Source organism: Homo sapiens, chromosome 14 (assembly GCF_000001405.40).
Source record: "Homo sapiens chromosome 14, GRCh38.p14 Primary Assembly".
Taxonomy (NCBI): domain Eukaryota; kingdom Metazoa; phylum Chordata; class Mammalia; order Primates; family Hominidae; genus Homo; species Homo sapiens.
This window is the reverse complement of record NC_000014.9, coordinates 22,615,190-23,709,813: the sequence shown is the minus strand read 5'-3', so window position 1 is coordinate 23,709,813 and position 1,094,624 is coordinate 22,615,190. Positions and strand designations below refer to the sequence as shown.

The following is a 1,094,624-nucleotide window of genomic DNA, read 5'->3' as shown; positions in this document are numbered from 1 at the left end:
TTTAGAAACACGCAATAACTTGCGGTGCAATGAAATGTAGAATTTAATTGGGCTTTAAAATTTAAAACCTTTTTCAAGGCTACTAGACAGTGATGAACTTTGTAGATAGATTGACTTGAAATGGAGGTCCCACATAGAATGTTAGATAGTGATAAGTGCTAGGAAGAAAAATAAAGCCAGGAAAAAAAGTATGGTAGAGAGGTGCAGTTTTATAAAGGGGTCAATACAAAGGTGACATTTGAATAAAGATCTGAATGAGGTAAGGTTGCAAACCATGCACTTATCTAAGGGAGAAGTGTCCCAAGAAGAGAGAACAGCTAATGCAATTGTCCTAATGCTGGAGCAAGCCTGGCCTATCGAAGAAACAGAAAGAGAACAATATGGTTAAAGTACAGTGAGTATAATTGCCCAAAAGGTTCTTCCTGCCTGCAGCACAGACAAAACCAATTCACTGAGACTGTGGTATTGCAATAGAAAAAGAACTTAATTATCACAAGCCAGCCTAGTGGAAGGACAGGGGTTATTACTCAAATCAGCCTACCTAATGACTCAGAGGCTAGCATTTTTCAAAGATAGTTTGGTAGGCAGGGGGCTAGGGAATAGGTACTGCCGATTCATTGGGGATGAAAACATAGGGGTGTAGAAAATGGTCCTGTGTGCTGAGTCAGCCTGTGGGTAGGTGCCATAGGACTGATTGAGTCATGAGTCAAGGGTCCAGGTGGACTCAGTCAGTCTCAGGATGTAAAAATCAGAAAAACATCTCAAAAGAACTTACCATTACTATTGTAGAAACTACAATAGTGATATTATCTATGGGAGCAACTGGGAAAGTTGCAAAGTTTGTGACCTCCAGAACAATGGCTGGTTATCATCTAACTATGCCTACATACTAGCAGAATTAGGGCCCCTGCCATAATCCTAATCTCATCGGCTTTTATTAGTTTTACAAAGGCAGTTTTGGTCACTGAGCAAGGTGTTTGCAAGGGTTAGTTTTAGGAAAGACTATTATCATCATTGCTTCAAAGTTAAACTATAACCTACACTCCTCCCATGGTTAGTGTGGAGTCCTAATTAGGGAAAAGGAGTCAGGCTAGTGGGAATAAGGGAAAGCAGATAAGCTATAAGTCGGCCTTTCTTTATGGCCTAAGACACGTAGCCCTCCTGCACAAATAACTCACAATCTTCCTGTGCCAAACTATCACCAAACACCTGCAAGTTAGCTCACTGCAACCTTGGTGTTATCAATACTGCACAAAGCCCTCTTCAACAGACAACATAAACATTATGCTATAAAATCTCCATCAAACCCTTGTTTCCTGGAAGTCAGCTTCTCTTCTGCTGACCTGCCCATTGCCTCCTCACAATGTGTTTTCCCACTTTCTCTGATAAATCTGTCTTTCTTTACCTACAACTGTCTCAGTAAATTATTTTACTCCTGCACCACCAGCCCAAATAGTCATCGCTCACCCGAGACATTTTGGTGGCCCATACGTGAACTCTCTCTCTTCATAGGGAACTCTCTCCCATCTCCCTTTTTCCAACTTGGAACCTTCAGTGGACAGCATCTAAGCATGGAGACGATTGCAGGTCTCTGGCCAGAGCTACACTGAGGGTGGGACTAAAAGGTGTCCATGAGAAAGTGTCTAACCACCATCATTCATTCAGATGAGGGACCTAACTCTGCTTATTCTTTTCAGTCTTTCAGTAGCTGGCTTCTAGTATCTCTCTGGAAATTGATGGTATAATATTTGACGAAGCCACTCTCTGGTGTTGCCTGAAAGCTAAAAGGTGAACAGAGCTGGCTGCCTTGCCCAGAAGGGAGGAAGGCTCTCTCTCCTATCTTTCCTGGTTGAAAAGTCCCTAGTCCCTACATGTGATGCAACAAACAGTGGAAGCTCGTTCAGAGTGAGTTCATACACGTTTTAGGTGATTTAGACCCTCTTTTTCTCACTCTGAATTCTCCTATGGACTCAGCCAGTTGTCCTGTCCTGGACATTGCTAAATCAGGCGATCTCAGACAGCCTCAGAACAGTGAGTCTTTCCCCACCCACCCCCTCTCCTGGACCCACACTAAGCAGAGATCTTTCTTTATCCCTTTTGAGAGTTGAAGCCAGCTGGACTTCCTGGGTCAAGCGGGGATTGGAGAACTTTTCTGTCTTACAAGAGGGTTGTAAAATGCACCAATCAGCACTTTGTAGGTAGGATTGTAAAACGCACCAATCAGTGATCTGTAGCTATCAAGAGGATTGTAAAATGCACCAGTCGGTGCTCTGTAAAATGCACCAATCAGCGCTCTGTAAAATAGACCAATCAGCAGGATTCTAAAAGTAATCAATCATGGGGAGGATTGAGAAAAGAGCATTCTAATAGGACAGAAACAGGACATGAGAGGGGACAAATAAGGAAATAAAAGCCTGCCACCCCCTAGCCGGCAGCTGCAACCCACTCAGGTCCCCTTCCACACTGTGGAAACTTTGTTCTTTTGCTCTTAACAATAAATCTTGCTGCTGCTCACTCTTTGGGTCCATGCCATCTTTAAGAGCTGTAACACTCACCGCGAAGGTCTGTGACTCCATTCTTGAAGTCAGCCAGACCACGAACCCACCAGAAGGAACCAACTCCTGACACATTTTTCCCTTGTACCTGGGCTAATCACCCAGTATAAGACAGTACCTAGACTAGCCATCTAGTATAAGACCCCTGAGCTCCAAATGGTCTTTTCCAACAGGTGGGATGCCCCTTTAGAAAGTGCACCCTGAGTCTCTCAGCTGACATAAGTGAAACCCTTTTCATTGGTGAAGTGCCCCAAGTGAAAGTACAGTTCAATTAGCCCCCAGCTGTGTGTTTTCCAGTCCCACCATGGGAAAACCCCTGTCAATTCCTTCTGACTCGCCTCTAGGCTCTATTCTAAAGCTCTAGGACAAAGTTGACCCCCAAACCCTCAAAAAGAAATGTCTAATTTTCTTGTGTAACATAGCATGGCCTCTATGCAGAAAATTATCAAATTAGCCTCCTCAGTCTTTATAACCAAGAGCAGAATAAGGAAAACAAGGCTAAGAAAAAAAAATGCAAAGACAAAAGGCAGGCTAAACTGTTGGCTGCTTTACAAGCCCCAGCCCACTCCAGACTACTCTAAAAACACTCCTCCAGGGCCGGGCGCGGTGGCTCACGCCTGTAATCCCAGCACTTTGGGAGGCCGAGGCGGGCGGATCACGAGGTCAGGAGATCGAGACCATCCCAGCTAAAACGGTGAAACCCCGTCTCTACTAAAAATACAAAAAATTAGCCGGGCGTAGTGGCGGGCGCCTGTAGTCCCAGCTACTTGGGAGGCTGAGGCAGGAGAATGGCGTGAACCCGGGAGGCGGAGCTTGCAGTGAGCCGAGATCCCGCCACTGCACTCCAGCCTGGGCGACAGAGCGAGACTCCGTCTCAAAAAAAAAAAAAAAAAAAAACACTCCTCCAAATAACTGCCACTGGTGCAGAGGGCCAGGCCACTAAAAGACAAACTGCCTCAATGAGATTAATGGGGAAAAACCTCACACAGCTTGCCTGCTTGGCTACATGCTTGGCCACTGGAAATGGAACTGCCCTGAAAGCCAAAGGGCCCCCACGAAAGAATCCCAACCCTCAATGGCTTTCAGCTGAATGGGCTCTCATCTTTGAAAACAGCTCACCTTGGCCGGGCGCGGTGGCTCACGCCTGTAATCCCAGCACTTTGGGAGGCCGAGGCGGGTGGATCATGAGGTCAGGAGATCGAGACCATCCTGGCTAACAAGGTGAAACCCCGTCTCTACTAAAAATACAAAAAATTAGCCGGGCGCGGTGGCGGGCGCCTGTAGTCCCAGCTACTCGGGAGGCTGAGGCAGGAGAATGGCGTGAACCCGGGAAGCGGAGCTTGCAGTGAGCCGAGATTGCGCCACTGCAGTCTGCAGTCCGGCCTGCTGGGCGACAGAGCGAGACTCCGTCTCAAAAAAAAAAAAAAAAAAAAAAAAAGAAAACAGCTCACCTTAACTCGTGACTTGCGGAGGTGGGAAGAATTCATCCCACACTTTGCAGTCTAGGGTGCTAAGGCTCTCTCTGATGGAAGAAAAACAAGGGTGGGAGGGGTGCTAGCCCTGAACTACAATGTGCAGTGGCTGGAAGGCTCACAAGCCATCCTATAAAGCTTAACCTTCTCCTCTCCACTCCTCTCTTTTCTTTTTTTCTTTTTTTCCTGTTCAATCCAGGGGTCCAGCATTAAAAAGGAGAAGGCAGATTCTGACATCCTAACCCCTGATTTTGTTGTTCTCTTTAAAACTCTAGCTGGTTACCTATTACAGCCTCTTTTTGTGCACATTTCAAACTGATTGGCAAACTATAACAGGAAAACTCAAAGCTCAAATGGTTAACCTGCACTATAGAGTTAAGTCTTTGAAAGTTTTCTGCCTCTGTTTTTCTACCTGCTTTAAATCTGCTGTTACTAAGCTGCTGGTGCTGAGATAAGACTCATTGTTTATAATCAAACTAAAATGTAAACATTGAAACCTCATTTAAAGTTAAAAAAAGGTAAAGCAGAATTTTTAGTAAGGAAGGTTATAAAAAATTTATAGAAAAACAATCTTCTATAGTAAACTCTAAAATAAAATGACTGGTTGTTTTTTTAAAAAAGTGGTGATTAGAAGAAGTCAGAAAGTCCAAGCATGTCATAAATGGTCTGTGTAAGTCATAAACGATTCATAAAAGGGAATTTATGAAAGAAATTTTGTATTTAATTAAGTTGGTTATAAGTTTTTAAAATTGTAAATGTTTCTTTAAAACAACAACAATAAAAAACCTTCTCAGAATCGTATCTCAAAAGTTCAACTTGCTGTGTCCCACAGCTTCAGCTTTCTTTCCCTGGAAAAGGCCTAAGATAGTAACTTCTTCAGTCTTTGTCAGCTCCTGTTCTGTTATTATAGCCTAATGCTAAAATGTTTCATCTTGAAGGTCAAAATTAAACAGTAGTCTTCTCTGACATAAACTTAATAGTTTAATTTCCAGATTATCTAAACGGGCTTCCAATAAGAAAAAACAATCACACTACAAAAGGTTTTTCTTTGCCTTTTTTGTAACTGGCTTTAAAAAAACACAAAATTTTTCTTCTAGGGTTTTTATGGTTTTAGGTCTAACAGTTAAGTCTTTAATCCATCTTGAATTAATTTTTGTATAAGGTGTAAGGAAGGGATCCAGTTTCAGCTTTCTACATATGGCTGGCCAGTTTTCCCAGCACCGTTTATTAAATAGGGAATCCTTTCCCCATTTCTTGTTTTTGTGAGGTTTGTCAAAGATCAGATGGTTGGAGATGTGTGGTATTATTTCTGAGGGCTCTGTTCTGTTCTGTTCGTCTATATCTCTGTTTTGGTTACTGTAGCCTTGTAGTATAATTTGAAGTCAGGTAGCGTGATGCCTCCAGCTTTGTTCTTTTGGTTTAGGATTGTCTTGGAAATGCAGGCTCTTTTTTGGTTCCATTGGAAGCCCATTTAGCCTGGATGATAGAACAAGACTCCATCAAAAAAAAAAAATCTGTAGTAAAACAGACCAGCAGCAGACCACCAAACAGTGACCATGCTTTTTTTGTGTGCAAGTTTGGCTTTGGAAAGTACTTTGGAACTTCTTCTTGGTCCAGGCACTGAGCTGGTCATCACTTGTTGTCATATAAAATCCACTTTTCATCACACGTCACAATCCAATCGAGAAATGGTTCATGTTGTTGCATAGAATAAGAGAGGATGACACTTCAAAATGAAGTTTTTTGGATTTTTGGTCAGCTCATGAGGCACCCACTTATCTAGCTTTTTCAACTTTCCAATTTGCTTCAAATGCAAAATGACTGTAGAAATGTCAAGGTGAGTTCTTTGGCAACTTCTCGTGTAGTTGTAAGAGGATCAACTTCTATGATAGCTTTCAATTGGTTGTTGTCAACTTCCGATGGCCAGCCACCATACTCCTCATCTTCAAGGCTCTTGTCTCTTTTGCAACACTTCTTGAACTACCACTGCTCTATACGTTTGTTAGCAGTTCCTGGGCGAAATGCACTGTAGATGTTGCAAGTTGTCTCTGCTGCTTTACAACCCATTCTGAACTCAAATAAGAAAATCGCTCAAATTTGCTTTTTGTCTAACATCATTTCCATAGTCTAAAATAAATATAAAATAAACAGCAAGTATTAAGTCATTAGCAAAAAAATAAAATAAAATGAGAAATGTGCATTAAAATGGTGTATAACATAACCACATTTAAGAATGTATTTAAGAATGTATTTCAATATCAAATAGTAACTTTCAACAATGCAAAAATTGCTATTACATTTGCACCATCCGAATACATGAGGTATACATGTTATTAAACTTCTGCTTGTTTTTCTCTTATTAATTTGCCTTTTGTTGCATAAAGTCCCAGCTAAGAAATATGAAGGGTGGAGGAGAAAATTATGTTTCCTCTCCTATACTTGTTATGCACTATGTTTGATAATTTTGCCCATTATCTACTTAGGCATCGTATTTTTCTTATAAATTTGCACAATCTTTTTCTTAAGCTCATTAAATCTCATCTGTCATTTTTTGCTGAATCTCCAAAAATAATATCTAGAAGCAACTCAGGGTCATGAATATTTTGCTTATTGCTTCACCATCACCATAGTGGGAGCTTGCACTCAGAAACTGTGGTATGTAAGAACTCAGGCTCATAGTGCAAATATTAGACTGTACATTTTGTCTCCCCTTTCTGAGGCCCACAATTAATCCTATCTCCTTCCTCCAACTGTCCTTGCTGTCACTTAGTTCCTTCCTACTACAAGTCCTCCCTGTTTGCTATTCAACTCATTAATCCCTATTTTATAGCAGTCTTCCTCATTATAATGTGATTTTTTTCTTTTACAGTGAAGGTCTTGTTTCTATGGCGATACAAGAGAAAGTCTTTGCAGAGTTGTTGCAGCTGGAAGTCTTCACTTACTTTAAGAGCTCATTAAAGCTAGTGGAGGTAAAGGGCAGGTGGAGATCCTGAAAGTGCCTAGCAGAGGTTGAAACTTTATAGCAAAGTTAAGAGTCAGTAGGAGCACACAAAGAATTCCTTTCTTGTCATTGTAATTACCTTACATAGGCATGAAACTTTCCAAACCTATCTAACATCAACTTTACATATTCATAATATTTTTTACGTACAGCCTTAACATTTGGTCTGAGACAACTTTTTAGACAATTTAGACAATTTTTCAAACTACTTTTTTGAGGAAGCAGAGTATTATATGGCAGCTACAGAATGATAAAGGATGACTGGAGAGTTTTCTCTTCAGAAAAAAGAACAAACTTTTCTTCATGTGAAAGGTAAACAGAGAGAGAGAAGTTCAGCAGCATAATTAATAAGATGGTTCTGCAATGTCTAATAACTTCTCCTTTTTGTTTGCCTCTGTACACAATAAAAGTGTTAAAGTATAATTTTCAAAAAAATGTAACATCATGACTCTCATGACTCTCAAGTTTTATTCAACTCAGGAAACCAATAAGATGTTATAACTGATTCAAAGAACATTTGAGAAGCTAGATATTTGTAGAAAATATTAGCATAAGATTGCTGGGTTAGAGACTGGTTAAAGTCCAACAAGAAAACAAACCAGAACCTTTAGGATCATCTGTTGTATTGGACAGAAATTATTCACATCTCAAACAAAAACCAAACATTAACTTTTGCCCAAAGACAATAGACAATAGAAAACTAAGCCCACTACACTGGTAAATGCCCTGTCATCTCTTCTGCCTATTTCCAAGTTTAAGAAAATTTTTCTGACAGAGTAAAAATTGTTTGGTAAGGGAGGAAGGTATAGTTGCCTCTGGAAATAAGGGAGCTAGGAAGGGTTCTTGGAGCCCATACCTCCTTCCTCCTGACCCAGGATGGAAAATGTCTCTTCCAACAGCCTTCCAAACCTGAAATGAACTGCTCCTTACAGAACTGCCAAAAGGAAGAAATAGAAAAGAAAAAAGAAGCAATAGGTCCAAAGTAAGTCCAAAACCCAATAAGGCAAACAACACTGTCTACTCATTAAATACTGAGGCTTGAGAATAATCTTATTTGGCTCCATGTCTCACCTTTTAGACACACTGGGGCAGGGGTTGTCCCCCAAGGCCCTGGGCAACCCAGCCCCAAAATTTATTCTCTCACAGTTCTGGAGGCTGGGAAGTTGAAGATTAAGGTTCCAGCAGAGTCTGTGTCTGGTGAGGACTTTCTCTCTGTGTCTACATTGCTGCAACATCTGGAGGGGACAAATATTGTATCTTCACATGGCAGAAAGAATGGAAGGAAAGAGCTCACTGGTTTTCCTGGGTACATTCCACACTGCAGCTCTCATGGGTTGTAGTCTTGTGCCTTTTAGCTTTCACAGGCTGGCGTTGCATACTTGTGGCTCTACAATCCTGGGGTCTTAAGGATAGCCTCACTCCCACCACTCCACCAGTCTGTGGTGGCCCCACTCCTGTGGCAGTTCTCTGCCTGGGCCCTGAGGCTCTCTGGGGCATCCTTTGAAATCTAGGTGGAGGAATCCATGCCCCCCAGGTCTTGTGCTCTGTGTACCTGCATAGTTAGTACCATGTGGAAACTACCAAGGGTTATTCCTGTGCCTTCTGGAGGGGCAGCCCAACACACCAACACCACTTCAGCCAATCCAGGGCAGCCAAGGGATGCTGCACCAGAATGTGAGGAGCAGAAACTTGAGGCAGCCCTGGACAGAGAGTTTGGAGGTCCCACAAGTTCCCTGGGCTTCTCCAGCACCATGCGCCCTTCCCTTGAAACCATTCTGCCCTCAAGGCTCTAGCACCCTGGCCCTATGATGGGAATGGCAGCCTTGAAGATCTCCAAAATGCCTTCAGTGGCATACTTCCATTGTCTTGATGAATAGCATCTGGCTTCCTTCTCTTCATTCTAATCTCCTTATCAAATGTTCCCTTGAGCACACCATTTGGTGTTCTCTCCTGCATATACCTTTTATTTCCTTACAACCTACCTGGGCTAAGATTTTTCCAACTCTTTAAGTTCTGTTTCCCTTTTAATTATAAATTCCATCTTTAATTCATTTCTCTCTCTTGCATTTTACTCTAAGAAGTCAAGAGAAGCTATGCTGTACCCTCAACACTCTGCCTAGAGATTTCTTCCATGAAATATCCTAGTTCACATCTGCCTCCTGCAAACTACTAGGACATGGACACTGCTCAGCCAAGTTCTGTGCCAATTTGTAACAAGAATGGCCTTTCCTCCTATTTCCAATAAGGTATTCCTCATTTCAATCTAAGACCTCCTCAGAATGGCCTTTACTGTCCATATTCTGTTCACAACATGCGGTTCATGACCTCTTAGATAATCTCTAAGAAGATTGAGGCTCTCTCCACAGCTGCCCTCTTCTGAGTCCTCATCCAAATAGCCCTTTATGGTTCAGCCTCTACCCATTACCCAGTTCCAAAGCTGCTTCCACATTTTTAGGTATTTGTTACGGAAGCATCCCACTTCTTGGAGATAGTGACAAGAGGCAGGGAAATTCTGGGCAGAAGAGGGTGAGTCCATGGCCCACTTCTTGGAGACAGTGACAAGAGGCAGGGAAATTCTGGGCAGAAGAGGGTGAATCCATGGTGAGGGCCCCACCCACAAGCTGAAAAGCCTAATACCACGGCCCAAAGTGAGAAGTTTACATCCTGTTTTCCCACTCAAATGTTGCCTTTTCCAAAACCTCCCATGGCCTGCCCCACCCCCCATCCTATTCCCATAAAATCCCCAGGCCCCATCAGCAGAGGGAGGAGAAGAGGAGAAGCAGCTGGACATCAGAGACTATGGTTGGACATTGGAGAGAAGCAGCTTGACTTCAAAGGGACGGCTTGATGGCATTGCTTCGGAGAGGAGTTCAGCCAGGGACAGCTGGACTCTAGGGGAATATTATCTTCCCACACCATCCACTTTTCAGCTCCCCTTCCCACTGAGAACCACTTTCATTGGCAATAAAATCCCCCACATTTACCATCTCCAATTTGTTTGTGCAACCTTATTCCTCCTGGACACTGAATAAGAACTCGAGTGTCAGTGCAAAAGGCTGTCACACTGACCCTCCACTGAGCCGTTAACACTTAAGCCAACCGCGAATGGCAAAGCTAAAAGAGCACTGACTGTAACACTCTTTCTAGGGCTTCAGGGATAATGGGCACCCCCATAGATGCTGCCGCGAGGCCACATGGAGTTTTGCTCCTGCCGGTGGCCAAAAGCACTCACCCCGGCTCCTGCACCCACTCACCTGTGCTCCCCCTCCTGTGAGGGGTGGAATGCAGTGGGACCAAGCAAGTGGAGTCCACTCTGCTGGCACCAAAGCAGCTGACTATTTCTAGTGCCTATGCACTCCAGTTCCTGCCCACGAAAAGGTCAGGGAAATTTCCTGCTTCATTGGCACCAATTTATGACTTAGTCCATTCCTGCTGCTATCACAAAAGATCTTAGACTGGGTAATTTATAAACAGCAGAAATTTATTATCTCACAGTTCTGGGAGCTGGGAAGCCCACTATCAGGGAGCCAGTGAATTTGGTGTCTGGTAAGGGCTTACTGTCTGTGTCCAAGTTGCTGCGACCTCTGGAGGGGACAAACACAGTGTCCACACATGACAGAAGGGATAGAAGGGAGGAACTCACTACCTCAAACCCTTTTATAAAGGCATTAACCCCATTCATGACAGTGGAATCCTCATGGCCTAATCACCTCCTAAATGTCCTGCCTCATAACACTGTTGCACTGGGGACTAAGTTTTGACATGAATTCTTGAGGCATGCAAATATTCAAAGCACAGCAACAGCCTTCACTTATGGTGTTGTGGGAAACTGAGGACCAGAGAGACTGATATGAGAGTATAGGAGGATTGTTTATTTTAGGTACACACTGGCTCAGCGGACTCACATCCACAAAGCTGAGCATTAAACAAAGACAGAATCGGGTTTTTATAAGTGGACTTACAATAAATAAAACAAAAGCAGTTAACCAAATGATAGGTCATATAATCTATAGCATAGCATAACTTGTGGCCTTGCATAGGTGGTGGCCTTGTAGCTGCATTGAAAGAAAAACAACAACCGGCTAAATACAGACATTTGTAAAACATAATCATGCTTAAGAAGACTGGGAAAGGAGTAACAGTAAAAGAATTTGTCTTTCTTTTTTTTCCTTCAACCTTGCTCTGGTGTTGGGGGGTATCTGGAGTCCATTCCTTTGGCCTTGGTTTCTCAAACAGTATTATCTTATTACTGTCCTTGAAGTGAGCTTGCTGCACTTTCCTCTGCTAGGCAGAGGAAAACTTGTTCTTTTCTTTTTAACCCTTGCCTTTTCTGTTACTTTTCTTGGAGTGAATGAATGCATATTTATTTTTAAATTTCTGCCTCAGTTTCCCCCCTTTGATGCCTTTTATAAAAGAAGTTTAATAGAAGGCATCACTATTACTTAGTTCTGCCTGAAGGGACGAGTTTTCTTATTTAGACAAAGGTTGATATTTATGCAGAGCCATTAGCTGAGTGGTAGTTTGCCTAGCTACTATTGCCTCTATACTCGATTGAATGCTTCTAACAAGGAGAGGTAAGAGACAAGGGAGTATTAGGCAACTTCCTAATATGGCCAGAACCACTCCTATTAAAGTCTTGAACCCTCAGAAAAATAAAAACCAAGCCTCCAAAGAGAGAATCTGGAGACCACCCTTTCCAAGTTTGAACTGGAACATGGGCTAATTTTCTCATTCTTGCAGTTATTTCCATAATTGCCTTTCCATTGTCATCGATTTCCAGGCAGCAATTTGTTAAATTGAACTTTCCACATACTACTCCTTCTAGGGCTAGGAGATAGTCTAAAGCTAATCTGTTCTGATAGATAGCGTTCCTCATTTTTGTGCCTTGCTGGGCCAGACGGGTCTGGGTTCCCTTTTTGATAACATATATGAAGGTTGCTGGGTATGTGTGTATGTAGACATGTAAGGAGGAACCTGCAGTCCACCAGCATTTTGGTAAGCATAATTGACCTTTGTTGTGGCTAGGGTGCCATGATATGCAATACCAACAATCTTTCTCTGGGGTCCCAGGGGAACAATGTGGAGTTGCTCTTGGCGTGCATACATATTTGTAGTTATTTCTATAGTATCTTTCCAAAGGTAGGTTACCACAGATGGGTGAGTCTTGGTATGCTACCTAACGAGCATCAAAATACAGAGAAATAGTCCCTCAGTAAAAGGGAGGGACCCTGGTTTGGTTTAAGAGGAGACCTTCTTTTGACTGCACGAATTTCAAACCATTCACCAGGTGAAAACTTGGGGTCATAACATACATAAAGTTGGTTATTTCCTGGGTCACAAACTGAGTAGGTGGTTTGACTATAAGTACAAGTTCCTAAGCGATTCCCCATACACCCATAATAAGTATGGTACAATAGAGTTTTAGTTATGCTGTTCCCTGACCAAGTAGTATGTGTACGGTGGAGACACCCTTCTGTGGGTGATTCTTCTAGCATGGTTAAGGGGGGTAACAACAGCAAAGCAATGTACAGCATATTCATATCCAGCAAGGACAAAAGAGGTCCTTACCTGGGGAAGAAGATTGAGCACAGCGACGGAACAATAGTAAAACAGTATTACAGGAAAACTACTAGTCCTAAGATTTCTAACTACATTTACTTGCTTGACAAGTCCTCAAGCTTCAGCTGTGCATAGACTAGTCAGCTTCTGGTGTGTGACTAGAGCAGAGCTTGTTGTTTCCTCAAGCTTCACCCGTGTGTAGACTGGTCAGCCTCTGGAGTGACCAGAGCAGGGCTGTTGTACTCAGCAGCAACTCAGTCTTGTCACAAGATCAGCCGAGTCAAATGGTCTGGGTCCTGCTGGCTGGTTCACTTGTCCTGAGCTGCCGGTTTCAGCCAACTGTGGTGGATCCAAGACACAACAGCTGCAACTTTAACAGCAGTGGGAAAGGACAAGATTACTGTATGGGGCCCATCCCACATGAGTCTTAGAGAAGTTGGGTTCTACTTTTTAACCTAGAGTTACCAGGTTTAAAGGGGTATCAGGTTTTTAGGCATTTTTTTCATGTACCTAATTATGAACACTTTGCATGGCTATTTCTGCATTTGTTTTCTTAAAGTTAATTCCCCTAGTTCCTGGAGATCATCTTTAATTTGACTTATGATTTGGGGGTGGCCCACCGAACAAAATCTCATAGGGTAAATACCCAGTTTGTTTGGTGGGGGTGCACCTGACTCAGAGGAGGACCATAGGCAAAACCTGATCCTATCTCAGATGAATTTCCTGGCAATATTTCTTCAGTAGCTGCTTGAGTGTCCGGTTCGTGGTTCCACTTTTCCTGAACTTTGTGGCCGATAGGCTGTGTGTAACTTCCATTTTATTTTTAACAGTCTTGTTAAATCTTGCACTATTTCAGCTACAAATGCTGACCCATTGTCTGACTTTAAAGTTAGAGGCAGTCCAAACCCGGGGATAATGTCTCTTAACAGTACTTTAGTCACTTCTCGTGCTTTTTCTGTCCTAGTGGGGAAAGCCTCACTCCATCATGAAAAAGGTGCAAATAAACACTAGCATATACTGCCAGCCTCCAGCATGGGGCATTTCGGTAAAGTCTATAAGCAAGTTTTTCACAAGGCATGAAGGCATGGCTCCTTCTCAGTTCAGTGTCCCAGAGGAAGGATACTTTTTCTTCCCCCGACCCAACCTTTGTAACTTTATATAGTGGCTTAGCCATCAGTGAGAAATTTGGGATCCAGATGTGGCAGAATCCTGCTGCCTTCAACTTCTAATGTGACCACGGGATCCTGGAGGCTTAATGAAAAGGAGCCTGGTCTGTCCTAGTCCTCATACCCTTCAGCTCTTGCCAGCCCAATCAGATCAGTATCTGGTTCCTCTAACGTGCGGCAGCCCTTGGCCAATGACTTCTTTATATCACAGCATTTACCACTCTCTTTATTACCTTCTGGACATTCATCCTTCCCGTGTCCTTTCTTTTTGCATCCCGCACATTAATCTCTTTCTAGCCTTGTCTGGCTCTTGAATCTCTGCCTAACTTGACCGCTTCCACATCCACATTTGCGTCCACGTCCTCTCACATTGCTAATCTCTCTATAAAGACTGCTGCCAACAGATTGGCCTTTTTCTTAAGCCTTCAATCTGCTTCCTTTTTCCTTCCTGAGTTCTCCTGTTCCTAAGGCCAGCGGGCCAGGCAATGACACCGGCCCCGCCCCCACGCACACACTGCCGTAGGTCTCTCCTGTTTCTTTCGGATTTCTGTTTTTACTTTCTTCTTTCCCTTCTCACATTTACTCTTTTGGGCTGGGTGGGGTCTGCACAACCGTAGTCCCCCTGGGCCATCATTGGCCCAGAGGCTTGGGAGATGCCTGCCGCAAAATGTCAGAATTATGCCCTTCCATCTCCTTTGCTCTTCTCCCGGTGCTGGTCCCCCCCTCCCCCCTCTTTTTCCAGATAGAGCCGGGCTGGGGAAAGGGGCTTAACCCTTGGCGTGCCTAGCTGCCTGGCACCACACTTGTTGCTTTTGCTCTTTTCTGTTTTGTTCTCTGGTCCTGATTAACGTACACTGAGTGGCATTCATGCCTGCAGCTTCTGCTTGATGTTACCCTGGGCTTGCCCTTCCAATGCTGTGTTTACCATGTGCTGATTTTCAGCAGCCTCAGGGTGAAATGGGGTGTAAAACCAGAATACTTCACAAAGTCTCTGTAATACTTCACAAAGCCACTGACTTAGGCTCTCATCACCTCCCTGAAGCACTTTTGAAATCTTCCCTATATTAATTGCTTTCTATCAGCTCTTATCCCTTGCAAAAGCGACCTTTTGGTACCTCTGCAAACGCTGAAGTTGTGTTGCATCCACCAGGTCCCAGTTGGGATCTTGGTCTGGGAACTGACTCTGAGCACGTACCTGAGCATTCACTGCATCTTCTGGTGCATTGGCTTCTAGCCAGCAGAGAGCTGCCTATGTTACTCTCCTGCACTCCTCAGTGTTAAATAATGTGAGGAGGAGCTGCCTGCAGTCTGGCCCGGTTGGATTGCATGTCAGAAAGATGGATTGCATCAGATCTGTAAGAGCTTGGGGCTTCTCCGTGTAGGAGGGAATGTGGCATTTCCAGTTTAAAAGATCAGTGGTTGAAAAGGGCTGGTAGATGAAAGTTCATTGCCCCCTTGAACCTGGCCTTGATCATAATAATAGATGGGTCCTCGCACCTCCCTGAGAGGCATTTGCATAGCTCAAGCACAGCCAGATCTGAGACTGCCTGCTTGACTATCTTGACTTCCTTCCCTGGCCTCTCGAGGCTCCGATTCTGCCCTTTGGGGTGAAACTTGGGGTGTGTTAGCTCCTGAATCTGGTTCCTGGGGGGCTGTTAGCCTTGGCAAAGGGGGGTAGGCTGGGACGAATCTCTGTTCCCTCTGGCAGCTCCTGCAAAACTGGCTTCTCTTGCTCTCTCTGGAACTTCCCCTTTAACTCTGTGTCTGCCAGTGAAGCTGCTAAATAGGGCTGGATCCAGGCTGCTCTTGTCTGTGCTATATTTAACCATGAATCAATTTAAGGAAATTTGTCTGGGTACCCTGGCTGTCCTCCAAGCCCTGTCACCACCTTAAATGCACAGCCAATTATCCCTATCTATAGTTCTTTCAGTCAGCCACCCAACACCAAAAGAAGGCCACTCTAATTCACAGAGAGTTCTCAATCTTTGGGGGTTTAGCTTAAGTCCATAATCCCTTGCAAAATCTTTCTTAAGGTTCTGTAACATGTACTCCAATGGAGTAACTTTTGATGACTTTCCTCCCATTCCTCCCTTTACGACACAGCACAATCACTCTTGCACACTCACTGTTCCTCTCATTTCGGCCGAATATACCATCTCCTATTATGGGAGTTTTCAGATGCTGCTTGGCTTTGCAGAGGTCCTTATTCTCACTGCAACTCTGAGCTATGGGGCAGCTCCTATTAGCCATATGCAGATCACCACTAGTCTTAGTTGGCCCCACACGTTCTTGGAGGATACAGTCCATGCTAAGAGATCTGTGACTCCCCACTTCACAGCTGATGAGCCTAATTAGGCCCCTCCATTCACACACTTCCACACACTTCCCCACTCCCAGTTCCCGTGTTTGTAATTGGGGTGGCAAGCCACTCTCACCCCCTCTACTTTCCCAGTTGGGGTGGTGAGCCACTCTTGCCACCTCCAGTTTCCTAGTTGGGGTGGCGAGCCACTCTTACCATCTCCAGTTTCCTAGCTGACTTAGCGAGCCACTCTCGCATCCTGTGTCGACTGGGGTGTGAGATTCATCCGAATTGATGAGCTACTCCTGTTGCCCCCAGCCCCTCTGGGTCGAACTATTCGGCACATCCCAGGAGGTGATTAGGCTCCCCTTCCATCCCCATGGGACAGGTCCTGCCTTGGGCCCTAAAACCTTACCGCAGTTCCTGAAGGGTGCTGTTTCTGAAATTGTCCTGTAGCTCCTTTCAGGTTCCATTGCACTGCTGGGTAGGGGCGCCGGGTCAGGGGAGAGCTGATTTCCTCTCCGGGCTGAAGTTCTTCCAGTGGTACCTGGGGTCACAGGTCTCCTGAGGCCCAGGGCTCCAGCGCCCAGAGCCAAAGGAAACAGTAAACCTGCTGTCTCTGGTCCTTTTGTGGTCACCAAAAATGTTGCAGGAAACTGAGGACCAGAGAGACTGATATGAGAGTACAGAAGGATTGTTCATTGTAGGTACACGCCAGCTCAGTGGACTCACATCCAAAAAGCTGAGCATTAAACAAAGACAGAGACAGGTTTTTATAAGCAGACTTACAATAAATAAACCCAAACGTTTATCAAATATGATAGGTCACATAATCTATAGCATAGCATAACTTGTGGCCTTGCATAGCTGGTGGCCTTGTAGCTGCATTGAAAGAAAAACAACAAGTGGCTAAATACAGACATTTGTAAAACATAATCATGCTTAAGAAGCCTGGGAAAGGAGTAACAGTAAAAGAATTTGTCTTTCTTTTTTTTTCCTTCAACCTTGCTCTGGAGCTGGGGGGTGTCTGGGGTCCATTCCTTTGGCCTTGGCTTCTCAAACAGTATTATCTTATAACTGTCCTTGAAGTGAGCTTGCTGCACTTTCCTCTGCTAGGCAGAGGAAAACCTGTTTTTTTCTTTTTAACCCTTGCCTTGCCTGTTACTTTCAGAGTGAATGAATGCATATTTATTTTTAAATTTCTGCCTCAATAGGAGGGGGTGGGGAAAGAAGAGAACTCCTCACAGTCAGATTTATAAGGCAGTGGGAGAGGCCAGATAATTATTTCTGTCTCCTCTACAAAGAGGGAGAGCGAGGTGGAAAAGGAGCAGGCTTAAGAAGACTGTCCTGGGCTGAATTGTGTCTATCTGCCAAAGCCTAACCCCTGCCACCAATTCATACATTGGAGTCCTAACCCCAAGTACCTCAGAATGTGACGTATTTGGAGGTGGGGTCTTTAAAGAGGTAATGATCGTTAAATGAGGACATTGAGGTGGGCCCTAATCTAATATAACCAATGCCCTTATAAGAAGAAGAGATTAGGATGTAGACACACATGAGGAAAAACCATGTGAAGACAAAGGGAGAAGATGGCCATCTAGAAGCCAAAGAGAGAGGCCTGAGAAGAAATCAACCCTGAAAACACCCTGATTCTGAACTTCTATCTTCCAGAACTGTGAGAAAATAAATGTATGTTGTTTAAGCTACTCAGATTATGGTGCTGTGTTATGGTAACCTGCTATGGTTTGAATGTGTCTCCTAAACTTTATTTGTTGGAACCTAAATCCCCAAATTCATATGTTTATGGCATTTGGAGGTGAGGCATTGAGAGAAAATTAGGATGAGATAAAGTCATCAAGTTATGCCTCCATTATGGGACTGGTGGCTTTATAAAGAGAAGAAAAAAGACCTGAGCTGACATACTGTTGCCCCCCTGACAGGTAATCCCCTCTATCTTTTTATGATGCAATAAGAAGGCCCTCGCCAGATGTGGCCCCTCAAGCGTGGACTTCCCAGCCTCCAGAACTGGAAGAAATAAATTTCTTTTTAAAATAAATTACTAGTCTGTGGTATTCTGTTAATAGCAATAGAAAATGGATTAAGACAGAGCTTTAGTTGGGCCAGGCATGGTGGCTCACCCCTGTAATCCCAGCACTTCGGGAGGCCAAGGTGGGCGGATCATGAGGTCAAGAGATTGAGACCATCCTGGCCAACACGGTAAAACCCCGTCTCTACTAAAAATACAAAAAAAATTAGCTGGGTGTGGTGGTGCATGCCTGTAGTCTCAGTTACTTGGGAGGCTGAGGCAGGAGAATGGCTTGAACCTGGGAGGCAGAGGTTGCAGTGAGCTGAGATCTCATGACTGCACTCCAGCCTGGTGACACAGTAAGACTCTGTCTCAAAAAAAAAAAAAAAGACAGAGCTTTAGCAAACTAATACAACTGGTGGTTTAAATATGTGTTGATGGGGAAGGGAAGTGGTCCTGAGTAAGATCATGTGGAAAAGGTGACGAGTGATATCAAAAGTCAATTTACATTAAAAGCCAAATTTGTTAAGTGAATTTCTACAACTTTCCACAACTTAGCTATGGAAGAAAGGACATTTGGATTGATCAGGCACAAATATTCTCCCAACAGTGTACAGTGAAAAAGAAGTGAGGAAAGCAATTAAAGAACTTACAAGACAGTAACTGAAGGGATATATTGTGCAGTCTAGGCTATATAAAGAAGGAAATAAAATGAGAGAGGGATTTACAGATTAGGACAATACAGAGAGGTCAGGGAACAAGAATTCTCTGTAATGTTGAAGAGCTGATGTAAAAGGAAATAGAGCAGAAACCAGTGGAAAAGCAAGAATTCGTGGCCAGAGAGTAGGATGTATACATTTAATATTTCAAGATAGAAGGGACCTGGGTGATGACAAGTCTAAGTCACCAACACAATTGGAAGTGGCTGAAGTGAAGTTGAGCTGAAGCTCACTGGAACTGAGGATGTCAAAAAATCATAAGGCTAAATATTAAATTAGTTGAACAAACAATTTACCCAGGATGAAGATAACACTTCAGGTAGGGATTCCATTTCAAGATGGCTGAATAGGAACAGCTACAGTCTGCAGCTCCCAGTGTGATTGACACAGAAGATAGGTGATTTCTAAATTTCCAACTGAGGTACCTGGTTCATCTCATTGGGACTGGTTGGACAGTGGGTGCAGCCCACAAAAGGCAAGCCAAAATAGGGCAGGGCATCACCTTACCCGGGAGCACAAGAGGTTGGGGTATTTCTGTTTCCTAGCCAAGGGAAGCTGTGATAGACTGTACTTGGAAAATCAGGATACTCCTGCCCAAATACTGCACTTTTCCAATGGTCATAGCAAATGGCACACCAGGAGATTATATCCTGCGCATGGCTTGGCAGTTCCCATGCCCATGGAGCCTTGTTCACTGCTAGTGCAGCAGTCTGAGATTGACCTGCAAGGCAGCAGCCTGGAAGGGGGAGGGGTGTTTGCCATTGCTGAGGCTTGAGTAGGTAAACAAAACAGACAAGGAAGCTCAAACTGGCCAGAACCCACCGCAGCCCAGCAAGGCCTGTTGCCTCTGTAGATTCCACCTCTGGGGGCAGGGCATAGCTGAACAAAAGGCAGCAGAAACTTCTGCAGACTTAAATGTCCCTGTCTGACAGCTCTGAAGAGAGCAGTGGTTCTCCCAGCACTGTGTTTGAGCTCTGAGAATGGACAGACTGCCTCCTCCAGTGGGTCCCTGACCCCTGTGTAGCCTAACTGGAAGACATCTCCCAGTAGGGGCTGAATGACACCTCATATAGGCAGATGCCCCTCTGGGATGAAGCTTCAAGAGGAAGGATCAGGCAGCAATATTTGCTGTTCTGCAATATTTGCTGTTCTGCAATATTTGCTGTTCTGCAGCCTCCACTGGTGATACCCAGGAAAACAAGGTCTGGAGTGGACTTTCAGCAAACTCCAACAGACCTGCAGCTGAGGGACCTGACTGTTGAAAGGAAAACTAACAAACAGAAAGGAACAGCATTAACATCAACAAAAAGGACATCCACACCAAAACTCCATCTGTAGGTCACCAACATCAAAGACCAAAGGTGGATATGGACAGAGGAAGGGGAACATCACACACCGGGGCCTGTTGTGGGGTGGGGAGAGGGGGGAGGGATAGCATTAGGAGATATACCTAATGTTAAATGACTAGTTAATGGGTGCAGCACACCAACATGGCACATGTTTATATATGTAACAAACCTGCACGTTGTGCACATGTACCCTAAAACTTAAAGTATAATTTAAAAAAAAAAAACCACAAAGATGGGAAGAAACCAGAGCAGAAAAGCTCAAAATTCTAAAAACCAGAGCAACACTTCTCCTCCAAAGGATCACAGGTCCTCTCCAGCAAAGGAACAAAGCTGGATGGAGGATGACTTTGATGAGCTGACAGAACTGGGCTTCAGAAAGTCGGTATTAACAAATTTCTCCAAGCTAAAGGAGGATGTTTGAACCCATCCCAAGGAAGCTAAAAACCTTGAAAAAAAATTAGACGAATAGCTAACTAGAAGAAACGGTGAAGACAAGACCTTAAATGACCTGATGGAGCTGAAAACCAATGCATGAGAACTACATGACGCATGCATAAGCTTCAATAGCTGATGCGATCAAGTTGAAGAAAGAGTATCAGTGATTGAAGTTCAAATTAATGAAATAAAGCAAGAAGAAAAGAGTAAAAAGAAATGAACAAAGCCTGCAAGAAATATGGGACCATGTGAAAAGATCAAATCTACATTTGATTGGTGTTCCTGAAAGTGACGGGGAGAATGGAACCAAGTTGGAAAACACTCTTCAGGATATTATCCAGGAGAACTTCCCAACCTAGCAAGGCAGGCCAACATTCAAGTTCAGGAAATACAGAGAACACCGCAAAGATGCTCCTCAAGAAAAGCAATCCCAAGACACATAATTGTCAGATTCACCAAGGTTAAAATGAAGGAAAAAATGTTAAGCGCAGCAAGAGAGAAAGGTCAGGTTAACCACAAAGGGAAGCCCACCAGATTAACAGTAGATCTCTTGGCAGAAACTCTACAAGCCAGAAGACAGTGGAGGCCAATATTCAACATTCTTAAAGAAAAGAATTTTCAACCCAGAATTTCATATCCAGTCAAACTGAGCTTCATAAGTGAAGGAGAAATAAAATCCTTTACAGACAAGCAAATGCTGAGAGATTTTGTCACCACCAGGCCTGCCTTACAAGAGCTCCTGAAGGAAGCACTAAATGTAGAAAGGAACAACAGGTACAAGCCATGGCAAAAACATGCCAAATTGTAAAGGTCATCTATGCTAGGAAGAAACAGCATCAACTAACGGGCAAAATAAACAGCTAACATCATAATGAGAAGATCAAATTCACACATAACAATATTAACCTTAAATATAAGTGGGCTAAATGCCCCAATTAAAAGACACAGACTGGCAAATTGGATAAAGAGTCAAGACCCATCAATGTGCTGTATTCAGGAGATCCATCTCACATGCAGAGACACACATAGGCTCAAAATAAAGGGACAGAGGAAGATCTACCAAGCAAATGGAAAAAAAAAAGCAGGAGTTGCAATCCTAGTCTCTGATAAAACAGACTTTAAACCAACAAAGATCAAAAAAGACAAAGAAGACCATTACATAATGGTAAAGGGATCAATTCCCTTTACCATTCCAACAAGAAGAGCTAACTATCCTATATATATATGCACCCAATACAGGAGGACCCAGATTCATAAAGCAAGTCCTTACAGACCTATAAAGAGACTTAGACTCCCACACAATAACAATGGGAGAGTTTAACACCCCACTGTCAATATCAGCCAGATCAACGAGACAGAAGGTTAACAAGGATATCCAGGAATTGAACTGAGCTCTGCACCAAGAAGAACTAATAGACATCTACAGAACTTTCCACCCCAAATCAACAGAATATACATTCTTCTCAGCACCACACCACACTTATTCCAAAATTGACCACACACTTGGAAGTAAAGCACTCCTCAGCAAATGTAAAAGAATAGAAATCAAAACAAACTGTCTCTCAGACCACATTGCAATCAAATTAGAACTCAGGATTAAGAAACTCACTCAAAACTGCACAACTATATGGAAACTGAACAACCTGCTCCTGAATGACTACTGGGTACATAACGAAATGAAGGCAGAAATAAAGATGTTTTTGAAACCAATGAGAACAAAGACACAATGTACCAGAATCTGTGGGACGCATTTAAAGCAGTGTGCAGAGGGAAATTTATAGCACTAAATGCCCACAAGAGAAAGCAGGAAAGATCTAAAATTGACACCCTAACAGCACTGAGAGGCTGAGGCACGAGAATTGCTTAAACCCAGGAGGCAGAGGTGAACCAAGATTGCACCACTGCACTCCAGCCTGGGCAACAGAGTGAGACTCAGTCTCAAAAAAAAAAAAAAAAAGAAAAAGAAAAAAAGAAAAGAAAAGAAAAGAAAAGAAATAAAACATTACAAATTGAATAGAACCTCCACTTTGCGCTTCTTCCAGATCCATTCTCCTCTCTCTGCCCTCCCCAGAGGTGGCTGCTGTTCAGAAGTTGTATATATCCTTCTTGTTCATGTTTTGTACATTTTACTACATATGCATTCATAAATCATATGTATTGTCTTATTTGTTTTTAAACTTTACCAAAGGTGGTGTTATCACATTGTACTTATCATTATGCAACTTACTGATTTTTAGCAACCTTGTTTTTGGAACTGAACCACAACATACGCATCTCTAGTTCATTCACTTGCACCAGCATAGAATATTCTCATTGTGTGACTAAACACAATCTACTTACCTACTTTCCTGTTGACGGTCATTTAGGTTGTTTTAATTTTTATCTATTACACATAACGCTGCCATAAGTATCCTGTGCATATCTCCTTGCACCACACATGTGTGAGCTTTTCCCAGAGTTTATATCTGGGAGGAAGAAGCTGGGTCAAAGATCACATGCATCTTGATTTTTACTGTATATTACCAAATTTGTTTTCCAAAGCCATTGTAGCAACTTACACTTGTATGAAAGCTCCTATTCCTCCATATCATTCCTAATGCTGGTGCTTTCAGACATTTTCATCTGTGTCATTCTGGTAGATGTTAAAGAGCATCTTGTCTTGCTTTGCATTTTCTTGATTAGCAGTGAGGTTGATCCTCTTTTCCTGCTGGGTCATTCAGGGTTCCTCCTCTGTAAATTGCCTGTTCGTTCTCTGTCCATTTCTTATTGGGTTGCTTGCTTGTTTCTTATTTGTTTTTAAGGTATTTGCATATTCTGAACCTACTCCTGTTTTGGTAGGCTTTGCTCATTTTACTTCTACTTTTTGCGGTCATCTTAAGACCTCCAGGTTACCTACCATTCCTCATTCCTTGAAGATTTTAGCACCTGGGTCATTGTCTCTTTCTAGGACCAGATCTGTCTCAATTATTAGTGACTTCAACATTCATAAGCATGATCTTCTTAGTTCTTTGACCCCTTCATTCCCGGTGATCCTATCCTCACCCTCCTCCAAGCCACCAACTTCCACAGTCATGCGTGAGACCTTGCCATTACCAACAACAGCATTCTCCCCATTACCTTGAAAGAAGCATCTCACTCTTTCACTATGGCTTCTCATCTTTCAGCATCCTCCCTCCAATAGCCCAGTTTCAAAATTCTTCAAACCTAATGGAACCTGCTCGCTCTCCACTGACCTGTCACTTTGCACATCCGTCACCCCATTCGTGTCCTCACCTTCTATATAACTGAGCTTAATTCCACCTTCCATCATGAGAGTCTCTTATCTGTATGTGTAGTTGTTCCCTTGCTCTTCTCTTCCTCTCTTGGACTTTTCCAGGAAAAAAAAACCCAAAACTGGAGAAACGTAGCTCTCTGTTTACTCTCTAATAGCACACAAGCAAATGATATTGACTAGGGAAAAACACACAAGCATGGTGAAGGGTCTTTCTTTAAATTCATGACCACTGACCTTAGGAAGGTCTTTAGTGCTGCCCTTCAATCTTGCTTCACTTCCCTGGTCAATTCACTCTCTTATACTCTTACAGACAATTATCTTATAACTTCTCTTTTCTCAAACTTCCAACACCTTCTACTTCCTCACTTAGCTGATGGCCTTGTTTCTTATTGCACTGAGATTGTAGAAGCAATCTAAAAAGTATTACCAATCCCTTAAACAGTATTACCAATCCCTTACATAGGTTCCAAATTCTCTGCTTTTCTTTCTAGTACAGTGGATAAACTGTCAGTGCTCCTGTGTAAAACCAACCTTCCATTTTTTTCCCTGGGTCCCATCCTTTCTCACACCTCCTCAAGGTTATTGTTCTTTACTGGATCATTCCCATCAGCATGAAAACACTCTGTATATTTTCTATATTTAAAAACCACAATCCCTTAATATATGATGCCCTCAAGTACCATCCCATTTTTCTCCCTCATTCTACAGAAAAACTCTTCAAAAAGATTATCTGTGTGCACGCTCTCCACTTACTCTTCTCCTGTTCTTTGTTGCACCTACTCCAAACAGCCTTTCATCACCACTGCCCTGAAACTATCATTGAGGTCACAGATAATCTGTGCTTTGCTAAATCCAATGATAAATGCTCAATCTTCACCCTACCCAGCCTCTCAGCAGCATTTGACATATTCGCTTGCTCCTTCTTGACACACCTCCTTCTCTTTGGTTCTCTTCAAATCTCACTGAATGCTTCTTCTCAGTCTCATTCACTGGTTCCTTCACTTTCCTCCCAACTCTAAAATTGGAGTATCCCAAGGCCCAGTCCTCAGACCCTTCCTCTGTAAATACTAACCCACTAGGTGATGTCTTCCAGCCCTATGGTTTTAGATACCATTTATTAGACCGACCACTCTCAAATTGCTATCTCAAGCTCCACCCTCTTTCCTGAACTCCAGACTCATATACTGTTCAGCTGCCTACTTGATGTCTGATAAGTGTCTCTAACTTAACGTGTTTAAAACCAAGCTCTTAATGCTCTACGGCAAGCCTGTTCCTCCCATAGAGTTCACCATCTTATTAAAAGTTACCATTGTTAGCCCAGTTGCTTAAGCCTCAGAGTCGCCACACCTTGGCTTCTCCTCTTCTCTCACATCCCACGTCAGCAAATTATATCTTCTCTACCTTCAAAGTATATCAGAACACTTGATTAACATCCACTTCTTACCACCTCTACCCCTGTCACCTCATCCCTTACCTGGGCTATTGAAATAGCCTTCTAACACAACTCCCTGCCCCTTCACCCTTGCACCTTTCCAATCTACTTTCCGCACAGTAGCTAGAGTAATCCTATAAACTGCACTCATATCCTGTCGCTCCTTAGCACAAATCCTCCCATGATGTGCCATGCCCTTTAGATGTCCTTGCCATGGCCTTCAAGGCCCTGTGTCCCCTGGCCTCACTACTTGCTCTTTTACCTCATCTTCTACCACTCCCTTCTCCCCGATCCCAGCCACACTGGCCTTCTCGCTGTTCTTCAAAGGCCAAGTACTCTCCGGCCTCAGAGCAATTGTTCAGCTGGTCTTTCTGCCTGAAAATTTCTTTTGCCTGAATATCCACGTGCCAAACTCCCCCAATTCCTTCGGGTCTCTCTTCAGGTGTCACCTATCAGGACAGCCTTCACCAACCACCCTGTATAAAGTAGCAAACCCACCTATGATCACTTCCTAGTCCCTTACCCTGCTCTATTTTTCTCCATGGCACTTATCATCACCTGACATGTTACATATTTATTTGTTTACTGTTAACATAAACCATCACTAGAGCAAGGACTTTGTTTTATTCACTGCTCTGTCCTTAATACTAGGCCAGTGTGTAACAGCAGCTCAATAAATATTTGTTGAATGAATGAACAAATTAATGAATTATTTTTCCTGAAAGTTTTACAGTTTTGCATTTTTCATATTTAGCTCTTAATTCAACTTTAGTTTATTTTTGTATATGGTTTAAAGTAGGAATCTTAATTTATTTTCATGTGGAAAACCAGTCATGTGGTTATCATTTATTGACTAGTCCTTCCTTTCCTGTAATGACTTGTAACAACACTTCTGTCATTTCCCAAATTTTCATCTATGTGAGGGTCTCTTTCCAGGCTCTCTATTCCATTCTACAGGTCTACTTGTCTATCCCTGTTCCAATAACACAACATTTTATTTACCACAGGGCTATAATAAGCCAAGTACCCTCATCTTATTTTTCTTTGTCGAAATTGTTTTTGCTATTTTCAAAGTTTCCATTTTCTATATGAGTTCCATTATTTAAAAGCAACAACTGTTGAGATTTTGATCAGAATTGCATTTACTTCATTTATTAAAGTGGGGACAGATGGACATCTGTAAGCTGTTGAGCCTTCTTATATACGAAATGTCTTTCCACTTAGTCAGAGCTTCATTTTGCTCTTCAAAGATGTTTTATATGGGCACCAGCCTGAGTGACAGAGTGAGACTCCATCTCTTAAAAAAAGATAGCTTATAGTTTTTCCATGAAGATACTGAAAAAAAAAATCTATGTTCTTTTTATTCCTAGATATCTTATAGATCTTGTGAATGTTACCTTTTAAAAAAAAAAAACATTTTTAACTGGCACCGTGTTAAATGGCAACTGTATTGATTTTACATGTTGACCTTGTAGCTAGCAAACTGCAGAATTATCTAACTAGTTCTAATATATTTTCAAAAATTCTATGCATTTGGTAAATATTGAATTTTTCTCTTCTCTATGAATTCTTATGCCTTACTTTTTTTATCTCATTGTATTGACAGACCCTCCAGTGTGATGCTGGATGGTGGGGTGATGCAGGCATCCTTGTCTTATTCCTGACTTCAGTGGGAATGTAATGGTATTTACCATTAAATGGTATTTATTGTAGGTATTTGGTAGAATTTTATACTAATTTAAGAAAATTTTCTTCTAGTCTTAGTTTGCAAGTTTTAAAAATCATGAATAGATTTAAAACTATATAGAAGAAAATTTTGCATCTGTTAAATGATTGTATGGATTATTCCTTTGATCTGTTGGACTGGATTATGATGATTAATTTTTGTTGGTGAACATTCCTTGTATTCTTGGGATAAACCCTTCATGGCCATGATTTATTTATATAAAATATATATAATATATATACTACTGTATACATACTATTACAACTTCATGATTTTTGCATCCATGTTCACCAATGAGATTAATCTATAATTGTCCTTATCCTGGTTTAGAGTTGTTTATTTAAAAATGAGATGGGAGGCGTTCTGCTTCCACTTAGGATGTACGAAGCCACAAGAGAACATCACCCTCACCCTAGTAATGAAAAAATATAGACAATCTGCAAAATTGTAGCTTTTCTTCAGTCCATCAGAGAGTTCAGGCCACTACGTGAACTGAGTTCCAAAGAGTGGTGACAAGACCCTCGGAAGAAAGACATGGCACATGAGCAGCTTCCCTTTGGTCAAAGCGTGGGAGGAAGAGGTGACTGCCATAAACGTGAGAAGAAAAAAGCAGCTAACATTCTAACATTTTCGTGAATTATTAAAGGCCAGGATGGACTATCGCAGCAGTTTAGAACAGGGTTTCTCAGCTTTGGCGCTATTAACATGCAGGATAATGATTTGTGGTGGAAGGCTGCCCCATGAATTGCAGGACTTTTAGCAGCAGTCCTGGCCTCTACCTACCAGATACCAGTACCACAGCCTCTCCCATTTGTGACAACCAAAAATATCTTCAGACATTGCTAAATGTGCCTTGGGGGGCAAAACTGCTTTTGACTGAGGACCACTGGTGTAGACGGTGGAAACCCAGGCACGGGAGTGTCTGCTGTCACTCATGAGCTCTTTTCCACGGGCTTTCACCACGTGCGAATGAGAAAGACAGGAGACAGAGGGAACCTCAAATTAAAAACCAGAGCTTGTCAGCTTAGAACCAAAACATGACCCAATGGATCTGTTGTCTCCTAGAAACTCACTTTAAATATAAAGAGGTAACTAGGTTAAAAGTTAAAAGATGGAAAAAGGTATATCATGTAAGCACTAATCAAAAGAAAGCTGGAGGAGCTGTATTAACCATCAAACAAAATAGACTTTAGAACAAAGAATATTACCAGGGATAAAGAGGAGTATTACGTAATGAAAAAAGGATCAAATTGTCAAAAAGTTGTAACTATCCTAAATGTGTAAGTGTCTAACAACAGAGCTTCAAAATAGATAATGTAAAAACTGACAAGACTAGAAGGAAAAATAGAAAAATCTGTATATTCACAGTTGAAAACTTCAACACACTCTTCTATCAGTAGTTGATAGAACAAGTAAACAGAAAAATCATTAAGTGTATGGAAGACTCAAACAACACTATTAACCAACTTGACCAAACTGACATTTATAGAACGCACCTCTCAACGAGTTTTTCCCAAGCACACACGGAGCATTCATCATGGTAGATTGTATCTAAGGCCATAAAACAAATCCCAACAAATTTAAAATTTTACAAATACATTCTCTGGCCTCAACAGGATTAAACTATAAGTAAACAACAAAGATATTTAGAAAATCCCTAAATATCTGGAAATTAAACAACACATTGCTAAGCACTCATGCATAAAAAAGAAGTCACAAGGGAGATTAGAAAATATTCTAATTAAATGAAAATGAAAACATAATGTATCAAAATTTATGGAATGCAAATAAGCTGAGCAATTCTCTCTCTCTCTTTCCTCCAAAAAAGCTTGTATGAAAAAATGATGACCCAGGCCAGGCACAGTGGCTCATGCCTGTAGTCCCAGCACTTTGGGAGGCCAAGGTAGGAGGATTGCTTGAGCCCAGAAGTTTGAGACCAGCATGGACAACATGGCAAGACCCCCTCCCTAGAAAAAAAATTTAAATTATTCAGACATGGTGGCATGCACCTGTGGTCCCAGCTACTTGGGAGGTCGAGGCAAGAGGATTACCTGAGCTTGGGAAGTTGAGGCTGCAGTGAGCTGTGATCACGCCACTGCACTCCAGCCTGGGTGATAGAGCGAGACCTTGTCTCTTTAAAAAAAAAAAAATCCATTTCTGGTTTGTAAAAGACATCTATAAAACCATCTCATCCTAGTGTTTTTATTGAGAGGGGACAGAGAGACAGAGTTTACCTATTGATTTAATTTTTTAATGATTTTAAATTTTCTCCAGTTTTCTTGATGCCGGTCTGTTTATTCTCCCACTGATAAAGCTGCTCACAAGTTTGCTCTTTTAAGAAGGGAGGGTGACAAGGGGAAGAGGACCCTGTGGTGGAATGCACATCCCCACTGTGGGCACAGCAAGGCCCAGCCTTCTCTCCATGGGATGATGGGAGACTCAGTCTTCTCTTGATGACTCAGCCATGTAAGTGTCCCATTTCCCAATAAAACCTACTCCTTTGCCTGTTCTCTATGACATGGCATTCATCCACAACCCTGACACACAATAGGCAACCATGGAGAATGAACATGCCTTACCAGACATTATTTGTGTATTTTCTCTTTTCCTTGATCAGGTTTTCACAGAGGTTTGTCTATTTCACTATACATTTTTAAAGAACCAGCTTTTAGTTTTGCTGATCATCTCTATTGATTCTTCTTCCTATGGAGATAAGAGGATGGTAGAGGCGGGCCGATTGGGTAGTGTTGGTGGTGGTTGGTTTGGTTGAGTGGTTGTTTTTCAGCCACCCTCCCGCTCCTCTCTGGCAGCCTATCAGGCCTCCTCACCAGTGGCAACCAATGTTCCCAGTTTTTTATGTATCCTTCCAGAAAGATTTTGTGCAGGTGTGAGCAAATGTATATTTATATACAGATATTCATAAATGGTACTTATGTAATTTTAACCACTGTTATAAAAGAACAGTATATTGTGCACACCATTGTGCTCATTCCTTTTTTTACTTAGGGGATCATTATGAGTCCCTGCATGCTGAAATCCCTCATTCTTTTTAATCATTACAAGTAGTATTTATATTTTATGGATATTTATAATATGATCAAATCTCTTATAAATAGTAGTGCAATTAATAGCCTTTGTAATTCATCATTTTGCTCATGGTATCTGCAAGACAAATTGTGTCTTCGTCCATTTGGGCTGCTGTAACAAAATACCATAAACTGGGTGACTTATACACAACAGAAATGTATTTTTTCATGATTCTGGAAGCTGGGAAGTCCAAGATCTGGCAGATTTGGTGTCTGGTGAGAGCCACCTTCTGATTCATAGATGGTGCCTTTTCGCTGTGTCCTCCATTTGTGGAAGGGACAAACAAGCTCCCTTGGGCCATTTTATGAGGGCAGTAATCTCATTCCTGAGGGCTCTGCCCTCATGACCTAATCACCTCCCCAAACAAGATTTTATCATATTAATTTGGGGAGGACACAAACTTTCAGACTATAGCAAATAGGGTGAAGTGAAATTTGTAAATCAAAAGGTTTTTGTTGTTTTATGAGACACTGCCAAATTGTCCTCCATAGATGGTTGTCCCAGTTTGCACTAGCAATGTGTGAGAGGGCCTGTTCTATCACACCCTGAACACTGGCTAATCCAGCATTTAATCAACTTATTGGATCTTTATCAATCTGATAATTTTAAAATGATATCTCAGCATAGCTTATAACTGCATTTCTTTCATTACTAGTGAGATTGAGCTTTTTTCATATATTCATGAACCATTTGGTTTTTTCTTTTCTGTGAACATTTATTCATATCTCTTGCCCATTTTTCCAAGATTGTTGTCTTTTTCTTATTTATGTGTAGAGGTTCCTTATGCATTAAGAAAATTAGCCCTTAGCCTATAATATAAGTTGCAAATACTTTCCCCTAGTTTGTTATTTGTATTTTAACTTTATTTACAAATAAAGTCCTCTTGGTGGATCCTTCCCAATATAATTATGTACTGTCCCCTTTTGTTCCCATTAATTCTTTTTTGTCTTAAAGTTTATGTAATCTGATATTAATAGTTACCCCAGCTTTCTTTTGGTTAACAATTTCCCTGTATATCTTTTTTCATTCTTTTATTTACAATCTTTGCAATCAATTTTTTTTACTCCATGTCTTGTAACCAGCATATAATTGAGTTTTGTATTCCTTTATTTAATCCAATCTGATAGTCATTTAACAGATGAATCATCTTACTCTTTAGTATGGTTGCTAATAAATTTGGATTTATTTCTTTGGTGTTTTTATTGTGCTTTCTGTTACCATCTACATTAGCTTACCAGGGCTGCTATAACAAATTACCACAAACTTGGGGGGCTTCAAACAACTTAAATTTATTCTTTTGAAGTTTTGGAAGGCGGAAGTCTGAAATTAAGCTGCTGGCAGGTCTGTGCTCTCTCCAGAGGCTCTGGGGGAGATCCCATTCCTCCCATCATGCAGTTTCTGGTGGCTGTCGGCATTCCTGCACTCATAGCTGCATCACTCCAGGCTCTGCCTCTGTCTCGACCTGGCCATCTCCTCCTCTCCCTATGTGTCACTCCTCTGTGTGTCTTTTATAAGAACATTTGTCATTGGACTTAAGGCCCACCCAGATAACCCAGAATGTTCTCATCTTGGGATTCTTAATTACATGTGTAAAGACCTTTTTTCCAAATAAAGTCTCATTTACAAGTTTCAGAGATCAGGATGTGGACATATATTTTGGGGGCCATTATTCAACCTACTACACATTATTTTTGTTCTATATCTTTGCTTCTTTGTTGTTACTCCTTTTTTTGACTAATGTCAGATTTCTAAAGTTTTCTATAGTTTATCATTTTATTTCTGCTTGTTCAGAAGCTATGGATATTTACACTAACTTAGTAAGTACTCTGACTTATACCATATATACCCATAAAATTTTCTAATGAAATCCTATTTTTTTCAATATTTTTATTCTTTCATTTAAAAACACGAAAAGGTTAGGATACTTTCGTTACTCATTGAATAATCCCTGACCCAATATTCTTTGCTATTTTGCCTAGAACTGTGGTCTCCAACATTTTCAAATACTCAATTAATGAATTTTGAGCACACACCTGCAATATAAGTGTATTACTTATTTATAAACTATAGACATGCATTGCTTATCAACATATTATATAAATTATAAAATATATACATATATATAATGAAATATAATATAAAGATGAAAGTTCTAATATTTTCTTTTTGATTACCAGGAGACTATTTTGCTAACCATCTGGGGTGCATACACCCTATTTTAATACCATTTGTTTAGAGATGTTATTTTACTATGAGAAAAAACACAAAAAGTATATTAAGAAATTTACTCTCAATCCTTAATTACATTTACTAAAATATTTTACAAAATTCAATCATTGCCATTGCTTTTTGCTTCCTACCTCTTCCCTCTCAGTTGCCTTCACTCAGTAATTTAGTTTCTAGATTATCCAGTAGGCATATTTCAAGACTTTCAGTCTATTTTCTTTTCTTGTCTTATTTGCCTCTGTGCTACAGAATATCCTGCACTCTCCTCCAATTCACGTATTCTCTCTTTGACTTTTAATTTGCAAGTATTTGTTCTTTTTTCTAATTCTACTTTTAACCTAGCAGTAGACTGAAGTGATTAAGCCTGTGGAATCAACCACTACTCTGCTTTGAATCCCTGTTCTACCAATGATTCCTGTGACAACTTGGGCAAGTTATTTCACCTCAGATCCCTCATTTGTATATGACTGATAATAATAGTACCTATTTCATGGGACTATTGTTCTGATTAAATGAAATTTAATAACAATATATTTAAAGAATCTAGACTGGTGCCTGGCACTTATTAAGTACTTAATAAAGTTAGCTATTTTAATTCCTAATTTTTCAAAATACAGTCAAAGAAGGTAGTTGATCCCCTCCTCTTCTGTTTTTCTTTCCCTCCCTCCCTTGAGGGTTGAAATTTTTATTCACAGTTCATCTGTGGCTTTTTATTGGAAAAATTTTTGTGGGAATATTTCTGTGTATGTGCTTTGCAGATTGAAGACCTGGAAACAAAGTCAGGACCCACTCTCCCCCTAATAACTAGAAAAACGACAAAATATTTTAATGTATTTGAAAGCATCAGAAAGCTACCAAAAGTTATTAGGCTTGAATCCTGGAGATCAACAGAAGAATGAGTAAATAAAATGTGAAATATACATATAAAATGAAAAATTATACAGTATTAAAATAGAGTAACTAGATCCATATTCACTGACATGGATAAATTCAGAAACATTTGGTGAAAAAGTACAATATGCAAAATATTATTTGCAGCCTGATATTAATTATGTAAAACACCACACATACACTATGCATTTTCTGTGAGTACAATTTTTTTTTAGGTCTGGAAGGAAAAATACTAAATTCATGAGTGTAGTTAACTCATTTACAGGGAGAGAGATTGGAGAACAGGAGCATTTGTCCGATGGGACTTCAGTGGCATCTACGATGTTCAAACTTGTAAAAGACTAAACAATTTTTTGAAGGCTAAAATGAAATTAGAGTAAAACAAATAATTATGATACACTTAGCTGTATGTGAACTAAGCTCCATTAGAAGCAGAAAAGAGGGAAGATGCCCTGTTCCCTGGGGGGCTGGGCCAGGCTCTTCACAGTCCTGTCTGCTGTCAGGAAGGGGAGCCACAAGCAGGGGCCATTGGAACTGGAGGTTGGCTTGCTAATAACGGTAATGCTATGAGGGCATATTGTGTGCCTAATGATGTGGTTATCCAGGGCTTTGGATTCGTTATCTCACTTAATTCTCACAGCAGCCTTCTGAGTTAAGTACTACTATGATTCCCATTCAACAAATGAAAAAGCTAAAGCTCAGTCAGGGTAAATAATTTCCCAAGTCACAAACTCACAGGCAGTAGAGCTATGATTTGAATCCACGCACATCTGACCCCTGAGCTCAGATTCCTGCCCACTCCGCTGCAATGTGTGTGTTTGCTGGTAAACTGAAGTAACATATCCACACACATATCATGAAGTTGAGATTAAATCAAACACAATCGCTATGGTAAGAGTATGTGGGATACTTATTCATTAGCAAGATGATATCCTTATCCCCAGAAAGATGCAACTTATAGAAGCCTGCCCTCTGAGATTTAAACTAGTGAAAATAAATATTTAATGAATGAGAGTAGCTATCTAAAAAGTTCACCTTAGGGAACAGATCAAAGCAGGAAGAGACGAGTTGATGCCACACTTCAATCAAGATGTCTAGAGTGAAGTCACATGAAGGCATAATTGCTAAAAGCAATTTGGATTTTAAAATGTTTACATTCTTTGATGCAGTGATTCCACTTTTTGGAAAATATACTAGAAGCATAATACTGACTACCTAAAGAGCTCTTTGCATAAATATATTCACACATAAAATGATTTATAACAGTAAAAATGAAAATCAATCTAAATAGTCAACGCTGGTGAAATGGTCAGGAAAATGGACCTTGCATATGGTGGGAATTATGAGACACACACACAATGTGCATACAGAGGCAGAGTTACCCTCCTGCTACAAATACACAGATATGCTGAATAATGTATAGTAATATTTAAAATGATATAGTTGAGGCAGGAAATAAAGGAAATTAATAAAAGGAAATTATATTATAAAATAATATGACCATAATAAATAATAGGAAATTCTCAAGTCCCAGAAAGGAATAAAGAACCCAAAGCCAGCATGGTAAGAGTGAGATGAAACTAGAGCAGTCAGGCCAGGCGCAATGGCTTATGCCTGTAATCCCAGCACTTTGGAAGGTCGAAGTGAGAGGATCACTTGAGGCCAGCAGTTCAAGATCAGTCTGGGCAACATGGCAAGATCCTGTCTCTATAAAAAATTTAAAAATTACCCAGGTGTAGCTGTGCACCCCTGTAGTCTCAGCTACTCAGGAGGCTGAGGTGGGAGGCTCACTTGAGTCCAGAAAGTTGAGGCTGCATGAGCAATGATCGCACCGCTGTGCTCCAGCCTAGGTGACAGAGTGAGACCCTGTCTCTAAAAATAAAAATAAAAGTAAAAGAAACCAGAGCCATCAGTGGAATGTTGGACCTGGAGTAAAAGACTGAGATTTTAATATTCACATGAGAGTGATGAGGCCTTCGGTCCACAAAAGACAGGGACCTTGGCCCTACTCTCTGTAAAGCAGATGCTGAGGCAAGGATGAAAGAGCTGAAGCCTTACTTGATGTATTTGTCTGGGTTCTCCAAAGAAACAGAACCCACAGGAGGTGTATTTACACAGAAAAAGATTTATTTTAAGGAGTAGGCTCAGAAAATTATGGAGACTGGCAAATCCAAAGTCTGCAGGCTGGAGACCCAGGGAGGGGTTTGTGCTGCAGTTCAAGCCTAAGGCCCTCTGCTACAGAAGTTCCTCTTGCTCGGGGGGATCAGTCTTTTGTTCTGTCCTGCAGTCGACTGGCTTCAAAGTGGATCTACCCACATTATGGAGGATAATCTGCTTTGCTCAGTCTACCAATTTAAACATGAATGCTACTTATAAATACCCTCTCCAGAACATCCCGAATAACATTTGACCACATATCTATGCACTGTCCCAGCCAAATTGACATATAAAATTAACCATTACACTTGGGAAGTGCAAAGAGAAGGCATCAGGGACGAAGAGGAAGACACTTAATGACAAGCCTCGAGGATCATGGCAAAGCATGTTACTCAGCAAGCATGCCTGTTTAACACAGGGGTCTCCTCCAAAGAGGCTGCAAAGAGAAAGGACACTTTGGTGTAGGCCATGGGGCCAAGAAAAAGATTTTATCTGCCACTCTCCTTCCCATCTCTGGTTTCCTGTTAATCAATGTTCAGCCACAGGAGTTAATTCCCCAACACCTCCAGGTGTGGTTAGGTGGCCCCTTCTACAGTGAGAATTATTGCAGTGTTTCATTCAAGTCTGGAAGTAGTCAAAGGAGCCAGAAACTTGGGGTTTGTGGATGGTTAGTGCAGCTGCATGGTGGAGGTCAAGAGGAAAGACCCCTGTTCCCAGAGAAAGCGATGGTCCGATCCTCCACTAGTGTCAGCAGGCTCAAGGATGGACACAGACTTGAATCCAGTGTAACTCACCCCTTACGCCACTGAGATCCACTCATTTTCTCCCATTATATTGACTCTTATACTGTATTATAGCAATTCTGGGTTTGTTTTGTTTTTGTGTGCAGACAAGACACCCTCACTCCTTCCCTAAGAGGGAGATATAGGTCCTTACAGTCACAGTTGAAATCCCCTGGGAGAATTCAGGAATGAGGTTCAGTGAAACAAGAGTCCTTAATAGACATTCATCCTCCATCATCTCTCTCCTGCACCACCCATGCTAAAATTCCCTTGTCTCCTACCAGCATTTAGTCTGGTCCAGGTTGATTGCTTGGTGGAGTTACCCAGCCCTTCAGGCCCCTTGTCCTCCCTGTGCTTGGTGGGTTGTACCAAGCACAATTCCCATTGACTGTAATTATAGGACTTAGAAGTACTGAGAGACATCCAAATACATTGCCTGAATTTTGGAAATTCTTTTTAATGATCCCTTATACAGAATGAATTCTAGTTCTTCATGCTAATCAGAATTGATTACCCAACCAGTACAATAAAATAAGTCCTTCCTTGGTTTGCCTGTTCACTGTGGTCAAGTGGAAAAGCCAGATGATATCTACCATGAGTGTCTGGTTTGGGGAACCTGGCTCTCTACCAATGGTCACATTCCCGCCAGGTGACCCTGTCCACACAGCTACTTCCTCTCAGTTCCAATAACTGCTCCCAGCCCTGTCCTTTGTGGTAACCAAATAATAATTCCCAAGGACATCCACTTCCTAGTTCCTAGAACCTGTGAATATGTAAAGCTATATGACAAGGGGAGAATGAAGGTTGAAGATGGAATTAAGGTTTCTAATCATCTGATTTTAAGGAGATGAGTGGGGATTATTCAGGTGGGCCCAATATAATCACAAGAGTCTTTTAAATTTGGAGGGGGAAACAGAAGTCAGAATCAGAGACACGGCATCACTAGAAGGACCCAACCAGCCACTGTGGGCTTTGAAGATGGAAGGGGCCAAGAACCAAGGAATGCCGGCAGCCTCTAGAAGCTGGAAAAGGCAAGGAAAGGATTCTCCCTTGGAGCCTCCAAAAGGAATACAGTCCTGGTAACACCTTGATTTTGACCCAGTGGGACCCATTTCAGACTTCTGACCCCCCAAGATTGTAGGATAATAAGAGTGTGTTGTTTTAAGCCACTACATTTATGGTAATTTGTACCAATAGGTAACTGATACACTCCTTCAGACTTAGGGGTGACAATGGGTCCCACTATTGCAGGCCCCAAGGCATTGCATCATCCCTAGTTGGTTTCCTAAACCCACCCAGGCCTCTGAAGGAATTTACAGTTTGGGTTGTTACCAGTTTCCTGCTGAGACCCTAAACTGAGACAGAGCCCAAAGCATTACTGCCAGGATTTCGGTGTCCTCAGCCATGGGAAGGGAGAGTATGCTTGTCTAAAGACTTAGAAGGGCAGCTAAATAAAGTTCTTTCTGAAGTGTCCTAAAGGCATCAGTGAAGAGCAGAGCCCTTGGGTGACCAAAGAACCTAAGTGGAGATTTATTCTCGCCTCTCTTCCAAGTCTGTTCCTTCCCCCAGCTCCCTCCCTTCAGTCCCAGGGAAAGAACCCTGGACTAGAAATTAGGAGTTCTGGTTTATTATGAAGTTTCTGCCATCAAGTATCTTCAAGAGAAGCAGCTAATTCTTCGGAGCTATGATTACTTCATCTGTTAAAAGGTACTCATGGCCCGGCACAGTGACTCACTCCTGTAATCCCAGCACTTTGGGAGGCCAAGGCGGGTGGATCACCTGAGGTCAGGAGTTCAAGACCAGCCTGGTCAACATGGTGAAACCCCGTCTCTACCAAAAATATAAAATTAGCCAGATGTGGTGGTGGGCACCTGTAATCCCAGCTTCTCAGGAGGCTAAGGCAGGAGGATCTCTTGAACCCAGGAGGAGGAGGTTGCAATGAGCCAGGATTGTGCCACTGCACTCTAGCCTGGGCAACAGAGTGAGACTGTCAAAAAAAAAAAAAAAAGTTAGTCTTGGAGAAATATTTCCTCAGTAGGCAAGTCCATCTGTGACATACATTATTAACCTGTATAATTTAATATTACCCTGGACACGCTATCCTCTTTTTGTGTGACCCACACAACTTCAAGTTTCTTCGACAAGGTCCTCTTGGCTGCATTAGTTTAGGCTGTGTATGCTACAATAGCAACAAGGTTGATGCTTTAGAGAATAAGATATCGATGTCTTATATTTAACACCTTAAGGCAGTTCCAGGTCAGAAGGGATGAGTTGAGGATGGTGGTGAGAATTCTGCTTCAAACAGTGGGTCACTTGGGTGACCTGGGTCACTCGGGTACCCAGACTGATGGCAACTCTGCCACCAGCAACATGTGGCTTTCAGGATTGATGTGGTTGTTTCCATCCCAGGCAGCCAGAAGCAAGGGAAAGCGCGCAGGAGGGCACCTGTGCAAGTTTTTTATTGGCCAGGACTGGGAGGAGTATACATCACTTTTGTTCTCATTCCATTGTTTAGAACTCAATCACATAGATGCATCTAACTACAAGGGTGACAATATTGCTTGGAGCCTAGAAAAGAAGGCTCAGATTTAGGTGTATCTACCACAAAAGCTCACACTAACTGCCTTCATTTCTCATCTCAAACTCCTATGAAGGGCCCAGGAAGCCTACGAGGGCTGGTCCCTGCCCCCATCTCTGCTCTAATCTAATTTCCTGCCACGTTCCTTCTCATTCACTATGCTCAGTCTCACTGGCCTTCTTTCAATTCCTGAATCCTGTTGACTCTTTGTGTTTGCTCTTCCTTCTACCTGGACCACTCCTCTTGCAGATCATTTAGGTCTCTGCTCCCATATCTTCTCCCCAGAGACCTTTTCTTGACCATCCTATAAAATGTTGTCCCCACCTCCCAGACACCTTCCCATAGAATCCCTCGTAAAAGCAGGCCTGGGTGGTCAGGCATGCCCAGACATGTACTGAATCCTAGCAGAGTTTAGGCTCAAACAGGAGTACCCCTAAGAGTTCCCTCCCAACCCTGCAGCATACGCATATGGAGCCCTGTCTGCAGTGATCGGTGTATTGTCTCCACCTCCCAGACACTGCTGTGTTGAGGAATAATGGCTGAGAGTGTTCAGCATTGAAGGAAAACACCAAATCTCAAGCAATGTAATTAAAGACAAATCCATATTTCTACTGGAGACATCATAGTGCAATTATAGAACATCAAAGAGAAAGAATGACTTGAAAGAACTTCAAAAGTATTACTTTAGCAAGAAAGAATATGAGCCATAAAGGGGAATGAGATGTAAGGAGCAGTAGTGGGCCAAGAGAGCAATAAAGCATGTTGGCAAATCTAATAATCAATGGATGATAAATCATAACTACTGAGAGGTTAAAAGCATGGAGGTCAGCTCGGGGAGTGGTGTGCACCTGTAGTCCCAGCTACTCAGGAGGCTGCCATGGGGAGATGGCTTGCACCCAGGAGTTCAAGGCTCCAGTGGGCTGGGATTATGCCACTGCATTTCAGCCTGGGCGACAGAGAGGGACCCTGTCTCTTAAAAACAAAACAAATAAACAAACAAACAAAGAGTGGAGGAGGAACTAAAATTCTAGATGATATTCCACAATAAAGTTATACGAATTCCATATAACTCCATGATATGGAAGCTAGGGGGAAAGAGAGTGTAGAGGGAAATTAAGTTCAGGCAGGATGACTATGCTCATGGATTCTCGAAGGTCCTCTTCATGGGGTAATGTGTATGCTCTGTACCTTTGCTTTTGGTGTCTTTTCTTCTCCTCCATGGACACTGCCTGTGCTGGGATCCACTTCTCCTGTGACAAGAAGATGGAAACCCTTTGCCGCAATCAGAGTACACTTCACCCCCAACTTGCCCCCATTTCTTCACACTGATCACTGCAGGCAATAGGGCTCCTTATGCATGTGCTACAGGCTGGGAGGGAACGGTTAGGAGTGCCCCCGCCTGAGCCTGAACTCTGCTAGGATTCAGTGCATGTCCGGGCATGGCTGGCCACAGAGCTTGCTTTTGTGAGTGATTCCATGGTAAGGGCACAAAAGAGCACTGGCACTATGGCAGGCGGGAGCTGTGTGGGCAGGAATAAGAACACAGAACAATAAGATTTATCTTCTGGCCCAGACTCATGGCAAAAACAGTTATGGGACTATTATCACCATGACCTCTGGGAGACACAGGGGCAGACTTCACTCTGTACTTGTGCCCTGTGACCAAGTGTCCCATGAGATGCCCAAGGTTAGAGATAACCAGGTTCATGCACATTTGTGTCTTTCCACAATGTCAGACTTTTACTGAAGCTGTCTCAAACATAAAAGACACGAGCTACATGGAGTTCAGCAAGAAGGCAGTTCTCCTTAGTACTTCTCATTCACTCAGTTGTCAGAGCCACGGGCACATAGGCCCAAGCCTGTGGGCAGGAAATCAATCATTATTGCAAACCATACATAGTAGTATACTTGATCAATATGTAAATGTTATAAATTAAATATTCCACCACAAACAAAGTAACATTTATCATCAAGAGAGAAGGGATAGTAAAAACATTAATGAACCAGTCCAGGGCGACCAACATAGACAAAAATAATCTTCTGGTCTGGCCTGTGGTGGCTGTCGGTCTTGCAAGGAAGAGTCTTTGATATGGGCAGAGCTTTGGGTTGCAGATGCCAGATGCATATCACGAGTGATAGCAAGATGGTGTCTGTTAAGGTGGACTTTTCAAGCTGCTGAGGTCCTGCTCTTTTAATGGCCACCCCAGAGTCCTCTGGTGAGAACTGATAGTGGAAAAGTGTGCTTGGTTATGTCCTTATCTGGTTGGATGTAGTCTTTATTGATTAGGCAAAATATCTGTTCTCTTTTGGCAAGGGGCCTTTTGAAATGTAAGATGGAGTCTGTTTCTGAGATACAGTTACTTATGTCATGGGGGCGCTATACAAAGTGCCACACTTAAGACCACAGAGGGATTCTCTCCCATGGAATACAACTCTGTGGAGCACGAGTCCATGAAGCATAGTTTATACTGACAGCTGAGAGGACATGCAGGATGACATCAATAGGTGTGGTGGCTAGCTCCAAGACGGTCCTAGTGGTCCCTGTCTCTTGGTATTCACACCCTCTTCTCCCCCACATTGTACCATGATTAATCTGTGCAACCAATAGCATATGGCAGGTGTGATGGCATGTCACTTCCGAGGCTAAGTCATAAAAGACATCATGGCTTCTTTCTTGCTCTCTTGAAGAGAGTAAGTTGCTGTGTCTTGGGCAGCCTTATGGAGAAGCTTACTTGGTGAGAATCTGAGGTCTCCTGATAACAGCCAGAGAGAAACTGAGGCACAGCCACGTAAGTGACCCCTCTTGGAAGTAGCTCCTCCAGCCGATCAAGACTTCAGGTGCTGCAGCCCTGGCCATCTTCTTGACTGCAACCTCACAGGAGACCCTGAGCTAGAACCACCCAGCTAAACCAATTCTGGATTCCTGACCTTCAGAAGTTGTATGAGATAATAAACATTATCTTAAGCCATTATAACAATAGATAACTAATAAAACAACATTCTTCTAGCACAATTTTAAACAAATGGAATTAAATGTAACACATCTTGTATAAATATTGATAAAACTCTTAATGTGTGAAATGAAAGTAAATGTTTAATAATACTAAGATATATTCAATAGCATGGTGGGGGAAGTGTATTATGCAAGAGATATATTGGGAAAATTTATGAGATTTCTTTGGAGAACACTGATAATTTCTCACTCCCTCACCTCTGGGAAGAGAATAAGAAGCTACTTTCCAACATAAACCTATTGAGAGGGAGCTTCCGGGGCACATTGAGAAAGCTTGGTGTGTGTTCTCTGCAGCTGGGGAGGGGAGATCTTAGATTCCTGCCTAACTCAGGCCTGAGAAAGCTGAAGTTGCTTGTGACCAAAAGACAGATGACCTGCATTTCCAGGATTTGTTGGAGGGTTGAAGGTTTTCCATAGAACAAATATTTGCCACTCAGCATAGGGAAAACCAGGCTGGAGCTCTTTTAAGTTCTTCCCAAGAAGATCACATGAAGAGTAAAATTTGTTGGTGTATTGTGGACCACCAGATCAGGGCTGGTGGTGGAGTGGGGGGGTGGCAGCTGGAGAAACAGAATCCATTGCCCACATCACAGATCGTGTTGGGCTCTGCCGAACCCAAGGGTTACAAGAGTCTGTTTTAGACATCTGCCAGGTCAAAGAGCAAGCCACGTAAGTACCATCCTGTCCTCTGACTATCTCTCTTCAACCCTGGTAGGAGAGGAGTTGAATGAAGAAGGAGCAGAAGCCACTGCAACCTCCTTCCTAGATCACAGACTCTCTCACTGCTGGCCCTGGCTGGGGAGCAGCAGGGGGAGGAGAGGGAGGAGTCTTACCTATGGATGAAGTGTGAAGTATTGATTATTGTCTTGGCTAGACATCTCTTCTAAGTTTTTTATTATGAGAGTTGTTGAACATAAAGGAAGGTGTCCATCACCTAGATGTAATGATTGTTACTGTTTTGCATATTTGCTTCATCTTGTTTTTGCTGAAGTGTTGGGGTAGATTGAAGACGTGTGTTTCACATTTCTGGATACTTCAGACTGCCTCTTCATAGAATAAGGATGTTTTCCTGCGTGCCACAGCAATGTTGTGGGATTAATGATGATTCCTTGGCATGTCCTGGTACCTGTACATATGTGGGTTTCCTAACTGTCTCTAAGGTATGTTTTCATATATAATTGGCTTGTTCATGCCCAGAAAGAAAAACTGGATACTTAACATCTTAACTGAGGCAGTTAATTTATGACTTAAAATGAGTCAGAACTGTGCCCAAAGAAAAACCATAAGAATTTCATTCAGGAGTGGAGGAATTTTATCCCTGCTGAAAAAAGCTGAAAGACAGGACAGAAAACAAGAGGAGAATTATGTATTCTCATAATTTCAAAAACAAGAAAAGTTTATGTCTTGTAAGGTGACAGGCACTGCTGGAAAGATGCTGTAATAAGTTTATTCACGTCTTCGAAACCCAGATGTTTAAAAACTGCATGGGAACCTTATACATTGCTAATGTGCATGCAAATTGGTGCAAATTCTATGCAGGGTGCTGCAGCTGAATCTATCAACATTTTTAAAGCATACATTCTTTGATACAACAATCCCTTCCTATAAATAAATTCCTATGGAATTTATTCTGTATGTATCCTTACCAGTGAAATGGCAGTAAAAGGATTTGCCTTGCAGCATTGTTTGTAATAGCAGAAAATTGGAAACTATCTTAAAAGACCATCAGTGAGGGACTAGTTGAATATATGGTTGTATATATTATTATTTTTGTGATATATTACGTGTGTGTGTGTGTGTGTGTGTGTGTGTGTGTGTGTGTGTGTGTGTGTGGTGTCTTAGCTCAGGCTGCCATAACAAAATACCATGAACTGGGTGGGTTAAAGAGCAGACATTTCTTTCTCCCAGTTCTGGAGACTGGGAAGTTCAAGATCAGGGTTCCTGCTGCTGGGTTTTCTGATGAGTTCCTGGCTTGCAGACTGCCATCTTCTGGCTGTGTCCTCACATGACAGATAGAGAGCTCTGGTGTCTCCTCTTAATAAGCCTTATTCTAGGCATCACCCTTATGGCCTCATTTAACTTTAATGACTTCTTCACTCTACATACAGTTAACATTGGGTGTTAGGACTTCAACATATAATTGGGGTGGGGGTCACAATTCAGTCTCTTGCATGTGGCGTGGTATTCCACAACGGAAATGCAATAGAATAAGCTAGCAGAAAGAATGAGGCTCTATGTACAGATAGACTGTGAAGTGGAAAACAGCAAAGAACAGGATGAGGAGCTGAGTGCATGAGCTGAGTGCCCACATTTGCCCTCCTTATTCACTCTTGGCCCTTCCCCACCTGTTCCGTGCCCCAGAGTGACCTCTTTAAACTGCATCAATAGACTCTTGTTCTCTGGCTTAGGTTGAGTGCAGCCCATGAGGTGCTGCAGCAAAAGGTCAGAGGGAGGAGAGGAAGGACAGGTGATTATGCCCCCACACCTCCCTGGAATGCTCCTCAACTGGCAGTGTTGCTCACACTATGTCACTGTGCCCTCTCACTCAACTGTTGCTGGCTTTGGGCTTTTCCTACACCTTGGTAAACAGTCCATTTATTAAACTCTACTGAAATGACTCACTTTATGTGTGCCATCTGTTTTCTGTCAGGACTCTTGTTGATACAGTACGTTAACATTTGTGTTTTTTTAAAAAAAAAAACTGGTAAGTATGCTTGCAGGTTGAGGTACATGCACTTATTTATGCTTAGAATATCTCTGGAAAACTGCAGAAGAAACTGGTAACAGTGGTTGCCTCGAGGGAAGGAAAATGGGTGGCTGGGAATAGGGGGAGAAGAAGGGATATGTATGTTTCCTGCACCCCTTTTGTTCCTTTTAAATTTTGTACTCTATGTAGATATTACTTATTCAAAAATAAGTCTTAATTTAATTATTTAAAAAATAAAAAACAAAAACTGCAGAGAGGCTTGGTGCCAGAAATCTTTACAGGCAGCCATCCCTGTAGCACCCAGGTACCTCCCTCCCTAGGGGCAGCTGCCTCTGCTGGCAGATACTCCAAGCTACCAACTAAACAAAAATACAAACAAAAGCATAATTAACAGGCTTCTTCCACTCTGCACTATGTAGATGAGAGGTGCAATGTTCTGAAAAACTTTGATGCGTTAACTCAGACCATTTGCTGATACTCATTGGCAGGCAACAGGTTCCTACTAAAGGCAGTAATTCATAACCACCATCAGCATGTGTGCTTACCACACTTTTGTCCCTCCCCTGGTGGAGGTCAGAGCCACAGTGACCAGGATAGAGCCTGCTGGGGATTTTCACTTAGGCCCACCCTCTAGTCCCTCTCTGACATCTTTGCCACCCTAGGGACTCAAAACCATCTATGGCCTGGTTGAGCAACAGCAACACATCAGGGGGTCAGGCTTGGAGACCACACAGGAAGGCCTTATCCACCTCCTTTGGGCTTGGCTCTTTCTCCTGCTCCTCAGCCATGGCCGACCCATTATTTAGCAACATCTCTATTTTATCATGCTCATTATACTGCAGTGTTCTTCATTTTCATCTCATTATTGTTGGCGGGGTCATCCAGCGGTTTTGTCACCCAGGAGACTGGGAGGGAAGCTGTACACTCAGCTCTCTTCCCCAGGCTTGGCTAATCCATCATCTGACAATACATTGTCAGGTGTCTGTCTTCTGGTTGTAGGGTGGCCACCGGAGCCTGTCAGTCCTTCCAGCTCTTCTTCCTGTCAGAGATGTCTAGTTTAATCACAGTTCCCTGCATCGATCCTTCCCTGCTTAGACAGAAAAACATATCTATATTTTATAGACAGATATATAATTGGTAGAGAAAACAGTACATGCATACAAATCCTTTGTATGACTCTTTCGGGGGAGTAGTGTCTCGAGGTAACTGACTGCAGTATTGGAAGCATATAGGATAGAATCACTCCTGCCCTAAAGAACACATGTTGCTGCTACTTCCCCAGCTAACATGACACGAGGGCTGTGGATAGAAGTCCCTAGGACATTTTTGCAAAAAGGCTACCATAATTTTGCCCCAGTTCTGCGGCATTGCAAAACTGGTTAGGATCTCAAGGAGGTGACCACAGGAAAGGAGTGGACAAGGCACTGCTGTGAGGGGAACTGATGCCCATTGTCTCCACCTGAGGGCCCTGCCCATCTCTCCTCACATTCTGCTCTCCAGCCCCATAGCGGAGATATAGGGCTCTAAGCCCCAAGCCCCCCGCCCACCCTGTGCCTTTTCTCATGTGGTGTCTCTGCTGGAACTGCTTCTTCTCATCCTGTGAAACCCAGATCTCCACTGCTGCCTCTTTGGTGAACGCTTCCTGGATCCCTACCCTATACCCATCAATACCCCTCCAGCAAATTGAAACCTACTTTCTTCTGTGGTCCCATAGCACTTTGCTCCTGGGATTGTTGCAGTTGGTTCTCCACTGTGTGACTCTTCCATTGCTTGCACATCATCAGATTTTGCTAGGTGCCTAATGCACAGAACATAGCTTAACTGAATAGTACTACATCCAGAATGCTAATTAGAGATACTTACGTAAAGCACTGTCTTAGTCAGTTTGGGCTGTTATAACAATTGGGTGGTTTAAACAACAAACATTTATTTCTCACACTTCTAGAGGCTGGCAGTCTTGGGTTCTTGGTGAGATCCCTCTTCCTGGTGAACAGACAGTTGTCTCCTTGTTGTGTCTTCACAAGGTAGAGAGAGCTCTGGTCCCTTCATCTCCTTATAAGGGTTACCCATCATGCGTGCTCCACCCTCATGAACTCATCTAAACCTATTTACCTTCCAAAGACACCCCACCTCCAACTACCATCACATTGGTGATTAGGACATCAATATATGAATTTTGGAGGGACATAAACAGTTCAGAGCAAGCATCTAACAATTGAGGGTTTGCTTTTGTGCCAGACACTGTGCTGAGAACTTCACAGGCACTATCTCGCTTAACCCTCACCACAAGCTACAGAGTGTCCCCCTCTGGCAGCTAGAAGACCAGGACTAGAAGAGGGTAAGTAACTTAGTCAAGGCCACATGGCTAGAAATTGATAGCAATTGGATTTACATCCAAGTCTGACTCCACAGCATTTATTTCTTAAACTTTTTAAATTCAAAAATAATACCTGCATATGGTAAGGAATAAAAAGGACCTAACTCCCTTGAAACATAAAAAGTAAGTGTCCCTGCTACCCAGATCATCAACACATCTCCCAAAAGCAATCACTGTTGTCAACTCCCTTTTTCTTTCTAAAATTAGTCTATACATATACTCTTCTGTTTGCTTTCACACAGTAGCATATGCTAGATATTCTTCTACAACTTGCTTTGTTTTCACTTTACTTATATCTTGGAGATTGTTTCATTATCAATGGCTACAGACCTAGCCTCATTCTTTTTAACTAATGCAGAGTATTCTACAAATGGATATGCTATAACTTATTTAATCAACTTCTGTCGACGAGCCTTCAGTGGTTTCCTGTCTTTTGCTATTATATTGGGGCTCTAAAGTGTATCCTTGTCCATAAGTCTTGGCACAAGCTCCATTGCATTTAAATCTTTGTTCCTTCTGGAACTTTTGGTATAATAAATGAGGTTCAGAATCAGTAAGCCATGTGCTCTTGACCACTTATACACTACGATGGCCAAATATCTTACCTGGCACATAGCAGGTGCTTGTAAGTGGTTACCATAACAATGGCAATAGTGATACTCACAGCAGCATCCACGGCAGCACATCCTCAGGGAACGCTGTTGTATATATGAAGAGGCCATTAGTCCACAGCATTAAGGAGGGCTACCTGGCAGTCTTCTAACCCTCAGTAAGACTAGGCCCTAATAGCCACTTACCCATCAGAATAAATGAGTTTGCGGAACCTTCCTGAGAGTAATTTTTGACATGGGGAGGGAAGAAAGACATCACAAGAATACAGTGATGGGATGCAGCCAAAGGGTGCTGACCCAGGATGGAGGAGCTTCTGAAGACACACTCTTGGCGATTTGTTTAAGGAACTCCTAGTGAACAGTTCAGAAGAACCGCAGTCTGCACAATATTCAGTGGATGCAGACTAACAGGGATGGCCAAACACCAGAGGGAATGGAGGCAGGTACTTGTTTTAGGAGAGGTGATGGGCAAGGAGACAAAGCCAGCAGGGGCCAGACCAGACGTCTGAACACAGAACAGACCCTTTGGTTGCATGACAACACACAGGGCTTATGGCAAGCAGTAAGAGGCTCCATTTTGGGATTGGGTGAAGAGACACCTTCACTCCCCAGAGAATTGGTGCACACAATGCAAAGCAGATGCTGCTCTTCAGCCGCGGAGTTGATGGGCACAAACAAATCCCCTGCTGGGTGGAGGTTGGGGCGTCACAGAGAATAACTGATCAGTAGGGTGTGTCCCCATGCTCGGTATGAAGACTTGGTATTAAGATATCATAATAACAGCTAATATAAATCATAATCCAGGCCCAGATGTTAATTCATTTCCTTCTCTCAACACCCCTACAAGTGTACTCCCACTTTACACGTGAGAAAACTGGATCACAAAGAAGTTGACCCTCCAGAATTGGAGTCATATAACTTGTGTCTATTATCAAAATTTGGATATCAGTTTGGCTCTGAGGGATGCACTTACAGATGGCTGGCTGTCCCCTAAGATGCGGTCTTCACAAGGAGAGCCCCCAGCACAGTGATCAGGATTTAGGTCACATCTGTGCCTTTTTTAAGCCACTTGACCCCAGGGACTGGCAGATGTCAGTGCTGCTCTGTTCCTTCCTGGTCCTCCTGGATGAAGACTACAGTGAAGGCACAAGCTGTTTCTCTGAATAATGCAACCATGGAATAGTGGGAGTAAGAGCACTGGACAGGGAGCCAGGAAGCCCAGGTCAGCAGATGGATGAGAGAGCCCAGGAGGAAGGAAGGAGATGGGCAAGCCTCCTGGCCCAGCTCTGCAGGAAACCAGCTATGGGCTGAACACAGAGGTCCCCAGATCCACCCGTGTCAGGCAGGCTCCAGTAGGAGTCAGCAAACACGGGGGTCAGGGATGGTGTAGCAGGCCTCTGGCCTCACACCACAAAATCTACTGATTAGATTAGCCAGGACGCGCCATCACAGGGGTCAGGGCTTTCTTCCGCTTCAACTTTTCGGCAAGCTCTTGCCTCCACCATCCTGGGAGAGGTGGGCTAACTCCTGTGAAAGGCACTTGGGTCATCTTTCAGGGGGATGCTGCTTCCTCCTCCCTGCCCCGCCCTCTATCCAGGACTAGATGGATTTGCTGTGCTCTGGTTTTGCCATGTATCCAGACATCTACCAGCTGGACTGGCCAGGGACAACCAAAACATGAAGTCAGAAAAGAACAAAGCCAATTTCCTTCAGCAGCCCAAGACCTTGACCTCACCAGCCCTGGGCCCCACCCCTCACACCCATCTCTAGCTCACTGCTCAGACAGAGGAAGGGAGTCCCCCTTCATCTGCTGCACTTGTGAGAACCACAGTGTCTTCCGGTCCCTGTCCTGGCTCTCATCTGAGGGGTGCTTTGAGCTGTCCTTCTACCCCCGCAGGTTGTCATGGTGACTGCCGCTCAAACTCTCCATTGGACAGAGCAGCAGATTGTCTCCATGGTGATCAAAAAGATCTGTGGAGAAAGGATGTTTGGCCTTGGAAACGAACTCATGGGAAAACTCCTGGGAAATAAGCCTCTTCTGGGGGCATCAGAAGAGATTCTCCTCCTTGTGACACAGTTCTTCAGCCATTCCACTGGCCCAGAAAGCTTAGCTTTCTAACGGTTGATGCCATCATCTGTGTTAACATTCTAGCCATAGAGGATGCCAACTCCAGATTCCTGGCTGTGCCAAGGAAAACTTGCAAGTCAGGAAAGTATAGCTGAGATGCTGAAAAGCACCTGCCCTTTCAGTGCTCTGCAGCAGTGCCCCCTGCACACCTTCCTCCCCAGTCTCCATGGAGCCTGGCTTCTCTCCCACTCTGACAAGACGCTGGGCCCACTTCTTCCTGATAGGGTGTGAACTGATACAGCTGAAAACAATGCTCTTCCCTCACCGCCCCCCCGAAAAACATGTGCATTTTAGGAGAATCTTTGATAACAAAACAAACAAGTCTCTGCTGTTGCCCAACAGTCTCTGATAGACATTTCTCTGCCCCATGTATGCATATTTCTTTTTTTTTTAAATTGTACTTTAAGTTTTAGGGTACATGTGCACAATGTGCAGGTTAGTTACATATGTGTACATGTGCCATGCTGGTGTGCTGCACCCATTAACTCGTCATCTAGCATTAGGTATATCTCCCAATGCTATCCCTCCCCGCTCCCCCCACCCCACAACAGTCCCCAGAGTGTGATGTTCCCCTTCCTGTGTCCTTGTGTTCTCATTGTTCAATTCCCACCTATGAGTGAGAATATGCGGTGTTTGGTTTTTTGTTCTTGCGATAGTTTACTGAGAATGATGATTTCCAATTTCATCCATGTCCCTACAAAGGACATTCTTTTCTACCTTTCATACCTTGAATCTTGGCTTTTGCACAGTTAAAGCTCACAGTATAACAGGGAGGTCACTAGGGCTCTTTGAAACACCTAGTCCCTTGCTAATCTGACACTTGCACTCCTGCAATCAGGCTGGGCTAGGTCAAGAGAGATTGGCTTTCCTCCCTTTGCTTTTCAGACAGGAACCATTTCCCTACCTACCTCAGGCACCCCACAACTTCTTGTCTCTCCCTATCACTACTTGCTTTCAAAGAGGATCAGAAACCCATTCACATCGGAATGTGACTAATAACAAATTAAAGTATATTCTCCCCCAGGGAAATCAGAGGTTAAATTGTAAGGAATAATTCCTAAGGGGAATTCAGGCACCAGCTCAAGGATCACTGCTACAAGAGTACAGTCTGAACTTTACTCTTAGAAAGAAAAAGAAATGATATGGGTCTTCTTTTCTCCAAAGCATTTCTTTATACTTGCCGACTCCCTTGGGTGATAAAGGGAGTTGGTTTTGTTTCTAAAGCCTAAGATGTGATTTGTCATAAAGTTCTGCCACACTGAAGCTAGATATAGCAGCACCATAAGAGGACTCTACCTCCACTGCCCAATGTCACTGCTTCCTTCCCAGCTGCCTGGCCTCGCTAGGGCACAAGCATGGTGGTACTCACTAGCATATTCAGGTGGGGCAGCCCACCATGGGCAGCCACTCCCCCAGCTGCCTCCTCATCTTCACCTCCTCTTCGTGACCCTGGGTTTCTCCTGGGATGTCTCACTCACTAAAAGCAAATCAAAAAGCCTTTTTCAGATACACCTGAGTTCAAGTATGAGCTTCACCAATTATGCCACTGAGTATCTGTCTGCTTGAATTTCTCCAAAAGTAGAGCCTAAGACAGGTAAATCCTTTGTGATGTGACTTTGGGGGAAGCAGGGAGAGGGCAGGGAGAGAGATTCAGGTCAGCAAGCAGAGCTAATATAAATAACGATGCAGTGTGGGGTCGCTGCTGTGGGCAACAGGAATCAATTCCACCAGGACCCACTGAGAAACTAACAGAATGTCTTCCTGCCCATAGGAGGGAAACTATGCTGTGTCCCGCGCTCGTTAACCCTATGCTTCTGACTGGTGCATGTTTGAGATGAGTCTGGACTTCCTGGGACCTGTCCGCCTTGGCTGAGCTGGGGGCGCTGAAGGGATGACCACTCTTTGGCAAGTTACTGACCATTCCCGGAATCTAGGTTCTTCACAGGTAACCCTCTACCTCACAGAGCTGTAATAATCTATAAATGAGAGAACTCCTGAGACACTGTTAGCACAGTGCCTGACCCAGAATAAAGGCTCCATAAATAGCAGCTACTATTCCCGTGCTGCGACTGGAGATGTGGAAGCGCCTCTGTTGAGCCCTAAGGCTCTGAGAGTCTGTAGTACACACCCCACCCCCATCTCTCTGGCAGGACCTAGATTGGGTAGGACTGGAAATGACATAGGAAATGGCTGCTGAGGAAGCAACCTGATTTCCAGATCTAGGAAACTCCGACAAGTCTTTTGCTTATTTCTCAAAAGAAAGACAACCCCAGCAGGGCCTGGAGTGCATGAGGCAGAGAGGTCTGTAGCTCCGGAGTGGCAAGGAGGGTGGAATCCTCCACTTTTTTTTTTAAAGAAGGAACAGTTTTCTTATATGGTTTGCCACTACCAATGCACCAGGCTGACCCTTCAGAACATGAATTCATTCATTCAGAATTCATTTATTTATTCAACAAGCCTTCACTAAGGACTTCCTATGTGCCAACCTCCTTGTTGGAAGCAGGGCCATCAGAAATGAAAGGTAATCCCCGCACTAAGAACAGAAAGGTACGGCAATGATGCCTATGCACTATAACAAGTGCCACACTAGAGGCTGCCCTGGAAGGTGAATTCCACCAAAGGGAGCAACCTGCAAAGGCTTCGCGACAAGACAGGACACAGCACATGGCACTCATGGGGCACTATAAGTCATTCAATGGGCAGCAGTGATGCTCCTAAGGACACGTAATGTTTATTTTTTTAAAAAAATTTTTAAAGACTGACCAGGGAAGTAGAGGTCAGGATTTGAGAAGAGTTGTCTGCCACACAAGGGAATTTGGCCTCATCCTAAAGCTGATGGAAAGTCACACCAAAGAATGTATTCATTGGGAGGCTGAGATGGGTGGATCACCAGATCAGGAGATCGAGACCAACCTGGCTAACAGGGTGAAACCCCATCTCTACTAAAATTACAAAAAATTAGCCGGGCATGGTGGTGGACACCTGTAGTCCCAGCTACTCGGGAGGCTGAGGCAGGAGAATGGCATGAACCCGGGAGGCGGAGCTTGCGGTGAGCCGAGATCACGCCACCGCACTCCAGCCTGGGCTACAAAGCGAGACTCTGTCTCAAAAAAAAAAAAATGTATTCAGTACCCTTCAGTACCCCTCAGTCCAACCCCCCCCCCGCTATGGTTTGAATGTGTCTCCTCTAAAATTCGGGTGTTGAAACTTTTTTTTTTGAGACAGAGTTTCACTCTTGTTGCCTAGGCTGGAGTGCAATGGCATGATCTTGGCTTGCTGCAACCTCCGCCTCCCGGGTTCAAGCCATTCTCCTACCTCAGCCTCCCAGGTATCTGGGATTACAGGCATGTGCCACCACGCCCAGCTAATTTTGTATTTTTTGTAGTGACGGGGGTTTCACCATGTTGGTCAGGCTGGTCTTGAACTCCTGACCTCAGGCAATCCACCCACCTCAGCCTCCCAACATGCTGGGATTACAGGCATGAGCCACAGCACCCGGCCAGGTGTTGAAACTTAATGGCCAGTGTGATGGTATTGAGGTGGGACTCTAAGAGGTATTTAGGTCAGGAGGACTCCTCCCCTTATGAATGGGATTAAGGCCCTTATAAAAGGGGCTTCACAAGCATTCAGCTCTCTTGCCCTTCACTCCTGCCCTGTGAAGACATATTATTCCTCCCCTCCAGGGGATGTAGCACCAAGGCGCCATCTTGGAAGCAGAGAGACCAGGTCCTCTGTAGCCAGCACCTTGATATGGAACTTCCCAGCCTCCAGAGATGTAAGAAGCTGTCTTTTACAGATGACCCCATCGCAGGTATTTTGTTATAGTAGCACAAATGGACGAAGACACCCCTCATTGTCATAAATGCTGCAACTTCTACATCAACAGTGATGTTCTAATCTATAAATGAAGACAGAATCAAAAGCAACCAATAGGCCTCTTTGCAAATAAACTTTTGGTAGCTGTTTAAAATCACCACAAACAACAGAAACCCTTCTTCTCTTGCCTTTGCTGATTGAAAAATTGTTGGCCAGGCACAGTGGCTCATGCCTGTAATCCCAGCACTTTGGGAGGCCGAGGCGGGCAGATCAGTTGAGGCCAGGAGTTTGAGAACAGCCTGGCCAACATGGCGAAACCCCATCTCTACTAATAATACAAAAATTAGCCAGGCGTAGTGGTGTGCACCTATAGTCCCAGCTACTCAGGAGGCTGAGGCATGAGAATCGCTTGAAACTGGGAGGCAGAAGTTGCAGTGAGCTGAGATGGCAGCACTGTACTCCATCCTGGGAGACAGAGCAAAACTCTGTCTCAAAAAAAAAAAAAAAGAAAGAAAGAAAGAAAAAGAAAAATTGTTCATACATCATCCTGAGCCACCTTTATACTTTCACTGAGAAAGTTCATAGCATTGCTGTGGAGTCCCAGGTACAATAATGTGATGATTAATACTGAGTGTCAACTTGATTGGATTGAAGGATAAAAGTATTGATCTTGGGTGTGTCTGTGAGCGTGTTGCCAAAAGAGATTAAAATTTGAGCCGGTGGGCTGGGGAAAGCAGATCCACCCTTAATCTGGTGGGCACAATCTAATCAGCTTCCAGAGAATATAAAGCAGGCAGAAAAATGTGAAAAGGAGAGATAGGCCTAGTCTCTGCCGCTCTACATCTTTCTCTCATGCTGGATGCTTCCTTCCCTCGAACATCGGACTCCAAGTTCTTCAGTTTTAGGACTGTGACTGGCTCTCCTTGCTCCTCAGCTTGCAGACAGCCTATTGTGGGACCTTGTGATCCTGTAAATTAATACTTAATAAAATCCCATATATATATTCATTCAAAGAATATATATATCCTATTAGTTCTGTCTCTCTAAGAGAACCCTGACTAATACAAATACATACTGAGTGGATAGATGAATGGAAAGGGGACAACAGTAATAATGATAAATGTGATGAGCAACTATGCATGCCTGCTTGCACAGACATAGACTGGCTTTAGTAACAGTGATTGCCTCCAGGGAGGGCAGCTGAATTCTAAGGTTTGAGGATAAAAAAGGACTTACTTCTCGCTTTTCACCCTTTCAAAGTGCTTAAATTTGTTACGAAATTAATTCATCAAAAAAAATGTTTTAAGTAAATGTAAGTGCTGTCAATACCCTCCAGCCAAAGACCACCAGATCACAACTGTAGTCAAATAAAACTAGTTTTATTGATTTGCCACAATAAGGAAGAACACACACCATGGGTATCTGTGGGGCATCTCAGTAAGAGAATGTTAGAAAGGACTTACAGGATTTAGCTTGTGTCAGGAGATTTTGAGGAGGATTCAAGGAAGCAAGGCTTTGCCCTGGATTGGATCCAGCCGGGAAGCAGGGGTAACTCTCTGATTAGAGTCTTTACCATGAGCATCTTAACAGTTTGAGTCTAGAAAGAGAGAGGAAAGGAGCAAAGTTAAAGTTGCTTTTGATGAAGCAGCGGCAGTCACTCTTAAGCAAGCTGGGGGACTGTGTGTTTGGTCACTTTTGTAGTTTGGATGATATATTTAGTCCATTCTCACATTGCTATAAAGAACTACCCAAGACTGGGTAATTTCTAAAGAAAAGAGGTTTAATTGGCTCACGGTTCTGCAGGTTGTACAGGTAGCATGGCTGGGGAGGCCTCAGGAAACTTACAATCATGACAGGAGGCAAAGGGGAAGCAGGCGTGTCTTCACATGGCAGAGCAGGAGAGAAAGAGCAGAGGGGAGGGCGCCACACACTTTGAAACAGCCAGATCTCGTGAGAACTCTATCCTGAGACAGCACTAGGTGGATGGTGCTAAACCATCAGAAACCACCTGATGATCCAACCACCTCCCGCCAGGCCCCACCTCCAACACTGGGGCCAACCACCTCCCGCCAGGCCCCACCTCCAACACTGGGGATTAAAGTCAACGTGAGATTTGGGTGGGGACACAGAGCCAAACCATATCAGATAATAATTTATTTTGCCTGTGTTCAGACATGATTACTGAGTAATCTTATTTTTGTCTTTATCCATCAAGTGAACAGAGTGACCTTGCCTGAAGGGGTATTTCCTGAAATTGTTTGTGTTGAACAGAGCACCTTCATCTAGCTATAGGGCCAGGCCAGCTCCTATGAACACTAAGGCCTGGCTGCCAGGGTTGCTTTTCTTTTTGAATGCCTTTCAAACTAAGGAGTACAGATGTGAATTCAATTATTTACTTTTACTATACTGCCTGAGTGGTACAGAAATTGACCTGATTTTTTTTTTAAATTATTGATTGAATACCAAGTAAGGATCACTTCAGCCACTTTTTGAGACACCAAAGTCCTTTAATAGAAGATATTCTAAAACTCCAGTGGGCAGGAGCTTTGAGGATGGGCCCACTGTTGGCTGGGATGCAGTGGGGATCAGCCAGGCTCTCCGACCTCCCATTGGTATGACAGTGAAATCATTTGGGCTTATCGGTGGGCTGGCAGAGGTTAATGCCAGGTTGGCCATCCCATCTTCAAGAACTGTTCCTATTTAAATCCAGAAGCTCCTGCCCTGGGGGCAGGAAAAAGAACTTAAAGGATCATCAATGCAGGAGACCAAGAAAGCAGGGGAACCTGGCATGGGGCTTTCTCATGGACAAGCCCACACTGGAAATTAAGGAACCTTATTTTTGGATAATTTCTCCCACCAGCCCTCCACATTGTCAAGTCCCTTGCCCCTCTATGGCCCTCAGTTTCCTTGTCTATAAAATGGCAGGGGAGAGGAAAGGTGAGGGTAAATTAGACTTTTGTATTATCTTTTCCAGTTATCTCTTCCTTAATTCTGGGGTGTGGCTGCTCCCAAGGCAGGTGATGGGCAGGTTTCAATCTCTTCTTGAAAAGGTTAGAGACCAGGGCACTGGAGGAAAACCAGCAGATTTGGCAGGAAAAACACAGCCTTTATGGCAGGAATGCAGGCTTACATCAGATGAATCCTCAGGCAGTTACACCTCCCCACAGCTGCGTCAAAGCTTAACCCCAACAAGTGAAGCAAAGCAGGAGTAGAACTGAGCCTCTCTGAAAGGTCTGGCAGGAAGTTAGCTGATAAAATTCCAGACAATGGGGAAGAGAAGAAAGGAGTTAGAGGAGGATTCTGGAAATGGCTCTATCTGATGTAGACTGTTTTGTAGTTGAGGGTTGGAGGGTCCTATGATCTGAATGTAACCCCTAAAATTGATAGCTAAAACTTAATGGCTAGTGCGATAGTATTAAGAGGTGGGATCTTTAAGAGATGATAAAGTCATGAGTGCAGAGCCCTGATGGGTGGGATTAGGGCCCTTATAAAAGGGCTTGAGGGAGCGGGTTCATGCTTTTCTGCTCTTCCAGCATGTGAGGGCACAGCAATGGGGCGCCATCTTGGAGGCAGACAGCAGCCCTCACTAGACACAGAATGCTGGCACGTTGATCTTGGACTTCTCATGCTTCAGAACTGTCAGAAATAAATGTCTGCTCTTTATAAATTACCCAGTCTGCGGCCGGGCACAGTGGCTCATGCCTGTAATCCCAGCACTTTGGGAGGCCGAGGCAGGTGGATCACCTGAGGTCAGGAGTTCGAGACCAGCCTGACCAACATGGAGAAACCCCATCTCTACTAAAATACAAAATTATCTGGGCATGGTGGCGCATGCCTATAATCCCAGCTTTCCCGAGGCTAAGGCAGGAGAATCGCTTGAACCCGGGAGGTGGAGGTTGTGGTGAGCTGAGATCGCGCCATTGCACTCCAGCCTGGGCAACAAGAGTGGGGAAAAAAAAAAATTACCCAGTCTGCAGTATTTTGTGATAGCAACATGAACAGGCTAAGATAGAAAGTGATGGTTTCTTTTCCTTGGCATCCCATACTTCCTCCTCTTGCCTGTTAAAAGAACCCCTCCAGATATGGGCTGACTGTGCTCTCAGTAAGCTGTTCAGTTGGCCCAGGGAACCACTTGCTTTAGATGGAAAAACAGTTCATTTTTCTGGTAAAATCTGACCCAGGACATTCGAGACCCAAACTGCCTGTTGCTCTGGCCAGGGTTATTGCTGAGGTTTCCAAACATCAAACCCACATTTGGGGTGCTTCAGGCCACCAGGGACCCACCATTACCATGAGCATCCTTTGCCAATGGTCTCCAGAAACCAAGTTACCTGAAATGGGACAAGAGAAGGCCCTGTATTACTCCACTTCCCAAGTCCTCACATTGTAAAACTGTCCTGTTATTTACTTAGGGAAAAGTAAAGGGAGTTTTAAGATCAGCATGTAAACTTTATAGTATTAATTGTTGCATTTAAATAATTCTATTTTGCAACAAATAGAACATTTGGTTTTGAAAGACCCCCAAGCTCTTTTCATGTGTCTAGTTAATTAAGGGTTTTCTCTCTGATCCTCCTTTCCTGTCTTCCCTTCCTTTTAATTCTCTGGCTTCTTTTGGTAACTCCAAGAGACAGCCACGGGGACTGCTCAAACCATTAACGACAGATTTGAGATTGGGCAGCTTGAAAGCCTCCAGTGAAAATTTCTAAACTCTACCCCTTGGGGGAAGTGGACTAACTGTCATTTTGTGCATAGGAAATATTTTGTTTCTCCCTGGAGTCTCACAGGAGCAATGGATCAAGTGTTTTGTTTTTAAACATATTTGAGCCCATGGACTGTTACTTCCCAGAGACCTTGTAGCAGATGTATTGAGTGCCCTGACTCTTGCCCTCATCCTGATTTCAGACATGGCTGGGGTGGGCCATTTCCTGTGGGTCTCAACTCATTGCACTGTGGATGCATCTTCCTCTCTGTTGGGGGAATTGTGAAGGAGCTGATAACTCCGAGGCAACCCTTGATAGGTGGCAGCTAAGAACCCATGGATGAATGCTCCATCTGCCATCCCACTCTTCCAGAGGCATCCCACACTCTTATAAGAGGTCCTAGGGGGATGGGCATGTGGGGGCTCCCTCCATGATGTACCCCTGTAGTGGCTTTCCTGCCTCCCTAACTCTCTCACCACTCCCTCCCTCACTCACGCTCCCTCTCATATCTTGTCCAAATATTGAAAGCCTCAGGCTCTGCTTTCAAGAGACACAGAACAGGACGGAATAGCCAGAGGAGAGAACTGGGCTCATAGAGCCTTGGCCATCATTTTGTCATGAAGGATGGTTAAGAAAAAGACTCAGATTCAAATCACAGCTTTGCCTCTTGCAAGCTGTGTATGTATATCCACAAATTAACTTCTCTGGAGTGGGTAGCAATTAGAAAACATCAAAAGTCACAGATAAAATGATCAGCAAGGGGAGTCATTTTACTCACTAGGATTCATAAGAATGCTGCCTGCATAGGGGACAGCATCTTTTAGCCTTCAAGGGCTAAAGGGACAGAAACTCTAAACTTGAGTCCAGCCATCCAGGGCACACAAAATAGTCATGGCCTGCACCGCTCCTTCAGGTTCCTCCACCTGCCTCAACACACTCTCCCAGCCCTACACACGAGGAAGCATGAGGCATACTGTGGCTTGTGGCCTTCATTCTGAACCTTGACCTGTGATCACTCCTTTCCTCCATTTCCATCCTACTCCTGTCACTCTTTCACTTTGTCAGTCAGCCAGTGCTTACCCCCACTATATAATTGACCAAAGGGACCATTTGCTTTGGACGGACAACTCATCTTCTTGGTAAAATCTAATCCAGGATGTTTGCTGCTGGAGTCAACAGTGAATACACACTGCCTCAGGCATGCACCCATTTCTGTTCTCACCTGACCACACAGAACCAAGCCTCCGTAAAACCTCACGTTCTACTCTTCAGCTACAGCCACACTGTCTCAAGCCACCCTGGGACCACACCTTCTGATACAATTTAGCACTGGGTTCCTCACTCTGGCACTGCCCTGACCTCCCTCCTGCTGGGCGAGCCCAGCCTCACAAGCGGAACATGGGCAGGGACAGCTGGAGATACGCAGTGCCGAGGTGAGTGCTACATTGCAGTGGACAAGAGGATCTCCCCCAACCACACAGTGGTCTGGAAAAAGCAAAAACAGGGGTTGCAGCTTGTACCACTTTTTATTCCAAGGGGTGGGGATAATATCCAAACAAGCATGGGTTGCCTGGGGAGTCACCAGACAGAGAACCCTCAGGCTGGAATGCCATCACCCCAGTTTACCAGAATGCTTATCTGTGGCCATCCTGCACACTCTAGAATTCCCCCATAGCCCTGGGACTTTTTCTCTTTTCTCTTAAGAGATCAGAGATAAGGGAATTAACCTGAAATGTACAAGTAGGCAACAAAGTGCTCCCATAGTGGAGAGTCTGCTATTCTGACTCCAGCCCCCAGAGTCTGACCCATCCTAAGGCGCTCTGCCCACACCTGAAGAGCTGTAAACTCATCAGTCCCACTCACTGCCCCATCACTTCCAGGGTTCCATTTCTTCCTCCTGCCCAGCTCCCAGACACTTCCAAGCCGGCAGAAACCCTATGGCTGTTGTTTTGTTTGTTGTTTCTCATTGATTAGCCCAGGTAATAGTCTCAGTACCGCCCAAGGCTACTGGAAACCAAATAAATACTGAGGTGATTTATCCCAAGGAAGCACATGTGCATGGTTATGCACAACCCATAGCCCCTGTGCTGGAAACTTGGCCTGAGAAAGACTATGGGAGAAGGAGATGGGAGACTCAACCAGTCCCAGCCCTTGTCCTCACCCTACCCAGTTAGGCCACGAGACACTGCACTCTGTCCACTTAGGGGGCTGTGAGGCACTGGACAGCCCAAGGAGCATGGCAGGGTGGAGGAGCTGAGTCAGAGCACAAAGGCCTTCCCTTCTGTCTGTCCCCCACTCCTCACTCCGCAAGGCTTGGCTCAGCTTGGACCCAGGATGAGTATTTCAACAAAGGAAGAGGCAAGAGCCATAAATCAAGTGCAAATCCCCCTCCACACCTCCCACATCCTCATCTGCACTTTCTCCAACGCCTTCCCCTTGCTAAGGTCAGCCCTACTGTACCACACACACACATGACACACACACACTTGCACACACACAAAAACACATGTCACCAGGACTCCAAATCCCCCCTTTGAGCATTGCTTGGCTGTGTGCAAAGTCCTGTTCTCCCCACTGTGTACAGAAATGGGGCTTTCTGTCTTGGTGACATCTCTCTGCTCTTACCTAGGAAGTCAAAGCTTTCCCTACTCTCATTGCAGGGAGGACAGGGATCAATCCCCTGCCCTGCTTTCGAACTGCGGTTCCACCAGCCTCTCTGCAGCCAATCTCTCCACTCTCAGTGTCTCTCCTGCAAGCCTACATTGTCCCATCTTACCTGGTTACTTTCACTGCACTCAGCCCCTGAAAGTGGAGGAGAAGGTCATGGTGCTGAAGCTAGAGTGGCAGGGCCGTATTCACTGCCTTGGCTGTTCCAGAGCTGCAGAACCTTTGAGTGAGTCACCTCTCTGGGCCTGGGCTTCTCACCTGGAGAATTTGGCCTCCCATTGCCTGCTGCATCTCCTACTACACCTTGCTCTGTCTCCCCAGCTCATCCAGGTCGTAGAACCTTCCCCACACTGACTGAAGCCTCAGTGCTGAGACCTTATGCTTTTGGGTCACTGAAGAATTTGGATCCCCACCATCCCCCGTACTGGGATCCCTCCACTGGGCCACGTCAGGTGACATCCTGGCACCGAACTGTGGCCTGGACATGTCCCAAACCCAGGAAGACCTGGTTATCCATTTTCCTCCATCCTCAATCCGGAGTTGCTGAGTTTGACTAGAAAAACCATGTGTCTATGTTGCCAGATTCCACTATAAATTCACCCACTGGAAACTGTATGGGGCTCTGGGTAACTCAGACACTCTTCTGTTCTGCCCTGATTCTTTCTAAGTTGCACCTAGCCCAGTAGCTGGTTCAAATCTCCCTTGGGAACCTGGGATGCCCACCGCACACTGCCATAGGAGGGATTCACACTCATTTGCTCAATGAGGGAGGGCTGTCAACCAAATAATATTAGATGAGAATCACACACCTTGAAGTCAGGAAGGATTTTGGGGGACCGCCATTTCTCAGAAACTGAGGCTCTCAATCTTACTTCCCAGTCAGGGCAGGTTTGGGGCAAGGACTCCACCAGGGGACTTACTCCAAGCAGTGACGATGCCACTCACAGCAAGACTCATGGAGGGCTACAGAATGAAGACCACATTTGAATTCTGGCTCTTCCTGTCTTCCTCTAGAAGCCACAGAAGCCTTGACATCTGGCTCTGCTTTCTGGAGAACCCAGGCTGAGGGGTGTGCTTCCATAAGAATGCATTCCTTCAGCTGCCCATGGAGATGGGTGGCCTGAGGCTGATGCATGGTAGTGCCCACCTTCCAGAGTGGGCAGCCTGGATATGGCACAGATGTCCAGGCAGGGAAAGCTGGATTTAGGGAGGCCCAGCACAGGAGCTGGAGGTGGCCCAATTCCATGAGGAAGGAGGAAAGAAAGAACTTAGTGGGAAGAGAAGGAGCAGCGGGCAGGGCCAGGCACTGCTTAGCCAGAAGACCCTCCCCCCTCAACATCCAGAAATAGTTTTGGAAGTAGGGACATTGGAGAGCTGTAAAAAGTGGTTTCTGATCCAGTGAGAAATCACCGCTCACCTCCAAATGACTGTTCCTCTTCCTTTCCATGGAGTTCCTGGAAAGGAGCGGGAGCCTGGCTGTAGAAGGCCAGGAGGAGGGAGGTGATGCCCAGGGGATCTCAGGCAGGTCCCTGGCACCTCTAGAGATCTGCTTGCATTTGCTCTTTCTCTACTGCAGGGCCTGGGCCACAAAGGAGGCAAGTCTGCTGTGTCACCCCTTCACCCTTTGGCTGCTGAGTCATAGGAATGCCCAGAGGAACCCAAGGAAGAGGCCAGGGCAGTCTGGCTGGGGGTAGTTAGAAAGATTTCAATAGTTAAACCTATCAGGGTTGCCCCACCCTGACCTGGCTGTGGCTTCCTTGTCAGGCCACATTCAAAGGAGTTAAAGAGAATGAAATGAAGGAATAATAGGTGGGCAAGATTAAAGGAACCAGCAAAGGGTAGTGAAGCACCAGGAACCAGCAACAATCATTCCTAGCCTGAAGGGACCAAGCAGGGAGCCAGTTGGTGATTAGGGGGTGGGGGTGGCCTCACAGGAGCCATAGTCATAGGTGGACACAGACACTGCCTTCAGGGAGGGGGCCAGGGAAACACGTGCCCTCCCCAGTTCTAACCCTGAGTGGAAGCCTGAGGGCAAGGGAGCCTCCATGATACAGTACAGAGGTCAGCCTGGCACCACGCAGGGCAGAGAAGGGTGGGGAGTGGATCTGGAGGGCCAAAAACACATCCGGACTCTGGTCTTGTCCATTACTATAATATTACTTCCCATGTCTTGAGGATTCCAGAGGTCCATTTATCCCTTCACCATTAACCGTCCCACCTGTTCAGATCCTGGCCTTCCCACTGAAAGACAGCATTCCTGCAACCTAATTTGTTCGTATGTTTAATGAGTAGGTCTCAGCTCCAATGGCACCTCCACCAGCCTCACTGGAAGCCATGGTCCTCCACGGTCCTGTGATGCTTTGCATATGATGTGCCTACCCTGGCTTGCCCTCAACCCCCACACCCTCAACTCCTCTGCCCTACTCCTTATCTTTTTTATTCTGTACCTAGTAACACTATATATAATATAGTTTGTTATTTATTGTAGTTTCTCCTGACTAGCATGTGAGCTCATAGGGCAGCAAATTTTGTTTTGTTCATTGCTATACCCTAAGCTCCTAGAACAGTGCCTGGCACAGAATGATAGTCAATAAATGTATCAAATGAATAAACATGTTCTGCCTCATTTTCTGATGACTATTCTACCTTCTGTTTTCCCACCACACTGAAGGAACTGGAGGGAGGTTTGGTCTTATTTACGTTTGTGTTCTCCAGGGTGCCTGGCACAATGCATAGCTTGTAGTAAGATGCACAAATGCTTTTGTAATTGAACCATTCACACCACAAGGACCCGTCCCCGGCTGGTGTGGAGAGGAGGTGTTGCTGAAGGGCTTCCATGAGACCAAGGCCGGGGGTCAGCTTGGAAGCCTTGTCTCAGTTCCTCCCTCTGGACTGGTTCAGGACAACATTTATGGGTGGCAAGAGTGGTGCTCAGGGCCACGGATGGCTCGAGGACCACTGTTCCCCCTCCACTGTGCTGAGCCTCAGTATGCATACACAGAGGGCGGTGCCCCCGAATATGACTCAGGACAATACACAGGGCCTTTTCTGAGAAAGCCATGTGTTCACCCCAAGAGGAACTTCAGCTCTGACTACTCTCCTCTAACTGGAATTATGCACAAGATTCGGTATAACTGTTTTCTCTGGGTTCTCAAAGGCCTGTGTGGCCCAGAAAACATTAAGAAGTATTAGCCTGGAGGACCCCTGGGAGAACCCCAGAATCTTTCCACTGTCACCCACCACCACCTTGCTGAGCCCCCAGCAGGCCCAGTTCAGATAATGGAGCACACACAAAGCCTTCTGCAAGGCAGCACACTCACTCCCGCCTCTGTGTGTCTGCGACGAGCTCAGGGCAGCTGGCGGTAGAGGCCTCTTCCCACCATGCTGCCCTGGGCTCTACCCTTGACAGATGCTTCCAGACTTGAGGATAAATTTGAGTTTATTTTAGGAAAAAAAATGCTTAAAGCACAAATTACAGAGAGGAGGAGCTGAAATCCTTCAAAGGCCTGAGCTTCTACTCCTTTCCCTTAAGATTCCTCCAAAGCACCAGCTCCATAAAATCCTTCAGCTCCCCAGACCCACACCAAGAACCCCACATGTTAATTGGATCAGCCAAATCTACAAGCAGATAAGTCCTAAGGAGAATGCCGAAGCGTTTTTCTTCTTCCTCAAGCCTAGCATGAGTAAGCCCCCAAATTGCTAGTCTGGCAGAATGGCAGACTCTGCCTCCAGATCCAAATGATCACCTAGACACCCCCTCAGGCTCCTGGGCCTGGGACCACAGCTACGCAGCCGCCCCCACTCCTCTCAGAGCCGAGTGGAGTAGCCTGCCACCGCAATGTTCTCCCCGTTGACGTAGCTGGCATCTGGAGAGCACAGGAAGGACACGATTCCTGCACAGTCCTCTGACTCCCCAATCCTGGATGGAAGAAGGACACAGTGTCAAGCATCTTGTACTCTGATTCTGCTGCTCTGGGGCTCACGGATGACAGGTGGGAGTGGGCTCCATGGGGAACAAGGTGGATGCAGCAGGGCTACTTGCACCCTCCAGGGCCATGTGGACTCCAGATTTCAGCAAAAACAATGGCCAGATGACAGGGAGGGGTCTGCTCTTGCAATAGACTCAACTGCCCCTGCCTAGCCACACATGGACCACCAAATCTCCAAACCCCACTTGCCTCTGCAGCTGATGATGTTCCTTGAAGTTCTTCCAGAGAGACTCATTCCCATGAAACTGGGCAAAGGGAAGAAATGAAGGAGTCAGTGCTACTAAAACAAGATGGGCAGGGCCCCGGGAAGGCCACCAGGCAGAACACCTAGGGCAGCTTTGCCCTTCTCAAAAGAAGGAGCATCTTTTCAGGATGGATGGACTGCACCATGGCTGAGTTCAGAGAACAATGAGGACCTCAGTCATAGGCATGCTGACCTAAGGATTCAGTCACCCCTTGATCCCTTATTCACTGGGAAGGGTTCCCACTGAGCCAGACTGGGAGATGGAAGACACACCCAATCCTCACCACTTTGCTGAAGTCAGTTTTGATAATTCCTGGAACCACGCAGTTTACCCGGATGTCCTTGGGGGCCAGCTCCAATGCCAGTGTTCTAGTGAGACCCAGCAGCGCTGTCTTGCTGACATTGTAGACACCCAGCGCCTGGGAAGGGAATTGACAGAGTGATTAGGATATGGGAGAGTGGGGGAAAGCATCAGTTGGATTTCTCACCTACAGGGATCTCACAGGCCCAGCAGCCCTCCCACCCACATGGAGACAAGCTCAGCCCAGGGCAGCAGGAGGATGGTGGGGGTCTGTCCCAGGCACTTTGTCTGTAAGGCTCTGAGGAAAAGAACAAAGTTGCCCCTCACCCTATACCACTCAGGAGCACAAGGACCAAGCACTTACCACTACTGGATTATAAGCTGCAATGGAAGAGACCAGGATGACAGCACCCCTCCTGAGACAAGACAAACATAAGAGAAGCTGAAGCTAAGAGCTTACCACTGATGGTGACACTATCATGAGTTCATTAAATGATGCAACCCTCACAGAAGCAACACAGGTCCTATTACTGTCCCCATCTCAGAGTTCAGAAAACTGAGGCTCAGAAAGGTTTAGTACCAGCCAATACACGGCAGAGCTAGGATTCCATGCCTATTTCTCATAAATACGATGTCCATGCTCAGAACCCTTATCTTCTGCTTCCTCTCTTGCCAGGTGCTTGAAGGAGAGGGCAGGGTGGGCTTTGTGAAGAGGCACCCAAGGCTGATGGTGAGTGCCTATCAATGAGCAACCTCTAAGGAGCAGATGGGGTAAGGGAGACCAGAAGTGACAGTCAGGAACTTTCCTTCTACTGAAGACAGCCCCTGGCCAGTTCCTAAGGGTGTGTCTGTGAGGGGTACAGTCAGATCTGCAGGACCTGGAACACAGGCAGGGTCCCTGGAGACCAAGCGCAGGCATGAGGAGAGGTCTGGGACAGGCTTTTTCCTATGGAGAGGAATGGGGCTAACCCTGTCATTGGTTTTAAGTTGGTAAGAACAGAGAGCAGGTAAGGTGACAATGACCAGCCCACAAGGTCAAGGAGTTAAAGCATAGCCTTGTCCCAAACCTGCTGATGTCAAGGCCAAGGAGGCTATGCCTGGGCCCCTGGAATACTACTCTCATCCTGCAGCCACTGGAATTGGGAATGGCAGCCACACAGATGGGGAGGCAGGACAAGAAGATGAGGGATGTGGAGATCCCAGACCTCTTCTGTCCTCTACCCACTACTGGCTGTGCTACCGACTGTATTTCTGTGCCCACCTCAGGTCCCCAACTCCGACTGGTCCCCACCCCCGCCCTGCCATACCTGTTCTCCATGTAGGGCAGCAACTGGCTCAGCAGCAGGGCTGGGGACTTCACGTTCACACTTAGGATCTGAAATCAGAGCAGAGCATGGGTGAGGGCAGAGAGACATGGTCAGCCCAAGTCCTGCTCTCATAAGACACTTGGAGCCCTGTAATTTGTGCAGTAGACCCAATGTATGTGCATATAAGAGAAACCAATCCCCCTTCTGACTGGTGCAAGAGGTATTTCCAATTTGCTAATGGTTTCATAGGCAGGCAGGCTAAGTCACAGGCCTGTGAGCAGAGCCCTGAAAATGTGAATTGTTCAGGACTGACACGAGGAAGGAAATGTTCAGGCCTTTTAAAGAAAATGGGGACTGGGGGCAGTGGGTCATGCCTGTAATCTCAGCACTTTAGGAGGCCAAGGTGGGAGGATTACTCAAGGCCAAAAGTTCAAGACCAGCCTGAGCAACATAGTGAGACCTTGTCTCTACAAGATTTTTAAATAATTGGCCTGGTGTGGTGGTGCACACCTATAATCCTAGCTACTCAGGAGGCTGAGGCAGGAGGATCCCTTAAGCCCAGGAGTTTGAAGCTGCAGTGTGCCATGATCATGCCACTGCACTCCAGCCTGGGTGACAGAGTGAGACCCTGTCTCTTAAAAAGAAAACAACAACACACTGTAAGCAGAGGCCTCTGGAGAAAGACTGAAGACAGCCTGATGGAGGGGAAGCAGGTGCTAGAAGCAAGGGAGATTTCTGGAAGAGCCTTTTTTGTCTCTCTGAGCTTTCATTTGCTTGTCCTCTTACCTTGTCCCCATAGAATTTAAGGCATACTCACAATGCAACAGCATAAAATAAATCAAATAGGTACTATGTGTGAAGAAATGGAGAAAAGGAAAAATCAGTGTAGAAAAATAAGAAAAAGCAAGAGTGAGGTTGGTGCCTACAGTTCACAGCATGTGATAAGGACTGAGCATTTATTCTATTATTTGGTCATAAAAATGCAGGCTGTAAGGGCCTACACACACCAGCTTATCGCAGACTTGGCTCTGAGCTTTCCTGCAGCCAATACAAACAGGGAGACACAACAGAGAATTGCCATGCTGGGAGCTAGATGTCTATGCTGATCCTGCTTGTGACTAAAGTCTGAATCTGGGCTAAGTCACACATGTCCTGACACTCTGGAAGCTCTGTCTGGTGGGTCTGGGAACGGGGGAGAAGTGAAAGAGGAAGTAGCAAGGAAAGATGCAGAGGCGGAGCCTGGGAGCTAGGGCAGTGCCAGGTGGGACTGACATGGCACCAGGAGTCCCTCCTGCAGGGATCTGTCCTGATTCAGGTCAGCTGCATCCTGCATCTCTAGGGAATGAGACCACATCTGCAACTCACCAGGACTGTTCACTGTTTTTTCCACCCCCCAATCTCACTCCCACTCAATCCCTTGGATGTGGGAAGGAGAAATACTTAAGCTGAATGTTGCTGTGGCCCATTTGATGACAGGTTACCAGTGTGGGGGATGACCCCCAATGACTGCAAGAAGTGGTCCAGATGTCAGAAGTGGGTACCACCCTGAGGTCCCTAATAAGAAGGAATTGAGGATTAGGTTAGCTGTAAGGGTTTCCTGGTCAAAACAGACCCCAACCAGCCCACAGGATATCTGTCCAATACTCCATGTGCATCAGGCTGAGTGAGGGGCTGAGGTAAGACCCCTCCTGGACTCAGGAACAAAAACCAAGCCAAAGAAAAGGTGAGACTCCCTCCCTTGATGAAGAAAACTGCCCCATTAGAAAGTAAGAGAGAGTAGCTCAGTGTGCCAAGTAGTTCTGAGCAGAGAACTATCCATGAGCCTGAAAGAGGGCGCACGCTGGAGTCGCTGGAGAAGGATGGAGGTGATGTGGTTTTGGTAGTTTAACAGATCAGAGGTTTCCCAACCTGCTGGAAAGAAGGGGGGTCTGCCTGGAGATGGCCTCAAAACTGGCTCAAGAATAAGATGAGTGGTAAGGAATTCTCCTTACAGGACACCTACGGAAAACACATTTAGTTGAAAGCAGAGCATCTGGTAAATTCTAAACTCATTTTGTGACAATTTCACCTCTGAGGTGATGGCAGATGTGATCGGGGACGAGTCATCAATGATTTCTGTCCAGTGGTACAGAATTGCTCACTGAAGGCCAAGTCCTTGGAGAACAGGGGAGAATCAGAGAAAGTAAGGTCAGATTGTTGGCATCTGCCCTCAGCTTCAGGAGGGAGGACTGCAACAGTTTCGAGAAAAAGAGTCATGATCCTGTGAACTGAGACACTAAACAGCAAAATGATTCAGGAGGGTTAGGAGACTGTCAGCAATAAAATCCCAGCTATAAAATCACAAATGATCCTTTGGAGGCATTAACAACATAGCTAAAGAGCCTGGGGAAGCTGCTCAGCAGGGGCTGCAGGGAGCTCAAATTTCAGATCATCTCTGAGGATGTAGCCAAGGGCACCCAGCCAAGGGCAGATAGAAGGGAGGGGCCAGCCTGAAGATGATGTTGGCAAGTGAGAGTGCAGGATCTAGGGAAGGCAGAACACTCTAAGGCCAGAAGGCAGGAAACACTTTGACCCAGTGCTTAGGGCAGAGTGGTGAATGCTCACAATAGCAGAAAGAATGAGATTCATCACGACGCATTCTGGCAGAGAGAACAGAAAACAAAACATGAGAGTGAAGGGAACAGAAGTCACTGGGGAACAACTAGGCCCAAGATGAGCTTCAAGGCATTTTACAAGGTCTCTCCCGGTCCCTTGTGGACAAGGTAGCAGAATCCTTGAATGGACTTACAGCAGGCTGGGATGTCTAAGCCCCCGGAATGCTGATGGCTGGATCTGGTCCTGTCGGCAAGTTTGTGTGGGACTCAGTGAGGAGCCCCCTTCTAGGAGAGACAGTCTCCGCTACAGGCACAGGTCACCAAAGAAAAACACAGTATCCGTATCTTCCCCTACAAAAGGGTGTACCATACAAAAATGTTTGACTCTTACAGAGAGACTCTGACTAACCATTCACAGCTGTATCCCTAGAGCCTGGAATAGTGGTGCCTGGCAGACAGCAATAAATACCTGCTGAATGATTAAATGAAAAAGTGATGAGAAGAGAAAACAAAGCAGAAAGTGTGGGGGCCAGATTTAAGAACCAACAAGCCAGAAAGTAGCATCCGGGCACATTTTGGGAGACAGCTGGCCAGGCAGGACTACCACCCAGGGCCTGCTTCTCCCATAACCTCTGGAGGGAAACAGAGTCTTGGTGGGCACAGGCATGCTGGAGCCCAGTGCAGAGCTGGAATCGGGCCCTCAGCCGCCTCCCCAGGGGAGGCCTCTCACCTTGTCCCAGATCTGCTCACTGGTCCCCAGAGTGCTCCCTACCAGAGGGTTGACCCCTGCGCTGCACACCAGGAAGTCGACGCCCCCACAGTGCTCCAGGGCCTGCGGAGAGGAGATTGGATGAGTGTGGAGATGGCCTGAGGAGGACTATCCCTCCCAGGGCAGCCCAGGTCATAAGGCCTTCAGGCAAAGCTTGCAGAGCTCCTAAAGGAAAATGACCTAGGTGTCCCAAGGGCAGGCTCCTGGGGCCAGGCACTGAGAGAGGAAGGTCTGCTCCAGGAGTCCCTCTGGGGACCTCCCTCACCCCTTCAGACTCCTCCTCCACAGTGATTCTCCCCGGGCCTGGGGGTGGGGTGAGGGTCCTCTCACGAACAGGTCACTTTCCTGAGGGACCTTCTGGGTAGCGAGGTTAGCTTGGGCAGCCTGGGTGCAGTCATGGTCTCAGGACATATTCTAGACCCACCCCACAAGGGCCAAGCAGTGAAGGAAAGGTTCTGCATGTTCCCCTCTCTGTGTCCTTCCACCGCCTGCCCCCTCACCTTGGCCACCAGCTGCTCCCGGTCCTCAGCCTTCCCCACGTGGCACACAATGCCCGCCACACTCAGCCCCTCCCCCTGCAGCTTGGCCATGGCCCGGTCCACGTTCTGCTGCTTCCGGCTGCTGATGACCACGTGGGCCCCGTCCCGGGCCAGACGTCGGGCGATGGCAAAGCCGATCCTGAATGCAGAGATGGAGGGCAAAAGTCAGCCTCAGCCTCTCTCCACTGTCCTTCCTCTACCCAGCTCTGGAAATCAGCAAATAAGGCTGGGTCTTGCTTTAAAACCCTGAGTCCTTGTGGAAGCCACAAGGACCCTGTGAGGGGCCAGGACCCATGGGCAATCCAGCACTCACCCACTGGTGGACCCCGTGACCACGGCTACCCGGTTAGCCAGGACGCCCTTCCTGTCTATCCCGGTGCTGCTCATCCTCACAGAAAGCCTAGCACAGGGATGAAACCAGCCCTGGTAGCCCCGGGCAACTGCTGACAGCATAGTGGTTGGTGTCTGAGATGCTTCCTGCTGAATCAGGCCTGGGGGAAAGAATCAATTTCACTTATCACTGATGCCTCAGTGAGCATGAAGGTAATCTACCCTCCTCCTTCCTCCAGACAGACAAGGCCAGCAACAGAAAGTGGCAGAGAGTCAGGCTGGTTAGGGTAAATTTCAAACATGTGAACCTCAGGTCAGGAAAGCAATCCATGAAAACTCCTAAGCTATAAAACTGGGGAAATTATTCACAAATTAAAATGTGAGACTCAACATTCATTAGACAAGGGTGATTTTTCCATCCATTGCATAGCAAACATTGAGCACTGGCAATGTGTCAAGCACTGGGCAGTAGAGGCGGGGACACCTTAGTAAACGACAGACTCAGCCCTGGACCCCAACCATGCAGCTTCCCAGTTAAATGAGATGCCAGGCACCAACAAATAATTATACCAGTTATTAATTAACTGCTTCTGTGTCTGGAATTGGTGGGTTCTTGGTCTCGCTGACTTCAAGAATGAAGCCACGGACCCTCGCAATGAGTGTTACAGTTCTTAAAGATGGTGTGTCCGGAGTTGTTCATTCCTCCCATCCGGAGTTGTTCATTCCTCCCGTCCGGAGTTGTTCATTCCTCCTGGTGGGTTAGTGGTCTTGCTGGCTTCAGGAGTGAAGCTGCAGACCTTCGCAGTGAGTGTTACAGCTCTTAAAGGCAGTGCGTCTGGAGTTGTTCATTCCTTCTGGAGGGTTTGTGGTCTCACTGGCCTCAGGAGTGAAGTTGCAGACCTTCGTGGTGAGTGTTACAGCTCTTAAAGGCAGCGCGGACCCAAAGAGTGAGCAGCAGTGAATCAAGATTTATTGCAAAGAGCGAAAGAACAAAACTTCCACAGTGTGGAAGGGGACTCAAGCAGGTTGCTGCTGCTGGCTCGGGTGGCCTGCTTTTATTCCCTTATCTGGCCCTGTCCACATCCTGCTGATTGGTCCATTTTACAGAGAGCTGATTGGTCTGTTTTATAGAGAGCTGATTGGTCCATTTTGACAGAGTGCTGATTGCTGTGTTTACAAACCTTTAGCTAGACACAGAGTGCTGATTGGTGCATTTACAATCCTTTCGCTAGACACAAAAGTTCTCCAAGTCCCCACCTGATTAGCTAGACATAGAGTGCTGCACCCTTGCTTGTCCTCCTAGACCATGAGGAGGACCGAGAAAAATCGGATTTAGTGGCCCTTACCGACGCATTCTCGAAAACCTGTTAGAGTCCTAAGCATTCTCCTGTTAGTATTGGGAACTTACCCGTGTCCTATAAAGATGTTATGCCCCAAAAATGAAGAAGAGTAACCTGAGGGAGGGAAGGGGTCTCCAGGGTTGGAAAAGTGACACCTTTTGTCCTCACTTATATGAATAGGAAGGATACAATTTCTGAGGCTCCCCCTATCCTAGCTTCAGGAATAGCTTTTGTTAGACCTGCTTATCTGAGGAGGGATTCTAAAATTCCAGATAGTTCCCCCTACAACTGGGCTTTGGGCAAAAATTATGTCTTTCTGATTGGTGAGCCCAGGTGCCTAAAGAAGGTAACAGAGTCCTGAAATTTTTACTAGAAATCATTCTTATAAGAGAAATTAGAAAAGCACCAGAGACAGGGAGTGGTTTTTTAGAAGTGGGACTAGCCTAGGAGAAGAGAGGAGAGAGAAAGTTTGTCTGGCAGGCATTAGGACCCAGCGAGCAAGGGTCAGGATAGATAGGATAGATAGGTGAGTCTCACTTGGGCAACATGCCTTTGAGAGTTCCGCTCATGGCCGCAGGGTCAACCAACTTGTTGTGGGGACTCCGGAGCTGAATGGCTTTCCTCTCTGTTGACCCTCAGCTCAGCCCAGAAGTACAGGAAAAGCGGAAGCTGGTTCCAGGCAAAACAACATTCCCAACTCCACAGAGCCAGGGGTTGTTAGAGATCCCTTTCCCAGAAAGCCTGACACCCACGTTTTTAGTCCAGCGGCTGCGCTAGTCACTTTTAACTGGCCGACAGGTGCCCAGAATTTAGCCACCGAATTCTAAGGAAAAATAGGACAGAATAGCAAATGAAAGGGATCTGATGGTACTCACCACTTGGCGATAGGTGATAGTCTCACCGCTTGGTGATGGTCTCACCACTTGGCAATAGTCTCACTGCTTGGCAATAGTCTCACCACTTGGTGATAGGTGACAGTCTCTTCAAAGTCACCAAAATGTGTACGGAATTGATGGGTTCTTGGCCTCACTGACTTCAAGAATGAAGTTGCAGACCCTTGCGGTGAGTATTACGGTTCTTAAAGATGGTGTGTCCAGAGTTGTTCATTCCTCTCGGTGCATTCGTGGTCTTGCTGGCCCCAGGAGTGAAGTTGCAGACCTTCGCGGTGAGTGTTACAGCTCTTAAAGGTGGCACGGACCCAACGAGTGAGCAGCAGCAAGATTTATCATGAAGACCAAAAGAACAAAGCTTCCACAGCGTGGAAGGGAACCAGAGCAGGTTGCTGCTGCCGGCTCAGGCAGCCTGCTTTTATTCCCTTAACTGGCCACACCCACATCCTGCTGATTGGTCCATTTTATGGAGAGCTGATTGGTCCATTTTACAGAGAGCTGATTGGTCTGTTTTACAGAGAGCTGATTGGTCCGTTTTGACAGAGTGCTGATTGGTGCATTTACAAACCTTTAGCTAGACACAGAGTGCTGATTGGTGCATTTACAATCCTTTAGCTAGACACAAAAGTTCTCCAAGTCCCCACCAGATTGGCTAGACACAGATTGCTGATTGGTGCATTTACAAACCTTTAGCTAGACACAGAGTGCTGATGGGTGCATTTACAAACCTTTAGCTAGACAGAAAAGTTCTCCAGGTCCCCACCGGACCCAGAAGCCCAGCCGGCTTCACCTCTCAATGGCACACACTGCAGGACTTTGCGGCACCTAGCCCAGGCACTCCAGCAGCCCAGAGGGAGCTCATCCCCCAGTCAGGCCCAGCTGGCACCGGCCGGCCCACGGAGCCCCTGCTGGCCGGTGAGTGCCCTGTACAGTGTGGGCTCCTGCCGGCGCCTCTCCCTCCACACCTCCTGGCGAGCAGAGGGAGCTGGCTTCGGCCTTGGCCAGCCCCAGAGAGGGGCCCCCACAGTGCAGTGGTGGGCTGAAGGGCTCCTCAAGTGCAGCCAGAGTGGATGTGGAGGACGAGGAGGCACCAAGAGTGAGCAAGGGCTGCTAGCATATTGTCACCTCTCACTTCTAGTTGAAAAAGCAAAATCAACAGAAACTCTCATTCACTGCTGGGTAGAGGGTAAGTACAATCACTTTGGGAAATGATTTGGCATTATACGGAGAAGTTGAAAATAAAGATCTCTGACTCTGTAGAGGGAACTTGCATCCTGCAGACAGGAGGTCATGTGTGCACCAAGAGACTGTACACACAGGTTCAGAGAAGCCTGCTTAGAATGTTCCAAACTGGAAACAAGTCTGTATTAGTTTGTTTTCACACTGCTATAAAGAACTAACTGAGGCCAGGCACGGTAGCTCACACCTGTAATCCCAGTACTTTGGAAGGCCAAGGTGGGCAGATCCCTTGAGCTCAGGAGTTTGAGACCAGCCTGGGCAACAAGGTGAAACCATGTCTCTATAAAAATTAGCTGGGTGTGGTGGTGCATGCCTGTAGTCACAGCTACTCGGGAGACTAAGATGGGACGATTGCTTGAGCCCAGGAGGTCAAGGCTGTGGTAGGCTGAGATTGCACCACCGTACTCCAGCCTGGGAGAGAGAGCAAGACCCTGTCTCAAAAAAAAAAAGAACTACCTGAGACTGGGTAATTTATAAAGAAAAGAGGTTTAATTGACTCACAATTCCACAGGCTGTACAGGAAGCATGGCTGGGAAGGCCTCAGGAAACTTACAATTAAGGCAGAAGGTGAAATGAAGCAGGCAGAACTTACACAGCTGGAGCAGGAGGAAGTGAGAGCAAAGGGGGAGGTGCTACACACTTCCAAACAACCAGATCTCATGAGAACTCACTCACTATCACAAGAGCAGCAAGGGGGAAATCTGCCCCCATGATCCAATCACCTTCCACTAGGCCCCCTCCTCCAACATTGGGGATTACAATTCGACATGAGATTTGGGCAGGGACACAGACCTAAACCATATCAAAGTCTATATGCCTATTAACGGTGGAATGGATAAACAAACTGTGTTGCATTTCTATAATGGAATACTATACAATAATGAAAATGAATGAGCTGAAGCCACACTGAACAACATAAAGGAATCTTAAAAAATATACTGTTGAGTAAAAGAAGTCAGACACAAAAGAATACATATTATTTGAGTCCACAAGTTTCAACAACAGGTAAAACAATTCTATATTGCTTAAGAAGGCAAACAGGTGACAAAAATACAGAGAAATGCAGGGCAGTGATCACCACAAAAGTGAGGAGAGTGGGTATTTCCGCAGTAGAGCTGTGGGGAGGCAGTTATGATTAAGAAGGTGCAAACAGGCTAGGCACGGTGGCTCATGCCTGTAATCCCAGCACTTTGGAGGCCAAGGCAGGGGGATCACTTGAGGTCAGGAGATGGAGACCAGCCTAGCCAACATGGTGAAACCTCATCTCTACTAAAAATACAAAAATTAGCCAGGTGTGGTGGCGCATGCCTATAGTCCCAGCTACTTGGGAGACTGAGGCAGGAGAGTCGCTTGAACCCAGGAGTTGGAGGTTGCAGTGAGCCAAGATTGCACCACTGCACTCCATCCTGGGTGACAGAGGGAGACTCCGTCTCAAAAAAAAAAAAAAAAAAAAAAAAAAGAAGGGGCAAACTAAAGAGCTTCTAGCGTGCTGGCAATGTTGTATTTGATAAGCAAGTGATGCCTACATGATGTCCATGAAGATATATTATATCACCTATGTATGTGTATACTTTTTACGTATGTGTTATAATTCACAATTTAAAAGTTTAAAAGTAAAGATTACCTGCTCATGGTAAATTTTAAAATTCAAGCAGCTTAAAACTTAATTCAAAAATTAAATCCTCCAATTCCCTTCTCAGAAGAAAATTTGCCAGCATCTCAGATACTTTCTCAAAGTTGTTCTATGCAAAGGGCTTTGCTTTAAATAAGCAAAACTTTCTGATTTTAAACATTCAGTTCACAGAGGGCTTTCATGGAGTATCCTAGCCAGGAAGCAGAGGATCAGTAATGAGTGTCATGTGAGTTCCTTGAACACAGGCTCCACTCCTCCCTCTTGGGGCCCAGGGCTTGAAACACAGGAGTGCTCAATAAGGCTGGTGAGCTAATCAGGCTGGGAAAGTTGCAGGTAGATAGGACCTGCAAGACTGAGGAGGATTTTGACAGGGGCAGCAACAGGATAGATCCTCCTGTCAAGGGGAACAGGCTGAGAGGAAGAATGGAGGGTGTGGATGTCCAGGGTGTTTGGGAGAGAGCAGGGATGCCTATGTGCCTGGAATACAGAGAATGGGGGGCTCATGCCTGAGAAAGCAGACTGCAGTTCTGAATGACTCCAGCAGGCCGGTGCTGATTGAAGCTCTCTGAAGGGATGTCCGTGGAGCTGAGCCAGTTAAACCAGCCACAGACATCCAGGCTGCTGTGTGGAGACCTGTGCCCTCAGGAGGCCCTTCAGAAGGGAACGGTGTGCCTCTGTAGCTATGCGCAGATGTGAAGGCAGGGAGAGGATCTGGCATGGGAGACTCAGGTATGAAGATATATCACCATGAACTGGAAAATGCCAGGGATGCTTGTCTAGGAGACCCTCTTTCACCCAAATCCTAATTTCCCAGCTCCACATTCATGTTAGCCCAGAGGCTCCTGCCTTCCCCTATGTGGGATTCCCATTGGCCTGCCATTCCCTACTCTAATGGAAGAATCTGATGAGCTTCCTGTTGAGAGAGGGAGGGAAGGAGTGGTTCCAGCAAGGGGTTAGTTAGCAGGGCACTCAGGGACTTAGCAGTGTGCTTTTCATGTGGGACAGGACAGTGCCAGGAAGGTGAAGAGAGGCAGGCTCTGGCAGCTCTGGGCCAAGGGGCCGACAGATGTGAACTTGCAGGAGGCTCTGGCCTGGGATGACTCTGTCTACAGACCCTCATCAGTTCCAGACATGCTCTGGCCACTCCATCACCAAGGGACTCCTGGTTACTAAGCAACCCCTGCCTTACCTACTGCATCTCCCCTTGTTCCTTAGCAACTCTTGCATAACTCAGTTCCTTCGAGTTAGGGGTCTGTATCTATAAATTATAAGTGAATGGGTGCTGCTCAGGAATTGTGAAGAAACTGTCTATTAAATATCAGTCTGTACTCAGTGTCAAAATGCAGGCGACCAAATGCTTTGCTTTGGGAAGGAAGCCTTGATTTCCGATTTATATCTCTTCTGATATTGTATTTCCAAAAACAATCTTTGTAGGTCCTAGACCTCCTCCCTCTTTCCTCCCAGCTGCTTCCACTCTGCCTGCTGTTGCTCTCGCTTACTCTCTCACGCCTCTCTCCTTCCTGCAAGGTCATATTTACAGCCTTGCATTACGTGGAGACAAGGGGTTTCAGCTCCTGATTGGTCTACCTTTTCTAAACAGGACACCAGATTCTGAACATTGTTATGCCCCCCCTGGGGAACTCCTCTCCTTCTGCTGCGAGCTCAGATTAACCCCCTTTTGAGGTTGAGAGGAATCCAGTCTCCTTGGCTGGGAGGACAGCAGGAAAAAGAGGACTCGCCTTTTGTCGGGACAGGACGCCCCCTGCTGGAAGGCTAGAGTAACAGCACCTGTGAGATGTGTTCCTAGCTCAGCAAGTCTGGCTGTCCCCTTTCTGGCCTCTAACAGTTCTTACCAAGCCCTGCTTGTCTGAACTTGCCTCAATGTGGTTTGCAGGAAAGCTGACCTATTGTAAGGAAAGGCAACTCTGCCTGGACTGTTGCAGGTAAACAACCTGCAGAGATGAAGTCAGGCCTCCTCTGTCTCCCCTGCTTCCCCTTCCCATGCAAAGCCCCTCTTTTGCCTGGGAGGATGGGAAGAGTGAGCAGCTTCCAAGGCCTCTGGTTCACCCTACCCCACTCACTTATGCTTTCCCCAAAACAGTCAGCTCGGTCAGCTGCAGCAGAATTGACCACAGGTCCTGGGAGCTTAGAATGGTCCCTGAGCCTGGCACTGCCCACTCTGATACCCCTTTCCATGCTTATCAATTCAGATGCCCAAATTTGGGGGTGGGGAAGCTGAATGGGCACACCCTTAACCTAGTCCCATCTTGGAGGTGAATGGCCTTCAGCACTGGTCCAAAGAGAGAAGAGAAGGGAAAAGGAAAGGGGTGGGGGGGGTAGAGGAAGAAAACAAAGATTAGAGGAGAAAGAATGAGAGACATGGAAGAGTTAGAAATATTGAAAATCAGAAAAGAGAATAATGTAAACAGGAAATAAAATTCTAAGCTCCCCAACCAACTGAAAGCACTCCTCTGCTTGGCAAAGGGCATTCCAAAGTCAACTTAAAAAACCAGTGCAGGCCATGATGGGAATACAGGGTTGGACATGCCTCATTATACCCTCCTCCCTTTTGAGTTCAGGCATGACTGACCAGCATTAACAGTAAAATGGAGATCTTAGGGCTGAAAAAACAGACTTTTAGCAATAAGATACCAAATTCTAACCTGACTCTAGTATAGCATCACATGACAGATAGCAGGTCCTGAAAAAAACTGAAGTATTTTACATCAAAATGCATTTCTTTGACATTTTTTGAAATGGCCCTGCAAAGCTGTCTCTTGTGAGGAAAATTTACATCCTATAGAAAATCCCCTTCTCTTTCCAGGTCTTTTCCTGATCCAAGAGAGATTTAACTAAGAGTCTGGCACCTTTTAGGATCTGATAAAAAATATTTACAATCTATTATCTATGATGCCTACTACCTGGAGGCTTCATCTACGTTAACAAGAACCTTGGCTCCCACAACTCCCCTTATCTTAACTACAAACATATCTTTCTATTGACCTCAACTCTTTAGGCAGAGCTTAACCCTTTCAACCACTTGCCAATCAGAAAATCTTTAAATCTACCTGTGACCTGGAAGCCCCCACTTCAAGATGTCCTGCCTTTCTGGGCCAAAACAATGTAATCCTTACATGTATTGATTTGTGTCTCTGCCTGTAGCTTCTGTTCTCCTAAGATGTATAAAATCAAGCTGCAACCCAACCACCTTGGGAATATATTCCCAGGACCTCCTGGACCTGTGTCATGGGTCATGGTCCTCACATTTGGCTCAGAATAAATCTCTTCAAATATTTTACAGTTTGACTCTTTTTCATCAGCACTAAGGAGATATCAGCAGAAGCTGTGTGATCTTGGACAAGTCTGTTCCCCTCTTGCCTCCATCTGTATCACAGTAAAATAAGGGGTTGACTTGGGTGGTCCAAAGGACTTTGATAGCCCCAAGAGCTTTGTATTGATAATCAAAGAAGAAATAGACTGAGCTGCAGACATAGAGGCAGGAAGAAAGAGCATCAACATAAAAAGTGAACAGGAGTGAAGATGGGCAGTTCCAGTCATTATAGACCCAACCCAAGGCAGTGAGGCAAGGCAGCCCCAGCCTGAGCCACATCATGCCTGCCCTGGGCAGTGTGATGCTGGCCCAGGCTTACCTGGCTGTGCACCTGTCTGTCTGGAGTGCAGTTTGGCAGCCCTTCTGTCAGGCAGTCTGCAGCTGAGTATGAGGATGTGAGTAAGCAGCAGGCTGGATTTCAGGCACTGCAGATTCTATCTGAACAACACAAAGATTCCTGGAATTTATAGCCCCAGAATTCAGAAAGGTTGGAGGAGGGTTTCAGAAAAGGCCTCACCCACAACTTGGGAGGAAACCTAGGGGAAGTGCAGGACTTGTTGTCTGAGTAATATTCTGCAGAATGCTGCACATACCACTTAACAAGCATAACCAGCAAAAGAGTCCAGCTGCTTGCTGCTTGTGGAAAGAAGTCAAAATAATAATAGTTATGATAAGAGGGAGCAAGATGTCTTTATTATCCATGCTAGCAGGGGAAGAGTAGAAAGCAATTCCACTCTTCAATTCGTGGAGGGAACGTAGGAGTTTTCAAAGAAAGGGTTTGGAATACAGAATATGACTAATTATATAGTATTAATAATATAATAATAATTAAATTATTTAAATCATTATAACTAGGCTCAAACACATCTTTAGTAATAAAAATAGGAACCATTACAATCAACACATTTTTGCCAATGAGAAATAAGTTTATTTATTCCTGTAGCATAAAAATCCATGCTTCAGGATTCAGCAAACTCTTGGAAAGCATTTTCTGCATCCTGCTGGTTGTGGAAGTGTGTTCCCTGCAAAAAGTTGTCGAGATACTTGAAGAAGTGGTAGTCAGTTGGTGAGAGGTCAGGTGAATATGACAGATGAGGCAAAACTTCAAAGCCCAGTTAATTCAACTTCTGAAGTGTTGGTTGTGCAATGAGTGGTTGGACATTGTCATGGAAAACTGGGCCTTTTCTGTTGACCGATGCCTGCTGCAGGTGTTGCAGTTTTCAGTGCATCTCATCAATTTGCTGAGCATTCTTCTCAGAAGTAATGGTTTTGCCAGGATTCAGAAAGCTGTAGTGGATCAGACCAGCAGACCACCAAACAGTGACCATGGCCTTTTTTTGGTGCAAGTTTGGCTTTGGTAAGTGGTCATTGCTGGTTGTCATATAAAATTCACTTTTCAACTGGATAGTGGTTCACTGTTGTTGCATAGAATAAGAGAAGATGACACTTTAAAATAATAATTTTTTTGACTTTGAGTCAGCTCATGAGGTATCCATTTATTGAGCTTTTTCATCTTTCCAATTTGCTTCAAATGCTGAATGTAGAATGGTCAGCAACTTCTAGTGCAGTTGTAAGAGGATCAGCTTGGATAATTGCTCTCAATTTGTCATCAGCTTCCAATGGCCAGCCACTATACTCCTCATCTTCAAGGCTCTCGTCTCCTTTGCAAAACTTCTTGAACCACCACTGCACTGTACATTTGTTAGCAGCTCCTGGGCCAAATGCATTGTTGATGATGTGAGTTGTCTGCACTGCTTTACAACCCATTTTGAACTCAAATAAGAAAATCGCTCAAATTTGCTTTTTGTCTAACACCATTTCCATAGTCTAAAATAAGTATAAAATAAACAGCAAGTAACAAGTCCTTAGCCAAAAAAAATGCAAAGCAAGAAATGCACATTAAAATGATATATAACATAAGCGCATATATATTTTTTTTCTCTTTTTTTTTTTTTTTTTTGAGACGGAGTCGCACTCTGTCGCCCAGGCTGGAGTGCAATGGTGTGACCTTGGCTCACCGCAAGCTCCGCCTCCTGGGTTCATGCCATTCTCCTTCCTCAGCCTCCTGAGTAGCTGGGACTACAGGGACCTGCCACCACACCCGGCTAATTTTGTTTTGTATTTTTAGTACAGATGGGGTTTCACCATGTTAGCCAGGATGGTCTCTATCCCCTGACCTCGTGATCCACCTGCCTTGGCCTCCCAAAATGCTGGGATTACAGGCGTGAGCCACCGTGCCCGGCCAACATAAGCATATTTATTTAAGAATGTATTCCAATATCAAACAGCAAATTTCAACAATGCAAAAACTGCAATTACGTTTGCACCAACCTAATAATTGAGTCACTCTTCAGCTGGGAGTGCGTTCTGTCCCTGATGTAATCTTTTGTTGCACAGAGAATTCCAGAGCTTTCTGGTCCCTATCAGGATCTGAGACCTAAAGATGTTACCACTAGGGAACATATGAGTCACATTGCACCAAAGTATGTTAGCAACAGCAAATCCATATGGGTCTGCAGCAACTTCAGTTTTTGCCTCTTCAGAAGAAAGAATTCGACTGAGGGGCACAAGGCAGAGTGAGAAACTGGGGGAACTTTTTGAACAGGAGTGAAAGTTTGTTAAAAAGCTTTAGTGCAGGAATGAAAGAAAGTAAAGTGCACTTAGAAGAGGGCCAAGCAGGTGACTTGAGAGATCAACTGCCCAGTTTGACCTTTGACTTGGTGTCTTATATGTTGCCAGGCTTCCAGGGTTGTGTTACTTCTCCCCTGATTCTTACCTTGGGCTGTCTGCATGCACAGTGGCCTGCCAGCACTTGGGAGGGGGCTGCATGCACAGTGTGTTTACTGGAGTTGTACACAGGCTCACTTGAGGCATTCTTCCTTTACCAGTCAAGTATTCCTAGAAGAAGGTCATATACTAAACTCCAACATTTTGCCTCTTGATGTAGCATGCTTGAGCCCACTCACCCAACTCCTGAGATCTTATCAAGAAGCTGCTGATCACCAGCTTCAGGTGTTTCTATCTATTGGGAGACAGCCTTTCCCTGGCATCAGCTGTGACCAATTATTATTTTAGAGAGACAGTATAACAACTGTCTGACCATCACCTGATGGTCTCCTGACATTCCTGAGTGGGGGGCCTCTCCTATCCTGTTCATGTCTACCTGACTACCTACTGTAAACACTTCCCCCATCAAGAGTTCATCCAAAACTCCCAATTCTTTGGGGAGAATGGACAAAGATCAGTCTTTTATAGCTACCTCCTGCTGACAGATGGGCAGTGGTGGTTGTTCTGTGAGTCTTGGCCTCTTGCTAGCTGTCAGGGCAGGGTGGCTCCATGGGTTGGTGAAAGCAGTATTCAGCCAGGTCCAAGGGAGGCAGGGGCAGAATTTCACCTCTGTTGTGTCCCACTGATGAGCATTCTAGGGGTCCTCTGTAGAAGGGTGACTCCTGAATATTGAGAGGATGGTATTCCTCACTGAGGATCATCTGGAGCTTGATGGCCCATCCTTCTTGTTTCTTCTGAGCTGCAGCCAGAGATCACTGGTTGGTTCACAGGAATAAGCAGGGTCAGTCTAAATTGTGGAGGAAAAAAACTCAAAAGCAACTGATAAGACTAGAATCTAATAACAGGTATACCATAGTTCTTGAAACATAATTTTTCTCTCTCTAATTTCCCTTTTTTTTTTTTACTAAAAACAAATCATGGTAGGACTGACTTATTTACAAAATAAGCTTTAGTCTTATTATACTCAGCCTGATTATTTACATAGAATACAGTAAAAATAATTATTTGCCATATAATCTCCTTTTAAAATGGGTTTTGATGAAACTGTTCCATGAGGAATCCCAGATAAGACTTTAAAGCCTTAAGACAAGCCATGGGTTTGTGCCATCAAATACCTGTATGAGTTGGGTGAATTCCTCTCCTCTAGAGGTCCCAAGATAACTTGAGGCTCCTGGACCTGTCAGAAAGTGACATTCTCTACTTACCACAAGTCAAGAACCCTGTACAAGAACTGTGTAGACAAGCTATGAGGGAAGTGTTCCCAAGGGGTTTTTATTGGCTCTGTAAGTCAAATTTGATTCCTTAAAGGAAAGCACACCATTCTAGTCAAAGCCTTGGTAAAATAATCAGTTTCTCCAATTGTGTCCTGTTGCAAAAGGAAACAGATTCTTATTGCACTTATGCAAACAACTATATTGCCATAACTTTAGAATACTCACAAATAGTTTCCAAATTCTAAAGAAATCACGTAGAAAGAAACAAACATGCTCCAAATTTTGCTTACAGCAGTATATTTTACTTAATTGTTAAAAGCTGTAAACAGCTCAGGAGAAAAGTTTTCTTGGCTCTGAAAAACAAAGGATCAGCAATGTTTTCAGCAAAAAGTCACAAAAGGATTATTTCAGTCTTCTATTAGTTCAGGCCATGCAATTAACTCCTATTCTGCTTGATATTCATGAATATTTCAGCTCTCCATGAGAGTCCTGAAAGTTTTTTCATCTATTCTAATGTCACAATCTCCAAAGTTATCAGAAACCTGGATTTAAGAGCACCTGTTAGGGTCCTACAGCGATTATAAAACCATCTTTTACAGAGGTTCAAAAGAAGACAATAATGGTCTGTGGATGACAAAAAGTCTTAGGGCAGCCACGGCCAAAGATGCAACTGACAAGGAAATTTGCTATCTTTGTGGCACACAATAATTTAACATAACAATTACAATTATCACTGGTAACATATACTAAGTCATATCAGAATTACAAGGGTTTTACACAATTTTGGCTAAATATTACTTTTGCATTAGTATACTATTGATGTTAAACACAATTCTTAATAAAACTTTGTAGATAAATCTGTCCAATCTTAATCAGTTTGACCATAAGGTAAGATTTTTATAAACCTTTTTCAACCCTTTACAATTTTCTGTTAAAGAACAGAACAATGCTCTAAGAAAACCATGTTGTAAGTTTATTCCAGTGTTCAATTTATGGATAAACTTAATAATGCTCCTTTAATTTTAGCTAATATGTTCACATGCAGAATTTCTTTTACAAGATTAGTCTTTCACAGACCTCCTACAACTTGCTCAAATCTTCAACTATATTCTATCTAACATAAAACCATTATTTAACCCTCTAAACGAAGCAAAAATGTCTACATTACCAAGCCTTCTTATAAGGTTTTACCAAAAGCACATTCTATTTTCCTTATACGCCTTGCCTGTAAAACTGCTTTTCTAGACATGTTACATTGTTAACTCTTAGCAACTTTTACTTTTGGTGAAAATCATAGTAAGTAAGCTATTCTAATTATGTACTAGGTTTGGAGCCTAGAACACCAGACAGAACTGCAGATAAGGTTTGACTTTCCAGCATAGCTAGGGGGCGTGACTAACTCTGTATGTCCCAGGACCTTACCTAGAATTTAATAGCTTTAAAGCAGGCAAGTTGCACAGTTAAGAGTCATAGTAGTTGCTTATGACCTTAAAGCATTTAGTAGACCTACTAACCTTTAAAATTGTATAACTTTTCTTTCACAAATTCCCTTTCACGAATCTTTTTACAACTTACACAAACCATCTACAACATTCTTGGACTTTCTGACTTGTCCTAAACATCTCTCTTTCTAAACAACCAGTCATTTTACTTTAGGACAAGAATTTACCATACAAGAACTTTTCTCATATAAAATCTCTTTTATTTATAACCTTCCTCACCAAAAATACCTCTTTATCTCTATAGCCTTTGAATTAACAAAGTAATTTTCCTTCTGTTAGAAAGTTAAGCATTGTACTGCATGTTGCTGTGCAAGTCCCATGAAGTGAGAGCAGATAAAGAGATTGTCTACATACTATAGAAGTTATCCCTCTCAAGAGATTGCTCAGTTAGATTTTTTTGCTAGGGCTGGTTCGAGTAAGAGTGGGCTATTTCTAAACCCCTGAGGTAGAAATGTTTAGGTTAAAGATTTAGGTAGCTTTTTGGGAGAAATAGGGCTATCAGAGGGAAAGATGAATTCAAAGATAGGCTAAATATTAAGTAGGCATCCATCTTGGAAAGCATATTTTTGCCCCAAGGAGGTGTGGGGTATCTAGACATTACCAGGGACTGGTGAGAGAATGGTAATTAGTCCCTTAAGTAATATAAAGGGGTGTGGATCCCAACAGGATTTGGAGGAGAGTTGCTTAGAGAAGGAGATTAGCACAGAGTAGGCAGCTCTTAAACCCAAAAGGGAAACTTTAAATTTTACTTGCCACCTCCAGAGTTGCCCTTGGCTTTGTCCTGTTGGTGACAATGTCTGATTTGGAAGCCAGCTGGAGTGGAGAGCCCCTTCAGCTCAGGGCCATAAGTGGTTGGGATTCTGTCCCAGGGGCCCTTCAGCCTTCAGGACAGTCCCATCTCCAGTGGCCAAGCTTGTGGCAGACAGGGCAAGCCATGTGGGCCTTTTTCCCAATTTTCTCATTGGGGAAGTTTGCCTTCCAGTGACCTGTCTTTCAGCACCAATGGCACTTATCTGGAGGAGTGTCCTTAGGGCAACCTGGAGGGGACTGGTGGGCTTGCAAAGCAGCTAATAGTTCAGCCTGCCTCTAGTACCTGCATTTCTCTTTCTCCCTAGCCCTGCCCTCCTTATTCTGCTTTCAGTTATAAAAGACCAGGGAGGCTAATTTGAGGATTTCCTGCATAAAGGCACTAAGTTCTAAGGCTGACTTTCGTATTTTCTCCCAGTTTATTTTTAGGCCAAACAATAATATAAAGAAAAACTAGGGTTTTTTTTGTTTGTTTGTTTTAAGGTTTAGGGGAATCAAACTTTTTCTAGTTTTGGAGGATGAATCCGAGGGGCATGTCCTGTGGTCTGGAGACACAATTACCCATCTGTGAAGACAGGACAGAGGAGGAAAAAGGAAAAAGATGCTGCCCCTTCTTACTTTCCTATTATCCTGAATAGGGTGTCCCCCATTTGTCCTTAGGGTTCTGGAATGAATTGGTCTTACTGTGTACCTTTAACGTTGGTCCCATCTCGTCACAATTACCCACTTGAGAACAAAGGAAATGCTGGAGTGAACAGGGGGCCCCCTGTTCATCCTTGGGGTTCCAGAATGAACTGATATTACTGTGTACCTCTAACCTTGCCTTGGTCTCTGTTCTAATGGTTATCTGTTAGCTTGGGACCAGCCTTCAGCTCTGTCCTATGGGTCTCTTGATCCTGCAGCCTTGGGCTGGCCTGTATCCTTGTCTCCATGACCTTATAGTGATGCTCGCTCAGAGCAACAAAATGATTGTCTCTTTTCTCAGATTCCCATTTCCCATGTTCTTTAAGTGGATGAGAAGCCTGTCTTGTCCTGCCGCAAGGGGGTGGACTTCCCTCCCTTCGAATATGACCTTGAAGGTCTTGATGCACATTGACAAGGGTGTGGAAGTGATTAGAGAAATGGAGGCTACTGGAGAATGTGGAAGGAAGCAAGAGGAATACTCAAGGAAAGCCTTCTTATGCTCACAAAAAATAGCCCTTGGATTTGAGACAGCAACATTTATTTGCCCTCTTGACATAAACGAGTAACCTCCACAGGACTTGGAGCTTGGGGTAAGAACTTGCAAATGACAAAGGAAGAATTTCCCTCTTCCCAAAGGAGTCCTAACTCAAAAAAAAAAAAAGCAGAGCGAGGTCCTATGCAGGCAGACAAACTGCTTCAAATGCCACCAGAAAACTTGGCCCTGGGGTGTAAAAGGAGTGAAGAGCATATTGTAAGTCATAAGAAGCTGGCAGAGCCAGAGTTCCAATTAATGTCTGTCCCAGCAGTGAGCCAGTAGACAGGGGAAAGGTTGGAGGTCATCTGCGCTGGTAGAGTAAAAACAAGTATACAAGTATAAATCTTGGGGTAATCACAAATGGAGCCCATGTCTTTGCTGCTGAGCAGATGCATCAAGAGCTGTGGGCACACAAATAACAGGGAGTGTGAGTTTTAAGGCAGAGAAGACAGTCACACAGCATGTGAAGTGAAACCAGAGAAGAGGCAGACTTGCCCCTGAGGCAGACAGTCAGTGGGTGTGCAAGGCCATTTCAGAATACACACAGGGAAAACAGGAGAATAGACAGTGAAGATTTTGGAAAAGAGTGGATTTTAGTTGAAAAAGCAGAGGAAACCCCAGGTATTGCATGGTTTTAGGCTTTAGCCCTGCTACTCTTGTAAGCTCCTTCTCTAGGAGAGCCATTACTGCCTCAGAGCTACTCAATGCAGACTCCAAGGTCCTTCCTACCCCCTCAACCCATCGGTCAGGGTGAACTGAGAGGTCAGCCTGGGGTAGCAGAGCCTCTGTGGCTGACAGGAATCATTCTGAGGGTTGGTTAGTAGGCAGGAGAGTGAAAAGACAGAAGGAAACTGTGTACAGGGGTTGAACACCTCCAGCTGAAGAAGGTGAGAGGTAGAGATCTCTTACCACTAGGGAATGTATCCGAGCCACATGGCACTAAAGTATGTTAGCAGCAGTGAGTCCGTACAGGTCTGCAGCAACCTCAATTCTTGCTTCCTCAGGAGAAAAAATTCAACTGAAGGACATAAGGCAGAGTGAGAGACCCAGGCAAGTGTTGAAGCAGGTGTGAAAAGTTATTAAAAAGCTTTAGAGCAGGAACGAAAGGAAGTAAAGTATGCTAGAAAGAGGGCCAAGCAAGCAACTTGAGAGATCGAGTGCCAGGTCTGACCTTGGACTTGAGTTCTTACATATTGGCATTCTGCATGTGCAATGGCCTGCCAGCACCTGACAGGGACTTCATGTGCAGTGTGTTTACTGGAGTTGTACGCATGCTCACTTTAAGCATTCTTCCCTTACCAGTCGAGTATTCCTAGAAGGTGGTCATATACCAGTTAAACTCAGCCATTTTACCTCTTGATGTGCATGCTTGAGCCCACTCACCCAACTCCTGAGATCTTATCTGGAAGCTGCTGATCACCAGCTTCAGGTGTTTCTATGTATTGGGAGATGGCCGTTCCCTGGCACCAGCTGTGGCCAATTATTATTTTAGAGAAACAGCATAACAACTGGTATTCCTGGTGTGTGGTGGGGAGCTCTCTCCTGCCCTGCTCATGTCTGCCTGACTACCTACTGCAACAAAGCTTCTAAGGAAATATATTGCAGATAAGAGAACATGGTTTGTGCTTAACAAGCCTTTAGGTAAATAACTATACATAAGGCATGGGAGCATAGCATGGGAAAGAAAGGGAGTGGAGGTTCACAGCACATTCTGAGATTGTTATTTCGAGATGAAAGGTAACATATATGCAGTTTGTCTCAAAGTTACCTCTTGAGACTGGGAGGAGGAAGAGGGAAAGGAAAAGAAGAAAAAAAAGTACAAAGCACAGTTTGAGGACCCATTCTTGCCAGTCTGGCTGTCTCCAGAGATGCTGTCACACAATGGAAACAGATGGACCCATGAGTCCACAGCCCCAAACTCAAGCAGGCTCCAGACCCCACTTCATGCTAGGCACCAAGTACTGCAAACACAAAAAAATAATGAAAACATAGTCCCTACCCTCAATAAGCTTACAGAAATAAATAAATAAAAATCAGCTTATAGTCTAATGGAGGAATCAGATAAATGCAACGCAGGGATACATGTCAAAATAGAAGTAGGTCTAAGGTTCAGACGGTTCCCCAGGAAAGCATCATTAAAGGCATGGAGATCACTATGGGATATTTCAGAGGAGGTATCCCTGCAATTGGAAATAGTTCCAGAGTTCAAGACTGAGTTAGCGATAAGGATAATTATTTGGGGATTATTGGTCATAGGTAGAAGCAGCCTCATCAAATGGAATAGAGCTCCCAGGAGCGTGAAGAAAGTGAAAAGAGAAGAGAGCCAGGATTGGAACTGTGGGAGCCAGCCTCTAGATGGCCACTATGATCCCTGCCCACTGGTACTCGCACCCACATAAGTTTCTCACACCACACCAGAGTTGCCAGAGGTAATGGTCCATCACTTCCAAGGTTAGGCTGTAAAAAACAGAGTGTTCTGTCTTGGGCTTGCTCTCTCTCTCCTCTCTCTCTCTCTCAGCACTCTGGCTGCCATATTGGGAGCATCCCTATTGCAAACCCATGTGGTAAAGACCTGAGTCCTCCAGCCAACAGCCAGCGAGGAACTGAGACCAGTGAGGAACTAAGGCCTATTTGCTCAATCATGTGAGTGAGCCTGGAAGCGAATCTCTTAGCCCCAGTCAAGTCTTGAGACAACTGCAGCCCTGCTGACAGCATAGCCACAACCTCTTGAGAGATCCTAAGCCAGAACTACCCAGCTACAGTGCTCTCAGGTTCCTGACTCTCAGAAAGTGTGAGATAACACATTTTCAAGCTGCTGAGTTTTAGGATAATTTGTTATGCAGCAATAGATAACTAATATGGGAACCTTGGTGAGAAGTAACCCATTGAAGAGATAGAGCAGAAAATTCTAAAATATGAGACATTTTAAAAATAAACCAACCATAATTAAAAGAGTATTGTATTGAGACATGAATAAACACATCAAAGGAAAAGAACGGACGGTCCAGAAATATACCTGAGCACACTTGGGAATTTAATGTATGATAAAGGTGGCATTTAAACCAGTGAGAAAAAAGATACATTTGTCAATAAATGATGTTGAAACAACCAGGTAGCTCTCTGGGAGAAAATAAATGAGATTAGATCTGTGCCTTTCACACACTACACCAAAATAAATGTCAGATGAATCCGATTTGAATATTTTTTAAAAACCATAAACCTACAATAATTCTTTTTCTTCCACATGAGAAAAAAACTACATAAAGTCAAAAGAAAAGGACAATTTACACAAAGTTCTAGGATAGACAAAACTCAGCTATAGTGATAGAAATCACATCAGTGATGTGATTTGGGGCACAAGGAAGTTTTCTAGGGTGATGCAAATGTTCTATATCTTGATTGGGCAGTACATCTCAATAGAGTTGATTTTTATAAGAAAGAAAACTGAGTGCAAACACCAGCAGGTCTGATGTTTTAAAAAAGCAAAATCTCTCCATAAGAATTGAGAGCCCTGGATCCTGACCTGCCCCAACCGCTTACTTCTCCAGTGGTGACCTTTCTCAGCCTCCCCTAAGCCTAGATATTCAAGGCTGACTTCCTACAGCATGAGGGACTGTCTTCACAGAGTTGAGGTCTGTGCATGATACAGTATTACTTTGCTTTAGTCTTTGTACCAGATTCAAGCAATTCTCCAATCTTTGTCTCCGGGAGGAGTCAGTTGACCGGTTGAGTAGTTGGTTCGTTGGCTGGTTGGTAGACTGGTTGGTTGGTTGGTTCCCAAATTGGAGAGATTGAAAAGCAAGAGATTTCTCTATGGCAAAATCTGAAAGAGAGAAAAGAGGTAAAAAACTGAGAAAAGAAGAAGAAACCCTAAGGAAAAAAACTAAGGGTTTATACATTTGAGAAAGTATTGACTAGGGTGAAATTCTATAAGACAAAAAAGTGTGGAAAACAAGAAATGGAGGAAGTGGTATATGTACATCCCCCTGAGGGGAAGAAAAGAAGGTGGAAAAGAAAGTTCTTGCAATAACCTTTTACCATCTTAAGGAAATCCCCCTTAGTAGCCACAGCCTTTGATAGCCATGGGGTAATGTAGAAAGATAGGGGCCTTATTAGAGCCCAGAAACACAGGGAATATTACCAACCTTATGGTGGCTACAGGAGAGTTATGCAAGCACAACTCCAAGGGCTACATTTTGTGCAAGACTTGTTCATTTGTAAACATGAAGCCCAAATGCCAGTTGCAACATTTTACAACCTCCCTCCAACTCAGTCCCCACTCCCATTATCATAGTATCTCACTAACTTGACCAGCCATAGAGGCATTTATCAGGAGAAAAGTTGGCTTGCCTGCATGACTTTGCCCCCAGTATCCTCCTGTCAGAGCTTCCTTATCCGCCTGTCAGAGCTTCCTTATCCTCTTTATCCTCCTTCCTTATTCTTCCTTATCCTCCTGTCAGAGCTTCCTTATCCTCTAGTGAGCTCTGACTGTCAAAGGTGGCATACAATACACTTCGGTTAACATCAGTAAGTTGCCAATGGATCTGGGTTCTACTCCACATCTTGGCACTAAAGGGCCACCTCCCTATGTCCCCTTTATAAGGTTGCCAGACTTGCAAATCAAAATACAGGATGTCAGGTTAAATTTGAATTTCATGTACACAACAAATAACCTTTTTGTATAAGTATGTCCCAAATATTGCATAGGACATACTTACATTTAAAAAAAACTGATTTGTGTTTTATTTGCAATTCCAACTTAACTAGGTATTCTGTATTTTATCTAGCAATCATACTCCTTTGCCCTAGTAAGGATTTTCCAGAGAACAGTAACAATTAATTGATCTGAAAAAAATATCAAAATTGTATAAATTTTGTACATCATCCAGAAGAAAAGTGAAGACAAAATATCCTTTATAAAATAGATTTAAATGACACCAGTAATGAGTACATTCTCCCTGTAACCATTTACAAAATATAGATAAAGCAAAAGTTCTCCAACATTAAGCCACCAGATCCCTGTACTCTTCCAAAAAGTAAGCACAGTTAATAGTGTGTTCTTCTAGAGCTTTTCTATGCATTTGAATATATATATGTAAGTATAGAATATGTAGGCTTGTTCTTTGTGTGCGTGTGTATCATATTGTAAACACTGTTGCATTGTTGTACAACTTTTTGCATGGCAATATATATCTATCTCATTGCTTTGTAAAGCTGCCTAACATTCCACAGAATAAATATTACCCTTGTTTAACAGTTATCAATGTGTGGTTAGGGAACCCCTTGGGGAACCCTTTGTAGGGTTCCAAGAGGTCAAAATTACTTTCATAATAGAAGTAGGACATTATTTGCCTTTTACACCCTTACTCTCTCACAAACATACAGTGGAGTTTTCCAGAGGCTACTTGGCAAGTGATGACACCACTGCTCTGACAGCTAATGAAATGTGTATGTATACACTGTTTTCCAAATTTTTCTAAAGAAGTAGATTTAGGGTATACAAATATGCTTGTTTGGAGACAACTCAGTTTCTTCTTGTGTTCTTACCGTGTTCTTCCTAGCTGTCTTCAGTTATACCTGCTATAATTGCAATACTATTATCTAATAAATTTTTATTTTGAAATTCTGAAGTTTTTCTTACATCTGAAAACACAAGAAACAATACACTTTGTCTTGTTTTGTAATAGCATTTTTTAAATGTTTTTAAAACCCTAATGAATTGTGTAATTTTAACCAAAATTGTTATTAGACCATTTCTTTACAATATATTTATTCTTATAGTCAAGGATTTATCATTGGCATAAGATGGATTGATTAGATTTGCTTTCTCAACCCACAGGTGCACCGTCCCAGTATAAAAATACTGAAAAAAAAAATGAAATTAGGCCAGGTGGAGTTGCTTACACCTGTAATCCCAGCACTTTGGGAGGCCAAGGTGGGAGGATTGCTTGAGTCCAGGTGTTCAAGACTGGCCTGGGCAACACATCAAGACCCCACCTCTATTTATTTTTTATATCAATTTAATTTAAAAATAAAATAAATAAATAATAAAGTTTTTAAAGATGAAATTGGCATATCAGGGAGTTGTCTGACTAGCGGAAGGGAGGGATATACTCTGAAGAAACTGTGAAAAACTAAATAAAAACCAAAAATATAATGAAATCTATATTTCCCTCATCTATATGTATAGTAATAATTCAACTTATTATGTCTTATTCAACAGAATATTTTGAAGAGTATTTTAGCAATACTATTACTAAACTTATTTGTTTACTCTAATAGTTAGTTGCAGCATCACTTTGAGACCAATCATTTAGAGTTTAGAGAAAAACGAATTAAGCATTTTAAATGTAGATATGGTGAGCTCTTTAAAATCCAAAAATTGTTAGATTTTCAAACTGGCCATGAAAAAGTTACTGAAGCTTCTCATAGGGTAAGTTATTGTATTGCATTAGCTGGAGAAGCCCACACAAAGGCTGAGAGATAATAAAGCCTTATACATTGACATCACTGAAAGCCTGCTGGATAAAAATCAGTGAAAGAAATCCTAGGGGCTGCCACTTTTCAACAACACAATCACTCGTCAAATTAAACATGTAGCTGCAAACATGAAGACTGAGTTAACCTCTTGTCTACATAATTGCACTTTTGCCTCACACATGGAGACTTGCTGTTTTCTTGTATTCCTCCAGTGTCAGCACCAACTAATCATTTTCTTTTATGGGAATACTTGGCAAAAAAAAAAAAAAAAAAAACACAAAGGGTGGTAAAATTTTCAGTGCTGACTTTTTTTATTTTCATGGTTTTTTCTAGAACAACAGTTCTGATATTTTCTTCGATGACACAAAAGCAATGGTGGGTAAAACTGCTGGCATTTAGCACAAATCAAAGCAGTGGCACCAAACTGTCCCAGTCGTCATTCTATTCCCTAATGCCACACACTTGCAATGAGGGGGAAAAGCCAGTTTCACTTCCAGTTATTTTCTTAAATCTTGATTCAAGAGAACATGTCTTTTCAACAATCTTTGTGAAGAAATGGGAAGTATACATTAAACGTTTCTGCTGCATACTAAAGAACAATGGTATCTCAAGAAACAGTACTCGTGCAACCATGCAAGATAGCTGAACTGTGTATATTTTTTATGAAACACGATTTTTAGTGGAAAGAATGACAAACTATGATTATTCAGGTCTGAGTATTTTGCAGGCACTTTCTTAGAAATGCAAAGAGAATCTCACTTCAAGAAAATTAGTTGACGATATTTGCTGCCAGTAATAAAATTTGAACTTTCCAGCGAAACTAAGAATTGTGAAAAATTTGTATCTGCCATCATGAACTTGACAACTGCCTGATTCTTCCAATGAGATCTTCCAATGAGTTGCAGTGGTTTGTACCTGTGAAGCACCTAGCAGCATACCTGGAACATAGCAAGCAGTGATAGGATGATAACTCTCTCTCTCCTCTTTTTTTTTTTTTTTTTTTTTTTGAGACGGAGTTTTTCTCTGTTGCCCAGGCTGGAGTGCAGTGGCACAATCTCAGCTCACTGCAACCTCTGCTTCCCAGGTTTAAGCGATTTTCCTGTCTCAGCCTCCTGAGTAGCTGGGATTACAGGTGTCTGCCACCACACCAGGCTAATTTTTTATTTTTAGTGGAGATGGGGTTTCACCATGTTGGCCAGGCTGGTTTTGAACTCCTAACCTCATGTGATCCACCCACCTCAGCCTCTCAAAGTGCTGGGATTACAGGCGTGAGCCACCGCAGCCAGCCCTTTCTCCTTTCCTTTCCCATATGTTACATGTCTGGCCCCAAATACTTCTGGCCACCCCATGCCAGAGCTGGGAGAAGGCCAGGGTAAGTTATTGTATCGCGTTAGCTGGAGAAGCCCACACAAAGGCTGAGAGATAATAAAACTTTATACATTGACATCACTGAAGGCCTGCTGGATAGAAAGTCAGTGAAAGAAATCCTGGGGGCTGCCACTTTTCAATGACACAATCACTCATCAAATTATTTGTATCACCTGTATGTCCCACCCTGGCTCTCACACCCCTTGGGTGGTATAGGATGGCAAGATGAGGCAGTCTGTTGCCCTACAAAAGATGAGAGAAGGGAATCTGGCGCCATCACTCCCAAACTCCCAGGGACTCATTTAGAGGGCCTCCCATTTTCACTAAGCCTTTAATCTGTTTCCTAACCTGTACCTGCCCACCTTCCTGAACCCAAATGACCCTCTCCCCTATAATGCCTTCCCACCCTTAACCTCCCAGGTCTGAGTTGCCCACTTGGCAACAGAGGGGCAGAGCAGTAGGTTCGAGATTGCCCTAGGGGCATCTGGGACTGCCTGGGCATTCCCATGCAGAGCAGGACAAATAGCCAAGCCCCCGGACAGAGCTTCCCCCAGATCCCCATCACCCTGCCCTGAGGAAAATGACCCAGAGAGCACTCCCACACAGCCACCCACTTCCCACCATCCCCTGTCAGCAGGCAAAGAGCTCCAGTTTCTTCCTCTGGGACACTATACATAAACAAGGGTCTGTCAATTCCTATCCACCCCCAAGCCCTCACCAGGTGAGTACAGCTCAGGCTCCTGGAAACTAGAGGTTAATTCATGGAAAGATTGATGGTATGTCCTCCAAGTCTGCATGCCAAGGACCTTCAGGAGCCTTTCCCCCCATCCCCTTCTTTCCTGAGGATATATTCTGTCTGTAAATCCTAGCTATTGATTCAACAAACTGTTGCCAAGTCATACGTTATTTTATTTTTCTAGGAATTGGTAAGGTGTTCATTTCACAATATAAAACACAGAACATCCCCAGGACTCTCCTCCACCCCCTGTGCTCCTTCCTGCCTTCCCTCTCCCTTTACTCCCTCCTGGGTTCCAGTATCAGGAGTGTTGATTAAGTCAGCCTCCCCATAAACCTCACACATTACACAGAAACTAACTCAAAACGGAACACAGACTTAAAGGTGAAACATAAAACTATAAAACATTTAGAAGAAAAAATAGCCTGTTAGTATGGTAAATTGCATGGACTGATTTTTGAATATTGAATGAGACTTGCATGATTGGTCATGGTATATACTGCTTTTTATAAACTGCTGAATTCTATTTGCTAATATTTTGTTAAGGGTTTCTGCATCTACATTTATGAGGGATATAGGACTGTAGCTTTCCTTTTTCTTTTTTTGTACTGTCTTTATTTGGTTTTAATATCAGCATAAAACAAGTTTTATAAAATGAATTGGGAAATATTCCCTCCTCTTCCATTTTCTGGAAGAGATTATGTGGAATTGGGCAGATCTCTCTAGTATATTCCAGAGGGGACAAGTGTTTCTTTCTTTCTTTGTTTAACAATGGTTAATGATTAGCTTGTGGAGGTGAGCCACTTATCTAATACAAGGTTCAATTCTACCCTATTTGTTTTTGTTTGCATTTTGAGATGAGGTCTCGCTCTGTCACCCAGGCTAGAGCGCAATGGCATGATCATAGCTCAGTGCAACCTCGAATTCCTGGGTTCAAGCAATTCTGCCTCAGCCTCCCAAGTAGCTAGGACTATGGGCGTGCACCACCACAACTGGCTAATTTTTTAAGTTTCTGTAGAGACAGGGTCTTGCTATGTTGCCCAAGCTAATCTCGAATTCCTGGCCTCATGCAATCTCCCACCTCAGCCTCTGAAGGTGCTGGGATTACAGGCATGAGCCACCACACCCGGCCTACCCTATTTGTTTTTATATATCTATGATTCTACTGTAGCTTTACCATGTGCCAGAAACTATTTTAGGCACTTTGTAAATATTAAATCTTTTACTCTTCATAACAACCATTTGAGATAGGTACTAGGATTGTTCTGATTTTACAGATGAGGAAACTGAGACACAGAGAGATAATGTAATTGGCACATGGTCACATAGCTAGTAAACAGCCCAGGCTTCTCTTCCCTTAACCACAGTGCTCTTCTGTCCACAGAAGAGGACATTATTATTATTATTTTCCTACTCTAGATAAGGAAACTGAAGCCTAGAGAGCTGAAGTGATTTGCCCAACTGAATGTAACCAAAGTAGAATTCTTGATTCCCACCCACCTCTCTCTCTACATCTCCCCATCTCCGAAAAGTGTTCTAGCCAAAAATTTGAGTGTCCCTTGAGTTTTCTCTTCACCTTACCTTCTGCTTTTAATCCATCAGCCAATCTTGTTGATTTTGCCTCCAAAATATGCATCAAGTTCTCCGCTTCTCTCCATCTCCGCCGCGCTCTCTCATCTGACCACTTCATTCCACTCATACACTCTCACAAGCTATTCTCTTTCCACCTGCAGACAGCATTAGCATTTTAAACATCAGTCTCCACTGCTTAAAACTCTGCAATGGCTTGCCATTGTACTAAGAATCAAATCCAAATTATTTCCCCAACTTACAGAGCCCCCACGGTGTCTGGCCCCAAGCTCTTCCCAGACCATCCTACTGCACTTTCCCCTCCACCTGCGTGCTTCAGCCTCCAGCCGGCCAGGTCAGGCCTGCCTTCACAGTCCCTGTATCTGCTGGCCCTTGAAAGCTCTTCCCACAAACACTTCATTGCTGTTAAATGTCAACCCTCATAGAGACATTCCCTGTTCACCTGGTATGAGACAGATCCTCAGCAGCGCTCTCTCCCACTTTTCTCTTTTATTTTCTTCATGGCACTTATCACCTGCCTAATATTTTTTGTTTGTTTGTTTAGGTTATTTCCTCACCTACTGGAATGTAAGCTCTGCAAGCTTATACTAATAACTAACACTTACGTAGTCCTTATTTTGTGCCAGGCACTGTTCTAAGTACTTTATATGTGTAAACTCACTTAGTCTCCACCACTATCCTGAAAAGTTGCACTCTGAACATCTCTGTGTTTCAGAAGATAAAACTGAGCAACAGAGAGGCAAGGTAACTTATCTATGGTCACACAGCTTGTAAGTCGTGAAGCTGGGATGCAAGCCCAGGCAGTCTGGCTATGGAGTCTGTGCTCTTTTTTTTTTTTTTTTTTTTTTGAGACGGAGTCTCGCTCTTATCGCCCAAGCTGGAGTGCAGTGGCGTGATCTCGGCTCACTGCAACCTCCACCTGCCGGGTTCAAGCAATTCTCCTGCCTCAGCCTACTGAATAGCTGGGATTACAGGCGTGTGCTACCACGCCCAGCTAATTTTTGTACTTTTAGTAGAGACAGGGTTTCACCACATTGGCCAGGCTGGTCTCGAATTCCTGATCTCAGGTGATCTGCCCACCTTGGCCTCCCAAAGTGCTGGGATTACAGGCATGAGCCACCGTGCCTGGCCGAATCTGTGCTCTTAACCCTCATCCTTTATGACCTTCATGGGAGTGGGGTGCTTATTTGTATTGTTCTCCACCAAGTTTCCAGCACCTGTAATAGTGCCCGACAGAGGGGAAGCACCAATAAATATTTGTAGAATAAGCAAATGAATGTTGTATAACTGGTTTAAAGATAAAGCTTGCCTTTGAACCAGATTGGTCGGGCTCCAAAACCACACTCTCCAGAGTATGGGATTGTAGTATTTCAATTTTCAACTCAGAAATTCACTGAAGCTTGCCCTCTACTCTAAAGATGTCTACAGTCCTGTGGGGAAGGCATATTTAAGTAACTACAAGCCAGGTAGAAAAACTGCGGTGTCACAAGGAAAGGGCACACAAAGTGCCATGAGGGAGTGATAACTTTTAACTAGTAGCTCAAGGAAGGATTTGAGGTGAAAGTGGCATTTGCACTGGGTTTGGAAGACTCTGGACAGGCAGAGATGAGAAGGAGCATGTAACTGAAACTACAAGTTGTCTCCTAATGTCTGTTTCCTCTTCTTCCACAGTAATCATATTCCAAAATGTTAGCTGTGCAATTGACCACTGAGAATAAAGGCTATATTTCCCAGCTGCCCTTGCAGCCAGGCACGGCTACCTGACCATGTTCTGCATAAAAGGTTATAGAGAAGTCAGGGATGAAACTTCCATGAGGTGTTCTCAAGTGGAAGGAGCATGCCCACCTCCTTTCTTTGTCTCCCTCCTGCTGTCTAGAACATGACTCTGATGACTGGAGACAAAGCAGCTATCTTTGGCCTCAGAAGGCACATGTTGAGGATGTGGACTACAATGTTGAGGCAGTCTGATCACGAAGGCACGATATGAGGCCCGCTACAGTCTTGTTTAAGCCACTGTTACAAGTGTCTTAGGTTGGGTTACCACAGCAGATCCTAAGACAAGGCTTTATGTGCAAGTAGTTTATTAAACAGATGCTCCCAGCAGGGAGCAATGGCTCCTATCTATAATCCCAGAACTTTGGGAGACCAAGACAGGAGGATTGCTTGAGGCCAGAAGTTTCAGACCAGCCTGAGTAACATAGTGAGACCCCTGTCTCTACAAAAAATTTAAAAATTAGCTGATCAGGTCATGTGTGCCTGTAGTCCCAGCTACTCAGGAAGCTGAGGCAGGAAGTTCCTTTGAGCATAGTAGTTTGAGGTTACAGTGAGCTATGATTATGCCACTGCACTCCAGCCTTAGTGGCAAAGTGAGACCTTGTCTCAAAAATAAAAATTAAAAAAATGCTCCCAGGAGAAACCAGTAAGGGAGTGTGGAAAGTAAGACAGGGAAGGGAGGAGGACAAGCAAGGGAATGTTTCAGCAAAGCCCCAGCCTTAGCCTGGTCCCAAAGGTCAGTTCTGGAGTGTAAACTACACCTCACAGTTTGCCCAGATTTCAGACAATGGAACTAGGCTGTTACCTAGTTCAGCTAAAGGCTGCCCCTGCTTCTCTCGATGTGCAGAAGCTGTGGGAGATGATTAAACGGGTCACAGGGGCTCTGGTGCAACCTCAATGGGCCCCTTACACTGGGTTTTCTCTCACTCATAACTTAACCTAATCCTAAAAAGTACCAAAAACATTTCTGGCAGAGGGGAGAGTATAAATAAAGTGCACAGAACCTGAAGGAACAAGAGGCTATATGAAAGTATTGGAAAGGAAGAGGACAGGAAAGAAAGAAATAGGAAACAAATTTGGAAAACCAAACTGTAGTCACTGGGACTTGATATGGTTTGGCTGCGTCCCCACCCAAAACTCATCTTGAATTGTACCTCCCCACATCTCGCTTCTGCACTGCCCTAGCAGAGGCTCTCCATGAGGGCCCTGCCCCTGCAGCAAACTTCTGCCTGGACATCCAGGCATTTCCATACACAGCAGTCGGGGCCTGGAAATGTAGGGTTGAAGCCCCCACACAAAGTCCCCACTGGGGCACTGCCTAGTGGAGCACCATCCTCCAGACCCTAGAATGGTAGATCCACCAACAGCTTGCACCATGCACCTGGAAAAGCCGCAGACACTCAACACCAGCCCATAAAAGCAGCCGGGAGGGACTTTGTACCTTGCAAAACCGCAGGAGTAGAATGACATGGTTTGGCTATGTCCCCATACTGTTCTCATGATAGTGAATAAGTCTCACGAGATCTGATGTTTTTATAAGGGGCTTCCCCTTTTGCATGGCTCTCTATCTTGCCTGCCACCATGTAAGAAGTCCCTTTGCTCTTCCTTGGTCTTCTGCCATGACTGTGAGGCCTCCCCAGCCATATGGAACTGTGAGTCCATTAAACCTCTTTTTCTTTATAAATCACCCAGTCTTGGGTATGTTTTATCAGCAGCGTGAAAATGAACTAATACAGAACTGTATAAAATTTTGAATTTCTGGCCAATGCATAAACAAAGGGAAACCAAAAGGACTTTGAATCTGATGATTCAGAAGATTAATCTGGCAACTATGTGTGAGAGGAATTGGAATGAAACTTGTGTAGGGTAATACCCATTATGAGGTCATATCTATAATCCAGGCAAGAGGTAATGGTGGCACAACCCCAGGTGATGGTGCTGGGAAGGGAAAGTAGAGAATAGTTGCGAAGTCTTACAGAGAAAGATCTGGTCTTTCTAAATGCTTTGACACGAGAGAAAAGAGACAGAGAGGATCCAAACATGAAGCCAGGGACAATGGTGGCATTGCCAACAAAAATAGGTAACAGAGGAGAAGAAACAAGCTTGATAGAAAATATGAATTCTACCTATTGACATGGTGACTTTGAGATGAAGGGAAGCCTTCTAAATGGAGTTGTCAAGAAGGCAGTTAGAAATGCAAGACTGATAACAGAATTCAAGCATGGAGCCATGGATGTGTGCATTGTCTACAGAGATGTGATAGAAGCCATGACTGTGGATAGGATTACTAAGGGAGGGAGGGCAGAGACAGAAGAGGAAAAGGCCAGTATAAGATACTTGTAAGTTGTGCTGTTTGCCTGTTGCCTCTTGGGCCCATGCCACCCTCCCCTGTGGTGTGAGGGCCAAGGGACTGCCAACAGCCTTTCCCAGACTCTCTCTTGCCAGCTGGCTTCCTATTCAATTCTGCTACTAAGAGGCACTGAGACGTGGCTGAAGGACATAGGGTGAGAGAAGGGTTTTCCTCCTGTTTCCAGCTCCTGTCAATGTCCCTCCAGGAGGACTCTAGCCTAGGGCTTAGCAAACTTTTTCTGTAAAGAGCTGGACATGAAGTAGTTTAAGCTTTGCAGGCCATATGGTCTCTGTTATAACTCCTCAACTCTGCCATTGTACTGCAAGAGCAGACATAAACAATATATAAATGAATAAGGATGACCACATTGCAATAAAACTTTATTCATGGACACTGGAGTTTGAGTGTTTTATAATTTTCATGTGCCATGAGATATATCTTCCTTTTCGGTTTTATTTTCAGCCATTTTTAAAATATGAAGAATATTCTTTTTTTGTTTGCTTGTTTTTTGAGATGAACTCTTGCTCTGTCACCCAGTCTGGAGTGGAGTGGCGCAATCTCGTCTCACTGCAACCTCTGCCTCCCGGGTTCAAGCAACTCTCCTGCCTCAGCTTCCCAAGTAGCTGGGACTACAAGTGTGCACCACCATGACTGGCTAATTTTTTTTTTTTTTTGTATTTTTAGTAGAAACAGGATTTTGCCACATTGGCCAGACCGGTCTCGAATTCCTGACCTCAGACCATCCACCCGCCTCGGCCTCCCAAAGTGCTGGGATTACAGGCGTGAGCCCCGTGCCTGGCCAAAATGTGAAGAACATTCTTAGCTCGTGGGCCATGGAGAAACAGGTGGCAGCTGGATTTGGCCTATGGGCAATAGGTTGCCCGTGCTAGCTCCCAATTCTTCAGACACTCCTGGCAGCAGGTGAACTGCACCTCCTGGAGATACCAGCGCCCCAGAGGCTCAACCCCATCACAATGCATCCTCATTCTGTGGTCTGAACATGGGCCAGGCAAGGCTGAGCCTGGAGGCTCTGGTGGCCCCACTTCTTCTCTTCTGTCCCTCCAGCCCTGAGAAGGAACTCCTGTAGTTACCATATCTGGTCACTGCAGCATCTCCATTTGCCCTTCCAACCCTCCAACACTGGAGTAGTCAATTCCCTGAATACATCCCTTCTGTAAGAAATGCCTTGCATGGAATCGTTTTCCTGCTTGGACTCTGACTGACACAGAAATCCTTCCATTTTAGGGAGGGGAAGAAGAAAAGGAAGCCAAAAGGGAGAAGTCAAAGACTGAAGAGGCAAATTAGGAGTGTCCCCACACTGAAGGGAAAAGAAGCTCAGGAAGAAGGTCCTGGGGAGCAGCAGTTGCCACTGCTGAGAGGTGAAGAGGATGCCTGCGAAGAGGGTGATGAGCTGAGGAACTTCCAGAAGTCATCCTCAGGGGGTGGCAGGGGCCCGGGAGCTGGAGGCAGACAAGACACAGCCTCCTCTTGTGAGAGTTTGTGAGAGGCAGGGTCTGAGGCAGTCCCTTGTGATGCAGGAGAGAAGCATGGAGATGGCTCTGCCCGTGTCAGGACTGTCAATCCTCCCAGTTGGCAAACACATGGAACCCGGGGGTAGCCACCTTCCCTCCTGACTCTCTCCCTCCCTACACTGCACTTTCCTGGCCCTGCCTCTGATTACAGAACACACCTGGGCACTGGCTGAAGTTCCCTGCTCCTGCAGATATTCTTGTGGGTAAGCAAGCACAGGTGAATTACCAGGGATGCCCCTCCAAGAGCTGTCTTGTGAGCACAGAGGATTGTGGGTGTTTTAAACGTCTTCATGACATTAATTAATCCAGCAAATATTTATTCACCACCACCTGTGTGCTAGGCACTACTCTAGGTGGTATTGATACAGCAGTGAGTTAAAAAAATGCCTTCAAGGTGCTTATATTCTTGTGGGAGAGACAGGTAATAAACAAGTAGACATAAAAATGGCAGGTGCTGAGAAGTGCTCTGAAGAAAAATACAACAAGGTGAGGGGGACAGGGAGTGCAGGATGTGAGTGATTTTTTTCTCTGGCCCATATCAGGATGGCCTCTCTGAAGAGTTGACAAGTGAGCAGAGGCTTAAATAAGTGAGAGTGAAGAATGTTCCAGGCAGTGGGAAAAACCAAGGCAGAAGCAGGAGGTAGGAGAGTGTTTGGCATAGTTCGAGGGACAGCAAGGAGGCTTAGTGTACCTGGAGTAAATAGGCTGAAAGAGAGGGATAGGAACTAACTCAGAGAGGGTTAGGCTTTGAGTCACGATGAGGACTTAGCTGTTACTCTGAGCAGTGGGTTTGAACACAGAAGTGACACATCTAATTTTCATGTAAAAGATTGACCATGACAACTATGGGGAGAAGAAACTGCAAGATGACCCCTCCATTCTCAGAATGATGTTACTCTTCTAAAAATAGAGCTAGAAAGTCATATCCCACAAGTGTAGGTTGGTGCTCAAGTGGCTGAGTACAAGAATAATAGAAGAAAAGCTGTGAGTCAGAGTTGGCCACAACCTAAACATGAATTAGGAGTGTCATGCCACGGGGAAAACTCAAAAGGCAGACAACCCTGGGATGTGTTGGTATAGCCATGGGACACGCAAAGACTGGGACACTGACTTTGTGCGTGTTCAGCATAAGTGGGCTTCCTGCCATGCCTTCTGTTTGCAATGCTTCCCACCTGTCCCACAGTCTAGGCTGTACACAGGCCTGTCTCCCTCCACAAGCACTTCCTCCCAGTGTTTTTCCTTCCGTCTGTGTCTTTTGTGCTGTCATTCGGTCAGCAACTACCATGTATAAAACTTAATGAGCAGTGCCATGGGAGAGTCTCTGATAAGTGCTTGGAGCTCAAATCCTTTGTTAATTGTATCTAGACAGCTATGTCTGCTGTTGGCACAAATCTCTCTTGTTGGCCCCTTCAAGTTTATCCTCTAACTGTGGGCTTTTCTCCACCTCTTATAATTGTACTCTTGGTGGATTTTCCTATTTATGAAGCTCTATTGGAATATATGCCCTGCCAGAGAAAAGATCTTCTCTACTGTCAAGAATCACTGGTTTCAGTTGGGTCAGGACTGACAACCTAGCCTCTGTGTGTAGACAAGTGAAGACAATCAGGGCTAGGGTTGGCAGAATTGTGCAGGGAGTCGATATGTCATCTTCAACACCTGTACATTCACCTCTAAGCAGGGCCCTTTTTTTCTGGCAAGCTAAGGCCCTATGTGAATCAATGCAAGGCTTAAGCTTGAAGTACCTATAGCCAATCCCTGTCCCCTTTCCTGACAGGTAATGGCATCCAGAAAGAATGAAACCTTGAAGCAGAAGACATTGGGTGGCTGAGTCAGGGTGTGGGACTTGAGCCAGTTTCCACTCTGCAAAGATCGGGAAACAAGCACCCTCTCCATCTTCCCCAGCCTGGAGATGCCAGCCATGAGGACTCAAAGGGGTCTCTGGCCTGGCATTCAGCCTCCTACCCCAGAGCCCCAGGGAGAGTACTGGGGACTGGAAGCACCAAGCCAAAGGCTCTGAGAGGCCACAGTGCTTGGGGATTGAGGCTCTGAGCCCAGAAACTTTGCCAGAGAGCCACATAGTAGCTCCATAACCACCAACTCCCTGGAGCTAGAGGAAAGGAATGAAGGGAGGCCAGGTCCAAGAACTCCTAGACCAGTCCTGGTGGTGCACATCCTCAGGTACTTTCCCACATAATTATCTTAACAACCTGTGAGGTATTATCAGAGGTGTTTGAAGCAGAGCAATTCCATCTTGAATAGGGGCTGGGTAAAATAAGGCTGGGACCTACTGGGGTGCATTCCCAGGAGGTTAAGTCATTCTTAGTGACAGAATGACATAGAAGTTCAGCACAAGATACAGGTCACAAAGACCTTGCTGATAAAACGGGATGCACTAAAGCAGCCAGCCAGGCTGGGCACAGTGGCTCACACCTCTAATCCCAGTACTTTGGGAGGCCGAGGCGGATGGATCACCTGAGGTCAGGAGTTTGAGATCAGCCTGGCCAACATGGTGAAACTGTATCTCTACTAAAAATACAAAAATTAGCCGGGCATGATGGTGCACACCTGTAATCCCAGGTACTCGGGTGGCTGAGGCGGGAGAATCGCTTGAACTCAGAAGGCAGAGGTTGCAGTGGGCCAAGATCGTGCCATTGCACTCCAGCCTGGGTGACAAAAGCAAAACTCCATCTCAAAAAAAAAAAAAAGAAGCCAGCCAAAACCAACCAAAACCAAGATAGCAATGAGAGTGACCTCTAGTCGTCCTCACTGCTTATACGCTAATTATAATGCATTAGCTGCCAAAAGACACCCCCACCAGCCCCATGACAGTTTACAAATGCCATGGCCATGTAGGAAGTTACCCTGTATGGTCTAAAATGGGGAGGAACCCTCAGTTTTGGGAATTCTCCACCCCTTTCCCAGAAAACTCATGAATAAATGAATAATCCACCCCTAGTTTAGCATATAATCAAGAAATAACCATAAAAATGGTCAACCAGCAGCCCAAGCCACTGATCTGCCTAAGGAGTAGCCATTCTTTATTCCTTTACTTTCTTAATAAACTGTTTTGTTTTGTTTTGTTTTTTTGAGACAGAGTTTCACTCTTGTCACCCAAGCTGGAGTGCAATGGCGTGATCTCAGCTCACTGCAACCTCCGCCCCGCATGTTCAAGCGATTCTCCTGCCTCAGCCTCCTGAGTAGCTGGGGTTACAGGTGCGCACCACCACCCCCGGCTAATTTTTTTTGTATTTTTAGTAGAGACGGGGTTTCGCCATGTTGATCAGGCTGGTCTCTAACTCCTGACCTCGTGATCCACCCGCCTCGGCCTCCCAAAATGCTGGGATTACAGGCCTGAGCCACCACACCTGGCACATGACACCCTTTTTAACGGTAAGAAAAACTGAGTTTCAGTGAGGTTGCACAACATTCCCAAAGACACACAAGCTACAACCTGGCAGGGTCCTCCTGACTCCAGAGCCTGCTCAGATGTCCCAGAAAGAACCCCCCAGGAGCCTCATTAGGGGCCCCAGTGGCCTGTGAAGAACTGGTGGATAAACTCAGACCTAACACCAAAGCTGTGTCTAGAGAGGCAACTGCAGTCTAGAGAAGATAGGTTACTGACCTAAGAAACCACAAATTTCACCTTTGCTTCCTCTCCATCAGGTACCCCAGGCCTTCTGACTTTCCCACCCTAAAGCCCATCAGATCCCAAACCTATTTGACATGGTTTCTTTTTTTTCTTTTCTTTTAATAAAAACATTATGAACCTCTAAATCTACTTTAAGACATGGTATCTAATTAGCATAAATGCATTCCAAAGGGTGGGTGGTTCCAGCCCAGATGGGCTTCCAGATGGGCCTCTTTCCTCTAACTGCTGGTCCTTTGGGCACCCCTCCCACCAATACCTCCCTTCCCTTCTGACCAAATTCCGCTTTCCAGAGCCTGGCTCAAGTCAGGAACAGTCCTCTGGTCCCAGCACAGTTCTGCAGAGCTCCTGCACCCCACCTACCCTCCCCTGCCGGCCTCCTCCCTGCCCACTGTGGCCATTTGGCTACAGTAGCTTGAGCTTTGAATTTCAGGACAAATCTAGAAAACCAGGGATCGAATACCTAGGCTCTGGCAACCCAGTGGGGTCTCAGGTGGGGCTAGCAGCCCCCAGTGTTACGTGACAGCCTGTAGCTTTTTAGTCATCACTGTCAGGCTTTTGCATAGCACTGGGAATGGGTCCCTGCCCTCTAGGGCCTAGGGGTCGGGTGCGGGCAGAACAACCACAGATGAGACAATGTAAGAAACTCCTGAGATGCAGAGGAACCAAGTCCTGTGGGATTCCAAAGGGGAGAGCCACTAGTTCTGCTGGGAGAGTGATCCAGAAACTGGTGAGAATGTGGTGGGAAAGAGGGGTACTCACAGGTAAGCTCACGGAGACGAGAGCACAGGAGTCAGATCTGAACGAGGGCAAGGACCAGAGGGCCCTGGTGCGTCATCATTCAAGGCAAAAATGGTCAGAAGTCTTTCCAAAGTTGTTCAGGGTCTCCTGCAGAGGGTTTGGGGCCCATCCTACCACTGCCAACCCCTCAACCATCCTTCCTGTCCACAGCCTGAGGTCACCATGGTCACTGATGTCTGAAGGCCAGAAATAGAAATGAGTCACTTGGCCTTCTAATGTGCTTTATCTAATGTTTGCTTTATTGAAGATGAAACAGTCGCCTTTTGCAGTGGGAGCCTCACTAGGCACCTGAGCTGCTGCATGTGGTGTCTGGGTCTCAGTATTCATGTAATGCCTGCATGTTCTTTCTGCTATAAAACAGGGTCACACTACCTCTTCAGTTCAGCCCCGAGACTTTGCTCTGTCAGGGGAGGGGTGCCGGGATCACCACTAAATATTAGTGCAGTTAAAGTTACCCTACTCTTCTTTTCCTGTAGCTTATCATCAAGGAGACACAGTAGTGGTTGAAGGTGAAGGGAAGCCCACCTCCAAGAATGCGAGTATGACCTTAGACATGCACCCCAGAGGAAAGAATGCCCACAGTCACTCTGAACGTATTCAGGGCAGCTCCTGTGCCAGCATAAGCAGAGTGCTGGTCAAGCAGGAAGAGACCTGTCAATACCAGTGAGCAGGAGGTCAGTACAAAAGAGGTCTGGCTGTTGATGTCAGGGACCCACAAGCAAGAGCCTCAGTCATTATGTGATCTGGAGCATGAAACCACAAGGTCAGATTCAGTGGCACAAAAGAGCCCCAGGATCATCTCAAGACCAGCAGCCACATGGCCTTGAAGCCAAACTATCAAATTACTCCTGTAGGCTCCTTCCATCCACTGGGTAGGAGCAGGATGCCCCCTGAGAATCAAGGACAGAGGAGATGGTAGAATGGTGTCATTAGGAAGATATTCCTGACAGGGTAACAGAGTGTCTTAGTCTGTCCAGTCTGCTATAACCAAGTATCACAGATTGGGTGGCCTACAAACAACAGAAATTTGTTTCTTACAGTTCTGGAGGCTGGAAGTCCAAGATCAAGTTGCCAGCAGACTCTGTGTCTGGTGAGAGCACACTTCCTGGTTCACAGATGGCACCTTCTCATTATGTCTTCCCATGGTAGAAGAGGCAAGGCAGCTCTCTGGGATGGCTACATTCTTATCCCTAATCACCTCCCAAGCCCCTCCTCCTAATACCACCAGGAGATTGGAGATGAGGTTTTAACATATGAATCTGAGGTGGACACATTCAGACCATAGCACACAGCCATACAGAAAAAGAGCTGGGTGGCTGGGGCAAGTCTTCCCAGGAGGAGAGAAAGCTACAGGTATGATTAGAGTGAAGAGAGGGAGGCTGGCTGCATGCTTCACCCAGTTCATCTCCCACCAAGGACAGGGTTGGGGGGAATCTACAAAGAAAAGTTTGTAATGAGGCAACATGTGCAGTGGTTTAAAAAACATAGATTTTAGGGGGAAAACGAACAGGACCCTACACTTCGCAGCTGTATGGCCAAGGGTAGTATTCCTCAAAATGTGGCCTTTGGTCCAGTAGCATCAGCCTAACCTGGGAACTTGCTGGAAAGGAAAATTCTTGATCCCCACCCCAGACTATGGAATCACACTCTGGGGGTGAGGTCCCACACACTGTTTTAACAAGCTGTGCCACTAATTTCATTGTACGCTAAAGTTTGAGAGCCATTTACCATAGACATAGTTACCAACCTCTGTAACCCACAGTGTTCTCATCTGTAAAATGGGTTTACATGTAAAATGGGCTCAAATATAAATAGTGCTTACCTCATAGGTTATTTTGAGAATTAAATGAGATACTGCAAGTACAGAACTTAGCACAAGGCTTGGTTCATAGTAAGTCTTCAGTGAATGCCAGTTATTATCACCATTATCTCCCACCTAATCTGCAAACCAAAAAGAATCCACAGCCTAGTGGTGCCCTCTTCCTGAGTTATCTGGTCAGTGTCATCTGTCAAGTACCCATAGCATTGACAAAAAGACATGAGGCACATCTCCCTCCCATGCAGTGAGAGAGGGAGAGCTGAGAACTTCTGGGAGGTGCCCTGGTTCAGGCCCCCACTCCAGAGCTACCAGATGTGTGAAGCATGACCTGCCAGGTGTGACGCCTCCTTTATATCTCCCACACAAGGGAACAGGGCACATACTGGCTGCTCAGTCCTCACTGAAGAGTGAAATCAACCTCAACTTCTCCATGTTCCATGTAATGATGAGCCTTTACCACCACCTATTCCAGGGTTGTTGGAAAGCTATGTAGTCAAAGAACCGATTGGAAAGGTTGATGTGCTTATGCAGAGATTTCATTAGGGAAGTGTAAGGCTAAGGGTTAACCTCATGGTGTGAACACCCTTACATTTATACAAGGGCAAATGCTGGTCAAGGGCTGTTCGAGTATAAACAGCAGGAACCGAGTTCATGGTAGCCTTGTCTAGAAGAAGGAATCACACAAAGGCAAAGGGAGGAAACTACAAAAAGAAAAAAGAGTGAAAAGGAACAAAGATCACCTATAAGATACAGAAAATTGTCCAGGCACAGTGGCTCATGCCTGTAATCCCAGCACTTTGGGAGGCCCAGGGAGGTACATTGCTTGAGCTCAGGAGTTCAAGGCCAGCTTAGGCAACATGGTGAAATCCCCATCTCTACAAAAAATTTTAAAAATTAGGTGGGCATGATGGCCTGTACAGTAGTCCCACCTACTTGGGAGGCTGAGGTGGGAGGATCACTTGAGCCCAGAAGGTCAAGGCTGCAGTGAGCCAAGTGCCACTGCACTCCAGCTTGTGTGACAAAGTGAGAGCCTGTTCCAAAAAAAAAAAAGATATAGAAAATTACCTCAAAAGACCAACCAAATCTAAAAATTATTGGTGTTCAAGAGGGAGTTGAGTAAGAACAAGGGGTAGAAAGCTTATTCAAAAAAATAATGACAGAAAACTTTCCAAAACTTGGGAAAGAGATAAATACTGAGGTACAAAAAAGTCAGAGAACACTAAAGAGATTCAACTCAAACAGAACTACTCCAAGGCATATAAGAATAAAACTCTGAAAGAACGAGGGCAAAGAGAGGATCCTAAAAGCAGCAAGAGAAAAGAAGTAAATAACATATAAAGGAACTCCAATTCATCTGGCAACAGACTTCCAAAACAGAAACCATATAGGCCAGAAGGGAGTGGAACAACATTTTTAAAGTGCCAAAAGAAAAAAACCTCCCATCCAAGAGTACTGTATCCAGCAAAGCTACCCTTCAAATATGAAAGAGATATAGCCTTTCCCAAAAAAAAAAGGGTGAAAGGGTGAGAGAATTCACCTCTTAACTTTTTCTTCTCATTTCTTTTAAGGGACCAGACCTACCTTACAAGAAATGCTAAAGGGAGTTCTTCATTTGAAAGAAGAAACACTAATGTGAAGAAAATTTGTTAAGGTATAAAACCCATTGGGAAAATTAAGTACATAGACAAACCCAAAACACTAATACTGTAAATGTGGTGTGCTACCCACTCATAACTCTAATATGAAGCCCGAAAGACAAGTCTATCAAAAACAATGATACCTACAGCACCCTGTTAAGAGACAGGCATTATAGGCCGGGCGCGGTGTCTCACGCCTGTAATCCCAGCACTGTGGGAGGCAGAGGCGGGTGGATCACCTGAGGTCGGGAGTTCAAGACCATCCTGACCAACATGGAGAAACCCCGTCTCTACTAAAAGTACAAAAATTAGCTGGGCATGGTGGCGCATGCCTGTAATCCCAGCTACTCAGGAGGCTGACATGGGAGAATCGCTTGAACCTGGGAGGCGGAGGTTGCGTTAAGCCAAGATCCTGCCATTGCACTCCAGCCTGGGCAGCAAGAGTGAAACTCCATCTCAAAAAAAAAAAAAAAAAAAAAAAAGAGAGAGAGAGAGAGACAAGCATTATAAAAATGTATAAATTGAAACAATACAAAGTCAAAATGTGGGAGGTATGGAGTTAAAGTGTAGAGTTTTGTGTGTGTGTCTGTTTGTATTCTTTTCTTTGTGATCTAAGATAAGTTAGCATCCTTTTAAAATAACTTGTTATATCCATAAGATGTTTTTTGTAAGCCTCACATTAACCACAATACAAAAACCTGTAATAGATTCACTAAAGAGAAAAAGCGATGAATTAAAACATACTGGCCAGGCGCAGTGGCTCACGCCTGTAATTCCAGCACTTCGGGAGGCCGAGGCAGGTGGATCACCTGAGGTCGGGAGTTCGAGGCCAGCCTGGCCAACATGGTGAAACCCCGTCTCTACTAAAAATAGAAAAAATTAGCCAGGCATGGTGGCATGAGCCTGTAATCCCAGCTACTCAGGAGGCTGAGGTGGGAGGATTGCTTGAACCCAGGAGATGGAGGTTGCAGTGAGCCAAGATCACACCACTGCACTCCAGCCTGGGCAACAGAGCGAGACTCTGTCTCAAAAAAAAAAAAAATACTACAAGAGAAAAATCACTTAACCACAACGGAAGACAGTAAGAAAGCAAGAAGAGAGGAGTTATAAAACAAACAGAAAGCAAGCAACAAAATGGTAGTGGTAAGTCCTTACTTAATAATAAAGCTGAATGTAAATGGACTCAGTTATCCAATTAAAAGGCATACAGTGGCTGAATGGATAAAGAAAAAGATCCAACTATATGCTTCCACAAGAAACCCACTTCACCAATAAAGCCATAGACTGAAAGTGAAAGTGTGGAAAAGAATATTCCATGCAACTGGAAACCAAAAAAGGGCAGGAGTAGCTACAATCATATCAGATAAAAGAGACTACAAATCAAAGACTGTTTAAAAAGATAAAGAGGGTCACTATATAGTGATAAAGGGGTCAGTTCAGCAAGAGAATATAACAATTATAAATATCAGGTCGAATGCAGTAGCTCACGCCTGTAATCTCAGCACTTTGGGAGGCCGAGGTGGGCAGATAACTTGAGGTCAGGAGTTCGAGACCAGCCTGGCCAACATGGTGAAACTCCGTCTCTACTAAAAATACAAAATTAGTTGGATGTGGTGGCGTATGCCTGTAATCCCAGCTACTCGTGGGGCTGAGGCAGGAGAATCACTTGAATCCAGGAGGCAGAGGTTGCAGTGAGCCAAGGTCACGCCATTGCACTCCAGCCTGGGCAACAAGTGTGAAACTCCGCCTCAAAAAAAAAAAATGATAAATATCTATGCACCCACCAGTGGAGCTCCCCCAGGTATATAAAGCAAACATTAATAGATCTGAAAGGACAGATAGACTTCAATACAAAAATAGTAGGGGACTTCAACATCTCATTCTCAGTAAGGGACAGATCATCCAGACAGGAAATGAACAAAGAAATATCAGAATTAAACTATACACTAGATCAAATAGACCTAACTGACATTTAAAGAACATTTTGGCCAGGTGCAGTGGCTCACATCTGTAATACCAACACTTTGGGAAGCTGAAGCAGGAGGTTCACTTGAGCGCAGGAGTTCAAGACTAGCGTGAGCAACACAGCAAGACCCTATCTCTACAAAATATTTTTTAAAGAACATTTTACCCAACTGCTGCAGAATACACATTATTTTGACCAGTACATGAAACATTCTCCAAGATAGACCATACCTTATGTCACAAAACAAGTCTTAACAAACTCAAAACAGTAGAAATCGTATCAAATATCCTTTCTGACCACAATGGAATAAAACTAGAAATCAATAACAAGAGGAACCTCAGAAAATACACAAACACAAAGAAATTAAACATGCTCCTAAACAGTCAATGGTCAGTGAAGAAATTAAGAAAGACATTTAAAAATTCTTGAAACAAATGCAAATGGAAATACAATATACCAAAATCTATGGGACACAGCAAATGCAGTGCTAAGAGGGAATTTTATAGCAAAAAACACCAATATCAAAAAGTAGAAAGACTTGGCCAGGGATGATGACTCATACCCCTAATCTCAGCACTTCGAGAGGCTGAGGCAGGAGGATCACCTGAGGCCAGGAGTTTGAGACCAGCCTGGGCAACATAGCAAGACCACATCTCTACAAAAACTAAAAAAATTAGTTGGGTATGGTGGTGCGCACCTATAGTTCTTAGGAGGCTGAGACAGGAGGATTTCTTGAGTCCAGAAATCTGAGGCTGCAGTGAGCTATGGCCATGCCACTTCACTCCAGCCTGGGTGACAGAGCAAGACCCTGTCTCAAAAAAAAAAAAAATATATATATATATATATATATAAAGACTTGAAATAAATAACATAATGATACACTTCAAGGAACTAGAAAAGCAGGAACAAATCAAACCCAAAATTAATAGAAGGAAAGAAATAGTAAAGATCAGAGTGAGCCGGGCGTGGTGGCTCACGCCTGTAATCCCAGCACTTTGGGAGGCCAAGGCAGGTGGATCACGAGGTCAGGAGTTCAAGACCAGCCTGGCCAATATGGTAAAACCCCATCTCTACTAAAAATACAAAAATTAGCCGGGTGTGGTGGCACGTTCCTGTAGTTCCGGCTGTTAGGGAGGCTGAGGCAGGAGAATTGCTTGAACCCAGGAGGCGGAGGTTGCAGTGAGCTGAGATCACGCCACCACTGCACTCCAGCCTGAGTGACAGAGCAAGACTCTGTCTCAAAAAGAAAGAAAGAAAGAAAGAAAATCAGAGTGGAAATAAAAGAATTGAGACTAAAAAACAATATAGAAGATTGACAAAGTTAAAAGTTGATTTTTTGAAAAAATAAATAAAATCAACAAACCTTTAGCTAGACTAAGAAAAAAAGAAGTAAGACCCAAACAAATAAAATCAGAAATAAAAAAGGATACATAACAACTGAGACCCTAGGACTACAAAGAATTAGCCAGGTGCAGTGGCTCATGCCTATAATCCCAGTACTTTGGGAGGCTGAGGTGGGAGGATTGCTACAGCTCAGGAGTTTGAGACCAGCCTGGGCAACATGGCAAGACTCTATAACTACAAAAAATGTAAAAATTAGCCATGTGTGGTGGCATGGACCTATAGTCCCAACTACTCAGGAGGCTCAGGCAAGAGGATGGCTTGAGCCAGGGAGGTTGAGGCTGCCGTGAGCCATAATTGCACCGCTGCACACTAGTGTGGGCTACAGAGAGAGACTCTGTCTCAAAACAAAACAACAAAAAAAAAAGACTACAAAGAATCATTAGAGACTATTATGAACAACTATTAATACACACCAACAAATTGACAAATCTAGAGGAAATGGATAAATTCTCGGACACATAGAATCTAGAATCTACCAAGATTGAACCATGAAGAAGTAGAAAATATTGACAAACCAATAACAAGTTGGAGATGAAAGCCATAATAAAAAGTTTCCTGTCAAAGAAAAGCCCAAGATCCAATGGCTTCACTGCTGAATTCTACTAAATGTTTAAAGAATTATTACCAATTCTACTAAAACTCTTCAAAACAATTGACAAGAAGGGAATACTTCCAAACTCATTCTATGAGATTAGTATTACCCTGATATCAAAATCAAACAAGGACATAACTAAAAAGGAAAACTACAGGCCAATACCACTGGTGAACATAGATGCAAAAGTCCTCAGTGAAATACTAGCAAACTGAATTCAACAACACACTTAAAAAATCATTTCCCATGATCAAGCGGGGTTCATCTCAAGGATACAAGGATGGCTCAATGTACCCAAATTGATAAATGCGATACATCAATTAACAGAACCAAGAACAAAAACCATGTGATCATTTCAATAGATGCTGAAAAAGTATTTGATAAAATTCAACATCCCTTTATGATCTAAAAAAAAAAAAAAACCCTCAACAGGCCAGGCAAGATGGCTCACCCCTGTAATCCTAGCACTTTAGGAGGCCCACGCCAGCAGATCGCTTGAGCTCACGAGTTCGAGACCAGCTTGGGCAACACAGAGAAACCCCATCTACATAAAATACAAAAAAAGTTAGCCAGGCATGGTGGTGAACACGCACCTGTAATCCCAGCTACTCAGGAGACTGAGATGGGAGGATGACTTGAACCTGGGAGGCTGAGGTTGCAGTGAGCCCACTACACTCCAGCCTGGGCAATAGAAACAGACCTTGTCTCAAAAAATAAACAAACAAACAAACTCAACATACTGGATATAGAGAAAACACACTTCAGAATAATAAAGATCATGTATGACAAACCCACAGTTAACATGCTACTGAGTAGGGGGAAATTGAAAGCCTCTTTTTTTTTTTGAGACAGAGTCACCCAGGCTGGAGTGTGCAGTGGTGCAATCTCGGCTCATTGCAACATCTGCCTCCCAGTTCAAGCAATCCTCCCACCTCAGCCTCCCGAGTAGCTAGAATTACAGGCATGCACCACCACACCTGGCTAATTTTTTTTCTTTTATTTTTAGTAGAGACAGGGTTTCACCATGTTGGCCAGGCTGGTATCAAAGTCCTGACCTCAAGTGATCTGCCTGCCTTGGCCTCCCAAAGTGCTGGGATTACAGGCGTGAGCTACCACACCCAGCCTCCTCTAAGATCTGTAATAAGACAAGGATGCCCACTTTCACCACTTTTATTCAACATAACACTGGAAGTCCTGGCCAGAGCAATTAGGCAAGAGAAACAATTAAAGGGCATCCAAGTTGGAAAGGAAGGTGTCAAATTAGCCTCGTTCACAGACAACATTATCTTAGACTTAGAAAAATCTAAAGATTCCACCAAAAAACTCTTAGAACTGCCAAATTCAGTAAAGTTGCAGGATACAATTAACATTTAAAAAATCAGTAGCATTTATATACACCAACAGCCAACAATCTGAAGAAGAAATCCAAAAGCAATCCCATTTACGATAGCTACAAAGAATATAAAATACCCAGGAATCGGCTGGGCATGGTGGCTCATGCCTGTAATCCCAGCACTTTGGGAGGCTGAGGGTGGATCACAAGGTCAGGAGTTCAAGACCAGCCTGACCAACATGGTGAAACCCCGTCTCTACTAAAAATACAAAAATTAGCCAGGTGTGGTGGCACGTGCCTGTAATCCCAGCTACTCAGGAGGCTGAGGCAGGCGAATCTCTTGAACCCGGGAGGAGGAGGTTGCAGTGAGTGGAGATCATGCCACTGCACTCCAGCCTGGGCAACAGAGTGGACTCCATCTCAAGAAAAAAAAAATACCTAGGAATCAATCTAACCAAAGAAGTGAAAGATCTACACAAGCAAAACCATAAAACACTGATGAAAAGAATTGAAGAGGATGCAAAAATATGGAAAGATGTTTCATACTCATAGACTGGAAGAATTAATATTGTTAAAATGACAATTCTACCCAAAGCAATTTACAGATTAAGTGCAATCCTCATCAAAATACCAATGACATTCTTCACAGAGATAGAAAAAAAAATCCTAAAATTTATTTGGAACTACACAAGACTCTGAATGGCCAAAGCTATCCTGAACAAAAAGAACAAAGCTGGAGCTATCATACTACCAGACGTCCAAATACACTACAAAGCTATGGTAATCAAATCAGCATAGTACTGGTACAAAAACACACAGACCAATGGAACAGGATAGAGAACTCAGATATAAATCCACACATTTACAGACAACTCATTTTCAACAAAATCATCAAGAATATACAATGGGAAAAGGACAAGCTGTTCCATAAATGATGCTGGGGGAAATTGATAACTATAGGCAGAAATATGAAATTAGACCCCTATCTCTCACCACATACAAAAATTGATCAAAATGGATTAAAGACTTAAATCTAAGACCTGAAACTATGAAACTACTAGAAGAAAGCATTGGGGAAATGCTCCAGGACATTGGCATGGGCAAAGGTTTCTTGAGTAAGACTTCAAAAGCATAGACAACCAAAGCAAAAATAGATAGGATTACAACAAGCTAAGAAGCTTTGCATAGCAAAGGAAACAGTCAACAAAGTGAAGAGACAACCCACGGAATGGAAGAAAATATTTGCAAACTATCCATCTGACAAGAGATTAATAATGAGAATACATAAGGAGTTCAAACAACTCAATAGGAAAACAAACAAAACTAATAATCCAATTTAAAAATGAGCAAAAGATCTGAATAGATATTTCTCAAAAAGATGACATGCAAGTGGCCAACAGGTACATGAAAAAATGCTTAGCATCACTAATCACCAGGGAAATGCAAATCAAAATCACAATAAGATGTCATCTAACCCCAATTAAAATGGCTTTTACCAAAACAATAGAGAATAACAAATGCAGCCAGGTGCAGTGGTTCATGCCTGTAATCCCAGTATTTGGGAGGCCTAGGCAGGTGGATCACATGAGGCCAGGAGTTTGAGACCAGCCATGACCAAATGGCAAAACCCCGCCTCTACCAAAACTACAAAAAGTAGCTGGGCATGGTGGTGCATGTCTGTAATCCCAGCTACTCGGGAGGCTGAGGCACAAGAATTGCTTGAACCCAGGAGGCGTAGGTTGCAGTGAGCCAAGATCGTGCCACTGCACTCTGGCCTGGGCAACAGAACAAGACTTTTTCTCAATAACAACAAAAAAGAATAACAAATGCTAGCGAAGATGTAGAGAAAGGAGAATCTTTGTGCACTGTTGGTAGGAATGTAAATTATTAGTACAGCCACTATGGAAACAAGATGAAGTTTCTACAAAAAACTAAAAATTTGACCAGGTGTGGTGGCTCATGCCTGTAATCCCAGCACTTTGGGAGGCTGAGGCGGGCAGATCACCTGAGGTCGGGAGTTCGAGACCAGCCTGACCAACATGGAGAAACCCTGTCTCTACTAAAAATACAAAATTAGCTGGGCGTGGTGGTGAGTGCCTGTAATCCCAGCTACTCGGGAGGCTGAGGCAGGAGAATCACTTGAATGTGGGAGGCAGAGGTTGCGGTGAGCCAAGATCGTGCCATTGCACTCCAGCCTGGGCAACAAGAGCAAAACTCCATCTCAAATAAAGAAAAAAAAAAAATTAAAAATTAGAATTACCATATGACCCAGCAATTTCACTACTGGGTATGTACCTAAAAGAAAAGAAATCAATAAATTGAAAAGATATTACACTCCCATGTTTTTTGCAGCACTATTCACAGTAGCCATAATATGAAATCAACCTAAGTGTCCATCAGTGAATGAATGGATAAGGAACATGTGGTATATATACACAATGGAATATTATTCAACCATAAAAAAGAATAAAATCCTCTCATTTTCAGCAACATAGATGGAACTGGAGATCATTGTGTTAAGTGAAATGAGCCAGCCACAAAAACATTAATATCACATGTTCTAACTTTTTTGGACCTGAGGTGGGAAATTGTTTAAAATGTTCTAACTTATATGTGGAAGCTAAAAATGTGGATCTCATGAACATAGAGAGTAGATTTGTGGTAACCAGAGGCCAGGAAGGGGGTGGGGGGATGAATATATGGTTTAATAGAAGAATATACGGTTTGATAGAAGAAATAAAACCTAGTGTTTGATAGATCAGTAAAGTGACTATAGTTTATAATAATCTATTATGTATTTCAAAATAGCTCCAAGTAGGCCGGGCACAGTGGCTCATGCCTGTAATCCTAGCACTTTGGGAAGCCCAGGTGGGCAGATCACCTGAGGTTGGCAGTTCGAGACCAGCCTGGCCAACATGGCCTCTACTAAAACACAGCCTCAGCCTCCCAAGTAGCTGGGATTACAGGCATGCACCGCCATGCCTTAGCCTGGCTAATTTTGTATTTTTAGCAGAGATGGGGTTTCACCATGTTGGCCAGGCTGGTCTCGAACTCTTGACCTCAGGTAATCTGTCCACCTCGGCTTCCCAAAGTGCTGGGATTACAGGCATGAGCCACTGCCCTGCCTTTTTTTTTTTTTTTTTGGAGAAAGAGCAACCTCAAAGTATGGGGCTTAAGTGATCCTCCCACCTCAGCCTCTGGAGTAGCTGGGACTACAGGGGCACACCACCACACCTGGCTAGCTTTTTTAATTTTTTTGGTTTTGGTTTTTTTTTTTTTTTTTTTTTGAGACAAAGTCTCACTAGAGTGCAATGGCGCATCTCAGCTCACTGCAACCTCTGCCTCCCAGAATCAAGCAATCCTCCCACCTCAGCCTACCAAGTAGCTGGGACCTCAGCTATGCACCACTACATCCAGCTAGTTTTGGGGTTTTTTTGTAGAGATGGGGTTTTGCCATGTTCCCAAGGCTGGTCTCAAACACCTAGCGCAAGTGTTTTCTCAAATTTTTTGTAGAGATGGGATCTCACTATGTTGCCCAGGCTGGTCTCAAATTCCTGGCCTCGAGCAATCCTTCCACCTTCATCTCCCAAAGTGTGGGATGACAGGAATGAGCCACTGTGCCCAGCCTTAGTTTATGTACAAATATAAATCATTACTGTGAGATAAAATGAAGCACTAGTATGGGATTTAGTAATGCTCAGGTTTTTTCCGCATATCTGATGTCCTGGACAACTCTGGCCTTGACCCTCAGCCTCGCCAAGCCCCCAGCTCCTCTTTTTGCTGTAGAGCAAGGCTGCATTGCTCTGAGAGTCTCGTGAGTCCTAACCGCACATCCCACCCACACTTGCACAAGAGTTAATACTTAGATCAAGTTGTAGCAAAATAAGACTTTACTTTGCTTTATTAAGACTAAAATAAGCAAAATAAGCAGTACCCCAGCAGAAAGTAACCTGGCTGCTTGCTACATTTTGGGCATCTTGCTCATGCCACTGCCCAGGGCTCAGAGATATAGGCTGCAAGACCACTAGCTTGAGATCAGCCTTCTTCCCTCATCCTCTGCTCCCTGGACCCAGTCATTAACAGCACACAAGCATGTGCACATCAGTATGAGGCAGGGTACCTCACTGTGTACCTAGATCCAGTACAGCCCCGATGGTTGCCCCAGGGGTTGACAGTATTGCCCACTTCCCCTTTACCAGTGCATCCCACCCCAGGGAAAATGCAGGTTCTTCTCTCAGTTTCATTGGGTGAGGAGGAAGGTCCAATCCCTTAGCCTGACTCCCAAGGCCCCCTGTTTCCAACAGCAAGTTTCTCTCTTTGCAGCCATCATAGGAAGCAAATGGGCTAAGGAGGGAGGAGGGGTACCGGAAGATGCTGGACTTTGGGGGCCATGAATCTCACAAAGCTATTGTTCTCTCCCCAGACGGGGAAAAAGGAGATGTATACCCCATTTGCCCAATTTCAGAGGGTTTACAGTCCCTAAGGCCTGTCCTTGGGTCTTTCAGTTCATGGATCTCAGGTTAAAAATCCCTGTGCCATAGTGAACCCAGTCTCACAGAGATGTGTAGAGAAACAAAGCAAAACCATTATATGTCCAGGGTGGTATCTGTCAAGCAGGTTCCCTTTTCAGCAAGCCAAACCTGGGAGCAGTGAGAGGCGGGGACAGTCAGACAGCGAAGGCCAGCCATGAAGAACATTCTGGAATCATGATCTGATAAGCAGAGGGGAGCTGTGCAACCAGCCAGCAGTGGCCAGACAGAGGAAATGCAGTGTCTGGCAGCTGGCCATCTTCACCCTCTCCCACCAGCAGCATCTCTGGCCCCATCCTGACCCCTGGTGGCTGCCGGGAGATGAGGAGGAAAATCTTTTCAAGCTCCTCCCCGCTCTAAGGGCAGGGGGAAGCTCCCAGGTCCCAGCACAGATGAAAAGCTGTACCCTCCCACCTCCACCCCCACAGGCCTCAGCTGAGGTCCCCAGGAGGTGCCAGCATGTTTAGGGCACCTTCAGGAGGATTTGCTCCACTGGAGTCACCAGATGCCTACTTAATATAAGCCTAGCAATCAATCAAACAAATGTATACTGTATAAAACACTTTTCACCTATCAAGTTGGCAAAAATGTGTGTCTGTCTGTGTATCTGTGTATCTCTGTGCGTATGTGTGTGTGTGTGTGTGTTACAACTAAAGATCAATGCAGGTCAGGGTGCAATAAGACAAGCACTTTCATGAACAATTGGTGAGGGTGTAAATTTGTACAAACTTTCTAGCAGAGATGCTGGTAAAATAAAGCCAAAATCTTTAAAAATGTTTCTATCCTGTGACTCAGAGATCCTTATGTTAAGAATCCAGCCTGAAGAAATCAATAGACTGATATAACATGATACCTGGAATTTGAAATAAATGAGGGAGGAGAAAACAAGATTGGACAAGAGTGAGAATTACTGCAGCTGGGTGATAGATACATGGGGGTTCTTTATTCTATTCTGTTTACTTTGGTACATGTTTGAAATGTTCCATGATAAAACTTTTTTTTATAAAACTTTTTAAAGAAAGTATCAGAGGCCGGGCGTGGCGGCTCATGCCTGTAATCCCAACACTTTGGGAGGTCGAGGCAGGAGGATTGCTTGAGCTCAGGAGTTCGAGACCAGCCTGGGCAACATGGCAAAACCCTGTCTCTACAAAAAAAAATACAAAAAATTAGCCAGGCATCGTGGTGCACACCTGTGGTCCCAGCTACTTGATCCTGGGAGGATGAGGCTGCAGTGAAATATAATCATGCCACTGCACTCCAGCCTGGGTGACAGAGTGAGACCCCTCAAAAAAAAGAAAGAAAGCATCAGAGATACAAAGATTTGTATACGAACATGTTAATTTTTTTTTTTTTTTTTGAAACTGAGTTTTGTTCTCATTGCCAGGCTGGAGTGCAATGGCACAATCTTGGCTCACTGCAACCTCCACCTCCCAGGTTCAAGTGATTCTCCTGCCTCAGCCTCCCGAGTAGCTGGGACTACAGGCATGTGCCACCACTCCTGGCTAATTTTGTATTTTTTTAGTAGAGATGGGGTTTCTCCATGCTGGTCAAGCTGGTCTGGAATTCCCGACCTCAGGTGATCTGCCTGCCTCGGCCTCCCAAAGTGCTGGGATTACAGGTGTGAGCCACCACACCTGGTCACTTGTTAATTTTTAATAGAAAAAAATGTAAAAGTGCTATGCTAAAATAAACAAATTATTGTGCATCCAAACACTGGAATATTATATAGCCATTTAAAAATCAAGGATGTTTTAATGACATGGAAAATGCTTACAATGTGCCTGGCTCACACCTGTAATCCCAGCACTTTGGGAGGCTGAGGTGGGCAGATCACTTGAGGTTAGGAGTTTGTAACCAGCCTGGTCAACATGGCGAAACCCTGTCTCTACTAAAAATACAAAAATTAGTCTGGGCAAGGTGGCTCACACCTGTAATCCCAGCACTTTTGGAGGCCGAGGCGGGTGGATCACCTGAGGTCAGGAGTTCAAGACCAGCCTGAACGACATGGTGAAACCCGTCCTCTACTAAAAATACAAAATTAGCCAGGCGTGGTGGTGCCCACCTGTAACCCCAGCTATTCGGGAGGCTGAGGCAGGAGAATCGCTTGAACCTGGGAGGTGGAGGTTACAGTGAGCCGAGATCATGCCATTGCACTCCTGCCTGGGTGACAAGAGTGAGACTCTGTCTCAAAAAAAGAAAAAAAAATTAGCCAGGCATGGTGGTAGGAGCCTGTAATCCCTCCTACTCAAGAGGCTGGGGCAGGAGAATTGCTTGAACCTAGGAGGGGAGGGGTTCAGTGAGGCGAGATCACGCCACTGCACTCCAGCCTAGGAGACAGAGCAAGATTTCATCTCAAAAAAAAAAAAAAAAGTCCTCTCAGCCCAAAATCTCCTTAAGCTGATAAGCAACTTCAGCAAAGTCTCAGGATACAAAATCAATGTGCAAAAATCACAAGCATTCCTATACACAGACAAACAGACAAACAGAAAGCCAAATCATGAGTGAACTCCCATTCACAATTGCTACAAAGAAAATAAAATACCTAGGAATACAACTTACAAGGGATGTGAAGGACCTCTTCAAGGAGAACTACAAACCACTGCTCAAGGAAATAAGAGAGGATACAAACAAATGGAAAAACATTCCATGCTCATGGATAGGAAGAATCAGTATCGTGAAAATGGCCATACTGCCCAAAGTAATTTATACATTCAATGCTATCCCCATCAAGCTACCATTGACTTTCTTCACAAAATTGGAAAAAACTACTTTAAACTTCATATGGAACCAAAAAAGAACCCACATAGACAAGACAATCTTAAGCAAAAAGAACAAAGTTGGAGGCATCATGCTACCTGACTTCAAACTATACTACAAGGCTATAGTAACCAAAACATCATGGTACTGGTACCAAAACAGATATATAGACCAATGGAACAGAACAGAGCCCTCAGAAATAACACCACACATCTACAACCATCTGATCTTTGACAAACCTGACACAAACAAGCAATGGGGAAAAGTTTCCCTATTTAATAAATGGTGTTGGAAAAACTGGCTAGCCATATGCAGAAAACTGAAACTAGACCCCTTCTTTACACCTTACACAAACATCAACTCAAGATGGATTAAAGACTTAAACATAAGATCTAAAGCCATAAAAATCCTAGAAGAAAACCTGGGCAATACCATTCAGGACGTAGGCATGGGCAAAGACTTCATGAGTAAAACACCAAAAGCAATGGCAACAAAAGCCAAAATTGACAAATGGAATCTAATTAAACTAAAGAGCACAGCAAAAGAAACTATCATCAGAGTGAAAGGCAACCTACAGAATGGGAGAAAATTTTTGCAATCTATCCATCTGACAAAGGTCTAATATCCAGAATCTACAAAGAACTTAAACAAATTTACAAGAAAAAACAACCCCAGTAAAAAGTGGGCAAAGGATATGAACAGACACTTCTCAAAAGAAGACATTTATACAGCCAACAAACATATGAAAAAATGCTCATTATCACTGGTCATTAGAGAAATGCAAATCAAAACTACAAGGAGATACTATCTCACACCAGTTAGAATGGCAAACATTAAAAAGTCAGGAAACAACAGATGCTGGAGAGGATGTGGAGAAATAGGAACACTTTTACACTGTTGGTGGGAGTGTAAATTAGTTCAAACATCGTGGAAGACAGTGTGGCGATTCCTCAAGGATCTAGAACCAGAAATACCATTTGACCTAGCAATCCCATTACTGGGTATATACCCAAAGGATTATAAATCATTCTACTATAAAGACACATGCACACATATGTTTATTGCGGCACTATTCACAATAGCAAAGACTTGGAACCAACCTGAATGTCCATGAATGATAGAATGGATAAAGAAAATGTGGTACATATACACCATGGAATACTATGCAGCCATAAAAAAAGGATGAGTTCATGTCCTTTGCAGGGACATAGATGAAGCTGGAAACCATCATTCTCAGCAAACTATCACAAGAACAGAAAACCAAATGAGAGGTGACAGCATGCTGGCAGTCCTCAGAGCCCTCGCTTGCTCTCGGCACCTCCCCTGCCTGGGCTCCCACTTTGGTGGCATTTGAGGAGCCCTTCAGCCCCCCACTGCACTGTGGGAGCCCCTTTCTGGGCTGGCCAAGGCCGGAGCCCACTCCCTCAGCTTGCAGGGAGGTGTGGAGGGAGAGGCACCAGTGGGAACCGGGGCTGCATGCGGCGCTTGTGGGCCAGCTGGAGTTCCGGGTGGGCGTGGGCTTGGCGGGCCCCGCACTCGGAGCAACCAGCCAGCCCTGCTGGCCCCGGGCAATGGGGGACTTAGCACCCGGGCCAGTGGCTGCGGAGGGTGTACTGAGTCCCCCAGCAGTGCTGGCCCACCGGCGCTGCGCTCGATTTCTTGCCAGGGCCTTAGCTGCCTTCCCATGGGGCAGGACTCGGGACCTGCAGCCCGCCATGCCTGAGCCTCCCACCCACTCCATGGTTTCCTGTGCGGCCCGAGCCTCCCCGACGAGCACCACCCCCTGCTCCACTGCGCCCAGTCCCATCGACCACCCAAGGGCTGAGGAATGCGAGCACACGGTGCAGGACTGGCAGGCAGCTCCACCTGCAGCCCCGGTGCAGGATCCACTAGGTGAAGCCAGCTGGGCTCCTGAGTCTGGTGGGGACGTGGAGAGTCTTTATATCTAGCTCAGGGATTGTAAATACACCAATCAGCACTCTGTGTTTAGCTCAAGGTTTGTGAGTGCACCAATCGACACTCTGTATCTAGCTGCTCTGGTGAGGACATGGAGAACCTTTATGTCTAGCTCAAGGATTGTAAATACACCAATCGGCACTCTGTATCTATCTCAAGGTTTGTAAACACACCAATCAGCACCCTGTGTTTAGCTGAAGGTTTGTGAGTGCACCAATCGACACTCTGTATCTAGCTGCTCTGGTGGGGCCTTGGAGAACCTGTGTGTTGAAACTCTGTATCTAACTAATCTGATGGGGACGTGGAGTCTTTATATCTAGCTCAGGGATTGTAAACGCACCAATCAGCACCCTGACAAAACAGGCCACTCAGCTCTACCAATCAGCAGGATGTGGGTGGGGCCAGATAAGAGAATAAAAGCAGGCTGCCCGAGCCAGCATTGGCAACCCGCTCGGGTCCCCTTCCACACTGTGGAAGCTTTGTTCTTTCACTCTTTGCAATAAATCTTGCTACTGCTCACGCTTTGGGTCCACGCTCCTTTTATGAGCTGTAACACTCACCGTGAAGATCTGCAGCTTCACTCCTGAACCCAGCGAGACAACGAGCCCACCAGGAGGAACGAACAACTCCAGACGCGCTACCTTAAGAGCTGTAACACTCACCGCGAAGGTCTGCAGCTTCACTCCTGAGCCAGCGAGACCACGAACCCACCAGAAGGAAGAAACTCAGAGCACATCTGAACATCAGAAGGAACAAACTTCAGACGCGCCACCTTAAGAGCTGTAACACTCACCACGAGGGTCCGCGGCTTCATTCTTGAAGTCAGTGAGACCAAGAACCCACCAACGCCGGACACACAAACACTGCATGTTCTCACTCATAAGTGGGAGTTGAACAAGGAGAACACATGGACACAGGAAGGGTAATATCACACACTGTGGCCTGTAGGGGGGTGGGGGGCTATGGGACGGACAGCATTAGGAGAAATACCTAATGTAGGTGATGGGTTGATGGGTGCAGCAAACCACCATGGCACGTGTATACCTATGTAACAAACCTGCACCTTCTGCACATGTACCCCAGAACTTAAAGTATAATAAAAAAAAATGCTTACAATGAAAACTAAGTGAATAAGTAGGATACAAAATTGTATATGCACTGTTTTTAATTATGTTAAAAGTACATAGAAGACTATATAAAAATATACTAAACTGTTATACAGTGAGACTAGGGGTGGTTTTAATTTTTATTCTTGATATGCTGTATTTTCTTATTCTACAATGAGCATGTTTTATAAACAGGACCCCCAAAATTGCATTTGTTAAAGCATATTAACTTGGGAGTCTGATATATATCAAGCTCCAAGGGCTGCCATCTATTAGCTGGGCAACATTAAGCAAATTAACTGCTGGGTCCCAGATTTCTCACCTATAAAACTGGCATAATGCCAATCTATTTTTCAAGCCATTATTTACTGGGCACTCACTATGTGCTGGACACTATGCCAAGTGGTTTTCCCTCCTATATTATACATATTATGCATACTTACACTTCATACATGATCATTTTGATCCTCAAAATAAGGCATGGAGTAGATTATCATAATCCTATTTTAGAGATAAACAAACTGCAGCTCAGAAAAGTTAGGTGATATGCTCAGGTTCACCCAACTAGTAGGTGGCAGATAGAGTCAGAATTCAGACATAAGTCTGACCATCTTTGGACACCTAGCTCCAGGCCTCCAGCCTGGACTGCTCACAGTGACAGTTTTGCTGTGAGGATGGAATGAGGTCATACAGATTGCGCGCCAAGCACAGTACCTGGCTCCTAGCACAGAGCTGCTCCTTCAAACATTACTTCCCGTTTCTCTGACACCTGAATGTTGGTAAATTGTGGCAAAACAAACCAGTGCACTCTCTGAAAAAAAAAAGTGCCCCTGCCCTGAAGGAGGGAACTGTAGAGCCTGTAGGGACAGAAAAGAAAGGGGCTGGAAGGCTGGCTCACTCAGGGAGACATGGGGGCGCTGGGACTGTGCATCCCACATTCTGGGAGTACTTCTGTCAGAGATTTCTTCGGGACTTCATTGGACCCTACACTTAATTTGCAGCTCAGAATACAGTATAGCTTCCAACAAGGCATCACACCCTGTCACCTCTTCTCCCTAAGAAACAAGGCACGGGTGTTCCAGGACCATAGGTTGGTTTTTCTTTTCTTGTTTTCCCTTTTGCTTGGAGAAAAGGGGAATTTTAGGGGTGGAGTGGGACAAGGCTCTGTGTGGAGAAGGAAAGGTTGACACCCTAGGCTGAATATCTAGAGGTGAGCAACACAGCTTGGCCTGCCCCAGAACTCCCTTCTGGATTCATCTTAAATGCCTCTTTCTTTAGAGCACCAGCCTCAGGTGGATTCCATCCCTATTCTCTACTCCCACCCCACAAACTTGATGTGGCACTAACCACACTAGAGTTTCTTGTTGGTTGCCTGCCTTTACTACAAGGTGTGTCCAGAATTTGTGGGTTCTTGGTCTCACTGACTTCAAGAAAGAATTCGCGGACCCTCCCGTGGAGTGTTACAGTTTTTTTTTTTTTTTTTTTTTTTGAGACGGAGTCTTGCTCTGTCGCCCAGGCTGGCGTGCAGTGGCACAATCTCGGCTCACTGCAAGCTCCGCCTCCCAGGTTCACACCATTCTCCTGCCTCAGCCTCCCGAGTAGCTGGGACTACAGGCGCCTGCCACCAAGCCCGGCTAATTTTTTGTATTTTTAGTAGAGACGGCGATGAGTGTTACAGTTCTTAAAGGCGGCGCGTCCAGAGTTTGTTCCTTCTGATGTTCGGATGTGTTCGGAGTCTCTTCCTTCTGGTTGGTTCGTGGTCTCGCTGGCTTCAGAAATGAAGCTGCAGACCTTCACGGTGACTGTTACAGCTCATAAAGGCAGTGTGGACCCAAACAGCCAACAGCAGCAGGATTTATTGCAAAGAGCGAAAGAACAAAGCTTCCACCCTCTGGAAGGGGACCCTACCCGATTGCCACGGCAGGCTGGGGCAGCCTGCTTTTAATCTCTTATCTGGCCTCACCCACATCCTGCTGATTGGTCCATTTTACAGAGAGCCGACTGGTCTGTTTTACAGAGAGCTGATTAGTCCTTTTTGACAGGGAGCTGACTGGTGCATTTACAATCCCTGAGCTAGACACAAAAGTTCTCCAAGTCCTCACTAGATTAGCTAGATACAGAGTGCTGATTGGTGCATTTACAAACCTTGAGCTAGATACAGAGTGCCAATTGGTGTATTCACAATCCCTTAGCTAGACATACAGGTTCTCCAAGTCCCCACCAGATCAGCTAGACACAGAGCGCAGATTGGTGCATTTACAAACCTTGAGCTAGACACAGGGTGCTGACTGGTGCATTTACAAACTTTGAGCTAGACACAGAGTGCTGATTGGTGTGTTCACAGACCTTGAGCTAGATACAGAGTGCCGATTGGTGTATTTACAATCCCTTAGCAAGACATAAAGGTTCTCCAAGCCTCCACTAGACTCAGGAGCCCAGCTGGCTTCACCCAGTGGATCCCCCACCAGGCCGCAGGTGGAGCTGCCTGCCAGTCCTGCCCCTGCGCCCGCACTCCTCAGCCCGCACTCCTCAGCGCTTGGGTGGTGGATGGGACAGGGCTCCGCTGAGCAGGGGGCAGAGCTCCTTGGGGAGGCACAGGAGCCCACGGCCGGGGGAGGGGGGGAGGAGGGAGTGGGGGTAGGGGGGTGAGGGGGGTTAGGGTAGGGGGGTGAGGGGGGTGGGGTAGGGGGGTGAGGTGGGGGGGTAGGGTGAGGGGAGTGGGGTGGGGGGATGGGGTGAGAGGAGTGGGGTGAGGGGGGGTGGGGTGGTGTGAGGGGGGCTCAGGCATGGCCGGCTGCAGGTCCCGAGCCCTGCCCTGCAGGGACGCAGCTAAGGCCCGACGAGAAATCCAGCACAGCGCCAGTAAGCCGAAACTGTTGGGGGACCAGGCGCACCCTCTGCAGCTGCTGGCCTGAGTGCTAAGCCCCTCACTGCCCAGCGCCGGCGGGGCCAGCTGGCCGCTCTGAGTGCAGGGCCGCCAAGCCCACACTCACCCAGTTCCCGCCCGTGCCTCTCCCTCCACACGTCCCGGCAAGCTGAGGGAGCCGGCTCCAACCTCAGCCATCCCAGGAAGGGGCTCCCACAGTGCAGCTGCGGGCTGAAGGGCTCCTCAAGCCTGGCCAGAGTGGGCGCCAAGGTTGAGGAGGTGCCAAGAGCAAGCGAGGGCTGCGAGGGCTGCGAGGGCTGCCAGCACTCTGTCACCTCTCAACAGTAGTAAACTCCATGAGGGCAGGCCTCACAGTGTTCACCACTGTGTCTCTAGCACCTGGCTATGTGGGTGGTACACAGTAAACTATGTAGATACTTGATGAATAGAGAAATGAGTGAATGAATAAATGAATAAACTCTCCATCAACAGTCATGCCCCAAGTGGACCCACAGCTGACCTGTTCTATGCTAAGCACTTAGAAGATGTGGTCCCTTTCCTGGAGGCTTAAATTTTACATTTCTCCAACCTCATGTAAATTGTGGGAAGACACGATGCAAGAGAAATCCCTATTTATTCCAAACCTCATGCTCTTTATTTTACCAGAGTACTCAAAATGGAGGCCCTGAGCCTAAGGGAGGGTCCCCAAGTTCATGGAATCCTGGCAGGAATTACAGGGCTCAAATGGTCTGAAGTCTAGTGTTCTACTGCTAGCTCTGCCAGTTCTGTTGTCATTCACCTCTGGTGAATGACTTCCCCTCTGGGCCTTAGTTCTCTTCTCTGTAAAATGGGAATGCAGTGGGGGAGGAGTGGTGGACCAAGCTGTGTATGAAAATAGGGGCAATTTAGTGCATTTGACTATGTACTCTGTTGTGTGTAATTGGACACAGTGTCCTCCTTCCTAAAAAGGCTTAGAGGCAGGGATAGAACTAGATGCAGAGTCTAAGTAAACTAAGGGGAGAGGGAAGACAGTGTGTGCCTACTTCTGTCTGTAAACAGCAAGGTCAGGATGTGCTGGCCCTCTGGTGAGAGGACAGACAGGACAGAGGGGTGGTGGGCTAGAGGGGGCCTTGCCATAATAAGGGCCCTCTCAAACATGTCTATATGTCTTTGCCTCTAGATTTGCAAAAGAAAAGATTCTAAAGCCCTGGGATCTTCATGCCATCACCAAGCATGATGCCCTCCTCCCCATTCAGAAGCAATACACCCCCTTCTCCTTCAGAGGGACAACCCAGAGAGAAATGGGTGGTGGGGATGGAGGATGGGGAGGCCTGGAGAAGCATTGATGGGGCCAGGGTTCCTAGCAGGGTCCCATTTCAGGCATCTTCAGAAAGTGCAAGAGCGTGAGCCTCCTGGTCCCCCTCCAGTGCTTTCTTCCGGAGGATAGTGGACTCAGTGGACACCCGCATCCATGCCCCAAAGCTTTTTGGCTTCAGTCCAAGCAGCTGACAGGTTCATCCTTCTCCCTAGGGCCCCACAAACACCACTTCCGGCCCTCCTGCCTCTATCTGGGCTCTTCCTGCCTGGATCTCTATACCCACGCCTGCCCTTCCCTCTGCAGAGCTTTCTCCCTCCCTTCAGGAGCCTTATTTCGCTCTCTCAGTCTCCATATCTATTTCTTTCCCCCTTCTTCCCTCCTCCCCTGCTTTTCTCCTCCTTGCCATCCCTCCCGAGCCCCAGTATGGGTCTCCCCTCCTTCCCCTCTCTCAGGCTGCATCTCCCCCCTCCTTAGTGCTCACCCCTGCACCTCTTTCTTTGTATTCTTCTCACCCTCTCCCAGCCTCGCCAGCATCTCTCCTCCCCCGCCCGGCTTCGGCCTCCCCCTGCCTCCCCATCTTCAGCTCAGTCTCCTCCCCCTCGCTCCTCTTCCCTCCCCTCCGCCTCGCCCCACTCCCAGCCCGCATGCCAGGATTTCTCTCCTCCCTGGGGGTCTCAGTGCATCTCCTTCTCCTCTCTGCCTGCCTCCTCCCTCACCGAAGGGTTAGCGGACACCCATCCTTTTCTGCTTGGGGACCCCACCACCACCCGCAACACTGCCGCTGTCTCTTCTTCACCGTATCCTTCTCTACCCACCCTCTTCTCTCTTCTCTTCTCCCTGCCCCTTTAAATCTGCCTGGCCCAGCCTCCCCCGTGATGCTGGGATGGAGCAAACATTGATTTGTGCTGGGATGGAATCGGAATTTTGATTTATTTTTCCTCTCCCAACCATAAGAAGAAAAAAATAATAAAAACACCCCCTCTTGAGAGCCCCCTCCCCCTTTGCATCCAGCTCCCAGCTCTTCTTCCCTATCTCCATCCAAGGCAGATTTTTTCCCCTACACTATTCTCATCTTCCCCCACCCTTGCCACTACCTCGCCCCCCCACCCAGCCTGCTCCTCCAGCTGGGGAGAGAGGGGACTCTCCGGACTCCCCCACCTTTCCTCTCTGGGTTGGAGCAGTCTCTCCGGAAGGGGAGGGGGCTTGGCTTGTCCGGGCGAGGTGGGAGTGGAGGTATCCTGCCATGGATGCTGTGCCGGGGAGGCAGCCTGAGCCCCAGCCCACATGGTGAGTAGCCTGCCCCCTCCCTTCTGCCTGTCTGCCCGTCCCCACCCTGGCCTTTCCCCTGCAGAGCCTCCCCTGGGCCCCATCCCCCGAAAAACCCCCCGAAAAACCCCCCGAAAAACCGTCTGCCTACCTTGGTCCGATCTCCCCGCTACATATTCTACCCCCCACCCCCATCCCTTTGCCAGAGACGCCGAAGAACCGGGGCAGAGGGGTCCTGACAGCAGCCAGGGAAACGGGTGCCCTACGATTCTGCCCAGCCCCCTCTCAGGACCCCCAAACTGCCATCCACACTCGACACTTCGGGGTTCTAGGTTGGAGAATTGGGACTCCCGCTTGGGGTTGGGGCCCCAAGTCCTGGGAGGGGCCCGCTCCACAAAGACAGAAATGGGGGAAGCCCCCATTCCCCCAAAGCTTGGGGGCTGCTGGAAGATGCTGCCAAAGGAGGGGGGTGGATTGGGGGGCGGCGCTGATGCCCCAGAGCCACCGGGCCAGGGAGCGGCGGGCAAAGAGGAGGGGCCTCTCTCGCCACTTGCCCCCCTCCCTCTTTCTCCGCAGCCACTCAGGATGAGGGTCCGGCCCTGCCTGCCCTCGCTGGGGCCCCCCCGCCCGGCCCCGGTCTAACTGCCCCCGCCCCGAGGCCTCGCCCGGCTCCAAGGCCCCCAGCAGGCTCTCCAGTCCCAGGATGCGCTGAGCCGCCGGGGGGCTGAGGCCGCGCCAACTACATGCATGTCCCCCGGGGGCAAGTTCGACTTTGACGACGGGGGCTGCTACGTGGGGGGCTGGGAGGCGGGGCGGGCACATGGCTACGGCGTGTGCACGGGCCCCGGCGCCCAGGGCGAGTACAGCGGCTGCTGGGCACACGGCTTCGAGTCACTGGGCGTCTTCACGGGGCCCGGCGGACACAGCTACCAGGGCCACTGGCAGCAGGGCAAGCGCGAAGGGCTGGGCGTGGAGCGCAAGAGCCGCTGGACGTACCGCGGCGAGTGGCTGGGCGGGCTGAAGGGGCGCAGCGGCGTGTGGGAAAGCGTGTCCGGCCTGCGCTACGCCGGGCTCTGGAAGGACGGTTTCCAGGACGGCTACGGCACTGAGACCTACTCCGACGGAGGTGCGGGGCCCGGCCCACCAGTGTCTGTCTGCTCGTCCGCGTGCGCCTTCCCCAGCCTTGGGCCTTCGCCCGCCATTTGCGCCCTTGCGCCCATCCTTCTTTCCCCCGCCACCATTCCCCATCGATGTGACCCCCAGCCCCCAATTTCTGCTCTCTCCCACCATGATTATGCTTTCCTCAATTGTCTGTCTCCTGCTCGCTTCTCCCTCACCCCTTCCCTGTCTGCCTGTCCTCACACCTCCCTCTCTACCTGCCTGTCCCCAACACCTCTGCTCTCCGTCGGGTCGGCGTGCCCCTCAGAGTACTGTTTGCCTATCTAAACGCCCTGACCAGCCTGTCCTTCGCATGCCTGCCGGGCCCTCCCCGTTTCCCCTGTTTACCCGCACTGCCAAAATCCACGTAGGGCTCCTGCTACCTGCCCGTCTTCACTCTGCTCTCCCACACTTTCCGGCCCAGCCTGGCCTGTTCCCGGCTCCCAGTGCCCTTCCCCGACCTCCACACTAACTGCCTCCATCTCTCCCGCCTGACGCTTGGGCTTCCAGGGGCGCTTGGGACTTGGGGCGCAAGGAGCCCAGCGGCACGTCCTGACTCTTTCTCCCACCCCTCCGCCGCCCGCAGGCACCTACCAGGGCCAGTGGCAGGCCGGGAAGCGCCACGGCTACGGGGTACGCCAGAGTGTGCCCTACCATCAGGCGGCGCTGCTGCGCTCGCCCCGCCGCACCTCCCTGGATTCCGGCCACAGCGACCCCCCGACGCCACCCCCGCCCCTGCCCTTGCCGGGCGACGAGGGAGGCAGCCCCGCCTCGGGCTCCCGGGGCGGCTTCGTGCTGGCCGGGCCCGGGGACGCCGACGGCGCGTCGTCCCGAAAGCGCACTCCGGCGGCCGGCGGATTCTTTCGCCGTTCGCTGCTGCTCAGCGGGCTCCGAGCGGGCGGACGTCGCAGCTCCCTGGGCAGCAAGCGAGGCTCCCTGCGCAGCGAGGTGAGCAGCGAGGTGGGCAGCACCGGACCGCCCGGCTCGGAGGCCAGCGGGCCCCCGGCCGCAGCGCCGCCCGCCCTCATCGAGGGCTCGGCCACAGAGGTGTACGCGGGCGAGTGGCGCGCAGATCGGCGCAGCGGCTTCGGCGTCAGCCAGCGCTCCAACGGGCTGCGCTACGAGGGCGAGTGGCTGGGCAACCGGCGGCACGGCTACGGGCGCACCACCCGCCCCGACGGCTCCCGCGAGGAGGGCAAGTACAAGCGCAACCGGCTGGTGCACGGCGGGCGCGTCCGCAGTCTCCTGCCTCTGGCCCTTCGGCGGGGCAAGGTTAAGGAGAAGGTGGACAGGGCTGTCGAGGGCGCCCGTCGAGCCGTGAGTGCTGCCCGTCAGCGCCAGGAGATCGCCGCTGCCAGGTGGGCGTCCAGTTCAGAGGCCAAAGCTGGGCTAAGAGGAGGGGGTGCGCTGGGGACCAGGAAGGCGGGTGTGCCTAAGGGAGGCCCAAGGCCCAAGGCCTAGGGCCTGCTATTGCAAGCCTAAGGCCAGGCAGTTGGACCCCTGGGCATTCTTGGTGTTTATATCCGAGGCTACAGGTGGATGTGGGTGTAACTCTGGATAGCTGGGTATTTGAGGGAGATGGTGTAAGACTGTAAATGTGTCTCGGTGTCTTTTGTGTGGAGATGCATGTCTATGGAATCCATTGTTGTGTGTGGGAGTAGCAAGGAAGCTGTTTTGTGCAGGCCCAGAAATCTCTTGGAACTCAAAACATGTCCCTAGTCTTCCTCCTCTTGCAGCTGATCCAGCCTCCAGGCCTCAGGCTGGGAGCATCAACCCTGGGTGGAATAGGGACTGTCCCTTCCTAATCACGTCCCAGCCTGACACCATTTCAGCCTTGGGCCTTTGGGAAGTCTAATTTATACAGCTGACCTATCCACCTGAAAAGATAGTCTCTCCCAGTTTTGCCCCCTCTGCCTTCTTTTACCCAACTGATGGGAGGTTTGAGGGGAGGAGGCTTCCCTGTAAATGAAACGTTTCTGTAAATCAAATTACATTTCCTTGCATCAGGAACCTTGCTATCTAAAGCAGTGCTGTCTAACAGGAATATTATATAAGCCAAATAGGTAGTTTTAAATCTCCTAGTAACCACATTAAAAAACAAAAAGAAGCCAGACATTGTGGCACACACCTGTAGACCCTTGAGAGGTAAGGGGATCACTTGAGCCCATCAAGACCAGCCTGGGCAACATAGCAAGATCCTGTCTCTGAAAAACAAAAAACCAAACAAACAACGGAATAGAAAATTAAAAAAAGCAGGTGTGATGAATTTTAATAATATTTTTATTTAAACCAATATATCCAAATATTATCATTTCAACTGGTAACCAGTATAAAATTATTAAGATATTTTACAAATTCCTTTTGAACTAAGTCTTTGAAACCTGCAGCTCCCTGGGCAGCAAGCGAGGCTCCCTGCGCAGCGAGGTGAGCAGCAAGGTGGGCAGCACGGGACCGCCCCTTAAATTTTACACTTAAATCACATCATTTCCATTCAGACTAGACACGTTTCAAATGCTTAATAGCCACATATGGTTTGTAACTACTGAATTAAATAGCACAGATCTGAAAGAAGGCCGGGCACGGTGGCTCATGCCTGTAATCCCAGCACTTTGGGAGGCCGAGGTGGGTGGATCACCTGAGGTCAGGAGTTCAAGACCAGCCTGGCCAACATGGGAAACCCTGTCTACTAAAAATACAAAAATTAGCTCGGTGTGGTGGCAGGTTCCTGTAATCCCAGCTACTCGGGAGGCTGAGGCAGGAGAATCACTTGAACCCGGGAGACAGAGGTTGCAGTGAGCCGAGACCACGCCACTGCACTCTAGCCTGGGCGAGAAAAGTGAACGCCAGTCTAAAAAAAAAAAAAAAATCTAAAAGAAGCCAAAAATCCACTTGTAATGAGATTCATAGACCCCTTATTTATACAACTCACATATTTGAATTTTTACATATTGAATTTTCTTTTAAAGGGGTGGAGGATTTCATTTAAATTTGAGACTTTTTGAGAGATCAGAGATCAGGATATGTCCAAATATGCTTAAATGAGTTTGTATAATGGGTGACACAGTGAGAGTGCGTGTGTGTGTGTGTGTGTGTGTGTGTGTGTGTTACAGAGAGAGAGAAAGAATATAAACATGCCAAATGCAGAGTAGACGTTTGAGTCAGAGAATGTGCATCTATAGATGTGTCTGGGAGTCTGGATGTTAGAGCCCAGGGACTTAAGCCAGGGAAGGGGGAAGGCAGAGCACCAGGGAACATTTTAGGCTAGATAGGGTGGAGACATGTGCAGGAAAAACTGATCTCAGTAACTAGAGGATCAGGCAGTGGGAGGAGGTTGGTTGGTCTCCCCAGCAACAGGCCTGGCAATCCCGACTGGCTGCCAGCTGCCATGGAAACAGCAGAGCCTCAGCAGCAGGTGCCTCTGCCAGGTAGCCTGAGCCTGGCCTGAGTCTGATGCCTGAGCACAGACTAAGTCTACTGTGTGGGACTTGATCATCCATACTCTTCATACACAAAAACAGGCCTCATCAGTGCACCAGTTTCAGGCCACCAAAATAACTCAATACAACCCAAGACCATGATCCTCACGCTCACGGCTCAACAGGTGCCCTTGACAGCCCTGTCCACCTTCTCCTTGACTTTGCCCCACTGAAGGGCCAGAGGCAGGAGACTGCACATGTGCCCGCTGTGCACCCTGAGTCCAGCTCAGTTTCAGGACAGGGCTAGTTATATACAATCTGAGAGTCCTAAGACAGAAGAGCCACGTTATCTGAGATCCCTCCAAATAGGCTCTAAAGATCTTTGACCCACCAGGTTTGAGGAGAAGGGGCTAATCACGGCTCCCAAAGAACATAAAGAAGAGGCTATGGACTAAGAATATGCACAGTAGATATCACCATCCTCTTCCCCACCCCCATACCAGACTGCCTTCCTGAGCCAGAGAGAACAGGCCTGTGGCCAGAGGAAGTCATGGGGTGTGATCAATTCAAGCCCATGGCAGCTCGTCGGCCTGCCTTTTCCTCAGCTCTTTTGTGCCCCACCCTCAGAATTACAGAACTCATTTAAGGATGACAAGGCATCTACGATTAACAGCAGAGGGTGAAAGGGAAGAGAAAACTGAGGAAGCATCTGACATCACAGGGAGAACTGAGAAGCAACAGTGGGGAAGGACTGATCAGACTCCCAGGCTGCCTGCACCTAAGGAGCAGGGAAGGTGGTAGGGGGTTGTGGAAGGGAGACTAAGGGTTTAGCCAGAAGTGTAGTTGCAATGGTGAGAAAGCATATTGCATGTTAGTAGGGAGAGGGGATGGGATCATTACCGAAAGGGGAGACCCACTCTCATTCCAGTTCCAGAGCTCAGGAAAGCATGACGGGGGGCAGTGGGGTGGTAGCAGTGACAAGAGGAAGAACAGTGTCATAACAGAAGAGGCTGAAGGAACGCAAGATAGGAAGTTCTCATGCCAGGAAATCTGTACGGGTAGAGGTAGGATTAATAGTAAGGAGAAGTGACAGTAGAAAGAGAAAGGGAGGCAGAGACTGTTAACATAAGGGAGACGGTGGCTCTGAACGAGGGGGCGGGGCAGGGGCGAAGCTGCTTGGAGGGGAGGATCAAGGTACAGGACCCTGTGCTAGACCCCACAGAGAGGCCTGTGACTCCAGGGGGGTGAGAGGGGTTAGTAACAACAGGAGGTGCTAACTGCAAAGAAGGTGGTAGTATAGCTCATAAGCACCAAGCAGGACTGCAGGGGATGTGCTAAAAGAGTGAGGTCTCGACTGTCACTGGGAAGGGGGCAGGATAGGAATGGAATTACACAGTTCCAGGAGGGCCTGGCCCTTGCAACTGGAAGAAGTGTTACTACAGGACGTAGCAGTAGAAGGGTGTGAGAGGAGCAGGAGGGTGTGATGGTGGCAAACACAGCCCAGGTCAGGGGGAGGAAACCAAACGGGAGCTGCCCTGGCCTGCCAGGAAGGGAAGCAGCTGGCAGAGTGTGGCGAAGGGTGACGACTCCAGAGGAGAGGAGGATGTGATGTAGAGGGGACAGGGGCTAGGGGGCTGGAGCATCTGAGCAGGGACTAACTTGAAGTGGGGGAAGTTCTGCTAAATCCCTGTCTCTGGACCCGACAGGGCAGCAGACGCCCTCCTAAAGGCAGTGGCAGCCAGCAGTGTCGCTGAGAAGGCCGTGGAGGCAGCTCGAATGGCCAAACTGATAGCCCAGGACCTGCAGCCCATGCTAGAGGCCCCAGGTGAGGCATGGACAGCTGGGGGGAGGGCAGTGAGGCCCCTAGGGAGCTAGAGAGGCTCAGGTGTGGGGAAACAGATGAGAAGCCCTGCAAGGGAAGTGGGGATGGGAAAAAACAAGGAATGAGGGTGCAAGGAACACAGGGTGGGGGCCAGACCTGGTAGTCTGGGGAGTGGGACTTGGGAATGTATGCAGTAGGATAATGGGGGGTTTGGGGTCTGGCGGTGAGAGGCTATGAGCCTGGGAATTCCAAAGTCCTGGGAAGTGCCCAGTCAGGAATAAAGCTGCAGCCACTCCAGCCCAAGGCCAGTTAGGCCCCTCTGATTCTCAGCTATCCCTACCCAGGCCGCAGACCCAGGCAGGACTCAGAAGGTTCCGACACGGAGCCCCTGGATGAGGACAGCCCTGGGGTATATGAGAACGGACTGACCCCCTCAGAGGGATCCCCTGAACTGCCCAGCAGTCCTGCCTCCTCCCGCCAACCCTGGCGACCCCCTGCCTGCCGGAGCCCACTGCCTCCTGGAGGGGACCAGGGTCCCTTCTCCAGCCCCAAAGCTTGGCCTGAGGAGTGGGGGGGGGCAGGCGCACAGGCAGAGGAACTAGCTGGCTATGAGGCTGAGGATGAGGCTGGGATGCAAGGGCCAGGGCCCAGAGACGGTTCCCCACTCCTCGGAGGCTGCAGCGACAGTTCAGGAAGTCTTCGAGAGGAGGAGGGGGAGGATGAAGAGCCCCTGCCCCCGCTGAGGGCCCCAGCAGGCACGGAGCCTGAGCCCATCGCCATGCTGGTCCTGAGGGGCTCGTCCTCGAGGGGTCCTGATGCTGGGTGCCTGACAGAAGAGCTCGGGGAGCCCGCTGCAACCGAGAGGCCTGCCCAGCCGGTGAGATCCTCTGTCCCTGCTGTGTGCCCTCTTCTCCCAAAGCCTTGCCTCCCACCCTTTCCAGAACTGTCTGATCACCGGGGGGGCTTTTTATCTCACTCGGCTTCCTCTGCCTGGCCAGTCTTGGACCACATCCCACCTCAAAAAAATAGAGGGCGTTCGAGCTGGAAGGAACCTTACACACCTGCAAGCCCAACTCCCTCATTTGACAGATGGGGGAACTGAGGCCCAGAGCACTTAAAGTAACTTGCCCAGGCCGGGCGCGGTGGCTCACGCCTGTAATCCCAACACTTTGGGAGGCCGAAGTGGGCGGATCACGAGGTCAGGAGATCGAGACCATCCTGGCTAATACAGTGAAACCCCGTCTCTACTAAAAATACAAAAAAAATTTAGCCGGGCGTGGTGGCGGGCGCCTGTAGTCCCAGCTACTTGGGAGGCTGAGGCAGGAGAATGGCGTGAACCCGGGAGGCGGAGCCTGCAGTGAGCTGAGATCGCGCCACTGCACTCTAGCCTGGGTGACAGAGCGAGACTCTGTCTCAAAAAAAAAAAAAAAAAAAAAAGTAACTTGCCCAGGGTTGTAAACTAATAATTAATGGGAGAGCCAGAACATTTTTCCCCCGTTCTCCTTCCATATCATTTCCAGCTCTCAGTTTCCTACTCCACCCCCACCCCCACCTCCGCACTTTCTCTCTTTGGTGCCCAGAAATAAAAAAGGAAAAGATTGTTCCCTCCCTACCCTGACTCTCCCTCCCTCTCCCGGGAAGAAGTTGAAATAGAGAAGAAGGCAGAAAACCGGGAGAGGCGGAGTTTGCCCAGAACCCTCTACTCTGATTGGGCTCTAGGCCTTCTGTTTCCTAGCAACCACATCCTCACCCCTTCATCCCTCTGCCTTACTGCAGTACTGGCTGCTGCTGCCAATGTCTGCTACTAAGGCCAGGCACCTCCTGCCTGGGACACATGATATGCTGATGGGAGGGGACTAGAGGGAGGAGGTGGAAGGGCTGTCCCTGCATTGAAGGTGTCAGAGGAAAGGTGGGGCCCTGCCTGGGAGAAGAGGGGGTTTTGCAATCCAAAACAAATGTTGGCGATCCCCCTGCTCCAGGCTGTGCAGGGAGGTGCCTGAGACCCTTCAGCTCTGCCACCTCAGTCAGGGCAGGAAGGTGGGCCCTGTCCTCGGGGACTGAGTCTGCTTCCCCCTCTGTCTCTCTAGGGAGCTGCCAACCCCCTGGTGGTGGGAGCCGTGGCCCTCCTGGACCTCAGCCTGGCATTCCTGTTCTCCCAGCTCCTCACCTGAGGCTACTTCCTGGCCTGGTTCTGGCTTTGGTTGCGTGCCTCTTCACCCCTTTGACCTGCCTTTTTTCTCTTCTCCTCTTCCTGGCTGTGTTTTCTCCTATCTTTCTTTCTCTTCTTCCTTTCTTTTCTGTGCTCCTTTGTTTTTTTCTCTCGCTTTTTCTTTCCCTGTCTTCTTTCAGATTATCTCATTTCTTCTGGATCTGTCTCTGTATTCCTCACTCCCTTCCCCATCCCAACCCCTTCTTTCTCTAGATTGTTTACATATGAAGGGCTTTTCTCTCTCAGAGTTGCTGTCTTCTCTGAGACACACAAATCTAAGTCAGACCATTGCTCCACGCCCTCCCACCTTTTCTTTAGACCTCAACTTCGCTGCGGGTGGGGGTTTGGTGTCCTAAGGAGACTCCTGGAAGCTGAATGGAGAGGAGGAAGAAAATGAAGAAGGAGTGATTGAATGTCGGGCAAGGCACTGGCTGAGCTGCTGTGGCTCCCTAGCCTAAGGGGCCTGCTGTCCCTCTGAGGCCTAGTGAAAAAGCTGCAGGAGGTGCATCCTCCACCTCTAATCTTGGAGGCTATTATCTTACCTCCAAGCACTGAGCTGGGTTACTGCCCAATTCCATCCTTCCCTGAAGGAGAGAAGGGAAGTGAAAAGTAGAGTAACTCCCCAGCATTTCCCTCTTTTTCTCCTCATCGGCCAGCCCCTCCTCCAGCCCCCTCTGGTGGCATGCCATGCCAAGAGCAACGTGTAAAGGAACAGAGAATATCCAATGCAGTCAAGTCCACCCTGCCCAGACTTTGCCACTGACTTCTCCCACCCTTCTGTCTCCCCCATAATAGTTTATTTGGTTGGTCTGGACTCACTTGTGGCCTTTGATTAAATTCCTAAGGGGCCTGAAGAAGACATTTCTACTGCAGAGGGTTAGAGGCACTTGAGCAAGGCCCCCACATCCCAACTCTGGGAGTTGTGGTGGGAGGAGGCACTTCTGGGGGATAGGACCAGACAAGATAACAGGAGCTCACATGGAAGCAGAAGCTGTGACAAGTTTAGTAGTCCCAAAATGGGTTATATCCCTTCCCCCTTTACATCAGAATCTTGTGAAATGGGAAAACAACAGAAGGAGGGGATCAAAGATAGCTGATCTCACATGCTTCCCAGGCAGGGCAGAGGTGGGAGTCAAACCCGGGTGACAGGTGGGTGGAGAGCCCTGTTTGAGGTTGTGGCTGATCCCTCTCTGGTATTAGTTTTTCCCCTGGGAGCAGGAAGCCCTAGGAAGAGGGGACTGCAGGGTCCCCAGGGGATCTTTCCTCCCTCCCCTGCATGAGGCAGAGGCAAGCTGCCTGCCAACCCCCTCCCTCAAGGAATGGCCTTGCCCAGGAATGCCCACCACACATACCCTCTTCTTTTTTTCTAGTCAAACTCTTGTTTATTCCTTGGCTTGCCTCCCTCCTTCCTCCCCTCTCAACCTTTACTTCTGATTTCTATTTCATGGAATTTGGGATTGAAGTTAAACTACAACAGTGCCGCCAACACCAAGTCTTGCAGGAAAAAAATACAAAGAAATTTAACAAAAAAAATATATTAATAAAAAAGTTCAAAAAAGGGGGGGGATTGTCATCTCCTTTGGGGTGCGATGGCTTCAAATCCAAACTGAGGCTCTCCGGGTGGTAAGGATGTGCGAGGAGGCCTCTTGAAGAACTCCAGGCCTATCATGCTGTCTCTCCGCTAAAGCCTGAGGCCCGAGGTCAGAGGATTCAGGAAGGCTCTGCAGTCGGCCCAGGAGGGCGGGGTCCCGTGGTGGAGGCGGGGAGAGGGAAGGACCGCACGGAGCACCAACCCCTGCTCGGCCCCGTACCAGGAAGCGCTGGGGGGCAGAGGAGCGGAGTTGAGGCAGAAGCCAGGTGAGGCTGGAGTCCTGGGGTAGGCAGGCTGTCGCTGCCGCTGCCGCTGCCTGAGATGGAAATCGGGGGAGGAAGCTCGCGGAAGAAACAGCGGAGGGTCGTGGAAAAAAAAGCAATGGCTGAGCTAGGGATGGGGTACCAGGTAGGGGGAGGAAACGGTAGAGAGAAATAGGTGGGGCTCCCGCGCATGCTCAATAGGAAGGGGCGCCGGTGGGGTGCGGACGCATGCGTAGTGGGCTTCTCGGGCGGTGGGGTGGGCGCGGAATTTGGAGACCCACTTCGGGAAAGGTAAAATGCGGGCGCAATTTTAGGGTACCTGTGGGACCCGGGCTCTTAGGGTCTTGACACAGGACGGGCCTGGGCCGAAAGCCCAGGCACGCCCGACCAGAGAGTGTTTCTCCACTCCCGGACTCTGCCAGTCAGGATGGTGGTGCCTTCGCTGAAGCTTCAGGACCTCATCGAAGAGATTCGCGGGGCCAAGACTCAGGCCCAGGAGCGGGAGGTGATCCAAAAGGAGTGTGCCCACATCCGGGCCTCCTTCCGCGACGGGGACCCAGTGCACAGGCACCGGCAGCTGGCCAAACTGCTCTACGTCCACATGTTGGGCTACCCCGCCCACTTTGGACAGGTACTGGCCAGGAATACCTCCCTCCTGAGCTTGATGAAGGCTAGTGGGGCAGAGTCCCAGACTCTCTCACCTGTTTATGCCCTGGTTTTTTAAATTCTACAATTTCAGAGTCTTCACAGCCTGCACTGCAAACCTCTTTCCCCATTGCTACCCCTACTGGTCATCAGCTGGCCTGAACCCTTCATTCTCTGGCCAGCCTCCTTTAGGGCAGGCATCTCCTCCTCTCCGCTCCCATCCTCCTCAACTCCTAGTTCCTCCTACCCACTAACGCCTGAATTTCCTAAGCTTCTCCTCTTGTTGAAGGGAGAGTGATGAGATATGATGCCCCACAGGTTAATCTGGTTTTAAAGAGGAAGATGGAACAGGGATGTGAGTGTCTATGGTTTCACCCCTGCCTCTTCCTGGTCTGCCCCCTTCACTATAGATGGAGTGCCTGAAACTGATCGCCTCCTCCAGATTCACAGACAAGAGGGTGGGCTACCTGGGGGCCATGCTTCTATTGGATGAGAGGCACGATGCCCACCTGCTCATTACCAACAGCATCAAGAAGTGAGAGGGTTCTGGCAATCACTTGGAATCAGGGAGATGGGAGAGTAGGGACCTTGGAAATCCCAGGGGACTGCCTGTTGTGGGTATTGAAAAGGACTGATTTTCTCAGAGGTTTGACTGACCGTCCTCCCAAACCCTGCAGTGACCTGAGCCAGGGGATTCAGCCAGTACAAGGCCTGGCCTTGTGCACTTTGAGCACCATGGGCTCTGCTGAGATGTGCCGAGACCTGGCCCCAGAGGTGGAGAAACTGCTCCTGCAGCCCAGTCCCTACGTGCGCAAGAAGGTGAGATGGCGGGACTCCTGGCACGTGCTCCTGCACACTGCCTGCTGCGTGCTATATAGTAGTAGATGCAGGGGTCCATCTCCTCTGACCCCTGTCTGAGGCCCCTGACCTCTGCAGGCTATTCTGACTGCAGTGCACATGATCCGGAAGGTCCCTGAACTCTCCAGTGTCTTCCTCCCACCCTGTGCCCAACTGCTTCATGAGCGTCACCATGGTAAGGCTGTGGGGCCCCCCATCCTTTGCTTCAGGTCTATGGACAGAAGAATTGAAAATCGGATGGGAACCCCAGCTCACAGGAGAAGGGTAGTGCACACACACAGGCACACACGCAATAGACTCTCTTGCCCCTGGCCCCCACCATTCACTTCCCCGACGCTGACCCCAGGCATCCTGCTGGGCACCATCACGCTGATCACGGAGCTCTGCGAACGAAGCCCTGCAGCCCTCAGGCACTTCCGAAAGGTGGGCTGGTGAAGGGGCAGGCCCTGGGCCTGGAAGACAGGGTCAGTGGGGAAGGAATGGGGCTTTAGCTGGAGAGGATTAGAACGAATGCCCAAAGTTGTGCCCTCCCTCCAGGTGGTACCCCAGCTGGTACACATCCTCCGGACTCTGGTGACAATGGGATACTCCACAGAACACAGCATATCTGGAGTCAGCGACCCCTTCCTGCAGGTGGGGTGACCTTTCACTGCTGTATCCCTGGATCAGAGAGGGCATAGCAGTAAGACCATGACCAGTGGTTTCCTCCCAGAGAACACTGGTTCTCTCAGTGTCCTGGGCAGCAGAGTAGCAGGCACAGGATTGCTCGGGTCATCCCAGGACCTGTGAGGGGAGAGGGAATGCCTAAAAGTCAGGAAAATACAGTTTGTTAACAATTTTTTTTTTAAGCCTGTCCTAAACTCCCCTGGCCTCACACACCTCTGTTCCCCTCCTAGGACCAAGGGACCTGTGGAGGTGAGGAGGTGGGGGAAGGCTCTAGGGAGCGAGCCAGACCCTCACATGTTGGAGTTTTCTCCTCAGCCCCACGACTCCTTATCCTATGAACCCCTCCAACTTTCCATTTTCAACCCAACCTCAGGTCCAGATACTTCGTCTGCTTCGGATCCTGGGCCGGAACCACGAGGAGAGCAGTGAGACCATGAATGACTTGCTGGCCCAGGTGGGGCCTGGGAGGGCACTGGTTAGCTGTGTTGCTTGGAGACCCCATCAGCCCTGGGTGCCCCTCACATGACTCGTCACTGTGCAGTGGCCGTGTAATTGCCTCTCCATCTCCTCTAGACAGTGAACTCCATGAAGAAGGGACACAGTCTGTCTTAGTGCTATTGCCCCAGTGCCCAGGCTGGCCCTGGCACATAGTAGAGCCTCAGGGAACTTTGTTGGATGGTTGAAGGATGGACAGATAACATGTTGGAGTCCTTCAAGAATCCTGAGGATTACCTGGGCTTGTTGGCATGTGCCTGTAGTCCCAGCCACTCAGGAGGCTGAGGCAGGAGGATCATCAGAGCCTGGGAGGTCAAGGCTGCAGTGAGCTTTGGGCGACAGAGTGAGACCCTGTATCAAAAAAAGGAGACCTGAGGAGGGCCTTGAGCAGATACATCTCCTCTCTCATCCACTCAGGTGGCCACTAACACGGACACCAGCCGAAATGCCGGAAATGCGGTCCTGTTTGAGACAGTACTCACCATCATGGATATCCGCTCTGCAGCTGGCCTACGGGTATCACCCCTTATGCCTCTCCCACTACGGCCCCGCCCACCACCTCACCCACACAGGTCCTGCTTGCTGGTTTCTCCCTCCTAGCCCCATCATCTTGCGCCAATGTGTTCCCAGTCCTCAATGGCTGAGCAGGTTGCTCCTTTCCGACTGACCCCAACTTCTGCCTCTCATAGGTTCTAGCTGTCAACATTCTTGGTCGCTTCCTACTCAACAGTGACAGGAACATTAGGTAATAGTCCCAACTGTCTACCTAGGCTGTGCCACTGATCCCCTGGCCCTCTGCCCTCCTTCCTCCAGAGCCTCCTGATCCATTTCTCTCTTATCTTATCCCTATACCCAGGACAGGACGGGGAGTGGGGGCTGATGGCCATGGTATGATAGAACCTCCCCCATCCTGACCAGGTATGTAGCCCTGACATCACTGCTTCGACTGGTGCAGTCTGATCACAGTGCTGTGCAGCGGCATCGGCCCACTGTGGTGGAATGTCTACGGGAAACTGATGCCTCCCTCAGCCGGTGAGCAGTGATAGAGGGGACAGGAGGGCAGGGCAGAGGTTCCCAGTGCCCTGTGGCCAAGACTCGAGCCAGTTTAGAGCAGCTGGAGTAAGGGGACTAAGGGGGACAGGTCCCTGGGGAAGCAGAGGGCCTGAGGCATGGACCAGGATGACCTGGGCTACCTGCATGGAAACCTCTTTCTCCTGCCAGGAGAGCCCTGGAACTAAGCCTGGCTCTGGTAAATAGCTCCAATGTGCGAGCCATGATGCAAGAGCTGCAGGCCTTTCTGGAGTCCTGCCCTCCTGACCTACGGGCTGACTGTGCCTCAGGCATCCTGCTGGCTGCAGAGAGGTGAGGTGCCCAGGAGTCGAAGAGGGTAGAATCTGGGGAGCGTCAGTACCAGGACTGATGAGCCATATATCCCCTAGGTTTGCTCCAACCAAACGCTGGCACATAGACACCATCCTGCATGTGCTGACAACGGTGAGGCAGGGGCCAGTCAGAGAGCTGGGCAGAAGTGGTCAAGATTCACCACACTGACTTGGCCATGCCCACACCTTCCAGGCGGGCACCCATGTGCGGGATGATGCAGTGGCCAACCTGACCCAGCTGATTGGGGGGGCCCAGGAGCTACATGCCTACTCTGTGCGCCGCCTCTACAATGCCCTGGCAGAAGACATTTCCCAGGTACCATTCCCACCTACCTAGGCCCAGGGCTGCCCAACCACTCCCTTGCCCATCCTGGGCCACCTCCTCCCTACTAGATTCCAATTTTTCTCTCAAGGTCACAGCTGCTTACACAGTGCAGAAGACATCTGAGCACAGAGCCCTGTTTTTAAGAACATCTGGGCTTTTGTCCTGACTCTGGTACCTCCTGGTTATGTAACTACAGATGACTAACTTCCCTTATGCTCCATGTACCCTGACTGCCTCTTAGAGCTGCCTTGAGATTAAAGCTCTTGTGTTTATGAGGTTTTATTATTACCTTGAATGCTGAATGAATTAACAGATGCCAGCCAGTATCTATAGCCCCCTTTTCCATCTTAATTAAATAGGGTGGGCAGAAAGCATCATCCACCCCTTCCACAAGGGAGGGACCCTCTCACATTTCCATCCTGTTTGGTTAGGCCATGTAGTTCTGATGCTTGGCCACCAGAGGGCAGTGGGAGCCAGGTAACAAACTTCCCTTTCCCCACTCCTCCAACCCCCCACCATCTCTGCACTGCCTAAAGGGATATTGCCAGGTCTGGAAGTGAGGAGGGGACCTCAGACACTGGCCCAGCAGTGTTTCTTTCTTTCTCTCTCTCTCTTTTTTTTTTTAAAATAGAGATGGGGGGGGTCTCGCTTTGTTGCCCAGGCTGGTCTTGAACTCCTGGTCTCAAGCAATCCTCCCGCCTCAGCCTCCCAATGCGCTGGGATTACAGGCTTGAGCCACCATGCCTGGCCAGCCCAGCAGTTTCTTATCCCATGTAGCAACCACTGGTGCAGGTGGCAGCCTGGTGCATTGGGGAGTATGGGGACCTCCTGCTGGCAGGGAACTGCGAGGAGATTGAGCCCCTTCAGGTGAGACCTCATTGGGGGTACACTGAGGAGGGACTTGTCAGGGGGACAGGACTTGCACCAGGGCCACTAACTGTATCCATGTCTGAAGGTGGACGAAGAGGAAGTGCTGGCATTGCTGGAAAAGGTGCTGCAGTCCCACATGTCCCTGCCAGCCACTCGAGGATATGCCCTCACAGCCCTCATGAAGCTCAGCACTCGCCTCTGTGGGGACAACAAGTAAGAAGGGGTCCCAGCCCCTTGAGAGATGGCCTGTCACTGGGTCCACCCATTTTTGAGTTTCTTTCCAGGCATACATGCCCAGCCCTCCCTACCCCCTAGCCCTTAGGTTCTTGTTTTTGAGCCAAATCTGGGTATTTCCCTGCTCCGTGGGCCTTTCCTTCTTGCCACATCCTGCAGTGGCACACTGCCATAGCCACTTACATACTACACTGGCCCAGCCGCATCCGCCAGGTGGTGTCCATCTACGGGAGCTGCTTGGACGTGGAGCTGCAGCAGCGGGCTGTGGAGTATGACACACTCTTCCGGAAATACGACCACATGAGGTGTGTCCAGCACTGTGCTGCAGCATGGGACCCAAACCCCTGCCCTCTCCCAAATGCCCTTTTCTAGGTACAAGGGCCTCATCCTCACCTGTGTTCTTCCATATCCACGGTGAGAGCTTCCCACCCACTGTTAATTGAAGCTAAGCTGGCTTCCAACCCTCCTTGTTCATCTGAAAATCAGCAACAACATGTCATTTTAGGAAATCAGAAGGGTACTTCTGAGCCACCATGTGCCCAGGGCTCCATATTCCTAGTCCTCATCCTAGATGCCTCTTGTGAAAGGCCCAGAGACCACACAGAGGCACACTTGCATTCCATCCTCTCAGGGCTGCCATCCTGGAAAAAATGCCTCTTGTGGAGCGAGATGGCCCTCAGGCTGATGAGGAAGCAAAGGAAAGCAAAGAAGCAGCCCAGCTTTCAGAAGCAGCCCCAGTGCCCACAGAGCCCCAGGTGAGAAGGCTAGAAACTCTGGGGTAGGAAGACGGGCTGAGCTTCATACCCAGCCCTGCCCCTTCTGTCCCTTCTGCCAGGCCTCACAGCTCCTGGATCTGCTAGATCTCCTGGATGGGGCTTCTGGGGATGTCCAGCATCCTCCCCATCTGGACCCCTCCCCAGGAGGTGCCCTGGTACACCTGCTTGACCTTCCCTGTGTACCTCCACCCCCAGGTAAGCCTAAGCAAAGGGAAGATGTCTTAGAGAAGGTAGGTGGAAATGTACTGCTCCTCCTCCTAAGCCAAGGGCTGAGGCTCATGGACCCTGCTTCTTCCTGTGTGTCCCCCATCCCATCGCCATCTCAGGAGGTAAAAGAATGAAGTCAATCATGGTCATCTGTCTTCCCTTTGTTCCAGACTTCTTTCCCTGGCCTACAGGGCCCTGCTTCCTCCCCAACCCTTCTTATACCACTTTCCCACTACCCACTCACTGCCCCCTTCTCAGCTCCTCACACCCTCCCACCCTTGGCATTTCATGTTCTTTTTTACATGGAATGTTCTTTCCCCAGCACATCAAATGACCAGCTCATTCTCACTCTTCAGGCTTCAGCTAAAATGTCAGATGCCTTCCCCTACCACTCCTATTTAAGTCAGTTCTCCCCAGTTATTCTGGCATGACTTACTTCCTTCATAGCATCTATTATGGTCTGTAATTATCTTGCCTTTTTTTTTTTTTTTTTTTTTTTTTTTTTGAGACAGCGTCTTGCTCTGTCACCCAGGCTGGAGTGCAGTGGCGTGATCTCGGCTCACTGCAACCTCTGCCTCCCGGGTTCAAGCTGTTCTTGTGTCTCAGCCTCCCAAGTCCGGGCCTCAGGTGATCCACCCACCTCAGCCTCCCAAAGTGCTGGGATTACTGGCTCACGCCCGGCCTTTTTTTATTGTTTCTCTCCCCCATTAGACAGTAAGCTCCATCCTCATCTACATGTCTACTTTGTTACTAGCCTTTCGAGTAGTGCAGGGCCAGTAGGTGTTTACTCAATTTTTGTTGAATGAATGAACAAACATGTTCTCTCAAACCTGCACACTGAGCTGCTTCTGTCTCCCTACTCCAGCTCCCATCCCAGATCTCAAAGTGTTTGAGCGTGAGGGAGTACAGCTGAATCTGTCTTTCATTCGACCCCCTGAAAACCCTGCTTTGCTGTTAATCACCATCACTGCCACCAACTTCTCAGAGGGTGATGTCACCCATTTCATCTGCCAGGCTGCTGTGCCCAAGGTTTGTAAAGATCAGAGTTCAGAGGTGGCCTGGGGACTCCAGGAGAAAAGGCCACTAAGTGGAGGAGGTGGGTGGGAGACAGTGTGAGATGGGATTGAGTCATCTGGAGATCAGCACTTGGGGAGTTACAGGAAAAGGGTGTGGAGCCACTGAGTATAGAGGGGCTGCCTGAGCCCTACCTACTGCCATACTGTGCTCTGTTAAACTCCTGTGTTCAGAGTCTCCAGCTGCAGCTGCAGGCCCCCAGTGGGAACACAGTTCCAGCTCGGGGTGGCCTTCCTATCACCCAGCTCTTCAGAATCCTCAATCCTAACAAGGTGAGCTTCAGGAGTTCCCCCAAGACAAGACCCAGGGATAGAAGAAGCCGTGGGTGCTAACCCTGGTCCCTGCTCTCCTATTCCTAGGCCCCCCTGCGGCTAAAGCTGCGCCTCACCTACGACCACTTTCACCAGTCGGTGCAGGAGATCTTTGAGGTGAACAACTTGCCTGTGGAATCGTGGCAGTAACTGTCTCCACTCACAGCCTGAAATTCTCCTGTGTCCCAAACCCCAGGGGGCCCCAGCAGCTTCGAACCTACACCTGAGGGCTACCAGCAGGTGGCGCTCTGGCTTTGCACTGCAAAAACTGGGGACCAGCCCCCTTCTCCCACAAATAAAGCCCAATAAAGCCTGAGAAGTGAGGAAAGCCATATTTGGGTATATTTGAAGTGGAAAGTGTGTATGAATAACAGCAAGGGAAGAGCATTCTTACATAGGAGGTATGCATCTTCCCCTGAGCCTTGAGAACCTGTCTCAACACGGGGGCGGGGAGGGGGCAGCTGTTGGTTCTTTCTAACCCTCTCCAGGTCAGGGAACAAATTTGCCCCTAAACTTCCACAGGAGGCACTCTACCCTCTGGGCCAGAGCTGGGCACAGTGGCAAAGTCAGATTAGAATTTCTAGAGTTCTAACAGCGATTCCCAACCATTTCCTCAACTTTTCTTCTGTTTCCCACATCCCAAGGCAGGGAAATCCCTGCTGCCTCTCCTCATCTTCTAACTCAGCTGTAAGGCGGTTTAGGAGCCGCTGGCAGAATCAATGGCATCGACCAAGGGAGGGGGGGTGGCAAGGGATTTTCCTGTGCTTAACTACTGATCACGGCTAAGTGGAAATCCTATAAACACGAGCGGAAATCAATGGAGGCTGCTTAGCGGCCAGGGGAGAGGGGCGGCCCACAGATTGCATCTGACGGATGAGCGAGAGGAAGCAGCCAGGGAGGGCTCAAGGAAGAGTAGCTTAGAGGAGGGGGAAGAAACAGGCAGCGCTGGAGAGAGAGGAGTCACTGTCAGAAGGGACACTGAGGGGAGAGGCACAGTGGGCCCAGGAGTGGACTCCGTTAGACCCAGAGTTCCCTTCCCCTTCTAGGAAGTGACACCCCTAGCCCAGGCAGTGGTCAGGATCTTCAGTCTCCTGTGGCCTCTCTCTGGAGCTGTTCACTTCTAGCAGGCGCTGATAGTCTTGAGGCCGGAAACGCTGTAGATACACAATCAGCTTGGCTGGTGCTGTCTCCTGTGCAGGCACACCTACAGGTAAAAGGACAATGAGGAGAGAAATGGACAGAGCCACAAGCACTTGGACTCTGCTCCCTGCCCACCTAGCCAGGACTCCGTGGATGTTTCCAAAGCCACACTGGGGTTCTGAATGTCACCCACCCAGCTTCTGTAACACACTAGTCCACTCCCTGCCTGCCTGTGGAAGTGGGACCTAAAAGAGCAACTTCAGGCAAGAGTGGGACTAGAAGCCACACCTCAGCCTCTCTCCTCCAGCAAGGAGAAATGGCGAAGAGGCACCCAGGCACCAAGATAAACGAAGGATGCCTCAGCGTCAGCTCATTTCAGTTATTACCCTGTTCCGCAATCAAGATTAAAGCCCTAGACCAGGCCAAAGCTCATTAGCTTAGTAATGAAGCACATGCAGAGATGTACACATAGAAACCAAGAGCTATAGAAAGAAGAGGAGGGAAGCTATAGCCATGGGGTGGGATTCACATAGAATTCTCGCCTCTACATGGTGAGGTGAGAATGGAACTGCCTGTTGCCAGTGTCTTGTTGTTAGTGCCTGGCAGCATGCTGGGCACATAGCAAGGAACTCAGTGTATGTTTGCTGAGGGGGCTCAAACAGCACTGCAGGGCTGTAAGGCCCCATGGGATGCACAATTCCTAGTGTGGATGAACTGTCTACAAGGGAATTATGCTTAGGAACAAATCTGCCAAATCATGCCCCACTGTCTCACATAACTATAATGTTATTGTCCTTTACAAAAAGCCAAAAGGACAAATTAAAAGGATCTAGGTAATTGTAAAACAAAAGGACAAGACTGGTTGGACTCTCAGTGTAGTGGGCAGTGCATCAGTCTCATGATCTGAAGATCCTGGGTCTGAGCCTCCCAGAGGGCAGCTTTTGTAAAAAGGCTTACTTTTTACTCCTTGTGGAGGAGTGGTGACTGAAGAAGAAGAAAAAAAAGAGATTGGGGGAAGGAAGAGTCAAAGCAGGGAACTGAGAAATGAAACTGAAGGAGATCTGGCTATAGGTATGAGAACTAAATGAGGCAGGTTGGCTGGAATTAGACACGTGGAAGGACTAGATCCAAATTAGCTACTGTTAAAGAGAAAACGAGATTTCACAGAACTGTAAGCAAACTTAGAAAATTGCTAAAACAATTCCCATTACAAAAATAATCCAGGCCAGGCACAGAGGCTCACACCTGTAATCCCAGCACTTTGGAAGGCCGAGGCAGGCAAATTGCTTGAGTCCAGGAGTTCCAGACCAGCCTGGGCAACACGGCAAAACCTTGTCTCTATTAAAAAAAAAATTTTTAATCCGGAGGCCCTCCCCCACTGCATGGTCCAGCAGGTGCCTCCAAAAGAGAAAAGTGGGGAGCAGGAAAAGCACAAAAGGGCCTGTCTCCCTCACCAAGCATGCTGCTGAGCCTGTGGATCTTCTCTAGGGCAGTTGGTACTTCAGCCTCCTCATGCACCAGGGCCTCTACCTCACCCACAGCGTAGCCAAAGTCGGCTGTATCCAAGTCCACCCTGAGCTGTGGCTCCTCTTCATCAGCTCCCAAGAGCACCAGCTTCCAGGCACTCCGCTTAGTCACAAAACTAGCTACTTCCTGCAGCCCCAGTGGGCCCAGCACAGCAGCCACATCTCCAGCCCCCAGGCCGTCAGCCCGCAGCACCTTACAGAGTTGGGCCACAATTGTAGGTTCCGCTGTGAGTTCCTTATACTCCGTGTGGGGTCCTAAGACACCTGCTGCTCCAGGACATTTGAGCTCCCATCCACTATCCTCTCGTCGTCGCAGCCAGTGGTCAGCCTGCATGAGGCTCAGCTCAGGGGTGTCATAGTAGGTGTCTCGGAAGGTGACCCGGTACTCCAGGGTGCCCCCCAACTCCTGCAGCCGCTCCTCTGTGCCAGGCCCTGGAAGGAACTTTCGCTCCACCTCAATCAAGCCCTGGGCCATGCTACCTGCAATTGGCTGAACAAACGTTTGCTGAGTTCCCAAGGATGCAAAGCCTGGTGCTCAGCTCCTGGGGCGTCAACTCAGTACAGAACCCCTCCCTGGAAAAACTTATGAGGGGCACACTGTGTCGCAATAGTCTCTAGGGCTACTGCCCTTTTCTCTCTACCTCGGTGACATTAAGGCCCCGTCGGTGATATTTTAAGGCTCTGACAGTGACAGGTCTCCAGTAAAATCCCTTCCACTGCTGCTGATGTCCTCAATCCAAAGAGACCCCTAGAAAGCAGGCCGGGTAGCGGGTGTCCTTTCAACGCCCCCCTCTCTACACCTTGCCACCCCAGGAGGCTACTGGCTCACGACCCGGGAGGACCTGCCCTTTCCTGCTACACTACCGGCCAGCGGAACTTCAGGTCTCACCTCAAAGCCCGAGAGTCTCCTCGCGGGACCCACAGAGGGGGAAGGGAGCCCACGCCATACACTCGCGAGGAATGCCGGGAGCAGTTCCGGATCCCGGACCTCGGCCCGACCCTCCGCGCGCCCGGCAGGTCCCGGCACCAGCGGCCATATTACGCCCGTTGTGGCGGTGCCGAGAGCAGGCCAGGGCTCGAGACACGCGCTATGTAATGGGAGGCCGCGACCCCCGCGGTGGCCAGGGGAGCGAGGCCGCCCCTTGCATTCTGCTCCTCATTGTTGGCCCCGCACGGCTCCCGGGGGCTGGTACAGGTCTCATGCCTGAGGCTGAGCCAGGCACCCCGAGGCGCGGATGCATGATGGGAGATGTAGTTCCAAAGGGAGACTTTGCCATCTCGCCCCGCCCGTCGCTATGGCGACAGGAAAGCTGCACTTGGTGCCTGCGGTACTCTACCTAAAGCTGAACTGGGGCTACAAGGCGGCGGGGAGAGTCGGGTGCAAGGAGCTCAAGCCCCAGTCCCGTCTCCAACACCCCCCGCCGCACCCCCAACGCAGGCAGATGGGCCTGGAATACAAGCCATTCACACCGTCCAACAGATATCTGCTATAGCAGCCAGCTAAGCGCAGGCCAGTGGCAATGGTGGCGAGGGGGGTTGGGGTGGGGGGAGGGAAGGGGGCGGGGGCAGCGCGTAATAAAGTCCAGTTTAGCTACTCTGGAGTTTTAGAGGGGATCTAATACCTCCTGGCATGAACGTTGAGGGTAAGAGTGGGTGAGAAACTTTCTGTCAGAGAATAAAGTGGTATTTTGGCCAGGAACTAAAGATATGATGGTATTTCAACAGTTGGAGACCTAGATGGAGACAGGAATAGCCTAAGCAAAGGCCCAGAAACTGGAGAGCACCTGGGTGGTACGTAAGGAGAAGACGAGGCTAGAAATGCAGTTGAGGGAAAAGCCTTGAGTGCTAGACTGAGGAGTTTGTCAGAGTTTCCAGCGGTCCCTAAGCAGTTTTTGTCAGGTGTAGAACTACTTATGTTCATTTAGAATACAGAAAGGCCGGTGCGGTTGCTCACACCTGCAATCCCAGCACTTTGGGAAGCCGAGGCAGGTGAATCACCTGAGGTCAGGAGTTCGAGACCAGCCTGGCCAACATGGAGAAACCCCCCCGGCCCGCCGTCTCTACTAAAAATGCAAAAATGAGCCGGGCATGGTGGCGCGTGCTTGTGTTCCCAGCTACTCCAGAGGCTGAGGCATGAGAATTGCTTGAACCTGGGAGGCAGAGGTTGCAGTGAGCTGAGATGGCGCCACTGCACTCCAGCCTGGGCGACAGAACGAGACTCCATCTGTCCCCAAAAAAATAAAATTCAGGAAAACATGGGGGTTGGCCCTTTGAATGCTTTGGGAGACAAAATATTAATAGAGATGATTCCTTCTTACTCCCTCTGAGGACTATGGTTATCTGGAGACTCTAACTATATGTCTGACCTTCCATGTGAGGAAGCTCCCTGAGGAACCGTGGCTCTTAACTCCTGGACTCCTTCCTATGATGGGTGAGAAGTGCCATGTTCTCAACACCTGCCCTCTCACCAGTATGTTTCTGGAAATACATGACCAGTGAGAGGTATTATAGGGAGAAGGACACTGGTTTAAAGACATGGCATTTTGGCCAGGTGTGTTGACTCACACTTGTAATCCTAGCACTTTGGGAGGTCGAGGCAGGAGGATCATTTGAGGCCAGGAGTTTGAGACCAGCCTGGGCAACATAGGAAGACCCTGTTTCTACAAAAAAAAAAAAAAAAAAATTTTAATTAGCCGGGTGTGGTAGTGCATGCCTGTGGTCCCAGCTGCTCAGGAGGTTGAGGCAGCGGGATAGCTTGAGCCCAGGAGGTCAAGGGCAGTGAGCTACGATCCTGCTACTGCCTGCACTCCAGCCTCGGCAACAGAGCAAGACCCTGTGCATAAATAAATAAACAAATGGCATCTTGAACTTGGAGTAGCTTGGGTCAACCTCTGTCCCCACTCCATGTTAAGCACTGTTGGTTAGGGAGAGAAGAAACCCCAGCTCCTAAAGCCTGCTTTTCATCCATCTTTTGCTTTCCGGTTTTGTTAACCTGGGATGAAGACCTAATTTTTCCTTATGTTATAAGATCCAATCCAGTGGGGCAAAAGCAGCAGCTTATTTGAACAGAAAGACCAGTTTCCGGAGCCAGACCTGAGGTCGACTCCCAGCTTCACTTTCTAGATGTTTGGCCTTCCGCAAGCTACTCCACTTTCCTAAGCATCTGCTTTTTTTTTTTTTTTTTTTTTTTTTTTGAGACAGAGTCTCACTCTGGCGTCTCAGCTCACTGCAACCTCTGCCTCCTGGGTTCAAATGATTCTCCCGCCTCAGCCTCCTGAGTAGTTGGGACTACAGGCACGTGCCACCCCACCCTCCTAATTTTTGTTTGTTTGTTTGTTTGAGACGGAGTCTCGCTTTGTCGCCCAGGCTGGAGTGTAGTGGCGCCATCTCGGCTCACTGCAAGCTCCGCCTCCAGGGTTCATGCCATTCTCCTGCCTCAGCCTCCCAAGTAGATGGGACTACAGGTGCCCACCACCATGCCCGGCTAATTTTTTGTAATTTTAGTAGAGATGGGGTTTTACCCTGTTAGTCAGGATGGTCTCGATCTCCTGATCTTGTGATCCACCCGCCTCCACCTCCCAAAGTGCTGGGATTACAGGTGTGAGCCACCACGCCCGGCCTGTTTTTGGTTTTGAGACGGAGTTTCACTCTTGTTGCCCAGGCTGGAGTGCAATGGTGTGATCTTGGCTCACCGCAACCTCTGCCCCCCGGGTTCAAGCGATTCTTCTGCCTCAGCCTCCCGAGTAGCTGGGATTACAGGTGCCCACCACCACGCCCAGCTAATTTTGTATTTTTAGTAGAGACAGGGTTTCACCATGTTGGTCAGGCTGGTCTCGAACTCCTGACCTCAGGTGATCTACCCACCTCAGCCTCCCAAAGTGCTGGGATTACAGGAGTGAGCCACCATGCCCGGCCAGCCTCTGCTTTTTCATTGAGAAAATGTGGCCTGCCTCACAGTTACCTGTGAGGATTCAGTCATAAACTGTCACATAGTATAAACTCAAAATGTTCATTTATCTCTCCTTTTTGTCATGTGAACTTCAGGGTTTTGTTGTGTTGTTTAAGAGAAGTAGGCTATAGCAGTTAGTATGGGCCCTGGAGCCAGACCATGGAGGTTTTTGAGTCCTGGCACTGTCACTTACTTATTGGCCATTGGACCTTGGGCCTGTTAATTCACTTGTTTGTGCCTTAGTTTCCTCAATAAATGAGACTATAATAGCATCTACCTCATGCTTGAGGTATTGAGAGGAGTAAACAATGTATGTAAAAGTGCTTGGAACTGTCCCTGTGCATTCAAGAAATCTTAAAAATTATTATTAGAATACAGGAGCGGCCGGGTGAGGTGGATCACCCCTATAATCCCAGGACTTTGGGAGGCTGAGGCCGGTGGATCACCTGAGGTCAGGAGTTCGAGACCAGCCTGGCTAAGATGGTGAAACCCCCGTCTCTACTAAAAATACAAAATTAGCAGGGCATGGTGGTGGGCACCTACAATCCCAGCTACTTGGGAGGCTGAGGCAGGAGAATCACTTGAACCTGGGAGGTGAAGGTTGCAGTGAGCCGGGATCATGCCACTGCACTGCAGCCTGGGCGACAGAGTGACTCTGTCTCAAGAAAAAAACAAACAAACAAAAAAACGGGCTGGGCGCGGTGGTGGTTCACACCTGTAATCCCAGCACTTTGGGAGGCCGAGGCAGGCGGATCACAAGGTCAGGAGTTCGAGACCAGCTTGACCAACGTGGTGAAACCCCGTCTCTACTAAAAATACAAAAATTAGCTGGGTGTGTTGATGCATGCCTGTAATCCCAGCTACTTAGGAGGCTGAGGTAGGAGAATCGCTTGAACCCGGTGGTGGAGGTTGCAGTGAGCCGAGATCGCACCACTGCACTCCAACCTGGGCGACTGAGTGAGACTCCGTCTCCAGAAAAAAAAAAAAAAAAAAAATTCAGGAGCACTTAATAAGCGATAAACTGAAGATGAGGAGGAGCCCGAACCTCCCCCAACCCAGCTCAGGGGACTATGTAACCGTGTGGAGGAGGCAGAAGCTCTCAGAGACTAAAGAGTAATTGCTGCGGTAGAGAAGGTTCTAGTACCCAATTTCGCGGGGGGAGATGGGGGAGGCGGAATAATAAGGCAGGAAGAAGAGAATGAAAAAAGGAGGCCTTGGGCGGCTCAGGGCTTGTTCTGAAGCTGATTTAAAACAAAACAACAAAACACATGTATGGTTTCTGCAGGCCACAGGATGAAGAGGAGAGGAGACGGAAAAGAGTTTAAAGGGGCCTGCCCTCTTTGCAGGCACCGGCTTGAACCTGGAGGCGACCTGGTGGGCTGGCCGGCCTGCCCCCGGCCCTGGGTCCCGCGAGGCAGGCGGGCGGGCGCGAACAGACTACAACTCCCGGCATGCGCCGCGGCGGGCGGGTCGCTGCACCTGCTCAGTGGGGCAGCCCCGGGCGCCTGGGTATTGATTATTCCATTGTGTGGGACGCCTAGACTCCAGCCAGTGAATGAGGCGGAGGAGTGAGGGCGAGGAGGAGGAGGAGGAGGAGGGCGAGGAGGAGAAGGAGGAGGAGGAGGAGGAGGCAGGGAGCGAGCGAGTGCCCAGGGTGAATCAATGGAAACCCCCTCACGAAGCCGGGGAAACACTTCAGCCGCAGCCAAATAGCATTGATTATTTTCCTTCACTTCCCTCACCGCCGTGAATTTATTTATTTATTTTTTTCCGTCTCCGTCCCTGACGCCCCGGAGCGAGCGCTGGAGGGAGGGAGGAGGAGGGGAAAAAAGAGGAATCAACACATCGGAGAAGTCCCTTCCAAGAGCCGCCCCCTCCCCTCCCCGCCTCGCGCTGCTCGGTGGCCGCGGTTCGACTCCCGTCCCTGCTTCCAGCTGAGGTGTAAGTGCATCGATTTCCGATGCTGCTGGGTTGGTTTTTTTCTCCTCTCCCTCTCTCTCTTCTTCCCTTCCTTGCTCTTTGGAAGCTCGAGACGGGAGAGGAGGCGCTTGGAGACTGCCGCTGGAGGGGACGGAGAGGGACGGGAAGGGGCTGGGGGAGGGGACAAGGACGGACGGACAGACAGACCGAGAGCCCTGGGAGATAGCAGACAGGGGTGTGGGAGGAAGAGGGCGTGCGCGAGGATGGGGGAAGAGAGATGCGGGGGTGGAGGGAGAAACGGGAACGGGAAAGGCAGAGGCCCGCCGGACAGACGAAGGGTATGGAAAGCCTAGACGGACCGCGCCGAGTTGGGCAGGGAGCGGGGATCCCGGGGGGAAGGGGAGGCCCGGTGAGTGTGAGGGCTCAGAGCTGTCAGCCTGGAGGGTCCTGGGTCTCGGCGGCCCCCCGCCGGCTGTGGGATGGGAGAACCGCGGCCGGCGGGCTGATGGATGGGCTAGCGCGCTGGGGCGTGGAGTGGGAGGGGACGTGGATACTCTCAGTCTTCGTTCGTTTTTGGCTGAAGTTGGGCTTTCCATTCCTTTTTTTGAAAGTGTTGAGTAGGTGAGGGGAGGCCATAAGCCCATTCAAGGTGAAGCGTGTCTGTCCTGCACGCCCATCCTACCACCCCCATCCGCTCGTCTGCCCCTCTGAGCAGCCCTATCATTTTCAAGCACAGGACCACGCTTCCTCGCTGTGCCTGTAGCCCCGCTGATCTCTGTCCATGTGTCCCTGACTTTTGGTTTTGCTGTTCTTCATCTTGTCTCTTCCATCCCATCCATCTCTGGATCTGTATGTCACTGTCTCCACTTGTGACCCTTCCCATCTGAGTGATCCTCTCCTTGTGTGTCTCTATCACTATGTGTCACGCCTTGGCTGCCTGTTCTGTCGGTCTAGGATTCCATGCCCTCTCCTTCAGAGTCTGTCTGGATATCTCTGGCCTTTTCAGGCTACTTTGGAATTTGCTTATCAGTCATGATTGTGGTGGTCACAGTCAGGGCCTGGAGGAGTGGGATGATGGAGCAAATGTGTCTTCGCCAAAGCCTCTAGTGCCTTCAGCATGGCCAGGACAGCCTCCTCTTCCACCATCACCAGAGAAGCTTTGGAACTTCCTAGCATTGTTGACTGTCCCCTTTGCCATGTGCCTGTCTCCCTCATCAGAACCTCACCTTCTGGTCTCATGCGTGTCATCTGCCTTTCCAGGAGCTTCGCACAACAAAACCTCTTCCCTGCTGACTTAATTTTACTCCCTTCCCCCACTGTATCATTGTATATTTTTTATTTCCCCATTTTGCTTCACCCCTTTTTTCCATCTGTTTCCCATGAGCTCTGAGTTTCCACCTTTGTTCCCATAATCTGCCCTCTTCCTACCTTTTCTTCTTGATCACCCTAAGTTTCTAGTTTCTTTTATCCCTTTTCCTCTTATCCAGCATTTTAACCCCAGCAGCAGAAAGTACCAGCAAGCAAAGGGCTGGGAGAGGTGTGGGGTATGGTTTGTGAAGGCACATAAACAGGCCAAGAAATAAATTTAATGAGCTTCCAGGGGCATATAACCCCTCCATCAGTCAGTGCCATTATGTCAGTTAACTGTCAACTTTGATTTTGTAAGGGGACATTCCCTAGGACTCTAAGCTCCACCCTGCCTGGTTGCCCCCCATCCTTCAGTTCATTCTAGATATCAGTTGCTTTTTCTTCACTTTTTAGTTCATCTTCTTCCTAGGCCCCTGCTACTATCATATTTAGATCCAGCACCATTTTTTTTTAATGAGGCAGTGTTTATTAGTGTAATAAAAGCTATCGTATGTAAGGAGCCAAGTTCATTTAGCCTGAAGAACAGTAAGGGTGGATAAAGGATCTGGAGAGTTTACCTTAGTTTTTAGCCCATCATTGTTTTTCCAAACCTCAGGAGCTTGGAAAGGTAAAAGGAGCAGGCAGACATGGGCAGAAGATGGACGATTTCAGAGGTGAACAGAATTAAAGAAAGAAAGGGGTGGTCGGTGCAATAAACACATGGGGTAGAGAAATGTATGACGTGAGGGATGTGCAAAGGAAGGGAGGAAAATCTATGCGGACTCGGGGGCAGGGGAGGAACCAAGGGGTGATTAATAAGAAATTGGAAGAATGAAACAAAACGTGTTGATAGCAATACAGAAGGTAAAAGGAAGAGAAATGATAGAATATTCCTAAAGTGGAGGTCAACAGAAAAAGCACTATGAAATTAATACAGTAGTAAAGAGGGGGAAGGGAGGAATTGCTGAACAAGATGAGATGGGAAGAGAGTATGGTACAAAGAAGGTAAATGGATGGCAAACGAAGGAGTGCTGAGGCAGATCAGAGCTGCACAGAGCTTGGTAGGAGGAAAAGAGGAGAGGATGAGGTATCAAAGGAAACAAATGCCTCTGGTGTGAGGAGGACACAGCGTGACTGATGCGAAGAGAGCGAGAGCACTGCGGGGGCGCCGGGGGGTTGGAAAAAAAGCATAGCACAAATAGCAGGAATACCACTGGGCGAAGCCCCAGAAGAGAGAAATGCCCAAGAGAGGGAGAGAAAGCAGAAATATCCAGGGAAGAGACAGAGAGAGAGAGAACCTCACGAGCATTCATTTCATTGGCCTAATCACTCACTACCCCCACGAAAGGCCTTTGTATTTCATTCCCAAGCCAGAACACAAGCAAAGAGATGAAAAAGTAGAATTCCCATAAACTTCAGCTGAGAGGAACTTGAATCTTCCCAGCCCCTGAGAACCAAAGACCTCAAGCCTCTGATGTCATAAATTGCTGGTATTGCCTTGGCAACCTGACAGGGTTCCTCCCTCCATGATGTCAGAGGCAGCTGGTGTTACCTTGAGACCCATACAGGAATCACTTGCTGCTTTGCCGGGGTGCTGTATCACCTACGGGCCAGGGCCTGGGTCGAATTGGTAGGATTTCTGACTCTGGTAGCTTGACCTTGCCTCCCTGGAGCTCTTCCCAGCTCAGAACAACAGTTGTCACAAATAACTCCTGTTTGTGAGCACCTGAGGTTTGCTAGAGCCTGACAGTAGCAAGAGGAAGGAACCTAAGACAGGGCATTGAGGTCAGGATGGTTGGATCAAAAGGCAGGCAGAGACGGAAGAGGAGGACTAGAAATGGCAGTTACAGAATGTGAAAGGAGAAGGGCTTTGTGAGTGGGGAGGAGAGTTGTTGAAAGTGTAATGGCTTTGGGTTTAGGAATGGAGACTAAAGCTAGAATGCAGAGGGAAGGGATCGGGGCTGTGTGAGTGTAAACTCATTCAGGGATTGAGAAAAGGGAAGGGTTGTGAAATGCCAGAGGGCACAGTGGAATTTGGCTGTACAGAAAGGGGGGAAATGGGACAGAGTCCCCTAGTCTGAGAGACTTAGCTGTCTGGTGAGAGACTCAGGGTTAGTCACATGGTCATCTGAGGAGTGGCTACATCTGTCTAGTTTCCAATTGTTTTCCAGCACCTAGCACAGTGTCTGTCACACAGAAAAGGCTTAATAAATATCTACTGATCAAACGTTGAATTAGTAGGGAGAGGCTGGGGGAAAGAGTTGCCCACCTAATTTTCACCCACTCCCCCCACCTAAGTCTACATTAATGGGCAAACTGGGAAATCAGAAACCGGAGGGAATGGCTGGAGGGTAGTTAACCAGTGACAGTGAGATCTGAGGCAGACAGGAGAGACTGGGTTAGGGTCACACTTGGAGGCAGCCAGGGGAACTCTCAGGGCTCATGTGCAGAGTCTTTGTAGTGATAATTGGAGGAAAACATGAATGAACAGCCCTAGGAGCCCAAGAGGAAGATGTGGAGGAGGGAAGAGAAAGGAGGCGGTTTCCAGAAAAGGTTGAGAGTTGTTTCCAAAGAGAGAGTTGGCAAATGTGAATTAAAAGTAGCATCCCCACCCCATTCCCAATCATGAAACTACAATTGAATTGGTCATAACCGTATATATACAATGGCCGCAAATAAGGAGTTCATAAATCAATACCAGACCCATTCTAAACACCTATCCCAAGCCAGGTAATTATTAATACAACGAAGGCAGCATTGGCCATGTGGGCCAAAAGGCCAAAGGAGGGAGAAGTTACTGCTGCCCAGATCTTGATGTAAAGAACCCTGTGAGGGATGGCCTTGACATCTGACTCTCCATTGTTGAAAGACTCCAGAGGTATCTAGAAGAGGGGGAGGCAAGAGATGTAAAACTCACCACAACTCTCAGAGCAAAATCTGCAGAAAGAGGAGGTCTAAATACACAGAAGCTATAGAAAACAAACATGCACCCAATCAGGAATCACGAGGTGAAGGGCCAAAAAGCCCCTGAATGGGTTGAGAAATCTACAAAAGAAGACAGGGGAGAGAGCTGGGAGTGCTGGAGGACAGTCTGGCTATAATAAGCAAGGCCAGGGCAGCTAAAGAAGGGGCTGGTGGGCGGGGGGCCTGAAGGAAGGACAGTGGTGGCTGTTGCACTGTCAGCCACCGCCACGGAGTTGGGCAGCTCATATTTTGCAGCAAGCGACAGGCTGTCGACACAGTGGTCCTTTACCTCACCGTTAGAAACTCATTTCATTGATTTTTCCATCTTTCTTCTCGAGCTCCTCACACTAAGCTCGGTCAGCCCACCACCCACTTTCCCAGAGCCCCTTGCCTCTCTGGGGAAAGTCCTAGGGAACTGCCTGCCCATCCCTCCTCCCCAGGCTGGCAAGGCAGGGGTGAAAGATTTAGAAGTAACTTCCAGCCCCGTAGGGTAATCCCATGGGCTCTCAGTGGCTTCCTCATGTAGGAACTAGTCCAGAGACCAGGGTCCTCATGTGCAGTTGTTAAGGGGTGACAGGGCTGAGGTCCACCCACAGTCCTGTCACCAAGCTGTACCACTGGCATGGGGGCTGCATACACCTGGAGGAAGATATATTTTTCTAATTTCTACTGAGATGCTCAGCACCCCTCAGCATTTTTTACCCCAAAGTCTAATGAGAGAACAGGAGCCCTCTTTCTGTATTTGGCAGGAACACAGGATTACATCAAAGCTAAAGTTCAGGCCTTGGAATTCCCAGCAGGACCATCAACTGGAATGTCGCATGCACAGGGGCCTGTGCAATCAGAAAGACATGAATGTTCCAGGGTGTGCAAGACCTCTCTGCAGAGCAGTTTATGCATGGAGAGTCTGGTCCTGTGGAGCACGTTGATGTGCAAAGTCAGTGGGGCAGAATGGGTGTAGGCAGGAATTTAACTTCATGTATGCACATTTCCCTAGTGCCTCCTCCAGTCATAGCTAACTGCCCTGGACCTCTCCCTTTGGGGCTGGGCTTGGGCTAGAGGTCAAGAGTCAATTACCAGTCATTTGGCTTCTCAGTGAAGGAGGGCAGAGGGTGGGCCAAGAGTGTTAGATTGTGTTTCCCCGAGGACCTGATGGGGTAAACGCCATTTCCATCCTCAGATTTTTCATTCCTTGTTTTGTGATGCCCTTTTCTTTCCCTAATCTCAAGCCTCTGTCTTCTTTATTCCTGGGCCATGGGCATGGGTCTAGATTTTGCTGCTTCTCTTGCCTCCATCACAGTTGTCTGCATTTCCCCCCAGCCATCTCTGTGTTCTGTATCAGTGGTCTGCTTGGGCCACAGATGCCTTTCTTCTCATCTCCAGCTTCTTCAGGCTATGTGGTTTCCACAAACCTACAGATAAATCCTGCTGCTTTAGGGAAAGAAGTGCACTTGAAATTAGAGAGAAGGCCAGGGAAGGATGAGAAAGAGGTTCTGGAAAGATTAGGCAGGGAGAAGTTGGGAGAGAGTATGACAGAGATAGGAGTCAAAGGTGAAAAACCCATGACTTGGAGATGGGAGAGAGCACAGAGAGATGGCCACAATTTAAATGAGAAAGGAAGGAGTGCAGTAGGCTGTGAGGACTAAGAAATTGGAGAGCAAACAGGAAGCCTGACCCCTCCGCAGGGAAATGAAGACAGCTGAGGAGGGCGGACGAGTGGTTGTGTAAGAAGTAGGGCTGAAAAGCCAGGCCATGGTCTCGGCCTGCGTGTCAGTCCTGAGTTCAAGCAGTGCTGGCTTTGACCCTTATGGGAGGAACTGAAGTGGCAAATTAACGACGATAATGAAGTCACTGCTCCTTGTTTGTCTTTGCTGGTTTCCCCTTGAGATTTGTCCTTTGGCCAGACAGGGCAATGTGGGGGAGGGGAGGAACTGGAGCCGTGAAGGGCGGGGGAGAGGGAAGGAAAAGAGGATGGAGAAATGGCAATGTGGAGGACAAATTGACTAGAGGAGAAAAAAGGGAGGGTGATGAGTGAAGAGAAGAGGAGCCCAGAATCGAAGAGAGAAGCGGGAAGGGAGACATGAAAGGAGAATGAAAGAGGAGAGGGGTGCAGAAAAACGGCCAGGGAAAAGAACAATGGGGGACAGGAAAGGGAAACCTGGTAGGAGGAGCAGAAAAAAAAGGTGGGAGAAGGAGAAGTGGAATGGAGAAATGGCGAGCCGGAGGGAAAGAACGTGGCCAGGGCTGCAAAAGCTGCAGCTGGCAGGGCCAGTGGGCGGGGCCTCATCTCCATCTCTAATGGCTGTGAAATGAGGTTAGCGCCATTAGAGGCAGCGAGAGTGTAACGAGATCACACTCATTAGGGCTGGGCCATCCCAGTAATTACCACCACCCTAAACACGCCCGCGCCAGCCGGGCCAACCACATACGGGCTCACAGCAACACACTGAACAGGATACCCTACTACTGAAAGGGAAGCACAGGGCCCACACACGTGTACATGGAGGGCCTGGGAAAATCCAGCCAGGGAGAACAAGCACCTTCACCAACCCCAAAGAAGTACTGGGACAGGGCTACAGCCAGGTTACCAGCTGCCCCACATACAATCAAAAAACAACATACACATACCCCAACACAGGAAATAAGGCATATGGATGAATAATTATTCCATTTCCATTTATTGATACACCCAAAGTGCCAATCTCAATGATGATCCTCTCAATGGACTCAACTCCATGAGTTCCCCATTCCCTTTTTTTTTTTTTTTTTCTGTTTTCTGTTTCTGATGTGTTTGTTTTTAGACAGGGTCTCACTCTGTCACCCAGGCTGGAGTGCAGTGGTGCAATCTCGGCTCACTACAACCTCTGCTTCCCGGGTTCAAGCGATTCTTCTGCCTCAGCCTCCTGAGTAGCTGGGATTACAGGTGCATGCCACCACGCCCGGCTCATTTTTTTTGTATTTTTAGTAGAGACAGGGTTTCACCGTGTTGGCCAGGCTGGTCTCAAGCTCCTGACCTCCAATGATCCACCCACCTCGGCCTCCCAAAGTGCTGGAATTATAGGCGCGTGCCCGGCCTGCCCCATTCTCTATATGAAGAGACTAAATTGAGACTTTACGCAACTTACCTGAGGTCATTTACATATTAAGAAACAGAACTAGAATTTGATTCCAGGTCTGTCTGACTCTAAAGGCTATTTTTTTTTGTTTTTTGAGACAGGGTCTCCCTCTGTTGGAGGGAGAGTGCTTGTCTGATGAAGTTCATATGCTAATATGGATACACATGTGTAGACCTTCAACTTTAAGAGATGTTGTCACAAATGGGTACACATATCATTCAAAGAACACTACCCGCCATTATCTATCCCTTCCCTCCTGTTCCCACTCCCTCCCTCCCGCTCCTTCCCTTCCTTCACACAGGGCATGGCCAGTGCCCCTGCATGGACTGCAGTGTGAATGACGCACCCTGGAGTTGCGCAAAGCAGTGCTCCTCTTCTGGTCCATCTTATACTAAGAAACAAACCAAATGGAAGACAGCCATCTAGCACCTTCAGGCGGAACATGATAGCACATATGCTCAAGGTGACACACAGAGTAATACAATCAGACTCAAAAGACCTCATTCAAAATGCATACCAGCCAGAGTTCAGAAGCTTACAAATTAACCCAAGAGCAGAGGTACTGACATCAGGCTACCTGAGTTCCAATCTCAACTCTACTTCTTTTTAAGCAGGAGATCTTAAAAATTACTTAACCCATCTAAATCAGTCTCCATGTTTGTAAAATAGGAATGAATAGCTACATCTATTGCATCAGATTGAAGTGGAGGATTAGGTGATGTGATACTTGCCGAGGGCCTAGCACGGTGCCTGGCCCATGGCAAACATTTAAAGATGTTAGCTATTTACTATTATTACAATTAGTTTTTGTTGTAATACTATTTAAATGCAGTCATTACATCACACAGGTTCACAGAATAAAATAACCAGAAAGACTTATTTACATACACGGTCACTCAGAATGTTTTCCTTCCAGCCGGGCGCAGTGGCTCACGCCTGTAATCCCAGGCCAAGGTGGGCGGGTCAGGTAGTCAGGAGATAGAGACCATCCTGGACAACATGGTGAAACCCTGTCTCTACTAAAATACAAAAAATTAGCTGCTTGTGGTGGTACGCGCCTGTAATCCCAGCTACTCGGGAGGCTGAGGCAGGGGAATTGCTTGAACCCAGGAGACAGAGATTGCCGTGAGCTGAGATCACACCACTGCACTTCAGCCTGGCAACAGAGACACCATCTCCAAAAAAAAAAAAGAATGTTTTCCTACCAAGTTCTGGGAGACCAAATTCTTCAGCGGTCCCCCATGCAAGGATCAGATAGGATCCTGATTCTGAATTTAAGGGGACAACTCCCTGAGTGCTCATACAGAAGAAGGGTTCCGAGCTGGTTCGTGGTTGTCTAAGCCTGTGGTATGTAGAACGAGAGAACCACATCTAGCAGGATGTGAGTCTCTCCAGTGTACTATAAAATCACATAGATCTGTGCAGCAGAGCAGCTCCACACTGCTGTCCTAACACATCCAACACTTTCCAAGTCATCAAGGGAGATGCCTCCTCTCCTGGACACCCACCCCCATCAGTAGCAGACACTCTGCAGCACACCTCAGCAAATCCATGCAAATGTGAACGTGTGTGGTTTCAGCCTACCGCTTCCCTTCTCCTCCTGTCTGCTCCCTACCACCCCCATCTTCTTCCTGAGCCTACCCTTTTCTCCTCACACCTCACCCAATCTACTCATGCCCACCTTAAGCATCTTGCAAAGTGCAAGAGACAGCCTCCTTGCCACCTCCTTCTCACTGGGGACAGGCCACCATCCCAATCTGGTGCCAGAGCTGGGAGGCCTGGAAAAGATTCAATATATGCAAATCAAGACCTAGCTTCATCTTCCTCTTCACTTCCTTACCTCTCCCTCTCTCCTTCCCTTCTTCCTCCCTCCTCTTCTCTGCCTTAGCGATCTTTCTTTGCCCTTTACAACACTCCTTTTCCTGCTTGTCTCATTCCCTGCCATACTCGTTCTTTCTCTCTCTTTTGGACAAAACTTATTTGCACAAAGTAAGCTCTCCTTAAATATTTATAAAAGGGGAAGGGTCTAGAAGAGATAGGTAGAATTAAAAGGGAAGAATCAAAGTACTGTTTGTTTTCTTTTTAAATATAGAAGGTAAGATTTAGAGATGATAGAATGATAGTTTTAAATGCAGGGATGACTTGGAAAGGATCTTTGGAAAAAAGAAAAAAAGAAGACATGCAGGGAAAGGCCAGAATAGTTTTGATCCACTTATTAGCTGCTTCTGTCCAAATGTGAGCCTGGGCACAATTTCTACTCTTTGCTCTGGAATAATGGGTCTCTCTAGACCCAGCAATCAAGAGGGCTAAGAAGTGAACTCTATGGCTGAGTAGACTAGATTTAAATCCTGGCCGGGTGTGGTGGCTCAGGCCTGTAATCCCAGCACTTTGGGAGGGCGAGGTGGGCAGATCACCTGAGGTTGGGAGTTTGAGACCAGCCTGACCAACATGGAGAAGCTCTGTCTGTACTAAAAATACAAAATTAGCTGGGCGTGGTGGAGCCTGCCTATAGTCTCAGCTACTTGGGAGGCTGAGGCAGGAGAATCGCTTGAACCCAGGGGTGGAGTTTGCAGTGAGCCAAGATCGCACCATTGTACTCCAGCCTGGGCAACAAGAGCGAAACTCCGTCTCAAAAAAAAAAAAAAAAAATCCTGTCCATCTAAGATTCTGCCCTCAGTTGAAAAGGGCAGAGATTAGAGGATGAGTCTTGGTCAAGAAAGGGGTGAACAGAGGCCGGGCGCAGTGGCTCACACCTGTAATCCCAGCACTTGGGGAGGCCAAGGCAGGTGGATCACCTGAGGTCAGGAGTTCGAGACCAGCCTGGCCAACATGGTGAAACCCCGTCTCTACTGAAATACAAAAATTAGCCAGGCCTGGTGGCATGCACCTGTAATCCCAGCTACTCGGGAGGCTATGGCAGGGAGAATCACTTGAACCTGGGAGGTGGAGGTTGCAGTGAGCTGAGATCACACCATTGCACTCCACCCTGGGTGACAGAGCGAGACTCTGTCTCAAAAAAAAAAGAGAGAAAAAAGAAAAAGGGGTGAACAGAAGGAAAGCTGTCAGCCTCTGTGCAAACACCATGCTCCACTCTGTGACGGGAGACAGGAAAGAGAGAAGGAAAAGAACTACCCTCATTGAACACCCAGCAAATGCACTTTACACGTTACCTATCTGGTCTTCACAACTGAGTAAGGAAAATATCATTATTCCCATTTTCCCAGATAAGGAGACTAAGGCTCAATACGTAATTTCCCAGAGTTGCACAGCTAGTGAGTGATGGAGCAAGGATTGAACCTGGCTCTCTGTGTGTGGATCCAAAGCCCATGTTCTTCCATTGCCCTAAAAAATAGAGCTCATCTAGTTATAGTTTATTTGCTGTTTATACCAAACAATCCTCCATACTAGGGGTACACACATCTCATCCTTCCTGTTTCTCTTCCCCTTCTCTCCATGGTCACCTCCTCTTGTAATCAACAGGTTGAGACAAAAAGGGGAGGAAGGCGAGGACAGTGAGTATGGAAGGGTGCAATGCCTGAGGCAACAATTTAAGAGAGGAATTTTTAAAAAAAGGTCCTAAAATTGACTCTAAGGGAAAGTGGGTAGATTAAACAATTAGAAAAGTGAAAGGCAAAACTGTTAGGAAGGTTGGGCTTGGTGGCTCATGCCTGTAATCCCAGCAGTTTGGGAGGCCAAAGCGGGCAGATTGCTTTAGCCCAGGAATCTGAGACCAGCCTGGGCAACATGGCGAAACCTTGTCTCCACAAAAAATACAAAAATTAGCTGGGCGTGGTGGCACATGCCTGTAGTCCCAGCTACTGGGAGGGAGGCTGAGATGGGAGGATCACCTAAGTCTAGGAGGCAGAGTCTGCAGTGAGACAAGATGGTGACACTGCACTCCAGCCTGGGAGACCGAGCGAGACCCTGTCTCAAAAAATGAAAAACAACTGTTTGGAAGGCCCTGATGTGAAAATCATTGTATGCAAACTTGATGGTGCCCTGATAGACTTCACTTCGAAAGACTTTGCCATGGAGTTGGGTTTGGAGAAAAAGGAGTTTTGTTTTTTGGAGGGGAGTTAGGGAGGAAAAAGCCAGTCAGGTCCCATTAGCCCTGCCAACTCCTTGGTGATATTCCCTCTGTAACCACTAGGGAGCAGTAGTGTTTCCTTTCCTCTCTTGGTCAGCCAGAGGTGGGAGGGGGCTGTACCAAAGGGAGCCCTGGTCTTGCTGGGGGATGGGAGGAAGCACCCCTGGTCAGCTTTGCCTCCAGTTCTGCCGGCCAGCCTGAATCCACGACATGGCTCCTCTTCAGCGAGGGGCAGATTCTCTCCTTTCTCAGACTTCAATTTTTTGGTCCTTCCTTTGCCCATGCCCTTTGTCTCTTGTAATTCTCCGGTCCTTAAGTCTCACTATTTCCCCCATCTTGCTCGGTCAGGGCCTGGCTTTTCAGCTTTCCACCTGTGTTTCTGCAACTTTACATCTGAGCCTCTTATCTCTGTCTCATCACATTTCTCTCTCGGCAGCTTTCTGGGTCCTAATGTGTATCTTCCCACCTCCATGGAAGAACATTTGCAGCTCAGTAATTACGACTGTATATATTTTTTTGTTTGTAGGGCATTAACTCCCTGGCTGAGCCTTGAAAGTAGCACTTCCATCCTTCCTTTCTCATCCTGAGAAGTAAACAGAGACCTGGGTCTGGACAGAGGAAGAGGGCAATACCAAAAGGAAAAAATGTCTTCTATTTCTCCACACCTTTCTCTCCATCTTCATCTTCCTCCCCTCCTCAGCCTTGTGACGAAACAGTGCATTAGGGGAGGAGGATAGGCTGAAGGGGCAGCAGGGAACTCTGGAGACTAAGGGCCATTTTGGAGCTGCAAGATTCATCTCAGGGGATGACTACACCCTCAGAACTCTCCGCCCTCCCTTGGCTCCAGGCCTCCCTCCTCCCATCCCCCTCAGTGGCAGCAGCCTTGTAATTTAAAGCTCTCTCTGTCGCCTCTAATGTGATCCTCTCGTTTTATTGACTCTTTCTGCCGTCTGTGGCGCCCCTTCACATCAATCTCCTCTCTAATCACAGCACCGCCACTGCCTGCTCTGTCTCCCCTAACCCCTCTCCTTCACAGAGGCCCCCAGCCCTTGCCTCTACCCAGGTCTTCCCTGACCGTCCCCAACCTCCACCCTACACCAGATCCACCCTCTTCCTCCTTCCTCCTCTTGCCTCCTTCAGAGGAAGCAATGTCAGGGCCTTTCAGGGGTCGCCTTGTCTCTTTACCCACATCTGAGATGTGTCCGCAGGGATAGGGGATGCCCTTAAGGAAAGCCAGGAACTAAAGGGAAGAATGGCGATGGGTCTGAGGATGAGCAAGAATCTTGGTCTTGGGGGTGGCAGGAGGGGATGACTCTTAGGCCTGTCCGTTTCTGCACTGTCTCCAGTTCAAGGTAGGAAGGGCAAAGAAAGGGACCTAGCGATTCTGAGAGGGAAGGAAGGAAAGATGGAGGAGTGAAAATGCAATGAGGGGAAAAAAAGCAAAAAAATAATCGCTGCAGCTAAAGGTTTGTAATAAATAGTGGGTGATGGGAGAAGCTCCGAGAAGAAAGGGGGATGGGGAGTTGGGGTTGGGGGAGGATGTACTGAGGCAGAGATATATTTGCAATTGAAATTCTTTCCTAAAGAGGAGGAGGGTTAGGTTGGGAGGTGGGGAAGAGATTTGCAATTTTAAATAGCTGCCAACCTACCCTCGGCCGATCAGAGTCTCACCTACAAGCTAGCCGAAAGCTAAGCTCCTTTGGTTTCTAGCTAGGAATCAGCTATGTCTTTTTCCAGTTCTAGGAAATAGATGTTTTTGAGAGAGGATCTGGGAGTTACTGTAGGATTTGGGGCTTAGGTCTGCCTAGCCCTACTCTGAGCTGTGATCGAGCGTGGTGAGTCAGGAGCCAGGAAGCAGCTGGTAGGCTTAGGGAGGGTGAGCTGTAGCACTTGGGCCGGCTGGGAGAGAGCACGCACCTGTGTACAGCCCTTGGCGGCAGGGCCCAGGACAGGGCCTCTTGCCCAGTCAGTTATTCCCACCAGGTGGGGTAGTGGAAGGGCGGTGTGGCCCACCCTGTGGGTGACGATGGAATAACAGACCCTCACAAACCAGCACCCTTACCCCTCTCCCCCACCATGGATTCTGTAGGAGGAATACCTTTCTCCCTCAACTTGAGGGCTTCTGCTTTCTGGTTATCGAGAAATCGGCTCCCCTCAGTCCAGTTCCTTCACTTCCCTTTTGGTTCTCCAACTCCCCCGACCTCCCCATCCCTTCCACCCCTTTCCCAGGTGCTGATTTGCATTTTCATTACCATGCTAATCCCACTCCACTCAGCATTCCTTAATGGCTCTGACTTCATGCCTGGCTAGAACCCCAGGAGGAGGGAAGCTACAATGGGGCCTTCAGGTTGGGTGGGGCCAGACTGAGGACCCATTCCAAATAAAAAAGTCTGAAGGTGAGGGTTAGAGGTAGCCCAGGAAAAGAGAGGCCACGCCCCTCGCCCCTTACACGAAGCACTCTGGCCTGAAGCACTACCAGTTTAATCACTAGAGATCTGCTAATACGAGAGCTAGAGAGGACGTAGATGGGCCAACTGGGACCTTGGGGGAAGTATAGGATGGAGAGGCATGGGAATTGGTGAGTTTGAGGGGGAGGTTCCTGATTTAGAAAAAAAAAAAAGGATGGGAGCCTTGGCGCTTCTGTCAGCTGGAGGCAGCCCAGGAATCCTCATTTCTTTCTTTCTGTTTTTTTGGTGAGACGGAGTTTCATTCTTGTTGCCCAGGCTGAAGTACGATGGTGCAGTCCCGATGGTGCAGTCCCGGCTCACTGCAAGCTCTGCCTCCCAGTTTCAAGCTGTTCTCCTGCCTCAGCCTCCTGAGTAGCTGGGATTACAGGCATGCACCACCACGCCCAACTAATTTCTTTGTATTTTTAGTAGAGACAGGGTTTCACCATGTTGGCCAGGCTAGTCTCAAACTCCTGACCTCAGGTGATCTGCCTGCCTCGGCCTCCCAAAGTGCTGGGATTACAGATGTGAGCCACCGTGCCCAGACTGGAATCCTCATTTCTAGTCCTTTGGAGTCTCATTTTACCTGTATTGTGTCCAAGGGACAGTCTAGCTGGGTGGAGGAGTCTAGACCACAACTTTGGGGTTTACTCAGTGCCTCATCAGTCCATTTCTAGTTTCACTATCTTGGAGCTGTGTGACCCTCAGTAGCTCACTTAACATCTCTGTTTCTTGGATGCCCCATCCATAAAATAAGGTTGCTGTGAGATTAAATGAGATGATTAACATAAAGCATTTAACATAGTGCCAGGACCATGGTATATGTACCTACATAACTATTAGTAATATTATTACTATTACTTATTATTTGTTACCTCTTTTGGGAGGAAGAGGAGGCAACCGACTAGCTGTTATCTTTCAACTGACCAGAGAAGCTCCCATCTGTTCCACATGCTGTGACCAGAGATGGATCTGGAAGGCATTGGAGAGAAGCATGGTGCCTGCATGCCAGGGGAAATCAATTATGCCCTATCTCTGGCAAGACTTAGGGAATTTACCTCGTCAGGGTATGGAAAATCTGAGGGTCTTTCCTAGAATTCTGCCATTCAAAAGACACTGACTGTGGCAGGCATTGTTTTCTGTGCTAAAGATAGAGCAAAAACTAAAGCCCCCATTCTGGCTGCTGGATGGAGAGAAAATACACTGTAGCGGGCAGTAGTGGAAGTGGGAGGCCAGTGTGGCATCTGTTGTGTTAGTCCAGGAAAGAGATGATAATGGCCTGCCTTCTGTGCTGCCCGGATTTCAGCGGGCCCCAGGATGGTGTTAGTGAAGGAGATAAATGGAGGGATTGACATGTTTTAGAAGTTGCTGTTGAAGTGGATATGTCCAGTAGGTGAGGGCAAGATAAAACTTTGGGTTTTTAGTCTAAGCCACTGGATAAATGTTGGTACCAACTTTGGAGATAGGAAAGATGGGGAGGAGCAGGTTCAGGGGACAAATAAAGAGTTCTAGGCTGGGCGCGGTGGCTCACGCCTATAATCCTAGCACTTTGGGAGGCCGAGGTGGGCGGATCACTTGAGGTCGGGAGTTAGAGACCAGCCTGACCAACACGGAGAAACCCCGTCTCTACTAAAAATACAAAATTAGTCAGGTGTGGTGGCACAAGCCTGTAATCCCAGCTACTCAGGAGGCTGAGGCAGGAGAATCACTTGAACCCAGGAGGTGGAGGTTGCGGTGAGCCGAGATCACGCCATTGCACTCCATCCTGGGCAACAAGAGCAAAACTCCATCTCAAAAAAAAATTAATTAATTAATAAAATAAAATAAAATAAATAAAATGAAGAGTTCTGATGTTGGACATATTAAGTTTTGAAGCATGTTAGACACTAAGTGAAATTTCAGGTTAGCAAAGTGGTGTCTGAGTCTGGTGTTCAGGGAAGAGGATGGGGCAGGAGTATCCAGAGATCCAGCTGCCCAGCTGGGGTCCCTGCAGCCTCACAGCACTGCTCTCTCCTTGTCTCCCTACAGGGTACTGGCTGTCACGCTGACATGAGCCCCCAGCACTCCTCCGTCTACCATGGCCACCCTTAACTCAGCCTCTACCACTGGTACCACCCCCTCCCCTGGGCACAATGCCCCGTCCCTGCCTTCGGACACCTTCTCCTCCAGCACCCCCTCTGATCCTGTCACCAAAGATCCCCCTGCTGCCTCCTCCACCTCTGAGAACATGAGGTCCTCAGAGCCAGGGGGACAGCTCCTGGAGTCGGGCTGTGGCCTCGTCCCACCAAAGGAGATTGGGGAGCCCCAGGAAGGGCCTGACTGTGGTCACTTCCCACCAAATGACCCAGGGGTGGAAAAGGACAAGGAGCAGGAGGAGGAAGAAGAAGGGCTCCCTCCCATGGACCTAAGCAACCACTTATTCTTCACAGCTGGAGGTGAGGCCTACCTAGTGGCCAAGCTGTCCCTGCCAGGTGGCAGTGAACTCCTGTTACCAAAGGGCTTCCCCTGGGGTGAGGCGGGCATCAAGGAAGAGCCCAGTCTGCCCTTCCTTGCCTACCCACCCCCCTCACACCTCACTGCCCTTCACATCCAACATGGCTTTGACCCAATCCAAGGCTTTAGCTCTTCTGACCAAATTCTGTCCCATGATACCTCAGCACCATCTCCGGCTGCCTGTGAGGAAAGGCATGGAGCTTTCTGGAGCTACCAGCTGGCTCCAAATCCACCCGGAGATCCCAAAGATGGCCCCATGGGGAACAGCGGGGGCAACCACGTGGCGGTCTTCTGGCTCTGCCTTCTGTGCCGCCTGGGTTTCAGCAAGCCCCAGGCCTTTATGGATCACACACAGTCTCATGGGGTGAAGCTAACCCCTGCCCAATATCAGGGCCTGTCAGGTAGCCCAGCTGTACTCCAGGAGGGAGATGAAGGCTGCAAGGCCCTCATAAGCTTTCTGGAGCCAAAACTCCCTGCTCGCCCCTCTTCTGACATACCCCTTGACAACAGCAGCACAGTGAACATGGAGGCGAATGTGGCCCAGACAGAGGATGGCCCCCCTGAGGCAGAAGTCCAGGCCCTTATCCTCCTGGATGAAGAAGTTATGGCCCTCAGCCCACCCTCTCCACCCACAGCCACCTGGGACCCCAGCCCAACCCAAGCCAAAGAATCGCCAGTAGCAGCAGGCGAGGCAGGGCCAGATTGGTTCCCTGAGGGGCAAGAAGAGGATGGAGGGCTCTGCCCCCCACTCAACCAAAGCTCACCCACCTCCAAGGAGGGGGGCACTCTCCCTGCCCCAGTGGGCTCCCCCGAAGACCCCAGTGACCCACCCCAGCCCTATCGCCTAGCTGATGACTACACCCCAGCCCCTGCAGCCTTCCAGGGCCTCAGCCTGTCCAGCCACATGTCCCTGCTCCACTCACGCAACTCCTGCAAGACACTCAAGTGTCCCAAGTGCAACTGGCACTACAAGTACCAGCAGACCCTGGATGTGCACATGCGAGAGAAGCACCCTGAGAGCAACAGTCACTGCAGCTACTGCAGTGCTGGGGGCGCCCACCCCCGCCTTGCTCGTGGAGAGAGCTACAACTGTGGCTACAAACCCTACCGCTGTGACGTCTGCAACTACTCTACAACCACCAAAGGCAACCTCAGCATCCATATGCAGTCTGACAAGCACCTGGCCAACCTACAGGGCTTCCAGGCGGGCCCTGGTGGGCAGGGAAGTCCACCAGAGGCATCACTCCCACCCTCCGCGGGAGACAAAGAGCCTAAGACCAAATCATCCTGGCAGTGCAAGGTGTGCAGCTACGAGACAAACATCTCCCGTAACCTGCGCATCCATATGACCTCTGAGAAGCACATGCAGAATGTCCTAATGCTGCACCAGGGGCTGCCGCTGGGCCTGCCACCTGGATTGATGGGGCCAGGCCCTCCTCCCCCACCAGGGGCTACCCCCACTAGCCCCCCTGAACTCTTCCAGTACTTTGGGCCCCAGGCCCTAGGGCAGCCTCAGACTCCCTTGGCTGGCCCGGGGCTGAGGCCAGACAAGCCCCTGGAAGCCCAGCTACTTCTCAATGGTTTCCACCACGTAGGAGCACCTGCCCGCAAGTTCCCCACATCCGGTAAGCTTCTGTGCTTCTTCCCTCTTCTCTCCTCCCCAGGGCCAAACTCTATTCCGTGCTTTCTCCCAAGGACCAACTCCCCACTTAGGTAACCATAAGTCCCTCTGAGCACTATCCTACTCATTAACCCACCTCCCCACATAGAGAACCAACCGTGCCCCATTTCTTTCTTGGGCCACTAATCTGTCTCTGTCCTCTAGCCCCTGGAAGCCTATCCCCTGATGCCCACCTGCCTCCAAGTCAGCTCCTGGGTTCCTCATCTGACAGCCTGCCCACCTCACCACCCCCAGACGACAGCCTGTCCCTGAAGGTGTTCCGCTGCCTAGTGTGCCAGGCCTTCAGCACAGACAGCCTGGAGCTGCTGCTCTACCACTGCAGCATAGGCCGGAGCCTCCCGGAAGCTGAATGGAAGGAGGTGGCTGGTGACACCCACCGCTGCAAGCTTTGCTGCTATGGCACCCAGCTCAAGGCCAACTTCCAACTCCACCTCAAGACTGACAAACATGCTCAGAAGTACCAGCTGGCAGCCCACCTGCGGGAGGGGGGTGGAGCCATGGGCACCCCTTCCCCAGCATCCCTGGGAGATGGGGCTCCTTATGGGTCTGTCTCCCCACTACACCTGCGCTGCAACATCTGTGACTTTGAGTCCAACAGCAAGGAGAAGATGCAGCTGCATGCCAGGGGTGCAGCCCACGAAGAAAACAGCCAAATCTATAAGGTGAGGCTGGGTCAGGAAGGGCCATCGGAAGAGGAGAAGGGAATGGGGACAGAGGGAGGAGATGCAGAATAAGAAAGTGATAGGAAAACCCTGGGTGACAAATGGAGAAAAAGGAAAGTATGCACCAGGTAATGACATATGTACCAGGGTAACAAAGTGACAGACATGGAGAAAGAGACCAAAGGATAGTAAACTCTGACAAGTGAAACAGACTTTATTCAGCTCTTCTGGTGTTTGGCCCTGGAGGGAGGGGTGGTATCAGCTCAGTTTGTCATGTCACCAGAGGTTCAAGAGGATGGAACCAGACTCCATTTGCATGCTGGGAGGGAGTCCAGGAGTGGTAGGAGAAAGAGAAAGGGTTGGGGAGAGCAAGCAATAATACTTAGGTGGCCATAGGAGGGAAAGGGGGGGTTTCAGGAGCAGGAAGCGAGGGGTGGGGAGGGGGCTGCTGCTAGTCAGTCTCCCTTAGGGAAGGCAAAGAAGTCCCCTGAGGCTAGGTGCGGTGGCTCACGCCTGTAGTCCCGGCACTTTGGGAGGCCGAGGCGGGAGGATCACTTGAAGTCAGGAGTTCGAGACCAGCCTGGCCAACATGGTGAAACCCCATCTGTACTAAAAATACAAAAATTAGCCAGGTGTGGTGCGCATGCCTGTAATCCCAGCTACTCGGGAGGCTGAGGCATGAGAATCACTGAACCCAGGAGGTAGAGGCTTCAGTGAGTAGAGATCATGCCACTGCACTCCAGCCTGGGCAACAGGGCAAGACTCTCTCTAGAAAAAAAAAAAAAGTCCCCTGAGGTCTGGCATGTCCCTTCTGGGCCTGAGCCAGCCTCTTCCCATGGTTCTAGTTTCTGCTGGACATGGAGGGAGCGGAGGCAGGGGCAGAGCTGGGGCTATACCACTGCCTGTTGTGTGCGTGGGAGACACCCTCCCGCTTGGCTGTGCTGCAACACCTGCGCACACCTGCCCACCGCGATGCCCAGGCCCAGAGGCGTCTGCAGCTGCTACAGAATGGCCCAACCACTGAGGAAGGACTCGCAGCTCTTCAGAGCATCCTGAGCTTCAGCCACGGGCAGCTCCGGACTCCCGGTGAGGAAGAAGGGACTGGAGAATAAGAGCTGGGCAGGGAGGGCAGCAGGATGTGGGGAGCAGGGGGGCTGCGGAGTTAGAGATACAAGGAAGGCGAAGAGGGCCTGTAGGCCACCTATACTAAATGGGAAGAAGCTGCGAAGGGATAAGACAGAATGAGCGTGTCAGGCACTGTGGAGGCTACCTTGAGTGGAGGGGCAAAGAAGGGCAGGGGCTTTGCTGGGTGGATGACATAGAACAGGAAGAGGGTGAAGAGGAACCACCCAGTGATTCTGAGTAGTGACTAGTGTCCTGGTAATGCTGGAGGGTGGCAGGCTGGAGCTGGGTAGGAAGGAGAGAGAACCTGTTTTGTGCTGGGCCAGGGCTTCTTGGAAGGAGATAGGAGCTGTGGGCATGATCCAAAGGCAGCAGGGATGGGAAGAGGCCCCTGACAAGCTTCCCAGCCTCTTCCTGTCTCCTAGGAGGTCTTCAGCCCTAAGGCTGGGCTTAGAGTCACCCTTAGGCAGCTGAGGTTGTACCAGCAGAGGCCGGGAACAGCCAGCCAGGCACCATTGATCCAGAGGGTACAGGAGAAGAGCCTGCAAGGGGCTGCCAGAGGTGGGCATGGGCGTCGGGCTTTGCAGAGCCAGTGGTGGGCAAGGGCGAGGGCATGGGCAGCAGGAGCCAGGAACACGCAGCATTGACTGGTGCTAATTGAATTGCCAATATGCTGGCTGGAGTTAAGTGCCGGAGGGGCCCAGATCAATAGCTAACGATCCTGGCGCAGGGCTGAATGGAGTTAAGGAACTTTAACACTTTAATTAGGCTGCCACCGAAAATAAATTCCTACACATCTGTCAATTCTTACTTGAGCGGTAATCTCCTCTTCCAGCTAGACCTGCCACTTCCTGCTCACTGCAGCAGCTGCTTCCATTCAGCCAAGGCTTCCTTCTTCAGTGCCCCTCCTACTACATTTCTCTGGGGCTTCCCATTTCCTGGGTCATTTAAGACAGGGAGCTGAGTTTGGTCTTGTTTCTGCTGTCTACTGCTGGACTTCTATAAAAGGACAGGAACTGGACTCTTAATAAAATGATCTCTTAGGCCCTACCAGTTCTAATACTGTAATTTTCCCTCTATCTTCTGTGTGGGTGTTTCTTTTTGTTGGCTTTTCATACTCTCCTACCTGCTGATTGAGCCATCCATTTTCTCCTTCATTGACTGGCTGCTTGTCCTGCTTCCTCTGTCCTATGTCCTCCCTTCCCTGATGCCACACCTCTTTAAGCTGACTCTCCCCCCATCCTACACAGGGAAGGCTCCTGTCACCCCCTTAGCTGAGCCACCCACCCCTGAGAAAGATGCCCAGAACAAGACAGAACAATTGGGTGAGTTTTCCCTCCCTTCCCCCCAGTCCTCCTACCTTCTGAGACGCTCACGGGACCTTGCAGTAATCCAGGAGCCCAGCAATGTCTGTGCTCAAGGAGCAAAACTGATTAAAGAAAGGGCTCATCAGGGGGAAGGGAGGCTGAGCCACGAGAGGCTAGGCACTTCCGCCCTCTTTGAGAACTCAGACCTGACCATCCTACTGACCCGGAGTCAGCCCTTGCCAAGCCTCACCTATCTACTGAGTTTCCTGCCCTTTCTCTAGTGCCCAACTCCCTACCCTGGAAGCTCTCTGCTACAAATCATCTTGAGGGCTGTCAGGGTTCCTTAATCTCCTCTTCTTTCATCCTCAGCTTCAGAAGAGACAGAAAACAAGACTGGCCCTTCCAGAGACAGTGCCAACCAGACCACGGTCAGAATTGGGGTAACTGGGAAGAGCTGAAGTGGGGGCCTGGCTTTACTGAGATCTGCTCATATTCTAAAGGCAGACGTAATTTTGTCATGCTTTGACTTATTTCACTCAGAATAGCACAGTTAAGAAATTCCACCCAGATCCAGTTCCACATGTTCAGCACTTTCGGGGGCAGAGCTGGCCCAGCAGGGTCAAGCACAGAGGGAGATGATAGGAGGGAGACAGCAGGAACTTGAGGGAAAGATGAATAAAGGAATTGTGCTGAGAGTAGGAAAGAGTGGGGGTACATGCTGGAAGGAGGGGAGGAGAAAGGCAAAAGCAAACAACCAGCTACTGCCCAGCTCTTTATCCCTTAGTTAGGAGCAGAAAGACAAGACACCGGTGTTCCTACCCTACAAAACGCCCTGAGCCTGGATGGAACTGTCCTGGCATCCTCTTACTAAGGGTAGGGGCACCAACCAAATGATTCACACTGACAGCATGTGCCACAAATCTCTAAATCCCCAGGACTCAGACCTAGGCAGCACCCAGGAATGGCAGCTCTGTGTTCTGAGGGGATTCCCAGCCTCTGGTTTGAGATGCCATCCTGTGCCTCACAGCTCTCCAAACTGGACTACAATATGTAACATTTATTGTTATTGCAATACGCAGTGTTACTGCATTACTGCAAGCTGAAGTAATGCCTTATGTCCTCAGCATCTTTTCTTCCTAACTCCTGCTCCCGCCAACAGACCTCTTCCAGATGTCTGCTCCAGGGGCTAGGTGCGTTAAGATGAGCATCTGGATCCCCTTCCTTTACAGTCATCCCCTCCCTGACACACAGGCCTGTGCCACTGGTGCCAGCCTGGATGCAGGCTGGGTAGGTCTGGCAGTCAGGTGATGGTGGGGCCTCTGGCAGCCTCACCCCTCTGGAAGTGTGGCTGAGAATGTGCTGAGAGGGCTGGGCCAGAATTTTCCTGGGCCACTGGGGGAGCTGTGGTGTTTATTCACATTAGGAAAAAGAAGAAGGAAAAAGAAAGATGGAAAATAAGGTGGGAGCTGCTGAGCCTGAGGGAGGATGAGCTGGCTTCTGAGCAGACAGGTAGGGCCCCTTTCCAGGTGATGGTTCACAGAGGCAGAGTGGGCAGGGACAAGGGAGCCTCTGGGTCCAGAAAATGCCCAGAGGAAATGGAACCATTTCACAGAGAAGACACGACAGGATAGGATAGGTAAGAGAAGAAAACTAAATCCAAGGTGGGGGCAGTAGGTACAGAGCCATCTGTTAGCTGGAGAGTTGAGGCAGGCAGCAAAGACTGGGAAAGACACACCAAGAAAAGGCAGAGAGGCCAGGATGGTGGAAGAGGGCCAGACAAAGAAGGAGTGCAAGGTAGCGGCCTAAGCTAGGCCTTTGTCCCAATCCAAGGGAAAGTGGGGAGGAGCCAGCTCTCAGGACTGTGGCTGGAGGCTGGGTCTGCTATAATGCCTTCCTATCTGGCTAGTTCCTCTTCAATTAGGAGTGAGAGGCCAAGCGTGGTGGCTCACGCCTGTAATCCCAGCACTTTGGGAAGCCAAGATGAGTAGATCACCTGGCATCAGGAGTTCAAGACCAACCTGGCCAATGTGGCAAAACCCTGTCTCCACTAAAAAATACAAAAATTAGCTGGGCGTGGTTGCACACGCCTGTAATCCCAGCTGCTTGGGAGGCTGAGGGCAGGAGAATTGCTTGAACCTGGAAGGCGGAGGTTGCAGTGAGCCGAGATCACGTCACTGCACTCCGGCCTGGGTGACAGAGCCAGACTCCATCTAAAAAAAAAAAAAAAAAAAAAAAAGGAGTGGGGGCGGGCCAGTGCTGCATCCAAAGGACTATGTGATGGTGGGTCCCATCCTTCCCTGACACTTCGTCCACTGCCCATATGTTCCCTCCAGGTATACTGCTGTCCATACTGCAGCTTCCTGAGCCCAGAGTCCAGCCAGGTGAGGGCTCATACACTCTCCCAGCATGCAGTGCAGCCCAAGTACAGATGCCCACTGTGCCAGGAACAGCTGGTGGGCCGGCCTGCCCTGCACTTCCACCTTAGCCACCTTCACAACGTGGTGCCCGAGTGCGTTGAGAAGCTGCTGCTTGTAGTGAGTACAGGCTGGGTGAGGACGGTACAACAAGACCTTATTAGGGCTGTGCAGGAGGGGAGGAAGAGGCAGGGGTATTCAGGCAGGTGCATGTGTTGGGGGCAGGGGGCATTCAGGCAAGTGCGTGTGTTGGCTGGGTGAGGACGGTCCGACAAGGCCTTGTTAGGGCCATCCAGGAGGGGAGGAAGAGGCAGGAGTATTCAGGCAAGTGCATGTGTTGGCAACAAAAGCAGCATTTCATGGATTTGAAGTTGGATTTTAGAGAGGGAGACTCAGAACTGAGCTTGTCTAGCTGCCTCTACTTAAGAGATGAGGCAGAGGCTTCTGTTTCACCTCCACTAAGTCCTGAGAAGAGTTGTTGAACAGCAGGTACCAGCCTGCCAGACCAGGTAGCCTCAAAGAATGATGACTTCTGGTTTGGGGAAAGAGGAAGCCAGATAGGAGAGGTAGCAGCCCAGGCTCTCTCATCTGTAGCAAAAGCAGCAATTAGGTGGGAGGTTTGTTCAGACAGGAGGCTGGATCTGTGGCAAGGGATCTCGGCACAAGTACAGGTGTAGGGCAGATGGGTCAGGAGTGGCATAGGGGCAGTGGGGGGTGGTGGTGAAGCCACTAGGCTTTTTCTCATTGCAGGCTACAACTGTAGAAATGACATTTACAACCAAAGTGCTGTCTGCACCCACATTAAGCCCTCTGGACAATGGCCAAGAACCCCCCACTCATGGGCCAGAGCCTACACCGAGCAGAGACCAGGCAGCAGGTAAGGAATGGAACAGCAAACCTCCCAAGGTACCAGGAAAGGGGACTCCATGGGCCAACAAGGTCTGAAGATGACTGAGGCCAAGGTCAACTGCCTTGGTATTGAGTGGGTGGGGTCTGGCTTAAACGAAGTTCCCTCCTCATTGTACTTTCTTCTCTCTCCCCTAGAAGGCCCTAACCTGACCCCAGAAGCCAGTCCAGATCCTCTTCCTGAGCCTCCCCTGGCCTCAGTTGAGGTCCCAGACAAACCCTCAGGAAGCCCTGGCCAACCCCCTTCTCCAGCCCCATCTCCAGTCCCTGAACCTGATGCCCAAGCTGAAGACGTAGCTCCTCCGCCCACCATGGCTGAGGAGGAAGAGGGGACCACTGGGGAGCTCCGCTCTGCAGAGCCAGCTCCAGCTGACTCTCGCCACCCTCTGACCTATCGGAAAACCACCAACTTTGCCCTGGACAAGTTTCTCGACCCTGCCCGGCCCTATAAGTGCACTGTGTGTAAGGAGTCCTTCACCCAGAAGAATATTCTGTTGGTTCATTATAATTCTGTCTCCCACCTTCACAAGATGAAGAAGGCTGCCATTGACCCCTCTGCCCCTGCACGGGGAGAGGCCGGTGCCCCACCCACCACCACTGCTGCCACAGACAAGCCCTTTAAGTGCACAGTCTGCAGAGTCTCCTACAACCAGAGCTCCACCCTGGAGATCCACATGCGGTCAGTTCTGCATCAGACTCGCTCTCGGGGAACCAAGACTGATTCCAAGATTGAAGGGCCAGAACGCAGCCAAGAAGAGCCCAAGGAAGGCGAGACAGAGGGGGAGGTGGGCACTGAGAAGAAGGGCCCTGACACCAGTGGCTTCATATCTGGATTGCCTTTCCTGTCCCCTCCCCCACCTCCCTTGGACCTGCACCGATTCCCAGCCCCTCTCTTCACCCCACCAGTCCTGCCCCCCTTCCCTCTGGTGCCCGAATCACTGCTTAAGCTCCAGCAGCAGCAGCTGCTCCTGCCCTTCTACCTCCACGATCTCAAGGTGGGGCCCAAGCTGACACTAGCTGGGCCTGCACCTGTGCTGTCCCTGCCAGCTGCCACCCCTCCTCCTCCACCCCAACCTCCCAAGGCTGAGCTGGCTGAGCGGGAGTGGGAGCGGCCCCCCATGGCCAAAGAGGGTAATGAGGCAGGGCCTTCCTCACCCCCCGACCCATTGCCCAACGAGGCTGCCCGCACTGCAGCCAAAGCCCTTCTAGAAAACTTTGGCTTTGAGCTGGTGATCCAGTACAATGAAGGGAAGCAAGCTGTGCCCCCTCCCCCTACCCCACCCCCACCTGAGGCCCTCGGGGGTGGGGACAAGCTGGCCTGTGGGGCCTGTGGGAAACTCTTCTCCAATATGCTTATCCTCAAGACACACGAGGAACATGTCCACCGCCGCTTTCTGCCCTTTGAAGCCCTGAGCCGTTATGCTGCTCAGTTTCGAAAGAGCTATGACAGCCTATACCCGCCCCTTGCAGAGCCTCCCAAACCTCCTGATGGGTCTCTGGATTCACCTGTTCCCCATCTGGGCCCACCCTTCCTGGTCCCAGAGCCTGAGGCAGGGGGGACCCGTGCCCCTGAAGAGCGAAGTCGAGCAGGGGGACACTGGCCCATAGAAGAGGAAGAAAGCTCCAGAGGGAATCTTCCTCCCCTGGTGCCTGCCGGCCGCCGGTTCTCCAGAACCAAGTTCACAGAGTTCCAGACCCAAGCCCTGCAGTCTTTCTTTGAGACTAGCGCCTACCCCAAAGACGGAGAGGTGGAGCGACTCGCAAGTCTGTTGGGTCTGGCTAGCCGTGTGGTGGTGGTGTGGTTCCAGAATGCCCGCCAGAAAGCACGCAAAAATGCCTGTGAGGGTGGGTCCATGCCAACCGGAGGAGGCACTGGGGGAGCCTCCGGCTGCAGGCGTTGCCACGCCACTTTCTCCTGTGTTTTTGAGTTGGTGCGCCACCTCAAGAAGTGCTATGATGACCAGACCCTTGAAGAGGAGGAGGAAGAGGCAGAGAGAGGGGAAGAGGAGGAAGAGGTGGAAGAAGAAGAAGTAGAGGAGGAACAGGGCCTTGAACCTCCAGCAGGGCCTGAGGGCCCATTACCAGAGCCTCCAGATGGGGAGGAGCTGAGCCAAGCAGAGGCAACAAAGGCAGGAGGCAAAGAGCCTGAAGAGAAGGCTACTCCATCACCTTCCCCAGCCCATACCTGTGACCAGTGTGCCATTTCTTTCTCCAGCCAGGACCTCCTGACCAGTCACCGCCGACTACATTTCCTGCCATCTCTGCAGCCCAGTGCTCCCCCCCAACTCCTAGATCTGCCCTTGCTGGTGTTTGGGGAGAGAAACCCCCTGGTGGCAGCCACCTCACCAATGCCAGGTCCACCTCTCAAACGGAAGCATGAGGACGGCAGCTTGTCTCCCACAGGCAGTGAAGCAGGGGGAGGAGGGGAGGGCGAGCCCCCCAGGGACAAGCGCCTGCGCACCACCATCTTGCCTGAGCAGCTAGAGATCCTGTACCGTTGGTACATGCAGGATTCCAACCCAACACGCAAGATGCTCGACTGCATCTCCGAGGAGGTGGGGCTCAAAAAGCGAGTGGTACAGGTCTGGTTCCAGAATACCAGGGCCCGGGAGAGGAAAGGCCAGTTTCGAAGCACCCCTGGGGGGGTGCCTAGTCCAGCAGTGAAACCGCCTGCCACAGCCACCCCTGCATCCTTGCCCAAGTTCAACCTCTTATTAGGCAAGGTAGATGATGGCACTGGGAGGGAAGCCCCAAAGAGGGAAGCACCTGCTTTTCCCTACCCCACTGCCACGCTTGCTTCTGGGCCCCAGCCTTTCCTACCACCTGGGAAAGAGGCCACCACCCCAACACCAGAGCCACCTCTACCTCTCCTACCTCCCCCTCCACCCAGTGAGGAAGAGGGCCCAGAGGAACCACCTAAAGCTTCTCCAGAGAGTGAGGCTTGCAGTCTCTCTGCAGGAGATCTGAGTGATTCATCTGCTTCCAGCCTAGCTGAACCAGAATCCCCTGGGGCTGGAGGGACCAGTGGGGGACCTGGAGGTGGGACTGGGGTTCCAGATGGAATGGGGCAGCGGCGCTACAGGACCCAGATGAGCAGCCTGCAGCTGAAGATCATGAAAGCCTGCTATGAAGCTTACCGCACCCCCACCATGCAGGAGTGTGAGGTGCTGGGAGAGGAGATTGGGCTGCCCAAGAGAGTCATCCAGGTCTGGTTCCAGAATGCTCGTGCCAAGGAAAAGAAGGCCAAACTACAGGGGACAGCCGCTGGGAGCACTGGGGGCAGCAGTGAGGGCCTCTTAGCAGCCCAGCGCACTGACTGCCCCTATTGTGATGTCAAGTATGATTTCTATGTCTCCTGCCGAGGCCATCTCTTTTCCCGTCAGCACCTGGCCAAGCTCAAGGAGGCGGTTCGAGCCCAGCTGAAGAGTGAAAGCAAGTGCTACGACTTGGCCCCAGCACCTGAGGCTCCCCCAGCTCTCAAGGCCCCACCTGCCACCACACCTGCCTCCATGCCCCTCGGGGCTGCCCCAACCTTGCCTCGCCTGGCGCCGGTCCTCTTATCTGGCCCAGCTCTGGCTCAGCCCCCGCTGGGCAACTTAGCTCCTTTCAATTCAGGTGAGTAGGGAGGCTGGGAGGAGCTGGACTTCAGAGAACATCCCCCTCTAATGACATGCCCTTCCTTTTCCTTCCTGATTCTTCCCATGCCCAATCTCCTGTGGCCTTCCTTTGCATCAGGCTCTTGGGGGAAAGAAGGGAGGGAAGGGGCATGGAAATCCGGTGCTGGGAACGGGTGTGTGTGGCTGGAGGTGGCCTATGGCAGGAAGAATGATGGGACAGGAGATGGCTAATCCTTCATCCTTCCTTTCACCTTTCTAGGCCCGGCAGCCTCCTCAGGCCTCCTCGGCCTCGCCACTTCGGTCCTGCCTACCACCACAGTGGTCCAGACTGCTGGCCCAGGCCGCCCCTTACCTCAGAGACCCATGCCCGACCAAACCAACACCTCCACAGCAGGCACCACTGACCCTGTCCCAGGCCCTCCTACTGAGCCCTTGGGGGACAAGGTCTCCAGTGAGCGAAAGCCAGTTGCAGGCCCCACCAGCTCCTCCAATGATGCCCTCAAGAACCTCAAAGCATTGAAGACCACTGTCCCAGCCCTGTTGGGGGGCCAGTTCCTGCCCTTTCCATTGCCCCCTGCTGGGGGAACAGCACCGCCAGCTGTCTTTGGCCCCCAGCTACAGGGGGCCTACTTCCAACAGCTCTATGGCATGAAGAAGGGGCTATTTCCCATGAACCCCATGATACCTCAGACCCTCATTGGGCTGCTCCCCAATGCCCTCCTCCAGCCGCCACCCCAGCCCCCTGAGCCCACAGCCACAGCACCTCCAAAGCCTCCTGAACTGCCTGCTCCAGGGGAGGGGGAAGCTGGTGAGGTTGATGAGCTGCTGACAGGCAGCACTGGCATCTCCACCGTGGATGTAACCCATCGCTACCTGTGCCGCCAGTGCAAGATGGCATTTGACGGGGAGGCCCCGGCTACTGCCCACCAGAGATCCTTCTGCTTCTTTGGGCGGGGCTCTGGGGGCTCCATGCCACCCCCATTGCGGGTGCCCATCTGCACCTACCACTGCCTGGCATGTGAGGTGCTGCTGAGTGGGCGTGAAGCCCTAGCCTCCCACCTGCGCTCCTCGGCCCACAGGCGCAAGGCAGCCCCACCTCAAGGGGGCCCACCCATCTCCATCACCAACGCCGCCACTGCTGCCTCGGCTGCTGTGGCTTTTGCCAAAGAGGAAGCAAGATTACCTCACACGGACTCCAACCCAAAAACTACGACTACCTCTACACTTCTAGCTTTATAAACAGATTAACCAAGATGGGGAGAGGGGAGGGCCTCAGGGCTCCCTCTTTTACCCCAAGGGGTGTTCGGTGGGAGCTCAAATCCCTCACCCCACCCCCTGGCCCCGCCCACCTCACAGGAACTGTTCAGTTCCCACCCTCAGTGGGCACCACACACCCCACTTCCAGCAGAGTCCTGCCTCCTCCCAATCCCCACAGACACACACATTGATCCTCCTCCTCAGCTCCTTGCAGATGTAGCCCTTGCCCATCTTCACAGACACATACACCCATCTTGGCACCCTGATTATTCATACATGTCTGCCTACCACACACAAAATATATCCTTGGTTCTATCTTCCTTTTCCTCACTGAATTCCCAGCTCCCCATCCCCATAAATGCATACACATACATGCACACACACACGTTATCCCATGATGTTCCACTGAGAAAACACCAAAAAATTTTGAAAAAGAAGATAAAAAGAAGAAACGAAAAAGAAAGCCCAAGGCAAAGAAGGGGGAAGGAAAACAAACTTCGCCACTCTCTCTTCTCCTTCCTAACCCTTTGTCTAGAGCACCACACCGCTCACAAACTCTTTCCAAATGCTCAGTTGGCTCCCAAAGTTGGAGCCTGGCATGGGCAGGGAGCCCACAAAACTCTAACCAAACTGGAGGCTGGCATGGGAGAAGTGCTTCTGGTTCACTCTTCCTACCCTCTCCCTCCTAACCCTCTCCTTGCCTGACAGGGGAGCCCCTGTGGCCTGGACTCTAGGGGATGCCGCCACCAGAAACCCCTCTGCCAATCCCTACCTTGCACCCTGGGAACTGCAGTAACTTATTCTCAAAGGCTTTAAACACAGAGATCCTCTCAGCGGCCGTGGGCCTGCCCCTTGTCCTAGCCCTGCCACGTGAGGGTCCAGCCTCCAGGGACAGGCACTGCCCACCAACGGCAAATCCAAAGTTCTTTCAAAAAAAAAAACTGAAACACAACCAAAAAAGCAAGAGCGAGAGAGAGTACGTGCACACGCGCACAAAAGAGAGAAACGGACACCAGAGGAATGAACTAAAGAAAAACGTAAACTTGGAAAATACAGAAAAAAAAAAAAAGGAAGAAAACTCCCATCAGACAAGTGTTTTTTTTCCTATTTGTGTCACTCCCTGCTCCCTGTCCCACCCCCACCCCCCCGGTTTAAGGGTTTCTTTAAACCACCTCATCTTTGGAAGACCAAACAGCTTTAGCTCCTTGCTATGGGTCTGGTGGTCCTCGAAGGGCCGATGCCGGTGCAGCCCTCCCCTGCTATGCGCAGCCTCCAAGGTGGGAGCTGGCGATACAGGGAGAAGAGCCTGAACTCTGGGGAGGGACATGTCCCCGCTCCCTGAGTTGGGTATTTATCAGGACAGGTAATAGCCCCTCATTTCCAGCTATGAGTTAGAAAAGTCAGTGTCACCAAAAGTATCTTGGCAGTCCCAGGAAGAAGGGGGTGAGTGGGGTATTTAACTTCTGAATCTGAGATCTGCTTCTCTTTCATCTCCTGCCTTCTCCTTGCATTTACCTTTCTCACAAACTCCTAACCCTGCTGCCCCCCTGGAGGCCCACCTTTGCTGGGTCCCTTGTTCCCTTCCCCCCAGTCTCCTTTTCTTCCCCCTTGTCCTCTGCCCTTGCTCCTGCTCCCTCCAGTCCAGCCCAGCCCAGCTTCTCCGTTAAGCAGCAGCTGCTGGAGGCATCCCCAAGGGAGTCGGGACCCGTCCATGAGACTCATGGGGTTCTAGAGCTGACACGAATTGAGGGGATGGGGTGGGCAAGGAGATGACTGAAGCACAGGTCAATCTTTGATAGGGTGTTATCACCAAGGGAACCAACAGAACCTAGAAGAATGTTCTGTACCCCTAGGCAAATGGTTTCTGTAGCCATCAGGTGAAAATTCTGGCAACCCTAAAGCCCAGCTAAAGTAGTGTGGGGTAGAGAAGTCCATGTTTTCTTTTAGCAAAGAAAAGTCTGCAAAATTCCTCGTCCTCCAGGTAGTTTTTCCTACTACTCTTGTCCCTAAGACCACTTCTCTTTCAAGGTGTTCTCCTTCCATCCTCTCTCCCCTCCAGGCTGTTGCTCTATCATTATCCATTTCATATTCTCATACAAATTCAGCCAGCCCTGGGATTTAGGTTTTCTGCTCTATCAGTCACATCACTCTGTGAACATGTTAATACTGAAGCAGTGTCTTACATGCAGACAGAATGGGAGGGGACAGAAAATTCAGCTCAGTCAGTAGCCCCCATATATTCCATGAGTCTCACTTCCTGTCCCATTCACTTCTGAATAACTCCAACTCTAACAAATTAGGGGTGGGGTGGAGTTAGTTTTCTAACTAACAGCAAATTAGGCGGAGTTAGTTTTGTAATTCCACCCCAATTTCTGATACCAAAAATGCCAGTCACAGATCTAGGCAACAGGAGAGAAACTGGCCACCGGGTCTTGTGCTCACTGCCACCTTCTTTCCCCGCCTCTCTTGTACCCCTCTCTCCCTGTCCTTTTCTCTCTCCTGTTGAAATTCTATATATAAAACTATTTTCTTAGCAGCATGTATCTGAGGAAAGAAGATTCTTCACTTGTGCTTTCTGGGAATGTGACTTGTGTATAAAAGTTAGAAACCAAAAACAATTTAGAACAAAAACAAGACAAAGGAAACGTTTTAAAGAAAGCATCGACAAACACCTGGCATGGAATGATTAGAAGTGTGGTGTGCTGTATCTTAAGGATTTCAGCCAACTTCAGTTTGAACTATGAGTGTTTTCACCGAGAGTTGATGTAACCAGAAATCCCCCCTCCTCTTGTCACGCAACATGTTCTTTTACACCTAACACCCTGGCCTGGCAATACCACGTGCGGTCCCAACAGTAGATATGAGCTGACTCTAAGCAACTGTACTTACCTGGAACCCTGGAATTTGGGGGCAAAAGAGCCGGGCTGACTCTGCTGACTTAGGTCAATTAACATGCTTCCTGAGGGGGCACCATTCCATGTTCCCAGTGGCTGGAAGCATTCCTTCCCAGTCCCTTTCTCACACCAGAAGTCCTTAGCAGCAGCAGTCCTGCTCCAGAGAGCAATGCACAGTGGGCATTCTGGTGGACAGAAGGCTGAGTCAGCACAATCCTTTGCAGAATCCTAGAGGCTAATGCCAAGTCACCAGAATTAAATCATGGTATTTCTCCTGTGGAGTAACAGCCGTAACTCAAGCATTTGGCACAATAACACCTATTTTACAGTACCTCCCCCACCCCTAACCCTAGGGCTTGGCTTCTAACATACACTCGTCCTTAAAGAGGCACCCAAATTGAGCTCTGCCCTACTTAACGACCAGGGTCAGACCAAGAGGCGGTGGTGAAAGTGATCTTGGCTATTTTTGCTCTAAACCAGAGTCTGTGTGAGGATGGTGTAAGGTGTCCAATCCTCAACTAGGAACAAAAAGATTGCTAGAAGAATATAAGAAAATCTGAAGCCTTAATGGCCAAACAAGACAGAGTTTGCAACAGGAACCACATAAAGAAATCTGTTTCTATCCCACCCTTCCAGCCCTGGAGTATACTTACAGAAGTAGGCTTAAGAACCAAGCAAGCCTTTTATTCCAGGCATAATAGCACCCATCTGCTTAATTCTTTGTATTTGTTTCTTAACCACTCTCAGGGCTTATAGACCAGACCACTGATTCTCCAAATCTCCACCACTGTGATCTGTTTTAAGACAGTCATTCATCCCTGGAAAGATATGTAAATCTGAAATATAGAGCTCCATATATATAACTACACCAGTGAAACAAACAAACACACCCTCAGAAACAGCAGCAGACCCCAGCAGAGGGGGCTGCAGGGAAACACACCAGTGCCAGCAAGGATGGGGCCCCATGGGCATATGTATAAGTACAAGGGACATATCCCAAGACCCATGACCTATACTCCCATAAGCAGAAATACCCTCCAACACACGCTAATTTTTCTCACACAAAAGTAGGTAGAAAAAGCTTATAAACAGAGAAAGTGAGAGGAAAAAGTAACCGGTAAGAGGAAGAGTGACCAAATGTTGAATATTAACATATGGGGAGAGGATCTGCTAAGGAGTGTGTAACAACTCACCTGCCAAATCAACTAGCCCTGAAAATGGATGGGCATTGGGCCCATACCAAGCTGTTGCTGGCAGTCAAGAGGGGACAGGGGGATGGCAGCAGTGGGGGCACGCACATGGTTGAGGGGTCCACTCCCCTCCTCGCAGTCACAAAAAACAAACAAACAAACACACACACACCCGATGGGGAGAGGACCGTAAATTATTCTGGACATCAGGGAAGAGATATGTAGGAGGCAAATTAGGAGGAAACTTTTGGGAAAACTCATATGATGTCACCATGAAAAACAGGGTAAACTTCTGCGAATGGCCAGGTATTGGGGGACAATTTCTCTCAGAAGCAACCAGTCAGAAACTTATAAGCCATGAAAGCGTCATTTCTAGGAGACTGAGTTGGGAAGAAATGCCTTTATACTGAGAAAGCTCTTGCTACAGCAAGTCTGTAGACCCAGCCTCAGGGTCTACAGGATTATAGCTCAGATACATTATAAAAAGATCAGATGAAGGCAAATTTGAGAGAGGACATTTGCAGAAGATCTTGACCATGGCCCATCAAGTTTGGGGAAAGATGGGAAGTAATCATGAAGGTAATTCCTCTTGAGAGAAACTATATGTTATGGGAAGAAGATAAAATTGCGTGATTCAATTGCGTGACCACCCAGTGACGCTCCTTCATATATGGAACCCAGACAGCCCTCACACAAAGCACAGACAAGGGGTAAATGTCATTATTCTCTGGCAGTAGTCTAAGTATGGTATTTCTTGCAATTCCGCAGCCATGGAAAGAAGTCTGGCCAGAAGCTAATGGGGAAGCAGGTTGAGTATAGGTAGACCAGAACAAGCTGAACCTGTCCAAGAAGAGGGGGAAAGGTGATGCAGCACCCGGGGTTGACTCCTAATCCCACCCAACTGCACACATATTCTTACACAAACAATGGCTAAGACACCACAACCAGTAATCAGCAGGGGCTCAGCACTGCCCCATATCTACAAGTCCTCCCTGATACCAAACCCTGCACTAAGTCTTCTCAATTGGATGTGAAGAATGACCCATGCTGTGCTCATTTCTAGATGTCCCCACCAAGTGCTCAAACCACAGCATCTTCTGCCATTTGCTGAGTATCAGCAGTAGGCTGAGTTGTACTCTGTGGACCCCTACTTCCATTACCCGGGACCCAGGCCTGCCTCCAGGACCCATCTTGTACCTAGCCACAAAATCTACACAATTTTGACTTGATCACAGAGAATAATCTCTTGACAATGTTCCTAACCTAGTGATTCTCAATGATGAGGTTTCAGAAACCCACGGGCAGCCAGCCTTCAGAATCTGTGGGTGAAGAAAGAGTGAATTTTCAAAGTGTTCCCTAAAGGATTCTTCTGTGGTAACTACTGCCAGTGAGGATCATTGTTCTAACAAGTTACATTCGCTGGATTCAACCTCACAATCTCTCCTTTTCCTCCCACTGCTCCCACCCAAAACGCATACACACACCCCACAACAAACATATCCCAAACATGTCAGCATAAAGACATGAGTAAGTCTGGGGAAGACAGATGCAAAAGGCAAGGGAAACCCTGATTGGATCGACCATCCTAAAGGTGACTGCCATCTCTCAGAACAGTGTTTTTCAACGTTTCAAGTGTCCACTTGGAACATGAGTGCTTATGTAAAATGCATATTCCTGGACCACACCTAAGACCAACTGAACCAGAAACTCCTGAAATGATTCTATGCCCTCTGAAGTTTGAGAACCACTGACCTAGAGAGCTTAGCACCATATCTGTGACCTGCCCCCATCTCTTCAGCACCCAGGGACCAACCCTGCTACCCCAGGGGCTACCACACCAGGGCTTATCATAACCTCAGATTTGTTGACTTCATTACTCTGACATCACCCCGACTCCCACCCCCAACATACTGGAAACTGACCATGGTCTTCTGCTCACGTTGGCTGTTCTTGAACAGGAGAAAAGATAGAAACATTGTCCACTCACCACTTTGGCTGAGTGCCTCCCTGCTTTCTCCTCTGCTGTGGAAAACACCTTGCTTCTTCTGAAGTAGCCATACACTTCCAGAGATGCTGAAATCAGAACTTCCCCAGCCCTGAGCAGCTCAGCCCAGCATGGACTTTACTCCTACCTCTGGGCAGGTCCTATCTCCCAGAGCCACCCAGCCTCCCCTCCACATCACCCACAGCCAAATCTTCCAGATCTTCTAAAGATCTGCCCAGTCACTGGGAAAGCCAAACCTACTAGAAATTCTTTCAGATGGGGGCTCAAGGTCTAGTTTTCTGAGGGCTAGTCTGTATCACCACAGATGCTGGGGATTCTCCTCCTAGGGGCCTTCCCCTCTACCAGGGATCATTGCTTATCCTCAATCTCCCTTCTTGGGATGGATTTCAAAGATATGGAAATCTATCCAACTCTAACTGGGTGCCTTGCATAGTCTTTCTGGAAGGACAAGTCCCTTTGTCTTCCTAACACCTGTCTACCTCTCTAGGCCTAGAGCACCTTTCCATCTTTCTAGGACTATTATTGAATATGGACCTTTTAACAAGGGAGAAAGAACCAGTTCATCTCAACCACAGCTCAGCAAATCACAAGGCACAAGGCAGAATGAAATATGCATAAGTACAAACCACCCCATCACCCAAGAGCAAGGTCTGAGGGTCACTCCTTCCTACTTCCCTTCCAATCTCTTCTTGTGCCATCCTGGTAACAACACAGCTGGTGTCCCTCTCTCCACCTCCTTTTGCTCTCCTAGGGTTTTGTTGTTGTTGTTGTTGTTCTTGTTGTCCAAGGATATGTATGGTCCACTAGCCTGGAGCCTTGGGTGTGTCTACAGCCTGTGCTCTAGCCTGTCCCTCTGTGCTTGTTTCCTTTCGCATGGTGCTCAAACACTCAATATGGTACCATCTAAATCCCTTTCGTGGGGGCAATAAGGGTAGGAAGGAGGTGGATATCTAGTTGGGAGGAAGGCAGAGCTGAGATTGACCAGGGAGTGCTGACTCAGCCCAGTTGTTAAGGGCATCCTCTCATGCCAGTTCCCTGCACAGAGCTCCACCCAATGCCTGGCCACCACTATGTGCACAGCCCCCTCTCTCTGACTGCTGCCAAGTGGCATCATGAGCATGTTTGGTGGCTTTGGGTTTGCTGCAGTGCCAGGATCTGAGACACTGTTCACGTGCCAGTGCAGCACTGCCAAACGTGGCAGCATCCAGTTGGTTGGGTGCCAAGCAGTAGGACCCAGGTGGTGATGAGAGATGAAAGCGGGGTGAGGCGAAGGGAGGGGGAGGAGAGGAAGGTACCGAAGAAGAAAATCAGACACCTCACTTGTTCAAGTGGAGAGTCCAAATGGGATCTGCAGAAAGGTACCCTTCCCATTCTAGAGCCCAGCTCAGCAAGCCAGCCCTTCCCTCCTTCCACCCCAGCAAAAGTGGCATATACAGACCAGACAAGGGGATCTGGCCATCTTCAGCAGGGAACTGGCTGGGGGCCAGGCAGGACTGCCAGCGCTTTCCATCCTTCTTCCTTGGGGTCTTGGCAATGGTGTGCTTCCTCCTTTGTGTCTTCATGCCACTCTCCGTCTGTTGCTCCACTCCCCATGCCTAAGAGGGAAGGGGAAGGAGGACCTGGCAGAAAAAAATCTGGTCTCCCAAACACCCCACCTCCCGAAATGTTTCACCTCCTTCCTTCTCACTCCTGGCACAATAGCCCTCTCAACCAGATTGGCAAGAGGCACTGTCAACCTCCCCTGTTCCACACAATGCCAGAGCCTGTGCCAGGTGCCATGGGCAGTGCCAGCACCCACCCACCTCACATCTGGTCCTCTTGCTGTCTCCTTCAATACTCTGACAAAGGGCCAGATTGCCAGCCCCAACAAGTTCTCCCTGGGTACGGTGGCACACTCCCTCCTCCCTGGCTCGTAGACTGTTTCTTGGCACTTCCCTGGCTACTCTCTCCACCACTTTACTTCCTCAAGCTGGAAGAGCACTAATCACCTCATACTCCAACCATTTTTCAGAGCTGAGCTTCTAGAGGGACAGCAACATCAGAAACACATTCTGCCCCTCCTCCCTGCTTCCTGGATCCCCCAGTCTCCATTGCCCCAGTTCTGGGCACCGGCCTGACAGATGTGATGCCAACAGCTCCCATGTACAAAGCCTTCCTCCCAGAGCACAGGACTCCTGCCGCTGCGCCCTCCACTCGCCTCCTCCCATCTCCGTGGGCACAAGGGTGGCAGCTACAATGCCAATGCCTGTAAGCAGGCAGCATGAAGCAACTCATGCACCCTCTTCTCCCCTCCCAGACCCCAAGCCTCTCCCCTCCTTCTTCCACTCCATCCCTCTGTCCTTCTGGTTGTACACTAGATTGGCAACCGCAATGCCAACCCCCACCCATGCCCAGGAGGCTCACATACAGCACACGCTTATGCGTACATGTACATGCGCGCACACACACATACACACACACACGGCCCCATGAGTGCCAGGCAGCGGTGGCAGACACACAGCAATGCACAGTGACTGGTACCCGAGGAGGCAGCCGGATTCAGCACCTGATCCAGCACCCGTTTGGGATTGGGTGGGTAGGCGGGCGGGCGGAGGGGTGATGGAGGCAGACGATGGCCCTAGGTTGGCAGCCGATGGAGCTGGGAGAATGGAGGGAACAGATGCTCTTTGCCCAGCCTCCCTCCCTCTCTCTCCCCGAGATCAGTGCCAAGCTGGGGGGATGGGGAGAGGGGAGGATGGGGGAAGGGTGGCATTTGGAGAGCTGGCAGGCGGAGGGAGCTGGGTCCGCCCAGGCTGGGCAGTGCCGGCACTGGCTGCTGCCTCTCCACTCTGCCATCTGTCTCGCTTCTCTCCCCACCCACTTTCTCTCTTTTTCTCTCTCTCTCCTTCATCCACAGCAATACGAAAAGAGGAAAACAGGGTCCTCATTCCACCCACCCCCAACCTCTGCCAGACCCCCCTCTTTTCCTCCCCACAACTCACCACACCATACCACCACCAAGCCATCTGTGCTCTCCTCCTGGCTCAGTCACCTTCTTTCACTCGCCTTCGCCCTCACACCAGAACGGGTGCAATTTAAAATATATATATATATATGCATATATACATATATATGCATATATATATACACACACACACACACACATATATATTTTTTAAAGCAACTTAAAAGAAAAACTCTTTTCTTTGGGAATATCCTATCCTTCTGAGTCTGGGTCCTCAGTACCAATATTTATGGCAGGCAGAGGGAGGGGACCCCGTTCTCAGCTGGTGCCCATGAATCCCATGCCAGGGAGGAGGGGTGGCTGGGGTGGGGTGGGGGTGGGGTGAGGTGGGGTATCGGGAGAGCTCGCTTCTCTCTGCGCCTGTGGTTGTTTCTTTTTTTTCTCCTCTTCTACTTCCGGAGCAGATTCAAATAGATCTAGAGCCTTCCCCACCCCCAGCCGCACAGCCCCAGTTCCCAGGGCCCCTGTGCCCTTCCCTGCCTGCTTTTGATTCCTCGATCACCCTTTCCTTTTTGTGTGTGTGTGTATACGTGTGCGTGCGCGCAAGTGTGTTTGCATCCATGGCGGTGGGCACTGTGCCAGCCACCGCACAGCCATCTGCGATGCCTTCTGCAACCTCTGCTATTTCTCCCTGTCACCTCCAGCCCCCAACCCCCTGCACCCCAGCTCCCCAGCCCCCAGTCCCCAATCATTAATTAGCTACTGAATTAATTAAATCGTGGATGCTAATTAACATTCCTACAGGGCAGGCTGCCAGGCTGGGGGTGCAGAGGGGATGTGAAGAGAAGTAGAGATTGGGATGGGGGAGGAGGAAGGAGAGCCAGTCTTCTTAGAAGAACAGCGGGGAGGGAAAGAGAACCCAAAAGAAGGATGAAGGAGGAAGAGAGCTGAGTGGTGATGGACAGGTTGGGGCGGGGGAAGGAGGAGAATAGACATGGAAAATGGGGTATAAAACTGCAGTCCAAGTGAGCGCCACCGAGCCTTCTTACCCAAATTAAGACTCAGCCAGTTCCTTGTCTTCAAGCTCATTTCCCCACCCCAGCCTAGAGAAGTATATTCCTCAGGCAGCTGACTCCAACAGTTGCTTCTCCTATAGAAAACCAACCCCAAACCAGGGAGTCAACAGCTACTATTTGTCAATTCAGCCACACTGACCCTCAGACCAGGTCACCAAGAGAACACTCTGGGCTCAGAGGGGTCCCTGTTGACTTGCCCTTGTCTACCTCTCTGTCAAGGGGAAGGAGCATTCTAGGAACATCTGCTGCAGGGAGACATGGGAGATCAATATAGGGAAATGTGAGGGTATCAAATCAATGGGAATTATTAATAGCAGAGAATCGCTGACAGTGCCTGTAAGACTGCCTTAGGAAGACCACAACATAACACTGCCTGCCTTTGCAGTTCCAGAGTAGGAAAAGTGTGTACTCTTACCTACCTCAAAAGTCAGGAATTTAGGAATAAGTCAGTAAGGGCTATCTAACTTTGAGTTGTTATTTTTTTAAAAAGGAGAGAGATGCCAGTATAGTGAAACTTCTTCCTGGGTGTGCTCTGTGAAACATTAATCTGATGAAATGCTCCTCAAGAAAAAAAGGACCCCCCAATCAAATTAGTTTGAGAAATACTGCATATTCCCTCTTTTAAGAGATTCACAATGTATGCTGGTATGTTAAAGGCTCTGAGGAGCTGGTTAAAAAACCCAAATGGTTGATCATGTTTAACCCACTAATTCTCAAACTTATTTGGCCATAGAGGCCTTACTTTTTAAGTTTTATTTTTATTTATTTATTTATTTATTTATTTATTTTGAGGTAGGCTCTTGCTCTGTCACTCAGGCTGGAGTGCAGTGGCATGATCACAGCTCACTGCAGCCTCCAACTCTTGGGCTCAAGCAATCTGCCCACCTCAGCCCTCCAAGTAGCTGAGACTACAGTTATGTACCACCAGGCCCAGCTAACTTTCAATTTTCAATTTTAAATTTTAAATTTTATTCCCACAGAAGCAGTATTCTGCTTTGTGGAAAGCCCTATCAAGTAACTAGGGCTGGTTCTGACCTGGAAGCTGGCAGATGGATAAGCCGTCCCCACCCAGGTCAGCAGCATCCTAACAGTCCATGAACAAAGGGACAGCAGTGAGGCTGTCTTTCTAATGTAGGAGTAATACAGGAAAGTACCAAACCAGCTCATGGGGTGCGGAAATCATATCACAGACCTATACCCTTTGCCTTCACCCCATCTTTGGAACCCTGCAGCATCTATCTTCCCCTGGAAAGTCTATTCTGTATCCCTGTAGGGGTAGGGGATGGGAGAAGGAGTTTGTGTTTTTCAAAATCTCCCCTCAGTGTTCCTGATATCTTGGATTCAGAACTTCAGTTCTAAGCCATCTCTGCTCTCTCTTCTAAAACATCCTTCACTATAGACCATTGGCATCAACACAAAGCTTCTATTCCTATTACCTCCTCAATCCCATTCTGGTCCAGAAACTACAAATGTCTCCTGGGACATCTCCTGCTGCATCCCTAGCAACCTTCCCTTTTCCTGTCCTCACTTAGGCATCTGGAGTCCCTGAGGTCACTTAACCTCTCTATCAGAGTCCTCAAGAGGATAGGCTGTCTGAAACCTGCAGGGACATATGACTCACCTTAATTTTAAATTTTATTCCCACAGAAGCAGGTTCCACTTTGAGGAAAGCTTGTCAAGTGACCAGGAGTGGTTCTTTAGCTCCTTGAGCTTCAGAACATCTACCCTCATGATGACTGGCCTCCCCCTGCCATAATGAGCCCACCTTTCCTTGCATGGCCCTTTGTGGAGCTGAAGAACAATGGTAATAGGTGGAGACCAGCTCATTTTAATAAGAATATTACCAATTTTTTTTCACTTTCTGGGTCCTATTGTTGGTCCCATCCTACGTCATACCCATGCTCCCAGTGTACAACCCCCCCCAACAACTTAACAAGAGTGATGACTCTTCACAAGAAAACTCACCATACCATTTCAAAGACAGAATAGCTTTAAAATACAAATTTGATTTGCCATATTTCCAGGTGATAAGGTCCCTCCAAACTCTGAAAGCCTATCAATGTCCCAGCTGACCCCATCTCCTCCCTCCCTCTCTAAAGCCTCCTGTAGAAGTCCCAGACTCCTGACAGCCTATGGCACAGGAATGACAGAGCCATTTCAGAGTGTGACTCACTGTCCCACCTGCTGACTACTCCTCTAGCTGAGGAACCATAGGATAAAGGGGCACAAAGTGAAGTCACTCACCTAACCAGAGTCTAGAGGCAAAACCTAAATGTTCTCAGAGGACACATTTTTTAAAGAAAGCATTTTAGGGCTGCTTTTATCATTGGGTGACATCTTTGATAAATTATCCCCTCAGTGGTCAGTGAGAGAAGCCAATACTCAGTTTGCCAGGGTTGTAGATTCCATCCTGGTTCACTTTCTCTTCTAGAGCCTGTTTTATCTCTCCAACACTCAGATACTGAGCAGTTGTCAGTAGCAGAGGCACTCCAGAGCTGCAATATAAATGATGATTATTATATTATCAAATAACATTGCCAAGCCTGGCTGGCTCCCTATAACAGTGATGGTAGAGGTGAGCTACAAGATTCAGTATTGATAAACTGTATATTGTCTTCTGGAACCATCATTCGGCCTGACAGCCACTCTCCAAGCCTCCCACCATTAGCAGCAAAGAAGCAGGAGAGACTACTTAGTGGTGGCCCTTGGGGGATGGGGAGGCTATGCAGGAGAAAAAACAGAGAAGGCCAGGAAACCTTGAGGAAGATGAAAAGTCCTCAGCATCCACCACTTCTACATCCCCCCTGCAACCCGAACCAGCCTACTCCAACCTTTCAACCTAGATATGCTCCACACCTAGGGCCGCTGCACTAGCTGTCCTCTGTGCCTGGTATGCATGTCCCTGGATAACTGGGTGGCAAGCTCCCTGTCCTCCACCTGCTTGTTGCTCACTGAGGCCTAGCCTGACAACTCTATTTTTCTTTTTTTTTTTTTTTTTTTTTTTTTTGAGACAGAGTTTTGCTCTTGTTGCCTAGGCTGGAGTGCAATGGCACGATCTCAACTCACCACAACCTCCACCTCCCCGGTTCAAGCGATTCTCCTGCCTCAGCCTCCCCAGCAGCTGGGATTACAGGCATGAGCCACCATGCCTGGCTAATTTTGTATTTTTAGTAGAGATGGGGTTTCTCCATGTTGGTCAGGCTGGTCTCGAACTGCCGACCTCAGGTGATCCACCCGCCTCGGCCTCCCAAACTGCTGGAATTACAGGCGTGAGCCACTGCACCTGGCCCTGACCACCCTACTGTAGCTTACCCCCAACCCAACCCCTTTACCCTCCTCTATGTTTTCCTTTTTCCAAGCATTTATTACCTTCTAACATACTACATAATTTAGCTATTATGTTTATTGTTTATTTCTATTTCTCACCTCTGGTATGTAACCTCCACAAGGGTAGGGATCTTTGCTTTATTCACAGATATATCCCAAGCACCAATAATGGTGCCTGAAATAAAGGAGGTGCTCAATAAATATTTGCTGAATGAACAAAGCTAAGTATAGAATGGTATATGTTTTGGTCAGATCCATCTGATTAATTCCATCATTAAGGCTGAGCACAGGGAGAAATGGGTCATTTCAGTGTTCTCTACCTACTGGCAAGATGGCTGGTAAACACTCTACATCCTCCTCTGTCTCCACCACGGCCTCAAGAACATACTAGTCAGGAGAACCTGGATGTTTCAGTGGGATGTTTTCTGGAACTCCAAGCACCTTCCCAACTTGCACTCAGTGGGGTTGCTTAGTCCTCCTCCACAGACTTCAGTCCCCTATTCCAGGCTATCCCAGGTTAAATACAAACTTCTAGAGCCATGGTTCTCCAACTTGAGTAAGCATAAGAATAACTTGATAAGCTTGCTGACAATGCTTATTCCCAGACCACGTTTCACAGACTCTGATTCACTAGGGCAGAGGAAGGACCCAGAAATATGCATTCTAATAACTCTCCCCATCCACAAGGTATTTGTAGTAACAAGTATTGTTTGGGAATAGGGAAGAGTGGGTCACTCAGATATAATATAGCTAGGCCAGATCCCAAGACTAGGGGTTGAAAAGGAGCCCTGGGTGTCCTCTGCTTCTACTAGGTTAAGGTCATGTCACCTGGAGATCTCCAAAGGCCAACTGTATTTCCTTCAACAATAACAATAACAAGCAGTGTTTACTCAGCACTTCCCTTATATCAGGTGCTATATTAACTCATCTAATACAGCTCTGTGAAATAGGGTCTATTATTACACCTATTAACTGAGGCAAGGAGAGGTTAACTAGTGAGAGGAACAGCTGAGATTCTAACCAGGCAGACTGTGCTCCAGAGCCCACTCTTTTTAAAAAAATTTTACTTATTTAATTGACAAATAAAAATTGTATATATTTATTGTGTATAACATGATGTTTTAAAATATGTATACATTGTGGAATGGCTCAGTTGAGCTAATTAACATATGTATTACTTCATATACTTACCATTTTTTGTGGTAAAAATGCGGTAAAAAACATTATATCTTTTTTTTGAGATGGAGTCTTGCTCTGTTGCCCAGGCTGGAATGCAATGGCACCATCTTGGCTCACTACAACCTCCGCCTCCCGGATTCAAGCGATTCTCCTGCCTCAGCCTCCAAGTAGCTGGGATTACAGGCGCACACCACCACACTCGGCTAATTTTTTCGTATTTTTAGTAGAGACAGGGTTTCACCACTTTGGCCAGGCCCGTCTTGAACTCCTGACCTCAGGTAATCCGCCTGCCTTGGCCTCCCAAAGTGCTGGAATTACAGGTGTGAGCCACCGCACCCAGCCTTGATTTTCAATACACTACACTGTTATAAACTATAGTCATCATTTTGTACAATAGATCTCTTGAACTTATTACAAAAACTAAATTCTTGATTTTACCCCTAAACCTACTCCCTTCACAGTCTTTCTTGAGTAAATGCAGAGCCCACTATTTTAACTACATTGCAAACTCACTGACTCTGGGCCTATAGATGGCCAGTTAGTTGCTCCAAGTGACAGATCCAAGACTAGGTCTAAGTCTCCTAAATTCCAGGACAGTGCTGGGACATCAGTCTCCCACCATAGAATCAACAGCAGAAATGAATTTTATAAAGTCAGTAGTGTCCACATATCCCCTCAGGGAAATTTTAAGCTCTCTAGGTAAGATGGTTCCCTAGTATCCTATTCTAGAAGCTCTGAACCTGGAATACTTCTAGTCCATGCGATCTCACATTTATATATTTCACTATCATTCAACATAAAACTAATAAGTACCTACTTAATGCCAGGAACTGTGCTAGGCCTGCAAAAGAGCAATGGTGAGCACAAGAAACTACAAGTAGATTACTGCTGTACAGCAAAAAGTATAAGGCAAAGGGCCAGACACTGTGGCTCATGCCTATTAATCTCAGCACTTCAGGAGACCAAGGCGGGAGGACTGCTTGAGGCCATGAGTTTAAGACCAGCCTGCACAACATAGTAAGACCCTGTCTTTACAAAATAAAAAATAAGCCAGGCATGATGACATGCACCTGTAGTCCTGGCTACTCAGGAGCCTGAGGCAGAAGGATTGCTTGGGCCCAGGATTTCTGAGGCTGCAGTGAGCTATGATTGCACCACTGCACTCCTGTCTGAGCAACAGAGTGAGATCCTGTCTCTTAAAAAAAAAAAAAAAAAAAAAAGTATAAGGCAAAGATGTGCAGAAGACAGGTCAGAAAGGGCTTTCTGTGTATGCTACATTTAGAAATTTAAATGTCATTCTGAAGGCTATTAAGAGCAATTGAAGGATTTTAAGCAGGGGAGTAATGGTAAGATTTTTTTTCTTTTTTCTTTTTTGAGACGGAGTCTTGCTCTGTCGCCCCAGGTTGGAGTGCAGTGGTGCGATCTCAGCTCACTGCAACCTCCACCTCCTGGGTTCAAGTGATTCTCCTGCCTCAGCCTCTTGAGTAGCTGGGACTACAGGTGCACACCACCATGCCCGGCTAATTTTTGTATTTTTTAGTAGAGACAGTATTTCACCATATTGGTGAGGCTGGTCTTGAACTCCTGACCTTAGGTGATCCACCGGCCTCAGCCTCCCAAAGTGCTGGGATTACAGTAATGGTAAGATTTATGCTTCAGATAGATTACTTTGGTGGCTAATTGAAGAACAGATTTGAATAGGAATAATACCAGAGGCAGGGGTAAGAGGAGGTTGTGGTTGGTTCAGGTTAGAGGTAATTAGAAACTAAACAAAAACATGGGTAATAGGTAATAGAAAGTAATATTAGCTTTCCTTAACTGATGGTATATAGGGACAAGTGGAGGAAAAAATCCAGAGTGATGCTCAGACTATGTGCTTAGGTGATCAGGAAGATACTGGAACCACCAACTGGAAAGTGACTAAAAGAAGTAAATGTTGGGAGCTAAGCTATGATGACACAAAGGCATAAGAATGATACAAAAGACTTTGGGGACTCGGGGGAAAGGGTGGGAGGGGTGTGAGTGCTAAAAGACTACACACACAATGGGTACAGTGTACACTGCTCAGGTGATAGGTGCACCAAACTCTCAGAAATCACCACTAAAGAACTTATTCATGTAACCAAATACCACCTGTTTCCCAAAAACCTATTGAAATTTTAAAAAATTTAATCAAAAATTTCTGCTCTGCCAAAAAAAAAGTGTGTGTGTTTGTGTACACATACAGATACACAGACACACACATATATATATCAAGAGAATGAGAACACAAGGAACACACTGGGAGAGAATATTTGCAAATGACATATCTGATAAAAGTCTATTATCCAAAACATACAAAGAACACGTAAAACTCAATGATAAGAAAACAACCCAATTTAAAAATAGGCCAAAGATATGAACAGATATCTTACCAAATAAGATACACAGATGGCAGGCTGGGCACAGTGGCTCATGTCTGTAATCCCGGCACAGTGGCTCATGTCTGTAATCCCAGCACTTTGGGAGGCTGAGGCGGGTGGATCACCTGAGGTCAAGAGTTCAAGACCAGCCTGACCAATATGGTGAAACCCTGTCTCTATTAAAAATACAAAAAATTAGCTGGGCATGTGGCAGGTGCCTGTAATCCCAGCTACTCAGGAAGCTGAGGCAGGAGAATCGCTTGAACCCGGGAGGCGGAAGTTGCAGTGAGCCAAGATAGTGCCACTGCACTCCAGCCTGGGCAACAAGAGCGAAACTCCATCTGAAAAAAAAAAAAAAAAAAAAAAAAAGATACACAGATGGCAAGTAAGTATATAAATAAAAGTTCAACATATATGTCATTAGAGAATTGGAAATAAAAATAACAATGAGATACTACTACATATCATTAGAATGGCTAAAAACAAAATACAGTATCAACTGCTGTTGAGGATGCAGAGTAACAGGAACGCTCATTCAATGCTGATGGGAATGTAAAGTGATACAGCCAGTTTGGAAGACAGTTCAGCAGTTTCTTTAAAAAATGAACTTTTTTTTTTTTTTTTTTTTTTTTTTGAAGATGGAGTCTCACTCTGGCGCCCAGGCTCGAGTGCAGTGGTGCAATCTTGGCTCGCTGCAACCTCTGTCTCCCGGGTTCAAGCACTTCTCCTGCCTCAGCCTCCCGAGTAGGTGGGACTACAGGCACCTGCCACCATGCCCAGCCAATTTTGTATTTTTCATAGAGACGGGGCTTCACTGTGTTAGCCAGGATGGCCTCGAACTCCTTACCTTGTGATCCGCCCATCTTGGCCTCCCAAAGTGCTGAGATTACAGGCGTGAGCCACCGTGCCCCACCAAACATACTTTTACCATACAATTCAGCAACTATGCTCCTTGGTATTTACCCAAAAAAGTTAAAAACTTATAAGCACACAAAAAACTGAAAATGGATATTTATAGAAGATTTATTCACAATTGCCAAAACTTGGAAGCAACCAAGATATACTTCAGTAAGTGACTAGATAAACAAACTGCGGTACATGGAATACTATTTAGTGCTAAAAATAAATGAGGTATCAAGCCATAAAAAGACATGGAGGAAACTTAAATGCATATCATTAAGTGAAAAATGCCATTCGGAAAAGGCTATGCATACTGTATGATTCCAAACAAATGACATTCCGGAAAAGGCAGAATTATGGAGATAGTGAAAAGATCAGTGGTTGCTAAGGGTCAGTGGGATGGGAGGGATGAAGAGACAGAGCACAGACGACTTTTAAGTCAGTGAAAGTATTCTGTATGATACTATAATGGTGAATACATGTCGGTATACATCTGACAAAATTCATAGACTGTACAACATGAAGAGCAAATCCTACTGTAAACCATGGACTTTAGGTGATGATGGGTTAATATAGGTTTGTCAGTTGTAACAAAAGTACACTGTGAGGCTGGGCATGGTGGCTTACACCTGTAATCCCAGGACTTTCGGAGGCTGAGGTGGGAGGATTATTTGAGCTCAGGAGTTCAAGACCAGCCTGGGCAATCTAGTGAGACCCCATCTCTAAAAAAAAAAAAAAAAAAAAAAAAAACCAAAACAACAAAACCCCCAAATGTACCACTGAGACGTGGGGATGTTGATAATGGGGGAGGTTGTACATGTGTGGACACAGGGTGTTACAAGGGACATGGGAACTCTGTAATTTTCAGTCAATTTTTCTGTGAACCAAAAATTTCTCTAAAAAAATAAAGTTTATTTAAGAAAAAAAAGAAGTAAATGTGGCAGAGAAATGATGCAGTGGCTTTAGAAATGTTAAGCTAAGGCTGGGCATGATGGCTCACACTTGTAATCCCAACATTTTGGGAGGCTGAGGTTAGAGGATTGCTTGAGGCCAGGAGTTCAAGACTAGCAATGGGCAACAGACTGAGACGCTGTCTCTACAAAAAATGAAAGAAAGAAAGAAAGAAAAAGAAAAGAAAAGAAAGAAAGAAAGTGAGCCAGAACAATCAGACAAGAGAAAGGAATAAAGGGCATCCAAATCAGTAAAGAGGAAGTCAAACTGTCACTGTTCACTGATGATATGACTGTATACTTAGAAAACCCTAAAGACTCATCCAAAAAGCTCCTAGATCTGATAAATGAATTCAGTAAAGTTTCAGGATACAAAATCAATGTACACAAATCAGTAGTACTGCTATACACCAAGAGTGACCAAGCTAAGAATCAAATCAATAACTCAGCCCCTTTTACAATAGCTGCAAAAAATAAAATACTTAGGAATATACCTAATCAAGGAGGTGAAAGACCTCTCCAAGGAAAACTACAAAATGCTGCTGAAAGAAATCATAGGTGACACAAACAAGTGGAAACATATCCCGTGCTCATGGATGAGTAGAATCAATATTGTGAAAATGACCATACTGCCAAAAGCAATCTAAAAATTCAATGCAATTCCCATCAAAATACCATCATCAGCTGGGCACGGTGGTTCACACCCGTAATCTCAGCACTTCGGGAGGCCAAGGTGGATGGATCACTTAATGCCAGGAGCTCCAGGTCAGCCTGGCCAATATGGTGAAACCCCATCTCTACTAAAAAGAAAATACAAAAATTAGCCGGGTGTGGTGGCACACGCCTGTAATCCCAGCTGCTCGAGAGGTTGAGGCATGAGAATTGCTTGAGCCTGGGAGGCAGAGGTTGCAGTGAGCCAAGATCACGCCATTGCACTCTAGCCTGGGCAACAGAGTGAAACTCCGTCTCAAAAAGAAAAACAAAAAAGGCCAGGCACGGTGTCTCACGCCTGTAATCCCAGCACTTTGGGAGGCCAAGGCAGGTAGATCACCTGAGGTCAGGAGTACAAGACCAGCCTGACCAACATGGTGAAACCCTGTCTCTACTAAAAATACAAAATTAGCCAGGCGTGGTGGCGGGTACCTGTAATCCCAGCTACTTGGGAGGCTGAGGCAGGAGAATCACTTGAACCCAGGAGGTGGAGGTTGCAGTGAGCTGAGATTGTGCCATTGCACTCCAGCCTGGGTGACAGAGCAAGACTGAGTCTCAACAAAAAAAAAGAAAAAAAGAAAGAAAAACAAAAAAACAAAATACCATAATCATTCTTCACAGAACTAGAAAAAACAATCCTAAAACTCATATGGAACCAAAAACAAGCATCCACAGCCAAAGCAAGACTAAGCAAAGAGAACAAATCTGGAGGCACCACATTCCTGACCTCAAACTGTACAAGGCTATAGTCACCAAAACAACATGGTACTGGTACAAAAGTAGGCACACAGACCAATGGAACAGAATAGAGAATGCAGAAATAAAGCCAAATACTTACAGCCAACTGATCTTCAACAAAGCAAACAAAAACATAAAGTGGGGCCAGGCGCGGTGGCTCATGCCTGTAATCCCAGCACTTTGGGAGGCTGAGGCGGGTGGATCACAAGGTCAGGAATTCAAGACCAGCCTGGCCAAGATGGTGAAACCCCATCTCTACTAAAAATACAAAAAAATTAGCTGGACGTGGTGGTGGGCACCTGTAATCCCAGCCACTCGGGAGGCTGAGGCAGAGAACTGCTTGAATCCGGGAGGCAGAGGTTGCAGTGAGCTGAGATCGCGCCACTGCACTCCAGCCTGGGCGACAGAGCGAGACTCGTCTCAAAACAAAAACAAAAACATAAAGTGGGGAAAAGACACCCCTTTTCAACAAATGCTGCGGGGATACTTGGCAAGGCACATGTAGAAGAATGAAACCAGATCCTCATCTTTCACCTTTATAAAATTCAACTCAAGATGGATCAAAGACCTAAATCTAAGACCTAAAACCGTGCAAATGTTAGAAGATAACATCAGAAACAATTCCAGACATTGGCTTAGGCGAAGAGTTCATGGCCAAGAACCCAAAAGCAAATGCAACAAAAACAAAGATAAATAGATGGGACTTAATTAAACTAAAAATGTTCTGCACAGCAAAAGAAATAATCAGCAGAGTAAACAGACAACCCACAGAGTGGGAGAAAATTTTTGCAAACTATGCATCGACAAAGAACTAATATCCAGAATCTACAAGGAACTCAAAACAAATCAACAAGAAAAAAACAAATAATCCCATTAAAAAGTGGGCTAAGGACATGAACAGATAATTCCCAAAAGAAGATCTACAAATTACCAAACATACGAAAAAATGCCCAACATCACTAATTATCAGGAAAATGCAAATCAAAACCACAATGTGATACCACCTTATTCCTGCAACAATGGCCATAATTTAAAAAATCAAAATATAATAGATGTTGGTGTGGATGCAGTAAAAAGGAAACACTTTTACACTGCTGGTGGGAATGTGAACTAGTACAACCACTATGGGAAACAGTGTGGAGACTCCTTAAAGAATTAAAAGTAGAACTACCATTTGATCCAGCAATCCCACTATTGGGTATCTACCCAAAGGAAAAGAAGTAATTATATGAAAAAGACACTTGCACATGCATGTTTATAGCAGCACAATTCGCAATTGCAGAAATACAGAACCAGGCCAAATGCCCATCAATCAATCAATGAGTGGGCAAAGAAAATGTGGTGCATATCTACCATGGAATACTACTCAGCCATAAAAAGGAACCAAATAATGGCATTTGCAGCAACCTGGATGGAGTTGGAGACCATTATTCTAAGTGAAGTAACTCAGGAATGGAAAACTAAACATTGTATATGCTCACTTATAAGTGGGAGCTAAACTATAAGGAATCAAAGATATAAGAATGATACAATGAGCCTTGGGGACTTGAGGGGAAGGGTTGCGGGGGTTGAGTGATAAAAGACTACACATTGGTTGCAGTGTACACTGCTTGGTGATGGGTGCACCAAAATCTCAGACATCACCACTAAAGAACTTAATCATGTAACCAAACACCACCTGTTCCCCAAAAACTATTGAAATACAAAAAAAATTAAACTAAAGTTTGTTTAGATCATCCAGGTGAAAGTACCCATCAAATAATGAATACAGGAGTTAGAAGCTGAAGATAGAGACTTAGGAATTATTAGGAAATTGATGTAGTTGAAACCATGGGAGTGAATGACATGACCCAGTGAGAAAATGCTGCGTGAGAAGCAGAGAAGAGGACAGACTCTTAAGATGTCTAAGGGGTGAGAGAAGGCTCTGAAGCCAAAGAGACCAAGAAGGAACAGGGAGATGCAAAGACCAATGGGAGTGTACATCACAGAAACCAAGGAAGAAGAGTTTCAAGAAGAAAAGTTCAACAGGTCAAATGGTGAGGTCCACTGGGTTTGGGCAAAGCCAAAGATCTTGTGGCCTTGCTAATCTGTCCCATTCAGGCTATTGCCATAGAACACTGCTTAGGACTGTTTTGTTTGATGATTCCCATTTTAACACCGCTGAATGAGAAAAACTATTTTATTTATTTCTTTATTGTATTTATTTATTTTTTTTGAGACAGTCTTGCTCTGTCACCCAGGCTGGAGTATAGTGGCACGATCTCCGCTCACTGCAAGCTCCGCCTCCCGGGTTCACGCCATTCTCCTGCCTCAGCCTCCCGAGTAGCTGGGACTACAGGTGCCTGCCACCACGCCCGGCTAATTTTTTGCATTTTTAGTAGAGATGGGGTTTCACCATGTTAGCCAGGATGGTCTCAATCTCCCGACCTCGTGATCCACCCGCCTCGGCCTCCCGAAGTGCTAGGATTACAGGCGTGAGCCACCGCACCCAGCCAAGAAAAACTATTTATATTCTCATGCTGAAGCTCAGCAAAGAAGCATGCCAGTACAGCAACAGCAGTATTCCAAGGGGGCAGCTAGGCAGCATCCTGAGGACCAAGATCCACATCTGAGAAAGGAGCTCTTGTAATAAATCTGGAACCCTGGAAAATTTTTTCACTCTCTAAGGAAAAAATCTCCAAAAGCCTCAGTTTCCTCATCTGTAAGATGGTTGCAAAATGCCCCAGTGACTGTAAAGATTAAATGAGCTAGTTTTCCTAAGAAAAACCCCTTATCCTGTGGTTGGCATTTAGGAGTCACCCAATAAATGCTAACACATATTCATATCCTTCTTTCCTTTATAAGTTTTAAAAACTTTTACTTATTTTTATTTTTATTTTTTTTGAGACAGAGTCTCGCTCTGTCGCCCAGGCTGGAGTGCAGTGGCGCAATCTCGGCTCACTGCAACCTCCGCCTCCTGTGTTCACGCCATTCTCCTGCCTCAGCCTCCCGAGTAGCTGGGACTATAGGCACACACCACCGCGCCAGGCTAATTTTTGTATTTTTAGTAGAGACGGGGTTTCACTATGTTGGCCAGGCTGGTCTGAACTCCTATCCTCAGGTGATCCACCCACCTAGGCCTCCCAAACTGTTGGGGATTACAGGCGTGAGCCACCACACCTGGCCTAGCATTAAAAACTTTAAACCTGTCAGGGCACGGTGGCTCACGCCTGTAATCTCAGCACTTTGGGAGGCCACAGCAGGTGGATCACATGAGGTCAGGAGTTCGAGACTAGCCTGACCAACATGGAGAAACCCCCGTCACTACTAAAAATACAAAATTAGCCAGGCATGGTGGCACATGCCTGTAATCCCAGCTACTAGGGAGGGTGAGGCAGGAGAATTGCTTGAACCTGGGAGGCGGAGGTTGCGGTGAGCCGAGATTGCGCCACACTCCAACCTGGGCAACAAGAGTGAAACTCCAACTCAAAAAAAAAAAAAAAAAAAAATTTTAAACCTAAGATCTCATATGATCAAACTAGAGAGATCGCAACTTAGGAAGAAATAGTGAAACCCAACTTCAGAGAAGTTAAGTGCCTTACCAAAGGCCACACAGAAATTAGCTGCAGAGCCAAGATTGGAATGCAGAGCTAAGTCTTTTGTTTATTTGTTTGTTTGTTTTTAGACGGAGTTTCGCTCTTGTTGCCCAGGCTGGAGTGCAATGGCCCGATCTCGGCTCACCGCAACCTCCACCTCCCAGGTTCAAAAAATTCTCCTGCCTCAGCCTCCCGAGTAGCTGAGATTACAGGCATGCACCACTACGCCCTGCTAATTTTGTATTTTTAGTAGAGATGGGGTTTCTCCATGTTGAGGCTGGTCTCGAACTCCTGACCTCAGGTGATCCACCCGCCTCAGCCTCCCAAAGTGCTGGGGTTACAGGTGTGAGCCACCGCGCCCAGCCCTGTTTGTTTGTTTTGAGACAGGGTCTCACTCTGTCACCCAGGCTGTTGTGCAGTGGCACAGTCATGACTTACTGCAGCCTCGACCTCCCAGGCTCAGGGGATCCTCCCACCTCCGCTTCCTGAGTAGCTAGGACTATAGGCGTGCGCTACCACAACCAGCTAATTTTTGTATTTGTTTTAGAGACAGGGTTTTGCCATGTTGCCCAGGCTGGTCTCAAACTCCTAGGCTCAGGCAATCCACCCACCTCAGCCTCCCAAAGTGCTGGGATTACAGGTATGAGTTACTGCACCCAGGCCAGAACTGCTAAGTCTTAGTCCAGGGTTTTGTCATCTATAGCACATAAATGTCCCAAATCTTTTTGTAAGTAAAACCGTTTTCACTAATCATTAAATTTTGCATAAATCTGAGTGGTTTTTTTTTTGGAGATGGAGTCTCACTCCGTTGCCCAGGCTGGAGTGCAGTGGTATGATCTGAGCTCACTGCAACCTCCATCTCCTGGGTTCAAGCCATTCTCCTGCCTCGGCCTCCTCAGCTGCTGGGACTACAGCCATGCGCCACCATGCCCGGCTAAGTTTTTTTATTTTTAGTAGAGACGGGGTTTCACTATGTTGGCCAGACTGATCTCGAACTCCTGACCTCAAGTGATCCGCCCACCTCGGCCTCCCAAAGTGGTGGGATTACAGGTGTGAGCCACCATAAATCTGAATTTTTAATATAGTAACCTCATTAGTAACTGGACCAATCTACAAGGAATTCACTCTAGGGAACCTGAGCCCTCTGAACCCTCTTGGCTTTCCCCAACAGGACAGTGCCTGTGACAAGCTCAGGAACAAAGGAACACAATAGTCCTATTTCCCAGATTTCTTCTTCCGAATATTATTTACTACCAGTTTTATCCTTGACCTTGAAGCTGAGCCCAGCTAAACAGACTACCAAGATCCTTCCACTTGGCAGGATCCCTTTTTAGCCAGAAGGCAAGACCCAAGATGCATAATGTCCAAGGCTCACTCTAGCCACGACATTCCTCTGCTCTTGAAATGCCAGCAGAAATTGTACCATAAGGCAATGTTCAGTAGATAAGCCATCTCTAAGTATATGTAGTATGTTAGATGTTGCAAATGCCACAGAGAAAAATAAAGCAGGGAAGGGGGACAGGGGTTTGTATAGAGGGAAAGATAGGGCCATTTTAAATAGAGCGGTCATAGAGAAGGGGACATTTGAGTAAAGATCATTCTCTGAAACAAAGACAAGATCAGCTCAAAATATAACCTTTGTAGGTCTCAGTTACTTCATCTGCAAGGCAGGGATACTTCAGGACCTACCTGGACGCAGGAGACTTAATGCCTCCGAGGAAAGTGTTTTTGTGGTTAAGAGCACATTCTACTTTAAGCTTTGCTTTGGAAATTTCCTGTTCTATGTATCAACACAGAGTGGATATTACTTTCTCTTTAAAGATGAGGCAACTGAAAGGCTGACTCCCTCAAATTTACCCTGTTGGTAAGTAGCAGAGGTGAGAGTAGAACCCAGGTCTTCTGACTCATAATCCAGGGCACTTTTCTCTATAACACATGGCCTGGACTGAAGCTACAGGCAGTTCACATCTCATAAGGTGACAAGGGTTTCCCAATGGCATGCATCAGACTAATGATGGCATTCTGCATTTACTTCAATATCTCCCTCCAAGGATCTTAAAGCACTATATAATTTTAAGAGCTAAGGGAGTTTTATTTTGTCAAGTGATGCAAAACTATTTCACCAAGGCCCTCAGAAATGGCTTACTTTTCATTGTCAGACCTTAGTCAATCAATTAATATTTATCAAGGGCTTTGCTAAGTATCTAGCTCCAAGTAAGGAGCTATAGAGTACCTATTTTTTAAGAAAAGAGAGAGATGTAATTATGAGTATCCCAATTCCTGCAATTAAGTTGTTTTAATAGTAGTTACTGAATCACTTAATTTTTCCTCCTTTTTAATCCCTTTAAGCTTTGCCTTGAAACTTCATCATGGGCTCTTGGGATCAGGAAAGAAGTTTTGTAAGTCCAATTCTTATACCCTCTTTGCACATAGGAGGTACTCAATCAGCTTATAGATTACGATCCAGCTCTAGGTAAGAGAACTGGGACTTGAACCTAGGTCTTATTATTCCCAGTTAGGGTTCTTGCCACTTTACCATACCAGACTGCATGTGAAGAGTATTCCTAACCCCATGTGTGACCCAATGATGTTATCAAGGTTTCTGCTCCAATAAATTCTCCTCAAAAGAGGGGAATGCATCTACCATCATACCAGGTTTCCATACGACCCTGAGTCTACAGACAGCTAAAGTACAGCCCCAGCCCCAATACCATAGTCCTGGACCAAGGCCCCCAAATCTCTCTGTCATGTCTTATGGATCCACTCCATTGATCTTACATAGTACTTTAAACAGACAGTCCACTCCAGAGCATACCCTATATTGTAATGACCATTCAAACACGCCCATCTTTCTTCCAAATTATGAACTCCTCTGTGAGAGGGCTCTTGTCTAAGCCCAGCACCTAGCACAGTGCCTAATACAAAAAGCAGCACTCAGAGTTATTGAGTGCCTAGCAAATGCTACCTGTTGCAGATATCATGCTGCCCAAATTACCTATGCCTAGAGTCATTTCCTTAGAATCCTCTGTAGACAGATGTGCTACTCTTACCTAAATTACGGCATGACATCACCTGGGAAGGATACCATGAGCAATCAAACTCATTAGCAGCACTTAGCTAACATCACTATTCACTGTCTCCTAACAGAAAATAAGGCCCTTTGGGAATAGAAGTAGGAAAATATAAAATAGGGCAAGAAAAGCAGGTAACGGTCCAGGGCTCAAGGTACCACAGTGAAGACAGCAGCCGTGGTAGTTAGCATAAGACACGACAGTCCCCTGAAGTTAGCTCTAAAAGGAGAGTGGGTAAGTGTTGCCAATTTAATCCATCCAGGACAATCTCTGTACAGAATTTAGCAATATGGGAGCCAGTGATTCCCAAAGACACTTGCATACTTTTGCTGAGGCAAGATTCTCAGCCTTGGACCTTCCAGTTTCACATCCTCCTCCCTTCTTCCCTCTGCAAAATGCAGAAAAAATATCCCAAAGGCCAACCAGCTATTTTCCTCTCTCAGCAGCTCCTGGTTAGGAGGAAACAAGAGCTGACCAATAGGATACCAGCGCAAATCAGCCTCATCCATTTGGAAGTCCCAGCCAACCAGAGCCTGTGAGCACAGTAGGAAAAAAGGGGGAGGGGAGTGGAAGAGCTCAAAGTACATTCCTCACTGCTTAATGCCAGACATGGATCCAAGATGACTGGTTTACTGCCAGCAAGGCCTTCTGATAAGCCAGTCAATTAAATCTCCCCTACTGAGTATTTCTTCCTATCTTGTACCTCCGTGGGGTTCCCATCCCAATTATCTCCCTATACACAAAGAAAGACAAAGAAGGATGAGGATGCGCACATGTGGGGTGGGGGCGGTGGCAGCAGCATGTTTTTGCTTTTTTTCTTTTTAAACTAAAGAATAAATGAAAGAAGCCTGTATTGTAGTGTGGTAGAAAGGAAACTGGACGAAAAGTCAAGATATCTAGATTCTGGGCCTGCCTCTGCTACTCACAAGGTCTGTGACCTCAAGCTGGCTACTTCACTTCTCTGAACCAGTTTCCTCATCCAAATGAAGGTGCCGGCCCATCTGATAACCAAATGAGTACCTTCTACATACTAGGCAACTTGGGAAATGCTTTATACTTATTTCTATTTCTCATAAAAATCCTATGAAGTGGCCAGGCGCGGTACCTCATGCCTGTAATCCCAGCACTTTCGGAGGCCAAGGCAGGCAGATCACCTGAGGTCAAGGAGTTCGAGACCAGTCTGGCCACAACAGCAAAACCCTGTCTCGACTAAAGGTACAAAAATTAGCTGGGCATGGTGGTGTGCACCTATAATCCCAGCTACTCGGGGGGCTAAGGCAGGAGAATTGCTTGAACCCGGGAGGCAGAGGTTGCAGTGAGCCAAGATTGTGCCATTGCACTCCAGCCTGGGTGACAGTGAGACTCCATCTCAAAAAAACAAATAAAACAATCCTATGAAGTAGTTATTATCTTTATTTTGCAAATGAAGAAACTGCGGCTCAGAGAGGGTAGGCAACTTGCCAAAAGCTATGCAGCTAGGATGTGGTTGAGTTTCAAGGTCAGTTTTTTCAGATTCCAAACCCCATTAAGCCATATGCCATTGTAAATGACCTCCAAATTCCCTCTCAGCTCTAATGCTCTGGAGTTTCTTAAATGATCCCTCAATGTCAGTTTTTCTTCATTGATCTGTTCATAGCATCAAGATCTAGAAGCTAAATAGCCCAACTTGAACTTTTTATGGCCACAGTGGCAAACATTTCCAATTATTCAAGGATCCTAGATCCCTGGTGCTGGAAGAGGCCTCTTCCTCCCTCCCTCCACACATTTATTCCTCCATTACTCACACAGGAGGAAAGTCAAAAAAGGCCTTCAAGAATAGAAGCCTTCCTGAATGTATCTACCCCCTTTATTTTTTCTGTAATAACTACTAAGGCAACTGAAGTTGTTAAAGTAGCAAACAATATTCATTACTTCTCACTTATTTTTAGTTATTGTTTATTTGTTCCTGTGTGTAATCCAAAAGTCAGTAGGGCTTGAAGGTGACTGTACCCCTTTTCATTAGGGCAGGCCCATTTTCACTGTGCACTAGCCAGTGCTGCCCTATAATCAAGAGGCCTCTTGCTGAACTGATGAGCACACACAAGCACTCTGATCCCACCCTTTAGTGGCTTCTGTTCAAAGGCAGCCTGACTCACATTCCAAACAGATCACACATAGGGCAAAACAATATTTACCAAACAAAGTGTTAAAACAGAAAATAAGCAATGTGTTAAAGTGTTATATAATTCCTCACCCCCACCAGTGCTGATAGGTAGTTAAGAGAAATCATTTTGACTCTAAGCAGAGTTATACCTAAACCATTCCAGGCATAATAGTGACTAAAAAAGGGAAATGCAGACAGGCACAAGGATGTTCAGAAAAGACATAAAATGTAGACACTTGATTCAAAAAGAAAAAAAAAGACTATGTATCTCAGAGAACAGGTGCAGACAGAGGTCAGAAATAATAGGGGAAAGTTACCCTAGAGTTTAATCAAAAGAGATCTGTCAATATTTGGCTTTTTCTGCAAGAGACCATCCAGTAGAAGCAATTAACATAAAGCAAATTCAGGTGAGGAGCAACCATTTGTCCCATGCTAGCAAGGGAAACGGTACTCTCATAGACTTCCACTAGCAGTATATTAGAGTACCATTTCCCTTGCTAGCATGGTTTAGCGTTTTTGGAGGGAACTTCCATCTCCACTAACATTTAAAACTTCTCTCCAGCAAGTCTACTTCTATGCATTTATGACAAAATATTCCAACATTCTTTCTAATAGTACTGCTTATAGTAATTCCCACCATTAGGGAAATAGTTACATGAACTGGAGACATTAGTTCCTTAGAATAACATTACCTTTTTTTTTTTTTTTTTTTGAGACAATTTTGTTCTTGTTGCCCAGGCTGGAGTGCAATGGCGCAATCTCGGCTCACCGCAACCTCCGCCTCCCAGGTTCAAGCAATTCTCCTGCCTCAGCCTCCCGAGTAGCTAGGATTACAGGCATGCGCTACCATGCCCGGCTAATTTTGTATTTTTAGTAGAGACAGGGTTTCTCCATGTTGGTCAAGCTGGTCTCAAACTTCTGACCTCAGGTGATCTGTCTGCCTCAGCCTCCCAAAGTGCTGTAATTACAGGAATAAGCCACCACACCCGGCCAATATTATATCTTCAGGTAGAAATATTTTCAAGGTATATTATTAAGAGTAAAAAAGCAAGTATGGTATAACCCTCTTTACAGTGTGCTTCCAGTTATCTAAAAATAAAATAACAACTTCAAAACACTCACAAAACCATGTAATACTCTTCTACGTAAATAAATGCACAGAAGGGGATCCAGAAGGACATACACTAATTTGATAACACTGGTTACAAGAATTTGGGGGTGAGGATGAAAGGGGTATTCTCTTATCTATATTATTAATCTCATGGTTGGGGGAAGGGAATGCGGGAGGACGAATATTAGCCTACAGTAAGAGGCATGAGTTCAGATCTTCACTCTGCCACTTACTAGTCCCACAATTACTGGCAAGCTGCTTAATCTCCCCGAAGCCTCTAGAATTACCTAGCTGGCTCATGGGGTGCTATGAAGTTTAAGTGAAAATGTATACAGCACTTTCCACAGAGCTCACCACAAATAAGCACTCAACAGATGGTAGCCATTATTTGTATTATTATTAATAATAAATTCAGTATAAAAAACTGGATCCCTGAGATCATTTCCAAGAGAATCTTTATGACACTTGATTATGGCTTTTTATATTAACCATCACTCTTTTTAAAATTATGAATTCTGTGAGTTTCAGTCATTAAATTTTAGAGCTGGAAAGGATCCTACGTAGAAGTTCATCTAACCTGGTAGTTCCCAAATTTGGCTACGCAGTAGAATTAGCTAGAAAGCTTTGGGAGTGGGGGGATATTCCAATGCTTCATTTCAGACTGAATTAGAACTTCCGGGAGGGAGGATCAAAATAATCTCTATTTTTTTGTGTGCAGATCTTCAGTATCTTCACATGTACTCATACATGAATAGAACACCTTTATGGAGGGGAGACAAGGGGCAAAAGTGGCAGAAAATTTCATTGCATTCCCTCTCATAGTGTTTAAATTTTTTACCTATTCAAAAAATAAGTCCTTAAAAAATTTAAATAATAATAAGTTTCCCAGGTGAATCTAACACAATCTACAGACTAGAATGAGGGTCTTTATGCTTTGTGCCAGAAATTCCTCTTCAGAAAACTAGAGACTTATGTATAAAGATGTGAATGTCATCGTAAAAGGAAGAAAACCTAACTAAACAACAAAAACCTGGAAACATTCTAAATGTCTAACAAATAAGAAATGGTTTTACAAATTTTGGTATATCCATGATGGAATATTACATGTTCATTAAGCATGTTTTTGTTTCTGTTTTAGACAGGATATTGCTCTATAGCCCAGGCTGGAGTGCAGTAGTGCAATCATGGCTCACTGCAGCCTTGACCTCCTGGGCTTAAGCGATCCTCCCACCTCAGCCTCCCAAGTACCTGGGACTAGAGGCACAAGCCACCATGCCTGGCTAATTTTTCGTATTTTTTTTTTTGTAGAAATGGGGTCTCCCTATGTTGCCAGGCTGGTATTGAACTCCTGGGCTCAAGCAATCCTCCTGCCTCAGCCTTCCAAAGTGCTGGGATTACAGGTGTGAGCCACCATGCTAACCCAAGTATGTTTTTAATATGATTTTTTAATAGTATAGGAAAAGATGACACAATGTTAAGGAACAAAACAATATAAATGTGTATAAGTTGCCTAATCATAATTTTGGAGTAGGAAGATGGGGGGGAAATATCTACAAAAAAGTGAAAGGAACTATAGTACATACAAACACAGACCTGTGCCCTTTTCTCTTCACTCTCCACTGCCTTTCTTCAGGCCTGCCCCTATTTAGGAACTGCCCCTATTTAGCCACCCAGGCTGGCTTCAACTCCCATTTAGGAACCTAAGCAATTTATCCTATTCAGTTACCTTTCTTGTTCATCACATAATTATATCTTACTCACCATCATACTTTTTGCAACTTTTAAAAAATAAGAGCTCCCTTCAGAGGACAAATACTTGCCACAACTAGGAATGTCACAGACTCTAAAGCAATGATTCCACCTTGATAAACGGTTATATATTAATCAACAAATTTACTGAACAGCTGCTAACATGTAAGACTTTAAGCTAGTGCATTTGGACCTCACTCTGAAGCCCTGTGTTTCTTCCATCAAAAAGACCCCCATCTCTGGGGTCAGATAAGACACATATATGTAAGAATGAATAAGTAACAATATATAAAAAAGGAGCACAGGCAACAAGTGCTACAGGAGTTCATATTTGTATGTTCATATGTATATGCAGAACGGCAGAATGAGTTACTGCACTTTGTTGAGCGTTTTTTGTTTTTTGTTTTTTTTTTGAGACGGAGTCTCACTCTGTTGCCCAGGCTGGAGTGCAGTGGTGCAATCTCAGCTTACTGCAACCTCTGCCTCTTGGGTTCACGCCATTCTCCTGCCTCAGCCTCCTGAGTAGCTGGGACTACAGGCGCCCGCCACTACGCCCGGCTAATTTTTTGTATTTTTAGTAGAGACGGGGTTTCACCATGTTAGCCAGGATGGTCTCGATCTCCTGACCTGATGATCCGCCCGCCTTGGCCTCCCAAAGTGCTGGGATTACAGGTGTGAGCCACCGCACCCAGCACTTTGTTGAGTTTTTTAAGGCAGGTTCTCACTCTGTCACCCAGGCTGCAGTGCAGTGGCATGAACCACAGCTCACTGCAGCCTCAAACCTCCTGAGCTCAAGCGATCCTCCAACCTCAGCCTCACAAGTAGCTAAGATCACAGGTGCATGCCACTATACCTGGCTAATTTTTTTTTTTTGTGTTTTTTACAGAGATAGGGTCTCCTTATGTTGCCCAGGCTGGTCTCAAACTCCTAAGCTCAAGCAATCCTAACACCCCAGCCTCCCAAAAGTGTTGAAATTACAGGTGTGAGCCACCATGCCCGGCCAAGTTACCACACTTCACTGTGTACATCCTTTCCCCACCCCACTAAACTGGAATATATACACCCCTCAGATATAGCAGTTCTACCTCATTCCTTATTTTTGTATCTAACCCTAATGCTTAATGTGTCTGACAGAGATAGTAGGTGTTTAATATGCCAACATTTTTGAGTTAATTGATTATTATAGCAGGAATAATGGTGGTGGGCAATGCCATCTAATTAAATGAATGGTGGTGAGAGGGATATAAGATAGTACTTGCCCCTGATGCATTTCAGACTGAAAAAGGTTGGGTTAAGGGCCATCAGAAGGATCTGCTAACTTGCTGGATACCTTCCAGACATCATTTATTGGTGGGGGAGCAGGGGAGGCAAGGGAGAGTTTAGATCTGTACTAAGCATAGTTTTCTTTTACCTTTCAGAGGAAAAAAGCAATGACAAGCAAGCTTTCCCTACTTTTTTTCAGGCTAGGTCACACCTCACAGTGGAGTCCTCTGTGCCGGCCATACTCTTGTCAATCCACACCATCCCATCCCCCCTTCTTCTGGCCCCATACAGAACTCGTCATTCTCCTGTCTGTCAACCCCTCAGCCAAGAAGAGAATTCATGCTAGCCATTAGACAGCCATCTGAAGTCCTAGCTAGGAATCAGTGCCCTAAACCTCCCAGAGAAGCAATGACCTAATTTAAAGTGAAGGTTCATCCCTAAAAAGTTGATAGGACCATAGAGAGCAAGGTCAAAGTTCACCCTGGATGCAATGAGAAAAGAGAACTGAGGATGAATCCTGAATTTCCCCATCCTGGATTTTCTTGGTGCTCCAGGACACAGTACACACTACAGGATCAGTATTTATCTAGAAAAAAATCTTCAAAGTGCATCACCTCCCCTGGCTTTGGGCAAACTTTAACCATTCTGAGCAGATAAGAATTTACCTTCTAGAGTTCCTTTAGTAAAGTGTCCCACTGCCTTGAAATAAGGAAGTTCTCCTTCATTTCTAACCTAAATTACTCCTGTTAAAATTGAAATTTATTTCTTTAGAAGACATTCAAGGCAGCAAATTAGCATCCTGTGTCATTATTTCTCAGGTTATTCATGCACACTAATGCTTGAGACTCACGGCTCTACTTCCTAACCATTAGAAGCTTCAGGTTTCATTTCTCCAGTGCTAATAATTCTAATTTTTTCTTTTTTAATAGGTTCCATGATTTCCCTTCTCCATCTCTTTATACCTATCTCAGGTTTCTTTCCACCCTTAGATTGTTCTTTCCACCTCAACCTTTATTCCTCTTCCCCCTACCTTCCCATCCCTAAATATCCTCTCTTAAATGGACAAAAGCCTTGTTTCACCACCCCCCATTTTTCTGACCTGGCATTCTTCCCTGTAGGAATGTTAATTAGCATGTGGGATTTAATTAATTCAGCACCTAATTAAAAATGAGAGAGGAAGAGGGGGAGAGGAGGAGGGCGGGACAGACAGCGCCCGCTACAGTGCAGAAGGCACCACAGATGGTTCTGGGTTGGCTGGCATCATGCCACCGCCCTCCAAACCCCCTTCTGCCCCCCCCCCCCCCCACCAACAGCATGCACAGTGAGAGGGGAGGGACAAAAGTGAGGGGCATAGGCTGGCAGAGTCTCTAGACAGGCTCATTCAGTCCTGCCGCTGCTTTGTGCTGGGGAGAGACAGAAAGCGAAAACAAGAGAAAGAAAGGGAGAGACATGGACATACCCACACTCAGGAGCCAAAGAATGGGACATCTGAACCGAATAATTCCTCTCCTCTTCAACACTGGAAGAAGCCAAGAGACCTTGTTCGTCCCAAGAGAGAGTCAGAATCTTGGGGTTCCCTGGCTCTTAAGGATCACTGAGGACAAGATGGGAAAACATAGCACTGATCTTCTGGAGAAAAGGGATAGCTTACTTTGGCAACCAGGGACCTACTCTGCTGCCATTCTTCCCACAGCATGCTGTTTGCTCAGCAAGAGCAGGCGATGAGGAAGATAGCTATTCAAAATGAAAGATGGGGGGAGTGGGCATGGATGGGCAACAGGGAGCAAACAGACAAGAAGGAGATTTAAAGGAAGGGTATCCATGAGAGAAAGGGAGAAGTGAGGGAAAGCAAAGAAGAAATAAATGATGGAGGAGAAGGAAGAGGAGGAAGTTAGGGGCACAGCGATGCTTTGTTTGCCAAGATGGATAAAGAGGGATGGAATGTCTATGCAGAGGACTCCACATACTGATCCCACACAGCCTAGGCCAGGCAGAGGGCAATGGCAGCATTGCAGGCAGAATGCAGGAGCAGATCTTTCTGAGGGGCAACCAAGCTGCCGGAGACAGGGAACCCATCCCACAAGATCTTCCTAAAAACTGGATATTTCTACCAAACCAGGAATTTATCAAAAGCAATGGAGAAAATCTTCCAAATGAACAGAAAAGGAGGCTAGAATGACAGGAAACTGCAAAATCTGATTCCAGGAGCTCCAGCGGGGAGATGGGTGAGGAATGGGATTTGCAGCAGTACCTAGTGGCTCTCTAGGAGTGTCCCCTGATACTCTCAGGGGAAATGTGTCCAGTAGGGGACTGATGTGAGGATATGAGGGCTGAGAAAGACAGAAAAGGTTTGGTTTCAGAAAGCACCCCTTTGGTGGGAGGCATCTAGGAAGCTTTGTGGCTCGAAGCCTCGGGGGGACTACAAAAGGAGGGTAAGAAGGAAGTCTGCCATCAGTGACAGATTACATAAGACTTGACTGAAGGAAACTAAGAAGGAGGGTGTGAAGCCAGATGAAGGTTTTCTGGTGTTAACAGCCACAGAGCTGAATGCAGTACAGAGAAGGGTCATTGTAACTAAGAGACAGGGTTTTCCTGGCTAGGAATTCTGATTTGATCTCTTTACCACCTAGGGCTTCCTGTAAGAGTCAGCAGTGAGTAAATCAAAATTGGGAGAGAGGAAATAGAAACTCAGGGGCTTTCTGTTCTCCAGAGCCCACCCGTGGGGCTAAACCCAAGGCTGGGAAATGAAACAAAGCAGTTCTCAGGGTAAGGTACCATTGGCTCAAAGTGGTACATACAAATGCTTTCTAAGCCTATTTTCTATTCTAAGCTTTAACTAACAATAAAAATTATAAGAAAATGTATTAATATAGTCACAATGGTAGTTTTACACTAGAACAAAATGATGTAAGATTTAGAGTTATCAGCACTAGTGGAAGGGGGTGGTCCATAGAACCTTTTGTTATTTAAGTGATCCTGGGACTGAAGAGTTTGCTGCGGAAGATCAGCACAGAGAGAATGGAGCGTCCAGAGTTCCAGCATCCACCACCAAGTGCCATCCAGCTCCAAGGTATTTAGCAGAAGGGGTATACTAGCCAGCAGTTAAGGTCAAATTAAATCTGGAATGGGAATTCATTCCCTGCCTTGGTACTCTGGAGGCCCCTGTAGTAGGCTAGCCTGTGTAAGGCCTGCGGAAATGCTAATACCATCCCAGCAAGCTAGATTCCTCAACCAGCCAGCCAAGCCCACATGCCCTGGCTGTCTTGCTGCTGATGCTGTCTCAGCATCAGGCCAACCAAGGCCAGCTTTTGACACAAAACCTGGCCACGTTGCTGCCTTCAAGGCTGCCAGTGGCTCTGGGGATGAATTGGAGACATTGGTTTCTAAGGGGTAGTAAAGGAAAAGTCAGACCTGGATGTGAGAGAAAACAAATTCTAATACCAGCTCTGCTAATGACTTATTTGAATAGGCTTAGATAAATCATTTCCCCCATAGGGCCTGTAAGCAAAAGAAAACAAAAATCAAACAATTTTAGCTACAGCAATGTAAGTATCTACAAAGAAAAATAGTTAAAACTCAATTTACTGCTCTCCCAAAGGATGCTAAAGCAGCTAAGTCTCTACCATTCACTGCAACAAATATTTATTGGATCTTGCTTTTTAAAAGAGGGACCTAAACAGAGATCACTGTCTACATTACATGAAACCATGACCCTAACTACAGTCCCCTGAATACAGCAAGAAAGATCTCTAAGAAAGGAAACAGGAAAATCAGCTGAGGAAATGAAGAGGCCACCAGCCTCTGCCTCCACCAACTCATGTATGCACCTTAGGAAGGCAGGAGAGGTAGGCAAGAAGACAGGGCTCCACAGGCACTTCCATGGCCCAGACAGTAAGGTGAGGGGTTGGTGTTCTAGTCCCTGCTTTTCACTGTGGCTCTGGCAAACTCTGCCTCTCCCCATAGTCCAGGAGTCAGTCTTGACTTACACATGCTGAGGAAATGGAAGCCAGCCATTCTAGGACTGCCACTTAAGCTAAGGAAGATCTCCTCCCACCAGGGAATCAAGGAAAGAGGTCCATATTGTGGCCTATTCCTAGTATATACAGAAGTCAGACTCAGCACTACCATCCAGGGAGTAACTGGATGCTACTAATTCATAAAGAATAATCCAATAAGAGAAAAATTAGCCATCCTAGAAATTGGATAACTTTACAATAAAAAACACTGCTGAATTAGCTGGTTGTGGGGTACTGGTCTCACAATGAAAGGTCTCCAAAATAAAGTTAAGAAGCGAGATGAGGCAAGAGCTAACAGTCTAAAGAGTTTGGGCATATTCTGGAAAGGCTAAGCAATACAGGGCACTGTGGGCTGAATGGGGCAACCAGGTAAATTCAGCTGTGATAAAGGAACAACATGGAATGACAAAAAAAGGAGGCAGACTACAAGAGTGAGCCAAGGTCCTGCAGCCAGAATTGTGCTCAGCAGTGACCAGAGAGCCAGGATGTCCATCACATAAGTGTCACAACTGTCCTGGAAAGAACCTTCTGAGGACACAAAAGATCAGTAACAGGACATCTCCTCCAGTCTTCAAAACACAGGATAACGAAAGTAGAGGTATCCTTAGCAATCTAATCCAAAAGTTTCTGGATGAGCCATTATTATCTGAATTCTTGCTATTCCCTAGCTCCCATTTTCCCAGCATGTAGAACCCAAATCTGTAGATTCAGATAACACAGGATCGATCGCTTGCCAAGTGAACTCTCCTTATCCAAATCCAGGAACTGAATAGATGCAGACAGCAAAGGATATCTTCTGTCTCCCATCATGTTTCCCCTGTAGAGCCTCGTCATTCTCCCACCTACTCTTCGGTACTGACCCCTCAGTTCTCCTCACCCTGTTCTCTTCTAAGCCACCCTCATCTACAGCCCCCTTTCATTGGGAGAGTCATCTGTAAGATGTCAGGGGTAGAACAGATAACGAAAAAGGGAGTAGGGAAGAGTGTAGATTTCAGGTAGGGAAGTGAGATGGAGATCCTGCAGACAGAGAAAGAGAGAGACAGAAAGCAAGAGAGCCGGAGCTGGGGGAGGGGAAGAAGATGGCACTGCGGAAAAAAGAGCGCCACAAAATTAATTTGAGGAAGGGAACAGTAGAGGAGACGTTGGTGGAATAACAATCAGGCAGTAGAGGGCTGGGGAAAGGGGGAGGGCGACAGGGTGGGGAGGAATGATGTTGGCCGGGAGGGCCCTGCCTGCAGAGCAACAGCAGCACCACCTATGGGTATGGTGAAGGGCTACAGGCTGCAACAAAAGAGGTTCCCGCCTAGGCATGGGAGTCTGGGGTGCAGGTGGGGAGGAAGAAGCCATGGCTTTTGCCATTCAAATCTCTTGGTTACACAACATGCAGGCTAGAAGAATAAATAGTATATGGCTTTCCTGGGAAGAGAGGGACTTAAGGTAAGGGAGGGAAGACAGAGAACTCCTGGCTTTTTCCATTACAAGGGGGTTTCCCCTTCAGAATTCAGGCAGTAGAAAAGAGAAGAATATGAAGAGGGAGGAACACCAGGTACTGAAAGGAATGTGAGCACCTGCTTATTTCATTACCTGGAGAAAGGATTTTTATCTTTATTTCCAAGTGATTTCCTCTCCCCACTGGATATAAGAGAATACAGCTGCCTCCCTGGGGCCATGAATGCCCCTCACTCAGCTGCTTCCTCCCAGCACTGCCTCAAAACTCCCAACCACCATTAGAAACCCCCAGGGAGCCACCAAGGTCTAAGAAGGAAAGAAGGGAAGGGTTCCCCCCACCAAACAGACCAAGTGGGGGAGGACAGGGTGGAATGAAAGAGAGAATGCAAAAGCTCTGCAGAGGGAGGGGAGAGAGAAATGTGATCAGTAGTATTTGTTGTGCTTCCAGGGAGGAAGGATCTGTCACATTTTTAATAATAATAAATACATGAAGACAGATTTGCCAGCACTGCTCTGGCTTCTTGGGAAGTGTGGGGGAGGGGAAGTAATGCAGCTGCAGCACACACCAATATCTCCCCCTCCCCTCCCCCATTAGATAGGCTCAGTATTGCAGCAGCCTCCCCCTCCCCCTCTAACCGCAGTCCTCCCCTTCACAGCCCACCCTTTCCACGGTCCCGTCACACAGTTCTGCCCCTCCTTCCCCTACTTGTATCTCTACTCACTCCAACCCCACTCTGTCCTTTCAGTGCTGGTCCTCATTTAACACATGCTTACTCTAGCTGGAAGAAACCTTAGCACCTACATCTTAGATGAATGAATCTGTTCCCCCAATCCTGAGGCTCTGCTGTTTCCAATCAGTGCCCTTCACTAGCTGACAGCAATCTTCCCCTACACCCCACACAACACTCCCACAGATGTAATCCAGCACATTTCAGCATTTCCTGGATTCCACCAAAAAGGATTGCTTTTCTCCCCGTTTTAATCTCAATGTGACCTCCTTTCTCACATCCTTCCTTAAATATAATGGCCATCAAATGTGTTTGTGTTTAGGGGGTGTCAGGGCCTCAGGACTCAGTGACTACTGCCACCTATTGACCCAAGTTTGTTCACGATAGACCTTTAATACACTTCTTACACAGCGACGCTCTGTCATCTCAAAAGCATCAATAGCTTAAACATGCAAAGGCATGGCTCTGGGGGCTTCTCTGAGACCCTCTGAACAATGAGATCAAAGAAACACAAAAGCAAGACTGGGCAGAGAGCCAGAGCATTGATGCCTTTCCTCATGCAGAGGCAGAAAACGAGGCCCAAGGAATGAAAAAGCAACTTTAAGTCCCCTCAAGGTTCTCTAAGCAAAGATGAGTAGGGAACAGAGTTTTTCTTAAGGGCTGGTAAAAATTTCATGTATCATAATATAAATGATAAATGATGTTACCAATGGAGCAGGAGGCAGGATTCCACTCACATACCTCCATCAAGTTAGCCAAATCCTTGGCATGAATCTGGGATTTATGGACCTAAAAGATTCCAGGGAGGATGGGGGACACTCAGGGGTGTGTTTGACTCTCATCCAATCTGTACCAATCAGAACTGGAGACTGGACAAACTGGGCTCTGAAAAAGGGCAGGTCTACACCACGCAGCTCTATGGTTTAGCTGTGTCCCATTCACCAAACCAAGGAATGAGGAGCGTTTGAACTCTCCATGGTGCTGAAAATTGACACACTAATAATCTCCCCTGCAAACAAAACACAGTTTTCCTAATAAGGTATCTATGAAGACTGTTGTGAATTCCCAATAGACATTTCCCCAAGCCTTCATAAAATCCTAACAAAACAATGATTTTAAGGCAAAGACAGACCTTGGTCAAACTCTCTTCCCTGTCCCCTAAGATGAAAAGAATGAGGCAGAGATGTAAATTACTTCTACAGAATAAAGCTATCACATGACAAAACCATCACATGATAAAACCAAACAGGTAAGGTGCTCATGTGTGCATTAATGACAGCTATTACTTAGTGAACACCAGAAATGATCTGTTGTCAGCAATACACTGAGGAAATCCGATATTCATATGGTCTGAATAATCAGATAACTGAATCTATTAGTAGGAATAAGGGAAAGAAAAAAAGTGACCAGAACAGCCATAACGAAATCCTAAAATTCTAGTTCTTAGTTCCCTTGTTCTACTACCCTAACAGTTGTTTTCAAACTATATTCTAAGGAATTCTAAAGGTTCCTTGGGGGCTCCTCAGGAATCTTGGGGAAAGGGGGTCATAAGAACATGGAACTTCAGGACCCCTCATTCCCACTTCAATCAAAGTAACCCCACTTATGCTTGTTTTACATATTGAGAATCCATGTAATACTCCATCAAACAATACACTCTAAACAGTGTTTGATGACTCTGGTACAAATATTCTCAGAAATAGTTCAACTTTTTACCAGAAACTTCTTTCAAATAATGCCTAAAAGCCAGGGAAAACAAAATGTCCTGGGATTAAAGACTTGATTGAATTAATATAAGGTCCACAAAGGCAGGGATTTTGTCTGCTGTGTTCACTGGTATACCACAAAGAGACCAGAATTGTGGAACTTAGGGTTTCTTTGAAGACGAGGCCTGTAACAGAAATGGGGCAGTAGGGCGGGGGAGCTAGATTATAAACCACCTACAAATAAAAAAAGATTTTTTAACCCTGAAGATTTTCATGAACCACAGGACACTTGAAGTCCTCCATCCTCAGTGTTCCCCAAGCACTGGTTCTCCAACTCAGGAAAAATTGTTTGCCCTAAGTGTCTAAGCTTCCTCACTAGTAAAATGGAGATTTCATAAATTTTATAAGGATTGCCAGGCGTGGTGGCTCATACCTGTAATCCCAGCACTTTGGGAGGCCAAGGTGGGTGGATCACGAGGTCAGGAGATTGAGACTATCCCGGCTAACACAGTGAAACCCTGTCTCCACTAAAATACAAAAAATTAGCCAGGTGTGGTGGCACGTGGCTATAGTCCCAGCTACTCAGGAGGCTGAGACAGGAGAATCGCTTGAACCCAGGAGGCAGAGGTTGCAGTCAGCGGAGATCACGCCACTGCACTCCAGCCTGGGCAACAGAGTGAGACTCCATCTCAAAAAAAAAAAAAAAAATTTATAAGGATTAAGTATAAAGCACTTAGCTCAGCCTATAGCACAGGAATTTTTTTTTTTTTTTTGATGGGTCTTACTATCATTCAGTCTGGAATGCAGTGGTAAGATCATAGCTCACAGCAAGCTCAAACTCCAGGGCTTAGGCAATACCCCTGCCTCAGTCTCCCAAGCAGCTGGGACTACAGACACACGCCACCACACCTGCCTAATTTTTTTATTTTTATTTTTTTTTAGAGACAGGGTCTTGTTGTGTTAAACATGCTGGTCTTGAACTCTCTGGCCTCAAACTATCCTCCTGACCCAGCCTCCCAAAGTGTCCAGATTATAGATATGAGCCACCACACCTGGCCAGAAGGTAGTACCTGTTTTGTTTTGTTTTGTTTTGTTTTGTTTTTTAAAGAGCACTTCCCTTCCCCTGGAAGTTCCCATAATCCACAAATCTTAATAAATTAGAAACAAATATAGTGGTCCTAACAAGCAAATGAAGTGGTTTTAACTAAAGTATTTTTGAACTGAATCACTCATCTAGTTAGTTCAGCCATAAAGGAAAAAAAGTCTCTAAATCTGTTCTTGTGGCTCTTTGTTTAGATTCCCTTGAGGAAACAGAAGTATGAGAGCCCAGGGCATGTGAGACTCTCTCAGATCTATCAGGGACTAAAGGTTAGCGGCCCCAGACATAAGCCCATCTTGGTGTCATGCACAAAAGCTCTAGGCTCTTTGACTTGAAGGGAATCTCACAGATGAAGTCTAATACATTCCTTAGCTGAGGAAAATTAAAGGCCAGGGATATTAAGTGATTTGCCCAAGATCACAGAATTAGCCTAAGACAGCCATAGGTCCAGTCTCCTAACTACTTTCTACCAAGCGGCAGCTGAGTGAAAGACCCCTGCCCCAATCAGGCTGAATAGTATAAATCCAAATTCAGAAATTCAGAATCAACGAGGTTTTAGTCATATAACCCAAATTAATTTGTCTATCGATATAACCCAGCAATACTAGACATTAAAATCAGATGTTCATGAGACCCAAAGCCTTTTTTAAAAACTCCAATGAATTAATTCTACAGACCCAACTTCTATCTTTTTTTAATCCCTTTTTTCACTTTCTGTATTATCCAAGGCCTGTGGGACATCTCACCAACAGAGGTTATTCTCTCATTAGAATACAAGATCTCAGATGTATAACGCCCACCAGTCTCCTGGCTTGAGTTTGGCTAATTATTTCTGTGGGATTTTCATTTGTTTGGCTGTTAAGCTAGGAATGTTCTGCTTGTCTGCTGGCATTTTTTTTTTTTTTTTTTTTTTGCCAGCTCTTTATAGAAGGGTTGGCCTTTATTGACTCTGGTAAAATGACCCTCAGTTGAAGGCGGGGGGGTGGGGGTCAGAGTCTGAAAAACACAAGACTATACTGACTCTTCACTCTAGCCTTCTTACTCACTCTACTATTTTCTACAAACTCCCTCAGTAACTGACCAAAGATCAGCCTTATGTTCATGCTATTTCAGAAAGAAATGAAAAACATTCAGAGAAGTGGAGATAAGAATAATCTTGCTGATGTGGAAAGGTTCTATCTTGCTTTTGATTACAGCCAAGCTCAAGTTTCTTGAACCACTTATGCCACCTGGTGGCCAGCCCAGATAACACTAATAAAACCTAAAATTCATGTGTTAATATCTCAATCTGTATTGTATTATAACAAATCATACAGGAAGTTGTGGCAACATGGGTTGAAAGAGTTGATTATACCAGCCTCGTCTCTCAATACTTTTTGTGACGTAACCAATTTTTAGTTTTTGGGAAAAATATATTATCAAAGAAAACAATACAAATGTTTTGCACTTCCAAAAAAAATTTCCCTTTTCACCAACCACTCACCAAAAATATCCCAAACCCAACGACTCCAGTCGTACAATACATGTGCAAAAAGGGGCTTTAATTCATAAGCAAAATCAATTTTATTAGTAAGGCTCTTTCCACATGTCCAAAGCAAACAATTAATGAATTCCAGGGAAAACCACCTATATACAATGAAATTAGAAGTATCTCAGGATGACAAAAAATATACAAATATGTACACCCATAATCACCGCCGCCTCCGAAAACCTGAAAGGAAGGGAAACCAAGAATGAGGCAAAGGACAGTTGGAAAAGCTAAAGGGACAGGAAAACAGGACATCTAGAGGGAAGGGCTCACAGGGGTGGGGTCTCCTAGGCAGTACCCTGAATATCTTCCCAGGACAAAAGACGAGAAGTAGGAATAAAATTGAAATGGGATAATGGTTCCTTCAAGTGACACTTTACCAGTTCTATTTAGGGAAGCCTGAACAGGAGCTGTGGGACCTTAGAGGCAGAATCCAGAGATTCATTTTGTGAATGATGCTGATTTCCAGCTCAGGAAAGCAAAAAATAAAAGCCCACCTAAGGAGATTATTGCCCAGTATGGAAGAGATACTACAGGGCTTGGTGAGACCCAGAATGGCAAATCCAAAGAGACTCAATTTGTACTCCCCACCTTGCACCTGATCACCTAAGTCCCAGCAGTTCACTGACCTTTTTTCTTCCGACCTTTCTGAGGTATCTTCTTCCGCTTCTTAATAGGATTCTGATCCTGGAGACAGATGGAGAAGTGATGGAATGGCACTGTGGTTCTGAGAGCCAGCATCCCTTCCCAAGTTCCTCATGGTAATAAGCCCCACATACATTTTGCTGAAAGCATGAAAGTCACATCCTACTACAACCATATCTCAACCTCACCTCATCAAGATGAACAGTTCCCCCTGTCAAAGCACTGATGTCACTGAAGTGTGTAAGGGAATGAAGTTGTGAGCTCATGACATTTGCTCGTTTTCGCCGTCCTTTCTCTCGCTTACTGACGCTCAAACGCACCATCATGCTCTCCTCATAGTTAATCCTGCCAGAGAAAGACAGTTTCCAGCAGGCTCAGACCATGGAGATGGAAAGCTCCAGCCCACAACCTGGGCCCAAGTATCTACTCATCTCTTGTTCAGGGAGTTCTCAAGAAGTTTCACAGCAGATCAACATAGTATTTAGTAAGGACATATTGAATGCTCAATACTGAGCTTCCTCAATGAAATGTGCTCTGTGCTAGAACTTCCCTCATGCTAGATATGAATCCATAGCCTATCCACAATATTATTTAAAATATTACACCAAAATTTTTTTATTTCAGCTCTATAAGCAGGTTTCCCTAAACGTGTCCTTTCATGCAAATCCATCAACTGCAAAGACTGCACCTGAGCAAAGTTGACGAGTCTGTATTCAATTACACTGCTTTTCTACTTTCCTTCCCTGAACTTATCTAGCACTCACAATGTCACTATAAAAACCTACCTTTATTGCCTTCTGCACAAAAGTGAGAGCTGTGACAGTGAAACACAGAATCTTAAAGTTGTACTATGTGGAACTGCATACATTCCTCTTTGTACTGCTTTTTTCCCCCTCAAATCTCATGTCGAATTGCAATGTACTGCTTTTGCTTTGAACTAAACAGTTGGGGTAAAAATTTTCCTAGTTTCTATCCTGAACTCCAAACTCCTGATTCTTAGAAACTATCATCCCAAAGTTTTCACTCCATTTTCTATGTAACATTAATTCTCTTGGTACCAAACTTAGTCACATTAGTATAAAGCATGAGGACAGGACTCTAGAGTGCAGGAATAATTTCTAATGCAAGGGCTCAGACCTGTGTTGGTCCTCCTGACTCTGGCGGGTAACATGGGGATGCCGAGCATCACGGATTTCCTCTGGAGCATCTGAGTACTGCTCCTTAAGTTCACGAATGACAGAGCTGCTCAATGCCCGTCTCTTGGCTCGTTCTAGACGCTTCTTCTCCCGCTCAGCTTCTGTTTCATCTACATGATGAAAATAAGCAGGGTTATCCAAGAACAGAGAAAAGAGAAACAGTTCATGCTGAGGAGGCAGCAGCCAAAGTTTATACCATAATGTACTGGAACCAAGCGTGGAGGAACATATTTCTTAGACACTCCCTTCACAGATTTCTTCCCTGAAGCCTCAGACTGGTCATCTTCTGCTTCATCTTCCTCCTCATCCTCAGAGCTCAACTACAAAAGAAACAATGTCTGCAAATTTAGGAAGCATTCATGAGATAAGTGAGAAGAAAACCCAAAGCTGGAGTACCCTGGGGTGGTGGGAATATAAAAAGGGAAAAAAGGGAATCTCAAACTCAGCATTCTAACACACAAGTTGGAAAATCAAGTCCTAAGAGAATCCCAGGGTATCCAGGATCACCAAGAGGCTCATCTAGGTATAGCTGCCTCAGAAAAAAATCAGGAGAATACTACAACCCCTTACCTTGCTCATCATATTGCTGGGATGAGGCTTAAAACGAAGTGGGTCATTCTCACCTGAAATAAATAACCCAATGAATTTTACAAAATTTGGAACTTTCTGATGGTCCCCACAACTTCATGATGGTCTCCTCACTTACTAAGGCTGCCTGTCACTGCAGTCTTGATCAGCTTGTCAATTTGATACTTCAGCTTTTGGTCCAAGGGACGAAGCTTTTCCAAAACCTACAACATGGTAGTTAATCAGGATTATATTTCCTTCCCAAAATGAAGCACACACCAGAGTCCCTATATTAAGGTGCCACATAAGGCACCTAAAATATGTACAAAGTAGAGCAAATGAATAGAAAAATACCTTTTCTCATTTGGTTTCCTTAAACATGAGAAGACTCACTTAAATGAGAGCTACTGTGTGATACCCTTGGAGCTCAAAATTTAGAAACCTAAAACTCCAAGAAGCCAAATGCTTCATACCGTGCGAATCTCCACCAGTCTCAAAACTGCATCATGTCCCTGAAGAGATCCTCCTGAGGCTTTGTCCAGAATGAGGTGGGTCAAATCCATAAGGTACATGAGCAGCAGCTGGTCTTTCACTTCCAAGAAGCTGAGACCCTGAGTTGAACAAAACAGAAAGAAAAACAGATTTGGTTTTAGCCAAAGAACCAGATGAAAGCCTAGGGTAAACGGGATGTTTTTCCAAGTTCAAGATTTTCCCAATCAGTTCATATTAGGTATCTGGAATAGTCTCAAGAAGTAGCTATGCCTAAGAAGGCCAATGAGAAAGTTATGCTAATACAAGAGAAACAACGCTCAGAAAATTAATAGAAGACAATGAGAAGAGGAAAATCAATAAACTACCCCCCCAAAAAAGACTATAACAGGGTTTCTCAATCTCAGAGCTATTGACATTTGAAGCCAGAACATTTTTTGTTGAGGGCTGTCCTGGGCATTGTAGGTTTCCAGCAGCATCCTTGGCCTCTTCCCACGGATGGCCCCTCCAAGCTCTAACAATCAAAAATGTCTCCACAGACTGCCAAGTTTTAAATTAATTTAATCAAAGTAATTACCAATTTCCCCCCATACAATGGAATTATATGATACAGGTAAAAACAATGATTTATATATAATGACATCGAATTAAATCCATGTCACCACAAGTTGTAGAAAGTGTAATATGACTTCAATTGTGAAAGTGTGTGTGTGTAGGGGGGGATATGATGAATACATTTTATACACATAGAAAAATGTCTACAAGACAACACACAAGTAACTGCTACCCCTAGGGTGAGATGAGGAAAAGGAAGAAATGGTGTACTTTAGAGTGTGAAAAAGTGTTGCATATATTATTCTTATAATTTTAAAAATCTCAAAAATATTACCACAGTGGTTATCTCAGAGTGGTGATTATACTGATTTTTCATTTTTTTCTTTGGGCTTTTATGTATCTTCCAAACTTCACAGCCCTGAGAAAACCTATTTCAGAGAGGTTAAATACTTGGCCAAGATAACACAGTAATACAAGTAGAGCTAAGATTCAAACTCAATCTGACTCCAACACCTCATCCCTGGATGTCTTTAAGCCAACATGCTAAGCTCTTGAGATCAACACTACTGTGGTATAGAAGGAGAGCAAAGGATTTAGAGTCCACAAACTGAGTTTAAGTTCTGAATTAGGTGTTTGGTAGTCAAATATTGAGTAAGTCACTTAACCTTGTGACCTCAGTCTTTTTTTTTTTTTTTTTTTTGAGATGGAGTCTCACTCTGTCGCCCAGGCTGGAGTGCAGTGGCACTGTCTCGGCTCACTGCAACCTCCACCTCCTGGGTTCAAGTGATTCTTCTGCCTCAGCATCCCAAGTAGCTGGGACTACAGGTGCCTCCCACCACGCCCGGCTAATTTTTTGTATTTAAGCCAAATATTCTATGGGTAAATACAAGTATGAAAATCATTGTTAATAAGAGTCACTGAAGGAGTTTTAAGCACAGGAGTTATAGCAGATTTGTGCTTACAGAAAGATAACTAAAAACAGCATTCAAAATATATTCCCTTCTTGTCTTTATCATTCACTTATGTTCTTACTGTCCATTTTTATTTAAAAAAAATTTAAATCTTTGTTTAAGATTTAAGAGACGGGGTTTCGCCATGTTGGCCAGGCTGGTCTCGAACTCCTGACCTCGTGATCCACCTGCCTCAGCCTCCCAAAGCACTGGGATTACAGCCGTGACCCACTGCACCAGGCCAACCTCAGTCTTATCAGTAAAATATGTACATTTCCTCCCTGCCACAAAGAATAATTATGAGGCCCAAATAAGATAATGTGAAAGAACTTTGTAACCTATAAAGCACCTAGTAAAAGTCTTTGGTCAAAAAGATAAGTTAATATGTATTTGTTCAATAAATAAACAAATATATAGGGATCTAAGAAGGATGCTGGCAACTCATCCATCTCCAAAAGGCACTGAAATGGTTCAAGGCATGGTACCCAAGGCCTGGTGTGGTGGCTCACACCTGTAATCCCAGCACTTTGGGATGCCGAGGTGGGTGGATCACCTGAGGTCAGGAGTTCGAGACCAGCCTGGCTAACATGGTAAAACCTCGTCTTTACTAAAAATACAAAATTAGCCAGGAGTGGTGGCGGGCGCCTGTAATCCCAGCTACTCGGAAGGCTGAGGCAGGAGAATCACTTGAACCCAGGAGGCAGAGGCCGCAGTGAGCCAGGATCGTGCCACTGCACTCCAGCCGGGGCGACAGAGGGAGACTCCATCTCAACGAAACAAAACAAAACAAAAAAGCATGGTACCCAGGACAAAAACAGGTAAGAATTTGAGAAGCAGGCTCTTCCGACGTGCTTGGGCATTGTCAAATTCAAACTGAGCTACAAGCATATGAGAGAAAAACAAAGATTTAAATTTTTTTTAAATAAAAATGGACAATAAGAACATAAGTGAATGATAAAGACAAGAAGGGAATATATTTTGAATGCTGTTTTTAGTTATCTTTCTGTAAGCACAAATCTGCTGTAACTCCTGTGCTTAAAACTCCTTCAGTGACTCTTATTACAATGATTTTCATACTTGTATTTACCCATAGAATATTTGGCCTAAATATCTTAGGACAAAAGCTCAATATATAAAAACAGATAATACCAGAGTTTTCCAGTTAAGTAGGGATGAGAGATCCAGAGTTGTTCTTCCACATTGCCCCCAACCAGTAATCCCTGAGAAGGTTCTACCAGACCTTCATTTGAAAACTACAATATTTTAATTGTTGTTGTTTTGTTTTTTTCAGATGGAGTCTTGCTCTGCTGCCCAGGCTGCAGCACAGTGGCATGATCACGGCTCACTGCAACCTCTGCCTCCTGAGTTCAAACAATTCTCCTGCCTCAGCCTCCCGAGTAACCGGGATTACAGACAGGCACACGCCACCATGCCCGGCTAATTTTTGTATTTTTAGTAAAGATGGGGTTTTGCCATGTTGACCAGGCTGGTCTCGAACTCCTGACCTCAGGTGATCCATCCGCCACAATCTCCCAAAGTGCTGGAATTATAGGTGTGAGCCACCTTTTCTTCTTAGCCTGGCCTTTTTTTTTTTTTTTTTTTTTTAAGACAGTCTCACTCTGTTGCCCAGGCTGCAGTGCGATGGTGCGACCGTGGCTCATGGCAGCCTCGACCTCCTGGGCTCAACCGATCCATTCACCTCAGCCTCCTGAGTAGCTGGGACTACAGGCACACACCACTGCGCCCAGCTAATTTTTTTTTATAGAGATAGGTCTCACCACATTGCCCAGGCTGGTCTCAAACCCATGGGCTCAAGCAATCCTCCCACTCTGGCCTCCCAAAGTGTTGGGATTACAGGCGCATATTTCAATTTTAAGATGCACATGGTTTTCATATTTTAACATCTCTGAAATCAGGATGCATGTTTCAGTCACTGGCATCTTGGTATTATGTCATAAGCAATTTTTTTTTTTTTTTTGAGACAGGGTCTTGCTCTGTCACCCAGGCTGAATGCAGTGGCACAATCACAGCTTACTGCAGCCTCAACCTCCCAGGCTTAAGCAATCCTCTGGCCTCAGCCTCCTGAGTGGCTAGGACTACAGGCACATGCCATCATGCCCGGCTAATTTTTAACTTTTGTAGGGTCTCACTATGTTACCCAGGTTGGTCCCGAACTCCTGAGCTCAAGCGATCCTCCAGCCTCAGCCTCCTGAAGTGCTGGAATTACAGGCATGAGCCACCATGCCCGGCCTGTCACATTTTTTCTTAATATATACAATAAGTGATATGTCCCAATTAATAAGTGTCTTAGATTAGATGAAATCTGAAAGTAACTCCTCAGTTGGCCTACAGTAATCTTCAGAGTGACTTTTCCAGTCTTATTTCCTACCCCCAACACACATAACACAGAAAGTACATCCTATCACAAAAATGACTTACTCCTTTCCCTTATCACCATACTTTCAGGCCTTTGTGCCTTTGCACATGTTCCTTCTTTCTGTCCCTCCCATTTATTCCTCAAAATCCTATCACCTCCTCTGGGAAGCCTGTCCTGAATCCCTCTGCTCTTCTGGCAGTTAATTAATCCCTCTCTTTGGCTGGAGACTCATAACTCTGTAATGTGACTGCTACTATTAATACTTACATCTATTGCTTTGCTTTGTCTTCCCTCTAGACTTCAGCACAGAAACTGGATCATATTTATGTTTGAAGCTCGAGCACTTAGGATATATAAGACACAATAAACATACAATGAAAGAACTACTGAGAACATTAAGTCAGGGGATGCTTACTGTTTGAGTACATCTTACCTTTTCTGTAGGATAGGCACCAGCTTGAACTTTTTGTGTCAGTGATTTCACTTGTGCAGTTACAGCCATCACCTGAAATTAGCCCAAATAAAACAAGTGATTAGATTATATCAAATTATGTCTGCAAACTGTGAAGAGCAAAAGCTAAACAATGCCACCTAAAAATTATCTGAAACACTGTCTAAAGTATAGTACTATCTTCTCACTTCTCGGAAAGCATAGGAGAGATGGTTCTTCAAAAAGTTTAAAAAAAAAAAAACTTTCCACTTCTTAAAGAAGAGACCATCTTTTACTGAACCACAGGGAGGAGAAAAGGACTGAGAGAGTAGTGACTGAAGCACTGTAATTTTGTTTGTACTAGTTGAACTTACAATGCATAGAACTACATAACTCCCCGACTTATGACTTAATTTCCACTTTACGAGGGTGTAAAAGAAATATGCATTCGGTAGAAACCGTCCTTTTCTCGTGATGCTGGGCAGCGGCATCAAGCCTAAATTTCGACTTATGAGGTTTTCGAATTACAATGGGTTTATCAGGCCATAACCTCCATCGTTAAGTCGAGAAGCATCTGTATATAAGTGTGTATTACCTGGGCACCCAAAGGGCAAGTCATGTTACCATTCCAAGCACTGGTTTCCTTAGCTATATGAATAAAGGAAAACTATTCATATAATTTCTTTTTGGAGTTTCTTGTATTCCCTTGGGTGCAGAATCAATTACTTAGAATTCTGGCGTGAAAAGGTTTTGATTACATCATTTTACTCTAAGGTTTTTGGAAGCATTCACGTATCTCAATCACCAAAGTTTTGAGGTGAAGTACACAAACTCAAAGCCAATCCGTGACTAATTTATTCCAGAGGCGACACTACTCACTTGCTCCTGGAGATTTTTCAGAAGTGTCACGGCACTTGGCAGGTCGGACTCCAGCACCCCCTACAGAAGGGAGAGGAGGCGTAAAGAAAAGTCATTCTTTCCTCAGGATTATAGGAAAGTGGAACGTCTAGGGTGGGAAACTGCCCTCTCTCCGTCAGACACCCAGACTCGGGGCCTTCACACTCGGGTTCACAGACTCGCCTTAAAGCCAGCCCCTTGGGTTACCGGACAGGAACGGTAACTCTAGGGAGGCCGCCTCCCTGAAGCAACTTTCATCACCACCCTTCCCTGGTACCAACAGTTTGCCTCCAGCCGCTGAAGGCAAAGGACAACTCCACAATAGCTACGCGAGGAAGAAACCACACCAAACTCACCAGCGCCGCCATCTTCGCAAAGCCCACCCCTTCCGGTGTCGTACTTCCTGAGCGCTAAGGGCGACTTGATAGATTTGATAGACAACTGCCGCTTGCAAATCTAAGCCAATACGAATAAGGGCTTTCTCACTTCCGCCCCCAACAGGATAAACGAGAGGAGGAGTCTGATCTGGCCAATGGAATAAAGGAACTGGCTAAATTCGTCAGACTCAGAAAGAGTCGTCAGGACGAAAAAAAGCACTTGGCAAAGAGCGTGTGATTGGTAGACTGAGTAAAATGATTGACGGCAAGCCAATAAGAGACAGTCAAATAATTGATTGACAGTTGGAAGGACCAATAGAAAAAAGGAATTAGCAGAGCGAACTTAGCGCGTATTGGCTCCCGTCTGCCGCAGCACCCAGAGTCTTTTTTCACGGCACTTTTCTTGTAGTGCGTGAACCGGCCGCTAGGTGATGGGCCTTGGCTTGGCTTTGCGGTGTCGACATTGCAGAGCCGCCATTGCTGGCTGCTCATCCAACGGCCACCGCGCCAAATGCCTTACAGACCCGGTGGCCCTGGAATCGATTCTGTAACACTACTCCTTGTGTGACCGTGGACAAGTCACTCGGTCTCTGAGCCTTCTTCATCTGTAAATAAGAGAGCGAGGCTAGAGAAGCCCAGAGCCAGAGTTTAGAAACCGAGTGCGAGGACACCTGCCCTCTTGGTGTGCACTGTGGAGCGCTGAGAAACGGCTCCAATAACGCCCCGACACTCTTCGCTCCTACCAGTTTGGGGACATGAAAAGAATACGTTTTACAAATTGGGGAACGGTTCATATTTACATGACTTACCGCGGTCACACAGGTCTTCAGCAGAACTTGGTTCAAACTCTGGCAGTGCATGTTTCAGTATAACCTGCCTCATCATTACCCAGTGCTTTCAGATGTGTTCTCTCACTCTGGTTTTTCACAAGCTGGTGAAGTAGGTTGGACGGATACTCATTGTTCCCATCCCATGCCTTAGGAAATAAAGCACCGAAAGGGTGAATGATAGTGTATAATTTTTTGTTCACAACTCGTCCAACAGAGCTGGGTCTAGAAATCAGATCTTACCGACTTGAAGCTGTCTTTTGGAATTAAGAATAACACCTGTATCTGGGCAGGTGAGGTAAGGAAATCCTGGTATCTAGATCTTGCTGGATTCAAGAAGGCAGGAGGGTGTTCAGTCCCCACTCCTCTAACATTTAATTTGCTGCTTCAGGCCCACTGTGGAAGCTCAGGATGCTGTTGCAGCATACTTAGTCAATTATCCAGTAGCTTTTGTAATGTTTTATCAAGATTTGTATTATGAAAAGTTTCTATTTCTACATAAATTTTCGGACCTGTCTAATTAGATCAGCAATAAACTTTTCCTTTTCGGGGAATTTGAAATTTAGTTTGTTCATATGCTTTATGATAGCAATGAGAAAACAAATTGCACTGCCATATTTTGGGTTTTTTTGAGACCGAGTCTCGCTCTGTTGCCCAAGCTGGAGTGCAGTGGCGCGATCTCGGCTCACTGCAACCTCCGCCTCCCGGGTTCAAGCGATTCTCCTGTCTCGCCCTCCCGAGTAGCTGGGACTACAGGCACTTGCCACCACGCCCGGCTGATTTTTTTTTTTTTTTTTTTTTTTTTAGTAGAGACAGGGTTTCACCATGTTAGCTAGGATGGTCTCGATCTCCTGACCTCATGATCCACCCGCCTCAGCCTCCCAAAGTGCTGGGATTACAGGCGTAAGCCACCGCGCCCGGCCTTTTTTTTTTTTTTTTTTTTTGAGCGGAGTCTCATACTGTTGCCCAAGCTGGAGTGCAGTGCCGCGATCTTGGCTCACTGCAACCTCTGCCTCCCTGTTCAAGCGATTCTCCTGCCTCAGCCTCCTGAGTAGCTGGGATTACAGGCACCCGCCACCATATCCAGCTCATTTTTTGTATTTTTAGTAGAGACGGGGTTTCTACTAAACCATGGTTGGCCAGGCTGGTCTCAAACTCCTGACCTCACTATCCACCTGCCTCGGCCTCCCAAAGTGCTGGGATTACAGGCATGAGCCACTGCTCCCGGCCTTGATTATTAAAATAATTGTCCACCAGGAACGGTGACTTGAACCTGTAGTCCCAGCTACTCTGGAGGCTGAGGCAGGAGAATCACTTGAGCCCATGTCAAGGCAGCAGTGAGCCATGATCGTGCCACTGCACTCCAGCCTGGGTGACGGAGCAAGACCCTATCTCTAAAAAAAAGGTGAAAGAGGGAGACCCCATCTCTAAAAAAATAAAATACTTGTCAACTATAGGGGCAGAAAAGTGTGATACCTTTCCTCACCCATCATAAGGGTCATAGAAGACACTCCTATAACAAAAGAAGTTAACAAGAAAAAAGTTTGATGAATTTATTGAAAGTTTTACATGACACGGGAGCCTTCAGAAATGAAGATTCCATTTTTATGGTTAGGTTTGATGAAGAATGGACAGCGTGTAGAAATGTGATAGGACAAAAAGAGTATGATCTGACAGAACTAGACTGAGGGGGGAATCCCAGCAAGGCCTGTCTGTTCAGATTTTTCTTAGCCTCTCTAGATAGCAATCCTTTGGGGTATAGGGAATGCGAAAGGAAAATAACTTGGGACCCCAGTTCACTATGCCAAAAGAAAAAAATTAAGCTCAACGGAGTCATGCAAGCAACTGCCTTTGCTATTGTTCCTAAGCGGATAGCTACAGATAAAATGTTAAATATCTCTACAAGTATTTACTGTGTGTTCACCTTATCTTGTGTGCCGATTTACTGAGCCTGAGACAAATACCAATTGACTATTCCCCTACCTGCTCCTTTTCTCTTGCAACATGTGGATTAATGTACCCTCCCTCTTTCTCCTCCAGCCTACTTTTCCCCTTTTAATAGTGAAGCCCTGAAAGTCATCTTTGGAGAAAGGCACAAGCCTCACTCCCAGACACGTCCTTAATCTTGGCAAAATAAACTGCTAAATTGATTGAGACCTGTTTCAGATACTTTCTGGTTTACAGGGAGGACCCCTCCAAAATGAGGATTTATGACTGACCATCAAATGAGGAAGTCAGAGAATATTTTTTACGGCTAGCTCCTAGCAGAAAGGTGAGAGAAATTTAGAGTAAAATTTTTAGGTTTTATGGCTGGTTTGGGGGACAGAGCTTCCAGTTTTTTTGTTGTTTTGTTTTTGTTTTTGTTTTTTTTGAGACGGAGTCTCGCTCTGTCACCCAGGGTGGAGTGCAGTGGCGCGATCTCAGCTCACTGTAACCTCTGCCTCCTGGGTTCAAGCGATTCTTCTGCCTCAGCCTCCCAAGTAGCTGGGATTACAGGCATATGCCACCACGCCCAGCTAATTTTTGTATTTTTAGTAGAGATAGGGTTTCACCGTATTGGCCAGGTTGGTCTCGAACTCCTGACCTCGTGATCCACCCACCTCGGCCTCCCAAAGTGCTGGGATTACAGGCATAAGCCACCACACCCAGCCCTGGGGTTCCAGTTTTTAAAACCTGCATTAGGGAAGACGAATTCTAATTTTTTTTTTCTTTTTTTTTTTTTTTTTGAGACGGTGTCTTGCTCTGTTGCCAGGCTGGAGTCAGTGGCGCGATTTCAGCTCACTGCAACCTCCACCTCCTGGGTTCAAGCAATTCTTCTGCCTCGGCCTCCTGAGTAGCTGGGATTACAGGCATGCGCCACCACGCCTCGCTAATTTTTTTTTGTATTTTTGGTAGAGTCGGGGTTTCACCACATTGGCCAGGCTGGTCTCGAACTCTTGACCTTGTGATCCACCGGCCTTGGCCTCCCAAAGTACTGGGATTACAGGCATGAGCCACCACGCCCGGCCTTTGTTTTTTGTTTTTTAGACAGATTCTCGCTCTGTTGCTGAGGCTGGAGTGACTGGAGTGCAATGGCACGATCTCTGCCCACTGCAGCCTCTGCCACGATGCCCGGCTAATTCTTGTATTTTTAGTAGAGATGGGGTTTCGTCACATTGGCCAGGCTGGTCTCAAACTCCTGGCCTCAAGTGATCTGCCCACCTCAGCCTTCCAAAGTGCTGGGGTTACAGGTGTGAGCCACCACGCCCAGCCAGAATTCTAGTTTCTATGGCTTGCCTTGCAGCAGAAGGAAGGGCAGCAGACAAGAGGGCAGGAGAAGGTCAGAGAAAGACTTTGCTTCTGAGGCTGCTTCTAAGGCCTTCCAATCTCCTTTAGTTCAAAGTGCTTAGCATGCCAAAGTGCCATACTCTGGAGTATCGTTTTCTGAGCCCTGACACAATCATTCCTTTTGTTACAAGAGAATCTTGGAGCTAACAGTACAATAAATCTTTGTAAAGCTCTTCTACCACTCAACCAACAAGCATTGGCAAAGAATACAAGATCATTAAATTTATTGTCTTCTATTTCTTTCAACAGTTTCATAAACTGGCAATCGTCCATAATATTTCAAGTATATACTGAGAAAAGTTTTTAACAGCTATATTGAGATTTAATATACATATCATACAATTCACTATTTAAAGGATACAGTTCAGTGGGGTTGGGCATGGTGGCTTGCACCTGTAATCCCAGCACTTTGGGAGGCTGAGGCAGGAGGATCACTTGAGGCCTGGAGTTTGAGACCAGCCTGGGGAGCATAGTGAAACCCATCTCTACAAAAAAAAAAAAAAATTGTTTTGATTTAAAAAATCATAGAATTCAGTGGCTTTTAGTATATTCACAGAGTTGTGCAAATATAACCATAACAATTTTAGAACATTTTTACAATGTTCCAAAAAAAACCCAGTATCCATTAGTAGTCACTTCCCCTTTTTTTCCCAACCCTCTAACCCTCAGCTCTAGACAACCACTAATCAACTTTGTATCCCTGTAGCTTTGTCTATTCTGAACATATCCTTAATGTGGAATTATGTAATGTGTAGTCTTTTGTGACTGGCTGCTTTCACTTAGCATAATGTTGTCAAGGTTTATCCATATTGTAGTGTATATCACTACTTTATTCCTTTTTACTGCTGACTAATATTTCATGGTATAGATATACTTCATTTTATTTATCCATTCATCAGTTGATGGGCATTTGGGTTGTTTCCACGTTCTGGCTAAGTAGTGCTGCTATAAACATTTGTAGCCAAATTCCTATGGGAACATATGTTTTCGATTCTTTTGGGTTTACATCTAGGAGTAGAGTTGCTGGGTCATACAGTAACTCTATGTTTAACCATTTGAGGAACTGCCAGACTGTTTTCCAAAGGGCTGCACTATTTTACATTTCCACCAGCAATAAAACAGTTCCAATTTTTCCACATCCTTGCCAACATCTGCTATAATCTATAATCTTAATTATAGTTACTCTAGTGAGTTACTCCAGTGTCTTATTGAGGTTTTGATTTGCATTTCCCTAATGTCTTACGATGTTGGACATCTTTTCATGTGCTCATGGGCCACGTGAGTATCTTTGAAGAACTGTCGGCTGGGCATGGTGGCTCACGCCTGTAATCCCGGCACTTTGGGAGGCCGAGGCGAGCGGATCACGAGGTCAGGAGTTCAAGACCAGCCCGGCTAATATGGTGAAACCCCATTTCTGCTAAAAATACAAACATTAGCTGGGTGTGGTGGCACATGCCTGTAGTCCCAGCTATTGGGAGGCTGAGGCAGAAGAATTGCTTGAACCCAACCCAGGAGGCAGAGATGGCAGTGAGCCGAGATTGCGCCAATGCACGCCAGCCTGGGTGACAGAGCAAGACTCCGTCTCAAAAAGAAAAAAAAAGAACTGTCTGTTCAGATCATTTTTAAATTGAGTTGTCTTTTTATTATTGGTCGTAAGAGTTCTTTCCATATTCTAGACACAAACCCCTTATTAGATACATGATTTGCAAATATTTTCTCCCACTTTATTTTGTCTTTTCACTTGCTTAGTGGTATTATTTGGAGGACAAAATTGTTTAAGTTTGTTTTGTTTTGTTTTGTTTTGCTTTTTGAGATGGAGTCTCGCTCTGTCACTCAGGCTGGAGTACAGTGGCACGATCTTGGCTCACTGCAACCTCCACCTCCCGGATTCAAGTGATTCTCCTGCCTCAGCTTCCCAAGTAACTGGGATTGCAGGCATGCACCACCATGCCTGGCTAATTTTTTGTACTTTTAGTAGAGACGGGGTTTCACCATGTTGGCCAGGCTGGTCTTGAACTCCTGACCTCAAGCAATCCACCTGTCTCAGCCTCCCAAAGTGCTATGATTACAGGTGTGAGCCACGATGCTTGGCCTTTTTTTTTTTTTTTTTTTGAGACAGTGTCTCGCGCTGTCACCTGGGCTGGAGTGCACCAGCATGATTTCAGCTCACCACATCCTTGACCTCCCTGCCTCAAGTGATCCTGCAGCCTCACCCCCCATAGCTGAGACTACAGGTATGTACCACCACGCCCAACTAATTTTTGTGGGTTTTTTTTTTTTTCACAGAGACAGATTTTTGCCATGTTGCCCAGCCTAGTCTCAAACTCTTGGTTCAAGGAATCCTCCTGCCTCGGCCTCCCAAAGTGCTGGGATTACAGGTGTTAGCCACCATGCCTGGCCAAGATTTTAATTTTTATGAAGTCCAATTTACCTTTTTTTGGGGGGTGGGGGCGGAGTGTTGCTTGTGTTTTAGGTATCATATCTAAGAAATTGTTGCTTAGGCAACAAGTTCATGAAGATTTACACTTATGTTTTCTCCTAAGAGTTCAAAAATTGACTCAAAATGGATCGAAGACCTAATGTAAGATCCACTTTACTTTTACACTGTTGGTGGGACTGTAAACTAGTTCAACCATTGTGGAAGTCGGTGTGGCGATTCCTCAGGGATCTAGAACTAGAAGTACCATTTGACCCAGCCATCCCATTACTGGGTATATACCCAAAGGACTATAAATCATGCTGCTATAAAGACACATGCACACGTATGTTTATTGCGGCACTATTCACAATAGCAAAGACTTGGAACCAACCCAAATGTCCAACAATGATAGACTGGATTAAGAAAATGTGGCACATATACGCCATGGAATACTATGCAGCCATAAAAAAATGATGAGTTCATGTCCTTTGTAGGGACATGGATGAAATTGGAAATCATCATTCTCAGTAAACTACCGCAAGGACAAAAAACCAAACACCGCGTGTTCTCACTCATAGATGGGAATTGAACAATGAGAACACATGGACACAGGAAGGGGAACATCACGCTCTGGGGACTGTTGTGGGGTGGGGGGAGGGGGCAGGGATAGCATTAGGAGATATACCTAAAGCTAAATGACGAGTTAATAGGTGCAGCACACCAGCATGTCACATGTATACATATGTAACTAACCTGCACATTGTGCACATGTACCCTAAAACTTAAAGTATAATAATAAAAAAAAAGTCAATTTTTGTGTGTGGTGTGAAGTAGGGGTCTGCCCTCATTCCTTTGCATGTGAATATTCAGTTGTTCCAGCAACATTTTTTGAGAAGACTATTCTTTCCTTGTTGATCATTTCCTCAAGGGTCTCGGGACCCTTGTTAAAAATCAACTGGGCATAAATGGCCGGGTGCAGTGGCTCACACCTATAATCCCAGCATTCTGAGAGGCCAAAGCGGGCAGATCACTTGAGGTCAGGATTTCAAGACCAGCCTGAGCAACATGATGAAACCCTGTCTCTACCAAAAAAATAAAATACAAAAATTAGCCATGTGTGGTGGCACACACCTGTAGTCTAAGCTATTCAGGAGGCTGAGGCAGGAGAATAGCTTGAATCCAGGAAATGGAGATTGCAATGAGCCAAGATTGTGCCACTGCACTTCAGAGTAGGCAACAGAGTGAGACCCTGTCTCAAAAAAAAAAAAAAAATCAATTGGCTATAAATGTACATGTGTATTTCTGGACTCTCAATTCTATTCCATTAATCTGTATGTCTGTCTTGATGCCAGTACCACACTATCTTGATTACTGTATATTTGTAATAAGTTTTGAAATTAGGAAATGTAAGTCCTCCAATTTTGTTATTAGTTTTTTTAATAGAGACAGAGCTTTGCCATTTTGACCAGGCTGGTCTTGAACTCCTGGCCTCAAGCGATCCACCTGCCTCAGCCTCCCAAAGTGCTGGGATTACAGGCGTGAACCACAATACCCAGCCTAACAATTTTGTTATTTTTCAATATTATTTGGCTATTCTGGGTCCCTTGCATTTCCATATGAATTTTACGATCAGCTTGTCAATTTTTGTCCAAAAAGGACAACTGGAATTTTGATAGGGATTGCAGTGAATCTGTAGATCCACTTGGAGAGTACTTCCATGTTAATTACATTAAGCCTTCAGATCTATGAATATGAGACATCTTTCCATTTGTTTAGGTCTTCTTTAATTTCTTTCAACAATATTTTGTAGGTTTTAGGGTATAAGTTTTGCATTTCTTCTGCTAAATTTATTGCTGTTTTCAAAATTATTTTTCATGTCATATTATGTTCCTATGACTGCATTTACAAATTACCATAAACTTGGTGGCTTAAAACAACAGGAATTTATTATGTCATCATCCAGGAGGCTAAAGGTTCAAAATCAGTTGAATTTGTCTGAAATCAAGGTGTCAACAGGGCCACACTCCCTCTGGAGGCTCTAGAGGAGAACTTGTTTTTTGACCCTTTCAAGCTGATGGCTGACAGCATTCCTTGACTTGTGGCCATGTCACTCCAGTCTCTGCCTCCTTGGTCACATTGCCTACTCTTCTGTGTTGTCAAATCTCCTCTGCCTCTGTTTTATAAGGACACTTGTGATTGGATTTAGGGCCCACTTGGATAATCCAGAATAATCTCCCTAAGGTAACCTCCTTGATTTTATCACATTTGTAAAGACCCTTTGTTCTTATAAGGTAACATTTCCAGGTTCTAGAGATTAGGACTTGGTATTTTGGGATGGCCATTATTCAGTTCTTGCAGATCCTATTGTAAATGGAACTGTGTTTTAATTTTATTTCTTGATTGTTCATTGCCAGTATGTAGAAATCCAATTGATTTTTGTATATTAATCTTGTGCCCTGCAACTCTGCTGAACTCATTTATGGTTTTTTTTTTGTTCTGTTTTGTTTTGTTTTGAGACAAAGTCTCACTCTGTCGCCGAGGCTGGAGTGCAGTGGCACTGTGTCGGCTCACTGCAACCTCCGTCTCCTGGGTTCAAGCAATTCTCCTGCCTCAGCCTCCCGAGTAGCTGGGATTACAGGCGTCCACCACCACGCCCGGCTAGTTTTTATATTTTTAGTAGAGACAGGGTTTCACCATGTTGGCCAGGCTGATCTTGAACTCCTGACCTCAGGTGATCCGCCCGCCTTGGCCTCCCAAAGTGCTGGGATTCTAGGCATGAGCCACCGCGCCTGGCCTAGCTGAACTCATTTATTATTCTAATTGTGTTTTAGTGGATTCCTTAGAATTTTCTATATATAAAATCATGTCATCTGCAAGTAGAATTTTACTTCCTTCTTTCCATTCTGGATGCCTTTGATCTCATTGCCTTGGCTAATTGCCCTGACTCCAATACAATGTTGAATAGAAGTGGCAAGAGTGGACATCCTAGGCTTCCTACTCCTGATCTTATGGGGAAAACATTAAGTCTTTCACTATTAAGTATTATGTTAACTGTGGAGTTTCAATAAATGCCCTTTATCAGGCTGAGGAAGTTTCCTTCTATTCCTAGTTTGTTAAGTGTTTTTATCCTGAAAAGGTGTTGTATTTTGCCAAATGCTTTTTCTATGTCTATTGAGATGATCATGTGATTTTTGTTCTTGATTCTGTTGCTACTGTGTGTTACATTAATTGACTTTCAAATGTTAAGCTAGCCTTACATTCCTGGTGTAAATCCTAGTTGGTCATGGTATATAATCCTTTTTATGTGCTGATGGATGCAATTTGCTTATATTTTGTTAAGAACCTTTACATCTATATTCATAAGAAATATTGCTCTGTATTTTTCTTTTCTTGTGATGTCTTTGTCTAGTTTTGATGTCAGGGTAATATTGGCCTCATAAACATGAGTTGGGAAGTGCTGAGAAATTTTTAACAACCATATCCATGAATTTTTCATACAGTCTGTTTCAGAAAGTTGAACACGAATATTTTAAATATGTATCATGTGGTATGATAAAACAATAATGGAAACACCAGTCTCTTGTTTTAAAATTCCAATACATTTGAACTTTTAACCTAACATGGCTGGAGCGCCATCCATTTTGATATAAACCACACTTTTTATATCTAGCAAAATTATTCTATGCCATGAGTTTAATTTGGGGGGGAGCCACATATTTCTTTGTAAATTTAGAAGTCTTTTGAGACCAATAAAACAAAACAAAACAAAAAGCCAAAAGTATTAATTGGGCAGTATCTCATACTGCATAATTCATCTAAAGCTAAAGAAAAGTACTTGCAATTTTTGAAATTTTGAATCATTTGAATTTTTTTTTTTTTTGAAACAGAGTCTTACTCTGTCACCCAGGCTGGAGTGCAGTGGTATGATCTTGGCTCACTGCAACCTCTGCCTCCGGGTTTAATCAATTCTCATGCCTCAGCCTCCCGAGTAGCTGGGATTACAGGCATACACCACAACTCCTGGCTAATTTTTTTTATTTTTAGTAGAGACAGGGTTTTGTCATGTTGGCCAGGCTGGTCTTGAACTCCTGACCTCATTTGATCAGCCCGCCTCGGCCTCCCAAAGTGCTGGGATTACAGGCGTGAGCCACCACTTCCGGCCTGAATCATTTGAATTTTGACTTTGTTAGAGGTGTCTTGAATTCTATAGCAACTGTTTTGTCTCCAATTGGAGAGCCTTCATTTAAAAAAATTTTTCTAGACTTTTCCCTATAATTTTCTGACAAAATTTTCATAACCGAAACAACAGATTCTTTTACATCTCCATCTAAAAATGGTCTTCTTTTTTGTGTAAGAATCTAAGCCATTTTATTGCTCAATAAAGTTACAAGCTCAGATTCTGTTAATTTTTTTTAAATTTTTGGACATTTAATTTTGATTTCAGGAGACTAATTTTATCAATTCATTTTGATTATTGAACAGAAATTTAAAAATCAAGTTCACTATGTATTTATTGAAAGTTTCTCTTAATATTTTGTCCATTTTATTATCTTAAAATTTTTTTACGCAAGGAACAACTTTTTTTCCCCCATTTTGCTTTGCTACTGCAAATTGCTATTGCCATCCATGGTGACATTTATAATCACTCACATTTGAAGTGATTATTGATATATTTGAATTATATATTTACCATGTGTGTAATTGTTTTGTATTCACTACACTTTTTTGTTTTTTAAAAATTCTTCCCTCTTTTTCTGCCTTCTCTGGTTTTAATTGAGCATTTCATGGGATTCCATTTTCTCTCCACTCAGCATATCTAAAGGAAAACTGTTTCTCTACTCACAAGACTTCTGATACCAAATATGTAAGGTTTTCACACAGAGCAATTTAGCTAAGTGTGCTAAAATTTAATCCATTCTGATACTAACTACCTGGAGTTAGCACAAATCCCACAGGTTAAAGACTTAGTCCCACAAGACTGCCCCACCTCCACATCAGATGCCAGTTACAAGTAATGGATCCCCAGGTTACCCACACTTCTCTCTCACTGGACTACAAATTGAGGATTCCCATGACCCCCTCCTCAGACTCAGTAATTTGTTTTAATGGCTCACAGAACGCAGGGAATCTCTTTACTTACCTTTACCAGTTTATTATGAAGGCTATCATAAAGGATACAGATGACTCACTGAAAAGGCACGTAGAGCAAAGTCCAGATAGGTCCTGCGCACAGGAGCTTCTGTCCCCATGGACTTGAGGTGCACCCTCCTCCCAGCATATGGATGTGTTCACCAACCTGGAAACCTTCTCAACCTCATCATTTGAAGTTTTTATGGAGGTTCCATTACATAGGCATGATTGATTAAGTCATTAGCCATTGTGATTGACTCAATCTCTAGCCTCTCTTCCTTCTCTGGAAGTTGGGCAGAGGGGGTGGGTGCTGAAAGTTCCAACCTGTTTCAATCCATTCTGCCACTGCAACAAAACCATCACAGACTGGGTAATTTATAAATAATAGAAATTTATTGGCCCGGCGCAGTGGCTCATGCCTGTAATCCCAGTACTGTGGGAGGTTGAGGCTGGCAGATCACCTGAGGCCAGGAGTTTGAGACCAGCCTGACCAACATGGAGAAACCCCGTCTCTACTAAAAATACAAAATTAGCTGGGCGTGGTGGTGCGTGCTGGTAATCCCAGCTACTCAGGAGGCTGAGGCAGGAGAATCGCTTGAACCCGGGAGGCGGAGGTTGCAGGGAGCCGAGATCGCACCATTGCACTCCAGCCTGGGCAACAAGAGCGAAATTCCGTCCCAAAAAAATAAAAGAAAAAAGAAATTTATTTCTCACTGTTTTGGTAGCTAGGAAGTCCAGGATGAAGGCACTGGCTGACTTGGTGTTTGGCAAGGGCTTGCTTTCTGCTTCCAAGAAGGTGCTTTGTGGCTGTGGCTCCATCCTCTGGAGGGGACATATGTTGTGTCCTCACTTGGCAAAAGAGCAGAAGGGCGAAAGGGATGAATGTTCTCCCTCAGGCTGTTTTATAAGGGTACTAATCTCATCCACAAGGAGGAGCTCTCATGGCCTGGTCACTCCCAAGGTCCCCAACTCTTAATAATGTCATCTTGTGGGAGCTATAGTCCAACACATGAATTTTGCAGGGACACATACATTCAAACCATAGCCCTCTAATCACATAGTTTGTCCCTCTGCCAGTCAGCCCCATCCTCCAAGGGTCACTTCATTAACATAAGACCAGGTATGGTTGTAAGGGGCTTACTATAAATAACAATAACTACCACCTCTATCACCCTGGATATTCCAAGGATTCGAGCTACTCTGTGTGAGGAACTGGGGACAAACATAAAATATTAATTTATTGTATTACACTAGGAGCTCTGTATCAGAAACCAGGGATAAAGACCAAATATATATTTCTTATCATATCACTATATCACGTACACTTCTGGGTTTGTTTGTTGAGATGGAGTTTCACTCTTGTCTCCCAGGCTGAAGTGCAATGGCACGATCTCAACTCACTGCAACATCTGCCTCCCAGGTTCAAGCGATTCTCCTGCCTCAGCCTCCCAAGAAGCTGGGATTACTGGCGTGCGCCACTATGCCCAGCTAATTTTTGTATTTTTAGTAGAGACGGGGTTTTCCCACATTGCCCAGGCTGGTCTCGAACTCCTGACCTCTGGTGATCCACCCACCTTGGCCTCCCAAGTGCTGGGATTACAGGCGTGAGCCACCATGCACAGCCCCAGTTACACTTCTTACAAAAATTTTTTAGTGGTTGCCTTAGGATTTGCAATATACATTTACAACTAATCGAAATCCACTTTCAAATAATATTCTGTCTCACGGTTAATGCAGGTACCTTATAATATAACAGAGTATTCCTAATTCCTCCCTCCCTTCTCTACTAACATTGCTATAATTCATCGAACCACTTGTTCATGTGCTCTAATCACCCAATCCATTGCTGCTATTATTACTTTGAACAAACAGTTATCTATTAGATCTGATAGGATTAAGAAAAAGATTTATTTTATCTTCATCTTTTGCCTTCTCTGATGTTCTTCTTTCTTTATGTAGATGCAAGTTTCTGATTTATGTAATCGTCTTTTAGCATTTCTTGAGAGGCAGGTCTGCTGGTGACAGATTCCCTCACTTTTGTTTGTTTGAGAACTTTTTTTTTTTTTTTTTAACTGGAGTAGCCTCCATTCTCCAAAATAGAAAGGGTCCCCTGAGGAAGTCTTTATTTTCTCTTCACTTTTGAGAGATAATTTCATTGTATTCAAAATTTTAGTTTGGGTGGATTTTTTTTTCAACACTTTAAATATTTCACTTTACTCTCTTTTTGCATGCAGATTTCTGACAAGAAATTACATTTTCATTCTTATCCATTCCTCTATAGGTAATTTTTTTCTCTTCTTTAAGATTTTCTCTTTGTCTTTGGTTTTTGCAATTTGAATATGATATGCCCAGGTATAGGGTTTTTTTTGGTATTTATCCTGCTTTGATATTTTTGTCTAATCTTCCTGCATTTATGGTTTGGTTTCTGTCATTAATTTAAAAAAATTCTCAGCTTTTTTTTTTTTTTTAGATGAAGTCTCGCTCTGTCACCAGACTGGAGTGCAGTGGCGTGATCTCGCTCACTGCAACCTCTGCCTCCTGGGTTCAAGTGATTCTCCTGCCTCAGCCTCCCAAGTAGCTGGGACTATAAGCACCCACCACCACACCTGGCTAATTTTTGTATTTTTAGTAGAGAGAAGGTTTCACCATGTTGGTCAGGCTGGTCTTGAACTCCTGACCTTGTGATCCGCTCGCCTCGGACTCCCAAAGTGCTGGGATTACAGGAGTGAGCCACTGCACCCAGCCTGCCATTATTACTTCAAATATTTATTCTGCCCATTTCCTTCTCCTTCTGGTATTTCCATTACACATAATTACATATTTTGTAATTGTCCCACAGTTCTTGAATATAGTTACTTTTCTTTTTGCATTTCAGTTTGGGAAGTTTCCATTGACATATCTTCAAGCTCATTGAATATTTCCTCAGCCATGTCCAGTCTACTAATCCATCAAGGCATTCTTCTTTTTGGTCAGTGTTTTTGACTCTAACGTTTCCTTTTGATTCTTTCCTAAAGTTCTCATCTCTCTGCTTTACATTACCCATCTGTTCTTGAATATTATCCACTTTTTTTCCATTAGAGTCCTTAGCATATTAATCATAGTTAATTTAAATTTCCACTCCAATAATGTATTAATCATGTTTTTTAATTTTCTGTATTTTATGAGGTTTTGACATCTTAGGGGCCTGCTAATCCTGGAAAGACTGCCTCTTCCAGAGCTAACTAATTTCTAGAGGCAGTAAACAACTTGCCCATGAGCATCCAGCAAACCAACCAATCCAAAGCTTGTATCCCTAACCACCTCCTTTATCTAACTCTTGCACACCAAGCCAGTACTTCCCCTGCCCTAATTAATCCCAGGGCCAGAGACCAGACAACTAGAGATCACTGCTGTAACACAGAGCCTGCTGAAATTGTCCAGACTTGTCAAAGCTAAGCTATTTACCTTGCCCTGCCTTCCTTTCCTGTGGGAAACACAATAAAGGCTTGTGTCCATGCTTTTCTCTCTCTGTCTACCTCCTGACTGAACCGGATGCTTCTCCATCTGGCCCTGTGTGGCATGAGTTGTCCCCTCCCCTTAAGAACTGTAATAAGCTCTTCTTTCAAGGCAGTTGTCTCCATGTTTGTCATTTTACCATACTTGATTGAAACAAAATCTTCAGTACATTTTAAAACAGATAATACCAAAATCTCTGCCACATCTGAGTCTAGTTCTGATGCTGGCTATGTCTCTTTGGATTGTATTTTTTCTTGTCTTTTAGCACGCCTTGTAATTTTTTGCTGAAAGCAGACATGGTAATAGGAATTGAGGTAGACTGTGTGTGAAGTTTTATTTTTATTTTTATCTGACCAGGAGTTAGACTGTGTTTAGTTTGCTGCAGCAGTAGGTGTCAAAGATTTTAATTTCTTCTAAAGTCCTTGTGTTTGCCTCCTCTGTTGTCTTTGAGTTTCCTTAGAAACTCCTTCGTAAATAGAATCTAAGCCTTGCAGCCCTGTCAGCTATAATCCACTTTTACTATTCAGGAGTCCTGTTGATGTGGTAGCAAGATACTGGGTAGGAGAGCATTCTATAGTCCCATGATTGGAGCTCAGTATTTTAGTGGACCTGTGACTCTAGACTGTAACCTTCATAATTGCTTCTTAGGGTATTTTTTTGTTTTGTTTTGTTTTGTACCTCATATGTGAGATAAGAAGTCCAGAATGAATTGTTTCTTAGGGTATTTTTTTGTTTTGTTTTGTTTTTTACCTCATATGTGAGACAGGAAGTCCAGAATGTGATGGAGCTAGATAATTTCCCTTTCCCCAAGTAAAAGAAGACATCGGCAAAGGCTTTCCCCCTGCTGGATAGGCCTTAGTTGTGGAGAAAGCTCTGGTTTTATTTCTAAATGGTCACTTTACCCTCGCCCTGCCAAACATAAGGATATTTCTCTCCATTCTTCATCATGAGAACCTGGTGGGAGGTAAAACTCATGAAAGTGTGGGTTCTCCCCTTAGACTGGGGTCCCAGGAGTTTTTAACTCTCAAGCTAATTCACGCTCAGCCTCTGGCAATTCATCGAAGTTACCATTTAGGTGTTCCTGTCAGTTACTGGTTCCAGCACCTCCTGCTTCAGGTAAGCTGGCTTGTATTCTCCGTATTCACCCGTCTCTCCAGTTTTCAGGGTGATAGTTTGTCCTGTAGCCAAAATTCTCTGATAGAACTAAGAAAAGTTGTAGGTTTTCAGTTCAGCTTTCTTCTTGCTTTGAGAATGAGAGTGACCGACTTATAATCTCTTTACATGTTGGAGTGTTCACAATCAGAAGTGTTCCCACTAGATTCTATGTTAGTAACATGCCTTCGTTTTAAACTAAAACATTTTGTACATACTTATTTTTCAACTATAAAAATGTTATATTTATTAAATTAAAATAATAAGTATTTCAATTTAATTACCAATTATGACTCTATATAGGTATCACTATAACCATGCTGTCTATATCAAATATTCAAATAAACACATTATAATGTTAAATTAGTGTGAGAAAAACGCACTGGAGCAAATCAATCTATTGACAACAACTAGTTTGGTGATGTTTGTGTATACACTAGAAACAACACATATTCTTGATATGTTACTATAATACGACAATATCTTATGTTGATCGTTGAAGTAAAACAATCCTACCAAAACAACAAAGCTGTGTTTTACCGAAAGTATTTTACACTGCTTTAGTTTTTTAAGAGCTTTATTGCGGTATAATTTACATAGCATAAAATTCACCCCTTTTATACAATTCAATTATTTTTAAGGAAAATTTACATTTGTGCAAGCATCACCACAATCCAATTTAGAGCATTCCCAATGCTCCAAAGGGATCCCTTACACCCATTTGCAGTCCATTGCCATTTCCACCACCAGCTTCAGGCAGCCACTGCCTTCTGTCTTCATAGATTTTCCTTTTCTGGACATTTCATAGAAATGGAATCATAAAATATGTGGCCTTTTCATCTGGATTCTTTCATTTAGCATGTTTTTGAGGTTAATCCATGTTACATTAATAACATGTATCAGTACTCATTCCTTTTTATTGCTGAATAATATTCCATTGTATGGATGTACCACATTTTGTTTATCTGTTCACCTAATGATAAACATTGGGATTATTTCCACTTTTTGGATATTATGAATAATATCCAAGCGTTTATGAACAAACGCTTGTTTGAACTTGTTTATATAAGTCTTTGTGTGGATATATACTTTCTTTTCTATTGAGTAAATACCCAAAAGTGGATGGCTGAGTTATTTGGTACATGTATGTCAGTTAAGCTTTTAAGAAAAGTTCAAACTGTTTTCCAAAGTAGCTGTTGCATTTTACGTTCTCACCAGCAATGTTGGAGAGTTTTGGTTTCTCCACATCCTAGCCACAATTTATTATTGCCTTTCTTTTTTATTATAGTCACACTCATGGGTATGAAGTGCTATCTCATTGAGGTTTTAATTAGAATTTCTATAATGATTGATGATGTTGAGCATATTTTGTGTGCTTGTTATACATTTGCATATCTTTGTTGAAATATCTATAAATCTTTTCTTTCTTTAACCTTGCTAATTAGCTGACTTTAAGTCTATAAATCTTTTGACTATTTTAAAATTTTCTTGTATTATTATTGAGTTGTACTTGTTCTTTATCTATTCTTAACACAAGTCCTTTATTAGAAATATGATTTGCAAGTATTTTCTTCCAGTCTGTGGCTTAGATTTTAATTTTCTTTTTAAAATTTTAATCTTCTTAATGACATCTTTTGAAGCACAAAATCTTTCAACTTTGATGAAGTCCAACTTACAATTTTGTCTTTTGTGGATTATGCTTTTGGTATTGTATGTAAGAACTTGTTTCCTAACCAAAGACTTTTCCTACGTTTTCTTCCAAAAATTGTAAGTTTTAGATCTTACATGTAAGTCTCTGAACTGTTTTAAGTTATTTTTGTGTATAGTGTGGGGTGTGGTCTAAATGTATCTTTTTGCATGTGTGTATCCAGCACCATTTCCTCAAAGAATTGTTTTGGAATCTTTGTTGAAAATAAATTGATCTCCCTTCATTTTAAATTTTAACTAAATGAAAAATTCAGTGTCTCAGTTGCACTAGACACATTTCAAGTACCCAACAGCCATGTTTGGCTAGTGACTACCACACTCAGTAGTGTAGCCCTAGGGGACACAAAGATGAAAATATTACAGTTCTCAACCCCAAGGACCTCATATTCTGGTGCCATCAACTTAAGGAAACTGAAGCGGTGTAAGAATAAGCAATATGCTAACAATGAAAAGCAACAGCAGGAAAAAAAGCCACAATGATTGTAAATTAATGCTTTCAAAGAGTGGCTATATGTAAACATATTCATAATTTTTGACTAAGGAATTCGTCTCCTAGAATTTGTTCTATTGAAATCATTCAAAATAAAAAGAAGCCATGTGTACTTATGTTTAGAGATACTTTATTTATAAGTTCAAAAAAACTACAAACAGGGAGTCAGTGGGAAAGAGGAGTAACTGCTAATAGGTATGGTATTTCTTTTGGGGGTGATGAAAATGTTCTAAAATTTGATAGTGGTGATGCTTGCACAACTCTGAATATACTAAAAACTACTGAATCGTATATTGTAAAATGGTAAATGTTATGGCACATGAATTATATCTCAATAACAATGTTATTTAAAACTATAAACAATCTAAATATCAAACAAGTAAATGTTAATATTTTTACTCAGAAATAGCAAATGAATAGCTCCGTAGCTCCATTTATTGGGCATTTACTACATGCCAGGCACTATTCTGAGCACTTTACATGCATTAATTCAGTGGTTCTCAATGTGTGGTCCTCAATCCAGTAGCATCTGGTATGCAAATTCAGGCATCCCAGGCTGGAGTGCAGTGATGCAATCTCGGCTTACTGCAGTCTCCACCTCCCAGGCCCAAGTGATTCTCCTGCTTCAGGCTCCCAGGTAGCTGGGATTATAGGCATGCACCACCACACCAGCTAATTGTTTTGTATTTTTCATACAGATGGGGTTTCATCATGTTGATCAGGCTGGTCTCAAACTCCTGACCTCAAATGATCTGCCTCCCAAAGTCCTGGGATTACAAGCATGAGCCACTGCACCCAGCCAAGAAAATGTGTCCTAACAAAGCTTCTGTGTGATTCTGCAGCATGAACAAGTTTGAGAATCTCTGTATGTATTATGCCATTCTTGCATTGCTATGAAGAAGTACCTGAGACTGGGTAATTTACGAAGAAAAGAGGTTTAATTGCCTCACAGTTCTGCAGGCTTTACAGTATCTGCTCAGCTTCAGGGAAGGCCTCAAGGAACTTTTACTCATGGCAGAAGGCAAAGCAGGAGAAGGCATGTCATATGGCAAGAGCGGGAGCAAGACAGGGAGAGGGTGCCACACGCTTTTAAACAATCAGATCTTGAGAGAACACACACACTATGGTGAGGACAGCACCAAGGGGATGGAGCTAAACCATTCATGAGAAATCTACGCCCAGGACCTAAACACCTCCCACCAGTCCCCACCTCCAACACTGAGGATTACATTTCAACATGAGATTTGGGGGGACACATATTTAAACTATATCACTGTATTAAGTTATCTGACAGCAAACCCATAGGTTAGCAATATTATTATCCCCATTTATGAAATATAAGATTGTAAGAATATGAAATGCTAATTGGTGTTTTATGAGATTATGTACATATATATCTACACACAGCAGCCATACAAAAAATATGTATTATACACATATACACACCCCTTGGAAAGAACTGAACAAAGGAGAATAATGTGATTGGGTAGGAGATCTTGGGTGTCATTTTTGTAGTTGTAAAGTTTCAACAAAGTTTGTTTTGTGTGTTTCAGGGTCAGCTGTGTTGGACTGGCAAGTGCTTTCAAAGGAGAGCCACTGAGCTGTGCCTAGAAAAGCAGCCAGAAAAAGTCCCGACAAGGTCAGGGACTGAGAAAGCCCAACCTGGGGTGAGGGTGCTGTCCATAGACCAGTCAGACCTGGGGGGAGACTGTGAAGGGATAAGGTGGGGCAGTTGGGCCAGCTTATGGAGGGTCTTTAAATGCCAGCCAGAGGAGTCCAGGCTTCATCTTAAAGACAACAGGGAGCCCTGGAAGTTTCTATGAATGACAGATATGTAAGAGGTAGTGCTTTAGAAAATCAAGTCTGCTAGCCATCTGGTGAAATGAGCCTCTGGAAGACTAGTTAAGGTGCTGTTGCAATTATGCAGACGTGAAAAAGGGGCTTGCCTAGTGTTTTTCAAGAGAATGGAAAAGAAAGGAGGAGGCGGGACATTTCGAAGGTGGAATCTGCCGAATAGTATAAATGTAACTGAGTACCTTTCTCCTGGATCCCTTCCCCTTTCTCTTCTCTAGTTCCCAGTTTCTCTAGGTAGGTTTCTTCATTCTTTACCTGTGACCACAAGTCTAGAATCTCTCATGCAAATGAATCAGAAACTAAACGTTGCTTTCCCCCAAGAATCACTGGTTATGCCACCTATTCTATAAAATCAGATAGTATCATGATCTCTTTTAATACACATTAATAGCTGCTCAGTGCCTATAGATTAAAGTCCAAACTTCCTTAACTTGGTTCAGAAGGTCCTTCATGACCAGCTGAACCTGCCTTCTAGGCTCTTCTCTTGTCATATTCCCCTGATTACTCCCATACTTTAGCCATTCTGAATCAATTTCAGTTCCTCTTGGGGCTTTGGACACGCTGGCTTCTCTGCTCAGCTCCTTCTTGACATATTCTGATATAATTTGTATCTGTGTCCCCACCCAAATCTCATATTGAAATGTAATCCCCAATGTTGGAGGTGGGGCCTGGTGAGAGGTGACTGGATCATGGGAGCAGATTTCTTATGAATGGTTTAGCTGCATCCCCCTTGGTACTGTCCTCACGGTAGTGAGTGAGTTCTGGTGCCATCTGGTCATTTGAAAGTGTGCAGCGCCTCCCCTTCTCTCTCTTGCTCCTGCTTTCACCATTGTGACGTGCCTGCTCCCTCTTTACCTTCCACCATGATTGGAAGCTTCCTGAGGCCTCCCCAGAAGCAGATGCCACTATGCTTCCTGTACAGCCTACAGAACGGTGAGCCAATTGAACCTCTTTTCTTTATAAATTACCCAGTTTCTGGGATTTCTTTATAGGAATGTGAGGACGGACTAATACATATTCCAATTTATCCTTTAAGTCTCGCCTAAAATGGTGTTTCTTCCAGACAGCCTTCCCTGATCGCCAGTCCAAATCACGTGGCCTTGCTTCATGCTCCCATGGCATCCGGACTTTGCCCTTCATAGCACCTGGTACTTCCTCCATTATAGTACCTGTTCTGTTATATTGTAACCACCTCTGTGCTTGTCTGCCCTGCTACGGTGTTAAAGTAATTGAAATGGACACTGGGCCTGAGGAATCCCTGAGCAGGAAAAGCCAGTTAGGCCTCTTAAGTGATCTTAACCTTGCTTGATTTGTGAACATAAGTGAAACTTAACTTGGGCTATTTCTTGTAAATGCCTATGTTAAAGAAAAACAGAACTTAAGCTCAATGAATCAGAAGCAACCAACAAACTTATAATTATGTGACTAGGGACTTTCTAACAGGACAGACCAAATAAGACAGCTGTATACCTGTAACCAATCAAATGTTTTATTTGCCTTACTTCCATGTTCCTCCTGTAAAAGCCTCCCACTTGTGTACCCTTAGTGGAGCCCCCCAGCCACTTCTGGTTTGGAGCTGACTGATTCACGAATTGCTGTTTGCTCAAGTAAACTCTTTTAAATCTTATGTGCCTCAGTTAATCTTTTTAACAACATTATTCTGTGAGCTCCCAAAGTCAAGACTATGCCTGCCACAAAGCTGGTGCTAATCAATGTTGGTGGAATGAATTCCTGGGGTGTGGTAAGCTGTGTTCCTGTTAACTGGAGCAGAACAGTAGGCCTGGAAGGACCTGGGATCTGGAGTTAGACAGGACCCAGTGAGATGGGGCAGATCTCAGAGAATATTCTCATTGCAGAGGCTGGAAGGATGTGGACTAGCCTGGCAGCAGATGAAAGGAGGTAGTCTATTAAAGCAATCAGAATCAGGAAGATGTTCTAATAAGAGGGCACTGGAACAGGTTTGGAAAGCCAAGCAGGCCATAGATAGTAATAGATACATTCACTGTTAGTGAATTCACTGTTTCTTAGAACATGTGCCTGTAACTTCATATACATAATCCTCAAGATAAGTATATGGAGTAGGTATTGCCATCCACATTTTACAGATAAGACTGAGGTTTAGAGCTGGGATTCAGAGCAAGATCTTCTTGGTTCCAGAGCCTGTGCTCTTTCCTCTACATTAGTGCTTCTTAAACTTTAATGTGCACAAAATCACCTTGGGTTCTTGTTAACATGCTAATGTCTCAATAGATCTAGGCTGGGGCCTGAGGTTCTGCAATTCTAACAAACTCCCACTGATGCTGATGCTGCCAGTCTATGGATTATATTTTGGGTCATAAGACTGCACATGATACTGCATGTTTTTTCTCAGAGAGGGTAAATGACACACCCAGGTCACATAGCTGGTTCGTGGTAGAGCCAGGATTTTTTAACCTAAGTCTGACTCCAAAATCTATGTTCTTAGTTATCAAAATATGCTATCTCCTTCTATGAGCAGGAAACAGTGCCCCTGGCTTCTTGGCTGGGGCTTAAGGGAAAAATCTAATCCCTGAGAAGTAGACAGGGCCAGGAAGACGAAGAGGGTTACCAAGACAAGGCCTCTGGCAGAGGGAACCAGGGCTCAGTTACCGGCCTGCGGCACAGGGTGGGGCCCAAGTCTTAGGAACAAGATAGAAGCTGAATTTCTAGAACTAGGGCACAGCAGCAAGAGTGACGATGCTGAGACTCCAAGTGTAGGCCAGAGCCCATGCAGGTCCTCCTCCTGGGTTCTCACATGCATCCAGGGACAGGGGCAGGACTGGCCCTTCAGGTATAATGAGGCATGGGAGAGGGGAAGTAGGACACAAGGGCTGGGAGCCAGGCCACTCCTCATATTTTCTTCCCCAGGATTCTTGGCACTGCCCAGAGAGGTGAGGCCTTCCTGAGGCTCACCTTTGGGGCTGTAGACCCCACTCCCTGCACTTCCCTTTCTCACCCTCCATTCTCTTGATTTCAAGCCTTCCTCCCACCTTTGGTCCTCCACATGCATGCTCCCTGTTTGCAAGAGAGGATGGTTCCATATCTCAGGCCCTTATCCTACTGACAGAGCTGTCAGGAGCCATAATAATTATCTTATATTTTTCTTTCCTTTTTTCCATCCCACCTTTTCCCTTTGATTGGGCAGGGCACACAGTGGGTCTCTGAAAAGGCAGAAACTGGGGAATTAGTATTGGCTTCGTGTGGGGCCCGCAGTGGGGAGGAGGGGGAGCAGCACAGAGCAGAATGAGAGTAGAGAGTTGGGCGTTTCAGTTGCTTCTGGTCTCATACTTTCACATCAGGAATCCAGCCATCCATGCTACACCAGCTGTCAGCTCAAGGGCTGCATCAGTCATCAACTATATTAGGATCTTGCTCAAAACTTTTGATTGACTTTTGGCTAAAGGCCACTTTAGAGCTTCCACACAAAGAACAGGTACAAATGTGACATTCAGGATGAGTTCCAGAGTTCAAAACAGAAAAACGACCAGATAAAATGACCACCTTTTTCTGAGCATGAAAAATGTGGCATTTCAGAACCAGCCTTGCAAAAGTAATTACTAGGCATCATTATGCCAACGCTACCATTGTGAAAAAAAAAAAAGTCTTTTTCACAAGCAGGGACAGGTGACTCTGCCATGAGGATAATCTCCCATGACCCGAGAGTCTACCATGCACCTACTGTCACTTCTGACCCCAGACAGATGTTGTCCAAGTGACCTCTCCTGAGAGGAGGATGTCCAGGAACAAAGAAGGGCTGAAGTTAAAAGGGGTTGGCATCCTCTTTCTTATCCTTCCTTGGCCTCTTTCATTCATTTCTCAAAATTCACTTTGATTCACTTTTGAGTGCTGATTACTATATAGCCTCTGAAGACTCTGGTAACTGTCCACATGTGTCACTTGAAGAGGGATCCTGGAATCATTAATGACTTGAGAAGCTTCCAAAAACTACATACATTTTTTTTAAGTCAGCATTCCCTGGTTGAATATATATGTTTCATTTTTTTATATCCCAGTTGAAAAAAATTCCCATGTGGCTGGGCATAATGGCTCATCCCAATAATTCCAGCACTTTGGGAGGCCAAGCCAGGAGGATTGTTTGAGTCCAGGAGTTCAAAACCGGCCTGGGCAACATAGAAAGACTCTGTCTCTATTTTTTTTTTAATCCACGGGTGTGGTGGCTCATGCCTGTAATGCCAGCACTTTGGGAGGCCGAGGCAGGTAGACCACCTGAGCTCAGGAATTCGAGACCAGCCTGGGCAACATGGTGAAACCCCATCTCTACTAAAAAATTAGTTGGGTGTGGTGGTGCGCACCTGTAATCCCAGCTACTGGGGAGGCTGAGACACAAGAATTGCTTGAACCTGGGAGGCAGAAGTTGCAGTGAGCAGAGATCACACCACTGCATTCCAGGCTGAGTGACAGAGTGAGACTCTGTCAAAAAAAAAAAAAAATCCCAACATGTATTTTATGCATATACATAAAAGGTTCCAAATGGACAAGCACAGGATACACTCTGACTATTAACCTTTGGGGATGGGATTGTGAACAGCGGAAGGGACTTCACTTGTTTTGCCTTATAGAAGATTTATTGTTTGAATTTTTAAAGTAATGAGCATTACTTTTATAATTTGGGAGAAAGGAAAGAAAGGAAGGAAAGAAGGAGAGAGGAAGAAAAAAGCAAGTTGAGAGAGAGAAGGAACAGAAAGAAAAAGAGAGAGAGAAAGCAAGCTACCTCCACCCTCCTCCACCCTCTCCCTGAATATGATCCAGAGAATCTCATCTATGTCCCTCATCCTGCAAGAGCAATTGGAGCCCTCATAGGAACACAGAACAGCAGCTGCTCACTTTCTTTGGTACATTATTCATCAAGTATTTATTTTGTTTCGATTTGTCAGAGTCAAAAGAGCTCAAAATAAAAATATGTATGATAACTTTTGGCCATTTTAAGTATCAAAATGATAAACAGTATTTAGGGATACTAGAGGCAAGAGGGAGGCTAAGGGGAAAACGTAAAAGGACCACGCTGGACAAGAAAGAAACAGCAGTTTTAAATAAATAGCAACAAATACCAGTGTGCTTAAAAACCCAGGAGTCTGCTATTAAGCTTTTAACAACCTTGCCCCTAGAGGCTGGGCCAGAAAAGTAGACATAGAAGCCACTGTCTCCTTGATTCCCTTCTTTCCTCCGGAATGCCCACAGCATTGGCCAGCAGCTGTGGACGTGGTTCCTCGAGATCCATCCTCTCAAGACCCACCTCCAAGCTCACCTTCCCCAGAAACCCTCCCCTCTCTGCTCTGCCCTTTCATGACAGCTCTTTTGCATCCCCATGGCTATGTGTTTGACTTTCCAGTTATTTTGCACGTGTTAACCATGTTATTTTGTACTTGTGATCATGTTGCTTGTGTATTTATTCTATTGATCTGAAAAGTCTTTGAGCACAAAGACCTCTAGTGCACCCCTTCACCCCTCTCTGTGTCTAGCTGCTGCCTCGTCCACGGAGGGTGTCCGGTGACCTTCCATCCCCTTCCCACTACCTCTCTATCCTCTTGTCCAATGACATTGCCTAGAAGTCCGGACACCGTGGTTAGCAGATGACCATGCAGGCACGTCTGTCTAATTCCAGCCAAGGGCATGGGGGAAAGGACAGAGCCCAGGGACCTGTGGCCTATTCTCTGAGAGGACGCTGGGCTAATAATAGGAGGGGAGATTAGGGAGGGATTTGACTGCATTGTTATCTCACAGGAATGGCGTTTGAGAGCCTTGCTTCCAAGCTCTTCCAAGAGTCATGCCACCCCCCTCCAATCTCTGTGGAAGTGCCCACTGCCTTTCCCGCTTCGTTCTCTTCTCTCCTTCCATCTGCTCTTCTCTGTCAACCCGTCCATCCTGCTCCCCCTCCCCTGGACCATTCCTCATCCCTTTGCTTTCCACATTCTGGCCTCCGCGTGCACCTATTCTCTCTGCTTCTCCTCCATGTCCCACAAGTCCTTCCCACATGTCCATCCCTGCTCTGGCCTCTTCTGGCTGCTGTCCCTCAACCCCTACCTTCCCAGAACCCTCCCTGTCTTCACTTTCAGGCATCAAATTTGTTTTCCAGGCTTGTGGCCTTTGTCTTCTCTCCCTTAACACCTTGGGGCCACTCCGTGTCTGCCCCTCCACTGTCCCTGGGCCTTGAGCCTTCTCCCAAAGCTGAGCTGGACAAGCACAGGTAACAGAGGCTGAGGTGGGCTGACGGCCTCCACTACCCCAGCAACTAGCAATGAGCCCCGCCAACACCAGGCATTCGAACACCTCTGAGAACAAGACCCAGGACAGGCAGGCTACAGACACCTCCCCACACACAGCCAAGCTATTCTTAGGAACCCAGAATCACAAAAGGGCCGTTCGCTTTGTTCCACACCACCCCCATGGAGCTGCTCTTGGCAGCCAAGGCTGTAATCTCAGAGACAAGGGGCCCAGGCACGGGGAGACCAGGCTGGAGCCTGTGCCCCCTGCCCTGGCTTCTCAGAGCCACAAGGCTCTGCCCTTGGGCAAGGTCATCTCCTCCACCATGCACAGACACACAGCTCTGCACCTTTTCTGCAGTCTTAGCCTCGTCACTCCACTGTCTTTGTTCCCACAGCCGGACCTCAGCTCCCCCAGCCCCGCTACTATGCAATATCTCTGCATATCTCCCCCTCTGCCCCTCTCCCAGCCTCTCCATGGACCCCTTTCCTGACTTTTCCTCACTCCCAGCAAACCAACTACTGTCCCATCTTGCTTCCTTCCCACTCTTCCTGCTTAGAATGGTTCAGCTGTTTTAATCTAGTAAACTCCCAGACCTTTGATAAAGGCCCTTCTTTCCTTGCTACAGGTAGGGAAGCTAAACCTCTGCACTGGTCCCTTCAGACATCCAGGAGCCTGACCAGCTCTCAGCCTCCAATCTGATTCATGGACCCAAGAGGCAGTCTGGCACTGGGACTGCTAGCTGCCCTGGAAAAGTTTCCCTGGAGAAAAGCACCAGCCAGCTCCCCAGGCCCCTCTGTTCCAAATCTGACTTTGTGACTCTCAGACCCAGGGAGGTCACTTACCACCTTCTCCCATGGCTGGAAGAACCTGCATAATGTGTGTATCTGTTGCCTACTTACTCAGTTTCTAACTCTTGTGGAGAACTTTGAGGCATGTATAGCAAAGGACTGGAATTAAGGTTCTGCACTAAAGTGGAATTAAGGTTCTGCTGGGCTTGCACACCCAGCAAGTGCTGCTGCAGTCTCAAATGTCTGCTACAGCACAGAACATCCCAGAAGGGTCAGCATTCCACCATTCTCCTGGAGCACCAGCAAAAGCCCTGCCCTAAGAGACTAGGAAGCTCTCTTGGGGCTGAGTTGTAGGTTGGGCCCAGTAAAGGCACCTGTACCTTCACACCAGGGACATTGTCTTTCTACGTAAAGTAAAAATAGTGAAGCAAAAACAAGCAGAAGACATTGAATTGCTGAGCACTACATATGTTTCCAGATCATTCGCTAGGGCTACTCCCTGCCCTCCAGCCCTACTTTAATCTTTATACGATGGAACTCAGGAGGCTGAGACCCTTCTCCAGCCAGTGAGTGGGCCCAATGATGACAGCCAGGGCTGTATCGAGCTCTGCCTTGAGCTCCCTACGTGCATATCTGAAGATGAGGAGGGAGCCAGCTGAGCCTCATGTTTGCAAGCCCACTTTCTGGTGGTGGGTACCCAAACTCTCTAGGCATTCTCAAAGCACCCCCCAGGCTTCCAAAAAGGGAGATGAGAATAAGAAAACAACCAGAAAGTGCAAAAGAAAATGGTGAACAAAACAAGGGCATCTTTTATTACCCCCTCTTCACATATTCTGGAATACCCTACCTTAAAAACAAAACAAACCGTGCTACTTGGCCCTCTTCCCTTGAGTTGTTGTCTAATCTCATTCATTTCACTGCCAAACTCCTCAAATGCATGGTGTACACCCACTGCTTCCACTTCCTGTCCACTCATCTTTTTCCTCATTAACTCCCTGTGGCCTGGCTTTGCCTGTGACACTACACAAGCTGCTTGCTCCAAGATAATCCAAGTTCTTTTCTCTGTCTTCCTGATACACAGGCTTTCTTTGGCATCTGACACTGCTGGCCACCTGCTCTTCTTGAAATGCTTCTTTTGGCTTCTAGGAAACTGCCCATTTCTCACTCTCCTTAGCTGTCTTTGAATCTCCTTCTCTTCTCTGCGGGCTTCTCTTCCTTCTCCCATCGCTGTACTGTGGGTATCTCCCAGGCCTTTCCTCTTCTCTCCAACCTCATGGCTTCTTTCACATCCCCCGAGGTAGTCAGCCCTCTTTATCCAGTTCTGCCCACTGGTCTCATAGCTCCAGCTTCCTTCAGGAAAGCAAAACATCTTCCATTGGTTGCCCCACTCTTACCTCCATTTCCCCCAAACGGAACACTGTCCTTCCTCCTACGTGTCCCTTTTGCCATTATTCCCATCCTTGCCGACATCGTGCAGTCATGCCTCTCCCTTCCTCATTTCTTGCGTCCAGGCTGTTAGCAAGGCATTTTATTCCTTCTTTAGAAAGGCCTTCCAGCCTTGCCTTTCCGCTTCATGCTGCTGGTCTCGCTTTCCTGCCAACGTTGATGGCTACTGTATCCTCCTCTCGGGTCTCCCTGCCTCCAGCCTCTCTTCCGCAAAGCACCCAATAATACCCCTGCTAGGCCCATCAAACTCTGGTTTCAAGACATCACAATGACTGCCATGGTTTAGAACTTTAGTCATTCCTCATTGCTTCCAGGGTATTATCCATTTTGCTGTCCTGGGAAACAGGGCAGAGTCCGTAGAAAGCCCTTTGAGCAAGACAGACCTGGGTCTGAATCCCAGTGCCACGTTTGCTACTTACCTTGAGCAAACATCTTAGCCTCTCTGAACCCCATTGCTCCTCCATAAAACACAATTAAAGTGACACACAATTGTGAACATGTGTGAGATCATGGTGTATAAAACACTGTGCACCTGGCACAGGTGGTCACTCAATATGTATATAGCCCTTTCCCCTCTCCGACATTGGGGCCCTACCTTTTTTTCCTTCCACCTATGTCTCCAGATCCCCCATACGCATAGCCTCATCAGGCATGTGTCCTCCGAGTCCTTATGAACTCACCACACCGTTCCCCTTCCATGCCTTTGGTCACTCTGTGATTCTCATTGCCCAGAACATATCCTGATACTCAGTGCTTCTTAAAGCCCTCCCCTCACCAAGCTCCACTGTCATGTCCCCATCTTGAAAGCTTATTTTATTTTATTTTATTTTGGGACAGAGTCTCACTCTGTCCAGACTGGAGTGCAGTGGTGCGATCTCAGCTCACTTCAACCTCCGATTCCCAGATTCAAGTGATTCTCATGCTTCAGCGATTCTCATGCCTCCTGAGTAGCTGGGACTACAGGAGTGCACCACCATGCCCGGCTAATTTTTGTATTTTTTGTAGAGACGGGGTTTCACTATGTTGGTCAGGCTAGTCTCAAACTCCTGACCTCAAGTTATCTGCCTGCCTCAGCCTCTCAAACTGCTGTGATTACAGGTGTGAGCCACCAACGCCCAGCCTGCTCCTATCTGGTGGCCTGACCAATGTCACCACTTGGCCTGGGTCAACTCCTGCTGGACCTCAGGACACACTGGCTTGTCATGAGGGAAGCTCAGTGGGCAGCAGTCAAGCAGTGATGCCTATCCCAGCTCAGGGCTGGACTGTGGGCCTAGACTGAGTCTAGGACAGTCTGAGAACCTTGGCCTCCTGGCATGACGTTCCCAAGGGCAGTCACAGTCTGGGTAGAGCCGACCACAAGACTGCAGGATTTCTGATCTACTCTGGTCCAGACCATCCTTTGAACCAAGTGGACTTAGTGGGGCTGAAGGAGGTGTGGGGACAAAGAACCTATGGCAGGGCAACCGGCCCTCCTGTCTGCAGCCTGGCTTCCTCAATTTTGTGTTCCTAACCTAAGAGCTGCCATTCAGTGAGGGCCCACAGTGTGTCTGCTGTGTGTAGACTCTGCTTGTGCAATCTCTAATGGCCTGAGTAGCCCTGGAAACAAAATGTGGCTATCCCCATGTTACAGATGACAAAACTGGCTCAAAGCAATTATATGACTGACGTAGACCACACAGCTAGAAAATGGAATCACTGGGTTTCAAAGTGGATTTTTGTGACTGACTCCAAAGCTGACCAGACTGCTCATCCTGTATGCTTCTGAGGCCTCTGGCCCTCCAGACCGGTCACTCCCCACAAAGTCTCCCTTTTGGTGAGTTGTGTCCCTCCAAACACTCCCTGAAGGCAAGATCAACCTGCCCTAACTACCCCAAAGTGAACTAGGCCAGCCCCAAGCCTGTCTCCGGCCCTCCATCTCTCTCTTTGTTCACATCCATCAGAAAGCAGAGACCTAGAGTAGGGAATGAGAGGGGGTGCACAAGTACAAAAGATTTTGAAGCCAGCAGGAAGACAAAAGAATGACAAGAAGGAGCAGCTGTTTGTAAAGGGAAATCTGAGACAGGCAGAAAGCTCAGCTCCCTAATCCTAGGCTCGTGTGGAGCCAGGGCAGGGTCCCCCCAAGGTCAGGGATTCTGGGGGCAGGCGGATGGGAGAGTCAGCCTCCACTCCTGGGTGGCTCCCCTCTGCCCTGTGCACAAACAACGAGTGCCTCATTCCTCCCCTGCACCAAGTGCCCTGCCTCTTCCTGCCCCGTTTCTTCCTTCCCTTTGGGTACCGGAGCTTTTTTCTGATTCCCCTCTCTCCATGCTGACATCGCTTCTAATTCGCCCTGGTGTCTCCCTCCCTCACAATTACTGGGAGTAATTTTAGCAACTTTTCCTCTGAACTACCGCTGGCGTGTTCACAGCAAATGGCCCCTGTTTTGGCTTGACACTTGATCAGGGTGGTGACAGAGTGCAGACAAAGCCGGCACAATGCGGGGAGGGGAGGACGGGGGACAGATCACCTTCCTTTCACTTCAGGCCTTATTTGGTCTACCTTGCCGAAGCGGCCCTCCTTCCAGCCTCTCTTTATTTATAGCATTTTGCTTTGCTCTCCTTTATCTTGCTATCACTTTGTAGCACACTCTGCACAATCCCCACCCACCCCAGCATGGTGGGGCCCCTGGCCCCTCACTCTCCCCACAAGGAATGTGCATGTGTGCAAAGGGTAGGCCTGGATGCCATTTCTACAAACAGTTGACTAAAGCAGTCCAGAGCAGGGATCTTTCTTTGGGTCATTGTTATGTCCTTATTGACCAGAATAATGCCTGGCACATAGTAGGCACTCAATAAATACTTGTTGAATGGAGGAATCTGCAAAGCTGCTCAGTCTTCAGACAGCAGCAAGCAGCAGGAAGAGAATCATGATGTAACCAAGAGCAGGTGCTGGAGGAGCTAGGGAGTGAGTGGGGATCTTTAAGGACAGCAGGCCCTCTGATCTGTCTGAGCTGTGAGGCAAAGCCTAGTTAGGGAGGTGAGTTCTATCTGCAATGAGAGGGGGCATGGGTGGAGAACAGTAACACCCAAACACCAACAGACCAGAGCCTCCCAAACCCGAAAGGAGAGAAACAAAGTGTGATTGATTTCCCAAATGCAGAAAAGACTACCCAAGTCCCCAGCCAAGGAAGGACGCTGGCCTGTGGTGAAGACACTGGCTTTGAAATGGCTCAACTACGTCCCAAGCACCCTTTGTGCATCTTAATTGCCCTGGGAAATCAGGGAGGGGTGGCAGTTTGGAGCTTGGAAAGCTGGAAGGTGGGGACGAAAGGAGTTTTTGCCCCTCATCGCCAATCCTTGAGGTTCCTACAGGGAACCTCAGACAACAGCTGTCTTAGGGGTTTCCTTCCAGCTCCAAGCAGCTGTATTATCTATAGCTTTGAGAGGGTCTGTCTCTGTCAATGGGGCTGATTCCTCAGCACCTGGCAGGGCCTGGGGGGGACTGCCAGAGTCTGTTCTGCCGGGCATGTTAGTAGCACAGACTACTGGGATAACCTCAGCAACTGTATACCTTAGCACTGCAGAGCTGCGGTGTTGTCAGACACAGCCCTTGCAGTTCGTGGTCTACCCCCACTTGCCTGCACCCCCCTTATAGCTGCTCAATGTCCTCAGACTGTACCTTAGTGCCTTGGTTACCAAGCAACCCCCACAGAGGCCTCCTCCTGGATTTTCCCTTCCCTGCTATGCCCACCCCACCTTCAAAATGTACCTGCTGCACCCATCCCCCAGGCCTGCCTCACTCCTTCCAAGCTGACAGCTAATCAGATGGACTAATCCGCATGCGCGGAAGAGCTGTGCTTGGGAAGAAGGGGGAGATTTCACACCAAATCGTGCAGTGGTTGCCTAGACACGGAGCCAGTCAAGCTTGCATGCCCCGTTGCTAGAAGAGCATGGCATCGGTTGTGTTCTGTGCTCGTAGGCTGGGCCCCAGCTCCCTTTCCTCCCCTCCTTTGTGGCTGTTCCTCAGGCCTGCAGAGGGGAAGATTTTTCCTGTCCTGTTACTCTGCCTCACTTGCCAGAACACTAGTCGCCTCCAGCTCTGGATAAAGCTGAGGCTGGGTGGGCCAGACAACAGCTGTCTTAGGGGTCTCCTTCCAGCTCCAAGTAGTTGTATTATCTATAGCTCTGAGAGGGTCTGTCTCTGGGCTCAGGCCTTTAGTACCTGTGGGGCAGAGCCAGGAACGTGAGTCAGGCAAACCGCTCCAAACTAGGACCAATGCAGCTGGGTCCTGCTCTCTGCGCATAGGGGGTCCCCACATCTTTGGAATCCCAGCCCACCTTTCCAGGCTACCCTCCACAGGCCGGGCTCCACTCCCATCTGCTGAGGTTTCCCACCTTGAATCCTGCTGCCCCGATTAGCTGTATAACCTTAAAGAATGCACTGTCCCTCTCCATTAAATGAAGTGCTTGGATGGATTGCTAAAGGCCTGTCTGGCTCGGAGGCTTGGTGACCTCAACACATTGCCTGCTGGTCCAAGGAAATCAGTGCCTGAGCCAGAGTCCCCATCTCTAAGCTCCATGGTTATTGTTCTTGCCACCTGGCTAGGAAATGTCCTTCCAGCTGCCCCAGTCTAGCTGCCTCACCCTGGGGCCATGCCCCCAACTCTGTCCTACCCTTCTCTGCTGCTGACACTCAGCCCCTTCCCAGCTTCCAGTTGGATACAGGACCTGGGCCAGGAGAGCAGGGAGGACACTGTGGAAATGCGGCCAGGCCATCAGGGGCCTCGCAGCAGGGGACTGGAGGGGGAGCAGTGTCCAGGGCCAGAAGTGCCCTGCGGGAGAGCCAGGACATTGGCTGCCTGTGGTCTTGGTGGTCGTGGTCAGTTCCCTCTCCTGCCAGCTGTGGAATGTGAGGCCTGGCCTGGGAGATATTTTTGCTGCACTTTGAGCCACCCCGCCCCCTGGAACTCAGACCCTGCACAGTCCATGCCATAACAATGACGACCACTTCCAATTGTTTCCTAGCTGGAGAGGCGGGGAGGGGAGCACTGTTTGGGAAGGGGGGGAGCCTGGGGGAAATGCTTCTAGTGACAACAGCCCTTTCTAAATCCGGCTAGGGACTGGGTGCCGTTGGGGGTGGGGGTGCCCTGCTGCCCCATATATACAGCCCCTGAGACCAGGTCTGGCTCCACAGCTCTGTCCTGCTCTGTGTCTTTCCCTGCTGCTCTCAGGTAGGAGCGGGAGCTGGAGGCTTTACTCTGGGATAAGGGGGCTCCAGGCTTAGGAAGGGATTCCTCTTGGAATAGCAAGCTTCATGCAGGACTTCATGCAGAGTACCAGGTCCAGTCACTGGGCACACATGTGCAGGTCTAAACATGGGCGTATGTGCCACAGGAGTTCCTAGGGGAAGATATCTGCATCTGAGCATATGGGACCAATATGCATTACAGGGTGTGTGTGTGTGTGTGTGTGTGTGTGTGTGTGTGGACAAGCCTGCATAGTCTGAATGTGAGAAAGGGTATGTACCTCACTGACTGATACAGAAATATCAAGTGGGAGATGTGGGTGTATGATCACGTCTGTGAACGAGGAGGTTCCTTTGCAGGGAGGGAGAAAGAATGGTGGAGAAGGATTCTAGGAAGTGTGTATGCCTTCATGTGATTCTGTGAGGCCTGGAATGTGTAGCTACCCCTGTCCATGCATGCAGAGGTTCTTGTCTATGCCTCCACGAGTCATGACTGTTATAGTATCTGTACCCTCTGCAGAAGGAACTCACAGGCACGGGGGTGTAGGATGTTCCAGGTCTTTGTGTACTGAAGAACACGCAGTGATGTGATCTACTTACGTGGCACACATCCTGAAATGTGCACATTTGCTGTTGAGGCATATATGGCACCCTGGGGTTGGGGTGCGGATTGAGGTATGGGAAGGAAGCCTGTCTTCATGTGAGAGGCATGCCCAAGCAGCAGGCATGAGTGTTCATCAGAGGGCTTGTGGAGGGTGTTTGGCTATGTGATGGGTGTGTCTGTGAGAGGAAGCCCACAGTGTCTTCTCTCTGAGAATGTCCACAAAGTCTGACAACAAAATGGGGACAGGATGGAAAAGAAGTCTCTTTAGAGTCATCAGACTTGCATTCAAGTCTTGGCTCTCCCACTTGTTGTCATGGGCTCTTGGCCAAGCAAGCCATTTAACCTCGATTTCCTCATCTGTCAAATGGGGTGAAGACTGAGTAGGAGAAAGTGCATTGAAGTGCTTTTAGACTGGAAAGTGCCGAACAAATGTGACCATTAGTTGTCTCTCAGATGGCTCAAAGAAAGGTACCACTAGATGGGTACAGGCAGGGGTGGGACCATCTCGCAGGAGTGAAGAGGATTAGGGTTCAGGTTGAGTTGACACCAGGAAGCTGTTAGAACTAGTTCTTGAGGAAAAAGGGAATAGGGTTTGAAAAACAAGAAGGATGGGACCAGAGAAGCTGACCACCCTTTCCACCTTGTTTTGGAAGAGGGTGGATGCTGAAGAACAGAGCCAGGGAGAAGCAGGAAGGTGGGACTGGTCAGGTTGGGCACAGCCTGCCCTGACACAGCCTCTTCCCTCTCTCCAGGTCCCCTGCAGGCCTTGGCCCCTTTCCTCATCTGTAGACACACTTGAGTAGCCCAGGTAAGAAAAGCTGAAGCTAGAGTGTTGAAAATCTAGTAAGACTGGGCATTAGAGCCCCAAAGCCAGCCTATGGAACTCTAGTTTCTGCCATGTGCTGGAGAGAATATCTTGGCTATCAAGAGCTACTTACCTGTGACCAGGGGGTCCAGGGATAGATGAGGGTCAGAGATGGAAATAGTTAGATTTCTGCTCCTACAGGGAGCTCAGAATGCTCTTCCTTCCCCTAGGAGAGCCCCAGCTTGAACAATAGTTAGTTGTTCCTTTTACCCTGGCAGGTTTGCTAGGCTGCTCCTCTGGTTAAGGGGTAACCTCAAAGAGGAAGGGACTCACTGGTAACTCCTCTTGACTCTTGAGCATGGTGCTAGGTTTTGGGGCTCCCACTGAAGGGGAGAGCCCAGGGAGGGAAGGGAAGAATGGGCAGATGGGAGGGCAGCCAGCTTCTGCTCACTCCAGGCACAGCCATGGGAGATTCGGAGATGGCAGTCTTTGGGGCTGCCGCCCCCTACCTGCGCAAGTCAGAGAAGGAGCGGCTAGAAGCGCAGACCAGGCCTTTTGACCTCAAGAAGGATGTCTTCGTGCCTGATGACAAACAGGAGTTTGTCAAGGCCAAGATCGTGTCTCGAGAGGGTGGCAAAGTCACTGCCGAGACCGAGTATGGCAAGGTGGGTGTCAGGCTGATGTGAGAGTCCACCCTGGCCACCTGTACACCTGGGTGGACAGAGAGGGGTACACCCATGCCCCATGCCCATGCAGACCTGAGGATGGTCCCATTCTCCTTCCCTTTGGGGAAGAATCCAGACCCTCCAAAGAGCCCTCTCCTTCCCAATATCCCTTCTGTCTTCCCTGTGAGATCCTGGTTCCTTCTCTCTTGAGCACTATTGCCCTGTCACTCACCAACTCCTAACCCTCTTGAGGAAGGAGGGAAAGCCCAGGCTGACAGGAGGGCTTGGGTGGGGGCTCTTGCAGACAGTGACCGTGAAGGAGGACCAGGTGATGCAGCAGAACCCACCCAAGTTCGACAAAATCGAGGACATGGCCATGCTGACCTTCCTGCATGAGCCCGCGGTGCTCTACAACCTCAAGGATCGCTACGGCTCCTGGATGATCTACGTGAGTGCTGCACCTGGCCCTACGTTGGGATCTCTGTTCTTGCTCCATCCATGTCCACCCCAGGAGCCAAGAGTGTCTTCTGTTTGTGTCTAGGCAGGGTTACACTCTAACCTCGTCCCAACATCCTTGGTTCAATTCCAACACTCTGGGGACTGGCATTACTCAGATTGAGTGCATGCAGAGGTTTTCCTTTCTCTTCTTTCTCTCCTGGGATCTTTCTCTAACTCCCAAAATCACCAGCCCTCCCCCTTCGCAACTGGCAAGTCACTGCTCCTTTTCTATCCCCAGACCTACTCGGGCCTCTTCTGTGTCACCGTCAACCCTTACAAGTGGCTGCCGGTGTACACTCCTGAGGTGGTGGCTGCCTACCGGGGCAAGAAGAGGAGCGAGGCCCCGCCCCACATCTTCTCCATCTCCGACAACGCCTATCAGTACATGCTGACAGGTGAGAGGCCCTGGAAGGGTCTTCCTGAAGGGAACTGGGATAGGCCGGGAGGGAGAGGGAGAAGGAAGGGAGAAGCCCCACGAGAGCATCCTGTGCAGCTCCTGACCTTTCCTCCCCACCCTCTCCCCACAGACAGAGAAAACCAGTCCATCCTGATCACGTGAGTGTAGCTGCTACTGTATTCCCTTTCAGAATCTCCCTGATCCCAGCCTCCAGCCCCATCAGGTGTCCCAGGCCCCGAGGCATAGACTCAGCCTCTTTCCCCCCAACCTCGTGCCCATCTCCTTCTTCTCTGACCATTACCCTGACCCCTCTCTTTGCTCTCCCTCTTCCTTTCTGCTTTCCATCCCCTTCATGTTTTTCCTCTCCCACCTCCTTCACCCACTCTCCAACTCATCACGCGTTTATCCAGAAGCTCATTATCGCCATGTCTTCACCTCTGCATTTTCTTTCCCTTCAGAAACATTTCCCATTCTTCCAGCCCTACCAACTTTTCCCAAAACAGCCCAGGCCCATCTCCCCTGTTTACTTTGCCCAGCCAAGCACAGGCTCAGCCTGCCCAAACCAGTGCCTTCTGGTGGCATCCTTCCTGGTGCCAGCCCTGACCTCTGTGCATCAGAAGACAGTTGTGGATTTTGGGTGTAGATAACCTGGCAGCTTCTTGCCCAGGGCTCCTACTCTCGGGTAGGCCCAGGCATTCTCTCCTGATTTGAGGCTTGCTGGTCTCCAGTAGTATTGTTCACTGCCCAATAAGCCCCTGTCTTCACAGCGGAGAATCCGGAGCAGGGAAGACAGTCAACACCAAGAGGGTCATCCAGTACTTTGCTGTTATTGCAGCCATTGGGGACCGCAGCAAGAAGGACCAGAGCCCGGGCAAGGTAGGCCTGCTGCCCTCCAAGGTCCTGTACCGCAGAAAGGGAGGGAGAAGAGCTCTCACCTGCCTCCTTCTTGGCCTCTGCAGGGCACCCTGGAGGACCAGATCATCCAGGCCAACCCTGCTCTGGAGGCCTTTGGCAATGCCAAGACCGTCCGGAACGACAACTCCTCCCGCTTCGTGAGTGGTCCCTGACCTTGGCCTTGGGACTTGGACTGGTGGAGGAATGGTCTCAGATATGAGCCTTCCCCCAACTCATCACCACTCTCTTCCATCTCTCCAGGGGAAATTCATTCGAATTCATTTTGGGGCAACAGGAAAGTTGGCATCTGCAGACATAGAGACCTGTGAGTGCCATGAATCTGCTAGGCTCAGCCTAAGCTCACCCTTGCTCTAGACCATCTGGTCTTGACCTCTCTCTCTCTCCCCTCCCTCCCTCTGTTTTTCTCCTCTTTAAGTCTCTGTCTGTAGGTGTCTCTGTCTTCAGGTCTACATATCTGTCTCTCTCTGAGACTTCCTCTGCATCTTTCTCCATTTCTGTCTCTGCATGGCTAGGTGTCTTTCTCTGGGATTTCTCTCTGAGACTATTTCTCTCCTTCTGGGTCTCTGTTTCCATCTCTCTGTGTGATCTCTTTGTGTCTGTCCAACTAGTCTCTCTGGCTCTTCCCTTCCCTCTGCCTTTTGCTTGCTACATTTATCATTAATTTTCCTTGTGCCCAAACCCTAACTTTTCTTTCTCTCCTTCTTCTCCCCACCTGTTCACAGATCTTCTGGAAAAATCCAGAGTTATTTTCCAGCTGAAAGCAGAGAGAGATTATCACATTTTCTACCAAATCCTGTCTAACAAAAAGCCTGAGCTGCTGGGTGAGTCAGAGCCACCGACTGAGACCAACTATCTCCATGGCAACCTGGTCCCCTCTGCTTGTGGCTGGACTCAGCTGGCATGCCCTGGGTTTCATGGCACTGCTGGATTCAATTCAGTGGGATGTGGGGCCAAGCCAAGCCCTGTCCTGTGCTCTTCCTCAGGCCATGTGCTGTGGCGAGCAGCCTCCATGAGAGCCGGGGGCTTGTGTCCCACCCTAACCATGTTTTTTCCCCTAGACATGCTGCTGATCACCAACAACCCCTACGATTATGCATTCATCTCCCAAGGAGAGACCACCGTGGCCTCCATTGATGACGCTGAGGAGCTCATGGCCACTGATGTGAGTGTGTGAGGACCCAGCCAGGGGGTGGGAGGATTGGCAGTGAGGGGCAAACAGGGGTCCAAAAGCAGAGCTAAGACGCTGGCCATTGGTTGTTTAAAGTGGTATGGACCTCCTGAGAGCCAGAATGTGCCCTGTGATCAGGGTGTACTGGGGAATGGATGAGGTGAGACAGGACTGGCCAGTATCTGGTGTTCTATCAAACCAGGAAGAGCTGAAAGCCATGAGACAGAGAGACACACAAGCCAAGAAACAAGCATCACCGAGGGAGCAGGACGAGGAGGGAAGGCCATGCAGACGGCATGGGGCTGGAGGGGCTGTTAGGTGAACAGATGCAGACAGGTATGGAAGGCCAGGCAGGAAGCAAGTGTAGGGCCAGGAAGCATAAGTGGGTAACTCAGAAAAGCTGTGGCCACTGACACTGGGGCTGCGGCCAACTGACGTCTGCTCTGCTCTTGCATCTTACATCCTTTGTTTTGGAGTTCCCTGCATCTTACATCCTTTGTTTTGGAGCTCCCCACTGGGTATGGGAGTCTCAGAACCCACAGGGATTAAGGAGACAAGTTTTCTCTCCAACTTACAAGGGATCTCACTTACCCATCATACTTCTTTTTCTGGGGTCCGCCAATATGGGGCCTCCCTACAGAACGCTTTTGATGTGCTGGGCTTCACTTCAGAGGAGAAAAACTCCATGTATAAGCTGACAGGCGCCATCATGCACTTTGGAAACATGAAGTTCAAGCTGAAGCAGCGGGAGGAGCAGGCGGAGCCAGACGGCACTGAAGGTGGGAGGCAGGGATTCTTGGGGGCAGCTGTCAAGTCATGGAGGGCCATGTCTGCTCAGCAGTCATCTCTCTTCTCTTTTTTCTTTTTTTTTTTTTTTTGAGATGGAGTCTTGCTCTGTTGCCCAGGCTGGAGCGCAGTGGCACGATCTTGGCTCACTGCCACCTCCACATCCTGGGTTCAAGTGATTCTCCTGCCTCAGCCTCCCGAGTAGCTGGAATTACAGGCATGCACCACCATGCCTGGCTAATTTTTGTATTTTTAGTAGAGATGGGGTTTCATCATGTTGGCCAGGTTGGTCTCAAACTCCTGACCTCAAGTGATCCGCCTGCCTTGGCCTCCCAAAGTGCTGGGATTACAGGCATGAACCACCACACCTGGCCAGCAGTCATCTCTTTACCAACTTTGCTACTTGCCTTTTCCTTCCAGAGGCTGACAAGTCTGCCTACCTCATGGGGCTGAACTCAGCCGACCTGCTCAAGGGGCTGTGCCACCCTCGGGTGAAAGTGGGCAATGAGTACGTCACCAAGGGGCAGAATGTCCAGCAGGTGGGTCCATCTTCAGATGATAATGGGTGGGCAGGGTAGGGAGACTGGCATGGTGGGATGAGAGTTTTCAAGTTCACTCTTCCCAACAACCCTGCTCAATATGGGTCTCTCCTCCACCTTGCAGGTGATATATGCCACTGGGGCACTGGCCAAGGCAGTGTATGAGAGGATGTTCAACTGGATGGTGACGCGCATCAATGCCACCCTGGAGACCAAGCAGCCACGCCAGTACTTCATAGGAGTCCTGGACATCGCTGGCTTCGAGATCTTCGATGTGAGTTGGGACCCCTGGGAGTGGGAGAACAATCACTCACTCGCTCCCACATTCAACAGCTATTTGCTTAGAGCCAGCTGTGGACCAGACATGGGAAGGCAGTGGGGACTGTGTGGTGACAGAGGCAGTCATTTTCTCTGTCTTCAGGGGAAGCCCTCCTTCACTGCCTTGACATGGAGGGGACCAGCCACGCCCTGCTGGGCTCAGGCACAGTGGACGGGCACAGCCCCAATGGCCACTCACACCCACTTTCTGACTGCTCCCACCCCTCATGCCCCCTGCAGTTCAACAGCTTTGAGCAGCTCTGCATCAACTTCACCAACGAGAAGCTGCAGCAGTTCTTCAACCACCACATGTTTGTGCTGGAGCAGGAGGAGTACAAGAAGGAGGGCATCGAGTGGACATTCATTGACTTTGGCATGGACCTGCAGGCCTGCATTGACCTCATCGAGAAGGTGCCTCTTTGGCCTTACCACCTGAATTCTCCCTGCACACCCAACAAGAACACCATAGACAAAATAGCAGCCCCTCTCCCTTCTGGGGAATATAAAAATAGAAGGGGCTGAAGGATCCGAGCCCTTGGTTCCAGAGCCTATGTTGTGCTGAGCACCCAGGACAGGGTGGCACCAGGGACAGCTGATTTCCCAGGGGCTTGAAAGTGGACACATGGAGGATGGGCACCTGCATGATGACCTCCCACACCTGCATGTTTATTGGGCCTGGTTTATGCATCCAAGGATCAGGAAGTGTGAGGGTGGTGTAGGGGATCATAAGAGTGCACCTATTTTCAACCCTAGCATCTCAGGCATCTGGGTCGTGGAGTGGTGTGTACAGCATCGATAGAATCCATATTCCCAGACTTTCACAAAGGTCCTTCTGTCATCAGACAAAATCCTCCACCTTGAACCGGTTCCAGTCAGTAGATAACTGTACTCAGAGCTGAGCCTACTACCTTAACACCCAACATGGCACCTCCACGAGCAAGTATATTGACCATAGAGCAGAATCCATGTCCACCTGTGTGAAGGACACTCAGTGATGCTCTCTCCTGCTTCCTCAGCCCATGGGCATCATGTCCATCCTGGAAGAGGAGTGCATGTTCCCCAAGGCCACCGACATGACCTTCAAGGCCAAGCTGTTTGACAACCACCTGGGCAAATCCGCCAACTTCCAGAAGCCACGCAATATCAAGGGGAAGCCTGAAGCCCACTTCTCCCTGATCCACTATGCCGGCATCGTGGACTACAACATCATTGGCTGGCTGCAGAAGAACAAGGATCCTCTCAATGAGACTGTCGTGGGCTTGTATCAGAAGTCTTCCCTCAAGCTGCTCAGCACCCTGTTTGCCAACTATGCTGGGGCTGATGCGCGTAAGTAGGGACTGAGGCTCCCGGTACAGAGGAGCAGGGATTCTGCCAAGGTTCTGAGCCAGGTCAATTGCTACACCCCACCACTTCAATGTCAGGTTGTACCCCAAGGTTTACAGACTCAGTGGGATGGAACTGGGTGAAGAAACTGAGGCAGCCACATTGAAGGCCCTCACCCAGGGGCCAAATGCCAGCAAGGATGTAAAGAGGGGCTGTGATTCTTTACTCACACCCTACCTCCCCACACTGATGCTTCTTTTGTTGACTCTCCTTCCTGCAGCTATTGAGAAGGGCAAAGGCAAGGCCAAGAAAGGCTCGTCCTTTCAGACTGTGTCAGCTCTGCACAGGGTGAGTGGGACACAGCCCCAGCCAACTTGGCTCCCCATCTGCCCAACCCCACCCAGCCCCACCCTTCCCTGCCTTGTTCATCCCCTACTCCTCCCGTTCCCTGTCTCCTTGGTGCATTCGGGACCATTTTCACTCTGTCTTCTCTTCCCGTCATCTCCTGGCCTCTTCACTTATTTACTTCCCATCTCCCTTCTCTCCTCTTTCCCTTCTGTCTCCCACCCTCTCTCCTTATCCCTGTCTGCCCCCAGGGCCCCTTCATCTCTGTGACTTCTCGAATTCTCTCCATCTCTCTTTTCCTTCCTTCTTCTCCTCTCTTCTTCCTGCATCTCTTTCTGGCATTTTCTTTACTTTTCTCTATTGCATTTTTGGCCACAGGAAAATCTGAACAAGCTGATGACCAACTTGCGCTCCACCCATCCCCACTTTGTACGTTGTATCATCCCTAATGAGACAAAGTCTCCAGGTGAGGCCACAAACTCAGGCCAACCCACTGCTGGGCATACACCGCCCTGGGAACAGGACCTCCTAGGACATCTCCCTACCTACCACCACAGTGGTTTCCAAACCACATTCTTCTCCTCCCATCCCGCATGAGGCCTCCCAGGGTACCTCCCTCTCAGCGCTACCTTGCACTTGCAGTGTGTAATGAGGGTGATGTGTAAGGCACTCTGATGGACATTACCTCATCAGTGGCCCTACAACCCCTTGGATAGCTGGTTGTCCAAGACAGAATCTTAGTTCAACTTTAAATTTACCTGCAGAACCACTTAATCCCCCAATGAGACATATTCAAATTGTTAATCCATTTTTGGCTAATTAGGAGACAGAGGCTCAGGGACCTGGGTTCAAGACCTGGCTCTGTTCTTGATCAGCTTAGTGAACTTGGGCCAGTCCCATAACCCCTCTGGGCTTAATTTACTCATCTAGAACATTGGATATATCTGTTCTGGCTACCACCTATGATAATAGGTGTGAATCATATAAAAAAGGAATGTGAAAGCCTTTTAGTTAAAAATGTGGCTAGAAGAAAATGAAACAAATGATTATTACTAACTGACTTGCTAAGATTACAAGCTAATCAGTGACAAAGCCAGGATCAGAACCCAGAACTTCAGTCCAGTGTTCTCACAGACTCCTCCTACTTCCTTCTTGCCACAGGGGTGATGGACAACCCCCTGGTCATGCACCAGCTGCGCTGCAATGGTGTGCTGGAGGGCATCCGCATCTGCAGGAAAGGCTTCCCCAACCGCATCCTCTACGGGGACTTCCGGCAGAGGTGGGTATGAGGGTGCACCAGAGCTCATAGAACAGGGGGAGCCAGGCTGCCCTGATGGGAATGGGATCTGCAGGTGACCCTGGAATTCTATGGGCAGAGCAGATCACTGCAGAGCATGGGTGACTCTGGACACTTCCCTCCTCAGGTATCGCATCCTGAACCCAGCGGCCATCCCTGAGGGACAGTTCATTGATAGCAGGAAGGGGGCAGAGAAGCTGCTCAGCTCCCTGGACATTGATCACAACCAGTACAAGTTTGGCCACACCAAGGTGAGGAAAGGAGACTAATTAATTAAAGGAAGACATCTCTTTTCCATTGACTCCTCTGATGCTTTTCCTGTTGTAATCATCTTAGCAAAATCTCTTACCTGTATGCTACCCCTCCCAGTGGAACATCTAGCACCACTCCCCTCATCCCAGCTCCAGCTGCCATTGACCTCCTCCCTGCAATCCTTTTCTAGGCTGTTACCCTTCCTAAGGTAATCCCCACCATCTCTTTCCCTCGTACCCCTCCCTAGTCATGGCCAACACACACCTTGCCTGCAGGTGTTCTTCAAGGCCGGGCTGCTGGGGCTGCTGGAGGAAATGAGGGACGAGAGGCTGAGCCGCATCATCACGCGTATCCAGGCCCAGTCCCGAGGTGTGCTCGCCAGAATGGAGTACAAAAAGCTGCTGGAACGTAGGTGAGAGATCTCAAGAGGAGGTTTCCCGCTTCTCTGAGGCCCAGGCTGGTTCAGGGGCAGTGTCAGGAAAAAAAGCTCAGCAGATCTTCAAACACAGAGACCTGCAGGAGGGGCTCATATGAACACACTGCAGTCACAGGGTCAGAGGCCTCAGGAAGGGTGGGAGGGATGAAGGAAATGGGATATTCCCAAGGTTTCAGGACCTCAGGTAGGAAGGAGGCAGGAGGCTCAGCACTCCTTTCAATGGGCCCCTGCAGAGACTCCCTGCTGGTAATCCAGTGGAACATTCGGGCCTTCATGGGGGTCAAGAATTGGCCCTGGATGAAGCTCTACTTCAAGATCAAGCCGCTGCTGAAGAGTGCAGAAAGAGAGAAGGAGATGGCCTCCATGAAGGAGGAGTTCACACGCCTCAAAGAGGCGCTAGAGAAGTCCGAGGCTCGCCGCAAGGAGCTGGAGGAGAAGATGGTGTCCCTGCTGCAGGAGAAGAATGACCTGCAGCTCCAAGTGCAGGCGGTGAGGCTCCTGGGCTACTGTTGGCTCTTCCACCCTGCTCTGCCTTCACTTCCCACAACCCTGCACCTCCCTGCACAGGGGCTCACTGTCTTGTTCCTTCAGTCAGAGGACTCTGGGATCAACACTTCTAAAGACCTCCAAAGAGGTCCCTCAGGAGGAGGAAAGGGCAGAGGGAAAAGAGCTGACTTTTAAAAGCACAGGCTTTCTACTTGGGTTCAACCTAGATACACAGCTTAATTATTTTGTGACCTTGGGCAGACCATGCATCATCTTTGAGCCTCAATTTCCTCTAGACAGGGAATAAAGCTGTCCATTTCATTAAGCCATCATACATAAGTGCTTGGCATCAGCAAATGCAATTCCCACCCTTCGATGGAGGAGACCAGAGGAAGAGGTCCAGATGAAGATTTCTGGTTCCTTTCCTCTCTGCTCCCCTCCCCAGTGTTCCCAAGTTATACTATCCTGAAACTCTTCCCCTCCCCATACTTCTGAAGCTCTTGCCAAGTGGGGATATCCTAGAGTTACCCTCCTATTTGAGTGATGTGCCTCTCCTTCCCTCTACCTGCAAGAATGAGGACCTTACCCCCTGAACAGCCTCCCCTCTGTTCCTCACCTTCAGGAACAAGACAACCTGGCAGATGCTGAGGAGCGCTGTGATCAGCTGATCAAAAACAAGATTCAGCTGGAGGCCAAGGTGAAGGAGATGAACGAGAGGCTGGAGGATGAGGAGGAGATGAATGCTGAGCTCACTGCCAAGAAGCGCAAGCTGGAAGATGAGTGCTCAGAGCTCAAAAGGGACATCGATGATCTGGAGCTGACACTGGCCAAAGTGGAGAAGGAGAAACACGCAACAGAGAACAAGGTAAGGGCAGCTCCCTTTGGCTCCAGCCCGGGTCTCATCAGGACTCTCAGACCATACTGACCTTGACCCAGGCTAGCCACTCGGCATCCAGAGAGCAGCATGGACCTTGACATGGAGCTCCCCACAGATGGCACCAAGCTGGTGACCTTTGACCCTAAAGGAGATGGGATTCTTGGTCGGCAGGTGAAAAACCTGACAGAGGAGATGGCTGGGCTGGATGAGATCATTGCCAAGCTGACCAAGGAGAAGAAAGCTCTGCAAGAGGCCCACCAACAGGCTCTGGATGACCTTCAGGCCGAGGAGGACAAGGTCAACACCCTGACTAAGGCCAAAGTCAAGCTGGAGCAGCAAGTGGATGATGTGAGTAGATTGAGAGTTGTGGGGCCTAGATATGCCATGTCTATCTGTGCCCAGAGCTCTGTGTGTGTGTGTGTGTGTGTGTGTGTGTGTGTGTGTGTGTGTGTGTGTGTTTGTGTTTATGTTTAGAGGGGGGTAGGGTTAGAGGATGTTAACTTTTCTGATATCTTTCTAGAAAGGAGCTGGGGAATGAAAAGTCAGAGGTGGTGATCAATTCTGAATTATGTATCTAATCTCACTGGTATGATCAATAATAGAGATGAGTTTTCTTATTTAATTTAAGTGCAATCCCATATATCTCTGCCTTTGACACAAGATTTAGAGGGTCATCTCATAAGAACATGATAAATTTCTTTGGAAATTTTGTGAGGCTCCCCAAGTAGAATTTTTGAAATTCCAATATTTAAGGCAGAATCTGATCATTGTTCCCTCTGATGCACATATGTCTGTTGACTCACTTATCACTCTGTATTTTAATTATTTAAGCTTCTATCTCAGCCATAAGACTACAAGCTTCCTTTAGATAGGAACTTAGATCTATTCAATTTGGGGACTGCAGTGCTTAGCACAGAGCCTGATGCCCAGTAGGTGTTTATAGGATGCTGAAAGAATGAATACGGCGGCCAGCCGCGGTGGCTCACACCTGTAATCCCAGCACTTTGGGAGGCCAAGGCGGGTGGATCACGAGGTCAAGAGATCGAGACCATCCTGGCCAATATGGTGAAACCCCATCTCTACTAAAAATACAAAAATTAGCTGGATGTGGTGGCGTGCGCCTGTAGTCCCAGCTACTCAGGAGGCTGAGGCAGAATAATCCCTTGAACCAGGGAGGCGGAGGTTGCAGTGAGCCGAGATCGCGCCACTGCACTCCAGCCTGGCGACAGAGTGAGACTCCATAAAAAAAAAAAAAAAAAAAAGGAGGAAGGAAGGAAGGAAGGAGAGAAAGAAAGGAGAGAAAGAAAGAAAGAAAGAAAGGGAAAGAAAGAAAGAATACGGCTTTGGGGTTTCATCCCACAGTCATTTATTCCTTTATCTATAAAATATTGATTCAGCATCCCCTATATCTAGGCAATCTCACAGTCCCCTAATAACATTTGGCCCACTCTGGGGAAGGTTTCCCAAGTCCTGAACACAAAGATTTACCAAGTCCTGAGGTAACTGAACAACAAAATCACCAAGTCAGGATGCTTTGCCTCACTGGGCCTGGCTCCTTCTCTCTACCAGCTGGAAGGATCCCTGGAGCAAGAGAAGAAGGTGCGCATGGACCTGGAGCGAGCGAAGCGGAAGCTGGAGGGCGACCTGAAGCTGACCCAGGAGAGCATCATGGACCTGGAGAATGACAAGCAGCAGCTGGATGAGCGGCTGAAAAAGTACTGTGTCCCCTCCCTGCTGCCCTTCCTCCTCCCCAGCCCATAACAGTACAAGCAGACCCAAGACAGCCATCCTCTGAGGCAACAACCTCACGCAGCCTCCACAAGTGGAGGCGCAAACCATGGGAAAAGGCCTCCCAGGCAAGGGCTTTCCTCCCCTAGTCCCAGATATCAGGGTTAGTTAGATGGTCCTCCCTGGCAAAAAGTCCATTGTATCCCATGAGTCCTTTCTTCTTGTTAGGCACTCAGTGGGAATGAAAATAACAGCCTTCCCCCTTCATACACATCTCTCTTTGGAGACCAGTTCCTTGACATGGAGGAAGGCTCCACATGAGAGCCTCTTAGGAAAGTCCCTTTGTGGCTTTTCACAGAGAGCCCACAGGGCACCAAGAAATGCCCTCACATTAAAGAAGTCAGGGGATCAGGGCCATTTCTTTGTTTTGCTTAACTTGTGGTTCCAATTCTTAGTGTAAGTTCTTCCAAAATGTATAGACTTTCCAGACTTGGTAAACAGTGAGCTTGCAGAACATATTTTGATAATTGAAGGTCTTATGGTGTTTCAGGCTCAGGACTTTGAAAGGCTTTGAGAATCATCATAATCTACATCCTCATCAAGTTTGTGTTTGCACAGGAATCTTCATACCTTCCCAGGCACAGAATGTGTTGAATAAATGAATAAATACACGATCCTATTTGATTCTCAAAACACCTTTTAAGGATGGTATCTTTAATTTCACTTTACCAAAGAGGAAAATAAGTTTCAGAAAGGTTAGCTGAGTTACCCAAAGCAATAGTGACAAAATTAAAGACCATCAGAGCTAAAAAGGACCTTTGAAACAATCTAGTCCGACCCCCTCATTTTACATTATGAGAAAACAAGGACCAAAGATGGGAATGTCCTGTAGAGCCCAGGCCCCATCACCCTGTCTACAGCACTCCTCCCATTACATTCTTGTTGGATTTCAATCTCACCGCAGGTGTTACACTTCCAGGGATCCTACATCACCCCCAGAAGCTGTTTTTCTAATGAAATCCTACTCTTTACCTGTATCATTACCATTTTCAACCACTGGTGGACCCTCCTGAGGCCCCACGAGTCTCCCTTACCTCACCATCCCTCCTTCCCCACAGAAAAGACTTTGAGCTGAATGCTCTCAACGCAAGGATTGAGGATGAACAGGCCCTCGGCAGCCAGCTGCAGAAGAAGCTCAAGGAGCTTCAGGTGAGGTCTGGACACCCACGCGGGATGCTGAGTCCCTGGGCTGGTTCTGTTTCCCCTGCCCCCTCCTCTAGGGTGTCCTGTTCACAGCATTACAGGAACTGATTATGTGTCCATGGAGGCAGGCACGCAGCTATCACAGTGTGCCCATGGATACATCCAAAAGGGGTCAGGTGATCCACAGAGACCCTGAAAAGGTCACAGGCCTGGAGGGCAGAATTCCTGGCTTCCTGTCTCAGCTCTGCCTTAGTTGGGTGACCTCTGGGAGCCCACTCCAGATCTCTGGGTCTCCATGCCCTCCCCTGTTACATGGAGGTTTTTAAGAGTCCTTCGACTCTGATGGCATGACTTTCCTCCTTACTCTAGAGCAGAAGCTGTGTTAGGTCTTTAGTTGTCTGGTCAGACAAATACGGCTCTCTCATTTTCAACTTTTGTTATTTTTTTATGACTAAACTGCTTAAAATATCCCCAGAACACAGGTCTCTTTGTCCATCTTTAAGAGCAAGTTTCAACCACTTTCCTTCCAATAAAGAGCATGTAGACTGTCAGGCCCTCGCCTAAAGGAAGGCTCTTCAAACTATCTTCCCCAAATCCTTTAATTCCCACCTCTCCACTGGAAGAGCTAAACTGACTTGCTGTTCCAGAGAAGCCGAGAGCCTTTTAGAGCCGGGGGGATTCCAGTGGAGGGGTCCAGGCGGTGGGTCTGAGCCCTTTGTGTCTGACCAGGCACGCATCGAGGAGCTGGAGGAGGAGCTGGAGGCCGAGCGCACCGCCAGGGCTAAGGTGGAGAAGCTGCGCTCAGACCTGTCTCGGGAGCTGGAGGAGATCAGCGAGCGGCTGGAAGAGGCCGGCGGGGCCACGTCCGTGCAGATCGAGATGAACAAGAAGCGCGAGGCCGAGTTCCAGAAGATGCGGCGGGACCTGGAGGAGGCCACGCTGCAGCACGAGGCCACTGCCGCGGCCCTGCGCAAGAAGCACGCCGACAGCGTGGCCGAGCTGGGCGAGCAGATCGACAACCTGCAGCGGGTGAAGCAGAAGCTGGAGAAGGAGAAGAGCGAGTTCAAGCTGGAGCTGGATGACGTCACCTCCAACATGGAGCAGATCATCAAGGCCAAGGCAGGCTCTGCTCGGCCTCCCCTCCTCCAACTTCCTCCTCCCACCTCCCCTTTCTGTCCATGTAGTGTCTCTTCCTTCATGGTTCATTTTCCCACTTCCCTTCCTCTGCCTGGTTCTCAGATCCCCTCCTTCTTTTCACACCTTCCCTCTTCTTTTCTCCTTCAGTTGCACCTCTTACACCCCTTCATTCCCCCCGCCCCCAACATCCATCATATAACTCTCCTTCCCTTCTCAGGCTAACCTGGAGAAGATGTGCCGGACCTTGGAAGACCAGATGAATGAGCACCGGAGCAAGGCGGAGGAGACCCAGCGTTCTGTCAACGACCTCACCAGCCAGCGGGCCAAGTTGCAAACCGAGAATGGTGAGCCTAGAGCAGGGGCTCCATGGTTCCCACCACAGTCTCCCCAACCTCCTGAGCCACTCCAGCCTCGGGCACAAGCCAATACACGCACACACAGACACAGAGTCTCTCCAGAAAATGGGGCCTGAGGGCTAGAGGAGGAGGTGGGGATAGAGAGGAGTGCTGATCTAGAATGGTGCTTCCCCAGGTGAGCTGTCCCGGCAGCTGGATGAGAAGGAGGCACTGATCTCCCAGCTGACCCGAGGCAAGCTCACCTACACCCAGCAGCTGGAGGACCTCAAGAGGCAGCTGGAGGAGGAGGTTAAGGTAAGGGCTAGACTCGGGCCACCTGGCCCAAGCAAGGAGCACACTGACTAGCCTTGCATCAAATCACTTCCCTTCCCAGCAATAAGGCTGGCTGTGGACCAACAGTTCTCCAAGAATTCTAAAAAGAAATCACAGCCCAAACCCTGCCACATGCCATCTACTCCCCAGGCTGAGGCCCTCTGCTTCTGCTGCATCCCTGGACGGGAGGCAGGGTGTGAGAAGGAGGAGAGAAAATGAACTAGGGAGGCACGAGATGGCCTTGCCCGGGCACGGCTAGGGGATGTAGGGACTGCACAAATGGGTCCTGGGATTTGCAGGGCCACCTGAAAACTGGAGAAAGAAATTCAACTGGAGCCTATTCCTAGCACTTTGCTGGACTCATGAAAAAGGAGAAAGAACATGATTTTTAAAAAACTCCAGGGTTCATACTAACCTGCCTCTTATAGCTCAGTGATCTTAGGTTAGGGAAGTCCCCTAACCTTTCTGAGCCTGTTTCCCTCTCCCCAGCCAGGTAAAATGGCGGTGATGATGACCATGTCTGGTGTGGGGAGGAGCTCAGGGCCAATGGCCATGAAGCTTTTCTTAAATAGTTCACTGCTGTATTGGCATTCTTTGTTATCAGCAAACAGTAAACCATGACAGGTCCACTGGGGGTTTGGACATAGATGAGGCCAAGGGATGATGTTGAGATTGGGGTGAGGAGAAGGGCAAGGGTGGGGTTGCTTTATGGAGAAAGCTGAACCCACCTCCTGGTGCCCACCCCTCCCCAGGCGAAGAACGCCCTGGCCCACGCACTGCAGTCGGCCCGGCATGACTGCGACCTGCTGCGGGAGCAGTACGAGGAGGAGACGGAGGCCAAGGCCGAGCTGCAGCGCGTCCTTTCCAAGGCCAACTCGGAGGTGGCCCAGTGGAGGACCAAGTATGAGACGGACGCCATTCAGCGGACTGAGGAGCTCGAGGAGGCCAAGTGAGTTCTGAGCAGCCTGACTTCTGGCTGAGGCCCCTTTGCAGGCAGGACTCAGCCCAGCCCCAGCCTCAGCAGATCCCACACAGGCGATGCTTAGCTAGTGTTTGACAACACAGGAGGACTCTGCCCCGGCCCCACCTCCTTCTCCTCTCAGGGAAGCTTTTTGCTCGAATTATGTTTCTGATCCGAATATAAGACGAACAAAAGGTTTGTCTGAGGGCAGAGTGCTTCCGTCTGGGGCAGGGCACTGTGGCAGGGAAAGGCAGTGGGGAGGGCTGCAGAAGCCCATACCTCCTCAATGTCCATAGCGCAGAGGCTGGGCCAGGGTCAGAGGGTGCCTGGGTCTCCACGCCCTGCTGGGATCCTCTGCCTGATGTTCTCGGCCCCTGGGACCTGTCCTCAGGCTTCTCCAGCTACACTTCTGAGGTTTCAAGGATTGTCTTTGAGAAGGTTCATGTTGTTTCCTCTTGTCCCCATCCACACCCTCCATCCTCCCCACCCTCTGCCACCCTCCCCTGGGCAGGAAGAAGCTGGCCCAGCGGCTGCAGGAAGCTGAGGAGGCCGTGGAGGCTGTTAATGCCAAGTGCTCCTCGCTGGAGAAGACCAAGCACCGGCTACAGAATGAGATCGAGGACTTGATGGTGGACGTAGAGCGCTCCAATGCTGCTGCTGCAGCCCTGGACAAGAAGCAGAGGAACTTCGACAAGGTGGGCCCTGGGTGGGGGCCGCAGCCAGCATGCAGGGCAAGGGGGCATGAGGGGTTCAGTGAGAGGCCAGAGCCATCCTCCTTGGAGGTGGGGGAGGAGGGCTGAGCCCAGGCAGGTCCTGAGACAGACCCTGGACATGGGGCTGAGGCTGGGGGGCTGAAGAGTGAGCCTTGTCCCCGGGCAGATCCTGGCCGAGTGGAAGCAGAAGTATGAGGAGTCGCAGTCGGAGCTGGAGTCCTCGCAGAAGGAGGCTCGCTCCCTCAGCACAGAGCTCTTCAAACTCAAGAACGCCTATGAGGAGTCCCTGGAACATCTGGAGACCTTCAAGCGGGAGAACAAAAACCTGCAGGGTGTGCTGGGGGCCCAAGAGGCTGGGGAGGGGCTGCACTGGCAGTGTTCCCATATGGTGCCACCCAAGGGCTCCAAGAGGCGTCTGGGCAAAGAGGCGTGTCCCTCCAACTCCACTGGACCTCAGCAGCCCTCAACCGAGTTACCGTGTTCCCCACACAGAGGAGATCTCCGACTTGACTGAGCAGTTGGGTTCCAGCGGAAAGACTATCCATGAGCTGGAGAAGGTCCGAAAGCAGCTGGAGGCCGAGAAGATGGAGCTGCAGTCAGCCCTGGAGGAGGCCGAGGTGTGTGTGTGTGCAGGGCACGGGGTGCAGGGAGCTGAGCTCCAGGCTTTTGGTCCCTGTTCTCATCCCCCGCTTTGTCCGTTTTGTTCACTGTCCCATCCCCAGAGCCTAGGACAGAGCCTGGCACATAGTAGGCATTCAGTGAAGATTTGTGGAGTGAATGAATGACCAGTCACTGAACTCTCTTCACATAAACATTTTACCCATTGCATCTTAGCTGAGCTTCCCATTTCCACATACCTCCCGGTTCCCACCTCTGCCTCCCTCTGTTTTCTTTTATACTCTATACCTGATTGCCTCTGTTTCCTTGGCAACACTTTTCTCTTCATTTTCCTCCTTGTCTTCATAGCTGGCTCTCCCCTGTGAGGGCCTGAATCACTTTCTCTTAGGCTTATTTTTATTTTCTCTTAGATTCTCTTTTCCTCCACCTTCTGCTTCTTTGAACCACTTACACCACTCTTGAAGTCACTTCGTATCCATGATTAGTGAGCAGGCCCCCACCCTGCCCTGTGCCCTGACTGTCTGCCTGCATCCCCTCCCCCAACCCCTTCCCAGGCCTCCCTGGAGCACGAGGAGGGCAAGATCCTCCGGGCCCAGCTGGAGTTCAACCAGATCAAGGCAGAGATCGAGCGGAAGCTGGCAGAGAAGGACGAGGAGATGGAACAGGCCAAGCGCAACCACCTGCGGGTGGTGGACTCGCTGCAGACCTCCCTGGACGCAGAGACACGCAGCCGCAACGAGGCCCTGAGGGTGAAGAAGAAGATGGAAGGAGACCTCAATGAGATGGAGATCCAGCTCAGCCACGCCAACCGCATGGCCGCCGAGGCCCAGAAGCAAGTCAAGAGCCTCCAGAGCTTGTTGAAGGTACTCACCCAGAGGGGACTGGCCTCCACGTGGCCTGGCGAAGCAGTAGTGTCTTGATACAGGCACCAGATTCCTCCTGCCCCTAGGTTACTGCAGGGACCTCTGACAGGTGCCTTTAGTGAAGGGAACCGAGGCTGGCTCCCTGCTCATGCCCACTCTCCTGATCCTCAGGACACCCAGATTCAGCTGGACGATGCAGTCCGTGCCAACGACGACCTGAAGGAGAACATCGCCATCGTGGAGCGGCGCAACAACCTGCTGCAGGCTGAGCTGGAGGAGTTGCGTGCCGTGGTGGAGCAGACAGAGCGGTCCCGGAAGCTGGCGGAGCAGGAGCTGATTGAGACTAGTGAGCGGGTGCAGCTGCTGCATTCCCAGGTGAGCAGCTCCCCTGCTCATTCCTGAAGGGAGCACAGGCTGGGGCTCAGCAAGCAAGGCTTGAGAGCTATGCATAGATGCTCAATGCTTTTCCTGCTCTGCCCAACCCTCCCCCAACCCAGAACACCAGCCTCATCAACCAGAAGAAGAAGATGGATGCTGACCTGTCCCAGCTCCAGACTGAAGTGGAGGAGGCAGTGCAGGAGTGCAGGAATGCTGAGGAGAAGGCCAAGAAGGCCATCACGGATGTAAGTCCCCCACTCCACCGACCCGATCCAGACCAGTGTCTCTCCGTGGGCTGGGCAGCAAGTGTGTGAGGACTTGACCAGACCATGTGCCACCTCTCTCCTGCACACAGGCCGCCATGATGGCAGAGGAGCTGAAGAAGGAGCAGGACACCAGCGCCCACCTGGAGCGCATGAAGAAGAACATGGAACAGACCATTAAGGACCTGCAGCACCGGCTGGACGAAGCCGAGCAGATCGCCCTCAAGGGCGGCAAGAAGCAGCTGCAGAAGCTGGAAGCGCGGGTGCGGGAGCTGGAGAATGAGCTGGAGGCCGAGCAGAAGCGCAACGCAGAGTCGGTGAAGGGCATGAGGAAGAGCGAGCGGCGCATCAAGGAGCTCACCTACCAGGTGCGACGGGCGGTGACTCCAGGCAGAGCCCTGGCACCATAGCCACAGTGACAACCAGCTGAGGAGAATGAAGAGTTTGCTCTTAGCCTCTTCCAGGGCGAGGATGGGAATGCAGCCCCCGTTTCACTTTGCCTAGCCCTGCCCCACTCTGAATGTCCCCTAGCTCAGAGGTCAGTCTCTGAGCCTCCTGGCCTGGGAGCTCCATCTCAACACCCACTCTTAGCCCATCGCCAGGGGACACACACAGAATTCCAGACAAAGCTCACCCAGTACAGCTCACCAGAAAGCAAATATGTAGCCAGGGTCACCCCCAAAAGACACCAAAAACACACCCATCCCATTCAAACAAGCATAAAAACTTTTTCATTGCCCAGGGCAGTGTGGACTCTAGCTTTCTGAGGTGTTTTCTAGAATCAGACTCTGAATTAGAATTTGTTTCTTTTCCAATCCAGGATGTCACTATCTCTCTAAGCACACTTTGTCCTTAACTTAGATTAAGTCAGTGTTTTCCTGGCCTGCATTGCAGCCCAGGAAATTCCATCACACTCATAGCCCCAAAGTCACTCCCAGCATGTGCCGAGGTCCAGAGCAGGGGACTTCATCCCGCATGGGGTCCCCGGACCCTGAAAAACCTGCTCCCTGGAGCACTGCACACACACAATTTTGTGCATAATTTCAGGAGTCCCACTAGTTCTTTGGACTCTTTCCTGGTACAGATCATTTAAAATATTTACACATATTTGGTAAGAAATTATAAGGAGAATTCAAGTGTTTAGTGAGGATCAGAAAGTAGAATTGGGTCAGGATATCAGATGAAGCAGGGCAGGGCGGAGGGGATGCTACCTTCTATGACTGTGCCATCTTCACCCCCTGCCTACCCTCTGGCCCCCAGACGGAGGAGGACAGGAAAAACCTGCTGCGGCTGCAGGACCTGGTAGACAAGCTGCAGCTAAAGGTCAAGGCCTACAAGCGCCAGGCCGAGGAGGCGGTGAGTGACCCTGCTGGGGACTAGGCCCAGGGGAGGCATAGGAGAGCTCGTCCCCCAAGCCAGGAGTCTGAGAACCCAGGCCCCCTCTCACCTCATGCTCCCACCTCCCGCAGGAGGAGCAAGCCAACACCAACCTGTCCAAGTTCCGCAAGGTGCAGCACGAGCTGGATGAGGCAGAGGAGCGGGCGGACATCGCCGAGTCCCAGGTCAACAAGCTGCGGGCCAAGAGCCGTGACATTGGCACGAAGGTGGGTCCCTCTTTTGGGCTTTGCTAGTCACCCCCACAGCAGGCATACCCAGACAGAGCACCCTCAAACCCGGGATGCTTCCTTTTCATTTATTCCACACACTTGAGCCACATGGCCCCAGAGGCCAAGGTAATGCAGTTCTCTGTGATTTCAAGGATTCTTCCAGCTCTAACTTTTTTTTTTTTTTTTTTTGAGACGGTGTCTCACTCTGCCGCCCAGGCTGGAGTGCAGTGGCACAATCTCAGCTCACTGCAACCTCTGCCTCCTGGGTTCTCCTGCCTCAGCCTCCCAAGTAGCTGGGATTATAGGCATGTGCTACCATGTCTAGCTAATTTTTATATTTTAGTAGAGATGCGGTTTCACCATGTTGGCCAGGCTGGTCTTGAACTCCTGACCTTGTGATCCACTCGCCTCAGCCTCCCAAAGTACGGGATTACAGGCGTGAGCCACCACTCCCAGCTCAGCTCTAAGTTTCAGTGGTTCTGGGAATTTCAGCCTTAGGGAGGGGTGCCACCCTAGAAGACCCTAATTTATATACAACCAGTATATCCCAGTTTCCCCCCAACTGCTAGTTTCCAGTTCCCTTCCACCTAATTTTGTCCTGCAATCTTGTAACTCAAACCTAAAATGGACATCCCAGAGAACCCGGGCCTGGCTTTGTTCTCGCCCAGGCAACTTCCCTCTGACCAACCCCAGAACCCTACCCTCCAGAACTTGCCCCCCGAACATCGATCCCTGGAAACACATGTGCTGCTGCCACAGGGGCTTCCACCTGCCCACAAAGCAGGCCCCCCACCATCAGACCCCTCTCACCTTTGTTCCCATGCCCTGTCCCTGCCCAATACCATCTCTCCAAGGACTGATTGGACTTTGTTTCCTTTCAAAAGGGCTTGAATGAGGAGTAGCTTTGCCACATCTTGATCTGCTCAGCCCTGGAGGTGCCAGCAAAGCCCCATGCTGGAGCCTGTGTAACAGCTCCTTGGGAGGAAGCAGAATAAAGCAATTTTCCTTGAAGCCGAGATCCTGACTCCAGACTCTTCTTCACTGCCCTGAGGACCCGGGGATGGGGTCTGGACTAGGGGAGGTGGAAATGCAGGGGAGTGGGGGCAAATTCAAAGGCCTGGCCTAGGAGGCCTTCGTGGAGCAGCACTGAAAACCCCTTTCACTTCCCCCAAACCAGCCAAATGCAGCAGAGGCGACACCTCTCCTCCCAGCCTTCTCCCTGGTCCAGCCAGGATTTAAAGGAGATTTAGGGAGACCCCTAAAGTTCACCTAGAGCACCCTGAGCCCATCTACTGTGGACCTGCACCCCAGCTTCCGTCAACCCTGCCCCACCCACCACCATGGATACTGCCCAGGGCTGGGCAAAGGGCAGCGGTTCGGGGTGTGGGTGCTGGCCAGTGCCCTTTCTGAGCCCGCAGAAGTGTGAACCACTGGGCCAGGTGAGGCAATGGCTGCCTAAGTGCCAGTCCCAGGCGAGTCTCTGAGAGTACACAAGGATTCACAGCTGTAGCCTGCATCCCCTTTTAAATAGAGCCACCACCCTCTCCAGCCACCGCCAGAAGCCAGCATACCCCCTGCCCACCACAGGTGGGAGAAACACACCCTCAGCCCACCTGCCGTCCTCCTCAGCTCCTCCTGGTGCCGAGCCCCCTTGGCCCAGGGTGCTCCCTTCTTCCCACTCATTTCTTCCCATTGTAATTCCCATTACCAAGCCCTTTGTCCTCTGGGCTTGTGGGAAGATGGGGTTCTCCTGGCCCATTTATGGCAAGCCATCTTGAGGGGAGGCAGACAGATGAGGGGCTGGGGAAGGTTATGTGTGAACAGGACTCTGGGGAGAGGGAGGGAAGGGATGGCTCCCGAGAGGGCCAGGAGGTGGAGGAAAGAGTAAGTCTCCTCCAACTAAACAAGTTCAGCCCCTTTGGAGTTCCTGCCACAGCTGGGTTGCTTAGGCAGGCCTGGGACTGTGGGCCACAGAGGTCAGGGGCTTGAAAGGCACTGGGGCTGTCGGCCCCACTGGGAACCTGGGAAGCAGTGGTTCAGCCCTGGACTGGATCTCCCCCAACCCACCAACATACCCACTCGGAGCCCACTCCTGCTCTGTACCCAGCTCTGAGCTCGGAGCTCTGAGGACTGCGGCAGCCAGAGCCAAGGGCCCTAAGCCGGAGAAGGAGAAACCAGTACTGGACAATAGCAGGTGACAGCAGAGGAGAAAAAGGGGGTAGGGAGGGGACAAGGAAAGACCTGAGGGGGTGGCAGTGGACAAAGAGATTGAGCAACCACAGGACAAGGTAACCAGAGGAAACAGAGACAAGGAAAAAAGATGCAGGAAATGAGGAGGCCCCAGAAAGATCCGCAGGCGCCGCCACCTTTCTCCTCATAGCCACCTCCATTCTCCTTCCCTAGGCCAACCCAGACAGAGCTCCCTCAAACCAGGGATGCTTCCTTTTCATTTATCCAGCTCAATTGAACCACACAGCCCCAGAGGCCAAGGTAATTCAGTTCTCTGTGATTTCTAGGATTCTTTCAGCCTTTTTGTTTTTGTTTTTGTTTTTGTGACGGAGTCTCACTCTGCTGCCCAGGCTGGAGTGCAGTGGCACAACCTCGGCTTGGGCCGAGATCCCTAGGGCCATTCCTCTGGCTAGGAACAGACTTGGACAGCAATGAAGAGATAACTAGAAACAAAGGAGAGAACCCTTGAAAAGGGAGCTATGCAGAGAGACCCAGGGCACCTAAGCAACCAGAGCAAGAGAGACCGCAAGAGATACAGATCCTATGAGAATGGTCGGGGGCTGGATGCAGACAGCAGGGTTGAGAGAGGTCTGAGAGCCAAGCCAGGGAGAAGGAGGGGTGCTGAGGGGGATGGGGAGAGAGGAAAAGAGAGGGAGCCTTGGAGGGAGAAGCTTGAAGAGCTGCGGGTGGTGATCCCGAGTGAAGGAAAGAATCCTGGGTCACTTGCAAATGCAAGGAGAGTCAGGAAGGCGCAAGGAGATTGGAGAGGAGGAAGAGCCTGGAGCAAGATGTGGAGGCCCAGGGCGAGAGAAGAGGCCAGCTCGGAGAGGGCAGAGCCTCATGTTAGACCCTGAGCCGGGTGGAGACACGGGCCAGGGAGAATCGGAGGCAGGCCCCACTCTGAGATGGAGAAGCAGGCAGAGGGAATGAAGGTGAGACAGAGACAGATGCAACGGGGAGCCAGGCAGAAGACAGGCAACCTGTGCCAGGGAGGCCAGCCTTGCCTCCTTGGCACCCTCACCTGTGGCCGAAGCCTCCATCCCTGTCCTTATATTCCAGGACTCCCAGCAGAATGAGGAGCTGTGTGCAAGGCAGCTTAGGGAGGACGGAGAGCAATATGTGAGAGCAGGGAGAGAAGGAGCCTGGGGAAGGGAGAGGACGGTACAGCGGAGCAGACGGGCAGGGCCTGGGGCTGAGTGAACACCTTCCTTCCTCCTCCTTCCACAGGAGCGGGGGACTACCCCCCACCACCTCCACTCCCCGCTGCCCTGCCACCACCACCTATACCAAGTGAGGCCTGCTCAGAGCACAGGGTTCCCTGAGGACAAAGCCTGGTCTTTGTCACCTGACCCCGACCCAGACTGACCTGGCGTTCTCAGCTCCTTATCATGTCCCCAGAGCTATGGGAACCAAGCAGTGACGCACTGGCCATGGGCTAACCCCCCGGCTCGAATTCTGGGGCCTCGAGTAACCTAGAGCTGGGGACAGGTGGCCTGCATCCCCTGGGGGTAATGATTTGGCATAAGCACCTGCAGAAGATGGGGATGTGGGGTCAACTAAGGTCCCTCCAAGGACATTGAGAAAAGGTCCAAATGCTCTGGAAAGAGAGGTGTGTTCCTGAGCCCAGGAATGGGGTGGCAGCGTCCTAGGGAGCTAGGGGAGAGGCCACATCTTAATGGAAAGTGCTCCTACCCAGAGAAGCTGACCCCTGTCGTCCTACCCACCTCCACACCCTGGAGCTATATTGAGAGGTGACAGTAAACTGGTGGGAGGGGGGCTGGGAGGGTGTTCCTGGGTGTGAGGGTGGGGGGAAGGCCAGAGCAGGGGAGTCTGGCTTTGTTTCCTGAACACAATGTCCACTTAGTCATAACAGGAACAGCCTGCTGAAGACCTGACACCTACAGCCTCTGAGAGATGGCAGCATTGGAGGATGGGGAGCGGGGCCTTGAGGGCCTAGGGTGCTTGAGGACACCCACAAAGAAGGGAATGTGAGTATAAGCCCTGGAGGGCTTGGAAAGGGGCAACAAAATTCTGCCTGGGGAGGGGGCAGGTGGCAGAGCCCCACCCCGATGGAATGCAGTGCCTGGGGACCAGATGGTGTAAATCCCCAGGCCTGCCAGGCACCTGCACCCTCTGGCAGCCCGGTGAGGCAGAAGGGGACAGCCCCTCACCCACCCCCCTCCTCTCTCAGGCCCTAGGATTAGCACCATCTTCTTCTGCCCACCCCACCCCAGGAGCAGAGGGTAGCAGGGGAGGGCAAAAGCCTATGTGTGCAAATGCGGATGTGCAAATGTGTGCATCCATGTACACAAAAGAAAGTAGAAAAGAAATCTGCAAGCTTGAGTGGGTAAGTGTGAAAAATCTGCATGTGTGGCTGAAGATGGGCACAGACACGGTCAAGTCTGTATGTGAGAGTGCTGAACTGGGGTTCTGTGTGAAAATCTGCCTGAGGCGGCAGGGAGAATCACTGCCATTGCGTGAGCAGGTTGGATGTTGGCCACTCTATCAGGAGCATTAGGGAAGGGGTGGGGACTCCAGACGTGTCCCCAAACCAGGGTGGCCTCAAGACCTTGGGAGAACACTTGTCTGAAGACTTGGGGAACAGAAGGAGACCAGGCATGGCACTTATGCAGACTGAGGCCAGGACAGAATTTCCTGACAAAAGAAAACTGAGCCATGGAGATGGACAACAGATCCCTTCCCTGGGCACCATACTGCAGCTTTTAGTCCCTAGCACTGGGGGCTCCAGTACTAACAGCAGGAAGATGCTCCCAGCCTGGGACTGTGTGAGGGAGGTCAGAATGGGAAGGAGAGGCTGGGGAACAGGGGAGGAAAGCCCATGGTTGGGAGGCGGAGGACAGGCATTTGGCCTGCAGGAGAAGGTGACCCTCACCCATGTTTTCAGTTCACCCTTCGGGTTAAAAATAACTGAGGTAAGGGCCATGGCAGGGTGGGAGAGGCGGTGTGAGAAGGTCCTGTCTTCCCACTATCTGCTCATCAGCCCTTTGAAGGGGAGGAATGTGCCCAAGGACTAAAAAAAGGCCGTGGAGCCAGAGAGGCTGGGGCAGCAGACCTTTCTTGGGCAAATCAGGGGGCCCTGCTGTCCTCCTGTCACCTCCAGAGCCAAAGGATCAAAGGAGGAGGAGCCAGGAGGGGAGAGAGGTGGGAGGGAGGGTCCCTCCGGAAGGACTCCAAATTTAGACAGAGGGTGGGGGAAACGGGATATAAAGGAACTGGAGCTTTGAGGACAGATAGAGAGACTCCTGCGGCCCAGGTAAGAGGAGGTTTGGGGTGGGATGCCCTGCAGCCCGTCCACAGAGCCCCCACCGTGAGGGACCTCCTTCACCAGGAGTGGGGTGCAGGTCAGTTGGAGGCCTAAGGGCTCTATTAAAACTGCCTATCTCCAGGCCCAGGGAAGTTCCCCCTGACACAAGGAGGTTCCACAGGAAACCCAGAAACCTCTTTTCTCCTTCTCTGACTCTCCATTTCTTTCTCTGCATCATTCTGAGTCTCCTACATGTTGTCTCCATCTTTCCATCTTCCTTCCTCCTTTGGATGGCTTCCTTCCCTTGATCCTGGTTTTATCTTGCCTCTTGGTCTTCATCGACACTTGTCACAATCATGCTTCTTTGTCTCTCTCCCTTGTCCTTCCTTCTTGGCACGTGTTCTCACCTCCCTGCCTCTCTGCTTCTAACCCTGTTTCCACACCCCGTCCCTCGCACTCATATTGACTCGGTGCCCTTTCTTTTCTGCCTCTGCGTCTTTCCCTTTCTGACTCCCTGGTCTGTCCTGCCTGTCTGCGCTCTGGGGCTGCCTCCATCCCCGGGTGGCCTGCCTCTGTTGTTCTTCACTCTCCTCATCTGTTCTTCTCTCTGCCCGGCTCTACCTCTGTTGTTCCTTGCTCCACCCACGGTCCAGATTCTTCAGGATTCTCCGTGAAGGGATAACCAGGTGAGAACTGCCCCCATTTTCTCTGCAGAGACTGGGGCATGCTTCTCCTGGGAGCCGGATTGCTGGACCAGGGGTCTGCTGTCCCAAGCACTCAGCGCCAACCCTTAGCATACTCCAGCCAATGCCACCCCAGGGAAACCCCTTACAGAGATTGTCCTTCAGCATCACCTCAGAGGGCAGGAGAAGCAGAGCCCTGAGTAGGGGAGGGTGCAACAGCAGGTGCCTCTCCCAGGGTGGAGGAGAGGAGCGGGGGTAGGGAGGGGGGCTGCAGAGGACAAAGCCACTCGCTGGAGCCTGGGCTCCCTCAGGAGTAACATAGCCCTCCTGTCTCTGACCCAGGGGAAGCACCAAGATGACCGATGCCCAGATGGCTGACTTTGGGGCAGCGGCCCAGTACCTCCGCAAGTCAGAGAAGGAGCGTCTAGAGGCCCAGACCCGGCCCTTTGACATTCGCACTGAGTGCTTCGTGCCCGATGACAAGGAAGAGTTTGTCAAAGCCAAGATTTTGTCCCGGGAGGGAGGCAAGGTCATTGCTGAAACCGAGAATGGGAAGGTGAGTAGGGCATGGCGCCGGGGCAGAAGGGAAGGAGGTCTGGGAAAGAAGATGCAGAGGTGGAGCCACTTGCAGGGGGAGCTGAGAGGGCTGGAGAAAAGCCAAGGCCAGTGGGGATGCCAGGACATGCTCCTTTGAGGAGCCCAGAATCTGATCCCTCTCAAATTGACCTGAGCTGGTGCAACAGGTGCCACCCAGGGCCATGTTCCCCCTGCCAGAGAGGATGCTGAGGAAGAAGAACCTCAGTGTTCGCCTAAGAGGGGTCTTGTAGATAAAGAGGGCACAGACACAGCATTAAATGATGCCCCCTTCTTGCACTTGTATCCCTCTTCCCTGTGCCTCAGTTTCCTCCATGAGTCCACTTTCTCAAATTCCGTTCACCCAAATCAAGAGTAATTCTTAGACCCAGATGAACACAAAGATCAGAAACTTTTGAGCTGAGCACTCTCCTTGACTGGCACTCAGAAGCTCTGGTCCCTGGTTTGCTCACACCAGCCAAGAGAATCACCCCTGGTTACCAGCTGCGGCTCAGGGCTGTGTGCCTCATGAACTCGTTGACTGAATGTTACAACCCATTGAAGTGTAGAATAACAGGCCACAATCCCCTGGGGCTTTTGACTCTGATCCCAGCTCTGCCACCCGCTAGTCACTGTGCAGGCAAATCATTTAGTCATTTAGAGCCACGGATTTCTCCACTATAAAAAACACTGGAATACCTACTGGCAGGATCTAATGACATCAGGGCATGGCAAACTGACTGCTGCCAATCAAACCACACCAACAGTGATGGATGGGGAGTGTGGAGTAGATGGGTGAACTACTTTTCCAGCAGGGGTGAAGGTTTGCCCTGAGCAACAGATACCCTAAAGCGCTGCCCGCGGGAGACAGCCTCGGGGTCAGCATAAGGTGTGCACAGATCTGAGAGCTGCCAATCTCCAGGTCTGCCCCAAGACCCTTGGAACATAGGGACTGAAGAGTGATGGTCATGGGCACAGGGTGTCCCCAGGATGGTCTGGGGATCTGGCAAGAGAAAGGTACCCTAGGACAGTCTCTAGGATGGGAGATACAATGGGAAGGGAAATTACCTGGGGAAAGTGTCCCAGGGGACATCGGGGTAGGGGCCGGGGCACTGGTCAGAGCAAGGGGAGCAAGGCCAAGTCCCTGTGTCCTGGGAGGAGGTCAGTGGGCAGTGCTGGCAAGGGTCCCGGAGGGATTGTGGTCACTCATCCTCCTGCTTATGCGCCCCCTCCAGACGGTGACTGTGAAGGAGGACCAGGTGTTGCAGCAGAACCCACCCAAGTTCGACAAGATTGAGGACATGGCCATGCTGACCTTCCTGCACGAGCCCGCGGTGCTTTTCAACCTCAAGGAGCGCTACGCGGCCTGGATGATATATGTGAGTGGCTCCTGCACACTGCAGAGGCTTCCTGTGCTGCGTGGAGGCCTAAATAAGCCAGGGGGGCTCTCCCAAGAAGAGGGGGAGAGACTCCCAAGGGACCCAAGTCCCCTTCCCCCCTCCACCCCTAGTCAGCTGCAGGAGGAGTAGAGCCAGCTGGAGTGAACAGGGACATGCCTGGCTGCCACCACTGCCTGTCCCAGGCTCTCCCCACCAACCTCATGCCCAGCCTTGTCTCCTGCTCCAGACCTACTCGGGCCTCTTCTGTGTCACTGTCAACCCCTACAAGTGGCTGCCGGTGTACAATGCCGAGGTGGTGGCCGCCTACCGGGGCAAGAAGAGGAGTGAGGCCCCGCCCCACATCTTCTCCATCTCCGACAACGCCTATCAGTACATGCTGACAGGTGAGCCTGGTGGCCCCTGGTCTCTGCTCCTCCTCCCAGACACCCACCCAGATCCTCAGCCCTGACCCCATTGCTTCTCCTCTTTTTTCTTCCAGATCGGGAGAACCAGTCCATCCTCATCACGTGAGCGAGTGCCATCCTCCCACAGAAGGGACTGGGCTGGGGGCATACACGCTGATGCCTAGGGTGTAGTTGGGAGGAGAGGTTTAAGGCTGGGATTGCAGGGAGCATGGGGCACTGAGCTCTCATTAGAGGGGTGCCAGAGCAATGAACCATGTCAGGCAAATCCTGCTGGGTGCTGGGCTCTGATGGCCAGGCTGGGAAGGGGAGCATGTGATGCTGAGCCCTGTATGGAGAACAGTAGGAATCCTGAGTTTTGATTGGTCTCTGTGGCCCCCAGGGGAGAATCCGGGGCGGGGAAGACTGTGAACACCAAGCGTGTCATCCAGTACTTTGCCAGCATTGCAGCCATAGGTGACCGTGGCAAGAAGGACAATGCCAATGCGAACAAGGTGCCATGGGGGACACAGGCTCGGCAGAACAGGGGTTGGGGGGCAGGCTGACCCGAGTTACCCCTAACCCTCCCCTCCCTGTGACGTGGTGGGGACAGCCACACTGAGCTGGGCTCCCGATGGTCAGCCCAGTATGGAAGACCTTCCTGACAGGAGACACTCACCCTGAGGTCTGGGTAGGATCCTGTGGAGTCGCAGACCCACTAGCGGTTCACCCAGCCCCGCACCCCCATTCCTCAGGGCCAGGGCAGCCTCCCTGCCCTCTCACCACTGCCTGGAGGTGGATGGAGGATGAACCCATGCAGTTCTGCTCCTTTCATAGGGCACCCTGGAGGACCAGATCATCCAGGCCAACCCCGCTCTGGAGGCCTTCGGCAATGCCAAGACTGTCCGGAACGACAACTCCTCCCGCTTTGTGAGTGCCTTTGACCACTCCCAGTGGCCTCATCCAGCCTTGACAAGAAAAAGGGGGTGCTGTTTTGCCACACCCAGTTGATTGTACTGTATCTGGCTTTGGGATATCAACATGCACACGTTGGTGGGAAGAGAGCATAGGCTTTGGAGCCAAAGGTCTGACTTTCCACTTGCTCAGCAAGTCCTTACACCTCTCTGAGCCCTAGTTCCTTCACCTGTGAAACAGGGGGACTAATATCCACCCTGCAGATTACTGGGAGGATTAGGTGAGATCATATGAGAGGTATGAGCAGGAGGCATTCTGTATGTGTTCCCCTCTGGGCCGAGGTTCCACTAGGAGGTCCCTGCACAGTGTGTGAGGGTGGCATCCTCTGCCCGGCTTCACTTATACTCAACTGAGACACCAAAGAGGTCGTTTACATTTCCAGAACCATCCAGGGCTTCTGGGCTGAACAGAGGGCCAGGATTTCACTCTGTCCTTCCCGCCAGTTCCCTCACTCTGTCCCATTCGTCCCCAGGGGAAATTCATTAGGATCCACTTTGGGGCCACTGGAAAGCTGGCTTCTGCAGACATAGAGACCTGTGAGTACCAGCAGGGAGGCTGCCACCCTCTAGGTCCCCCTCTGCCTTCTCTCCCTGCCTGGCGGCCAGTCTCATCATTCCTGCCATCTCCTGTTTTGTCTGCATTTGCCTCTGGGCTTTAGGATCCTTTTTATTTAAGCCACATCTTCTCGCCTGGCCCTCTTCATCAAGCTGTGGGTGCCCCCTGCCCTCTGCCCCCATGGCCACCTTTTTCTGGCTCTACTCTCTTTCCTTCCTCACCTGCCTTCCTCCCCTCCACCCACCTCAGACCTGCTGGAGAAGTCCCGGGTGATCTTCCAGCTGAAAGCTGAGAGAAACTACCACATCTTCTACCAGATTCTGTCCAACAAGAAGCCGGAGTTGCTGGGTGAACCTGCCTGCCACCCCCCACCCACTGCTGTCCCTGCTGCACACCCCAACGACTCCTGCATGCAGGGCAGGGCCCTCCTGCTCCCCACTGTGCCCCACCTTGCTGCTCACTTCCCTTCTCCCTCCACTCACTCCGCCAGCTCCCTCTCGCTTCCCTCCCAAGACCACCTGCGTCTCCTCTCGCCTCCCTGTGCAGTCACACACCTCACTCCTTCTCCACCCTTCTCTCCACTCCTCCCTCGGCTTGTCTTTGCCTTCTCCTCTTTATTTGCCTCCCCATCTCCCATGTGTCACTCCCCTGCCACCCTCCCTCCTCCTTGTTACTGGAGCCCCTGCCAGGGCCCCTCTTCTACCCTTTCACTTCCTCTGGGTTCACTCCTTGGTCCTTGCTGACTTCTCTTCTCTCCCTGCTCCCTGTCCTCCCTTCCTCCATTCACCCCGTCCCTTACCCCTCCCTGCCCCTCCCTCCCTTTCCCAACTCTACCTGCCCCTTCCCTGCCCTCCGCCTGCCCCCTTGCCCCTGCCTCACCCCTTGCCTGGTGCAGACATGCTGCTGGTCACCAACAATCCCTACGACTACGCCTTCGTGTCTCAGGGAGAGGTGTCCGTGGCCTCCATTGATGACTCCGAGGAGCTCATGGCCACCGATGTGAGTGAGGGGGCTGCTGCGGCCGTTCGAGGGACCCCAGGAGCTCCTGGGGCCACCGCTCCAACCCCCCTCTTTGTCTCTCGCTCTGTCCCAGAGTGCCTTTGACGTGCTGGGCTTCACTTCAGAGGAGAAAGCTGGCGTCTACAAGCTGACGGGAGCCATCATGCACTACGGGAACATGAAGTTCAAGCAGAAGCAGCGGGAGGAGCAGGCGGAGCCAGACGGCACCGAAGGTGGGAGGGGCAGGCAGGCAGCCCTGGGAAGGCCTGAGGTGCTGACCAGGCTCTCTGCGGGACTCAGATCCCAGAGACTCTGAGGCTTGTGGGGCAGTGGGGTGTGTTGTGGGATGGTGAGGGACAGGGACGTGGGAGACGTGGGCAGACAGAGAGTCCACCACAATCCCAACTCCTCAACCCCAGCTGCACTCACCAGAACTGAGGTGGGGAATTTTCCTCCTGTGCCCAAGACTCCCCCAGCCCCAGGAAGCACAGCCCCTGAGCTCTGCACATCACCATCACTAATGCAGGGCCTTTGCCTGCCCAGCCCTTGGGTAAGCCCCTCGTGGGCTCATACCATGTTGTTTGGGAGGCAGTGGGCCAGGGGTCAGGACATAGCCCAGGGCATTGGTGTGTCAGTTTCCTCCTCAGTGAAATGGATCAACAATCTTTCCTCACTCCTCTGGTGGCTACTGTGAGGTCCTTTGAGAAAATGTGAAGGTGCAAACAGTGCTAGACAGGTGCCCAAGAACATTCCTCCCTACCTTCAGGGACCCTTCTCCAAGTCTGCCCAGATCAAAGTGTCAAGCTGGGGTTCATGATAACACACCAACAGTTATTACAACATTCTTGAAATTACACCAAATAACTCCTCCTCTAAACAGAGAAATACCCATGTTGGGTGGCACATTTGGATGGCTGGGGGTAGGAGCGTGGTACTGTCTGATATACTCTCAGCCAGTCAGATTGGGTAACATGTGGATGGAGAAGACAGCATGGCCAGTCCAGGGCTAGACACTGGGGTAGAGAACGAAGGAGACAGGGAGCAGAGGACATCTAGCCCCTCAGCCACACCCTTGCCCTGGAGAGGCGAGGGATATGGTGAAGGTGGGGATATGCCCACAGCAGTGCTTGTGAAAGACCTGACCCAGAGATGCCACAGATGTAGAGACAGAGCTGAGAAGAGCCAGTTGTGGCAAGAGGCCATGGGCCGGATAAGGGGGCTGTGCTCCAGCCTGACTCAGGCACACGTTGGTTGAGTAACCAAGGCAAGCCCTGTGCTCTTCCAGGCCTTGATTTCTTCCTCTTTAAGGAAAAGAAATTGGACCTGATGCTTCCTAAAGTCTTGGCCCCAGGACAGGGAAGGAGGCTCACTCCCTGAAAGTGTTCACTCAGGCCAGGTGCAGTGGCTCATGCCTGTAATCCCAGCACTTTGGGAGGCCAAGGCAGGTGGATCACTTGAGGTAAGGAGTTTGAGACCAGCCTGGGCAACATGGTGAAACCCTGTCTCTACTACAGATACAAAAATTAGCCTGGCATGGTGGCTCATGTCTGTAGTCCCAGCTACTTGGGAGGCTGAGGCAGGAAAATCACTTGAACCCAGGAGGTGGAGGCTGTAGTGAGCCAAGATCGTGCCACTGCACTCAAGCCTGGGTGACAGAGCAAGCCTCTATCTTAAAAAAAAAAAAAGGAAGTGCTCACTTATCCTTTCCCTCTCAACCAGATGCTGACAAGTCGGCCTACCTCATGGGGCTGAACTCAGCTGACCTGCTCAAGGGGCTGTGCCACCCTCGGGTGAAAGTGGGCAACGAGTATGTCACCAAGGGGCAGAGCGTGCAGCAGGTGTACTACTCCATCGGGGCTCTGGCCAAGGCAGTGTATGAGAAGATGTTCAACTGGATGGTGACGCGCATCAACGCCACCCTGGAGACCAAGCAGCCACGCCAGTACTTCATAGGAGTCCTGGACATCGCTGGCTTCGAGATCTTCGACGTGAGTTGGGACCCCTGGGAGTGGGAGAACAATCACTCGCTTGCTCCTACATTCAACAGCCATTTGCTGAGAGCCAGCTGTGGACCAGACATGGGAAGGCAGTGGGGACTGTGTGGTGACAGAGGCAGTCATTGTCCCTGTCTTCAGGGGAAGCCCTCCTCCACTGCCCTGACATGGAGGGGACAGCCATACCCTGCTGGGCTCGGCACAGTGCACGGGCACAGCCCCAATGGCCACTCACACCCACTTTCTGACTGCTCCCACCCCTCATGCCCCCTGCAGTTCAACAGCTTTGAGCAGCTCTGCATCAACTTCACCAACGAGAAGCTGCAGCAGTTCTTCAACCACCACATGTTCGTGCTGGAGCAGGAGGAGTACAAGAAGGAGGGCATTGAGTGGACATTCATTGACTTTGGCATGGACCTGCAGGCCTGCATTGACCTCATCGAGAAGGTGCCTCCTTGGCCTCACCACCTATGCCCCCTCCTCTGCCATCCAGACAAAGTGGTGGCTGAGTCCCTTCTACACCCAAGAAACTAGAGTCCCAAGAATCCCAGGCCTTTCTCCAGGCCCAGCTTCTCCCCACTGTGAAGTCATGGGCATGAACAGGATGATCCCCCCACTCTTCCTTTCCCAGGACCTTGCACTTTATGCCCCTTTGTGGTGGTCCCCTCAGTGTCTTAAGAGTGAGATGTAGTGAAGGAGAGGCCCCTGGCCCCTCTGACCGCCCATGAGAAGCGTCATTCATGGAAAGATCCTAGGCTGAAATTAGAGATGTTTGGCCTCCCACCACCTTCCTGTTGGTTGAGAAATAAGCCAGTCTCCAGCCCTCTTGCTTATGGGCATTCCTCAGAAGAGACAAGGCCGCAGGCGGGAGGCCCCATAGGCTGGGGCTGACTTGCTCTCAGTGAACCTCTGCTCTTTGTCAGCATAGGCCAGAGCCCGGATTGTCTGACCCACACCCAGCCCAGCCACGGCCTTCATGAAATGGGAGCTTCCCCACATGCTTTGGGTCATTATCCAGATTCTTAACCAGAGTTCTCATGTTTCAGAGCCCTCAGAATGCCATAAAACTGTGTGTGGAAAAAAGCATGTGTACATTCATACATACATGTGTGTGCTTGTGCATGTGTGTGTGTGTACGTGTGTGTGTGTACATGCGTTTTTCTGGAGAGACAGTCTTTAGCTTCAACAAATTCTTAAAAGGATTCCTGCCCCAAGAAAAATCAAGAACCACCAGGTTTTTGGAAGTGCAGAGTGTGGTAAAGAACCTGGATCCTTCTATCTAACCCTTGAAGAATTGCTACTGGTGTCATACAGACAGAGCCTGGCCCGGTGCCTCTGACACACATCTGTCCCTGCCCTCCTGCCCCTGGGGCAGTGAGCCATCAGAGAGAAGGGGCTGTGCTGTGAGGCACTGTGGGCCTTGTGGGGGGTGATTAGGAGTGCATGACTCTTTGTTGGACCCACTGGGCAGAAAGGAGGAGGAAGGGGCTTTTTAAATTCCAGGAATATTGGCTTCCTGTTTTAGGGTAAGAGGTACCAGCACAGCGCCCCTTCAGCAGGCCAGCGCTACTGGCTCCAGATTCCTTTTCCTGTCAGGGTATGGGACTGTGGAAGCCTGGGAGTGTGCTCAGTGATTCTCTCTTTGCCTCTTCACCCTGCCCTCAGCCCATGGGCATCATGTCCATCCTGGAGGAGGAGTGCATGTTCCCCAAGGCCACTGACATGACCTTCAAGGCCAAGCTGTACGACAACCACCTGGGCAAGTCCAACAATTTCCAGAAGCCACGCAACATCAAGGGGAAGCAGGAAGCCCACTTCTCCCTGATCCACTACGCCGGCACTGTGGACTACAACATCCTGGGCTGGCTGGAAAAAAACAAGGATCCTCTCAACGAGACTGTTGTGGCCCTGTACCAGAAGTCCTCCCTCAAGCTCATGGCCACTCTCTTCTCCTCCTACGCAACTGCCGATACTGGTAAGCAGGCAGCCCCTGCACTGGGCCAGGGGACTTCTGAAGACACAAAGGGCCAGGGTCCTGCTGCTTCAAAGCACATGACTCCATAGGCAGGCACAGGGGAGCCCATGAGTCAAGCCACCTCCTGGCTCACCTCACCACAGTCCAGCTGGGCTTCTGTAGCACCTGCCGTTCTCCACTTTGTGTTATGAGTGTTGATATAGCTGTCTCATGTTTCCTCAAGATGGGGAGTAACTGGAGGTCAGTGAGGGTGGCACATGCATCCCTGTACCATGCCCAGCAGGGAACGATGCATGTGGGAGTTCTCAACAAATGTTGAGAGGACACTGAACAAAAGAGCCTCCAGTTCAGAAAAGGAAGAGAAAGGATGTGGCTTGAAATGAAGAGGATAAAGTGTAAGAAGAAAAGTAGAGGTTGGGCACGGTGGCTCACGCCTGTAATCCCAGCACTTTGGGAGGCCGAGGCGGGTGGATCACAAGGTCAGGAGTTCGAGACCAGTCTGGTCAACATGGTGAAACCCCGTCTCTACTAAAAATACAAAAATTAGCCTGGCGTGGTGGCACCTGCCTGTAGTCCCAGCCACTTGGGAGGCTGAGGCAGGAAAGTTGCTTGAATCCGGGCGACGGAGGTTGCAGTGAGCCAAGATTGCACCACTGCACTCCAGCATGGGTGACAGAGTGAGATTCCATCTCAAAAATAGAAGGAAGAAGAAGAAGAAGAAGAAGAAGAAGAAGAAGAAGAAGAAGAAGAAGAAGAAGAAGAAGAAGAAGAAGAAGAAGAAGAAGAAGAAGAAGAGGAGGAGGAGGAGGAGGAGGAGAACTAGAATGTGGAAAGATATAAGAAGGAAGGGCAAGTAGAGGGAGAGCTAAGGGCACTGATGTATGTCAGTGCCTACTATGGGCAAGCACCAGTGAGCTGCCCTACAGGCGTGGTCTTATCTAATCCTCTTTACAACTTTGGGAAGTTGTTACTGTCATCCTCATGGTAAACTGAATCTTGGAGAATTCCTTGCCCAAAGTCTCAGAGCTACCAAGCGAGCAGCAGAGCTCTGCCTCTGCCCAAGGGCTCCTTTATTTTCCAGCTCCTGTTGATTATTTCTCCTCTCGCTGTTTAGGGGACAGTGGTAAAAGCAAAGGAGGCAAGAAAAAGGGCTCATCCTTCCAGACGGTGTCGGCTCTCCACCGGGTAAGAAGGGCCCAGGGGTGCCAGGACACCTGGTGGAATGGCCCAGCCCAGAGACTTCTGGCTGCACCACCTATTCTGATGCTTGAGTTTGATGAGGAAAGAAGCTAGGGCTACGTAGTCGTTTTTTAGTGTGTAGATTCCACAAAAGCCTGAACTCACGTCACAAATTATGTGGCAGCCCCTGTCCCTTTGATGATTCTGGTGGAGAGTGTCTGGGGACCAGGGTTTAAGGGCCTAAGGGATGGTCCTTGTGGCTCCTAACTCCCCACCTTCATCTGCCTCCAGGAAAATCTCAACAAGCTAATGACCAACCTGAGGACCACCCATCCTCACTTTGTGCGTTGCATCATCCCCAATGAGCGGAAGGCTCCAGGTGAGCCAGGAGAAGACCTTAGTCTGGGGAGGACAGCTGGCATCCACTTTACCCTAAGGCTGACCCTTTCCCCTTCCCTCCTGACACAGGGGTGATGGACAACCCCCTGGTCATGCACCAGCTGCGCTGCAATGGCGTGCTGGAGGGCATCCGCATCTGCAGGAAGGGCTTCCCCAACCGCATCCTCTACGGGGACTTCCGGCAGAGGTGGGTATGAGGGTGCCCCAGAGCTCATAGAACAGGGGGAGCCAGGCTGCCCTGATGGGAATGGGATCTGCAGGTGACCCTGGAATTCTGTGGGCAGAGCAGATCACTGCAGAGCATGGGTGACTCTGGACACTTCCCTCCTCAGGTATCGCATCCTGAACCCAGTGGCCATCCCTGAGGGACAGTTCATTGATAGCAGGAAGGGGACAGAGAAGCTGCTCAGCTCTCTGGACATTGATCACAACCAGTACAAGTTTGGCCACACCAAGGTGAGTCTAGAGCCCCACTGGGTGGTTGCAGGGCAGGTGGCCATGTTGAGTGGAGCAGAGAGGAGTTTAGGAGGCAGAAGCCTAATTCTGGCTTCCTTATCAACCTTATCAAGGGCTGAAACCCAGGCTTCATTCCGGTCTTGTTTGTCAAATTTTTACTCTTACTTCTAGAAGGCATGGGGTGATGGGTCACCTGGGAGCTCATCCAGGGTCTTCCACCCTGGATACTCCCCTCTGAGGCTGCGGCCTGTTGCATCTACCCCTTGCCTGCAGGTGTTCTTCAAGGCAGGGCTGCTTGGGCTGCTGGAGGAGATGCGGGATGAGAGGCTGAGCCGCATCATCACGCGCATGCAGGCCCAAGCCCGGGGCCAGCTCATGCGCATTGAGTTCAAGAAGATAGTGGAACGCAGGTGAGACAGGAGGAAAAGGGAGGCATGCACTAGAGATGTAGAGGCAGATCCGCAATGTCAACTAGTGTGGGTCAGAAGACCTGGGTTCAGACCTACCAGCTGGCCTGGGCAAGTTACTTTACCACTTCGAATCTCATTGCAAATTCTTCTTCTTCTTCTTCTTCTTCTTTTTTTTTTTTTAAAGAAACTTCTCTATAGGAAAATGCAAATTAAGACACCAATGAAATACCATTTTAAAACACTAGACTTTGCTTGCTCAGATGGTCTACAAATTTTAAAAAATGAAAGAAACAAGTAGATAAAAATAAAATGAAAGGAAAAATAATTTTTAAAAGTTTTAAAAATCACTAGACTGACAAAAATTAAGAAGCCTGACCCACTGCTTACAGATGTGTAAATTAGTGCAACTTCCTAGGAAAACAGTTTATCACTATCTTTTAAAGTTGAACAGCTGCAGGCCAGGCGCGGTGGCTCATGCCTGAAATCCCAGCACTTTGGGAGGCCGAGGCGGGTGGATCACGAGGTCAGGAGATCAAAACCATCCTGGCTAACATGGTGAAACCCCATCTCTACTAAAAAAATACAAAAAATTAGCCGGGTGTGGTGGCAGATGCCTGTAGTCCCAGCTACTCTGGAGGCTGAGGCAGGAGAATGGCATGAGCCCGGGAGGCAGAGCTTGCAGTGAGCCAAGATCGAGCCACTGCACTCTAGCCTGGGCGACAGAGCGAGACTCCATCTCAAAAAAAAAAAAGTTGAACAGCTGCATACTTCTCCATTCCACTCCTGAGTACATTCCTACAGAGAAACTCTTATACATGTACACCATGACATGAAAAATAATCTTTTAGCAGCATTGGTCATAATAGCAAAGATCTTAAAACAACTTGAATTTCCATCCACAGGGGAATGGGTAAATAGTATTACAGTCATTCAGTGGAATATTATAAAACAGTGAAAAGATGTGAACTCCAACTACATGATACAATATGTTTGAACATTAAAGCATATTGTTAGTAAACAAAGGCAAATCTTGGAAGGATACATACAGTATGATGCAATTTTTATAAAGCTCATAAATAATCAAAACCAGCCATTCATTGTTTAAAGATACATACATATGGCTGGGCACAGTGGCTTATGCCTGTAACCCCAGCACTTTGGGAGGCTAAGGCAGGCGGATCACCTGAGGTCAGGAGATGGAGACCAGCCTGGCCAACATGGTGAAACCCCGTCTCTACTAAAACTACAAAAATTAGCTGGGCATGGTGGCAGGCACCTGTAATTCCAGCTACTCAGGAGCTGAGGCAGGAGAATCGCTTGAATCCGGGTGGCAGAGGTTGCAGTGAGCCGAGATTGTGCCATTGCACTCCAGCCTGGGCAACAAGAGTGAAACTCCATCTCAAAATAAATAAAGTAAAATAAAAATAAAGATACATTCATATGTGGTTAAAGTAATTTTTGAAAAAGCAAGGAAAGGAAAAATAAGATTCAGAGTGGCGGCTGCTCCTGGCGGGGTGACAGGGGTGTAGGAAGGAACGCACAGGTAGATCAATGGCTGGTAACATTTCAGCTCCTGTTTCAGTGGTAGGTTCATGGATAGTCATTTTGCTTTCATGCTGCATAACTTACATACTTATTATAGACATTCTTATATGTAAACCCCTACATAATTTTTAACATATTTGAAGTTCTTATGAGAATAGAAAAACCAAACAGAGTAGACATTCTATAAGTGGTAGTTTCCATTACCACTAATATCCCAGCTGGGAGGATATAAACTGCCCTTTCATCAAATTGATTAATAAATATTTATCAAGCAACTCCATGTTCAGTGTAGTGATGTTGGAGGTGGGTGTGCACAAGAAGGAAGTCTACGTGCCTACGAACTTGCTTAGTAGGGCCCATGATTGGGAAGCTCTCTTTTATAGTGCCCCACCCTGCCTCCACGTTTCCTTGCCAGGGATGCCCTGCTGGTAATCCAGTGGAACATTCGGGCCTTCATGGGGGTCAAGAATTGGCCCTGGATGAAGCTCTACTTCAAGATCAAGCCGCTGCTGAAGAGCGCAGAGACGGAGAAGGAGATGGCCACCATGAAGGAAGAGTTCGGGCGCATCAAAGAGACGCTGGAGAAGTCCGAGGCTCGCCGCAAGGAGCTGGAGGAGAAGATGGTGTCCCTGCTGCAGGAGAAGAATGACCTGCAGCTCCAAGTGCAGGCGGTGAGGCCACGTGATTATCTCTTCAGCCCTCTCCTCCCCTCCCCTAGATTATAGCCCATCTCACAACCAGGGACTGGGAGTCTAGGAGTGCCAGCTCTTTTTAAGACCCTAGGTCTCCTCTCTTTAACCATCAGCTTCCTCCCTGTTCTCTTCTCCCAGGAACAAGACAACCTCAATGATGCTGAGGAGCGCTGCGACCAGCTGATCAAAAACAAGATTCAGCTGGAGGCCAAAGTAAAGGAGATGAATGAGAGGCTGGAGGATGAGGAGGAGATGAACGCGGAGCTCACTGCCAAGAAGCGCAAGCTGGAAGACGAGTGCTCAGAGCTCAAGAAGGACATTGATGACCTGGAGCTGACACTGGCCAAGGTGGAGAAGGAGAAGCATGCAACAGAGAACAAGGTGAGGGCAGCTCCCTCTGGCTTCAGCCCAGGTCTCCTCAAGACTCCCAGACTAGAGTGTTGTCCTGGTCCTTGGCATGGAGGTCCCCATAGATGTCTCCAGGCTGGTGATCTTTGACCCTAAAGGGGATGGGTTTTTGGTCGGCAGGTGAAGAACCTAACAGAGGAGATGGCTGGGCTGGATGAAATCATCGCTAAGCTGACCAAGGAGAAGAAAGCTCTACAAGAGGCCCATCAGCAGGCCCTGGATGACCTTCAGGTTGAGGAAGACAAGGTCAACAGCCTGTCCAAGTCTAAGGTCAAGCTGGAGCAGCAGGTGGATGATGTGAGTAGTAAGAACCATGCTCCTGCTCTCAGAGCAAGATTTTGCAGGCAACACCAATGGCCCAGAAAGTCCTGATCCCTAGAATTAACTTCTATGGCCCCTGAAGCTTTTTTGCTCTCTGTAGTTCCTCACTACAGTAGGTCTCTGAATCCTTTGTGCTTGCAGGATTTCTCTGTTGGTTTGACTTCCAATCCCACTGGACTTCAAGTTTAGAAGGAGGCAAAAGAGCATACACTATGGATTTCATGTTTTCCACACTTTGCTTATTTTCTTCCCTCCAACAGCTGGAGGGATCCCTAGAGCAAGAGAAGAAGGTGCGCATGGACCTGGAGCGAGCAAAGCGGAAACTGGAGGGCGACCTGAAGCTGACCCAGGAGAGCATCATGGACCTGGAAAATGATAAACTGCAGCTGGAAGAAAAGCTTAAGAAGTAGGAGACTGTGGTGGCCAGGAGGGGCTAATGGAGGTGTCTGGCCTGGTAGATAGAGTGCAGGGTGCTGCGCCTCCACTGGCCACAGTTGCCTTGGGTATGCTGGGAATAAGGTCAATCACAGCCCTCTTCCGCCACTTTCTGGGCTGGCGAGGGGAGGGGGAGGTGCCGATTCTGGCATACTAAGGCCAAGAAGAGAATGAGCCCCAGAGGAAGGAAGGCTACCTGTCACTCCCCCACCCCCACCCTTCTCCTGCAGGAAGGAGTTTGACATTAATCAGCAGAACAGTAAGATTGAGGATGAGCAGGTGCTGGCCCTTCAACTACAGAAGAAACTGAAGGAAAACCAGGTGACTTTTTTTCCCAGTGCATGAAAGTGGGAGCTCAATAGCCCTGAGGTAACTGAGGCTGCAGCAGCTGCTTAGGGTTCTACACAATATCTGGAACTCCAGGCAGCCTCATAGACCCAACCATCCCTGACTTACAGGCGCTCAGGAACACTAGCCTTCCCCCATAGAGCAAGAATACATTACGTTAGCAAAACTGTTTGAGAAGGGGGACTCATACCTACTAAAGGGCTTCTCCTTCTGAGATCTGCTCTGCCTCAGGGACTTTCTACTCTAAGACAAATGATAGAGCTCTATTCTCCTCTAACCCTTCCTCTGGTAGTTCAGCCCTCTGAACGCAGGGTGAAAAAAAAAAAAGGCTTCAAGGAGCACCTTCCTGTGAGCTGCTCTGTTCATATTCTTCCCGGTACTAACCCCAGCCACTAACCCAGGCTGAGTCCCCATAGGGCACTCATGATAAGAGCCAATTCCAACAACTGTGAGCAAGTCACTTACCCTCCCTGATCCTCAGATTCTCTTCTCACCTGTAAAATGAGACTGACAATACCTACCACACAGGACCAGAGGGGATAATGTATTTGAAACCATTTTGTCAACTAGGAAATTCTATACAAGTATCATATTAATATAGCCCAATTTAGAGAAGTCAGCCAGCCACTAGCCTAAGAAGGTATTGTTTTGTCTTCTCAATGGCCTTCTCATTCCTCTGCAGCTCAAGATTTAGTGAACAGCCATAGTCTCCCTTAGCTTTAATGAACCTCAAACCCTAATGTGCTTTTAGTATCGGGTTTGTCAGAAGAGACCTGGAAGTCCACTGCCATCCCCATTATAGAGCTACAGAAGCTACATGGCCAGGTCTGGACATAGTGACCCCAAGGGCAACAGGAACTCGGCTACTGGGGCGGGACCTTGTCCTCTCACTTTGGGGCAGACTGTGGCTGGTAGAAAGAGGTAGTCTCCCCTCTGCACTTGAGGCCCATGGCCCAGGCTGCAAGTAATGTATGAACACAATTCCACTCCTCTGGGGCTGCACAGGGACTGGCCCGCCTTCATTAGTAATTTGCCCTCCCATCTTCTTGGATGCCCCTTCTGGGTTTTAGCTAGAATATCGGGCCATCCTCAGGTTCTTCTACCCTAGGTCTGGGCAACTTGTTTGGCCTCTTGGACACAGAATAACAGTCCTGTTAGTCTCATCAGCTCTCGGCAATAGGCTATGGCTCCTCCTTCATCCCCAAGATCTTGCTCAGAAGTCCCACCTTCTCCATCCTGGGAGCAGAGGCATGGTGGTCCTCTCTGCTGCTTGTAGGACCCATCCATGAACAGTCCATTAAAGCTGTCCATAACCCGAGGTGAAGGGATTTCCACTGAACCCCCGTTTTGCTCCTGGCTAGCCAGACAACAGATCAAAATGGTAGATACGATATTCTCCCAATTTAGTCAAGACCAAGGCTAAGGCCCAAAAAATGAGGTAAGGGCACTTAAAGAGGATAAGGAGATGAGGTGAAGAGGAGAGTAGCCTGCTAGCACTTTCCTGGCCTGGAAGGGAGCAATCATGTTGAAACCCAGCCCTGGGCATAAACACAGCAAGCCTGGGAGAGCAAGGAATATGGTTGATTGGACTTTGTGGTTAACTTGGAGAATTGCAAAGGTATCTGATTGTTTCGAGGCATGTTGTCACAAATATTTGTAAAATACAAGCACTCATTTTCCCGTCTTATGAATAGCGCAACAGAGCCTAGTGAATCTGGGGACTCTGAACTTCTTGATCTCACAGGATACCAGGATCCCCCTTCAACCACAGGTTCTCAGGATTTGGGGCTGCAGATGCTCACACTGGGTCTGAGATGCCCTTGGGAGCTTCAGCCAAATTCCTATTGATGGCCTATGCATTATAGGATGTTTAGTAGCATCCCTGGCCCCTACCCTCTAGATGCCAGTAGCAAGCCCCACCAAGACATGACAATCAGACATTGCCAACTGTTCCCTGGGGCACAAAATTGCCCCTAGTTGAGAACCACTGCTTGAGAGGAACCTAAGTTCCTGGTAGCTTTTCAGAGCCGGGGGGATTCCAGTGGAGGGGTCCAGGCGGTGGGTCTGAGCCCTTTGTGTCTGACCCAGGCACGCATCGAGGAGCTGGAGGAGGAGCTGGAGGCCGAGCGCACCGCCAGGGCTAAGGTGGAGAAGCTGCGCTCAGACCTGTCTCGGGAGCTGGAGGAGATCAGCGAGCGGCTGGAAGAGGCCGGCGGGGCCACGTCCGTGCAGATCGAGATGAACAAGAAGCGCGAGGCCGAGTTCCAGAAGATGCGGCGGGACCTGGAGGAGGCCACGCTGCAGCACGAGGCCACTGCCGCGGCCCTGCGCAAGAAGCACGCCGACAGCGTGGCCGAGCTGGGCGAGCAGATCGACAACCTGCAGCGGGTGAAGCAGAAGCTGGAGAAGGAGAAGAGCGAGTTCAAGCTGGAGCTGGATGACGTCACCTCCAACATGGAGCAGATCATCAAGGCCAAGGCAGGCTCTGCTCGGCCTCCCCTCGCCCTCTCCCCTGCACAGCGGAGCCTCCCCCATGCCTTCTCTCTCTGTCTGCCATCTCCCTTGTCATTCTCATTCTCTTCATCACCCTTTGGTCTCTCTTCCTGTCTCCCCTGCCCCTCTCTGGCTCTCCTCACCCTCTCTATCTCTTCATGTTCCTCCTTTCTTTAATTCAAGTCTCTCTTCAGACTGCGCCCTCCCACACCTTCTGTGTCCCCCTCCTGCCCTCTGGCATTCCCCATCTCTGACCCTCTCTTCCTTCCTCTGGTCGACTCAGCCCCTCCCACACTCACCCTTCCTGTCTTGCTTCCTGAAGGCAAACCTGGAGAAAGTGTCTCGGACGCTGGAGGACCAGGCCAATGAGTACCGCGTGAAGCTAGAAGAGGCCCAACGCTCCCTCAATGATTTCACCACCCAGCGAGCCAAGCTGCAGACCGAGAATGGTGGGTGCCCCTAACCAACCCCCTGCCTAGGGCAGGACATGACTTGTGAAATGGCCCACAAGCCCCTCATTTCACCTCCAGGAGAGTTGGCCCGGCAGCTAGAGGAAAAGGAGGCGCTAATCTCGCAGCTGACCCGGGGGAAGCTCTCTTATACCCAGCAAATGGAGGACCTCAAAAGGCAGCTGGAGGAGGAGGGCAAGGTGAGGCCCAGTGGGGAGGGTGGGCAGGCTTGATGGCAGCCCTGGGGCAATTCATCTCAGTGCCAGAAATGGAGCCTGGAGCTGGAAAGAGTCCTCTGCAAGGGAAAGACCCTCCAGTCTAGGTTCTGCCCTGCAGCTAAGCGTCATTTAATGCCTCTTTTCTTATTCGTAAGGGGATGGGGTGAGCAGACTGGGAAACTCCTCAAACAGTGAGGTGCCACATCAGCCCACATGGTGAATAAGGCTGGGCTTGGTTGAAGTACTACATAAGAAGAGAATCTAGAGAATGGGGCACAGGGAGTCCCTCCCACCTCCTGGTGCCCCCCCCCCTCCCCAGGCGAAGAACGCCCTGGCCCATGCACTGCAGTCGGCCCGGCATGACTGCGACCTGCTGCGGGAGCAGTACGAGGAGGAGACAGAGGCCAAGGCCGAGCTGCAGCGCGTCCTGTCCAAGGCCAACTCGGAGGTGGCCCAGTGGAGGACCAAGTATGAGACGGACGCCATTCAGCGGACTGAGGAGCTCGAAGAGGCCAAGTGAGCTCCAGATACCCCCTTAACCTGACTCTCAGAGAGGAAGGGGCGAGAGGACCTGGGGTGGGGACAGGCAAAGTGGTCATGAGACGGAAGTGGAAGAGACAGGAGGAACTCGGAGGGCAACAGAAGTGCTTGGAAGAAAGCCTGAACTCTTTGCTCTGTGAACTCTGGCTGGCCCTGACCCACTTCCTGTGACGGGCGAGCTTTTGGCCCGGGTTATACCTGATGCTCACGTATAAGACGAGCAAAAAGCTTGTTGGTCAGAGGAGCTACCGTCGATCAGCCTGTGTGGGGGGTGAGGGCAGGGGGCACTGACACCCAGATGCCACTGCAGGTAGGGAGGACGCCTGGGCAGCCCGTGCTGGCGGACTCTGTTCCAGGCATGAGCAGGCTCAGCTCCTGCTAGGCTGGACTTACGGTGTCTCAAGGAGATATAGGGAGGGGGTGGAAGGAGGTCCACCCAAGGCTCCAGTGTTGCCCAGTAGAGTCACACACACACCCTCCACCCTCACCTGGGCAGAAAGAAGCTGGCCCAGCGGCTGCAGGATGCCGAGGAGGCCGTGGAGGCTGTTAATGCCAAGTGCTCCTCACTGGAGAAGACCAAGCACCGGCTACAGAATGAGATAGAGGACTTGATGGTGGACGTAGAGCGCTCCAATGCTGCTGCTGCAGCCCTGGACAAGAAGCAGAGAAACTTTGACAAGGTGGACCATGGGCGGGGGCCGCAGCCAGCATGCAGGGCAAGGGGGCATGAGGGGTTCAGTGAGAGGCCAAAGGCAACCTCCTTGGAGGTGGAGGAGGAGGGCTAAGCCCAGGCTCGGGACCAGGGACAGATCTTGGACATGCGGCTGAGGCTGGGGGCTGGGGCACTGGGAAGCAGGAGGGCTGGGGAGCTAAGGCTGGGGGGCTGAAGAGTGAGCCTTGTCCCCGGGCAGATCCTGGCCGAGTGGAAGCAGAAGTATGAGGAGTCGCAGTCTGAGCTGGAGTCCTCACAGAAGGAGGCTCGCTCCCTCAGCACAGAGCTCTTCAAGCTCAAGAACGCCTACGAGGAGTCCCTGGAGCACCTAGAGACCTTCAAGCGGGAGAACAAGAACCTTCAGGGTGTGCTGGGGGTCCAAGAGGCCAGAGATGAGTTGGTGGGAGGGAGGGCCATGCAGGGGCAGGGGGAACATAGGCTTTGAGCTTTCTGGCCCTCTGGTCCCCAGAGGAAATCTCGGACCTTACTGAGCAGCTAGGAGAAGGAGGAAAGAATGTGCATGAGCTGGAGAAGGTCCGCAAACAGCTGGAGGTGGAGAAGCTGGAGCTGCAGTCAGCCCTGGAGGAGGCAGAGGTGAGGGCCGAGAACTCCCTGCACCCCATCCCTGTTCTGCCGCTGTCTCCCACTTCTCCCTCACCTGGGGGTGACCCTGACCCCAGGACAAAATCTATTCATTCCATATTCTTTGTTCAACATTATCTACCCACTATTCACTACCCATGACTGCCTCCAAAGCCAAGGTCTGCACAAAGGAAAATGTCAGTCTGATTAGAGGCCAAAGGTTTTGTTTCCCACCAGGTTTTAAAAGTTGGAATCTGGCCATAATAATAACCACTTAGACAGTGGGTAGGAGTGTGGGGTTCCAGAGTCAAACAGGCCTGAGTTGGAACACAGCTTGAGGACTTTCACTGCAGCGTTGGGCAAAATCTTTAATCTCTCTCTGCCTCAGTTTTCTCATCTGTAAAATGGAATTAACTGTACATACCTCATATGATTTTACACATGATTATTATAAAGATTAAATGAGGTAACACATTTAAGCACTTAATATATATTAGCTATTGTTACTCTTCATTTCTAAGCACCTGGGAATAGCCCTGAGTTTTCTGGGCTTCTAACTTTTCTCAGGAAAGGGTGAGGGACCTGGAAAACAAGATAAAATTTTGTATTTGTGGTTATAAAAATTCCTCCATTTTCTATAATACTTTAGACAGGTCAGGAATTTATGCAGTGTTAGTGCTGGAGGGTCTGGCAATTGTGAGGTCCAAACCCTTTTCTTGACAGGGGAAGCCCAGAGAGTCCAGCACTTTCTCCCCAATAGCACCGTGGTGGGCATGGGGTGCAGATCCCACCTCCCCATCTCTTCTCAGCTCTTCTTCTCTGGGCGATAGTCCTGGCTGACACCGTGTATCTTCTCATCCTCCCTCTCAACCCTGCCCTGTGCCCTGTCTGCCCGCCCTCGCCCCACCCCTTCCCAGGCCTCCCTGGAGCACGAGGAGGGCAAGATCCTCCGGGCCCAGCTAGAGTTCAACCAGATCAAGGCAGAGATCGAGCGGAAGCTGGCAGAGAAGGACGAGGAGATGGAACAGGCCAAGCGCAACCACCAGCGGGTGGTGGACTCGCTGCAGACCTCCCTGGATGCAGAGACACGCAGCCGCAACGAGGTCCTGAGGGTGAAGAAGAAGATGGAAGGAGACCTCAATGAGATGGAGATCCAGCTCAGCCACGCCAACCGCATGGCTGCCGAGGCCCAGAAGCAAGTCAAGAGCCTCCAGAGCTTGCTGAAGGTACATGGGGGCGGGAGGTCCCCTCAGGGGACTGGCCTCCATGTGGCCTGGAGAAGCAGTGGTGTCTGGATACAGGCACCAGATTCCTCCTGCCCCTGGGTTACTGCAGGGACCTCTGACAGGTGCCCTCAGTGAAGGGCACCGAGGCTGGCTTCTGCTCACACCCACTCTCCTGATGCTCAGGACACCCAGATCCAGCTGGACGATGCGGTCCGTGCCAACGACGACCTGAAGGAGAACATCGCCATCGTGGAGCGGCGCAACAACCTGCTGCAGGCTGAGCTGGAGGAGCTGCGTGCCGTGGTGGAGCAGACAGAGCGGTCCCGGAAGCTGGCGGAGCAGGAGCTGATTGAGACCAGCGAGCGGGTGCAGCTGCTGCATTCCCAGGTGAGGGGGTCAGGAGCCACCTTGTGGAAACCTACTGAGTGCAGAGCCCAGGACATCTAGAAAAGCCAGATGTTCTAAGTGAGCACATCTAGCCAGGGTCACAAATCATTTCCTCTCTTAGGCCAACTCTCATCTGTGGTGGCTGCAGAACCATTATATTAAGAAAGCGGTCTCTACTTAGAAGCTAAGAGGGTCATGATTGATTGCTGATACCTGCCAAAGCCACAAATCTGGGAGTAGTGGAATGTATCCTGTTATTTGATATTCTTGATCTGAAAGACAGCCTCCGGCTTGCTCTGTAAAGATGAGAGTTTGGGAGTTTAAAGAAGCATAACTGCATCTCTTGCAAACCAAGCTGGCTAGAACACCATTTTCTGCAATCCCACCCACACTGTTTTCAGTTATACTCTGCAATGAGACTTTGTGCTCACCTTTTGCAGTGCCCTGTGGAGTTTTGTTCTTTAATCTAGTATGTGTGAGAATGACATCATCCACTTACCTCATCCCCTCTTCCTTACCCCACTACATTCTTGGTATAGCTATAAACATCTCTGGAATATTGTCCTGGTAAAAAGTTGTTTCCATCTTCCTTGGAATATTGTCATGCTCCTACGTAAACATGTTGCTAAAGAGCTCCAGGGTAATACTGCAGACCTTTTGCTATTTGAAGTCTTTTTTCAGAGTTTAGTAATCTTAGATACAATGTCTAGAATGTATGCACTTTCATAGGAAAAGGGAAAGCAGGTACAAAACGATCAATAGTCTAAAAGTGGGCTTGTTGTTTTAAAAAAAAAATGACCACCTTTAATTCTTTCTGGAGAAAGGGTATGAAATCAGGTAACAAAGTGTAGTATATATTTGATCATTTTTCTCTCTCCATGTCTAGAACACCAGCCTCATCAACCAGAAGAAGAAGATGGAGTCGGATCTGACCCAGCTCCAGTCGGAAGTGGAGGAGGCAGTGCAGGAGTGCAGAAACGCCGAGGAGAAGGCCAAGAAGGCCATCACGGATGTAAGTGACCGCCCACCTTCCGCCTCCCCTAAAGACAGAAACAAGGCCTTGGGTCCAGGCCAGGCCACTGTGCTGTAACACCAAGCCAACTCTGCAGTTCTGTGGATTTGAGGGCCTGATGGGAGAAAGGAGATCCTTGGGGGGCAAAAGGCCCCGGCCCCTGGCCCATGTTCCTTGCCACCTCTCTCCTGCACACAGGCCGCCATGATGGCAGAGGAGCTGAAGAAGGAGCAGGACACCAGCGCCCACCTGGAGCGCATGAAGAAGAACATGGAGCAGACCATTAAGGACCTGCAGCACCGGCTGGACGAGGCCGAGCAGATCGCCCTCAAGGGAGGCAAGAAGCAGCTGCAGAAGCTGGAAGCGCGGGTGCGGGAGCTGGAGGGTGAGCTGGAGGCCGAGCAGAAGCGCAACGCAGAGTCGGTGAAGGGCATGAGGAAGAGCGAGCGGCGCATCAAGGAGCTCACCTACCAGGTGCGGCGGACGCCAGACACCAGGAGTAGATGTGGAAGTTTCTTCTCTGGCCCCACTGCCCCGCCCTCACAGGGCTCCTCTCACCTCCTCCTTGAGATGCTGTTGGTAGATTTAACGTTCTTCTCACGCTCTGCAGTCAGTTTGACTTGAGTCTATGAGTTTTTCCAGCAAATGAAGAATCTACTTCTACTTCCTGAAAACTCTTCTAACTAGTCTTTCCCCAGGTTTCTTTCTTTCTTTTTTTTTTTTTTTAATAACTCTAAGTGCTACCATGAAGACTTCAGAACAGTTCAAAGAATCCTTCCACCTTCGACTGTGGGGATAAGAGTCAGGGGAGGGGAAAAGACCCGGAAATCTTCCATAGAACTTCTGGCACACAAAGAGAAGGCCACAGAGAAAGAGGACCCTAGAATGCTCTAAAACCTCCACTTGCATAGCTGAGAGCTGTGCCCTTGGCCCGTTATTTTCAGTGTACCTGGGAAGAAAAGGCCAAGGAGACGAGGGTGTCAGTCCATTTGATAGATGGATACCAGAGGCACAAGAAAGAGGTTACAGATACAGAACCACAGAGTGATTTGTGGACAGAAGTAGAAATGGCATCCTGGCACATACAATGATAAAGAGATAGGAATGATCGAGTGACGTTGGAGCCAGTGATCCCGATGCCTGAATTCTGGCCCAGTACAATATATTAGAATGTAGAATAATCTGGATTATGATAATACCCCCTTCTTTCTGCATTCTTTTTCTGGTCAAGAACTACTGGCCAAGAGAACCTATGTAAGTCCAGGTTGGAGCTTTATCCACCATACTGGAGCTGGAACAGACCTGGTGCTTTTATATTACCACATTAGGGAATTCCATTAGGTTCTGAGCCCCTCCCCCTACTTCTAGCTTTATGACTTCAGCCTTCATTGCTCTGTGGATCCCTGACTGACAACCTTGCATTGCCCCTTTGACCTACGATAGAGTCAGAGAATCTTCCCCACCACCTCTTTGACCTGGATCATTGCAGGGAGGGGCAGCAAAGGCAAGGGGAGAAGAGTAAAATGATGGAGGAGGGAAAGGTGATTGCATTTGCTCCCCCTCCAAACCAGCTTCTCCCACCCTCCCACCCCCAGACAGAGGAAGACAAAAAGAACCTGCTGCGGCTACAGGACCTGGTGGACAAGCTGCAACTGAAGGTCAAGGCCTACAAGCGCCAGGCCGAGGAGGCGGTGAGTTCAGAGCTTTCTTCCCTTTCTCATCAACACACCTACTATTTGTGAGAACCAATGAATATCTCCTACAGAGGGGCCTGGACAAAGAGTTTGCTATAAACTTTAACTCTCAAACATTTGTTTGACACATCTGGTATGCTCAGAGCTGTCAGGTGTTCTGAATTAACAAAGGCACCACCTACAAGCTGCTTACAATTCAGATACCATAACCCAACAGAAGGCAGTGTAGATGCTAGTGCAGGACGTGGGGCAGCCGAAGCTGAAGGCAGGAAGGTGGCGGTGGAATTGGGCCTAGAAGGGGACCCAGCTAGCCACAGGGCAGTGGGGAAGACATCTGGGTGGATGTGAGTTGCTGATTAGCATGCCTGCACAGGAAGCTGGGGTCCGGGACAGGTGCAGCAAAACAGGATTCTGAAGGGGCCCAGATCGGGCAGCATGGGATTTGTCTGGGGCAGTGGATGGCCGTGAAGGACTCTGAGTGCTGGACATGTTTGAGAAGAGTGCAAGGCAGTTGCAGGATACCCTTGGGAAGGCTGTTGCAGGAATATGCATGAGGTATGGGTGCCTCAGGGACAGGGAGCTGGAACCTCAGGTTGAGAGGCTGAGAATCCCATAGCCCATCTCCAGCTCATTCACCCATCCCCACTGTCCCACCACAGGAGGAGCAAGCCAACACCAACCTGTCCAAGTTCCGCAAGGTGCAGCATGAGCTGGATGAGGCAGAGGAGCGGGCGGACATCGCTGAGTCCCAGGTCAACAAGCTTCGAGCCAAGAGCCGTGACATTGGTGCCAAGGTGGGTCCCTCCCCTGGGCTTCACTAGTCACTTCCACATTAGCATGCCCCCTGATATGGGTGCCCTTCAGAGTGGGCACTGCTTGCCCTATATGTAGGCAGTTCTGAGGGTCCCATAGCTTACATAACCTGAGAATCCACTCTCCTGCTCAAAACAGCCCCCCACTGACTGGAACTTCTGCAGAGATCCCCAGTTCCATCCCCCTAAACCACAAGTGCCTCTAACGTGGGACCACAGGATCCCTGGGGCCCTGCCTCTCCCTCCAAGGGCATCTCCCTTAGGCCTCTGAAAGCCCCAGGGATTTGTCCCCACACACTTCTCCCTCTTGCCAGCTGCCCCCTCACACCTCTTATTCTTTTTGCAGCAAAAAATGCACGATGAGGAGTGACACTGCCTCGGGAACCTCACTCTTGCCAACCTGTAATAAATATGAGTGCCAAACTCTGCCTGAGCCCATCTGTCCTTCCTGCCAGCTGTCCATCCTGGATCAGGGCAGTAGGGGGCCTGAGAGGAGGGAGGCCCCCAGCCCCTGTATCAGAGCTGCCAGAGCCAAGGCATCCCATATCCACAAGGAAGGAGACCGAGGTGCAGAGGAGTGAGGTGTTCTGCCTGACGTGGACAGCTGTGAGTCCCAGTTCTGCTCAGTCAACCACACAAGGGTGGAGAGGGAGAAATTTCAAAAGTGAAGAAAACAATGGCATCAAAATGGTGAGCCAGTCCAAGATGCTACGAGATAGAATTTTGGTGCCGAAGTTGAAGCCACTCTCCACCTACCCCACCCCTGAGGCTGCAATGATTAAAGGTGTCCTAGGACACCCATTCTTTCTGAAATGAATTTTCCACCAATGCCAGAAAAGGCTCAGAGCTGGCTGAGAATTAAGGTATGGGAAAGGAGATGGGAGAGATTCCATTCTAGTCAGCCCCTAGGAAGTAACTCCCAGGGAGCCCCCTCCCTGTCTTCCCCAGGGGTCTCCCCCTGCCTCCTATGATTCAGCACCTCACCGTGAGGGCATCTTGAGACTCTGGGGCCAATCAACACTGAGCCCAAACCAATATGCCATGAGGACCAAGCCTGGGCATTGCTCATTTCATGTTGGTTCTCACACAGACACAGATGGCACAGGTGCCTGTACAGGGAAACACTGTGGTCACATTTCTGCTCTCTCTAAGCTCCTACTGGGGACAGTCTGGCCTGGATCACACAGCTGCTTGTGGGACAGGCCCGGTCCTGACCCCGTTCTGCACAAAGCAAATCCCCACTCCCCACTGGGCTTTGCAGCCAGGCTCTGCTGACCGCCTCCTTAACCGTTCACCTGGCACCCCATCTCCCTGACTCCCCAAGTGGAGCCTCTTCTATCCCTCCTCTGAGACCATGAGAATGGACTGTGCATAAAGCCCTGAGAAATGTGAGCAGTGACCAGAGAAACACAAAATCCTGTTGGTTCTAGCCCAGGAGAGGCTGCCAGTTCTGATGGTGAGCCAGGACACAAGGATAGGAGAACAGGAAGCAGGAGGCAGGAAAAAGACCAAGAGAGAGGAGTGGCTGCCACCAAGGAAGCAGAGCGCTCTGACCAGAGTTCAAGATCCAGGGTTCGGGCAGGACTTGGGAGCTGGGGCCTGCAGCTGGAAGGAGCGCTCCAGAAGAAGGATTGTATCTCAGGGCGGGAACACACACACATCAGCGACAGGAGATAGCACGTCAGCTGGGATGGAGCTGCTGAGCCAGGCCATGCTGGGCTCCTCGGGCTGGGCAGGAACGTCTGGCTGCACATCTGTCTGTCTCGGCCCAGCAGGGCTGACTCCCGGGCTGTGGCAGTGTCTGCTCCAAACTCCCCTGAGCCTTCCCATAGCATTCACTGTGGGGAGCTCTTGACCAGCTTGTCTCTTTCCCAGCCTGTGAGTGCTAAAGGGCAGGCCCCCCGTCACCTCTGAGGCCCTGGCACCCAGCACAGTGTGCATGGGAGATGCTCAGGAAATGTGTGCTGAGGAGCTGGCAAGCTGGGAGGGTGGACCCGCAGTGGAGGGAAGAGTTGGCCATTCTTTTCTGAGCTACAAGGAGGCTCAGTACAGTATCCAGAACACTCGCTTAGGTGTCAGAAGAGCTGCGTTCTGGCCCTAGCTCTGTCACAAATGAGTTCACCTCCCCTGGCTGGGCCTGTTTTCTCTTATGTGAAATGAGGGCATTGGACCAGCTGATAATCAACGGCTCTCCCAGCATTCGCATTTTGGGAAATCTCTCCCTCCTCTGATACCTCAGGCTGCCCTCTCCCTGCGTCCTGTGGGCCAAGTCTTCCCCACACCACAAGGGGGAGCTCTGCACACGCCCCAGGCGAGCGCCTGGCCTCCAGCCCACTAACCTGCGGGAACAGGTGTGGTGGTGCATGCATGCTCCCATGAGGAAGGCTGTGCCTTCTCAGACACAGAACTCCAGATGCCCAGCCACCAGGCACACCACAAAGTGGCCGTGCACACAGAGGTGTAGCGTAGAAGTTTTGTGTTGGAGGATGTCTTCAGCTTCTTCTGGCTAGCCCCCACATCCTCACTGCTCAGACCCAGTCCCAGAGACAGACCACGACCTGCTCTGGCAACATTCCCATGAATACTCCTTGACATTCCTGACCTGCCTAATTTCTGGGGAAGAAAGAGACTCACCAGTAGAATTTGAATATTTTAATTTGGGAATGACTTAGAGGTCCAGATTCCTCCCCTCCACCCCCCCTCCCCCAATAAGTTCCCCTCCTCTGGCCAGAGCTTCATGAGAAGCCACATCCTGGAGCACCAGGCTCCACAGATAAGTCCCCAGTGACGTCTCAGGCCAGACTGCTGTGTAGGGCTGGGGTGGGGTTTGGCGGGCTGGGGGCTAGTGAATCCCAAGGAGACGTGTCTGGGCTCCACTGTCCTCTCTGGCTGGCTGGGCCTAGGAGCCAGGTAGCCCCAGAGTCACTGCTGGTCCCCTGTGAGGATAGAGCCAGGTAGGGACCCACATCAGGATGGGTAGCTAGGGTGGGGAGGGCATCTCCTCTCCACAGAGCACAGGCACTCACCCTGGCTGGCCCCGGGTGCCATCTCAGTCCGGTAGATCTTGAAGGCATCATAGGCAAAGATGGAAACCAGGATGATGCCAAAAACCTGTGGGAGTGGGAGTGGGGATGGCAAAACAGAGGCTATAGGGCCATTGGGTTAAGGTATAGGGTGAGGTGCAAGCCAGAACCCCAAGTCCTGGCTGTGGCTTCTGATACAGAAAGTGTGCAAGCACCAGCCTGAGCTCTTGAGGGGCTAAGGAGTCCTGCAGGGCTGAACTCACAAAAGCAGCAATGGCAGCTCCGTCCCGGGAGGTCACAGCTGCAAAGGAGACCACCAGGAAGATGATGATGGCACTGACACAGCGCAGGAAGTCCTGGGGGCCAGGGGTGCAGGGTTAACAGGACCTCAGAAGGCAGGGGGCGTTACCCTGAAGTTTTCCAGGCTAGCCAGCAGCCCGACCCTGAGGGATTCTGAACCCCTCCATAGGATACCCCTCACACAATATGAAGCACATTCAAGAGACAGAGCGCTCACACTGCTACCCAGGGAGTGGAAGCAGATGAACCAGAGCAACCAGGACCAGAAGCCAGGCGCTGGGGCTGGAACCCAGGGGACAGCGGCTGGAGTATGCCAGCCCGGGGGGGTCAAGCCAGGCCAGGGCTGGGGCTGGACCTTTGCTGAGTGGGAGAGTAGATCTAGCGGATGTGGTCCTCCTGATTGCCCGTGGCCCTGCAGCTGTGAAATCAGTGTGAGTCAAAGCACACCTTTGAGTGCAGGGCATAGCATGGGACAAAGCCCAGCTGTGGTGTGGAAATGGAAAGAAGCTCGGGGAGGAAAGGAAAATGCATCATTTAGAGGAGAGGGAAGGGCCCCAAACTGGGCTAGGGGTCAGGGTTCCTCACCAGACAGGGCCAGTTAATTCGGTCGAAGCGCTGGTAGTACTGGGTGGCATAGAGGAAGAGGAAGGCAAGTGTGATGAAGAACTCCAGTAGCGCCGCGGCCATGTAGGCAGAGATGGAGGCCGTGAAGCAGATGAAGATGATGAGGGTCAGGGCCTGCAGGACCGAGCATGTGGAACATGCCAAGAAGGGGACACAGGCAGGGGCCAGGGCTTTGCCTTCCCCTCCTTGGAAGCTCCCCTAGGCTGGCACCTACTACCTGTCCTTGGAGGGGAGGAAGGACTCTGGCACATCTCCCTATCCCCTGGTGTCAGGAGCCACCGTTGCAGGGCATTTGCCGGTCAAGGGCAGTCTCCGGCCTCCCACTCTGCTCACCCAGCAACCCCAGCAGTCTGGCCAAGCCATATGGCTCCCAGGAGCACTATCCCACAGTAATTCATAGGTACAGTGTGAATGCCAGCCCCTGGAGTTGTGCCCACAGAGACCCGACTCCACAGGGACCAAGAGGAGCCCCCTGCCTCATAATGCTTTCCCCACCCCCAGATGCCTGAAAGCCCCCTGACAAGGACCAGAGCCTTTGATTCCATGCCAAGAGAGAAGGCAGATGCTGCCCAGTGGTTTCTGGGAGCCCCTTTAGCTCTGATGACCTAGGGTGGCATACGTGCAGAGGCCTTAACTCTACACTGTGGTCTTGCTAAGTAACCAGGGGAAGATCCTTTCCTGAGAAGAGATGTTTCTGGGCAGCAGACCACAGATAAAGTGCAGTTGCAGGAAGTCTGCCCTTTTTGATAGTTAGACTTCTTGGACGTGCTGAGAAGTGGCCATGTTAGAGGCTGTCATTGCCCCTGTCCCATCCCTATGTCTCAAGCTTCCTCAATGTCCCAAAAAGTCACCCTGTCTAACTGCAGTCCTTCCTGCTGCAACTGAAACCTGCTGTAAATGTCTCCGGGTGGAGAGGCAGCAAGAAGGCAGAGTAGGAGACGAAGAAGGGGCAGCTGCGGGCAGGAGAGGTGTCCAGAGGGCTTGGGGAAGGAGGCTACTGAAGGGTGAGCTGGGGGCTGGCATAAGGCTGGCCAGGAGCCGGGGGTCAGGGAGATGGAGGCACCAGGTTGGGAGGCAGCTGTTACCAGCTCGGTTTCCAGCAGGATGCCCTTGTGGGAGGTGAGGAAGGCCTTGTCCACCGCGAAGCCCTGGAGCTCTGCAACTACCCCCTCCTCAGGGTGCCGGTCCCGGCGATCTCGAGCACTGAGCATCTTCGTAGGGCCCACCAACACAGCCCCCTACTGCCAAAAGCCCAGCAAGAGAAACAGAAATCTGGCAGGATGGGGAAACAGACAGGAGCAAGAAGGCACTTCGAGAAACCTGAAAGTGAAGCAGGAGGCTTGCCCACAGGGCCCCGGGAGAGAAGGCAGGCGCTGGGGGCCTTGCCCAGATGGGCCCTCACCCAGCTGCCCAGAGTGCCTCTGCTGCTGCCTGCACCAGCCCCCTAGAGACCCATGGGGAGGGGCAGAGAGGAAGGAGGCTCTAATCCCTCCCCTTGCTTAGAGCCCAACCCAGCCTGGAATAGAGAAGGAAGGGGAGAGGAGGAGGTCCGAAAAGAAACTGGGAGGAGCTGGGATGTGAGTAGAGGAACAGGGGCAGGACTGGGAGCCCCCAGGGACCTAAGCCTGAAGACATTTGTGTCCCCCTTCTCTAACCTTAACCCTCTTGTTTGGCCGGTCCTTTCTCCCATTTCCTTTTAGGGAGGGTGTGAGCTGGAGCCCAGCCCAGGCAGCACCCCCAGGACCAAGCTGCAGCAGCCAGGACTGGAGGACAAAGGCGGATTGTTGGGGGACAAGGGGGCGCTCTGTGCCTGCTGCAATGCCTCAATGGGCCTCTGTCTCTCCAGCATGCCGGGAGCGCGGCCTAGCCCCCACCCTGGTGTTTGGGATGGGCCAGGGAGACAGAGATGGGAGAGGACGGGAGGGTGCAGCGGAAACTCTGGAGGGCGGAGAGAGCTGGCAGGGTGGACAGAGGTGAGGGCCAATGGTGGAAAGGAGAAGGGACAGGCTGGGAGACCGCGAGATGTTCAGGCACCACGGATGCCAAATACAGATTAGGCCATTTTTAAATAAAGATATTTATTTGGATAAATCTCTATACATTCAATAACAGCTTCCTCCTCAGAATCATCCATGTCAAAAGACTAGTAACTACACTAGAATGCACCCAAAGTAGATGCTCACTGAGTGATGAGTAAACAAACAAATAAAACCAGGGGCTCTTTCTTCTCCAGCAAGGGGGAAATATCTAGAAAGTGCCTGTGCTGGGCCAGGGTAGCAGGGGATGGGAAAAGAGGAAGAGACAGGAGTGGTGGCCTCCAGAAATGGGCAGAACTTTGAAAACCTTTCCTGAGAGAAAATGACAGGACACCAGCTTCCGGCGGCCCTAAGCAGCAGCTGCTCTTTTCAAAATGTGCAGAAGTGCAGGCTTTCCCCAAAGCCCCCCATCCTGTCCCGGGATCCTGCTGCTCCAGACAGCACTTCACAGGGGCCAAGCATCTGGGCATCCTGGCCCTTCATGGCAAGTGGTTGTACACCTGGCTCCAGGTTTCCCAAAAAGGGACCAGCCTCCAGCAGGTCCGGCTAGCCCATCACACGGGGCCGCACACACACACAAGCTAAGGAAACACGGTACAGCCTGCGCTCCAGGCAGTAGCCCTTGTGGGTGCCCTTCTCGCCATGGCATGGCCGCCGGTAGAAGACAGTCTGGTTGTGGTAGAGCAGCTCCGAGTTGCCCCGGGGGTCCATGTGGGAGCCTGTCTGTAGGCTGACGCAGTGCGGGCACAGGCAACGGGCGTGGTACAGGTCCTGGGGGAGCCGGTTCAAGTCTCTGTCCAACCTGTGGGGGCGGCACTTGTCAGGCCTTGGAAAGATGGGCCGGAAACAGAGAGGGTGGGGTGGCATGGGAGTGCCAGAAGAAGGAAATGGTCCGTCTGGGGCCTTGGCCTCTTGTCTCAGTTCTGAACCCACTTGCTGTGTAACTTTGAACAAGTCACCTCCCTCCTTTATTAAATTTTCCCCACTGTAAATGAGGGTAGCAGGTGACAGAGTGCTTTCCAACTGGTCCTGGGACCGTGAGGGAGGCAGGGGAGGGTGAGCAGGCTCCTGCCTTAGCCTCCATTGACCAGCACTGCTTCTATCTGACTCAGCATGAGGTTTCTTATTGTAATGATTACACTTTAGGTGTTTTTGTTTGTTTTTTGATTTTTTGTTTTTGTTTTTTTGAGACGGAGTACCCAAGCTGGAGTGCAGTGGCACGATCTTGGCTCAACTGCAACCTCTACCTCCTGGGTTCGAGCGATTCTCCTGATGCCCGCCACCATACCCAGCTAATTTTCATATTTTTAGTAGAGATGGGGTTTCATGATGTTGGCCATGGTTGGCCAGGCTGGTCTTGAACTCCTGACCTTAGGTAATCCACCCACCTCGACCTCCCAAAGTGCTGGGATTACAGGCATGAGCCACCGGGCCGGACTTTAGGTGGTGTTTCTATTATTATTATAGCATTATTGCAAAAGTAAAAACCACTCTGACATCCAAGTATTAAAGAGTATAAAGAGTGAAAGTTAATAGTCTCTCCCTACCAGCCCCACTCCCCAGAAGAAGCTATCCTCAACTATTTCCTGCACATTCTTCCAGACGCTGTGCAAGCTTATATTATAAGCATACTTGAGAGTGCATGGGAAGACTTATTTACTTATTCTGAAAGGATTTCATGGCAAAAAAAAAAAAAGAAAGAAAGAAAGAAAGATGAAAAACACTGAAAAGTAGATGTCCCACAGGTCTGCGACTCCATTAGTCTGGCAGGCGACAGTCTCCAGCTTGTGGGACCATTCCCCACACAGACAAGCCCTGGCAAATGGAATTAGCTAGCACATCACTTCCCAAAGTGGGTTCCCTAATAAATCACCTGCACCTGTTGGGTGCTTAAATGAATTTGGGAAACACCAGTTTAACGGTTTACTTTCTACAGACTTCTTGCAGACTTTAATGTACAATGACAGTATGAATCTCCAAGGGGTAGGAGATACAGCAGTCTTTCCCAAGTTTACCTGGCATCACTTTTTTCTGAGAAGCAGCTCATGGGATGAGCATTGCACAGAACACACTTTGGGGAAAGCCACCTGAGTGGTTCTCGGGTTCACAGACTCCCAGCAAGGGGTCTGGAAGACAGCTGAGTTAACCTCTGGCACCCGCCTCCCCTAAGAAGCTCCCATGCCATCTGATTTGGCCCAGGACCCAGCCAGCTTCTGAGACCACTCCAAAGAGTCATGACCTGTAGTGTCCACACTAGATCCAATCTCAGTTAGATCTGACCCCCTCCCCACCACTGAACTTCTCCATCTACCCCCAAAGCCAATGCTAAGACAGAACTAGAAGGAAGAAGTGAAATCACATGTCTGGAATCCCTAAGACCCTAGTTTTTAATATTTTGCTTCATCATTCATATTTCAGCACTTCCTAATATTTTTCATATCATGGCACAAATAGAGAACTATAATATTTATGTGGCACACTGAGTGAAAGAATACAGTACCCATGATCATGATCAAAGATATCCAGTCCACAGCTCCAGCCAGCCAGCTGCCCCCAAAAGTTAAGGGTTTCACTCCTTTAGTATGCTTATAACTAACCCATTCATGGCCAGGGCAGTATCAATTGGTATTGGGATGCTTCATGCCTGTATCATGCCATTATTCCCTAATATTTTACCCAGAAAAAACATGGGCCATTATAGGGATGTTTTAAAAGAAAAGGAGAGAACCAACATAAATACAGACTTTTACATACATTATATTTCATTTGATCTGCACATTAGCCTATGGGGCATTATATCATTTTGCAGGTGAAAAAAAAAAAAACCCTGAGTTTTGAAAACTTGAATTGACTCAAGATCATCCAATGAGAGTCAGAGCTAGGACTCAAATACAGACCTTGTCTAACTCCCAAACCTTTACAGCCCCTCTGAGATCAAAATGGGAAAGTAAGCTGGAATTGCCCTGGTCCCTCACGCATACCCTGGCCAGCACACACAGGGCAGGCATTCGGGAGGGGCAGCAGACTCACTCATATCTCCAGGGGGAGATGGCCCTGCTGTTGAGGGGTCCATCTTCACTGGCCCTACAGGACTCTGGGTGGCGGTTGGGCCTAGCAGGCTCTAGGGGAGGCACAGGCACAGTGCTCCACCTCAGCAGCTCCTCAGAGGTGTCCTGCCCTTTGCTGGGGCAGCAGCTGGGCCAGTGGCTGTAGGTGTGGGTTCCCATGACCATTGCCAAGAATGCAACCACCTGTAGGAAAAGGCTAATGAGAGAACTGTCCTCACCTAATCTGGGTCGCTCCCTCATCTGCACCCTCCCCCTGGGATCCCAGTTTCTCACTCCACTTGGCCCCCAGCCCCAAACCTGGCAGCTTGGCCTCCCTCCACCCTCAGCAGCATCTCTGCTCCTCTCCCTCTCAGCACAGCCCTCAGGCAGCCCTCTGCACTGACCTGGTACATGCTGGGCACTGCACACTCAGTCACAAGTGGGGCACTGACTGACAGGCCTCGTGGAAGCAGGCTGACTGGAGCAGGTTAGGAGTCCTGATTTTATTTTCAGCAAGCCTGTTTTGTTTATTCAAATTTATTTCCACTGTCTTTTTAGGGAGTGACTTGAGGTTAAAAAACAAAACCAAAAAAACTCTGAAAGTATTTCCAAAGGCTGCTTAAAATGCAATACTCATGGAAGTTGTGATGACCATCATTATATGCCTGGTAGCTGATTGGGTAAACTTTGCTCTTTGAATTTTTCTGGCCATGGGGTCAAAGCAATAACAGTCTGCTGTTCTGCATTCTTGTGAACTGGCATTAGCGGGATTTCCCTGGTTGGTTTGGTAGCCAAAATTAGGAAATGTCTTGTGGCCTCCCTTCAAGAGGCCTCGTTTCCATGATCCCTGCTCCCCCCATCCAGGGTCTGGTTTCACCATTCCCCTCTTCCCAGGTGTCCCTCTGATCATCCACCTTCGTGATTATTTCCTTTCCCTTAGACATCCTTTGACTCCCATCCCCTTTGTTCTCTGACCTCTTCCACATTTTCAATGACCCCAAAATTCTATGACCCCCATCAGCTATGACTTCTCCCCCATTGTCCATGACCCACTCCCTAACTCCCCCTTGCCCTCGCCAGTCACTGCCCCCCACCGGGGATACAAGCCTACCCTCACAGGGCTGCTGGAAGACCCTGACTTCCTAAGTTTGTTGGCTGGATGGGCAAGGTCTGATGGAAGAAGCTGTGGGTGAGTGTCCCCATTGCACAAATGAGAAGGTGAAGCAAGGAAGAGGAGGGAAACTGAAACAGCCTCACCTAAGACCCAACAGGAAGGAGGTCTCAGTTCCAGGAACCAACCTGCTCTCATTCACAGAGCCTTGGGGACCAAGCCCATGACAGGGTCAGCTACTGCTTTCAGGCCATGAAGTGAGCCCACTCAGCCTCAGCAGGTCCAGAAACATGGGCCACTGTTAGCCAGGAGGGTGTATGTGTGCCCCAGAAAGGCTTACAGTTGGGCTTGACCCCAAAGACACAGGTCAGCCGGGTCCAGCCTGCTTGGGAGACACTGTGCTGAGAGTGGGCCAGTGTGTCCTTCCCCCCAGGTCCTTCTCTTCATGCTTGCCTATTGGCCTGCCTCATCCCCCATACGCACCCAACATACCCATACACAGACATTGCCCCTAGAATGATGTGGCTTGATTTGCATGTGCTTTCCCTTAGAAAATACTCCTCTAGTAACCAAGGACTAGGAAATCAACAAAGGGAACCAGGAATAACTTAAACTGCAGTGAGAGGAATCTTTCCAATGCGTTAGGGCAAAGCAGCCCCAAAAGAGAGAAGTGATGAAGTCAAAGGGCAATCTGGAAAATTGGGAGAAACTGCTCTGCTCTGATGAGTCTTGGGGCACCTGGAACTGTGGGATGGAGGGCACTTAGAAGAAGCAGGTGGTGGCTGGGAAAGCAGGGGCACTCAGGAACAGTGATGAGGCCAGTATCATGGCCCCACTCTCACTGCCTCACCCTCTGCCCCCAGTACTCGCAGACGTCCTCTCCCTTCCATATCCTGCTGGCCTCAGCTCCTGTGCACTTACATGTGCCAGGCATGGTGCTAAGCCCTGGGCATGCATCATCTCATTTTATCCCGACAATGAAACCATGACATGGAAACTATTATCCCCATGTTACAGATGAGGAAACTGAGGCCCAAGGAAATTTAGTAACTTACCCAAGATCACAAAGAAAGAGGCTGAGCTGGTTTCCCATTCCAGCTCTGACCAATTCCACATGTAACCTCCTGGCATGGAAGTGCCACACCGTGCCTACCCCTAGTTGGCTGTGAATGGAAGGGGAGCCCCACAGTGAATGCTTTCCTGCTCACCTGGGCTTGGGTTGGGACAAGTTTCAACTGCACCTGCTGAGGGCCACAGGGTGTGTCTGCCCACTTAGGTATCCAGCCCTGCTGTTCGGATTCACTGCACTAGCTCCCTTTCCTAGCCTTTTGTCTGGCAGACATGGCCTCAAGGTGGCTTCCCGTGCTCCTGGGAAAACCTCAATCCCAGAACAGGATCTTAGGAGGCAGTGCCGTTTCAGAAGAGCTGGATACCTATGGGTCTCGCTCTCACCAATCAGAACCTCAGGGCTAAGAAGGTAGTAGAAATGGAGTTGGCTCAGATCTCCTATCTTGACCCTTGCCCAGGAGGGGGTGTTCAAAGGAGCCAGAAGTGATCCCAACTACCTGTTTCACTTGCTGACGCTGCAGGGAGGACCCAGCCTAGGTCACCAGGAACGTTGCCCTTCAGAAGAGTCCTTTGGGGTGTCCCTCTAGGACAGAGGGAGAAACCCTCCAGGAAGGGTTGGCTTTTCCCACCCCCATGATGACCAGGACTGACCTGAGAACCTGTGCTCTGAGCCACATGCCCCCACCCCACCCCACTTGCTCACCCTCTGTCCTTATCTCAGTAGCAGCTTTGTGGGACTCCTTAGGGTGACTCCCTGTCATGAGAAACATTTTCCAGTGGGGTTTCCTCCTGAGGTGACTAGTTTTGGAATCCCTGAGTCACTTCAGCTTCCAGGGAACCCTTGGGGGTGTGAGGATAGGGGGGTGGCAATGGGGAGAAGGCTGGAGGCAGGAACAAAGGAAAGTCTGCATGGCACATGACATCAAGGTCCCCTCCCAGCACGTCTTCACCTGCCTAGGCCTGACCTGGCAGTTGAAGAGAGCTTCCTGGGATTCCTGTCCCTGTGGCCCTGAGGAAAGAGAGAAGCACCTGCTAGGAAAGGGCAGGGAAGATGTGGTGGAATACACTTCCCAATCTTGGCTTGGAAAGGCTCTTGGGGCTTACAGAAAGTGAGAATATGTCTTCCCCGCCCCTTCTCAGGAAGATATGCAAGTCTCCACCTGCTGCCTTGAAGTCTTGGCCCTGCCAATGACCAGCTCTGGATCTTGAGCCCTCTCTCTGCTCCTCCCTCTTCAATTGTAGAAGTGGGTGGGTTTGGGTGGGCGGGGATTGGGGGGAACATTGACCTGGATGGTCACAAAGGTGCCAACCAGCTTAGCTGCTCCAGACCTCAGCTCCTGAAATAGTGCTGAATCCACAGGACTCAGCAGGGTCTACTGAAGCTCATCGGCACTCACTGTACATGAAGCTAAGGCACCGAACATCAAAATGTTGAAATACTTCTGCTCCTGCTGGTAAGTAGATGCTTCCTTCAGCCTTGGGACACCACCTTACCATACTTCCCTATGATCCAGCAACTAAAGGTTGAACACCTGGCACAGATGGAGGCCCCCAGAACAGTGCTACCACTTTCTGATTGGTAGATGATAATGGTTTAGCTACAAAAACGCCTAGGCTCAGGAGCAGCCTTCAAGGAGAACCCAGTCTAGACCCTGGGAGACACATGGAGAATCAGAGTTAGCAGAACCAAGAACCCAACAAACCCATGTCTTTAGTCCAGGGCTGTAGCCTTCCCCAGGAGGCCCCTCAGCTTACTCGGCTTTGTCCTATAGTCATGGCTGCCTTCGTTCACTTATCCACTCACCAAATATTTACTGTGCACCTACTGTGTTCCAAGCACTATTCTAACAGCTAGAAATGCAGGGGAGGACAAGCCAGACAAGGTCCCTGCCTCATGAAGCTTACGTTTTAGGGGGAGACAGATTATAAACAAGGAAACAAGATAATTTCTGATAATAATAAGTGCTATGAAGAAAATGAAACAGCATTATGAGATAGGGAGTTACTGGGGGTGGGGGAGAGGAAGGCAGGGCAACTTTAAGTTGGAAAGCCAGGAAAGGCCTTTCTGAGGATGCAGGATTTCACCTGATGACAGAAAGGGTCTGGGGGAAGTAGTTTAGGCAGAGGGGGCAGGACATGCAGAGTCCTAGAGGTGGAAAAGAGCATGGCATATTTGAGAAACAGAAAGGACAGTGTAGATGTTGAACAAGAGATAAGGAGGAGAGGGAGACAAGATGAGGTGAAAGAGGTGGGCAGGGAGGAGATCACATAGGGTCCTCCAGGCTACCATGGAGCATTTGGATTTTATTCCAGAGTCAGCCGGAAGATATTGACTGGATTCAAGCATGAGCTACATGATATGTTTCTTGAGGGCAGGCACCATGTCCTTGACATTCTAGTGCCACCACAAGGCCATCACCAAATAACAATAATAGTAGTTGCCTTTGTCCAAAATTTACACCTCATGGGCCTGATACTGTTCTTGGGATTCCCTTAATCCTCATAACAAGTAAATGCTAAAAGTTCAATTAACATTCCCACTCTACAGACAAGGAACCAGAGGCTCCAGGAAGTCACAGAACTTGGCCAAGGTAACTAGCCAGTGTTAGAACCAGGATTAGAACCCAGGCAATCTAGGTGCTATGGGTCCAAAGAGAGGAGAACTGAAGAATTGGTGAGCACCCAAGAAGTTTTGGGTAGCAGGAGAAACAAGGAGAGGTCCAGGAAGTCTTGGGGTCAGGTGAGGAAAAAACCAGCTCATTGGACCTGCAGGGAAGGGGAAAGAATGGGAGAAAAGACTGGGACCCGGGAAGCCAAATGGAGGGGTTCCTTCCCTTCTTCTCCCTGAATATGGCAAGGGCAAACCTTGAAGACCCACTGCTTGAGGCTGCCACCCACCCAGGGTCTCAGCTACCTGCCAAGCCTGGGTTTTCTCCAACCTCACCTGCCCTCAACAACGAACACATTCAGCTTTCTGGAAAGCACAAGTCAGAGGGGAAGCCAAGGTAAAGAGGAAAAGCCATGGAAGAAGAGCACTGTGCCTGGCAATCTACATAAGCTTACTCCTCACCAAAGTCACTGCCACAGAGGAGGACCTGAGACTCGGATGCCCTATAACTGGACAAAGGTCACACAGCTAGTTAAGCAGGATTCACTTGTGACTCTGACTGGCTCCATTCCACACCTGGATATTCCAGAAGCAGCCTTATTTCCCACTGGTCTGTCCTCTGCTGTCCCTCTTCTACCCTTCCCCGGGCAGGGAAACTGCCTGCCCATCTCCCAAGCCAACCCTTGCCTGGTCCTAGCAGTTTCCTTCCTCCTTAGCCTTTTCTGGCCTCCATCTATTTCCCCTCGTGCCAGTCAAAGCATTCATCTTTGAAGACAGGGTTTCCTGCCCACCTCCACCTTGGACCCCAATTTGCCTTGGCAGTCTCCTGGGCAGAGATCACACCAAGTCACTCGCCAGCAGCTGGATATCCGTGTGCCTGGCAGCCAGGTCCCCCAGGGCTGGGGTCTGGAAGAGGTTGGAAAATCTTCCCTAGTGGCCACCTCTAACCTAACTGGAGCTGGGAAGCAGGAGCTCTCCCTGGAAATTTAAAAGTTCCTCTACCATCCCAGTGGAGTTGGAATCTATTCAGGAGTCTTCCATCATGGAGAGCCAGCCTAGAGCCAACACAGTTTATCCCCATCCCCATGTTTATCCCAGAATCTCTCCCTATTCCACCCCATAGGCTCCACCACACCCTTCCAGCAGAGGTTTCTTCACAGGTGCCCAGGTAATACAGTGGGGAAGGAGCTGGGGCAGGTGTCCTGACCACACTCTCCTAGGAAATGCCTAGATGTGTGGGCCTGTGGAATATTGAGGCAAGGTTATCTGTCCAGGGCCTCAAGTTCACCAAGGGCCTTATATTACATTTCTGATCTTGTCTCCAAATAAGGTTATGCACAGAGTCATTCTCTATTGTATGTGTTTGAAGCGTTAATTTGTTCAATGTAAACATCCAAAATATACCACAGCTTTCAATCCTGTTTGTCATCTTGCTTTTTAAATACCAGGAACCTCAAAAATGGAAGAAGGCAGGCTTCACTCAAGCCTGAGAGGCCCTGATGTGTGTGTCCCAGAGGGAAGGTCCAGGGAAGCAGCACACACTAAGGAGTTATCCCAGGGCAGAGGAGCTGTAGGGGGCTAGGAGCACCATCCTTTCAGTGGAAACTCCTGGTGGGGCTAGATCCCATCTCCTCTGGAAGAGTTCTAGCAACTTTTGTGCCAGCGGTCCTGCCCAATCCTCTCCTCATAGCAGCAAGAGTGAGCCAGGCTGAGGAGGCCGACAGGCCCAGACTGGCAGAGGAGTGTAAGAGGCCGCACAACCTGCCCGCCTGCAGTTCTGGGGCCAGACGCCCTGCTTCATGTTGTCACTAGGGCCAGAATCCATGTCCAGCGCCAGACTCCCCTCCTGTGCCCCGCAAGAACGGCCCAGCGAACCCTGTGTAGGGGAGGCGCCGAGGATTGGAGAGGCTCTGCTAAGGGCCCCGCTGGGCGGAAGGCGCGCGCTCCCTCCCATGGGAAAGACAGATGTGGGGCTAATGAAAGGGAGGCCGAGAGGCGCGGGGACGGCCGGGGAGACGGGGGCGTGGCGGGGAGAGGAAAGCTCCCGGAGAAAGCCGATCGGACCACCGCAAGCGAGGCATGCAGCGGAGTCCGGAGGAGGAAGGCGCCGGGGACTGGGGCAGGGCCAGGGCGGGACGGGGGTGGGGGGTGTGGGGGGTACCACAGGCAGTTGGACCCGAGGGTCCTGAGCTGAAACTCAACACCCGCCTTTGGAAGGATCGTCCCTCTTTCTCCTCCGCCCCTTCCCTTCCCCTCCCCTTTCCCCTCCCTCCTTTCTCTTAATCCCCAGGACGGAGCCCTGCGCGGGAGAGGAGAGGGCCTGAGGGGAGGAGAAAGGAACAGCACTGAGAGGGGCCAGGAGCCCAGGAAGGGGAGGGAAGGGCAGCCGCGGGCCAGGGGTGAGCCTGCGGGCCACGCGCGACCCCCGGAGCCTTCGCAGCCCTCTCAGTGTCCCCACTCCCAGCCCAGGCGAGTCCACAGGACCCGGGCCCCTGCTCCTCCCTCGCCTTCTCTTTGCTCCTTCTTTTGCTTTGTGGCCTTTCTTTCCCTTCCCAGAGACACCTGGGAGCTGCCCCCAAGCTTTGGGGCGCCCCGCGGGGCCCTGCCAAGGGTGCGTGTGAGAGAGGGCGGCGGAGCCGGCGCCGGGTGCCAGGGGCCGAGGGTGGGAGCGGGAGCTCGTGGCCCTGCGCCCTGGAGCCGAGGACTGGAAGGGGGCTGGGCCCCTCCGCCGCCTGGGCGCAGGCCGCGCGTCGGGAAGGCAGTCCCGCCTGTTCCAGGGGTGCCTGCGTGCTGGTTGCTGCTGCCCGGGGCGAGGCGCCGTAGCGGCGACCTCAGACCCCCGGGCGCGCTGAGTGAGTGCGCGCGTGAAAACCGCCGCACCGCCGGGGGTGCGAGTGTCTGGGCCGAAGCGGCCACTCCAGCGACCCAGCCCCACGGCCACGCTCTCGGGGGCCTTTGGCTCCAGGCAACTTGGGGCAAGCGTCTCAGTTCTCGCTCTCCCTTCCTCCCAGCGGGGTCGCCGCAGACCCCAGCCCTGGGAGCACCGCTCTGCAGCGCGGCCGGCGGGTGGAGACGGTTGGCCCCTAAACTCGCTCGTCCAGCCCAACCGCCCCGGCGGCTTCTCCCAGCCCTCGAGGCTCTCCTGAGCGGCCTGGAGAGGCGTCGAGCGCAGCCCAGCGCCCGCCTGCTCACCCGCCCCGGCCCGGGAAGGGAATTTTCGGATCCTGCGAGCCCGGGGCGCCCCCGCGGCCTAGGGCGGGCAGCTCCCGGGGCCTGGCCGAGCCGGTGGCGCCCGGGAGGCCGCGGGGACAGCACGCAGCGCGCGCCCTTGGATGCCGTCCCGCAGCGACGCCCCGGCCCGCCCCGCTCCTCCTCCTGCCTGGCTAGCCTGCCTCTCATTTGGGAAGTTTTGTGGGTTTTCTTTCTCCTCCTCCAACCTTGGCGGAGGCCACGACTCAGGCGCCACAGCTGGGGGCTAGAGGCCGCGGACCATGGTGCGGGGCAGCCACCGCTGAAGTCAGCAAAACCGAGCCTGGCCTGAGGCAGGCTGCGCGGGAGGCCAAAGCCATGGCCATTGCCACGTCGGTGAGTCCACCAGGGAGTGGAGGCTGCCGGGGAGAGACCTCCACGGCCTGCCCTGCGCTCCTGTCACTTTATTTCTGCCCTCTCTTTGTCTCTCTCCTTGGTCCCTTTCTTCTCCAGGAGGCTGTGTCCCCCTCCTCTCACTTTTGTTTCCCTTCTCCCTCTCACTCCTCATCCCCTGCTCCTCCTGGCTCCGGGCTCGCCCCTCTTCCCCGCCCCCTCCCCATTCTCCTTTTTCTTCCTAGAGGCTGCGCCTGAATGGAGGGGAAGGGGCAAGCGTAGCCCGAGTCCTATCTGCTCCTTTTGGGCGGGAACAGATGGCCACTGGTGGTTGGCAGAGGCTTGTGGTTGGGAGGCAAGTAAAAGGTTTGGAGGGGGCTGAAAGGACCTAGTGGCTCACGGAAAACGGAAAACGAGAGGCTGAACGACCCCAGGAGGCCCATCTCGAGACGAGGGATAAGGAAAAAAGGGAGATAGAGCAAAGGAGGGAGATCAAGAAAGAGAAGACAGAGGGAGGAGGGGAGGTGATGTCAGCCAGAGCCTCAGGCCACTTTCCAGGGATCGGGACAAAGGGAGGAGACAGCTGGCATGATGGGACAGTGGGAGGAGGCCTCCCAGAGAGCACAGAGGCTCTCTGCCACCTACATTAGGCTGGCCATTCCCTCACCAGTCAGCTGGGCTGCTGGGGGATAGAGCAGGAGTGGTCACACCCATCATCAATCAGTCCATCAACAACTCTGTCCTGCAATGGCAGGGCCCAGAGGCTTGGCTCCATTGGACAGAACTCAGTCCTAACACCGGGAGGAGCGCTCTACAGCCCCACCTCTGCTTTCTGTTCTACAGTCTATGCAGTCTGAATCCAGGCAGCTTTGTTCCCTTTCCACCCTCTTCTAGGTCCTGCCTAAGATTCCCAGGGAAGCGAGGCCGTCACCTGCTTTCTGTTCCCTTCTCAGTGGGGACTCTCGGAGAGAGACTGGAAAGAGAAGCACAGAGCCACCCAATGTCCTCCCATACCCTTTGAGGACAGGTTCAAGTTTGGTTCTTTCTCAGACCAAACTCCATTTTTTTTTTTTTTTTGAGACAAGGTCTCACCCTGTCACCCAGGCTGGAGTGCAGTGGCACAATCACGGCTCAATGCAGCCTCGACCTCCTGGGCTCAGGTGATCCACCTACCTCAGCCTCTTGAGTAGCTGGGACTACAAGCACGCACCACCACATCAGCTTTTTGTATTTTTTGTAGAGGCAGGGTTTCGCCATGTTGCCCAGGCTGGTCTCAAACTCCTGGGCTCAAACAATCCATCCGCCTCAGCCTCCCAAAGTGCTGAGATTACAGGCATGAGCCACCGCACCTGGCCCCAAATTCCTTTTAGTTCCTCAATCTGTAACGATGGCCAGGAAACCCTAGCTCAGAGTGGGGAAGGAGGCCCTCTGGAGATAGAGTACCTCTGGGAGTACTCTGGCATAGAGATACTGGTTCAGAAGCCAGCTGGTCAGCTTTGTAGTCCCAAGAATGTAGATTTTTCTTTTTGGGGTCAGGGGCATTTATGCTAATCAAACTCACAGGATTCTAATAACAGCTATTATTTATTGAGCATTTACTGCACCTGGCCCTGTGCTGCGCTTTGTCATAGTTTCTTTATGCGTTATCTCATGCAACTCTCACAACTACCCTGTGAAGGTAGTATTGTTATTATCTGAAAATGGATATGCGCATATGGAATTCTACAGAGAAGGAAATTGAGACTCAGAAAGGTTAAACAATCTGCCCAAAGGAACCTGGCTAGAAAGGGACAGACCTGGCTGGGCGCAGTGGCTCACACCTGTAATCCCAGCACTTTGGGAGGCAGAGGCGGGCGGATCATGAGGTCAGGAGATCAAAACCATCCTGGCTAACACAGTGAAACCCCGCCTCTACTAAAAATACAAAAAATTAGCCGGGCGTGGTGGTGGGCGCCTGTAGTCCCAGCTACTCGGGAGGCTGAGGCAGGAGAATGGCGTGAACCCGGGAGGCGGAGCTTGCAGTGAGCCGAGATCGCACCACTGCACTCCAGCCTGGGCGACAGAGCAAAACTCCGTCTCAAAAAAAAAAAAAAGAAAGAAAGAAAAAGAAAGGGACAGACCTCCAAGCAGTGGGTCGCAACGGTAATCCCAGGTATTTAGGAGGCTGAACCCAGGCATTCGAGGTTACAGTGAGTTATGATTGTGCCACTGCACTCCAGTCTGGACCACAGATCAAGAGCTGATCTCTAAAGAAATATTTTAAATAAAATTTTAAAAGAAAGAGACACAGCCAAGACTCAAGCCCAGGTCTGCCTCTAGAACTGTGCTTTTAATCCCCTGGCTAGATCCAAAAGACTGATTTATAATTTACAACTAAAAAGAAAAGTGCAGCACTAACCGGGAATTTGTGTCATCTGGTTAGCACGTTTCTTTGTGTGGGACAATATCCTTTAGAAACCAAAATATAATCAGAAAATGGTTTGATGAGTTGGGAATCAGGCAAGAAGAGGGGTCAATTTGTTGTTAAAATCACCCAGCCATGAGAGGCCGGATAACCTCACCACCAGAGGGAAACATCAGCTAAGAGGAATATGCACTCCTGCTGACTCTAGCAGGGCATCCTTCTCCCCAGGGTCTGGTGGCAGCCTGCCTGAGATCTTTAACTTTGAGATTTTTTTGCTGAATTAGTCAGTCCGTTTGGCTACCTGGCTAGTAATGCCTAACTAGCTGCTCTCCAACACTACATGTAAGTCACCACTGCCTGGGATCCTACCAGCAAGCATCATCATTTAGCAATCAAAACTGAAGCTGAATGTAATTGTATGTTTTGAGTGGTTTTAGCTTGATTCTACCAAATGACATCATGGAGCAAGAGCACTGCGAAGGGTTATAGCAAAGGGAAATAGGGTATAAGAAGGCTTTCCTATGCGCTTGACTTGCTTTTGAGTTAGGGACCCTCTCAGCCACTGTTACTACTCTTTCTTTTAAGTAGATTCCTACATTTGTAATTGTGGAGAAGCAGTAGCACAAGTGATTGAGAGCGCAGGCTCTGGGATCAAGCAGCTTAGGGTTCAGATTATGCTCCACAAGCTGTGCCAGCGATATGGCATCAGACAAAGTACTAACCTCCCTCTTCCAGTTTTCTTTCCAAAATGGGGTAATGACAGTCCCTCCCTCGTAAGGTTGTTGTGAGAATTAAATGAGATGAGTTGATTAATGCAAAGATTTGCACAGTGTCTGGAAACGTTGTTTGCACTTGGTACCTGTGAGTTATTACCTGAGCCTGTGGCCCTTGATGGAAAAAGCTTATAAGCCCCCACCAGACAGGACTGGAAACAGAATGATACATGTTTCCTTTTGGTTGGCCTGCCAACCCCCTTCACACACACACACAAAGACACACTCTGTCCTGCAATGGAAGGGCCCATTGCTAAATGATGATGCCTGCTGGAAGGATCCCAGGCAGTGGTGACACACACACAAGAATACACACTTTTCTCCATGGTAACCTCAGCCTCTTCTGGTAGAAACTTATTTGCTCAGACTGAGAGCAAAACAATTGCTTTGTTTCTGTTTTCTTTCTTATTATGCCTAGGCACACTGTCTGGACTAGGCCTCTCCCAGTCTCTCAGAATGAGAGGTCTCTGTGGCTGCTTAATCTAACCTTTTGCTAGTGAGGGATAATGACTTGGGAACAGAGAGAAGGTCTATGAGAGACTGTAGCAGGGCTTCACATGTTTTGGAAGACATTCATTCAACATGTGTAATGACCAATTCCAGGTCAGGCCTTATTGCAAGGACTAGAAATATAGCCGTTCCTATGTTCATAGGGTTTACAGTATAAGGGAAGAAATCGATACAAAAGAAGCAAATAGACAAATAGTATAAAGTACGAGGATGGAAACAATAGGTGGAGACAAACAGAGAATGGGGCGGGGAGAAGAGTAAAGAATCGGCCTCTCTGAGGAGAGCTGGTCTAGTTGAAGGAACTGAAAGGAAGAGGGAGAATGCAAGCGGTGAAGCTGGAGAGAAGCTAGGGCCCAGGCAGAAAGCTGCATCCAGAGTTCAGGTTTTTTAGCTTGAGGGAAATGCGGAGCTCCGAAGGGTTCTAAGCAGGGGTGACGTGACCTGAAAGGGGTCTGAAGACCCTTCTCCCCACTCCCACCTCCCCAACCAGACCCAGCTGGCCCGGGCACTGTATGACAACACCGCTGAGTCCCCCCAGGAGCTGTCCTTCCGCCGAGGGGATGTCCTACGGGTCCTGCAGAGAGAGGGCGCTGGTGGACTGGACGGCTGGTGCCTCTGCTCCCTACACGGCCAGCAGGGCATTGTGCCCGCCAACAGGGTGAAGCTCTTGCCTGCTGGCCCAGCACCCAAGCCCAGCCTCTCTCCTGCGTCCCCAGCCCAGCCTGGCTCACCATATCCAGCCCCAGATCACAGCAATGAGGACCAGGAGGTGAGAGTGGGAGCCTCCCCAACCCCAAGCCAGAAGAGCCCCATTCCTCCCCAACTAGCCCCACCCAGGGCCTGCAGCAGGTGGGCAGGAAGAGCCCTGAGGCCACAGCTCTTCACTGCTCTGCGCTGGACGAAACCTGTCTACCAACCTTTCTGAGCTGTGGCCCTCTCGATACAGGGAGAGTTAGAAGGTCTCTAAGCTCCTCGCACTCAGACATTATCTGATCACCGGCCCCTCCGTTCCTCCTGACCCCCCATCTATTTGATCCCTCAGGTGTATGTGGTGCCGCCCCCAGCTCGGCCCTGTCCAACCTCAGGACCTCCAGCTGGACCTTGCCCACCCTCTCCTGACCTCATCTACAAAATCCCCAGAGCTAGTGGGACCCAGCTGGCTGCTCCCAGAGATGCCTTGGAGGTGAGGGCTAGAGGTCCCTGTGTATGTTGGGTGGGAGACAAATGGCCCCAAGGGAGGGTTCATCGCTGAGCTGACAGATGACTGACCACTCCTTTCCGCAGGTCTACGATGTGCCCCCCACCGCCCTCCGGGTGCCCTCCAGTGGCCCCTATGACTGCCCTGCCTCCTTTTCCCACCCTCTGACCCGGGTTGCCCCGCAGCCCCCTGGAGAGGATGATGCTCCCTATGATGTGCCTCTGACCCCAAAGCCACCTGCAGAGCTGGAACCAGATCTGGAGTGGGAAGGAGGCCGGGAGCCGGGGCCCCCCATCTATGCTGCCCCCTCCAACCTGAAACGAGCGTCAGCCTTACTCAATTTGTATGAAGCACCCGAGGAACTGCTGGCAGACGGGGAGGGCGGGGGCACTGATGAGGGGATCTACGATGTGCCTCTGCTGGGGCCAGAGGCTCCCCCTTCTCCAGAGCCCCCTGGAGCCTTGGCCTCCCATGACCAGGACACCCTGGCCCAGCTTCTGGCCAGAAGCCCCCCACCCCCACACAGGCCCCGGCTCCCCTCAGCTGAGAGCCTGTCCCGCCGCCCTCTGCCTGCCCTGCCTGTCCCTGAGGCCCCCAGCCCCTCCCCAGTGCCCTCTCCTGCCCCAGGCCGGAAGGGCAGCATCCAGGACCGGCCTCTGCCCCCACCCCCACCCCGCCTGCCTGGTTATGGAGGCCCCAAGGTCGAGGGGGATCCAGAGGGCAGGGAGATGGAGGATGACCCAGCAGGACACCACAATGAGTACGAGGGCATTCCGATGGCCGAGGAGTATGACTATGTCCACCTGAAGGTGAGCGCCCCTTGGCAGCCCCACCAGGAGGGACCCCAGAGGGACCAAGGGGAGGGGTGTGGAGACCTAGGGCACAGAGGCAGAGCCTCCCTGCCTCCCTTCTGTCCCCCTTCCCTCTACCCTGCAGCCTGGGACCCCAGTACTTGGCCACAACACTTGTACCAGTGCCACACTGTTCCTCCTAGACCCAGCCTGGGGCCACCAGAGCTCTCTGGAGTCAAGGGACTACAACCTCTGATAACAGGAGTGTCCTTCGGAAGGAAGGGGGTCCGGGGAAGGGGCAGAAAGGCCACAGAGGCCACCCCGTCCTGCTCCCCCACCCCGACACTGAGACCTGATCCCCTCCTGCAGGGCATGGACAAAGCTCAGGGATCTAGGCCCCCGGATCAGGCCTGCACAGGGGATCCTGAACTGCCCGAGAGGGGGATGCCGGCGCCGCAGGTGACCCTGGCGGGAATGGTGCTAGAGAAGGGGACAGGGGAGGGAGGAATGGGGACTTGGGAGAAGAACTGAGCCATCAACCGTGGAAGGAAATAGGTTAGGATGGAGTGAGAGTTCACAGGAACCAGGGACAGAGCGGAGGCAAGTTAGAAATCTACAGGAAGGAACTGGACCTTGGAAGAGGATGTTAGGAATTCAGAAAGAGGGGAAAGAATGTGTTGGAGAGGAGTCAGAAAATCAAGCAGCCAGGAGAGCAGAAAGTTTCTGAGTTGTGGGGTCAGAGCTGGGCCTGGGGACTTCTGAGCCTCCTTCCAACTGTGAATTCCTGGGCTCCTAAGAGACCTGGCTTCTAATCCCAGCTTCACTACTGAGAAGCCAGGGGCTTTGAAGCCGTCAGTTAATCTCTCCAGGCCTCAGAAAGTGAGGTGGTTTCCTCAACCCTGCGTAGAATGGTCGCAACACAATAGCTACCATTTATCAGGTATTTACCAAGTGCCAGACCCTGTGCTAGGCACACTGCACGTGTTAGTATTAATCACAGCCACAGTTAACACTCATCTGGTGCTCACAGTGTGAAATGCACTTTGCTAAGCCCTTTCTGTATATTATCTCAATTGACCTTCACTGCAGCCTCATGAGGTACATACTAGAACTGCACTATCTAGTACAGTAGCCACTAGCTACATATGGCTATTGAGCACTCAAGATAGGCCTAGTTCAAATTGAAATATGCTGCAAATATAAAATGCAGCCTGGATTTTACAGACTCAGTATGGGAAAAATCTCAATAATTTTCATGTTGATTATATGTTGAAATTATAACATTTTTATATTTGGAGTTAGATAAAATATATTAGGGTTTTGTTTTTTTTTTAACCACTTTTAATGTGGCTACTAACACATCTAAAATTTCACATGTGGTTCACATTATGTTTATATTGGACAGTGCAGTCCTAGACTCCCTGTTTTAGAGTTAAGGAAACCAAGTTCAAAGCCTTGTCCGAAATCAAGTTTGAGGTTGTTTGAATCCAGATCTATCTGATATCAAGTGTGGGCACTTCACTGCTGCTCTCTCTAGAATCTAAACTTTCCGATGGGCAGAGGTAAGAGCTAAAAGGATCGCCCTTGGGAAGAAAGAGAGGAAGGAGAAAAGAAGTGAGGGAGGAAATGGCACTCATGAGAATGTTCTCTCTGACCACTCCTCTTGCCCTTCAGGAGGCCCTGTCCCCAGGGGAGCCACTGGTTGTGTCCACCGGAGATCTGCAGCTCCTGTACTTCTATGCTGGGCAATGCCAGAGCCACTACTCAGCCCTGCAGGCAGCCGTGGCAGCCCTGATGTCCAGTACCCAGGCTAATCAGCCCCCGCGCCTTTTCGTGCCCCACAGCAAGAGGGTGGTGGTGGCTGCTCATCGCCTGGTGTTTGTTGGGGACACCCTGGGCCGGCTGGCAGCCTCTGCCCCTCTGAGAGCACAGGTCAGGGCTGCAGGTACAGCACTGGGCCAGGCATTGCGGGCCACTGTGCTGGCTGTCAAGGGAGCTGCCCTGGGCTACCCATCCAGCCCTGCCATCCAAGAGATGGTGCAGTGTGTAACAGAACTGGCAGGGCAGGCCCTGCAATTCACTACCCTGCTCACTAGCCTGGCTCCATGAAGGTCCTTTGGCACAGCTCTGCTCCTCCCCTGCCTGCCAAAGCCCCCCTTTAGGCCTTGGGTGGCTGGAAGGCTTTGTTAAGGGACTAGGAGAAATGGGGGTATCTTTCCCCTTTCCTGCCCTTTCTGCTCATCTCAACCTCTCACAGAGGTGTCTTCTCCCCCTAACCTACAGCTTTTTGTACAAGCCATTTTGTGTAAATTATTTATATTTAATATTATTCCCTGCTTTGTCAGGAGCAGGTACTAGGCTCTGGGGCAGTGAGGAACTAGATCCTTCTCTCCTCAGCCTAGGGTGGAGGTCACTGCACTACCACCCACCTCTGGAAGACTGGCTGTGAAAAGTCAGGTGGCAGAAACCTGGGGCCACATAGAGCCTCTCTCTTTTCCTGTTTCTTGGCTCTAGAAGATCAGCACTGCACTGTTAGCTGAGAGTGCGGGCAAGACATAAACTGTCCAGAGTTTGAAGGTTCTCGGAAAGACCGGAGGGCTTCTCCCCACAGAAGGCGGAGAGAGCTGGGGCTCAGACATGGGTGTGCACCTTAATAAACCCTGCTGTCTGCCTCCCTGACTCTGCTTCTTGGGAGCATGGTGAGCAGCCCTGGTGCTCAGCAGCCATACCTATGGGACACACACTACGAAAAGGATGCCTTTAGGGTTTGGGGGAGATTTTACTCCTTTCTTCAACAACTATTCACTGGACAAGTTCTCTGCTCCCATGACGCGCCAGGCACAGTTCTGCAAGTATATTGTGAATGTATTGTTCTAGTGGGATACACAAATAAGTCAGTTAAAATACATAAATAAAAACATAAACCTGCCATAGATTCGACATTTGCTGGTGATGGACGTCGGCAGGATGATTTGAAGAAACTAACTAGATGAGGGGAGAGGGCAGTGAAGGAGACTTTAGACAGGATGGTTGGGAGGTGAGATCTGAACTGAAACCCAGAGGAGGAGAGTCTGAGGACTAGTGTTCCCAGAAGGCAGATGCCGATGACTGACCTGAGGGCCTTCCTCCAAGACTTCATTGTCATATGATGTCATTAGAGAGGTGTCAATGTGGAGAGAAGCTGACCACATAAGGGCCTTGAAATGTGCCATCCTGGAGAGGCCACCCCAACTAAAGGCCCAGCCTCAGCTTTGCACCACAGGATAGCCCTGGCCAACTGGAGACTGCTGCTGGCCAGTCTAGGCACCCTCTTCCTTAGGTGACACCAAGAGGGTATAGGCCTTTTCACTTGGCTTCCCAGGTAGATCATCTCAGGATGACCTGCTCATCATCCTTCTGGACAAACCATTTTCTGGAGGATCCGCGGTTGCAGATGAATGCAATGTGTTGAAAGGTCAGTCTTCAGGACTTTGGTGAAATTGATAAGACCGTGGCTTAGATAGATCACGCTAGCCATTTACCACAAGGGAAAACATCCAAGCTACAAATCAATTGCTTCAGTTCTGCTTTCCCAAGATATTACCATGGCATGATGACTGGATTGGGGGCATAATCATAGTCTGTTGGCACCCCTGCACATTTGCCTCCTCCCCTTTAGGTTCCTTTCTCATCTCACTCTCAAAGAAAAATGCACTGTCAGATTCTGGGGCCAACAAAATTCACCCCCATGTGTTGAAGTCTATCGTCCATCATCTTCCAAACAGAATTTCAAGAGATTAGCCTGGAATTAGAGGTTTCAATTCAAGTCTCTGATCTGCCATGTAGTTGTGCATCCATGGGTAAATCATGCCAGTCCCTCTGAAGTCCTGGTTTCATCTTCAATATTAGCATGATCATAATGGTCTTACAGGGTTATTGTGAGGACCTAACAAGAAAATGCATGTGAACAGCCCCACAATGTATAAATTAAGTGATTATTATTCCAGGACAGACACAAGGATGCAGACGATAAATCCCCAAGGAATATTGGCTATACAGCACCATAGTAAAACCTGAAGAGATGCTGAAATGAGTTGGGAGAGGGGAAGTGGTAGGAGGCTGCTTGATGCATTAGCAAAGAAATGTTTCGGAGGGATGCAGTGACTCGCACCTGTAATCCCAGCACTTCGGGAGGCTGAGGCCGGAGTACGGCTTGAACTCAGGAGTATGAGGCCAGCCTGGGCCACACAGTGAGACCCTGTCTCAACAAAACATCAAAAAATTAGCCAAGTGTGGTGGCACATGCATGTAGTCCCAGCTATTCAGGAGGCTGAGGTAGGAGGATTGCTTGAGCTGGGGAGGTGGAGACTGCAGTGAGCTGTGATCAAGCCACTGCACTCCATCCTGGGTAAGACAGTGAGACCCTGTCTGAAGAAAAGAGTTTCCCATACGTGGAAAATTTCTGAACAGAGACAAGTTAAAAGTGTGGTTCAGTGGAGAGAAGGGGGAAAGATTTCCCGGCTGACAATGATAGAACACTGCTTTCTAGCCCTTACCTAGGATTAGAGAATAAAGTACCTATCAGGTAACAAATCTCTTAGAGATGTGTGTCTCTACCTTTAATGTATAATACCTATGCCTGGAGATCTGGATAAAATACAGATTATGATTCAAGGGTCTGGGTGAGGCTTGGATTCTGCATTTCTAACAAGCTCCCAGGAATGCTGCTGGTCCATGAACCACACTTTGAGTAGCAATTCTAGAGGTTAGGGAAGACTCCTGTGTAGCAAAGATGTTTAGGCTGAGAGCTGAAGGATGAGAAAAATGTGACTAAGAAGCTTTTTAGGTGCAGGAACCAGCTTGTTCAAAGGCCTCGTGGCGCTGGGAAAACTAGAAGAAGGTCTGTGGCTGGAGTGCAGAGAGTTTGGGGAAAGAAGTGAGATGGAACTACAGACAGCATGTGACCAGGCATGTAGAACCATGTATGAGGTATCTAGATTTTTAATATTCACTTTGACAGTGAGGAGACACCACTGAAGGCTGGTTAGCAGGAAAGATACATGATCAGATCTGTATTTTGAAAAGATCATTCTATCTGACTATAAATGACATATGGGTGATAAGGAGGTATAAACAAAGCGGACGCTGAACACCAGTTAGGAATTAGGGAGCTAAAGTGGTCTTTGCAACAGGTAGCTTGACTAATAATGGTAGAGATGGAGAGATGTGGGATGTCTGAGAATATATAGGAAGTAAAATGGGCAGAATTTTGTAAAGAATTCAACATGGATAAGGAAGAGAAAGCTCTAAAGGCTGTTGCCTGAGCATTTGGCCACAATGCGATGTTGAGGGTGCCATTCGCTGCAGAAAAAAGCAGTGGAAGCCAACCAAGTTATGGGGGAAAAGCAAAAATTTCGTCTTGAACATATTGAGTTTGAGGTCCCTGTGAGTCATCCAAGGTGAAGGTCAAATAAGAGGTGGCTTCATAGGTCTGGAGCTCAGAACAGAGGTGGAAGCTGGAGATGTCAGTCTGGGCGTCAGGTTTGTATTGTTTGTATGGGTGGTGATTGAAGCTGTGGGCATAGGTAAGATCCCAAAGTGGAGACAGTGTGAGATGAGAGGAGGGCCTAGGACTAAGTCTGTGAGGATTCCAGACACTGAACCATGGTGTCTAAATGATACAGACGGGAATGGCCCTAGAAGCCAGCACCACAGCCTCATCACTACCAATACAGACCCCTCCTGCAGTTGCGTCACCCCGCTGGACTTCAATCATTGCCTCAAGAACCGGGAGGATAATGGCCTGCCCATGCTCAGCACCAATGCCATGAGCTGGAAGACGATTTCTGCAATGGAGAAAAGGGGAGCAAGAGAGACTCAGCAGCAAAGGAAGAGAGTGTTTAGAGGAAGAGGGGTCAACAGTGCCAAATGCTGTTGAGAAATGGAGATTCAAACAGGATGGGAGTGATGAAACCCAAGAAAGTGGTCTCCTTGTAGAGGACTGAAGCTAGGGCTGATACAGGGCCAAGACAGTCTTCCATATGCATAAGTTGTACTGTAATAGCCAGTTTACATGTCTGTCTCCCTGGAGTAAAGGTCTCCAAAGTGGAACTTGTCCACCCTGTTATCCTTAAAGTCTAGTGCAAGTCCTGGAACGTAGTGGACACTTAAATTTTACTGATTAGTGAATGGGTGAATGAATGAATGAATGAATGATGGCAAATGATTGGAAGCAGAGGAAGAATCTCTGGCATCTGCCTGGACTAGCTACTATCCTTCAGCTTTTTTTCTTTTTTACCGCAATGGCCCGCAGACCCAGGAAAGAGACGACAGAGCCCCCCTTCCCTCCCTCCCCTGGGCCCTGGCCCCCCTTCCTCTCTCTGACGAAGAGTCTGGACCGAAGGTTCTGCTGACGTGGGAAGGGGAGGAGAGTCTAGAGGAAGGGGAGGGGAAAGCAGCGCAGAGATCGCAGAGACCAAGGAGGCGCCCGCGGCTGCAGAGCTGCAGAGCGGGATCTCTTCGAGCTGTCTGTGTCCGGGCAGCCGGCGCGCAACTGAGCCAGAGGACAGCGCATCCTTTCGGCGCGGGCCGGCAGGGCCCCTGCGGTCGGCAAGCTGGCTCCCCGGGTGGCCACCGGGACCCCCGAGCCCAATGGCGGGGGCGGCGGCAAAATCGACAACACTGTAGAGATCACCCCCACCTCCAACGGAGTAAGTGCCCGAGCCCCAGGTGGCGACGCCATCCTCTCCCAGCACCCCCGCCCCCGCGGAGCGTCTGGCATTTTCCTCCTGCGCATCCCTCGCCCCTGACTGCCTTCCTAGCCCTCCCTCCCACCTGCCCCCTGCCCTTGCTCTGCGGTTTCCTCCGCTTCACCCTTCTCCTGCCACCCCCTGCCCCCCAACAGCAGGTCGGGACCCTCGGAGATGCGGTGCCCACGGAGCAGCTGCAGGGTGAGCGGGAGCGCGAGCGGGAGGGGGAGGGAGACGCGGGCGGCGACGGACTGGGCAGCAGCCTGTCGCTGGCCGTGCCCCCAGGCCCCCTCAGCTTTGAGGCGCTGCTCGCCCAGGTGGGGGCGCTGGGCGGCGGCCAGCAGCTGCAGCTCGGCCTCTGCTGCCTGCCGGTGCTCTTCGTGGCTCTGGGCATGGCCTCGGACCCCATCTTCACGCTGGCGCCCCCGCTGCATTGCCACTACGGGGCCTTCCCCCCTAATGCCTCTGGCTGGGAGCAGCCTCCCAATGCCAGCGGCGTCAGCGTCGCCAGCGCTGCCCTAGCAGCCAGCGCCGCCAGCCGTGTCGCCACCAGTACCGACCCCTCGTGCAGCGGCTTCGCCCCGCCGGACTTCAACCATTGCCTCAAGGATTGGGACTATAATGGCCTTCCTGTGCTCACCACCAACGCCATCGGCCAGGTGAGGCGGCCAGGCGGGCCGCGGGTCTGGGGGCGGGCAGAGAGCGGCGAGGGCGGGGCCTCACGCCCGCTGCACCCTTCTCACATCCCCAGTGGGATCTGGTGTGTGACCTGGGCTGGCAGGTGATCCTGGAGCAGATCCTCTTCATCTTGGGCTTTGCCTCCGGCTACCTGTTCCTGGGTTACCCCGCAGACAGGTGAGGGCTGTCGTGGGGGCAGGGCTGGTAGAAAGGAGGGGGTGCTAGGGAAGCTAACCCAAGCAGCGGGCGTTTACAGGAGGTCGAAGACGATTCGCTGGACTCTGCAGTCTTCTCTGGACTTCTATTCAATGGTCTATCCATGTCTCAACTTCACTCTCCATCAAGAAATACCCCTTCCCTACCTCTTCCGCGCAAGGGAATGACTCGACCTCTATGGACTATTAGTCCCATTCCCACTAATTAGTGGCCCCCTATCCGTGAATCAATGGCCTCATCTCCAAAGAGAATAGTCTCATCCCCACTAACAGCCCACATGGACTGTTCGCTCCATCTCAGTGACCTCATTCCTGAAGATCAATATGTTAATTCCTAAACACCAACAGCTCCATTCCCACTGATCAATAGTTCAACTTCACAAACAAATTACCCCATTTCTGACCAGCGACCCCTCCCCTACAAGTCAACTAACTATCTCCAAAGACAATATCCTCAGACCCAGTAACCCACAGTCCCATGCCTGCCACCAAATGACCCAACGCTCTGTAGGGGAATAGCCCATAGATTAGCAGTCATACCCTCATGGATCCTCAGGGCTTTGAGATCCTCTCACCGAAATCCCCGTTTCCATGAGTCGGTAGCTTCACCTCTAGAGATCAACAACCCAATCCCAGCAACCAATAACTCTTCCCACAGATCAAAAATCTCATCTCTGATTCTGGTCACCTTCACCACTGACCAGATGCTCTCACTGCACTAAACTTCCGATTAGACTCAGCCCCATTGATCCACAGTTCCATCCAAGTGGATTAATAACTCAACTTCTGTGGATCAAAGCCATCCCAACATTCAATAGTCCAGTTCCTTAAAATCAATACCCATCCTCACTGCCCAATAGTCACACACCTCTGTGGGCCAATGATCCGAAACCCACAGGTCAATAGCCCATCCCTATGCATCAGTGGCCTCATTGCCACAGACCAGTAGCCTCATTCCTATGGAACCATGGTTTCATCCCCAAAGATCAATAATTTGGTCTTCTAAAATCTGTAGCCTTCAGCACATTAACCAATAAGCCCATCCTCATGGAAAAATGCCCCACCCCATTAGATCAATAGCCTAACTCCCAGGGATTGGTGCCCCTTTTGCAATGACCAGAGGCTCCCTATCTTCATCTCCATAGATCAATGGTCTTATCCCCAAAGATCAATAGCCCAGCCTCCAAGAATCAGTAACCATGTCTTCACTAACTCATAGTTAGTGACCATAATCACTTACCAATAGTCTCATCTCCCCTGGTCTGTGACCTTATCCTTACTGATTATTCCCATGGATTAATAGATTCATCCCACTGATCAATAGTCCTACCTTATGGATTAATACACCCATGTCTATGTCCCCACTGATCTTTCTTTTTTCTTTCTTTTTTTTCTTTTTTCTTTCTTTTTGAGATGGAGTCTCGCTCTGTTGCCCAGGCTGGAGTGCAGTGGCATAATCTCAGCTCACTGCAACCTCTGCCTCCCAGGTTCAAGCGATTCTCCTGCCTCAGCCTCCCGAGTAGCTGAGACTACAGGCACCTGCCACCACACCTGGCTAATTTTTGTATTTTTAGTAAGGATGGGGTTTCACCATATTTGTCAGGCTGGTCTTGAACTCCTGACCTCGTGATCTGCCAGCCTCGGCCTCCCAAAGTGCTGGGATTACAGGTGTGAGCCACTGCGCCCAGCCTGACCATTCTTAATGTATTAATAGACCAATGTCCCACCTCCATGGAACAATGGCCTCATCTCCAAAAATCAATTACTCAGTCCCCTAATATCATTGGCTTTACCTTCACTGACCAGTAGTATCCTCATGCACAAGTGGCCAATGGCCTCCCCTCCACAGGTTAATAGTTCCAACTCCGTATATCAATGAACCCCCCTCCCACATCTCCTCTGAACAGTCTGAGCAAGATAAGCTCCAGGCCCACTGACCATTAGCTCTGTTCCTAAGGATGAATGGTCCCAAATCCCCTAAGCAATATCCCATCCCCTCTGTTGAGTGATGTCACATCCATTGACAAGTGCCCTAATCTCTGACCAATAGCCCAAGAGTCAATGTTCCCACCTCTTAAAGAACCACAACCACACCCCAGTGCCCAGTAGCCAGGCATCACCCACCCATGGTCCCCATCCCTCCCCATCTTCTCAAGCCTCTGTCCAACTCTTGCTCCCAGAACTTCATTCTCATACCTCTAGCTCTGAAGTGTGCAGCTGGGTCTTACCCAGCAACTTTCCCACCACCAGAGAGTCTGGGTGACCAGAAGCCCTTCCCACTTTCTAGATTTGGCCGTCGCGGGATTGTGCTGCTGACCTTGGGGCTGGTGGGCCCCTGTGGAGTAGGAGGGGCTGCTGCAGGCTCCTCCACAGGCGTCATGGCCCTCCGATTCCTCTTGGGCTTTCTGCTTGCCGGTGTTGACCTGGGTGTCTACCTGATGCGTAAGTGGCACCCTCCCAGAATTCCCTCCCTTGGGTCTCATGCCTACCTGCCTGCATCGCCAGGCCATCCTCACTGCCCCCTAGGCCACATTTCAGCTGCCTAGAATCTCAGCTATCTTTCTGCCCAGGCCCCCTTGAAGAATCCAGGGCTCTTGCTTCTCTCTACACCTATCTCCCCCTCCCGACAATCTTTAAAGTCTTTGTCCTGGACTTACTGCTGCCAAGGAATAAGGTGCTATTCCCCTGATAGCAGTAAGTCCAGGGACAAGGATTGTCCCTAGCTGTGTGACCTTGGACAAGGGTTGATGTGAAGGTCAAATAAGAGGCCTGATGGGAAAGGGCCTATAAATTGGAAATGTTGAACACTCACCCAGGACTCTGGCCCTAGAGCCCTCCTAGGTTTGAGCAGGAGAGGAGAGAGGGCTGAACAGTCTCCCCAGTCCTTGCCACCCAGAGGTTAGCAAGGGAGGCAATGGCTGCAGCCTCCACTCTGGGTCTGACCTCTCTCTCTGTCCTCCTCCCTCCCTCTTTCTTCTTCTCTCTTATGCCTTCTTCCTCCCTGGCCTCCCTCTCCTCTCTCCACCCCTGCTGTATCTCCAGGCCTGGAGCTGTGCGACCCAACCCAGAGGCTTCGGGTGGCCCTGGCAGGGGAGTTGGTGGGGGTGGGAGGGCACTTCCTGTTCCTGGGCCTGGCCCTTGTCTCTAAGGATTGGCGATTCCTACAGCGAATGATCACCGCTCCCTGCATCCTCTTCCTGTTTTATGGGTCAGTATTACCCTTCACCTGTCGTCTGGCAATTCCCATCTCTGCCTCCAAACTAGCCCTAGCCCGGAGACCCCTCCTCTTCTCCAACTACCCCTGGTCCAGGCCTACCCCAGCCCCAGTCCCTCAGAGGTGCACATTTCCCACCCCTAGATCAGGAGAAGGGAGGCCTCACAGTATACCCCTTCCCCCCTGCCCCCAGCTGGCCTGGTTTGTTCCTGGAGTCCGCACGGTGGCTGATAGTGAAGCGGCAGATTGAGGAGGCTCAGTCTGTGCTGAGGATCCTGGCTGAGCGAAACCGGCCCCATGGGCAGATGCTGGGGGAGGAGGCCCAGGAGGCCCTGCAGGGTAAGAGACAGGGATCCCTGTGAGTGTTGCCTCACTTGCACACATGATGGTGCCCTCTGCATGGCTGTAGCTGTGCCACCTTCTCCCAGGGTCCCCACCACCCATGTGGGAGGATCCTGGGATCTCAGGGTTTTCTTCTGACAGCTCCTCTCTCTCTCCCAAAGACCTGGAGAATACCTGCCCTCTCCCTGCAACATCCTCCTTTTCCTTTGCTTCCCTCCTCAACTACCGCAACATCTGGAAAAATCTGCTTATCCTGGGCTTCACCAAGTGAGCCTGGGTGTCTGGGCTGAGGGCCAGGCCAGTAGCTGGAATGGGGGCTGGCTGGGTGGGAAGGCCCGGGGACCCCTGCGGAGGACCATCAGCACTGTAGAAGGCTGCGGGAGGGGATTCAGGCTCTGTTCGTTGCTTCCCCACCCCTTCTCACAGCTTCATTGCCCATGCCATTCGCCACTGCTACCAGCCTGTGGGAGGAGGAGGGAGCCCATCGGACTTCTACCTGTGCTCTCTGCTGGCCAGCGGCACCGCAGCCCTGGCCTGTGTCTTCCTGGGGGTCACCGTGGACCGATTTGGCCGCCGGGGCATCCTTCTTCTCTCCATGACCCTTACCGGCATTGCTTCCCTGGTCCTGCTGGGCCTGTGGGATTGTGAGCATCCTATCTTCCCCACAGTGTGGGCTCAACAAGGGAACCCCAACAGAGGTGCTTCAGACAGGCACAGCCATTTCTTCTGGCACAGGCCTCCCAAGACAAGCCCCAGACCCTGCCCAGCTCTTCCACGAGCCTCCACCTGGCCCCACAGCCCCATCTGCTCTCCCAGTCAATTACTGAATGCCCAGAGCCTGCCCAGCTAGAGCCATGGGAACAGAGAGCCAAGGGGATGACACCCGGGACTAGGCCAGCCTTGACCTCCCCACCTGCATTCATATCATCCCTCTTGCTTCTGCAGATCTGAACGAGGCTGCCATCACCACTTTCTCTGTCCTTGGGCTCTTCTCCTCCCAAGCTGCCGCCATCCTCAGCACCCTCCTTGCTGCTGAGGTCATCCCCACCACTGTCCGGTGAGAGCAGGGGTGCCCCCAGGGGCAGAGCCGGGCCCCCTCGCCTCCCGCTCCCCCACCCCACCCCTGAGGACAGGGCCTGCGGGCTGGAGGAGGGGGGCTGCGGGAGAAGGGCCCAGCAAGGCTACAGCTGTGGGCTGAGCTCCTCCTCTGTCTCCCCCCAGGGGCCGTGGCCTGGGCCTGATCATGGCTCTAGGGGCGCTTGGAGGACTGAGCGGCCCGGCCCAGCGCCTCCACATGGGCCATGGAGCCTTCCTGCAGCACGTGGTGCTGGCGGCCTGCGCCCTCCTCTGCATTCTCAGCATTATGCTGCTGCCGGAGACCAAGCGCAAGCTCCTGCCCGAGGTGCTCCGGGACGGGGAGCTGTGTCGCCGGCCTTCCCTGCTGCGGCAGCCACCCCCTACCCGCTGTGACCACGTCCCGCTGCTTGCCACCCCCAACCCTGCCCTCTGAGCGGCCTCTGAGTACCCTGGCGGGAGGCTGGCCCACACAGAAAGGTGGCAAGAAGATCGGGAAGACTGAGTAGGGAAGGCAGGGCTGCCCAGAAGTCTCAGAGGCACCTCACGCCAGCCATCGCGGAGAGCTCAGAGGGCCGTCCCCACCCTGCCTCCTCCCTGCTGCTTTGCATTCACTTCCTTGGCCAGAGTCAGGGGACAGGGAGAGAGCTCCACACTGTAACCACTGGGTCTGGGCTCCATCCTGCGCCCAAAGACATCCACCCAGACCTCATTATTTCTTGCTCTATCATTCTGTTTCAATAAAGACATTTGGAATAAACGAGCATATCATAGCCTGGACTTCCCTCCCTTCTGTTTGTCCTTCTATCTCTTGGGGGAAGGTTTTTCTCAGTGGAATGCACACCGATAACAAGCTCCCCTCTCCCTCCTTGTGCCCTGCCCCCAGTGGTGACTTACAGACAACTGTCACCACTTACTGACTGCTTGCACTGCTGCCAGAACTGGCCTAAGCACTTGACACACTTCGTATCATTTAATTTTTACAGCATTGCAAGGTAGGTGTTTGGATCAATTAGGGGTTGTTGTTGTTGTTGTTGTTGTTGTTTGTTGTTGTAAGCAATAAAAACTGGCTCTAATGAACTTAAGCAAAAAGGGAATTATTCGATTTGGTGGGGCAGGTTGTGGTGGGAGCTCACAGAATGAAGGAGAAGCAGAACTCGTCGTAAAATAACTAGTCAGGAGCGGAGAAGGCTCCTTGTCTGAGGAGCAAAAACCAGCAACATTTTTGTCAGGGCTTCTTCTAGATGAATGAGCTCCAGTGCAATTTAATCTTTGGGTTATCCCACTGAAGATTAATTTCCAGAGAGCATGTCACTGGCTAGCTAGAGTAACATGCCTCCCACACCCCTATTTCTCCCAACTGGGAATAGGTAAAGCAAAATTTGGGCACTGTTAGCAGAAGCGGGACTGGGTGTCACTCAGAAAAAAACAATGGAAGCTCAGTACAGCATTCTTATTCTCTTAAACAAGATGAGAAAACTTATGGTCAGAGAGACTCAGTAACTGGCCCAAGGTTACAAAGCTAATGAGTGGCAAAGCTGAGACATGATTAGATCCCAGAGAGCTCTTCATGGATGCATACTGTAGTCACCTTCCCAACTCTTCTAACTTTTGGGCACATTCCTTGGAAGGCAAGAGTGGGTTCTCTTGGCTCTCTGGAAGGTGGCAGCAGAAAACTGAGACTTCTACCTCAGTGCCAGGGCCTCCCTCTTAAACCACATCTGGTTTGGCTTTACCACTTTGGGCAAATCTCTTAGCTTCCAACTTCCTTTAAGACTTGCTATGAGGATTAAACAAGGTAATGTATCCTAAGTGTCTCTTAAACTACCCCCACTAGGTGTAAGCTGTGTAAACCAAAAATTATCTGAGACAAGTCTCAATCAATTTAGAAAGTTTATTTTGCCAAGGTTAAGGATGCACCCATGATACAGCCTCAGGAGGTCCTGAGGACACGTGCCCAAAGTGGTCGAAGTACAGCTTGCTTTGTACATTTTAGGGAGATGTAATACATCAATCAGTACGTGCAGGATTTACAATGGTTGGATCTGGAAGAGCCGGGACAACTCAAAGGCAGGGCCAGGGGCTTCCAGGCCGTAGTTAGATTTAAACATATTCTGATTGGCAATTGGTTGAAAGAGTAATTATCAGTAGAAAGGAATGTTTGGGTTAAGATAAGGGGTTTTGGAGACCTAGGTTTTATCATGAAGATGAAGGCTTCAGAGAAAATAGATTGTAAATGTTCCTTATCAGACTTAGGTTTGTGTTGATGTTAACACTGGAGGGATATAATGAGGCATGTCGGACCCCCACTTCCCATCATGACCTGCAGCAGCCTTTCAGGTTAAATTTTAGGGTGCTCTGGCCAAGGGGGGAGTCCATTCAGATGGTTGCAGGGTGGGTGGCGAGGTGTTTGAGTTTTATTTTTAGTTTACATTCTCCCCCTTCTGGCCAAGATTTGCCAGAGACAACATTAATGGCCACCAATTGTAATTTTGTTCCATAGCACTGCCTGGGTGACATGGCTGCCTGCCCCAGGTCCATCTTGTCCCTCAGTGGGACTCCCTATGGCCGAGGGACTTACAGTCAACAAGACTTACAGCCAATTAATTGCTCTAGGCTAGATAGTAACGGACATGGACAGGCATTCATCCCTTAAAATTGTTTTTTCTTTTAAGTAGAAAGTGAACAAACAAAAGCCAAAGGAGAGGTTACAAAATTGACTTATTTTTAAACTTCTATGCATTAAGCTACTATAATCTTGGTTTTAGTTACAGACTTATAGCAATTAACTATATAAAACATAAGCATTGTTCAAAAAAAGATTTAATATATATCTATCAGCACAACTTATAACGGAAGTATTATACCCAGGAGGCTGGGTGAGTCACAAGGTATCTTTATCCTATCAGTAATTATTTTATTTTAATTCTACAGGAAGTAGGAATTTTTTTTTTTTTTTTTTTTGAGATGGAGTCTCACTCTGTTCCCCAGGCGGGAGTGTAGTGGCGCAATCTCGGCTCACTACAACCTCTGCCTCCCGGGTTCAAGCAATTCTCCTGTCTCAGCCTCCTGAGGAGCTGGGATTACAGGTGTACGCCACCATGCCCGGCTAATTTTTTGTATTTTTAGTAGAGACAGGGTTTCACCATGTTGGCCAGACTGGTCTTGAACTCCTGGCCTCTCAGAGTGCTGGGATTACAGGCGTGAGCCACCAGGCCCAGCCAGAAAATTCTTCATGGTTGGGATGGATGCAAAGATGACACATGATAGCTTAGAAGACAAAGTCCTTTATTTTACCATCTGTTTACGTGTCTTTGTACCCATCCTTGATTTGGAGGGCCTGACCTTGAACTGATTCTATCCCTTAAAACCAACCCTTCACCATTTCACGCGTCCACCTCATCCACCACAGTTACTGGGCTTAGAGAGAAGGTGCTCATATAGTCTTAGCAGCAGGGCATTTTCAGTGAATAACAGATCCGGCCCAGTGGGATGCCAAATGAGGTAGAGTCACATCCCTGGTCTTCAGACTACCATGATTTTGGTTTCCTAGGAAATAAAACAAGGACAGATAAATAACATAAATATTTTGACAATCAAAAGAATATTTGTATGTCAGAACAGAAAAAGGGAGCTATTCTATTAGAGTACCGACTAAACATATGAAGAAAAATTATAATGTGATACTCTTCAGAGGATTATTGTAGCCAAGAAATAATTCGTTCTTCGATCTGCACTCAAAAACAAAAGCCAGGGCTGAAATTTGTGTACAAAATAAATTTTAGGCTTATTATACTTTGCCTGATTATTCATATAAAGTGCAGCAAGAATTGTTTGGCCATATAGGCTTCTATTAAGTTGGCTTTGCTGGAACTTTACCTACAAATATGTTATTCTAGTCAAAGCCTTGGCAAAATAACCAGCGTCTCCAATTGCTCTGTTCTAAAAGACTCTTACTAAGCTTATGCAAATGACTGTATTGTCATGAACTCACAATCCAAATTTTGGAGAACTCAGATAGATAGAAAGGCAAATTTGCTTACAAACACATACTTCACCCAGTTGCTTTAAACTGTGAATAACTCAAAAGAAAAGGATTTGTTTGACACTTCTATAGCCAGAACAGGGGCTTTCAAACAGGATGTTTGTTCACCTTGGAACTGCCATTCACAAGCCAAACAGCTAATGAGAGTTGTCTATCAGGCACTGTAGAATCTAGTAGCTCCTCACATAGTTAGAATCAGTCCTAGGGAAAAAAATTTTAAAAAAAGAGGCTTCCTGCTCATAAGGATCTCCTCCTTGTATCCTCAGGTAGCAAGATCTTATGTAAACCATTTTTATTTTGTCATGGTGCTCCTTTGGGCACCATTATTTCCATTGGCATAAGATAGCTTCTGTCAACATTCCACAGCAAGGCAGTAAATGCCCCTCAAGTGGAAATTCTCTAGCCCAGTCACTGTCATTGGGAAGTGCCCACAGTCTTTTGCCATCAGCACGAATAAATGCTCCACAAAGGGCTATAAAGTGGCGCATTTGTTTGACTGGCACTCCAGCTTCTACCCTACACTTTGTGGGCTCAGGCAATCTTACTAGTTCCCATTTGGCGTGTCCAATTAACATTTCTGAAAGAGCAGATTTACATGCCTTCGGTTTTATGGCACTAGATAGGGAAAACACCCCCCAATTAGATACAATCAATACCCATTTTCTTTCTGTTTTTGTTTTTTTTTTAGATGGAGTTCAGTTCGTTGCCCAGGCTGGAGTGCAATGGCACCATCTTGGCTCACTGCAACCTCAACCTCCCAGACAATAACAATTTTCATAAAACATTTAGGTAAAGGAGTTACAATTACCTTACATAAAGCCTATTTATGTAAACATCTCAAATTTCATAATCCCATCAACCTGTACTTTTTTTTTGAGATGGAGTCTTGCTCTGTTGCCAGGCTGGAGTGCAGTGGCACAATCTCGGCTCATGACAACCTCCAACTCCCACGTTCAAGCGATTCTCCTGCCTCAGCCTCTCTACTATCTGGGCCACCAAGCCCAGCTAATTTTTGTATTTTTAGGAGAGACAGAGTTTCACCATGTTGGCCAGGATGGTCTCCATCTCTTGACCTCATAATCCACCTGCCTTGGCCTCCCAAAGTGCTGGGATTACAGGCGTGAGCCACCACATCCGGCCCAATCGGTACATTTTTATGTTCTGGTCACAGGAACTTTTCTTTTCTATCCCCAGACCATTTTACCTTTTCTGGTGAAAAAAGGCTTGGGTCCCCAGGGAGTTGAGCCAAGGGACTCAGGCTCTTTGGCCAATTTTTTTTATCTTAATTTGCCCCAGCATTGCCCTAGGCAATGTCAGCTTTCTCGTGATAACCTTTGCCTTTTGATTTTTTTTTAAATTTTCCAATCTGAGGCAAATAGTGAATAACCATCCAAAATGGGTGATATTTCCGTCACTCCTTCTGGGGAGAGTCCTTCGACTCTGGTTTTCCTTTCTCTTTTTTTTTTTTTAAATTAATTACTTCAATGTGTTATGCCCCACGAGGGACAGCAAATTTGATAAGGCCTCTCAAACAGTTGCATGATTCTGTGGGAGGGGTACCCATGTAAAAATGGGTCCCCTTAACCTCCAGGTTTACCATGACGTGGGTAATAGGCATATTCAGTGGGAGAATATCTTGGTCATCATAAAGCGAGTCCCACATGGCTCACATATGAAGCATATTAAGTGCTTCATCTGGGGTGCTCCACTTGGTATTTTATAGGGCAGTCAGGCAGTCCCCTTTTCAGGGAAAACAGATCTTACCATGGCCAATAGGCTGGTTGTTTTCTCAGGAATAACCTCCTGTACATTTGGATCACATGTAGTTATCAGTGATTGTTTAATAGTGAGATGTGGGTCTTACATCAATCCAAACAAGCTCTTTCCTTCTGTAGCATTTAAAATTAAGGAATTGTCCTAAGAGTAATTATATAATATTTTTACTATCCATTATAGTAAAGGTTTCTCAAGAAGCTGATGACACCAATCTACAAAATGGGACAATTCCTTTACATTATACCCTATGGTTTAATAGTTACTTGGTTTTGCCCTTCCCTCACATTGACTATCTTCTCTGTAACCACAGGTCTCAGAGGTAACTTTTGTTCCCTGGCTTAATTTTTTTGTTTTTATCCATTTAGTTTTATCTCTGTAATTTTTCCTTTATCTTAAAGTGACTCTTAAATGGTTTCTCAACTAGAAAAAAATCACATATTTTTTAGCAAGAACCACATCCTTGTGTTTTATAAACTTCACCAAAAACACCTTTTGTGCTCCTATTTTAACTCTTAGTAACACAAACTCCAAGTGGGAAAAAAAACCTAAGGTTACTTGATTTAACATAACATGACTTTAAGATTTTAAACTATTGCAGAGAATTTTGAGATTAAATTTACCAAATTAATCTTACCAAAGACTGCCAAAGTCATGAATTAAAGGGGATCTGAGCTAGGTTCTATCAGTCTGATAAGTTGTTAGTTTTCTTTAAGTCAAATGATTAGAACTCTTTCATACAGTTTAGTTTAATAGTGAAATATCACTTCCTCATGACACATGTAAACATATAGATACAACAGACATGCAGGCAAAAGCAGACACAAAAGATTTTTCATTCGCCCATTTTCAAAAATTTTCTCCCTTACATTAGACTATTAATTTTTAAAGTTACAACAAAAGTTGAAGGAGAGAGTTACCATCCTAGGCCTTCTCAAAAGACAGAAGATGCTGAAATAGCAGGGTACAGCTTCTGAGATATCAATCTGAATAATTTCAAAAAGAAATAGATTCTAGAATTTAAAAATTAAAAAATTCTTGCATTGTGTATTAGTCCATTTTCACACTGCTATAAAGAATTGCCCAAGTCTGGGTAATTTTAAAGAAAAGAGGTTTAATCAACTCAGAGTTCTGCATGGCTGGAGAGGCCTCAGGAAACTTACAATCATGGTGGAAGGGAAAGCAGGCACGTCTTAAATGGCAGCTAGCAAGAGAGAGAGCATGAAAAGCCCAGGGGAAACTGCCAGTTATAAAAATCATCAGATCTCATGAGAACTCCCTCACTATCACAAGAACAGCATGGGGGAAACCACCCCCATGATCCAATCACCTACCACCAGGTCTCTCTCTCAACACCTAGGAGGGATGTTAAATTAAAATTCAAGATGAAAATGGGACACAAAGCCTAACCATATTACATTAAGTAACTCTATTTTAAATGAAATCTTGTTTTAACCAATTCTTTAGGTTTTTGTGGGTGTATTTTTAATATCAAAGTTCAATTTTTAGAAAAACTATTTACTATAATTTCCTTTAATTAGAGCCAATTAATTGCATTTTTATAAATTCCTTTTTTACTAACCTTATTACAACTTAGACCATTTACAACATGCTTGGACTTTTGGCTTGTCCTAAATATTCCTCTTTCTTGAACAACCCATTCATTTTATTTTAGAACAAAAATTCACCATACAAGACTCTTTCTCATATAAAATTATTTTAAGCTTTCTTACCAAAAATACCTCTTTATTTCTATAACTTTCTTTGCATCTCTCTTATTTCCTGGTTCCTTTTACCTTGTTTTACACATAACATTTAAATAAGCTTTGAATAGATAAAAATTATTCACCTTTTAATAAGAACATATTTTTTAGAAAGAATGTTCTCCTACACTATAATTTTTTTAATTGGAAAATACCTAGACATTTAATGAAATATTTAATTTAACTTTAGATTCTAATTTATGACAAGTTTGTTTACAAGTTTCTATTACATTTACCTAATTATTTTAATAGTTTACCTAGTGATATGGTTAGGCTTGTGTCCCCACCCAAATCTCGTCTTGAATTATAATCCCTATAATCCCCATGTGTCAAGAGAGAGACCAGGTGGAGGTAATTGACTTATGGGAGTGGTTTACCCCATGCTGTTCTCATGATAGTGAGTGAGTTCTCATGAGATCTGATAGTTTTATGTATTTGGTAGTTCCTCCTGCATTCATTCTCCTTCCTGCTGCCTTATGAAGAAGGTGCCTTGCTTCCTCTTTGCCTTCTGCCATGATTGTAAGTTTCCTGAGGCCTCCCCAGCCATGCTAAACTGTAAATCAATGGACCTCTCTCCTTTATAGATTACCTAATCTTGGATAGTTCTTTATAGCAATGTGAAAATAGACCTCCAGAGAGAGAAACTAGATTATTTATGAAAATTGTGATAGTCATTATTTAAAGTTATTTCCCTGTCAACCATTTTTACAGCTTGTGAATTTTAGGTGATTACCTAAGTAAGTACCTTAAGATTAAATATATGATTATTTTACCAATAATTCAAGATTTAGCTGTTTTCATTAAATCAACAATATTAATGTCTTTTTTATTAAAAATGACACAAACAAAAATCATTACATTTTTTGCTGGGTTTATAGTTTTATAACCCTTATGCCAAATTTTGACACCTTATAGTATTCAGCAGAGATAAGTATGAAATCACTTGATCAATAAATGCAAACAAAAATGTATGCTGACAAGTCTTAAGACATTTCAAATATTACTTTACCAACAATCTTAAAGCTAGCTTATTAAAGATTTTACTTAAGTCATGTAAACTTGAAATGCATTTGGGCTTATTATTTAATTTATGGATAATCTATAATTGGTAGCCAATTTGTTACCTTGTGACCCAAAACACAACAGAATCCATGTATGTACACATAAACACACATACACACTCATACAACCAAAGATCCTATAGCTTTTACTTCAGAATGTTAGCCATGAGATATTAATACAAACTCATTGGTTTGCAAAAACAATAACAAAAGAAATGGTTGGATACAAACAGTGGATTTTATCTCAGTAGAAAAGTAACAGCAGACTTAAAGCAGACAGAAAAGAAAGCAAAGAAATAGAGAACTTCGGAAGTTTATAGTTGCAGATTGACCTTCAGGCTCTGAATTCTCTTTGAGGTGATTTGCCCATCAGTTTAAAATGTGCACAAGAGCAGACCCGATGTGTAACCAGCCGGAGTATTAGAAAACCTGGTGTGCCATTCCATTTACACAACCACTTGCAAGTAGAGGGTCATAAAACCAAACAGGGTGCCTGAGAAGGGTCATTCTCCTTGTCTGTCCTCATTCCTAGATAATTCATTTCCCACATTTTTTCTTAAAAGGAGGAACTAAGCTGTGGCCTAGAGTTTGGTGGAGTGGGGAAAAGTGTGCTGGTTGTGGGTGGGACTCCACAGTGTGTCACACACAGTGTGTCTCAGTTTCTTACTCTGGAGGTCTAGCATCTCCGGGAGGGCTGATAGCATGGGGTGACCAGCTCCTATATGTGCTTCCTGGATGAGCCTTTTTAAACTAATTTTGTTTGGAGTTCCCTGTAGGGCCACTGCACATCATGGGGGCTCAACCCCCCAACATTCCCACTTAGCCCCCTGGCACTCAGGGGCACCTTTTGACTGGGAAGAGCAAAATGCTCTTTCTCTTTGGAGCTGTGGAAACTCAGTCTCTCATTTATCTATGAAAAAGACAGTTCACTTCCTCCCACAAATGCACAGAGCAGCCAATCAAGACTAATTTCAAGAGGAAAGGCAATGAAAAAGACACTTTTTTTTTTTTTTGAGACAGAGTGTCACTGTCACCAGGCTGGAGTGCAATGGCACAATCTCGGCTCACTGCAACCTCCGCCTCCTGGGTTCAAGCAATTCTCCTGCCTCAGGCTCCCAAGTAGCTGGGACTACAGGTGCACTCTACCATGCCCAGCTAATTTTTGTATTTTTAGTAGAGACGGGGTTTCACCGTGTTGGCCAGGATGGTCTCGATCTCTTGACCTCGTGATCCACCCACCTCGGCCTCCCAAAGTGTTGGGATTACAGGCATGAGTCACCGCACCCAGCCGGACAAGACACTATTTAAAATGTACCTCCAAACTAGAATTAGGGTCCTAAATATCTTCCCAGGAGGAAAAAAAAAAATCTAAGACCACTCTCTGTAAACTGTTCTTAGCCACCCCTAACTTTGTAGCACTTGTCCGCCATTACACACACCAAGGTAAAATCCTCACACAGCGCAAAGTAATCTTTGGTATCCCCCAAAGCCAAAGAGATCAGGTAATGCAATACAGGAGAGCAGAACTTTAGACCGAAGAAGAATCTGCCTATAACTCTTGAAACTTCAAAAAGAAAACAGAACACTCCAAAAGGGATGAGTGGCACCTTTGTTTTGAGTTATTTGAGGAATTCAAGTCATTAGAAGCCTTCTCTAGATTTTTTCTTGGTACTGAAGATGGCAAAGGGGAAGGAGGAATAGGATGGATGAAAATTAAGACAGCGAACACAGAAACTAAGCCCATGGTTTCTTTTTTTCTTTTTACAGCTGTGAGAAATTTTAACTTATTCAGAGGCCTTGTTCCCCATAATTTGGAATTCTCATTAGGATTTGACCAAGACAGGTAGAGTTAGTCAAATCCAATGGGAGAAAGGGACAACAACAAAAAAAACCAACAATATGATCACTTAGCGCTCTAATGGTAAGGAGAAATTAAGACCAGCTGGTTGTCAACTTTAACCTTTAGTCATTATGGAGAATTTTCAAGACAAAAAAAAAGCAAGCAAGCAAGCAAGAAAACCAAATCAGCTTCTTACCTAAAAATGGGTCTCAGGTTGAAGACTACTCTCTACCCTCCTAGAAGCAGGAAGAAACTCAAACTTGCCTTCCCTGTTAGATATTAGCTAAAACTCCAAAAAGGAGTTACCTGTTACCTGCCTTCCAACATCATGGGAGCAGGAAAACTTGCCTTCCTTGTTGGAAGCAAGTATAACTCCAGAAAAGGAATCGTAGAGCAAAATAAACTTTAGATCTCAACCAAATTTTGAGAGATCAGGGGTTCTCTGGAGAAAGGGGAGTTCCCAAGCCTCAGCAAATTGTCCTGTTGATTTGAGCCATAAACATAGCTCAAGCTGGTGCCGAGCACCGATAGGAGATTTGTCAAAGGTCAGGGCTACATCCACTCAGAGTCCCTTCATGGGCACCAATTTGTAAACCAAAAATTATCTGAGACAAGTCTCAATCAATTCAGAAAGCTTATTTTGCCAGGGTTAAGGATGCACCCATGATACAGCCTCAGGAGGTCCTGAGGACACGTGCCCAAAGTGGTCGAAGTACAGCTTGCTTTATACATTTTAAGGAGACATAATACATCAATCAGTACGCATAAGACTTAGAATGGTTAGATCTGGAAGGGTGTGATAACTCAAAGGCGGGGCCGGGGGCTTCCAGGCCATAGTTAGATTTAAACATATTCATTCTGATTGGCAATTGGTTGAAAGAGTAATTATCAGTAGAAAGGAATGTTTGGAGTAAGATAAGGGGTTTTGGAGACCTAGGTTTTATCATGAAGATGAAGGCTTCAGAGAGAATAGATTGTAAATGTTTCTTTCTTTTTTTTTTTTTTTTTTTTTTTTTTTTTTTTTGAGACGGAGTCTCGCTCTATTGGCAGGCTGGAGTGCAGTGGTGCAATCTCGGCTCACCGCAACCTCCGCCTCCCGGATTCAAGCAATTCTCCTGCCTCAGGCTCCCGAGTAGCTGGGACTACAGGTGCGCGCCACCATGCCCAGCTGATTTTTGTATTTTTAGTAGAGACGGGGTTTCACCATGTTGGCCGGGATGGTCTCGATCTCTTGACCTCGTGATCCTCCCGCCTTGGCATCCCAAAGTGCTGGGATTACAGGCGTGAGCCACCACGCCCGGCCTGTAAATGTTTCTTATCAGACTTAAGGTTTGTATTGATGTTAGTGCCAGAGGGGTATAATGAGGCATGTCAGACCCCCACTTCCCATAATAGCCTGAAACAGTCTTTCAGGTTAAATTTTAGAGTGCCCTAGCCAAGGAAGAAGTCCATTCAGATGTACATGGGAGGCCTTCAAATTTTATTTTTGGTTTGCAGCTCCCTGAGGACAGGAACTTTGTCTTATTCAACTTAGAAACACCAATGTGTGACATATGGTAGATATTCCAAAAGTTGAGTAATATTTGTTTATTCTTTCAGCAAATGTTTGTAAAGCCTAGAGGTATGACATGATATGGTGTGCTTGGAAAACAGGAAACAGGATGTTTATTTCAAACATCCATGGATAAAGGACATCTATGAAAAACCCACAGCTAACATCACATTCAGCAAAAGGCTGAAAGCTTTTCCCTTAAGATCAATAAGATAGGGATGCCTGCTCTTGCCACTTTTATTCAACATTGTACTGGAGGTTCTAGCCCAGGTAATAAAGAAAGAAAATGAAATAAAACCACACAGAATGGAAAGGAAGAAATAAGACCCTTTATATTTGCAGATGACATGATCTTATTTAGAGAGAATGCCAAGGAATCCATAAAAAACTATTAAAAATAAATATGTTCAGCAAGGTTACCGAACTTGCAAGATACAAATCAGTATAGCTGGGCAAATTGGCTGATGCCTGTAATCGCAGCACTTTGGGAAACCAAGGTGGGAGGATCACTTGAGACCAGGAGTTTGAGCCCAACCTGGGCAAGATGGCAAGACCGCATCTCTACAAAAAAAAATTTTTTAATTAGCCAGGTGTGGGTATGTACACTTGTAGTCCCAGCTACTCAGGAGACTGAGGTAGCAGGATCACCTGAGCCCAGGAGTTAAAAGCTGCGGTGAGCTATGAATGTGCCACCACACTCCAGCCTCAGTGACAGAAAGACTCTGTCTCTAAAAACAAATTAAGAAAAAATAATCATATAAAACTTCAATTGTACTTCCACACAATAGCAATTTTAGAAATCTGAGAATGAAATTAAGAAAACAATTCCATTTACAATAGAAAAAAATCCCAAAATACTTAGGAATAAATTTAATGAAAGAAGTGCAAGACTTGTACACTGAAAACTATGGGACACCAATGAAAGAAATTAAGGACCTGAATACATGAAGAGACATTCACAGATTCGAAGACTTAATATTGTTCAGATGAGCCAGGTGTGATGGATCACGCCTGTAATCCCAGCACTTTGGGATGCCAAGGCAGGCCACTTGAGGTCAGGAGTTCAAGACCGGCCTGACCAACATGGTGAAACCCCTTCTCTACTGAAAATACAAAAATTAGCCAGGCGTGGTGGCGGATGCCTGTAATCCCAGCTACTCTGGAGGCTGAGGCAGGAGAATCGCTTGAACCCAGGAGGTAGAGGTTGCAGTGAGTCAAGATTGCACCACTGCACTCCAGCCTGGGTGACAAGAGCGAGACTCCATCTCAAAAAAATTAAATAAATAAATATAATATATACATATATATTATTAAGATGGCAATACTCCCTAAATTGATCTACAGATTCAGTGTATTCACTATTAAAGTCCCAGCTGTCTTTTTTCAGAAACTGATAAGCTGATTCTAAAATTGACATGGAAATGCAAAAGACCCAGACTAGCTGAATAATCTTGAAAAAGAGCAAAATTGGCGGACTCACACTCCTAAAATTTCAAAATTTATTACAAAGCTACAGTAATATAGACAGTGTGGTACTGCCATAAGGACAAACACGAAAATCAATGGAACAGAATTGAGAGTCCAGAGACTGGTCAATTGATTTACAAAACAGGGACCAAGACAATTTAATGGGAAAAGAAGTCTTTTTAACAAATGATACTGGGACAACTGGATATCCACATGCAAAAGAAGAGAACTGGACCCCTGTCTTATACCATAAACAAAAATAAATTCAAGGGCGGGATGTCTGTAATCCAGCACTTCAGGAGGCTGAAGCGGGCAGATCACTTGCGGTCAGGAGTTCGAGACCAGCCTGGCCAACATGGTAAAACCCTGTCCCTACTAAAAATACAAAAATTAGCTGGGCGTGGTGGCAGGCACCTGTAATCCCAGCTACTCAGGAGGCTGAGGCATGAGAATTGCTTGAATCCAGTGGGCAGAGGTTGCAGTGAGCCGAGATAGCACCACTGCACTCCAGCCTGGGTGACAGAGTGAGACTCTGTCTCAATAAATAAATAAATATTTTTAAAAAAAACTCAAAATGGATCAAAGACCTAAACATAAGAGCTAAAACTATAACACTCTCAGTAGAAAATATAGACACATCTTCATGACTTTTGTGCTTCAAAAGATGCTGTCAAGAAAGCAAAGAACTGGGCCGGGCGCGGTGGCTCACGCCTGTAATCCCAGCACTTTGGGAGGCCGAGGCGGGCAGATCACGAGGTCAGGAGATCGAAACCATCCTGGCTAACACGGTGAAACCCCGTCTCTACTAAAAATACAAAAAATTAGCCAGGCAAGGTGGCGGGCGCCTGTAGTCCCAGCTACTCGGGAGGCTGAGGCAGGAGAATGGCGTGAACCCTGGGGGGCAGAGCTTGCAGGGAGCCGAGATCGCGCCACTGCACTTCAGCCTGGGCAACAGCGAGACTCCATCTCAAAAAAAAAAAAAGCAAGCAAAGAACCCACAAAATGGAAGAAAATATTTGCAAATCATATATCTGATAAGTCTAGTCTTCAGTATTCAGTATTCAGCAAAGGAAGGCTGGGCATGCTGATGCATACCTGTAGTCCCAGCTGTTGGGGAGGCTGAGGCAGAGGGTTTGCCTAATGCCAGGAGTTCAAGTCTGAAGTGCACTATGGCATGCACTGGAGTACCATGCCTGTGTACGCTAGCCTGAGCAACATAGCAACACCTCATCTCTAAAAATAAAAAAAAAAAAATTTTTTAAATTAAAAAGAAGTCTTGCAAGAAAACAATCTACTTTAAAAATGAGGACCAGGCTTGGTGGCTCATCCCCGTAACCCCAGCACTTTGGGAGGCTGAGGCGGGCAGATTGCTTGAGACAGGAGTTCAAGAGCAGCCTGGGCAACATGGCGAAACCCCATTTCTAGAAAAATTAAAAACTAGGCGGGCGTGGTGGCACGCACCTGTAGTCCCAGCTACTCAAGAGGCTGAGGTAGGAAGATCACCTAAGCCTGGGGAGGTTGAGGCTGTGAATAGCCGTGATTGGGCCACCGCACTCCACCCTGAGGGACAGAGTGAGACCCAGTCTCAAAAAAGAAAAAAGGCAAAGAATCTGAATATATATATATACACACACACACATACATACAAATGGCAAATAAGCACATGAAAAGATGCTAAACATCTTTGAGTCATCAGACAAATGCAAATTAAAACTACGATGAGATACCTCTTCATACCCTCTAGGATGGCTATAGCCAAAGAGATTGACAATAACAAGTTTGGTGCGGATGTAAAGAGACCAGAAGCCTCATACATTGCTGGTGAAAATGTAAAATGATGCAGCTGCTTTGGAAAACAGTCTGGCAGTTCCTCAAAAGGTTAAAGATAGTTACCATGGGTCTTAGTCCATTCATCTGGGCTGCTGTAACAAAATAAGGTAGACTGGGTGGCTTACAAGCAACAGAAGTTTATTTGTTGCAGTTCTGGGGACTGGGAAGCCCAATATCAAGGTTCTGGCAGATTTAATATCTGGTGAGATCCCATTTCCTGGTTCATAGATGGTACCTTCTCACTGTATCCTCACGTGATGTAAAAGGGCAAGGTAGCTCTTGGGGCTTCTCCTATGAACTAATGACCTCCCATAAGTCCCGAACTGCTAATATCATCACTTTGGGGGTTAGGATTTCAGCATATGGATTGTGGTGGAGGTGCAAACACTCAAACCATAGCACAGTATGACCCAGCAACTCCATTCTTAAGTATATACCCAAGAGAAATGAAAACATATGTTCATACAAAAACTTATACAGTTGTTTGGAGCCAGACTATTTGTAATAGCCAAAAAAATAGAAACAACCCAAATGTCCATCAGTTGATGATGGAAACAAAATGTGTTATATCCAATGAAATACTAGTCAGCCATAAAAAGGAATACTGGGCCAGGCATGGTGGCTTATGCCTGTAATCCAAGCACTTTGTGAGGCTGAGGTGGGAGGATCACTTGAGCCCAGGAGTTTGAGGCCAGCTTGGGCAACATAGCAAGATCTCATCTTTACAAAAAATAAAATATAATAAAATTCTGGCCCTGCGCGATGGCTCATGCCTGTAATCCCAGCACTTTGGGAGGCTGAGGCGGGCGGATCATGAGGTCAGGAGTTCAAGACCAGCCTGGCCAATATGGTGAAACGCCATCTCTACTAAAAAATAAAAAAATTAGACGAGCTTGGTGGTGCACGGCTGTAGTCCCAGCTACTTGGGGGGCTGAGGCAGGAGAATTGCTGGAACCCGGGAGACTGAGGTTGCAGTGAGCCAAGATCGCTCCATTGCTCTCCAGCCTGGGTGACAGAGCAAGACTCCATCTCAAAAAAATAAATAAATAATAAAAAAACAAAAAATTAGCCAGGCATGGTGGTATGTGCCTGTGGTCTCAGATACTTGGGAGGCTAAGGTGGAAGGATGGCTCAAGCCCAGGAGTTTGAGGTTTCAGTGAGATATGAATTTGTTGCTCATTCTGAGCAACAGAGCAAGACCTTGTCTCCATTAAAAAATAATAATAAGGCCGGGTGCAGTGGCTCATGCCTGTAATCCCAGCACTTTGGGAGGCCGAGGCAGGCAGATCATGAGGTCGGGAGTTCAAGACCAGCCATGGTGAAACCCCGTCTGTACTAAAAATACAAAAATTAGCCTGGCGTGGTGGCACACACCTGTAATTCCAGCTACTCGGGAGGCTGAGGCAGGAAAATCGCTTGAACCCAGGAGGCAGAGGTTGCAGTGAGCCGAGATCGTGCCACTGCACTCCAGCCTAGGCGACAGAGCAAGATTCCATCTCAAAAAATAATAATAATAATAAAATGTGATCATAATTTGAGAAAGGCTGCTCATTCTAACCATACATAAAAACAAGGAAAGCAGCAATATTATTGTAAAAACCCACCAACTGTTTCTTTTCTCCATTGCCAACGTCGGATTGGGCAAATCCTACCTTAAAAAGCACTGGCTTGCCTCGGTTTATTTTGCATCATCCAAAGGCCCTCTAAGGATCTCTGACTCACAGACCCTCACCCCAGACAGGTTTTATACACAGGCTCTCCCAGTCTCTTTCTTCCCATGGAACTCCAGTGAGATTGGGCTCATTTCTATCCCTCAGTTAACAGAGAGCCGATCAGGAGTGACTGACAGAAATCATCCACCAAAAATAACCAAGCTTGCCCGAGGAAAGTAACTTTCTTTCCATGCTTCTTCCTCTAAACCTAGTCTCTTTTAAGTAAAATAGTCTGACTCTTATAAGAATAAAACTAAAGGCCGGGCATGGTGGCTCACGCTTGTAATCCCAGCACTTTGGGAGGCCGAGGTGGGTTAACCACGAGATCAGGAGATCGAGACCAGCCTGACCAACATGTTGAAACCCCGTCTCTACTAAAAATACAAAAAATTAGCCAGGCATGTGGCGCATGCCTGTAATCCTAGCTACTCAGGAGGCTGAGGCAGGAGAATTGCTTGAACCTGGGAGGTGGAGGTTGCAGTGAGCTGAGATGGCACCACTGCACTCCAGCTTGGGCGACAGAGTGAAACTCCGTCTCAGGAAAAAAAAAAAAAAAGAGGAAGAAAACTACCAGCTCCAGGTAAAAGGCAACACTATTGTTGTTACCGCCTTCTCCAGGACAGGAAAGGCAAGCCCAGGGTGAATAAGCAACTTTTGGGCACCTACTAAATGGCAGGCCCTGTGAGGCAGACACAAAGTCACAATTGATGCCCTCAAGAAGCTTGCATTCGGCCGGGCGCGGTGGCTCACGCCTGTAATCCCAGCACTTTGGGAGGCCGAGGCGGGTGGATCATGAGGTCAGGAGATCGAGACCATCCTGGCTAACAAGGTGAAACCCCGTCTCTACTAAAAATACAAAAAATTAGCCGGGCGCGGTGGCGGGCGCCTGTAGTCCCAGCTACTCGGGAGGCTGAGGCAGGAGAATGGCGTGAACCCGGGAAGCGGAGCTTGCAGTGAGCCGAGATCCCGCCACTGCAGTCCGCAGGCCAGCCTGGGCGACAGAGCGAGACTCCGTCTCAAAAAAAAAAAAAAAAAAAAAAAAAAAAAAAAGAAGAAGCTTGCATTCTAGTGGGAAAACAGAAATGTAGTTAGTTTCATTATAAAACCACAAAGTAAATATTAAACAGGGATAGGAACAGTTTGTCCTGACTGCAGGAGTGATTACTTCTGACTTGGAAATCAGGAAAGGCTTCATGTCTGTTGTACCTGGCTTACACTTGGAAGGATATGCGTGATTTTCATAGAAGAGTTGGAATGAGCATAGCAGGCTAGAGGGAACAGCATGAGGGATACATGAAAATAAATAACAACTACAATGCATAGTACATCAGGTGTAGGGCAGGATCTGGAAGAGAAATGTAATCAGGATCAGATTGAAAAAGGTTGTAGTTCCATGCTTGTGTTTGGACTTTGTACTTATTGGTGGCATCATAGAGGGCTTTTTTTGGCAATAAGAAGTTTGGAGGCTGAGCATGGTAGCTTACGCCTATAAACCTAGCACTTTGGGAGGCCGAGGCAGGAGGATTGCTTGAGGCCAAGAGTTCAAGATCAACTTGGCCAACATAGCGAGACCCTATCTTTTAAAGTACTTTTTTTAGGAATTTTTATTTTTCAAAAAAAAATTTGAAGCCAATACATCTGCCAGGACCCCTGCAATGATGATGGGGAGTTACTCAAGCAGTGAAAGTAGGAATAGAGAGAACAGACAAGATATGGTAGAATTGACTGAATATGGAAAACTAAACCAGAGAAGGGTCAAAACATGATTCACCCTCCAATACCCAACAATTTATGGGGATCTTTTAGAGCCAGCCATTTAGTGCCCCCTGGTGGACAGATGAGACCATCACAGCATTAACAGCAACAAGTCACTTAGGCTGTTTCATTCTTCCAGTAAAAAGTTTATATTGAACACTATCCAGACCCTCACTAATCAGCCTCTGCAGAAGCCACAGAGATCACGGCACTATTTTAGGTGAATCTAGTTAGGAGAAAAGATAGACCTCAAATGCCTAACCCATAACAGAAAGTAGAATAAATGACCAAATCCTAAAATATGTGGTGGATAACACTGACATGAGATTTTAGAAAATACTGCAATTTGAGAGGTGGGTTAAGGCTTCAGATATAACAGAGTTTTTTGTTTTGTTTGTTTTGAGACAGAGTCTCGCTCTGTCACCCAGGCTGGAAGTGCAGTGGCTGAGTCTCAGCTCACCTCAATCTCCACCTCCTATGTTCAAACGATTCTCCTGCCTTAGCCTCCAGAGTAGCTGGGACTACAGGTGCATGCCACCACACCTGGCTAATTTTTGTATTTTTAGTAGAGACGGGATTTCACCATGTTGGCCAGGCTGGTCTCAAACTCCTGACCTCAAGTGATCCGCCCACCTCTGCCTCCCAAAGTGCTGAGACTGCAGGTGTGAGCCACTGCGCCCGGCCACAGAGCCATTTCTTTAACATATGATTTTTGAAGAGCATCCAGGTCAGAGGCAATTGTGAACAAAACATCCTGAGAAGTAAATGAAAAAATAGTAAGGTTGAAATACTAAGAAATTCTATAGGTAATGAAGTCTGAAGGTTCAACCTGGCTAGTGATGTAGTGTTCAAGTTTTAAGACCAATCTGACACTGGAATAAAAAATGGAGAAATTAGGATGCCCAAGACAAAATTTAGATATGAAAACAGTGAAAGCCAGTTGTGAAGTCCTAATAAACTAATCCTGGCCAGGAGCTGTGGCTCACGCCTATAGGAAGGCCAAGCCAGGAGGACTGCTTGAGCTCAGGAGTTTGGGACAGCCTGGGCAACACAGCAAAACTGTCTCTACAAAAAATTAGCCAAGTGTGAAGGCAGGCACCTATAGTCACAGCTATGTAGGACACTGAGGTGGGAGGATCACTTGAGCCCGGGAGGTTGAGGCTGCAGTGAGCCACTGCACTCCAGCCTGGGTGACAAAGCAAGACCATCTCAAAAAAATAAATGATCCAATTAATATAAGTTAGCTGGACACATTAAATGGTTACTGCATGGTTGGAAAAACAAGCTTTCCGATTGTCTCTTAGCTAAGTGTATTTTGTCTTCTGCATTTCTTGGGCCCACCTTGAGGTAGAAAAGGTAGCTGGGTGCAGTGGTTCACACTTGTAATCCCAATACTTTGGGAGGCTAAGATGGGAAGATTGCTTGGTCAACATAGCGAGACCCCAAAGACAAGGTTACCCAGACCCCAATCCAAAGCTCTAGGGCTGCAGGCATGGATAGTTCATTTGCACGTAAGCTGTATCAGGAGCACACAAAAGCGCCATTAGGTCAGTAATTCGGCTATTCCTTTTTTTATTTTGAGACAGTTTCACTCTGTCACCCAGGCTGGAGTGCAGTGGTGTGAACTTGGCTCACTGCAAGCTCCACCTCCTGGGTTCACGCCATTCTCCTGGCTCAGCCTCCCGAGTAGCTGGGACCACAGGCACCCGCCACCTCGTCAGGCTAATTTTCTGTATTTTTAGTAGAGGTGGGGTTTCGCCATGTTAGCCAAGATGGTCTTGATCTCCTGACCTCGTGATCTGCCCACCTCAGCCTCCCAAAGTCCTGGGATTGTAGCAGTGAGCCACCATGCCCGGCCCAATTCAGCTATTCTTTTACTTTCCCAGGCTTATTTCTCTCTCAAATGCCAATCAGGGTTACATGTTATCCAGAAAACCTATCATTCTCAACTAAACACATAATGTTCCTGCTAGTTGTAATGTAATTCCTACTCCTTAATTCACAAGTGGCAACCTCCCTTCCACAACACCAGTACTTCTACCACAAGGCAGAATTAATAGCCATCTGCGATCTAAGAGAGAATAGGAAGATAAATAATCCTTACACCCAAAAGGCCAAACAATTTTTATTTTCAAAAACAACTTTATTCATGACACATATTAAAAAAAAATTCCCACCCCTGGAAATGAGCTAAAAAAATAAACAAAATCCACCTCCCACCTCCCTGTTCCCACTTCCTCCCATTCCCTCCAAATAAAAGGGAAAAAAGGCAAAGGAAAAAAAAAAAAAACAAAAAAACAAAACAACTGAAAAACAAAAACACCCCTAAACCCCCCAAAACAAGGTAGTGCATTTCCCCAGGGGGAAGGGGAATTTACACTGGAGCCGCTGGGAGCGGAACGGAGATCTTCCGGCTACAGAAACCTGCAAAGAAAGACACTCAAAACAGAAAAAGAAACACAAAAGGAAACAAAATAGATCACCAGGCAATCTGGAGGGGCAGGGAGCCGGAGAAGAGGGGTGGGGTGGGTGGTAGACCTGGCTGGACAGGAGCAGGCAGGAGGGGACTGTGAAAGGCGAGGAGAAGACGGAGGGAAGGTAACAAGCAGAACAGTTTGGTGTCCTTCCAGAGCCCTGGGTAAAAAAAAAAACCTCCTACCACCCACGCCCACCTACCCTTGAGCAGCCCCCAAGGGGGTGAAGTGGGGCAGGGAAACATGGGCAGCAGCTTGCGCAGTTGAGACGTGTCCATGGCGAATCCCCAGAGTGAATAAGCAGCCCCCTGCCCCACTCCCTGGGCCTTCCCCTACTCCCCAAAGCAGGTCCCTCCTCAGCAGTTAGTTATGGGATTCTCCCCCCTTCCACAGTATATCTTTTTTTTAAAAAATATTTTTTTTCCATCAAGGTCATCTTCTGTTTTTCTTTTTTTTTTTTTTAATTCTTTTTTTTTTCCTTCTTTCCTCTTTTTTTCCTCTCTCTCCTCCTAATACACACTTTTTTTAGTAAGGGGAATACCATGATGTCGCTCTAGCCCGGCCCCTGGAAGAAAGAAGGAGAGTTAGGTGTTAACGTGATCACTAGATAGTTCAGTACAAGCCCCTCCCCGTAGGCCCCTGCCCCAGTTACTGTGAAGGGAAGGGGGGAAAAGAAGTGTTCAAGTGTCCTAAAACTGACCCCATGATCCCAGAAATAGTAACGCACCTGGAGAACTGGGGCAGGGGGAGGGGGGCTTAACAGAAAACTGCCAAACAGTGGCGAAAAAGAAGCGCATCTGAGTGAGAGACAGGGGCAAGGAAAAGGACCCCCTTTTTATCCAGTTTTCAGTCCTCCACAGCTCTTAAACCCTAGGCCATCACAAATAGATCCTCCCTAACTCCTGGGGATAGGCAGGTAGAGCTTATGAAAAGCCAAGGTTTATATGCCTAACCCGTCTATTTAAATGTAGAGACAGAAGTGAAGCAAGGCAAAAACCTGGGCACCACACTAGGCCCAGTGAGAAGTTAACCTTGCAAGACTGGCTCAAATAAAGAATAAGTATCTCAAAATCCTCCCACAAGGCTGTTGGGGAGGATCAACTAGCTAGCCTCTGGTATTCTTCCAAGGGAGGTTCAGTCTTCAATCCCTCCCTAACTCCGAAAAAAGTAACAAATGTCCAAGCAGTGCTTTCACTGCCTGGAGGCCCTGTTCCTCCCAGTTTTGTCCGCAAACACCTTCAAATGCCACCAACTCCCAAGAAAAAAAAGGCTGGGGGTGGAAGCCTCTTTGAACCAAGGGAGGGATGCAGCCCTTATCACCAATTTCTACTGCAGAAAAGATGATGAGGCTGGCCTTCTGGCCTGGCCTGCAACTACCTTCCTCAACCTGCACAGGCAGGAGACAAAGTTCCTGAAGACCACGGGGAGGGGTGGGGGGAGGGAGGTTCCTCAGACCAGAGAGGAGGAAGCATACGGGGCTCACGGGAGGCGGGGGAAAGAGGAGCAGCCCATCTATCCTGACCTGTAGACGCGACCCCGGGGCCTGCTGTTAAAACCACTGTAGAATCGAGAGCGGGAGCTGTTGTAGTTGGTGGTCCGGGCGCGGTAGCGGGCTCGTGGAAAACCCCGGTCTGTTGTGCTGATGCCTGGTCTGTTGGTTCGTTTTGGGATCACCTGAGTCAGAGATGAACAAATGATAGCCTTAAAGGCAACCTGGAGAGTTTATACACAACTAGAACAGCAATGGACATAGGCTTACCTTGATTTGCCTTCCTCTAAATAGGGACTCATCTAAGGCCAAGGAAGTCCTCACTGACTCTTTGTCTGAGAACTCTATATACGCAAACCTGAAAAGAATTGTCATTGTATCTCTCTGAGGTTACAAATACCTCACAGGTCAAATTCAACCTGCAGGCATGCTTCGTTTTGGGCTACAATGCAGTTATATTTTTTATTTGTCAAAATTCTTCTAAATGGAAAATTTCAATCATTCGAAATCATTTAAATTTTAAAATTTCCAGCTACTCTTTGAAATTTGTAAAAATAAGACACACAGGGCCTGAATTTCCATATGGCCATAATAGGCCAAGTAGAAGCTGCCCCTCCCCTTCTAGTTCGTAATCCCACCCACATCTAGCCTTCATTTTTGTTATCTGGCCTCTGAAGACATTTAGGTGCAACTCCTGATATATCAACATTAATGCCATGATCTTAAATGACACAGATCACCTGTGTTAACACCAAATAACTTACTGCTCAATATAAAACATAATTTATCTATTTGTACACTGTAATTTAAATTATCTCAACTTACTCCCCTTTACTTACCCTTTGGGATGGCCACTAAATTTGTCACACAGTATGGTAACACGGTTGACTGAACCACAGCCATGAAAGTGAGCTTCCAGCTCTTCTGCTGTTGCACCATAGTCCACCTGATGAGAGGAGAAAAATTTCACAGGCACCAGGCAAATTCCTGTCTCAAAAGGAACCCTCCCGAGCCTTTGGTCTGGGCCATCATACACCAAAGCACATGAAATCTGGTAATTTGAGGAATTAATCTCTTTTCCTTCCAAACCCAGAGCCTTTGCTGATTACTGATCATTCCATTACCTTTAACCTCCTTCCCACACTCCCTCCACACCCAAAACCACATCTATCCCGGAGATGTTCCTTTCAGGACTATTAAATAATTCCCCAAAAGAAGAACTTGCCCCCAACCCCAGTCAGAGCCCCAGTACGTACATTGCCAACATAGATGGAACGGGCATCAGCCTCCATCTTCTCCTCAATGGACATGATCACCGGGCCAGCTATCAGGAAAAAATAATTTTTTACAAAAACCACACACTTGTTTTCTACTTGACCAATATGTTGCACTTCCACCACCAGCACTATCCCATAAGCTCAGTGAAGGCAAAGATTTTGGTCTGTGCTGTTCCCTGCTGTACCCACAACCGAGAATAGTGCCTAGTGCATAGCAGGTACTCACTAAATATTCAATAAATTGAAAGAATTAATACACACTTAAAACAGTATAGGAATCCCTCCTGCCTCCAAATCAAATCCCTAATGAATGGCTTTGGTTGAAATGCTTTTAAGAGTGAGCAAAATTAAGTGGGCTGAGACTCCACATTTCTAGATTAAAGGGGAAACCCCTTGCAGCTTGCTTTCTCTTAGAATCCTAAAGCGTCTCCAATTGGAGGAAAAACTATTAGATTTGAAGGTCAAATGCGAGCACGCAACCTCTACAAAGAAAGATAGACGTAGACTAAGAACAAAGAGCAACACAATTATAACAGGCACAAAGGGAGGCACAAGGCTACCACCACCAAAATATACGTTCTGCCTCACAAAGGTCAGAGGAACACACAACGGACTATGACCGCGGCACAGTCATAATAGCTCAGACAAGCAGCTCCAGGGTGCCGAGTATCTAACCCCACATTCCCCATCCTCCCCACAACCCTTCCAACCCGAGAACCCGGGCTCCGCGTGCAACCGCCAGTTACTCACCATTGCCTGGAGGTGGACTCATATTCATCTGCTTCTCTACCTCGTTCTGTAGCTCCTTTAGCTTCTCAGCTTCTTCCTCCATCTCCCTGACTCGAGCTTTGATAGCTTCCAGCTCCTAATATAAGTGGGGAGGGTATGGAGGACAGCTTAAGAGGAACCAACGCAGGGGCTGTGCCCTGCTCTCGGCCAGAGCGCGGCCTCAGCCATGCTCGGCCATTTCCCTCGCCCCATGCGAGGGTCGTGATAAAAGAAAAGCTACCCTCTCTAGAACAACACTAGGCAACCGTGACGCCCGAATCAAGCCAGTCGGGCCCCTTGTAGTGATCGCTGACCCATCCCCGGCCCGACCCGGCCCCAGCCACGTTATTCCCCGCCCAACCCCACCCCCCGCCTGCCACCCGCTCGCCCGAGCTCTGGGCCTCCAGTGACCCGGCCGGCCAGCCGCCGGCCTGCTCGCTCGCCCTCCTTCCCTCACCGGGTCCTCAATGGCGCCGTCCCCCGGGTCACCCTCGACCAGTCCCGGCTCCTCCTCCTCCTCTTGGCTGCCGGGGGCTCCCGAACCAGGCCCAGGGCCCGGAGCTCCCGGGGGGGCGCGGGGCCGGGGCGGCTCCTCTTCGGGCTCGGGCTCCGGCTCGGGCTCCAGCAGCAGCTCCTCAGGCTCCAGTTCCTCAGACTCCAGGCCGTTCCCGTAGTCCCCTGCGCCCCCCGGGGCCCCCTCCCCGGCCTCCCCACCGGCCCCGGGCACAAGATGGCGCCGCCGCCCCGGCCCGGAGCCCCGACCGCCCGCAGCCCCCGCTGCTGCTGCCGCCGCCGCCGCCGCCGCCATCGCCGCTCAGACTGGGGCCCGCCGCCCGGCGATTGGAGAGCTGCGCCGGCCACGCCGAGGACTCATTAGTCAAGCTGCCTGCCCGTCACCATGAGCTAGTACTCCATTGGGGAATATTACTTGGCAATCAAATAAGGCCCCACCTCTAAGGCGGGGCACTGCGCCAAATTCTCAAATCCCGGTAGGGGAAATCTGCCTGTCAATCAACACGCGTCCCACCTCCTATCGAGTCCTTAGGTAATAATACCGCCACGCTGTGACGATATTCCTGCTTCTCCCCGGCCTACGGGCGGGCCCGCGAAGTATGGGACGCTCCGTGATTGGCCCTAGCTAGGCGACTGGAAAGGACCAATCTTCCGATCGCCTCACCGCAGTGGCCCAGTCTCAGATGCCGATTGGCTTGCGAGAGTCGAAGGGGTGACACTCGTTTCGTGACAGGTGAACCTTGCCCCCGAAAGGACTGCCGGGCTTCAAACTTGGGAAACCCGAGGTCACATGACTAGCCAGTCCTAGGGGGCCGCCATCTTGATACTACTGCTTGCCAGCTAGTGAGCTGTTGGCCGGGTGAGGCCCAAAACAGAGCAGCAGTTTCAGGAAACTTGTATCTCGACCAGGAAGCACCAGTAGATGGGATGTTGCTGAAAATGGAGGTTGTGAATGAAGCATTCCAGGAGGGAGCTTACTTTCCCCATCCAGGTTATTGGCACCATCATCCACTAGCTCTCCCGCACCAGAAAGCAGGGAGGATTCCTCAGTCCAGAGCTACTAGTCACAAGTCCTGTCTGTCCCGCCCTCTTGCGTAGGCCTTCTGCTCCCCAGTTCCATTTTCTTTTTCCTGGACAGCTTCCAATGTCACCCCTCCAATCTGCACCGCTAACAGACTGGCCCCCCTTTGCTGGCGAGGTAAAGTCTCAAAACCGTAAATCACGGCCTTCGATACGCCAGCATGTGGTTACTTTGTGGATGTTGTTTCCTTCCACTCTTCTCGTTCCTTTGGGTGTACCTGCACCCAGTCTGTGCCTCTAACATGTAGTCCCCCTTCAATCAAACCACTGCAAACCCCAGCTTCCCCTCATTTCCCAGGACAAGTGGGCCTATCTCCACGGCGCGCTTAATTGTTTTACTGTTTCCTAACTAGGTTGTGAGCGCCTGCAGATGAGGGGCCGGTTCCTATTTATATTCGCATCTCCACGGCCTGGCAATATGCCTACCACATAATGTCCTGTTAGATGTTTGTTGATTGAACAGGCATTGATTGGGGATTTGGGTGCCACCCTTCATTTAAGCCCTCAAGCCCCCAAGATCCCAGAGGAATTTCTCCTGGCAGGTTCCCACTACACCCCTGCACCCCAAGTACCAATGAGACCTAGCCCTGGAAGGCAGGACTGCCATATTTTGGTAGCAGTCCTACACATTTATTAAAAAGAAAGGAATGGCAGTGTACGTTTGCAAGAGAAATTTTTGTGGGCACACTAACCTACAGTTCGAAAGATACATATAGCCCAACCAAAAAGTTAAACAAACATGGTTGGCCGAGGGATTTGGACAAGAGAAGATCCTCATTAGCAAACCAAAAAATCAAGTGACTCATTATACCCCACTATTCCCCTCACCCCCACTTTTTCTCACAATTCCTTACCTCAAGATCTGGGGAACTTGCAGCAGAGTCACAGTCGCTTAAAATTTCACTGCAAATTACTTCATCAGCCATCTCAGCTTCAGTGATCTGGGATAACTAAAGTTGAGCACCGAAGACAAGCTCTAAATGATTGAATACCCTGGAAGAAAGGTCTTTTATACTAATCTTAACCTAATCAAGATTTGTTAATCTTATTGGTACCCAATTTAATCAAGCCAACAAAAGGAAATGTGATTTTTAAAAATGGCTTTGAATCCTATTTTTGTTGAGCGTTTGATTTTGTAATAAGCACCACTCCTTATTATTTCACTGGACTCTCACAACAACCCCACGGGGAAAGTATTTCCAAAACCATAACCTTTTTTAGGGAAAAAGAAAAAGGCTTAATGAAATGAAGAAACTTGCCTAAGTCATTGGACTAATTAGAAGTGTGCAGGGCTGGCTGGGCGTGGTGGCTCACACCTGTTATCCCAGCTCTTTGGGAGGCTGTGGCGGGAGGATCACCTGAGCCCAGGAGTTTCAGACCAGCCTGGCCAACATGGCGAAACCCCATCTCTACTAAAAATACAAAAATTAGCTGGGCATGGTGGTACATGCCTGTAAACCCAGCTGCTCGGGAGGCTGAGGCAGGAGAATCGCCTGGGCAACAGCAAGACTCTGTCTCAAAGGAAAAAATAAAAATTATATATATATTATACATAATATATATTATGTAATATATATAATAATGTGCAGGGAATTCAAAGCCAGCTTTCAAAGCTCAGATCACTACTACTATAAGGCCTGCTTTAATACATAAAAATTATGTGTGAAAAATGGCAAGACTAAATTCCAACAATAAACAAAAGTTTAAGCAAACTATAATTATATCCAAAAAAAATTATTATGCATCTCTTAAAAGGGTTACATAGTATGACAAACATGCGAAAATAATTTTGTTAAGCCAAAGAAGAATGTAAAATTGTACATAATATATAATTACAACTATATCTGATTTTTTTTAAAAACTTAGGCATGGGAGGAAAAAAGGAGCAAGAACCAGTACAATCTTTCTATTCTTTGGCAGTATATATCAAAAGCTTTTAAAATGGTGAGATTCTTAAGGCCAGGCGGAGTGGCTCACAACACTTTGGGAGCCAGATTGCTTGAGTCCAGGAGTTCAAAACCAGCCTGGGCAATATGGCAAAACCCATTCTCCACTAAAAATACAAAAATTAGCTGGGCAAAGTGGCGTGTGCCTGTAGTCCCTGCCCAGCTACTTGGGAGGCTGAGGCTACAGTGAACCATAATTGGTGCTACGTGCACTTCAGACTGGCAACAGAGTGAGACCCTGTCTCAAAAAAAAAAAAAAAAAAAGAGCCAGGTGAGGTGGCTCACGGCCTGTAATCCCAGCACTTTGGGAGGCCAAGGCAGGTGGATCACCTAAGGTCAGGAGTTCGAGACCAGCCTGGCCAAAATGGTGAAACCCTGTCTCTACTAAAAGTACAAAAATTAACTGGGTGTGGTGGTGGGCGCCTGTAATCCCAGCTAGTCAGGAGGCTGAGGCAGGAGAAAGGCTTGAACCTGGGAGGTGGAGGTTGCAGTGAGCCAAGATCGCGACACTATATTCCAGCCTGGGTGACAGAGGGAGACTCTCTCCAAAAAAAAAAAAAAAAAGTTGAGATTCTTAACCCAGTAATCCTATTTCTTATCTCTTCTAAAAATGTAATCCAATTTGTGAATAAATATTTTTTGTTTGTTTGTTTTTGTTTTGTTTTTTTTGAGACAGAGTCTCACTCCATAGCCCAACCAAGCTGGAGTGCAGTGGCGTAATCTCAGCTCACTGCAACCTCCACCTCCAGGGCTCAAGCGATTCTTGTGCCTCAGCCTCCTAAGTATCTGGTACTACAGGCGCACCACCACCAAGCCCAGCTAATTTTTTGTATTTTAGTAGAGATGGGGTTTTACCATATTGCCCACGGTGGTCTCGAACTCCTGAACTCAGGTGATCAGCCCGCCTCAGCCTCCCAAAGTGCTGGAATTACAGGCGTGAGCCACAATGCCCAGCCAGAATAAGTATTTTTATCAAAGTGAAAAAATACAGATAAAGGACCAAGTGGGCATTAAAATTACTGTACACAAGTAGAAGTAATTGTATATAGTCATTATGACTTTGAAACATTTTAACATCAAGAAAAAATGCTTGCAATATAATGGTAAGCAGAATTGCGTATACAAAATTGCATGATCATAAAAGCAGACAAACAAATACTAGAAAGAAGTATACCAAAATAGTAATTGTCTCTGGGTGACAGCATTATGATTCATTTTCTTTATAATTTTCTATGTTCTACAAATTTTCCACAATCATTATTTATTTATTTACTTGTTTATTTTGCTGCCTTTGTTGTTTGAGACAGGGTCGTTGTCGCCCAGGCTGGAATACAGTGGCATGATCACAGCCGACCACACCCTCAAACTCCTGGCTCAAGCAATCCTCCCTCCTCAGCTTCCGAAGTGGCTGGGACTACAGGTGTGCACCACTATGCCCAGCTAATTTTTTCTATTTTTGTGGAGACAAGGTCTCACTATGTTGCTTAGGCTTGTCTCAAACTCCTGGGGCTCAAGCCATCTGCCCAACTCAGCCTCCCAAAGTGTTGGGATTACAGGCATGAGACACCATGTCCAGCCCATTACATATTTATTTTTAAAAAATCACTCCAACTTTCAAACTTCTTCTACTAGGCATAATTACCTTATGAAAGAAACAAACACATTAGCTGAGTGTGGTGGCATAGTCCCAGCTAATCCAGACGCTGAGACAGAAGGATCACTTGAACCCAGGGGTTCCAGGCTGCAGTGAGCTATGATCATGCCACAATACTCCAGCCTCAGCAACAGAGTAGGACCCTGTCTCAAAAAAAGAAAAAAGCAAACATATTTAAAAGGCTATTTGAGGGACAGGTGCGATGACTCATGCCTGTAATCCCAGCACTTTGGGAGGCCGAGGAGGGTAAATCACCTGAGGTCAGGAGTTCGAGACCAGCCTGGCCAACATGGCGAAACCCCGTCTCTACTAAAAATACAAAAATTAGCTGGGCATGGTGGCGTGCGCCTGTAATCCCAGCTACTCAGCAGGCTGAGGCACGAGAATGACTTGAACCCGTGAGGCGGAGGTTGCAGTGAGCCGAGATCGTGCCACTGCACTCCAGTCTGGGCAGCAGAGTGAGACTGTCTCAAAAAAAAAAAAAAGCTTTTTGAATGGTGACTTGTAAGATCCTTCCCTATTAGTCTATAAACTGTAAAAGACAGGGAACCATCTTATATTTGTGTTCCCTTTGCCTATCACTCTGTGCTCAGTAAATGATAACTGAATGAGTCATCTTCAGTAATGAATAATCTTATTTTTTTAAAAAAGTAAAAAAATAAATGAATGAATACTCGTATTTATTATCCTGCCTGTTGTTGATGCATAGAGAATATCAAAGAGATAAGTTTTCCTCTGAGAATGAATTTTTTGAAATTTGGTATGTAATGGTGTGAGATTCACCCATTATAATTCTCTCTAAGTAATAACCTATAAACAAAGGACCATGGAGTTTTGGAAAAAGTGAAACTCCAATGATACTGTGCCCCAGAAGACGGGAAAATGTATTAATAAAAGGGAATCGGCCGGGCGCAGTGGCTCACGCCTGTAATTCCAGCACTTTGGGAGACCGAGGTGGGTGGATCACGAGGTCAGGAGATCAAGACCATCCTGGCCAACATGGTGAAACCCCGTCTCAACTAAAAATACAAAAATTAGCTGGGCGTGGTGACCTGCGCCTGTAGTCCCAGCTACTCGGGAGGCTGAGGCAGGAGAATCAATTGAACCCGGGATGCAGAGGTTGCAGTGAGCCGAGATCGCGCCACTGCACTCCAGCCTGGGCGATCTCAAAAAAAAAAAAAAAAAAGAAGAAGAAGAAGGGAATGGCTCAGTGGAGTTAAGAAAAGGAGAATTAAGTAGTAAAAATGGGTGAGGGCATTCATAGTTCTTCCCAGAAAAGTTTTCTCCCCAAACGACATAAATATTTGACGTCTTGGTAGTTTCATCCCTATTTTTATCTCCTTTCTTGAAATTTTTACAGACTACAATAATGCTCTATGATCTGGAACTACTTTGAAATTTTTACAGACTATAATAATGACCTATGATCTAGAGCTACACTTTAATATGATAGCCACTAGTCACACATGGCTACTGACCACTTGAAACATGAGTAGTCCAACTTGAGATGTGCTAAGTGTTGAATACACACTGAATTTTGAAGACTTAGTATGAAAAACAGAATGTGACATAATTCATTAATAACTGTTTAATATTAATTCCATGTTGAAATGATAATATTTTTATATACTGGGCTAAATAAAATATTAAAATTGGTTTAATAATTTCTTTTTGCATTTTAAATGAGGTTACTAGAAAATGTAAAACTACATGTGGCTTGCATTATATTTCTATTGGACAGTGCTGATGTAGAACCATGGAGTCTTTCTCCTTTACTGACCTCTGTCTTGGAGCAGACCTCAATAATCTTCTAATGTGGTCTGGTCCTGCTTACCTTGGCTCCCTAAGTTTGCCTTTGCATGGAAGTGGGGTAGCCATTTAAATGTGAAGGACCCTCTGTTGGGCTGCTTAATTTCCATCCTGCTTCGTTAACTTTTTAAAAATTTTGTACCTAAAGAACTTGTTTTCATATACTGTACTGGAAATATCTGGAAATATATGTTCATTGTCAAAGAATCAGAAAATACTGACAGCAAAAAGAACAAAATAAAAGCACTCATAAAGCCCACTATCCAGAGACAATCACTAATGATATTTTGGCATATATACTTCCTGAAAGTTTCAATATGCAAATATATATCAAGGCACACAGATATAAATATTTTAGCAAAATGGGATCATACTGTATATATTATTTTCTAATCTATTTTCTTTTTTTACCCAATTAAAAAAAAAAGACAAACATCTTCCCATGTCAATAAATATATTTTTCCAATTTTGTTTGTCATAGTTTTACCCAAAAGTCACCCTAGAAATGAGGCCTTCTCTGACCACTCAATTTAAAATTGAACTCTTACGTGTGTATATATACACACACATTCCCCTCAATGAATTATTTTTCTTTATGGTATTCATCGCCTTCTCACATATTACATAATTGTTAAGTTTTCTGTTTCTTTTACTATAATATAAGCAACATGAGAACAGAGATTTGCATCTGTCTGTTCACTCTACCTCAGAGCCTGTAACTGTGCTTAGCACACAGATGATGCTTGAATATTTGCTGCATAAATGACTGACTGAATAAACTACACAGCATTTCATTATGGTGTATTTTCTGCTGAGTTTCAAAATAGTCGATTTATTTCTGTATTTCTCCTGTATCTACATTTAAGGCAAATTTTATTTTATTTTATTTTATTTTTTATTTTTATTTTTTTTGAGACGGAGTCTCACTCTGTCGCCAGTCTGGAGTGCAGTGGCGCCATCTCGGCTCCCTGCAACCTCCGTCTCCCGGGTTCAATCGATTCTCCTGCCTCAGCCTCCCAAGTAGCTGGGACTACAGGGACTGCGCCACCACACCCAACTAATTTTTGTATTTTTAGTAGAGACGGGGTTTCACTGTGTTAGCCAGGACCGTCACGATCTCCTGACCTTGTGATCCTGACCTCGTGATCCGCCCGCCTCGGCCTCACAAAGTGCTGGGATTACAGGCGTGAGCCACCGCGCCCAGCCTTAAAGCAGCTTTTAAAGTCTTCAAAGGATTTGCTATTAAGTTACAACACAGAGGGCCGGGCGCGGTGGCTTACGCCTGTAATCCCAGCACATTGGGAGGCCGAGGCGGGCGGATCACGAGGTCAGGAGATGGTAACCATCCTGGCTAACACGGTGAAACCCCGTCTCTACTAAAAATACAAAAAATTAGCCGGGCGTGGTGGCGGGCGCCTGTAGTCCCAGCTACTCGGGAGGCTGAGGCAAGAGAATGGAGTGAACCCGGGAGGTGGAGGTTGCAGTGAACCGAGATCGCGCCACTGCACTCCAGCCTGGGCAACACAGCGAGATTCCATCTCAAAATAAATAAATAAATAAAAATTTAAAAAAGTAACAACACAGAATATCTACAATCTATCCATTTACTAATAATTGTAACTAAGTGTTGCCCAACTTTATTGAAGGTGTCATTTGTCCTAACACACTTAGGACCTTCTAATAGATTCAGAAGGTCCTAAGTGTGTTCTACTAGGTTCATCACAATTTAGCCCAAATATGCTGCTCTATGATGATTTGGTTTAATACAGGATTAAATTTTGGGCTATCTAAAGCGATAGATGGATTATATTTCCTTCATACAGTTCTCCACCAGTGTTATTTCTCGCTTAGGACCTTCTGAATCTCCATTTGGTGTTTTTAGAAGAAACAGTGGTCAAAACTCAACATCATATTTGCTTTTAGATGTCACAGAAGGTGGTGTCCACTATATCATTGTCTTCTTAGAAAAGCCACAAAATTTTTTTTGCCCCTCTTGAGTAACTGATAGGCTTTTATAAATCCTAAGAGGAATGTGAATTTCATTCTGTATTTTAATTTGCTTTAGCCACCAAGAAGCTCACAGCTGAATTCACAGCCTAGCTTTAGTATTTGGAAATGCTACTTATAGAATGTTTTTCTGTGCATTAATTTTCCTTTTGCCGCCATCTTATTTCAATTTTCCCTTTACCCCTACTTATTTTTTTTACTTAACCTTGACTTGAAATTCAACCCAACTTAAAAAATTTATGTTTTCCTATTATTTTGTGTATTATAGTAAGATATTGCAAATATTTTTTGGAACTAGGCAAATGCAAATCAATCATTAAATCAATCACACAACAGTGGAGATAAATACACCAGCTATCATACTTGATGATATTAACTATTAAGAACATCTAATTTCCTTTCCCATAGTGCCATATTCACTAAGCCACTCTCTGATTTTAATATGGTTTCCCCTGTAGACTTTTGTATAAAGAATAGAAAGAGAATGCTGGATTCCTCTAAACAATTATATTTCTTGCAATTTAACACATAAACCCAAGTACCAGTCTATTGCACTGGATTACAGAAAGGCTAGAAATTCCCACCTGAAATTTAAAATTAGGATCACTGTTTCAGTTAACATGATTTTGATGTGGTCCAAGATTAGAGGTAGAGAAGGATGAGCTGAATATTCTTAGAAATTCCATCCAGTTTATCAATTTGCATTAAAATGGCTGAAACCAAATGTCTCACAGGACCAGCAAAGGAAGCAGGGACTCCCATTTTTGCCAGACTCCGCCTTGCCTTATTTTTTGTTTGTTTGTTGTTTGAGATAGAGTCTCCCTCTGTCACCCAGGCTGGAGTACAGTGGCTCGATCTTGGCTCACTGCAAACTCCACCTTCTAGGTTCAAGTGATCCTCATGCCTCAGCCTCCTGAGTAGCTGGGATTACAGGCACGCACCACCATGCCCGGCTAATTTTTGTATTTTTAGTAGAGACAGGGTTTCCCCATATTGGCCAGGCTGGTCTCGAACTCCTGACCTCAAGTGATCTGCCCGCCTCGGCCTCCCAAAGTGCTGGGATTAGAGGTGTGAGCCACCGCACCTGGCCCAGACCTATTTTTAAGTCTGAGGTAGGCAGGAAGGCACCATGGAGAAATGTTCATTATTATCACACACTTCTGATTAGAGCCTGAACCACAACTGGGGGCTTGATTACTATCACACAAAGATTTTTGGTAGGTTTTCTTTGTTTCTCATTTGGTTATTGTTAGTGGCAGTCCCAGAGTACCATATACACACACCCTCCCAAGGCTCAGGTTGAAATAGAAGGAATTCTTGGCTTTGACCATTTGGCTGGTATAGGAGTGGGGTGAGGATGGGGGAAAGACTCTTTTTTTCTTAATGATCCCAACACTTTCTCAAATCCCTGTTATTCTAATTCTTGCCTTTAACAAGGTCATGAAGAGATGATTGGATCAAGGAAATGTCCTGACCCCAGGCTATACAGTGTAGAAGTCACAAACCCTGTTCAGTCCTTCTCATTAAACTTCTGGGCTTTATTTATTGTTTTTAATACGATCATTACATATTACACAAAAATAAAAGTCAAATGAACTTGGTATTTATAAATTATTAAATAAAAATACAGGAATATAGATTTATATTTATAGAGCTTTCTTTTCTTCTAAACTAACCAAATCTGTTCTGCCGTTTTATGATTTTAAAAAAGTAAAATAGTGTTTGTGTGCCCTAGAATAAGTGGGGAGTGGGATTAATAATCGCAGGACCGAGTTGCCCTACTTCCGCTCCTTCCTTGGCCTAAACAAAGTCCCTATTTGTCCCTTTGGGCTCTGGAGAGCAAGAAACCCCTCTCCTCCTACTTAATCTTTGAAAAATGGCAATTACATTTATTTCCCTTATTTTTTAAAAAATGAAATGGATTTAAAAATTGGGAACCATACTCAGCCTTCTTGGCCAAGAGCTAATCCCAAGGAACTATATGGCTCTAGAAGAGAGTCCCTAGTTTTCCCTGACAGAAGAGTCTCTGGGGTTTCCCTTCAAGCTAAGAAGGGCAGGACAGGTCAAAATTGCCCACTGTGGTCCCATCTAAGCTATGCTTCTGGGAATCCAGACCAAGCCCTTTACCCTTTCAGAAAACAGCCTCTCTTTCCACCCAGGTGTCAAGGCTTCAGAGCAGGGCATTTTGGTAACCTGGCCATGGTCCCTGCAGCTCCTCTTGGCTAAAGGTCCCGGGGAATGCTAACAGGGATATGTGTCCTGTGGTAGAGGGTAGGGTGAAGAGTGTGCTCCATACCTGGGGAAGGAAGCACAGACTCCAATTTGGAGCCGATGGTCTAGTCAGTGGTTTTCCAACTTTTTTTCAGCAGCAAACCCCTTAATGCAAATAAAATCTTACCCTGAACCCCAATATGTAAGACAGCTACAAGGGGAGCTGTTCTGTTTGAGGGCAAATTGCCCAGCCTGCTCAGCTCCCCACCCCCTTCATCTCCCCAAGGACTCCTGAGGCAACCCCTAGGAAACTTCAGGGCTCTGCCAAGCAGTTTGAAAACCACTGGCCTAGTTTGTCCTGAGCAAGTCAGAGACCCCCCACCCCAACTGCTTGCCACAAGCTGGCTCTGAGTTTCTGGTGTCAGCATACTCACAACAAGACCAAGTGGCACATGCAGCCTACCACCTCCCCTAGAAATACCATGAAAAAGTGCAGCCCTCTCTCAAAAGCAGAAGTCTGGACTCAACACCTGAGGCCAATTTGGTCCCACGTTCTGGCGAGCACAACTACGTTGCCACATTCTAGGACCAAGTGAAAATCTCCAAGAAGAGTCAACCATGGTCTAGCTAAGGTGATCAGTGCTCAGGACCACAGGCAGGGTTCTAGAGCACTGTGTCAGAAAGTTAGCATTGGAGAGCAGCAATCTTAGCACCTTGGAAAGTGCAGCAGTGAGGTCTGGCTCAGGGCATGCATCTGGAGTGAATAATTTCTTCCTCAAAAGAAAAAGCCATAATCTGAAGCTGTTCTAGAGGACTGCGAGTTCCAAAGTTAACATCCTCAGACTCTGAGGTACAGACAAGTAACACCCATGCAAACAGTGTGGCTTCAAATAAATCATAAATGCTTCTAGGTCATGGTAGGTACTCTAGAACCCATATGCCTGGCCCCTGATAAAGCCGAACCAAAGCCCACAACACAGCATAGGCCAGTCCTGGAGTACCCATCACCCTCACACCCATGGGATTCAGATCTGAAATGGTCATCTCAAGGCATCAACAGTCTCACTGAGACACAGTGTGGGACCCAGACTGTATTCTAGATCAGCACTTATGCCCACAACCTCAAAAGGAAAATTAGTTAGGGCCCCAATTTAGAGTTTCAGTTTGGGTACAGAGGTCCCAGAGATTGGAAACACTTTAGGCACCATTGTGCCTGAGTGGGAGAGGAGGGTGGCAGGCAGGTCCGGCTACCTAAGCCTCCACCCATCCAGGCTCAACAGCCCTGCCCTTCTATCAGAGCCCAGGAGGCAGCAGCAAGTGCATAATGCACAAGGAAGGGGGATGATGAAGGAACAAGGCCAGCTGCAGAACTGCTCTTCTCTCCAAAGCCTTGCCAATCACTTTCTGGAAAGAAGCAGCAGAGCCCTCGGTCTGGATACAATGTTTCTCTCTAAGCCTTGAGGCATCAGGACAAGGGCAGGGGAAAGGAGGGGTTGGGAGGAGGGACAGAGAACTGCCCCTAGTTCTTGCCATTGCAAGAGGGAATGTTTTCTCCTTGAGGAATCCCATCACCACCAGATTTGCCAGGCAGCCCAGCATGCACACCAGCATGCGTGCACATGCACACGCGTGTCCAAGCAGCCCACTGTTAACAGCCACCTCTCCCTATCACCTGAGAACCCCTAAGCTTCCATTCCAAAGGGATGTGCCTTCTGCGTTCCCTAAATCCCACTCATCTAATGGAATACAGCTGCTTATGTAAGTCCACCTTCCTCAGGGCTGTGAAGCAAGTTCCAGGTCGTTTCATGTGCCCACACCTATAGGCGTGATCCCTCCCACCTCCCCCAGCCCTGGAACGACTACATCTCCTGTGCCCCTAAACTTGCCAAAACATTCCCCTCCCCTCTGTGTCCTGCTCACTCTTCCAATCGCCTACCTGGCCTACTCAGCTCCCTCACACACTACCCTTTCTCTGCCCATCCTGTTCCATGCCCACCCATCCACCAACTCCACTTCTTCCAAGGGCATTTCTCTGTTCTGTTCCTGCTCTCCTGGCCCCCAGCCACACCTAGCCCCACCTGGCCCTGGACTTTCACTTGCTAGCAAAAAAGGCCCCTACAGTTACCAGGGCCCCCAGTGCCACGGCCCCCGTCAGCACTGTCCTCACTGATGCCCAGTTCCCCTCCCGCAGACGCCGCGCCTCCTCCAGGGCCCCGTCCCCGTATAGAGCTGTGAACTCCGCCTGTGGGAGAGAAGGGAAGCAGGAGAGAAAGAAGGAGAAAGGGATATCAGGAGAGGAAAGAGTGGAGAGAAGAGGAGAGGAAGAGTTCCAGTTCCATCCACTGCGAGCACTACCCCATACCCAGCTCCTCTCTGGCCAAAGCTCTTCTCCCTGCAAGCCCCTCTGATCCCCCCAGGTGCACCCCCACCCTGAGAGACTGGTTCATCTGCCCACTCTGCCTCCAGTGAATTCCATCCTTTCCTTGGCGAAAAATTCTGCTCAGAACTAGCATCCTTTGCCAAGGCTTGCCTGACCACCACCCATCCCTGGTCCTCCCCACCTCCCACGCCATGACTCAGATGTAAAAAGTCCCTGACAACATTCCCCTGCAGGCACTCCTTGGGTGTGTATTCTGTCCTCTGCTTGGGACCATGAGCCCATCCAGTGTTGACTGCATGGCAGCCCTGGAGTGCAGAGTCCAGGCATCTCTCAATCTAATTCCATCCAGACGGGGAGACTCAGCCCCGTACCTCATTCCCAACATAGCTGCCTCAGCCTCCAATCAGAGCCCCCATCTTCCCCCTGGAGACCAGCTTTGCAGAAGGATGTGCAGAGCGGCAATTGAGAAGCTTCTTACCCAGCCCCCACTGCTGTGGATCCAGTCAGCCAGCTGCGTCTCCAGGTAGGCCACCATCCACTCCTGCACTTGTCCCACCAGTGGTTCCATCTCCTTGTTGACACTCTCAGCACACAGTGCAGCCCCAAAGACAAAGAAGGCTACAAGGCGGCCCCAGTTGGGGCCCCCTTGAAAAAGTTCATCGGAGACCTGGGTGAAGCGTTGTTGGGCTGAGCCTGGGGTCACATGCAGCTGAGCCGCCAGATCAGAGAAGGTGCGCCGGAAGCGGGTCTCGAACTCATCTCCAGCTGCCCGCATGGCTTGGTGCAGCGGGTCAGCTGCTGGGCCCTCCCCGGGGCCAGCTCCACAGACATAACCCTTCTGCCTCAGCTTATAACCTACAAAGTCTGCCACCAGAGCCCGTGTGTCTGGGGCCGAGGCTGGGGTCGCCATCCGGGCGGCTATAAGAGGCAAGGATGAAAGACTGGCATGAATATATGAAGAGAGAATCAGAAGGAGCACTTCTGGTTTGACCAACCCAGTGAGATGAGGAGGAGAGAGGAAATGCTCAGGACTCACTGGACAGGGAGAGGCAAGAACAAGGGAATTAAGTCATGATATGAGACTAGGCTGTGAGTGGCTGGCCATTACATTCCTAATATGCCAAATTAAATGTAAAACAAGTAAATTTTCTGTTTAGGATACTTTAGATTCTTTTCACAATAAGACAACGTCAGCTCAATGACACCCCTACAACACCCCCACCCCCGGGTCTCCTTAGTCCACACCTTCTTGGCTAGAGGAAGGGTCTTAGGACCTCCCCAAATGCAAGATGTAAAGATGTTGGCAGAGACACAAGATGAGGGGGAGCAGATGGGCTGAAGAGAAAGGTGGGAGACGCAATGGGTTACTCCAGACAGAGAAAGGAAGGAGACACTCACCCAGCCGGGATGGCAGCTCTTAAGACACAGCACTGGTGGCAAGGAGCCCCCAGCTGGGGCCTTTCATCCTCCTGGCCAGCGTGGAGCCCTGGAAAGGGGAGGGGGAGATCAGAACCAGGAGGGGAAGGCCAGGGATCAGGTTCTGGCCTGGGAAGGGCTAGGGTTGCAGCTCTGGGCCTAGGCCCCTGCCCCCAACGCTCTACCAGCTGTGTGGCCGAATCCATGTTTAATGACTGTCCTCCCGGGAAACCCAAGGCCAAGGGCTTCCTGCCGACACCATCTCTATTCCCGGTTCCCCCTAGTGCAGCCCAAAGGCCCAGCTCCTCCCTTACCCCCACCTCAGCCAGTCTCCAACCCCGCCCGCCTGCCAGGTTAGGGATCTCACGGGTCAGGCCGCTGCCGGGATCCGGGCCGTTTCCTGGTGCAGGAGCTGGGAGGGAGGGAGAGAGGGAGGAAGGGAGGGAAGGAAGGAGGGAGGAGAAAGGGGGGGGCAGAGGGAGGGCCCGGCGCCGGGTGATGATGGGGCCCAGAGATGCGTCCAGAGAGAGGGGCGGGGCTGGGACGCAGGCCTGCAAAGGGCCACTACTCAGGAAGAGGGAGGGCTGCTGAAGGCAAAGAAGGGCTGGCTGAGAGGGCACGGTGGGCTGGGCTGGGCTGGGCTCCTGAGCCTCTAGGCTGCCCAGAGAAATATGCCGGACTTCGGGACATCTCGGGGCAAATTTAGCATTTTCAGGAGGTTTCCGATGTTCCATGCACTTGTTGAACTTTTCCAGCCCTGAACTGTGTGCCTGGAAAACAGGAGCAGTTCCCATTAAGCTGGGAACCGTCTACCAGGTGCCTTACCCTTATGGGGCTAGCAGACACCACATAGACACCAAACCTTTCCCATCTTTTCTCCAGGACCTTTAACCCAGTGTTCTCTTTGTGGGCTGGGCTTCAGCCAGGCATTAGGGAGCCAGGACTTGGATCACAAGCAGTTTCTCTCGGTACTTTTCTTTAATTCATCTTCTTTTGTAATTAGATTGATTTTAGTGGGGTTTTTTTCTTTTTCTTTTTTTTACCCAACACACAAACTCATTCTCATTATGAAAAAAATCAAACAATAAAGACGTGCGGAGTAATAAAATACAGGTTCTCAAACACACACACACATACACACCCAATTCCACTTCCCTCCCTGCAGGTTGCCAGTGTTAAGCTTGATGTTTATCCTTCCAGATTACATATATATGGGGCCATTATTTATACATGGCAGTATATTTATACAGGGCAGGTCACAGGCGTGAAGCAGTCTGACCATAGCTGATCCACATGAGGGCACTCACAGCCAGCCCCCTGGGCTCTTGGATCTGGCACTTTTTTAAAGAGTGCCCCAACCAAAGGCCAGAAAGAGGCAACCTAATTCTCCTATTCTGCTAGCTCCCTTTGCTTCTACCTCCAATCCAAGCCTCTGTATTACCATCTTCCCTTATGGTCACTGGAGAAGCAAGGTCTTTTCTGCAGCAATAACAGTAACAACTAGCTGGGTTCGGTGGCTCATACCTGTAATCCCAACACTTTGGGAGGCCAAGGCGGGTGGATCACTTGAGGCCAGGAGTTCGAGACCAGCCTGACCAACATGGCAAAACCCCATCTCTACTAAAAATACAAAAATTAGCCAGACGTAAAATACAAAAATTAGCCAGCCTGTAATCCCAGCTGCTCAGGAGGCTGAGGCATGAGAATCACTTGAACCCAGGAGGCTGAGATCATGCCACTGCACTCCAGACTGGGTGATAGAACGAGACTCTATCTCAAAAAAAAAAAAAGGTAAAAACTAACATATTTTGAGGAGTTATTAGATGCTGTGCTTTTTTTACATGTGTATTTTTTCCTCTCACCAGTCCTTATGCTGTTTTATCCTCATTCTATGAATGAGGAAATTGAGGTTTGGAGAGGTTAAGTGATTTTCCCAAAGCCATAGGCTGATATGTAAGAAGCTAGCACAGCCATCTCATGCTGTAACTTTGACACTATCGCTTCAAGATCACCTCTTGCCTTCACATAGTCAATATGGTTCTCATAGTCTGAATCCACACCATTTACAAGTCCATACTCAATTCTCTCCTCTATTCTAAACACACAGCCTATTACACTCCTTTATGGCTGTATCCTTTCAACCATCCTCATTTCATTTTTGCTCTTAGCCTGATCATTCTGGCTGCCACCAGCAAGGTTGCCCTCTTCTTTAGAGAATAACCTAGTCCAAGTCTTCATTTGCACTCCTGGTTTATTTGTTTGTTTGTGATACAAGGTTCTCACTCCATGGCCTAAACTGGAGTGCAGTGGTACAAGCACAGTTCACTTCAGCTTCCACCGTCTAGGCTCAAGCAATCTTCCCACTTCAGCCTCCCTGGTAGCTGGGACTAGAGGTGTACTGCACCATGCTTGGTTAAATTCATTTTTTATAGAGATAGGGATCTCATTATGTTGCCCAGACTGATCTCAAACTCCTGGGCCAGCTTGATTGTAACATAAATTAATGTATGATTTATTAGACATTAATTTATATGCATTATATATATTATATTGTATATGCATATACAATATATACATTGTATATATTGTATCACATATAATGATACGAAGAGAATACATCCATGCATTCTATATACGTGTAAAATTTAAAAAGTCAATATTGCTTTAAAAATGAGTCCTAGCTAACTAGTATTGCTACAGTCAATACTAGTGCGAATGCATGTAAACAGGAATGAATTGTATAATAATAAGATAACATGTGTCTCATGGTTTATTTTCAACTTAGTCACTTGTGGTTTTACAGTTAAACTATCCTGCTGCTTTAAATTTAGAGACTTCATTTCTACTCTAATATTCCCTCTTTTAACACTCTGAGGATGTTAACTATTATTGTTAAATGTTTTAATCTTATATAACCAAGCGGGTAAGAGCGTGGACTCTAGAGCTAAACTGTTTAGGTCCTAATCCCACCTCCCCAATTATTAACTATGTGACCCTGGGTAAGAGTCCTCTCCCCTCTCTCCCTCAATTCTCTCATCTTTAAACTAGACATAATAGTCTCTATTCCTCTGATGGTTGTATTACATGGGTTAGTATTTGTAAAACCCTTACAACAGTACCTAGCACATTGTAAGTGCTATATTAGATCAGTAGGAAAGTTAGAAAAAAACTAAAAACAACTTCACTTTTTTTTTTCACTAATGTTAAAAAAAAAAAATGAAAGGGGAAAAAGCCAGCTCTGCCCTTCTTGGAAGCTCCCACTGGACCTATAATTCCACAGTCCCAACTCCAAGAGAGTTGTTGGGTGCTTGTTCATTCAATAATTTGAGTGCCTACCATATACTAAAACTCACCATGAATCAGACAAAGCCCCTGCCCTCAAAGGGCTTACACTTGGATTAGAAATCAGAACTCCACCACTTTTTTACAGATAAGAACACTGAGTTCAGAGTATGGCTCTGAGTTCAGGGGTGGCTCACACCTGTAATCCCAGCACTTTGGGAGGCCGAGGCGGGCAGATCACCTGAGATCAGGAGTTCAAGACCAGCCTGGCCAAGATGGTGAAACCCCGTGTCTACTAAAAATACAAAAATTAGCCGGGCGTGGTGGTGGACGCCTGTAATCCCAGCTACTCAGGAGGCTGAGGCAGGAAAACCGCTTGAACCGGGGAGGCAGAAGTTGCAGTGAGCCGAGATCACGCCACTGCACTCCAGCCTGGGCGACAGAGCGAGACTCCATCTCACACTCACACACACACACACACACACACACACACGAGAACACTGACTCCAGAGAAGTTATGCCTTGCTTGCTCAAGGTCACTAGAAGCTAGGTCTTCCTGCAGTTCTCAGTTCGGGTGCCATATTCTCACCTTCTATTTGAAAGACTCTACCTAGCTTTCATGACCTTTCCTTCTTTGCACGCACCACCACCCCCTGCCCAAACCAGGAGCCTAGGTTTCAGAAAAGAAAACAGTGAACCCCAAAGATAAAGTCACATGCTGGGCGTTTTGAACCTTCCCCTGCAAGAAAATGAAAGGTTATTTTTTCTTCCCGGCGTTAACCTTTCCTGTGCTGTGCCGGAAAAGTTGAGGACTTTTTACATTTTATTATTATTATTATTGTAGAGATCAGGGGTCTCACTATGACGCCCAGGCTGGTCTTGAACTCCAGGCTTCAAGCGATCCTCCCACCTCGGCCTCCCAAAGTGCTGGGATTTGAGGCGTGAGCCATCGCGTCCCGTCCGTGGATGTTTTTTTTAAAAGGTTGAGTAGCTTCACTCGGGACCGCAAAGGTGGAGTCCCCGCCCCCTGGTGCAGCAGCGAAGACAAGCGGAGCCACCTGTCAGAGGGCTGTGGGCGGGGGCGCCCGGGCCGTGAGGGCCTTGGAACCGGAGGGTGAGTGCAGTTGAGCGCACGCTCAGAGCAGACCGCTAGCAGGAGGCAGGATGTGATAGTCTAAGACCCTGGAAGCTGACGGCCAGAGGGAGGGAAGGGTGGTCACAGAGGAGAGGCAAAGCAACGGGAGGTGGAGGATCCTGGAGGTGTCTGCAAGGAGAATACACAGCAGCGAGGGGCTGCAGAAGCGGACCCAGCGACTTCTGCGCTGACGCGGGGCGGGCGGGAGAGAGGAAGAGAGGGGAGCGCGGTGGCGCTGCGAGCTGGCCCCGCCGGGGAAGGGGCTGCCATGTCCCGTGAGCGGCCCCCGGGCACCGACATTCCCCGCAACCTGAGCTTCATCGCCGCGCTAACGGAGCGCGCCTACTACCGTAGCCAGCGGCCCAGCCTCGAGGAGGAGCCGGAGGAGGAGCCAGGCGAGGGCGGGACGCGGTTCGGGGCCCGATCCCGCGCTCACGCACCGAGTCGGGGCCGCCGGGCCCGATCTGCACCAGCCGGAGGCGGCGGGGCCCGGGCGCCCCGCAGCCGTAGCCCAGACACCCGCAAGAGAGTGCGTTTCGCCGACGCACTGGGGTTGGAGCTGGCTGTCGTGCGCCGCTTCCGTCCCGGTGAGCTGCCCCGGGTGCCCCGCCACGTGCAGATCCAATTGCAGAGGGACGCCCTCCGCCACTTCGCGCCCTGCCAGCCCCGCGCCCGCGGCCTCCAGGTAGGCGGCGGGGGCACCTCCCCTCCTGGGGACCTCCTCCAGTCGGCCGCAGCGGGCTTGTGGGAGTGGATTTGCCAAAGAGCACCCATCTCCATCCCATCCCTGGGCTTGCGCCTGCCCATCCCTTTTGGGGACCCCATCTGCGAGTGGCTCTAGGCCACCCTGGCAGCTGGGCCGCACTCTGCCGGCCTGGACGCCGGGGTCGGCCTCTGATTGGTCCAGTGCCTTGCTCTGACACCGCCCCCTGTCTCTCCCCTCTCTCCGCCCTGGGCTCCCTCCTCCCGCTTCTTCTTTCCCCCAGGAGGCGCGCGCCGCCCTGGAGCCGGCCAGCGAGCCCGGCTTCGCCGCCCGCTTGCTGACGCAGCGCATCTGCCTGGAACGCGCCGAGGCGGGCCCGCTGGGCGTGGCCGGGAGCGCGCGCGTGGTGGACCTGGCCTACGAGAAGCGCGTGAGCGTGCGCTGGAGCGCCGACGGCTGGCGGAGCCAACGCGAGGCGCCAGCCGCCTACGCCGGTCCGGCCCCGCCCCCGCCGCGCGCCGACCGCTTCGCCTTCCGCCTGCCCGCGCCGCCGATTGGGGGCGCCCTGCTCTTCGCCTTGCGCTACCGTGTGACAGGTCACGAGTTCTGGGACAACAACGGCGGCCGTGACTATGCTCTACGTGGGCCCGAGCACCCGGGCAGTGGCGGAGCTCCGGAGCCGCAGGGCTGGATCCACTTTATCTGAGACGAGGCGCCTGCGGCCGACGGCGGAAAACACCAAAGGCACCCGGGGGCGGGGCGACCCGATGTGGCGGGGAGGAGTAGGAGAGACCAGGATTGGCGGGAGCGGTCCAAGGGAGTCAAGCCGGGGAGGGCGAAAAGGGTGGGGAAATCAGGGGCGTGGGGGCGTGGGGGCGTGGGGGCGGGGGGAGTGAGCGGAACCAAAGAAGCTCCGGGAGATCCGGGTGTTAAAAGCTGGTTGGATGTGAGTGGAAGGAACTCAGAATATAGGAGGAAGGAGACCCGAAACGGCACCGGAGGGATTATAAAAAAAGGAAAAGAATGGGGATGATGGTGGCCTTCCCTTCAGTGAGTGGGCTCTGGGAGAAAGGGAGGAGGTCCATCAGGCCTAGGCGGTTGAAGAAGGTTAAGAACCTTTTGGAGATGGAGGAGGTATGATGTGAAGTAGCCCACCCAGTCGAAGGCATTTACATTGCTGGCGCATTCCCTCTTCTTACCGGCCTTTTCCACCTCAGATCCCCCTGTCCTACCCATCCTAGCTTTAACTCAGCCATAATTGCCTTGCTTAATCCCAGGAACCTGGCCACTGCTCCTTGGTCCTTGGCATTATGACGGGATTCCCTTGTCACCTCTGACAGTTCCTGGCTGCGGTGTCCGCGGACTGGCTGGGGAGTGATGACAGGTAGCTATCAGAGCTCCAGCCTCCAGGCAGCTTTAGGGATTAAAACGGAGGCCAAAGCAACTCCAGACCTGTTTTTATAGCCAAATACTGAGCCTCAGGGGTTGTACACTCAGGGGCTTCCAGGAAAATGCCAGCCTTACTTTTCTGGGGTGCCTTTTAATAACCTCCAAGCACTTTGTGGACTGTTTGTCGAGGGACGGTGAATCAGAAGAATCACTATTCTGATTTCCTTTGTCTCCGAAGAGGAAGTCCCTGACTAGCTATATAACTTTGGGCGAGTTACCTCTCACTTCTTTGTGCCCCAGTGTTCTCCTTGGGAAACTGGATTTAGGTTAGATGACCTTTTAAGGCTCCTTGTATGATATTTTGTGATCTGTACATGGCAGAGTATAGATTAGGAGCCAAATTTTCCAACCTAGTGCTATGGTTCAGAATACATAGCACCCCAAGCGTCTGGCTGGAGCCGAGGATGGGTCCTCCAGTTTTTGGCACAGATGTTCCGGAGCCCAGGAAGCATCCCATAACCAACCTTCAGCCCCACCGCCACCCCCAGCGTATTCCAGAGCCGCTTCCAAACCACAGCCTATCCTCTGCTCCATTTCACTCTTGTCCTCACAGACTTTCAGCCTCCATGCTCTGAGACAACTGTGGGTAGGTACATCTCTGTTGGTGGAAATGATGCTTAAGAACCCCAAAGATTAAAGGAAACAATGTTAAGGGCTTTTGTGAGGATAAAAGATAATGGGTATATGGAATAGAAACATTTCAAATGAAGAATCAAAGCATTTCAATCAATCCACTTGGTTGTAAAAAAAAAAAAAAAAAAAAAACAAAAACAAAAAAACACCAAAGCAACTTGAATAGTAAATGGCACCAGAAGATGGCAGTCTGCTCCATAACCAGAGCAAGTGCAGTGGGAAAGCTGGACTCTCATACCCACTCACATTCATGCCTTATATAAGCCTCTCCTCCTGGTTAACCTTAACAGGGGAGTGATTCCTCTGCTGGTTGCTGTTTTTCCTTTTCTCTTACCCTATTCCTAACCTCTTTGCTTCTCTCTTTCTTTCCTTGTGTCTCTTCCTTCTCTTTTCTTTTTTCTTTTAACATATAGGGTATTTTTTTCTTTTAACATATAGGGTATTTACCTTCATTTTGTTTATTTCCATTTGTTTCCTTCTTCATTCATGTTCATCTCTGCTATTCCTTCTCCCTCCAGAAGGGATGGAAACCCTATTTTCTTTTCTCCAAGACCATGGTTGGTCTGCTTCCCTCACTCGGGCTCCTTGACAGTCTTCTAGAAGAGAGAAGGAGGAAAAGAAGCAGTTCCTGATGTTACAAATGAACAAGGATCTCCCAGGTAACCAGCTCCCCACACCCATTTCTGTTACTAATTTCTCAAACAGAAATTTCTGGTTCCCCTTCTTCCTTATCACTGAGTGAAAGGGGACAGGCATGCACATGTGCCCATACATGCATTCAGAATAGAGTGTGGGGGCAGGGGCGGTAGTTCATTCCTGTAATCCCAGCACTTTGGGAGGCTGAGTTAGGTGGATCATTTGAGGTCAGGAGTTCAAGACTAGCCTGGCCAACATACTGAAACCCTGTCTCTACTAAAAATACAAAAATTAGCCGGGCATGGTGATTCATGCCTGTAGTCCCAGCTACTCATGAGGCTGAGGCAGGAGAATCACTTTAACGGGGAGACAGAGGTTGCAGTGAGCTGAGATTGCACCACTGCACTCCAGCCTGGGTGACAGAGTGAGACTCCGTCTCAAAAAATAAAAAAAAAGAATAGAGTATGAGGCTTGTTGGCTTGTTACCATGCCCATCCTGTCCACAGCCTTAGTCTTTGAGAAAAGATGGCTGAAAGAGAGGAACTCTCCAAGTCATTCCGCAAACAAATGCCCATTTAAACATCATCCTTGTCTTGTGAAGAAAACAGGAAGAATGTCATGTACCATGTGGATCACCTTCAGTTCAAAGTTGCAGCAAAGTGAAGAAAGAAACTACTGGAAGCCACCCAGCAATGCACTGTTTAGTCATCAATTAGGAGCCCATGGGAGGATAATAGGGAGACTGGGTGGAGGCTCAGTGTGTAATAATCTCTTGTCTAATGTATGTGTGTCACTGCCATGTTGTATGAACAATAGTGAGGGCTCACATTTACTTAACACTTGTGTGCGCAAATCTGGGTTTTTCTTCCTTTCCAGAACTATGACTCGATCATAAAATCTGTTTTGTTTGCATGCATGCCCAAAACAACCCTGTAAGTAGAACATTGTCATTATCTCTGTTTTAGAGATGAGGAAACAGGCTCAGAGAAGCTCAGAAATTTGTTCAAGATCGCACAGCTAGTAAATGGCAGAAGTAGGATTGTGAACCCAGGGAATCTCCAGAGCCTCTGTGTAACCATGATGTTATATTTTTTTTCCTCTTTAAAAACAAAATTTAAAACCTTGCTATAATCTCTTATTAGGAAATGATCATAGTTTCTGACTGTGCTCTGCCTTCCCATCCTGCCAATCTCCTGGACTGGCTTGGAGAAGACAGGGGGCCCCCGAGCTTCATCTGTGACTCGAAGGAGTTTGCTGCTGTCTCCTGTGTCAGTGTCCCATCTATGCAGGATCAGCACAGGACCCCCCTCACCTTCCCACTTACACTCTAGCCTTTCCATACATTGGAATTCTCTCCTGGCCCTAGCCAGCGCTCCACACCTGTTGGTGTGCCACCTCCCTCCCTCTTCCCCCACTGGCCTTGAACAGGCAAACCCCCTAATGTCGCCACTAGGTTGGGTCCGTGACTAGGACACCTGCTAGAGGGTCTGTGCTTGGGCCTTTTCTAGGAATCCCGATGTTACTGGGTAAGTGCCAACTCTGTGGGCAGAATGCTAATGATAATCCTGTTCCCTGACCTCTTTCTCAGAAGTACCCTGGCTCACTCTCCCCAATCTCAGCTTTATAGAACAACATTTTGGTCTTGATTATTCCCATATCAAGCTGCCCCAGGGCTTCGGTAAGCTGTTAGTTGCCCCACTGCCTCAAGGCTGGGTCTGGCTGAGCTACTTCTTAGGCACACAAATAGTGGGTGTCTCCTTGGAACCTGACACAAAACTATCAGTGCTACCAAGCCTTGTAAAATAGGGAGGAAACTAATATTTCTTGAGTGGCTTCTGAGTGCCTGGTGCTTTCGCGGCTCTCTGGAGAGATTCCTTGCCCTGATGGCTTTGGTGTGTACTCCTCTCCCAGGACTTCAGCACTGAGATTTTCCCAACCCCCTGGCTTTTCCTCACCTTGGGTTGAGTTGATCCGGCACTACCACAAACCCCACCATCTGCAAACCAACCAAGATTAGGCAGTATGCCCTTTCCGTCTTGCACTGCTCTTCCAAAACTTCCATCTGTATTTCTCACACCCTCAGTAAGCAAAGCTGAGTGTGCATGGACAGAGCTGCATCCACTGCTTTCTCCCAGCGGGTGCAGTCTAATCTGACACGGGGAACACTAGGAGTTTAGCGGAATCTTCAGCCACCCTATTAATGTGTTACGCATTAGGCATTGTAGTGGAAACTCCTCTGATGGCTCATGACTATATGAACAGGAGCAATTTGGAATATAACATGTCAGCTGTGGACTGGGAAGTGCCGTGAGAGAAAACACTACCTGGGTCATAGGCTTGGGTCCCTGAGGCAACCCAGCAGGGACACTGTTGCCCATTCCTCTCATCCAGACTGCAGGTGTCTTCCTACACCTCCCTGTCCCATAGCCTCCGTCCTGTTTTTTGTTTGTTTGTTTTTCTTTGTGAATGTAGAAAAACATTTCATCATGAGCCCTAGCTCCTCAGTTTTCCACCTAACACCCACATTCCCTTGTTTCTAACTGCCGTGTTTTTCTGGAGCCTGCTGGGATCTTTGCAGTTTGCAGGTCATAGAATCAGACATGAAAAGGCTTCTCTTCCGACGTCATTGGTTCCTGGCTCCTTTACAGATGAGAACACAGGTCCAGAGGTGAGAAATGACTCTAGCAGGGTCATAGAATTTGTTAGTGCAGCTCAAGATGGGACTTAAACTCAGGCCTCCTGATCACCCATTCCCAGGCTAGGAAACAGGTCTCTGCTCGGTGTGGTGGTTCATACCTGTAATCGCAACACTTTGGGAGGCTGAGGCAGGAGCATTGCTTGAGCCCAGGAGTTCGAGACCAGTCTGAGCAACATAGTGGGACCCTGTCTCTACAAAAACTTTTAAAATTAGCTGGGCATGGTGGCACACATCTGTATTCCCAGCTACTCAGGAAGCTGAGACAGGAGGATCGCTTGAGCCCAGGAGTTGGAGGTTACTGAGCTATGATCGCACCACTGCACTCCAGCTTGGTGACAGTGAGACCCTCAAAAAAAAAAAGAAAAGAAAGAGGTCTCTACACAAGCCCGTGATTCTTCATGGCAAGGGATAACATCAGAAATGTTTCATTTTCTGCTATTAGTTTCCATTCCTTTCCCCATCCAGGCATAAAGAGAAACAAAAGACAATGATGGTATTCTCTGTGTCCTCAGCTTTGGCACTTTTGTTGATGTTGCTAAGGAGCAGTGACCTTGCTAAAAAGACTGAATAATCCACCCACTGAATAGCTAACCTGGGGAGGAAATGAAAATTTCCTTTGTGGATCTCCCCAAATCCATTGTTGTCACCAGGCCCTCCCAGAACCTCCTCAGTTCCTTCACAGTGCAACCCTGTGTACTTGGCCCGCAACCCAATAGTATTGTGCCTCACTTCACCTTCCATGGGCAACTGCCCTCCCTTCTGGACATAAAACCTCATATTTTAAATAAAGTTGAAATATGAAAAGAAAGTATGTCATAAGATATTCAGAAGTATTGTGTGTTTTGGGCTAAGGGCAGCAAGAGACTCAGAGGCAAGATTCCCTCCTTGACTCAATTTCTTGGTCACCTTGTTTTTTGTGTGTGTGTGTCCAGAAAAATTTAATAAGTTTGCTTAAATTATTATAAAGTTGAACCACTGAAATGTTCACTGAAACATTTTGACTTGCATTAATGCTTTACTTCCCCACCTACATTTACATTAAAAATTCACACACAAATGAAAATTGAAAACTGACAACACCTGACTTCTGTCTCCTATTTTTCTGCTCACAATCGTATACTTAGGTACCTTTTGACCCCATGGGGAAAAAATATCTAACATTCAGAACTACCAATGACAGGAAGCAGAGACTTTTTTTTTTTAAGAATGAAGTTTCCCCCATCATAATGGATTCTTAAGCACATTCTTCACGCATGCGGCGTGCTAGCTGGATGTCTTTTGACATAGGTGTTACACGTTTGGCATGGACAGCACACAGGTTGGTGTCTTCAAAAAGCCAACCAGATAGGCTTTGCTTGCCTCCTGCAAAGCACCACTAAGCTGCACTCTGCAACGGCAGATCTGTTTTAAAGTCCTGAGCAATTTCTCACACCAGATGCTGGAAGGGAAGTTTGCGAATCAGTTCAGTAGATGTCTGATAATGGCTAATTTCACGGAGTGCCACAGTACCAGGCCTGTAATGACGAGGTTTCTTCGCCCTCCAGTAGAGGGCGCACTCTTGTGAGCAGTTTTTTTTTTTTTTGGTGGGGGGAGGGGTGTGTGTGTGTAGTTTTTTGTTTTTTGTTTTTCCTGAGAGTCATGCTGTCACCCAGGCTGGAGTGCAATGGCGAGATCTCGTCTGGCTGCAACCTCTGCCTCCCGGGTTCAAGTGATTCTCCTGCCTCAGCCTCCGGAGTAGCTGGGATTACAGGGGCGTGCCACCACGCCCGGCTAATTTTTATATTTTTAGTGGAGACAGGGTTTCACCATGTTGGCCAGGCTGGTTTCGAACTCCTGACCTCAGATGATCCACCCGCCTCAGCCTCCCAAAGTGCTGAGATTACAGGCGTGAGCCATGCCCCTGGCCCCCAGTTTTTGTATTTTTTTAATAGTCGAGGTTTTGCCATGTTGGGCAGGCTGGTGTCGAACTCCAGGCCCCAAGTGATCCGCCCGCCTTGGCCTCCTGAAGTGCTGGAATTACACGCGTGAGCCACCTCGCCCAGCCGGAGCAGCTTTTGTAGGCAGTTGCTTCCTGGGTGCTTTACCTTCAGTCAATTTGTGAGCAATCTGCTTTGTGTGAGACTGTGAGAGAGACCTCCTTACTTACTCCCCTTCTTCGGCTAGAGCTCAGGGAGCTAGAGATGGTCCTGGTTAGAGAACTACCTTATTTCCTAAAAGTCCTATTCTCATTCTGCTGGAGTCCCCTCTGGCTATGCAAATGCTGAGGGGAAGGAGTTTTGGAGGACTTAGGCAGTCCTGATGTAAGACACTCCCAACAGGATCCTATCATCATTTTGGGTAGTGGGAAATTTACCAGGGCCCAGCTCTTCTCTGGAACCCAGCACCAACTGCTTTAACCAACAGTTAAAGGGAAGAGCTTGGGAAAAGCCCTGCGTTTCTCCTTGGGTGGGGAAATCCTTCCTTAAGAAGACCATCTGAGTTACATTCTGCTTCTTCTTCTTCTTTTTTTTTTTTTGAGACAGAGTCTCACTCTGTCGCTAGGCCAGAGTGCAGTGACGCAGTCTCGGCTCACTGCAACCTCTGTCTCCCAGCTTCAAGCGATTCCCCTGCCTCAGCCTCCCGAGTAGCTGGGACTACAGGCGTGCGCCACCACGCCCAGCTAATTTTTGTATTTTTAGTAGAGACGGGGTTTCACCATGTTGGCCAGGATGGTCTCTATCTCTTGACCACGCGATCCGCCCACCTCGGCCTCCCAAAGGGTTGGGATTACAGGTGTGAGCCACTGTGCCGGCCTACATTCTGCTCCTTAAGTGCTGGATGAAAGAGCAAAGCCCTTATCAAAGGCAACCCCCTAAGGCAACGGAGGAGAAATATGGAAAGGAAAAGCAAAGACGTCTGCCTAATTCAGAATGGAGTGATACATTATAAAAGGAGGGAGTCCTTGAAAAAGATTAAGTTCTAACAGGATTGACTTCTACATCACCTGAATAATGAAACAATCCAATTACCCTCAAAGTAATTAGAATGTTCCTAATAGGGAAGCCCTACCCTGAGAATAACAGATGCCTCCTCATTACATCATAATGGCCAAGTTGTGATGTCGGCACAGAGAATTTACTCTTCACTAAGTGTTGTAAGTGAAACAAGATATGCTGAAGAGCAGAATCAGCATGAGGAGCAGACACCCCAGGAGAGGTAAGTGGGTTCTCTCCATGGCTTATTGTCCAGGGTCTCTGTGGCCCCAACCTCACTGCAGATTTCTCACATTTTAACTTGAGGTTAGGTGTGTCTAAACTCTTTTCTCCACTAACCTTCAGTGCAGCTTTTGCTATCCCAAGTCTATCCGAAATCCTCAATCATTGCAGTTCTTACTAATCAGCTCTCCAGCTCTGATATTTCTTAGGAGACACAGCACAGGGTATTGGAGTATGATTTCCCCAGACGGCACAGAAACTCTCCATATCCATTTGGTTAGTCCCAGGGGTAGATCCAGGTTTTTGGGTGCCTGAAGTGTGCAACTTTTGGAGCCCCCTTTAAGACAAATAAATACAAGATTGGGGGGGAAAGTGAATATTTGTTTTAGAATGAGAAAAGCTGTCAACGAATAATTTTTTTAAAAGCTGTCAAAAATTGTCTACCCGACAAACCTATATATTGCTCTACGTTTTTTAAGCTGCCTGCTCTTTGATAGCCTTTTCATATGATGATTATGTTTTCCTAAAGAGAAAAGTAATTCAGTCTTCCAGAAAGATTTATCATATTTCAAAAATTCCGGCCCCCCCCCTTTTTTAATTTTTTTATTTTTTTATTTATTTTATTTATTTTATTTTATTTTGAGCCAGATTCTCACTGTGTCACCCAGGCTGGAGTGCAGTGACGAAATCACAGCTCACTATAGCCTCAACCTCCTGGGCCCAAGTGAGTCTCCCACCTCAGCCTCCCAAGTAGCTGGGACCGCAAGCATGCACTACCACAGCTAATTTTTTTTTTTTTCTGAGGAGATGGGATTTTGCCATGTTGCCCGGGCTGGTCTCAAACTCCTGAACTCAATCAGTCTGCCTGCCTCGGCCTCCCAAAGTGCTGGGATTACAGGAATGAGCCACTGCCCTTGGCCTTTTTTGTTTGTTTGTTTGTTTGTTTTTGAGACAGAGTCTCGCACTGTGGCCCAGGCTGGAGTGCAGTAGTGCAATCTCATTTCACTGCAAGCTCCACCTCTCAGGTTCACGACATTCTCCTGCCTCAGCCTCCTGAGTAGCTGGGACTACAGGCGCCCACCACCATGCCCGGCTAATTTTTTGGTATTTTTAGTGGAGACAGAGTTTCACCGTGTTAGCCAGGATGGTCTTGATCTCCTGACCTCGTGATCTGCCCGCCTTGGCCTCCCAATTTTTTTTTTTTTTTTTTGAGAGAGAGAGACAGGATCTTGCTGTGTTGCCCAGGCGATCCTCCTGCCTCAGTCTCCCAAGTGCTGGGTTTACAGACATGAGCCATGCACCAGGCCACATTTTTAAAATTCTTGATAGTTTACAAAAATGTTATCTTCACACCTTGTAGTGATAATGTCACAGATTTTTAGGATTTTTGTCAAACTTGTAGTGTTTCAAATTTGTAATAACTAATGTCATATACTATTTGAATTGGTGACATTATTTCTGGAAGCTATGCATATTAGTTTACTAGGGTTGCCATAGCAAAATAGCACAGGTTGGGTGACTTGAACAACAAATTTATTTTCTCAGTTCTGAAAGCTAGATGCTCAAGATCAAGGTGTTAGGAGAGTTGCTTTTTTCTGAGGTCTCTCCTTGGCTTCTAAACGGCTATCTTCTCCCTGTGCCTTCACATGCTCTTTCCTCTGTGTGCACATACACACCTGTGTCCAAATTTCCTCTCATAAGGACACCAGTGACACTGTATTAGAATCCACCCTATAGACCTCATTATTTTATTTCGAGATGGGGTCTCGCTCTGTCACTCAGACTGGAGAACAGTGGTGCGATCACGTTTCACTGAAGCCTCAGTCTCCTGGGCTCAAGCAATCCTCCCACCTCAGTCTCCCAAGTAGCTGGGACTACAGGCACACATCATCACACTGGGCTAATTTTTTATTTTCTGTAGAGATGGGGGACGGGGTCTCACTGTGTTGCTCAGGCTGGTCTCAAGCTCCTGGGCTCAAGTGATCCTCCCGCCTTGGCCTCCCATAGTGCTGGGATTACAGGTGTGAGCCACTGCGCCCAGATCCTAAAGACCTCATTTTAACACAGTTACCTCTTTAAAGATCTTATCTCCAAACACGGTTACATTCTGAAGTACTAGGGGTTAAGACTTTAACATGAATTTTTGGAGGGATATAGTTCAGTTCATAACATTATAACTACATGGGGATACTTTATTCACAGAAGTAACTGTAAAGCACTTAAGTATACCTACTAAACCCACACTAAATGTATTCCTGCTCGGCACAGTGGCTCATGCCTGTAATCCCAACACTTTGGGAGGCCAAGGTGGGCAGATTGCTTGAGCTCAGGAGTTTGAGACCAACCTGGGCCACAAAAAAGTACAACAAATTAGCCAGGTGTGGTGGTGTGCCTGTAGTCCCAGCTACTTGGGAGGCTGAAGTGGGAGGATCACCTGAGCCTGGGGAGGTCATCTTTTTCTTGTTTTTTTTTTTTTTGTTTGCCTTTTAAAATTTTTGTATTTCAATAGGTTTTGGGGAACAGGTGGTGTTTGGTTACATGGATAAGTTCTTTAGTGGTGATTTCTGAGATTCTGGTGCACCCATCACCTAAGCAGTGTACACTGCAAGCAATGTGTAGTCTTTTTTTTTTTTTTTTTTTTTTTAGATGGAGTTTCACTCTTGTCGCCCAGGCTGTAGTGCAATGGCTCCATCTCAACTCATTGCAACCTCCGCCTCCTGGGTTCAAGCGATTCTCCTGCCTCAGCCTCCCGAGTAGTTGGGATTACAGGCGTGCGCCACCACGCCCAGCTAATTTTGTATTTTTAGTGGAGACGCGGTTTCACCATGTTGGCCAGGCTGGTCTTGAACTCCTGACCTCAGGTGATCCGCCCACCTCGGCCTCCCAAAGTGCTGGGATTACAGGCATGAGCCACTGTGCCCAGCCCAATGTGTAGTCTTTTATCCCTCACTCCCCTCCTACTCTTTCCCCCAACCCCAGTCCCCAAATTCCATTGTATCATTCTTGCACCTTTATGTACTCAAATAACTTCTAGGCTTAATTGTTTGTTAAACAATCCAATAGTAAAGATATCCATCTTACCGGAAATGTCTCAGAAGAATAATTTTGTTACTATCTTTAAAAGTGTGAAAGCAACCAGAGGAGGAAAAAATACAGTAAACTTTAGCTCAATTAAGTTTGAGGTTGCAGTCAAGAAATGTGAAATTATTAATATACTGGGTTTTTCTACTGACTTCTACATCCATAATTGCAGAATAAAAATTAAGATTCAAAAATTTCTCTTTTTTTTTAAATTTTACTTTAAGTTCTGGGCTACATGTGGAGAACGTCCAGGTTTGTTACATAGGTATACATGGGCCATGGTGGTTTGCTGCCCCCGTCAACTCATCATCTAGGAGAACTCAGTCTTAACCAATTACCATTTAAGTATATTTTTTCAAACTTTACAAAAACCTACAATCATGTTAACACATTGCTGGGGCTCCTCCCATGCTTTGGGTGAGGTCTGTGCAGGGAAGGACTCTGAAACTTTAGAATCCTTAGCTATAGAATAGGGTTGTCCAATTTTTTTGCTTCCCTGGGGCTACGTTGGAAGAAGAATTGTCTTGGACCTCGCATAAAATACACTAACACTAATGATAGCTGATGAACAAAAATAACAACAACAAAATCACAAAAACTCAAAATGTTTTAAGAAAGTTTATGAATTTGTGTTGGGCTGCATTCAAAGCTGAGCTGTCCTGGGCCACATGTTGAACAAGCTTGCTATAGAGTAAAATGTGCCTCCAGACAGCCCTGCTAATGTCTCACTCATGCAAAGGGAAAGAAAGCTTTCACTAGAGATGGAGTATTAACATCTCTACAGTGAGGATGACATGAGTCCCCATTCTTTAGCAGTGGTCCCTGGAAGAGCTGGGGGAGATTATTGTCTTGCTAAAGTTGGGACCCTTGTCAGCCTGGACATCTCCCTTCCCTTCACTTCCCCACCCCAGTTCATTCCATCCAAAGCTATAGGGAGAAACCCACATAGAAGGAGGAGGCTTCAGCCTGCACTCTAGAACTGAGGCAGGAGAGTTTCTTTTCCCTTCCTGGGATTCCCCTTATTCCTAAATCTGTCTTCGATTCTGCCCCCCACTCCTGATTCTTGGCAGTGTCTTTCTGAGACAAGAAAGGTGACTGGACCATCCACCTTTTGTAATTCCAAGCCCATGATTAGTGACATCCAGAGTGACTCATTGAACCCTCCAGGGTCAGGTGTTTTGTTCCCACTGACGGTTCTTACCTGGCTTTCTAGTCAAACACGCATGAATTCCTCTCAGTCAATGCAGTCTCATTAATTGTTTGGATTATGAGGGAATAACCTCTCCACAGGTAACAGAGTTGTTGCTGCTGCCTAAAATGTTTCACTTTTCCCTTCATTACATACAAACCAATGAGGCATTGTGGATAATCATGATTTATCAAAAGGTTTGTATATATCACCAGCCTTGGTTCAAACCCTAAAGGATCAAAAGTGTCTAATTAAAGCTGATTTATATATGTCTTTCCATTGTTTACCCCATGATGTTTTTTGCCAGATATTAGTTTGAAGGATGTGGAACTGGCTATTAGGAGTTGAGATTGTTACTAAGTGAAATGAGGGAGGAGAGGAGGCAGGGGCAAAGACAGGGATAGCAACAGAAAATAGAGCTCAGTTCTGCAGGAGAGATATGATGCCTGGCCACCTTAAAATAGCTCTGTACCTTAGAATGCAGCAACAAAGAATACATTATGATGGCTTCTTGGAGGTATGTAAGGAGGGGGAGTGGTGAGGTCTGGGAATACAGGACAAAGTCTGAAAATGTTTTATATTATATATACGGTATTACATTACCTAAGTAGGCAAGTATATATACGGTATTACATTAACCTAAGTAGGCAAGAAGAGACTTTTTCAAAGACCAAAGAACAGAAGAGTCACTTCAGAAAAGATTGTTTCCAAGTTTTAGGCACGTTTACTAAAGAAAAGTTGTGGGCCCGGCGCAGTGGCTCACGCCTGTAATCCCAGCACTTTGGGAGGCCGAGGCGGGCGGATCACGAGGTCAGGAGATCGAGACCATCCTGGCTAACACGGTGAAACCCCGTCTCTACTAAAAATACAAAAAATTAGCCGGGCGTGGTGGTGGGCGCCTATAGTCCCAGCTACTCGGGAGGCTGAGGCAGGAGAATGGCATGAACCCGGGAGGTGGAGCTTGCAGTGAGCCGAGATTGCACCACTGCACTACAGCCTGGGCGGCAGAGCGAGACTCTGTCTCAAAAAAAAAAAAAAAAAAGAAAAGAAAAGAAAAAGAAAAAGAAAAAAGAAAAAAAAGTCGTAATCAGAAAACTTACTGAGGATCATAGACTCAGGTCTATAGACCAAAAGCAGCCCTTTAGAAAGGTTCAGTCGGGCGTGGTGGCTCATGCCTGTAATCTCAGCACTTTGGAGGCAGAGGTAGGTGGATAGCTTGAGCCCAGGAGTTTGAGGCCAGCCTGGCCAAGATGGCAAAAACCCATCTCTACAAAAAAATACAAAAATTAGTCATGGCAGCGCATGCCTGTAGTCTCAGCTACTCGGGAGGCTGAGGCAGGAGGATTGCTTCAGCCTGGGAGGTCAAGGCTGCCATGAGCCAAGATGGCACCACTACATTCCAGCCTGGACAACAGAGTGAGACCCAGTCTCAAAAAATAAAATAAAAATAAAAATAAATTTTTTTAAATAGAAAGGTTCAGACTGCTCTGACGGTATTTTAATTTACAGCTTACATACAGGTAGTGGGGGTTCAGTATGTGCTCAGAAGTTACCTCAAATTTGCTCATAAGTTACATTAAAGCAGAATCACATAAAAGTTTGGGTGTAAGAGAACATTTGGTTATAGATTACAGAGGCAACATCCCTAACCCCATTAGACATCATCTTATGTGCAGGAAAAGGCAAGGACTAGGGTCATTTATCTTTTATTATTATTATTATTATTATTATTATTATTATTATTAAATTTTTAGAGGCAGGGTGTCACTCTGTTGCCTAGGCTGCAGTGCAGTGGTGCAATCATAGCTCACTACAGCCTACAACTCCTGGGCTCAAATGATCCCCCTGCCTCAGCCTCCTGAGTAGTTACAAGTGCATGCCACCAAGTCCAGCTAATTTTTAAATTTTTCTGTAGAGACAGGGACTCGCTATGTTGCCCTTGCTGGTCTTGGATCCTAGCCTCAAGCAGTCCTCCCTCTTTGGCCTCCCAAAGCGTTGGGATTAGGTTTATGAGCCACTGCGCCCAGCCCATTTATCTTTTAAGGAATATAGCGACTCAGGCAAGAGACATAGAGGACTGTGTGCCCTATCCTGTTTTGTCTTCAAAGGATCTTTCCAGAGACGTCAGAGTCAGAGGCTTTGTGAAATTATGTTGCCAAACAGAATTGAGCAAGCCTGTCTTCTTACATTTGTTACTCTGTCTCACAGAAGATGGGGAATCCTAAAATACAAATTTTGGCCCATAACTTCATACTGTGTGGGATACTGCTTTGTTGAAGTCCATTTTATTGGCATCCCTTTCTTTTTGTAAGTTAAAAAAAATTTTTTTGAGACAAGGTCTCGCTATGTTGCCCAGACTGGCCTCGAACTCTTGAAATCAAGTCATTCTCCCACCTCAGTCTTCATCCCTTTCTAGCTAGCGAAAAACAAATACTATGGAGAGCTCCGCGTCCTCTTTTCTAGGGCAGGGAGGGGAGCCTGAGGGTCTGGTAGGTCCCAATGAGGTGACTGCTCCAGCACTTCGTCTTTGGGAACATCTGTCTGGTGCCAGTTTGACCCGGGGAACGGCCTAAGTCGCCCGCAGGCTCCTAAGGTCCTCGTCTTTCCGGGTGGCAAGACATCTGATCCCTCTCGAGAACAAGTTCCCAGTTGCTTTAGGCGCTTTGTTACAGCTGACGCTGCTGGTGGCGGTTGGGCTCTCGGCTGGGAAAGGCGCAGCTCGTTTGTATGGCTCCGGAGGGGGCACTGAAAAGGTCTTCCTGGAGGGCTTCCTTCAGAAGGAAACAAATTGGGAGTTGTTGGCGGTCCAGACAGTTCAGCAAAGTGCAGTATCCCTCCTTGGGGAATTTCGGAAGGATCCTGGTCCGGTGTATTCCAAAGGTCCGGCGCCGATAGGTCGACGGTAGGGGGAGGTACCATGCACTGCAGCTTGGCCCCAGGGGACATCTTCCCTGCCCCACGCATCCAATAGATGACCCCAGCTGAGGCCCACGCAGCCAATACCTGACTTCAGCCGAGACCCACGCAGCCAATGGCCAGCCCAGTGCGCTTCGCCCGTGCCCGCCCGCCTGCGCCTACCAATCAGGACTCGGGCCACCTTGGCACCGCCTCTGGACGCCCACCCCACCCATCCGCCCCGCCTCCAACTTGCTCGAGCAGGGCTGGGTAGACCGGCGCGCTCCCGGGGACGGTGGGGGGGGCAGTCCCGGTTTCGGCCATCGCTGGGGTGGGCTCGGAGCGGCCGCACCGGGCAGCAACCCCACTCCCACTCGGAGGCCCCCTGCCCTCTCCCCCACTTCCCCCCGGCCCATGGTGCGAGGCTGGGAGCCGCCGCCCGGGCTGGACTGCGGTGAGTGATCCCCAGCCCCTTGGACTTCCCCTCCCAGCTCGTGTACGGTCTCCCACCTCTGGAGCCCCATCCCCGCGCTGGTGGGGGGATAATTCTAGGTTCGAAGTGGCCCGGTTCTCTCTTTTTTCTCCTCTGGACTTTTCGGTTCCCTCCCCTGTTGTAACTAGGGGAGGGTGAGTGTCTGTGTAGGGGAGGGCAAGAAGGTTGGGTTGGGGCGCCCTTGGCGAGAGTAGGATTGAGATTCGCCTGCCTCATGGGGCTTATCGTCCCAAGTGCAATAACTTTTTGTTCCCTGACCCAGTTCGGAGCCTTCTGGACTGCCTGTGAAATGGAGGATAGGAGAAACATTTCCTTCCCAGGCCCCCCCGCCACACAAACCCCCAACCCCCACGGCTACCTCCTGGCGACCTCAACACACGTGCAGAACCTGGCCTTGCTTCTGGGGATCAGTGGCCTTTGGGAATGAAAGGTTTAGAAGAAACTGCCCCTCTGACTCCCGTACCCAGCCATACTAAGAGAACCAACCAGGAAACTGAGAACCTGAGTCCTCTGGGGTTCCTAGTGTTGCGTCCTATTCTGAGACTCCTAAACTGAAAGAAGACTCAAGCTGAGACCTGTTTGGTAATGTGGGCCCCTATCAGGAGATTTTTTTTTTTTTTGTCATGTGAACCTCCTTCCCATCATACACTTGAAGCCCTTTTATATTACATGATTCGGTTAGTTGGTAGTAATTGAAAAAGCCAGATTGGGAATTTTAAAGATAATGCATACATATCTTAAACATTATAATTAAAAGTATATCCATTTCACCAATCTTTTGATGTAGTGGTGAGACTGTTTTTGTGTCTAAGACTGCTGTTCAGAGTTCCCAATTCTCTTTCCAGTATTAACTACACAGGGAGTCTCAAACCTGGCTGTACCCTGAGAACTTTTAAAAACTTTGGATGCCTGGACCCCAGTACAGACTATTGAACCTGAATGGGAAGGAGGGTGGCCTGGTTTTTAAGCTTCCCAGGTAATTCTAGTGTGCAGTCTGAGAGCCACTCAGGCACTTTCATCATCTTTGGTTTCCCGTTTTGCTTTATTTAAAGTGAAGTATGAATTTAGACACTTCTGAGTGCAGAGTACTTTTGAGATTAAGTCCCACCGCTCAATCTTTTACAGTTGTCTTGCTCACTCCCAACTCAACAATTTTTAAAATGCATACTCTTCCTTGCGTTATGTCTCTCCAAAACATTTGACTTAGTTTTCATAGGAGCAATTTTTTAAAAATCAGTATTCCTGAAGAAACAATTTTTAATGCAGTGATTTTTCATAGGTTTAACATGAGGTTTAATTACATTATTATATAGACACTGAAAAATATGGACATAAGCAGGTTTGTAATCACACAAAACTGGCCCCAGGACACAGGACAACTGAATGAAGCAGATGATTTTGGCGCACTAGTAGCAGCCTACTTAGCCTTTAGTTTCCAGTGTACTGTGGGTATTGGTCATGTAATCCAGTGGCTCAGTTAAGCCAGGCTCCTGGCCCAGTTGAGCATCCCTCCCTTCCACTCTTTCCAACTAATATCACAAATACTTTGTCCCTTCTAGACGCACTTGAATTCTTGAGTATTCCATCAACTCTTTACGTTCATTCACATCAAACTGTTCATCTTTAAGTGATTATCACTATTGCCTTTGTTAAGTTGGAAGGATATGAGGCAGTAAGCCTTAACCTGGCTTCTTGGCAGCAACTAAAGCCCCTGAGTTTATTGTGTAAGTGTGAATGTTTATTTTGGGAAGGTTAGTCATAACTTTCTGAGGGTCTGTAACTTTTGTCTGATTCTCAAAGAGGTTCATGAACTAAAAAGTTAAGAAGCATATAAGCTGAATATCACTATAAGTCTTTAAGGCCCTTAAAACTGTATCCCCAAACACATTTCAGGAGTGCTTCAGATTGTCTCTAAATAAAGATTTAGGGAATTCTAAAGGATCATATCTCATCTCCCACTTTTATTTATTTATTTATTTGAGACAGAGTCTCACTCTGTCCCCCAGGCTGGAGTACAGTGACGTGATCTTGGCTCACTGCAACGTCCGCCCCCCAGGTTCAAGCGATTCTCTTGCCTCAGCCTTCCCAGTAGCTGGGACTACAGGCGCATGCCACCATGCCCGGCTAATTTTTGTATTTTTGGTAGAGACGGGGTTTCACCATGTTAGCCAGGCTGGTCTCGAACTCCTGACCTCAAGTGATCCTCCCGCCTCGGCCTCCCAAAGTGCTGGGACTACAGGCGTGAGCCATTAGACCCAGCCTCGCCTCCCACTTTAACTGTCTCCTACTTTAACGATAAGCCTAGGTTCAAACCTAAAGTTCTAGAGTCCTCTTTTTCCTAGGACTGTGTAAACACAGAAACTGGAAGTTTAAGACAGTCCGTTCTTGTCTTCCATCTGTCCAGGGATATGGAAAGCCCAAGGGGAAAGAAGGGTGTTATACTGTCTCAGAGAGAGAGAGAGAATTTTTTTTTCAATTTTTAAAATTTATATATTTATTTGTAGAGGCGAGGTCTCGCTATGTTGCCCAGGCTAGTCTTGAATTCCTGAGCTCAAGTGATCCTCCTGCCTCCCAAAGTGCTGGGAATACGGGCATGAGCCACTGCACCCAGCCATGACTCCATATATTTTTATTAGTGATTTTTAAGTAGCAATGGGACATATCTGGCATATTTAATAAGGATACAAATTTAGAAGTTGTTCAGAATAGATATTCACCACCACCACCACCACTACCTCCTCTGCGCTAGGACTCCTCACTTCAGCTTTTGATTCTCTTCTTTTTCTACTCAATCCAAAATGGACACACAAGAACACAAGATACTCTAGTGTCTTTATTATGATTTTGATTACTATAGGGTCTACCCTACCTGTTATAATTCTCATGAGCCATTCTGGTTGTGGTTTTCTCTTAGTTCAAAGCCAGATTCTTCCAGGGAAGTACCAGCTATACAGCTGTGCCTTGATTTAAGCCACCATTCTGTTTCAGGAAGTGTTCCATAACTGGTGTTTTGTGTAAGTGAAAACTGAATGCATATAGTACACCAAATATGTTGTTTGCAGTACTGTATGTTACACTGAAATATCAAGCTGATGCCGAGAATGTGAAGGACATCAAGCCACCTAAACGAAAGTAAAATGCTTCCTTACAGCTTTTAATACTTATAAATGTGCCTGCCTTATATTCCCATCTGGCAGTATTCATCCTCACACTGGACTGCTTTGTTCCTTATGCTTTATTTTCCTTATCTCTAAAGTGTTATTGTGTCTTTATATAATAGGACACAAATGAGGTTAAGTAGACGTCAAGCATTGCCATCATAAAGTGTTCTCCAGCTTGGATTTGGTGGTGTTCTCGGTGGGCCACAATTTGTAAATGGTAGTTTAGCACCTGGCCATGCAAGCAGTGCCTCCCAGGCCATTTCAGCTGTGTCCTGGATGAACCTGGAAGGCGAAAGGTGGAACTATCACATAGGCAACTGACACACCGATCACAAAGGATCCAAATTATGGATGCAGTTCTAAAGCACTGGTTTTCATACATTTTTTTAAGTGGCAAATACATTCTGAAATTGTATTTAAACCCCAAAATGTAAAAGTATAGAATCACAGATACACTGGTTTCCTCATCGCTAACTAGAATTAGGGCTCTGCAAAAATAGATTGAAAACAGTGAATGTTAAATGATTCAGTCTTTGTCCCAGTTACCCCATTGTCTAGGAGGAGCATTACTTCACATCAAAATCACCTCCATGAAGTTGAAGTCATGATAAAAGCTGCTATTTATTGAGCCCTTACTTTGTTCTAGTTATAATGTCAAGTGCACTTTTTCATTTAGTCATAAACTTGCTGGGTAGGTGCTTTTTTGCTTTTTTCTTCTCTTTTTGAGACAGGGTCTCTGTCACCCAGGCTGTGGTGCAGTGCACAATCTCGACTCACTGCAACCTCCACCTCCCAGGCTCAAGCAATCCTCCCACCTCAGCCTCCCGAGTAGCTAGGACTACAGTTGCGCCACCATGCCCAGCTAATATTTTGTATTATTATTATTATTATTATTATTATTATTATTATTATTTGTAGAGACAGTTTCACCATGTTGCCCAGGCTGGCCTCAAACTCCTGGGCTCAAACCATCTGCCCACCTTGGCCTCCCAAGGTGTTGGCATTACAGGCATGAGCCACTGCGCTCGGCCCAAGGTGCTTTTTTTCTCATGAGAAACTAAGACTTAGAGAAGTTAAATAACTGCCTGAGGACAAGCAGCATTCTAGGAAGTGGAGTTGCATTAATTTGTCTCACCCCGGACATCCATCCCCTAACATTTGCTCTATGCCCTGCCTATGCATAACACCTAGCACGTAGTACTCTTACGTACTCTCTGCACTGTCTTCACTTTGTTACATAGGAGGAAACCAGGCTCATGTAAGTTAAGTAACTTGCCTGAGATCACATAGCTGATAAGTGGCAGAACCGGGATTCAAACTCAGAGGTTGGCCTTATTGAAGAATTCATATTTCTACCCGTCATGCCATGCTGCCTCCATTGACCCTCTTAAGGGGCTCTTCAAGCAGTATTGCTTTCAGGGTCTGCGTGGCCTCAGTTAGTTAGATTTGCTTGTTAAAAGGAAATGGTGACACGTATTAAAATGCTTCTGAATTTTAAAAATCATGGTGTAAAATCCCTGCGATCACATTGCTCTAAATGTATGGACTTGAGGTTTATTTTTGCAATTCATCGTGTAGCATTTACATAGGAATCCTGTCCTGTCCTTAGCAGATCAGGAGTAATACTTAAAAACACAGATAGAAGGCTGGGCCCGGTGTTTCACGCCTGAAATCCCAGCACTTTGGGAGGCTGAGGCAGGCAGATGACGAGGTCAGGAGATCAAGACCATCCTGGCCAACATGGTGAAATCCTGTCTCTACTAAAATACAAAAAAGCCAGGTGTGGTGGCGTGCGCCTGTAGTCCTAGCTACTCAGGAGGCTGAGGCAAGGGAATCACTTGAACCCAGGAGGCGGAGGTTGCAGTGAGCCAAGATCGTGCCACTGCACTCCAGCCTGGCGACAGAGCAAGACTCCGTCTCCAAATAAAATAAAATAAAATAAAATAAAATAAAATAAAATAAAATAAAATAATAAAATAAAATAAAATAAAATAAAATAAAAATAAAAATATAAAAATAAAAATAAAATATAACAGATGTGATTCCCCTAAGAGTAAAGGGTGATGGATGTGTTAAAGGGTCTCTAGTGCCCACACAGGGAGCTGAGTTAAAAATTGTCAACAGAATATTCTGGGAAATAACTTGAGCAGTTATTTCAGGAAAGCAGCACAGTCAAAGGCTATTCCTGCAGTCCCCATACCCATAATCCTGGGAGCAGTGGTGCTGCTGGGTAGCTTGCAGGAGCTGGTTACAATTTATAATGAGCCTGTCCACCTGGTCTTGAGGAGAAAGCTGGGCTGAAAAGTTAAGCTCAGGAGACCTTCTGCCCTGTGTGGAGGGGGCTGTTAGTGACTGAGGGAGCTTTCTGGGCTCCCTGGGGAGAAGCTGAGCTGTTGGAAGAGACAAAGGCTGGGGGAGGGGATAACCTTTGTTCCAAGGCTGACTTGGAGGAGGAAACATTCCCCTCTCTATTTTCACATGACCTAAAGGGTTAGGGGAGTGAGCCTCATTTATCCCCAATCTCTGACCCATGTCTCTCATCCAACCAAGAGATGGAAAAAATAAAGCTATCAGGTTTGGGCTTAGGGCTTAAAGGTACTGTCAGTCGCCTTCCCCCAACACTCCACCACCAAGAAGGGAAAGAAAAAAGGGGGGCTGGGCAGAGGACAGTGCTGTCCTACCTTCCAGATATTCATCAGTTGTATTCCCAATCTGTTGATCCACATTCTAAATATAAATTGTTAGCAGCCAAAGAGTTAGTAACAAGCCAGGAACAATGTTGTGCACCTGTAGTTCTAACTACTCAGGAGGTTGAGGCAGGAGGGTCACTTGATCCCAGGAATTCGAGGCTGTAGTGCATTATGATTGCACCTATGCATAGCACGCCAGCCTGGGCAACATAACGAGAACTTGTCTCTAAAAAAAAATAGTGGCCAGGCGCGGTGGCTCATGCCTGTAATCCCAGCACTTTGGGAGGCCAAGGCAGGTGGATCACCTGAGGTCAGGAGTTCGAGACCAGCCTGGCCAACATAGCATTAGATATGAGTTCTAAATTTCTCTTCAAAGAATCAATATGTCAGTATGTTCAATTCTTTGCCTTCTACTTTTAAACTTAACTTCCTTGTAAAGCAACCTTTTTCGATCACCTGCTCCACCCTGACTCATTCCGATTACCTGCTCTGCCCTGACTCATTCTCCACCCTGACTCCTTCCGATTTCCTGCTCTGCCATAACCATTTTCCCCACCAAACCACTCACCCGGTCACTCTCTTTAAATTAGCCAATCGGAATTAGTTTAGCCTGTGCGGTCTAACCCTAGCCAATATGGGAATGACAGCGGCAGGGGCCACCTGTGTCAGGAATAAGAACTTCTTCCCCTCTTTTGTCCAGGTGTGTGCTCACCACTGCTCCATCTATGAGGGCGCACCCTTCTATAGAAGTAAATTGCCCTACTGAGAAGAAAAAAAAAAGAAAATTTTATATTCGATTGCTATTTCTTTTGTGGCACCGAAACTTTATTTATAACAATAGTGAAACTTCGTCTCTACTAAAAGTACAAAAATTAGCTGGGCATCATGGTGCACGCTTGTAATTCCAGCTACTCAGGAGGCTGAGGCAGGAGAATCACTTGAACCCGGGAGGTGGAGGTTGCAGTGAGCCAAGATCACGCCACTGCACTCCAGCCTGGGTGACAGAAAGACTCTGTCTCAAAAAAAAAAATAGTTATTAACAATTCTGGCCAGGCGCCGTGGCTCACGCCTGTAATCCCAGCACTTTGGGAGGCCGAGGCCGGTGGATCACTTGAGGTCAGGAGTTCGGGACCAGCCTGGTTAACATGGTAAAACCTCGTCTCTACTAAAAATACAAAATGTAGCAGGGCATGGTGGCACACGCCTGTAGTCCCAGCTATTCAGGAGGCTGAGGCACAAGAATCACTTGAACCCAGGAGGCGGAGGCTGCAGTAAGCTGAGATCATGCCACTCTACTCCAGTCTAGGCAACAGAGCAAGATCCTGCTCAAAAACAAACAAACAAACAAACAATTCTGAGGGCCGGGTACAGTGGCTCACTCCAGTAATCTCAGCAGTTTGGGAGGCTGAGGTGGGAGGATCACTTGAGGCTAGGAGTTTGAGACCAGCCTAGGCCACATAGTGAGACCCTGTCTACAAAAAATTTTAAAATTAGCCGGATATGGCTGCATGTACCTGTAGTCCTAGCTACTTGGGAGGCTGAGGTGGGAGGATTGCTTGAGCCTAAGAGTTCAAAGCTGCAATGAGCCATGATCATGCCACTGCACTCCAGCCTAGGCAACAGAGTGAGACCCTGTCTCTTGAAAAAACAAAAACAAAAATGCACACACACACAAACCAGTTGAAATTATTGCTCCTCTTGTTTTTGTGGTTGAGTCTTCACTATGTGATTCTTGTTCCATGAATTTAGAAGGTGAGAGTTGGTGGATAGCTTCTAGAAGTGGGTTTGAATAGGAAAGATAAAGGCTGTATCAGAGCTATGATGGTGCCACTGCACTCCAGCCTGGGTGGCCTGGGTGACAGAGCAATATTATCTCTTTAAAAAAAAACAACCCACCAGCTGGGTGTGGTGACTCATGCCTGTAATTCCAGCTTTGGGAGGCCAGAGGCAGGTGGATCACGAGGTCAGGAGTTCAAGACCAGCCTGGCCAAGACGGTGAAACCCCATCTCTACTAAAAATACAAAAAGTAGCCGGGCGTGGTGGCGGGCACCTGTAATCCCAGCTACTCGGGAGGCTGAGGTAGAGAATTGCTTGAACCTGGGAGGTGGAGGTTGCAGTGAGCCAAGATCATGCCACTGCACTCCAGCCTGGGCGAGAGAGTGAGACTCCATCTCAAAACACACGCACACACACACAGACACACACATACACACTAAAAAAAGCTATATCAGGATCAGTTTTCCTTCTTAACTTCTAAAGACAGATTTTTTTTTTTTTTGATAGGGTCTCACTCTATCACCCAGGCTGGAGTGCAGTGGTGCAATCATAGCTCACTGCAGCCTCAACCTCTCAGGCTCAAGCAGTCCTCCTGCCTCAGCCTCCCAAGTAGTTGGGACGACAGGCACGAACCACCATGCCCAGCTGATTTTTAAATTTTTTGTAGTCTCACTGTGTTGCCCAGGCTGGTATCAAAGCTCTGGGCTCAAGCAATCCTCCCACCTCGGCCTCCCGAAGTGCTGGGATTACAGGCATGAGCCACCATGGCTGGCTTTAAAGACAGATTTTTTTCTTGGAACAACACTCACCAGTCATGTGGCTTGGGGTAATTTAACGTCTATGGACTTTGGTCCACAGAAAATGGGAATTAAAGCAGGGTCTGATGACTTAAGTTTATGAAAATTAAATAAGAAATTGTTGAGGCACTTAAAAAGCAATACAACATGATACAAATACAGATTAAATTGTTCTGGTGTCCAGCAGTTAGTTTGGTAGAAATTGAGCAGTGTGTCAGAAGAGGAGACCCAGTGATTGAGCTGTTTGTCTTCTTATTGCAGCTATCTCTGAAGGGCACAAATCAGAAGGCACCATGCCTCCTAATAAAGAGGCCAGCGGTCTCAGTAGTTCACCAGCGGGGCTCATCTGCCTCCCTCCAATCTCTGAGGAGCTACAGCTTGTGTGGACGCAAGCAGCCCAGACCAGTGAGCTAGACAGCAATGAACACCTGCTCAAAACCTTCAGCTACTTTCCCTATCCCAGCCTAGCAGACATTGCCCTTCTCTGCCTACGTTATGGGTTGCAGATGGAGAAAGTCAAGACTTGGTTTATGGCCCAGCGCCTCCGCTGTGGTATTAGCTGGTCATCTGAAGAAATAGAAGAGACTCGAGCCCGAGTAGTCTACCGTCGGGACCAACTCCATTTCAAATCCCTTCTCTCTTTTACTCATCATGCGGGACGGCCCCCAGAGGAGGTGCCTCCTCCTCCAGTGCCAGCTCCAGAGCAAGTTGGTATTGGAATAGGTCCTCCAACTCTTAGCAAGCCTACCCAGACGAAAGGATTGAAGGTAGAGCCTGAGGAGCCCTCTCAGATGCCACCACTGCCACAGAGTCACCAGAAATTAAAGGAGTCCCTGATGACACCTGGCAGTGGAGCATTCCCCTACCAATCAGATTTTTGGCAACATCTTCAAAGCAGTGGCCTCTCAAAGGAGCAGGCAGGCAGGGGTCCCAACCAGTCACATGGCATAGGTACTGCTTCCTGGAACCACTCCACAACCGTCCCCCAGCCACAAGCTCGGGATAAACCCCCACCAATTGCATTAATTGCCAGTAGTTGTAAGGAGGAGTCAGCATCTAGTGTTACTCCCTCTTCTTCCTCTACCTCTTCTTCTTTCCAGGTACTGGCTAATGGAGCTACTGCCGCCTCTAAACCCCTCCAGCCACTAGGCTGTGTCCCACAGTCAGTGTCACCCAGTGAACAGGCATTACCCCCACATCTGGAACCAGCCTGGCCCCAAGGGCTACGGCATAACTCAGTACCAGGTAGAGTTGGCCCCACAGAGTACCTTTCCCCAGATATGCAACGCCAGCGAAAGACCAAGCGCAAAACCAAAGAGCAGCTGGCTATCCTTAAATCCTTTTTTTTACAGTGCCAGTGGGCACGGCGTGAGGATTACCAAAAGTTAGAACAGATCACTGGTTTACCTCGGCCTGAGATCATTCAGTGGTTTGGTGACACACGCTATGCCTTGAAGCATGGGCAACTAAAGTGGTTTCGGGACAACGCAGTACCTGGTGCCCCTAGTTTCCAAGACCCAGCAATTCCTACACCACCACCATCAACCCGCTCCTTGAACGAAAGGGCTGAGACACCACCTCTGCCGATCCCTCCACCCCCACCGGATATACAACCCTTGGAGAGGTACTGGGCAGCCCACCAACAGCTACGGGAAACTGATATCCCTCAATTGAGTCAGGCATCAAGGCTTAGCACCCAGCAGGTGCTGGATTGGTTTGACTCTCGATTACCTCAGCCAGCTGAGGTGGTAGTTTGTCTAGATGAAGAAGAGGAAGAGGAGGAGGAAGAACTGCCAGAAGATGATGAGGAAGAGGAGGAGGAGGAGGAGGAAGATGATGATGATGATGATGATGATGTGATCATACAAGACTGAGTGGGGAGCTGGGGGAGGGGAGGTCTGTTACTGAAAGATGAACCAACTTAGTAACTGTTTAAACAAAGAAACCACATTTTTAAAATTACCTTGTGGCAGAGAACTAAAAAGCTTTGTGTTCTTCAGGGTGGGTGGCAGGGGGATATAGTGAGGGTGGACCAGGGAGAATGACCATAGGGCACTAAGTAAGGCTGGGATTGGATCAGCAGAAATCCAACCCTCTAACCTTAGGGTAGGGAGTGCTAAGGATCTGGGGAAACCATGGGCTGGGAAGCTGCTCTTGCTCTCCTCGTGTCTGCTGTTTTTTTCCCTTGGTGTACTATACAGAGGCCAGATGTTGGCACCACCTCTCCAGGAGGATTGGAAAGGAGGAGTAAAGGATTCTGATTTGATTGATGATTCCAGTGCATCCCCAATCCCACCATCTTACCTGGAATATAAGGCTGCCTTGTACCCCTTTTCTGAGCACAAGTCTGTGCGTAATGCAACTGACTCTCTTACTTTTTTCTTAGTAACTGATCATTTCCTAGACAACCAAGATTCTCAATAAGTCCCAGTCTCATCACAAATATTAATATTTCCTTTTCCTCATACCAACTTGACTATGTTTCACCCGCTTCATGACTAAATCACAGGTGGCAGAATTTTTCAGTTCTTTTTTTTTTTTTTGAGGTGGAGTCTTGCTCTGTCGCCCAGGCTGTAGTGCAATGGCGCAATCTCAGCTCACTGCAAGCTCCGCCTCCCAGGTTCATGCCATTCTCCTGCCTCAGCCTCCCGAGTAGCTGGGACTACAGGCACCTGCCACCACACCCGGCTACTTTTTTATATTTTTAGTAGAGACGGGTTTCATCATGTTAGCCAGGATGGTCTTGATCTCCTGACCTCATGATCCGCCCACCTTGGCCTCCCAAAGTGCTGGGATTATAGGCATGAGCCACCGTGCCCGGCTATTTTCAGTTCTTATGCTGTGACCACTTTGCCTTGTAGCTTTTTCTATCTTTCCAAAATCCTCACTCTGTTCATTGTTTGTCTCAGGGAAAATCTTCCCCCACCGAGCTTGTAAAAAACTTTAATAATTGGGTGGAGAATAATTTAGAATGGATATTTATTGGAGGTGGTAATTAGGGAAGATGTCCTTTTAAACAGTAGAATTGTGTTACAAAGGGGTGAAAGAGAGGGAATAGTTTCTCCTTGTTGAAGGGCAGTGAAGGTAGGTTTCAGGTTTGGTTTTACAAACCTGTTAACTACCTCCTGTCCAGCTTGACAGAGACTAATTTTTCATCTTTTTGCTGTCAATTTGTTTCCAGAAAAGAGACTTTTCCCTCTCTTGATAGGATCTGTCTTAGGGACAGAGGGACCATCGTCTTTAAGTGAATTAATTATTGATGTTTTAGAATGGTTTTCATCAGTTGGGATCAGCTATATGGCAAATAGGTATCATCAATGAGTTAACCATCTAAAAATAAAAGAGTGGAAGCCCTAAAATGCTAGAATAATAATAAAAAGGCCAAAAATAAAATTGTTTCTCTCTCAACCACTTTGCCACTCCTATGGTTTAGGGATTAATGGAACCAAATCCATTAACATTCTAACTCAGCATACTTTTAACTTATTGTTTGGAGGGGCAGGACTTATTGAGGTAAATTAAAAGAACAAAAACTGTAAAAAGGAAGTAGTTCAGCATCTATCGCCAGCCAGGTTGTTTCTCAGCCATCAAATGATAATGACTAAAATTTCTGAGGCTTCAGGAGTAACAGAGATACAACAGTCTTGGAGGTAACTCCATTTGCTACAGGACAGGCCCTTGCCTAAAAGAGAAGGTATCTAGAAATGCCTTTAAAATAAATTCAGAGTACCAGAAAGGGTATGGGGATCCTAGTTCAGATACAAGATCATTCCCAAGACCTAATTTATTTCTGGCAGATGCCTGCTATTTTCTGTTTTTCCAGTATTTTTGCTTAAGGCCAGCTTGTGAGTGGCTAACCTATTTAATTCGTCATTTCTGCCTTTTAAAACCCAAAGTAGAATACATGTTTGATCTCAGTGATAGTGTTGTTCGCCCATTCCACCATTCTAGAGCTTGTAAAAGTGATAGAATTGTAGCAATAAAAGGGCATCGTCTTTATTTTACTATCTATATACTAAGCTGAAAATCAGTGTCTCCAACAGTTGTTTTCAATAGAAAGGAAAATTAACATTTAATAGTAACTAAGCATAGAGGAAATAATAGACAAATAAAAAAGTATAATAAGGAAAAGAACAGAGATATTGCTCGTTAACATTGGCAATGGGACAGTATATCCAAAGCTAAAAATGAAATCCAGAAATGAAACAGTGATGAGTATATGATCCATCACAATCCCCATTCCCAACTCCCAACCAAGCATGATGCCAAGAATTATTTTTTTGACCTTTGTTCCAAATTGTAGGAAATGAGGGGAGCTACCAGTGTCTTCTGGAAGAGATATAAACATCTTCCTGAAGCACTAGCCTTTTGTAAGACCTGACCACTGTCCTGGGAGGTGATAAGGGTGAATAGGGTAAAGATGGGGGGAGCATAAGGTACAGAGTGAAACTAGGAAACAATGCAGGGATACATTTTCCAGGGCCATCACCCCTAATGCGTACTGGAAGCTACAGTCCATCCTTCAGCAGCATGTATAGATCAGATCTTGAAGATGATCTATCTAGAAGTGGTCCATGCTTCTCTCCCACTGGGTAATCCCATATGCCTCCGTTGTTGGTAGAGAGTCTGCAGCAGAGGACAAGAAGGTAGATGTGGGTGTTTATAACAGCAAAAAGGGCAAGCAAGTCTCTCTGACCTGTTGTATGAAGCTTATCGAGACAGACACCACTGCTTTTGCTTCCCCATAGTTTTCTTCATTGCATGATAACTAACTTTTCCAAACTAGGATTTGCTACATCTAGTGTGACAATCTCTGGAACATTTCAGTAGCTTATGGTGATAATAATAAGGATGAATATTTGAAAATTAAACTATTTTGGAAAATCTGGGACATATGACTACCACACCCAGAGATGACTACCAGGGAGGCAGAGTTCTTAGGCCTCTGAGGAGGTGGCATTTCCTTCAATAACTTTAAAATTTTTTCACATTTTCGGTTGTTTGTTTGTTTGTTTGTTTGTTGTTTTTTTGAGATGGAGTCTCGCTCTGTCACCCAGGCTGGAGTGCAGTGGTGCATCTCCGCTTACTGCAAGCTCCGCCTCCCGGGTTCACGCCATTCTCCTGCCTCAGCCTCCCACGTAGCTGGGACTACAGGCGCCCGCCACCATGCCCGGCTAATTTTTTGTACTTTTTTTAGTATAGACGGGGTTTCACCATGTTAGCCAGGATGGTCTCGATCTCCTGACCTCATAATCCGCCCGCCTCGGCCTCCCAAAGTGCTGGGATTACAGGCATGAGCCACCACGCCTGGCCCACATTTTCAAAAAATACATAGAATAGTATAATGAACTCATGTGCCCATTGTCCATCTTTAACAAATAATTAATGGCCAATCTTTTATTTCTACTCTCCCAGTGTCCCTCCCTACTAAATTACACTGATGCAAACGCCAGACATCATTTGACTTTCCATCCATAAATACTTTAGTATGTACCTATAAAAGAGAAAGGCTATTTTTAAAAACATAACTACGATATCATCATACCAAAAAACTCTCCAATGTTAACAATTATTTAATATCAAATGTCCAATAGATAATTTTGTTCAACTGTCTCATGAATTGTTTTATTTATTTTTTTTACAGCTTGTTTCAGTCAAGATCCAATTAGGGGCCATATATTTGTAGACGGTTTATAGAGCTTTTAAGTCTTTTTTCATCTTAGGTTAATCCCTCCATTTGAGGATTTTAGGGAGGAATGTTACTTCCCCAGTGTTGCCTCTTAAGGCTTAGACCCTAATTTCTTACTGATGAAAATAAAGGGCATCTTGGAATATGGGAGCAAAATATATACTTATCTTAGTATGAAGGAACTGTGCCTAGGGACACCAGGAGCTTGGAGTGAAAAAGGAGCCTAAATATGCTCAAAACCCAAGCCATTAAAAAAAACAAACAAAAAAAGGCAAGACTGGACTTTTATTTTTTTCTTTCTTTTTCTTTTTTTTTTTGAGATGGAGTCTCACTCTGCTGCCCAGGCTGGAGTGCAGTGGCGCAATCTCGGCTCACTGCAAGCTCCGCCTCCTGGGTTCAAGCAATTCTCCTGTCTCAGCCTCTCATGTAGCTGAGATTACAGGCACCCGCCACCACACCTGGCTAATTTTTGTATTTTCAGTAGAGAGAGACGGGGTTTTACCATATTGGTCAGGCTGGTCTCTAACTCCTGACCTCAGGTTATCCACCTGCCTCGGCCTCCCAAAGTGCTGGGATTACTGGCATGTACCACCGCCCCCGGTGACTTTTCATTTAATAGAACTCTTTACAAACCTCTCCTTGTTACCATGCCCTTTACCTTTTGTTGCTGGAATCAGAATCATAGTCCCATAAATTTATAAAATATTATTCTAGCGGTCTCTGGAGAAGTAAATGTGGTTTTTCCTAGTTCAAGTAGTACCCCTACCCAAAAGATGTATTTCATAGAAAATACTTTCTTGTGGAACTACTGAAGATGTCCATGTGTCCACACTTACTTCACGCTGGCCAAGACCTCTCAGTTTAAAGCCTCCCACTACCATGTGACCTCATTTTAAAACCCCAAACCAGGAAGCTAATCTAACAGTAGGATAAAATCTGAAATTGAGACCATTCTGGAAGATTGTGAACATATAGTTACCAGAGTTGAAACCCATGTCGTTCTTCACTGGTTATATTCCACTACCCTGAGGCATTTAGTGTGCAGGCCTAACCATGTGAGATTTTATGCACAGACAAGTTAGACTAGCCAGGTCTCACCTGCAGGACTGGTAGCTGGAAACTAGGAAGACTCTCTAGTGTAGTTGTGCTCTCCCTCTGAGCTGAAGGATAGAATGGAACAGTGAAAGATAACTTACTTGGGCAGTTTCTCGGCAGTGTTACTTGTGGGTCAGGGTAATGAGGTAGTTCTTAAAGGAACACTACTCAGAAGGGAAACACAATCAGCAATTTAAGAGATGGGATATAAAGTCTGTTCTTTTCCTGTGAGGACCAGGTACTGGCAGAGAGGTCTGAGATTTAACTATGAGTGGGAAAATAGCCAATATAAATATTTAGGTGAGCTATGGAAGATGGCAGCCTCTTAGCAAGAGGACTGGTGGTACCACCTTTACTGAAAAAGATGGGGAGAAGAATGGATATTGGCCTTATAATCCTCAGAACTGAGCGCCCAGCATTTTCAATATAGGGACTTTTGAGAAGCCAGTTTAATCCTATAGGCCAACCTTCTGGCTAAATAGTAGGACTCGACTGGTGACAGGATGAGTGCTAACCAGGCAAAATCCAGAGTTTCCCTTCACTCTGAAGAAAATGGGATGGCTCTTAAAGAATATTAAGGAGCCAACTAGAGACAATGCTCTTTGGGGGGCAAACCTCAACATCTTGTCATCTTGAAAATCTTCATTTTAGTATATGTGTCTATAGTTGAAGCTCCATTCCTTTGGAAATGTTATTTAACTTACCAAAATTGTTGGGGGTGAGGACTCTTGTGTGGCCTGAATGCCCATTTGGGGATGGTCTGAAAGAAAAAATCCCCTGTCCAGAGGAGGCAGATGAAGTTCTAAGGAAAGCAAATAAAAGCATCAGCAGAGAAAAGGACAGGTAAAGGTAAAAATAAAAAGCATATGTAATGGAAGAGCCTATACAGCTAGGCCAGAGAGGAAAAAATTCCCTGCTTGCAACTGATGATAATTTTTTCTTTTTTTTTTTTTGAGACAGGGTCTCACTCTGTTGCCCAGGTTGGAGTGCAGTAGTATGATCATGGCTCACTGCAGCCTTGACTTCCTAAACTCAAGTGATCCTCCTGTCTTAGTCTCCCAAGTAGCTGGGACCACAAGCATACACCCACCAAGCCCGGGTAATTAGGTCTCACTTTGTTGCTCAGCCTGGTCTCCAACACCTGGGCTTAAGCAATCCTCCCACCTTAGCCTCCCGAAGTGCTAGGATTACAGGTGGGAGCCACTACCGGGCCAAAATACAGTAATTTGGATGTATATTAAACACAGTGCTATCCAGCTTTCTTTTTTGCTTATAAGGCACATTGTAAACTTCGGTGGTACAAGCCAGTGGAGAAGTAATCCCAGGACTGCTGGCAGAGTTTTGTTTTTTTGTTTGTTTTTTGAGACGGAGTCTCACTCTGTCACCCAGGCTGGAGGGCAGTGACACCATGTCAGCTCACTGCAACCTCCGCCTCCTGGATTCAGCAATTCTCCTGCCTCAACCTCCCGAGTAGCTGGGATTACAGGCACGTGACACCGCTCCCGGCTAATTTTTTATTTTTAGTAGAGACAGGGTTTCGCCATGTTGGCCATACTGGTCTCAAACTCCTGACCTCAAGTGATCCACCCTCCTCGGCCTCCCAAAGTGCTGGGATTACAGGCGTGAGCCACCGCACCCAGCCTGCTGGCAGAGTTTAAGTATGAACACATCCCAAGAAAAAGGAAGCATAGTGTTACTGACCTATAAGATAGGCTATGAGTTGAAGCCGGTGAAGGGGTTTCTGGAAAGCATAAAAATAAGCCTGTGAGATAATCCATGAACTGGAGAAGAGATTCAGGTATACTTGGGGCCAGGGCAAAGGAAATGGAGATAAAAGATTTTTAGTATATGGGTTAGGGTTGGGGGCTAATGCCAAGTGAAAAAGCTCACAAATCACATAGCAGTATCTCTTATAGGTGCTTTCCTCTCCCTTTCATGAGTCTGTGGGCTGAGATCCCTCACTGCCTTCATGTGCTCTCATGTATCTGTGCCTTGGTTTCCCCTCTAAGATGGAAATCACCAGAAAGAATGGGTAAAGACAAAAATTAGCTAGGAGTGACATCAACAAAAATTAGCTAGGAGTGACATCAACAAAAATGGCAGAGCAAAGACCTCCAAAAATTTCCTCCTCCATAAAAGCAATGAGAAAATTGGCATAATGGTCAGAATCAACTTTTTCAGAAATCTGAAAATTAACAAAGGGCTTGTAGTAATCTGGAGAATGTTTATTCAAGAAAAATAGCAAAATGTTAGTAAAAACAGCAAGGTTTGTGGCATTTTAACTTGCTCTATTGCCATTTCTCCTTCTCCACCTCCATGATAGCCTTGAAAACCAACAGGGCATGCTCATGATGAAACCCAACAGTCTGGCAGTCACTAGAGGGGATGGAACAGGGTTGGAGCTTTTTGAAGGATTCATTCCCAGAGAACTGTCATTATTTGACCTGTCTAGTGGTTCCCTGGAAGACCCCACTTTCAAGGTTGTCTTAATTTGACAGCACCAGGACTTGGAGCTCAAGTTCACCAGGACTTGGAGCTCAGAGCTTACCAAGTGCAGAAAAACCTTTCTCCAGTCTGATGAAAACAATTAGAAGCACTTGTTTGGCTGCCTAAGGAGATAAATATCAGCTGGGACAAACAAAAGGCTAACCAAAAAGCATGACATATAGAAAACAAATAACAAAATGCAGAAGTCAGTCCTTCCTTATCTGTAATTACATTAAATGTAAATGAATTAAAAGGCAGAAACTGGCAGAACAGATGAAAGAAAAAACAAGTCCAACTATGCACAGTCTACAAGATACTCACTTTGGATTCAAAGATGCATATAGGTTGAAAGGAGAAGGATGAAAAAATATATTCCATGCAAAAAACAAGGAACAAAAGAGTGGCTATACTAATATCAGACAAAATAGACTTTAAGACAAAATTGTTGGGCCAGGCACAGTGGCTCATGCCTGTAATCCTCAGCACTTTGGGAGGCCGAGGCAGGCAGATCACTTGAGGCCAGGAGTTCGAGACCAGCCTAGCCAACATGGTGAAACCTTGTCTCTACTAAAAATACAAAAATTAGCTAGGCGTGGTGGCACATGCCTATAATCCCAGCTACTAAAGAGGCTGAGGCACAAAAATCACTTGAAGCCAGGAGGAGGAGGTTGCAGTGAGCCAAGATTTTGCCACTGCACTCTAGCCAAGACGAGAGTGAGACTCTGTCCCAAAAAAAAAAAAATTGTTACAAGAGACAAAGGCATTAAATAATGATAAAGGGGTCCATTTATCAAGAAGAGAAACATTTATATGTGCATCTAACAATAGAGTCCTAAAATACATGAAGCAAAAACTGATAGAATTGAAGAGAAAATAAGACAATTTGACAATAATAGGGACTGGGCATGGTTGCTCATGCCTATAATCCCAGCACTTTGGGAGCTGAGGCAGGAGGATTGCTTGAGCCCAGGAGTTCGAGACCAGCCAGGGCAGAACAGGGAGACCTCGTCTCTACAAAGACATGAAAATTGAAATAAAAAAACTAGCCAGGCGTGGTGGTGCATGCCTTTTGTTCTAGCTACTCAGGAGGCTGAAGTGGGACTATCGCTTAAGCCTGGAAGGTGGAGGCTGCAGTGAGCCACAATTGTGCCACTACACTCCAGCATCAACAACAGCACGAGACTCTGTCTCAAAAAAACAAGAAAACAAAAAACCAAAAACCACAATAATAGTTGGTGACTTTAATACCCCACTTTCAATAACAGACAGAACAACTGGACAGAAGATCAGCAAGGAAAGGAAACAGAAGCATACTAATTGAACAACACGATATACTAGCTAAACCTAGCAGACTCTATAGAATACACCACCCAAAAAGAGTAGAATATACATTCTTTCCACATACACATGGAGCATTCTCCAGGATAGACCACATGTTAGGTCATAAATTTAAAAGGATTTAAATCAGGCCGGGTGTGGTGGCTCACGCCTGTAATCTCAGCACTTTGGGAGGATGAGGCAGGCAGATCACCTGAGGTCAGGAGTTTGAGACCAGCCTCAACATGGAGAAACCCCGTGTCTACTAAAAATACAAAATTAGCCGGGTGTGGTGGTGGTGCATGCCTGTAATCCCAGCTACTCGGGAGGCTGAGGCAGGAGAATTGCTTGAACCTGGGAGGCGGAGGTTGCGGTGAGCCGAGATTGCACCACTGCACTCCAGCCTGGGCAACAAGAAAGAAACACCATCTCAAAAAAAAAAAAAAAAAAAAAAAACATTTAAAAGGATTTAAATCACTGAAAGTCAAAATCAATAACAGTAGGAAATTTGGGAACTTCACACATATGTAGATATTGAACAACACATTGATAAACAACCAATGGGTCCAAAAAACAAAAATCACAAAGGACATTAGAAAATACTTTGGAATGGGATCAGCATGGGTATAATCCCAGCACTTTGGGAGGCTGAGGCGGGCAGATCACCTGAGGTAAGGAGTTGGAGACCAGCCTGGCCAACATGGTGAAACCCCGTCGCTACTAAAAATACAAAAATTTGCCAAGCATGGTGGCACGTGCCTGTAGTCCCAGCTACTTGGGAGGCTGAACCTGGGAGGCGAAGGTGGCAGTGAGCTGAGATGGCACCACTGCACTCCAGTCTGGGCAACAGAGTGAGACCCCATCTCAAAAAAAAACACAAATGAACAAACAACCTTTGGAATGAATGTAAACAAAACACAGCATGCCAAATGTTATAGGATGCAGTAAAAGCAGTGCTACAGTGAAATTTATGACTGGAAACATCAATAGTAAAAAAGATCTCAAATCAATAATCGAAACTTCCACCTTAGGAAACTAGAAAAAGAACTAAATCCAAAATAATGAGAAGGAAGGAAATAGACTAAACCAGAAGTAAATGAAACAGATAATAGAAGAAGTAATACAGACTCTCAACAAAACGAATTCTTTGAAATGATTGACAAAGAAAGAGGAAAAGACTCAAATTACTAAAATTAAGAATGAAAAAGAGAACACTGTTGTTACCAACCTGACAGAAATAAATTGGCTAGAACATCTATGTTTTTCAAAGGAGTGGGAGATTTCAAATGTGGGAGATTTAGAGGGAGACTATTTGGAGAATTAAAAAAAGAGATTTGGGAATTTCAAATTCTTTCTTGTGAAAGTCTTCTCTGATAGGTATTCTCTAGGTACTGGCTAATGCCCTTGAAAATGGTAACAACAGTAATAATTTTAAGGGGCTTTAGGTAAGAAATTAAGTAAGCAGACCCAAAATATTCCTTCACTGGAATATTTTTATGTTTAAAACACAGCAAAGAAGCCAGATACCCTTCAGGCCAACAATCAGCATCCTGTGAACCTTCTTTTTACACTTAGCTTGTAATGCCATCTTGTGGCAATTCAAAAAAATCCAAGTCAATTTTACTGAAAAGTTATCCTCCATCTCCTGACCAGAGGTTTTCAATGACTTTCTATCACTCAAATCTTTATTTTCCCCTTATTAGTTGGAAGACAAAAATATCATTATTTGAAAAACTTGTAGGCCGGGCACAGTGGCTCACGCCTGTAATCCCAACACTTTGGGAGGCCGAGGAAGGCGGATCACCTGAGGTCAGGAGTTCGAGATCAGCCTGGGCAACACGATGAAACCCCGTCTCTACTAAAAATACAGAATTAGCCAGGCGTGGTGGCACATGCCTGTAATCCTAGCTACTCGGGAGGCTGAGGCAGGAGAATCGCTTGAACATGGGAGGCGGAGGATGTGGTGAGCCGAGATCATGCCATTGCACTCCAGCCTGGGCAACAAGAGTAAATCTCCATCTCACCAAAAAAAAAAAAAAAAACCTTGTAATATATGTATGGATACATGGAATCACTGTCAGGAAAAAAAAACAAGTGAAATGGCATTATATTATGCATAGAAAACCAGAAATCCGCAGATCTTCGCATAGAGTAAGTTGATTTCTGACACCCTTTTCCCCCCACCTCACCATTATAAGAGTCTCTGGGAGTTCTCCTTCCCTGCAGACCTCTGCCTCCCTGATAGACAAATAATAAGCATCAATTAATAAATATATCTCAGTTATCTGGCTTCCCTATTCCCTATTTATCTATAGCTACACATTCAAGCATATATTGTTCTACTGCAGTGGGCATACTAGTCAAAGAAAGATCCATACTTTACTCCTTCCAAAATGAACACCATGGACACTGTTGATTGAGTCCTTAAACACTTTCACTATTTCCACCCCTATTTATTCTCTGTCAGTTTCTAATATCAGGTCTCCATTGCCAAAAGAAAATAGGGTCCAGTATGACATCAGATAATTTATGCCAAAACCAATATAAATTTAAGTTCTTGATAAACCTTTGCTTTCATTTAGCATTAGAAACTTCAATCTGGAAAGATAAGGTGAACATTACTTACTTGTCCCAAGCTACCAAAGCCAGCCTCTCTATAAGGAATAGATTCCGCTGAGGAGGACCGACTGTATAAGGTGAAACAAAAAGAAAAAAAAGGCAAAAAACCTAGTTTTACTTTTTATTGTTGTTGTTTTTTTGTTTTGGTTTTTTTCAGACAGAGTCTCACTCTGTTGCCCAGGCTAGAGCACAATGGCACAAGCTTAGCTCACTGCAGCCTCCGCATCCTGGGTTCAAGTGATTCTCATGCCTCAGCCTCCCAAGTAGCTAGGACTACAGGCGTGCACCACCATGCCCAGCTAAGTTTTGTATTTTTAGTAGAGACAGGGTTTCACCATGTTGGCCACACTGGTCTCGAACTCCTGACCTCAAATGATCCACTCGCCTCAGCCTCCCAAAGTGCTGGGATTACAGGCATAAGCTACTGTACCCAGCCTCAGAAAACCTAGCTTTATATGTTGTTAGCACACAGAACACTCGTTTTTTTTGGGGGAAGGGGCACATGTCACTAATAGAAAGTCTCCGAAGCTGGATTGATGGGAGGAAAACACCTTTCCCTTCTAGTTTTGAGAGACTTCCTCTTGGCTCCCAAGAGGAGGGATTCCCTGACTTTGACACACATGGCCACCTTGGCACAAAAGCCTTGTGGTATGAAAAAACAAATTCGTTTTTATGTCCTCTTCTCCTTTTCCATCTTTCAGCATAAACTTAACTCCCTTAAGCCGAGACATCTGTTAGGACCTGACCCCCAGTCATTGATTACCAGTTTGTCTGGCAATCTGGACTTTCCAGTGATGCCACTGAGATGGCACCTGTCAAAAGAGCAGTGGTTCCATTTCTAGATTGTGGATCTTCAGATAAATTCTGCCATTTTCATTTCATTCCCTGAAAGTCAGGGTTGGCTTGTGAAAAGTTGTTAAACAATATGCTAAATGTGAAATGTCAACCCTCACTCTCAACTTTCCCTGTTCGGAGCATGAGATGAAGACTTCATTGGGTTTTATAGTGGCTTTCTGATTTTTGGTAATCCATTGAAGAAGGGAGTTTGAGAGTTGTTGTATACTGTTAATGATTGTCTGCCCATGTCCTGCCTGAATGGACAGTATCTTTAATAAAGCTGGATACAGTTTGGCTTAGGGAAAAAAAAAAACCCTAGCTTTAAACTTCTACATAGACCTAAAATTTCATCAGTCCCAATCTGAGCTACAACTAGATATTTCTTCTATCTTCCAACTTTTGCCAACAGTTTTAATGTTGCTGTGTAGGTTTACCTGACCACTTGACTGCTATGCTGGAAACTGGGTCGTGGGGTAACTGAAAGAGAATAAAGTACAGAATAAAAAGTTGCCATCAATGGTATGCCTGCCTTGCCTGGCCAATTTGTTGTACATGGTTATCTGGTTATATAATGTTTTCATATTACACATAAAGTTAGGAAGATCACATTATTGTCTCTGAGAGGAAACCATCTTCTACATAAGGAAAGGATATTCATCTCACACAGATATTTAGGGGAAAAATGTTCTCCACCTGACTGTGATGGGGAAGTAATGCCCACTGGTCGAGGTGTGATTGACCTGCAAGGGAAAAAAAAAGAGGCGGCTCTAATCTCTCTAGGCAGAGGTCAAGTGCCACTTTAGAGGATCAATCAGATCATTGTTTATAGAATAATAGCTTCCTCTCTGAGGACAAATTGCTTACTCTCATGTATTATAGGTAGCATCCTAAAATATGGAAGCAAAGTTTCCATATAAAACCCATTGCTCTCCAACTCCCTAAGTGGAGCTTTCTCCACCTCTGTGTTGCCCATAATAGAAGTTTTAAAGTACACCTTTCTTCTCTCCTCAGTGCCTTACCAAGTACTCTCAACCATACATCTGTCCATCCATTCATACATCCCTCCATCCTCTCATCCACCTTAAGAAACTAGAAAAATAACTAAACCCAAAGTAACCAGAAAGAAGGATGCCATCCAACAAGCATATATTTGGGTCTATATTTCCTAGATCCTGAGATTACAAAGATAACTAGAATAACTGAGAGGCTTACAGGCTAGTGGGAGAGATGAAAAAAAAAATCAGAACAGTGTTTAAGTGTTGTAATGGGCTTATCAGAAGTATAGAAGGACAAAAGAACATTAGACTGTAACTTCTATGAATGTAGGGGCAGTGTCTCTTTAATCCATAATGCAGGACTGATATTAAAAAATATATATGTGTGTGTGTGTATATATAGAGAGAGTTTTGTTTTGTTTTCTGTTTTTTTGTTTGTTTTGAGACAGAGTCCCACTCTGTCACCCAGGCTGGAGTGCAGTGGGGTGATCTCGGCTCACTACTGCCAGCTCTGCCTCCTGGGTTCCCGCCATTCTCCTGCCTCAGCCTCCCGAGCAGCTGGGACTACAGGTGTCCTCCACCACGCCCGGCTAATTTTGTTTTTGTATTTTTAGTAGAGATGGGGTTTCACCATGTTAGCCAGAACGGTCTCAATCTCCTGACCCCATGATCCGCCCACCTTGGCCTCCCAAAGTGCTGTGATTACGGGTGTGAGCCACCACACCCAGCCGATACTAAAAATATATTTAAGAGTTGGTAGAGCATAGATATCACTAATTAGAAAGGACCGGTGGTATATATCCAGCCTGTAACATGGTACCTGATAAACAGTAGGCACTTAATATTGAATGAATGAACAGACCATCTAACTCCACCTAATGCAGTCTTCACAGAGGAAATGACTGAGTTCAATTTTGAAGGATGAGTAGTGTAAAAAGTAAGGTGGAGGTTCCTCTTTAAAGACTTTCCTCTTCATCTAATTAGGAATAAATAGTAACTTCTCTTAAAAGCAAAATTTATTTAAAGACCTGTACTAACATTCTTAAATATCTGCTAGCCGTAATAAAGAAATCAATGTACTTTATGTTCTTAGCTCCCACAATTTAGCCTAAATATTTGCCCTGGCATGCTTAGATTGGTCCAAACAAGCATTAGGTTATAGTCTGTTCCTCTTCCTTATTTGAAGGTGTTTTTACCTTTCTCAGCATTCCACAAGTTACTTCCTCCTTCCTTTGTTCTCCTCTACCTTTGCCCCTTTTCATAAGTTCTAAGTTGCTAGCCAATCGGAACAAATACAGAATGTGAGGTCTGGTTCCAGCCAATGGAAACCGGACACAGCAGTAAGGTAGACGCGTCAGGTTATGAACGACCCTGTCTCCTTTGTTCAGTGTACTCTCGTGGCAAAACTGCCGGCGAGTGTACCCTTTCTGCAGGAAGTAAAAATGACCTTGCTGAGTAAATTAAATTTATGTTCAAATGCTATTTCTTTATGGCACCAGGGAACAAGCATTTCAAACACTAGGATTTCATAAGATGACAATCCAGGGTGAGCATTACAATTAAGATTTTACTTCGGCACTTTCAGTAACTAACTCTTCCTCGGAGAAGTGAAAGCTAAATTCATTAACCATTTTCTCTCTCTCAGAGTTCACACAGCCAGGAGTCAAGAAAGAACAGGAATTTTCAGGGGGCTGGGCTAGTATGGGAGCTGATAAAACTGACCTGCTTCCTTGGTACCGACTTGGAGATTCCTATAGGTGAAAAAACCAGGAGTGAAGAAAGCTGCAACTGAGGATCCTAATCAACAGATCTTCAGTCTTACTTGCGAGATAACTAAGCTCAGTGCCCCTTAGTCATGGTTGCTAAGACTCCCAGTAGGAGGAAAAGTAGCAGCAGTATTTCCTTAGGATATTATTAGCTTTGAGGGGATAAAAGTTTAGTTCTTCATAAGAGTGCATACGGAATCCCATAGACTAACATATGTGGGGAAATACGGAGTCTCTGGTGAGAGAAAGGAAAATGACACACTACAATGTGCTAGAATAATTACAGGAGTAGGATCAATAGGAAAATTATATAAATACACAGAACATTCTTAGGAAGAAAAACTATTTAGGAAGTAGAGTGTGATGCAGAGGAAGGGTCCTGAGGTATCTTTGAGTTTCTTGAAGAGAAATGTTTAAGTTGCAACAGCTGTCTCTTCTATAAGAGAGCTTTCCAACTGGTAGGTCATGACTCACTGATGTTCAGGAATGGGTTACAAGTGTGCTATATATTGATCCTTTCAGTCCCCCAAGGTCTGCTGAGACCTCATCCATTTACTATAGTGTGCTTGTTATACAAATATCAATTTCTGTGTGTGCCATGATGAGAAAAAGATTAGGAAACACTATTCTATACAGTCAGCTAGATAGATGAGAAAAGTAAGAGAGAAAATAATAATAAGGAAAATCTATTTCATTCACCTTTAGAATGGCTAGAAATTTCTTCAGTTCTCCATTCTCCTTCCTTAAGACTGACAATTCTCTAGGCAAAAGATGGAAACAATCAGCTCCAGCAAATCAGGGATTAAAAACCTGATTTTTTATTATTATAACTATTAACATCTAGTTAATACTTACTGAGAAATGCTTGCAGCTATACAAGCTATTTCTATCAGGGATTTGATGATTCAAGGAGACTAATGGCAGGGTTTTGATAATGAGAACAATTAGGTGGACAAAATAAGCAATTACTTGGTATGATTTCAGGGGAATTTGCAAAGAATTCCATTTCCTCTCTCCACCCACACACACACCCCTGGCCTGCTGATGTCTAAAAATTTTTATCAAGGACTCCATCTTGTGATTGCTTTGGCAGCACATACACTAAAATTGGAACAATACAGAGGAGATTAACATAGCCCCCAAAGAAAGTTAACATGTAAATGCTTGAAGCATTCCATAAAAAAAAAAAACAAAAAAAACTTTAAAAGAAGAAAAAAAAAGGATTCCAGACCAGCCTGGGCAATATGCAGAGACTCCTCTCTACAAAAAAAAAAAAAAAATACAAAAATTAGCCAGGCATAGTGGTGTGCACTTGTAGTCCCAGCTACTTGGGAGGCTGAGGTGGGAGGATTGCTTGAGCCCAGGAGATTGAGGCTACAATGAGTGTTATCAGTGTGAATCAGCTATATCTGATTTCCCAAGGAAGCAGATGTTTTTTTTTGTTTTTGTTTTTGAGACAGTGTCTCACTTTTTCACCCACGCTGGAGTGTCGTGGTGTGATCATAGCTCACTGTAACTCAGACTCCTGGGCTCAAACGATCTTCTGGCCTCAGCCTCCCAAGTAGCTGGGACTACAGGTGTGAACCACCATGTCTGGCTAATTTTTGTTTAAAATTTTTTTTTTTTTAGAAACAGAGTCTCGCTGTGTTGCCCAGGCTGATCTTCTCCTGGCCTCAAGTGATCTTCTGCTTCGGTCACCCAAAGTGCTGGGATTACAGGTGTGAGCCACTGCACCTGGTCTGGGAAGCAGTTTTTGATACCGAGAAATAGAAGAGGAAAACTATAAAGTGAGGAGGGCCTCTGGAGGGAAGAAAGAGAAAAAATGGAGATTCAGGGGATCAAAAATTCTGTACCTGATTTTCCCAAACAAACAAATACATATGGAGCAATTTCCAGGCTTTGCAAACACAATAAGGACTGTCACTTCTTAGAAAAAAAAAAAAAAAAAAAGCTCTCTTGGGACTTGATTTGTTACTTACTTGTCCTGGCTCACCAGTGCTTGCTGTGCCTCCTGCATGGCTGTTTCTAACTTTGTAATTCTATGCTTATAAAAGGCGATGAGGAGATCTGTTTGTTTCTTCTGGAAACTCCACACCTACTAGGGAAAAACAAGCCTTTGACATACTCTCCCATAACTCCTTTCCCTTCACTTCTGGCAAGAAAGGGAAGCCATCAAATCACACTTTATTATACTGCTCATTTTCTTCTAGAACATCTGGCCTAATTCACAACTTCCCAGAACTAGAGAGCTCAGCACTCATTTCCAGGACACTAGCCTTCTACTGTCTTTTTTTTTTTTTTTTTTGAGACAGAGTTTCGCTATTGTTGCCCAGGCTAGAGTGCAATAGTGCGATCTCGGCTCACCGTAACCTCTGCCTCCTGGGTTCAAGCTATTCTCCTGCCTCAGCCTCCCGAATAGCTGGGTTTACAGGCATGTGCTACCACGCCCAGCTAATTTTGTATTTTTAGTAGAGACGGGGTTTCTACATGTTGGTCAGGCTAGTCTTGAACTTCCGACCTCAGGTGATCTACCCACCTCAGCCTCCCAAAGTGTTGGGATTACAGGCGTGAGCCACCGCACCCGGCCCCTTTTACTATCTTAATGAGAATATTCTACCATAGTAGAATGACCCTTTAAATATATAATTTTTCATCCCGTGCAAGAAGAGAGATTTTTTTTAAAACTGTTTTTCAAGCTTAGAATTGGTTCTAACTTGTCAACTATTAGTTTGGATCAGCCTCCACATTCATAGCTATTACACAGCCTTGGTGACCAATTTATTTTCCCTAAAGACACCTACAGAGTCACCTGCAGGCTGCTTATGCTGCTATAGGAAAGGGTGGAGAGGCACAGAAGGAGATTACCTATGCTTGAATTTTTTTTCTGGGCATGCACACGTAATTTTTTATTTTGCCTCACTTTACCATTTGCTATACTAATGTGTCTATCATGGGATTGCTGAATCGGATCAAAAGTTAATATTTAGAAAGTGTTTTAGCTTTGTCAGGCTCTACTTTTGAGTACACAGCAGTATTTACGTCTCATCTGCTTCCTCCCTGTTCAGACTATAAACCCTCTTTTGTCTAGGGTCCTTTCCTAGATCTTGGTACTCTTCTCATAAACTTTTTGTTCTCACTTAATTTTCAAATTGCTCTTGCCACCTTACTAAAGAATTGTACTTAAGAGTTTCCTTTCTACTTGAAAGTAAACTAAACTAGTTTTAGATAGATAAGAATTTACTCTAGTCTATTTTTTTAAACCCTCATTTTTAATAAAACTAAAATGTTTATTTTAAGCTGTGAAAAGAAAATGTTTACTTTAAGCCAGGCATGGTGATCATGCCTATAATCTCAGAGACTCAGGAAGCCAAGGCTGAGGCAGGAGGATTGCTTGAGGCCAGGAATTTGAGACCAGCCTAAGCAACATAGCAAGACCCTGTCTCTATGAAAAATAATTTTGATTTATTTTATTTTATTTTTTTTGTGTGTGTGTGACTGAGTCTCGCTCTGTCGCCCAGGCTGGAGTGCAATGGCACGATCTCAGCTCACTGCAACCTCCGCCACCCACGTTCAAGCGATTCTCCTGCCTCAGCCTCCTGAGTAGCTGGGATTACAGGCGTCCGCCACCACGCCTGGCTAATATTTGTATTTTTAATAGAGACAGGGTTTCACCATGTTGGTCAGACTGGTCTCGAACTCCTGACCTCGTGATCCACCTGCCTCAGCCTCCCAAAGTGCTGGGATTACAGGTGTGAGCCACCATGCCCGGCCAAAAAATAATTTAAAAAATTTAGCCAGGCGTGATAATACATTCCTGTAATCTCAACTACCTGAAAGGCTGAAGTGGGTGGATTGCTTGAACCCAGGAGTTTGAGGCTGCAGGGACCCATGATCGTGCCTCTGCACTGCAGTCTGGGCAACAGAGCAACAGCCCAACTTAAAAAAATTATTTTAGAAAATTTGAATAGAGGAGGCCAGGCGTGGTGGCTCATGCTTGTAATCCTAGCACTTTGGGAGACCAAGGTGGGCAGATCACTTGAGGTCAGGAGTTCGAGACCAGCCTGGCCAATATGGCAAAACCCCGTCTCTATTAAAAATGCAAAAATTAGCCAGGCATGGTGGCGTGCACCTGTAATTCCAGCTAATGGAGAGGCTGAGGCAGGAGAATCACTTGAACCCAGAAGGTGGAGGTTGCGGTGAGCCAAGATTGCACCACTGCACTCCAGCCTGAGCAACAGAGTGAGACTCCATCTCAAAAAAAAAAAAATTAAACAGTGGAGAAGCAGAATAAAAGTCACTCTGAATCCTGGGAATTACCTAAAATGGCAGGGGGGTAGGAGTGAGGAGCAACAGAGATAAAGCTATATAATAGACAGCCAAATCACAATGTTAGTATCCCAAATATCCTAATCCTACCCTTGGGATTAGTGGGATTAGTCAGGAGTAAAATTATGTCAAAATCAGGCTAGCATCAAGATAAGCCAAATCCTACCCTAGATTAGTTAGCCCTCCCTTTGACATTACCAAGGGTCGTAAGTGCATAAACAGACCCCACTGTGGAACTCCAGGGAGCCAGACTGGACTATGGGAGGGTCTTTTGCCAGGCCTAAGCAAACCTACTTTGTCTACTTGTCCCAAAAAACTGATCATTCCAAGAAGAAGAAAGACCAGTCCAGAAAACAACCAGCAAGGAGTATTAAAGAAGCAGTGATTTTGCCTGATGCCAGGGTACAAATGTTTAGCCTATATCAAACACATTCACTGAAGAAGATTCTAAAATCTAACTCAGTAATGTACCTCAGTACAGTACTTTAAAAAATTACCAATAGTTAGCAATCTTTCAAATCCCTCAGCCTCATGAAGAGGTTGGTCTCTTTCGTTTTTCCAAAGAAGATTAACTTTTGTTTGCTTGCTTGCTTTTTTAAAAATTAAAAAAATTTTTTTAGAAATGATATCTTGCTATATTGCCCAGACTGGTCTTGAACTCCTGGTCCCAAACAATCCTCCTGCCTTGGCCTCCCAATAACTTACTTTTTCTTAAAGGTGTGATTATTTTGTTAATACAGTAACACAGAGCTGATAATAATAAAAGTAGTTCTATTGATGATAACACTTAACATTGTCTGGATAATGCAAGTGTTAAATATTGTTTGTTTTATTGGAACATTGATACCAACATTTTATTGGTATGAAACTATCTACTTCTATACCCTGATTCCTTTCCTTTATCTCCATACTAGGACCAGGTAAGGATATCATGGTCTTCATGCTCTGGATTCCTACCATTTTACTATTGATAACATGTCAAAATACAAAATTACAACAAATTTAGTTTAAAGATATTAACTGGCTTTGATTTGCAGTCCTAGACTTGAGGAACACATTATTCTAAAACACAGAATGAGTGTTCTGATTAACTGAGAAGACAAGTTGGCTTTTTAGGCAGAAAAGGGCTGAAGAAAGCAGAAACAGAGAACAAAAAGTGCATAGGTTGGTTCAAAGTTACTTTCCTTGTAAAGGGTAAAGCAGAGGGGACTTCTTTATTATGCCAGCTAAAATTGGCCTGTTTGGAGATTTAGCTATTACCTCTCTCTCTCCTGATTTCTTGGAAGATCAGATGAACTGTCAGCATGAGTAATTCCATTTTGGTTTGGTCTGTTGGACCTAGTACAGAAACTCAATCCAAACCAACAGCCTTGTATAAACTTTATTTTATATATGAAACATAATTTTTATTTTATATGCTTGAGAGAGCATATTAAAACTTCAGTTCTGAATTAGGTCCAACAAAAGGTTGGAAAGAGTAAAGGAGAAATAACTGAAAAATACTGAGAGAGGCACAGTAATGGAAGCAAAGGGGGAGCTTAGTAGGTTTACTATGATAAGACAAGACGTTTTGGTCCAATGTGGGTTATTGTAAACAAAACATTCTTGTTTGTTTATAAAACTAGGCCAGGTGCAGTGGCTCATGCCTGTAATCTTGGCACTTTGGGAAGCCAAGGTGGGCAGATATCTTGAACTCAGGAGTTTGAGAACAGCCTGGGCAACGTGGCAAAATGCTATCTCTACCAAAAGCACACACATACAAAAAAGTAATATATGCTTTGGAAATGAATATTAGTTTGATTATCATTTTTGTACTAAAGAATGACCTTCCCAGTTCTTATTTTTATTTATTTTTATTTTGATAGAGATGGGGTCCTGCTATGTTGCCCAAGCTGGTCTCAAATTTCTGGCCTCATGTCATCCTCCAAGTGCTGGGATTATAGGAGTGAGCCACCATGCCCAGTTTTAGTTTTAGTTTTTGTTTTTGTTTTTGTTTTTTTGTTTTGTTTTGTTTTGTTTTGTTTTGTTTTTGAGATAAAGAGTATTGCTCTGTCACCCAGGCTGGAGTGCAGGGGTTTGTTCACAGTTCACTGCAGGCTCAACCTCCTGGACTCAAGTGATCCTCCCACTTCAGCCTCCCGAGTAGCTGGGACAACAGGTGCATGCCACCATACCCCTCTAATTTTTTAATTTTTTTCTTCTTAAGAGAAAGGGTCTTACTATGTTGCCCAGGCTGATCTCAAACTCCTGGGATCTAGCCGTTCTCCCACTTCGGCCTCCCAAAGTGTTGGGATTACAGGAATGAGCCACTGTGCCTAGCCTTAGTTCTTATTTTTAAATGTCAGCATTTGTATTTAGTTGAAGATTTATTTTTGCACGCAATTTAATTTTTGAACATCTGTAAATAAGTCACTAAGTTTTAGAAATTCACTTTAAAGATATTGGTAAATTCACGATCTCTTTGACATTCAAAACCTATTAGTTTGCCTTATCTATCTTTTGTGAAACTCCCTCATTCCATAATATCTACAAGCAAGTCTTAGTATTTTTGAACTATATATCTGGATAATCATTTGCTTGATAAAAGGACATTTCTCTTTAGAAGTACTCCAACTAAAAAAATAAGAAAGGATGACAGAATTGGAATTTTACAACTTCTAATGAATTAAGGATCTCTGCAAAGTTCATCAATGGCTACCCTCATACAAAATAAGAGACATAGACCATTAAGTACCTCTTGGTGGAATACAACACTAGAATAAAGTGGTCTTGCCTCACCTTTCCCCGCCCCCAAACCAATGATGGTGATAAACCCTAAACTTACCTAACAATTTACAAGAAATAGAGGACAGAGGAACATATGAAATGACTCCATAGGTACAATAAACAAAATCCACACTGTGAACAACTCTATAGACAAAAGACCATTTTCTTCAATAATAACTTAAAAAGAAACAAGAGAAAACTTATAGTGTAAAAGAAACTTAAGAGACATAATAACCAACTGAAATATATACCTTTATTGAAACTCAATTCAAAATGTGGGAACATTTTAAAACTGAGACAACTGGAGAAATGTGAATGGGGACTGATAATTTGATAATATTATGGAATTGTTATTTTAGCATGATGTGGTTATATTTAAGAAAAAAGTTCCTATCTTTTAGAGATACACACTGAAATGTTTACAGATAGAAATGACGTAATATTTGGTTTTGGCTTTAAAATAATCTGGGTGGGGGTGGCAAGAGGTATGGATGGAGGAAAACTGGCCATTCACTGATAATTGTTGAAGTGGAGTGATGGATGCATGAAAATAAACCGTCCTCATAGGGTTTAACAAGAATTACATGCTTGGCTCTGGACAGAAATATAGTTATAATTAAGCATTAATCAGGCTGCACTTGGCCCACTTCCTTTTAGCTGCGAAAGTCACATCACACTAGATGCTGACCATTTGCATCCTCATTGTTCTCATAAATAGAATATGACATTAGAATCATAAGGCTTTTGCTTAAAAGTTGCTTAAGATAGTTTTCAGATCCTGAATTCCAGTGGAACAGTGAGTCTAAAGACCCCCACAGAGGAACTGAATCAGCATGAGAATGCAATTTCTTCATCCCCGCTTCTCATGACTTCAACCTGCATTCCTTAACCAATCAATGATCCCCACACCTTGGCTTACTACCTGTCCAACCCTTTAAAAACCTCTAGCCTCAAACTCCTCCTGGAGGCAAATTTGAGGTTTCCTATCTCCTTGTTCAGCTGTCTTATGATTAAACCCCTTTCTCTGCTGCAACCCAGTGTCTTGGTGTACTAATTTGCCATGCACTGGGCAATGAACCTGATATGGTTCAGAAATTAATTATATTATACATATCATTATATTCTTTTAAACATTTGAAATTACATGTGATGAAATCATAATAAACTTTTTTTTAATGGGCTGATTTTGAGGGGGATCTTTTGAACAGGGTGTGGTGTAAGAAATACATATATGGTCTTCGCCCCTGGTTCCTCACAGAGTTACTAAAACCTTTGGCATTTCCTGAGTGATAGGAGCATCTTTTGTTATTCATAACAAGCTCCTTTCAACCATACCTGAATGTGTGCTAATGAGGTGACTCTTGGTGGGTCCTAGGTAGCATCAAAATGGGGACTTGTTGCCAGGGGAACCAAACACTGTTTAGAGGGTTGGGGTCCCAACCTTTCTTCCCACGCCCCCCAACCCCTGACAATCAGAGAGGGAAAAGGGGCTAGAGATTGAGTTCAATCGCCAATGACAAATTCTTTAATCAATCATGCCTATGTAATGGAACGTTCATAACAACTCCTGAACAAGGCGGTTCAGAGAGTTACCAAGTTGGTGAACACTTGGAGGTGCTGGGAGGGTAGTGCATCTGGAGAGGGTATGGAAGCTCTGCACCCCTCCTCACATACTTTGCATCTTTTCCATTTGGCTATTTCCATGATATATGGTTTTCTTTCTTTCTTTTTTTTTTTGAGACAGAGTCTCACTCTGTTGCCAGACTGGAGTGTGGTGGCACAATCTTGGCTCACTGCAACCTCCACCTCCCAGGTTCAAGTGATTCTCCTGCTTCAGCCTCCAGAGTAGCTGGGATTACAGGCGCCCGCCACCACACCCATCTACTTTTGGTATTTTTAGTAGAGGCAGGGTTTCACCATGTTGGCCAGGCTGGTCTCGAACTCCTGACCTCAGGTGATCTGCCCGCCTCAGCCTCCCAAAGTGCTGGGATTACAGGCGTGAGCCACTGCACCTGGCCCCTATGTTGTATCTTTTATAATAAACTGGTAATAATAAACAAAGTACTTTTCTGAGTTCTGTGAGTCATTCTAGCAAATTATTGAAGCTTGTGGGAGCAGGAGGAAGTTCATGGGAATCCTCAAGTTTGTTGTTGGCCAGTCTGAAGTATTTTAGCCTGGGTACCCCATTTGTGGCTGGTGTCCAGAGTCGGGGCAGTCTTGTGAGGCTGAGCCCTAAACATGTGAAGTATGATACTAAAACTCTAGGAATTAGTGTTAGAATTGAATTGAATTGAATTGAATTGTTGCATACCTAGTTGGTGTCAGAGAACTGGTTGGTATCAGAAAACATCTCACACAGGGGCAGAAAATATATAGTGCAAATATTATTCATCTTTCCATTTAGCAAACCTTTACTGAACACTTTACGTCAGGCATAAGAACTGGAAATGCTAAGATGAATAGTATGGGTTCTTGTCTTTTAGTAGTGTCAAAGGAAAATATGTTGGACCCCCCAAATCACTAAGCTAAAGGGAAAAGCCAAGCTGGGAAATGCTCAGGGCAAACCTGCCTTTCATTCTATTCAAAGTCACCCTTCTGCTCACTGAGATACATGCATATCTGATTGCCTCCTTTGGAGAGGCTAATCAGAAACTCAAAAGAAGGCAACCATTGGTCTCTTATCTACCTATGACCTAGAAGCCCCTTCCCACTTTGAGCTGTCCCACCTTTCCCGATCGAACCAATGTTCATCATACATATGTTGATTGATGTCTCATGTCTCCCTAAAATGTATAAAACCAAACTGTACTCTGACCACCTTGGGCACATGTCGTCTGAACCTTCTGAGGCGCATGTCCTCAATCTTGGCAAAATAAACTTTCTAAATTAACTGAGACTTGTCTCAGATTTTCCGGGTTTACAGTAGCTTATCACAGTCTAGTAGAAGAGACATTCTGACACATGAACTAATAAGTAAAACACTAGGTTATACGCAGAACACAAGTACTTACAAGATATAGAGATAATGATTAAGAGGTAATTATTAATTCAGTCTTTTTTTTTTTTTTTGAGACAGAGTCTCGCTCTGTCACCCAGGCTGGAGTGCAGTGGCACATTCTAGGCTCACTGCAACCTCTGCCTCCCAGGTTCAAGCAATTCTCATGCCTCAGCCTCCCAAGCAGCTGGCATTACAGGCACGCGCCACCATGACACCTGGCTAATTTTTTGTATTTTTAGTAGAGACAGGGTTTTACCATATTGGCCAGGCTGATCTTGAACCCCTGACCTCAAGTGATCCACCCCCTCAGCCTCCAAAAGTGCTGGGATTAGAGGCGTGAGCCACCACGGCTGGCCTAACTTAGTTTTTAAAGTGTAGAAATCAGGCATTTCAGGTATAAAGGTATGAAAGTATATGGTCTGTAAAAGAACTGCAAAGAACTGAATCTGCCTAATAGATTAGGTAATAAATAACCTTACGTAATAACTTGTGTTTGTACATGAGAGGTGAGATGGTAGTTGTGATTGAAATTGGAGAGGTTAGGAGGAACCAGAACGTTAAGGTAACTATGTATCACTCTGAGCAGTCTGAAACTTAAGTGATAGGAAGCCACCAAAGGATTTTGAAAAGGCAGTTACTTGTTCAGATTTGTAATTGAAATAGATTATCGTGACGGTTCAGAGGGAACAGATTTGAGGAAAAAAGAACCCTAAAAATGCTTTCTTAGCAAAAGCAATTGGAGAATTGTTAGTAAGATGTCTGAAGTACCCACTCTGGATGAGAGCCACAGCAGCCCACCAGGCAGAGGGTTATGTTTTGGGTTGCACAGTTTGTATGATCAAAGGAATACTACCTCACACTGGCCTAAGGTTCCTCAATCCCCTGCTCAGTAGTGATGAAGAATTCAACTACACTGTTTCAGAAGTCCTAAATACTGAAAGCTTTTCCTTTTTAGGTAAAATAATATCAAACTAAATACAACTTTTCTTCAAAAGCACCATTGAGTATCTCTTTTTAATTTTTTATTTTTACACAAGCTGGAGTATGGTGGTGCAATCATGGCTCACTGCAGCCTCAACCTCTTGGGATCAAGCAATTCTCCCACCTCAGCCTCCTGAGTAGCTGGACTACAGGTGTGTGCCACCATGCCCAGCTAATTTTTAAATTTTTTGTAGTGAAGGGGTTTCACTATGTTGCCCAAGCTAGTCTCAAACCCCTGGCCTCAAGCAATCCTCCCACCTTGGCCTCCAAAGTGGTATGAACCACTGCGCCTGGCCCACTGAGTACCTCAGTTGTTCAAATTCTTAATTCAGCTGAGGGATGGAGAAGCTCTGGTCTATTGATGAGATCAAATCTTGACCTGATTTTATTCCAACAGTATATGTAGCAATTATGTATGTATATATTAGTAAAAACATATGACTTCAAAAATCTTTTAAAAACCATAAAATAGACCAAGGGTCAGCAAACAACTGACCATAACCAGCTGTCTGTTTTTGTAAATAAGTTTTATTGGAACATAATTACACACATTTGCTTACATGCTGTCTGTGGCTGCTTACATGCTGTCTATGGCTGCTTCCATGCTACAACAGCAGAGTTGGGTAGCAGCATCGGAAATTGTATGGCCTGCAAAGCTTAAAATATTTACTGGCCTGCTGTGGTCTGAATATTTGTGTCCCACAAAAATTCATTTGTTGACACTCAACTCCCAATGCAATAGTATTAAGAGATGGAGGCTTTAGGAGGTGATTATGTCATGAAGGCTTTGCTCTTGTGAATGGGATTAGTGTCCTTATAAAAAGAGGCTTGGGGGCCGGGCGTGATGGCTCATGCCCATAATCTCAGCACTTTGGGAGGCTGAGGTGGGCGGATCACGAGGTCAGGAATTCGAGACTAGCCTGACCAACACGGTGAAACCCCATCTCTATTAAAAATACAAAAATTAGCCAGGTGTGGTGGCGCATGCCCGTAATCCCAGCTACTCAGGAGGTGGAGGCAGGATAATTGCTTGAACCCGGGAGGCGGAGATTGCAGTGAGCCGAGATCGTGCCACTGCACTCCAGTCTGGGCGACAGAGCAAGACTCTGTCTCAAAAAAAAAAAAAAAAAAAGAGGCTTGGGGTTGGGCGTGGTGGCTCATGCCTGTAATTGCAGCACTTTGGGAGGCTGAGGCGGGCAGATTGCGTGAGCCCAGGGGTTCGAGACCTGGGCAACATGGTAAAACCCTGTATCTATTAAAAAAAAAAAAACACAAAAACTAGCCAGGTGTGGTGACATGTGCTTGTAGTCCCAGCTACCTGGGAGGGTGAGGTGAGAGGATCGCCTGAGCTCAAGAGGGCAAGGCTGCAGGGAGCCATGATTGCACCACTGGCCACAACCACACCACTGCACTCCAGCCTTTGTGACAGAGTGAGACCCTGTCTCAAAAAACTAAATAAAAAGAGGCTTGAAGGAGCCTGTTTGCCACTTTTGCCATGTGAGGATGCAGCAAGAAGGCATTATCTTGGAAGCAAAGAGTAAGCCCTCCCCCGACACTGAATCTGTTAGTGCCTTGATGTTGAACTTCCCAGCCTCCAGAACTGTTAAAATTAAATTTCTGTTATTTAGAAATTGCCCAGTCTAAGGTATTTTATTATAGCAGCCCAGACAGACTAAAAGAGCTGCTAAGGATGTAAAATGGTACAGCCACTTGGGAAAACAGTCTGGCAGTTCCTAAAAAAGTTAAATATAGAGTTACCATTTGACCCAGAAATTCCACTCGTAGGTATATACCCAAGAGGAATAAAAATATATGTCCATGTAAAAACTTGTACATAAATGTTCCATAGCAATATTACTTATAATAGCCCCAAAGTAGGAACAACCCAAATGTCTATTGACTAATGAATGGATAAGTAAAATGTATATCCATTTATATAATAGATTATTATTTGGCCATAAAATGGAATGAAATACTAATAAAGTCCTAACAGAGATGCTACAACATGGATGAAACTTGAGAGCATTATACTTAGTGAATGCAGCAAGTCACAAAAGACCATACATTATATGATTCCATATTTATGAAATGCCCTGAACAGGAAAAACCATAGCAACAGAAAGTAAATTAGTGATCGCCTGGGGATGGGGAGGGTGGGAAGGGTTTGGGAAGTGCCTGCCGATAAGTACAGAGCTTCTTTCTGGGGTGATGAAAATGTTTGAAAATTAGGCAGTAGTGTTTGCACAATTCTGTGGATGTATTAAAAACCACTGAATTGCATACTTTAAAAGGGTAAATTTTATGGTATGTAAATTACATCTCAATAAAGCTGTTATTAAAAAAGAAGGTGATTGCATGAAAACTAGTGGACCTAAAAAAAAAAGTAGATGGGGTGTTTATACTTCCCCTTGAAAACAATTTTTTTTTTTTTTGAGATGGAGTTTTGCTCGTGTTGCCCAGGCTGGAGTGCAATGGTGCGATCTTGGCTCACCGCAGTCTCCACCTCCCAGGTTCAAGTGATTCTCCTGCCTCAGCCTCCCGAGTAGCTGGGATTAAAGGCACGTGCCACCACACCTGGCTAATTTTTTATTTTTAGTAGAGACGGGGTTTCTCCATGTTGGTCAGGCTGGTCTCGAACCCCGGACCTCAGGTGATCCACCCACCGTGGCCTTCAAAAGTGCTGGGATTACAGGCGTGAGCCACCACACCCGGCCAACAATTTTTTAAAATACAAACTTCTTTTCACTTATATGATCTTCAACTATTTTTAAGTGGGTTTGTGATCACTCATAACCTTTCATGACTTTTCCACATTATTCTTTAAACTAATAAAGTACAGTTTTCAGATTGGGCATGGTGGCTCACACCTGTAATCCTGGCACTTTGGTAGGGCAAGGTGGGAGGACTGCTTGAGGCCAGGAGTTTGAGAACAGCCTGGGCAATATAGCAAGACTGTCTCTGTTTTTTGTTTGTTTTTTTTTAAAGTACTTTACAGTTTTTAAAATATTTCCATAAACATTGTCTCATTGGATCTTTACAAGAAGTAGGATAAGTATTATTATTTCATATTACATGTGAGGAAGTATGACTGGTTCAAAGAAATAAAGCTATAAGTTAGCAGGCCGAGTTGGTCATTAGATTTCTACATCAACAGTTTTCCCAGTATTATCACTTTACTGTATTTCATATACATTAAAGGAAAACTTCAATAGGGAAGATTAGTTCATTAATTCTTTCATAAATTATTTATTGAATCCTTCTATGCTCCTGGTACTATGTTAGGAGCTGACATATAAGATGAGTAAGATTGAAATTGCCCTGCCCCCAGGAGAATCGCTTGAACCCTGGAGGCAGAGGTTGCAGTGAGCTGAGATCTTGCCACTGCACTCCAGCCTGGGTGACAGACAAAAGCAAGACTCCATCTCAAAAAAAAAAAAAGAAAAGAAAACTTACAGACTTACAGATCTATATGAGGTTCTCCAGTCCCTCAGAAAGATTATCTTGAGGTGAGTAAAGAATTCAAAACAGTCAGCTTGATCAACTATTAGCACAAAGTACAGCAGAAAAATGGCCTTAAGTCTTTGTAGAGATTGGAGAACATAAAAACATAAATAGATATTTACAACAACATTCCATTCATTCATTCATTCAATGACAACGTCTTGAGCGTCCACTACTTATTAAGGACTATTAAAAGAGAACAATAAGCAAAACCAACCAAATCTGTTTTCATGGAGCTTATATTCCAGTGCAGGATTCAGACAACAAATATATAACATAATGTTAGAGAAAAGAACTACAATGCAAAAAAAAGCATGGTAAGGAGTAGAAAATGTTGGGGCTACTATTTGAAATATGAGAGTCACTAAAGGACTGACTGAAGAAGAATGTTTTGAGCAGAAGCCTGAATGAAACAATCTAGGTATTGGATCAGTTACTCAGCTTCACAAATTAGGAAAACACATTTTCAGACTTTGCTGACTTCACCAAATTGGCCCTTCACTAAAGTGATGATTAACTGACCCTTTCCATTTCTTTTATCTTGATACTTGACCATGTGTAATTGGTCCCATGATCAGGCAGGTTAGGATTCAGACTACATATGATTTCTCTACTGATCATTAACTATGCCTAGGTTTATTTATTAACTAAAGGTCTGCTCTTTCTCTTGTTCCTATGACCTTGTTTACATTTCTCCTTGAGTCTCAGCTGGATTTTAATATACTTATAATGTTAAATATAGTGTATGTCAAATATGATGGCTCAACCAAGCAGCTAAAGACAGCAAGCAGCAAGCCTTAATTCCCCTTACTCCATCTCTAGAGTGAGGATTGAGAGGCAGGACACTGAAGAAAAATTAAATCTTCAACCAGAAAATGACTAAGGATCATCTTGAGGTTTAGAAAAGGGGTATTTTCAAAAGAATAAGAAGTAAGAGTATAGAAAGGGAACAGTGATAAAAACCTCAAGAAATATGCCAAGATAGGAATTCCATGAGGCTATAGAATAATCTAAGAGAAATGGGGAGTAGAAGGAAAAAAACCAAAGTTTTTACAACTTGGGAACTCTCTCAAATGGTTGTCCTGCCTTCTCTCTACCTTCTTCTACATTCCTGTTGCTCCTGATCAAGTCAATTGTATGCCAACATATGACACATCAAGAAAAGATATTTCCTAAAATTCAAGCAACCAGTTATGAACACTAAATGAAGAGGTAAGTATTACTAAAAAGGTTATTGAAAAGTGAGAATGGGAAACAAGAAATACTCTCGTAAACTTAGTGCTATAAACTACTGGTTGCAAGTTAAACCATCAAACCTATTGTTTGCAGGGCCAGGCCTATATACTCAAAGCAATTTTTAGAAGGTGCATCTATCTGCTGAGAAAAATGATAAAGCTCCCTAAAACAACCTTTAGTCGTAGAAATTAATTAATACAACTAGGAAATACAAGGCAAGATGTTAGCTACTTAGTGACTTTTACAGCCTATCACAGATTCTGGGTCAATAAAAAGTTAACTGATTGAAATTTGTATCATCAAGGAAGAAAGCAAAGAAAGCAGTCAATTTCCCTCCATTGTGTACAAATGCAGTTTAAAGAAAACCTTTGATAAAGGAATAAGATGCAATTAGAATTTGCCTGGAGAGTCAGATTTTCTTCACTTTTGTTTCTCATACCTGAGAGATGTGACTAAAATACTGCAAAGCTGTCTCCACAGGACTTTTGAAAAACATCTTCTCCTGAGGCTTCAGCTACGAAGAGAGCAATACACACTGTGAGAATATCCACAATTGAATAAAATAAAATACTGACTAACATGACAAAAGATGTACCACCTTTTCTAATGTACCTGACATTATCTCCACTGTGTGTAAAAGGGAGATCTCCACTCTTCTAGATGTACATTATATGTCCAATTCTCCTTACCTTGTGCTTCTGTAACAGTGGTCACAAATAATGCTTCCATCTGTTGTTTATACTTTTTTTTTTTCTTTGAGACAGAGTTTTGCTGTTGTCACCCAGGCTGGAGTGCAGTGGTGTGATCTAGGCTCATTGCAACCCTCGCCTTTTGGGTTCAAGTGATTCTTCTGCCTCAGCCTCCTGAGTAGCTGGGATTACAGGTGCCTACCAACACACCCAGCTAATTTTTGTATTTTTAGTAGAGACGAGGGTTTCCTCATGTTGGCCAGGCTGGTCTCGAACTCCTGACCTCAGGTGATCCACCCGCATCAGCCTCCCAAAGTGCTGGGATTACAGGTGTGAGCCTCCTCAGCTGGCCTGTTATTTATACTCTTTTTACAAACTTCTATCTGCAAGTTTGTTTCTTTGCTTGCTTGCTTGCTTGCTTGCTTGCTTTTTTTTTTTTTTTTTTTTTTTTTGAGACAGAGTCTTACTCTGAGCCCAAGCTGGAGTGCAGTGGCGCGAGCTCAGCTCACTGCAACTTCCACCTCCTGGGCTCAAGTAATTCTCGTGCCTCAGCCTCCCAAGCTGCTGGGACTACAGGCCCGCACCACCACGCCTGGCTAATTTTTTATATTTTAGTAGAGACAGGGTTTCACTATGTTGCCCAGGGTGGTCTCAAATTCCTGAGCTCAGGCGATCCACCCGCCTTGACCTCCCAAAGTGCTGGGATTACAGGCCTGAGCCACCACGCCCGGTCTTCTTTTCTTTCTTTTTGAAACAATTCATCATCTGTACTTTGTATATACTTCCTACAGGCCAGGAATGGGATGAGACAGTTTGTGGCAGGGGGAGAAAAACTTACATTATCAGAAAGAGCCAGATGCTTGCAGGCAGTTCCACAAACAGCACATTTTTCTGGGAGGAAAAGGGAAAAAAATATTTGGCTCTCATGAGCATGAGGTAAGATTTAAAGACTTAAAGTACATGGCAACAATCTAGTATGCTAGCAAAGGAAGAAAAAAAGGGTTCTTAACTGAATTTAGAATATCATTGTGTTATAAAAGGACATCAACTTAAGCTCTGTTCTCTAAACAAGTGTTTCCAAACTAATATGTTGAGATATAAGTAGGGCTTTCACACCGTACGTCTACCCATCTCCCTATCTTTTTAAATTTTATTTTACTTTTTCTTTGAGACAAGGTCTCACTCTATCACCCAGGCTGGAATGCAGTGGCACAATTATGGCTCACTGCAGCCTCAACCTCCCGGGCTCAAGTGATCCTCCTGCTTCAGCCTTCTGACTAGCTGGGACCACAGGCGCACACCACCACCTCAACTCATTTTAATTTTGTTATTATCTTTAGAGATGGAGTCTCCCTATGTTGCTCAAGCTGGTCTTGAACTCCTGGGCTCAAGTGATCCTCCCACCTTGGCCCCCGCAAAGTGGTGAGTTTATAAGCATGAGCCACCACCCCAGCACCTCCTGCCCCATCTTTTTATAAATTCCCAATTTTCTTCTGTGGGACAGAAGGGACAATTCTAAACTCCCAGCAGAAGTACTGGAGTACATTTACAAGAGTGAGGAAGAGTACAAGATACCAAAGATCTTAACTTTAAGTTACTCTTTTTTATTCTATTGACCTGACAGCAGGCACACATTGGGCACTGTAAGAAAGTCCCCAGTTATGCCTACCTTGTCATCACTTTGCTAATATTTGTTAATCTTGCTTTGAAGCTCTGCTACTCTCATTCCCCAATTAACCCAATCTGAAAGAAGCAAAAATTAAGATTCCTAATCTTTCCCTGTAAAGTGAAATTTTAGTAGTGGGACTGGTCATTGATTAAGACAAATGCCATGTCAGGAGAAAACATCACATGGCATATGCTTCACGGAGACAAACCACTCCAAAGTGAGCTGCTGTTACCATAGTAAACAGCTTTTTACATTAGCGAACTTTAAAAGGTCATGAGATTGGTACAGAGAAAAAACCTTCCCCTGAGGCTACTTAACTTGACTGTTCTTTCTCTGGGGACTAAAGGTTTTTCTTTTTCTTTTTCTTTTCTTTTTTTTTTTTTTTTTTTTTTTTTTGAGACGGAGTCTTGCTCTGTCGCCCAGGCTGGAGTGCAGTGGCACGATCTTGGCTCACTGCAAGCTCTGCCTCCGGGGTTCACACCATTCTCCTGCCTCAGCCTCCTGAGTAGCTGGGACCATAGGCGCCCGCCACCATGCCCGGCTAATTTTTTGTAGTTTTAGTAGAGATGGGGTTTCACCGTGTTAGCAGGATGGTCTCAATCTCCCGACCTTGTGATCCACCCGCCTCGGCCTCCCAAAGTGCTGGGATTACAGGCATGAGCCACTGCGCCCGGCCAGGTTTTTCTTTTTCCCAGTCCGTAACGTTGCCAGAGTGAGCTAGAAAGTACATAACATTCTTCTCTTAAAACAAAACAAAACAAAAAAATGGCTTACACCTGTAATCCCAGCACTTTGGGAGGCTGAGGCAGGCGGATCACTTGAGGCCGGGAGTTCGAGATCAGCCTGGCCAACATGGTGAAACCCCATCTCTACTAAAAATACAAAAGTTAGCCAGGCATGGTGGTGCATGCCTATAATTCCAGCTACTCAAGTGGCTGAGACATGAGAATCGCTTGAACCTGGGAAGCAGAGGTTGCAGTGAGCCAAGATTGTGCCACTGCATTCCAGCCTGGGTGACGAAGTGAGACTATGTCAAAAACAAAACAAAACAAAAACTCCCACAGGTCTCCATCACCTGCAGGATGAAGTTCAGGCTCTTTAGCCCAGTGTATAGAGCCTTCCATCATCCGACACTGCCTACTTCACTAGCCTCATCTCTCACCACTTCTTACCTTACTGTTTATACTCTAACAATCTCAACTATGTGTAGTCCCCTGCACTATGGTTTTGTGATGTAATATGTCTTTGTACATGCTGTTCTCTTAAACTAGAATAAATCTTCCCTGCCTTATCCACTTGGCAAATTCCATTTTATCATTCAAAACCCTACTGAAGAATCACTCCTTCTGTGAAGTCTTCCGTGATCAAAACACCCTACCCCAAGTCCCTCTTCTAGGGATTTACACACCTTGTAAGTATTGCAGCATTAAAAAAAAAGACACTGAAATTTAAGTATCCTTTCTAAGACTTAATAGCAATAAGAACTTGGTCAAATCACTTATCCTCTCTGAGCCAGTCTCTTCATTTGTAAAATGATTCTACTAATAATTACCACCTGGGCTTGTGGTGAGGCTTACATAAAATTGGTTGATATGAAACTGCTTTTTAAGCTGCAAAGGTATCATCATCATCATTTCTAATCAAATTGATGTCACAGACTAGACCACTTCCCCTTTAGAAATGGCTCTTCTATCAGCCAAACTTTCCTCTATTCCCATCCATTATACTTATTCTATCTCTTTTCCCTGAAGAATCTGATGCCTTGTGGCTTTCCCTGCCAGACTTCAAAACACTAACGAGTACATTCTAGTCCTCAAGTAATAGATTTGCTAAATCATTTGCTAAATAATTTAGGACCATTCTTTATTAATGGATTCCTTCAATTTCTAAAATTGACAGTTTCCTACAGTATCTTTATCACCATTGACCTAATAAGTGATTTTTATCCTAAGTCACACATAGAAATGGCTACTCCTTACATCCTTACATGAAAACATTTTTCCCTGAATCTGAAAACAGTTGAGTCACTCACCCAGAGTCACACACTTTTTACAGAAAATATGGCCACAGCTGGTGACAAAGAAATGGGCCCCATCTTTTCGGAAGCACTGGTTGCAATGAAACCAATCCATTCTGGAGCAGATAAAGAGAAAGAGTAAGAATAACCTAGAGAATAACATAATTATAGCTGTTCCAAAATCTATGTAACCGTGCTTGCTTAGCTTCTGATAGCTTTTTGGGATGTGGCATATCATTGTGGGTATTCCAATTGGTTGTAAAGAAGTATATGTACATATACAGTGAAAAAAAAGCAGACTGCTTTTTATAACAGCAGGTTGTTATAACATTTTATATATAAATGTGTGTGTGTGTATATATATATACATATAAACACACATTTAGAAAAGTAATGGACAGACAGTGGTGAGATTTTTTTTTTTTTGAGTGGTGAGGTTATGAGTGTGTGTGTGTGTGTGTGTGTGTTTTCCTTTACTTTTTTTTCCCCCAGGTTTTCTGGATTAATACATGTGCCAGTTTGTAATTAGAAAATACAATCCTGGCCAAGCACAGTGGCTCACGCCTGTAATCCCAGCACTTTGGGAGGCCGAGGCAGGTGGATCACCTGAAGTCAAAAGTTTAAGACCAGCCTGGCCAACATGGTGAAACCCCATCTCTACTAAAAATATAAAAATTAGCTGGGCATGGTGGCAGGCACCTGTAATCCCAGCTAATCAGGAGGCTGAGGCAGGAGAATCACTTGAACCCAGGAGGCAGAGGTTGCAGTGAGCTGAGACCGTGCCATTGCACTCCAGCCTAGGCGACAGAGCCAGACTCCGTCTCAAAAAAAAAGAAAAAGAAAAAGAAAAAAGAAAATACAATCCTAAAAATATAAAAACAAAAAATGAATCGTCCATTTCTTTTTTAACTACTTCCTGTGATATGGTGAGAGTGGAGCCAAGAGAAGGTAGTGAACCAGAAAGAGAAGATCACATATTAGCCACTTGGGACACATTTTATCTAAGGGAAATAGGGCTGATGAATGATGGTATGGTCTCAGCTTGTATACTTTCCTTCCACAGAAGGAAATATACTTTTCTTCTGCAGAAACTCAGAATCAGGCCAAGCATGGTGTCTCACACCTGTAATCCCAGCACTTTGGGAGGCCGAGGTGGGTGGATCACCTGAGGCCAGGAGTTCAAGACCAGCCTGGCCAACGTGGCAAAACTCCGTCTCTACTAAAAATAAAAGAAAATTAGCTGGGTGTGGTGGTGCACGCCTGTAACCCCAGCTACTTGGGAAGCTGAGGCATGATAATTGCTTGAACCCAGGAGGTTGCAGTGAGCCAAGATCGTGCCACTGCACTCCAGCCTGGGCGACAGAGTGAGACTCCATCTGAAAAAAAAGAAACTCAGAATCATAGATCTGATATGGACTTTGAAAAATTACTTAATGTTTGTTCAGTCCCAACATTTTTCAAAAGAGGTACCTGATATTCAGTAAAATTAAATGACTTGTCGAAAGTTCCATCTTTAGTTATTGGTCTCCTGATTCCCCATGTAAAGTTCTTGCTCCCACATTAAATAACTTTTGTGTTAGACATGGTAATCATATAGCCTGTATTTTCTGCCAATACCAATTTCATATACTTTGTTAAATACCTGAGTAAATGTGACTTTGTAAGGTTTCTTTGTGGGATTATTATTATTATTATTATTATTATTATTATTATTATTATTATTTTGAGACAGGGTCTGGCTCTGTCTCCAGGTTGGAGTGCAGTGGCAGATCAGGGCTCGCTGCAGCCTGGAACTCCTGGGCTCAAGCGATCTTCCCACCTCAGCCTCTGGAGTAGCTGGGACTACAGGCGAGCACCACCACGCCTGGCTATTTTTTATTTTTATTTTTATTTTTTGTAGAGACAAGGCCTCTCTGTGTTACCCAGGCTGGTCTGGAACTCCTGGACTCAAACGATCCTCCTTCCTTGGCCTCCCAAAGTGCTGGGATTACAGGCGGGAGTCACTGCACCGGGACTTTTCGTAGGATGTGTGTGTGTGTGTAACCGCTGAGGGATACAAACTTCGTAAGATTTACGATAAAAAATGTACTGAATAAACAGCTCAACGCAAACGCATCCCACAGTGCCACGAGCTTCGTTGTCCTATTTGTTCGATCGTGATACACTAACTTTCACCAGCAAGTGAGTCTAAAAAACCACTGAAAAGGCCCCGTTCTATATGCCCAGGTTTGTTTAAGGGCAGCAACAATGTCATCCCCTGAATTGACCAGATGAGCCCAACATAAAAAAGGCAGTGAACAGGGTGATTAAGGCGACCCTGAGGGCAAAATTCCCCTGCTTTCCAGAGGCGATGGGGCCTCAGCCGTCTCAAGCTTCTCAGTTCTTTTTCTGGCTACACTCCCTACCCGCTTGGCCGCTGTGATTCCAGAAAGCCTCAGATCTCAGGAAATCATCCAGTTCTCCTCACGAAGAGCTGGACATGGCGGGAAAGTAAACAGCTGGCTTGGCACCGGGTGAGGAAAGAGGCTGGGCGCAGCCGAGGCGGTGTGAGAGGTGTGGGCGGGGCCTGGCGGTATGCTAAATCAGTGGGCGTGGCTCCGTGGCGTGCGCGGGGCGTGGGCGGGGCCCGCAGAGGCTGTCACTGGGCTAGGAGCGGCTCGCGGTGGCGGGAGAGGGGTGTAGGAGACTTTTCCCAGCAGCCCAGGAAAATTCACCTCACTTAAAAGATTGGGGACAAATAAACACTGTAACCTAATCCCATACATGTTACTGTGGAAACAAAAAGGTGAAAATAAAACCTAATTAATGTTCCAATAAACGATGAGAACGCAATATAAATTGTGGTCATAAAGTGGGCGAAAACTTTTGCTTAATATTCTAAAATGAAATGAAAATAATGGGTGCTTTGAAAGAATAGCGTAAAATCGGAAACAGGAAAATTTAAAAATGATGCGGACAAAGAACAGTGTGATATTAATTGAGAACTAACAAATTTCAATTAAAAAAAGTCAACCTTTATTCAGAAATTTTTGGCCAGGGGCGGTGGCTCACGCCTGTAATCCCAGCACCTTGGGAGGCCGAGGCGGGCGGATCACTTGAGGTCAGGAGTTATAGACCAGACTGGCCAACATGGCGAAACCCCGCTTCTACTAAAAATACAAAAATTAGCCGAGTGTGGCGACACGCACCTGTAATCTCAGCTACTGAGGAGGCTGAGGCAGGAGAATCGTTTGAACCCGGAAGGCGGAGGTTGCAGTGAGCCGAGATCGCGCCACTGCACTTCAGCCTGGGAGACAGAGAGAGACTCCGTCTTTAAAAAAAAAAAAAAATTAGCCGGGTGTGGTGGCGGGTGCCCGTAGTCCCAGCTACTTAGGGAGGCTGAGGCAGGTGTATCACTTAATCCCACGGGGTCGAGGCTGCAGTTAGCTGTGTTCACGCCACTGCACTCCAACCTGGTTGAGGGAGCAAGACACTGCCTCAAACAAAAAAAAAAAAAAAAGAGAGAGACAGAATAAGATTGGCATCAGATTTCTCCACAGAAGCATTCTAGATAACAATGAAACAACATTTTCCAGATTTTCACGGAAACTATGATCCCAGAAATTTATATCCCCTTATATTGTGTTCAGGTATAAAGGCCACTGGCAAAAAGCATGCAAATGAGCTTTTCCTGAGGAATCCACTTAGAGTAGTAGTTCTCAAACTTTTTGGTCTCAGGCTTCCTTTACAAAATTATTGAAGACCCTCCAAAGAGCTTTTGTTTATGTAAATTGCATCTACCAATATTTACCAAATTAGCAATTAAAAGTGAGAAATTTTAAAATATTTATTATTTGAAATTTTTAAATATTATTTGAAAACAATAATAAACCCCATTAAATGTGTGTTTGTTTGTTGTTGTTGTTTGGGGTTTTTTTGCTTTTTGTTGTTGTTGTTGTTGTTTTTTGAAGCAGAGTCTCACTCTGTCGCCAGGGCTGGAGTGCAGTGGCGCCATCTCGGCTCACTGCAACCTCCGCCTCCTGGGTTCAAGCGATTCTCCTGCCTCAGCCTCCTGAGTAGCTGGGATTACAGGCGCCTGCCATTACGCCCAGCTAATTTTTTCTATTTTTAGTAGAGACGGGGTTTCACCGTGTTGGCCAGGCTGCTCTCGAACTCCTGACATCATGATCCACCTGCCTTGGTCTCCCAAAGTGCTGGGATTACAGGTGTGAGCCACCGCGCCTGGCCAAAATGTTAATATAAATAATCTATGGAAAATATGTTTTCCAAAACAAGAAAAATTTAGTGAGAAGAGTGGCATCGTTTTTACATTTTTGTAATCTCTTGCTATGTAGCTTAATAGAAAGCTGGTGGAGTCCTATATTTGCTTCTGCATTAACTTTTGCAGTACGCTGTTTTGGTTGGAGTGTGTGAAGAACATTTGGATTCACTCAAATATGTGGGGAAAGAGAATGGTATTTAAATGGCCTTTTCAGATAATTGTGAACATTTCTCTTTGATATCACATAAAAATTCAGGAAGTCTGAGTTAAAAGTTGATTGCAAAGTGGGATCTGAACCATATCAATGAACTTTTTATAGCCGGTTACATTAAAATTATTTGGTCTGTTTTGCACTTTAAATGGATCTTTTGCCCATGCACGATTTTGTAACATCATACATTTAGACCAAACTGGTCATTTCAAAAATTTTGGTTCACTGAGTTATACACATCAGTGCATTTTGTTATACAATATTAAATATTGACACAGTTCATTACACAATATAAAAAATCACTTTTGTTAATATCACTATCTATCTCATCAGGTAAGTATTTGAGTCTTGGGAAGCTGTCAAGCTGTCAGTTGCAGGTACAAGTTTTCCAAAGGTCTAATTTTCATCTGAAAGCTTGAATTTTATCATTGGCAACAAATACTGTCACTGGTTTTCCTTGAAGTGGCAAGGCAGTTTTGTTTATTTTTGAGAAAATGCCTACCAAATACCTAAGTCTGAATAGTTTGTATGTTAGATGTTCTTTCAAGTAAAAACAGTATTCCATGAAAAAAGTGATTAGCTCAGGTTACAAATCAAACTATTCCATAAATAGTTTTCTTAAATATAATTGTTTTTAAGAGATGGGCGTCTCCCTCTGCTGCCCAGGCTAGAGTTTAGTGGCACAATCATAGCTTGCTACAGCCTAGAATACCTGGGCTCAAGGGATCCTTCTGCCTCAGCCTCCTCCACCTTGCCTGGCTATTTTTTTTTTTTCCTGAGACAGAGTATTGCTCTGTCACCCAGGCTGGAGCGCAGTGGCACCATCTCAGCTCACTGCAACCTCCGCCCACTGGGTTCAAGCAATTCTCCTGCCTCAGCTTCCCAAGTAGCTGGGATTACAGGCATTTGCCACCACGCCTGGTTAATTTTTGTATTCTTAGTTGAGATGGGGTTTCACCATGTTGGCCAGGCTGGTCTCAAACTCTTGACCTCGTGATCCACCTGCCTCGGCCTCCCAAAGTGCTGGGATTACAGGTATGAGCCACCGTACCCAGCCCTAATTTTTAATATTTTTTTAAGAGACAAGGTCTCACTGTGTTGCCCAGGCTGGTCTCAAATTCCTGACCTCAAACCATCTTGCTGCCTCAGCCTCCCCAGCAGCTGGGATTACAGGCATGTAGCATCATGCCTGAGTAATCTTAATTCTACTTAAATAAAAGTTTTCACTGGAAAATATTTTAGTGCCATGTGGAGTGGGGCGTTAGCCCCATCCAATATTAAAATATATTATAAAACGTCTGTAATTTAAAGTGTGGTGTTGGTGCATAAACGTGTAGACCAATGAAACAGAATCAAGTCTAGAAATAGAACCAAGTACGTTAATAAATTTTAATTGGTAAGTGTGCATGGGGAATTGAATTTTTATATACATAGAATTGGGACAACTGAATAGCCATCTGAAAAAATATAAAATTGAGTCTGTTTCTCATACTGTTTACCAGGATAAATTTCAAATGGATCAGAAATCTAAACAGACAGGTACCAGACGAAAATAATAGTAAATACTCTTATAACCTAGGTGTGCAGGAAATCTTCCTAGGATCCAAAAATCTAGAAGAGAGAAAATATTGACAAATTTGACTAAGTAATTTTAAAAAAAACTTTTTGCATGTACACACACACACACACACGAAAAGTAAAGCACAAAGTGACAAATTACAAAAAAAATCAACTTAAATCCTAAAGGGCTAATAGCTTTAATATACAAAGAGCTTTTTAAAAAAGAAAACCAACAACTTAATAGAAATTTGAACAGTTGAAAAAAAAAAGAGACCAACAGTTTTCCTAGAAAATATCTTGGTTTTGAGTGTTCTGGGCTTTTTGAGTGTTCCTTCGTACACATGGTATACATGGCTGGAGTGCAAGTGCAGTGGTACTATCTCAGCTCACTGCAACCTCTGCCTCCCAGGTTCAAGCAATTCTCCTGCCTTAGCCTCCTGAGTAGCTGGAACTACAGGCACACACCACCAGGCCTGGCTAATTTTTGTATTTTTAGTAGAGACAGGGTTTCACCGTGTTGGCCAGGCTGGTCTCGAACTCCTGACCTCAGGTGATCCGCCCACCTTGGCTTCCCAAAGTGCTGGGATTACAGGCATGAGCCACCATGCCCAACCTACCCATTTTTAATTGGGTTGTTTATTTTCTTATTGTTGAGTTTTGAGAACTCTTTTTTTTTTTTTTTTTTTTGAGACAGGGTCTCACTCTGTTGCCCAGGCTGAAGTGCAGTGTCATGATTATGGCTCACTGCAGCCTCAACCTCCCAGGCCCGAATGATTCCCCTAACTCAGCCTCCCGAGTGGCTGGGACTACAAGCATGCACCACCATACCCGGCTAATTTTTCTATTTTTTTTTTTTTTTTTTTTTTGTAGAGATGGGGTTTCACCATGTTGCCCAGGCTGGTCTCAGACTCCTGGGCTCAACTGATCCTCCCACCTCAGCCTCCTAAAGTACTGGGATTATAGGCATGAGCCACCAAACCCAGATAAAATTTTCTTTTCTTTAAATATTCTTTTTTTTTTTTTTAATTGATCATTCTTGGGTGTTTCTCGCAGAGGGGCATTTGGCAGGGTCATAGGACAATAGTGGAGGGAAGGTCAGCCAATAAACATGTGAACAAAGGTCTCTGGTTTTCCTAGGCAGAGGACCCTGCGGCCTTCCGCAGTGTTTGTGTCGCTGGGTACTTGAGATTAGGGAGTGGTGATGACTCTTAACCAGCATGCTGCCTTCAAGCATCTGTTTAACAAAGCACATCTTGCACCGCCCTTAATCCATTTAACCCCGAGTGGACACAGCACATGTTTCAGAGAGCACAGAGTTGGGGGTAAGGTCATAGATCAACAGCATCCCAAGGCAGAAGAATTTTTCTTAGTACAGAACAAAATGGAGTCTCCTATGTCTACTTCTTTCTACACAGACACAGCAACAATCTGATTTCTCTGTCTTTTCCCCACCTTTCCCCCTTTTCTATTCCACAAAACCACCATCGTCATCATGGCCCGTTCTCAATGAGCTGTTGGGTACACCTCCCAGATGGGGTGGTGGCCGGGCAGAGGGGCTCCTCACTTCCCAGACGGGGCAGCTGGGCAGAGGCACCCCCACCTCCCAGACAGGGTGGCGGCCGGGCAGAGGCTGACCCCCCCCCCACCTCCCTCCCAGACGGGGCGGCTGGCCGGGTGGGGGCTGACCCCCCCACCTCCCTCCCGGACGGGGCGGCTGGCCGGGCGGGGGCTGACCCCCCACCTCCCTCCCAGACGGGGCGGCTGGCCTGGTGGGGGCTGACCCCCCAACTCCCTCCCGGACGGGGAGGCTGGCCGGGCGGGGGCTGACCCCCCAACTCCCTCCCGGACGGGGTGGCTGCTGGGCGGGGGCTGACCCCCACCTCCCTCCCAGAGGGGTGGCTGCTGGGCAGAGACGCTCCTCACTTCCCAGACGGGGCGGCTGCCGGGCGGAGGGGCTCCTCACTTCTCAGACGGGGCGGCTGCCGGGCGGAGGCGCTCCTCACTTCTCAGACAGGGCGGCTGCCGGGCGGAGGGGATCCTCACTTCTCAGATGGGGTGGCTGCCAGGTGGAGGGGCTCCTCACTTCTCAGACAGGGCAGCCGGGCAGAGACGCTCCTCACCTCCCAGATGGGGTTGCGGCCGGGCAGAGGCGCTCCTCACATCCCAGATGGGGCGGCGGGGCAGAGGCGCTCCCCACATCTCAGACGATGGGCAGCCGGGCAGAGACGCTCCTCACTTCTTAGACGGGATGGCGGCGGGGAAGAGGCCCTCCTCACTTCCCAGAGTGGGCAGCCGGGCAGAGGGGCTCCTCACATCCCAGACGATGGGCAGCCAGGCAGAGACGCTCCTCACATCCCAGACGGGGTGGCAGCCGGGCAGAGGCTGCAATCTCGGCACTTTGGGAGGCCAAGGCAGGCGGCTGGGAGGTGGAGGCTGTAGCTAGCCAAGATCACGCCACTGCACTCCAGCCTGGGCAACAACATTGAGCACTGAGTGAACGAGACTCCGTCTGCAATCCCGGCACCTCGGGAGGCCGAGGCTGGCAGATCACTCACGGTTAGGAGCTGGAGACCAGCCCGGCCAACACAGCGAAACCCCCTCTCCACCAAAAAAATACAAAAACCAGTCAGGCGTGGCGGCGCGTGCCTGCAATCGCAGGCACTGGGCAGGCTGAGGCAGGAGAATCAGGCAGGGAGGTTGCAGTGAGCCGAGATGGCAGCAGTACAGTCCAGCTTCGGCTCAGCATCAGAGGGAGACCATGGAAAGAGAGGGAGAGGGAGACCGTGGGGAGAGGGGAGAGGGGAGAGGGGAGAGGGGGAGCTCTTTAAATATTCTTATCTTTTCTTCTACTCTGAAAGGAAAATGGGGTACCTCTGGAAATTTTCTTCAAAAATTCTAGAAATCTAGATTTGTAATTTTGATTTTACATTTAGGTATATGATTCATTTGAGTTAATTTTCTACATGGTGTGAGGTATGGATTAAAGTTTGCATGTGCATATGTGGGTGTGTTTTGCATGTGGATATCCAATTGTTTCAGCACCATTTTTTTAAAAGATTAACTTTTCTCAACTAAATTGCCTTTGTCAAAAATTGATTGCCCAGAGAAAATAATTCCATTTGTGACAGCATCAAGAAGGATAAAATATTTAGGAATAAATTTAATCAAGGAGAGGCACAAGACTTGTTTGTACATAGAACACTACTTAATATTGTTTACAATAGCATCCAAAGCTATATACGGATTCAATGTCATCCCTATCAAAATTCCAACTATTTTTTCAGAAATTGAAAAATCCACCCTAAAATTAATATAAAATTTCAAAAAACTTAGAATAGTCAAAACAATCTTAAAAAGGAAAAAATTTGGAAGACTCATATTGCCCAATTTCAAAACCTACTACAAAGCTACTGTAATCAAAACAGTGTGTTTCTAGCATAAGGATAGACATATATAGACCAACAGAATAGAACTGAGAATCCAGAAATAAACCCTCACATCTATGGTCAGTTGATTTTTGACAAGGGTGTCAAGACCATTGAATAGGGGAAAGAACAGTCTCTGCAACAAACAGTGCTGGGAAAACTATGTCCATATGCAAAAGAATAAAGTTGAATCCTTACCTTACACCATATACAAAAATTAACTCAAAATGGATCAAAGACCTAAATGTATGGGTGAAAACTCTAAAACTCTTAGAAGAAAATATAGGGGAAAATCTTCATGACCTTGTATTTGGCAATGGTTTTTTTTTTTTTTTTTTTTTTTTTTTTTTGAGATGGAGTCTCGCTCTGTCGTCCAGGCTGGAGTGCAGTGGCGCGATCTCGGCTCACTGCAAGCTCCGCCTCCCGGGTTCACGCCATTCTCCTGCCTCAGCTTCCCGAGTAGCTGGGACTACAGGCCCCCGCCACCACACCCGGCTAATTTTTTGTATTTTTAGTAGAGACGGGGTTTCACCGTGTTAGCCAGGATGGTCTCGATCTCTTGACCTCGTGATCCACCCGCCTCGGCCTCCCAAAGTGCTGGGATTACAGGCGTGAGCCACCGCGCCCGGCCGGCAATGGCTTTTTAAATACAAAAATAGCACAGGCAACAGAAGAAAAATAAATAAAAGGGACTTAGTTAAAATTAAAAACTTTTGTGCAACAAAGGATACTATCAAGAAAGTGAAAGGCAACCCACAGAATGGGATAAAATATTAGTAAATCATATATCTGATAAGGTTTTAATATTCAAAATATAAAAAGAACTACAACTCTCTCTCTCTTCCTTTTTCCACCATTGTGGTGTGTATTCGACTCCGCTTCTCATCATGTCTTCTCACAAGACTTTCAGTATTAAGCAATTCCTAACCAAGAAACAAAAGCAAAATCATCCCATTCCTCAGTGGATTTGGATGAAAACTGATAATAAAATCAGGTACAACTTTAAAAGGAGACATTGGAGAAGATTCAAGCTGGATCTATAAGGAATTGTGCACGAGATGGCACACATATTTATGCAGTATCAAGCTCATAACCATCTTACCATATCAAGCTAAAAATGTCACCACTATCTGGACAGTTGGGCATGTTTTATTGGGAATATAGTTTTTCTGTTTCTTTATTTGCTGTGCGCTAGTAGTCTGGGTTCAGTAATAAATATGTGAGAACTCTTGTTTCAAAAAAAAGAACAACTCAACAACAAAAAAGTCAAACAACCCAATTAAAAATAGGCAAAAGATTTGAATAGACATTTCTACAAAGAAGATATAGAAGTGTCCAGCAGACACATGAAAAGATTCTCAATATAATTAGTCATAGGGGAAATGCAAATTAAAACCACAGTGAAATATCATTTCACATGTGGTGGGGTGGCTAGAATTTTCTAAATGAAAATATGTTTTAGGAGGATATGGAGAAATCAGAACCCTTGTACATTGCTGATGGGAATGTACAATGATGCACCTGCTTTGGAAAGCAATTTGGTGGCTCCTCAAAAAGTGAAAAATAGAACTATCCTGCCATGTGACCCAGCAATTCCATTCCTAGGTGTATACAAAATAATTTAAAACAGGGGCTCAAACAGATATGTGTACACCAATATTCCTACCAGCATTATTCACAATAACCAAAAGATAGAAACAACACAAATGTCCATTAGTAGATGAATGGATAAACAATGTGGTATATATATATATATATATATATATATATATATATATATATAAAATATTATTCAGCCATAAAGGAAATAAAGTTTTGATACATGCTACAACATGGATGAATCTTGAAAAAATTATGCTAAGTGAAATAAGCCAGACACAAAAAGAGAAATATTGTATAATCTCACTGAAATATCCAGAACAGTCAGATTTATAGAGACAGAAAGTAGATTAGAGGTTAGCAGGAACTAGGGGTATGAGAGATAGGAAGTAATTGCTTAATGGGTGAAGAGTTTCTGTTAGTGGTTATGAAAAATTATGGAAATAGAGATGATGATTGTACAACATTGTGAATGTACCTAATGCCACTGAATTGCACACTAACAATGGTTAAAATAGCAAATTTTATGTTATATATTTTACCGAAATAAAAAGGAAAATCAGTGTTCTATACATATTCAAGCCCATTTCTGCATGCTCTATTCTGTTCCACTGATTGATTTGTCTGTCTTGATGCCAATACCATACTGTCACTTACTGTAGCCTTATGATAAGTCTTGAAATGATGTAGTCTTGATCCTCTTTGTTCTTTCTTCTTCTTGTGTTTTTGTTTTGTTTTGTTTTGTTTTTTTGTTTTTTTAGAGAGTCTTGCTCTGTCACCCAGGCTGGATTGCGTTAATGTGATCACAAGTCACTGCAACCTGGAAGTCCTGGGCTCAAGTGATCCTCCCTGCTCATCCTCCCTGCTCATCCTCCCAAATAGTTAGGACTACAGGCACATGCCACCACACCTGTTAATTTTTTTTTTTTTTTTTTTTTTTTTGGTAGAGATAGGGTTTTACTATGTGGGCCAGGCTGGCCTCAAACTCCTGGCCTCAAGTGATTTTCCTGCCTTGGCCTCCCAAAGCTCTGGGATTACAGCTGTGATCCACTGCGCCTGGCCAGCCTGTTCTTTTGCAGAGTTGCTTTGACCATTCTAACTCATTTGCATTTCCAAATGAATTTTATTATCAGATAAACAATTTCTAAAAAGAGCCTGATGAGTTTTTTTTTTAGACAGAGTTTCGCTCTCGTCACCCAGGCTGGAGTGTGATGGCACGATCTCAGCTCACCGCAATCTCCACCTCCACCACCTTCAAGCAATTCTCCTGCCTCAGCCTCCTGAGTAGCTGGGATTACAGGCATGTGCCACCACGCCTGGCTAATTTTGTATTTTTAGTAGAGACGAGGTTTCTCCATGTTGGTCAGGCTGGTCTTGAACTCCCGACCTCAGGTGATCCACCTGCCTCGGCCTCCCAAAGTGCTGGGATTACAGGCTTGAGCCACCATGCCTGGCATTGCCTGATGAGATTTTTAAAAAACTTTTATATTTTTAGAACTTTTTATTGACCAGGTGTGGTGACTCAAGCCTGTAATCCCAGCACTTCGGGGGGCTGAGGTGGGTGAATCACCTGAGTCCAGGAGTTTGAGATCAGCCTGGCCAATGTAGTAAAATCCTGTCTCTACAAAAAGTACAAAATTAGCCAGGCGTGCTGATGCATGCCTGTAGTCCCAGCTACTAAGGAGGTTGAGGTGGGAGAATCTCTTGAGCCTGCAGGTTGAGGCTGCAGTGAGCAGTGATTGCACCACTGCCTCCAGCCTGGGTGACAGGGCGAGAACTAGTCTCAAAACAAACAAAAAAACACTTTTTGTTCGATTTAATGTATATTCAATGTATATTGACATTTAATGTATATTCAATGTATATTGATGTATAATATACATACAGAAGTATGCCTATTTCTTGCACACATAGCTTACTGAATTTCCACAAACTCAACACACCCATGTAATCAGCCACCCTGATCAGAAATCATAACATTCCCAGCACCCAGAAAACCCCTGTGCCCGCTTCCATACACCATCTCCCCTAAAGGCAACCATTGTCCTGCTTTCTAATACCATAAATTGTAACTTTTTGTTTTAAAATAATTACAGAGAGAAGGTTCTTTGAGCACAAACTCCTCTTCTCCATTCCCTGATCAACGAATAAAGTTTCTACTCCGTTTTACCAAAAAAAAAATTATAATAATAAAATAAAATAGCTATAGATTCATAGGAAATTGCCAAAAGTAGTGTAGAAAGGTTCCATATACCCTTGACTCATTTATTTCCCCAACGATAACTTCTTATATAAATATAATACAATATCAAAACCAATAAATTGACATTGGTACCATCCATAGACCTCATGACATTACTGATTTCATTAGTCTTACTTATACTCATTTTTGTGTGTGTTCACAATTTTATCACATGTAAAGATTTGTGAGGCCACCACCACAATCAAGAAACAGACTGAAGGGCCGGGTGTGATGGCTCATGTCTGTAATCTTAGCAGTCTGAGAGGCCAAACCCGGAGGATTACTTGAGCTCAGGAGTTCAAGACCAGCCTGAGCAACATAGACCTCCTCTCTATTAAAAAAAAAAAAAAGAAGAAGAAGAAAGAAGGAAAGGAAAAAAAAAGAAGAGAGGAGAGGAGACGGGAGGGGAGGGGAGGGGAGGGGACTAGCCGAGATAAGACGAGACTGGTCCAGCACCACGAAGATGCCTTGTGCCATCTCTTACCATCACCCACCGGTTTTCCGTGTCCCCTTTTCTTTTTGTTTTGTTTTTGATACAGAGTCTCGCTCTGTCACCCAGGCTGGAGTGTGGTGGCGCGATCTCGGCTCACTGCAAGCTCCGCCTCCCGGGTTCACCCCATTCTCCTGCCTCAGCCTCCCCAGCAGCTGGGACTACAGGCGCACGCCGCCATGTCCGGCTAATTTTTTTGTATTTTTAGTAGAGATGGGGTTCCACCGTGTTAGCCAGGATGGTCTCGATCTCCTGACCTGGTGATCCGCCCGCCACAGCTTCCTAAAGTGCTGGGATTACAGGCGTGAGCCACCGCGCCCGGCCCCGTGTTCCTATTTATTTATTTATTTATTTAATTTTTTTTTTTTTTTTTTTTGAGACGGTTTCTTGCTCTGTCGCCCAGGCTAGAGTGCAGCGAGCGATCTTGGCTCACTGCAACCTCCGCCTCCTGGGTTCAAGCGATTCTCCTGCCTCAGCCTCCCGAGTAACTGGGATTACAGGCACCCGCCACCACACCCTGCTAATTTTTGTATTTTTAGTACAGACGGGGTTTCACCATCTTGGCCAGGCTGGTCTCCAACTCCTGACCTCGTGATCCACCCGCCTCAGCCTCCCAAAGTGCTGAGATTACAGGCGTGAGCCACCGCGCCCAGCCGAGTTTTTTAATTTTTTAAAAAATTTTTCATTTTTGTGGGTACATACTTGGTGTGTATACTTACAGGGTACATGAGATATTTTGCAATGTGTAATAGTGCAATGAGTAATATTCACATCATGAAAGATAGGGTATCGATCCCCTCGTGCTTTTATCCTTTGTGTTACAAACAATCCAATTATACTTTTAGTTATTTTTTAATGTACAATACTCTTTTAGTTATTTTTAAATGTATGATTAAATTATTATTCACTATAGTCACCCTGTTATGCTATCAAATACTAGGTCTTATTTATTCTTTCTATTTTTTTTGGTATGCATTAACTATCCCCATCTCCTCCCCACCCCATCCCCACTACCCTTCCCCGCCTCTAATAACCATCCTTCTATTCTCTATCTTCATGAATTGTTTTGATTTTTGATCCCACAAATAAATGAGAACATGAAATGTTTGTCTTTCTGTGCCTGGCTTTTTTCACTTAACATAATGACCTCCAGTTCCACCCATGTTGCTACAAATGACAGAATCTCATTCTTGTTTATGGCTGAATAGTACTCTACTGTATATAAGTACCACATTTTCTTTATCCATTCATCTGTTGATGGACACTTAAGTTGCTTCCAAATCTTGGCTATTGTGAACAGTGCTGCAACACACAAGGGAGTGCAGATATCTCTTTGATATACTGATTTCCTTTCTTTTGGGTATATACCCAGTAGTGGGATTGCTGGATCATGTGGTAGCTCTATTTTTAGTTTTTTGAGGAATCCCCAAACTGTTCTCCACAGTGGCTGTACTAATTTACATTCCCACCAACAGTGTACAAGGGCTCTCTCTTCTCCACATCCTCGCCAGCACTTGTTATTGCCTGACTTTTGAATAAAAGCCATTTTAACTGGGGTAAGATGATATCTTATTGTAGGTGTTTTTTTTTTGTGTGGGGTGGCATCAAGGTGTCTTAATCTGATCACTGTAGTTTCAATTTGCATTTATGTGATCAATGATGTTGAGCACCTTTTCATATGCCTGTTTGCCATTTGTATGTCTTCTTTTGAGAAATGTCTACTCAAATCTTTTGCCCACTTAAAAATCAGATTATCAGATTTTTTCCCATAGAGTTGTTTGAGCTCCTTATATAGTCTAGTTATTAATCCCTTGTCAGATGGAAAGTTTGCAAATATATTCTCTCATTCTGTGGATTGTCTGTTCACTTTGTTGATTGTTTCCTTTGCTGTGCAGAAGCTTTTTAACTTGATGTGATCCCATTTGTCCATTTTTGTTTTGGTTGCCTGAGCTTGTGGGGTATTACACAAGAAATTTTTGCCCGGACCAGTGTCCTGGAAAGTTTCCCCAATGTTTTCTTGAAGTAGTTTCATAGTTTGAGGTCTTAGATTCAATTATTTAATTCATTTTGATTTGACTTTTGTGTATGGGCAAGAGCTAGGGGTTTCGTTTCATTCTTTTGCATATGGACATCAAGTTTTCCCAGCACTATTTGCTGAAGAGACTGTCTTTTCCCCAGTGTACGTTGTTGGCATCCTTGCCCAAAATGAGTTCACTGTTGTTGTGTGGATTTGTTTCTGGGTTCTCTAGTTTGTTCCATTGGTCTATGTGTCTGGTTTTATGCTAGTAGCATGCTGTTTTGGTTACTTTAGCTCTGCAGTATAATTTGAAGTCAGATAATATGATTCCTCCCTTTTTGTTCTTTTTGCTCAGGATAGCTTTGGCTATTCTGGGTCTTCTGTTGTTTCATACAAATTTTAGGATAGCTTTTTTTTTTTGACATTCTATATTTGTGGAGAATGTCATCGGTATTTTGATAAGAATTGCATTGAATCTGTAGATTACTTTGGGTAGCATGGACATTTTAACAATGTTGATTCTTCCAATCCGTGAACATGAAATATCTTTCCTTTGTGTGTATGTGTGTTCTCCTCAATTTCTTTCATCAATGTTTTATAGTTTTCTTCATAGAGATCTTTTACTTCTTTGGTTAATTCCTCGGTAATTAATTTTATATGTGGCTGTTGTAAATAAGATTACTTTTTTATTTCTCTTTCAGATTATTCACTGTTGGCATATAAAAAGTTACTGGTTTTTGTATGCTGATTTTGTATCCTGCAACTTTACTGGATTTTTAAAAATCAATTCTAATAGTTTTTGGTGGAGTCTTTAAGTTTTTCTAAATATAAAATTATGACAACTGCAAACAAGGATAATTTGACCTTTTCCTTTCCAATTTGGATGCCCTTTATTTCTTTCTCTTGTCTGATTACTCTAGCTAAGACTTCCAGTCCTATGTTGAATAACAGTGGTGAAAATGGGCATTCTTATCACATTCCAGATCTGAAAAGAAAGGCTTGGCCGGGCGCGGTGGCTCACGCCTGTAATCCCAGCACTTTGGGAGGCTGAGGCGGGCAGATCACGGGGTCAGGAGATCGAGACCATCCTGGCTAACATCGTGTAACCCCGTCTCTACTAAAAATACAAAAAAATTAGCCGGGCTTGATGGCGGGCGCCTGTAGTCCAGCTACTCGGGAGGCTGAGGCAGAAGAATGGCGTGAACCCGTGAGGCGGAGGTTGCAGTGAGCCGAGATCATATCACTGCACTCCAGCCTGAGCGACAGAGCAAGACTCCATCTCAAAAAAAAAAAGGAAAGGCTTTCAGTTTTTCTCCATTCAGTGTAATATTAGCTGTGGGTCTGTCATATGTGGCTTTTATTATATTGAGGTATCATTCTTCTATACCCAGTTTTTTAAGGGTTTTTTTGTCATGAAGTGACATTGAACTTTATCAAGTGCTATTTCAGCATCAATTGAAATGATCATATGGTTTGTCCTTCGTTCTATTGATATGATGTACGACGTATATTGATTTGCATATCTGAACCATCCTTGCATCCCTGAGATCTCAGTTGATCATGATGAACAATCTTTTCTTTTCCTTTTTTTTTTTTTTTTTGAGACGGAGTTTCACTCTTGTTGCCCAAGCTGGAGTTCAATGGCGCAATTTTGGCTCACTGCAACCTTTGCCTCCCAGGTTCAAGCGATTCTCCTGCCTCAACTTCCTGAGTAGCTAGGATTACAGGTGCGTGCCACCATGCCCGGCTAATTTTTTGTATTTTTAGTAGAAACGGGGGTTCACCATGTTAGCCAGGCAGGTCTCGAACTCCTGACCTCAGATGATCCCCCCGCCTCAGCCTCCCAAAGTGCTAGGATTACAGGTATGAGCCACCTCACCCAGCTGATGAACAATCTTTTTAATGTATTGTTGAATTTGGTTTACTAGCATTTTCGCATCAATATTCATCAGAGATATTGGCCATAGTTTTCTTTTTCTGATGTTTCTTTGTCTGGTTTTGGTATAGGGGAAATACTGGCCTCATAGAATGAGTTTGGAAGTATTCCCTCCTCCTCTACTTTTCAGAACAGTTTGAATAGGATTGGTAGTAGTTCTTTAAATGTTTGGTAGAATTCAGCAATGAAGCCATTGGGTCTCAGGCTTTTCTTTATTGGGAGACTTTTTATTGTGACTTCTATCTTGTTACTTGTTATTTTTCTGTTTAGGTTTTGGTTTTCTTCATAGTTCAATCTTGGTAGGTTGTATATGTCTAAAAATTTATCCATTTCTTCTAGATTTTCCAATTTATTGACATATAGTTGTTCATAGTAGCCATTAATAACCCTTTGAATTCCTGTGGTATTAGTTATGTCTCCTTTTTCTTCTCTGATTTTATTTCTTTGGGTCTTCTTTTTTTTTCTTATTCAGTCTGGCTAAAAGTTTATCAATTTTGTTCATCTTTTCAAAAGAACTTTTTTTCTGTTTCATTGACCTGTTGTATTGTTTTCTTCATGTCAAATTCATTTATTTCTGCTCTGATCCATATTTTTGCTTTTTTTCTCCTAATTTTGGGTTTGGTTTGCTCTTGCTTTTCTAATTCTTTAAGATAATCATTAGGTTATTTGTTTGAAGTTCTTCTTCCTTTTTGATGTAGACACTTATAGCTATACATTTCCCTCTTAATACTGTTTTCACTATATCCCATAGGTTTTGGTATGTTGTGTTTCCATTATCACTTGTTTCAAGGCACTTTTCAGTTTCCTTCTTAATATCTTCATTGGCCCACTGTTCATTCAGAAGCATACTGTTTAATTTCCATGTGTTCATATACTTTCCAAAATTCCTCCTGTTATTGATTTTTAGTTTTATTCCACTGTGGTCAGAGAAGATGCCTGATATTATTTCAGTTTTTTTAAAGTTTTCAGATTTGTTTGGTGACCTAACATATCGTCTATCCTTAAGAATTACCCATGCGCTAAAAAGAAGAATGTGTATTCTACAGCTGTTGGATGAAATGTTCTGCAAATGTTTATTAGGTTCATTTGTTCAGTATTACAGATTAAGTCTGATGTTTGTTGATTTTCTACCTGGGAGATCTGTCCAATGCTGAAAATGGAGTGTTGATATCTCCAGCTATTACCGTATTGGAGTCTGTCTTTCTCTTTAGCTCTAATAATATTTGCTTTATATATCTGGGTACTCTAGCATTGGGTGCATATATACTTACAATTGTTACACTCTCATGCTGAATTGACCCCTTTATCATTATAGAATGACTTTGTCTCTTCTTACAGTTTTTGTCTTGAAATCTATTTTGTCTTTTATAACTATAGCTATTCTTGCTCTTTTTTGGTTTCCATTGTCATGGCACATCTTTTTACATCCCTTTATCTATGTGTATCTGTATAAGTGAAGCGTGTTTCTTTCTTTTTTTTTTTTTTTCCTATTTTCAGTAGAGACAGGGTTTCACCATGCTGGCCAGGCTCGTCTCAAACTCCTGACCTCAAGTGATCTGTCCACCTCAGCCTCCCAAAGTGCTGGGATTATAGGCGTGAGCCACTGCGCCTGGCCTGAAGTGTATTTCTTCTAGGTGACAGATCATTGTGTCTTTTTTTCATCCATTCAGCCACTTTTGATTGGAGAGTTTAGTCCATTTACATTCAATGTTATTATTGATAAATAGCAGCTTACTCCTGCCATTTTATTTGTTTTCTGGTTGTTTTACAGTCTTCTCTTCCTTTTTTCCTTCCTTCCTCTCTTCCTTTTAGTGAAGGTGATTTTCTCTGGTGGTATGCTTTAATTTCCTGCTTTTATTTTTTGTGTATTTGTTTTTTGTTTTGTTTTGTTTTTTTTGATGGAGTCTTGCTCTGTCTCCCAGGCTGGAGTGCAGTGGTGCAATCTCGGCTCACTTCAAGTTCCATCTCCCAGGTTCACGCCATTCTCCTGCCTCAGCCTCCTGAGTAGCTGGGACTACAGGTGCCCGCCACCACGCCCAGCTAATTTTCTGTATTTTTAGTAAAGATGGGATTTCACCGTGTTAGCCAGGGTGATCTCGATCTCCTGACCTCGTGATCCACCTGCCTCAGCCTCCCAAAGTGCTGGGATTACAGGCGTGAGCCACCGAGCCCGGCTGTTTTGTTTTTTGAGACAGAGTCTCGCTATGTTGCCCAGGCTGGAGTGCAGTGGTGTGATCTCGGCTCACAGCAACCTCCATCTCCTGGGTTCCAATAATTCTTGTGTCTCAGCCTCCCAAGTAGCTGGAACTACAGGTGTGCACCACCAGACCCAGCTAACTTTTGTATTTTTAGTAAAGATGGGGTTTTGCCATGTTAGCCAGGCTGGTCTTGAACTCTGGGCCTCAAGCAATCCACCCACCTCGACCTCCCAAAGTGCTGAAATTACAGGCATAAGCCACCTTGCCTGGCCTTGTTGTATGGTTTTTGTTTTTGTTTTTGTTTTTGTTTTTGTTTTTGTTTTTGTTTTTGTTTTTCCCGAGACAGTTTTGCTCTTGTTGCCCAGGCTGGAGTACAATGGTGCCATCCAGGCTCACTGCAACCTCTGCCTCCCAGGTTCAAGGGATACTCGTGCCTCAGCCTCTGGAGTAGCTGGGATTACAGGCATGTGCCACCATGTCTGGCTAATTTTTGTATTTTTGGTAGAGATGGAGTTTCACCATGTTGGCTAGGCTGGTCTCGAACTCCTGACGTCAAACGATCCACCTGCCTCGGCTTCCCAAAATGCTGGGATTACAGGTGTGAGCCACCGTGCCCAGGCCCTTGTTGTGTGTTTTTTTGATTTGAGGTTATCGTGAGGCTTGCAAATATTATCTTAGAACCCAATATTGTAAACTGATGACAACACTGATTGCATATACAAACAAACACACTAAAAGAAAACTAATAAAGGCTGGGAGTGGTGGCTCATGTCTGTAATCCCAGCACTTTGGGAGGCTGAGGCAGGCAGATCACCTGAGGTCGGCAGTTTGAGACCAGCCTGACCAACATGGTGAAACCCCATCTCTACTAAAAATACAAAAATTAGCTGGGCATGGTGGTGCACGCCTATCATTCCAGCTACTTGGGAGGCTAAGGCACAAGAATCACTTGAACCCAGGTGGCAGAGGTTGCAGTGAGCCGAGATCTTGCCACTGCACTCCAGTCTGCGCGACAGAGTGAGACTGTCTCAAAAAAAAAAAAAACTAGAAGGAGAAGAAGGAGAGCGCTACACTTCAACTTCTTTCCTCTGCTTTTAAACTTTTTGTTCTTTCTCTTTATGTTTTATTGCACTGTCTTTGTCTTAAAAAGCTGTTGTTGTTATTTTTTATTAGTTCATCATTTAGTCTTTCTATTTAAGACAAGAGTAGAAACCACCATTACAGTGTTATACTATTCTGTGGTTTTCTGGGTACTTACCAGTGAGTTTCGTACCTTCCGATGATTTCTTCTTGCTCATTAGCATCTTTTTCTTTCAGATTGAAGAACTCCATTTAGCATTTCTTGTAAGACAGTTCTGGTGTTAATGAAATCCCTCAGCTTTTGTTTGTCTGGGAAGGCCTTTATTTCTCCTTCATGTTTGAAGGATATTTCACTGAATATATTCTAAGGTAAAAGTTTTTTTCTTCAGCATTTTAAATATGTCATGCCACTCTCTCCGGGCTTGTAAGTCTTCACTGAAAAGTCTGCTGCCAGACATATTGGTGCTCTATTTTGTTATTTGTTTCTTTTCTCCTCGTACTTTTAGAATCCTTTTTTTTAATCCTTGACCTTTGGGAGTTTGATTATTAAATGCCCGGAGGTACTCTTCTTTGGGTTAAATCTGTTTGGTGTTCTATAACTTTCCTGTACTTGAATGTTGATATCTTTCTCTAGGTTTAGGAAGTTCTCTGATATAATCCTTTGAATAAACTTTCTACCCCTAGCTCTCTTTCTCTACCTCCTCTTTAAGGTTACCTCCTCTTTAAGGCCAATAACTCACATTTGCCCTTTTGAGGCTATTTTCTAGATCTTGTAGGTGTGCTTTATTGTTTTTTATTTTCTTTCGTCTCCTCTGACTCTGTATTTTCTTTTGAGACAGCATCTCACTTCTGTCACCCAGGCTAGGGTGCAGTGGTGTGATCATGGCTCACTGCAGCCTCAACTTCCCAGACTCACATGATTCCTTCTTCTCTGACTCTGTATTTTCAAATAGCTTGTCTTCAAACTCACTAATTCTTTCTTCTGCTTGATCAATTCTACTTTTAAGAGATTACTTTTAAGAGGCTTTCTTCAGCATGTTAATTGCATTCTTCTTTTTATTTATTTTTTTTTTTGAGATAGACTCTCACTCTGTCACCCAGGCTATAGTGCAGAGGTGCAATCTTGGCTCACTGCAACCTCCACCTCCCAGGTTCAAGCAATTCTCCTGTCTCAGCCTCCTGAGTAGCTGGGACTACAGGTGTGTGCCACCACGCCCGGCTAATTTTTTGTATTTTTAGTAGAGACGGGGTTTCACCGTGTTAGCCAAGAGGGTCTCGATCTCCTGACCTCGTGATCCGCCCACCTCAGCCTCCCAAAGTGCTAGGATTACAGGCATGAGCCACAGCGCCTGGCCTGCAATTTTCAACTCTAGAATTTCTGCTTGATTCTTTTTAATTATTTCAATCTCTTTGTTAAATGTATCTAATAGAATTCTGAATTTCCTCTCTGCATTATCTTGAATTTTTTTGAGTTCCTTAAAACAGCTATTTTGAATTCTCTGCCTCAAAAGTCATATATCCCTGTTTCTCCAGTATTGATCCCTGGTGCCTTATTTAGTTCATTTGATGAGGTCATGTCTCCCTGGATGGTGTTGATGCTTGTAGATGTTCATCAGTGTCTGAGAACTGGTGAGTTCGTTATTATAGTCTTCGTGGTCTGGGCTTGTTTGTGCCTGTCCTTCTTAGGAAGGCTTTCTAGGTATTCAAACAGACCTGGGTCCCAAGCCCTGTAATACTGTGATTTTTGCAGACTCATAGAAGTACCACCTTGGTGGTCTTGGATGTGATCTGGAAGAATTCTATGGATTACCAAGCAGAGACTCTTATTCTTTTCCCTTACTTTCTCCCCCACCCCAAAATGGAAGCTCTCTCTCTGTGTGCTCAGCAGCATGGAGCTGTGGGTGTGGCGATGCAAGCACCCATGTGGCAACCACCACTGGGACTGTGCTGGGTCAGACATGAAGCCAGCACAGCACTATTTCTTGGCCAAGGCCCTTCTCTTCAGGGCAGCGAGTTCCCCAGGACTCAGAGGTGTCCAGAGATGCTCTCTGGGAACCAGGAATTGAAGTTAAAAATCTTAGCAGTTTAGCTGATGTCCTAGTGCAGCTAAGCTGGCACTCACACCACAATATAAAGTTCTTCCCGCTCTTCCCTCCCCTTTCCACAGGCAGAGGAGCCCCCCCCCCACCACTGCCACCACTGCCACCACTGGTCTATGGTGGTTCTGCCAGGCCACTGCTGATGTTAACTTAAAACCCAGGAGCTTCTCTGTCAGCTTGTGGTGAATTCTGCCAGGCCTAAGACTCACCCTTCAGGGCAGGGGGCTCCACTCTGGTCCATAGCAGGTTCAGAAATGCTGTCCAAGAGCCTAGGCCTGGACTCAGGGACCCCGGGAACCTTCTTGTTGCTTTACCCTTCTGTGCCTGTCCCCATTCTTAACATCTGTCAGTCACTAATCTGCTCTCCAGTTCTATAATTTTATCATTTAAAATGTTGTATAAGTGGAATCATACAATCTGTAACCTTTGAGATTGGTCTTTTTTTTTTTTTTTTTTTTTTTTTGAGACAGGGTCACATTCAGTCACCCACACTAGGATGCAGTAGGGCAATCTCAGCTCACTGCAACCTCTGTTCCCCAGGCTTGAGCAATCTTTCCACCTCAGCTTCCCAAGTAGCTGAGACCACAGATGCATGCCACCACATCCAGCTAAGTTTTGGATTTTTGGTAGAGATGGGGTTTCACCATGTTGCCCAAGCTTGTCTTGAACTCCTAAGCTCAAGCAATCTGCCTACCTTGGCCTCCCAAAGTGCTGGGATTACAGGCGTGAGCCACCACACCCAGCCAGATTGGCCTTATTATTTTTTTTTTTTTTTACTTAGCATAATTTATTTGTTTGGAAATTGTGCTCGGTCATGTTTGTTTTTTAATCTGTTCTGTCGACGTCTATCTTTTGATTGATACAGTTAAACCATTTAAATTTAATGTACTTATTGATATGTTAGGGATTAAGTATGCTATTTGATTCTTTGTTTTCTGTATGTTCCTCTGTTTTTTTATTCCTCTGTTTCACTTCTTTTTGCTTTTTTGTAGGTTACTTGAACATTGTTTAGAATTGCATTTTTATTTATTTATAATGTTTTGGAATGTATCATCTTGTATAGATTTTGTTTTGTTTTGTTTTGTTTTTGTTTTTTTGAAATGGAGTCTCGCTCTGTCACCCAGGCTGGAGTGCAGTGGCACGATCTTGACTCACTGCAAGCTCCGCCTCCCAGGTTCACGCCATTCTCCTGCCTCAGCCTCCAGAGTAGCTGGGACTACAGGCACCCGCCACCACACTCAGCTAATTTTTTTTATTTTTAGTAGAGATGGGGGTTTCACCGTGTTAGCCAGGATGGTCTCGATCTCCTGATCTCGTGATCCGCCCGCCTTGGCCTCCCAAAGTGCTGGGATTACAGGCATGAGCCACCACACCCGGCAAATGTTTTAATGGTTGCTCTAGAGATTACATTATACATGCATAAAATAACTCAGTCTAGTGGTGTCAATGTAATTCAATATGAAACATAATTAGATAACTCACTAAGAATGGATAAGGACTAGGAGAAGGATAGTCAACATTTACCCATGTTTTTACTCTTTCTGTTGTTCTTTTTTCACTAATTGTGTTCCATGTGTCTTTCGTTTATCATTTCCTTTCTGTTTGAAAAATTTTCATTAGCCATTCTTTTAGGGTACATCTGCTCATGACCCCTTTTCTTAGTTTTCCTTCATTTGGGAATGTCTTGAGTTCACCTTATTCCTAAAGAATATTTTTGCTGGGTATAGAATTCTGGATGGACAGTTCCTTTCTTTCAGCACTTGAAGAATGTTGTGCAGTTTTCTTTGGGCATTGATGATTTCTGTTTGTTTGTGTGTGTGTTTGTTTGTTTGTTTAAAGATACAGAGTCTTGCTCTGTCACCCAGGCTAGAATGCTGTGACACAATCATGTCTCATTGTAAGCTCAAATTCCTGGGTTTAAGAATTGATGGTTTCTAAGGAGAAATACACTGTCATTTGAATCTTTGTTTCTCCATAGGAAACTGTATTAGTCTGTCTTGATGCTGCTATAAAGAACTGGGAAATTTATAAAGAAAAGAGATTTAATTGACTCACAGTTCTGCACGGCTAGGGAGGACTCAGGAAACTTACAATCATGGCAAAAAATGAAGGAGAAGCAAGGCACACCTTACATGACAACAGGAGAGGCAGAGGGGTGGGGGGAACTGCCAAACACTTTTAAACCATCATGTCTCATGAGAACTCACTCACCATCATGAGAACAGTATGGGGGAAACTGCCCGCATGATCCAATCACCTCCCACCAGGTCCCTCCCTCAACACATTGGAATTACAATTCAATTCAAGATGAGATTTGTGTGGGGACACAGAGCCAAATCATATCAGTAATGTATCATTCCTCTCTAGCTATCAAGACTTTGTCTTTATTTTTTTCTGAAAATTATTAGTGTTAATTATGATATGTCTTGGCATGGATTTATTTGGGTTTATTCTTCTTGAAGTTCACTCAGCTTTTTGAATTTGTGGCCTTATTTCTTTCAACAGATTTGGAAAGGTTTCAGCCATTATTTCTTCTAATATGTTTTCATTTTTTCTCCTCTTTTTCTCCTCTTTTTCTGGGACTACAATGACACAAATGTTAAATCTGATTTCTGAAGTCCTGACATTAGTTATGCCCGTTTTCTCTCTATTTTGATTATTATTATTATTATTTTATCTTCAAGTTCACTGACTTTCCTATGCTTTATTCATTCTGTTATTGATCCTATCCAATGAAGTTTAAACATTTTTTTGGTTATATTATTCAGGTCTGAGGTTTCTATTTGGTTGTCCTTTTTTTAAATTAAATTAATTTAATTTTAAAATTTTAATTTAATTTAATTATTGGGGGGACTGAGTCTCACTCTGTTGCCCAGGCCGGAGTACATTGGCGCAATTTGGGCTCACCGCAACCTCCACCTCCTGGGTTCAAGCGATTCTCCTGACTCAGCCTCCCAAGTAGCTGAGATTACAGGCATGTACCACCATGCCCAGCTAACTTTTGTATTTTTAGTAGAGACGGGGTTTCACTATGTTGGCCAGGCTGGTCTCAGACTCCTGACCTCAAATGATCCACCTGCCTTGGCCTCCCAAAATGCTGGGATTACAGGCTTGAGCCGCCATGCCCAGCCTTAGTTTTTCTTTGTATCTTCTATTTCTTTGCTGAGACTTTCTACTTTAAAAAAATTTTATAAGTGTTTTTGTAATTGTTTATTGAAGCTTTTTTAAAAAAGATACAGAGTCTCACTATGTTGCCTATGGATTACATTACAGCACACTACAACCTCGAACTCCTGGGCTCAAGTGATCCTCCTGTGCTAGCCTCTCAAGCAGCTAGGACTACAGGTACACCCAATTCATTGAAGCACTTTTTATGGTGGCTCCTTTAAAATCCTTGTTAGATAAGGCTAACATCTATGTAACACTGAAATGTTAGTGCCTGTTGACTGTTGGGGTTTTTTCCATTTAAACTGAGATTTTCCTGGTTCTTGTATGATGAGTGCTTTTTGATTATATACTAAGCATTTTGAGTATTATTTTGTGAGGCTGAATCATTTTCTCTCTCTGCCTCTCTTTCTCTCTCTCTACCTCTCTTCCTCACTTCTTCTCTCTCTTTCTTTCTTCATTTGGCATGCAGTCACCCTGTTTAGGTAGAGCACACAGTTCCTAAAAGTGGTAAATGTTCAGCTCCCCACTGGGTCCCACTGACACCTTTCCAGGAAAAGCTGAGCACTGACTCCCACCACCTTCTTGCTGCCGAGTCGGGGTGGAAGTTTAGCTCTCTGCAGTGATTTGCTGATACCCAGAGGGACAGGAGAATGTGGATGAATTGTCTCAATACTTCTTCTTTCCGCCTCATGACTCCTGGTGGAATTTTTATTGGAAATGCATTGAATCTATAGATCAAATTGGGAAAAATTGACTTCTTAACAATATTGAGTCTTCCATCTCATGAACAAAGTATATCTCTTCATTTATTTAGGTCTTCTTTAATTTCTCTCAGTAACGTTTTATAATTTTTTTTTTTTTTAAGACGGAGTCTTACTCTGTCGCCCAGGCTGGAGTGCAGTGGTGCGATCTCGGCTCACTGCAAGCTCCGCCTCACGGGTTCACGCCATTCTCCTGCCTCAGCCTCCCGAGTAGCTGGGACTACAGGCGCCTGCCACCACGCCCGGCTAATTTTTTGTATTTTTTAGTAGAGACGGGGTTTCACTGTGTTAGCCAGGATGGTCTCGATCTCCTGACCTTGTGATATGCCCACCTCGGCCTCCCAAAGTGCTGGGATTACAGGCATAACCCACCATGCCCGGCCTGTGTTATAATTTTTAGTGTACAGGTCTTTTACATGTTTTATCAGATTTATCCCTAATAATTTTATATTTGCTGATATTATCATAAATGATAATGTCTGAAATCTACTATTAGGCTGGCAAAAAAGAAATTACTTCAAAAAATTGTAAAAAGAAATAAAGTAAATAATTTTAGAAAAATAAACAAAAACTAAAAAGTGGTATTGTCTTTTAGAATTTAAATTTCTGGCTGGGCATGGTGAATCACACCTGTAATCCCAGCACTTTGGGAAGCTGAGGTGGGAGGGGACCACCCTGGGCAACATAGCAAGACTCCATCTCTATTAAATTAAAAAATAAAGGAGAATAGTGTGAACCCAGGAGGCGGAGCTTGCAGTGAGCCGAGACTGCGCCACTGCACTCCAGCCTGGGCCTGGGCGACAGAGCGAGACTCTGTCTCAAAAATAAATAAATAAATAAAATAAAATAAAATTTAAAAATAAAAAATAAAGTTTAAATTTCTGATTGCTTATTGTGTAGAAGTACAACTGATTTTTCTGTTATTGATCTTGTATTCTACAAACTTTTCAAACCCCATTATTATAGAGCTTTTTCACAGATTCCATTTGATTTTCTAGATAGATAATCATGCCGTCTGTGAGTAAAAACACTTTTAAGTTTTACTTCTTAAGCAGTAGAGCTCAAAAAAAGAAAAACAGTTTTCCTTCTTCCTTTCCAGTTTGTATACCTTTATTTTTTCTTGCCTAACTGCAGTGGCCATAGCCATCGGCATAATGTTGAAGAGAAGTGGTGAAGGCAGACATCCTTGTGTTAGTCTTGATCATAGGGAAAAAGCATTCAGTATTTCACCATTATGTATAAGGCTGGCTACAATTTTCTCCTAAGTGCCCTTTCAAGGATGTTCCCTTCTATTTCTAATTTGTTGAGATTTTTTTAAAGTCAGGATTGGATATTGGATTGTGTTAAATGCTTTTGCTGTATCTGTTAATATAATTTTTCTTTTTTGGTCAGGCACGGTGGCTCATGCCTGTAATCCCAGCACTTTGGGAGGCTGAGGAGGGCAGATAACTTGAGGTCAGGACTTCAAGACCAGCCTGGCCAACATGGCAAAACCCTGTCTCTACTAAAAATAGTACAAAAAAATTAGCCAGGTATGGTGGCATGTGCCTGTAGTCCTCGCTACTTGGGAGACTGAGGCGAGAGAAATGCTTGAATCCTGGAGGCAGAGGTTTCAGTGAGCCAAGTTTGCACCACTGCACTCCAGCTTGGGTGACAGTGGGAGACTCTGTCTCAAAAATAATAATACTAATTTTTATTTTTTAAGTGTGTCTCTATGGTGAATTACATTGTTTTTGAATGTTAAATCAATTATGTGTTCCTGGGATAAATTTGTTCATGACGTATTATCCTTTTTATGCATTGTTTGATTTTATTTGCTGCATTTATGTTCGTGAGAGGAACTGGTCTTTAGTTTTCTGGTACGATCTTTGTATGATTTTGGTATCTGAATAATGCTGACCTCTAAGAATCATTGGGGAACTATTCCTTTCTCTTTAACTTTTGGGGAGTATTTGTGTAGAATTGGCATTATTTTTTTCTTAAATGTTTGGTAGAACTTACCAGTGAAGCCATCTAAGCCTGGAGTTTTCTTTGTGGGAAGATTTTTAGCTACAAATTCAATTATATTAATAGGTATAGAGATATTTAGGTTATCTATTCATCTTGCCTGTGTTTTAGTAGTTTATGTCTTTCAAGGAGTTCGTCCATTTTTATCTAAGTTGTTCAATTTGTTGCTTTTTCTTTCTTTTTTTTTTTGAGACAGAGTCTCACTCTGTTGCCCAGGCTGGAGGGCAGTGGTGCAATCTCAGCTCACCACAACTTTCACCTCCCAGATTCAAGCAATTCTCCTGCCTCAGCCTCCCAGGTAGCTGGGATTACAGGCGTACGCCATCACGACCAGCTAATTTTTTTATTTTCAGTAGAGACGGGGTTTCACTATGTTGGCCAGTCTGGTCTCGAAGTCCTGACCTCGTGATCTGTCCACCTTGGCCTCCCAAAGTGAATTTGTTGCTTTAACACTGTTTATAACATTATCTTATTCATTATCTTTTTGTAAAATAGCTTTTTATTTTGGAATAATTTTAGATTTACAGGAAAGTTTGCAAAGGTAGTACAGAGAGTTCCTGGATATCCTTCACCCAGTTTCAGTTTTCCCTAATGTTATCATCCTACATTTCTTTTTTTTTTTTTTTTTTTGAGACAGAGTCTCACACTGTCACCTGGACTGGAGGGCAATGGCGTGATCCTGGCTCACTGCAACCTCCACCTCCTGGGCTCATGCAATTCTCCTGCCTCAGCCTCCTGAGTAGCTGGGATTACAGGCTCACACCACCACACCCAGCTAATTTTTTGCATTTTTAGTAGAGACGGGGTTTCACTATGTTGGCAAGACTGGTCTCAAACTCCTGACCTCGTGATCCACCCGCCTCAGCCTCCCAAAGTTCTGGGATTATAGGCGTGAGCCACCACGCCCACCCCATCCTACATTTCTATGTGATATTTGTCAAAACTGAGAAACCAACATTGGCACATTATAATTAACTAAACTCCAGACTTTGTTCAAATCTCATTTTCCTACTAATATCCTTTCTCTGTTCTACAGTCCAAGCCTATATACCGCACTGCGTTTCATTGTCATGTCTCATTAGCATTCTCTGGTCAGAGACGGTTTCTCAATCTTTCATTGTGTTTCATGAGCTTGACGGTTTTAAGGAAAATGGGTCATGTGTTTTGTAGAATGTCCCTCAGTTTGGGCTTGTCTGATGCTTGTATCATGATTCAACTTAGTCATAGGGGTATTTGTTTATTTTGTTTGTTCGTGTTTTGAGACAGTCTCACTCTATTGCCCAGGCGGAGTGCAGTGGTGCAATCTTGGCTCCCTGCAACCTCCACCTTCCAGGTTCAAGCAATTTTCCTGCCTCAGCCTCCCCAGTAGCTGGGATTACAGGCACACACATCATGCCAGCTAATTTTTGTATTTTTAACAGAGACAGGGTTTCATCATGTTGGCCAGGCTGGTCTCAAACTCCTGGCTTCAAGTGATCAGCCCACCTCGGCCTCCCAAAGTGCTGTGATTACAGGTTTGAGTCACCTCACTGGGCCAGTCATAGATGTTTTAAAAGAATCACAGAGGCAAAGTGCCCTGTCATCATGTTGTATCAGGGGTACATGATATCCATATATCTAACTGATGATATTAATTTTGAGTTGTTGTTTAAGAGAGTGGTTGCCAGGTTTCTCCACTGTAAAGTTACTATTTTTCCCTTTCCATCTATTCTTTGAAAGAGAGTCCCTCAATCCAGCCTACCCTCAAAGTGGTTAAGCATTACCTCCTGCAAGAAAAAGTATCTACATATATTATTTAAAATTTGGAAGTCAAAGTATTCTGTAAAGATTTGTTTCCACTCCACCATTTAGTCTTTTAGTCAATCATTTGTTTATATCAGTATGGAGGCATGTATATTTTATACATTGGATATCTAATATTAGATACTTTTACACATTTTATACATTGGATTATAATCTAATACTGTCAGAGGTGTGTGAACCAGAGCAACTCCATCTTAAATAGGAGCTGGGTAAAATGAGGCTGAAACCTACTGAGCTGCATTCCCAGATGGTTAAGGCATTCTAAGTCACAGGATGAGATAGGTCAGCACAAAATACAGGTCATAAAGACCTTGCTGGTAAAACAGGTTGCGGTAAAGGAACCGGCCAAAACCCACCAAAACCAAAATGGCTACGAGAGTGACCTCTGGTCGTCCTTACTGCTACACTCCCACCAGCACCATGACAGTTTACAAATGCCATGGCAACGTCAGGAAGTTATCTTATATGGTCTAAAAAGGGGAGGCATGAATAATCCACCCCTTGTTTAGCATATCATCAATACATAACCATAAACATGGGCAACCAGGCCGGGCACGGTGGCTCACGCCTGTAATCCCAGCACTCTGGGAGGCCAAGGCGGGCGGATCACGAGGTCAGGAGATCGAGACCATCCCGGCTAACACGATGAAACCCCGTCTCTACTAAAAATACAAAAAATTAGCCAGGCGTAGTGGCGGGCACCTGTAGTCCCAACTACTCAGGGGGCTGAGTCAGGAGAATGGCGTGAACCTGGGAGGCAGAGCTTGCAGTGACCTGAGATCGCGCCATTGCACTCCAGCCTGGGCGACAGAGTGAGACTCCGTCTCAAAAAAAAAAAAAAAAAAACGGCAACCAGCAGCCCTTGGGACTGCTCTGTCTGTGAAGTAGCCATTCTTTTATTCCTTTACTTTCTTAATAAACTTGCTTTCACTTTGCACTGCAGACTCACCCTGAGTTCTTTCTTGAGTGAGATCCAAGAACTCTCTCTTGGGGTCTGGGTCTGGGCCCCTTTCCTGTAACAATACTGTGCTACTTATTTTGTTGCTCAAATTATTCCAGCTTTGGCCATGGAAGAGCACTTTCAGATTGACTCCTATGTCATTTTTTTTAGAGATAGGATCTCACTCTGTCACCCATTCTAGAGTGCAGTGTGATCATAGCTCATTGCAGTCTTGAACTCCTGGGCTCAAGTTATTCTCCAGCTCCAATCTTCCAGGTAGCTAGAACTACAGGCACACACCATCACTCTGGACTAATTTATGTATTTATTTATTTTTGGAGGGACAGGGTCTCAAACTCCTGGCCTCCAGTGATCTTCTCGTCCAATGTGCTGGAATTACAAGTGTGAGCCACCACATCCGGCTGACTCCTAAGTCTTTTGAAATGTGCCACACTCATCTCGTGCTTTCCTTGACCCAGCTCTAAAAGCCATTTCTCCAAGGAGCCCAGGTTGCCCTTATTGTGAAAGGAAATAAATCTTGGGGCCCCCAAATCACTAAGCTAAAGGGAATAGTCAAGCTGGGAACTGCTTAGGGCAAACCTGCCTCCCATTCTCTTCAAAGTCACCCCTGTACTCACTGATATAGATGCATATCTGATTGCCTCCTTTGGAAAGGCTAACAGAAACTCAAAAGAATGCAATGTCTCATTTATCTGTGACCTGGAAGCCCCCTCTCCGCTTAGAGTCTGCCTACCTTTGCTTCAAGTTGTCCCACCTTTCCAGACTGAACCAATGTTATTCTTACATATATTGATTGATGTCTCATGTCTTCCTAAAATGTATAAAACTAAGCTGTACCCCGACCACCTTGGGCACATGTTGTCAGGACTTCCTGAGGCTGTGTCATGGAGGGGCGTGTTCTCAACCTTGGCAAAATAAACTTTCTAAATTAACTGAGACCTGTCTCAAATTTTCAGGATTCGCATTTTGGTAACCATGGGAGGATTCTGAGTGGAGTTGCCCCCGACCTTTGACAAATCTCCTATCTGTGCTTGGTACCAGCATGAGCTAACTCTATGGCTCAAACTAATAGGACAATTTGCTGAGGTCTGAAAATACCCTCTACAGAGAATGCCTGATCTCCCCAAATTTGGTGGAGATCTAAAGTTTATTTTGCTGTACAACTCTTCTTTTTGTTTTTTGTAGTTTTACTTGCTTCCAACAGGAAGGCAAGTTTTCCTCCTTCCATGACGATGAAAGGCAGGTAACTCCTTTATGGAATTTGAGCTGGCTTCCAACAGGGAAGATGAGGTTTTTTTTCCTGCCTCTAGAATAGTAGAGAGCAGTCTACAGCCTGAGACCCATCACTAGGTAAGAAACTGGTTTGGGATTCTGTCTTGCCAATTCCTTTTAAATGACTAAAGTTAGCATTTACCAGCCAGCTGGTGTTAATTCCTACTTACACTTAGAACACTCAGAAATCGTATGTTGTGTGATCATTGTTAGTTTCGCTTAACTCTTGTTGTTGGCTGTACTTCTGAAATAGCAGCATTTTGTCCTAGCTGAAATATGGTAATAAGATTTAAAGAAAAAAAATTTTAAGCAGCTCAATGGTTAAAAATCAGCTTAATTAAAAGGATAACACACCCAAGATGTGTGTGTGTATGTGTGCATGTTTGTATTTGAAAGGCCTTCATGTTTTTGTTTGTTGTTGTTGTTTTTCTCTTCTAAGACCTTGTCTTTTTTTTTTTAACGAAAGTTTGTTTTTCTTTTTCTTCTCAGTTATCTGAATTCTGTTTTCACCTGATTTTTTGTTTGTTTGTTTGTTTTGCTAAAATAGTTACTGCAACAGAGGCTACTCTTGGGTTTTTAAGACAGAGTATAGTTTAATTTTATGTTTAATTTGACTCAAAGAAAAATAAAAGTGTCTCCCTCTAGCACCACCACATTTTTTCTCTCTCTACCTTATGATGTAAATTTTGCTATTTGATTTTCACCTGAGTTGTTTCCTTTAATGTGCAAATTTAAGGCTATTTAGCTGACAACTGCCTAGGTTTGTGAAACAGGTTATCAAGAATCTTGACAGTCTAAGAAAGGAAAAAAGAAAAGGGGGTGAGGGTCTTTATAAATGTATAAAATGTACTGCTGTCGGCATGCCTAATACGTCTTTATATATATTTATGTGTTGTGTACAAAATGTTTCACTACTAAAAATATATGAAAGAGCTCTAACTAATTGGCTTAAAGAAAAATACAAGCATGTAAATCAGATACTGAAAAAGAAAAGACTAGGCCGGGCACGGTGGCTCACGCCTGTAATCCCAGCACTTTGGGAGGCCAAAGCAGGTGGATCAAGAGGTCAGGAGTTCAAGACCAGCCTGGCCAACGTGGTGAAACCCTGTATCTACTAAAAATACAAAAATTAGCTGGCCATGGTGGTGTGCACCTATAATCCCAGCTACTGGGGAGGCTGAGGCAGGAGAATGGCTTGAACCCAGGAGGCAGAGGTTGCAGTGAGATGAGATCCTGCCACTGCACTCCAGCCTGGCTGACAGAGCAAGACTCCGTCTCAAAAAAAAAGACTAGTCAAATGCTTTTTCAGGTTTATGTAATAAGTAAAATCTTTAATAAATAAACTAGCTTTAAAATTACTGGTAAAGTACTATTAGAAATATCTAAAGAATTGCCAGCATACACTTTGTTTGCATTATTAATCAAGCAAATTTCATACTTACCCTGCCAAATAATGTAAGGTGTCAAAATTTGGCATAGAAGTTACAAAACTATAAACCCAGGCCAAAACAGAATGATCTATGCTTGTGTAATTTTTAGTAAATAAGACATTGATATGGGTTTAATAAAAATAGCTGCATTTTGAATTTAATAAGATTGCCATAACTTCTAATCCTGTGGCTTTAGACAGTCTGGTCCACAGACAGTAAGGAGGTTTGTTTTGGGAAAGGACTGTTATTGTCTTTGTTTCAAAGCTAAACTATAAACTCAGTTCCTTCCCAAAGTTAGTTCAGCCCATGCCCAGGAATGAACAAGGACAGCTTGGAGGTTAAGAGCAATATGGAGTCAGTTAGGTCAAAACTTTTTCCACTGTCTCAGTTATAATCTTGCAATGGCAGCTTCATAGTTTTAAATCATGACTATCACAGTTTTCGTAAATAATCTAGGTAAAGAATTAAAATAAAATAATTAGGTAAATGTAATGGGACAAATACTTGCAGACAAACTGGTCACAATTTAGAAATAAAGTTAAATTCAATAATAGGTATTTTATTATTTGGGTATTTTCCAATAAATATATATTGTAGGAAAACATTCTTGCTTAAAAAAAAAAAAGGGTGTCCTTTTTTTAAAAAAAAGAGAAAAATTTTTGTCTAATTCCAAGCTCATTTAAAGGCTCTGTATAAAACAAGGTAAAAGGAACCAGGAAATAAAAAACAGAAGTAAAGAAAGTTATAAAAATAAAGAGATTTTTTGTGTGTGTAGTAAGAAAGCTTAAAGAGAAATAATTGTATATGAGAAAGAATCTTTTATAGTAAATGTTTAGTCCTAAAATAAAAATGACTGGTTGATTAAGAAGGAGGGATGTTCAGGACAAACCAGAAAGTCCAAATATTATTATTAAGTTTTGGTTTGCTTAGGAAAAAAACTGAGTTAAAACTTTTTTTAAACTAAGATATTTCATCCATGTATCTTTCTATACGTGCTTTTAAAGTCCTTGTTGACCTCTACAAGGAAAAGTACAAAACACTGCTGAGAGAAATCATAGACGACAGAAACAAATGAAAATATACCCCATGCTCATGGATGGGTAGAATCAATATTGTGAAAATGACCATACACAATCCCCATCAAAATACAACACAATCCCCATCAAAATACCACCATCATTCTTCATAGAATTAGAAAAAACAATTCTAAACTTCATATGGAATGAAAAAAGTGCCTGCATAGCCAAAGCAAGACTAAGCAAAAAGGACAAATCTGGAGGTATCACACTAACTGATTTCAAACTATACTATAAGGTCATAGTCACCAAAACAGCATGGTACTGGTATAAAAATAGGTACATACACCAATGGAACAGAATAGAGAATCCAGAAATAAACCAAATACTTACAGCCAACTGAGCTTTGACAAAGCAAACAAAAACATAAAGTGGGGAAAGGACACTTTTTAATAAATGGCGCTGGGATAATTGGCTAGCCACAGGTAGGAGAATGAAACTAGATCCTCATCTCTCACCTTATACAAAAATCAACTCAAGATGGATTAAGGACTTAAATCTAAGACCTGAAACTATAAAAACTCTAGAAGATAATTTTGGAAAAATGCTTCTAGACATTGGCTTAGGCAAGGATTTCATGACCAAGAACCCAAAAGCAAATATAATAAAAACAAAGATAAATAGTTGGGACTTAATTAAACTAAAGAGTTATTTTGCACGGCAAAAGGAACAGTCAGCAGAGTAAACAGACAACCCACAGAGTGGGAGAAAATCTTCACAATCTATCCATCTGACAAAGGACTAATATCCGGAATCTACAACGAACTCAAACAAATCAGTAAGAAAAAAACAAACAATCCCATCAAAAAGTGGGCTAAGGACATGAATAGACAATTCTCAAGAGAAGATATACAAATGGCAAACAAACGTATGCTCAGCATCACTAGTGATCAGGGAAATGCAAATCAAAACCACAATGCAACACCACCTTACTCCTGCAAGAATGGCTATAATCAAAAAATCAAAAAACTGTAGATGTTGGCATGGATACGGTGATCAGAGAACACTTCTACACTACTGGTGGTAATGTAAACTAGTACAGCCACTAGGGAAAACAGTGTGGAGATTCCTTAAATAACTAAAGTAAGGCCTACCATGGTGGCTCATGCCTGTAATCCCAGCACTTTGGGAGGCCAAGGCAGGTGGATCACATGAGGTCAGGAGTTCAACACCAGCCTGACCAACATGGTGAAACCCCATCTCTACTAAAAATACAAAATTAGCCAGGTGTGGTGGCACACACTTATAATCTCAGCTACTTGAGAGGCTGAGGCATGAGAATTGCTTGAACCCGGAAGGTGGAGATTGCAGTGAGCCAAGATCGTGCCATTGCACTCCAGCGTGGGTGACAGAGCAAGGCTCCATCTCAAAAAAAAAAAAAAGGGGGACTAAAAGTAGAACTACCATTCGATCCAGCAATACCACTACTGGGTATAGACCCAGAGGAAAAGAAGTCATTATACAAAAAAGATATTTGCACGCACATGTTTATAGCAGCACAATTCACAATTGCAAAATCGTGGAACCAACCCAAATGCCCATCAATCAACAAGTGGATAAAGAAATTGTGGTAGATGAGATTGGAGACTATTATTGTAAGTGAAGTAGCCCAGGAATGGAAAACCAAACATCATATGTTCTCACTGATCTGTGGAAGCTAAGCTATAAAGATACACAGGCATAAGAATGATATAATGGACTTTGGGGACTTTGGGATCTTGGGGGTGAGGGTTGGGGGGATGAGAGATAAAAGACTACAAATAGGGTGCAGTGTATACTGCTTGGGTGATGGGTACACCAAAATCTCACAAATCACCACTAAAGAACTCAGTTATGTAACCAAATACTCCCTGTTCCCCAAAAAACCTATGGAAAAATTAAAAAACAAAATAAAATGAAATAAAATAAAGTCCTTGTAACATTGAGTTAGAGGGCTTTAACTCCTGGGTCTAAAATGGACACCAAGTCCTGTTAAATTTTAAACACTCACAGCAATTTTTTTTTTTTTTTTTTTTGAGACAGGGTCTCGCTCTGTCGCCCAGGCTAGAGTGCAGTGACCAATCTTGGCTCACTGCAACCTCCACCTCCCAGGTTCACGCCATTCTCCTGCCTCAGCCTCTCGAGTAGCTGGGACTACAGGTGCCCACCACCATGCCCGGCTAATTTTTTGTATTTTTAGTAGAGACAGGGTTTCACCGTGTAAGCCAGGGTGGTCTCGATCTCCTGACCTCGTGATCCACCCGCCTCGGCCTCCCGAAGTGCTGGGATTACAGGCGTGAGCCATCACGCCCAGCCTAAACACTGACAGCAATTAAAGCCTCATCTTTAGGCCCTGTAGAAGATGCCAATCAAAATAAAATGCATTCCTGAGACACAGGGCAAGAAATTAAAGCTATTCAACTCCTCAAGGCCCAGGGACTATCACGGAAGAGGTGGGCACATAAGATCAAAGATTGTAAGGGCCGATTTGGAAAGATAAATAAGTTTAGTTTCTCTATAAATTAATCATTAGTGTCAAAAACACACTGATGCAAAAACCAGTATATGGACCCCTGTATTAGATTAACAAGTTTTTTGTGAAGCATTAACCAACTGCTTTTTTTTTTTTTTTTTTAAGACAGGGTCTTGTTCTGTTGCCCAGGCTAGAGTGCAGTTGCGCAATCTCGGCTCACTGCAAGCTCCTCCTCTTGGGTTCAAGCAGTTCTCCTGCCTCAGACTCCCGAATAGCTGGGATTACAAGTGCACACCACCACGCTTGGCTAATTTTTGTATTTTTAGTAGAGATAGGGTTTCACCATGTTGGTCAAGCTGGTCTCGAACTCCGGACCTCAAGCAGTCCACCCACCTCGGCCTCACAAAGTGCTGGGATTACAGGCATGAGCTACTGTGCCCGGCCTCCAACTCCTTAATAAAGTTTATAAAGGTTATAAAAGGTTTATGGAAGTTATATTTTATACTCAAGAATAAACTTTATAGATTGCTTACAAAATTTGGAAAAGCAAGTGGAATTGGCTCCATGCTGTTTTTATTAGGGCTTCAGGTTTAGAAAATTAAGTCCCCTCTCTCAATAAATGAAGGTTTTCACTATTTTTGAAATCCTTGAATTACCACTTTGGTTAAACAGATGACTTTACAATGACCTGAAATCCTATTTTGTAATATCAAGTGTTTTAAACCTTTTATATTTGACAAACTTTCCAAAATTAAATTATAAATTGTGTCTTGTTCTAACCTAATTACTCCTTTAAGATATTACATTCCCTAAAGTCCAAAAATAATATAATTTGGCTTATTTGGTATAAAAATTATACAGGAAGCATTGTCAAATATGAAATGGTTATTTGGTTTCTTTGAGCTGTATTTGTATAAATGTTATTGGTATGTGTTCCAAAATTATGAGAAACTTATAATTCTAATATAACTTAGTGTACATTATCAATAACAATAATTGTTATGTTAAGTTAAAATTACTGTGTGCCACAGAGGTAACAAATTCCCTTGTCAATTATGTTTTTGACTATGGCTGCCCTAAAACTTTTTGTCATCCACAGACAATTGTTGCCTTGTTTTGGTTCTCTTTAGAAGATGGTTTTATAACCAGCTATTAAACTATAACAGGTGCTCTTGAGTGCAGATTTCTGATAGCTTTGGAGATTGTGACATCAGAATAGAGAAAAAACTTTCAAGACTCATGGAGAGCTAAAATGTTCATGAATATCAAGCAGAACAGGAATTAACTGCATGGACTGAACTAATCTTTTTGACTTTTTGCTTAAAATGTTGCTGATCCTTTATTCTGTTTTTCAGAGTCTTAAAACTTTTCTTTTGAGCTATTGACAGCTTTCAACAATTTAGTATACTCCCATGAACAAAATTTGGAGCATATTTGTTTCTCTGTAATTGATTTTCTCCAGAATTTGAAAACTATTTGTGAGCTTCTTAACTTTTGGCAATACAGTTAGTTGCATAAGTGCAATAAGAATCTGTTTTCATTTTTAACAGGACACAATTGAAGAAACTGGTAGTTTTACCAAGGCTTTGACTGGAATGGTGCACTTTCCTATAAGGAATCAAACTTGACTTAAGAAGCCAATAAAGCCCTTGGAAAAACTGGCCTCATATTTTGTGTACACAGTCCGTGTACAGGGTTTCTGGCCTGTGGTAAGTAAAGAATATCACTTTCTGACAGGCACGGAAGCCCCAGATTTATCTTGGATCCTCAAGAGGAGAGGAAATTCAGACCAAGTACAGTGGCTCACACCTGTAATCCCAGCACTTTGGGAGGCCGAGGTGGGTGGATCACTTGAGGCCAGGAGTTCGAGACCAGCCTGGCCAACATGGTGAAACCCCATCTCTGCTGAAATTACAAAAATTAGCCAGACACAGTGGCACGCACCTGTAATCCCATCTACTTGGGAAGCTGAGGCATGAGAATTGCTTGATCCCAGGAGGCAGAGGTTGCAGTGGGCCAAGATCATGCCATTGCACTCTAGCCTGGGTGACAGAGCAAGAATCTGTCTCAAAAAAAAAAAGTTGGGGGAGAGGAAATTCACCCAACTTGTAGGTATTTGATGGCACAAATTCATGGCTGGATTCAGCTTTAAAATCTTATCTGAGATTCCTCCTATGGAACAAAGTTTCATCAAAGCCCATTTAAAAGCCTATGTAAAAAATAATTATTTTTGCTGAACTGTATACAAATAATTTGGCCAAGCATAATAAGCAAACCAATCCTACCATGATTTATCTTTAGTAAAATGGGAAACTAGAGAGAGAGAGAAAAAAATGTTTCAAGACGATAGTACACTCGTTGTTAGAGTCTAGTCTTGCCTAATTTTTTTTTTTTTAATTTTTTATTATGTTCTACAGTTTGGGCTGAATTCTAATTGTTTCTTGGCTACAAGTCTTCAAAATAATGTTTTCAACTTTTTCTTTTTTTTCCCTTCTTTTTTTCCCATGTTTCCTAATTAGGAGTCACTGAAAACTAAGCTGTGCTTTCTTAAAGCCCAGCTAACTGAGACTAAACAACTTAAACTTCAGAAGAAAATAACAGCAACCAATTTACATACCTGCCTACTGACTATAGACTTCAGAGAAATGTGGCCTATATAGATTTTCCAAGAATGTTCTTTTGTTTGTTGTTGTTTTTTCTCCCTTCCTCCCCACTATTTTTCCTTCATAGGACATGAGACTTCACAACCTGCTAAAAATCTTCGTTCGGGACCTACCTGTCTAGGAATAAACCATCCTTGCCATGAGAGATCAAATGAAACCTGAGACCAGAGATTCATTTTCTTGTAAAATGCCTTCTCCAAAAGATTTTTGAAAAGAAAGGGGGGAAATATGAAAGGAAATTAAAGCTTGGGGCCCCCAAATCACTAAGCTAAAGGGAATAGTCAAGCTGGGAACTGCTTAGGGCAAAGCTGCCTCCCATTCTATTCAAAGTCACCCCTGTGCTCACTGAGATAGATGCATATCTGATTGCCTCCTTTGGAAAGGCTAACAGAATCTCAAAAGAATGTAACCATTTGTGTATCACCTATCTGTGACCTGGAAGCCTCCTCCCCACTTCAAGTCTTCCTGCCTTTCCAGACTGAACCAATGTACTTCTTACATATATTGATTGATGTCTCATGCCTCCCTAAAATGTATAAAACTAAGCTGTACCCCAACCACCTTGGGCACAGGTCTTCAGGACTTCCTGAGGCTGTCACGGACACATGTCCCCAACCTTGGCAAAATAAACAATTAACTGAGACCTGTCTCAAATTTTCAGAGTTCACAGTATTTTGAAACCAAAATCTGGACACAAGATGTGCCCATTGCTATGGGGGTGTCATTGCCTCTAGGCCCTCTCAGTGGACAGCGTGAGGTATAGCACTAGGTAATATTTGTGTGTATACCGACTCATGTATATACACATATTTCTGTCTATATATATACCAAGCTAGCTAACCAACTCTAATCCACTACCCAAGGGCTCATTCTATTTTTCCCTCCTTGCTTATATGTTACTTCTCTTTCTGATAGTGAAAACCCTTCCTCCCAAAATCCACTATACATTTACTTATTTGTTCAGCCCCAGTACATATGTAAAGCCGTTTGAGAACTATTAACCCATATACCATGAGAAACAGACTTACCAGCTAGAGTATAGTGTTTACATACAGTACGTGGACCTTTTTTTTTTTTTGGACAGAGTTTTCTTGTTCTCAGGCTGGAGTGCCATGGCGCGATCTCGGCTCACTGCAACCTCTGCTTCCCAGGTTCAAGTGATTCTCCCGCTTCAGCTTCCCTAGTGGCTGGGATTACAGGTACCCGCCACCACGCCCAGCTGATTTTTTTTATTTTTAGTAGAGACGGGGGTTTCACTATGTTGGCTAGGCAGGTCTCCTGACCTCAGGTGATCCACCCTCCTCCGCCTCCCAAAGTGCTCAGATTTCAGGCGTGAGCCACCACGCTTGGCTCCAGTATGTGGACCTTTTTTGATATTTGAAGAAATTTGATTATAAACTGGATATTAGTTGATACCAAGGAATTATTGTTAATTTCATTAGGTGTGATAATGGCCTTGAGTTATGTAAGACAATTCCATAATTTTTTTCAGAGGTGCTTATTGAGATATGTGGGGATGAAATAGCATGATGTCTGTAGTTATTTTTTAAACATTTCAGTAAAGAAGACAAGACATATAAGAAGGCAGGAATGTCAGGCCTCTGAGCCCAGGCCAGGCCATCGCATCCCCTGTGACTTGCACGTACACATCCAGATGGCCTGAAGTAACTGAAGATCCACAAAAGAAGTAAAAACAGCCTTAACTGATGACATTCCACCATTGTGATTTGTTCCTGCCCCACCCTAACTGATCAATGTACTTTGTAATCTCCCCCGCCCTTAAGAATGTACTTTGTGAGATCCCCGCCTGCCCACCAGAGAACAACCCCCTTTGACTGTAATTTTCCATTACCTTCCCAAATCCTATGAAATGGCCCCACCCCTATCTCCCTTCGCTGACTCTCTTTTTGGACTCAGCCCGCCTGCACCCAGGTGAAATAAACAGCCATGTTGCTCAAAAAAAAAAAAAAGAAGACAAGACATAGAAGGGGGAAATAGGTAGATAAAACAACATAGCAAAATCTTGATAATTGTAGAATCTGGGTGAGGATTCTGATACATGAGAGTTCATTGTATTATTCTCTCTCCTTTGGGGAATGTTTGAAATTCTTTATTATACAATATTTTTTATTATTTTTTAATTATATTTGTTTTTTTAAATAATTTTTAATTTGCTTATTTAATATTTACTTTTAATATAGGCAAATTAGTGAAAATTATTTTTGAGATGGAGTCTCGCTCTGTTGCCAGGCTGGAGTGCAGTGGCATGATCTCAGCTCACTGCAACCTCCGCCTCCCGGGTTCAAGCAATTCTCATGCCTCGACCTCCCAAGTAGCTGGGACTACAGGCATGTACCACCACACATGGCTAATTTTTGTATTTTTAGTAGAGACAGGGTTTCACCATGTTGGCCAGGCTGGTCTCAAACTCATGGCCTCATGAAATCCACCTGCCTCAGCCTCCCAAAGTGCCGGGCTTACAGGCGTGAGCCACAGTGCCTGGCCTCTCGTTATATTTTTCTCACCCTTTCTGGATGATAACATCAGTGACCACTTATGTACTAATAACACTTAAATATGATTTTTTAGCCCAAATCTTTCTCCTGGGCTAGGGATACCATATATCCAACTGTCCACCAAGTGTTACCACATACATGTCCTATATACATTCATTCAGCAATTTTAAATTGGGTACCTACTTAGTCCTAGGCACTGTACTGGGCCCTGAAGACATTAGTGAGCAAAAAAAGCACCATTGTCCCTGCACTCATGGAGTTTGCAGTCTAGATGGGGAGGTAGACATTAATCATAAAATCACTCTAGTTATCACAAGTGAGGACTCTGAAACAAAGAACACACTCTAGGGCCAGGAATGGGGTGGGTGGGGGCTTCTTTGAGGAAGTAACAATTGTGCTAAATCAGAAGGATGAATAGCAGTGAACTAGGCTAAGGGCGAAGAGAAGCCTCTAGGCAGAAGGAAGAGCATGGACACAAAAAAAGCCCTTTGGGCCCTAGAACAGTGGCTCATGCCTGTAATCCCAGCACTTTAGGAGGCCTAGGCAGGAGGATTGCTTGAGACCAGGAGTTCAAGATCAGCCTGGGCAACATAGCAAGACCCCATCTCTATAAAAATATTTTAAAAATTAGCTGGGCATGGTGGTGCAGCCCTGTAGTCCTAGCTACTCAGGAGGCTGAGGCGGGAGGATTGCTTGAGCCCAGGAATTCAAGGCTGTAGTGAGCTATGATCACTCCACTGCCCTCCAGCCCGTGTGACAGAGCAGGCCCCTGTTTCTATGTTTTTGTTTTTGTTTTTTTGAGCCCTTTGGTAGGTCATCTGAGGACTGAAAGGAGGTTGGTGTGGCTGTGGCACAGAGAGCAGTGGTGACGCAGAGTGGGCTTGGAAGCCAGCTGGAGGTTGGGCCATGCATTTTGGCATGATAATGGCGGAGCGGGGCAGGCTGGAGAAAGAGCAGAAAGAATAATGACAGAGAGACAGTGGGCACTCAGAGGATTGGTAGTTACAATCAGAAAGAAATTTTTCGGCACCTGGTAAAAGGCACTTTTCCATGGTGGCTAAGTGTCTAGGCTCTGATTTGCAGAGTAAATGCTAAGCCAGGTGCTCCCGTTCATAAGGAAGTTTTCAGAGGTCAGTAGACAGCAGCAATTGAGGATGTGACCAAGTGGTAGTAAGCATCCAGAGAAGAATTGAGAAATAACAATGTCATGATTGAAAGCAACTGAGACAGAAAAGAATGTTGTACCTTTTTTCTCCCGTGGCACAGTGAAAAGAGCAAATGCAGTGAGGTCAATCAAGATTTAGAGTCCAATTACAGCTCTGCCATTGTGTGTGTCCTTGGCAAGTCACATAATTTTGAACCCGTTTCCTCCTTTGTAAAATGCAAAACAACGTTTACCTTGAAAGGTTGTTTGGAAGGTTAAACGAAATTAAACATGATGAAATTCCTTGTTACATGAAGTGTCTGGCACATAGTGATTGCTCAATACATGCTAGTCCCTTCCACCGTCCAGGTGCCATCAGAACATGGCAAGGACCCATCTCTACTGAGGAGTATTAGGAGGGTGGATGTGCTGTCGGGAGAGCACAGGTTTCATTTGAGGTGTGGAGGTCCAGGGAGTGTTGGAAGAAGATACTGAGCACACGAAATGAGTGCATGAAGTAGGGGAGAATTAGCACTAAATTGAATTACTGAATAGAAATGAGACTATAATGAAGGAAGAGCATTACAAAACAATTGGTTCCAGAGCAGTGAGGGTGAATCATGGGAACAAAGGACATCGAAGCCTTAGAGGTAGACAAGAGATATGGTGAAGATGGGCTACGAGTCAAGCGCTTATAATTCCATTTGGTTCCTCTGATAGCTTAATTCATTTATTATAAATCTTCCATGTTTTCTAAATCTGTGAGACTTTACATTTACCTCAGAATACTACTTTAGCTGCATCTCATGGGTTTTTTTTTTTTCTTTAGAGACAGAGTGTCACTATGTTGCCCAAGCTGGACTTGAACTCCTGAGATCAAGCAATCCTTCCACCTCAGCCTCCCAAATAGCTGGGACTGTAGACGTGCACCACAACACCTGGCTCCTATATGCAGTACTTTCATTGTCAGTTAACTTCTAGTTATTTCATTTCCATTATTATTATTTAACCGAGTTATTTCGTTCATTTTCAAATTTCCCAAAAGTCTTTACCTTATTTTCTATTTTAATTGTTGATTGCTAATTTAATTTCATTGTGACCCAAGAATCTGTGTGATGCTGTATGATTTCACATCTTTGAAATTTCTAGAGCTCCTCTGTGACCCAGTAAATCGAAATGTTTTTAAATATACCATGCATACTTGGAAATAATGTATAGTCTCTATTTTTTAATGCACAGTTCTTTAGAAATCTGTTAGATCAAGCTTGCTAATTTGTTCAAATATTTTATCTGTTTACTAATTTTTCTGGCCTGTTTGATACAGCAGCGTTGTTTTTTTTTTTTTTTTTTTTTTTGAGACAGAGTCTCACTCTGTAGCCCAAGCTGGAGTGCAGTGGCACGATCTCGGCTCACTGCAACCTCCATCTCCCGGGCTCATGCGATTCTCATGCCTCAGCCTCCCACATAGCTGGGACTACAGGTGGGTGCTACCACGCCCAGATAATTTTTATTTTAGTAGAGATGCAGTTTCACCATGTTGCCCAGGGTGGTCTCAAACTCCTGAGCTCAGATGATCTGCCCACCTCAGCCTCCCAAAGTGCTGGGATTATAGGTGTGTGTCACTGCGCCTGGCTGATTTATCAGCTTCTAATAGAGGTACATTAAAATTTCTCCCAATGATTGCAAATTTTCCAAATTTGTTTTTCAATTCTATCAATTTTTTCTTCATCTATTTCAAGCCTTATTTTTAGGTACTTAGAAGTTCAAGATTGTCATATCTTCTTGAGTGTTCTTTTAATTATTTTATATTGGCCTCCTTTATATATATTGATGCTTTTTGCCTTAAATTCTAATGTGACTGATAATACCATTGCTGCCATGTTTATGTAGTGCTTGTCTGCTACCTATTTTCCTCTTTTGTTTTTAATTTTTAAGTGATAGTATATGAGGCCAGGAATGGTGGCTCATGCCTGTAAACCCAGCACTTTGGGAGGCCGAGGCGGGTGGATCACCTGAGGTCAGGAGTTCCAGACCAGCCTGGCCAACATGGTGAAACCCTGTCTCTACTAAAAATACAAAAATTAGCCAGGCGTAGCGGCAGGCTCCTGTAATCCCATCTACTTGGGAGGCTGAGGCAGGAGAATCGCTTGAACCCAGGAGGCGGAGGTTGCAGTGAGCCAAGATCGCGCCACTGCACTCCAGCTTGGGCAACAAGAGTGACACTCCATCTCAGAAAAAAAGAAAGATAGTATATGGTTTTAAAAGTCATATTGTACTACAAAACTTCTAATAACTACCCCCACTCTTCTTCTCTTTCCATTCTTCCTTTTTTTTTTTTGTTAAATCTTCTACTGGTATGCGTTATTATGACTATCTACATATTCTTTATTGCTGAGCCAAATCAAACAATTCCTTGAAGTTAATACTTGCCTCATGTTTTCATTTGCTTGCTTTTCTGTGTCACTATCGCTAGTTCTTCTTAGACTCATTAGATAAAAACATAAATCCGCCCCCTGGGTACTATGTTCCAGGCTGCCAAACATCAAGTAATCCTCAGCTGCATTTTTATTTTCTGGGAGACATCCTCTTGAGTCCTCCATTCTGCCCTCCCTCTGGAGGGGTGGCTGTCTGGTCCTAATTCACCCTCTTATCCTAGGAATTCTCTTTGACTGTCTCTAGTTGTGGTACCTTATTCCTGAACTCAGGGTCTTCTTCCTCCTTTACTTATTCCCTTATTTTGGTGGTGCACATTCTCCAACAGCTTTCTGAAAAAGAACACAAGAGAGGTAAATGTGAGATCTTATATTTTGATAGAGATTTTATTTTATACCCACTTTTGATTGATACTTTGGCTATGTATAATTTTCTGAGTTGAAAATCATATTCCTTCTCAATTTTGAAGACATTGCTCCATTTAAACTTCTATAATAGCATTGCTGCTGAGAAAGGCAGTGCCATTCTGGTAACATTCTTTTTTTTTTTTTTTTTTTTTTTTTTTAGACAGAGTTTTTCTCTTGTTGCCCAGGCTGGAGTGCAATGGCGTGATCTCGTCTCACAGCAACCTCCACCTCCCAGGTTCAAGCGATTCTCCTGCCTCAGCCTCCCTAGTAGCTGGGATTACAGGCATGTGCCACCATGCCCGGCTAATTTTTGTATTTTTACTAGAGACAGGGTTTCTCCATGCTGGTCAGGCTGGTCTCAAACTCCCGACCTCAGGTGATCCGCCCACCTTGGCCTCCCAAAGTGCTGGGATTACAGGCATGAGCCACCGCACCTGGCCATAAAGCTATATTTTTAAAAAATTGGTCTTATGAAGATAATTAAAGGCATAAAGGCATAGTTATCACCAAATTAGTGACTATAGTTTCTGGCCTTCCCATAATTAGAATATTCTTTTTTTTATTATTATACTTTAAGTTCTAGGGTACATGTGCACAAAGTGCAGGTTTGTTACATATGTATACATGTGCCATGTTGGTGTGCTGCACCCATTAACTCGTCATTCACATTAGGTATATCTCCTAATGCTATCCCTTCCCCCTCCCCCCACCCCACAACAGTCCCCGGTGTGTGATGTTCCCCTTCCTGTGTCCAAGTGTTCTCATTGTTCAATTCCCACCTATGAGTGAGAACATGCGGTGTTTGGTTTTTTGTCCTTGTGATAGTTTGCTGAGAATGATGATTTCCAGCTTCATCTATGTCCCTACAAAGGACATGAACTCATCCTTTTTTATGGCTGCATGGTATTCCTTGGTGTATATGTGCTACATTTTCTTAATCCAGTCTATCATTGATGAACATTTGGGTTGGTTCCAAGTCTTTGCTATTGTGAATAGTGCCGCAATAAACATACATGTGCATGTGTCTTTATAGCAGCATGATTTATAATCCTTTGGGTATATACCCAGTAATAGGATGGCTGGGTCAAATGGTATTTCTAGCTCTAGATCCTTGAGGAATCGCCACACTGTCTTCCACAATGGTTGAACTAGTTTACAGTCCTACCAACAGTGTAAAAATGTTCCTATTTCTCCACATCCTCTCCAGCACCTGTTGTTTCCTAACTTTTTAATTAGAATATTCTTGAATGCATGGCCTGAAAGGGCAGACTCTGTAAAATCCTCCTTTGGAAACAAGAATTTAGATTTCCAATAATTTACAGTAACTGAATAAAATTTATCTTGAAAATATACCTTTACTCTCCCAAAGATTCAATATACAATGAATATCGAATAAGTATGTATTTGTCGAGTGCCTTCTATATGCCAAGAACTGCTCTAGGCCTTAGGTAAATAATGGTGAAGAAACAAGCAAAGGTTTTGTTTGTTTTTTATTACAGAAAAATTTAAACATATACAAAAGAAGACAGTCTAATGGACTATTACCCATCATCCCACTTAAACAATATAAACTCAGCCTTTTCACTGGTAACCTATCCTTCCCTCTATTCTTCCTCCTATGTTATTTGAAACAAATCCAAGATATCAGATTATTTCATCCATAAATATATTGGCATATATATCTAAAAGATAAAACTTTTTAACAATAACTGTAATATCATTACCCCCTAGAAAAACCAACTAACAACATCAATAGTTCAGAGCTTACATTTTAATAGGAAAGACAAACAAGGAACAAACAAACAAACAAATTATGTTAAGTAATGGCAGATATTATAAAAGGCAAGGTACAGGTGATGGGATGGAGGTGGACTTTCTTGCTTTTTTTTTTTTTTTTTTTTGAGACAGGGTCTCACTTTGTCGCCCAGGGTGCAGTGCGATCTCGGCTCACTACAACCTCCGCCTCCAGGGTTCAAGTGAGTCTCCTGCCTCAGCCTCCCAAGTAGCTGGGACTACAGGTGTGCACCGCCACCAGCCCTGGTTAATTTTTGTATTTTTAGTAGGGATGGAGTTTTGCCTTGTTGGCCAGGCTGGTCTTGAACTCCTGACCTCAGGCGATCCACCCACCTCGGCCTCCCAAAGCGCTGGGATTACAGGAGTGAGCCACTGCGCGCAGCCTGCGATGGACTTTCTATTGGGTGGTCAGAGAAGTCCCCCTTGAGCAGGTGATATTTGCAGAGGGATGTGCATGATGTGAGAAAGGGAGGACACCCCCAAGACGGTCTGCAGGAAGACTGACCCTGATGGAGGCTTCAGCTACTACCAGGCCCTGAGGCAGAGCTTAGTGTTCAAGGACTAGGAAGGAGGCCTATGAGACTGGAGGACCACGTGAAAGGAAGAGAAGGGTATGAAGTCCAAGTGGCCACCAGGACCTCCAGGTTTGATTCTAGTTAGCTGTGACAGGCAGCGTTGGAGGGTTTTGAACAGGGGAGGGACATGACCTGATCTGTGATTACGAAGGATCATTCTGGCTGCCGTGTAGAGAATAAAGTGTAGGGGAACATTTGTAGGAGAAACATGTGGAAATTGGGAGACCAATTAGAAGGCTATTGAAACAGTGTAGGTGAGAGCTGATGGTGAAGCGGTGATGAACCAGGGTGGTAGCAGTGGAAATGGTAAGAAGTGATCAGTCTCTCGATATTTGCGAGATTTGATTTGAAGCTACAGCTAACAGGGATTGGCTGACAAACCAAATGTAGGATATATGAGAAAAAGATAAGTCAAGGTTGACTCCAAGATATTTTGGCCTGACCAACTAGCGCCATTTACTAAAGTGGGGAATACTGGGCAAAAATCAGGTTTGGAGCGGAAAGCACGCACTCTCTTTTGGGCATATTAGGCTAGAGGTGCCTATTAAACACCCAAAACAGAGACATCAATTAGGTGGTTAGATAGCTCATTCTAGAGTTTATGCAAGAGATTAGGACTGGATCTATAAATTTGGAAAATATCAGTATAGAGTTGCTACTGAAAGCCATGGGACTGGATGACATCACACAGCTAGAGAGGGAGGATAGAGAAGAGAAGAGATTGGAGAAGGAAAGGATCCAGCCAGGAGCCTAAAAAGAGACAAATGAGGTTGGGGGAAGCCAGGAGAGTGGGTGCTCCAGAGCCATTAGCTGGCCACATGCTGCCGTAAGATCAATAAGATAAAGACTGAGAAATGATTGCTAGATTGGACCACCGGTGGTCCAACTGATAGAGTAGATGTTGGTGACCTTGACAACAATGGATTCCACAAGGTGATGGGGACAAAAGCTTTGATGTGGTAATTCCAAGTACCAATGGAGATGAGGAAGTAGAGATGGGAGCAGAGAAGTTGGGTGGTAGCTGAAAGGAATAGAGCATCAAGGGAAGTTCTGTTCATTTTTTCACATATTTTCAGATAAGAACTCACTCTGTTGTACAGGCTGGAGTGCAGTGGCATGAACATGGCTCACTGCAGCCCCAACCCTGTGGCTCAAGCAATCCTCCTACGTCAGCCTCCTGAGTTGCTGGTGCTACAGGCATGCACCACCACACCCAGCTAATTTTTTTTTTTTAATTTTTAGTAGAAACAAGGTTTTGCTATATTGCCCAGGCTGGTCTCAAATTCCTGGACTCAAGCGATCCTCCCGCCTTGGCCTCCCAAAGTGATGGGATTATAGACGTGAGCCACCCAGTCCGGCCTGTTTGTTTTTCAATGGGAGTTATTACAGCACATCTGTATGCTGACAGGAATAATCCAGGAGACAGTGAAAAACTGATGATGTAGGAGAGAAGAGAATAATTTCAAGAGCAAAGTCTTGAGACTTTGGGAGATAGGATAGGGAAGCTAGTGCACAAATAGGGGAGATACATAGGAACACAGACAGCACATTCATTTCAATGGGAGGGAAGGCAGAGGATGTGGGGAGAGCTGCAGGTAGATTGACAGATTTAGTAAATGGAGCATGGGGAAGTTCTCTTCTGCCTATTCCCATTTTCTCCATGAAACAATAGTCAAAGATGTCAACTAGAAGCGAAGATTTGGGGTGTGGTATTGGTTTGAAGAGAGGAGCAGGTAATTGGAAAGGTCAGTTAACTACAAGATTGTGGTAGGATTGCTGGCAGTGTTAAGGGCCTGCTTGAGATCTGTGCTCTGTATAAAATAATCTTCAAAGTCAAAACCTTGATTGTCTTTTTCTTCTCTGTGTTCCAGCCCCTGTACAGGCACCAACAGCTACATCTTGCTACAATTAGTTGGTATATCAAGGAGTCATTTGGTAATTATTTTATTTATTATGCATTAATGTACATCAACATTTATTTATACATTAATTCATTCAATCAATCATATTTATTGAGTGCCAGGCACCATTTTAGGTACTGGGGTTACAGCAGTGAGCAAAGCAGGTCTTTGCCCTCAGGGAACTTGTCATCTACATCTTTAAAAACCTGAGGCCCAGCACAGTGGTTCACACAGTGGCTCCCAGCACTTTGGGAAGCTGAGGCTGGAGGAACTCTTCAGGCTAGGACTTTGAGATCAGCCTGGGTAATGCAGTAAGACCTCATCTTTACTAAAAATTTTTTAAAAATTTGCCAGGCATAGTGGTGTGCACCTGTAGTCCCAACTACTTGAGAGGCTGAGGCAGGAGGATCACTTGAACCCAGAAGTTCAAGGTTGCAGTGAGCTGTGATCACACCACTGCACTCCAACCTGGGTGACAGAGTGAGAGTGAGACCCTATCTCTAAAAAAAAAAAAAAAAACCCTAATCTTTGTCAAACATAATGAAAACCAATTAAGAAGGGGAAGTTTCCATATTTAAGTATTCAAAGCTGGAGTCACTTAAATCCTGAGAAAGAAGACTGTTAAGGCCCCATGACAGATTGGACCCAGCAAAAGAATCAAGAAAATGCGGAGATCTGGCCTGCCACAGGCAGTGCCTCTTTATTTCTTTCCCACTAGTGCTGGGCTGGCTCCATGGAATCCCACCAAGTGCAGCAGACAGAGGAGTAATCTGTTGGAATTTTTGTCTCTGGTGTCAGAGCAAGGATTCATCATTATCTCCAGAAGAGCTGAATTAATTAACCATCATAACAAAGCAGGGTCAGCTGCATCCAAATTCTCAGGACTGCATAAACCCTAGAAGACACAACTTCCTTTGAACTTATGAATATGCCCAAAAGGCAAACAGAGCATACACTAAAAAGGGCTTAATCACTGACCGAGTCTCCTCATTTCATCTTCCTTTCTTTCTGACCTATTTTGGCCTTTTCTTTTTTTAATTTTTTCTTCTTTTCTCATTAATTTTCATCTGCTTTTCATTTTCTAATGAAGTAAAGGCATCTAAAACTACTGGCTCAGGAAGGCCCCATCTAATCGACCATAGGCAGTGATCCCTGGGACTCTGGGAAGAAAGTTGGCTTTAATTTAAAGCAGGGTTTCCTTCTGCTTTAAACTAAAGCACATAGATATGGGGCACATAGTTACGAGAAGAAGGATGGAGTGAGCGCATGGACTGTGAGTTGACTCCAGGGAGAGATTTGGGTCCTTTGTTGGTAACCTCAGACTTCCCAGCTCTGTTACAAAAAGCAAGAATAAAGTGCTGTCTATTGGATCTAGAAAAAAAAATCAGGAATGGAGTGCATGAGCTTTGTGCTCTATTCCTTTGCATTAGCAGACACGTCTAACTTGTCTCTGAAAGGGAATATTAACCCGGGTGTGGTGGCGCACATCTGTAGTCCCAGCTACTCGGGAGGCTGAGGCGGGAGGATCACTTGAGCCCAGGAGTTTGAGGCTGCTGTGAGCTGTGATTGTGCCACTACACTCCAGCCTGGGTGACAGAGTGAGACCTTGTCTCTAAAAAAGGGGGGAGTAGGGGAATATTAGAACATGACTGCGTGGGGGTTGTGTGTGTTTGTGTTTTAACTATCACAAGCAGCATGTCCCAAGCCATAACCTTTTCTGTCCAGTAGGTGTCAGCTACGCACAGCCTTTCTCTTTCTAAATCCATATTTGTAAGAAAACGGCCTTTCATCCATAATTTTCCCTAGTTAAAGGGATCAATTTCTTCTGATCTGAAGCACGCAAAACAGCTGAAACAGTGGCTCCGATATTGGAAACAGAATTGTACTACGTACTTGGGATATGGCCACACTGAGGACTGTGCGAAGGGGGTGACAAATGTTGGGGGGGCCCAGGTGAAGTCCTGTGGGTCTCACTGAGCAGATAAGTGTTAGGATCAAGGTGAGTCTCTAAAAGGCACAGTTAAGACACCAAAGCAAAAACACAGAGTTTCCCTCAGGTGAAAGAAATTGAGGCTTTGACCAGTAGCTATAGCATCCTGAAAAAGTGCTCAGTGTAAACTATCAATCTCCCATTTGCCCTCAAATAGACTGTCTTGTTTTTTACCTCAGGTAAAATATTTCTTTAAGCCTCAGGTTTCTAATTTTTAAAATCTTTAAGATAACTGCCTCGTCTGCCCAAGATACTACATGAGGAGGAAAAAAATTGAGATATTGTTCAGAAAACCATTTGTGGGCTATAAAGCACTATTTAAACGTAGAGAATAGAATAAAAATATAAAGGCAAATGCAGAATAGAGTAATCCCAGCACTTTGGGAGGCCGAGGCGGGTGGATCACAAGGTTAGGAGTTCAAGACGAGCCTAACCAACAGGGTGAAACCCCGTCTCTACTAAAAACACAAAAATTAGCCAGGCATGGTGGCAGGTGCCTGTAATCCCAGCTACTTAGGAGGCTGAGGCAGGAGAATCACTTGAACCTAGGAGCCAGAGGTTGCAGTGAGCCGAGAGCCGAGATCGCACCACTGCAGTCCGGCCAGAGCAGCAGAGCGAGACTCCTTCTCAAAAAAAAAAAAAATGCTCAAAATTTAATAAACATTAGTTTGTAATTTTTTACAGATTTTTGTCAACATATTACACCAAGGCTTTTCTTTCTCTCTTGTGTTCAATGTTAGTCACCTGGAATTTTGACACACTTAAGAGTTTATGTCACAAAAAGATTCCAACCTACAGAGAGGCACTTAATATAAATAATGCTCCCTTTGAAAGTGGGGAGATTCCTTTCCTAGCTTTGTTTGTTTGTTTGTTTTGGTTTGGTTTTTTTAAAGACAGGGTCTCACTTTGCCACCCAGGCTGGAGTGCAGTGGTGCGATCTTGGCTCATTGCAGCCTCAACCTCCATGGCTCACACGATCCTCCCACCTCAGCCTCCTGAGTAGCTGGGATTACAGGCGTGAGCCACCACACCCAGCTAATTTTTGTATTTTTTGTAGAGATGGGGTTTCACCACATTGCCCAGTCTGGTCTTGAACTCCTGAGTTCAAGCACTCCACCTGCTTCGGCCTCCCAAAGTGCTGGAATTACAGGCATGAGCCACCGTGCCCAGCCCCTTTCCTAGATATTACATCGCACCAGTAATCAATGGTAATAAGCCACTTATAAATTCCAAGTGCTAAAGAAATAGAAATACTAATCTTCAGCAACTCTTCCTTTCCAACGTGTGCACCTAGTACCGCTGTATTCCAAGAACGTATTTGATCCCATAACCCCCTTAGCTTCTTAGTTCATAATTTGAGAGGGCTAAAGCTTACCATATCGTTATCAGTTTGCACTGGTTTTAGCAAGAGACCTCAAATTCATCACATTCATGTTTTATCCCACATTAAGTCTGCATCATATAAATTAGAACTACCAAATATTACTGAAAGAACTCACGTTTAAGAAGCAGAAACATTATTTGTTTTATATGGTGATGTTGAAATCGGAGCAGAAGTCTTCAAATCTGAATGTATACAAATGAATCTATCAAATTTTTCCTCAGTGCTTTCTAAGGTTGTCAGGAAAGGCTAGAGGCAAATTCGACATTTTTTCATTTCCCATGACTCATTCCCTCCCATGGAGTTTCGTGCTATATATTCCCTGCCTTGTCTGGTTTTTTTTGTTGTTGTTTGTTGTTTTTTTTTTGCTGAGTCTTTCAATTTGCTGTGTCTTGAACTAGCAAAAGGAGGAGAGGAAGTTCCTCCCAACCTTTGAAACCTCTTAATACTTGCTGAGTGATCAAGGGGGCAGATGACTGCTGATTGGACTTTACCCCATTTGAAAAAGCTTTTGCTATGATAGCTCAACAAACCTCATTTTAAGGAATTAAGTATTTATTTTCCTTAAAACCCAAAATCTTTTGGAACATTTTCCAGAAAGTGAGGCCAAATTTTTGTAGTTAGGGGTCAGTTTGGGGGAACTTAATTTTTTAGGCCCACTTTAAAATTAAATAATTTTGCATAATATATTTAATAAGGCTAAAAATAACTTTATTTTAGACTTATAGTGTTGTCCACTATATTGCTTCATGCTGTTTTTTCGAAATAATTTACAATTATAAATAGACATTGTTGCTCTCACCTTAAGGCAGCAGTTTCTGAGTGAAATTCTTCAAGAAAGTGGAGGCATCATTTCGATATGGTAATAAGCTAGTTATTCTAACATCAACAAGTATGTTTCATGATCAGCGATATACTGATAATTCCCCATGTGTGCTTTTCAAATAGTTTATAAATGCAAAAATATTAGAAGTTGCAGGATCAGGGTTTGAGTCATTTTTTTTCATGTTTCAGCCAGTCCTAAATAAGAGCTGTGAACAACAAGGCTACCTGGTGATTTTGTTTTTTATCTTTTTGTATGTGCATGTGGTTTTTCTGGCTTTTTGTTTTGTTTTGTTTTTGAGACAGGGTCTTGCTCTACCTCCCAGGCTGGAGTGCAGTGGCGTCATCATAGCTCACTGCAGCCTTGACCTCCTGAGCTCAAGCAATCCTCCAGCCTCAGCCTCCTGAGTAGCTAAGACTACAGGCCTGCACCACTGCACCCGGCTAATTTTAAAATTTTTAGTAGACGGGGTCTCGCTCTGTTGCACAGGCTGGTCTCAGACTCCTGGGCTCACGTGATCCTCCCCTGTCAGCCTCCCAAAGCGCTGGGATTACAGGCGTGAGCCACCGCGCCTGGCGATTTTGTTTCCTCTGTACTCTTCGTAGCTCACAATTACGCTAAAAGAACCTTTTTCCCATTGTTAATTCCTTCCATTTCCCTCCCCCACCCGTCGATTCCCCCTATTTTTAGGAAACTCGAAGATGATGTCCTTTCAACGTTCTCTCCTGTATTCTCAAATACAGGATCCAGTCCTAAATATTTTTTAATACATTGGCTAGTTTATTTCTGATGGCATTAAAAGTATCGGCACAACTGTTCCCTGATTTATAAAGCTCACAGATGCTGTATGACCTGTAACATTATACTAGCTAATGAGCTCTCCCGGAACAGTTGACGTGGAAGGAGTTTACTTCCACTTGGTTGCAAGGAGAAAGATGGAGAAAGCGAGAGACGATTGCAAAAAGAAATAACTTAGTCCATTTTCTCAGTGCTGTTTGGGGGCTTTGTGCTAATACTTAAATTGCAGAGGAGGGAGGAGACGGGACTGAGGATGGAGGGGAGCAGAGGAGGCAGGGGCGGAGCCTCGGCGGGCGAATAAAACCCCTCGCTAAAGAGAAGCACGTTAGTGTGTGGAGAAGCCACTCTCCCGAAACCAGAGGGATGGGGCCGGCTGTGCAGTAGAACGGGGATCGAAAAGAGGAAAACAAGGGCACGAAGACCAGCGAGAAAGAAGAGGACACCTGGGAAAGGCGGAAGCAGAAGACGGGGAAGGGAAAAGAAACCCAAAGCAGGTGGAAACCAGATCTAGAGCAACACCGTCAGGTTCACAGTTTGTTTTTCTAGAAGAGAAGAAAGTACCTGAGGATTGCTCTTTTTTCCTACCGTTAATGAAAACTACTTTTGTCTTCATCATAAAAGAAAAAACTAAGGGGAGGTAAAGGCAGTCTCCTGTTTTATTAGGGGGAGAGGTGAAGGGAAATCCAGGCTCACTTTCTGAATAAGCCACTGCCTGGTGCACAGAGCAGAACCATCCTGGTTTCTGAAGACACATCCCTTTCAGCAGAATTCCAGCCGGAGTCGCTGGCACAGTTCTATTTTTATATTTAAATGTATGTCTCCCCTGGCCTTTTTTTTTTTTTTTTTTTTTAGCAACACTTTTCTTGTTTGTAAACGCGAGTGACCAGAAAGTGTGAATGCGGAGTAGGAATATTTTTCGTGTTCTCTTTTATCTGCTTGCCTTTTTTAGAGAGTAGCAGTGGTTCCTATTTCGGAAAAGGACGTTCTAATTCAAAGCTCTCTCCCAATATATTTACACGAATACGCATTTAGAAAGGGAGGCAGCTTTTGAGGTTGCAATCCTACTGAGAAGGATGGAAGAAGGAGCCAGGCACCGAAACAACACCGAAAAGAAACACCCAGGTGGGGGCGAGTCGGACGCCAGCCCCGAGGCTGGTTCCGGAGGGGGCGGAGTAGCCCTGAAGAAAGAGATCGGATTGGTCAGTGCCTGTGGTATCATCGTAGGTGAGTTCCATTCCTTCCCGCGGACCCCTCCTCTCCCCTCTGGTGGTCCTCCTGTGAGATCTTAACCCTTCGAAAGCATTATTGTTCTTCCTATTCCTTAGAAAAGGATTGTCAGTCACCTGAGCTGTAACTCACCTCCACTGGTCAAGTTTGAGAGGCATAGGAAATACATCATACATCTCTTCCTCCAAACCAGGCAAAGATTCTGCCCAGTGTTCATAGAATGGAGCAAATCGTGGTCAGAAACCCGGCTGATGATTAGCATTGCCTGGGAACTCCTTAAAAATACAGGTCCTGGTCTCGACACTTGGAGGTTCTAGTTCAATAGGTTTAAGGAGGGACTGAGGGACCTGAACAAGTTTGTATGCAGCTATTATTCCCAGGCTGGGGATGGGCTTTTAAGGTATATTTGGTAGCTATTTTGCAGTTTTATGTTAAATGAAACTATGGGATAGGTATTAAAAATAGCAAGAGCAATGCCCTGCCTTTTTATTTTAGCGTTTTCCACCTTATGCAGCACTTTTACTGTGTGAAGTAGCTGTGACAGGGCTGTTATTCCCATTTCACAGATGGGGAAGTTATGGAAGAAAAGAGGGGACAGATTGTGCCTCTCGGTAAGTGGAGAGTTTGCAGTTTCTCCAGTTGCCTGGTGGGGTCCACCTGTTTCTTAACAGCCACGGAGGACCCGGTGAAGCTCTCAGAGGGAATCAGGAGTAACTAGAATGTGTAGAATATGGAGTTGAGGAGGAACTGATGGGTAAAATATGTGTCCTAGCTGGGAGGTGCTGAAGGTGGGGAACCTGGGTGGCCCCAAGAGTGCCAGTGCAGGCCACTCAAACCCCCTGAATGTACTTTGCAGGGCAGGAGTCCCAAATACAGCTTCGTCTCTAGACAGCACATCCTCTTTCCAGAGAAGCCTTGGAGATGGATGGCAGGCAATAGCTCACTATTCCTGCCCTCACTTCAGAGTGAGAGATTGTTCTGCTATCTTTGGTAGGGGGCTTTACTTTCTTCCCAGAAAAAGGAGTGCAGGACGGTCAGGCATAGATATGCTTCTTTGTCATCTCTCCAGAGTTCCTTTATGAGAGCTCGTTGTGTCCTGGTGCCCCTGAACCAGTTTCTCTGGCTGACGCCATGTTCTATGCAATAGCTCAGAGATATTTTGGCATCTGAGCAATAGTGACACTGGAGAGCACTCTTGAAATCAAATAAAATCAGTGCAGTATTCAGATAATCCTCTTCACCTCTACACCCAGAACTTCAGTGACCAAGCTCTCTTCAGTCTCTAAAATGAAATCCCATCCCCCCCCCACCCCCACCAACTCCTCCTACACCCTGGAATCCTATTTTATGTGATTCCCTGACTCTGGGAAGTTTTCCAGGCCATCTACAGTTATAAGAAAGATAATGTTATAAGAAAAATTGTAGTCATGATCTGAATCTCTCTTTACTTTTTCTCATGACATTTTTTTTGCCTCTCCTTTACTTTATCTCAATTGTTCAAAAGAAATGAGAACAGCCAAGTATTCAGTATGTATAGCACATGCCAGTTTAAGGTCTATAAATAGCCCGTTCACCAATTTGACTGACAGAATTAAGCATTTTCCCCCTCTAGGAAGGTTCTGACTTATACACAGATGCGCACGCCCACAGGCACACAAGCACAATTAAACATCCTTCCTGCCTCAGCCTGGCTCGCCCTTCCCAATATAGGTTCAGGTATTCTTTTTTTTTGTTCAGACGGAGTCTCGCTCTGTGGCCCAGGCTGGAGTGCAGTGGCGCGATCTCGGCTCACTGCAAGCTCCGCCTCCCGGGTTCACGCCATTCTCCTGCCTCAGCCTCCCGAGTAGCTGGGACTACAGGCGCCCACCACCACGCCCTGCTAATTTTTTTTGTATTTTTAGTAGAGACGGGGTTTCACCGTGTTAACCAGGATGGTCTCGATCTCCAGGTTCAGGTATTCAAGGGTAGAGGGTATTTTCCTATATACTGATGTTTTTGTCTCTTCCTTTAACATCTTTTTCTAAGATTATGAAGAAATGGGAGTGTTCAGGTATAATAAGTACAATTTCTGTGGGTATATGTTACTACTGATTTGTCCACAACCTTATGGATGGTACTTCAATGGGAGAATAATCTCAAAGCTCCCCATGGTGGCATTACAGTAACTAGAATGGCAATTCTGGTGTTCTGTGATGAAAAGAGATTCCAAATATGTGATTTCAGAGAAATTGGGATATTTTTGCAAAACATGAGAATCCTTGTAGAGTTAATAGGCACTATTCTACCCCAACTTAAGCTAGAAACAAATTTCCCCTTTAAGATGATAACAGGGGACAAAATCCATTCTGCTTCCCCTCCCGAGTTGCTGTTGAGTCACAGATGTGCTGAGGAACTGCCCTTTCCTCTTCTGGAGAAGTTTCTCAGTGGATGATCGTGATTCAAGTGTTTTCAAGACCAAATGCAAAAATAGAAATGGCATTTTCTGTGTAGATTTCAGGGATCTGGTGTCCAATGTCAACACTGCAGAAAAAAAGAGAACTAAAAGGCAAAAAAAGGGCCGGGTGCGGTGGCTCACACCTGTAATCCCAGCACTTTGGGAGGCCAAGGCGGGCGGATCACGAGGTCAGGAGATCAAGACCATCCTGGCTAACACGGTGAAACCTCGTCTCTACTAAAAAATACAAAAAATTAGCCGGGCGTCGTGGCGCATGCCTGTAGTCCCAGCTACTCGTGAGGCTGAGGCAGGAGAATTGCTTGAACCCAGAAGGCAGAGGTTGCAGTGAGCCAAGGTTGCGCCACTGCACTCCAGTCTGGGTGACAGAGTGAGACTCCATCTCAAAAAAAAAAAAAAAAAGTCAAAAAGAGAAAGGAAGTTTTCTAAGTGAATCAGGAGACATGTTATGGAAAAGTAGAATTTGTCCCATCTTTCTTTCTTTCTTTCTTTTTTTTCTGAGACAGTGTCTCGCTGTGTTGCCTAGGCTGGAGTGCTGTGGCGTGCTCACTGCATCGCTGCAGCCTCAAACTCCTGGGCTCAAGCGATCCTTCCACCTCAGCTTCCTCAGTAGCTGTGACCACAGGCATACACCACGACACCTAGCTATTTTAAATTTTTTCTTGTAGAAACAGGGTCTCACTGTATCGCCCAGGCTGGTCTCCAACTCCTGGGCTCAAGAAATCCTCCCACCTCGGCCTATCAGTGCTGGGATTACAGGCATGAGCCACCGTGCCCGGCCCCCAGATCTTTTTTTTTTTTTCAGGGACTGTGGCAAAGTTACATTTGCCCTAAATCTATCTCTCTCATACCTTACTGACTAAGAGGGATAATTTAAACTACATGTTTTGTAAAATTTCATTCACAATCAACATGGATGATTGAAAGCAAGGATAACAGAATGGTAGGTGTTATGGAAATATACAATGAATTAATAGAAGACTTATGCCAGAGAGTTCCTTATATCCTGATTGGGAGGATGAGATGCATATGTACTAAACAGAGAACATTCAAAATTAATGACATGGTTTAGTTGTGAAAGAGCTAAAGTAGGGCAAAGTTATGTGAATGGTGGGAAGCCAGGAGAGAGAGGTTCTTACTAAGAACTAGATTAAGAAGCATCTTGAAGGCTTTGAGGAGAAGATGAAGTAGGGGAGCTGATTCTGGGAGTTTTCTTAGGTAAAAGCATAATGACTAAACTGTTATTTCCTAGATCAAAGATTGTGTCCGTAAAAAAAAATTGAACTATGAGAAAAATTGAGCCAGGTGTGGTGGTGGATACCTGTAGTCCCATCTCCTTGATCATTTTAGCCCAGGAGTTTCAAGCCAGCCTAGGCAACAGAGCAAGACCTCATCTTCATTTTTTTTTTTTTTTTTTTTTTTTGGAGACAAGATCTCACTCTGTTAACCAGGCTGGAGTACAGTGGTGCAATCATAGCTCACTGCAGCCTCGAAAGCAATTCTCCCACCTCAGCCTCCCAAGTAGCTTAATAATTTTTAAAATTATTTTTAATTTTTTTTAGAGACAGGGTCTCCCTATGTTGCCCAGGCTATCTTGAACTCCTGGGCTCAAGCAATCCTCCTGCCTCAGCCTCCCGAAGTGTTGGGGTTACACGTGTGGGCCACCGTGCCCAACAAAACCTTGCCTCTTAAAAAAAAAAAGCAAGTGTCTTATATGTTTCTGAATCTTTAGTGTTTAACAGAATGCCTGCTAAGGAATACTTACTCAAATGATTGTTGAATTTAACCGACTCTAGGACAAAAATATGAATAGGAAACATTTATCTGCAGGGCTGCTGGGAACCTGGCTTGAAAATCTTTAAGCTAGGAGTAGTTTTATCAACCTGGACAATTAGGTTGGCCCATTTTAATCTTTTAACATCATCCTTGTCCTAACCTAATCAGGCTTTTGTTCTCCATGTACTTGGCTAAGGAAACCTGTTGGCAGCATATTAATTTAGATTTCACCATGAACGTGGAGTTCCCCCCAAAGTCGAAAGAGGGTGCGGAGGACAGCAAAGTTCATTTATTAATGATACCAGAGCTACTGTTAATAGCTGTGTTTATTAAACACTTAGTATATGCCAGGTACTCATCCAATTACCTAACATACCTGAACTTATTTGTCATTCACAGTAACTCATTTGGTAGACACTTTATTACCTCTTCCTCCAGATAGGAAATAAAGGCTCAAAGGGGTAAGCAACTTTGCTGAAGGTCACACAACTAAAAAATATTGGAGCTAGGATTCAAACCCAGAGCTTGTCTGCATCCTGAATCAAGCTTGTAAGCATTATTCTTCACTATTTCTATTTTTATCTCCTAAAGGAGTATTTTCTTTTAGAATCTGGACAGAGGTCCTTATTCATTTTTATAGATGAATGAATACTTATTGTATAGCAATTAATTTTGTGTTCCCAGTGAGGAAGACTCCCAGTATAGCAGGGGAGCTGGGCTGTCAGCTGGGAGTGGAAGAAAGTAATATTCCCGGTGCAATTGCAGGAAGACTTGGGTGAGCCTGAGGGGCATCTGGCCAGCACAGACCATGCTCGCATTCATTCCTGCACATGCACACCTTTCCTTTATGGACCAGTGTTCTTCCCAGCCGTGTTAGAGGTACCCACAGAGTTCCTGGCCATTTAGGTACTTTATACCAGTCACGTATCTAGGTATGTAACCAGAATCTGTGTCTTGAAGGCATTAAAAGGAAAACCTTAAACAAATTAAATTTAACAGTGTTTAATTGAGCAAAGAACAATTTGTGAATCAGGCAGCCTCTTGAACCAGAACTGATTCAGAGTTTCTGGGGCAGCCTCATGGTCGAAGAAGATTTATGGGCAGAAAAAGGCAAGTGACATACAGGAAATAGAAGCAAGGTACAGAAACAGCTTGATTAGTTACAGCTCTACATTTTCCTTATTTGAACAAGGGTTGGACAGTTGGCTGCCTTTGATTGGCTGAAACTCAGTGAATGGTACAAAAGTAGGTTACAGTCTATTTACACATCCAGTTAGGTTACGTTTCACTACATATGGAGAAATCTTTAAGTGGAATTTAAAATATGTAAGGAGGCAGCTTTCAGCTAAACTTAACAAAGGTGAAAAAGCTGGCCAGAGAGCTGTAATAATAAAATTAAAAAGTATATAATGTCAGACCATTTTGTTTTCAGCACAATTTATGTTTTTGGGGGATCTTGGTATATTTGCTACAGAACAATACTGGATGCTGATCTAGCTACTAGACCACTATCTCCCAACTAACATGATTTTTTAAAATAGTATTTATTGAGCTCTTACTAAATCCCAATTTTTTTTTTTTTTTTTTTTTTGAGACAGAGTCTTGCTCTGTCGCCCAGGCTGGAGTGGAGTGGGGCAATCTCGGCTCACTGCAACCTCTCCCTCCCAGATTCAAGTGATTCTTCTGCCTCAGCCTCCTGAGTAGCAGGGATTACAGGCGCGAGCTACCACGCTCAGCTAATTTTTGTATTTTTAGTGAAGACAGGGTTTCACCATGTTGGCCAGGCTAGTCTCGAACTCCTGACCTCAAGTGATCTGCCCGCCTTGGCCTCCCAAAGTGCTGGGATTATAGGTGTGAGCCACCGCGCCCAGCCTAAATGCCAATTCCTGAGCTATAAGCTCTTTACATATATTATTTTATTCAATCTTCCCAACAATCTTAAGACAGTACTTATTATAATTACCTGTACGTTAAAAATGGGGAAATTGAGTCACAGAGCTGGTAGCTAATTTTCCTAGGGTCACACCACTGATAACTGAGATGACTCCATAGCCAGAACACTTAGCCATTTCTCATTTCTAATTGGTAACCAAGACAGGAGGAGGCTGATATATATTGCATGGTGGGGCAGTTGGCCATGGAGGAAGACAACCCTGAGACTGGAGTCCAGAAAGACCACGGATGTCTGATACTGAAAAAATTGGGGGAAAAAATTTTAAGGGTTTCTGTCAACAGAGAGGTGTGGCTATGGGTATAACTGTACTGAAATGGCTCTGGACTGACTTGGAAAAATTTCAAGTATAAAAGATCTCACACCCATGTGGTCTATACCACTTTAGAAGATTTTGCATTTTAGTCTCTAATATGATGTATTAGCTTCTAATCCCAAAAATGTCTACTGGATGTTGACCAGAGGGAGGGAGTGTGAAAACTGCTTCTTGAGTTTGTACTTCAATTAAAAAATACAAATACACTCACACAAAACATAGAGGGATTACGATTTGGTTCATTCAGGATGAAAATGTGATTAAAACCCTCATTGTTCTCAAATAAAATTCTGGGACAGAAGCCAGCTAGGAGGTATTTCAAAACAAACACATCTTGGTGAGTAGGGAAAGGCTATATGCCCAGCAATGTAATAATAATAAGTAGCTGCCATTTACTGAGCATACATTGCTAGGTGATGGTAGAGCCTAGATTCCCACCAAGGTCACTAAAATCTGAAGCAACTGGGCTTAACTAAAATGCTCCTCAGTCTGGAGTGCAAGGTGGCCGGGACCAGGGATCCTGTTGGACACTTCCTGACTCCAGGAACCAGAGAGCTAAAGGAGTAATTTGGTTGAATCTGCTACTGTCAGGGCGATAATACATTCCCTCAAAGAGCAGAGTTACGCAGAATGACTGACTAGCAGGAGATGCTTAGAGTGGAGGAAAGAAAGTAGGAACCCGGCAGGTAAGAAACTATGTCCAAGAGACACACCAGACAGCCATTTTAAACAGTCACAGTTAAAAACACCCTGTACCGGCCGGGTGCGGTGGCTCACGCCTGTAATCCCAGCACTTTGGGAGGCCAAGGTGGGTGGATCACTTGAGGTCAGGAGCTCGGGACCAGCCTGGCCAACATGGTGAAACCCCATCTCTACTAAAAATACAAAAATTAGCCAGATGTGGTGGCAGATTCCTGTAGTCCCAGCTCCTTCGAAGGCTGAGGCACGAGAATTGCTTGAACCCAGGAGATGGAGGTTGCAGTGAGCCAAGTTGCACTACTGCTTACTCCAGGACTCTGTCTCAAAACAACAACAAACAAACAAACAAACACAAAACACCACTGTACCCAAACCAAATAACCTTCTCAAGAGCGGCCAGCACCATATATACACTTTTCTGAGTTAAATCAGCTTATTGAAGTGGGGTAGAGGTGTGGGGCATCTTGGCTGGGGCTTCTCAAGTTGCCAGGCTACTGAGGTTTTCTGTCTTTTTGATGGGTAATCCAGCAGCACAGCTGCCTTCAAAGAAATGCCTCAGGAATGTCTGTTGTTGTTTTGTTGTTATTGTAGGAGAGGGAGATGGATCTAGAAAAGCAGGCACATGCAAATGATCCCAGGAGTATATCCCAAACTACAGAAAATAAGAGCCATTCAGGAACCCAGGGGGCTAGAAACTGTTTCTTTCCAATGTTTAACTCCCCGCTGAGCATACAGAGCATGGAGGACCATGCCTTCTTTCCCCTTCCAGAACGCGTCTACAGAGCAGGCCCCCAGATCCCTTCTCCCTGGAGATCTGGAAATGGCAAACTGCAGGCTCCTCTCTGCTGCAGGAGTGGGAGCAGCTGGACATAGGATTCAGAATTATTCCACATTTTAACAAACACTCACCGAGCACATTATATTCTAGGCCTTGTCCTGAGCACTGGTGAATTTTATTTCTAGGAGGCAAAATAATCCCTCAAGTCTATTTTAAGCTGTTTTATTTATAGAATGAGTGAAGTTTGAGCTGAAAAGCTCTATTGATCACATCTCATCCCTCATCTTTGTCACAGTCACATGTCTTCCCATTGGTTTGCTCCCTGCTTTAAATATCCTCAGCATTAGCAGTGACATCACTTCTGGGGAGAAGGTTTCACAATGTCTGAAGGTGGACCAGGCAACCTCACACTGAACTGCACATTGCAAAAGCAGATTACTCAGAAAGAGTACCACTGCTGCAGAATTATTACTTTTCTCATCTGTCTCCACGTTTTAAAGGTGCTTGTTTGTACATTTAGGAAATGCACAAATACTTCAGTGCTTTTTAAGAGTACAGTTCTGCAGAGAGTGTTTAGTAAGCAGCTGATAAAGACAGGTCAGGTTGACTTAAGGTGGTATTTGGACCCTGATATTGAAAGCAGAAAGTTTAGAGTGAATTTTTCCATGATTTGCATCGGCATGCCATAGACTGGGAGGAACCACTGATTAGAAAAAGATGGGCTTTAGAGATAGTCTTAAGTTTGCAAACCGCTTCCCTATTTACAATCTTTGTAATCTTGAGCAAGCTAATTATCAGTTTACTTAGCTGTGCAATGGAAGTTTCTTGTGGAGTATTTAAACAAAGCTGGCCAGGTGGGGTGGCACATACTTGTAATTCCAGCACTTTGGGAGGCTGAGGTGGGAGGATCACTTGGATCCAGGAGTTCAAGACCAGCCTGGGCAACACAGTGGGACCCTGCCTCTACAAAATATTTAAAAATTAGTCGGGTGGGGTGGCACACGCCTGTGGTCCCAGCACTAGGGAGGCTGAGGTGGGAGGATTGCTTGAGCTTGGGAGGCAGAGGTTGCAGTGAGCTGTGATTGTGCACTCCAGCCTGGGTGACAGAGTGAGACCTTGTCTCAAAAAAAAAAGTAAAAATTTAAAAAATAAAACAAAGCCCTTGCACTCCTTTAACTCGAGGAGAGAAAGAAATGAATATTTATTGGAAGATACCAGAGTGCATCAGTATGTTGTAGAATGGGGGGAACCATTGATGATTAGTGGTTCCCACCCCCAACTCACAAACTCAATAATTTTGGTTCTGAAATTTCAGTTGGACTGATCCAGTAAGAAGACTGACCATTTCAGGCCAAGTCTGATCTGCTTAGCAACCAGCTGGTTGCTTTTCCTTTTCTCTTTGCTGAGCTGAGTCTACTCACTCATCAGCATCAGTCTGACACTCCCCTCTCCCAGGAAGACTTTTCTGAACAGCCCATGCCAGTGATTTTTTTTCCACCCATTAAAATCTTGCCATATATTGCAATAGCCCTCATGCAGCTTCTGCTCTGCGTGGTGGTATCAGTTCTGTGTCTGTGCACATGTGTCTTCCCTTTCCACACAGTTCCTTGAAACCAGGCACTGTGTCTCACTTTCACATCCTATAACCTAGTACATGGTGAGTATTGAATAATAGCAGTCAGTCAAAAACAAATCATTATTCAAGATTGCCTCACAACGATGTGAATATACTTAACACTGCTAAACTATAGACTTAAAAATGGTTAAGATGGTAAATTTTGTTACGTGTCTTTACCACAATGAAAATTTTGTTCTGTTTAAAAATGAGTTATTCCCATGAATACTACATTTTTGGGCTTAGCTTTAAAAAAAAAAATCATCCAGGCTCAAATTTGAAAGGGATTAGAGCTTAACCAAAAGTAACAGTGCTGAGGTTGAGAAGCCCTGTTCTACCTTCAAACTTCAATGAAGCCCAGATACTTTGTTGTGGGAAGCTATCCTGTCTATTGTAGGATGTTTAGCAGTGTTACTGGCCTCTGCACACGAGGTGCTGGTAGCTCTCCCACCCTCATTGTGACAACCAAAAGTGTCTCCAGATACGGCCAGCTGTCTTCTTGAGGTGGTAGACAAGTTGTTCTCAGTTGAAAACCACCAAGGAAGACAAAGCCTCTCACTGTGGATGCCTGGCTCCCCAGTTGGGCCGGGAATGCTGGAGGCAAGATGTGGGTCCTTCATGGGCTTATTTGAGGGCGCAACACTCAGCCCCCCACCACCCCCAGGCTACGATGCCTGTCTTTCAGTAGCTGGTAGTTGGCTCCATCCGTTTCATTAAAAGTCCATGTGTGAACAAGTGTTTCCCAATTACCTCCCAAAACAAGCATGTACAGAGTGGGCGCTCAATAAATACCTTTTGAGATGCAATTACCTGCTGCCCGCCCACCTGCGGCATCTACAAATTACACCTAGACCAGCAGACAAATGACTCAGAGAATGTTTCACAGTCCTGGCTGTACAGTGCTGTTTTGGAGCCAAGCCTCCAAAGCAAGTCCATTGAATTCTTCTAGGGCTGGTCTCTGTCCCTACTGCTACAAATCCTAGCCATTCCTTACATTTGTTAGCGTTTCACAAATCATAAAGTGCCTCACATGTAACCTCTCCCTTGATTCCCCACAACAACCCTGTTGAGGTAGGCAGGGCAGGAACAATTACTCCCATTCTGCAGATGAAGAGACTGATTTTCAGAAAAATTCAGGTCACATAGCAAAGCAGGGACAAAGTTTCTCCTCCAGCTCTAAGTCTAGTGCCCTTTTCATGCTTTCAATAAGAAATCCAGAAGAGCAGTGTTCTGCAGTGACTTCCACATCTCAATCTGCAGAAGATGTTGACTCCTCAGGGCATGTGTCAGAGTCTTGACCTGCTACCACCCCTGAGGAGCTGTTTGTACAGTCCCGATGGGAAAGTGTAAACAGGGTGAGAGGCATGGTGAGCTTCCAGGCCTGGCGTGAAGATCAAAGCCTGGGCCCCACATGCCAGACCTGCTTTCACGCTGTTCCCTTAGTCCTGAAAAGCTCTGAGATCCTCTCAGCCACTTTGTGGAAGAAACACAAAGCAGGTTCACCTAGCTTTCTCTGGACATCATGGAAATGGCCAAAACCTCGAAGCCCCAGGAGGAGGCTGTGGCTAGATTTCAAGGCTAGCATGAGTAAGGAAGGCCAAAGCCTTTTGGATCTGAGGGTCTGTTGGGCATCAGAACTCTGTAATTCTATGCCTTAGGAAATTCTTTGATGGCTGTAACATTCTCGTGTGGACAAGCCTAGATGTGAGTAATGCTTTAATGGGAGTCACATGGGTATTGGTCTACAGATGGGGGAGTTAGTGATTATTCACGGCAAATGTGGGTTTTCTCAATTCCGGCAATTTTTCTAGTGAAGACTTGCCCATTGAGACAACATGGCTCCTTTTTAATGAAATGATTTGCTTGGTTTTTCTTTGACAGAACAAGCCAAACTGGGTTTCATTGTCCAGGCATCCTAGAATTCATTCTTCACTAAAGAAGATCTGCGTGATAAGATGATTACTTTATTAGTTGGGGAGGATAGAAGCAGGACTAAAACTCTAACCTTGAGTACCTCAGCAATACCAGACGGATGTGCGTCTCATTCTAAGTGGCTTTACAGACAATGAGTCTAAGCTAAAACATTGGAGGAAAAAACCCACAGTAATCAACTTTCTTCCTATATCTCATCAAGAAACGTGTGTTGGCCGGGCAGGATGGCTCGTGCCTGTAATCTCAGCACTTTAGGAAGCCAAGGCAGGAGGATCACTTGAGGCCAGGCATTCGAGACCAGCCTGGGCAACATAGTGAGACCCCCTCCCCCCATCGAAAAACATAAAAATTAGCTTTGTATAGTGGCACACACCCATAGTCCTAGCTACTTGGGAGGCTGAAACAGGAGGATCACTTGAGCCCAGGGGTTTGAGGCTGCAGTGAGCTATGATCACACCACTGCACTCCAGCTTGGGTGAAAGAGTGGTGAGACCCACAGCCAAGCGTGTAATCCCAGCACTTTGGGAGGCCGAGGCAGGCGGATTGCCTGAGGTCAGGAGTTCGAGACCAGCCTGGCCAACATGGTGAAACCCCATCTTTACTAATAATACAAAAATTAGCCTGGCATGGTGGCACACGCCTGTAATCCCAGCTACTCGGGAGGGTGAGGCAGGAGAATCGCTTGAACCCATGAGGCGGAGGTTGCAGTGAGCTGAGATCGCACCACTGCACTTCAGCCTGGGTGACAGAGTGAGACTGTCTCAAAACAAAAAAAAAGAAAGAACGAAAGAAACAGAGACAGGAAGGAAGGAAGGAAGATAGGTAGGTTCATAGTCAAAGTAGAAAAGCCTTTTCCCAGTTCGTCTTTTTCAAAGCCACTCCAGGAAAGTCTCACTTAGACAGTGTCCAAGTTGAAAAGCCCAACTGGAAAAGTGTCTGTTGTGCAGTTTCCAGAGGGGAGGCAGCATGGAATCATGGAGGAAAGTCTGGACCAGGAGTCCAAGGACTTAGCTTCTCATCCAGGCCTTGCTACTTATGCAGTGCATGACTTTGATAAAGTCCCTTCACCTCTCTGAGCCTCAGTTTTTGCAATGGTAAAATAGGAATGATATGACCTGCCCTCTGCACCTAAGAAAGTACTTAGGAGATCAAGTAAGGTAATGGATATCAATGTTTTATAAATCCCCACTGAAGGTGGTACTGCAATAGAAGGAAGGAATCAGATCTGTGTTCCAACTCTTCAATAAGTGCCTCCTGTGAACCATTCCCATTGCCTATGAAGTACAGCATAGAAGACTGACCCCAGTGTATTAGGAAGACCTTTTATTATCAGGGAAAAGCTGGAGGCTGTGACAGAAGATTTAGCTTCCGGTCCAGCTACAACAAACTCACCCTATGATTTAGGCAAATAACTGCCTTTCTAGGTCTCAGTTTCTTCATCCATAAAATAGGGATAATAATACCGTCATTTTTCCCACTTGAAAAATAGGAATAATAATTGTCCTACTTTCTTCCCCTATAAATTGGAGATGGTAGGCCAGGCGCAGTGGCTCACACCTGTAATCCTAGCACTTTGGGAGGTCGAGGCGGGTGGATCACTTGAGGTCAGGAGATCGAGACCAGCCTGGCCAACATGGTGAAACCCCATCTCTACTAAAAATACAAAAATCAGCCAGGTGTGGTGGCATACACCTGTAATCCCAGCTACTGGGGAGGTTGAGGCACGAGAATCACTTGAACCTGGGAGGCAGAGGTTGCAGTGAGCCAAGATCGTGCCACTGCACTCCAGCCTGGGCGACAGGCTGTTCCCTAGCACTTAGTTTATACTAGTGTAGCTCAATATTTTTTTAGCTTTTATCTTTGTAATTTTATTTATTTATTTATTTATTTGAGACAGGGTCTTGCTCTGTCACTAGAGTGCAGTGGTGCACTCACAGCTCACTGCAGTCTCGCCCTCCCAGGCTCAAGCAGTCCTCCCACCTCAGCCTCTCTAGTATCTGGGACTATAGGCGCATGCCACCATGTCTGGCTAATTAAAAAACAAAAAATTTTTTTGTTAGAGATAGGATCTCCCTATATCGCCCAGGCTGGTGTCGAACTCCTGGACTGAAGTGATCCTTCTGCCTCAGCCTCCCAAAGTGCTGGGATTACAGGCATGAGCCACCAATGCCTGGCCTATCTTTGTAATTTTAATTTGGTCAAAAATAAGGTTTTGGGGGCAGAAACCCAATTTTTATGAAGTGAGGACTCTTATTCCAATGCCGATCTACTGTGACCCTCGCAATCACTCTGGCAGCTCTCTGCCAGAGTTCTTAAAGGTTGGGGCCTCCAAGAAGCAAAGGCAAGAAGTGGGCAGTTAGTGTTGCATGTCCCATCTTCCAGTGGCTCCTGTGGCCTAGAACAAGGGAACATACTCGAAATGTCAGAGTGAAAACAGAAGAGAAGCACTTACTGATCCCTGCTGCAGTGTTTGTTTTCTACGAACCCTTAGTGGAACACTGACACTCTTCATTCCTGAGAAGATGGGATCTATTAAATAACACCCATCCTCATTTTCCCTCTTGCAACAGCCATTCTTGGCTCTAAGAAGCACCTAGCTATACACTCCTCCCTTTTCAGTACCTTAAAGACCAAAGTCAAACCTTGTTTTTCTGCTGCTATTGATTGTTTTTCTAACTCCTTGAGCTGGTTTTATAACCCTAGCTTTATTGCTGTAGTCTTGGCTGGCTTTGAAATTCCCTATGGATCGCTCTTTTGATAACTTCCTGCTAGGCAAGGAATTTACTATCATCTTTCAGCACTATTAGCAAACCTGTCTCTAGATCTCTCATTTCCCAGCACTTGATATTGTCCAGAGAACAGCAGTTTGGCAGGGGAAGAATCACTGGAAGGGGGAACGTGTCCAAAGTCCTGGAATACTACAAGCAGGTTTTGTAGTCCCTGCTAACCCAGTACTTCTGAATAGAGCATATGGGGACTGTCTGAGAGAGGAGGGCTGAAAGATGTCCTGTTGTCCTATCATAGAACTTTACATAAACTTACAAGAAGAGGAAAAGTCTGTAAAGGATTGGTGGCACTCAGAATCTCCTTTTTCTATCTTCTCTTTGCCTGATAATTATTATCACTAATTTGATGATGAGGAATTATTTCTCTTAGTTTCATTTCTGTAAGCAGCCCTGTTCTGTTGGGAAAGACTCCCAGCACCAAAATTAGGAAGACATATTTGAGACAAATATGTGCTTCCTTTTCCTCTGCATCTAACTTCAGCCTGTGCCCTCTGATCCTATATTTCAGTCTCAGGGCTAGATTGAGGTTGAGTTATGGTTGAGATCTGACCATCAGTTTTTAAAAGCTGAGCGTAGCACCTTACAATCTCCATCTCACTGGTTCCAGACCACTACAGAGAGATCACGGAGGCTTGAGATGTCCTTAGAACACAGTCAAATCCAGCTGACCTCAGGATACTCTAGCTCTGCCTTTCCACCTGGATCCATTTGGTCTCTGCTCCTTTCCTCAGGCATTTAGCAGTGCAGCTGGGCAGAGCATGAAGCAGCACTTTCAAAGCACCCACTCAATGGACCCCGATGACCTCTTTTACCACAAGAAGTGGACAGAGGAACATTTGGGAGGAAGCATGTCAGGAACGGCCTCCACACTCTTACTCCTCGTCTGCGTAACACACAACCCAGCAGCTAGCCATTCAGTACCGGCTGCGGGCCTCACCTCTCAGGAGAAAACCAGCCCCTGCACACAAGCAGAAGTGGATTAGTGGAAAGATTGCCGGATTAAGTATCAGGAGACTGACTTCTAGATCCAATTTTACCCATCAGTAGCTGTGGAATTTGGAGAAAGCCACTTAACCCCTCTATGTCTTAATCTCTTAGTTTGTAAAATAGAGAGGGAAGTACCTGCCCCTCTCCTCTCCCTGAATTCCATAAGGTTGTTTTGAGGGTCACATGAAACATTGGTGGGTAATGACCTTTGAAAGAATGCAGTACTGAGGCTTTGTATGTATTGCATTCCTACACACCACTTCTAAACCACTAGGACTGTTTTTATAGAGTTATTTTATGTTCTTCACCAAGGGTGGGGCCGTCATGTCTAGGGTAGAAGCCAGCCTCCAGGAGTGTTTTCCACACTTGTAAGTCTTGAAAACCCCCAGTCTTGGGGTATGACCGCAATCTGTCCAAAAAATATTGCCCTTTGGCTCATTTTTGAAGCCTTCCAGTGGCAGGTGGTCTCTGAAAACAGCCCACTTTTCCAGCCCTGCCATTTTCAGAGAGTCTTGAAGGCCTTGTCACTTTGGGTGGACCACGTGTCGCTCAGCTGGAGGGTCCTGAGATTCAATACTTCACCATCACTTACTGCGATGTGGACCTAGGCAACTCACTTGGTATCTCTGAGACTCAGTTTCCTCCTCTGTAAAATGTGAGAAATATCTGATTCCATAGTGTCATCCTGAGGATTAAATGAGATGTGGAAAGTACCTGACCAAGTTCCTGGTCAATAAGTGTCAGTTCTCTGCTCCTCTTTCCCCTACTTCAGGGAGAATTATTGCTAGGCACACCTGCCTGCAGATCATTTACATATATCCAAGGCATTTCAGAATCAGATCAGAAATGAGACCACCCTCCAAATGCCAATCCTGCCAACCGTCCTGTCTCTACTGTCTCCCCTCCTTACCCTTGGTGCCTCATGCAGGGAACATCATCGGCTCTGGAATCTTTGTCTCGCCAAAGGGAGTGCTGGAGAATGCTGGTTCTGTGGGCCTTGCTCTCATCGTCTGGATTGTGACGGGCTTCATCACAGTTGTGGGAGCCCTCTGCTATGCTGAACTCGGGGTCACCATCCCCAAATCTGGAGGTGACTACTCCTATGTCAAGGACATCTTCGGAGGACTGGCTGGGTAAGAGGATCTGTGGAGACCTGAATGGTCTAGGGGAAAAGGAGGAAGACATTCAGAAGGAGGTCAGATTGGAAAAAGCCAAGGCCAGGGGTTTCCAGTCTCCAGTGTGCCACGGGGTGCTAGTGAATGGAATGTCTCTTCTGCTTTCCTGCCATGGTTGCTAGTGTAGCCTTGTATCCCCTTGAGGCTCCCGATAATGATGGAGGACCAGGTTTGTAGTTTTGACCTCTATGTTGATCTTAGTGGGAAGGAGTCTATGAGTGAGAGCAAACAGAACTGTGTAACAACACTGACCATAGATTCCCAGAGAAAGCACATCACAAAAACAACGCCCTTCTATCTTGACAAATGAGAGTGGCCAGCTAAGGTAGAGTGCACCCTCTTCTCACACTACCAAGGATAATGGCCTCCCTCTAGAGCTGGGCCCTAATCTTAAATTTCCTCAATTTCTGCATCCCTGCCATTGGTAAACCCTCACCAATGGGCCAAAAGGTGTGGAAGGCGCTTCCCCTGCAAACCCCCACTTGATACCTCTCCTGATTATTGCTTACGTAACCACACCCTTAGTATGTCCTGTCTATCAACATTCTGGGGTTGCAAATTTTGTTTTTCCACCATTGGATGCTGGTGGCCACAGTGATGGAGAAGAGATCATGAAAGGAGAGGAGAGAAAGGAAGAACGCCAAGACTTGTGTTAGTGCTTGTGGAAATTTAACTCTTCATTAAACCATTTTATTGTCACTGCAGAGGGCTGGGTGTCTCATTTGTGGGTGGGGGCAGAGGCTGGGCTCTTCAGCATCCTTGAAAATAAAAAAGAGATGCATGACTTGCCCGGGCTCTCCCCTGATGGCTCTGCGTCCCTGCCATGCCTTTCGGCGGATGTCCCTTTCCTCCTTCAGGTTCCTGAGGCTGTGGATTGCTGTGCTGGTGATCTACCCCACCAACCAGGCTGTCATCGCCCTCACCTTCTCCAACTACGTGCTGCAGCCGCTCTTCCCCACCTGCTTCCCCCCAGAGTCTGGCCTTCGGCTCCTGGCTGCCATCTGCTTATGTAAGTGTCATCTGGGTCTTGGTAGCAAGACAGCCTCTTTTATTATATTTATTATTATTATTTTTAGAAACAGAGTCTTCACTCTGTCACTCAGGCTGGAGCGCAGCCGCATGATCATAGCTCACTGCAGCCTTGAACTCCTGGGCTCAAGTGATCCTCCTGCCTCGGCCTCCCAAAGTGTTGTGGTTACAGGTGTGAGCCACTGCACCCAGTCTGAGGGACAGCCTCTTTTATCCTCCCTGGAGGTCTACATGTCTCTGACTCTCCTAACTTCTCTCCATTTTTTTTTTTTTGAGGCAGGGTCTCACTCTGTCACCCAGGCTGGAGTGCAGTGGCGTGATCTCCACTCACTGCAACCTCCATCTCCCAGATTCAAGTGATTCTCCCACCTCAGACTCCCGAGTTGCTGGGATTGCAGGCGTGAGCCACCATGCCCGGCTAATTTTTGTATTTTTTGTAGAGATGGGGTTTCACCCTGTTGGCCAGGCTGGTTTTGAACTCCTGACCTCAAGTGATCCGCCCGCCTTGGCCTCCCAAAGTGCTGGGATTACAGGCCTGACCCACCTCACCCTGCCTCCTTTTCTTTTCCCCATTACTTTTCTTTCAATTTCCTACAAGTGTGTTTTTTATGAATGGATTCTGCATACAATTGTCTGGTGTTAAAAAAAAAAAAAGAAAGAAACTTAAGTAGCTCCTTGGAGGCACTATGATTTTCACTGGCAGGGTTCTTGACATTACGCAAAGCACTTTCACCTATATTATCTGATTTGGGCCTAATGACAAGTCCATGAGGTAAGCTGGGCCAGTGTTAACATTTTCCCAGAACAGATAAGGAAACAGAGAGCCAGGCAAATGACTTGCCCAGGGAGGCAGGCCACGTGGAGTGCAAGGGCTCCTGATTTCTTGTCTGTCCAGTGCACTGCACTGTGCTGGCTACTCCCAGCTGCTCCTAGGAAGATTACTCTGGCTTCTTGGCAGTAGGTCCACATCTACTTCTACCTCAACTTGTCAAGTCACACTCTTTTAACTCTCTTGGAGAAGGGTTTGTCCATGATCCCTGCCCTTGATGAGTTTTCTAACTAGGAGAAAAGCCATATAGACAGATACTGTGGTTAGGATTCAATTGCAGTAAAAATTCAGAGAAGGGAGCTAGGCATGGTGGTGTACACCTGTAGTTCCAGCTACCTGGGAGGCTGAGGTAGGAGGGTCGATTGACCCTGGGAGTTCTGGGCCACAGTGAGCTATGATTACACCTATGAATAGCCACTGCACTCCAGCCTGGGCAACATAGTGAGATCCTGTCTCTAAAAAAAAAAAAGAAATTAAAAACAACAATAACAATAAAATTCAGAGAAGGGGAAAAGATCTCTGTGGGCTGGAATAGGTTAGAGAGGCTTCCTAGAGAAGTTCTGCAGAGCCGTATTTCTAGGAAGTCTCAAAGCTTTATCTCTGATATTAGTCATCTCAATGGATTGGGGTATTTTACATCTTTAATCAAAAACTAATTTCTAAAGTAAATACTTAGATATGTTTCAGGGGCTCCACCTCTAGGGTTCACTGGGTCCCTGCCTTCCCATAGCTTCTAACACACATACACTTAGCTGAGGGCAGTGATCATCCTGGCCATATGCTTTCCCAGGTCCTGACACTTTTCCTTCTGTCCTGTTACGGGATGGGGGAGGAAGAGATCACTCACCCACCTCAGTAGCCTCTTACAGGGCAGGCAGCTGGGACCCAAGAGGCGGTCTCCTTGGCAAGTGAGCCCTCTTTGGCAGTGCTGGTCAACCCTGGGACAGACCTCCACCACCCAGGCCATTTGCAATATGGGGCCAAGACATTTGTTTGGGGGTGTATTCCTTGTGTTTGATCAGGCCTGCTCACAGATCTGGAGGCAGAGGAATGCAGGCTCCAAAACCAGGCTGCCTGCGCCTGCATCTCCAGTCCACCATTTCTAACTGCAGTGGTGAGTGCTGGGCAAAATCACTCGTCCACCCTACTGTGAGATGGGGAGTGTAATCCTAGCTGCCTCAAGAGGTCGTGGTCACAAGGACTGCAAGAGAGAAGGAAGGGGACACCCTCAGCACAGTGTTAGACACCCAGCACCCCAGTCATATCAGTCACTGGGGGTGGGCAAGATGCTGGGGCCACTTTATCCTTGCATCCTAGCTGGATCCAGAGTTGAGATGGGGAGCGGGGAAGAGCGAGGGCGTGGGAATGCAGGAAGAGTGCTGTTTCTGCCATCAGATCAGCTAATGGGAGGGTGGGAGGCAAGGCCACAGAAGTGCTAGCTACTGCTGTTTTGGTGTTTCTTTGCACACAGACAGCTTCCTTTTTCCTGCTGATGCTGCTAAAGTGTCTCAGACAAGAGGCCACCCTTACCCTTCTACTAGAAATCAAGAACCCCCGAGGCTGTTCAGTTTGCACCCTAGGAGAGGAGCCAGGCCACAGGTTGAAGAAGTTCCCAGGCAGCCAGACCCCATGGCTTTCTTTGCATTCCCCAAATCTGCCAAGGGTTTGACCTCTTGCACAAAGACCCTCCAAAGTAGTGTAGCCTTTTTGGCGTCCCCTCGGACCAGAAAGGTCCAAACTCTCCTAGGAGATAAGAACGCCACCTGCCTGTAGCCCTGCTCCAGAATGACATGTTGCACAGTCCTCTCCACAGCCTTCCCCTCACCTAGACACTGCAAGGACCAAGCCAAGGAGAAATTTAGAAACTGGCTGATGACAAAAATGACAAGACCCCCCTCCTCTATTCCTGTAGTCAAAGATTCAATAAAGCTTATCTAAGTTTGGCCTCTGCCTTCTCAGCAGAACTGCAAGGAAATTATCTCCAACTTAACAGTAGCCAATCTTGTCCTCTAAAGACAGGAATTTTCAATGTCCTTGAAATATGGGTTCAAATATTTGTCTACCTTCATAAGCAGAAAAATCTTAAATCCTTCTTATTCCCAAGCGTAGTCTTCCTTATTTCCTTTAGGGGAAATGGAAACCAGCTCCACACCTGTCCCGCTGCAGTGTCCCTTTCCTCCTAGCTGTGAAGGCCATGTGGAGCTGCCATCCCTCTGCCCGGCAGGGTGCACACGTACATGCATTAGCTATAACAAACTTCCTCTCTCCCTTTCCTTATACCTGACACTCCCAGCTGCTTTGAGTCTGTGTACAGAGGTTCTGTTTTCCGGTTTGTTGAATACTTTTTTTTTTTAATCCACTTCTATAGGCCCCTCAAATCCTCTCTTCTTTTTTTGAATTTTATGGCAGGCCATACCAGATAAGCATCCAATCCTCTCATACGGTATTCAGTAAAACAAGAACCAAGCTGTCAGGAAGGCTTGGTAGATGCTTTTTTTTTTTTTTTTTTTAGATGGAGTCTCACTCTGTCACCCAGGCTGGAGTGTAGTGGCGCCATCTTGGCTCACTGCAACCTCCGCCTCCCGGGTTCAAGCGATTCTCCTGCCTCAGCCTTCCAGGTTGCTGGGATTACAGGCATAAGCCACCATGCCCAGCTAATTTTGTATTTTTAGTAGAGATGGGGTTTCCCCAAGTTGGTCAGACTGGTCTCAAACTCCTGACCTCAAGTGATCCACCCGCCTCAGCCTCCCAAAGTGAGGCCACTGCGCCCGACTGGTAGACGCTATCTTTCATTAAATGCTGGTACTTTTTATTCCAGCACCCCTCCCACCCACCCACCTACCCCCACCATCATCCAGCCCTCCTCATCCTCTTAGCAGGGGCCAGGCAAGCCAGCTACATAAAATAAGCCCAGCCTGTGTCTCTTTTGAGAGACGCAGTAGAGAGTTCCGGTGTGGCGTAAACATATGCACATGGGGAACTCTGCTTCCTGCTGTCCTGTGGCGACATGCTGATGACTGTGAAGCGAGAGGTTTTGAGGAAAGGCCACCCTCTGTGGAGAGGTCATTGGTGTATAATGGAGGGCACTGGAGGACAGGGCACAGGGCCCAGCAGGGAGAGCCTGTGTGGTAAAGCCCGTGGCGAGGGTTTGCTGGGGGAGGGAGGAGATGAGGCCAAGTCTGGTTCCATGGTGGGGCTGTTTTGGAGGAGAACTGATGAGAAATGAAGTTGGGAGGAGCCAGGTGGTGGGGGTGGAGAGGTGGAAAGAACCTGCTGAAACTGGCTTGCCTGCCGGATCCTGAGCGGGTCGGGGAGAGGAGAGGGAGAGGGAAGGAACTGCAGACTTGGATCACACTTATGCAACTGCAGCTGCCACTTCGAGTTATTCTATTATTTAGGTCAAAGCTGATTACTCACTGCTGAGTCAGCAGAATATCCCTAGCCACCCAGCAGTAAAAAAAGAAAAGAAAAAAAAGAGAGAGAGAGAGAGAAAGTATTTTACATTTTAATTAAATAAAAAGCCTTTCTCTCTTCTCCAGAACAAGTATATTAGTGGGAGTGGAGGGAGTTAGGAGGGGACTGGGAAGTGTTAGAACTTGGTTTTGATACCTTTTGTGATCTGCTTGTGTGTTTTTCTCCTTTTGTATTATTTCATGAGTAAATGACTATATTCCCCATATAAAAGATCCAAGTAAGATATAGAGCCAGCAGCGATAGCCGCCCTTATCATCAGCCGCTGGCCAGTAGCTGCAGTCCTAGTGGATAGTTCTAAATAAAGTGCATCTATTACTGTACAACTCTGGCTGCATGGACCTATGTACTGACAGGTTATTCCTACAGCGTGCCCTTTTTTTTTTTTTTTTTTAAGACGGAGTCTCCCTCCGTCACCCAGGCTGGAGTGCAGTGGCGCGATCTCGGCTCACTGCAAGCTCTGCCTCCCGGGTTCACGCCATTCTCCTGCCTCAGCCTCCCGAGTAGCTGGGACTATAGGCGCCCGCCACCACGTCCGGCTAATTTTTTGTGTTTTTAGTACAGACAGCGTTTCACCTTGTTAGCCAGAATGGTCTCGATCTCCTGACCTCGTGATCCACCCGCCTTGGCCTCCCAAAGTGCTGGGATTACAGCTGTGAGCCACCCCCACCCGGCCTACAGCTTGCCGTTTTATCCTGTAGCCACATCTTTTGGCTGTTACCTGGGTCTCTAGTTGTAAACAAAGCATCCACAATGATCCAGAGGAAGCACTGGGTCCAGGGGACACCCTTTCCCAGGCTTCCATCTGTGCATCTGTGCAACTCTGCATTTTCCTTTGGGATCCGTTTGCTCCCCATTCTCTTGGAGACTGGATCACCTTTCATTCAGTCCCCTCCTGGCCTCCTTCCTCTCATTTGGGGTTGGAGTCATGTCCAGCACCTGAAGTGGAATCAATTCTTTTTATTCAAGTTCCCCACTTCTCCCTGAATGTCTTGACCTAAAGAAGTTCCTTCTCCTTCCTCACCCTCAGGAGAAAGAAATATCCTGTATGCATCTCTCAAGGAAAAAATGCTTCTAATCTTGTTTTCTATCTTTCTACTGAGATTCCTAAGAGGCTAGCTTTTTCCAGGGCTTCAGATAGCTCTTCTTCCTTGAGCTATTTGGAAAGGAAAGGACTTCATGTGTTGCTTCAAACTCCTGAGTTGCTTTGCAATTCCTCTGCAGAAAGCCTCCAACTGCCTGGTGCAGAATGCTGTCACAGAGAAACTCGTGAGTTGTTTTGCAAGTCTCTTGCAAATTTAATCAATCCCTTGACCTCAGAGCATTCAATAGTCTTTCCTATCATCTAAATCCCTTAACCTCAGTTTATTTTCCCTTGAGCCTTCACATTCTCTACCCCCAAACTGCTCCTCCCCAGACACTAAACATTTTCCTTCAGATACCTGGGCAGCACTGCCTTCTTGCCCTTCCCTAGTCCCCAGAGAGTTCTTCGGGTATCCGATCAGCCTCGTTTATATGAATTCAGACAAATACAGACTGGCCTACATTTGATTCCCATATATCCAAGACTCCATTTTTCTCTGTACGCCTTCTAACTAGCCAGCATTTAAAATCTAAATGTATTGAAAATCTCTTGATTTTTACTCAATGGACAGTTTGACTAACATCTCATTTTTCATTTTTATGATGCATTAAGATGAAAATTATTCTGTAAGCAGATTTTTTTTGGAAAAGAGAAAGAAACTAAAAAAATCCATCAGCTAATTACCATACTGAACTCCTACACTAAGGGGAGATAAGGTATGATTTATAGAGTCTTAGAAAAGATTAGTCTAGTGAAGAGAATCGTATGCAAAAACACATCATTACAATACAATGTGATGGGGAAAAAATGTGGGCAACACAGAGAACGGGGCTTCAAAGTTGGGAAGACAGTGCTTGGAAAGGCTCCCAGCTTGAGCTAAATGTTGAAAGGTAAGTAGATTTTATCCAAGGAACAGGGAATCACTGAAAGATTTTGAGCAGAGGAGTCACATGATTAGGTTCACATTTGGGAAAGAAAAGACTGAAACTTGAAGCAGAGAGACAAGCAGGCTAGGCATTTGTCCAGGCCAGAGAGATGGTAGCCTGAACTAAGAATGAAGTAACAAGGATGGAGAGATGACAAAAACAAGAAAGATTTAGGAGTAGAATCAGCTGGACATATTGATTAATTGACTACTAAGGGAAGGAATCAAGTTTGTCCCCAAATCAAAATGAAATACGTTTCAACTTAAATGTTCCCAGCATTGATGACAAGCAGTTAGAATGTGTTCTATGTCGGCCGGGCGCGGTGGCTTACGCCTGTAATCCCAGCACTTTGGGAGGCTGAGGCGGGTGGATCACGAGGTCAGGAGTTCGAGACCAGCCTGCCCAATATGGTGAAACCCCGTCGCTACTAAAAATACAAAAATTAGCTGGGCGTGGTGGCGGGGGCCTGTAGTCCCAGCTGCTCAGGAGGCTGAGGTAGGAGAATCACTTGAACCCAGGAGGCGGAGGTTGCAGTGAGCCGAGATTGCGCCACTGCACTCCAGCCTGGGCGACAGAGCTAGACTCCATGTCTGCCTTCCATGTCCTCCCTAGAGCCCCGAGGGGTGCTGAGCAGGTCTCTGGTTAGAACCTTCCCCAGGGTGGTGCTCCCAGGATCCTGCTCAAAATTTTGCCTGCTCTAGAGCAGTATAACTTAGAAAGGGATTGGGACTCTTGGGAAATGTTATATAAATGCAACACTTTATTCACTCAACAAACACTTATCAGTGCCCATGATGGGCTAGTTACTGTTCTTGGCACGGGGGAGACAACAATAAACCGAAAGACTCTCATTCTCATGTGAAGCAGCAGCAGCAGATTTAGCCTTCTTTCTTAACACATATTATACTACACCCACCTGTGTGTCCTCTATTGATGCCGCGGGTAATACACAATCAGTCATACGTTATTAAATATTTGAGTGTCTGTTCTGCTCCAGGCACTGTGGCAGGCATGGGGATACTTAGTTTTTGTACCAAGGAACCCACAGTCCAGTGGATGTTCCTGACAAGTATACAGGGAATTTCAGTTCAAACTGGAGTTCCAGTTCCCCAGGAGGCCAGCATCCAGGCAGCTCCTGCAAGAAAAGTGAGGATGGGACTGGGGTTGAAGAAGCTCTTGGAGAAAGTGACATGTAAATTGAGACTGAAAGACCAGTTGGACATAGTCAGGCAATATTCAGCACGGAGGGAGGGTGGAGTAGAATGGGGTGGGGAGAATGTTCTAGCAGAAGGAATTAACATGTGTCAAGGTCTGAGGACAGGAAAAATCACAGTTGTTTGTGGGAACTACAGGTTGTTCAGTATAGCCACACCATAGACTAGGAGGCAAGAAATATATAATAGAAGCAAGGACCCCATCATGAAAAGCCTCATGGGCCATAAAGAGATTGGGCTTTCCCTTAGGAGGAATGAGGTTTGAAGGGTTTCAGACAGAAGACCGACATGATCATATCTGTATTTTAGGAGAGTCATGCTGCAAAGCTAAAGGATGGATTGGTGAGGGGAATAAGATCAGAGGCAAGAAAAGATGATTACAATTCAGTTGTAAGGATTCAGATTGCAGATGACTATCATGTGCATCTTGGGGCAGTGGGAGTAGAGAAAAGTAGATGCATTTGGCATTTAGGAGGTAGAATTGGTAGGCCTTGGTGATTAAGGTTGAAGGAGTCAAGGACTGCATGGTCTTGTTGGGGATACAGGTGAAGTAAATCAAGGACAACACTGGGTCGTATTGTCTGTACGTATTGTTGTATCATCTGAATTGGTGTGGTTCAGACTGGTCAAGTTGACCCCTCTGTCCTTGTCACCCTTTCTACTCACTCTTCAACACTTAAGACTTGCTGGGACTTGAGAAAGCATCCCCTGTGCTTTTGGACTCTTATGTCTACAATGGCAGAGTAAGTAAGTTACCTGAGAAGTCAGCCTTCTTCTTCGTTTCAATGTGCTTCAACTGCTGGCCCAGATCACCTCCTCTTTCCTGATTCCCATAGTGTCTCTTCTGCTCTTCAGCTTCTACTCTCAGACAGAAGTTCTGCTGTTCAGAGAGTGTGTGTGCCCACACCCTGGAAATGGAGGAATGAGGGGCTTGTTCTGGGAATATGTCTACTTCTGATTGGAAGAACAGTGAATGAGATTGAGGTTTCCTGAAACAGGAAACTGTTTTGGAGTTCAGCTTCCACCAGGTGTGGTAGAGATTTGCCTACTTTCTTGTACCAGCCTAGAAACTTAAATTCTCTGGCCTTTTGTTGCTGACTGTCAAGGATCACTTTGTTTTTCTCAGAGGAGCCAGGGCCCATGGTTTAAATAAAGTCACCCATTAATTGTGTCTGGTAAACTTTTAAGGGTTAATGTGACACACCAAATTTATATCACATACCTAAGAACATAAAATCAGAAGGCTTATGGGAGTGAGGCCCAGTGGTACTTGGAGCTTTGGGGGAAAGAAAAAAGGGCATCTCTGTTATAAGAGTTCAGCAAGTTGTGCTCACTTTAGCGGCACATATACTAAAATTGGAGCAGTACAGAGAAGATTAGCATGGCCCCATGTACAGATGACATGCAAATTCACAAAGTGTTCCTTATTAAAAAGAGAAAAATATCCGGGCGCAGTGGCTCATTCCTGTAATCCCAGCACTTTGGGAGGCCGAGGAGGGCGGATCACCTGAGGTCGGGAGTTCAAGACCAGCCTGGCCAATGTGGAGAAACCCTGTCTCTACTAAAAATACAAAATTAGCCGGGCGTGGTGACATATGCCTGTAATCCCAGCTACTCGGGAGGCTGAGGCAGGAGAATCGCTTGAACCCGGGAGGCAGAGGTTGCGGTGAGCCGAGATCGTGCCATTGCACTCCAGCCTGGGCAACAAGAGCGAAACTCCATCTCAAAAAAAAAAAAGAAAAGAAAAGAAAAAAGAGTTCAGCAAGTTTAAGTACAAGCTACCCTTGGAATTGGGTTATAACTGAACCGTTTTGGGGGAATTTTGCAGCCTGGGTCCAGGTTTATAGAATTTAGTGAACACCAACAGAGCCTACAAGCCTTCTGGTCCAAGAACCAACTAAACCTCACAGGATCCACACCCTGTCTTCCAAGACTGAAATATGATGGAGGGTCAGGCTAGCCCTCCTGGGCTCAGTGCAGACTCAACAGAACCCATTCTCATCCACCTTGCTCCATGTCTCGGGGGACATCAGCCCTGAGAATTGGTGTGTGAGATAGCAATTTTTCAGGCCCAGGCTGAAAAAGTAATGAGTAGGATTAAAATAGGGTTCCCCAGGGTGGCATGGCAGGCCACCCTGGATTTCTTGGTGTCCAGTTTTTCGCTTCTCCCCGATCCAGGCCAGCTGAGGAGCCATGTTTAGCTCATGCTGAAGAGAGAACTACTCAGCTCTTGGAAAATGCTGAGCTGGGTATTCCTGCCTCTTGGCTGAGCTAAATACTGGGTGGTGATTCAGCAGAAACCCCAGCTCCAGCAGCTGGCGCAGGAGCTAACAGGATAAGAAGGAAGGGGAAGAGAGAGCCAGGAAGGGAGGAGGGGAGGGGATGGGGCAGTATGGGCAGGAGCTTAGCTGGAAGTGTTTGGTAAAAGCTGTGTGCCTCCAGGAGCACTCACAGCCCTCACAGCTTCTCTGCACCCTCCTCCTCTGCTGGTGTGTCCTTGGAAGAGAGAGGCCCTTCCGGAAGGCTCAGAGCACCTCCTCTCCTTTGGAGGGGGTTCCGAGATTTCTAAAACGTTGTAAGTGCTTCGAGATGAAAAGGGCTGGAGAAGGGGAAATGTTACTATCGTGCGATAGGCAAGATCTGTTTCAAAACCACACTCCCCACTGTGCACTTTATAGAAGCTGGGATCAAAGCGCAGTTTATGAGGAAGGGCTGCTTTGATTTTTTTTTTTTTTTTTTTTTGTCTGTTGTGTGGCTTTTTGTGGGTTTTTTTTTTTTAACGTTTTTCTCTTTCACCAGTCAAGTTATATGTATAACTTTATCAGACAAGTTATGTTACATGTACAATAATCCAGGTGCGGAAGGACTTTATAATGTGGGCCCCTCACCCGCTCTAAAAAATGTCTTGAGGTGGGGGTGGGCGGGGAATAGAGAAGGATTCTAGGAGGGTTCTGTGAAGCTGGATCCGTGTCTGCCCACTCCCCCACACCTCCAGGCCTCTCTGGGTCTTTGACGAGGAAAGACTGTTCCGTGTGGCCTGCGTGGGCAGAACTGGAACCTTATCAGAGCCTTGGGTTGTGTGCGTTAGAGGTCAAACAGGCCTCCGTGTTTTCTTTGCCTATCAGCGCCTTTTGGCAGCCGGCACTGCTTACCTCCTAGATCTGGAAACGCCTGCGGTTGGACAGGCCAAGCCGAAGCGGCTTTTCCACAATTAGAAACACGTGCTCAGTTCCTTCCACAAGCGGGGGAGGCGGCCAAGGAACTCGGTGCAGCCAATCACAGAGCCGAGCGTAGCCACACCCACGCCCCCACAGGCCCGGCTTCCCTGCCCAGCGGCTCCAACCTCCAGCCTGGGCACCCAGACCCAGAGGGCTGCTGGGAGGGACATGCCTCACCCCTTTTGCTCCAGCTGGAGGGGAGGGAGTCTGTGGGAGCTGGCCAGAGCGTGGCAGAAGGCAGAGAAGTGAACGCCCCAGCAAAAGGTGAGGCTGAGAAGCCAACCCTTCTGGCAGGCCATGACCCAGGTGAAATTTATGGCGTTTCAGAGGGCTGGGGAGCTCCATCCAGAAAGGTGCCTGTTTTGCAGGTTTGGAGAGGAACAGGGCGTTCTGATTTCTACAAAGTGGCGTCACTGCTTCCTTTTTCAGCAACCGTCTGCTTAGTACATTCCATCTTGCTGTTTTCAGTCCTGGCCTCTCTCTGTTCTGCTCCTCTCAAGCCCTTTTTCTCTCCCACTCATCTGCATTGTCCTCCCCTTGCTCTCTCCCGCCCTGTGGTTTCTTGTGCTCTTTCCCTCTCTTCTTCACCATCTGTCTTTATGGACTTTGGCAAGTCTGGACATTTTTCCCCCTTTCTACTGCCTGTTTTCACTTATCTGAACAGACAAGGAGGAGTGGCCTGGTTCTGGAAATGTTAAAGGAAAACCAAGCCTTTCCAAGCCAGTCCAGTCCACTCCTGAGAAAGGTGCAAGCCAGCGAGACCGAGAAATCCAAATGGAGTTCCGGGAGTTTGGAGGGAACATGTGACTGTGACATTGATTAAGGGGGCTGGTGGGAGGGGACCCAAGGTGGAGATCCCTGTGGGAAATGACTTTCTAAAGCCCTGGGAGCAATGGATGCACCTTTCTTGGTTTCTGAGGCATAACTGTGAAAGTCTTCCCCTTTTGCCATATTGGCATCTTCCTTCCTGCTGCACAGAAAGCAGTCCAGGCTGGGGCTAACCAGTGTCTTGGTGACAGACCCAGAGTCCCAAGTGGCACTGGCAGTAGTGACCATGGGTACCACTGACCCAAGCAGGAGGAGAGATGATGTGGGAGCGGCCAAGGGAAAGCAGAGTGATCTGTGTATAATGAAGGAAGGCGGGGCAGAGGCAGAACAAGCAACTGGGAATTGGGCTGTCCCAGTCTGGTCTTTGCTGCGAATTAGCTGGGGTCTAAATTCACTCACATATAAAATGAGGTTCTGGGGCCGCCATGGTGGCTCACAACTGTAATCCTAGCACTTTGGGAAGCCGAGTCAGGCAGATCGCTCAAGCCCAGGACTGGGAAGCTGCAGTGAGCTATGATCATGCCACTGCACTTCAGCCTGGGCGACAGAATGAGACTCCCATCTGTAAAAGAAAAATAAAATGAGGTTCTGGGTCTCTAAGGTCATTCCTGCCTTCTGATCACCCATGAGGCTGGACACAAGCCTTGGGTGGTAGGGCGCAGGCTTCAAATATTTACCTCTAGGGCCAAGAGTTGACTACAAGGAGAGTCCCAACTGGTTCATTCTTCTTAGCACTGTCCTTATAACAACCAATCCAGCCCCGTATCCAGGTGGCCCTATCCCAACCTTTACCCTGTCAGACCAGAATAGTGTGGCTCATCGAGTGGCAGCTGGCTTAGTAGAAGAAATGAGATTGGTTCAGGGATCCATGTGGGAATGTTCATTGGCTCCCTGAGGGAGGCACAAAATGACCCCCTGCTGGCCCAGCTCAATGAGAAGCCAGAGTCCTGTATCCAAAGCAAGGGAGCACCTGAAAACATCACCGGGTGTGGCGGCTCATGCCTGTAATCGCAGCACTTTGGGAGGCCAAGGCAGGTGGCTCACTTGAGCCCAGGAGTTCTAGAGACCAGCCTGGGCAACCTGGCATAACCCGTCTCTACAAAAAATACAAAAATTAGCTGGGCCTGGTGGCACACACCTCAGCTACTCAGGAGGCTGAGGTGGGAGGATCACCTGAGTCTGGGGAGGTTGAGACTGCAGTGAGCCATCATCATGCCACTGCACTCCAGCCTGGATGACAGAGTAAGACCCTGTCTCAAAAAAAAGAAAACATTGGTGGCTCATGCCTGTAATCCCAGCACTTTGAGAGGCCAAAGTGGGCAGATTGCTAGAGCTCAGGAGTTCAAGACCAGCCTGGGCAACATGGCGAAACCCCATCTCTACCAAAAATACAAAAAATTAGCTGGGCGTGGTGGCACATGCCTGTGGTCCCAGCTACTCAGGAGGCTGAGGTGGGAGGACTGCTTGAGCCCAGGAGGCAGAGATTGTAGTTTGCCAACATCAGGCCACTGCATTCCAGCCTGGGTGACAGAATGAGACTGCTCTCAAAAAAAAGAAAACAGTTATCAAGTAGTCTCTCTCTGGGAATAACGTGTACTCTTAGTGAGCTTTTTTTTTCTTTGCTTTTGTTTTGTTTTGTTTTTGTTTTGTTTTGTTTGAGGTGGAATCTCTGTCACCCAGGCTGGAGTGCAGTGGCACGATCTTGGCTCACTGCAACCTCTGCCTCCCAGGTTCAAGTGATTCTCAGCCTCCCGAATAGCTGGCATTACAGGCATGCTAATTTTTGTGTTTTTAATAGAGACAGGGTTTTGCTATATTGGCCAGGCTGGTCTTAAACTCCTGAACTCAAGTGATCTATCCGCCTCAGCTTCCCAAAGTGCTGGGATTACAGGTATGACCCACTGTGCCCAGCAAGCTTTTTGCTTTTTTTTTTTTTTTTTTTTTTAAGAGACAGGGTTACCCAGGCCAGCATGCAATGGCACAATCACAGCTTACTGCAGCCTTGAATTCCTGGGCTCAAGTGATCCTCCCACCCCAGCCTCCCTTGTAGCTGGGACTACAGGTATGTGTCACCACATCTGGCTAATTTTCTGTTATTTTTTAAGAGACAGGATCTTGCTGTGTTGCCCAGGCTGGCCTCGAACTTCTGGCCTCAATTGATCCTCCCACCTCAGTCTCTACTGTCACTGGGATTACAGGTGTCAGTGACTGTGCCTGGCTGTACTTTGTGAGCTTTCCTAGAGGAAGGAGAGACAGCCACAATATGTACCCTCTCCCCACAACTCTGTCTGGCATCCGGGGCACTTGCTGGCCTTGCTTCATGGGCCATCCTATGACATATTAAACCTGATATTTACTCCCTAGAGCAGCACGGTGGCTTCTATGTGCACCCTCCTTGAATTTTCTGTGTAGATGTATCTATCTGTCGTTTCCATTCAGTAAGCTTTAGCGCCTACTGTGTGCCAGACAGGACCTCAAGGCCACACCAGCCACCAGGGGATTGTTTATGGCTGCGTGTGCACCGCTGGCTGTGGACAGTCTCCGTGGGGCCTGAGGAGTGGGGCAGCACGGGCAGCAACCGCACAGCTCTTCAGCTTTCTGCAGGGTGTTCCTCCCTAGCAGACAGAGGCACGTGACTTATAAGACCTGGTGGTATTTTCTTCACTAGTGGAAACTGAGGCACGGGAATATGTTTGACCATCTGGGCTTCTGGTCCAGTGCGTTAGCCTGTGCTCCCCAGCCCCACAGCCTGTACCTGTGACCCACTCCCAACTTCCAGACAGCTGGGTTGAAGGACCCCAGAGCAGGTCATTTGTGAAGGAGCATCCTCCAGAGAAAAAGATGAAACAGATTAGAAATTGAGAAGGGTCAGGGGCACGATGTACAATGTGGTCTGATGCATGATATGGTCTCTAAAATCCTTCAAACCATTCCCATTCCCCGCCACTCTGCTTTGCCTGTGAGTGTCAGCATGATCCTGAGCAAATCACATGCTCTTTTTGACTTTCTTAGTCTGCAGTTTCTTAAGATGAACAATAAAAATAATCATTTAACATTTTATGCAACAATACACAGGATACAGAGTATCGTCACATGATTCAAATGGACCATAGGTTTTACATGGAGAAAAGGGAGGCTCAGAGAGGTTAACTGAGAGTACGTGACTAAGCTGGGAAGGGCACCATGGCCGCTGAGTTCCTCAAGTTCAAAAGTTCTGTGATTCTCAGATTCAGACCTGCCAGGTCCCTCTGAGAGAGCCGACTCTGCCTCCTTCCCTTCATGCTGCTGGTGATCCTCCTCCCCATTCTTACCACTTCACACCTTACACAAGCTCCTCTGAGCTCCGTTCACTTGTTCCACGCCCGAAAAAGACTCCAGAAACCCACATCATCCTTCACTTACCAGGTGCTACTAGGTAGAGTTGAGGGGAAGAGTGATAAGATCACAGCCTCAGCTCTGGACGATTGCAGGGACTTAAAACCAGCTCCACGACTCCCCAACCCATCCTTAAAACCTTCTAAATGAAGATTTATTTGTTTATGCTAATGATTCATTGGTGTTCTATTTCAAAAGGCACTAAAGAAATTAATTTTAAATTGTCTCTTTTACCTATAATCTATAATACTGTCATGCATTGCTTAATGATGGGGATACATTCTGAGAAATGTATCCTTAGATGATTTAGTCATTATGCAAACATCATAGAGTGTACTGACATGAAACTAGGTGGCATAGTCTACTACACACCTAGGCTACATGGTGTAACCTGTTGCTGCTAGTCTACAAACCTATACAGCATGTTACTGTACTGAGCACTGTAGGCAGTTGTATTTGTGCATTAAACATATCTAAACAGAGAAAAGATACAGTAAAAATATGGTCTTATAATCTTATGGGACCACCAAGGTATAAATAGTCTGTTGTTGCCCAAAATGTCATTATGTAGCACATGACTGTATATTGATTTAGGGTTAAAAATGGGTTGACTGAGCCCGGAAGGATACAGGACAAGCTCTTCCAAGGTGTTTTTGGTGTTGTCTACCACAGGACAGTACACGGTGGGGCCACTCTGTCCCCTCTGATGTGAAGAGTGTACTCAGACTCAGGACTCTTGGGATAATAATCTCGTAGCTTTCTATCTTGACTTCTTTTATGGCCTTTGATTGTGGCTTCTGGCCAGTGAAATAAGGAGACCAACAAAATCATGGGGGCAGAAAATAAAGGATTCATGTCTGTGAACATCCTGGCACTCCACTCGCCTTGCAAGAAGTTAGTGATTCTTGGGCCAGTGTTTGCGTATCTGGGTTGTGTGGGTGGGCCTGAAGTTGTAAGGAATACAGGGGAGACTGGGGGAGAACCTGGATTAGATGAAGGAGGGATATTGTATCTTTTGCCCTGGATTTCTCTAAAAGGAAAGAGGAAAAACACTGCTAGAGTTACAAGGCAAGGCTGTTTGCTACTGTATTGAATTACCAAATGGAGGAAGAGGAAATAGGAACACTCTAGCTGTGGGATCCCAACTAGGGTTGGGAAGCTGGAAGAAGTGCGAAGCGGCTATGTGGTGTGGAACTTTGCTAACCAGGTGAACACACTAGTGACCTCACCTTCACTACCCTCTTCTAGAGAGCGCCATCCCTTCCCTCCATCTGGTGTCCCGCAAGGCCTGTGGACAGACACTCTTTTGGGCTCCTGGTGTGTGTTGCCTGGCTGCTGTTTAAAAGCTTTTCTCTTTAAGGGTATGTCCCTGCTGTCTGGTCTTTCTGTATAATGTCTGTCTGGTATCCATTTCCTATTGCTACTGTTACAAGTAACCACAAACTTAGTGGTTTAAAACTATGCAAATGTACTATCTTAGTCCTGAAAGTCAGAAGTCCTAAACTCTAGCGTCAGCAGGCCTGAATTTCTTCAGGAGGCTCTGGGGAGAATTCCTTGCCTTTTCTAGCTTCTAGGGACCTCCCACATTCTTTGGCTCATGGCCCCATCTTTCATCTTCAAAGCCAGCAGTGTAGCATCTTCAAATCTCTCTTTCTCTCTGTCTGATGTTTCCATGATCACATGTCTTTTTATAACTCTGACCTTCTTGCCTCCCTCTTGAAAGGACTCCTGTGACAACACTGGTCCCTCTGGATAATCCAGGATAATCTCCCCATCTCAAGATCCTTAACTTGGCTGGGCGCGGTGGCTCAGGCCTGTAATCCCAGCACTTTGGGAGGCCGAGGTGGGTGGATCACCTGAGTTCAGGAATTCGAGACCAGCCTGGCCAACATGGTGAAACCCGTCTCTACTAAAAATACAAAAATTAGCCAGGCGTGGTGGCGGACACCTGTAATCCCAGCTACTTGGGAGGCTGAGGCAGGAGAATCGTTTTAACATGGGAGGCAGAGGTTGCAGAGAGCTGAGACTGCGCCATTGCACTCCAGCCTGGGCAACAAGAGCGAAACTCTGTCTCCAAAAAAAAAATCCTTAACTTAATCACATTTGCAAAGTTCCTTTTGTCATTTAAAAAACATAGTCACAAATCTCAGGGATTAGAACGTTGATATCTTGGATGGCCATAATTCTGCCTTCAACTGCCCCCCATCCCAAAGAGATATGCTGTCATTGCCAAGGGGAGGAAGTGAAGGAGAGACTTCTGTAATTCCTGGAGATCAAAGTCTGGGATCAGAGCTGGGATGGGGCTGAGGGCACCTTCTCTGTAGGGAACCCAGCCCTCCACAGTGAGCAAGCCAGTTGCAGGTCTGCAGCGAGGACTCTGAATCCCTCTGCCAGTCCTGCAGAAAGCATTGAGCCCATCTCTCCTGCTTGGCAGCTGGGAGGCCCTGGACTCTGGGCAGTGTTCCAGGTTGCTAGAATCTGAGTTTTCCTCCTCCTGCCTGACTCATTATTTGTATCTCTTCTGTCACCTTGATGTTGAGTTCTTCAAACTGGGTGGATTAAGTAACCAGCCCCTGACTTCAGCATCTTCTTGAACTCTTGTCTTCTTAATAGTCTTTCATCTTATTTTTTACCCAGGAAGCAAGAAAGAAAGAGGGGAGGAAATGCCCAAAAAATACATACAAGCCTGGAATTCCATGAGGGCCTCTAAAGAAGCAGTAACCACTCCCGCAACTAGGTTACAACGGACAAGAACCAGTCTTATGACTTTTTATTTTGTCCAGTTGGACCAGGATTATAAATTTCTCCATGTTGCCAGGGTCTCCTCCTCCTATAGAAGGCATCTCTGATTCCCCTGGGCTGAGTTAGTGGTTCCTCATAGATGCCCACTAGCTTCCGTGAATAGCTTTGCCATCACCTCGTTGTTTTGTGGGCATCTCTTACTTCACCCGTCGTCCCTGTTATACTGCCAACTTCCTAAAGGCAGGGACTTGTGTCTTATCAATAACCTCCCCACCAGCTAGAATGCCTAGTACATGTAGGCCCTGCATGAATGACGGATGAGTAGATGGGTGGATGGATAGACAGATGGATGGATGGATAGATGATGGATGGTTGGATGGGTGGGTGGATGGATGGATGATAGATGGATAGATGGGTGGGTGGATGGATGCATGGATGATGGCTAGATGGGTGGATGGGTGAATGGATCTATGATGGATGGATGGATGGATGGATGGATAAAAAGCCCCTCACATTTCAAAGCTGCTATGGCCAATGATCCTCATCTACATGTGGCTTCCCTGAGGTCACTGTGTCTCAGGAATGCGGAATTCAGGGTCTAGCCGAGAAGAGAGGGTTCTAGAATATCATCGTCCGCAACAGACAAGTGCCAAGCAGTAGCTAGCCAGCAGCAGGGCTCCTGACCGGGGCAGGAGCTTGGCGAGCACCCACTGACCTTTCCTCTCTGGGTGGAGGCTCAGGTTTCAGCCTGCTGTGAGGGAAGCTGTCTTGTGGTACCAGGAGACTGATACCCTCTTTCCCCTCAGTCACATGGTATGATCACCCAACTGCAGGGTGAAGGGCCAGATCTGGGGCCTGCAGCCATTGTTCCAAGGAGATTAGGTGTCACAGGCAGCCTGCCTATCCCCACCTCATTCTCAGAATTTCTTCTTGTTTCTGAAAGATTACTGTGAAGGTGAAAGGTTAAATATTAGTCAAGGGCTGAGTTCTTGGGAAGTGATGGAGATAAGGTTAGGCAAGACAGAAGATAGCCACAGATAGGTTATTTTACAAAGCATCCCTATCTCTGTTACCCCAGGAAGACCACAGAGCTGATAGTTTGAAGGTGTCTTTCTGTGACTCAGTAAGGTCCATCTTGTAAAGAGATGATTTCATGTTTTCTTTCCCAGCACACAGGGAGGTGGTCTGCTTGGGGGAGGAGGAATTTCTTTGAGTTGTCCTGCTCTGCCCTTATTTTCCTCAAGCACTTTCTGTCATTTCCTCGCCCTCCCCTCTCCTCCCCTTGGAGAAGGATTTTCTTCCCTGAGATCAAGATCCAGTTCCTTGTTGTGTAATCCTTACCTATCCCTGAGGCTTATGGGGTTTGTTTCCTAATCTTCCTTCCTTCCTTTTATCAATCTCCTTTATCCTTGAGTTACTGCTGTGTCTGCCTGAATTCCTGGGTGAAGGGGCGCAGCCTTGTACCTTGCATGCCTTGGGGCCTAGGGAAGAAGCTGAGATCACAGACCCAGTTGTTTAGAGTGACTTAGGTTGGCTTGTCACCAGGCACATGATCCTGAAATCCTTATTGAATTGAGTAAGACAAACCAAATGTGTATTTATCAGGATGTCAGTCCGTCTGGAACATTTGAGTATTTACAAAGTGTTCTCCCTGCTCGGGCACTTAAAATCCTTCCTCTGACAACATGTTTTGCTTCTCCTTGCATGACATCATCTTGGATAATAGCTCTTCCATGAGGAGTCAGGAGCTTCTGCTCTTGAAGTCAAGTTCCCTGTTGCCCTTTGGCAACATGAAGCCAACTAGGGATTGTGTCTCCTTTTGATGGGGTTCCTGGGGAGCAGAAGAGGTTGATGTGCGCTGTGGAATGTGTAGACTGAGATGATATTGGAAGGCTAATGAATTGTGATATTTTAAAATTCATTTATTAAATACTTGCTGAGCATCTACTATTTGCAGGCGCCAATGATAAGTCCTGAGATTTAAAAACATGAAAACATTTACTTGCCCTTGGTGTCTTAAAAAAAAAAAAATTTTTTTTTCTTTTTTTTTTGAGATGTGGTCTAGCTCTGTCACCCACGCTGGAGAACACTGGCACAATCTCGGCTCACTGCAACCTCCGCCTCCCGGGTACAAGTGATTTTCCTGCCTCAGCCTCCTGAGTAGCTGGGATTACAGGCGCGCCACCACCACGCCCAGCTAATTTTTGTATTTTTGGTAGAGACGGGTTTCACTGTGTTAGCCAGACTGGTCTCGAACTCCTGACCTCATGATCTGCCCACCTTGACCTCCCAAAGTGCTGGGATTACAAGCGTGAGCCACCATGCCCGGCCAGAAGCAGGTCATTTTAATACAAAGAAATGCATCCCGGCCGGGCGGTGGCTCCTGCCTGTAATCCCAGCACTTTGGGAGGCTGAGGATCATGAGATCAGGAGATCGAGACCATTCTGGCTAACACGGTGAAACCCTGTCTTTACTAAAAATACAAAAAATTAGCTGGGTGTGGTGGCGGGCGCCTGTAGTCCCAGCTGAGGCAGGAGAATGGCGTGAACCCAGGAGGCAGAGCTTGCAGTGAGCCGAGATCGCGCCACTGCACTCCAGCCTGAGCGACAGAGTGAGACTCCGTCTCAGAAAAAAAAAAAAAAAGAAAAAGAAAAAAGAAATACATCCCAACATTAGATATAAACAAAGTGGTCTGGGATTGTTCTAGAGAGAAGGAACAAACTTTGTTCCTCGTCTACAAAACACAGCTGATATATCTTCCCTTGCAGGCATGTTGTTAGGAATAAATAACATGCTGAATTATAGAGATTCACAGAACAGGTGACATTTAAGCTGGATCTTGAAAGAGGAGAAGGGGTTTGCCAGGTGGAGATGGCGCACAAAGGAAGGTTACAGACGGTTAATGTCAGGACCATCCTACCCTAACCAAATGTTCTCAGCATCAAATAAGGTTGGGAAATACTTGGAAAGTAGAAGTACCATATAAGAATACGGTACTGATAAAACTTGATCAGCCATTCAAGTGAAGTCAGAGCGACCACACCACCCAGCTTATTTTTAAAATTTTTTGTAGAGAATTACAACTCCCCATGCCACCAAAGAAGATTTGTAAATGGATGGTAAATAAGCACATGAAGAGTTGCTCAACATCATTAGCCATTAGGGAAATGCAAATCAAAACCATAATGAAATACAACTACATGCCTATTAGCCAAAAAAAAAAAAAAAAAAAAAATTGTGTTTAAACTGACAATACCAAATGCTGGGAAAGATACAGAGCAACAGGAACTCTGACATGAGAGTAGGAATGCAAAATGAGACAGCCACTGTGGAAGACAGTTTGGCAGTTTCTTAGAAAGTTAAACACATTTACTCTATGGCCCAGGATCTCATTCCTGGGGATTTACTCAAGAGCAATGAAAACCCCACTCAAAGATCTCTACAATCCACAAAAAGAAAAAAGACATCTACACAAGTATTTATCACAACTCTATTCATAATAGTCCCACACTGTGAGCAACCCAAATGTCTATGGAAAAACAAACAGATACCTTTATATCATAGAATGCTATTTGGCAATAGAAAGGAACAAATTGTAATATATGCAACAACATGAGTAGATCTCGAAAGCATTCTGTGAAGTGAAAGAAGCCAAACACAGAAGACCACATATTATATGATTCCATTTATGTGACATTTTGAAAAAGACAAAGCTATAGGGACAGAAGTCAAAGTAATGGTTGTAGAGGTAGGGGAAGAAGATTTGCCTAACTGACTACAAAGGAGCATGATGCAAAAGGAAACTTTTTAGAGTGTTGGGAATGTTCTATATATGAAGTGCTGAAGTGATTAAGCCATTAAATGCATTTGTCAAATCTCATCAAACTGTACACTTTAAAAAGGTGAGTTTTAGTAAGATGTAGATTATATCTCAATAAACCTAAGTAACATAAGATTCCCCTAAGCCTCTGTTACCCCAAAATCAGGCTCAGGAAGGTGGCTTCCTGACTCCCACCAGCTGCTCACAGCTTCTCTTGCACAAATAATAACTTGAAGACAAAGCCCATACTTGTGCCCTGATCAGATGTGATTTTACCCCCAAAGCCAGTGCCTACACTTCCATGCCTACTTCTGGCTTCCAGCCCTCAGCAGGGCATGCTGGGCCCAAGCTCTAATTTGGGACATATAATCCCCATTTGCAACCCATTAACCTAGCCAAAGTCTCTGGTCCCTGGGGTTGAGCTTGCTGGATGTCTGGCTCACCTACTACAATGTCATCGTCAGGATGAGGGAGCAGTTCTGCTTGTGTGCCTTGGGCATCATGCAGCCAGATACAGCCCCTGAAGGTCTGTTTGGGGGTCTTTCATTTCAGTGCTCCTCACATGGGTCAACTGTTCCAGTGTGCGGTGGGCCACCCGGGTTCAAGACATCTTCACAGCTGGGAAGCTCCTGGCCTTGGCCCTGATTATCATCATGGGGATTGTACAGATATGCAAAGGTGAGTATCGCAGGAAAAACAGGTACTGCCCAGCTTTCCTCCCCTTGCATGTACACACCCTCTCAGCCCAGCTTTGGAAGTATGCCACACCCTGAGATTTCCCCAATTCTAGCCTTGAGTGACTTCTCTTCTTCTTCCCTTGCTTGACAAAAGGGAAGGAGAAACCATTTTCCCCGAGGTGGCTGGGAGTAGGGAATGCTCCCTTTAGGCTGCAAAGGTCACCTCTCCCATGCTTACCTCAAGGCTGTAGCACAGCTAGGTAAAGACCCCACATATCGGCCGAGTGTGGTGGCTCACACCTGTAATCCCAGCACTTAGGAAGGATGAGGCAGGAGGATCACTTGAGCCCAGGAGTTTGAGACTAGCCTGAACAGCACAGCGAGATCCCATCTCTACAAAAAAATTTAAAAATTAATGGGGCATGGTGGTGCATGGCTGTGGTCTCACTTACTCTGGAGGCTAAGGTGGGAGGATCACCTGAGCCCAGGAGTTTGAGGCTGTAGTGAGCTATGATTGTGCCACTGCACTCCAGCCTGGGCGACTGAGCAAGACCTTGTCTCAAAAACAAATAAACAAACAAAAACCCCAGATCTCTAGATTCCTATTGTCTTTTTGCCCCAACCCCAGGGAAGCTCCCTGCATCTTCTGTTGAATCTTGTCCACATCTTAAAGTGGAGGACAGAGAAAGGTATTTTATGTTTCAAAATTACTTATAATCTCTGAGAGAGAGAGCTCTGCATTCCCGGGGCCCCTGCCAACATTCCCCACTGGATTTGGCCCTTTCCAAGCCTGAGGCTATATTTGGTTTCCATGGGACCCATGGCACCATGAGGCTCTGCCCAGCGTCACTGCCTCACGGAGAAAGTCAGGTGACAAACAGGGAAATTTCCCACAAGCCCTGAAGGCAGTGTGGGCAGCCCGGACTTCTACTCCAGGAAACATAATTAAGTTTCTGCTATATAATATGCCTGATTATTTTAAACAGTTGGATTAAGTTCTTTAACAGGTTATATATTGCTTTCAGGCATTTAGACTTAAGGAAATCACTGCGCTATCTTGTCAAAAATAGTGAGTCCCTCCTAAGCTGGCCTCAATTCTTTCTCCTGGTCACACTAATCTCCTTATTTCCTGTCCCAATGCTAAACTGCAGATGAATAAGTAACATATGATCAGTTACTCTCTATCTCATTGAAATTTTAGCCAGTCAGCAGATGATTCCAAGGGCCCACAGTCTGCAGCACACTGTGCTAGGGGGGCTGGGAAGGCAGTTTAAACAGCTCTTTGCTTAAAAATTCCTGTCCTTGGGGAATCTTGAAAAGAGAGACGGCCAGGCATGGTGGCTTACGCCTGTAATCCCAGCACTTTGGGAGGCCAATGCAGGCAGATCACTTGAGGTCAGGAATTCGAGACCAACCTGGCCAACATGATGAAACCCTGTATCTACTAAAAATACAAAAAAAAATTAGCCAGGCATGGTGGCATATGCCTGTAACTCCAGCTACTCAGGAGGCCAAAGCAGGAGAATCACTTAAACCTGGGAGGCGGAGGTTGCAGTGAGCTGAGATCGCGCCACTGCACTCCAGCCTGGGCGACAGAGCGAGACTCCGTCTCAAAAAAACAAAAAAGAAAAGAGAGACCAAACACACACCTCAGAAAGAGATAGGAGGATATCAACAAAGCAAGCAGCAAAACAAGCTTGAACTAATATAGCATTATGGAAACTTATGTTTGAGTGTTTGTTGTTCTGGATGCTTGCTTTTTTTGTTTGTTTGTTTTTTTCTTTTTTCTTTTTTGGAGACAGGGTCTTGCTCTGTCATCCACCCTGGAGTGCAGTGGCACAATCATAGCTCACTGCAGCCTCAAACTCCTGGGCTCAAGTGATCCTCCCACCTTAGCCTCTCAAATAGGTGAGCCTATAGGCATGCACCACCACACCCAGCTAACTTTTTAAATTAGTGGTGGAGATGGGAGTCTCACTATGTTGCCCAGGCTGGTCTCAAACTTCTGGCCTCAAGCATTCCTTCTGCCTTGACCTCCCAGATTGTTTGGATTACAGGCCTGAGCCACTGTGCCCAACCCTGGATGCTTCTTCATGAAAATGTAGAAACTTAGAGAAAGTGGTCAGGAGATTACCAATGACTCCAATCCTGTATTTCCAAAGCCCAATTTACCATGTCCTTTCCTTTTAAATAACTTTGCCTTTTACAAAAGGAGCATTCAGAACGGCACTTAAACCCTCATTTGGACTCGTAGTTTCCGGGGTCTCGGAAGCCCTGGACCTGAAATTCCCTGCTCCCTTTATCCCAATTTATCCAATATGTTGGGTTCACTGGAGACAAGACAGAGTTGGTGTCATTGCCACAGGGAGGGGTGAGAGGTGGGCCAGGGCAGGCCAGGGGCTGCTGGGCCCCTGACTTGTCTCACTGAGCGGCCTCCTGTTGCTTGTGTCCACAGGAGAGTACTTCTGGCTGGAGCCAAAGAATGCATTTGAGAATTTCCAGGAACCTGACATCGGCCTCGTCGCACTGGCTTTCCTTCAGGGCTCCTTTGCCTATGGAGGCTGGAACTTTCTGAATTACGTGACTGAGGAGCTTGTTGATCCCTACAAGTGAGTTGAAAGAGCCTGGCTATTCCCTCTCCCTTGAAGGGCCACAGCACCTGCTGCTGGAAAGAGGGAGCAGGTGTCCATTGCCCACCTCGCCTTCCAAAGCCCCATTCTAACTGTGATTTGATCTATCCTGAAGTCGTAGTTCATTTCCCAGGCACTTAAACCATTTGCCGTTCACCCCACCAGGAGGAGGAAAGGATCCAGTGACTTTCCCAGAGCAGATTAGAAGCTGAAAACTGTCCTGCAGTAACACTACTGCCTTAGAGAATGAATTGTGCCCTGAGAGGCTTCTGGGAATCTTGCTTGTTTCAGGACAGGCCGGTCTTGGTGTCTTGAGGCAGGGGGAAAAGGTGCATTGTGGAGATTCAGGTCAAGATCAACAGGTGTGGAGCGTATTTCCAACCTGAGTTGTTTTATTGCCTTCATTTTTTTAACTTATTTTTTCTTTTGTTTTGTTTTGTTTTTAGACAGGGTCTCACCCTGTCACCCAGGCTGGAGTCCAGCAGTGCAGTCATAGCTCACTGCAGCCTCAGTCTTCTGGGCTCAAGCAATCCTCCCACCTCAGCCTCCTAAGTATCTGGGACTACAGGCACATGCCACCATGCCCAGTTAATTTTTTAATTTGTAAAGAAGAGGCCTTGCTATGTTGCCAGGGCTGGCCTCGAACTCCTGGGCTCAAACAATCCTCCCTCCTTGGCCTCACAAAGGGCTGGGATAATAGGTGTGAACCACCACGCTCAGCCTCATTTCCTTTAAATTATCCTGCCCATATTGAGACAAAGCCCACCTCCCAGGGAAAGGAAGCCTCACAGAAGGCTGTAAGGCTACACGCATGCAGAAAGACAGAAGACACCCCCTGGACTCCATGGCAAGGCGGGTGTCCCGGGTGCCAGCCCTTCCCCTCACCTCCTCTCCCTCTACAGGAACCTTCCCAGAGCCATCTTCATCTCCATCCCACTGGTCACATTTGTGTATGTCTTTGCCAATGTCGCTTATGTCACTGCAATGTCCCCCCAGGAGCTGCTGGCATCCAACGCCGTCGCTGTGGTAAGAAATGAAAGTCCCAGAGTCTCATACCAGGAATGCAGACATAGACTTGCCTGCTGTAGCCCCACTCACTTTTCCCTGATCCATGGCCTTGTGGAAGTGGAAATCACCCCCAAGTTCTCAGGGCAGAAACCACATATGTCATTGGCTGGGGTATCTTTAAGTGCCCAGGAGCAAACAGGTGGCTGGGTTGTACCTAGAACAGCTACAATGGCAGAACCGAGTCATTGCCACAGAGACCGCGTGGCCTGAGAAGCTATAAGACATTTACTATCTGGCCCTTTACAGAAAAAGTTTGCCAACTCCTAGTCTCGGGCACTTAAAGCTCTAAATGTGAGAGTGGTATGAAGCAGACAGGCCCCTCCTCAGAAAGACATAATCTTGCACAAGACATGCCTTTTCTCTCTGCCTTCTCCTCCAGAAGCAGAAGTCAGGTGTGCTCTTTGGGGAAAGAGACCATGCTGGTGCAAGGGGTTGGGATCCTTCACATCTAAGAAGGACCTGGGAGGCACCTTGCTCCCTCACCTGGCATCAGGCTGGGCCACCACCCAGCCTGCCAGTCTCTTCACTGGCCTTATCTCAAAAGACTGTAAAGAAAGAGGTCCTCCCATCTCCTGGGGCAGCCTGTTCTTATGACCAACAGCCTTCTATTCTGAACAATCTCTCCTTGGTAATGTGCTGTAAACCTGGCTCAGGGAATATAGAAAAGGCTGGTCTCCTGCATTGTATAGTCCTTAAATACATGAAGATTCATCTATAGCTTCACAGCCTTTTCTTTCTCAGACTAAGGAGGGGCTCATTCCTATTATTTTACCCCCAACTCATCTGTTTTGATGAATTGAGAAATTCTCACCCTGTGATTCTGGATTAATCCCTATTTTGCAGTTGGAGACAGAGGCTCAAAAATCATAAACTTTGCTCAAGGTCTCACAGCTCCTAGCTGGAGGGCAAGGATTTGAGCCTGGATCTGCCTGACAGATCTGCCTGACAAGCCTGTGCCCTTCCCTGTGCTGGAGAAATCATATAATGTATGTAAGGCCTGGATCACACCACCTGGCTTCCAATGCTGGCCCCTCCACTCGCTGGGTGTGTAATCTTAGGCAAGCTACTTAATCACTATGTGACTCAGTTCCTCACCCATAAAACAAGATTAGTAAGTGTTAGTTCATTATTATTATTACCAGTGTGTACTACCTCCTTCAGTTAATTAGCCTAAAACATGCATTAACCACCCTGTGTAGGGGTCCACCCTTGAGAGGGTGGGGGCAATTAAGAAGCTTGGCGAGAGAGAATTAGCAAGGGTGGAGATAGGAGAAACGGTTTCCCAGAGTGAAGTGGGAGCTGAGGGGTCGGGGAGTGGTGACCTCTCCTTTGCTTATCTCCTTGGTTCCTCTCCCAGACTTTTGGAGAGAAGCTCCTAGGAGTCATGGCCTGGATCATGCCCATTTCTGTTGCCCTGTCCACATTTGGAGGAGTTAATGGGTCTCTCTTCACCTCCTCTCGGTGAGTGCTGCCTGGGCCCTTCCCCGGCCAGGGGCCACTCTGCTGTGCACTTTGCTATTTGTATATGGTGGGCTTGTCTCTGTCAGCAGGGGTCTGTGTGGGCATCTGGATGTTGGGCTTGCAGAGGGGTGACTGCTCACATGAGGGCGTGTGTGTCAGTGTGGATGCTGAGGAGTGTGTGCTGCTCACGTGGTCACCTGCGATGTGTGTGGCATACGGGTCCTAGGTGCTTCACATGTAGTGGCCTGTCTCATTTCAAAAGGAGCAGAAGACAGAGGAGGCCGCCAGCCTGCCTGACGCCGCCCCCAGTCAGTGGCTGTGGTTGGCAGCAAGGCAGTATCTTGGCTGCAGTCCTGTACCTGTAAACAGGCTGCTGCTGGCTAGAAAAGAACCCCATTTGGAAAGGGACCAAGAGGGAGACTTGTGCCTGGGGCCTCTGGGTCTGGCCTCCCATGAATGTTCTGGAACTAGCCTGCAGGTGGGATGGCTTCACCCTGATTGCCCCAAGAATGCAGAGCTCCTCCCTGCTCAACAGAGAGGTGGCTGTAGAGGCCTTTTTGAGGCCACCCATGAGACTCAGGTGGAGAATGTGAAGTGAGAGGGTGGGGAAAAGTGGAAAGCAAACATTTGTCCAAAGAAAGAGCCTTTTATCCGTGACCCCCACCCCAGAGCACTCTCAGAAGCCAGAAGTGCGAGCGGGTCCACGAGTCCCAGGTCCTGCCTCCATGCATCCAGGGACCCGGCCCTTTCTTTTGCTGTCTTCAGAAGGGGCTGTTGAGGCTAGCAGATGTTGAATGACTTCCATTTGTGTGGTTCAAGGGATCCTCCCAGGTTCTTAGAAAGCACCCCCTGCCCTCAGAAAGTACAGTCCTGCTCCAAAGATGAGTCCGTGAGTTCAGCTGCTTCCAAAGCCGTCACATCAGGAAGAGTTCCTGTGAAATAACAAGGGAGTGCAATGTTTTTAGGACCCAGGGCTGGAAAGAGGTGGTGTGGGTGTCCCCTGTACCCCGGGACCCTGTGACGCTCACCCACAGCAACCTCGTGTGCATGTTACACAGGAGCAGTGGCCACACGGAGGCCCCGCCGAGGCCAAGCGGTGGAGGAACAGTGACCCGTGAGGCTCCCTGAGATCTATTGGAGGAGAGTGACTGGCTACAGTCACTTTAGAGTGGGGTTTGTCCCTCAGGCAGGCCTAGCAGCGGTCTGCGTGCATGTGGTCTAGTCGTGTGTGCATGCAGGAAACGGTGGCGCATGGTGTGCTCCACCTCCGATTCAGAGGCCAGACCTCACCCACCCAGGCCTCCCCTGCTCATCTTTCCAGTTCCTTCTTCCTTCCTTCTCCTTCCCTCCTTCTTTATCTCTCTGTCACTCCTTTGTGTTCTCGGGTAGGGAGAGGATGATCCTTCCTGAAGAGTCAGAGTGTGTGGATGTGTGTTATGCTTAATGTCATCGTCTCCTCCGTTATCGGCTAGCTGGGCAAGGACTGTCTCTTGTGAACCTGACACTTGCAAATGCTGTTGGATCTGGACAATTACACTTGGTCTTGTCTGCATGTGGAGGGGGGACGTGAGTGCAGGACCCTGGCTATGTGCACGATGAGCCCCACAGAGCACCTGGTGCATGAGACTGCCCTGTAGAGGGGCAGTAGCATGGGAGAGGGGACAGGGATGTGTATGGCTGCATGAAACTAGTGACACCGGCCTAGGGAGTTCATGATGGTTACTGCTTATGGGTACTTGGGGATACAGTCAGCTCCCACACTTCTGATTAGCTGCTGCTGTTCGCTTCAGTCTACTCCATACACAAATTACAAAGTAAATGACTATTCTCCTCTGAACTCCCAGTGTGCTGAATATGTGCCTTTTTGTTCCTATCAAGCTGTACCCTGCCTGTCATCCCTTAGGTGGGCCTTTCCCCAGAAAAAAGAAAAAAGTGGTCCAATTTGCACTGACATGTAAATTACTGTTGACAGCTTCTAATATTCACTTTTCTCTTAGGAGAGTAAAAGGGAAGGAGGGCTGATTTTTATGTTCAAGTTTCATATTCATATGTATATAATAGATGTACATATTTTCAAGCTACAGATGATGTTTCAATACATTGATATAATGTGTAAAAATCAAATCAGAGTAATTGAGATATCCCATCTCCTTCAATATTGTCTTTTCTTTATGCTAGGAACATTCAAATTATTCTCTTAAAATTTTTCTTTTTTTTTTAAGGCAGAGTCTCGCTCTGTCGCCCAGGCTGGAGTGCAGTGGCGCAATCTTGGCTCACTGCACACTCTGCCTCCCGGGTTCACGCCATTCTCCTGCCTCAGCTTCCCGAGTAGCTGGGACTACAGGCGCCTGCCACCACGCCTGGCTAATTTGTTGTATTTTTAGTAGAGACGGGGTTTCACCATGTTAGCCAGGACGGTCTTGATCTCCTGACCTCGTGATCCGCCCGCCTCAGCCTCCCAAAGTGCTGGAATTACAGGCGTGAGCCACCGCACCTGGCCTAAAACTTTTCTTTTTAAAAATAACTTTTATGTCCAGGCGCAGTGGCTCACACCTATAATCCCCAGCACTTTGGGAGGCTGAGGCGGGCGGATCACAAGGTCAGGAGTTTGAGACCAGCCTAGCCAATATAATGAAACCCCACCTCTACTAAAAAAAATACAAAAATTAGCTGAGCGTGGTGGCAGGTGCCTGTACTCCCAGCTACCCAGGAGGCTGAGGCAGAAGAATCACTTGAACCCAGGAGGCGGAGGTTGCAGTGAGCCGAGATCGTGACACTGCACTCCAGCCTGGGCAACAGAGCAAGACTCTGTCTCAATAAAAATAAAAAATATTAAAAAAATAATAACTTTTAGGGCTGGGCGTGGTGGCTCACGCCTGTAATCCCGGTGCTTTGGGAAGGCAAGGTGGAAGGATTGCTTGAGCCCAGTAGTTCCAGACCAGCCTGGGCAACAAGGCAAGACCTTGTCACTACAAAAAATTAGCAAAGAAAAATAAGTAAAAAATAAAATTGATTTAAACATCAATATCCTAGTTGTGATATTATAATATAATTGTGTAGCATGTTACCAATGGAGGAAACTGGGCAAAAGATACATAGGATCTCTCCTTATTATTTCTTACAACTGTACTTGGTTGTAAGATTCACTGAATGCAAATCTACAATTATCTCAAAATAAAAAGTTTCATTTTTTAAGTTAACTGAGCACGGTGATATGTACATGTAGTCCCAGCTGCTCAGGAGGCTGAGACTAGAGGATCACTGGAGCCCAGGAATTGGAGGCTGCAGTGAGCTATAATCACGCCACTCTACTCCAGCCTGGGTGACAGAGCAAGACCCCATCTCTAAAAATTGGAAAAATAAAAAGTTTAATTTTTTAAGTTAAAAAATCTTTATTCTGATTATAAATATTCCATCTATTTTAGAATTTTATTCATTTTTTCCTTTTCCTTATCTTTTCTTTTTTTTTTTTTTTTTTTTTTTGGAGACAGGGTCTCACTTTGTCACCCAGGCTGGAGTGCAGTGGTGCAAATACAGCTCACTGCAGCCTCAACCTCCCAGGCTCAAGTGATCCTCCCACCTCAGCCCCCTCAGTAGCTGGAACTACAGGCACGCTCTACCACGCCTGGCTAATTTTTGTATTTTTTGTAGAGACAGGGTTTCACCATGTTGCCCAGGCTGCATTTTGCGATTTTTAAAATTTTTTCTCTAATGTATAAGGAAGAAAATTAAAATTAACCATAATTTCACCACCCAGAGACAATCAGTTAGCATTTTAATAAATAGGCCCATAAATAATCTTAAAATTAATTGGCATTTGGGTGTGGTGGTGCACACCTGTAGTCCCAGCTACTTGGAAGACTGAGACAGGAGGATCATTTGAGTTTGGGAGGTCAAGGCTACAGTGAGCCATCATCGTGCTACTGCACTCCAGCCTGGGCAACAGAGCAAGACCATGTCTCAAAAAAAAAAAATTATTTGCATTATAGTTTTCAGTCCTGTTTTTTCATTTGATGTTATATTTTGAGCATATTCTCATGTAATCAAATTTTTTCAAAAACATTATGACTACATAATGTTCCCTTTTTTTTTTCTTTGAGACAGAGTTTCACTCTGTCATCCAGGTTGGAGTGCAAGGGCATGATCTCTGCTCACTGCAACCTCCACCTTCCGGGTTCAGGCAATTCTGCCTCAACCTTCCAAGTAGCTGGGATTATAGGCACGTGCCACCACATCTGGCTAATTTTTGTATTTTTAGTAGAGACGAGGTTTCCCCATGTTGGCCAGGCTGGTCTCAAACTCCTGACCTCAGGTGATTCACCCACCTCAGCCTCCCAAAGAGCTGGGATTACAGGCATGAGCCACTGTGCCTAGCCCATAACATTTCATCTTATGCCAAATTCATTTTATCGACCTCTTACTTTTAGGCACTTACGATATTTCCAATTTTTTCTTTCTCTTTTTTTTTTTTTTTTTTTTTGAGACAGGTTCTTGCTCTGTTGCCTAGGGTGGAGTGCAATGGCACAATCACAGCTCACTGCAGCCTCAGCCTCCCAGGCTCATGTGATCCTGTCACCTCAGCCTCCCGAGTAATTAGAACAACAGGCACATGCCACCACACCTGGCTAATTTTATTTTTATTTTTTGTAGAGACAAGGGTCCACTATTTTGCCCAGACTGGCCTCAAACTTCCGGGCTCAAATGATTCTCCCGCCTCAGCCTGCCAAAGTGCTGGGATTGCAGGTGTTACCCACCGTGCCCAGACAGGATATAATTTTTTTAAACTCAATCCCACAAGACAGGATATAAATTTTTAAGTACAATTTACATACAATAAAATATGCAGGCTGGGCGTGGTGGCTCATGCCTGTCATCCCAACGCTTTGGGAGCCCGAGGTGGGAGGATCATTAGAGCCCAGTTCGAGACCAGCCTGGGCAACATGGCAAGACCCTGCCTCAATTTTTTTTTTAAAAAGCAGATCATAGGCTGGGCATAGTGGCTCATGCCTGTAATCCCAGTACTTTGGGAGGCCGAGGCGGGCAGATCACCTGAGGTCGGGAGTTCGAGACCAGCCTGACCAACATGGAGAAACCCCGTCTCCACCAAAAATACAAAAATTAGCTGGGTGTGGTGGCGCATGCCTGTAATCCCAGCTACTCGGGAGGCTGAGGCAGAAGAATCGCTTGAACCTGGGAGGCGGAGGTTGCGGTGAACCAAGATCGTGCTATTGCACTCCAGCCTGGGCAACAAGAGTGAAACTCCGTCTCAAAAAAAAAAAAAAAGCAGATCATAAATGTTCATTTTGATGAGTTTTGTGGGGGTTTTTTTGTTTGTGTTTGTTCATTTTTGTTTTTTATTGTTGTTTTTTAGAGGCAGAGTCTCACTATGTTGCCTAGGCTGGCTTTGAACTTCTGGGCTCAAGCAATCTTCCTGCTTCAGCCTCCCAAGTAGCTAGAAATATAGGTGTGTGCCACTGTGCCTGGCTTCCATTTGATGAATTTTGACAGTTGTCAAAATTCAACCACTACCCAAAACAAGATAGAGAACATTTCCACCACCAATTCCCTACTCCCACAAAGACAACTAACTACTCTCTGACTAGGACAAGAGTGTTTTTAGGCCAGGCGCGGTGGCTCACGCCTGTAGTCCCAGCACTTTGGGAGGCCGAGGCAAGTGGATCACGAGGTCAGCAGTTCAAGACCAGCCTGGCCAAGATGGTGAAACCCCGTCTCTACTGAAAATACAAAAATTAGCTGGGCATGGTGGCACACACCTGTAATCCCACCTTCTCGGGAGGCTGAGGCAGAGAATTGCTTAAACCTGGGAGGCGGAGGTTGCAGTGAGCCGAGATTGCAGCACTGCACTCCAGCCTGGGCGACAGAGTCAGACTCCATCTCAAAAAAAAAAAAAAAAAAAAAAATAGAGTGTTTTTAAAGCTTTCCATATGCAGTTCAGTCCCAGTGTATTAGGGAATCTGCATCCTTTGAGGATGTGAGGAATGCTTTTAAAGAGATGAAGATTTTAGGCAACAGACAGAGGCTGCTCCTGCAGCCTTCCAGGCATTGGGAACACCCCACTGAGTGACAGTACAATTATCAGTAACCCTGAGCCACCCATACCACATTCAGGGTCTAACATACCCAGGGTTCATCCACTTTTCCACTGGCTGCCTCTGGTTTGCTTGCACCTGCATTTGTGAACACAGGTTCTGTGACTGGTGGGGTGGAAAGTATGCATGTGAAGGCGGGTGCCTGGTTGGAGTGGGGATGCCCCTGTGTGGGCAGAAGGTAGGCAAGGATGAAGGAGCTGGGGCTTGGTGGTCCCTGGGTTATCCCAGGCTGACCTGCTTTTCTCCCTGACAGGCTGTTCTTCGCTGGAGCCCGAGAGGGCCACCTTCCCAGTGTGTTGGCCATGATCCACGTGAAGCGCTGCACCCCAATCCCAGCCCTGCTCTTCACAGTAAGGGCCCTTCCTGCTGTAACTCTCCACACACCTCCCTCTCTTTGTGCCTAGTCTAAGCTGGGAGTTCATGCTTTTCACACACACCCCTGTTACCCTTGCAGTCTGCTGCTAGGTCTCACTGGATCTTAGAGGATCTGGCAAATGATACCCATCATCTTTGTTAATATCAAGAGATATAGCAAGGAAAGATCCTGAGTCTTGAAATACCTAAGGCTCTCAGGCTGACTTATTTCCGTTCTCCCATCCTTTTGGGTCAGACTGAACTGACTGTCTCAGGATTCTACAGCCTCAAAAAAAATATATCTCCCTTGGCTCTCCTCGCACCTGTTACCACAGGGTTGCAGCACTGGCCTCTGCTCCTGGCTGGTTGGTCCCTGCAAACACCCACTTCCCCCATCAAGCTTCAGGGCAGCCTGCCAGTCTCTTGGGAAACATCATTGAAATGAAGTTAGTGTTAACAGTACACCAAATACGAAAAATAATAGAGGAAGACTGATAAACTGGAAACTGTGCAAAGGAAACTTGGGACAGGAAAGAGATGGGAGTAAAATATCCCCAGAGTAGAATCATTTTGAGAGAGCTATAGGAAGGAACAAAGACTTGTCCCCATTGAGTCTTTTGAGTTATTTTTATTTTCCTTCTGGATCCTGAATAAAACACTAAAAATGACTTTGGTCCACTGGTGAAGCAGTTAGCAATCAGAATAACAGAGCTCTTGGGAGCCAAGAGCATTTTACAGCATTGCTGTACAATTTCAGAATGTTCAGATGCAGGATGAAGGTCACCTTGACTGGTTGGTTGTCGAAGGTGGCTGGAGAAGACAGTACTCCCAGTGGGCCACACACATTTTTTTGTTTTGTTTTGTTTTGTTTTTTCCAGTTAGAGCTATTGGTGCAGTAGTGTGACTAAAAGGCAGATGTAGCAAGAACCATTAAAATCTTCTCGATTATTTTAACCATCGGATCTCACAAGAGAACAGAACCTTTTGTTGACCTTCACAAGTTATCAGAGGGGAGGAGCATGGTTCCAAGAGAGCCACAGAGATGATTTTGAAGTTGGAAAGTAGACTCTGTCAAGAAAACCTCATAGGGATGTTATGAGGGTTAAGTGAGTTAATCTTTGTCAAATGCTAAACATAGAGACCTGGCACACAGTAAGTGCTATGTAACCAGTTTTGAAATTAATAAAGAAAAGGAAGGAAGAAAAATAGATGACTCAGCCAGGAGAAAAGGATGAGGGCAGGAATACAGCCTTAATCTGTTGTTAACAATCTTCCCTAAGGGATTTTAAAAAAATGAATTTAGCTTGAGCTATAACCAACAGAGGCATACAAATGAGACCGGGGCTGACACAGAGCCAGGTAATACCAGTGTGGCCAGTCTAGCTGCTTATGTCCAGTATCCATTCTAATTGGCTAGTGCCCGTGCCATACGAGTGGTTAAATATTTTGATCATCACCCCTGTAATAAGAAAGGATTTCCTAGCAATAAAGATGTTGTAACATATTGGGTTACTAGGGGAGGTTCTAAAGTCTCCATTTCGAGACATCCATTATACGATGGCATCATCTGCCTGGAGGCTGGGGGACAGCCCCTAATCTGTAATACCAGTCTCTGAATATCTTTCGGATCACTGATGAGCTCCTCCCACTTTCCCAGTGCATCTCCACCCTGCTGATGCTGGTCACCAGCGACATGTACACACTCATCAACTATGTGGGCTTCATCAACTACCTCTTCTATGGGGTCACGGTTGCTGGACAGATAGTCCTTCGCTGGAAGAAGCCTGATATCCCCCGCCCCATCAAGGTGAGAGAAACTCCCTTTGGGGTCCCCTCCCCTTCCTCTATGGTTCTAGCTGCAGTTCAGATTTTTAAATCACCTCTGTTCTTAGCTGCTGACCACACGTCATCATCTCTGATGGTAGCAGACCCTTTGGAAAGCAAGGGCCATTTGTGAATGGGACCACTATTTCCATTCTCCACTGGGGATGAGATCGGAGCAGACTGCAGCTGGGGAATAAGTCAGATCAAATGTGACTTTCATCATGACATTCCTTTGTTTCCTACCAGTCTAAGCCTTAAACTCCAGCTGACTTTTCAAGGTTCTCTTATCTCCCCAACACTTCCTCCTTGTCCCTCCAGATAGCTGGGTTCACTATGTGCTATGTCTCCATCCCAGAATGACTTCCTCCTCCCATCTGCCCATCTACATTTTAACCATTTTCCAAATGCGCCTCAAGTACCTCCTCTTTCTTGAAGTCTTCCAGTCTACTGCAACCTCCCATGATCCTCCCTTTATAAACTCCCACAGTCCTACACATATAGGGTGCTCAGTGAACCTAATATTGCTACAAGATATAACTCTGTGATAGGAATTAAAGGGATTGCTCAGAACAGGACATGCTAGAGCATTATGAGTTCTCCTACGAATTAGAAGAATAGAGTGTACTCCAGAGCTATTTGAACAATCCTATTCTAGAAACAGTGACTAGATGCTTCTAGAAGATCCTTCCAGCTGAAAAATCAAAGGCTCTCCAAATCTCTCAGTTCCTCACTGGCATTTCCACCGCCATTTTCTACTCTCACACTTAGAAAATCTGCTAGAGGGAAGAGGAGGTAGAATAACCCCATGTCCCCACCACACACATCCCTTCTGAGCGAGGAAGACAAGGAAGAGAAAGGCAGCCGAATCAGGACTGCCCCTGGAGCCCTGAAGAGGATACTCTCAGGAACTCCCCACATGTGGCCCATAAGGAGCTGACATTTGCCATATTGTGCCCACATAAGGGCCCTGCACAGAAGTGGGCAAGGACCAGGGAGCCTGAGTGACTCGAATCGTCTCCTGCCTGCACCTTGTGCATTGCCACACCTCCCCTCCACCCTAGGACCTCAGCAGACACACCCATGTGCCAGCAAGCTTCTCCATCCCTGTGGGCTTCTCTGGCTGCCACGGGCACATGGCATGCATGATGAGGCCTTGTCTAACCACACCCAAGAGCGAGGACATGGGCAAGGAGGATCGTTTCCTCCCTAACTCCTCCCCATCCTCTTCCTGTCTGACCGACCATGTTCATCAACATTTGTTTATATAGCCCCTGCCCTACCAGGGGTGAGTGTGGGACCACAGAGCCGAGGGAAGCCCAGCCTTTGCCCTTGAGGATGTGTCTCTGTGGGTGAAGAAGAGAGAGAATGCCCCAGTCCCTAGTCCTGGGGGCCACGTGGCCTACACAGTTCATACGCCTCATGCCTCTGCTCCACAGATCAACCTGCTGTTCCCCATCATCTACTTGCTGTTCTGGGCCTTCCTGCTGGTCTTCAGCCTGTGGTCAGAGCCGGTGGTGTGTGGCATTGGCCTGGCCATCATGCTGACAGGAGTGCCTGTCTATTTCCTGGGTGTTTACTGGCAACACAAGCCCAAGTGTTTCAGTGACTTCATTGGTGAGTTGTTGGAGGCTCTGGCTGGCTTCAGGGCCTCCTGGGCTGGAATGCAGTGGTCAGTGATGGGGTTGGGGAGCCACCAGGGCCAGGAGATCTAGGCTCACCTTCTCCTCAGTCCACAGAGCCCTGGAAGAGTCCAGAGCAGGGGAAGCAGATGCCTTTTCCCAGAGACCTCTGAGGGTAGAGAACAGCTGGCATTTCCACACAGACCTTAGACCCGCAAGAATAGGCAACCTGGGCTGGGCACAGTGGCTCACGCCTGTAATCCCAGCACTTTGGGAGGCTGAGACAGAGGATCACTTGAGCCCAGGAGGTTGAGACCAGCCTGGTCGACATAGCAAGACTCCATCTCTGTTATTAAAAATTTTAAAATAAAATAGGCAACCTGTCAGCCATTCTGTGAGAGCTGCCCGAGGCTGGGTGGAGACCAGAGGAGACCCTGGACTTAGGGGTCAGTGGGCACAGGGAAGGTGGGAAGGCTGGGGCCTTCATAAGCAAAGAGTAGCCGGCGGGAGATGCAGGAGGCAGACCAGGTGGCGAGGATTCTCTTCAACGCACTGACTGCTCTGAAGAGGCAGAACCTGGAGCAGGAGAGCCAGGAAGGGCCGGGGCCACTTGGCCAGGTTGGTGGGATACTCAGCATTGGCCTGGTTTCTGTGTGATCTCTTCCTACAGAGCTGCTAACCCTGGTGAGCCAGAAGATGTGTGTGGTCGTGTACCCCGAGGTGGAGCGGGGCTCAGGGACAGAGGAGGCTAATGAGGACATGGAGGAGCAGCAGCAGCCCATGTACCAACCCACTCCCACGAAGGACAAGGACGTGGCGGGGCAGCCCCAGCCCTGAGGACCACCATTCCCTGGCTACTCTCTCCTTCCTCCCCCTTTTATCCTACCTCCCTGCCTTGGTCCTGCCAACACATGCGAGTACACACACACCCCTCTCTCTGCTTTTGTCAGGCAGTGGTAGGACTTTGGTGTGGGTGGTGAGAAATTGTAAACAAAAACTGACATTCATACCCAAAGAACCAGCCTCTCACCCCAGGGTCCATGTCCCAGGCCCCACTCCAGTGCTGCCCACACTCCCAGCTGCTGGAGGAGAGGGGAGATGCCAAGGTGCCCTGCAGGACCTCCCTCCGGGCCACACCCTCAGCTGCCTCTTCAGGAACCGGAGCTCATTACTGCCTTCCCTCCCAGGGAGGCCCCTTCAGAGAGGAGAGGCCACAGGAGCTGCATTGTGGGGGGACAGGCTCAAGCAATTCTGTCCCCATCAAGGGGTCAGCTGGAGAGACCCAAGACCCTATCTGTTCACCAGGGACCCAAAATCCAAGGGGATGCTTCCCTCTGCCCTCTTTCCTGCCCCTCCCCATCATACCTGCACCCACCCCAGCCAGGGCTCCCTGTCCAGAATTCGGTTCTCCTCAGGACGCCAACTCCCAGAGCTAAGGACCAAGGAGAAGAACAGCCTCTCCACCCCCAAGCCAGGCGGTTGAGGAACATATTGAGAAAGGTTCAGATTGCAGAAACCCAGCCCTGCCCCTGCCTCCTGCATCCAGCCCCCAACATGGTGCCAAAGCTTCCAGAAGCCAAAAAGCTTCTGATTTTTAAGGTAGTGGGCATCTCTCTCCTAATGACGAAGCTGCTCAGCAACTCCACCTGCCCGCCGCAGGAAGGAGCAGTCCCCTGCTATCCCTGCAGCCACTCCCAGCACACCCGCACACAGCCAGCACCACCGCCCCCACCGTGCACTTCTCCTCTCTGGGCCTTGGCTTGGGACCAGGTACGAAGGATCCCCAAGCCCTTCAGGCCTGAGATCAGAGCCAGATCAGCCTTAAGTCACCTCCCATCCAAGAACTTGGCCTAAAAATACTCCCCTATTTCTAACCCTCAGGACGGATCTGATATTAAATGCCTTCCCTGGGAGGAAGGGTGCTTTCCCCCTCCCTAGAGGTGCCCATTCCATACCCTGGGAGACTGAGGAGAGCATTGGCTGAAGCCCAGTTCCTTTCCCATCCATCCCCAACTCCAATAATCCCCCACTCCTCGCAGGTCTCAGTGTCATGCTGTCTTGGGGCAGGGTGAAAGGGTAGTGGCAGCAGGGCGCCCACTCTGGAGATCCTCAAAAAAGGCCCTCCTCTGTGGCTGGCAGCCTCTGACCTTTCCCTGGGCTTCAAAGGAAGGCTATGGAGTTTGCTGTGGGCCCTGCAACCTTCCCAGCCACTCCTGCTGCACTAAGGACTTAGGATCCTTTTATCACAAATCGGGATTCTCTCCCCCACCCCGAATTCTGTCTGCTTAAACTGGAATACACAGGAGCCCTTCCTGGCCTGGATGGTGTCTCCCAGCTTCCCCGCCCAGCTTGCCCACCCCATAGTTGGTGAGATGCCAAGTTTGGTCTGAGTTGTGACCCCTTCAGAGTAGATGCCCGGCAGGCTGGGGTTGGCCCCTGGAGGGTCAGGGGACCATCTTCTTATTCCCTCTTTTCTCATTCCTCCAACTTCCTCCCCTCCTTCAATTATTTTTTTGTAAAGTTGATGCCTTACTTTTTGGATAAATATTTTTGAAGCTGGTATTTCTATTTCTTTTGGATTTTTTTTAATGTAAGGTTGTTTTGGGGGATGGAGTTAGAACCTTAATGATAATTTCTTTCGTTTGGTGTAGGTTTTAGAGATTTGTTTTGTGGAGAGGTTTTTTTCTTTTGATGTAATAAAATTTAAAATGGAAATGAAGTTGGTGGTGTTGGTAATTAAGTAACCTTTTGAGACAGAGTCACCAGGCATTTCCTCTTAGGAGATCTTGCCAGGTTCCTTCCAGAATGACATTCCTAAAAGCTCTCGCTCTCTGTAACTTCTAGCTATCCTAGGGACTCAATGCCAGTGCATTCAAACCACTGACTCTCATTCTGAACCAAAAACATCAAAAGACAAAAGTACAACGAATTTACAGATCTCAATTGTTTACTGTAATTCTGGAATCAGGCAACACTTCATTCCATAAAATAGAATACATATTCCAATGAGTTGAGCAGAAGAGGTTGGCTTTACAGACAGGGAGGGCTGAAGAAAGCTGGTTAGTCACTTTTCGAAGTTGCTTTTCTTGGCCGGGCACAGCGGCTCACTCCCGTAATCCCAGCACTTCGGGAGGCCGAGGAGGGAGGATCTCTTGAGCCCAGGAGTTTGAGACCAGCCTGGGCAACATAGCAAGACCTCGTCTCTACAAAAGATAAAATTAGCTGGGCATGGTGGTATGTGCCTGTGGTCCCAGCTCCTTGGGAGGCCGAGGCCGAAAGGAGGATGGGTTGAGCCTGGGAGGTCGAGGCTGCAGTGAGCTATGCTTGCGCTACTGCCCTCCAGCCTGGGCGGAAGAGCAAGCCCCTGTCTCAAAAACAAAAACAAATTTACTTTTCTTGTAAGGTGGGGACAGGGAGACGGAACAATAGAAAAATAACTGATTAGTTCATATCAGGATCCTTCAGGCTGCCTTGTTTTGTGTAAAGATTAAAGCAGAGGGAACTTCATTATCATGTCCATTGAATATTGAAACTGGCCTGTTTTAATTGGCTGTTATGTCTCTCTCCTGATTTCTAGGAAGGTCAGATAACAACTTAGTTTAGATTTGGTGATGTGGAACTTTAGCATGGGTGATTCTATTTTGATTTTTAGCCTGGTCTGTGGGGCCTAGGGCAGGAGCTTAGTCCAAAACCATGGCCTTCTGTAATTTTTTATTTAACAACACTGTCTCACTCCTTCTTGGAGTCATGAAGTGTTATTAAGTTCCTGCTCTGTGCACCGTACTGAAAGCCTGCAGACTAACTGGGAAGAAGTCAACATTGCCCAGGGTGGGACATGGGCAAGGGAGAGATGGCATCCAGCCAAGTTGAGGGAGGCAAAGGCAGATGTCCTCCCAAAGCCTGATCAGCAAAGGCTTCTCTCATCAGCACAGCCTGAGCCGAGTCTGTGGAGAGAGTCAGGGTCTGAGGAGCTTGATGGGAGGGCCTGGGAGGTAAGGCTAGGTTCACTCAGCTGGACAGAGCCATCTGAGAAGAAGAGTTAGCTCTAGGAGGAAGAGTAGGAGGACCACTGGACTAGGACAGGGGAAAAAGGAAAAAGTCGTTAAGGTATGTATAAGTACTTCCTGGCATTTTGGGCTAACTGCTAGAGGAAGTTGATGGGATTAGCCCCAGTCCTTGCTTTGTGTCCCTGTCTTTATGGGCCGCCCTCCTGGCTGCGTGTCCTGGGACAGTACCATTCCAGAGCCAGCACTGCTGGCAGATGTAGGGCAAGGGCGGGAGTAAGGGGGTGGTGGAGGGGCAGTGGTGTTAAGACATCACCCTTCACCATCTGGAACACTGTGAGGACACAGGCAGGCAAGATGCCGCCACTCCCAGTCCTGGCCTGACGCCAACACTCCTGCTTTGTGGCTGTCATTCTTCCAGACAGGCTGGAAGCTCGCCATTCAACAGGGACGCTGAGCTGGGAGGCGGGCCACTCAACAGCTGTGTGTCCTTGGGCAAGTCACCTCACCTGCTTAGCATTTTGAGAAAGAAAGAGAGCTGGACCTAATCTCAAACAGTTCCTCAATCTTCCAACTTTAGGTTGTCCCAAAAGGCAGAGGCTGCCAGTCTTGTCCAAGCCTCACATGTGCCCTTTGGGCCCCTCTTTCCCAGCACACACACCTTTCCTTTCCCTTCCCTGGACTGCCCCAGGCTCCTCCCTGTTGCCCCATTTGAGCATGTCCTGTCCCTCATCCCTTCTACTCCATGAAGGCACTTGTCCTTCAGGAGCACCTTCTCTTTCTGTGACACCTGCTGATCTTTTCAACCTGGTCAAATGGGCAAATGTGGGTCTCCTCCTGGGCAACAAACATTTACTTTTAACCTGGCCATTTCCCGTCTTAACCCTGCCAGTCACTTTAATCCTAGGAGTTTCACATGCTCTGACTTCAGGGAATTTGGGAACATTTTGAAAGTCACTGAAATTGTAGCTGCTTATGCATTCATTTATTAATGTGGTCACACGACAAATCTTTCTGTGACCATTCTGTCAAAGACTTTGCTATATGCTGTGGAAATAGCAAATTTTTTCCTGATTTTTCTAAGTCAGCACAGACTTCAAATATTTTCTTCCATTGTCTCCATAAAGATATTCACCTGTGTCAACCTGCCTGTCCTTCTTTTTTTTTTTGAGACGGAGTCTAGCTTTGTTGCCAGGCTGGAGTGCAGTGACGCGATCTTGGCTCACTGCAACCTCTGCCTCCCAGGTTCAAGAGATTCTCCTGCCTCAGCCTCCCGAGTAGCTGGGATTGCGGGCACGTGCCGCCATACCCAGCTAATTTTTGTATTTTTTTTTTTTTTAGCAGAGATGGGGTTTCACCCTGTTAGCCAGGATGGTCTTGATCTCCCGACCTCGTGATCTGCCCGCCTCAGCCTCCCAAAGTGCTGGGATTACAGGTGTGAGCCACTGCACCCGGCCCTGTCCTTCATTTTAATTCAGGAAATATGGTCACCATAGTTGAAGAGGTCCAAAAGATGTAACTGACCCTACCCTCAAAGAGCAAATAGTTTGCCAGGGGAACGAAGCCAAGGATACGCACGGCACACATATGTGTGCGCTTCCTGGCTCTACAGACCACCCATGCCTTGTTGGAACCACTGCCTGTGGGCCTTCCTGCTGGGCAGTGAGCCCTACTGGCGAGGGCTAAACCCAACACATCCCCAGACCCCATGCAGTGCCCCATGAGTACCTATATGCTCAAAAATGTTTGTCAAACTGACGCACCACACCAGGCAGCAGGTAGTGTCTGTTTAGGAGACACAGATAAAACTGCAATGAGAGGTCAGAGGAAGAGAAGAAGGAGACTTCACATTTACTAAGACCAGATGCATGACATACATTATGTTATTCACAGTTTAAATTAAACAACCCTATGAAGGAGGTATTACTACTGCCACCTTGCAAGGAAGATTAAGTAACTTGCCAGGGTCATGGAGCTGGTCAGTGACGGAGGCCAGATTTGAGCCCAGTTCTCCCTTAACACTTCACAGCCATGCTCAGTTACCTTCCTACTGGGAAAGTCTTGATTCACCAAGGAGGTGGCACTGGAAGGAGGCCTGTTACAAAGTCACTAAGATAACAAACATGCATCATTTCAGTTAATCCAAAGAGGTAGTAACTGCAGTGGCCAAGGAAAAATGATCCTGCTGACCCGGCAGAGCTTCTTTCCTCTCCTGAGCAAGAATCCCCCAGCCGCTGACTGGCACTGCCCTCCCCACCTCCCATTCCTGTCCAGAGCTCCCCTTCCTGTCCAGAGCTCCCCCTACCCTACCCTGACATCCAGAGCCCTGCCTGCCCCAGCCAAACCCCTGTTACTGGGAAACACTGAGGTCAGCATGCCAGCAACGTCAGCACTAGCCGGGGAGGCCAGGGCAGAGATTTATCTCACCATGGCTAAAGCTGCTGACTTTCTCATTTCCTGCGGCTCTGTTTGCATACCTCCCACATCCTCCTGTGCCCAGTTCACTGAAGCTACTGATGCAGACTTCCCCCTCCCCACGGTGGCCAAATGAGGGCCAGGAAGGTTCTCCGAGTCACATAGCAACCCCTTCCCATCCTTTCAGCCAGAGACGAACCAGGCATCCTCCTTGGATGACCTTGGGTAGCTCAGCCTCTCAGCCTTGTTTTCCCTGTTTATAAAGTAGGAATAAAAATACTGTCTGCCTTGCCTACCTTCCCGCATAACCCACAGGGAAAGAGCATGAAAAAGTGTAGGTTTCAAGGATTGAAAAAGCATTAATTTATCAGAAAGCACAAGGCCTATTCATTATCATTATTTCAAAGTAGGGGAGGGAACAGAATTTCTCCTCATGGAGACAAGGCCCTGGACCCAGTACTGGCAGGCTGCTCATTCTCCCTGGAACTGCACTGCAAGACCCCATCCCAGCCAGGTTTCCTCTTCCTCCTTCCAGATGCCCCGCAGGAGCCTGCCGAGAGCCAGCGCTGTGAGAGGCTGCCCTCTGCTGTCCACCTGAGTCCGGACCACAGCAGCCCTCCGAGTCCGAAATATTGGGGCCAATATTGCCACCTGGTGGTCAACACAAGCACTGCCACCAAACTGAGAGCTCAGCTTTGAAATGGAGAAATCTCCCTAATTCCTGACATCTGTCTCTGGGTTACACGCAGATCTCCCCACACCAGGTCACTGTGCTTTCAGATAAAGCATATCTGGCCATGTCTCAAGTCATGCACAGAGAGCATCTGGGGTAGGTGTTGGGGTAGGGAGGATGTAAGGAATATGCTAACCGGAATATGCTAATCAGAATATGCATTTTTAAAATTTTAATGTTCAATGCGACACACATCCTCTCTGCACTTGTCCTACTGTGGCCCACTCACAGTGAACCACCCCTTGTTTGGCCCAACTTACAAAAACTTCTGGTCCCTCTGGGGCACCCATAGCACTTGCTGGTCATAAAAGAGTCAGTAACATTTCTATGTGTCCTTCCCCCCCCCCCCCCAACTGGACCTACAATCCCTTTTGGAGATGAAATTCAACAGGTAAAAGCAGTACCAGAGCAGGTGTCTCTGAAAGGAGGTAGTGGGGAGTTCCCAAAGGAAAGAGAAAAGGGAAGAGGAGAGCCAGCACAGAACAAAGAATTGCAGAGAGGGAGCCATGGGCTTCTCCTGGAGACCCTAAAACAGAGCCCCAGGAAGAGGTGATGACATAAGAGGCTTCTCAAACCTCACAAGAGGAAGTAGACCCAAGAGACACGCATTGGAGATCAGAGAGCGGCCATGCAAAAGGAAAGACAGCAAACGAGCTGCAGCAAGCTCCTAAGCCCTGCAGCCCAGGCACAGGAAACCAGAGGCAGAGCCTCAGGCCCAGGGTGAGGGGCGAAGCACCAGCCTGAGCCTCTTGCAGCACAGAGCAGCTGGAAGAGAGAAGTGCTGGAGCCACCGGAGGATTATGGCTGTCTACTCCGAGGGCAGCAACCTGCCTAGGCCTGCGGTGCAAGGCCCAAGTCCTGACCAGGTGCTTTGGCCAAGCCCAGGGAGTTAGGAAGTGTACCAGGCTGCTAGAGGTAGCTAGGGCTGGAAACGCACTAACATGTGGGCTATTGCACAGCTCCTGTGCAAAAACCTAGCAAATGAGCATGCTCTGGAGCACCACGCAGGCTCGCGTGTAGAGCTTGTTCCTAGGACCTATCACTACTCCCTAGACCCCTCAAAAAACAAACCCTGGCCTACACTCAGAGAATGCTCTGGGAGGTGGGGCTACAAAAGAAACTTTCTCTTGGGGGTAGGTGGAGCCCAGCAGCAGGGGAGAGCCAGAGGAAGGCGTGTCAAGGGAGGAGGTGAGACCCAACTGAGGGTAGGCACTGGAAGAGGGCTTTCTCTCTTCACTCTAACTTGGAACCTCATTCTGCATAGAACTTTTTCAAAGTCGGAGGGAGGAGGTTGCTCAGAGTGGGGTGTTGCCCTCTGCGAGGATTTGGAGTCCCCTGGCCTCCCAGCAGGGAGTGGAGAGGCATTCCCAGAAGCATCAGCTTCGGGCATCTCCAGAACCCTGGCTTGGTCCCTGACCAAGGAGTGTCCCCAACTGCTGAATAGGCCAGGAGTCGCCTTTCTCTAAGGCTTACATCTCTCCCTCTGGGGTGTGTCCTGCCCCTCCCTGAGTCACCCCAAGGGGAGAGAGGGGAAAAAAGGGAAGAGAAGAGAGGCATTGACTACAGAGGAAGGAAAAGGAAGCAGAGCAGAGGGGGGAGAGAGGCCACACAGGAGTGGGTGACAGAGGAGACTGCAGAGGGCAGGTCTAGGGCAGAAGATCGAGAGAGGGCAGGCCCAGGTCAGGAGGAGGTAGAGAGAGGGCAGCCGGAGCACCCCAAGGGGTGCCTCAAGAGCAGGTGGGGGCGGGGAGCCGAGGGGGCGGGCCGGCCATGTCCCACGGGACCTACTACGAGTGTGAGCCCCGGGGTGGCCAGCAGCCACTCGAGTTCTCAGGGGGCCGAGCTGGGCCCGGGGAGCTAGGGGACATGTGTGAGCATGAGGCCTCCATTGACCTCTCCGCCTACATCGAGTCTGGGGAAGAGCAGCTTCTCTCCGATCTCTTTGCCGTGAAGCCAGCGCCTGAGGCCAGAGGCCTCAAGGGCCCCGGAACCCCTGCCTTCCCCCACTACTTGCCGCCTGACCCTCGGCCCTTTGCCTACCCTCCACATACCTTCGGCCCAGACAGGAAGGCGCTGGGGCCTGGCATCTACAGCAGCCCAGGGAGCTACGACCCCAGGGCTGTGGCGGTGAAGGAGGAGCCCCGGGGGCCAGAGGGCAGCCGAGCTGCCAGCCGAGGCAGCTACAATCCCCTGCAGTACCAAGTGGCACACTGTGGGCAGACAGCCATGCACCTGCCCCCAACTCTGGCAGCACCCGGCCAGCCTCTGCGCGTTCTCAAGGTAAGAGCAGGCCAGCCCTCCTCCCTCCTGCCCGGGGCTGGAGAGGCTGGTGTGGACAGGACCCTGTGCCCCGGCTCATGCTGCTGAGCCTGTGCTTGGTGTCGCTCTGTGAAATGGACCCAACCCACAGTCCTCTGTGTTCACACCCCACCATGACCTCCCTTTCCTTCTCTGTGAATTCATTCCCACCCTGAATCCCCACCCAAAGCCCCTGTGGCAAGCTGACCTACTTGATCTCAGGCCCCCACCGCCAGCCTCTCTGCTGCTCACCATGCCCCCTCCTCTTGTTTCTCTGCCGCCTGCTTCTGTGAGAAATGTCTACTGGTCATAGAACGGGAGACTCAAGGCAGATTGAGGGAAAGTGTACTCAGAAAGTGTGAGAGCATTGGCTGGGTGTCGTGGCTCATGCCTGTAATCCCAGCGCTTTGGGAGGCCAAAGCAGGAGGTTCGCTTAAGGCCAGGGGTTGGAGACCAGCCTGGACAACATAGCAAGGCTCCATCTTTACAAAAAAAGAAAGAAAGAAAGTGTGAGAACATGAAAGGGAGTTTTGGTCTCAAGCAGAGGACCCTGTGCATCTGGGTCACCATCTCCCAGAAGCAGAGCGATGATAGTTTTGACCTGAGAGACAGGAGCTGGCTCTGAGTCCTGTATTCCTTTGACGCATCAAGTGTGCCCTGGCTGCCGAGATTCCCGCCCCGCCTCCGCTCTGCCTCCTGGCCAGCCCTCACCTCTCCGTCTCTCCGTGCCTTCCCCTCCAGGCCCCTTTGGCCACTGCCGCACCCCCCTGCAGTCCCCTCCTGAAGGCGCCCTCCCCGGCTGGCCCCTTACACAAGGGCAAGAAGGCAGTGAACAAAGATAGCCTTGAGTACCGGCTGAGGCGGGAGCGCAACAACATCGCCGTGCGCAAGAGCCGAGACAAGGCCAAGAGGCGCATTCTGGAGACGCAGCAGAAGGTGCTGGAGTACATGGCAGAGAACGAGCGCCTCCGCAGCCGCGTGGAGCAGCTCACCCAGGAGCTAGACACCCTCCGCAACCTCTTCCGCCAGATTCCTGAGGCGGCCAACCTCATCAAGGGCGTGGGGGGTTGCAGCTGAGGCTGGCTGGTGGATTGTGGGCACCAGGCTCCCTGGCACGGCCTAACTCTGCGGACCCCCATCCTGCTGGGGGCCTAGAACCCTGAGACATAGACCATGGATAAATGGCAACCGGGGTGGCAAAGAGGGCAGGACCCAGCATAATGATTATATGGCTGAATAAAGTTGCACTGTGACTGGGTGTTGGGACTGTTGGCTGTGTGTGTGTGTGTGTGTGTGTGTGTGTGTGTGTGTGTGTCATGGAGGACCCTGGGGACAGAGGATGCATGTGGCTAGGTCTGCACCTCTTGTTTCCATGACCAAGTGGACATGTGGAAACACAGACATGCTGTCCACAGCCCACCCCCAATATACCACACAGCCAGGCCGTGTATCTGTCACTCTGCTCTTCTCTCCCTGACATCCCCCATCACCCCCTTCTGTGAGCTGAAGGCACATCCCCGCCCCCCACAGGACCTGGAGCACCTTTGTATGCTCTGCTAACAAAGATCTTCAGCTTGTAGGGAGATCCCGGCACCACACAGTCCTTCATGCCCAGGCCTGCTGATCCCAGGCCCACTCTCTCTCACCTTGAGGTATAGGTCTGGGAGCTCCTGCCCCAGGTGACCATGGGAAAATTCCTGATGGCTCTGCCATATTTATGGTCCCTTGATCCAGCCCGCCATCTCTTCTCTCCATTTCCAAAGCCTCAGTCTACCAGATGGACACCCTCCCCACGCTGCTCCCACCCATTCATTTCCATCCTTTGTCCCTCATCCCTGAGGCTCCAGTTCCCTAAAGCTTGAGAATTGAGTGCATGGGACAGGAATCGGTTGGGAAAGACCTGGAGACCGGATTTGTGTATGAGAACACTGGTAGTGAGAAGGAGGATGACAATCTGCCCGTGCCAGGGAAACCCATCATTCGAAACAGCATTTTCTTTTGCATTGGACTACAGCCTAAGAGACAGAATGGTACAATAATTAAGAGCCTCAGTTTGAATCTTACACTGCTACTTACTAGCTGTGAGCCTTGAGCCATTATGTCTTTCTGTGCCTCAGTTTCCTCATCTGCAAAATGGTTGCAATATTTGTCCCCACTCCGTAGTGTTGTTATATTCATAGAAAAAGAAAACTTTGCATGTAATAAGCATATTTATTATGATTCCTCCATTTTGCTGGAACTGAAAGGACCTCAGAGATCTCATCTAAACTCATTTTGCAGGTAAGAAAACAGGCTGCAAAGAGGGGAAGGGACTTACCTGGAGTCACACGATTGTTTAGAGGTAGAACCAAAATTGGCTCTGTAAAATCGCAGATCTCAAGATGTGCTGGGAGAGACCTCAAGAGATCATCTGGTGGGCTCTGCCCTCAGACCAGCAAGGTAGGGTGAGCCACATTTTACAGATAAAGCAGTTGAGGGCCAGAGGGGTAAGAGGCTTCTCCTGACACTCACTGAGTCCCTTTGCTGCCTCAGTACGTGGTACCTGTCTCTCTACTCCACGCTACACTCTTCTCACAGATCCTCAGTACGAGTGTCACATGAATCACATTCAATAAAGAACAGTGCCCAACAGTGTCAGGGACCCAGGGACAGATTACGGGCTTCTTAAAGTCTCTCCTAAGCCAATGCTGTGAAAGGCTGAGTCAGACATCAAGGAATAATTTTCTGAGAAGGTGAGAGACTGGTGTCTGGATCATCCCAGATCTCTCTCCCTTCTTCAAATCTCCAGCGGTAGAGCCCTCCCACACCTCGGGCATCCGTGTGCGGCATGTCTACCTTGCCCAGGACTCAGTCCTTTTCCTGCCTTTGCCTCTGTGTCTCTCGGGCACCTCTGTGTCCTGGAGGCCCGTGCCCCAGGTCTGGTTTGGAGGGAGAGATCTGAACCTTCAGTGGAGGGACCGACTGGAGCTTCCTGAGTTCAGAAGGAGGGGAGGTACCAGTCTCTGTGGGCACCTGGGAGAATCCTCACACCTTCCTTTCAGCCCAGGGGGATAGGTTGCATAAGGGGGGTTTGTACAGAACATGGTAAATGACTCAACCTCCGGATTTCCTCCTCTCAGCTCAAGACCACTGTCCCTTGACTTACTTTCAAGGTTCTGGGTGATGGGACCTGGGTTGCTTCAGCATGAAGCCCAGGCTTTGTTCCCACAGCTCTGAATTGCTTCTCCTCTCAGGCCCCCGCTCACCCAGTCAGGTCCTCAGGGCCGGTGCCTAGTGGAGCCTTCCTGACTGGCACCCAGTCTGGGGGAGTCACATCCCCGTCTCCCCACTGTGATCCCAGCGTGACGTGCAGCAGCTGAACACATCCCAATCCTCTGCATCAGATCATATTCCAGGGGTGTGAGTCAGAGCCAGAGGGCACACTTCCTGAAAGAGGCTTTCAATCTGACCTCAATTGGTTTTGGCCAACGTAACTTATTCAACAAGTATTTGTTGAGTATCTTTTCTAGGAATGAGACAAGTTCTCAGCAGAAGGAGTAGGAAGAAAAAGTCAATAAACAAGTGTGCTGAATGTCTTCCTTTGCCCCTCCAGAACCCTCTCCACCCTTCATCACCCTACACAGTCCCCAGGTGGATGCCTCCCTACATCAACCAGCCTCTCATGGGGTGGGGGTGAGACTGGCAGGAGGAGAGTGGTGGGAGCCCCCTGCTGACCGGCGCTCTCCACAGTCCCTCCCAAAGGATTCCTGGCCCTCAGGCGCCCCCCGTGCTGGGCTAGCCCAGGGGACTTCACCACTCCAGGAACTTTCCCCAGATACTGTTGGTTCACATCTTCATAAAGCACCTTAATTAACTTCTCCTGCTTACTCCATTTGAATAGCCCATTGGGGAAACCACATAAACCAACAGGTAGGGAGGCTATTTTAGCTGGGGTGGCCGAGAAAGGTATCTCTGAGGAAGTGACATTTTAGTTGACACTTCAAAAATTTTGAGAAGGAGGCAGGTATGTCTTTGAGTGTAAGGGTGAACAGAGGGAAGGGTAAATGCAAAAGCCCTAAGGTGACCGAGAGAAAGGAAGCCAGGAGTAGATGCTGAATGAAAGAAGGAAGGAGAGGATAAGTAAGAAAAAGATGCACCTTCCCTCCAGAATGGGGCTGCAGGGGTTGCAAATGACTATTTTCATTCCCTCTGTCAAGGAGGATGGTGCCTAAGAAGCCGGGGCAGGTGGAGAGCAGGGTTCTCTCTGCCCCTGGATTCAGCTTCCCTGCCCCTTGGTCCTCCTGGCACCTTTACCACAGTAAGGTTGTCCCCACTGGGGAAGGAGATGACAGAAAGGAGCCCAGGGAAGGGCAGTTAGCCAAACCCTGCCTGGGGAAAGGCACCAGGACCGGGGACTCGATAACGTTTGAAAACCAGCAAATCAAGGTCCAAACAGCACACGCATGCAGTCCTATTGCTTCAGCGCCCACAGCTCAGGCCCACTTTTCTTTCTGGAGCAGAACTGGGGAGCAGAATGAGACTCCTGAGCTGAGAGACAGGATCTTAGGCCACAGGGAAGCTGCAGAGGAGAAGACAGACTGTGGGGAGACACTGCAGAGGGAGGAAGCTGCCCAAGGTGAGTCTGCCAAGGTCAGTCAGCGGAGGCAGTGGCTTGTGAAAGCTGCCCCCAACCCCCCTGCTCGGTGCACACCTCCCCACCCCTCTACACAGATTGCCACATGCCTGGGCCCCCAGGGCCCCCATCCCAGTGTTGCAAGATCCCGGTTGGGGTTGTGGGTGGAAAGGGGCCTCTTCACCTCCACCCCCTGCCGTGCTCCAAGCCAGTGAGGGGACTATGGGATGAAGGGGGCTGTTCAGGAGACGCTGAGGCAACAATAGGCAGGGCTGGCTGAGAGCCTGTGCGTCTCCTCTCGGACAGGCCAGTCACTTCCCATCACCCTCACCAGCACCCCCCACCCCCCGCAGACAGACCCCTCCTCCCGACTCAGCATGAGCTGCTCCAAAATGGGAGTGGCCCAAGCTGGACAGAACCCCTGGCTGACCTCTGTCAGCTGCTTCCATAAGCAGGCCTGGCCTGGCCTCAGAAAACCTCAGTGGCATATGAGAAATTCTCCCCAAGGGGAGAGGGTGTGGGTTTTCAGAGGAAAATGGCTACAACTTAACTTTATCAAAATGGCCATCAATTCTGACTTCAGAGAGCAATGGAAAGGTCCCAGGGCCTGGGAAGGGGCAGGCTTCTTGATAGGGAAAGACCCACCACAGAGCTGTAGCCTCTTGCTTCTCTTTTATTATTTATTTATTTATGTATTTATTTTAGGTCCAGGGACAGACTAGATTTTTCCCTTAGATTTGCTTCCCTTTTAGAAGAAACAGGGTTCTAGGGGTAGGTAGAGGCAAGCCACACATAGAATGGATCCATCCCCTACGCCCCATGAGCTAAGCTTCACCCTGGAGTCCTAAACTGTCCAAACCCCTATTGCTCACCACGCCCCCCCCACCACCACCACCACACACACACCTAGCACTGTCACCCCTGGCCAGGCTATCCAACCTTGCTGCAATCGGGACGGTTTGCAAAACGCCTTCTAGCTCCCGCTTTGTCACCATCTGAGGTTAGGACTGTACTCAGGAGATAAGCTCAGGCCCCACCCGCTCGTCCCCAGCGAGACTGCTGGCCTGCTGCAATCGGGACGGTTTGCAAAACCCCTGCTGGCTGCAGCTCTGTCACCATCTGAGGTTAGGGCTGCACCCTAAGATAAAGCCTAGCTCCTCCCTCCAGCCCTGCCTTCAAACCTCACAGGCAGCATGGTCCCAAGAAACAGAGCTCCTGGGAGCCCACTCAGGGTCTGGAAGCATTACACCAGTGCAAAGACCCCTTCTCCTTGGTCCTCCCCTCACCCCTTCTCCCCTCCATCCCCAGCCTCACCTTTGCATACTGTCCTCATTACCATCCTCTCCTCACTCTCCATCTACTCACCTTCTATCTTCTATCCTCACGCTTCCATCCCTCACCTCCCTCCTGCCTTCTCACCACATTCATTTACTCAAAAAATACATACTAAACACCTACTTGAAGCCAAGCACTTTGTTATAGAAGCTATGGGACACATAAGGAGAACAGTCCCTGCCCTTTGGGGGTTTATAGATTAGTGAGAGTGACAAACATAAGACCACAAACAAATTGTGGGCAGTGTCATCTAGCAAAAGTAAAGGGGTGACTGATGGCCGATATTAACATGGGTATCTGATTTAAATGTGAGGGTCGGGAAAGGCTTCTTTGAAGGGATAACATATCGGCGGATATCTAAATGATGAGTAGGAATTCATCTGGCAAAAAGTGGGGGTTCCCAACAGAAAGAAAAGTACACACAAAGGTTCCCAAGCAGGTCCTTCTCATTCACTGACTGAAGGCTGGGGGTGCAGGGCAAGATGCTGGGAAGAGGCAGAGAGGCTTGAAGAGGCTGAGGCCAGAAGCTCCCTTAGATGGGATTCAGAGCATCAGAGGGAGAACCAGCCTTCCAAGGGAAGAAGACGTCTCCTCTTTTTTAACAAGAAACAGAGGAGATGGCAACAGAATCAAATACAAATAGGTTTGTAGCAAGCCGGGGCTGTTCCTATCTTATGGCTTTTATTTTCACCATGAAAGAAGAGATAACCAAAAGTCACTGAGCAGGAGGGGAGGCTGGAGGTTTGAAAGTATAAAATCCAGCCGGACGCAGTGGCTCACGTCTGTAATCCCAGTGCTTTGGGAGGCTGAGGCGGGCGGATCACAAGGTCAGGGATCGAGACCATCCTGGCTAATACGGTGAAACCCCGTCTCAACTAGAAATACAAAAAATTGGCTGGGTGTGGTGGCGGGCACCTGTAGTCCCAGCTACTCAGGAGGCTGAGGCAGGAGAACGGTGGGAACCCAGGAGGCGGAGTTTGCAGTGAGCTGAGACCGAGCCACTGCACTCCAGCCTGGGCAACAGAGTGAGACTCCATCTCAAAAAAAAGAAAAAAAAGAAAGAAAGTATAAAATCCTAGTTGGTGAGGGTAGAAGAGGGAGCTCATTGCTGAGCTTTCTGACTTGAAAGCGCCCAACTGAAGCTGACGATGACCACTTTAGAGTGACATGTCCTCTGGGATGATTTTGTCCAGTGGTCCTTAGGTGCTTGAGAGCAAGTGCGGAGAAGACAAATGTTAGGTCCATCTAGAGTTGAGACTTAACCAGGGAGATGAGATGGAAAGGACAGACAGGGGAGAGGAGTTGAAGGCATTAACAAAAGGGGATTGCAGTGGTGAGCCTGGAACCTAAGGCAGAGAAGGTGAGATGTGAAGATGGGAAGGGCTGTGGTTCCTCATGAGCTTAATAGAACAGCTGCTGGGTGCCAGCTTGAGCAAACCACCATAAGGAAAGGAGATTCTATCAGCGTGGGATGTTTGATTCCGTTATTTCATAGGTGCTGCAGTTTCTGGTGGTGATAAGGCTCTGGGTATGGCCCTGGGAGAGGCTCACTAGGAGGAATAGAGGAGATTGTTAGAGACAGAGGGTGAGGGAGCTGAGAGGCCAGCCTGCCAGGGGGAGCATCCATATGAATGATGACCCCACCTGGACGACAGCTCTCCTCCTACCAGCCTCTCTCCACAGTCGATATTTCTGTCATCTCCACCCAGTTCCTCATCAACATCCTCTCTCCTTATCCCTAATTTCCTACCACCGCACCCTTTTCCTCTTCTTCATCCCATCCTCTCTAACTTCTGTTCTTTTGTCTAATCTCATCCTCTCTTATCCTCCCATCCTCTCTAACTTCTGTTCTTTTGTCTAATCTCATCCTCTCTTATCCTCCCATCCTCTCTAACTTCTGTTCTTTTGTCTAATCTCATCCTCTCTTATCCTTCCATCCTCTCTCCTTATCCCCATTCTCTCCTCATCATCTTCTTTTCTCCTTGCCCTCTTCCTCTCATCACTACACACTGGAGAAGCAGGATTACACAGTGGGTTCAAGCGCGTGCTGAGGTGCCTAACTATGTCGGTTCAACTCCTATACTGCCACTTACCACCTATGTACATTGCCTAATTTTGCTGTACCTTGATTGTAAAATTGGGATAATGATAATGCCTACCTCATGAGGTGGCTGAAAGAACTACATGAGTATAAAGCCCTTGGGCTGGGCATGGTGGCTCACGCCTGTAATCCCAGCACATTGGAGAGACAAGGCAGGTGGATCACTTTGAGCTCAGGAGTTCGAGCCCAAGCAATATGGCAAAATCCCATCTCTACTAAAAATACTAAAATTAGCCAGGTGTGGTGGCATATGCCTGTAATCCCAGCTACTTGGGGGGCTGAGGCTGGAGAATCACTTGAACTCAGAAGGCAGAGGTTGCAGTGAGCCGGGATCATCCCACTGCACTCCAGCCTGGGTGACAGAGCAAGACTCTGTCTCAATCAATCAATCATTCAATCAATAAAATAAAATAAAGTGCTTAGAACAACATGTAGGCACAAAGCTGTGCCCCATAAAGTGACTATTATTCTCACTCTTTCCCTACCTCCTTGCTCCTTCCTCCTTCCTCATCTTCATCTTCTTACCTTCATTACTGTCCTGCAACTACTTCATACCTCTTTACAGAGGCAGAGACAAATAAGACTCAGCCCCTGCCCACCATCTAGCAGGGAAAAAAATACAAAAATAAATGTCAGGATAACATAATAAGAGAGCTCCTTCGAACATGTGAAAGAAATGCTATTGGAGAACAGAAGATTTGAGAACTATCTCTACCTGGGGGAGCAAAGAAGTCTCAACCAGCAGATAACCTCTGGGTTGGATCTTGAAAGATGAAGAAGAATTTGCAGTGTAAAGAGAAGAAAGATTAAAAATTAGCTGGGCATAGTGGCATGTACCTGTGGTCCTAGTTACTTGGGAGACTGAGGCGGGAGAATCGCTTGAGCCCAGGTTGAGGCTGCAGTGAGCCATGATCGCACCACTGCACAGGAGCATGGGTGACAAAGTGAGACCCTGTCTCAAAAAATTAAAAATCTAAATTTTAAAAAGATAGGAAGGATTTACTAAAATGCATGAAGTTCTTCCACCCGCAAGTTTGAAGTTAAGATCAGCCCATACCGTGGCCAGAGCACACCCTGTCTCAGTACAGCCACAGGGGAGCAGCAGAGCATTAGGAGCTGCAGACTTAGGCCAGAAAAACCTAAGAAATCTGGGGGAAGAAAGACTTCAGACACTTAGAGAAAAAGACTAGGTTTGCCTTAGGGAAAAAACAACAGTCCTCTAAAGATTTGTACACATGATCGCGCCACTGCACTCCAGCCTGGGCGACACAGCGAGACTCCGTCTCAAAAAAAAAAAAAAAAAAGATTTGTACACATGGTGATAATAAAAAAACAGGCCAGCTGTGGTGGCTCATATCTGTAATCCCAGTGCTTTGGAGGATCACTTCAGGCCAGGAGTTCGAGACCAGCTTGGGAAACACAGCAAGACCCTGTCTCTACAAAAAATTTAAAAATTAGCCAGGCATGGCGGCACACACCTGCAGGAGGCTGAGGTAGGAGGAGGGCTTAAGCCCAGGAGTTCGAGACTGCAGTGAGCTACGATCATGCCACAGAACTCCAGCCAGGGTCACAGAGCAAGACCCTACATCAAAAATAAAAATAAATTTTTAAAATATGCCAGGCATGGTGGCTCACGCCTGTGATCGCAGCACTTTGGGAGGCTAAGGTGGGCAGATCACTTGAGCTCAGGAGTTCAAGACCAGCCTGGGCAACATGGTGAAACCCTGTCTCTACAAAAAATACAAAAATTAGCTGGTCACTATGGTGCGCACCTGCAGTCCCAGCTACTCGGGTGGCTGGGGTGGGAGGACTGCTTGAGCCCAGGAGGTTGTGGCTGCAGTGAGCTGTGAGTGTGCCACTGCACTCCAGCTTGGGACAGAACAAGACCATGTCTCAAAAAAAAATAAAATAGTATAATAATAAATCTAAGTAAATAATAAAAGAACAGTTCTCCTCTGCATTGACAGTGTATACAATATGTATTCTTTTTTTTTTCTTTTTTAAGAGATGGGTGTCCGTCTGGGAGGTGGGGAGCGTCTCTGCCCGGCCACCACCCCGTCTAGGAAGTGAGGAGCGCCTCTGCCCGGCCGCCGCCCCGTCTGGGAAGTGAGGAGTGCCTCTGCCCGGCCGCCACCCCGTCTGGGAAGTGAGGACCGCCTCTGCCCGGCCGCCGCCCCATCTGGGAAGTGAGGACCGCCTCTGCCCGTCCGCCACCCCGTCTGGGAAGTGAGGAGCGCCTCTGCCTGGCCACTGTGCAATCTTCCAAGTGTGAAGTGACAGCCTTTCTGCAGGTGTACCCAACAGCTCCGAAGAAACAGCAACCATCGATAATGGGCCATGATGACGATGGCGGTTTTGTCAAAAAGAAAAGGGGGAAATGTGGGGAAAAGAGAGATCAGATTGTTACTGTGTCTGTGTAGAAAGAAGTAGACATGGGAGACTCCATTTTGTTCTGTACTAAGAAAAATTCTTCTGCCTTGGGATGCTGTTTATCTATAACCTTACCCCCAACCCCGTGCTCTCTGAGACATGTGCTGTGTCCACTCAGGGTTAAATGGATTAAGGGCGGTGCAAGATGTGCTTTGTTAAACAGATGCTTGAAGGCAGCATGCTCCTTAAGAGTCATCACCACTCCCTAATCTCAAGTACCCAGGGACACAAACACTGCGGAAGGCCGCAGGGACCTCTGCCTAGGAAAACCAGAGACCTTTGTTCATGTGTTTATCTGCTGACCTTCTCTCCACTATTATCCTATGACCCTGCCACATCCCCCTCTCCAAGAAACACCCAAGAATGATCAATAAATACTAAAAAAGATAAATAAAAATAAAATAAAAAATAAAATAAAATAAAATAAAATAAAAAGAGACGGGTGTCTCCCTATGTTGCCCAGGATGGCCTCAAACTCCTGGACTCAAGTGATCATCCCACCTCAGCCTCCCAAAGTGCTGGGATTACAAGCATGAGCCACTGTGTATAATATGCATTTTTTTATTTAGTATTTACCATAAACCACACACTGTTCTCAGTGCTTTATAAATATTCACTTACTTCTCAACAACCCCAAAAGTACAGTCACCCCTATTTTACAGATGGGAAAACTGGGGCACTTCATCAAATTTACAAATACATTTCTACAGATAAAAAGTGGCAGTGTTTACCTCCAGAGTTTGGGTGCGTGAAAGCCAAGACCCTGGGCCCCTGGAGGGTCACTGAAAAATCAGACATGAGGCAGATCGAGTAATAGGAGAAAAGGCATACACATTTATTTATTCATTTATTTAGAGACGGAGTTTTGCTCTTGTTGCCCAGGCTGGAGTGCAATGGCGCCATCTTGGCTCACTGCAACCTCCGCCTCCAGGGTTCAAGCAATTCTCCATGTACATATGAGAACCTCCAGAATGAAGACCTAACCCCACCCCCATGAAGTACAGCTTATATATCATCTTGAGGTTACAGAAAGAATGGTGCCTTGGATCCTAGCAAAACAGGTTATAGGAGGGGTGAAAAACAGGAATTCTGTTGAGGGGCAATAAATGATTGCTAAGGAGAATGAATGGATCTGGGAACAGAGATTAACTTGTAAACAGTTCTAACAGTGAAAAGGCCTGTCCAGGTGTGGTTACATTCTTGGTCTTAGGGGAAGAAGAGGAAAAACTGCTTTACTTGTTGAGTCTGGATCTTAGGCAGATAGGGCCTGTGCTTTGGGAGAGATGAGGGGTGTGGGTGTGTGTGTATGGGGGTAAGGCAGGATGGTCAGAGAGACCTTGAGGCTTCTTCTTCAGTTCAGCATGTCAATGCTGTATTTTGGGTTACGGTTTCTGAGCCCCAACAGGTGTCTCCCTTGTAATCAGTAGTTTCAACCACAGTTCTGGCATGTGAAAGTATAAAATCCTTGGGAAGTCAGCAGCCCTACTCTAAACTCTAGTCCATGTCGGTCACCAATTAGCTATTAAAATATACTACCTAAAACAGCTGTTTCTTCAAAAGTTAAATAATGGGGTTAGGTTCTATGTCTTCATCCACACACTGAAGACCAGGCCCGAAGGGCTGTGCTGAGTGGTGTGGACACAAAGACCAACAGGAAGCAGGCTTACCTTCAAGGACTTCAGGATGTGGAGGGAGAGCCACTAAGCCAACAATTATAACAGAGGATGACAGTGTTCTGTTAGGAGCTGGGAGGAGAGGCCCCTCCTGTGAGGTGGTTCCCCACCCACTGTGCCAGGTGTGGAATTTGGGCTGGGGGTATTAAGAAAGGCTTCCAAGGGTAATTACCAGAAAGGTAGGAATTAGCCAGGCAGGCCGGGGGAGGCCGGGGGAGGCGGGGGGAGGGCGGGGGGGCGGGTATCCAAGCAAGGGAAACAGGATGTGAAAGCACAGCATGAGCAAAGAAAACAGAGTTCCTTAAGAGTATCTTTGAACATTAATGTCCATTTTAAGAGTTTCTTGGCCAGCAGCGGTGGCTCACGCCTGTAATCCCAGCACTTTGGGAGCCCGAAGCAGGTGGATCACCTGAGGTCAGGAGTTTGAGACCAGCCTGGCCAACACAGTGAAACCCCATCTCTACTAAAAATACAAAAAAAATTAGCTGGGTGTGGTGGCGTGCACCTGTAATCCCAGCTACTTTGGAGGCTGAGGCAGGAGAATCGCTTGAACCCAGGAGGCAGAGTTTGCGGTGAGCCGAGATTGCACCATTGCACTCCAGCCTGGGTGAGAAGAGCGAAACTCAAAAAGACAAAAAAAAAAAAAAAAAAAAGTTTATTTTCCCTCCTCTGCATGCCTATAAGCAGCATCTGTGAAACCTAACAGACCTAACACAACGGCCTCTTACAGGAGGTGTCAGTCAACTAACATGTATTTGTTGAGCACCCACTAAGAGCCCTACATAGATGTAGGAGATCCTAGAAGTCTTGTAGTTTAGTTAGAGGCCACCCAGTTCTGAAACCGGGGCTAGTGAAGTGCAGAAGCCTTGTTTGGCCATGTCCAGTGAGGCCAGCAGGCAACTACAAAGCAAAGAATACCTCTGTCCCCCACTTCCCCTATTATGGTGACACCAGTTTTCTAGTTCGGTGAAGGTTCCAAGGTTTTCTACTCAGAAAGGCACAAGAAATAGGATGAGGGATGGAAAGGATTAGGAAAGAGTTCCCAGCCACACACAGTGGCTCACACCTGTAATCTCAGCACTTGGGGAGGCTGAAGCAGGAGGATCACTTGAGGCCAGGAGTTTGAGACCAGCCTCGACAACATAGAGAGGCTCCATCTCTACAAAACAAACAAACAAAAAACAAGGAAAGAGTTTCATCATGGATAAGGCAGGCTCCTCTTTGGAAAGGTCAGCTGAGGCCTCAGAATAACACTTCCCCTCCCCCAGCACTCTGCCTCTGGCACCTCTGGAAGAGGGTGGTTCATATCCAACCTCCTGGCAGGGAACTGTAGACTGAGTCAACAACATTCAAATCTTGAAAAAATAAGCAAGAGTAGTGGGGGGCATAGGTGAAAAATAGTAAAGAGAGGAAAGCCAGAAACAGTGAGCCAGGGAACAAGGGGACGGAAGACAGGATCCAGGCTGTATCTACGGAGAGACACAGAAGGGAGATGCTGCTGCTGCTGCTGCTGCTGCTGCTGCTGCCGCCACTAGTCCTCAGGGTTGCTGCAAGCCGATGTCTACATGATGAGACACAGAAGTCTGTGAGCCTTCTCAGGCCCCCTTTCTCCCAACTCCCCTCAAAATCTCGCTCTTCCTCCCTCACCCTCCCTAGCTCCCGTGATCCTCAACCCCTACGAATCCAAAGCTGCTATCTAGGAGATCATATATCAGATGGAGCTTGGGATCCTGAGGGAGAAGGGATGAGAGGGGGATCCCGAGCCCTGGCCGCAGTGAGAGAGGCCACTCAGCGAATCCAGGCTGTTCTAGCAGGTGAGTGAGGGAACAGAGGTGTCAGGGAGGGTTGAGGAGCAGAGAGGTCCAGGGGAGGAAGATCAGCCCAGAAAGAGAACTGGAATTCCAAGATATGGGAGAAACTGACTTCTTATCAAGTCCCTCCAGTGCAAGGACCCCTGCTTCTGAGTCGAGACCCTGCACAGTATTGCCACGCTGTCTGGGGAGACCCAGATAGCCCAAACTACCACAGGTGAGTTCACGTCGTTGACAATGTATGTAATTCTTTTTCAGGGATACCTAGAAATGTCCTCAGCTCACCTACAGATCTTCATTCTTATAGGTGCAGCCTCTTGAACCCAGGATACAAAGGAGAGAGTTGCCTGGGGGCAAAGGTGAGATTGAGTCAACAACACTGAAATCTTGAAAAAATAAGGGTGGTGGGGGGATACGCAGAGAGATAGTAAAGAGAGGAAAACCAGAAATAAGTACACCAGGGAAGAAGGGGACGGAAGACAGGATCCTGAGCAGGCTCACCTCTCAGTCTCAGGGATCTGGAGATCTGCAGCCTGCCATGACCATTCCAAGACCACCACCATCAGAGTTACTTAGTGTGCTTAACGATGTAGATTCTTGAGCTCCTCTCCCTGCTAAAATTTATTAAATCAGAGACTGGGGGTGAAGGGGCAGAACTCTATTCTAGCCAGCTGCCTAGATAACACAAAGACAGACCAAAGAGATTCATTCTCCCCTACTCCTCATACCCAATTTCCTACTGTTCCAGCCCCTCTGCTAATGCAACATTTCACTCCCTGCCAGATTCCTGACACCCATCTTCGCGGTTATGCCTTGTGGCCGGAGCAGGGTCCCCCACAACTGGTCCAGCCAGATGGGCCTGGGGTCCAAAACACTGATTTTCTCCTGTATGTGCGAGTTGCTCACACTTCCAAGTGCCACCAAGAGGTGAAGTTCAAATCAAATTTCCTTTCCCTGCTGTCTCTCTCAATCTTAAATCTCATGAGGAGGGTTAGGGAGCATAAAAGCAGTTTTGTTTTGTTTTGTTTTGTTTTATTTTGCTTTTGTTTTCAGACAGTCTCACTCTGTTGCCCAGGCTGGAGTACAGCGGCCCAATCACAGCTCACCGCAGCCTTGACCTCCTGGGCTCAGGTGATCCTCCCATCTCAGCCTCCTGAGTAGCTAGGATTACAGGCATGCACCACCATGTCCGGCTAATTTTTTGTATTTTTTTTTGTAGAGACGGGGTTTTGTCATGTTGCCCAGGCTGTGTCTCAAACTCTTGGGCTCAAGCAATCTGCCCACCTTGGCTTCCCAAAGTATCAGGATTACAGGCGTGAGCCACCATGCCCAGCCAAAAGCAGTTTTTATTAAGTTGTGCTTATTTGGGATAACTTAGGGAATGCTAGTAACGTTTGGGTAAAGGCTACCCCCACCCACAGCCATCCCTTGATACCACTCCTGCAGAGTTCTGCAGAGTCCCCTGGTCCTCCATTTTCAGAGGACTTCTTCTACTTGTGCTACCCTATTTTTCTCCTTTCTGGCCCTACCCTGTCCTGGCCCATCCACAGCCCTCTGTCATAGCCTATGCTGCCTGCTGCCAGCTGGACTCAGAAGACAGGCCCCTCGCTGGTACCATTGTCTACTGTGCCCAACATCTCACCAGCCCCAGCCTCAGCCACAGTGACATCGTCATGGTGACTGCTGCATGATGAATAGGGAGAAGCAAACAGGTTGCAGGGTAGGGGGCCAGGTTACTCAGTTTCCCATTAAGTCAAAGAACCCACAGAGGATGGAATAGAAGGTGCCTCAAACTCTAGGAAGAGCTGATTGGGCAGAGGGGTTATAGAGTGTTTGGTCAATCCTGCTGCAAATTCGGCCCCCTTACTGGGCTGTCATTTGTCCTTAGGCCACATTACATGAATTGCTCCATGCCTTGGGTTTCTCTGGACAGCTCTTCAAGAAATGGCGAGACTGCCCCTCAGGATTCAGTGGTAAATGAGAGGAATGAGGTTAAGGACTTTCCACCATCAACCAGAGGAAATTCACTATCTCATAACGTCCTTCCTTCTAATTTTACTTCACCCTTCCTAAGTTTTCCTCTCCTCGTACTGCCTTCTTCCCTTTCTGCAGTTAGAGAGAACTGTTCTACAAGGCAACTAGTGACAAGGCAAGATGAGTGGGGACAACTGCTTCTCACCACCCCAGCTGTTAGCCTCAGCCTGGCCAAACACTTGGGAGTGTCGGGGGCTTCCCTGGGTGTTCCCTTGGAAGAAGAGGTGAGAATGAGAACACCTTGGGGTGATGGAAGAAAGGAGTAGCCAGCTAACAACCAGCCATCTGCCACCTCCTCCAGGAGGGCCTTCTGTCCTCGCACTGGGAGGCCAGACTACTCCAGGGTTCTTTAATGACTGCTACCTTTGATGGAGCCCAGCGCACTCGACTCGACCCAATCACCCTCGCTGCCTTCAAAGACTCAGGCTGGTACCAGGTCAACCACAGCGCTGCAGAGGAGCTGTTGTGGGGCCAGGGTGAGGAATAAGGGAGACCTGCAGAGAGGCACTCATGACCCAAGTCAGCTCTGGGGGAAGTGGGAGGCTGGAGGGGTGTCTGTTGCTGATGTATAATCGAAGCTGTGAGGATAGCTGGTGCTGAAGGATGTTTGGGCTTCATTTGCTGAGGGCTCTCTTTCCTTCTCATCTGTCAAGCAGGATCTGGCCCAGAATTTGGCTTGGTGACCACATGTGGGACTGGCTCCTCAGACTTCTTCTGTACTGGCAGGTGTGTGTGCTGAGTGGTTAGGGGACTGTATGGCTGCCAGTGATTCTAGTGTCACTCTACCATCCATTCCACACAGTGGGCTGGGCTGCCACTACCTGCACCTGGACAAGGGAAGCTGCTCCTCAGACCCCATGCTGGAAGGCTGCCGCATGTACAAGCCCTTAGCCAATGGGGTGAGTAGATAAGAGAGCAGACAATGAAACTGAGTGGGTCTGGAAGGCAGTCAACTTCAAAGGCATCAGAACAAACACTATTCTACTTCTGACCTGCCCTTCAGAGTGAATGCTGGAAGAAGGAAAACGGATTCCCTGCTGGGGTGGATAATCCCCATGGGGAGATCTACCATCCCCAGAGCCGTTGCTTCTTTGCCAACCTCACTTCACAGCTGCTCCCTGGGGATAAGCCCAGGCATCCTTCTCTTACCCCACACCTCAAGGAAGCAGAGCTCATGGGCCGCTGCTACTTACATCAATGCACAGGGAGGGGAGCTTACAAGGTGCAGGTGGAGGGCTCGCCTTGGGTCCCATGCCTTCCTGGAAAGGTTATACAGGTGGGTACCATAAGAGTAGTAGTTGCAGCATACTGGCAAAAAGAAGTCGGGAAATACTTGTATGGTGGTACTGTCCAACCTGTTTTGATGTGCATACAGTTTTCCTAAGTACCCACTGAGTCCATGACTCTGATCTAGAATATACATTTTCCTTAGAAGGAAGACTTGAACAGGTAAGGCAAAACCATATCCTGCTACCTATTTCCTTGCAGATACCTGGGTACTATGGTCTTCTCTTCTGTCCCCGGGGTCGGCTGTGTCAGACTAATGAAGATATCAATGCTGTTACTTCCCCACCTGTGAGTCTTTCAACCCCAGATCCACTATTCCAGCTCTCTTTAGAATTAGCTGGGCCTCCAGGACACTCTCTGGGGAAGGAACAGCAAGAAGGGCTAGCTGAAGCAGTACTGGAGGCTTTGGCGAGCAAAGGCGGCACTGGCAGGTAAAAGCTTGAGTATTTATACAATGGGCCAAGGAGAATCCCTAAGTCCTTTACTTTATGACTCTCCTCTGAAGACTTGTTCATCCCACTCTTAAGCCTGCATCTGTTTCATGAGATATACTCTGCCAGGAACTATATCTCTATTAAAAGATTCAAATGTCCATTTAGGTGCTATTTCCATGGCCCATCAATTACCACTAGCTTGGTGTTTACTGTGCATATGTGGAAGTCCCCTGGCTGCCAAGGGCCTTCAGTTGCTACACTGCACAAGGCCCTGACTCTGACTCTCCAGAAAAAACCCCTAGAAGTGTATCATGGAGGAGCCAACTTTACCACACAACCCAGCAAGTAAGATATTCCAAGTACTTTCCTTTCAAATCCATGGAGTCCGGATGTTTGAAATTAAATTTATTAAGCACTCACTCACGTGTATATTGTCCTAGACAGGGTTGCGTTTCAGAGAACAAAGATCCCTAACACGATCATCCAGTCCCGTCACTACCTGACTCCCTCCTCCCATACAATAACACATTCCCCCATCTCTAGGACATAGGGATCTTAGTCCCCTCCCCCCACCTTTTTCTTCTTCTTTTTTGAGACAGGGTCTCGCTCTGTCACCCAGGCTGGAATGCAGTGGGGTGATCTCAGCTCACTGTGGCCTCGACCTCCCTAGGCTCAAGTGATTCCCCCACCTCAGCTTCCCAAGTAGCTGGGACTACAGGTGCACACCACCATGCCAGCTAATTTTTGTATTTTTGATAGAGACAGTTTCACCATGTTGCCCAGGCTTGTCTCCAACTCCTGAGCTAAAGCAACCCACCGGCCTCTGCCTCCCAAAGTGCTGGGAGCCACTGCCACCACTCCCAGCCCCCTTCCTTTCTTAAGCACTGTTAGGGATTGTGTCTAGCTACCTAAAGAACATAGACTGACTCTTCCCTTAAGCCACTTCCCTTGCTGCCAAGTTAGGTCTTCTTCCAATAATATAAGATGCTAGAAGACTTAGATCTTGATCTTATTTCTACTTTAAGGTTCGATAGTCCCTCTTAATGATTTCCTGTTTAGCTTAATGCTTGGATGAGGCGGGGCTTCATGAGCTCTATCTTTAAGGGTAAAGCCCCTTAGCCAGACGTGGTGGTGCGGCGTGCGCCTGTAGTCCCAGCTATTCGGAAGGTTGAGGCAGGAGAATTGCTTGAGCCTGGGAGGCGGAGATTACGGTGAGCCAAGATCACACCACTGCACTCCAGCCTGGGCAACAGACCAAGACCTTGTCTCCAAAAAAAAAAAAAAAAAAAGGTAATGCCGCTTTATCTACTAAGGCTAGGCATTATTCCATGCCAAATATTACCTTCTATGTTCCTAGGTTGCTGGTTACTTCAGACCATAATCCCTCCATGACCCACCTAAGGCTGTCCATGGGACTCTGCCTAATGCTGCTAATCCTGGTGGGTGTAATGGGAACCACAGCCTACCAGAAAAGAGCCACTCTTCCTGTGAGACCATCTGCCTCTTACCATTCACCAGAGCTCCACAGCACAAGGGTCCCAGTTAGAGGAATAAGGGAGGTGTGATGTTGCCCAGAACATGACAGGGGGTAAGGAAGAGAATAATTTCTTGTGAGACAACTGGATGGAAAATCTATTGTGTATACTTAATTTCTACTTTCTTTGGAATGCCTCTTTCCCCGGTTGTCAATATTATATAGCCTGGCAATGAAAAAAGGGTGAAGTTTTACAGTTCTAAAGATCCATTCTTTATTTTGGTACAAAAATAAATTGTTCAACCTGTAAATTGTCACTTATTTTCGTATTGTTGTAAAGCAAACTTACAGAATAGGAACACCTGCTACCAGTTCCAAGAATATCACATACATATGCCTTAGAAAAAGGCCAGGTATGATGGTTCATGCCTGTAATCCCAGCACTTTGGGAGGCCAAGGTGAGAATGGATCGCTTGAGGCCAGCAGTTCAAGACCAGACTAGAAAACGTAGCATGACCCCTGTATCTACAGAATAATTTAAAAATTAGCCAGATATTGTTGTGCGGGCCTGTAGTCCTAGATACTCAGGAGACTGAGGCAGAAAGATTACTTCAGCCTAGAATTTGAGGTTACAGTGATCTCACGCTCACTGATGATCATGCCACTGCACTCCAAACTTAAGTGACAACCCATGTTTTTAAAAAAAAAAAAAAGTCACCGCGAGTTCGATTCAAACAGTGTGAAGGAGGAAGCAACTAATTATCTCCCTCTCCTGATTTTTCATAATTTTATTAAATCATCACTGGGAAAACTAATGGTTTGCGTATCACACAATTACACTACAATCTGATAGGAGTGGTAAAACCAGCCAATGGAATCCAGGTAAAGTACAAAAACGCCACCTTTTATTGTCCTGTCTTATTTCTCGGGAAGGAGGGTTCTACTTTACACATTTCATGAGCCAGCAGTGGACTTGAGTTACAATGTGTAGGTTCCTTGTGGTTATAGCTGCAGAAGAAGCCATCAAATTCTTGAGGACTTGACATCTCTCGGAAAGAAGCAAACTAGTAGACTGATGAGCTGGATTGCTTAGATTGATAACATTTACAAATAGGAGTCCAGTTGACATGCTATTAATGTTGAAATAACCATGCCTGTACTGGTCAGTGAGTTCGGTCAGCTGGTTGGAATACCAGTTCCAGAGCTTTAGGCGACACATTTGAATTGAGTTATCATTGTAGAGAGTCATGGCTCCATCAGCTATGGTTATCTTCTTTGGTCTGAATGCCTATCAGTCCTTACCAGCTGTAGCAGCCACTGCTTGGTAAAACTTTGCCACGAAGTCTGGCTCACTGAACTCCAGCTGTCTGACAAATTCATTGCGCTCCTGCTCAGCCCAGCCTCGAAACCACTGATCCCAAAGATGTAGCTGGCACTCAAAGATAGAAGGTGGTCGGTCTGCCCCAGACACACTAAGCTGCTCCAGACTATCCAGCAGTGGTTGTAATTTTTCTGGCACTGCCTTAGCTACCAGGTCCTCTAGGAAACGTTCACGCTGGGGACCTGACCAATTGGCAAACCAGTGAAGAATACACTTCATCTCCTGGGAGGTGATGTAAGACATCAGAGGAGGGGAAGGGTTAGTATTGTGTGGTACTGAGGGTAAGAGAGATGGGAAGGATAGTGGCATTGAAGAGGATGACTCCAGTGGCATCCTGAAACATAAAAGCACTGTTATATGCTCTCCAGGTAGAGCAACGAAAATACAACTTTCAAGCAACAAGACATCTTACCACACTCAATTAGCATCTACAGAGAAAATTACTTTTTATGAATTCAAAGACCCAAAATAATAAGAGTCCTTTATTTAGATTATTATCCAACTACCTTAGAAAAATCACCAAAAATAACTTCATTTCCTATTTGCCTGCCTTTTTCAAACCCATTCTTCCCCACCCACTGTCTTCCTCCATCTTTCTTATAAAGAACCTAAAAATAACCAATATATTTCTTGTTCATTCTCTTCCTCTTACTTCTATGTGCCAGGTTGGGTAAAGAAAAAAACAATGATTAATGTTGGTCCATTACATCTTCTCCAAAATGAAAATGCACACATTTTAAAATCTAGTACGTGCAGCTGGTCAAGGCTGATGCTAATTGTTTTGCAGCTATCAACAGTGGGGGAAGAAAGAAAAAACATTATTTATGATGAAAGAGCCTTCAATGTGCATATAAGCCTCTGAAATATGCCAACAACTCCATAACATCCGTTACCTCCTTACATTTCCTGTAAAGCACCAGGAAAAGTTAAAAAGCAGAGTAAGGACCTTGCTCAAAATAAGGTAACGCATGAAAGAACCAGAAGCCCGGGTGTTTGAGACGTTCTTAAAAAAGAGTCCAGTTGGTTTGTTGGCTTAGAGATCTAACAAGTGTTATACTATTTTATGACAATCCATGTCTTTAAACAATTGTCCTTAATATTTAGTATGGGCCAGACGCGGTGGTTCTTGCACTTCCAAAGTAATCTCAGCACTTTGAGAGGCCGAGGCAAGAGGATCGCTTGAGCCCAGGTGTTCGAGACCAGCCTGGGCAACATGGCAAAACCTCATCCCTACAAAAAATAAAAAAATTAGTTGAGCGTAGAGGTGCCTACCTGTAGTCCTAGCTACGTAGGAGACTGAGGTAGGAGCATCACCTGAGCCCGGGAGGTTGAGGCTGCAGTGAGCCCTGATCGCGCCACTGCACTCCAGCCTGCGTCAGAGTGGAGGGACCCAGAGTGGAGTGACAAAAAAAAAATTTTTTTTTTTTTTTAGTATGGTATCTATTGGTGCCTTGCAATTTTTTTTTTTTTTTTTTTTTTTTTTGAGACGGAGTCTTGCTCTGTCACCCAGGCTGTAGTGCAATGGCGTGATCTCAACCACTGCTTCCTGGGTTCAAGCGATTCTCCTGCCTCAGCCTCCCGAGTAGCTGGGACTATAGGCGTACGCCACCACGCCCGGCTAATTTGTTTGTATTTTTAGTAGAGACGGGGTTTCACCATATTGGCCAGACTGGTCTCCAACTCCTGACCTCAAGTGATCCGCCCGCCTCGGCCTCCCAAAGTGCTGGGATTATAGGCGTAAGCCACCGCGCCCGGCACCTTGCCACTGATTTTGCATCATGAATGCAACGGAAAGATCAGCCAATTTGACTTTAATAGTTTTCAGTCTCTTAAATCTCTAACGTATCTCTTAAATCTCTAAACTATTTGTCTGTGACCTATTTTACTGTTTGTGTTTCTTCTGCATCAAGTTGGAGGATTGGTAGTGACAAAGAAAGAAGCCCCTAAACAATTAATATTAGTTCAAGTACCAAAAAAGTTCAGGGCGCTTGCATTTTCCAGTTCTTGCCCTACAGGAAGCAGTTCCTCCAAGGGAACTTACTCTCTTCTGCGGAGCAAGGAAGAACTTTCCCAGAATCTTGCCACATGGCTTCCAAGGCAAACTCAAACTCAAGTTCAGCGTCATAGATCAGTTCATAGTCTGGGTCCGAAGACACGGCGATGCTTCTTGCGCACCCCCACGGAGCTTGTTATTCCGATTCCGCACCAGCCCCCCGCCCCTCCCCAAAAAAAGCCTAAGATGGGAGTGGCTATGATTCAGAGGACAGAGGGCAGAAGCTGTTTGCGTTAAGGAGTGGGGGGCTTGCCCTATTAAGGTAATCCGCAAACACCGAGTCTGACCCGGCCCATAGAGGTACTTCTACCCCGCTTACCTCCCCTTTTCTCTCGAAGGGCACCCGAAGATTGTCACGAGTCCTTAGACTCCAACTACTGCGGCAGCTTCCAAATTTCCTGAAAACCCTAAGCTGGGCCAGCCCGGCAGCCCACGCACTTCCGGCCTCGGACCCGCCCCAAACACCCAAGCGCCCCAGCGCCTCATCTCTAGGTCCGGAAATAAACGAACATCTCCGATTATGGTTATACCAGGGTCGAGGGTTTCCGAATATATTCGATTCAAAGCTTCGGCAAGACGAAGAAAACCGAGCCTGAAAGCAGGGCGAGAAAAGGGGCGCTGCAGGGCGGATGGAAAGAATTGATTGGTAACGATGTGGAGACGGAAACATCCGAGGACATCCGGAGGAACCCGGGGAGTTCTGAGTGGTAATCGAGGGGTAGAGTATGGCAGTGGGCGGGGTCATCTCGGTACGTTCGAAGGGCGTTGGCGGAAATTACCGAAGATGCCCGAAGCCGTCGGGACGGACCCGAGTACCTCACGCAAGATGGCGGAGCTGGAGGAGGTGACTCTGGACGGGAAGCCTCTTCAGGCGCTGCGGGTGACCGACCTGAAGGCCGCACTGGAGCAGCGAGGCCTAGCCAAGAGCGGGCAGAAGAGTGCCCTGGTCAAGCGGCTCAAAGGGGTGAGGAGTCGGCGTTGCTGGGGTGTCGGAGGAGAGCGGACCCGGTAGAGACGAGCCTCTGCCGCGGCGCAGGCGCAGTATCCGGGCTCGGCGCGAGCTCGCTCAGGCCGCCAGCGCGAGCCTCTGGATCCGCGCGCACGGTGGTTGATGAGGTTCGCGCTGGAATGGAGATCGCGCCGGTTCCCGCCTTAACGGCAGCAGCGCGAGCCCAAATGGGAGGGTGTGCACTACTCTCCAGGAGTGTCTTAAGCTCCTTCCTCCTTCCCCCACCCCCTCCTTGTTTGTATCTGTGGTTTCGGCGCATGCGCTGCAGAAGGAGTTAAATCCCACTACAACCTACGGCGTTGCTGGCCTGAGGGGGGCGAGTTGGGCTGGGTCGGAGTTAGGGGTATAGTTGCGCGAAGGGGTGGATGGGGTTGGTATCGGTATCTGCACGAATAGGACTGGGGTAGGGTAAAATGTCTGCTCGATTAGATGAGGAGGTGAGATGAAGAGAGACCTTTATTTGAAGGGACTTGATGAGAGAGAGGTCTCTAATTTAGTGGCATCTAGTGGCAATTTGGGTGGTTAAGAGTTTGGTGAATATTGGTGAGAGAGGCGAGGCAGGTTGATATATATTGGGGATTTTGAATCGGTTTGAGTAGATTAAGGTGGGATTGTCATGAGGTAGGTGTAGCTCGATTCAAGTGTATAGGTTTGGTTTAAAGAAGGGAAGATGAGGATGTCTTGGTTTTAATTAGAGTTCAACAGGATACGTGGCAGGTAGTGCAGATTAGGTCTGGGTTGGCTCCAGGGTTGAGTTGGCAGACCGTTGCTTATACAGAAGCTGATAGTTTTGTGTGTGTGTGTTTGTGTGTGTGTGTTTGTGTGGATAGACTAGGTTAGACCACAGTTTACAGGGTCTGTGGTCATTTTCTTCTGTAGCTTCCTCTTTGAAAATTTTATAAATTTGATAAATCTAGGTGCCACAGTACTGGAAATTATACAAATTGACCCTGGTACTGGGTAACCCTTTGACCAAGTAATTCCGTCAGGCAAAAACCAGGAGCCCCATGGCTGGTTTGAGTATTTTAAGTAATTTTACATGCATGATCAGATTTAGAAGGGGCACTTGGCGAAAGTGCAGAAGATAATAGGGATTTTAGTACTGGTTCTATTACTGATATTATGACATAGCCAGGTCACTGATTCTGTGTGCCTGCATTTTATATCTGTACATTTAGTAACAGTAACCATGGCTACCTTTATGGGTCTTCTGAAGATGAATGAGAACAGTGTTAGTAAAGGGTTTTCAGGTCCCTGGAAAAGGAATACAGTTTAATTGTGTGTATTTAAGTCATTGCGTTTAATTTAGAGGTTGTGGTAGAGGTGGGGGTTTGTTTTTCTTTTTTTTCCTCATCATTTCTGACTTTTACCCTTCTCTATACCAGGCTCTAATGCTAGAAAATTTACAGAAACACTCAACACCCCATGCTGCATTCCAGCCAAATTCCCAGGTGAGAAAGAAGGTGTATTCAATGGAGTGGGCCCTTTGGATATCCAGACACATGGAAGGACGTGGTGTTGTATATTTGATGCTTAAGTCCTCATGACTGTTTTCCTAAGTTCTCTTAGTCAGAAATGTTCTCAAACCAGGACAGTTGAATTCTAATCAACCCAGTTGTATACAAGGGCCTGGAGTAAAGAACAGAATCAGAGGCACTGTTAGTTTATAATAATTGAAATGGCATGTGTAGAAAGGTGTGGCTTCCATTAATTACGTGTAGTACAGAGATCTGAAGTCATTTATCTGCCATGAATTTAGGAAAGGTAGTTGATGTCTTTGAGTATAGATATGAAGTAGATCACCAATATGGCAGTGTAGGGAAATAGTTGCTGATTAAGAACTCTTGTTGATGTAGATTTTCCAAGGGTTCAATCCTGTGTAAGTCACCCACCATTACTAGTGTTAACTACTAACTCAGTGCACTTACTCATAAACATTACTAATACCTCTTTACTTAGGATAAGAAACAACCTTTGGAGGCCTTGGTCTTCTCCATTTCCTTATCTGTAATATGAGAAACAGACTAAACCCATGGGTTTATAACTGTTCTCTTAGGGTTTTGTGGAGCTGCTTTGGGGAGCTTCCTAGGGGAAATACCTTTTTCCCAAGTAAGCAAGGCTCATACTCCTCTCTTAAACTAGATTAGATCTACTTTTTAACTATTGAGTTTCTGCATAAAATTTTTAAATTATTCCACAGTTAAAATCCAAAAATTATTAGGCTGCACAGTCTCTTAAAGTTTCTTTCAGCTTTTAAAAATCCCCTCATTATAATGTGTCATATACTTAAAGGAAAAATCCAAGTCTTTGTTAAAGCAATAGTGTGCAGCCTCAGTACTAGATGAAGTCTCAGGATACTGTGGAAAACAAGAGAGCCCTCCTCCTCCTTTGTTATCACCTCATTAAGCTGTAAGTATCATAATCTAGCCAGCATTCAGAGGTTCAATTAAGTACTTTAACAAGCATAAGAAACTGCATAAGTTAATCAGCTTAATTGTATTCCTTTTGCCCATTGCATGTTAGTCTTTGAAGCTTTGCTTTTATTAACACCGGGTTTGTGCAGCAAACATGCCTATTCTGTAATACACATGCAACCCACCCTTCAACAATGTCCATTGAGTGCCAAGAGACTCATTTCTACTTTAGGTGAAAATAAACCTTTACTATGTTTAGGAAACATGACTAATAACATAGAAAGTATTCAGGTTTTTTTGCTTTTTCAGTTCTAAATAGGACTTGCTAAGCAAGAAGGTTCTAGGGAGGAGAACTTGTGAAGAGAAAGCTGGAGGTCAGAAGGGCAACTTGGGAATCTGTATTACAAAAAAAAAAAAATAGGAAAAGGCATAAGCTCCTGTTACCAAGGATTTCCTTTCACCCAGACAAAATGGAGTTATAACTTTGTCTAAATGCTGAATGGATATCCCTTTTCTTAGTCTCTTGATTTCATACTTTTAAATACTATACTTGAATTTTGGAGTTGTTTGATAAAATGTTTCCTGGATATGAGGCCGGGCATTGTGGCTCACGCCTGTAATGCTAGCACTTTGGGAGGCCAAGGCGGGTAGATCACCTGAGGTCAGGAGTTTGAGACCAGCCTGGCCAACATGGCAAAACCCCGTCTATACTAAAAATGCAAAAATGAGCTGGTTGTGGTGGCACATGTCTGTAATCCCAGCTACTCAGGAGACTGAGGCAGGAGAATGTCTTGAACCCAGGAGGCGGAGGTTGCAGCAAGCCAAGATCGCGCCATTGCTCTCCAGCCTGGATGACAGTGATAGTCCGTCTCAAAAAAAAAAAAAAAAATGTTTCCTGGATAGGTAACGGTTGATCTTTTGGAGGAACTGGCTTTTTTTTTTTTTTTTCTTGAGATGGAGTCTTGCTCTTTAACCCAGGCTGGAGTGCAGTGGCACGATCTCAGTTCACTGCACCCACCACCTCCTGAGTAGCCAGGATGACAGACTCACACCACAATATGCCCACCTTTTTGTATTTTTGGTAGAGACGGGTTTTGCCATGTTGCTGAGACTGATCTTGAACTCCTGAGCTCAAGCAGTCTTCCCACTTCAGCCTCCCAAAGTACTGGGATTACAGACGTGAGCCCCCATGTTTCAGTCTTGATACTACCAAAAGGAAATTTTAGATTACCCTTTAGATAATGTTCCACGTAATCTAGGAATTTAGCCTAAAAGATATAATTACAGGAATTTTAATTTAAGGTTATTTGTGGCTGGGCACGGTGGCTCACACTTGTAATCCCAGCACTTTGGGAGGCTGAGGCGGGTGGATCACTTGAGGTCAGGAGTTTGAGACCCGTCTGACCAACATAGTGAAACCCCGTCTCTACTAAAAATACAAAAATCAGCCGAGTGTGGTGGTGCACACCTGTAATCCCAGCTACTCAGGAGGCTGAGGCAGGAGAATCATTTGAAGCCAGGAGGCAGAGGTTGCAGTGAGGGAAGATCACGCCACTGCACTCCAGCCTGGGCAACAGAGTGAAACTCTGTCTCAAAAAATAAAAATAAAGAATAGTAATTTGTATACCAGTATCACTCTTTGGGAACTGAATATTTAAATCAAAAACTTATGTGCAGCTCTTCTTTTTGCCCTTTTTTTGTGTGTGACTCAAGGCTATTCTGTTCTTCAATATAGAACTAACTTAGAAAAAAGCCTTCCAACATTTTAGTTATCTTTCTTGGGCGCAACTATAAGGAGTGGACCTTTGCTCCATGGAATGTTCTTCTTTGCATTCTCCTGGTTTGTTTTCCTAGACCCTCTGTTTTCATTTCCTCTACACAGATTGGTGAGGAAATGAGCCAGAACAGTTTCATAAAACAGTATCTGGAAAAGCAGCAGGAGCTACTTAGGCAGCGTCTGGAACGTGAAGCTCGAGAAGCTGCAGAACTTGAAGGTAAGCCCAGATTGTCACTTTTAACAAGGAGTTCGTCATTCTTATCCCTGTCACCAAGTAGATAGGCCTGTCTAACTAGACAATTTCAGAAATAAGTGAGGCTGAGACTGCTACTTACTTGCTTTCATAGCCCATGAAGCCAAGTGGTTTACTATTTACTTTTGTCAGGGAAGAGGACACTTAATTTGACTGTCTTGTTAGAAGAGGATTCCTGCCAACAGGAAGAGTTATAAGTAAATTAAGCTACCATTTAGATGAAGTAGAGCTGAATCCCAGGGAGTTTTTTCTTTTTATACGGTGCTCTTTTTGGTATGTATCTCTGTATCTGTGACTTTGCCTGACCTCCTTCACTCCTCTACATATTCCTACATGCTGAGTCCTTCACTCCCTCCCTGCCCCGACCCGATCTGTACTTTGCAGAAGCTTCAGCTGAGTCGGAGGACGAGATGATCCATCCTGAGGGAGTGGCTTCCCTGCTGCCTCCTGACTTTCAGAGCAGCCTGGAGAGACCAGAGCTGGAGCTCAGCAGACATTCGCCCAGTACGTATCTCCCTCCCCACTGCGCTGTTTTGTCAATCCTGCGTAGTTGGTGGGGGGAGGTAGTTACACCTCCTTTCATGCTAAGCCTCCATGAAAGTCCCAGGGAAATTCTGTGACATTGATATTTGACATCTGTTTCTCATGGAAAGTATACCCTTTTTGAAGTCTGCTTTCACCTATATATTGTGTTACCTTCTCAGTGTTTTACGAAGCAGTGTGATTTTTCTTCTCATCTGTACCTCTTCAACTCTTCTACCTCTGAATTTGGCAACAGTCAGCTCTTTTTCATCTCTTCACCAGTTGTGTATATTACGTGTTAACACATTCAGTCACCCTCTGGAGTTGGGTATCTGCTGTGGTTTAATCAACAAATTTTTATTGTGTACTTGTTGTATACCAGGCACATGCTAGGCACGAGGAATATAGTAAAGAAAGAAACAAGTCTCAGCCCCAAGAAACTTAGTCTAGTGAGGACATGGACATTAGTTACAGTTGTTTTGGCTACTGTGCAAGGCAACGCAGAGTATTATGTGAGCATATTATAGTAGGGAGCTCTAACCTAGTATATGGGATTGGTTCAGGCAAGATTAATTAATTTCTTCACATTATAGAAAATATTAAGCACCCAGACTGGGTGTGGTCGCTCACGCCTCTAATCCCAGCACTTTGGGAGGCTGAGGCAGGAGGATCACCTGAGGTCAGGAGTTCCAGACCAGCCTGGAAAAACCGTGAAAAAGCCATGGCAAAACCCTGTCTCTACTAAAAATATAAAAATTAGCTGGGTATGGTGGCAGGCACCTGTAATCCCAGTGACTCGGGAGGCTAAGGCAGGAGAATCGCTTGAACCCGGGAGGCAGAGGTTGCAGTGAGCCAAGATTGCACCATTGCACTTCAGCCTGGACAATAGAGCGAGACTGTGTCTCAAAAAATACATAAAATCATAATAGGCACCCAATTTTGCATAATATCTCAAGCAAAAGTCTATAAATATAGCCTTTGTCTTTTGGGAACTACCTGTCTAAGTCAGTATACTTTGAGGAAAATATGTGCAGGTTGAGCATGCCTAATCCAAAGACCCAAAACTTTTTGAGTATTCACATGACACTCAAAGGAAATGCTCATCAGAGCATTTCAGATTTTGGGTTTTCAGATTAGGGATGCTGAATCAGAAAGTATAATGCAAATATTCAAAAATCCAAAATCTAAAACACTTGTGATCCCAAGCATTTTGGAAAAGGGATACTTAATATGTATATAAGACATGTGGATTGTTAGTACATATGTTAAACCAATGTGTAACTTAACAAGTATTTTGAATAATTAGTGTTGAGGGGGATGCGGAATCCACCATAATCAGTGTTTTTAGGATGTATGGAGGTTTCCAGCTCTTCTGATTAATACAGAATTCCTTCATGGACTACACTTGATTTTAGTTAAAAGGCTGAGCAGCGATAGACTCTTCATGGAAATAGATTTTTTAGGAGACATTTAATGGTGGGAAAGAAATTTTCCAAAAGGCTAGAGAAAATAGAGAGCCTTTGAGTCTAGTTTTAAGGTCCTGTTTTACTCAGTCCCTGTTTTTCTTGATCCTAGTCTTAGACCCAGAAAGACATTTCTAGAAATCTTTTAGTAAGAAAATACTGGCCAATACTTTGGAATTATTAAGTTCCTTAGGGACCTCTTTTCTCCTGAAATACGAGAGTAGTAGACCCTCAGCTGATCCACTTTGCTCCCTGCGCCCTTTCCCCCTTGATTTTAAAGCCGAGAGGAAAGAGAAAGCTCTTCTAAAATTGTCGGTATTTCTTCTCACATAAAACAAAAAAAAATTTATTGAATTCCTACTGCATACATATCTCTGTGAGAGTATATTGGGAGTTAGCACAGCATAAAGTCTGTTAGGAAGAGAGAACAATTACACATAAATCGAACAACAGAAGATAGTATGTGACAATGATACAGACATAGGGAACCAAAAGAGTGGAAGAGCTCTGAGGACTACAGTGATTAGAGAAAGCCTCATAAGGAGATACAGGATTTGAGCTGAGCCTTAGAAATGGTTTGGCAGAGAGGATACAAGAAGATATTTTTAGGAAGGAACAAAGTCAGAGAGATAGGAATGAAAATGGTATTTTTAAAGGAGAGGTAGTAGACTAATCTAGCCAGAGTAGAGTATTTCACATTCAAGAATAGTCAGCAAAACAATTTAAAAGGTAGATGAGGGTGATACACAGAGGGCTTTAAATGCCAGGCCAGTAAGTATGAGGGTTTTTTTTTTAGTTCTATAGGTAATGGGGGAACCATTGAAAATTCTTAATAGGACCATGATTTGATAAGGACCTCTCTTTAAAAAGAGAGGCTGTCAGTTCTTAATATAATTCGAAATGAAAATGAGAAATGATTTCTGAAATAGATTTCAAAAGCAAAGATTTAGAGTAAGGGTAGCCAATCTTTTCAGTGCTTTATGTCATCAGTAAGACCCTGCCCATGGCTAATGATTGATGGAGGAAAAAAAAAACCCCAGACGTTAAAAAAAAAAAAAGGTGAAAAATAAATTGGAAAATATGAATGTGGTAAATTGTAGAGTACTGCTCATAATTGCCGTAAATGCTCTTCAGTGTCCTTTATGCCATAAACTTTTCTACCTCTGATCTTGGCTTAGATAAGAATCCCATTATAGATGTTGTACAAAATTTAGTTAAGGTCCTGAATGGAGTGGCCATTTGGAATTCTATCAGTGCTTAGTTGAATCAGCATTAACCCTAGTGTTTGTCCAGAAATCAGATTCTTCCAGGTATAGAATCTCAGTCTGCCATATGCCAGTATGCCATTGCAATGGCAGCTTATTTGTTGGCTTTGAATGTTTTGGGGTTCTCTCTTGAATAACAATTTTTGATTAAGTTTCCTACTAACATTTTTCTAAACGCTACTGGCACCTGAGGGAGATTTTTTATTTGTTTTAATATTACTATGTTTAAGAATATGGATTCCTGGCCCCTACCCAAAGAATCTCAAGGAATGGGAGTCCTGGGGCTCTACATTTTTTAAAAAGTCCCTGAGTGGTTCTGTTGACCAATTCATTTTATGAATGACTAACTGAAGGAAGAGTTTTTCAGTGTTATAATTTATCAAGATCTTTGGTTTATATTCCAGCATCCTCCTGTTTATATGCTATTGGCAAAATTCCAAATAGGAAGGAAGAATTGGTTTGTCCAGGTGTGGTGTCTCACACCTGTAATCCTAGCACTATGGGAGGCTGAGGTGGGAGGATCTCCCAGGAGATTGGCCTGAGCAACATAGTGAGTCCTATCTGTACAAAAAAATAGAAAACATTAGCTGACTGTGATGGCACATGCCTGTAGTCCCAGCTACTCGGGAGGCTGAGGTGGGAAGATTGCTTGGGCCCTAGCAGTCAAGGTGGCAGACAACAGAGTGAAACCATGTCTCAAAGAAATAATTGGTTTATAAAATCCTGTCTGACTTTCCCTCTTATGTCTCCATCACTTTCTTCAGATATTTCTAAGGTGTTAGGACTCATTATCCACCTACCATAGTCATAAATTGTCTGAATTTCCTTCTATATCATGACTGTGTGTACAGAAATTCTTACCGTCCTTAATTTTTTCAAAAAGAGCTCAAACTAAGAAAATACATTTTTAAATGCATATTCAGAATATTGATTCTTTAACAAAGGTGATTTTAGCCAGCCTTTGGCTTATAGAGTATGCCCCTCATTCCGTTTTCTCCATATTAAAACCTGGATGCGGAAATTCTAGAGAAATGCTAGGTAACTTACTTACAGGTCTAACATGAGTCAGATTTAGGTTTGGCATTGTTTCCAGGTCTGTATTCTCTTCATTCCTGCTTCTTATTCACACCTAAGGTTACCTTTTAGCCACAGGCTTTTCTTCGATCTCTGGCTTCCTTACTTTGGTCCCACAAATCCTACCCAGGAATTTGTTTTCTAGGATGAAGAACTATTTCCTCTATAACCCTTAAACATTCTGCACTTTAATATATCCTGCATTGTCTAGCAACTGCCTTTTCCTTTCTGTGAAGCCTTCTGGCTTTGGACTCTTGGAAATCTAATATTTACCCTGACTTGTTTTTCGAATCCTGAAATGTATTTATTAGCCTGTTATCAGTATCAGCTCCACCCTTAGCTAAAGCGCTCACTGTCTACACGTGTTACTAACATCTGGCCTAAGACATTCATTGTGGCCATGTTCTTATAATAGAAGATATCACCTTTTTCAGAAGTTTGTCTGCATCACATCAGCTCTTTCCAAGGAACTAGAGATTCCTCATCTCTTTATATTTTGCATTGCTGACTAATTTCTTGTTTCATGTCTGAGGCGCCTCCAGTTTCTGCTTTTATTGCAAAACAGTGATGACCAGAACTTTCTGAACAGCCCTGTTCATTTCTCCAGATCTCTTTGATGACTTACTACAAGTTCTTCCAGAGGAGTAATCATCCAGAAATCCTATCACTGCAGTTTTACAGTATCAAAAATAACATTATAATTCAATAAATAGCATATAATTCACAGTAGGTAGATAAAGAGGCTGTTTTGCTTGTACATACTAATTTTAAAATTGCAACTCAGTTATTTGACTTTGTTGTTGTTGTTCTTGTTGTTGTTGTTTTTTGAGATGGAGTCTCGCTCTGTCGCCCAGGCTGGAGTGCAGTGGCGCGATCTCTGCTCACTGCAAGCTCTGCCTTCCAGGTTCACGCCGTTCTCCTGCCTCAGCATCCCAAGTAGCTGGGACTGCAGGCACCCGCCCCCACACCCGACTAATTTTTTTTTTTGTATTTTTAGTAGAGACGGGGTTTCACCATGGTCTTAATCTCCTGACCTCGTGATCGCCCACCTCGGCCTCCCAAAGTGCTGGGATTACAGGCGTGAGCCACTGCGCCCAGCGTTGACTTTAACACATTTATCTCTGACCAACCTTGCACTTGCCTTTTTTTTTTGGTGTGTGTGAGATAAATCAGCTTCTTTCACTGATACTTGTGAAGGAACTTTGCCTAACATTTATGAAAACTTTTTATTTTGGTTTTACTTATTTTATAACTTAGCCTATTTCAGATCACTGAATTATGAAATGAGTATTTCATTTCACTGCACTACTGTCTTACAGATGTCTTCAAATGTTTGCTAAAGAGTCTGGCCTTTCACTATATATTCTAATCATATATCCTGTATGAACAACCATAACACAAATCTTTCTTCACTTACCCAGATACGAAATGGTATATACTCAGAGGTCCTTTTAATCAAATGATCATGAAGTAAAGTTTTACAAAATATGTGTAGTCTTCTAATTGATTTCATTAGTTTCATTTTGGGTTTTTTTTTTTTTTTTTCTTTTTTGAGATGGAGTCTCGCTCTGTCGCCCAGGCTGGAGTGCAATAGCGCCATCTCGGCTCACTACAACCTCTGCCTCCCAGGTTCAAGCGATTCTTCTGCCTCAGCCCCCTGAGTAGCTGGGACTGCAGGCGTACGCCACCACGCCCAGCTAAAATTTTTTTTGTATTTTTAGTAGAGATGAGGTTTTACCTAATTGGCCAGGCTAATCTCAAACTCCCGACCTCGTGATCTGCCCGCCTCGGCCTCTCAATGTGCTGAGATTACAGGCATGAGCCACCGTGCCCAGCCTCATTTTGATTTTTTAATTATTATTACAGAAGCATTCGCCTAGTTCATTTTAGATTGTAAGGATATAGAAATAGAGAAGGCCGGGCATGGTGGCTTACACCTGTAATCCCAGCACTTTGGGAGGCCAAGGAGGGGGAGGATGACAAGGTCAGGAGTTCGAGACCAGCCTGGCCAACGTGGCAAAACCCCGTCTCTACTAAAAATACAAAAGTTAACCAGGCGTGGTGGCGGGCGCCTGTAGTCCCAGTTACTCAGGAGGCTGAGGCAGGAGAATCACTTGAACCCAGGAGGCGGAGGTTGCAGTGAACCGAAATCGTGCCATTGCACTCCAGCCTGGGCAACGAGCAAGACTCTCTCTCAGAAAAAAAAAAAAATAAGAGAGAAGATCTTGGGTTAGAGCTGCATACCATCTGCTTTATTTGCACTATTACTATACAACATGGTTTTGTGTACAGAACCTTTTGTACTGTATTAACATTGAGTCCAATCTAGCTGATCAAGTATCTGGAATATAATTATCTTCCTGCTATTTTCTAAACTGGTTCTCATTGATGTTAGTATTGCTACTGTACATAGTTGATCTTTTTTGTTTTTTTGAGACGGAGTCTCGCTCTGTCGCCCAGGCTGGAGTGCAGTGGCGCGATCTCGACTCACTGCAAGCTCCGCCTCCCAGGTTCACGCCATTCTGCCTCAGCCTCCTGAGTAGCTGGGACTACAGGCACCTGCCGCCACGCCTGGCTAATTTTTTGTATTTTTAGTAGAGACAGGGTTTCACCATGTTAGCCAGGATGGTCTCGATCTCCTGACGTCGTGATCCGCCTGCCTCGACCTCTCAAAGTGCTAGGATTACAGGCGTGAGCCACCGTGCCCGGCCGCCTAGTTGATCTTAATTCTGGTAGGAAATTTGGAAATCATCTAGTGCAGCCCCTCCTTTTTCTCAATCATGACATTTGAGACTCGGGCACAGTGGTTTATACCTTAATCTCAGCACTTTGGGAGGACCGGGGTGGGAGGATTACTTGAGCCCTGGAGGCTGAGGCTGCAGTGAGCCATGATCATGCCACTGCACTCCAGCCTGGGTGACAGAGTAAAACACTGTCTAAAAAGAAAGATATTGAGACCCAAATTACTTAAGTGATTTACCCAGTTACCTTCCTTCATGGAATTTGAGTGAAACTTTCTTTCCGTTTTACATGGATTTATTGTTCAGGATAACCTAGATTGGTGGTTTCCAAGCTTTTTAATAGAACTTTTTTTTTCCTTAAAAAAAAAAAAAATCTCACCTAGTCCGGGTGCGGTGACTCACGCCTGTAATTCCAGCACTTTGGGAGGCCAAGGCGGGGGGATTGCTTGAGCCCAGGAGTTCGAACCAGCCTAGGCAACATGATGAAACCCCGCCTCTGTAAAAAATACCGAAATTAGCCAGGTATGGTGGCGTGCGCCTGCAGTCCCAGCTGCCCGGTAGGCTGAAGCAGGAGAATCGCTTGAACCTGGGAGGCGGAGGTTGTGGTGAGCCTAGATCATGCCATTGCACTCCATCCTGGGCAACAAGAGCAAAACTCTGTCTCAAAAAAAAAAAAAGAAAAACATGTGAGCTCATGCCTGTAATCCCAGCACTTTGGGAGGCCAAGGCGGGCAGATCACTTGAGGTCAGGAGTTTGAGACCAGCCTGTCCAACAGGATGAAACCCCATATCTACTAAAAATACAAAAATTAGCCAGGCATGGTGGTGGGCACCTGTAATCCCAGCTACTCAGGAGGCTGAGGCATGAGACTGGTTTGAAGCCAGGGGGCAGAGGTCGCAGTGAGGCGAGATTGCACCACTGCATCCAGCCTGGGTGACAGAGTGAGACTCCATCTCAGAAAAAAAAAAAAAAAAAAAAAAAATATTGAGCTCTAATACATAAAACCTAATAGACAGGACCCAATTCTGAAACCCCATCCAGTTGGCTTGAAGTAATTTCAGGAACTTTAGGGCGCTGAAAAACATTCCTCTAAGTATTTATTTCTTGAGTTTGTTATTGTGCAAATTCATATATTTCATCATAATATTTTGGTTGAAATTAGAAAGTAGTAGTAATAGGCAATCCAAAAAAATGGATACAGAACATAATGAAGTCTTAAACTTTATTCAGAGTAAGAACACTTTGTAGAAATAAGTACACTTCATATTTGTACATCCCTGCTAGACAGTTTGAAGCCCCTGGAAATTATTTTACATTTATTTGAGTTATTTATAACATGTGAATTGGCTTCGAGGTGTTGAAAATATTCTAGACTTGCACACCAAGAATTACCAATAAGACCCTGACCTAGTTAGGGCTTTTTGTAGTCTTTTCTTTAGTGTAGAAGTCAAAGAAACCGATACAGATATGTCTTGATAGGCTCATATGCTATAATTGGTTGGATATTAGAAAGCCTGATTTTTAAAAAGCCATGAATGAGTCTTCACTTCATGAATCTGACTTGATTCTTTTTCATTCAATAGGAAAAAGCTCCTCAATTTCTGAAGAGAAAGGTGACTCTGATGATGAGAAACCAAGGAAAGGAGAAAGACGATCATCTAGGGTCAGACAGGTAACTCAGATACCTCCTAAAGCATTACCTCTTCAGTAATGCTTTGGATATCTTCTCTTCTTCAGACTTGTTTTGAGTTTGTATGTCTCTACATTTAGGGGTTTTGTTTTTCTTTTTTGGGACAGAGTCTGGCTCTGTCGCCTAGGCTGGAGTGCAGTGGCACAATCACAGCTTACTACAGCCTCGACCTCCTAGGCTTAAGCAGTCCTTCCACCTCAGCCTCCCAAAGGATTGGGATTACAGGCATGAGCCACTGCCTGGCCTCTAGATTTCTTTGTGGTTATCTTCCTTCTCCTCTTTGTCATCTTTTTGTTGTTCGTTTTGTCTTTTTATTTAGATCTGCTCTGCCTTTTAGATTTCTAAGTGAATATTTTTTAAAAGTTTAAATTTGAAAATTAGCAGGCTGCTCTGTATTCTTAAAGCACATTATTAGACAAGATATGACATAATTAACCATTCAATCAAAGCTTTAAAGTTATATAACACTAAGTGGGCAGAATACAAAAATGTTATGTGTAGTGTAATTATGACTGTACAAAGGAAATGATTAGAGGAAAGAACAAAAAGAAATATACCAAAATGATAAAAAGATAATCGTATTAATTGATAGTAGGTTAGTTCCTTTCAGCCCCCTATCCACCCTTTTACTTTCCAGATGTTCTGCTAATATTTTACTGAAAAAAAAAAAAAGGGGGTGCTTGAAGCTAAAATTTAAACTACATACAAGTAGCTTCATTGTGATATTTCTTTTGGTCACTTTGTTTTGATTCCCCTAAGGGCTACGTTAGTCATGATTGTCTCCTGTCACTCCTGTTTCTGTTGCTGAAAGTATATATCATTGAATTTCTCCTTCCTAGGGGTGTCTTCATTAGATACTTTCTCTCCTCTGTTGACTGTGAGCAAATACATTTGGAGCCATTGTGTATCTGTTCTTTCAGGCAAGAGCAGCTAAACTGTCTGAGGGCAGCCAACCTGCTGAGGAGGAAGAGGATCAAGAAACACCTTCCAGAAACCTAAGGGTCAGAGCAGATCGAAATTTGAAAACAGAGGAGGAAGAAGAGGAGGAGGAGGAGGAGGAAGAAGATGATGAAGAAGAGGAAGGTGATGATGAGGGACAAAAATCTAGGGAGGCACCAATCCTGAAAGAGTTTAAGGAAGAAGGGGAAGAGATACCTAGAGTAAAACCAGAGGAGATGATGGATGAGAGACCCAAAACAAGATCCCAGGAACAGGAGGTGTTAGAGAGAGGAGGGAGATTTACAAGATCCCAGGAAGAGGCTAGAAAAAGTCATCTGGCCAGACAGCAGCAGGAGAAGGAAATGAAAACAACATCTCCCCTTGAGGAGGAAGAAAGAGAAATAAAATCTTCACAAGGCTTAAAGGAAAAATCGAAGTCTCCTTCCCCTCCTCGACTGACTGAAGATCGAAAGAAGGCCTCACTTGTAGCGCTGCCAGAGCAAACTGCCAGCGAGGAGGAGACTCCTCCACCTTTACTAACAAAGGAAGCATCTTCTCCACCACCTCATCCACAGCTCCATAGCGAAGAAGAAATAGAGCCCATGGAAGGCCCAGCCCCCGCTGTCCTCATTCAGTTATCTCCTCCTAATACAGATGCTGACACCAGGGAGCTATTAGTATCTCAGCATACTGTCCAGTTGGTAGGAGGCCTGTCTCCTTTGTCAAGTCCTTCAGACACCAAAGCAGAATCTCCAGCAGAGAAAGTGCCAGAGGAGAGTGTCCTGCCTCTGGTTCAGAAAAGCACACTGGCTGACTACTCAGCCCAGAAGGATCTTGAACCTGAGTCAGACAGATCTGCTCAGCCCCTCCCTCTAAAAATTGAGGAATTAGCACTGGCCAAAGGAATCACTGAAGAATGTCTGAAACAGCCATCTTTGGAACAGAAGGAAGGCAGAAGAGCTTCTCATACCCTTCTCCCAAGCCACAGATTGAAACAGTCAGCTGATTCATCCTCTAGCCGGTCCTCCTCATCTTCCTCCTCCAGTTCTAGATCAAGATCTCGCTCTCCTGACAGTTCAGGTTCTCGGTCTCATTCACCGCTCAGATCCAAGCAGAGAGATGTAGCCCAGGCACGTACTCATGCCAACCCTCGTGGTAGACCCAAGATGGGCTCCAGATCAACATCAGAGTCCAGATCAAGGTCACGTTCACGTTCTCGTTCAGCATCAAGCAACAGCAGAAAAGTGAGTATGAGAGAATCCCGGGTGTATTAATGTTCTGTCATATTCCAGTGGTTTTCATTTCAGCCCCTGGAGAGCCTGTCATGATTTCTGAAAGGAATAGGAAAAGCCTCCTTTACTCTCCTTCACTGATTACTTTCTCCTCATTTCAGAATCGTATTTTCAATTAACTGATTCCCGAAATGGGGTTCTTTTTCATTTTGAGTCCCTTGATAGAATGTTGAATTTATGTACTCATCTCCTCCACTAGATGGAAACTTCTTGAGGATGTGGGCATGCCCTTTTACGTGTGTGTCCCAGGATCTAGCATCTAGTTAAAACTTAATAATTTGTTAAATAAGTGGTCAAGGAGACCACTAAATGGGAATAAACACAGACAAAATGGGAGTAAACACAGACAAAAAGGTCCAGAGTATAAAATTTGGTCCATGGAAACTGGAAAACTCAGCAATCTACTGAATATATACCATATACAATAATTTTCCTTGTTATGTGTTTCATTTTGTTTTAGTCTCTGAGCCCTGGAGTCTCCAGGGACAGCAGCACCAGCTATACTGAAACCAAAGATCCCTCTTCTGGTCAGGAGGTTGCAACTCCACCAGTGCCACAACTGCAGGTCTGTGAGCCAAAGGAGAGGACTTCCACCTCCTCATCCTCTGTCCAAGCAAGGCGTCTGAGTCAGCCTGAATCAGCTGAAAAGCATGTGACCCAGAGGTTACAGCCTGAGCGGGTAGGCTATTGTGACCCCTCCCTACACAGAGATGGAGGATTAAGCAAGATCTTCCCTCTTGTCTTTGCTATAAAACTAAAAAGTTAAGTCTGGACAAGGTTCAGTAGAAATGTGGTGGATACCTGTTAATCCTGCTTAACTCATTTCCAGCTCCCTGGTTCGTAGAAGTTCTACATGAGGCTGAGCAGCAGGGTTATCTCCAGGGCCCCCAGGGTCAATTCTTCCTCATAACTCCTCCTTTTATCTGCCAAAAGGAAGTCAGCCTTTTCTCAGTTCTCTCAAAAAAGAATTCTGTCAGAACAAGGATCACTGAGGAAAAGGAAAAAAATTAAAAATTCTGATAAAATGATTACTGGCATAAATATTCTTGAAGTACCTATTTTTAAGCCATGTTCCTTTCCTTATTCTAAAATGAAATAACAGATACAGAGGGCCGTGTGTGGAGCTGGTACTGTGTATGTCCTGCCCTGCCTTTTTCAGGCTCCAGGTAGAAGAAAAGGAACCAAGCAGATCTAAATGTTTTGCTCTGTTCGTTTTTGCTATCTCCTGACAGGGGAGCCCAAAGAAGTGTGAAGCTGAAGAGGCAGAGCCACCAGCTGCCACACAGCCCCAAACCTCAGAGACTCAGACCTCTCATCTGCCAGAATCAGAAAGAATTCATCACACTGTGTAAGTGATATATCTCGACCGGGGTATAACAGGGAACTATGAGTGTGCGATAGTTCTTCGCTCCCTAGGGTTCTTTGACTAAGCAGTCCTAGTTTCCTTTTAAAACATAAAGGCAGAGCTTTATCTGGACAAAGGCTAGACTTCAGTTACTATGTTGGGAGCTGCCACCTTTAAGGTAACCTGAAAAGTGGTCGTCAGGGCACAAGGAAAACTCACCTGGGATCATCCAGCCAAAATAGTCAACTCCTTTAAGATTTAGGCAATAGAAGCTTCTGCTTCCACACTCAAAACCATGTAAGGGAATTGACTCCGGGCATCTTAATCTTTAACTCATGTTTACCTAGGAACCCAGTTTAATAAAGGATATTGAGGGTCTTAATAAAGGCACAGCTGGGTGCTATTTTTTAGTTTGTGCATTTTCCCTAGTTCCCTAGTTACTACCTGTCATTAAGCTATCCTAGTTCTGCTAGGATATCCTAGTTCTTACAGCATACAGTACAGCAAATTATGAAGTTCCTTTCAAGTCAGAAGTTTGTTCCTGGGCCCTTAAGACCATTTGATTGAACTTAAAATTTATACAATTAATGTGAGTTTTTAAAATCTTTATATTAAGTCCTAGAGAAATACTCATATCAGGTTAAATTAGAATTAAATAGGTATGTCATTCATTCTTCTGAGATAGGTATTATAAATTAAGAAGCCAATGAGCCAGAATTCCTGGCTTCAAAGTCTCCTGGGAAATGAAAAAATGAAGCCTTATGGGAATAAGATTGCGTAGCTTTTAGACATCAGGAACCCTGAACTGCTTTGTAGAATGTCCTGTGTAGACTGTTAGCCTAAAGTTATTCTATACTTGTTTTTATGCCATATTAACACTAATGCTACCAGTATGATTTCCCCTATATGTAATTGTCTAATAATTTATACTCTTCTGAGAGCTTCAAACTGTACTTTAACTCTGACTTTTGGAGGGTAGTGGGCAGGTGACATGATTTATCTCATTTGCCTGTGACTTTAATGATAGTTTTATAGACCTTACTATATAGCTTTTACCTGGGGGTATACCCTTGCTGAGGGGTATAATCCTTGTCGATTCTGACAGTCTTACCTCTGCTGCCATCTTGTGGCTGTTAACATTTTTTGTTTGGCAGCCAAAAGTTCACTCTACTTCCTTTGAAATTTTTTGGTTTTTCCCTTCTGGAATGGGTACGCTATCCTTTGGAAAAGGGTTTTTCTTCTGGGACCATAAAGTGAAAACTCAGCGGATTCTGGAAGGTATTCAGGATTCCCCAGCTACATCATCGATGAGGAAATGGGGTGACATTTTCTCTTCCATATCCCTCAACCAGACATAATACCTGCCCCCCTCCTCCCAATTCCATGGAGGTACATTTTACATTCCATTTTACAAAAGCATGTCCTTTGTGAAATGGCAGTTTTGAAGTGGGTATTGACAGCCTGCTACTAATTGGGCCTGAGGAACTGCTTCCGATGCACCTTGGGAAGAAAGTGATTTTCTGAAAAGCTCTTTGCTAGCCTTAAAATTCTGTGGGTTTATGAGATCCTAGCAACAGAAAGGCATTTTATTTTGTTTTGAAGCAGCTTTTTTTCTGGACATTCCCATGCAAGTCCAGGGCACATGAAGCTTGGAGTCATAGAGTTTCCTGTCCCCCCACTCCAGGTAAAGGTGGTTTTGATCTTCATTTTATGACTGAGATAATTTAGTCACATTGATTCTAATAAGATGATAGGCAAGTGGCATCTTGGGCAAATACTTAGATTGTCCATTGTTGCCTAGGCCCGCTTCAGTGGAGTAGTGTATAGAAGGGAAATGCAGTCTTCACTGAGGAGCAGTTCACACACATCACTCGTACCTGCTTTCCTTCTACCTGCCTATCACATGGGTTGTTCAACATTCTAACAAAACAGCATGCCCAGAAGCCTAAACCCATAGGCATTGGATCTGGTAAATAAATCTTTGAGAAGGTTGCATACATTTCTGGAGGCCCTACCACAACTGATTAACAACACCCTTCCTGGTCTCTCACCCCTCCAGAGTGTTAAGTGTGCAGTCTGGCAGCCCTCTAGAGCTCTGGCCAATTTTGAAAGCGTAATCAACAATGCTAAATGGAAAAGACCATTTATGGCATGGCCAGGCGTGGTGACTCATGCCTGTAATTGCAGCACTTTGGGAGGCCAAGGCAGGTGGATCACCTGAGGTCAGGAATTCGAGACCAGCCTGACCAACATGGTGAAACCCCGTCTCTACTAAAAATACAAAATTAGCCGGGCATGGTGTGCACCTGTAATCCCAGTTACTCAGGAGGCTGAGACAGGAGAATCGCCTGAACCCGGGAGGCGGAAGGTGCGGTGAGCTGAGATCACGCCATTGCACTCCAGCCTGGGCAACAAGAGCGAAACTCCGTCTCAAAAAAAAAAAATGGAAAAGACCATTTATGGCCTAACCTTGGTTTTTCTGTCTGTCTCAACAAGAAGTCATATGACTTTAAAAAACAGAGCAGTAAAGTGTTAAAAAAAAAAAAAATTAGACTTCAAGGACCTGTCACCATTTGGAAGAGATTGACTGACTTTTTGCTGTGTTTGGTTAAATCCATTCTGATTCTGATTGTGCCTGAGGAATTCTAAATTTATGAGGTAAGGTGTCTTTTTCATTGCTTGGAGCAGGAATTTGTGGGTCCTCAGTCCTGTTTCAGTTGAGTGCTGTTCAAAACTCTGGTCTTCTGCCTTGTATGGGTATAACAAAAATGTCCCCATATAGCAGAAAATAATGGTATTCTCTTTTTACTTAAAAAAAAAAAAAAAAAAAGGGGAAGAAAGAAAAGAGGGGATTTGTTTGTGTGGGCAGCTGTATCATTCAGCTGTAGTTAATTCAGACCTGGATTTCTCTAGATACAACCTTCCTGTATGCACAGACCTAGCAGGCAATAGCAGTTTTAGGCTCTTGGTACAATGCATGTTTGTCCTTCTGCCTGTGTAGGAGGAAGGTATTGGTTCCTTAAGCCAATATGATGGTGTAATTGATATTCCCCAGGGGACATACAATGCCAATATCCCAAATGATGCATGAAAAAGCAGAATTTGTTGTCATCAATAGAGTTTGCTCCACTGAGAAATTATCTAAGGACATATACCCCAAAATCATACTGTTCTAGGTTATCTTGGGACCAGTATGCTTCTGAGGGTATCTAGTCCCACTGTTTCTTATTAAATTTTCACGTCAGTTTTTCAGCTCCTCGTGAATTTTCTATAATAACTAAAATTTCAGCATATATGCCTATAGGAATTTCCTTTTCCATTAGCTTCTCTGAATCTCATATTCACATATGAGTTGTAATGTGATATTATTAGCCTCCAAGTAGTTGTACCCTTTTCTTCTGGGCTTCTTTGTGTACTGTTTACTTATGGGTAGATATCCCCACTGCTTATTCTGTGCAGTTTCACAGACTGTTAAGCTATGTTGGGCTCTGACACATGGTTAACAAGGTTTTGGTACTAGTCCTGCAAGTAGATAGAGTCCATTTTGGGGACAGTTTCAAGGATTCCTCTTTATCTTTTTTCTTTTTTGGAGACAGAGTCTCACTCTGTCACCCAGGCTGGAGTGCAGTGGCCCGATCTCTGCTCACTGCAACCTCCGCCTCCTGGGTTCAAGCAATTATCATGCCTCAGCCTCCTGAGTATCTGGGACTATAGACGCGGCTGCCACACCCTGCTAATTTTTCTATTTTTAATAGAGATGGGGTTTCACCATGTTGGCCAGGCTGGTCTCAAACTCCTGGCCTCAGGCAGTCCTCCTGTCTCAGCCTCCCAAAGTGTTGGTATTACAGGCGTGAGCCACCATGCCCGGCCCTCATTATTGTCTGAAAATAAAATGTTCGGAATTGTTGGGTCCCACAGAATTGATCATGGGGAAATAGAAAACACACGCCTCTTGTGTCTTAAGAGGGTAAAGGAGAACGTGGTAAGATTCTTATTCTTAAAAAAAAGAAATTTTCGGCCGGGCATGATGGCTCACGCCTGTGATCCCAGCACTTTGGGAGGCCGAGACGCGCGAATCACAAGGTCAGAAGATCGAGACCATCCTAGCTGACACAGTGAAACCCCGTTTCTACTAAAAATACAAAAAATTAGCCGGGTGTAATGGAGGGTGCCTGTAGTCCCAGCTGCTCGGGAGGCTGAGGCAGGAGAATGGTGTGAACCCCGGAGGCGGAGCTTGCAGTGAGCTGAGATTGTGCCACTGCACTCCAGCCTGGGCAACAGAGTGAGACTCCGTCTCAAAAAAAAAAAAAAAAAGGAATTTTCAATAACAAAATTTCTCAAAATCAGCCACTTCTGCAGAGGCATATTAGCAGCTGAGAGTATTTTAGGACAGTGGATAAACAGAGCATTTTATTTGAGGATGGCTGAAGGTAACATTTTCTGTGGTGTAACATTGTTTGTGGGGATTCTATTAAAAAAATTTTTTTCTTTTTTTGAGATGGAGTTTTGCTCTTGTTGCCCAGGCTGGAGTGCAATGGCACGATCTCGGCTCACCACAACCTCTGCATCCTGGGTTCAAGTGATTCTCCTGCCTCAGCCTCCCGAGTAGCTGGGATTACAGGCATGCACCACCACGCCCAGCCAATTTTGTGTTTTTAGTAGAGACAGGGTTTCTCCATGTTGGTCAGGCTGGTGATCCGCCCACCTCAGCCTCCCAAAGTGCTGGGATTACAGGCGTGAGCCACCATGCCCAGCCAAAAAATTTTTTTTTCAATAAGAAAACTTTTAGGTTAGCAAGCATTTAGTAAGTGTCCACTTGGTACCCACAATGACACCCTAATTCAGAAATAGTTAGGGAACATTACTTTGTGTTAGGCCCTGGGCTAGGGGCCAAGAGATGCAATCCCTACCCTTGAGGAATTATGCAGGGTAGAGATGGGGGGCAGATAAAGTAGCAGTTATTATACAGAGTGATAAGGGCATTGCTGAAAACCTGTCATGCCAATCACTGAATGGCTTTGCCTCAGAAAACAAGCAGTCTACTCTTTTGAGGAAACTCAGAGCCCCAGAGGTGGCATCAGATGAGATAATGGCCTATTAAGTGTGCATGTATTTTACATGTATCTGTACCTTCACTTGGGGTGTCCTCCAAGCCAGACTCTTAAGAGCTAACACTTAACTACACTGTTCCATGAAATAGGTATTGTCACTATGCCCACTTTGCAGATTACAAGACAGATATACAGAACCAGGAACTTGCCTACTATCACACAACTTTTAACAGAGTGGGGCTAGCCAGTCTGACTCCAGAGTCTTCACTCTTAACCCTGAGCAGACAGGGACCACTATGTGAAAGGAAACATTTAAAGTAATGTATAAATATGGCCACTTTAGCATGCAGTTGGCATTGTAAGTGTAAGATTTTAAGCAGCGGGGAGAAAATTTCATTCCTAGCTTAAAAGCTCAAATGTTACACGAGACACTGAGCTTTGGTTCTCAGAAGTTTATCTTAGTGTAAACTTCTACTGCCACTAGGACACAAAAGGAACATCTCTGCAGTCAACAAATAAGCATTTTGAGTATCTACTGAGCACTTTTTGAACTATTAGCATCTGTTTCCCACTTTGGTCTAGTGAAGATTCCCATGATTAATATTTTCTGCTTAGTTCCCAGTCGCTTTCTGCCCAGCTGATCTTCCCCGCCCCATATAGCAGCACTCTCACTTCACTGTCTTATCTACTTTAGAGCCTCACCTTGGAGCCCTTGCTTCAAGAAGTGGCCTTCAAGCTTCAGCTACCCAAGGTCCCCTTGCCCTGTTTATCCTTTCTTTTTCTGGCCCGAGTGGACCCTGGGGCAGGGTGACCTTATTAAAGACTCTATAAAACAAAGTTGTCTGTCATCTCTTCAGAGACACCAACCCTGCCCCCCTTCTACTGGTATTTGAAAAAAGAACTCTCCCTGCTATCCACTTCCCTCCACCATCCCTGGGAAAAGGACATGTTGGAGTAGTAACACGTGGTCATTGCCGGGGTGAGCAGCCAGTTACTGTAGTGATTGGATAGTGACAATTCCCATCCCACCTCCCTACCTGCAGCATCTGACTGGTTGGTCTGGTTTCAGTGTTCCATGCCTAGATTACTGGATAGAGGATGGTAGGCACATAAAACATTGCTCATGCCCCACCCTCTATCCAGCTTTCATTACCATCCTTCTTTAATCACTTTTCAACTTTGGCTTTATCGTTCTTATTTAATCCTTTTTCACTCCCACCTCTACTGTTTGCCTGCCTTCTATTCTCTCTATTTTCTAGAATCTTCCAATCAAGCAGCTGTAACTTTACATGTCCTCCACCCAGCCCCCTCCCCTGCCCCCTGGGAAGACCAGGAGGGAGCACTCCAGCCCTGGGGGGTTAAGCCTCTGTAGCTGCTGTAACTTGAGAAAAGAAGGCCAGGCCTCTGGAGCCAGCAGTCGGCTCCCTGTGGCCTGCCAAAGGATAAGAACCTTGCTCACTCAGCTCCCTCCCTCTTTTCTTTCCCCTCCCCTGCTGCAGCAAGGCCCTCCCCCATCCGCACACACAGGCTGCTGGGTAAGTGGCAAGATGGCTCCCCTGCATGTCTCCGGCTGATCGCTGCCGCTCCGCCAATACAATAGAGCCAGCCACTACCAGCAGCCTGGCCCTCTTCCTCCTTCTCCAGAGAGACCAATCCAGCCGAACTCGGGGTTTGCCGTGAGGACTTAACGCTTATCTCTTAAAAGCCAGATCTGTTTTAGCCTCCCCGCACCACCACCACCTCCCCTTCCATTTACCATTTTTTGGATCCCCGGTTGCTACATCTCAATTTTCTCTCTCTGGATCGGGTGGCTGGGGAGGAGGTGGTGGGATCTTGGAACAAGGAAGGTGTGGTTTTTTTTCTTTATTTTTTTTAGGATTTTTTTTGTTTGGTTTTTGTTATTTCTTCCATTCCAGAAAGGGATAAACAGCACTTCCAGGGGGAGAAAAAAAATCATGTTATCAGAAAGCAAAGAAGGGTGAGAGCTTCACATTTCCATGTATGCCTTTTCCCCGCCGCCCTAGCTCCCTTCGTCTTCCTTCTCTTCCTCATGGCTTTCATTCCGTCTTTCGTTTTGGTTTGTTTTCAGTCATTCTGCCTTCCCCCTTTGTCCTGCCTGCCCAGTTTCTAATTGGCCCCACATGCCCTTTCTGTATGGGAAATAGATATTTTTTTTGTATAAGCCTTTTCTCTAGATGTAAGCAGCTAAATCTCGTGTTTCTCTGGGGGCCTGTTTAGCTGGGGGCACAGTTCCGATTTTCCCCTCCCCCTAACCCCCCTAGTGCATCCCTTCTTGACTGCTCTAGGGAGGTTCTTCTGACCTCTGAGTGTCAGTCAGTCAGCCTGTTGGGAATGCTGACTTTTCTGGTGGTGGTTATCGGCCTGGGAGGCTTGGTTTCCCCTCTCCTGAGCCTTAGGCCTCTGATCATCTTGATTTGATTTTTTTTGCTTGGTGTTTGGGTGGTAGAGGGGGTGAGATTTGAGATAGAAGTTGGGGACGAAGACAGAAATCAAAGGTGGAAAGATAGTTTATCTGAAGTGAATCTCTGGGATTCTTTGCCTGAAATGGGAGCTAACTTGTGAGATTAAGAGTGGGAGAGTGGGTTTGGTGTTCTTGGGGGAAGCTGCCTGTGTGGGGGAGGGTGTGTCCTGACTAGGAGGCCTGCTCTCTTTATCTCTTGGAAGTTGGAATGAGGGAGTGGGAGAAACTGGGTGAAAGCCGAATGTAGGAACAGTTTCTACACCTCTGAGCAGGTAAAAGTGGCCCTAATCTCTGAGCTCTCATACTCAATTCAGCAGTTTTAATTTTTCCTTTTGAATGAGAGAGGGTCCTTGAAGCTTGAACCTTCACCAGGCCTGCTTCTTCCCTGCAGCTCCCACCCCCCGCCCCGCACCCCCCACCCCCCACCATTTTCTCCATGCTGGTGTCTCCAGATCCTGAGGATCAGCAGGCCTTTACTTATTAAGCAGTTGATTAAACACAGGTCAGGCTTTTTTGCCAAAGCCTTGGCCATTCTTTCTTGTCTTTTTAAGGGAATCGGGCTTCCCTTCGTTTCTCGTGCAATTTTGCCATATAAAGGTGCCTTTGGCCAGGGAGACTGAGGCCACAGGGTTGTGGGCAAATCACAGTCACTTTTGTGGGACTATTTTCAGAGGAGGGTTTTTCTCCTTTCATATAGGAGTACTCTGGTGAGTTATTACCTGAGAATAGTTGGAGTCCTAACCCCACAAATGACAACTTTTAACTCATCTGGGCAATAGGTGGATGTGGTTGCTGTGATCCACGCTCTTTCCCCAAGGAAAATCTATTTCCCACTTTTCCCATTGGGACAAGGTCTCTAACCTTGATCAGAAAAGCAGCCCTCCTAATCCCACCCAAGTGATGAGGCAGGAGGGTTTCCTGACCCAGTAACTAACATCTTGCTCTCTCTTCCCCTTGGTTCTTTTCTGCCCGCCCCCCCACCACCACTCCCCCCTCCTGTCAGTGAGGAGAAGGAGGAAGTGACCATGGACACAAGTGAAAACAGACCTGAAAATGATGTTCCAGAACCTCCCATGCCTATTGCAGACCAAGTCAGCAATGATGACCGCCCGGAGGGCAGTGTTGAAGATGAGGAGAAGAAAGAGGTAAACATCCAAGCCACCTATTGGGGCGGGTGGGCAGGAATGGACCTAGGGGAAAGAGTAGAGCACTCTAGTGATCCCTCTTACACGGTGGGTTAACTTAAAGGAGGGATGAGGCAGGGACTTGGATCAGAATAGGGCCAAGGGAGAATTCGCTGGTTTAGCAAGGGAGACCCCTTGTGACGGGGACAGGGCTCATTCATTTTCCTTTCCTTGTTGGGGAAGTAGTGCCCAGACTCTAGACGTTTGTAACTAACGGGAAAGTCTGATAATGGCCCTTTATCTAAGATTTATGTTCAGCTTTTCCTGCTGTCTTCCCAAGCTTCTCCTGGTGGTAACTCCTTTAGCTTTCCCTCCTTTTTAAAAGCCTGATGGAGCCCAACGCCATCTAGTGGACATTGGTGGTTCTCACCAGACCAGCCATGCTGAGAAATTTTTGTTCCTCCTCTGCCCTCCAGTGGTCTGACTGCAGAGATGTAGCTACTTAGAAGCCAGCACTTGTGATCCGGAAGGCCCATTCTCAGTTACCTGTGACCCCTCTACCTCCTTTTTTGGCATATGTTATCTTGTGTCCTGCACCCACTTCAGGGGGCTTCCCCCATCAGAGCCAGCGAAGTCTTCTTGGCTCTTAAAGTAATTGAGAAAGAATGAGCTGGGTTTAGGAGAGGGGTAACAAGGTGGGAGGGACTGTTGTGTGTGTAGCCTTTTTCTGGTGTGTGTTGCGGGGGTGGGGGCCGGTGAAAGTGATTTGATGTGCAGAATATTATTTATTACAAGGTCCTTCTTCCCCGTAAAACTTTGTCCAAGTACCTCATGTACGGTAATCCGCCCGTAAAATATAACCCTGCCCAACTGGCCAATCGCTGATGCCGCCTCTTCCTCTGGACCCACCCGCTGCTACTGAGCTGCCCAATCAGAGCCAAGTCTGCTATCCAGGTGTCTTGGCCAGAGGGGGGCATGTATATGGGCTCCTGTGATGGGCCCCCTTTTGCCTCCCTGTCTTGCTTACATCAGGGGGCCAAGAAGAACACTGTTCTGGAGAGACTTGTATTGAGCAAGCAAAAAACATTTGGAAAGGGGTGGACTTGCATCATCTCCCTACTTGGGACACCCCAAGAAGAGCTTGTGCCAGTGCTGGGGCGCCTGCCCACATGCCCTTGCCCTTTTGAGGACTGTGGGTTGCCTTGTTTGCTACAGACTGTTGGGATCCCCATCTAGGGCACCAAGACCTCCTAAAGTTTGTGATCGCAGTGCCATGCTGTAAAACACTGAGTGGGACCCTCTACTTAAGCTGTGACGACTAGGAACCGTGCAGAGGAGTCTAGGGTCTGAGCCCCTGGGGATTTAATGCTGATGACAGCCCAGCCCATGTGTCACCACTTGCTCATCAGATGGACTTTCCTTTGGTCCCTGTTGTCCATGGTGAAGGGCAGCATGTTGGTTGCTCCAACTTCTCCTCCATCCCTGGAGGCAGGGACTCATTTCATCCACCTGACTGGAACCACTGTCTCAGCTGGAGTCCCTGAGGAGATGCCAGCCACAACTCTCCGAAGAGAAGTATTCTGACCTTGCTGCTGAATGTCTGCCAGGTCCTGGGGTATTCACCTACCCCCAGGCTACCTTCATCAGAGGCTCCATGATCCCACTCGGTGAGAGGACCCCCTCCCCAGTTACAGGCAGAGGAGAAAGGGACTCTGGAGTCATCACCTGGATTCCAAGTATTGGGTGGTGTTATTGCTGCAGCTTGCCACTGGTGGACATAGGGTCCTGCCTGCCTCTCACGATAAAAGGCAAGGATCATTCCTGCTACTCACAGGCCATCTCATCAGGGACTGCAAGATGATGTCCCTTCAGGGCCAGGACTGATGTCTCTGCCCCTTTCCCCCCTCTATCCCTCGCTGAGCCTGGCCACCGCCAGTGAACTGTCTTGACATCATGGAAACTGGGCAGCGTCCCCCCACACGTTTCCCTCCCGCCCCCCCTGCGCCCCTGGGAGGACTCTGGCAGTGCCGTGCTGACTACCACGCCGTGCGCCCACCTTTTTTGCCAACCCAACCCCCCACCAATTGCACAGCGCCTAGCAGGGAGGGCTCATTCTGATTGGACCGGCGGTTGACTAGATACAGTACACAGTGAGGTGCGATTGGCTGAACTGAAGATCCCAGGTGTGAGATGGTACCTGGAACATTTGTCATATTCCTAGTTTATTTTCTTCTTTATTTTCTTCTTCTTTTTTTAATATTTTATTTTATTTTTTTCTATATCTTTATTTTTTCTGATTTCTTTTATTTATTTATTTGGTTCATGTTTTTCCTGTTTTAATTAAGACCTTTTTTTTTGTTTTGTTTTTCTCACTAACTTACCCATCGAGAGCGGCCCAGCTAGGGGTCAGGCTGGCCCTTAACAGAGACCAAGGAGACTTGGTTAGACGACACAAACGGGGCTGCGGGTGGGGGTGGATGGGAAAGGGATTTCATCACGAGGTTTCTGCCCTACCCTTTAGAAGAGTGGTAGAGTGGTCTTAGTTTTTCCAGAAATAAGCACCTACACTTGAAAATACTCTATTCCCTTTTTCTCTCTCACTTTTCTCCCCCGCCCCCCATAGTCTTTCGTCATTCACCCACTGAGTGTTTGGGGTAGAGACTTGTCCCAAAGATGTCTTCTGGTCTTTGGCAGAGCCCCTAAGGCTTGAGCCCTGGTTGGAGAGGAAACAGTAAGACTCTGCTGGAGCTCCCTGCGGTGGCTGGAAAGTCTAAGGATCTCCTTGGGGACAATCTGCCCTTCATAAAAACCTTCCTTTATCAAAGACACCTTTGAGTTCTTTTTGCTAGCACTTGGCTCAAGAGCCTCATCTCCAGTGGGTCTGGTGCTGCCCTTTTCCACAGTGTGGTGGGGGTCTGGGCAGTCTTGACATGACAGTCTGCTGTCCAAGCATCTCAAAGCCATTGTCAGTGGGCATCAGTCTGGCCATTGAAGAAAGGAGGGTTACCTTGTTGAAGTTGCCATCCAAAGTTGGTTTTCCTTGTTTCCTCGAGTTAGCAAGGAAGGACCTGGGAGGACTAGATGACCCAGTTTGGGGCACAGTTTGTTTGGCTTGGTGTCCTCTCGACTCAGACGGTGAAAGAGGGGGTATGACCAACATCTTTAGGGGGCTGAGAGGCTACTGAACTCCTCTTCCAGCTTATTTCTGGTTAAGCTAATACACAGGTGTGATACGGAGTAGATGACTTTTCCCTGCTCTGATGTTTAGTTTTATTTTTTTCTCTAACTTGCATTGATTCTGCTTCGTTTTTGCCGTTTGCCGCTTCTGTTTTGGTCTCTGTCTGTCTCTGTGTCTCTCTCTGTCTCTCTCTCTCACTCTATCTGTGTCTTTGGAGGCTAAGCTAAGACTGCCCCATCTAACCTCCTTCCCCCCTCTCTGTGGGGTGTCTCTCTTTCTCTTTTTTTTCCCCTTTTTCTTCTTCATACAGAGCTCGCTGCCCAAATCATTCAAGAGGAAGATCTCCGTTGTCTGTAAGTCCAGCCCCAAATCCCTGATAAAAGTCAGGAATACCATAAAAACCAGCATTCATTGAGAACCAGAATTTCATTCTCAATGGCATTCTTGGGTCACTCCCTCCTGCCCCACCCCTTGTGCCTAGCAAATCTGAATCCTTTCCTATGTAGGGTTTCATTTTGGAATTCAAAACTTGAGACAATCCCCATCATATTGCTCCAGTCACATTTTAATGAGATACAGTGTGAGGTGTCTGAGACCATGTCCCATTTAGCCTTAGAGGCATTTATTCTTTCAGATACCTGAATACTCAACAAGGAATGAGTTTCAGGGACTCCTATGTGATGCTTAGCAGTTTATGAATTATTCTGGGTATTTTGTTGTTGTTTTTTTGAGACGGAGTCTCCCTCTGTAGTACCCTAGGCTGGAGTGCAGTGGTGCGATTTTGGCTCACTGCAACCTCCGCCTCCGGGTCCCAGTTCAAGCAATCCTCCTCCGCCTCCTGAGTAGCTGGGATTAGAGGCATGCGCCACCATGCCCAGCTAATTTTTGTATTTTTAGTAGAGATGGGGTTTCCCCATGTTGGACAGGCTGGTCTTGAACTCCTGACCTTGTGATCCGCCTGCCTTGGCCTCCCAAAGTGTTGGGATTACAGGCGTGAGCCATCGTGCCTGACCTTGTTTATGCGTTATTCTAAGAGAGCACCCAAGGAAATGAAAGTGCCCCACACCTCAAACAGTAACAATTTTAACATTTTCCCCAATGAGGAACTCTAGATTACAAAAGTATAATAGATGTTTATAACTTAAATATCAATCTGTAGTGTGAAAATTAAAGGAAGACCAGATCCCATCATGATCTTAGTTCTGCCTAGATGTTAGTATCACATAGTGTTCTTGTTTCTTCTGCATTTACATGTCCTTCTCAGTTTTTCTTCCACACTACTTGATATTACTGTCTACCATTAAAAGTTTAAACGGCTCATCAAACTAGCTACCCCTCCCTTACTGCTTTTAGATCAGTGTTCAGTCTGAAGCCATGGTTTCCCCAGTTCCCAAATATGATTTCTTTTCTTTTTTTTTTTTTGAGACGGAGTCTTGCTCTGTCACCAGGCTGGAGTGCAGTCAGTGGCACCATCTTGGCTCACTGCAGCCTCCGCCTCCCGGGTTCAAGCAATTCTGCTTCAGCACCCTGAGTAGCTGGGATTACAGGCATGCACCACAACGCCTGGCTAATTTTTGTATTTTTAGTAGAGATGGGGTTTCACCATGTTGGTCAGGCTAGTCTCAAACTCCTGACCTCGTGATCCACCCGCCTTGGCCTCCCAAAGTGCTGGGATTACAGGTGTGAGCCACCACACTCAGCCTCCAAATATGATTTCTTTAAGTTAACCTTTTACCAAAACTCCAGCCAGAGGTAACCTGTAGGTATTACGGTTTGAACTAGCAGAGGTCCTGAGACCATCTAACTGTTGGGTCTATTTCTTGGGGACAGCAGCTACCAAGGGGGTGCCAGCTGGAAACAGTGACACAGAGGGGGGCCAGCCTGGTCGGAAACGACGCTGGGGAGCCAGCACAGCCACCACACAGAAGAAACCTTCCATCAGTATCACCACTGAATCACTAAAGGTGAGGTGGGAGGAGCCAGGGAAGGGAGGATGAGACCTGTTAAGGTGGGAGTAGACATGGGCCCAGTGTAACGGGGTGGGGGGTATCTGTGTCCCAGAGCCTCATCCCCGACATCAAACCCCTGGCGGGGCAGGAGGCTGTTGTGGATCTTCATGCTGATGACTCTCGCATCTCTGAGGATGAGACAGAGCGTAATGGCGATGATGGGACCCATGACAAGGGGCTGAAAATATGCCGGACAGTCACTCAGGTAAGGCTTCTGCACCCCAGTGTCAGGGGAAAGGTGGGAGCAGTAGATGCAGAGCAGCTAGCTGAGGAGCTGAGATAAAGTCTTTGGAGGGAACTTCCCTGTCTGTGCAGAGGGTTGGGTTGACTGACACTTTCAGGGGTCAGACTACCAAATCCAGCTGGCTACCTGTTACAAATAAAGTTTGATTGGAACACAACCACACGAGTTCATTCACTTTTGTCTGTGGCTGTTTGTTCACTACAACATCACCAGAGTTGAGTAGTTGCAACAAACTATGTGGCCTGCAAAACCTGAAGTACTGCTTTGCTCTACAGAAAAAATTTACTAACTCCTGTCTTAGTTTTCCTCAAGGCAAAGTTGAGGCACTAACAATCCCAGGATCTGGTAGAAGTGAGCCGATAACGAAATACCCCTAGCGGAAGGAACATGCTAGATTGACTGCTACTCTTACCGGGGAACCAGAGGCTGAAAAGAATATGCCAGTTTGGTGTTTAACAGACCTGCTGTGTTCTCTGACACCTTGATAGGTAGTACCTGCAGAGGGCCAGGAGAATGGGCAGAGGGAAGAAGAGGAAGAAGAGAAGGAACCTGAAGCAGAACCTCCTGTACCTCCCCAGGTGTCAGTAGAGGTGGCCTTGCCCCCACCTGCAGAGCATGAAGTAAAGAAAGGTGAGTGACATATTGTGAGAGAAATGTAATGCGGCTCCCTGAATTCTCAGAGCACCTCATTTGGATCGCTGAAAGCTTTGAATGTTTCCTGCCTTTCATTATATTTTTTCGTATATCATATCTTTCTCCTACATATTAAGTAAGCTACTTGAGGGCCAGATTTGACTCTGTTTAATCTTTGAATCTCCATGATGAGGAGGTTAGCCTAGCACAGTACTTTGCAGATTATAGGTGCTCTGCACGTTTAGATTAAGGAGTGGCTGCTTGGTATAAAAGAAAGGGAACCGTGAGAGTTACATTGAGGGTGAAAAGAGCCAGTATTGCTTCCTACCAAAAGCTGTTCTTGTGGTCTTCTTGATAGTGACTTTAGGAGATACCTTAACTCGACGTTCCATTAGCCAGCAGAAGTCCGGAGTTTCCATTACCATTGATGACCCAGTCCGAACTGCCCAGGTGCCCTCCCCACCCCGGGGCAAGATTAGCAACATTGTCCATATCTCCAATTTGGTAAGTCATTGTTTCTCACCATCCCAGCTTGCTTAGTGGTTAAGTTTGAGCTTTAGGCTTATGCCTCCTAGGTTCCACTCATAGTTGAACTGGTCTACCAATAGATTAAGTTACTCACTGATCTTGAGTGAGTTACTTAACATATTTACCCATCTAAAAATGAGGGGGAAAAGCTGTTGCCCTGCAGGGTTGTTTTGAGGACTTGCAGAAGGCCTCACATACAACGTCTCAATTAGTGCTGGGAAGCACCACCACTCTTCTCACATTCTTACTGCAAGGTTCCTAAACTCTCTGCCCTCCCCCAAACCTTGAAACTATACTCCTGTGACAGCAGCTCGGGAAATCTAAAGATTGGGTGGTGGTCTTGCCTTCTGCTAGACCCTGAAAGTCTATTTTCATTGGCAGGTCCGTCCTTTCACTTTAGGCCAGCTAAAGGAGTTGTTGGGGCGCACAGGAACCTTGGTGGAAGAGGCCTTCTGGATTGACAAGATCAAATCTCATTGCTTTGTAACGGTGAGGGGAAGAAGCTGATTCTATAGGTCATGGCATATATTTCCTTTTGTGACCAGTGTGGGCAGGTTTAAGGGTGTTGCAGCACGTGGGAAGGGTTGCAGACACACTGTGACCCTCCATCTTCTCCCTTCCTCCACCAGTACTCAACAGTAGAGGAAGCTGTTGCCACCCGCACAGCTCTGCACGGGGTCAAATGGCCCCAGTCCAATCCCAAATTCCTTTGTGCTGACTATGCCGAGCAAGATGAGGTAAGAAACCTAGGGAGAGGAAAGAGAGGAGGGGCAGGGGAAGCCATTATCTGCTAGATTTCAGCTGAGATCCTTGCCAGACCTGCAGTCTCTGAGCTTCTGTTCTTTTCTCTTCTTCCCTGGCTTTGGTTCCTTTAATTGTACCATGGGGCTTCAAAGTGGTACCTGGGCTCCTTTTTTTTTTTTTTTTTTTTTTGAGACAGAGTCTCGCTGTCTCCCAGGCTGGAGTGCAGTGGCGCGATCTCAGCTCACTGCAAGCTCCGCCTTCCGGGTTCACGCCATTCTCCTGCCTCAGCCTCCCGAATAGCTGGGACTACAGGCGCCCGCCACCACGCCCGGCTAATTTTTTTGTATTTTCAGTAGAGACGGGGTTTCACCGTGTCAGCCAGGATGGTCTCGGTCTCCTGACCTCGTGATCTGACCGCCTTGGCCTCCCAAAGTGCTGGGATTACAGGCGTGAGCCACCGCGCCCGGCCATCCTGGCTCCTTGAGTGGGAGTGATATCACCTCTATCCTAACTGTCCTTGTCCCTCCTCTCCCCACAGCTGGATTATCACCGAGGCCTCTTGGTGGACCGTCCCTCTGAAACTAAGACAGAGGAGCAGGGAATACCACGGCCCCTGCACCCCCCACCCCCACCCCCGGTCCAGCCACCACAGCACCCCCGGGCAGAGCAGCGGGAGCAGGAACGGGCAGTGCGGGAACAGTGGGCAGAACGGGAACGGGAAATGGAGCGGCGGGAGCGGACTCGATCAGAGCGTGAATGGGATCGGGACAAAGTTCGAGAAGGGCCCCGTTCCCGATCAAGGTCCCGTGACCGCCGCCGCAAGGAACGTGCGAAGTCTAAAGAAAAGAAGAGTGAGAAGAAAGGTAGGTACTTAGCTATGGGGTACGCATACCCACTAGTAGGTGGGAAAGGGACCCAGATGGGATGGGACAGAGGGTCAGATGCATCATATCTGGTTCACTTTTTTCCACCTCAGAGAAAGCCCAGGAGGAACCACCTGCCAAGCTGCTGGATGACCTTTTCCGAAAGACCAAGGCAGCTCCCTGCATCTATTGGCTCCCACTGACTGACAGCCAGGTGAGTGCTCTTCTTCGTGCCCTGCTCCCTAGTGGCACTGAGGCTTGAGGTCAGGGTGAGGGGAGATTCATGTGACTGCGAGAGTGAGTCGGCCCAAGTACTTCCTAGGTTTAGGATAAACTAAGCATCACAAAAAGGCAGTTTTCAGTTAATTGGTATAACATAGAGAAACCAGACTCAGGAGGGTAAAGATAGACACGCAGATAGCAGCTGAAGTTTGTGGATGTCTGGGAAGCTGGCTGTGCCGACCAGGCTTCTTAGAACTTGATTTTAGGCCGTGCGTGGTGGCTCACGCCTCTAATGCCAGCACTTTGGGAGGCCGAGTCGGGTGGATCACCTCAGGTCAGGAGTTGCAGACCAGTCTGGCCAACATGGAAACCCTGTCTCTACTAAAAATAACAAAAATTAGCCGGGTGCAGTGGCAAGCGCCCGTAATCCCAGCTACTTGGGAGGCTGAGGAGGAGAATTGCTTGAACCCGGGAGGCGGAGGTTGCAGTGAGCAGAGACCGTGCCATTGCACTCCAGCCTGGGCAACAAGAACAAAACTCTGTCTCAGACAATTAAAAAAAAAAAAAGAACTTGATTGTATTTAGCTGAGAAATCGTGTTTTATAAATTCATTTCCCTGCTTTTTAAGAGTTTTTGCATCTTTAACTTAGTTTCTTAGTAATGGGCCTTTTGGGAATTTTAGGCTTATGCTACTCAAAAAAGAGATTTGTTCACATCTACGCTGACGGTAGGGAGCTAGGGAAATACCAAGGGCCAGGCATGGATGGTGCCAGTACCTGTCAATGTGTGTAAAAGTTGAAACTTGGTGGCTAGGCATGGTGGCTCATGCCTGTAATCCCAGCACTTTGGGAGGCTGAGGTGGGCGGATCATCTAAGCCTCCATCTAAGCCAGGAGTTTGATACCATCCTGGCCAACATGGTGAAACCCCATCTCTACTAAAAATACAAAACTTAGTGGGGCATGGTGGCAGACACCTGTAATCCCAGCTACTAGGGAGGCTGAGGCAGGAGAATCACTTGAACCTGCGAGTCGGAGACCACAGTGAGCCAAGATAGCACCACTGCACTCCAGCCTGGGCGACAGAGTGAGACTGTCTCAAAAAAAAAAAAAAAAAAAAACTGGCGGGGCGCGGTGGCTCACGCCTGTAATCCCAGCACTTTGGGAGCCTGAGGCGGGCGGATCACGAGGTCAGGAGATCAAGACCATCCTGGCTAACAACGGTGAAGCCCCGTCTCTACTGAAAATACAAAAAAATTAGCCGGGCGTGGTCGCGGGCGCCTGTGGTCCCAGCTGCTCAGCAGGCTGAGGCAGGAGAATGGTGTGAACCCGGGAGGTGGAGCTTGCAGTGAGCCGAGATCGTGCCACTGCACTCCCAGCCTGGGCGACGGAGCGAGACTCCGTCTCAGAAAAAAAAAAAAAAAGGCTGAAACTAGGAGGGAGAGAGGTGCTCTAAGAAAGACAGGATGCAGTTGTTGAGCCCCCAACCCCTTCCTGTTTAACTGAAAAGCTGACCCTGAGCTAGGAGGCAGGGTCCAGGCACAAATGGAGGCTGTGACCAGGACTGAGCTGCCTATTCTCTGCCTTTCCTACCTGGCTACAGATCGTTCAGAAAGAGGCAGAGCGGGCCGAACGGGCCAAGGAGCGGGAGAAGCGGCGAAAGGAGCAAGAAGAAGAAGAGCAAAAGGAGCGGGAGAAGGAAGCCGAGCGGGAACGGAACCGACAGCTGGAGCGAGAGAAACGTCGGGAGCACAGTCGGGAGAGGGACAGGGAGAGAGAGAGAGAAAGGGAGCGGGACAGGGGGGACCGAGATCGGGATAGGGAAAGGGACCGAGAACGAGGCAGGGAAAGGGATCGCAGGGACACCAAGCGCCACAGCAGAAGCCGGAGTCGGAGCACACCTGTGCGGGACCGGGGTGGGCGCCGCTAGCTGGGAAAACACTAGAGCTGCAGGTACCAGCCACTCGGCCCCAGGGGGTTATGGCCACAGAGGGATAGGCACAGTCTCCACCACCCTGGAGCCAAGGGTCTTTCACATCACCTATCCCTACATACATACCAAATGGAAAAGTGGCCATCCTTTTCCCCCCAAACACACCCCCTTAACCTATCTCTTGGGACTTAGCCCGACCCTCCCTCTCATTTCCCATTAAGTCTGAGAGGCAAGAGCTAGGTTAGGCAAGGAGGTGGTTGGCCAGAGATGGGGAACAGCCAGGTGCCCCAGTCCTCTGATTTTTCCTCCATCCTGCTTACCACCTCCCTGGGTACTTACAGCCTTCTCTTGGGAACAGCCGGGGCCAGGACTGGGTCACCTATGAGCTGAATCAGCATCTCCTCCTGAGTCCCAGGGCCCCTGCAGTTCCCAGTCTCTTCTGTCCTGCAGCCCTTGCCTCTTTCCCACAGGTTCCACTTTATATCCACCTTTTCCTTTTGTTCAATTTTTATTTTTATTTTTTTTATTATTAAATGATGTGGTCTATGGAAAAAAAAATAAAAATCTGACTTAGTTTTAAACTGTGTGAGTGGCTTTCTTTGGGCAGGTTAAGAAGCCACTGTGGATATCTGAGCGTGGACATCTGAGGATATCTGGAGTAGGAGTTGCTCTCATTCCATGTGTTCCTTTAGGCTGACTGCTTCCTGCTTATTGAACTTCCCACGTCTTTTATCCCCTGCCTTGGCCCTGACCAACCCAAAGCTGTGGACCTTCCTCATTCGGGAAGGCATGGAGCAACCTGTGTCCGTGGCGGCACCCCAGCAGGGCTAGGAGGGTGGGTCCTCTTCTGGTTCCTGGTCCTGTGCACGGTTAAATTAGGGGTTTGGTCACCTGCCTGCCACCTTGGTGCCTCCCACAACTACCACCAGGGGGCGGCAGCTCCTCGCTCTGTTGGCCCCTGTAACCGAGCTTCCCAAGAAGGGTTCCACTGCCCGCCTCCGACCTCCCGCCGATGTCGTGCCTCTGTTCCCGACCCGCTCCCTGGGCCCGGGCCTCGGACTCTCTGGACCCTTCTGCCGTCCTTAAGTGTCCCCCAGCTGACCTGCTACCGTGCTTTGCATGGGCTCTCAAAACGCCGCCGCCTTGCAGCTGGGATTCCATCCACACCAGTCCCAAAAGCCAGCCGGGAACCGGGAGCCCGGAGCCGGGTCTCTCCGCAGTGGGCTCCGAATTCCCCACCTCACCGCGCGCTCGCCCGTTTTCCGCTGCGGGCGGGGACTGGCAGCTTCGCGCTCCCGGGTGCACCCGCCCCGCCAGCTCTTCGGAAATGGCCTGGCGCCGTGGCCTGGACGTCCTCCCGCCCGAGTGCCCTGCCGGGCGCTGCGGGCCCGGTCCGGGAGGGGCGCCGCATCTGTATGCGCCCCGCAGCCCAGGAGCGCCGAGGGGGCGGACGCGCGGCGCCGCCTCCGCCCCCGCCCCCGCCGCGCGGGCCCGGCTGGCCGGGGAGGGTCGGAGGCTGGGCTCTCCTCTCCCGCGCGGCGCGGAGCCGCCTCGCTCCTCCGCAGGCGGAGTCTTCTTCCCCCGCCCCCTCCGTCTCGCTCCCTTGTTCTCGCCGGGGCCGCTCAGACCTGCAGCGGAGCCGCGGCGCCCGCTCCAATCGGCTCGGGGCTGTGCCCCCGGGACCCGGCGACGGGGGCGGGCGGGGGCGCTTCCCGCCGGCCTGGGCCCCTCGGCAGTGCCAGGTAAGGGCGCCTGCCCCGGAGCAGGGGTCGGGAATCCGCGGAGGGGTAGGAGGGGGCCCGCAGCCTGCGGGGGTCTTCGGAGGGGTGCGCTCCGTGGCTGGGAGCCCGCTGCCGGCTCCCTTCTCCCGCGCTCTGCCTCTTTCCCTTCTCCCCTCGCACCTCTCTCCCTCTTTCTTCTCTCGATTTCTCTTCACCCTTCCTTCTCTGCCTGTTTGCCTTCCTTATCCCTTCCCTCTGTCTCCCCAACCCTTCCCTCTCCCTCTTGTCCTTTTTCCATCTCCTCTCCCTCTTTGCCTTTTTCTTTCTCTACCTTTCTCCCCTTTCCTGCCTTTCTCTTTTCTCTTTCTTGCTCTCCTTTCCCTCCCTCTCCTCTCCCCTTCCTGCTATCCTGTTTCCCACTCCTCTATCCCCTTCCTTCTCGCCTCCTCATCCCGCCTTCTCTCTGGTCCCCAGCCTTCCTCCGGTTTCCCCCTTCCCTCGGGAGCAAAGGGACTGTCAGGTGTGTGTCTGCTCTGAGGGAGGAGGGGCAGAAGCCACAGCTACCTGAGGGGTCCTCCCCCCCGCCCCTAGGAGAAAGGAGAGCAGTGGGAAGGGTCTCCTCTCTAGCTCCCTTCCCGTGGCCCCTCCCTGCCTCCACCCCTCCTGTCTGCTCCTTCTCCCAGAATTAAGTTCCCGAGGCCTGGCTTGACACCCCCGAAGCTGAGGTCTGCCCCTGCCTGCCCGGAACTGCCCCCGGTGACCCGTTTCCAAGCCTGGCCCCTAGGACTCCTCTCTGCCTTCAGACACCCAGGCTGCTGCCCTGGTCTCTCTCATTCTGTCTCTTGCCACTGTTCTGTTTCTGTCTCTCATCCAGTCATTTCTCTGCCGGACAGTCCCTGAGTCAGTCTAGCCGTCAGTCATTATCTGTCTCTAGCCTCTGGGTGGACCTCTCTCCCCGGTCACCTCCCCCTGTCCCCCACCCTGTATCCTCTTCCTTCAGCTCTGGCTCCCAACTCCTGTCTCACGAGCCCAGTCCCCCTTCAAGGACTGCACTGGCAGCGTGGGCTGGAGACAGGGCCTGGAGAGTGGGGCTCCCCCTTGTGGGGAGGGACTTTCACAGACTCTCAGCCCTGCCTGAGGCTGCACTCCTTGTCATCTCATGCTGACCCTAGACACCTTAAGGCCACACCTCCATGAATCCCAACTCCGTAATTTTAAGCCCTTTCTCTGGTAGCCCCGCCTCCTCCAATACCTGGCTACGTGCCCAACCTGGGAGGACAGAGACCAGATTTGGGATTCCAAGCCCTCCCAGCATCCCCTCTCCTGTGTTCCTCCCCAGTTCTCTACTCAGAGTTGACTGACCAGAGATTTATCAGCTTGGAGGGCTGGAGGTGAATACATGCAGAGCCTGGGTGGAGGAAGGATCAGCCTCTCTGCTCTCTGTCTTAGTCTGAGTTCTGGGCAGTGGAGTGTCTGGTTCCTTGGAGGTCTGGTCTTCAGCATCTAATTTTGCGGGGGAGGAGGGCTAGGGGTTTCCTTGAGCCTGAGCAGCTGCTTGTCCTGCAGGTGTGGATCCATGGGGTAGCCTCAACGCATCTGCCCCTCCACCCCAGCCAGCTCATGGGCCACGTGGCCTGGCCCAGCCTCAGCACCCAGGGCCAGTGAACAGAGCCCTGGCTGGAGTCCAAACATGTGGGGCCTGGTGAGGCTCCTGCTGGCCTGGCTGGGTGGCTGGGGCTGCATGGGGCGTCTGGCAGCCCCAGCCCGGGCCTGGGCAGGGTCCCGGGAACACCCAGGGCCTGCTCTGCTGCGGACTCGAAGGAGCTGGGTCTGGAACCAGTTCTTTGTCATTGAGGAATATGCTGGTCCAGAGCCTGTTCTCATTGGCAAGGTAAGGATGACCCCTCCCATGTCTACTCTGACACCAAGCCCTCAGGCCCTGCCCTGCAACTTCATCACTTCTGCAATGACCTTGGTCCCTCAGGACTCCCAACGCTCTACCCAAACCTAGACTCTTTAACCCTGTCTCTGTACTTGGAGCCCTCTGCCATCTTTTCGTGACCCCTGCAGCTGCACTCGGATGTTGACCGGGGAGAGGGCCGCACCAAGTACCTGTTGACCGGGGAGGGGGCAGGCACCGTATTTGTGATTGATGAGGCCACAGGCAATATTCATGTTACCAAGAGCCTTGACCGGGAGGAAAAGGCGCAATATGTGCTACTGGCCCAAGCCGTGGACCGAGCCTCCAACCGGCCCCTGGAGCCCCCATCAGAGTTCATCATCAAAGTGCAAGACATCAACGACAATCCACCCATTTTTCCCCTTGGGCCCTACCATGCCACCGTGCCCGAGATGTCCAATGTCGGTGAGCACCCCAGCTCTGAATGCCCCAGTTCCCGTCTTCTGGAGCTCTCTCACCTCTCCTTCCCTTCTTGTTGTCTGCCCCAGAACCTGCCCCCTTCAATTCAGCCTCCCTCGTATCTGCATCCCCCCCCATCGGTTGTTCTTCCCCATCCTTCCCTGCTGCTGCTGAATGGCGTGCTGGCATCCCCCACAGGGACATCAGTGATCCAGGTGACTGCTCACGATGCTGATGACCCCAGCTATGGGAACAGTGCCAAGCTGGTGTACACTGTTCTGGATGGACTGCCTTTCTTCTCTGTGGACCCCCAGACTGGTGAGGATGGAGCCTGGGAGCCCGGTGGGGCAGCCAAGGGGACAGACACCCTCTGACCAGCATCTCTCCCTAGGAGTGGTGCGTACAGCCATCCCCAACATGGACCGGGAGACACAGGAGGAGTTCTTGGTGGTGATCCAGGCCAAGGACATGGGCGGCCACATGGGGGGGCTGTCAGGCAGCACTACGGTGACTGTCACGCTCAGCGATGTCAACGACAACCCCCCCAAGTTCCCACAGAGTAAGGGGCCATTGCTGCCACCTGAGCCATCCTTTGATCACCCCACCCCTACAGTGTCTGGAGAAACCTTCCCTCCTCGCCTCCTCCCCAGCCAGATCCTGGGAGAATAAAGTGCTGTGGGGAGGGAGGAGGGCTGGGGACCTCTCTGAGAAGGTGTCTCCCCTCTGTCATCCCAAGGCCTATACCAGTTCTCCGTGGTGGAGACAGCTGGACCTGGCACACTGGTGGGCCGGCTCCGGGCCCAGGACCCAGACCTGGGGGACAACGCCCTGATGGCATACAGCATCCTGGATGGGGAGGGGTCTGAGGCCTTCAGCATCAGCACAGACTTGCAGGGTCGAGACGGGCTCCTCACTGTCCGCAAGGTTAGCCTCCTGCCTGTTAATGCTTTCTCTTAGACCTGCCTCCTGCCGACCCACAGGGCACATATTTAACTGTTCTTCTAGAACAGACTCAGGATCTCTCTGTTGGAGCTTAGAGATCATGGTCACCTCCTCATCCTTCAGATGAGGCCCTGGAGCTTAGAAAGAAGAAGTGATAGCAAGTCTATGAGGGAGCTAGGGGCAGACCTAGAGTTCCTAAGTAATCTGCTGTGCATCCTGACCACCAAGGCCACTGTCCCTCCAGTGCCACCTCTCCTCACATGAGGACTGAGCACTGCATGCATGTGAGGAGGGGACTTGTCACCTTCCAAGAGCCTGGGACCTGCCCTGGTTTCCACATGCCTCACTTTTTCTCCCTCTCCCCTCACCATAGCCCCTAGACTTTGAGAGCCAGCGCTCCTACTCCTTCCGTGTCGAGGCCACCAACACGCTCATTGACCCAGCCTATCTGCGGCGAGGGCCCTTCAAGGATGTGGCCTCTGTGCGTGTGGCAGTGCAAGATGCCCCAGAGCCACCTGCCTTCACCCAGGCTGCCTACCACCTGACAGTGCCTGAGAACAAGGCCCCGGGGACCCTGGTAGGCCAGATCTCCGCGGCTGACCTGGACTCCCCTGCCAGCCCAATCAGGTAGGTGAGCTGGGATGTGGGCTGGGGAGCCAGATGGCAGGCTCTTCCCACCCAGAGAATGAGTAAATGTGCCCCCTACCTTATAGCAAATCACTCATATCCCAGCAAAAGCCTCCCTCCCTGCAGCTGGGCTTGCTGGTCTGCAGGCCTGGGTGCCAGGGGAGAGCCGGAGGGCCTGGCTGACCACTCCTCAACCGTCTGTCCACCCCTCTGGGTAGATGATGGTGGCCCCTCCCAGTGGCAGTGCAAGTGGATATAGTCTCATTTGATAAGTGGATCTCTATTGATCATTCCCAAAGTGCTTCACAGTTTACCCCCTTGCTGACACTGAATTCTCACAACAGCCCTATGAAGTAGGTGTTCTCATCACCACTTGTTTTAGAAGCCAGCCATAAGTGGTCACACAGTTGGTAAGTGGCAGAACAGCCACTCTTTCCCCCTCCCCGGCCAGCATCCCTGTCACAGCTCTGTGAGGGAGGTACTGGTGTCATTCCCACTTTTCAGTTGAGTAAATAGAGGTTAAACAATTTGCCCTAAGTCACATAGCCAGCCCAAGGCAGAGCAGGGCTGAAACACATGTCCCTGGGTTCTCAGAACAGGGCCCAGAAGTCTGAGAGTCAAGGTCTGTTTATCCCGCTTCTACTCCATTCTGTGTCTTCTCCCCCTCCCCCCGTGAAACCCAGTGGCCCTGAGTCTTAACAGGTGTTTAATGGTGGTGATCCCCCAGGGATATATGCCTTTTAAGGGGACTCCAACCTGAATTATGGCTCTACCCAGAGGAGTCATGAGGTCTGACAAGGTGAACAGAGGGAAGAAAGAAGAGAGGGGGTGGAACAAGCTGTGGTCCCGCCCCAGATCAGCCCCAGCATGTCTCTCCCTTCCCCAGATACTCCATCCTCCCCCACTCAGATCCGGAGCGTTGCTTCTCTATCCAGCCCGAGGAAGGCACCATCCATACAGCAGCACCCCTGGATCGCGAGGCTCGCGCCTGGCACAACCTCACTGTGCTGGCTACAGAGCTCGGTGAGGACTCCAGGGCCCACAAGGCGGCAGCAGCCTCCTGGCCGAGGAGCTGTCCCTGGGTGTGGGGGTGGAGAAGGGTGCTAACTGCCATCGCACCCTCACCAGCGTGCGGCCACTGAGTCCTAGCCTGGATCTGAGTCCTAGCCTGGATCCAAGTCCTAGCCTGGATCTGGGTCCTAGCCTGGATCCTTGCTACCAGGCAGGGCGGGCCTCCTGGTCTCCTAGTCCCCTAGGCTGGGCTGGGTGGGCACAGTGGGTGTGCCTGAGCATTCTCCTGACCCTCAAGTCATTCCCTTACCTGACTTGCCCCAACCCAGAAATAAACTAGACCTTACATAGCCCCCAACCTGTGTACTGACAGACCCCATCCTGCCCACTCTCTGCTTCAGGCTGGAGCTGGGGGCCAGAAAGGGGCTGGGTACCTCTTCTGGTTGCTGAGTGGAGTGCACCAGCAGCCCCACCCCAGAGAAGCCCTGTTGGAAGCGCTGTGGGAATCCCCCAAGGTAGGGGAGTGGACACCATAAGGAAGGGGAGGAGTGCCAGCTCCATATGCGGTCTCCCCCATCAGTCAGGCCAGCAGCGGGTTCAGCTGCCTCTGGGCAGCCCTAGCCCATACAGACAGGGAGACCTCCCTCCCGATCTTCTGTGAATAGTCCCTTATACCCCTGCTTATGCCTCAGGGGCTCCTCCACCCTTTTGTCTTCATACTGCATATGAAAACTGCCCTTGTATATGTGGATATCTGAATGTGTCAGTGAAGGCCTATATGAATGTGCACATGTGGGTATGTTCTCAGCCATGTGTATAATTCCAAATGTGGGGAAAGTATGTAGATATACACAAATATATATTTGTGGGTATATATCTGTAATGGATATATATGTGTTTACTGTTGAGTGTACAGAATTATATTTATGTTAATTATGCATATGTGTGATTGATATATACAGTGGTATGCACATGTAGCTGTTTGTATGTGTTTTGTGTATGTGGGTATTTGTGGACAGATAATTTATTACTTATTGTTTATCAGGCACTATTCATCTTCAAAATGGATTCATTCATTTAATCATCACCACAACTTTATGAGGGAAGTATGATTATTTCCTCATTTTTAAACAATAAACTCAGGCAAAGAGAAGTTAAGTAACTTCCCAAGGTCACATAGAGATTAAGTGGTGGAGCTGTGAGATCCAGTCAGTGTGCAGAGTCTGAGCTGTTATCCCCACCGTACTGCCTCTCAAATGTGTTTAATGCTATGTGTCTAGGTTTATGTTTCTATACATGCAACTGTGTGCATAGTAGATATGCACAGATACTACCTGGCAGTGCACGTGTTATCTGTTAGTGCATGGATGTCTGTGTGGATGGCCGTGTGTGTCCGTGTACACACAGTATGTTTTTGGCTGCTTATATATACATAGCTTTGTGTGTGTGTGCGTTTCTAGTCACTGTCTTCTCATTCTCCTGCCAAATCCTGCTCCTACCCGCACCCAGACATCACCTAGCAGTGCTGGGCCCTTACCGCAGGGAAGAAGTAGACCTCCTCCCCATCCTGTCTCTGGGGTATCCCAATCCTTTTAGCCAGGCGATCCACTCAGCCTCCCCTGCCCATGCTGCATCCTCAGCCCCTTTCCCCAAGGCTAGTCAGCTATCCCTCTGCCTAGGGGAAAGACTAAAGGAATTGGGAGACCTGGCCTAAGAGAGGTGACAGGGAGACACACTTTGCATTCTCTCTTGGAAGGCACTGGCAGTGAGAAGCAAGGTAGGGTAGTGGTAGGGAGTCACCTGATGAAGGGATGGGTAAAGATGGGGCCTGTGTCTGGCTGTGGTACCCAGGCTGGCCTGGGCTCTGCACCCTGTAGATCATGCAGCACCTTTCTACCCAAGATAAGTGATGCTCACTGCTGTACTACAGCCTCCCAGACCTCTGATGGGATGTGTGTGTGTGTGTGTGTGTGTGTGTGTGTGTGTGTGTGGTGTGTATATGTGTCTGTCCACCCCACTGGTGCTGTGCATGGCCTCTATGCATGAAAATGCATTCTATGGGCACTGGGTGTTGTCGGGGGATGTGGCACCACATTCACTATGCATATCAAACATTTGCTTCATGTACATTGCATTTGTTTTAAATGTTGAGTGTACATTGGATATATGGTATGAATGTGTTTTGTATATTCATGGCTGTTGTCTGCATGCAACTCGTATGCACCTTCCCTCTGTCTTTCATTTATGCTGCATGTGCCCTGCATGTGGGTTATTGTATATGTGTATCATGGGTGCGGCATTCCTGTTGAATGTCTATTGTGTATCGCACATATCTTGGGTACTACATGAATATTGTATGCACTTGGTATTGTTCCATTCATTCTGCAACATTGTTTTCTACCTGTACATTACATGCATATTTCATGTGTTTCTTGTGCATGCTATATGCTTCATGTGGCATCCATGCCCATGCACCACATATGTTACGTGTAAACTGTGTGGTGTGTGTGTGGCGTGTATGTTTTGGTGTTCTGCCTTCAGACAGTTCTGCACAGGCCTCGCGCGTGCAAGTGGCCATCCAGACCCTGGATGAGAATGACAATGCTCCCCAGCTGGCTGAGCCCTACGATACTTTTGTGTGTGACTCTGCAGCTCCTGGCCAGGTGAGCAACTGAGGCAGAGGGGTTGGGACGTCCAGGCCTCCAGCAGCCCACTCCATACAAGGCCTCTCTCTTCTTCCTCCCAGCTGATTCAGGTCATCCGGGCCCTGGACAGAGATGAAGTTGGCAACAGTAGCCATGTCTCCTTTCAAGGTCCTCTGGGCCCTGATGCCAACTTTACTGTCCAGGACAACCGAGGTAGGTGGCCTCCTACAGCCATGTCCATACCTGCCTCTGTCCCCTTCTCCTCCTCCTCCACCCCTAGCCCAGCCTGCCTGACCCCTGCCCCACCTGCCTCGGCCTTCTACCCAACAGAAGATGGGTGTGGACTTGTACTCATTCGTTGGCTCTTTGTAAACCTTCCCCATGGGAAGCTGGCTCTATGGGCTGGACCTATGGGCTGGCTCTATGGGAAGCTGGCTCTATGGGCTGGACCTATGGGCTGGCTCTATGGGGGGCTGGCTCTATGGGAAGCTGGCTCTATGGGCTGGACCAACCCTACCTGGAAGGTGTCCCAGAAGATACCTCAACACCTTCCCTCTCCCACAGATGGCTCCGCCAGCCTGCTGCTGCCCTCCCGCCCTGCTCCACCCCGCCATGCCCCCTACTTGGTTCCCATAGAACTGTGGGACTGGGGGCAGCCGGCGCTGAGCAGCACTGCCACAGTGACTGTTAGTGTGTGCCGCTGCCAGCCTGACGGCTCTGTGGCATCCTGCTGGCCTGAGGCTCACCTCTCAGCTGCTGGGCTCAGCACCGGCGCCCTGCTTGCCATCATCACCTGTGTGGGTGCCCTGCTTGGTGAGTCAGGCCACAGTGGTACATAGCTGTGCGATCTGGGCCTGCAGGGGTGTGGAGAAGAACCAGGCCTCTGGACACAGGGAAATCCACCTTAGGGCTTGAACGACCCTCATACCTGGATTTTCCCACCACCTGATGCATCCAAGAGAAAAGCTCTGGCCTCTATCCGTGACCTGCCAATCCATAATGACAATGACAAGCCATAACAATGGTTTACTGAGCCCCTACTCTGTGCCAAGTATAGTGCTGGGCACGTCACTTGTGATATTTCATTTTATTATGTCAACAACCCTTAGAAGTAAATATATTTTCCCTATTCTCCACATAAGTAATCTAAGGGGCAAATTGAGGCTTCAGAGAAGTCTAGCAACTTCCCATGGTCACATAGCGAGTAAGGGCTGAAGTCAGGATTCAATGCAAGGTTTGCTAGATGTCAGCCCCTAAGCACAGGGCTTCTGTCACCTGATGGGTCAGCCTTTCACATGGAGACAGGCCGCCCGCTCCCGGCCCTGCTGGCTCAGGGCCTGTGTGCGCGCCTCTCGCGCAGCCCTGGTGGTGCTCTTCGTGGCCCTGCGGCGGCAGAAGCAAGAAGCACTGATGGTACTGGAGGAGGAGGACGTCCGAGAGAACATCATCACCTACGACGACGAGGGCGGCGGCGAGGAGGACACCGAGGCCTTCGACATCACGGCCTTGCAGAACCCGGACGGGGCGGCCCCCCCGGCGCCCGGCCCTCCCGCGCGCCGAGACGTGTTGCCCCGGGCCCGGGTGTCGCGCCAGCCCAGACCCCCCGGCCCCGCCGACGTGGCGCAGCTCCTGGCGCTGCGGCTCCGCGAGGCGGACGAGGACCCCGGCGTACCCCCGTACGACTCGGTGCAGGTGTACGGCTACGAGGGCCGCGGCTCCTCTTGCGGCTCCCTCAGCTCCCTGGGCTCCGGCAGCGAAGCCGGCGGCGCCCCCGGCCCCGCGGAGCCGCTGGACGACTGGGGTCCGCTCTTCCGCACCCTGGCCGAGCTGTATGGGGCCAAGGAGCCCCCGGCCCCCTGAGCGCCCGGGCTGGCCCGGCCCACCGCGGGGGGGGGGCAGCGGGCACAGGCCCTCTGAGTGAGCCCCACGGGGTCCAGGCGGGCGGCAGCAGCCCAGGGGCCCCAGGCCTCCTCCCTGTCCTTGTGTCCCTCCTTGCTTCCCCGGGGCACCCTCGCTCTCACCTCCCTCCTCCTGAGTCGGTGTGTGTGTCTCTCTCCAGGAATCTTTGTCTCTATCTGTGACACGCTCCTCTGTCCGGGCCTGGGTTTCCTGCCCTGGCCCTGGCCCTGCGATCTCTCACTGTGATTCCTCTCCTTCCTCCGTGGCGTTTTGTCTCTGCAGTTCTGAAGCTCACACATAGTCTCCCTGCGTCTTCCTTGCCCATACACATGCTCTGTGTCTGTCTCCTGCCCACATCTCCCTTCCTTCTCTCTGGGTCCCTGTGACTGGCTTTTTGTTTTTTTCTGTTGTCCATCCCAAAATCAAGAGAAACTTCCAGCCACTGCTGCCCACCCTCCTGCAGGGGATGTTGTGCCCCAGGTCAGTGCCCCTAGACTGTGGGGCAGGGCGGTGGATGAAGGCTCCCACTCCCCACTGCCTCTAACGTGGCTCCCCTGTCCTTACAGACCTGCCTGCATGGTTCCATCCATTACTCATGGCCTCAGCCTCATCCTGGCTCCACTGGCCTCCAGCTGAGAGAGGGAACCAGCCTGCCTCCCAGGGCAAGAGCTCCAGCCTCCCGTGTGGCCGCCTCCCTGGAGCTCTGCCCAGCTGTCAGCTTCCCCTGGGCATCCCAGCCCTGGGCATTGTCTTGTGTGCTTCCTGAGGGAGTAGGGAAAGGAAAGGGGGAGGCGGCTGGGGAAGGGGAAAGAGGGAGGAAGGGGAGGGGCCTCCATCTCTAATTTCATAATAAACAAACACTTTATTTTGTAAAGCTGGAGCCCTGCTTCTGTTTTTGCACTCAGGTTTCTATACAAAGCTTCATCGTCCCAAAGGACGGGAGGCGAGGCCTAGCCTATTGCCTCCCAGTTCATTCTCCTTTCTCCTTGGGGGAAAATACACTTCACCTCCTTCTAGATAGGGGAAGACTTGGGTTAATTCCATGAGGGAGTAAGGAGATGATGACTCTGCCCCACTCTCACCACCAACTTTCTGGGTCCTCTGTTGGTCTCAAGCGGTCCAAGAAAATTAAGATATAAGGATTCAGCCAGGCGCGGTGGCTCTTGTCTGTAAATCCAGCAGTTTGGGAGGCTGAGGCGGGTGGATCACTTGAGGTCAGGAGTTCAAGACCAGCCTGGCCAATGGTAGAAACCCCATCTCTACTAAAAATACAAAAAATTAGCAGGGCATGGTGGCGCATGTCTGTAGTCCCAGCTACTCAGGAGGCTGAGGCAGGAGAATCACTTGAATCTGGGAGGCGGAGGTTGCAGTGAGCCAAGATCGCGCCACTGCGCTCCAGCCTGGGTGACAGAGCGAGACTCTGTCTCAAAAAAAAAAAAAAAAAAGATATAGGGATTGGTCAGAGGGCAAGATGGGCAGGAGAAGTAGAGGGTGAAGTGTGAGAGCTGCTGAGAAGAGGGCCGGAGGGATAAAAGACTAAGAGAGGAAGGGGGATTCTGGACTAGGAAAATAATGGGGGTGGCAGGCAGCAGCGGGGACAAACCAGCCTTTCCTGGGGCTCGTAGTGCCAAGTGGGGAAAGGGCGGACCAGAGTGAGACAGTCACATTGAATCTGGGCCCGCTGCTCCCACCTTTAACTCTCCCCTAGGCCATGGTCTTAGTCTTTGCAGAACACAAAGGAGGAGGGAGAGGACCAGGGAGGCAGGCTGTTGACGGACAGAAGCAGTCAACTAGGTGGGAGCTGAGCCAGAACTGCAATTATCTCCCAAAGTCCAGAGAAGGGGTCCACCCAGGAACCAGCATGAGAGCTCAGGCCTCTCAACTCCAGGGCTCCAGAGGCACACACAGGTAGGCGAGGTAGGATAGGTCCTTGTGACTCCCCCTTCGTATGGGGTACTGGCAGCTGGGGAAAGCTGCTTCAATGTGAACATACCTTCCCTCATACCTTCCCCACCTGCTTGATAAGGACAAGCAGGAGGTAGGAGAACAAGGCCCCTCCCTCTAGTGCTGGAATTCAGGTCATTTACTCTGCTGAAGGCTGGAAGCCTGGACCTCTGACAGTCCAAGGGCTTGTGCAAGAGCGGGCTATCCCCCCGAACTCTCCAGAGACTGTGAGGAGGTAGGCACCACCCCAAGCAGGGCATCAGAAGGACAAGGTCTTCTGGTTCGGGGCAGGAAGGGGAAGATCTCCGCCCCTTTGGTCTCACCGTGATATCTGTATCAAGCCTTCAGGAATTAGTAGAGAAATGGGGGAAATGACTCATGGGCTACTCTTAGACAGTGAGGGGTGCATTGGAATGGGATGTTGGCCTTTGTCTACCCAGCCCTCCCTAAGACTCTCCTAAGGTCCTCCCCCAAACTCATTAAAAACATAGCGGAAAATAATAGGGCAGAGGGAACCAGGCTTGTCAGCCAGACCCATGGGCTCATCTCTGGCCTCAACTACCTCAACCTCTGGAAGGACAGGACCTGTCAAAGGGAGTGAAGATGGGTGGGACTATGGAAGGAAAAGAGAGGAGGGTCCCCCCACCCTGAGTTCTGCCCTCCTGGTCTGGTTCTGCCCTCTTGGTCTGAGTTCAATTCTCCTGCTTGAGTCTGGGAATGGGGGTGAGGCGCCAAGCATCTCAGGGGGAGACAGCTGCACGCAGTTCACAGCCCACCTTTGACTGCGCTCAGGTGGCAATCCCAGGTCCCAGGCCACCCCTCCCTGCCTGTCTTTTCTCACTTCCTGAGAGGCTCAGGATAGGGCTGGGAGGATGAGGAAGTAGAGAACTGCTGGCATGAGCCTGTCCCCCACCTCCTCTTTACTCTGGAGCACTCCCCAAAAGAAGTGATAAGGCCTGGCAGTCTTCCCGCTGAGAGGCTGATCTCCTTATTCAGGTGTCGCTCTTTCTCTTTCAGTCTGTTTCTTGTCTCTGCACACAGGAACTGCACACGCATCGCCTGCCACACTCGTGTGAATCCCATCCTGTATCACTCACCTACACCTGGGCACAGAACTACATACACCTGTGGACATGAATATGCACCCTCTTATGCCGAGTCAAACACCTGAACGCCATGCAAAAGCTGCCCCTCCTCACATGCTTCCTCCAGGACTAGGCCACTGGGAGCCCTGCCTCCCAGTTAGCAGTCCCAGAGTCCCACATCTCCTCCCCTGAGGCTGGGGAGTGAGCAAGGGGTAAAGAAGGGTGGCCGCAGAGGCCACTGGCCAGATTCCTTGAGCCTGGCTTGAAGGCCAGTCCCCCCAAACTGGACACCTTTCTGTGGTGTCCACCACAATTCCTCCCCACTGTGTCCTTTCTGGGGTTTTCCCTTCTGGAGCCCCCTGACCTTTCCTCCCCCACCCCAGTCACCCGCTCTGCACCAGAGTCTGGAGGTCTGTCTGCCCAGCTCCTGCCTGGAGGAATGCTTAATCTGGGGTGCAAGATTAAGGCTCGGGCCTAGGCTGGAGCCAGGGATGAGGGGTGTCCAAGAGGGAAGGCAGGCGGCTGTTATTCTTGGGACTGGAAGCTTTAGGATTGGATGTGAGGAAAGCAACTTCAGCACCCTTCCTTCAGGCCCTATCTCGTAGGTTAACAGTGCTTTCTCTCTCATTTGGCCAGGGGACAGCAGGGCAGTGGCCCTCCTGGAGGTGTTAGTCTGGATCTTCAAGTCTGGGCTTCTAGGGGAGTGGGAGCAGGGACAGGAGGGGCAGGAGAGGATGTGCTAGCCAGACAGTTCCCACTGGCACAGCCACCTCTCTCTTGTCTTCATTCTCCAGAGGGAGCATCAGGAAGGAGGGGCTGGAAAGAAGGCAAAGGGAAGAAAGGAGGAGGGGAAGTCTGGCAGCGGCACCGCCAGGCCCAGAAAGCTGGAGAGCAAGGGTGGGCTGTGGGGGATGGCTCCAGGCCTGGAAGATAAAGCCACATGAGCCACCAGGCAGGGGACTGGCCTAGCTACTTTCTCCCTCCACATCCCTCTCCGGAAGCCTGCAGGGAAGAGAGGAAAGGCAGGGCAGAGGGCCTGGGAGGGGGAGCTGTGCTGAAAGAGCATGGACCCTGGAGGAGAAGGCCTGGATCTAAGTGTCATCCCTGCCACTTACTGTGTGACCCTGGCAAGCCACATAACCCTTTGAACCTGATTCCTCTTCTGTAAAGAGAGACTCATTTTTACCTCAAAGGGTTGCGATGAGAACTGCATTCAGTAAAGGGATAATCATTCTAGTCATGATGGTCAAGTCAGAGAAGGAGAGCAGATAAGACAAGCCCATCACCATCCAAAGGGTGTCTATCACTACGCCTCGTTCTGAGAGGGGCTGCTCCCTTCCCGGGTGCCCCATCTTACCATGCTGACAAAGTGATCAGGAGAAAAAGACAAAGACGCTGAAGCTGAGACACATAAAGGACCGAAACTAAGAGAAACTGGGGATGAGATGATGGAAAAAAGCAGAGAAGATGGCAAGAAAAGAGGGTCTAGCACCTAGCATGCGTCTGGCATGCAGTAGGCACACTGCAAGTGTTGAATGAAAGACGGACTTGGTGCCAAGAAGGAGGCTGGACCAATCCACTGGGAGTCAATAGGAACTTGTTGGGCAGAGCCATAATAGCTCTGGGAGTCATGAAAGGATGGAGACTTGCAATAAATGAAGCCAGCAACCCATACAGGCTAGAGCCAGACGCTGTGAGGCTGCTGCCAGCGGGACCCTCCCCCTGCTGCCCATCCTCCCACCCACTCCCCAGGCCTACACCATCCCCAACCAAGTCCTGCTTCTCACACCGTCTCAGTCCCTGCTGGCATCCTGGAGTCTCCTGGTGTCACCTCCCCTGGCCCCACAGAGAGCTCTCTATCTTCTGCAGCTCTGTGGGCAGTGGCAGGCTCAGGATGGGCATGGCTGGCATCCTCCTCTGGCTCCGGCTCCAGGAGCTTCTGTAACTCCACGTACAGCACACAGGCATCACTGCGTGACACATGCTCCCATCCACTCTCCCGCACGTGGAAAAGGTCTACAGAGCCCCCTGAATAGGCATCACGGTGGGTGGCGTGGGCCACGGCGCAGCGAGCCAGGGCGTAGGCTTCCTGGGTGCTCATGTCGTAGCGATAGCCACGGTCTAGCACGCCGTAGGCATAGGGAGATCCAGAGCCCACAGAGAAGATGTCCCCCTGCAGGCGGGTGCCGTCGCTATAGACGTAGAAGAGCTCAGGGCCAGAGCGGTCCCAGCCGCAGAGGGCAGTGGCCACACAGAGATCCAGTCCCCGGTATTGAGACATCATGGCTGACAAGAGCTTGGCAGCACTGGCCACACTGGGCAGCTGACCCTCCCTCAGTTCCCGAAGCCGCAGCTCCCGCTGTAATACCCGATACCAGGTAGCACAGTCGGCAGAGGTGCCAGAGGTGGTACCCAGGAGGTGCTGGTGCACAGGGATGACCTTGCATGAGGCTGGACACGCCACATAGCTGCCACAGGAGGAACGCGTGTCAGCTGCAGCAATGACTCCATGACGGAAGCGGAAGGCCAGAGTGGTGGTGCCGTGGGCCAGTCTGGGGCCATGGATCTGCAGGAAGGTTTGAGGGTCACAACCCCGGGGCACAGCCCAGCCGCCAGCCCGAGGCAGGTGAGGTGATGGTCCCTGGGTGTCAGGGGACTGCCACTTGCACACATCCTGCAGAGCCATCCCTGGGGCTGAATGAAGTTTGGAAGAAGCAAGCCAGGAATTTGTGGCTGGGGTCTGGTGGGATAGGAGGGACGCTACAGAGAAGCTGGGCCACAGCCAGAACCGGCCAGGAAGGTGTGTGAGCTGACGCTTCATTTCTCCTCAACCCCCAATTCAGGCTTTGGGATTGGCTGATGGAGCAGCCCCCTTCATCTCAGAGGACAGCTGAAAGGAGACAGGATGAGGGCTGTAGAGTCTCCAGCACTAGGAAGACGCTGCCTTCACGGTCAGACCTTCACCTTCTGCTGCCCATGACGCATCTGAGAGTCACCCAAAGAGTCTCCTGTCTGTCATCCTCCAACTATCTGGAGTTGGGCGGGGGGGGCTGGGGTAATGCAAAGAAACATGAGCACAAATGGATGGAGCAGGGCTGGGCTCCTTGTTTCTCCCATGCGGGGCACTGGGCACGTAGAGACAAATAAGGCCCTGTCCCTGGCCTGAGAGGGCTCCCAGCCTAGGACGAGGTAGACAATTCAGTGGACTGATGTGGTCAGAATACAGCGCTGTAACCCCACTGAGGCAGGAGACCTTGGTGCTGGGGACTCCCTTCAGAGATATGGGAGCAAGGAACTCAGCTCATACTTCAAACTCAAGGGAAAGATGGGGAAAGAAAAATGGACTGAGGCTGGGCACAGTGGATCACACCAGTAATCTTAGCACTTTGAGAGACCAAGGCAGGGGGATGGCTTGAGCCCAAGAGTTCGAGACCACCCTGGGCTACATATCAAGACCCCCATCTCTACAAAATATGTAACAATTAGCCTGGGACAGGCTCGGAGGCTCATGCCTCCCAGCACTTTGGGAGGCCGAGGCAGGTGAATCACGAGGTCAGGAGTTCGAGACCAGCCTGGCCAATATGGTGAATCCCCATCTCTACTAAAAAATTAGCTGGGTGTGGTGACGCACACTTGTAGTCCCAGCTGCTCAGGAGGCTGAGGCAGGAGAATTGCTTGAACCAGAAGGCGGAGGTTGCAGTGAGCTGAGATCGTGCCACTGCACTCCAGCCTGGGTGACAGAGCGAGACTCCATCTCAAAAAAAAAAAAAATTAGCCAAGCATGGTGGCACATGCCTGTAGTCCCAGCTACTCAGGAAACTGAGGTGAAAGGATCACCTGAGTCCAAGAGGTCAAGGCTTCAGTGAGCCGTGATTGTGCCACTGCACTCCTGCCTGGGCGACACAGTGACACCCTGTCTCAATAAAAAATAAAGGAAAATTTAAAAAAATAAAAATAAAAAAGGCCGCACATGGTGGCTCATGCCTGTAATCCCAGCACTTTGGGAGACAGAGGCGGGCGGATCACCTGAGGTCAGGAGTTTGAGACCAGCCTGGCCACCATGGTGAAACCCCCGTCTCTACTGAAAATACAAAAAAAATCAGCCGGGTGTGGTGGTGGATGTCTGCAATCCTAGCTGCTTGGGAGGCTGAGGCACGAGAATCGCTTGAACCCGGGAGGTGGAGGTCGCAGTGAGCTGCCATTGCACTCCAGCCTGGGCAACAAGAGCGAAACTCCATCTCAAAAATTAATTAATTAATTAATTAATTAAAAGTGGACTAAAGCAAAGACGAGAAAAAAGAGCAAGAGAACTTTGTAACAGCGGAGAGGAGAAAGAGGCTGAAATATCTTCCACAAAGGCAGATTGCTGAGGAATGAAGGAAACTAGAACCTGAAGGTCTCTTTCTCCCTTGCTTTAGAGATAAATATGTCCTTCTATCTGTATACAGAGAAGGCATTCCTGACAGTTCTCTGGCAGTATGCCTTTGACTTGTGTTGAAGTCCAAAGGATCTAGTGGCCTTCTAGCTCCTGCTCCCCCTTCTGCCTAATAGTTCACAATGGCAACAGAGTGGCTTGTAATTCCAGGGCAGGAGAAACAACTGATCTTAACTCCATAATGTTGAGTCTATAAGTCTTAGACCAACCAGGGGTGTTAGAGTGGTGGGGTTGGTGGACCCTGATAGCTGACCCTTCAGAAAGTCGAAGTCAAGGCCAAGTGTGTTGGCTCACGCCTGTAATCTCAGCACGTTGGGAGGCCAAGGCAGGTGAATCACTTGAGCCCAGGAATTCGAGATCAGCCTGGGCAACATGGCGAAACCTCACCTCTACAAAAAATACAAAAAATTAGCCGGGTGTGGTGGTGTGGACCTGTAGTCCCAGCTACTTGGAAGGCTGAGGTGGGAGGATCACTTGAGCACTCACTGAATGAGGCTGCAGTGAGTAAGATTGTGCCACTGCACTCCATGCACTCTAGCCTGGGCAACAAAGTAAGACCCTGTCTCAGAAAAAAAAAAAAAAATAGCCAGTTAATTGGGGCAGAGTGACAAGCTGCAACTACTCCAGCAACATATGCCGTACATATATTATACTAAACATTGCAGCTCAAGGTGGTGCTGTGGAAATGGATTTATTTGAAGAAACAGACCCACACACAAAGGAAAGAGTCTGGACCCTCCAGACATCATGATGGTGGGGCTGTGGCATCATAGCTTTCTGGGGTCTCACTACTAAGGAAAAGTGTAAACCTGGTCATGGGAAAGTTGGAGAAACTCAAAGAGCATGCTAAGGTCCAACCAGTCCTTCTCTTCTCCTTGGTGTAGGACCACCAGGAAATCTTGCTGAAAGGTAAGGATATATCTTCTTTCTTTCTTTCTTTTTGAGACGGAGTTTCGCTCTTGTCATCCAAACTGGAGTGCAATGGCGTGATCTTGGCTCACTGTAACCTCTGCCTCCCAGGCTCAAGCGATCCTCCTGCCCAGCCTCCCAAGTAGCTGGGATTACAGGCACCCCCAACACACCCAGGTAATTTTTGTACTTTTAGTAGAGACAGGGTTTTGCCATGCTGGCCAGGCTGGTCTCGAACTCCTGACCTGAGGTGATCCGCCCACCTGGGCCTCCCAAAGTATTAGGATTACAGGCGTGAGCCACTGCGCCTAGCCTAGAGTATATCTTCTTTCTAAAGGCTAAGTCTCAGACTCTTTATAGATGGATTGCCACCTCCCTAGATCAAGCCATTATCAAGTCAGGTCTGGACAGTTGAATGACCTCCTAATTAAGCACTCACCAGTCTCCCATTGTAATCTTACCCTCTACATGGACATGTTTTCCTAAAGTATCACTCAAATCCTGTGTTTTCTCTGCTAGAAAAACTTGGAGGGTTATAAGATAAAATCAAAACTACCTCTTCTATCCCAAGCTGGCACGTAAGACCCACTATGGTCCAACCTAAATCTATCTATCACAGGCTCTTTTCTCTCTATTCCTAACACACCTCCCACCTCCCTTTCACCTGTTTGAATCCTATTCCACAGTCTGGCTTAAGTACCACCTATTGTGAAATTCCTTCCCAGGTATGGGCTGAGAAAGGAGAGGCTGTGAGTGCACCAAGTCAGATTTAGAAAAATGAATCCAGACCTTGACAAAGCCATCCTGGACCTACAGCCTCTTTCCAATCTATATTGACTCCCTCGCCCACCTCTGAACCACAGCATTTATCATTTGTACTTCTCCTTAATGAGGTCCCCAGGAATAGGGACCCTGGAGCAGAGAACGCATGTGAGGTAAGTTGGGAATGGATTATGGAAGGCCTTGAATGCTATGCTGAGGAGCTTGAATTCACAAAACTTTTTTTTTTTTTTTTTTTTTTTTGAGACGGAGTCTCACTCTGTCGCCCAGACTGGAGTGCAGTGGCACAATCTCTGCTCACTGTAACCTCTGCCTCCCGGGTTCAAGCAATTCTCCTGCCTCAGCCTCTAGAGTAGCTAGGACTACAGGCGGTGCCACTACGCCTGGCTAATTTTCTGTATTTTTAGTAGTGACAGGGTTTCACCGTGTTAGTCAGGATGATCTTGATTTCCTGACCTCGTGATCCGCCCACCTCGGCCTCCCAAAGTGCTGGGATTACAGGCGTGAGCCACCGCGCCTGGCCCACAGAACATTTTTAAGCAGGTGAGTGTTAAGATCGAGATGATGTTTTAGGCTGGGCGCAGCGGCTCACGCCTGTAATCCCAGCACTTTGGGAGGCTGTGGCGGGCAGATCACCTGAGGTCAGGAGTTCAAGACCAGCCCGCCCAACATGGCAAAATCTTGTCTCTACTAAAAATAGAAGAAAAAAAATTAACTGGGCCTGGTGGCGCACGCCTGTAATCCCAGCTACTCGGGAGGCTGACGCAGGAGAATTGCTTGAACCTGGGAGGCAGAGGTTGCAGTGAGCAGAGATCGTGCCACTGCACTCCAGCCTGGGCGACAATAGCAAAACTCAATTAAAAAAAAAAATGGTGTTTTAGGAAAACGAATCTGATGCTGTGCAGAATGAATTAGAGAGTGACAATTTAGACCCATAAATCAGTTAGGAGAAGGCCAGGCATGGTGGTTCACACCTGTAATCCCAGCACTTTGGAAGACTGAGGCAGACAGATCGTCTGAGGTTGGGAGTTCAAGACCAGCCTGGCCAATATGGCAAAATCCCATCTCTACTTAAAATACAAAAAAAAAAAAAATTATCCAGGCAATTCATCCTGGCTAACATGGTGAAACCCCATCTCTACTAAAAAATACAAAAAAAAACAAAAATTAGCGGGCATGGTGGCGGGCGCCTGTAGTCCTAGTTACTCGGGAGGCTGAGGCAGGAGAATGGCGTGAACCCGGGAGGCGGAGCTTGCAGTGAGCCAAGATTGTGCCACTGCACTCCAGCCTGGGTGACAGAGCGAGACTCCGTCTCAAAAAAAAAAAAAATTATCCAGGTATGGTGGCACACACCTGTAGTTCCAGCTACTTGGGAGGCTACGGCAGGAGAATCACTTGAATCCAGGAGGTAGAGGTTGCAGTGAGCCAATATTGCGCCACTGCACTCCAGCCTGGGCGACAGAGCGAGACTCCATCTCAAAAAAATAAAATAAAATAAGGAGAATATTTCAGCAATTCCAGAATGAGGACATAAGAAGCCAAAGGTGGTATCAGTTGTAATGAAAAAGAATGTGAGAAACACTGAAGTGGAAATAATCAACAGGACCATGCAACTAACTGGATATGAAGGAAAGAAAAAAGCTGTAAAAGATAAGCAAGGACTTCAAGCCTTTTTGACTAGAAGACCACTGCTGTCATTCTTTCAGGTGTTCATTTGGCAAATATGTATTAAGCATACAGTGGGTACAGAAATGAATAGTAAGTACTTGTATTTAAAAGCTCACAATCCGGTAGGAGATAAATGTAATTTCTAACCAGGTAAAATGTAAAAGGGCCTTAAGAGAGGTACACATGCTATCAGTGGCAGAGTGAAAAACCACTGGAAGGAGGCAGAAAGACTAGTTGCACTGCAGGGGTGACTGCAAAATAATATATGCTCAGTAAACAGACGCACTCCGCATTTTCCACATCATCCAAGTGTGAAACACAAAGATCTCCTGTTTAATTCTATTCTGATGATTGGGCTTGGAAAGGGTTGCCAATTTCAGCATTAAAAATACAGCATAGGCCAGGCGCAGTGGTTCACACCTGTAATCCCAGCACTTTGGGAGGCCGGGGCAAGCGGATCACCTGAGGTCAAGAGTTTGAGACCAGCGTGGCCAATATGGTGAAACCCCATCTCTACTAAAAATACAAAAATTAGCCAGGCGTGAGGCCGGGCACGGTGGCTCATGCCTGTAATCCCAGCACTTTGGGAGGCCGAGGTGGGTGGATCACGAGGTCAGGAGATCAAGACCATCCTGGCTAACAAGCGGATCACCTGAGGTCAAGAGTTTGAGACCAGCGTGGCCAATATGGTGAAACCCCATCTCTACTAAAAATACAAAAATTAGCCAGGCGTGAGGCCGGGCACGGTGGCTCATGCCTGTAATCCCAGCACTTTGGGAGGCCGAGGTGGGTGGATCACGAGGTCAGGAGATCAAGACCATCCTGGCTAACACGGTGAAACCCCGTCTCTACTAAACACACACACACACACACACACACACACACACACACACACACACACAAATTAGCCTGTTGTGGAGGCAGGCGCCTGTAATCCCAGCTACTCGGGAGGCTGAGGCAGGAGAATCGCTTGAACCTGGGAAGCAGAGGTTGCAGTGAGCAGAGATCGTGCCACTGTGTTCCAGCCTGGGGGACACAGCAAGACTTGGTCTCAAAAAACAAACAAACAAACAAACAAAAACAATACAGCATATGCAGAGTCTGCTGGGGGAAAGATGGGGCCGAACTGGGCATCAGAGGAAAGTGGAATTTCGGTGTTGATAGATGTTGCTGCTAGAATCCAACAAGGAAGGCCAGAGACTGACTTCATAGAACCATAAAGCAGGAGGCAACATTTCATACATATGCACACTTCCCGGTTTGTTATAGTTCCCAAAAGATTTGAAAAATGAAGGTGGGTGGAGGGAGGAAGAGGCAATGAAATATAGTATGTTCCTGAATAAAAGGCATCATCTTAGCAAGTTGAAGTTAGAGAATCTCTTGGTACATATTTATGCAGTCTCAACCGTCCTCCCGTCTCTGAGATGGTAAATTACTACTGACACTTATTCAGGTCTGAACTGAGAATCTAGTTTGTGGATTAACTGGACCCTTTGCTTTTTCTTCTTCCATCTGCCTTTTAGGCAATTCATTACTTATTCGAATTTCCACCAGAAGGTAGGAGTCAAGAGAACGAATATTGGATATTAATAACCGGTTACTGTTAAAGAAGGGTTGCTGTATGGCGACTGACAACAAGAGGTATAGCACTTTTATTTTGTTGCGTTGTTTTACCACTAATTGCTGTGGTTTAACTAATATAGGGAAATGGCCTCAGAATGGATCATTATTTTACCCAATTTTAGAAGGTGCCCTTAAACAAGATGGCAACCTCAGGCGCGTTAACAAGGTGCTGAAGCAGCAGCGATGTAACCTGTTGCTTGGACACCAGGCTGGAGTGGGAGGACTCACCGCTAAGGGTTCAGAACCGATTTTCAACCAGTCACGCCCTTCTCAAAGATGGCCGACCTCACTTCCCTTACGCAACATGGACGTTTTCAGTCACTTCCTGTGATTTTGAGGTTATTCTGATCCAGGACTACTTGCATGACCAAAGCCAAGATGGCAGGTACGTCCTTTTAGAATTTAAGGTTAGTGAAGCCATCTATTTCCCCGACCCCCTTCAGTGAAAATGGTCTTTCGCATCTGGCTCTTCTTTTTGGAGGCGTGCTTGCCAGCAGTCAAAATGGCTCCATTCCGGAATAGATTTAATAGGAAGTGAAGCTGTGACGGCGAGGCGTTGCCCGGCCTATCTTTGCTAGGCGTTCTCAGAATTAGTTCTTTCTGCCCACACTAGACATGGCGCTTGCCAGCGTGTTGGAGAGACCGCTACCGGTGAACCAGCGCGGGTTTTTCGGACTTGGGGGTCGTGCAGATCTGCTGGATCTAGGTCCAGGGAGTCTCAGTGATGGTCTGAGCCTGGCCGCGCCAGGCTGGGGTGTCCCAGAAGAGCCAGGAATCGAAATGCTTCATGGAACAACCACCCTGGCCTTCAAGGTGTGGAGCCAGCCCCCTTGCCAGGCTGAGTACTGAACGCCCGCGACTTGCCTGGCCTCCCAGCCTGACCGGAGTTTGCGGTGGCCTTGGCCACCAACCCAGGCGGAGGCTGGGTCCTCTCGTTCGGACCGCAGCAGTTTTGCTGTCTCATTGGCCCAGGAGGCCCCTGTCTTTGCTCTGGTTGGAAAGGGTGGCGGTGGGGCCGGGGGTAAGTCGGGGGAGGAAGGTGAGGCCTCTTGGGTTGATTCCTAGGCGACCCCAGGTTGCTGCTGTTCAGGATCTTCTAGCTGGGAAAGGCCGCAACAACAATGAATCTTGGCCGAGGGAAGGCTATTGTAAACGTTTACCAAAGTTTTGGAAACTGGGCGGCCCCTCAAGGCAGGGGTAACTGAAACTGGCATGAAGGGGAAGCGTGGTGAGGGTAAGCATTGTACTAAGAATCAGACATTTGGGGTTCCTTGCCCAGCTCTGCAATAACTAGCTCTAGATTGAGAAATCATTTGATTTCATTGAACCTGTTTCCTCATCTATAAAATGATTTGTTTTTTTTTTTTTTTTGAAACAGGGCTTTTCGCTGTCGCTCAGGCTGGAGTGCAGTGGCTCCAGCGCCTCAGCCTCCAGAGTAGCTGACACTATAGGCACACACCACCACGACAGGCTAAGTTTTTTTACTTTTTGTAGAGATGGATCTCCCTGTGTTGCCCAGGCTGGTCTCCAGCACCTGGCCTCAAGCGGTCCTCCCGCCTTGGTCTCCCAAAATGCCTGGGTTACAGGAGTGAGCCACCACGCCCATCCTATAAAATGAATTTAATATGGGTTATATCCATGTCAAGGGATTGATGTGAAGCTCGGGTGACATTAATATATGGTGAAGTATAGAAGTATACTGTGAAGTATAAAAGGACGGAGAAAGAGATGTGCTGGGTTTGGATTGATGCAAAAAGAAGTATGTAGGAGTGTTTTTGTGGTCTTATGTGGCCTGTTTTGTGTTTTCCTCTGATCTTAACAGTTCCGCCATGGAGTCATAGTTGCAGCTGACTCCAGGGCTACAGCGGGTGCTTACATTGCCTCCCAGACGGTGAAGAAGGTGATAGAGATCAACCCATACCTGCTAGGCACCATGGCTGGGGGCGCAGCGGATTGCAGCTTCTGGGAACGGCTGTTGGCTCGGCAATGTCGAATCTATGAGCTTCGAAATAAGGAACGCATCTCTGTAGCAGCTGCCTCCAAACTGCTTGCCAACATGGTGTATCAGTACAAAGGCATGGGGCTGTCCATGGGCACCATGATCTGTGGCTGGGATAAGAGAGGCCCTGGTGAGTTAAGCTGCAACCACATGATCCTTGGGCTGACACTACAGTGAGGAGGGGTTGGATGGACAGATGAATTAAAGGGCTTGGTGTCAATGCTGAAGAAGTGTAATTAGGTCCTTAGCCCTTCCTTCTCTCTTTTTTTTTTTCCTGTTTTTTTAGACTGTGTCTCATTCTGTCGCTCAGGCTGGAGTGCAGTGGCATGATCTCAGCTCACTGCAGCCTCCGCCCCCAGGTTCAGGAATTCAAGACCAGCCTGGCCAACATGGCGAAACCCCATCTCTACTAAAAATACAAAAATTAGCCCGGCGTGGTGGCGGGCGCCTGTAATACCAGCTGCTCAGGAGGCTGAGGCATGAGAATTGCTTGAACCCAGGAGGTGGATGTTGCAGTGAGCAGAGATCGCGCCACTGCACTCCAGCCTGGGCGACAGAGTGAGACTCTGTCTCAAAAAAAAGAATTTAAGAATTCGTTGAAGGCCGGGCGTGGTGGCTCACTCCTGTAATCCCAGCACTTTGGGAGGCTGAGACAGTGGATCACGAGGTCAGGAGATCGAGACCATCCTGGCTAACAAGGTGAAACCCCGTCTCTACCAAAAATACAAAAAATTAGCCAGGCGTGGTGGCAGGCGCCTGTAGTCCCAGCTACTCAGGAGGCTGAGGCAGGAGAATAGTGTGAACCCAGGAGGCGGAGCTTGCAGTGAGTCGAGATGGTGCCACTGCACTCCAGCCTGGGCAACAGAGCGAGACTCTGTCTCAAAAAAAAAAACAAAAAAAAGAATTCGTTGAATCCCACATGTGGCAGTAGTGCTATTTCAAGTGTTCATTGACCATGTGTGGCTTGTGGCTACTGTATTGGACTCTAATATATGGTTGTCCCTCAAAAGTTAGTCATTTCTCTTCTGTTTTTTTCTTTTTTTCTTTTTTTGAGATGCAAAGTTTCACTCCGATCGTCCAGTCTGGCGTGTAATGGCATTGTTTCAGCTCACTACAACCTCTGCCTCCTGGGTTCAAGTGATTCTCCTGCCGCAGTCTCCCAAGTACCTGGGATTACAAGCGCCCACCAGCATGCCCAGCTAATTTTATATTTTTAGTAGAGATGGGGTTTCACCATGTTGGCCAGGCTGGTCTCGAAATCCTGACCTCAGGTGATTCACCCGCCTCAGCCTCCCAAAGTGCCAGGATTAAAGGCGTGAGCCGCTGCACCCGGCCTCTTCTCTTTTTTTCTTTAGAGAGTCTTTGGCCTAGAAGGGGCCTTTTGGGCTCCTCTCTTTTTTGAGGGGGTGGGGATGGAGTCTCGCTCTGTCGCCCCGACTGGAGTGCAGCGGCGGGATCTCAGCTCACTGCAATCTCTGCCTCCCAGGTTCAAGTGATTCTCCTGCCTCAACCTTCCATGTAGCTGAGACTACAGGCATATGCCACCATGCGCGTCTAATTTTTGTATTTTTAGTAGAGACAGGGTTTCACCATGTTGGCCAGGCTGGTCTTGAACTCCTGACCTCAGGTGATCTGCCCACCTCAGCCTGCCAAAGTGTTGAGATTACAGGAGTGAGCCATTGCGCCTAGTCCTGGGCTCATTTCTTTTATTTCTTTGCTGGTTATAATCACCCTTACAATCATGCTAGGTCCGGTTCTATCATCTCTGAAAATAAGTTCCTTAGCCTGTTTTTCCTTTCCAGCATTTAAGAAACTTGCCAGACAGTTCAACTTTGTATTTAATGTCATTTCCTCATCAGCCAGTTTTGAATTGCCCGTTTAGTAAAGTTGGAGTATAGCTAGTCACCTTCTAATTTTCCCTTCCATATGCTTAAAAATAATTATTCTTTCCTCCTTTTGATTTTGCTTCATTCATTTACCTGCTTACTAAATACCTAGTTATCTTATAGAACAATTATAGGGTACCTACCACTTTTTCACTTGCTTTCAAACGAGAATAGAAAGGGCTGTAGGGAGTATCCACTTACTACCCAATGGAGGATGAAAGGAAATTAAAAACCGGATGTGAGAGAGGAGCTCACTTTGTTACTTTGGAAATTGAGATGCTTTTCTCTGAAAGGTGGGAAAAGACAGTTCCATACATTTTACGTGATCCAGGGAAGCATTTTGGAAATGTTGCTTTGAACCTTTAGCTGGCGGATTTGTTCTAGGTGATGGAAACAGTGTAAAAGAGTACAGGGACCGGGTAACAAGGAAAATCCAGGGAGACTGAGCATCATTTAAACAGTGCCTTCTTCAAGAGGCCTTCCTGATGACCCTGTCCCATTCATTGTGAGTCAGCCCCTTGCCTCATATTACAGTTGGCCCTTGAGCAACATGGGTTTGAATCACTCAGGTCCACTTATACGCAGGTATTTTTCAACCTAATTCTGATTGAAAATACACATTCCCAGAATTTGAAACCCAAATATACAGAGGACCAATTTATTTATTTATTTATTTATTTATTTTTGAGATGGAGTTTTCCTCTTGTCACCCATGCTGGAGTGCAATGGCGCGATCTCAGTTCATTGCAACCTCCACCTCCTGGGTTCAAGTGATCTCCTGCCTCAGCCTCCCGAGTAGCTGGGATTACAGACACCCGCCACCCTGCCAGCTAACTTTTGTATTTTTAGTAGAGACAGGGTTTCACCATGTTGGCCAGGCTGGTCTTAAACTCCTGACCTCGGGTGATCCACCTGCCTCAGCCTCCCAAAGTGCTGGGTGGCGTGAGCCACCATATCTGGCCAACTTTTCATATATGCAGGTTCTGCAGGGCCAACTTTGGGACTTGAGTGTGCATAGATTTTGGTATATGCAGGGGTCTTGGGACAAATCCCCTTCATATACCAAAGGATGACTAGTTAACCCAAGGCTGAATAAGATAAATAACCTTTTTTTTTTTTTATTGAGACGGAGTCTCGCTCTGTCGCCCAGGCTGGAGTGCAGTGGTGCCATCTCTGCTCACTGCAAGCTCCGCCTCCCGGATTCACGCCATTCTCCTGCCTCAGCCTCCCGAGTAGCTGGGACTACAGGTGCCCGCCACCACGCCCGGCTAATTTTTTGTATTTTTAGTAGAGACGGGGTTTCACTGTGTTAGCCAGGATGGTCTCAATCTCCTGACCTCATGATCCACCCGCCTCGGCCTCCCAAAGTGCTGGGATTGCAGGCGTGAGCCACAGCTCCTGGCCTGATAAATACCGTTTTTAAAAGAACCAGTTGGCTGGGCATGGTGGCTCATGCCTGTAATCTCAGCACTTTGGGAGGCCGAGATGGGTGGATCACCGGAGATCAGGAGTTCGAGACCAGCCTGACCAACATGGTGGAACCTTGTCTCTACTAAAAATACAAAATTATTGGGAGGCCGAGGCGGGCGGATCACGAGGCCAGGAGATCGAGACCATCCTGGCTAACACGGTGAAACCCCATCTCTACTAAAAATACAAAAAATTAGCTGGGCGTGGTGGTGGTCGCCTGTAGTCCCAGCTACTTGGGAGGCTGAGGCAGGAGAATGGCGTGAACCCAGGAGGTGGAGCTTGCAGTGAGCTGAGATCGTGCCACTGCACTCCAGACTGGGCAACAGAGCAAGACTCCATCTCAAAAAAAAAAAATACAAAATTAGCCGGCTGTGGTGGCACATGCCTGTAATCCCAGCTACTCAGGGAGATGAGGCAGGAGAATCTCTTGAACCCTGGAGGTGCATGCCTGTAATCCCAGCTACTCAGGAGGCTGAGGCAGGAGAATCAATCACTTGAACCTGGGAGGCAGAGGTTGCAGTAAGCTGAGATTGTGCCATTGCACTCCAGCTTGGGAAACAAGAAAGAAACTTTGTCTCAAAAATCAGTCAGTCAATCAATAAATAAAAAGAACCAGTCAAATGCGGAAGGAGTTTTGAGGAGGAAGAGATTACTTATGATGGGAGGAATTGGGGAAGACTTCATGGATTGGTGGTGGTTGTCCTGGATGTAAAAAAGGGAAAGGGAACATAACAAAGAAAGGGAGGAAAGAAGCATGAGCTTTTGAGGAGTAACTGAAAGTCCAGTTTAATTGGAACTAAGTGGGTGAAGGGGAATAGTGAGCCATAAAGCCAGAAGGGTACTTTGGAACCAGATGATGACCCCCCTCTAGGCAAGAGAGCATGGCACTGGGGCTGAGGAGGGGCCAGAGAAAGGAGTAAGGTAGACATCAGAATCACCTGAACCTGAAAACCAATAAGGGCAGAGGTGCTCAAGCTGGCTTGCATTAAAATCACCTGGGGGACTTAAAAAACAAGTTCCATACCTGTTTCCCACCCCACACCAGTTATAAAAAATACCTAGGGTAAGTCCTGTGCATTTTTGAAAAAAATCTTTGTTAGATGACTCTAGTGCACAGTGAGATGTGAGAATCACTGAAACAGGAAAAAGAGTAGTGATGCTATTGGCAGAATTTCAGAAGACAGGAGGAAGCGTGGGTTTGTGGCGCACAAGAGAGATGAGTGTGGTAGGTAATGGAGAACCACTGGTATCTAAGTTTAGGAAGTTTGAATCTGTACATGATGACAAAGACATCCAGCTGGAGGGATCCAGTAGGCAGTTGGGATTGAACACTTTGTCTAAATTTTCATCTGTACCAAAAGTCAGCTAGTTTTTTCATAAAGGGCCAAATAGTAAATATTTTAGGTCTGCAGGCCTAAATCTTTGTCTCAAATACTTAACTCTGCCGGTGTTGCACAAAACAACCATAGACAGTATGGAAACAGTGGCTCTGTTCCAATAACATTTTAATTACAAAAATAAAGGCAGTTGGCCTGGCCAAACCCTGGTCTATACCAGCAATAGAAATATAATGTGAGCCATATATGTAATTTTACATTTTATACTAGCTACGCTTTTAAAATTAAAAAAAATTAATTTCAATATATTTTGTTTAACCTAATAAATCCAAAATATTATGTTAGCAGGTAGTACTAGTTCATTTCAAATGCTCAACTAGTCCTGTGTGGCTAGTGGCTACCATATGGACAGTGCAGGTCTTTACAATGTGATTACAAACTCTAGGCTTTATTATCCTCCTGTGTAAAGTATGTCTTGTTCTCCAGATAGTCTAAACTCTTTGAGTTCTGGCATTATGGAGTTTGTTTTTCTGTCACACAGGCTGCAGTGCAGTGGCATAATCACAGCTCACTGTAGCCTCAACCTCCTGGGCTCAAGTGACTGGGATTATGGGGTCTTTTGATGGGGGAGTGGGGATTATGTTTTGTTTGTTTGTTTTTTGAGACAGAGTTTCACTCTTGTTGCCCAGGCTGGAGTGCAGTGGTGCGATCTCGGCTCACTGCAAACTCCACCTCCCAGGTTCAAGTGATTCTCCTGCCTCCGCCTCCTGAGTAGCTGGGATTACAGGCATGCGCCACCACGCCTGGCTAATTTTGTATTTTTAGTAGAGACAGGGTTTCTCCATGTTGGTCAGGCTTGTCTTGAACTCCTGACCTCAGGTGACCCACCTGCCTCGGCCTCCCAAAGTGCTGGGATTACGGGTTTGAGCCACTGCGCCTGGCCGGGGATTATGTTTTAAATGTTATCTTTCACAGTGTCTGAAGTTCTGTGCTTGAAACCTAAGTCATTTGGAATGTACTTGTTTTGTGGGTGTGCTGAGAGGATCGGCAACATGGCAAGGTAGTTATTATAATATAAGGTGAGATGGGGTGGTATGTTGTAGAATCCTGGAGTCTTAATATTAAATTTTATTCCTTCAGGTTTTTTTTTTTTCCTGAAGACAGCATCTCAGTCTGTTGCCCAAGCTGGAGTGTGGTGGTGTGATTATAGCTTACTGCAGCCTGCAAGTCCTGAGCTCAAACAATCCTCCTGTTTCAACCTCCCACAGACATGCACCACCACACTCAGCTAGCTTTTAAAAAAATAATAATAATTTTATAGAAGTCCTATCTTGTATTTATGTTGGCTTCCCTGGGTTTCTCTTTTATATATATATATATTATTTTATTTATTTATTATTATTATTATTATTTTTTTTTTTTTTGAGACAAAGTCTTGCTCTGTCTCCCAGGCTGGAGTGCAGTGGCGCGATCTCGGCTCACCGCAAGCTCCGCCTCCCGGGTTTACGCCATTCTCCTGCCTCAGCCTCCTGAGTAGCTGGGACTGCAGGCGACCGCAACCACACCTGGCTAATTTTTTGTTTTTTAGTAGAGACGGGGTTTCACCGTGTTAGCCAGGATGATCTCGATCTCCTGACCTCGTGATCCACCCGCCTCGGCCTCCCAAAGTGCTGGGATTACAGGCGTTAGCCACCGCGCCTGGCCTATTTATTATATTATTTTGAGACAGCGTTTCACTCTTGTTGCCCAGGCTGGAGTGCAATGGCGCGATCTTGGCTTACCGCAACCTTTGCCTCCCAGGTTCAAGTGATTCTCCTGCATCAGCCTCCTGAGTAGCTGGGATTATAGGCATGTGCCACCACGCCTGGCAAATTTTGTATTTTTAGTAGAGATGGGGTTTCTTCATGTTGGTCAGGCTGGTCTCAAACGCCTGACCTCAGGTGATCTGCCCACCTCAGCCTCCCAAAGTGCTGGGATTACAGGCATGAGCCACCGCGCCCGGCCTATTTTTTTATTTTTTTAAATTTTATTCTAGGTTTTAAGAGAACTACTGCTGGCCGGGCGAGGTGGCTCACGCCTGTAATCCCAGCACTTTGGGAGTCCGAGAAGGGCAGATCCCCAGAGGTCAGGAGTTCAAGACCAGCCTGACCAACATGGTGAAACCCCGTCTCTACTAAAAATACAAAAATTAGCTGGGCGTGGTTACGAGCGCTTGTAATCCTAGCTACCTGGGAAACTGAGGCAGGAGAATCACTTTAACCCAGGAGGCGGAGGTTGTGGTGAGCCGAGATTGCGCCATTGCACTCTAGCTTGGGCAACAAGAGCAAAACTCCATCTCAAAAAAAAAGAACTACTGCCTTGGCATATGAATTAGATATCAAAAGGGGTGATCTTTTTTTTTTTCCTGCTAACCTCATCTCCCTTTCCAGGCCTCTACTACGTGGACAGTGAAGGGAACCGGATTTCAGGGGCCACCTTCTCTGTAGGTTCTGGCTCTGTGTATGCATATGGGGTCATGGATCGGGGCTATTCCTATGACCTGGAAGTGGAGCAGGCCTATGATCTGGCCCGTCGAGCCATCTACCAAGCCACCTACAGAGATGCCTACTCAGGAGGTGCAGTCAACCTCTACCACGTGCGGGAGGATGGCTGGATCCGAGTCTCCAGTGACAATGTGGCTGATCTACATGAGAAGTATAGTGGCTCTACCCCCTGAAAGAGGGTGGATGCAGCTGCTTGTGTTTCTTGGGGTGACTGTCATTGGTAATACGGACACAGTGACCCATCCTCCATCCTATTTATAGTGGAAGGGCCTTCAATTGTATCAGTACTTTTTTTTAAGCTCTGGCACATTGACCTCTATGTGTTACCAGTCATTAATGAGCTGCTGCAGAGGTGACTATTTGTTTTACTTTCTTGGATGTTAACATTACACTACTCACTACTCAATCTCAGCCTGTGTTGCATCTTTTGTCCACACTGTCCCTCCTCCAAGCACTTTTCAGTCAAATAAGCCAGGACAGTGGAAGGGAAGTGACTGTAATTACAGGAAACAGTGGTGTGAAGACATTGTCTAGTGAATACATTAATGTCCCCACTCATGAAGCTAATAACGGAGAAGGAGAGAGAGGCAGGGAGGAGGGAGACACTTCTCGATTTGGTTTACAAAGAGATGAAAAGTTGATGAGGTGGAAAGATGCACAGGGCTGTACCAGGCAGGGCTCCAGCGGAAAAGGCTGTCACCCTGTGGTGGGGGAAGGGAGGCTGAGGCTACATGCAGAGCGGAAGGGTGAAGAGGGTAAATCTTGACTCTTAAACCAACTGGGAAGGGAAGGCTTGGACCCTGGGAAGGGGAGGACAAAGAAGTGGCTGTGAAAGCAGTAGTAACCACAAGCTTGGTGACCCTTGTCCTTTTGGTCCTCCAGTGCATATGTGTGGAGGGGAGAGGGTAGTGATGGTGATTTTATAGCCTCCTGGTCAGGAAGCAGCACTAAATTGTCACTGGAATGTGTGGGTGGGGAAGAGGCCCTGCTGAGAGCAGAGAGATGGCTGATTTATCACACCCAGCACTGTTGGGGCTGGGGGGAGTTCCCAAGCTATGGTGGCAGCAGATGGCAAGGCCTTCTGTTAAAGAGAAGACAGGGGATAGAGGAGGTTGATGGGAGAAACCTTTAAAAAATGGGAGCGGAGGACACAAACAATACCACCTTGTATTTAGTCAGAAGGCAGAAAGTGGTTGGTGAAGGTGACAACCCAGTGTCATGTTTTGAGACTGAGAGGTTTGGAGAAGTCATTCACAGAAGAAGAGGGGGTAAACCCTCCTCTCCTGTACTGCAGCTACCTTCCCTTCCCCCTCAGCCTTGTGCAGTCTTCGTATTGATTGATGAGGGCTGTCGGCCAGGAACTGATCGAGGCTTGTTAATTGCATTTGTCAAATGCAGGGAAATTGGGAATTAGTGAAATCGGAGAAGGGGGTTTGGAAAACAAATGACTCGTGCCTAAGGAAATTTTTTGCAGGAAAGTATCTCAGGAGCCCCTGCAGTCAGGGAGCTGCTGGTGTGGACTCAGACTACATGGTTGAAATAGGCAGGAGCTGGGCGGGGCACAGTGGCTCAGGCTTGTAATCCCAGCACCAGCACTTTGGGAGACGGAGGCAGGCAGATCACTTGATGCCAGGAGTTTGAGACCAGTCTGGCCAACATGGTGAAACCTGTCTCTACTAAAAATACGAAAAATTAGCTGGGTGTGGTGGCAGGCACCTGTAATCCCAGCTACTTGGGAGGCTGAGGCAGAGGTTGCAGTGAGCCGAGATGGTGCCATTGCACTCCAGCCTGGGCAACAAAAGCAAAACTCCATCTAAAAAAAAAAAGAAAGAAAGAAATAGGCAGGACCCAAGCTACATCTTCCTTCTCGTAGACTGTTGGGAAATGGTTAGCTGCGTGAGAAGCACAGGTAGGTCATCTTCCTCCCACTTAGGACATTGGTTTGCAGATCTTAAAAAAAAAAAAGAAAAAAAAAAAAGCACTCTTAGGAGAAATCCCAATGCCTGAAAAAAAAATCAGAGGTTGAAATTGAGCTGAGAGGTCCAGAGCCTCCACTATTGAGCTTCCCCATCCAGCCACTCCCCGCAGCACCCTTTGTTAGCCCCATACACATACACAGTCCCTGGCACTTCTTGGAACCTCAAGGAACACAATTTGAACACCTCTTCCCTGGGAAATAGCCTTAAGGATAGAAAGAGAATTGAAGATTGGAATTTCCTTACATGACCCCAGAGAGCATAAGACCCCAGCTTTGGTCCATGAACAGAAAATTCATTCTGGAGAGAAGAGATGATCGTGAAACAATGCAACCCTTTGCCCTGTTTCTGTCTCACACTTTGCTTTGGCAGTGGTTTAGCTGTTTAACGGAAACACCTATTCTGCACTGGCAGAGTCCTTATGTTAGAAGAGAAAATGCATGTTCTGTTCTGGCATATCCCTGTTGATCTACCTTCCTGGGTCTTGGGTAAAAGACTCATTTAATGGAAGAGCTCGATTTGTGGTAGGTTTTTCTGGGAAGAAAGTAGAGCAGAGGTAGGGAAAAACTGCAAGTCTGTAGGCTAGTGGTATCCACCCTGTGCATTTGTGATTTCTTGCTGATGGTTACTGGGGGGAAATTGGCTTTGCAGCGATGTGTGTCTCCGCTTGTGTGGGAATGATGGATGCCGCATAGGATTGGAGAGATGTTTTTGAGTGGAGTGTACCAGTTCAGGGACTCCCATCAGATTCATTTCCCAGTACAGTCCTCTTGACAAAGGATGATGGAAAAGAAATCGCCTTAAATAGCTGGAAGATTAATTTCTCTCAGCAGTTCCCAGGCGTCCAAGGGACTGGGCTCTTTAAGTGATGTCTGACAACTTCTCTTCCCTCAACAGATAACTCAGTAACACCAAAATCTGGCTCCTCGGGGTAGGTGATGGGACTAATCTGATTAAATAGGGAGCAAATACTCCTGGAGGCCCCTTGCTTTCTCTTGCTAGCCTTCCAGCATCTGCACACCAGGCAAGGGAGGGCTGTGGGGAGTAGCAGTGCACTGTGGGGTGAGTAGAATGTTCATGAAGGAAGGTGAAAAGGTAGGTGAGGATGTGGGGGAGGAGGGAGGAAGGGCACAGTTAACGCAAATCAAAGACTGAAGGATAATAGTTACTGAGTGTTCCTCTTTAGGCAAAACCAGAAGGTCAGTGTCTCTTGATATCCTCCTCAGCTAGCAAATGAGAAAACTGTCAGAGCCATTTGGGGAGTGGAAGGTCACATCCTCCGAGGGGAAATAAAATAACTGATTTATTCTGGCCCACGGATTCTATGTGGTCTGTTAGGGGAAGGAAGAAAGAGGTGGGATGAAAAGAGAATAAAGTAGAAAAAAAAAGGTGGATGGAAATTTTGAGGGGAGCATTTCCCTTGTGTCAGGAGTAACAAGGATAGGATGATTGGGTTAGGAGAGAATCTACATGACCATATCTAATTTTCGGTGGATACATTTAGGTTTTTAATTTTCTTTTATTTTTGTTTCTTTTGTTAGATCTTCCCCTGACCTGCTCCCAGGGCTATAACAGATACGGACTTTGAAACTGTATGGAGTATAGAGCAGTGCTCTATAATTTAAAATATACATATATTGCAACCAAGCACCTCTGCTGTTTTGCGTTTGTTTCTTGTTTGTTTTTATAAATTCTAGTTTCCCTTCAGGAAGCCAGAATCATACTGGGAATGCTTTAATTATAGTGGGCAAGAGGGAGCTCAAACAGCAATCAGAACTGCCCTGATCAGCAGCTGCTGCCACCTTCTACCTGACCTGGGCCACCCCTCTTTTTCCCCCCAAGTCAGCCTCCCGTGCTCCCCAGGCGTGGCTTCAGAGCCAAGTTCTGGTTTCCAGGAGCTCTGCCCCCACTGAAGCATTTCAATAAAAAACATTTCTAAAATGTCCCCTTTGCAGTTGTTAGTGGGTCAAGCAGAAGAAATTCTACCCACGTCAGCTTCTTGGGCTTATTTGACCCAACTCATTTCTCCCAGAAGCTTTTGCCTCTGAGTTAGGTGCCAAGCTTAAGCTGGTATTTAACTCTTTATGGTCCAGATTAAGCTGTCATCAGCCATAAAGATATGACCCAGTTTATTTGAAAAGAAATAAGACACCATGGGTTCGACACGTTCTGATGCTTCCCATTACTTATCCCCGGCCCCATCTTAGGCTGTTCCTCCCTTTGCCTCGTTCCATGTTTTCTCTCTGCTCTCTCACTTTATAAAAATTCTCTTTCCTTTGCAGAGTTTAAATAAAAACCAATCAATCAATAAACCAAGGGCTGCTTATAGGCTTTACTGTAACAAGAAAAGGTTATCATTAACTGCAGGGTACCCAAAAAGCTGGTATTATAGAGGAAAACAGATGGAATGGCAGAAAGTGAACTAGAGAGAACAAGAGACAAACCAGAGACAAACAAAAGCGACTCCCAGACAGCAAGCGCGAGATTGAGCAAAGTGCAGAGGGAGATGTGAACGTGGCAGAGAAAGATGGATGGAGATATTGACAGGCAGAGCTGGACTGTGAATGGGGGCAGACAGGGAGTGGGAAAGGAGACTAAGAAGGACAGTGATAGAGAGAGTGGGCAGAAAAACAGGGAGGAAGGAAGCGGCTCGAAGCTAATGCACAGTGAAACATGTCCCCCTGGAGACAGATAATTTCTCCAGCCATACGTAATGAACACGTGCCTCTCTGTGTGTTGCCCCTGTACTGTCACAGTCACTTAAATTCTGCAAGAATCTCTCCATGTCTACACCACTTATGCGAGGTTGGAAAGAAGGTTTGGGCTCTCACAACCCCCATCTCAATCCAGCCAGGCCGAAGACAGAAAATTAGAAACCTGTGTCGTAAAAGTAACAGGGTGAGTGAGGCAGGATCACAGATCCAGTACCTTCGAAAATTTGTTTTTAGGTTCACTAAGAAGCCTTCTCTCCCCACACCTCCATACTCCCTGGCAACACACATCATACACACATAACTCATCCTCTTTTCTGCAAACATGCCTGCAGATCAGGGCCTAGGGTGCCTAAGTCAGGAGAGGGAAGCCACTACCTCCCAGGAAGACTGAGGAATAGCACATGTCAGGTAAGACGAGAAATAAGTAGGTCCAAATAGAAGTAGGTGTAGCCTACAAGGCACCAAGGTAGAGGGGATGTTTTTGCACGACCGCAGCTCTTTTCTCATTCTAGCCTCAACACCATCACTATCCCAGAGACACCTATGCACTCTAAGCCTCCCCATGCATACAGAGTTTCACACAATACACAGGCTTTTTTTCACAGCAGCTTATCTCCAGCGGTGATGTGTGGTATTGTCTGATTAGAGGGAATCCTCTGAGCACCATGGTTATGTGGGAGGGCTCATAATCACCATGTCTCCCTTGAGTCTTGAGTTTGCGCTCATAGCTTAGTCTTTAGAAAAGAAAGCAATGGAGCATTTTAAACCAACACAACATATTCAGCATAGTCCTGCATTTCCAAGCACCTCCTAAAGAGGAAAAATGCATAAAGGTGGATCAATCCAAGTGCGGTCCTTGGCTAGGGGTCAGCACTGTTCTACATCTCATTTAAACAGCCTTAGGGCCAGGTGCCATGGTTCACACCTATAATCCCAACACTTTGGGAGGCCAAGGTGGGAGGATCACTTGAGCTCAGGAGTTCAAGACCATCTGGGCAAAATAATGAGACCCCCATCTCTACAAAAGATATTAAAATTTAGCCAGGTGTGGTGGTACATACCTCTAGTACCAGCTCCTCAGGAGGCTGAAGCAAAAGGATCACTTGAACCTGGGACATGAGGCTGCAGGGAGCTGTGATCGCACCACTGCACTCCAGCCTGGGTGACAGAGTTAGACCCTGTCTCAAACAAAACAAAACAAATCAAAAAACAGCCTTAGGCATGTGCCACATCAAACAGCATCTATGTAGTGTCTCTGGTTGTTTCCTGGCATGTCTGCCTGCTTTTTCAGTTAAGCACTATAGTGTAGTTTTTACTTGTTCCCCCACAGTGTCTAGCATGCTGTTGGCTACTCAGGAAAGATATATAATAAATGTACTTTTAATAAATGAATTAATGAGGCTAGGTGCATTAGCTGACGCCTGTAATCCTAACACTTTGGGAGGCCGAGGTGGGTGGATCACTTGAGGTCAGGAGTTCGAGGCCAGCCTGGCCAACGTGGTGAAACTCTGTCTCTACTAAAATACAAAAATTAGCTGGGTGTGGTGGTGTGCACCCGTAATCCCAGCTACTTGGGAGGCTGAGGCAAGAGAATCACTTGAACTGCAGCGCAGGCTGCACTGAGCAGAGATTCCACTAGCCACTATACTCCAGCCTGGGCAACAGAGCAAGACTCCACTACAAAAAAAAAAAAAATACAGAATTAATGAATGATTGCCAGGCGCGGTGGCTCACGCCTGTAATCCCAGCACTTTGGGAGGCCGAGGCAGGCGGATCACCTGAGGTCAGGAGATCGAGACCAGCCTGGCTAACACAGTGAAACCCCATCTCTACTAAAAATACAAAAAAAAATTAGCCGGGCATGGTGGCAGGCGCCTGTAGTCCCAGCTACTCGGGAGGCTGAGGCAGGAGAATGGCGAGAACCCGGGAGGCGGAGGTTGCAGTAAGCAGAGATAGCGCCACTGCAGTCTGGCCTGGACGACAGCGAGACTCCGTCTCAAAAAAAAAAAAAAAAAAAAAAGACCAGCCTGGCCAACACGGTGAAACCTCGTCTCTACTAAAAATACAAAAATTAGCCAGGCGTGGTGGCAGGCACCTGTAGTCCCAGCTACTCGGGAGCCTGAGGCAGGAGAATCGCTTGAACCTGGGATGTGGAGGTTGCAGTGAGCCGAGATTGCGCCATTGCACTCCAGCCTGGGGAACAAGAGCGAGACTTCATCTCAAAAAAAAAAAAAAAAAAAAAAATTAATGAATGATTTCACTATGGTGTCATTTTGCCAGTGGTTCCTACCCTTCTTAGCACTGTGACTCCCATATTGTTTAATTTTAAGATGCCCTTTGCTGCTCTTAAACATACTATGGGCCAGGCACGGTGGCTCATGGCTATAATCCTAGTGCTTTGGGAGGCCAAGGCAGGTGGATCACCTAAATTCAGGAGTTAAAACCAGCCTGGCCAATATGGTGATGAAACTCTGTCTCTATTAAAAATACAAAAATCAGCCAGGTGTGGTGGCATGCGCCTGTAATCCCAGCTACTCAGAGGCTGAGGCAGGAGAATCACTTAAACCTAGGGGGCAGAGGTTGCAGTGAACCAAGATTGTACCACTTCGTTCCAGCCTGGGTGAAAGAGTGAAACTCTGTCTCAAAAAAACAAAAAAACAAAAACAAAAACAAAAAAACTATGAAACGTATATTAATTTTTAAAATTAAGACAAATTAAAATTACTTGTTTTGTGAATTTCTTTTTTTTTTTTTTGAGACAGAGTCTCGCTCTGTCGCCCAGGCAACATTGGCGCAATCTCGGCTCACTGCAATCTCTGCCTCCCAGGTTCACGCCATTCTCCTGCCTCAGCCTTCCCAGTAGCTGGGGCTACAGGCGCCCGCCACCATGCCCGCTAATTTTTGTTTTTTTTGTATTTTTTAGTAGAGACGGGGTTTCACCGTGTTAGCCAGGATGGTCTTTTTTGTTTTTTTGGGACTTTTTTTTTTTCTTTTTGACACCACTGCACTCTAGCCTGGGCGACAGAGCGACACTCCATCTCAAAAAAAAAGAAATAACATAAATGTAAAGAAGATAATGAAGAAGGCAAAGAGGAGAAAAATGAGTAGATAGATGCCAGCTATTATATGTAGAAGAAATAACAGAATTTGAAAAATCACCATTTGGCAAACCCCAATGCAAAAATAGGAAGGTGCAAGGTTGTGGAAGAACAGGATATTCACATTATCTAAGATAATCACTGTATTAGTTTGCTAAGGCTGCTATAACAAAACACCATAGTCTGAGTGGCTTAAACAACAGAAATTACTTTCTCCCAGTTCTGGAGGCTGTAGGTCCAAGATCAAAGTATCAGCAGTGTTGATTTCTTCTGAAGCCTCAGTCCCCTTGGCTTGCAGAGAGCTGCCTTCTCACTGTATCCTCACATGGTCTTTCCTCTGTGCACCACAGGTATCTCTTTGTGTCCAAATTCCCTCTTCTTATAAGGACACCAGTCAGACTGGCTCTACCCTAAGTGCCTCATTTAACTTAATCACTTCTTTAAAGACTCAGTCTCCAAATACAGTCGAATCCTGAGGTACTGGAGGTTAGGGCTTCAGTATATAAGTTTTAGGGGAACACATTTCAGCCCATAACAATCACTCTATTTATTATTAGTTTACTAATTAATTACAAATGGCAAATATACTTCTACAACAGAGACGTCTAGCAGACATGAATAAACTTGCAGTCACCAATAATAGAACAAACTGACATTATATGCCTCTTGATGTGATACAATAAGAAGTATATAAAATTACCTAAGTAATATTCTCGCTAAAAATGTTTAACCTTGGCCCTGATGTGGTGGCTCATGCCTATAATTCCAGCATTTGGGGAGGCCAAGGCAGGAGGATCCCTTGAGCCCAGGAGTTTGAGACCAGCCGGGGCAACATAGGGGGATCTTGTCTCTACCAAGTAATAACTTTTTAAAATTAGCAGGGCATGGTGGCATGCACTTGTAGTCCCAAGCTACTCAGGAGGCTGAGGCAGGAGGATGGCATGAGCTTTGGATGTCAAGGCTGCAGTGAACTGTGATTACATCACTGCACTCCAGCCTGGGTGACAGAGCAAGACCCTGTATCAAAAAAGAAAAAAAAAAAAAAGCTTAACCTGAACCTAATCACAAGAAAACAGATAAATCAGATTGCAAATAATGTCCTGACTCTTCCAGTAGAAACACCACGAAAAATTCACACACACCCACATGGCAAAGGAGCACAGCACTTAGGTGCAGTGCTGCAGAATCCTGTCCCACGCATTGCAAATGAGCTTGTTCTCGGTCTTGGGACACTTGTGGATGTACCCTGTATCTTCACAGTACTTGATTTTCACAGTAACTGGTTGCCAAGGAGAAAAACCATAAAGGCACCTATAATCCCAGCACTTTGGGAGGCCGAGGTGGGTGGATCATCTGAGGCCAGGAGTTCGAGACCAGCCTGGCCAACATGGTGAGACCCCGTCTCTACTAAAAATGCAAAAATTAGCCGGGACTGGTGGTGCATGCCTGTAATCCCAGCTACTCAGGAGGCTGAGGCAGGAGAATCGCTTGAACCCAGGAGACAGAGGTTGCAGTAAGCCGAGATAGTGCCACTGCACTCCAGCCTGGGTGACAGAGCAAGATTCAGTCTAAAAAAAAAAAAAAATTAGTTGGGCGTGGTGACGGGTGCCTGTAATCCCAGCTACTCAGGAGGCTGAGGCAGGAGAATTGCTTGAACCTGGGAGGGAGAGGTTGCAGAGCCAAGACCATGCCACTGCACTCCAGGGTGGGCAAGAGACTCTATCTCACAACAAACAAACAAATAGAAAACATAAGGGGTACAATTTCACAAAATCATTAGGTTTTAAGATGAGTGTGTGTATTTGAAAGTTTTGTGATGATTGTTTCTTTTCTTGTAGGTTGAAAGAAGCTCAAAGGCAAGAATGTTACTTTTGAATTCCCAAAGTTTCAATTGTAAACAAAAATGACTAAATAAAATATCATTCACAGTTTCATGTTTGTTTGTTTGTTTAGACAGAGTTTGGCTCTTGTCGCCCAGGCTGGAGTGCAATGGCACGATCTTGGCTTGCTGCAACCTCTGCCTCCCAGGTTCAAGTGATTCTCTTGCCTCAGCCTCCCAAGTAGCTGGGATTACAGGCACACACCACGAAGCCCGGCTAATTTTTGTATTTTTAGTAGAGACGGGGTTTCACCATATTGGCCAGGCTGGCCTCCAACTCCTGACCTCAGGTGATTCGCCCACTTCAGCCTCCCAAACTGCTGGGATTACAGACGTGAGTAAGCCACCGTGCCTGGCCTGTTATAGCATTTTAATTTGTTTTGTTTTGGTTTTTGACACTTTTTTTTTAACTGATCTTAAGATGTTCCAGTTGCTTCTACAATTTTTATCAAATTTTTGCATCTAACAATCAAATTCAGATCTTTTTTCTTTAAAATCGAATCTACTTTCACTCCTGCTACAATACAAACCCCTTCTCTCTTCCTTGAGGGCTGTTCTCTGCTGCCTGCCGTCTTCCTTTTCTGTTGTTTCCTTTGCATTACCTTCCACCTTTCTGTACCCTTTCTCAACTCTGAATCTCAGCTCTCTCATACTTTCCTCTCCAGTGTCTCTTAGGACATATTCTCAGCTAGCTGTAGGATTTCCTTCCACTCCTATTCTAAGATGCTCTCCCATGTGTTAACGAATGACTGTCGGAAACAGCTTCCCGGCCTCACTCTAGGGGAAGTTACATTTCACTGTAGGGGAGGCCTCTTTCAGATCTCATTGAACAGAAACAGCCTAAAATAAAAGATCTGCTTGATTCAAAGCCAAATTAGTGATTTTCCTCAATCGACAAGTCATCTGTAAAGTCTAACATTTGAAATTTCAGATGTTTTAGAGTGAAAATTGTAATTTTTAGGTGAAAATGGTATATTCTCCCTATTCTCATTACCTAACAGCACACAAGTTCATTACTCAAACCTTCTACTCAAAGATTCTCCTATGACCATGGGGAAAATAGAAATTTAGGCCGGGCACTGTGGCTCATGCTTGTAATTGTTTGGGAGGCCAAGGTGGGAGGATCACTTGAGCCCAGGAGTTCGAGAACAGCCTGGGCAACGTAGTTAGACTCCATCTCTACAAAATATTTTAAAAATTAGCTGGGCATATTGGCACACACTTGTAGTCTGAGCTACTCGGGAGGTAGAGGCTGCAGTGAGCCATGATTGCACCACTGCACTCCAGCCTGGGTGACAAAGCAAGTGATCCTGTCTCAAAAAGAAAAAGAAAAAAAAAAAGTCCAGGCGCGGTGGCTCAGGCCTGTAATCCCAGGACTTTGGGAAGCCGAGGCGGGCGGATCACCTGAGGTTGGTCGAGGTCGAGACCAGCCTGACCAATATGGAGAAACCCTGTCTCTACTAAAAATACAAAATTAGCTGGGTGTGGTGGTGCATGCCTGTAATCCCAGCTACTTGGGAGGCTGAGGCAGGAGAATTGCTTGAACCCGGGAGGCAGAGGTTGCGGTGAGTCGAGATCGTGCTATTGTACTCCAGCTTGGGCAACAAGAGTGAAACTCTGTCTCAAAAAAAAAAAAAAGACATGGCTTTTCCAACTTAACTTTGACCTTTGTAGTAATGGACTCATAATTAAAAATATATCCCAGGAGACTGTATGGCAGTTATGAACATTCCATTGATCATCAAAGTGAAGACAGCTTGTCTTTCATGGACAGAACGAGAGCAAAAGAGGGTAACAGCAAGGCAGAGTGGGTTTCAATTTAGACAGAGACTAATGAATAGTCAAGAGCACAGGTTCTGTAGTGAGCACACCTGGGTTCAAGCTATGATTCCACTAGTGACCACCATTGAGTTAATTAGCTCAACAACCTCTAGGTAACTTACCAATCCCCCTCTAAGTCTCAGTTTTCTCCTCAGTAAAAGAGGGAGTATAATAGTACTTATCTCACAGAATTGATTAAATGAGATACAGAGTGCCTGGCACCAAGTAAACTCTCAATAACTGTTGATTTTAATAATTATTAACATTTCTGTTTTCCCTTTATCCTAACATTTTTGAAAATATATCACCTGTGGCTGGGCACAGTGGCTCATGCCTGTAATCCCAGCACTTTGGGAGGCCGAGGCAGGTAGATGATCTGAGGTCAGGAGTTCAAGACCAGCCTGGCCAACATGGTGAAACCTGTTTCTACTAAAAATACAAAAAGTTAACCGGGTGTGGTGGCAGCCTCCTGTAGTCCCAGCTACTCTGGAGGCTGAGGCAGGAGAATTGCTTGAACCCAGGAGGCGGGGGTTTCAGTGAGCCGAGATTGTGCCACTGCACTCCAGCCTGGGCAACAAGAGCAAAACTCCATCTCAAAAAAAAAAAAAAAAGAAAATATATCACCTGTGCATTTGAGAATATGAGACGTCCTAGTACATTCTCATCAAGAGTTAATATTTAATATTTTCCTAGTGATCTCATGGCTTTATTTATTTATTTATTTATTTTTTGAGACAGAATCCCACTTTGTCACCCAGGCTGGAGGGCAGTGGTGGAATCTCGGCTCACTGCAACCTCTGCCTCCCAGGTTCAAGCGATTCTCCTGCCTCACCCTACAGAGTAGCTGGGATTACAGGTGCACACCACCACACCTGGCTAAGTAGCTGGGATTACAGGTGCACCCCACTACACCCGGCTAAATTTTGTATTTTAGTAGAGACGGGTTTCACCATGTTGATCAAGCTGGTCTCGAACTCCTGACCTCAAATGATCCACCTGCCTTGGCCTTCCAAAGTGCTCAGATTACAGGCATGAGCCACCACGCCCAGTTAGGCTTGTGTTATTTTTTAGAAGTTTAAATGAAAAGCATATAAAAAGAAACACATGTTGGGCACAGTAGCATGCACCAGCTATTGGGGAGGCTGAGGCAAGAGGATCCCTTGAGTCCAAGAGTTTGAGACCAGCCGAGGCAACATAGTGAGGTCCTGTCTCTAAAAAGAGAAAAAAGAAACACAGAAAGTCTATAACCCTTGAGAAAGTAAACACTAGCACCTCATTTTCAGGTAAAAGGCAAATCTATTGCCTAAGCTAGGGTGCTGCTAGGGTGAAAACAACACTGAAGGCATTAGGCCTTTCTGCTGAGAACTAGATCCTACCAACAATGCCCTGGACGTTGAGAACCAACAATTTTATGGACGAGGCCTGACTGATGGCCAGTGTCAAAATGTGTGTGTGAGTGTGTGTGTGTATGTTGAACAGCTTGATAAGACAGCTGGCTTGGGGGTTCAGGTCTGTCGCCTATTAGCTATGTAAATTTGTAGTAAGTACTCTCTGAACCTGTTTCTTGTAAAATGGTGACGCCACTAATCTAACTTGGCTACAATCAAATTATCTAATATCCAGGCCATATTTAATTTTCCCAAGTATCCTGTTAGTGTCCAGGATAGCATTTTTTCTTCTGACCCAGATCATACTTTGCATGTAGTTGTCATGTCCCTAGATTATTATTATTTTTGAGACGAAGTCTTGCTCTGTCACCCAGGCTGGAGTGCAGTGGCACCATCTCGGCTCACTGCAATCTCCGCCTTCCGGGTTCAAGTGATTAATGTGCCTCAGCCTCCGGAGTAGCTGGGACTACAGGCATGCACCACTACACCCAGCTAATTTGTGTATTTTTAGGAGAGACAGGGGTTTCACTATGTTGCCCAGGCTGGTTTCCAACTCCTGAGCTCAAGGGATCTGCCGTGCCGCTTCGGTCTCCCAAAGTACTGGAATTACAGACATGAGCCACTGCGCCCGGCCAAAAAAAATTTATTTTTAAGTGGCACGATCTCAGCTCACTGCAACTTCTGCCTCCCAGGTTAAAGGGATTCTCCTGCCTCAACGTCCCAAGTAGCTGGGATTACAGGCGTGCGCCACCAAGCCCAGCCAATTTTTGTATTTTTAGTAGAGACGGGGTTTCACCATGTTGGCCAGGCTGGTCTTGAACTCCTGACCTCAGGTGATTTGCCTGCCTCATCCTCCCAAAGTGCTGGGATTACAGGCGTGAGCCACCACACCCGGCCTTATTATTTTATTATTATTATTTTTTGAGATGGAGTCTCGCTCTGTCCTCCAGCCTGGAGTGCAGTGGCGCAATCTTGGCTCACTGCAACCTCTGCCTCCTGGGTTCAAGCAATTCTCCTACCTCAGCCTCCCAAGTAGCTGGGACTACAGGTGCGCATTACGATGCCCAGCTAACTTTTTGTATTTTTAGCAGAGACGGGGTTTCACCATGTTGGTCAGTCTGGTCTCGAACTCCTGACCTCGTGATCCGCCTGCCTGGACGACAGAGAAAGACTCTGTCTCGAAAAATAAAAAATAAAAAAAAAAAATAATAATAATAATACCTAAATTGATGCACATAAAGTGTTCAGAACAGTTACTTCCTGCACAATAAGTGTTCACAAATTGCTACTTACTATAGAAGGGAAATTCTTGTGAGATGTGAGTTTCAGAATCTGTGTTTTAGCTAGAAAAGAAATTCACTTATTTGATCATAAATGATTTTTGGCCCGGCATGGTGGCTCACGCCTGTAATCCCAGCACTTTGGGAGGCTGAGGCTGGTGGATCACGAGGTCAAGAGATCCAGACCATCCTGACTAACACGGTGAAACCCCGTCTCTACTAAAAATACAAAAAATTAGCCAGACTTGGTGGCGGGCGCCTGTAGTCCCAGCTACTCGGGAGGCTGGGGCAGGAGAATGGCGTGAACCTGGGAGGTGGAGCTTGCAGTGAGCCGAGATCGGGCCACTGCACTCCAGCCTGGGCGACAGAGCGAGACTCCAGCTCAAAAATAAATATAAATAAATAAATGATTTTTTTGGTCAGTGTTTACTAAATATCTACAATTATGCCAGCTACTGCAGTAAGAATCAAACAGTTCCTGGATGGAAAAACAATTTTAAGATATGATCACTGACCTCAAACAGTTTACTGGAGTGAAATTACTAAAATATGTGAATCAAGGTAGAGTTACGTGCCGCTAACTGGAGTACACATGAAATTCATGTTGATGGGAGCGGAGAGAAGGAAGTAAGCAGTCTGTGCTGAAAGAGAATGGATAAAAATTGACCAGTCAGGGAAGGGGAGACGCATAATTCAGGCCAAAAAAAAAAAAAAAAGCCACTTGAGTAAAGGAATAATACAAGATTGATAAGACGAGCGTAGAGGGAACTAAGAACAAATATGTGCCCAGGCGCGGTGGCTCACGCCTGTAATCCCAGCACTTTGGGAGGCCAAGGCGGGAGGATAACTTGAGGTCAAGAGCTCAAAACCAGCCTGGCCAACATGGTGAAACCCCGTCACTACTTAAAAAAAAAAAATAGCCGGGCGTGGTGGCATATATCCGTAATCCCAGCTACTCGGGAGGCTGAGGCAGGAGAATCGCTTGAGCCTCGGAGGTGGGGGTTGCAGTGAGCCGAGATCACATCACTGAAAAAAAAAAAAAAAAGGCAGGGTGGGCACATCACCTCAAGTCAGGAGTTCAGGACCAGCCTGGCCAACATGGCGAAACCCTGTCTCTACCAAAAACAAAAAAAATTAGCTGGGTGCAGTGGCGCACGCCTGTAGTCCCAGCTTCTTGGGAGGCTGAGGCAGGAGAATCGCTTGGGCGGGGTGGGGGTGGGGGTGGGGGTGGGGGCGGAGGGGCGGAGTTTACAGTGAGCGAAGATCATACCACTGCACTCCAGCCTGGGTGACAGAGCGAGACTCTGTCTAAATAAATAAATAAATAACAAATAGGTGGGTGGGACCAGATTATGGGTGGCTTAAAATCCAGGTATACCAGCTGTCTTCCTGGAAATAAAGAGGAGCCACTTTAGTTTTGAGAATGTGGTCTGAGCCAGGTAGATAAACTGGGAGCTCGGGCTGAAGTGTAAGACTTCAGAAAGATGTTCCATACGTGAATGTTCATTTAAACGTGGGGGTGTTAAGCAACACACGTGACCCAGAGACATTTCACCTGGAAACCGGAGTAGGGCCCACGCACCAAGTCCCTGATGTTTAATTGCAGTCTAGAATGTTACTGACTAGTTCACTCAATTTAACAAAGTGTCCGGAGGTCGCTCACTGGATTGTTATGCTGGTGACTGGGCCTTGTTTCACTGAGAAAAAAAGATGGGAAAGGGTGACAGGACGGTGAGAAAGTGAAAGGGAGAGAGGTGGGAAAGGGGTCTGCCAAGGTCCAGGCGAGGTTGGGGGTCGGGGGTCCGGCGGCCCTCAGGGCCCCCCCCGCCCCCAACTCCGGGGTTGGCGCCTCGGGCGCGGCGCGTGTGCTTGCGGGCGGGGCGCCCCGCGGCCGCGGACGGCCAATCCGGGAGGGCGTCCGGGGAGGGGCGGGGCTTGCCGGCTCGGGCTCCGCGAGTCCTCCTTTTTGCACACACACGAATACAAAGAGCCATACGACCTTCGGGTATCCTTTTTCCATTTTTTTTCCTCCTTAATCTTGTGTGTGTTTTCAAATTTTTTAAAAATAGAGATCTGTAGCAGTGTTGGGGTGAGGAAACTGTTGCTAAGGGGAATTTGCTCTTTCCCCCATTTCTTTTTCTGTCTCTCTTCCTCTTTCTTTTTCCTGGTCAAGGTTTTAAATATACCAAGAAGTTGAGAAGCAGGATGGCCGTGTACAACCGTTTCCGGCCAAATTTATAGTTTTTTTTTCTTTTTTTTAAATCACATTTTAAGAACTGGTAGATTTTTGTGGTTGAGGGACTTTAAAAATTTAGCCGCTTGGGAAGTACAGAATTTTTTAAGCGGGCTGAAGGGATAATGTAAATTTCTGCCACAGGCAACATCGAAGGAAGCAGAGAGATTTGAGGCTCCCTCATAAAGCCGTTTGCGTGCTTTTTACACACCCACCCCCCCAGAACCAAAACCAAGTGGCTGGGATGTGGCACTTGTCCAAGGCCAATAAGTTAATATTGGGATATTATAATGGAGACATTCATTTCCCTAGGGAAGGGGGAAAGACCTTAATTACAGTGTGTCTTTCACACACATTTTCATTAGAACATTTGTGTGTGTGTGTGTGTGTTTCTTGAAACAAATTTGTAAAGTTATAACTTGGGGTTATTTGTGTATATGTACAATATGTGTGTATATGTGCCATATCAGATTTTATTTTCAAAAGTGATAAATATATCTGGTTTTATGTGTGCAAAGTATCCCCTAGGATGTGAATTTTTTTCCGTTGTCTTCCCAAATGTGATCAAAATATTTTGTGTGCAAAGCAGAGCTTAGAAGAAATCCTATGCTTAGCATACTTAGGCACTTTCTATGTGCATTTACTATATTTTTCTGCTCCTAAAGGATCAGAATAATGAATAATTAAATAATTGCCAAGGAGTATATAGTCCATGTGGCAAATGAGAGTAGGCAATTTATTGAATCTGTGGTTCAAAGCCTTCAGTGACTGTTTTGCCTAAGTGGTTTTGCTTTTTATTGTCTCACGTTCTTAAGTGTACAGCTGTGTATATTTTGGCCTTTATGTGTGGTTTGGTTGGTGTGTTCAGAAGGGAAGTTCTTTCTTGGCTTTTTGACAAAATGGTCGTTTATTGGTTGGAATATTCGAAAAGCTCCACAGCTGGCAAAGTATCAGGAAAAAAATCCAGTCAAGTGTAATTCTCAAAAACTGTTCATGGTGATGGTGATGGGGAGCCAAGAGGATGCAAAGGCAAATAATAGAAGGGATAAGAAATGCCTTTTGGTTATCATGTTGCATTTTTAGAATGGAAAGCTTCTCATTTCTAAGAGTCACAGAAAAAAGTATATGAATTAGAGAAAAACAGGCTCGCAGAGCAGAACCTCCTGTTATAGGAGCCCTATTTTCACTTCATTCTGTTACAGAATCACTATCTCCTCATTAGAAGTTGTATGGAAAATATCTGTATCCAAATTTGTATTCGCAGATTGGAGTGAAAGCATAGGAGGTATATGAGGTGCTGAGGGAGAAACTGGAATGTCACAAATGCAGTGACAACCAGGAGACAAAAAAAAAAATCTACTGTAGAATTTAAATTTCATTACAACAAAACTTCTGTATAATAATGCATTTCTATTACACAGCTAGCATCCTACTCTATTTCAAGCAGTATTTGACTCCTAAATACTGACTGCAATAAAGTTACTTGTACAAATTTATAACAAAAGTGGCCCTGTTTGGGCTTTCTGGGTTTCTTACTTGTGCTGAGTGTATTTTTATTCTCTAACAATTCAAGTCAGACCAGTGCTTAATAAATACTGGCTCGACTGTGGATTATTCCACAATTTCAGACCTGCATTTCTTTGAAATCTAGTCACATTTTAGTGATCTTTGTGATCACAACAGTGATGGGAGTTTTTTTTTTTTTTTTTTTTTTTTTTGAAACGGAGTTTCGCTCTTGTTGCCCAGGCTGCAGTGGCAATGGTGCGATCTTGGCTCACTGCAACCTTCGCCTCCTGGGTTCAAGCGATTCTCCTGTCTCGGCCTCCCGAGTAGCTGGGATTACAGGCATGTGCCACCATGCCGGGCTGATTTTTGTATTTTTAGTAGAGACGGGGTTTCACCATGTTGGTCAGGCTGGTCTCCAACTCCTGACTTTAGGTGATCCGCCCGCCTCTGCCTCTCAAAGTGCTGGGATTACAGGCGTGAGCCACCGCGCCCGGCCAGTTACGGGAATTTTTAATGGAGTTTTACCCTTTTTAGCTCTTTTCCACATCACTACAGGTCATCACATATACTTTTTACCTTACTTTTTAGCGTCTCAAAAAATAGGGAGAGCTCTCCCTGAACAGTGCAGAGCCCGTATCCCTGATTTCCTAGGCTATTTGATTTCTACATCCAGGAACGTAGGGTCATATCCACTGTTCTTGCTTTTTCTTCCTAAGAAAGGAGAGAATTCCTCGCACATATATATCGTTGGCTTGGCCTTCCAAAGCAAAGCAAAACTAAACTCTGTTGATTTTGCCTGGGAATCCTCGGGGCCCCTAGTATTGGAAACTTCTTTGAACTGTGAGGAGCTGCTAATTTGCAGGTGACATGTGAAAGAAATGTAACCGAGGCCAGCAGTAACTAAAAGTCGGCCACCACCCAACGTGTGACGCCGATTTGTGGCCACTGTGCTTATAATCGTGTACACACAGGTTTGTGAGCAGCAGAGAACAAAAGCAAGTAAACAAAAACAAGCTAAAGATGGCGTCTGACGGCCTTGAAAAAGCCTCACAGTCTTGTCCCTCCCTGAGGAGGCCCCTCCCCTACCTGACTTTTTGAGTGACTGTTGTTTGCAGCCAATAGTGTCCGTGACCCTGCTCCCCAGCCATCGTCTAACCGCCAATCACCGGGAGCCAGAAGGCAAACGGGGCGGTGTCTCCCCGCGTGCGCGCGGTAGCCGGGTACACGGGCAGGCGCCGCGGATAGTTCTGTCTCCCGCGCGCCCGCCTCCGCCTCTGCCTAGCTGAGTCAGCCCGTGCGGTAGCGCCAGGCACACGCGGTAGAACATCTGTAGGGCTGCAAAGCTGCACCTCCGCGTCAGTTCTCACGGCGAGCGCCGCCTTCAGCCCAAGTTCTCAAAGCTCTCGGGGCTACGTAGTCTACCCTCCCCGGTGACCCGGCGAGATCCCTAGCCGCTCCTCCGGCCGCTCTGCTCTCCGCATCCCTCGCGGGAATGACCCCCTTTACCCGGGACTCCCAGAGCGCACTGTATGGTAGGGCACAGTGGCGAGTCACCCTGTCCCCTGAGGCCTCTTGAGCAGTCGCCGATCTCTGCTTCCCGCGTCGCTGCGATCGCCTTTCCCGTAGCTGAATCACACTGACCCATCGGAAACGGTTCTGCCCTCCCTGGGGTCCACCTTGTCATCCTTGACTAATATTTAATCAACTAACATTTACCAAGTTCTCGCTGGCACGAGTTCTAGGAGCTACTTTTTCATTTTTCAGTTTCTCCATAAATGCAGTGGGTCCTTTAGGCAAACCTGAAATCGGAAATATTAATCTTACCAATGTAATCTTAGCAAATGTAAATAAAAAGGACTGTGCTATACTGGGCTAAAAATTCTCATCCTGCTATAGAAATATACGTGGAATTTTCAGATTACGTGGAATCCTTTAAAGACCGCATTCGGCCTTCTGGGTCTACAGCTCTCTTTTTTACCCCTAAAAATAAGGTCTTGGATTTTTTGCAGACCATTAGTCGAGTCACTCTTTTAAAATGTGGGAAAATAGTATTTTGTGGTATTTACTTAGCTGCTCTTGTGTGATAAGGAGCTCATTTCTGATAAAAATAGGTTTTGAGAGAACCTTTTGACAGGTGAGCCATTTTGCACCTTGAAGTGGAGGAGTAGGACTGACCAACACAGCAGGAGCTTTAAGTGGCCGTTTTCCTTATTTATTTCTTAAAATGAAGATTATGATATGAATTGCCATGCTTTCAGTAATCACATTTAAGGAAGTCTATTGCTAGCATGACCCTGAATGAGTCAAGCACCCATTATAAAAACATATATCATCTGAGTGATACCATATCATACACATCTATTAAATAGTGAGAAAACTTTTATTTTTCATAGTTTGGAGGTGAACTCAGTCATGCAGAAAATTCAAACTCAGAATGGGGAGAAAGCAAGCAAGGGAACTGCCAAGAGTATGATATATTTAGTCCTAACAAAAATGTGACTTGGGAGGAAAGGGATAGTTAAAATTATGGACAGTCTTACCCTGAACTGTCTGTCTAAAGGAGATGAATTGTCTTTCTTTTTTATCTAAATATTTATGAAAAATACCAAAAGTACTGGAAAGTACATTTTTAAGGCTCGTTTCACATTTATTTAAATTAGACCAATACTGAAATGAACCCCAAATGCTTATATTTTTTGCAAACCTAAGTGTGACATCTACTGTCATGTTGTGTTGGCAACGCATCCCAAGATTGAAGATCTTTTTCTCTTTTTTAGACCTAGTCAGTTGTTTTCAGGACTTTCTACTTAAACATGTTGCCATCATTTGAAATTTAAAATGTTAAATAAATACACTTCTTCTCTAATATACTGGTGTCTCCTCTTTTTATTTATTTATTTTTTAGAGACTGGGTCTTGCTATGCTGCCGAGGTTGGTCTCAAACTCCTGGGCTCAAGCGATCCTCCTCCTCCCAAAGTGCTGGGATTACAGGCATGAGCCACCATGCCCAGCCATGGTATTTCCTCTCAACTGCCTCATTTCTGTCATTCTGGTGGTGGTGGTGGTACCATCCTGTTACTCTTAGGCTTATAACCTTGCAGTTGTCTTTAACCAATTATCTCTATACCCCATCTCTATAACTCTGTCAATTCTCCTTATCTTACTATATAAGCGCCTTTGCTCTGACCTCTGACATGTACCCTGTTAAGTCCTGTAATTTTTTTTTTTTCCTCTAGAATGTCTTACTACCCTATCAGTTAATCCTATACATTGCTCAAGGCTCAACTGGAAGCTTTTCTTCTGTAAGAACTCTTTCTCAGTATGATTTCATTTTGTTAATGTTTCCATTATTTTGAACTAACGCCTCAGAAATTTTTCAGTCTATACCATATTATTAGGACTTGTGTGTATTTCACTTTGTTATTTATTTGTTTGTTTATTTATTTTTGAGACGGAGTTTCACTCTTGTTGCCCAGGCTGGAGTGCAGTGGTGCGATCTTGGCTCATTGCAACCTCCACCTCCCGGGTTCAAGTGATTCTCCTGCCTCAGCCTCCCGAGTAGCTGGGATTACAGGCATGTGCCACCACACCCAGCTAATTTTGTATTTTTAGTAGAGACAGGGTTTCTCCATGTTGGTCAGGCTGGTCTCGAACTCCTGACCTCAGGTGATCTACCCGCCTCAGCCTCCCAAAGTGCTGAGATTATAGGTTTGAGCCACTGCACCTGGCCTCAATTTGTTTTTTAGATAGTCCATGTTTAGAACATCCCATATTCTTTAGACATTCCCATCTGAAATACACTTTAAGTGCCTTATAGGTAGAGACTTTGTCTTCCTTTCATTTGAGTAGTGTGCAATGCATTTTGGTGAGTCATCCTTTAACATGGACTTACATATAAAAAACTTTTGGGCCTGGGCACAGTGGCTCACACCTGTAATCTCAGCACTTTGGGAGGCCAAGGTGGGCGGATCACTTGAGGTCAGCATTCATTAGTCAGGTGTGGTGGTGCATACCTGTAATCCCAGCTCTTCGGGAGGCTGAGGCAGAAGAATCGCTTGAACCTGGGAGGCAGAAGTTGCAGTGAGCCGAAATCGTGCCACTGCACTCCAGCCTGGGCGACAGAGTGAGACTCTGTATCAAATATATATATATATATTTTGGCCGGGAACGATGGCTCACGCCTGTAATCTCAGCACTTTGGGAGGCTGAGGAGGGCGGATCACAAGGTCAGGAGTTCAAGAGCAGCCTGGCCAATATGGTGAAACCCTATCTCTACTACAAATACAAAAATTACCTGGGAGTGGTGGCACATGCCTGTAGTCCCAGCGACTCTGGAGGCTAAGGCAGGAGAATTGCTTGAACCTGGGAGGTGGAGGTTGCAGTGAGCCAAGATCGTGCCTCCACACTCTAGCCTGGGCGACAGAGCGAGACTCTGTCTCAAAAAAAAAAAAAAAAAAAAAAAAAAAAATATATATATATATATATATATATATATATATATATATATATGAATATATTAGCCTAAAAATATCTCACCCCACTCACCAGCTCACCTTCTTTTTTTCTGAGCCGGAGTCTCGCCCTGTCTCCCAGGCTGGTGTGCAATGGTGTGATCTTGGCTCACTGCAACCTCTGCCTCCTGGGTTCAAGCCATCCTCCTGTCTCAGCCTCCTGAGTAGCTGGGATTACAGGCACGCGCCAGCATGCGCGGCTACTTTTTTTTGTTTTGTTTTTTGTATCTTTAGTAGAGACAGGGTTTCACCATGTTGGCCAGGCTGGTCTCGAACTGACCTCAGGTGACCCGCCCACCTCAGCCTCCCAAAGTGCTGGGATTATAGGCGTAAGCCACGTGCCTGGCCCAGCTCACCTTCTTTAATGGGGGTATATGCAGCTAATGAAATTAATGTTTTGTTTTGAGTCATTTATCCAGCACTTAAGTAGTTACCTGGTTAGTAAATATAATGTGAAATACTCGTTTATTACCTGCTGATCCCAATATCTTTCCATATCTTAGAGTTTAGGTGAGAGACTATAGCAAGAGGCTGGGAAATGAAGTCAGCAATAGTGTCCATGGAAACCAAAAAAGAATTCTTTGAATGCCCATTGTGCTAGACCACACTGTACCTAGTTTTTATAGGCAAATTAATTCAGGAAAACACCTATTTGTTGCCCTGAATGTGATGTTTTAAAATGGACATAGTATGGTAACATACAAAGTAGAAAAACAGAAGAGCAATTGAGGAACAAATTGAACTCACAATAGGAAAATACATTTAGCATTAAAAACTAGCATAAAATATTATCCTTAGTCTGAGACCAGGTCATGATAGCAAGTAAATTACAAATACTAAATTACCTTTCTAATTTGCGTCATAGAAGGTTTTGTATCTATAAATGCATCCTCATAGACTTGAGGAATGTGTTGTTTGTTAGAAATTCAATATTAAATTTGGGGGCAAATTTCCCCAAATTCTATTTCAAGCCATTGCATTTTATTCAAAATTAGGGAATCAGGAATCAAGGTGGTGGCTCGCACCTGTGATCCCAGCTACTCAGGAGGCTGAGGCAGGAGGATGGCTTGAGGCCAGGAGTTGAAGACCAACCTGGGCAACATAGCAAGACCCCGCCTCTTAAAAAAAAAAAGATTAAGGAATCAGGGTGGGTGTCCAGGTTGGGAACACAAAATGTTACAGGAATAACCATAATATCATCCAGCCGTTACTAGTGGAGCACTGACCATGTGCCAGCACTCTATAGGTGCCTTACATATATTATGTATAATCTTCACAAAAACCACTCAAAGTAGATAGTGATGAAGAAACTTGGTCTCAGAAAAGTGAAATAATTTACTAATGTTCACACAGCTCATAAATGGTGCAGCCAGAGGAGAACCTCATTTTTTTTTTTTTTTTTTTGAGATGGAGTCTCGTTCCATCACCCAGTCTGGAGTGCAGTGGCGTGATCTCGGCTCACTGCAACCTCTGACTCCTGGGTTCAAGCAATTCTTCTCCCTCAGCCTCCTGAGTAGCTGGGATTACAGACAAGTATCACCATGCCTGGCAATTTTTTTGTATTTTTAGTAGAGATAGGGTTTCACCATGTTGGCCAGGCTGGTCTAGAACTCCTAACGTCAAGTTATCCACCCACCTCAGCCTCCGAAAGTATTGGGATTACAGGTGTGAGCTACCACGCCCGGCCACCCTTTTTTTTTTTTTTTTGAGACGGAATCTCGCTCTGTCGCCCAGGCTGGAGTGCAGTGGTGCGATCTCGGCTCACTGCAAGCTCCGCCTCCCGGGTTCACGCCATTCTCCTGCCTCAGCCTCCAGAGTAGCTGGGACTACAGTCGCCCGCCACCACGCCCGGCTAATTTGTTTGTATTTTTAGTAGAGACGGGGTTTCACTGTGTTAGCCAGGATGGTCTCCATCTCCTGACCTCGTGATTCGCCGGCCTCGGCCTCCCAAAGTGCTGGGATTACAGGCGTGAGCCACCGCCCAGCCCTTTTTTTTTTTTTTTTTTTTTTTTTTTTAACCTGCAGTACAGTGCTGTTTTGGAAAGATGACCAAGGAAGGACGACCAAGGAAAGACTATTTAAAGAAGAAGGAGCTGGGCGCAGTGGCTCACACCTGTAATCCCAACACTTTGGGAAGCTGAGGCGGGTGGATCACCTGAGGTCAGGAGTTCAAGACCAGCCTGGCCAACAGCGCGAAACCCTGTCTCTACTAAAAATATAAAAATTAGCCATATGTGGTGGCACGTGTCTGTGATCCCAGCTACTTGGGAGGCTGAGGCAGGAGAATCACTTGAACCTGGGAGGCAGAGCTTGCAGTGAGCCGAGATCTTGCCATTGCACTCTGGCCTGGGCAACAGAGCGAGACTCCGTCTCAAAAAAATGATAAATAAAAATAAAAGAGAGGGGAAGAGCTTGAGGCAGGCTCAACACTGGTAGGGGTAAAAGCCTCTTGCAAGAAAGAGTAAGTGCGTGAGGCAAGAGAGTTTGGTACCAGAAAGGAGTTAGACAACTCAGCCAGTGTCCCAGCCGGATGCATCTTAATTACTGATTTTACAAATACTGAACCCAGCTGGCAAGCATTTGAATACTATTATTTATTATCACCAAAACATTCTTTTGCCCACAGCATCTATGTTTAAGAGCAAACTCCCTGCATGATGTAGGTTAAATAAAGAATTAAAAAGAAAAAGCTCTGCAGGAGCAGTGTAGGCCCTTATTTAGGAAGGAAAAGAATACATAAGTGATTCATCTATAAATTGACATAGAAGTGCTTAGTGCTTTCCTTTAACCTTTAGTTTTAATTTGGTTTAACCTTTAGTTTCAGGTTTAGCTGTGCCTCCCAGTGACTATAATGACAAGGAAGCTGTAAATGTATTTGAGTTAAGCTTTTGCGAGAAGTAAGTATCTGGCACAGAAAAAGCCATTTCTTCGATATAAAGGGTGGAAAGAGCAAATTAAAGACTATTCTTTAATAACCACATGTAATTAAAATGCATTGTCAGATTTATGTTTTAGTACCTCAGAGGCATTGATATTGCCTCTTTCTGAAATGAGATTGCCTATTCAAAAAGAAAAAAGAAAACCCTCAATATATAGAAAATTCTCTTAACCTCCTACTCTTTTTTTTTTTTTTTTTTTTTTGAGGTGGAGTCTCGCCCTGTTGCCAGGCTGGAGTGCAGTGGCACCATCTCGGCTCACTGCAACCTTTGCCTCCCGGGTTCAAGTGATTCTCCTGCCTCAACCTCCCGAGTAGCTGGGGTTACAGATGCCCGCCACTACGCCCGGTTAATTTTTGTATTTTTAGTAGAGACAGGGTTTCACCATGTTAGTCAGGCTGGTCTCAAACTCCTGACCTCAGGTGATCGGCCCACCTCAGCCTTCCACAGTGCTGGGATTACAAGCGTGAGCCACCATGCCCGGCTCCTCCTCTCCTTTTAATTGTGATGTTTTAATTTACAGGGTAAGAGAGAAATGCATCTCTCAGAGAAATTGTAAACATACTTAAGGTTTTGACATGGCACATCAGAAGGATTTTTTTTCTATCATCAAGTATTATTTAGAAAATTACAATATTTATTAAGTTCCCGGGAGTGTTCTCAGTGGTACAAATCAACTTCTTTACCCCTTTTTTTCTCTCCTGGAGTAGTTTAGTTGCTTAACTACAGTAATTTAAAAGAAAGGCAGTTTGGTTTATTACTGACATTCTGGTTTCTCCTTTAATGGGGGCTGGTCATGCAGGCAAAGTGACAGCATAGCTGTTCAAACATTCCTGTTGAATTTTGGATCCACCCTTAAGGAGCTTGAGAAATGAAGATAAGGGGCCCCACGGGTGATTTCTCTGGGCTCCTGGCTGGAAGATTCAGGACAGCTAGTTTCCATTACAGAGGCTCATGGCCCAGGTACACGACTATGTGGGAAAGGGGGCTGTGCAGCCCTGGGTTACCCCAGCTCAATTCCCTGATCTTTTCATTTCATTTCCCTGCCCTCATCCCCAAAGCATTAATGATATAATATAACAGTGAGAAGTTGGTGACATGCTGAGGGCTGCAGTGATGGATGTATTCCTTATTTAGGAGTGTTACTCTGAATGCATTTGTATGAAAATTACAGAGAGGGTAGAATCATGATTGTCATGATTGTTAATGTCAACAAAAAGTGGTATCAGTTAAAAAAAAATACAACACTACATTGAAAGTAGCAATAACTGGATTCTGCTGTTATTCCTCTGACCTTGAAAAAGACATATAACTTCTCCACATGTCTCTTCTCTGGACCTGGAGTAATATGTTTCCTAGTGCTGTTGAGTAGATGAGGTAACTTATGTGAAGTGTTCTGAACACCTTAAGGAACAATGTCAAAGCAATGAAATGCAGTACCATTATTACAGTAAAGATGGTGAGGAGGAGGAGGAGACAGATCTACATTTTCTTCCTTAATCTTCTAATCTTTCCAGATGCCGGAAGGTCCTTCTGAATCCCTTCCCTGTTCCTTAGGTTGCACTAGTCGGGGGTTCCATGCTGGGGGGCAGAAGGAATGCTCTCTACCGTCTGAAACCGTTCATCAGGAAGGCCTTGATTTGTGATGTGCTAGGAGAGCACAGGATCTGCAAATAGAAGGCACCTGTCTCCCTTCTGCAGGCCGAGGAGAGGCCGCCATGGACTGTGTGCTTCTTCATGGCTTGTTTACTCTTCTTTCACAGACCCTACAGCTTGGGGCCTGGGCTCCTCTGACCATCCTCATTGAGAAAGGAAAGTGAGTCCAGAGAAGTTGATGCTTCCTACCTGTTGGAGCGGCCCAGCAGTGTAAGCGTGGTTGTTACTGCCCCATCCGCCATGTCCTTCAGTGCCACCATTCTCTTCTCCCCTCCCAGTGGCAGCGAGGCCAGATGCTGCTGCTGCGCCTGTAAGAGTGAGACTAATGGAGGCAACACAGGCTCCCAGGGTGGGAATCCTCCTCCCAGCACCCCCATCACAGTGACTGGACATGGCTTGGCTGTTCAGAGCTCAGAGCAGCTCCTGCATGTTATCTACCAGCGGGTCGATAAGGCAGTGGGTTTGGCTGAAGCTGCTCTGGGTCTTGCCAGGGCCAACAATGAGTTGTTAAAACGTCTCCAGGAGGAAGTGGGTGACCTGAGGCAAGGGAAAGTGTCCATCCCTGATGAAGATGGGGAAAGCCGGGCACATAGTTCCCCACCTGAGGAGCCTGGGCCTCTCAAGGAAAGTCCCGGGGAAGCCTTTAAGGCTCTGTCTGCCGTGGAAGAGGAGTGTGACAGCGTGGGCAGCGGCGTGCAGGTGGTGATTGAGGAGCTGCGGCAGCTGGGAGCAGCCTCAGTGGGGCCTGGGCCTTTGGGCTTCCCAGCAACTCAGAGGGACATGCGGCTCCCAGGGTGCACGCTGGCTGCCAGCGAGGCGGCCCCCCTGCTCAATCCTGTGAGTATGGCAGCAGAGGGCTATTCCTCCTAGGTGCTTTTCCTGGCTTTTCACTCTTTTTCCTTTCTGTTCTTTTCTTTCCATCTTTAAACCTTTTGTTTGTATTTGTGATAAAGCAAAACAGTACCACGTTTCCTTTTCCTTCAGGGATAGTCAGCTCTATTTTCTTCCTGAACCATCAGCTTCTTTGGCAGAAGGTCATTTTTTGCTGTGTGTAGTGATGGGGTGCCCTTCCCTCTCTCTCAGTAGCTCCGCATGGCACCTTCTCTTCCACAGCTGTCTCGGCTGCTCCATGGACTCTGCCTCTCCTGGCGAGGATGCCTGCCGTGCACAGACGGCTCATTCATATTTTATCGCAGGCCCTCTGCTTGCCAAGAGGAATTCAGTACAAAGAGAGATGGGAATGTACAGGGGAGAGAGGCAGAGGTGGAGAGAGGAGGAAAAAGTGAGAGGACAAAGATAAAGATAATAGAAGACAAGTATAGGGAGGGAAAGAGACAAGTAGAAATGAAGGGCTGAGGGAGGAGAAAAAGTGAAAAAAGGGAGCACAGAAGAAAGGTGAATCTATGTGGAAAGAGAATCTACACCACGGGAGAGAGACTATGAGGTAAGGCGAGGGGGAGGTAGAGGAAAGGAAATAAAATGGGAAATGAGAAAAAGAAATGGCCAACTGATTGTTAACAGTAAGAGAATAACATATAGGGAGAAAGAGGGAAGAAAAGAAGGAAGCAAGCAAGCATATTTTGTGAGCAGGAAAAGACATAGATGTACATTGTGCTATTTCAGTTTCTTTACTGCTTAAGGGCCATATGAGCAGGAAAATCCTGGCTGAGTAGAGTAAGAACTGCAGAATGTCACACATGGAAGTATGAAAAGGAGATGGAGCAACTATAGAGATCTTAGAGATAGGAAAATAACAGATGTGGTGCCACTTGAGAGACGGTTGGAGTTCTGTCAGCTCTCCACCTTATTCTCCGTCTGTCCTCTCTTTTTCTCCTCCCCCCACAACAAGACATAGACACCCAGTAAAGAGTAAAGGAGCAGAACACATGGAGTAGATGGGAGGGATGAAACTCCCAGCCCATCTGCTGGATCTGAGAAATGAATACATAAACCCCTCTCTCCCCCTCCAGTGTAACACAGCAACTGGTCATTGCTCTCCTGAAGGCACAGCCATATGGGTAATGGCCACTGCTGCTCACCCCAGTCTGTGGCTGGTCAGGACTCTCCGTGGTTCCAGCTCAAGGGAGGACCTGGAAGGTGGGAGGCAGAAAGGTACCAGGCTAGGCATTGCCCTGAGCTGTGGGTTCTTTGAGGCAGGAAAGGCTTCCAAGCCGACAGGATGGAATTAGATTTCACAGCGCAGAAAGCAGCTCACAGGTCTATAAATCTCAGCCTCCTCCCCCGCATCTTTCTGTGTGTGTGTGTGTGTGTGTGTGTGTGCGTGTGCGTGTGTGTCCCCACTTTCAGTATTTTGTTTTCTTGACTGCAGAAATCCCCCCTCCTTTCTTCCTCCCTCTCTCCCTTGCTCCCTTCTTCCTTTCCCGGCTCTGTATGTCCTTGAGTGAGGGCACAGGCAGTCAGGTAGATGTCAGGGGCTATGACAGTCGAATGTGGCCGGGGCAGGATCAAGGTGAGGGCATGGACTGACTCTGGGAATGGAGGATAGGTGAGGGGAGCTGTTGCTGCCAGTCTCTCTAGGGATTTCTGACTTTATGTCTTCCTCCTTTGCTCATTTGTCTTTTATGTCTCCTCTTTATTGCTGTTACTGTTTTATTTTCTTACTCCTTCTCTTGCTTGGTTTCTTTCTTGTCATCACTTCTTCACCCAGTCCTTTCAGACAAAACACTTATCTAGCTCCATTTCTTATATCCAAGAGCTATCCATAAATGACTATTCACCAACAGTGTCAGAAACATGCTTTCTCCTTGTGAGCAGCCCTATGGTAACAACCCAACATGAGAGGCCCTGTACACACAAGAAATATTTGCCCAACACTCATAGGAGTCCCAGAGAAACAAGCCATTGACCATTAAAGACTGTGCTAGAGTTCCCCTTCTTTCCACTTTCTGTTCACTATTCTTAGCCAAAGAATGATGGTTAACCAGGTTCCCCTAAGCCTGGCTGGCTAATAGGCTATTATTTTTTATGTTCTTAGCTGGTGGATGATTACGTGGCCTCTGAGGGTGCAGTACAGCGAGTTCTGGTCCCTGCTTATGCCAAGCAACTCTCACCAGCCACACAACTGGCAATCCAGCGGGCAACCCCAGAGACAGGACCAGAAAATGGAACCAAGCTGCCACCACCCCGCCCTGAGGACATGCTCAATGCCGCTGCTGCGCTGGACAGTGCCTTGGAAGAGTCAGGCCCTGGGAGCACTGGGGAGCTGAGACACTCTCTAGGGCTGACCGTTTCCCCATGCAGGACCAGAGGAAGTGGGCAGAAGAACTCCAGGCGCAAGCGGGATCTTGTACTCTCTGTGAGTGAGCTCAGTTTCTATAAATTTTTCTTCAGTCTGGAGAGATAAGTGAAGAGTGATGGGTGGGTTGATTTTAGGCCTCCCATATTGAATGAATGCTGTACTGAATCCTACCAGAGTGGGAGGGATAAGGAGAGAGGTTATTCTGTAACACTAGGGATAGGAAGTCCCCTGCTAAACATCAAGCTTTTAGGCTTTTCCAGATAATGTGATATCTTCCTTTATATCACATCTCCTGGTGTTCTTTTTTTTTTTTTTTTTTTTTTTTGAGTCAGAGTCTCACTCTGTCACCCAGGCTGCAGTGCAATGGCATGATCTCAGCTCACTGCAACCTCCACCTCCCAGGTTCAAGCGATTCTCCTGCCTCAGCCTCCTGAGTAGCTGGGATTACAGGCACGTGCCACCACCCCCAGCTAATTTTTGAATTTTCAGTAGAGACCAGGTTTTGCCATGTTGGTCAGGCTGGTCTCGAACTCCTGAGCTCAGGTTATCCACCCGCCTCGGCCTCCCAAAGTACTGGGATTACAGGCGTGAGCCACCATGCCCAGCCTTCCTAGTGTTCTAATAATCCTGATGAGAAGATCTTTAAGGGATTGAGCAGATTGGTCACCAAAGGGTAACTCTGGAAATTGCCTGCAAATTAAGCTAGTGTGCAGAGTAAGTGACAAGGGGCACCTTGGGTGGAAAAGCAAGTGAAGCTGTCCTGAGGTGGTCTCAAGCTTCAGAGATGCAGAGAGTCACTAGACCTTCAGCTCAGTTATAGAGGTTTGGAGATTCCAGTCATTCCAAGAGCTCTTAGCCAGGAAGGGACTGGCCTGAACCAGGTCTGCCTGAACACTTCTTGGCGTGGCTGGGAGCCCAAAGAACATCCTGCTGAGCTGGGAGTCCCCATCCTGGCAGCTGACCAAACCTAGAGAAGTTCTAGGGCAGTAGTTCTCAACCTGGGGTGATTTTACCCTCAGGAGACATTTGGAAACATCTGGAGACGTTTGTGATTATTACAACTGGTGGGTGGCCGGGGGCAGGGGAAGGAGAATGCTACTGACATCTAGTGGGTGTTCTGCTAAACATCCTGCAGTGCACACGACAGCCCCCATAACAAAGAATTATCCAGCTCAAAATGCCAATAGTGAAGAGGTTGAGAAACCTTCTTTAAAGTGACCACAGTCTTTGGGATCAACTCTGTACCCAAAAACTTCTTTTTTTTTTTTTTCTTTCTTGAGACAGGGTCTCACTCCCATTGCCCAGGCTGGAGTGCAGTGGTGTGATCATGGCTCACTGCAGCTTCGACTTCCCAGGCTCAAGTGATCTCCCACCTCAGCCTCCCGAGTAGCTGGGATTACAGGCATGCACCACCATGCCTGGCTTATTTTTTGTATTTTTGTATTTTAGTTGCCCAGGCTGGTCTCACAAAAGCTTTTTTCTGACAACTGTGGGGATATTGTTTTTAGTCTCGCTCTGTCACCCAGGCTGGAGTGCAGTGGCGTGATTTCAGCTCACTGCAAGCCTCCCAGGTTCAAGCGATTCTCCTGCCTCACCCTCCCGAGTAGTTGGGATTACAGACTTGCACCACCACGCCTGGCTAATTTTGTATTTTAGTAGAGATGGGGTTTCACCATGTTGGCCACGCTGGTCTTGAACTCCTGAGATCAGGCAATTCACCCACCTCGGCCTCCCAAAGTGTTGGGATTACAGGCGTGAGCCACCATGCCTGGCTGGAGATATTCTTTAGCCATACAATGTTCATATTGACTATAATGAGTTTATAGTTACAATTTGCATAAAAGCAGGATTTTCCATCACTTCCATTCCACTTGTGCCTGCTGCCTCCAGAGAGAGGTACAGCATTGAGGCCTGGCTTCTTCCTTCCCTTAGGAGAGTGTGGTGGAACTGAAGACCTGCAGGAAGGACAGTATCCTCACTCACCATCATGCTCTCTCTATTCTGTGCTTGAGAAGGATCTGGAGGACTAGTCAGGGAGTTCTGCTGCCCATCATGGAGGAAGGTTTAAAATGTTCTTGTGGCAGACTGTGGGTTTAGAGGGGGAGGGACAGTTATTCCAATCTTTAGCTCTGGGACAGAATCAAAGAGGCATCTCTCCAATCTGCTGAGGCTCTTGAGGATTGCTGCTAGGGATCCTGTGAACCAAAAGGATCAAACCAGAATTCTTAATTCCTTGGAATGCTGCAGATCCCAGCCACTCCTTGGGGAAATATTTTTAGCTTATTCAGGAGGTAGGTGAGCCAACAGCCTTTACAGTCCTCACACTTATTGTCTAGAGTATTTTCCCTTTCCATGTCAAGCCTGTTTTGATTTTTATCAGCTGATCTCTTCCAAGCCACTTGAGTTGGAAGCTTTGTAACTCCCTTTTTTCTTTCCCCTTTTTTTGTTTTTTGTTTTTTTGAAACTCTCCCAAATACTTTCTGAAACATTCGCCCACTCCTTTGTGATTCCTTAAGTGTGGACTACTAAGAGGTAAAATAACTATGTTGAATATGCAGCTAGTATAATAATGGTCCTTTTTACAGAGTGGAGACCCTAGCCATAAAGAGTTGACAATACTTTCCTAAGTTGGTATGGTGAATCAGCCATAGAGGTAGAAGGATAAATTGGGGATTTCTGAATATGGAGCTGAAAAGTCCTTGGATCAGGATATTAATCTGTCAGTTTGGGACTGGGTAACTTCCACTGACTGAGGGAGCTTGGGATGAAAATACAATCAGAAACAACTAAACTTAATTGAAGGACATGTTAAAACCCTGCATTAGGGCCGGGTGCGGTGGCTCACGCCTGTAATCCCAGCACTCTGGGAGGCCAAGGCGGGCAGATCACCTGAGGTCAGGAGTTTGAGACTAGCCTGGCCAACATGGTGAAACCACGTCTCTACTAAAGATACAAAAATTAGCTGGGCGTGGTGGCGTGCGCCTGTAATCCCAGCCACTTGAGAGGCTGAGGTAGGAGAATCACTTGAACCTGGGAGGCGGAGGTTGCAGTGAGCTGAGACCACACCACTGCACTCTAGCCTGGACAACAGAGCAAGACTCTGTCTCTTAATAAATAAATAAAGCTGGGCGTGGTGGCTCATGCCTGTAATCCCAGCACTTTGGGAAGCCGAGGTGGGTGGATCACGAGGTCAGGAGTTCAAGACCAGCCTGGCCAACATGGTGAAACCCCATCTCTACCAAAAATACAAAAATTAGCTGGGAATGGTGGTGCATTCCTGTAATCCCAGCTAACTAGGGAGGCTGAGCCAGGAGAATTGCTTGAACCAGGACCCTGGAGGCAGAGGTTGCAGTGAGCCGAGATCACGCCACTGCACCCCAGCCTGGGCTACAGAGTAAGACTCCATCTCAAAAAAATAAAAAATAAAAATAAATAAATAAATAAATAAATAAATATTTTAGGTGCTATTATGGGCAAAACTGGGAACAGATTTTGAAGCATCTAAGGCAAAACTTTTTCTTTCTTTTTTTTTTTTTTTTGAAACAGAGTCTCACTTTATTGCCCAGGCTGGAGTGCAGTGGCACGATCTCAGCTCACTGCAACCTCCGCCTCCTGGGTTCAAGCAATTCCTCTGTCTCAGCCTCCTGAGTAGCTGGGACTACAGTCGCACGCCACCACGCCTGGCTAATTTTTGTATTTTTAGTAGAGATGAGGTTTCACCATGTTGGTCAGGCTGGTCTCGAGCTCCTGACCTCAGGTGATCCACCCGCCTTGGCCTCCCAAAGTACTGGGATTACAGGCATGAGCCACCACGCCCAGCCGGCAAAACTTTTTAATGAGTAGAAATGTTCAACAATAGAATAAGCTGACTCAGAATGGAGAACTCATCATTAGATGGGTATAAACAAAGTGGAAAGACAGCCTGTTTAATGATGTGAAAGGGAGATTGGGTAATATAATATAGCCTCCACGGTCTTTTCCGATTCACGTTTCTGTTATTTTAGATTTCTGTTTTTCAGACCATGGTGTATATACTCCAGAGATTTGTGGTAACACATGAAGAAATACATAAAGCCACAGACAAACCCGGGGCTTTTGCCTGGGTCATCAGTTTTACTAGCAGATTCCAGAAGATGGCCAGGCACGGTGGCTCATGCCTGTAATCCCAGCACTTTGGGAGGCTGAGGCAGGTGGTTCACGAGGTCAAGAGATCAAGACCATCCTGGCCAACATGGTGAAACCCCATCTCTACTAAAAATACAAAAATTAGCTGGATGTGGTGGTGGTGCACCTGTAGTCCCAGCTACTCGGGAGGCTGAGGCAGGAGAATTGCTTGAACCCGGGAGGTGGAGGTTGCAGTGAGCCGAGATCCCGCCATTGCACTCCAGCCTGGCAACAGAGTGAGACTCTGTCTCAAAAAGAAAAAAGAAAAATTGCAGAAGACATTTTTATATTAAACAGGCCCGGTGCGGTGGCTCACACCTGTAATCCCAGCACACTTTGGGAGGCTGAGGTGGGTAGATCACAAGGTTAGGAGTTCGAGACCAGCCTGACCAACATGGTGAAACCCCATCTCTACTAAAAATACAAAAATTAGCTGGATGTGGTGGTGGTGCACCTGTAGTCCCAGCTACTCAGGAGGCTGAGGCAGGAGAATTGCTTGAACCCGGGAGGCGGAGGATGCAGTGAGCTGAGATGGCACCACCTGCCTTGGCCTCCCAAAGTACTGGGATTACAGGCATGAGCCACCGCGCCCGGCTGGCAAAACTTTTTAATGAGTGCACTCCAGCCTGGGTGACAGAGTGAAACTCTGTCTCAGAAAGAAAAAAAAAAAGAAAAGAAATACAAATACATTTTGAAGAAAAAATTTAAATGTGCAAGAGTAGGGGCCGGGCGCAGTGGCTTACACCTGTAATCCCAGCACTTTGGGAGGCCGAGGCGGGCAGATCATGAGGTCAGGAGATTGTGACCATCCTGGCTAACACGGTGAAACCCCGTCTCTACTAAAAATACAAAAAATTAGCCGGACGTGGTGGCAGGCACCTGTAGTCCCAGCTACTCAGGAAGCTGAGGGAGGAGAATGGCGTGAACCCGAGAGGCAGAGCTTGCAGTGAGCCAAGATCGTGCCACTGCACTCCAGCCTGGGCGACATAACGAGACTCCGTCTCAAAAAAAAAAAAAAGAAAAGGAAAGAAAAAAAAGTGCAAGAGAAGGGGACTTCAGGAAATGTTCACTTGGCTGGGCGTGGTGGCTCATGCCTGTAATCCCACCACTTTGGAAGGTCAAGGCGGGCAGATCACCTGAGATCAGGAGTTTAAGACCAGCCTGGCCAACATGGTGAAACCCCGTCTCTACAAAAATACAAAAATTAGCCAGGCATGATGGCAGGTGCCCGTACTCTGAGCTACTCGAGAGGCTGAGGCGGGAGAATCGCTTGAACCCGGGAGGCAGAGGTTGCAGTGAGCCGAGATCGCGCCACTGCACTCTAGCCTGGGCGACAGAGCAAGACTCCATCTCAAAAAAAAAAAAAGAAAGAAAAGTAAAAAAGAAATGTTCACTCGCAGTACTCCTGGTGTATACTTGCTTTCTCGTTGCTATCAGGGGTATGTTCATGGAAATGTTTGAGACCCTCTGCTCCAGTGATCACACTACTCAGGAGCAGAAGTAAGGCCAGGGATGATCCTGGAATCCTGACACACATGAAATGAAAAGTCAGGGAAGACCACACTAGAAATAGTAACTTGGATAGGCTCTTGGCTTAGAAAGGATTCAGGCAGAGAGCCCCTTAGGGACAATACCTTTTTACCCTAGGGACCAGAGGAGAGTTTTCATAACATCCACTCTTGGCTTGATTGTGTTTTCTTTTTTTCCTCCTAGAAACTGGTCCACAATGTGCATAACCACATCACCAATGACAAGAGATTCAATGGGTCTGAAAGGTATGGTCTCCTTGAGGAAAAAGAATTAGAAGGTACTTTGCTAAGGACAGGGAAGTAGAGGGGGATGCTCCAATACAGCAATGAGACTAAGGCTTTGATCTCACCATACCTTCTTAGGCTGTGGAGGGATTTGCCACAAAGTTGATTAGTGCTGGGTATCTCTGTTTGTCTGGCTCTTACAAAGCCGACAACTTTATTCATTCTCTTCTCTTTGTGGCAGCATCAAGTCCTCTTGGAATATTTCAGTAGTGAAGTTTCTTCTGGAAAAGCTCAAGCAAGAGCTGGTGACCAGTCCCCACAATTACACTGATAAGGAGCTAAAAGGTGAGAAAAACTGGTTTAACTCCTATGCCATCCTTTCTCCCCCTCTCCTCCCACTCCTCTTTCTTGGTCAGAGGAGAAGAGGAATAATAGAGATGATTAGGTGGTTTTGAAAATAGTGGATTTGAAACATTTTTTGGCTATTCTCACCTTCAATATATTCATAGAATTATCTCAAATTGCCTGTTTATTTCCCTCTCAGTCTGAAACGAAAATGAGAGAAGGAAAGGGCTAGAACAGCATCATGCATTCTGTTTATGCAGGTCTTGCACCTAAGGTGTTACGAGGAGGAGGAATCTAAGGTGTTATGAGGAGGTGTTATGTTCAGAAGCCAGGCCTGCCCCTTGGTCCCTAAATATTATTTCCCAGGCTTTCTCTTTCCTTGCTCTCTTTTGTTATTTGTAGCTAACCCTGAAGTATTATGAAAGCTTCTGCTGAAAAAGTACTTGTAGAGCCAGGTAACGTGGCTCATCCCTGTAATCCTAGCACTTTGGGAAGCCAGGGCAGGAGGATTATTTCAGTCCAGGAGTTCGAGACTAGCATGGGCAACATGGCGAAACCCAATCTTTACCAAAAACAAACAAAAATAACAAAAATTAACTGGGTGGGGTGGCATGCATGACGTAGTCCCAGCTACTTGGGAGGCTGAGGTGGGAGGATTGCTTGAGCCTGCGAGGTGGAGGTTGCATTGAGCCAAGATCGTGTCACTGAACTCCACTGTGGGCAAACCTTGTTTCAACGAAAAATAAAAAAATACTTGTAATCTTCCATCAGAGTGGCAATAGGGGTAGATTGTTGTTGTTTTTAAATTTTTTTTTAAATAGAGACTGAGTCTCACTATGTTGCCCAGGCTGGTCTCAAACTCCTGGGCTCAAGCAATCCTCCTGCCTCAGCAGGAGGCCTCCCAGAATGTTGGGATTACAGGTGTGAGCCACCACGCCCAAGAAGGGGTAGGTTTTATTTGGTGGAGGGAGCGGGGAGACACAGAAGCGATTGGAGTTGTCTTTTTCCAGTGGGAGATATTTGGGAGGAGTTAGTGTTGGAGATGGAGGTGGGCAAAGAAAGCTAAACCAATTAGCCGGCCATGGTGATGTGCACCTGTAGTCCCAGCTGCTCAGGAGGCTGAGGCTGGACGATCACTTAAGCCCAGGAGTTGGAGGCTGCAGTGAGCATGCATGACCATGCCACTGCCCTCAAGCCTGGGTGACAGAGCGAGACCCTGTCTCATAACAAAATCATAATAAAATAAATAAATAAAAAGAATCCTAACCAAAGAGGAGTGAAGATGCTAATGCCTATGCCAAGAAAGCCCAGCATCTAGGCCAGGCACGGCTGCTCACGCCTGTAATCCCAGCTCTTTGGGAGGCCAAGGCAGGTGGATCACCTGAGGTCAGTAGTTTGAGACCAGCCTGACCAACATGGAGAAACCCCATCTCTACTAAAAAGAGCTGGATGTGGTGGCACATGCCTGTAATCCCAGCTACTCGGGAGGCTGAGGCAGGAGAATCGCTTGAACCCAGGAGGCGGAGGTTGTGGTAAGCCGAGATTGTGCCATTGCACTCCAGCCTGGGCAACAAGAGTGAAACTACATCTCAAAAAAAAAAAAAAAAGCCCTCATCTAAGTAGTGATCGCCAACCTCCCATTCAATAGTGTTAGGGCAGAAAAACGGGCTGGGGACCACTACTCAGAGGACCCTCCTTCTTGCTCCCTTCCTTCCCTCCCCGCCAGGAGCCTGTGTGGCCTACTTCCTTACTAAGAGGCGTGAGTACCGCAACTCCCTGAACCCCTTTAAAGGCCTGAAGGAAAAAGAGGAGAAGAAACTTCGAAGTCGCCGATATCGGGTAGGTTTCTAGGCCTTTCTTTCAAGATACTAAACTCTAAACCCTTTCCTAAGTGGGAAGGGCCAGAGGACATGGCATATGAGAATAGGGTTGAGAGCCAGGAATGTAGGAAGATAGAGAAGAACAGTGAGCCAATGCTAAGATCTGACTTGGGGACTGGGTTCACTTAGGCACAGATTTTACACAGCCTTCCCCACCAAACCTTTTCCCCAAATCTAATCCATAGAATGTTTACCTTCCTAATCTATCTCCTGGGTTCCTGCCTTAGCTTTTTGCCAACCGATCCAGTATCATGAGGCATTTTGGACCTGAGGACCAACGTCTGTGGAATGATGTGACAGAGGAACTGATGTCAGATGAAGAGGACAGTCTTAACGAGCCAGGTGTGTGGGTGGCCCGCCCTCCCCGTTTCCGGGCCCAGCGCCTCACAGAGCTCTGCTACCACCTGGATGCTAACTCTAAGCATGGCACCAAAGCCAACCGTGTGTATGGGCCTCCCTCAGACAGACTGCCTTCTGCTGAAGCCCAGCTCCTTCCACCAGAACTTTACAATCCTAATTTCCAAGAAGAGGAAGATGAGGGAGGGGATGAGAATGCACCTGGCTCCCCATCTTTTGACCAACCCCACAAAACCTGCTGTCCTGACTTGAACTCATTCATTGAAATCAAGGTGGAAAAGGATGAATAAAATCTACAGCCAAGAATAACTCTGGCTTCCGCCATGCCCCATGTCTCAGAAATAGGTGGCCATGGGGCTTCACAAAATAATGAGATGCTCTGTGCAGTCTGAGAAAGCAAATTTGCCTCTTTTCTTAACACAGTCTCTACTGGGGAAGCAGAACACTGGTGGGATAAAAACTTATCTAGAAGGGGAGAAACTCCCTCCACTGTGAACAGTAAGCCAGAATATGCTTATTCCTCAGCATAAACAGTATCTCGGAGAAGCCTGGGATGAGAAAATGAGGAGGATGGGTCCAAGAAACATGAGGCCTTCTTGACATATGCCCTGTCTCTGAGTTGTTTCTGCCCCTGCCCAGTTCCACCCAAAGCTCTGAGGAAGCAGCCCAGGTTGTACCTTTTGCTTCCCTGTGACTACTTGTCTTGCTCTGCAGTGGAAACCGAACATGACCAGTGCAGGTTAATACCGCCACCTGGTGGGCAGTTTCAGTCATGAGCTTGAGTCTTCTGACCAAGGGAACACAAGTTCTATCACTATTGGGGAATTGGGTTCCTGATATAATAGCTATTGTTTATTGAATTACATGAGGAAAATTTTACTATTCCTATCTTACAGATGAGGAAATTAAGGCTTAAAGAGTTCCCGTGTCTCACCGGCAGCCTCTCTCTCACTATGTGACCAAGCAAAATACACAGCTTTGTAGCTGTTTCTTGGTCCTGTCAGCCAAGCTGTATTTTGAGGAAGGGGTGTGCATTTTGGATGGATTGAAAAGCAAAAATGGCTTTACATTTATTCAGTCTTATAACAAACATTGATCGCTTTACTAGGTGTCAGGTACTGTGCTATGGATACATTGTTGATAAGGTTGGATGCTGTTCAGAGATTTTTTTAGTTTAGTCAGGAAGCCAGGCAGTGGAGTAGGCAATGAAATGAACTGTGATAAGGGTGACCATGGTGGAGTGTAGTGCACTATGGCAATATACAGCAGGGGTAGCTAACCTACTCTTGCAGTCTGGAAAGGCTTCTTCTGAGAGGGTGTAATGTCTAAACTGGGGAAGAGTTAACCAGAAGGAAAGGGGAGGCTAAGAGAGTGTTCCAAACAGGGAACTGCAGGTACAAAAGTCCAGGGGCAAGAGAGAGTACAGACAAGGTCCAGTTCTACTGCAGACTTTTGGGGAAGGGATAATGCTAGAGGAGAGGCTGGAGAGTGAGACAGACCTCATAATACAGAGTACAGACTTCAACCCAAGGGCAGTGAGAAATCATTGAAAGTTTGTTTTAGCAGGGAAATAAAACGACAGGTTTTGCCTACAGGCAGTCCCCAACTCAACGATGGTTCGACTTAGGATTTTTCAACTTTACGATGGTGCGAAATGATTCAGTATGCTCCTCACCTTATGATGCAGTTATATCAGATAAACCCATTTTAAGCTGAAAATATGGTGAAGTTGAAGAAGCACTTCTGCCTTACGATATTTTCAATTTATAATGGATGGGTTTATTCAGACATAACTCCATTGTAAGTCGTAAAGCTTCTGTACTGAAAAAAATCACTTGACCTCAGGGTATAAGATGGATTGCAGGGAGCAAGCCTTGGCCAGGAGACTTTTGCATTGGTTTCGGAGAGGAAAGACGGTGACTTGACATATATAGTGGTGATGAGGGGAGGACAGATTTGGAAGATGTTTAGGAAGCAGAATTAATAGAACTTGGTGATTGATAGGACTTGGTTGGATTTGAGGTTAAGGGAGAAGGAGGACATAGGGTTGACGCTCAGATTTCTAGTTTAAGCAGCTAACAGGATTGTGCCATTTACTCAGAGAATGTTAGAGGAGCCAGTTTCATGAGGCAGAGAAGATGAGATCAGTTTAGGATATTGGGTGCTTCTGAGACAGCCATTGGAGATGCTAGTAGTTAGTTGAGTTTTTAATTCCAAGAAAGACTGGGCTGGAAATATGGATTAGGGAGTCACCTGCATATACAGATTATAATTAAAGTCTTGGGAACGAAGAGGGCCTTTGGAGATCCCAGCTCCAGTTTAGACTGTGGAGAGGCCACCTGAGGTCATGAGCACTATTGGAGCATGCCCTATTAGCATATGCGTCTTCTACTTCTTCCCCTTCACTCATCTCTGCTTCCAGTTATCCCTTGAAAACACAGGCTGTTCATCCCAGTTGTGCCCATTGCTACCACCAACTCTTGCATGGGCCTCCTTTAATGGCCTCCCAACATTTCATAAGATTTCCTCTCGCATCCTCACCCCAAAGGATCAAAGCTTCCAAATATTAGTAGTTGTGTGGATATTTTGGATGTAATTGGAAGGAAGAATCAAAGTTCTCCTTCCTCATCTGGACACAGGAAAGGAGGGAACACATTATGGTTAATTCTGAAGATGTTGCTCACAGCAGGTTCTAGATGCAATCCGATAGCTCCCCTCTGTTCCTAGTGCTTTCAGTCCTCCCTGCTTCCACTCTGGTAGGAAACTCTCCTCAGGATCAGAGAAAAGCCGTGGCCTTGACCAGGGAAACAGAGGCTGATTCTCAGGGGAGATGAGGTCAGGGAGACAATGCAACTAGGACGAAGAAGCCAAATAGTTTGGCACAAATTAATTTCCCAAAAGATATTAACCTCGTTTCTTTCCACATTCCCTAAGGCTACACTAAGATTATAAAAGGTGTTCAAAATGTTGAGATGAAAATAATATGCATGACTTGTTTGCATATAATTTTCATACTCATTTACTATCTAAATACAAAGGAGTCATTTTCCTTCTCCATTCTACTTCCTCCACCCCTTGCCCCTGATGTTTTAGTCTGGGCAAAAGTAGTTGGCTGGTTTTTAAAAAATTTTTTTGAGACGGAATCTCCCTCTATCGCCCAGGCCTGAGTGCAATGGCACAATCTCGGCTCTCTGCAACCTCCGCCTCCTGGGTTCACGCGATTCTTCTGCCTCAGCCTCCCAAGTAGCTGGGACTACAGGTGCACGCCACCACACCGGCTAATTTTTGTATTCTTAGTAGAGACGGGGTTTCACCATACTGGCCAGGCTGGTTGCAAACTCCTGACCTCGTGATCCCGCCGCCTCTGCCTTCCAAAGTGCTGGGATTACAGGCGTGAGCCACCGCTCCCGGCCGTTGGCTGGTATTTAATTAGGTATGTTTAGCTTCATCTAGGGTTTCTTTAAAAAAAATTATTATTTATTTTTGAGAATTTTTTTGAGACGGAGTCTTGCTCTGTCGCCCAGGCTGGAGTGCAGTGGCCGTGATATTGGCTCACTGCAACCTCTGTCTCCCGGGTTCAAGCGATTCTCCCGCCTCAGCCTCTCGAGTGGCTGGGACTATAGGCGTGCGCCACCACGCCTGGCTAATTTTTGTATTTTTAGTAGAGATAGGGCTTCACCATGTTGGCCAGGCTGGTCTGAACTCTTGACTTCAAGTGATCCGCCCGCCTCAGCCTCCCAAAGTGGTGGGATTACAGGCGTGAGCCACCGCGCCCGGCTGCTTCAGCCAGGGTTTCTTTTCCTTATTCTTGATCCTTTTAAAATAGTCAATATCAGCCTCTTTTCCATCCTGATCATTTTCATTTGCAATTTCCTCTACACGGCATTTCTTTTCTTCCTCTTAATACTTACTCTGTATCACCAGTCTTCTGTGGACCAAAACCAAAGGGAGAAGGTGTTCGCTAGCCCTAAAACCAGGCCTTCGATCTCCACAGTCACCTGAAATGAGAAAAATCTCATTTCCCAACACCAGGGGGTGTCTATCCCTCTAACTGTCCTACCCTTAAGGTAGAGATTAGTCCCAAACCTTTTCCTCACTCCTTTTCACTGCTTCTACATACACACTATATCTCTTTCCCTCCCTCTCAAAGTAGAGATTAGTCCCATTTTCCTGACTCCTTTTCACTGCTTTTACAAATCACAAAACTTTTGGGTCCAGAAGGTGGTGCCTTTTTATTGCAGTTTATCTGTTTGTCTCTCATTCTCTCTGGACAAGCTTGTCCTTTCCTTTGTCTGCGCACCCTTCGGTCTCTGCATCGTCCACACTCCTCTTTGCTCCTCAGCTCTCCCTTTCTTTCGCTACCTCTTCCCTCTTCCACCTCTCTCTGTGGGCTTCGTCGCCTTTCAGGGCTATCTTTACGTACACGTCTCTGAACCTCTTTATGCATTTGTCTTCTTTCTCTCTGTCTTCCTCTTTATGGCTCTCTCCTTGTCTCACCATTTCTGTACCAGTCTCTCTCCATCTCTCCCACAGTCCCCACGCTGGGAACAAAGTCACGGTGCTAGCGCAGAACATGCCTCCTGTCGTCCGGTCCCGGGACGCGACACATTCCACCATGCCCCTCCGCGCATTCCAACTGCAGACAAAGAGTCCCCGTCCCCTACCCCCACACTCTTTCCTATTCCAATTCTTCAGTGTTGTAGGGGCAGCTGCCCCAACTGCCCCTGCCCGCCTCTCACGTCCAGTCCGCGGGTCTCCACATCCAGGGCAGTTAGCGCCTTCCGCTGCACGCACACCAGCTATCCCTGCGCGGACACCCCCGGCGCTCTCGCACACACCGCGCTCCGCCCCCCTAGGAAAGTAGATCCGGCCAGGCAGACAAAAGTTTGGGAGAGAAGTTCGGTCTGTGGCTAGCGTGAGAGCTAGGGGGGCGGGGGCCGGGGAGAGTGGGGCAGTCGGGCGAGTCGACGCGTGAACAGATAGACCTGCGGACTGGACAGCCGCGGCCAGAGACCCTGCTAGCCCCGCTCAGCCCCAGATGCGCGGGGGGACGCAGCCCCTCCCGCTGGGGGATGCTGTGGGATTCCTGGCGCAGGGCATCCAGGCCGCCCGCTAAGCCCCTGTGCCTCCCCTGTGCCCCTGGGGAACCAGAGTCCGGCTGCAGGGAAAGAGAACCGGCCGCCGAGACGCCGCAGGGTGCCAGGCGGGGAGGGGGCGAGAGGCCCCAGGCCCGAGGGCATGGAGCGGTTAGGAGAGAAAGCCAGTCGCCTGCTGGAGAAGTTCGGCCGCAGAAAGGGTGAATCTAGCCGGTCTGGGTCTGACGGGACCCCCGGGCCGGGCAAGGGGCGCCTAAGTGGGTTGGGGGGACCTAGGAAGTCAGGGCCCCGAGGAGCTACTGGGGGACCTGGGGATGAGCCGTTGGAGCCGGCCCGGGAGCAAGGTTCCCTGGACGCTGAGCGAAATCAGCGCGGCTCCTTTGAGGCGCCGCGCTACGAAGGCTCTTTTCCCGCGGGGCCGCCGCCCACCCGGGCCTTGCCTCTACCTCAGTCGTTGCCCCCCGATTTTCGGCTGGAGCCCACGGCCCCGGCCCTCAGCCCCCGCTCTAGCTTCGCCAGTAGCTCGGCCAGCGACGCGAGCAAGCCGTCCAGCCCCCGGGGCAGCCTGCTGCTGGACGGGGCGGGGGCTGGCGGAGCTGGAGGTAGCCGGCCCTGCAGCAATCGCACCAGCGGCATCAGCATGGGCTACGACCAGCGCCACGGGAGCCCCTTGCCAGCGGGGCCGTGCCTGTTTGGCCCACCCCTGGCCGGAGCACCGGCAGGCTATTCTCCCGGAGGGGTCCCGTCCGCCTACCCGGAGCTCCACGCCGCCCTGGACCGATTGTACGCTCAGCGGCCCGCGGGGTTCGGCTGCCAGGAAAGCCGCCACTCGTATCCCCCGGCCCTGGGCAGCCCTGGAGCTCTAGCCGGGGCCGGAGTGGGAGCGGCGGGGCCCTTGGAGAGACGGGGGGCGCAACCCGGACGACACTCTGTGACCGGCTACGGGGACTGCGCCGTGGGCGCCCGGTACCAGGACGAGCTAACAGCTTTGCTTCGCCTGACGGTGGGCACCGGTGGGCGAGAAGCCGGAGCCCGCGGAGAACCCTCGGGGATTGAGCCGTCGGGTCTGGAGGAGCCACCAGGTCCTTTCGTTCCGGAGGCCGCCCGGGCCCGGATGCGGGAGCCAGAGGCCAGGGAGGACTACTTCGGTGAGTGAGAGAAGTGGTTAGGGACGGGAAGGGACCCGTCACGGTATTCGGTTCTCCACTGCCCCGACGGCCCAAAGTGCCGGTGCCCCGGGGTCCGAGGTGAAGACGCGGGACTAGGAAAGAAGCAAGAGGGATGGATGGGGGCGGCCCCAGAGCACTGTCCCCTTCCTGCTAGTTTTCAGATGAACCAGGGCTCCTTATTTCTGCTAAATTCAACCCCCCTGGTATCTCGTGAGTCCGTTTCTCAAGCATTTGAACCTCGGTTTTTTGCGGCAGGAGGCCTCGTAGGGAAGGGACCAAGTGGGGCAGTGAAGGCGCATCCCCCCCAACTTGCTCCCCCCTTTCACGGCGGTGCCCCTGGAGGTTTGTGCGCGCCGCGCCCCCACCCGGGCCCAGGCTCCGCCCGCAGGAATTCGGAGAATGCGCGGGTGGGGGGGCGGGGCAGGCTGGCCGCGTGCGTGCCGACTCCTGCCCGGGCGCTCCAGGTGCCCGCGGGCGGGGCGGCTGCCGCCGCGCGGCGGAGGGGTGGGGTTCGGGGATCGGGGGACGCTCCCTAGCATACGCGGAGTAGTGGCGGCTGTCGGGGAAATGGAGCCTGGGAGACAGGATGGAGCGCCCTGGGACCCAACTGCTGTCCCTCCCCAGTCCTGTTGGCTAGGTGCGTGCGTGGGCATTTAATCAGAGACCCAGTAGTACCAGCTTCTATTTTCCCCATCCTCCGGAAGTCAGGGTAAAAGTCATGACTACTGGGACACCATTACCTCTGGATGGATAACGACCCTGTGTTATTGCCAGAAATAACTTGGCCTTGAATTCTGCTTATAACCTCTCAGAATTCAGGCCAGAAGTAGCGCCTTACTTCCTGACACTGTTAAGGAAACCTGGTCGCTGTCTCCCTCCCCTACTCTGTTCAGGAAGTATTGATTGATTATATGTCTCAGCTATGAGGAACATTAGGGTCTTGAAAGATCTTTTAGTCAAAATTCACAGGCACTGCTACACACATAAAAAACTTCGAATCTGATTGTGATTGGAAAGAAGTGGCAGGCTTACCGCCTAAGGGCTGTGGGCCTCTTTCACTTTTCTAAGCATCTCTTCTTACCACTCATGCCCCACTCCTGGACCCCATGCTGTAGAACTCTATGGCTAGAAAAGTGAATAGGAAGAGGAACGCGGCCAGGGAGGGATGGTTGGGTAGGAGGTTCAGAGGTAGCAGGGCGGCAGGCTATAAGGGCATAACTCAACCCCCAGCCTCCACCCCCATTCTTTTCCCCACCTCCAAATCCACCGAGAGGAAAGCCCAGAGGAGATGATGCCAAACCGCTTTGATCAAGGAAGACTGAATGACAGGGCCCATTTAGCAGTTTCATTTTGAGGCCCAGGAGAGGTGGCTAGTAAAGAAGTCTTTTTGGCTGAACCATCAGAGCCAAAAGGAAGAAAGGAACTCAGAGAAACTGCAATAAAATGGCAGGAAGAACATAGGTATAGATATGCTGGGTTAGAGGAGGTGAGGCCAACGTGCCTGAGCAGTTTCGTTTGCTTTTCCCATAACGTCCAAGGTTTCCTAAAGAATGGCTCCGACAGGACCCCCTGGCATGGCAATCTTGGGGCAGATCTTCACTTCCATGAGGAAGCCACATTTTGAATTCAGAGATGGGGGCCCCTTCTCCTTGGGAGTCAGGTTGCCTCCTTTGACAGAACCCCTACATACCCCTTGTGCCGCTAGCCCCAGCTTGACTGTACCCTCCTCCTGCCCCTAGTAGGGGCCCTCTTCCTTGGCTTCAGCCTTGCCCAGCTGCCAGAGGGTGGGAGCAGGACAGGCCTGGGCCCATCAGTTGCTGCAGCTGCTGCACAGGCTCCCAAGCCCCTGGGCAAAGACTGGGATGGGCCCCAACAGGCAGGGAGTGTGGCAGCGTGCCGAGGGGGAGAGGTGGGGCAGGCCCGTTGGGATCTGCTCCCCAAAGACAGGCCCTAGCCCTCACTCATGGGCCTGGAATTGGGGAGTGGAGGGAGGGAAGAACACACCCAGGAAAGGCAAGTCCCAGAGCCAGGTGTATATATCTTAGTGGGGGATTTTGGGGAATAGCAAGCAGTTCAGTTCTGTATTCTTCCCATGATAGAAGGTGACTAGGAGGCATCAGGGGCTCTGCTACTCTCCCTGCTTTCCTGTTCAACCCTGGTTCCTGGAACACACCCTGCATTCTCAGCAGCCACCTCCCCACAGGAATCATGCTCACATGGTCCCCTCTGCACGGAGCCCTCTGCCAAGCCAGATCCTTTTCTCCATCCTTGGAAGTCTGCAGTGGAGAGAAATCATTCTATAACTGAACAGCTCGTTTGACTGATGGGAAACTGAAGTCCCAGAGACGATTTCTGGGCCTAGCCTGCTTTCTCTAGAAAGTATTTTCAAGTCTGCTGCTGAGCACCTGTGGACTGGCATCTTTGACCGTTCATCCTACACACTGCAACAGAGATCATACCTTGCCTGTGTAGTCTTTTCTCCCCAACAGAAACTAAGCATCTGAATGCCAGGGACCATATCTTCGACTTTCTCCAGGTTTCCTTAGGTAGTGGTGCTGTGTTAAGCACAAAACAGATGCTCAGAAAATATCTGTTGAGTAATTAAATAAACAAGAATGGATCTGCTCAGCCAAGATCTTGCTGCATCTCATTACTCGTTATCTTCTCTACTCAGAAGGGAGCCCATCAAAGGGAGACTGTGACCCCTGGCACATCAGGAAAGGGCAGTCAGGAAAGCTTGGGAATCCCTGGTTTTGACCTGGGGGAGTAGAGTGTGACACTTTTCTCTTCTCAGGCACCTGTATCAAGTGCAACAAAGGCATCTATGGGCAGAGCAATGCCTGCCAGGCCCTGGACAGCCTCTACCACACCCAGTGCTTTGTTTGCTGCTCTTGTGGTGAGTGTAGCCCCAATACTCAAGCACTCCCCTCCCCTGCCCACATACACACTTACAAGTGCTATGGGGAACAGGAGGAGAGCTTGTGCCTCTTCATTTGCTCACAGAGCAGCTGTTGGATCCCCACCAAGTGTCTGGAGGTCCGCAGCTGCTCTGCCTCTCTTGCTTCCCTGTCTGTCCTCTACTTGGCTCTCCCTCCGCCTGGTGGGTCCCCTTTCTGGAGTCCCTCCTTCCTTCCTCACCTCTGTTTCTCCCTCTCGTGCTTCCCTGCTTGCCCATCCTGGACTTGCCTGGCCCTCCAGCTTCTTGGTGGGGCTTGGTCTTGGGCAGCCAAGTTGCCTGGGGCGACAGTGAAAGACTGGAATGTGGGGAGGGTGGGGGCAGGCTGGGGGAGTGGGGAGCTGTTTGGGGCGGAGAGGGGGGTTTTCTCTTGGCTGGTCAGAGTTCAGCCACCTCACTGGAGTGCAGGCCACCGGGCCATGCCAAGCTGATGACATCACGCTCCAGGAATGCCTGCCACTGTTAGCTCAGGAGGCCCACTTGGAAAGGGGGGATGCTCCCAGCGGCCTTAACTGCCCCCCTCCCCTCCCTCATTACCCCCTCCTTACTGCTTACCCATTCTGATTCCTTTGCTAAACCTTTAATCTCCTATCTCTGCCTGTCTGACTTCAGCACTCAGCTTTTCTCACTCCCCCAGTTTCTGCCTGGTTCTCTTTAGGCTCATCTGTCTGTCTATCCTTCTGTTTACAGGGCCTCTTCTGGCTATATCTCTTTCCCTATCTTTCCTCCCCTGTGTCTCATGAGCTTCTAAGTCAGCTTTCCTAACCCACTGGACAGAGTTGGAAGTAGGGATTTTGAGGGGAAGAAGGCAAAGGTGGGAAAATTGCTCATGCTCCACCTGTTCTCACTCCTTCCCTATCCCTGATAATGTAGACACCTGGGAGCAGTTCCTGGGGGTTGGTCACATGGGGAATTGTCCTGCCTTGTCTGCTGGAAGAAGATCCTGGGTTGTCTCTTACCCCAGTGACTCTGGGTCCCTCTAAGCTTAGGGAAGCAGCCTTATACAAACAGGAGAGGGGACCTGCTTTGCTTCCAAACAAAGCACTTTGTCCTTCTGCAGTAACTCCAGTCCTGACCTCCATGGAGTCTGTCCCTGGAAGGAGACAGGCATTTGAGAGCAGGATAGATATGCTCAGGCAAAGAGGCTTCTAGGTTGAAGGGTCCCAGAGGGAAAGGCCTGTTAACAATGTGGTTCTCTCTATGCAAATCATATAGCACCTTATTAAGAGCTCACGTATTCCAGCACGTAGTTGGCTTTACTCTCCCAGGTGGCTTCCTATGCACTGGAGAGGAAGGCAGTTTGTTTAGGGGAGGGGCCCTAGAAAACTGTTAAGGAGGCAGGAGCTGGAGGAGCAGCAAGCAGAGGAGAGGGGAAGTTGGCTGGAATGAAGCCAAAGCAAATTGGAATTGCATCAGATGGAATTTTTGTGCGGGGAAGGACAGACAGCAGTTAGGAGGAAAAGCACAAAGTCCAGGTTTAAATATATTATGCAGCAGCGGGGAGCAGTGACCCCAGAAGTCTTGCACCTGGGCTGTGGGATAGGTTCCAGCCCCTTCTCTATTGTTTCTAGGGCGAACTTTGCGTTGCAAGGCTTTCTACAGTGTCAATGGCTCTGTGTACTGTGAGGAAGATTATCTGGTGAGTAAGGGTCACCTGGACCTGGAATTGGTTTCCATACTGACCCCCTTCTTGGTGGCCCATTGGAGTACCACCCATCATTCTCAGTTTGATAACAGCCTCCGTTCGTCTTGTCTTTTACTTTAGTTTTCAGGGTTTCAGGAGGCAGCTGAGAAATGCTGTGTCTGTGGTCACTTGATTTTGGAGAAGGTAAGTAAAGTGCTTTCAGCTGAGAAGTCTCACTGTGAGGCTGAGGAGCGGGATCAGGGACTAAATGGATATTGAGAGAAGGTTGGGGAAAGAAGCCTGTCACCAGATGAATCACTTTCATCCCATTCCTCCCCAGAGCAACTGTTTACAGTGGCTTCCCTCTGCCTATGGGATCAAGTCTGGGCTCAAAAGCCTGTCAACCCAGGCTTCTATGACCTAGCCCCTCCCTAACTCTGCAGGCACAGCCAGGCCTTCCAGCCTGAGCTAGGAGTGTGGGGTCCTGAGTCTTTTTTTTTTTTTTTTTTTTGAGACAGAGTCTCGCTCTGACAAAGTGGAATGATCTCGGCTCACTGCAACCTCCGCCTCCCAGGTTCAAGTGATTCTAGTGCCTCAGCCTCCCAAGTAGCTAGGACTACAGGCATGCGCCACCATGCCTGGCTAATTTTTGTATGTTTAGTAGATAAAAGGTTTTGCCATGTTGGCCAGGCTGGTCTCGAATTCCTGGCCTCAAGTGATCCTCCTGCCTCAGCCTCCCAAAGTGCTAGATTATAGGCGTGAGCCACCATGCCCAGCCTGGGGTCCTGAGTCGTCTTCTTTTTTTTTTTTTTGAGATGGAGTCTCACTCTGTTGCCCAGGCTGGAGTCCAGTGGTGCGATCTCGGCTTACTGCAAGCTCCGCCTCCTGGTTCACGCCATTCTCCTGCCTAGCTGGGACTACAGGCGCCCGCCACATGCCCGGCTAATTTTTTGGTGTGTTTTTAGTAGAGACGGGGTTTCACTGTGTTAGCCAGTATGGTCTCGATCTCCTGACCTTGTGATCCGCCCACCTCGGCCTCCCAAAGTGCTGGGATTACAGGCGTAAGCCGCCGCGCCCGGCCAGTCCTGAGTCTTAATCCCCTTTCTGCTACTGGTTAGAATCACTTGGGACTCAGTTTTCTTTTCTGTAAAAACAAAAGATAGGATTAAATCAGTGATTCTCAATCATGGTAGCCTAGCAGATCAGCTGGGAAGAACTAAAAAACAAAACAAAACAAAAAACAGTGTTTGGATCCCATCACCACAGATTGTGATAATAGGCCTGGAGGAGGGCCAAAGCATTGATGTTTTTTAAAAGCTGCCTAGGTGATCCTGATATGCAGCCAGAGTGAAACACTGCTGGCCTGAATGCTCTCTCAGGCACTTTTCAGGGTCTCCGCCTCCATTTTACGACTTCTTCACCGACATTACATAGCATTGTTCTGGGAGTATAGCAGCGGGTTGGATGAGGTTAATGGGAGTAATAAGGAGCATAATGGGCAGCTGGAGAGCTGGGACTGGAGGGAGACTGATTCTCTTGCTACCCCATGAGCCAGATCCTACAAGCAATGGGGAAGTCCTATCATCCAGGCTGTTTCCGATGCATTGTTTGCAACAAGTGCCTGGATGGCATCCCCTTCACAGTGGACTTCTCCAACCAAGTATACTGTGTCACCGACTACCACAAGTGAGTCTGCCCCTTGGGATGCAGTGTGGAACTGGGTCCAGGGATTCCCCAGCCTCAGCTCATCTCTTCCCTCTCTCTTTCAGAAATTATGCTCCTAAGTGTGCAGCCTGTGGCCAACCCATCCTCCCCTCTGAGGTCAGTATGTCTGGGTTCTCCTTCAGGGCAGCCAGTGCCACTGCCTTTGGGGAGGGGATAGGGACATGCTGCCTGGCCTCCTGCCAGAAGTGGTAGTGCCAAGGAATGTACTCTGTGAAGATTCCCGTGTGACTCTGCCTCTTGGGGTCACCACCCTGACCCTAATATCCGGGCCTGGACATGTCTGAAAGCCTAACTGGGCCCAGGCTCCATCTCTTCTATCCCAGTCCAGAGGAGGAGACTTTCTTTGAGGTCGAGGTCACCAGACTGCAGATGTAGGGGCTGGAAAAAGGTGGGAAGAATCCTCAGCACTGGTAGGAAGGGGTCAGAAATGATTTAAGCTGAGTGTAGGGGATGTGCCTATGGAGAGAAACCAAAAGCCAGTGAGGACCAGATCTTATTGGATCCCCTTGTTCCCAGCCTAGCCTACTTTATTTAGGCCTCCTGTCCCCTTCCCTTCCCTTTGCTTCCTGCACAACTGAGAGACGCAGGTAAGGCCAGGGCTGTTGTACAGAGGGAGTGTGCTCCATGGGTGCAGCCCAGTGAAGGAGATGAGAGTTCTGGTAGGATTTGCAGAAGCATCTTAAAACTACAGGTGATTGCAGAGAGACTCTGGGGGCATTTGTATGATCTTCCCATGGGGTGGGAAGGGTTGTATATGAGGGAAAGGTGGAGGTGAGGCAACATGCTGCTCTCATCTCCATGGGGGTCTGCATGTTTCAGGGCTGTGAGGACATCGTGAGGGTGATATCCATGGACCGGGATTATCACTTTGAGTGCTACCACTGTGAGGTGAGTGTTGGGGTTCAGCGGTGCTGGAGAAGAAGTGGAAATGGGGAGAGGGGAGGAGTCAAGTCCTGCAACAACCAGACATCTATGGGAGAGGTGTAGGGCATGGGAAACCAGAAAGATATTGTGACCTATCTTCAGTCTCTTTTTTGTCCTCCAGCCACTCTCTCTGGTCCAAGTAGCTTAGTCCTTTCTGAATCTGACTCTCCCAGAGTCAGGACTTTCTAAGACTAGGGACTCTGGTCAAACTTCTTGAAAGACAGGCTTGTGTCATTATTTCTGCTGCAGCAGTGACACCTGGTGTCCAGCTGAGGTATTAGTATTTTCTCAGATTGCTCTTCCATCCCTTCCATCCTTCCCTTCCCACCCCATCCCTTTCTTCCAGTTATTAGGAGTCAGGTGTTGAGCAGGGCAGACTCCTAAGATACCCTCAGTGTCCAAGGTGCCTAGGCTGAGGTGAACTAGGTGCCTTCTTCCCTAGGACTGCCGGATGCAGCTGAGTGATGAGGAAGGCTGCTGCTGTTTCCCTCTGGATGGGCACTTGCTCTGCCATGGTTGCCACATGCAGCGGCTCAATGCCCGACAACCCCCTGCCAACTATATCTGAGCTGCAATCACTGCTGCTGCTGTCACCCTGCAGACAAACTGCTGTGGCCAGTGGGCCCCTCTGAGGCCAGCCAAGGCAAAGAATGCACTCTGCAGGCCTGGCAGAAGAGTCCTCTGGGGAGGACCCCAAGGGCCGGAGACCCAAAGATCATGATATTCCAAATGGATTGTGGAAGAGAAACCTTATATTTACCAGGGTGGGGGCGACTGGCCTTTTTCCCATGTGTGCAGTCTGAGCTTAGGCACACACAGGAGGGTTCCAGGACTTTCTGAACATCTGATTCTGTATCTTCAGTATATATATTTTGTTTGTTTTAGAGATGGGATCTCACCATGTTGCCCAGGCTAGTCTTGAACTCCTGGGCTCGAATGATCCTCCCACCTTGGCCTCCCAAAGTGCTGGGATTATAGGCGTAAGCCACTGTGTCTGGCCTAGTGTATGATTATGCATGAGTCACGCAATGTTCTGGTCCTGGATTCCAGGAGTAGAGGACCTAGCTTTAAATCAATTAGTTTCAGCTAAACTGACTAGAACCAAATCAAAGTGTAATTCTCCCTCCAGCTCCCCCAAACCCCAGAGTTTTGGGGTTGTGGTTGATGCAGTGTGGGATGTCCCTGAGAGGTAGCAAGTCTAGGGTGGTGAGTTCCTGCTAGGCAACCAAATTTAAGCTCCTCACTTTTTGTGACACATGGTGTCAGATATGGGGTCCCGCACCTATATCTGGATGAAGAGGTAGAAACTCTGGACCTCATTAATGAGTTATTTCTTGGCCTTCTTCTAAGGACTAGGAGAGCTCCTTATCTGTCTGAGAATGGGGACCAGCTCTGAGTGGGGTTGCTGCCTGTATTCCCTGTTTCTCAGGAACTTACATGGGTCTGGGGAGGCTAGGTAGGTGATTGTACGTGGTTGCTCTTCTCCTTGGCTGGGGGAGGTAATGAGCAGATCTCTGTGGGTGTGGAGCTTGTTGGGGGGATGTCTAGGAAGCTTCAGCTTAGCCACATTCCCAAGTTTAGGTGCACTGAGCCATATAGCCCAGTGTATGCATGTGTGGGTGTGTTCATGCACACACACACTCTCTCTCTTGTCTCTCTGTCTCTCTCTCACTCTTTCTTACTCTCTTCTCAGGTCACTTGTACACTTGGTTTCCTAGTAGAAGCTCACTTGCCACCTCTCAGAGGGGTCCCGGATTGCATCCATCACAATCCCAAAACTAGAGTTGGGGGGAACTGGAGGGAGCAAAACACTGATTTGATACTAGTCAGTTTGCTTGAAACTAGTTCACCTAAAGCTAGATCTCTTAAAACCAATTTACTGAAAACTTGTTTGCTTAAAGTTAATGACTTAATGACTAATTTGCCAAAAGCTCAATTCCTATTTTGGTGTGTTTATATCCATTTAGGTGTCCTATTCTTTTTTGTCATGCTTTGGATATTTCAAGGATTTATATCTATTCATCCAAGAGTACTTCTGAGCTATTATCAGCAACATAAATTTATCAAATTTGCAGCACTTTGTAAATGATGAGATTGCTTCCTACCTTTATGGATGTCTTTTTCTATGTTATCTACCATTCAAAAACTTTTTTAAAAAGTTTAAAGTTTCTAGCAATAAATACAATTGGTACAGACATTTTGTGTATCATTTTTTTGTTTCTTAATCCAATATTCCTTTACAAATTAAATGCCTTGAAAAATATAATGGAGTTCAATGTGATTTTGATGCTTTGGTCTAACTTCTACATTCCTACTGTTAAAAAGGCCAGTATATCTTAAACAAATGAATAGGCATGAGGCATATTCAGTTGACTTACAATGAAAAGTTATACAGACAACAGTAATAACTAAAAGGGTGAATCTGCTAAATCCTTTTGAAATGCTGCAGATTTGATAAATATTTATTTTAGACTAATTGGTTTTAGGTGAATTGGTTTTAGGCAAATTAATTTAGTAATCTTTGATCTTTAGTCTTCATTTTCTGTCACTCAGTGAGTTTCTTACTGGAAATGATGACTCCTGACAACAGAATTTCCACATTTGGGGGCTATTCTAAGGTGACTATGCCAGCCAACCTGGGAAATACATAAAAGAGATCTCTGAGTGAGAGGGAAAGAGGTCAGATTTATACAACTGAGCGCCAGAGGGGAAAATGCACCTTGTTGGAGTGAGAAATGTTCTGAAACTGAATTACTTCTTGTACAGCTGAGATAGCTTCTTCTGAACTATTATTAAATAAGTGAATACAAAGGCCCTATGATGGGAAATCCAGACAAGCTTGTGTAACTTTACATCCATCCCCTCAGGGATATTTTTTTTTTTTTTTTTTTTTTTGAGACAGAGTCTCACTCTGTCGCCCAGGCTGGAGTGCAGTGGCGCTATCTCGGCTCACTGCAAGCTCCGCCTCCCGGATTCACACCATTCTCCTGCCTCAGCCTCCCAAGTAGCTGGGACTACAGGCGCCCGCCACCACACCCGGCTAATTTTTGTATTTTTAGTAGAGACGGGGTTTCACTGTGTTAGCCAGGCTGGTCTCGATCTCCTGACCTTGTGATCTGCCTGTCTCGGCCTCCCAAAGTGCTGGGATTACAGGCATGAGCCACTGTGCCCGGCTCTCAGGGTTTTTTTTTTTGACAGAATCTCGCTCTCTTGCCCAGGCTGAAGTGCAATGGTGCAATCTCAGCTCACTGCAACCTCCGTCTCCTGGGTTCAAGTGATTCTCCTGCCTCAGCCTCCTGAGTAGCTGGGATTATAGGCCGGCGCCACCACACCTGGCTAATTTTTGTATTTTTAGTAGAGACAGGGTTTTGCCATGTTGGCCAGGGTGATCTCAAACTCCTGACCTCAGGTAATCCGCCTGCCTTGGCCTCCCAAAGTGCTGGGATTACAGTTGTCAGCCACTGAGCCCTGCCTCTTTTTTTTTTTTTTTTTTTTAAGAGTTGGGAGTCTTGCCCAGGCACAGTGGCTCACCCCTGTAATCCCAGCACTTTGGGAGGCTGAGGTGGGAGGATCATGAGGTCAGGAGATCAAGACCATCCTGGCCAACATGATGAAACCTCGTCTCTACTAACAATAAAAAAATTAGCCAGGCATGGTGGGGTGCACCTGTAGTCCCAGCTACTTGGGAGGCTGAGGCAGGAGAATCGCTTGAACCCGGGAGGCGGAGATTGCAGTTAGCCATCGCGCCACTGCACTCCAGCCTGGGCAACAGAGCAAGACTCCATCTCAAAAAGAAAAAAAAAGGCCAGGTGCGGTGGCTCACACCTGTAATCCCAGTACTTTGGGAGGCCGTGGCAGGCAGATCACGAGGTCAGGAGATTGAGACCATCCTGGCTAACACGGTGAAACCCCGTCTCTACTAAAAGTACAAAAAATTAGCCAGGCGTGGTGGTGGGCTCCTGTAGTCCCAGCTACTCGGGAGGCTGAGGCAGGAGAATGGCGTGAACCCGAGAGGCAGAGGTTGCAGTGAGCTGAGATCATGCCAGTGCACTCCAGCCTCGGCAACAGAGCAAGCCTCCATCTCAAAAAAAAAAAAAAAAAAAAAGAGTTGGGAGTCTCACTCTGTCACCCAGGCTGGAGTGCAGTGGCACAATTATGGCTCACTGCAATCTCTGCCTCCCGGGTTCAAGCGATTCTCCCGCCTCAGCCTCCCAAGTAGCTGGGACTACAGGTGTGCACAACCATGACTGGCTAAGTTTAAAAAATTTTTTTTTAGAGACAGCATCTCACTATGTTGCCCAGGCTGGTCTTGAATTTCTGGCCTCAAGTGATCTCCCACTTTGGCCTCCTAAGTCACTGGGATTACAAGCATGAGCTTCTGTGCCCAGCTCCTGACCCTTTGTTTCTTACTCTGATTTTGGCCTCTTCTGTTCCTGATCCGACTCATTCCTTTCTAGGTCTGTGCTGATTGTCCTAGCCTTGGGGCTCCCCAAGACTCTGTTCTTGCCACTGAGGCTACTTCTTCCTGAGGAAAAATAAATGATAACAGCTGATAAGGGCAGGCCATGAAAAAAGAGCAGTCCTAGCCACCCCAGCACCATCACTGGCAGGCTCCCAGGTGTACCCTGCATCACAAGAGCTTCCCTTCTTCCTATTTGCTGGGAGACTAATCCTCCTCAATATTTCTGTTTAGTATTTACAGTTTTTTAGTATTTACAGTTGATGATGAAAGATTCGTGAGGTGCTGCCAAATATACATCAAAAGGTGGAGCTTGTTTGGCCAACTTGCCACCTGATTTAATCAACAACTACTAGTGCTGAGATGCAGAAAGGGGGAAAATGGAGGAATTATGGACCAAGTCTGTCTTTATAGATGACAGTCACAGGACAAGGGTTAGGCTTTGACTGCAGACTTCAGTCTTTGCTCTGGCCAGCCCTGTTCACCACAGGCCTGAATGGGTTATCAAAAATAAAGCTGGTGGCCGGGCGCGGTGGCTCACATCTGTAATCCCAGCACTTTGGGAGGCTGAGGCAGGTAGAACACCTGAGGTCAGGAGTTTGAGACCAGCCTGGCCAACATGGTGAAACGCTATCTCTACTAAAAACACAAAAAATTAGTCAGGCGTGGTAGTGGGAGCCTGTAATCCCAGCTACTCGGGAGGCTGAGGCAGGAGAATGGCGTGAACCTGGGAGGTGAAGCTTGCGGTGAGCCGAGATCATGCCACTGCACTCCAGCCTGGGCGACAGAGCGAGACTCCGTCTCAAAGAAAAAAAAAAAAAAAAGCCGGGCGCAGTGGCTCACACCTGTAATCCCAGCACTTTGGGAGACCGAGGTGGGTGGATCATGAGGTCAGAAGATCAAGACCATCCTGGCTAACACGGTGAAACCCTGTCTCTACTAAAAAATACAAAAAAATTAGCCGGGCGTGGTGGTGAGTGCCTGTGGTCCCAGCTACTCGGGAGGCAGAGGCTGGAGAATGGCATGAACCCGGGAGGCGGAGCTTGCAGTGAGCCAAGATCGTGCCACTGCACTCCAGCCTGGGCAACAGAGCAAGACTCCATCTCAAAAAATAAAAAAAATAAAAAAAATAAATAAATCTGGTGATGGTTTTCTCTCTGCCTTACTCCTTAGAGAGTATCTTCCCCTCCACCACTTGGAGCTCTCTCAGGACCAGGGAAATGGTAAGATGCCATTTATAATCAGGCTGGAGACTGTCCTCAGTCAAGGAGGATGTAGAGAAAGACCTACTTCCAAGCACATAAAGCCAGCTGGATGAGAACCTTCAGACTGTACCTATAAAGAAGGGAATAAAAAGAGGAAAAGGGGCCGGGTGCAGTGGCTCACGCCTGTAATCCCAGCACTTTGGGAGGCCGAGGCCAGCAGATCACCTGAGGTCAGGAGTTCGAGACCAGCCTGGCCAACATGGTGAAATGCCATCTCTACTAAAAATACAACAATTAGCTGGGCGTGGTGGCGGGCACCTGTAGTCCCAGTTACTCGGGAGGCTGAGGCAGGTGAATCGCTTGAACCCGGGAGGTAGAGCTTGCAGTGAGCCAAGATCAGGCCACTGCACTCCAGCCTGGGCGACAGAGCAAGACTCTGTCTCAAAAAAAAGGGGGACCACGTGCGGTGGCTCAGGCCTGTAATCCCAGCACTTTGGGAGGCTGAGGCGGGCAGATCACGAGGTCAGGAGATCGAGACCATCCTGGCTAACACGGTGAAAACCCCATCTCTACTAAAAATACAAAAAATTAGTTGGGTGTGGTGGCGGGTGCCTGTAGTCCCAGCTACTCTGGAGGCTGAGGCAGGAGAATGGCGTGAACCCAGGAGGCGGAGCTTGCAGTGATCCGAGATCACACCACTGCATTCCAGCCTGGGTGACAGAGTGAGACTCCATCTCAAAAAAAAGGAAAAGGATGGCCAGGCACAGTGGCTCATGCCTGTAATCCCAGCACTTTGGAAGGCTGAGGTGGGAGGATCGCTTGAGTCCAGGAGTTCAACACCAGCCTGGGCCACATAGTGGGACCCTGACTCTACAAAAATAAAAAAGTTAGCCAGGAGTGGTGTCGTATGTCTGTAGTTCCAGCTGCTCTGGAGGCTGAGGTGGGAGGGTCACTTGAGCCTGGGAGGTTGAGGCTGTACTGAGCCATGATGGTGCCTCTGCACTCCAGCCTGGGCAACAGAGTGAGACCCCTGTGTCAAAAAACAAACAAACAAAAAAAAACAGAAAAGAACCAAAGGACTGAAATAAGATTAGAAGAAACAGGTAAGCTAAGGCGTTATTTAGTTTTGTGATGTAGAAGTTCCCATGCCCCCAGAGTTGGTCTGGGGTCATTCAGAGCCCTTATGGTAAAGTTCCATGAAAAGAGTCTAACCAATCTCAGTTCTCTCTGCCCTCTCCTACCTTACAGTGAGGAATACCTAAGAATGGGTTTCTTGCTTCTATAGGGGCCTCTGGAATATCCACACTTGGCACTGGTTGTGAAGGACTGAAGTTTTACCTTGAAAACATGAGCAAATCTTTACTGGGACATATAGATTAGACCAGAATAACTGTGATGATAGGAGAGTCATCAGAGACAAATTCTGTTTACTGTGGGTGTCATTTCACCTACAATTGACCTTACTTGGAAAGCATAGTGCTAATCCACGGGAAGGGAACCAGGTTACCATCCAAGCAGGGAGCGATGGTTAATAAAAGATACCAGTCAGGCTTAGACGGTTCAAACCAAGTGGGATGTGATTTTCGAGATAACCCAGTCACCTCATTTTACTGAATGAAGAATAGAAACTGAGTGATGATGTCACTTTCCCAAGGTCACACAGCTGGATAATGACTTTCCAACTTTTGAAGACCAATAAAGGGCCGTTTGCCTTCCTCCCTTCTTCCACCCCCTTTCATAGGGATTCCCACAGCACAAGTAAACTGTAAAGGTTTACGTATTGTAAATGAGATAAGCACTTCATTATGATAGAGAATTAGGGAAACTTTTAGTGGGAAAGCCGGGGAACACAAGCAGCAATAATGAAAACGTCTGGTTCTTACCGATGTTTTTTTTTGTTCATTAGGACTAGCAGTAGCCAAAGTACCTTTAAAAGCACACTAGGAGAAACAGGGTGGGTGCAGTAGCTCACGCCTGTAATCTCAGCACTTTGGGAGGCCGAGGTGACTGGATCATTTGAGGTCAGGAGTTTGAGACTGGCCTGGCCAACATGGTGAAACCCCTGTCTCTAATAAAAATACAAAAATTAGCTGGGTGTGGTGGCTCATTCGTGTAGTCCCAGCTACTCTGGAGGCTGAGGCACGAGAATCACTTGAGTCCAGGAGACAGAGGTTGCAGTGAGCTGAGATTGCGCCACCACACTCCAGCCTTGGTGACAGAGTAAGACTCTGTCTAAAAAAAAAAAAAAAAAAAAGGAGGCAGGGCATGGTGGCTCACGCCTGTAATCCCAGCACTTTGGACTTTGGGAGGCCAAGGCGGGTGGATCACCTGAGGTCAGGAGTTTGAGACCAGCCTGGTCAACATGGTGAAATCCCATCTCTACTAAAAATATAAAAAATTAGCCGGGTGTGGTAGTGGGCGCCTGTAATCCCAGCTACTCAGGAGGCTGAGGCAGGAGAATTGCTTGAACCCAGGAGACGGAGGTTGCCGTGAGCCAGCATGGTCCCACTGCACTCCAGCCTGGGTGACAAAGTGAGACTCCGTCTCAAAAAAAAAAAAAAAAAAAAAAACACATTAGGAGAAGCAAAGGAAATATACTGAGAGTCCCTGTCCTTGAGGAGGTCACAGTCTAGCCAGGGAGACAAATGAATGCATAAAATGACTTGAAAAGATTACAAGCAACATGTCAACAATTGCAAAGTAATTATTAGAAACAAAAGGCCAGGCATGGTGCCTCACGCTTGTAATCCCAGCACTTTGGGAGGTGGAGATGGGAGGATTGCTTGAGGCCAGCCTGATCAACATAGCAAGACCCCATCTCTATTCAAAAATTTTAAAAAGGCTGGGCGTGGGCCAGCCATGGTGGCTCACGCCTGTAATCCCAGCACTTTGGGAGGCCGAGGCAGGTGGATCACCTAAGGTTGAGAGTTCGAGACCAGCCTGACCAACATGGAGAAACCGTGTCTCCACTAAAAATACAAAATTAGCCGGGCGTGGTGGCGCATGCCTGTAATCCCAGCTACTCGGGAGGCTGAGGCAGGAGAATCACTTGAACCTGGGAGGTGGAGGTTGTGGTGAGCTGAGATCATGCCATTGCACTCCAGCCTGGGCAACAAGAGCGAAACTCGGTCTTAAAAAAAAAAAAGGACTGGCCGTGGTGGCTCACGCCTGTAATCCCAGCCCTTTGGGAGGCTGAGGCAGGTAGATCACTTGAAGTCAGGAGTTCGAAACCAGCCTGGCCAACATGGTGAAACCCCGTCTCTACTAAAAAACAAAAATTAGCTGGGCATGGTGGTATAAGCTTGTAACCCCAGCTACTTGGGAGGCTGAGGCAGGAGAATTACTTGAACCCCGGAAGCTGAGGTTGCAGTGAGCCGAGATTGCGCCACTGCACTCCAGCCTGGGCGACAGAGCGAAACTCTGTCTCAAAATAAATAAATAAATAAATAAATAAAATAAAAAAAAAAAAAACTGGTTGCCAACATTTATAACAGAAATTTCACATAAAAATCTGGATATTTTATATGAAGAGCTGGATTTCTAAGGTTTTGTTTGTTTGTTTGTTTTTTTAATAATCAGAAGATCTGTCATCCCTGAGCTTCCATTCCCACATGGCAGCAATCATTCTGTCATGACTCTGGACCCATCATCACTCTGTACCCTACGGCATTAGGTCCAGTTGTCCACTGGGACTGAATGATGGCTGCTCCTTTGTTTGGTGTAGTCTCTTCTTTGTCAGTCTCCACCACTCTGAAGTCTGCACCCTTCACACATTATTTACCCTCCTGGCTCCTGTAGACTTTTGGGTCAGTATCCCATGATTTGTATGATTCTGATGGGCTCCCTCCCCATCAAACCTTCCATTATTAATCATTTGAAGAAAGCAATAAATTAGTTTTGAAATGCTGCCCAAGAAATGCATCCATTTCAGAATTATCTGTGCCTGGGTTTTTTTATAAGGCAATTCAGTCATGGGAAACCCTGCTGGAATAATCTACTTGGCTACTATGGCTGCATACTGCAAATTAACTGAGCAAAATTTCCCTTCGATAAGTGGAATATAGAAAGTCTACTAAGTTGCTAACTTTCTCAAGGTTTTGCTTTTTTTGCCATAATACCTTAATCATAGGAGGCGTTTCAAAATTCACAATGTGTGTTCTTCCCAAGCATGAAACTCCAAATGTCCTTTAGTTGTTCTATTTCTCCCACTGGTTCTGATATAATTTTTAAAGGAGAATATCTCTTTCATGTGCAACTTGGTATAAAACAGTGTCACCACCAGCTTAAAATCCAAGGAGGCCAGGCATGGTGGCTCACACCTGTAATCCCAGCACTTTGAGAGGCCAAGGAGGGCGGATCACGAGGTCAGGAGATTGATACCATCCTGGCTAACACGGTGAAACCCCGTATCTACTAAAAAATACAAAAAATTAGCCGGGTGTGGTGGCGGGTGCCTGTAGTCCCAGCTACTCAGGAGGCTGAGGCAGGAGAATGGTGTGAACCTGGGAGGCGGAGCTTGCAGTGAGCCGAAATCGCACCACTGCACTCCAGCCTGGGCGACAGAGCGAGACTCTGTCTCAAAAAACAAACAAACAAACAAAAATCCAAGGAAAGCTGGATGCAGTGGCTCATGTCTGTAGTGCCAGGACTTCGGGAGGCTGAGGCTCAAGAAGATGGCTTGAGGCCAGAAGTTCGAGACCAGCCCAGCAACATAGTGAGACCCTGTCTCTACAAAAAATTTAAAAAACTACTGGGGCATGGTGGTGCATGCCTGTAGTCCCAGCTACTTGGGAGGCTGAGAAGGGAGGATCCCTTGAGCTAAGGAGTTTGAGGCTGCAGTGACCCATGCACTGCAGCCTGGGTGACTGAAACCGGTGCCACTGCACTTCAGCCTGGGTGACAGTGAGACCCTGTCTCTAAATTAATTAATTAAAATCCAGGGAAATACTTTTATCACCCTGGCACACGCTTTCAAGTTATAGCAGCATACTCAATCATTATAACAAGAATTGCCCACCTTGTGCTTCATGTCTAGCTTTTCAAAATGATACTGGTCTTCCCCTCCTGAATCAGTTTCCTTTATAGTCTCATATTCCTTTAAAAATGGTTTCAATCTGTCCCATTTTTGAGCCAAATTTCTTAGCTTTTCTTTGAGCTCTAAAATTTTCTATCAGGCCTACTTCATATACTAGTTCACAATAGTGTCTCAAAGTAAAACCAGGCTCATTCTAGTTTGTATAACAGAAATTTCTGTGAACAGACAGGCAACCCTTGAAGCCTCAAGGGCCTAGCTTTGAAATCCCCTTGGAGGTGTTAAGCAATTGAAAAAATGGCACATTATGAACATTTGTTCTAAAATTTTCATTTGATGTCATAGGTTGATTACATATTTTTTTATCCACTTGTTTTCTTCTTAAATTATGTGCTTACAGTAGGCATGAAATTTTCTAGCTTAATCATCAATAGTTGTAGCTCTGAATACCTTCATTTTCCAGTGAACAATCTTGAAAATAAATCTAAAATCTCTTGACTGCATGTAAAATTTTTTATTTCTGAAACTAGTTTCTCAGTCCATATAATATCAGAATGTATTCAAATACTTTCAAAGTGATATGGCTTATTTTTCAAGTTTTTCTAAATTATTGATCAGTTAAATATGATTCCAGCCAGTCACGGTGGCTCATACGCGTAATCCCAACACTTTAGGAGGCCAAGGCAAGTAGATCACTTGAGCCCAGGAGTTCAAGACCAGCCTGGAAAACATAGCAAGATACTGTCTCTACTAAAGACAAAAAAGTAACTGGTCTTGGTGGCATGTGCCTGGAATTCCAGCTACTTAGGAGGCTGAGGTGGGAGGATCACCCGAGCCTGGGAGGTCAAGGCTGCAGTGAGCTGTGATCATACCTCTGCGAGACAGAGAGACACCCTGTCTCCAAAAAAAAACAACAACAGTGATTCCAAGTTCCAATGCTATTTTAATGTCTTAGCTTTGCAACTGGTTATTGAAGCCCATATTTTTAGTGAGAACATATTCTACTCAAAGATTTCTATTGGTATCATAAATACTCACAGTACTCACAGTACTAAATACTAAATACTAGTACTAAAATACTCAGTACTAGTACTCACAGTACTAAATACTCACCTGGAATTTCTCTCTGGAATTTTTGTTTCCCGGCCTTAGTGTGGGAGGCAAAGTGCCTGCAATGTTCTTACAAATCTCCATTCTCTGCAATTCTAAACAATGCAGCAAAAGAATGTCCAAGTCTGAAAGGTTATGTAGACTTTTTCTCAGACTCTCATTTACATTTATCACTAAATTAAAAACATACATGAATAGTTTTTAGAAGACCAGGTCAACAGCAATGTCTGAAACGGTAGAGTTGGATTGAGGGCAGGAGTTATGTCTAATTTATCTTCCTACACCCTGACCTCCCACCCTTACAGGAGTCTAGCTCAGGAATACTTGAGTATGTTCTTGGCTTTATCATTAAAGAGCATTTAAGAAGTGAATGATTGTATTTTGCATATGGCATAACAGAAGGTGAGATGAACAACACTAATGAAAGGACAGGCCTATAAAAGCCAAGCATTCCATGGAATAAACAAAGCGATGTAAGGTATTTGTAGTGTGGTTGTGGCCGAAAATTCGTTTTTCAACAAATAAGTGCCTCACTGGAACTCGGAACCAACAATTAAGTATGGAGATAGGTACCCTGGGGCTGTTAGAAGCACCTCCTTAAATATAAACCCAAACAAATTAAGGTTTTGTTTTTGTTTTTTGTTTTTGTTTTTTTGAGACAGAGTCTTGCTCTGTTGCCCAGGCTGGAGTGCAATGGCACGATCTCGGCTCACTGCAACCTCTGCCTCCCAGGTCCAAGCGATTCTCTTGCCTCAGTCTCCTGAGTAGCTGGGATTACAGGGCACCTGCCACCACTCCCGGCTAATTTTTGTATTTTTAGTAGAGACAGAGTTTCACCATGTTGGTCAGGCTGGTCTCGAACTGCTGACCTCGTGATCCGCCCACCTCGGCCTCCCAAAGTGCTGGGATTACAGGCGTGAGCCACCGCACCCGGCCCAAATTAAGGTTTTAAATAGGATTTCATATTTATCAGCAATAAAATGACATTAACTTAAAAATGAATTGGTCGGGCGTGGTAGCTCATGCCTGTAATCCCAGCACTTTGGGAGACCAAGGTGGGAGGATCACTGGAGCCCAAGAGTTCGAGACCAGCCTGGGCAACATAGTGAGACCCCAACATAGAGAGTACATCTTTATTTGATTCAATTTACATAAGATTCTAGAAAGTCCAAACTATTCTATAGTGACAGAAAACAGAGTTGATGGTTGAGTAGGGCAGGGAGAAGCTAGAGAAAAGAATTACGTACGGGCACAGGTAAACTTTTAGAGTGTGATACATATGTTCACTATCTTGATCTTGGTGATGGTTTCACACATATATAGTTATATCAAAATGTATTGAATTGTACACTTTAAATACTGTGTGCCAAAATACCTCAATGAAGCTGTTTTTTAAAATTCTGGCAAAAAAGAGGGAAAGAGAAGGACAGAGGGAGAGAGAGAGAGAGAATATGAATGAATTCTAGGTCCTTTCTTACAATTCTTTCTTGTTCAAGGACACCGGATGGTGTCTGATTATAAACTTTTTTTCCCAGCACTTCACTGCACTCTTTTTTTTTTTTTTTTTTTTTTTGAGATGGAGTCTCTCTCTGTCGCCCAGGCTGGAGTGCAGTGGTGCAATCTCCGCTCACTGCAAGCTCCGCCTCCTGGGTTGACGCCATTCTCCTGGCTTAGCCTCCTGAGTAGCTGGGATTACAGGCACCCGCCACCACGCCCAGCTGATTTTTTGTATTTTTAGTAGAGACGGGGTTTCACCGTGTTAGCCAAGATGGTCTTGATTTCCTGACCTCGTGATCTGCCTGCCTCGGCCTCCCAAAGTGCTGGGATTACAGGCTTGAGCCACCGCACCCGGCCTTTGCTGCATTTTTAACTGCCAGGATGGACTATAGGCTTAACTTTCCAGTCTTACGTAGAGCTGGCCTATAAAATCCTTCACTTCGGTTGGTCCTGTCTCCTCTTGGACCTAGAATGCAGTTTATACTCCCCTTGTCTCTGCTTCCATTTGCTGGGATGTTTCCTTCATTCTAAATGATCCAAATTTTCTCTATCCTTTCAGGCCCAATGAAAGTAAGATTTATTTCATCTATTCTATCCTATCTATTTCTGCAGAAAGAATTCTGTACCTTCTTCATGTTTCTCTAGTATTTATAATCTAAACTGCTCTTTTGACACCAGTTTGCTGCCTTGTATTATTTGCTTTTCATGTGCATACGTCTTATCTTTTAGATTATGAACATCTTTGGGGCAAGGACTGGGCCATATTTAGCTTTGTGTCTCTCCCAAGGCACTTAATAGGTGCATAATAAGTGTCAATTTAAAACACCTCACTTTTAGTCTTTCCAATGCACTTTCTCAGCCATTATCTCATTTGATCATTACATCGACACTATGAGATTGGAGGAGCTAGAAATAAGTTATTTCCTCCTTTTGACAGATAAGGACCCTGAAGCCCAAGGTCACACAACTTGTAGAGACAGAGATGGAACAGATAATTGCACATGAAGGTCTGATCCAATTCAAGGCTTCTTTGCATCACTATCCCCTCTGTCCTCCTACCTGAAGACAGCTTGCTCCATCCTTCACCCCCTCATTCCCCAAAGTACTTTAGCCAAAGCTTCGTAGTACCATATTAGAGAACTTGACAAATCTGAGAGACAAAATTTCAGTAGATTTCCGATCAGCTCTGAGTCACCAAAGCATACTTGCTATTTTGTTCCAAGTGCCGTTTGCTATGGACATTATGCCTGATATTTAACTTTGCTGTGCTTCAGAGCTGAGGAAGCATAAATGATTTTTAAAAGCTTCAGAAAATGACAGCAGTTCAATATTAAGCATGAAAGGTGGCAGCTGATGAGCTGACCAAGAATATAAAATTTCTTCACTGGACCACACCATTCCTCTATGCATATTAATAGAATTCTGTAGCTGGTACTGAAGGAAAAGGCGAAACTCCCCATCTCTCAGCACACCTAACGGAGATTCCTTTCCTATCACTCCAGGCTATCACCTTATCTAATGTAAAAGATGTGATATACTTGGCACAGTTTACTTAGTATTGCATATTTTCTTTTTGTATTTTTTTTTTGTAGAGATGGGGATCGTCTCGCCATGTGGCCCAGGCTGGTCTCGAACTCCTGGGCTCAAGTGATCCTCCTGCCTCGGCCTCCCAAAGTGCTGGGTCAGGCATGAGCCACTGCACCCCGCCTAAACATTTTCTTTATTTTTAATTTTTATTTATTTTTAATTTTTTTCGAGACCGAGTCTCACTCTGTTGCCCAGGCTGGAGTGCAGTGGCACGATCTCAGGTCACTGCAACCTCCGCCTCCTGGGTTCAAGCGATTCTCCTGCCTCAGCCTCTGGAGCTAATTTTTTGTATTTTTAGTAGAGACGGGGGTCTCACCAGGTTGGCCAGCCTGGTCTCAAACTCCTGACTTCACGTGATCCGCCCGCCTCAGCCTCCCAAAGTGCTGGGATTACAGGCGTGAGCCACCATGCCCAGCTCTTTATTTTTTTAAATTTATATTTTTGAAATAATTCACCGAAGGTGTGGGTGGGAGTGAGGGTTGGGTTTAAGGTTAAGACAGGTGGGCCGGGCGCGGTGGCTCATGCCTGTAATCCCAGCACTTTGGGAGGCCGAGGCGGGCGGATCACGAGGTCAGGAGACTGAGACCATCCTGGCCAACGTGGTGAAACCCCGTCTCTACTAAAAATACAAAAAAAATTACCTGGGCGTGGTGGCGCCCGCCTGTAGTCCCAGCTACTCAGGAGGCTGAGGCAGGAGAATCGCTTGAACCCGGGAGGTGAAGGTTGCAGAGATCGCGCCACTGCACTCCAGCCTGGCAACAGAGCAAGACTCCGTCTGGAAAAAAAAAAAAAAAAAGATTAAGACAGGTGAAAGATATTTGGCCGGGCAGATTGCTTGAGGTCAGGAGTGCGAGACCATCCTGGCCAATATTGTGAAACTCTGTCTCTACTAAAAATATAAAAATTAGCCAGGCGTGGTGGCTCGTGCGGGTAATCCCAGCTACTCAGGAGGCTAGGGCAGGAGAATCGCTTGAACCTGGGAGGTGGAGGTTGCGGTGAGCCGAGATCGTGCCACTGCGCTCCAGCCTGGGCAACAAGTGCGAAACTCCGTACCCCCAAGAAAACAAACAAACAAACAAACAAAACAGGCGAATGAGGAATGCGCGCTAATAGGGAGTCTGTGGTGGGAATTCGAGAGGAAGGTGACCCTGAGGAAGCACTGTATGGTGCCCGGCATGGGCTGGGCTGGGCTGGGCTGGGCTGGGCGGCAGCGCCTCAGAGCCAGGCCTTAGTGAGGAGACTCGCAGGACGCGGCTTGGGTGGCAGGTCTGGGAAGGTTCCTTCCGAGAGCTATTGGGACAGGTTTAGACCCCCCAAATGGCGACCTCGAACTTAACCCTTTGTGCCTCAGTTCTCCCCCTCTGTAAAATGAGTATAATGGTGACTTTCTCACAGGACGCTTTAAGAACTAAACGAGGCCTGGCCGAGGGCGGTAGCTCACGCCTGTAATCCCAGCACTTTGGGAGGCCGAGGCGGGTGGATCACGAGGTCAGGAGATCCAGATCATCCTGGCTAACACGGTGAAACCCCGTCTCTACTAAAAATACAACAATTAGCCGGGCGTGGTGGCGGGCACCTGTAATCCCAGCTACTCGTGAGGCTGAGGCAGAGAATTGCTTGAACCCGGGAGGCGGAGCTTGCAGCGAGCCGATATTGCGCCACTGCACCCCAGCCTGGGCGACAGAGCGAGACTCCGTCTCAAAAAAAAAACGAGGCAAGGCAAGCAAAATGCTTGGCGTAGTGCCTGACTCATCGTAGGCCCTCAATAAATGTTAGCAATTACCACCATTTTCTCAGCATCTGCCCTTCACTGGGGAGGCACTAATGAGAAGGGGCAAAAAAGCCTTTCCGAGACCATCCTGTTTCCCAGTCCGGGTTCCACCACCCGAGCATGCGAACCCAGGGCGTTGGGAACCCAGCGCGCACCCGTCGAGGGGCGGGGCCTGCCGTTCCCGCCTCGAGTGTGGCCCCGCCTCCACCTCCTTCGTCGCGGCCTCTAGTGCACTTTCGGCTCCTTCCCCTTCCCGGGCCTTTCAGCTTGGTCTTTCCGGGCCTCGCTTCCCCCAGCCCCTGCGCCCGGCCCGAACGAGAGGTTCCGGAGCCCCGGCGCGGGCGGGTTCTGGGGTGTAGACGCTGCTGGCCAGCCCGCCCCAGCCGAGGTTCTCGGCACCGCCTTGAGAGCTTCAGCTGCCCCAGGGTGTGCAGGTTTGCTTTAGAGGGTCGGCGGGCGGAGCTTCGGGGAAGAGGAGCTCTGGGAGAGTCATTCCGGCCAGTGGCCGGAGACCGTCGTCGCTCTTGGGAATCCTTGGCCGCCCAGACAGAAGGGAAGTAGGCGCCGGAGAGCCCGTTCTGCATTTTGATTCATCTCGGGCCCTGTAAGGGTCATATCTTGTGAAAATAACCTGTAAAATCAATTTAACGTTCAGTGCAGCGTGTAAAGACAGCTCTAAGAATTTAAAAGACGCCTGAGTCAGAACATTTAAATGCTTGGGTCCCTGTAGCAGCGTTTTAACACGTCTGAGTGCAGAGGGTGGAGAATCGAGCCTGATTGCCGTTCACGCCCTGTAACCTTTAAGAAGGGTAAAGAAAGGCACCCTAAAAAACGCAAGGGGACACTTACCCTAGGGGGGGACGAACAGCTAGCTTTTTGGAATTTGGGTTGGTCTTCATTTCCAAGTGCGAAATTTGCCTGCAAAACTTTTTATTTGCAGTCATAGATCAACGATAAACAGAATTGTTAAAACACTGAACTTAACTAAGTAGTGGCTTTTGTTGACAAGTCGATTGTGTTATTAATTCTTAATGTCTCATCCAAGGCAGGAATCGTTATCTCAGTTTTGCAGGTGGGAAAAGTTTGGCACAGAAAAAAGCATTTTCCTTAAGTTCTCAGAAGCAACGGCCGGCCGAGCTGCAAATTAAGTCCCAGCATTCTGCCTCCTCAGCTGCGTCCCCCTCTAGACCATGTTAGAAAACAAATGAGTAGTTACTTTGATGTTACTCATAAAACGATCGAGTAAACCAAATGTTCTATAAACATGAAGCGTTAAATCATAATAACCTTCAATGCCTGTTCAGCTTTGGGAGGCTCAGTTGCCCTTTGGAGTTTGATACCTTGCAGAGAGGAGGGGCAGAGCAAAAACATGAAAAGTAATGTCAAGGGAAAATTTTTGTCTCCTGAGGTCAAACTGTGCCCATCTTTACTGCCCCTGTGTTGGTGTCATTCCTTTCAGCGCACTCCATGTTCTGGCAAAACACCCACAGCTCACGTTCTCGTTGTAGCCACATTACACCTTTGCATTACTCTTTTGCCACTGACCTCACTGTCAGTCTTCTTGTCACGCTGTTTCCTCCAGGTGCTCTTTTCTTAGGCTGTTATGTGAAAACCAGTTGTTCAAGTGTGGAATGATTTGTCATTCCTGAAGGATGATTCTAGAGTTAATGATAAAAAAAAAAAAAACTACCAACAGATCTTAGACAAAAAAAGAAGCACAAAAAAACTATTATGGAATTTGATAGCTGAGTTATTTGGGGGGAAAAAGTAGACTTTGATTTTTTTCCCTTTTCCCCCAGTTCACTCATAACTGGGAAGCTGCAGCTCAGTTTTAACTTTGGCATAATGGTGGTGGTGGTGGAGAATCCTCTTGTTTAGACTCAGTGAATTGGAAAGTTCTCTTTTTAGGATGCTCCTTTTGGACAGCTTGGAGCAAGTGGAAACACATGTGTGCTTAGAATGTGACATGTTTTGGCACTTGTAAATCTGTTTGTCCATAAAGCTTGTGTAAGAGCTTGGGACCCAGGATGTGTGGTATAGGCCCTCTGTAAAAGTCATCCTTGAGGTTCCTTTCCAGCTTGTGGACAGCAGAAATTTGAACATAAGGTAGTGTCCTTGGAGCAGCCAGCTGTTTATTCATCTTTTTGTTTTCTTTCACTTCTTGGTTCCACAGATTAGAATCCCAAGAAAATCAAATGGCATCCGGGGATTTCTGCTCACCTGGAGAAGGGATGGAAATACTTCAACAAGGTAAGAGTAGCCACTTGCAAAAGGTTTGATGATTTATCCAGAGAGGTCTTATCCAGGTTCTTGCCTTTTCTAGTAAAAAGCATTTATTGGCTCACACCTGTAATCCCAGCACTTTGGGAGGCTGAGGTGGGTGGATCACGAGGTCAGGAGATCGAGACCATCCTGGCTAACACGGTGAAACCCTGTCTCTACTAAAAATACGAAAAATTAGCTGGGCGTGGTGGTGGGTACCTGTAGTCCCAGCTACTCCAGAGGCTGAGGCAGGAGAATGGTGTGAACCTGGGAGGCGGAGCTTGCAGTGAGCTGAGATCGTGCCACTGTACTCCAGCCTGGGCAACAGAGCAAGACTCCAAAAAAAAAAAAAAAAAAGGATTTATAAGTTTCCCCAGTATGGTTTTCCTCACAGAAGCATGTGTTTCTGAGGAAACTGGAATACATGAAGATCCTTGAACACTCTCTTATTGGAAAACAGACTACACTAATTCCTGTTAATGTTGGTTCAATATCTGCTTGTGTAGTAGGCTAAAAACTCAAGATGCTCCCATGCTGATGTTAGCAAGCATATTATAAAAATAAGGGTAGCCAGCAAATTCCTTGAAGGTGTCCTTCCTACCTGTGTCTTAAATATTCTCATATCTTAGTCTCCAAAATTTCAGATCCTTCTATATCCTGAGTTCTTTCCATATCTCAGATCCTTTCTATATCTTGAATCCTTCAAGAGCTTGCATTTTCTATATCTTGACTATTTCCATATTGGATGCTTCAGTACCTTAGGGAAAAAGAGAGATTTCTTATTTCCCAAAAAGACTTTGGGTATAATGTTCCAAAGAATGAAAATTTGGGTGTTTTGGCAAGTAGAGGTAAAAGACCCCAACAGAGAGCATATGGAAAAAGAAATGGAAAGAAAGCTCCTTGAGCATATGGAAAAACCAGAGGATCTCAATTTCTTACACTTTTTTCTCATGCCTGTGCTGTTTTGTATCTACATGGGTTACTCAACTCTACTGACAATTATAAGTATTTGGGCCAGCTGGCCAGGTGTGGTGGCTCATGCCTGTAATCCCAGCACTTTGGGAGGCCAAGGCGGGCGGATCACCTGAGGTTGGGAGTTTGAGACCAGCCTGACCAACATGGAGAAACCCCGTCCCTACTAAAAATACAAAAATTAGAGGCTGGGCACGGTGGCTCACACCTGTAATCCTAGCACTTTGGGAAGCCGAGGCGGGCAGATCACGAGGTCAGGAGATTGAGACCATCCTGGCTAACAAGGTGAAACCCCGCCTCTACTAAAAATACAAAAAAAAAAAAAAAAATAGCTGGGCGTGGTGGCGGGTGCCTGTAGTCCCAGCTACTTGGGAGGCTAAGGCAGGAGAATGGCGTGAATCTGGGAGGTGGAGCTTGCAGTGAGCCGAGATCGTGCCATTGCACTCCAGCCTGGGTGACAGAGTGAGACTCCGTCTCAAAAAAAAAACAAAAAACAAAAAATATTAGCCAGGCATGGTGGCGCATGCCTGTAATCCCAGCTACTCGGGAGGCTGAGGCAGGAGAATCGTTTGAACCCGGGAGGTGGAAATTGCAGTGAGCCGAGATCACGCCATTGCACTCCAGCCTGGGCAACAAGAGCAAAACTCCATCTCAAAAGAAAAAAATAAAAAAGAATTTGGGCCAGCTGTGGTGACTCACACCTGTAATCCCAGCACTTTGAGATGCCAAGGTGGGAGGATCACTTGAGCCCAAGAGTTCAAGACCAGCCTGGGCAATGTAGTGAGACCCTGTCTGTAAAAAAAAAATTAGCCAGTCATCGTGGTTTGCCTTGTAGTCTCAGCTCCTCAGGAGGTGGAAGGATCGCTTGATCTGGGGAGGTTAAGGCTGCAGTGAGCTGTGATTGTGCCACTGCACTCCAGCCTGGGTGACAGAGTGAGACCCTGTCTCAAAAAGAAAAAAAAAAAATTGGTTAGTTGAACGTTTAACTTACTCTAAGTGTATTCTGTTAGTCTTGTTTATGCGACTACATATCACATCCAAAGTTGGAACTTCACGTGTTGTGTTTCTTTCCCCCTACTTCAAGAACTCTATTAATTTTGGATGAATGAGGCATTTTGTGTATTGTGATTCCTACTAACGGTCCCTTAATTTTTATTCTATTTGTCTAATATGTACCAACTGCATTTCCGTTTCCTAAGATCTTAGTTTATTACTTATTCCCCCTTAATATCCTTGTATATAATATAAATGCTTGTTACCTTGAATATTACCCTTGTTTATTTGTGGATTTTTAAAAAATCTCATTAGATTTAGCAATCTTTCCTATAAAAATCCTAGGGGTTTTTTGGAAGTATTAAGTTATGCTCAGTTATGTAAAGTAAGAGTCCACACCTTTTTTGTTTTTTTGTACCTGTGGGGACATGATGTTAAGTGTGCAGCAAACAACTTCCTCCTTGTAACCTGAGTAAAGAGGACCTGTTACAGAACCCATACTTCAGCAAGCTTCTCCTGAATCTCTCACAGCATGTGGATGAGAGTGGCTTAAGCCTCACCCTAGCAAAGGAGCAGGCTCAGGTAAGGGCTTTGGGAGAAGAGATAAGAAGAAGGGAAAATCCTGAGAGAGAGGTTCCTACCTGAGATTTTTTGGATTTCTAGGCATGGAAGGAAGTTCGACTGCATAAGACAACATGGTTGAGGTCTGAGATTTTACACAGAGTCATTCAAGAGTTGCTTGTGGACTACTATGTGAAGATACAAGACACAAATGTAACTTCTGAGGACAAAAAGGTGAGGCAAAGGCTGGGCGTGGTGGCTAACACCTGTAATCCCAGCACTTTGGGAGCCCCAGGCAGGCTGATCACTTGAGGTCAAGAGTTTGAGACCAGCCTGGCCAACATGGTAAGACCCCGTCTCTACTAAAAATACAAAAATTAACCAGGTGCAGTGGCACACGCCTGTAATCCCAGCTACTCGGGAGGCTGAGGCAGCAGAATCGCTTGAACCTGGGAGGCGGAGATTGCAGTGAGCCGAGATTGCGCCACAGCACTCCAGCCTGGGTGACAGAGCGAAACTCAGTCTCAAAAAAAAGTGAGGTGAAAGAAATGAGGTGGGGTTGGTTACCAGTTACAGGAATGACCAGGCCAACTGTGGCTTTGTCTGATGATGTGATCTAGGGGAAGTAGGAGCTTTGAGAAATGGTTTGTCAAAAGAGAAATGGACTGTAGTTATGGGGAAGGAGTGGATGTGTTATCAGAGTTTGTAATAGAAACATTGACAGAAGTCACTCGCAGCTGAGTTATCTGAGGGGGGATGATATATTTGAGGACTTTGAAAATATGTGAAAAACTGGTTCATAAGGATGGAAGAGGTGGAGTGGGAGAAGTTTTATAGTTGCCTCTTTTTGTTTTTTATTCTCTCTCTCTCAGTTTCATGAGACCCTTGAACAGCGGCTGCTTGTAACTGAACTGATGCGGCTCTTAGGTCCTAGCCAGGAGAGGGAGATACCTCCACTGCTGGGGCTGGAGAAAGCGGACCTTCTGGAACTCATGCCACTCTCAGAGGTTGGCGGGGAGATATTGGAACCAAATAAATGAAATGGTTTAATTTCTCCCATATCTTTAAAATGTTTTTTTTGTCAAGCTTTATTGTTTTTGTAAAAATGATACACATTCAGGGTGGTCAGACTCAAATAAGAAAAACGTTACACAGGAGCAAGTAAAAGCTGAAATACTGCATCTAGAAGCACAATATTATTATAAACAGCTTGACATAAATGGTATTATACCCTTCATGCTTATATAGAGAGTATAAGGCCGAGTGTAGTGACTTCCGCCTATAATCGTAGCACTTTGGGAGGCTGAGGTGGGAGGATCACTTGAGTTCAGGAGTTCAAGACCAGCCTGGGCAACATAGTGAGACCTCGTCTCTACCAAAAAAAAAACAAAACAAAAGCCAGGTTTGGTGGTGCACACCTGTAGTCCCAGCTACTCGGGAGACAGAGGCAGGAGGATGACTTGAGGGTGGGAGGTCAAGGCTGTAGTGAGCTGTGATCATGCCACTGTACTCCAGCCTGGGCACAGAGTGAGACCCTGTCTCAAAAAAAGAAAAGTACAGTCTATTTTCATGTAATATATTTTGGATTTCTTTTCAAGTCAATACATAAATGTAAATAAGATGATAGCTTCTATAGCACTGTTAGCAAAGTATCTAGGCACATAGTGCTTAGTGTTATGTCATCAGTTTAAATCTCTGCTAGGATTCTATTATATGGATGTAGAATAATTTGCTTAACCTTATTGGTGGATATTAAGGTTGTTTCCACATTTTTGCTGTTAGAAACCACAGGGAGATGAACATGCTGGTTCATATGTGTCTTTACCTTTGTATGATTATTTCTGTAATGCTGGTGCTAAAAGTGGGATTCCTGAGTCAGTGCATACTCATACAGAATATTGGTACCTAATGCCAAACTGCTATCCAGAAAGGTATTTTCAGGGCTCCTGGATCCCCCATGTTCTCACCAACATGGGGTCTTGACAGTCATTTTATTCTTCGCTAATTTGATAGGTGAAAAATGAGTCTCTCTGATGTCTCTTGATGCATTTTCTTTGGCTATTATTGAGGTTATCATCATGTATTCATTGGCTGAGACGTCCTAGTTTTTACAGTCTATTCGCATTTCTGCCTTTACTTCTATGACTGTAGGATTTTGTGTGGATGAGGGCTCGGCTACAGCAAGAAGTAGAGGAGCAGCTCAAAAAGAAATGTTTCACTCTGCTCTGCTACTATGATCCCAATTCAGGTGAGTGCTAGCTGTCTGTTCTGCTCACAGCTGGACTTCAGGGTTCCTGGTCTGCTCTTTTGAGAATAATATATTTTGATTTTAGATTTGGGACAGAGGTTTAGAACCATCAGAGATGCTTATTTGTTTTGTTGCTGGTAGAATAAAAACAAGGACTTTTTGTTTTTTTGTTTTTTTTTTTTTTTGAGATGGCGTTTTGCTCCTGTTGCCCAGGCTAGAGTGCAATGGCGCCATTTCTGTTCACCGCAAGCTCCTCCTCCTAGATTCAAGTGATTCTCCTGCCTCAGCCTCCCGAGTAGCTGGGATTACAGGCATGCGCCACCCCGCTCGGCTAATTTTGTATTTTTAGTAGAGATGGGGTTTCTCCATGTTGATTAGGCTGGTCTGGAACTCCCAACCTCAGGTGATCCGCCTGCCTCGGCATCCCAAAGTGCTGGGATTACAGGTGTGAGCCACCACACCCGGCCAAAACAAGGACCTTTGTAAGGACTCTTTTTATTCAGCAAGATACTGAGTGGGAGTGTCCTCCTGCTGCAGGGAAGGATGAGTTCTCTCAGGAGGTTCAGAATGGTTTAGGGAGGAAAGTTCAGACTCATAGAACACCTTATACTCTCTGTATAAGCTTGGAGGGTATAATACCATTTATGTCAAGCTGTTTATAATAATGTGTTTCTAGACGTAGTATTCATATTTCAGCTTTTACTTGCTTCTGTGTAATGATTTTCTTATTTGAGTCTGACCACCCTGAATGAATGTGTATCTCTTTTTTTTTTTTTTTTTTTTTTGAGACGAAGTCTCGCTCTGTCCCCCAGGCTGGAGTGCAGTGGCGCAGTCTCACCTCACTGCAAACTCCACCTCCTAGGTTCACGCCATTCTCCTGCCTCAGCCTCCCGAGTAGCTGGGACTACAGGTGCCCGCCACCACGCCTGGCTAATTTTTTGTATTTTTAGTAGAGACGGGGTTTCACCGTGTTAGCCAGGATGGTCTCAGTCTCCTGACCTCATGATCTACCCACCTTGGCCTCCCAAAGTGCTGGGATTACAGGCGTGAGCCACTGTGCCTGGCCCTGAATGTGTATCATTTTTACGAAAATAATAAAGCTTAACACCTGAGTCTGAACTTTCCTCCCTAAACCATTTCTTTTTTTTTTTTTTTTGAGACGGAGTTTCATTCTTGTCGCCCAGGCTGGAGTGCAATGGCGTGATCTCAGCTCACTGCAACCTTCGCCTCCGAGGTTCAAGCAATTCTCCTGCCTCAGCCTCCCAAGTAGCTGGGATTACAGGCGCCTGCCACCCTGCCCAGCTAATTTTTTTGTATTTTTAGTAGAGACAGGTTTTCACCATGTTGGCCAGGATGGTCTCAAACTCCTGACCTCAGGTGATCTGCCCGCCTTGGCCTCCCAAAGTGCTGGGATTACAGGCATGAGCTACCACACTTGGTCTCCTTAAACCATTTCTATGACTTAAGAATTAAGGTCCGGGCCGGGCGCGGTGGCTTACGCCTGTAATACCATCACTTTGGGAGGCCGAGGCAGGTGGATCATGAGGTCAGGCGTTCGAGACCAACCTGGCCAATATAGTGAAACCCCGTCTCTACTAAAAATACAAAAAATTAGCTGGGTGTAGTGGCGGGTGCCTGTAATCCCAGCTACTTGGGAGGCTGAGGCAGGAGAATTGGTTGAACCTGGGAGGTGGAGGTTGCAGTGAGCTGAGATCGCGCCACTGCACTCCGGCCGAGGTGACAGTGAGAGACTCCGTCTCAAAAAAATAAAAAGAATTAAGGTCCAAATCCGGAATCAAAGGTAAGAGTGAAGATAATTTATTTAATAATTATGAGAACCAGATGCCCTCCCCCCCCCCGCTTTTTTTTTTTTAAAAACTCTGTCACCCAGACTGGAGTGCAGTGGTACAATCACACCTCACTGCAGCCTCGACCTTCTGGGCTCAAGTGATCCTCTCACCTCAGCCTCTCAAGTAGCTGGCACTACAGGCGCATAGTATGCCTAACTAATATTTTAGAATTTTTTTTATAGAGACAGAGTCTCACTATGTTGCCCAAGCCGGTCTTGAACTCTTGGGCTCAAGCAATCCTCCTGCCTTGGCCTCCCAAAGTGCTAGGATTGCAGGCGTAAGCCACCATGCTCAGCCCAGAATGGGGCCATTTTTAATAGATTATTAGAAGAAAACCTGTCATAAGGCAGGATTTGTGGGTCTAGATACAGGATAGGGGCACTGGAAGGTTGCTTTACAGGGATTGTAGCGATTAGGGTTTTCCTGTCAGTCCTCTGCCCCTTTGCTCAGATGCTGACAGTGAAACCGTGAAGGCAGCAAAGGTGTGGAAACTCGCAGAGGTCCTGGTGGGTGAGCAGCAGCAGTGCCAGGATGCCAAGAGCCAGCAGAAGGAGCAGATGTTGCTGCTGGAGAAGAAGAGTGCTGCTTACTCCCAGGTTTATCAGGGCATGGGACAGCCCCTTTCCTTTATCCTGACCCCAGGAGCACTTTTGGGGAAGACAAAGATTCCTGATCTACCCTCCTTTCTACTATCTTTATTTATGCCCTCTTCTTCCTCCATCTTGGGCTCAGGTGCTTCTCCGCTGCCTCACTTTGCTGCAGAGGCTTCTTCAAGAACACCGGCTGAAGACTCAATCCGAGCTAGACCGCATCAATGCCCAGTACCTGGAAGTCAAGTGCGGTGCTATGATCCTTAAGCTGAGGTGAGCTGTGACCCCTGTGGATCTTAAGGGATTCTGTCTCACGTTATCAGCCCTCTATCCCTTACCCTAATCTCTTTCCTCTCCCTTATCCTAGCGCCTTGTGGGTATCCAGTAAATGTCACATAGCAGTATTAGCTTTTGGATTACCCAAAAGCTTTCAACATCCTTGAGACTTTTCTTTTACAGTCTTCTGAAATAGGCACTTTACTGTGAGATCAATTGCTCGGGAATTCAGAGTGACCTTGTTTATCCTATCAGTGCTTAGCCCACACCTTGACCGTCGGCAGGTACTACGTCCATTCCCAACCCTGCTGCTATCAGGGACCTTCCTGCCTTGACATTTCTTTCTTCCCTCTGTCAGGATGGAGGAGCTAAAGATTTTGTCCGACACTTACACTGTTGAGAAAGTGGAAGTTCATCGTCTGATTAGGTGAGAACTCCTAAGAGTCTGGTACAGCTGTTCACAGGTGGTTCTCACATTCCCTAAACTCGTTTATTTAAAGATGTTGCCATTTTTGGCTGGGCACAGTGGCTCACACCTGTAATCCCAGCACTTTGGGAGGCCGAGGTGGGCAGCTCGCTTGAGTCAGGAGTTTGAGACCAGCCTGGCCAATATGGTGAAACCCTGTCTCTACTAAAAAATACAAAAATTAGCTGGGCATGGTGGCATGTGCCTGTAATCCCAGCTACTCGGGAGGCTGAGGCAGGAGAATTGCTTGAACCCAGGAAGCAGAGGCTGCAGTGAGCCAAGATCATACCACTGCACTCCAGCCTAGGTGACAGAGCGAGACTCCATCTGACAAAAAAAAAAAAAAAAAAGTTTTTCATTTTTGTCCACTACTTTCTGAGGAGCAGCACCCTTATATTGTGCCTTCTCTGCCCGGGCTCTTAGGGACCGTTTGGAGGGAGCCATTCACCTACAGGAGCAGGACATGGAGAACTCAAGACAGGTCCTGAACTCCTATGAGGTCCTTGGGGAGGAGTTTGACAGGCTGGTGAAAGAGTACACCGTACTCAAGCAGGCAACAGAGAACAAGCGGTGGGCCCTCCAGGAGTTCAGCAAGGTCTACCGTTGAGCTCTGGCAGGGCCAGGAGACATGGCTTCTGCATAGCTGCTGCCTCCTAATCTTCCTGCTAGTGGGACCACCTTCACCTGGGGCTGCCTTCAGTACAAGGGAGTGTGGAAATGCTTACGCTTGAAACACTGCAGTCATTTAGGCACTCTCCTGGTTTCTCTTTATTTTTTATGACTGGGCCTCTTCTGGAAAATCTAGCAAGGAGATTTATATAATTTTTATGCATAGCTGTGTGTCAGTGTCAGCCCTGTATTGTATTTGATTATCTCCTGAATAAAGTTATGATATTATATCTTAGGATTTTAGTCATTTTCCTTGGGCAAAGATTGAAAAAGAACATTGAAGGCTATATGGGTAAGGAGCGGGGAACTGAGTGGATCCAAATAGAAACAGATACATGATGCTTATGCAAAGAGTAAGAAGTAGACATGCCAGCTTGCCTACATCAAGTCTTAGAGCCTTCATTTTGGAAGAGTACAGTGGATTAAATTTGGGCTTGCTCTTGAAGAACTATAATCTCCAGAGGAGTGCTAGATACTCAGGCAGGTAGGGAACTATTTTCTCACTATGGGTATCAGTGTGGGAGTTATAATAAAGCAGCTGAGGCTGGGAGCAGTGACTCACACCTGTAATTCCAGCACTTTGGGAGGCCAAGGCAAGAGGATCACTTGAGCCCAGCTGTTCGAGACCAGCCTGGGCAACGTAGCAAGACCCCTGTCTCTGTGAAAAAAAATTTTTTTTTTTTTTTTTTAGACAGAGTCTTACTTTGTTGCCAGGCTGGAGTGCAGTGGTGTGATCTCAGCTCACTGCAGCCTCCGCCTCCCAGGCTCAAGCAATTCTTGTGTATCAGCCTCCCTAGTAGCTGGAATTAACAGGCATGCACCACCATGGCCAGCTAATGTTTGTATTTTAGTAGAGACAGGGTTTTACTATGTTGGTCAGGTTGGTCTCAAACTCCTGACCTCAAGTGATCCGCCCACCTTGGCCTCCCAAAGTGCTGGGATTACAGGCATGAGCAACCACACCCAGCTGAAAAAAATTTTTTTAATTAGCAAGCGTGATGGTATGTGCCTGTAGTGCCAATTTCTCAGGAGGCTGAGGCAGGAGGATCACTTGAACCCAGGAGGTCAAGGCTGCAGTGAGCCATGATGGCACCACTGCACTCAGCCTGGGTGACAGAGTGAGACCTTGTCTCAAAAAAAAAAAAAAAAAAAAAAAAGGCAGCCAGTGGCCAGCTCAGTTATAGGAAAGGACACAAGCCACTTGTGTTCCTGGTTCCCTTGGTGTGGTTTGAGAGCTACATTTTTCTCTAAAAGCAGAGGTTTGGAGGAGATTCCCCCTGAGGAACCAAGTTCAACAGTCTACTTAGCTTAGAACAAGGCAGAGTCCTGGCTGGTGTCAAAATAGGGGACTGTGGACAGAAACAGAAGGCCTCTACCTTTATTTAGAAGAGCCTACTCAGTTTCTGAAACCACTTTCCAAGGAAATTGTCTTGGGGTGATGGTGTGGATTTATTTACAAGACAATTAATGTCTTTGACTCAACTTTTTTTTCTCTTTTTTTTTTTTTTTTTTTTTTTTTTTTTTGAGACGGAGTCTCGCTCTGTCGCCCAGGCTGGAGTGCAGTGGCGCAATCTCGGCTCACTGCAATCTCTGCCTCCTGGGTTCAAGTGATTCTCCTGCCTCAGTCTCCTGAGTAGTTGGGACTACAGGCACCCACCACCACGCCTGGCTAATTTTTGTATTTTTAGTAGAGACAGGGTTTCACCATATTGGCCTTGCTGGTCTCGAACTCCTGACCTTGTGATCCGCCCGCCTCGGCCTCCCAAAGTGCTGGGATTACAGGCATGAGCCACTGCACCTGGCCAAAAAAATTTTTTTTAATTAGCTGTGCATAGTGGCATGTGCCTACATTTCCAGCTACTCAGGAGGCTAAGGTGGGAGGACTGCTTGAGTCTGGGAGGTTGAGGTTACAGTGAGCTATGATCATGTCACTGTATTACAGCCTGAGTGACAGCAAGATTCTGTCTCAAAAAAAAGAAAAAGGAATAGAGTTATGGAAAAAGCAGCGAAGACAGAGAAAAGGAAAGAAGCACTATGGGAAGGCACAGAGTTAAGAATGGGCAAATCATGTACCAAGGAGAGCTTTCATTTCAAGTGAACAAAATTTGAAACAAATATCCTATAGCTTCAATCGAGAATCTGGAGAGCTGGGGTTTGAGAAACATTTCAATTTCGACTGCCTGAGAAATGGCTTCCAAGGCAGTGGTCCTCACCCTGGCTCTCTAAATGGCATGGGGATGGAGAGTGAGCTATTTCTTGTATTCTTAAAAAGCCTAAAGAAAATGGGCTGGGCACAGTGGCTCATGCCTGTAATCCCAGCATTTTGGGAGGCGGAGGTGGGCAGATTGCCTGAGCTCGGGAGTTAGAGACCACCCTGGGCAACATGGTGAAACCCCATCTCTACTAAAATAAAAAAATTAGCTGGGTGTGGTGATGCGTGCCTGTAGTCCCAGCTACTCAGGAGGCTGAGGCACGAGAATTGCTTGAGCCCCGGGAGGCGGAGGTTGCAGTGAGCCAAGATCGTGCCACTTCACTCTAGCTTGGGCTACAGAGTGAGACTCTGTCTCAAAAAAAAAAAAAAGAAAAGAAAATGGAACATTTGCTTGCGACAGTTCTCCACACACTTTTTTTTTTTTTTTTTTTTGAGATGGAGTTTCGCTCTTGTTGCCCAGGCTGGATCGTGCAATGGCGCAATCTTGGTTTATTGCAATCTCTGCCTCCTAGGTTCAAGTGATTCTCCTGCCTCAGCCTCCCAAGTAGCTAGGATTACAGCATGCGCCACCACGCCCAGCTAATTTTGTATTTTTATTAGAGATGAGGTTTCTCCATGTTGGTCAGGCTGGTCTCGAACTCCCGACTTCAGGTGATCCACCTGCCTCAGCCTCCCAAAGTGCTAGGATAACAGGCGTGAGCCACCACCGCGCCCGGCCCTGCACAAACTTTTTTTTTTTTTTTTTTTTTGAGACGGAGTCTTGCTCTGTCACCTGGGCTGGAGGGCAGTGGCCCGATCTCAGTTCACTGCAACCTCCGCCTCCTGGGTTCATGCCCTTCTCCTGTCTCAATCTCCCAAGTAGCTGGGACTATAGGCGCCCACCACCACGCCCGGCTAATTTTTTGTATTTTTAGTAGAGACGGGGTTTCACCGTGTTAGCCAGGATGGTCTCGATCGCCTGACCTCGTGATCCGCCCGCCTCAGCCTACCAAAGTGGTGGGATTACAGGTGTGAGCCACTGCGCCCGGCCCAAACTATTTTTTAAAAAACTTCATTGGCTTAAAACTAGAGCACATGCAGGCTGGGCGTGGTGGCTCACGCCTGTAATCCCAGCACTTTGGGAGGCCGAGGTGGGTGGATCACCTGAGGTTGGGAGTTTGAGACCAGCCTGAGCAACATGGAGAAACCCCGTCTCTACTGAAAATACAAAATTAGCCGGGTGTGGTGGCACATGCCTGTAATCCCAGCTACTAGGGAGGCTGAGGCAGGAGAATCGCTTGAACCCAGGAGGCAGAAGTTGCGGTGAGCCGAGATCGCGCCATTGCACTCCAGCCTGCGCAACAAGAGCGAAACTCCATCTTAAAAAACAAACAAACAAACAAAAACAACTAGAGCACATGCTTTGTAAAAATACTCAGAACAGAATTATATACAGTAAAAAGTAAAAGATTGAACCATGCACCCTCAGACACCCCCCACACAAATACCCTGTTACTCCAATCTACCTCCCCAGAGTAACCAGAGTGATTTGGTGTGTAGATCACTGTGTGTCAGATCTGTTTCTATAAATATGCAACCATATGTACATAAATATTAGCTAATATTAGCTGGGCATGGTGGTGCTCTGATAGCCCTAGCTACTCAGGAGGCTGAGCCTAGTAGTTAGAGGCTGCAGTGAACTATGATTGTGCCAAGGTACTCCAGCCCAGGTGACAGAGCAAGACCTTTGTCTCTAAAAATCAAATCAATAAAGAAAAAGTTTTAAAAATGTGGCTAATATTATTATTAGAGTATGGCTGTATTATCATTTAACCCTTCCCTTCACGATATTAAGGTTGTTTCCCTCTTGCCCTGTTACAAAAATGCTTCATTGGATGTCATTGCACATATATCTTGCTCAGGTGCCTTTGCTTTCTGCTGGTATTACAGTAAATCAGTATATTAGTTATTTTATGGGAAAAATAAACTTTTTTTTTTTTTTTGGAGACAGAGTCTGACTCTTGCCCAGGCTGGGAGCAGTGGCATGTTCTCGGCTCACTGCAACCTCCGCCTCCCAGGTTCAAGCGATTCTCTTGCCTCAGCCTCCCGAGTAACTGGGATTACAGGCGCGTGCCACCACATACAGCTAATTTTTGTATTTTTAGTAGAGACAGGGTATTGCCACGTTGGCCAGGCTGGTTTCGAACTCCTGACTTCAGGTGACACGCCTGTCCTCGGCCTCTCAAAGTGCTGGGATTACAGGCATGAGCCACTGCGCCCGACCAGAAAAAAATAAACTACTGATTGAGCTTATGAATGTAGTCTGGTGGAAAAAAAAACTTTCAAAACAGTTCCTTCGTAGGGGAAAAGGAACAAAAATCATGTCCACTGCGGCCTGAGGGAGCACTACAGCTGTTTCTCTTGGTGCATTCATTCTGCACATTGACTGGAGGTGGAAGACTTGTTGGAGGTGCCCTTCATACATGCTGCTCTCTATTGTGGCAAATATGGGAAGGAGCTTTGGAGGACAAGTAGAAGGGTCTGCATGAAAGTGACAGCTGAGGGGCCGGGCGCCATGGCTCACGCCTGTAATCCCAGCACTTTGGGAGGCTGAGGCAGGTGGATCACGAGGTCAAGAGATTGGGACCATCCTGGCCAACATGGCAAAACCTCGTCTCTACTAAAAATACAAAAATTAGCCAGGCGTGGTGGTGCACACCTGTAGTCCCAGCTACTCGGGAGGCTGAGGCAGGAGAATCACTTGAATCTGGGAGGCAGAGGTTGCAGTGAGCCGAGATCGCGCCACTGCACTCCAGGCCTGGCAACAGAGCGAGACTCCTTCTCAAAAAAAAAGAAAGTGACAGTTGAGGGTTAGCATCTTGGACCTTAGCTGCTCTCTTTCCCTCACACTGCTTAGAAAAGATTTGCATTTACTGCCTCCCTTCGTTCTTTCACAGTCGAACCTCTCTTTACTTGCCTCTTACCACATCTGGTAAGTCTTATAGATTCTTCCCTTGTAATGAGAGGCAAAGGAAATCACCTTCAGAACTTGGAACAGGATCAACTCTGGGACTCTTGGATAAACAAAATCTGTTCCCTGAATATTTTCAGTGAAAGGTGAATATGGAGGTGTCCTGGGGAGTGACTGCATTCTTCCTCGGCCACCACAAACAGGAGACCCAGCGCCCCCTAAGGGCCAACTTTGGCATCTCCAAAGGAGAAGGGTGCCCCTCACCCTATAAAGAATCTCTCCATATTGGCTGGGCGCGGTGGCTTACGCCTGTAATCCCGGCAATTTTTGGAGGGGAGGCTGAGGCAGGCGGATCACTTGAGGTGAGGAGTTTGAGACGAGCCTGGCCAACATGGTGAAACCAGGTCTCTACTGAAAAATACAAAATTAGCCAGGTGTGGTGGTGCGCACCTGTAATTGGGAGGCTGAGGCATTATAATAGCTTGAACCTGGGAGGTGGAGGCTGCAGTAAGGCGAGGTGAGATGGGGCCACTACACTCCATCCTGGGCGACAAAGCAAGACTCTCTTTCGAAAAGAAAAAAAAAAGAATCTCTCCATATGATCCATCTTGAAGGACCTGGACTAGGTTTTGTTAAAGGAACTAGCAGGCTTCCTTATCCCTTGAGACAGCAAAAATACGAGTGAATTTACAATGGACTAAACAATGTGTAGAAATAATTTACTCTAAAAGATGGTTTGTTTTTGAGTTGCTGAGGTCCAGCCAAAGTGGCTAACTTCTGGTCTCAGGAAAAAACAACTGAAGTTTGGAGAGTCCTAAATTTACCAAGCCTGGCTAAATAGTGTGTAACCAACAGCAAATGACCTGCCTAGGATTTAGAAAAGGGTTATCTAAAGAGTAAGGTTGGCTGGGCGCTGTAGCTTATGCCTGTAATCCCAGCACTTTGGGAGGCCGAGGCAGGTGGATCACCTGAGGTCAGGAGTTTGAGACCATCCTGGCCAACATGGCGAAACCCTGTCTCTACTAAAAATACAAAAATTAGCCGGGCATGGTGGCTCGCGCCTATAGTCCCAGCTACTTGGGAGGCTGAGGCAGGAGAATTGCTTGAATCCTAGAGGCAGAGGTTGCAGTGAGCCGAGATCACACCACTGCACTCCAGACTGGGCAACAGAGTCAGACTGTGTCTCAAAAAAAAAAAAAAAAAAAGATCTATATATGATTTATTTTAAAGAATTGGCTCATTGGCTCATGTGATTATGGGAGCTGGCAAGTCTAAAATCTGTAGGGCAGGCCAGCAGGCTGAAAACAAGCAGAAGTAATGCTACAGTTTTTTTTTTTTCCAACTTTCATTTTAGGCTCAGGGGGTACGTGTGCAAGTTTGTTACATGAGTAAACTGTGTGTCACTGAGGGTTAGTGTATGAATGATCCCGTCACCCAGTTAGTGAGCATAGTACCTCCCTCCCTTCCCCTTCTAGCAGTCCCCAGTGTCTATTTCCATCTTTATGTCCGTGTGTGCTCAATGTTTAGCTCTCACTTATAAGTGAGAACTAGCGGTGTTTTGTTTTCTATTCTCACATTAATTTATTTTTCTTTCTTTCTTTCTTTTTTTTTTTTTTTTTTGAGACGGAGTCTTGCTCTGTCACCCAGGCTGGAATACAGCGGCATGATCTCGGCTCACTGCAACCTCCACCCCCTGGGTTCAAGCGATTCTCCTGCCTCAGCCTCCCGAGTAGCTGGGATTACAGGCGCCTGCCACCACGCCCGGCTAATTTTTTTGTATCTTTAGTAGAGACGGGGTTTCACCATGTCGGTCAGGCTGGTCTCGAACTCCTGACCTCAGGTGATCCACCCGTCTTGGCCTCCCAAAGTGCTGAGATTACAGGCATGAGCCACCGTGCCCAGCCCAGCCATGACTTTTTAATTTTCATTTTTTTTTTTTTTTGAGACAGAGTTTTGCTCTGTCGCCCAGGCTATAGTGCAGTGGCACGATCTCTGCTCACTGCAAGCTCCACCTACCGGGTTCACGCCATTCTCCTGCCTCAGCCTCCCGAGTAGCTGGGACTACAGGTACCCGCCACTGCGCCCGGCTAATTTTTTGTATTTTTAGTAGAGGCAGGGTTTCACTGTGTTAGCCAGGATGGTCTCGATCTGACCTCGTGATCCACCCGTCTCGGCCTCCCAAAGTGCTGGGATTACAGGTGTGAGCCACTGCGCCCGGCATGACTTTTTAATAATAGCCATTCTGACTGGTGTGAGATGGTATCTTATTGCGGTTTTGATTTGCCTTTCTCTAATGATTAGTAATATTGAACATTTTTTCCATATATTTGTTGGCAACATCTATGTCTTCTTTAGAGAAGTGTCTGTTCATGTCCTTTGCCCAGTTTTTTTGCTTGTTTGTTTTCTTTTTCTGGGAGACAGGGTCTTACTCTGTCAACCAGGCTGGAGTGCAGCTGCAGCCTCAACCTCCTTGGCTCAAAGGATCCTCCCACCACAGCCTCCCTAGTAGCTAGGACTACAGGCACGTGCCACCATGCTGGGTTTTTGTTTTGTTTTGTTTTGCAGAGACGTGGTCTCACTCTGTTGCTCAGGTTAGTCTGGAGCTCCTGGGCTCAAGCAGTCCTCCCACCTCTGCCTCCCAAAAGTGTTAGGATCACAAGGGTAAGCCACTGCAACGGGCTGAGAAAATTTTAAAATATTTGTTTCCTTTTTTTTCTTTTTTTTTTTTTTTGAGAAGGAGTTTCGCTCTTGTTGCCCAGGCTGGAGTTCAATGGCGCTATCTTGGCTCACCGCAACCTCCGCCTCCTGGGTTCAAGCGATTCTCCTGCCTCAGCCTCCCAAGTAACTACAATTATAAGTGCACCACCAGGCTCAGCTAATTTTTTTGTGTTTTTAGTAGAGATGGGGTTTTACTATATTGGCCAAGCTGTTCTTGAACTCCTGACATCAAGTGATCTGCTGACCTTGGCCTCCCAAAGTGCTGGGATTACAGGTATGACCCACTGCGCCCAGCCTTTTGAGATAATATATTTAAAGTGCCTGGCATGTGGTAGAGCTTAATTAATATTAGCCTGGGCAGGGTATGGTGGCTCATGCCTATAATCCCAGCACTTTGGGAGGCCGAGGTAGGTGGACCACGAGGTCAGGAGTTCAAGACCAGCCTAGCCAAGATGGTGAAATCCCGTCTCAACTAAAAATACAAAAATTAGCCAGGCATGGTGGCGGTCACCTGCAATCCCAGCTACTTGGGAGGCTGAGGCAGAGAATTGCTTGAACCCGGGAGGTGGAGCTTGCAGTGAGACGTGATTGTGCCACTGCACTCCAGCCTGGGTGACAGAGTGAGACTCCATCTCACAAAAATAAATAAATAAATAAATATTAGCCTGGCTAGGACTATCATGTTATGAGGCAAGAATGATTGCTGAAGACTGGATAGCTACACAAGCCTATAGAGAAGGAGGGAGGCCTTGGCTAGACCTTCAAAAGAAAGGACATAAGCACAAAGATCAGGGAGAGGTAACAGGTTTATTTATTTTTATTTTATTTTTTTGAGACAGAGTTTCACTCGTTGCCCAGGCTGGAGTGCAATAGCGCGATCTCGGCTCACTGCAACCTCCGCCTCCCGGGTTCAAGTGATTCTCCTGCATCAGCCTCCCAAGTAGCTGTGATTACAGGCACACACCACCATGCCTGGCTAATTTTTTGTATTTTTAGTAGAGACGGGGTTTCACCATGGCCAAGCTGGTCTTGAACTCCTGACCTCAGGTGATCTGCCTGCCTCAGCCTGCCAAAGTGGTGGGATTACAGGCGTGAGCCACCGTGCCCGGCCAAGGTAACAGGTTTTATATGTATTTTAAAAAATATTTTACGTGTAATATAAACACGCTTATACAGAACATTTGGAAAATACAATTTTTCCACATAGTTGAGGTCATTCTGTGTGTAAAATTTGTAATGTGTGTCTCTTAATGGCATGTCATAAGACTTTCTCCATGTTACTACATTTTCTTTGACAACACTGATTTTAATGGCTGCTGAAGATTTCATTGAGGCCGGGTGTGGTGGCTCACGCCTGTAATCCCAGCACTTTGGGAGGCTGAGGTGGGTGGATCATTTGAGGTCTGGAGTTCAAGACCAACCTGGCCAACATGGTGAAACCCCGTCTCTACTGAAAATACAAAAATTAGCCGGGCAGTAGTGGCGTGCGCCTGTAATCCCAGCTGCTTGGGAGGCTGAAGCAGGAGAATCACTTGAGCCTGAGAGGCAGAGGTGTCTCAAAAAAAAAAAAAAAAAAAAAAAAAAAAAAAATCCACCACTCCCTGGCCTCTTTCTCCTCTCTTTTTGAGTTTTCCTTGCTTTTCTTGTCTGATTTTTATTGCAGATTAACAGTAGAATTATTTTATCAAGTAACAAAAGATTCCATTAGAATTGTGATTGAATGGGCCGGGCGCAGTGGCTCACGCCTGTAATCCCCCCACTTTGGGAGGCCGAGGCGGGTGGATCACGAGGTCAGGAGATTGAGACCACCGTGGCTAACACGGTGAAACCCCATCTCTACTAAAAATACAAAAAATTAGCCGGGCGTGGTGGCGGGCGCCTGTAGTCCCAGCTACTTGGAAGGCTGAGGCAGGAGAATGGCATGAACCTGGGAGGCGGAGCTTGCAGTGAGCTGAGATCGTGCCACTGCACTCCAGCCTGGGTGACAGAGCGAGACTCCGTCTCAAAAAACAAAAAAAAAGAATCGTAATTGAATGTTGTAAAAGTGAGAACTTGAGAAATTAATTTGGTAAGAATTTACATCTTTATAAGATTCATTATTTTCTAAGATTATGGCTTGTTTCTCCATTTTTTTTTTAGTCTTCTATTTTATCTTGCAGCAATTTTTTTTTTTTCCTTTTTGATAGGGTCTTGCTCTGTCACTCAGGCTGGAGTGCAGTGGTTTGATCACAGCTCACTGCAGACTCAACTTCCTGGGCTCAAGCAGTCCTCCCACCTCAGCCTCTTGGGTAGCTGGGACTACAGGTGTGTGCCACAATGCCCAGGTCATTTTTTTTTTTTTTGAGATGGAGTTTTGCTCTTGTTGCCCAGGCTGGAGAACAATGGCCCGATCTTGGCCCACTGCAACCTCCGCCTACCAGCTTCAAGCAATTATCCTGCCTCAGCCTCCTGAGTAGCTGGGATTATAAGTGCCTGCCACCACGCCCAGCTAATTTTTGTATTTTCAGTAGAGATAGGCTTTCACCATGTCGGCCAGGCTGGTCTCGAACTCCTCACCTCAGGTGATCCACCTGCCTCGGCCTCCCAAAGTGCTGGGATTACAAGCCACCGTGCCCGGCTGCTAATTTTTTTTTTGAGACAGGGTCTCACTCTGTCGCCCAGACTGGAGTGCAGCGGCACAATCTCGGCTCACGGTAATCTCTGCCTCCAAGGTTCAAGGGATTCTCTCGCCTCAGCCTCCCGAGTAGCTGGGATTACAGGCATGTGCCACCACACCCAGCTAATTTTTGTATTTTCAGTAGAGACGGGGTTTCACCATGTTGGCCAGGCTGACGCCCAGCTAATTTTTAAAATTTTTTTGTAGAGATGGGGTATTGTTATGTTGCCTAGGCTGGCCTTGAACTCCTAGGCTCAAGCAATCCTCCTGCCTCGGCCTCCCAAAGTGTTGGGATTACAAGCATAAGCCACTGTAACCAGCCTATAATTTTCTTTATGTCAGTTTCTCACATTTTTCAGTAAAGATAAATATTTTATAGTAGTGTTACTGTTACCACTGTGAATGGGGAAAATAATAATCACAATAGCCAATATGTATTGAAGGTTTACTATGTGCAGGGTAGCTTCTAAATGCTTTACTATGTTAACTAATTTAATATTCATAATGACTTTATAAGAGCTATTATTTACATTCCCATTTTGTGGATGAGAAAACTGAGGCCAGAAGGGTTAGGTTCACAGTCCTAGTAAATGAATGAACAGGGCTTTAACGTCTTGCTATCTGGTTTAGCAGGCCATACTCTTAACTATCATATTATTGGGATTTTTAAAAATCAATAATGTCTTCTAACTGGTTAATCTTAGTATATGAGAAGCTACAGATTTATTTTATACTTATCTTACATCAAGTTACTTCTCTGCATTCTAGTATTAATTCTCATCATTTTAAAATGGATTCTTACGCATTTTCTATGTGTACAATCATATTATCTACAAATAATGATAAATTTACCTCTCCCTTCCTAAAAGTTGTAACCCCTTTTTTTCTATTTCCAATCTTATTATATTGGATTTTTCAGAATAATACTAAATAACTCAGTGATGAGACTAGATATTCTTGTATCTTTTTTTTTTTTTTTTAAGAAAAGGTCTCATCGTGTTGCCCAGGCTGACCTCGAGCTCCTGGGCTCAAGGGATCCTCCCATCTCAGTCTCCTGAGTATCTGGGACTACAGGCACTTACAACCATGCAGGGCAGCTCATTTCATCTTTACATAAGTTTTTGATCTTATATATACACATACATGATGAATATCAAAACTATTAAGAATATTTATGGCCAAGTGCGGTGGCTCATGCCTCTAATCTCAGCATTTTGGGAGGCCAAGGCGGGCGGATCACGAGGTCAGGAGTTTGAGATCAGTCTGGCCAATACGATGAAACCCTGTCTGTAATAAAAATACAAAAAAAATTAGCCGGGCATGGTGGCACACGCCTGTAGTCCCAGCTACTCGGGAGGCTGAGGCAGGAGAATTGCTTGAACCCAGGAGATGGAGGTTTCAGTGAGTTGAGATCGCGCCACTGCACTTCAGCCTGGGCGACAGAGCGAGACTGTCTCAAAAAAAAAAAAGAATATTTATAGAAAATGCAGTTAACATACTGTGTTCTCTTCTTTGACAATTAACAACCGTCAAATATTTTTTGTTTGGTTTATTTTTGACCTATTCTATAAAGAAATTTCCTAATACCTTTGTATTAATTATTGGTATAAACCCTAATTGGTTGTATTATATAATTACTATATTAACATACTGTTACGTTTTATTTATTAATCTTAAATATTTTAGGAATCTAACATTTATATCCATAAGTAAGGGTCTATAGCTTTTTTGGGAGTGTTATTTCTGACAGGTTTTGATATTAGATGTGTTCTGTCTTCATAAATAAATTGGGTAGTTTTCCATCTTTTTCTATGTTCAGAACAGTTCCTGCTTTCTATTCATTTTGACAGATAAACACTGTATAATAGAGATGACAAAAAAGAGAATGCAAATCTGCACAGATTATTTTGCCTCAGTAACTCTGCCACTTTCATAGCTGGAGTACAGCCTTGATTGTGAAAAAGAAATTTGGAGCAGTAGGAGGGTCAAACAGGCCATTATTTTGGTGTTGAAGAGTGTGGCTGGCTGGGCAGGCACAGAGATGAGTGAAGGTGGGCCTGGGGAGGGAGGCAAGCGCTGAGGGAGGAGGGGAGCACAGTAGAAGATGCCAAGAGGTTTTCAATGGGCTAGAGGTGTTTAAACAAGGACAAAAGAACAAGATAAGGTGGAAGAATTGGGCCTGAAAGCGAGGAAAGCCAGGGGGATAAGTGGGAGCATTATCTGGGAGTGGGTACCTCTTTCTTCCAGAAAGTCTCCAGTGCTCTGGCCTATTGGTCATTGGCTCCTGTTGGAGAAAGTAACATTATTTCTCACCCAGGGTATTTGCCCTTCTGTCCCACCATTTCCCTATCTTCATCTCAGCCAAGGCAAAAGTCCCATAGTATAACAGTGATTCACACACTTCTGGGCCCAAAAACTCAGCATGCAGAGCAGAGCAAAGCAGAACATAATGTAGACTTCACCAACTTTGACTTAACGCCTAGGGACAGGACCTGTTCAAGGCGCTCTATTTCTCTTCATTCCTTCCCTTCTTGCTCCTCTACAACTCATGTAGACAGACCCACGGTTACATGCTGTGTTTTATGGCACAGGAAAGTGCTATAGAAAAGGCTGAGAGCAACGTGGTATGGAGTTACTGAGAACTGTTCAGCATGATGCTAGCCACAATGCCGAGGCCATTTGGAATGAAAAGACAAAGACAGCACAGACCAAAGAAATTCAGCCCATGTAAACTTACTTTAGGGTCAGTCAGAAATTCTAGGTTCTTTTTACATGAATCCTTTAGAAAATTACTTTAACTGATGGCAAAACTGACATTATTGTTTTATAGATTGTCCTCTCTCCCTGTCACCCATGATGGGTTAGTTAACAACCAACAGAGCAGCTACCTGCTTGACATCAGGAGTGAGATGCCAGGAGCACAGATGGTCCACAATCTAGACAATTAGCTTCTAAAGAAGAAAAAACATCTAACAAGTCTTCTGTGAATGTAGAGTTTGGCTGGGCACAACTAGGGCAGAGAACAAGCAGACCTCCTCAACAACTCTTTCTTTTACCTCTTAAAATGCCAGTGAAAGTGGGGCGTCATGACTCACACCTGTAATCCCAGCACTTTGGGAGGCCGAGGTGGGTGAATCACCTGAGGTCAGGAGTTTGAAACCAGCCTGGCCAACATGGTGAAACCCCGTCTCTACTAAAAATACAAAAATTAGCCAGGCATGGTGGTGCACACCTGTGGTCCCAGCTACTTGGGAGGCTGAGGCAGGAGAATTGCTTGAACCCGGGAGGTGGAGGTTGCAGTGAGCTGAGATCATGCCACTGCACGCCAGCCTGGGCGACAGAGCAAGACTCTGTCTCAAAATAAAATGAAAAATGAAATAAAATATAAATAAATAAAATGCTGGTGGAGTACTCACCCACTTGCTGAGAACAACCATTTATTGGAAAGACCTGGAGGGAAGAATTCCAAATAAATTCTGTAGATACTCCAACTCTAAGGAGGGGGAGCATAGTGACTTCCTTCCAATGAATACAGTATGGAAAGTTGGGGCCGGGGAGAGGGTGGGAGAGAATCACTTAACAGTGGAAAAACTGGATAAACTACTTCTTTTCAGGTGATCAAGGTCAACATTAAGTCATAAATCATGTTCATAGTATGTACCCTTGATATGATGTGATTAAAATAGCACTTTTATTTTTTTGAGATGGAGTCTCGCTCTGTCACCCAGGCTTGGAGTGCAGTGGTGTGATCTCGGCTCACTGCAGCCTCTGCTTCCCAGTTTCAAGCAGTTCTCCTGCCTCAGCCTCCGAGTAGCTGGTATTACAGGCGCATGCCACCATTCCTGGCTAATTTTTGTATTTTTAGTAGAGACGGGGTTTCACCATGTTGGCCAGGCTGGTCTCGAATTCCTGACCTCAGGTGATCTGCCTGCCTCGGCCTCCTAAAGTGCTGGGATTACAGGCCTGAGCCACTGCCCCCGGCAAAAACAGCACTTTAACTCTGTGACCTTCCTTCCCAAAACACAGTCTAATCATGAGACAAACAGACAAATTCCAATAGAGGGGCATCCTACAATATACCTAACCAGTACTCCTCAAAACTACCAAAGTCATCAAAAACAAGGAACATCTGAGAAACTGTCATAGCCAAGAGGAGCCTAAGGAGACATAGCAACTAAATGTCATATGATATGCTGCATGGGATCCTGGAGCAGAAAAATAGTAACGATAATAGTGGACAAAAGCACCTCCAATCACTTCAGGCTTCATGGAGCTTTTTTTTTTTTTTTTTTTGAGATGGAGTCTCGCTCTCTCGCCCAGGCTGGAGTGCAGTGGCACGATCTCGGCTCACTGCAAGCTCTGCCTCCTGGGTCATTCTCCTGCCTCAGCCTCCTGAGTAGCTGGGACTACAGGCGCCTGCCACCACACCCGGCTAATTTTTTTTGTATTTTTTTTAGTAGAGACGGGGTTTCACTGTGTTAGCCAAGATGGTCTTGATCACCTGACCTCGTGATCCGCCTGCTTCGGCCTCCCAAAGTGCTGGGGTTTTTTTTTGTTTTTTTTTTTGAGACGGAGTCTTGCTGTTGCCCAGGCTGGAGTACAACGGCATGATCTAGGCTCACTGCAGCCTCCACCTCCCACCTCCTAGGTTCAAGTGATTCTCCTGCCTCAGCCTCCTGAGTAGCTGGTATTACAGGCGCACGCCACCACGTCTGGCTAAATTTTGTATTTTTAGTAGAGATGGGTTTCTCCGTGTTGGTCAGGGTAGTCTCGAACTCCCGACCTCAGGTGATCCGCCCGCCTCGCCCTCCCAAAGTGCTGGGATTACGGGCGTGAGCCACTGTGCCCAGCCTGGCCTTCATGGTGCATTTTTTAAATGCTTTGGTTTTTCCGACTTTCCTTTCCTCCTCCCCCTGCCCCGACATTATTTTGCTCTTGTTGCCCAGGCTGGAGTGCAGTGGCGTGATCTTGGCTCACTGCAACCTCCGCCTGCCGGGTTCAAGCAGTTCTCCTGCTTCAGCCTCCCGAGTAGCTGGCCGAGTAGCTGGGATTACAGGCGCCTGCTACCACGTTTAGGAGAGACGGGGAGTTTTCATGTTGGCCAGGCTGGTCTCGAACTCCTGACCTCAGGAGATCCACCCGCCTCCGCTTTCCAAAGTGCTGGGATTACAGGCGTGAGCCACCGCGCCCGGCCGGTTTTCCGGCTTTCATTCTTTTGGGGCACTTGCATTGCACCCAGGGTTCCCCAGAACTTATCCTACCCCACACCCTTTTCGTATTTCCTATGGCTCTGTCCCCAACGAGCTATGGTGATCTCAGTCGCATGGCCTCAGTTCTTTTCTTCTAGCGACCTCCATCCAACTTTCTATTACACAGCGCCCCCTAGACGTTCAATTCAGCATGACCAAACCCAAACCCTGATTTCCCAAACCCTCTTTCCGCATTTCTTGCTCACTGCATGGACAGAATCCTAGGCATCACCCCCTACTTTGCTTTCTCAGGACTCCTTGCCAGTCGGTCCCTAAGTTCTGCCAGCGGCGCCTGCGTGGGGTCTCTTGTACCGTGTTCTCCTCTCCATCCTTGCTGCCGAGCCCTCAACACCAGTGGGCCCCCTGCCTTCTGGAGTTCCCATTTACCTCCCTATGTCTTTCCTTGCTTCCTTCCTTTCCATCTCTAGCAGCTAATGACATGAGAAAATGTAGATTCTCTCTGGCCTCCATGCCAGCCAATTTCATGACTGCTGCCCACTGTAATTAATGAATTCCTTTTCTCTATCTTGAGGTGTGTGTGTGTGTTTAGGCGTTTATTTACACCTTTTGTGTTTGAAACACAAAACACTACTTCCTAGAATCACTAGGAAGTAGTAGCTGAGTTAGCAGTTTATTTTAATATGTAACATAGTAAGGTGACAAAGCTCATTTTAATAGCACCAGCCATTAACCCAGTTTTCTCAGTGTTCATATGGACGTAAATAATGACACAAGAAAAACACTTTTGAGGGTAGTTACGGGAAAAGCTGACATTACATGGCTGCATAACCCAACCGACTCAGGATCTGATAATGAAAGCGTGAAGATAATAAAGAAGCATCAAGCTGCGAAAGGAAAGGAAAATTACAAAATGCTCACGCAGCGAAGCTGCGAGGAACCCCACCGAGCCAGCCAGGAGTCGAACCTGGAATCTTCTGATCCGTAGTCAGACGCGTTATCCATTGCGCCACTGGCCCTGAGATGGCACTGTTTCTCTCCGTGATGGTACTTCAAGGTTATACTGCAGGGTTTCATGGGCGGTGTAGTCTCTCAACGGCGTTCTTCAGATAGACTAAGCATTCTGGGAGATTGAAGTTCGTCAGGAACCAGACCCTGAGATTGGTGGATCCATGCCGTACGCCACTGTGCAGCCCGCGGATTGGCAGGAAAAGCCACTCCCCATCCCTCCTGTTCGGGAGCTGTGGCAGACGCTCTGGTTGTTAAGGCGACTCGTCCCGCCTTCTGGGGCACTAGTTTGACTTTGTGATTGGCTACTAGTATCAAGGAATCCCGGCGTGGACAGCGCGAGGAGAAAGATGGCGGCGATGGCGGTCGGGGGTGCTGGTGGGAGCCGCGTGTCCAGCGGGAGGGACCTGAATTGCGTCCCCGAAATAGCTGACACACTAGGGGCTGTGGCCAAGCAGGGGTGAGGGCCGGACCTCCACGAGCGGAATGCGGGGTCCGAACTCGGGGACGGAGAAGGGCAGACTAGTCATCCCGGAGAAGCAGGGGTGAGGGGGTCGGCTAGGATGAGGAGGGGAGAGACTATTACTCTTTGGAGGGGAGGAGCCTCGGACCCAGTAACGTGAGGAAAATAACTTGTGGGAGGCCTGTGGTCACTGAGTCCCAAAGTTGGGAGAGTTGTTGGGTAAACTCTAAAGGGCCCTGGAGGTCGCGATTATTGTCTGGGAGTGGGAGGAGGTGTTAGGGGGCAAGGGAGAGAAGAGGCTAATTTTGACGGGGGAGGCATGGGCAGAACTGGGGCAAATCTGGATGTGATGGTCTTGGAAACATACTGACACCTGAGGAGAAAAAAATTCTACTTGTGGATATCCATCATTTTCTCCTTACTCATATGTCCCATGGCTGTGTTTTAGGGAGAAATTGAGGCACAGTACAGCAGAGTTGATATCCCCCAAGGTGGTCTGAACTCAGCAGCCTAGTAGGCTGAACTGATGGCAGCTGAAAGGGCTGTGCAAAATCAAGATAGCCTAAATCCAGTTGCTTGGCTCTCTGGCACTGCTGCTGTCTTTACATGATTCTGGGTCTGTCGCGGTTGTAGGTTTGATTTCCTCTGCATGCCTGTCTTCCATCCGCGTTTCAAGAGGGAGTTCATTCAGGAACCTGCTAAGAATCGGCCCGGTCCCCAGACACGATCAGACCTACTGCTGTCAGGAAGGGGTAGGGACCATCCCATATGCCCCTTAATTATTAGAGGCAATAACAACTTCTGCTTTATCGGGGCCCTCATTCTCCTCCTTTTCTGACTTGGATATATTTGTTAGTCCCTGGGATATAGATAACTTGTTTTCTCCTTGCTTCTCTATTCTGCATCAGGCTATCCCATGTCTATGTAGAAAAAACCTTTGTCTCTCATTTCTACTCTTGATTCCCAAAACTAAAAATTGAACAAGTAAAGTGCTGAACCTTATTCAGTATTTGTCTTTCTTGGGTGGGGGAGTGCAGACTGGAATACGCTAATTGTGGGAAAGCTTTCTCCATGGATTCGTCCAGACTCAAAAGTGGAGAAGATTCGCAGGAACTCCGAGGCGGTAAGACTGTTTGACTTCTCTGCTGGATTTTTCTAACCAAGCTGGGTGGGGAGAGTGGTCCCCTCCCATCCCCAATAACTTGGTAAATTAACTGATAGAATGAAATTAAAGCTATTAGGCTGGGTGCTGTGGTGCACACCTATAATCCTAGCACTTTGGGAGGCTGAGGCTGTAGGATCACTGGAGCTCGGGATTTCGAGACCAGCCTGGGCAGCGTAGTGAAACCCCATCTCTATAAAATATACAAAAATTAGCCAGGCATGGTGGTGCATGCCTGTGGTCCCAGCTACTCAGGAGGCTGAGGAGGGAGGATCAGTTGAGCTTGGGAAGGTCAAGGCTGCAGTGAGTGGAGACTGTGCCACTGCACTCCAGCCTGGGTGACAGAGTGAGACTTTGTCTCAAAAAAAAAAAAAAAAAAGCTGTTTGCTTGTTAGCTCAAACTTTTCCTCTTCATCTCCGTTCCAGGCCATGTTACAGGAGCTGAATTTTGGTGCATATTTGGGTCTTCCAGCTTTCCTGCTGCCCCTTAATCAGGAAGATAACACCAACCTGGCCAGAGTTTTGACCAACCACATCCACACTGGCCATCACTCTTCCATGGTATAGCTGAGGGGCTCCTTTCCTGCTGCATATCATAGTAGTCAGATTGTGCTAAGTACCTTCTTGTGCCTAGCCATTCAGTGAAGGGTGTGTTTGGCAGAATTGAAGTATCAGTATTGGCGGGCACAGTGGGTGATGCCTGTAATCCCAGCACTTTGGGAGGCTGAGGTGGGCAGATCACTGAGCTCAGGAGTTCGAGACCAGCTTGGGCAGCGTGGTGAAATCCTGTCTGTATAAAAAACCAAAACCAAAACAAAAACAAAAAAACACAAATTAGCTAGGTGGGGTGTCACACGCCTGTAGTCCCAGCTACTTGGGAAGCTGAGGTGGGAGGATGACTTGAACCTGTGAGGCGGAGGTTGCAGTTAGCTGAGATTGCACCACTGCACTCCAGCCTGGGTGACAGAGCCAGACCTTGTCTCAAAAAAAAAAAAAAAAAAAGGTCAGTATTGCGCACCTCTCCATCTAAAAGTGGTATGAAGAGAGTTTCAAAACATGTAAATGTAATTATTTTGGAAACTTACGTAAGACAAGGCAGATATTTACATAAGGATCTATATATAAGGTACATGTTCACTTACAAAATTACAAATTGGGAAAAGCATATAAAGGGATTAACGAGGTCTGGATGAAGTTTTTTTTATTGAGGGAAACTTTCTGGACCCAATGAGTTCAAAAGAGAGTTCTAAAAGGGTGACTGTTCATGTGCAGTTCTGGATGCGGGTACCCTTGGTGGCACCAGAGGACCTGAGAGATGATATAATTGAGAATGCACCAACTACACACACAGAGGAGTACAGTGGGGAGGAGAAAACGTGGATGTGGTATGTCTCCCTTTGCTGCTGTACCAGGGTGCAAGGGATAGGGTGAGGGGAAGTACAGGGTGCAACCTGTAGGGAGGTCTCCTTGAGCTGTGGTGATTGGTCGGCCATATCTAGTTTACTGTACTTTTCTGTATTTGACTGAACAGGTGGCACAACTTCCGGACTTTGTGTGACTATAGTAAGAGGATTGCAGTGGGTGAGTCCATGAGAATCCTGGGATGGGTGTGGCTTCTCTTACCTCCTGTGAATAAGAATCAGGAATTTCATATATAGTATACAATTTTGCTACTTCCCCTCTGTCTCAGACTGGCTTTCTCTTAAAGAAGTAAACAGATTTTGCGCAAAGGAGCAAGGAAGGGTTTCTTGCCTGGCAGTGGTTGACAGTTTTTCTTTTGCCTCATGTAGCTCTTGAAATTGGGGCTGACCTCCCATCTAATCATGTCATTGATCGCTGGCTTGGGGAGCCCATCAAAGCAGCCATTCTCCCCACTAGCATTTTCCTGACCAATAAGAAGGGATTTCCTGTTCTTTCTAAGATGCACCAGAGGCTCATCTTCCGGCTCCTCAAGGTGAGTGGTAGGAGGGTTCTAAAGGTAGTCCAGCTATACATCTTGCCTTATTTACCTGTGTATGATCGTTTTTTCCTGTGAGGCTGACTCTTTTTCTTTGGTTTCTGGGGAGCAATTTCAGTGAAGTTGGGAATCTTGAGAACAAAAAGGTAAATGCCAGTAGTAGCCCTAGAAACCTTTCAAAACAAACCAAACCTCATGAGAACTTTGCAGAAGGTTTCATTTAGGAAGTTACAGCAAGGATCCATGAGGCTGTTTGGGTGTTGATACTTTCATGGCATAAGAGGGCTTTTTCTTTTTTCTTTTTTTTTTTGAGACAGGGTCTCACTCTGTTACCCAGACTGGAGTGCAGCCATACCATCTCAGCTCACCAGAACCTCTGCCTCCCAGGCTTAAGCGATTCTTCTGCTTTAGCCTCCTGAGTAGCTGGGATTATAGGAATGCACCACTACTGCCCGGCTAATTTTTGTATTTTCAGTAGAGACAGGTTTTATCATGTTGGCCAGGCTGGTCTTGAACGCCTGACCTCAAATGATCCACCCGCCTCGGCCTTCCAAAGTATTGGGATTACAGGCGTGGGCCACCACGCCCGGCCAAGGGGGCTTTTTATAAGTTTACTGAAGCCTCATGCTGCCTTTGTTGGTATTGGGACAGACGCTAGAGAACTGTTGGTCTGGGCCAGGTGCAGTGGCTCGCGCCTGTAATCCCAGGACTTTGGGAGGCTGAGGCGGATGGATCATCTGAGGTCAGGAGTTTGAGACCAGCCTGTCCAACATGGTGAAACCCCGTCTCTACTAAAAATACAAAAATTAGCCAAGCATGGTGGCACGCACCTGTAGTCCCAGCTACTTGGGAGGCTGAGGCAGGAGAATTGCTTGAACCTGGGAGGTGGAGGTTGCAAGTGAGCCAAGATCACGCCATTGCACTCCAGCCTGGGCAATAGAGCGAGACTCCATCTTTTTTTTTAAAAAAAAAAAAAAAGAGAACTGTTGATCTGGGCCTTATTTTACACTAGGGCTCTTTGGCCATATACCATAATATTCCAGAATCTTGGTTTGAGGGCTGTGTCTGATGGTCTGACTTTTCTCACAGTTGGAGGTGCAGTTCATCATCACAGGCACCAACCACCACTCAGAGAAGGAGTTCTGCTCCTACCTCCAATACCTGGAATACTTAAGCCAGAACCGTCCTCCACCTAATGCCTATGAACTCTTTGCCAAGGGCTATGAAGACTATCTGCAGTCCCCGCTTCAGGTGGGTCTGGAGTGCACTTAGAGGAGGAAGGTGGGATGGAAAATGTTTCTTGAGAATATATGCCTCCAAATCTTACTAAAACTCAGAAAGCAGTGGAAAGTTTTTGATATTTTAGTGCATTGTCCTTTGCCAGAAACTGGCTAACTTTGTCCTTTTCCTCATTCATCAGCCACTGATGGACAATCTGGAATCTCAGACATATGAAGTGTTTGAAAAGGACCCCATCAAATACTCTCAGTACCAGCAGGTACTGTGTGGTGCCCAGGGTGAGGAAAGCACAGGGCCAGCATGACCTGGGGAGGATGGGATTACAACCATGGGATATTCTCTCCTCCCTCCAGGCCATCTATAAATGTCTGCTAGACCGAGTACCAGAAGAGGAGAAGGATACCAATGTCCAGTGAGTGCTTTCCCCTCAATCTCAGGGACTTGCATACCTATATCTGTATATGCCAAGTCTGCTTGACTCTTCCCTTTCTTTCTTAGGGTACTGATGGTGCTGGGAGCAGGACGGGGACCCCTGGTGAACGCTTCCCTGCGGGCAGCCAAGCAGGCCGACCGGCGGATAAAGCTGTATGCTGTGGAGAAAAACCCAAATGCCGTGGTGACGTGAGTAGCAACCTGCTTGCTGGGAAGTTAGTCCTCATTGCCAAATTTCCTTAACATCTCTCCTTACCTTATTGTCTCTGTTTCAGGCTAGAGAACTGGCAGTTTGAAGAATGGGGAAGCCAAGTGACCGTAGTCTCATCAGACATGAGGGAATGGGTGGCTCCAGAGAAAGCAGACATCATTGTCAGTGAGCTTCTGGGCTCATTTGCTGACAATGAATTGTCGCCTGAGTGCCTGGATGGAGCCCAGCACTTCCTAAAAGGTGCCCCCAGGTTGGGGTGTAGGTGGAGGGTGATGATGGGTGAGACAGCAACCTGGGAGGAGGGTACAGGGTTTAGGGGAAAGTGGGTTGGACCTGGGTCACATCATATGAGTTTGAGAGCCACTGCTTCACTGCCTCTGTGCCCCTAGCAAATGAAGTCATCTCTCCAAACCTTAGTGTTCATATTTGTAAAATGAAGGGAGTGGGCTGGGCGCGGTGGCTCATGCCTGTAATTGCAGCACTTTGGGAGGCCAAGGCGGGAGGTCAGGAGTTTGAGACCAGCCTGGGCAACATGGCGAAACCCCATCACTACTAAAAATACAAAAATTAGCCAGGCGTGGCGGTGCACGCCTGTAATCCCAGCTACTCGGGAGGCTGAGGCGCGAGAATCACTTGAACCTGGGAGGAGAAGGTTGCAGTGAGCTGAGATTGTGCCACTGCACTCCAGCCTGGGCAACAGAGCGAGACTCCATCTCAAATAAATAAATAAATAAATAAATAAATAAATAAATATGACATATGTACCCTGAGCTTAGCTTTCATCAGGAACTTTTGTGGGACTTTGTGACCCCACAAAAGTTAAGAACCACCAGATTAGACTATCTTGGGTTCTTTCAGTTTTAATCTGTGTGACTCTGTAAATTAACCTAGTAGTGGAATCCTCCATGACAGTAGTTGGAAGCAGGCTGGCTTAGTAATGTGACAACATGCATTTGTCTCTTTCTTCCATGCCCATGCCAACGTTGGTTGGTTTTGACATGGGAGGTTTGATCCTTCTGATCCTTCAGTTAGTACAGACATACCATTTCCCTCCCTCTGGAACTAATTTGACTCTCCTGCTGTGCAGATGATGGTGTGAGCATCCCCGGGGAGTACACTTCCTTTCTGGCTCCCATCTCTTCCTCCAAGCTGTACAATGAGGTCCGAGCCTGTAGGGAGAAGGACCGTGACCCTGAGGTAAAGAACCACTCTCTCTGGAAAGAAGTGGTACTCTTTAGTCCTCTTCTTTTTCTGTATTTGCATCAGCTATTTTCTTCTGCTGGGGATGAAGAGGTGAAGGAGAAGTTAGGGATTGGGGAAGCACTAAAGTAAAACTTTTTTTAATCCTTGGGGAAGTAGTTCTCTCTTGTGTGTCTTCCCCAACACTCTCTCTCTCTTTCTGTCTCTGACAGGCCCAGTTTGAGATGCCTTATGTGGTACGGCTGCACAACTTCCACCAGCTCTCTGCACCCCAGCCCTGTTTCACCTTCAGCCATCCCAACAGAGGTAGGTTCTTTTATGGCTGTCCTCTGACTAGAGGGGTACGGGCTTCTTCCTTCCTCCTGCTTTCTTCCCTTACTGTCCCTAGTCTGCCTTATCTACTCTTCCTTTCCTGGGTCTTGCTCATGCTTTATCAAGTTGTCTAGAGCTTCTGGCCCCTTGTCACCCACATAATTATTTCCTGACAGATCCTATGATTGACAACAACCGCTATTGCACCTTGGAATTTCCTGTGGAGGTGAACACAGTACTACATGGCTTTGCCGGCTACTTTGAGACTGTGCTTTATCAGGACATCACTCTGAGTGAGTGTCTATGGCAGTAGATGGCAGAGTATGAGGGTGTGCTTCCTGGGCAGCTTATATGTACATGTGTCATTTAGATTTATGGGGGGCCCAGTGCTCAATGAATGGAGATCTTTGTGTGATTAGAGAAGAGACCCTCTTCAGCATAGGCAAAAGTCACAGCCATGGAGACCTCTGTTTTTTCATTATTTTGTCCACACAGGTATCCGTCCAGAGACTCACTCTCCTGGGATGTTCTCATGGTTTCCCATCCTCTTCCCTATTAAGGTAGGAACTGCTTTTAAGACTCTCTAGTTAAGCAGTAACCTTTGCCTTTGGTGTTGTGCTTCTTTCCTTCTCCCAGGAAGATAGTTGACTATGACTCATGTTCTCCTGATTTCATATGCTCTTGGATCCCAGTGGTAGGTGTTGGGAGTATTTGGAGTGGCCTTCTGCCTGGCTTTCCCGCATCTACTCTGGCTACTCTTCTGTCTGTTCTCTACTTTGAGCAAGAGTCATCTTTTAAAAACTCAAATTTGATCTTATCTCTCTTGCTGTCTTTTTTTTTTTTTTTTTTTTAAAGAGACGGAGTCTCACTCTGTCGCCCAGGCTGGAGTGCAGTGGCACAATTTCGGCTCACTGCAAGCTCCGCCTCCCGGGTTCATGCCATTCTCCTGCCTCAGCCTCCCTGAGGCTGAGATTACAGGTGCCAGCCACCACACCCGGCTAATTCTTGTATTTTTAGTAGAGACGGGGTTTTACCGTGTTAGCCAGGATGGTCTCGATCTCCTGACCTCATGATCCGCCCACCTCAGCCTCCCAAAGTGCTGGGATTACAGGCGTGAGCCACCGCGCCTGGCCTGATCTTATCTCTCTTTTTTGCTTAAAACTCTTCAATGCCTTCCCATTGTCTTTAGGATAAAAGTCAAAATCTGGGACATTGCTTGTAAGACTTGATGTGATCGAGTGTTTGCTTGCCTTTGCAGCTACTGTCCCCTTGCTTACACTGCTTCAGCCTTATGGACCTTCTTTTTGTTCTAATTGTCTATCTTCTTTCCTACCTCAGGCTTTCATGCCTTTCTCTTGCCTGTAGAGTTCTTTGCTTGTCTCTTCACACAGTTAACCTATCTTCTAGGTCTTCTTTAAACATTTTTATTGTGAGATAAACTTTCTCTGATCTCCTAGACTAGGTTAGTGTTCCCTTTCATAGGTGTTTTTCTGACTCTGTACATGTTCACAGCTCTCACCACACCTTTGATTATTTGTGTTCTGATAGGCTTCAAATAACTTTCATGAGGGTTGGGACAGTCTTGTCATGTTTATCATTTTATCTCCACACCTACCTTAATACATTGCCATGTATAATTCATAGCTTCACCCTGAACCTTCCTGTCTTTCTTCTTACAGCAGCCCATAACGGTACGTGAAGGCCAAACCATCTGTGTGCGTTTCTGGCGATGCAGCAATTCCAAGAAGGTGTGGTATGAGTGGGCTGTGACAGCACCAGTCTGTTCTGCTATTCATAACCCCACAGGCCGCTCATATACCATTGGCCTCTAGCCCTGCGTGCCAAGTGTCCAGAGCCTTGGAAGCAGCTTCAGGTTCTGCTCCTGTAGTACAGAAGGTGCAGTACATCTATGGGCTGTGATTCCCCTTGCCCATCAGAGAGGAGCATTTCAATCTGCTTTCCTGCCTTACATCAAGGTGGGCAAGGGATTATAATTAATTGCAGGGCTCAAGCCACCAATCTATGAAGACCTCAGGCCAGGGGGTGAGGAATTAGTGCTGGATTTGAAGCTACGCACTCAGCCTCAAGAACTCCCTGGAATATCCCTGAGAACATGGGGTTTGAACGGATTTTCAGCCTTTTTCTGTTCTTGTTTTGATGGTTTTGTGTAAGAGGAAATACAAATAAAGTTATAGCCCTTTACTGCACGACCATGCTGCCCCCTGCCACTATTTTCCCACACCTCACTTAGACCCAGGCATGTTCAGATCTGTCCTCTTAGCCTATCCAAGACCCAAAGGGGCCTAGTTGTATTCCCTACTTAGGAAGCTGAGCAATGACTATTGTAGTCCTGGATATAGGCCTTTCTGACCAGCTACAGTGAGCTCTTGTCCATTAGAACCTACAGTTAGGCTTTTCTCTGGGGAGGAGGCATAGAGTTTGCCACCTTGGAAAAAGATGGAATAGTGAGTGAAGCCAGTTTCTCTTCTGTATTCTTGAGCTACTGCACGGGCAACTGGTTACCTCTCCTTTGTTACCTCTTGGGAAGACTGGAATCCATCCAGGAATCTCCAGCAAGAAGCTACCTGTTTTTTTTGAATAAAACCACAGGGTTACAGTTTGAAGTCCTAAGAGATCATCTAGTCCAATTTTCCATTTTACAGAGGGGGAGTTTGAAATGGGTACAATGATGTGATATTAGTATCCAAGTCAGAATTGGAAGTCAGGTCCTCCGACTCTGGCTCTCCCCATGTTATAACCAGCTACATTTTTGGTAGCTACAGTAGACCACAGAAGTGTCTAGGGGCTCCTGGAGGCCCCTGGAAAGTGAGGGTGGACATCAGTTCCTTCTTTCCGGTTAGAGGACTCAGTACTGCTACATCCAAGGAGTCACCTGAGAAACTTTCAAATTTACCCTTGCAGTGGGAAATGTGGGGGTACTGATTTGAACGGAAGTTATGACCTGTGGGAGCAGGCCATGACGATAGGGCAGAGTGTGGGCCAAGACAAGTCTGTGGCAAGATCTGCTTTTCCCTGGTCCCAAGCACCGAGGTCAGGAGAGGTGGTCGGGAAGGTTGTTTAGGTAGCCGGCTCAGAACGGGGATTTCGAGTTCAGCATCCCCGGACGTTAAACAAACGCCGCTGTTCTCTACAAAGCTTAACCTTAACGACCGACGTGACTCCTTCAGCAAATCCGAGTAGGGACGGCCAAGGATGTAAATTGTGCCTCCTCGTTGGCTCCGCCCATCGCACTGGTCTAGTCTACGCGAGCACCAGGAGTGGGGTTGGTGGCTTCTTCACTCCCGTTTTCAGTCCCGTTTTCCCCGCCCTCCGCAAGTCATTTAACCAATGAGAGAGTGATGGGCGGCTACCAAAGGACGCTTCCATTTTCTGGAGTCTCTGAGGTTAGCCAATCAATGGGAACTCGGTGGTTGCTAAGACGCATTTGAGTTTGCTCCACCCATACTTAGGACTTTAGCCAATGAGAACCTGTACTTTGGACGGTTGCCGCGAAACCAGTGAGGTTATTTCCAAAGCCGGGGAGTCTTGGCGCATGCGCAGATTGGGGAAGGTTCTGGAAGACGGCAGAGCTGCCGCCATTTTGCGGGAAGAGGAGGCTCTGTACCTGCAGTGCTGCTTTTCTTGCCTAGACTCTAGGAACTATCCGAGCTCCACTCCCCACAACATACTCAAAGGAACGGAGAGAACCGGGACCCCCCTGCGGGGACCCGGAACTGGTGAGAAACCCCAAAACCCGGTCCCCACCAGACGTCACCAATGCGTGACGTTGCTGCACGGCGCCTCCCCCCTGACGTCACGGGCAGAAAATGGCGTCACGAAGAGATTCAGGCGAACTTTTAACATTAAAAAAACCTTTGTTTGTTTTGACCTGGAAGTGTTAGCTACTTAAATGTAGCCCACTGCCACGATTTTAGAGTTGGGCACCCTCGTGGCTGTATCTTGCACCGATAAAGATGCGGTTTCTAGAATCCTGTGATTTTTCTTTCCGGGTCTCTGCAGCCGTGACACTTAGGGTCGCCCACACTGGAGAGGGAGCATCGACCCTCCGCGGCCTGAGAGGACACGCATCATCAGTTTCAGCCACTCGCACCACCATTCAGAGAGAGAGAAGGGAATTGAGCTTTCTTCCTCAATCTCTAGTCTGTCGAAGATTCATGTTCACTATGTTGACCTTTATGGGCTTTTCCCATTTAACTTTTTCAAGCACTCATTCCAGTAGGCGTATTATGATGCCACATATGAAGATTGAGCCCTGGGACACTGGCTCCCGCAGAGATTGTGCCAGTTGGTTGCCTATAGGACCTCTTTTTTTTTATTTTTTTAAGGCGGAGTGTCGCTTTGTCACCCAGGCTGGAGTGGAGTGGCGCGATCTCGGCTCACTGCATCCTGTCTCCCGGGTTCTAGCGATTCCCCTGCCTCAGCCTCCCGAGTAGCTGGGATTACAGGCGCCTGCCACAACGCCCGGCTAATTTTTGTATTTTTAATAGAGATGGGGTTTTGCCATGTTAGCCAGGCTGACCTCGAACTCCTGACCTCAGGTGATCCACCCGCCTCGGCCTCCCAAAGTGCTGGGATTACAGGCGTGAGCCACCGCGCCCGGCCTATAGGACCATTTTTTAAAGCTACACAACATGGGGAGGGTGGTCCTTCAAGTAGCTTTTATCGTTCTCATTGTTCCTCTTTTGTTAAGCTGCCTTCAGTTTGTAGGTGTTTGTGCCCAGCTAAGTGATCAGACCCTGGGGATGGCGCTACCATCACCCCTGGGGCTCCAGCTTTTCGTGAATTCTTCCCGAATTGGTCTGACAGTGGTTCTCTCTGCTCCTTTAGCAGTGGGGTCTATCTGTTGGCTTGTGCTATGACGAGGTCTAGGAACTGACGTGATTGTGGGTCTCTAATACTGTTTTTGGAGCAGGATGGAAGAAAACATACTCTATGTGGATGAGATTGAGTGGACCTTGACCCATAAGTTGGGACATGAAGAGAGCGTTTGAAAACTACCAACCTGGGCCGGGTGCAGTGGCTCACGCCTGTAATCCCAGCACTTTGGGTGGCCGAGGCGGGCGGATCACGAGGTCAGGAGATCGCGACCATCCTGGCTAACACGGCGAAACCCCGTCTCTACTAAAAATACAAAAAAAAAACAAAAAAGAAGAAAAAAGAAAAAACTACCAGCCTGAAAATGCATAGTGTTTGCTACCTTATTGCTTTTAGCACATCTAGAAAGACACTAAACCCAGTGAGATTGCAAGTTTCAAAATATTGTGTTGTATATGGCTTTGCTTAAACGGATATATTTGTTTCTGAGTGAAAACTTTTTACGTAGAGGTTTATTTGTAGAGGCTTGTAAACTTAAGTGTAAGTTTTAGTGTGTGTGTTAAGTTGTTCTTACCCCGCATTAGCACTCAACAATGAGCAGTTCTTGAAATCAAGCATTTCATTTGGAGGGGAAAAAGCAGATTGTAAAAAATAGTTCATAACAGAAAATTTGTGTAGACTTGGCAGCAAAAATGACTGAAACAGCTTGAGTATAAAAAACTTTTCTTTTTAGGCCGGGCTCGGTGGCTCATGTCTGTAATCCCAGCCCTTTGGGAGGACCAGGCAGGCGGATCACCTGAGGTCAGGAGTTCGAGACCAGCCTGACCAATGTGGAGAAACCCCGTCTCTGCTAAAAATACAACATTAGCCAGGTGTGGTGGTGCCTGCCTGTAATCCCAGCTACTTGGGAGACTGAGACAGGAGAATTGCTTGAACCTGGGAGGTGGAGGTCGCAGTGAGCCGAGATTGCGCCATTGCACTCCATCCTGGGCAACAAGAGTGAAACTCTCTCAAAAAAAAACAAAAACAAACTTTTCTTTTTAGAACTATTTTCCCATAGTGTATATTAGTCTAATACCTTTAAGCATACACTGTACATGCCTCAGATATAGGAGACTCACAATGAGGTTTAGCTAATGGGACTGATTATTTTGATAAACATATGAGAAGAACATTCATGTTCAGTGAGTATATATTTAAAAGTAGGTATCTTGGTATACTGTGTCCTTTTTTTTTTCCTTTAAAGTTAATTACAAACCATATGAGAAGTAATCTGATATAATAGATATAATGTTAGATTTGAAGTCAGAAAACCTTTCTGATCAAGAATTAGCTCCTCTGGCCAGATGTAATCCTAGTACTTTGGGAGGCTAAGGTGGGTGGATCTGTTGAGTCCGGGAGTTTGAGACCAGCCTGGGCAACATAGTGAGACCATGTCTCTACCAGAAAAAAAAAAAAAGCCCAAAATATGAAAAGTTAGCCTGGCATCATAGTGCACACCTGTGGTCCCAGCTACTGGGGAAGCTGAGGTTAGAGGATTGCTTGAGCTAGAGAGGCAGAGGTTGCAGTGAGCCGAGATTGCAACATTACACTCCAGCTTGGGCAACAGAGTGAAATCCTGTCTCAAAAAAAAAAAAAAACATTCTTCCCTTTGAGCTGTGTGACCTTCTCTGTTTTGGGGATTGAGACAGAATCTCAATCTGCTGCACAGACTGGATTGCAGCGGCATGATCACAGTTCACTGCAGCCTCAACTTCCTGGGTTCAAGCGATCCTTCCATTTCAGGCTCCTGAGTAGTTGGGACTACAGGCACGCACCACCATGCGTGGCTAATTTTTATATTTTTTGTAAAAATGGGGCCTCACTGTATTGCCCAGGCTGATTTTGACTTGGCCTCAAGCCATTCTCCAGCCTTAGCTTCCCAAAGTGCTGAGATTGCAGGCGTGAGCCACCCCCTCTGCCTGGCCCTTGAGCTATGTATGACTTTGAGCAGTTCAAAAAACGTTAGTTTTAAAAAATTTGGGTATGAATCATATATTACCTGTCTGCAGCATTTGTTACCTTTGATTGCTAAATAAATATAAAGTGTTACTGGAAGAAGTAGAAGGCCGGGCACAGTGGCTCATGCCTGTAATCCCAGCACTGGGAGGCCGAGGCAGGCGGATTACCTGAGGTCAGGAGTTTGAGACCAGCCTGGCCAACATGGTGAAACTTTGTCTCTACTAAAAATACAAAAATTAGTGGGACGTAGTGGCGGGCACCTGTAATCCCAGCTACTCAGGAGGCTGAGGCAGGAGAATCGCTTGAACCTGGGAGGCAGAGGTTGGCGTGAACTGAGATTGTGCCACCGCACTCCAGCCTGGACAACAGAGCTAGACTCCTTCTCAAAAAAAAAAAAAAAAAGCCAGGCATGGGGCTTATGCCTGTAATCCCAGCACTTTGGGAGGGCGAGGCGGTCGGATCACCTGAGGTCGAGAGTTCGAGACCAGCCTGACTAACACGGAAAACCTGGTCTCTACTAAAAATACAAAATTAGCTGGATGTGGTGGCGCATGCCTGTAATCCCAGCTACTCAGGAGGCTGAGGCAGGAGAGTTGCTTGAACCTGGGAGGCAGAGGCAATTGAGTTTACTGGTTTTTATGTATACCAATTTGATTTGGGTTTAATTTCCATTTAAGCCTTAAATTTGGCTCCAAGTAATTTTTCTCTAAGAATCTTCTCTCTCCATAACATGCTTAGCACAGTGTCTAGCAGTTGTAGGTACTGTAAGTCATAGAATCATAGTTGTAATTATTACACTTATTTAATTGTCAAAATAGGATATGGACTCTTAGGGCAACCAAGGCAGCATTGTTGCATAGTGCATTAGCTGCTTTAAAGAGGACAAAGTTCCTCTTTTTTTTTTTTTTTTTTGAGATGGAGTCTTACTCCATCTTACACCCAGGCTGGAGTGCAGTGGTGTGATCTCGGCTCACTGCAACCTCTGCCTCCCAGGTTCAAGCGATTCTCCTGTCTTAGCCTCTTGAGTAGCTGGGACTACAGGCGCCCACCACCATGCCCGGCTAATTTTTGTGTCTTTAATGGGGATGAGGTTTCACCATATCCGTCAGGCTGGTATTGAACTCCTGACCTCAGGTGATCCACCCACCTTGGCCTCCCAAAGTACTGGGATTACAGGGTGAGCCACCACGGCTGGCCAACAAAGTTCTTACAGTTATGAAAAAGTCTGATTATGATAGCCTCCTTGCATAGAAATTCCTCAGGTTTTTTTTTTTAACGGCATGATTGAGGTACATTTAATGGGCACACGATAAAACTGTATACATTAAAGTGTACACTTTCATGCGTTTTGATATGTTAAACACCCGTGAAACCATCACTCCCAAAGATTTGTTTGTTTTTGTATTTTTGAGACAGTCTCGCTGTGTCATCCAGGCTGGAGTGCAATGGCGTGATCTTGGCTCACTGCAACCTCTGCCCTCTGGGTTCAAGCAATTCTAGTGCTTCAGCCTCCTGAGTAGCTGGGATTACAGGTGCTTGCCACCACACCCGGCTATTTTTTTTTTTTTTTTTTTTGAGACAGAGTCTTGCTCTGTCACCAGGCTGGAGTGCAGTGGCACGATCTTGGCTCACTGCAACCTCTGTCTCCCGGGTTCAAACGATTCCCCTGCCTCAGCCTCCTGAGTAGCTGGGACAACAGGCGTGCGCCACCATGCCCAGCTAATTTTTGTGTTTTTAGTAGAGATGGGGTTTCACCATGTTGGCCAGGATGGTCTCGATCTCTTGACCTTATGATCAAACTGCCTCGGCCTTCCAAAGTGCTGGGATTACAGGTGTGAGCCACCATGCCCAGCAAATTTTTTTTTTTTTTTTTTTGAGACAGAGTCTTGGTCTGTCACCCAACCTGGAGTGCAATGGTGCCATCTCGGCTGGCTGCAACTTCCGCCTCCCGGGTTCAAGCAATTCTCCTGTCTCAGCCTCCCAGGTAGCTGGGATTACAGGGATGCGCCACCATGCTTGGCTAATTTTTGTATTTTTGTATTTTTTTTTTGAGATGGAATCTTGCTCTGTCACCCAGGCTGGAGCACAGTGGCGCGTTCTCGGCTCATTGCAACCTCCACCTCCTGGGTTCAAGCAGTTCTTATGCCACAGCCTTCCAAGCAGCTGGGACTACAGGTGCGTGCCACCACGCCTGGCTAATGTTTTGTATTTTTAGTAGAGATGAGGTTTCACCATATTGGCCAGGCTGGTCTCAAACTCCTGACCTCATGACCGTGCCCAGCCTTAATTTTTATATTTTTAATAAAGACGAGATTTCACCATATTGTCAGGTTGGTGTCAAACTCCTGACCTCAGGTGATCCACCTGTCTTGGCCTCCCACGGTGCTGGGATTACAGGTGTGAGCCACAACTCCTGGCCCCAAAGTTGGTCCCAAAGTTTTTCTTGTGCCCTTTTAATTTTTTTTAATTTTTTTTTTTTTTTTTTGAGACGGAGCCTTGCTCTGTCGCCCAGGTTGGAGTGCAGTGGCGCGATCTCGGCTCACTGCAAGCTCTGCCTCCCAGCTTCATGCCATTCTCCTGCCTCAGCCTCCCGAGTAGCTGGGACTACAAGCACCCGCCACCACGCCCGGCTAATATTTTGTATTTTTAGTAGAGACAGGGTTTCACTGTGTTAGCCAGGATGGTCTCGATCTCCTGACCTCGTGATCCGCCCGCCTCGGCCTCCCAAAGTGCTGGGATTACAAGCATGAGCCACCGCGCCCGGCCTTCTTGTGCCCTTTTAAAATCTTTTTCTCCCAGCCCTTCCCCTTACTTCTATCCCTAGGCAACCATTGATGTGCTTTCTGCTTTCTTTGATATAGTGATTAGTTTGCTTTTTTTTTTTTTTTTTTTTTTTTTTTGAGACTGAATCTCACTCTGTCTCCAGGTTGGAGTGCAGTGGCACAATCTTGGCTAACTGCAACCTCCGCCTCCTGGGTTCAAGTGATACTCCTGCCTCAGCCTCCCGAGTAGCTGGGCCTACAGGCGCGTGCCACCACGTCCAGCTAATTTTTGTATTTTTAGTAGAGACGGGGTTTCACCATGTTGGCCTAGATGGTCTCGATATGTTGACCTCGTCGTTGACCTCGTGATCTGCCCGCCTCGGCCTCCCAAAGTGCTGGGATTACAGGCATGAGCCACCGCGCCTGGCCTAGTTTGCATTTTTTAGAATTTTATGTAAATGGAATTGTTCATTGTGTACTTTTTGTGGGGGGGGCTGGTTTCTGTCACTCCGTGTAATTATTTTGAGATTCATCCATGTGTGGGTTGATAATTCCAGACCAATAACATTTGAATAATTTATCCTATTGGTTTTCTTTGGTATTTTCTGTTTTTCTTATTTGACAAACTGGTGGTAGACAGCCTGGGGAGAGGCAGTTTCTAGATGTGAAAGCTTGGGGAGGCACGTTTTACCTTGCCTGCCAGAGAGAAAGGTTTCAAGATGGGATTAGTCGAGCCTGTCTTAATCATCATATTTCTGAGTTACCTAAACTGTAGTTGGTATTGGTTAGAAAATGCTCAGGGATAAGGCCCTAATTATTGGTGTTCAGGGTATGCGGAGAGGAAGACGTTAGGGCAAATCTGCATTTTGGTGTTGCTTTGACTTGCTTCTGATTTTTAGTCGTGCCTCTTTATCTTTTTATTGGACATAATGTGCCTATATTTGTTTATTATTTTTTCGTTTTATATTTTTCTCACATCTGTAGCAGCCAGGCCTGTTTTTATTATTTGAGTTTAAACCAGGTATTTATTCAGAATTTTGAACAGTAGAGTGGAGACCTAATGTCTATTTTATAGTGAACAGTAGTTTGGCCACCATCATTTTCTCTTCATAGAACAGGATCAGTGTTGTATTTTGTTTCTTCCTAGATACTCAGTTTTCTTCTATATCCTTGACTATTTTTTTATGTATTGTTTTTTGTGTTTTTTGTTTGTTTGTTTTGTTTTTGAGACAGGGTCACACATTGCTGCCCAGGCTGGAGTACAGTGGCGTGATCTTGGCTCACTGCAACCTCCACCTTTTGGGTTCAAGTGATTCTCCTGCCTCAGCCTCCTGAGTAGCTGGGATTACAGGTGTGTGCCACCACACCCAGCTAATTTTTATATTTTTGGTAGAGGGGGTTTCGCCATGTTGGCCAGGCTGGTCTCAAACTCCTGACCTCAGGTGATCTGCCTGCCTTGCCCTCCCAGAGTGCTAGGATTACAGGTGTGAGCCACTGCGCCCGGACTATCCTTGACTGTTCCAAGCCACAAAGTCGAACTAGTTCAGATCTATAGGGTGTAAAAATAAACCTAGAGTAAGTGACAGCTGGTAAGGTTTCTTTGCAGTTCAAGAAACAGAACTGAAATCTGTATATCCTGAAGTCTCTTTCTTGGAGTGGGAAAGAAATGTGTGGTGCTGGAAAGGGAGGAAAAATATAAAACAGATTCTTACATATTAATATCCTCTCCCCAGATCTGACAGGATGGCATCTGATGACTTTGACATAGTGATTGAGGCCATGCTGGAAGCTCCCTATAAAAAAGAAGAGGTAATATTTTCCACCTCACTCCTGGAATTGGGTTAATGAGAAAGAGTAGTTGTCGATCATCACTTTCAACTTTCAACATTTTATGAATCCTCTTTCCCTGCTTATTTATTATGTAGAATAACTAATCATAAAAGGCATAGTCTTAGTAAGCTTTGCTGGAGACTATGGTTAAGAGCCATACTTTTAGAGACAACCTCAGAAACCGGAGTGGGCACATAATGTGGTGTTGGTAATCTGTGCTTTGCTCAAAACTCGAAGTGACACAGTAGAAAGTCACTGTACCTCAGACCTAGCACCAATTTCTTTTTTTTTTCTTTTGAGACAGAGTCTCGCTCTGTTGCCAGGCTGGAGTGCAGTGGCACAATCTTGGCTCACTGCAACCTCCGCCTCCTGGGTTCAAGCCATTCTCATGCCTCAGCGTCCCAAGTAGCTAGGATTATAGGCAAGCACCACCATGCCCAGCTAATTTTTGTATTTTTAGTAGAGACGGGGTTTCACCATGTTGGCCAGGATGGTCTTGATCTCCTGACCTTATGATCCACCCACCTTGGCCTTCCAAAGTAATGGGATTACAGGCGTGAGCCACTGCGCCCGTCCCAGTTTCTTTTTTAATATATTTTTTATAGAGACAGGGTCTTGCTATGTTGCCTGGGCTGGTCTCGAGCTCCCAGGCTCAAGCGATCTGCCTTGGCCTCCCAAAGTGCTGGGATTACAGGAGTGAGCCACTGCACCTGGCCCACTTAACAGCAATTTGCTTGCTTGCTTGCTTGCTTTTCCCTCCCTCTGCCCTCTCCTCCCATCCCTCCCTCCTTCTCCCTTCCTTTCCCCCCCACCGCTTTCTTTTTTCCTTTCTTTTTTTTTTTTTTTTTTTTTTTTTGAGATGAAGTTTCACTCATTGCCCAGGCTGGAGTGCAGTGGCGCGTTCTCAGCTCACCACAACCTCTGCCTCCGGGTTCAGGCGATTCTCCTGCCTCCCAAGTAGCTGGGATTACAGGCATGTGCCACCACCCCTGGCTAATTTTGTCTTTTTAGTGGAGATGGTTTCTCCATGTTGGTCAGGCTGGTCTGGAACTCCTGACCTCAGGTGACCCGCCTGCCTTGGCCTCCCAAAGTGCTGGGATTATAGGTGTGAGCCACTGCGCCCAGCCTCTTTTTTTTTTTTTTTTTTTTTTTTTTGAGACAGAGTCTCACTAGGCTGCCCAGGCTGGAGTGCAGTGGTACAATCCCAGTTACTGCAACCTTTGCCTCCCAGATTCAAATGATTCTCCTGCCTCAGCCTCCCAAGTAGCTGGGACTACAGGCGTGTGCCACTATGCCTGGCTAATTTTTGTATTTTTAGTAGAGATGGGGTTTCGACATGTCGGCGAGGCTGGTCTCAAACTCCTGGCCTCAATTGATCCGCCTGCCTCAGCCTTTAAAAGTGCTGGGATTACAGGCGTGAGCCACTGCCCCCAGCCTAGCACCAATTTGTAACTCTCCTGGGAAATGTTAGTGGAGCAGATGTTGGGTAACTGAAGTTTGACATCAAAATCTGTCATGCTGATCTCTTCCTTTTAGGTAGTTTCCTTGATTCCTTTCTTACTCCCTTTGTTAGGAAATAAGGGTGCTGAAAATCTGGCTAGATAATCAAGTGGTTTGATTTATTCCTTGTCCACCTTTGTTCCCTTTGCCCATTGGAATCTGTGTGTCTGCCACCTTATACCTTGTGACATTTTCCTGGTGAATGCCTCAGGATGAGCAACAAAGGAAAGAAGTTAAAAAGGATTATCCTAGCAATACCACCAGCAGCACCAGCAACAGTGGCAATGAGACCAGTGGAAGCAGCACCATCGGGGAGACAAGCAAGTGAGTGTGGGAGGAAGAAATGGGTTGGCAACTTGGGGAAGGGAAACAGTTTTGTCCATTGGAAAAATAACCAGAATAGGGAGATTGTTTCTGTTAAGACTGCTGACTGTTAGTAATGGCTCCACCTAGGTCATGAGAATAATGGTGACTTGATTTAATTATCTAGTCTTCATTTTCCAGTGTAGATTTGTGGATTAGTCCTAGCATCAATATACTTCATTTGAATAAAATACCAAGAGGGGCTGGGCGTGGTGGCTCACACCTGTAATCCCAGCACTTTGGGAGGCCGAGGTGGGTGGATCACCTGAGGTCAGGAGTTCGAGACCAGATTGACCAACATGGTGAAACCCCGTCTCTACTAAAAATACAAAAATTAGCTGGGCGCGGTGGCAGGCTCCTGTAATCCCAGCTACTCAGGAGGCTGAGGCAGGAGAATTGCTTGAACATGGGAGGCAGAGGTTGTAGTGAGCCGAGGTCGCACCATCGCACTCCAGCCTGGGAAACAGAGTGAGACTCTGTCTCAAAAAAAAAAAAAATAGCAAGAGGACCCCTGATTTGGAAACACCAGGTTTTGCTTCGCATTAGGGGGAAAAATGGCCTCTTCAGATGCCTGACAGCTTTCAGGGCTGTAAGTTGGTATTGTGCAATTGCTGTGAACCACTGCTGGATCATCTTCGGGTCTTTGGTTTTTTCATGCTTTCTGTTTCATTCTGGCCTTACTGTAATTCCTTTTCTTTGGCAGCAATAACGAAACCTTCTCTTTAAGAATTTACACTCCTGACCTGGCGCGGTGCTCACGCGGGGCTCATGCATGTAATCCCAGCACTTTGGGAGGCTGAGGCAGGTGGATCACTTGAGGCCAGGGGTTCAAGATGAACCTGGCCAACATAGCGAAACCTTGTCTCTACTAAAAATATAAAAAATTAGCTGGGCATGATGGTACATGCCTGTAATCCCAGCTACTCAGGAGGCTAAGGCATGAGGATCGCTTGAACCTGGAAGGCGGAGGTTGCAGTGAGCCAAGATTGCACCACTGCACGACAGAGCGAGATTCTTTCTCAAAATTAAAAAAAAAAAAAGAAGAATGTACTCTCTTTCACAGGAAGAAGAGGAGTCGGAGCCATAATAAAAGCAGGGATAGAAAGCGCAGGTCAGTAATTCTGGGCCAGGCACAGTGGCTCGTATCTTTAATCCTAGCACTTTGGAAGCCAAGGCGGGAGGATCACTTCAGGCCAGGAGTTCAAAACCAGCCTGGGCAACATAGCAAAATCCTGTCTCTACAAAAAATTTAAAAATTACCCAGGTGTAGTAGTACATGTTTGTACTCCCAGCTACTTGGGAGGCTAAGGCTGGAGGATTGCTTGGGCCCAGGAGTTCGAGGTTGCAGTGAGCCGAGATTGCAGCACTAAACTCCTGCCTGGGCAACAGATGGAGAACCTGTCTCAAAAAAAATAAAAATAAAAATAAAAAATTGAAACATTTAGCTTAAAACACAAACACATTGTACAACTCTACAAGTTTTCTTTATGTCCTTATTCTATAAGCTTTTTTCTATTTTTAAATTTTTTTGTCTTTTACTTTTTAAACATTATTGTTATTGTTGAAAACTACGACACAAAGACACATGAGCCTAGGCCTGCAGAGGGTCTTTCACCTCCACATCTTGTCCCACTGGAAGGTCTTCAAGGGCATTAATACACATAGAGTTGTACTCTGCTGTAACAGTGCTTTCTTTAGGAGCACCTTCTGAAGGACCAGCCTAAGGCTGTTTTATAGTTAACCGAAGTAGAAGTAATATATTCTAGAATGATAAATATAGTAAATACATGAATCAGTGACATCATTACTTTTTATCGTGAAGTATATACTGTACGTAATTGTTTTATTTTTAAACAATTTTTAATTGATACATATTGTATGTAGTTTCTGGTATGTGTGAAATTTAATACATATAATTTGTAAAGATCAAATCAGTGTACTTGAGTTATCCTTGACCTAAATGTTTATCTTTTCATGATGCTAGGAAACATTCAAATTATTCTCTACTAGCTATTTTGAAATGTATAATAGATTATTGTACACTGTAGTAATAACCCTACTGATTTGTTGAACACTGGGTCTTATTTTTTCTTTTTTTTTTGAGACCGAGTTTCGCTTTTGTTGCCCAGGCTGGAATGCAATGGCGTGATCTTGGCTCACCGCAACCTCTGCCTCCCAGGTTCAAGTGATTCTCCTGCCTCAGCCTCCTGAATAGCTGGGATTACAGGCGTGTGCCACCATGCCTGGCTAATTTTTTTGGTTTGTTTTTTGAGACAGAGTCTCACTCTGTTGCCCAGGATGGAGTGCAGTGGCGCGACGTCGGCTCACTGCAACCTCCGCCTCCCAGGTTTAAGAAGTTCTCCTGCCTCAGCCTCCTGAGTAGCTGGGATTACAGTTGCGCACCACCACACCTGGCTAATTTTTGTATTTCTGGTAGAGATGGGGTTTCACCATGTTGGCCAGACTGGTCTGGAATTCCTGATCTCAAGTGATCCACCCATTTTGGTCTCCCAAAGTGCTGGGATTACAGGCGTGAGCCACCGTGCCTGGTCTAATTTTGTGTTTTTAGTAGAGACGGAGTTTCTCCATGTTGGTCAGGCTGGTCTCGAACTCTCGACCTCAGGTGATCTGCCCGCCTTGGCCTCCCAAAGTGCTGGGATTACAGGCGTGAGCCACCGCGCCCAGCCCTGGGTCTTATTTTTTCTATTAAATGACATATTTGTATCCATTCATCTACTTCTGTTCATTCCACCCACAGCCGCCATCCTTCCATCCTTCCATCCTTCCCAGCCTCTAGTAAACACTAGTCTTTCTATCTTCATGAGATTCACTTTGTACATAATTGGATGTGCTGTATTTTTATACAACTGGGAGTGCAGTAGGTAATAGTTTGGTTTACACCAGTATCACCACAAACACATAAGTAATACATTACGACATTACAGTGGCTGTAACATCACTAGGTTATACGAACTTCTCAGCACCGTTATAATCTTATGGGACCACTGTTGTATATGCACTTGGTTGTTGGCCTAAACATGATGTGGGCATGACTGTAGTTGTTTCCCTCTGTAGTCGTAGTCGAGATCGGGATCGGTATAGACGGAGAAATAGTCGGAGCCGAAGTCCAGGTCGGCAGTGTCGTCACCGTAGCCGTAGCTGGGATCGTCGACATGGTAGTGAGTCGCGAAGTCGGGACCATCGTCGTGAGGATCGTGTGCATTACAGGAGTCCTCCACTTGCCACTGGGTATCACTTTTTGCTAATAGATTCACTTTTGTATAATAATCTGGATAAAACAACAAATGCACTATGAACCCTGCTTGAGGGTGCTTATTATAACACATTGTGATTGGCAGGATACTCAGGCACAGAAAGGGTTGGTATTCAAAATTTACTGGTGTGGTGGCTCATGCCTGTAATCCCAGCACTTTGGGAGACTGAGGCCAGAAGATCACTTGGGCTCAGGAATTCAAGACCAGCCAGGACAACATGGCGAAACCCTGGTTCTACAAAAAATGCAAAAATGAGCTAGATATGGTCATGTGTGTCTGTAATCCTAGCCACACAAGGAGGCTGAGGTGGGAGGATTGCTTGAGCCTGGGAGGCAAAGGTTGCAGTGACCCGAGATGGCGCCACTGCACTCCAGCCTGGGTGACAGCGGAAACCCTGTCTTAAAAAAACAATGAGATGAAGTACTGGAATCTGGTTTTCTCACCATGGAAGACCCAGCATTGGACCAATGAGAATAAGGTTTCACCTTTTGTTTTTCTCTATTCTTTAGTTATAGGTATGGACACAGTAAGAGTCCTCATTTCAGAGAGAAGAGCCCAGTCAGGTGGGTTGATAATGAACACTGTTTTAGGGATTGTGAGGTATGAATAAAAGGTTATTTGAGCCAAATTACAGGAATGTGTAATACTTGAGGGTTAGCTGGAGAACAATGACCAGGTATTGGGAGGGCTGGTCTCAACACATTTCACTCTTCAGGGAGCCAGTTGATAATCTGAGTCCTGAGGAGCGTGATGCCCGCACAGTTTTCTGTATGCAGTTAGCTGCCCGAATTCGGCCTCGAGATCTGGAGGACTTTTTCTCTGCTGTAGGCAAGGTAACCCTCCCACCTTAGTTTTCTTCTGAGTAGCTTAGCTTGTATCTCCCTTTATGCCTAACTCAGGATTTCTTTTGCGTCCTGGATAGGTTCGCGATGTACGTATCATCTCAGATCGGAACTCACGTCGTTCTAAGGGCATTGCCTACGTGGAATTCTGTGAAATCCAGTCTGTGCCACTGGCCATTGGGCTGACTGGGCAGCGGTTGCTGGGAGTGCCTATCATTGTACAGGCTTCACAGGTGAGCAGGCTGAGAAACAGACATAAGATTTTAAGGGGAGAGGGAATGTGGGACATGACCCATCATTTCCTCCTTCCCCAGGCAGAGAAAAACCGACTGGCAGCCATGGCCAACAACCTGCAAAAGGGCAATGGTGGACCAATGCGCCTCTATGTGGGTTCCCTGCACTTCAATATCACTGAAGACATGCTCCGGGGCATCTTTGAGCCCTTTGGTAAAGTGAGTAGAAGTGAGAGAAACCTCTGAAGGGAATTGGAAGAAGTGGGGAGGGTGAGTGTTTGAGTGTACTTCTCTGTTGTGCCTGGCCGTGATTAACCTGCTGCATACGTCATAGTGGGCATATGAGTCTATGCTGTGAAAGTTTGGCTCCATCTCTGTTCATGTGCTTGGTGGACAAATAAGTTAGACACAAATCAAATAATAGGCCAGGTTAAGAAAGATTAAAAAATACAAAAATTAGCCAATGTGGTGGTGCACGCCTATAGTCCCAACTAGTCGAGAGGCTGAGGTGGGAGGGTCACTTGAGCCTGGGAGGTCAAGGCTGTAGTGAGCCTCGGAAAAAAAAAAAAAAGTCCACCTTTTACCAAAATATTTCTACTGACTAATCTTTTTTTTTCCGAGACAAGGTCTCACTCTGTCACCCAGGCTGGAGTGGGTGAGACTTTTTGAGACTCTGTCTCAAAAAAAAAAAAAAAGCAGTCTGGGTAGGAAAGATTGAAGATGTGGGCTAGTCAAAAGTTTACTGATAATTTCTCACTCTTCTACAGATTGATAATATTGTCCTGATGAAGGACTCAGATACAGGCCGCTCTAAAGGTTATGGTTTCATCACGGTGAGTCTCTAGTCTTTTAATTTTTTTATTTTACTTTGGGTTTGTCCACTTGTCTGATTTTGCAGCTTAGCTTCATCCTCCTCCTTTAGGAACTGTCTAAATGACCCATAAACCCTGGTGCCTGAAGCTTGGACTAGCCTTCTACCCCTTGAGATGAGTGCATTGCTTGAGATCTTGGCTTTGCTCCTACACTCTGTCAGTGGCCCTGGTATGGGGGTGTTCAGGAGTTCACCCAGCTTCCCTGGTGCTGCAACTTGGCTCTTTGGGTAATAGTAACCAGGCTGCAGCTAAAAGGTTGGGGGTGTGAGGGAGGTTAGGTATGGGCTTTTAAAGACATGCTTTATAGAATTGATGTTTCTCATAACAGGGATGGGAATAGGAAATTATACTTCCCTCTGGTGCTACCCCATTTGAAGCAATTTCTGCACCGAGAAGGATCAGTTATTAACGTAGCACTATGGGGAGAATAGTGAGGCCACCTAATTATGGGCAAGCTTCACCTTTTCCTGACATTCCAACAAAATGGTTGCCAATTCCTATAACTGGTTCTTCCAGCCCCATGTGACTCCAGGCTGAGAACTGGCTGCCAGCCACAAAGTCTGATAGAAGCTTGTATTTTCTGGGCTTAAACCAGGCAGCATACACTCCCACAGTGACCCACAGGGCAGAGGGCAGTAGGTTGTATTCTGTCATTGGAATTGCTCACCTCAAAAATATCCAGTAAAGGCAAGCCATGTATAACACCTGCCTAGGAACTGTCAGTACCACATGCCAGGCCCTAAGGCAGGTAATGCTGCTAGCTAGCTAAACAAGCTAGCTGTGGTGTTGACAATTCTGTGGTGGCAAGTAACTTTTGTAACCTTTTCTCGCTCTCTGTGTGACTGAGATATGGAAAGGCTTCTGTGGGGCATTTTTGCCCTTGCATTGTTGCCTTTTGGGTCAACAACCTTGACACTTAAACAAACAGCAGACTGGGAATCCTCTTTGTACCAGTGTGTTGCTGGGTGCTGCTGATAAAAGGGACTAGAGAGTAAAGGCCTTCTGGTCAGCAGGTCACTTAGTCAACAGCTCTTGTGTGTATGTGGGGGTGTGGGTTCTGCCTTGCTGTCAGCACTAGGGTGTGTTCCCTCTTAAGCCTGGAATTAGGAGTTCCAGATTCCTAGTACTTAACTAAAATTTGGCCAGGCGCGGTGGCTCACACCTGTAATCCCAGCAGTTTGGGAGGCCAAGGTGGGTGAATCGCCTGAGGTCAGGAGTTCGAGACCAGCCTGACCAACGTGGTGAAACCCCATCTCTACTAAAAAATAAAAATAAAAAAACTAGCTGGGCATGGTGGTGGGTGCCTGTAATTCCAGCTACTCGGGAGGCTGAGGCAGGAGAATTGCTTGAACCCAGGAGATGGAGGTTGTAGTGAGCTGACATGGTGCCACTGCACTCTAGCCTCAGTGACAGAGTGACAGAGTGGGACTCCGTCTCAAAAAAAAAAAAAAAAAAAAAAAAAAAAGACTAAAACTTACTAGGATAGAGAACTGAATTAAAAGCCCAGGAGCCTTGTTCTTAGCTTGTCTTCCATTTGATATACCCATTTGTGAAATAACTTGTCAGGCTAGGTTTCCTACAATAATAAAATTTTGCATTGTTAGATTCTTAATGGAGCTGAAAGATTGAAAAGTGACTGCCATTGAGTCCATTGGAAAAGGTCCTTTTCAGAGAACCATTTTGAGGTGATGGGCCTAGGTCATATTTTCTGGGAAAGAAAAGTTTGTACCTCAGTGAGCATACAATTTTCCTGGGATAGTAGGACTAGGGAGTGTTACTGGGTCTTTGAGAGCATGTCTTTGGTGAGTAGGTGACTAACATGGCCTGGGTTTCTCATAGTTCTCTGATTCTGAGTGTGCCCGGCGGGCCCTGGAACAGTTGAATGGGTTTGAGCTTGCTGGTCGACCTATGAGGGTTGGCCATGTGACTGAGCGACTGGATGGTGGCACAGACATCACTTTTCCTGATGGGGACCAGGAGCTGGATCTGGGATCAGCAGGTGGACGTTTTCAGCTCATGGCAAAACTGGCAGAAGGTAAAATATCTCCGCAAGGTGAAGATTATGGGGTTGAATTTTAGATGAAGGGTTGGGGCTTAATCCCACCTTTTCTTTTCCTTTTAGGCGCTGGAATCCAACTGCCAAGCACTGCTGCTGCTGCTGCTGCCGCCGCCGCCCAGGCTGCTGCCTTGCAACTGAATGGAGCAGTTCCCTTGGGGGCCCTGAATCCAGCAGCTCTGACTGGTAGTCTTGGACATGGGAAAGGAAGGGAAGGTTTGGGGGTCTGGAAAGAAGGAGTGCGCGGTGCTTGCTCACTCACTCTGCCTGTCTTTGTTCTAGCTCTGAGTCCAGCCCTGAACCTTGCCTCCCAGTGTTTCCAGCTCTCCAGCCTCTTTACCCCCCAGACCATGTGAGTCTCAGGGTCTAGCTCATTCTAGCCTTTGATTATTCTCTTTCCTTTGGCTTCCCATTTACCTCTTCTTTCCACAGGTAAATCAGTGGCACAGTATACTGCCTCCTTGTGCCTCTGGATCCTGCCACTTCACATCTACTCTTCCATGGCCCCATTTCTCCATTTTGTGGACCAAGCCATCCTGAGGGCATGGACATTGTCTCTGAGGAAATTGGGGCCACCCTTAAGATACCAAGAAAAGCTCCTGCCCATGGTCCCACTGGAAATGGACTCTGCTGAGCAAAGCCACCAGTTGAAGAGAACAGAATCCACACCTGCATTGAATACCTGTTTCTCCATGTGTATCGTCTCTGAGATTACCTTCTTGCCCTTTCCAACACCTTAGTGATTCCTCAATTTCTCCCCCATTGGGAAGGCCATAGGGCATACTGAAGGAACTGACCTCTCTCCTTTTCCTGTACCTTTAACCTTTAGTCTGTCAAGGAAAACCCTTAGGACCTCTGAATCAAGAGGACTGAGTTTGTGGGTGAACCTTGAAGGTGCTCTTTCTGCTACAAGGGCCCTGGGAGATAGCATGGACGTGCATTGAGAAGCCAGCCTCAGACCTTAGCTTGAAGCAGCTTGAGGCCAGACCTACTGTAGCCTCAGCATCTTGCTAGGAGGCATGGAAGTGATCTATCCTGCCAGGAGGCCTCAGAGTGATCTGTCCTGCCAGGAGGTGTGAGAGTGATCTGTCCTGTGAGGCATTTAGGGGCTTTCAGGAATTTAGTAAAAGGTGGAGTATGCCTTTCCAGTATCTTCCATCTTCCTTTGTATACTTGTCCTTCCTCCCATTTCCTCCCTTTGGCCCGAGGTAGGAGGATGGAGGGAGGCTGCTACTCTACCACTTCCTGTGTGCCTCTACTGTGGCCTCAACCCTGGCAATTATAGCTACTCCCATCCCTTACCTGGGCATGTGTGAGCCCTTCTCACTGGATTTTATACCCTTGTGTCTGTGTACATAAATATATATACATATATATATACATAAAAACTTTGTACAAAAGGCAAGCCTCCTCCTTGTGGCAGCTGTTGCCCATTTGTGTGTGGTCTTTGTTGTGTGTCTGACAACTTCTCATTAGCCCAACTTATGATGTTTCTAGGGATATAAAACATTAGTAACATCATTGTGTTTATTTATTTAACCACCTTTAGAAAGAAAAATGAAAACTCACACCTGGGTGGGGTTCCCATTCTGTATCTGCATTACACTGTTGATCTATGGTTGTCTTCTCCATCTATCTTCATCCTAACTATCTCCATCCCAGCTACCCACTGGACAGAATTACCCAAACAGCCAAGTTGCAGCACCAGGACAGACTTAGACTTAACAGGCTCCTTCTCTGTGCCTAATGACAGATCTTTCCAGCAGATGGCACTATGACAGTACTGCATTCTACACTTGTTTTTTTCTAGTGGGGCGGGGCGGGGAGGGGGGGGGGTTGTGATCTTGAAGAGTTAAGTACCAGAGCTAAGCTGAGCTTTCTTAACTCTATTGGCCTTTGTACCTGCCTTTGACCCTCTTTGTAGTAGCGATCCCAATCCAATATCCAAAGGGGTTTGGGTCTTGTATAACAGCAGGGTTCTCCTGACCTGATGTCTACTGTTGTTCCTCTGTCAGTCCCCTCAACTCCTGCTTTCCATGTGGCTCTGCCTGGGATAACACAGGCCTGGGACCAGTGAATTGTAGGGAACTGAGTATTCCAGAAATACCTCTGTGAAAGGGAAGGTGCACCTACCACTGCCTTAATAATAAGGGGGTGGGAGAGAGGCTGTCTCACCCAGCTTAGGGACCAAATGAGAAGGCCTGAATTCAGGGGCAGGGCTCTGTGGGGCTCCTTTTTTGATCTCTATGGCAACAAAATGCTAAGACTTTCTTATGCTAAAAATATGGATAATTGCTGTTAGGTTTTAATTTGTCAGCTCTCAGACTTCTAAGCCAGTGATGTTAGCCTCTGGGGTTGCTTTTAACACAAAATCATTTAAATACTTGAAGCCTGCTTGAGTCATAAAAGGCCAGTGGGACTCTAGCTCCTAAGTCTGTTTGCTGCTTCTGTAACAATAGCACAGACTAATTTGTAAAGAAAAGAGGTGTAGGCTGGGTGCACTGGCTCACGCCTGTAATCCCAGCACTTTGGGAGGCCGAGGTGGGTGGATCACGAGGTCAGTTCAAGACCAGCCTGGCCAACATGGTGAAACTCTGTCTCTACTAGAAATACAAAAAGTAGCTGGGCATGGTGGTGGGTGCCTGTAATCCCAGCTACTCAGGAGGCTGAGACAGGAGAATCGCTTGAGCCTGGGAGGCGGAGGTTGCAGTGAGCCGAGGATGCACCACTGCACTCCAGCCTGGGCAACAGAGCGAGCCTCCATCTCAAAAAAACAGAAAAGTGTATTTCTCACAGTTCTGGAGGCTGGGAATTTCAAGAGCATGGTGCCTGCATCAGGTGGGGGTCATCCCATGTCAGAAGGGCACAAGGTAGAAATGAGTACATGAGACAAAGGGACCATGGGCCAAACTTGCTTTATAACAGCCCTCTCTCATGATAACCTGCTGTGTGATAGTGACATTAATCCACTCATGAGGGCTCTGTCCTTGTGACTCAGTCACCTCGTATTAAGCCCCATCTTCAACACTGTTGCATTGGGAGTCAAATTTCCAATGTGAACTTTTGGGGGACACATTCAAACCACAGCATTTCTGATTCTTCCAGGCCTAGATCTCACATGATGTTGCTGTTCTCCTGGTTACCACCCCCATCCCTTCCCCCATCTTATCCTAGTTTGCTTTCTGGACCGGGGGAAAAGGGAAGGAGGATGCACTATTTTTAGGTAGAAGCTGCTGGCTATGACCCAGCACCCCTACAGTTATTGATTTGGCTTCTAATGTATCTTGAGAAGTGCAGTGGGTACCGTTTTTGTTAGTCATCCTGAGGCCATGAACTGGGTCTTCTCATGGCTGGCTTGGCTCCTTCAGACTATTATAAATATCCACAGGCCTTGCCTCCCTGCCTTCCTCTGCTTGGTTTCCTTATGTTTCCATCCCTAGCTACCTTGGCCTTCCTACACTCGGATCCTTCCACCTCAGTTCTTTCTTGTTCTTAGTTCCTCACATAGCCTCTTGCTGGGAGAGAGACAATGTTGGAAGTAAGGACGTATCTAAGACAATTTCCAGTCTTACTCCATATAAGGTGATGGTATCTAGTGAGTGACAGTTGCTGTCCGTGTGTGACTCAGTGCCTTCTTGTTACTCATCCCTCCATACGAGGTGGTTAGAGTGGAGAGAAGCGGGCTGTGAACAGACTCTGGGCCCAGCTTAAGGTAAAAGAAACTTCCCTCAACATCTACCTGCACATGGTGGCTGGTGGCGTAGGGGTGACATTGTGATCTAGATCCTTTGCCAGCATAGTTAGAATTTCCCTACCAGTCTTCAGTTCTAGAAAAGATTCTCACCTGATTTTTGACTTCCAGTCTATGCTTCTGTATTCACTAAGGTGGCAGCATTTCCTCCCTGTTCTTTAAACTGCTGTGCTCTTGACACAGGAATTCTGCCTGCTTCCTCAGACTCCCAACAACCCCCAGATAGGAGTTACCAGTAGAAGCAGAGGCTTGACCTGTGAACTTTTAGTCCTGGAGCATATCATGAAGGGAATTGAGTAAAAACCTGAAGGATGGAATTATATCACAGTCCCTCTTTTCCGTGTAATGGAAAGGCTTTAGTGAAAATCAGGCAGCAACACTTGGACAGTGAAAAGAGACTCTGAAAGGTGAGGTGACAGGAGGTGGCATAATGGTCATTGTTAACATTTATGCAAGGTTGGTTGTAGGTTAGGTGTTCTAATCGTGTATTAAGTCACAAAATCCTCACAACAATCCTCTCAAGTAGTTTATTATCTTTACTTTGTAAACAAGGAAACATATCCAAATAAGTTAAATAATTTTCCCCATAAGCACAAAGTTAGCAAGTTAGGGATTCCAATCCAAGTACTCTCGCTTCAGATCCCTTGATCTTAACCTTACCTGCCTCTCAGCACCACCATGGAAGACAAGGCCTTGGAGTCAGTGAGGAAGTGTCACTTTTCCTATCCCTGTACCCATAGCTCTCCGTAGACTCAGAATTTTTCCACTGCCATGTCTTTGCTTATCTTGAGTGACAGTGTTTGTGGGTGAACCTTGAAGGTGCTCTTTCTGCTACAAGGGCCCTGGGAGATAGCATGGGCATGTGCATTGAGAAGCCAGCCTCAGACCTTATCTTGAAGCAGCTTGAGGCCAGACCTACTGTAGGCTCAGCATCTTGCTAGGAGGCATGGGAGTGATCTAACCTGCCAGCTATCTCTCTTCCTTTCCTCCTTCTGCTGATCAAAGTCCTGTCCTTTAAGACCCTGAAGCTTTCCTAGGTGGAGTTGATCTCTCTTTTCAGTATTCTTTGTCCTCTTGTGGGTCATCTTACTCTACTTTTATTTAGTAAATAAAATAATTGCAATAAAAATTATTTTATTGAAAACTCCATTACTTGATGGTTACAGCCTGATGAGGCCAGACTTGGATGTCTTTCTCATGATTGCTTTGCCTTGCACATATTAAATGTCTGTAGAATTGAATGAATGCTGTTCATTAAAGTGTTAAAGTCAGCACCAGGCTTTCCAAAGGCTGCCCCTTCTAGGCTGCTTTTCCCAGCAGCCTCATCCATTCCTTCCTCACTCCACCAGGAGAGAAGATGCAGCTTTACTCTTTCTGATGTTACCATGGTAGCCTGTGATACTTTCTTTCTAAAGTGCTGCTTGCCATCCACCAGAGACTGATGTTTCCATGGCAACCAGGTGAAGGCAATAGTCACGAGCTGGATGCAGGAAAGGAATTCCGGTCTGAGAAGCTGCATATCTGAATCTTCTAGCTTCAGACATCCTTTCCCCTCTCTCATAACTTTTGCGCTTTATATCCAGGACTGGTTTGCTCTCTGGTGTGCCCTTGGTTGAGAGAGCTCTGTGAAAGTGAGGTGAAGCAGACCAACCAACTTAGATCACGTGGGAAGGTGGGTGCAAGGAAAGAGCTGAGCAAAGATCACTTCAAAAAGTTGGATGAAGTCTATTAGTTGTTCAGATGATCTGCTCTCAAGAGCCCTTAAGGAGTTGGCTGGAGTTTCTGGAGAGCCATTAAGCAGTTATTTTTGAGAGCAATGGGTAGATGGATGAGGTGCCTGAAGACTGGAAAGCAGCCAGTCAGTGCCGGATTGTAGAAAGGAGAAACAATGACCTTGGAAATCGGAGACCCGTCAAACTTGCCAATGTTCCAGAAAGGATGGGAGTTTCAGTCAGCTTTCAGGCATCAGGAAGCCTACTTGCTTAGAATTAGTGGTGCTAAGAATTCGCCTCCTCAACTCCTGAGCATAAGCAAGCTAGGGGACCTCCACCCTGTAGCCGAGTGTCACACTCTGGAACCACACAGCATGGTTCAGATCCCTCTTCCCTCACAAACTAGCTGAATAAGCTTGGGTAGGTTACTTCACTTCTCTCACACTTCATCTGTAAAAAGGAAATGATAACACCTATCTCATAGGGATGTTGTGAGAATTCATTGAGAAAGGTTTGGAACTTGGCTCATTACTGTCCTCAGTATTTTCACTCCTCTGGATGCCTACTCACTTGATTTTCTAGCTGACTTCATTCTCCCCAACTTTAGAGCTCAAGGTTTATGGGGAAAAGCAAGGGCAGTGCAATGGTGAAAATAAATCTTCATTTTTAAATAAATAAATTGTTCCTGCACTGAAGCCCCAAGCTTACAAGGTCTTGGGTCACACACAACCTGCCTAGTTTTCAGGAAAACAGATCCCACTAGCCCAATCTCTTTATGCTTGAGGCTCTGTCCACATAGTTAGATTTTAACCAGATGGTTTCGAAAAATCAAAATGAGCCCCCCTCACAGGTACCTTCAAGGTACCTAACACCATTAGCTTTGTCTGGCAGGGGAAAAATACCAGGGCACTCAGTTTTGTTTTGTTTTGAGACAGGGTCTGGCTCTGTTGCCCATGCTGGAGTACAGTGGTGCCATCACAGCTCACTGCAGTCTCAACCTCCTGAGCTCAAATGATCCTCTTGATTAGCTGGAACTACAGGTATGTGCCACTATGCCCAGCTAAGTTTTGTATTTTTTGTAGAGATGGGGTCTTGCTATGTTGCCCAGGTGGTCTTGAACTCCTGGGCTTAAGTGATCCTCCCTCCTTAGCCTCCCAAAGTGCTAGGATTATAGGTGTGAGCCACCACAACTGCCTGAGAGCACCCTCTGTTACCACCCTTTCCTTAGCGTCTCAGCCTCCCCCAAGCACCTGTCTTTGTTGGTCTCCAGAGCCTAGCCCTACACTGGCATTTTCCTTTCTGAATAAGTATTTTTTTTATTTATTTATTTTTATTTTTTCTTTGAGATGGAGTTTCGCTTTTGTTGCCCAGGCTGGAGTGCAATGGTGCGATCTCGGCTCACCGCAACCTCTGCTTCCTGGGTTCAAGTGATTCTCCTGCCTCAGCCTCCTGAGTAGCTGGGATTACAGGCGTGCGCCACCACTCCCAGCTAATTTTGTATTTTTAGTGGAGACAGGGTTTCTCCATGTTGGTCAGGCTGGTCTCGAACTCCTGACCTCAGGTGATCCACCCGCCTTGGCCTCCCAAAGTGCTGGGATTACAGTCCTGAGCCACTGCACTGGGCCTTATTTATTTATTTTTAATTAATTAATTAATTTTTTTTGAGATGGAGTCTTGCTTTGTCGCCCAGGCTGGAGTGCAGTGGCGCAATCTCGGGTCACTGCAAGCTCTGCCTCCCAGGTTCATGCCATTCTCCTGCCTCAGCCTCCCAAGTAGCTGGGACTACAGGCACCTGCCACTATGCCCGGCTAATTTTTTGTATTTTTTAGTAGAGATGGGGTTTCACTGTTTTAGCCAGGATGGTTTCGATCTCCTGACCTAGTGATCCGCTCGCCTCGGCCTCCCAGAGTGCTGGGATTACAGGCGTGAGCCACTGCGCCCGGCTGGGCCTTATTTATGTATTTTTCTGAGACAGAGTCTCATGCTATCACCCAGGCTGGAGTGCAGTGGCATGATCTCTGCTCACTGCGATCTCTGCTCACTTCAACCTCTGCTTCCCGGGTTCAAGTGATTCTCCCACCTCAGCCTCCCGAGTAGCTGGAATTACAGGCACCCACCACCATGCCTGGCTAATTTTTGTAATTTTTTTTAGTAGAAATAGGGTTTCACCATGTTGGCCAGGCTGGTCTCTCTCTTGACCTCAAGTGATCCACCCACCTCGGCCTCCCAAAGTGCTGGGATTACAGGCGTGAGCCAATTGCCCGACCTGAGTAAGTATTTTAAATCAGCACAGGTCCTCTGCTTAAAGTCAAGTTGTAATTTGAACACAAAAATGGAAAATCATGCAGTAAAATACCATCGTGGAGCTTCAATTGCCAATCTGTCCCCCAACCTTCCATCAGATGACAAAACCCAAAAAAGTGTTACCCGTGAGTCCTATGGAAGGCACGTTGGACTTTGTAGACCATAACTTAAATTTTTATCTCCAAATGGTGCTGTGCTTTGAGAGTTTAGCAAGCTGCTTTGATGCCTAAATAAAGGGCCAGGACATAGGTTGCAAAAGGCATTACTACTTCCACCGCTTCTCTGTATAATGCTTGAGAAATTACAAAGATCTTTGCTCTTTTATTTAGTCCTCATGACTTCGCTATAAGGTAGGTATTCTTCATTTTAGAGTTGGGATAGCATAGCTGAGTTCAGCAAACCAGACAGGTTAAGAGTGACTTCATCCACAGACCCCCATCCAGGAAACATCCTGAGCACTAATTGAAAAGCATTCAAGGGCTTACTGAATTTGCATTCACATCTGGAGTTTTCAAGGCCACTAAGCTGTGGAAACTTGACATCAATATTCAAATAGATGAAAAGGGACCTTAAGCATATCCATCAGGGAGTCACCGAGATGATAAAGGCCTGAGAAGCAGTATGCTCTTGTCCGGCATTTGTGTCCTTTGACGACTGCACCATCCACCCAAATTTTGCTGCCTTCTTTATAGGAAGGGCCTTTTCCTCATGTGGTGGGCTGCCCACTGTTTCTTCTCTGTGCATTTGCTCATGTAGTTTGACCACAAGGAATGCTTTTCCTTCTTTCTCTCAACTATCTATAGCCTACATATCCTTTAAGGCCCAGTTTCTAAAATATGTCTTCCAAATTTACTGTTTCTTCCATTCAGAATTCCTGGAGCACATGAGGTAGCCCCCAGTTAGATAGAATGTGGTATTGTTTGCTGCTATTTTGCCTGTTTTGTGCTGTATCACCTCATCCATCTCCCCAGCTTAATTGCAAGCTATTTGACGGGCAGAAATTGTGTCTTATTTGTATTTGTTTTCCCCATTGGGCCCGGCACACTGATTGGCATATTGCAGATGTTTAGTACTTGAGAGAAACAAAATGTCTTCTAGCATTTGTGGATGAAAGATTAAAATGTCCAGGAAAATTTACTTAGATTGATGTGGATTGAAACTATATTAGATTAATAAAAAGATGTGTGTGTGTGAACTTCCTGGGAGTGAGGGTTTAACCCAGAGGACTTCCACGTATGACCCCGGCAGTCTTTCAGAAGAGAAGAGCCCCTGTTCCAGTCTCTCTAGAGGGCTCAGATGCAGCACGGCCTAAAAGCTCATCTGTAGGCAGAGGCCCAGAGTGGAAAAATTTCCAGATGCAGGACTCCCCCGTTCCTCTGACCCTCAGGGGAGAGCACACAAAGTCTATGCTCTGGGCCAATGAGGCGGTCTTGTGGGCAAAGGGGAGTGGGAGTAGCAGGGGCTGGGCAGGGGCTGGTAAGGGAACACGGACTCCAAGACAAAATTGCAGTGGTTAAGAGATGCATGAGGACAGAAAGGACCTTACCTGGCATGGCAGCTCAGGTCCCAGTGCCCTCTGCTGACCTCTCACCCCAGCCAAGATCAATGGCTCTACTTTGCCTTGAGAGAGAAAGAGAGAATGGCCTGGCTCTCAGAGAAGGCCTCACCTCTCCCAAGTCTGGCGGGAGCCTGGCTTCAGCTTCCGTCTGTTCTGAGCTATTCCCTGTAGGCGTCTGGAGGGAACACACAGATGGGTCGGGCTGATGGGACTGGCTGAGTTGGGGGAGGGAGGCTCATGGTGTGTGGCTCCCCTCGTGGGGGAGGTCTTGCCATCATGGTCTTCCATACACGAAAGACATGTTTTAAGCTTCTGCCACGTAAAAGGCACTGGGCCTTTCTTGTTCCTCATCCTCCTCTCTGGCCACATCTGACCATTGGTGATACTCTCCTAGAAACCCCTCCTCTGGCAGCAGTCACAACAGGCTCAATCCTAGTTCTCCCACTACCTCTTTGGCAGCTGCTTCTCCACCTTCTCCATCTATATATCCCCAGGATCTCCTTGTTCCCTCTTCTTTCTCTGGACCCCTAAGGCTTTGTTTTAAATTATTTTGTTTCTTTCTTTTTTTTTTTTTGAGACGGAGTCTCTCTCTGTCGCCAGGCTGGAGTGCAGTGGCATGATCTCAGCTCACTGCAACCTCTGCCACCCAGGTTCAAGCGATTCAGCCTCCCGAATAGCTGGGATTACAGGTGCCCACCCCTGCGCCTGATTAATTTTTGTAGTTTTTAGTAGAGATGGGGTTTCGCTATCTTGGCCAGGCTGGTCTTGAACTCCTGACCTCATGATCCACCGGCCTTGGCCTCCCAAAGTGCTGGGATTACAGGCGTGAACCACTGTGCCCGGCCTATTTCGTTTCATTTTTGAAGTGGTACTAAATGACACAGTTAAAAGTTCCAAAGGTAGGCCAGGCGCGGTGGCTCACGCCTGTAATCCCAGCACTTTGGGAGGCTGAGGTGGGTGGATCATGAGGTCAGGAGTTCAAGACTAGCCTGGCCAAGATGGTGAAACCCCCGTCTCTACTAAAAATACAAAAATTAGCTGGGCGTGGTGGTGGGCACCTGTAATCCCAGCTACTCGGGAGACTGAGGCAGGAGAATCGCTTGAACCCAGGAGGTGGAGTTTGCAGTGAGCTGAGATTGTGCCACACTGCACTCCAGCCTGGGCAACAGAGCAAGACTCTGTCTCAAAAAAAAAAAAAAAAATTTCCAAAGGTAGAAAAAGGGCATACAGGCTGGACGCGGTGGCTCAGGCCTGTAATCTCAGCACTTTGGGAGGCTGAGGCAGGCGGATCACCTGAGGTTGGGAGTTTGAGACCAGCCTGACCAACATGGAGAAACCCCATCTCTACCAAAAATACAAAAGTGGCCGGGTGTGGTGGCACATGCCTGTAATCCCAGCTACTCGGGAGGCTGAGGCAGGAGAATCGCTTGAACCCAGGAGGCGGAGGTTACAGTGAGATCGTGCCATTGCACTCCAGCCTGGGCAACAAGAGTGAAACTCCGTCTCAAAAAAGAAAAGAAAAGAAAAGAAAAAGGGCATACAATGAAAAGTCAGCTTCCCATCCTGGTCTTCTACTCACCCAGTTCCCCTTTCCAGAAGCAGCCAGTACCATCTTTTTTTTTTTTTTTTTTTTTTTTGACAGAATCTCACTCTGTTGCCCAGGCTGGAGTACAGTGGCACGATCTCGGCTCACTGCAACCTCCACCTCCTGGGTTCAAACAATTCTCCTGCCTCAGCCTCCCAAGTAGCTGGGATTACAGGCATGTGCCACCATGCCCAGCTAATTTTTGTATTTTTAGTAGAGATGGGGTTTCGTCATGTTGGCCAGGCTGGTCTCGAACTCCTGACCTCAGGTGATCTACCCGCCTCGGCCTCTCAAAGTGCTGGGATTACAGGCATGAGCCATCCTGTGCCTGGCCTGTAACAAACCCTTTTGTGAATCTGATGAAATTCATGAACCCTATTCTCAGACACAGGTATGACTACACAAATACATCAGATTGTATGTACCATTTCACAAGACGCAGACTCCATCAGTAGTCTGGGGTAAGGATCCCAGCCTGTACTGCACCTTCTCCCTTAGTATAATTGTGGATCCCCTTGCAAAATGAAAATACAGGGCTCCTTGTTCGAAGAATTTTAAGAACATAACAGCAGAACATTAAACTAAGCTTAGGGCCCTATGTGACTGCACAGGTCACCTTTTCTCCTTGCTCTTCTACTACTATCTTTATGGTAATTATTCTCAAATCTGTTTCTCTTGTCCCAACTTGTTCTGAATTTCAGATTCAGATTCAACTCTAGAGAGCTGCTGAAACTCTATATAGATGTTCTTCTAGCATCTCAAATTCAGTGTCTCCAAAATGGAGCTCCTTACTCTCACTACCTCCTCTGCCCCTTTACTCCAAGTTCTGCACCATCCTCTCACCACCTACAACTTTTTCCTCTCTTTATACTCATCCACTAAGTTGCCAAGTCCCATTGATTCTGATGCTCAAACCCATGCCTCCTTCCTTTCCCACTGCCACCCCCCTCAGGATGGCCTTTCATTATCCTCTGTATGTATCACTATTAACTGGTCCCTAAACTCAGCTCCTCAGTACTTGCCTCTGCAGCTCCAATCCATACACACCTCTCCCAGCCTCCTCTTCCCAAAAGACCATCCTAATCATGACTTCCACATTCAGATACCTGCAGTGACTCTCCCTGCCTACAGAGTTGGGCACAAACTCTTTTTCCTGGCATTTAAGGTCCTTTACAGTGGGACTCCAAACCTTCTTTTCCATGCTCATCTCTTACCCCTCCTCTTCATGTCCCTGAGGTTTCAACCCAACTGTACAGCCATCTGGTCCCTTAATGGGCCCAGTGTGTTTTCCTGTGTTTTAAAATTTGAGCTGCCTCTGTTCATGGTCTTCAGAATTTAGAACTTGCTTACTCCACTACAGCCATGTAATTTCTCTGGACCTTTCACCACAGCCACTGCACATGGCCCTGCCCATTGTGTCCCCGCATCTTGACTGCTGTCCCCTCTTTCTCTTCCTCCCATCCTTATTGGAAAGGGAGCCTCAGATGCAAAGCTGGATAAAATCATCATTAAGTATCAAGCAGAGCTGGGCGCGGTGGCTCACGCCTATAATCCCAGCACTTTGGAAGGCTGAGGTGGGTGGATCACCTGAAGTCAGCAGTTCAAGACCAGTCTGGTCAACATGGTGAAACTCCATCTCTACTAAAAATACAAAAAATTAGCTGGGCGTGGTGGTGGGTGCCTGTAATCCCAGCTACTCGGGAGGCTGAGGCAGAAGAATCACTTGAACCCGGGGGGTGGAGGTTGCAGTGAGTGGAGATCGCACCATTGCACTCCAGCCTGCGTGACAAGAGCAAGACTCCATCTCAAAAAAAAAAAAAAAGTATCAAGCAGACATGAAATCCCAACTCTACTGCTTACCGGGTAACCTCAGGCAAGTTACTTACACTCTGTTTCTTCTACTGTTAAACAGGTAGTAACACCTTATATAGGTTTTTTTTTTTTGCTTGTTTGTTTTTTGAGATGGAGTCTCACTCTGTCGCCCAGGCTGGAGTGCAGTGGCACGTTCTCAGCTCACTGCAACCTCTGCCTTCTGGGTTCAAGCTATTTTCCTGCCTCAGCCTCCCTAGTAGCTGGGATTACAGGCGCCTGCCACCACGCCCAGCTAATTTTTGCACTTTTTAGTAGAGATGGGGTTTCACCATATTGGCCAGCTTGGTCTCGAACTCCTGACCTTGTGATCCACCCACCTTGGCCTCCCAAAGTGCTGGGATTACAGGTGTGAGCCATGGCGCCCGGCCCTTTTTTTTTTTTTTTTAAAGAGACAAGTTCTCGTTCTATCACCCAGGCTGGAAGGCAGTGATTGCAGCTCACTTCAGCCTTGAACTCCTGGGCTCAAGTAATCCTCCCACTTCCTGAGTAGCTAGGACTACAGGTGCACTGCTTTTTTTTTTTTTTTTTTTTTTTTTTTTTTTGACAGGGTCTTGCTCTGTTGCCCGTGCTGCAGTGCAGTGGTACAATCACAGCTCACTGCAGCCTTAACTTCCTGGCTCAAGGGTTCCTCCCAGCTCAGCCTCTCAAGTAGCTGGGACTATCTGAATGACACCACACCCAGCTAATTTTTTGTAAAGACAGGGTTTTGCCATGTTGCCCAGGCTGGTTTCAAACTTCTGAACTGAAATGATCCTCCTGCCTCAGCCTCCCAAAGTGCTGGGATTACAGGTGTGAGCCACATGCCTGGCCAATTTTTATATTTTTTTTTGTAGAAACTGGCTCTCACTATGTTTCCCAGGCTGGACCTTATATAGTCTTTAAGGAATTAACAGATAAAGTGTATAAAGTCCTAAGGATAGGGCCATTATTCATCTTATTATAAGTACCCATGCTGGGATGGTCCCCTTGGCTCCTCCCCAGCTACAAGGACTCAGGAAGCATTGCAACCCTCTTTCCATCAAGTTCTGGGAGGCTGTGTGGGGTAGAATGGAGGCTGGCCCTCAGGTGCTCAGGTAGCTGTATTGTATGTCTAGGGGTGGTGAGGGGAGCTGCTGCCTCTGCTCCCTTTGTTCAAACTCATGGCTCAGGCAGCAGCAGGCGTGGGCGTCCCCAGGGGAGGCAGTGACAGTTTCAGTACTCACACGGGCTTTGCAGGTGACAGCTGGGGCTGTGGAGCCCTGCCAGAGGAGGCACAGACAGACCCCCATCACGCCACAGCTGATGGGCTTCCCTGGTGGATATGGGCCCCACTTTGAACCAGCCCAAGTCAAAGCTGAGTACCGCTGGGAGCTAAGTGTAGCCTCTAGCCTGTTCCCTGCAGGATAGAGTGGGGGTAAGGAGATGAGGCTCAGAATCTAGAGATTTGGTCCCACTGTGTCACTAATTTACAAATGACTTCTAGGAGGTCCCTGTTCCTCTCCAAGCCTGTTTTCTCATCGGCAAACGCAAGAAGTGGACCTGATTATCTGTAAGGGCCTGTGGCCCTATGACATGGACTACCCCAGGCCAAGTCAGTTCCAGAGCCTCCTTAGAGAGTTAGGTTCCTTGCTCCTCTGGGCCTGAGTTTTCTGGTGGGTAACAGCAGTTTCCATCAACACCCATTCCTTCCCCAAAGACTCCAAGAACAGAGTCAAAAGTGAACAGAGGCAGTACAAAAATTATTTATTGAAAAGGGAAAGGGTGGCCCCTTGCTGGTGCCCCCCTGGCCCTGGCCAAAAGGGGTTGCCACTGCTCATTATCTGAATGCAGAAAGTCTGTCCACCCCTTACCTTTAATAACCTTAAAGGGGAAGTGCCGTGGTGGACTGGTAAGTCAAGAGAATCCATCTCAGGAACAGCACTTCCAGGCCCTTGCCTTTAAGAACTCCTTAAAGGCAAAGTGGACACATGCCGCACCAGATGAGAGCCAGAACGTTTTCGGGAAGGTCCCTGGAGGAAGTGTTTTCGTGTCTTTACCTTTAAGACTCTCTTAAAGGTGAGGCATGTTCACGCAGCGTACAAAGGAGGCAAACTCCGTCAAGGAGTCTACGAAGCACTTTTCCAGATCTTGCTTTTAGAATCTCTTTACAGATGAGGTGGCCAAGCGCGAATTAATAAAAAACAAAATACCTTGCAGAATTATTTTTCTTCCCGACCCAGCAGAACCCGCCCCGCTCACCGGCCGCCTTCAGGTCTGCGTCCTCGCCTTCTAGGCGCCCTGAGGCCCAAAGCTCCAGAGAACGCGTTGGGGCGGGTGTGGAGGTGCCGCCGAGCGGCCCCGGGCCGCCCCCGGCGGTCACACCGGGGCATCCTGGGAGTTTTTGGTTTCCTAGACGGCCTCCACCAAGGAAGCCGGACGGGGGCGGGGCGGGGCGAGGGGGGGCGAGCGGAGGGCGCGGTGACCATGGCGACCGCAGTGGCCATGGCGACCGCGGCTCAGAGCACCGAGAGGTCGTGACACGACCTGGAGCGCTGCTTGAAGAACTTGGCGTTGCGCGGCACCAGGTTGGCGAGGAACCTCTTGGCTTTCTTGGTGAGGCTCTCGCGGCGTGCAGGTGGCGCAGGGCCCTCGGGGCTGCCCGGATCGGGCCTCTGGCCTCCGGCGTGGTTTCGGCCCCGCCGCAGCCGGATCTGGCGCACCGCGCCCTCGAAGAGCTCCCTCGTGTTGTGGTGCAGTGCGGCCGACGTCTCGATGTGCTTGCAGCTCAGCGTCCCGGCCAGGTGGCGGCCCTCTGCAGGAAGGCACCGGCTCAGGCGCCCGCTGGGCTGTACGGGACCCGGGGCGAGGGTGGGTCTAGGGAGGGCCTGGGCGTGCGGTGGCAAGGGATTGGTACTAGTGAATCTTGCAACCGAGAGAACATGGCTGAGCTCATATGGTGGGTCTGTGGAGGTGCGAAGGAGAGGGAGAAGGAGGCCTAGGAGAGAGGTGAGGGGAAGTGACAAGAAGGGATTCTCAGGATCCTCGAGTGGGGCATTGGGAGTGTCCCCCTAGCCTGGGTCTGATTGCAAGTGAGTGCGTCCGCGATGGTAAAAAGGCCTTAGGGAGAAGAGGTGACTTGGAAGGGAGAGCATTCCCCTGAGATCGCAAGTATGGAATCTGTTCAGGATACACACCCTCCAGTGATACCTCCCGGGAGCGGGCCAAGTCGCTCTTGTTTCCAACGAGGATAACGGGTAGGTCGTGGTGCGGCCTCCCAGCCCGGAGCCGAAGTAGGGTCTCTGGAACTTTGGAGAAACTCCGTCGGTCGGTGACTGAGAAGACGATGAGAAAGGCGTCCCCGGTCTGAAGGCAGTGGTCCCGCAGCCACCCTCCTGCATCCCCCTGCAGACAGGCAGAGGAACGTTAGGGCTGGAGGCATAGGAGATCCTGTCCAGCACCTACACCTCAAAGAGGAGGAACAGGGCTGTGAGGCAGAAAGAAGCCACCTGCTTAGGACAGCAGAGCTAGTTAATGGCAGAATCTCCCTACCCAGAGTGTTTGTGGAGGCGGAAGAAATTAGTAATATGAGGATCCTAGACTAGGGTAGCCATCCTAATTTCTTAAGCTCTTGATTCAAAAATGAATATTATTCACACGTCTGTAATTTGGCCTCTTATTTCTACATAGTAACCTTTATGTCCAAATATTCAGAAGTCCTCACTTTTTTCCCCCTTCCCTGATATTCCAGATCCCTGAGCTCTTGTCTTGTCACATCAGATTCCTTCAGGCTGAAAAATTTATGGATGGAGTCAATTTCAGGGTGTCCAGCCTAGCTTGGAGCTGCAGGGTTTGTCAAATTCCCATCCTAAGTTTGCTCTGAGTCAGAAGATCCTGGAAAGACTGTGGGTCTTAACAGCCACAGGCTGTAGTGTGGGTCTTTGCTTTCTGAGGTGATATGAATGAAAGGTCAGGTTCCAGTACATGTGGAAACCAGGACCAGCAGTCCCACCAGCCTTCAGCCAGACTTTGCCCTTCCCCAGTTCTCCCAGCTTCATCACCTGCCTGCAGCCACATCTTAGTTCTCACCTGTTCCCAGATGTCATAAACGACTAGAGTCACTTCCTCCTTATCCACCATGATGCGTCTCTCATAGGTATCCTCTGCTGGGAAATAGGGAGAGGGTATAAAGTCCATTAGGAGGTTTCCCAACATTTGTGAGACCTGGTAACCAGGGACACCTCAGATCTCAGCACCAGGGAACCCTGCCCCTCTTCAGGGAGGCTGCCACAGAAAGCATTGGAAAAGCTTCTGTTAAGCTCTGTCCTTCAGGGGCTGCTCAGGTCACGAGCACTTCCTTCCCTGACCAGGGCCCCAGAGCCCCCTCAACCCCTGGAGGGCTTCCCCAAATACCTGGGTTCTCCGGTTCGTGAGCACTGTCTCCCTGGAGACCACCAAAAGTGCCTGCTAGGGTGCTCTTGCCCACGCCGCTCTCCCCCACTAGCATGACCTTGAAGATGCCATCCTTTTGAGCAGGGGCTGCCTCCCCTGAGCCCAAGGAGTCAGACGAGCCAGAGGATGAGGCCTGAGGTGGCCAGTCAAGTTCATCTACAGCCTGGGCCCGCCGGAGCTGGTGCTTGTAGGGGACAGGCATACTGCCTCTTCGTCTGGGGGCCCCAGGGGCAGAGGGTAACCCGCTCCGGTCCAACTCTGCCAACAGTTTCTCTGACTTCTTTAGTAGCGTGGCATCTGCTTCTAAAATAAAATGGGAGGGCAAAGAAAAGGAAGCTATGAGTGGGATATGCTCAACCATATGCAGAAGGCTCAATCCAGGCTGTTCCAGTATCAGAGGCCCAGCTACACCCACTTGATGACCATTACCCAGAAGGAACTGAGAATGTCTGGCCTGACCTCTTACACTAAAGTCTCCAGAAGCCTGAACTGGAGTTGACATGATAGCTTCTCCAATGCGGTCCCAACCCCAACCTATTCAAAACGTGCCCCATGCAGGGAAGGGACCTGAATGCAGGCTCACATACCCACTCACACTTTACACTGATACACAGGCAAACCCCCAGACTAGGCCTCTGGCCCTGTACGGTGGAGTTGGGGGAGGTTTGGGGAAGCTGCCTCTTTTTCCATCAAGAGGCCCTTCCTCCTCCTGTTTCCAGCACTGGTAATCCCCAAACTGAGGAGCAGAGAGGATGACAAGCTGAAACTGCTGCCCAGTGTCTGGGGAGTAGGTATAGCAGAGTAAAAAACTTTGTAGTGAGCTTCTTCCTAGGAAAGGGCCTTTGCTTTTTGAGATGATGTGCGTGCTGGGTCTCTGTGGGTTCTCTGTGTGTGTGTGTGAGAGAGAGAGAGGGGCTGCTGCTTCCCGTGGCCCTGTAGGTGAGCATCCCTCATTGCGTGGTTGGATGTGAGAATCCTGCATCCCTGTCTGTCCCTGTGAGTGGGAGAGAATATTGTGTTCATAGAGCAGTAGAAGTAGAGAGAGAGAGATAGTGTGTGTGTGTGTGTGTGTGTGTGAGCGAAAGGGAGAGTGACAATGCGTGGGTCAGGGTAACTGGAGGAGGAACAACAGACACAACAAAGGGGGCTAGAGGGAGGCTGGAAATAGCCCAGGATCAATACTTGGCCAGCAGCCAGGGCCTCCAGCAGCCAGAAGAACCCTTACAATAGTTCCCCGGGGTAGCCCCTGCCTGTGATTCCCAGGCTTGTGGGCTGCCCCTTTCCTCTCCCCTTCCTTCTTGCCTGTTCCAGCCTCGGGAATGAGGCTGAGCTAGGGGCCATGTACCAGTTTCTCAAGCAAAGCCCTGGGAGTGCTGGGGGAGGGGGCATTTAGGCAGCTCTTCCCCTCCACCCTAGCCCAGCCCCAATCCCTTGTGTGAGCAGGGGTCTTCTCCACTTTCTCAATTGCTCTTCTCCTCTTGCTGACTGAGCTCAAGCTCCCTCAACCCCTAGTTCTGACCTCCCCACCAAAGCTTCAGCTCCCACCCCCATGGTTTCAGCCGGAACCTGCCCAGGTTAGCCCTCACCTGGTGTGGGCGTCCCTGGAGGGGAGGCCCGGCGGCTGCCAGAGGGGCAGAGTGCTGTGGTTTCTGTGTCCATGTCCATGTCTGTGTCCAGGTCCGTGTGCATCAGTGTGCGTGTGCGTGTGCGTGTGCGTGTGCAGCCCAGCAGCTCGCAGCACCCTCTCCCTCACTCAGCAGCACTGTCAGCTTTTCCCTTTAAATACCACCCCCCCCCCCGACACACACACATGCCCTCCCCCCTAGACACCTGGGGAAATTGTCCCACCCCCTGATGAGGTCACACATGCTAATGAGCAGTGATGTCAGCGGGATTCCCTCCTTTCTGCCCCCCCTCCCTTTTCTTTGTGTCGCTTCTCTCTGGGAGCACACACACTGCAGAGCTTGGTTGAGTTATGACAGAACAGTCAAGGGGCAGAACAGACAAGGGTTGCAGGGGGTGTCAGTGGGTAAGGGAGCTCAGGGTGACAGAAGGCAGGGACCTGGGGAGGTGAAGGTCTTTCTCCAGCAGCCAGGACTACGCATCATTTGTCTTTGTATTTCCAGACCCCTAGCCCAGTGTCTAGCCCAGAGAGCGTGCTCAGTGGCTGCACAGGGGCAAGAGGCAGAAAGATTAAAAGCTGGTCTGAAAGACAAAGAGATGCAGGCCAAAAGAGGTGTGGGGACTGAGGGTCAGCCACCCTGCCACCTTTTCCTTCTCCACCCTGCCTCTTCTGGGCTAAGAGCCACGAAAGTACTCATTTCCCAGCCCCTAGGCAGATGCGGGCTCTGAGGAAGGAAATTCAGCTGCTTCATTTGGGCAGCTTCATTTTGCCACTAAGTTCAGGTAGGGGCAAACCACTGTGGAGACTCTTCCACCTTCTCTCCCTGCCAGGCCCACCAAGCTAACGATAATCAGAGCAGGAAAAAAGGGTGAGACAAAGCTAGCTATCTCAAACACGAGGTTCCCAATCTTAAGTGGGTGGGGAAGGGGGAGTGCCAGCTACCCCCCAACTCCCCTACCCACTGTTAATGTTTTTTTGGTGCAGCTGCCAGGCCTTCTGGGCTATGCAAGGCAGGTACGCAATGGGTGATGTCTGCCTGTTTGTAGGAAGCCCAGATAGCACATCTCTTTTACCGTTCTTTTTCTGCCCAGTTCCCTTTCCCTTCAGGTTCCTTCTCCTGCCCCTTTCCTTCTTGTCCTCCTTCCTGACACCCTTAAGCTCCCAGACACACGTTCCGATTTCCTTTCCTTGCCCCGTTTTTGCCAGATGCTGTGCTAAGTACTTTCTTGCATTATCTCCTTTCATCTTCTTGAGCCCAAGGCCCACAGTGGTAGGTGGGTGCCCCGTCCCTAAAGCAATCTTGCAGCTGGAAAATGGGAACACCAGGAATCCCACCCACATCTTTCCAGTGCCAAGGATTTTTCATTTCTACATTGTGCAGCTTTCCTTCTCTTAAATATTCCAACTGTCTCCTATTATTGGGAACAGTCTATATTGCTATCCTCAGTGGACTCTTCCAATGGAAGAGGCAAAGAATAATCTTGGGAACAATGTGCAGTGACACTTCACTTATTTGGAGGTCAGCTATAGGGCAACAGTGCAGGGTTTGAGGGAGCAGAAAGGACCCCTCAGCTGCTAAAATACTCCTGTGCTTTACTCACTGGGTAGATTCTCCAGTCCTCAGTCATGGCCTACTTACTTTTACTTTTTACTTACTTTTATTCACAATTTTAACGTGTCCATGTGTGTTCCTGTACTAGTAGATTAGAAACACATTTAGAGTAGCAAGTGACCCCTTGTAGTCAGGGAGGCAACACCACACACACACAAAATAACATTTAAAGCACTCATATGCATTTTATAAGTGGTCTAAGGTCATTTAGCATAAAAGCAAATAGCTCCCCGTGCCCCTACTGTTACAACTTCAGAAGACACTGCTGGAGAAAAGCCATTGGTTTCTGTGAATGATCCTCAGTTATGCAGAAAATTATTATATTGCAGATATGCTGAAGACAAGTGTAACATTTTAGAATGACTTCCTTCCAAAATGAGTATTTTTATTTTTTTCAGAGGGAGGGTCTCACCCTATTGCTCGGGCTGGACTGCAGTGGTGCGATCATGGCTCACTGTAACCTCAACCTCCCGGGTTGTGCACTTGCCCGTATCCAGGCTCCCTCAGGAATGGGAGGTCCCATGGAATGGTGGGACAAGGGTGAGATTTGGAACGAAGCCATGCCGGCTCTAAATCCACCACTTGGTAGAGACTGGGCCAGTCTTCTGATTTCCCTAAAGCTCCTCCTGAGCTTGCAAAATGGGGTTTATGATGCCCATGGCCCAGCCCTGTTGTGTGGGTTCACTTCAGGTGATGAAGAATCTGGCATCATCGGGCACTCACTTTTTTTTTTGAGATGGAGTCTTGTCTCGCTCTGTTGCCAGGCTGGAGTGCAGTGGCGCGATCTCAGCTCACTGCAACCTTTGCCTCCCAGGTTCAAGTGATTCTCCTGCTTCAGCCTCCCGAGTAGATGGGACTACAGGCACGCACCACCATGCCCAGCTTATTTTTGTATTTTTAGTAGAGACACGGTGTCACCATGTTGGCCAGGATGGTCTTGATCTCTTGACCTCGTGATCCGCCTGCCTCGGCCTCCCAAAGTGCTGGGATTACAGGTGTGAGCCACTGCGCCCCATCCAGGCACTCACTCTCTAACCACCTAGGTGCTTCTGCAGCCTTGGGCTGTGTGGCTGGGGGGTCCTTCTCCCCTCCTAGTGAGGTCTGGAGCTTGGTTCAGGCCCATGATTTTTTTTTTAAATCTATTTATTTATTTTGAGACCAGGTTGTGAGACTGGCTAATTTTTAGTATTTTTGGTAGAGACAGGGTTTCATCATGTTGCCCAGGCTGTTCTTGAACTCTTGGCCTCAAGCGATCCGCCTGCCTTGGCCCCTCCAAAGTGCTGGGATTACAGGTGTGAGCTACTGCGCCTGGCAGAATTTTGTTTCTTAAGGACTGAGTTCTGGTATCTTCTTTTCTTTTTTTTTGGAGAAGGAGTCTCGCTCTGTCACCCAGGCTAGAGTGCAGTGGCGCGATCTCCACTCACTGCAACCTCCGCCTCCCGGGTTCAAGCAATTCTCCTGCCTCAGCCTCTCGAGTAGCTGGGACTACAGGTGCATGCCGCCACACCTGGCTACTTTTTTGTATTTTAGTAGAGACAGGGTTTCACCGTGTTGCTCAGGCTAGTCTCGAACTCCTGAGCTCAGGCAGTCTGCCTGCCTTGGCCTCCCAAAGTGCTAGGATTACAGGCGAAAGCCACCGTGGCCCAGCCCTGGTATCTTCTTTTATCTTAGGCTCTAGACTCTGATTCACAGCCTGAACCCTATCTCATGCTGAAAACACCTCCCACCTTCCCACCAAGAGCCTTAACGTGGGTCCCACACCGCTAAGACCAAGCACCTTGGATATTGGTATCTATCTTGATGGAATTTTAGGTTGCCTCATTTCTTTTTTTCTTGGGCCCTGGTGGAAATAAACCTGAGTGACTGCTCCCCAGTGCCATCACTTGGGCAGGACACTCTGTCTTAGTTTCTCCATGCTGCCTGTACAAGGTCAGTCCCCTATCCCGGCTAGCTTGGGGCTTCACTGTGGCTGACAAGAGTATTATTACTACCTACACCTCGTACAGCACACAACCAGAACCTAGAGAAACTTCTTTCAGGCCCACTGATCTATAAGCACAAGCCTCCTTAGTGAACTCTGCCCTAAAGTCCTCCTTCCAGCATTTGGAAGCATTCCACCATGAGGAGCAGGTTTACCTTAAGTCTTTGTCCACTTTCAGTTTGCAATACCACTAGGAGAGAAAAGGTCTGGATGAAGGGATGAAGATATCAGGCTGCAGGTATTTGAGGTGGCTATGGGGGAAGAGAAGAGCAAAGGAGAGGGCAAAAGACCAGGCTATGGAGAGGCAGGGGAGGGAAAATCACTGCTTCACTATTTCCATTGGGCCTGACGCTGAGTGGATCCTGGATTGTTTGCGTTTGGGAAGGAGGGCCCAAAGGGAGAACAGTAAGCAAGAACCAGGTTCTCCAGAGCCCTCTCCCCAGTCTCTGGAGAGGGTCTGCAGTGAAAGGAGCTCGGGTCTTCCCTGAGCCAAGGTGCCAGGGTCCCAGAACTGCACATGGGCCCACACCCCTCTCTGCTACTTCCTCAGGCTCTTGCTCACTAGAAGAGAGGAAAATTGTGCAATTAGTGCTGGGTTTGAGGAGGCTGACAGGGTGTAATCAACAGGGCCTCTCCACCAGGTGTGGGGCTAGGCTGGGTGATGGGCTCTGCCAGGCGTGGGGCTAGGCTGGGTGACAGGCTCTGCCAGGTGTGGGGCTAGACAAGGAGAGCCTGAGGGGAGCCTCTTTCCCCAGGGACTGGGTCCGTTAGGGAATTCCTCAGTTTTGTTCCTGAGGCATCACTCCCACCCCCACAGCTTCCTTCTACATCTTCTGCCTCGATCTTCCTTCCAAACTCTGGGGCAGCTTCTGTCACTTTGCTCACTAGGGGCTGGGTTCCAACACTGCTTGCGAATCATTCCCTCCATCACCCACCCCAGCGCTGCAGCTCTGGCCGCTGCTTGTGCTCTCAGGCCCAGGGTCTTTCCTATAACCCTTGCCCTCTTGTCTCCTCCGTTTGCTTGTTCTGGGGACACTCCCCCTGTCTAGAATTCACAGCTCTATTCCAACTGCTGACAGCATTCTTTTGGTTCCAGTTTGGGCCCTCTTCCAGGAAGACCTCTTGGATTTGGCCATGGTGATGCCAGCACCACACACCCTGAATGTTTGTGAATTCTCCCTCCACTCACCTTTGCCTGCCTTGAGGTATCCTGGCTGAGAATTCATCTGTCTTGCATAGGACAGACTGCTAAATGCCTGGTGGGTGTGGAGGGTGGAGGGTAGGAGTCATGACTCCTGTGTCCCACCAGGGACAGCTGCTCCTATGATCTGGGCTCAGGGTATGCTCCAAAAATGAGAACCTTCCTGACCGCAGGGCCCAGCTGGCTCCCCTGACTTCTATGCTGGCAGTGAGGAAAGAGGCCCTGGAGTCAGTCATTGCAGAGCTGGGCCCCAGGCATTTGAGTGAAAATGGAGAGGATTGATCCTTAGGGTTCCTAGAATTTTCTTACCTTCTGTGTGGTATAAAAATCAAGAGTGCAGTGGTTGGGAGATGAACAGGAAGAGGGCAGGAGGTAGAGGGCCAAGCAAAGGGCTCCACAGGGAGGAGTGGGATGAGGTGAGCATAGACTGAGATGGGCAGAGGCGGGGCTCAGGCTCGCAGCTAATTTGCAAAATTTTGAGATGTATGATTCCTTTATTTTTGACCTCAACTTACTGAGCAATGCCGTAGCTATGGAATAGAAGCATTTGTTGCACTCTTTTTGTGAGCCAGGCCCTGTAGGAGGGATTGTGGATGGCAAAACCTCAGGTTCTGCCCAAATCCTCCCCTTGGGGGCTGGAGGGTCTCTAGTTAATTGGCATTCCGGTGCTTAAGGCCACTTTTGGGTAGAGGTTTGGCAAGGATGGAGTGTCCAGACCTATGATCCTCTAAGAACTTTACTTTTTAAAAACAGCCACCCAAATGGTGGTGGCGTGGGGAGCAGGTGGTGGTGAAGGGACTGGGGTGTCTGGCCATGGCCACGTACAGAGGAGACTCTGTGAGCCCTCTCCCTGCCTGAGGGACACTTAACTTTATAGCAGCTACATAGGGTCAACGGGAGGCCCACCAAGTCCCTGAAATCCAGGGACAGGGAAGGAAGTGGTGGAGGGGAGGCTGACCCACCTCTAAAAGGTTGTGCCACTATGAGTAGAGCCCCCAGGGGAGAGGCCTCAGTAGAGCCCCCAGGTCCCCTCAGGTAAGCAGTGGCTCATCCTCTGCCTCAGCTACCCACACCCCCGGCTCAGCCAGTGGCACCAGTAGCACATCGTCCTCATCTTCCAGGGCCAGGACTGCTGTGTGGGGTCCAGGGGGGCTCCGGGTTGGTCCTGGGGGCCCCAGGCTGGGCAACAGGCGGCCTCGCAGGGCCTGCACCACTCCAGACAATAGTGATGGCTCTAGGGGCAGTGAGGGCAGTGGCCCTGGGGCTTCAGGGACAGTAGTGGGGGCTGGAGACGTGCTAGCAGATGGGAGGGGAGCCTTGATGGGCAGTGGGGGTGCCTGCTCCCCATCTTGCCCACCCACTGCCCCGCCCTCACGGGCTGGACCTGTGCCACCATCTAGGGCCTCAAGGGGAGCAGCAGAAGGTGTGACCTGGGATCTGGCCTCAGAGGCCCGAGCCGGGGTGTTGGTTCGAGGGAGCAAGCCCCAGCGGCGGAGACGGCGTACCAGGCGTCGCATCAAGCGGCCCCGCTGACGACGGCGGGCACCTGGGCCACCTCCTGGAGTCATATCCTGGCGTAAGATCTGTAGCAGAGAACGCAGGTTGCCCAGCACTGAGTTCTGCAAGGAAATGAGGAGGCCTCAGAGTCAGAGGGCCAAAGGCTGAATGAAGGAGGGTACAGGGGCGGGGCCACAGCAGAACTGGGACCAGGAGGTGCTAGGGTTGTGGGGAGTGACTTACATCATTAGGATTCTCTGTAGGAAAGTCTTCTACAGGTGGGATGGCACCCTGGGCAATGAGCTGCCCGTAGGAAGGGGGTGCCTGCTGCTGCACAATCTCAGCCTCCATCCGGGAGAGGGGGGCAAAGATGCTAGAAGGAATGAGGACTGCTCAGTCACTGGTAGTTCTCGGCCAGAGTAGACCACCTCAGCCTGGACAGTCCTCCCACTTCCACACCCGGGCCAGGCCAGCTGGAGCTGTGCCATGGCTTTCCCAAAGGTCATCTGAGGTCCCTCCTCCCTTGAAACTGCTTTCAGGATCTGGACCTGTCCCTTACAGGACACAACTGACAAGCTGATCATGGGAGCCTCTCCCCAAGGTGGGCACTTTCGTGGTCTCCTGTAGCTGCACAGCCCAGCCTCACCCTCAGGGTCTACTCTTCTACTGCCAGCCCCACTCCCACTGACCTGTACTCCTGGGTGCGAATGGCATAGAGCTTGCAGGTGCAGCCCAGGGCGATGACCAGGAGCAGGCCGCACACTAGGCTGCCAATGACTGCAGCTGTAATGACCTTGCGGGGCAGAACATAGGAGCAGTCCCACTCATCACTGCCGTCCGCACAGTCTGGCTGCCCATCGCACACCCACGTCTCATACACGCACTTCTCGTCCCGGCATCGGAAATTGCCAGGCTGGCAATGCCGACAGCGTCTCTCATCTGCTCCATCAGCACAGAAAGTCTGGTAGTTGCAGCGGTCAGCAGGCAGGTAGCAGGCTGTGGCACCAGAGGTGCCAGCAGCCCCACAGGGGAAGTGTCCAGGTGGGCAGCCTGGGCAGTCCTCCTCATCTGTGCCGTCAGCACAGTCCCATGAGCCGTCACAGCGCTGTGCCTCACTGTAGCAGCGCTCACCTAGGCCTTCGCCAGCTCCCAGGCCAGAGCCTAAGCCACAGGGTCTGTCCCAAGGCAAGCAATAGCCCCGCACATGGTAGGTGGCATTGAAGCCACGACCATTGCTCCAAGCAACTGTGTGGTAGGACACAACAGCCTGGCCAGACAGTGTCTCCACAGTGACAGCCTTGCCATTGCTGAAGTGGGTGAGACTACGCAGTAGTCGGGAGCTCTCAGGGGGCCCAGGGCCGTCATACACATGCACTGCATCTCCAAAGCCCAAGTCCAGGGCTGTGAAGCGCACGGCCAGCCGCCGGCCATCATGGGGGTCCAGCAGCCAATGGCAGGACTGGGGGTGGGAGACTGAGGCTAGGTGTGTATATCCAGGAGAGGAGAAGACCCCATAGAAGTCCTCCAAGGTGACATTGCAAGGCAGGGAGGGGACGGGTCTTGGGGTCAGGCCAGGGAAGGGGTCTGAGCTGCAACCTGCTTCATCAGAGCCATCGCCACAGGCATCAACCCCATCACAGCGCTGGACAGCAGATACACAGCGGTGGTTCAGGCACTGAAACTCTTCCTGCAGGCACATCAGCCAATCTGCAGAGGCACCATGGAGAGGGGCTGTGAAGCACCAGAACCCTCAGGATCCTCCCCTTCTGCCTGGGGCTTTCACTGCCTGCTCCTCAGACATCCCTGTCCAGCCTACCTTGGCTGTAGGAGAGCAGGAAGCCCTGGCCCATGGGTGCTCTGGCCCCAGCATAGCTGTAAGTGATGGTGACGTTGCCCCCGGGCAGCTGCAGAGGGCTGGGAGGTGCCTCACACAGGGAGATCAGTGGCTGGAGAGGGGAGCGTAGGGTTAAGCGCTCTGAGCCACAGGCCAGGTGTAGCTTCTGGAACCTATGGGAGTAGAGGAGAGCAGGACATGAGATACTCTTGACTGCTGCTGGCTTTCTCCTCCCCTGGTGCCACCAGGCCCCTTGTGTCCCAGGAAGCATAAACATCTGCTTATCCATGATCTAAATGGCCAAATGAAAACTCAGTTAGCCTATTTATTTATTTATTTAGAGACAGAGTTTCACTCTTGTCACCCAGGCTGGAGTGCAATGGTGTGATCTTGGATCACTGCAACCTCCACCTCTTGGGTTCAAGTGAGTCTCCTGCCTCAGCCTCCCAAGTAGCTAGGATTACAGGTGCCCGCCACCACACCTGGCTAATTTTGTATTTTTAATAGAGATGGGGTTTCACCATGTTGGTCAGGCTGGTCTCGAACTCCTGGCCTCAGGTGATCCACCCGCCTTGGTCTCCCAAAGTGCTGGGATTACTGGCGTGAGCCACCATGCCCGGCAGCCAAATTATTTTTAAGTCAATGTAGTCAATGGGGATCTTCCTAACATGGTAGGAATACCTCATGGTATCGCCATGAGACCATAAAATATATCCTAGAGCCCTTTGGAAAAATTGACTTGTGTTCTGGGACTGAGTTAAGAAGAGGTGCACTGCATTCCAGTTGTTGTAGCACTGTCACCCAAGTATGGTACCAGCAGTAACTGGTGATTACCATACAGTTCAATTAACCAGAACTCACCATCTTATCCCACCCCACTGTGCCAGATGTGAGACCTGGATTGGTTCTCCATGGCATTCTGATCCCTTTGCCCCACCAGCCTCTCCACAGATTGCCCTCTCTCTTTGCCTACCCCTTTCTGGGTAAATTCATGGAAAATGAACTATGTGAGGCAAACAGCCAGGTACTTAATATGATCCCCAAACAATGACCAAGGTCAGGGGAGCCTGGGGTGACTTGGAATGTTTAAAAGATCCAGAGAGGCTGAGGGATGTTCTAAGCTGATTAAGGAGTAGTTCTGAATCTCAGGCAGGACATGCAATGAATGGAAGGACTCTTCAGAACAGTTCTATCTGAGCTGAGGACCGTTTGCAGAGGGGCCTCTGTCCTTTGGAGATGCGCAGGACTCAAGCTAGATGTCCACTCCAGCCCAGCTCCACCTCAATTCACTGAGTCTGACCCAGAAAAAGTCAGACTTTTAGGGCACACTAGGCCAAATCAAATTCTACTCTTTACCTGTTGACAAGGATGGAAATTCCATAGAGAAGTGATCCCTGAATGGGCCAGGCCCAGTGGCTCATGCCTTTAATCCCAGCACTTTGGGAGGCCCAGGCGGGTGGATCACTTGAGGTGAGGAGTTCAAGACCAGCCTGGCCAACGTGGTGAAACCCTGTCTCTACTAAAAATACAAAAAAGTTAGCTGGGCATGGTGGCGGGCACCTGCAATCCCAGCTACTCGGGAGGCCAAGACAGGAGAATCACTTGAACCCGGGAGGTGGTGGTTGCAGTGAGCTGAGATCGCGCCATTGCACTCCAGCCCGGGTGACAAGAGTGAAACTCCGTCTCAAAAAAAAAAAAAAAGAAGTGATCCCTGAAGACTTCCAATGGAGGGGAAGGGGCAGGGGAGAAGAATGGGTTCTTGCTCTTGTTCTGCTTCTCACCTGATGGTGACAGTCTGTTCCTTGCTGCCCAGGATGAGCCAGGTGCAGTTGGCAGGGGAGGTGCGGCTGTCCCGGACCAGGGGCCTCTGTAAGGTGCCCTGCACTTCTAAGAGCACTGCTGGGGGGTCCTCACAAGCTGGAGAGAGGAAGGTAGGACACGGGTAGTAGACAGCCCCTTTGCATCCCACCCTTCCCCTTCCGCTTGGAGGCTTGAGGTTTCCAAAAGTCTGGGCTCTGCAAGGAGGAGCAGAGTATCTGCCCCTGCCCACACACAGCCTAGAGTTACAGCCTTCTAGCTTCGCTCTTTCTCTCCACATTCTTCATAGCTTCACCAGTAAATACTAATATCACGAACAATTCTGACGTCTGCTTTGTGCCAGCCACTGAACCAGGAGGAGCAGGAAATACTGCCTCTACCCTCAGGGAGACTACATCCTGGTTAGGACGATCAAGCATAGATATTCCCAGAAAAAATAAAATAGTACATAGCAACTACCAGATGAAGGTCCACACCGAGCCTCAGCTTCCTTATCTATAAATAAAGGCTAAATTATCTCCCCTCTAAAACTTTGGTAGGTCCCATGGAATTCAGGGAACAGAGAGTCCTTCTCGACTGCTCCCTCATTCCCAAGCCCACGGAGCCCCAGAGGTTCCCTCAACTCACCATGATTTGGAAAAATAATCCGGTCTGGATGGGCCAGAGCGCCTCCTAGAGGAGGAACGAGAAAGGGCAGGAGCGTGAGACACTCCTTAGGAGTTTTCTTCTTCACCTGAGCAACTCAAGGGAGCCATCCGGGACTTCCGGGCAGTTAATCGGAAGAGGGAGTGGGGGGCGGGAGAGGGCTGCGGCGTGGGACTTCCATGGAAGGAAGGTCCGGCAGCAGGGCCTTGTGGGGTTGGTGGGGTGATCTAGGGGAAGCCGGAGAGAGGACCAGGGCCCAGCGGAGCAGCTGAAGACTTCCTGGGGGTTGGGGCCGGCAGTGCTGGGGCTGGCGGCAGGGGCTGGGGGGAATGGGCAGGCAGGATAGAGTGCGGGGCCGCACTGGAGGGAGTTAGAGCTGCTGGCCCGGTGACAGAAGGCTGGGGGTTGGTATCGTTTCGGTTCTTACCAAGGAGGAGGAGGAGGAGGGTGGCCAACAGCATCCTGGGCTGTCCAGAGGTGCCGGAAGGGTCCCGGAGCTTCTGTGGTCTACCCGATGGGGTCGCGGCGGAGCCCCGGGCGCCCAGGCTCCCTGGTGCCGCCTCCCCAGGGGGGCTCCATGGCCCGGGCTCGACCCGTACTCTGGATGCCAGGGCTGGGGGCGGGGAGGCGGCGGCAGCCCGGGAGTAGGGGCGGTGCCTTTCGCCAACTTTGGAGTTGTTTTCTCCGTCCGCCGCCGCACTCTTCTCTCCCGGGGCCGGCTCCTGAAGCCCCGGGTCTCGGCACTGGGGCGCGCCCTCGCCTACAGCCCGCCCGCAGGCAGCGAGCGCCCCTGGTCTGGCCTGGTCGCCACCTGCCGGGGTTTGAGACCACTTCCTCTTCGGGCCAAACTTTGCCGACTGTCAGCCCCCAGGGCCGGCCGGGTGCTGCTCCACTCCTCCAGCGCGTCCAGCCAGCGGAGCGCGACAGGGAAGCGGGGGAGGGGAAGAGGTGGCTCGGCCCGGCGCCCCGGCCCTTGCCCAGGCGGTACCCCCGCCCGCCCAGGGGTTGGAGTAGCCGGGGCGGGTGACAAGCCCGGTCCCACCCCTGCCAATCAACGCACGGGCCACACCCACTTGCTCGCCTTAACCCCTTTCCCGGCCCTGCCGGACTTGTCAGACGGGCCCTTGACTTGCAGCTTCAGCTTCCACATTTAACCCTGCTTTGTTTAATCCTTGGGGTGTAACACGTTTGTCGTTACAGGACATGTTTGTCATATGTTTGTCACACGTTTGTCAAAGGACGTCTGCTTATTCCATAACTGTGATGTCTTTCCTTTGGGCCCTAAGCTCTCAGTACTTTTCTTGTCCCAGGGTCTGAGATCCGGCAGCACTTTTCGGAGTGAGACTTTATTACAGCTATTACCACACGGTACGGTAACTATTTATTCGTCATTCCCGCCCCCGCCCCGCCCCTTCTCTGCAAACTGAAACTTCCCGTAGGCTGGGGCCTAGACTGTTTACCTTTGCACCTACAGGGCTTCTCTCCTGCTGAGACACAGGAAGAACTCAATAAATGGTAAATAAATGAATAAGTACGCCTTCTCCATTTGCTGGCTGTGACCTCCAGGAAATTACTTAACCTCTCTGTTCTCCTCAGGTATAAAATGAGGCTTATGATAGTGCAACTTCCTCTTAAGGTTGTTGCTAACATTTAAGGAGAGCAAGTTCCCTGACATACAGGAAGTGCTCCATATCTGGTAGCAACTATTATTATCAGTCACAGAAGGTGTTTCTAATTTGTGTGAGCTGGAGGTTACCGATTTCCTGTGGCACTGATAGATAACATTAATAAACAATATTGAAGCTCAGAATTTTCAGTGAAAAAATAAACACAACAAATAGCAAACAATTTTAGATTTTTCCACTTTTCAGGCACAGATCTAAGTAAGCACTTTACTAAATACTTAGGAACTATTTTAGTATATACTAAATACATTAACACTTTACAAGCATTTGCGGGTTTAATCCTCTAAACAACCCTGTGAGGTACATACTATTATTACTTCCAATTTCCAAGGTATTCCGAGAAATGCAGGCACAGAAAAGTTAAGTATTTTGCCCAAGATCTAGTACAGTGGGCCCTCCATATCTTGGGTTCTGCATTCGCAGATTTAACTGATCGTAGATGGAAAATATTATCAGGGGTGGGGTTGGGGGAATTGAGTGGAATTGCATCTGTTTTTTTTTGTTTGTTTGTTTGTTTTTTGAGACGGAGTCTTGCTCTGTCGCCTAGGCTGGAGTGCAGTGGCGTGATCTCTCACTGCAACCTCCACCTCGCGCCTCCCGGGTTCAAGCAGTTCTCCTGCCTCAGCCACCCGAGTAGCTGGGATTACAGGCGCCCGCTGCCACCATGCCCGGCTAATTTTTGTATTTTGAGTAGAGACGGGTTTCATCATGTTGGCCAGGCTGGTCTCGAACACCTGACCTCAGGTGATCCACCCGCCTCGGCCCCCCAAAGTGCTGGGATTACAGGCGTGAGCCACCACGCCCAGCCGCATCTGTTTTGAATATGTACATAATTTATTTCCCTGTCATTATTCCCTAAACAATAAAGTATATTGACTATTCCTATATGTATATTTGAGACAGAGTCTTGCTCAGGCTGCAGTGCAGTGGTGCGATCTCGGCTCACTGCAACTTCTGCCTCCCGGGTTCAAGCGATTCTCCCACCTCAGCTCCCCCGCCCCCTCCCCCCCAAGTAGCTGGGATTACAGGTGCGCGCCGCAACGCCTAGCTAATTTTTGTATTTTTAGTAGAGACCAGGTTTCACCATGTTGGTCAGGCTGGTCACGAACTCCTGACCTCAGGTGATCCGCCCGCCTTGGCCTCCCAAAGTGCTGGGATTAACAAGTGTGAGCCACTGCGCCCGGCCATGAAGCTAGGGTTTGAACCCAGGGAATCTGGCTCTGGACAGAGTGCACATTCTGATCTTAACCACTTTCTCCCCTCTACAAATGATATAAAATAGTTTTTTGTTTTGTTTTGTTTTGTTTTGTTTTTTCTGAGACAGAGTTTCACTTTTGTTGCCCAGGCTGGAGTTTAGTGACGCAATCTCGGCTCACTGCAACCTTCACCTCCCAGGTTCAAGCGATTCTTATGCCTCAGCCTCCCGAGTAGCTTGGATTACAGGCATGTGCCACCACGCCGGGCTAATTTTTGTGTTTTTAGTAGAGACGGGGTTTCACCATGTTGGTCAGGCTGGTCACGAACTCCTGACCTCAGGTGATCTACCCGCCTTGGCCACCCAAAGTGCTGGGATTACAGGCGTGAGCCATTGCGCCCGGCAATTTTAATTTTTAATTTTAATTAATTTATTTTTTGAGACAGGGTCTCACTCTACAAAATTGTGTAGTTGCACAATTTTGGCTTATTGCAACCTCAACCTCCTGGGCTCAGGTGATCTTCGCACCTCAGCCTCCTGAGTACTACAGGCGTGTGTCACCATGCCGGGCTAATTTTCATATCTTTTTTTTTTGAGACGGAGTCTTGCTCTGTCGCCCAGGCTGGAGTGCAGTGGCGCGATCTTGGCTCACTGCAACCTCAGCCTCCTGGGTTCAAGCGATTCTCCTGCCTCAGCCTCCCAAGTATCTGAGACTAAGGCACATGCCACCATGGCAGCTAATTTTTTGTATTTTTAGTAGAGACGGGGTTTCACTGTGTTAGCCAGGATGGTCTCAATCTCCTGACCTTGTGATCCGTCCACCTCGGCTTCCCAAAGTGCTGGGATTACAGGCATGAGCCACTGTGCCTGGCCTAATTTTTGTATCTTTTGTGGAGATGGGGTTTACCATGTTACCCAGGCTGGTCTTCAACACCTGGGCCAAGTGATCCTCCTGCTTCGGTCTCCCAAAGTGCTAGAATTATAGGCATGAGACACTCCACTCAGCCTATTTATTTATTTGTTTATATTTAATTTTTTTTTTTGAGACAGTCTCACTTCACTGCCCAGGCTAGAGTGCAGTGGCACAATGTTAGCTCACTGTAACCTCCACCTTCCTGGCTCAAGTGATTCTCAGCCTCCCAAGTAGCTGGGATTACAGGCGCCTGCCACCATGCCTGGATAATTTTTGTATTTTTAGTAGAGACACGGTTTTTGCCATGTTGACCAGGCTGGTCTTGAACTCCTTACCTCAAGTGATCCACCTGCCTTGACCTCCCAAAGTGCAGAGATTACAGGCATGAACCACTGCATTCAGCCCTATTATTTTTATTTGATTTGATTTGAGATGGAGTTTTGCTCTTGTTGCCCAGACTGGAGTGCAGTGCACGACCTCAGCTCACCAGAACCTCCGCCTTCCAGGTTCAAGCAATTCTCCTGCCTCAGCCTCCCAAGTAGTTGGGATTACAGCCATGTGCCACCACGCCCTCCTGGCTAATTTTTGTATTTTTAGTAGAGACAGGGTTTCTCCATGTTGGTCAGGCTGGTCTCGAACTCCCGACTTTAGGTGATCTGCCTGCCTCAGCCTCCCAAATTGCTGGGATTATAGGTGTGAGGCACTGCGCCTGGCCGGCCCTATTATTTTATTTTTATTTTTATTTTTTTATTTTTTTGAGCGGAGTCTTGCTCCGTCGCCCAGGCGGGAGTGCAGTGGCGCAATCTCGGCTCACTGCAAGCTCCGCCTCCCGGGTTCACGCCATTCTCCTGCCTCAGCCTCCCGAGTAGCTGGGACTACAGGCGCCCGCCATCAGGCCCGGCTAATTTTTTTGTATTTTTAGTAGAGATGGGGTTTCACCGTGTTAGCCAGGATGGTCTCGATCTCCTGACCTCGTGATCCACCCGCCTCGGCCTCCCAAAGTGCTGGGATTACAAGCGTGAGCCACCGCGCCCGGCCCCGGCCCTATTATTTTTAAAGGCTAATCAAATAAGCAGTGGGAGTGGAAAAGGAACAAAGAAATCTGTAACTGATTGTGATCAACTAGTTGTGAACACCACTGTAACAAGCCAGCCAGAAGTTTTCTTTTTTGTTTGTTTGATTGTTTTTTGCTTTTTTTTGAGACAGGGTCTCACTCTGTCGCTCAGGCTGGGGTCCAGTGGCACGATCTTGGCTCACTGCAACCTCCACCTCCTGGGTTAAAGCGATTCTCCCACCTCAGCCTCCCAAGTAACTAGGATTACAGGTACGTGCCACCATGCCCGGCTAATATTTGTATTTTTTGGTAGAGACGGAGTTTCACCATGTTGGCCAGGCTGGTCTCGAACTCCTGACCTCTGGTGGTCCACCCACATTGGCCTCCCAAATTGCTGGGGTTACAGGTGTGAGCCACCGCACCCAGACTCAGAAGAGTTTTCTATTAATGACATTTATTGTTGTAGGGCCTTAGTTGGGCCTGATACCATAGAGTTGGCCATAAAAAGGCTCTTCTTCCACTTGGACCTTGGTCCCACGCCCTAACTCTCTCTTTGCTCCCAAGATTAATGAGAAGATTGAATAGAACTGTGAAGGTGGAAGCCAGGGATTTTTGATATCTTCAGGGATCCTGAAGCTAATCTCTCGAATCTCATGCAGATTGGGATTGGGATAACTATAAATGACAAGCCCAGGAGTTCTGAGACAAGCCTGGAAAACATAGTACGACCCCGTCTCTACAAAAAATACAAAAATTAGCTGGATGTGGTGGTGTGCATCTGTAGTCTCAGCTACTTGGGAGGCTGAGGTGGGAGGATTGCTTGAGCCCGTGAGGTTGAGGCTGCAGTGAGCCAAGACTGCACCACTGCACCCCAGCCTGGGCAATAGAGTGAGACCCCATTAAAAGAAAAGAAAAGAAAAGAAAAGAAAAAGAACCCTGAAGGTGAGAGGCAGATGCAAAAGGAAGCAGGGCAAAGAGGTTGGGGAAATTGAAAATGTTTATGTCCTAAAAGTGGTCACGGAAGTTTCAGCTGAGCACTGGCTATATTCTTTTTGGATGCCTGGAATTCTTAAGACTTCACTTTAGCTTCAAGGAGCTTACAGTCTAGTTGGAAAGAGAGATCAGATACATAAATTAACAATGCCAGACAGCCATGGGGAGTACCCATGGGAATGGGCATCTCAGGGAGTAGGAGTTTGGAAAGGAAGCAGGAAAGGTGGTAGTGAGATGGGAAGAGTTATGGGGGTGAAGAAAGGGGGAAGAGAACCCATGGTCTGGAATGCTGAATAAACTGAAATTTGCAGAAAATAGTCAAGACCTGTGCTGTTGGGCATAATCATCATCAGGAATAAATGGCACCCAGGCAGAACACACTTTCATTCTGTAAATATTTAAGTGCCTTCCAAGTGCAAGACACTGTGGCAGACACTGGGAGTTAATATTCAAGATTGAATGCAAGCCAAAAAAAAAAAAAAAAAAGATGAGGGAAAAATTCAAGACGACCTAGGTCTTTATAATGAGTTTAAGCTTTAATTAGCTTAGTGAGTTTCAGTGTTCAGGCCCATAAAAATCATATCCTAAATGATCAAGTACCTTTGGGAATGGGACTGTGGAAATATTCTTGGAAATCTTTGAGGAACTATGAAAAATAGTGAAAGTAGTGGGAAATGGACAGATGTTTATTTTTAAATTTCTATTTATTTATTTGTAGAGATGAGGTCTTGATATATTGCCCGGGCTGATCTCAAACTGCTGGCCTGAAGCCATCCTCCTGCCTTGGCCTCCCAAAGGGCTGGGATTATAGGCGTGAGCCACCGTGCCTGGCTGATGTTTAGTTTTTAAGATGATAATATCTAACTTTTATAGAGGACTCACCATATGTTAGGCACGGTTCTAAGCACTTCACATACATTATCTCATTTAATCCTGACCACATTAGGAAGTAGGTGTTATTTTTTGTCCTCATTTTTTAATTGAGGAAATAGACAGTTTGACACTTTGCTCAAGATCAAACTACTAGCATCTGCAAGAGCCAAGACATAAGCTGTCTGAATCAGAGGCCTTGCTGTTAAACATGGTAGATTCTAGAATCTTCAGAGCAAGGAATCTAACACCTGGCTAATTTCTAGAATGGATGCCAGTCATTTACTTGTCTGTGTTCAGATTAATCCTGCTGCCTCTTCCTGCAAACTGCACTTCCCAGGCTCTCTGGCCAAGTGACTTTGGGGTAGATTCAGCCAGCAGGAGGCACTAGTGGGAGACTGGAGGGGAGGCAGGGAAGGAGGACCCAGGGCGGGCCCCATCCCCTCTGCCTCAGCTTTGTCTTTAGCAGCAGCCGTGCATCTTCCATGGTTCTAGTTCCCACTGGGTAGCCTGGCTTCTTAGGTGCTGGTGACACCACCTCCTCCCTTTGTTCCTCCAGCTTCCTGCTGTTGCTTATCTCTGGGCTACCTCACCATCTCCTTTTGGACTTTTAGCAATTTCATCATATTTTTCTCGTTCTTTGTTACATTTCTTCTACTGAATTAACTGTTATGGATTGTTTACCTGACCAGATTCTGACCCATGGAGGTAATCATCACTAGTACCTGGCATAGTTCACCAACTAGACACATCATTCTAAAATCATTCTTGGCTGGGGGTGGTGGCTCATGCCGGTAATCCCAACACTATGGGAGGCTGAGGTGGGAGGATTGCTCGAGCCCGGGAGTTTGAGACCAGCCTGGACAACATAAGGAGACCCCATCTTTACAAAAAATAAAAATAAATTATCCAGGCATGGTGGCACATGCCTGTGATCTCAGCTACTTGGGAAGCTGAGGTGGGAGGATCACTTGAACCAAGGAGGTCGAGGTTACAGAGAGCTGTGATCCCACCACCTTACTCTAGCCTGGGTGCATTCCCCATCTCAAAAAGAAAAAAGTTAATTAATTAAAAATAAAAATCGACTGGGCGCGGTGGCTCACGCCTGTAATCCCAGCACTTTGGGAGGCCGAGGCAGGCAGATCATGAGGTCAGGAGTTCAAGACCAGCCTGGCCAACATGGTGAATCTCCCGTCTCTACTAAAAATATAAAAATTAGCTGGCCAGGTGCGGTGGATCATGCCTGTAATCCCAGCAATTTGGGAGGCCAAGGTGGGCGGATCACTTGAGGTCAGGAGTTCAAGACCTGCTTGGCCAGCATGGTGAAACCCTGTCTCTACTAAAAATACAAAAAAATTAGCCAGGCATGGTGGCGGGCACCTGTAATTCCAGCTACTCGGGAGGCTGAGGCAGGAGAATCGCTTAAACCCGGGAGGCAGAGTTTGTGGTGAGCTGAGATCATGCCATTGCACCCCAGCCTGGGTGACAAGAGTGAAACTCCGTCTCAAAAAAATAAATAAATAAAATACAGGCCGGGCGTGGTGGCTCACGGCTGTAATCCCAGCACTTTGGGAGGCTGAGGTGGGTGGATCACCTGAGGTCAGGAGTTTGAGACCAGCCTGGCCAACATGGTGAAATCCCGTCTCTACTAAAAATACAAAAATTAGCTGGGTGTGGTGGCGGGTGCCTGTAATCCTAGCTACTTGGGAGGCTGAGGCATGAGAATCGCTTGAACCCGGGAGGCGGAGGTTGCAGTGAGCTGAGATCACGCCGCTGCACTCCAGCCTGGCGACAGAGTGAGACTTTGTTTCAAAATAAACAAACTAACACACAAACAAAACCAAAAATCAGCTGGGTGTGGTGGCGGGCACCTGTAGTCCCAGCTACTCGGGAGGCTGAGGCAGGAGAACTGCTTGAACCTGGGAGGCGGAGGTTGCAGTGAGCCAAGATCACGCCATTGCACTCCAACCTGGGCAACAGAGCAAGACTCCATCTCAAAAAAATAAATAAATAAATAAAAAGTAAAAAATAAATAAAAGTACAAATCAATTTCTTTTTTGGGAGTATTACTTAGTACCATAAACATAGACTATCTAGATTTAAGCCAATAGGAAAATATGGGCTGAATGATAATACGATTAGTACCCTCAAGTTGAAATAGGTATTCATAATGCACACATCAAAACTGATGTCAATCTGCAGAGTCCCAGTCAACATATACAAAAATTAATTAAGGCCGGGCACAGTGGCTTACGCCTGTAATCCCAACACTTTGGGAGGCTGAGGTGGGCAGATTGCTCGAGCTCAGGAATTTGAGACCAGCCTATACAAAATGGTGAAACCCAATCTCTACAAAACATACAAAAATTAGCCACTGCTCTCCAGACTGGGTGACAGAGTAAGACCTTGTTTTAAAAAAAAAAACAAAATTATATGAAGATGTAGAATAAGAGTTAATTAGATTTTAAGATGACATGAATTGGAATTGGGAGCTAGAAGACAAAATAAGGAATCTAAAGATTTTGACAACCTAGGATGATGGATCTGAGAGATCTACGATGACAGAGGAGATAAAAATGCAAAATTCAGGCTGGGCGCGATGGCTCACACTTGTAATCCCAGCACTTTGGGAGGCTGAGGTGGGCGGATCATGAGGTCAGGAGATCGAGACCATCCTGGCTAACAAGGTGAAACCCCGTCTCTACTAAAAATACAAAAATTAGCTGGGCGTGGTGGTGGGTGCCTATAGTCCCAGCTACTCAGGAGGCTGAGGCAGGAGAATGGCATGAACCCAGGAGGCAGAGCTTGCAGTGAGCCGAAATGGCACCACTGCACTCCAGCCTGGGCAACAGAGCGAGACTCTGCCTCAAAAAAAAAAAAAAAAAAAAATTGCAAAATCCTACAACTTAGGTTAAAAACACCAACTTACAGAAAGGACAGGTAGCTTAATTATTGTTTATGTAAAGAGGAATTAAGCCCAGAAACTTGGGAGGCTAAGGTGGGAGAATTTCTTGAGCCCAGAAGTTTGAGTCCAGCCAGGGCAACATAGCAAGACCCCTTCTTTAAAAATAAAAACTAGGAGCCTGGCACGGTGGCTCACACCTGTAATCCCAGTGCTTTAGGAGGCTGAGGCAGGTGGATCACTTAAGGTCCAGAGCTCAAGACCAGCCTGGTCAACATGGTGAAACCCCGTTTCTACTAAAAATACAAAAATGAACCAGGTGTGGTGGCGTGTGCCTGTAATCCCAGCTACTTGGGAGGCTGAGGCAGGAGAATTGCTTGAACCTGGGAGGCGGAGGTTGCAGTGAGCTGAGATCGCGCCATTGCACTCCAGCCTGGACAACAAGAGTGAAACTCCGTCTCAAAAATTAATAAAATAAAATAAAATAAAATAATAAAAACTAGGGGCCAGGCACAGTGGCTCATGCCTGTAATCCCAGCACTTTGGGAGGCCAAGGTCAGAGGACTGCCTGAAGACAGGAGTTTGAGACCAGCTTAGGCAATATAGCAAGACCCTGTTTCTACAAAAAATAAAAATACAAATAAATTTAATTGACAGATTAGAGATTTCTGCTGGTGCTGAATGAATTAGCATGGCGTGGTTGCATAAAAGCTAACATATTAGAGAAGCAGAACTGGCCAGTACTGCCATTTATCAGGTGAATGAACTTGGCAAGTTTTTACTTTTCTATGCCCAATTTTCTCCATGTATAAAGTAAGGATGATGCTAATATTAGTGTTTTAGTTATCTATTGCTGCATAGCAAATTGCCCCAAAACTTAGGGCTTAAAACAGTGACCATTTATTTTCTCACAGGTTTTGTGTGTCAGTAATTCAGAAGTAACTTAGCTGGGTGATTCCGACTTGGTGTTTCTCATGAAGGTGCAGTCATCTGAAGACTTGACTGGGGCTGAAGGATCCATTTCCAAGATGGCTCACTTATGTGCCTGGCAAGTAGGTATTGGCTGTTGGCAGGAGGCCTCAGTTCCTCCCCATATGGGCATCTCTATAAGCTGTTTGAGTGTCCTCATAACATGGCAGCTGGCTTCCCCTAGAATGGGCAATGTAAGAGAGAGCAAGGTGGAAGTCACAATGCTTTTAACACTCAGTCTCAGAAAGCACACCCCATCATTTCTGCAATATCCCTTAGTAACACAGGTCTGCCCTATGCATTGTAGGAGGAGATTACACAAAAGCACAAATATTGACAGGTAAAGATCATTGAGGTCCATCCTGAAGGCTGGCTATGCTAGTCTACACTAGTCTACACTCTGGCTCCCAAAGGTTCATGTCCTTCACAAATGCAAATCTGTTCAACCCTCCCAAGGGACTCAAAAGTCTCATCCCATTACAAAATCAGCTTGAAGTCCAGAATCTTGTCATCTAAAACAGGCCTCCAGGTGAGGTTCTTCTGGACTAATTCCTATGTACAGCTCCTTGAGTAGCTCTTCTTGATCTGAAGACCTATGAACTAAAAAGAGAACTCATATTCCCTGTCCTACTCCTCCATCACCAACATACAATGATGAGATGTGGGAAAAGCATAGGATTACCTCTACAAATATTTCTATTCACAAAAAGAGAGAGGTCTGCCGGGCATGATGGCTCACACCTGTAATCCCAGAACTTTGGGAGGCCAAGGCAGACGGATCACCTGAGGTCAGAAGTTCGAGACCAGCCTGACCAACATGGAGAAACCCCGTCTCTACTAAAAATACAAAATTAGCTGGGCGTGGTGGCACATGCCTGTAATCCCAGCTACTTGGGAGGCTGAGGCAGGAGAATTGCTTGAATGTGGGAGGCAAAGGTTGCAGTGAGCCAAGATCATGCCTTTGCACTCTAGCCTGGGCAAGAAGAGCAAAACTCTGTCTCAAAAAAAAAGGCCAGGTGCAGTGGCTCATGCCTGTAATCCCAGCACGTTGGGAGGTCGAGGTGGGCAGATCATGAGATCAGGAGATCAAGACCATCCTGGCTAACACGGTGAAAACCCGTCTCTACTAAAAACACACAAAAAAATTAGCCGGGCATGGTGACAGGGTCCCGCTACTTGGTAGGCTGAGGCAGGAGAATGGCATGAACCCAGGAGGCAGAGCTTGCAGTGAGCCAAGATTGCACCACTGCACTCCAGCCTGGGCAGCAGAGCTAGACTCCGTCTCGGAAAAAAAAAAAAAAAAAAAAAAAGAGAGGTCCCTGGGGGCAGGGAAAAAAAAGGATAAATAAACATAGGAAGTAGTCTCTATTCTATAGAAAAATACTGAAGGATACAGGTTGGCTGTTCCTTGAGTAGAGCTCAGGATCTGAGCATAATTTCTCATAGCTCTTGGCCCCAGCTTTGGGCTCTTTGTGCTCTGCCCTCTGAGCCACCTTTCCTTTTTATAGAAAGGCTCATGCTTGCAGCTGTGTTGTTTTCTCAGCCTGCTTTTGCTGCAGAAGTGTGGGGGTCAAGACTGGGCATGGTGGCTCATGCCTGTAATCCCAGCACTATGGGAGGCCGAGGCAGGTGGATCACTTGAGGTCAGGAGTTCAAGACCAGCCTGGGCAACATTGTGAAACCCCGTCTCTACTAAATATACAAAAATGAGCCAGGCATGGTGACACACGCCTGTAATCCCAGCTACTGGGGAGTATGAGGTGGGAGAATCACTTGAACCTAGGAGGTAGAGGCTGCAGTGAGCCAAGATCATGCCACTGCACTCCAGCCTGGGTGACAGGGTGTGAGGCTCCATCTGAAAAAAAAAAAAAAAAAAAAAAAAAAAAAAAAGTTTGGGGGTCCAAAAACTTCTTCTTATTTTGTATTCCCTCTATCTGTTTCAATACAAGCTGGTAGCATTTCTGCCAATACAATTTTCTTAAAACTTTTGCGAATCTCCATTAAATCTTATTGGGGTTCACTCAATTAGATAAAAGTTGTACTCACAAATCTCTTTGAGATAAACTCTTTTCTAACTCAGGCTTCAGTTTAGACTGCTGAGGGGCAACACTCATAAGCTTCTTCTTTTTTTTTTTTTTTTGATGGAGTCTCGCTCTGTCACCCAGGCTGTAGTGCAGTGGCGCAGTCTCGGCTCACTGCAACCTCTGCCTCCTGGGTTCAAGTGATTCTCCTGCCTCAGCCTCCTGAGTAGCTGGAACTACCAGTGCCTGCCACTATGCCTGGCTAATTTTTGTATTTTTAGTAGAGACAGGGTTTCACCATATTGGCCAGGCTGGTCTCGAACTCCTGACCTTGTGATCTGCCCGCCTTGGCCTCCGGAAGTGCTGGGATTACAGGCATGAGCCACCGCGCCCAGCCATAGCTTCTTTTTAAAATTTTTTAGAGACAGGATCTTTCTCTGTCACACAGGTTAGAGTACAATAATACAATCATAGCTCACTGCAGTGTAGAACTCCTGGGTTCAAGTTATTCTCCTGCCTCATCCTCTGGAGTAGCTATGACTACAGGTGCATACTTTCATGCCCACTATTTTATTTTTATTTTTATTTTTATTTTTTTGAGACGGAGTCTCACTCTCTTGCCCAGGCTGTAGTGCAGTGGCGTGATCTTGGCTCACTGTAACCTCCACCACCTGGGTTCAAGCAATTCTCCTGCCTTAGCCTTCCGAGTAGCTGGGATTACAGGCATGTGCCACCACGCCCGGCTAATTTTTTTGTATTTTTAGTAGAGACAGTGTTTCACTATATTGGCCAGGCTGGTCATGAACTCCTGACCTTGTGATCCGCCTGCCTTGGACTCCCAAAGTGCTGGGAGCCACCGCACCAGGCCCATGCCCACTAATTTTAAAAATTTTTTTGTAGGATGGGACCATGCTATGTTGTCCAGGCTGGTCTTGAACTCCTGGCCTTAAGCAATCCTCCCACCTCGACCTTCTAGAGTTCTGGGATTACAGGTGTGACCCACCATGCCTGGCTCTTAAGATTCTTAAAAACTATATCGTTAGGCTGGGTGCTGTGGCTCATACCTGTAATCCCAGCACTTTGGGAGGCCGAGGTGGGTAGATCACATGAGGTCAGGAGTTTGAAACAGCCTGGCCAACATGGTGAAACCCTGTCTGTACTAAAAATACAAAAATTAGCCAGACATGGTGGTACGTTCCTGTAGTCCCAGCTACTCGGGAGGCCGAGGCAGGAGAATTGTTTGGACCCAGGAGGCGGAGGTTGCAGTGAGCTAAGATCATGCCACTGCACTCCAGCCTGGGTGACAGAGTGAGACTCTGTCTCAAAAAAAACCAAAACCAAAACCAAAAACCAAAAACCCCAAAAACCATATTGTTAGACTAAATGGTTTCCTGAGTACCACCTTAGATCCTTCTGATATTAACAAAGCATGTTACACTCAATCTTGGCTTTGTCTTTATACCATGTTTTCCTGAGAGTGCCCTGAATTTGATACTTGCCCAGAAGCTATTTAAAAAATTTAACATCATTTACTGTCTGGAGAGGCTGAGAATTTTAAAATCCAAAAATTCCTGGCTCTCTTTTTGTTTTTCTTTTGAGACGGAGTCTTGCTCTGTCGCCAGGCTGGAGTGCGATGGCGAGATCTCGGCTCACTACAACCTCCGCCTCCTGGGTTCAAGTGATTCTCCCGCCTCAGCCTCCCGAGAGTTGGGACTACAGGTGAGCGCCACCATGCCCAGCTAATTTTTGTATTTTTAGTAGAAACGGGGTTTTACCATGTTGGCTAGGATGGTCTTGATCTCTTGACCTTGTGATCTGCTCGCCTTGGCCTCCCAAAGTGCCTGGATTACAAGCGTGAGCCACCATGCCCGGCCTCCTGGCTCTTTTTAAGTGGTATTTTTTTTTCTTAGCTATCTATCTCGCACTTTACTATAAGCAGCAAAGAAGAAACCAGGTGTTAACTTCAACATTCTCCCTGAAAATCTCCTTAGCTAGATTTCCCATTCATTAATTACATTTTTTACTTTCCATGTTACTACACACTAACTATAGTTGCTAAACTTGCTGAATAACGAGAATCCTTTTTCTTCCAGTTTCTTTTTTTCTTTCTTTTTTTTTTTTTTTTTTGAGATGGAGTCTTGCTCTGTTGCCCAGGCTGGAGTGCAGTGGCACGATCTCAGCTCACTGCAAGCTCCGCCTCCCGGGTTCATGCCATTCTCCTGCCTCAGCCTCCCGAGTAACTGGGACTACAGGTGCCCACCACCAGACCTGGCTAATTTTTTGTATTTTTAGTAGAGATGGGGTTTCACTGTGTTAGCCAGGATGGTCTCAATCTCCTGACCTCGTGATCCGCCTGCTTCGGCCTCCCAAAGTGCTGGGATTAGAGGCGTGAGCCACCGCGCCCGGCCTCTTCCAGTTTTAAAACACATTTTCCTCACTTTCCTTAAGTCTTCACTGGCCGCCTCTTCAAAGACCATCATGTCTGGGTATGGTGGCTTGTGCCTATAATCTCAGTGACTTAGGATCAGTTGAGGCCAGGAATTTGAAATCAGCCTGGGCAACATAGCAAGACCCTGTCTTTAAAAAAAAAAAAAAAGAGGCCACTGTGGTTCTACTAACTGTCGCGTCCAGGCATTTTAGACTTTCACTAACACTCTTCTCAAAGTCTTTCCAGCTTCTGCCCTTTGCCGAATTTCAAAGTCATTCTTACATTTTAGTTGTTTGTCACAGCAGCACTCCACTTTTAGTACCCAAACCTATTAGTTATCTATTGCTGAATGAGAAATCATCCCAAAATTTCACAGCTTAAAATATAAAATAAACATTTATTGTTGTAATCATTTTATATTGGCCAGGAATTTGAAAGTGACTTACCTAGATGAACCTGGCTTAGGATCTCTCATTAGGTTGCAGTCCAAATGTTGGCCAGGACAGTAATCATCTGAAGGTTTGACCGTGGCTGGAGGATCTGCCTCCAAGATGGCTCACTCATATGCCTGGCAAGTTCATGCTGGCTGTTGGCAGGAGGCCTCAGTTCCTTACCTGTGGACCTCTCTATAAGACTTCTTGAGTGTCCTGCAGCATGGCAGCTAGCTTTCTTCAAAATGAGTGATCCAAAAGACAGCAAAACATATTTTTGATTTTAGATTTTAGATTTTTATAATGTCTTTTATTGCTTATTATTCTTGGAAGTCACACACTGTCACTGCTGCCAGACTCCATTAGAAACAAGTCACTGGCCAGGCAGGGTGGCTCACACCTGTTATCCCAGCACTTTGGGAGGCTGAGGCAGGTGGATCACCTGAGGTCAGGAGTTCAAGACTAGCCTGGCCAACATGGTCAAAAATTAGCCTGGTGTGGTGGCATGTGCCTGTAGTTCCAGCTACTCTAGAGGCTGAGGCAGAATTGTTTGAACCCGGGAGTCGGAGATTGCAGTGAGTGGAGATCACGCCACTGCACTCCCAGCCTGGGTGACAGAGCAAGACTCTATCTCAAAAGAAAAATAAATAAAAAAATATTTATTTAATATATAATAATAATGAGTATTTATAATAATATATAATAATAATGAGTATTTACACTGTACTAAAATACCACGTCCTTCCTTTACGCCACTGCAGTCTTCCTTCCTTTCAGTTAGAGTATGAGCCAAAGTCTTTACAATGACTTACAGGGTTTTATGGGATGTCACCCCATGACCTGTCTGATCTCCTCTTCTATTGCTGTCTTCCTTGATCATTCTGTTCCAGCCACACTACCTTGTTCACTAAGACATGAATATGGGAGCCATGTACTCACCTCAGTCTTGGCATTTACTTCTGCTTTTGCTTGGAATGCTCTTCTTCCTGAGAACCACTTGGTTTGTTCCCTCATATCCTCAGGTTCTTGGTGGGGCCTTCTCTGACCCCAGTGTATAAAATTACACCCCCAACAATGTCTATCTCCCTTCCTCAATTAATTTTTCTCCTTAGCACTTAGCACTATCTAATAAACTATTTTATTAATTCATCACATTTATCCCTGCTCTTCTCACAAGAATGTATGTTCCATGAGGGCAGGGTCTATTTGTTTACTGCCGTATCCTCAGTGCCAAAAACAATGTCTAGCACATAGTAGGTATTCAATAAATGCTTTTTGAGTGAATGAATCAGTGACCACTAGTGACAGGCATCACATAGATGATGTCTTTTAATCTACTCAACTACCCTTTGTATTATTAGCTCCATGTTAAAGGTGAGGAAACTGAAGCTCCAGCAGGATATATAACTTGCTGAAGGTCCCAACCAGTAAGCAGTAAAGACTAGATTCACACACTAATTGCCAAGTCCAGAGCCCTTGTTCCTAGCCACTACCTGTTACTGCCTCCTCATATACTGGAAGCCACATTATAAAAGATTAGTAAAATGAAATAATGCGGAGGAAGGTGACAGGAATGTTGAAATGTCTCTAAGTCATGTCATATGATAAGCTGTTTATGAAACTAGAAATGCTTTTCAACTAAAGGAAAGCTTAACCTTTATTTTTATTTATTTATTTATTTTTTGAGACAGGGTCTTACTCTGTTGCCCAGGCTGGAGTGCAGTGGCACGATCATGGCTCACTGCAACCTTTACCTCCTAGGCTTAAGCAGTCCTCCCATCCCAGCCTGCCAAGTAGTTGGGACTACAGCCCGGCGCCACTATGCCTGACTAATTTTTGTATTTTTTGGTAGAGACGGGTATTCACCATGTTGCCCAGGATGATCTCGAACTCCTGAGCTTAAGCAATTCTCCCACCTTGGCTTCCCAAAGTGCTGGGATTATAGGGGTGAGCCACTGCACCCGGCTGGAGAGCTTAACTTTAGTGAAAACTAGATTGAAATGTTTGACAAGCTGTAGTGTAGAACAAGAATTTGTTTATTCTGTATACTCTGAAGGCCAGAAACTGGAATTCATGGAGCAAATAAAGTCAGTCTACTTCCTGCTTGAGGTACAGAGGCTGAGGGCAAGTGTTGATATAGAGGGATACCTGTCTGGGGCCATCAGTACTCCTTGACAACTCTGTGACTCATCAGTTTCAGGATGGCCCACTTCACAGAAGACAGGGGCAAAGGGAGCTTATTGAAGTAAGTTGTCTCGCTTTGTTGCCAGGCTGGAGTGCAGTGGCACAATCTGAGCTCACTGCAACCTCTGCCTCCTGGGTTCAAGCGATTCTCCTGCCTCAGCCTCCCGAGTCGCTGGGACTAGAGGTGTGTGCCATCATGCCCAGCTAATTTTTGTATTTTTAGTAGAGATGGGGTTTTACCATGTTGGCCAGGATGGTCTCGATCTCTTGACCTCATGATTGGCCTTCCACAGTGCTGGGATTAGAGGCACGAGCTCGTGAGCCACCGCACCCTGCCAGGCTTTTTTTTTTTTTTTTTCCTTAAGACAGAGTTTTTTGCTTTGTTGTGCAGGCTGGAATGCAATGGTGTGATGTCGGCTGACTGCAACCACTGCCTCCTGGGTTCAAGCAATTCTCCTGCCACAGCCTCCTGAGTAGCTAGTATTACAGGCATGCGCCACCATGCCCAGCTAATTTTTGTGTTTTTAGTGGAGACAAGATGGGGTTTCACCATGTTGGCCAGGCTGCTCTCGAACTCCTGACCTCAGGTGATCCACCCGCCTCAGCCTCCCAGGGATCCACCCTCCTCAGCGCGGGAGCCACCGCGCCCAGCCGCAGTTCAATTTTTTATGTGGGGTGGGAACACCCCTTGGAAATTTGAGCGTAACCTCAAATCATGTCCATTTTTTGAGCCTCTGGTATATTAAAAAATTAAGGCTGGGCCCAGTGGCTCATGCCTGTAATCCCAACACTTTGGGAGGCCGAGGAGGGCGGATTACCTGAGGTCAGGAGTTTGAGACCAGCCTAGCCAACATGGTGAAACCCTATCTCTACTAAAAATACAGAAATTAGCCAGGCATGGTGGCGGGTGCCTGTAATCCCAGCTACTCAGGAGGCTGAGGCACGAGAATCGCTTGAATCCAGGAAATGAGGTTGCAAATGAGCCGACATTGTGCCACTGCACTCCAGCCTGGGTGATAGAGCCAGACTCTAAATAATAATAATAAAAACAACTAAGAAATGCTAAGATGATTTTGATAATACTTGGTATATTTAAACATTTAACAAATACAAACTTGGTACAAACAACACAGCTATATAGTACTATTTACAAGAACCAACAGGAATTTTTTTAACTACAAAATTAGAAATTTAAGGGCCTTTATAAATGTGAGGCTGAGACCAAAGGATTCTCATGGCACCAGGGTGAGGACGAGGACAGGGGCATGGGTGCAGGTTAGAGGTCCCTCAAGAGGCATGGGTGTTATCTCCAAAAGCCTCAGGGAATTGGCACAGAAATGTCCCACTCTTAGATAAAGGGGACACAGGGGCCTGCTTGTCTTGGTCAGAAGGAGTTCTGTGATAGCATTCTGCAGTCCAGGAGTGCAGAGTCTCATCTGGACTCTTACCCTGGGACCCCGGGGACAGGCATCCTGGAGTGATTCGTGTCTGAGGCGCCCACAGGGGGGCAGTGTGACAACTCAGAGGCGCTCCAAGGAGAGGGCACAGAAGTGCCAACCTTCTCCCCTCCCGCGGACCATCTGTCCTGTACCACCCGCCGCCCCCCCACTCCCTGTCCTTTCCTGGAGTTAGTGAGGGCTGCCCACCAACCTCCACACAGGGACAGCAGACGGAAACTCTGACATTTCCCTCTCTGCAGCTGGAAAGCTAAGAGCGGCTTGTCTGCCCGTCTCGCCGAGTCCCACCCCTTTAAGTACAGGTGTCCAGGGTGGAAACATGGAAAGTGGAACAGGGGAAGGAAGAGGCTGGTAGTGCCCGTGGCCCTGGCGGGACTGGCTTTGCCTCTGCCTCTCAGTTCCCTAGGTTCGGTTTGCAGTCCCAACATCCAGCACAAGGGGGCGCTACCACCCTGCAAACCCTGCCCCGCGGGTCTTGCACATGGAGTGGGCGCAGCCATAGAGAGTGGGGTGTGTTCCTCTAAGTCCCTTACCCAGCTTTCCTCCTCTCAGAACCTACATGCAATCTTGTGCAGGGATGAGGTGGGGAGACCTCTGGAGCACAGGCCAGCAAAGCAGAGGAGAGTTTGGGGAATCTGACATAGAGCTTAGAGGGATAGAGGGAAGAGAGGCCTCCTGGCTGGGCCCTCCAGGTCAGAGTCTAGGTGTGGGCTGGGCTGGGAGTGCAAGCCAAAGGCTGGGTATTTCCAGAAGAGTTGGGTCAACACAAACTGATACCAACCACTCCCAGATTAAGGGCAGGCAGGGAGTGGAGAGTTGACACCTAAGCGGGAGGGGATGGGGCCTACAGGGACAAAGTAGGAGTTCTGGGGGTATGAACCTCTTTACCTCAATATATTTTTCTTTTTTAAAACCTTTTAAAGATTGACGTGATGGTTGGTCTGAAGGTAGTGTGTTATCTCAACTGATTGCTCACAGTCAGTTACAGATCAAACTCCTTGTTCTGTTCTTTTCCCCCTTCTCACTACTGCACTTGACTAATCTAAAAAAAAAATAATAAGGTAAAATATACCATGAAAGGCCGGGCACATTGGCTCACGCCTGTAACCCCAGCACTTTGGGAGACTGGGGCGGGCAGATCATGAGATCAGGAGTTTGAGATCTGCCTGGTGAACGTGGTGAAACCCTGCCTCTACTAAAAATACAAAAAAAAAAAAAAAGAAAAAAGTTAGCTGGGTGTGGCGGGCGCCTGTAATCCCAGCTACTCAGGAGGCTGAGGCAGGAGAATCATTTGAACCCGGGAGGCGGAGGTTGCGGTGAGCCGAGATCGCACCATTGCACTCCACCATGGGCGACAGGGCGAGACTCTGTCTCACACACACAAAAATATATATGTACCATGATGCTCACAAAGTGCACTAAGTTTAAGTGTTCAGCTCAATTATTTGAGTTATGTATTCACTACTTATGTGTCCATAATATGTACATATGTATACAATACTTATGTAATCACAACTACCACTGGTAATTCAATTCAACAAATTTTACTGAGTGCCTCCTGTGTGTCTAGCACTATTTTACCCGTTTGTAAGAAAAGTGAGGCTAGAACCTGTTTTCCAGTGGCTGTGATAGGGTTGGTATTATGAATTATAGTAATTCCTTGACAGAACTATACCATCACCTGGTATGAGAGAGCAACATTGTGTGATCTACTCACAGTGACCGTCATCTTGGACTCCAGAATGGGAAGAATTGTCTGCCGTGTCTGAATATACTAACTCACAGAACTCCAGGGGACAAAACTGGAGCCAGGAAATAGAGTCAGGGCAGCCATACTCCTAGCACAGAATCAGGTGCTGAGCAGGCGAGAGAGCCTTTTGGGGAATTGATCCTGCTCTCTGGCCTGGTGCTACATGTCTCTGTAAGTTGGGCAATGAGTGATGTCTTTGACAAACCAAAGTGAAATGGAGCCTGTTGCGTGTGTATGAATCCACTAGGCCTTCTGACACGCCAGTCTTTTTTCTCAGCTTTGTGGTCAGCCTGGCCTTGCCTCACCCAGACCCCATCCTGCTCCAAGTCAGGGAACTGCCCCTAGCAGGAAACTGAGTGAGTGAGCAGGATGTGGCCGGTGATGAGGCAGCTCCCAGACCTGGCTGGTCCCTGAGTCAATGAGCTACTTCGGGCACTCAAAGGAAGCCCTTCCGCCCATTCATTACTTCCACCGCCTCTTCTATCACCTCTACCATCCCTCCCTATCCAGGTGTGGGTCTTTGGAGGCAGGGAGCTGGTCTCCTTCTTCTGTAAGTCACAAAGGAATAAGGGCAATCTGGGGCAAATGGCCTCAGCATGGAGGCAGAGGAGGCTGCTCCTTGGGGATGCCAGTGACTGCCCTGGCCAGGAGGCTGCCAGTAATCTTGCTTTGGAGTCCCTAGGGCCAGGACTGGTGGCAGGGTAGGACAGAGGGGGCTGGGCCTGGCTGGGGAAGGCTGGCCTGGAAGGAGCTGAGCCATCGGCCCTGGGCCAGGGTGGAAAATATGTGTGTGAGCTCATTTGGAAGGTGGCTTCTGGCCAGTCAGGCCTGCCTCCCTTCCAGGCCCTGGCTGCCCAGCCCCTTGCAGGCGGCCTCCGGTCTCCCTACTTTCACAAGACTGAGAGAGGAGGGCAGAAACCCCCAAGGCTGGGGCTAGGTGTGCAGACTTGAGCTTTTAAAAGAGGTGTACTCAGATTTGGGTTGGTAGGTAGGAAACGGGACAGGAGCTGCAGGACGACGGAGCAGCCTTGGCTGGAGTTTCCTTGGGGACTTTGGGAATGGGCACCACCCCTGAAGCCCCCTGCCCCCCCATGCCCTTGCACAGAAACATTCACCAATCCCACCCTTCCCTTAGCTGCTGCCATTGTCTCATTCCATCCCTTTGGCTTCTGAGTCTTGGTGCCACCTTCCTTCCTTCAGAGTACGGCTCCTGTCCCCAGGAAGGGAGGCGATGGGCTGGCAAAGTGGGGTCCTTTTCCCTCTGCACTCCTATCCCCCATAATATTGCTGCACAATAAGCAAATACAGCCGGGTGCTCACGCCTGTAATCCCAACACTTTGGGAGGCCGAGGCAGGCGGATCACCTGAGGTTGGGAGTTCGAGACAAGCCTGACCAACATGGAGAAACCCTGTCTCTACTAAAAATACAAAATTAGCCGGGCGTGGTGGCACATGCCTGTAATCCCAGCTACTTGGGAGGCTGAGTCAGGAGAATCGCTTGAACCCAGGAGGTGGCGGTTGCGGTGAGCTGAGATCGTGCCATTGCACTCCAGCCTGGGCAACAAGAGTGAGACTCTGTCTCAAAACAACAACAACAACAAAAGCCATAATAAGCAAATACATATGTGCTGACAGATCCCCAGAACACACACTGCCATGAAAACGCCCAGCTACCCAGGGTCCATGCTGGAAGAGACACCAAGAGATTGCCAGGATCTGCCAGTATAGAAAAATAAATAAATAAATTGGAAAGATCTGGGTTTTAAATTTGGACTAACAACCTGTGACCTTGACCAAGTTATTTATCTTTCTGGGCCTCAGTTCCCTTATTTGTTAAATGGGGACAATATTAGTGCCTGTGTCACTGTGTGTTGTAAGGACCTCAGCAAATGTTAGTTTCACCATTGCTGGAAGGGAAGGAGGGATACAGAGTGGAAAGAGACCACTGGAAAGTCTGTCAGATTGTGGGGAGAAGGGGCCCTGGGGGAGGGACAGTGAAGGACTGGCAGAGCTAGCCAGATTATGTTTTGGGGTCTGGAGGGGTGTGGGGGTGTCTCTCTGCCCAGTCCTCTCTCCTCTAGAGGACCTAGCTCCTCTTAGATCTTCCCTTCCCTTCCCGCTGACCCAGCGCCTGGCCGGCAGCCCTGGAGTCATGGGCCCAGCTGGTGCCAGGAGCCCTGGAGAAGGGGAGGTGATGACAAGGGAGTCCGTGGCCCCCCTCCAGATGTGTGGGGTGCAGTCGTGGGCAGAGTGCTGCTCCTCCTCGGCCCTTGCCCCCCGTCCAGCGTCTCCTTAGCACCAACTTTCCTGGGTTCTGCCCAAACCTCCTTGAAGATTCCCCTTGGCTCCCTCCTGGCTGCTCCAACTCACATGTGCTGCTTTCGAATAAAGGAACTTGGAACCATAGAAACTGGGTCAGGCCCAATGGACAGATCGGGGTAGGGCCAGTGAAAGCCGAGTTTGCAGGTCTTTCGGAAGCCACAGAGCCCTCTGCTCTCCCCTCACCCCAGCCTGACCTGGCGGTTCACTCAGCGGGAACTTGTGATCACTAAGGCACCTCCCAGGGTCCCCGGGCAGCCTCACTGGGGTGGATCAGGCAGGCCCAGGCACGTCAGAAGCACGGGACCCTGCCGCCTCCACCCTGAAATTCTCTCCGCTTGTGAAGCTTGTTTTAATTTTTATTTTATTTTTTTAAACCAGTCAAATTTAGCAGTGGGGGGTTTTATAAGCCCATCTTCCACCTCTTTCCCCTTTGTCTCTGGTCCTCCATTCCCATTTCTCCCCCTTGGCTCCAGAGAGCATCTTGTGATTCCAGAATCAGGGCCAAACAATTTCCTCGTGATGGGGAAACCGCACTCCAGCGCGGGAGCCCTAGGCTCCCCCTCCTCTTCTCTCTGGCAGTCCCCCCTCCCCAGGCTCCTCCACTGGCTCCAGCTGTGTTTTGCAAAACTCCCACTGGATAACATCTGTAATTGCCTCCAGATGTGGACCACAAAAACACAAAGGGGCCATGAGCTCATCTTTGAGTTCCTTGCCACCCGCACAGACCCTACCACCCTCAGATGCCCCTGACTTCCCCTGCCACCTTATCAAGGTCCCCATCCCCTCCGGTAAGGGTGGTGGTGAGGTGGTGTCCAATTCCACCGAGACACACAGACTGCCAAACAGCTGTTGGCAGGGGGAGGCGCAGGAGGCCAGGCGTAGGGTCAGGGTTCCTGGCAGGCAGGAAGGTGGAGTACCCCTTCTGCCAAAGCAATCACACTAACCAGCCCTGAATAGCAGCTGGATAGACTGACTGGCATAGATGGGGCCAGGACTCTGCAAGGCAGGCGGCGGAGGGAGTTTGGGCTGGAGCCCAGGGTGGGCTGGGTGGAGGCAGGAAGGGAAGGGGGGTGAGAAAAAGGGGCTGCTCTCCTCCAGCGGAGCTGACTCAGCACTGAACTGATTCCTCCCTCCAGGCTGGTTTCAGAGGAAGCCTGGGAACCCTGTCTGGGGCAGGAGTTTCTAAGGAAAGAGGAAGCAAAGCCTTGTTATTCTGCCCTTCCAACCTGACCATCCTGGTTCTTCCGGGCAATTGGGATGAGATCTCTGTTTGGCCAGAGACGGGCTGCTCCTAGCAGGCCCCGCAGCGACACCTCTTTCTCTTTCTCCCTCGTCTCCTTCTGTCTTAGCAGCAGAGCCCCAGGCCTGGAAGAGGCTTCTTAGGTCCTGAGGGCTCGGATAAAGCCAGTGAGCCCAAGGTCGAATATGATCATGGGAATCCCCCTGCCTCAGGCAGAGAGGCATGAGGAAACTGAGGGTCTGCGGGTGGATCACAGGACACGGTAATGCAATTTAGGAAGATTTTCCAAGTGGCATCAGCTTGACCACTTCCTCTTGTCTCTGAGCCTTGGGTCTCAAGGCAGCCTTTTAAGCCAGGTGGTGGGAGAGCAGCTGAGCTCTGTCAGCCACCCCGCTGCCCCCTATGGGTATGCCCTGCTCCCCAACTCTGGCCCCTGAATCCCTTTAGTCCACTAAGAATAAACATACTCCTTTATGAAAAATGCCAAAGCCCCACCTCATGGAAAACGCTGCTTATGATGTGTGCCCGCCCCTCATCCAGCTCCTCTCACCCACAGCCCGTCACCCTCTACAGAGCTCAGCCACACAAGGAATGTGAAACACAATTTATTCTTTGTGGAAAGGTTGAACAAGGTCAAAATTGTCCTTAGAGGGCACCGACCCAGCCCCGCCCTGCAGGTTCCTGGGGTCAGACGCCTCTGCCCCCCCACCCCCACCCCTCCCCATGCCCCTTGTTAACAAAAAGGAACGATTTGAATGGAATTCATATATAATAATTATAATAAAAATATACATTAAACAAAACAAAAAAACAAACAAGACAGAAATCTAGCCGAACTGCCAGCACCGTTCACCCCATTTCCCCTACCCCGTGCCCCACCCCCCCGACATCCCTCTCCTCTTGCTCCCTCCACTGGGTCTCACTCTCCCAAGTCCCCGGTACCATGGCCACCACCTTTGGTGGCCCAAGGAGACTTCAATGGGTGGGCTGGGTGGGGGAGCGAGAGGGCAGGCCACTGGTGAGACAGGCTTGAGGGGTGCTGGCACCAGGGAAGCGTGGACCCAGCCTAAGCGAGCCCCAGCTCCTGCCCCTCACTGAGATGGTGAGCAGGCCGGGACAGCGTGGCCAGCCAGGCCCTGTGGCCTCTCGTGAAGCCCCTCATTCCTCGTTTGTGTGCCTTCTCTGCTCCTTTCTCTGGCTGCCCTACCCTTCCCCTCCACGCTGCCTGGGCAGCAAGGACAGGGACCAACAGGAGCAAGTGTGCCTTCCTCAGGGCCCTTCCTGAGAGCTCCACAGCCCACCCTGTGGCCCCCTGCTTGGCTTGGCCTGGCCTGCCCGGCCCCAGCCTTCCAATGCTGCTGCACGTCCTCATTTTCCTTTTTGGTCCCCTCCTGCCCCCTCTGGCTGTTCTGCCTTTGGGCCTCAGCCCCAGCTGCCTGAGTTTGGGCAAGGTTCTTTCTCTGTGGCCTTCAGGCTCACCCCCAGGGCTCTGACCCGGGCCTCTCCCACCGGCCCCACCCTACCTGACAGCTGCACCCCTGGTTTCAGCTCTTCTAACTGTGAAAGCCCCATCCAAGGCTAACATTCGAGAGGCACAGGGCTGCCAAGGGTTTCTTCTGCCCACTTAGTCCCCAGTGGCTCAGGCTCCTTCCTTGGAAGTTCCCTGGGGTAGGTGAGGCAGAGGCAGATCTCCGAGGAACTTGACTGACTGAGCAACGAAGACCCTCTCTGAGTTTTCCTCCCAAGGTCTTAGGGTGGCTTGGCAGTCCCCACCCCCTCACACTGTCTCAGGGTCTCTACCCTCAACAAGATTAGATTCCTTTTAGCCAGAAAGAGTAGTGAGAGGCTGCCAATTGGGTACACCTGGGGCTTTCAGGGCTGGAGTGCCCAGAGCCTCCTGAGGTCAGAGTTCAGAGGTTAAGGTATGTCAGGGGATGGAAAAGGAGCAGATGACCCCATTTGACCTTTACCAGCGAGGTCTGAGGGTCCTGCCTTCAAGTGCAGAGCCCCCAACACATTCAGATGGGGCTGGACAGACACAAAGCTACAGGGTTCCCCTGAGGGGCAGAGGCTGGAAAGGGCCGCCCTCCCACTCAGCCCTCAGGGGACCTATCTAGGGAAGATGCAATGCCGGGGCAGGAGGGAGGGAGGCGGTCAGGGTGAAGGAGGCCAGCCAGGGGACAGAGAGAAGCAAGGAGGCTGCGGGGAGGGGGCTCGGGACGATGGGAACAGCCCACCCACCACCACCTGCTGCCACTGGCCTTCAGAGGCAAAGTCCTTGTGGTAGGAGTGGGCGGGCCGGCGGTGGGCGTCAGACCTTGTCCAGCAGGGAACGCTGGCAGTAGAGCAGTCGCCTGGGGGTCCCATGGCGTCTGAAGAAGAAGACTGCAAGGCCCACCGCCAGCACCAGGAGCAGCAGCAGCACGGGCAGCACCACGGCAGCCGCGCTCACCGCCCCGCCGCCCTCCTCGTCCACCTCAATGATGATCACCTCCGTCTCCTCCTCAGTCCCCTCATCCGGCCGGCCTCCCGATGGGCAGCCCATCCAGTCCCTCAGGGCTGACTTGGGGTAGCCCGGTTCTACCTTCAGCTTCTGGTTGTTGAATTTCCAGTATTTGTTCCCCTTGTAGAAGTAAGTGAAGACTGCAGGGAGTGAATCAGAAGGTGGTAAGGAAGGGAAGACCCAAAGAGAGGAGAGGAGAGGAGCGAGGGAAGCTCTGTTAATGTGAGGGCAGCTGAGCTTCCCTCCACCTTCGTGAGCATCAGCTTCCTCAGCTGTAAAATGGGGGTGCTTATAGTACCAGGTTGGAAGGTGGTGGGGATGAATGGGCACCACGTGTGGAAGCACCTAGCCCAGCGCCTGGTATGTGGTATTATCATCGCCGTTGTTTTCCACACAGCACTCCCTCAGGCTTCCCTCCCGCTCTTCCTCAACTCCCTATTCCCATCCTTCTCTCAGCGACACCTTCCCTTGCCCCTCTCACCTTCATCGCTGCCCATGAATGACCCTCTGGGAGACTCAGGGATCCCTTCCCAGACTTTGATGTTCTTGGGGTACTCGCTATCCACTGCCCTGAGCTCTTCGTTGAAACGGTAGTACCTGGGGAAGGGGAAAGGAAGGGCAGTGGCGGACACTGGGCATGTCCTCAGGAGGCGCAAGACCCGGACCGAATCCACCAGTGGGCAAAGGATAGCTGTGGACAGGGTGGGGACAGGGGTTTTGAGTAATGAGGACCTGCTGCTGAAAGCGGCGGAAGGTGGGGGTGGAAGGGAGGGCCCAGGCTGCAAGGAGCCACCAGTAGCCCTAATGACAGTGCCTGGCTGCTGGGGTGGAGGCGCAGTGCTGGGGGCAGGAGGCGCCAAATGACCAGGTCTGGAATGACCCGGTCACATCCCACTCACACGGTGCCCAAAGGAGGCTGCCCATTTCTAGGCAACAGCAGAGGCTCAGCCAGCTCCTTCTCCAGGGAAGCATGTTGGGGGTAAAGTGGGTCTTTCTCCAGAACTGAGGGAATTTGGGGTGGTGGTGGTTTCTGAGGGAGGCCTGGGGTTAAGGGGTTGAGGTCTTACTTGTTTCCACGGAAGAAGTAGGTCTTTCCATTGGGCATCCAGAAGAGAGCAGCATCAATCTTGTCGGTAGGCAGCCCTCGGCCCAGCTCCTTAATGTGCTTGGGGTAGCCAGGTTCCAGGGACGCCTCATCAAACACCCAATGCTTGTCTCCTGGGGAGGACAGGAGGGCAACGTCTGGGTTCAACTTAGGCTCTAGGGACTTTAGAGGAAATCAGCTCCTCTAGGGAGACCCGCCTCACTCCCAAAGACTAAAGTGGAGTGCCTGGTTACCTTTGAAGAAGACGAATTTGCCATCCTTCCTCTCGTAGGCAGTGTTGATGGACGCAGGCAGGCCCCGCCAGAACTGGCCAATGGGCATTGGGTATCCATCCATCACTTGGTTATTCCTCACCCGCCAGAACCAGCGCTCCTGGAAGCCGGTCAATGCAGGAAAAGTCCATTATGTCTTGCGGCCTAGGTCTCTGGTTCAGTCCCCAAAGCTCCCGCACTGCTGTTTGTTCCTCAGTTTTAGTTTTTAGTCCAGCTGTTGTCACTTCCACCCAGCCGCCCTACCACAGAGTACCCCCCCGCCTTTTTTTTTTTTGAGATGGAGTCTCACACTGTTGTCCAGGCTGGAGTGCAATGGCCCTATCTCGGCTCACTGCAACCTCCACCTCCCAGGTTCACGTGATTCTCCTGCCTCAGCCTCCCAGGTAGCTGGGATCATAGGCGCCCACCACCACACTTGGCTAATTTTTTGTATTTTTAGTAGAGACGGGGTTTCACTATGTTGGCCAGCCTGCTCTCGAACTCCAGACCTCAGGTGATCCACCTGCCTTGGCCTCTCAAAGTGCTAGGATTACAGGCATGAGCCACCATGCCCAGCCCATAGGGCCCTTTTGTCTTTCAAACCAGCCCACTTCTTCTCACCTTGAAGACAAACATCTCCCCTCGGAGCATGGCCACGGTGTCAAAGTTCCCGTCACAGATGTTGGGCCCATAGGTGGGGTTTTTGGGTTTATCAGGAACAGAAGGCCGGGAGGTAGTCCTGGGTTGAGGGGGCATCTTGGTGGGGAACCCTGACTCACCCCCTGGGGCAGAAAACACGAGGGGCATTTCAGACTTAGGAGGAGGCGGGGACGGAAGGACAGACAGATGGGCAGACAATACCCTTGGAAAGGTGTGGATGGGCTTCTAGGGGAGGCTGAAGCAACCAACTGGGAGGCGACACAAAAGATGGGCTCAAAAGTGGAGCTGATAGAGGCAGGGGCAGGTTGGCAGGGGGCGGTGCGGAGACTGCAAGGCATAAAAGAGGGGAAATGCGTAGACCAGGAGGGAACAAGCAGCAGAGGAGGGAGCAGGCGTGGGTGTAGACTACTCGCCATAAAGTTGCTGGATGCCCCGGCGGTCATCATCGGGCAGCACAAAATTCTCCGTGTCCATCCACTGGTAAAAGGGTGCCATGATGGCCGAGGGGTCACTGGAATGCTCGAGCCCCAGGGCATGGCCCAGCTCGTGCACAGCCACCAGGAAGATGTCATTTCCTGGAAGGATGGGGACAGTGACGATAGCAGCCTGAGTCCCTTCCCTCAGCCTCCCTGCTTCCCCACCAGCAGCTTTGGTTTCACCTCCAAGCCTGCTGCCCATGTTTTCAATCCAAAGTGGCCAAATTCTGAGGTCTAGCTTTTTATCTGGTATTTAAGCACAAAGCCAGTCAGCAAGCTCCTCTGGGTGGAGGTGAGAGAGTGCTTGGAAGCAGGACCCCGATCCCGGGAAGACCTGTGGTAAGGGAAGCCAAGGCTCTCTCTAGTCCCCAGTTTCTCCCGGGAGCGAGACATGACATCGGTCTGGAAAAGTGGGCAATAAGGATGCTTTGAAGTCTTTGACTGGAAAGCCAGTCAGTGGGTGAGAGGGGGGACCAGATGTAAATAGCTCAAACAGGACTCCTGCTTTTGTCAGAAGTTAGATCAGAAGGTCTCTGTGGTCCCTTCTAGCCCGGAGATTTTGGAAGGAGGGAGGGGAACCACCCCTACAAATGACTGTTGGCTTTTTCCAGAGTAAGTCCCAGGGATACTTGGCTCACCATTCAGATCCTCATTCCTGACAGTCCAAGGCTCGGCAGAGTCAAAGTGGGTGTCTCCTCCAATGTTGGGGCCTGGGAAGTAGGCATGGGCCAGGAAGCCGCCCTCACCATCGAAGGGCGTGCTGTCGCCATGGAAGCCCTCGGCAAAGAAGATCATGATGTCGGCCTGCTTCTCATGGCCCTCACGGATGTAGGCATAGGGCACCTCGCGGAAGCGCAGTGGTGTGGCACTCTCCCACACGCGGAACGCCTTGCGAATGGCCTCGTATGTGGCATACTCGCCCACCTTGGGGGTGTAATTCTGGATGCTGAGGTCCAGCCACGTGGGGAGAGGATGGGGTGTGTTAGGATAAAGAGGGGCAACATTCTCCTTCCCTGCACTCTCCCAGGTCTGACTGCGCGGCCCAGCCACCTCTGCCTGACCCAGCTCTTCCTGCTACCTCATGCGCAACGCCTCTGTCTCAAGAACAAGGGATCCTCAGGCTCTGGCTCTCTGGCACTGGGGTGCACCCTTGATGGCTACACCTCTCTCAAGGATGAGAGCCATTTTCCTCCCCACTCCCACGGATGCTTCCCAGGAACTGAGGGGAGTGGGGCAGGGGGTCTCTGAGTCCCTGCATAAGCACAATGGGTAGGAAATAATAACCAGATGTGAGAAAGGTTGCTTGCCTGTTGGACTCACCAGAAAGTGATTTCATTATGTTGCCATTTGAGACCCTGGATGGCGTAGCGCTTCCTTCGAACATTGGCCTTGATCTCAGCCCCAAACTTGTCTGGAACACCACATCGGGGGCGCCTCATGGCCCTGGAGTGGGTTTGGGTGCGAGGATTGGGATCAGTGCAGTGTATGAAAGAGAAAGGTCTCCACGATCAGTGTTGGGTAAGACTTGCTGTGTGTCAATGTGGGGAAAGGCCAAGGTTATGAGGTCAGGGTGAATATGAGAGGGTCAGGATCAGCACGTGGGGATGAGATATGGGGGAGTGGGGTGCACAAGCCAGGCATTCAGGTAGGAACATCTCTGGCGCTGGCATTGTCAGTGGATGCTAGGCAGAACTCCTGCCAGGGTCTAGCACTTACTTCATGGTGTCTGCATCAGCTTTGCCTGTTACTTGCAAGCCGTAAAACTTCTGCATGGCAGCGATGGCCGCTGAGAGTGACTGGGGTGAGCGCTGTGTGTGGGTACGTAGGTCCCCGGGAGGCAGGTAGCCATATTGCTGTAGCCAGGCCTGTAGGGAAAGGGGTATGGCTTAGAGTGTCCCCACCTGGCCCATAGGGTGCCTCTACCTCCCCGACAATGCCCAGCATACAGCCTTGGCTTGGCAAGGAAAGGGCAGTGGGTTCCCAGCTTGGCTCCGGCAGCAGGTCTGGAGGAACTCCCAGGCTAGACCTGATCTCTGGCCCAGGCCCCTCGGGGCTATAGCTTGTCCCCTCGGGGCTATGGGCCCAAACAGGCTTTTGGCTGTAGCTCTCTTGAAAATGAGAGAGAGCCCTGGTGGTTTAATGGGGTTCTGAGATGTCTTCTCAGAGCTGTGATTCCTTCTAGCACTTTTCTCCCCCATGTCAGTGTTCTTACAAATATAGCATGTTCCACCTGGGACTGGGCTATGCCCATGATGTGTGGGGAGGGGTGTTGACAGGCTGAGTGAGCTCTACTATTGGGCTTGACCTGAGGCCCTCCTGGGATGGGAGTGCCATGTCCCCAGGACCCTCACAGCTGAGATCTTTTTAGAAAGGAGGGCAGAAAAAAGAGCTAGAGCTAAGGCTGGCTGCTACGAGGGGAAACTAGGAACTTGGAATGTGGTAAGAGGTGTGATCCAGCTGAAGCCAGGATCCTGCCGCTGTCCTTATCCAAGCAGCATCTGACCTATGGCTTGGAACCTAAAGGCCTATTTAAGATTCTCAGCAGTGGCCGGGCGCGGTGGCTCACACCTGTAATCCCAGCACTTTGGGAGGCCGAGGCAGGCTGATCACGAGGTCAGGAGATCGAGACCATCCTGGCTAACACGGTGAAACCCTGTCTCTACTAAAAATACAAAAAATATTAGCCGGGCACGGTGGCGGGCGCTTGTAGTCCCAGCTACTCAGGAGGCTGAGGCAGAAGAATGGTGTGAACGCAGGAGGCGGAGCTTGCAGCGAGCTGAGATTGCGCCACTGCACTCCAGCCTGGGAGACAAAGCAAGACTCCGTCTCAAAAAAAAAAAAAAGATTCTCAACAGAGGAAGTGGGACATAGGGGTGGAGGAGGAGACTTGGTGACTGTATTTTATTTCAGGTATGTTGTGAATTGGTCATAATATAAAGGCTGGCATATTGCCTTAAATTAAATTAATGTTAGGTTTTTGGTGTTTGATTAAAAGGTACACACACTGCAAAGCCCTGTTGAGGAGAAAGTCAGCCTTTATTGTAAGAACAATGGAGTATTTTCTTAAAGCCTCAAAGTAAAACAAGCCAGGCTGGGCGTGGTGGCTGACGCCTGTAATCCCGACAGTTTGGGAGGCCAAGGCGGGCAGATCACCTGAGGTCAGGAGTTCGAGACCAGCCTAGCCAACAGGGTGAAACCCTGTCTCTACTAAAAATACAAAAATTAGCTGCACGTGGTGGTGGGCACCTGTAATCCCAGCTACTCAGGAAGCTGTGGTAGGAGAATTGCTGAACCTGGGAGGCCAAGGTTGCAGTTAGCCAAGATCCCGCCACTGCACTCAGCCTGGGTGACAGAGCGAGACTCTGTCTCAAAAAAAAAAAAAAAAAAAAAAAAGTAAAACAAGCCAAGTTATATATGAAATATGAAGATGCTTGGATTCTTTTATGGGGAGAAGACACCACCCAGATAGCTCTAGTCCCTGCTCCAGCTTTGCTTTCTTAGGGAGTTCAGGAAGCGGCTGTAGGTTGCCCAGGATGGGATCTTGGAGGGGAGATGGGGGAGGCTGCTGTTGGGTGCTGTATCTCCTAGCCAAGGTCATCAGGATTGGATTGCCACATGGTCCTTCACCTCTGGGCTCAGGTCCTGGTGATGGGGCAGTAGTCTTGCATGGGGACTGGGGGTGACTCAAGAGCAGCTGACTGGGGACCTGAGCCCACAGGGGCAAGAATTGCAACATGGTTCTGGGAAGTGATCCCCCCCCAAGGCTGATGCGAGCTAGAACCCGAGATGTAAACAACCCAGCCTTTTCCCAGCCAACAGTCTTGGCTAGAACAACCCTAGCACCACCTAGCTCTGAGGCTCTGAGAGCCCCTCCTCAGGGGTAGAGGAAGGAGTGACATTTAACCTTTGGTATACCAGAGGGAGCCAAGCAGTCCACACCAGTCCGGGGCTGCTCTCAGGGAGCTGCAGGCTTGCCCTGACCTGTTCTGGCTGATGCCACAGCCAGTGCCTGGGGAGGCCTGCTGTGGCCTGTGCCTAACTATGCAGGAAATGTCTTTTGCCCCTAGCATACCTGCAGGATAAACACACCCCGGGCTTATGACCCTTGGTTGAGGAGCAGCTGCTTCAGGACTTGGGGAAGGATGGGACTGGTCTACTGACGCTGGAAGGCAGGAGGACTGAGGCCAGGCCCCGTCAACCCTCAGAGAGCAAAGCTGAGAGAATTTGCCTAGAGCAGAACGACAGAAGGAAGATGGGGAGAAGACAGAACGACAGAAGGAAGACGGGACAGAAGAGATGGGGAGAATCCACATCCAGGAGCTCTGGGGGAAATCCCCTCTGGAGTCGTTCAAGAAGCTAGGGGGGTCTAAATATTCACACCTACAACCTCCACCCCATACCCTCGGGAGAAAAATGAAGGCTCAGTCAAATGAAGGACTTCCCTGGAGTCAAGAGAGCCGCAAGGCCTGGAAAGGAAGTGCCCCCATCCCTCTCCTCCCCCCAGGCCTAGGCAAGTTTCTCTCCTCACAGAGACTATGAGGTCGAAACCACAGAAGAGAGGACTCTTGTGTCTGCGGCTGGGTGGGAGGAAGGGCCCAGCGCCAGACAGGCCATGGGGAGGAGAGGGCTGTCCTGGAGCTGGTGCAGGACTCTGGAGGCCTGGTAGGAGGGACCCAGCTGCATGAGGCCTGCACCACCCCAGCTTTCCCTCCACATTGGCCTGGAGAAAAAAGCAACTATGTTGGGTCAAAGAACCCAGTCGGCTGGCTTTGTCTTTGCGAATGAGAGAGATGCAAGGTATCCCCTAGGAGAAAGTCAACGGAACACCTCCCACCTTGGCTTAGGGGTCCAGGGGAGGGTGGGGGGACCTCCAGCTCTGCAGTAGGCCCTGGATCCTAGCCTCTGGGGCTGCTCCTCCCTCCCTTCCTGGGCCCAGAAGCAAATGGTGGTTCTGGCACTGGGACCGCCCATGACCCAATTAAAACGGAGCCAGGGCAGCCGCCCCTCCCCTGGGGGACCCAGCAAAGCAGGGGAGGGAAAAAAGGTAAGGCAGTGAAGTTGGCGGTCGGCAGCTCCCCAGATGCTCAGGCTCGTTTTGTTAGGGGCGCTCCCTTTCAGGTCTCAGAGGACTCTAGGCCTGGGAAGAGGACGACTCCTCCCGGACAGTCAGGCTCAGCCTCCAGCACCAGGGCAGGTTTTTACTCTCCCTGGTCTCTGAGCACTCCACGTTTCGTCTTCCACCCCGATTCCTGGGGCCATACTTTTCCAGTCGGCCCCAGACCCTTTCAGGGACGCAGAGAGAAGACAGTATTCTTTCCAAAGAGTTTTCTCCGGGGTGGGACCAAGGAGGAGAAGCCAAACCCATATCCCATCCCCCTTCTAGGGCCCTTCCTGGCCCCTCCCAACCGCACCCAGGCCCTTGCCAGGCTGAGTGGGTTGAGATGGCCCAAAATAAGAAGCTCATTAAATCCGTCTCCCACCTTCACCCCAAAATAAGAGAGAGAGAGGAAAAACCTCCTCAGACAACTCCCACGCAGCTTCCTCTGGGGCCCGGTGGGCCACCGTCTGGGCCGGGGTGAGGGTGGGGGGCGCCCGAGCCAGCCCCGACGTGAGGGCACCCCGGACCAGACCCTCTCCCCATTCCCCAAGCGACGCCCCCAGGCTCCCTGCAATTAACACAGAAAAACTATTAACAACAAAAAGGGCCTGAAGGCGCCGACGCGGGTGGGGATAGGGGGAGGCAGCGACCCGGCCGATCGCCCGGCTCACAAGGAGAGCTTTGTGTGTACGGAAACGCGGCCAGCGCGCCGGCGCTGCGACCCTCGACGCCAGGGATGCGGGTAGGGACACAGCGGGGTCCTCTCGGGGAGACGGGGGCTGTGGCCCTGGACGCTCGGCCGTCCACCCTCGACCCCCACCTGGCCGCAGACTCGTCCGCTGAAGGCCTGGGCCACCCGGGGAGGCCGAAGCGCCCATCGGAGGGCGCGCCGGCGGGAGAGCGCTGGAGAGCTGGGAAGTCGAAGAAACAACAAACTCTCGCGCATGACGAGGAGCCGGGACAGCGCGGGGTTTGAGCGGAGTCCAAATGTTTATCAGGCGGTTCCAGAGCTGAGAGCAGAGCCCAAGGGAATCGGGGAAGGGGGAGTTCGCCCCAGTTGTAAAGTTCTTCCAAGGACTGGGAAAAAAGAAGGAATGGGAAGGAGAGTCGGCGGCGCAGGGGGTGGGGGCAGCTGGTTGGAAGCGGGCAAAAGTTGGATCGATCTGGAAGTTTGGAGACGAAGAGGAAAAAGAAAGGGAGGGGGAATCCTGCAGGCCTGAGCAGCGGAGATCCCAAAAGCCCTCCTCTCCGAATAGAGGCTGTCCCCTAGGAGACCCCCGGGCTCGCCTCCCGGCGGGCGCGACTCCGGGAAGGGCCGGGAAGCTCACTTACTTCGGGGCTGAAGCTGCTGCTTTGGGCCGAGCCGAGGGAGGCGAGCGCGGTGCCGAGCGTGAGCAGGGGGAGCAGGAGACAACGGGGGGGTCTTGGGGCGGGAGACATGGTCCGAGACCACCGGGTCAGCCGGGCAGTGTGGGCTCCGCGGCCGGGCCCACGCCCTGGGGTCGCACCGCCACTCCCTCGGGGCGCCTTTGTCTTCGGTAGGCACTGAACTTGAATTCCTAGACCGCTGTCGGCTTGGAGTTAAAGGGGATTGTTCCTCAAAGTGCCTGTTTGCTCTTCTCCTCTTTTCCGGTTTTTGATCTTTCTTCTGCTTAGTCGGCGAACTGGGGTCTGGTTCCCTCTCTCGCTCTCTCCTCTGGTCCCTCCCTTCTCCCACAGCCTCTCCTCCGTCCCCGCCCCAGTGCCCTCCTTTCCTGGTTGGGGACGTGGTTGTTTTAGCCTGAATCCAATTACAACCAAGAACTGGAAGGAAAAAAAAAAAAAACACCTCTAAGTTGCCTTTTTGTGGTGCAGGCTGCCATCTGCAGGGGTTGAGGCCGCGATGGACAGCAGGGGGCTGTAGGGGGATCCAGGGGACGGGATGTGGGAGACTTTGTCCCTATAAGCATATTCTGAGTGGCTTGATTCCTCTGGTATTCAGCATTTGTCTCACCTCAGGGTGGGAATTATTGGGGGCTATGTGGCTAGGGGCAACGAGGAGCTCAGAGTGTGGGATGGTGGTGGGGTCTTCTTCCATGCCCATGAGACCTGCAGAGGGAGAAGGGGCCAGTTTACTAATAGGGGGTTATCTTCTGGGCCCTGTAGACAACTGTCTATGTCCCTCCCTCTGCTGCTAAAAAATCCAAACTATAACCCAACTACCAACAACAAACCCCACAACCATACCGGATCTGTGGCTCCAACCTTTGTAGAAAGACAAAGGTGATTCCTTTATTGTCATTTGTAATGTGGCTGCACCTTTAATTGGAACTCGCTGGGAGGAAAAGGGTACAAGGCCGTGGGATCTGGGGGAAAGCAAATCAAGTTGGGTGAAATTATTGTAAAAGAAGGGATTGGGAGTTGGGACTCTGGGGTTTAGTTCCACCTCTACACTGAAAAAGGAGGCAATTCTTAAAGAGTTATAATCTCCTTTAGGGACTTACTGGACTCAGAACAAAAGGTGGAGGTATGTAGGGAAGGGAGAGGGCAGGATAAAGCTGACCGTGAGAAAGGGAGACAGATGAGTTGGGAACTAGACAGGTCTGGAAAAGAAGCACAACAGAAGCAGGAAAAGTGTGGGAGACAGAAAACTAGACTATCAGCGAAATCTAAGATCCAAGAATTGCATTTGGCCAGTGAGAGAGGACAGAGGTAGTGCGAGGAGGAAGGGAGAAGAAAGCAAAGGAAGGAATAGAGGAGGGTGGACAGAAATTAGGTCAGGTAGGAAGCTCCAGAAATCCTAGGGATGCACTTCTGTGGCAGAAGAATAGAAGTCTAGTGCTCAGTATTGTAATGAAAACAAAGGTCTTTTGCCCTCAGATTCATGATCAATAAAATGAAAAGCTTTTCAGGTCCTGTGGAGCCTCCAGGTTTGTGGGAGGTATATGGTGTGTGTTATTAAACAGCTACCTACCCCACAGTGACTGAGGGCTGAGCCCTTATGTAGGGCTTTCCTACACAAGCTGGGGTTGGGAGGTACAGGCCCCTCTTCAACCAATCTCTGGAATGCATTCAGAACCATGGAGACCTCAGGACCCCACTCTCGGCAGAACACGCAACACCCAGGTATGATTCTTCCCACATCAGCCTTCCCAGTGGGGGTAACCTCCTGGACCACATATCTGAATCTTAGGAAGACTGACACCAGATGCTTGCCAAAAAAGGGACCTTGGCTAGAAAATCTTTTTCATGAAAACATTTATTAGATGCCAGCTGTACATGGCCTAAACTGTGCATGAGCTGTTAAAGGCTTGACTGCCTGGCCAAAACTGGGAAAACTGCTGTCCCCTTTTCACGTTCACAGAACAGCTATTTCTCATAGTTGGGCTAGTCCTATGGCCTGCAAAGGAGGTAAATTTTTTTTTTTTTTTGAGACGGAGTCTCGCCCTGTCGCCCAGGTTGGAGTGCAATGGTGTGACCTTGGCTCACTGCAACCTCTACCTCCCGAGTTTAAGCGATTCTCCTGCCTCAGCCTCCTGAGTAGCTGGGATTACAAGCGCACCCCACCACGCCCGGCTAATTGTTTGTATCTTTAGTAGGGACAGGGTTTCACCATGTTGACCAGGCTGGGTTGGCCAGGCTGGTCTCGAACTCCTGATCTTGTGATCTGCCCGCCTCAGCCTCCCAAAGTGCTGGGATTACAGGCGTGAGCCACCGCACCCAGCTAGGAGGTAAAAATTTTAAAGCAAGACTTAGCTGAACTGGAATGGAACCAGAGATGAGAGTACTAAGCCAAGCCTCCCAGGCAGTGATCTAACAGCTTGTTCTTGGTGTCCCAGCTCTTTTTCTCTGAAGACAGATGGGGAACGTGAAGGCTATCTTCTGGCTGGATGAAGCATCTAGGTGATAGAAAAGAAATCCAGAGACAGGGTGAGGAAGGGAGGCAGGAGTTGCTTTTTATTGACTTGGAAGTGGGCTCTTCAGTGAAGCCCCTTTGGGTTTAAGAGCATTTTCCTGCTTCCTTTGTTCTTCCTGCAACTTCTGCTGCCTGAGCTGCCATGCTTGTAATCCAGCGTCCATTTCCTGTGACAGCAGTACAACTCGTCTCTGAAACAGACAGGAAAACAGTGTGGATAACATCTGGGACTTCAGCGCTATACTATATATCCTTCCACTTACAAATTCAGAGGTTTCATCTGGAAAATGACGCTGCTGACTCCCCAGTGGGAGCGAGTTCTGGCTTGGGAAGCAGAGGGAGACAGCAAAATGTGCAGCAGGATGTCTACTACTGGTTCCTGTCCTGGGAGTGCCCCACTCTCTTCCTCCCTTCTCACAGTGCTATTAAAACCTTTGGCTGGGGCCAGGCATGGTGGCCCACACCTGTAATCCCAGCACTTTGGGAGGCTGAGGCAGGCGGATCACCTGAGGTGGGGAGTTCAAGACCAGTCTGACCAACATAGAAAAACCCTGTCTCTACTAAAAATACAAAGTTAGCTGGGTGTGGTGGCACACGTGTGTAATCCCAGCTACTCAGGAGGCTGAGGCTGGAGAATCGCTTGAACCCGGGAGTAGGTTGAAGTGAGCTGAGATAGCGCCATTGCACTCCAGCCTGGGCATCAAGAGCGAAACTCCGTCTCACAAAAAACAAAAACAAAAACAAAAAAAACCTTTGGCTGTTATTAATAAAACCTCTGTATGAGGGGTACATGTTTGCTTAGGTGCAACACAGCTCAAGACAAATTATGATTTAAATGTTCTCCTTCCAGGTAGCCCTGGCTGTTGCTCTAACCACTCACTGCAAACGTCTCCCTTTCAGCTTTTCTTCGAAGCTGGCCTTTCATTGGGGGAGCAGGGCGGCCATCTACAAGTAGAAGTGAGAGAAAAGTCAAGTGTTAGAGATGGACTGCATCACCTTGTGCAAATACTGTGATAGGAATAAGGGAAGAACCAATCTCTAGCTCCTCTCTTCCATTTCATATACATTGTAGCTTAATTATCCTAAAATATGTCCATCATCTTCAAGGGTGAGGTACGATAACCCAGAATAAGCTCCTAGACATATTACTACTCTATTTCATTTTATTTCATTTATTTATTATTTTTTGAGACAGTCTCGCTCTGTTGCCAGGTAGGAGTGCAGTGGTGCAATCTCAGCTCACTGCAACCTCTGCCTCCCGGGTTCAAGAGATTATCCTGCCTCAGACTCCCGAGTAGCTGGGACTACAAACACGTGCCACCATCCCTGGCTAATTTTTGTATTTTTAGTAGAGACGGGATTTCACCAAGTTGGCCAGGATAGTCTCGATCTCTTGACCTCGTGATCCACCTGCCTCGGCCTCCCAAAGTGCTGGGATTACAAGCATGAGCCACCGTGCTCGGCCTTTTTTATTTTTTATTTTGAGACAGACTTTTGCTCTTGTTGCCCAGGCTGGAGTGCAATGGCATGATCTCAGCTCACCGCAACTTCCGCCTCCCAGGTTCAAGCAATTCTCCTGCCTCAGCCTCCCGAGTAACTGGGATTACAGGTGCGCACCACCACACCCGGCTAATTTACTACTCTATTTCACTGAACTCTCACTAGCCTTGTATTTGAGGTCCTCTGCAATGCTGAATCTACTGTTTTGTCTTCAGAAACTCTTGGCCAGGCGTGGTGGCTCACACCTGTGATCCCAGCACTTTGGGAGGCTGAGGCAGGCGGATCACGAGGTCAGGAGATTGAGACCATCCTGGCTAACACGGTGAAACCCTGTCTCTACTAAAAATACAAAAAATTAGCCGGGCGTGGTGGTGGGCGCCTGTAGTCTCAACTACTAGGGAGGCTGAGGCATGAGAATGGCCTGAACCCGGGAGGCTGAGCTTGCAGTGAGCCAAGATCGCACCACTGCACTCCAGCCTGGGCGACAGAGCCTGACTCCATCTCAAAAAAAACAAAAAACAAAAAAAACCAGAAACTCTTAAGCAATGTGATCACTGTTGTTCTATGTACCTTTGCTAAATTCCATCCCACTCCACAATGAAATGCCCTCTTTTCCTTTTCTTCCAGCCAAATCTTCATCCTTAGGTCCACTCAAACCCTAACTTTCCCAGAAACGCTCATCTCTTCAAGTCCATCAGCCTTCTCTTCTGAAAGAAGTACTGAATATTTAATATTCACCTATTTGCCTTGGGACATTTACTGTACTCTTCTGTTTTATTTTTTTAAGTGTTATTTAGCTACCTCAGGTCCTTTTGGAAAGGCGCAGAGTATTGAAATATTATTTATTATTATTTTTGAGACAAGGTCTCGCTCCGTCGCCCAGGCTGGAGTGCAATGGCATGATCTCAGATTATTACAACCTCTGCCTCCTGGGCTTAAGCGATTCTCCTGCCTCAGCCTCCCGAGTATCTGGAACTGTAGATGCATGGCCCTGAATACTATTACTTAATTTTTAAAAAGTCCATGCTTTGTCCCAGTTAGACTTTAAGTTCTTTGGGTCAGGGACTGTGTTGCTAGCTTTTGCTATTCACAGTATAGTGTAGACACATAAGCATGTTAATAAAAATCCATAAATACCTGCTGACTTGCTGAAAAGATGCAGTATCTAACCCAAGTAGTTTACTTTCCGCAAAGAAAGAAACAGAGTGAAAACTCTGCCCAAAAGTTTGAAGGCAAGACAGAGAAGAGGTGTTATTTACCAGGAAGGGGAACCAATATTGTGTATGCCACATGCTTTACATTGGTTGTTTCATTTTATCCTTAAAAGAACCACATGAGATAGGTATTCTTTTACAGATATGGAAACTGAGACTAAGATAAAATTAAGTAATTTGTCCAAGACCACAAACTTAGCGAGAAGGGAAGCCTGGATTAAGAATAAGGTCCATAGGCTGGGCGTGGTGGCTCATGCCTGTAATCCCAGCACTTTGGGAGGCTGAAGTGGATCACTTGAGCTAAGGAGTACAAGACCAGCTTGGGCAACATAGCAAGAGCCTGTCTCTACTAAAAGTTAAAAAAAAAAATTAGCCAGGAATGGTGGTGTGTGCCTGTGGTCCCACCTACTTGGGGGGCTGAGGTGGGAGGACTGCTTGAGCCCAGGAGATCAAGGCTGCAGTGAGCGATGATCATGCCACTGCACTTCAGCCTGGGTGACAGGGCAAGACCCCATCTCAAAAAAAAAAAAAAAAAAAAAAAAGCAGTCATATGTAATTCCAGAGTCTTTCCAATAGTCCATACTACTACAAGGAGATGCCAGGCTTCTTACAGTAAATAACAAGTAGAAAAAATCTTCACCATCTTCCTCAGTCACCAATTATCCAATTAAGCAGGATCATACCCCTAGAGAGCAACAATAGGGTATTAAATATTCAGATCTCTGTGTTGTCAAGGAGGACTGGCCTATGTTCTAGTCCTGGATTTGCTACTACCTAGCTGTATGATCATGTGCAATTCACTTCTGTAGGCCTCAAATTTCCTACTTGTACACTGGAGTCTCATAAGGAGAATGGGGAGTAGCTTCAACTTCTCTAAGGTTCTCCCTTCTAGGGCTAATATTTATTCTCCCTCCCTCTCTCTTTTGTAAGTAAAGGTAAAAGAATTTTCTGAAGGGAGCCTGCCATCCATAGTCTTCATCCTTCTACCCCTCTGAGACGCTTATTTCTGCAGCTTTTCAAAGAGCTCTCCCTGCATTTGGTACCAAATACTGAAAATTCACTAACCACAGAGAAAAGTGGTTCTTGGTTAAAAAAAAATGTCCCCCTTTGAAAAACGCAGAAGTCTTGTCACCCCCTTCCACCCTGGCGGCCCCAAGTCAGAATTATCTTCTGCTTATCTCCACAAGCCAAGATCCTGTTTAGCTTTACCTTCCTTAGTCGAAATGCAATCTACAAAATAAACAAGAGGGTTTCTTTCCCCAAATTCCGTTTTCCAAATAAAAAGTTAAACACTTTTACACGCCCCCACCTTGATACCCCCAGCTCCCCGTCCAGGGGCGTTCCCTCTAGGTGAAAATCTCCCCAGTGGAGTTAACTGCCAGATCAGCGCTTACCCGCATATGACCAGTCTGGGAGCTCGGTAAGGGGCCCGTAGCCGGAGGGGTTGGCAGCCAGTCCCTGCCTGTGTGGAGAAAAACAGATCTGTGAGGACCTAGCCCAGCTTCTGGTCCCCCAGGTGCCCTCATCCCAGGACTCACTGTAGTCGCCACTGGCCGCCCGCCCAAGCGGCTACGCTGCAGTGCAGCCTCCGGACACCTGCTGGGAGAACAGAGCAGAGTTGGGGGAGAGGCCGCGCAGCCGGATCAGGGGTCCTGTGCCCGTCCCCAAAGGGCCCCCGAGTCCACGGTCCCTATCTATACCCACTCACTGAAGAGAACAGTCCCTAAAGCAGCCATGCTGAGCAGGAGTAGCCGGGGTAGCCGGAAGTAGGCGTGGCCTCGGTGGCCACGCGCGACGCTATCGGGGAAGCAGGAAGTCGCCATCTTGAATCTGGGTTTTCAATCACGGCTCCGCCATCTTGGGTCATCGTACGGAAGGAGAGACAAAACTGCAGTACAGGTTTTTGAGGTGAAAACGAATTGTCGTTCAGCGCATGCATTCTCAGTGGAAGTCGTGTCCTCCCAGATTAAGCCGTTCTGAACAGTTCCCACAACCTCCCTACAGCGGTCTCTAGTTCATTGAAATTGATATTAATAGTAACTTTGATCTCAGGGGTAACATCCACGTCATTCTACAGATCCTCGCATCACTGTAACACAGTTTTCCTAGACTAAGAAAAGTAATCAAATCTAGAGTTAATCGGAAATTGGGCCAGCCTGGGCAACATGGCGAAACTCCCTCTCTACAAAAAAATGAAAAATTAGCTGGGTGTGGTGGCGCATGCCTGTGGTCCCAGCTACTTGGGAGGCTGAGGTGGGAGGATGGCTTGAGCCTGGGAGGCCGAAGGCTGCAGTAAGCAGAGATCATGCCACTGCACTCCAGTCTGGGTAACAGAGCGAGACCTTGTCTCAAAAAAAATTCTGTGTGATAAGTGCTGTATTAGGCGTAGATTTTATGGAGAACAAAACCAGACATCAATATCCTGATAGAGCTCTCGGTATAAAAGAAACAAGACAGGCCAGGTGCAGTGGCTCACACTTGTAATCCCAGCACTTTGGGAGGCTGAGGCTGGCGGATCACCTGAGGTTGGGAGTTCGAGACCAGCCTGACCAACATGGAGAAACCCTGTCTCTACTAAAAATACAAAATTAGCCAGGCATGGTGGCACATGCCTGTAATCCCAGCTACTCGGGAGGCTGAGGCAGGAGAATTGCTTGAACCCGGGAGGCAGAGGTTGTGGTGATCCAAGATTGCGCCATTGTACTCCAGTCTGGGCAAGAAGAGTGAAACTCCAACTAAAAAAAAAAAAACAGACAATCAAATGATGACATACATGAATATTGTCATTGAGTGCTGGGAAAGGAAATACATGTTGTTTGTGAGTTTATAGTGTGAACTTGATCTACAGTAGACCATCAAAGATGACTTTCCTGAGAAAGGGGTATTGTATTGGAGCTAAGATGTGACATTCCATTTTTATAAGTGCTACCACCGCACATTGCTTAATATTATCCTTGCAACAACCCTGTGAGGTAGGTACTAGAAAGTGGCAAACCCTGATTGGCGACTCCCCTCCTTTTATCACTTGCTATTCAGTACTGTCTTGGAGAAGTCATTTATCCTTCATTTTTTAATTTTAAAAATGCTTAATATGTTACATTTGTGAAAACGATCTAAAAGTGATAATGTGAGTGAAAGTGCTTTATAAATCCTGAAACTCCTACAAAAGAGCCCATTAACTGTCTGCCAGGTGTGAAGGGAAAATATCTTGGTCCTCTTCAAGCTGAGAACCTGGGAACCACTCAGGGCAAATCTGCCTCCAATTCTATCCAAAGTCATCTGTCTACTCACAGAGACAGATGCATATTCTGACTACCTCTTCTGGAAAGACTTGTCAGAAACTCAAAATAATGCAACCATCTGTCTCTCACCTACATGTGACCTGGGGGCCCCCAGTGAGGGGGCCTTGCTTTGAGCTGTCTCTGCCTTTCTGGACAGAACTAATGTGACTTCTTACATTTTCATGTCTCCCTAAAATGTATAAAACCAAGCTACGCCCGGACCACCTTGGGCACATGTCTTCAGGACTTCCTGAGACTGTGTCACAGGCACATCCCCAACCTTGGCAAAATAAACTTTTTAAATTAACTGAGACCTGTCTCAAATTTTGGGGTTTCACATTTTGGTAAGCACAGAGGAATTCTGAGTGGAGATGCCCTTGACCTTAAAAAAAAAATCTCCTATTGGCTGGGCGTGGTGGCTCATGCCTGTAATCACAGCACTTTGGGAGGACAAGGCGGGTGGATCACTTGAGGTCAGGAGTTTGAGACCAGCCTGGCCAACATGGTGAAACCCCATCTCTACTAAAAATACAAAATTAGCCGGTCGTGGTGGCATGCACTTGTAATCCCAACTACTCGGGTGGCTGGAGAATAACTTGAACCTAGGAGGCGGAGATTGCAGTGAGCCAAGATCGTGCCACTGCCCTCCAGCCTGGGCAACAGAGCGAGACTCCGTCTCAAAAAAATAAAAGAAATCTCCTATCGGTGCTTGGTACCAGCATGAGCTAACTTTATGGCTCAAACAAGTAGGACAATTTGCTGAGGTCTGAGAGCATCCCCTCCAGAGAATCCCTGATCTTCCAAAATTTGGTCGAGATCTAAAGTTTATTTTGTACAACTGTTTTTTTTTTTTTTTTTGGAGTTTTACTTGCTTCCTACATTTTCCTGCTTCCATGAGTTTGAACTCACTTCCAATAGGGAAGATGAGTTTTTTTTTTTTCCTGCTTCTAGGCTGGTAGAGAACAGTCTACAGCCTGAGACCCATCACTAGGTAAGAAACTGGTTTGGGATTTTGTCTTGCAAATTCCTTTTAAACGACTAAAGTTAGCATTTAACAGCCAGCAGGTGTTAATTTCTGCTTACACTTAGAGCACTCAGAAACTGTATAATTAGTGTGATCATCGTTAGTTTAGTAGCATTTTGTCATAGCTGAAATATGGTAATGAGATTTAAAAATATATTTTTTTCTTTTGTTAAGGAGCTCAATAGTTAAAAGTCAGCTTAATTAAAAGGCTAATATCCAAGATGCGTGTGTCTGTGGATACATGTGTGCATGTTTGTATTTAAAAGGCCCTCATTAGGCTGGGCGCGGTGGCTCACGCTTGTAATCCCAGCACTTTGGGAGGCCGAGGCGGGTGGATCATGAGGTCAGGAGTTTGAAACCCGCCTGGCCAACATCGTCAAACCCCGTCTAAACCCCAAACTAAAAATTCAAAATTAGCTGGGTGTGGTGGTGCATGTCTGTAATCCCAGCTACTCGGGAGGCTGAGGCAGGACAATCACTTGAACCCCGGAGGCAAAGGTTGTGGTGAGCCGAGATCGCGCCATTGCACACAAGAGTGAAACTCACACACACACACACACACACACACACACACACAGAAAAGATGAGAAACTGGCCAGGTACTGTGGCTCATGGCCTGTAATCCCAGCACTTTGGGAGGCTGAGGTTGGAGGATCACTTGAGCCCAGGAGTTTGAGACTAGCCTGGGCAACAGTCAGACCTTGCCTCTACTAAAATTTAATTTTTGTGTGTGTGTGTGTTTTGCCAGGCATAGTGGCATGCACCTGTGGTCCTAGCTACTTGGGATGTTGAGGTCAGTGAGGTGAGAGGATTGCTTGAGCCTAGGAGTTTGAGGTCATCCTGGACAGTATGGTGAGACCCTGTCTCTACAAAAAATACAAAAAATTGGCTGGGCGGTGTGGCTCATGCCTGTAATCCCAGCACTTTGGGAGGCTGAGGCAGGTGGATAACCTAGGTCAGGATTCGAGACCAGCCTGGCCAACATGGCGAAACCCTGTGTCTACTAAAAATACAAAAATTAGCTGGATGTGGTGGCCATGTGCCGGTAATCCCAGCTACTTGGGAGGCTGAGGCAGGAGAATCACTTGAACGTGGGAGGTGGAGGTTGTAATAAGCCGAGATCGCGCTATTGCACTCCAGCCTGGACAACAAGAGTGAAACTCCATCTCGGAAAAACAAAAAACAAAAAGCAAAACAAAAAATTAGCCAGGTATGGTGGCGTGTGCCTGTAGTCCCAGCTATGTGGGAGGCTGAGGTGGGAGGATCACCTGAGCCTGGGGAGGTCAAGGCTGCAGTGAGTTGTAATCACACCACTGTCCTCTAGCCTAGGTGACAGAGCAAGATACTGTCACAAACAAACAAAAAAAAACATCTGGGGTGGAGTGGGGCATATGCATTTAGGTGAACAAATAATGTGTATAATATGAACACGGCATGCAAAAGTGGACAAGTACAATTATTTAACAGATGTGGGAGTCAAGGAGCCAGAGCCGGAGGACTTTGGGAGCAGGATGGGAATTGTCATTGGAACTAGGAAATCTGGGAAGAGAAGCGTCTTTAGAAGCGCCATGGCTCACGCCTGTAATCCCAGCACTTTGGGAGGCCGAGGAAGGTGGATCATAAGGTCAGGAGTTCAAGACCAGCCTGGCCAAAATGGTGAAACCTCATCTCTACTAAAAATACAAAAACTAGTCAGGTGCGGTGGTGGACACCTGTAGTCCCAGCTACTCGGGAGGCTGAGGCAGGAGAATCACTTGAACCCAGGAGGCAGAGGTTGCAGTGAGCCAAGATTGTGCCACTGCACTCCATCCTGGGCCACAGAGCGAGGCTCCGTCTCAAAAAAAAAAAAAAAAAAAAAAAGAAGAAGAAGAAGGAAGACAAGTTCAGCCCATATATATATATATATATATTTTTTTTTTTTTTTTTTTTTTTTTTTTGTAGAGATGGGGTCTTGCTATGTTTCCTAGGCTGGTCTTGAATTCCTAGGCTCAAGCAATCTTCCTGTCTGGGCCTCCCTAAATTTAACCTTTGATGTGGTTAGTGTGATACAGCAGGGGGACAATCCATGGGTTGTAAATACCAGAAAAGGGCTCCTCACCCAAACAGCTACCTCTCATCTCAGCCTACCTGGACACAGAGATAGATAGATAGAGAGAGAGAGAGAGACAGACAGAACCCCAGAGCGCTGACAACTAACATCATCAGCATTCTCAGGGACCTCATGGAACTCTGTTGGAGGGAGGGGTCTGGCACCTGGACAGCACTCCTCTATGACTTCATCTGCCTCAGAAGCCACAGGAAAGCAGCTTCGTCATCCTAAACTGAATGTCTTTTAACCTCTGGACTTCAACTGGCAAAGACTGGAGTTAAGAATAATGTGAAGCATCAGGCATCTGTGCTTCCTGTGTTTCCTCTCTTAAACTGCTTTGCTTTTCAAGGGCATCATGCCCTGTATTTGGCTTTAACATTTTGTTATCCCAGCCTAGGCAGCACAGCAAGACTTTGTCTCTCTCTCTTTTTTTTCTTTTGAGACAGAGTCTCACTCCATCGCCCAGGCTAGAGTGCAGCTGCGTGATCGCGGCTCACTGCAACCCCCGCTTCCTGGGTTCAAACGATTCTCATGCCTCAGCCTCCCGAGTAGCTGGGATTACAGGCACATGCCACCATGCCCAGCTAATTTTTGTAGTTTTTAGAGACAGCCAAGACTCTGTTTCTTAAAAAAAAAAAAAAACCAAAACCCCCCCCCAAAAACAAAACAAAACAAACAACAACAACAACAAAAACCGGGCGCAGTGGCTCACGCCTGTAATCTCCACACTTTGGGAGGCCAAGGCGGGCGGATCACGAGGTCAGGAGATTGAGACCATCCTGGCCAGTATGGTGAAACCGCGTCTCTACTAAAAATACGAAAATTAGCTGGGCTTGGTGGCGCGTGCCTGTAATCCCAGCTACTGGGGACGCTGAGGCAGGAGAATCCCTTGAACCAGGGCGTCGGAGGTTGCAGTGAGCCGGGATGGTGCCATTGCACTCCAGCCGGGCGACAGAGCGAGACTGCATCTAAAAAAAAAAAAAAAAGCTGGGTACCCACCTGTAGGCACCCACCACCAAGTCCCAGTTACTTGGGAGGCTGAAGCTGGAGGATTGCTTTAGCCCAGAAGGTCAAGGGTGTAGTGAGCTCATGTTTTGTCTAATATGTTTATCCAAATAGCCTCCTTCTGTTCTGTAAGTTTGTATTTATACAGTTACTTTTTTTTTTTTTTTGAGACAGAGTCTCGCTCTGTCACCCAGGCTGGAGTGCGGTGGTGCGATCTCGGCTCACTGCAAGCTCCGCCTCCCGGGTTTACGCCATTCTCCTCCCTCAGCCTCCCGAGTAGCTGGGACTACAGGCGCCTGCCACCACGCCCGGCTAATTTTTTTTTGTATTTTTAGTAGAGACTGGGTTTCACCGTGTTAGCCAGGATGGTCTTGATCTCCTGACCTCATGATCCGCCCGCCTTGGCGTCCCGAAGTGCTGGGATTACAGGCGTGAGCCGCCGCGCCCGGCCCCTACAGTTACTTTTGTACAAGTGCTTTGCTCTGGGAAATTAGGTGCCTTGTAATTGTTGTGATTGATAATGACATTGGAGAAGGAACATAAGACGAAGGAAGCTGACTCTGGGTAGGCAATTCTACTTCATTTTGCAATCTCTTTTCCTTTTTGCATGCCTGTGAGAACATTCTAAGATTGAAGAAGTTGTGGAGAGAAGAGTGAACTGTTTGGGAATTCTTTCATTATCTCCCTTTTTAGGACAGTACAAAGAACAAATCACTGTCACCTCATGCAAGAAATGTGAGAACTGTGGCTACAAATTACTCAATACACTACTTTGCATATTATTTCCTTACTATTTACATAATTTATTGCGACATATTCTGCTTCTTTTCCCAGAGCTGTCAAATCTCTGCTATATCAGTACTGGCTAAATTAGGTGTTAAATGATTGAGCTTCAAGATGGGCAAATCATGACTTCGGACTACATTCCTCCTTGCCTGGCGGCTGGGAAATTCCGTAAGCTCTGTGTGTTTCTATCAGACTGCTCTTGAAGGCGGTGGCTCTCTGTGGATCTCCGCAGAGCGCCAACGTTGGCTTAAAAAACCCCAAAGCTAGATTATCCAAAAGGTATATAAAAGGTAGTTATATTATTTACAAGCCATCTTTTAGCCTTAAAACGTGATGAAGCATTTCCAGTTGCCTTTTCTTGAACTAATTCAGCAACTCCCTTTTTTGTTAGGTCCGCGCTGCTGCTAAGACTTCAGATGAAAGACGCTCCGGGGACTCCGGTATCCTGGGCCCCCTCGGCCCGGACATTTTTGATTAAGCGCTGCCTCCTGGCGGCGGCTTTGCTGCCCGACGCCTTCCCAGCTTAGTGGAGCCCACTTTCTTTGGTTTGGAATCTGGAAGCTGATGCAACAGCTACCCCGAGGGGGCGGGGAGTCGGGAACCCGGGGTGGAAGAGACGGCCTTCGGGAGACCCCTCCTCCGGCTCCGAGGAGGCACATTCCTCGCCCCGCCTCCCGCCCCCGCCCCCCCAACAAGGGGCTTCCCGTCTGGGGGCACTACCGAGATTCAGCCAAGCATCTCGGGGCCGGAGGCAGTTGTGGTCAGGGGTTGGGGCGCTCGCCCAGACTCCTGTCTGGCCGCCAGCTTATGCAGGGTTGGGAGGGAGGGAAGAGGAAGCTGAGCGTTCATGGGGTGGAGGACCAGTCTCTAAGGGTATCCGCGGTCATTTTCATTTCCCCGCAGTAATCCAGCTGTGCGGGAGCGAGGAGCGGACAGGGAGCGGTTTGCGAGGTCTCGGTGCTTGGACCTTTGCGCGCCCTTCGCCTACACCCACCACAACTCCCTCTTCTAGCGCTTCCTAGAGTCGGGGGAAGGGCGGGGGCTGCTTGGCCAGGTGGAGGGAACGCAAGGGACGCCTGTTGGGGTGAGGTCCTGGTCCCCCACAGCCAGACCTGGGCCTCGGGGCCACCCTGTTCTTCAGAGGGGTAATGAAGGCGGACGGTGGCTGGGTCCGAGCTTGGGAAGGCGTTGTCCTAGGGCCGCAGACTGGGGGCCCAAAGGAAGGAGGGAAATAAAAGGGAGACAAACGACAGGGAGGGGCCCGGAGAAAGCGAGGGTGGTGGGGGGGTGGGGATGGGAGAAAGGGACAAAGGTGAGTGAGGCCAGCAGGTTGGGCGGGGGCGGAGAGGGGGATGGGAACGACCAAGGGGTAGGCCAGCAAGGATCGCGGGCCAGGGGAGAGCTTTTCAGGGGTAGAGCAGCGGGCCGGCGCATGGTGGGGAGTTGAGTGTATGCTTCGAAGTCCGCTGTAGAGCCCACTTGCATATGTGTGAACCTGAGCGTTCGCCTCCCCTCGGCCTTTTCCTCCCCTGCCCTTCACCCTTTCGCGGCCATAGCACTTAGCTCTCGCCATCTCCACGCCGCACCCAGACCGGTCACCTGAGCTTGGGTGTGAGGTAGAGCAGACAAGAATTTCCTGGATCCAGGGAAAGAGTGTTAGATGATAGGCTTTTTGTTTTGCTTTGCTTTTCCCATTAATGAAACAAAAGTCCGTTTCAAATCATTCTAGGCCTCCCAGTAAAACTGTGAAAGCCATACTTTCTTCTTTGCCTTTAACGCATTACTGTCAAAAAGAGTACCTCCGGGTACTCCTTGCTTAGGAGCCAGAGCGGCAGCCAAACAGGAGGGCCTGGAGAGCAAATTCAAGGACATGCGCAGGAGCCTAGCCACCTGGGAAATCAAATAGATAACATAGTTCATTCATTCATTTATTAACCCAGCAAACATTTATTAACTGTCTATGTGAGCCCTGCACTGCGGGGATACAGTAGTGAACAAAGCTCTTGTGACGCTTACATTCTAGTGGGAGTGCTGACAGCAAACAAATGACACCGGGAATGGACAATATCACTGGGAAGCATGTTCCAGGCAGGGAGAACAGGAGTTGCAAAAGCTGTGAGGCGGGAGCATGCTTGCTGTGCGGCCACCGCAGGGAAGCCAGTGAAGCTGGAGTGGAGTGGGGAAGACAGCAGGGAGGCCCATGCAGACAAGGACAGCTTCTCTCTTTCTAGGACCTCCCTTACGACTTGGACCCGACTCCAGAGTGCAATTAAGGGGCCGGCAAGTTGGGTAGCAGGCTGAGAGTGTCTAAAGGACACTAAAATATCTTTGGAATAATTCAGGTATTTGGTGCCAGTGTACTATGATTTCTGTGTCTTGGTGAAATATGAGTTGGCTTTCATCCAGTGACATAGACTTATTGACAACTCCTTACCTGGACTGCTTGTGTCTGGAGTAATTTTCCAACAGACAGGTGCAAATTGCAGGATGTAGCCCTGGGGCCAGCCAGCTGACAGTTGCTTAAAGGCGTTAGTCACAGTTGTAATTCCAAAAATTCCTGATGCATTGTGAATGCTGCTCCCTGAGGGCAAGAGATTTATACTATTATCCACATTTTAAGTGGTTTACTATGCTTACCAAGAAGTTGTTTGCTTCAGAAGATTGCATGTGATGAAGATATGTAATAATTTTTTTCTTTTTTTTTTTTGGACTGGAGTGCTCACTGCAACCTCCGCCTCCCGGGTTCAAGCGATTCTCCTGCCTCAGCCTCCCAAGTAGCTGGGATTACAGGCGCCCGCCACCACGCCTGCTAATTTTTGTAAATTTAGTAGAGACGGGGTTTCACTATGTTGGCCAGACTGGTCTCGAACTCCTGACCTTGTGATCTGCCCGACTCGGCCTCCCAAAGTGCTGGGATTACAGGCGTGAGCCACCGTGCCCGGCTGATGTGTAATAATTTCTAATTTTAAATATAAAGAGGCTTACACAATTTGTATTCCAGGAAAATTGATATTTCCCCCACCTCTGCTAAGTAAACGTTCGACGGATGTTTAAATAAAACTGGTTCGAAGGGATGCCAACTCATTAGTCTGCCCAGGGTGCCATGGCCCAGTTGGCTCTTACCTGGCGACATATATCGATATCACCTGAACCAATTAGAGATCTCAGCTGTGAGTGAGCTTGCTTGGTGTTTAAATGTGTGCTTGGCTGTCCCCCTATAAGTGGTCTTCCTTGGCTTGCATTACCTCCCCTTGGCTTGCTTTAGGGGCTGAAATGGCACTGACACTCTTGAGATGGGACTGCAGAGTTTCCTTCCCCTAACCATGGGATCGTATCCCCTCTGCAGAACTAAGGATAGTACATGAGTGGGAGATGAGTAGGAAATGGGATGAGTGGAGTTGCAAGAGGCATCAGAGGTCACTGTCAATGGAGGGGAAAGCTTAAGTGCTCAGTAAATGTAGGGCAACAAGGAAGGGGGGGGTGAGGCTGAGGTAGGGAGGAGAAGGAGCTGAGACTCAGGTATTTGGTGCCAGTGTAGTAGAGAAGGTGCCTGGAGGCGGGCAGGCACTGAGGTCCTCTGGGTCTGACCAGGCAGTCCCAGCTCCAGCCCGTCCCCTGGCCCCTCCCCGCTGCCGGCCAGAGTCACACATGTGTTTTCCTGTTTTCCATTTCAGTCCCCGTTACCCTCTGCTTTTTCTGCTCCTCAGAGTCAACAGCTGTTGCAGCATGAGCGATACGCTTGGTTCTCCTAACTAGCACCTTCCCCTCTCCCCTGACTCAGCTGGTAGCCCCTCCTCCCCGCACCTGCCCAAAGGTCACTGGACAGGTAAGAGGTGGGAGAGGAGGGACAATGGGCGAGAGGGGAAGTGCAGGAGGAGGATGGAGTCCTAAAAATTGGCTGAATGGAGACCCAAGAGCCTCCTGTTTCTTGATCCCAGCCCTGTCCCTCCCTGGGCTGAACCTTCTGCCCAGAGACTTCAGCCCTTCCTTAATGGAAGCCCTGGCCACAGGAGTAAACAATTTCTTTTTTGTTTCACTTTTTTTTTTTTTTTTTAAAGAGACTGTCTTAGCCACAGTGGAATATAGAAAAACAAACAGAGAACTGGGGAGGGAGGAGCTGAGCTTCTAGCTTGGAGTGATGGGGAAATCTAGTCATACCAGAGTGTATCTGTTTTCTGTTTCTGTTGTTAGGGGAGGCAGCACAGACTGATTGGAGCCAGGAAGGCAGGACATGGGGTCTCTGGGAGAGAAAGTGTGTTCTTATAGTAGTTCCCTGAGCTTGGCTGAGGAGCCAAGACCCCGAATTATGTACTAGTTCCTGGAGAAATTGTGTTTTGGTGTTGTCATTCGAGGGTGAGGTTAGGGTGAGGGGCTCCATTGGCTGTCCTGCCCAGCACTGCATACTGGAGGCCCTGCTGCCAGTTTCTGAATCAAATTTCTTCCACAAGCTGTAGGATGAGTGTGTTGTCCTGTAATCTTCACTGGGTGTTCAGAGATGAATGCATCTCAGACAGGGAAAGGCAACAAGGGCTGCTGTTATCTTATGGGGTTTCTCATGTAAAACCTGGGGTGGGTCAGGCACGGTGGCTCACACCTTTAATCCCAGCACTTTGGGAGGCTGAGGTGGGAGGATCACGAGGTCAGGAGTTCGAGACCAGCCTGGACAACATGGTGAAACCCCATCTCTACTAAAAATACAAAAATTAGCTGGGCGCGGTGGCGGGCACCTGTAATCCCAGCTACTTGGGAGGCTGAGGCAGGAGAACCCGGGAGGCAGAGGTTGCAGTGAGCAGAGATTGTGCCACTGCACTCCAGCCTGGGGGACAAAGCAAAACTCCATCTCGGGTAAAAAAAACCCAAAAACCAAAAAAAAAAAAAAACCAAAAACCTGGGGTAGAAGAGCCCCTTTGGGAGAGCCTAGGGGTGTTGCTGGTCCCAGGCTGCCTGAATGGTGGGGCTGCCTGAATGGTGGAAGCATTACCCTAAGACCCAGGGTCTCAGGGAGAAATGTGAGCTGCCAAAGATGGTGCCTTCTTGTCCAGGGTGCTAGGTAGTGGTTGAGAAAAGAGGGGGTCTTCATGTTCTCAATGCATGGCAGCCTCCCTTGCCTAGTGCGCACGGGCAGACTGAAGTAGGTTAGAGTCCACTAGCACTTCCTGGTGCTACCACTAGGGCGTGCTGTTTGCTGGAGTGTGGGTTTTACCCCCAGCAGATTTCTGTCTCAAAATTCCACGGATAGGACTTCACTTTTCAGATGCTACCAGTCAGGAATGAAACCCTGTACACTTCTCTCTCCATTCCCCCTCACAGTTTTCCCTTCCTTTGTCCCTCCTTCCTTCCTTTCTTTTACGTCATATTAGGACACATGCCCACCCCTTGGTGCCAGTGAATTTGGTCTTAAAAGGGCAGGCGTGATGATGTGTTTGTGTTTTTTTTTTTGTTTGCTTTAGAAGTGGGCACCCTAGCAATAGCAGCACTGCCAAGAGGACTTGTAATCACCTCTTATCCCTGCAAAGAATGAGAAAGGGGAGGGGCAGCCAGGAAGGAGATTAACAAACTTTGTTGGAGCCTTTCGTCTAGGCTATAGACTGAAGGATGACAGAGGCTTTCTTTCTTTTTAATCTAGTCTGCTTACATCTTCCCCCAGGTAATTCATGTAGATAATTCCTGTCCAAAAGCAAGGTCTAAGGTGGCATCGGTGGCTCACGCCTGTAATCCCATCACTTTGGGAGGCAGAAGCAGGTGGATCAGTTGAGGCCAGGAGTTCAAGACCGGCCTGGCCAACATGGCAAAACCTCGTCTCTACTAGAAATACAAAAATTAGGCTGGGCACAATGGCTCATGCCTGTAATCCTAGCACTTTGGGAGGCCGAGGTGGGCGGATTGCCTGAGTTTAGGAGTTTAAGACCATCCTGGTCAATGTGGTGAAACCCCGACTCTACTAAAAACAAAAAAGATTAGCTGGGCGTGGTGGTGTGCACCTGTAATCCCAGCTACTCGGGAGGCTGAGGCAGGAGAATTGCTTGAACCCAGTAGGTGGAGGTTGCAGTGAGCCGAGATTGCACCACTGCACTCCAGCCTGGGCGACAGAGTAAGTGTCTGTCTCAAAATAAATAAAATAAAATAAAATAAAATAAAATAAAAATACCGAAATAAAAACACAAAAATTAGCCAGGTGTAATCCTAGTTACTCAGGAGGCTGATGCATGAGAATTGCTTGAACCAGGAGGTGGTGGAGGTTGCAGTGAGTCAAGATCGTGCCACTGCACTCCAGCCTGGGGGACAGAGTGAGACTCTGTCTCAAAAAAAGAAAATAAATAAAAAAAAAAAAAAATAAAAGGAAGGCCTAGAGACTAAGGCAGGCCAGGGGGATGGGGAGATGGAGAGATAGTATACTTGTGTGATTAAGAGTATATGAGCTCTGGAGGTTCCATGAGATAATGTGCTTAAGTCCTTAGCAGTGTGTCTGGCCCAGTAAGTGCTCAATAAGTGATAGCAATTATTATTACAGGAGCATTTTGGAGAAAAGGAGAGTCTCCTCCAGAAGGATTTCAGATCATTGTGAGCCTGTCTTGGGAGAAGCATGATCTCTGGGAACGCTCACACCAGAATCCTCCTCCTAGATTAAATTAAAAGTTTAAAGAGCTAGAATGGGAGGATGTATGGTAGAGATGTCTCCCAGAGATATTTAGATCTCTATTCTCTGGTTGTAGAATAACCAAAGAGGGTTAGAACAGATAGGAGAAGAAACAGACAGTTGGATTTCAGAATGGATAGGGTCTATTTCTGTTGGTAAAAGAGACTCAGAATACCAGATTTAAAGTAAATAATAAAGATAGCATAAACTATGTGATTTCCAAAAAGTGCTCAGCTTCCTCTGCCTGTTCTGGGCCTGTCTGTCCAACAGAATTCAGTGAAATCTGATTTCCTCATATTCTTTTTTAATTTTTTTTTTTTGAGATGGAGTCTTGCTGTGTTGCCCAGGCTGGAGTGCAGTGGCCTAATGTGGGTTCACTGCAAGCTCCGCCTCCCGGGTTCATGCCATTCTCCTCATTCTCCTGCCTCAGCCTCCCGAATAGCTGGGACTACAGGTGCCCGCCACCACGCCCGGCTAATTTTTATTTTTTTGTGTTTTTAGTAGAGACGGGGTTTCACCGTGTTAGCCAGGATGGTCTTGATCTCCTGACCTTGTGATCCGCCTGCCTCAGCCTCCCAAAGTGCTGGGATTACAGGCGTGAGCCACCGCGTCTGGCCTGATTTCCTCATATTTTTTAGGAAAGTGGAGTCAACTTATATTTGAGGAAGGCGTTTATAGGAATTTATGCTTATCCCAGAGATCTTGGTATGTTTTGTCAAGAATGAAAAGGCACGTGGGTCTGGTGGGGATGCAGTCAGATATTTGATCTCTTGACTGTGTTTCTTTTGAAGTAGTCTGAGGCTCAGACTTTGGGGCAGTGGCCCAGGCTTGGAGGCAACCCCCCAGTCTCTCTTTGCATGGGGAAGTGTGCAGAGTTCTCTTAGAACACCCAGTCACATGGTGTAGAGACTGCTCTTACACTTCCTGTAATCTCAGCATGGGAACAAGCCTTTGTGTCACACTGTGCAACCTTCCTCCCTTTCTTAAATGCTTGGGGTGAGAGAGAAGAGAGGCTAGGGTGGGGCATGGAGGACACAGAGAGAGAGAGTGCTGTGTATTCCTTCCCCGCTACTGTCCTGTCCTCAGCTAACTTGCTCTGGGACAGCTTCCCCAGGGCTACAGATACTGCACTCAGCTGACTGTCCTTTCTTCTGGGCCCCTGGTCCCAGAGCAGAGCTGACAAAGGAGATTCCTGAGAGAGCACCTTCTTATCACAGAAAGTGCTGAGCCAAGAGCTCCTAGCTGCCCCTTTTGCAGATGTGAAGGGCCAGTGAACCTTGGACCCAGATGGTTGCTTAATACTCCTTTCCCCCTCCCTCACTCCTTCCTTTGCGGGCTGCCTCACCTCCTCCACCCTTCTTGCTTAAATCCATAGGCATTTGTCTGGCCTTCCCTTTTACTGCTGGCTGGGAAGGAGGAGCATCAGACCACAGATCCTGGAAGGCACTTCTCTCCCTGACTGCTGCTCACACTGCCGTGAGAACCTGCTTATATCCAGGACCAAGGAGTGAGTGTGCGTTCCACCCTCTTCTCATCTCCACTTACCTTGCTAACCCTCCTCTTTGCTGCTGTGCAGTGTCTAATCGCTTCTTCTCCCGAGTGCCTCTCACCCTAACATCTCTCCATTGCTTGACTAGCCTCTCCCATTTTCCTCTCAGCTGTCTCCTGTTCGGTGTTTTCCAGCATGTGCTGCCTGGCTGCAGCTGTCTCCCTGCCTTGGCTCGGGGTGATATCTCTCCAGCAGCAACTCTGGGGTAGGGAGTGGCCATCAGCTGCCTCCAATCATCCCTAGGTTTTATGGTACATTGGATCGCCCTTCTCTCATTCATACTTTTTTGGGTGATTCAACGATGCTGATGTGAGGGATCGATAGCAGGAGGCTTAGAATACCAGAGAATGGGAAAGGAAAAGCAAGGAAAAGATAATAGCCTGTCTTCTTTCAGGGTGAAGTGGGTCTACTTGGGCTTTGCCAGGGCTGAAGACTCCAGCTAAGGGTTAAGGGATGCTCTTTGGGCAGGAGGATGGTTGTGGGTTTCCAGCAGGTTTCTGAAGCCTTTAGTTTTGGCAGACGTAGAGTCCTTGGGGAAAAGAGCAGTGTCATGAGACGCTCCCACAGATTAGCTGCTGGTAGGGTCAGTTCCTAATGTTGTACCTCAGCACAGGTGATCCCTGAAGCTGAAATTGGAGGGAAGACGGGTTTTGGATAAGGCTGAAAACTCGGGGTCAAGCCATTATAGTTATTTTCTGGGAGCCGCCACACTGCCCCCATGCCTGTCTTGTATTATAGCAGGCTCAGAGAGAACCAACATTTAGTGTTTTGTTTTTGATTTTGTTTTTTTTTTGAGACAGAGTTTTGCTCTTGTTGCCCAGGCTGGAGTGCAATGGCCCAGTCTTAGCTTACCGCAACCTCTGCCTCCCGGGCTCAAGTGATTCTCCTGCCTCAGCCTCCCAAGCAGCTGGGATTACAGGCATGTGCCACCACGCATGGCTAATTTTTGTATTTTTAGTAGAGACTGGGTTTCTAAATGTTGGTCAGGCTGGTCTCGAACTCCCGACTTTAGGTGATCTGCCCGCCTTGGCCTCCCAAAGTGCTGGGTTTACAGATGTGAGCCACAGCGCCCGGCCCAAGATTTAGTTCTCTATTTGGTGAGTCGGGTGGGCAGCAATGTCCTAATGATGAGAGACAGATCCTTTCTCTCTGGCGAATGAGTGCCTTCTCTTAAAAATTCAAGTTGGAGGCTGGGCAAGGTGGCTCACGCCTGTAATCCCAGCACTTTGGGAGGCCGAGGCGGGCGGATAACCTGAGGTCGGGAGTTTGAGACCATCCTGACCAACATGGAGAAACCCCATCTCTACTAAAAATACAAAATTAGCTGGGTGTGGTGGTGCATGCCTATAATCCCAGCTACTTGGGAGGCTGAGGCAGGAGAATCACTTGAACCCGGGAGGCGGAGGTTGCAGTGAGCTGAGATCGCGCCATTGCACTCCAGCCTGGGCAACAAGAGCAAAACTCCATCTCAAAAAAAAAAAAAAAAAATTAGCCACGCGTGGTGGCAGGTGCCTGTAATCCCAGCTACTTGGGAGGCTGAGGCAAGAGAAGCGCTTGAACCCGGGAGGCTGAGGTTGCAGTGAGCCGAGCCGAGATTGCACCACTGCACTCCAGCCTGGGCTACAGAGCGAGACTCTGTCAATAAATAAATAAATACATAGATAGATAGACAAATATTCAAGTTGGGGTTGTTTTGATGAGTGAGCTGGAGAAAAGGTTATTTGGAGGTCTCCGCATTGGTTGGTGAGCTGCCCGTATTACCCTGTGTTGGAGGCGGGTAGAGGTTCTATGTAATTGCCAACCACCTAATCTATAGCATCATCTTTCTTCCTTAAAGGGCAATGCCAGGAAGCTGGTGAAGGGTTTCCTCTCCTCCACCATGGTTGACAGCACTGAGTATGAAGTGGCCTCCCAGCCTGAGGTGGAAACCTCCCCTTTGGGTGATGGGGCCAGCCCAGGGCCGGAGCAGGTGAAGCTGAAGAAGGAGATCTCACTGCTTAACGGCGTGTGCCTGATTGTGGGGAACATGATCGGCTCGGGCATCTTTGTTTCCCCCAAGGGTGTGCTCATATACAGTGCCTCCTTTGGTCTCTCTCTGGTCATCTGGGCTGTCGGGGGCCTCTTCTCCGTCTTTGGGGCCCTTTGTTATGCGGAACTGGGCACCACCATTAAGAAATCTGGGGCCAGCTATGCCTATATCCTGGAGGCCTTTGGAGGATTCCTTGCTTTCATCAGACTCTGGACCTCCCTGCTCATCATTGAGCCCACCAGCCAGGCCATCATTGCCATCACCTTTGCCAACTACATGGTACAGCCTCTCTTCCCGAGCTGCTTCGCCCCTTATGCTGCCAGCCGCCTGCTGGCTGCTGCCTGCATTTGTAAGTGGGGCTGGGGTAGGAGGTGGTGGGTGGAGGGCTGGACAGAGGCTGGGATGTGAGTGCAGTCTGGGAGTAAGAAGGAGATAGAGAGGAATGTCTCTGACAACATATATATATATATATATAGTTAAAGTATGCTTTGTGTGAAAATTCAAACAGTACCACAGTGTATCGCAAAAACACTCACCTTTTCCCCAGCTTCTCACAGTAAGCACTATTAGCAGTTTGCATATTCTTCCTGATTTTTTTTTTTTTTTTTTAAAGAGACAGGTATTTTGCTCTGTCACCCAGACTGGAGTGCAGTGGTGTGATTATACCTTACTTCAGCCTCGAACTTCTAGGCTCAAGCTATCCTCCTGCCTCAGCCTCCTGAGTAGCAGGGACCACAGGCACACTGATTTTTTTTTCTTGTTCCTTCAAGAGATGTAGTTTTGGCAGGGTGTGGTGGCTTATGCCTGTAATCCCAGCACTTTGGGAGGCTGAAGTGGGCAGATCACCTGAGGTCAGGAGTTCGAGACTAGCCTGGCCAACATGGTGAAACCCCATCTCTACTAAAAATACAAAAATTAGCTGGGTGTGGTGGCAGGTGCCTGTAATCCCAGCTACTCAGGAGGCTGAGGCAGGAGAATCGCTTGAACCCAGGAGGCAGAGGTTGCGGTGAGCCAAGATCGCACCACTGCACTCCAGCCTGGGCAACAGAGTGAGACTCTATCTCAAAAAAATAAAAATAAAAAAAAAAGAGGTGTAGTTTTGTTCTTTTACAAAAATGAGGTCATACTAGTCTACATGTAATTCTACAGTGTGCTTTTCCTCTAGCATTATCAGTGACATTCTTTTCTACTTACAGATCTACTTTTTAAAAAATGCTTCATATTATTTCATGTGAATTTTAAGGATGCATAGTAGTTTATTTATCTAGCTGGTCCTCTGTTAATGGCCATGTACGTTGGTTTCAGTTTCTCAGTCTTACAGATAATGCTCCAGTGAATATCTTTTTGCAGCTGCATGAGTATTTCTGTAGGCTGGATTCTTCCTTTTTTTTTTTTTTTTTTTTTGAGATAGAGTCACTCTGTCGCCCAGGCTTGAGTGGTGCAATCTCAGCTCACTGCAACCTCCATCTTCTGGGTTCAAGTGATTCTCCTGCCTCAGCCTCCCTAGTAGCTGGGATTACAGGCATGTGCCACCATGCCTAGCTAATTTTTTTGTATTTTTGGTGGAGACGGGGTTTCACTGTGTTGGCCAGGCTGGACTCGAACTCCTGAGCTCAAGTGATCTACCTGCCTTGGCTTCCCAAAGTGTTGGGATCACAGGCGTGAGCCACTGCACCCGGCCTCTGTGGGCTAGATTTTTAATACTGTCATTTCAGTCCACCTTGGCTTTTTCTCCATCTCATAAATAAAACATTATTTAAATCTGTACATTCAGTAAAGCCATTGGAGGTGCTGAGATGATGATTCTCCATAGCCCCATCCCTCAGATGCCACTATTCTTGAAAAATGCCCTTCCAACCTGGGAGAGCCTAGGACCTTAGAGATGCCTTCCACCCTGCAACTGTGAAGAAGCTCAGACATTCTGTCAATTTGAGGGGCAGCTGCTCTAGCAGTTGGGGCACAGGAATTTTGCACCAGGTGCAATTGCTCATTGGCTCACCGCTCTCCAATCAGTTTGTGTCCTTTTTTCTTTCAATTTCTGTATTGCCCCATTCACTCCTCAACTTCCTTTCCAGCTTCTCTGATTTTACTGTTGTGTAGAGAACTGGCTGTCTTCTGTGGGGTCCTTCTGTGTTTTGTGTGTCCTTGTGTCTGGCCTGGACTCATCTCTGCATATGGGATGTTTGTCATACATGGCAACAGTCAGGGAGGGGTGGAAGGCACTGCTTTGTGTTGCAAGAAGGGGGTTTTCACTGAGGTTTTTTTTTTCCGAGACGGAGTTTCACTCTTGTTGCCCAGGCTGGAGTGCAATGGCACAATCTCGGCTCACCACAACCTCTGCCTCCCGGGTTCAAGTGATTCTCCTGCCTCAGCCTCTCAAGTAGCTGGGATTACAGGCATGTGCCACCACGCCTGGCTAATTTTTGTATTTTTATTAGAGACAGGGTTTCTCCATGTTGGTCAGGCTGGTCTTGAACTCCCGACCTCAGGTGATCCGCCCGCCTTGGCCTCCCAAAGTGCTGGGATTACAGGCATGAGCCACTGTGCCCAGCCTTCACTGAGGTCTTAAATATGATCTGTGATTTCTCTTGCATTACTTGCAGATGATCTGGTAGGTTGCTTACTGGCAAAACTAATTTTAGGATCTATTGGTCTTGGAGCACCCTCAAATGTGGGCATATGGTTAATTATATCATGTGCAGAGAAGGATCATTTCATCTAAGTAATATTTCTAAGATGGCTGCATTCCTTTAAAATACCAGAAATCTATTTTTTTTTTTTTTTTTGAGATGGAGTTTCGCTCTTGTTGCCCAGGCTGGAATGCAATGGCGTGATCTTGGCTCACCGCAACCTCTGCCTCCCAGGTTCAAGTGATTCTCCTGCCTCAGCCTCCCGAGTAGCTGGGATTACAGATGTGCTACCATGCCCGGCTAATTTTGTATTTTTAGTAGAGATGGGGTTTCTCCATGTTGGTCAGGCTAGTCTCGAACTCCGGACCTCAGGTAATCCGCCTACCTCGGCCTCCCAAAGTGCTGGGATTACAGGCATGGGCCACCTTCCCGGCCTTAGAATTCTATTATTTTAACTATCTTTGTCTGTGTCATTTCTGACAGCTCTTGTTCCTCGATTCTGACCTTGTGCCTACCTCTGCCAGTCAACCCTTTTTAATTTTCTGCTGTTGCTGCTTTTTTTTTTTTTTTTTTTTTTTTGAGACAGTGTTTCCCTCTTGTTGCCCAGGCTGGAGTGCAATGGTGCGATCTCAGCTCACTGCAACCTCCGCCTCCCGAGTTCCAGCGATTCTCTTGCCTCAGCCTCCCAAGTAGCTGGGATTACAGGCGCCCGCCACCACGCCAAGCTAATTTTTTGTATTTTTAGAAGAGATGGGATTTCACAGCCACTGCACCTGGCCAATTTTCTGCTTCTAATTTGGGTATAGAGACATACATGTTTAAATCCTCATTCACCCATGTACACATTCACGTGCCTGTACATCCTTGTAAGAATACATGCAAAGGCCGGGTGCAGTCGCTCATGCCTGTAATCCTAGCACTTTGGGAAGCTAAGATGGGCGGATCGTGAAACCCCCTCTCTACTAAAAATACAAAAAAGGCCGGGCATGGTGGCTCACGCCTGGAATCCCAGCACTTTGGGAGGCCGAGATGGGTGGATCACGAGGTCAAGAGATCAAGATCATCCTGGCCAACATGGTGAAACCCCGTCTCTATGAAAAACGCAAAAAAATTAGCTGGGTGTGGTGGTGCGTGCCTATAGTCCCAGCTACTTGGGAGGCTGAGGCAGGGGAATCGCTTGAACCCGGGAGGCAGAGGTTGCAGTGAGCAGAGATCGCGCCATTGCACGCCAGCCTGGGTGACAGAGCCAGACTCTGTCTCAAAAAAAAAAAAAAAAGCTGGGTGTGGTGGTGGGTGCCTATAATCCCAGCTACTAGGGAGGCTGACACAGGAGGAACGCTTGAACCCGGGAAGCAGAGGTTGCAGTAGCCGAGATCATGCTACTGCACTCCAGCCTGGGCCACAGAGCGAGACTCTGTCTCAAAAGACAAAACAAAACAAAACAAAAAGAATACATGCAAAGTAGCCGCAGTTATGGTTCGTATGCAGAGCTCTTCAGTGAGTAAAATGCATAGAGTTTTGTACACACATGTGTGACACACATTTGAGATTTCTCTGATAGAGTGAAAGGTGCACAGCACTTGTGCACACACTTGTGTTTGAGGTTGGGCTCAATAGCTATGTGACCTTGAGCCAGGTGCACTGACTGTTTAATTCCAGGCTGTTGTGAGAATGGAATGAGATTCAGTGAAAACCATGAATTATGAATTATGTTTCAAATTACTGTCTTTCTTGGTCACTTATAGTCCTGTTCCTCTTCCTGCTTCTTGGCTTCATCTGAGTAGTTATGGTTAGATAAATGAAATATTACTGCATAGATAATATCTGGACTTTGTTCTATCTTTGATAACTTCAGAGGAGCATAGAGATCTAAAGAAGGTTCAGAAGGGCAACCAAGACTAAGAATTTAGTGACATATGATTCATGGGTTTATTCCTTCAGCCACTGTTTTGGTTTTGTTTTTTAATTTTCTTTAATAGAGATGGGGTCTCGCTATGTTGCCCAGGCTGGTCTCAAACTCCTGGGCTCAAGCTATCTGCCTGCCTTGGCCTCCCAAAGTGCTAGGATTACGGGCGTGAGCCATTGTGCCTGGTCTTCAGGCACTGTTGAATAAGCACCTGACACAAGTCAGATGCTGGGACCTATGAAGACATTCTGATTAGCCTAAGTGAGAACTTAGGCAGAATCTTCAGATTTAGCAAGAGAAGGGCTTTAATTTAGAGCTTTCATACATTCCCTCCCTTAGAAAAAATTTAATTAGGGCATGCTATGTGTGTGCTAGATATTTTACTTAGTGCTGAAAAACAAAGAAGAATGATGTCTGGCCCTTGCCATTCAATAATTTATAGTCCAGAAAGGAGACTGACATGTTAACAAATAATTGTCATGCAATATAATTTGTACACTGATAGAGGCACCATAAGAGCAAATGGGGCAACTTCTTTTTTTTTTTTTGAGATGAAGTTTCACTCTTGTTGCCCAGGCTGGAGTGCAGTGGTGTGATCTCGCCTCACTCACGCAACCTCCATGTCCCAAGTTAAGCGATTCTCCTGCCCCAGCCTCCTGAGCAGCTGGGATTACAGCTGTGCACCACCACACCCGGCTAATTTTTGTGTTTTTAGTAGAGACGGGGTTTCACCACGTTGGCCAGGCTGGTCTCGAACTCCTAACCTCAGGCGAACTGCCCGCCTCAGCTTCCCAAATTGCTGGGACTACAGGCATGAGCTACCACGCCCGACCTAAATGGGACAACTTTATTTTTGTAGGGGAGGATAGCTTAGGAAGGTATCGCAGAGAACATGGTGTCTGAGCTGAATTTTGAAAATAAATATAGCTGTCTCCTGTGACCTTTCACACAGGAGACTGCATGTGCAAAGGTGTGGAGGTGCAAGGTACAGAATGTTCAGAGAATTCCAGGTCGTTGGTTTGGTATGGTTGGAATGTGGGGTGGGAGAAGGGCGAGGAGACAGCCCTGGGTGAGATGGGTTTTATAATCAGGTTGGACTTTATCTAAAAGATAAGGGGAAGCTATTGTTTATTTTTATATTTTTAGAGATGGGGGTTCTTGCTCTGTCGCCCAGGCAGGAGTGCAGTGGTGCAGTCATAGCTCACTGCAGCCTCCAACTCCTGGCCTCAAGTAATCCTCCTACCTCCTGAGTAGCTAGGATTACAGGTGGGAGCTACAAAGCTACACAGCTACTGATTATTAAGCAGGGGTATGGGGACTAGTGAAATAATGAGACTTAGTTAAAAGGAGAACTCTGGTGGCCACATGGAGAATGTTTTTGGAAAGAGCAAGAGACAGAAGGTGGGGAGACTGGTTTAGGGAGCTGAAACCTGAATCCATGTGAAGGGTGATGAATATCTGCACTGTGGAGTGGCCTTAGGAACAGAGATGAGGGTATGAATAAAGAAATAGTTGGCCCGGCGCGGTGGCTCACGCCTGTAATCCCAGCACTTTGGGAGGCCGAGGCTGGTGGATCTCGAGGTCAGGAGATTGAGACCATCCTGGCTAACACAGTGAAATCCCGTCTTTACTAAAAATACAGAAAAAATTAGCCGGGCATGGTGGCAGGAGCCTGTAGTCCCAGCTACTTGGGAGGCTGAGGCAGGAGAATGGCATGAACCCGGGAAGCGGAGCTTGCAGTGAGCCCAGATCGCGCCACTGCACTCTAGCCTGGGCGACAGAGCGAGACTCCGTCTCAAAAAAAAAAAAAAAAAAAAGTTAACAGTGGACTTTCAAGGACTTTTTGCCGGGGGTCGGGGAGCTCTCACAGGTAAAGCCCTGCCTCCAGCCTTGCCCATAGGTTTCCACCCCAGTATGTTGCTCCCTGTTTAAAATCCTCCAGTGGCTCCTCATATGCTTTAGGATAAAATCTAAATCCCTAGGAAGGTGTGCCTTGTGCTTTTGCCGCTTTGGCCTTCTCATATCCCATAATCCTTCATGCACACCCCATTACCCATATATTCTAGGTATGGGGAATATGGAAGCTCTCAGAGTTCATGAAGCTAGAGATTTGAGCTTGGACAGGTGTGGGTGATGGGGCTGCCATCTAAAATAGGGAAGGTGGGCTGAGTGTGAGGTAGACAGGGCATCCAAGTCTTCTGCCAGGCTGCTTATGTGGCCCTTCCATGAGCAGCGCCTTCTTTGGGTGTCATGACACAGATTTGGGTCATTTTCCCAGCAGTTGAGTCACGCTTACCTAAAAAAAGAGGTCGATATGGTGAAACCCTGTCTCTACTAAAACACAAAAAAATTAGCCGGGCATGATGGCGGGCACCTGTAATCCCAGCTACTTGGGAGGCTGAGGCAGGAGAATCGCTTGAACCTGGGAGGTGGAGGTTGCAGTGAGCCGAGATTGCACCATTGCACTCTAGCCTGGGCGACAGAGCAAGACTCTGTCTCAAAAAAAAAAAAAAAAAAAAAAAAAAGAGATTGATGTGTGAATGATAATGTCAGTTTACTGATGTATGTACAGTTTTTTTTTTTTTTTTTTTTTTGAGACAGAGTCTCGCTATGTCAGTAGGCGGAGGTTGCAGTGAGCCGAGATCCCAGCTTCAAGCGATTCTCCTGCCTCAGCCTCCCGAGTGGCTGGGATTACAGGCTCCTGCCACCACACCCAGCTAATTTTTGTATTTTTAGTAGAGACGAGGTTTCACCATGTTGGCCAGGATGGTCTCAATCTCCTGACCTCGTGATCTGCCCGCCTCAGCCTCCCAAAGTGCTGGGATTACAGGCGTGAGCCACCGCCCTCGGCCTTTGATGTATGTACAGTTTATTGATGAGCATACATGGGTAATTTCTTTTTTTAAAATTTTTATTTATTTAATTTTTCTTCCACTTTTATTTTAAGTTCCAGGGCACATGTGCAGGATGTGCAGCTTTGTTACATAGGTAAACATGTGCCATGATTGTTTGCTGTACAGATCAACCCATCACCTGGGTATTAAGCCTAGCATCCATTAGCTATGATTCCTGATGCCCTCCCTCTACCAACCTCTACCGACAGGCCCCAGTGTGTGTTGTTCTTCCCCCGCATTTGTCTATGTGTTCTCACCGTTCAGCTCCCACTTATAAGTGAGAACATTTGGTGTTTGGTTTTCTGTTCCTACATTAGTTTGCTGAGGATAATGGCTTCCAGTTTCATCCATGTCCCTGCAAAGGACATGATCTCATTCCTTTTTATGGCTGCATACTATTTCATGGTATATATGTACCACATTTTCTTACTTGCCGTACCTTTCTTTTTCTTTTGAGACTGAGTCTTGCTCTGTCACCTAGGCTGGAATGCAGTGGCATGATCTTGGCTAACTGCAACCTCTGCCTCCTTGTTTTGAGTGGTTCTCTGCCTCAGCCTTCTGAGTAGCTAGGATTACAGGAGCCCACCACCACACCTGGCTAATTTTTGTATTTTTAGTAGATATGGAGTTTCCCCATCTTGGCCAGGCTGGTCTTGAACTCCTGACCTTGTGGTCCACCTGCCTTGGCCTCCCAAAGTGCTGGGATTACAGGCATGAGCCACTGCACCTGGCCAGGTGTTCCTTTTTCTCTGCAAACTTGTCAGCATCTGTTGTTTCTTGCCTTTTTTTGTTTGTTTGTTTTTTGTTTTTTGAGACGAAGTTTCACTCTTGTTGCCCAGGCTGGAGTGCAATGGCACAATCTCGGCTCAATGCAACCTCCGCCTCCCAAGTTCAAGGAATTCTCCTGCCTTAGCCTCCTGAGTAGCTGGGATAACAGGCGTACACACCCCCATGCCCAGCTAATTTTGTATTTGGCTAATTTTGTATTGTTAGAGACGGGGTTTCTCCATGTTGGTCAGGCTGGTCTTGAACTACTGACCTCAGGTGATCCACCTGCCTCAGCCTCCCGAAGTGCTGGGATTACAGATGTGAACCACCATGCCTGACTGTTTCTTGACTTTTTAATTATTGACATTCTGACTGACGTGAGATGATTTCTCATTGTGGTTTTGATTTGCATTTCTCTAATGATCAGTGCTGTTGAGCTTTTTTTCATGTTTGTTGGCCGCATGAATGTCCTCTTTTGAGAAGTGTTTGTTCATGTCCTTTTCTCACTTTTTAATGGGATTGTTTGTTTCTTTCTTGTAAATTTGTTTAAATTCCTTGTAGACTCTGGTTATTAGACCTTTTTCAGATGGATAGATTGCAAAAATTTTCTCCCATTCTGTAGAGGTTGTCTCTTCCCTCTGATGATAATTTATTTTGCTGTGCAGAAGCTCTTTAGTTTAATAAGATCCCATTTGTCAATTTTTGCTTTTTTGGCAATTGCTTTTGGTATTTTTGCCATGAAATCTTTGCCCGTGCCTATGTCCTGAATGGTATTGCTATAAAACCCTAGATTTTTTTCTAGGGTTTTTATAGTTTTGGGTTTTACATTTAAGTCTTGAATCCATCGTGAGTTAATTTTTGTATAAGATATAAGGAAGGGCTCCAGTTTCAATTTTCTGCATATGGCTAGGCAGTTCTCACAGCACCATTTATTAAATACGGAATCCTTTCCCACATGAGTAATTTCTAATGACCAGAAGGTGTGTGTTCACTATCAAGGCATCCCCTCCCTGATACCCTAGTAACTGGGAAACCAATCTAGTAATCAGGAAGTTGCTTGCAGGGTGTGGAATTGGAACAAAAGAAGAAAGTTTGAATAATTTGAGAAATTTTTTCTGAACATGTTGGGCTCTATAAAGCATGGAACTGAAAGGTGGAGCCCCTGCCTGTAGGGAACGCACAGTGTGGTGGGAAGCGAGGTAGACATAGTCACTTAAACATGTATATGTGGCAGGTGCTTGCAGGGGTGGAGAGTGGCTTGTTCAGGGGATGATGTCTGCATCAGCACTGAAGGATGAAAGGAGTCAGGCTGGGCTGAAGCACCCACATTTCTACCGTGGCCTATGTGGCCCTACTCCACCTGACTTCTTTGATTCACCTTGGACTTCTTGCCCTCACTTTGTCTGCTCCAGCTACACTGGCCTTCTTGCCTCTCCTGCATTTTCCTGGCACATACATGTCTCAGGGATTTTGTATTTGTTTCTTCTGCAAGGAAGGCACGTCTCCAGATGCCTGCAGAGCTTATTCCCTTACTCCATTCACCTCTTTGCAAAAATAGTACCTTACTAGAGACCTATCGTATCTAAAATGGTCACTCTCAGTTCCCCATCCTGTTTTCTTTTTCTTTTTTTTTGAGATGGTGTCTCGCTCTGTTGCCCAGGCTGGAGTGCAATGGCACGATCTCAGCTCACTGCAACCTCCGCCTTCCGGGTTCAAGCGATTCTCCTTCCTCAGCCTCCTGTGTAGATGGGATTACAGGCGCTGCCACTGTGCCTGGCTAATTTTGGTATTTTAGCAGAAATAGGGTTTCACCATGTTAGTCAGGCTGGTCTCAAACTCCTGACCTCAGGCGATCTGCCCGCCTTGGTCTCCCAAGGTGCTGGGATTACAGGCATGAGCCACCGTGCCTGGCCTCTTTTTCTTTATAACAGTGTTCAACACATCATTTACTTGTCTCTCTTTCCCTCTAGAATATAAACATATGTGAATAAGGACTTTGTTTTACTCACTGCTGAATCACCAGCACATAGAACAGTGCCTGGTATCTGCTAGGTGCTCAATAATTGTATGTTGAATGAAGAAGGGGGCAGGACGTTTTAGGCACAGGGAAAGCCAATGTAAAGGCACAAGATGAAAAAAATGTATGGGGTGTGGGGGTGCATGGGGGATTGTGGGATATGAGGGGACCAAGATGGGCAAGGGGCTAGAACACAAGGTATATCTTTGTAGGGTTTTAGAATTTATTCAAAGCATATGAGGAACCATTAAAGGACTTTAAACAGGGGAGTGATATAGCTGGGGTGGAACTTAGGGGACAAGGCTGGAGGCAGAGACACTATTAGGAAGCTCTTGTAGCAATCCAGGCAGGAAATGACAAAAACCTGAACTACGGTGATGGCAGTTGGGGTGGACAAGGAAGGATAGATCTGAGCACAATTTAGAAGGTATAATCAATACAACCAATGAGACCTATTAAGATGTCAAGTATAAGGGAGAGGGAAGTGTCAAGGAAAACATCTACCATCTTGTAAGTTTTGTGCCAGAAGAGCTGTGCCTATCTATAATCCACTGTATCCCCAGCAAGGAAACAGAGAAGCTTGATAAATATTTTTTTTGTTTGTTTGTTTGGTTGTTGTTGTTGTTGTTTTGAGACAGAGTCTTGCTCTGTCGCCCAGGCTGGAGTACAGTAGCAGGATCTTGGCTCACTGCAACCTCTGCCTCCCGGGTTCAAGGGATTCTCCTGCCTCAGTGTCCTGAGTAGCTGGGACTACAGGTGCATGTCACCCCGCCCTGCTAATTTTTGTATTTTTAGTACAGATGGGGTTTCACCATGTTGGCCAGGCTGGTCTCGAACTCCTGAACTCAAGTGATCTGCCTGCCTCGGCCTCCCAAAGTGCTGGGATTGCAGGCGTGAGCCACCTACCGTGCCCGGCCCTCAATAAATAGTCTTTGAATGAAGAGATGATGTTTCTGGTTTAGACAATTTGTAGGCAGTGATATCATTTACTGTGAGGAGGAGGATGGGGGCATGTTGAATTTGGAATTTATTTTTAGCATAGTAGGCAGATATGCTCTTTGGAATTTAGGAAAGAGATAGGGTTGGAGATTAAACATTCAACAAGTATTTGCGAAGAGGTTGCCACGTTCCCTGCACTGTCATTGTCTTTTTGGAGCACTTTATGTGTGTGCGTGGGTGTGTGTGACCGCATGCATGGGTGCATGCCGGGGTCAGGATGGGCAACCCAATACAGGGATTTTTGTTTTGTTTTGTTTTTTTGAGACGGAGTCTCGCTCTGTCACCAGGCTGGAGTGCAGTGGCGCAATCTCAGCTCACTGCAACCTCTGCTTCCCAGGTTCAAGAGATTCTCCTGTCTCCTCCTGAGTAGCTGGGACTACAGGCATGCACCACCATGCTCAGCTAATTTTTGTATTTTTTAGACGGGGTTTCACCATGTTGGCCAGGATGGTCTTGATCTCTTGACCTCATGATCCGCCTGCCTCGGCCTCCCAAAGTGCTGGGATTACAGGCGTGAGCCACCGTGCCTGGCCTCTGATACAGGGTTTTAATGGATTGTGATGGTGTTGTGATTTGCAAGGTAGAACAAGGCACAGGAGGAGACCAGTCCTAACCTAGGCATTTAGAAACCATTCCTGTAGAAGTTTGAGCTGATACCTGAATGGCGAAGAAGAATTAATCAAGAGTAGAAGAGGAGTGTTCCAAGCAGCAAGAACAGAATGTATGAAAACCTAAATGCCAGAAGTGCTCCTTTCAGGCACTGAAAGGAGTTCAGGGTGGGCTGCAGTGTTGAATTTCAGGAAGAAAAGGTTGAGAGTTGGCTTGCAGAGGTAAATAGAGTCAAGGCATAGGTTGTTCAAAGCTTTATAAGCTGTGCTAGTTATTATTGTGCTATAACAAATAGTCTAAAACGTAGTGTCTTAAAACAGTAGTCATTTTTTTTATGATTTCTGTGGCTTAGAAATTTGGGAAGGGCTTAGTGGGACAGTTCTAGGTCAGGGTCCCTCATGTGGTTGCAGCAGATGGTGACAGGAGCTGGAAAAACGGTTGCTGAGGAAGTTGCAGACAATCTGGGCTTCTTTTTTTTCTTTTTTTGAGGTGGAGTCTTGCTCCGGTTGTGCAGGTTGGAGTGCAGTGGCGCGATCTCGGCTCACTGCAACCTCCACCTCTCAGATTCAAGCAATTCTCCTTCCTCAGCCTCCTGAGTAGCTGGGATTACAGGCGTGCCCCACCACGCCCGGCTAATTTTTATATTTTTAGTAGAGACGGGGTTTCACCGTGTTGGCCAGGTTAGTCTTGAACTCCTGACCTCAGGTGATCTACCCGCCTCGGCCTCCCAAACAAAGTGTTAGGATTACGGGTGTGAGCCACCGCACCCGGCCTTCTTTATCAAATTGTGTCAGTCTTTCCATGTGGTCTTTCCGTATGGACTGTGTTGAGCTTTCTCACAGCGTGGTGACTCGTGGGCAGTCAGACTGCTTATGCAGGCAGCTGAAAGCGTCCAGAATGAGTGTTGTAGCACCCAAAGTGGAAGTTGCATTGCCTTTTATGACCTAGTCTCTGAAGTTGCATGGTGTCAATTCTGTCATACTCTATAGGTAGAGGCATTCACAGAAGACCATCCAGTTTCGAGAAGAGGGGTACAGACCCTGCCTCTTGATGGGTAGAGTGTCAAAGTCACATTGTAAGAAAGGAATATGGGATGGGAGACGTTGAGGCATATTGGAAAACTCCAATCTATTGCACCAACTATATTAAGGAGTTTGGTGGGCTGTCTTCTAAGGCAATGAGAAAACTCTTAAGGCCTTTAAAAGCAGAAGAGTGGCATTTGTGATTTAGATTTTAGAATTTGTGAGTTTAAGAAAGATTAGTTTTTCTATGTAGGATTGAAAGCTGGGAGACAGGTGGGAAGCTGCTGCTATGATCCTAGTGAGAAATGATGGTGGCTTGGACTAGAGTCATGTTTTGGGGACAGGGAGACTTAAGACTTGGACTATGAGTAGATATGAGTGGAAGTTGTTGATGACAATAACATGCCCAGGTCTTTGGCTTGCATAAATGGGTGGATGGTGACGCCAGTTACTTGTATGGGGAACACCGAAGGTGCAGTAGGTTTGGGAGAAATTGATGGAATCAGTTTTGGACATGTTGAGTTTGATGTGCCTGGTAATGTCCAGTAGGTGGTTGAATATTCATATATATCTAGAATCATGACAGTTGGGCTGATGATATACTTTTGGGAGTCATCATTGTATATATGGTTATTGAAACCATAGGAACAGGCCAGGGCGGTGGCTCACACCTGTAATCCCAACACTTTGGGAGGCTGAGGTGGGCTGATCACTTGAGGCCAGGAGTTCGAGACCAGCCTGGCCAACATGGCGAAACCCTGTCTCTACTAAAAATACAAAAACTAGCCGGGCATGGTGGTGTGCACCTGTAGTCCCAGCTACTCTGGAGGCTGAGGCAGGAGAATCGCTTGAACCCTGGAGGAAGAGGTTGCAGTGAGCCGAGACAGCTCCACTGCACTCCATCTTGGGTGACAGAGCAAGATTCTGTCTCAAAAAAAAAAAAAAAAAAAAAAAAGAAAGAAAAAAATAAAAAGAAAAAGAAACCACAGGAACAGATGAGATGACCTTGGGACAAGATGTAGAAAGGGAGGACAAAGGGGCTTAGAAGCATTCTGAGGAATACCCACATTTGAGGGATAGGTATTTTGTGAAAAGATGGAGAAGGAGCATCTAGAGAGATAGGTGGAAACCTGGAAGATGGTGAGTGGAAGGGAGTGAATTGAGAAGGAATGAATGACTACCTGTGTCCAATCTGCTAAGAGGTCAAGCTAGGTAAAGATTGAGTATAGTTGATTGGATTTATTGATATGAAGGTCACTGGTGGCTTTTCATGTGGGCTTTCTCCTAAGGCAATGAAATTTCAGGGCAGTGAGGGTGAAATCAGGTTTCAGAAATATCATTTATTCACCCAGCAAAATGTATTAAGTGTTACTGTGTGTCTAGTTCAGGACTATGCCCATGGGTACAAGGATAACTGTTATCCACTCTCTGCCCTCACACAGCTCTCGTGGGTGGGAGAGACATATGTACACTGTTCTAATGCAGTGTAGTTAATTGGGGAGGTGAGAGCACAGAGCAAGGGCAGCATACCAGAGGTGGCAGGTTTACACTCAAAAATAGCCTTTCTGGAGGAGCTATTAAGTTTAAAATAAGGAATAAAATGTCATTTGGAATTGGCAACTCAGAGGGTCAAAGGAAAACTTTTGCAGGGTGAAAGAGGAAGGAGTTGCAACATCTCAGACTGCATTGTAGAGACCCAGGAACGGGAAGGAATGTAGACATGCTCTTCAGATGAATGATTCTGAAAGCATGGAGGGTGATTGTTAGAGGAAAGGACCAAGGTTGAGGGACGATTTTATGAAAAAGAGTTAAGCCTGCCTTAGGTTGGTTGAGGTATGTTTCTGGAAAAGTTGGATGAAATATCTCTACCCTACAATGATGCCTTCTCCATGGCTGTAATGATTGGGTGCCCTGAGTCAGACTTCTTTTTCTTGAACAGTGTAGGGGATACCCTTATCCCTTTGGAAGGCACTGGTGCATGGTGGTGAACAGCGTGGAATCAGGCAGGATTCAATCAATGCTAGGTCAAATTTATTAGCCTCAGTTTCCTCTTGTTCTCCTTCTCCTTCTCCTTTTCCTCCTTCTCCTTCTTCTTCTTCTTTTTTTTTGACAGAGTTTCACTCTTGTTGCCCAGTCTGGAGTGCAGTGGCGTAATCTCAGTTTACTGCAACCTCCGCCTCCTGGGTTCAAGCGATTCTCCTGCCTCAGCCTCCCGAGTAGCTGGGATTACAGGTGCCCACCACTATGCCCGGCTAATTTTTTGTATTTTTAGTAGAGATGGGGTTTCACCATGTTGGCCAGGCTAGTCTGAAACTCCTGACCTCAGGTGATCTACCTTCCTCGGCCTCTCAAATTGCTGGGATTACAGGCATGAGCCACCGTGCCCAGCCCTCAGTTCTCTCTTCTATAAAATGGGGTCCCTACCTCATAGAAATGTGATCTATATTTGTACCATATTTTCATCTTTTTCTATTCAAATCATGACAGTTTCCAAAGAGCAAACACAGAGTCTCTGCTCCTGCCAGTTGTTTGCAGTCTTTTGGCAGGCATAGTCTACCTTTAGAGCTGTTGAACTACAGCCCTAGATAGTCTGGTATTACTAATAGACCTTGAAATCATTTACTGGTTATTGCTTAAGTAGGTTTTTTTATACGGGTGGTTGACTTCATTCATTGCTGATTTCATTGTCAGGGTAATAACGTTTTGCCCTCTCTGTCAGGAATATTGCTTCCCCTCCCCCACCCCAGCAGCAGCCTCCATGCACTCAGTCCAGATAACAGTGATCCTGGTGCTTGCCTGCACCCCATTCACTCCTCCAGTGACGTGTGGGTAGATAGGTTGCCTCTCAGTGACTTTCATAGCAACTGATTCTTGTAATTGTCAATGTCCACTTTTGAGTGAAGGCTGGAGACTGGATCTTAATCTCAGAGCCTGCACAGGGCCTGGAACACAGTGGGTACTCAATATAAGCTTAATGAATGAATGAATGAGTGAGTGAGTGAAGGAATTCTGAGTTTTGAAGGAGCCTCACTGTCCTGTCTAGGGTAGTAGAAATGGTTGCTTTTCCCAAACAGAGAGGTGTGCAGATGGCACCTCCTGAAGCTGCTTATTCTGACTTCTTGGAGAAATTCGTGGACTGCCCCAGTGCTCTGAAGTTCTAGGCATCTCCATTACCACAGGGGGAGATAATCCCACTCCCCGTCTCACATTCTTGCATACAGTTAGGGAGGTATGTGGTGTGGTGGAATGGATGTAGGCTTTGGAGCTAGTCACTGCCTGACCTCAGTTTTCTCAAGTGTAAAATAAAGATAATAAAACTTACTCTCTGTCAGATTAAATTAGAAGATAGGTGTAAGTACATAGTGACCTGGCACACAGTTGTCAGTTAAAAATAGTATCTATTACTGCAAGTTATATTCATATCATATGCATCTTATTGATTTCTAAAAGCTTTACCTTCCGCATGCTGTCTTTGGATGACTTAAAAGCAGTTTACATTTTACTTCACAATAGCTCAGGGATCAGAAAGGAGGGCTGAGCCTTTTCTTTCTGTTTTGCAAGAGAGGTGGAACTTTCCTCTCAGCAAGAGGATAGGTGTCCAGAAGTCCAGCTCCACCCGACTGTCCTTTCCTCAGAGCCAAGGTGTTTTGGCCCACTGTTCACAGGTGGACATGACTGTTCTTGCCTTACCTACACTTGCCCACACTGAGACCTAGTTGTTTTGCCATTCAGGACACTACCAGGACATTTTTACCATCTATGCCTTCAGTATGTCCCCTGTACCAGTGAGTCAGCAGTACCTGGCAGTTCAGGGCTCTTTGTTTACAGAGTACTGTTCTTCAGGGATCAGGCAAAGATTCTTCGTGTCATACACATGTGGCCACAGTGAATTGCATGTAGTGGGTTCTTCAATAAATGTTGGCTGGATGAATGAACAGAAGATATGATTCCAGGTTCAACTTGGCTGAGAAGGGTATTTCGTGCTTTTGCCTTTCAGGGTGCTGGTGGGGGCTGAGGGTTGCTGTGGGAAGGGGGCAGACAGCTTACCCTGAGTCTGCCAGAGCCGCTGTGGGCTGTGAAGGACTTTGGATCTCTGTGTGTCTGAGAGCTTTGGCCAGGTGTCCTCGTGCAGCTTCTCCTGGTACCAGAATGACTGATCTCATGTACTTGTGGCTAATGAGGTGGAACAGTCAGATGCTGGGCCCCCCAACGGACTTTTGCCCTTTGAACCTTCTACTTGGAAGCTAGTTGCCTTTTTCAGAGGGCTTTTCCCAAGAGCCATCTGAGGGTGGAGGTGAAGAAACTTACCTTTTCTGGCCCATATTCACCTCAAGAAATAGGCTTTCATCAGAGCCTTGGGTTCTAGTGTGGGTTTGTTGTGAACTTTGGAACAAACTCTTGACCAGCAGTGAAGGGGTAGACCTTTATGCTGCTTTGATCATCAAGTCCCTTTGGGGGCTCATCCTTGCTCTCTTCCTTTCTATGTTCTATGTTTCTATGTTCCTTTCTTTTTCTCTCTGCCTCAGAAGAAGCTGGGCAGGTAGCCTAGAGGAGGTTGCGGAAGATGCTGGGCAGCAGTGGGTCCTAACTCTGGCTGTGGATTGGAATCATCTGGAGAATTAAGAAAACAAGGCCGGGCACGGTGGCTCACGCCTGTAATCCCAGCACTTTGGGAGGCCGAGGCGGGCAGATCACAAGGTCAGGAGATTGAGACCATCCTGGCTAACATGGTGAAACCCGTCTCTACTAAAAATACAAAAAATTAGCTGGGTGTGGTGGCAGGCGCCTGTGGTCCCAGCTACTCGGGAGGCTGAGGCAGGAGAATGGTGTGAACCCGGGAGGCGGAGCTTGCAGTGAGCCGAGATTGCACCACTGCACTCCAGCCTGGGCGACAGAGTGAGACTCTGTCTCAATTAAAAAAGAAAAGAAAAGAAAAGAAAAGAAAAGAAAAGAATAGAAAAGAAAGAAAGAAAGAAAGAAAGAAAGAAAGAAAGAAAGAAAGAAAGAAAGAAAGAAAGCAAGCAAGCAATACTCAGATTGGGCACGGTGGCTCACACCTGTAATCCTAGCATTTTGGGAGACTGAGGTAGGAGGATGGCTTAAGCTCAGGAGACCAGTCTGGAGAACTTGGTCTCTACAAAAAAAAAAAAAAAAAATTAATTGGGCATGGTGGTGCATGCCTGTAGTCCCAGCTACTCAGGTGGCTGAGGTGGGAGGATTGTTTAAGCCCATTTGGTCCAAGCTGCAGTGAGCCAAGATTGTGCCACTGCATTCCAGCATGGGCAACAGAGTGAGACGCTGTCTCAAAAAAAAAAAAAAAAAAAAAAGAAAGAAAGAAAACAATACTCATCACTCCCACTCCCTGACTACATAAATCTGAACCACTGGGGAGAAGAATGAGATGAGAATTGGCTTGGAGAACGAGAATTAAGGAAGCAGAAAAATTGCTTTTGAGGAGAATTGATGAGGGTCTTGTGTCACTAGAGGTGGGAAAAGCCGTTCTCAATTGTCACCATGCTTCAGAGTCACCTGGGGAGTTTTAAAAACATGCCGATGCCTGGGTTCCACCCCAGAATTTCTGACTTCATTGGTCTGGGTGGGGCCTGAGCACTGGACTGTTAAAGCTCGTCAAGTGATGCTAGTTTGCAGCCAGGATAGAGGAGCCTTGAGTTAGCAAAGGGTTGCGACTGTTCTGATACAGCTGCTCTGTGTGTGGTTATTTCCGTAGGTGATTACCTAAGGAAACACACCCAGAGAAGCAGATCCTCAGATTAGCCTGCGAAACTGTCTCAGGTCTCCTGCATCAGAACCTCTGGGGTGTGGGGCCCTGAAGTTGTGGGTCGACAAATTCCTCAGGTGGTACTGATGCTCACTCAGGCTTGAGATCTGGTACCTGAGGACTTGAACTGACCCCTAGCTAAGCAAACCAATAAGGATTGGATTTACACGGCTTGGAGAAGGGACTCACGGGGTTGTTACTATAAGACCCTCCTGGTACAAACTGCCTGCTTGCTCCCTCAGAGTGGTCAGAGCCACAGGGACCAAAGTGCTGACTGAGTTCCAGGAAGGAGAGCGGGAGGACTCTGATCCAGTGACCCACAGGGATTGCATTTGGTGTGTCTTCTTGCCAGAGGTGTAACTGCCCAAGGGGTTCACCTTGCCCACTGCCTAGACAGAGCCAATTCTTCAAGACAGGGATATTGCAATAATGAGTAATTCACACAGAGCCGGCTGTGCGGGAGACCGGAGTTTTATTATTACTCAAATCAGTCTCCCCGAACATTCTGGGAGCAGAGTTTTTAAGGATAACTTGGTGGGTCAGGGGAAGCCAGTGAGCCAGGAGTGCTGATTAGTTAGAGATGAAATCACAGGGAATCAGAGCTGTCTTCTTGCTCTCAGTCAGTTCCTGGGTGGGGGCCACAAGATCAGCTAAGCCAGTTTATTGATCTGGGTGGGGGCCAGCTGATCCACCAAGAGCAGGGTCTACAAAATACCTCAAGCACTGATCTTAGGAGCAGTTTAGGGAAGGTCAGAATCTTGTAGCTTCCAGCTGCGTGACTCCTAAACCATAATTTCTTTTTTTTTTTCGAGATGGAGTCTTGCTCTGTCACCCAGGCTGGAGTGCAGTGGTGTGATATTGGCTCACTGCCACCTCCACCTCCCGAGTTGAAGTAATTCTCCTGCCTCAGCCTCCCTAGTAGCTGGGGTTACAGGTGCACGCCACCACACCCAGCTAATTTTATTTTTTATTTTTAGTAGAGACAGGTTTTCACCATGTTGCCCAGGCTGGTCTTGAACTCCTGACCTCAGGTGATCCGCCCTCCTATGGCTCCCAAAGTGCTGGGATTACAGGCATGAGCCACCGTGCCCAGCCCTAAACCATAATTTCTAATCTTGTGGCTAATGTTAGTCCTACAAAGGCAATCTAGTCCCCAGGCAAGAAGGAGGTCTGCTTTGGGAAAGGGCTGTTATCCTCTTTGTCTAAATTATAAACTAAGTTTCTCCCAAAGTTAGTTCAGCCTATGCCTGGGAATGAATAAAGGCAGCTTGGAGGTTAGAAGCAAGATGGAGTCAGTTAAGTTAGATCTCTTTCACTGTCTCAGTCAAAATTTTGCAATTACAGAGGCTCTCACCCATGACACCTGAGTAAGCGAATTGGTTGTTTCTTTAAAATTTTTATTTTAATTGGCTGGGCGTGGTGGTTTACGCCTGTAATCCCAGCACTTTGGGAAGCCGAGGCGGGCGGATTACGAGGTCAGGAGATCGAGACCATCCTGGCTAACACGGTGAAACCCTGTCTCTACTAAAGAATACAAAAAATTAGCTGGGCTTGGTGGCGGGCGCCTGTAGTCTCAGCTACTTGGGAGGCTGAGGCAGGAGAACGGCATGAACCCGGGAGGCGGAGGTTGCAGTGAGCCAAGATCGCACCACTGCACTCCAGCCTGGGCGACAGAGCGAGACTCTGTCTTTAAAAAAAAAAAAAAGATATTTTTCTTTTCTTTTCCTTTCTCTCTCTCTCTCTCTCTCTCTCTCTCTTTCTTTCTTTGAGACGGGGCCTCACACTATCATCCAGGCTGGAGTGCAGTGGTGCAATCTCGGCTCACTGCAACCTCCGCCTCCTGGGTTCAAAATGATTCTCCTCTCTCAGACTCCCAGGTAGCTAGGATTACAGGCGTGCGCCACCACGGCTGGCTAATTTTTGTATTTTTAGTAGAGACGGGGTTTTGCCATGTTGGTCAGGCTGGTCATGAACGCTTGACCTCAGGTGATCCGCCCACTTCGGCTTCCCAAAATGCTGGGATTACAGGTGTGAGCCACCACCACGCCTGGTCAAAAATGTTATTTTATTTTCTGAGACGAAGTCTTGCTTTGTTGCCCAGGCTGGTGTGCAGTAGCATGGTTATGGGCTCAATCCTGCACTCAAGTGACCTTCCCACCTCAGCCTTCCAAGTAGCTAGGACCATCAGTGTGCACCACCAAGTCCAGCTAATTTGTAATTTTTTTGTAGAGAAAGGGTCTTGCTATGCTGCCCAGGCTGGTCTCCAACTCCTGGCCTCAAGTGATCCTCACGTCTTGGCCTTCCAAAGTGCTGGGATTATAGGCATGAGCCACTGCACCTGGAGTAAAAGGTTTCTGTAGTCTGAAAGGTAAAATAATTTGAAGGCCATCTGCTATCTGAGAGAAATAACAGCACCTAGGGAGAGTGGAAGAAATAATGTATCAAAGAAGCCAGGGTGAAATTGTGATTTCAAGGTGTAGAGAGTTTCCAGGCCGGGCGCGGTGGCTCAAGCCTGTAATCCCAGCACTTTGGGAGGCCAAGGCGGGTGGATCACGGGGTCAGGAAATTGAGACCATCCTGGCTAACATGGTGAAACCCCGTCTGTACTAAGAGTACAAAAAAATTAGCCGGACGTGGTGGCGGACGCCCGTAGTCCCAGCTACTCGGGAGGCTGAGGCAGGAGAATGGCGTGAACCCAGGAGGCGGAGCTTGCAGTGAGCCGAGATGGCGCCACTGCACTCCAGCCTGGGCGACAGAGCGAGACTCCATCTCAATTAAAAAAAAAAAAAAAAAGGTGTAGAGATTTTCCCAAACCAACATTAGACAAAACAAATGGGGATGCAGCAAAGAAAAGGAAGAAGAGACTTGAAATCTCTGGGTTTAGGTAACAGATATGAGGCGTTTCCAGAGAGCTTATATCTGGACCTTCTGAGGAAACAGCAGTGGTAGAGTATTTTGGAGACACCAGGGTATTAGCAGGCCTGAGTATGCCAGTTGTGGGGTTTGGCCTTCCCCCAGGAATAGTGTGCATCTGACTATACACAGACCCAGCCTAACCTAGAAATGTGCAGTTTTTCTGAGCAACATGTGACCAAGAGCTTGCTCACACCAATTAAGCCTAGGGACTGCTATCCTTCTGCTAATTGCTGTGGGATGAATGATGTCACCAGTCAGAAGATAGCTGAGATGTCTCACTGGTGACGTGAAGTTTAAAGTAGCAAACTGAGTGGCAGGTGGAATTTTCGTCTCTTTGTCAGCTGAAGGCTGTGTATGTGAAAGAAAAAAGAACACAGAACAGAGTTCCTAACCGTAAATTCTAAGATTCTAAGATACCAGAAAGATAAACTCCTGGTAAGGGATAGAGGAGGTTTATAGGGATTGGGAGAGATGTGTATAATAAGGCTTTAGAATGGAAATTTTAGAGGCAAGGAGAAAAATGCCTAGATAAAAGTATAAATCTGGGTATTTTGGAGACTACATAGCAGAGAATAAAGGCAGAGAGGAGTTGCTCAGTAACGCATTTGGAGAAAATGGGATGGAAGATCAGAAATGATGCTTTTGAACTCTTATCTACAAATATTACAAGTAAGGCTAATAAACGTATTTGACCTTTTTTTTTTTTTTTTGTGAGACGGAGTCTCGCTCTGTCACCAGGCTGGAGTGCAGTGGCGCGATCTTAGCTCACTGCAACCTCCGCCTCCTGGGCTCAAGTGATTCTCCTGCCTCAGCCTCCCCAGTAGCTGGGACTACAGGCGCACACCACCACACCCAGCTAATTTTTGTATTTTTAGTAGAGACGGGGTTTCACCATGTTGGCCAGGATGGTCTCAATCTCTTGAACTCGTGATTCGTCTGCCTCCGCCTCCCAAAGTGCTGGGATTACAGGCATGAGCCACTGTGCCCGGCCCGTATTTGACCTTTTACTGAAAGGAGGAAACAATTTCATAGGCATCAGCGATATTTGATTAGAATATGATAATGAAAGAGTATACTTTGTTCAAAAATGATGATTTGCTAGAAGAGCTGGGATTCATGTAGTACATTAAAGAGAGAGGTACATACTTGTTTGAGGATCTGCTATCATAAGGGATGCCTGCCTTCTTTGCATAAGGTCACATTTAGATTCTTTTGATTGCAGTGAGAGGGAAATTTCAGTACACCAAGATCCAGTGAGCTGTCAAGGGTTTCACTTCCCCTTTCTCCATTTTTCAACAAATGTAATGAATAGTACCACCCAGTGCTACTTCCAGTTTTCTGCCTGCAGTTAGGTTTTTTTTTTTTTTTTTTTTTTTTTTTTGAGACAGTCTTGCTCTGTCACCCAGGCTGGAATGCAGTGGTGCAATCAAGGATCACTGCAGCCTTGACCTCCCCAGGCTCAAGCAATTCTCCCACCTTAGCCTCCTGAGTAGTTGAGACTACAGGTGCACGCCACCAGGCCCAGCTAATTTTTGTATTTTTTGTAGAATCAGGGTTTCTCTATGTTGCCCAGGCTGGTTTCAAACTCCTGAGCTCAAGGGATCAGCCCACCCTGGCCTCCCAAAGTGCTGGAATTACAGGAGCGAGCCACTGTGCCCAGCCAACATATGAGTTTTCTATTGCTTCTCTAACAAGTTACCACCAATTGAGTGGCTGAAAACAACACAAATTTATCATCTCATAATTCTGGAGGTCAGAAGTCTGAAATGGGTCTCACTGGGCTAATATGAAGTAGCACTGTGTTTCTTTCTGGAGGCTTAAGGAGAGGATCCATCTTCTTGCCTTTCCCAGCTTCTAGAGTCTCATGGACCCTTCCATTTTCAAAGTCAGCAGTAACTGGGAGAGTCTTTCTCATATTGTACTACTCTGACATTGACCTTTCTGCCTCCCTCTTTCATCTTTAAGAACTTTTGTGATTACATTGGGCCCACCCAGAGAATACAGAATGATTTCCCTGTTTTGTCACTTGATTAGCAATCTTCATTCTGTCTGCAACTTTTTTCTTTTTTTTTTTTTTTTTTGAGCCAGAGTCTTGCTCTGTTGCCCAGGCTGAAGTGCAGTGGTGTGATCTTGGCTCACTGCAACCTCCGCCTCCTGGGTTCAAGCAATTCTCCTGCCTCAGCCTCCTGAGTAGCTGGGATTATAGGCACCCACCACCACACCCAGCTATTTTTTGTATTTTTAGTAGAGACGGGGTTTCACCGTGTTGGTTAGGCTGACTCATGTTGGTTAGAATTCCTGACCTCAGGTGATCTGCCCGCCTTGGCCTCCTAAAGTGCTGGGATTACAGGCATGAGCCACTGCGCCTGGCCTCTATCTGCAACTTTAATTCTCCCTTGCCATGCAATATAACATGGCTCACAGGTTCCAGGGATTAGGGGGTGGACATCTTTGGGGGGCCATTAGTCTACCTACCACAAGTGATAGCCCAGCTTTCCACCGGAGGTGGATGAGCAGCACTCTGAAGTGATAACTTAAGGTGGATTCTTGCCCAAATTCTAGGCTTGTAAGTTAAATCTGGTTAGTGAAGTACGAGCAGAAGGGTGGGAAATCATTAGTAACGTGTATGAATTCACTAAGAACAAGCCATACTCTGCTAACCTCACTTTTTGGTTCAATTTTAATTTTTTTATTCAAATATAATATACAGAAGGAACAGTGCAATCTCATAAGTTTATGGCTTAATGAATTGTCACTAGTTGAGCACATGTGTAACTAGCACCCTTGAGCCCTTCTTATGCTCTTCCCAGTCCCTGCCTCTCCACCCCACACAAAGGGAAATCACTATTCTGACTTCTAGTAGCATTGATTAGTTTTCTCTGATTTTATGTAAATGGATATAATCTATATGTACACTTTTGCATCTGGCTTGCTTATTATGTTTGAGATTCTTCTGTATTTTTGTCTGTAGTCGTAGATTGTTCACTTTTTTTTTTTTTTTTTCCCAGACAGAGTCTCACTCTGTCGCCCGGGCTGGAGTGCAGTGGTAGGATCTTGGCTCACTGCAACCTCCACCTCCCGGGTTCAAGCGATTCTCCTGCCTCAGCCTCCTGAGTAGCTGGGATGACAGGTGCCCGCCACCACGCCCAGCTAATTTTTGTATTTTTAGTAGAGACGGGGGTTTCACCATGTTGGCCAGGCTGATCTCAAACTCCTGACTTTGTGATCTGCCCGCCTTGGCCTCCCAACGTGCTAGGATTACAGATTGTTTATTCTTAGTGCTGTTTAGTATTTATTCAATCTACTGTTGCTGGGCATTTGGGTTGTTTCTAGTTTTTGACTACTGCAAGGGTGTAACTATGAATATTCTACATAAATATATACTAATTTGATTTGAATTGTTTGATAGCATCATTAGATTGTTAGAGCAGAGGCATGTGTATGCAGATTTCGGAGAGGTTCGTGGCAAATTCTCATGATATTCTTGTTGACAAGGTAGACTAGATAAAAATAAAGTTTGGTAGATTCTTAGTTGGCTGAATAACATTGTGGAATAATGACAAATACAGAAAGGTCTACAGTGATAGACTATACAGCTCTGTTGATCTTAGTCAACATTTTAATTTTTTTTTTTTTGAGACGAACTCTCGCTCTGTCACCCAGGCTGGAGTGCGGTGGCGCGATCTCGGCTCACTGCAACCGCCGCCTCCCGGGTTCACGCCATTCTCCTGCCTCAGCCTCCCGAGTAGCTGGGACTACAGGCACCCGCCACCACGCCCGGCTAACTTTTTGTATTTTTAGTAGAGATGGGGTTTCATTGTGTTAGCCAGGATGGTCTCGATCTCCTGACCTTGTGATCTGCCTGCCTCGGCCTCCCAAAGTGCTGGGATTACAGGCGTGAGCCACCGTGCCCGGCCTAACATTTTAATTTTTTTATTAAAAAAATTTTTTTTGAGACAGAGTGTTGCTCTGTCACCTAGGCTGGAGTGCAGTGGCACAATCTTGGCTCAGTGCAACCTCTGCCTCCTAGGCTCAAACAATTCCCATGTCTCAGCCTCCTGAGTAGCTGGGACCACAGGCGTGTGCCATCACACCCTGCTAATTTTTGCATTTTCCTTTTAGTAGAGATGGGGTTTTGCCATATTGCCAGGCTGGTCTCGAACTCCTGGCCTCAAGTGATCTGCCTGCCTCAGCCTCCCAAAGTGTTGGGATTACAGGCGTGAGCCACTGCTGCCAGCCCATGTCAACATTTATTTATTTATTTATTTATTTTGAGACGGAGTCTCACTCTGTCGCCCAGGCTGGAGTGTAGTGGTGTAATCTTGGCTCACTGCAACCTCCGCCTCCTGGGTTCAAGCGATTCTCCTGCCTCAGCCTCCCGAGTAGCTGGGACTACAGGTGCCCACCACCACACCCGGATAATTTTTGTTCTTTTAGTAGAGACGGGGTTTCACTATGTTGGCCAACCTGGTCTCAAACTCCTGACCTCAGGTGATCCTCCCTCCTCGGTCTCCCAAAGTACTGGTATTACAGGCGTGAGCCACTGCGCCCGGCCCTAGTCAACATTTTTAGGGTGACTTCAGTGAAGACTCAGGAGGTATGCTGATCAAATTTGCAGATTTCACAAAATTAAAGAAGGGATTTGAACTAATAAAATGAAGAAGGAAAAATCCCATATCATATAAGAATAATGCATAAAAACTCAGAGGAAAGTCACTAAGACTAAATATGAAGTCCTGTATCTGGGGGGAAAAAATCACTTTTTTTGTTTTGGAGAAAGGATCTTACTGTGTTGCCCAGGCTGCAGTGCAGTGGTGCGATCACAGCTCCCTGCAGCCTTGACCACTTGGGCTCAAGCGATCCCCCTGCCTCAACCTCCCAAGTAGCTGGGACCACAGGTGTGTGCCACCATGTCTGGCTAACTAAAAAAAATGTTTTGTGGAGATGTGTTCTCACAATGTTGCCCAGGCTGGTCTTGAACTCCTGGACTCAAGCGATCCTCCAACCTCGGCCTCCCAAAATGCTGGGATTATAGGCATGAGCCATCGCACCCAGCTAAAAAAATCATTTTTATAGGTCCAGAAAGAGGGGAGGAAAGATCTCATCACTTTGAGGTGGGAAAGAAAGGAGTTGTAGTAAACAATGATTTCAGGTTGAGACTCCGTAGTCGGCAACACGGTCTGGAGTTTTCTGTGTGGGGTCTTGCATTTCTGGGGAAATACTGACACAGTGAAGTATATGCAGTAAATGACAAAGTGAAATAAATGACAGTCCTGGGATGGTGAGGGGTCTGGAAGCCACATTTGCTCCACAAGGGGTTGTAAAATCTGGGTTTTAGCCTGAAGGAGTAAAGACTCAAGGGGACAGGATGTTCATCCTTTTTGTTTGTTTTTAGATGGAGTCTTGCTCTGTGGCCAGGCTGGAGTGCAGTGCCGTGATCTCGGCCCACTGCAACCTCTGCCTCCCGGGTTCAAGCAATTCCCCTGCCTCAGCCTCCCGAGTAGCTGGGACTACAGGCTTGTGCCACCATGCCTGGCTAATTTTTGTATTTTAGTAGAGACAGGTTTTCACCATGTTGGGCAGGCTGGTCTCAATTTCCTGACCTCGTGATCCACCCGCCTTGGCCTTTCAAAGTGCTGAGATTACAGGCGTGAGCCACTGCACCTGGCTTTTTTTTTTTTTTTTTTGAGACAGAGTCTCGCTCTGTGGCCCAGGCTGGAGTGCAGTGGCGCAATCTCGGTTCACTGCAAGCTCCGCCTCCCGGGTTCACGTCATTCTCCTGCCTCAGCCTCCTGAGTGTCTGGGACTATAGGCGCCTGCCACCACACCCGGCTAATTTTTTGTATTTTTAGTAGAGATGGGGTTTCACCGTGTTAGCCAGGATGGTCTTGATCTCCTGACCTCATGATCCGCCTGCCTCAGCTTCCCAAAGTGCTGGGATTACAGCGTGAGCCACCGCGCCTGGCTTTTTTTTTTTTTTTTGAGATGGAGTTTTGCTTTTGTTGCCTAGGCTGGTGCAATGGCGAGATCTCAGTTCACCGCAACCTCCACCTCCCGAGTTCAAGTGATTCTTCTGCCTCAGCTTCCCGACTAGCTGGGATTACAGGCATGTGCCACCACGCCTGGCCAATTTTTGTATTTTTAGTAGAGACGGAGTTTCTCCATGTTGGTCAGGCTGGTCTCGAACTCCCAACCTCAGATGATCTGCCCGCCTTGGCCTCCCAAAGTGCTGGGATTACAGGCGTGAGCCAGCGCCTGGCCGTGATATTCATCTTTAATGTTAAGAAGGGCCATTGGGTGGAAGAGGATTTAGCTTCATTCTGTGTGGAGACAGAGGAGGGGTCTGGCACTACTGGTAGAAGCTGGGAGGAAGACGCTGTTGGCTTAGTAAAAGGAAGAGCTATAGATCACTTTATTTTATTTTATTTTTTGAGATGGAGTCTCACTGTGTCACCCAGGCTGGAGTGCAGTGGCGTGATCTTGGCTCACTGCAATTTCTGCCTCCCGGGTTCAAATGATTCTCCTACCTCTGCCTCCAAGTAGCTGGGATTACAGGCATGCGCCACCACACTCAGCTAATATTTATATTTTTAGTAGAGACGGGGTTTCGCCATGGTGGCCAGACTGGTCTCAAACTCCTGGCCTCAAGTGATCTGCCCGCCTCAGTCTCTCAAGGTGCTGGGATTACAGGCGCGAACCACCGCGCCTGGCTCTATAGATCACTTTTAAAATGGAATGACGCCGGGCATGGTGGTTCACGCCTGTAATCATAAGTTTTGTGTGTTACATTGTGTGTATTTAAAGGTAATAGTGCTTACAGAATTGTGGGTTTAATGTTCTTTTTCAGGAAATGTTTCATTTAGGTGTCTAAACTAAACCTGAGCATCTGATCCAGAGTGGGCCTGCAAGCTTTGTTCTGTTCTGGATCCACCTGGTCTGGTGCTTTCTGGCTTTTAGTTCTAGCGCTGATGCTGGGCCTTACCACTAGAACTAGTCTCCTACTCCCGGGGACCGTATGTAGGCTGGGTTTGATGATCCATTCAGGAACATCTTTTTAGATGGTTATAGGAGTGACTTCTCTTTTTTTTTTTTGAGATGGAGTCTTGCTCTGTCACCAGGCTGGAGTGCAGTGGTGTGATCTTGGCTCACTGCATCCTCCGCCTCCTGGGTTCAAGTGATTCTCCTGCCTCAGCCTCCCAAGTAGATGGGACTACAGGCACACACCACCATGCCCAGCTAATTTTTGTATTTTTAGTAGAGACAGGGTTTCACCATGTTGGCCAGGATGGTCTCGATCTCTTGACCTCGTGATCTGTCCACCTCGGCCTCCCAAAGTGCTGGGATTACAGGCGTGAGCCACTGCACCCGGCCACGAGTGACTTCTTTGCAGATTCTTTTTTTCTCCCCCTGGGGTCAAAGCAGGAGTGCTGCTGCACCGAGTCAAGGGTCAAAGGTGATTTCAGGTTATCCTCTTATAGACTTGGCCCAGTGTTGGGTGGGGATTGAATTGCCCCTAGAGGTAGAAGGGGAGGGCATCTCTGCCCTTGAGGTTAACTTGCAGTTGCCTCCATATTATCCTAACCCCATGGTCCCCTCCTGTCCTTGGCCCTGAAGCAGGAGGTTGGGCTCCACTTCAAGAGCAGTGCACTTAGCTGGGCTCTGGGGCCAGTGGTCAGCTGTATCCGCTGAGGTGGGGACAAAAAGCCCTGTCAGCACTGCTGCCTGCCATACCCATTTCCTGCTCCCACAGTCAAGAGGCCCTGGAGGAAGCTAGGCTTTGAGGAAGAGGAGGGCTAGCTCTCTTCAGGCAGTTCCCTCTGCTCCCTGGTTTCTTTCTGTAGGATTCCCTTCCTCATTCAAACTGAGCCTTCTGTGCTCAGTACAGAGAGCAGATCAGGGCTAGAAGGTGGGTCAGAGAAATCAGGCTCAGGAGTGGGGGAGGTGGGATACTGGTGGACAAAGAGAGGGATACAAATGGATGGATAGAGAAGTAGAGAAGAGACTGGGCACGCCACGCCGGTGACTCACACCTGTAATCCCAGCACTTTGGGAGGCTGAGGCAGGCGGATCACCTGAGGTCAGGAGTTTGAGACTAGTCTGGCTAACATGGCGAAACCCTGTCTCTACTAAAAATACAAAAATTAGCTGGGCATGGTGTTGAATGTCTGTAATTCTAGCTACTCGGGAGGCTGAGGCAGGAGAACCGCTTGAACCCAGGAGGCGGAGGTTGCAGTGAGCTGAGATCGCACCACTGTACTCCAGCCTGGGGGACGGAGCAAGACTGTCTCGAAAAAAAAAAAAAAAGAAGTAGAGAAGCAATAGGGATTAAAATGTAAACAAGCCACCCAGGTGCCATGGCTCTTCCCTATAATCCCAGTTACTCCTCAGATAGCTGAGGTGGAAGGATTGCCTGAGGCCAGGAGTTCGAGACCAGCCTGGGCCACATAGCAAGACCCCGTCTCTAAAAAAATTAAAACAGCCAGGCACGGTGGCTCACACCTGTAATCCCAGCACTTTGGGAGGCTGAGGAGGGCAGATCACAAGGTCAGGAGTTCGAGACCAGCCTGACCAACATGGTGAAACCCTGTCTCTACTAAAAATACAAAAATTAGCCAGGTGTGGTGGTGGGCACTTGTAGTCCTAGCTACTCAAGAGGCTGAGGCAGGAGAACTGCTTGAACCCTGGAGGCAGAGGTTGCAGTGAGCTGAGATCGCACCACTGCACTCCAGGCTGGGTGACAGCAAGACTCCATCTCAAAAAAAAAAAAAATTAAAACAAATTAGCTGGGCATGGTGGTGCACACCTTTGATCCCAGCTACTAGGGTGGCTGAGCTGGGAGGATCCCTTGAGCTCAGGAGTTCGATGCTGCAGTGAGCTATGATTTCTCCACTGTACTCTGGCTTGGGTGAAAGAGTGAGATCCCCATCTCCAAAAAAAAAACAAAAAGGGACGGGTGTGGTGGCTCACGCCTGTAATCTCAGCATTTTGGGAGGCCGAGGTGGGCGGATCACCTGAGCTCAGGAGTTCGAGATTAGCCTGGCCAGTATGGTGAAACCCCATCTCTACTAAAAATACAAAAATTAGCCAGGCATGGTGGCACACACCTGTAGTCCCAGCTACTCGGGAGGCTGAGGCAGGAGAATTGCTTGAACCTGGGAAGTGGGGGTTGCAGTGAGCCAAGATCATGCCATTGCACTTCAGCCTGGGTGACAGAGCAAGACTGTGTCTCAAAAAATAAATAAAATAAATAAATAAATAAATAAATAAGTCAATAAATAAGTAAATAAAAAAAAATAATAAAATATAGGCCGGGCGCGGTGGCTCATGCTTGTAATCCCAGCACTTTGGGAGGCTGAGGTGGGTGGATCACCTCAGGTCAGGAGTTTGCGACAAGCCTGGCCAACATGGTGAAACCTCATCTCTACTAAAAATATAAAAATTAGCTGGGCATAGTGGCGCACACCTGTAATCCCAGCTACTTGGGAGGTTGAGGCAGGAGAATGGCTTGAACCCGGGAGGCAGATGTTGCCATGAGCCGAGACCACGCCATTGCACTCCAGCCTGGGCAACAAGGGTGAAACTCTGTCTCAAAAAGAAAAAGAAAAATAAATAAAATAAAATATAAACAAGCCATGTATTTCCATTTCAGAATCTGCTGTGGTAGCAGGTGGTGAATTGGTTGCTTATCCCTCCTTTTCCCTGCCTACATCCCTGGACAGAACTGAGAAGAACCTTGTGGCACACAGCTCAGACTCTGAGTCTGAACTAGAGCTAGTCCTGTAAGCTTATTCCAGTTTGGTGTTATGACTCATGGTTACCCTGCAGGGAATCATAAATTTGTATTTGGGGATCCCATTTTCCTGACAATGTGGCAGCATCCTTTGTGTCTGGTGTTTCTACTTGGAAACCTGGCTATGTTGTGGTTATGAGCCAGCCGCAGAGCCTAGGATAAGGGCAGAGGTTACAAGCTGGGGAGAAGGGGCACTAAGCTGTTGAGTGGCTGGAGGCTGGAGTCCAGTGGGGAGTAAAGGATGGGTGACTGGCTGAGGAGGAGTGACAGATTTGAAAGATTTGTGGAGGGCAAGATACAGCCACTTTGGTCATTTTGTGGGGTGCTGCACACTTGTGTCTTAAATTATTAACTTAGCACTGGGGTGGCCTGGAGCTGTGGGTACATTTTTGCCCAGCCCTGTGATAAGGTTTGTTGTTTATTAGGCAGAAAGGCAAGCATTTATATAGGACAGGAATGTGCCTTCTCAGGAAGAGCAGAAAGGAACTTGGGCAGTCAGTAGAATGAGGGTGGTGGTGGAAGGGAGGGTGAGAGAGAGAAGATGGGGCAGCTGTTCTGAGAGGCCAGACTTCCCTGCTTCTCAGGATGAAGTAGCCAGAATGTGGTGAGGCCAGGACACCACAAAATAGGAGGACTAGCGACACCAAGGCCACACCACTGCCAGGAGAACTCAGAGGGTGTTTCTGACTGTGTTGGTGGCCTGAAGTAGGCAAGAACTGTACTAGGCCTCATTCTCTTGACTGGTAAGGCAGGGTGATGTTGACCTTGCCCTTGGAGCCCTTGGGAGAAGGGCTTTAAAGTTAAGCCCTCCTTATAGTGTTCCAGTTGCTGAGCTGGGAAGGAGGGAGCAATGAAGCGATTCGCTATGCTACCAGTGGGAAGATCTGTATTTTTTTTTCCAACTTTCTTCTCGGCCACATTCTGGGGCTACTGGTCAACCTCACAGCATGCGTGAGCCTCCCTTGTTGAACTTCTTCAAGTAATTCAAATTCAAGTCGTAGATTGTAACTTTTTTGTTGGGGGAGGGATAATGGACTTGAGATTCTGATAAAAGCTATGATCCCTTTCTAAGAAAAGATATGAAACTTTTTCTTAGGTATGTCTGTATTCATATGGACATAACACTTTGAAAGAGAATTTCGAGCCTCATGGAGGCCCTAGTTAAGAACCCTGATAAAAGGTACTTTTAAAACCTGTACTTCTGAGTAGAAGGACTGGGGGAATGTGTGTGGCTCTTACTTCTCTATTGTCCCATCAGGAAAAATGCCCTGTCCCCATTCTACAGGAACCACTCTTAGCTGCAAGAATCTTTCCAAGCACAAAAGCAGGCAGCTGAGCTGCCAGGCAGTGGGCAGGAAGTCTGGCCTTCATCCTAATCCTTGGCCACACAGCCTGACCTGCTGGCTCAGCATTGGATAAGTCACAGCAGAACTCCTCAAGGTTAACAGTAATACCACAGAGTCAGAGTGCTGTGTCCTGGAGCCCATGGGGAATGGGAGGTAGGAGGGAGAGACCATGACTTTTCAGAGCCAAGAGCCGGAACAATCACTAATCCTGTACAGTTCCCAGTTGCCTCCCACTGCTGTGATTGGACATTTGGATGTATTTTTTATGTAAGCAGATCTGCAGTCACTTTGTTTTGTGTCTCCCATATAAGGTGCTGGGGGTGGGGAGTATAGAGGCCTTTGTATGATAATGGTGAGGACATTCTGGGGCCCCGAGGGTTCCAGTGCAGAGCAGGTCAGAGGGTCTGTCTTTGGCTGAAGGGTATATATATCTTGGTGACTGGTACTGGAAAAATTGCTTGGGAGTCTAAGGCCCTAGGGTGGTAAGGGTAAGTCACCAATCAGTATTATTTTTCTTTCAGGTCTCTTAACCTTCATTAACTGTGCCTATGTCAAATGGGGAACCCTGGTACAAGATATTTTCACCTATGCTAAAGTATTGGCACTGATCGCGGTCATCGTTGCAGGCATTGTTAGACTTGGCCAGGGTAAGAAATAATATTAGTAGCAACTAATCTTTTTTAAGCATTTTCTGTGAGCCGCACTCCTCTAAGTGCTCTTTGTGCATTATCTCATTTCTTACTATAACCTTATTCGGTGGGCACTATTATTATTCTCATTTTATGGATGAGGAAACAGCCTGCAGAATTAAGTACCTTGGGCCGGGCGCAGTGGCTCGTGCTTGTAATCCCAGCACTTTGGGAGGCCATCGCGGGTGGATCCATGAGGTCAGGAGTTCAAGATCAGCCTGGCCAAGATGGTGAAACCCCATCTCGACTAAAAATACAAAAATTAGCCGGGCATGGTGGCAGGCGCCTGTAATCCCAGCTACTCGGGAGGCTGAGGCAGGAGAATCGCTTGAATCCAGGAGGCGGTGGTTGCAGTGAGCTGAGATCACGCCACTGCACTCCAGCCTGGGCGACAGAGCGAGACTCTGTCCCCCCCCCAAAAAAAAAAAAGAATTAAATATCTTGCCCAAGTTGCTACCGGTAAGTAGAGGAGTTGAAATTTGTATCCAGGACAACTGACCCAAAAGTCTGTCCTTTAACTTCCATGCACGCTGCCTCCCAGAGGAGGCTGATCTTGGCAAAGGGTTGACAGCCATGCCCTGGGAGCTGCCTTTGGCAGATTGTGATAGGAGGCAGGAATCAGGCAGCCTGCAGAGCAGAACAGAACTGCATTGTTTCTATTCTCCAGCTTTTCTGCTCTATGGTGGTTTCTTATCCTAGAAAGCTACCCTGGACCCTTCCTGTCAAGATCCCCATCTATGTCATTAGGATGCAGGGCATTCTGGTCTATCTCTATAGACGTCTCTCTTCTGTTTCCTGTTCCCTTACTGGTACTCTTGCTGCCAAAGGTGTTGTAGGCCACTTACCTGCTATTATATTACCATATTCTGTCAGTCCTTTACTTGACCATCTTGAAGTGGGAGAATGAGCCACTAATCCCCTGCCTTCCAATGTTCTTGGGTTCCAGGAGCCTCTACTCATTTTGAGAATTCCTTTGAGGGTTCATCATTTGCAGTGGGTGACATTGCCCTGGCACTGTACTCAGCTCTGTTCTCCTACTCAGGCTGGGACACCCTCAACTATGTCACTGAAGAGATCAAGAATCCTGAGAGGTAGGTACTGCACCACCAACTTTCCATAGCAGTGATAGCCATCATTTAATGAGCTCCTACTACGTGCCAGACAGCATACCACAACCACTATGAGGTTAATTTTACCAGCCTCATTTTAATAGATGGGAGGCCTGAGGCTCAGAGAAGTAACTTGTCTATGATCACAGTAACAGGGCTAAAATATGAACTTACTCATGTATGCTTTGTAAATTTTTAAAGGCATTTTTACATTTGTTCATTAATTTCTGCATTAATTAAAGCAGGTTGTATTATATGCTTATGTATGTTTTTAAAACAGATTTTCCTTGATAGATATTTTATCCACCCTTATCCCCACATACATAGCTTTGGGATATAGACTTCCAGAAACCTTCCTGTGTTTCCCTCTGATACCTTCCTTGTTTCCTAAATTCATACTGACATTGTGGTATAGTTTCAGTCATTCAATTAAGTCACCCTACCATTATTGCTCTGTAGTCTATATATAGAGTGAAAAGAGAACTGGACAGGAAGTCAAGGACCTAGAGTTGATCTTTCCACTGACTTGTTGGCTAACCTTGAGGGAGTTGCCCGGCCATCTCTTTGCCTGTTTCCTTATCTGTAATTGAGGGGGTTAAATTCTGTGATCTCCATGGCCTTTCCTGGCTCTAAAATTCTATGATTCTGGGAACTAAGATTTGCCAGGGAGTGGAGTTTCGGTAAAATGTTTTTTGTTTTTTGGAGAGAGTCTTGCTGTATTTCCCAGGCTGGAGTGCAATGGCGTGATCTTGGCTCATTGCAACCTCTGCCTCCCAGGTTCAAGTGATTCTCCTGCTTCAGCCTCCCAAATAGCTAGAATTACAGGTGCCTGCCACCACGCCTGGCTAATTTTTGTATTTTTAGTAGAGACATGGGTTTCACCATGTTGGCCAGGCTGGTCTCGAACTCCTGACCTCAGGTGATCCGCCCGCCTTAGCCTCCCAAAGTGCTGGGATTACAGGCATGAGCCACTGTGCCCAGCTTTCTGTAAATGCTTAAGTGAAAAGAATCACAATTCTTATACCAATAAACTCCTTTTGGCTTGAGAAACAGAAGAGCACTCTTGGTACACAACTAGTGGTAACGCTATGGGAACAGAGATAACAGAAGCAGGATCAAGGCCTGGGTGGTACTTCCACCTACCGGACAGAAACTGCATGACTCTATTTGCAGAGTATTTGCCCCACTTTGTGCTTTTTTTTTGGCAGCCTTACTGTTAAGGATGCTTATAAAGATCATGGCTTTATTGGGCTACAGGGACCTTGAGAGCTCTTTGCATCTTTCTTTTGCCCACCAGTTAGGATGGCTCCTGAGGTTCTCAAACTGAGGAAGGGGTGGGCAGACATATCTTCCAGGCTGCTAGTCAGATACATACACTTCTCTTCCTACTGAAGGCCTATCTTATTCTCTGAAGATGTTAAATTTCACAATTTGCCTCCATAATTTCTTTTTATATTTCTCAACCTTGAGGCAAAATTGCCAATGTTGATAATCTTAGAGATGGAATCCTGACACCAAAAGATCTTTGGGGTATAAAACAAAACAACCTCCCATTTTCCTGTGCGTTATGATGCTGGGGACAGTCTTTGTTAATCCCCCCCGCCCTGCTTTTTTTTTTTTTTTTTTTTTTTTAGACAGGGTCTGGCTGCCTTGCCCAGGCTGGAGTGCAGTGGCCCAGTCATGGTTCACTGCAGCCTTGACCTCCCCAGGCTCAAGTGATCCTCCCACCTCAGCCTCCCAAATAGCTGGGATTACAGGCATGCACCACCACGCTTGGCTAATTTTTTTTTTTTTGGTTTGTTTTTGGAGACAGAGTCTCGCTCTGTCGCCCATGCTGGAGTGCAGTGGCACAATTTTGGCTTACCACAACCTCCGCCTCTCGAGTTCAAGTGATTCTCGTACCTCAGCCTCCTGAGTAGCTGGGACTACAGGTGCATGCCACCATGCCTGGCTAATTATTTATATTTTTAGTAGGAACAGGGTTTTGCCATGTTGGCCAGGCTGGTCTTGAACTCCTGACCTCAGGTGATCCACCCGGCTCGGCCTCCCAAAGTGCTGGGATTACAGGCGTGAGCCACCACGCCCAGCTGCTTGGCTAGTTTTTTGTAGAGACAGGGTTTTGCCATGTTGCCCAGGCTGGTCTCCAACTCCTAGACTCGAGCCATCTCCCTGCCTCAGCCTCCCAAAGTGTTAGTACTACAGGCATGAGCCACTGCTCCCAGCTGCACAGTCCTGTCTCCTAATATGATATTCCTTTCCCCTAATGTTCTTTAGTTCTTAAGTGTTCAGAGCTTCAGCCACTATCCAGGGCACCGTCAAAGACAAATGCATTGAGGAAATGTAGCAACAGTCTCCATCCCTGGAAAGACCGGTGTGGCAGGGAGAGTCTAAGGATTAAAGGAGAGATAGGGATATGACTGTGGGACTAATGTGCATTTTATTCTATTTGGCTGTAGGAACCTGCCCCTCTCCATTGGCATCTCCATGCCCATTGTCACCATCATCTATATCTTGACCAATGTGGCCTATTATACTGTGCTAGACATGAGAGACATCTTGGCCAGTGATGCTGTTGCTGTGGTAAAGGATTTTCACTAGCAGAAGGTTGAGGGTGTCTTGTGGGGTACTGGGTATATTCTGGCTCTTGAAAGTCCTGGAAAGGGGGTAGACAGCCTTGAAAGGAGTTCATTTAGAATACCGGGCTTGCAAGAAGGTCCTGTTAACCCCACTGTGGAAGAAAGGTTGGAATACCTAATAAGGGGAATCTGGGGGCATGCCCATCCATGTCTTTCATCCCTTTTAGATCCTGCTAATGACTCTTCCATTCTTTTCCCTTAGACTTTTGCAGATCAGATATTTGGAATATTTAACTGGATAATTCCACTGTCAGTTGCATTATCCTGTTTTGGTGGCCTCAATGCCTCCATTGTGGCTGCTTCTAGGTAAGAGTGGCAACTTTTGTGAGGGGTGTATCATCAAAGGGCTATGCAGTGGACAGAACTTACAGGACCCAGCCTTTGATTACTTGTGTTCTCCAACCGATACCACAACCTCTTTCTTCTTGTTTCTAGCAGAAGCCTGCAGTTGTCATTAATCTTAATACTGAGCTCCAGTCCATATTATCCAAATACTTTTGAAGGAAGGGATGGCAGAGAGGGAGGGCCATGTGGCAGGTGAACCAGGCTGCACCGTGTCCACCAATTTTCTCAGCTTCTCCTATCTTACCTAACATAGGCTTTTCTTTGTGGGCTCAAGAGAAGGCCATCTCCCTGATGCCATCTGCATGATCCATGTTGAGCGGTTCACACCAGTGCCTTCTCTGCTCTTCAATGTAAGTGAACTCAAGGATGAGACTGAAAGCCAGATTGCGGGGGAAACTTTAGTAACAGCAGAAGCGACTGTTCTAGCTTCCTGAAAGCTCTGAAAGATTCCAATAGAAAAACTATTGGTGGATCAGAATGTTCACCACGGGCAAGGCACTATGCTAACCGCTACAGGGGAAATCCAAATGCTCTAAGGAATGGTACACCTCTGCTCTAAGATAAGGCAAAAAGTACATGGAATACACTGTAATGATTGATTGCCATGACAGATAGTGAGTGATACGGTGTTTAAGAGAAGAAACGATCACTTCCATGGGAGTAGAGGGTGAAGAATTACATCTAGAAGTGTGTGTGTGTGTCTTAAAATCCACCAAAGTGTTCTCAGAAAAAAAAAGTGCATCTTGATGGCTAGGGTTGCAAATGGTAGAGATGGGCTTTAGGTAGGAGAAATAGCATCAGAAAATCCTGTGATAAAGCAGTATGGGTTTTAATACAGGTTGAGTATCCCTAATCTGAATATCCAAAATCTGAAATGCTCTAAAAATCTGAAACTTTTTGAGTGCTGACTTGACACTCAAAGGAAATGCTCATTGGAGCATTTTGGATTTTCAGAACAGGGATACTCAACATGTAGGAGGAGATAAGAGCGGGTTATTGTAGGTTGGAGCCATTATGGAAAGGGTCCTATGCAAGACTTTTGAGGGATTGTTTCGAGCTTGCTTTATACAGGGTTAACTTGAAGAATGGGTTGAAAAGCCAGTTGAGACTACTGACTTATAAGAGAGGGGATAAGGTACTGAAACTAGGGTGTTAAAGGGATTAAAACCAGAAGAGGACCAGGAGACTTTGAGGATTGACAGGGGATGGATTTCTGGGGTATAAAGGGAGTGAAAAGCCTTTGGATTAACAAAGGCCCTGAGAAGAGCTGACTTAGGCTCACGCTTACAGGGTATCATGGCATTGATCTACTTGTGCGTGGAAGACATCTTCCAGCTCATTAACTACTACAGCTTCAGCTACTGGTTCTTTGTGGGGCTTTCTATTGTGGGTCAGCTTTATCTGCGCTGGAAGGAGCCTGATCGACCTCGTCCCCTCAAGGTAAGGCAACTCCATCCTACCTCTGCTCCACCTGAAACAGCTGGAGTTGTTGCTACAAGGGACTATGACAAAGCACTTTATTTAGAAACCTTTGCCTGGGACTTGGTCGTTAGTAATGTGTTGAAATTAAAGGTATGGAAAGAAGGCTCAGTGCGCTAATCCTTATGGGAGGTGGGGTTATTTTAGCTGTTAAGAATCCTGAGTTGTCCACTCCAGTTATGTTTCCTGTGCCCTTAGCTCAGCGTTTTCTTCCCGATTGTCTTCTGCCTCTGCACCATCTTCCTGGTGGCTGTTCCACTTTACAGTGATACTATCAACTCCCTCATCGGCATTGCCATTGCCCTCTCAGGCCTGCCCTTTTACTTCCTCATCATCAGAGTGCCAGAACATAAGCGACCGCTTTACCTCCGAAGGATCGTGGGTAAGCCGTGCATCCTTAAGTCCGCTCAGCTATTGCAGAGCTTGGTTTTTGCCTTTTTCTGTAAATCCAGCCTCCAAAGACATCTTTGCCTTAGCCCCTTCTTATGAACCCTTCGGCTTAGTGGAATCACTCCCCTCACACTGAGTTCCATTCAGTGACACTTGAACTCAGCCCAGCTGACCTCTTCTCAATTCCAACTCAAAGTTCTCTTTGTAGGGTCTGCCACAAGGTACCTCCAGGTCCTGTGTATGTCAGTTGCTGCAGAAATGGATTTGGAAGATGGAGGAGAGATGCCCAAGCAACGGGATCCCAAATCTAACTAAACACCATCTGGAATCCTGATGTGGAAAGCAGGGGTTTCTGGTCTACTGGCTAGAGCTAAGGAAGTTGAAAAGGAAAGCTCACTTCTTTGGAGGCACCTGTCCAGAAGCCTGGCCTAGGCAGCTTCAACCTTTGAACTTACTTTTTGAAATGAAAAGTAATTTATTTGTTTTGCTACATACTGTTCCAGACTTTTAAAGGGGACAATGAAGGTGACTGTGGGGAGGAGCATGTCAGGTTTGGGCTTGGTTGTTTTAGAAGCACCTGGGTGTGCCTACCTACTCCTCTTTTCTTTTAAAAGGGCCCACAATGCTCCAATTTCCTGTCTCCTTTAGAGAGACATGAAACTATCACAGGTGCTGGATGACAATAAAAGTTTATGTTCCTAAAGTCTGAGTGGCTTCATTTTATATAGTATCTATCTCTAGGACAGCTCCCATTAGCCTAGAAACACAAAGACTAAAATCAATCTTATGCTTGAAAGTATATCCATCTTTTCTCTCTCAAGCTAGCTGCTGAAGGCTGATAAACCAGGCTCTACACAAAGGCAGACAACAGAACACTTAAACTGCTCTAGTCAAATGTTGGATTGTTACATAAAAATGACATGAACTTCCTTTTTGAGACAGGATCTTGCTCTGTAGCCAAGGCTGGAGTATAGCAGCATGATCTTGGATCACTGCAGCCTCAACCTCCTGGGCTTAAGCTATCCTCCCACCTCAGCCTCCCAGGTAGCTGGGACTATGGACAAGCACCACCATGCTCAGCTAACTTTTTAGCAGAGACAAGGTCTCGCCATGTTGCCCAGGCTGGTCTCAAATTCCTGGACTCAAGTGATCTACCCACCTCAGCCTCCCAAAGTGCTGAGATTATAGGTGTGAGCCACTTTGCCCAGCCTGGAACTTTCATTCTTAATTATCACTAAGAATTTGCACACATCTACTTCTTGAAATTTTTAAAGTAATCTTGGGATCAAGAAGTGCGGTTACTATATTTAGATACAATCTCAACATTCAACTTATCAGCCACACCTCTAGACTGCAATCCAAATGTGCATAGAACAACACATGCATGGGTTGGAAGTTTAAACTGTTTTTTTTTTTTTTTTTTTTTTTTTTTTTTTGAGAAGGAGTCTCACTCTCTTGCCCAGGCTGGAGTGCAGTGGCGCAATCTCGGCTCACTGCAAGCTCTGCCTCCTGGGTTCACGCCATTCTCCTGCCTCAGCCTCCCAAGTAGCTGGGAATACAGGCACCCGCCGCCATGCCCGGCTAATTTTTTTTTTTTTTTTTTTAGTAGAGACGGGGTTTCACCATGTTGGCCAGGATGGTCTCGATCTGCTGACTTCGTGATCCGCCCGCCTTGGCCTCCCAAAAGTGCTGGGATTACTGGCGTGAGCCACTGCGCCTGGGTGGAAGTTTAAACCCTTAATGCCAGGTTAAAACATTATATTTTCCAAGGCCATGGGCCAGCAAAAGCAATCATGACTCACTCTATTCTTCAGTTTTCTTTTTTTTTTGAGACAGTCTCCCTCTATTGCCCAGGCTGGAGTGCGGTGGTGCGATCTTGGCTCACTGCAACCTCCGCCTCTCGGATTCAAGCAATTCTCCTGCCTCAGCCTCCCGAGTAGCTGGGACTACAGGTGTGCACCACCACGTGTGGCTATTTTTGTAAAACAGCAGAGATGGCGTTTCCCCATGTTGGCCAGGCTGGTCTCAAACTCCTGATCTCAGGTGATCCACCCACCTCGGCCTCCCAAAATGCTGGGTATTCTTCAGTTTTCTGAAGTGCACACTGATTTCCCTGTTCAATAAGTATCAGGAAGCAGCATGTAGTACAGAGGTTTACTAACTCTGTGAATGGGAAGATCACTTGGCTACCCAGTGCTCTCTTATAAACATAAGTACAAGAGTGTTTCATGAAATCCGTTTTTAAAATGAACATCTCTGTGTGCCACAGTTCCTAGGACTGGGGCAAGGACACAGTGTCAAGTCTTGTTTTGAGGATGAGTCTCTGAAGAGACAGAATTCCTGCCAGAATGCGCACAGAACATAAGTCAGCCAAGTGTGTCGTGCCAGGGATACTTTGACTTTGGTTTGCTGCTGCTGCTAGGGATATTGGGAGGGTTATCCTTTCCAGGTTGTAGGAGAGGGTTGTGGGTAAAGGTCTGTCGTAAAGGACCTGAGGGGAGAAGAGAAAACAAATTTCAACGAAGAACAGAAAGGAAGAAACAAAAGACAGAATTTGGCCTGAAAGGACTATTTACCCCTGGCTGCTAGCTCCAACTGATTCCGCATGCGTTGTTCACGCTCTCGCAGCTGACGCGTCATTTCAGCATTTTTCCAGCCTGTGTAAAGAGAAGCAAGAGAGTCAGTTGCATTCCTATTTTTAGACCCCTTTCCCTAGTCCTTTTTCACAGAGGATGAGCCCTTACCTTTTTTGAAGCTCTCTAGGAAGCCTTCCCGTGGAGGTAATTTGTCCAGGTCATGTACAACACGCTGGGGGATTTTAAGTACAGTGCGTACTGCTGGAATCCGGAGACAGGATACTTGGACCAGGGAAAACAAATTGGAGGAGAGCCAGTACATAAACACTGCCTGGGTGAGAACACAGAGAAGGGACTCAGAAGCTGTATCCCTGGTCAGCTTGCTAGGTGGCTAGGCTAGGCAGAAGGCCTTGGAGCCAGCCCATAAGGCATTACATACCGTGGGGAAATGCATGGTTATGGGCAAGGTTATCAGGGGCATCATTCTGATGACATTTCTCATCCACTGAAGGTCAGAACTTTGCACACCTGTCTCAGCACCTAGCTGCCAAAAGAAGTGGGGTGGAAAAGTCGGGAAAGCTGTCAGTTTCAGTGAATCTGTCTCTAATCTCTTACCCATCAACTCTTTCTCCAGCAAGTGAAGGATGACCATTCTGTACAACTACTTTACCCTCCAACCCCAGTTCACTTTGCAGGCCTGGCACTTGGCCAATCTGGGCTTACCTCAAGAACAGCCCACATTGTAGCAGTGACTGCCAGTGGTAATATGTAGATGGGATCGGATACCGTGAGATCCTGGAACCACCAGAGGCCACCTGTCTGCAGGCTGGGCACAGGAAGGTTGGCCATCTCTCTCAAAGCAATGAAGAAGGAGATGAAGATTGGGGCCTATTACACAAGATAAACAGTGTCAGCATGCTTTACCAGAGAGAACATTTTCATCACCCCACTACTGAAAGCCATGTATAATCCACCACCACCTGTTTTTTGGGGGACCTGGGACACATGAAACACAGAGAGGAAATTTCATGGGTACTGGATGAAATAAGGAAGGAAATGTTTTTGCTCACCTGAGTCACAGGGAGAATGAGAGGTTTATAGAGTTTAATACCATGTTTTTTCTGGTAAAGTGCCATCTCCGAGGAAGCCTTGTAATCTGTGAGGTGAGGGGAAATTAATGGTTGGGGTAACAGTTACATCAGTGGAGGTGAACATCCTCATTATCTACCTGGCCTGTGAAATTTCTAACCAACCCTGGCCACTCCTTGGGAGCATTAGGTCTAAGAAACAGATAAACCTTTAGAACTTTCCCGACTGTGGCAACTTCTGATTTACATTGTTCCTTTCCCCCAGCAGAATGTAAGGAAAAGTGCAAATGTGGACTTCTCCCACGCTCATTCTGCAACTGACTCACACTCAATATGGTCTCCTGCTAACTTGGCCTCTCTGATTCGACTGGAAAACTTCTGGATCTCTGGCAAGTGATTGTGGATCCTGGCTGCCTCTCGCTGGCCCGTCACGATGAGAGGAAAAATCAGGCAGCGGGCAAAGACTGTACCTGGAAAATACAAACTAGGATTGGAGTGAAATTAAAGCAGTTCTGCAGCTAGAAGGTTGAAGGCTTTTAGGTCCTTACTGAAAGGGTCTTATTCTTGCCTTGTCCATTCTATGACTCATGCCTAAGAGGCCCAGAAATAAGGTCAGGGGAATGAATTAGTTGCTTTAAGGCTCAGTTCTCTAATTTGGCATCACAAAAGTATGGCATTAACTTCTCTAAGCAGATGATTAGGAATCCTGTTTGTTTCCTCAAACAAAAAGCTGACAGGAGTGGATTTAGCAATTATGTTACTGGCAGTTCGAATGAGGTGATATGAGTAAAAGCCAGACGGCTGAGGGAGTAAATGGAAAGAAGTAGGCTAATTGGATGCAGAGCAGTCTTTTAAGTAACAGCTATCAAAAGAATGAAACCCAGTCATCTGTGACAACGTGGATGGAACTGGAGATCACTATGTTAAGTGAAATAAGGCAAGCACAGAAAGACGAACATCGCCATGTTCTCACTTATTTGTGAGATCTAAAAATCAAAACAAATGAAATCATGGGCAGAGAGTAGAAGGAAGGTACCAGAGGCTGGGAAGGGTAGTCAGGGTTGGGAATAGTTAATGGGTAAAAAAAAGTTAGAATAAGATCTACTATTGATTGCACAACAGGGTGACTATAGTCAGTAATAATAGCATATTTTTAAATAAAGAACGTAAAAATTAGCCAGGTGTGGTGGCACACCTGTAGTCCCAGCTACTTGAGAGGCTGAGACATGAGAATCGCTAGAACCTGGGAGGTGGAGGTTGCAGTGAGCTGAGACTGCACCACTGCACTCCAGCCTGGGTGACAGAGCAAGACTCCGTTTAAAAAAATAAATAAAATAAAAAATAAAATAAAAGTGTAATTGGATTGTTTGTAACTTAAAGGATAAATGCTTAAGGGGATGGATATCTCATTCTCCATAATGTGATTATTACACCTTGCATGCCTCTATCAAAACATCTCATGTAGCCCATAAATATATACACCTACTAGGTATCCACAAAAATTAACAACAACAAAATAAATAACAGCCATCAAAGGAAGAAGATAGGATAGTAAGTGAAGGGGAACTAAGGATGAAGGGAAGAAACCTTCCCCCAGGTAACACATGGGTGTGCCTGAGCATGTTTACATGTTCGGGGTAGGGCAGTGAGGAGGGAAATGCTGAAGACACAGGGGAGAAAAGATAATTGATGGAGCAACGTGGCAGAAAGACACATAATTCAAAGCAGAGTTCTAGCCTTTACAAAAGCAATGCTAGTGGCTTCCCAATTTAGGGGTTTAAGTGCCTGACCTGAACCTCTGTTCTAAACCAGGATAGCTTCATGACTGTTAATAAGGTCCCCTGACTCTAACCCCATGTTTGTATTCAAATATCTACACTTCTTGAATCCCAGATGATCTGGTGGTTTTATAATGCTCTTTAAGAAATATAGGCAGAGTGCATCTAGGTATCATGAACCTCTATTGCTCATTTGAAATCATCTGCTCTTCTGACCCCAGAGCTTCTGCAACTACTTCCTGAATCCATTCAAAGAATTGCCATCTATGAGGTTAAATCCCTAACCCATGTCCAGGGTATATTCCCCTTACATGCAGCAATGGCCCCCCACCAAGGTAGGCCCAGATCAACATGCATAAATTCCAGTAAATTCTGGATCAGTCCCACTGGGGTGTATGACCCCAGCCCCAGTTCAGCGAAGCTCTGCTCTGCAGCAGTTTGGACTACATCTGCAGTCTCTCCAGAAGCCACCTCAGGTACTGCTGTGGGTGAGGGAGTTGCAGCAACAACAGGAGGGGCCTGAACCTGTGTGAAAGAAAGCCTTGTATTATATTTATTCAGTAGCGAACACAAAGCAAGTGAGATCTTTTTATAATAACCAGTACTGGGTTCTGTTCTCTCTACTTCTTGTTCTTCCAGGTTAGCCTAGTGTCTGCAGATTTCAAGCTTAAAAAGGACATCTCATTTTTATCAATAGTTAGGAAGAGAAGTTACTTTGAGTAAGAATCCATGACTTCCCTTCATGCTGGGAAGTTATTTCTTTTATCACTGTTTTCCAAACTTCAGCCATTTGAATATCACTATCATGATTTTTGCCATATATTAACATGAAACAATTGCTTTTCTTTAAAACAGCTCAGAAAACCAAATATAACATCTCTCCTGTTGTACTTTCAATCATTTCCCCACTGAATTGAAAATCCATCCTAAGCAGAGATGCTATCATTTTGGAGAGCTGTGTGGAGCGTGGACAAGAACTCTGCTCCATATTCCCCCTGCTCCCAAACAAAACAAAATATGAAACCAACCAGGAAACACCACTCCTAATATTGCAGGAACGAAAGGCCTCTTACCTGGACTTCTGCAAAAGAGATAGCAGAGGTACTGAGGCTGCGGGGGCCGGAAGCCGCAAGGAAGAGGTAGTGTGGGCGACAGCAGCACGGGGCTGCTGGGAATAGGAGCCGTGTGGTCAGCGGTTTCCCAAGCCATTGCGAGGGCCCTGCGACGCTGTGGACCTGAGCGTGTAAAAGGATGATGGAGCCCCTTTACCGGGAGCAGAAGTCCTCGCGTGGGTGCAAACGGGATTCATTATGCTAACTCCCCAAGAAGCAGGCAGCTCGGCCACTACAGGGGAGGACATTGCTATCACCGCGCGCAGACCGCTAGCCCGAAGGCATGCAGCGGGTGGTGCCTGCAGAGCGAAGCTCGAACCTGGGTTCCCCGCATCTCAGTTATCGCAGACCCACATCGGAGGGCCCTGAGAACGAGGCCGAGGTGCTCTCGCCAGGAGCCAAGCCAATTCCAGAAGCTGACACCGGGCTGCTGGGCCCATAGTGTCGGGGACTAACCCTAGCGCGTCCTCACATGACCCGAGGTCATGACATTCAGGTCCCGGTGAGCAGGTCAGCGTCTGCTGATACCCCTAGCACGAGCTGTCCTGGGGCCTGGTTCACTGGGTCAGGGCAGCATCCCGGTGCTCTGCCCCGGGGCATCCTTACCCGACGCCCGGACTGTAGCAAGCGCAGAAGCTCCCGGCGTCCGCACATTAGTCCCATCGCCATTTTGCCCGGAAGAGGACTTGCTTTTGCGCCTGCGCAGTAAGAACCACAACCCCTCGAGAGGAAGCACTTTTGGAGGCGGGCATGAAGCCAGAATTGTAGCCGCAGATCAGGCGGTAAAAGAGAACGGAGCTTGGCGGCCATATTTGAAGTGGGTAAAAATCTGTAAAGCCACGTTACCATTAGCACGCAGAGAGCCTTTTCTGGAGATTGAAAGGAAGTTGAAGAGCTGGGTTAGCTATCATCGTAAGCTATCATCGTTAGTGATGGCGTAAACCTGGGTAATTTTCCTCTAATGTCGCGATTGTCCTCTGATTTGTAAGTTTAAAAATAGCCTCAGAAAAGGCTTGGCTGTACTTGCAGAGGATTTTTCCCACTCAATGATGTTCGATTCTTTTGATTCTTATTGCTAGGTAATATTGTAATCGCAGGTCCAGTGAAATTTGAGGGTAGTCTAGAGTCTGACAGAAATTAAAAGAAGGCAGCTTCTGGGAAATATTTTCCTCCCAGATAAAAAGACGAAGCTTCCAGAGGAGACTTCACCTTTCCATTTTTTTCTTCTGTAAGTGGGGTGGTGTGAGGACTGACCATGAGGGGACAAGTTTCCAGATGAAAAGCTCACGTGCAGGCCGGGCGCGGTGGCTCAGGTCTGTAATCCCAGTACTTTGGGAGGCCGAGGTGGGTGGATCACGAGATCAGGAGGTCGAGACCATCCTGGCCAACATGGTGAAACCCCATTTCTACTAAAAATACAAAAATTAGCCGGGCGTGGTGGTGGGCGCCTGTAATCCCAGCTACTCGGGAGGCTGAGGCAGGAGAATCACTTGAACCCGGGATGCAGAGGTTGCAGTGAGCCGGGATTGTGCCACTGCACTCCAGCCTGGGCAACAAGAGCGAGACTCCGTCTCAAAAAAAAAAAAAAAAAGGAAAGAAAAACTCACGTGCTGAAGATGGTTGAGGGCAAAGATAGAAAACACCCAAATACTTGATGATATCATTGAGCTGCTGTACCATGCTTGGAACTGCCTATCTCCAGACTTTGTTGTGTAAGTTAATTAAAGGTCTTGGCCGGGTGCAGTGGCTCATACCTGTAATCTCATCACTTTGGGAGGCTGAGGTGGTCTCGATAACTAGGTCAAGAGATCGAGACCAGCCTGGCCAACATGGTGAAATCCTGTCTCTACTAAAAATACAAAAAACAAAAAAACAAAATAACTAGGCGGGCGTGGTGGTGCATACCTGTAGTCCCAGCTACTAGGGAGGCTGAGGCAGGAGAATCGCTTGAATCCGGGAGGTGGAGGTTGCAGTGAGCCGAGGTGGAGCCACCTCACTCTAGCCTGGGCGACAGACTCCATCTCAAAAAAAAAAAAAAAAAGATGATTAAAGGTCTTTACTGTTTAGACTCTAAGTCTGTTGCTTGGGTGTTCTGTTTCTTGAAGTTAAAAGCATTCATCTTCAGGGAAAAAAGTTACTGGTCAGAAAGGTGGAGTTTGATTATGTTTGAACCCTTACAAAGTCTCTCAATATGCAGATTACTTTCTAAACAACAAATTATAGTTTCAGAAAGATACAATAACCTGAAATTATTTCAGTGACTGCTCATTTGGAACGATTATGAATGTACCTGACAGATATGGCGAAAATAGGAGGCAAAGAACTATAATACTGATTTAGTAATAATTAGTGGTATGAGCTAACACTTGCATATGTTGGATGCTATTATAAACATCAATAGATTTTTGATATGGAAACACTGATTTTTTTTTAGAGATTACTTTTAAAACTCAATACAATTAGAAGTAATTACAAATATACAGCTACAGAACACTTGGCAGGGTGACTATCTTACAGTACACTGCTACTTTGGTGGCCCCAAATGAACCAGGCTTCCCAATATTTGCACCTTTAGGAGTTCTCTTCTCTTGAGTCTGATTGGGCCTGTCACTTGCTTTAATCAATAGTAGAATGCGTTGGAAGTGATGTTATGCCAGTTTGGGACTATGCCTTAAGAAGGCCTGATAGCTTCTGTTTTTGCATTCGGGGGAAGCCAGCTGCTGTGTTAGAAGTTTGACTTCTCAGACTTACTGCCTGTGAAAAGCCCAACCAACCATGTGAAGAAGAACTGAGGTTTGGGCCAACAGCCTCAGTTGAACTCCCAGCCAGCAGTCAACACCAACTTTTGCCAGCCACGTGAAGAAGGCCATTTAAAAAGTGGATTCTCCAGCCCACTGGAGCCACCTCAGGTGACTGCGTGTGGAGCAAAGAAAGGCTATTTGAGCCCACATTGCAAAATTACAAGCAAATAAATAAAATTATTGTAGTTTTAAGCCACTAAGTTGTTTAATAATAGATAGCTAAAATGTACAGGCAAACTTGGAAGATACTGTGGGTTGGGTTCCAGACCACTACAATAAAGCCAATATCATAATAAAGTGAGTCACAGGGATTTTTTTGTTTTGCAGTGCATATAAAAGTTATGTTGGGCCGGCATGGTGGCTCAGGCCTGTAATCTCAGCACTTTGGGAGGCTGAGGCAGGTGGATCGCTTGAGCTCAGGAGTTTGAGACCAACCTTGGTAACATGGTAAGACCCCATCTCTTAAAAAAAAAAATACTAGGCCGGGTGTGGTGGCTCATGCCTGTAATCCTAGCACTTTGGGAGGCCGAGGTGGGTGGATCACTTGAGGTCAGGAGTTTGAGACCAGCCTGGCCAACATGGTGAAACCCGTCTCTATTAAAAATACAAAAATTAGCCAAGCGTGGTGGTGGGCACCTGTAATCCCAGCTACTTGGGAGGTTGAAACAGGAGAATTGCTTGAACCTGGGAGGTGGAGGTTGCAGTGAGCCGAGATCATGCCATTGCACTCCAGCCTGGGCAACAAGAGTGAAACTCCATCTCAAAAAAAAAAAAAGAAAAAGTTATGTTTACACTATACTGTAGTCTCTTAAGTGTGCAATAACATGTTTAAAAAACAATGTACATACCTTAATTTGAAAATATTATATCGCTTAAAAATGTTGATGATCATCTGAGCCTTCAGCAAGTCATATTTTTACTGGTGGAGGGTCTTGCCTTGATGTTTGTTGACTATCAAGGTGGTGGTTGCTGAAGGTTGGGGTGGCATAAAATAAGACAATGAAGTTTGCTGCATCAATTGACTATGCTTTTCATGAAAGATTTCTCTATAGCATGTGATGCTGTTTGAAAGGATTTTACCCACGGTAGAACTTCTTTCAAAATTGGAGTTAGTCCTCTCAAACCCTGCTGCTGCTTTGTCAATTAAGTTTATATGATATTTTAAATCTTTTGTTGTCATTTCAACAATGTTCATAGCAACTTCACCATGAGTAGATGTCATCTCAAAAAACCACTTTGTCTAGAAGAAGCAACTCCTCATCTCTTAAAGTTTTATCATGAGATTGTAGCAATTCAGTCACATCTTCAGACTCCACTTCCAATTCTAGTTCTCTTGCTGTTTCTACCACATCTGCAGTTACATCCCTCCATAAAGTCTTAGACTCCTCAACATCAACCATGAGGGTTGGAATCAACTTCTTCTAAACTCCAGTTAATGTTGATATTTTCACCTCCTCCCATGAATCACAAATGCTCTTAATGGCATCTAGGAGGGTGAATCCTTTCCAAAAGGTTTTCAATTGACTTTGCCCAGATCCATCATAGGAATTGCTATCTATGGCCGCCATAACTTTACAAAATATATTTCTTAAATAATAGACTTGAAAGTCAAAAGTACTTCTTGATCCACAGGCTAAGGAAAAGATTTTGTGTTAGCAGGCATGAAAACAACATTAATCTCCTTGTACATCTCGATCAGAGCTATAGGGTGACAAGGTGCACTATCAATGGTCAGTAATTTTTTTTTTAATGGAGACTGAGTCTTGCTGTGTTGCCTAGACTGGTCTCGAACTCCTGGCCTCAAGTGATTTTCCTGCCTTGGCCTCCTTAAATGTTGGGGTTACAGGCATGAGCCACTGTGCCCAGCCTGCAATAATATTTTGATAGGAATCTTTTTTTCTGAGGGGTAGGTATCAATAATGAGCTTAACATATTCAGCAAACTGTAGGGTAAACAGATATGCTGTCATCCAGGCTTTGTTGTTCCCTTTATAGAACACAGGCAGAGTAGATTTCGCATAATTTTTTTTTTAAGAGACAAGATCTCTCTCCGTTGCCCAGACTGGAGTGCAGTGGTGTGATCATGGCTCACTGTAGCCTTGATCTCCCAGGTTCAAGTGATCTTCCTGCCTCAGGCTCCTGAGTAGCTGAGACTACAGGTGCAACTAATTTTTGTGGGTTTTTTTGTAGAGATAAAGTTTTGCCATGTTGCCCAGGCTGGTCTCAAACTCCTGGGCTCCAGTGATCTACACAGCTACCTTGGTGTGTCCCAAAGTGTTGGGGGTTATAGGTGTGAGCCAGCATGCCTGTCCTGACAGTTTTTTTTTTTTTTAAAGCACTTTAAATGTATTATCCCACTGCGTTCTGGCATCCAGGGTTTCTGCTGAGAAAATGGCCAGTAGTCTTTTTTTTTTTCTTTTCCCTCAGAGTGATTGGACTTCAGCTGATAGTGTTATTGAGGATCACTTGTACATTATGAGTTGCTTCTCTCTTGCTGCTGTCAAGATTCTCTGTCTTTCAACAGTTTGATTATAATGTGTCTCAGTGTGAGTCTCTTTGGATTTATTTTACTTGGAGTTTATTGAGATTCTTGGATTTGTAGATTAGTGCCTTTCATCAAATTTGGGAAGTTTGCAGCCATTTCTTCAAATAATCTTTTTGCCCCTTTCTCTAACCCCTCTTTGGGAATCGTAATGCATATGTTGGTCTACTTAATGGTATTCCACAAGTTCCTTGGTCTCTGTCCACTTTTCTTTTTTTCTTTTTTTGAGACAGAGCCTCACTCTGTTGCCCAGGCTAGAGTGCAGTGACACAATCTTGGCTCACTGCAACCTCTGCCTCCCAGGTTCAAGCAATTTTCCTGCCTCAGCCTTCTGAGTAGTTGGGATTACAGGCACTCATCACCATGTCCAGCTAATTTTTGTATTTTTGGCAGAGATAAGGTTTTGCTGTGTTGGCCAGGCTGTTTTCGAACTCCTGACCTCAAGTGATCCACCCGCCTTGACCTCCCAAAGTGCTGAGATTACAGGCATGAGCCACCTCACTTGGCCTATCCACTTTTCTTTATTTATTTTTCTTTATGCTCCTCAGATTTGAAAATTTCAATTGTCTTATTTTCAAGTTCACTGATTCTTCTGTGTTTGAGCTCCTCTAGTAAATTTTCATTTCAGTTATTGTGTCTTTCAGCTATAGAATTTCTGTTTAGCTCCTTTTTACAATTTTTGTCCCTTTCTTGGTTTTCTAATTTTGTTAATATACCATTTTCCTGATTTCCTTTAGTTTTTTGCCCATGTTTTCTTTTAGCTCTTTGAGCAAATTTAAGACAATTGTTTTAAAGTCTTTGGTAAGTCAAATGTCTGGATGTCCTCAGAAATGGTTTCTGCCAATTAATTTTACTCCTTTGAATGTGCCATGTTTTCCTGTTTCTTTGTATGCCTTGTAATTTTTGTAGTTTTTGTTGAAAAGTAGACATTTGAAAAAACAGCTAACTCCCCTAGTCTTTGCAGATTGGCTCTATACTGGTACAGTTCTTCAGCACTGAGCAAGGCTTGCTTTGAGCCTAGGGATCAGCTGAGGTGAAGGCTTAAGGTCTTTTCAGGGCTTTTCTGACCAAGTGTCTTACCTGGGCATGTGTAACTTCCCAATTTCCCCATATACATGGCTGCTTTTGAATGTCTTATTTCCTAAAGAGTCTCAGTCCGGTTTCTCCTGGGGCCTTACATGGTCTACTGTATGTATCCACCCATAGTCTTTTACTCCACATGTCAGTGGGTCTGTAGTCTCCTTGCAGCTTTCATGAGCAATGACTACCGCTTTTCTGAGACCTGAGGCCAGTCCTTTAGGTAACCCCCATATGCGCACAATAATTTGCAAAAAGCTTTGCTCTTCTCCCTTCCATTTAAGGGAGGGAACTTGGAATTAGGCTGCTGCCTCTTCCAGACTAAGAGCACTGCCGCATCAGGGAGGAGGAGGGGACGAGGGCAAATAAAGACACGACAAAACTTTCTTAACATTTGGAAGGTGGGCATTCACTTGGTTACTGTAAACCTTTAACTGTTTTTTGGAGCTCTTACAGGTTAGTTCAGCTCATTTCTGGTTGTTTTATGAAGTTTCTGTTGGATAATGAAAGCTTGGAGCTTTGTCGTCCACCATTTTGCTGATATCACATGAGCATCCATTTTAATAAGATAGAAGAAAAGAGCACATTGGACCTTAAGTAAGTGTAAGAAAAGGAATAGAAAGTTAAGAGAATAGGCCAGGCATGGTGGCTCACACCTGTAATCCCAGCACTTTGGGAGGCTGAGGTGGGCGGATCACCGGAGGTCGGGAGTTCAAGACCAGCCTGACCAACATGGAGAAACCCCGTCTCTACCAAAAATACAAAATTAGCTGGGCATGGTGGCACATGCATGTAATCCCAGCTACTCGGGAGGCTGAGGCAGGAGAATCGCTTGAACCCGGGAGATGGAGGTTACAGTGAGCACTCCAGCCTGGGCAACAGGAGTGAAACTTAATCTCAAAAGAAAAAAAGAAAAAAAGATCAGGAGTTCAAGACTAGCCTGAGCAACATAGTGAGATCTCATCTCTAAAAAAAATTTAGGGCCGGTGGCTCACACCTGTAATCCAGCACTTTGAGAGGCTGAGGCAGGAGGATCACAAGGTCAGGAGTTTGAGAGCAGCCTGGCTAACATGGTGAAACCCCATCTCTACTAAAAATACAAAAATTAGCTAGGCACAATGGCTGGCGCCTGTAATCCCAGCTACTTGGGAGGCTGAGGCAGGAGAATTTCTTGAACCCAGGAGGCAGAGGTTGCAGTGAGCTGAGATCGTGCCTTGCACTCCAGCTGGGGCGACAAGAGCAAGACTCCGTCTCAAAAAACAAAAACAAAAAAATAAAAGAAATAATCTATATTTTGATTATTGTGGTGGTTAAGTAGGTGAATACATTTATCAAAATTCAGCAAACTATTCATTTAAATGGGCACATTTTATGTAAGTTATACATAAATAAATTTTATTCATAAGTAAAAAAACAGTTTACAGAGGACACTTCCCTGTCAAAATAGTACATTTGTCTCGATTAATTCATATATTTTGAGTGAAAAATTTTAAAAAGTTTATTCTCTGGATAATTACTTTGCCTTGTCACCTGGTATGGACATTTAGTCTTTGGTGCCTTATGAGATAAATGAATAAAGTGCTTGGGTAGTTCTGATGAGAGAGATTATGTCTAAGAATACATCAGGGATGGCTTCATGGAGGAAACCATTTTTAATCTTGGCCTTAATTAATAGATACAGAGAAAGAAAGATAAAAATAAAGAAAATAGCATGGCATTCCAGGCAGAATGAACAATAAAGGAAAACAATATTGCCTTTTGCAAAAATACACTGTTTTTTTTTTTGAGGGACTCTGTGTTTTCATTGTTTGTAATATCACGTCTCCGTGTTAAAGACCTGTGTGTAATTTTCAGTCATTAATTATGCACGGATGATTTCTCCCTATGCAGAATGCTGTTTGGGCTTAATCAGGCAATCTTTTAAAAGATGTAGTCTCTAGGGATTTGCTATTTAAGAAGTGGAACTAGCTACGTTATAATTAAATAATTCCTGCTACAGTACCATGTAAAAGGTCATTCATCATTCAACATTTATTTATTCTACAAAATATTTATCGAGTGCCCATTATATATCTGGTACTATTCTAGGCAATAGAGATACACATAAGTCAATATTTATCCCTCATGGGGCCTAATATTCTTTTTTTGTTCTTTTTTTTTATTATTATACTTTACGTTCTAGGGTACACGTGCATAACATGCAGGTTTGTTACATATGTATACATGTGCCGTGTTGGTTTGCTGCACCCGTTAACTCATCATTTACATTGGGTATTTCTCCTAATGGTATCCTTCCCCCATCCCCCCACCCCACGACAGGCCCCGGTGTGTGATGTTCCCTGCCCTGTGTCCAAGTGTTCTCATTGTTCAATTCCCACCTATGAGTGAGAACACGCGGTGTTCAGTTTTCTGTCCTTGTGATAGTTTGCTCAGAATGATGGTTTCCAGCTTCATCCGTGTCACTACAAAGGACATGAACTCATCCTTTTTTATGGCTGCATAGTATTCCATGGTATATATGTGCTACGTTTTCTTAATCCAGTCTATCATCAATGGACATTTAGGTTGGTTCCAAGTCTTTGCTATTGTGAATAGTGCCGCAATAAACATACGTGTGCATGTGTCTTTATAGTATCATGATTTATAATCCTTTGGGTATATACCCAGTAATGGGGTGGCTGGGTCAAATGGTATTTCTAGTTCTAGATCCCTGAGGAATCGCCACACTGTCTTCCACAATGGTTGAACTAGTTTACAGTCCCACCAACAGTGTAAGTGTTCCTATTTCTCCACATCCTCTCCAGCACCTGTTGTTTCCTGACTTTTTAATAATTGCCATTCTGACTGATGTGAGATGGTATCTCACTGTGGTTTTGATTTGCATTTCTCTGATGGCCAGTGATGATGAGCATTTTTTCATGTGTCTGTTGGCTGCATAAATGTCTTCTTTTGAGACGTGTCTGTTCATATCCTTTGCCCACTTTTCGATGGGGTTGTTTGATTTTTTTCTTGTAAATTTGTTTAAGTTCTTTGTAGATTTTGGATATTAGCCCTTTGTCAGATGGGTAGATTGCAAAAATTTTCTCCCATTCTGTAGGTTGCCTGTTCACTCTGATGGTAGTTTCTTTTGCTGTGCAGAAGCTCTTGAGTTTAATTAGATCCCATTTGTCTATTTTGGTTTTGTTGCCATTGCTAATATTCTTAAATTATATTTAATATCAAACATTCTAAGAAATCACTCTGTAATGAATGTAAAACCACTTTGGGTAGAGAGTATGATACCAGTAGTTCTATTTAATCTTCCTTTTAAACAAATATATATTTATTTTAAAACATGGGTTTTTCATGATTTTTTTTTTGGTTAAATTTTCAGCAATGTGTTTAATACTCCAGGATACCAAAAAAAAAAAAAAAAAAAAAAAAGCCTGGGGAATTTATAGTCTAGATATGGAGAAAATACCTATACATGACATGATTAAAGTACTTTTAAGTAGAGTGTGTAATGAAGTTTGAGGTAACAAAATACAACAGGGTAACTGTGAGGGTGAAATTGACATGGGGTCACAATATTCAGGGGACATTTATGAAGGAGTGTTGGTGAGATTTTAGTTGGTGCTTCCAGGCAGAGGGAACAAGACAGCAGGCCTGGAAGCAGTGATGAGTGGGGTATGTGGAGGACACTGTGAAGACTGGCCTGTAATAAAGTTTAACCTGTAATTCCTTTATAAAGATTTCCACTTAGGAAATTAATCACAGTTATATTCATAGAGGTTCATTACAGTGTTATTTAAAATGATGAAAATTGGCCAGACGCGGTGGCTCACGCTTGTAATCCCAGCACTTTGGGAGGCCGAGGCAGGTGGATCACGAGGTCAGGAGTTTGAGACCAGCCTGACCAATATGGTGAAACCCCCTCTCTACTGAAAATACAAAAATTAGCTGGGTGTGGTGGCATGTGCCTGTAGTCCCAGCTACTCAGGAGGCTGAGACAGGATAATTGCTTGAACCCAGGAGGCAGAGGTTGCAGTGAGCCTAGATCACACCACTGCACTCCAGCCTGGGCAATACAGGGAGACTCTGTCTCAAACAAACAAACAAAACTCCAAAAAAGATGAAAATTGGAGGGAAGTGATGACAACTGTGACTGTTGTGTGACACTGATTTCTCTCATATTTGTACTGGCTGATCCTGAGGTGAGTCAAAAAAAGACAAAAATGTATAAAAATAAAGAAAAATAAAATGATTAAAAAATGGAAACAACTGACATTTTAATCAATAGGGGAATAGAAATGACTTAGACTGTATTCATTCAATAGAGCAATATGTAGCCATTTCAAAACATGTTTTTGATAACAAGGTGGTAAAATGTCCATGATGAAATAAAAATGTTCAGGCCAGGCGCCGTGGCTCACGCCTGTAATCCCAGAACTTTGGGAGGCTGAGGCGGGTGGATCACGAGGTCAGGAGATCGAGACCATCCTGGCTAACATGATGAAACCCCATCTCTACTAAAAATACACGAAAAAATTAGCCGGGTGTCGTGGCGGGTGTCGGTAGTCCCAGCTACTTGGGAGGCTGAGGCAGGAGAATGGTGTGAACCCGGGAGGCAGAGGAGGTTGCATGAGCCGAGATTGTGCCACTGCACTCCAGCCTGGGTGACTGAGCAAGACTCCGTCTCAAAAAAAAAAAGAAAAATGTTCATAATTATGTAAAAGAAGCAGAATATAAAACTGTAAGTACATTATGATGGTAATTTTATGAAAATGAAAAAAAATATGTATATCTTAGAAAAAAAGCCTGGAACAAAATACTCCAAACATTTTATTTACTTTAATATAATTTATGTATTTATTTTATAGAGACAGGTTCTCCCTATGTTGCCCAGGCTGGTCTTGAACTCCTGGGCTCAAGTGATCCTTCTGCCTCAGCCTCCCAAATTTCTGGGATTACAGGCATGAGCCACCATGCCTGGCCTCCAAATATTTTATGATGGTTATCACTTGTTGATGGAATTATAGGTGATTTTTATTTCCATCTTTATATTTTTCTGTAATTTTAACATTTATTGTAATGATTACATATTTTGTTTATGCTCTTAGATAATATTTGTATTAGTTTGCTAGAGCTGCCATACCAAAATACCATGCACTTGGTTGCTTACACAACAGAAATTCATTTTCTCATAGTTCTGGAGGCTAGAAGTCCATGATCAAGGTACCAGTAGGCCTGGTTTCTTCTGAAGCCTGATTCCGTGGTTTGCAGGTGGCTACTTTCCCACTCTGTCTTCATATGGTTTTCCCTCTGTCTGCACATGTTTCTGGTGTCTCCTGGTATGCCTAAATTTCTCCTTCTTACAAGGACACCAGTCATATTGGATTAGGGCCCACCCTGAAAAAAAAACAGAGCACCTCATTTTAACCTAAGCAATGCTTTAAAGACCTTATCTTCAAATATAGTCACATTCTCAAGTACTGGGGCTTAGGACTTACACAAATTTTGGGAAGACACAATTCAACCTATACACTAATTTAAAAAGTAATTGGTATATTATTGGTAATACAGACACAAAAACTGGGGCAAGCCTGACTAGAGTAGAAAGATATGTGGCAAATAGCAATAGGAGGGTAGGTGAAATAACTTCAATGATACCTTAATTATTGATTGTTCACTGTGTACTGGGCATTGTATTAAGATATCTTGACTGTCTCACGAAATCATTGATTTAAATATTGATTTAATGTGGCATCAAGTTTGGGAAAACATTGAATCATGACAAGCTGCGGACTTTGGGTAGACATAAGGAATGATTTCAAGGTAGGAAAATGACACGAGGAAGAGTATTTTATTTATTTATTATTATTATTATTATTATTATTATTATTATTATTATTATTATTATTTTGAGATGGAGTCTCGCTCTGTTGCCCAGGCTGGAGTGCAGTGGCACAATCTCGGCTCACTGCGACCTCCGCCTCTTGGGTTCAAGTGATTCTCCTGCCTCAGCCTCCCGAGTAGCTGGGATTACAGGTGTGCACCACCATGCCTGGCTAATTTTGTATTTTTAGTGGAGACGGGGTTTCCCCATGTTGGCCAGGCTGGTCTCAAACTGCTGACGTCAGATGATCCACTGGCCTCAGCCTCCTTACAGGCGTGAGGCACAGTGCCTGGCCATTTATTTTTATTATTTTTTTTGAGACGGAGTCTGACTCTGTCACTCAGGCTAGAGTGCAGTGGCATGATCTCGACTCACTGCAACCTCTGCCTCCCGGGTTCAAGTGATTCTTTTGCCTCAGCCTCCTGAGTAGCTGGGACTACAGACATGCACCACCACGCCTGGCTAATTTTTGTATTTTTAATAGAGATGGGTTTCACCAGTTGGCTAGGCTGGTCTCAAACTCCTGAACTGTAATCTGCTTGCCTCAGCCTCCCAAAGTGCTAGGATTAGATGCATGAGCCACTGTGCCCGGCCACAGGAAGGGTATTTTAGGAAGATTAGTTTGGTAACAGAATGGATTAGTGGGCCAGGCACAGTGGCTCATCCCTGTAATCCCAGCACTTCGGGAGGCGGAGGCGGGTGGATCACTTGAGGTCAGGAGTTCGAGATCAGCCTGGCTAACATGGTGAAACCCTGTCTCTACTAAAAATACAAAAATTAGCTGGGCATGATAATGGGTGCCTGTAATCCCAGCTACTCGGGAGGCTGAGGCAGGAGAATCGCTTGAACCTGGGAGGCGGAGGTTGCAATGAGCCTTGCCATTGCACTCCAGTCTGGAAGATAACAGTGAAACTCTGTCTCAAAAAAAAAAAAAAAAAAGAATGGATTAGTGTCAGTTTAATTTCAGGGATCAGCAAACTTTTCTGTGAAGGACTAGAAAGTAAATATTTTGGGGCATACATATGGTCTCTGTTGCAAATACTGAACTCTGTCATTATAATGTGAAAGCAGTGACAGACAATAACTAAATGAATGAGCATGGCAGCTGCTAAATCTCAGGTTTAAGCTAAAGCTACCTTCTTACATATTTTAAGTTCAGCCTAAAGGTTTCTTTGTACATTGTGAACTACAACCTAAATGGAATTGTAAACAGACTGTAGCCTACTCTTGTGCCAATCACTGTTTCGGCCAATCAAACATGGCCAACTGTTCAAACTGTTCAAATAGGGCAAATGCCGAGCTACAAGCAATCCGGCTGTTTCTGTACCTCATTTCCATTTTCTGTATGTCACTTTCCTTTTTCTGACCACGTGGCTGCTCTAGAGTCTCTGAGGATACTCTAGCTCGGGAGGCTGTCTGATTCATGAATCATTTTTTTGCTCAATTAACTGTTTTAAATTTAATTCGGCTGAAGTTTTTCTTTTAACTCAGTGTACCAATAAAACTTATGTACAAGGAAAATTGCAATGTTCCCAACACAAAGAAAAGATAAATGTTTGAGGTGAAGGATATCCAAATTATACTGATTTGATCATTACACATTGTATACAGGTATTAAAATAACACACATACCCCCCCAAATATGAACAACTATTATATATTAGTTAAAAAACCCTTGATGTACAAGAACAGGTGGTGGGCTAGATTTGGCTGATTGGCCACTGTGTGGTGACTCCTGGAGTAGACCATGTAGAAGGGACAGTAGCAGATAAAAACTGGAGGTTCAAGCCAAGTTAGGAAGAAAATACGGCAATAATTAATATCTGCAGTGAGGAGGGCCAGAATTAAGCTGGGCCAATGTGATGGAAATGGAGATATATTGGAGCCCTTTTAGGGTAAAAGGACTGCAGACCAGGTGATGACTGGAATGCAGAACTTGAAGTGGAGAAAATGAAAGATTTTGGGGATTCTGAGCAGGGAAGTGGGGAAAGGGCAGGGCAGTGCCACCGACATAAATGGATACATCCATGAACTGGCCATTTGCCTGGATGCTCCCAAATCCTTTTCTGCTCTTACCCTCTCTAACTCATATCACGTGAAACTACTTGCCCCCTGGCTTCTGAGTGGGTTCTGGCAATGGAAGTGTAAACCAAAAATAAAATTCTAAGACCCCTCCTCTTGGCCAAGGGCATTCCAGAATTAACCTGAAAAACTAGCTCAGGCCATGATGGAAGAGAGGGTTGGAAATGCCTCGTTATACCCTCTTCCCTTTTGGAATTCAGGAAAAGCCCGACCAGCATTGACCAACACAGATCTTAAGTCTGATCAGAAACATTTACAATCTACTCTCTCAGAAGCCCGCTACCTGGATGCTTCAAGTGCAGGATAAAACCTTGGTTTACACAACCCCTCACTGTAACCCAGACATTCCTTTCTACTGATAGTAACACTTTCAACCTGATGCCAATCAGATAATGGTTTCTTTTTTCTTTTTTTGAAGCAGAGTTTCACTCTTGTTGCCCAAGCTGGAGTGCAGTGGCGTGATCTTGGCTTACCGCAACCTCTGCTTCGCGGGTTCAAGCGATTCTCCTGCCTCAGCCTCCTTGGTAGCTGGGTTTACAGGCATGCACCACGATGCCTGGCTAATTTTGTATTTTTAGTAGAGACAGGCTGGGCACGGTGGCTCACACCTGTAATCCCAGCACTTTGGAAGACTGAGGCGGGTGGATCAGGAGTTTGAGACCAGCCTGACCAACATGGTGAAACCCCGTCTCTACTAAAAATACAAAAATTAGCCAGGCATGGTGGTGTGTGCCTGTAGTCCCAGCTACTCAGGAGGCTGAGGCAGGAGAACTGCTTGAACCTGGGAGGTGGAGGTTGCAGTGAGCCGAGATCATGCCACTGCACTCCAGCCTGGGTGACAGAGTGAGACTCCATCTCAAGAAAAAAAAAATAACTAAAACAAATTAGCCGCGCATGGTGGTGTACACCTTTGGTCCCAGCTACTAGGGTGGCTGAGGTGGGAGAGTCCCTTGAGCTCAGAAGTTTGATGCTGCAGTGAGCTATGATTTCTCCACTGCACTCTGGCTTGGGGAACAACAGAGTAAGACCTGCCATCTCCAAAAAAAAAAAAAAAAAAGGGCTGGGCATGGTGGCTCATGCCTGTAATCCCAGCACTTTGGGAGGCCGAGGGAGGCGGATCACCTGAGCTCAGGAGTTCGAGATCAGCCTGGCCAGTATGGTAAAACCCCGTCTCTACTAAAAATACAAAAATTAGCCAGGCGTGGTGGCACATGCCTGTAGTCCCAGCTACTTGGGAGGCTGAGGCAGAAGAATAGCTTGAACCTGGGGGGCGGAGGTTGCGGTGAGCCGAGATCAAGCCACTGCAATCCAGCCTGGACGACAGAGCGAGACTCCGTTTCAAAATAAATAAATAAATAAATAAATAAATAAATAAATAAATAAATAAGTAGAGACAGGGTTTCTCCATGTTGCTCAGGCTGGTCTCGAACTCCCAACCTCAGGTTATCTGCCTTGGCCTTCCAAAGTGCTGGGATTATAGGCGTGAGCCATGGTGCTGGGCAGAGAATTGTTAAATCTACCTATGACCTGGAAGGCCCATCCCCCACCTCCCTCCTTTGAGTTGTTCCACCCTTCCAGATCAAACCAATGTAAATCTTACATGTATTGATTGATGCCTTATGTCTCTCTAAAATTTATAAAAGCAAGCTGTACCCCAACCACTTTGGTCGCATGTTGTCAGGGCCTCCTGAGGCTGTGTCACAGGTGCGTCTTTAGCCTTGGCAAAATAAACTTTCTAAATTGATTGAGACCTATCTCAGATACTTTTAAGTTCACAAAAGTCACTGGCACAAGAGTGTAGACGGGGGGAAGAGAACCCAGGGTAGTTCTCTCCTGCTGTCTCTGCTTCCTGCAGAGATGTCTCTGCAACATCCCTTCCTCCTTGGCCAGACAGCCTTTCTCTCCACTATTCTAGTTCCCTCCATGCAGACCTTGCCATGATTCTTCTGACCTCTGGATGCCCTTAGATTCTGGGCTCCACTAACTCCACTAACTCCCATTGTCCCTCCAGCCTAGGAGGTGGCGGCAGGTGCCTGCTGTTGCATTTCCAGATTGCTTCGTTGTGCCCCTTTTGGCTTCTTAGCTCTTCTCTTACCCATGTACCAATTCCCTGTGGTAAAATCCTTCTGAAATACTTAGAGTGGTTTCTGCTTTCTGGCTGGACCCTAACTAATATAGTTCAGAAGCTGCATCAGTTATTAAGTTATTATCTCTTAGCTCCAAACCCACTGCTTTGTGATTCTGGGGCTGGTATTCCACAAACTGCTTTTCTGCTTCTCCAACTGGCTCCCTGTTCCACTCTGCCAATGAGGGATGCTAGAGCAGGGCTAGAAGGCTGGACGTGGGAGAATGAATTGTTACCTCTAGTTTGTTCCATGTGGGTTTCCTATCTAATTGCATCCTGTGAGCACCATCAAGCGGCGCTTCTTCATTCCGGCAGTGCCTCTCATCCAGGAGCTGTATCCAGTTTCCAATCTTTCTAACACTTGCAGAGCCCATCTTATCATGCCCACTCAGGAACATCAGTGGTGCTCTCTCCTCAGATGTATGAATTTCAGTTCTGTGGGAGCCTTTGTTTAAGCTTCAAAGTTTTTTATTATTTATTTATTTATTTATTTTTTTTAAGATGGAGTCTCGCTCTGTCACCAGGCTGGAGTGCAGTGGTGCAATCTTGGCTTACTGCAACCTTTGCCTCCCAGGTTCAAGCGATTCTCCTGCCTCAGCCTCCCAAGTAGCTGGGACTACAGGCGTGTGCCAGCACACCCAGCTAATTTTTGTATTTTTAGTACAGACGGGGTTTCACAATGTTGGCCAGGATGGTCTTGATCTCCTGACCTCGTGATCCACCCACCTCGGCCTCCCAAAGTGCTGGGATTACAGGCGTGAGCCACTGTGCCCAGCCTGAGCTTCAAAGTTTTAATCACCCTGGCCTCTTCCCTTTGTTCCCTCAGCTGTAGGGGTGGCAACTGCATTCTGCAATTGCTACCTCTGTGGTCCTTTAGAGTTCTCTTTTTGCTCTTTTAGTTACCTAATTAGCAACTTTATAATTACTTAAAAATCCTTTATATTTAATTCTTTCCATACACTGGTGTGGTTTCTGTCTCCTGACTGGGTCTTGCCAGTTACAGAAGTGCAGCTGTGTTTTTTTTGAAAGGTGTCAGGTTTGGTTTTGAGAATATTGAATTTGCAATGACAGCGGGCTATTCAAGTGGAGATAACTTGTACATAGATCAACTATGGCCCTGGAGTTTGTGGGAGAGACATGATCTGAAAACGTTTTGTTCTCGTCAGCACTGATGTGGTCACAGTAACTATGATTGCTTGAGCTCTTCGGGTGAGTGGTGTGAAGTGCCAAGAGCAGATGGCTGAGAACAGCCTCACAAAGAAAAGGTGGCAACATTTTTAAAAATCACAAATTTGAAGATACAATGATGAATTTATGATAAAGTGTTGATAAATGAAGCTCATACCAAGATATTTTTTCTGGCTACACTTAAATTCTTACCCAGCCCATGTTTCGAAGTGTGTACCAATATTGAGGCTATCCTTACAAAGCAAAAGCCTAGGTTCCCTGGAGCTCTTACTTTTCCTCTAGCACCACTAGGGAAAGCCACCAGGTCACAGTGAAGACAGTAATTTATCCTTCCTTCTTTTGATTCTGCAAGTCTACTATCAACACTATAGTGGTACTGCAGAAAGATATAAAAGTTATAAGAAAATTTTATCATCTTATCAGTGGGACTCTCCCCATTACTAACCAGCTATTTTTTAAAATGTCTTTTAAAAAACTTTTATTTTATTTTACTTTTTTGTAAAGACGGGGTCTCACTATGTTGCCTAGACTGGTCTTGAACTCCTGGCCCAAAGTTATCATCCCTCCTCAGCCTCCCAAAGTGCTAAGATTACAGGCATGAGCCACCGAGTCTGGCCTTTTAAAATGTCTTATCAATTTATTCAAACATCTACCGAGTAGGTACTGACACCTGGTGTCAGGTGTCCATTTCTTTGCAGTTTCCTGCCCACCATTGTTCTAAGCCTTTTCTCTCCTGCACCCTCCTCTTGGTGCCCCTCCGTGCCCCTTCTCCTTTGACAGGGGCTATCTGTTACTTTGCTGGCAAAATAAAGACCATGCGAGATAAGCCTTTTAATTCCAAAACAACTCTGTGGCAATTTCTTTCTCTTCCCCATCTTAGGCGAGGAACTGAACTTCCTCTTTCTAAGTTTAAACTAACCTTATGTTTTCAGTCCTCTCTGTTCTCTCCCTTTTCTCCCTGGTGGGTGCTATAACATCTGCAATCAAAGATTTTCTGTCTTAATTATCTTCTTTTTGTCTAGCTTAAGCACCTTTAATTTCTTCTTCTCTCCTCTGCCTGCAGACATAATCCTTTTTCCTCCTTGCTGAAAAAAACAAACAAAAACCCCAAACCCCAAAGCCTTCATTTGACCTTGCTGCAATTTTTATCCTAATTTCCTCATCCTTTTGTTGTTACATGTTTTGAGGACAGAATTCCATTTTCTCAATGCAGAGTCACTCCTTGTTCTGCCCTCTTGACGTCTGCTGCTCCCTCAGCCCTCATCTCTGCCACTCAAACTGATTGCTGAAGGCAACCCTGGGTTCCTCATCCTGAGGCGTGGCGGATTTTTCTCATCCCTCATTGTCTTAGATTTCTCAGTGGTATTTGACACTGTTGATTATCTTTCTTTCTAACTCTCTCCTTTCATAGTTTTCATAGAACAACATATAATTTTCTTCCCATCTTTTGTAACCTTTCGAGACAATTTGGATGACTATATGTGCTGAGCTTAAATTCCAACATATCTACTGCAGTTTGTTGGGGGCATGAAGAAATAATGGTGTCACCGAAAACTGATTGCTGCTAAGATAGGCTTTGTATAATTTTGTCCAATGATAAAATCAACTAGGGGTCTGTCTTCAGCTTGAGAGGTCTTACTATTTGATTGTGTCAGAAGTTGGCTAAAGTAACCAGTCTCATCAGAGAATAGTGCTTGTTGTATAGTCTGTCCCTTGAACCATGCTAGCTAGCTAATCCCTAACACATTTTGCCCTTCCAATCCCTTTCATTCCTCCACGTTTTAACCTTCCAGTTTCTGATCTAGATACATTAATTCATTGTTTAGGATACGATCAAGTTCTATCTTCTGACTTTTTACGTTTATGTCCCAGTGGCATGTATTGGTTTTATTCATTAAACTTAGAGTTCTGGAGGTTTTTCTGCCCTAAGTGTAACACACAGTGCTCTATATAAGAACAACAACAACAACAAAAACAAACCCACTTCATTTGACAGGCTTTTCTCTCTTCTTTCTTTTTTTAATTTTTAATTTTTTTTTTTTTTTTTGAGATGAGGCCTTGCTTTGTTGCCCAGTCTGGAGTGCAGTGGTGCGATCATGGCCCACCACAGCCTTGACTTCCTAGGCTCAAGCCATCCTCCCTCCTCAGCCTCCCAAGTAGCTGGGACTACAGGGGTGCACCACCACACACAGCTAATTAAAAATTAAAAAAAAAAAAGAAATGGGGTCTCACTGAGACAGCCAGATGGGAGGTGGTCCCTGGAGAAACTCCAACCAGCCTGCCAGCTGAGGTGGAGCCTGGGGAAGTTCATGACTTTCGCAGCGGGGAGGAGCCTGGCCCCTCTTCCTGTGTGGAACCTGAGATTCAAAGGGTGGGTGGGATGCGCTCTAGCAGGGGGCTCTGGCCTTGCGGAGGATCCTTGTTTCCCCCTTTTATTTCCCTTTTCATTCAGTAAAACCCTACTTCACTCACCCTTTAAACTGTCTGTGAGCCTAAATTTTCGTGGCAGTGGGACGGACAAGAACCCCGTCTTTAGCTGAACTAAGGAAAGTCCTGCAACATCACTGTGTTGCCTAGGCTGGGCTTTTCTCTCTCCTTAAATGTAGAAGTTGTTTAACATGATCCTGATTTTGAAAAGTAGAATGCCTCTCGGAGATTTTATGTTTGTTATTCAAGATGAAGAAAATAGGGTTTATTATTGTATGAGAATAATTCTATTCATAAATTAAAAATGCTAATTTGAAAAATGCCATCATCCTATGAGACTGGATAAAAATAAGAAAGGATAACCTGGTCTTATAAACAATTTTTTGGGTATTGTGCAAAGTTATAGAGGAACTTCTAGTTCTCAGTGTTGTTAGCTGATATCTATCATGGCGCTTTAGACCAAATAGAAAGAGAACTGAACATTGTGAGTTGTTGGAAAAAGAGGCCTCTACAACAAAGAAAAAAGAAGACTACAGTTTTTTGAACTTTAACTGTTACTTATTCCTGATTTGAACATGGCAGATTTTTTTTTCTTTTTTTTGAGACAGAGTTTTCCTCTTGTTGCTCAGGCTGGAGTGCAATGGCAGTATCTTGGCTGACTACAACCTCTGCCTTCTGGGTTCAAGCGATTCTCCTGCCTCAGCCTCCTGAGTAGCTGGGATTATAGGCATGTGCCACCACACCTGGCTAATTTTGTATTTTTAGTAGAGATGGGGTTTCTCCATGTTGGTCAGGTTGGTCCCGAACTCCTGACCTCAGATGATCAGCCCACCTTGGCCTCCCAAAGTGCGGGGACTACAGGTGTGGGCCACTACACCTGGCCTTCAAACATGGCAGATTTTAGTAGAGCCTTAACACTTATCCCTGCTGCTGTCATTTACCATGAGTTAACTTATATTGCTGAAAGTAGGGAGATTTTGCTACTTATAGATCATAGAATTTCCCTGCTTTCCCCTTTTTATTCTTTTATGTTGTATTTTTTCTCCTATACATATGTTGTAGTTGGGTACACTGTGCAACTCAAATGCACAATTTAATTTTACTTTGATGTGAAGAAGTTGAGAGTACAATGTGACTTGGCTAGTAATGAGGAAGTCAGGGCGAGAATGCATCTTGGATTCCCCACTAGCCAATTCTGGGACAATTTGAGCCTCAAAGTTACAATGATAGTTAACATAATAACTTACTGACCAAAATAGAAATCCAAGAGTCCAAACTGATGTACGTGAAGAAATGAATAGCCTATAAAAGGAAGACAACAGAACACCTTCTCTTTACAGCAGAATGCCAACTAATAAGTGTGATAAATGTAGATAGAATGATGGAATGAGAAAATCACCATCTGATAACTACCATATTAGTAATTGCTTCAGACAAGAATCATCAATGGTAGCTAAAGTTAGCCAGCAAGTTTGATGAGGAACATGGTATTTACTAGTCTTGAATAATCTCCCTGAAGGTTACCTAGTCATTACAAAGGGAAAAATAGTAACTTTACAGTGGTGCTGTCTGGTAAACACTGCTTTAACCAAGTAATCAAAGTTATATCACTAATGATGGGACCAAGTAACATGCATTTCTCATGTGATGTATTTTTTTTTTTTTTTTTTGAGACAGAGTCTCCATCTGTCACCCAGGCTGGAGTGCAGTGGCAAGATGTTGGCTCACTGCAACCTTCACCTCCCGGGTTCCAGTGATTCTCCCACCTCAGCCTCCTGAGTGGCTGGGATTAAAGGCACCTGCCACCACGCCCGGCTAATTTTTGTATTTTGAGTAGATACTGGGTTTCGCCATGTTGGCCAGGCTGTTCTTGAACTCCTGACCTCAGGTGATCCGCCCGCCTCGGCCTCCCAAAGTGCTGAGATTGCAGGCGTGAGCCACAGTACCTGGCCTTCTGATGTGATGTATTAACAAGGACACAACATCATTTTAGTGGTATTCCTGCCAAAAATGCATATGCTGAATCTAATCATGAGGAAATATCAGACAAACTCCAATTGAGGGATATTCTACAAACTGGCCTCCAGTCTTCAAAAAAGTCAAGGTCATGAAAGACTGATGATCTGTTTCAGGTTAAAGGAGACTAAAGAGACATGACAACTGGATGTAACATAATCCTGGAATTGGAGACTGGACTTAAAAAAAAAAAGACGTGTTGGCATAACTGATGACAGGTGACTGACTACGTACTGGATTAGAAAATGGTATTGTAGGCCGGGCGCGGTGGCTCACGCCTGTAATCCCAGTACTTTGGGAGGCTGAGGCAGGTGGATCACCTGAAGTCAGGAATTCGAGACCAGCCTGACTAACATGGTGAAACCCCATCTCTACTAAAAATACAAAAAATAGCTGGGTGTGGTGGCTCATGCCTGTAATCCCAGCTACTCGGGAGGCTGAGACAGAAGAATCGCTTGAACCCTGGAGGCGGAGGTTGCAGTGAGCCGAGATCGCACCATTACACTTCAGTCTGGGCAACAGAGTGAGACTCTGTCTCAAAAAAAAAAAAAAAGAAAAAAGAAATAATGGTATTGTATCAATGATAAATTTCCTGATTTTGATAATGGTACTATGGTTATGTAAGAGAATGTCCTTGTTCATAGGAAATGCACATTAAAGAATTTAGGGACAAATAGGCATGATGTTTGCCACTTAATAGTCTCAAAGTGTTCAGGAAAAATGTATACACATATATCTGCAGAGAGAGAATGACAAAATATGGGACAAATGTAAACAATTAATGAATCTAGAGAAAGAGTATACAGGAATGCTTTGTATGATTCTTCAACTTCTCTGTAAATTTGAAATTATATCAAAATAAAAAGTTACCAAATAAGCCCAATTCTTAATTTTTTGGGGAGGGTTAATTTTTTTAAGTAAATTATTTTTAAAAGTATAATATGTATACAGAAGAGTGCACACACCAAAAGTGTACAGCTTGATACAGTTTATGAAACGAACCCCCCACGTAATCACAATCCAGGATTTCAAACACAAAACTTCCATGTTCTCTACTCAGATTTCCCAGTTGTTAACATTTTGCCATATTTCTCTCTCTCTCTAACGTATATGATGATTCTTTTTCCAAACCATTGAAGAACAAGTTGCAAACACGATGATCCAACCCTTAAATACTACAGTGAATTTCCCCTGAACAAGGACATTTTTCCTGTATGATACAACTATCCCAATTCAGGAAGTCAACATTGATATAACGCTACTACACAATTAACAGACCCTGTTCAAATTTTGCCAACTGTTCCATTCTCTCTTTGTAGTCTAGAATGTGATCCAGTATCACATTGCATTACTTGTTGTGTCTTTTTAGTCTTCTTCCATCTAGAATTGTTTCTTAATGTTTCCTTGTCTTTCATGACCTTTACAGTTTAAACAGTATATTCTATTTCATTCTCTAAGTACTCTCAGTTGGGGTTTGTCTGATGCTTTCTCTTGTCCATACTCAGGTCATGAATTTTTGGCAGGAGTGGCCCCCAAAATAATACTAAGCTGGCTGGGTGTGGTGGCTCACGCCTGTAATCCCAGCACTTTGGGAGGTCAAGGCGGGTGGATCACCTGAGGTTGGGAGATCGAGACCAGCCTGACCAACATGGAGAAACCCCATCTCTACTGAAAATACAAAATTAGCTGGGCATGGTGGTGTATGCCTGTAATCCCAGCTACTTGGGAGGCTGAGGCAGGAGAATCACTTGAACCTGGGAGGCAAAGGTTGCGGTGAGCCGAGATTGCGCCATTGCACTCCAGCCTGGGTAACAAGAGTGAAACTCCGTCTCAAAAAAAAAAAGAAAAGAAAAGAAAAGAAAAAGAAAAACTTTTCCTTCTTCCTTAATCATTCATTCATTCATTCATTCATTTATTCATGTCAATGTGAACTCATGGATTCTTATGTTAGTCAATAGATTAGGATCTGTTATCATCATTTATTACAATGCTCAGATTGTCCCAGTTTTGGTCAGTGAAAACCCTCTCAAAGCTGAGTCCCATTTCCTTTGGATATATCTCCATCATTCTTTGAATACTTCCTTATTTTCTGCTATTATAGAGTATTCCAAACTCAACTTATACCCCAGCACTGGAATCTGTCATTTCTCCAAGGATTCCTGGCTCCTTTTAGTGGAGGATGGTATTTAGAAACCAAGATCTGGGTGCTTAGTAGGCTCATTGGAACTAGGGTTCACATGCACACATTGATTATCTATATCTATCTAATCATCATCTAGCAAATATAAATTCACACCAGTATCTCCAATTCCAATCCAATATCTCAATTTTTTTCTAGCTTTCTTCCATTCCATGTGGGAGAAGGTCACTCCATTTTTCTTGACCCTCTCAGCTTCTCAGTCCCATCTCTGGTGACACCTCCTTTGCCAGCATCTTCTTTGGTTCTCTGCCTCCCTGTGGCTGCCTCTTTGGTGGGCATTCTGCCTCCTTCATGGGATAGGCAGGAAGGGCAGGGAAGAGGGAAGAGGAAGAGCCATTCTGATATCCCCCTAGCTCTTTTTTTTTCTTTTAAATGGAGACGGGGTTTCACCATGTTGTCCAGGCTGGTCTTGAACATCCAAGCTCAGGCCGTCTGCCAGCCTCTGCCTCCCAAAGTGTTAGGATTACAGGCATGAGCCACTGCACCAGGCCTTCCCTGACTCTTTAGTTAGAACCCAACACTTTTCAGGAATTGATACACACTGAGAGTTTGACACCTCAAGATATTCCAGTGTGATGGGTTGTTTTATGACTTAAAGTGACTAATATTTGCAAGATGAGTTAGTGTTTAGTGAGAATAGGGGAAAGGAGTAGACAGAGGGGAGAAAATAATGGAAAGGGATAAATAATCTCCCTTCTAGTTGGGGATGGACAGAACTCAACTCTAGTCTTAGTTTTATAGGGGCAATGATTCTCACCAGTGCTCATGCCCCAGAGCATGCGCTTGCCATAGAAAGGCTGGGTTGGTTGGAGTGGGGATGGAAAGTAGGTTTTCAGATCCATCAAGGAGAGAATGCACATTTTAGAATGGCTGTGGAATCAACTTGGCCTTTCCAGATGACCTGTGGTCAGGCTAGACTTTTTAGGACCTTTATTCTCTTTTTTTCTTTTTCTTTTCTTTTTTTCTTTCTTTCTTTCTTCCTTCCTTCCTTCCTTTCTCCTTCTTTCTTTCTCTCTCTCTCTCTCTTTCTTTCTTTCTTTCTTTCTTTCTTTCTTTCTTTCTTTCCTTTCTTTGTTTCTTTCCCTTCCTTCCTTCCTTCCTTCCTTCCTTCCTTCCTTCCTTCCTTCCTTCCTTCCTTCCTTCCTTCCTTTCTCTCTCTCTCTCTTTCTTTCTTTGTCTCTTTCTTTCTTTCTCTCTCTTTATCTCTTTCTCCTTTCTTTCTTTCTTTTTTTGACAGAGTCTCACTCTGTAGCCCAGGCTGGAATGCAGTGGTGTGATCTCAGCTTACTGCAGCCTCCGCCTCCCGGATTCAAGCGATTCTCCTGTGTCTGCCCGCCAAGTAGCTGGATTACAGGTGCCCGCCACCACGCCCGGCTAATTTTTGTATTTTTAGTAGAGATGAGGTTTCACCGTGTTGGCCAGGCTGGTCTCTAACTCCTGACCTCAAGTGATTCACCCCCCTCAGCCTCCCAAAGTGCTGGGATTACAGGCGTCAGCCACCACGCCCGGCGTTTAGGTTCCTTTAAAGTCATAACCAGGACTCTGTCCCCAGGTTGGAAGTCAAAATGGTCTTTGTAGGGCAGGGGAACACCCTGCCATCATTCCTCAGCTCTAATCTAATCTAATAACTTCTATTGCCCTGTTAATTTGTTAATAAACTTCCAGAACTCCTTGACAGACCAACTGTTCTTTATATTTTGTCTAGTAAACTAGAAGGGGTAGGAGATTGATAACCTGGGATCAAACTCACAAGAGTTAGGTGACACTTGTCTGTTATAAAGTTACACTTTGGCTCATATCTGTAAATAGGGAACAGCAATGAGCAAATTCAAGAATTAATGTTCGGCCAGGCACGGTGGCTCACGGCTGTAATCCCAGCACTTTGGGAGGCTGAGGCGGGCGGATCACGAGGTCAGGAGATCAAGACTATCCTGGCTAACACGGTGAAACCCCGTCTCTGCTAAAATACAAAAAATTAGCCGGGCGTGGTGGCGGGCACCTGTAGTCCCAGCTACTTGGGAGGCTGAGGCAGGAGAATGGCGTGAACCCGGGAGGCGGAGCTTGCAGTGAGCCAAGATCGCACCACTGCACTCTAGCCTGGGCGACAGAGCGAGACTCCATCTCAAAAAAAAAAAAAAGAATTAATGTTCAATGTATTGATTTGTTTGATATAGTCATTACTAGCAGTCTCTAAAACATAGTTATCTGAATTTCTAACAGTGGGTACAATTGCCCAGGCCTTGTATATCTGGCTGTGTAAGACAGTGGCTAACAGTGAGGATTGTCTCAGACAGTCAAGGTTTGCATCCTGATGACTAAGGATATACTTACCAGATATGTGTCATTAGGCACAACATTTTCCTCACCTGTGAAATCTGTAAGTATCACATCAGGCTGTTTTGAGGTTTAAGTGAGATAACACAAAGTTTTTTTGTTTATGTAGGTCATAGTTTTATTATTACTAATAATATTGGCATTATTTTTCTGAAACAAATATACATCAGATAAAATGAGTAACTTTGTCAATGTCACTAGGACCAATATTTTCATCATAAGTGATTATAGTCTTAGGGAAATTGCCTAAAAGTGAAATGGCTGGGTCAGGAGGTCTGCACATTTTAAGGCTTTTTTTTCCCATTCCTAGACTGCGCTCCTGAGGATCACACTAGCTGTTGGAGAGCATCAGTTTTCTGAATTCTCTACAACATAGTTATTACTATTTTGCCAGTTTTATGTGTTGAGATGAACGTTGTTCTTATTTTAAAAAAACAGGAACTGAGGCTGAAGAAGGCTATGAATGATAGAGTGGACAGCAGTGCATGAGGACAGCTGGGCCAACTCTTCAATATCACACCTTCATTACTCATTCTCACTAGAAGGCCATATTCCTCCCAAGTAAAATGGGTGTCAGTTTACCTAGATTATATGTTAATTTGTTCCTTTTTATGGCTGAGGAGCATTCCATAGTATGGGTCTTCCACCATACGCTTATCTATTCACTAGTTGATGGACATGTGGGCTGTTTCTAGTTTTTGGCTATCATTAATAAAGCTGCATACAAGTCTTTGAGTAGATCTCTATTTTCATTTTCTTTGGGTACACATCTAAAAAGGGATTTGATGGTTTGTATGGTAAGTATATGTTAAACTTTATAAGAGAAGGTTAGAGTATTTTCTAAAGTGATTATATCATTTTGCACTCCCACTAGCAATGTATGAGAGTTCCAGTCACACATAGACTCTGAGATGGAGCAAAGACCCCTCTTGGGGGCCTGCCAGGGATGACCTTCCCCACAAAGCATGGAAATAAAGAAAAATCTTGAATTCCTTCAAGGGAAATTCCAGGCACCTAGCTAGCCTTGAGAAGTAAATGAACAACTTGATAAGCAAGAAGGGAATGGTAGCTTAAAACAATAGCCAAGGAAGTTGAAGTCACAGGATGTTTGGTTTCCTTTAGAAACTGAAGATAACATCTTAACATATATCCCTGAGTTGTTTTTCAGAAACCCAGACCTCCATCAAATGGCTCCTCTGGCACGCAGACCTCAGATAAGGGGGAAACTGAGGAATGAATGCTGGCCACCATTCTTTGTTATAAATTTCTTCCTGAAGGGTGTGGAGGGAGCATGCCCATAAACCAGAGCTAACATTCTTTTCTGCTGATCCTAAATTTTTTACAAAGTTTTCCCTCCTTAACCAATTGCAAATCAGAAAAATCTTTGAATTCACCTGTGGCCTGTGAGCCCCGATTTGAGATGTCCTGTATGGCCTCCATGTATTGATTTATGATTTTTTTTTTTGAGACAGAGTCTCACTCTGTCACCCAGGCTGGAGTGCAGTGGCACAATCTTGGCTCACTGCAACCTCTGCCTCCCTGGTTCAAGTGATTCTCCTGCCTCAGCCTTCCAAATAGCTGGGGATTACAGGCGCCTGCCACCACACCTGGCTAATTTTTGTACTTTTAGTAGAGATGGGGTTTTTTCACGTTGGCCAGGGTGGTCTTGAACTCCTGACCTCAGGTGATCTACCTGCCTCGGCATTCCAAAGTGCTGGGATTACAAGTGTGAGCCACAGCACCTGGCCCAATTTATGATTTTTGCCCATAACCGCTGTTTCCTTGCCTTAAAAAACCATTAACTGTAAGCCACTGGGGAGGTTGGGTCTTAAGTGTGAGCTGCCTGATTCTCCTTGTTGGGTGCCCTGCAAATAAATGCCCTCCTTTCTCCCACTGCAAAAAACTTGGTGTGGATGTTTGACTTTACTGTGCTGGGTGAGCGAACCCAAGTTCAGTTTGATAACTCTTTATAGGATCTCTCACATACATAGACTCTACTTTTCCTACCATTAATGGATTTTGAAAGGGCCTTTTTTTTTTTTTTTTTTTTTTTACCGTGAAACTCCAGAAAAAGTTTTGTAATTGCCCAACAGGTTTCTCCTGCCTACTATACAGACAAAACCAATTCACAGAGACCATGGCGTTGCAGTAAAGAAAGAGTTTAATTAAAACTTGGCTAGGCATGTGGAAAACAGAATTATTACTGAAATCAGCCTCCCTGAGAACTCAGAGGCTAGGGTTTTTGTAGATAATTTGGTGAGCAGGGGCTAAGGAGTGGGTGCTGCTGACTGGTTGGGGATAAAATCATAGGAATGCAGAAAACAATCCTTGTGTGCTGAATCTACCTCTGGGTCAGGGCTGCAGGATCAGTTGAGTCATGAGATAGAATACAAAAGTCTGGAAAACATCTTAAAAGACCAATCTTAGGTCCTAGCATCACTATTACATTGTAATTTTTTTTTTTTTCAGATGGAGTTTCACTCTTGTTGCCCAGGCTGGAGTGCAGTCATGCGATCTCAGCTCACTGCAACCTCCACCTCCCGGGTTCAAGCGATTCCCCTGCCTCAGCCTTCCGAGTAGCTGGGATTACAAGCATGTGCCACCACACCCGGCTAATTTTGTATTTTTAGTAGAGATGGGGTTTCTCCATGTTGGTCAGGCTAGTGTGGAACTCCCAACCTCAGGTGATTTGCCTGCCTTGGCCTCCCAAAGTGCTGGGATTACAGGCGTGAGCCACTGCGCCTGGCCTTTTTTTTTCTTTTGAGACAGAGTCTCACTCTGTTGCCAGGCTGGAGTGCAGTGGCAAGATCTCCGCTCACTGCAACCTCTGCCTCTTGGGTTCAAGCGATTCCCCTGCCTCAGCCTCCAGAGTAGCTGGGACGATAGGCACACACCATCACACCCAGCTAATTTTTGTATTTTTAGTAGAGACGGGGTTTCACCATGTTGGCCAGGATGGTCTCGATCTCTTGACCTCATGATCCTCCCACCTCAGCCTCCCAAAGTGTTGGGATTACAGGCGTGAGCCACCACCTATATTGTCCGGCCTATATTGTATGGTTATGGGGCAGTTGGGGAAATCACAAATATTGTGACCTCTGGCAACATGACTCCTGAGCAGTAAGTGGTTATAGAAACTATGTTTACATCCTTAGCAGAATTCAGGCTCCTCCCATAATCCTAATCTCATGGCCTATCATTCATTTTTAGTCCCTGAGCAAGGAAGGAGGGGGTTAGTGTTAGGTAAGGATTATTATCATTCTTGCCTGCAAGTTAAACTATAAATTGAATTCCTCCCATGGTTAGTTTGGCCACACCCAGGCATGAGTGAGGACAGTCAGCCTGTGAGGCTTAGAAGCAAGATGGAGTCAGTCATGGAGGCAGTCATGGAGGCCTGGAGGCATGATTAGAAGCAGTCATGGAGGCAGTCATGACAGCCATTTCTCCCACTGTCATAATCCTTGCAGAGGCAGTTTCAGTTTCAGAATCTGTTTCAGTTACTCATTCAAAGAGTTAGTATAACAGATTCCACTGCTAGAAAACTGCTGGGTGTGGTGTCAGAGCCCTGGCATCAGCATTGGGCAGTGATGGACTTGCAGGTTGGTAAGAAGAATCTACCGACTATAGTATAGGTTTGAAAAAGGAAAGTTTTGGGCCGGGTACGGTGGCTCATGCCTGTAATCCCAGCACTTTGGGAGGCTGAGGTGGGTGGATCACCTGAGGTCAGGAGTTCAAGACTGGCCTGGCCAACATAGTAAATCCCCATCTCTACAAAAATACAAAAATTAGCTGGGCGTGTTGGCATGCACCTGTAATCCCAGCTGCTTGGGAGACTGAGGCAGGAGAATCACTTGAACCCTGTAGGCGGAGGTTGCAGTAAACCAAGACCATGCCATTGCACTCCAGGCTGGGAGAGTGAGACTCCGTCTCACAAAAAAAAAAAAAAAGAAAAAGGAACGTTTTATTAGAAAGAAAGAATGCTACAGAAGATGGCAGTGGCACACTAGAGGAGTGAAAACGCCAGTGGATTTTTCCTTAGGGTATTTATGGACCTTAATGCAGGAGCTGAAGGGAAATTTGCACAATAAATGATTACATTTACAGATATTTTGGTGCCTTAATGTCAGCAAGGGTTGCACAATGAGTTTCAACATGCATGCATTCTGGAGATGTATAGAAATTCTAGTTACTGGCCGGGCGCGGTGGCTCACGCCTGTAATCCTAGCACTTTGGGAGGCCGAGACGGGCGGATCACGAGGTCAGGAGATCGAGACCATCTTGGCTAACACGGTGAAACCCCGTTTCTACTAAAAATACAAAAAATTAGCCGGGCGTGTTGGCGGGCGCCTGTAGTCCCAGCTACTTGGGAGGCTGAGGCAGGAGAATGGCATGAACCTGGGAGGCGGAGCTTGCAGTGAGCCGAGATCGCGCCACTGCACTCCAACCTGGGAGACACAGCGAGACTCCGTCTCAAAAAAAAAAAAAAAAAAAAAGAAATTCTAGTTACTTACAAATTTTAAGTTGAGAAAAGGCCTGGAACCAGATGCCTTTAGATAAGAGGGAAGTTTAATTACTTCTAAATTCCTCAGATAAGGAGTTTTTGTCTCCAGGGCCTGCTAGATGGTCACCAGGTGATTTGCTGTTTTCATTTTTTCCCTGACAGACATTTTGGTCAAATCTTTGGCCCTTTATGTTCCCTCATGATCATGGCTACCTGCTGCCTATTGGGGTCTCAAGAGAGGGAAAATGGCACAGTGAAGAGGGGTGACAAGTACGTCTGGCTATTTCCTGCTGAAAAGGGGTGTTAAGGGTTTCGGTTGAGTTTTTCCCTTTCTTGCTCTCTGTCATGAAGGGAATGAAGGGTCATGAAAGACTTGTGGGGAAGACTGAATTCCATCAAGAGACCCCATGTGAATGGAAGTTGCTGTTGCAGGCTGGTATTGGGATTGCATAGCCATCTGTAGGTGGAATTGTTTTAATATCAAAGATGTAAACTTAACGAGAGCATTAAAAAGGCAGGGACCAAATATTAAAAGAATGACAAGGAATAAAGGTCCAGAATGGGAGAAGCCAAGTGATTTTTGGAGAGCAATCAGTAAAGGTTCTGGCCCAGTCTTGGCTACTTTGGGAAGGTGTGTGTAGCCACTTGGCTTATTAAAAAATTTTTTGGACATTGGAAGTTCCACTTCTCCATACACATTAATGTAGGTGCAACAGGTTTTGTTGATGACAGCACAGACTCCTCCTTGTTCAGCTATTAGATAATCCAGAGCTCATCTGTTATCAAACACCATTCCTGCTAGCGAGTCTAAAGACTTTTCTATTGCTGATAGACTTGCACCAGTTTTTGCTAAGGCTATTTCAAGGGAGACAGTATGTCCTTGTAGTGTGATTTCATGGTAAGCAAAACCCCCTCAAGGGGTGAGTGTTGCAATCGTTCCCACAACTCCAGCCATAATAAGTCCTAGGGCTCCCTTTCTTCTAGAATGGAATTCTGAATTGGAAGTTATATTCAAGACAGTGATTTGGATGGGAACTATTGTTCTCAGAGTGCAATCACCATAATGAAGAGAATTATCAAGGTGGGATAGGGCCAAAGCTTGAAAAGAGTTTAAATAATTATTGGCAGTGCCACAAAGCCCTAAGAGCCCAGGAGGAGCAGGTAATATAGTTGGAGGCTTTTTGGACTAAGAGGGCCACTGCAGCTTTTTTTTTTTCCCTCCCCATATGGAGTTTTTGTCTGTTGCCCAGGCTGGAGTGCAATGGCACAATCTCGGCTCACTGCAACCTCCGCCTCCCAGGTTCAAGCAATTCTCCTGCCTCAGCCCCCCGAGTAGCTGGGATTACAGGTGCACACCACACCCAGCTAATTTTTATATATTTTTTTAGTAGAGACGGGGTTTCACCATGTTGGCCAGGCTGGTCTCGAACTCCTGACCTTGTGATCCTCCCACCTCAGTCTCCCAAAGTGCTGGGATTATAGGCGAGAGCCACCGTGCTTGGACCACTGCTATTTTTAAGTAGGGGTGCCATCCCTGGGGTACCAAGTCTAAAGTTTTTGAAAAATATTCTGTAGGGCACTTAGAGGGCTCCAGATCTTGGTCTAAGACTTCCAAAGCGATTCCCTTTTGTTTGTGTACATACAAAAAGAAAGGCTTAGTCAGATCTGGTAAGGCTAGGGCTGGGGCTGAGATTAAAGCCTGTTTAAAAGTGTTTAGAGCATGTTTCATATCATTAGTCCATGTTAGAGGCTGTTCCTCAGTTCCCTTGAAAGCTTCATATAAAGATTTTGCTATTAATCTGAAGGAAGGAATCCATATTAAACCTGACTCTACCCAGAAAGGACCAAAGCTGTTGTTTATTTACTAGAGTTGTCATGTTTAAGATCTTTACGAGCACTAGAGAGGCTCTTTGTACCAAGGGTTAAGATAAGACCCCAAAATTGAACTCTTTGTGTGGGTGTTTTGGCCTTAGAAGAAGATAATTTGTATTCACAATCAGCAAGTTTGTTTAGTACTAATACTGTATTTTGGTCTGAAACAGCCTCGTTAGGACTACAGATTAGTAGGTCATCCACATACTGGAGCAGATTGCTATATGGGAGAAGCTGCAGGGTGGACAAGTCCCTAGCTAGAGCCTGTCCAAAAAGGTGGAGGCTATCTCTGAATCCCTGGGGCAGAACTGCATGAGTTAATGGTTGAGTTATTTGTGTATGTGGATATTGCCATTCAAAAGTGAACGAAATTTGGCTATCTTGGTGTACAGGAATGCAAAAAAGTCATCCTTAAGATCAAGTATGATAAACCAAGCTGTGGTGGTGGGAGTTTGTCCAAAAAGTGTGTAAGAATTTGGGACAATAGGATGAATAGAAATTACAGCTTCATCAGTGATTCTAGGGGCTGGGTGTGGTGGCCCATGCCTGTAATCCCAGCACTTTGGGAGGCTGAGGCAGGCGGATCACCTGAGGTCAGGAGTTTGAGACCAGCCTGACCAACATGGAGAAACCCCTTCTCTACTAAAAATACAAAATTAGCCAGGCGTGGTGGCGCATGCCTGTAATCCCAGCTACTCGAGAGGCTGAGGCAGAAGAATCTCTTGAACCTGGGAGGCGGAGGTTGCGGTGAGCCGAGATCAAGCCATTGCCCTCCAGCCTGGGCAACAAGAGCGAAACTCCGTCTCAAAAATAGTAATAGTAATAATAATAATAATTATAATAATAATAATAATTCTAGGCCAGGGGCAGTGACTCACCCCTCTAAGCCCAGCACTTAGGGAGGCCGAGGAGGGCAGATCACAAGGTCAGGAGATCAAGATCATCCTGGCCAACATGGTGAAACCCCATCTCTACTAAAAATACAAAAATTAGCTGGGTGTCAGTGGCCCACACCTGTAATCCCAGCTACTCAGGAGGCTGAGGCAGGAGAATCGCTTAAACTCGGCAGGTGGAGGTTGCAGTGAGCCAAGATCACGTCACTGGACTCCAGCCTGGGTGGCAGAGCAAGACTCTGTCTCAAAAAAAAAAAAAAAACAACAAAAAAAACCCAGAGCAACTTGGTAGGACTAAAAAGGAGTGGGTAAAGAAATAGCCTTCCATTTTTCAAGGGAGTGGCTGTGTGAAACAGCCTCATTGGGGTTTTTCGTCAATGCCCGTGAGGAATATGGAGGACTGGCACATTTGGTCAACATTTGAAGCTGAACCCTGTATCTATGAGGAACATTATTTCTTGTTCAGCCACAGCTGGATTGACTGAGGCTCCTCCATAGAGTTGGAAAAGGTAAGGGCCTGGATGGCCTCAAGGCCCCATCAGTCATCTAGGGGATGACTTTCAGAGGCTCGATCATAATCCAGGAATAGAGTTAGAGGTGCTTGTGCTTGCCCTTGCCCTTGTCCTCTTTCTGCAGGACCCCCTTGTTGGGTAGGTTGGTGAGGTTGTGGCTGCGACGGCCCAGAAGGAGGAGGTGGCCCCTCCTCATGAGGGAGAGAAGGACACTCGCTGTTCCAATGACCCTCTTGTTTACAATGAGGACAGGATCCTGGGGGCAGCTTTGTAACCTGGAGGTTTGGAATGTTCTCTACGCCAATATCCTGGATTTCTGCAGTGATGACAGGCCCCCATTCTGTTAGTATTATAGGGACATGCCTTGGGGTTATTAACTAACGAAAAAGAACGTGTCAATGCTGTGTTACCACATAATTAGCTTGGCGATGGCATTGTTCTTCCTCCAATTGAGTCTTTTTTATTTTTGAGGTTTCCTCCCAGTTATTGAAAACCTTAAAGGCTGTATTTAATAAAGTCGGAAAGGGAATCTGTGGGCCTTGCTCTAATTTTTGGAGTTTTTGTCTGATGTCTGGGGAAGCCTGACTTATAAAATGTATGGCCAGAGTGAACTGGCCCTCAGGGCTTTCAGGATCTAAATTTGTATATTTATGTATGGCCTCCACCAGTCTAATTTGGAAAAGGGTGGGGTTCTCAGATGGCTGCTGGGTAATTTCCGGTAATTTAGAAAAATTGGCCCGGTGCAGTGGCTCACGCCTGTAATTCCAGGACTTTAGGAGGCTGAGACAGGTGGATCATGAGGTCAGGAGTTCAAGACCAGCTTGGCCAAGATGGTGAAACCCCGTCTCTATTAAAAATACAAAAAAATTAGCCGGGCGTGGTGGCATGCACCTGTAATGCCAGCTATTCTGGAGGCTGAGGCAGAGAATTGCTTAAACCCAGGAGGTGGAGGTTGCAGTGAGCCGAGGTTGCGCCACTGCACTCCAGCCTGGGCGACAGAGTGAGACTCCATCTCAAAAAAAAAAAAAAAAAAAGAAAAGAAAAAGAAAAAAGAAAAATTAATAGGTTTTATTACAGGCTTTTTCATTCCTTCCAACAAGCAAGCTATCATGTAATCCCGCCTCTGTTTGGGCTGGCATCAGCAGCCTGATATTGCCAGCTGGTTTCTGTGTTGTGGTCACCTATTGCCCTGGCTCTATTACCATTAATTATGAGCATGAGCTTCATCTGCCCAAAAACTCAAGCTAAAGACCATATGCATGATTTTTCTTTGTGGGAACAACAAGTAGTTAATACCACATACATGTCTTGCCAGGTTAAATCAAAGGCAATAGTCAAAAGCCCACAATTCTTTAATGAGCTTAAAGGGATCCTGGCTAAATGAACCCAACTTGGATTAAATTTGTGAAAGGGACATGACTTGAATTGTTCCCAAGTTTCCATTTGTCACCTCATGGAAAGGCAAAACATTATTGGGATATTCTGAGGACTCTGTACTAGTGGCATATGTGACTCCCATGAGAGTATGTGAGGGGGATGAAGTGTCTGGATATGGAGGGGCGTTGACTCGGGGATGGAGCAAATGGAGAGGGTATAGGTGAAGCAGGTGCAGGCTGAGGAGAGTGTGACAGGCAAAAGGAAAGATCATCTACGACATCAGAATTGGTGAGAGAGTGGGAGGCAGAGGTTGCAGTGAGCCGAGATTGTGCCACTGCACTCCAGACTCGGTCTCAAAAAAAAAAAAAAAAAAGAATTGGGGAGAGAGGAAGTTCCTTGGAAGCATGTGTGACAATTTTTATGTAATTTTGGGTTTTGGGATAAAGCCAAAAAGACCTGAACATATGGGACCTCTAAATACAAAAGAAAATTACACACTTCTTTTTGAGAGTTTGTGGGTTAAAATGGGATGAATTTTTAAGAATGCAACCCAAGGGTGAATTGGAATGAATTGAAGAATGAATTGCACCCGTGTTGGGTTTAGATAAGGGACTAGAAGATCCCCGAGGCATCCCTGAGGGATTTGGACCTTCCTTTTCCCTTTGGCTCACTCTACTTGGGGGCATCCCACCACGGATAGAGGGCCTGCCCTTGCCTGGAGGACCAGTCCAGGCATGCCCTTGTTTGAGTGGTCAGCTCCAACCTAATGTGAAGGAGAACTCACCCATAACTTGGGATGCAGTGCTTGTGATGAAATTGAATCCAAAATTAGGTCTGCAACTAGTAGCATGTGTCTGCGCAGAGTTGAGTTGAAATCGTTGCTGCTTGTTTCCAAGGCACAATTTACAGAGTGTTAAAGTAAAAGTGGGCTTGCCACCCTGATGAGCAATAGCAAATTCACTCTTTTGTCTTGGCTTTAGGTAACACCAGGGAGTGCCCTCGGTCAGACACCCTCAATTGCCAAAGCGTACTCAAGCTGGTTCACTGGCAGTCTGAAAATAGAAAAGAACCCTGGCTATTCCCTCACCCCTCTGGGCAATGACGGACAGGTATCCCTTCTCTAGGGCTTCAGGATCCCACCAAAGAGTGGCCTCAGCCTATTAGGGGCGGCAAATATCTGAGTTACCGACAGTGAATCCATATGGGTCTGCAGCAACTTCAATTCTTGCCTCCTCAGAAGAAAGAATTTGACTGAGGGGCATAAGCAGAAAAAAGAGACCACGGCAAGTTTCAGAGCAGGAGTGGAAGTTTATTAAAAAGCTTTAGAGCAGGAAAGAAAAGACAGTACACTTGGAAAAGACCCAAGAGGGGACCGTGGAGGTCAAGTGTGGTGTTTGACCTTTTGACTTGGGATTTTATATGTTGGCATACTTCTGGGGTCTTGTGGCCCTTTTCTCCTGATTCTTCCCTTGGGGTGACCTGCCCATATGCATGGTGCTTTCCTTGTGCTTGAGAAGTAAGCATGGCCAGTGTATTTAAGAAGTTGTAGGCCAGGTGCGGTGGCTCACACCTGTAATCCCAGCACTTTGGGAGGCCGAGGTGGGTGGATCACCTGAGGTTAGGAGTTCGAGACCAGCCTGGCCAACAGGGTGAAACCCCATCTCTACTAAAAATACAAAATTAGCTGGGCGTGGTGGTGGGGGCCTGTAATCCCAGCTACTGGGGCCGAGGTAGGAGAATTACTTGAACCCGGGAGGTGGAGGTTGCAGTGAGCCAAGATTGCACTGTTGCATTCCAGGCTGGGCAAAAAAAGCGAAACTCCATCTAAAAAAAAAAAAAGTTCTAGGCCGGGTATGGTGGCTCATGCCTGTAATCCCAGGACTTTGGGAGGCCAAGGTGGGTGGATCATGAGGTCAGGAGTTCGAGACCAGCCTGGCCAACATAGTGAAACCCTGTCTCTACTAAAAATACAAAAGTTAGCTGGGCATGGTGGCGCACGCCTGTAGTCCCAGCTACTGGGGAGGCTGAGGCAGGAGAATCGCTTGAACCTGGGAGGTGGAGGTTGCAATGAGCCGAGATTGCACCACTGCACTCCAGCCTGGACAACAGGGTAAGACTCCCTCTCAAAAACAAAACAAAACAAAAAAACAACAAACAAAAAACAAAACAAAAAGAAGCTGTAGGCATGCTCACCTGAGACTTTCTTCCCTTTTCTGGTGGAATGCCCCTGGAAGGTCATACTCTGCCATTTTGTCTCTTAACCCATGTATGCCTGAGGTTGCAATTTTTTGAATTTTTGCAATCAGACCTTCGTGATGACATTGAGCAGTAGGATATAAATAACTCCCACATGCTTAGAGTTCCAATAATGGAACACTAGGCATTAATGGGTTTTACTGTGCATGCTCATGCCCACTCACTCACTACCTGAGATTTTATTGGAAGCTGCTGATTTCAAGTGTTTTTTGGTTTGTTTTGTTTTTTTAGATGGAGCCTCACTCCATCGCCCAGGCTGGAGTGCAGTGGTGTGATCTTGGCTTGGCTCACTGCAACCTCCACCTCCCGGATTCAAGCCATTCTCCTGCCTCAGCCTCCTGAGTAGCTGGGATTACAGGTGTCTGCCACCACGCTCAGCTAATTTTTGAATTTTTTTTCTTTTTTTTTTGAGATGGAGTCTTGCTCTGTCGCCCAGGCTGGAGTGCAATGGCATGATCTCGGCTCACGGCAACCTCTGCCTCGTGGGTTCAAGTGATTCTCCTGCTTCAGCCTCCTGAGTAGCTGGGATCACAGGCACGTGCCACCACACCCAGCTAATTTTTCTATTTTTAGTAGAGACAGGGTTTCACCATGTTGGCCAGGCTGGTCTCGAACTTCTGACCTCAAGTGATCCACCCGCCTCAGCTTCCCAAAGTGCTGGGATTACAGGTGTGAGCCACCATGCCTGGCTAATTTTTCTATTTTTGGTAGAGACAAGGTTTCACCATGTTGGCCAGGCTGGTTTCGAACTCCTGACCTCAGGCAATCCACCCACCTTGGCTTCCTAAAGTGCTGGGATTATAGGCACGAGCCACCGCGCCCAGCCGCATTTTTATCTGTTGGGAAATTGCCTCTCCCTGGTGCTGTGACCAATTATCATTTTAGTGTGACAGCTGTCAGACCATAATCTGATGGTGGCCTGACATTTCTGGTGGGTGGGGGAAACTCTCTCCTGCCCTGCTCATGCCTGACTAGCCACCTATTGTAGAAACCTGCCATTGCAAAATTGTAACTGAGATAATGAAAGAGATTTGACCTAGCCAGCTCCATCTTGCTTTTAACCTCAAAGCTGTCCTTGTTCATTCCTGGGGGTATGCTGAACTAACTTTGAGAGTAACTTAGTTTATAGTTTTTTGTTTGTTTGTTTGTTTGTTTGTTTTGAGACAGAGTCTCGCTCTGTCGCCCAGGCTGGAGTGCAGTGGTGTGATCTCGGCTCACTGCAACCTCTGCCTCCCGAGTTCAAGCAGTTCTTCTGCCTCAGCCTTCTGAATAGCTGGGACTACAGGAACCCACCACCACGCCCGGCTAATTTTTGTATTTTTAATAGAGACGGGGTTTCACCATATTGGCCAGGCTGGTCTCGAACTCCTGACCTCATGATGCGCCTGCCTCCTCCCCACAAAGTGGTGGGATTACAGGTGTGAGCCACCGGGACTGGCCTTAGTTTATCGTTTAAAACAAAGACAATAACAGCCCGTTTCCAAAACAATCATCCTTCTTGCCTGGAGACTAGACTGCCTTTGTAGGACTAACAAATTAGTCACAAGATTAGAAATTATGGCTTAGGAGTCATGCAGCTAGAGGCTACAAGATTCTGACCTCCCAAAATGCTCCTAAGATCAGTGCTTGAGATATTTTGCAGACCCTGCACTTGACAGATCAACTGGCACCATCCAGATTGATTAACTGGCTCATCTGGCAGTCTCATGTGGCCCCCACCCAGGAACTGACTCAATGCAAGAGGACAGCTTCAATTCACTATGATTGCATCTCCTACCTGGCCAATTAGCACTCCTGGCTCACTGGCTTCCCTCCATCCACGAAGTTGTCCTTAAAAAATCTGCTCCCAGAGAGACTGATGTGAGTAATAATAGAACTCCAGTCTCCTGCACAGCTGGCTCTGTGTAAATTACTCTTTCTCTATTGCAGTTCCTCTCTTGATAAATCGGCTCTGTTGAGGCAGCAGGCAAGCTGAACCCATTGGGTGGTTACACTGTAACAGACAGGGACCTTCAGTTCCCAAGAATAAAGAACCAAACAGGCCAGGCGCGGTGGCTCACACCTGTAATCCCCGGACTTTGGGAGGCCGAGGCAAGCAGGTCACGAGGTCAGGAGTCTGAGACCAGCCTGACCAACACAGTGAAACCCCATCTCTACTAAAAATATAAAAATTAGCCAGACGTGGTGGCACACGCCTGTAATCCCAGCTACTGGGGAGACTTGTATCCAGCAAATATTTATTTACCACCTGTTGTGTGCCAGACATTATGCAGAGTTTACTATTAAGTTTAGCTAGAGAGATAAGTGGGTAAATCTATAATGATAATACCATGAAACAACCAGTGATGAGCACAAGGACATGTATTATGGGTGATTAGAGTTAGGGTGATTAACTCTGCCTGAGGTAGTCAGGAAAGTAAGAGCCATATCTGGAAGAATAAGCAGGAGGCAGCCCTGCAGAGTGAGAAGACATTAATGAAAACACAGAGACAAGCAACAACTACAAGTGGGAATAGGGAGTGGAGTGGGATGACGCTGGGAGGGGCCCAGGGCCAGAGAGGTCATTGTAGGCCATAAGGAACTTGGCCTTCTTGCTCAAGGTGGTGAGCAGGCAGCCAAGGTTTCAGACAAGGGGCATGGGCCAGCTGCGCATGCGTGTATGATTGTCAAGGGCTCTGCATTCCTTAATCATTGACCCCCCCAACCCTATCTCACAAGCATGTGGGGGCTTTGAGTACTGAGATGCTGGACTGTCGGCACAGAGTGGCTCTGGCTGGCTGAAGCCTCTCATACCCTCCAGGCCAGGCGAACCCAGTCCCCAGCTAACCCCGGCACCCCTCTCTGGGCTCAGCAGCAGATGGGCCAGACCTTGAGCCAGGCCAACAATTGGAACAGGGCCTGGATGATTCAAGTAAGGTTTGAATGGGGAGCTGGTTTCCCTGACACCAAGGAGGCCCTGGGGAGGTGAAGTCCAGAGTACTACACTGCCCATGCCCCTGCTGTCTTCCCCAACAGGAAACCTGCTCCCCTCAACCCCCATGGACTGGGAGATGCTGATGGAACCACTCCTCTTATTCATGGCTGTGACTCCCAATGGGGAGTCAGCCCCTCCAGCAGTGCCACTGCCTCCCCAGGCTCCACACTGCCATGTGGTGATGTGGGTCCTGTGTGGGGAGCAGCCCATGTGTTGGGAGGAGGATGTTGTGCTGGAGACACCGTGGGGGAGTGGAGATGGCTCACAGCCTGCATCAGCTCCTATAAGAGAAGCTGCTTGGGACCAAGTACTCTACCAGCTGACAGCAGCCTCTGTGGACTGGGATAATGAGCAGCTAACTCTCCGAGGAAGGGCAGAGACCACAGCTGACCAGGGTGAATTGCTTGTGGGTCCAGTCAGGGCCCAAGGGCATGAGCAAAAAGTGGCAGAGGTATAGGTCTGTGTGTTTGATCACTCTCTATACCTTGTCTTGATCACAAAAGATTTATTTTTTTATCTGCCTCAACTATCAATAACTAAAATAATTGTGTGAAATATTCTACTATGATGATGGTTTTAGAAATATTTCCTTTTCATCATGTTAATCCTTGCTTTATATTTTTTGCAGCTATGTTATTCAGTGCTGGAACTTTATGTCATTAAGCAATGTGGGGAAAAGCAAGAGAGATCAGATTGTTGCTGTGTCTGTGTAGAAAGAAGTAGACATAGGAGACTCCATTTTGTTCTGTACTAAGAAAAATTCTTCTGCCTTGAGGTTCTGTTAATCTATGACCTTACCCCCAACCCCGTGCTCTCTGAAACATGTGCTGTGTCACCTCAGGGTTAAATGGATTAAGGGCGGTGCAAGATGCGCTTTGTTAAACAGATGCTTGAAGGCAGCATGCTGGTTAAGAGTCATCACCACTCCCTAATCTCAAGTACCCAGGGACACAAACACTGTGGAAGGCCGCAGGGACCGCTGCCTAGGAAAGCCAGGTATTGTCCAAGGTTTCTCCCCATGTGATAGTCTGAAATATGGCCTCATGGGAAGGGAAAGACCTGATCGTCCCCCAGCCCGACACCCATAAAGGGTCTGTGCTGAGGAGGATTAGTATAAGAGGAAGGCATGCCTCTTGCAGTTGAGACAAGAGGAAGGCATCTGTCTCCTGCTGGTCCCTGGGCAATGGAATGTCTCGGTATAAAACCCGATTGTACGTTCCATCTACTGAGATAGGGAAAAGCCGCCTTAGGGCTGGAGGTGGGACATGCGGGCAGCAATACTGCTTTGTAAAGCATTGAGATATTTATATGTATGCATATCTAAAAGCACAGCACTTGATTCTTTACCTTGTCTATGATGCAAAGACCTTTGTTCACGTGTTTGTCTGCTGACCCTCTCCCCACTATTGTCTTGTGACTGTGACACATCCCCCTCTCGGAGAAACACCCACTAATGATCAATAAATACTAAGGGAACTCAGAGGCTGGCGGGATCCTCCATATGCTGAACGCTGGTTCCCTGGGTCCCCTTATTTCTTTCTCTATACTTTGTCTCTGTGTCTTTTTCTTTTCCAAGTCTCTCGTTCCACCTAACGAGAAACACCCACAGGTGTGGAGGGGCAACCCACCCCTTCAAGCAATGATCCTCCTCATCTTCATAATGCTATTTTTGGCTTTAAAGTCTATTTTACCTAATATTAATAAACGTATGCCGATTTTTTTAGTTAACGTTTTTCTAGTATATATTTTTTCATCCTTTTACCTCCTATAAATAGCTTATAGTTTAGTTTTGAGTTAAAAATTTCATTCTAGGGCCAGGAGGCGTGGTGGCTCACACCTGTTATCCCAGCACAAAGGATTCAAGGCTTACCACATTGACAAGATAAAAAATTAAGCAGGGCAATGGGAAAAAGTAAAAATAAAAGGAAGCTGAGAATGAGGTTATATTAAAGGCGCATGCCATGAGGCTATATACTCTTGCAACCATAGGATCCAAAACTGACAAGCTTCCTAGCAGCCAGCACAGAGAGAAATGTGATCTTGTAATGATTCACAGCACCCATAACATAAAAACAAATCTTTGTCATTTAGGAAAAGACATTACAATTAAATAAAGTTAAAATTTCATTTCCTCAGTTGCACTAGCCACACTTGAGGTACCCAACAGTCACATGTGACTAGGGGCTACCACATTGGATCATGCAGACATAGAACATTTCCATCCTCACAGAAATTTCTATTAGTACAGAAATGGGTGGAGGAAAAGGTGCCAGTAAATGCTTCCTCTTTGTGTTGTCCAGAGTGCTGAATTTCTGGGTGGCCAGGGGGACCTTGCTCTGCTATGGGTTGAAGATTCAGCCTGACCGCTTCTTGTCAAAGTTGGCTCTGGGCCTAGCAAGGCAATCTACTCTGTTCAAAAGTGGATAGAGGGAGAAGCTGGGAGGAACATTACAATTTTTTCTATGAGCCCTCTGTAGAGGGTGGATGATGGGGGTTCCACAGGCTGCTCCTTGGTTTCACAGCCCGTGCCCAGGGGTGCTGGCTTCAAGCCCTTCAGACAAGCAAGATCAGCTCTGCCCCTCCTGCTTCACTTGCCCTGTAGCTGTGGAAGCTACCACTAGGGAGGTCCTGCCTGGGGCCCTGCAGGTGTGGAGCTCAGGTAGGAGCCCTATTCTGGTAACCTCTCAGTAAGGTAACCTCTTACCTTACTGGCCACCCTCCTGGACAATCCTGACTCCTATCCCCTGTTCCCCTGCAGAGCCAGCTGAGCCCCCAGGAACCCCTCCTGCCTCTCACAGCCATCTAGATGCAGCTTCTCTGCCCACAATTGTCCCCTCTAAAGGTAGCACCCAAAGTTAGGGAAAGATTAGGCGGCAACTGGGCTTAGAGACCACCTGCTGTCACTGATTGTCCCCACTGCTGGCTAATTTTTAAAAATTGTTTTAGAGACAGGTTCCTGCTATGTTGCTCAGGCTGGTCTCAAACTCCTGGCCCTAAGTGATCCTCATTCCTCATCCTCTTTTTTTTTTTTTTTTTTGAGAGGGAGTATCGCTCTGTCACCCACGCTAGAGTGCAGTAACACAATCTCGGCTCACTGCAACCTCTGCCTCCCAGGTTCAAGCAATTCTCCTGCCTCAGCCTCCCAAGTAGCTGGGATTACAGGTATATGCCACCACACCTGGCTAATTTTTTAATATTTTTGATAGAGACGGGGTTTCACCATGTTGGCCAGGATGGTCTCAATTTCTTGACCTCACAATCCACCTGCCTCGGCCTCCCAAAGTGCTGGGATTACAGGCGTGAGCCACCATGCTCAGCCTTCCTCATCCTCTTGAGTAGCTGGAATTACAGGTGTGAGCCACTGCACTTAGCTCCTAAACTGACATAGTTTGGATATGTCCCTGCCCAAATCTCATGTTCAATTGTAGTCTCCAGTGTTGGAGGTGGGGCCTGATAGGAGGTGATTGGATCATGGGGGCAGTTTCTCACGGTTTAACACCATCTCCCTTGGTGCTGTCATCACAATAGTGAGTTCTCATGAGATCTGATTGTTTGAAAGTGTGTGGCACCTCCCCCTGCCCTCGGTCCTGCTCCTGCCATGCAAGATGCCTGCTCCTCCTTTGCCTTCCACCATGAATCAAAGCTCCCTGAGGCCTTCCTAGAAGCAGATGCTGCCATGCTTCCTGTACAGCTTGTGGAACTGTGAGCCAATTAAACCTATTTTCTTTATAAATTACCCAGTCTCTGGAATTTCTTTATAGCAGTATGAGAATGGACTAACAAATAAACATTTTAATTTTCTAACTATTTTTTGCTGATATATAAAACAAAGCTTTTTTTTGTGGACTGAACTTGTATCAATTGAAATTATTAATTCCAAGAGCATATCAGTGGTGATAATAATAGCATTATTTCTTCCATTCTCAATACTTAGTCCTTTAATTTCTTTTTCTTGCTATAATGCATTGGATAGCAACTGTAGTACAGTAGAAGTGGGTGATAGCATGGTGATTTATTCCTGATCTCAGAAGGTAATCTTTCAACATTTTACGACAAAGTATGATGTTTGCTATAGGTTTCTATAGTTGCTCTTTAATAGATTACAAATATTTCTTTAACTTAAGAGTGTGATAAAGAGTTATTTCTTTTTTTTATTTTTATTTTTAGAGATGGGGTCTTGCTCTATTTCCCAGGCTGGAGAGAAGTGGCTATTCACAGGCTAGATCTTAGTGAAATACAGCCTTGGACTCCTGGACTCAAGTGATCATGCTGCCTCAGCCTCCCTAGTAGCTAGGACTACAGGTGCAAACCACTGCACCAGCAAAGAACTATTTTTTTTTTTTTGAGATGGAGTCTCACTCTCTCACCAGGCTGGACTGCAGTGGCACAGTCTTGGCTCACTGCAACCTCCAACTCCCAGGTTCAAGCAATTCTCCTGCCTCAGCCTCCCGAGTAGCTGGGACTACAGGTGCATGTCACCATGCCCAGCTAATTTTTGTATTTGTAGTAGAGACAGGGTTTCACCATGTTGGCCAGGATGGTCTCGATCTCCTGACCTCATGATCCACCTGCCTCAGCCTCCCATAGTGCTGGGATTACAGGCGTGAGCCACCATGCCTGCAAGATGCATTATTTTTTTTGTGTATCATTTCATTCAGTATGCTGATATTTAGGATTTTTGTAGCTATGTTTGTGAGAAAGATTCGTTTGTAATTTTTCTTTACTGTCATGTCCTTTTCAGTTTTGATATCAAGGTTTTGTTAGCCTCTTAAAATGATTTGGAAAGTGGTTTTTACTTTTTTCAGGTCTACATTCTCCCAGTTTCAAGTTCAGAGAGAGAGAGAGCCTCTCTCCCATCAGTTCTCATAAGTGTCTCTGAATTGACTCATTTCGTCTCATTGGCCTGATTAGATGGTTGTGAGGCCATCCCTAAGCCAATAACCATGGTCGTGCTCTGATTCATTGAGAATGAAGTCAGTGCCACCTGGGCTACATAGACTGAGAATGGAAAGGGGCTTTCTTGAGAAAAATCAGGATCCTATTAGGGTAAGAATGGGTAATGGATGCTAGGCAGGTAGAAACTGCATATGGCCATTACATTATTTTTCTCTGACTTAAAGAACTTTAAAAACTTTACATAGCCAAATTTACATTTATTTTTTCATATTTTTTCCATTAAAACAACTCTACACACCTTAAATAAGATAATTTTCTACCTAAACTTTTCTTCTCGTTCATGTTTTATGTTTATCTGTTTAATTCATTTTGAATTAATTTCAGTTTAAAATATGAAGTATCTAACTTATTTTTTCCCTAAGATAGATCTCTCTCTCTCTTTTTTCTTTTTTTTGAGATGGAGTCTCTCTTTGTCACCCAGGCTGGAGTGCAGTGGCGTAATCTCGGCTTGCTGCAACCTCCGCCTCCCATGTTCAAGCGATTCTCCTGCCTCAGCCTCCCAAGTAGCTGGGACTACAGGTGTATGCCACAACGCCCAGCTAATTTTTGTATTTTTAGTAGAGACGGGGTTTCACCATGTTGGCCAGGATGGTCTCAATCTCTTGACCTTTTGGTCCGCCTGCCTTGGCTTCCCAAAGTGTTGGGATTACAGGCGTGAGCCACTGTGCCTGGCTGAGATCTCTTAATTCAGCTTTATTTATTCAACTGATTCCTTCTCTAAAAGATAATACCTTCACTTAACATGGTACTTACTCTGTACCAAGCCCTGTGTTCAGCATTCTAACAAAATATTTACCTATTTAATGTTTATAAGGATTTTATAAGGTAGATACTATATTGCCATGTGTATAACTGAGATACAGAGAAATCTTTCTTGTTCAAGATTAAATGGCTAAAAGGTAGCTGAGCTGGGATATGAATGCAAATAGTATGCTTCCAATAGCTCTGTTCTCCATCTGTGTGCTCCCAAATGATTGATGTCCACAGCATGCTGAGCCTTTGCAGCTAGTAGGCTTCTGTACACACACACTTTTGTTCCACCAGTTGACTTATACCAAGAATCAGTTGTTTCCAAACTCCTCCTTTCATAAATGGACTAGTTATTGTAATTACGTATTTTAACTAACTAAAAATAAACCAATGAAATACAAGTGTAAAAATCAAGTTGATTTCTTTAAATAGGTTCCATAAAGACAGGCAACAACAACAACAACAACAAAATGTTGAATTAGGTGTGGCAGGGACTATGAAGACTGGCAAACAGAGTAAAAATCTCATAATTTTGCTCACAGTTACTCAGCGTCTTTAAAATTTTTGTACTACTGGCCGGACACCTGCAGTCCCAACACTTTGGGAGGCCAAGGTCTTGAAAAAAAAATTCGAGACCAAACTGAAACTCTATACCCATTGAACAATAAATCCTCCAATCCCAGCTACTCGGGAGGCTGAGGCATGAGAATCACTTGAACCCGGAGGAGGAGGTTGCAGTGAGCTGAGATTGTGTCACTGCACTCCAGCCTGGGCAACAGAGCAAGACTCCATCTCCAAACAAACAAACAAAAATAAAAACAAAACAAAAAATTATTTTTGATGTACTTTTTTTTTTTTTTGAGATAGTATGTCACTCTGTCACCCAGGCTGGAGTGCAGTGGTGTAATCCTAGCTCACTGCAGTCTCAACCTCCTGGGCTCAATTGATCTTCCCACCTTCACCTCCCAAGTAGCTGGGACTACAGGCATGCACCACCACTCCTGGCTGATTCTTTTTTTTTTTTTTTTTTAGAGACAGGGTTTTACCATGTTGCCCAGACTGGTCTCAAACTCCTGGGCTCAAGCTGTCCTCCAGCCTCAGCCTCCCAAAGTGCTAGGATTACAAGTGTGAGCCACTGCTCCAGGCCTGATTTCGATGTACTTCTGTTGTATTTTTAAATTTTTATTTATTGTTTATTAGTTTATATAGCTATGCTCATAGATTATGTACTTTGTATCCCTTTCCTTCCTGCTTATCACTATAACAATTTTTTGTCATGTTATTAAGAACTGAAAGTTTGTGTCCTCACCCCCAAATTTATATGTTAAAGTTTTAACTCCCAGGGGTATGCCATTTGGAGCCAGGGGCATTTGGAAGGTAATTTGGTTTGGGTCATGAGGTAGGGCCTCATGATGTGATTAGTGTCCTTACTGGAAGTGGAAGACAAACTAGAACTCTCTCTCTCTCCATCACTGAAGACACCAGAGAGGAAAGAGACGGAAATGGACCCTCACCAAGATCCAAATTGGATGGCACCTCTAACTTGGACTTCTTCACCTCCAGAAGTAGAAGAAATAAGTGTCTGTTGTTACACCCAGTCCACGGTATTTTGTTATAGCAGCCTGAACAGACTAAGACCTAGCACGTTCTTATTTTCTGATGCAAAAAGTTACTTCAGGCCCATCTTCTACTTGCTCTCACTTCCAACTCTGAGATCAGCAATTTCTTTAAGGAATTCTTGTTCGTATTAATGAAACGTGGCATTTAATAATCAAATAGTAGATAAGTTTAGTGGTACTTGTGTGTTATTATTTCTAGACTCTTTCTGCAGAAAGCTACGATATAGACACATAGTTTACATATGTTGAAACCATGATTGCATATTGATACATCATTTCTGATGTCAAAAAAAAACAAAACAAAACACCACAGGGTACATTCTAGTCTTCTGCCTTTCCATTGGTAACATTGTGTTCGAACTGTGAGAAATCTGGTTCCTGTAATTCTCAAAAGATAATTTATTTGCTTAAGTTGATAAAAAATAGTTTCAGAATTTTAAAAGATACCACTTGATATGGTTTGGCTGTGTCCACACCCAAATCTCATCTTGAATTGTAGTTTCCATAATTCCCATGTGTTTTGGGAGATAATCAAATTATGGCGACGATTATCCCTATGCTGTTCTCATGATAGTGAGTGAGTTCTCCTCAGATCTGATGGTTTTATAAGGGGCTTTCCCCCGCTTTGCCTGGCATTTCTCTCTCCTGCCACCCTGTGAAGAGGTGCCTTCCACCACCATGACTGTAAGTTTCCTGAGGCTTCCCCAGCCATCCAGAACCATGAGTCAATTAAACCTCTTTTCTTCATAAATTACCCAGTCTCGGGTGTTTCTCCATAGCAGCATGACAATGGACTAATCTATAAAAGAAAACCAACTCAATGGAGTTTAATGTTTATTTCAAAACATCAAACTTATCACTTATTTGCTTTTTTTAAACTTACATTTACATACAGTGAAATGGACCAATCTTAGGTTTACAACTTAATACATTTCACAAATGCATACACAAGTATAAGCCCCACCCTTTTCAAGATAAAAGCATGTTTATTACACCCAAAAGTTTCTTACTGCCTCTTCCTGCACAGAACAACCACTTATCTGTTCTAGAACTTCATATATTTGGAATTACACAGTATGTATTATTTTGTGCCCAGCTTTTTCTTCTCCTTAGAATGTTTTTGAAATTCATCCATGTTGTGTGTTTCTTTTTTTTTTTATCATTAAGTGGTATTCTATTAAACAAATATACTAAAATGTGTGTACGTACTGCTGATTGAATTCTGGGTTATTTTCAGTTTTTCTGTTGTAAATGAAGTTGCTGTGAACATATTTTTATAAGTCTTTTGTAGGCATACATCTTAATTTTCCTTGGAAAAGTAACTAGGAATAGAATTGTGTGGTTGTAGAATAGATGCATGTTTAATTTTATAAGAAATTGCAAAAAGTTTTTCAAATTTCATTATACCACTTTACCTTTTCATTATCAATATAGGAGGTCATTCCACATCCTCACTAACATTTGTTGTAGCCAGTCTTGATTTATCCATTCTTGAATGCATGCCAAAATTAGGCAAGCACAACCTACCTTATGCAAGGAATTGCTAAACGTGAAAAATCATTACTTTCATGGGAAAATATGGCAGTTCACAGAAAGTGAAATTTCTAAATAAAAAATATATTTCTGAAATATAATTATTGCTAAAAAACATTTTATAAAATGACCCATGCATATTATTAAAGTATATTCGGTTAAAAATAAAAATTTGAGGTTATATACTTAAAATCCATGTAAATGATCAAATAAATTCAATAGGAAAAATTATCTATTTCAGCAGAAGCCAGAGAATATCATCTAAATATTGACATTTCAAGAAACCGGATGTAAAGGAAACCAAAGTGAGATATGAAACAATCCAGTGAGGAGAATAAGAAACCTGCCTAAAAATGAGTTTTGAAGGTAAGGATAAAATGCAAGGGCATAACTAATGATTGCTCATAGTGTACCTTAGATAAAATGCCAACTCAAGCTAAGGGTGTGTGTGTGGCAGAGTTGAGGGGGGAGGGTGGTGTGTGCTGCTAGAATTTAGGTTTTTGAAATCCAAGTTTTACTCCAGAACACTAATTCCTTAGAAGGAGGGCCTTTCAACTCAGAGTAAAGTCACCCAGAGTATCTTTTCTTAACATTGATAAAGTTGTTTTTCTGCTATTTGTTAAGATAATGACAGAAGCTCATGTCCTTCAGAACAGGGCTTGAGAAGTTGGATATTAAGGTATATGTGTTTAAATCTGTTGCATCTGAATTTATAACAATTGTTCCAAGCATTCATTTGGATAGGCTGAATTCTACTATATGTAGCACTTACAGTTTGCACTTACTGTAAACAAGATTCTGAGTAAATCTTCAGCCTTACCAAGGATGCTTCCTTTAAAGACAATTAGAGATGGATTTTTGCATTATTTAGTTTGACTTTCTATAGTGCTTGCAAGACAAAATATTTTTCAAGTATTCGCCCTGCCTATGTATGTCCTGTCTTACTCAGTGCAGACTACGAAATCCATAGACAGATGAAAAATCATTCAATATTTTCTGTTGCTTGTGCAAGATTAAGACGGACAAAAACCACATCACTTCCAAATTCTTTGCAATTGTAGACCCTTTTCTAACAGAGAAAGTGGGTTGATTTGGGAATTTAAAGAGAGAGCCTAATATGTGAAATCTTAACAAATACCTTTCTCTGAAAAGAACTAACCCAAAGCTGTGAAAAATCTTTCCTAATGTTTACATTTTAAAATGTGATTTGAACGATAATTGCACTAATATAAATTATATAAAATTAATTTAGAAATTATAGAAAAAATACTGAGAAAAGTGAGAAAAATCATAGCTTAAAAACATAATTGCTGAGCAGAAAAACTCAATGGAATTATGCAAACAATACTTTACAGAGGCAGTGAAGATCTACATGGTAAATTATTGCATAATATAAACAAGAATGATAAGAAGATAGAAACTATGAGTATGAAAATTCTGTGTACTTTATATTCTCCAAAGAGAAAACTATTCTAAAAAAACTCTCAAAAAGGCAACTACAAAATTTAAAAAATTTCTATTAATTTTTTATTAATTTAATTAAATAATTTAATTCAATATTTTTTATTAATTTAATTTTATAATTTTAATTAAAAAGTTGTTTTGGAAAAATAGAAGTGGTAAGTGAAATAATATAAAGCTAGATTTGTTGAGTCATTGCTTTAATATGTTTATTAGTCTTAATAATAATATAAAAATGAATTAATAATGATAATGTCCACCTCCTGCCATATGGAAAGTAATATCACCCCCCTCTCCCCACCTGGAGGTTACGAGCCACATGGCAGGGGGGTGTCCACCCCCACCATATGGGGAGTAATATCACTGACCCCATTCACCCTGGAGGTTACGAGCCACATGGCGGGAGGGAGTCCACCTCCACCATATGGGGAGTAATATCACCCCCTTCTTCCCCCCTGGATATTACGAGCCACATGGCAAGGGGAGTCCATCCCCACCATATGGGGAGTAATATCACTCCCCCCATTCGCCCTGGAGGTTACGAGCCACATGGTGGGAGGGTGTCCACCCCCACATCATGGGAAGTGATATCACGCCCATCTACCCTCCTGGAGGTTATGAGCCACATGGTGGGAGGGTGTCCACCCCCACCATATGGGAAGTGATATCACCCCCCTCTACCCCCCTGGAGGTTATGAGCCACATGGCAGGGGGGTGTCCACCCCCACCATATGGGGAGTAATATCACTCCCCCCATTTGCCCTGGAGGTTATGAGCCACACGGTGGGAGGGTGTCCACCCCCACCATATGGGGGTAATGTCACCCCCTTCTCCCACATTACGAGCCACATGGCAGGGAGTTGTCAACACAGTGTGTTTATGTTATTGGGAGTAATATCATCTCCCTCTTTGGAAATTACGAGCAATATCACAGGGGGTGTACAGCACCTGCGAAATTGAGAGTAATATCACCCTCTCCCCTTCTGCATATTAGAGAAAAATATCACTGGGGTGTGTACACCTCCTACAATATTGGGAGTAATATCATACTCTTTCCCCCTGGATATTAGGAACAGTATCACAGGGAAGGTGTACGCCTTCCGCCATACTGGGAGTAATAATATCCTCTCTCGCTCTGGATATTAGGAAAAATATTACAGTGGGGTGTACAGCGCCTGCGATATTGGGAGTAATATAATTTTATCCCCTCCTCCTGGGTAGTAGGAACAATATCACAGGGGTGTTTACATTCCCTGCGATATTGAGGTATTGAGAGTAATATCATCTTCTCTCCTCCTGGATATTAGGAACTATATCACGGGGGGGAGGGGTGTACACCATCTGCAAATTTGAAAGTAATATAATCTTCTTCCATGGATATTAGAAACGATGTCACAGAAGGAATGTACACTTTCTCTGATATTGGGAGTAATATTATCTTCTCCCCGCCCCCCCGGGTATTAGGAACAATATCGGGGGCTGGGGTGTGTACGCCTCCTGTGATATTAAGAGTAATAGTTTTTCCCCTGGATATTAGGAAAAACATGAGAGGGTGGGTGTACACTCCCTGCAATATTGGAAGTAATATCATCCTCCATCCTCAAATATTAAAAACAATATCCCAGAGAACGTGTACATTCCCTGCGATATTTGGAGTAATATTATCCCCTACCCCCGCTAGATATTAGGAACAATATCACATAGGAGTGCACACCCCCTGCGATATTGGGAGTAATATAATCCTCTTTCCCCTTGGATATTAAAAACAGTATCACAGAGGGGGTGTACGCCCCCTTCGAAATTGGTAGTAACAACATACTCTCCCTCCCGGGATATTAGGAACAATATTACAGGGTGGGTGTACACTCACTGCAATTTTGGGAGTAATATCATCTGCTCCCTTAATGGATATTAAGAACAATATCACAGGCGGGGTGTTTTCCCCACCTGCGATATTGGGAGTAATATCATCCTCTTCCCACCTGAATATTAGGAATAAAATCACAGGGAGGGTGCACACCCCCTGCGATATTGGGAGTAATATCATCCTCTCCCCTCCTGGATATTATAAACGATATCACAACGGGGGGTGTACACCCCCACGATTTTGAAAGTAATATCATCTTCTCCCCAACTGATACTAAAAACATTATCACACGGATGTGTATGCCTCCTGCAATATAAAGAGTAATTTCATCCTCTCCCCTCCTGGATATTAGGAAGAATATCACGGGGCGGGGCTTTGTACGCCCTCTGCAATATTGGGAGTAATATCATCTTCTGCCCCCTGGATATTAAAAACAATATCACAGAGGGGGTATGCAACCCCTGCGATAGTGGGAGTAATATCATCCTCTCCCGCCCTGGATATTAGGAACAATATCATGGTGGGAAAGGTGTACACGCCGTGCGATATTAGGAGTAATATCATCCACTTCCCCTCTGGATTTAGAAACAATATCACAGGGGAAGTGTACACCCCCTGCGATGTTAAGAGTAATATCACGGCTGGGCGCGGTGGCTCACGCTTGTTATCCCAGCACTTTGGGAGGCCGAGGCGGGCGGATCACGAGGTCAGGAGATCGAGACTATCCTGCCTAACACGGTGAAACCCCGTCTCTACTAAAAAAAAAAAAAAAAAATACAAAAATTAGCCGGGCGCGGTAGAGGGCGCCTGTAGTTCCAGCTGCTCGGGAGGCTGAGGCGGGAGAATGGCGTGAACCCGGGAGGCGGAGCTTGCAGTGAGCCGAGATCGCGCCGCTGCACTCCAGCCTGGGTGACAGAGCGTGACTCCGCCTCAAAAAAAAAAAAAAAAAAAAAAAGAGTAATATCATCCTCTCCTTCCCTGGATATTAGAAACAGCCTTACAGAGAGGTGTATACCAACTGTGATCTTAGGAGTAATATTATCCTTTACCCCCCTGGATATTAGGAACAATATCACAGAAAGGTTGTACAACATCTCGATATTGGGAGTAATATAATCCTCTCCACTTCCGCATATTAGAAACAATATCACAGGTGGGGGTGTACATCCCGTGCGTTATTGGAAGTAATATCATTTTCTTCCTTTCTGGATATTCAGAACAATATCACAGGAGGGCTGTACACTCCCTGCAATATTGCGAGTAATATTATCCTCTTCGCCCATGGAAATTAGGAACAATATCACAGGCAAGGTGTACACCTCTTGAGATACTGAAAGTAATATCATCCTTTCCGAACCTGGATATTAGGAACAATATCACGGGGAGTTGTATACTCTCCGCGATATTGAGAGTAATATCATTTTCTCCCTGCTATATTTTAAGAACAATATCACAAAGGGGGTGTACAACTGCTGCAATATTGGGAGTAATGTCATCTTTTTTCTTCTGGATATTAGGAACAATACTACAAGGGATGTGTACATCCCTGCAATATTGAAAGTAATATCAACCTCTGCCACCCTGGATATTAGGAAAAATATCACAGGAGGGGTGTACACCCCTTGCATTACTGGGAGTAATATTATCCTCCCCTAACCTGGATATTAACATCACAGGAGGGGTGTACACCCCCTTCGATATTGAGAGTAATATTATCCTCTCCCTCTCTAGATATGAGAAACCATATCACAAGGTGAATGTACATTCCCTGCAATGTTGGGAGTAATATCATTCTCTTTACCCCTGGTTTTACACCCCCTCTGATATTTGTACTAATAGTATCCTCTTCTGTCCTGGATATTAAAAACAATAGCACAAGGTGGGTGTACACCCCCTGCAATATTGGGAGAAATATTATGCTCTCTTCCCCTGGATATTAGAAACAATATCACAGAAGGGGTGTACACCCCCTGCGACATTGGGAATAATATCATCCTCTGCGTCCCTGAATATTAGGAACAGTGGTTCACCCCCCTGTAATATTGGGCATAATATCCTCTCTCTCTCTCTCTCTAAATATTGGGAACAATATCACAAGTGAGGTGTACAGCCCCGGTGATATTGGGTGTAATATTATCCTCTCTCACTTTGGATATTAGGAACAATACGAAAGAAGGTGCATACACCCCCTGCGATATTGGAAGTAATATCATCCTCACTCCACCTGGATATTAGAAACATTGTCACCTGGGGGTTGTACCCCCCCTGTGAAATTGGGCATAATATCATTATTTTCAACTGTGGATATGACGAACAGTATCACAGAAGAGGTGTATGACCTGTGCGATATTGAGAGTAATATCATCCCTTCCCTTTTTGGATATTAGCAACAATGTTACAGAAGGGGTCTACACCCTCTGCGATATTTGGAGTAATATCATCCTCTCCCCCTTTGGATATTCGGGAAATATAACGTGGGGGTGTACACCCCTAGCGATATTGGAAGTAATATCATCCTCTCCCCCCATGAATATTAGGAACAATATCACGGTGGGGGTGTACACCCCCTGCAGTATTGGGACTTTTCCTTTTCTCACCCTTGTGATATTAGGAAGAATATCACAGGAAAAGTGTACACCCCCTGCGATATTGGGAGTAATATCATTTTGTTTCCTTCTGGATATTAGGCACAATATCATGGGGTGGGTATACACCCCCTGCAACATTGGGAATAATATTCTTCTCTTCTTCCCTGGATATTAGGAAATGCATCACAGTGGTGGCGTACACCCCCTGCGATATTAGGAGTAATATAATCCTCTCCCCCCCGAATATTAGGAATAATATCACAGGGGGCGTGTACACTTTCTGCGATATTGGGAGTAACATCATTCTCTTTTTCCCAGGATATTAGGAACAATATCACAAAGGGGGTGTACACTGTCTACAACATTGGGAGTGATATCATCTCCCCCACTGAATATTAGGAACAATATCCCAGAGGGGATGCACACCTCTTGCGATATTGGGAATAATATTATCCTGTCTCCTCTTGGATATTAGGAACAATACACCCCCTGCGACACTGGAAGTAATATCATCCTCTCTCTTCCTTGATATTAGGTACAATATCACAGGGGGATTGTACTCCCCCTGCGATATTGGGAGTAATATTATTCTCTTCCCCTGTGGATTTTGGGGGTGTACACCCCCCTGTGATATTGTTTGTAATATTTAGGGGGGAGTTGATATTACTCGCAATATCGTAAACACCCTGTGTGTACATTCTCGGTGATAACGTTCGTCATATCCAGGGTGGCAGAGGATGATATTACTCCCAATATCACAGGGTGTGTACCCCATCCTATGATATTGTTGATAATATCCAGGGGAGGAGAGGGTGGTATTACTCCCAATATTGCAGAGTGTACACCTTCCTGTGATATTGTTCATAATATTCAGAGGGGGAGAGGATGGCATTACTTCCAATATCGCATGGAGTATACACTCCCCTATGATGTTGTTTATAGTTTTTCAGGGGGGAGCATAAAAGTATTCCCAATATCACAGAGGGTGTACATCCTTCTGTGATATTGTTTGTAATATGCACTGGGGGAGAAAATGATATTACTCCCAATGTCGCAAAGATTGTATACCCCTCGTGATATTGTTCATAATATCCAGGGGGAAAGAGGATGATATTACTTTTAACACTGCAGGGCGTGTACACCCCTTTGTAATATTGTTCATGATATCCAGGGGTGAGAGTATGTTCTTACTCTTAATATCGCAGGGGGTGTACACCCCCTCGGGATATTGTTCGTAATATCAAGGCGGGGAAAGGATGATATTATTCCCAATTTTGCAGGGGGTGTACACCCACCTGTGATATTTTTGCTATTACCCGGTGGGGGGGGGAGCATATCGCCCCCAATATCGCAGGGGGTGTACACCGTTCTGTCATATTGTTCGTAGTAACCAGGTGGAAAGAAAATGATATTAACCTCAATACTGCAGGGGGTGTACACCCTCCTGTGATATTGTTCACAATATCCAGGGAGGGAGAGGATAATATTACTTTCTACATCGCAGCAGCTGTAGAACTTCCTGTGATATTATTTGTAATACCCAGGAGGGGAGAGGATGATATTACTTCCCATATCTCAAGGGGTTAACACCCTTCTGTGATACTGTTCATAATATTCAGGTGGGGAGAAGATGATATTACAGTCAATATTGCAGAGGGTGTACACCCTCCTGTGATATTGTTTGTAATATTGGGGGGGTGAGGATGACATGACTCCCTATATCGCAGGGGTGTACACCTTCCCGTGATATTTTGTAATATCCAGAGAGGGAGAGGATGATATTACTCCCAGTATCGCAGGAGGTGTATACCCCTCTGTAATATTGTTTGTAATATCCAGGTGGGGAGAAAATGATATTACAGGAAGTATAGAACCCCCTGTGATATTATTCGTAATATCCAAAAGAAAAGCGGATTATATTTCTTCCAATATCGCAAGAGGTGTACACCCTTCTGTGATACTGTTCGTAATATCCAGGGAATGAGAAGATAATATTACTCCCCATATTGCAGGGCTTGTACACCCCCGTGTGATATTTTTCATAATATCCAGTGAGAAAGAGGATGATATTACTCCCCATATCTCAGGAGGTGTACACTCCCTTGTAATATTGTTCATAATATTTGGGTGGGGGGAGGATAATATTATACCCCATATCGCAGGAGGTGTACACTCCTTTGTAATATTGTCCATAATATTTGGGTGGGGGGAGGATAATATTATACCCCATATTACAAAGGGTGTACACCCCCCTGTGATATTGTTTGTAATATCCAGGGAAGGAAAGGACGATATTACTCCCCATTATTACTCCCCATATCGGAAAATGTGTACACCCACCTGTGATATTCTCCAAAACATTCAATGGGGGAAAGGATAATATTACTCCCCATATTGCAGAGGGTGTACACTTTTCCTGTGATGTTTGTAATATTCATGGGGGGAGAGGATAATATACACTCCCCTGTGATATTGTTTGTAATATTTAGGGGTTGAGAGAATGACATTATTCCCCATATCGCAAGGGGTGCATGCCCCGCTGTGATATTGTTCATAGTATCCAGGGAGGGAGAGAATGATATTACTTCTTATATCGCAGGGGTGTACATTGGCCTGTGATATTGTTCGTCATATCCAGGAGAGAGAGGATGGTATTACTCCCCATATAGCGAATGTTGTACACCTTCCTGTAATATTGTTCATAATATCTATAGGGGGAGAGGATGATATCACTCCCCATATCACAGGGAGTGTACACCGCCGTGTGACATTGTGATATCCAAGAGGGAAGTGGATGATATTACTTCCCTGTGATATTGTTTGTAATATCCAAAAAGGGAGAGGGTGATGTTACTCCCAATATCGAAGAGGGTGTACACCCTTCTGTGATATTGGTCGTAATATTCAGGGAAGGAGAGGATAATATTACTCCCAATATCGCAGGGAGTGTGCATCACCCACCAAATGGTTCGTTATATCCAAAAAGAAGAAGATGTACTCCCAATATCACAGGGGGTGTACACCCCCATGTGATATATTGTTTCTAATATCCAGGGGAAAGAGGATAATATTACTCCCAATATCACAGGGGGTGTAAACCACCTTGTGATATTGTTCGTAATATCTAGGGGAAGAGAGGATGATACTACTCCTCATATCGCAGTGGGTGTACACCTTCCTGTGATATTGTTCATAGTATTTCAAGGAGGGTGAAATAATATTTCTCCTTATATCACAGAAGGTGTAGACCTTGTAGTATTATTGTAGGTATTGTTCATAATATCCAGGGGGGGAGAGGATGATATTACTCCGCATGTCGCAGAATGTGTACACCCATTTATGATATTATCATAATATCCATTGAGGGAGAAGATAATATTACTCCCCATATCGCAAAGGGTGTACACCCTCCTGTGATATTGTTCGTAATATCCGGGGTTGGGATAGGATGATATTACTTCACATGTCGCAGAAAGTGTACATCCCGCTGTCATACTGTTCATAATATCCAGGGCGGGGAAAGGATAATATTACTTTCCATATCGCAGGGAGTGTGCTACCCCTTGTGATGTTGCTCGTAATATCCAGGGGTGAAGAAAATGATATTACTCCCCATATCGCAGGAGGTATACATCCACCTGTGATATTGTTTATAATGTTCAGTGGGGAGAGGATGATATTACTCCCCATAGTGCAGGAGGTGTACACCCACCTGTGATATTGTTCCTAATTTCCAGGGGGCGAGAGGATAATACTACTTCCCACATTGCAGCGTGTGTACATCCCCTGTGATATTGTTTGTAATATTTAGGGGAGGAGAGGATGACATTACTCCCCATATCACAGGGGATGCACACTTCCCTGTGATATTGTTCATAATATCCAGGGAGGGAGAGGATGATATTTCTGCCCATATCACATGGGGTGTACACCCCCTTGTGATATTGTTCGTAATATCTAGGGAGGGAGAGGATGATATTACTCCCCATATCGCATGGGGTGTACACCCCCTTGTGATGTTGTTCGTAATATCCAGGGGAAGAGAGGATGATATTTCTCCCTGTATCACAGGGGGTGTGCACCCCCTTGTGATATTGTTTGTAATATCCAGAAGGGGAGAGAATGATATTACTCTCCATATCGCTGGGAGTGTACATTCCCTTGTGATATAGTTCCTAATATCCATCGGGGGAGAGGATGATATTACCTCCAGGATCGCCTGAGGTTGGGAGTTTGACACCATCCTGGCCAACATGGTGAAACCCTGTCTCTACCAAAAATACAAAAATTAGCCGGGCGTGCTGGCACGTGCCTGTAATCCCAGTTACTCGGGAGGCTGAGGCAAGAGTATCACTTGAACCCGGGAGGTGGAGGTTGCAGTGAGCCGCGATCGTGCCACTGCACTGCAGCCTGGGCGACAGAGCAAGACTCTGTCTCAACAACAACAACAACAACAACAACAAAGAGATTTTATAATAAACCTCCATGTATCAATGTAGCCATCATCTAGCTTTAACAATGACCAAGTCATACCGGTTTCACCTAGACCACCACCAACTCCCCTCCTCCTTTTATTATTCTGAAGCAAATCCCAGACATCATATCATTTTCTCTGTAAATATTTTAGCATTTATTAAAACAAGAGTAATTTTTAAAGTATAAATTTACTTTTAAAAACTGAAAATGCTTCCTTAATTATTAAGAGCTGTTATTTTTATTTTTATTGTTTTAACTATTAACATGATTGGACATCTTTTAATTTATTTATTGGCTCTTTAAATTTGCTTTTTTCTGAAGTGTCTATGCATATCCTTATCTCATTTATCTATTAGATAATAGATAATTCGTCTTTGTAAATTATGGATAATAACCCTTTATTTGTAATACATATTCTCCACTCCACCCTCTTCCTATATACTCATTCAAACCTGTTCATGTAGTTATTTTTCCTTGATCCCTGATGAAATCCAGGACAAGTCTAGTGATTTTTCTGGTCACTCCTACATAATTTTAAAAGTCCTCTATTAACTATCAGTCCATAGAATAGTGTTAGTAAACTGTCCAATTCTATGTAATTATTAAAATTTGGAACTTCATTTAAAGTTAAAACTTACTCTTTCCTCCACCTAGAGCTTGTTTCAGGCAAGACATCAGAGAGAAACGGTGTGTGTTGTTGGCTTTATCTGTCTTGACTCTGCAAGCACATCTACCCGTTACCTGTGGCTTCTCCCTCCCTCAGGGCTATGTGGATGTGAGAGAGGTGACAGGTAGGAGATGGAGAACCAAGAGGAAGTGGAAGGTTGCACAGACAAAGGTGCTAACAGTGGTAGTGGTAAGAAATAGTAGGGTTCTGTATATATTTTGAAGGTATAACCCACAGAATTTGCTAATGGATTGGTTGTAGGATATTGGAGAAAGAAGGGAGTCAAAGATTACATATTTTTGGGTTTTTATTGATCTGAGATCTGTATTTTTTATTGTGGTGAAAAATATATGACATAAAATGTATTATATTAAGCATTTTTAATTATTCAGTTAAATGGCACTAAGTAAATTCACATTGTTGAGCAATCATCACCAGTATCTATCTCCAGAACTTTTTTATCATCCAAAACTGAAACTCTGGGCATGCGCAGATCACCTGAGGTCAGGAGTTCAAGACCAGCCTGGCCATCATGGTGAAACCACGTCTCTACTAAAACTACAAAAATTAGCCGGGCATGGTGGTAGGTGCCTGTAATTTCAGCTACTCAGGAGGCTGAGGCACAAGAATCTCTTGACCCCGGGAAGCAGAGGTTGCAGTGAGCCGAGATCTTTTCTTCTCCCATGCACTCCAGCCTGGGAGATAGAGTGAGACTGTATCTTAAAAAAATAATAATAAATTGAGACCAAACTGAAACTCTACACCCATTAAACAATAAATCCTCCATTCCTCCTTGGCCTGGGCCCTGGTAACCACCGTTCTACTTTCTATCTCTGAATTTGACTATTCTAGGTACCTCATATAAGTATAGTTATACATTATTTGTCCTTCTGTGATTGGCTTATTTCACATAGCATAATGTTTTCTAGGCTCATCTATGATTTAATATTTGTTTATTACAGACAGTGTGCATCAAAATTTCATTGCTTTTAAGGCTAAGTAATATTCCATTGTATGTATATGCCACATTTTATTTTTCCATTCATCTGTTGTTGGACATTTTTTTAAACCACCTTTTGGCTATTGTGAATAATGATGCTGTGAACACGGGTGTATAAAGATCTGTTCAACTCCCTGCCTTCCATTCTTTTGGGTATATTCACAGAAGTAAAATTGCTGGATTTTATGGCACATCTATGTTTAATTGTTTTAGGAACCACCATCCTGTTTTCCACAGTGACTGTACCACTTTACATTTCCACTAGCAATGTGTATATGCAAGAGTTCTAATTTCTTTACACTTTTTTCCAGTCTTATAAGAAAGTCTAGATGACTTCTGTACCTTCTTTTCTTCTTTCTTTCTCTTTCTCTCTCTCTCTCTTTTTTTTTTTTTGAGACAAGGTCTTGCTCTGTCACCCAGGCTAGAGTGCAGTGGTGCAATCATGGCTCACTGTAGCCTCAAACTCCTGGGCTCAAGCGATTCTCTCACCTCAGCTTCCTGAGTAGCTGGGACTACAGGTACACACCACCATGGCCAGCTAATTTTTGTAGTTTTTTTTGTAGAGATGGGGTCTCACTATGTTGCCCAGTTGTCCAGGCTGGTCTTGAATTCCTGGCCTCAAATGATCCTCCTGTCTTTGCCTTCCAAGGAGTTAGGATTACAGGGATGAGCCACTGTAATCCTAACTCCTTGGAAGTGGCCACTCCACATTCTTGACAACACTTGTTATTTTCTATTTTTTTAATTAAAAAAATAGACTTCCTAATTGGTGTGAAGTGGTATCTCATTGTGGTTTTGATTTGCATTGCCCTAATGATTAAGTGATGTAACACTTTTCGTGTATTTATTGATCATTTGTAGAATTGGGTTGTTTGCTTTTTGTTTTTGAGTTATAGTAGATATGTAACCCGATTTTGAGGTTTTTCTATAGTAATATGTCTAATCAAGTTTTCTATTTCTCCTTAGGTCAGTTGAAAAAAAATTTCTTTTCTGGAAAATCATCCATTTCCTCTTGGTTTTCAAATTGGTTGTTGAAGAGTTACATGTGATATTTTCTTACACATTATCATTTTCTACCCTGAATTCTAGTATTTGCATACTTCATATTGTCTTTGTTTGATTTCAGATTCTTCAAAGGCATAGATTATTATCTACCAGACCATACATTTACTTGAACATGACTTCTGTGTAACAATCACTTTGGAAGAATTAATGTTAATTGATTTGGTTACGGTAGGTAACGGGTAGATGTGCTTGCAGAGTCAAGACAGATAAAGCCAACAACACACACCGTTTCTCTCTGATGTCTTGCCTGAAACAAGCTCTAGGTGGAGGAAAGAGTAAGTTTTAACTTTAAATGAAGTTCCAAATTTTAATAATTACATAGAATTGGACAGTTTACTAACACTATTCTATGGACTGATAGTTAATAGAGGACTTTTAAAATTATGTAGGAGTGACCAGAAAAATCACTAGACTTGTATTTAACTTTAACATTTAAAATAACATTTTGAATATAAAATCTTCAAAAATGCTTTTGTTGATAACTGGTATAAAATAAAATAAAAAAGGGAGTGGGAAAGTAGGATTATAATTGGAAGAAAGGAAGGAATATTTATTGAGGACCAGACACTATGTAAGCAATTTTACATAGAAAATCTCATTTGACTTTTATTACAATTCTTTGAAATGGCCATTGTCATCCTCATTTCATAGATGAGAAAACTGGGGCTCAGAGAGGTAATATAACTAGTAGATGAAAGAGCCTTTATCAGTAAGAATGAGGAATTTCTAGGAATTTAAATACTAAAAGAGCATAAATAGCTTATACGCAAAATGATAAGCAATTAGCTTTAGCATTTTCGATGTCTTGCTAATATATTTCCGTAACAGGATTGTCAGTGTTAAATAAGGACAGTACTAATAGATAACTGTTCTTTCCCCTGAGGACGTTGGAGAAACAGACACAGAGTGATCAATCAGCACACAAGTATTTTTTAACAATCTATATGGTCTATGACAATGGATTGACACTTGAGGCTTATAGTGAGTTATAGAGCTAGTTTCTGCTTTCAGAGAACTTGTATTTTGTTGGAAGCCAGGCAGATACAGATGGAATGAACAGAAATATTCAAATCCACTAATTAATAGTGCCAGAGGGTCCAAAGAGTTTATGCTGAATTGCATAGTGACTGATCCCATAGAAACACATCATGTACAAACATATCATCCGAGCTTTTTCTGAATCGGAAAGGCTCAGTTGTTTCAAGGGGCCTATATTCTCTTAGCTTGTCTGGGGATGCTGAGCTTCAGTTTTTTTTTTACACAGCTTTATATGAGGAGTTTGCTCACCTGCTGCCTAAACACCTGTTTCACCTGTTTGTTCCTCAGGGTGTAGATGAAGGGGTTGAGCATCAGGGTCACCACGGTGTTAAGCAATGCCGCCACCTTGTTCCTGTCTTCCTTCTGGTCACTCTTGCCTGACTGAATGTACATGAAGATGCAGCTGCCATAGAAGAGAGACACGACAATGATGTGGGAGGAGCAGGCGGAGAAGGCTTTCTGCTTCTCTTTGGCTGAGGGGATGTGCAGAATGGCGTGGAGGATGTGGCCATAGCAAGTGGCCGTCATAGACAGAGTGCCCAGTAAGCTGACGTTGGCTATAACAAAACCCAGGAGCTCTATCAGAGTCATGTCTGCACAAATGAGTTTCAAGAGGGGAAAGTTGTCACAGAAGAAATGGTTAATGATGTTGGGGCCACAGAATGGCTGCTGAAGGACAAGAAAACTTGGAATAATGATGAGAAGGAATCCTGTCATCCACTAACAGAGGACTAGCTGGACACAGACCCTTTTGCTCATGATGGTGGCATAATGCAAAGGGTTACATACGGCCACGTACCTGTCAAAGGACATCACCGCCAGGAGGAAGAACTCTGTGGTGCCCAAGAAAAAATAGAGCAAACTTTGCAGGAAGCAGCCTGGGAGGGAATGGTCTTGTATCCTGTGAGGATGTTGGCCAGCACCTTGGGAAAGATGACCGAGGTGAACCAGATCTCCGGGACAGCAAAGTTGCGGAGGAAGTAGTACATGGTGGTGTGGAGGCGCCTGTCCATGAGGGTGATGACCACGATGACCAGATTCCCCAGCAGTGTGAGGAGGTAGGTCAGGAGGAGCCCCAGGAAGATGAGCATCTGCAGCTCACAGGTCTCTGAGAGCCCCAGCAGGACAAACTCGGTGACGGTGGTGTGGTTCCCCATGGCTCCTCTGACCTTTGCTGGGGAGGGCTGATCAAAGGTGTTCAGCATCAAGAATCGTGATGTTGGGGACCTGAGAACAACCTGGAACTGAAAGGAGAGAGGGCTGAAGGTGTACTTTATTTCTGTGAAGGATGTATCTTCCCACCACTGACTACTCAGGCTTATCTGCAGAGCCTCTGGGGTTACCTGTTTCACGTGTGGTTTCTGGTGCATCTGTGTGTTAGACAAGAGTGTGATGATGTGCAAGGTGGCCCAAGAAAGGCTCAGAACCAAAATTTATCCTTTCTTACTTTTCTTAACCAAAACTTTTACTCCTAATTTCTCAATGAATCCCTTTGCCTATACTAATATTACCTGCTTTCAATAACTTTTGTTCTTGTGTTTATACCAATATTGGGTCTTCATCCATAAAGAGTTCATATTCGAGGGTGTTGCTGTTTAAACATTGCCAGAATCTTTGATACCTTTCATTAGTTTTTGGATTGATAAAAAGACTAGAGGAAATCTGTGAGAGAAAAGCACACCTCTCACAAATCAAATAAGGAAAAATCCAAGTAGTATCCACATAAATCAACACTCCTTAATGGGAGTTTGATATTCAACATTCTTAATGACCTGTTGCCAAGGTTCTCCTTTCATTATCTCCTTCCACAAACTCTGAGCTTTGGATATAATAGATTCTTTGCAATATTTTGATTCTTTATCCATTTTCACACAACTGTGTGTTTGCTCATGTCACTCTTTCAGTTTGGAATCATCAGCCTTTCAAGTCCTATTTATCCTTTAAGTCTTTCCTCAATAAATGCTATCTTTTCTATAAAGACTTCTCTTCCAAATAAATGTGTCTTTCCTCTGTACCTCCCATAATTTTATTATATATCATCTTTTTATTGTATTGTTATAGTTGTTTTTCACTTCTTGCTCACTGAGTCAAAAATTTCTCTATTAACCTTTGTATTTTCTGTAGTAATTAGAACAAGTTTCTTGAAATAATCAGCTTTAACAACATTTATTGAATGAGTAAGCCACATCTCAAATGTCTGAGAGATGGATTCGGTGGGTGTTTGACACACAAGTGGTTGAGGACATGTAATTTATGTAGCATTTCCTAGGGGTCAGCAACCTTGCCAGCAGCATGCCAACTCATCTGAAATTGGTCCATCTGAAGAGAGTTTGCTTTTCCTCACGACAAGTTGGAGGCATTGCTCCACAATCATTCTCTGAAGGGAGAGTCTACATCTTTGAGACGGTCTGGAGTTTGAGTGAGTGAGTAGACAGAGGTCTGGTTGGGTTTGCTGGGGAGCTTCCAGCAGCAGAAAACCCAAAAAACAAAAACCTTAGAAAGGTTTTGCCTTCTTTTTAGCACAGGCTACATTATTCTAGGTCATTCCATAAACTACCCTTATCTCTAACTTTTGCTGACAGTTATTAAAGAACACAAAATAGTTGACCAGCCTTTGAGGATATAACTAGGGCTATTTCTCATGGGCTAATTCTAGGCTTCACATTGTCTAGATCCATCAACAATTGGAAAAATAGGTTTTTGTAGCCTCATCATTTTGTTCAAAGATGACCCCAGGTGGCCCATGACAAAAGCAGAATCCAACATGAACATGACACCCAGAAACATCATCAGGAAGTAATAGGATGAGTATTAGAGTATTTTTTAGGCAAGTCCTGGGTGGTACACATTGGGAGAAACATAAGAACAGAGATTAAGGTGATAAAGAGCCAGCTGTGAATGGGACTAGAAGAAAAAGCTCCAGGTTCATGCTGAGTCATGAGCTTAGCACAGATAAATGAAGGCATTGTGACCAGCTAAGGAGATAGCATCTAGCCAGGGCCGCTGATGAACTTTTTTTTCTTCCTGTTTCAAAGCAGAGGTCACTAGTTCTTGGCCTTCCAGAACCAAAGTAAATTAGGCCACTTCCTGAATCCCAGGCATTTCCTCCTTTATTCTACATGCTTGATGAGTGAAGGGGAGACTTGCCCAGCAGTCTGAGAGCCTGGACGTGGCTGCACCATCTACTTCAGACCATTCATTGTTTTTAGGGTCAGTTGTGTAGTGCCCCATGGAAAAGTATGCACGACCTGGAGGTGTGTCCTGCCACGGTAGGAACTCAGGCTCTTTTTTTTTTTTTGCCCAGGCTGGAGTGCAGTGGCACAATCTCGGCTTACTGCAACATCTGCCTCCTGGGTTCAAGTGATTCTCCTGCCTCAGCCTCCCAAGTAGCTGGGACTGCAGGCGTGCCCCACCATGCCCGCCTAATTTTTGTATTTTTAGTAGAGACAAGGTTTCACTATTTTGGCCAGGCTGGTCTCGAACTCCTGGCCTCAGGTGATCCACCCTCCTCAGCCTCCCAAAGTGCTGGGATTACAGGCGTGAGCCACTGTGCCTGGACTTCATGCTCTTTTGAACAGTTCCACTACACCTAGAAGGAGGATGAGATATTCCCCTTCAAAGCAAAAGCATTTGGAGTTTCACCCAGATTCCATGTTGTCCAGAGCTTTGTGTCTTCCAAGAGGACAGTTACACAGAGCACAGCATGGCACAACATTGGGCAGATCAGGCCAGGCAAAGTCCCTCAGTGCAAGTGAGTAATGTAATGGCTCTGACTGAATAAACATTGGCTTACCCACTGCTGTGTTCCAGCATTGACTTGGGTGGGGCTAAAGTTACAAATGAGACCCAGTGCCTGTCCTTGATGTGCCAGACCTTCTGACAAAATATAAAAACAAGTGCCAGCAAGAGAAGGGTTTGAGGAAGCAACTGCTGCTCTGCCAGCCCCTGAAGTGCCAAGATGGAGATTACTTGGCAGGTCCAGGGTCAGGTGTCTACCAGTCCTCCGGGAGACTCCCAATCAGGCCATTCCAAACACACTGCTCACAGGACTACGGGAGATAACTGCTTCTCACGGTTATTTCCTGAGGTTGCAATATTGTCTGTTGGCTCTAAATGCTGGTCCTATACTGTTGGTGTGAGTTCTGTATCTCTCATGAATTTGATGGTATTTTCTAAGAACACCTGTTCTCTTACAAAGCTTCCTGAATGGGCAGTTGCATTCCCTGGTCACTCAGAGAAGAATAGCTTCTTTGGCGCCATCATTCAGCTCAAAGGGTCTGAAGAGTATAGAGTGTTTCAAAATCTTCAATTTTCAGCAAGCTCCTTCTGAAGTAAACATCTTTTGGTGAAGGTAATATCAGGGCTGGAAGATTTGGGTTGCAGTTTTGTTTTCTTAAGGGATCTATTCGTCTCCCTAGTTTGATGGGACTTGGGATCCCCAGAGAGTTAGTCTAATGAGCCCCACTCAGCCTCTTTCCAAGTCTCTTGGCTGTTACTTAGTACAACTTTGCAAACAAAACTTTCTGTTGTTTGTTCAGATCGAGAATAACAACTACTTTTAGTTAAAGTAATAAATCCAGGCTGGGCATGGTGGCTCATGCCTGTAATCCAGCACTTTGGGAGGCTGAGGCAGGGGGACTCACTGGAGGCCACGAGTTTGAGACCACCCTGGCAACATAGAGAGACTCTGTCTCTACAAAAATTAAAAAAAAAAAATCACATTATGCCTCCAAAATAGGGGACTCCTGTGTAACACTAGGCAGTCTTATTGTTCTAGGGATATAAGGAACCATCACAAGTAATGTAGAACTCTGGCCAGTCCTGTCCTGCAGGATCCCTTCCCTCCCAGGGCCGGGACATGGTTGAAGACGGAGTACTGGAGAGAGGGACAAAATGCAAGAAAATGAAAAAGCTGCGATTAAATGTCTTTTTCCTTTGGTTAAAAATATAAAAGCATTTGGTAAAAAGGATCAGAAACCCACGTTCAAGGCATCGTTAAGAAAGTGGGAAAAAAGAATGAAACATACATAGGCTTGATTCTCAACCAGGCTGTACAATTGGGCTCTTCGACAAGGTCTTGGTTATTCAATTTTTAATGCTGTTTATGAGAAAATTAAAGCAGATTTTTAAAGATAGATTTATGTTTTAGATCAGTTTTAGGGTCACGGAGAAATTGAATGGAAGTTATAGAGATTTCCCATATATTCCCTGCACCTACACATGCATAAGCATAAATATATATATTTTTATTTTAAAAATTATACTTATTTATTTATTTTAGAGATAGGGTGTCACTCTGTCACCTAGGCTGGAGTACAGTGGTGCAATCATAGCTCATTGCAGCCTTGAACTCCTAGGCTCCAGTGATCCTCCTGCCTCAGCCTCCCAAGTAGCTGGGATTACAGGTGTGAGCCACCACACTTGGCTAAGCAGATTACTATTATTATCTTTTGAGACGGAATCTCACTCTGTCACCTAGGCTGAAGTGCAGTGGTGCGATCTCTGCTCACTGCAACCTCCACCTCCTGGGTTTAAGCAATTCTCCTGCCCCAGCCTCCTGAGTACAGGCATGCGCCACTACACCTGGCTAATTTTTGTATTTTTAGTAGAGATGGGGTTCCACCATGTTAGTCAGGCTGGTCTTGAACTCCTGACCTCAAGAAACCTGCCCACGTTGACCTCCCAAAGTGCTGGGATTACAGGTGTGAGCCACCAAGCCCAGTCCTCCTAAGCAGACTATTTTTAATGTCATTTTACCACACTATAGAAGCAAGTAATCCTATAATATAGAAAGTTTGGAAACTCTAGTTAAATACATATTTTTAAAAATCCCTCATTCATGACCCCAGCTCAATACATTTAACACTTTAATTTTCCATCAGATTATTTTTCTGATACATTTTTTACATGAGTGTGATTGTATTCTACATGCCTTTACTACTCAAAAAGTGGTATGTACACCAGCAGCATTGGCATTATTTCTGTTAAAAAAAGCAGAATCCCAGGCATCACTTTAGTCCTCCTGAATCAGAATCTCTATTTTAATAAGAACCCTGGGTGATTGCTTAGTATCACATTGTATTTACATATATATTTTTATTCTGCTTTTTTTTTCATTTAAACCAGCAATAGAGGTGTTTTTCATGTAATTAAAGATTTCGCATAAATATAATTTTAAATGCTGGATTTATCATTAGTTTACATAACCATTCCCTTTTCACATTTAAGTTGTTTCCAACTTGTCATTATTAAAGTAGGACTTGGATAAATATCTTTGTATATAAAACATTTTCCATATTTGAGATATTTCCTGAAAACAAATTCTTAGAACTGGAATTACTAGTCCAGAGGACTAGAGGCTGGCAAATGTCTAACAACAGGCTCTCAGGAAAACAAAAGGTGCCTTGATTTGTAGTACTTGCGATTTCTATGGTGTAAATACTTTCATTCTGGCTAATTTTATTTACTTATTTTTTTCCTGAGATTGAGTTTCACTCTTGTTGCCCAGGCTGGAGTGCAGTGGTACACTCTTGGCTCACTGCAACATCTGCCTCCCTGGTTCAAGTGATTCTCCTGCCTCAGCTTCCCAAGCAGCTGGGATTACAGGTGCCTGCCACCACGCCCAGCTAATTTTTGCATTTTTAGTAGAGATGGGGTTTTGCCATGTTGGCCAAGCTGGTCTTGAACTCCTGACCTCAGGTGATCCACCTGCCTCGGCCTCCCAAAGTGCTGGGATTACAGGCATGAGCCACTGCGCCCCACTCTGGCTGCTTTTAAGTACCAATGTGATGTTACTAAATGCAGACCTGGCAAGAAATGTGCATAATCAGCTCTCAAAAGCTGATGGGAGCTGACTCCAGCATACAATCAACACACTCTCAATGCATGGGATGGCATGCCATTATGTCTCTTACATGTATGTTTGTATGTTTGTATGTATGTATTTATTCATTGCCTTCCACCCACTTTCCAAGCTCTCATTCTTTTGCCCTGTAAGAGGTCACTGTAATTGAATTTGCACGTGTCTATGTAAAACATATAAAGTGTATTTTTATTTTATGTAAATATTATATAGTTCTTGTTCTTTTTCTTACTCTTTTTACTCTGCAGTGTACTATGAAGACTTATTGATATGTATACTTTTAGTTTAATGTTTCTAATTGCTGCATTTTATTCCATAGTGTGCATTACCACATTTTATTGATCCATTTTCCCAATGATGGTCATCTGGATTGCCAACAATATCCTGCGACAAGCGTCTTTATAGAAGTAGCCTTATGGATGTGTGGCAATTTCCTGGGATACGTACATGTGAGTAGGATAGCTGGGCTATAAGTTGTATGCATTGACTTGACTAAGCACTGCTAGGATGTATTTATGTCTCTTAGGTGAGCCTACATTCTCCATTGCCTTATTGGTGTAGACAACACTAGAACAGAATTATAGCTGTGTTCCAACTTATAGCTATCATCAATATTCAGTAGTCAATTGATGACATTAGTGGTATTAGGAAATGCATTTATATAAAACAATACACAAGTTTTTAAACCTATATTTTATATTTTACCAATATAGGTCTCAAATTTGGCAGAAAAGCCTAGCAATATCTCTATGAGTAGTGAAAACATTTTGGTACAAGCAAGTGGAGCAAATTCACAGGGTGTGCCTGAGACTGTCAGAGGCTTTCAAGGAATGACCTCATATGGACTCTTGTATCCAATTCAAATCAAATAGGCCAGCTGCAGTGGCTCACACCTGTAATTCCAGCACTTTGGGGGGCTGAGGCAGGCGGATCACCTGAGTTCAGAAGTTCGAGAACAGCCTGACCAACTTAGCGAAACCCTATCTCTACTAAAAATACAAAACTTAGCCAGGCGTGGTGGCAGGTGCCTGTAATCCCAGCTACTTGGGAGATTGAGGCAGAATAATTGCTTTAACCTGGGAAATGGAAGCTGCAGTGAGCCGAGATCACACCACTGCACTCCAGCCTGGGCAACAGAGCAAGACTCTGTCTCAAAAAAAAAAAAATCAAATATATTTGGAGTAATGAGTCCTGTGACATTAGGCAACTTCATTATTAATGATAGACCACCCTTTCCATTTCCAGGGAAGCAAAGAGAAGCTATAAGGAAGGGACATCACAAGGACTGAGTTCATTCACTTCCTGACATCATTCTTTAGTGGTCTTAGATGCTGAACCTTCAAATGCTTTCTTCTTCTTGCTGCTTTTCACATGCACATAAATATGAAAAAGTAGTTTTCTATTTTAAACAATCTTCCTCTTATCCTGAGTCTTCTAAAGTTTACTTCTTTTACTTCTTTTCTCTTCTTTGAGAGCTGGACTTTATTCAATGGTTATTTCGTACTTACTAGGTTTCAGGCACTGGGCTAGGCACCACAAAAACAGTGGTGATTGAACATAGGCTCCTCTGTGGAGCACATAGTTTACTTCTTGGAAAGAGACTTTTAAGTTTACTGTCTTCACCCTTTTACCTTGTATTTGTTATTCATCCCTGGTGTCCTACAGAGTTTTGTCCTTAGGTTTCCCATTCTCTCTTGGTGGTCTCATCTGTGCTTACATCTTCAACTCTTACTTACTCCCGCATTGGTGATTCAATGTATATAATGAACACAGGCATCTCTCTTAAGCCCCAGAAACATCTATCCAACTATTTACTAAAGGTATCCACCTGTGTGCATTAAAGTCAATATGTTGAAAGTGCTCTTCCCTTTTGCGACCATCACTGAAGTGGGAAAAGCCAAAATGAAGTTCAATCCCTTTGTGACTTCTGACCAAAGCAAGAACTGCAAAAGGCATTTCAGTGAACCTTCCCACATTTGCAGGAAGACAATGTCTTCCTCTCTTTCCACAGAGCTGAGATAGAAGTACAACGTTTGATCCATGCCCATCTGAAAGGATGATGAAGTTCAGGTTGTATGAGGACACCATAAAGGTCAGCAAACTGGCAAAGTACTCCAGGTTTACAGGAAGAAATATGTCATCTACATTGAATGGGTGCAGTGGGAAAAGGCTAATGGCACAACTATCCATGTAAGCATTCACCCCAGCAAAGTGGTTACCACTGGGCTAAAACGGGACAAAGACTGCAAAAATGTCCTTGAATGGAAAGGAAAATCTCACCAAGTAGGAAAGGAAAAGGGCAAATACAAGGAAGAAACAATAGAGAAGATGCAGGAATGAAATAATCTAATATACAAGCTTTCATTAAAACTTGAAATGAAAAAGAAAAAAAAGCCAATATGTTGAAAGTAATTGAAGAATGTACCAGAAACCAATAAAAGTAATACTTGTAGGTGGTAGTTTGGGGTGGATAGAGTCAGGGTGGACAGCATGATTCCTTAATATGTATCTTTTCATGTATTTAAAAAATCTGGGGGCTGGGCACAGTGGCTCATGCCTGTAATCCCAGCACTTTGGGAGGCTGAGGCAGGCAGATCTCGAGGTCAGGAGTTTGAGACAAGCCTAGCTAACATGGTGAAACCCCGTCTCTACTAAAAATACATAAATTAGTCGGGCGTGGTGGAGGGTGTCTGTAATCCCAGCTATTCGGGAGGCTGAGGCAGGAGAATTTCTTGAACCCGGGAGGCAGAGGTTGCAGTGAGCTGAGATCATGCCACTGCACTCCAGCCTGGGTGACAGAGCATGACTCCGTCTCGGAGGAGAAAAAAAAAAATCTGGGAAATCCTAGACAGATCAATTAGGCAAGGGAAATAAATAGACATCCAAACAGGAAAAGAAGTCAAATTATCTTTCCTCAGATGATGTTATTCTCCATCTAGAAAACCCTACAGACTCTGCCAAAAGGCTAATGGAACTGATAAATGACTTCAGTAATGTTTCAGGACACAAAATCAATGTACAAAAATCGGTTGCATTTCTATATACCTATAATGTTCAAGCTGAGAGCCAAATCAGAACACAATCCCATTTACAATAGCCACACAAAAAATAAAATACCTAGGAATACATCTAACCAAGGAGGTGAAAGGTCTCTACAAGGAGAACTACAAAACACTGCTCAAAAAAATCACTGATGGCACAAACAAATGGCAAAACGTTCCACACTCATGGATTGGAAGAATAAATATCATTAAAATGACCATAGAACCCAAAGTAATCTATAGGTTCAATGCTATTCTGGTCAATGTCATTTCTCACAGAACTAGAAAAAGCTATTCTAAAATTCATATGGAAGCAAAAAGGGCCCAAATAGCCAAAGCAATCCTAAGCAAAAGGAACAAAGCTGTCAGCACCACATTACCTGACTTCAAAATATACTATAAAGCTACAGTAAGCAAAACAGCATGGTACAGTACAAAAACAGACACATAGACCAATGGAACAGAATAGAGAACCATAAGTAAAGCCACACCCCTACATCCATCTGATCTTCAACAAAGTTGACAAAAATAAGCAATGGGGGAAGAGACTCTCTATTCAATAAAGGGTGCTGGGATAACTGGCTAGCTATATGCAGAAAAATGAAACTGGACTCCTACCTTTTACCATGTACAAAATTAACTCAAGATGGATTAAATATTTAAATATAAGAGCTCAAACTGTAACAATTCTAGAAGAAAACCTAGGAAACATCATTCTGGACATCAGCCTTGGGAATGAATTTATTACTAAGTCCTCAAAAGCAATTGCAACAAAAACAAAAATTGACAGGTGGGATCTAATTAAACTAAAGAGCTTCTGCACAGCAAAAGAAACTATCAACAGACTAAACAGACAACCTACAGAATGGGAGAAACTATTCACAAACTGTGCAGCCAACAAAGATCTAATATCCAGATTCTATAAGAAACTTAATTCAACAAGCAAAAAATAAATAACCCAATTAAAAAATGGGCAAAAGACATGAACAGTCACTTCTCCAAAGAAGACTTTCAAGCAGCCAACAAACATGAAAAAATGCTCAATATCACTAATTATCAGAGAAATTCAGATCAAAACCACAAAGAGATACTATCTCATACCAGTCAGAAAGGCTATATTAAAAAGCCAAAAAACAACAGATGCTGGTGAGGCTGCAGAGAAAATGGAACACTTACACACTGTTGGTAAGAATGTAAATTAGTTCAGTCACTGTGGAAAGTTTTTTAAAGATTTCTCAAAGAACTTATAACAGAACTACCATTCAACCCAGCAATCCCATTACTGGGTATATATCCAAGAGAAAATAAACTGTTTTACCAAAAAGACATGTGCTTGCATGTTCATTGCAGCACTACTCACAATAGCAAGGACATGGAGTCAACCTAGGTGCCCACTGACAGTGGATTGGATAAAGAAAATATGGTACCTATATAACAAAGAATGCTATGCAGCCATTAAAAAGAATGAAATCATAGTTTTCTGCAGCAACATGTATGCAACTGAAGGGCATTATCCTAAGTGAATTAAAGCAGAAACAGAAAACCAAATATCGCATGATCTCGCTTATATGTAGAAGCTAAATATTGGGTACACATGGACAAAAAGATGGAAAAAATAGACACTGGGGACTACAAGATAGGGGAGGTAGGGAGTGGGGGAGAGGGTGGAAAAACTACCTATCAGGTACTATGCTCACTACCTGGGTGCTGGGTTCAGTCATACCCCAAACCTTAGCACCATACAATTCACCCATGTAACAAACCTGCATGTGTTATGAAAGTTATCACATTCTCTTGGGCTCCCACGCCTTTGCATATGCTGTTCTTCCTACTTGAAATGTTTTCCCGACCTTGGCCAAAAGCAGGTTGAGTTTTCCATTGGAAAACTTTTCTAAGTACTTCCCCCTTCCCTCCACCCAATCATACTTCTCTTGTCTATAAATAGTTCTGATATTGCACTAAATACTGTATCATCACTTCTGTTTTTTTCTTTGTATCCGCCTACTAACAATGTGACCCTGGACACATCCTGACAGCAGGAATTTAATCACATTTTTCTTTGTATTTCCAGCATCTGGCACAAGTACTTATATGGTGACATCATATAGATTGAAATGTTAACCATGATTTTGTTTTGATAAGCCACTGTGTGGAAAACCATGATTTTTTATGAGTATTTCTTATTCCTCTCAATTTGGGTAGGTAGACTGGGAAAGAAATGATGCAGAAGGAAGAGTAAAGCTTTTCTGAAGTTTAAGACTCATGGAGTGGAAAAAAGCTGATGGGTCAGAACATGCCTTTTTACTTCCTCAGATTCTGCACACTAGGGAGAAAGAGGAGACTTGAAAGAGAAGAAAGGACAGTTCAGAGCTAATGGGGCTCCAGAAAGGGGCATAGTGCTTTGCCTTTCCTAATTCCTGGCCAAGTCTGAAAGGGGAAATGATAGAACCACACATAGAGTTGTGGGTCTGAGAACAGAAAAAACTTGTGATTTGCTTTCTGGAAAGGGCCTTCAGGCAATGGCAATACCACAGAGGAGAAGAGGCTACATAAAGTTTCTAGGCAGGTGGGATTTTCAAGAGCATCAAGGAGTTTTCTGCAGCTCAGAGGTGCAGAAATAGAGTAATGAGGTATAGAGTGCCTGAGAGAGGTAAAGAAGTAGCAGGGAGAGCTGCCCAAGCTTCAAGGACCTCACTGAGAAGAATGAGGAGTGATGCACCAGCCACCTGTGTGGACTGACAACCTGGGACAGGGTGGGAGAATGCCAGAGGATAGATGGGCAAAGGACTGGCCATTTCCTAGTCCCTTCCCATCCTCCTCAGAACTTCAGCACAACTCTGAAGAAAAGTGTACTTGTGGGAGAACCCAGAATTGCCTGAGATTTAATTTCTGCCATCAGGCTAATGAGGCACCTAGGGAAATTAAGCTGAGTTTTTAAAATATCCAGAAAGTTAAATTTGTTGCACACGTGAGTCTCTGAACCCAGATGTGTATTTGCTTTACCTGGCATCAGGCAGTGTTATAACTCAATAAATTTATGTAAAATGTAAAAAGGAGTATCAAATTTCCCTAAATAAACTTTGCAATATAAACATAATTTATGTTATTAATTCTTTGTCAATAAAAATGTGGCAACATTCTGCTGCTCTGAGAGCTAGTGTCTCTTGGTCAATTACTTGATACAGTGGAAAAGACTTTGACCTTACAGTCAGATAAATATGGATGTATACACTGGCTCTGCAATCTGCTGGCTGGGTTACCCTTTCTCTCAGAACCTCATTTTACTCACAAAATAGGTGCTTAATATAGTTAGTTTCCTTCCTTTACCTTCTATTTTGTCCCACGATATCTCTGATAGTCTCACCTGTAGAGCTGCCATTACTATTAATATCAAATGGAATTTTTATTGATTATATCAATTAAATAAATTATTATTTTATTATTTTTTCACCATTTTGTTTTAAATTCATGTGTTAGTTATGTGTACTATTCTTTTTTTTTTTTTTGAGACAGGGTCTTGCTCTGTCATGCAGGCTGCAGTGCAGTGGTGTGATCTCAGCACACTGCAGCCTCGACTTGGTGGGCTCAAGTGATCCGCCCACCTCAGTCTCCCAAATAGCTAGGATTACAGGTGCATGCACCCACACCCATCTAATTTTTTTTTTTTTGGAGAGACAGGGTTTTGTCATGTTGCCCAGGCCGGTCTCAAACTCCTGACCTCAAGCAATCTGCTCACCTCAGCTTCTCAAAGTGCTGGGATTACAGGTGGTTATATCTACTATTCCAAAATAATATGTTTATACTACTATTTCTTGATTTATCTACTTTAAGCAATTTGATTTATCTACTTTAAATAACAGGTGAGGAATTTTGCTCACTTACAGTAATACTCTCCACAGGGCTGCTTACATGACTCATGACATGGCAGCTGGCTTCCTTCAGAGCGAGTGATCTGAGAGACAGCAAGTTGGAAGGTGCAATGACTTTTATGACCTAACTTTGAAATGCACACACCATCATATCCTCAATATCCTGTTGCTTATATGAGTCAGCCCCATTCAGTGTGAAAGGGATTACTCAAGGGCATGCATACCAGGCAAGATTGTACCAGAGAACTTATAAAGCTGTTGGTATGGTCTGAATGCATGGTCTGGCTAGTGGTCTATCTATTTGTTGATCTCTTCAAAAAACCAGCTCCTGGATTCATTGATTTTTTTGAAGGGTTTTTTGTGTCTCTCTCTCCTTCAGTTCTGCTGTGATCTTAGTTATTTCTTGTCTTCTGCTAGATTTTGAATTTGTTAGCTGTTGCTTCTCTAGTTCTTTTAACTTTGATGTTAGGGTGTCAATTTTAGATCTTTTCTGCTTTCTTTTGTAGGCATTTAATGCTATAAATTTCCCTCTACACACTGCTTTAAATGTGTCCCAGAGATTCTGGTATGTTGTGTCTTTGTTCTCATTGGTTTCAAAGAACATCTTTATTTCTGCTTTCATTTTGTTATTTACCCAGTAGCCATTCAGGAGCAGGTTGTTCAGTTTCCATGTAGTTGAGTGGTTTTGAGTGAGTTTCTTAATCCTGAGTTCTAATTTGATTGCACTGTGGTCTGAGAGACAGTTTGTTGTGATTTCTGTTCTTTTACATTTGCTGAGGAGTGTTTTACTTCCAATTATGTCATCAGTTTTAGAATAAGTGCAATGAGGTGCTGAGCAGAATGTATATTCTGTTGATTTGGGGTGGAGAGTTCTATAGATGTCTAATAGGTCCGCTTGGTCCAGAGTTGAGTTCTAGTCCTGAATATCCTTGTTAATTTTCTGTCTCGTTAACCTGCCTAATATTGACAGTAGGGTGTTAAAGTCTCCCATTACTATTGTGTGGGAGTCTAAGTCTCTTTGTAGGTCTCTAAGAACTTGCTTTATGAATCTGGGTGCTTCTGTATTGGGTGCATATATATTTAGGATAGTTACCTCTTCTTGCTGCATTGATCCCTTTACCATTATGTAATGCCCTTCTTTGTCTCTTTTGATCTTTGTTGGTTTAAAGTCTGTTTTATCAGAGATTAGGATTGCAACTTGTGCTTTTTTTTGCTTTCCATTTGCTTGGTAAATATTCCTCCATCCCTTTATTTTGAGCCTATGTGTATCTTTGCACATGAGATGGGTCTCCTGAATACAGCACACTAATGGGTCTTGACTCTTTATCCAATTTGCCAGTCTGTGTCTTTTAATTGGCGCATTTAGCCCATTTACGTTTAAGGTTAAAATTGTTGTGTGTGAATTTGATCCTGTCAATATGAGGCTAGCTAGTTGTTTTGCCCATTAGTTGATGCAGTTTCTTCATTGTGCCAATGTTCTTTACAATCTAGTATGTTTTTGCAGTGGCTGGTACCAGTTGCTCCTTTCCACGTTTAGTGCTTCCTTCAGGAGCTCTTGTAAGGCAGGCCTGGTGGTGACAAAATCTCTCAGCATTTGCTTGTCTGTAAAGGATTGTGTTTCTCCTTCGCTTATGAAGCTTAGTTTGGCTGGATATGAAATTCTGGGTTGAAAATTCTTTTCTTTAAGAATGTTGAATATTGGACCCCACTCTCTTCCGACTTGTAGAGTTTCTGCAGAGAGATCTGCTGTTAGTCTGATGGGCTTCCCTTTGTGGATAACCCGACCTTTCTCTCTGGCTGCCCTTAAAATTTTTTCCTTCATTTCAACCTTGGTGAATCTGAGAATTATGTGTCTTGGAGTTGCTCTTCTCAAGGAGTATCTTTGTGGTGTTCTCTGTATTTCCTGAATTTGAATGTTGGCCTGTCTTGCTAGGTTGGGGAAGTTCTCCTGGATAATAATCCTGAAGAGTGTTTTCCAACTTGGTTCCATTCTCCTCATCACTTTCAGGACACCAATCAAACACAGATTTGGTTTTCACATAGTCCTGTATTTCTTGGAGGCTTTGTTCATTCCTTTTTTTCCTTTTTCTCTAATCTTGTCTTCAAGCTTTATTTCATTAAGTCGATCTTCAATCACTGATATCCTTTCTTCTGCTTGATTGATTCAGCTATTGAAACTTGTGTATGCCTCACAAAGTTCTCATGCTGTGTTTTTCAGCTCCATCAGGTCATCTATGTTCTTTTCTACACTGGTTATTCTAGTTAGTAATTCATCTAACCTTTTTTCAAGGTTCTTAGCTTCCTTGCATTGGGTTAGAACATGCTCCTTTAACTTGGAGGAGTTTGTTATTACCCACCTTCTGAAGCCTTCTTCTGTCAATTCATCAAACTCATTCTCCATCCAGTTTTGTTCCCTTGCTGGCGAGGAGTTGTGATCCTTTGGAGGAGAAGAGGCATTCTGGTTTTTGGAATTTTTGACCTTCTTGTTCTTGTTTCTCCCCATCTTTGTGGATTTATCTACCTTTGGTCTTTGATGTTGGTGACCTTTGGATGGGGTCTTTGAGTGGATGTGCTATTCCTGTTTGTTAGTTTTCCTTCTGACAGTCAGGCCCCTTTGCTACCAGTCTGTTGGAGTTTGCTGGAGGTCCACTCCCAACCCTGTTTCCCTGGGTATCACCAGAGGATGCTGCAGAACAGCAAAGATTGCTGCCTGGTCTTTCCTCTGGAAGCTTCGTCCCAGAGGGGCACCTCCTAGATGCCAGCCAGAACTCTCCAGTATGAGGTGTCTGTTGGCCCCTACTGGGAGGTGTCTCCCAGTCAGGATACATGGGGGTCGGGGACCCACTTGAGGAGGCAGTCTGTCCCTTAGCAGAGCTTGAATGCTATGCTGGGAGGTCCACTGCTTTCTTCAGAGCTGTCAGGCAGAGACGTTTAAGTCTGCTGAAGCTGTGCCCACAGCTGCCTGTTTTCCCAGGTGCTCTGACCCAGGGAGATGGGGGTTTTATCTGTAAGTCCCTGACTGGGGCTGCTACCTTTTTTTTCAGAGATGCCCTGCCCAGAGAAGGGACGTCTGGCCACAGCAGCCTTGCTGAGCTGCAGTGGGCTCCGCCCAGTTTGAACTTCCCAGTGGCTTTCTTTATACTGTGAGTGTAAAACCACCTACTCAAGCCTCAGCAATGGTGGACGCCCCTCCCCCCACCAAGCTCGTGTCTCAGGTTGATCTCAGACTGCTGCTGTGCTGGCAGTGAGAATTTCAAGCTAGTGGATCTTAGTTTGCTGGGCTCTGTGGGGGTGGGACCCACCAAGCTCGATCACTTGGCTCCCTGGCTTCAGCACCCCTTTCCAGGGGAGTGAATGGCTCTGTCTCGCTGGCATTCCAGGCACCACTGGGGTATGGAAAAAAAGAACTCCGGCAGCTAGTTTGGTGTCTGCCCAAATGGCTGCCCAGTTTTGTGCTTGAAACCCAGGGCCCTGGTGGGGTAGGCACCGGAGGGAATCTCCTGGTTTGCGGGTTGCAAAAACCATGGGACAAGCACAGTGTCTGTACCAGAGTTCCTCAGGCTCAGTGCCTCATGGCTTCCTTTGGGTGGGGCAGAAAATTCCCTGACCCGTTGTGCTTCCCAGGTGAGATGGCTCCCCACCCTGCTTCAGCTTGCCCTCCATGGGCTGCACCCACTGTCCAACCAGTCCCAGTGAGATGAACCGGGTACCTAAGTTGGAAATGCAGAAATCCCCCACCTTCTGCATCAGTCTCTCTGGCAGCTGCAGACCGGAGCTGTTCCTATTCGGCTATCTTGCCAGTAAATCTCTCTCTTTTTTTTTTTTTTTCCCAAGAAGACTGAGCTCTGCATTGATGTGATTAAGTCACACCTCAGGGTTCCTTTGGGCCCTTCACAGTAACTGTGCATCCCTTCAGAGTAATGCCAACATTTTCTGGAATGTTGACAGTCTGATTGCTGAGAATGATCTTCATTCTCTCAGTAGATGCGGCAAAGGAAAAACATCTTCAATGTTATTATGGGGGATAAGGACTTATTCTTGCCATTTTATTATTTGTTTTCTGGTCTTCTCTTTCTTCTTTCTTTTCTTTCTATCTTCCTTTTGGTGAAGGTGGTTTTCTCTGGTGATATAATTTAGTTTCATGCTTTTTCTTTTTGTGTATCTGTTATATGGTTTTTGTTTTGAGATTACCATAGGGCTTGCAAATACTATCTTATAAGCCATTATTTTAAGCTGATAACAACTTAACAATGTTTGCATTAACAAATGAGCAAACAAGCAAAAATAAAATTAATAAAGACTCTATGCCTTAACTTTGTCCCCCCATGTTTTAACTTTTTGTTGTTACTATTAATTCATACCTTATTTGTACTATGTCTTGAAGTTATTACTTTTTGTTCAGTTCATCTTTTCACATAAAATACTACTAATACTAAACTACTCACATCTTTCTACTTAAGATCTTTCTACTTAAGATGTGAGTAGTTTAAACATCACAATTACAGAGTTATAATATTCTGTGTACTTACTATTACTAATGAGTTTTGTACCTTCAGATGATTGCTTATTAACATCATTTTCTTTCTGATTGAAATATTCCCCTTAGCATTTCTTGTAAGACAGGTCTGATGTTGATGAAATCCCTCAGCTTTTGTTTGTCGGGGAAAGTCTTTATTTCTTCTTCATATTTGAAGGATATTTTTTGCCAGATATACTATTCTAGGGTAAAAATTTTTTTCCTTCTGCACTTTAAATATGCCATGCCACTCTCTCCTGACCTGTGAAGTTTCCACTGAGAAGTCTGCTGTCAGATATATTGGAGCTCTGTTGTATGTTATTTGTTTGTTTTATCTTGCTCCTTTTAGGACTCTTTCTTTGTCCTTGACCTTTGGCAATTTGATTATTAAATGCCTGGAGGTAGTCTTCTTTGGGCTAAATCTGTTTGGTGTTCTATAACCTTCTTGTACTTGGATATTGATAGCTTTCTCTAGGTTTGGGAAGTTCTCTGTTATTATCCCTTTGAATAAACTTTCTACCCCATCTCTTTCTCTACCTCTTCTTTGGGGCCAATAACTCTGAGATTTGAGGCTATTTTCTAGATCCTGTAGGTGTGCTTCATCTTTTTTTTTTCTTTTTGAGATGGAGTTTCGCTCTTGTTGCCCAGGCTGGAGTGCAATGGCATGATCTTGGCTCACTGCAACCTCTGCCTCTTTGGTTCAAGTAATTCTCTTGCCTCAGCCTCCCCAGTAGCTGGGATTACAGGCATGTGCACCACACCTGGCTAATTTTTATTTTTAGTAAAGATGGGGTTTCTCCATGTTGGTCAGGCTGGTCTTGAAATCCCAACCTCAAGTGATCTGCCCGCCTCAGTCTCCCAAAGTGCTGGGATTACAGGCATGAGCCACCATGCCCAGCCTGCTTCATCGTTTTTTATTCTTTTTTCTTTTGTCTCCTCTGACTGTGTATTTTCAAATATTATAATAGCTTATCTTCAAGCTCAGTAATTCTGTCTTCTGCCTGATAATTCTGCTATTAAAAGACACAGAAGCATTCTTCAGTATGCCAATTGCATTTTTCTTTTTTTTTAATTATTATACGTTAAGTTCTAGGGTACATGTGCACAACGTGCAGGTTTGTTACATATGTATATATGTGCCATGTTCATGTGCTGCACCTGTTAACTCATCATTTACATTAGGTATATCTCCTAATGTTATCCCTCCTCCCTCCCCCTACCCCATGACAGGCCCCAGTGTGTGATGTTCCCTACCCTGTGTCCAAGTGTTCTTATTGTTCAATTCCCATGTATGAGTGAGAACATGCGGTGTTTGGTTTTCTGTCCTTGTGATAGTTTGCTGAGAATGATGGTTTCCAGCTTCATCAACGTCCCTAAAAATGACATGAACTCATCCTTTTTTATGGCTGCATAGTGCATATGTGCCACATTTTCTTAATCTAATCTATCATTGATGGACATTTGGGTTGGTTCCAAGTCTTTGCTATTGTGAATAGTGCACACATACGTGTGCATGTGCCTTTATAGCAGCATGATTTATAATCCTTTGGGTGTATACCCAGTAATGGGATAGCTGGGTCAAATGGTATTTCTAGTTCTAGATTGCTGAGGAATCGCCACACTGTCTTCCACAATTGTTGAACTAGTTTACACTCCCACCAACAGTGTAAAAGCATTCCTATTTCTCCACATCCTCTCCAGCACCTGTTGTTTCCTGACTTTTTAGTGATTGCCATTCTAACTGGTGTGAGATGGTATCTCACTGTGGTTTTGATTTGCATTTCTCTGATGGCCAGTGATGATGAGCATTTAATTTTCATGTGTCTGTTGGCTGCATGAATGTCTTCTTTTGAGAAGTGTCTGTTCATATCCTTTGCCCACTTTTTGATGAGGTTGTTTGATTTTTTTCTTGTAAATTTGATTAAGTTCTCCGTAGATTCTGGATATCAGCCCTTTGTCAGATAAGTAGTTTGCAAAAATTTTCTCCCATTCTGTAGGTTGCCTGTTCACTCTGATGGTAGTTTATTTTGCTGTGCAGAAGCTCTTTAATTTAATTAGATCTAATTTGTCAATTTTGGCTTTTTTTGCCATTGCTTTTGGTGTTTTAGTCATGAAGTCCTTGCCCATGCCTGTGGCCTGAATGGTATTGCCTAGGTTTTCTTCTAGGGTTTTTATGGTTTTAGATCTAACATTTAAGTCTTTAATCCATCTTGAATTAATTTTTGTAGAAGATGTAAGGAAGGGATCCAGTTTCAGCTTTCTACATATGGCTAGCCAGTTTTCCCAGCACCATTTGTTAAATAGGGAATTCTTTCCCCATTTCTTGTTTTTGTCAGGTTTGTCAAAGATCAGATGGTTGTAGATGTGTGGTATTATTTCCGGGGGCTCTATTCTGTTCCATTGGTCTATATCTCTGTTTTGGTACCAGTACCATGCTGTTTTGCTTACTGTAGCCTTGTAGTATAGTTTGAAGTCAGGTAGCATGATGCCTCCAGCTTTGTTCTTTTGGCTTAGGAATGACTTGGCAATGTGGGCTCTTTTTTGGTTCCATATGAACTTTAAAGTAGCTTTTTCCAATTCCGTGAAGAAAGTCATTGGTAGCTTGATGGGGATGGCATTGAATCTACAAATTACCTTGAGCAGTATGGCCATTTTCACGATATTGATTCTTCCTACCCATGAGCATGGAATGTTCTTCCATTTGTTTGTGTCCTCTTTTATTTCATTGAGCAGTGGTTTGTAGTTCTCCTTGAAGAGGTCCTTCACATGCCTTGTAAGTTGGATTCCTAGGTATTTTATTCTCTTTGAAGCAATTGTGAATGTGAGTTCACTCATGATTTGGCTCTCTGTTTGTCTGTTGTTGGTGTATAAGAATGCTTGTGATTTTTGTACATTGATTTTGTATCCTGAGACTTTGCTGAAGTTGCTTATCAGCTTAAGGAGATTTTGGGCTGAGACAATGGGGTTTTCTAAATATACAATCATGTCATCTGCAAACAGGGACAATTTGACTTCCTCTTTTCCTAACTGAATACCCTTTATTTCTTTCTCTTGCCTGATTGCCCCGGCCAGAACTTCCAACACTATGTTGAATAGGAGTGGTGAGAGAGGGCATCCCTGTCTTGTGCCAGTTTTCAAAGGGAATGCTTCCAGTTTTTGCCCATTCAGTATGATATTGGCTGTGGGTTTGTCATAAATAGGTCTTATTATTTTGAGATACATCCCATCAATACCTAATTTATTGAGAGTTTTTAGCATGAAGGGCTGTTGAATTTTGTCAAAGGCCTTTTCCGCATCTATTGAGATAATCAAGTGGTTTTTGTCTTTGGTTCTGTTTATAAGCTGGATTATATTTATTGATTTGTGTATGTTGAACCAGCATTGCATCCCAGGGATGAAGCCAACTTGATCATGATGGATAAGCTTTTTGATGTGCTGCTGGATTTGATTTGCCAGGATTTTATTGAGGATTTTTGCATCGATGTTCATCAGGGACATTAGTCTAAAATCCTTTTTTCGTTGTGTCTCTGCCAGGCTTTGGTATCAGGATCATGTTGGCCTCATAAAATGAATTAGGGAGGATTCCCTCTTTTTCCATTGATTGGAATAGTTTCAGAAGGAATGGTACCAGCTCCAGTAGAATTCGGCTGTGAATCTATCTGGTCCTGGACTTTTTTTGGTTGGTAGGCTATTAACTATTGCCTCAATTTCAGAACCTGTTATTGGTCTATCAGAGATTCAACTTCTTCCTGGGTTAGTCTTGGGAGGGTGTATGTGTCCAGGAATTTATCCGTTTCTTCTAGATTTTCTAGTTTATTTGTGTCGAGGTGTTTATAGTATTCTCTGATGGTAGTTTTTATTTCTGTGGGATCGGTGGTGATATCCCCTTTATCATTTTTTATTGCATCTATTTGATTCTTCTCTCTTTTCTTCTTTATTAGTCTTGCTAGCAGTCTATCAATTTTGTTGATCTTTTCAAAAAACCAGCTCCTGGATTCATTGATTTTTTGAAGGGTTTTTTGTGTCTCTCTCTCCTTCAGTTCTGCTCTGATCTTAGTTATTTCTTGCCTTCTGCTAGCTTTTGAATGTGTTTGCTCTTGCTTCTCTAGTTCTTTTAATTGTGATGTTAGGGTGTCAATTTTAGATCTTTCCTGCTTTCTCTTGTGGGCATTTAGTGCTATAAATTTCCCCCTACACACTGCTTTAAATGTGTCCCAGAGATTCTGGTATGTTGTGTCTTTGTTCTCATTGGTTTCAAAGAACATCTTTATTTCTGCCTTCATTTCGTTATGTACCCAGTAGTCATTCAGCAGCAGGTTGTTCAGTTTCCATGTAGTTGAGCAGTTTTGAGTGAGTTTCTTAATCCTGAGTTCTAGTTTGATTGCACTGTGGTCTGAGAGACAGTTTGTTATAATTTCTATTCTTTTACATTTGCTGAGGAGTGCTTTACTTCCAACTATGTGGTCAACTTTGGAATAAGTGTGATGTGGTGCTGAGAAGAAGGTATATTCTGTTGATTTGGGGTGGAGAGTTCTGTAGATATCTATTAGGTCTGCTTGGTGCAGAGCTGAGTTCAATTCCTGGATATCCTTGTTAACTTTCTGTCTCATTGATCTGTCTAATGTTGACAGTGGTGTGTTAAAGTCTCCCATTATTATTGTGTGGGAGTCTAAGTCTCTTTGTAGGTCTCTAAGGACTTGCTTTATGAATCTGGATGCTCTTGTATTGGGTGCATGTATATTTAGGATAGTTAGCTCTTCTTGTTGCACTGATCCCTTTACCACTATGTAATGGCTTTCTTTGTCTCTTTTGATCTTTGTTGGTTTAAAGTCTCTTTTATCAGAGACTAGGATTGCAACCCCTGCTTTTTTGTTTTCCATTTGCTTGGTAAATATTCCTCCATCCCTTTATTTTGAGCCTATGTGTGTCTCTGCACATGAGTTGGGTCTCCTGAATACGGCACACTGGTGGGTCTTGACTCTTTATCCAATTCACCAGTCTGTGTCTTTTAATCGGAGCATTTAGCCCATTTACATTTAAGATTAATATTGTTATGTGTGAATTTGATCCTGTCATTATGATGTTAGCTGGTTATTTTGCTCGTTAGTTGATGCAGTTTCTTCCTAGCCTCAAAGATCTTTACAATTTGACATGTTTTTGCAGTGGCTGGTACTGGTTGTTCCTTTCCATGTTTAGTGCTTCCTTCAGGAACACCAAAGTTCTTTTGAATATCTGGAAAGCCTTCCCAAACGGGCAGGCACAAACAAGGCCAGACAGTGACAACTGCAATAAATACCTAACTCTTCAATGCCCAGACATAGACAAACTTCTACAAGTATGAAGATGATCCAGGAAAACATGACCTCATAAAATGAACTAAATAATGCACCAGGGATAAATCCTGGAGAAACAGAGATGTATGACTGTATCAGTCCATTTCCACACTGCTATAAAGAACTACCTGATACTGGATTATTTATAAAGGACAGAGGCTTAATTGACCCACTTTTGCATGGCTGGGTAGGCCTCCGGAAACTTAAAATCATGGCAGAAGGTGAAAGAGAAGCAAAACACATCTTACATGGCAGTGGGGGCTGGGGTAATGACAAACACATTTAAACCATCAGATCTCATGGGAACTCACTCACTATCATGAGAACAGCATGGGTGAAACCACAACCCATGATCCAATCACCTCCCACCAGGTACTTATCTCAACACAGGGGGATTATAATTTAAGATGAGATTTGGGTGGGGACACAGAGCCAAACCATATCATTATGCCCCTGGCCCCTCCCAAATTTTATATTCTTCTCACATTTCAAAGCCAACCATGCCTTCCCAACAATCCCTCAATGTCTTAATTCATTCCAGCATTAACTCAAATGTCCAAGTCCAAAGTCTCATCTGAGACAAGGCAAGTTCCTTCCACCTATAAGCCTGTAAAATAAAAAACAAGTTAGTTACTTCCAAGATACACTGGGGATACAGGTATTGTGTAAGTGTTCCCATTCTAAATGGAAAAAATTGGCCAAAACAAAGGTACCACAGGACCCCTGCAAGTTTGACACCCATCAGGGCAGCCACTAAATTTTAAAGATCCAAAATAATCTCCTTTGACTCCATATCTCACATCCAGGATACAATGACACAAGAGGTGGGCTCCCAAGGCCCTGGACAGCTCAGCCTCTTTGGCTTTGCAGGGTGCAGCCCCTGCAGATGCTTTCATCGGCTGGCATTGGTGCCTGTGGCTTTTCCAGGTGCACAGTGCAAGCTATGGGTGGATCTACTATTCTGGGGTTTGGAGGACAGAGAAGAGCTCACAGGTTCACTAGGCAGTGCCCCAGTAGGGACTCTGTGTGGGGGCTCCAACCCCACATTTCCCCTCTGCATGGCCCTAGTAAAAGTTCTTCATGAGGGCTCTACCCCTGCAACAGACTTAGGAAACTTACAATTATGGTAGGAGGTGAAAGGGAAGCAAGGCGTCTTACATGGCAGCAAGAGTTGGTGGGACTGCAAAACACTTTTAAACCATCAGATCTCATGAGAACTCACTCACTATCACAAGAACAGCATGAGGGAAACTGCCCCCATGATCCAACCAACTCCCACTAGGTCCCACCCTCAACACATGGGGATTACAATTTGAAATGAAATCTGGGTGGGGACACAGAGCCAAACCACATCAGTGACCTTTCAGACAGAGAATCCAAAATAGCTGTTTTGAGGAAACGCAAAGAAATTCAAGGTAATACAGAGAAAGAATTCAGAATTCTATCAGATAAATTTAACAAAGAGATTGAAATAGTTAAAAAGAATCAAACAGAAATTCTGGAGTTGAAAAATGTGGGGGAAGGTTCCAAGATGGCCAAATAAGAACAGCTCCAGTCTGCAGCTCCCAGCATGAGCAACACAGAAGATGGGTGATTTCTGCATTTCCAACTGAGGTACCAGGCTCATCTCACTGAGGCTTGTCAGACAGTGGATGCAGCCCATGGAGCAGGGTGGGGCATCTCCTCACCCGGGAAGTGCAAGAGGTCGGGGAATTCCCTTTCCTAGCAAAGGGAAGCCGTGACAGATTGTACCTGGAAAATTGGGATGCTCCCACCCTAATACTGTGCTTTTCCAACAGCCTTAGCAAACGGCATACCAGGAGATTATATCCTGTGCATGGCTCAGAAGGTCTCACTCCCACAGAGCCTTGCTCACTGCTAGCACAGCCATCTGAGATTGAACTGCAAGGTGGCAGTGAGGCTGGGGGAGGGGTGTCCACAATTGCTGAGGCATGAGTAGGTAAACAAAGCAGCTGGGAAGCTTGAACTAGGTGGAGCCCACCACAGCTCAAGGAGTCCTGCCTTTCTCTGTAGACTCCACCTCTGGGGGCAGGGCATAGCTGAACAAAAGGCAGCAGAAACTTCTGCAGACTTAAATGTCCCTGTCTGACAGCTTTGAAGAGAGTAGTGCTTCTCCCAGCACAGAGTTTGAAATCTGAGAATGGACAGACTGCTTCCTCAAGTGGGTCCCTGACCCCCGAGTAGCGTAACTGGGAGACACCTCCCAGTAGGGGCCGACTGACACCTCGTACAGCCGGGTGCCCCTCAGAGATGAAGTCTCCAGAAAAAGGATCAGATAGCAACATTTGCCGTTCTGCAATATTTGTTGTTCTGCAGCCTCTGCTGCTGATACCCAGGCAAACAAGGTCTGGAGTGGACCTCCCACAAACTCCAACAAACCTGCAGCTGAGGGTCCTGACTGTTGGAAGGAAAACTAACGCATAGAAAGGACATCCACACCAAAAACCCATTTGTATGTCACTGTCATCAAAGACCAAAGGTAGATGAAACCACAAAGATGGGGAGAAACCAGAGCAGAACAGCTGAAAATTCTAAAAATTGGAGTGCCTCTTCCCCTCCAAAGGAACGCAGCTCCTCGCCAGCCAAGGAGCAAAGCTAGAAGGAGAATGACTTTGTCAAGTTGAGAGAAGAAGGCTTCAGACGATCAGTAATAACAAACTTCTCTAAGCTAAAAGAGGATGTTCGAACCCATCACAAAGAAGCTAAAAACCTTGAAAAAAGATTAGTTGAATGGCTAACTAGAATAAACAGTGCAGAGAAGACCTTAACTGACGTGATGGAACTGAAAACCATGGCACAAGAACTACATGATGCATGCACAAGCTTTAGTAGCTGATTTGATCAAGTGGAAGAAAGGGTATCAGTGATTAAAGATTAAATGAATGAAATGAAATGAGAAGAGAAGTTTACAGAAAAAAAGAATAAAAAGAAACAAACAAAGCCTCCAAGAAATATGGGACTATGTGAAAAGACCAATCTACATCTGATTGGTGTACCTGAAAGTGACGGGGAGAATGGAACCAAGTTGGAAAACACTCTGCAGGATATTATCCAGGAGAACCTACCGAACCTAGCAAGGCAGGCCAACATTCAAATTCAGGAAATACAGAGAATGCCACAAAGATACTCCTCAAGAAGAGCAACTCCAACACCCATAATTGTCAGATTCACCAAAGTTGAAATGAAGGAAAAACTGTTAAGGGCAGTCAGAGACAAAGGTCGGGTTACCCACAAAGGGAAGCCCATCAGACTAACAGCTGATCTCTCGGCAGAAACTCTACAAGCCAGAAAAGAGTGGGGGCCAATATTCAACATTCTTAAAGAAAAGAATTTTCAACCCAGAATTTCATATCCAGACAAATTAAGCTTCATAAGGGAAGGAGAAATAAAATCCTTTACAGACAAGCAAATGCTGAGACATTTTGTCACCACCAGGCCTGCCCTAAAAGAGCTCCTGAAGGAAGCACTAAACATGGAAAGGAACAACCAGTACCAGCCACTGCAAAAACATGTCAAATTGTAAAGATCTTTGAGGCTAGGAAGAAACTGCATCAACTAACGAGCAAAATAACCAGCTAACATCATAATGACAGGATCAAATTCACACATAACAATATTAATCTTAAATGTAAATGGGCTAAATGCTCCGATTAAAAGACACAGACTGGTGAATTGGATAAAGAGTCAAGACCCACCAGTGTGCCGTATTCAGGAGACCCAACTCATGTGCAGAGACACACATAGGCTCAAAATAAAGGGATGGAGGAATATTTACCAAGCAAATGGAAAACAAAAAAGCAGGGGTTGCAATCCTAGTCTCTGATAAAAGAGACTTTAAACCAACAAAGATCAAAAGAGACAAAGAAAGCCATTACATAGTGGTAAAGGGATCAGTGCAACAAGAAGAGCTAACTATCCTAAATATACATGCACCCAATACAAGAGCATCCAGATTCATAAAGCAAGTCCTTAGAGACCTACAAAGAGACTTAGACTCCCACACAATAATAATGGGAGACTTTAACACACCACTGTCAACATTAGACAGATCAATGAGACAGAAAGTTAACAAGGATATCCAGGAATTGAACTCAGCTCTGCACCAAGCAGACCTAATAGATATCTACAGAACTCTCCACCCCAAATCAACAGAATATACCTTCTTCTCAGCACCACATCACACTTATTCCAAAGTTGACCACATAGTTGGAAGTAAAGCACTCCTCAGCAAATGTAAAAGAATAGAAATTATAACAAACTGTCTCTCAGACCACAGTGCAATCAAACTAGAACTCAGGATTAAGAAACTCACTCAAAACTGCTCAACTACATGGAAACTGAACAACCTGCTGCTGAATGACTACTGGGTACATAACGAAATGAAGGCAGAAATAAAGATGTTCTTTGAAACCAATGAGAACAAAGACACAACATACCAGAATCTCTGGGACACATTTAAAGCAGTGTGTAGGGGGAAATTTATAGCACTAAATGCCCACAAGAGAAAGCAGGAAAGATCTAAAATTGACACCCTAACATCACAATTAAAAGAACTAGAGAAGCAAGAGCAAACACATTCAAAAGCTAGCAGAAGGCAAGAAATAACTAAGATCAGAGCAGAACTGAAGGAGAGAGAGACACAAAAAACCCTTCAAAAAATCAATGAATCCAGGAGCTGGTTTTTTGAAAAGATCAACAAAATTGATAGACTGCTAGCAAGACTAATAAAGAAGAAAAGAGAGAAGAATCAAATAGATGCAATAAAAAATGATAAAGGGGATATCACCACCGATCCCACAGAAATAAAAACTACCATCAGAGAATACTATAAACACCTCGACACAAATAAACTAGAAAATCTAGAAGAAACGGATAAATTCCTGGACACATACACCCTCCCAAGACTAACCCAGGAAGAAGTTGAATCTCTGATAGACCAATAACAGGTTCTGAAATTGAGGCAATAGTTAATAGCCTACCAACCAAAAAAAGTCCAGGACCAGATAGATTCACAGCCGAATTCTACTGGAGCTGGTACCATTCCTTCTGAAACTATTCCAATCAATGGAAAAAGAGGGAATCCTCCCTAATTCATTTTATGAGGCCAACGTGATCCTGATACCAAAGCCTGGCAGAGACACAACGAAAAAAGGATTTTAGACTAATGTCCCTGATGAACATCGATGCAAAAATCCTCAATAAAATCCTGGCAAATCAAATCCAGCAGCACATCAAAAAGCTTATTCACCATGATCAAGTTGGCTTCATCCCTGGGATGCAAGGCTGGTTCAACATACACAAATCAATAAACGTAATCCAGCTTATAAACAGAACCAAAGACAAAAACCACATGATTATCTCAATAGATGCGGAAAAGGCCTTTGACAAAATTCAACAGCCCTTCATGCTAAAAACTCTCAATAAATTAGGTATTGATGGGATGTATCTCAAAATAATAAGAGCTATTTATGACAAACCCACAGCCAATATCATATTGAATGGGCAAAAACTGGAAACATTCCCTTTGAAAACTGGCACAAGACAGGGATGCCCTCTCTCACCACTCTTATTCAACAGAGTGTTGGAAGTTCTGGCCAGGGCAATCAGGCAAGAGAAAGAAATAAAGATTATTCAGTTAGGAAAAGAGGAAGTCAAATTGTCCCTGTTTGCAGATGACATGATTGTATATTTAGAAAAAACCATTGTCTCAGCCCAAAATCTCCTTAAGCTGATAAGCAACTTCACCAAAGTCCCAGGATACAAAATCAATGTACAAAAATCACAAGCATTCTTATACACCAATAACAGATAAACAGAGAGCCAAATCATGAGTGAACTCCCATTCACAACCGCTTCAAAGAGAATAAAATACCTAGGAATCCAACTTACAAGGGATGTGAAGGACCTCTTCAAGGAGAACTGCAAGCTACTGCTCAATGAAATAAAAGAGGACACAAACAAATGGAAGAACACTCCATGCTCATGGGTAGGAAGAATCAATATCGTGAAAATGACCATACTGCTCAAGGTAATTTATAGGTTCAATGCCATCCCCATCAAGCTACCAATGACTTCTTCACAGAATTGGGAAAAAGTACTTTAAAGTTTATATGAAACCAAAAAAGAGCCCACATTGTCAAGTCAATCCTAAGCCAAAAGAACAGAGCTGGAGGCATCACGCTACCTGACTTCAAACTATACTACAAGGCTACAGTAAGCAAAACAGCATGGTACTGGTACCAAAACAGAGATATAGACCAATGGAACAGAATAGAACCCCTGGAAATAATACCACACATCTACAACCATCTGATCTTTGACAAAACTGACAAATACAAGAAATGGGGAAAGGATTCCCTATTTAACAAATGGTGCTGGGAAAACTGGCTAGCCATATGCAGAAAGCTGAAACTGGATCCCTTCCTTACACCTTACACAAAAATTAATTCAAGATGGATTAAAGACTTAAATGTTAGATCTAAAACCATAAAAACCCTAGAAGAAAACCTAGGCAATACCATTCAGGACATAGGCGGGACTTCATGTCTAAAACACCAAAAGCAATGGTAACAAAAACCAAAATTGACAAATGAGATCTAATTAAACTAAAGAGCTTCTGCACAGCAAAATAAACTACCATCAGAGTGAACAGGCAACCTACAGAATGGGAGAAAATTTTTCAATCTACTGGTGTGTCAAAGGGCTAATATCCAGAATGTACAAAGAGCTCAAACAAATTTACAAGAAAAAACAAACAACCCCATCAACAAGTGGGTGAAGGATATGAACAGACACTTCTCAAAAGAAGACATTCATGCAGCCAACAGACACATGAAAATTAAATGCTCATCATCACTGGCCATCAGAGAAATACAAATCAAAACCACAATGAGATACTATCTCACACCAGTTAGAATGGTGATCATTAAAAAGTCAGGAAACAATAGGTGCTGGAGAGGATGTGGAGAAATAGGAACGCTTTTACACTGTTGGTGGGACTGTAAACTAGTTCAACCATTTTGGAAGACAGTGTGGCGATTCCTCAGGGATCTAGAACTAGAAATACCATTTGACCCAGCCATTCCATTACTGGGTATATACCCAAAGGATTATAAGTCATGCTACTATAAAGACACATGCACACGTATGTTTATTGGGGCACTATTCACAATAGTAAAGACTTGGAACCAACCTAAATGTCCAACAATGATAGACTGGATTAAGAAAATGTGGCACATATACACCATGAAATATTATGTAGCCATAAAAAAGGATGAGTTCATGTCCTTTGTAGGGACATGGATGAAGCTGGAAACCATGATTCTCAGCAAACTATCGCAAGGACAAAAAACCAAACACCGCATGTTCTCACTCATAGGTGGGGATTGAACAATGAGAACACTTGGACACAGGAAGGGGAACATCACACACTAGGGCCTGTTGTGGGATCGGGGGAGGGGGGAGGGATAGCATTAGGAGATATATCTCATGTAAATGACGAGTTAATGGGTGCAGCACACCAATATGGCACATGTATACATATGTAACAAACCTGCACATTGTGCACATGTACCCTAGAACGTAAAGTATAATTTAAAAAAAAAAAGAACTTGGGAGTTGTGATCTATGCTGTATCTGTTTTAGGGGGGGACACCAAGCCCAGTAATACTGTGGTTATTGCAGACTTGTAGAGATACTGCTTTGATCATCTTAGACAAGATCCAGAAGTATTCTCTAGATAAGCAGGCAGAGACTCTTGTTGTCTTCCCTTACTTTCTCCCAAACAAACAGAGACTCTGTCTGTTCTGAGCCACTGGGAGCTGGGGGTGGAATGACACAGTCACTCCTGTGGCCACCACCATCAGGACTGTGCTGAGTCAGACCTGAAGCCAGCACAGCACTGGGTCTCACCCAAGGCCTGCTATAACTACTCCCTGGCTACCACCTATTTCACTAAAAACCCTGGGGCTCTACAGTCCACAAGTGGCAAAGCCAGCCAGGCCTATGTCTTTCCCTTCAGGAAATTTCCTGATTTCCTCTAGCCCCAGGGTGGGTCCAGAGATGCTGCCTGGGAGCCAGTGGCTACAGTCAAAAACTTTGGAAGTCTACTTTGTGTTCTATTGTACTGTGGTTTAACTGGCACTCAAACCACAAGATGCAGTGCTTCTCACTCATTCCCAAAGGCAGAGGAGTCTTACCCTGTGGACACTCGCACCTCAGGCCCATGGGGAGTACTGCCAGACTACTGCCAATATTCCCTTAAGACCTGAAGTATCTTCAGTCAGCCTGGCCTGAGACTCACTCTTCAGGGGAATGGGCTCCCCTCTGGCCCAGGGCAGGTCCAGAAATGCCATCCAAGAGCCAAGTCCTAGAACTGGGGACCCCAAGAACCCACTTGGTTCTCCACCTTCTTGTGGCTGAGCTGGTACCTAAGATGTGAGACAGTCTTTTTTACTTTTCCCTTCACTTTTCTCAAGCAGAAGTTTTGCCCCATAGCCACCACAGCTGTAAAGTGCTGAGTTTCACCTAAAGCTAGCAAGTCTCAGTGTCTCATTCAAGGCCCTTGACATAGTACCTGGGTATTGCTGCTGGTTATTCAGGGTCTAAGGGCTCTTCAGTTAGCAGGTCATGAATCCTACCAGGACTGGGCCCTTCCCTTTAAGGTGGTGGATTCTTTCCTGGCCCAGGGTATATCTAGAAATGTCTGGGATCTAGGGCCTGGAAAGGGGGCCTCACAGCTCTTACTGCTCTCCTATCCTGCTGTGGGTGATCTGGTATCCAAGATGCAAGACAAAGTCCTCCCCACTCTTCCCTCTCCTCTACTTAAGTGAAAGGAAGATGTCTCTTTCGGAGCTGCAAGCTAAGCAGCCTGGGTTTAGAGGAGGGGCAGTGCCAGCACTCCCTTGGCTGCCCTGGCTGGTGTCTCACTAGGTCGCATGTCCCCCCAGTCCACTGTCTCAGGGCCCAGTTCAGCACTAAGATTCTCCTAAGTGTTGCAGTCCTTGTGGCCTAGACTGCCTTTCACATTGGTCTGGGGTGCCAGAGCACTTTAGCCGGCAGTAGTGAGGCTTGCAGAAACGCAAGTTACAACCACTGGAATCGGTGATTCTCCTCTGGCAAGGGCTGGTTTAAATACTCCCACTGTGGGTGGGTGTCAGCTGAGTTTGGTTCGGTTTTGCTTTCTGCTATAACAAGGGCAGCACTGAGTTCAATGCCTCACAATTGCTGGCTCTCCCTCTCCCCATGGCACAGAAGTGCTTTGCACCATGCAATCACTGCTAGGGGATGGGAGAGGAGTGGCACCAGCAATTCCAGACTGTTTTTCCTACTTCTTGAGTGCCTCTTTCAGTAAAATGAAGTTAATTAAAACCAGGTACTATGAGTGCTCACCTGATTTCTGGTTCTTATGAAGGTGTTCTTTCTGTGTAGATAGTTGTTAAATTGATATCCTTGCACAGGGTATAATTGGTGGAGACTTCTTTTCTGCCATCTTGTCCTGTCCTTCTCCATATGACCCGTTTTCTGTGTATGTGTGAAGAGATACAGCTCTGGCGTGTCTTCTTTTCTTACAAGGACACCAGTCCTATTGAATTAGGGCCCCACCCCCATGACCTCATTTAACCTTAATCACCTCCATAAAGGCCCTGTCTCCACATAGAGTCAGTCACTTTGGGGGTTAGGACTTCAATATATGAAATTAGTGTTTTAAAATAATAAACACTTATCTCATAGTTTCTGTGGGTTAAGGATTCAGAAGAGGTTTAACTAGGTGGTTCTGGCCCAGGGCATTTCATGAGGTTGCAGTTAAGATGTAGGTTGTGGCTGTAGGCATCTGGAAGCTTGATTGGGGCTGAAAGCTTCCAAGATGGCTTACGCACGCACCTGGGAAGATGGTGTTGGCCGTTGGCAAGAAGCCCCAGTTCTTTCCAGGTAGGATATGCCCAGAATGAGCAAGGAGTCAGCAAGGTGGAAACTGCTGTTGGTTTTATGACCTAGCCTTGGAAGTCATGCATTGTCATTTCTGCAAGACTGTATTCTATTGGTTACCCAGGCTGTTCAATGTGGTAGGCACTGTACAAGGGCATGAATACCAGTGGTTAGCATTAATGGAGGCCATCTTGGAGGCTGGCCACCACAGGATACCAGAATGTATCCTGGATTCCATGGGCAGGAGGTGCGTCTGGTTTCATACGAAGTCCTGGACCTGAAAGGAAGGAGGACAAGAAGCCTGCCTTTCTTTGTGCCTTCTTTTCTCTCTGTGTCCTTCTCTCTCTCTCTTTGTCTATCTCTCCCCCTTTGATTTTTTTGGTACCTTGTTTATGCTTCCTTCCACTTTGCTCTATGAACTCTATATCTGTGAACATCTATCTGTGAACCACCTTTTGCTGTCTTAGCTAGACCTCAGCAAACATGGCTGCTGCACAATGGCAGCCACATCTCCTGGGTTTTCATATCTATTGAAGTGAAGAGCATAGAATGACTAGGATCAGTGAGTCCCAATTCCAGATTCTCAAGAGATAGAGTCTGTTGTCTATCCTGGTTTGATTAACTGAGGAAAGGGGGTCAAGAGGCGTGTAGTAAAAATGTGACCACAGCAGCCCAGAGAATGGGGAGTGGACTGTGAACTGGAAAACATCTTTAAGTGTCTGTTATTTTGATGATAAACCACAATGACATCTTCTCAAGAGCATAAAGCTGAATTGCATTAAAAAGTTATTTAAAGATTCAGCTCTTAGAAGGGTTAATTTACTGTACATTCTCTTATACATCTTCCACACAAACATTTTATTTTTTCTTTATTTTTTTAACTTATCTTTTTTTCTTTCTATTTTTTTGTGGAGGTGCTGGGGATCAAATCTGGGGCCTCATACATCCACACAAGCATTTTAAAACTTCACAAAAACTTTAAGTTTTACTCATTTCTCACTTATGTTTCACATACACTTTATTCTTCAAACCAAGTTCTATAAAATTTGTTTTAAACTTATCTCTAAAATTTCACAAGATATTAGTCATATAGCTCATGCTTTGAGAACATTCTGAAAGAACTGACCTTTGAAACTTCAACCCAGCCAGCTAGAAGTGATTTTAGAGAAAGATGACTAAGTCATCTCCTGGGACTTTCTCTTATTAGAATGCTTGCCTACAGTAGTTTGGGGGCACTTATCCTTGTTGTAATACTGCAAGTAATTTGTAAGCAGTTTTAAATATTTTAGTTAATGGATCAATAGGTGGAAACATAGAATATGGCCTCATTCAAAATGCAGGTAAAATAGATTGCTTCCACTTCACTGAAGTCCATTTCCTTTGACAGTGTGTTCTGCTGATGGATATGCTGAAATGGACATGAACCTTGAGAAGGATTTCTTCTGCATGGTATAAAATTTGTTAGTACATTTGGAGCAGAATAAAATGATGATTAAGCCTTGGGCAAGTCACTCTTTAAGCTTCAGTTTCTTTATTTGCAAAATGGGGTGTTCTTGGTACAGTTGTTATGTAGCAAATCACCATAAACTTACTGGTGTTGATATGGTTTGGATGTTTCGTGTGTTCCAAATCTCATGTTGAAATGTAATCCCCAGTGCTGGAGGTGGTGCCTGGCAGGAGTTGTTTGGGTCATGGGGCAGATCCCTAATGGATGGCTTGGTGCCGTCCTTGCAGTAATAAGTGAGTTCTCACTCTGAGTTTACATGAGATCTTGTTGTTTAAAAGAGTGTGGCACCTCCTCCCTTTCTCTCTCTTGCTCCTGTTCTTGTGGGACACACGTCATGCTGGTCCCCTGTCATCTGCCACCATGACTGTAAGCTTCCTGAGGCCCTCACCAGGAGCAGCTTGCTGGCATCATGCTTCCTGTACAGCCTGTAGAACTGTGAGCCAATTAAACCTCTTTTCTTCATAAATTATCCAGTCTCTGATATTTCCCTATAGCAACACAAGAATGGACTAACACAGAAAATTGGTACTGAGGAGTAAAGCATTGCTACAAAGATACCTGAAAATGTGGAAGTGGCTTTGGAACTGGGTAACAGACAGAGTTTGGATGAGTTTGAAGGGGTCAAAAGAAGACAGAAAGGTAAAGGAAAGTTTGGAACTTCTTAAGATTGGCTAAATGGCTATGACCAAAATGCTGATAGAAATATGAACAGTGTAGACCAGGCTGAGGAAGTCTCAGATGGAAATGTTGAAGTTATTAGGAACTGGAGTGAAGGTCACCTGTGTTATGCCCCAGCAAAGAACTTGGCTCCATTGTGTTCATGCCCTAGGGATCTGTGGAAGTTTGAATTTAAGAGTGATGACTGACAGGGCATAATGGTTCACGTCTGTAATACTAGCACTTTGGGAGGCCAAGGACGAAGGACTGCTTGATCCCAGGAGTTTGAGACCAGCCTAGGCAACAAAGTGAGACCCCAGTACTGGTCCATGACCTGTTAGAAACTGGGCTCCACAGTAGGAGGTGAGTGGTGAGCAAGTAAGCATTACCACCTGAGCGCCGCCTCTTGGGTGGTATTAGATTCTCATAGGAACATGACCCCTACTGTGAACTGCACATGCGAGGGATCTAGGTTGCATACTCCTTATTAGAATCTAATGCTTGATGATCTGAGGTGGAACAGTTTCATCCTGAAACCATCCCCCCTCCCTACTATGTGGAAAAATTGTCTTCCACAAAACTGGTCCCTGTTGCCAAAAAGGTAGGGACTGCTGACCTAGGGTATTTGGTGGGAGAAATGTCTAAGCAGCAAAACCTTCAAGAGGTGGCCTGTTTCTAAAAATCTACGATCAGATACAGGAGCAAAGAAATGACTTAAAGTTGGAACTTACATTTAGAAGGGAAGCAGAGCATAAAAATTTGGAAAATGTGCAGCCTATCCCGGTGATAGAAAAAGCAGGCTGTGGAGCAACCACTTGCTGGAGAGATTAGTATGACTGAAAGGCAGCCAAGTGCTAATATCCAACACAATGGAAAAAGGGCCTTGAAGGCATTTCAGAGACCTTGGAGACAGTTCCTTCCATCACAGGCCCAGAAGCCTAGGAATAAAGAACAGTTTCAGGGGCCGGGCCCAGGGCTTCATTGCCCTGCTCAGCCTCGGAACACTAATCCCTGTATCCCAGATGTTCCAGCTACAGCTGTGGCTCAAAGGGCCTCAAGTACAGCCTGAGCCACCACTCTGGAGGGCATAAGCTGTAAGCTTTGGAAGCTTCCACCTGATGCTAAGTCTGCAGGTGCACAGAATGCAAGAGTAAAGGAGGCTTGGCAGCTTCCCTCCTAGATTCCAAAGGATGTATCATAAAGCCTGGGTGCTCAGGCAGAAGCCTGCCATGGGGCCAGATCCCTGACAGAGAGACTCTACAAGGGCAGTGCCAAGGGGAAATGTGAAGTTGCAGCATCCCCACCCTACCATAGTCCCCACTGGGGCACTACCTAGCGGAGCTGTGGGAAGGGGGCCACTGTCTTCCAGACTCCAGAATGGTAGAGCCCCCAGCAGCTTGCACTCTCAGCCTGGAGAAGCTGCAGGCACCAGACTTCAACTTGTGAGCAGTCACAGGGGCTGAACCCTGCAAAGCCACAGCAGAAGGCCTTGGAAGCCCACCGCTTGCACCAGTGTGCCTTGGATGCAGGACATGGAGTCAAAAAAGATAATTTTGGAGAGTTAAGGTTTAATTACTGCCCTGCTAGGTTTCAGACTTGTGTGGGGACCTGTAGCCCCTTTCTTTTGTCCAGTTTCTCCCTTTCATAATGGTAATGTTTGCCCAATGCCTGTATCACGATTGTATCTTGGAAGTAAATAACTTGTTTTTAATTTTACAGGTTCATAGGTGGAAAATCTCAAATGAGCTTTTGGACTTTTGACTGAGTTGACTCTAGAATGAGTTAAGACTTTGTAGGACTATTGGGAAGGGATGATTAGTGTTGCAATGTGAGAAGAACATGAGAATTTTGTGAGGGGTGAGCAAGGGCAGAATGATATGGTTTGGATGCTTCATCTCCTCCAAATCTCATGTTAAAATGTAATCCCCAGTGTTGGAGGTAGAGCTTGGCGGGAAGCGTTTGGGTCATGGGAGCAGATCCCTCATGAATGTCTTGGTGCCCTCTTCACAGTAATGAGTGAGTTCTCACTCTGAGTTCATGCAAGATATGGTTGTTTAAAAGAGTATGGCACCTCCTCCCTCTCTCTCTCTTGCTCCCATTCTCATGGGACATGTGTCATGCTGGTTCCCCATCACCTTCCATCATATCGTAAGCTCCTTGAAGCCTCAGCAGAAGCAGATGCCAGCACTATGCTTCTTGTACAGCCTGCAACACTGTGAGCCAATCAAACCTCTTTTCTTTTCTTTTTTTTCTTTTTTTTGACAGAGTCTTGCTCTGTTGCCCAGGCTGGCATGCCGTCACATGATCTTGGTTCACTGCAACCTCCATCTCCTGGGTTCAAGCGATTATCTTGCTTCAGCGTCCCGAGTAGCTGGGACTGCAGGCACCCACCACCATGCCTGGCTTATTTTTGTATTTTTAGTAGATGCGGGGTTTCACCATGTTAGCCAGGCTGGTCTTGAACTCCTGACCTCAAATGATCCACCCACCTTGGCCTCCCAAAATGCTTGGATTACAGGTGTGAGCCACAGTGCCCAGCCACCTCTTTTCTTTATAAATTACCCAGCCTCAGGTTTTCTTTATAGCAATGTAAGAACGGACTCGAACAAGCATAAAACATGGGTCAGGACTTCAGAAAGGACTTAGGTGGGAAATTCTTGCAACTCGCCCATGCAGTTGCATTCAGATGCCAACTGGGATACAGGCATCTGAAGGCTTGACTGGCCTGGGAATCCAAGATGGATGTTCCGTGGTTTGCAGTGGAGGCTGGCTGTTGGCTGGTGACTAGGCTGACACCATTGGTTGGAAACACCTACATGTGGCCTCTCCAGCGTGTGGCCTAATGGTAGTAGAACTTCGTTTTAAAAAATTTATTTATTTATTTTAGAGACACAGTCTCACTCTATTGCCCAGGCTAGAGTTCAGTGGCATGATCGTAGCTCACTGCAGCCTTGAACTCCTGGCCTCAAGCGATCCTCCTGCCTTGGCTTCCAAAAGTGCTGGGATTACAGGTGTGAGCCACCACATCCTGGTAGTAGAGCTTCTTAAGTGGCGTGGTGTCTGGTTTCTCCCTGAACAAACATCACAAGAGGGCCTCGTAGAAGTTGCATGACATTTTCTGAGCTAGCCTTGAAAGTTAATGACCTCATTCTGCTATACTCAAGTGGTTAAAGCCTACTGGGATTAAAAGGGCGGAGACCAAAGGTCCAGCTTGTTGATGGGAGGAGTGGCAAGATCACATTGTGGGAAAGTATTTGGGATGAGAGACACTGTTGCGGCCATATTTAGAAAATACAATCTTCTGCATATAGATAATATTACTGACTATTTCATGAGGTTTTGTGAGGATCTGTGAAAAGTATGTGTGGAATACTTAATACAGTGTCTGGCACACTGGAAAAGTTCAATAAATGTTACCATTCTTCTTATTATTTCAACACTTCCCTTTGCAGAATTTTTCAGTTTGGAGTAAACACTATTTTGAGTTTCTAAATTGCTTCCAGTTCTCAGAAATATCTGATTAAGTTTAGGCAGATCAAGGCTAAAAAATATAAGTGAAATTGGATGGAAGTGTATTGTGGTTACCTGTAAAGTGTCTTTTTGAATTCTGAAATACACAGCAGCCTTTTGTGTGAAGGCAAAATGTTCTAAATGAGAGGAAAATTCTCTGTGGCCCTCTTGCTACATGCTTTGGTAATGATAATGAACATGCTTTGGATTGGAACTTCCACTAGAGGGTTAGTACCTATCGTTTGCCTTTGTTTTCTCACCTTTAAATCTGTTGTAATGATGAAGTCGATGCAAACTTTCTTATCAAGGTTTGCAGGACTGTTCTTTATGGTTGTAAAAGTCACAGATTTTCAGATGTTACAAAATTTAGCAGCAGTAACTTTGCCTTCCCAGAGGAATTTGAAATGAGCATCCCAGACAATGAAAATGCCTCTGACAAACTCAGCTTGTGCTTTGTTGTCAAGCTGTGATGATTTAGATCCTCCTCTCCTTGACTTCAGAAATCTATGTCACTGCTGCCCCAGGTAGCTGGCAAATGATGTTCTCTTTATCTGTCTTTTGCTGTGAAATCATGTTCTTATCACTGTGCGTTGAAGGACGTCTTTGCACCTGACCACTTTGATTTGAGGGTGATGTCAAACAGATTTTCACTCAAATAAATATTCAGTTGTGGCAAGCATGACAAATAGAATCTTTGTGGCCTTGTTTCAATTGGGAGCAATGAGGAATGCATTAGTATGGAAAAATATATTAAAATAACTTTTTTTTCTTTTTGATGCAAAATAATTTATGTTCTGCATAGAAAATTTTAGAAAGTCTAGACAAGCGGCTGGGCATGGTGGTTCATGGTTGTAATCCTAGCATTTTGGGAGGCCAAGGCTGGTGGATCACCTGAGGTCAAGAGTCCGAGACCGGCCTGGCCAACATGGTGAAACCTAGTCTCTACTAAAAATACAAAAAACAGTAGCTGGGCGTGGTGGCGTGTAGTCCCAGCTACTCAGGGAGGCTGAGGCAGGAGAATTGCTTAAACCCAGGAGGCGGAGGTTGCAGTGAGCCAAGATCATGCTACTGTACTCCAGCCTGGGCGACAGAGGGAGACTCCATCTCAAAAAAAAGAAAAGAAAGAAAGTCTAGACAAGTGAAAAGGAAAAAAAATAAGGCTGGGCATGGTGGCTCATACCTGTGATCCCAGCACTTTGGGAGGCCAAGGCAGGAGGATCTCTTGAGATCAGGAGTTTGAAACCAGACTGGGTAACACACCAAGACCCTGTCTTTACAAAAAAAGAAAAAGCGAAAACTTAGCCAGGCATCACGGTGGCGAGTGCCAGTAGTCCCAGCTACTTGGGAGGTTGAGGTGGGAGGATCACTTGAGCCCAGGAGTCTGAGGTAACACTAAGCTGTGATCATGCCACTGCACTCCAGCCTGGGGACAGCAGGAGACCCTGTCTCTAAAAAACCAGAAAGGAAAAAAAAAAAATCACCCTCATGCTTATCACCTGGATATCATAATTAACATTTTAGAATATGTATTTTTGGCAAGTACACATATATACACAACACAGATTTTTTAAGAATGGATCATGCCGAATGCAGTGGCTCACGCCTATAATCCCAGCACTTTCGGAGGCTGAGGTGAGAGGACTGCTTGAGCCCAGGAGTTCAAGACCAGCCTGGGCAACAAAGTGAAACCCTGTCTCTACAAAAAAATTTTAAAAATTAGGTGGAAGTGGTGGCCATATAATCCTTGAAAACAACAGGTTAAATAGAAAATAATATAACCATATCAATAGATGCTAAAAAGTATTTGATAAAATTTGGCAGCTATTCTTAATTTAAAATAGAGAGAATTTTTTAATTAATTATTTTTAACTAATTTTAATTAATTTTTAAACCAATTTTAATTTTTTAACTAATTACCAAATATGCTAATAAGACTAATTGAAATATGGTTTAATTAAAATTAGGAACCAGATAAGGACGCTTGCTATCAACACTGTTATTTGACATTATCTTCTAGACTTTCTAGCAAATTATAACATCACAAAATTAAATAGGTGGTTGAATCATTGAAAAAGAAGACAAACATATTCCTTCAAGCTGGCAATATAAATGTAGAAAATTTGAGAGATTTAGTAAGATACCTCTAGAATTAATAAGGAAATAAGCAAATGGGGAAAATAATGTATTCAGAATGGAATGATAGCAATAAGAACTGTAAAATGCTTATGTATAAGTTTAACAAGAAAGATAACATCCTTACAAATAGCAGATTTATTTATTTATTTATTTATTTGAGACAAGGTCTTGCTCTGTCACCCAGGCTGGAGTGCAGTGGGACAATTATGGCTTACTACAGCCTCAACCTCCTAGGCTCAGTTGATACTCCTACCTCAGCCTCCCAAAGTGCTGGGATTATAGGCATGAGCCACCATGCCCAGCCTAAGAACAGAATTTGACACAAAAACTGAACAAAAAAGACATACCTCTTCTTGGGAAGTCTTCATATTAAAAAACTGATTCCTTCAAAATTAAATCTAATGCAATTACAATTAGAATAGTAACCTGTGTGTGTGTGTATGTGTGTGTATGTGTGTGTATGTATAGAACAAACACAGTTTAAATAAAAGATAAGTGCTTCAAAGTAGTCAAGGATTTTGTGTGTGTGTGTGCATGTGTGTGTGTGTGTGTGGGGAAAAATTAACAAATAGCAATGACATGCTTGCCACATATCAAAAACTACATAGCAAATCAGGATGGTATTGACATGAAAATAGCAAGTAAATTGGTAGAGTAGAATGGAGGATCCACAATGGATCCCATTATGGGCCACGTGCGGTGGCTCACACCTGTAATCTCAGCACTTTGGAGTTCGAGATCAGCCTAGCCAACATGGTGAAACCTCGTCTCTACTAAAAATACAAAAATTAGCCAGGCGTGGTGGCAGGTGCCTGTAATCCCAGTTACTCGGGAGGCTGAGGCAGGAGAATCACTTGAACCCGGGAGGTGGAGGTTGCAGTGAGCCGAGATCGCGTCACTGTACTCCAGCCTGGGCGACAAAGAGCAAGACTCCATCTCAAAAAAAAAAAAAAAAAAAAGAAAAAAAATTAAACAATATGCCTTGAAAGAAAGGGGACTGACATAGATGCTTTTAGAAAGGAAAGTCCTAAACCAATCATTTCATATTATTAGGTAGATAAGGACAGTCAGCAAAAACATTTACATGTCAGTTACTCAAAAATTTAAATCTATGTTTTATTTTGTATACTGTGCTTAAAGAATTGAGCATTTGTCTAAATCAGCCAACTAAAAGGTCAAAGAGCTTTCCTACAATATTAAAATATTTTTTAATAGTCCCAAGGATAGTTGTAACCCTGTGCTATGGTTTGAATATTTGTGTCCCCTCCAAAATTCAAGCTGAAACTCAATCCCCAGTGCTACAGTATTAAGAGGTAAGGCCTTTAGGAGGTGATTAAATAATGAGAACAGAGCCCTCATGAATGGAATTAGCAACCTTATAAAAGGGCTGGAGGGAACTAGCTAGTCCCTTTTTGCTCTTTCATCCCTTCCGCCATGTGAGAACACAGCCTTTTAAGATGCCATCTTGGAAGCAGAGACTGGGCCCTCACCAGACACGAACGCTGCTAGCACCTTGATCTTGGACTTCCCAACCTAATAAACTAATATTGAGTCTCATACATAATGGGATCTATTTTTTGTTTTTGTTTTTGTTTTTTGAGATGGAGTCTTGCTCTTGTCATCCAGGCTGGAGCACAGTGGCCCAATGTCAGCTCACTGCAACCTCCACCTCCAGGGTTCAAGCCATTCTCCTGCTTCAGCCTCCCGTGTAGCTGGGAATTACAGACACCTGCCACCACGCCCGGCTAATTTTGGTATTTTTAGTAGAGACGGGGTTTCACCATGTTGGCTAGGCTGGTCTCGAACTCCTGATCTCAGGTGATCCACCCGCCTCGGCCTCCCAAAGTGCTGGGATTACAGATGTGAGCCACTGCACAGGCCAAATGTTGTTTGTTAACTAAGGCTTATAGCTTTTCTCTTCAATTACAGTTTCTAACCAAGATGAAATGAAAAAATATGGAGCTTATATTTTTCTGATTTTGTAGTTAGAATTATTTTAATATTTCAACATTGAATATAATTATTAATTAGGCTTCTTATGAATGTTTGAAATTTCCTCCTATCCTTAGCTTACTAATAGTTTTATTTATTTATTTTTGAGACAGAGTCTCTGTTGCCCAGGCTGGAATGCAGTGGCATGATCATGGCTCTCTGCACCTTGATCTCCCTGGCTCAAGCAGATCCTCCTACCCCCACCTCAGCCTCCTTAGTAGCTGGGACTATAGGCATGAGCTAATTCTTGTATTTTTTTGTAGAGACAAGGTCTCATTATATTGTCCAAGCTGGTCTCGAACTCCTAGGCTTGAGAGATCCTCCTGCTTCAGCCTCCCAAAATGCCGGGACTACAGGTGTGAGCCACTGTGCCCCATCCTTAGCTTACTTAAAGTTTTAAAATGAAATTAGGTGATGGGTCTTCGTTGTTCCTTGTACTATTTTTAAAGATTTTCTGTACATCTGAATATTTTGCAATTAAAAGCTGGAAAAAATTAGATTTCTATAATTACAAAGGACATCAAGAAATGCTACAAAAATGCAATTTGATTTTTTGGTGCTGTCAGGAGTCTAGAGCCTCACAATTTGTTTTGGTTACAGTTTGTCACTGTAGGATAAATGATCCATTTAACTATTAAAAAAAGAAGAAAAAATGTTACAAAAATGTTAAGAGAAGGCAGAGGGTCTGCCATGACTGATTGGGTTATAAGCAAACAGTCATTGCCCTCTGTTGTTTTTCCTTAGGGAGAGCAGAGATGCTGGAGGGGTTGGAGGTGGCAGGAAATACTTAGCTTAGATGTAATAAGGAATGTCCTTCCGTAGGAGACCATGCATCTTCTTGTCCTTGATTGTGCTTAAGAGCTCCATAGGTGCTCTCTGTCTAGGATGGTGGAGGCCACCTATGGAGGGTGGCTATTCCTTTGATTGGAGAGAGGAGGCAGCAGAATGGTTCCTCAGATAGACCCAGGGCAGCTGCAACTCACAAGACCCTATAGAGTTAGCTGGACAGTGTCCAGCTGCCCTGAAAACAACAGACAGTACCATGTGGGGATGTAGATTAAGTTCTGTTTGCAGTGGACCTGTTGGCCTCCACAGGTTCTCTCTGTGAATTAGTCTTTGCCTTGCATCTCACCCAGAGCCATTCCATCGGACTCTGAGCACAAGGCAGGGAGGGACTCTGGAGTTTACAGAGCCCAGCTCTTTATTCTTCTGGGAACAGAGTTCGCACCAATCTGGCACTTATAAAAGCATGGGCTTGGCTGGGCGTGGTGGCTCACGCCTGTAATCCCAGCACTTTTGGAGGCTGAGGCGGGCGGATCACCTGAGGTCGGGAGTTTGAGACCAGCCTGACCAACATGGAGAAACCCCGTCTCTACTAAAAATACAAAAAATTAGCCGTGGTGGTGCATGACTGTAATCCCAGCTACTCGGGAGACTGAGGCAGGAGAATCTCTTGAACCCGGGAGGTAAAGGTTGCGGTGAGCCGAGATTGTGTCATTGACCTCCAGCGTGGGCAACAAGAGTGAAACTCTATCTCAAAATAAATAAATAAATAAATAAAAGCATGGGCTTTTCCAAGAGATGCAGTCTTCAAGACATGGGGCAGGCACATTTCCATTGAAAAATAATTTGTGCAAAAGATTAGTTGTTGCTGACTATATCCAGGATATTTAGGCAATGGGATAGTTTCCAGAGTGCCACACGCACAGCACCTATGGATACCACTTCTGGATTCTGACCTTAATCTAAATCCTGACTCTCCCATTAATTAGTTGTGTAAGTTTGGAAGCAAGTACCTTAATGTCTCTGTGCCTCAGCTTCCTTCTTGGTGGACTGGGTATTACAATAGCACCACCTAGCTCCTAGAGTTTGCTTGGAGGTTGAAATAACATGTAAAATGCTTGGAATGGTACACAGTAAGTGTTCAGTAAGTGTTGACTATTATTATTTTTCTTTTTGGTTTTTGTTTTTATTTTTAGAGATGGAGTCTTTCTTTGTTGCCCAGGCTGGCCTCAAACTCCTGTGCTCAGGTGATCTGCCTGCTTCAGCCTCCTAAGTAGCTGAGATTACAAGTGTGAGCCACCATTCCAAGGTATTATTATTTATTAGCATGATTATATTGTATCCTCTTTGATATGCCCCACACGCTCCTTATTTTCCAATAGCTCAGCTACCTTAAACAGGCCCCAACTTACCTCAGGGCTGAGAAGCAGTTACTTACTCTTGGATTTTCCTGGTCACCCAGCTGGAGGGGGTTTCCAGGCTCCCAGGAGCTTCCTGCTTCTCTAGCCCCAGAAAATATTAAATTCTTAGATGAGAGGACTCTGACCCTTGCTTTTGGGTTGTGTTGGTGAGGTAGCAGCTAGTGAATCATCCCATGTCCTTTCCTCTTGAGGTAAAAGTGTAACTGTGGATAATGAGATTCATCAAGCGCAGCCACAGGCAGCCCCAGGGAGCCTGCTGGATTATTAGAGCAACATCCCCGACAAAGCCTTGGTACAAGCCATTCTGGGGAGACTTTGTGACTCTGTGCATCTAGTGCAGGCCTGGTGTATTTGGATTGCTTCCCAGTTTCTACGGAATTTTGAAACTTGGAATCCCGAGTATGGATCTGCTGAGGGAAGCTCCCCCTCTCTGGAGCGAAGTTGTGGGTATTCTCACGAGGCTCATTACAACCTTAAGATAACAAGGCCCCAGCCACTTCCAAATCCCTTGGCTGTTGATTGCTCTAACTTAAGGAGTGGAAGTTTGCCCTTTTCCCCCAGCTGCAGAACACAGTAACTTTAGATAAAGTTTAATGAGTCTTGTTGAAGGCCTGAGGAAAATATGGCAGGCAAGGGCTGGGGCCACTGGGGTTATGGCTATGGGCAGGAGCCGTGTGCACCGTGTGGCCATGCTGGGCCAGGAGCTGCAGGGTAATTCCTCCTCTGCCCCTCCACCTCTTTATCCCCCATGCTCATTGAGCTTGATCCAGCCATAGAGGCCTTCTTGTTCTTCAAGCACATCACTAGCGCCCATCTCAGAGCCTGGGGCCCCAGCCCTGTGGCCTTTGCTCAGTGTCACCTCCATAGATGAACTTTTCCTGTCTTCTGTTAAAAAGACCCCCCTCCTTGTTATTCTCTCTTCCCTTACCTTGCTCTACTTTTGTTCATAGCACTACCTGATGTTTTATTTACATATTTGTATTTGTCTTCCCTACTAGAAAGAAAACTCCTTGAGGGCAGAGACTTTGACCTATTTATTGCTGTGCCCTTGTGCCCAGAAGAGTGCTTGACATAAAGTAGGTGCTGAATGAATGTTTTTTGATCAGTTTAAAAAGGCAACATGCCTCTTGCCCAGTGGAGTCTGTCACAAATCAAGTAGCCTGTGGGGTAGGGCTGATAAAGACATGGGCACTTTTTGCAGCACTTTGCAGGGGGTTGGGGCATTCTAAACAGGAGAGCCTTCTAAGAAGGGAGGCATGAGAAAACCAAGGGTGAATTCTAGGCCACTTCCTGTCCTTCTGGGATGGCTGGCCTCTCTCTGAGTGCTAGCACTGGCTAACTTAAGATGTTGTCAACAACTTTGATTGTTCTGTGAAGACTAGCTTAATATGTTTCCATCCCTGGGCCTCAAGAATGGGCCCTAAATGCCTGGCGTGGTGGCTCACGTCTGTAATCCCAGCACATTGGGAGGCCAAGGTGGGTGGGTCACCTGATGTCAGGAGTTTAAGACCAGCTTGGCCAACATGGCCACTGGTCTTTATTAAAAATGCAAAAATTAGCCGGGCGTGGTCGCAGGTGCCTGTAATCCCAGCTACTCAGGAGGCTGAGACAGGAGAATGGTTTGAACCTGGGAGGCAGAGTTTGCAGTGAGCTGAGATCCCGCCACTGCACTCTAGCCTGAGTGACAAGAGCGAGACTCTGTCTCAAAAAAAAAAAGAAAGAAAGAAAAAGAAAAAGAACAGGCCGGGTGTGGTGGCTCATGCTTATAATCCTAGCACTTTGGGAGGCCGAGGCCAGTGGATTACCTGAGGTCAGGAGTTCAAGACAAGCCTGGCCAACATGGTAAAACCACGTCTCTACTAAAAATACAAAAATTAGCCAGGCATGATGCAGGTGCCTGTAATCCCAGCTACTTGGGAGACTGAGACGGGAGAATCGCTTGAACATGGGAGACAGTGATTGCAGTGAGCGGAGATTGCACCAATGCACTCCAGCTTGGGTGGCTGAAAGAGACTCTGTCTCAAAAAAAAAAAAAAATGGGTCCTAAAGTGAGTTTGTTACCAGAAAGGAGTCCAGATCCAGACCCTAAAGAGAGGGTTTTTGGATCTCACGCAAGAAAGAATTCAGGGTAAGTCTATAAAGTGAAGGCAAGTTTATTAGGAAAGTAAAGGAATAAAAGAATGGCTACTCCATAGACAGAGCGAAGGGCTGCTGGTTGCCCATTTTTATGGTTATTTCTTGATTATATGCTAAACAAGAGGAGGATCTCATGCCTCCCCATTTTAGGTCACTTAGGGTAACTTCCTGACGTTGCCATCTCATTTGTAAACCGTCATGGCACTGGTAGGAGTGTAGTAGTGAGGATGATCAGAGTGAGGATGATCAGAGGTCACTCTCATTGCCATCTTGGTTTTGGTGGGTTTTGACCAGCGTCTTTACTGCAACCTATTTTATCAGCAAGGTCTTTATGACTGGTATCTTGTGCTGACCTCCTCTCATCCTGTGACTAAGAAGGCCTTAACCTCCTGGGAATGCAGCCCAGCAGATCTCAGCCTTATTTTATCCAGCCCTTACTCAAGGTGGAGTGTCTCTGGTTCAAACGCCTCTGACAAAATGAAGTATGAAGGATGGATGCTCAAGAATATAGATTTGACTTCAGTCAGACAGGGCCATTCCCTGCTTAAAGCACACCTTCCACTTGGGCATCTTCATGCTTTAGCTCTTTCCATTTCTCCTACAAGGAGTCCTCTTCTCCTCCTCCCCCTTTCTAAGATCCCCCTTTTCAAGATCTAGTTCGAATTCTTCTTTTGTGAAGCCTTCCCAGCCATCATGGGGAAGAACTCCTTTAAGTCTCCCTCCTTCTTCTAAACTCCTTTGCATCTTACTGTTCATAACATTCACAACATTTGGCCATGAATTGTTTTGATACAATTTAAGAAACTAACTCCAAAGTCTGATTTCTTTGGTCTACAAAAGCCACCCTTTCCTTTAGTGCTTACAATTACTAGTCTAAGCCCTTGTCGTGATCAGCCACTGCAACTTTAGCAGTTTTCTGGTTCCCCTCACATGTAACCATCAGCGAAGGCTTACATTTCCTGCAGATCCCTGCTGCTTCTGGGGATCTGCTGGTCACTTCTGGCTACCTTGTGATGAGTTTCTCCAACTGCTCCTGTTTTCCCCGCCCCTCCTCATACCAAGTGCGGACCCACCAAAACCAAGATGGCAATGAGAGTGACCTCTGATCATCCTGACTACTACACTCTTACCAATGCCATGACATTATCTGCCGAGTATGTCAGGCCCATTGTAACCCCTGTTTCATTGAAAGCTTTGGAATAACAGGAGGGGATTGTGTAGGAAAGAGGGAAAAAATCCAATGAGATATAGGAGATTATTGTTCTTAAAGTCCACCAGCCATTCATCTGGATAGGGTATTTTGTTTTTTCTCTCCCACTGCTCATCTCTCTTTCTGCTGCCACATTATCATGAGACTTATCTTCTGTCGTGGAGTGTCTTTGCTCATGTCTGTCACTGGTCCATTTGCTATGACTCCCCTGCCAGGTGCTGGACCCTGATCAGGAGGCCCAGTGAGAAGGGAAAACCCCATGGTGGCCCCAGACTCACCTCTCAAGACACATCCTAACCTGTAGAGAGGGATCTCTTCCCACAGTGCAGGCCATCTCAGCGTCATGAAGGTGAGCTGTGTAGCTCAGCACGGTCTTAAGCTACTGAGAATATGATTTTGGCTTTACTGCCATAAAGCCATTGAAGTGTTTTTCAAAAACAAACAAACAAATAAACAAACAAAGTCTCCTCCAAAAGTGGAATCAGAAAATTCCTGGTAATTTAAAAAACAACTTTCCCTGGCTTCTTGACATTACATTTTCAAAAATATAGATGCTCAAGCTCATTAAAACAGTCTAGTACATTTTTTCTCCCTTAAATATATTTTATTACATCTTACAAAAATTAGCAGGCTCGTAAAACATCTGGGAAGAGAACGGTAGGGCCATCCAAGGGAAGGCCGGGGACCTGTCTTTGTCTTTGAAGGCTCACAGTCTGGGGCTGGGTGGGTTGTGTTTTGAGGCGTCATTAACAAAAATGTTCTCAAGAGTGACATGTTATTAATTTGGATGAGAAATAAGACCATTAGACCAAAATGCTCTTCCCAGTGTATTCACAAATCAGCCCTCTTTTCCTTAGTCTGAACCTTGCTGAAATCCCTTTGACCCTTTGGAAAAGAAAAGTGTAATATTTCATCTCAGTCAATGGATGTTTAGTCTGGAGAAGTCTTGGGAAGCAAGCAGTACTTTGGCAGGGAAAAAATGTCCCCGAGTCAGTCTGCCTGTCAGGGAATAGGCAGTGGTTTGTCCGCTGGATAAGCCCAAAGTTATCCAAAAGAGAGGGACAGCCACTCCCTGGTTAAATTCCTTCCTGGAATGGAGCTCCCCGGGAACTAGGAGGCAATGTCAACAATGAGGTGTGCTTCCCTCCTCTTCCACCAGGAGTCTGCCACGAGCTGGTGAGGAAGGCACTGTGAACACTGCAAAAGGTTAGAGATGCCCAAGAGGTGCTGTCAGTAAGTGCTGGGGTAGTTGCTAAGAATTTAGAAATGAGGGATATGGATGGTCCCAACTAGGAGGCTCTTAACCTTTTCTGGGTCAAAAAGCCATTTGAGAATTTGACTGTTCTCATCTCCCTCTCAATCTACATAAACACACAATTTTTTGTATAATTTTATTTATTCATTTACTTATTTATTTTGATGGAGTTTTGCTCTTCTTGCCCAGGCTGGAGTGCAATGGTGCGACCTCAGCTCACTGCAACCTCCACCTCCCTGGTTCAAGCGATTCTCCTGCCTCAGCCTCCCGAGTAGCCGGGATTACAGGCGTGTGCCACCAAGCTGGGCTAATTTTGTATTTTTAGTAGACACGCGGTTTCTCCATGTCGGTCAGGCTGGTCTCAAACTCCCGACCTCAGGTGATCCACCCGCCTCGGCCTCCCATTACAGGCATGAGCCACCGTGCCTGGCCTTTTTTGTATAATTGAAGAACAATTCTGAAGCTAGAACACTCTGAAGCTTCTGCTCTAGACTAAAAATGCCTGGAGGGGAAGGACTGGATTTGTTCTCTAATGTGTTCCAGCATGTACCAAAAGTGCCTAAGATATAGGAGGTGTCAATGAATGTTTATTAAGTGATAAGATGCAGACGTGCCTGTCAGCCGCTGCAGAGTCCAGGCTGAGGTGTGCAAATGCCAGCGGCATCAGTGCCTCGAGGTGCTTTGAGGCTGGCAGTACTTGCATCCCTGGCACTATTTTTCTTTTTCTTTTCAATTTTTCAATTTTTTTTTTTTTGAGATGACGTTTCGCTGTTGTTGCCCAGGCTGGAGAACAATGGCACGATCTTGGCTCACTGCAACCTCCGCCTCCCGGGTTCAAGCGATTCTCCTGCATCAGCCTCCTGAGTAGCTGGGATTACAGGCACCCACCACCATGCCTGGCTAATTTTTGTGTTTTTAGTAGAGACGGAGTTTCACCTTGTTGGCCAGGCTGGTCTTGAACTTCTGACCTCAAGTGATCCACCCTCCTTGGCCTCCCAAAGTGCTGGGATTACAGGCATGAGCCACTGCGCCCAGCCCGGCACTATTCTTCTTGACATTTAGTGCCAGGGCTGATGGAATGTGAAACCTTCACTCTCCTAACCCACTGGTCCTGACCTAATCTAGTGAACTGAGATCCAGGACACAGGTGTCGACCTAAAGGACAAAAACTGAGACAAAATTAATAAAAGTAGGGAGTTTACTTGGGCCAGATTTGAGGACTACAATTTGGGTGCATAGATTCAGGTTGCCCTGACTATGTGCTGAGATTAGTTAGCAGCAGTTACATGTGAGTTTTTAAAGAGGCAGTTCCTAAGTTGTTTGCCAAGAAGTTGCATCAAAATAACATAAGCTATTAATTAGCTATGCATTGTGCTTTGTATCACAAATGCCAGGAACATGAAGATAATAGGCAAGGCAGCTAGTCAAGACCAAAACACCTTTAAACACTTGCCCCTGGTCATGGGGATGGTGGGGGACAGTGGGCGTGACTGAGGTCCCACACTCATGTGTCCCTGGACCTGATAAATTTTGCATGCCTCACAGAGCTCAGGCTGCTTTCAGCTATTTTTCTTTTCTCACAGGGAAGAGATGAGGAATGACACTTGGAAGGTTCTTGCATTGCTACTCAATATTTGCAGTGACTTTGATACCAATTGCTCCTAAATGCCTCTCTGAATTCAGTCATTCAGCTGTGCTGCTTTTATTGAGCATCTTTGGTCTACCGTGTTCCAGGAGGGTGCTTGATGGGTGTTGTGGGCTGAGTCACCACAACAGCTGGTTTTGGTCACCTCATGGGTCTCTGCCACCACCACTGAAGGAGCCAGGGGCCACTGTTGCCATTGCCTCTTCTAGAAACCACAGGCCTGCTGTTAACTATGCTGTGAGTTCTGACAGGTATGGGACCTTAGAGTGAAATGAACTGTGTCTCAAAGTATTAGAGGCATTCATGGAAGAGGTCCACCAGTATCACATGCCCACATGCTCACTGATTCTCTACACTGCCAGGATCGCAGACATACAGTGTACTTAAGGAGCTGTGCCTGAACACAGCTCACCAGTTCAGAGTCCTTCTTCCCTTGTGGTGAGTTCCTTCTTAGAGGCTCCATAATCCTTTTCTGTAACCTAACCTCAGACTACGGGCACTTGCATACATCAGACCTATTTTTATGTTCTTGAATCTAAATGAGGATCAACGTTCCAGTCCTTTTTTTTTTTTTCCAGTCCGTTTTTACCCCTGGGAGAATCCTGATTTTTAACATAATTTGGTATATGCAAATAGATATAAAGGGACTCTTCTTATCTCTATTTGCTGTGGAAATAGAGGCACTAATGTAAGCAGATATTCTGAGGGGTGGGTTCAGGAAGCATGCCAGTGGTGCGAGGCTGGGGATGGATGTTTTCTGCTCTTCTCAGCCACACTGGAACCCCAGTTCTTGCCTAGCCAAAATATGCTGCTAGTCTTGCTTAGCAATAGACACTTAGCCTTAAAAATTTTTTATCCAATGACTTTTCCTTCGCTCTCATGTTTCATAACCTTTTCCTAGTTTCTGGCACTGCTGACATACCTACGTCTTGGATTTCTCCTCCCCTGCTTGCTAATCCTGTACCACTGGCTTTCTGTTGGTTTGCTTTCTCACTACTCTTTCTCTTGTTCCCAGTGGTGACTCCTTCTCCTGCCTTTTAACTGAAGGCTTTCACCGAGGCTCTATTCCCATTTTCTGAGATGAGGGCTCACTATGTTGCCCAGGCTGGTCTCAAACTCCTGGGCTCAAGGGATCCTCCGGGCACAGTCTCCTCAGTAGCTGGGATAACAGGCATGAACCACAGCACCCGGCCCTTTTTTTCCTTTTCTACATAGACTTCTCCAGAGTATTAGGTTTCCTATCTATTTGCTTACTTACTCACCCACTCCTTATTCACTTTTTTATTGAGTTTCTCTCATGTCTTTGTTATGATATTGGGCGTAGGGAATACCACGAAGAATAAAACCTAGTTTCTACCTTCAGGGAGTCATATAAATGGATAAGGCATAGCCTGAGCCAGTACCTGGCTCTTTCTACTCATAGTCTGGTGGTACTCATTGCCCTGTATTGAAAGGCTAAGTCTTGATTTTAATCTCACATCTTCCATGAATCCTGTGCCTGTACCACTAGCTTTCATTGATTTTCTTCTCTATACTGCTCTGGTCAAGAAAGCTGGAGTTTTTGCCTTCAAAGTTTTGTTACCTTGGGTGATTCATTTGACCTGTGTTAGACTTAACACCCTTCTGTGACATGAGGAGGTTATAGAACTAGGGTCCTTCCATCTTCAAAATTCTATTCCTATGATCATATACAATTGTGGGGAGGGGGAGATGGCTAATATAAAACATCAATTATATAGTGGAACTAGTACTTAAAAAAAAACCAACTTATGAATGACATCCTCATGAGAGTTGCTAGTACATCATAAAATTGTTGGTTGGGCCTAAAACATATTCATCCTTGTCGCCTATTATAATTAGCCAGTTGCCAGACCCATTACCATGCTCAAGTAAGGGAAGGCAGACATGAGAGTGGCTGGAGTTAAAGCAGAATAAGGTTGACAGCCTTAAACTTTCTGGAAGTATTGTCCTTGTACAGAAATTGTCCAAAGGTCATTGACCTTTAAAGTGAATTTTTGCCTTAATCTATAAATTTATAAATGTCATTTATGTTAAATAAATTTCTGTAGAGCAAAAGTTTGTTTGGATCTTAAAAATAACTTTCTGATTAGAAATGTGATGTATGAACACTATTTTCTTACTCATTGATACTTTGAATTTAAAAAACAGAGGCTTACTCAAGCTAGTTGACTAAAGTCTTGTGTGTATGTGAGTGTGTGTGTGTATGTGTAAGATTGTAGAAAGAATACATCAGGCAGTCTCTCATGGGCATCCAAGAGTAGGAACAAGGCACACAGGGATTGGAACAAGAAAGTCAGCAGCTCAGGCTGCCACCATCCTTTCCGGTGGGCCCGTGTTCCCTCAGTCATTACTTGTCTCTGAGTCTAAGCTACTGTTACACTTCTCTTTGAAACAAGGTCTCTACTATCACTGATGGTTTATTTGCTCCCCTATGACTTCAGCTTAGGAATCACTTTGGTTTGCTATGGCACCTACTCCAGCCCCAACTCTACACAACTTTTCAGAAAAGTACCCACCAGCGTCTTACTAATTAGTCTCTGTGTTTGTTAGAGCTCTTATGACTGCAGAAGACCATAATTCAAATGAACTTAAGAAAAACGGAGGATTTTTTGGCTTGTACAATCAGAAAGGATATTGTTGGCAGGCCTCAGGCATGACTGATCCAGTCATACACAACAGTGTCCAAATTCTATCTCTGTCTCTTAGCTGCATTTCCATTGGTGTGTTGTCCTCATGAATCCAGACAGCAGAAAGGCTCTCTCCGTGCAACAGTGGAAGGGTGAGGCTGGGTGTAGATCTACTGGCAGCTCAGGGTTACATCATCACAGCTTTTGAGCCCAGAGGAGAGAGCTTTTCCTAACTCTGCTCCAACATATGGATTCTAAAGGAGGGATTCCTGGCCTGCCTTGGGTTGGATGGTCACTCTTTGGATCAGTCACTGTGGTTGGGTGATGGATATTATAATAGATCGTGTTCCCTTTCATGAACTTTGGCTTTATATTGTGATATTATATAGTCCCATTAGAATCACATGGTTTGTGTAATGGAGAAGGAGCTGCTTCCCAAAAGGGAATGAGGTAGTGGTTAATAGAAGAAAATAAGAAAGAATGTTTAAAACAACAGGTGTCTATCATAGTTTCTGTGCCTCTTGGTTCAATTTCTTGAGGAAATCTGCTGCATTTATCCCCACCTTTGGCTTAGTTTCTCCTGGGTTGTTTGCCTACCTGTGACCCAATCGGATGGGTGGCCAACTCATATGTAGGAACACTGCAGTTAGGGCTCTGGGTGGGGAACACAATGATTGACCTATCTACCACAATAATATAAAAATAAGAAAGAATAGGCCAGGCGCGGTGGCTCACGCCTATAATCCCAGCACTTTGGGAGGCTGAGGTGGGCAGATCACGAGGTCAGGAGATCAAGACCATCCTGGCTAACACGGTGAAACCCCGTCTCTACTAAAAATACAAAAAATTAGCTGGGGGTGGTGGCGGGCGCCTGTAGTCCCAGCTACTCGGGAGGCTGAGGCAGAAGAATGGCGTGAACCCGGGAGGCGGAGCTTGCAGTGAGCCGAGATCGCGCCACTGCACTCCAGCCTGGGCGAAAGAGCAAGACTCTGTCTCAAAAAAAAAAAAAAAAAAAAAAAAAAGAAAGAATAGATCCCGGCATGCAGAAATAACCACAATTAATATTTTAGTTAATATACTTATATTCTTTTATCTATGCATTAATATATGTCTTTAAAAAATGGAATCAGCTGGGTATGGTGGCTCACACCTGTAATCCCAGCACTTTGGGAGGCAGAGGCGGGTGGATCACTTGAGGTCAGGAGTTTGAGACCAGCCTGGCCAAATGGCTAAACCTCCTCTCTACTAAAAATACAAAAGTTAGCTGGGCATGGTGGTGCATGCCTGTGCTCCCAGCAACTCAAGAGTCTGATGCATGAGAATCACTTGACCCTGGGAGGCAGAGGTTGCAGTGAGCTGAGATGGCACCACTGCACTCCAGCCTGGGTGACAGAACGACACTTGGTCTCAAAAAAAAGAGAGGCTGGGCGCGGTGGCTCACACCTGTAATCCCAGCACTTTGGGAGGCCAAGGTGGGTGCATTATCTGAGGTTGGGAGTTCGAGACCAGTTCTCCAGAGATGGAGAACCCTGTCTCTACTAAAAATACAAAATTAGTCAGGCATGGTGGCACATGCCCGTAATTCCACTACTCGGGAGGCTGAGGCAGAAGAATCACTTGAACCCAGGTGGCAGAGCCTGCGGTGAGCCGTGATCATGCCATTGCACTCCAGCCTGGGCAACAAGAATTAAACTCTGTCTCAAAAAAAAAAAAAAAAAGGATGATGTCATTTATACTATTTTGCAACACTCTTTTTACTTCATTATCTATTCTTCTACAATGTTTGTGACTTGAACTAGGGTAATGGGGATGGTGATAAGTGGTTGGATTTGACATATATATAAAGGTAGAGCCAGTGGGATTTGCTAATGAATTGGGTATGAGATGTGAGAAAAAGAAATTGCTGAAATTGTTAGATACTATTGCCTGTTCATGGGGGTATATGATGTGAGATTGAAATTAGAAGCTTTTTGGACTAAAATTCATATATACTGAGCAACTTTTGCTTTTCCAGTTAGGCATTATGGGGATTCAAAAATAATTTTATGAAAAAAATCCCTGTTCCCAAGGAACTTAAAAATCTGCCCAGAGGCTAAATAACCACAAATGAAATGATGAAATATATGGCAATAAAAATGAGTCACACACCACAACATGATTGAATTTCAAAACTATAAGGTTGAGAAAAAGATGTCAGACACAAAACAAGACCTATTAGATGATTTCATTTATATGAATTTCCAAAACAGGCAAAACTAATCCATGGTGTTAGAAATCAAGATAATGGTTACAGCTGGGATGTGGGGAGGGAGCTTGAGAAGGATTTCTGGGGTGCTAGTACCATTCTGTTTCTTCACCAGGGTGGTGGTTACATGAATGTGTTCACTTTATTGATAATTCATTGAGCTTATGATTTGTATACTTTTCTGTACATGTGTTATATTTAAATTAAAAAAGGTTAAAAACACTCCAGTTCTACACTGTGGATTCCTGATTCCAAGTGCAAGAAAAGGATATCTAAAGAGGGAGAACCTAGCTTAGGCTAGGAAAAGGGACAAGAGTAGGGCCTAGAGACTAGGCGGTGGAGAAGATGGTCCCAATGGTAGGACACTTGGGGCCCGAGTGTGCAGTAAGAAAGTGAGGGCCAGCGTGGGGCACAGTGAATAGAGTGGCTCAACCGAAGTAAAAGATGCGCAAGGTGATGTGTAAGACAGGAGCTGAGTCTGGGCGGTAATTCAAGGGAGACTGGGATTAGGGGGTCTTGAGTGCCAGGCTATGCAGTGTGGGACCTTTTGTTTCACATAGTGCAAGGTTACTGAAGCTTTGGCATATTGATCACAGTGTATTAGGATGTTGAAGAGGAGGGTCCTGGGTAAATGGAGTGGTAGGGATGGATGGAACTGTCACAGTGGGGCTGGAGAGGGGGTGGATGGAGGACTGTATGCTGTGAGGCTCTCTGAGATAGGCCTGGGGGTGTTGATCTTGGCTAGTGTTCTGTTCCCAGTTCTTGTTAGTGTAGATGTTTAGGTTTGCATCCTTTCCTAAGTGGGCCTCAGGGGCATCAGACTCAGGCTTGGTGTTCAGGGACAGCTTCGTAATGTGCCCCTGAGGAGTGCCCCATGTTTGGAGGTTTCTCAGAAAGTGCATGCTCTCACCTGAGCCAATCCCACCCCAACCCTCCCAAGTGGGGTCCAAACATGGGACCCTTCTAGAGTATGCCCCCTTCAGCCCTGACAGTGCAGAGTCTGTTTGCAGCAACGCAAGCCTCAGCGCCCAGCACGGAAGCCTGGGGCAGCTGTGTGGGCAGGATATGCTGGGGGCCAGCCCCCTCTACCTTATTTAGGCAAATGTGAGTATTTCTGAGTCCTCCCGCTGAATCCCTTCCAGCTTACTGACTCCTCTGTAGAGTGCAGATGGTGGAGGACAGGAAGTAGTTTCTTCATTTCCAGGAATCCTGGGCAACCGAAATTCCCATGTAGAGAAGCATCTTCCCTTTGTCTTCACACTTTGTAGCCAACCAGATATGCTGTCCAAGGGGAGAATAGTTGATTAAGGCAGAAGCATGGGCCTGATGAGATGTATTCCAGAGCCAGAAGGGACAGTATTCTTCCCTCTAGGGTGGGATGATCAATATCTCAGTAGGGACAAGGAAGATAAGGTTTGTTCTTTTCCAGTATTGCAGAATAGGAGGGGTTCTAGAAAATAAAGCAATATGGTGTTTTATGATTTCACACATCATATGAATTATCATACATTTGTTCTTCACGATCCTTGGCAATGATCGATTATCATATGAGTTATCTTATTTTCCGTTTTGTGCTTCTCAACCTCATGAGGAAGAGGAGGAAAAGAGCATTACCGCTGTTTGTCACATGAGGATTCATTTGCAGATAGTATGAAAATGGAGGCAATTTTTCCAGTCTCAAGAATGGTAAAAGGCACAGGTGGGACTTGAACCCAGACTCTTGGCTTCAAGTCCAGAGTTTTCTCATGCACCAGCTACCCCTCAACAGGATTTGACTATCCTGCAGTAACCCTAGAGGAAGTTTAGTCCTTGGGACGCTTGGCCTGCCAGTCTCTGAAAAAAATATGATGGGGATGGTGGTGGTGGTAGTGCACGTTGGGTTGAGGGGACAGAGGAAGAAGCAGGTTGATGGCTGTTGTCCATCAGGTAACACAGTGTTTCTTTTCCCATTTTCTCTGGAATCAAGAAGCACCCAGAAGACTGGGCTGAGCAGAAGACTGGAGAGGGTGCAGGAAAGATGGTAGCAGGAGAGGAGAATAAAGCACCATCCAGGAGCTTAGTGGAGAGTGCCCCTTTTCTCTCCCCAACTGGATCAGATTGTGTAGACAGTGTGGGAGGTGCAGCTGGTCAATGCTTAACCGAAGGTGATTTCCTCACACACTCAGGATTAGGGCAAGAGGATTTGTAGACCTCTCTATGCTGGAATGGATGTCATACCTTGTAACTTCCTCAGCAGTGTAAAAATCCAACATGTACCTTCCAGCTGTCTACAACACAAGTGCATGCTCGTCGGACAAGAGGTCACAGCTAAGGCAACAATCCACATGAGTTGGGAAGGGCTCATTTCACCTGTCAAACACTGCTGCTCTCATGTGGAATGCACTGTGGCTTTTTGGTCAAGATAATTACCGTGGAAGATCCTAGGTGGCAGCAAATCCCAGGTGAACAGACTGAGCCGTGGAGGTGGCATAAGGCAACCCTAGCCGAGGTGAGTGCAGACCAATCGTTTGGCATTTGGGGGCTGGCTGGGAGCAGCTGTTCCTGTTATAATCTCAGGTGTGTATCTTTGCCTTCATTAAGCTTCTTAATATTTCTGATGTGAGGAAATGATTTTCCAGTGGGTGCAGTTGCACCTTATGCAAAGATGTATTTTGAGAGTTAAATGAATTAAGTCTTGATCCCTCATCCTACCATTTCCAGATTTGGTGACCAAGTCCAAATTCATCCTCCATACTATTCTTCTAGATTTTACAGACTGTGCATATATCTACATTTAGTAACTGCTGTCTCTCTCTCTCTCTCTCTCTCTCTCTCTCTCTCTGTGTGTGTGTGTGTGTGTGTGTGTGTGTGTGTGTGTGTGTGTGTGTGTGTTTCTGCCATGCCAGGGGTCAGGGCTTCTTCTTGGGGCTGTGGCCTTTTCTCCTGCTACATTGGTTCTTTAAGATCCTTGGCAATGATCCATGCTATAACATAGATGAACCTTTACAAATATTATAGTAAGTGGCCTGCACCTGTAATCTCAGCACTTTGGGATGCTAAGACAGGAAGATCGCTTGAGCCCAGGAGTTCGAGACCAGCCTGGGCAATATGGCAAAACCCCTATCACTACAAAAAATACAAAAATTGGCCGGGCATGGTGGTGTGTGCCTGTAGTCCCAGTTACTTGGGAGTCTGAGGTGGGAGGATCACTTGAGCCTGGGAGGTCGAGGATGTAGTGAGTTATGATTGCACCACTGCACTCCAGCCTGGGTGACAGAGTGAGACCCTGTCTCAAAAAATAAAAAAAGTAAAATTATTTTCTAATTAAAAAAAAAATTAGGCTAGGCACGGTGGCTCACGCCTGTAATCCCAGCACTTTGGGAGGCCGAGGTGGATGGATCACTTGAAGTCAGGAGTTCGAGACCAGCCTGGCCAACATGGGGAAACCCTGTCTCTACTAAAAATACAAAAATCTGCTGGGCGTGGTGGCAGACGCCTGTAATCCCAGCTACTTGGGAGGCTGAGGCTGGAGAATCGCTTGAACCGGGGAGGCGGAGGTTGCAGTGACCAGAGATTGCACCATTGCACTCCAGCCTGGGTGACAAGAGTAAAACTCCATCTCAAAAAAAAAAAAAAATTATCCAGGTGTGATGGTGTGCACCTGTAGTCCTAGCTACTTGGGAGGCTGAGGCAGGAGGATCACTTGAGCCCAGGAGTTTGGGGCTGCAGTGAGCTATCTTCATGCCACTGCACTACAGCCTCACTGACAGAGCAGGACCCTGTCTCTAAAAAAAATTTAAAAATAAAAATAAAGAAAATATTATAGTAAGTGAAAGAAGCTAGATACAAAGGACCACATATGGTATGATTCATTTATATGAAATGTCCAGAATAGGCAAATCCATAGTCAGAAAGTAGAAAAATAGTTTCCAGGGAATGGAGGAGGGATCATTAAAATATCCTTAAATCTGCCAGGCATGGTGGCTTGTCCCTGTAATCCCAGCACTTTGGGAGGTCAAGGCGGGAAGATCATGAGGTCAGGAGTTGGAGACCAGCCTGACCAACACGGTGAAACCTCATCTCTACTACAAATACAAAAATTAGCTGGGCATGGTGGCACACGCCTGTAATCCCAGCTTACTCAGGAGGCTGAGGCAGGAGAATCGCTTGAACCCTGGAGGTGGAGGTTGCAGTGAGCTGAGCTCGTGCCACTGCACTCCAGCCTGGGTGACAGAGCGAGACTCCATCTCAAATATATATATATATATATATATATATATATATATATATATATTCTTAAGTTGATTGTGGTGATGGACACACAGTTTTGTGAATACACTAAAAGCTATTGAATTGTATATTTTAAATGGGTGGAATGTATGGTACTTGAGTTATATATCAATAAAGCTGTTAAGAAAGAAAAGATCCTTGGCAATGCAAATGTGGTGAGTTGTCTGGAGAGACTGTCCATGTGCCAAGGCTATAGGAAGGTAGGGCAGGTCGTGAGGACAGGTTCTGTGCAGGAGTGGCTGATGTTCTGACTCAGCTTAGATGGGCAGAGGTCAACTCAGTCCTCGGGATTTCTGCAGTCCTCTTCCTTTACTAGATTATTCTTGTTTTTCCTAGTCCAATCCATATTCTTCTTAGTCACTGGTAATTACGTGGCCTCTGCTATCCAGAGTCCTTCCTAGGTATAGAAGCCCTATTTGACCTTGTCCCTGGAATCTATCAGTTTTCCTGGTAGTTGGTTTGCTTTCCAGACTAATGGCCCAGGACAAATATCCATGAAAAAACTTTGCCGTCCCTTAATTTTTCCTCTGTTTCTGTGATTTTTCTGAAATCAGGTTTCTTCACATCTCTTTTAGACTGAAAGCTGTGCGAGGGCATGCAATTTTTTTTACCATCTCTGCAACCTTTCATCAATCGCAGGCCCCACAACATAGTTGGCACTCAATATGTGTTTGCTAATATACATTTTCAATCCAACTATGTATATATATATATATCCTTTTAGAATAATTTTCTTTCCTTCTTTCTTTTTTCTTTTTCTTTATTTCTTCCTTCCTTCTTTCTTTCCTTCTTTCTTCCCTCCCTCCTTTCTTTCCTCCCTCCCTCCTTCCTTCCTTCCTTTCTTTCTTTTTCTTTCTTTCTTTCTTTCTCTCTCTTTCATTCTTTCTTTCTTTCTCTTCCTTCCTTCCATCCTTCCTTTCTCTCTCTCTCTCTTTCTTTCTTCTCTCCCCCCTTTCTTTCTTTCTTCCCTCCCTCCCTCCTTTCTTCCTTCCTTCCTCTCTCTCTCTTTCCTCTCTGTCTCTCTTTCTTCTCTTTCTTCCTTCCTTCCTTTCTTTCTTTCTTTCTTTCTTTCTTTCTTTCTTTCTTTCTTTCTTTCTTTCTTTCTTATCTTTCTCTCCCTCTCTGTCTCTCTTTCTCTCTCTCTCTCTTTCTTTCTTCAGAGTCTCACTCTGTCACCTAGGCTGGAGTGCAGTGCTGTGTGATCATGGCTCACTGAAGCTCCTGGGCTCAGGTGATTCTCCCACCTTTGCTTCACAAGTAGCTGGGACAACAGCTGCATGGCACCATGCCTGGCTAATTTTTGTATTTTTCATAGAGGCAGAGTTTCACCATGTTGCCCAGGCTAGTCTCAAACTCCTGACCTTAAGTCATCCTCCCACCTCGGCCTTCCATAGTGCTGGGATTACACGCGTTAGCCACCATGCCCAGCTTAACTTCTTTTATATAAAAGGAATATTTGTTCATTGTAAAAAAAAATACTGAAAATATCAAGAAGAGGCTGGGTGTGGTGGCTCATGCCTATGATCCCAACACTTTGGGAAGTAGAGGCAGGAGAATCGCTTGAGCCCAGGAGTTTGAGACCAGCCTGGGCAACATAGTGAGATCCCATAGCTACGAAAAGTAATGGCAAAACCGCAATTACTTTTGCAACAACCTAATAGCTGGGCATGGTGGCATGCACCTGTGATCCCAGATTCTTGGGAGGCTGAGGTGGGAGGATCACTTGATCCAGGGAGGCTGAGTCTGAAGTGGGCTGTATGCTACCACTACTGCACTCCAGCCTGGGTGACAGAGTAAGACTTTGTCTCCAAAAAAAAAAAAAAAAAAAAAATACATTCTCACTGTTGGTTGAGCTGAAGTTTATTCATTTCTTTATTGTATATTCAACTCTGTGAGCATATCATGATTTATTCTCCTGTCTTTGGACACTGTTCCCTCCTTCTCTTTTTTCCCCCTTCCTTCCTCCTTTCCTCCCATCCCCTCTACCCTCCTCTCCTCTCCTCCCCTCTCCTCCCCTCCCTTCCCCCTTTCCTTCCTTCCTTCCTTCCTTCCTTCCTTGCTTCCTTCCTTCCTTCCATCCTTCCTTCCCTCCCTCCCTCCCTCCCTCCCTCTCTCTTTTCCCTCCCTCCCCCTCTCCCCCTTCCCTATACATATTCTTGTTTGTCTCCTGGGGCATATGTGCAAGTTTCTCTACCTAGGAGTAGAATTATTGGGTCACAGAGTATGTGAATGTTCATCTTTACAAGGTAATGACAAATTATTTTCCAAAGCAATTATATAAATTTATGCTCCCACTAGCAGTGTAAATTTTTTTTTTTTTTAAATTTATTTTTTTATTGATAATTCTTGGGTGTTTCTCACAGAGGAGGATTTGGCAGGGTCATGGGACAATAGTGGAGGGAAGGTCAGCAGATAAACAAGTGAACAAAGGTCTCTGGTTTTCCTAGGCAGAGGACCCTGCGGCCTTCCGCAGTGTTTGTGTCCCTGATTACTTGAGATTAGGGAGTGGTGATGACTCTTAAGGAGCATGCTGCCTTCAAGCATCTGTTTAACAAAGCACATCTTGCACCGCCCTTAATCCATTTAACCCTGAGTGGACACAGCACATGTTTCAGAGAGCACCGGGTTGGGGGTAAGGTCACAGATCAACAGGATCCCAAGGCAGAGGAATTTTTCTTAGTACAGAACAAAATGAAAAGTCTCCCATGTCTACTTCCTTCTACACAGACACGGCAACCATCCGATTTCTCAATCTTTTCCCCACCTTTCCCGCCTTTCTATTCCACAAAGCCGCCATTGTCATCCTGACCCGTTCTCAATGAGCTGTTGGGCACACCTCCCAGACGGGGTGGTGGCCGGGCAGAGGGGCTCCTCACTTCCCAGTAGGGGCGGCCGGGCAGAGGCGCCCCTCACCTCCCGGACGGGGCGGCTGGCCGGGCGGGGGGCTGACCCCCCCATCTCCCTCCCGGACGGGGTGGCTGGCCGGGCAGAGGGGCTCCTCACTTCCCAGTAGGGGCGGCCGGGCAGAGGCGCCCCTCACCTCCCGGACGGGGCGGCTGGCCTGGCGGGGGGCTGACCCCCCACCACCTCCCTCCCGGACGGGGTGGCTGCCGGGCGGAGACGCTCCTCACTTCCCAGATGGGGTGGCTGCCGGGCGGAGAGGCTCCTCACTTCTCAGACGGGGCAGCTGCCGGGCGGAGGGGCTCCTCACTTCTCAGATGGGGTGGTTGCCAGGCAGAGGGTCTCCTCACTTCTCAGACGGGGCGGCCGGGCAGAGACGCTCCTCACCTCCCAGACGGGGTCTCGGCCGGGCAGAGGCGCTCCTCACATCCCAGATGGGGCGGCGGGGCAGAGGCGCTCCCCACATCTCAGACGATGGGCGGCCGGGCAGAGACGCTCCTCACTTCCTAGATGTGATGGCGGCTGGGAAGAGGCGCTCCTCACTTCCTAGATGGGATGGCGGCCGGGCGGAGACGCTCCTCACTTTCCAGACTGGGCAGCCAGGCAGAGGGGCTCCTCACCTAGCAGTGTAAATTTTTTAAGTCTCCACATCCTCGTCAACACTTGTTATTGTCATATTTTTGCTTCTTGACAATATAGTGGGTATAAAATGGTATCTTGCTAGTGTCTTAATTTTTTTTATTTTTTTTTTATTTTTATTTTTTTTATTGATCATTCTTGGGTGTTTCTCGCAGAGGGGGATTTGGCAGGGTCATAGGACAATAGTGGAGGGAAGGTCAGCAGATAAACAAGTGAACAAAGGTCTCTGGTTTTCCTAGGCAGAGGACCCTGCGGCCTTCCGCAGTGTTTGTGTCCCTGGGTACTTAAGATTAGGGAGTGGTGATGACTCTTAACGAGCATGCTGCCTTCAAGCATCTGTTTAACAAAGCACATCTTGCACCGCCCTTAATCCATTTAACCCTGAGTGGACACAGCACATGTTTCAGAGAGCACAGGGTTGGGGATAAGGTCACAGATCAACAGGATCCCAAGGCAGAGGAATTTTTCTTAGTACAGAACAAAATGAAAAGTCTCCCATGTCTACTTCTATCCACACAGACCCGGCAACCATCTGATTTCTCAATTTTTTCCCCACCCTTCCCGCCTTTCTATTCCACAAAACCGCCATTGTCATCATGGCCCATCCCCAATGAGCCGCTGGGCACACCTCCCAGACGGGGTCGTGGCCGGGCAGAGGGGCTCCTCACTTCCCAGTAGGGGCGGCCGGGCAGAAGCGCCCCTCACCTCCCGGATGGGGCGGCTGGCCAGGCGGGGGGCTGACCCCCCCACCATCCTCCCGGACGGGGCGGCTGGCCAGGCAGAGGGGCTCCTCACTTCCCAGTAGGGGCGGCCGGGCAGAGGCCTCCCTCACCTCCCGGACGGGGCGGCCGGCCGGGCGGGGGCTGACCCCCCCACCTCCCTCCCGGACAGGGCGGCTGGCCGACCCCACCCCCCCCGCCTCCCTCCCGGACGGGGCGGCTGGCCGGGCAGAGGGGCTCCTCACTTCCCAGTAGGGGCGGCCGGGCAGAGGCGCCCCTCACCTCCCGAACGGGGCGGCTGGCCAGGCGGGGGGCTGATCCCCCCACCTCCCTCCCGGACGGGGCGGCTGGTCGGGCGGGGGGCTGACCCCCCCCACCTCCCTCCCGGACGGGGCAGCTGGCCGGGCGGGGGGCTGACCCCCCCACCTCCCTCCCGGATGGGGCGGCTGGCCAGGCGGGGGGCTGACCCCCCCACCTCCCTCCCGGACGGGGCGGCTGGCCGGGCAGGGGGCTGACCCCCCCTCCCCCCTCCCGGACGGGGCGGCTGGCCGGGCAGAGGGGCTCCTCACTTCCCAGTAGGGGCGGCCGGGCAGAGGCGCCCCTCACCTCCCGGACTGGGCGGCTGGCCGGGCGGGGGGCTGACCCCCCCACCTCCCTCCTGGACGGGGCGACTGGCCAGGCAGAGGGGCTCCTCACTTCCCAGTAGGGGCGGCCGGGCAGAGGAGCCCCTCACCTCCCGGATGGGGCAGCTGGCCGGGCGGGGGGCTGACCCCCCCCACCTCCCTCCCGGACGGGGTGGCTGCCGGGCGGAGACGCTCCTCACTTCCCAGACGGGGTGGCTGCCGGACGGAGGGGCTCCTCACTTCTCAGACGGGGCGGTTGCCAGGCAGAGGGTTTCCTCACTTCTCAGACAGGGCGGCCGGGCAGAGACGCTCCTCACCTCTCAGACAGGGTTGCGGCCAGCAGAGGCGCTCCTCACATCCCAGACAGGGCGGCGGGGCAGAGGTGCTCCCCACATCTCAGACATGGGCGGCCGGGCAGAGACGCTCCTCACTTCCTAGATGGGAAGGCGGCCGGGAAGAGGCGCTCCTCGCTTCCTAGATGGGATGGCGGCCGGGCAGAGACGCTCCTCACTTTCCAGACTGGGCAGCCAGGCAGAGAGGCTCCTCATATCCCAGACGATGGGTGGCCAAGCAGAGACGCTCCTCACTTCCCAGACGGGGTGGCGGCTGGGCAGAGGCTGCAATCTCGGCACTTTGGGGGGCCAAGGCAGGCGGCTGGGAGGTGGAGGCTGTAGCGAGCCGAGATCACGCCACTGCACTCCAGCCTGGGCACCACTGAGCACTGAGTGAACGAGACTCCGTCCGCAATCCCGGCACCCCGGGAGGCTGAGGCTGGCGGATCACTCGTGGCTAGGAGCTGGAGACCAGCCCGGCCAACACAGCAAAACCCCGTCTCCACCAAAAAAAAAAAACGAAAACCAGTGAGGCGTGGCGGCGTGCGCCTGCAATCGCAGGCACTCAGCAGGCTGAGGCAGGAGAATCAGGCAGGGAGGCTGCAGTGAGCCGAGATGGCAGCAGCACCGTCCAGCCTTGGCTCGGCATCAGAGGGAGACCCTGGAGGGAGAGGGAGAGGGAGAGGGAGAGGGAGAGGGAGGGAGAGGGAGAGGGAGAGGGAGAGGGAGAGGGAGAGGGAGAGGGAGAGGGAGAGGGAGAGGGAGAGGGAGAGGGAGAGGGAGAGGGAGAGGGAGAGGGAGAGGGAGAGGGAGAGGGAGAGGGAGAGGGAGAGGGAGAGGGAGAGGGAGAGGGAGAGGGAGAGGGAGAGGGAGAGGGCGCTAGTGTCTTAATTTATATTTCCTTAATTACTAATGAGATCAAGCATCTTTTTGTACATTTATTTTTCCTCTTTAATGGAGTTCAGGTAGCATGTTTGGCCCATCTTTCTATTGGATTGCTTATCTATTTCTTACTGCTTTGTATGAATCAAAATGTTAATTACATGAGTACTAAAGTTTGTCCATTATCTGTGGCATAAATATGTTCTTCCTGTTTGTGATTTGCCTTTAACTTTATTTGAAGGCTCTTTTAATAAATAGAAATTCTTCATTTTAATGTAGCTTAATTTATTAATATTTTCTTTTCTGTTTAGCACTTTTTTGGGTCTTATTTAGTAGGTTCTTTTCTACTCTGAGGCCAAAAACAACATTCTTCTATCTTTTCTTCTAAAAGTTTTGATCTTTACACAAAAGTTTTTTGTCCATCTGGAGTGGATGTTAGTGTCTGATATGAGATTGGGAATCAATTTTACTTTTTCCCCTATGGACAAGCAGCAGTACCAGCTTCTTTCACTTCTGACACATATCACTGTTCCACATCTGTGTGGGTCTGTGTCTTGGCTCTGTATTTTGTTCCATTGGTCATTTTTATGTATATTTGTGCCAATGCCATCTTGCCTTAATCATTCCAATTTTATAAGTCTCAATATCTGCCAATGCAAGCTCCTTCCCTGACTTTCTTCTTCAGCAATGTCTTCTTGGCTACTCTAGGACCTTTGCTAATTTACATCTCTCCCCCAAAATGGCATCACAATGTCATTACAAGTTTGTAACTTGCTTTAAAAACACTTTTAAAACCTAATAATAATAAATACTTAAATAATGCTTAAAATAATGCTTTAAAACTTAATAATACATTTTGAATGTTTTGTCATTTATATGTTACTGTAAAATATAATTTTTAATGGCTACATAATGTGTTATTTCTTAAAGGTACCATAATTTGTTTATTTCATCTCCCATTTCTGGATATTAAAGTTGTTGCCAAATTTTCATTATTGTAAAAAATTCTGTGGTGAATATTCTTGTGGCAAAATCTTTTTAACATATCCATGACTACTTCCTCAGGATGGAAGTACAATTTCCAAATCTAAGAATTTGCTTAATTTTAAGGTTTTTGACACACATTGCTAAATTATCTTTTAGAAAGTTCATATGACCTATATGACAGCATAGGTCTCAGGACACCCTTGCTGACAGTGTACATTATTATTTTCAAAAACCTTGTCCATTTTGATAGGCAAATAATTGAAAGCCAAGCTAAACTTGCATTACACGTCTAGCTGGCAGTCATCATGTTCTATGTTCATATTTTTCTAGTGAGCAGCCATGGGGTTTCATCCACTGAACACTCTCTTAAGTGTTATCTCCCTTTGTTCTGTTAGGAGAATTGAGCCAGGCCCACCAGGCCCATGGGTAACTGGACTGCAGCGGTGACTGAGTTTGTTCTGCTGGGGTTTTCCCTGAGCAGGGAGGTGGAGCTGCTGCTCCTGGTGCTCCTGCTGCCCACGTTCCTGCTGACTCTTCTGGGGAACCTGCTCATCATCTCCACTGTGCTGTCCTGCTCCCGCCTCCACACCCCCATGTACTTCTTCTTGTGCAACCTCTCTATCCTGGACATCCTCTTCACCTCAGTCATCTCTCCAAAAGTGTTGGCCAACTTAGGATCTAGGGATAAAACCATCTCCTTTGCCGGATGTATCACCCAGTGCTATTTCTACTTTTTCTTGGGCACAGTTGAGTTCCTCCTGCTGACGGTCATGTCCTATGACCGTTATGCCACCATCTGCTGCCCCCTGCGGTACACCACCATCATGAGACCTTCTGTCTGCATTGGGACCGTTGTATTCTCTTGGGTGGGAGGCTTCCTGTCTGTGCTCTTTCCAACCATCCTCATCTCCCAGCTGCCCTTCTGTGGCTCCAATATCATTAACCACTTCTTCTGTGACAGTGGACCCTTGCTGGCCCTGGCCTGTGCAGACACCACTGCCATCGAGCTGATGGATTTTATGCTTTCTTCCATGGTCATCCTCTGCTGCATAGTCCTCGTGGCCTATTCCTATACGTACATCATCTTGACCATAGTGCGCATTCCTTCTGCAAGTGGAAGGAAGAAGGCCTTTAATACCTGTGCTTCCCACCTGACCATAGTCATCATTTCTAGTGGCATCACTGTGTTTATCTATGTGACTCCCTCCCAGAAAGAATATCTGGAGATCAACAAGATCCCTTTGGTTCTGAGCAGTGTGGTGACTCCATTCCTCAACCCCTTTATATATACTCTGAGGAATGACACAGTGCAGGGAGTCCTCAGGGATGTGTGGGTCAGGGTTCGAGGAGTTTTTGAAAAGAGGATGAGGGCAGTGCTGAGAAGCAGATTATCCTCCAACAAAGACCACCAAGGAAGGGCTTGCTCTTCTCCACCATGTGTCTATTCTGTAAAGCTCCAGTGTTAGAAAGAGAGGAGCTGCCTTAGTGAAAGAGTGAGCTAGCTAAGGAATTCTGAATAGTCTATAGTGGAAAGACTGACTGCGGAGACAGAGACTTGAACGCTGGCCTTGGTTTTCACTTTAATCTGTGACCGCAGCTGTGTCACCAGCCATTCTGACTCTCAGTACTCTCAGCTGAAGTGCAACAGGGCTGGACTTGATGATCTCTAAGCCCCATCCACACTGAATATTGTAAGAATGGAAGGGCCATGCAGCCTATTTCCTCCTAAAGTCCTAACATGTTTGGCCCCATTTCTTTATGGATCCCGAACACAACTGTTCTATCGGCTTGACACGAAGTCCTTCCTGAACTTCTCTGCACGGACCCTCTTTCTTTCCATCCTCTGCAGGATCTTTTTAGAAATAACCTTCATTATTCTCTAATCCACTATCATATCCATTTTTTTTTCGGGCATTTGCAATGATTGTGTTGGGTGCATGTCATCTGTGTTATTTAATAATATTGCTTTCTGTAATAGAACATGTTCATAATATCCAATATGCTCATGTCGTTATGTAAGACATGGCCCTGTTCCCCTAGCCACTAATGATTGATCCATGGATGGATAATCTGACTGAAGGCATAACCCATCACCTGCAGGGACACTTGCACACCTAAGAGACTGGCCAGTGACCTATGACCTGTGTGGCTTGGCTGGACCAGAGGAGCTGTGTAAACAGATACGACTTTTTTGAGAAATTGAAGCAAAAAACACAGAGATTATTCCACACAAGTGTGATGCTTCCCCTGGAAGCAGAAATAGGCTTGGTGGCTGGAGTGGCCACTTTGGGTGCCAGGTGCAAGCTGATGAATAATTAGAGGAAACCAGTCTGCCCCTCAGAGAGAATGCAGTTGATGTATAGAGAAAAACAGAGAAGAGAGAGATGACAGCCCACTCACAACACAAAGGCACAACACAAAGAGCCCTCTTCTCTCATGACTTCCTAGGGCTGGAGCTGGTAGAATTTTGATTCCTATTCCTGGATTTGATGTGTTTTGCCTGTACCTGTAAATGAAATCCCTTTTTATTGAGCTATCTTGAGAAGGTCTTAGATTCTTGTGACCAAAAAGCAGCTTGACTACAAAGTTCATTATCTCTCCACAAGGCATAGCTTCTCCCCTTTTCTGGCTCCATACACCTGGAAAGAATCTGTTTTGTTTTTGTTTTGAGACGGAGTCTCACTCTGTCGCCCAGGATGGAGTGCAGTGGTGCAATCTCAGCTCACTGCAACCTCCGCCTCCTGGGTTCAAGTGATTCTTCTGCCTCAGCCTCCTGAGTAGCTGGGACCACAGGCGCGTGCCACCATGCCTGGCTAATTTTTGTATTTTTAGTAGAGATGGGGCTTCACTGTGTTAGCCAGGATGGTCTCGATCTCCTGAACTCGTGATCTGCCCACATCGGCCTCCCAAAGTGCTGGGATTAGAGGCATGAGCCACTGCGCCCAGCCAAGAATCTGTTTTTAACTGCATTCCTAGTCTGAATTCTTGGTGCCCAAACACTGTCTGGGATGCTTACTTGGACCCACTCTGGGCCTGTGGTTCAGCTCAGTGCAAACCAGCTTTTCAATATCATCAGAATCTCTGAGGTTTAATTTCTTGTCTTGCTTGGCCGCCAGTGCTGCAGCATCCACTTTGCTAAATTAACCCCTATGCTCTGCGTGGAACTGGTCAGAAGGACACATGCATACCTAAGGAACTGCTGCAGAGTTCTGTGGACATAAATGAAGACTACTTAAATGAGCACAGATGCCACTTATTCAGAGCTAGCTATATCAGGGGAGTCAGCCACCATCACTTGCATTTGGCAGAGAGTCAAAGGCAGGCAGGGGAGTGGAAAGCTTCATAGTAGAAAAAAAGGGAAAGGCCCGAGTATTCCCTGACTGGAGGATTTTGGCATGGGGAAGCTGGAGGTGAGCTAACTAGTGTTGCGGGAAGTCAGGCACCCCAAACGGAGGGACCGGCTGAAGCCATGGCAGAAGAATGTGGATAGTGAAGATTTCATGGACACTTATCACTTCCCCAATGAATACCCTTGTGATTTCCTATGCCTGTCTTTAATCTCTTAATCCTGTCAGCTGAGGAAGATGTATGTCACCTCAGGACCATGTGATAATTGTGTTAACTGCACAAATTGTAGAGCATGTGTGTTTGAACAAATACGAAATCTGGGCACCTTGGAAAAAGAACAGGATAACAGCAATTGTTCAGGGAATAAGAGAGACAACCTTAAACTCTGACCGCTGGTGAGCCGGGGGGAACAGAGCCATATTTCTCTTCTTTCAAAAGCAAATGGGAGGAATATCACTGAATTCTTTTTCTCAGCAAGGAACATCCCTGGGAAAGAGAGTACGCGCCTGGGAGTGTAGTCCTATAGACGGCCCCCCTGGGCGTGCCCGTCTTTTATGGTCTGTAGACTGTAGGGGTCAAATAGACCCCAGTCTCCCATAGCGCTCCCAGGCTTATTAGGAAGAGGAAATTTCCACCTAATAAATTTTGGTCAGACTGGTTGCTCTCAAAACCCTGTCTCCTGATAAGATGTTATCAATGACAATGGTGCCCGAAACTTCATTAGCAATTTTAATTTCACCCTGGTCCTGTGGTCCTGTGATCTCGCCATGCCTCCCTTTGCCTTGTGATATTCTATTACTTTGTAAAGTACGTGACCTCTGTGACCCACACCTATTCGTACACTCCCTCCCCTTTTGAAAGTCCCTAATAAAAACTTGCTGGTTTTTGTGGCTTGGGGGGCATCATGGAACCTAGTGACATGTGATGTCTCCCCCGGCTGCCCAGCTTTAAAATTTCTCTCTTTTGTACTCTGTCCCTTTATTTCTCAAACCAGCCGATGCTTAGGGAAAATAGAAAAGAACCTAAGTGACTAATGGGGCAGGTTCTCTGATAAACTAGAAGCAGGACATCTTAGGGGATTGGTTTGGGAAGCATATTTGACTTTATGTGATTGGTCTTGAGTTTGAAAGAAGTGTGGAAGGGGAGGGGAGCTTCAGAAAACAGGAAAGTGAGCAGTCACGAACAAGTCTTGGCCATTCTGGGCCAAGTGCTTCAGAGGTTTGGTTGTGGTTTGGCTTCCCTTGAGGGTCCCTTCGGAGTTTCTGAGTCAGTGTTCTGTTGTTATATATGGTCTGGCTGTTGTCCACTTTTATATTCAGTCTCTCAGTTCTTACAACCTTGAAATTTCATGTAACATTTTTAAGTCTAAGCAGAAGGACAATCCTCCCAAAGTGGAAAACTAGATCCCATGAGAACAGATGATGAAAGGTGAGCTCAGGTAAACGGAGCGTTGTTGGGGATTTGCAGGCCAGGAATGGGAGCTGTAGAAACTGAGGATGTCTTGCATGTGCCAAAGACTCTGCTTCTTTGAGTGGACCCGAAGCCCCAAGATTTAGACTCTTTGGCTAGTAGGGCTTGTGAGGACACCTTGTGCCTCTAGAGGAAGCCCACTGTTACTGTACATCTGGCAAAGCAGTTAGACTGTGAGGCTCAGTCTTCTATGGAGATTTCTGTGAGTCTCTAGGATCAGATTAGTGGAGAGGAAGAAGCTAGACCTCTGTGATTCCCTGTGTAAGACTCTGAGATGGCCTCAGAACCCATGCTCTTTCTACCAGAAGTGTTTCACTTAAAATATTTGAGAACTCATAGACTGTCTCAGAAGTCTTTCAAACCACTGACCAAAAGCTTCTAAGCTTGGATTTAAAACCAGCAACATACGTCCAAGTTTCCACTGGTGAACCCTTAGCCTAGCAGTTCCATTCTCAGCCCACAGCAAACACTTCCTTCTTATAGACCTTTTCATGCTTTGTGGGGTTGATGTGTTTGTTTGTCTGTCTTTGTTAGGGGTGGCAAATATTTGAGTCTCACAGCACCAAATATGTTAGCAGTGGAAGGCATCCAGGCTACCAGAGGCGAATCCATACGGGTCTGCAGCAACCTCAATCCTTGTCTCCTCAGAAGAAAGAATTTGACTGAGGGGCATAAGATGGAAAAAGAGACCATGGGAAGTTTCAGAGCAGGGGTGGAAGTTTATTTAAAAAGGCTTTAGAACAGCAAAGAAAGGAAAGTATGCTTGGAAGAGATCCAAGTGGGCACCGAGGTAAAGTGCAGTGTTTAACCTTGATCCTAGGACTCTATAGGCTGGCCCCTTTCCCATGATTCTTCCCTTAGGGTGTGCTGCCTGCACGTGCAGTGCCCCCCTTACCCTTGGGAAGTGAGCACACACATTGTGTTTAGGAAGTTGTACCCACGCCCAACTGAGGCTTTCTTCCCTTTTCCGGTGGAGTGCCCCTGGAAGGTCATACTCCGCCATTTTGTCTCTTAATATGCATGCCCAAAAAGATGCTTCTTCCTGGCATCTGTATTCAATTAACACTTCAGTGCAACAGGTGTGGACCCTCAGGATAATGGCGTCTCCCTGGCTGCCAATTTATCACTTTTAGAGAGGCAATGTGACAAATCCTGAACCATCACCTGACATTCCTAGTTGGTGGAGGATAGCCCTCTCCTGCCCCACTCATGCCTGACTACCTGTAACATCTTCCCCAAGAAATAGCAAATCCCCTTCAGTGCAGAAGATTGGTTGATATTAATTTGGGGGTCTCCTACCCTTTCTCCCAGAAACCTACATCAGTGTTTCACATACCAGATATGCTCAGTAAGTATTTACTAAATAAAGTGAAAATATGTGCAGTTATCAAAAGTCCTTTTTGAAAATGTAAATTTTAGCTTGGATTTGGGTTGGAGTATTCCCACTAAATAAAGCAGTCCAGCCCCTTAGAAAGGAGGAAGAAGCCTGCAGGCACTAGGAGGACCCCCTGAGGGGCAGTGAGCATCAGGAAAGGGTAATGGGTTCAGATACAGGGAAAGGGGCATGAGGGAAAAGTTCATCTGCTTGCACACTTTGCCTTAGCTGTCTGTACTTGCTCCCAATTCTACACTCATTCTAGTTCCAAGACCAAGTGGGAGGTAGCTTCTGCTGTAAACTCCTTAGAAAACAGAGCCTTAGAGATGGCCAGTGGTCCAGTCCCAGAAAGTCTGGGGATTGGGGGAGCATGTCAAAGTGTCACAGACCTCTCTAGTCTATGACATGATTTTTATTCTTTAATATATCTGTGGCATCCACAGCCTGCATCTGCCTGTGGCCTCCATTTACTCTCCCAGTAGCTCCAGAGAGTTTCTCCAGGATGCAGCTGGCAGAACCTAGGGGGCCGGGGGTGGCCTTGGCTTCTGAAGGTGTACAAGGGGGTCTGACACTCTGTAGCTGTTGGGAAATAGAATTAAAAACAAAATCTATTCCCAGCCCAGAAAACTGCCCCACAAAGGTTGTGCACATGTACCCTAAAACTTAAAGTATAATAATAATAAAAAAAGAAAACAAATAAAACAGTTTTATTATTGAATAAGCATTAAACCAGAATATAATGCTCATCACAGGCAATTTTCTAAAAAGATTGCAAAGACGGAAAGAAATTTCACCCTTTTATAAAGACATATTAATAAAATTAATTCCATACATTTTCTCTAGATAAACAACAACTAGTCCTCAAGTAAAAGGACTTGACAACCCCACTTGTCACACACAGTTTGTCCTCAGTTCACTTGGTAATTGGGGTGAATCATCTGTTCTATCTAATTGGCTTTATGACAAGGAAAAATAAACTTTACATATCTTTATAACAGGAGGTAGTTTAGGAGCAAGAGGTTCCTCCCCTCCCACCAGGACTGGGACATACAGGTGCTATCTTCCTTGATGATTTCAAAGAGATATTTCCCAGGTCCTTAAGAAAGACATTCCTGGGTTGTAATGCTGTTCAGAGGATTAGTTAACATTTAAAAAGTTTTATTTATAGTTCAAAGAGACAGAGAAAGAACTCATATATTTTTTGAGGTAAATGTGTAAGGAAAGGGAAGAGGGAGAAGTTTCTTCCTTTATTTTCAGCAGAGAAAAACAAGCCACTTATTTTGAATTTGCACTTGCCATTACGCAGCCCTGAGGCTTGGAGGAGGGGCGGGAGACATTCTGCCAATGCTCTTTGCGTCCGCCTGCTTTGCCAATTTTGGCGTATGTTTGTTCAGGATCCCTACAAAACAAGGTGAGCAGACCTGATTCCTGTCTGAGGGGCCTCATTCCCGAAACTGACATCACAGGTGTAAACCAAAGTTAGAATCAATTTTGGAAAACTTTTTTGTTTTTAATATTTTTAATTATGAAAATCCACATTCACTGTAAAATTTTAGCCAGTACAGAAGTGTATAAAGTAAAACATGAAAAGTCCTGCCAGCCAATTCCATTCTGTAGCAGTCAACATTGTTAGTTAAACATATATATATATATATATATATATATTTTTTTTTTTTTTTTTTTTTTTGAGACGGAGTCTCGCTCGGTCGCCCAGGCTGGAGTGCAGTGGCATGATCTTGGCTCACTGCAATCTCCGCCTCCTGGGTTCAAGTAATTCTCCTGTCTCAGCCTCCTGAGTAGCTGGGATTATAGGTGTGAGCCACCTTGCCCAGCCTAGGATGCTTATACTATATATGTATATATTCATTCATATTCACACATATAACTTTTGTTTTACAAAAAAGAAAGCGTTATATGAATTGTCTGCAACTTGATTTTTAAAATCTTCCCATGTCAATACTGTCAACAGAAAGAGTCAAACTGTAGAATAATTGAAGAGATTTATTCTGAGCCAAATGTGAGTGACCACGGCCTGTGACACAGCCCCAGGAGATCCTGATGACATATGCCCAAGGTGGTCAGGCTACAGCTTGTTTTTATACATTTTAGGGAGACATAAGACATCAACCAGTACATGTAAGATGTGCCTTGGTTTGATCTGGAAAGGCGGGACAACTCAAAGCAGGGAGGCGGTTGAGGGTGGAGGCATTGAGGAGGGTGGGGACGAAGAAGGGCTTCCGTGTCAAAGGTGAATTCAAAGATTTTCTGATTAGCAATTGGCCGAGAGTTTATCTAAAGCCCCGGAATTAATAAAAGGGAGTGTCTGGGTTCAGATGGGTTGTGGAGACTGAGGTTCTTATTATGCAGATGAAGTCTTCAGGTAGCAGGCTTCAGAGAGAACATCAGACTTAAAGAGACAGCTTTGCAGGGCCATTTCAAAATATGTCAAAGCAATATATTTTGGAGCAAAATACTCGGTTTCTTTCAGGGCCTGCTATCTTGGTCTGCATATTGTTATCTTATTGCTACCAAGAATCTGTGCTGCCTGTCTTAAGGTATAAGACTGTTTTAATGTTAATGCTGGTCAGCTGTGCCTGAATTCCAAAGGGAGGAAGGTTTAAGGAGGCATGTCTGACCACCCATTCTCATCATGGCCTGAACTAGTGTTTCAAGTTTACTTTAGAATGCCCTTGGTCGAGAGGAGGGGCCCATTTAGTTGGTTCGGGGTGCTTAGAATTTTATTTTTGGCTTACAGTACCCATAAAATTCCATAATTCATTTTTAGATGTCACATTTATAACCAATGAACACACATTTCTTCTATTTTGTTACTGGTGCTAAATTTTTTTGGCATAAATTCCTGCTATTAGGACTTATGGCTAATAGTGTAGGACCATTTTAAATTTCAGTAATTATTTTGATAAATTCTGCCAAGTTGCCTCCAAAAATGTGGAAACAATTTCCTCTCCCACCAACATTGTATAAAAAATCCAACTTCTTCACTTTTTGCCATTACTAGCTATTGTCAATCTTTAAAATTTTTGTCAACCTGCATGTAAAAAATAGTATCTTATTGTTATGTATTTCTTCTATTGCTAGTGAGGTTGAGTATCTTCTCATATGTTCATTGGTGTTTTTTTTTTTTTTTTGAGACAGAGTTTTGCTCTTGTCACCCAGGCTGGAGTACAATGGCAGGATCTCGGCTCACTGCAACCTCTGCCTCCCTGGTTCTAGCAATTATTCTGCCTTAGCCACCCGAGTAGCTGGGATTACAGGTATGAACCACCATGCTCGGCTAATTTTTGTATTTTTAGTAGAGACAGGGTTTCTCCATGTTGGCCAGGCTGGTCATGAACTCCTGACCTCAGGTGATCCACCCCTTGGCCTCTCAAAGTGCTGGGATTACAGGCATGAGCCAACACATCTGGCCTCTTTTTTTTTTTTTTTTTTTTGAGATGGAGTTTTGCTGTTGTCATCCAGGCTGGAATGCAATGGCATGATCTCGGCTCACTGCAACCTCTGCATCCCGGGTTCAAGCGATTCTTCTACCTCAGTTTCCCAAGTAGCTGGGATTACAGGAACCTGCTACCACACCCGGCTAATTTTTGTATTTTTAGTAGAGACGAGGTTTCACCATGTTGGCCAGGCTGGTCTCGAACTCCTGACCTCAGGTGATCCACCCACCTTGGCCTCCCAAAGTGCTGGGATTACAGGCATGAGCCACTGGTTCCGGCTTCATTGGTCATTTGTACACTTTATCAGAGCCAAAAGGCCGAGAAGCGATCATTCATTGGTCATTTGCATATCTTCTTCTGTAAATTACTTATTCATATTTCTTGCCATGTACACAAAAATAAAACATTTATTTTTCTCTGGGTTGCTTTTCTTTTTCTGATCACTTGTTATAAACTATTCTCATTGCTTATCAAAAAGCTTTATTTTGCCGGGCGTGGTGGCTCATGCCTGTAATCCCAGCACTTTGGGAGGCCGAGGAGGGTGGATTGCCTGAGGTCAGGAGTTCGAGACCAGCGCCAACATGGCAAAACCCTGTCTCTACTAAAAATACAAAAAGATTAGCCATGCAGGGTCATGTGTGCCTGTAATCCCAGCTACTCAAGAGGCTGAGGCAAGATAATTGCGTGAACCTAGGAGGTGGAGATTGCACTGAGCCGAGAGCGCGCCACTGCACTCCAGCCTGGGTGACAGAGTGAGGCTCTGTCTCAAAATAAAAAAAAAAAGCTTCATTTTGCAAACCCTTCAATCCTGCAATCTTACCTCAAGGAAGGAAATAATTGGTCAAATATGCAAATATGTACGTACAAGGGACTTAGCGCACATTGTTTATAACATACAAATATTTGGAAGCAATTTAAAGTCCAAGAACAGAGAAGCAGGTAAATGAACTATAGTAAATCCAGACAGTGGAAGAAGATGCAACAGTTAAAAATGATGATATATTTCTATGGATTCTATATTTATTGGTATAGAAAGAGATTTATAACAATAAGGTTAAAAATTTTTATAAAGCACTTTGTTAGTATGCTCTCATTCTAGTAAATATACATTTATGTATATAATAACATATATATCATCTGAAAGAATATATTCCAATGTATTTAACATGGTTATTTGTGGGTAGTATAATTATAGATTTTTTAAAAAGTGTTTTTAATTTTGTCTTATTTTTGTACAATTAAAAATTTTTGTTTACATTTAAAAAAAGGAAAAATGTTCTCAGAATTGAACCCAACACTCAAATCAGGTTACAGTGAAACCATTGAGTCCCCCAATCAATGCAGGGAATGAGACCTAGCTTTCCATTAGCTTTTGGGGCAGCTTCATTCCTTTACTGCCATAAACAGAGCTTCTAGCCCACTAAAACCTTCACATCGGTTTAATCTTTTCACATCAACTGCCATTGCTTTACTAGTTTGGTTCATTTTTTTCTATCTTTTTTTTTTTTTTTTTTGGAGACATGGTCTGACTGTGTTGCCCAGGCTGTGGTGCAGTGGCACTCCATAGCTTCATAGCTCACTGCAGCCTTGAACTTCTGGGCTCAAGCAATCCTTCTGCCTCAGCCTCCCGAGTAGCTAGGACTACAGTCACATGCCACCATGCCCAGCTAATTAAATTTTTTATTTTTATTTTTACTTTTAGCTATGGAGTCTTGCCATATTGCCCAGGCTGGTCTTGAACTCCTGGGCTCAAGCGATCCTCCTGCCTCAGTCCCCTAAAGTGCTGGGATTACAGGCGTGAGCCACCACACTCGGCCGAGGTTCATTTTTCTCATGTGAAAGACTTGACATTCATCTCTGCCCACACTTTGATCATATCAGAAAACAACCTGTGCAGCCGCTTTCTGATTGCTGAAGCCGCTTCATTCTTCCTCAGCAGGACCCTTTGAGATACAATTGAAACTTCATGTTTGAGAATGCCCTGTCCCTTTTAAGCACTATAGATAATTTTCCTTGGAACATTCTGAAATCTGACTTCCTGAAATCTATAAAAATTACATCTGACAATCTTTTTTCAATATTCTAGTAAACGCAATTGTGAGTAGAGCAAGAATTTACTAGGTGCTCTGCTTCTGGCAGAAAGAGACTCATGTTAGTGTCCTGATTCTTGGAGACCTCTGGCACTACTGTAACTTGCTTTTGATGTTTGGCAGTCTGAACTAAGAAAGCAGCATCTGTGTCCTCCAATTATCTTAGTATCTATTTCTGTTTGTTTCTCCTTTTATCCCCATCCAAACATTTCCACCTTCAGTTCTGTGGTTTCCTTTTTGGCATACATGCTATTGTTGAGTCCCTTCAATTAGATTCACTTCCTCTGAACAGCGTTATCTTTCCACGGTCCCCTCCAGTCATGGGATCCACATGATTGACTTATCTATCTTCTTGTCATAAAATTCAAGTTCCTCTCCCACTCTGGTCTTCTGTAATATAGCCAGCACTCCCCAGACTTTAGGATTTTAATAATATTAATTACAAATACAGGAAAAAATTCTAAAATTGATATGTTTGGAAACAAAAAATGACATTCCCTCTCACCCCCAAACAATCGTAGAATATCAGCATCTTTTTATAAAATAACAATAGTTTAATCCTGAAAGGGTTAGAAAGGATATAATTTCAGAATTTAAAAATACTAAAAAAAAAAAGGCACTATTTTGTTATGAACCAGAAATACTTTATCATGGACCAGCTCCAGTCTGTGGATCTATGTAGGAAGCCACTGCTATAATATATGGTTTTGCAGTTACATTTGGACACTTTCCTTGAACATTTTAGAAAGTACATGATGCCCAGTTTTTGTGTTAGTTACCTCATAATTTATCAGAGGCCCATAAATCTATCATAAGTTGTGAGCCCTCTCAAAAATTCTTTTCCCAGACACAACACATGGTGTCAGCTGGTCAAACTGAGAAGATGAAAATATCACCTCTAACGCCATATCCTTCAGGATCCTTTTCAGCCACTAGCATGTCTCAGGATTCTTCTGGTTGTGTGTGATTTGTTCTCATATTGTTATAGTTTGGATATCTGACTCTTCAAATCTCATGTTGAAATTTGATCCCCAATGTTGAGATGGGGCCTAATGGGAGGTGTCTGGGTCATGGGGCAGATTCCTCATGAATGGCTTGGTGCTGTCTGTGTGGTTATGAGTGAGTTCTTGTTCTAGCAGTGCCTGGGAGAGATTGTTAAAACAAGCCTGGCACCTCACTTGTTTCTCTCTGGCCTGCGCTGCCTTGTCATGTGATCTCTGCACACTCCAGCTCCCCTTACCCTTCCAGCATGAGTGGAAGCTTCCTGAGGCCCTCACCAGAAGCAGATGCTGATGCCATGCTTCTTGTACAGCCTGCAGAACTGACAGGTTTTCTTTTCTTTATAAATTACCTGGCCTCAGGTATTCCTTTATAGCAGAAGAAACAGACTAAGACACATATATACCAACTAAAATATGTGGTTGCTGAATTATCACAAACTCTCCATTAGGCCTCAGAATATTCCAGGAAGAAGGAGCATCAGCCATCAGTAAGGTGAAGTCTACAGATCTCCTAGGCCTTTAGCAGAGTCACCAACCAAGATAATGGGGTCCTTGTGGGTTGGGGAACAGACTCTGTGCACCTGCTGACATCTGTTAATCCTCCTTAGTATTCTCTCCAGGAATGAGGAAGGTCTTTCCTCCTTAACCCTAGTGAAGAGTGATATTTAGCAGGATGATGACAAAGATCTGTCTAGCATAACAATGCTGAACTTATACTATGAAAAACACTTGGGGTGGAGCCAAGATGGCCGAATATGAACAGCTCCAGTCTACAGCTCCCAGCGTGAGAGACGCAGAAGACGGGTGATTTCCGCATTTCCAACTGAGGTACCAGGTTCATCTCACTGGGGAGTGTTGGATAGTGGGTGCAGGAGAGTGGGTGCAGCGTACCGAGCGTGAGCCGAAGCAGGGCAAGCCATCGCTTCACTTGGGAAGTGCAAGGGGTCAGGGAATTCCCTTTCCTAGTCAAAGAAAGAGGTGACAGACGGCACCTGGAAAATTGGGTCACTCCCACCCTAAAACTGTGCTTTTCCAATGGTCTTAGCAAACTGCACCCCAGGAGATTATATCCCGTGCCTGGCTTGGAGGGTCCTATGCCCACGGAGCCTCACTCATTGCTAGCACAGCAGTCTGAGATCAAACTGCAAGGTGGCAGTGAGGCTGGGGAAGGGGCGCCCGCCATTGCCAAGGCTTGAGTAGGTAAACAAAGTGGCCGGGAAGCTCGATCTGGGTGGAGCCCACCGCAGCTCAAGGAGGCCTGCCTGCCTCTGTAGACTCCACCTCTGAGGGCAAGGCATAGCCAAACAAAAGGCAGCAGAAATCTCTGCAGACTTAAATGTCCCTGTCTGACAGCTTTGAAGAGAGTAGTGGTTCTCCCAGCACGCAGCTAGAGATCTGAGAACAGACAGACTGCCTCTTCAAGTGGGTCCCTGACCCCTGAGTAGCCTAACTGGGAGGCACCCCCCAGTAGGGGCAGACTGACACCTCACACGGCCGGTTAATCCTCTGAGACAAAACTTCCAGAGGAACGATCAGGCAGCAACATTTGCTGTTCACCAATATGTTCTGCAGCCTCCTCTGCTGATACCCAGGCAAACAGGGTCTGGAGTGGACCTCCAGCATACTCCAACAGACATGCAGCTGAGGGTCCTGACTGTTAGAAGGAAAACTAACAAACAGAAAGGACATCCACACCAAAACCCCATCTGTACATCACCATCATCAAAGACCAAAGGTAGATAAAACCACAAAGATGGGAGAAAAACTGGAAACTTTAAAAATCAGAGTGCCTCTCCTCCTCCAAAGGAATGGAGCTCCTCACCAGCAACGGAACAAAGCTGGATGGAGAATGACTTTGACAATTTGAGAGAAGAAGGCTTCAGATGATCAAACTACTCCAAGCTAAAGGAGGAAGTTCAAATCCATCACAAAGAAGTTAAAAACCATGAAAAAAAATTAGACGAATTGCTAACTAGAATGACCAATGCAGAGAATTCCTTAAAGGACCTGATGGAGCTGAAAACCACAGCACGAGAACTACGTGACGAATGCACAAGCCTCAGTAGCCGATTCGATCAACTGGAAGAAAGGGTATCAGTGATGGAAGATGAAACGAATGAAATGATGCAAGAAGAGAAGTTTAGAGAAAAAAGAATAATAAAAAAAAAAAACGAACAAAGCCTCCAAGAAATATGGGACTATGTGAAAAGACCAAATCTACGTCTGATTGGTGTACCTGAAAGTGACGGAGAGAATGGAACCAAGTTGGAAAACACTCTGCAGGATATTATCCAGGAGAACTTCCCCAATCTAGCAAGGCAGGCCAACATTCAAATTCAGGAAATACAGAGAATGCCACAAAGATACTCCTTGAGAAGAGCAACTCCAAGACACATAATTGTCAGATTCACCAAAGTTGAAATGAAGGAAAAAATGTTAAGGGCAGCCAGCGACAAAGGTCGGATTACCTACAAAGGAAAGCCCATCAGACTAACAGCTGATCTCTTGGCAGAAACTCTACAAGCCAGAAGAGAGTGGGGGCCAATATTCAACATTCTTAAAGAAAAGAATTTTCAATCCAGAATTTCATATCCGGCCAAACTAAGCTTCATAAGTGAAGGAGAAATAAAATCCTTTACAGACAAGCAAATGTTGAGAGATTTTGTCACCACCAGGCCTGCCTTAAAAGAGCTCCTGAAGGAAGCACTAAACATGGAAAGGAACAACCGGTACCAGCCACTGCAAAAACATGACAAATTGTAAAGATCATTGAGGCTAGGAAGATACTGCATCAACTAATGAGCAAAATAACCAGCTAACATCATAATGACAAGATCAAATTCACACATAACAATATTAACCTTAAATGTAAATGGGCTAAATGCTACAACTAAAAGACACAGACTGGCAAATTGGATAAAGAGTCAAGACCCATCAGTGTGCTGTATTCAGGAAACCCATCTCATGTGCAGAGACATACATAGGCTCGAAATAAAGGGATGGAGGAAGATCTACCAAGCAAACGGAAAACAAAAAAAGGCAGGGGTTGCAATCCTAGTTTCTGATAAAACAGACTTTAAACCAACAAAGATCAAAAGAGACAAAGAAAGCCATTACATAGTGGTAAAGGGATCAATTCAACAAGAAGAGCTAACTATCCTAAATATATATGCACCCAATACAAGAGCACCCAGATTCATAAAGCAAGTCCTTAGAGACCTACAAAGAGACTTAGACTCCCATACAATAATAATGGGAGACTTTAACACCCCACTGTCAACATTAGACAGATCAATGAGACAGAAAATTAACAAGGATATCCAGGAATTGAACTCAGCTCTGCACCAAGTGGACCTAATAGATATCTACAGAACTCTCCACCCCAAATCAACAGAAAATACATTCTTTTCAGCACCACATCACACCTATTCCAAAACTGACCACATAGTTGGAAGTAAAGCACTCCTCAGCAAATGTAAAAGAACAGAAATTATAACAAACTGTCTCTCAGACCACAGTGCAATCAAACTAGAACTCAGGATTAAGAAACTCACTCAAAACTGCTCAACTACATGGAAACTGAACAACCTGCTCCTGAATGACTACTGGGTTCATAATGAAATGAAGGCAGAAATAAAGATGTTCTTTGAAACCAACGAGAACAAAGACACAACATACCAGAATCTCTGGGACACATTCAAAGCAGTGTGTAGAGGGAAATTTATAGCACTAAATGCCCACAAGAGAAAGCAGGAAAGATCTAAAATTGACACTCTAACATCACAATTAAAAGAACTAGAGAAGCAAGAGCAAACACATTCAAAAGCTAGCAGAAGGCAAGAAATAACTAAGATCAGAGCAGAACTGAAGGAAATAGAGACACAAAAAACCCTTCAAAAAATCAATGAATCCAGGAGCTGGTTTTTTGAAAAGATCAATAAAATTGATAGACCGCTAGCAAGACTAATAAAGAAGAAAAGAGAGAAGAATTAAATAGACACAATAAAAAATGATAAAGGGGATATCACCAGCGATCCCACAGAAATACAAACTACCATCAGAGAATACTATAAACACCTCTATGCAAATAAACTAGAAAATCTAGAAGAGATGGATAAATTCCTGGACACATACACCCTCCCAAGACTAACCCAGGAAGAAGTTGAATCTCTGATAGACCAATAACAGGGTCTGAAATTGAGGCAATAATAGCTTACCAACCAAAAAAAGTCCAGGACCAGATGGATTCACAGCTGAATTCTACCAGAGGTACAAGGAGGAGCTGGTACCATTCCTTCTGAAACTATTCCAATCAATAGAAAAAGAGGGAATCCTCCCTAACTCATTTTATGAGGCCAGCATCATCCTGATACCAAAGCCTGCCAGAGACACAACAAAAAAAGAGAATTTTAGACCAACATCCCTGATGAACATCGATGCAAAAATCCTCAATAAAATCCTGGCAAACCGAATCCAGCAGCACATCAAAAAATTTATCCACCATGATCAAGGGGGCTTCATCCCTGGGATGCAAGGTTGGTTCAACATACACATATCAATAAATGTAATCCAGCATATAAAGAGAACCAACGACAAAAACCACTTGATTATCTCAATAGATGCAGAAAAGGCCTTTGACAAAATTCAACAACACTTCATGCTAAAAACTCTCAATAAATTAGGTATTGATGGGACGTGTCTCAAAATAATAAGAGCTATCTATGACGAACCCACAGCCAGTATCATAATGAATGGGCAAAAACTGGAAGCATTCCCTTTGAAAACTGGCACAAGACAGGGATGCCCTCTCTCACCACTCCTATTCAACATAGTGTTGGAAGTTCTGGCCAGGGCAATCAGGCAGGAGAAGGAAATAAAGGGTATTCAATTAGGAAAAGAGGAAGTCAAATTGTCCGTGTTTGCAGATTACGTGATTGTATATCTAGAAAACCCCATCGTCTCAGCCCAAAATCTCCTTAAGCTGATAGGCAACTTCAGCAAAGTCTCAGGATACAAAATCAATGTGCAAAAATCACAAGCATTCCTATACACCAATAACAGACAGAAAGCCAAATCATGAGTGAACTCCCATTCACAATTGCTTAAAAGAGAATAAAATACCTAGGAATCCAGCTTACAAGGGACGTGAAGGACTTCTTCAAGGAGAACTATAAACCATTGCTCAATGAAATAAAAGAGGATACAAACAAATGTAAGAACATTCCATGCTCATGGGTAGGAAGAATCAATATCGTGAAAATGGCCATACTGCCCAAGGTAATTTATAGATTCAATGCCATCCCCATCAAGCTACCAATGACTTTCTTCACAGAATTGGAAAAAATTACCTTAAAGTTCATATGGAAGCAAAAAAGAGCCCTCATTGTCAAGTCAATCCTAAGCCAAAAGAACAAAGCTGGAGGCATCATGCTACCTGACTTCAAACTATACTACAAGGCTACAGTAACCAAAACAGCACGGTACTGGTACCAAAATAGAGACATAGACCAATGTAACAGAATAGAGCCCTCAGAAATAATGCCGCATATCTACAACCATCTGATCTTTGACAAACCTGACAAAAACAAGAAATGGGGAAAGGATTCCCTATTTAATAAATGGTGCTGGGAAAACTGGCTAGCCGTATGTAGAAAGCTGAAACCGGATCCCTTCCTTACACCTTATACAAAAATTAATTCAAGATGGATTAAAGACTTAAATGTTAGACCTAAAACCATAAAAACCTGAGAAGAAAACCTAGGCAACACCATTCAGGACATAGGCCTGGGCAAGGACTTCATGTCTAAAACACCAAAAGCAATGGCAACAAAAGCCAAAATTGACAAATGGGATCTAATTAAACTAAAGAGCTTCTGCACAGCAAAAGAAACTATCATCAGAGTGAACAGGCAACCTACAGAATTGGAGAAAATTTTTGCAATCTACTCATCTGACAAAGGGCTAATATCCAGAATCTACAATGAACTCAAACAAATTTACAAGAAAAAAAACAAACAACCCCATCAAAAAGTGGGTGAAGGATATGAACTTCTGAAAAGAAGACAATTTATGCAGCCAAAAGACACGTGAAAAAATGCTCATCATCACTGGCCATCAGAGAAATGCAAATCAAAACCACAGTGAGATACCATCTCACACCAGTTAGAATGGCGATCATTAAAAAGTCAGGAAACAACAGGTGCTGGAGAGGATGTGGAGAAATAGGAACACTTTTACAGTGTTGGTGGGACTGTAAACTAGTTCAAGCATTGTGGAAGTCGGTGTGGCGATTCCTCAGGGATCTAGAACTAGAAATACCATTCGACCCAGCCATCCCATTACTGGGTATATACCCAAAGGATTATAAAACATGCTGCTATAAAGACACATGCACACGTATGTTTATTGTGGCACTATCACAATAGCAAAGACTTGGAACCAACCCAAATGTCCAACAATGACAGACTGGATTAAGAAAATGTGGCGCATATACACAATGGAGTACTATGCAGCCATGAAAAATGATGAGTTCATGTTGTTTGCAGGGACATGGATGAAGCTGGAAACCATCATTCTCAGCAAACTATCACAAGGACAAAAAACCAAACACTACATGTTCTCAGTCATAGGTAGGCATTGAACAATGAGAACACATGGACACAGGAAGGGGAACATCACACACCAGGGACTGTTGTGGGGTGGGGGGAGGGGGGAGGGATAGCATTAGGAGATATACCTAATGTTAAATGACAAGTTAATGGGTGCAGCACACCAACATGGCACACGTATACATATGTAACAAACCTGCACGTTGTGCACATGTACCCTAAAACTTAAAGTATAAAAAAGAAAAGTCAATATTATTATTATTATTATTTTGAGACAGAGTCTCGCTCTGTCGCCCAGGCTGGAGTGCAGTGGTGTGACCTCGGCTCACTGCAGCCTCGGCCTCCCGGGTTCAAGCGATTCTCCTGCCTCAGCCTCCCGAGTAGCTGGGACTACAGGTGCCTGCCACCACGCCCAGCTAATTTTTGTATTTTTATTAGTGATGGGGTTTCACCATGTTGGCTGGGCCGGTCTTGAACTCCTGACTTAGTGACCTGCCCGCCTTGGCCTCCCAAAGTGTTGGGATTACAGGCGTGAGCCACCGCGCCCAGCAAAAAACCGTCAATATTATAATAGCGAGAGGAGAATGTTTATCTTGAGATATTTCACCAGGATGGGGTTGAGACAGACCCTCAGAATCTCAAGTGGCTTTCTTGCTTCTGCCAGATAGACCAGGACCCTGAGGAAGGACAGAAAAGG

General features: G+C 46.8%; 38 protein-coding genes, 17 long non-coding RNA genes, 5 other non-coding genes and 8 pseudogenes across 290 annotated transcripts in view, besides 159 other annotated features; 35 read left to right on the top strand and 33 right to left on the bottom strand.

The window, feature by feature from the left end:
* The window catches only part of LOC105370409 (uncharacterized), a 29,969-nt gene extending 19,952 nt beyond the window's left edge, over positions 1 to 10,017 (top strand). For 4 of the 6 annotated variants that reach the window (XR_007064082.1, XR_001750657.2, XR_007064080.1 and 1 more), the window contains 4 exons: positions 6,897 to 6,996; positions 7,928 to 8,010; positions 9,107 to 9,274; positions 9,776 to 9,875. This is a non-coding gene — a long non-coding RNA (uncharacterized LOC105370409). Of the gene's footprint in view, positions 1 to 6,896; positions 6,997 to 7,927; positions 8,011 to 9,106; positions 9,275 to 9,775 lie in introns of all 6 variants that reach the window. The other 2 variants (XR_007064083.1, XR_007064081.1) reach the window with 2 other exon arrangements.
* LOC105370410 (uncharacterized) lies at positions 5,417 to 10,343 on the bottom strand. 2 transcript variants are annotated; one of them, XR_943617.3, is made up of 4 exons: positions 10,283 to 10,343; positions 8,100 to 8,263; positions 7,885 to 7,962; positions 5,417 to 6,154 (listed from the first exon to the last, which is right to left on the bottom strand). It is a non-coding gene; the product is annotated as an uncharacterized LOC105370410 (long non-coding RNA). The 2 variants fall into 2 exon arrangements; XR_001750658.2 differs by lacking the exon at positions 7,885 to 7,962.
* Positions 10,344 to 10,879: 536 nt separating this feature from the next.
* LOC105370408 (uncharacterized) lies at positions 10,880 to 17,083 on the bottom strand. 3 transcript variants are annotated; one of them, XR_943609.2, is made up of 3 exons: positions 16,842 to 17,083; positions 16,468 to 16,708; positions 10,880 to 12,957 (listed from the first exon to the last, which is right to left on the bottom strand). It is a non-coding gene; the product is annotated as an uncharacterized LOC105370408 (long non-coding RNA). The 3 variants fall into 3 exon arrangements; XR_943608.4 differs by lacking the exon at positions 16,842 to 17,083 and having other exon boundaries at positions 16,468 to 16,800; XR_943610.3 differs by lacking the exon at positions 16,842 to 17,083 and having other exon boundaries at positions 10,880 to 12,926; positions 16,468 to 16,800.
* Positions 14,920 to 15,436: an enhancer, noted in NCBI's record as "H3K27ac hESC enhancer chr14:24163587-24164103 (GRCh37/hg19 assembly coordinates)". NCBI's record gives its function as "activates a minimal SCP1, AML or CMV promoter by ChIP-STARR-seq in primed H9 embryonic stem cells {active_cell/tissue: H9 hESC(primed)}" and the evidence as "EXISTENCE:reporter gene assay evidence [ECO:0000049][PMID:30033119]".
* Positions 38,591 to 39,790: an enhancer, noted in NCBI's record as "MED14-independent group 3 enhancer chr14:24139233-24140432 (GRCh37/hg19 assembly coordinates)". NCBI's record gives its function as "activates an origin of replication core promoter dependent on BRD2, BRD4, P300/CBP and CDK7 cofactors, and independent of MED14, by STARR-seq in HCT116 cells {active_cell/tissue: HCT116}" and the evidence as "EXISTENCE:reporter gene assay evidence [ECO:0000049][PMID:35650434]".
* Positions 45,408 to 48,505, bottom strand: LOC105370407 (uncharacterized). 2 transcript variants are annotated; one of them, XR_943607.3, is made up of 3 exons: positions 48,416 to 48,505; positions 47,496 to 47,529; positions 45,408 to 45,493 (listed from the first exon to the last, which is right to left on the bottom strand). It is a non-coding gene; the product is annotated as an uncharacterized LOC105370407 (long non-coding RNA). The 2 variants fall into 2 exon arrangements; XR_001750653.2 differs by having other exon boundaries at positions 45,413 to 45,493; positions 47,437 to 47,529.
* A 15,669-nt stretch (positions 48,506 to 64,174) lies between these two features.
* Positions 64,175 to 79,699, bottom strand: DHRS2 (dehydrogenase/reductase 2). Of its 11 annotated transcripts, none has more exons than XM_005267249.1 (9): positions 79,579 to 79,699; positions 70,810 to 70,987; positions 70,458 to 70,635; positions 69,919 to 70,020; positions 66,595 to 66,662; positions 65,652 to 65,703; positions 65,271 to 65,405; positions 64,932 to 64,987; positions 64,175 to 64,672 (listed from the first exon to the last, which is right to left on the bottom strand). In XM_005267249.1, the coding sequence occupies exons 2-9, from the start codon at positions 70,947 to 70,949 to the stop codon at positions 64,561 to 64,563; spliced, it is 843 nt and encodes a 280-aa protein (XP_005267306.1). In that variant the 5' UTR covers positions 70,950 to 70,987; positions 79,579 to 79,699; the 3' UTR covers positions 64,175 to 64,560. The 11 variants fall into 11 exon arrangements, 8 of the variants coding, with proteins under 8 accessions (XP_005267306.1, XP_006720064.1, NP_878912.1 ...); XM_006720001.4 differs by having other exon boundaries at positions 79,591 to 79,699; NM_182908.5 differs by lacking the exon at positions 79,579 to 79,699 and adding an exon at positions 73,042 to 73,450 and having other exon boundaries at positions 65,260 to 65,405.
* Positions 103,416 to 103,625: an enhancer, noted in NCBI's record as "active region_8178". NCBI's record gives its function as "activates an Ori minimal core promoter by ATAC-STARR-seq in GM12878 lymphoblastoid cells {active_cell/tissue: GM12878}" and the evidence as "EXISTENCE:reporter gene assay evidence [ECO:0000049][PMID:35858748]".
* Positions 107,160 to 107,454: an enhancer, noted in NCBI's record as "tiled region #10629; HepG2 Activating DNase matched - State 5:Enh, and K562 Activating non-DNase unmatched - State 24:Quies". NCBI's record gives its function as "activates a minimal TATA promoter and a strong SV40 promoter by Sharpr-MPRA in HepG2 cells, with weaker activation in K562 cells {active_cell/tissue: HepG2 | K562}" and the evidence as "EXISTENCE:reporter gene assay evidence [ECO:0000049][PMID:27701403]".
* Positions 124,169 to 124,668: an enhancer, noted in NCBI's record as "H3K27ac-H3K4me1 hESC enhancer chr14:24054355-24054854 (GRCh37/hg19 assembly coordinates)". NCBI's record gives its function as "activates a minimal SCP1, AML or CMV promoter by ChIP-STARR-seq in naive H9 embryonic stem cells {active_cell/tissue: H9 hESC(naive)}" and the evidence as "EXISTENCE:reporter gene assay evidence [ECO:0000049][PMID:30033119]".
* JPH4 (junctophilin 4) lies at positions 131,024 to 141,776 on the top strand. Of its 2 annotated transcripts, NM_032452.3 has the most exons (7): positions 131,024 to 131,634; positions 131,820 to 131,945; positions 132,190 to 132,739; positions 133,358 to 134,129; positions 137,894 to 138,012; positions 138,354 to 138,886; positions 140,097 to 141,776. In NM_032452.3, the coding sequence occupies exons 3-7, from the start codon at positions 132,361 to 132,363 to the stop codon at positions 140,178 to 140,180; spliced, it is 1,887 nt and encodes a 628-aa protein (NP_115828.2). In that variant the 5' UTR covers positions 131,024 to 131,634; positions 131,820 to 131,945; positions 132,190 to 132,360; the 3' UTR covers positions 140,181 to 141,776. The 2 variants fall into 2 exon arrangements, with proteins under 2 accessions (NP_115828.2, NP_001139500.1); NM_001146028.2 differs by lacking the exon at positions 131,820 to 131,945.
* Positions 132,253 to 133,013: an enhancer, noted in NCBI's record as "H3K4me1 hESC enhancer chr14:24046010-24046770 (GRCh37/hg19 assembly coordinates)". NCBI's record gives its function as "activates a minimal SCP1, AML or CMV promoter by ChIP-STARR-seq in primed H9 embryonic stem cells {active_cell/tissue: H9 hESC(primed)}" and the evidence as "EXISTENCE:reporter gene assay evidence [ECO:0000049][PMID:30033119]".
* Positions 132,389 to 132,508: a silencer, noted in NCBI's record as "silent region_5613". NCBI's record gives its function as "represses an Ori minimal core promoter by ATAC-STARR-seq in GM12878 lymphoblastoid cells {active_cell/tissue: GM12878}" and the evidence as "EXISTENCE:reporter gene assay evidence [ECO:0000049][PMID:35858748]".
* Positions 132,599 to 132,758: an enhancer, noted in NCBI's record as "active region_8177". NCBI's record gives its function as "activates an Ori minimal core promoter by ATAC-STARR-seq in GM12878 lymphoblastoid cells {active_cell/tissue: GM12878}" and the evidence as "EXISTENCE:reporter gene assay evidence [ECO:0000049][PMID:35858748]".
* Positions 140,832 to 140,931: a silencer, noted in NCBI's record as "silent region_5612". NCBI's record gives its function as "represses an Ori minimal core promoter by ATAC-STARR-seq in GM12878 lymphoblastoid cells {active_cell/tissue: GM12878}" and the evidence as "EXISTENCE:reporter gene assay evidence [ECO:0000049][PMID:35858748]".
* On the bottom strand, positions 141,738 to 148,717 carry AP1G2-AS1 (AP1G2 antisense RNA 1). The gene is made up of 4 exons (NR_110555.1): positions 147,941 to 148,717; positions 144,974 to 145,087; positions 142,392 to 144,358; positions 141,738 to 142,125 (listed from the first exon to the last, which is right to left on the bottom strand). It is a non-coding gene; the product is annotated as an AP1G2 antisense RNA 1 (long non-coding RNA).
* Positions 141,921 to 141,970: a silencer, noted in NCBI's record as "silent region_5611". NCBI's record gives its function as "represses an Ori minimal core promoter by ATAC-STARR-seq in GM12878 lymphoblastoid cells {active_cell/tissue: GM12878}" and the evidence as "EXISTENCE:reporter gene assay evidence [ECO:0000049][PMID:35858748]".
* On the top strand, positions 142,023 to 150,247 carry AP1G2 (adaptor related protein complex 1 subunit gamma 2). Of its 40 annotated transcripts, none has more exons than XM_005268173.4 (22): positions 142,023 to 142,075; positions 142,499 to 142,703; positions 143,128 to 143,252; positions 143,395 to 143,536; positions 143,654 to 143,750; positions 143,922 to 143,998; positions 144,113 to 144,208; positions 144,615 to 144,695; positions 145,154 to 145,252; positions 145,426 to 145,481; positions 145,655 to 145,768; positions 145,958 to 146,098; positions 146,176 to 146,230; positions 146,312 to 146,434; positions 147,221 to 147,310; positions 147,399 to 147,526; positions 147,748 to 147,852; positions 148,179 to 148,302; positions 148,383 to 148,518; positions 149,396 to 149,559; positions 149,778 to 149,876; positions 149,964 to 150,247. In XM_005268173.4, the coding sequence occupies exons 2-22, from the start codon at positions 142,500 to 142,502 to the stop codon at positions 150,063 to 150,065; spliced, it is 2,358 nt and encodes a 785-aa protein (XP_005268230.1). In that variant the 5' UTR covers positions 142,023 to 142,075; position 142,499; the 3' UTR covers positions 150,066 to 150,247. The 40 variants fall into 40 exon arrangements, 38 of the variants coding, with proteins under 38 accessions (XP_005268230.1, NP_003908.1, XP_047287811.1 ...); NM_003917.5 differs by having other exon boundaries at positions 142,495 to 142,703; XM_047431855.1 differs by having other exon boundaries at positions 142,023 to 142,217; positions 142,495 to 142,703.
* Positions 142,451 to 142,690: an enhancer, noted in NCBI's record as "active region_8176". NCBI's record gives its function as "activates an Ori minimal core promoter by ATAC-STARR-seq in GM12878 lymphoblastoid cells {active_cell/tissue: GM12878}" and the evidence as "EXISTENCE:reporter gene assay evidence [ECO:0000049][PMID:35858748]".
* Positions 142,721 to 142,810: an enhancer, noted in NCBI's record as "active region_8175". NCBI's record gives its function as "activates an Ori minimal core promoter by ATAC-STARR-seq in GM12878 lymphoblastoid cells {active_cell/tissue: GM12878}" and the evidence as "EXISTENCE:reporter gene assay evidence [ECO:0000049][PMID:35858748]".
* Positions 146,736 to 147,236: an enhancer, noted in NCBI's record as "H3K4me1 hESC enhancer chr14:24031787-24032287 (GRCh37/hg19 assembly coordinates)". NCBI's record gives its function as "activates a minimal SCP1, AML or CMV promoter by ChIP-STARR-seq in naive H9 embryonic stem cells {active_cell/tissue: H9 hESC(naive)}" and the evidence as "EXISTENCE:reporter gene assay evidence [ECO:0000049][PMID:30033119]".
* Positions 147,237 to 147,737: an enhancer, noted in NCBI's record as "H3K4me1 hESC enhancer chr14:24031286-24031786 (GRCh37/hg19 assembly coordinates)". NCBI's record gives its function as "activates a minimal SCP1, AML or CMV promoter by ChIP-STARR-seq in naive H9 embryonic stem cells {active_cell/tissue: H9 hESC(naive)}" and the evidence as "EXISTENCE:reporter gene assay evidence [ECO:0000049][PMID:30033119]".
* On the bottom strand, positions 149,543 to 198,054 carry THTPA (thiamine triphosphatase). 9 transcript variants are annotated; one of them, NR_046051.1, is made up of 5 exons: positions 197,953 to 198,054; positions 196,941 to 197,004; positions 196,480 to 196,597; positions 195,398 to 195,578; positions 150,233 to 151,119 (listed from the first exon to the last, which is right to left on the bottom strand). NR_046051.1 is itself a non-coding variant. In NM_001126339.3 (3 exons), the coding sequence occupies exons 2-3, from the start codon at positions 153,054 to 153,056 to the stop codon at positions 150,974 to 150,976; spliced, it is 693 nt and encodes a 230-aa protein (NP_001119811.1). In that variant the 5' UTR covers positions 153,057 to 153,071; positions 153,471 to 153,832; the 3' UTR covers positions 150,233 to 150,973. The 9 variants fall into 9 exon arrangements, 6 of the variants coding, with proteins under 6 accessions (NP_077304.1, NP_001119811.1, NP_001243250.1 ...); NR_046052.1 differs by lacking the exons at positions 196,480 to 196,597; positions 197,953 to 198,054; NM_001126339.3 differs by lacking the exons at positions 195,398 to 195,578; positions 196,480 to 196,597; positions 196,941 to 197,004; positions 197,953 to 198,054 and adding exons at positions 152,510 to 153,071; positions 153,471 to 153,832.
* Positions 152,501 to 152,550: an enhancer, noted in NCBI's record as "active region_8174". NCBI's record gives its function as "activates an Ori minimal core promoter by ATAC-STARR-seq in GM12878 lymphoblastoid cells {active_cell/tissue: GM12878}" and the evidence as "EXISTENCE:reporter gene assay evidence [ECO:0000049][PMID:35858748]".
* Positions 153,229 to 154,163: an enhancer, noted in NCBI's record as "H3K27ac-H3K4me1 hESC enhancer chr14:24024860-24025794 (GRCh37/hg19 assembly coordinates)". NCBI's record gives its function as "activates a minimal SCP1, AML or CMV promoter by ChIP-STARR-seq in naive H9 embryonic stem cells {active_cell/tissue: H9 hESC(naive)}" and the evidence as "EXISTENCE:reporter gene assay evidence [ECO:0000049][PMID:30033119]".
* Positions 153,411 to 153,670: an enhancer, noted in NCBI's record as "active region_8173". NCBI's record gives its function as "activates an Ori minimal core promoter by ATAC-STARR-seq in GM12878 lymphoblastoid cells {active_cell/tissue: GM12878}" and the evidence as "EXISTENCE:reporter gene assay evidence [ECO:0000049][PMID:35858748]".
* Positions 153,862 to 188,957, top strand: ZFHX2 (zinc finger homeobox 2). Of its 14 annotated transcripts, XM_047431824.1 has the most exons (11): positions 153,862 to 154,091; positions 174,440 to 176,529; positions 176,730 to 177,042; positions 177,184 to 177,247; positions 178,093 to 178,333; positions 179,620 to 179,694; positions 180,046 to 180,116; positions 182,010 to 182,210; positions 182,841 to 182,967; positions 183,135 to 186,611; positions 186,873 to 188,957. In XM_047431824.1, the coding sequence occupies exons 2-11, from the start codon at positions 174,489 to 174,491 to the stop codon at positions 187,850 to 187,852; spliced, it is 7,590 nt and encodes a 2,529-aa protein (XP_047287780.1). In that variant the 5' UTR covers positions 153,862 to 154,091; positions 174,440 to 174,488; the 3' UTR covers positions 187,853 to 188,957. The 14 variants fall into 14 exon arrangements, with proteins under 14 accessions (XP_047287780.1, XP_011535547.1, XP_047287774.1 ...); XM_011537245.4 differs by having other exon boundaries at positions 176,730 to 177,247; positions 180,046 to 180,104; XM_047431818.1 differs by having other exon boundaries at positions 176,730 to 177,247.
* Positions 157,696 to 157,745: an enhancer, noted in NCBI's record as "active region_8172". NCBI's record gives its function as "activates an Ori minimal core promoter by ATAC-STARR-seq in GM12878 lymphoblastoid cells {active_cell/tissue: GM12878}" and the evidence as "EXISTENCE:reporter gene assay evidence [ECO:0000049][PMID:35858748]".
* Positions 157,876 to 158,115: a silencer, noted in NCBI's record as "silent region_5610". NCBI's record gives its function as "represses an Ori minimal core promoter by ATAC-STARR-seq in GM12878 lymphoblastoid cells {active_cell/tissue: GM12878}" and the evidence as "EXISTENCE:reporter gene assay evidence [ECO:0000049][PMID:35858748]".
* Positions 158,595 to 159,257: an enhancer, noted in NCBI's record as "NANOG-H3K27ac-H3K4me1 hESC enhancer chr14:24019766-24020428 (GRCh37/hg19 assembly coordinates)". NCBI's record gives its function as "activates a minimal SCP1, AML or CMV promoter by ChIP-STARR-seq in primed H9 embryonic stem cells {active_cell/tissue: H9 hESC(primed)}" and the evidence as "EXISTENCE:reporter gene assay evidence [ECO:0000049][PMID:30033119]".
* Positions 161,381 to 162,004: an enhancer, noted in NCBI's record as "H3K27ac-H3K4me1 hESC enhancer chr14:24017019-24017642 (GRCh37/hg19 assembly coordinates)". NCBI's record gives its function as "activates a minimal SCP1, AML or CMV promoter by ChIP-STARR-seq in primed H9 embryonic stem cells {active_cell/tissue: H9 hESC(primed)}" and the evidence as "EXISTENCE:reporter gene assay evidence [ECO:0000049][PMID:30033119]".
* Positions 163,877 to 164,501: an enhancer, noted in NCBI's record as "H3K27ac-H3K4me1 hESC enhancer chr14:24014522-24015146 (GRCh37/hg19 assembly coordinates)". NCBI's record gives its function as "activates a minimal SCP1, AML or CMV promoter by ChIP-STARR-seq in naive H9 embryonic stem cells {active_cell/tissue: H9 hESC(naive)}" and the evidence as "EXISTENCE:reporter gene assay evidence [ECO:0000049][PMID:30033119]".
* Positions 171,519 to 172,398: an enhancer, noted in NCBI's record as "OCT4-NANOG-H3K27ac-H3K4me1 hESC enhancer chr14:24006625-24007504 (GRCh37/hg19 assembly coordinates)". NCBI's record gives its function as "activates a minimal SCP1, AML or CMV promoter by ChIP-STARR-seq in primed H9 embryonic stem cells {active_cell/tissue: H9 hESC(primed)}" and the evidence as "EXISTENCE:reporter gene assay evidence [ECO:0000049][PMID:30033119]".
* Positions 177,031 to 177,531: an enhancer, noted in NCBI's record as "H3K4me1 hESC enhancer chr14:24001492-24001992 (GRCh37/hg19 assembly coordinates)". NCBI's record gives its function as "activates a minimal SCP1, AML or CMV promoter by ChIP-STARR-seq in primed H9 embryonic stem cells {active_cell/tissue: H9 hESC(primed)}" and the evidence as "EXISTENCE:reporter gene assay evidence [ECO:0000049][PMID:30033119]".
* LOC124903289 (uncharacterized) lies at positions 177,442 to 179,800 on the bottom strand. Its single transcript, XR_007064079.1, has 2 exons — positions 179,730 to 179,800; positions 177,442 to 179,368 (listed from the first exon to the last, which is right to left on the bottom strand). It is a non-coding gene; the product is annotated as an uncharacterized LOC124903289 (long non-coding RNA).
* Positions 184,237 to 185,088: an enhancer, noted in NCBI's record as "H3K4me1 hESC enhancer chr14:23993935-23994786 (GRCh37/hg19 assembly coordinates)". NCBI's record gives its function as "activates a minimal SCP1, AML or CMV promoter by ChIP-STARR-seq in naive H9 embryonic stem cells {active_cell/tissue: H9 hESC(naive)}" and the evidence as "EXISTENCE:reporter gene assay evidence [ECO:0000049][PMID:30033119]".
* Positions 215,117 to 215,817: an enhancer, noted in NCBI's record as "OCT4-NANOG-H3K27ac hESC enhancer chr14:23963206-23963906 (GRCh37/hg19 assembly coordinates)". NCBI's record gives its function as "activates a minimal SCP1, AML or CMV promoter by ChIP-STARR-seq in naive H9 embryonic stem cells {active_cell/tissue: H9 hESC(naive)}" and the evidence as "EXISTENCE:reporter gene assay evidence [ECO:0000049][PMID:30033119]".
* Positions 226,229 to 226,985: an enhancer, noted in NCBI's record as "H3K27ac-H3K4me1 hESC enhancer chr14:23952038-23952794 (GRCh37/hg19 assembly coordinates)". NCBI's record gives its function as "activates a minimal SCP1, AML or CMV promoter by ChIP-STARR-seq in primed H9 embryonic stem cells {active_cell/tissue: H9 hESC(primed)}" and the evidence as "EXISTENCE:reporter gene assay evidence [ECO:0000049][PMID:30033119]".
* Positions 226,986 to 227,743: an enhancer, noted in NCBI's record as "NANOG-H3K27ac-H3K4me1 hESC enhancer chr14:23951280-23952037 (GRCh37/hg19 assembly coordinates)". NCBI's record gives its function as "activates a minimal SCP1, AML or CMV promoter by ChIP-STARR-seq in primed H9 embryonic stem cells {active_cell/tissue: H9 hESC(primed)}" and the evidence as "EXISTENCE:reporter gene assay evidence [ECO:0000049][PMID:30033119]".
* On the bottom strand, positions 230,988 to 240,111 carry NGDN (neuroguidin). Of its 2 annotated transcripts, NM_001042635.2 has the most exons (11): positions 240,087 to 240,111; positions 239,713 to 239,772; positions 238,837 to 238,908; positions 234,506 to 234,643; positions 234,172 to 234,256; positions 234,036 to 234,088; positions 233,662 to 233,785; positions 233,407 to 233,575; positions 232,458 to 232,614; positions 232,254 to 232,311; positions 231,641 to 231,807 (listed from the first exon to the last, which is right to left on the bottom strand). In NM_001042635.2, exons 1-11 carry the CDS (start codon positions 240,096 to 240,098, stop codon positions 231,788 to 231,790), a joined length of 948 nt encoding a protein of 315 aa, NP_001036100.1. In that variant the 5' UTR covers positions 240,099 to 240,111; the 3' UTR covers positions 231,641 to 231,787. The 2 variants fall into 2 exon arrangements, with proteins under 2 accessions (NP_056329.1, NP_001036100.1); NM_015514.2 differs by having other exon boundaries at positions 230,988 to 232,311.
* Positions 239,408 to 240,348: an enhancer, noted in NCBI's record as "NANOG-H3K27ac hESC enhancer chr14:23938675-23939615 (GRCh37/hg19 assembly coordinates)". NCBI's record gives its function as "activates a minimal SCP1, AML or CMV promoter by ChIP-STARR-seq in primed H9 embryonic stem cells {active_cell/tissue: H9 hESC(primed)}" and the evidence as "EXISTENCE:reporter gene assay evidence [ECO:0000049][PMID:30033119]".
* Positions 240,435 to 240,484: a silencer, noted in NCBI's record as "silent region_5609". NCBI's record gives its function as "represses an Ori minimal core promoter by ATAC-STARR-seq in GM12878 lymphoblastoid cells {active_cell/tissue: GM12878}" and the evidence as "EXISTENCE:reporter gene assay evidence [ECO:0000049][PMID:35858748]".
* Positions 266,100 to 267,410: an enhancer, noted in NCBI's record as "VISTA enhancer hs2330". NCBI's record gives its function as "enhancer in: heart[11/14]" and the evidence as "EXISTENCE:transgenic organism evidence [ECO:0001131][PMID:17130149]".
* Positions 270,809 to 272,436: an enhancer, noted in NCBI's record as "VISTA enhancer hs1670". NCBI's record gives its function as "enhancer in: branchial arch[7/9] | heart[9/9] | other[8/9]" and the evidence as "EXISTENCE:transgenic organism evidence [ECO:0001131][PMID:17130149]".
* Positions 271,179 to 271,679: an enhancer, noted in NCBI's record as "H3K4me1 hESC enhancer chr14:23907344-23907844 (GRCh37/hg19 assembly coordinates)". NCBI's record gives its function as "activates a minimal SCP1, AML or CMV promoter by ChIP-STARR-seq in primed H9 embryonic stem cells {active_cell/tissue: H9 hESC(primed)}" and the evidence as "EXISTENCE:reporter gene assay evidence [ECO:0000049][PMID:30033119]".
* Positions 273,457 to 274,294: an enhancer, noted in NCBI's record as "H3K4me1 hESC enhancer chr14:23904729-23905566 (GRCh37/hg19 assembly coordinates)". NCBI's record gives its function as "activates a minimal SCP1, AML or CMV promoter by ChIP-STARR-seq in naive H9 embryonic stem cells {active_cell/tissue: H9 hESC(naive)}" and the evidence as "EXISTENCE:reporter gene assay evidence [ECO:0000049][PMID:30033119]".
* Positions 274,154 to 297,074, top strand: MYH7 (myosin heavy chain 7). 2 transcript variants are annotated; one of them, NM_000257.4, is made up of 40 exons: positions 274,154 to 274,194; positions 275,565 to 275,620; positions 276,074 to 276,282; positions 276,587 to 276,730; positions 277,019 to 277,175; positions 277,308 to 277,335; positions 277,945 to 278,053; positions 278,137 to 278,229; positions 278,333 to 278,396; positions 278,815 to 278,913; positions 279,151 to 279,254; positions 279,901 to 280,039; positions 280,467 to 280,585; positions 280,710 to 280,859; positions 281,144 to 281,314; positions 281,920 to 282,229; positions 282,507 to 282,574; positions 282,950 to 283,037; positions 283,733 to 283,850; positions 283,996 to 284,119; positions 284,396 to 284,532; positions 284,790 to 285,045; positions 285,665 to 285,907; positions 286,091 to 286,267; positions 287,489 to 287,634; positions 288,766 to 288,856; positions 289,580 to 289,969; positions 290,205 to 290,331; positions 290,519 to 290,637; positions 291,408 to 291,604; positions 292,128 to 292,311; positions 292,496 to 292,661; positions 292,822 to 292,946; positions 293,502 to 293,810; positions 293,982 to 294,185; positions 294,308 to 294,433; positions 294,544 to 294,819; positions 295,712 to 295,807; positions 295,921 to 296,055; positions 296,943 to 297,074. In NM_000257.4, the coding sequence occupies exons 3-40, from the start codon at positions 276,082 to 276,084 to the stop codon at positions 296,958 to 296,960; spliced, it is 5,808 nt and encodes a 1,935-aa protein (NP_000248.2). In that variant the 5' UTR covers positions 274,154 to 274,194; positions 275,565 to 275,620; positions 276,074 to 276,081; the 3' UTR covers positions 296,961 to 297,074. The 2 variants fall into 2 exon arrangements, with proteins under 2 accessions (NP_000248.2, NP_001393933.1); NM_001407004.1 differs by lacking the exon at positions 275,565 to 275,620.
* Positions 284,215 to 285,414: an enhancer, noted in NCBI's record as "BRD4-independent group 4 enhancer chr14:23893609-23894808 (GRCh37/hg19 assembly coordinates)". NCBI's record gives its function as "activates an origin of replication core promoter dependent on BRD2, P300/CBP, MED14 and CDK7 cofactors, and independent of BRD4, by STARR-seq in HCT116 cells {active_cell/tissue: HCT116}" and the evidence as "EXISTENCE:reporter gene assay evidence [ECO:0000049][PMID:35650434]".
* Positions 291,751 to 291,827, top strand: MIR208B (microRNA 208b). Its single transcript, NR_030624.1, has one exon. It is a non-coding gene; the product is annotated as a microRNA 208b (primary transcript).
* Positions 292,219 to 294,364, bottom strand: MHRT (myosin heavy chain associated RNA transcript). The gene is made up of 6 exons (NR_126491.1): positions 294,313 to 294,364; positions 293,985 to 294,193; positions 293,517 to 293,813; positions 292,806 to 292,898; positions 292,441 to 292,602; positions 292,219 to 292,281 (listed from the first exon to the last, which is right to left on the bottom strand). It is a non-coding gene; the product is annotated as a myosin heavy chain associated RNA transcript (long non-coding RNA).
* Positions 293,369 to 294,568: an enhancer, noted in NCBI's record as "BRD4-independent group 4 enhancer chr14:23884455-23885654 (GRCh37/hg19 assembly coordinates)". NCBI's record gives its function as "activates an origin of replication core promoter dependent on BRD2, P300/CBP, MED14 and CDK7 cofactors, and independent of BRD4, by STARR-seq in HCT116 cells {active_cell/tissue: HCT116}" and the evidence as "EXISTENCE:reporter gene assay evidence [ECO:0000049][PMID:35650434]".
* Positions 300,371 to 305,246: an enhancer, noted in NCBI's record as "VISTA enhancer hs2155". NCBI's record gives its function as "enhancer in: heart[6/7]" and the evidence as "EXISTENCE:transgenic organism evidence [ECO:0001131][PMID:17130149]".
* Positions 301,541 to 327,827, top strand: MYH6 (myosin heavy chain 6). The gene is made up of 39 exons (NM_002471.4): positions 301,541 to 301,561; positions 302,206 to 302,238; positions 302,578 to 302,791; positions 304,044 to 304,187; positions 304,435 to 304,591; positions 304,687 to 304,714; positions 304,992 to 305,103; positions 305,426 to 305,518; positions 306,036 to 306,099; positions 306,368 to 306,466; positions 307,014 to 307,117; positions 307,212 to 307,350; positions 308,837 to 309,105; positions 309,388 to 309,558; positions 310,777 to 311,086; positions 312,201 to 312,271; positions 312,557 to 312,644; positions 312,734 to 312,851; positions 312,997 to 313,120; positions 313,394 to 313,530; positions 315,491 to 315,746; positions 315,906 to 316,148; positions 316,296 to 316,472; positions 316,757 to 316,902; positions 317,162 to 317,252; positions 319,368 to 319,757; positions 320,095 to 320,221; positions 320,303 to 320,421; positions 320,759 to 320,955; positions 321,476 to 321,659; positions 321,891 to 322,056; positions 322,161 to 322,285; positions 323,191 to 323,499; positions 323,683 to 323,886; positions 324,773 to 324,898; positions 325,097 to 325,372; positions 326,494 to 326,589; positions 327,252 to 327,386; positions 327,751 to 327,827. Exons 3-39 carry the CDS (start codon positions 302,591 to 302,593, stop codon positions 327,772 to 327,774), a joined length of 5,820 nt encoding a protein of 1,939 aa, NP_002462.2. The 5' UTR covers positions 301,541 to 301,561; positions 302,206 to 302,238; positions 302,578 to 302,590; the 3' UTR covers positions 327,775 to 327,827.
* Positions 302,188 to 302,688: an enhancer, noted in NCBI's record as "H3K4me1 hESC enhancer chr14:23876335-23876835 (GRCh37/hg19 assembly coordinates)". NCBI's record gives its function as "activates a minimal SCP1, AML or CMV promoter by ChIP-STARR-seq in naive H9 embryonic stem cells {active_cell/tissue: H9 hESC(naive)}" and the evidence as "EXISTENCE:reporter gene assay evidence [ECO:0000049][PMID:30033119]".
* Positions 306,806 to 307,347: an enhancer, noted in NCBI's record as "H3K4me1 hESC enhancer chr14:23871676-23872217 (GRCh37/hg19 assembly coordinates)". NCBI's record gives its function as "activates a minimal SCP1, AML or CMV promoter by ChIP-STARR-seq in primed H9 embryonic stem cells {active_cell/tissue: H9 hESC(primed)}" and the evidence as "EXISTENCE:reporter gene assay evidence [ECO:0000049][PMID:30033119]".
* Positions 307,348 to 307,890: an enhancer, noted in NCBI's record as "H3K4me1 hESC enhancer chr14:23871133-23871675 (GRCh37/hg19 assembly coordinates)". NCBI's record gives its function as "activates a minimal SCP1, AML or CMV promoter by ChIP-STARR-seq in primed H9 embryonic stem cells {active_cell/tissue: H9 hESC(primed)}" and the evidence as "EXISTENCE:reporter gene assay evidence [ECO:0000049][PMID:30033119]".
* Positions 319,663 to 320,266: an enhancer, noted in NCBI's record as "H3K4me1 hESC enhancer chr14:23858757-23859360 (GRCh37/hg19 assembly coordinates)". NCBI's record gives its function as "activates a minimal SCP1, AML or CMV promoter by ChIP-STARR-seq in primed H9 embryonic stem cells {active_cell/tissue: H9 hESC(primed)}" and the evidence as "EXISTENCE:reporter gene assay evidence [ECO:0000049][PMID:30033119]".
* Positions 320,267 to 320,870: an enhancer, noted in NCBI's record as "H3K4me1 hESC enhancer chr14:23858153-23858756 (GRCh37/hg19 assembly coordinates)". NCBI's record gives its function as "activates a minimal SCP1, AML or CMV promoter by ChIP-STARR-seq in naive H9 embryonic stem cells {active_cell/tissue: H9 hESC(naive)}" and the evidence as "EXISTENCE:reporter gene assay evidence [ECO:0000049][PMID:30033119]".
* On the top strand, positions 321,148 to 321,218 carry MIR208A (microRNA 208a). Its single transcript, NR_029595.1, has one exon. It is a non-coding gene; the product is annotated as a microRNA 208a (primary transcript).
* Positions 322,920 to 324,119: an enhancer, noted in NCBI's record as "BRD4-independent group 4 enhancer chr14:23854904-23856103 (GRCh37/hg19 assembly coordinates)". NCBI's record gives its function as "activates an origin of replication core promoter dependent on BRD2, P300/CBP, MED14 and CDK7 cofactors, and independent of BRD4, by STARR-seq in HCT116 cells {active_cell/tissue: HCT116}" and the evidence as "EXISTENCE:reporter gene assay evidence [ECO:0000049][PMID:35650434]".
* Positions 329,750 to 329,819: an enhancer, noted in NCBI's record as "active region_8171". NCBI's record gives its function as "activates an Ori minimal core promoter by ATAC-STARR-seq in GM12878 lymphoblastoid cells {active_cell/tissue: GM12878}" and the evidence as "EXISTENCE:reporter gene assay evidence [ECO:0000049][PMID:35858748]".
* Positions 330,042 to 333,043, bottom strand: CMTM5 (CKLF like MARVEL transmembrane domain containing 5). Of its 7 annotated transcripts, none has more exons than XM_047430907.1 (6): positions 332,754 to 333,043; positions 332,437 to 332,623; positions 331,313 to 331,465; positions 330,691 to 330,783; positions 330,431 to 330,515; positions 330,042 to 330,340 (listed from the first exon to the last, which is right to left on the bottom strand). In XM_047430907.1, the coding sequence occupies exons 2-6, from the start codon at positions 332,560 to 332,562 to the stop codon at positions 330,327 to 330,329; spliced, it is 471 nt and encodes a 156-aa protein (XP_047286863.1). In that variant the 5' UTR covers positions 332,563 to 332,623; positions 332,754 to 333,043; the 3' UTR covers positions 330,042 to 330,326. The 7 variants fall into 7 exon arrangements, with proteins under 7 accessions (XP_047286863.1, XP_047286862.1, NP_001275675.1 ...); XM_047430906.1 differs by having other exon boundaries at positions 333,007 to 333,043; NM_001288746.2 differs by adding an exon at positions 330,945 to 331,145 and having other exon boundaries at positions 332,437 to 332,768.
* A 367-nt stretch (positions 333,044 to 333,410) lies between these two features.
* IL25 (interleukin 25) lies at positions 333,411 to 337,005 on the bottom strand. Of its 2 annotated transcripts, NM_172314.2 has the most exons (3): positions 336,839 to 337,005; positions 336,418 to 336,638; positions 333,411 to 334,189 (listed from the first exon to the last, which is right to left on the bottom strand). In NM_172314.2, the coding sequence occupies exons 1-3, from the start codon at positions 336,845 to 336,847 to the stop codon at positions 333,934 to 333,936; spliced, it is 486 nt and encodes a 161-aa protein (NP_758525.1). In that variant the 5' UTR covers positions 336,848 to 337,005; the 3' UTR covers positions 333,411 to 333,933. The 2 variants fall into 2 exon arrangements, with proteins under 2 accessions (NP_758525.1, NP_073626.1); NM_022789.4 differs by having other exon boundaries at positions 336,418 to 337,005.
* A 7,636-nt stretch (positions 337,006 to 344,641) lies between these two features.
* Positions 344,642 to 353,408, top strand: EFS (embryonal Fyn-associated substrate). Of its 5 annotated transcripts, none has more exons than NM_001277174.2 (6): positions 344,642 to 344,806; positions 349,533 to 349,673; positions 349,775 to 349,891; positions 350,120 to 350,497; positions 350,849 to 350,938; positions 352,154 to 353,408. In NM_001277174.2, the coding sequence occupies exons 1-6, from the start codon at positions 344,789 to 344,791 to the stop codon at positions 352,586 to 352,588; spliced, it is 1,179 nt and encodes a 392-aa protein (NP_001264103.1). In that variant the 5' UTR covers positions 344,642 to 344,788; the 3' UTR covers positions 352,589 to 353,408. The 5 variants fall into 5 exon arrangements, with proteins under 5 accessions (NP_001264103.1, NP_005855.1, NP_115835.1 ...); NM_005864.4 differs by adding an exon at positions 348,981 to 349,259 and having other exon boundaries at positions 349,775 to 350,497; NM_032459.3 differs by having other exon boundaries at positions 349,775 to 350,497.
* Positions 345,544 to 346,044: an enhancer, noted in NCBI's record as "H3K4me1 hESC enhancer chr14:23832979-23833479 (GRCh37/hg19 assembly coordinates)". NCBI's record gives its function as "activates a minimal SCP1, AML or CMV promoter by ChIP-STARR-seq in naive H9 embryonic stem cells {active_cell/tissue: H9 hESC(naive)}" and the evidence as "EXISTENCE:reporter gene assay evidence [ECO:0000049][PMID:30033119]".
* Positions 346,045 to 346,545: an enhancer, noted in NCBI's record as "H3K4me1 hESC enhancer chr14:23832478-23832978 (GRCh37/hg19 assembly coordinates)". NCBI's record gives its function as "activates a minimal SCP1, AML or CMV promoter by ChIP-STARR-seq in naive H9 embryonic stem cells {active_cell/tissue: H9 hESC(naive)}" and the evidence as "EXISTENCE:reporter gene assay evidence [ECO:0000049][PMID:30033119]".
* Positions 353,409 to 356,926: 3,518 nt separating the features above from the next.
* Positions 356,927 to 363,503, top strand: SLC22A17 (solute carrier family 22 member 17). Of its 4 annotated transcripts, none has more exons than NM_016609.7 (10): positions 356,927 to 357,168; positions 357,363 to 357,866; positions 357,959 to 358,062; positions 360,388 to 360,542; positions 361,143 to 361,308; positions 361,508 to 361,653; positions 361,818 to 361,923; positions 362,083 to 362,300; positions 362,602 to 362,713; positions 362,878 to 363,496. In NM_016609.7, the coding sequence occupies exons 1-10, from the start codon at positions 357,073 to 357,075 to the stop codon at positions 363,164 to 363,166; spliced, it is 1,896 nt and encodes a 631-aa protein (NP_057693.4). In that variant the 5' UTR covers positions 356,927 to 357,072; the 3' UTR covers positions 363,167 to 363,496. The 4 variants fall into 4 exon arrangements, 3 of the variants coding, with proteins under 3 accessions (NP_057693.4, NP_065105.3, NP_001275979.1); NM_020372.4 differs by having other exon boundaries at positions 362,083 to 362,354; NM_001289050.1 differs by lacking the exon at positions 356,927 to 357,168 and having other exon boundaries at positions 361,268 to 361,308; positions 362,878 to 363,503.
* Positions 381,532 to 381,621: a silencer, noted in NCBI's record as "silent region_5608". NCBI's record gives its function as "represses an Ori minimal core promoter by ATAC-STARR-seq in GM12878 lymphoblastoid cells {active_cell/tissue: GM12878}" and the evidence as "EXISTENCE:reporter gene assay evidence [ECO:0000049][PMID:35858748]".
* Positions 383,651 to 388,357, bottom strand: PABPN1 (poly(A) binding protein nuclear 1). Of its 3 annotated transcripts, NM_004643.4 has the most exons (7): positions 387,994 to 388,357; positions 387,519 to 387,633; positions 386,748 to 386,815; positions 386,331 to 386,437; positions 385,762 to 385,849; positions 385,525 to 385,676; positions 383,651 to 384,567 (listed from the first exon to the last, which is right to left on the bottom strand). In NM_004643.4, exons 1-7 carry the CDS (start codon positions 388,342 to 388,344, stop codon positions 384,528 to 384,530), a joined length of 921 nt encoding a protein of 306 aa, NP_004634.1. In that variant the 5' UTR covers positions 388,345 to 388,357; the 3' UTR covers positions 383,651 to 384,527. The 3 variants fall into 3 exon arrangements, with proteins under 3 accessions (NP_004634.1, NP_001347480.1, NP_001347481.1); NM_001360551.3 differs by having other exon boundaries at positions 383,651 to 385,676; NM_001360552.2 differs by lacking the exon at positions 387,994 to 388,357 and having other exon boundaries at positions 387,519 to 387,808.
* Positions 383,651 to 402,981, bottom strand: BCL2L2-PABPN1 (BCL2L2-PABPN1 readthrough). 8 transcript variants are annotated; one of them, NM_001387342.1, is made up of 10 exons: positions 402,867 to 402,981; positions 402,535 to 402,622; positions 401,615 to 402,054; positions 389,984 to 390,079; positions 387,519 to 387,633; positions 386,748 to 386,815; positions 386,331 to 386,437; positions 385,762 to 385,849; positions 385,525 to 385,676; positions 383,651 to 384,567 (listed from the first exon to the last, which is right to left on the bottom strand). In NM_001387342.1, the coding sequence occupies exons 3-10, from the start codon at positions 402,044 to 402,046 to the stop codon at positions 384,528 to 384,530; spliced, it is 1,098 nt and encodes a 365-aa protein (NP_001374271.1). In that variant the 5' UTR covers positions 402,047 to 402,054; positions 402,535 to 402,622; positions 402,867 to 402,981; the 3' UTR covers positions 383,651 to 384,527. The 8 variants fall into 8 exon arrangements, with proteins under 8 accessions (NP_001374271.1, NP_001374269.1, NP_001374270.1 ...); NM_001387340.1 differs by lacking the exon at positions 389,984 to 390,079 and adding an exon at positions 400,882 to 400,998 and having other exon boundaries at positions 402,920 to 402,981; NM_001387341.1 differs by having other exon boundaries at positions 402,920 to 402,981.
* Positions 386,983 to 387,792: an enhancer, noted in NCBI's record as "NANOG-H3K27ac-H3K4me1 hESC enhancer chr14:23791231-23792040 (GRCh37/hg19 assembly coordinates)". NCBI's record gives its function as "activates a minimal SCP1, AML or CMV promoter by ChIP-STARR-seq in primed H9 embryonic stem cells {active_cell/tissue: H9 hESC(primed)}" and the evidence as "EXISTENCE:reporter gene assay evidence [ECO:0000049][PMID:30033119]".
* Positions 387,793 to 388,604: an enhancer, noted in NCBI's record as "NANOG-H3K27ac-H3K4me1 hESC enhancer chr14:23790419-23791230 (GRCh37/hg19 assembly coordinates)". NCBI's record gives its function as "activates a minimal SCP1, AML or CMV promoter by ChIP-STARR-seq in primed H9 embryonic stem cells {active_cell/tissue: H9 hESC(primed)}" and the evidence as "EXISTENCE:reporter gene assay evidence [ECO:0000049][PMID:30033119]".
* Positions 387,898 to 387,967: a silencer, noted in NCBI's record as "silent region_5607". NCBI's record gives its function as "represses an Ori minimal core promoter by ATAC-STARR-seq in GM12878 lymphoblastoid cells {active_cell/tissue: GM12878}" and the evidence as "EXISTENCE:reporter gene assay evidence [ECO:0000049][PMID:35858748]".
* Positions 388,028 to 388,457: a silencer, noted in NCBI's record as "silent region_5606". NCBI's record gives its function as "represses an Ori minimal core promoter by ATAC-STARR-seq in GM12878 lymphoblastoid cells {active_cell/tissue: GM12878}" and the evidence as "EXISTENCE:reporter gene assay evidence [ECO:0000049][PMID:35858748]".
* Positions 388,616 to 389,266: an enhancer, noted in NCBI's record as "H3K27ac-H3K4me1 hESC enhancer chr14:23789757-23790407 (GRCh37/hg19 assembly coordinates)". NCBI's record gives its function as "activates a minimal SCP1, AML or CMV promoter by ChIP-STARR-seq in primed H9 embryonic stem cells {active_cell/tissue: H9 hESC(primed)}" and the evidence as "EXISTENCE:reporter gene assay evidence [ECO:0000049][PMID:30033119]".
* Positions 388,858 to 388,927: an enhancer, noted in NCBI's record as "active region_8170". NCBI's record gives its function as "activates an Ori minimal core promoter by ATAC-STARR-seq in GM12878 lymphoblastoid cells {active_cell/tissue: GM12878}" and the evidence as "EXISTENCE:reporter gene assay evidence [ECO:0000049][PMID:35858748]".
* Positions 398,063 to 402,981, bottom strand: BCL2L2 (BCL2 like 2). Of its 2 annotated transcripts, none has more exons than NM_001199839.2 (4): positions 402,867 to 402,981; positions 402,535 to 402,622; positions 401,615 to 402,054; positions 398,063 to 400,998 (listed from the first exon to the last, which is right to left on the bottom strand). In NM_001199839.2, the coding sequence occupies exons 3-4, from the start codon at positions 402,044 to 402,046 to the stop codon at positions 400,849 to 400,851; spliced, it is 582 nt and encodes a 193-aa protein (NP_001186768.2). In that variant the 5' UTR covers positions 402,047 to 402,054; positions 402,535 to 402,622; positions 402,867 to 402,981; the 3' UTR covers positions 398,063 to 400,848. The 2 variants fall into 2 exon arrangements, with proteins under 2 accessions (NP_001186768.2, NP_004041.2); NM_004050.5 differs by having other exon boundaries at positions 402,920 to 402,981.
* Positions 401,289 to 402,122: an enhancer, noted in NCBI's record as "H3K4me1 hESC enhancer chr14:23776901-23777734 (GRCh37/hg19 assembly coordinates)". NCBI's record gives its function as "activates a minimal SCP1, AML or CMV promoter by ChIP-STARR-seq in naive H9 embryonic stem cells {active_cell/tissue: H9 hESC(naive)}" and the evidence as "EXISTENCE:reporter gene assay evidence [ECO:0000049][PMID:30033119]".
* A 3,973-nt stretch (positions 402,982 to 406,954) lies between the features above and the next one.
* Positions 406,955 to 414,162, top strand: PPP1R3E (protein phosphatase 1 regulatory subunit 3E). Its single transcript, NM_001276318.2, has 5 exons — positions 406,955 to 407,654; positions 407,956 to 408,516; positions 408,950 to 409,056; positions 410,273 to 410,413; positions 410,897 to 414,162. Exons 1-2 carry the CDS (start codon positions 407,238 to 407,240, stop codon positions 408,376 to 408,378), a joined length of 840 nt encoding a protein of 279 aa, NP_001263247.1. The 5' UTR covers positions 406,955 to 407,237; the 3' UTR covers positions 408,379 to 408,516; positions 408,950 to 409,056; positions 410,273 to 410,413; positions 410,897 to 414,162.
* Positions 407,169 to 407,678: a silencer, noted in NCBI's record as "silent region_5605". NCBI's record gives its function as "represses an Ori minimal core promoter by ATAC-STARR-seq in GM12878 lymphoblastoid cells {active_cell/tissue: GM12878}" and the evidence as "EXISTENCE:reporter gene assay evidence [ECO:0000049][PMID:35858748]".
* Positions 407,759 to 407,818: a silencer, noted in NCBI's record as "silent region_5604". NCBI's record gives its function as "represses an Ori minimal core promoter by ATAC-STARR-seq in GM12878 lymphoblastoid cells {active_cell/tissue: GM12878}" and the evidence as "EXISTENCE:reporter gene assay evidence [ECO:0000049][PMID:35858748]".
* Positions 407,829 to 408,258: a silencer, noted in NCBI's record as "silent region_5603". NCBI's record gives its function as "represses an Ori minimal core promoter by ATAC-STARR-seq in GM12878 lymphoblastoid cells {active_cell/tissue: GM12878}" and the evidence as "EXISTENCE:reporter gene assay evidence [ECO:0000049][PMID:35858748]".
* Positions 408,319 to 408,508: an enhancer, noted in NCBI's record as "active region_8169". NCBI's record gives its function as "activates an Ori minimal core promoter by ATAC-STARR-seq in GM12878 lymphoblastoid cells {active_cell/tissue: GM12878}" and the evidence as "EXISTENCE:reporter gene assay evidence [ECO:0000049][PMID:35858748]".
* Positions 414,014 to 415,290, bottom strand: H3P37 (H3 histone pseudogene 37; annotated as a pseudogene).
* Positions 414,405 to 414,717: a silencer, noted in NCBI's record as "fragment chr14:23764306-23764618 (GRCh37/hg19 assembly coordinates)". NCBI's record gives its function as "represses an EF-1alpha promoter that drives an FKBP-Casp9 reporter gene in an ReSE screen in K562 erythroleukemia cells {active_cell/tissue: K562}" and the evidence as "EXISTENCE:reporter gene assay evidence [ECO:0000049][PMID:32094911]".
* Positions 415,369 to 416,233: an enhancer, noted in NCBI's record as "NANOG-H3K4me1 hESC enhancer chr14:23762790-23763654 (GRCh37/hg19 assembly coordinates)". NCBI's record gives its function as "activates a minimal SCP1, AML or CMV promoter by ChIP-STARR-seq in naive H9 embryonic stem cells {active_cell/tissue: H9 hESC(naive)}" and the evidence as "EXISTENCE:reporter gene assay evidence [ECO:0000049][PMID:30033119]".
* Positions 423,173 to 423,452: an enhancer, noted in NCBI's record as "active region_8168". NCBI's record gives its function as "activates an Ori minimal core promoter by ATAC-STARR-seq in GM12878 lymphoblastoid cells {active_cell/tissue: GM12878}" and the evidence as "EXISTENCE:reporter gene assay evidence [ECO:0000049][PMID:35858748]".
* Positions 423,543 to 423,952: a silencer, noted in NCBI's record as "silent region_5602". NCBI's record gives its function as "represses an Ori minimal core promoter by ATAC-STARR-seq in GM12878 lymphoblastoid cells {active_cell/tissue: GM12878}" and the evidence as "EXISTENCE:reporter gene assay evidence [ECO:0000049][PMID:35858748]".
* On the top strand, positions 423,682 to 437,392 carry HOMEZ (homeobox and leucine zipper encoding). The gene is made up of 2 exons (NM_020834.3): positions 423,682 to 423,901; positions 432,627 to 437,392. Exons 1-2 carry the CDS (start codon positions 423,862 to 423,864, stop codon positions 434,237 to 434,239), a joined length of 1,653 nt encoding a protein of 550 aa, NP_065885.2. The 5' UTR covers positions 423,682 to 423,861; the 3' UTR covers positions 434,240 to 437,392.
* Positions 429,082 to 429,582: an enhancer, noted in NCBI's record as "OCT4-NANOG-H3K4me1 hESC enhancer chr14:23749441-23749941 (GRCh37/hg19 assembly coordinates)". NCBI's record gives its function as "activates a minimal SCP1, AML or CMV promoter by ChIP-STARR-seq in naive H9 embryonic stem cells {active_cell/tissue: H9 hESC(naive)}" and the evidence as "EXISTENCE:reporter gene assay evidence [ECO:0000049][PMID:30033119]".
* Positions 429,583 to 430,083: an enhancer, noted in NCBI's record as "OCT4-NANOG-H3K4me1 hESC enhancer chr14:23748940-23749440 (GRCh37/hg19 assembly coordinates)". NCBI's record gives its function as "activates a minimal SCP1, AML or CMV promoter by ChIP-STARR-seq in naive H9 embryonic stem cells {active_cell/tissue: H9 hESC(naive)}" and the evidence as "EXISTENCE:reporter gene assay evidence [ECO:0000049][PMID:30033119]".
* On the bottom strand, positions 436,337 to 524,478 carry RNF212B (ring finger protein 212B). 7 transcript variants are annotated; one of them, NM_001370218.3, is made up of 16 exons: positions 524,324 to 524,478; positions 516,413 to 516,489; positions 469,369 to 469,469; positions 466,506 to 466,558; positions 465,418 to 465,492; positions 451,150 to 451,265; positions 449,870 to 449,930; positions 449,127 to 449,155; positions 447,103 to 447,149; positions 446,844 to 446,886; positions 445,580 to 445,640; positions 445,143 to 445,191; positions 440,851 to 440,890; positions 439,854 to 439,951; positions 439,153 to 439,214; positions 436,337 to 436,991 (listed from the first exon to the last, which is right to left on the bottom strand). In NM_001370218.3, exons 3-16 carry the CDS (start codon positions 469,466 to 469,468, stop codon positions 436,923 to 436,925), a joined length of 903 nt encoding a protein of 300 aa, NP_001357147.1. In that variant the 5' UTR covers position 469,469; positions 516,413 to 516,489; positions 524,324 to 524,478; the 3' UTR covers positions 436,337 to 436,922. The 7 variants fall into 7 exon arrangements, with proteins under 7 accessions (NP_001357147.1, NP_001269251.1, XP_011534630.1 ...); NM_001282322.3 differs by lacking the exons at positions 516,413 to 516,489; positions 524,324 to 524,478 and adding an exon at positions 471,759 to 471,878; XM_011536328.3 differs by lacking the exons at positions 469,369 to 469,469; positions 516,413 to 516,489; positions 524,324 to 524,478 and adding an exon at positions 471,759 to 471,878 and having other exon boundaries at positions 451,150 to 451,268.
* On the top strand, positions 446,027 to 446,713 carry HMGN2P1 (high mobility group nucleosomal binding domain 2 pseudogene 1; annotated as a pseudogene).
* On the top strand, positions 450,248 to 450,354 carry RNU6-1046P (RNA, U6 small nuclear 1046, pseudogene; annotated as a pseudogene).
* Positions 457,440 to 457,734: a silencer, noted in NCBI's record as "tiled region #597; K562 Repressive non-DNase unmatched - State 23:Low". NCBI's record gives its function as "represses a minimal TATA promoter and a strong SV40 promoter by Sharpr-MPRA in K562 cells {active_cell/tissue: K562}" and the evidence as "EXISTENCE:reporter gene assay evidence [ECO:0000049][PMID:27701403]".
* Positions 471,824 to 472,188: a silencer, noted in NCBI's record as "fragment chr14:23706835-23707199 (GRCh37/hg19 assembly coordinates)". NCBI's record gives its function as "represses an EF-1alpha promoter that drives an FKBP-Casp9 reporter gene in an ReSE screen in phorbol 12-myristate 13-acetate-treated (for megakaryocytic differentiation) K562 erythroleukemia cells {active_cell/tissue: K562(+PMA)}" and the evidence as "EXISTENCE:reporter gene assay evidence [ECO:0000049][PMID:32094911]".
* Positions 479,682 to 480,046, top strand: RPL39P2 (ribosomal protein L39 pseudogene 2; annotated as a pseudogene).
* LOC105370406 (uncharacterized) lies at positions 495,722 to 514,932 on the top strand. 3 transcript variants are annotated; one of them, XR_943606.3, is made up of 4 exons: positions 495,722 to 495,816; positions 502,357 to 502,521; positions 508,952 to 509,110; positions 514,554 to 514,932. It is a non-coding gene; the product is annotated as an uncharacterized LOC105370406 (long non-coding RNA). The 3 variants fall into 3 exon arrangements; XR_943605.3 differs by lacking the exon at positions 514,554 to 514,932 and adding an exon at positions 510,132 to 510,718; XR_007064078.1 differs by lacking the exon at positions 514,554 to 514,932 and having other exon boundaries at positions 508,952 to 510,718.
* Positions 502,813 to 503,418: an enhancer, noted in NCBI's record as "OCT4-NANOG-H3K27ac hESC enhancer chr14:23675605-23676210 (GRCh37/hg19 assembly coordinates)". NCBI's record gives its function as "activates a minimal SCP1, AML or CMV promoter by ChIP-STARR-seq in naive and primed H9 embryonic stem cells {active_cell/tissue: H9 hESC(naive and primed)}" and the evidence as "EXISTENCE:reporter gene assay evidence [ECO:0000049][PMID:30033119]".
* Positions 511,005 to 511,789: an enhancer, noted in NCBI's record as "H3K27ac hESC enhancer chr14:23667234-23668018 (GRCh37/hg19 assembly coordinates)". NCBI's record gives its function as "activates a minimal SCP1, AML or CMV promoter by ChIP-STARR-seq in primed H9 embryonic stem cells {active_cell/tissue: H9 hESC(primed)}" and the evidence as "EXISTENCE:reporter gene assay evidence [ECO:0000049][PMID:30033119]".
* Positions 524,479 to 526,153: 1,675 nt separating the features above from the next.
* Positions 526,154 to 584,519, top strand: SLC7A8 (solute carrier family 7 member 8). 5 transcript variants are annotated; one of them, NM_012244.4, is made up of 11 exons: positions 526,154 to 527,050; positions 543,274 to 543,478; positions 544,378 to 544,529; positions 566,610 to 566,735; positions 569,190 to 569,343; positions 570,267 to 570,390; positions 571,790 to 571,893; positions 578,257 to 578,353; positions 580,015 to 580,164; positions 581,618 to 581,795; positions 582,471 to 584,519. In NM_012244.4, exons 1-11 carry the CDS (start codon positions 526,900 to 526,902, stop codon positions 582,635 to 582,637), a joined length of 1,608 nt encoding a protein of 535 aa, NP_036376.2. In that variant the 5' UTR covers positions 526,154 to 526,899; the 3' UTR covers positions 582,638 to 584,519. The 5 variants fall into 5 exon arrangements, 4 of the variants coding, with proteins under 4 accessions (NP_036376.2, NP_001253965.1, NP_877392.1 ...); NM_001267036.1 differs by lacking the exons at positions 526,154 to 527,050; positions 543,274 to 543,478; positions 544,378 to 544,529 and adding an exon at positions 554,356 to 554,648; NM_182728.3 differs by lacking the exons at positions 526,154 to 527,050; positions 543,274 to 543,478; positions 544,378 to 544,529 and adding an exon at positions 555,421 to 555,555.
* Positions 537,279 to 537,780: an enhancer, noted in NCBI's record as "H3K4me1 hESC enhancer chr14:23641243-23641744 (GRCh37/hg19 assembly coordinates)". NCBI's record gives its function as "activates a minimal SCP1, AML or CMV promoter by ChIP-STARR-seq in naive H9 embryonic stem cells {active_cell/tissue: H9 hESC(naive)}" and the evidence as "EXISTENCE:reporter gene assay evidence [ECO:0000049][PMID:30033119]".
* On the top strand, positions 553,400 to 553,505 carry RNU6-1138P (RNA, U6 small nuclear 1138, pseudogene; annotated as a pseudogene).
* Positions 571,920 to 572,214: a silencer, noted in NCBI's record as "tiled region #2117; K562 Repressive non-DNase unmatched - State 14:Gen5'". NCBI's record gives its function as "represses a minimal TATA promoter and a strong SV40 promoter by Sharpr-MPRA in K562 cells {active_cell/tissue: K562}" and the evidence as "EXISTENCE:reporter gene assay evidence [ECO:0000049][PMID:27701403]".
* Positions 585,725 to 586,224: an enhancer, noted in NCBI's record as "H3K4me1 hESC enhancer chr14:23592799-23593298 (GRCh37/hg19 assembly coordinates)". NCBI's record gives its function as "activates a minimal SCP1, AML or CMV promoter by ChIP-STARR-seq in naive H9 embryonic stem cells {active_cell/tissue: H9 hESC(naive)}" and the evidence as "EXISTENCE:reporter gene assay evidence [ECO:0000049][PMID:30033119]".
* Positions 588,551 to 588,610: an enhancer, noted in NCBI's record as "active region_8167". NCBI's record gives its function as "activates an Ori minimal core promoter by ATAC-STARR-seq in GM12878 lymphoblastoid cells {active_cell/tissue: GM12878}" and the evidence as "EXISTENCE:reporter gene assay evidence [ECO:0000049][PMID:35858748]".
* Positions 588,691 to 588,740: an enhancer, noted in NCBI's record as "active region_8166". NCBI's record gives its function as "activates an Ori minimal core promoter by ATAC-STARR-seq in GM12878 lymphoblastoid cells {active_cell/tissue: GM12878}" and the evidence as "EXISTENCE:reporter gene assay evidence [ECO:0000049][PMID:35858748]".
* Positions 589,230 to 589,760: an enhancer, noted in NCBI's record as "H3K4me1 hESC enhancer chr14:23589263-23589793 (GRCh37/hg19 assembly coordinates)". NCBI's record gives its function as "activates a minimal SCP1, AML or CMV promoter by ChIP-STARR-seq in naive H9 embryonic stem cells {active_cell/tissue: H9 hESC(naive)}" and the evidence as "EXISTENCE:reporter gene assay evidence [ECO:0000049][PMID:30033119]".
* Positions 589,841 to 589,920: an enhancer, noted in NCBI's record as "active region_8165". NCBI's record gives its function as "activates an Ori minimal core promoter by ATAC-STARR-seq in GM12878 lymphoblastoid cells {active_cell/tissue: GM12878}" and the evidence as "EXISTENCE:reporter gene assay evidence [ECO:0000049][PMID:35858748]".
* Positions 590,559 to 592,508, top strand: CEBPE (CCAAT enhancer binding protein epsilon). Its single transcript, NM_001805.4, has 2 exons — positions 590,559 to 591,232; positions 591,992 to 592,508. The coding sequence occupies exons 1-2, from the start codon at positions 590,723 to 590,725 to the stop codon at positions 592,325 to 592,327; spliced, it is 846 nt and encodes a 281-aa protein (NP_001796.2). The 5' UTR covers positions 590,559 to 590,722; the 3' UTR covers positions 592,328 to 592,508.
* Positions 593,849 to 595,048: an enhancer, noted in NCBI's record as "P300/CBP strongly-dependent group 1 enhancer chr14:23583975-23585174 (GRCh37/hg19 assembly coordinates)". NCBI's record gives its function as "activates an origin of replication core promoter dependent on BRD2, BRD4, P300/CBP, MED14 and CDK7 cofactors, with strong dependence on P300/CBP, by STARR-seq in HCT116 cells {active_cell/tissue: HCT116}" and the evidence as "EXISTENCE:reporter gene assay evidence [ECO:0000049][PMID:35650434]".
* Positions 595,214 to 595,932: an enhancer, noted in NCBI's record as "H3K4me1 hESC enhancer chr14:23583091-23583809 (GRCh37/hg19 assembly coordinates)". NCBI's record gives its function as "activates a minimal SCP1, AML or CMV promoter by ChIP-STARR-seq in primed H9 embryonic stem cells {active_cell/tissue: H9 hESC(primed)}" and the evidence as "EXISTENCE:reporter gene assay evidence [ECO:0000049][PMID:30033119]".
* Positions 603,260 to 603,554: a silencer, noted in NCBI's record as "tiled region #2207; K562 Repressive non-DNase unmatched - State 7:EnhWF". NCBI's record gives its function as "represses a minimal TATA promoter and a strong SV40 promoter by Sharpr-MPRA in K562 cells {active_cell/tissue: K562}" and the evidence as "EXISTENCE:reporter gene assay evidence [ECO:0000049][PMID:27701403]".
* Positions 604,825 to 610,752, top strand: CIROP (ciliated left-right organizer metallopeptidase). Of its 2 annotated transcripts, NM_001354640.2 has the most exons (16): positions 604,825 to 605,215; positions 605,345 to 605,429; positions 605,520 to 605,571; positions 605,996 to 606,139; positions 606,266 to 606,343; positions 606,432 to 606,527; positions 606,763 to 606,888; positions 607,101 to 607,185; positions 607,325 to 607,470; positions 607,548 to 607,722; positions 607,903 to 607,972; positions 608,049 to 608,145; positions 608,250 to 608,522; positions 608,735 to 608,964; positions 609,133 to 609,312; positions 610,325 to 610,752. In NM_001354640.2, the coding sequence occupies exons 1-16, from the start codon at positions 604,894 to 604,896 to the stop codon at positions 610,530 to 610,532; spliced, it is 2,367 nt and encodes a 788-aa protein (NP_001341569.1). In that variant the 5' UTR covers positions 604,825 to 604,893; the 3' UTR covers positions 610,533 to 610,752. The 2 variants fall into 2 exon arrangements, with proteins under 2 accessions (NP_001341569.1, NP_001389356.1); NM_001402427.1 differs by lacking the exons at positions 606,266 to 606,343; positions 606,432 to 606,527 and having other exon boundaries at positions 605,336 to 605,429.
* C14orf119 (chromosome 14 open reading frame 119) lies at positions 609,358 to 614,309 on the bottom strand. Of its 2 annotated transcripts, none has more exons than NM_017924.4 (2): positions 614,195 to 614,309; positions 609,358 to 612,156 (listed from the first exon to the last, which is right to left on the bottom strand). In NM_017924.4, exon 2 carries the CDS (start codon positions 612,153 to 612,155, stop codon positions 611,733 to 611,735), a length of 423 nt encoding a protein of 140 aa, NP_060394.1. In that variant the 5' UTR covers position 612,156; positions 614,195 to 614,309; the 3' UTR covers positions 609,358 to 611,732. The 2 variants fall into 2 exon arrangements, with proteins under 2 accessions (NP_060394.1, XP_016876879.1); XM_017021390.3 differs by lacking the exon at positions 614,195 to 614,309 and adding an exon at positions 613,864 to 614,181.
* Positions 613,875 to 614,398: an enhancer, noted in NCBI's record as "H3K27ac hESC enhancer chr14:23564625-23565148 (GRCh37/hg19 assembly coordinates)". NCBI's record gives its function as "activates a minimal SCP1, AML or CMV promoter by ChIP-STARR-seq in primed H9 embryonic stem cells {active_cell/tissue: H9 hESC(primed)}" and the evidence as "EXISTENCE:reporter gene assay evidence [ECO:0000049][PMID:30033119]".
* Positions 613,875 to 614,937: a biological region, named in NCBI's record as "hESC enhancers GRCh37_chr14:23564101-23564624 and GRCh37_chr14:23564625-23565148".
* On the top strand, positions 614,200 to 651,250 carry ACIN1 (apoptotic chromatin condensation inducer 1). Of its 20 annotated transcripts, none has more exons than XM_005267415.5 (19): positions 614,200 to 614,839; positions 616,270 to 616,335; positions 619,181 to 619,292; positions 619,713 to 619,832; positions 627,978 to 628,066; positions 629,005 to 630,267; positions 630,776 to 630,994; positions 631,548 to 631,663; positions 640,197 to 640,338; positions 643,806 to 643,848; positions 645,329 to 645,459; positions 645,557 to 645,709; positions 646,237 to 646,378; positions 646,740 to 646,885; positions 647,291 to 647,398; positions 647,539 to 647,646; positions 648,192 to 648,516; positions 648,630 to 648,730; positions 650,340 to 651,250. In XM_005267415.5, the coding sequence occupies exons 1-19, from the start codon at positions 614,528 to 614,530 to the stop codon at positions 650,664 to 650,666; spliced, it is 4,023 nt and encodes a 1,340-aa protein (XP_005267472.1). In that variant the 5' UTR covers positions 614,200 to 614,527; the 3' UTR covers positions 650,667 to 651,250. The 20 variants fall into 20 exon arrangements, with proteins under 20 accessions (XP_005267472.1, XP_005267473.1, XP_047287071.1 ...); XM_005267416.5 differs by having other exon boundaries at positions 645,326 to 645,459; positions 645,593 to 645,709; NM_001164814.2 differs by having other exon boundaries at positions 614,343 to 614,839; positions 645,593 to 645,709.
* Positions 614,278 to 614,487: an enhancer, noted in NCBI's record as "active region_8164". NCBI's record gives its function as "activates an Ori minimal core promoter by ATAC-STARR-seq in GM12878 lymphoblastoid cells {active_cell/tissue: GM12878}" and the evidence as "EXISTENCE:reporter gene assay evidence [ECO:0000049][PMID:35858748]".
* Positions 614,399 to 614,922: an enhancer, noted in NCBI's record as "NANOG-H3K27ac-H3K4me1 hESC enhancer chr14:23564101-23564624 (GRCh37/hg19 assembly coordinates)". NCBI's record gives its function as "activates a minimal SCP1, AML or CMV promoter by ChIP-STARR-seq in primed H9 embryonic stem cells {active_cell/tissue: H9 hESC(primed)}" and the evidence as "EXISTENCE:reporter gene assay evidence [ECO:0000049][PMID:30033119]".
* Positions 614,508 to 614,587: an enhancer, noted in NCBI's record as "active region_8163". NCBI's record gives its function as "activates an Ori minimal core promoter by ATAC-STARR-seq in GM12878 lymphoblastoid cells {active_cell/tissue: GM12878}" and the evidence as "EXISTENCE:reporter gene assay evidence [ECO:0000049][PMID:35858748]".
* Positions 614,628 to 614,937: an enhancer, noted in NCBI's record as "active region_8162". NCBI's record gives its function as "activates an Ori minimal core promoter by ATAC-STARR-seq in GM12878 lymphoblastoid cells {active_cell/tissue: GM12878}" and the evidence as "EXISTENCE:reporter gene assay evidence [ECO:0000049][PMID:35858748]".
* On the bottom strand, positions 627,600 to 631,548 carry LOC124903288 (uncharacterized). The gene is made up of 2 exons (XR_007064077.1): positions 631,117 to 631,548; positions 627,600 to 630,354 (listed from the first exon to the last, which is right to left on the bottom strand). It is a non-coding gene; the product is annotated as an uncharacterized LOC124903288 (long non-coding RNA).
* Positions 630,223 to 631,422: an enhancer, noted in NCBI's record as "MED14-independent group 3 enhancer chr14:23547601-23548800 (GRCh37/hg19 assembly coordinates)". NCBI's record gives its function as "activates an origin of replication core promoter dependent on BRD2, BRD4, P300/CBP and CDK7 cofactors, and independent of MED14, by STARR-seq in HCT116 cells {active_cell/tissue: HCT116}" and the evidence as "EXISTENCE:reporter gene assay evidence [ECO:0000049][PMID:35650434]".
* Positions 638,361 to 638,430: an enhancer, noted in NCBI's record as "active region_8161". NCBI's record gives its function as "activates an Ori minimal core promoter by ATAC-STARR-seq in GM12878 lymphoblastoid cells {active_cell/tissue: GM12878}" and the evidence as "EXISTENCE:reporter gene assay evidence [ECO:0000049][PMID:35858748]".
* Positions 640,461 to 640,550: an enhancer, noted in NCBI's record as "active region_8160". NCBI's record gives its function as "activates an Ori minimal core promoter by ATAC-STARR-seq in GM12878 lymphoblastoid cells {active_cell/tissue: GM12878}" and the evidence as "EXISTENCE:reporter gene assay evidence [ECO:0000049][PMID:35858748]".
* Positions 640,631 to 640,680: an enhancer, noted in NCBI's record as "active region_8159". NCBI's record gives its function as "activates an Ori minimal core promoter by ATAC-STARR-seq in GM12878 lymphoblastoid cells {active_cell/tissue: GM12878}" and the evidence as "EXISTENCE:reporter gene assay evidence [ECO:0000049][PMID:35858748]".
* Positions 640,828 to 641,352: an enhancer, noted in NCBI's record as "H3K27ac-H3K4me1 hESC enhancer chr14:23537671-23538195 (GRCh37/hg19 assembly coordinates)". NCBI's record gives its function as "activates a minimal SCP1, AML or CMV promoter by ChIP-STARR-seq in primed H9 embryonic stem cells {active_cell/tissue: H9 hESC(primed)}" and the evidence as "EXISTENCE:reporter gene assay evidence [ECO:0000049][PMID:30033119]".
* Positions 646,979 to 648,178: an enhancer, noted in NCBI's record as "CDK7 strongly-dependent group 2 enhancer chr14:23530845-23532044 (GRCh37/hg19 assembly coordinates)". NCBI's record gives its function as "activates an origin of replication core promoter dependent on BRD2, BRD4, P300/CBP, MED14 and CDK7 cofactors, with strong dependence on CDK7, by STARR-seq in HCT116 cells {active_cell/tissue: HCT116}" and the evidence as "EXISTENCE:reporter gene assay evidence [ECO:0000049][PMID:35650434]".
* On the bottom strand, positions 651,165 to 652,154 carry LOC105370705 (collagen alpha-2(I) chain-like). Its single transcript, NR_169511.1, has 2 exons — positions 651,772 to 652,154; positions 651,165 to 651,529 (listed from the first exon to the last, which is right to left on the bottom strand). It is a non-coding gene; the product is annotated as a collagen alpha-2(I) chain-like (long non-coding RNA).
* Positions 652,065 to 652,214: a silencer, noted in NCBI's record as "silent region_5601". NCBI's record gives its function as "represses an Ori minimal core promoter by ATAC-STARR-seq in GM12878 lymphoblastoid cells {active_cell/tissue: GM12878}" and the evidence as "EXISTENCE:reporter gene assay evidence [ECO:0000049][PMID:35858748]".
* CDH24 (cadherin 24) lies at positions 652,294 to 662,747 on the top strand. 4 transcript variants are annotated; one of them, NM_022478.4, is made up of 14 exons: positions 652,294 to 652,411; positions 653,957 to 654,281; positions 654,461 to 654,755; positions 654,948 to 655,067; positions 655,141 to 655,308; positions 655,486 to 655,673; positions 656,065 to 656,318; positions 657,205 to 657,341; positions 657,731 to 657,844; positions 659,871 to 659,992; positions 660,076 to 660,187; positions 660,539 to 660,787; positions 661,335 to 662,353; positions 662,440 to 662,747. In NM_022478.4, exons 2-13 carry the CDS (start codon positions 654,081 to 654,083, stop codon positions 661,832 to 661,834), a joined length of 2,460 nt encoding a protein of 819 aa, NP_071923.2. In that variant the 5' UTR covers positions 652,294 to 652,411; positions 653,957 to 654,080; the 3' UTR covers positions 661,835 to 662,353; positions 662,440 to 662,747. The 4 variants fall into 4 exon arrangements, with proteins under 4 accessions (NP_071923.2, NP_659422.2, XP_011535391.1 ...); NM_144985.4 differs by lacking the exon at positions 657,731 to 657,844; XM_011537089.2 differs by lacking the exons at positions 659,871 to 659,992; positions 660,076 to 660,187; positions 660,539 to 660,787; positions 661,335 to 662,353; positions 662,440 to 662,747 and adding an exon at positions 658,375 to 658,504.
* Positions 652,295 to 652,414: a silencer, noted in NCBI's record as "silent region_5600". NCBI's record gives its function as "represses an Ori minimal core promoter by ATAC-STARR-seq in GM12878 lymphoblastoid cells {active_cell/tissue: GM12878}" and the evidence as "EXISTENCE:reporter gene assay evidence [ECO:0000049][PMID:35858748]".
* Positions 657,144 to 657,644: an enhancer, noted in NCBI's record as "H3K4me1 hESC enhancer chr14:23521379-23521879 (GRCh37/hg19 assembly coordinates)". NCBI's record gives its function as "activates a minimal SCP1, AML or CMV promoter by ChIP-STARR-seq in primed H9 embryonic stem cells {active_cell/tissue: H9 hESC(primed)}" and the evidence as "EXISTENCE:reporter gene assay evidence [ECO:0000049][PMID:30033119]".
* Positions 662,748 to 665,753: 3,006 nt separating the features above from the next.
* On the bottom strand, positions 665,754 to 667,602 carry PSMB11 (proteasome subunit beta 11). The gene has a single exon (NM_001099780.2). It carries the CDS (start codon positions 667,586 to 667,588, stop codon positions 666,686 to 666,688), a length of 903 nt encoding a protein of 300 aa, NP_001093250.1. The 5' UTR covers positions 667,589 to 667,602; the 3' UTR covers positions 665,754 to 666,685.
* Positions 673,989 to 675,188: an enhancer, noted in NCBI's record as "MED14-independent group 3 enhancer chr14:23503835-23505034 (GRCh37/hg19 assembly coordinates)". NCBI's record gives its function as "activates an origin of replication core promoter dependent on BRD2, BRD4, P300/CBP and CDK7 cofactors, and independent of MED14, by STARR-seq in HCT116 cells {active_cell/tissue: HCT116}" and the evidence as "EXISTENCE:reporter gene assay evidence [ECO:0000049][PMID:35650434]".
* Positions 674,440 to 674,734: an enhancer, noted in NCBI's record as "tiled region #11879; HepG2 Activating non-DNase unmatched - State 1:Tss, and K562 Activating DNase matched - State 1:Tss". NCBI's record gives its function as "activates a minimal TATA promoter and a strong SV40 promoter by Sharpr-MPRA in HepG2 and K562 cells {active_cell/tissue: HepG2 | K562}" and the evidence as "EXISTENCE:reporter gene assay evidence [ECO:0000049][PMID:27701403]".
* Positions 674,519 to 675,188: an enhancer, noted in NCBI's record as "active region_8158". NCBI's record gives its function as "activates an Ori minimal core promoter by ATAC-STARR-seq in GM12878 lymphoblastoid cells {active_cell/tissue: GM12878}" and the evidence as "EXISTENCE:reporter gene assay evidence [ECO:0000049][PMID:35858748]".
* On the top strand, positions 674,594 to 683,963 carry PSMB5 (proteasome 20S subunit beta 5). Of its 3 annotated transcripts, NM_001144932.3 has the most exons (4): positions 674,914 to 675,130; positions 676,140 to 676,446; positions 681,985 to 682,069; positions 683,439 to 683,958. In NM_001144932.3, the coding sequence occupies exons 1-4, from the start codon at positions 674,933 to 674,935 to the stop codon at positions 683,458 to 683,460; spliced, it is 612 nt and encodes a 203-aa protein (NP_001138404.1). In that variant the 5' UTR covers positions 674,914 to 674,932; the 3' UTR covers positions 683,461 to 683,958. The 3 variants fall into 3 exon arrangements, with proteins under 3 accessions (NP_001124197.1, NP_001138404.1, NP_002788.1); NM_001130725.1 differs by lacking the exons at positions 674,914 to 675,130; positions 681,985 to 682,069 and adding an exon at positions 674,594 to 674,702 and having other exon boundaries at positions 683,439 to 683,963; NM_002797.5 differs by lacking the exon at positions 681,985 to 682,069.
* Positions 684,608 to 684,697: an enhancer, noted in NCBI's record as "active region_8157". NCBI's record gives its function as "activates an Ori minimal core promoter by ATAC-STARR-seq in GM12878 lymphoblastoid cells {active_cell/tissue: GM12878}" and the evidence as "EXISTENCE:reporter gene assay evidence [ECO:0000049][PMID:35858748]".
* Positions 699,333 to 699,682: a silencer, noted in NCBI's record as "silent region_5599". NCBI's record gives its function as "represses an Ori minimal core promoter by ATAC-STARR-seq in GM12878 lymphoblastoid cells {active_cell/tissue: GM12878}" and the evidence as "EXISTENCE:reporter gene assay evidence [ECO:0000049][PMID:35858748]".
* Positions 699,671 to 723,920, top strand: C14orf93 (chromosome 14 open reading frame 93). 31 transcript variants are annotated; one of them, XM_047431671.1, is made up of 10 exons: positions 699,671 to 699,713; positions 704,727 to 704,749; positions 708,777 to 708,855; positions 710,658 to 710,760; positions 711,073 to 711,387; positions 713,546 to 713,866; positions 719,687 to 719,748; positions 719,969 to 720,072; positions 721,799 to 721,911; positions 722,180 to 723,920. In XM_047431671.1, exons 5-10 carry the CDS (start codon positions 711,331 to 711,333, stop codon positions 722,597 to 722,599), a joined length of 1,077 nt encoding a protein of 358 aa, XP_047287627.1. In that variant the 5' UTR covers positions 699,671 to 699,713; positions 704,727 to 704,749; positions 708,777 to 708,855; positions 710,658 to 710,760; positions 711,073 to 711,330; the 3' UTR covers positions 722,600 to 723,920. The 31 variants fall into 31 exon arrangements, with proteins under 31 accessions (XP_047287627.1, XP_006720295.1, XP_016877065.1 ...); XM_006720232.3 differs by lacking the exon at positions 704,727 to 704,749; XM_017021576.2 differs by lacking the exon at positions 704,727 to 704,749 and having other exon boundaries at positions 710,412 to 710,760.
* LOC124903286 (uncharacterized) lies at positions 700,830 to 707,388 on the bottom strand. Its single transcript, XR_007064075.1, has 2 exons — positions 706,431 to 707,388; positions 700,830 to 703,246 (listed from the first exon to the last, which is right to left on the bottom strand). It is a non-coding gene; the product is annotated as an uncharacterized LOC124903286 (long non-coding RNA).
* Positions 701,310 to 701,870: an enhancer, noted in NCBI's record as "H3K27ac hESC enhancer chr14:23477153-23477713 (GRCh37/hg19 assembly coordinates)". NCBI's record gives its function as "activates a minimal SCP1, AML or CMV promoter by ChIP-STARR-seq in naive H9 embryonic stem cells {active_cell/tissue: H9 hESC(naive)}" and the evidence as "EXISTENCE:reporter gene assay evidence [ECO:0000049][PMID:30033119]".
* Positions 702,594 to 702,643: a silencer, noted in NCBI's record as "silent region_5598". NCBI's record gives its function as "represses an Ori minimal core promoter by ATAC-STARR-seq in GM12878 lymphoblastoid cells {active_cell/tissue: GM12878}" and the evidence as "EXISTENCE:reporter gene assay evidence [ECO:0000049][PMID:35858748]".
* Positions 702,804 to 703,173: an enhancer, noted in NCBI's record as "active region_8156". NCBI's record gives its function as "activates an Ori minimal core promoter by ATAC-STARR-seq in GM12878 lymphoblastoid cells {active_cell/tissue: GM12878}" and the evidence as "EXISTENCE:reporter gene assay evidence [ECO:0000049][PMID:35858748]".
* AJUBA-DT (AJUBA divergent transcript) lies at positions 711,384 to 725,490 on the bottom strand. The gene is made up of 3 exons (XR_007064074.1): positions 724,994 to 725,490; positions 719,608 to 720,065; positions 711,384 to 712,640 (listed from the first exon to the last, which is right to left on the bottom strand). It is a non-coding gene; the product is annotated as an AJUBA divergent transcript (long non-coding RNA).
* Positions 722,974 to 723,083: a silencer, noted in NCBI's record as "silent region_5597". NCBI's record gives its function as "represses an Ori minimal core promoter by ATAC-STARR-seq in GM12878 lymphoblastoid cells {active_cell/tissue: GM12878}" and the evidence as "EXISTENCE:reporter gene assay evidence [ECO:0000049][PMID:35858748]".
* Positions 726,283 to 727,248: an enhancer, noted in NCBI's record as "H3K27ac-H3K4me1 hESC enhancer chr14:23451775-23452740 (GRCh37/hg19 assembly coordinates)". NCBI's record gives its function as "activates a minimal SCP1, AML or CMV promoter by ChIP-STARR-seq in naive H9 embryonic stem cells {active_cell/tissue: H9 hESC(naive)}" and the evidence as "EXISTENCE:reporter gene assay evidence [ECO:0000049][PMID:30033119]".
* Positions 727,249 to 728,214: an enhancer, noted in NCBI's record as "H3K27ac hESC enhancer chr14:23450809-23451774 (GRCh37/hg19 assembly coordinates)". NCBI's record gives its function as "activates a minimal SCP1, AML or CMV promoter by ChIP-STARR-seq in naive H9 embryonic stem cells {active_cell/tissue: H9 hESC(naive)}" and the evidence as "EXISTENCE:reporter gene assay evidence [ECO:0000049][PMID:30033119]".
* On the top strand, positions 727,263 to 738,637 carry AJUBA (ajuba LIM protein). 3 transcript variants are annotated; one of them, NM_032876.6, is made up of 8 exons: positions 727,263 to 728,553; positions 731,369 to 731,470; positions 733,102 to 733,169; positions 733,296 to 733,358; positions 734,710 to 734,840; positions 734,924 to 734,975; positions 735,699 to 735,767; positions 736,246 to 738,637. In NM_032876.6, exons 1-8 carry the CDS (start codon positions 727,548 to 727,550, stop codon positions 736,369 to 736,371), a joined length of 1,617 nt encoding a protein of 538 aa, NP_116265.1. In that variant the 5' UTR covers positions 727,263 to 727,547; the 3' UTR covers positions 736,372 to 738,637. The 3 variants fall into 3 exon arrangements, with proteins under 3 accessions (NP_116265.1, NP_001276026.1, NP_932352.1); NM_198086.3 differs by lacking the exons at positions 727,263 to 728,553; positions 731,369 to 731,470 and having other exon boundaries at positions 732,972 to 733,169; NM_001289097.2 differs by lacking the exons at positions 731,369 to 731,470; positions 733,102 to 733,169; positions 733,296 to 733,358; ... (2 more) ...; positions 735,699 to 735,767; positions 736,246 to 738,637 and adding an exon at positions 730,778 to 731,207.
* LOC124903287 (uncharacterized) lies at positions 730,593 to 731,987 on the bottom strand. Its single transcript, XR_007064076.1, has 2 exons — positions 731,713 to 731,987; positions 730,593 to 731,164 (listed from the first exon to the last, which is right to left on the bottom strand). It is a non-coding gene; the product is annotated as an uncharacterized LOC124903287 (long non-coding RNA).
* Positions 731,820 to 732,114: an enhancer, noted in NCBI's record as "tiled region #809; HepG2 Activating DNase unmatched - State 25:Art". NCBI's record gives its function as "activates a minimal TATA promoter and a strong SV40 promoter by Sharpr-MPRA in HepG2 cells {active_cell/tissue: HepG2}" and the evidence as "EXISTENCE:reporter gene assay evidence [ECO:0000049][PMID:27701403]".
* Positions 734,416 to 734,916: an enhancer, noted in NCBI's record as "H3K27ac hESC enhancer chr14:23444107-23444607 (GRCh37/hg19 assembly coordinates)". NCBI's record gives its function as "activates a minimal SCP1, AML or CMV promoter by ChIP-STARR-seq in naive H9 embryonic stem cells {active_cell/tissue: H9 hESC(naive)}" and the evidence as "EXISTENCE:reporter gene assay evidence [ECO:0000049][PMID:30033119]".
* Positions 751,202 to 751,562: a silencer, noted in NCBI's record as "fragment chr14:23427461-23427821 (GRCh37/hg19 assembly coordinates)". NCBI's record gives its function as "represses an EF-1alpha promoter that drives an FKBP-Casp9 reporter gene in an ReSE screen in K562 erythroleukemia cells {active_cell/tissue: K562}" and the evidence as "EXISTENCE:reporter gene assay evidence [ECO:0000049][PMID:32094911]".
* Positions 751,202 to 751,940: a biological region, named in NCBI's record as "H3K4me1 hESC enhancer GRCh37_chr14:23427083-23427661".
* Positions 751,362 to 751,940: an enhancer, noted in NCBI's record as "H3K4me1 hESC enhancer chr14:23427083-23427661 (GRCh37/hg19 assembly coordinates)". NCBI's record gives its function as "activates a minimal SCP1, AML or CMV promoter by ChIP-STARR-seq in primed H9 embryonic stem cells {active_cell/tissue: H9 hESC(primed)}" and the evidence as "EXISTENCE:reporter gene assay evidence [ECO:0000049][PMID:30033119]".
* Positions 751,941 to 752,520: an enhancer, noted in NCBI's record as "H3K27ac-H3K4me1 hESC enhancer chr14:23426503-23427082 (GRCh37/hg19 assembly coordinates)". NCBI's record gives its function as "activates a minimal SCP1, AML or CMV promoter by ChIP-STARR-seq in naive and primed H9 embryonic stem cells {active_cell/tissue: H9 hESC(naive and primed)}" and the evidence as "EXISTENCE:reporter gene assay evidence [ECO:0000049][PMID:30033119]".
* On the top strand, positions 752,724 to 763,586 carry HAUS4 (HAUS augmin like complex subunit 4). Of its 3 annotated transcripts, none has more exons than NM_017815.3 (10): positions 752,724 to 752,890; positions 754,638 to 754,714; positions 757,131 to 757,273; positions 757,355 to 757,486; positions 758,125 to 758,259; positions 759,404 to 759,500; positions 761,801 to 761,946; positions 762,083 to 762,213; positions 762,575 to 762,643; positions 763,106 to 763,586. In NM_017815.3, the coding sequence occupies exons 2-10, from the start codon at positions 754,660 to 754,662 to the stop codon at positions 763,287 to 763,289; spliced, it is 1,092 nt and encodes a 363-aa protein (NP_060285.2). In that variant the 5' UTR covers positions 752,724 to 752,890; positions 754,638 to 754,659; the 3' UTR covers positions 763,290 to 763,586. The 3 variants fall into 3 exon arrangements, with proteins under 3 accessions (NP_060285.2, NP_001159741.1, NP_001159742.1); NM_001166269.2 differs by having other exon boundaries at positions 752,724 to 752,898; NM_001166270.2 differs by lacking the exon at positions 758,125 to 758,259.
* Positions 752,785 to 752,864, top strand: MIR4707 (microRNA 4707). The gene has a single exon (NR_039856.1). It is a non-coding gene; the product is annotated as a microRNA 4707 (primary transcript).
* Positions 752,903 to 753,032: an enhancer, noted in NCBI's record as "active region_8155". NCBI's record gives its function as "activates an Ori minimal core promoter by ATAC-STARR-seq in GM12878 lymphoblastoid cells {active_cell/tissue: GM12878}" and the evidence as "EXISTENCE:reporter gene assay evidence [ECO:0000049][PMID:35858748]".
* Positions 755,122 to 780,205, bottom strand: PRMT5-DT (PRMT5 divergent transcript). The gene is made up of 3 exons (NR_110002.1): positions 780,062 to 780,205; positions 776,122 to 776,171; positions 755,122 to 755,483 (listed from the first exon to the last, which is right to left on the bottom strand). It is a non-coding gene; the product is annotated as a PRMT5 divergent transcript (long non-coding RNA).
* Positions 779,985 to 780,074: a silencer, noted in NCBI's record as "silent region_5596". NCBI's record gives its function as "represses an Ori minimal core promoter by ATAC-STARR-seq in GM12878 lymphoblastoid cells {active_cell/tissue: GM12878}" and the evidence as "EXISTENCE:reporter gene assay evidence [ECO:0000049][PMID:35858748]".
* On the bottom strand, positions 780,041 to 780,113 carry TRR-ACG1-3 (tRNA-Arg (anticodon ACG) 1-3). The gene has a single exon. It is a non-coding gene; the product is annotated as a tRNA-Arg (tRNA).
* PRMT5 (protein arginine methyltransferase 5) lies at positions 780,438 to 789,285 on the top strand. Of its 9 annotated transcripts, none has more exons than XR_429287.3 (18): positions 780,438 to 780,562; positions 781,199 to 781,317; positions 781,603 to 781,688; positions 782,154 to 782,288; positions 783,000 to 783,112; positions 783,259 to 783,308; positions 783,518 to 783,681; positions 784,774 to 784,935; positions 785,105 to 785,182; positions 785,277 to 785,335; positions 785,422 to 785,544; positions 785,631 to 785,806; positions 786,654 to 786,763; positions 786,979 to 787,072; positions 787,255 to 787,371; positions 787,574 to 787,638; positions 788,758 to 788,974; positions 789,083 to 789,285. XR_429287.3 is itself a non-coding variant. In NM_006109.5 (17 exons), the coding sequence occupies exons 1-17, from the start codon at positions 780,453 to 780,455 to the stop codon at positions 788,908 to 788,910; spliced, it is 1,914 nt and encodes a 637-aa protein (NP_006100.2). In that variant the 5' UTR covers positions 780,438 to 780,452; the 3' UTR covers positions 788,911 to 789,285. The 9 variants fall into 9 exon arrangements, 7 of the variants coding, with proteins under 7 accessions (NP_006100.2, NP_001034708.1, XP_047286837.1 ...); XR_001750113.3 differs by having other exon boundaries at positions 780,438 to 780,647; NM_006109.5 differs by having other exon boundaries at positions 788,758 to 789,285.
* Positions 780,485 to 780,594: an enhancer, noted in NCBI's record as "active region_8154". NCBI's record gives its function as "activates an Ori minimal core promoter by ATAC-STARR-seq in GM12878 lymphoblastoid cells {active_cell/tissue: GM12878}" and the evidence as "EXISTENCE:reporter gene assay evidence [ECO:0000049][PMID:35858748]".
* Positions 782,653 to 783,852: an enhancer, noted in NCBI's record as "MED14-independent group 3 enhancer chr14:23395171-23396370 (GRCh37/hg19 assembly coordinates)". NCBI's record gives its function as "activates an origin of replication core promoter dependent on BRD2, BRD4, P300/CBP and CDK7 cofactors, and independent of MED14, by STARR-seq in HCT116 cells {active_cell/tissue: HCT116}" and the evidence as "EXISTENCE:reporter gene assay evidence [ECO:0000049][PMID:35650434]".
* Positions 782,912 to 785,513, bottom strand: LOC124903285 (uncharacterized). The gene is made up of 2 exons (XR_007064073.1): positions 785,373 to 785,513; positions 782,912 to 783,353 (listed from the first exon to the last, which is right to left on the bottom strand). It is a non-coding gene; the product is annotated as an uncharacterized LOC124903285 (long non-coding RNA).
* Positions 786,407 to 790,358, bottom strand: PRMT5-AS1 (PRMT5 antisense RNA 1). Of its 2 annotated transcripts, none has more exons than NR_120599.1 (2): positions 788,694 to 790,358; positions 786,407 to 786,845 (listed from the first exon to the last, which is right to left on the bottom strand). It is a non-coding gene; the product is annotated as a PRMT5 antisense RNA 1 (long non-coding RNA). The 2 variants fall into 2 exon arrangements; NR_120600.1 differs by having other exon boundaries at positions 786,407 to 786,735.
* Positions 790,291 to 790,590: a silencer, noted in NCBI's record as "silent region_5595". NCBI's record gives its function as "represses an Ori minimal core promoter by ATAC-STARR-seq in GM12878 lymphoblastoid cells {active_cell/tissue: GM12878}" and the evidence as "EXISTENCE:reporter gene assay evidence [ECO:0000049][PMID:35858748]".
* Positions 790,665 to 816,610, top strand: RBM23 (RNA binding motif protein 23). 20 transcript variants are annotated; one of them, NM_001352766.2, is made up of 16 exons: positions 790,665 to 790,815; positions 792,648 to 792,786; positions 795,993 to 796,090; positions 798,411 to 798,486; positions 800,219 to 800,331; positions 801,434 to 801,481; positions 803,446 to 803,619; positions 804,155 to 804,208; positions 804,361 to 804,478; positions 804,568 to 804,720; positions 804,802 to 804,939; positions 805,488 to 805,553; positions 807,432 to 807,627; positions 807,715 to 807,834; positions 807,931 to 808,000; positions 808,081 to 816,610. In NM_001352766.2, the coding sequence occupies exons 4-16, from the start codon at positions 798,421 to 798,423 to the stop codon at positions 808,082 to 808,084; spliced, it is 1,320 nt and encodes a 439-aa protein (NP_001339695.1). In that variant the 5' UTR covers positions 790,665 to 790,815; positions 792,648 to 792,786; positions 795,993 to 796,090; positions 798,411 to 798,420; the 3' UTR covers positions 808,085 to 816,610. The 20 variants fall into 20 exon arrangements, with proteins under 20 accessions (NP_001339695.1, NP_001339692.1, NP_001339693.1 ...); NM_001352763.2 differs by lacking the exons at positions 792,648 to 792,786; positions 795,993 to 796,090 and adding an exon at positions 797,911 to 798,028; NM_001352764.2 differs by lacking the exon at positions 792,648 to 792,786 and having other exon boundaries at positions 795,969 to 796,090.
* Positions 790,851 to 790,920: an enhancer, noted in NCBI's record as "active region_8153". NCBI's record gives its function as "activates an Ori minimal core promoter by ATAC-STARR-seq in GM12878 lymphoblastoid cells {active_cell/tissue: GM12878}" and the evidence as "EXISTENCE:reporter gene assay evidence [ECO:0000049][PMID:35858748]".
* Positions 791,011 to 791,120: an enhancer, noted in NCBI's record as "active region_8152". NCBI's record gives its function as "activates an Ori minimal core promoter by ATAC-STARR-seq in GM12878 lymphoblastoid cells {active_cell/tissue: GM12878}" and the evidence as "EXISTENCE:reporter gene assay evidence [ECO:0000049][PMID:35858748]".
* Positions 791,191 to 791,360: an enhancer, noted in NCBI's record as "active region_8151". NCBI's record gives its function as "activates an Ori minimal core promoter by ATAC-STARR-seq in GM12878 lymphoblastoid cells {active_cell/tissue: GM12878}" and the evidence as "EXISTENCE:reporter gene assay evidence [ECO:0000049][PMID:35858748]".
* Positions 791,849 to 792,613: an enhancer, noted in NCBI's record as "H3K4me1 hESC enhancer chr14:23386410-23387174 (GRCh37/hg19 assembly coordinates)". NCBI's record gives its function as "activates a minimal SCP1, AML or CMV promoter by ChIP-STARR-seq in naive H9 embryonic stem cells {active_cell/tissue: H9 hESC(naive)}" and the evidence as "EXISTENCE:reporter gene assay evidence [ECO:0000049][PMID:30033119]".
* Positions 809,270 to 809,339: an enhancer, noted in NCBI's record as "active region_8150". NCBI's record gives its function as "activates an Ori minimal core promoter by ATAC-STARR-seq in GM12878 lymphoblastoid cells {active_cell/tissue: GM12878}" and the evidence as "EXISTENCE:reporter gene assay evidence [ECO:0000049][PMID:35858748]".
* Positions 809,357 to 810,094: an enhancer, noted in NCBI's record as "OCT4-NANOG-H3K4me1 hESC enhancer chr14:23368929-23369666 (GRCh37/hg19 assembly coordinates)". NCBI's record gives its function as "activates a minimal SCP1, AML or CMV promoter by ChIP-STARR-seq in naive H9 embryonic stem cells {active_cell/tissue: H9 hESC(naive)}" and the evidence as "EXISTENCE:reporter gene assay evidence [ECO:0000049][PMID:30033119]".
* Positions 821,377 to 821,476: an enhancer, noted in NCBI's record as "active region_8149". NCBI's record gives its function as "activates an Ori minimal core promoter by ATAC-STARR-seq in GM12878 lymphoblastoid cells {active_cell/tissue: GM12878}" and the evidence as "EXISTENCE:reporter gene assay evidence [ECO:0000049][PMID:35858748]".
* REM2 (RRAD and GEM like GTPase 2) lies at positions 822,136 to 826,592 on the bottom strand. Of its 8 annotated transcripts, none has more exons than XM_005267383.4 (5): positions 826,424 to 826,592; positions 824,799 to 825,140; positions 824,475 to 824,551; positions 823,583 to 823,790; positions 822,136 to 823,200 (listed from the first exon to the last, which is right to left on the bottom strand). In XM_005267383.4, the coding sequence occupies exons 1-5, from the start codon at positions 826,524 to 826,526 to the stop codon at positions 822,905 to 822,907; spliced, it is 1,026 nt and encodes a 341-aa protein (XP_005267440.1). In that variant the 5' UTR covers positions 826,527 to 826,592; the 3' UTR covers positions 822,136 to 822,904. The 8 variants fall into 8 exon arrangements, with proteins under 8 accessions (XP_005267440.1, NP_775798.2, XP_047287001.1 ...); NM_173527.3 differs by having other exon boundaries at positions 824,475 to 824,548; XM_047431045.1 differs by lacking the exon at positions 824,475 to 824,551.
* Positions 822,707 to 823,036: a silencer, noted in NCBI's record as "silent region_5594". NCBI's record gives its function as "represses an Ori minimal core promoter by ATAC-STARR-seq in GM12878 lymphoblastoid cells {active_cell/tissue: GM12878}" and the evidence as "EXISTENCE:reporter gene assay evidence [ECO:0000049][PMID:35858748]".
* Positions 823,277 to 823,346: a silencer, noted in NCBI's record as "silent region_5593". NCBI's record gives its function as "represses an Ori minimal core promoter by ATAC-STARR-seq in GM12878 lymphoblastoid cells {active_cell/tissue: GM12878}" and the evidence as "EXISTENCE:reporter gene assay evidence [ECO:0000049][PMID:35858748]".
* Positions 825,803 to 826,340: an enhancer, noted in NCBI's record as "H3K4me1 hESC enhancer chr14:23352683-23353220 (GRCh37/hg19 assembly coordinates)". NCBI's record gives its function as "activates a minimal SCP1, AML or CMV promoter by ChIP-STARR-seq in primed H9 embryonic stem cells {active_cell/tissue: H9 hESC(primed)}" and the evidence as "EXISTENCE:reporter gene assay evidence [ECO:0000049][PMID:30033119]".
* Positions 826,341 to 826,879: an enhancer, noted in NCBI's record as "H3K4me1 hESC enhancer chr14:23352144-23352682 (GRCh37/hg19 assembly coordinates)". NCBI's record gives its function as "activates a minimal SCP1, AML or CMV promoter by ChIP-STARR-seq in primed H9 embryonic stem cells {active_cell/tissue: H9 hESC(primed)}" and the evidence as "EXISTENCE:reporter gene assay evidence [ECO:0000049][PMID:30033119]".
* Positions 828,101 to 838,074, bottom strand: LRP10 (LDL receptor related protein 10). Of its 3 annotated transcripts, NM_001329226.2 has the most exons (8): positions 837,477 to 838,074; positions 837,032 to 837,076; positions 836,368 to 836,503; positions 834,569 to 834,759; positions 833,442 to 834,459; positions 832,996 to 833,125; positions 832,761 to 832,874; positions 828,101 to 830,615 (listed from the first exon to the last, which is right to left on the bottom strand). In NM_001329226.2, exons 1-8 carry the CDS (start codon positions 837,508 to 837,510, stop codon positions 830,613 to 830,615), a joined length of 1,671 nt encoding a protein of 556 aa, NP_001316155.1. In that variant the 5' UTR covers positions 837,511 to 838,074; the 3' UTR covers positions 828,101 to 830,612. The 3 variants fall into 3 exon arrangements, with proteins under 3 accessions (NP_001316155.1, XP_005267567.1, NP_054764.2); XM_005267510.2 differs by having other exon boundaries at positions 828,101 to 832,874; positions 833,442 to 834,483; NM_014045.5 differs by having other exon boundaries at positions 828,101 to 832,874.
* Positions 837,372 to 838,161: a silencer, noted in NCBI's record as "silent region_5592". NCBI's record gives its function as "represses an Ori minimal core promoter by ATAC-STARR-seq in GM12878 lymphoblastoid cells {active_cell/tissue: GM12878}" and the evidence as "EXISTENCE:reporter gene assay evidence [ECO:0000049][PMID:35858748]".
* Positions 838,292 to 838,451: an enhancer, noted in NCBI's record as "active region_8148". NCBI's record gives its function as "activates an Ori minimal core promoter by ATAC-STARR-seq in GM12878 lymphoblastoid cells {active_cell/tissue: GM12878}" and the evidence as "EXISTENCE:reporter gene assay evidence [ECO:0000049][PMID:35858748]".
* Positions 855,923 to 855,972: an enhancer, noted in NCBI's record as "active region_8147". NCBI's record gives its function as "activates an Ori minimal core promoter by ATAC-STARR-seq in GM12878 lymphoblastoid cells {active_cell/tissue: GM12878}" and the evidence as "EXISTENCE:reporter gene assay evidence [ECO:0000049][PMID:35858748]".
* Positions 856,353 to 856,402: an enhancer, noted in NCBI's record as "active region_8146". NCBI's record gives its function as "activates an Ori minimal core promoter by ATAC-STARR-seq in GM12878 lymphoblastoid cells {active_cell/tissue: GM12878}" and the evidence as "EXISTENCE:reporter gene assay evidence [ECO:0000049][PMID:35858748]".
* Positions 856,703 to 856,892: an enhancer, noted in NCBI's record as "active region_8145". NCBI's record gives its function as "activates an Ori minimal core promoter by ATAC-STARR-seq in GM12878 lymphoblastoid cells {active_cell/tissue: GM12878}" and the evidence as "EXISTENCE:reporter gene assay evidence [ECO:0000049][PMID:35858748]".
* Positions 860,320 to 860,614: an enhancer, noted in NCBI's record as "tiled region #964; HepG2 Activating non-DNase unmatched - State 20:ReprD". NCBI's record gives its function as "activates a minimal TATA promoter and a strong SV40 promoter by Sharpr-MPRA in HepG2 cells {active_cell/tissue: HepG2}" and the evidence as "EXISTENCE:reporter gene assay evidence [ECO:0000049][PMID:27701403]".
* Positions 860,320 to 860,614: a silencer, noted in NCBI's record as "tiled region #964; K562 Repressive non-DNase unmatched - State 7:EnhWF". NCBI's record gives its function as "weakly represses a minimal TATA promoter and a strong SV40 promoter by Sharpr-MPRA in K562 cells {active_cell/tissue: K562}" and the evidence as "EXISTENCE:reporter gene assay evidence [ECO:0000049][PMID:27701403]".
* Positions 862,056 to 873,229, bottom strand: MMP14 (matrix metallopeptidase 14). Its single transcript, NM_004995.4, has 10 exons — positions 872,889 to 873,229; positions 868,175 to 868,323; positions 867,779 to 867,901; positions 867,097 to 867,404; positions 866,396 to 866,557; positions 865,944 to 866,104; positions 865,305 to 865,443; positions 865,034 to 865,184; positions 864,448 to 864,563; positions 862,056 to 864,106 (listed from the first exon to the last, which is right to left on the bottom strand). Exons 1-10 carry the CDS (start codon positions 872,994 to 872,996, stop codon positions 863,775 to 863,777), a joined length of 1,749 nt encoding a protein of 582 aa, NP_004986.1. The 5' UTR covers positions 872,997 to 873,229; the 3' UTR covers positions 862,056 to 863,774.
* Positions 862,757 to 863,280: an enhancer, noted in NCBI's record as "H3K4me1 hESC enhancer chr14:23315743-23316266 (GRCh37/hg19 assembly coordinates)". NCBI's record gives its function as "activates a minimal SCP1, AML or CMV promoter by ChIP-STARR-seq in naive H9 embryonic stem cells {active_cell/tissue: H9 hESC(naive)}" and the evidence as "EXISTENCE:reporter gene assay evidence [ECO:0000049][PMID:30033119]".
* Positions 863,805 to 864,330: an enhancer, noted in NCBI's record as "H3K4me1 hESC enhancer chr14:23314693-23315218 (GRCh37/hg19 assembly coordinates)". NCBI's record gives its function as "activates a minimal SCP1, AML or CMV promoter by ChIP-STARR-seq in naive H9 embryonic stem cells {active_cell/tissue: H9 hESC(naive)}" and the evidence as "EXISTENCE:reporter gene assay evidence [ECO:0000049][PMID:30033119]".
* Positions 865,822 to 866,322: an enhancer, noted in NCBI's record as "H3K4me1 hESC enhancer chr14:23312701-23313201 (GRCh37/hg19 assembly coordinates)". NCBI's record gives its function as "activates a minimal SCP1, AML or CMV promoter by ChIP-STARR-seq in primed H9 embryonic stem cells {active_cell/tissue: H9 hESC(primed)}" and the evidence as "EXISTENCE:reporter gene assay evidence [ECO:0000049][PMID:30033119]".
* Positions 866,323 to 866,823: an enhancer, noted in NCBI's record as "H3K4me1 hESC enhancer chr14:23312200-23312700 (GRCh37/hg19 assembly coordinates)". NCBI's record gives its function as "activates a minimal SCP1, AML or CMV promoter by ChIP-STARR-seq in naive and primed H9 embryonic stem cells {active_cell/tissue: H9 hESC(naive and primed)}" and the evidence as "EXISTENCE:reporter gene assay evidence [ECO:0000049][PMID:30033119]".
* Positions 873,355 to 873,571: a silencer, noted in NCBI's record as "fragment chr14:23305452-23305668 (GRCh37/hg19 assembly coordinates)". NCBI's record gives its function as "represses an EF-1alpha promoter that drives an FKBP-Casp9 reporter gene in an ReSE screen in phorbol 12-myristate 13-acetate-treated (for megakaryocytic differentiation) K562 erythroleukemia cells {active_cell/tissue: K562(+PMA)}" and the evidence as "EXISTENCE:reporter gene assay evidence [ECO:0000049][PMID:32094911]".
* On the bottom strand, positions 874,777 to 879,927 carry MRPL52 (mitochondrial ribosomal protein L52). 10 transcript variants are annotated; one of them, XM_047430919.1, is made up of 6 exons: positions 879,866 to 879,927; positions 879,704 to 879,764; positions 879,560 to 879,627; positions 878,777 to 878,850; positions 876,332 to 876,396; positions 874,777 to 875,642 (listed from the first exon to the last, which is right to left on the bottom strand). In XM_047430919.1, exons 5-6 carry the CDS (start codon positions 876,374 to 876,376, stop codon positions 875,493 to 875,495), a joined length of 195 nt encoding a protein of 64 aa, XP_047286875.1. In that variant the 5' UTR covers positions 876,377 to 876,396; positions 878,777 to 878,850; positions 879,560 to 879,627; positions 879,704 to 879,764; positions 879,866 to 879,927; the 3' UTR covers positions 874,777 to 875,492. The 10 variants fall into 10 exon arrangements, with proteins under 10 accessions (XP_047286875.1, NP_851821.1, NP_851823.1 ...); NM_181304.3 differs by having other exon boundaries at positions 879,704 to 879,927; NM_181306.3 differs by lacking the exon at positions 878,777 to 878,850.
* Positions 879,944 to 880,023: an enhancer, noted in NCBI's record as "active region_8144". NCBI's record gives its function as "activates an Ori minimal core promoter by ATAC-STARR-seq in GM12878 lymphoblastoid cells {active_cell/tissue: GM12878}" and the evidence as "EXISTENCE:reporter gene assay evidence [ECO:0000049][PMID:35858748]".
* Positions 884,626 to 885,522: an enhancer, noted in NCBI's record as "H3K4me1 hESC enhancer chr14:23293501-23294397 (GRCh37/hg19 assembly coordinates)". NCBI's record gives its function as "activates a minimal SCP1, AML or CMV promoter by ChIP-STARR-seq in primed H9 embryonic stem cells {active_cell/tissue: H9 hESC(primed)}" and the evidence as "EXISTENCE:reporter gene assay evidence [ECO:0000049][PMID:30033119]".
* Positions 886,644 to 886,873: a silencer, noted in NCBI's record as "fragment chr14:23292150-23292379 (GRCh37/hg19 assembly coordinates)". NCBI's record gives its function as "represses an EF-1alpha promoter that drives an FKBP-Casp9 reporter gene in an ReSE screen in K562 erythroleukemia cells {active_cell/tissue: K562}" and the evidence as "EXISTENCE:reporter gene assay evidence [ECO:0000049][PMID:32094911]".
* Positions 886,981 to 887,080: a silencer, noted in NCBI's record as "silent region_5591". NCBI's record gives its function as "represses an Ori minimal core promoter by ATAC-STARR-seq in GM12878 lymphoblastoid cells {active_cell/tissue: GM12878}" and the evidence as "EXISTENCE:reporter gene assay evidence [ECO:0000049][PMID:35858748]".
* Positions 889,295 to 889,867: an enhancer, noted in NCBI's record as "H3K4me1 hESC enhancer chr14:23289156-23289728 (GRCh37/hg19 assembly coordinates)". NCBI's record gives its function as "activates a minimal SCP1, AML or CMV promoter by ChIP-STARR-seq in primed H9 embryonic stem cells {active_cell/tissue: H9 hESC(primed)}" and the evidence as "EXISTENCE:reporter gene assay evidence [ECO:0000049][PMID:30033119]".
* On the top strand, positions 890,023 to 936,592 carry SLC7A7 (solute carrier family 7 member 7). Of its 5 annotated transcripts, none has more exons than NM_001126106.4 (11): positions 890,023 to 890,176; positions 894,363 to 894,494; positions 896,374 to 896,914; positions 929,763 to 929,888; positions 930,877 to 931,021; positions 933,496 to 933,619; positions 933,878 to 933,981; positions 934,274 to 934,370; positions 935,311 to 935,460; positions 935,698 to 935,881; positions 936,098 to 936,592. In NM_001126106.4, exons 3-11 carry the CDS (start codon positions 896,416 to 896,418, stop codon positions 936,202 to 936,204), a joined length of 1,536 nt encoding a protein of 511 aa, NP_001119578.1. In that variant the 5' UTR covers positions 890,023 to 890,176; positions 894,363 to 894,494; positions 896,374 to 896,415; the 3' UTR covers positions 936,205 to 936,592. The 5 variants fall into 5 exon arrangements, with proteins under 5 accessions (NP_001119578.1, XP_011535601.1, NP_001119577.1 ...); NM_001126105.3 differs by lacking the exon at positions 890,023 to 890,176 and adding an exon at positions 893,943 to 893,983; XM_011537299.2 differs by lacking the exon at positions 894,363 to 894,494.
* Positions 894,290 to 894,389: an enhancer, noted in NCBI's record as "active region_8143". NCBI's record gives its function as "activates an Ori minimal core promoter by ATAC-STARR-seq in GM12878 lymphoblastoid cells {active_cell/tissue: GM12878}" and the evidence as "EXISTENCE:reporter gene assay evidence [ECO:0000049][PMID:35858748]".
* Positions 894,578 to 895,084: an enhancer, noted in NCBI's record as "H3K4me1 hESC enhancer chr14:23283939-23284445 (GRCh37/hg19 assembly coordinates)". NCBI's record gives its function as "activates a minimal SCP1, AML or CMV promoter by ChIP-STARR-seq in naive H9 embryonic stem cells {active_cell/tissue: H9 hESC(naive)}" and the evidence as "EXISTENCE:reporter gene assay evidence [ECO:0000049][PMID:30033119]".
* Positions 896,392 to 896,451: a silencer, noted in NCBI's record as "silent region_5590". NCBI's record gives its function as "represses an Ori minimal core promoter by ATAC-STARR-seq in GM12878 lymphoblastoid cells {active_cell/tissue: GM12878}" and the evidence as "EXISTENCE:reporter gene assay evidence [ECO:0000049][PMID:35858748]".
* Positions 896,472 to 896,531: a silencer, noted in NCBI's record as "silent region_5589". NCBI's record gives its function as "represses an Ori minimal core promoter by ATAC-STARR-seq in GM12878 lymphoblastoid cells {active_cell/tissue: GM12878}" and the evidence as "EXISTENCE:reporter gene assay evidence [ECO:0000049][PMID:35858748]".
* Positions 905,007 to 905,056: a silencer, noted in NCBI's record as "silent region_5588". NCBI's record gives its function as "represses an Ori minimal core promoter by ATAC-STARR-seq in GM12878 lymphoblastoid cells {active_cell/tissue: GM12878}" and the evidence as "EXISTENCE:reporter gene assay evidence [ECO:0000049][PMID:35858748]".
* Positions 906,247 to 906,306: an enhancer, noted in NCBI's record as "active region_8142". NCBI's record gives its function as "activates an Ori minimal core promoter by ATAC-STARR-seq in GM12878 lymphoblastoid cells {active_cell/tissue: GM12878}" and the evidence as "EXISTENCE:reporter gene assay evidence [ECO:0000049][PMID:35858748]".
* Positions 906,707 to 906,756: an enhancer, noted in NCBI's record as "active region_8141". NCBI's record gives its function as "activates an Ori minimal core promoter by ATAC-STARR-seq in GM12878 lymphoblastoid cells {active_cell/tissue: GM12878}" and the evidence as "EXISTENCE:reporter gene assay evidence [ECO:0000049][PMID:35858748]".
* Positions 913,231 to 913,300: an enhancer, noted in NCBI's record as "active region_8140". NCBI's record gives its function as "activates an Ori minimal core promoter by ATAC-STARR-seq in GM12878 lymphoblastoid cells {active_cell/tissue: GM12878}" and the evidence as "EXISTENCE:reporter gene assay evidence [ECO:0000049][PMID:35858748]".
* Positions 926,207 to 926,377: a silencer, noted in NCBI's record as "fragment chr14:23252646-23252816 (GRCh37/hg19 assembly coordinates)". NCBI's record gives its function as "represses an EF-1alpha promoter that drives an FKBP-Casp9 reporter gene in an ReSE screen in phorbol 12-myristate 13-acetate-treated (for megakaryocytic differentiation) K562 erythroleukemia cells {active_cell/tissue: K562(+PMA)}" and the evidence as "EXISTENCE:reporter gene assay evidence [ECO:0000049][PMID:32094911]".
* Positions 936,772 to 943,126, bottom strand: OXA1L (OXA1L mitochondrial inner membrane insertase). Its single transcript, NM_005015.5, has 10 exons — positions 943,050 to 943,126; positions 942,405 to 942,566; positions 941,643 to 941,856; positions 939,880 to 940,023; positions 939,536 to 939,621; positions 939,189 to 939,353; positions 938,905 to 939,009; positions 938,634 to 938,796; positions 938,466 to 938,546; positions 936,772 to 938,380 (listed from the first exon to the last, which is right to left on the bottom strand). The coding sequence occupies exons 1-10, from the start codon at positions 943,110 to 943,112 to the stop codon at positions 938,256 to 938,258; spliced, it is 1,308 nt and encodes a 435-aa protein (NP_005006.4). The 5' UTR covers positions 943,113 to 943,126; the 3' UTR covers positions 936,772 to 938,255.
* Positions 942,841 to 943,404: an enhancer, noted in NCBI's record as "H3K27ac-H3K4me1 hESC enhancer chr14:23235619-23236182 (GRCh37/hg19 assembly coordinates)". NCBI's record gives its function as "activates a minimal SCP1, AML or CMV promoter by ChIP-STARR-seq in primed H9 embryonic stem cells {active_cell/tissue: H9 hESC(primed)}" and the evidence as "EXISTENCE:reporter gene assay evidence [ECO:0000049][PMID:30033119]".
* Positions 943,018 to 943,247: an enhancer, noted in NCBI's record as "active region_8139". NCBI's record gives its function as "activates an Ori minimal core promoter by ATAC-STARR-seq in GM12878 lymphoblastoid cells {active_cell/tissue: GM12878}" and the evidence as "EXISTENCE:reporter gene assay evidence [ECO:0000049][PMID:35858748]".
* Positions 943,252 to 1,005,594, top strand: OXA1L-DT (OXA1L divergent transcript). Of its 3 annotated transcripts, XR_001750638.3 has the most exons (3): positions 943,252 to 943,390; positions 992,594 to 992,718; positions 1,003,399 to 1,005,594. It is a non-coding gene; the product is annotated as an OXA1L divergent transcript (long non-coding RNA). The 3 variants fall into 3 exon arrangements; XR_007064072.1 differs by lacking the exons at positions 992,594 to 992,718; positions 1,003,399 to 1,005,594 and adding an exon at positions 945,161 to 945,541; XR_007064071.1 differs by lacking the exons at positions 992,594 to 992,718; positions 1,003,399 to 1,005,594 and adding an exon at positions 945,157 to 945,541.
* Positions 943,405 to 943,967: an enhancer, noted in NCBI's record as "H3K27ac-H3K4me1 hESC enhancer chr14:23235056-23235618 (GRCh37/hg19 assembly coordinates)". NCBI's record gives its function as "activates a minimal SCP1, AML or CMV promoter by ChIP-STARR-seq in primed H9 embryonic stem cells {active_cell/tissue: H9 hESC(primed)}" and the evidence as "EXISTENCE:reporter gene assay evidence [ECO:0000049][PMID:30033119]".
* Positions 943,968 to 944,531: an enhancer, noted in NCBI's record as "NANOG-H3K27ac-H3K4me1 hESC enhancer chr14:23234492-23235055 (GRCh37/hg19 assembly coordinates)". NCBI's record gives its function as "activates a minimal SCP1, AML or CMV promoter by ChIP-STARR-seq in primed H9 embryonic stem cells {active_cell/tissue: H9 hESC(primed)}" and the evidence as "EXISTENCE:reporter gene assay evidence [ECO:0000049][PMID:30033119]".
* Positions 952,985 to 953,053, top strand: LOC124900351 (small nucleolar RNA SNORD41). The gene has a single exon (XR_007064404.1). It is a non-coding gene; the product is annotated as a small nucleolar RNA SNORD41 (small nucleolar RNA).
* Positions 972,387 to 972,556: an enhancer, noted in NCBI's record as "active region_8138". NCBI's record gives its function as "activates an Ori minimal core promoter by ATAC-STARR-seq in GM12878 lymphoblastoid cells {active_cell/tissue: GM12878}" and the evidence as "EXISTENCE:reporter gene assay evidence [ECO:0000049][PMID:35858748]".
* LOC100421646 (von Willebrand factor A domain containing 5B2 pseudogene) lies at positions 983,131 to 986,338 on the top strand (annotated as a pseudogene).
* Positions 1,006,745 to 1,007,670, bottom strand: OR6E1P (olfactory receptor family 6 subfamily E member 1 pseudogene; annotated as a pseudogene).
* On the top strand, positions 1,015,237 to 1,015,762 carry RPL26P2 (ribosomal protein L26 pseudogene 2; annotated as a pseudogene).
* Positions 1,058,411 to 1,058,630: an enhancer, noted in NCBI's record as "active region_8137". NCBI's record gives its function as "activates an Ori minimal core promoter by ATAC-STARR-seq in GM12878 lymphoblastoid cells {active_cell/tissue: GM12878}" and the evidence as "EXISTENCE:reporter gene assay evidence [ECO:0000049][PMID:35858748]".
* OR6J1 (olfactory receptor family 6 subfamily J member 1) lies at positions 1,065,462 to 1,078,885 on the top strand. The gene is made up of 2 exons (NM_001348233.2): positions 1,065,462 to 1,065,716; positions 1,074,976 to 1,078,885. Exon 2 carries the CDS (start codon positions 1,075,003 to 1,075,005, stop codon positions 1,076,044 to 1,076,046), a length of 1,044 nt encoding a protein of 347 aa, NP_001335162.1. The 5' UTR covers positions 1,065,462 to 1,065,716; positions 1,074,976 to 1,075,002; the 3' UTR covers positions 1,076,047 to 1,078,885.
* Positions 1,072,564 to 1,073,275: an enhancer, noted in NCBI's record as "H3K27ac hESC enhancer chr14:23105272-23105983 (GRCh37/hg19 assembly coordinates)". NCBI's record gives its function as "activates a minimal SCP1, AML or CMV promoter by ChIP-STARR-seq in naive H9 embryonic stem cells {active_cell/tissue: H9 hESC(naive)}" and the evidence as "EXISTENCE:reporter gene assay evidence [ECO:0000049][PMID:30033119]".
* Positions 1,078,886 to 1,094,624: the final 15,739 nt, after the last annotated feature.

Bases quoted from the DNA above. Each gene is read 5' to 3' on its own strand.
- DHRS2 (NM_182908.5), bottom strand. From the start codon at position 70,949: ATGCTGTCAGCAGTTGCCCGGGGCTACCAGGGCTGGTTTCATCCCTGT. The intron at 65,704-66,594 runs GTATGGCAGGGC...GTCTTGTCTCAG, and splicing joins CTGCCCTACATGGAGAACAG to GAGGGGTGCTGTCATCCTGG. The intron at 64,673-64,931 runs GCAAGTGGGGTT...TCTTCCATCCAG, and splicing joins GAACATCATCAGCTGCAGAG to GATTGGGGAGTCAGAGGACT.
- JPH4 (NM_001146028.2), top strand. From the start codon at position 132,361: ATGTCCCCCGGGGGCAAGTTCGACTTTGACGACGGGGGCTGCTACGTG. The intron at 132,740-133,357 runs GTGCGGGGCCCG...CGCCGCCCGCAG, and splicing joins TGAGACCTACTCCGACGGAG to GCACCTACCAGGGCCAGTGG. The intron at 134,130-137,893 runs GTGGGCGTCCAG...TGGACCCGACAG, and splicing joins CAGGAGATCGCCGCTGCCAG to GGCAGCAGACGCCCTCCTAA.
- AP1G2 (XM_047431849.1), top strand. From the start codon at position 142,263: ATGCTCAATAGGAAGGGGCGCCGGTGGGGTGCGGACGCATGCGTAGTG. The intron at 145,482-145,654 runs GTAATAGTCCCA...CATCCTGACCAG, and splicing joins AACAGTGACAGGAACATTAG to GTATGTAGCCCTGACATCAC. The intron at 149,560-149,777 runs GTTTGTAAAGAT...TCCTGTGTTCAG, and splicing joins GCCAGGCTGCTGTGCCCAAG to AGTCTCCAGCTGCAGCTGCA.
- THTPA (NM_001126339.3), bottom strand. From the start codon at position 153,056: ATGGCCCAGGGCTTGATTGAGGTGGAGCGAAAGTTCCTTCCAGGGCCT. The intron at 151,120-152,509 runs GTGAGGGAGACA...TTTTACCTGTAG, and splicing joins CAGGCTCAGCAGCATGCTTG to GTGTGCCTGCACAGGAGACA.
- ZFHX2 (XM_047431818.1), top strand. From the start codon at position 174,489: ATGGCCACCCTTAACTCAGCCTCTACCACTGGTACCACCCCCTCCCCT. The intron at 182,211-182,840 runs GTGAGTACAGGC...TTCTCATTGCAG, and splicing joins TTGAGAAGCTGCTGCTTGTA to GCTACAACTGTAGAAATGAC. The intron at 186,612-186,872 runs GTGAGTAGGGAG...TCACCTTTCTAG, and splicing joins CTTAGCTCCTTTCAATTCAG to GCCCGGCAGCCTCCTCAGGC.
- NGDN (NM_001042635.2), bottom strand. The intron at 234,644-238,836 runs GTAAGATGTACT...TGTTCAACTCAG, and splicing joins GTGCCTATCCTACAGAAAAG to GGTCTCAGCTTCTTGGAAGT. The intron at 232,615-233,406 runs GTCTGAGCCCTT...TTTCTCTGGCAG, and splicing joins AGTCAGGAGGACCAACACAG to GATTAACTATGAGGAGAGCA.
- MYH7 (NM_001407004.1), top strand. From the start codon at position 276,082: ATGGGAGATTCGGAGATGGCAGTCTTTGGGGCTGCCGCCCCCTACCTG. The intron at 276,731-277,018 runs GTGAGTGCTGCA...TTCTATCCCCAG, and splicing joins ACGGCTCCTGGATGATCTAC to ACCTACTCGGGCCTCTTCTG. The intron at 280,040-280,466 runs GTGGGAGGCAGG...TTTTCCTTCCAG, and splicing joins GGAGCCAGACGGCACTGAAG to AGGCTGACAAGTCTGCCTAC.
- MYH6 (NM_002471.4), top strand. From the start codon at position 302,591: ATGACCGATGCCCAGATGGCTGACTTTGGGGCAGCGGCCCAGTACCTC. The intron at 304,188-304,434 runs GTGAGTGGCTCC...CTCCTGCTCCAG, and splicing joins ACGCGGCCTGGATGATATAT to ACCTACTCGGGCCTCTTCTG. The intron at 307,118-307,211 runs GTGAGTGAGGGG...GCTCTGTCCCAG, and splicing joins AGGAGCTCATGGCCACCGAT to AGTGCCTTTGACGTGCTGGG.
- CMTM5 (NM_001288746.2), bottom strand. From the start codon at position 332,562: ATGCTCAGTGCTCGAGATCGCCGGGACCGGCACCCTGAGGAGGGGGTA. The intron at 330,784-330,944 runs GTGAGCGCTCTG...CCTGGCCCCCAG, and splicing joins TCCACTCCCTGGGTAGCAGT to GACTTCCTGCGCTGTGTCAG. The intron at 330,516-330,690 runs GTGAGTTCAGCC...CCACTCCCACAG, and splicing joins GAGCTGCCATTGCTGCTTTT to GTTTTTGGCATCATCCTGGT.
- IL25 (NM_022789.4), bottom strand. From the start codon at position 336,695: ATGAGGGAGCGACCCAGATTAGGTGAGGACAGTTCTCTCATTAGCCTT. The intron at 334,190-336,417 runs GTGAGTCTGCTG...CCGCCCCCACAG, and splicing joins ATCTCCCCCTGGAGATATGA to GTTGGACAGAGACTTGAACC.
- EFS (NM_005864.4), top strand. The intron at 349,674-349,774 runs GTGAGGGCTAGA...TCCTTTCCGCAG, and splicing joins CTCCCAGAGATGCCTTGGAG to GTCTACGATGTGCCCCCCAC. The intron at 350,939-352,153 runs GTGACCCTGGCG...CTTGCCCTTCAG, and splicing joins GGGGGATGCCGGCGCCGCAG to GAGGCCCTGTCCCCAGGGGA.
- PABPN1 (NM_004643.4), bottom strand. From the start codon at position 388,344: ATGGCGGCGGCGGCGGCGGCGGCAGCAGCAGCGGGGGCTGCGGGCGGT. The intron at 386,438-386,747 runs GTACGTACTGGG...TCCTCTCATCAG, and splicing joins GTTCCATCTATGTTGGCAAT to GTGGACTATGGTGCAACAGC. The intron at 385,850-386,330 runs GTAAGTAAAGGG...AATTCTTTTCAG, and splicing joins TTTAGTGGCCATCCCAAAGG to GTTTGCGTATATAGAGTTCT.
- BCL2L2 (NM_001199839.2), bottom strand. From the start codon at position 402,046: ATGGCGACCCCAGCCTCGGCCCCAGACACACGGGCTCTGGTGGCAGAC. The intron at 400,999-401,614 runs GTAAGAAGCTTC...TCTCTCCCACAG, and splicing joins TCCACAGCAGTGGGGGCTGG to GCGGAGTTCACAGCTCTATA.
- BCL2L2-PABPN1 (NM_001387340.1), bottom strand. From the start codon at position 402,046: ATGGCGACCCCAGCCTCGGCCCCAGACACACGGGCTCTGGTGGCAGAC. The intron at 386,816-387,518 runs GTGAGTAACTGG...TTTTCCTGATAG, and splicing joins GAGTCCACCTCCAGGCAATG to CTGGCCCGGTGATCATGTCC. The intron at 384,568-385,524 runs GTCAGGATAGAT...TCTTTCTTCCAG, and splicing joins CCCCGGGGTCGCGTCTACAG to GGGCCGGGCTAGAGCGACAT.
- PPP1R3E (NM_001276318.2), top strand. From the start codon at position 407,238: ATGTCCCGTGAGCGGCCCCCGGGCACCGACATTCCCCGCAACCTGAGC. The intron at 407,655-407,955 runs GTAGGCGGCGGG...TCTTTCCCCCAG, and splicing joins CCCGCGCCCGCGGCCTCCAG to GAGGCGCGCGCCGCCCTGGA.
- HOMEZ (NM_020834.3), top strand. From the start codon at position 423,862: ATGGTGCGAGGCTGGGAGCCGCCGCCCGGGCTGGACTGCG. The intron at 423,902-432,626 runs GTGAGTGATCCC...TTCTTATTGCAG, and splicing joins GCCGCCCGGGCTGGACTGCG to CTATCTCTGAAGGGCACAAA.
- RNF212B (NM_001370218.3), bottom strand. From the start codon at position 469,468: ATGGATTGGTTTCATTGCAACCAGTGCTTCCGAAAAGATGGGGCCCAT. The intron at 466,559-469,368 runs GTGAGTGACTCA...TTTTCCTCCCAG, and splicing joins TAAAAAGTGTGTGACTCTGG to AAAAATGTGCTGTTTGTGGA. The intron at 465,493-466,505 runs GTAAGTTTTTCT...CTCTCTTCGTAG, and splicing joins ATCTGGCTCTTTCTGATAAT to CTGAAGCCTCAGGAGAAGAT.
- SLC7A8 (NM_012244.4), top strand. From the start codon at position 526,900: ATGGAAGAAGGAGCCAGGCACCGAAACAACACCGAAAAGAAACACCCA. The intron at 566,736-569,189 runs GTGAGTATCGCA...TTGTGTCCACAG, and splicing joins GATTGTACAGATATGCAAAG to GAGAGTACTTCTGGCTGGAG. The intron at 570,391-571,789 runs GTAAGAAATGAA...TTCCTCTCCCAG, and splicing joins CATCCAACGCCGTCGCTGTG to ACTTTTGGAGAGAAGCTCCT.
- CEBPE (NM_001805.4), top strand. From the start codon at position 590,723: ATGTCCCACGGGACCTACTACGAGTGTGAGCCCCGGGGTGGCCAGCAG. The intron at 591,233-591,991 runs GTAAGAGCAGGC...CTTCCCCTCCAG, and splicing joins AGCCTCTGCGCGTTCTCAAG to GCCCCTTTGGCCACTGCCGC.
- CIROP (NM_001354640.2), top strand. From the start codon at position 604,894: ATGCTGCTGCTGCTGCTGCTGCTGCTGCTGCTGCCGCCACTAGTCCTC. The intron at 606,140-606,265 runs GTGAAGTTCAAA...TTTTGTTTTCAG, and splicing joins CTTCCAAGTGCCACCAAGAG to ACAGTCTCACTCTGTTGCCC. The intron at 608,523-608,734 runs GTGGGTACCATA...ATTTCCTTGCAG, and splicing joins TTCCTGGAAAGGTTATACAG to ATACCTGGGTACTATGGTCT.
- C14orf119 (NM_017924.4), bottom strand. From the start codon at position 612,155: ATGCCACTGGAGTCATCCTCTTCAATGCCACTATCCTTCCCATCTCTC.
- ACIN1 (NM_014977.4), top strand. From the start codon at position 614,528: ATGTGGAGACGGAAACATCCGAGGACATCCGGAGGAACCCGGGGAGTT. The intron at 630,268-630,775 runs GTGAGTATGAGA...ATTTTGTTTTAG, and splicing joins CATCAAGCAACAGCAGAAAA to TCTCTGAGCCCTGGAGTCTC. The intron at 648,517-648,629 runs GTAGGTACTTAG...TTTCCACCTCAG, and splicing joins AAAGAAGAGTGAGAAGAAAG to AGAAAGCCCAGGAGGAACCA.
- CDH24 (NM_022478.4), top strand. From the start codon at position 654,081: ATGTGGGGCCTGGTGAGGCTCCTGCTGGCCTGGCTGGGTGGCTGGGGC. The intron at 656,319-657,204 runs GTAGGTGAGCTG...TCCCTTCCCCAG, and splicing joins TCCCCTGCCAGCCCAATCAG to ATACTCCATCCTCCCCCACT. The intron at 657,845-659,870 runs GTAGGGGAGTGG...TTCTGCCTTCAG, and splicing joins CGCTGTGGGAATCCCCCAAG to ACAGTTCTGCACAGGCCTCG.
- PSMB11 (NM_001099780.2), bottom strand. From the start codon at position 667,588: ATGGCTCTGCAGGATGTGTGCAAGTGGCAGTCCCCTGACACCCAGGGA.
- PSMB5 (NM_002797.5), top strand. From the start codon at position 674,933: ATGGCGCTTGCCAGCGTGTTGGAGAGACCGCTACCGGTGAACCAGCGC. The intron at 675,131-676,139 runs GTGTGGAGCCAG...TGATCTTAACAG, and splicing joins CAACCACCCTGGCCTTCAAG to TTCCGCCATGGAGTCATAGT. The intron at 676,447-683,438 runs GTGAGTTAAGCT...CTCCCTTTCCAG, and splicing joins CTGGGATAAGAGAGGCCCTG to GCCTCTACTACGTGGACAGT.
- C14orf93 (NM_001130708.3), top strand. From the start codon at position 710,791: ATGTCCTTCAGTGCCACCATTCTCTTCTCCCCTCCCAGTGGCAGCGAG. The intron at 713,867-719,686 runs GTGAGTGAGCTC...TTTTCCTCCTAG, and splicing joins AGCGGGATCTTGTACTCTCT to AAACTGGTCCACAATGTGCA. The intron at 719,749-719,968 runs GTATGGTCTCCT...TCTTTGTGGCAG, and splicing joins AGATTCAATGGGTCTGAAAG to CATCAAGTCCTCTTGGAATA.
- AJUBA (NM_032876.6), top strand. From the start codon at position 727,548: ATGGAGCGGTTAGGAGAGAAAGCCAGTCGCCTGCTGGAGAAGTTCGGC. The intron at 728,554-731,368 runs GTGAGTGAGAGA...TTCTCTTCTCAG, and splicing joins GGCCAGGGAGGACTACTTCG to GCACCTGTATCAAGTGCAAC. The intron at 731,471-733,101 runs GTGAGTGTAGCC...TATTGTTTCTAG, and splicing joins CTTTGTTTGCTGCTCTTGTG to GGCGAACTTTGCGTTGCAAG.
- HAUS4 (NM_017815.3), top strand. From the start codon at position 754,660: ATGGCATCCGGGGATTTCTGCTCACCTGGAGAAGGGATGGAAATACTT. The intron at 757,487-758,124 runs GTGAGGCAAAGG...TCTCTCTCTCAG, and splicing joins TAACTTCTGAGGACAAAAAG to TTTCATGAGACCCTTGAACA. The intron at 762,644-763,105 runs GTGAGAACTCCT...CCGGGCTCTTAG, and splicing joins GAAGTTCATCGTCTGATTAG to GGACCGTTTGGAGGGAGCCA.
- PRMT5 (NM_006109.5), top strand. From the start codon at position 780,453: ATGGCGGCGATGGCGGTCGGGGGTGCTGGTGGGAGCCGCGTGTCCAGC. The intron at 786,764-786,978 runs GTAAAGAACCAC...TGTCTCTGACAG, and splicing joins AGAAGGACCGTGACCCTGAG to GCCCAGTTTGAGATGCCTTA. The intron at 787,372-787,573 runs GTGAGTGTCTAT...TTGTCCACACAG, and splicing joins TTATCAGGACATCACTCTGA to GTATCCGTCCAGAGACTCAC.
- RBM23 (NM_001352764.2), top strand. From the start codon at position 795,969: ATGGAATCTTGCTCTGTCACCCAGGCTGGAGCACAGTGGCGCGTTCTC. The intron at 796,091-798,410 runs GTGCGTGCCACC...TCCTCTCCCCAG, and splicing joins CCAAGCAGCTGGGACTACAG to ATCTGACAGGATGGCATCTG. The intron at 800,332-801,433 runs GTGAGTGTGGGA...TCTCTTTCACAG, and splicing joins ACCATCGGGGAGACAAGCAA to GAAGAAGAGGAGTCGGAGCC.
- REM2 (XM_017021058.2), bottom strand. From the start codon at position 825,339: ATGTCAACTCCAGTTCAGGCTTCTGGAGACTTTAGTGTAAGAGGTCAG. The intron at 824,552-824,798 runs GTATTTGGGGAA...CCTATTTCCCAG, and splicing joins TCACGAACCGGAGAACCCAG to CAGAGGATACCTATGAGAGA. The intron at 823,791-824,474 runs GTGAGAACTAAG...GCCTGTCTGCAG, and splicing joins TTTATGACATCTGGGAACAG to GGGGATGCAGGAGGGTGGCT.
- LRP10 (XM_005267510.2), bottom strand. From the start codon at position 837,510: ATGCTGTTGGCCACCCTCCTCCTCCTCCTCCTTG. The intron at 837,077-837,476 runs GTAAGAACCGAA...TTCCTCCTCTAG, and splicing joins CCTCCTCCTCCTCCTCCTTG to GAGGCGCTCTGGCCCATCCA. The intron at 832,875-832,995 runs GTAAGTCACTCC...ATTTCCTTGCAG, and splicing joins CTACAGAGAATCCTAATGAT to AACTCAGTGCTGGGCAACCT.
- MMP14 (NM_004995.4), bottom strand. From the start codon at position 872,996: ATGTCTCCCGCCCCAAGACCCCCCCGTTGTCTCCTGCTCCCCCTGCTC. The intron at 866,558-867,096 runs GTGAGCCAAGTA...CCATCCTTCCAG, and splicing joins CAGGAATGAGGATCTGAATG to GAAATGACATCTTCCTGGTG. The intron at 866,105-866,395 runs GCGAGTAGTCTA...TTTCTGCCCCAG, and splicing joins GGGCATCCAGCAACTTTATG to GGGGTGAGTCAGGGTTCCCC.
- MRPL52 (NM_178336.3), bottom strand. From the start codon at position 879,901: ATGGCTGCTTTAGGGACTGTTCTCTTCA. The intron at 879,765-879,873 runs GTGAGTGGGTAT...CTGTTCTCCCAG, and splicing joins TTTAGGGACTGTTCTCTTCA to CAGGTGTCCGGAGGCTGCAC. The intron at 879,628-879,703 runs GTGAGTCCTGGG...TTCTCCACACAG, and splicing joins GGCGGCCAGTGGCGACTACA to GCAGGGACTGGCTGCCAACC.
- SLC7A7 (XM_011537299.2), top strand. From the start codon at position 896,416: ATGGTTGACAGCACTGAGTATGAAGTGGCCTCCCAGCCTGAGGTGGAA. The intron at 896,915-929,762 runs GTAAGTGGGGCT...TTTTTCTTTCAG, and splicing joins GCTGGCTGCTGCCTGCATTT to GTCTCTTAACCTTCATTAAC. The intron at 929,889-930,876 runs GTAAGAAATAAT...CTTGGGTTCCAG, and splicing joins CATTGTTAGACTTGGCCAGG to GAGCCTCTACTCATTTTGAG.
- OXA1L (NM_005015.5), bottom strand. From the start codon at position 943,112: ATGGCGATGGGACTAATGTGCGGACGCCGGGAGCTTCTGCGCTTGCTA. The intron at 938,797-938,904 runs GTATGTAATGCC...GTTCTCACCCAG, and splicing joins TAACCATGCATTTCCCCACG to GCAGTGTTTATGTACTGGCT. The intron at 938,547-938,633 runs GTAAGGGCTCAT...CTCTTTACACAG, and splicing joins CCTAGAGAGCTTCAAAAAAG to GCTGGAAAAATGCTGAAATG.
- OR6J1 (NM_001348233.2), top strand. From the start codon at position 1,075,003: ATGGGTAACTGGACTGCAGCGGTGACTGAGTTTGTTCTGCTGGGGTTT.